Genomic DNA, 1078735 nt, shown 5'->3' on the forward strand with positions numbered 1-1078735 from the left:
ACAAACCTGTTGATATCTTTTGCTCAATAGCAGAAGAGCAGGATTTGAGTTAGGCAGGTGGTGACTGAGAGAGGGCCTTCTCAGTTGTGGCACCAAAACTCTGGAACTTTCCCCCTGAGAGAGGTTCAATCAAATTTATTCTTTACATTTAGTTTGAGGCTGCTTTTAAGAGTTGAAATACAAATGAACCTAAGCCAAGGAGATCACGGGCATTTTACTGAAGGATTTTCCTTCAGAAACATATGACTGTCCTTGATAAATCAGACCAACATTGATTTTTATGTCTAGTTCTCTCCTTCTACCAATGGAAACAGCAGGCTGCTGATGGTTCTGATGTCAAGCTTATCAACTTAGAGAAGCATGTCCCATAGACAAAACCTGGTGCTGGTGGTAGAGCGGTAGAGAGTGCCCTCAAGTCAGAATTGACTTATGGCCACCCCTGGTGGGGTTTTTATGGCAAGAGACTTAACAGAGATGGTTTTGCCATTGCCTGCCTCTGCAACTCTGGTCTTCGTTGGAGGTCTCCCATCCAATTACTAACCAAGGCCAACCCTGCTTAGCTTCTGAGATCTGATGAGATCAGGATCACCACCTACAGCATGAAATATTCCAACTTATGACAACTTCCATACCAACATGGCTTGCTTCCAATGTGGTTATTATTGACATTTTCAGTCCTTTAATTATTGTTCCATCATCTTCAGCCATGTCACTATGTCATGCAATGCTTCTCTTTAGCATATGAATAGGCTTCAGCTGTTTTGTTCAGGTGCATTGAATCTCTCGCTCTCTCACAAACACAAGCGTTGCTCACTGATATCTTTGAATGTCAACCTTACAAAGTTGTGATTTAGAATTGGAACCACACGTGAAACAAGGGTGTTTGTGAAAATAATTGTTGGGGTGGGGACAAAGGTCTCTGCATTCTAACTACAGGACAGTGGCCTGAACCTCTGCAGCATTTATACCACTGAAATTAGTCACCCCCCTATTACTGGGTGCAAGAAGGAGAGAACACAATACACACCCATGTACAAATGACTATTGTTTCTAAGCAAGAGACAATACTCTGCTGAGTTAAAATCCTCTTGAGATACTGGGTAAGAGTTTGTCAGTTCAGAATGCTGTATTGTACTGCTTCGCTTAACTGACTCCATTTTTAATCCTTTCAGTGTTTAAGTGCTCTCTCCACAGGTGCCAAGGTTCCCAGGCAGCTATCTCACAGAAGAGGATTGTTTTGGCTACCGACGTTCCACCAAGAACCGGCCTTGGGAACTTTCGCTATCCTGACTTCAAAGGGGTTGTTTTGAGAACTATGGGGGGAGGTTGGGCCTACTGTGATCTGTTACTTTGTACCTCATGCTTTGCCAGTCATTGGTAACAATGCATATGTACCATCCTGAATATTGCATTCAGGCTAGTGGACTATAATGAACTATTTTTCCAGTAAAAGCCTTTTGGAAACAATGGACTGTTGTCTGATTGCAGAAGGTAGTCTGGAGTAAGGACATTATCTAGCCACAGTTCTGACATTTTGTTACCAATCTACCTTTCCAATGCCTAAACCGGATCAAACGGACTCCAAAGCTGTCCCAGTCACGGATCCTTTGTTTGACCCGTATGCCTCTCCCGGCTCTCAAGGTTTGGAAGCCCAAGAACCTGTACCGCGAGGAGACGGCTCCTCGGTTACAACGATTTATACCCTCGCTCCCAGCAACGCTGATACTCGGCCCAGAGCCACAGCCGCACCACTCTTCAACTTGCCCACCCCGATGCAGTGGGGTGCAAGGCCAAAGGAAACGAGGAACCGGAGGGCCAGCACGATGTTTACGCAGCTACAACTGGATAGTCGGCGCAGTTTGGAATCCATACCCGAACAAACCGGTGGCCGACTGTGGCTGTTCTGGAACAGGACGACCGAACAAACGGAATGGGAAACGTCCCGCCGTGGCGCCCTGAGTTGGGATTATGCGGAAGTCACCCCGTGGTCGGGGCAGCAAGATATAAGTGAGCACCAATGGGTGCAGCTCCAGAGCCGAACGATTGCCATTGATTCAGGAATATCAGCAATCACTGGCCTGACAAAAGGAGTTTTAGCCGCGAGATCTCAAGAGGAACAAGGGATAGAAACACCCTTGCCGTGGCAGCAGACGCTAACCACGGGACCGCCGCCCGAAACTATACCGACCTCACAGACGATGGGAGATGTGGGGTCCACGGAACTACGGGAGGAGGAAACTACGGATAGAGTACAGCTGTTGGAGAACAGACTCCTAAATATGGAAGAAAGTTTGGCAAATGCTGTCCACCTGCTTTCAGTGCTAGTGGCGGGGGACAGAGGCCGTGTTCTGCCAGCTGGTCTACCTGACATCAGCCAAAGTTTGGCTAACCTGCAAAATCAACTGTGGCCGCAACAGCCACCAGAGACGGGAGACGAGGACTCTATCACCGGGGAAAGACCCTGCCCAGAAGATCCTTGTCCAGATGAATCCCGTCCCGAGCAACCGATCACACCAGGAGACGTCGGTGCTGACAGGGGAGGTGGAGAACCGTGTCCGGAAGACCCTCGTCCCGATCGCCCTACGGCTGGTAGTGGGACTGGAGGAGGAGGGGGAGAACCAGGACGACCGCTAGAGCCAGCTTCCCCGATAGTCCCACCACCCACGACTCAAGCGAGCCAGCCCCCAAGCCTTCCGGGAGGAACCACACCCCCGGTCATCCCAGGAGCGGGCAGGCCTCTTCCGACACCGGGGCTGCGAGGGGATACGGTTCCTCTCCAACCCATCTCTCCTCACCCACCTCCGTTGCGGCCAGCTCCCACTCCCCTTCAACCAGTACCTGGGGGCCTACCGAGGGGGCGTCCGACACCTTCTCGGCCAGCACCAGTGCATCCGGCACCAAGAGGACCCCAGCCAATCCCCCAGCCGATTCCGGGGGCGCCGGGGATTCCCAAGCCGATTCCGGGAGCGCCTTTGCCGCACCAACCTCAACCCTACCCTCAGCATCCTCCGCCACAGCTACCGCCAACGCCGCAACAGCCTCCTTTACAACTCGCTCCGCTTGATGTCTACCCAATGCCAGCACCAGCTCCTAGACAAGATCTTCCCATGGGATGGGTCAAACTGGACGCTACGTTTGATGGAGACCCTTCCAAATTGGGATTCTTCCTGGTACAAGTAGTGCAATTTTTCAATCGATGGGGACATCTTTTCCGGAGTGAGGCCAGTCAAATAGAGCATCTGGGATCACGTCTCCAAGGTAAAGCTGCCGACTGGTATGTGGGACTTTATAACGTGGGGGCCCCTGAGTTAGATACGCTCCAAGGGCTAGTGGATGTGATCCGAGCCCAATATGAAGACCCCCTAGAAGAAACTAGGGCCCGAACGGGATTGCAGGCTATTAGGCAAGGCAGCATGTCGGCTAGAGACTATGCCACAAAATTCCGACAACTCGCTGCCAAATGCCCAAGGTGCGAAGAGTCCACCAAGATTATTTTGTACAAACAAGGTTTAAATCCTAAATTGTTGGACCGAGCTCTCATGCAGGATAACCCTCCTACGCTGTTAGGGTGGATACAATTGACCTGCGAAGTTGAAAACCATTTACTGGAAGTTCGTTTAGTGGAACAACACCAACAACCTCCGGGCCAAAGACGCTCCTCCACTCCCCTCAGGGGGAGCCGGGGGGCTGGATATGCCACTCGTGGAGCAAGAGATGCTAGATGGCAACAAGGGCTATGTTTGCAATGTGGCCAAAGTGGTCATTTTGCGGCGCAATGCCCATATCGGCCTGTGCAAAGACCTCTGCTCCAACTAAGACACCCAGCCCCCGCAGCCTACCCGGCGCCACCGCGCCCCACTCCAGCTCCAAGAACCGCTCCAAGAGGTAGGGGGGCGTCGAGGAGGAACCTCCCCGAAAGAGGACTAGAATTGGAAGAAGTTATGGAATACGATCCAACAGCCCTAACGGGGGGAGAGAATCCAGAGAGCCCCGCCTCGGGAAACGAAATGGATCTGTCGTAAAAGGACCCAAACGGCAGATCAAACATTTGCCGGTTCCGGTTCCGAACCGACCCCATGGGTCCATTCTCTTCATACCAGTAACGTTGGTGAATCCTGACAAGAAAATGCACATTCGCATACAAGCCCTGATTGACTCGGGCTGCTCCAGAGACATTATCACACCAGCTCTAGTAAATGGACTAGTACTTCCTGTAAAAGATTTGGAAATACCAGTAATTTTCGAGCAAATGGATGGCACTAACATGAATCCAGTCACTACCGAAACCACTCCGATCATAACAGGCATGGGACAACATTGGGAACTAAGATCATTCGTCATTAGTGCCACAGCGAAATACCCCTTGATCTTGGGAAGCTGGTGGTTATGCGATCATAACCCTTATATCAACTGGGCAGAGGGAAGCATCATGTTCACTCATGAATAATGCAAGGACCATCGTTGGAATCAAAATTGGGGTAATAACCCTACTGTAACTGAGCCTGCTCTCCTCACCCAAGAAGAAATCAACCAAATACCCAAGCAATACAGAGCGTACACCCAAGCCTTCACAGAGGAAGAAGCTAATACCTTACCTCCTCACAGGAGGACGGACTGTGCTGTGGAAATTTTACCGGGCGCCTCGCTGCCCAAGGGCTGTCTATATCCCATGAGTCCTAACGAAAGAGAAGAACTCCGCAAGTTCATAGACCTGAATCTTCAAAGAGGATTCATTCGCCCGGCTAATAGCCCCCACGCAACGCCAGTGCTTTTCGTTAAAAAGAAGGATGGGGGCCTAAGACTGTGCACGGACTTTCGAGGACTCAACGCGGTCTCCTCCAGCAACGCCTACCCCATCCCGCTCATCAGAGATCTACTCAACGTCGTGGCGCAAGGTAAGGTCTTTACGAAATTGGATTTAAAAGACGCTTACTTCCATGTCCGTATCCGAGAGGGGGATGAATGGAAAACCGCTTTTAACACGCCCCTCGGCCAATATGAATATTTGGTTATGCCATTTGGGCTGGCCGGGGCACCCTCGGTTTTCATGTCCATGATCAATGAAGTGCTGCATGAATTTCTATACAAAGGCGTAGTTTACCTAGATGATGTGTTGATCTATTCGGAAACTGAAGAGGAACACGTGGACCTTGTAAAAAGGGTCTTGATCACTCTCATGAATAACAAACTGCCTATAAAGCTCTCCAAGTGTGAGTTCCACAAAACAGAACTCACTTATTTAGGCTACTGTATTTCCCAAGAGGGCTTGAAAATGGATCCAGGCAAAATACAAGCAGTATTAAATTGGCAAACCCCCGCGACCCGCAAAGAATTACAATCCTTCTTGGGCTTTGCCAACTTCTATAGAGAGTTCATAGCGAACTTCGCTCAAATCACACTCCCCCTAACCGAACTGTTAAAAACCAAAGACAAGGGGGACCAAGCCAAAAAACCAAGTGCAAAATTGTCCTGGACGCCTGAATGCCAAACAGCGTTCCATCACCTCAAAACGCAGTTTGTTTCAGAGCCCGTCCTGCAGCACCCCGATGAAAATCGTCCCTTCATAGTGCAGGTCGACGCCAGCGATGCTGCAATTGGGGGGGTGTTGCTACAGCGGGGGGCGGACGATAAACTCACACCCTGCGCATTCCTCTCCAGAAAATTTTCAGAAGCGGAAAGAAATTGGAATGTTTGGGGAAAAGAGGCCTTTGCTGTAAAAGCGGCTCTCACTACCTGGAGACATTGGCTAGAAGGTGCCCGTCATCCGTTCGAGGTCTGGACGGACCATACAAATTTAGAGGCCCTACGCAGCCCTCGCAGGTTAAACGCCAAGCAATTGCGATGGGCAGAATACTTCTCCAAGTTCGATTTTACTTTGAATTTTCTCCCAGGTAAAACCAACTTCTTGGTAGACGCTCTATCACGCATGCCCCAACACAAAAGCAAAAGGGAGGAGACAATTGACACAGGCTTTTCGCCTATGCAATTAGGGGGCGTGGTGACCACACGCAGCCGCACAACCCTATCCCATCAACCCGATCAAGGGTGGAGACAAAAACTAAAAGCTGAAGTGGAGAAAGAAGGGGGGGATGTGCCCAAAGACAAACTGCAACGTTCCGACCAAGGGGAATGGCTGTGGGGAGATCGCTTCTATGTACCCAAAAGTTTAAGAAAAGAAGTTTTGCAATGCTCTCATGATGCTCCCACTGCGGGGCACTATGGGTACTTAAAGACGCTTCACCTAGTCCAATGCCAATTTTGGTGGCCGGGCATGCGCAAAGACATCTCCCAATATGTAGCGTCTTGCCCCATTTGTCTCAGTGCCAAATCCTGAAAAGGCAAACCTCCAGGACTCTTACAGCCGTTAGAAACGCCAAGTAGACCGTGGGAAATAATCTCTATGGACTTTATCACTGACTTACCCCCCTCAAAGGGACACAACTGTATTTTGGTCGTAGTTGATTTGTTCTCCAAGCAAGCTCATTTTATACCTTGCACCACAATCCCCTCTGCTAGAAAACTAGCTGACATCTTCCTAAGAAACATTGTAAAAATACATTCTTTTCCATCCAAGGTGATCTCGGATCGCGGCGGACAATTCGTTGCCAACTTCTGGCGGGAGCTTTTGCAACTGCTGGGCATTGAACAAGGTTTGAGTTCAAGCCATCACCCAGAAACAGACGGACAGTCAGAAAAAACTAATCAGATATTAGAGCAATTTCTACGCTGTTACATTAACTTCCAACAGGATAATTGGTTTGACTTGCTCCCCTTGGCAGAGTTTTCATATAATAACAGCGTACACGCTTCCACGGGGGAAACTCCCTTCAAAGTCGTCTATGGCTTCCACTTCAAACCATTCCCGTTTGAAGTGCTTCCCCCTCCTATTGCTGTTTCCAAAGACGTCTCCGAGTGGTGGGGGGAGGCAGCCCAACAATGGACTCAAATTAGAAAACACCTCATCAAAGCCAAACAGGATTACAAAAAATACGCTGACCGCCACCGTGTGGCGGAATGGGAATTACAACCTGGTGATCTCGTTTACCTTTCTACAAAGAATCTGAAAGTAACCCAAACCAGCCGCAAGCTCGCATTAAAGTACCTGGGACCTTTTCCTGTTCGCAAAGTAATCAACAAAGTGACTGTTGCCTTAGATTTACCAAAGAATTTATGCCACGTACATGATACCTTCCATGTCAGTTTATTGAAAAAAGCCCCTTCTGCAGACCAGTGGCACACCCGTGCTCCTCCCATCCCTACGTTAATTGATGATCAAACCCACTATGAAGTTCAACAAATATTGGACTCTAAAGTAAAACGTAATCAGTTGTTTTATCTCATCAGATGGAAGGACTTTGACTCTGGGTTCGATGAGTGGGTGAATTCTGTACATGTACACGCTCCTAGACTAGTTAAAGCATTTCACTCTCGTTATCCACATAAACCTGGGGGGGGCATCTTAGAGGGGGCAGAATGTCAGGTTCAGAATGCTGTATTGTACTGCTTCGCTTAACCGACTCCATTTTTAATCCTTTCAGTGTTTAAGTGCTCTCTCCACAGGTGCCAAGGTTCCCAGGCAGCTATCTCACAGAAGAGGATTGTTTTGGCTACCGACGTTCCACCAAGAACCGGCCATGGGAACTTTCGCTATCCTGACTTCAAAGGGGTTGTTTTGAGAACTATGGGGGGAGGTTGGGCCTACTGTGATCTGTTACTTTGTACCTCATGCTTTGCCAGTCATTGGTAACAATGCATATGTACCATCCTGAATATTGCATTCAGGCTAGTGGACTATAATGAACTATTTTTCCAGTAAAAGCCTTTTGGAAACAATGGACTGTTGTCTGATTGCAGAAGGTAGTCTGGAGTAAGGACATTATCTAGCCACAGTTCTGACAGAGTTATACTTATATCAAAACTATAACTCTGTCCCTTTGGCCAAAGAGGAGACTCCTTTCTACCCGCTTTCTTGGGCCAACTATGAGTTTCCAGATCTCTTGAGTCTCAGTAAAATTTAGGACTGGCTGTTCCACTCTAGTACTTAGACTGAAAGTGCTTCATAAACTTTGCGTTTTCACAGTAAGGGAACACGTTTTCCTTTCTTCCTCACACAGAGGACTTTCAGTCTGACCCTCTCTGGTCAAATGTCACCCTCCAACTCTTCAGTTTTCTAATTGTCCACCTCCCCTTCTGTTAGCACCATCAGTTTATTATTCTATTGCCAACTGCCATTCTCTCTCTGATTAGCCACAGAAGGGGGAAGAGGCATGTCAAACATCCTGCCTTCCTGCTGCTGTTTCAAGCCTTTATCGGCCTCTTGCTGGATGCAGCACTTAGCAATCCTGACATTTTTATGTTGATTCTGTCACACATATTCACTGTGGTGGCCCCGCCTTATAGAATGGCCTGCCAGAAGGGATCATGAAAGCTCTCACTCTCAAAAAAAAAAAAAAAAAAGCTCTCACTCTCCTGACTTTCCACAAACTGTGCAAAATGTAATTATCCAGGAGGGCTTTTTACACAGGTAAAAGGGCTGTGTTGTAAGAAATGATTCAAAGAGATGCGTTTGGTAAAAGGCTAGAGAGTGTAGGCTATACTACTGTGTAGTGTCTGTTGCTGTACGTATGCTCCTACTGGGTAGGAGCATATGTCATGTCAAATTGCTTGTTTTGTTTCAGCCTTGTTTTTGCTTTGTATTTGGATTTCTGCTTGTTTTAAAACTTCTGCGATCCATAGCCTATTGTATTGTTTACTGAATGTCCTGGCCATTGATCATATTGACTTATGCTGTGTAATCCATTTTAAGACTCAGTGAGAAAGATTGACTATGAATAATGTAAATAAATAAATAAAACAGTAAAATCATCTGCATTCTCCCAGAGCCTACAGTTCAAGCTGCTATTAAAGTCACATTTGTAGCTGGTAACCCTACATGGTATTGAATGGGAAATTTAAACTACTCTTTGGTCTAACCGTTATGTATTTACAGTTTCCTCACAATAGCAAATGTTTGACAGGTGTATATTGAATTTCAGTACTACTGAAAGAGAGAAATAATGCATGAAATGGAGAACATGAAAATTCAAAACTATCATTAGTATGTGGACTTTTTGGAAAAAATTGCTTGGATCCTGTCTAAAAAGCGGGGTAAAAATCTTGTTAATAAATAATAACAATAATTTTCCTGCCTCCCCTCTGCTGAAGCTTTAAAAGTACCTCCATGAAATGCTGTTCCTAGGGGATAGGGTACTCCCAGGAGCAACACGGGAGGGGAGCTGGAGGGCTGCCTTGCACATCCATATCTTTTCAATGTGATGTGCCCAGTTAAAGAAAAGAAACATAAAGGACTAGGTGATTTGCTGTGCAAACATAAACAAAGTGACAAGTTTCTAAGTCCGCTGACTTCTATCAGAAGAGTGCAACTTCACTTAAAAAGGCACTAGGAATGCCAATGTTCAGCACTCAGAAAAACTATGTCAAATTATTCTATGAATTCAGTAGACACTATTCCAGACACCATTCACAATCTGCTGAAAGGATTCCAGTAGCCAGGACAAAAACACTACACAAAATAAATTCAAATATAAAACATTTATGTTGTTTTTGGACAGGTCTGTCTGGAAACAGGGCCAGGTTTGATTTTATTCCAACATCCAAGCAATGAAGCAAAAGCAAAGAAAACCTTTATACTCAACAAAGGACTTTTAATTTTTGCCTTGGCCATCTTTTTCTCTCATTTTATTTTTGCACTAACAGTGTAAGCATCTATATCAAGTGTCATCTTTCTTTATTCTGCTGCTTAAAAAATAGAATTCTGCTGTCATAGCCAGCCAGCTGCTTAGCACAGGAATCTTTGTGGGCAAGTCAGACTTTGAAGAAAGACCCCTTTATCTGTCAGTCTCTTACCTTCAGGCCTCAGGCAAGGATGTGTGCCCATTTTGATATGAAAACTGTTAAGAAGGCTGCTGCTATTACCAGAAGCCCTTGCTGGCATCTAGACACTACACTATTACTGCCAGGGTCTCCTTTCTTTTGCCATCCCCATTTTATGACACTATCTAGGAAATCCAGTTCATTCTTAGACATGATGAAGCTCAGCTAAAACACGTTAACTGAGGTTACTCCATCAGGTGTTCCCAATGCTTTCTACACTAGGATTCTGAGTATTGCTACATGGAACATGTGCCCAAAATTGAGGTAAAGAAAAGCATTAATATTATACATCCTACTATATAATTCCCTTAGTGTCTGCCCGACAACTCACATTTATGCTGGTGCGCCTGTGCGGGGCTCACCAGCATAAAAGGGCACCGGGAAGGCCGCTTCCGGGGGGCGCCACTAGCTGCCGTGGGATTTGGAGGCCAGAGGCAGTGTGGGAAGGGTGGCACGCAGGCGAGCCGCGGTGGGGAAGAACCCCGCCGGCCTCTGACCCCCGCCGGAACTGAGCTGCGCTGCTTTTGGCAGCGACAGGGCGACGGCGATGGGGTGAGGGCAAAGCGCTCACTGCCGCATCAGCCCCGCCAGAGCCGGGCGCTCCGCTCTGCAAAGACCCGGGGCCTCGCAGGGTGGCGGCGCTCTGCTCGCACCGCCTTTCCTCGGGCCCAAGGAGAGCGGCGTGCTGCGGCTCCATGGGCCTCACAGGGCGGCGGCGCGCCAATCTCCTCAGGCCTGGGGAAAGGTGGTGTGAGCGGAATGCTGCTGCCCTGCGAGGCCCCTGGAGCTGCGGCACGCTGCTCTCCTTGGGCCTGGGGAAAGGCGGCACTAGCGGAGCGCTGCCACCCTGCGAGGCCCCTGGAGCTGCGGCGCGCTGCTCTCCTTGGGCCTGGGGAAAGGCGGCGCAAGCGGAGCCCTCCCCAAACCCCATTGCCTCCCTACCTGCCATTCCTCTCCACACCCCACCTGCCTCTGAGCCCTCCCCAATCCCCCATTGCCTCCCTACCTGCCATTCCTCTCCACACCCCACCTGCCTCTGAGCCCTTCCCAAACCCCCATTGCCTCCCTATCTGCCATTCCTCTCCACACCCCACCTGCCTCTGAGCCCTCCCCAAACCCCCATTGCCTCCCTATCTGCCATTCCTCTCCACACCCCACCTGCCTCTGAGCCCTCCCCAAACCCCACTGCCTCCCTACCTGCCATTCATCTCCACACCCCACCTGCCTCTGAGCCCTCCCCAACCCCCATTGCCTCCCTATCTGCCATTATTCTCCACACCCCACCTGCCTCTGAGCCCTCCCCAAACCCCCATTGCCTCCCTACCTGCCATTCCTCTCCACACCCCACCTGCCTCTGAGCCCTTCCCAAACCCCATTGCCTCCCTACCTGCCATTCCTCTCCACACCCCACCTGACTCTGAGCCCTTCCCAAACCCCATTGCCTCCCTACCTGCCATTCCTCTCCACACCCCACCTGCCTCTGAGCCCTTCCCAAACCCCATTGCCTCCCTACCTGCCATTCATCTCCACACCCCACCTGCCTCTGAGCCCTCCCCAAACCCCCGTTGCCTCCCTACCTGCCATTACTCTCCATACCCCATCTGCCTCTCAGCCCTCCCCAAACCCCCATTGCCTCCCTACCTGCCATTCCTCTCCACACCCCACCAGCCTCTGAGCCCTCCCCAACCCCCATTGCCTCCCTACCTGCCATTCCTCTCCACACCCCACCTGACTCTGAGCCCTTCCCAAACCCCATTGCCTCCCTACCTGCCATTCCTCTCCACACCCCACCTGCCTCTGAGCCCTTCCCAAACCCCATTGCCTCCCTACCTGCCATTCATCTCCACACCCCACCTGCCTCTGAGCCCTCCCCAAACCCCCGTTGCCTCCCTACCTGCCATTCCTCCCCATACCCCATCTGCCTCTCAGCCCTCCCCAAACCCCCATTGCCTCCCTACCTGCCATTCCTCCCCACACCCCACCTGCCTCTCAGCCCTCCCCAAACCCCCATTGCCTCCCTACCTGCCATCCCTCCTCAGACCCCTCCTGCTTCTCACCTCTCCCCAAACCCCCCTTGCCCCCCACCTGCCAGTCCCTTCTAACCACCCCCCCCAGCCCTCCTGAGCCCCATCTTTCTAGAGCCCGTTGTATTTATTGGCACAACGGGCTCTGTTTCTAGTAATGTAATATGAGTCAGAGATCATCTGAATTCTTGTAGCTGGAAAGAATTATTTTATCATGGAAACATGTATATACTCATGATCTGAAACCTCTGCCTCATCCTTCCTCTTTTTATTTCATTCCCCTCTGAAAATGTTTCTAGCACATATCTAGCAGAGAGCAGGGAGGAGATATAAGATATTAGAGGATGGAGTCAGCAATCTGTTCCACAATGATCCCATTGTCTCTCATTCACAGGGTTGCCAGGTCACTATACCCTCCCAGTGGGAGGGGGGACCTGCCACTCACCTTGTGCCTCCTGTGTGGTTCTTTTTGCATGCGTGCTTCTGGCACTTTAATTTAATTTAATTTAATTTAATTTAATTTATTATATTTATATTCCACCCTCCCCGCTTTCGCAGGCTCAGGGCGGATAACAAATACAAACATGTTTAAAAACATTTAAAAACATTAAATAATACATTTAAAAAACATTTAAAAACATTAAATATAACAATTCATGCTGCATAGTGGTTCATATAAGCTTCTGTGTTTGCATAGGGGTAATGACATCATTTCTGGGAAGTTATGTCATCACATAAGCCATAGGCATGCTCCTGGACTTTGTGTGGGGCTAATTCTGGCCCATTTGTGGCCAAAATTGGACCCAGCGGAGCGCGGGAGCATGCCCACAGCTGGCGCAATGTCACTTCAGGAAGTAACATGGTTGTGCCCTGCAGGAAGCACACCTTGTATAGGCTTTCCCTCATTGCCTACAAGGGGCAGGCAATCTCCGGGGGGCTTGTCACATTTCACTGATCGCCAGCAATTAGAGAGCAACCAGGCAAACCCCTGGGATATTGCCCACCTGGTGGGCACCTGAGAAGCCTACTCATTCAGTTGCCATGTCCAGCCTTAGGAAAGCAGGAAGTAATAACTATGTCGCTTTGTGGACTGCAGTGAGGAAGAAGAAGGAGCAATATTAGTCACTTCTACCTCTTCTATCAGTGGAACTCTGCTGACAGAAGAGGCAAGAAGATTGATTTCATTCCCTTCCTCCCACCAACCTGCATGCCTATTACTACACATGGTTCCTGTGACTCAGGAATCAACTTTCCCAAGGTTGGAAATGGCTTCTTGGGGAAACTTGGCAAGATAGATCACAGGGTCCAACCCTACATTATGTTCATGCTCTTTTACAAATGGTACCTACTTCCATATCCTAACCACTGAGGATAATGACATTATTAAGATACATTGAAGAGCATGATTAAATTGCATACATTATTTTCATAAGAGTACCCACAAAATAGTTACATGGTTTTAAAACAGACTCCCTTGCTTTAGCTGAAGAGTGCCAGGCATTCAATGTGGCACAAGCAGTGGGAGGTATAACTTCATTAATACATATGAAATCTGGAAGGCTAGTTTCATTGTTCCATGTTTATTTTTACTGCTTAATATTGCTGCAGGATTGCTTTGAATAATGCCACTGGTTCCCATGGGCATCTTTATTTAAGTTCATTCAAAAAGGATATAATGAGAAACATTTAAAAGTTTTTCCTATTACAAAATAGATCATCATTATTGTTAAAAAGCTCATTCAAAAGTAATTATGACTGTGGAATCCCACCCAGATTAAAAGTCCATTTTAAAAGGACTGAAGGAAAAGGCAAACTGGAACACAGCAACCATAAATTCAAAGTCTAGTACACAGGTACCTGCCAGATTTAAATTCATTCAAATTCAGTAATTGCATTGTATCAACCACCTATCCCACATTAACAGTTATGAATGGAATAAGGAAAAGTCAACAGGACGGTGATATTCCGATCCAGCTGCCTTTGTAAAATATCCTGTCTGTAAAATATCTGCTGAAAGGAATATTTAAATAAAGAGAGATCAAGTAGCAAAAGGCAAAATTAACAGGAAAGTTTAAAAGAGACTTAGTTTGGATAAACTCAAGATTAGATGAGAGAGAGAGAGAGAGAGGGAATAGACCATAATAATTATTACAATAGTATCAACTAGTGCTGTGCATAATGGAAATCATGAGTTGTAAAAAACATGAAAGTAACTGTTTCCAGGTCATACTCGTGACTCTCTGGAATGGAAAAGCTTCCCCTCTCCTCCTTTTCTTGTGTTTACCAGCAATGCAGCATGAGCTCACATTTTCCTTTGAATTTGTACTGATTCCCTGGAGAATTTCTCTCTTCCAATCAGATTCTAGTAAGGGAAGAGCAAAGAACAACCAGCCAATCCCAAGATGCAGAGAGCTGACATTCTCCTTCCTCTCTTCCCCCTTCTTTCCTCCTGCACCTTCCCTTAAGGACTGAAGGGAAAATTTTCTTGTGAAAAAGCCTTGGCTTGCTCAGAGGCCTCTAGAATTCAAAGGTTTTGCCAATTTGCTTGAAATTTGAGAGTGCTTTGAAGGACAGGCAGAAGACACTCCACAGCAACTTTGGTGACATTTTGTTTAAAAACAATGACTCCAGCCTCCCATAGGGAATAATGAAAGCGCAACAGAAGCCTTCTTCACTCGCTGAAAGGAAACAAACAACAAACCACAACAAGGAAGGAAAGAAACTGCAGAGTTTTCAGTAGAATAGTAAAAAAAGATTACCAGCCACTGCAGAGTAGGAAAATTAAATAAACGCTATGCTGGTGGTTGGTTGAAGCTCTCCTGCTTGCTGGCTGCTGCTTGACAGCCATTTTAGGAATTAGTAGAGATACTTTAATGCAGCTGAGCAGAAAGATACCAACTTTGGGATCTGTAAAAATGATACCCCCCTCCCGTTCAATCAGCTTGAAACTTAGATTAGAGGAAAGACTCTGTTCTGTGTAATTTTGGTACTATTAAGTGCAAAACCAGCTGCCCCAAAGCCTCCAATTTTCCCCCTTTCTCTTTCCCCACTGAAAAGAACAGCCACAAAAATCATGAGAATGAAAAAAAAAACCTAACAAATTTCTACAACCTGGCAATGCCCCATCAGAAAATACCTACCATAAAAACTTGGTCAATTGTTTAGAAAAGGATATAAAATCAGTGAGAGGATTAGAGATGTAGACACTGAAGCCCATTGACTTCAATGGATTTAGAAGGGCATCACTACATAAGATTGTACTGTTATTCTCTGGATCTACTGGAACAAAGAGACTGAAACCACTGTTCCTAGAAAGAAGTCTATCCAGACATTGCTGGAAACAGACATTGCTGGAAGACGAATGTCTGTTGTAACAATCATAAGGATTATAATAACATATGTGACAGGAAATTGCATTGTATTATCAAACTGTAGAGAGTTTTCTCCTCATCTTAATTTGAGATGTTCTATGAAACCATATTTAGAACTCAGATTTTATGAGTGGCAAGGAGAAAGAAGTCATAATGAGTACTCAATCAGAATTTTTCACAAAGTACTAAGTAAGGAAAAAGAATATGAACATGTCTATGAGTCACTCATATGAGGGCTGATTGCTTTGGTGCCCATCACAGAATCACCATCCCTCAGTATTTGATTTTATTTTGTGGAAAAGACCCATATAATTGGGTGTCCACATTGTTAGATCATGAAAAACCCCACCCTCTGTTACCCAAATAGGTGGTCTCCTTGTGAGTTGGGGGCATTAGTGAGTGAGAGGGGGTAACTAAGCGAGATTTCTCCACCAGCGTATACAAGGATTGTTCCTCTAGAGAACTCTTAATAAAAACTGGCAGATGTTATTTTTTTTTTTTTTTACTGAAGGAGTAGCAAAAGCAAACACACAGAAAATCTCACATACCATAAACACAGATCTAAGTAGAAAACAGGGAGGAAAATGGAGAGGAGTGCAGGGTTGGGTGATATTTACCAGTCTAGAAGATAGGGAATGTCTGTGGAATAGCAGCTTGAGCAACCAGCATTTTGCAGCAGGAAGAGGGAGTCTGAGACATGCGCCTAAGGGTGGCTGTAGGATTCAAGAACAAGCACACAAGGTTCTGGCTGAGGGCAGTGTAATTATAGTCTGCAACATATCCTGAGGCCGGACTGGGTCTTTCTGCCCCCAAACCATAACTTAATGCTTGGACTAGAAGTGAGACAATAAAATTGGGAAAGACTGGATAGAGCTTTCCTAGGAGGAACTAAGGGTCAGAAAAATGATTGATGACCTGCGATGGCTGGACAGGTGGGGCTTATCACGTCCCTGAATAGCCCTGATTGGGAGAGTGGATAAGGGAAGATTGGCAGGGTGTGGATGTAATTAATTCAGGAGCTCCTGGAAGACCTTTTGTTTTTATATCTATGCCCATCTCTGAGGTGTGGAGCTGATAGTCAAGTCTTGCCTATGTAGGAATAAAGCACTGTGGTCACATTTGAATGTGCAGGGTGCTTGCAGAGTAAAAGACTTGATACTTTGTATAGTTTGTTTGTCTGTAGCTCCTGAACTAGCCCCTCCCTGCTGTGAGTGAAGATTCTGTTCTGTCTGTGTCAGTTGTAAAATGTCTGTTGGTGAAAACTGTCTCTCTCCTGTATAAGTTATGAATATGTGACTCTCTCAGTTTGTTGTATATATTATTGTAAATAGTTCTTAAATGAACCTCTTCTTTCACTAAACAAACATATCTTATATTTCTTCTCACTGGACTTCACTGTGTGCTCTGCTACACACATTCACATTTGAGGAAAGGTGGTATATCCTTCACCAGGTGAGTGATGGGATATGCCCTATATTGAGGGTCACAGAGACACCTCTCCCCCTTCACAGCCTATGAGTCACGTGCCAGTAATTTTCCAACTTCTGGCCAGGGGTTGGTAACCATTTCCTGCCTTGACAGGCATCATTTCTGCATTTAAAATACATGAGGAGAGGGGCTTATTAATATTGCCATATTCTTAAACTTTCCTATTAGTGTGAGGGTCAGGGTCAACTGCTAACACCTAAGCTGCCGCACAATCAGAGCAGCCATGCTGAAATGTTGCTACTGTCAGCATCCTCTAGCTGTTGTGCAGAGAGGAAATAGGCACCTTAAGGCATGCTGCAGACATCGTAGTGATTGCATCGTAGGCAGCACTGACCTTGCTGACAAACACCAATTTTGGGTCAGCATGGCAATGATGACCTTGTGTTTAGCACACACAGGTGCACCATTTGTGCACCATGCTAATCACCATCCACAAGTGTGGCCAGTGCTCAAGTGCAGAGTGCCAGAATGTAGGCAGAAAAGTGGCCATCCCCCTTACCACCCATAAAGCTGATGGTACAAGTGGCAGGAGCACTTGAGTTAACAAATCCCAGGGGGTTTCGCAGACACCTGCAGCCAAGCTCCCATTTGCTATGTGGGCACATTGTGAAGCGACATGGCCACTGCAGCCACAGCAATCACACATTCCCAGAGCTCACTCAGCACAGGCAACCATGAGAGACCACTGAAGATACCTCATGCCTTAGGTTCAGAGCTAGACCAGGAATTGATAAGTGCCAGTCTTTTGCCAGTCAAGGGAAATACAAACACTGGGGCATCAGCGAGGGCCCAAACATCATCAGGGTGATGGCCCACTCATGCTGATTAACCACCTCACACCCCTATAATTCTGGCCAGTGAGCCCCCAAGCACCACCTCCCTCCTGCACTCAGGGGGCTCATTACCACTGCCTGCTCCCCTTTGCCCTCTCTTGTCCCTTTATATAATCTGCATGGATTACCAGATGCCAGAAGTAATGCCAGAGAGTGCTCAACCTGGAGACTCTTTCTTTTGCAAGAGTAAGCCTGTACCCTTAGGCAGGTTAGTCTTGGCTCTCAAAGGTGCCCTCAGTCCTCTCCTCAGTGTGAGCTGCATGTCAAAGACAACTGAGCAGAGAGTGGAAACCAAAGACTAATTTGTCAAAACCCATAGCTGTTGAGCAGTCAACACATTTATTCATCAGCAGTCAGAATGCTGGACCTAAGGCAGATGAAGGGGGTTGCCATTTCTCTCATTCAAATAAGGCTCCTGTGACTTTGTGAGCTGCACTGACAGACCACAGAGGCAAAGGTGCAGCTGTCCCAATCACTGCATGCCCATGAGAGGGACAACTGTGCCAGTCAAGCAGCTGTCCAACATCTTGTGATGATGCAGGAACTAGTCTAGAACAAGAGAGTTGGCAATCCCACAGCAAAGCTGCAAGACACACACGAGTCAGTGCAGCTGTTTATCAGCCACAGGTTCAGCAGATGGTTGCATCAAATTGGGAATGTAGTCTTTCCTCCCCCCCCCCCCCCCGTTTGATGGGTGCCTGCAAGGAGTCCAGAGAGACCCAAGGACAGTAATAAGTAATATTCCACAGTAACAGCACAGAGAAAGTGGGCTATGCATCTCTGCACATGATGTTCTGGTAGAGGCTACTGTTCTCCCTCCACTTGGGGAGTCCTACATGGTAAGATGCTCCTGCTGGAGAATGTAGTGCAACCACTGACCCAACACTCATATATCCCTTGTAGGACATCACACTGTCTGCATTGATTGCTGGAGGCAACAATAGCACAGATTAGAATGCTGTATCTGGTAGTTACCCCAGATCGCAGCTGTACTTTCTGTGTCCTACACCTGCAGAGAAAGGAGTTATTCCAGTATGGTATCATACTGACAGCTCATTTCTAGAGTGCTAGGCACTGAGCATAGTTATTACTAGCCACAGTTGTTGGAGTCAGGATAGCTGAAGCAATACACAGGGTATGTACAAGGTGGAAGGAAAGGTGGTTGCAGAAATCCTAGTTTGAGGGAGGAACTCCCCCTTTCTTGCTTAACTGTGTGGGGCGTATTATCCTTTTGTCATTGACACCCAGTTGGGGGAGACAGAGCTCTTCCATTATGGTGTCTGTACCTTGTACCTGTAAAGGTTCTGAGCAGAGCAGTGATAGACAAATGCTAAAACAACATCTGCTGAATGCCTTATCATCTGAGCTATGACATTATATAGTTAGTGCTGAGGACGCTGTGATTGAATGCCATGGGGGGATATGACTGACTGCTTGGAAGGGATGTGATTGGCTGCTAACTTGTTATCCTAAGTTGGTATCCTAGGTTATGGCAGTACTTGTTGATGGGTTCAAAGGTGGACACTATTTCCTCCTAGCATGGACCCAGATGAGACTTTGATGTAACTCTGAGCTGTTTTTAGGGATGTATCTGAGGCTGGAGGAGCTTAGAAAATTAAGTCCTGCTCCACACACATCATGCCCCTGATGCTGTCAATGTCAATGCTGTTATACCAGTCTAGTGCTGGCATGATGCTTGTGAGGCTTGTCACCAAGATAGTTTCAGGATACACCAGTGTATCTCTGAAATACACTAGCATAGCTCTCAAGTGCCATCCTTCTGAGCTTAGAATGGAGCTCTAAGACATGCAGAAGCTGTTCGTAGCTAAGCACCTCCCTTACAGCCAGTGCCTCTATTACACCCTCAACTAAATTCTGCTTAGGGGAACTCCTATTGTGTGGGAAGAAAGGTTTTGTTCTGTTTACTTCTGAAAGAGCAAAGACACCAGGAAACTGGTATGGAGAATGAATATATTACCATGAGTAAGCACAGAGTAAATAGCTCCTGTCAGCACTGTAAGAGTTCCAAGTCCTCCATTCTGAAACCTTTGTTTAAAATGAGGAGGAGGAGGAAGAGGAGGAGGAGAAGAAGAAATCATTTGAGAATCATTCTCAATATATGTTGTTGGAGTTTTCATTCTTTCCCATGGATTCAGACACTGAACTTCACATTCACTTCTTTAAAGCAGGTGAATGAAAATAATTGCCCATTCAAACTCAGTTTCTTCAGTAGCTTGAACGGGGTATTTAACAACCTTTGCTTAAGAGAAGTATACATACCAGTGTAAGGTGAGAGCTTAATTACCTAAGCATTTACATGAGTTTAATGAATAGCTACTTAAATCTTTGGCAATTTTATACATATAACTTGACCTTGGGATTGCTGTAACTTATACCCTCTCCTCCTCTATATCTGACCAGTTTCTTCTTGCCCTCCATGCATCTGATGAAGAGAACTGTGATTCTCGAAAGCTTATGCTACAATAAAGTTGGTTAGTCTTAAAGGTGCTACTGGACTCTTTTTGATTTTGTAACTTATAGAGTTTCCATTTATGAAAAGTATTCTAGTCTTCCTTCCTTTCTTCCTTTCTTCCTTTCTTCCTTTCTTTCTTTCTTTGATCAAACAGGATTTCTGCATTGCAATTGGACTTTTTTCCTTTTCTTGCTAGCTCCTGATCCTTTTACCATTTCCCTTTTTCATGGAATATCCAGAAGTGGGATTGAAAAAATACAAGTAGACTGTAATCCTAAACAGTTAAGCAGCCCAGTCCTACATATGTTCATTTAGAAATGAATCTCAGTGAGCAATGGGCTCACTTTCAAATGTGCACAGGACTGCAGCCTTATTAGGAGTTAAAGTGCAATCCTAAGAAGATTTTTCTGGGAGTAAGCTTTTGAATAAACCTAAATAGGATTCTTATTAGATCTCCTGAAGAATTGCTTTCTTAAGTTTCATTGAACTCAGTGGGACATAATTCAGAGTAAACAGCTTTGAAACTGGCTGAAAAATCAAGTAAATATGTACATTTTCATTGCATTACAACTTCTATTTCAAATTCATCTAAGCATCTCAAAGCTTTAAAACAAGAGACATGACCCAGATAAAATTAAGAAAGTTCACATTCTTTCAGTTTAAATAAAAGAGTCAAACACATTGAAATCTTTCCAGTTGACATCAGAGCTGAACATAATTTTTGTTTCAATTTTGATTTCTGTGTCAATATTTTCAAATTGCATGACACAGAACTTTTCTCTAAATGACAACATAAATTGCACAAAAATTTAAAAGTGCTGTTTTGCGTCTCCAAATCTTAGACACTAATTACAATAAAGACAGAACATAAAGTCTCCAAAAGATTCCGAGGAACTGGGAAAGGCAAGGGGGGAAGCTGCTGAGCCTCGGGAGCAAGAGAACTGTGAAATAGAGGTGAGCACAGAAGAAAAATCTATTTCAGTTTTAAATTATCATGAGTTTCAGCCCTGCTCTTTACAACAATGGCTTTCAGGCCCCTTGGGGCAACTGTTTCTGCACCTAAGAGCACCAAAATCACATAGAACACAGTCCTTCCTCTAAACCATTGATCCACCCAGGTTTTTCTCAGTTACACTACACACAACAACAACAAAAATGGACCTAGAAGCCATCTAACCTCCAGTATAGCAGGCAGAAAGCCTGCTATGTTGGTGGCTTGGCACACATTATGGCAAGAACTGGCCGGCAACATTAAAAACAATCTTGCTTTATATTAACTTTTTTCTTTTTCTATAGTGTCAATAAATTACCTTTGCATCCAGCTGTTGCCTGTTGTTTCATGTTTCCTTGTGCTTACACCCAGGGAAATGTTTTTAGAATTGCAGCCTTTCAGGGCTTTTATCAAGTTGAATTGATTGAATAGACCACTTGTCCCCCCCCCCCCCCACCTTAGTGGCACTTTTCCTCACAACAACTATTCTAGTGTCCTGACCAGGCAGGCAAGGACTGGTCACCACACACCAGCCATCTAACCTCCAGTATAGCAGGCAGAAAGCCCTGACACAAATCCTCACAGGCTCCACTACAGAGGCAGCCTGTTCCTTCTATTTACTTCCCCTCATTCAACTACTTGCTCAGGGCTATTGGGGAAAGGGGACTTAAGAGTTTACTTCCCATATATACACTGCCACCACTGAGTTTAGATATACTAATCAAAGTGTTTGAGATTTGTGTGTATGTGATATTTTCCCTCAGCCAACAAGCCAGACAGGGTTAAAACAAAAAATAACTTTTATTTACAAGATAGAACACTGGAATGAATGATTTTAAAATTCATAAATAAATTGTGGTTAAACAGATTTACAGCTAGCCATCTTTCTGCTACCTTCCTTAGCATCATCTCAAACCCTGCTCTCAGCTTCTCACCACCTCCAATGAACTCCAACTCTCATTGGCTCAGCATTCCAAACACTCTCATTGGTTGTTTCTCAGGAGAGGTAGAGCTGGAGCCAGTCCTGTCCATCACATCAGGCTTTGGGAATTTTTGTACACCTCAGTCTGAGTTATAATTGTGTACAGGACAAAAAAAAAGATAAAAATGTCAACTAAGCACTTTTATAGCCCCTGACACTTGCAAAGCAAAACAAAAAGTTTGGGAAAATAATCACAGAAGTTCACATCAGCATGGATTGTCTGACTCCTCTAAACACTCCAGTTTTATCAAGTGTTTTAATAACCAATATAAATGTCCATGAGAAGAGAAAAGCAGGAAATCTTATTTGTCCTACCAGAAATATGTTTGCATTGTCAACATTATAGTATAAATGCGATCATCACTCATAGCCTTGTCATGTTAAAGTTTTAATTTAAAGCTACTGTATGATTATGAACAAAATACAGTATATTTCTGTTTGAATCTGAAACAGAATAATATATCAGTCAGGATATTTTAAAGTGAAATAGTGTGTACAAGTGGGAAACCTGAGCAAAATCATGGGGGATTCCTCCTGCTTTCCTCTCCCTCTTTGTTTAATGCTCTTGCTTTCCCCTCTTCTCTGTTGACCTTCCCCCTAGTTCCTACTCTCCTCTCTAGCTTCTGCTTTCCAAGCCCATTCCTGGTTTTGCTTTCTCCTCCAACAAGCTTCTACTGATGCTTCCTTCTGCTTTCCTGCATGAACTCTTGCTTTCCTCACCCCATTCTGGCTTCTGTTCCTGCTTTCCCAACACCTTCTGCCTCCCCCCCACCCCCAGCTCAGCTCTGTTCTGCTTTTCCACCCATCCCACTTCTGTTTTTACTTCCCACTCCATTTGGCTCCTGCTTTCTCCACCCCCTTTGGTTTCTGCTTTCCCCTGACACCCCCACAACAAGCTTCTACTTGCCCCCTCCCCAACTTCTATTCCTGCTTCTCCTCTGACTTGTCCCCTTGTTATTTTTGCTAGTAGGGGGCAGAAACTGGGAGTGAGGATACTGAATTCTTGAAATGATTCCTCAAAGCAGAATACAAGGCAAATACCTTGGCTTACTCAGGAGTTGTCTTGGCAAACAAAAGTATTAGCTAAGAGATCACAAGATGGCCTCACAAGCTTCTCAGTGTCATTTTGGTTGCCTTGGTAATTGCACATTTTAAAGGGTATTCATATAAATTTGGGGCACAGTTTCAAACATTACATTTTCCTGCAAATATGGGAGATGCCCTCAACATGCAGAACCTTTTGTTTCCTTCCTACCTGATACTGTTGTAGGTTTCTCTATCTGCAGAAGGCCAAAGCTTGAGAATTATTAAATTATTAATATTAATTATGGTCAAATCCAGATTTAAAAATGGGGAAGAAATCTTTCTTATGGAAGGCTTGGGCAGATAAGGGAATTTTTACTTTAGATCAATTGATATGCAATGATGATGACTTTTTATTTTTTTTCCAACTGAGGTCTAAATATGATTTGTCAATTTCTGCAAATGGCAATATCTACAATTGCAACATTTGTTGGTGTTCAAATATGGTCTGGCAGCTTTGAGTGCTTCAGAATCTCCCCCACTTTTGGAGATTCTTACTGAATCAAATTTATTTTAATATAAATATTATAATATAAATGTATTTTATTTTAATATAAATTATTTATTTTAATATAAATATTTGAGGTCAGTTAATAAATATGATACACAAAATCTTAGAGATGAATGGAATAATGATTTGCAGCGTCCAATTTTTGTAAAGTAATGGGATAAGACCTTAAGCCATATACCTGCTGTTACTATGGATCTTAAGTTGTGACTTGATCAGGAAAAAATTATGTTTAGAGTATATTGGACAGCACAGCTTTTTTTTACTAAAGGTTTAAGTACAATGTCTAATTGTCAGTGGTGTAATTCACAAAATGCATCTCCTAAGCATATACTTTGGATATGTTTAGTCATTCAGCCCTTTGGGGAGGAAGTTGTCATATTACTTCTGTGTTAGGAAACTTGTTTATTTTTGAGGATGTTAATACACTGTTAAACAATTTGCTGGTCTCTTGGAATCTAACCAGAAATGGACCCTCCATGCCCCTATAGTTGCTAAAAGACACATTTAGAAGGCAACTGTGCATGGACTTATATTTAGATATTTGGAAATCTTTTATAGATACTTATGTATAGATTTACCAATACTGTTTTTGTAGCCAGTAGCAGGGGTCATTTTGTAGAAAAAGAGCTGGAGGAACTCATTATCCTAACACATTAGCATAACTCATTAGCATATGCCACACCCCTTGACATCACCAGAAATGTGTCATTAGCATAACTGATTTTCATATGCCACACCCTCTGACCTCACCTATCCTGGCTGCTTTGGACCCAATCCTGGCCATTTAGGGCCGAAATTGGGCCCAAAACGGCAAAAAGGGGCCCAAAATGGTCAGGATTGGGCCACTGCTGAACAGGAGAGTGATCCACCACCTGTCATAGGTCCGATCTGGGCCATTTCGGCCCCAATCCAGGCCGAAACGGGCCCAAAATGGCCAAGAGTCAGGTGGGCGGGGCCACCTACAGCCACAAAAAGAGACATGTGACCTCTTTGGGGAACTGCCGGAACTGTTCCTGTGCGTTCCCCCTTAAAATGAGCCCTGGCCAGTAGTATTTTTTTTTCCTCCCTGTTTGCTTTTTTTTGCAGTAATAAATAAAAAAATTAAAATTAAAAAAATAATAGTGGTGTTTTACTTAAATTACATATTTAACTGAGAAGAAAAGATGCTATAAATACTAATAAATATTTGACCCAATTCTAGACATGCTATAAAAACAATATTTTAGGATAAGAGGTTAGAAATTAATTATTATTATTAATAAACTAGAAGCAGATAGCTATGAATAAATAAGTAAAATATGAAAGTGTTTTGTGTGTGTATATGTATGTGTATACACACACACACACCCTGCGCAGTCAAAGCTATGAAACACACATAGTGCAAAAAGCTGATAAAGTGCCAAGAATGTGAAAAAAGTAGAAAGAATTTTCACATTCTTAGATGGAAGATGGAAGTCCTCCCTTCTAAATAATTAATCTTGGTTGACAAAGGAAGAGTGGAATGAGGGATGTCCAAAGATACAGTAGTCAGCCAAAGATATGTTTGCTTAACTTTTATGTGTAATACACAGTACAATGCTAATAGGAATTCTTTCAAAATATGTTTCAGTTCTTTAGGGAATATAGTAAGGGAGGACTGTTTAGTTCAAAAGGGAGGATTACAATGTCTAGTACTATTATTCTTCATTACAATAGTATGTAGAGAACAGTTTCATATGGGCCCTATTGCGTTAAGCACTGCAAGAAGCTGTTCTTACAGCCCAAGAACACATTAATTCAAAAACCATGCAAAGGATTGAAAGGGGTATACACAAAAATAGTAGTGAGAGGGCAACATTAGATAACAAACGTGAGCAATTCAGAAGCTACCATGATATATAAGCAGAATCTAATCAATTGGCCATTGTCGACTTTTTTAAAAAAGGAACTAAGCCCTTAGTCAATCAGCAAGATTGCTTTTTTTCAAGTGGAAGTACATTCAAAATCAAATGACAAATGATGTTCAGTTGTATGTAGTTTACCCCTTTTTAAAAAACAAAATAGAGCCAGAGAGGTTAAGTGCAAGACTGGCACTGGTGTTCATCTGTGTTCTTAACCCTACCCCCTCCTTATTTTTCTGCTAAAAACCTTTCCTCTCAGCTGATTTTTCCTTCCAAAAGGTCTCTTGTGGGGCACAAAGCAGTTGAAAGGGAAAATTTTAGTAGAAAAACAGCAAGAGAAAAGGAGTAAGAAACACACACACAAGTACTGGAGATAAATACAATATAATATCACATGTAGTTCAGTCTTCAGACCAGGTAAAAACAATCTAGTTGACATATACACTTTGGACAGTAAAAACTAAGACTACCTGGTAGCCAGTTTAGGAAAATATGGGAGCAATGTGGAGACATTCCATGTTGGTTAAATAACATTTGTTCATGTTGTTACTTATAAATCTCCTACATATTGCTTTATAACCCATTTCAAGAGTAGGATAATGTGGGATGGGTGAGTCATACAGTTGCTACCCACTCTCCTAGTCTGAGCTGCTGGTGTGCAAGTGATTTCAGCCTTTCCTGGTGGGAAAGCAGCAGCCATGTCACTCCGATAATGTATCAGTTGGATCTGACAGGGGAACTTGGAGTTGCCAGAGGAGTCAGGCTGCCTGGGTAAGTAGGCTCCAGCACATTTAGCAGAGAAACAGCAAGAGTGATGAGGACAAAATGGAGAGTAGTGAGGATGCTGGTGCAGCCATGTGACCAATAATTCAAAAAGGACATGAAGAACAATTGTCACAAATAGGCTGACCATTGGACAGTGAATGAAAATTATTTGGCTATATTTTGCTGGTGTAATTCCTGCTGAAATGCAAAGCCACTGAAATCAGTGCTGTTGTCCACATTGGGACTGATGCTGATATCAAGGTCCTGACTACAGTCCTGACATACAGAGAATTATCCATATGAAATTAGAGATCTAACTTTAATAATTCCATCAAATTCCATAAAATGTGAAAGGCATGACGTTTAGTAGAAATGTAAAATTTATTTGGCAAACAACGGAGACTTTAACAGAGTTGACTGAATGTTCTTATTCCATTTTGTTCTTGTTCTATAGCTTTGGTGTATCAAGTGATCCATTCTGCATCCTTCCAATGAGACCTCCTGTTAAGTTTGTTTGCCTGGATGCTCATATGTTTGTGTTTATATGCATTGCTATTTAATACTTCCATGCTAATAACATCTATCCAAATGTCACCCCCCCCCCCCAATCCAGCACACACTAACATAATATGGATGAAAAGAATACACATGTAGTTCTGTTCCATGATATGGATATGGAATAGCACATTCTCAAGAAAGTTCCTATTGAGATAGAATTCAGAAGCACAATTTCTAATAATCCAGGAGAATGTATTCTAATTCTTAACCGTTTGAAGAGTTAAGACGAAATAGATGTGCTTGTTGCCATTCAGACATTCTTTATCTTTAGGGATGCAGTGAAAAATAATTTCTTTCTCAAACTGGAACAAAGACAACAATGAACACTATAAAACATTGTTTGAACAAAATTATTTATAATTATGTTTCAATAATTTATAAATTACTGAAAAAACAATGGAGTTGTAAAACATTAAAGTTCTGTTTTAATTTAAAGTGGTGTTAGGGTAGTATGCTTTTCTAATTTTTGTTTTATAAAACTGCAATTATGTTCAAACTTCAGCTTTTGTCTTACTGAAACGTGGTATGTTCCCTTTGGCATAAACCATGGACAGTTTCCTAGCCTTGCATGCATATCCTTTGGGATTCCTTTTCTTGAAAGTTGTTCAAGTTGTGCTTGCTATGTTATGAACCCTGGCACAACCTAGCACAATGTGTATCATTCTGCAGAAACTGAGAGAAGAACAAACTACTACTTTTCTTGTTTATTATGATGGAAAAAATGAACTGTCTCATTATAAAGGGGAGTTGAAGCCATTAGGCATTTCAGACAATCAAGTCTTATCAAGAGACAGAAGAAAACTATGTTCGCCAAAGGCTGGTAGCTATGATGTTTGCTTTTACTTATGCACCAGTGATGAAGAGAACAATATTAACTGGAATATGCCCTCTTATTAAAAAACATATGAAAAGGAAACAGGCATTTTTTTCAAAAGATAAGAGACCATCTGCCGTAAATAGATCCTGGGAAAGCCTTGGGTTACTCTGAATTTCTTCTGGATTTTGAAGTTCCAAACTACCCCATCTAGTTTGCAGACCAACACTGCTATCTTTTAGTTTTTGAACTCTGTTTATATGGGAAAATGTGTAGTCTTCTGGTTGTAGCTTTTAGTATACATTTTTCCTCCAAAGAAGAGGATTAATGCAGATGTTCACTGATATGTATCTATATACCCATATGTTTTCACTTTTTATACAAAAAACAACAACAACTCTGAGCAGAAGATTTATTTTGGGGAAACAGTCCGGGGGAAATTCCTACCTAAACACTGCAGTCCTGATCCAATTTGGGTCCCTTTACAGCTGTTATTTATAGAAATTCACAAAAGATCCTCCTATCATCTCATGTGGTTTGTTCTAAAACATCACACAAAAAGAATCTTGTGATTTAATTGTTCTGATTACTTGTATAAGAAAAAAGACCCATCTGAAAACTACAGTAAACTGTGCCATTTGCCAATTCCAGAATTTTGGAAATTCGGTAAGCATGTTCTGAAAGCATACCTAAGGCTAGAGCCAGCATAGGGAACACCATAAAAACAGAAAGAAATTACTCCTACTTGTGCTGTCTCTTGTATACACTGAGACTTTCTTTATACAAGACATCTTACAATGGGATGCTTAAGTGAAAGATCTTACACTTGTTCTCCCATGGTGGTTACACACGCACTGCCAGGGAGACAGAGTATACTTGAATATAAGATCATACAGAAAGTCAGTCACTTGAACGTCCCTGTGTAAGATGTCTTGTGTATAGACTCTGAGATACTTTTAAATAAATGAACAAATGATTCTCAGACCACTGTCAAAGGATGGGAAACTTTAATCAAATCAAGATGTCTGTAGAAATGCAAAAGGTAGATGACAAAAGGCATTCTTTTTAGATGTTGTTAGGTGTTAGGTGAATTACAGCTCTTGGGTCTTAACTTTTGAGGAATTCTGAAAGAAGGCTTTTAAGAGAGTAATTTTAGGGAAGAATATCTGCCCAAGCAAAATATTAAAGGAATGTACAATGTGCAATGCTGCTTGTGGCCATCCATGAGCCTATGGTTTTATCTATAGTGTAGGAATGTTTTGGGGAAATTCCAGATTGAATTTTATCTAATTGAATCCCCCCGCAAATGCCAGTTCTACACTAGTACAGCTGTTCTTTAGTCACATGTGTTACAGTGGTGCATTATTAAGATGCTATGATTCACAGTAACAAAAACTACATCATATTAGCATGGAAGTAATTATGTTGTTTTGGAATCTCTTGAGATGAATCTTTCATTTTCACTAAGTTATCTGTGTGCTCTACATTTGATTATTTAAGTGATCTTCCATCACATATATTTCATAATAAAAATACCAAGGCAAAAAAAAAAAGAATATTGCATTAAGCATCAGTTCAGAACTGTTTCAGAAGGAAAATTTTAATCTCTTAATAGTGTCTTTTTGACAACTTCTAATCTTTTCATTAAGCAGGCTTTTCATCAGGTCTGTTTCACACATCACTGCAACTTGAAGAGTTAAAGAACCTAATTACATAGGAGCACATTAAAAGCACATTAATTGTTGTCTGAGACTTTGCTGTGCAACACATTCTCACCCATGGCTCAGTTTCTGACATTTACTTTATATTCACTGACTAAGCTGCAAGGAACAAATGTCAATACAAAGCCTAGCAACAGGCACCAATGTGTACAAACTTGAGAAACCTGCGATCATGAGAAAGATGTTGTGCCAAAGCGAAGTTCTGGAGAGCAAAAAATGCAATATACAATGCAGATTGTTTCTGCTGAAATCCAGAAACGTTAGGAAATGGCACCCATTGAACAGATTCGTATGAAGTGATAAACATCTTTGCACATGGTTATAGGGCTGTAAATTGTGTTGCTAGCTTTGGATTTCATTGTTCTGCTGCTTGTCTTATGACATATTTTAAATGAGGCAAAAGCACAAACAGAGCTCATTATGTGCTGGTTCTTTATTTTCTTTTACTAATAAGCAACAGACTTGTTTGTTCATTTTCTCTTAGACAAATTTATTTCTTACAGCTTGTATGTTGTTACTTACGATGAACAAGCCTCAAGAGTTTTGTCAATTCAGCTAAGCCCTTAAAGGTCTGGGCAAATAAATAGTAGTGACTAGTGGAAGATTTGGAGTTCATGTCTTTCTGTTACTTATATTTTATCTGTCTTGCTATTTTTATGTTAACTTTCTTCACTTGCCCCTTAACCCAGGAGTTACGAGTAGATTCTAGAGAGCCATATGCATTCCTTAACTGAGGAAAGAGTTAGAATTTCACTACAATAAATACACAGGCTGCTCTGCTTATTGTCTGTGGGTGCACAGCCAGTGCAGTTAATCCCTTAGATCTGGTCCAGTGGGCAAGGGCCAATATTGATCTGACTAACAACTCAAAAGATGCAGCAGCCAAGACTTTTAGACATTGTTTTCCCATCAAACATTTTCCCCTCTCATTCTACATATTCTTGTAAAAACTGTCGACAGGTTTCAGAGATTTAACCAACTTATTGTTCACATAGGCAAACCAAGAACAGGCTGTAGCTATCGACACAGAAAACCTACCTGTTTCCAGCTTCTATACTTAAAAAAACTTGATCATCTCTAGTGCCAAGTTGGTGGTTTATCTGAGCAAAATGCATATTGAGATTAAACAGAATAGCAGAAACAAAAGTTAGTCACAAACTCTTAAAAGACTGAAAAGTAAGGATATGTGATTTTCTTCACCTATTAGATGAAAAAAACTACAGCTGTGAAAGTCTGAGGAAATCATTATATAACAATTGCCAGAGAGATTTCTCCAAGATGCTGCTTCACATATCAGAGTGGAGCTAAAGCTGCAGAAAAGCTTAACCTAGGTAAGGGAGTGGATAATCTTCTAGGAATGTCTGAGTTTTCAAGAAGGCTCCACCCAGGGTACATGTATGTGCAGCTTCAAAAAGGCACGTAGAAGAACCAATCATTTCATGCATGCATAAGTAATCTGATAAAAATTAGAAACTGCAAAAAGACAGTAAAAGAAAAAAGCAATAGACAGGACCTGAAAGAGGAACTATTCAACTATTTCTTTTACATTCTTGCACTTTTAGTCCATGATTAATTTCTTCCTTTGGTTTACTAAAAGAGATTTGACTGAACGTCTATCTTTTTAAAGAAAAACAGATGTGTCTGAGGAAGCCATTAGCGCTCAAGAAGGTGTCCTATGTCTGGTGAATAAACTGACCAAAATAAGCTTCCTAACCATTCTGATTAAGCAAATAAAGAGGACATACAGATATCTGGCCTCTCAATACTAACAGTTTAAAAAGACCTCCATAGAGATCATTATCTGTGCAAGATCTGTAAAGAGAATCTTAGCAGAGCCTAATAACGTGATAAAGGTAAGCACTTAAGATATTCATAGGCTAAAAGGGTGGGGGCTCTATTTGGAGGAATTTTCAGCCTGGAAAAAATACTTTAATGAGGGGTGAGATACAGCCCAGACTTGTGGAAATGTTTCTTCTTGAGGATCTTTTTTATACCAATTACACTTCAAAGCTATCACATTAACGTTTTTGGCATAAGATGATAATTAAAGTAGATGAGTGGTTTTTCCAGGGCTTTTGCATCTGATGTGCTCAACAACCCTTTTCTGACACTTTTAGGCTGTCACACACATTTCTCAGTTTAGTGCATTATATAAACACTGACTTCAATTAAGTTAAGAATTTAAAAAACATCCCAGCCTATTAATCTTTTTTTTTAAAGTCATGACAAATTATTAATGGCTATGATTGTTGTTTTCTAAACCTTTTGTACATTGAAGAGGAAAAAATCACCAAAGTCTCTGTATATTTCTGTTGCATCTGCCAAATTTGTATTTTTATTTTAGTCCATTGCTTATTAACAATGGCTTTGGTTATGCTGTCTCCTATAAGTTCATGTCCCAAACCCTTCATGTTCTGGTAACACCCAAGCAGCAAAATATTTGCAAATTAAAGACTTGGACACCAATTATAATCAAACAGCAACAACAGAAGTATGTATCTAAATGTTTCTTCATTGATTTAGTTTTTTTCAGCAACTATTTGGTTCATAATACATCACACAAATCTTTTCACTTTCTTACCTCTCCATGAATAGCAACATGTCATTTTCCTTACAATTTTCAACTTTTTTCATATAGTATGTTTGCCAAAGGAGGTATCAAAGGCAGTAGCTGAGACATATACTCAAAGGCTTGTTGGATTCAGTGTTGGAATGGTTCAGGGAACCCAAGTTAAAGCTGCTTGTCTACCTCAAAGCTTACTGAGTAGTTTGAGAGAGAAAGGGATGCAAATACAACAAATGCATAAATAATGTTTGGGTGCTTGTATGACATTTCTTAAGGCATCTCTATGACTTTTAGGAGGCTTCCTCCCTAAAGAGAAAGTAGCCCTAGTTTAAAAGACCCTAGCTGACTTTTATGGGACTATAGAGTATAACTGAATGTTGGATCTTAGCACAAATAATTTTAAGCTGTTCTTTTTAAAAAAATTGGTAAGTTTCTGCCTGAAATATTTTTTGTATGAAATGAAAGAGGACAAATGTTTTTCAGATAAGTATAGGGCCCTAAGGCTTCCTTCTCCTAAGTGAGAAGCCTTGCTTTGGAGGTAGTCGAATTTTGCTCCAGGGCAAGAGTCCTCACTTAGTGGAAAGGAGTCATAGGATCCAGCCCTTTCTCAAGATGTGATTGGCCTGTATTAATTTGTCACCTTTGATGACCTGCTCAGGATACAGAAGGTGATGTTCAGTCCCTGCCACTCTGTATTACTAAGATGAGAGATGAGAGAGCAAGCTGGGAAGAAACAGGACTGGCGGGGGATGCTGAAACCAAAACTGGGAGGCTGGAGCTCTTGTAGAACCAAGTTTACCATGGATACTACCAGTCACTGCCAAACTGACCATACTATGTCAACATTTTTATTTGTTTTGATGCTGAAAGCAGGGCAGCCCAGGTACAGATAATGGATTTTCCAAATCAAACTGAAAATCAAGTGGCACATATATTATTCTAATATGTCTGTCTCTTTTCCTTCTCACACTCTGCATCGAAGCCCTGACCCATTCTCTCATTGGTTACAGCCACTTTAGTGGATACCAACATCTCTGCATAAAGAACTAGGCAATCCCCCCTTCTTTAGAGCCATAATGCAAGAAAAAACTTTCTGCTGCACCACCAACTTAAGTAGTCACCCTGCATAATCAGAGAAAACAGATTCATGTACTGAGGATGTTTTGTGTGTGAATGTATGTGAATATCATGGGTGTGTGTGTGTGCATGTGCATGAGCACGAGTCTGCCATATTCATAGATGGAAGGGTGTGGGGGATTAGAAGGTGATGACAGCAGAGATTGGGCTAAAGTATGTTTTCTGGATTTTCCTCTAATCATTGCATTTGTTTTAGGATTTTAATGGTACATGTAGCCTGCTCCTATGCTTTTATCTGTATATAAGTTCCAGTGAGTTTAATGGGTCTTATGTTCAACAAGCTACTGACTTTGAGCAGGATAGCACAGATCTTTTTATAAGGTTTAAAATATATATATTTGTACTTGGAAGTGAAGAATATGTCTATTATTACAGTAAGAAGTGTATATCAGTGAGAAAACAATTTAATCATTCTATTTTTGGACAGGACAATTAATCTGACCTTCTGTAATGAAAACAAGCACACAAGACAGGATGCATTTATCTTTGGTTTCTCTAGCAATGTCCCCTTTTTCACAGCACTTAAGAAGTTAGAATTCTATCAGTATGGTTGAAATAGATCAGCCTTGTAGTAGGCACACTTGCAGCCTAGTGCTGATGGTGAGGAGGGCAGCGGCATGGCGACAAAACTAGACCACACTTGTAGCTGGTGAAAACAATGGCCACAACTTTATTGACAACAACAAGTAAAACAGCAAGTAAAGAGCATTGGCCGTCATGTGGATTGGATTCCTACCACATCGGCTGGCCAGCCTGCCAGCCGATGACCCCTCCCCCTCAGACTCTTGCTGAGGGGGGAACCAAGGAGAGGCATTGAAGGGGAGATCATATGGGTGTACACCCCTTTATGATTCCCCTGCCCCCTGGAAGTGAGAACGCCCTGACAGCCCCCGAGCTGGGCATGCACCTCCGTTCCTCACCCCAAGATTCCTTATGGGAATCCCCTTATCAGGGAACCAGGGCAGGAGGCCCTGATTCCCCCCAAAAGAGATTCGATCCAATGACAAACCGCCACCAGAGCCGCGAAGGGGCTCCCACCATGAAAACAAGCACACATGACAGGATGCATTTATTTTTGGTTTCTCTAGCAATGCCCCCTTTTTTCACAGCACTTAAGAAGTTAGAATTCTATCAGTATGGTTGAAATAGATAAGCCTTGTAGTAGGCACACTTCTTAATGTCCTGTCACACTCAACATTGTTACTCTAGTAAATAATCAGCACGTTTCCTGTTTTGTGCTAAATCAATCCCCACTGAATGAAACAGAGGAGGAAATCTGTGGAAAACCCCTTAGTAACAATGCTGCATGTAGATTCTATTATAGCATATCTTCTGACATGTAGGCACTGAAGGTTTAGAACAGCCTTGCTATATGCAAGGTGACACTATGAAATGTTAGTTTCAGGTCAGTAGCCATGTTGGTCTACATTAGAAGAGCAAGACTTGAGTCCAGTAGCACCTTAAAGGCCAATGAGATTCTTTAAGGTGCTACTGGACTGAAATCTTGCTCTTCTATGAAACGTTAAAAATCGTGTATATTGAAAATACATAGAAAGGAGTAAGATTGTGACCACTGGCCTCCGAAGTCTGTGCCTTCAGCTGAACATGTAAAGCAAACCTCAAGAGCATACAAGTAGACCCATGCAGCCTCTTTTACATAATTGGGAAAGCTGCACAAAGCAGTGTTCCATCCTGAGTAAAAGGAAGAAACCTACATACAATCATGTGCTGATCAAGAAAAACATTTTGGGTTTCACAGTTCTTTTGATCTTGACCAGCATTTGGCATTTTCTAGACTCGAGATCAGAATGGAATAATTAAATGCAGAGATTTAAGAACACATGATACTCCAATATATGATACATGATACATGAAGGGATAAATGATACTCTATTGGACTGAGCCATATTATTGGAAAAGCAGGTTGATACTTTTGCTAAGAGTACATTTTTCATCTGTGTTTAGCTTGTAGATTGTCCTCCATTCTGAGCATGCTGATCAATGCCACTGTAACAATCCAGTTGGATTATTGCAAAAGTACTCTATGTGAGGATACCCTTGAAAATCTGGACACTTCTGTTGGTTCAAAATGTTGCTTATCTTTTGGCTGGATTTCGTTGATGTATACACATTAAGCCAGTTTTGAAACAACTACATTGGTGACTATCTGGGTTCTATTCAAGGTGCTGGTTCTTACCTTTAAAATGAAGGACCAAACTGCCTGTACAAACACACAGAGTGGCTGACTTTCTTTTGGCTGTCCTCCTAATCATGCTCTCTAGTTAGTCAATGTAATGGCTTCTTGGCTGTGAATCCCACACTGTGGAATGGCCTACTAGATGAAGTACATAAATCTTCTTTACTCATTTTTCATAGGGCATGTAAAACTGTTTTGGCTCCCAGGGCATTTGATGTGTTTTGATGTGTTTTTATTCTTGTTGACATTATCTAATTAACTGGCTTTAATGTAAGGTGTCCTGAATATAGGAAGGGAGGGAGGATATAAACTTTCCAATAAATAAATTATAGCTTTTAATAATATTCCACAGTATCTTACAGATGAAAATAAGAATACTATGGTAAATGAGCACATGGGTGAGGCCAGAAGTAGACTGTAGCTGGTCCAAGGACATGACTTGTCAGAATTAACTGAACTGACTGAGGACAAGCAGTGGCAGTCATAACTAATTGGCAACAGGGGCAGCTTCCTCCAGCTCCACCTTGGGAGGCTGACTCCCCATGAGCCGCCTCACCCTAATGGAGGGGGTGCTGTTTCAGCAGCAGCAGCTGCTTGCGCTCACTGTGTCTGGGGATTGGGCAGGCAGTTTGCTGGTGACCAAGGCTCACACCGGTCCTATACATGGCTTGGGGAGAAGGCTTCTGGTGGTAGCAGAGTCTCCTGGCCACCTCACATGGGATGAAAGCTGGCCCTTGCTTGGATCCTGGTGATGGTGTTAGGCACAGAAAAGGGCCCAGTGGAAGTGCAATGATTCTGGGGTCCCATCCTGGATTTTTGCCCAGGGCCCCAGAAACACTAAAACCTCCTCTGAGAATGAGTGGGGCTCAGAGTGCTCAGGATGCATGCATGCAGTGGAACAATCCAACTATTACAGTGCAGTCCTAATTAGAGTTACACTATTCTAGGTCAATGACTAAGAACTGTATAACTCTGCTTAGCAATACACTGCTAATAACTCTGACGATTGATTTGGGAGATTAAAAAAATACAACTGGGTAATTTTGTGATCTCAACTAAATAACCTGGTAAGATTATACATTATATTCCAAATCATTTGACATAGCAGTTCATTCCATATATGAGTTCTGTGGGATTGTTTTAATAAGGAGAACTGCTATCTATAGATTCCTTTATTTCATGCTCACAGACCAATAGGTCATAAGCAGTCAGGTTCAGTAAATCAAAAGTACAGAATGATACAATTCAATAAATAGTTAACCAAATAACCAAAATACTAAATGCAGAGTATAAAATATGTCATTAGGAGAAAGAATAATTAAAAACCATAGATAAAAATTTTGCAACAGCAAGAGTTACACTCGGGTCAGTATCAGCTAGAAGCTTTGTAACTACTTCTTGTTTCAAGACACATCCCACTTCTAAACGTATACTGAGTAGAGATCGGCGTGAACCGAAATACGAACCAAAGTTCGTGGTTTGCAAACCGGTGGTTTGTCAGAGCCCATTTCTGATGAACCACCACAAACTTTAGGTGGTTTGTTTGGTTCGTTTTTTGGTTCGTCACTGCAGACAGCCTGGCGTCGATCAATCAGTTTCCTAGGCAACAGGGGATGGACTTCCTGCGGACCAGGAAGTGACCTTCTGCTGGCCCGGAAGTGACTGTCTGCTGATCTGGAAGTGACGATTTGCTGACTTGGATGTGACATTTTCATGAACCAAATGAACCGGTTCACAAACTGGGGCAGGTTCGTGAAAGTTCATGGTTCGTGAAATGTGACGAACCACAAACCGCATGGTTCTTTTTTCTGGTTCGTGCCCTTCTCTAATACTGAGATCCATTTATCTCTAACAAGTACATGCTTTTTACAGTCAGTAAAAGGTGTCAAAAAGTATCTAGATTCCCTGATTTACAGTCACAAAATTGATCAAAAAAGGGAATCCCTAAAAACCTGCCTGTTAACTCCCCAAGTGGCAAAACATTTAATCTAGCCTCAATAAAAAGTATTCTGTATTTGGTGACAGTTAAAAATTCACAATACGCATAGATTGCAAAATACATTACATATCTGTAGATCAACTTTGATCTACTTTTATGATTTGCAGAACACTTAATGTTCTGATGAATAGTTCCATGGAACTGAGTTGAAGATATACACAGAAATTACTAGTTTATTTAGTTAAAGTTGCTTCCACGATGGTGAAACAAAATTGGGAAACGAAGCTGTAACAAGTCCTCCCCCCACCCATGGATAGTTTGTGTGTTTTGATTTGGTTTTTACAGCACAGTGGCAGTGGAGGCAGGCACTGGCCCTGGGCCAGCAGTGACAGGCAGCAGCATTTTCCATAATGGCAACTAAACAAACAAATACCAAAGGAAGCTACAGAGCCCCAGCATAGGGTCATACCTTTGGAGAGAAGGAGAATGTGCATATTGTGCATGGGTGCATTTTGTCTTAAGTGCTTCCTATGCAATAATATTGGCATTGAGTTGTTCATCTTTGTAGGGATCGATTCACAAAAAGTGGCACAGCACTATTGATGTCATCTCACTAATCCCTTTTTGTGTGCTTTTATGCACAATGCAAGGAAGAGCCAGCAACCAACTAACTGGCAATGTCCATGGAGGTGTGCACATGTGTGTTTGAGGAGGATCCTTTTCAGCCTCTAGAGGCCTGAGCTGCCACAAAGGCTCATGTTATGCAGATTAGGGTGAAGATCAAAAACAATAAATAATTATTAAAGAAGATCCACACCAAGGAGGACCCAGACATGTGTGGACCAGGTCACTTCCCATTCAATGGCCTTCTGCTGCTGAGGTCCTTCACTTAGGTACCACACTGTGTCTAAAGAAGTCTTCCAAACATAATGGGTCACAGGAGCATGAAGAACTTTATTCTGCCTAGAAACACTTCTGTCTTTTTTGGGCTCTTCTGATTAAAATTGTTAACTCGGGGTTAAAGACCTGGAGAGAAAGGCCTTAGCGGTCCATGTTGGGGCTCATTTCTTTCCAGATCAGTATTGCATGTGGGAGGACCAATATGGTTACATTTTTGTGTTTTCCATCAAACTTCACTTTATCTTTAATTCAGCTCCTTCTCCTTCTTCATTCAGCTCTAGGTTAATGCTTTTAGACAGAAATGGAGACTAGGCGACCTGTCCAGTCTCCTGCTTTTATTAGTAGAAAATAGAGAAAAGGGTGTGAGCCCAGCAATGGTGACGATCTTTGGCCAACCCCCCGCCATCCTGCCAGGCGCCCAGGGAGGACTTCCCTAGGCCTCAGAATGGGTGAGGGAGGGGGTTGCAACACCTTATTCTTCCTCTTGCCCCTGGGCTGTGACTGCCAGCTCTCTCCCAGTCACACCCAGATTCTTCCTCCCTGGCCTCCCTTTTATGACCTCATCCTCCACCCATCTCCATTGGGCAATCAACCCTTACCCCTCCCCCTCTGGATGAGGGCTGGGATCAGCTGATTTGGTAACAGCCTGCCTCTCCAGCCTGCTCCCCGCCTTGTCCTGTCTGCCTACATAAATATGCCTAAATATAAATGTGTCTATATAAATAAAAAAGTAAAATAAACAATGCAGAAAGCATATTGGGTAGACTTTTACTCAAATGTTTAAAAGGTTTAATTTTTTAACATTAATTTTTTAAAAATGTTAATTGACTTTAAATAAGTATTTCTTTATATGTGAGGCACCAGACCTTTTACAAAATATGCACCACTATGGAATAAATTTACTCGTACTATGTATTAATCCAGATTAACTAATCCACTATTCAATTTGCACTATCATTTAAGCATTTTCAAAACAATCAAGAAAATTCTACACACCAAACTACTGTGTGTATACGTGCACAAAATAGAATGCAATCATAGTGCTCCAACTCATCAGTTTTAAACAATTCCTTCCTACCCACAGTATTTTGTATTTAACAGGATTTGCCAGCTTTTAGGGAGGGGTTTCCTTCATTTTTAAAAGGATGGAAATTCAAAGGCAAAAAGCAAGAGTAGTTGGTAAAATGCAGAATGTTTATAACCCAGCCCTCTAGACATTCTCTTCTCATGTGGGGCCTACCTTTTATCCTTCTTTATAATCCATCTGGCCTTTGGATCCCCCACTATCACTGGCTGGAATGAAGAGCTTCGAAAATGTACAAGTTGTTGGCAGTTCACTATATTTTTTTCATTTAAACAGTAAACCAAAGGTTATCTCTAGATACTAGGAGCTGCCCATTTTAGTTTTTCTTTGCAAATTCCCACACTATTCCACTAGCATAAACACAGGGCAGCTTCAGGAGTCTGAGAGCTACAGTCTTAATATAGCTGCTATTAGGACATCTGACTGCTGAAGAAATTGAGAGACCCCTGTATACCTAGAAAGACGGGAACAGATGTTGGTATACATTCAAAAATTATAGCTCTATGTAGATGTAACAAAAACTCCAAGATTTGTTCATGATGAGAATGAACCACTCAAGTTCATGGGTTCAAGAACTCCTGCCTTTCTCTTTGTGAGTATTGAAGACTATTTGTTCATGAGTAACTGCAGTTTGTTATGACATCTGAATGAAGGCAAAATGACAGAAATAGAATGCTGTCTTGGCTAGAAACAAGGATTCCAAATCAGTATTAAACTGTGGTTTGGAATCCTGGTTTTTGGGCAGGAAACCAGATCAGGATGGTATTTTGTCCAAAATGGACATCACAACAGAATGTGATTTATCTGCATGCAAGAGGAGTGAGGGAGGGCGTTTGTGGTCAGAGAAGCATTCTTGTAATGAACAAATCATTGTTCATTGGTTACATCTGAATGAAGCCTGCATTTTAATCCATGCTCAGGAAATCATTGGGATTTATTTTGGAAAATATTGGATTGGGGTCTAGCTATTGCTCTTCTGGCATGTACTTGGATTGTGGAGTTAGTTACTTTGGAACTTGGTTGTCATCTTTTTTCTAGATTGCTTTTGGGTTGGCAACTGGAATAGGGACCAATATGATTGAAGTAGTGCATGGGTTTGGAGGAAAAATGGGGACATAATGATACTGATTTATCCGGTGGTGTTCCACAAGTAGCTGTCCTTTCACCAACACTTTTCAATGTATATAGTACATCTTTAAGTGAGATTATCTGGAGCTTTGGGATTGAATATTATCAATATAGCAATGATACCTAGCTCTATATTTCTTTGAATAAGACACCAGAACTGGCCACTTCTTTGCTTGGTCAGAGCCTATATGCAGTGGTGGTAAAGCAGATGGACAGCTAAAACTGAATCTACACAATGCAGATATGATGCTGGTGGGAAAGAATGATATATATCAATCAAAAGTTCTCTCTTGTGGACTCAGTCATCTGTCCACATTGATCAGTGCCTCAGTAATGTCAAGCGTAAAGTAGAGATGGGCGCGAACAGAAAAAAAACGAACATGATGTTTGTTGTTCGTTGCCATCCATGAACAGGGACTCACGAACACTTATGAGCATGACCTGTTCACGAACATGTTCATGGTTGGATGTTCGGGGCAGGGGGCAGCAGGCATCCAAGTTTGGTCACGATCCCTACTGCACCACTCCCAGAAACCTGACCTGAAAAGGCACCAGGAAAGGTACCAATAATAAATAATAGCTTGGCCCCAGAGCCTGGCAGCAGCCCTGGAACTTGAAGGGGTAGATCCCTACCGCACCACTCCCAGAAAGCTTACCTGAGCAGGCAGCAGGAAAAGTACCAACAGTAAATAATAGCTTGGCCCCAGAGCCTGGCAGCAGCCCTGGAACCTGAAGGGGTAGATTCATATCCCACCACACACAAAGAAAATTCAAGCTCCAATGCACTCTCCCTGTCTCTCTATCAACATAACAACAACAACAACATTCAATTTATATACCGCCCTTCAGGACATATTAAATGTCCACTCAGAACAGTTTACAAAGTATGCCATTATTATCCCCACAACAAAACACCCTGTGAGGTGGATGGGGCTGAGAGAGCTCCAGAGAACTGTGACTAGCCCAAGGTCACCCAGTTAGCTTCAAGTGGAGGAGTGAGGAATCAAAGCCGGCTCTCCAGATTAGAGTCCCGCGCTCTTAACCACTACACCAAACTGGCTCTGAACAGCAGCTGTCTCTCCCTCTCCACTGTCTGCAAAGACTAGCCAGAGCTGGGAGCCCCCCGCCCCCATGGTCTTTGCTCTCTTGTAACAAATTTGGAGCTCCACTCTTGAAAGGAAGACCTGCCTATCAAGCTAAATTGGGCTTAGATTGGGGTATCCAGGGCAACTGCAGGAGTTCAGACAGAGTTCAGACAATCCCTGCCAAAATTGCCAAGGGAATTGATCGCCAGTGCCAGACTGTCTGGCTTGACAAACAGCAACGAACGAGGCTTGCAACGACCACCTGTTCGTTTAGAATGGGGCCTCATGAACAGCTTGTTCACAAATAGCAGATTGGACTGTTTGTGACTTTTTTTTGTTCGTATTGCTGTTCGTGCCCATCTCAAGAGTAAAGTACTGTATCATATTCTATGTGAGGGTACCCTTGAAGATATCCTGGAAACATCAATCAGCACAGAATACAGTAGCTCATCTGATTAATCAAGCATGTAAGCGTGATTGTATCATCTCTTCTTTGAAACAATTTCAAGTGTTGCCTATATAGCTGAGTTCAATTTAAGGTGCTACTTTTCTCATTTAAAGCTTTTCTTTTTCTGGGAATTATATAATCCAAGAACCGTTTTTCCTGGTATGAACCTGTGTGTCAGTTCAGATATTCCCAGTAACTTCTCCTGGCTGTTCCCACACTAGGGTTACCAGAGGCTTAAACTGGGGGACAGGAGAGACTTAGGGGAGCAATCTAGTATGGGGGACCGACTTTTACTAAATCGGCCCCTGGTATGATCCTGCACTTATTTGTCGAGCCAGAAATTGAGTCATTCCCAGCTCAATGTGGAAGTGTTCCAGAGAATGCGGGAGTACACTCTGGGGTTTCCTGACATATTTCCACACCTTTCCCTCCAGGTGAGAGATGTTGGGTGTGGAAGCTGGGAGTAGGGAATCCCCTGCCTCCTCCAGAGGAATGGGATTCCTATCCCACACCCAAGCTGGTTAGATTGGCCAAAGCTCAATCATGAACTTTTCCAACTATGAAGCCATTTGTATGGAACTGTCTCCCAGGTGAAAGTAAGGGGGTGCCTTCTTTGACATGTTTTTGGAGGCACTGTAAAGCACTATTGTTTAAGGGGCCCTTTGCCTCTTAATGTTGTCATTTCTATTGCTTGGTATTTCAACTGATTGTTTTTGGGGTGATATCTAGGCAGTTAGGTCTTTTTAACTCACTCTAATTGTCTTGTGCTGTGCCTTTTTTGGCACATGCCCTTTGTAAGCTACTTCAAACCTCCTTGTATGGAAAAGGGGGGGGGGTACATATTTTAATTAATACATTCTCTTCTCTAAATAGACTAATTGTTTCTCCAGTTTCATATTTATCACAATAACAATCTTTTTCATTAGATGTTCTTCACCAAGCTGTTTGCAACCATTGCAGATTTGTCCAAGAGAGCTGGAACATGTTCTCCATGTAAACAGAGCTGTGCTCTTAGATGATGAGGAGGAGTAATTTTACCTCATTCTCTCTCCTAACTGTAGCCTCACAAACTGCTTGGCTGTTTGTTCACATAAGTTCAACTACTCTGGGCATCATCTTGGGGGGGGGGGCTGAAGGGGCTGCTAGGGGGAGAAGAACACTGTAAAATTTGCGTCCCCCAGTGCCTTCCACTGACAGATTGCTGGATCCAAGCAAGTAGGTAAAAGGAGTAAAGGTAGTCCCCTGTGCAAGCACTGAGTCATTATTGACCCCGGGGGGGGGGGAGAGTCACATCACAACTTTTTTGGGCAGACTTTTTGTTACAGGGTGGTTTGCCATTGCCTTCCCCAGTCATCTACACTTTACCTCCAGGAGACTGGGTACTCATTTTACTGACCTAGGAAGGACAGAAGGCTGAGTCAATCTTGAGCTGGATACCTGAACCCAGCTTCCACCAGGATTGAACTCAGGTCGTGAACAGAGCTTGGGCTGCAGTACTACAGCTTACCACTCTGCATCATGGGCTCTTGGATCCAAGCCAGTATTTACATTTAAAAGAATACTTTTCTGCCATGGTTTTTTAAAAACTGAACCCCAATAAGATACTTAAATGACCACCAAGTATAGCTTTTATCATCACTATAAAGTGAAACACAAAGATTTCAAAAGTGTACATGCAGCTTGTTGGACATGCTCTATATGAGGCCAGTGCCCCTGGCTTCACCTGGATTTAATGCAGAAAACACACCCACACTTCTATAAAACCAGAACTATTCAAGTTTGAGGTTTTCCCAGAGACAGGACTTGGAAAATTGGGATTGTTGGGGGGGTTCTTTGTATCCATGTACCTTATTAATGCCATTCAGTGAGACTGTGGGGCCTAAGTATGGAAAAGTCACAGTCAAATGCTAAGCTCACTGAGTAGCCTTTAAAAAGTAGCCATATAGCGAACATTCTGCTCTGAGCTCTTTGGACAAAGGGCAGGAACATGCATATATTGATTAATCTTGATGATGATGATGATGATGACAATGATGATGACCCAGAAGAATATATATGAGATAGTATTTGTACCAAATTAACTTCTCATTTTGATTAAGTACTCTTAATGATTTTCATTGCTTAAAAAGTGGTTACTGAGTTAAAATATTAACTTTAACATTACTTTGAAATCTACTAGGATATAGCATTACATTGCTAAGAAATCAAAACGTCTTTTAAATCCTGTTCCAAGTATTCAAGTATTCACACATTCCATGTTAAGCTACAATGCTTAATTTAATATTGGTACGGCAGCTGTATAGTTTTTAAAATAATAACCTATATAGCCCGAAGGATGCAGAAATAGAATTCAGAAGGTGATATAATAAGTTTGAAGGATTATTGTAAATTTGATATGAGGCAAAAAAGGAAAAAGCAAGGGCCAATTTACCACAAATGTTAGGAAATAATCCCGTCACTATGTGAATTAATAGCCTCACAAACTCTTTTCTCTCAGGATGAAGAAAATGGTTCATAGGCTACGTGTTCTCAATGTAGCTGGTTATTTAAAGGTTGTTTTTTTTAAAAAAAATAACTGGTCAACCACTGTGGATCACTGAATGTCTTAGGGGCAATAATTTTTTTTTGGTGATGTAACTACAAAATTTTACCAAGAATAAGGAAAAAAAGACAACACAGATATAGATTTATCTTAAATTGTCATAGCATGTGGTTGGTGAGTCTTGAGATTTGGAAAACTGCTTATTCTGATAATCTGTCATTCTCCCTATTTCTCCCTCTTTCCCCAAAATATTGAGATGAATTCACACCCAATAGTGCCACTTCTTATTGGGTAAGAAATGGACATGAAAAGATACAATTGTCCATATGAACAAAATTCCAGACTCAGAGCCAGTTCAAACATCAAGAAATGGAATCATCCCAGGATGGTATCTCTTAGAATACAGGTGAGGAATCTCATTTGAATGTTTGAATATTTTTAAAAGCCTATGTATGAGGAAAGCACAGGAAAGGAACCAAACCTTGGTTTCTTCTATGTTAGATTACCACAAGCAGAATTTCTTTTATTAGAAATCTGATTATTAAAACATGTGGACTTCATTCTGAAATGGTTCAAATTCAGGACAATTGTACCAAGTTCCAATTATACCATGTACTCTCTGGATGTCTTAAACTGGCTCTGGTGACCATTTCAGATATTAAAGCAAATATTTACAGAAAGACTTATTTTGGACTTGTATTCTTCTACTTTAATTTCTGAAGGAGTTACAGCAGATTAATGCATTTTAGCATATTTATTTATTTATTTATTTATTTATTCATTCATTCATTTATTCCCCATTGCTAAAATGCTTTTTTGCTTTCTATGGTAGCTCAAGGCAGCTTACAAAAACCACTAATACCAGCATTATAAAAATTAAAGTTGAAGTAACAATTACCACCAGCGTTTATAAAAGCTACACAGAAATAGCAAATGTTCTAGCTCCACGGTAAACCGGACATGCAAAATGAACAAGCATCACTATAGCTGATAGTCAACTGCAGGTAACGTAAGATAAAGGACATTTTTTTGAAAATTTGAGGGGGCCCCCCAGGTTTGCAGAAAAATGTGAAACCTGTGGGGAAATGGAGGATGCTGAAACCCCTGAAAGAGAGAAGATGCTGCCTCATCATGACAGAAGCAGCGGTATTACTGGTGGGGAAGGGGAGGGCAGGTGGATTAGAGCAGACAGCAGGGGGCAAGAGGAGAAGCAACTGCAGCCACCTCATATGAGCCACTGGGGTGGGAGGAAGAGATGCCACCACTCCCCTAATGTGTGAGCTCAGTGGGCAGGAAAGAAGCCGTTGCCACCTCCCCCAAAGGTGTTTGAAGCAGGCAGGGGAGTGCAAGCTGCTGAGCTAGGCATGCAGCGGTGCTGCCTCAGCCAGGTGAGTTGTCTTGCAGGTGAGTGACTGGCCTGCTGCTGGCTGAGGAGGATGGGATTGGGAGAGGGAGCAGCAATGCTGCCAGCAAGCAGGCTGCCTAGCAAGTAGCTGTTTTCCACATCCCTGCTTGTATATTCTAAACTGAGGACAACATGAGGTAGAGCTTCAGGTACTGTCCACAGAGGAACAGACTTGTGTGGTTTCCCCTTGCTGCTGTAGCTGCTAATACAGTGCAGTGGCAATGGGGCTTCCACACAGTAGTCTTACCAGCATTTTCCCTACCAAAGTGCCCCGGCTATGGCTCACCTTCTTCCCCCAGGCCACCAGGGCTTTAGCAGTTCTTTTAAAATACTCAATGATTTAATATCATTATATCTATATCTGGTTCACTTAATTCCCCGATTCATATATATATATTTTAAGTAAGCCTCTAGCCCCTAGCAGATATGCATTATTTTGCTCTTAAATGAAATCTGAGAATTCAGTGAACCTGATCAAGAGGTTGTTATAACTAGAGATGGGCAGGAACTGCATTACGAACTTCAAAACCCCATGAAATTGGCGATCGCGCGATCGCGATCCGGCGGTTTGTGATTGTCCACGGCCAACGAACCAGCGTTCGGGAGATCTGTTCAGGTCTCTGGGAGTGGTGGGCTAGGGCTGTAATCCCTCCCTCCCTCTAGTGCCAGGGCTGCTGCCAGGCCCTGGGGACAAGCTTGGTGGGCACCTCAGTTGAGGGTTCACAGTGTCATCTCCTTTCTTCTCCTCAATTGTTGTTTGCTGGCACTATGAGGCTTCGAGTGGGGGACAAGAGTGGTTGTGGGGGGAAGTGCAGAGATTGTCCCAGTTGCAGCATGGGAAGCAGTGCTGTGCAGGACCCTGGAGCAGCAGAGACTCCTGCTCCCCAAAAATCACCAGTTGTGGCTGTGGAGGAGGCCGAAGAGCTCTTGCCGGTGGTGGAAGAGGAACTCCTGAAAGTTTTGGGGGAGGAGGAGGCCGAGGGATCCTTGGAGGAATGGTTGGGGTTCAAGGAAACATCCAGCCCGTCTCCATCCCAAACTACCGGTGGTGCTGTCCCTGCTTGCAGTCCACCCATCACTCCGTCTTCCATTGCCAGCTCCGTGGCACATCCAGCAGCAACCCTTCGTCCTCCCTCCCCTGGAACCTTTAGTGGGCCACGGTTCAACCTCAATGTTTGGAGGCACTTTTGGTCCCTTCTTACTGACCCCCGCGCAGTGTAGTGCTGTGTGTGTGAGGGCCTGGTGTGCTGGGGCAGTGACCCAAAGCACCTGTCATCGATGGCCCTGACGGCACCTGAAGAGGCACCACCCGAGCCTGTGGTCTCCATCCTCGGCCAGCGTAACATCTGTCGGGGGAGACCGAGGGCCACCAGCTCATCTGATCCAGGATCGGTGGGAGGGTCTCTGGAATGCACCCTGAGCAAGAAGCCTTGCCCCGAGGGTGCGGCTGGTGGGAGCGGAAGGGTCAGGCAGGCCACCCTGGGGGAAGTTGTTCCATCGTGGTTGGGGGTGGCTCTGCTGAAAAGGGTGAGGTCAATGGCTCAAGAGGCGGGGGTTCGTGTGGTGGTGAAGACGATTGCCCTGCAAAGCTTCCCCCTATCGGTTGTGGAGGGCGTGGGCTTCCAACTGCTGCTCCAGCACTTTGCCCCATGGTTCTCCATGCCGTCACGGAGCACCGTTGGGAGTCGAGTCGTGCCCGCCTTGTCCGAGGCAGTGCGAGACATGGTGCTCAGAGACCTGTTGGCCAACCAAGGCAGAACAGTGCACTTCACGGACGACCTGTGGAGCGGCTGCCATCATGGGTACCTTGCCATCACCGCCCACTGGTGGCAACCAGAGGACCTCCGCCACCCCAGGCCAAGATCTGGCAGCAGTAAAAAGGTGCCCAGCTTGACCCCGGGCTACAGGGTGGTTCTTCTTCAGGCCTGGGGGATGGACGAGGTCCACACCAGGAAAAACATCACTGCCACCGTAAAGGCGGCTCTGAGGGAGTGGACCTCCAGGGTGGAAGGGTTTATCCGTGGCTTCATGGTGACGGACATGGGAGCCAACATATTGGCAGAGGCATCCCTCCCGGGCCTGGTGTGCATGGCACAAAAGCTGCACCCCATGATGCGGGATGTGCTCGGGCTGGGGAGCAAGCCGAGGGACAGCTGGGACAAGGGAACTTTGCGGACGCACAATCTTCTGGACAGCTGCCGTCACATCGCTTCCCACTTCTTCCACAGCATAAACTCTTCACGCGAGCTGCTCCAGAGGCAGGGGGAGGCAGGGGACCCCGAGCACCAACTCTTCCAGGATCTGCCCACCCACTGGAACTCCACCTATGACATATGTCGTCTAGTGGAGCAGAAGGGCGTGTTGCAAGACATCCTATCCTCTTCGGATGTGCTGAGGAAGGGAGATTAGTTGAGCCTCAGGTCCATGGACTGGAGAGTCCTTGGCCAGATATCCCAGATCCTGAAACCCTTCAAGGATGCCACTGAGCTCTTGTGCTCCTACCAGGCCAGCCTGGGTCAGGTCCTCCCTCTGATCCATGGCCTCGACCAGTTTCTGGCCCAGGAGCTCCAGCAAGGGCAAGAGCTGCTCCCCAGTGTCTGGGACTTTGTCCGGAGGATCCAGGCCTGAATTGCTGAATGTCTGCATCCACTACGCCACGAGGCGCCATACCAACTGGCCTCCCTCTGTGACCCCAGCATCAAGGGCAGCATCACCGTGCAGGCAGGTCAGATGCAGCACTGGAAAAAGGAGCTCCGCAGAGCAGTGCTCCATTTTCAGAGATAGAGGGCAGGAGAGACGGAACTGGGCAGCGGTGATGGACAGGCAGTGGAGGAGGGGGAGGGGGAGGAGGTGGGAAGAGAGCCACGCCAGGGAAGAGGCACCCCAATGGCCACATTTGATCTCTGGGCCTCATCGGTGGGCTGTGTGGTTGGCTGCTGCACAGCGGGCGCATCCCTCTCAGTGGAGGACTTGGCGGGGGCCATGGTACGCGAGTACCTTTCTGAGCCCACCGAGCCCCTCTATGCCAACCCGTTGCAGTATTGGGCGAGGAAATCTGACCGATGGCTGGACCTGTCCATCATCGCCACCAACACCCTGTCCTGCCCTCCCACCAGCGTGCAGAGCGAGTGAGTTTTCTCCCACCTGGGAGACCTCCTCCGTCCCCGCCATGCACGTCTGCACTCGGACCTGGTGGACATGTTGACGTTCATCAAGGTGAACCTCAACCTACTGGGGCACCCTCCCGTGGACCTGGACCTACCTGGACTCTGAGCCACCCTGGGGTTGTAGCCGGCCCAGCTCGTCCACAGTGGGCTCAAGCCTCCCTCAGTTCTCGGGGCTGCTTCCATGGCTAGTGACCCTTTGCCCTTCTCTCCCATACAAGTTCCTGTTCCCTCTTCACACCTCTCCCTCTCTGTATCTGCTCAGATGCCTCCCAACCTCTCCTGTCTTTCTGCAAAGGCAGGAAGGTGTGGTGCTGCCAGCTGATGCTGCTTTTGGCCAGGAGGAACAGCTCTGCTGCTGTTGCCAATGTTAGAGTGGCACCTTATGGTACCCCCCCTTCCATGGCACCTGGTGTCCCCTCTGAGCAGGGGGGAATGGGTCCCTCCCACCCTTTCCATGAAGGCAGGAAGTTGGGTGCTGTCTGCTGCCGCTGCTTTGGACCCCAAGGGGCAGCTCAGAAGCTTTTGCTGAGCTTGACAGGTTTGAGCTGCATGGTGCACCCCTATCTATGTGTATCTGCTGTCCTCTCTGTGCATGGGGGGAATGGGACCCACAACCAGACACGTGTCCTTTCCGCGAAGGCAGGAAGGTGGTTGAGGTCTGTTGCTGCTTCTTTTGGGCACAAGTGGCAGCTCAGGAGCTGTTGCTGGTGTTAGTGTGGCACCACACAGTACTCCCCCTTTCCATGGGCACCTGCTGCCCCCTCTGAGCAGGGGGAAATGGGTCCCTCACTCTCACACCCTTTTCATGAAGGCCAGATGGTGGTGCTGTATGATTCTTCCGCTTTGGGCCACGAGGGACAAATCAACTACTGTTGCACATAAGATTGTACGTCATGGCGGCCCCTGCCAACAGCAGCGGCTGTCCCCTCTGGGCAGGGGTGAATGGGTAACGCCACTACGACCAGTCATGTCCTTTCCACGAAGGCAGGAAGGTGTGGTGCTGCGAGCTGATGCCTCTTTCTGCCACGAGGAGCAGCTCTGCTGCTGTTGCTGGTGTTAGTGTGGTGCCGCACGGTACCCCCCCATTTCCATGGGCACCTGCTGCCCCCTCTGAGCAGGGGGAAATGGGTCCCTCACCCTCACACCCTTTCCGCGAAGGCTGGACGGTGGGTGCTGTATGATGCTTCGGCTTTTGGCCACGAGGGACAGATCAACTGCTGTTGTGCATAAAATTGCACATCACGGTGGCCCCTGCCAACAGCAGTGGCAGTCCTTTATGGGCAGGGGGGAATGGGTAATGCCACCACGACCAGTCACGTCCTTTCCGCAAAGGCAGGAAGGTGAGTGATGCTGGTGACAGCCTCCACTGTGACACAGGGGAAGCGGACAAGCCTCTGCCACAGCAGTCTGCGCACTCCTTCAGGGTGGATGTGGGGTCCCTCCGTCCCGGTCCTGCTGCGCAATGTGGCCAGGAAGCCTCGGGCTCAGCCCTCCTCTCCCACACAAGTACATGGTCGCCACCTCCCCGTGCCCACCAGTCCTGGTGGCTGCTTTCACCACCCACCTTCTGTATACTGGGCCAATGGCAATCGGTGGCTCTAATTGTGTCGAGTGGGAGTTTCCTGGGGGCCTTGGATTGGAGAGGGTATAACTCCAAGATCCCTTTTGCAATCTTGTCCAAACTTGGGTGATGGCTGTAGGAGAGCCTGCAAAAGACTCCCCGGGAATATGGGCTCTCTAAGTGCCACGGGGGCCGTTCCGCAGCCAACGAACCGCAAACCGGTTCGGCACGGAAAATGTTTGTTGCGGTTTGCGACTTTGGGATCATCGTCGGCACCGAACCACGAACTGCTGGTTCATTAAATTTTTTTGGTTCATGCCCATGTCTAGTTATAACATTATATTGATATAACAATATTCAATTGCTGATTTTTAAAAAAGGCCCCTGGTTGGGGTGGGTGGTGGGTGGGGAGAAATGCCTGCTGCAATGACAGAGTCAGGGGAAATGGCTGCCATGTGGGAAGGAAAATCCAAACTTTCCCATTTAAATGCCAGCCATCCAGGCATTACTTTGATCTTTCCCAAAACTTCACAGCAAAATAGGTTTGAGAAAGATCAGAGAAAAGCCAGAAAAATGCTGGGAGGGGTACAAATGCACCACAATGCTGTGTGGAAGGAAGAAAATAAAACCAAACAGCATGGAAATTGGAGGAAATAATCTTTGTGAAAATGGCCAAAGTCACACAAATGCACTGGGACCCTAAACCAAGTCCAGAAAATACTGCTTTACACTAACTTGTAACTTTAGTTGACACATTTCAAGCTCTGTTTTTGATTTGTAAGAGCACCTTGAGATCTAATAAGGACTCAGCTGATCAGCATCTGGGGAAGCATTCATGACTGTATTACACATAGTCCAGTAATCTTGTCAGACTTCCTTCCTTTAGTAAATCCAAACAATTTTGCTAAGATACATTATTTCTGCTATAGTGTCTCTATTTCCTAATCATCATTAGCTCAAACTAAAATTTCCATGACTGTAAGAATAATCCCAAGAACATTAATTATACTGCTATCTTCTCTATAATTAAACACTAGTTTAATGTTAATATGTATGACCTGAAGATCATGGATTGGGACTTCAAAAATACTCTCATTTCATAAAACCTAATTTTAGTACAGTACATATCAGTATTGGTGCAGACACAGAATACTTAGACATTTAAAATACACACATGTTTTATTTAAATAGTGCTGTATTTCTGGGCATGCTTTCCAAATTCCTTTAGGGGTTTTTTTTGCAATTAGAATCAGGCTTGGAATATTTCTGTAACAATGCTGGTGTGTGGGAGAATTAAACAAACCATATGAATATAAAATGAACATAAATTAATAAAAATATAGACTAAATCTAGAATGGCAAAAATTACTATCTCAAATGAAAATGAGTACATTTCAACAGACAGCTTGATTATAAACATGTGTTGACAGAGGTAGTGTCAATTCTCTCCAGTAAAGGCTCCAGTTATTGTTGTTTACATCATTGTTTTGCCAATGATTTGCAAATAATACAAAATTTGAACCAGACTTTTAAAAAAATAAAATGTTGTTTGACATTTATACCACGGGATATGTTTTTCTTAAGTGGTTGAAATAATGAATGGACTTCTGTATCAAAACAGCACAAGTCAATACAAAATAAGACGGAAGAGATGAAATATCATCTATTCAGAATTTTGATGTGTCCAAGGTTTGGAAAGAGGATAGTGTCTTTGAGGAGATTTGATACCACAGTTGCTATATAAAAATGTATTGTGTGTTCCTTAGAAAAACACTTAGCTATAAAATACAACATTTGAATTTCATCACACTCTTATTAAAAATACTGTCAGTCACCTGTTTGCCTGTCCAGCCATTGGTGAAGTAGCAGTAATGCTATGGAATGTTTATATGCATTCTAAATTAAAGCCTTTTCTGCATGGTCAGTTTAGGGCAATTCTGATTCCATTCTGCTTCTCTCAATCTCCATATTTCCACACAAGGAAAAATGGCATAAGATTTAGAATCAAACTTTCCCTGGCTTTTCCCGGACTTCTTTCCATGCGTGCATATGGTGACCACCTTTTTTTTTGAAACTGCTGCTGAGTTGCTGCTGATGCGTCCCTAACTGCATTCATCCCCCTTTTCCTTTCTGTGGGCACTGATTGGTTGGCCACCTGGTGGAAACCACACCCTCCCTCCCGAGCTCTGCACAGACTTTCTCCTAATTTTTCATTTTTTAACCTGAGGAAAGGATCATAAGGCTGCATCCCGCAGAAACTGCTCCCTCCCTTCCCACCTCTCCACAGATTCCCTCAATTTTTTTTAAGTGAGGAAAGGATCGTAACACTGCATCCCCATCTCTCAAAGAGCTGTGGAAACAACTCCCTCCTTCCCTAGCCCTGCACACACATCTTAACCCCCCCCCCTCTTTGGCATTAAGAGAAGTCTGAAACAAGCCCCAAGCAACTGAGCATCCATTCCCCTTCCCATTTTTTTTAAATAGGGGAGAGTATCGCAAAGCTATGATATTTGTGCATTCTATCCCTTTAAACACAATGTCTGCCCTGTTCTCTGATTGCAATCCACATTCCCCACTGATCACTTTGTGGGTTTACTTTTTTATTTCCCTTATTTACAACTGGGTCTCATGTTCATGATGATTGGGAAACGGAGGTGAGGGACTCGTCTCAAGAATCTGCCTTCCCCATCCCAAAACATGGTCACATAATGTGAGGAGGCCAGTGAAATGCCAATTGTTTGGGCAGCAGGATTTGAACATTTTGCTCTGACAAGTGCAGTTTCGCACCAAGCAGACAATTCAAACCACACCAGAGCAATCTGCTAGCAGTTAGTGGAACAAGTATAGAAGTACTTTGTAGGTTTCCTCCCATCACTCCACCATCAATTGCCTCACCGGAATTAAAAAAAAAATAGTGGGCATGAGACTGCACAATCAGCGTATACAGGGAAAGGGAGGAGGGGGGGGGATACATTGCAACACTACAATGCATGAGCTAAAGTTTTTTAAAAAGTGATGTTAGCTCCAGCACCCACAAAAGGCAGCTTCAAACATACACATTTAAATTCATCTCAAAATAAGAAAGCAGACACCAAATTGCCTTGAGGTCATGCAGTGGCAAGAGCCCAAGCTGATTCAGTGCTGATCGATGTGAGTACTCAGCAGCGCTGGCTTAAAGTGTGCCATGTGGAAAAGGCCTATGATGGAGAAGGCTAAGACGCTGGTCTGTCGCACTACTATGATCTGAGATAGCAAGGAAACGATTACTGCCTAACATGCTGGGGAAGATCTACCATTACTGTTTTAGACTCATCAGAAGAGAGATGGTACCAAAGAAATACCAGGAAGCTGCATGCTTATGAGGAAAGGCTAAAGGAGTTTGAGAGTCTCCAATTTAGAAAAAAATGCAACTGAGGGGGGACATGATGGAGGTTTACAAATTTATGCATGGAATAGAGAAAGTAGATACGGGGAACTTTTTCTCCACCTCTAGTAATACTAGCACTTGTGGGCACCCAATGAAGTGGATGGGCACCCAATGAAATGGATGGGTGTACTTTTGGCCACAAGCACAGGTGGTTTTAAAAGGGGTTAGACAGATTCATGGCAAAGAAGTCTATGAATAGCTACTTGCTATGGTGATTGAAGGATACTCTCACAGGCAACAAACCTCTGAATACAAGTGCCAAGAGGCAACATTATGGAAAAGCCTTATCTTCTCTGCCCTGTTTGTTGTCCCTCCAGAATATCTAGCTGGTCGTTGAGTAAAACAGGCTGTTGGACAAGAATGACCACTGGTCTTCTGAACTAGTAGGGCTCTTATGATCTTAACTAGTCATCCCATGTCACCACATTTAAAGATTTTATTCTTTAAAATTAATGGGAAATTTATTATTTCAGTAGAATATTGTTTGTGTTTTGTTGTGTAATTTATAGTTCACCTTTCTCATATGGTTTCATGGAGGATTACATAATGTCAGTATAAACAAAATGATGAGAGGAGATATTTAATAGAAGTGTTAATAGGACTGGGATTGCAGATATCTGAAACAAGACACAAGTATTAAAATGACATTAAAATGCAAGAAGTGATATTATAGAAGTAGAAATATTGTTATAAAATATCTTTTAAAAGCAAGTTAAAAACATACAGCAAAAGATAACACATATTAGTCTACAGTCCTGTTCTCTCTATTGAAACATTCTTCTGACTCATTCTGTTATAATGCAGTACTATTCCTTTTTAAAAATGCCCTCCTGAACAGTTCCATTTTATATAGTTTGCAGAAAGCCCAAAGTGGCGCAATTGACCATTCCATAGGATGGAGACCATAACAGAGAATGCATGTATTCTGGCAGTTGTTGATCTTGCCCATTTGTAGGGTGGCACCTGTGGAAGGCTCTGTTCAGATGAGCAAAGTTGTCATCGTAGGACATAGGAAGAAAGGCAGTCTTGTACATATGAGGGTCCGAGGTCATTATATGATTGCCAATACCTTGAATTAAACCTGATAACTAATGGGCAGCTAATGGAATGATTACAGAATGGGTGTAATATGCATGCACCTCTTAGTTCCTGATAATATCCAAGCTGAGGCATTCTCACTAACTGGAGTTCCAAGTTACTTTTGGGGGAGACCTATATAGAGTGCATTTACAATAATCTACTTTCAGTGTCACTGTGGCATGGATCCAGGTGAATAGATCAACTATGTCAAGGTAGGAGGACTAGGGGTCACGGGTTGCCCAGGAGCTAAACAGATTGGGGTAGAAGTAGGGGGTGGGATGGCAATGGACACTTACTCCCCATGCCCACCTGTTGCTCCAGAAAATGACATCATTTTCTGGTGGTGTGTGAAAGCTACAGGTTCCATGGGGAGCAATTCACTAAAACTGTTCCCCAACTTAGTGTTTGGGGTTGATTTTTAGCAAATTGTCCCCTGTTGCAACCTGGTGCCTCCCCACATGCCTTTCCCCCCACTGGCCAGGTGAGTAGAGGCAGGTGGAGGGAATGGGGGCAGGGTATCCCCACCTCCAGTGGGGGGATGGCCACCCTACAGGGGTCATCTTCCAGGCCAGACTAAGTTGGAAAAAGGCTCTTTTTGTGGATGTATTAATTTGCTTCTCCAGCAGTAATGCTGGGTCCAGTATAATCCCTAGGTTCTTGACTGAATTAGCAAAGATCAGTTGAACTCCATCAAGATTGGGAATCATCAGCAATTTTACCTCTGTCTTGTCAGGGTTCAGTTTCAATTTATTCACTTTCAGCCACTTAACCAAAGTAGTAAGGCAATGGCTCAAAATCTCTACCACATCCCCAGGAGATTTGGATAGAGGTATGTAGTGTCGCCAAAACTAGAAATAATTTCTTCAAGGTCCTTACACAGAGACTAAATAGGATGTGAGATAAGAGTGCACCTGCAGAACAATACAGGACAAATCCCACGGTGCTGATCTTTTCTCCACTGGCAAACCTTTGAGTACAATCTCTAAGGAACAATTTAAACCAATCCAAAGCACATCCCCTGATTCCTATTTCTGCCGCCAAACATTTCAACAAGATAGTGTGCTCTACTAGTGGATCAAAGACAGCAGATAAATCCACTACAAGCAACGAATGGGTATGGCCTTTGTCTACATTCAGATAAAGAAGTATTTATTGATCAAGTTGTGTCTTCTCTGTTTTCTTCTGTTCTAAGCAGGTTGCTATGGATTGTTCAGCAGCAAATTGCTACCACTTCAAGGTATGTGTGTGTGTAAAGTGCTGTCAAGTCACAGCCTACTTATAATAACCTCATATGTTTTCCAAAGCAGGAGAACAGAAGTGGTTTGTCATTGCTTGCCTCTGTGTAGTAGAAAGAACTAATTGTTTAGCCTGCTTCTTCTATGCAGTATCCAAAAGGTCTTGTTTATTCAACTATCTCTGTAGATAGGGAGAATGAGGTAAAAAAAAATTAGTTGCTTATCTAGGATTGCTTAAAGTTATTTGTTTGATGCAAGTCACAGGGGCTTGTGGAAAGGTTTAGGCTATTATACATTTTTGTCCCATTCCACTTCAAAGTGCTTTCACTGAAAAAAAAGACTTTTATCCTTTCCAATAAAACTTCTGCTGACTGCGTAATTTTCAATTTAGGAGCAGGTGACAGTCAGATATCTCCCAAGGGCAGCATGTTTAGTCTTTACACACAACCAACCAAAAAAAACCAGGACAAAAGCCGGATATTCTTCAGCCCTTGGATATAATGAAAACGTCAGACTTGTATGTAGTTAGGAAAATAACAGTTTTACTGGAACCATTTAATGTTTACCATCGTCCTCTTTAAGCTACTTCTAGGCAACATAAAGCAAACCATTCCTTCCTTGACTATGCCTTCAGAAGGAAGATGTTTTTAATTAAATTGCATGTTTTTGTTAAAATATCAATGTAATGATTTTCCTTTCTGGGCAAATGAAATGAACACAAAAGAGTGACAAGAAGAGCCCTCTGTATTGTAGCTTTGAGTTTCCCGTATCTCTTTATCCTCTCAATCCCCCATACTCTAATTTTTCACACTCAAATTCATTCATTGACATTGCAGCATTCTTCTTTTTATTATACATTTTTCAACAGCATACGACCATAGAGAAATTAAATCAACACATGGAGGAGGCACTGGATCATGCCCACCCTAGCTTCACACGTACCAGGTCTCATTAGCACAGGGGTTATTTGTGTCAGCTCCCACTCTGCAAACAGGGAACATACAGATCACATGTAAGCCCTTGTCCAACTAACTATGCAACAAGCAATTAAACAGTTATCCAATAATTCATATGTATTATTTCATAACTGAAGATAAAAAGAATAGTAATAAATTCAGCAAATCTACCTGTAAGTCAAAACAGAGGAGGTATCAGATACAATTACAATATATAAGCACTTATACATAGATAATAAAATTATCACAAATCATCACAATTACTCACCGCGATACCAAATCCTTTCCCTTCAAATTCTATTTACATGTAAAGAATCAATCCTACTATATAAAAGGCTAACCGTTTTCCAGACAACTCACTTCCTACACTGGGTGGCCTCCAGAGGGCGCTGCCATGGAGGGAAGCCCAGAAGAGGCAGCCAGTCCCTCTGAAAGTGCACAGTGGCAGGAAGCCCAGGACAAGATCAGGTGTGGACCAGGTGGCAATGCCCACCCCCTGCCTTCACCCAGCTGGGATCAGGTGGGTGCTCACATGTGTGTCATTTGTTGAAACTAGTTCTACCACTTCATTATAACAAGGGTACAAGTCTTGTGAAAACAAGCATCACCCACAGAACTTCTCTCAGAGGTACCCAACCAGCCACTATTTGTGGCAATGCCCATCCCCCCTTCACCCAGCTGGGATAAGGAGCAGAGCAGGTGGCATTGGCTGCTCCCCCTTCACACAGCTGGGATCAGCAGCAAAGCAGGTGGCAATGCCTGCAACCTGCCTTCACACAGTTGGGATCAGAAGCGGAGCAGGTGGCAATGCCTACCCCCCATCATCACCCAGCTGGAATCAGGAGTGGAGCACATGGCAATGCTTTTTCTGCCTTCACTCAGCTGGTATCAGATGCGTAGGTGGAAATGCCTGCTCCCCCTTCACCCAGCTGGGATCAGGAGCAGAGCACGTGGCAATGCCCATCCCCCACCATCACCCGGCTGGGATCAGGCACGGAGCAGGAGGCAATGCCCACTCCCCCTTTCACCCAGCCAGGATCAGGAGCAGTGCAGGTGGCAATGCATGCTCTCCTTTTCACCCAGTCAGGATCAGACATGGAGCAGGCAGCAATGCCTGCCTCTTTTTATCCGGATGGAATCAGTCTCAGAGCTGGTGGCAATGCCCACCCCCCCTTTCACCTGGCCAGGATCAGGCACGGATCAGGAAGCAATGTCCAAGCCCTCTTTACCTGGCAGGGATTAGGAGCAGAGCAGGTGAAATGCTTCACCCCATCAGGATCAGTGGTGAAGCAGGAAGCAATGCCCATCCGCCCTTCACCCAGCTGGGAACAGGAGCAGAGCAGGTGGCAATGCCCACCCCCCTTTTACCTGGCCAGGATCAGGCACAGAGCAGGAGGCAATGTCCAAGCCCTCCTCACTTGGCAGGGATCAGGAGCGGAGCAGGTAGAAATGCCCGCCCCCTTTCACCCTGTCGGGATCAGAAGCAAACCAAAAAAACAGTATTTCCCCCAGACGTTAAACAAATAAATCACCTATGTTAATAAGATTTTATATATCCTTGAAGTGCAAAAGTGTTAATATAGCTTACATATGTTTCAAATCCACTCTTATCTAAATAAATGTGCTCCCAAGGGGGTGTGACATCACTTCCTGTGATGTCACGCTGGCCGAGGGCATGCTCCTGCACTTTGTTGGGGCCAATTTTGGCCCAAATGGGCAAGCGTTAGCCCCATGCGAAACGTGGGAGCATGCCCATGGCTGGAGTGATAACATCAGTTCCTGGAAGTGACATCTTGAGGAGGCCTCAGAAGGTAAGTCCTGGGTCCCTCACCTCCAGAGAGTCCTGGGAACCCTAGATTGCAGCCTTTGCCTGCTGATTGTTGTAGCCCCCCAAAGTCAATTTTCTTGCAAGTGCACATGCAATGGAGAAGGTGACTTAACAATTTTTGTCCCTACGTGCAGTTTTTGATGGAGACTACCTTGCTGGAATTTCTTTCAGCTTCTTCCACAGCCACTGGCAGTGTACAAAGAATCTGCAGGGCTATGCATATTTCATTGAAGATTAGTTGCCACAGGCTCCATCTCTATATTGAAATAATTTTCATCTTGAGTTTGTTCACCTGCCTCCCTAGCTACTGTATTGTTGCCTGACTGCAGAAAGGCCATGTTTAACTTGAAAATCTGGAGCACAGATTGGTTTCCTTTACCTCTTTACATTTCTGCTTGCCTGGTTTGTATTTAAGCCACTACCAGACATGGCAGCATGGAGTCTGTGTTTCTGAGTGAATTAGGCAATTACATATATCTTGCGCTTGCAATATGCTACCAGAAGATGCAGCAGCACTTGTTCCCAAAGACTTATGAAGGGTTGACAGGTCTCCATGGCAACTGGTGGGAAATTGGAAGGGCGTGAATGTGTGGGAGAGAGGGGTGCAGTGTTTATGCTGTTTTGGTCTGATTCTTAGGGAATTGGCATTGGCACAAACATGCGTGCTTCTGCCCCACCCCCATGCGATGATGTCACTTCCAGAAGCGATGTCATTGTGTTGGGGCATGGAGGTATAAGCGCTCATTTACCTGGGCTGCCTTCTGGTGGACAATCGCTGGGAATTCACCCACCACTGGCATACACTTGGCAACTCTAGTCTTATGTAGAGATGGGCACGAACCTGAATACCAACCAAAAAAACCCACAAACCAGCCCGATTTGTGGTTTGCGAACCAGTGGTTCGTGGAAGCTCATTTCTAGAGATGGGCACGATCGGCATTACGATAGAAAAATACCCACGATAATGGCATTCGCGTGATCGGGACCCGGAGGATCGGTGCCGTACACAGCGACCGATCCAGCGTTCGGGGGGGGGCTTCATCGGGGCTTGATCGGGCCATCGGTATCTGATCAGAGATCCAGTCTCTCCGGCGCCAGTAATCTATTCCCCTGGCAACGGAGCCAGGGAAATGCCTGAGCTGAGTTTGCCCTCCTTCTGTCACCCTGGAAACCCGAATAGAAGCCCAGCTTGCCTTGATCAGCAGGGCTTCCTTCCAACCACGGAGCAGCAGTGCACTCACCAACTTGAGATAGCCAGGGGAGGGAGGGGGAAAGGGGTGTTCCGTAGCCATGGGCACTCCAAACGTTTTTTTGCTTTTTTAAAAAAACGGGGCTTTGTAGGAGGAATGGCTGTTTTTCTGTCTGTCACTCTCTGTTTTTAACCTGCTTTTAAAACACTGTATTTTGTGGGAAAAGCTCATTCACGGCTCTGTGTGTGTGTTTAAAATATGCTTTTGGAAGACTGGCTGCTTGCTTTTAAAATTGGGTGGGGAGGAATGGAGGATTCTGTCCCTGCTTTTTTAAAAAAGCTGGCCGAAACATGTTGACGGGGTGCCTCTCTCTCTCTATTTGGAGAGGCAGGGACAGGTTAAAAACTCCCCCCCCTCTGTTCTAAGTGTGTGTGTGTGTGTGTGTGTGTGTGTGTGTGAACGTCCCCTCCCCATGCCTGCTGGGCCCCCTGAGGGGAGGCGGCTTGTTGCTGGGTTAAAAACTTCCCCCCCTGCACTAAGTGTTTGTGTGTGTGTGTGTGTGAACGTCCTCTCCCTGAGGGGAGGCAGCTTGTCGCCGGGATAAAAACTTTTCCCCCCTCTGCTCTAAGCGTGTGTGTGTGTGAACATCCCCTCCCTGAGGGGAGGCAGCTCGTCACCGCCTCCCCGTGTCCGCTGGACCTGGAGGTCACCGCCACCACCCACCTTCCCACATAGCTGGGAACAGTGGGGCGCCCCTCCGCTTTGGCCTCCCCGATCCAATCCACAGATCGGAAACGGGAGATGACCGGTGTGGATTGGTGATTTGGGGTCGGCGCCGGCACTGATCCCCAATCAGCTTGATCGGTAATTTTTTTTGGATCGTGCCCACCTCTACTCGTTTCCACAAACTTCCATGAACTGGTCTACTGGTCCGTTTGGTTTGTATTAAAGGGCAGTTTAAATCACCATTTCCCCAGGGAAATGGCCATTTAAACTTTTCCTGCCGCTTGCAAGCGGCAGGGCCCTTTAAACTATCAGCTGGTAGGCGGCAGGGGGGATCCCCCCTTGATACCTGCCAGCTGATAGTTTAAAGGGACCTGCCACTTTCAAGCCCAAATCCCACAAACCCCAGCCCCAGCTGGACCTCTGTGCTCCAGTAAAGTGTACCCTCCCTCTCATGTATTGGTCCTTTTGGGGAGAAAATAAATTGCCCAAAACTTTTTGTTGACTCTGCCCCAGGCAATACTAGCACAGATAAACTACCCATATCTGTGGCGTAGTTGTCCTTTGGATTTAAATCCAGAAGAAAGACATCACTAGTTAAATGGGATTTTACTTGTAACTGCTGTCCTTAGAATGGCTTTTCCTGAGAAGTCATGCATACAGAACTAGACATGACAGTAGAGGTGTGCAAAACAAAACAAGCAACCTGGAAACACATCTAGAAATCATTGTTTTGTTCAGTTAAAGTAACTTCCAGTGAACCAAACAGGGAACCAAGTTATAACAGCACCCTCCCACCAAAAAAGCTTGTGTGCTTCTTTTTGGATTTTGCTATGAAGTGGCAGCAGCAGGCAGACAGCCTCTTGTTTTCCTTAACAGCATTCTACTAATCAGATACCAAGGGGAGAAAACCCTTACATTATACCACCTAATCAACTCCATTGAAGGAAAGGGGGATAAGCGCAAAAGTGTATCTCCCCCCCCCCTTTGGCAGCTCTACCATGGCAAGTCTCTTTCCCCCACCCCCATCAGGGCACTTGGACAGTCAGCCACAGTGAGGAAAAGTGCTGCAGGACGTGGTGCAAGGGGTCTGTACAATCAATCAAATGTGATAAAAGCCTTGGAAGACTTCGATGATAGGCTGCAGTCCTAAAGACACTTCCCTGGGAGTAAGCACTAGAGATGGGCATGAACCGGAAAAAAACGAACCATGTGGTTCGTGGTTCATCGCATTTCATGAACCATGAACTTTCATGAACCTGCCCCAGTTCACGAACTGGTTCGTTTGCTTCATGAAAACATCACATCCAGGTCCGCAAATTGTTATTTCCAGGTCAGCAGAAGGTCACTTCTGGGTCAGCACAAGGTCTGCAGGAAGTCCACCCCCTGTTGGCTAGGAAACTGATTGATCAGCACCAGGCTATCTGCAGTGACGAACCAAAAAAACCGAACCAAATGAACCAGCCTAAAGTTTGTGGTGGTTCATCAGAAATGGGCTCTGATGAACCATCGGTTTGCGAACCACGAACTGGCCTGGTTCGTCACAAACTTTGGCTCGTATTTGAGAAGGTGCCTCCTAATGGTTGATCAGACAGACAGACATTGACTGACTGACTGACAGTGCAATCCTAAGAAAAGTATGATTTCAGGTGAAGTACAGTAAAGAAGACATGTAGTAAATGCAGGCCTAGAGATTATTATATTACCTACATTTAATAAATAATGGTTCAGTTTTTTTAAAAAAGGAGCACAGTCTAATAATCAGGCCAACATTGTTCAACTATTTCTATAGTTATTCTAAGGTAAAGTTGGCCTTAGTAGTGTGAAGAAAGTTCAGAAAGGGCTAGAAACATAAACAGAGGAGAAGGAGTGTAACTACCTTTTTGTGAAAAATTAAATGGGGCTGGCAGCAGTGTAAATGAGATGGATTGTACAAAGTCCTTCACTGAAAACAACAGACTGAGGATTCTATTCATCTCACTTTCAGCACTCTAAAAGCAAGGATATTGCAATACAAGAATGAGGTCTCATCAAGCAGACAGCACATTTTGTAAATTCTATAGAACTACAATAGCACAATTCTTACTTAAAACAGATGGAAAAATGACTTCAGAAAAGAGTTATAGAAATATATGTTAATTCATTTAGTGGAATTCCTGCTCTTCCTCAAGCATTTTGTTTCCTAATGATGGCTTTGATTGAAAATGTTAATCGAATATATAAATTGTTATATACAAGAAGGCAGATTTCCACAAGCTCTTTTGCAAAACATTATTTCCAGAAGTGTAGCTTGTTGTCATTAAGAGTATTTAAATGTTTGTCCCTACATCATGAATTCATGAATACATAATTCACTTCCCTTTCTCTAATCATCCATTATTTTGGAATTCTGCCTCTATGAGAAAAAGCAGATCTTCATAGAGATTTACCAGTATACCACTTAATTAAAATATAAAATACAAAACTGGTGGTGAAATCCTGATAACTTAGTATCAGCTTGACAAATACATTTGGGAATTTAGTTAGGTTATCGCTCATGGATAGCAAAACTTGGGCTGCGGCAGAATGTATGAGTTCTCATACTTGGTCTCACTGTGTGTGGCAGCCTTCAGTATGACTAACTGAGCTGTCAAAGATCCAGAACCTGTTCACATGAGTCTGTACATTGTCAACTGCAGCAACAAGTGATAAATTGCAGGTATTAATTAGACCACCCCAGATTAATTGCCAAAGGTAGAACATTCCTATCACCCAATATCAATTCAAGTGCAATACTGTCCAATCAAGACAATGCACAAATCTAGAGTCACCAACTGCTGATAGAGAGATGAGAGTTCAAGCAATGTATATGATATGTGTCCCAGAATGGAAGACAATGCCGACCAGGTTCCTTTGTTAACATTGTCCACATAAACTGTTCTGCCTTAATCATATCAGCTTCACACCACTAGACCACCCATTATTCAAGTGCTTGTATAATTCATTTTTATAAGAGTACCCAGTCCTCATTACACAGCTAAATTCTGTATAGCTAAAGAATAAAAACTGTTTAAGATTCAGGTACCAAACATGTTTGAATTTAATGATATTCATGTGAATGTCTCTGATTTTTTAAAACATGATGAAATAATGCTTTGCCTTCAATCGGCATAATTACCAACATGCTTAAGGGTACACATATGCAGTCAATTTATGAAATCACTATCAGCCTAGATATAAAACTTTTTGTTGTTCATTCCTCTTACACAGCTTTCCAAGACAACTATTTGTTGAAAATTCTTGTAATAGCCAATCTCTCTGTCTTGTACTAATTAATGATGGAAAGCTACTATTTTTGGTTATCCTGGTTTTGCTTAGCACTTTGAAAAATATTTTTGACTCATTTTACTTCCACTTAAGAACAAACACAGTATACCTCAAGTAAGAAAATTACTTGCAATTCTACTGCATGCTTGTAAACCAGAATGAGGCACCTTAAATGAAGCAAAACAAGGAAATTAGCCCCAGATATAGCTGAACGCTGGCCATGTGTTTCTGAAATGGGAATCTACAGGCCTGTCCCCAAGCACCCTCATCACTAGATCAGTAGACATATAAAATGTGAAAATCAAGACATAATCTGAGAAAAAGTCTGCAGCAATATAGCAGACAGAACTACATCATATTTTTTGGCGTATGGACTTTTTTTTTCCAAAGGGCAACATTTGGCCAATGAATAGAATGTTTTAAGAGACCCTCCCAGCCCCCAATTTATAATGAAAGCTTTTCCATGTTTGAGATACTATATTTACTTAGTTCAAATATTTATGGGTGCAATGTATATACAGTATTGAACAAAACAGAAACCAGATTCATTCCTTAATGAGTGAGAAGGAATAGACTACATACGGGACTAAATATATACCATAGTGTGAAAAAAAAACCTTGGCTGATACTTTGTTAAGCCACCAACCATAAGAAAATGTAAGTCTTCACAGCTACTGAAATGAATAACAAGAACAAAATAAATCAGTATTCATTTTTGTTCTACATTATCAGATTTTTGTTTAGACAAAGCTTAGAATGTTCAAAAAAATTTATTCAGCTGCTCTAGTAGTTTCATGTTTCACAAGTGGCTGCTACACAGTCTGTGCTCCCATATGACTGGATTAAAGTTCTTTGACAGGCTGGTTAAAGTTATTAGACTAGCTCTGGAGTGCTTGTTCAAATCCTCAGCCATCAGTCATGGATAAGTTGCTAAATTCAGAATGACATCTCAATTTTTTGAGCAAGAAAGCAGATTCAGTCCTCAAGGTCAATATATCATCAAGGGGCACATTCTAAAGAAGGGTATCTATGAACTGGTAATTGTGTGAGAACTGTATTTGTAGATTAGAAAATAAACAGCACTGGTATATGTATTGTCGGAGGCTTTCACGGCCGGAGAACGATGGCTGTTGTGGGTTTTCCGGGCTGTATTGCCGTGGTCTTGGCATTGTAGTTCCTGACGTTTCGCCAGCAGCTGTGGCTGGCATCTTCAGAGGTGTAGCACCAAAAGACAGAGATCTCTCAGTGTCACAGTGTGGAAAAGATGTAGGTCATTTGTATCTACTCAGGAGGGGTGGGGTTGAGCTGAGTCATCCTGTAAGAGTTTCCCAGGGTTTGGAATGTTAATGGCGGGAGGCTTCACTGTATCCTGAGGAGGTTCTTTTGCATATGGATTGGTACTTGATGTGCTAATCTTCTCTGCAGGGCTATTGTCGGGGATAGAATGTTTTGTTAGCCTGGTGTTTTTCAGAACTGGAAACCATGCTCTGTTCATTCTTAAGGTTTCTTCTTTCCTGTTGAAGTTTTGCTTATGCTTGTGAATTTCAATGGCTTCCCTGTGCAGTCTGACAAAGTAGTTGGAAGTGTTGTCCAGTATTTTGGTGTCCTGGAATAAGATACTGTGCCCTGTTTGAGTTAGGCTATGTTCAGCCACTGCTGATTTTTCAGGTTGTCCAAGTCTGCAGTGTCTTTCATGTTCTTTTATTCTTGTCTGGATGCTACGCTTTGTGGTCCCGATGTAAACTTGTCCACAGCTGCAGGGTATACGGTATACTCCTGCAGAGGTGAGGGGGTCTCTACTGTCTTTTGCTGATTGTAGCATCTGTTGTATTTTTCGGGTGGGTCTGAATACTGCTTGAAGGTTATGCTTTTTCATTAGCTTACCCATCTGATCAGTAATTCCTTTGATATATGGCAAAAACACTTTTCCTGTAGGAGACTGTTTTTCCTTGGTTGTTTGATTCATCCTGGGTTTGATTGCTCTTCGGATTTCATTTCTGGAGTAGCCATTTGCCTGAAGTGCGTGGTTTAGATGATTAATTTCCTCATTGAGAAAGTGCGGCTCACATATCCGTCTTGCACGATCCACTAATGTTTTCATTATGCCTCTTTTCTGTCGGGGGTGGTGATTGGAGTTTTTGTGTAAGTACCGATCAGTGTGAGTTGGTTTCCTGTAGACCCTGTGACCTAACTGAAAGTTTGCTTTGCGGATGACCAAGGTATCCAGGAATGGGAGTTTTCTCTCGATTTCTTTCTCCATTGTGAATTGTATGTTCAGGTGGATGTTGTTGAGATGATTCAAAAACCCCATCAATTCTTCCTCCCCATGGCTCCAAATGATAAATGTATCATCCACAAACCGGAACCATACACTAGGTTTGTGGGGTGCTGATTCTAGAGCTGTTTTTTCAAAATGTTCCATGTAGAAGTTTGCTATAACTGGGCTGAGTGGGCTCCCCATGGCCACCCCATCCATCTGTTCATAGAATTCATTGTCCCATTGGAAGTAACTGGTTGTCAGACAATGGTGGAATAAGGCTGTTACATCCTCTGGGAAAATCTGGTTAATAAGTGCAATAGTGTCTTTTGGCAAAGCCACCAGCAATATAACACGCAAGGAGAGAAATGCCATCAAGACCCTCAATGCAGATCCAGACATCATCATTCTACCAGCTGATAAAGGCAATGCTACAGTGATCATGAAAACAGAGGAATACAAAAAGAAGATTAAGGAACTCCTGGACCCCTCCACCTACAAAAAACTAAAACGAGATCCCACTTGCAAAATCACCAGGCTAACAAATGCGCTGATCAAGAATTCCTCACTACATCCCGACACGCACAGAAAACTATGCAAGACTGAAGCACAGCCACCTAGACTATATGGACTCCCCAAAATACATAAGGATTCAGTCCCACTCTGACCCATTGTGAGTGCCATTGGCTCACCGACATATGTATTAGCTAGACATCTGGCCGATCTCCTGCAGGACCACATCGGGAAAACCTCGTCTTACATCAAAGATTCAGCAGATTTCATCAACAAAATCAGTTCTCTGAAACTCAATCCACAAGACATACTTGTCAGTTTTGATGTTGTATCCCTGTTTACCAAGGTTCCAGTAAAAGACACTATTGCACTTATTAACCAGATTTTCCCAGAGGATGTAACAGCCTTATTCCACCATTGTCTGACAACCAGTTACCCAGGATGAATCAAACAACCAAGGAAAAACAGTCTCCTACAGGAAAAGTGTTTTTGCCATATATCAAAGGAATTACTGATCAGATGGGAAAGCTTATGAAAAAGCATAACCTTCAAGCAGTATTCAGACCCACCCGAAAAATACAACAGATGCTACAATCAGCAAAAGACAGTAGAGACCCCCTCACCTCTGCAGGAGTATACCGTATACCCTGCAGCTGTGGACAAGTTTACATCGGGACCACAAAGCGTAGCATCCAGACAAGAATAAAAGAACATGAAAGACACTGCAGACTTGGACAACCTGAAAAATCAGCAGTGGCTGAACATAGCCTAACTCAAACAGGGCACAGTATCTTATTCCAGGACACCAAAATACTGGACAACACTTCCAACTACTTTGTCAGACTGCACAGGGAAGCCATTGAAATTCACAAGCATAAGCAAAACTTCAACAGGAAAGAAGAAACCTTAAGAATGAACAGAGCATGGTTTCCAGTTCTGAAAAACACCAGGCTAACAAAACATTCTATCCCCGACAATAGCCCTGCAGAGAAGATTAGCACATCAAGTACCAATCCATATGCAAAAGAACCTCCTCAGGATACAGTGAAGCCTCCCGCCATTAACATTCCAAACCCTGGGAAACTCTTACAGGATGACTCAGCTCAACCCCACCCCTCCTGAGTAGATACAAATGACCTACATCTTTTCCACACTGTGACACTGAGAGATCTCTGTCTTTTGGTGCTACACCTCTGAAGATGCCAGCCACAGCTGCTGGCGAAACGTCAGGAACTACAATGCCAAGACCACGGCAATACAGCCCGGAAAACCCACAACAGCCATAGCACTGGTATAGGTAATTTATTTATTTGTTACAGTTATATCCGAAACTTTCTCAAAGAACCTCAGAGCCATGTTCTGTCTTCACAACAATCCTGTGAGCTGTTTATGCTGAAAAGCAATGACATGTTCAAGGCTAGCTGTGTGGGAATTTAAACCTAGAACTCCCAGATCTAGACTAGCCTTTCTGTTCGTGGAATCATGCTGGTTTTAAAAGTGTAGTCCAAAAATCTCTGTCAGTTGACAGCCAAAACATTTTTGCTCATCAGCATGGGGCAGAGATCTAGATAGGTTGTTACTCTGCACAACTTTTTTCAAGCTTGAAAAAGAGGCAAGTCTTACTCCATTCTTTATTATGCAATGAGTAGGCTATAAATGATAAAATGCAATTGCCAATACAACCTCTCTTGAATGGGAAGGACATTACTTAAAGGAAAGTGATGGTGGTTTCTCACACAGGTAAGTATACTGAATGAAATATCCATCCCTCCACCTTGAGGGCAACATCTGGTACTGTTTGCAAGTCTATTCAAAAACCATAATGGATTCCAGCTGTTTTCTGGTGGAAAAATGAACATGTCACAATTACATTGCAAATGGTGTCTTTGTAGATCATCTCAGAGAAAACCTAAGCATAGTAATGGTGTGGACTAAGCCTGAGCTTAGTTGCTAGATTTATTACAGGCACTGCCAACAATTCTATATTTAGAAATGCAGTGACTACCACAATTATGGAATATACTTATAACATTGGTTTGTATTTCCAGTTGTGTATCTGCATAAAAACTTTCCCCTACTTCCAATATGCATCTAAGTTCATAACAACGATAGGAAACAATAAGGCAAGGAAATGTACAGTTCACCATGTTTTCTTTCAATCTGCTTCCTACCTATAAACTACATAGTCTATGCAAATCTCACAATTGGCTTCCAGTTGGCTTCCAGAATGCTCTGCAGGATCCAATGCCCCCTGGCAGTTTGTTGGATGAGCTGGTGGGGGACTGGTATGACTATCTCTCTGAAGCCGTCGACAAAATTGCTCCCCATCTCCCTCTCCACCCCTGTATCAAACTAGCTCCCTGGTATACAGAGGAGCTACAATGGATGAAGCAAGAGCTGAGACGGCTTGAGCGAGTGTGGCAGCAGAGTTGGGACAAAGAGGTGAGATCATCTTATAAAGCATTTATGAAAGCCTATGAGGTGGCTGTGAAGGCGACAAAGAAGAGTTTCTGCATTGCCTCCATAGCTTCTGCAAGCTTACGTCCAGTGAAATTATTTCAAGTAGTTTGGTTCTTAGTCTCCCTTTCTCAAGATGACTGCCAGATTAGAAATTCGAATACAACAGAACCAGATGCAGCTCCTTAGACACAATAATTGACAAACCAACAATAAGGAGCCACAATGAAATATATAACAAAGTACAGATCAATTTAGTCGTGTATACTATGTACAATAATAAAGTATGTTCATACAAAAATAACAGTATAATCAAACATTCTTAACAATGTGACTAATTGCTTCACAATAGACCATAAACGCTCAATGAGTTCCACCAGTGAACAACACTTGTAAATGATTTTTCATGCAGTACATTCCAGGTGCATTCCCCTAGTTCACTGGAGTATCTAGCCACAGATGGCAAAGCATTGAGGGTCCCTAAGAAAAACTCCGAGTTGGGGTGGGTTGCACTGTGGATGTAAAGCACCCTATGGGGAATCCAGTCACGCCGGGTTGATGGCTGCACCGCCCTACAAGCGTCCGGATTAAACAGCTTGTTTCAAGATGACTGCTTCCTCAGGGACGGTGTGGAAACGACCCTGGTGTGTAGTCCCAACTGTTGATGGAGAACCACTCTTTAATGCATAGATTCAGCGGACCAGAAAGGGGCGGGCTTCTGCAAGCTTATGTCCAGTGAAATTATTTCAAGTAGTTTGGTTCTTAGTCTCCCTTTCTCAAGGTGACTGCCAGATTAGAAATTCGGACATTAGCTGTGAGGCTTTTGGGAGCTTTTTTGCAGATAAAATCTTGTCCCTCCATCATGACCTACTGGCTACAGTTGATACAGTAAGGGAACTGGAGACCCCTTGGCTGTCTTCTGGTCCATTTCTAGATCACTTCAGTCTGGTGTCCCAGGAGGAGGTTGACAGGATCCTGCAGCTGGTGAGGCCCACCATGTGATCACTGGACCCCTGTCCTTCATGGCTGGTAAAGGGCAGTGCAGATGGGCTGAGGGTCCCATTGGAGACTATTATTAACATATCTTTGAGCTCTGGGTTTTTTTCCGGGGCGCTTAAGGAAGCCATGATGAAACCTCTCCTGAAAAAACTATCTTTGGACCCCACTGACCCGTCCAGTTACTGCCCAGTTTCAAACCTCCCGTTTCTGGGCAAGGTGTTTGAGCAGGTGGTAGTCGAGCAGTTGCAGGCTTTCCTGGAAGATTCTTCTGTCCTGGACCCATTCCAGTCTGGCTTCTGTCTGGGCCACAGGACTGAGACAGTGTTGGTTGCCCTCACAGACGGGTTTTGTAGGCACCTGGATCGAGGTGGGTCAGCACTGCTGGTTTTGTTAGATATTTCAGCAGCATTTGACACGATCAACTATGAATTGTTGACCCATTCCCTCACCGATGTGGGGATCTGAGAGACTGCTTGCAGTGGCTTGTCTCCTTTCTTCATGGTTGGGGACAGAGGGTGGCAATCAGGGAGAGGTTATCAGCATGCCAACCAGTGGTGTGCGGCGTCCCACAGGGGTGATTCTCTCCCCTTTGTTGTTCAATCTTCATATATACCCCCTCACCCAGTTGGTACGGACTGGTGACAACCCAGTTTTGGGACTGGGTTGTCACCAGTAAGCTAATGACACCCAGTTGTATCTGTTGATGGATCACCGGCCTGACTCAGCCCCGGATGTCCTAGTGAGAGCTTTAGATACTGTGTCTGGATTGGTGAAGCAAAGCCAACTGAAGCTGAATCCAGCGAAGACGGAGATCCTGTACTTGGGCCAGTCCTAGATCCATCTAGTAATACTTCCCTACTGGTCTCCATTGGGGGGGCTATATAGCCATCTAACCCTCCCATATGTGAAGTCACAGTTTGATGATATCAACTGCACCCCCTCTCCCCCCTGTATATAGTTGTCAAGGAAGAATGGAGGGGGAATTCCATCTTGGGATCTGGAATGTATGTTTACTGAGAACTCTGTTTTTAATGTATTTAAAATGTTTTTATCCTTTGCAGTTATCCATACTGTTGTAACCTGTTCTGAACCCGCTTGTGGGGAGGGCAGGCTATAAATTAAATAAATAAATACATATTTCTTAAAATCAAAATACACTGTTCATAGGCACTGTATGGTCACTAGGTCTTGGACACACTGAATTAAATGTTCTGCTCAAAAAGGAAAAACAAGGCAATGAAAATGCCCCAGAAGCCATTGACAGCGTTCAACCCATTTTAAAAACTGCAGAAGTCCTGGATTTGGTCTCACAGGCTCACCTACTTATCCTAGGAAGAGATTATTATTTCAATCTACTTGTATCCCTTAAGACACATAAAAGCTATCATTCCTAATAGCATAAATGGGAAAGATGTAAATGTTTGCATACTAATATAGATCCCAGACAACATCTATTCACAGCCCTCTGGCAATTGATGTTAAAATGAATACTAGTATATTGTACATAACAGCGATGTATAGGTAGCACTAATTGTGACTACCTAAGGTTATGTAAAATGTTCTGTTAAAAACGTCAAAGCTAGAGTGCTATTTAATGAGTCAAGATGGTAGAAATAGGATTTACTCTACTGCCACTTCTATTTTAATGCTGTATTTCTATATCTTAACTTTTAGTTTAACATTTAAACTACTAATCCATAGGCCAGTAGTTTCACTAAACTAGTTACGTCAATAAAAAATGTTTCAAAAGGGATGCATTAAGCCACATGCAACTGCATGAGAGGATGTATAGACCTTGACTATGTGGATCATACAAATCCATGTGGCCAAAGAGCTAGAACTGGTCACAGCCACTGACCAACCACATGTACATGTGAGAAAAAAATCACATGTATTGTTGGTTCCAATCATTGTATGTGCAAATGATCAATTACAGGATGAAGTTTGCAATTATATTAATATCAACTGGTCAATAATTTCAATAGAAAAAAACAAATTCCGTGGTCATATGAATATTTGAATCTGACTTTTCTAATTAAATACAGTTCAAGATATCAATTTAAAGTTTACTTGTACTTTGTTTAATTAGGACACACAAAGGGATGTTCATTTGTTTCACTAACTTCTTCATCCACTTTACAAATGTAAAATGTAAAATCAAGATTAAAGAAAGTTTGTTAATATATAATTAATAATTCATTTCCTGTCTATGCACCTAACCCTACTACAGGAAATTGTTACTACACCGTACAGAAAACAGCAGGGCTTGTTAGTTGCAACAAATCTGGACCATTAGGAATTAGTTATAATTAACTTTTGTTAGATTGTAATATGAGACTGGCATTCTGCACATATGTTATAAAAATTCCATCATAGTCAATGGGATGCAGCCTGTGTGCAGGACTGCAGGCCAAATTAATATTATTGATGGATTACCTGGAGATTATGCGAAAGGTAATTACTTAAGTTTTTATATTATATAATTAAATCAAGTAAGAAGTACTACGAACTAAAAATATTATTTATATATGAAAAATGCAAGAGAAAACTTAACAGTATTTTATTAAAATGCCTTAGGAAAAGCAACCGTTATTAAAATATGAGATTGCTAATATGTAATGTGATTTTTAATAAGATCATCTAATTTGCTTATTTTTAAGAAGTTTGACTCAACATCATAGAGATTAGAATAAAAATAAACTTGCTGGTTTTGACATTGTTTTCTGTTAGTTTAACTTCACATTCTCACTTACTTCCATTTTCAGTTTTTATTTCTCATTCATCTTAGTACAACATTGTGACTTCCGTTGCAAATCCTGGGATTTAAGTCCAAACAATAGAGTGTTTATATTAAAAATTTTACTCCAGTCATTTTTGTGGACAATTTTGGGTCTGGTAATTTTTGTAGAACAAGCACTCTGCAACTTTAAGCTATCCAAAAGTATCTCTTTAAGAGTATTAACAATTTTGCAGGTATGGAAATGTTATATCAAGACAAAGTTATATAAAATATCAGCACATTTATTCTGTCACACCATCTGTGAACTATGGACTCCACAACAAAACATGTTACACATTGAAATCATTACCTCTCTGAAGTCTGCAGCTGGCATTTAAAACTTATTGATGGCATGGGTATCAGTGGCTCAGTAGGCAGCCCTCTCGCCTGAGGCGCACAAGGTCACAGGTTCACATTCTGCTTAGAGGAGAGGCTGGACATATTTCAGGATTGTGTGTGGGCTGTGCTAGACTCCTAGGAGGTAGTCCTTAAGACAGTAAGTAAAACCATGTATGCTTTGCAAATATCAAAGCTCTCGTCTTAATGGTAGAGCAAGAAATGGCAAGGGAGATACATTATGTATGCCTCAGCAAGTGCAAAAAATATAGCTAAGGTTCCTGAGAGTCATTCACCATCACCAGCATTAGGAGTTTCTTAAAATATGATGCTAATATTAGACAAAGCATCTTTAAGAGAAATGGGATAGGAAAATAGGTATAGCAGTATTATAAATTGTAATGTAACCTGCTCTGGTGTTAATGCTCTGATGCTTGGTTATCCCAGATGTCTCCCTCCTCTTCTTCTTTATAGACAGGTAAAGTTGGATCTCTTGAAGGAACTGGGGATCACACTCTAGGCAAAGGTTGGACAGGTGATCAATGTACAGCATGAGATTTTGCCGTGGCAATGTGCCTCCAACAGTGACTGGATCATCTAGGCAAAAGAAATAAAGCAAACATGAAATGAAATTAAATGAACCCTGTAGATAATTAAAAAATTGGGTTGTCATAACAATTATTATGTCTATTTAATTGGCATGACCTCCTTTCTTTCATACTACAGTTCTTTTTGAGCACATTTCTTAAAACTCTGTTGCACTTTTGTTTTAGCTCTTCAAAACCAATTTTTCTTCATCAGTGTTCCATCACCGAAAAAGACAAGATGTACTTTCACTTGGTAGTAAATTTCTTTTTCTGCTGGCATCACTTTGACTTGACATTATGTCCTGCAACATTAATGTGCAAATGGATCAGATGCTAATCCCACGCAAAGTAATGGAAAGTATTTCTGTTCACTTGCACAAGCAATTGAGGAACATCTTTGATTAGGAGATAATTAAAAGGCAAAGAATCACCTTCTGATCAGAACATCATAATTGCATCTAGAATAAGACTGTCAGCTTCTGGCACCTAGTGGAAGGAATGGGGGTCATAGAGGGTGCTGTCGCTTGATGACATGACAGCATATCTTGGACAGACGCAGAAGTAACAACACACTGCCCTAGGATTTAGGTGGGAACTCTGTGGTTTTTTTCGAGTGGCATGACATCCTGGAAATGACTTCATGCCATTGAGCAATGGTGATTTTTGTTTTTGGCAGTTTCCCCCCTACTGGCTACTAAATGGCAGTGGGCAGTTGGGGAACTGTCAATGGGGCAGGAGACCTGGCAACCCTAATCAAAGTCCCCCAAGTGCACTTGTGCCCTACCACCATAAGCGCTCTCTCCTGCCTTGCACTTAAAGTCCACGCAGCTCTAAGTCCCCACAGCAGGGGGCAGCTGGGCAGAGTCTCCGGTTGCCTGCCAACTTACCTGGGTTCATGGGCACCCATGGAAGTTATATGGGGTGCCTGGTGAGCTGACTGGGCATGCGGAGGGGGGCTCACCCGCCATGAGGGCTCATGTAGATTGGTCCCTGTGGTGCCATCCTATGCGCCACTGGGCCTCATGGGCAGGGCAGGGCATGGGGGAAGCTGAGTTTTCCCATTCGATGGGAGCCTATGGGCTATGGCACCTTTTTTGCAGTGTAACTTTCTGCTGCTGCAGAAGGTATGCCTGGGCCCGAAGCGTCTTAGGGAGCCAACCAACTCCTGGCCTGCCCCCTGGCCCACCCCCTTCAGTGCCAGTGCAGGAATTTATGCCACATTTGCGCCTCCATCCAGCCATCTGTCCTGGCCACCACTGGGCCACGGCAGGGGTGTGTCTTGTCTGACTGCCAGCGGAGGGGGATTATGCCTGTGTAAATCCAAGTCACGATGATGTAAACCTTAGTCTACTCCCTGAGCTCTTTCAACCCTCCCCTTAGGATTGCACAGTTAGTCTCTGAGAGCACTTTTTCTGTGAAAAACAGAAATGGTTACTTAGATGAAAGACACTCATTTATTGAAAGAAATAATAAAAGCAATGGGTTCATCTAAAAAATGAGCTCTCAGCATCTCAACATAAGGCCGGATCAGATATGTTAGCCAAGGGCTAATGAGCTAACTTTGTGATGTCTGCAAATGGTTCAGAAAACTGGCAAGCTGAATTTTGTTGTCATTGCGACACAGTTTAGTCAGCAACTTGCTCATCAATCTTTTTACATAGAATCACAAAATCCCTGGTATTGGATTGATTAGATACAAAGGAAATATGGCAACACAAAAGGCAAGGCTTGTTCAGAAGGAAACAAAAGGCACAGTGAAAAGTGTTAATAACTTGCTTAAATGCATTCAGACTATAATTTAAAAGTTAACCACAGTTTCTCCCTGGATTCTCAAAAAGCCAAAGTAATTGGGGTATCTTTAATACACAAAATAGCTGTCTGATATTTCAGATATGCTCCAAATTAAAAATACTATACTACACATTTTTCTCACAAACTAAAAAAGACTATACAGAAAAACAAATACAATTAACTACACAAGAACACATTTCATAAAGAAGCAAAGAATGTCCTCTTAACCTGTGATAACAAATTTGTTTATTTAGTTTTCTTCTTAGTAAGAAAGCAATTAGGGTTTTTTCCCTACAATAAAAATATCCTTATGCATTTATAAACACTACTGGTAATTATGTAATTACCTTACCTAATCATGTTAAATTGCTGTCAGTGAGTTTCCCACCACTGATTACCTACATAGTGTGCTAAATCTAAATGAAGTCTTTGCTAAAGTGCACTTAGTGATTTACAAAGGTGTCTCTGATTCTAAGAACCATAACAGCACTATATTATTTACTATAATCACCCAATGTCCAAGGTCAAGGATAGATCTCACTGAATTTCTTGTATAAAAATCCAGAGAAACACTGATTTAAACACATGGCTTATTTTTGTGTTCCTCATCATGACTTCTACATCTAACAGTAACCTTTCACGCCCCCCCCCCACACACACACCTTAAACACTATAATTTTGTAATTAAAACTAGTTATGTAATTTAACTTATAGATTTTTATCCCAAAGAAACTTAGATCAATTCCAATGTTCAGTCACATTGGAATAATTCATAGTCTAAAATATAACAATGTAGTTTAAAATTAAGGAATAGAAGAACTGCAAATTAGTCAAATTAATACTACCAAGGAACCACTTACGAATCATTTAATGTAAAATAAATCCAGAGATGCTGATTCCCTAGTAAGCAACACACAAATATTTTGCAGTCCTTTTACATACCTACCATTGTACCAAATGGTACCATATTGGAATATTACTGCCTGCTAATATTTAACCAGCTGAATTAGGGCCAAACTAGATGACATTGGGGATCCATGACCAGAACCCCGGGTGAGATTTAACTGCAAAAAGCAGGCATGACTGAACGTAATATGCATTGGGGACAACAGCCCTAGGGACTAGGAGCATTTAATTCTTCTGTATTGCACCATTTCCCTTATTTGACTCCCCCCATTTAAAACTGAAGTAGAGGGAAAAGGCATACTTTAATTTCGAAATGTTCCTGCGCATATATATATATATATAAAACATTCAGTGCTGTGCTTCAAGAGCCAATAACCTTCAGTGACCCTGTCCTCTCTCAGTCTTTTCTCCTATTTATTTTAGTAGAAATGCATACATTTAAATGTCGTTTTGTATGGTTTTCAAGTGTCATGAGGTACATGTATTTTGTGCTTGGGTATACATATTGCAGTTCAAATTGTAAAATGTAAAAAGAACACACCCTTTGAAGGTTGACAAGATGTCTGGCTTAGCATGACTGTTTTGATATTCTTTCTTCACTCTCACATTTTCTTTCTCAACTTCTCCATTCATATGAGAAAAATTTTCTTGAAGTTTAAGTAAATCACAGAGATAGTCATTTCAGTTCTGCTCTCTCCCCATTTTCCTCTTCTTAACACTTCCCCCCTCCTAATTCTTTTCAAATTGGCATTTCAAAGACACCAGTTTAACCCAGCTATACAAGGAAAAGGACTGGCTCCAGCTCTGCCTCTCCTGAGAAACAACCAATGAAGGTGGGCAGAAATCTGGGGCAGTGACAAGAGTCCATTGGGGAGAGTTAGAGTGGGAGAAGGATTTTGGGCACTGCTAAAGAAGGCAGCAGAAAGATAGCTGGCTGTTAATCAGTTTTGTTACATAGTAATCATTCCCTATTTAACCACAGTATACTTATGAGTTTAAAATAATTAACTCCAGAGTTCTATGTTGTAAATAAAATTTATTTTTGTTTTGTTTACCCCTAGCTGGCTTGAAATTGTTGACTGAGGGAAAATATCACACACACACACACACAAACAAACCTCAAACACTCTGGTCACAATGGGCCAAGTTTAAGTATATGGTGGCAACTAGAGGGGGGCACGGACTGAAAAAAAGACCAAAATTTGACACTGACTGGCCCAGTTTGGCATTCATGAACAGGTAGGTTGTGGGATGTGCGCTTTTCAAGGACACGATGCCTTTTTGGGCAGTCTGTAGGTCTGGCAGTTTGTGAATCTAGACTTCCTGACAACGATCAATCAATTCCCTAGGCAACGGAGCGGACGTCTGCCGTTACCTTCTCTGGCTATCAAACAGAAAGCGCTCATTCTTCTCTATGAGAGCAGAAGGAGTAAATCCCCACCACCTCTCAGGCAAGTATTTCAGTTTCCAGCAGACAGTAATACCAGGAGAAACTGCAGGATGGGATTTTTCAGTCACAGAGGGAGGTATTTGAAGTTTATGCTTGAGATTCTGGCTGCTTCTGTTCCACAGCCAGGCTCCGGGGCTAAGCCTGGGAGGACTCACAGAATACTTTTATATATTATACTTATTAACAGTATCATTATTATTTAGAGAACTTGTACCCACTGGGAAAGTACCTGGGTGGGTCAGGGCTCTGGACCACCCCCTGTCCTTGCCAAGTGCGAATGCACCCTCTGACAAGCGGAATTTTAATCTCCCATGGGTCCTCCAGTCCCCTAGTGCACTAGTGCCTTCCACCCTCTGGCTGCATCCCAGTAGAAGGGCTCATTGTCCATAGCTGGGTTCATTCCAGGAGGATCTCAACTCCCCCTTTGGAAATTCCTTGCCATTAGACCATGAGGATTCATGGTTTTGAAGCATATTTTTGTTCCATGGTTGTGCAAAAAGGTGATGAGTGCATGGTTTTTTGGGTGCAATTTGTAGCAATATACATGATATGGGATTGTGCGGTGGATTTTGGGTGGCCCCATATAAATATCATGAGGATCCGTGCTTTTGAAGCATGTTTTTGAGCCATGGCAGCGCCATGGATCTGTGGGTGTATTATTGTTTCAATGCTGTCTGTAGACTAGGACATGATCTATAATATGATGGCCTTTTTGTTTTGTTTCAATATAAAAATCATATGAATTCATGAGGATCCGTTTAAAATCATCTGGATCTGACTTTTACCCATTTCCTTTGATCTGTTCCCAAAGACCGTCATTCCACTCTGGTGGCTGTCATTCCAGCCAGGGCCAGATCTAGGGTTGCCAGCTCCCAGGGCAACCCTAGTCTGATTCCCTCATGCACACAGCGCGCGCGCTCCCGGCGCTGCGTGATGACATCATTTTGGTGATGTCATCACACAGGGCAGAGCAGCGGAGGTAGCGTGCGGGGCTGGGAAGGCAAATGGCATGGGTGGCCTTACAGCCCCTGGCGCTGCCTTTCGCCTGCCCTGCAGGACAGGGGGTGGCCAGCTTGCTGTGCACCCCCTGTCCTGCAGGGCAGGCAAAAGGCAGCGCAGCGGGCTGCGAGGCTGCCTGCGCCATTCGCCAGCCCCTAGGACAGGGGGCGGCCAGCTGCCCCCTGTCCTGCGGGGCCGGCGAATGGCACAGGCAGCCGCGCTGCCTTTTGCCTACCCTGCAGGACAGGGGTGAATGGCACGGGGCGCAGGCGGCAGCACTGCCTTTTGCCTGCCCCGCAGGACAGGGGGTGCGCGGCAAGCCAGCCACCCCCTATCCTGTGGGGCAGGCAAAAGGCAATGTGGGGGGCTGCGAGGCTGCCTGCACTGCTGCCTGCGCACTCCATCAGCTGGCAGCTGCTCCCGGCGCCCCCTCCCTGGCGGCGCTGGGGGCAGACTACCCCCCTGCCCCCCTCAATCCGGCCCTGATTCCAGCCCCAGAGCAGAACAGGAAGGTCCACTCTGGGGGCCTTCATTCCAGGCCCAGATAGGATTGCTAGCTCCAGGTTGGGAAATTCCTGGAGAATTTAGGGGTGGGGCTTGAAGAAGGCAAAGTTTGAGGAGGGGAGGAACCTCAGCAGGGTATAATGTCATAGAGATCTCCCTCCAAAGCAGCCTCATTTTCTCCTGATGTACTCATCTCTGTGGCCTGGAGATCAGTTCAGAGAAACCTCCAGCCACCACCTGGAGGCTGGCAACTCTAGGCCCACAGCAGAGCAGTGCATCTGAGCTTGTGCAGAAATAACTTCATTCTATGTTTTCACTGCAACTTTTTGATGCTGCAATGTATCTCAATGGAGGCAAAGCAAGTCAATTGGCATTTGCGGCTCCTAATATATCTAATGGAACTTTCCTGTGGGCAGCTGCTTTGGGTGTCTATAACTCGGACATCCAAAATCCAATCTTCACCAAACTTGGCAGATGGCTGGAGGAGAGCCTGCTGAAGCCTCCCTATGAGTTTGGTATTTCTGAATGTAAAGGGGGATGTCCTAGGGCCCCTGGAAGTGACGGACCACGGACCGATGAACTGGTCCATGAACTGGGGTGGGTCCATGAAAAGTTCATGGTTTGTGGTCTGTGAAATGCAACGGACCATGGATCAACAGTCCATGGTTTTTTTCCAGTCCATGCTTGCCTCTAGTGGCAATGTATATATGAGAAGAAAACTAAGTTCCCTTTCTCCAGTAGCCCTGCTGGGTGAGGGACAGCAAATAGAGGGAATGGGCTGCCTGTCTGGTGGAGCCTCTAAGTGAGGAGAGAGGGGAACCCTGTGTGTTTTTGGGTCAGGGCTCTCTGTCTCATAATAGAGGTTAGATGGGTGGCATGTTGTGACTGCTTGGGAAGCCCCCAAACCTGTGAAGGGAGGGTTAGGGTTGTTGGTGGTGTGCCTTGCTTTACTGGCTTGACAAAGAGAAAGTAATCAATGTAACTACTGAATACAAAAAAATGAACATTTTTAAAGGAAACAAAACATGGTTTGAGAGGCCAAGTTTTATGCAGTGTGCCAGAAAATATGCATTTGAAAACCATCATATTGAATTGCTCCATTATATATCTAATTTTGATTGTTTTAAGGGTGGGGAGTGTCTGCATCTGTTAAAGTCATATCACATATTACATGGTATCTCAATCAGAAGGCACTAAGTAGGGGTTGCCTGGTCCCCATACTCTCTGGGAGGGGGAGGGGTACTCTGAACTTACCAGCATAGTACTTACCGATACTTACTGAAAGTGACATCATGTGTTTGTTTGTGGGAATGCTTCCATGCTTCACTCAGGGCCAGTTCTTTTAGAATTGACCCATTTAGGGCCAAAATCAGCCCCCCCCCCAAAAAAAACACAGGAGTGCACTTGCCCAGGTTGCCTGCTGGCAGCAGGAGATCACCTGGCAGCTTTCATCCTTGCAATGATCACCAGCGATTGGTGGGCCGAGAAATTGCCCACCACTGGCAGGCCCCTGGGAATTCTACTTAAAAGTTAACATCAAAGGGGGATGTGATCTTCCTTTTACATACACTAGAAAACCTATATCAGCCAGTAAAAAAACTACCTCAAATTAAAGAGTTTTACTTCATCAGACAATTATATTTATTTTGTTTTCTCCGGACAGAAAAGGACCAGCTGCTAATTTAAACAAGCATTAAAGTTTTATGCAATTGGGTTCTAACAGATGGGACTGACTTTTTCCTTGCATGGGATTCATTTCTAAATTTTAAAAGATTATGAGTCTGCAGCTAATCAATTTTTATTCCCTTTTTACATAGCTTTATCTTATTCTAAGCCTTGTCCGAATTAACTTTTTCCCATTTCTGAAGTTAACATTGGGGGGGGGGGGGTGTCTCATGAAATTCCCAAGTCAAAACTATACACAAAAATCACTGTTTCAGGTCATTACCATGGTTTCCTGTAATGGTAACACAAATCTAGGATGCTTGTGAATTATGAAACTCTGTCCCCAAAAAATCTGTGAAGTTTTTTTTAATGTTCCAGTACTTATCATCAGCAAAGCAGAAGGAGTCTTGTTGTTTTTAAAATTCTACTAATTTTCCAGGTAGTGGCTCAGGGAAGGCAGGCCCTGGCTAGCAGAAGCAGGGCCAGTAGAGCTGCATAGGTAAAAATAATAAACTGCGGTACTTTGAAAGTTTGATGGCTGGAGGCACCTCGTTCAGAGGCCTGTAGAACTGGAACCCTTTGTCCAATTTGGTTGAAATTGCGGTGTTCTTTAATGGACAGGCAACACTAGCTCTGCTAAAATTTCGGTACCATTTGTTTGAAAAATAGCCACTCTATCCTCCCCACCATCGAAAAAGTCCTGCATAGGGCTGAATATAATATTACTTCCTTAATGGCAGACTGATGGGATGGGGGAGTTCATCACTTTGTGAAAGGAAGCAAACATGGGTCAAATCCACATTCACCCATTACCCGCATGTTTATCGGATATCTTCCGTTTGCCTCCAATCCGCGATTTTTTCCTCTTCATTCACATTCCTGCTTCCAATCCGTCTTTCTCGCGTGTCCCTCCGGTCACACGGCCGCTCGAAAACCGCTTTTTTGGGCGGGACCTTTTTTTCCTGCCTATTTTTTAAAAAAAAATTTGAGTGCACTTTTCCGTTATTTCGATCTTTCCTTATAAAGAAACATCATTGAAGATAATGATGCCTCTCTTTCCCCCACTGACAGCACTGATGGCTCTCTCCCGTTTCTTTTTTGGAAATTTGGAAGCATGTGGGAAGCTTTCGTGGGCATTTCCTATGCAGGACAGTTCAGTGCCTGAATTTTACTGAAGTTTCACTTCCTTGGAGTGTCATTATTTCGATATTTCGTAATTTCGATATTACAGTAATATAAAATTAAAAAAAATAAAAAACAGTTAAAAAGGAAGTTTCCTGAGTCCGTTCTGAGGATGGATTCACCCCAAAATGATTTTTCAAACTACCAGATTTGATTCAGAAACAGCATAATCAATAAATCCAATGCTATGAAGTCAAAAGCAGTCTTTTGCAGACTATGGAGCACTTGCAAGTTGAATCAGCCAATAGGAACTCTCGGAACGGCCGGAGAGACAGGAAGGGGGGTGGTTTTTAAAAAAACTGAGTAAATTGCGCATTGGCCCGTTCACGGCCACCGTGAACCTCCCGTTGAAAACCTGTGACCACATATTCAGGAGAAATGCGAATGAAATGCGTCTGTTTAATGAGGTAATGTGACCGGCACTCGGGATTGCGTGGGGAATGCGGGGAACATGCGACTTAGAATGAGTAATGTGGATTTGCCCATGTTACCTCAACAAGGAAGATGGCAAACACAGTTTTTTCAGCAGAAAGATTTTTAAAAATTCCTGTCACTGTAAGAGTCAGAAAACAAAATGAATGCAGTTTTTTTAAAATGATATGATTGCTGATGTGATGAGAAAATGTTCCAGAGAGCTCAGAAGCTCACTGCAGGGCTCTCAGGACCATTCTCATGCCTTCCTCCCACACCAGCCAGGAAAGAGATGGTAGGGGGCAGAGGCTGGGAGTGGGGAGATCCTCAGCCCCCACTGGGGGAGTGGGATCCCTAGTCACAAGAGTGGTGTTAGCAGAAGGCCTGGACCAAGGCAGTACAATGGTGGTGAAGTGCTAGACTGGCAGCATGCACTCCCAGCCTGGATCCAGAACAGGGCTCTGGGAGCAGTATTTCTTTGTAGGATCTTGACTAAAGCATAGTCTTGGGATCCTCGACACCTGCTAACAAATGCAGTTGTGCCAGATTAGCTATCATCCTATTGAGGCTGAGGCTTGAGAGGGCTGCACTGCTGGATCAACTGGTCCACTGGTACAAGTCCTGTGCTTTAGTGCCTGACCCTTGCCTACAATATCCAGTCTGTGGTCCCAAATCTAGCCAACCAAGGCTGAGGCTTTTCTCCAGAGGAGCCTAGACCCAGCCTGCCAGCAGAGTGCAGGACAACATGGCTATGCAGAGAGGACATACTTCAGGTGTCTGTAAAATTGAACCCTTCTGTTCAATCTGCTTGAAATTAGGGGGCATAGGGGGCTGTAGATGGGAGAACTGTGTTCTGTGTAAATTTGGTGTCATTATCTTTGTAAGCATCTGCCGTAGACCCTTGTATACATTTCCCTTTGAAAATAATAATCCCGAACTCTGGAATGCGAAAAAACCAGAGATTTGAATCCCAAACTGGTAATGTTCTACGCAGAAAAAAAGAAATCATAGTAATATTTGCTGCCCCCATCCCCATCCCGGATATTGTTTTAATGAATTTTTTCTTAGCACACACTCCTAGTTGTCTTAAATATTCTCAGTAGCCTCCATAGACTCTTTCTATGAGTCACTAGAGAAAGATGAAGAAGCTGCAAGATCAAATAAAGTTCCCTTCTTTGAATCTCTTCTGCTGCAAAATGGAGACTTAAAAAGTTGATACTAACTATCATTCTATCCCACATATCACCAGGGCAGATGGGAGATAAAAACCCTCCTTATCACTTGTATAGATCCGTAGCAGTTTGCATATGTGCATTTTCAGACAGTCTCATGGGAGTCATTGGCTGTTTCCACACACTGTTAAAGCGACAGGCTACTTACTGAATGCTGGCATTTTTTTTCACAGATTCCAGATGCCTCTGATTTCAAAGCGGAAGCAGGCAGTTTGGCTTTCGTTTGTTCAGCGTCCTTTACCCAGCACAGGAAAGAGTGGGAAATCTCGTTCTCACAAAAAACACTGAACAAACGAAAGTGAAACTGCCTGCTTCCACTTTGAAATCGGAGGCATCTGGAATCTGTGAAAAAAACCACCAGCATTCAGTAAGTAGCCTGTCGCTTTACCAGCATGTGGAAACAGCCATAGTTTTCCACATAGCCTTATGCATTTAATTACTTGACCCAACCATGGGGAAAACTGGTTTCACTTACTGCACAGGTGCAAAAGCAGCTACAAGGTAGAAGGAAATTAAACTCCACCACCATATCCACTGTACAGCCACAAAGGTGATTCACAATTGATCATGTCTGTCAAAAATGGTATGTTTGCCTGCCAAACATATTTACCACAAATTTCTCAGCATATCTAGTTAGTCTAGTTAGGTCATCTGTATGAAATTTAGATATTTAGGATTGGGAGGCAGCCCAATTCTACGAGCAGCTGCACTAGTACAGAAGCATTAGTTTGGGTACTAGTTTTCTCCACTAATATATCATTGCAACATGAAGGTTTATGAGCTTCCAGAAGTGTCTGGCTGGCTCCTATTGGAAATAGAATGCTTGATATGCTGGCCCTTAGTTTCCTTTAGCAAGGCAGTTCTTATGTTCTTAAACTCCTCATACATTTCCTTTCAACAACTGACTGATAGAACATTCCAAACTAACTCCAAATATTTCAGTTCAGACCTCAACCACAAAGGACATTTTTCATGAATGAACAGAAATGAATGAATAGCCATATATGAAGGTAGTGAGATTTAATCACATCACAGAAGTCAAAGAAAAATCAGAGAAACCAGCAAGATACATTTTTAGAACTCCTACTGACAGCCTGTGTCTCCAAATCTGAAGTGGTGCAAAGGTTCTATTCAATGATCTTGCTTACAACATCCCTTAGTGTACTTCAATCACAAATCTAGATAAATCATGTTCTTCCAAGCCTCCAGCTGTCATCTCAGACGATAGAGGCCACAGCTACTGCATCCCCCCCTTCACAGCATCTGTTGTGAATCCTTCTAAGATATATGCTCTTTTTATTTTAGGACTTCAAACACCAAAACGACTTGTGAGAGTTTGTATATGATTTAAAGCCAAGTTTAAAATAGCAACTTTGATATTGCAATGAATCACTATGATTTTTGCGCCACTCACATTTTGCATCTTATTCATTCTGTTATGGAAATAGCTTTCCAAACATGAACCCTCAGAAGTCACCCAAAGAATTCACAAAATTCCTAAATCAGGGCTTTTATAAAATGAAAGCATACATTTATCAGTTAACATCTCATTTCATCCCCTATTTTGCCTGCAATATGTCACTCATGCCTGGAAAGAACAAGTTCCTGCTGTTTTTAAAGTTGAAACCCTGCTGCTATTTGGCCACTCAAAATATTCTGTCGTAGTTCATCTAATCCAATATTTTTCAATATCTCCATATTTGGATTTCTTTGCAAATTCTTTTTCTGCTGTGTTTGTGCAGTTCTGTAAATGGAAAATAAACATTTTAATGGACACTTTCAAAACTAAATCAAAGTTAAAGGAATAGCCTACAGTTTCTCTAGTAAAGAATTGTAATATGGTATTGTAGGTGTGTATATTGTTTGAAGGTCTATGGGTTCAAGGAATTGTTTAAATTTCTCATTTACATATTTTATAAATAAGATCTTACTGGTTGGTCAATGAGTCTGTTTTTTTCAACTGCTCTGGCCTATGTGTCTCTAATCTTTGTTCAAAGAATTTGTTACGGCTTGATATTGTATGTTTCTAAGTAACAAAGATATTCAAGACAAAACAATAAATACAGGAAATACATTTATCTGCTGTTATGTTTGCAAATACTGAACTTGGTCAACATCTGCAGCAATATGTAAAAGAAAGCAAAATTTGTAAACTACATTATAAAACTCTTACCTGCAGTGGCTACTAACATCAAACAACCCCATCCTATAGATTCATTTTGCCTGCAGTGGTGCAAATACTGGCACCTGTATCTGTCATGGGTTTTGAGTCTGGCTGTAGAATCTCTTTAAGCCAAAAGATCCTGTTTAACCACTCTACAACAGAACATGAAAAAAGAAGGAGCAAGGATGGCTATAGACTAGAGATGGGCATGAACCGGAAAAAAACCAAACCATGTGGTTCGTGGTTCATCAAGTTTCACGAACCACAAACTTCCACAAACCTGCCCCTGGTTCATGAATCGGTTCATTTGGTTCATCAAAACGGCACATCCAGGTCAGAAAATCACCACTTCCAGGTCAGCAGAAGGTCTGCAGGAAGTCCATCCCCTGTTGCCTAGGAAACTTATTGATTGGCACCAGGCTGTCTGCAGTGATGAACCAAAAAACGAACCAAATGAACCAGCCTAAAGGTTCGTGGTGGTTCATCAGAAATAGGATCTGATGAACCGTGGTTTGCGAACCACGAACCAGCCTGGTTCATGCTTAATTTTGATTCATATTTCGGTTCGTGCCCATCTCTACTATAGATTGCCTAAAATTCCTGGAAATCTAGTCCTTGTTACATAGCTACTTGGAATCTGCCTCTGCCTTGCCTGCCACTTTCTTCTCAAGTGTATTCAATGTTTATCAAAAAGCATACATAAAATGTAGGTTGAGATAAATGTTTTCCTGTCAATTGCATTACTGTGTAATTGCACAAGTAAATCACAGTTTTATATTCTCTACTGCAGAGGGGTGATTTCAGTATAGGCTTAAAGATTTTTTTAAAAAATCAATTGTATATGATGGTTACTGAAAAAGAGATGCTTTTCTAATATTTGCTTTCAGGGTTTCCCTCAATCCTCTTCAAATTAGCCCAGAGGGAGGGCAGCTGCAGAGAAATTGTCGAACATTATGGGAGCCAGAGGGTTCTACCTTTCAAAGGTATTACTTATCATTTTGTACAGATCCATAGTCTTGTCCCTATATAGTATTGCACTATAATCTTGAGATGCTATATGATTTGCTGTACAAACACAAACTGAGTTTCCCCTATTCTTATTTAAAAAAAATCTTTACAATGAATTGATGCATTTTTCTTTTATTTGGTCTGCTCTATGCTGACAGCAATTAATTCTAAGGCCTAAAACGTAAAGGGATACAGTTAACACATGTTTTTAATTTGTAAGTAAGTTATCCAATTATTTTAGGTAAACTTTATGATTGCAACCATTCTACCTACTCTGATATAATGAATTATTTTCTTCTAAATGGCTTAAATGCCCTGTTTAGTGGAAATATTGGTTGGTATATTGCTTACCAATCATGAAATTACTTAATGACTATTCATTATTTGTTTAGACTTTAGTAAGAAGATACTAAGAACATGGGTAGAATCTTTCATGCATTAAGTCTACAACAATTTGTCATTATAAATAGAGCCTGTGAGTGTGGTGTAAGATAACTAATTTGATTGATTGGTTATAGGGAAATACAATAAACTGAAAACAGAAGATTTTCAAACATTTGCTGTAAATTTAAAGATTAATTGCCCGAGATGATGCTCAATGAGTTCAGTGGCTTACAATACTGGGTCCTAGGATTCAGTGCTATGACTAATAGAGAGGCTGTCAGTTGGTGCTCCTACGCTACTTTTTTTTCTCCTGCTCTCCTTTTTCTGCCAAAGGAGAGTTCTGGCAATTGACTAGGAGTGAGGCTGTATCTCCTCTGACTCACAGAAATTCCAGAGGCCAGCTTGCAAAGATAAGCACTAACAAGTATCAAGGATGATAGACAAGTTTTGTCCTAGTATAACAAAGTACAGACACCAGTAGGACCTAATTCCATTAGGAATCAAGGGCAGCCATTCTTTTACGTGGGAGCAAGTAAAGTAGCAGTACACCATGCAGCACTAGTGCAATGCAGTGATTATTTGCTGATAGGATCTGAACAAGTGGTGATGGACCAGTAAAGAGATATTAGGATTATGGTGGATAGTTCAACAAAAATATCAGCTCAGTATGCAGAAGTGGTGAAAAGGGCAATATCTATGCTAGGGACTATTAGGGAAAGGATTATAAGTAAAATGGGCAATATCACAATGCTATTCATAGATCTGAGGCTGTATTTTGAATATTGTGTACAATTTTGGTATCCTTATCCCAGAAATGAGACTGTAGAACTGGAAATGGTACACAAAATAGCAATTAAAAGATTAGGATATAGTAGGGCTTTCCCTGAAAGGAAAGGTAAATAAGTTCAGAATTTTTAGTTTATGAGAAAATGCAGACCAAGAGGGTAGATACATAAGAGAAGTTTGTAAAATTATTATAGTATGGAAACATGGAGACAACAGTTTATCTCCCTCTTCCAAAACTCAATGGCACCCAATGTCTGGGGACAGCAGCAGACATATAGAAGCACCCTAAACATCTCTGCTGCAACCACTGGTGCATCTGGCGCAGCTCTGTACACTACTGCCGGTGCCACCATAGGCAGAAACAGCACAGCAGGAGATAAATGGGAAAGCAGGCATTCAGGGCCCTTACCTGCAATCTTGGATTTTACTGTTGATGGAGTTGTTATTGGTGGGGGCTACCTCAGAAGAGCCCCAAGAAGCTGCGGACACTGTCAGGCCAGAGGTTGGCCGGGGCAGGGCCAGAGAGAGCAGTGCCAGCACAGATAGGCCCTGTAGCATTCTGGGCAGTGAGGTATGGTGGAGGGTGGGCCCAAGGAAATCAGGGGCAAGCCCAGAAAATATTGCAGCCTAGTCCATCCAGACACCAGGCTTTGCCAGCCAATGAGGAGTGGTTGAAGAGACAGGAACAGCCAGCAGCCAAGCAGAAGGAGAATGGGAAGTGAAAGCAATAATTTCTCCTTGGGGATAAGCCAGGACAAGTGGCAAGGAAGACCTGGACTGGAGGGGTGTGAGGAAGTGCTAGTTGACCTCTTTAAATTAGGCTTCCTAGGTCTTGGGGAGCTGTTGTCCTCGGAAGGAGAAGGAACCAGGTGAAGCAACCTCCTTCTCTTCCCATTCTGAAACCTGGAGAGACCCATGTGCAGAACCCAGAAAGACGGTTGAGGGCTGGTCAGCAGAGCCAGAGATAGGGTAGTCTCATACTCAAAGATGATGATGGACAGAAGACAAAGGACAAAATTTTTCTTCACACAATGCATATTTAACTTATGGACCACATGGTGAATTTTACATTGGACTTTCTGTGTCTTCAGCCCATGAGAATTGGATTCTCTTTATTCATCAGTTCTGACCCCATACTGCTTCAATTCTTTAATTCTGTACTTTGAGGGAGTTGAACTGAGGTGGTGTCTGTCTTTTATTTCTGCACTAGAATAATACCCTGATGCTGCCATGGGCTTTGAGACTGGACAGTTTTCTCAGTGGATCTGCTGAGGACCTGTAAGTTTTCTCAGTTGATTGCTGAGGAAACTTACAAAAGATTTTATTTTCTTTTTTAACAGCACCAACATTGTAACATTGTCATTTAATTTTTTAAAAGTATCAGGAAAAAACCTTGATTGGTTGCTGTTCAACCAATCAGGATGCAAGGGAATAAAAGGGAGGGTGAAAGGCAGGGCCAGGGTCAGGACTCACACCAAAAAAAGCATTTTGCACTTCAAAAAAGCCCTTTGACTTTGCTGGGGGAAAAAATCACAGCATGTGTGTAGGAAGAAAAGCTGCAGAAAAGCCAGGGAAAGATCAGTTCTGTAGCAGCTGCTGTCTTTCTCTTTGTGGAATGCAAAAAAGTGCATGCAGAAGTCTGGAGAGAAATCGATACAGTATGGAACCAGAACCAATGAAAAAGCCCCATGCAGAAAAGACCATTGTCACAGGATATAGTGATGGCCTCTGTCTTAGAAAGCTTTAAAAGGTGATTAGACTATGGGAGAACAGATTCATTAATGGTCTTTACCCAAGACAGCTAAATAGCCAGAGGTGCTATACTTCTGAATGACAGTTGCAGAGGAACAAAAAGAACAGGTAAAGCTGTAAAGTATCTGTTTGGCCATTATGGGAAATTTTACTCTATGAGAACCTCTGGTCTGATCTAATAGAACTCCTTTTATGTTCCAGGAACACCATAGATGTGAAAACTGTCTCTTACTATTGATGATTCAGTTTCTGAAGGATCTGAAATAGACAGGTTTTGGTTCCTTAACTGTATACAAGATTATAACCTATTTACTTCATCTCATAAATTCAGCAAGAGCTATTAATAACTGAGACAATCCTTTATTTGCATAGTACCACTCTGCATAGAGCCACCTAGATTTCAGTTCCTTAATGTGATACTAGAGTGTGACAGAACCTTGGGAACTACATTTTATATGTACTATTTACATCATCAAGTTTTATTTTAAGTTTTACTGCAAGCCATGTCAAACTTACATGAAATAGAATATAAATCTGTTAATTAAATAAGTAATAAACTTCAGCTGATTGCACCCTATATAACATTTTTGGCTTAGTGCCTGTATTTATCTTTTTGGCAAGTTATACTTCACATGTCATACTTGCCTATAGACACAGCCAATTTGTTAGACATTTACCACAGTTCTCTTCCTTTGTCTTCTTAACAATAACCTTGATATACATCCTGGTCATCAATATCATATATCTGACAAGAGGATGGAAATTCATGTGTCTCAGTCTTGTTTCCGTTGTGTGCAATTCTCTTGAGTTTTATAGGATGTTCTTAATAAGAAGCACATTATTTGCAGAGGAAGTCCTTGAGCAGACTTTCCAAAGCAGTATGGTAAATTAGTTTCAGAACATGGAAGGTCAACTTAGAAACAAAAACCGAAAAATAAGTGAGCATTTCTGTAGCTAAGAATGAGAATAGTATGTTGCTCCTGATGATATTTATATAACTCCTGTATTAGAAACCAAGAATGGGATTCAAAGATCTAGGCATTAACATCTCATCATCCCACAAATCTGAGATCCCAGTTTGTGTGTATGGGTAAATATTTTCCTGTTCGCATACTTAAGACACAACCAAAACAAACACATTTATTCAAATACAGATAGGGGAATAACATTCGGAAAACAACCAGTGGCATCCCACAAGTTTAAGGCTGAAAATTTGTGTCACAATGCAATTGCTGGAGTGCAATTGCTGCCATATGTCCAGTTCATCCCATTTCTAGGGTGACTTTCAAGTTGATGGGACTGTTATTGGCAGGATACAGCTAGTCTGGCCACACTCTTTCATAACAATCTTTGTAGGGGTTTGATGGATTTCTTCACTGTATTCCTTCCTAACTGTGTAGTATAGCACTATTGGCTTTTTGTGTGTACACATTCTTGCACAACCTAATCGAATTCTATTACCACCCCCACCCCTGCCACATAACTACTCCTTTCAGTATGCAGCTGTTTAAATAGACAATTAGATCACCCAGAAATCATATAAATCAGTCAGAAATAGATGCTGTATTTTAGTATTTTCCCTTCAATGTTTGTTTAAGTACACCTTAGTGATGCCAACGGCCACCAATTGGTTTGAATCAGCAGCATCTTTGTGCATGTGCATCTTGCAAATACTTGATGCAAACCAGCTTGACAGGTGTTTGCAGCTCTTTGGCATGAACCAAACCTCAAGTGATCAATTGCTATCTGATTGACATATCTGAACACAGTAAATTCAAATATCGAATTTATTCATAGTGAAATCTGCAGCATTCCTACACTATAGTCACAACTTTTTTTCTCATGGTAAGCAGTATGGCACCTCTTTTCACAGGACCTGCTGGTGGGCTTGGGCCCCCAAGTCAGCAAACATCATGAGTACTGGCACCTCTTTTTTTTTAATAGAAAAAATGCACTAACTAGAATAATAGTTTGAGCTCAGGAGTCATGCTCAAACGATACAGTAAGATGAGTACAGTAGCTCTTTTTGACATTCACTAGGCAACTCAGATAAACAACTAAAAAAACAACAATCACACTTGCTTCTTCTCACAGAAAATCAGGTTATTGTCCTGTAGCCCTTCGAACAATTATAGATCTGGAAAGCATTGTTAAAAGAAGGACCATTCATGGCAAGAGCATTCACAAACTTCATTGTTGCAGCTGAGGACTAGACAGAGCTCTAGCTAGATCATTTGCCTGTTGCACGGCTGGAGTATGCTAGCAGTGGAGTATGCCAGCAAGTTGAAGTATGCCAGAGGGTAGGGGGCCATTTTGGCCTCCCAGTCCATCTTTACTGATCCCCCACCTTACTTTACTGCGGGCTGTCACTTTAAGGATCACCCCCTACCACCACCCAGCTCTGATACCAGAAGAGAACCAAGCAAGAAGTGAAGTGCTCAAAATACTGACATGCAGCAAGGAGAATGGATGGGCTAAGCTTACCTCTGTAGCCTGTATACTCTGCACTCCTGTTTCCCATTTCAGCTACGGACAGATGGGTAAATAAGCATGGAATCCTACCACCCCTTTTTTGACCATTTTTGCTATCAGTTTCAAAAAACATTTAACATGTTCATAATTGGGGATGTCCAGCTCCTCCTCACCCAGGGTGAAGTCTGACATCACTACATCCTCCAAGACCCCCTTTTTGATCAAGCCAGCCTAACCAGCTATCAGAATGTGGAGAGGAGGGGAGTTAACTTCACCCCTGCACCTTTCTCCAGCCACCTACCTCTTCCCTAACACTGAGGGGGAGGCCTACCTCTTCCTTTCTGACCCTTGTCTGGCTGGCCTAATAAAGACCTTCCAGGGAGTGGGCCTACCTCAGTTTCTCCCAATACCCTTCCATTCAGGGCAGGTTCCTGAGGGAGCAGAAAGACTTCCTCAAATGGACTCCCCTTCCAGTAGGGCTGCCAGACCCCCGGTGGGGGCAGGGGATCCCCCACCTCCACCCTACCACCCCCGCCCCTCCCTACCTGGCCAGTGCGGGGGGCGCGCACCTTCCATGCATGCCCCCCTGCGGTGCTGCGCCCCCCCGCACACAGCAACTGCCAGGATCAGGCCTGTTTTGGCCTGGATCGGGGCCCCTGTGGAGCGCGGGAGTGTTCCTGCGCTCCGCAGGGGCCCACAACGGGCCCAATCCGTGGCAAAACGGGCCCAATCCACGCCAACGGGCCCAAAATGGGCGTGGATTGGGCCCGTTTTGGGGCGGATTGGGCCCGTTGTGGGCCCCTGCAGAGTGCAGGAATGCTCCCGTGCTCCACAGGGGCCTAAAACGGGCCCAATCCGTGCCGAAACGGACCCGATCCATGCCAAAATGGGTGCAGATCAGGCCCGTTTGGGCACGGATCGGGCCCGTTGTGGGCCCCTGCGGAGCGCAGGAACGCTCCTGCGCTCCACAGGGGCCAACAACGGGCCGATCTGTGCCCAAACAGGCTGCGTGGTGACGTCACTTCCCAGCAGTGATGTCATCATGCTTGCAGGAGCGCGCTGGGAGATCGAGGGGGCCTGGCAACCCTACCTTCCAGGTCTACTCCCCAGGGTTCTGCCCCTATCCCTCCAGTCCCTAGTTGGCTTCCCTGGCCCCACTAGCCTACCTGTCAGCATCCCAGCTGAGCCTTGGTGTTGGGATTTTTGCAAGTGTCCTACATTCAGTTATGAAAAAGTTAAAATTTTATTCTGTTTGTTTAGTCAGATAGTTAGTTAACACAGGACCACTTAGGCCTTGAGTAAATATTCCTGCCATTGAAAGGGGAATCTTTGGTCCTAATGAAGGAATCTAGGATTGTCTATTGGATGAGCCAGTTTATTGGGGGTAATTAGCTAGCAACATATACTAAGGTTTCATTGCTCTTTGTTCAGTTCTCAGACTATCTCAGTCTTTCTTTCTAACCCTCAAGATGTAGCTAGTTTGATATTCTTTATTTTCTTATCAAATGTACCCTTTCCCCTGATAAGTAGTAAAAGTATTTTTCTAGAGCTAAAGCCACAGAAGTCTGTCTACTTATTTCCACTGTGTTAATTGACAAATAAATAGTTATTTAGGCCCCAGAAACCTAATTAAAAGATTCCATGTTTGGGCCATTTGCAGTGTCTATCGTTTGGCATAGGAAGTATGATTATAGGTGGTTGTGAGCTCATTCTGCTGGCTGGTGTGTGTGCAGGTGTGTGTGGTTTATATTTAGAAAAGAAGTAAGAGTTCTTTATTGCAGGAACTCCATACTGTGATAGGAAAGGAGGAGAGATAGATCCTAACTACCTATCTAGTTTAAGGCTGGGCATAGATGGCAGGGCAAGACCTGCATCCATGCTGCCAAGATGGAGGGATGGAGAGAGATGTTGCCTGGAACAATGTCAGAAAGAGAAAGAGAGAGGGAGGAAGTCAGGAGGAGGAAATCCTGAGAATAACAATCTGCATAGTAAAGGACAGTCAGAGCAGTAAGCAGTAAACAGAGTGCCCTGACCTCTATCTTTCTAACGCTTTGGTTTGTCCCCCTCTGAAACCTGAGGAAAGGGACAGCGCTGAATCCTCCTCCTCCAAGACTAATATCAAACTCTGCAAAGTTATCTCCTTTTAATTTTTCACTAACCAACACTTGGCTTGGTGTGGACGCAGCTGGCCCACACCAAGGGCTCCTCCTGCCTACTATACTGGCCTGCCACCTCACATAATGTCCTGACACGAGCACTTTGCTCTATCTCCTGGCAAGGCCACTCATTGGAGCAGGGGGCAATGCCTCAGATTCTGATCCACTCGTGACATTGCTGCCTTTGTCCTAGAATCCAGGTATCCTTGCACTCCCGCTACCAAAGAAGCCAACACCGGATACCCTGGCTGGGGTAAGTGTAGAGCCATAGTTTCACCTAGCTGGGATCAGGAGTGGAGCATGTGGCAATGCTCTCCCTCGCCTTCACCCAACTGGTATCAGACACGGAGAAAGTGACAATGCAAGCCTCCCTTTCACCCAGCTGGGATCAGGTGCGGAGGAGGTGGTGATGTCTCCCCGTCCCCCCGCCCCCCCGCCGCCTTAATCCAGCTGGGATCAGTCACAGAGGAGGAGGCAATGTTTGCCTGCCTGCCCACCCCTTTCTAGAGTCCACTGTATTTTTCCCCACAATGGGCTTTTTTACTAGTTAAGTAATAACTGTGGAGACACTGGAAGATCCTCTCAGCCCCTTCCCTTTAGGAGTCTGCTATGTTTGACAAAGTATGAGGACTTCATTGATTATACAATGAGGTGGCAACATGACTACAAGGAAGCAGAACAATACTTCTGTTTTAAATCTATTCAAGAGTATATTCGCTGACCCATCATTTAAGAACCCTGTAGTAATGAGTTTATGGGTTTTTCTGTCCAGAGCAGGCCCCGAGAATGAATGATCAGTCCCCAAACTGACCAAAACTCATAGCTGAACATGGCTGAAGTGAAAATTATAACACATTTAGTATTTTATTAGGTAATTACACTGTATTCACAAAAATATTCCAGAAAAATTAAACTTTCTCACCATACTTGAAATATTATTCAGCAATGCTTCCCCCAAATGCTAGTGTTTATTCAATGCCCCACTGGTCTTAAATCTCAAACAATCTGTTTCCTGCAACTAAATCACATCTGGAGTTCAATCTCTCTCCCTCTTCTTCTCTAGATTAATTCCTATAATATTTGCTCAAATTAACAAAAAATTTACAAAGAAAAAATTGGAGTAAAGGAATCTGCCCATTGCAAGGGATTTTTCCCCTCAGTGTGCTTACAGAGATTATAGGTGTCAGGATTAAAAAAAAATTAAAATACAAATTACCCAGAGTAATTTACAACATTTGCAACAGTGTGTACATTAAAAATAACAAAACCACCACAACATTACTCTATCACAACAGACGACAGCCTCAGTCCAAACAAATCCACAGCCACAGGTTCAAACCTCTGGGCCTCTGTGATGCAGGGCTCTCTGAAAAAGCACACGTGGGTCTTCTTTAAGGTTCAATGATGTCTTCAAAGCACACACAACAGGGGAAATTATTTTCAGTCTTGGGGTTTGCATTTCCTTAATTCAGGGATTATTGGGAAAACGCACCCCAGGCTTCATTAATGCTCTCTAACATGATGTATTTTAATACGACATTTGGGAGTCCATATACAACAATTCAATCAGCAGTCTAAGAAGGCAAACCTTTATTCAATTGTGACATCCAGTCTAACAGGATTTCACAACTATTCTATAGTTATAAACTCTGAAGTTTGGATCTAGTGGAAAACACATGCAAGCAACCGGGGGAGCAGATTTTTCTCCACCATCCCCTTTCTCCGAGCAGGCCATTGTTTGTCATGAAAATCCTCTCTGAGGCTCAGCGGAGCCTAGTCAACAAAATCATCTCATTATTTTTCTTCCATTGGTGACATGAATTAACACAAAAGGGAAGTGATTTTACCTGATTCCTCCTAGTTGCTGCAGTGCTCCGTTCTGTGGTGCATTTTACTTGGAAGGCTCTCCTCAGACAGGACTTTTGGGGTGAACAGTGGGCTGTCTGGGGAAGGAGAACATGGGGGAAAACCTAGAAAAGGCTAGTGATCTTATTACAAATTATGCAAGGTTGTCAGTAAAATTTGTTTATAAATACTAGGAAATGAATTGTATAATTCTGTTAATTACTTGTAACAAGAATACTACCATTTTCTATCAATATTAAACATGGGGACAGGTTTTGCTGGAACCTTTTGATAACAGTTTCCCTGAAGTACCCTTAAATTTAGCTGAAACCACCTCCCCACCCCCTGCCCCGAAATGTTTAATATGGTTCTGTCTATTCAGTGGTCATGTGTTAAATGCCAATAATTTGTCTACAAAAGAGCTGAGGGGCCAATTGCCTTTTATCTCCTCTGTGAGGCTAAAGTCACACAGGAAAAAGAGACACCAGCCAATTTAACAAGTTTATTTGACTAGTACTTAACCATTCTATGTCTGGGTGTATTTATGAATAAAAACAGAAAACATTGAGAATAATTTCCATAACTGTCCATTACTTTAAAACCTCAAATTCAAAATGTATGTTTTGTTAGCACTGACCTATGAGCCAAGTCACTTCTTACTTGGTACAATTAGAGAAAACTAATTAGAGTCCATTCACACACTATTGAATTGGTATAAAAATGGCATAAGATGTAGCAGGAGAGGCTGCCATTGAAGGACAGATTTCACAAAAAAATAGGGGCCAACATTAAGCAAGCAGTAGTGCCTTCTACATTTGCAATTCTATTTATTCCCATAAATAATACTTTATCTTTCTAGTGCTAGTATTTAGATGTTCCAGCAAAAAAAATGCTTGGAATGGTTTAGAAGGTGTTGAGATAGCACACATACTCAAATGTAAAGGAGAGAGAGAGATGATTGTAATTGGCAACAATAAACTCCTTTAAAATTAAAATACCTTCATTTTTTCTTAGTGTGTTCAAGAAAGAGTACATTTTGAAATCAAAAGATTTTTGAGTACAATATGTACTGTAAGCATCAAGGGCTCTTTTTGACATTTCAAAATTCAGCAACATTTAAAAGCAAGTCAAACAAAAAACAAGATGTCTTGCATAAAAGTTTTAGTGTGCAGCAGAGCTTGTACACTCAAGTGCTTGTAACACTCAAATGCCTACTCTATAATGGAATAATTTATTCCAGTTTTAGAACTTTTTCCATATAGAAGACATACTGCCCCACACATGGAGTAATGAAACATTAGGCTGGACAAATCTGTAGTGAAAAGTAATGAAAATTTTAAAAAAGAAAGAAAAGAAACTGAAAATTGAGGCTCCAACTATCCACTCTGAAGAACTCCAGTTTTCTTAATGGATCATATCAAAGTTAAGAGTTACGTTTCCAACATAAAGTATCCCACCATTAAAAAACGTTCTCCTCACTTAGCCCATGGTATTTTACAGTTTTTATGTGTGTCTTCAAGGTAGGACTGCAAGCTCCTGGTTGGGAAATTCCTGAAGGTTTGAGGGTGCAGCCTGAGGAGAGGGAAGTTTGGGGAGGGGAGGAACCCCAGCAGGGTATTATGCCATTGAGACAATGAACTAAGAAGACCCACACAGCTTCTTGGGGAACCAGGTTTGTTTTGAAATATAAATCTCCCCCTTTGGGTTCACTGCTGTGAGGTAAGTTTTGTATTGAGCACAAAGACTACACAGATCATTGAAGAAGGAAATTTAACAAAACATAAAAATTTATTCTGTACAGGTTATATGGTGAATTATCTTTAAAGCTTAGGGTTATCAAGTCTGTCAGAGAGTCTTAGATCTCACAACTCTATCCTCTTCTAGAGGCAAAACCGAACTTTTCCTCCAGCCAACCTGCTTTCTCATAAAAGACAGCTTCAGAGACATCCAAAGTCTCCTAAAAAAGATTCCCAGCTAAAGTCTGGAAACCCAAACCCTATTTTCCACACATTTACTGTTTTAGACTTCTTATACACAGACTCTGATAGGGATGTGCAATTTCGGTTCAGTATTCTTTTAAAAATACAAAATTTTACCTGATTCTGTAAAATTTGGTATTACCAAACTCAAAAGGGAATACTGAATCGAATTCAGTATTCCTGAACTTAAATTTATCAAATTAATTCAGTAAACTTTGGTAATTGCAGTTGGGTTGCTCCTTTGCTAACAACAAATGAACAGTTTCTCGCCTTTTCCCTCCAGATGGGATGGGAGAGAAGGGAGGGGGGAGTGAGTGGCCAATCCTTGCAGGAGCTCTCCTTCCTTAGTCAATTGGATTCTCTAGAAGGAGAGTGCCTTTTTAAAACTGCCCTGCGAGGAGTTAAATAGGCAGGCTTGCCTCACAGTAGCCTCTATTTTGTGTTGTATGTGCTCTGGTTGCCTGGAGAGATCTGAGATTGCCTGCTGCTGGCCACAGACTCTCTTTCTGTGGTCTTGCCTAGGCCTGCTGCCCAGTGGATTGCTGCCGCCACCTGCTAAGATCTGTACCTGGAAAATTTCTGCATCTGAAGGACTTCTGCTTGTTTGAGAGTTGTGGACTCACTTTTTTTTCTGTCTTGGGTGGGGGGAGTTTGCATTTTACAACTGGTTTTTTGCTGTGGGGGATGCTTTGGTTGGGCTTTTGTGGGGAAGTTGTTTGAAGTTGGCTATATTTACTGTTCATTTTTCTGCTTGTTCTTGTTTTATTTTATTGTGTCATTTGTTGTTTGGTGTTTTATAGTTCCAGTTAATTTTATTAAAGTCACCTGTTTTTGCTGGTGTTCTTTGGGGGTGGAGACTGTTTCCCCCTTTGTTGGGGCTTCAGCTGCTGCTTCTTTTTTGCTTTGTTTTATGCTGAGTTCTGTTTTTTGTTATCATAAAAATTTGGTTTGGTATTCAATTGTTGTTTCTTGTTTGTTCTTCTTGAGGGGGGAGGTGTTTGCTGAGGGGCTTAGTTCAGTTTATGACCTTAAATTACCTAGCAGTGTTTGGGTGTACTTTGGGTATTTACTGTGTGGCCCACAAACTTCACCTTGTGGTGAAGGACACACTTGGTCTGGGTTCCAATGAACTTACAGAGGACCCCACAACTGGCAACTTCTTGTGTAGCATGAAAGCAACTCACAAACTGCACCAGAAGCAGGCTGGGACAGGTGTACCAGAGCATTGCCTGATCTCCAGGGTTGTTACTTGCTGGAACTCCATCTCCCAGACAGTGGTAGTCCTTAGGCCCTTCAAGGGATTCACTGTCATAGTCTCTCTGACACGGCGGCCCTGGGTCTGATCATTTCTCTGGTGCATACACTTCAGAGTGCTATGGCCTTCTTCCTGGACCCAGGCACAGGATGTGCAGACCTAGTCCCAGAACTGTGAGCACTCACAAGAAGGCTGCAACTGGGCATCATGTCCTGGCTGCAGCCTTTCATCAAGAAGGAGTTGTATATGTTGGCTACCATGTGTGACCCATGTATCAAGGGCACCTTCATCAAGCAGGCTGGCAACCTCACCAGCATGTGAGGTGCCCTCTCTTCTATTAATCCCACAAGTATCCTTATGTTGCTTTCCTGGGTCTCTTAAACCTATTTTGTTTTATTCCAATTCGCCAACAATTGTCTTATCTCCATTCCTGAGTATAAACAACTTATGTCAAAAATCAATCATATACTTTCAGCCTAACCTACCTGAAGGTTGGTGTGAGGTTAAAAGAGAGGTGGGAACTTTGGATTTCCATTGTGGAGAAAGGGGAGGGAGATAAATGAAGTAAATACACACACACATTACATAGAAAGCTTATTCCCCCTTCACCCATTGCCCTAACATGTATGTCAAAGGATGAGATGAAAGGGAGAACTTTTTGTGACTATTTTTAACTTCACCCCAAAGCACCCCACCCTTTCCAACAATTTTCAGTAATTGCTGGGAACCATTTCAAGTATCTACTAATTCAAAAAGCATTGCCTTCACTCTCAATTGGCTTAATTTTTTCTCAGTAACACCACCATATAGGTAAATATTATTGGCTCTGTAGTTTCACTACATGATTCCATTTACAACATATCTATTGTGAAGGTGCCTCCTCTTTGCTTGGGGTGGCATCTGGGACAGAAGAACTCTCCTGAAGTTCCTTATGTAGAGCTTGTGCAAGGGATCAGAGAGGCCTCAGAAATGGGAAAGGAGGGGGTTGCTGTCACATCTGTTTTCCTCTCTTCCTCTGGCTCATGGCTAGGGGTATGCAAAGGCACACTGTTTCGTTATTCTTGTTTCGGGTTTACCTGAAACAAGAATCTGTTTCGGATACAGGCGAAAGCCGAAATGGCTAGCCGTTTCGGCTTTCGGCTTTCGGGTTTGTTTCTGCTTGTTTCGGCTTTCCTTCGGCTTTTTCAATGGGAAAATGCCTCCGTCTTCCCGGACGCCTGGGGGAGGCATTTTCCCACCGAATCATCCCAAAATTGGTGGGGACCTTCCTCTAACCCCTCTCTAACAACCCCCCAAGTTTCAGACCGATTGGACTTTGGGGGGCCATAATATGGCCCCCCAAACCAGGTCCCCCTATCCTCGCATAAGAAAGGGAAGGGTGAGCATATTGTTAGCTTGCTGCTGTTCATCTTCTTCTTCATTATTTCCTATGGGGAAAAAATGAAGAGGCAGGCTTCCTTTGCCAGGGGTGGCATTTTGCATGCAAAATGCCCCCCAACCCTCTGGGGCCCTTCTCCCACCCTTCCTCCCACCCCCCACCAAGGCACAGCCTGCTCCCACTTGGGGGGGCATTTCATGGCCTCCCCAAGAATGTGCTCTTTTCTCTACTACTTACAGCTGGGGGAGGCTTGTCTTGCCAGGGGTGGCATTTTGCATGCAAAATGCCCCCCAACCCTCAGGGGCCCTTCTCCCACCTTACCTCCCACCCCCCACCAAGGCTCAGCCTGCTCCCACTTGGGGGGGCCATTTCATGGCCTCCCCAAGTAGGTGCTCTCAGCCCCCAAAGTCCACCTCCTACAGCCCCACACAAACCCAATCCCCCCCAGCTGCCACGCACAGACCCAAATCCCCACATTAGCCCCTCACAGACCCAAATCCACCCCCAGCAGCCCCACACCCATAACCCCAGGAACAGGCTGGCAAAGGCCAGCCCTCTCCCTTTGTTCCCTATGCTGGGAACTTCTAAACTCTCTTTCCCTGGGCAATTCTGCACAGCCCAGGGGTGCCACAATGGTGGGCACACTTCTGAGTGCCAGCTGGTCCCTGTGAAAGAGCACCTGAACCACAGACACCCTCCCTCAAATTCCCCCACCACCTACAGAGATGCCCCATTGTTCCCTATGATGGGAACCAACTGCACAACAAAGAATAAAACACGAACAATACAAAATAAAGTTTTTTAAAAATTATTTTCTCCCTTTCAAAGTACAAGTAGGCAAAGCATTATGACACATTACACCAGCAGTCCCCCACACAGAAAAATAACACAACTCACTTAACATCAGAGAATCACAAAGCACAATTCCTGTCAAAAACACTTTATTTCTTGAACAGCTTTAGGTTACACAGCAGGGGGGCACACCAAAGGGCATGGCAGCAGTATCTTACACAAAAATAACACAACTCACTTCACATCAGAGAATCACAAAAACACAATTCCTGTCAAAAACACTTTATTTCTTGAACAGCTTTAGGTTACACAGTAGGAGGGCACAACAGGACATGATAGCAGTGTACTACACAAAATAATACAACCCACTTCACCGTTTTTGACAGCAATTGTGTTTGGGTGATTCTCTGATGTGAAGTGAGTTGTGTTATTTTTGTGTAAGATACTGCTGCCATGCCCTTTGGTGTGCCCCCCTGCTGTGTAATCTAAAGAGAGTTTAGAAGTTCCCAGCATAGGGAACAAAGGGAGAGGGCTGGCCTTTGCCAGCCTGTTCCTGGGGTTATGGGTGTGGGGCTGCTGGGGGTGGATTTGGGTCTGTGAGGGGCTAATGTGGGGATTTCGGTCTGTGTGTGGCAGCTAGGGGGGAATTGGGTTTGTGTGGGACTGTAGGAGGTGGACTTTGGGGGCTGAGAGCACCTACTTGGGGAGGCCAAGAAATGCCCCCCCCCAAGAGGGAGCAGGCTGAGCCTTGGTGGGGGGTGGGAGGTAAGGTGGGAGAAGGGCCCCTGAGGGTTGGGGGGCATTTTGCATGCAAAATGCCACCCCTGGCAAGACAAGCCTCCCCCAGCTGTAAGTAGTAGAGAAAAGAGCACATTCTTGGGGAGGCCATGAAATGCCCCCCCAAGTGGGAGCAGGCTGTGCCTTGGTGGGGGGTGGGAGGAAGGGTGGGAGAAGGGCCCCAGAGGGTTGGGGGGCATTTTGCATGCAAAATGCCACCCCTGGCAAAGGAAGCCTGCCTCTTCATTTTTTCCCCATAGGAAATAATGAAGAAGAAGATGAGCAGCAGCAAACTAACAATATGCTCACCCTTCCCTTTCTTATGCGAGGATAGGGGGACCTGGTTTGGGGGGCCATAACATGGCCCCCCAAAGTCCAATCGGTCTGAAACTTGGGGGGTTGTTAGAGAGGGGTTAGAGGAAGGTCCCCACCAATTTTGGGATGATTCGGTGGGAAAATGCCTCCCCCAGGCGTCCGGGAAGACGGAGGCATTTTCCCATTGAAAAACCCGAAACAACCCGAAACGTTTCGGGTTATTTTCTTTCAATTAACCCGAAACGTTTCGGGTTTCCCAAAACGTTTCGGATAACCTGAAACAACCCGAAACAAGTTTGTTTCGGGTTTCTTTCGGGTTTCAGAAACCCGAATTGCACACCCCTACTCATGGCTAGCTGTCCTGCTTCAAGAATTTGGCCACACCTTTCCTCCCTGTCTGTTTACACTGCAATAGGAAGCTTGATTTAGTCAATCACTTTTTAACTAAAAAGTAGAGATGAAATAGTTAACTGGGAGAATGAAAAGTAATTATGTTAAAAAACAGAAAATATGTGGCATTTTATTCAAGTGACTGTTTGCTTAGCAACATAAGGTATTAATATGCATTATATCCAGGATACATTATTTTGTTAAACTACTGAATTAAATTTAAAGGTTGCATGGATGCCTCTCAGCTGCTTTTAGAGAACATTCTTGTGGCCTAGCTGTAGAAGTTCAATCCTACATATATTTGCAAAGAAACATCCTTATATCTCAGAGGAGTATATGTAACTATATGCATCTGATTTCACTTTATTTATTAAAAGAATGTTTAAAATAATCTCATTTGTAGCAGGTTTTCTTGTTCAATATAAACAGATGCGGATATGCATAATATTCTATTTAGGCCTGTATAGAGATGGAAAATGAAAGGCAATTAAGTATGAGCCAGAATCAAATTCCTCCTAGGTATTAATTCCAGCCTTCCATCTTCAACATGCATTCTTACCTCTTTAAAAACAGTCCTTGCTGTTTAGCAGATTGAAATGATATGTCCAATCTGTTAAGGTGCTAGGTATGTGGAAACAAATTTTGAGGAGAGCTACAGAATTCCAAAAAAATATCAGAATACATTTTCTACTACTGAGAGATCATCACTAGCACTTCTGTCTTGTGTGTGTGTGTTATATGCCACCGACCGATGGCAACCCTATGAATGAAAGATCTCCAGAATGTCCTAACATTAACAGACTTGCTCAGATCTCGCAAGCTGGAGGGCATGGCTTCCTTTATTGAGTCAAGCCATCTTGCTTTAGGTCTTCCTCTTTTCATACTGCCTTTCACTTTTCCTAGTATTATTGATTTTTCCAGAGAATCTTGTCTTTCTCATACTGTGACCAAAGTATGATCAACTCAGTTCTGTCATTTTAGCTTCTAGGGAGATTTCAGGCTTGATTTGATCTAGAACCCACTTATTTGTCTTTTTGGCCATCCATGGTAGCTGCAAAACTCTTCTCCAGCACCACATTTCAAATGTATCAATTTTCTCCTGTCAGCTTTCATCATTATCCAACTTTCACATCCATAAATAGTCATGGGGAATACCGTTGTTTGGATTATCTTGATCCTGGATCTTTAAGGATCTTTTCTAGTACCCTCAGAGCTGCTCTTCTGAGTCTCAATCTTCTTTTGATTTCTTGGTTGCAGTCTCCCTTTTGCTTGATGATTGAGCCAAGGAATAGAAAATCTTGAACAATTTCAGTTTCCTCATTGTCAGCCTTAAAATTGCGTATTTCAATAGTAGTCGTTAATTTTATCTTCTTGATGTTCAGTTGTAATCCTGCTTTGGTGCTTTCTCCGTTTACCTTCATCAGCAGTTGTTTCAAGTCTTCACTATTTTCTGCCAATAATGTGGTGTCATCTGCATATTTCAAATCATTAATGTTCCTTCCACCAATTTTCATTCCACCTTCTTCTAGATCTATTTCACCTTTCCGTATTATATGCTCTACATAGAGGTTGAACAAGTAGAGAGATAATATGCATTCTTGTCTGACACCTTTGCAACTGGAAACTATTCTGTTTCCCCATAGTCCATAGTAGCCTCTTGTTGAGAGCACAGGTTGTGAATCAAAGTAATTAGATGTTGTGGCACTCCCATTTCTTTTAACACTCTCCATAGATTTTCAAGATCCACACAGACAAAAGCTTTGCTGTAATTTACAAAACACAGTCTGATTTTCTTCTTAAAGCCCCATTAGCCATCGTAAATTTGCAATGTGATCTCTAGTGCCTCTTTTTCTGAATCCAGCTTAAAGATCTGGTATTTCTCATTCCATATATGGTAAGAGTCTTTGCTGTAGAATTTTGAACATCATTTTGCTTGCATTGGAAATTAATGTGCTAGTCTGATAGTTGCTGCATTCTTTAGCATTCCCTTTTTTTGGAATTGGAAGGTAGACTGTTTCCAGTCCATGGGCCATTGTTTTGTTTTCCATATTTGTTGACAGATTCTTGTTAAAATTTTGATGAACTCAATTTCTGTAGCTTGAAATAGCTCTGTTGGTATTCCATCTACTCCAGGTGCTTTGTTTCTCCCAATTGCTTTGAGTGCAGCTTTCACTTTCTAAGATTTCTGGTTCCTTGTCTTCAAAGGCATCTGTCATCCTTCCATCTCTTCTATATAGTTCTTCAGTGTATTGTTTCTATCTTTCCTCTATTTTGTCCTGACTATATACTGTGTTTCTGTGTTGATCTTTCAGAATCCTGAGCTGTGGCTTGAATTTCCCTTTGATTTCTCAGATCTTGCGGAACAGATCGCTTTTCTTCCTTTTTGTTGTTGTCTTCCATTTCTTTTCACTGGTTATTATAAATTATTTCTTTGTTTCTGCATGCAGTCACTGAGAAGCTGCATTCAGAATTCTGATTCTGTTTCAGTCACCTTTTGCTTTTGCTTCTCTTCTATCTTCAGCAATTTTAAGAGATTCCTCAGTCATCCACTTAGACTTCACCTTTTTTTTTACTACAAGAATAGCCTTGCACATTCTTCATTGATAATATATCTGGTTTCAGACCTTAGTTCTTCTGGTTCATGATCAATTAAACTTAGTATTGCAAATCTGTTCTTTACATGGTCTTTAAATTCTTCAGGAATATTATTTAGATTGTGTTTTGAACCTATGATTCTTTTAGTGTTTCTCTTCAGCATTATTCTAATTTTTGCTATTAGCAACTCATGATCTGTACCACAGTCAGCTCCTGGTCTTGTTTTAGCTGAGAGAATAGAGCTTCTCCATCTTCTGTTTCCAATTATGTAATCTATTTGGTTCCTGTATTGGTCACCCAGTGATTTCCACATATATAGTCTTTTCGGTTGCCTGAAGCATGTGTTAGCAATGAACAGGTTGGTTGGCTTCACAATTCTGAGTCGCTCTGCTGCTTCATTTTGTGAACCTAGTCAAAATTTTCCAACAATGTTTGATTTTGCTTTGTCTCCTACTTTTGCATTCCAGTTACCTATGATTATCAGCATATCTTGTTTAAGTGTACAGTCAATTTCCTCTTGGACACTTGCATAAAAGTTTTCAGTTTCTTCCTCCTCAGCATCTGTAGTTGGGACATAAACTTGAATTATGGTTATGTTAACAGGCCTTCCATGAAGTCTGATTGATATTCATCAATCAGATTTTCTGTTGCATCTCTTGACTGCTTGTGTTATGTCTTGCGTCAGTATTAGTGTAACATCATTTCTTTGGAGTTTGTCATTTCTGCAGTAAAACACTTTGTGGTTCTCTGACTGAAAATGTCCTGAGTTGGTCCACACAGTTAACTCACACCCAGGATTGCAATGCTTAAGTATTTCATTTCTTGTTTTACGATTTCTAGCTTACCTGGCTTCATACTTCTCATGTTCAATGTTTCTATTGTGTGTGTCACACAGCTTTGGATGTTCCTCTTGCATCTATTCACCCTCGCAACTAGATGTCCTTTCAGTTTTAATACAGTCCCACATTTAGAATAGTGCTATTCATACTTGACCTTGGCTCTTCCCCAGTAGCCAACTGAGTGCCATCTGACCTGGTGGGGGGTGGTCCTGCCTTCCAGCACTATATTTTCTTTCATTTTGGATTGTCTCCTCAATAGGGTTTTTGAGGTAACAGATTAGCAGAAGTGGTTTACTATTGCCTTCTTCTGCACAGTACTAGCAAGGGTTGACTGAAGTGACACTGAAGGAGACATGATGCTAAACAATCTGATCTCTATAGCTGTCACCTCCTCCAGGAAAACCAATTGCTGTAGTCTTAAGATCCGTTGTTGTGAAGGACTGCACTTTTTAAAAGCTTAGAAGTGCTGTACAAACAGATGAAGGACTGTGAAGGGTTAATTCATCCCAGAAACATAGAGCCTTGAGTGACAGAATACTTCATGGAATCTGATTGGACACCATGAGCTGAACAGAGAGTCTTCTGAACTGGATGCTGGGGAGAGGGGAGAGCCTGATTTCAGCACTAGCTGAGTTTAATGACAGTTTTCGACATCCAGCCCTGACTGAGAGCAGTTTAACACAGGCAGAAGAACTGGGAGAAAGTTGGCAAGGATGTTTGGGAAGTATGTGCAAACTCCCATTCGGGCCAAAGAAAGGGGATAGATCTTCTAGTCAGAGAAGGATTTCCCTACCCAGTCAAACAGGAGTTAGCTCTGAGGAGTGATCTCTGTGCTGGTGTGGTTAGAAACTGCCTTTGTAGACCTTAAGGGCCAATTCAAAACTGAAGAGGAGTACTGGTATTTCAACAGAAGAGGTTTGGGTACTGGAAAGAGGGCTCCAGCCTTCAGGAAACCAAAAAGAGTAAGAGTATATGCACAGAAAGTATACTAGAGTGTTTGGGGAAACACTGTAACTAAAACTTTTCAACATACAGATTTAAGTAACTGCGAAGAACTTAAACTCTCATTAGTCAGAAACATAAAAATGAAAGCCTTTGCATATAACTGATTTTACCTTGGCGTTATCTATATTGAGTTACCATAGAAATTTTCATCCACTGATTTCACCTGACTTTTCCCTCTATGTTAAATAAAATATTTTGTTTAAAAAACCTCTAGTGGTATTTAAGTTGTTTAAGCCCCTTCCAAAAAAAAAGGGGGGGGGAGCATCATAGTGGTAATTCCAGGAGAATTCAAGGCCTCACCTGGCAGCAGGCAGCAATAAGCAAACTTTGGTGCGATTTTTCTATTGTGTATCGTTTTTATCTTATTGATGGACACACATACTTAGGGATCCCATTCCCCCAGTGGGTGCAGGGGATCCCTATTCCCAGCCTTCACCCCCATCATCTCTCACCTGGCCAGTGAGTGGGGGGAAGACAAGGGAACAAGCCTTGGAGCATCGCAGCACACTCTGGAGCACTTCCTCATCACTCCAGGAATGATGTCATTTTCTGGTGCAGCGCAGGAGCATCAGGTCACATGTGTGGAATCAATTTTTATCCTTCTGGCATTCTCCTCCCAACCATCCCCTTGTTTCAAGCCTGGGGGACCTGGCAACCCTACACATACTGTTTTTATGTGTTTGCAACTTGTTTCTTGATTAGCTAAGGTGACAAGGTGGACTATAAATATTTAAAACCAGTCAATCAATTGTTTGCCACTGAGACTCAGATAACCACCATATCCCTTTATAGAAATAAAATAATAGTTCTGAATACATAATTATTATTGCTTTTTTAATAAAAAAAGTAGGTACATCTTATTAAAGGTAATTTCTCCTGCTTGAGAGAGAAAGAAGATTGCCTCTGAAGGTGGTGCTAACTGCACACAATGTTTAAGTGCCTGTATTAACAATATTTGTCAACATCTGATTAAATCAAAGGCATTTTTAAAGTGAGTACTAGTTTTTTGATCTACTTAATTATCAACTAAGTGTTGCAGCACTAAACAAAGTAATCTTAACCGCTTCCTTAAAAAATGTATCCAGTGCAGAATCATTGCCTGCTTTCCAGCGTGCCTTCAACATATATGTATTATGCCTGCCTTTGTATTTACATCTCGGGGCCAATGCACACCTGATGAGAAAACCTATTGCCAGCTTCTCCAACATTTTTTTCAAAGCGATCAGCTCTATGCAGCTGCTTTGAAAGGTTGCTAAGGTGGGAGTGTTTAACTTTTCCTTCCCAAGCCTCTTCAATGATCTAAACTCCAATCACATACACAATAAAGCTCAGGCTGAATGCATGCACACTACTTCCCTCGTACACATGGTATTACTTGTTTAGATTCCAAGTTTTAACAGGCTGCAACTGCAGCACAAGCTAATCTGACAAGACAGATTTCAACATTTTCAGACAAGTGTTATGCTAATAGCTCATTCTTCAGTGCTTCAGTATCATGGATGCAAGCCACAAAATTAAATGAACATTCTGCTCACCCAACAGGCTTGATGGCCACAAGGATAGTATTTAATTTTCTAAAGATTGTTGCAGCAACCACAGACCAACCACCCAGAACTCTGCACCAATGGATCTGACAAAATGTCAACATATGTTACTAGCTTGACTGGCACTCTATAAACCACTCTTCTGCCTCAGTTCCAAAATGAGATGTTTTAAAAACCATTATAGACACTGTTATCCATTGTTCCTTGCATTGTTTTTCACAATGAACTTTTTTTCAAATCACAGTATAGGTATGCAAGAATTCTGTAGTAGTAGGGTGGAGTCACAATTAATAGCCAGCTAATGCAAATCCTGTGCTATATGGCCTCAAAAAAGTTATATTTATAATTATTAAACAAATATAGAATCATAGGATTTGAAGGTACATCTAAGGCCATCTAGTCCAACTCCTTGCACAATGCAGGAAATTCATAACTACCTCCCCCCCACCCCTGCTCCATGCCCAGAAGATGGCAAAACACCATCAGGATCCCTAGCCAAAATGGCTTGGGGAAAATTATACTTCTGCTGTACTTAGAATAACTAGACATTTTCAACCTGATAGATGAAAAGCCAGACAACAGCTTGCTGAGTGGCTTATTAAGAGCAGCAGACCAGGTAGAGTGGGCAGAGGTGGACTTCTCTAGAAAAGGGCACCATACCAGCCCCTGCCTTTCTTTCTTCCTTCCTTCTATCTTCCCCTTATCTGATGGAGAGCTGGATGAAGCCAAGGCATGAGATGCCCTCGATTGACAAGGGGAGGAGAAAAGCCATAGAAAGGGGAGGGTCATCTAATATAGCCAGCTTGAGGGAAGGGAGCCCACCACTTACCGAATGTTACCCAGACAAGCAACCTAGAACATGCCTGACTGAAGAAGAGGCAGGCACACCTGCACAATAGCCAGGGCCGCAGTACTTCTACCTCTCTTCATCTTGGAAGAACTCTGTTCCCCCTCCTGGGCTAATCTATGGCTCCTTCTGCCTTGTTCCCCCCCTGTATTGTAGGATGTAGGCCTGGATTACCCTCCCACATATTTCTGTGTATGGCCTCAGATTGCTGGGTGGCCTCCTCCACAAAAATGGAAGGGGAACCAGGCACTCACCCAACTGTTCCTTTTTATGCACATGCTCCCGCATGACAATTTCACTTCAGCAAAGTAACATCATCAATGGCCTGGCAGCTGGGCATGACTGCCAGCTATTTCCCTAGCATGCAGGCAGCCAAGCGAGAGGACTGTTTGGATGCTTTCCAGTACACAAGAGGTTGGGTGAGTGGGTTGACGGGCCAGCTGCTTCCCTAGCTCGCAGGCAGAGGCCCTGCTGATGCTACTGCAAGCTCCTGCAGACCAGTGGCCAACTGCTCTCCCCCACACAGAAAAATACCAGACATTTAGATGTCTGGGAGAAAACTGGACCCCTGACAAACTCTACCATGGTCCCATCACTGCTTGTTGGTCTTAGGTAGGCACCGCCACTACAGTAAAGCGCTGTGACTCCTGCTTTGGCTGGTTGTGCTGTCTGCCTGTTGGCATCTCTGGTAGCTGTAGGCCATCATCTCTGGTTGGTACAGAGTGAACAAAGTTGTCTAGGCCTGCCTGAATTGGGTAATGATGAGTTGAGGCTACCAGAGGCAAGGAGTGCAGCCAGCTGATGCAGGAGCCACTGCACTTTTGTGTGCTGGTCAGGGTGAGCTGCTGGAGCCCAGCAGTTGACCCAACCCAGCAGGGGGACCCGAGTGAAGCTGCAGTGGCACAAGCCCTTCTGTTGATAGTCTGCTACTAAGTACTCTACTGGGGGAGGGGGATTGTAGGTGGGGGTAGGGATTTCAGAAAAAGGTAGCCCTCCAGGTCAGTAGCCCACTGGGAATTTTCCAGTGACTTTAATGGCCTTCCTGCCCCTAAGAGTGTGATATCTTCAGTATCTCTGTGGTATACCTTCTAATGTACTATAAAATGCACTGAACCATTAAATGCTGCTGTTGAGAGAAGGAGCAAATCATTGAAATGCAACTCGCGTCAGTTACCGGTATGAGTACAGTATGTTTGTTTGGCTGTGCAACTTCCCAACTTCCATAGCACAAGAAGCAGCAGAAGTTTATCTAGAAAGTTGGAACTTGCAATTTCATAATAGTACTGTAAAAAGTACACTTCTGTTTTTGTCTTCTCCTACTTTACATCAGTAATTTCTCATGGTTGGTAAGTTTGGTTTCACACAAAAGTCATTCCATTTTGTCCAGCTTCTTTACGTATATTATTGATTTACTTTTAGTTTATTTATTTATACCCTATCTGTCTCCCGAATAGGGTCCAAATTGTCTGACATTCTCCTCCAACAACAACCACCAATCTTCTAGATAGGTTAGGCTGTGACTGTGACTGTGCGGTTAGGCTGTGACTGTGCGGCTGGTAGAGTGCAGATTCGAACCTGAGTCTTCTAGACCCTAGTCTGATACTCTAACCTTTACACAAAACAAGCAACAAAATTATAAAATATGAGACAGAATTATCCATGGGCTATATTTGTCTAATTTTGGAATGGCAAACACAATAAGCATAACCTTAACATAAGAATGTATGGTATGAAATTGTCAAGTGTAAAGTTTTAAGGCTTCACTTGTCCTCTATGGATAAGTGTTTTAAAAAACCCAGCAAGCAACAAAAGCTAAGAAAAATTAATTCTCCCATTCATATGCAAGACCATGTCCAAGTAGAAAAGCATCTTGAAAGCAAAGACTTTCATAAACAATAAACAATGCTTTAAAAGCAAATATTCTGTAATATAGTATCCAGGGCTTTTTTTCTGGGAAAAGAGGTGGTGGAACTCAGTGGGTTGCCCTTGGAGAAAATGGTCACATGGCTGGTAGCCCTGCCCCCTGGTCTCCAGACAGAGGGGAGTTTAGATTGCCCTCCGCACCGCTCGGCAGCATGGAGGGCAATCTAAACTCCCCTCTGTCTGGAGATCAGGGGGCGGGGCCACCAGCCATGTGACCATTTTCAAGAGGTTCCGGAGCTCCATTCCACCACATTGCAGCTGAAAAAAAGCCCTGATAGTATCACAAAGAGCAACCTGTGATAACGTCTGCAACAACAGAATTCTAGTAACCATATTATTGCAGAAATATGTATGACTGACACGATGAACGCCAGAAATCAAAATTTATTAAAACCTTACCTGCTGGAGACAGACTGCTAGCTATGGAAATGCCGCTCAGAATACTCTGAAAAGCTCTGTTGTATAACAAAATATACAAAGGCCAATTCAAAATGGTCCACTGATTGCCAGTATGCACTGGTCAAGTATTAAACATGGTTTCACATTATTACGGCAGAACATAAAAAGAAGTGGGTTAAAGGTAAGGCCATGAGGCTTTTGACAAAGTTCGTGCTGAGCATGGTAAGCATTAAGTAAGGTCTATATGTCATTACACCCAACGTTATCCTAAATTTTAATATCTCAGATCCAATTTAAGGGTTTCCCACTTTCAATATTTGAAAAAACACCTATGTTGTATGTGTATTTTGAAGGTCCTGCAGTTTATTTATATATAAAATATCAATACTGTCAGACTTAAAATTATTCATTTAATACAATGATTCTTACATAGCAGCTAAAAACATCTGAATCTTATAATCATCAGTCCCAATCCAAGGAAGATAGTCACTTTTAAATCAATGGAGCTTAAGAAAAACCCAACTAACTTAACCCCACTGACCTCAGACAGATTTAATACAACTATCTGTAGACTGAGGTAACTATCTTGTGTCAAAGATAGCAGTAAGAAATTTCTACTTTGGGGACTGTTTGACCTAACAATTAATTTGAATAGAAAAGGAAACTTTCCAGATAGGATCACATTTATTTGACATACAGAATTTGCAATTTAAAAAATTAGTACTAAATTTTTTAAAACTTAAAAAGTTAAGGTGAACAGCACCAGTTCAGATTTGTGAGAAGGAAAGAGGAGGACACTATGTATTATCTTTTGTTGTATTATCCTGTATTTTACTTTTTGTAATTTCATTTCCTCAGTACCATGGCTGATATTTTTAGGGTGGTCTTAGTTATTCTTAGACTGCCAGCACCCCACCAGGGCCAGGCAAAAGGTTGCCCTCACCCCCTGGAAACTAGGAAGGAGCTTCTGCTGCTACCAGAAGCCAGCTGCCCAAGCACCAGACAGGGTGCAAGCAGTGGCAAGACCCTCCTTTTTGGGGTGGGACCATGGCTGGTTGGAGTCCCAGGATGTGGGGTAGCTGTCCCTGTTGTCCATTGGCTAAGACTGCCCCTAGATATTTTTGCACTGTTTCTAATTTTTCTAATACTAGCCCTATAGCAATGCTTATGCTCTGGTGCTATTTCATTACATTGTTTTACACCATGTAACTCACCTTCAGTCTCAGTGAGAGAAGTGGACTAACAAAAAAGAAAGGAAGAAAGGAAGAAAGAAATACATTTCAGTTGGTCACTGTAAGATTCTCAGCAAGGTTTAAAGCACTGCCTATGACTATATATTGCCAAAATAAGAGTTTTGTATAATTACTATTGTGGATACTTTCTGTACCCTAAAATAATCAGATTGTTATTAATATGGGTCAGTCAAAACTAGTTTTAAACAGCAAAAGTATTTATGTAATTTAAGTATATATTGTCATGTCTGAGCCCCATCCATGCCAATGCTAATGCTGACCTGTTGTTCTGAATCAATGTTTCATGCTATAACTTGATGTCATGTTGCCAATGCCGTAACTGTTTCTTTCACAGGCTTACTGCAGGTGCTTTATCTAATGGACTGTAGAAACATTCAGTGCTTTTGACTGTGTAGACTGCTCACTCCCATGCATGGCTATGTCTTGACTTCGATCTCTTGCTTTCTCAGTGTCTCAACATGATAGTGCAAATATGCGAGATGTTCTCAGGACAAGTTCACACCAAAAATCCTGTTTACTGTTGGGAGGGGGAAGGAGCAAACGTGTGGGTTACAAGAAAGGATTTTCTCACGTTACTATTCCTGTCAATCTTGCTCTTGCTGCTTAGATGCTTACCCTGCTTCCGAGTAATCCTATGGACATATCTATGGAAATGGTTTGATTTCTAAATAAAGCCATTTAACCAAGAGCCTGGATTTCTTGTTGCAATGGTACAGGGATCTGTCTGCCATAGCCTGTCATCCATAGCCTGACATATATACCTACTTCACGGACCAAATTAGCTGCTTATTTTGTTACTCTAGTGGGTTTAGCAAAGTTATATGTTATCCAGAGGAACAGTTATACTCAATCAGAAATAGATAAATGAATGTGATACTTATCAGAACGTCATTTTGGACAAGCCACATTGACAAATAGTTAATTTGACACCTGTTTTACATAATGAGGCCCTTTTTCTTAAAAGCACTCTGAGTGCTTTTCAGGATTATTGGAAGGAAGTGGTATGGAATGGTTATTTCCTTGCTCATCTATATTTACCAGAGAAAAGCCAGTTATAAATGCTCATATAAATAAACAAAAACACACAAAAAAAACGTTTCTAAGGAGTAAAAGATACGGAGACCCCATATCTTTGTCCTGCTCTGAAAAAGCAACTTGGCACATGATACTAACAGATAAATGTCTGCTAAGAAATGGATAAACAGCACTTCCATTCTATTACTGGTATTCCATTCATCCTGAGGAAAGCTCAAAATAAGTTTTCCCTGAAGAAACAAGCAAGCAAAAAACCTGGGAAGCAATTGCAGAAGATATAGTTTCATCCCTTGAAAACCTCTGACATTTTAAATGGAATGTTTGCTGCCCCCAGCCCCTTTCCCTTCAGTAAGACTCATGTCTTTTTATACTCCTTAGGATGCTTCCAAATATTGTCCTTCCAATGACAGGGACGCATCCTTTTTTATATCAAGCAGGATCTCTGATTAAGCCATGTATTACTCCAGTCCATATGCTTCCAAGAGAAAATATCAAGGCTGCCAGAGAGCTCTAGTGTGCGGGGGTGGGGGACTCATTTATCAAGGGTCTTTTGTATGACCTCCAAAGATCCTCAGTTTTGGCCGTGAGAAATGACTGATCTTTGCAGGATAATAACCAAGGCTGTCTCTCACAATATGGACCTCCCAGGTAACTCAATCAAGGGCCAGGAAGCGCCATCAGTCCCTCTCCTAGCCATTGTAAAGTGTTCTGGCACCTAACTTAATTCAGTCCTTTCTCCATTACATTATGTAAGTACTCTTTTCTGGTACCACTCTACAAGTGAAAATTTGAACAACTCGGCAACTCGGATCCTGACCCTTGCATCACTGGGGTTTCAGATCCTAAAGTTTCACCAATTATAATACAACTCAAATTTCACCTATGGGAAGCTGGATCCTGAAACCTTGGTTCGAAGCCATCACAGATCCTAGTTCTGAATGAATTTCAGCCAGTAGCACTGCTTCGTGTGTTTGTGCCTAGGTGCATAAGAAGGGCATGCCAATCCCTCCATTCTTTTGGTTGGTTCTGTTCCTGAATCTTCTTCTACTGCTAAAACCCCTTCCCCAGTAGCTGGTTCTATTTCCAAGCCATCGTCCATCACTACTGGTATTAAAATCACTGGACCTCCTTGTCAAGATAGGAAGAGTATGCTTTATCTCTCTCCTGTTCTGCTGCCCTTCTTGAATTGGCACTCAACATCTTCCTTTTCACTTCCCCATCTCCTAGCTTCTCCCTTCCCTGATCTCACCTGGCCAACCTTACATCTGTCTGGTCTTTCCACATAATATATCTAACTGGCTAGGGATTCCCCCCCCCCCCACCTTTCTGAAAACTTTCTGTTTTTCCCACCACAATCTCTAGTCTCTTTGGGGGCAATCTCTCATCTACTTCTTTCTGGTTTGGGTTCTCTAAACTAGCCATGTGGGAGGAACATGGCTCCTTGTTCTTTGTCTTGTGTGTTTGTGTTTATTGAACCCTGTTTTTATACTTTTTAAAATGTAAATTGTTTTAAGATGTTGTTTTAAATTGTTTTTTAGTGTTTTAATGTTTGCCACTTTGGGGACCCTGTTTTGGTTAGAAAGGCAGTATACAAATGTTTAAAATAAATATAATATGAGCTAAAGGGAACTTTAATTAGAAATTACCTCATATTACTACAACTGAACTCTAGAACTGTGCAAACATGAATAGTTTTTTTAGACTTCTATATGTAAATTGCTTTGTATTGTTGAATTCTACAGTCTCACTATCTTTACTACCACAATATCCCTTTTTTCTTTTATGCATCTTGGTAGGTAAATGTAAAGGTAGTCCCCTGTACAAGGACCTAGACATTACTGACCCATGGGGGGATGTCGCATCATGCCTTTTTCTTGGCAGACTTTTTACGGGGTGGTTTGCCATTGCCCAGTCATCTACACTTTACCCCTAGGAAACTGGGTACTCATTTTACCGACCTCAGAAGGATGGAAGGCTGAGTCAACCTTGAGTTGGCTACCTGAACCCAGCTTCCGCCAGGATCGAACTCAGGTCATAAGCAGAGCTCAGGCTACTGTACTGCAGCTTACCACTCTGTGCCATGGGGCTTCTTTATGCATTTCTGGATAGGGTACTAAAGTTACTTGCCAGTTAAAGAACCAAATTTGAATACAAAAACACCTTGAAGACCAACAATATTTTCTAGGGTATAAGCTTTCATAAGTCAACATATACATATAAAGAGGAATGAAGATCCATCAACCATTATATCCAGGTTAGAAGGTGGGACTTGTTACCAAGAACAGCCAGTTAAAATGTAGAGGTATGACAAGAAACACAATCAGCTTGATTAGAGCTGGGACCTCCTTCAGTGTAGCTGGACGCAGTCCTCTGTCCAGCCCTTCCTGTAGAAAACCCAAAACAGTAGTCTTGGATGGCCCACTCCCCCGGATGAAGAGCTTGTCTGCTCAACCAGTCTGCTTGGACGTTGAGGACTCCCCTGATATGTTCTGCCTGTAATGACTGGAGGTTGAGTTCTGCCCAGCCGATGATCTTGTTGGCTTCTCGTTGTAGATGTGAAGACTTGGTTCCCCCTTGTTTGTTGATATATGTCTTCGCTGAAATATTGTCCGTTCGTATCAGAACGTGGTTGTAGGCTATCCGGTCTCTGAAGTACTTCAAGGATAGAAGGATCGCCCGCATTTCCAGCACGTTGATTGGCAGTTTTCTTTCTACGTCGGTCCATTCTCCCTGGGCTGGATGGCCCTCCAGTGTCACTCCCCAACCGAGCAGGCTGGCGTCCGTGAAAATCTGAACCAGTCGAGGGGACAGGAAACTCTTGCCTTGGCGTAAGTTGCTCTCTATGGTCCACCATCGCATGCTTTCCCTGACCAACAGAGGGAGCTGAATCTTGCGGTTGAATTTGTGTGCTATTTGCAGTTGGAAAGGTCGAAGTGCTGATTTCAGGGGCCGGAGATGGTACCGGCCCCAGTAAATGGCTTCTGAGTGGGCTACCAGTAGTCCCATTAATTTGGATAGGTCCATAAGCGATGATGATGGTTGCCTGATTACATCTGAAGCTAAACGGATGAGCTTCGTCCGCTTCTCCTTTGGAAGGAACAGAGAGCCCTTCTTGGTGTCGAGTATAAGTCCCAAGTGCTCTAGTCATTGTGATGGCTGTAGAGAGCATTTTGATCTGTTGATTAGGAAGCCATGCTTCTCCAGAACCTGAATGACGAACGTTGTTTCCTTGATTGAGACTTCTAGTGAGGGAGACGTTAAAAGAATGTCGTCCAGGTAGGGATGCAGCTGGTAGCCCCTCTCCCTGAGCCAGACTATGGGTACCACTAGTAGTTTGGTAAATACCCTGGGGGCCGTTGCCAGCCCAAAGGGCATCGCTCTGAACTGGAGGTGAATGTCTTGTATACAGAATCTTAGAAATCTTCGGTGAGCTGGAGCAATAGGTACGTGTAGGTACGCCTCCATCAGATCTATTGAAGTTAGAAATTCGTCTTGTTGAAGTGCTTCTGCGATGGATCGAAGCGTTTCCATGCGGAACCTTCTCAACTTGATGAACTTGTTCACGTACTTGAGATCCAGGATGGACCTCCAGTCACCGTTTCTTTTGGGTACCGTAAAGAAGATTGAATAAACTCCCTGCCCCCTTTCCTCCTCGGGGACAGGTTCGACAGCTGCTATCTTCAGTAGATGTTGTATGGCCTGAACTGTGATGTTCCTCTTGTGAGGGTCTTTCTTGAGTGGTGAGATGAGGAATCGCTCCGGAGGAAAGGTAGAAAATTCTATCGCGTAGCCTTTGGAGACAATCTCTAATGCCCAGGCATCCGCCTTGGACTCTGCCCAGGTTTGCTGGAACCTGAGTAGTCGTCCCCCCACCGGAGCGTCTTGCGAGTCAGGGCCTCTGCCCTTTGTCCTCGGTGTCCTGCCTGCCACCACGGATTCCCTGCTGTTTGGTGAATTTGGGATGAAAGGAACCTCTGCGTGCTTGAGTTCAAGGAAGTGTCCAGTTGCGCTTTTGATCCTGTCTGCTTCTAGGTAATGTGTGATGTGATCTAAAAGGTTGATAGCCGAAGGACCTTCTCTCTGGTCTTTTGAGGGATTTTGGGAGCGACTTCTTTTTGTCCTTAGTCTCAACTAGAATTTTCTCTAGCTGATCCCCGAAGAGTTTGCCGCCCTGGAAGGGGTAGGACATCAGGATCAGTTTGTCTTGAAGATCAGCTTGCCAAACCCGAAACCACAACATGCGCCTTACCGCGGCGGAAGATGCCATAGCTCTAGAAGTCATAGATAGTGAATCCAATTTAGCATCAGCCGTAAACATGCAGGCTTTGAGTATTCTGTTGGCTCCTTCCAATAGTCTACTGTTGCTCTGAGGCAGCAACTGAATCAACCTTCTGGTCCACACAACAGCCGCCCTAGATACAACAGAGGCTATGGCAGAGGCCTTTATGGACGTGGCCATGGCCTCGCGTGCTCGCTTTAAAACTGCCTCACCTTTCTTGTCGAGACCATCTTTAATCATGCCTTGTCCATCCTCTGAAAGGAGACCTTGAGACTGGAGTGCTGCCAGTGGTGCATCTATGATCGGCACCTGCAAGAGCTCATCGGCAAAGTTAGGCAGTGCATACAGCTTTTTCATGATACTGGGGACCTGCTTGGTGGCCGCTGGCAGTGACCATTCTGCTTTGAGCTGCCGTTCAAAGAAATCGGGGAAGGGAAAATCTCTGGGATTGTTATCAGCCCTGGGAAAAAATTCCCTATTCCCCTTTGGTCTTGACTTGGCCCCCCATGGGGCAGTTTCCTCCTCCTCCCTTTTTTCTGACTCGTTCAGATCCAGTGCTGACAGCGTCTTGGACAATAAATAATTGTAATCATCCATTTGGAACAGCCTAATAGATTGATCAGAGGATGCCGAGGCTAGCTCTTGTTCCTCCTCTGAGAGAAAATCCCCCTCGTCAGAGTCCTCACCAATTGACGAATCCCCCTCTACCCATCTGGGTGTTTTACTCTGCTGTTTTTTGGCTGCCTTAGTGGGCCAGGCTGTGGGCCTATTGTCCTGTCCCTGGGAAGTGCCTGGGACCGCGGCAGGGATGGTGGGGGGGGGGATCCGGGCCGCCAGTTTGGCAGATGGAGCAAAGCTCTTTCCTTAGGGACCATCTGATTGCCGCCAAAATATCAGGGGGTAGATTAGGAGGAGAGTCACTTACGTATTCCTCCTGAGTGCCAGAGTTGGAGCCCTGTGCCTGGAAGGGTGTAGAAGGCCGCGTCTCTTCAGCCGGGAGGTTGGCAGCCGCGGCGGTACGGTTTGGAGGGAAAGTGGCCACTGTGGCTCTTCCTGCCGAAACAGGGCTCCTCGCAGCTGCAGTTGTTCCCGCGTCTTGATGTTGCTGTGCAGCTGCTCCCGGCACCGTCTACGACAGATGGGGCCATTTTTGGCGGGCTGTTTTCCCTCTGCGAGCACTCTTCCGCCGGGGGGCCAAGCAAGCCACTGAGGCGAGTTGGACCCGGCCGGGCATGTTCCTGCCATCGGAAGGACGGCCTCCAGAGAACAGCCCTCAGCCCTTTCTAAGAATGAGTCTTCAGAGTCGGATGACTCACGCGCTTGTTCCTCCATTCTTCTTCAGGCTCTGAAGAGAACTTTCCCTCTCTTTCTCTCTCTCTCTATTTTTTTATATATATATAGAAAGACTGGAGAGGAACAGGAGAGGACAGACAAAGGAAAACATACAAAGAGGCTAGGACACTGGGTCACGAAAAGACAGAAGAGATAAAACAATCAGGGTAGCTAAGCTATCCTAATGAGCACTGCTCTCCCCTGAGGCAGGAAAAGAACTGAGGAGAGAGGGTGGTCCCACGCACACCAAAGGAAGAGGAAGAAAGTTTAACTTCCTGCCTCCCCGATTGGACGGTGGGAAACACTCAAGATGTCCTCCGCCTCAGAGGGAGAATGTAGTTTCTCTTCATCAGATGCATGGAGGGTATGAAGAAACTGGCCAGAGATATATAGATGAAGAGGGGAGTGGGGAGTAGATACAAATCAGTTTGCTTCTGATAACGAGATCAGTTTGCTTCTGATAATGAAATCAGTTACTTCTGATAATGAGAACCATTCATAGGCTCTATTCAATCCAATACTGACTGAGTCAAATTTACATATGAATTCCAATTTAGCAGCTTCCCTCTGGATTTTGGTTTTGAAAGGTTTCTGTTGAACTATGGTGACCTTTAAGTCCTTGATGGAATGTCCTGGTAGATTGAAGTGTTCTCCCAAAGAGTAGTGCACCCAAAGAGTAGTTGTCAATGGCATCATGTCTGATTGAAGGAAGATGTTCAGTGGAGTGCTACAGGGCTCAGTTCTGGGCCCAGTGCTTTTCAATATTCTTATAAATGATCTGAACAAGAGTGTGAAGGGATTACTAATTAAATTTGCAGATGACACCAAACTGGGAGGAGCAGCAAAACCCCTTGAAGATGGGGATAGAATTCAATGAGATCTGAGCACACTGGAAAAGTGGACAGATTTGAATAAGATGCAATTTAACATAGGTAAGTGCTATGTTCCCCATCTGGTTAACAAAAATGCAAAGCATGCATACTGGATGAGAGATAACAGTTCTGGGTAGCAGTTTATGTGAAAAGGATCTTGGGATACAGTGGATGGGAAGCTAAATATGAGCAGTCAGGGTGACGCAGCATAGAAAAAGGCAAACACAATCTTGGGGTGTACCAACAAAGGCACAACATCCAAATCACAGGATGTAATTGACCCATTATATACCATGTTGCTAGCAATTTGTTGGGTAGACTGTAAGCAGCTCCCCCTGGAGAAGGAACTCCCAGAAGTTCAGGCATTTTGCCAGCTATAGACAGAATGGGGAGTCTGATGTTTTGACTCTTGGAGAAGCTACTACATACAATTTATTGATCTATGCTTGACTTGGACAGTTGTATTTTTCGATTTGACATCTTACATGGAATGTACTTCTAGCTGTTAGACTGTTTCTATCATTGATGTATGTATTTTGTGGGTTCTGGTTGTTATTTATTGATGGAATATTTATTAACTTAGGACATTGACTGTTATTTATTGATGGGGTTATTTATTGACTGATTGTAATATTTATACCTGACTTGGATTTATTGAAATATTTAAATATTGTTGATATTTGTGATATTTATTAGATACATTTTACACTCTGTTCACTGTCAGCACTTTATGTATTAAATTGTTTACAACTAGTATAATTATTTGTGAGTTACTGTAGATCTACGAAGGGAGACATTGTGGTTCCTTGACTAAGCCATACAAGGCAAGACAGAAGGACCTGGGAAGTTCCATTTGGAGGAGAGGAGGTTGAGGGGAGACATGATTGCTCTCTTTAGGTATTTGAAAGGCTGCCACTTAAAGATGGGAAGGGAGCTCTTCCTGTTGGCAACAGAGAATAGGACTTGAAACGATGGGTTTAAACATCAGGCAGGAAAGTACCAGCTGGACATTCGAAAAAACTTCATCTTAAGAGTAATCTAGTAGTGGAATCAGCTGCCTAGAGATGTGGTGGGTTCCCCCACATTGGCAGTATTCAAGGAGTGGTTGAACGAATACTTGTCAGGTATGCTTTCGGCTGCTCCTGCATTGGGCAGGGGGTTGGACTAGATGGTCTGTAAGGCCCCTTCCAGATCTATGATTCTATGTGCTGCACCAAACTCTTTCCCAAGTAAACCTGTAAAGGATAAGCCTGTACTAGCTTAATAACATCCCTGTGAAAAAGTGGTGCAGTTGCCAAAGGACATTTTCATTTATCAAGTTATGGATTATGCTTGGACTGAACGTATGAAGCTGCTTTATAATGAATCAGACAATTAGTTTATTAGCTCAGTACTACCTACTCTGGCCAGCAGTGTTTTTTGAACATATCAGGGAGGCAAAAGTTTTTCTTTTATGATTTGAGGTTGTTTAAACTGAGATACTGAAGGTTGAACCTGGGATCTTTTGCATGCAAGGCATATTGCCTGTTCCTGAGTTATAGACCTCCAGTGACTATATGTTGCAGGACTGTATGTTGCAACACACAGGATGCAGTTAGCCAGTTCAGAGCTGTGTTCTTGCATAGTGCTGACATATCTGCCTCTTCTCTTAGGAGTTACTTTGAATTTCTTTTTGATAAGGCTATGGCTACCATTCATCAGTGGTTGTCTCTAAACCTCTCATTCCTACTTATCACCACCCATGCTGGCAATTTTAAAGGCTAAAATAATGTTGTGATTGCTGCTGTAGCTGTAACCCTATCCAGTTTTCATATCAGTATGCCAACATATGGGAGATACTTGGTTTTGGTCTTTGTGACATATCTTAAATCACATGCAGAATAAGAACTTACCCTTCTTTACTTCTTGGGTGTACAAAAACGAATGGTGCAGTCAACAGATGGCGTGTAACTAGATCCTTATAAACTCCTTGCCATTTCCATGACTACAATTAAAGCTGTCACTGTTTCCACTGTAAATGCCATTTTCTAGGTGTTTATGAATTAGCAGTAAAACGCTGTTCTAGAAAACATTAACTGTACAAAAACTCAGGTTCCCACCTCTTTTTTTCATTTGTATTTTGTATTTCTTTATAATTCCTTTATAACAGCTAAATATTAAATTAGGTAATAGGAAAATACGTGTATATGTATGTACTGCAGTGCTTCTGATTCTTCACCACACTATAGGCATCAGTCTATATAATTTTCTTAATTCTAATTCTTAACATCTTAAGTGTAAACTTTATAGCAGAAAGACTATTTGACAATTACATAAAGCTTCTGATCATATCCAGAAATGCAGTCTCATGCATTTCTGTTGCTTGGCCCCTGTGTTTTCAGAGTTACTGTCTCTGGCTAGGACTGTGAACACCCTAGTTAAAATTTCTGCTCAATGAAGTGACCTTGTTGGGTAACCTTGGGCTAGTCAGCCTCTCTCATCCTAACTTACTTCACAGGACTGTTGTAGGAATAAATGGAGGAGATAGATAGAAGCAAAAATTCCATATTAGCAAATATAAGAGCCTATTCCACACAGCAGACTTTAAGCCCACACTACTGAGTATTCATGCTGATCAGCACTAAATTGGCTTGGGCTCCTAGCATTCTGCATTGCATGATCTTGAAACAATTTGGCATCTGTTTTCTTATTCCAGATGACTTGAGAAGTGTCTGTTTCAAGCCACCTTTGTGGGGGCTGGAACTGATATCGTTTTTAAAAAAAATGTTGCAATGTTGGAGCACAGTTTGTTCACCACCACCCCTTCTTCTTGTCCCTGTATTCACTAATTGGGCAGTCTCATGCCCACCAGTTGTTTATTACTGAACATGAGCCCCAGGGGTAAAGAAAGGAAATGAAAAAGTAAACCCACGAAGTGATCAGTGGGGAATATGAATTACTGTCAGGAAACGGGATGCACATTGTGCTTAAAGGGGTAGAATGCAGGAATGTCTCACAGCTCTGTGACCCTCTCCTAATTAAAAAAGGGGGAGGGGTTGGATGCTCATTTGCTTGGGGTTTGTTTCAGGCTTCTCCTAATGCCAATGAGGAAAAAAAATAAAGCCACATGTGGAGAGATGGAGAGAAAGGAAGCGGTTTGGGCACAACACTATGATCCATCTCTGAAAACTTTCCTGTGTGCCAGCCAAGATGAGTTTTTTAGATTAAGAATTTAATTTAGAAATTAGAGGGACTATTACTGCAGTAAAGTTTCAGCATTACTACCCTATTTGTTTGATTTTTTTAAAAGGTGGGAAAGGAATTCAGAGAGTTGAAGAGGGTGAGAGCAGTTTCCATAGCCCTTTGAGAGAGGAGGGCGCAGCACTACGATCCTTCTCTATAAATTTCCCTGAGTGCTAGTCAAGATTTAGGTGGCGTTTTTTAGATTTAGAATTTACAAATTAGAAGGAATATAAGTGCAGTAATGTTCCAACATTACTGCACTTTTGAAAAAGAAAAAAAAATGGCAGAAAAAAGTTTGTGTAGCTGAGGAGGGTAGATATGGTTATTGGCTCCTGAGGGAAAGGAAGGGAGGGACAAGAAGCAGAACGGGAGTATGGTGTTTCACACAGACCTAACACACTGCAGCATTGACTAGGCAGTGGCTTTAATAATAAATCGCGGAATGTGTACGGGGGGGGAAGGGGGGAAAGATGGACAAATGTCGTATCTGCATCCAATAATTCCCTTGTATATGTGGAACTCTGGAGAACATGGGAATTAGAATGGGATTCAAAATGCTGTAAAATGACTGTGTGGAAAGAGCCAAAGTAAGAAAATATATAAAGATACATGAAAGATTAATAGGGTTATGGGATATTACACTGGTTTTGACTCTTATTCACAACTTGCTAATCACTTGCTTAACTACCTAGGAGAGTAGTGATGGTTCTTTAACCAACTGCCATCCCTCATGCAAAGAGGACTGGAAACAGCTTTTCCTTACCACTGCCAGGCTAGGAACCGTCCAATGTGGTGTTACCACCAGTCTTATCCCTTCCAATCCAGATAGACAGCAGATGGACATGTAAGTGCTGGGGATATGACCCCTTGTGCTTGTTCGCTGTGCAGAGGAAGTAGATAGGTGACAGCTGCTATTTGCCACTGTACTGATAGCATCTAAGTGGAGACAGAACATCTACTGCTCACCTACACCTTTGCTCTGCAGGTCAGTGGCTGCTGTTAAGGCTTCTAGAAGTCAATTGCCACTTGTTCATTCAGCAGATCATCAGTAACACTTCCAACAGCTACTACTGTCTGCTTTCCACCTCTGTCTGAATGAGGAGGAAGAGGAGACAGAAGAAGACCAAGTAGCAGAGACATGCTTTCGTAGGAAAAGTACCAGAAGGCATCTTTCCTGAGATGCTTGATTTAGCCCTGGTGAGCTTCCCTGCCACTTACTCTAAATAGTTTCAAGTGAGTAGCTGTGTTGGCTTGTAGACAAATAGCAAGATCCAAGTCCAGAAGGTACTATTGGACCAGGATCTTACTCCAGATACTAGCCCTAAGTAAAGTTGCAGTAAGCCCAGTGACTTCAATGGGCTTGGAAGGATATAACTCTCCTGTATATCTTTTTGTTTTGCTTTTGGCCAGACGTTGTACTAGGCTTTGCCTCCAGAAACTACTGAGCTCATTCACATTTCTATTCAGTACCAGAAAGATTGATTTCAAGAATGCCCACTCTAATATGATCCCAGCAAGATGGAAACATGGTAAGGGCTCCAAGAAACCAATGTGGATGCACAGAGAGCTCCAGAATAAGCTAAGGGAGAAAAAGGAAATGTTCAGGAAATGGAGAGAAGGACAGACCTCTAAAGAGGAGTATATGAGGGTTACTAGGTACTGCAGATCAGCCATCAGAGAGGCCAAAGCTCAGTACGAGCTGGGTCTGGCCAGGAGGGCTTGCTACAATAAGAAAAACTTCTACAGATATGTGAGAAGCAAACACAAGGTAAAAGAGGCAATTGGACCGCTGTTGGGAGTAGATGGAGAAACTCTGATGCAGGACAGAGAAAAAGCAGACAGGCTTAATGACTTTTTTGCCTCTGTTTTCTCCCTTAAGAACTCAGGCACATCTAGAGATAGTAGAAAATGTGGCAGGACACCTGAGTGGCTAATTGACATTGACAGAGAGGTAGTGGAGAGGCATCTGGCTGCACTGGATGAATACAAATCCCCTGGGCCGGATGGGATGCACCCAAGAGTGCTGAAAGAACTTGCCAGAGAACTTGCAGAACCCCTGTCCATCATCTTCAAGGCTGTGCCACAAGATTGGAGAAGAGTGAATGTTATCCCAATCTTTAAGAAAGGGAGGAAGGATGACCCAGGAAACTACAGGCCGGTCAGTCTGACTTCTGTTGCTGGGAAGATATTAGAGCAGATTTTAAAGGGATCAATCTGTAAGCATCTGAAGGACCACTCAGTGATCCCGGGAAGTCAGCATGGTTTTGTTCCTAACAGATCTTGCCAGACCAACCTGGTTTCCTTCTTTGATCGAGTGACCAGCTTACTGGATCAGAGGAACTCTGTTGACGTGATTTATCTGGATTTCAGTAAAGCTTTTGATAAGGTCCCCCATGACATTCTGATGGGCAAACTGGAAGACTGTGGAGTAGACTATAGGACAGTTCAGTGGATAGGGAACTGGTTGGAGGACCGCACTCAAAGAGTGCGGATTGGAGGGAGGTGTCCAGTGGGGTGCCGCAGGGCTCGGTTTTGGGCCTGGTACTTTTCAATATTTTTATCCATCATCTGGATGAAGGAGTGGAAGGGCTGCTCATTAAATTAGCGGATGATACCAAATTGGGAGCGGTAGCAAACACCCAAGAAGATAGAATTAAAATTCAACAAGACCTGAATACTCTGGAGAAGTGGGCAGCTGGGAATAGGATGCAATTCAACAAAGACAAGTGCACAGTATTACATCTGGGCCACAAAAATGAGAAGCACAAATACTGGATGGGGGATACACTTCTGGGCAGTAGTATATGTGAAACGGATCTTGGGGTAAGAGTGGACTGTAAACTGAATATGAGCAGTCAGTGTGATGTGGTGGCAAAAAAGGCTAATTCAATCCTGGGTTGTATCAAAGGGGCCATAGCATTGAAATTGCAGGAGGTCATAACCCCTCTCTATACTGCCTTGGTCAGGCCACACCTGCAGTTCTGGAGGCCTCACTTCAAAAAGGATGTGGACAAAATCGAGAGGGTGCAGAGGAGAGTGACACGAATGATCAGGGGTCTGGAGATTGAGCCCTATGAGGAAAGGCTGAGGGCCTTGGGAATGTTTAGTTTGGAGAAGAGGAGGTTGAGGGGGGACATGATTGCTTTCTTTAAATATTTGAAAGGCTGTCATTTGGAGGAGGGCAAAGAGCTGTTCCAGTTGGCAGTAGAGGGTAGGACACGAAACAATGGGCTAAAACTACATGCACAAAGGTACCGGCTGGATATTAGGAAAAACTTTTTCACGGTCAGAGTAGTACAAAAGTGGAATCAGCTGCCTAGGGAGGTGGTGAGCTACCCTTCACTGGCAGTTTTCAAGAAGAGGCTGGATGAATACTTATCAGAGATGCTTTAGGCTGATCCTGCACTGGGCAGGGGGTTGGACTAGATGGTCTGTATGGCCCCTTCCAACTCTATGATTCTATATATAGACCATCCCTCCACACTCTTGCTATTATAACCACTAAAAAGCCCACCCTTGTTCCATATAATGTTTTTAATTTTTTATATCAATGTCAGACATCAATCATCATGGTTTCCTTCTGGTTCCCTTGGCAGGGTTGGGAGCACCTGGCAGTGATGATTCCATTTTTCTGTGTATTAGGTAGATCCAAGATGATGATAATTGAAGAATTTTGCACTATGTTGTTGGTATTTATTTTACAATACTTTGCTAGGCTGATCTTTCTCCCATGTTTTTCAACATCTCTATTAGGGATGCTGTTAATTTGACATCAAACATGTTTGACAATTGAATTTTCTATATTTGAATGGAATGATGAGACATGAACCAATTATCTGGTCCATTTGTTCACACTGAATGACTAGAATACCTGCTGAACAGGTTTGTAGTGTTTTTTTTCCCCCAAAGCTGAGCATGTGCCAAAACACTGCTGATCCAAACAGATCGACAGCTTGGTTTGCCAGCTCTGGCTTGTGAAATTCCTGGAGACTTTGGTAGTGGAAAGTGGGAAAACAGGGTTAAGGACAGGAGGAACTTCAGCAGGGTATAATGCCACAGAGTACACCTCTAAAGGAACCATTTTCTCCAGGAGATCTCCAGCTACCACGTGGAGGTTGGCAACCACATGACAGCCATGATCCCCATAATAGGGAAACTGAGCCTGAAGGCCCTGTTTCCCCCACCCTCCAAAGTTGTGATGAAAAGGAGGGCTGGGCGGGATGCCGCCATGGGCCAAGTGCTGAAGGGCGGGGGCCAGCTTCCCAGGCAAGGGGTTGCACCAGATGAGCCTGGGCCTGAGTTGTGGGTGACGCGGGCGAGGTGAGCTGGGAAGCAGCATGATGTCCACCATGTTGTGGAAGGGCGGAGAGTGTCCAGGGGCCAGGTGACTCCGCCCAGGCACATACGGCATGGGCCCCTGGTCTGATGGTTGGCCCCTGCCCCTCAGCACTTGGCCCGTGGCGGCATCCCGCCCAGCCGTCCCTTTTGTCACAACTTTGGAGTGAGTAGGCTGCGGATTGGGGCATTGGGCACTGATCCGTTTGGGCAGAAACAGGGCCCTCAGGTTCAGTTTCCCTATTATGGGGATCCCCATAAGGGGTCTGGGGAGTGAGGAATGGTTGGTGCATGCCCAGTTGGGGGATGTCAGTCTGCCTCACTCCCAGGTGGCAGGGGATGATTCACGCAGGGGTGTATACCCACGTGGCATCCCACTGACTGTCATCCCATGGTTCCCCCCCTCAGCAGGGGTCTGAGGGGGCGTGTGAGTCATCGGCTTTGCAGGCGGGTCAGATGATGCTCGGATCTGTGCCCTATGCGCGCCTTTGCTCCCTGAGCTGTAATCTCAATAAAGTTGTGGGCTCTTTACCTCCAGCACTGTGTCCATGTGTTTCTTGTCACTGTGTCCCCTCCCTGGTCTCCTCCTCCACTTAGCACTCACCTGCAACTAATTAGATGACTACCAAAATAATGATTTTTTAAAAAAAAACACAGCATCTATTTTTGTCACTGATTTACATGATTGTTTACTGATTTAACTGTCTCTGTTTTGCACTGTAGACCACAAGCTACTATTCTTCCTCCATGTCCCCCCTGTCATGCCGGTGGAGGGCTTTAAAAATGCAGCTGTGAAAGTGAGCACTAATGTTATACCTACTGCCACAATCTCTGAATTTCCAGCTTTCATTTTTAAAAAAAGTTAGCCCTTTTCCTTGTAGGGTTTTTACATGAAAGCTGGGAATTCAGTGACCGTTGTAACAGATTGTTAGAACATCAGTGGTCCCTTTTTCAAGTAATTACCAATTTAAAAATTTTCTCCAGTGGCACAGTAGGAAAAAAGGTGGACACAGCTGCAGGAAAAGCCAATTTTACAGTACTGCAGTGTTAGAAAGGATTTTTTTGTTTACTTCTTTTATGCCCTGCCTTTCACCTCAGTGGAGACCCAACAGGGCTTATATAATCCTCCCCTTTTCCATTTTATCTTCACAACCACCCTTTGAGGTAGGTTGGGCTGAGAGAATGTGACTGCTCCAAAGTCTCCCAGTGAGCTTCCACAGCAGAGTGGAACATGAGTCTCCCAGATCCTAGTGTGAGATTCTAAACCGTTATGTCACACTGACTATTGTAAAACAACTTGCCAAACAGCCACAAACGGGCTGACAAATGGACTCATCACAACTGGCAAAGAGGACATTAGCCAAACCAGCCAGTGTTTTATTGCTGCCAATTTCTATGTAACTGCTAGAAGAGATTCTCCAGAGATACAGAGTGAAATGTTTTTAGTATGACACTCACCACCTTTTTTCAACAAAGCCAGCTGAGCTAGTGAAAGTTGTATCTTTCTTAAGTGCTAGACTGAGGGCGAAAGCTCAAGCGTTCTTATTGGTGGGAGGCCTGATTGATCTGGAAGTTGGAGGTTTCTCTGGACAGAATTGAGTTACAAACCTCTGAAAAGTTAAGTGTGTTGTATGAAAAGTCTTGTCTAGCCTCAGGAAAGCATCTCCTGAACATCGCAGACCAGGGACAGGGCCTGACAGAACTGGTCTGCAGATCTGGCTGGCTTCTTTTCCTTCCCTCCCTCCTTTGTGGTGGCGGGCCCTTTTTCCAGGACTGATTTTTCTTCCCAGTACACCCCTCTACATATAGGATAGCTGAGAGCACTTTGTTCAGGTGCCTGTAGAATTGGACCCCTCTGTCCAATTCACTTGAAAAAACTGGGAGTTTTTAGTAGACAGGTGGCAATAGTTCCCCTGTAATTTTGGTGTCATTTGGTTGAAAAAGCCACTCTCCCCCTCTGGGGTGTGTGTGTCTAGAATAATATTGCATACCAGTATTTATACCCTTCCCAAAAGCAGAATCTGAAAAATACTGAGGGTTTTTTCAGGTGCATATCCCTAATATTATCTCCCTTAGTGGCTGCAGCATATGAGTGCCATCCTATGCAGAGTTACACCCTTCTAAACCCACTGAAAACAATGGGCTTAGGTCTGCCAAGAAAACGTTGTGGTGCGACGTCCCCCCATGGGTCAGTAATGACTCGGTGCTGGCACAGGGGACTGCCTTTACTTTTATAGAAGTGTGCAACTCTGCTTAGGATGGCACTGTAAGTTTCTAAGACAAGAATACCTTCTCAACCTGAAATTACATCGGTTGCGAAAAGAATCAAACAGCACACTTCATACTTCTCTTTTGAACTCCCTTTCCATGACAAACTAATTCTGTTCTTAGTTTCCAGGGAAAAAAATTATTCTAGCTGGTGTTCAAAAGATGAGACAAGTGGTTATTTGCATAGGCCTCTGTCATAACTTTTTATGATATCCAACAATTTTCATAGACTGTAATTGTATTAATCATGAATTATTTTACTTCTTTTTACTCTCATTTTACTGTTGCATGCTAATTCAAATTTTGTAGACCACTAGGAGAGGCCTTTTGATTTTGTGGCAGAAATAAATGTAAAGTAAATAAATAGAGGCAAACAATAGATTAAGGAACTGTTTTTGGGGGGGAGGGGGAATACTGGTTTTAAAGGGAATACCATTTTCTTCCCATAGATCATTCCCTGACAGCAATGATGAAAGTAGACTTGAATAGAGCAAGAGGCTATGGGCTGAAGCTGTTACAAAAGCAAGCTGAATGGCAAGCTAACTGACAGAGTATACATGTCCTACAAAACTGAATTATTCAAGCTAGTGACAAACCTTTCTTTTTCATGTAGCATTCCAATTCTCTATCCAAGGACATGAGATCAGCATGAGCATGTGATAAGCAAAGACAGTGGAGCTTTCATTTAGGAATTAAAACTTGTATCCTTAACTAGAGGCATTGAAACATTATCACTGAAACAAGCATTTTTCAGCTCTCTCTTTCTGAACATTCCTCTGAGCATTTCCTCCATTTTATAGAGCATGTTGATTTATAGCTGCATTACTTGATTTCAGGGGAACAAAATGTACTCCATCAGAGAAATTAAATGTGTGATACCCTCTTAAGAAACTGCTGTTATGTTGGAAGCTAGGGTTGAAAAGCCTGCTTCAGAAATCAATTATCTTCTCTTATGTTCCTGCTTAAAATACTGGACAGGTGCTTACTCTCTGGTTGACCAAAGCTCATATTCTTTGTGGATGTTAATTACACAGGAAATGATATTTGGCAGAAACAAAATAACTACAAGCTAAGAACCCCTTCTTTTAAAAAATGATAGATCTGTTTAATAAAGCACTCGCACATTGCAGATGTCTGGATTAAAAGCAGCTCACTCCTTTTGGACTATTTACCTCTTCCAGAGATGAAGTTAATTGTTCAAGGAACTGTCTTGCAAAGTATTCCTTCTCAGTGCCAATACAAGCAACCCAATCCCAAGCAATTCCACAAGGGTATCTGCCTGTGACAGATACCCTTTGTACCGTCATTAATTTATTGTGCTTGTGCCTCACTCTTCTTCCCAAGAACTCAGGGCAGTTTCCATGTGGTTTCTATGTGGGTAACCCATGCCCACTCAGTAAACACTTAAGGTAAAGTATCAGGATACCAATGAGCTATGCACTTCCAAGTCATGCAATATGACAGTATCAGCTTAAGTGTAAAATAGTAAAGAGTCCAGTAGCACCTTTAAGACTGCATGCAGAGAACTGTGGTTCTCGAAAGCTACAGTAAAGTTGGTTAGTCTTAAAGGTGCTACTGGACTCTTTATTATTTTGCTACTACAGGCTAACACAACTAACTCCTCTGGAGCTTAAATTTAGATATCCATAGCCCCATTCCTAAATGCGTAAGTACAGAATATGACCATGCCACAAATCAGTGGTAATGCAAAACTATGGTTTAGAATAATATAAGCAAGCCTTGCGCTTGCATGATTGATCTCCTCTGTATCTTCTCTCCTCATGCAGCAATTCAACCACTTTTCTTTCACTTTACTTAGTACAAACAATTTGATGTCACCTCCAAACTGAAAAACAATGGCTTGCACATGCCCTCCAACCAGGACTGATCCTGGTTTGCAGTGCAAGCACCAACCATAGTTGGCTGATTCATATGCGATACCAAAATGGTTTGTACTAAAGCAGAAGTACAAGTTAGCTTGCCCCCAAACATTTCATAGTGTTCAACAACTTTGACCTATACTCCATCCTGACACCACCATCTCATCCATGAATTAAGATTCCTATTCTCTGTTTGCCTAATCTAGTTTTGTATGAAAAGCCTCAACAAGGAGAAACAGTATAGAAATACAGCAAATAAATGAGCCCTGTTGTTTCCATCTCAGCATGTATATGTGAAAATATATGAAGAAGCTGCATCTGGCCAGTAGGTATGTATGTATTTAGAATATTTCTATGCCACCTCTTCAGAGTCGTGCTTGAGGCAGCTTACAATGAAAACCATAGTATAAAAAAAGAACCATTAAAACATTATGGAGACATTGTAGAGAATGAGAGGCCTGTTTGTACCTTCCCATACTCTCATCCATCCATTCCCCTTTGACTCAGTCAAATTCCATTTTTATGGTAAAACTTGCAGCTCTTCTTTACTAATCTTTTCTATTTTGGCACTTCTCATTGTTTAAAGCACTGTAAAACTATCTCACATGTCACAAAAATAGTCACCTAGTAGCACTTGCTTCTCTCATATTCTTTCTTGTATTTTACCCACATCTCAGCACTGTGACAGCTTCAAAAACAGTTGAAATGACAAGCTTGTTTGTTGAGATTCAAAGCAAAACTTTAAAAAAAATTCTGATATTCTACTAGTACAATCCTAAAAACATTTCCTTAGGAATAAACCCCATTGAGTAGACTTGAGCAGGATTGGCCTGTGTAGGATTGTACTGTCAGGAATCTAATATGTTATGGACTTCTCAATCTTACCATAATAGAGCTTGTTAATTCAATGTGAGTCTAAAACGGCAGTGCTTTCTGTCATGTACAAACATTGATTGAAATTTGCATTTTTGATCTGGAATAGGACTACAAGTTGCTCCTCCTGACAGAAAGTTGGCTTGTATATATTTCCTCTATTCCTCTAAGTAATAATCCAAACTATAAATGCATAAATTTCAATATTATAGACTGACATATATTTTCCAAGCCTATATATACAAAGCCTCACACACTTATTCCATTCTGTTGACTTTCTCCTATATTATCTGAAATATATTATCTGAATATATATTTTTATATGTGAGCATATTACATTATGTTATATTATGATACAATGCAACATATTATATTATATTATATTATATTATATTATATTATATTATATTATATTATATTATATTATATTATATTATATTATATTATATTATATTATGGTTTTAACTGTATAAATTAATGTGTTTTAATATGCTGTAATCCACCCTGAGTTCTTCATGGGGAGGGCGGAATAGAAATCTAAATAAATAAATAAATATTGTCAGTCTACAGTAATCCCAGCTGCAATTTAAATACAAGAAGTAATCTGGACAAGCCATTTGGAATAATTTCTAAAATGTAAAAGCCAACATTCTTCCAAAGGAGTGAATCAATATGATAAACATTTCTAAAATAGAAGCCTAATCTGTTAATATGAGAACCTGTCAGTAGAGCATTCTCTAATATTTAGATATTATTTCTTTGAAATCATATTTGCTGCTGAATCATGTGCATTACAATTGAAACACCCAACATTACTTCTCAGTTTCAGTATGCTTACCTAAATGTTAGCATCAGCTTTCAGCTGAAAGTTTTATAAGGTGACCAGGGTGATTAATCGAACCAAAGAATTTACCTAGAATAAGTACCACTAAACTTAAAGATATTTAACTTGTTGCAATTCATACTGTTGAGCTTTTAATTGTGTTTATTTTCAAAGCCATTTTGTTTCTGGTGTGTGTCTGTAACAGGAAACATTTCAACAAAGAAGAAAATATTAACGATAGCCTTCTTATAGGACTAAATGGTTTGAAAAATTACAGGTACTTCTAAGTGGGAGAACATTTATTTCAGCCATTCTGAATACGTCCTCAATTTCCAACTTTCAAGCCTCCAAGTTCAAAACATTCTGAAAGACCTGAAACATGTTTTTTCCTTCATGGGATGATGTTGTCTTGTATCTTGCTGATTGAGAAATACACAAAGCCCACATCATGTGTGTCAAGTCAACTTGTGCTACCAATTACTGATCAGTGACAGTTTTGTGGCAGGTGGCAATTTACTAGTAGAATATAATTAGCATTCCCACCATCAGTTTATAGCACTCTATACAATTCAAACTTGGCTTATACACAAATTAGCAACTATCTCCTTTGGTAAACTCCATGTTAGTGAAAGGAAATATCCTCTAATAACCAAAAGATCTAAAAAGTACATCAAAGTCATCTGGGCCTGGGCATTCAAGACTATAGCCAGTTCAGTGAAGTGGTTAAAAGTGGCAGGACTCTAATTTAGAGAACCAGGTAAGATTCCCCACTCCTCCTTGAAGCCAGCTGGGTGACTTTTGGTCAGTCACAGTTCTTTCAGAACTCTCTCAGCCCCATCCACCTCACAGGGTGATTGTTGTGGGGATAATAACACCATTTTGTAAACTGCTCTGAGTGGGCGTTACGTTATCCTGAAGGATGGTATATAAATCAAATGTTGTTATTATTATTACTACTTTGTAGGCTACGTGTAATACAATAGTCTGCACACACACACACAAACATATATTTGCCGTCACATTGCAGAGACATATAGTGACCCCATAGAGTTTTCAAGGCAAGAAACACTCAGATGTAGTTTGCCATTGCCTGCCTCTGCAGTCCCTAACACAGAGGAAAGAATACCTAAAACCTGTGATGAGGGTAATGAGAACACTGCTATGACCAAAGAAACTGGTAGCCATGATGAACCAGGGGTATTGCAATGTGCTAAGAACATCCTAAACTTGAGGATTTTTCTACAAATCATCTTCCGAAGTTGCTTATGATTATTTAGGAACACAGAAACAACCTTGTATCTTCTCTCAATGGTAACTCCTGCTTTTAATTTACATTAATAAGAGCCCATTTTTTTTCTCCTGTGAAATGCAGGAACAACCTCGCCATGAGTAATTGTTAATTATAAGTACCATAAACTATGAAAAAGGCTGTGAAGGAAGGCCTATTTGGCAGCAGCTGTGAAAGCTGAACCAAGCTATTTGGGGATTAATCTGCTGCTGAATGTAGTCTTACAAGTGCAGCTTTGGAAACAAAGATAAAAGCAAGTAATGCTGTTCAGCTACAAATCACTTCAGGAAAGTGGGGGAAAGAATGGGGGTGGGGAGTCTCATAAGCCATCAAAAAGGCAAATCATAATCATAAGGGATGACAAGAATAACTCTCATAGTACTACTATCAAAGGTCACAGGATATCTCTCTTGATTATGATTTTAGTTCACTATGCCGTACAAGCATTTTGTTGCAGGAAGAGTAAAAAAGTCAACCAAAAACATCCTAAAGGTAGATTTAAATATATCTTCTGAGATTATGATTCAAATCAAGCATAAAGCTCCATTTCAACATTCCTTAACTGCTATTAACATTACAAAGGCAAGCAAATGGGGGAGGTAAAGCTGCTTTGGAAGTGATGCTTATCTGATTCCAACACATCTTTCTTCATGTTTCAATCACTGAACAGCTGCCATCCTTCTACAGAGAAATTAGCCATTGACAGCACAAACATAAGAAGCCTTTTTTAAAAAGAGTAAAAAAAACCCTCCTATTGGTACAGGAACCTTATTATTGTGAGAATAATTCTTCTGAAGTTAGATTTCACGTAAGAAAAAAAGAGGTGCAACCAAGGAGAAAGGTCCTTTTTATTGGTAACATTCTTTTGCGATATCAGGATATGAGTCCAAGCAATGATTGTTACCCTTGCAAGCATCTGGGGACATATCAGCATGTAATGCCAGTTCAGTTCAGTTATATTAGACTACATACCTCTTCAGGGAACCCAGTTCATTTAGACCAAATCAACCAGGGTTTGGTACAACAGAGTAATTGCCAAGGGATCTGATAGGCATTTCCTGAACAAGAAACAACTGGACTAGGGGCCAAGGGGGTAATTGACATCTTATCACACATATGTGGCAACTGTAATGTTCTCATGAGCAAATTGTGACGATTAATCTGAGATTCCTAGCCCCCAAAGCAGATAATAAATATATCTTTATTGAACAAGTCATTAAATTGGGGTATTCACTACTGGTGGATATAGTGATAGCCACAAGCATAGGTTGCTTTGGAATTGATAATATATGGATCAAATAATGATACATGGACAAGTGGAACCTGTATTTTATTTATTTATTTAATGTCATTTATAGTCCACCTTTCTCACTGATACTCAAGGTGGATTACATAGTGTGAGATTAGTACAATCAGTATCAAGGACATTTCCATAAACAATGCCATAGGGTAAATAAATACAAGTTTACAAAGACATAGCATTAGCATTAACAAAGATCCAATACAGAGTTGAAGAAATGCTGAAACAGAACATAACCAATTCTAGGATTGACATTAGACAACATGAAGCACAGGTAGTATATAGGAGTATATATTTAAAGCAACAGATAATATGAAAGGCCACATAGTGGTGAAGTCTATGGTCCCTAACTCATTACCGAAGCATCTGAGACCTCCTCCCTACAATACAGCCCTCCTTTCTGAGTAAAAAGCCTTTTTGAATAATTTTATTTTGCATCATTTGCAGAAAGACAGGAGAGTGAGGGCTCTCCTGACCTCCTCAGGCAAGCTGTTCCATAGGGTAGGGGCCACCACAGAGAAAGCCCAGCTATGGGCTGCTGTTGATTTTGCTGATATGCAGGCTGGCACCTGCAGTAGGCCCTGTTCAGATGAGTGAAGCTGCCATGGTGGAACATAGGGAAGGAGGCAGTCCCATAGGTATGCCAGCCAAGGCTATGAAGAGCTTTGTATGTGTTAACCAATACCTTGAACTGAGCATGGTAACTGACAAGTAGACAATGGAGTGACTTCAGAATGTTCATGCTCCTGCTTGCTCCTGATAACAGTCAAGCTGCACCAATTGGAGCCTCCAAGTTAACTTAGATGGGAGACCTATGTATAACGCATTATAATAGTCAATTTTTATGTTACCATAGCATGGATCCAGGTGGCCAGGTCGGCCGTGTCAAGGTAAGAAGCCATCTTCCAGGCTAAAGTGAGGTTGTAGAAAGCATTTTTGAGGCTGCCTCAATTTGTTTTTCTAGTAGTAGTGCTGGATCCAGTACAACCCCTAAGCTCTTAACCGTTACTGAAAGAGTCAGATGAACTCCACCGAAAGCAGAAAGTAAAATGTCCTTCAAGGTCTCTGTCTTCCCGACAAGCATCACTTCAGTCTTGTCTGGGTTCAACCACAGCGTCCTGTGGGGACCTGGACAGTGAGATATAGAGTTGGGTGTCATCTGCATATTGATGACATCCAACTCCATAGCTGCAAATCAGTTCTCCTAAAGGCTTTACGTCGAGGTTGAATAACATGGGAGATAAGGTTGCGCCCTGTGGAACCCCACAAGAAAGTTCCCATTCTGGAGACAGCTGATCTCCAAGAGCAACCCTTTGAATCCATTCCATGAGAAACGATTTAAACCAGTCCAAGACACATGCTCACTTCTGTCTCCAGACGCCTCAACAGGATGGCATGGTCCACTATGTCATAGGCTGCAGATAGATCCAGGAGGAGCAATAAGGAGGCATGGCCTTTGTCTATATTCAGACAGAGATCATCCACTAACACTATTAGTGCTGTCTCTGTCCCATGCCCTAGTCTGAACCCAGACTGGAAAGGGTCCAGAGCACTAGACTTATCCAAGAAGATCTGGAGTTGGTCGGCTACTGCTCTCTCAATCACTTTGCCCAGAAAGGGCAGATTAGAGACTGGGTGATAATTGGCCACATGATTTTTGTATAGGGATGGTTTTTAAATTAGCAGATGGATAACTGCCTGTTTAAATGGCTGGGGGAAGATGCCCTGAGTTAGCGATTGATTTACAATAGACAGTGGTTCACTTATGTGATCTTTTCTTGATTTTAACAGCCAAGACAGCCAAGGATCAACCGCGCAAGTAGTGGCTTTGATAGATGTCAGGATCCTGTTAAGGTCTGTCATTGTAATTGGTTCAAAGCAGTCAAAATGTAAGCCCGATGGTGTATTAAGCATTTCTTCCATCTCGTTTACATTGCAGCTAGCATCTAGATCAGAGCATATTCGTGCTATTTTATTAGCAAAAAACTTAGCGAAGGCCTTGCAGCTAATTGTTCTTTGGACTGTAAAGGTTCAGATTTAGAAGTTAGAATGTGTCTGGATATCCTGAACAACTACAATGGTTGTGAACTAGCTGACGCAATAGTTGCTGAGAAATAATGTTTCATTGTAGCTTTTGTTTCTGCTTCGTAGGTCCCCCAGTATGTTCTGTAGCATGCTCTATTAGCTTTCATGTGAGTTTCACACCAGCATCTTTCTAGGTATCTTCCGACCTTCATCAGGTCATCCAGCTCCATGGTAAACCGTGGTGCTGGCTTCTGATTCAAGGATGGGAGGGGTTGACAAGCAGCTGGTGCTGGCTTCCATCCCAAGGGTCAGAGGGGTTGACAAGGAGCAATGGTGTCAATAGCTTCAAGGAGCTTTGTGTTCCACACTCCTACAGCAGCTTATGTGTAGCATGTGTCTAGAATTCTAAAATCCCCCAAGGCATTTTGAAATCTGGAAGGGTCTGTGAGCCTTCATGGGTGAATCATTTTAACTTGACCTGCCATTTTGTGGGGTGTTGGAGCTACATTTTGCCTATATATTTTGCCTATACTTATTCAGTGTAGTCCTCTGTTTTCTGCTCATGCTCTTGCAGGAACAGAAAATGGCTAGTGCAAAAGAATACACTCTATAATGAAGGACCACCTCCACAACAGGAGATTCCCGCTGTGGAAGCATAGGATCCAAGTTGAGCACTGTAATCCTAAGGGCCACTATGGCAAGCCACCTGAGCAACTGTGGTGCCACTGGTCCCATCCCTAAGGGGAAACCACATGAATTGGGGTCTGGGTGAACACTTACAGAGGGGCCGCATGACCCGCAACTGTGCTGGTGTTCCCAGCAACTGTGGCATTGTGCCCAAAGGATGTCACAAGGGTGCAAGGATGTGGCCATAATTGGTGGGGGGAACAAATCAACAACAGGGTGACAGCCATGGGCAATCCTGCCAATCCTTTTAGTACATCCTGTCCCTGAACATGGAGGTTCTTCGCATGTGCAGCAGGAAAGCCCGGGCTCCAGCAGAGCAGCTCCCTAGCCCAGAGGGGTGGCCCTCTTAGCAATTATGAGTCCTGGGCAGAAGGTTAGAAGGATCCTCCAATCGCTGCCACCTCAATGCTCTCCCCCTCTGGCTCCCAGCCAGGGGAGCCTCCCTGAGTTTCCCCTTCCCTCAGGTTTCAGAGGGGGACAAACCAAAGTGTTAGAAAGATGAGGAGGTCAGGGTCAGGGCATCTGTTTAATGTTTAATGCTCTGCTATCCTTTGATGTGTAGCTTGCTGTTCTCAGGACTTCCTCTCTTGTGACATCCTCCTCTTCCTGGCTTGGTCACACTTATCTCCCATCTCTCCATCCTTCACCATAGATGCAGGACTTGTCCTGCCATCTCTGTCCATCCTTAGGCTAGATAGGTAGACAGGGATTTATCTCTCTTCCTTTCCTATCAGAGTTTTGAATTCCTATATTAATTTACTTATTTTATTTATTTTATTAGATTTGTATTCCGCCCTCCCTGCATCAACAGGCTCAGGGCGGATTCCAGTTAATACAATAATATAAAATACAAATACCTTAAAAACCAATAAAACATCTTAAATATTTAAAAAAAGAACACACACAACAAGTGATACAGCAGCAGATTTTAAAAGACATATGGCAGCAGATTTCACCAGCAACCACCACCCAACCACCTCCAGAAATATATGGCAAGGACTAGGTGGTAGATACGGCTATCTCTAGGTGGCCGGCAGGGAGGCCTAGAGCGTCAACCATATGCCTGGCGGAACAGCTATGTCTTACAGGCCCAGCGGAAGGATAGCAAATCCAGCCGGGCCCTGATCTCTTTAGACAGAGCATTCCACCAGGTTGGAGCCAGGACCAAAAAGGCTCAGGGACCAGTAGCAGCTGTTTATCACTGGATCGAAGCGTCCTCTGGGGCTCATACAGGGAGAGACGGTCCCATAGATACACCAGTCCCAGTCCACATAGGGCTTTATAGATTAGTACCAAAACCTTGAATCTGATCCTGTACTCCACTGGTAAACAATGCAGCTGGCGCAATACCAGTGTTGTATGTGCAGTGCAAGGCACTCCAGTGATGACCTGCGCCACCGCATTTTGGACCAGTTGTAACTGCTGGATCTGAGAGCCAGTTTGACTCTAATCTAGGACTCTAATCTGGAGAACCGGATTTGATTCCTCACTCCTCCACTTGAAGCCAGCTGGGTGACCTTGGGCTAGTCACAGTTCTCTGGAGCTCTCTCAGCCCCACCCACCTCACAGGGTGTTTTGTTGTGGGGATAATAGTAATATACTTTGTAAACATTTCCATAGATGTATAAAGAGATGTATTTGATATTCCTTCATACCATATTTAGTGCATTAGTCACCTTTTTCAACACAATTAAAACTCTGTAGTCCATTGGAAACAGGGCTTAGTAAAGTGTACAGTATATTCCATTGACAGCAAGCTTAATTCAACTTGACTTTGCATAGGATTTAATTTAAAAACTCAGGATGAATCTGTGTGAAAATGAGAATTACACTGCAGATGTCTAATGGGAATAATATTAATACTGACCATGTTTTCAAGTTCTGGAAAACAGAGAAAGAAAGAAGACAGAAGTTAAATTAAAACAAATTACCCAAGTAGTTTGTTTTATGTTTGTATGCTTGTATGTTTTGTATGTTTGTAGAGTGATTTTTTTTTAAAGGAGGTACAATCAAAACTTTAATGCAAGTTGCTGTTTTGGATCACAAAGTTCATTTTTGGCTCATAACACTGCACAGTTTAGAGGGAACATTGCTGCTACTCTATGATATATTACGATAAATAACTCCTAACAATGGGACAAACAAAAAGGATGAAACAAGGTGCATATTGTCAGCACTGCATGTCTATAAGGAGCAATTCAGGATGTGGGTGGCAGATCTGAATTAAGAGGTTCATGCAGCTGAGTCAGATAGTATTGGGAAAGCTAAGAACAAATAGGGAACCAGACCAACATTAGGACAAATCCAGATTCAGGGATAGTTAGTACAGAGAAAGGCAAAGAAGTAATGAATGAACTAATAGCAGTTCAACTGCTTCCTAATGATGGGGCAAAGCCAAAGAGCTCTTTTTGTTTGCTTTTCTAGAGTCTGCTGGTCAGGACTGCAAACAAACAAAAATCCAGGAAATTCAAGTAGTCTCAGATTAGCTTGCACCGCATGTGAGGGAAGGGCCAATCATTGATTCCATAAGTGAGCTCACCCACATACTACTAGGATTCTTGAGAAACAGCCAGTTTGGATCACATTCTGTTAGCTGAATGTGAGCACAGTTAATTTTTTGTTGGGCAGTTCAACTGTTTGTGAGCAGCTTGAGCCTGTGCGACTAATTACTTTTTCTATAAATAGTACTGTACAGCATTTTAAACATGTCCTTTCTTATATAGCTTGATGGGAATCCCTTTACCTCACAGACCTATTATCACTGCTTGCCAATCAGCAACCAAATGTTAATTAAAGACTGAGAAAACCTGTCCGTTATCAAAAAACACTATTTAAAAAAATCTTGGTGTTTAATGTTCATCTAGGAGGCCCAGGTTATCAACATCATTTCATGCAAGTGCATTTTAACATAGCCTAATGAGAGTTGTAGTTCTCTACATCAATTACTTGCCTAACCAAACCATCCATGAGTTAAGAAGATTGATTCATCTTACTATTCAGTAGCAGCCTGATTAGCCCAGTTTGGCCTGAGCTCATAATGGCTTGAGGTAGGCAGAGTTGCCATGATCAGTACTTGGATGAGAGACCACCAAGGATGTCAGGGGGTGCTGAGCAGAGAAAGGCAATGGCAAAAAACCAACAACTGTGCTCCCCTGAAATGCCCTGTGGATGGGGTTACCATGAGTGGATTGCAACTCAACGGCATGTTCTTGTTTTCTTCAGATGCAAAAGTAATCACAGGGCATAGTGAGATGAAACTCCACCATCACAGCTACTGCAAGGTGATAACGGTTGAATCAGATGATGACAAGGCAAAGCAGTCTTACCCACAAAAATAGTATGTTCACCTGCTGAACATATCTGTCAACGTTTGCAGATTCTTTACATACCACAGAAGAATGTAACCTACCAGCAACCCTTTCAAAACTCTCTCAAATTCCTAGTTAAAATTCTTGGGGGGGAAATCCTCTTCAACCTAAAATGCACAACAGAACTACACTATGAGTGGCATCTCTTCAACCTCCTTTCCCAAGGCATGGTTTCCATATATCGATCTCCAGCAGATTAATCCACATACTGTATATCCAGATCACATTGACTGAACGATGCACAGTTCTCTTAGCAAAGGTGCTTTCTGAAGAGTAAGGGGGGGGGGACTCATAGATTGTGAGCAACACCCCCTCCAACCCACCATGTTAACAAAATGTTCAACTTTCAACACTAAGGACACTCATGAAAACTAATAGACCCCAAGACGCATTACTGGAAACACTGTATCTTACTGTCTGTATTTAAAGTTTTCTTGTTATCGTAAAAAAGGGTTGCACCTACCTGTAACTGCTGTTTATCAAGTGTTCATCTGTGCAGGCACACATGAGAATTGCACATGCGCAGGCCAGCCATGGACATATCAAAGCTCCAAAAGGTGCGAGACGCTCGCCTGGCCTTTTCGCATGCTTTTTGAGTGGGCACGGCTATACAAGGTGAGGTGAGCAGCTCCCTCCCTCCATTCAATAAGCCACTGGTGAAGAAGGAGAAAATTAGCATTTTTAAAGAGCACATGGTAGGGAAAGGAGGGATGTGTGCCTGCACAGAAGAACACTCGATGAACAACATTTACAGTTAGGTGCAACCCTGTTTTCATCGTCATGTCTTCTGTGCAGTCCCACATGGGAGAGTAGTGAGCTAACTTATCCGGGAGGTGGGCATGTTGCTCATCATCATTGAAAACTCTTCAGGACAGCCTTGCCAACTGCAGTGTCCCTTCTGGAGTCTGTCAATCGCATAGTGTTTAATAAAGGTGGATGGAGTCAACCAGGTGACCGGCCTGTGTAAGTCCACAAGTGGAATGCCTAGAGTAAATGCTGACGAAGTTGACTGGGCCCTTATTGAATGTACCCTGAAGTTCAAAGGGAATGGCAGTTTGGATTGTCCATAACACTATTCAATGAGCCACACCAACCAGTTGGAGATGGTTTGAGTGATGTCCTTTTTTGGCTCCTTTGAAGGAAACAAATAGATTAGGGTCCTTTCTGAAGGCAAGAGTCCTGTCCAAATGAAAACAAAGAGCATGCTTGACATACAATGTGTGTAGGAGCCTGTTAGCCTCTGTAGAAGGTGAAGGACAAAATACTGGTAGAGTAATGTCCTGGTTGAGGTGAAAAGCAGAGACCACCTGAGGAAGGAACTGGAGGCTGGGACAGAGAACCACCTTGTCTGCAAAAATTCTGAGAAAAGGTGGCTCATACCTCAGGCCTTGCAGTTCACTCACCCTCCTGGCGGATGTAATGGCCACTAAGGAGGCCGTGTTAGCTGTCTGAAATTTGAAAGAACAGGTAGCTAATGGCTCAAAAGGCTTATGCATGAGAGTTGTTAGAACCAAAGATAGGTTCCACTGAGGAGTGAATTTGGACACAGGAGGGTAAACATTAGCCAAGCCTTTAAGGAAAGACTTTCATTCTGGTTGGGAGAAGAGGGACCTACCATTTACCCCCTCATGATAGGCCAAGATGTCTGCTAGATGGACCTTCTCAGAGGAGTTAGAGAGTCCCTGGTTTTTTAACAGGTCAAGATAGTCTAAGACAGATGGAAAGGGAGTCGAAGAAGGGGACAAGCCCTGTTCAACTGCCCAAAGGGAGAAACGTTTCCACTTCCCAGGTGGAAGGTTTTCTAGCCTGTAAAATTATGTTTCTGACTGGGGAAGAGAACTCTAATCTAGAGGGGACACTAACCAAGCTGTAAGCTTCAGAGTGTCTATATCGTGGTAAAGAACCCCATTGTCCTGAAGAAGGGCTGGTGACAGTGGAAACTGATACATCCTTCCTCGTGACATTCTAGACAGGGTGGAGAACCAAACCTGTCTTGGCCTATAAGGGGTGATTACAATCACTGATGTCTTCTCCATCATCATTTTGCTGAGCGTTAAAGTCATGAGGGAGAGGAGGGAGGGCATTCCTGACCAGGAGATTTGGAAAGCATCTCCAAGGGAGGACTTCCCTTTACCTGCTCGAGAGCAGTATTGGGGACACCTCTTGTTGAGGGCAGTGGCAAAGCTAGACACCCCCAGTTTCAGAACAAAGGTTGAAGGAATTCCATATGGATGGACCATTAGTAATTGAGATCCTTGAACCGACTCAAGGCATCTGCCAGAGTGTTGTCCTCCCCAGCGATATGGATGGCTGTGAGGGAAACCTGATGTTGGATTGCCCATTCCCAAATCAGGGTGGATTCCCGGGAGAGGGAGAGAGAGACCATGCCCCCCTGCTTGTTCAGATAATGCATGGCAGTTGTGTTGTCAACTTGCCCTTGACAAGGTGGAGGAAGGCTTTTAGGGCAAATCAGATAGCCCTTAGTTCCAGAGGGTAGATGTGAAACTTTGACTCTTGTTGAGACCAAAGGCTATTCACCTGCTTGCCTCCAGAGTAAGCCCCCCACCCCAACAGGGAAGTATCTGTGTAGATGGAGAGGTGAATGGGGCTGGAACCGAACGGGGTCCCTACCATTAGGTTCCATTCGTCGTTCCACCATGATAGGGTTTTGTGAATAATCCTCCGAACTAAGAGCCTCTTATTTAGGTTTTGGTAGTGCAGATGAAATACCTTGAAAAAACCAATTTTGTAATGGCCAGAGCCAAAGCCTGGCAAACAGGACTATCAATGTCAGAGAAGCCATAAAACCTAACAATTTTCCCTTGCGCTTTGATGTCTGAAAGAGCGCATCTTGTTCAGAGTGACTCGGAACTGTTCCTTGGTGGGGAAAAACCCAAGCAAGTGTAAAGTCCAACACTGCTCCTACAAATGTTACCCTCTGTTGTGGAACCAAGGAAGGCTTCTCCAAATTTACCCTGAGACACAGTTGTTGAGGGTTGACAGTACTAACAAGGTGTGATAAGAGAAAGACTCTTTGGACTGGCCTATGATAAGCCAGTCATCCAGATAGGGAAATTCTGTGCAACCCTTGGAACCGCATTGGAACTAAAGGTATTTTCTGTAAGAAACATGTATTGGAATGTGGAAATATGCATCCTTTAGATCTACAGTGATGAATCAATTGTGTTTTTCCAAAAGAGGTAAAACATCTTTTAATGATAACATCCTGAACCTTTTTGGAACAACCAACTTATTTACAAAACAGAGATCTAAGATGGTGCAGGAGCCCCTTGATTTTTGTCTGCCATAAAATAGCAGGAATAAATGTCATTGGAGGATGGAACTGGTTCTATGGCCTGTTTCAGTAATAGGCTCTGTACTTTCTTCACCAAAAGTGCTTGAGGCAGGGAGGGGTTTGACTGGGAAGGAATGTTCACGGGAATGGATTTGAACTCTATGGAGTAACTGTCCCAAAGTATTGACAGTACTCAGAGCTCTTGGGTAATTTTCTTCCATGCAGGTAAGGGCAGAGATTGACCAACAGGGAGGGGGAAAGACATCTTGGTGTAAAAAACTTTGTTTGGTGGAGCACAACTGCTCTCTGGGGAATTGGAACTGTCCTTCAACTTGTAACATTAATACCTCTGTCGAGGCTGTTGGATGCAACTGTGGAAGCAGCATGTTGCTGGTTCCAATGGAAATGCTGGTTCAGTTGAGATGGGAACCGATTGTACCTGGGGTTGTAATGAGGATAGGGTCTAGGAGGGAACTAGGGTTTGTATGGAACAACTGGGATAATCCCTAATAACCTAGCAGTCACTATATCATCCTTTATTTTCTTAAGTGCATCGTCAGTGATTGATGAGAAAAGTTCGTTCCCCTCAAAGGGTAGGTCCTCAACCCTTAATCTATGGTGCGGAGCGAACACAGTGGTTCTAAGCCATGCATGCCTCTGAAGCACAATGGAAGATGCTACATCTTATATGGAGCAATTTCCAACGTCTTGCAGTGAGACTTTGATGCTTTGAGAGAAGAAGAGCTTCTCCTTGGATAATTTTTGTGAGATGCGGTTTCTCATCAGGGATGAGACTTAAGTAGGGGACGATCTTGTCCCATAGGAACAACTGGTGCCTGGCCATAACGGCTTCATAATTGCGAATACAGAAATTTAGGGTTGATCAGGCCTAAACCTTTCTCTGTAATATGTCAAGCTTTCTGCTGTCTTTATCTGCGGGGGCAGAATGACCAGCACCCCATGGAAGACCATTGCTTTGTAGGGTTTCTGAAAAGATAGAATTAGCAGGAGGGTGATTGAACAGGAACCCAGCCCCATGTTCCTTGATCTTATAGAGGTTATCTAACTTTCTTGAGGTCGCTGACATGGATGCCGGCATAGACCAAACTTCCTTCATAACATCTATCATCCCCTGCATGATGGGAAACACCACAGAGTGGAGAACCTTAAAGACTGGATCCGACTAAGTCAGAGCTGACCAAGTCACTTCAATTTCCAATGACCTTGCCATTGCTACTCTAACTAGTTGTTTATAGTAGAGGTGAATGTCTTCAGTGGGAGACACAGCAGAGTCCTCTGTGATATACTCAGAAGGGGATGGCTCTGATGCCAAGTTGAAACGAGTCGGAACTGTTGTCAGGATGCGTTGGTGGATCAAATGTTGGTTCTGCAGAGTTGGTGTCTTCAGGAACCATAGGAGGAAACAAGGAAGGACTTGTTTTCTTGACTGAAGGGCGAGGTTCCAGAGGGTAGTAATCATTGTGCAGATAGTAGTGAGGCAGGAGGTAGAGACCTGGAGAGCCTTCCATGCTGTAGGCGTAATAATGGTAAGGAGACTCATAGGGGTATGGAACCCATAGACGTACATGATTTCTAAAGACCCCTAGACAACTCTCGGTGTCAATTGGAACTAAGGAAGCTGCTTCCTTCTGTGCAGGTCACATTGGGGAAGATGGTAATGGAGATAATGACACTCCCATGTCTGAGAGATCTGGAATCTCGTCTTCTAGAATGACAGGAACCAAGGCCGACCAACTTCTTGGGTTTGGAAAGGACGTTCTCAAGCCACAAGTGAGCTGGAGAGCATGGAGGCAGATGGAGCCAAAGCTGAGGACTGCTTTTTCTTTTGCGGTTTCGGAATCAGGTGCTTTTCAGTATGCCTCGACTTTACCTTGGCTTTTTTTGATGATGGCTCAGATGAAGACTGAGATGGGCCAGAATCTTTACGAACCAACTGGTTCGTATTGTCGGTACTTGGAGCCAAAGTAGAAGAAACCGACTGGTTCTTATTATCAGTACTTGGAGCTGAAGTAATAGGTACTGAAGAGGCCCATTCTGGGCTCTGTGGTCCTTTTTTAGCAGCTTTCATAAGTCTGAAATCAGAGATACCTTTCAGGGCTGACTCCCACAATGCGGCTTTTAGGCATGATGCCCGTTCATGTTGGGCCTTTGGTGTAAACTGCTTGCACATGTCACAGCACTGAGTATTATGTGCCCCTCCCAGGCACATGAGGCATTTCTTGTGTCCATCAGATTGGGGCATCTTGGATCCACACTTAAGATACTTCTTGAAGAGTGCCTTCAAAGTCATCTTCTTCTCACTTTCTTTCTTCTATCTTGAATTTGAGAAGGAGCTTAAAGCACATCCTTCTTCAGTGGTGGCTAAGGAAGAACTGAGGGAGGGATCTGCTTGCCCCGCCTTTTATAGCTGTGCCTATTCAAAAAGCACATGAAAAGGCTGGGCAAGTGTCTTGCACCTTTTGGAGATTTGATATATTCGCGGCTGGCCTGCACATGCACAGTTCCCATGTCAGACTGCACAAAAGACATGATGATGAACCTTTATTACAGAATAGCAAGTTCCTTACGTAACCTGAAATAGTTGTGCTGATGCCCATTCTTTCTGTTTTAAGTAGAAATTCCTTATGTGATAAATTTATCAGCATGTTCCGAGCTTCTCCTTTAATATCTAATCATATAAAAGGCTCATAAGTCTTCTTAATGTTTTCATAGTGAATCTACAAATTTTATTTTATCACTAGGTAAGTACTAATGTTACTGATGCACATCGGTACACAGCCACATAATTTTATGGCCACATTTCTGGGTCGCATTTCTGGGTCTCTTGAGTTTTTATTTCTCTGTGAGTCTCTCCATCTTAAACAAAACAGTATTGTTGAAATGCAATAAAAACATGTACTTGTATCAAGGTTCTTTTGCAGTAATTTTCAAAACTAACAATACAGCTGGTCTGGATAGGTAACTCTATAATACCACCTGCTGTTCTGTATAAATGGAGGATATTTCTTTTGGTAGTGGCAGCTGGTGCTGAAAATAAGTGGTATGACTGCAGGTAACAATCTTCTCATTTTGCCTTAAGAGTGATTATGTTTCCCAAGTGAAAAACTGGAACACTGTGGTGAAAAGTGGAAAGTTTAATTCTGGTGCAGACATACATTTCAGCATGGCAGGAATTTTGCCATTCATCATCCAGACACAAACTTCAACTAATATTCTAGCTCCTGTTCTGCTATTCCCCTGCTTCATTTAGCAACACCCCCTCTGACCTGAGCAAATAATTCTGAACTGATTTCTGCAGTTCCATGAATATTCTCAGTTTTTGTCGAAGGCTTATATTGCTGAACACTTCTCAGTTTGTAATCTCTTCTGTTTGTAGGAGGAAGCTTATTTTATTTAAAGACATAAATATCTGAACACATCAGTGTATATGGTTCCCAGATTGCTGGTAATCAGCAGGATTACCCCCAGCTATTGCCCCCCCCCCCAGCTATTGCCCACCACCTGTAGGCAATCCAGAAAAGTGCATAGCAGGTGCACTCCCAGTGAGGCGTGATGACATCACTTCCTCAAGTGACATCATTGTGCACTTCACAGGGGCTGATTTTGGTCTCAAATGGGCCAGAATTGGCCCCATGCTTTTCATGGAAGTTTCATGGAAGTTGTCACACTTTGCTGGAAGAGCATGTGCACATTGTGCATGTGAGACATCAACTTCCAGTAAGTCCTGCCCACCCCCTCAAGCTGGGAAGATATAGGGACCTGACAACCCTGTCTGTATAAGATGTCACAGTCACTCCAGGATAATGCTAAGTGTCTGTCTTCTAACTTTATTCAGGAAGGAACACAGGGCCTACCAGAGTCCTTCACAGCAGCTACTTTATCCAGCTTACCCAGAGCTACAAGTAAAACATGGGCCAAAAACAACTCCAGATTTGGGTACCATGGAAATATAGTAAGCCTTGGCTCCAGACTTACCTGGAGTCCCAGTTTGCAGGTCATACAGTATGGCAGTGCAGCGCAAGGTGAACACCATTGTTTGGGTCCTGCTGGCTCTCAGCTGCCTCTGCAACATGGCACAGGCAGCCTATAATTTCAAACACCCACCCAGCCAATCAGATGCAAGCTGGCTGGGCTTTTGGGGGACAGCCCAGCTGCTGCATCGGTGAGGAGCAGTCTTTCCTCATGTCTGCCAGCAGAGCATAAATTCAGAGCTGGTCAGGCCTCTCCAGCAGTTGGCTACTGATCAGCTTCCCACCCATCCCTCCCTCTTGGCCCTGTGGTTTCCCTGGTTGGCATCTTTGGGCACTTAGGATCAGGTTTGTGCAATTCTCATCACAAGTGTTATCTTCTCCTCTGGCAGTGTTATCCTCCTCCTGGAGTTTTTGGGTTCTGCTTTCTTTTATCCTTGTCTCAACTTTGGTTGGGAATTTTGGCAATGGGCACAGATACTTTCGGGGGAGACAAACCCAGTTTCCCCCTTTATGAATGATCGCCTTAGGGGATCTTGGGGGTGAAGCATGGTAGGGATAAGCCCAGCTCAGTAGCTATCGAGGCATGCTCACTCCTAGATGGCAGGGGATTCCATGCAGAGGCTTATGCCCACATGGAATCCTACTTATTGTCATCCCATGGTTCCCCCTACCCCAGCAGGCAGGGGAAGGGACTGGGATTCATTGGCTGGCAGGTAGGTCAGCTGATTCTGGGATCTGCTGTGGCAAGGCTCCTTAAGCTGTATACCACTAAAGCTGTGACCCTTTTAATCCCATTACATTGTCTCTGTGTCTTCTGTCATCTTGTCCTCATCCCCTCACCTTTGGCACCGGCCCTGCAAATGACTTCTGAATGTTACAGTTAATGATATCCTGTGCATGTATAGCACTCCAATTGCAAGTTATCAACCGTGACCCATCTTTGGGGGAGTCTTAAGCAATGGGTAATGGGGACCCAACCTACTTCCATGTGGGGGGGGCAGGTTCCTGCTACCACTTGTGCCTACCCCATCTGGGGCTTCAGCTTGCAGGTCCTACCCATTTTACCAAGGCAAGGGCTACCCCTTGCTTGGTGATGAGCAGTGGGGGTGGCAGTGATATTGAAGCCCCATCATGGGTTTCCTCTCAGCCCCAGAACCATTAGGACTGCCCCTGACCACCATGACTATTTGCACACAGATTTCTCTAGAACGGGAACACTGGTTTTTATCCATGTATTATCCTCAAACTCTTGTGACATTGGGAAGGATAATACAGTAATATGTTTAATAAAATCTATTTGAACATGAAGACATTGTTTCTGATCTTGTGCCCAGTTACAAGATCATAATCAATTAGCAATGTTGTTTATATTCTGTTTGTCCTTCACTTACAAATTACCAGACCTTCACTTACCAGAAACAGTAAAGGTCAACATAACATATTGAGAGCTGAAATAATCTATTATCATACTGAAAATACATGAGTGAGATGAGACAGTTAAGAATGATCTCTATCTGAAAACCATTCCCTATCTTTCTTACTCTGTCAGAATCCAATTAAATATTTTTAATTGCCCTATAATGCCTGTAAAAATCAGAAGCAAAATTAAAAGTTCCCACTGCAGAACTGATTATAGTGGCATCCAATATGGATGTGCAAAAACAATGAAAGAAACAATTAAATGATGAACAATAATGTCATACATATATATTTGTAATGTTCAACCGATATATTTGATTGGTGAAGGAAAGTTCACTATAGAATTCTTTTCCTACACACATATCAAAATAGAACAGCAGGATTTGAATCCAATGGCACCTTTCAGCCCACTCCTAAGTGCTGGGGCCGCCGTGCTGGCTGGGCATCAGTGTGGCAGTGGTAGTGCTCAACTGCTCCAAGTGGACATTGGAAAACAAGTGGTGCTGGTGGAGGAGGCCAGAAAAGAGCAATGCAGCCATTGTGCCCGGGAGGCATACCACTGCCATCCCCACCTTGATCAGCCAATGGCCATGGAGGCCCCCTGACAGCCATGGGAGGGGTAAGGCATGGCGTAGCCAATGGCTGGGCCATGATTCCTAGAGGCTGGCAAGTCTGACACAGGCCTGGCCTGCCACCCCGGCCGGGGTCAGAAAGCCACACCCCACACCCACCCTCTGCCAGGGGCACTGTGGGCAAGCGCAATCAGGGAGGAATGGGGGAGGCAGAGAGAGTCCCCCAAAAGTAGCAACAGGAGCAAGGAGGGAGCCCAGTCACCCATCTGGGTGCTGGGCAGGCAGGGAGCTGGGTCCTGGCCAGGCATCAGTGGCAGGGCAGGTGCCCGATCCCCTGGGCTGCAGCCTGCCACACCCCCTGACAGGTGGATGGGATGGGAGGGACACAGGGGCAGCCCAGGCAATGAGTGCAGGAGCACATGTGGCATGGTGGCACCTGACCAGGAGGGCGCCCCCTCATCTGCACACGGGCACCACCTGATGTACCACCCCACTGCCAACGATGAAGTCAAGGGGGGATGAGGGGAAGGAAGCTGGATGGGTCAGGAGCCATCCAGTCTCCAGTGGACACCCACTCCTTTTGGCACACCAGACCCAGGTCTGAGACCATTTGGGGGAATATGTGAAGGGGTAGGCTGGCAGGGAAGTGCAGGGGGGGAATCTATTGCCATGCGCAAACATGCAAACTGACTGGGAGACAGGTTTCTAGTTAGTCAACTATATTATTTGAGGATTTTAAGACAACGTATTTGATTTATCTGAATGAAGTTATAATAATAATATTCTATTTATATACCACCCTTCAGGACAACTTGATGCCCATTCAGTGCTTTACAAAGTATGTTATTATTATCCCCTCAACAATCACCCCGTGAGGTGGGTGGGGCTGAGAGAGTTCTGGAAGAGCTGTGACTGACCCAAGGTCATCCAGCTGGCTTCAAGTGGAGGAGTGGAAAATCAAACCCAGTTCTTCAGATTAGAGTCTCATGCTCTTAACCACTGCACCAAACTGGTTCTTTGTTATAATCTGTTATAATTTCAACTGGTTACTACTGCCACCTATTGGTTATGTAATTGTGCAATGGCTTAATCTTCAAATGTTTGCAGAGAGATTATTATTGGAAAAATCTGATTCCCCAAAAAGATTGCTTGCATAAATTGCAGAAAGCCTCTTCTGGGCTAAAGCAGCGGAGATGGGGGATAACATTTTTGAATGATCAGTGTTATTAAAAACCTCTGAGCAAGTGAGCAGATGTTAGTCAACAGCCAAAAGGGGAGAGTGTTTCTCACTGCCCTTTCTTGGGTACAGAGTTCTGCTTGGTGCCACAGTGGGGGCGGGGGGGAAGAGCCAGGAGAGCCATCCAACGTGGGCTGGATCTTGTGAGCTCTGCTGCTGTCCTGGAAAGGTGGCACCAGAGTGGAATGATGGGCTGTGGGGTTACCTGTGGGGCTGTGGGGCTGTGGGGAACCTGCTCCAGGGGGCACAATCCCACTCCCCAGTGCAAGATTCCTATGGTCCATCCCTGCCTCCACAAAGAGCAATCGGGAGAGTCATCTGGCCTTGAGGGGGAGGCCCCAGAGATCCCAGGATATCACCTCATCTCCCCCTCCCAGCAACAACCTTGGTCCTTGCTTGCAGACCTCCTCTGCCTGTCTTATCAGATGGCAGGAGAGCTGTTGGTGAAGGAGAGCCCTCCATGGATCCCCCCCAAAACACACACAGGCAGCACTCCAAGTCCCACCCTGCTGCCTGCCGTGAACCTGAGGGGCAGAAGGGGGGAGGGAAGCTGGCTGGGGCAAGAGCCTCCATGGTACCACCAGACACCTGCTCCTTTGGGCAGCAGAGCCACACAAAGGCACAGAGACACCTGACACCCCTTTGGAGCCAACCCCAAGTCAGAGGCCGATCCCCTTGATGTGCTAAATGGCATCCCATTGGGAAAGTGGAAGGGGGCAACTATCATGCACAGACAAGCAAACAGACAGAAAGACTGTTCAACATGAACTTTATTAAATGGCTAAAAGTGACTGGGATGCTTGGAGATGCGTCCTACCAACATCCTTCAGCTGGGAAGGGAGCTGAGCCTGTCTGAGCAGCAATCAGAGCCACACGATTCGTTCCGACTGCTGCCATCATGGGAACAAAGTAGAGATGTGGGCTGCCAGGGGAACCACTCTCTGGGCCGGGCATCAATGACGGTCAAGGAAGATCACAAGGGGCAGGATCACTGTCGCTCCAGGGTCTCCCTGATGTTTCACGACCTGTCTGTGTGGCAAGGGAATGGCCCCAGCAAGTAACAGCCCAGTCTGCAATGCCCTGGGCATCCATGGCGGGGGGCAGTGGCAGCACCAGCTCCATTGTCATGAGCACTGCCAGCAACCAGATGATGCATGCCCCTCCAGCGAAAAAGTTCCCCGGTCTGCTCCTGTGGCTGCTTGAAGCTCTGATCCTGTGAGGGAGAGAGTCTAGGGGTTGTGTGTCTGCCACTGACAAGAGTTACAGGAGTGAGCATCCAGTCCCCCCAACCTGCAATAGCGCTTTCTCCCCTGAGAGGGAAGCCCGGACAAAGGTGTTTGCTTGGAGCCAAAGCATGAGCCTTTGGAATCCGCCCACACCATAAATGCTGTGCCAGGTGCAGCTCATTAAGCGTCTGCCTCCTTGGCAGGCATGGGCTGTGCTGGCTAACAGGCAGAGGCCGCCCTACTACTGGCAAGCCTGGCCCGCAAAGGCTGGCCTTTGGGAGGGTGTGGGTGAGGGGAGGCAGGGTGGCTGGTGTGACCGAACGAGCTGGGGTGGTGGCCACCCCAGCGCCTTACCTGTCAGAGTGTCTTTGCCCTTCCCTGAGCCACGACTCAGGGACCAGTGAAACTGCAAAGGAACTCAGGTGGTGGTTATTAGTCATACAGTCTGAACTCAGCTCTCCTCCCTCTGTGAGTGCAAGGTACAACCATTTTACACAAAGTTCACACAGCACATTCTTCCTCTCCACCATTTGTGCCCTCTTCCACCTTGTGCTCTAAGTTCTTGTGGGTGAGGGTAGCTGAGCAGAGCCTCTGGCCACTACCCTACTTACCTGAGTTCATGGGTGCCCTACCCTGACATTACATAGGGTGCCCAAGAAGATTATTGGGGGAATGGAGGGGGTGCAGCTGCCATGCGGCTGCACACTGATTATTCCCAGTAATAGTTGGCATCCTGTGTTCTGCCGACCTGCTTGGGCAGGACTGGGCATTGAGCCGGCGAGTGAGTTTTCCCCATATAATGGGCGCCAATGGACTATGCCATCATTTTTTATGGTGTAACTTTTGACCACTGCAGTAGATACGCCTGGGCCTGGAGCAGCTTTGGGAGTCAACTAAGTTGAGCCCCCCCCCCCGGCCCACCTCCCCAGCACCCGCGTGGGGACTTACACCTCACTCATGCCTCCATCCAGCTGCCTGTCTTGACCGCCACTGGGCCGTGGCAGGGGTGTGCCTTGCCCAGCTTCCAGTGAAGAGGAGGGATTACGCTTGTGAAAGTGTGAGTTACAGCGGAGTACCCCTTAGTCTGCTCTCAAAGCCATTTCCTCCCCCCATTCAGGATTGTACTGTTTGAAACCAAGAAAATAGGTATAAGTTTTTGAGAGTTAAAGCTCCCTTCTCCAGATACTGAAGATGTGAAGGAGGGAGCTTTAGTTCTCAGAAGCTTATACCCTGAAAACCTTGTTGGTTTCTGAAGTGCCAATGGACTCAAATCCTACTGTTCTACTGCAGACAAACATGGTTGTCTACCTGAAGATATCAAAGTAGGTACCCCTTAAAAAGACCTCTGAGTAGCACTTTCCCCCTACATTTTCTTTCTCCTTTGTTTATTCCCACTGGAAAGCAAAAGATTTTTGCAACAAGCAAAAATCTTGCTGCAATCATTTACATTCAAGAACCATTCTGCGGGGTACAATATGATGCAACTACATCTGGTGAAAGAGTTAAAAAAATCATTTATTTTATATGATTTTCCAAAAATAAATCGCTAGCTGAATGAAAATTTCCATTACTCAACAGTCAAGTTGCAACAAACAGATAACTATGCTCTCTTCCCCCTCCCCTGCATTTATGTTTTAACTAACTCAGTCAGTGAATAGTTTATTCTAATAGTTCATCTACAGTGCAGGACCCTATTCACAATTAAACATGTTGAGTCTGAGTGGCATGTCTCTTCTGGTATATTAGTTCTCCTTTCAAGCTACAAATTGAATGGAGTATCATGATGGAATCTAAGCATATATAGTTCACAGTCCTAATCTATACAATATGCATGCTCTATACCCTTCTTCAAGTGTAATAATTACATGGGTTACATAAATTAAATTCTACTTGGGTAGCCAGCCAGTGGGCTGGGGACATTGGGGGGGGGCACTGTCAGTGCAACAGTGTTATGTCATTTCCAAGGAAACCCCAGGAGCGACATAACACCACTGTATCAATGCTGATTTTTCCCCTTCCTGCCAGCCCCCTGAACAGCACCAGGCAATGGAAGCTGGGAGTGGAAAATCTCCCACCCCCTGCAGGAAAATGACATTGCTGAATTCTGCATAAATAGATCCTATTCCAGTGCTATAGCTAACATTCCCAGAGGTGGGACAGGCTCTTTCACATGGTTCTCTCTGCTCTGCATAGACTCTGTACCGTGTATAAACTAGTCCCAGATATGGTTGGAAGGTACATGATACAGTAACTTTGCTCAGAAGCTGGATAGGATACTTCCCAGGAAACCCTATGGATGCTGCATAGAATTCTATGGTGAAGAAAAGTGAGATGTAAATGAAATACTGCATTTTATTAGACTTCATTAGGTTTTATTAAATTGGGGGTTATTTTTTATTGCTTGATATTTTAATTATTAATATACTGTGGGCTGGCCTAGATAGCACAGGCAAGCCCAATCTCATCAGAACTCAGAAGCTAAGCAGCGTTGGACTTAGTAATTGGATGGGAGCAGGGCTTTTTTTCAGGGGGAACGTGGGGGAACGGAGTTCCGGAACCTCTTGAAAATGGTCACATGGCTGGTGGCCCCGCCCCCTGATCTTCAGACAGAGGGGAGTTGAGATTGCCCTCCGCGCCGCTCTGTCTGGAGATCAGGGGGCGGGGCCACCAGCCATGTGACCATTTTCTCCGAGGACAACCCACTGAGTTCCGCCACCTCTTTTCCCAGAAAAAAAGCCCTGGATGGGAGACCTCCAAGGAAGGCCAGAGTTGCAGAGGCAGGTAATGGCAAATTACCTCTGTTAGTCTCCTGCCATGAAAACCCTACTGGAGGTCTCCATAAGTCAGCTATGATTTGACAGCTCTCTCCATGATATGTAGTACTGTAAGCTGCCTTGAAGTATGGGGAAAGGCAGGATATAAATATTTCTATATTCATACATGAACACATCTATTTTACTTGCTATCCAGCTGAAGCATCTCAAGCATCTACCAAACATCTTCCTTATACGATTGTTTCTCACTAGTTTCACATTTTGGTGTTGTTATTTTTCCCATTTCAATCCATTATCCACAATATACACTTATTTACAGTGATTTATCTACAGTTCACCATGCTGTACCAGAAAATGTACAGCCCAATCCTATGTATGTCAACTCAGAAGTAAATCGTACTGATTTCAATGGGACAGTTCCAAGTTTGTGTGCACAGAACTGTAATATTAGTTGCATGTATGTACAAACATATAAAATTAAAACTGGCTCTTGGTAACGATGTCATCATTCACCTCAAGATGAGGTCAGGAAAAAGCATGACTGAATAATTTGTTACAGCTTTGAGGAGAGATCCAATGAATTAGTAGAATTTGTATTCTTCTCTTATTTTTTTGCTCAGCACCAGACTGTAGCATGTGACAGGTATAATTTAAATAGGCTTGGTGCCAGTATAACTCTTTAAAAATACACACTTGATGATGCTGTAAATGAGAGGTCAGTGACAGAGAACAGAGGCAGGTGTAACAACAATGATAGGCTCTTTGTATCAGAAATGTCAACAAGAAATAGCCTGAAGGACATTCAGGACACTGCCTTGCCACTTAAGGCAGCAAGTGATTGACAGTTTTTGTGATATCACGTCAAGGGCAAATGTCAAGACATTTGGTAGTTCTTCAGAAAGCTAAATAACATAAAGGGGTTGCAAGCAGCATCACAATGGGACTGATTATTCAGCTGATCCCCTGGAATACACTAGCCACTGAAAGTGGGGAAAATAGTTTTCTAAATGCTGATAACAAATGGCAAAGATAAGTAAACAGAACCTGCCATCTGAACTGCAACTTCTGCTTTAGTATTAAACTATAGGAACAAATCTGATTTCTCCTCTTTTTACAAACACACCAAAGGATTCCAGAGATGCTGTACAGAGAACACTCACCTTGCTGAAGGTTGATGGAGATGAAGGAGTATCACTTATATCCCTGAACTTGGAAAAGGGCTGTTCTTTTCATCTTCTAAAGCTGCACTCCAGAAAGTAAAGCTTTCTTTCTAGGTGCTAAGCAGATAGTTGCTTTTCTCCAGTCAACGGCTTTTACAAGAGAATGTACTTATGTGTTAATCACCTGCTGGGTGGTGGGAGAATCTCTCCTTTGATCAGAGGGACAAATGCTGGTTTTATTTTACATCCTGTCTCTCTTCTGTGTGTGTGTGTGCATGTGTGTCTCAACTGAGCAATAGCTGGAGGGATACATTTCAGAACTTTCCTTTTATTCCCAGTATTTTGTTACTTATTGCATACTACCACCCAAGGCATCAAGGCTAAAACCAAACACTCTTTGTGGTGCACCCACATGACAGGCTTCAAAATGGAAACAATATTTAAGTTAAACCTGTAAGATCAGATTTTCTAAAATCTTGCTATATGGGCAGCTTTTGAAACTTCAAGGTAAGATCAAAGTTTGACCGACAAACTGAAGCAGCAATGAAAATAATTGAGTGTGCTTTAAAAAAAAAAGTACCATGAATCTCTAACTAAAATCACTGTATAGGTAAAAATAATTTTGAACTGCAATTATTTGGCTTTCCAGTAGTGAAACTTTATTGAACATTCTAGCTTTCCAGTATTTGACAGCTCTATGTCATTATGTCTCACATCAATCACAGAGCCAGAAACCTTTTCTCCCCCACCTCCTGTCTCCAGCCCTGTTTAAACATTCCTGCATTAAAACATTTTTTCTTAGAACCTTTGTGCATGTTGATGTTATTTCACAGAAAATTGTCACCCTGAGAGGGCCTCCCCTGATGATCTGAATGGTAGAAAAAGAGCTTACAGGGAGAGATGTTCTATAAGGCCATGCAGCCCTTCCAGCAAGGTGTCTTTCAGGTGGTCTCACATGCCAGAAGGACCAGGGTGCTTAAGGCATTCATGTATTGTGTGCAGCTGCTTCCATTCCCTGCACCATTACATGGTCAACGGGGGGAGGGGGGGAGGACTTTTCACTCAGTGGCAACAGCAGCAGCGTTGAAACACATGTAGAACTTGTGGAAAACAGAGGCTCTTGAATGGTTAGATACATGTTGATAGCATGACTCCTAAAATTTATTATTATTGATTTCAGTGCAGTACCGGGGAATTGGGTGTGGTGTACTATCTGGCTAATGTTGCTGGTGATGGTGAGAAGAATGCCATTACCATGACTGAAGTGACTTGTGGTGCATGCTCTATTCCTAGAGAATTTTTTTTAAAAAAAATTGCTTCTAGAGAATGGCCAGCAGCTCCCAGCATGTGCTTGAGTCTCCACAACAAAGAAAGACTGGAAATTCAGTAAATGAAAATATAATAATATATTGATTATGTCAGCAGCCTGAACTGAGAGTTGCTAGCTACTCTGTAGTGCAGAGGAAGAACAAGTGATTCAAAGGCATCAAGCAGGCTTGCCAGTCACCTGGTGATAGTCGGGGATCCCTCACCCCCGATGCTTGTTTTCTGCCACTGCTCTGGGAATTGGCAGTAGAAAATGATTTTAAAAGACCACCAGCCTGGAAAACTAAGAAGTTATATCAGGCCTCTCTAGGAATTACCAGTAACTCCATGGTTTTACTATAGAAGTTTCAGCAATTTCTAGAGAGATATGATGTCACTTGCAGGTTTTACCAGATGTGATATGTCACCATTGTCAACAGCCACCTCCCATCTCCTTGTCCCCCTGGGTCTCCTCTGGTTGTCTATCATTCCTACCATCTAGTGAACTTCCTGACTGAGCACTCAGTGCAGTACCTTTGTTATTACCTAAATTTATAAAAATGCAGACACAAAATACCTTAAAATAAAGTACAATCAGAGGGATTTTAAAGGAGCTCCAATTTACAGCATATTGTGAATTTTGTTTGATTAGCCATATGATAGCATAACAACTTTCTATGTTCTTCTAAATAATGATAAATATTATTGGAGAGATCTGAAACATCTTATTTATTTATAGACTATTTGATATCCCAAATGCAGAGTCTTGAAAGGAGAATTTTTTTTCTTAAAATCTACACAAAATATGCAAGGTTGTGAATTTACCAGCTGTTCTCACTTGGCAGCCTCAGCAGCTGAAGTGGTAGAATTGTGAAGCTTTAGGGAACTACAGCAACTCATAAAACCTTAGTAAATCCTTGTAAAGTAAAAATTTAAGATCTGTAAGAAAGAATAATTCTTTAATTTGATTCCATAGGGATTTGCCTGCTAACAAGTATGTTCCTGGTTTTAAAGATCTGTGCGTAACAGAATGAGTTAATCCAACTTGTGTTAAGATGTAGGTTCCTATAATGAAGAATGTTCAGGAGAGCCATATTAGTTAGTATTAAAAGGAGATACCATTATTCTCTCATTTATGAAGGAGCTCTTAAATATCATATGAGGTGTTCAGGGGAACCACTGCAGATCTCAGTTGTGAGGGAAGAGAGGTGGGAACACAATGGGGGTGGGGGCACAATTTATAGCATTTGCTGTTGAAAGGAGGCCTGTTGCTCAGGGACTCAAGGGAATGGCAGGTGAGAGGACCACAGGGATGCCTGTACTGTGTCTCAGGTGTTCGTCAAATGCTGGGGTATCATCTCCAGATATAACCCATTTGATGGCTTCTTGTGGTGGCTTGGTAGTAGGATTGTGCTGACTTGCCCATGGTCAACATAACCAGTAAACCCATAATCCCAACTTGAACATACTATCTTCTGCTATTGAGGATATGCCCTGGCAGTATGAGATGCATACATATGGGGAAACACCATTACGAGCTATTTGAAGAAGCAAGAAATTAATCTGATGCTCACCAACCCATTATATTTCTGTGTGAGAGAGATTTACATAGTGATGTGACCTGTGGTTTGAACATACACATAGAGGCATGTTCCAAGATAGTTTGCAATGGATGGCATACTTGAAGAAGAACATGGGCAAATCTAATCAGTGATGCAGTGCAGACTGGCTCAGACAGCTCCATTAACTGTTTCTATCATGCATCTGACGAAGAGAACTTGATTCTCGAAAGCTTATGCTACAATAAAATTGGTTAGTCTTAAAGGTGCTACTGGACTCTTTTTGATTTATCTGGCTGGTATGAAGGTTTATATTCAATTTTAATTGTCTGGAATTAATTAGCAAGGTATTTCCAATCTATTTAAAATCTGAATACAGTCAGCTGTTTTGCATTTTCCCATGGCACTAACAGTGCTACAAGAACCATTTTACTCTGGGTCATAAACTGTTCAATAAGAAATATAGTTGTTCAAGATATATCTATTATATTTTGGACTATGTGTATATACTGAATAACTGATATCTAGGACTAGGGCCCGGCGGGATTTGTTATCTTTCTGCCGGGCCTGCAAGACAGAGATGTTCCACCAGGCATTTGGTGGGGGCTAGGCTGTCCTCTTGCCGACCATACCATTGAAGAATGTCCACCACCCATGCAGGAGCTCACAAAGTCTGAGGCAGGGCATTTTGCAAGACCTAGGCCCTGCATTTAAAATGCTGAATTTTAATTATTTATATCCGCCACTGAGAAATTTTATTGTATACAGAAAAATGTTTTAAATGTTTAATGTTTTAAATGTTTATTTATAATGTTTTTACTGTTTTAAATTGTATGTGTAAATCGTTGTTGTTACACCGCCCTGAGCCTGTCTGACGGGGAGGGCGGTTTAGAAATGTAATATAATAAATAAATAAATAAATAAATAAATAAATAATAAAATAAATATCTGAGAACCAATTGATTTGGCATACTAATGGAGCAATTCTAAGCAGCTACATTCAGAATTAAGTTCTGTTTTATTCAATAAAGCTTACTCCCAGGAAAGTGTTCTTAGGATCTTCGTGTATGATATTTCATTAGCTCTTTTCTTTAGAAGATTCCTAGCTCCAAAGTAAATGGAGGATGTTTACCAGAGGAAAATTTCAAGAATTTGCTATCTGAACAGAATAGCATGCTTAGGGTATTCACACTTAGCAGCATTATTTTTTCTCTCTCAGAATATTTGCTAACATATTTATTAAAACCTAGCATAATGAGGTAGTAATCAAGGATGTAGGAGTGGATACATGGAGGGAAGCCGGAACATCAGCAGAGAATTGAAAACTAGGATCAATGGTGCCTGATCCATTATGGCAAATGAGGCAGTGCTCCACCAACTTCAGCTCCTTACTGCTTGCCTCCTTTACAGTAAAAGTAAAGAAATGGCTTTAATTAACTTACTACCTGTCCAGGGCTTGCAGGCTGTCAGCTCATTAATTAGGGTCCCCATGTCCCCACCAGTGATGGGCAATCTCCTGCAGATTTCTTCCTCTGCCCTCCAATTGTGGGTGATTGGCAGGAGAAGGCAGCCTCCCAGAGAGTGCCCATTATTGGCAAGCAGGCCAAGGAAATGACCACATGCATGCTCCCACTTGCTGGCTGATGATGTCATTTCCAGTGTGAATGGAAGTGACAGCATTGCACCAGGGCCCGAATTAGCCCTAAACGTATCAAAAACAGTAGCACAATGTTGTTTCTTCAGGTCACACTGGAAGCGACATCATTGGGGCACACTGCAGGTGCATATGCATGCTGATAAGTTCACATGAGGAATTGTTAAATGTCTGCACACTCCTGGTCCCCCTATATCCCACCTCCTGCAGTTGTCATGAGGACCTAGCAACACTCTCCTTAATCAGTTTTGGTCTTCTTGTCTTCCTGGACCTCAGTCAAGTTTTTTACTATAACCACTACTAGTGGGTGGTTTTTCAACATTCTTCTTAAAGGAACAGGCCCCTTCTGGGGCAAAGCCTTTAGATGCTCCATGAAAAAATATAGAAAGAGGATGTGGCATATTAAGATAAGTAAAGACCAGCAGGCTTGGTCAATGAATTCTAATAGAATTTATTGACCACTTAGAAACACATAGGTGCAACAAAACCTGAGGCCCTGCTTCCACTTGTAGCAGTGCATAGTAACTGAGGGCTGGTTCAGTGGATGTGGGTTTACATAGGCAGGCCAGGCCAGACCCTGTGCTGTGCTGCACTGCCTATTGCTTCAATAATTAGGGCTACCAACTCTGAGATGGGAAATTCCTGGAGATTTGGGGTTGGGGGTTGGGGAGGGGGTAGAATAGAGATAGGCACGAACGGCAATAAGAACAAAAAAAGGCCACAAACAGCCCAATCTGCTGTTCGCAAACAAGCAGTTTGTGAGGCCCCATTCTAAATGAACAGGTGGTCGTTGCAAGCCTCGTTCGTTGCTGTTTGTCAAGCCAGACAGTCTGGCACCAGCAGCAGCACAAAGGGAAACCCCGGATAGTCAAGCTAAGCAACCATACAAGTCCGGGAATACATATATTTTTTAGAAGCAATAAATAGGTATCAATTTTTTTTTTATATATTTGTGCAAAATACCAAGTGCAAAGTGCAAGTGAATATTCAATAAATATGAAAGTTATAAATACAAACAATTAAATAAATCTATTCATCTAAAGTCTGTCCGAGTCCTGTATTCATTTCTCATCAGTTCATGTCTCAATGAGTTCCACAGGCATGAGAATGGAGAACATTAAGGTGACTTCCAGTCCAAAGGTGGATAAAAGTGGGCATGCCGACGGGCTTATGCGTGCGTATTAAACATTCCCGTTTCGTATCTTGTACTTCATCCAGGGCACGAATTACTTGGACTGGAATAAAAATTATTTCATTTCTATGACATACAAAAATTAACATTAAAAATTACAAATGTGTTGCAAACATAATACTTACTAATCACCAAGGACACAGTTCTCTTATGTTCTTCCACAAGCCATATACAGTGGAGTTTTCAAACGAACAGTCACGAGCCAATTAACAACTCATATAAATACATTCCCTCAGAACAGCTCATATTTCCCTTAAAGGGCCATACACCCTATATAACCATGGATGGCAGGGACAAATGGGGTTTGAGACAGGATCACATCACAAAAGTGGCCAAAAGTCATACAGTACAAATCAAAATACAGAGAATTATACAGCCATAAACATTATTATTGATGTCCAAAGATGTTCAATTTCCCTCATGTTCCCAAAAAACAGGAAAAATCAATTTCATTATTGAGTCCTCTCGGGGCCAAACTCCCCAGTTTAAAAATCCACTTCATTTCCAATTGCATTAATTTCCTAGGGCTGCTGGACGTGGGAGTTCCCCTGAGTATATCCAGTACTGATATTTTTAATTCATCCATTTTATGATGTTGCTCCCAATAGTGGGCAACCATTGGAGCTTCACTAACCTTATGCCTGATCCTGGATATGTGTTCCTGTATCCTGATTTTGAGAGCGCGGGTGGTGCTACCCACATCATATAGGGGGCAACTACATTTCACAACATACACAACGTAGGAAGTCTTACAAGTGGAAAAACCACTCGGGTGTGCCAGGCTCCTGGGTATTATTTCTTCTAATTTCACCATAAGTGGGCACGTGTTGCAGTCCCTACACAGGAAATGGCCTCTTGGGACCCTAACTGCAACATTATCAACCTCGTCACGTTTAAACTCGGACCTGGTCAGTATCTCTTTAAGACAGCGGGTGCGCCGAAAGCCGATGGTCGGGCTCTCTTCGCACCCTTCAATATGATTGATCAAATGCCAATGTTTATGTATGATATTACAGATGGGGGTGGTCATGGCCATGTAATCTATGGCCCACCTAATTTGTTTTGTAGCCCCCCGACATCTTGGTGTTAATAATTGCTCCAGCGGTGCTTTTACTGCCCTATTTCTTGCTGGGTTAATTGCAGTCTGCGGGTATCCCCTGCTAGTAAAGGCATCGTCTAGGAGGTTGCTATTATAATGGAAATCCTCCTCTCTCGAAGAGTTACGTTTTAGTCTCAGATACTGGCCAACTGGAATATTGTATTTTAGTCTTCTCGGGTGGAAGGAGGTGTAATGAAGGTAGGAGCATCTATCTGTTGCTTTTTTAAAGGGACGCACACCCAATTTATGTTCCCCTCTTCTGTAGATGGTGACATCCAAGTAATTTATGCATTCGATGTTCCCCTGCCAGGTAAAATTAATATCTGCACTCATAGTATTTATCCAGCGTCCAAAATCCTCTGCTACATCTATGTTATCCAAAATCGTGACCAATTCGTCTATGTACCGCCGGTAAAAGAGAATATGTGTTTTATAGGAATTAGTATTACTATTGAAAATATATTCTCTTTCTAGTTGGGCCATAAAGAGGTTGGCAATGCTGGGGGCGGCGGAACACCCCATCGCCACCCCCTTTATCTGATAGTAGTATCTGTCATCGAATTTAAAGTAGTTCTGCTCTAGTATGACGTCAATGATGTTAAGGAGGAACTGGGTGGATGGGCGCTGCTTGGGTCTAGTTAATAAAGCCTCCTCCACCACTGTTCTAGCCCCTTCATGGGGAATCGAAGTATACAGGGTGGTTACATCAAATGGCATTAAGTAGGCTGTGCGCGGGATAACAAGTGTCTCAATCAGGGCAATCAGTTGTATAGTATCTTTTAAATAGGCTTCTGTCTGGACTACCAGTGGTTGCAAGAAGTGGTCAAGGTATCTCGAGAGAGGTTCAAGTACAGAGTTACTCCCTGAGATGATGGGGCACCCTGGGGGAGGAAATCCCCCTTAATGGATTTTAGGGAGTATATAGAAATAGACAAAAAAACCCACGATGCTCTGACAAATAGGAACCCCCGAATGCCCGTGTTCTATATACTCCCATCTGTAATATCATACGTAAACATTGGCATTTGATCAATCATATTGAAGGGTGCGAAGAGAGCCCGACCATCGGCTTTCGGCGCACCCGCTGTCTTAAAGAGATACTGACCAGGTCCGAGTTTAAACGTGACGAGGTTGATAATGTTGCAGTTAGGGTCCCAAGAGGCCATTTCCTGTGTAGGGACTGCAACACGTGCCCACTTATGGTGAAATTAGAAGAAATAATACCCAGGAGCCTGGCACACCCGAGTGGTTTTTCCACTTGTAAGACTTCCTACGTTGTGTATGTTGTGAAATGTAGTTGCCCCCTATATGATGTGGGTAGCACCACCCGCGCTCTCAAAATCAGGATACAGGAACACATATCCAGGATCAGGCATAAGGTTAGTGAAGCTCCAATGGTTGCCCACTATTGGGAGCAACATCATAAAATGGATGAATTAAAAATATCAGTACTGGATATACTCAGGGGAACTCCCACGTCCAGCAGCCCTAGGAAATTAATGCAATTGGAAATGAAGTGGATTTTTAAACTGGGGAGTTTGGCCCCGAGAGGACTCAATAATGAAATTGATTTTTCCTGTTTTTTGGGAACATGAGGGAAATTGAACATCTTTGGACATCAATAATAATGTTTATGGCTGTATAATTCTCTGTATTTTGATTTGTACTGTATGACTTTTGGCCACTTTTGTGATGTGATCCTGTCTCAAACCCCATTTGTCCCTGCCATCCATGGTTATATAGGGTGTATGGCCCTTTAAGGGAAATATGAGCTGTTCTGAGGGAATGTATTTATATGAGTTGTTAATTGGCTCGTGACTGTTCGTTTGAAAACTCCACTGTATATGGCTTGTGGAAGAACATAAGAGAACTGTGTCCTTGGTGATTAGTAAGTATTATGTTTGCAACACATTTGTAATTTTTAATGTTAATTTTTGTATGTCATAGAAATGAAATAATTTTTATTCCAGTCCAAGTAATTCGTGCCCTGGATGAAGTACAAGATACGAAATGGGAATGTTTAATACGCACGCATAAGCCCGTCGGCATGCCCACTTTTATCCACCTTTGGACTGGAAGTCACCTTAATGTTCTCCATTCTCATGCCTGTGGAACTCATTGAGACATGAACTGATGAGAAATGAATACAGGACTCGGACAGACTTTAGATGAATAGATTTATTTAATTGTTTGTATTTATAACTTTCATATTTATTGAATATTCACTTGCACTTTGCACTTGGTATTTTGCACAAATATATAAAAAAAAAATTGATACCTATTTATTGCTTCTAAAAAATATATGTATTCCCGGACTTGTATGGTTGCTTATACAGTCCGTCACCGGCAATCAATTCCCTTGGCAACTTAGGCAAGGATTGTCTGAACTCTGTCTGAACTCCTGCAGTTGCCCTGGAAACCCCAATCTAAGCCCAGTTTAGCTTGATAGGCAGGTCTTCCTTTCAAGTGTGGAGCTCCAAATTTGTTACAAGAAAGCAAAGACCATCGGGGGGGGGCCTCCAAGCTCTGGCTAGTCTTTGCAGACAGTGGAGAGGGAGAGAGACAGCTGCTGTTGGCATTTTGATAGAGAGATAGGGAGAGTGCATTGGAGCTTGAATTTTATTTGTGTGTGGTGGGATATGGATCTACCCCTTCAGGTTCCAGGGCTGCTGCCAGGCTTTGGGGCCAAGCTATTATTTACTATTGGAACCTTTCCTGCTGCCTGCTCAGGTCAGGTTTCTGGGAGTGGTGCAGTAGGGATCTTGACCAAACTTGGATGATGGCTGGAGGAGAGCCTGCTGGCCCCCACGAACATCCAACCATGAACATATTCTTGAACAGGTCACGCTCGTAAGTGTCCGTGCGTCCCTGTTCATGGATGGCAATGAACAACGAACATCATGTTTGGTTTTTTTTTCTGTTCGTGCCCATCTCTAGGGTAGAAAGCTACAGAAGGATCTCAGTTTGGTGTAGTGGTTAAGAGCACGGGACTCTAATCTGGAGAGCCGGATTTGATTCCCCACTCCATCACTTGAAGCCAGCTGGGTGACCTTGAGCTAGTCACAGTTCTCTGGAGCTCTCTCAGCCCCACCCTCCTCACAGGGTGTTTGTTGTGGGGATAATGACATACTTTGTAAACTGCTCTGAGTGGGCATTAAGTTGTCCTGAAGGGCGGTATATAAATTGAATGTTATTATTATTATTATTCAGTGGGGTAGCATGGTATAGAGCCCACCCTCCAAAGTAGCCATTTTCTCCAGAGGGACTGATGAAGAGATTGGTTGTAATTCTGGGAGATTTCCAGTCCCCAACTGGATGTTGGCAGCCATACTCATTAGTCTGGTAACAGGTAGAGGCAAAATGGGAGGTTTGCTTGCTTGCTTGTAAGTGCGGCAGATCCCCCCCCCCCCCATTAGATTTGGCCTGATGAAGCAGAGAAAGAGCAAAGGTATTTATCTGGAGTAGTTGAAGGTAAGGGACACTGGCTTAACCTGTGATCTGATGCAGGCTTCTGGAGATGGTGATGATATAAAAAAATACCAAGGGATCCATGATGATTTAACTTTTACTTTTTTACTTGTTAAAGAATACTTTATCTAGATTTATGGTGATGGGATAGTTTTTTGCTTTGTTGTTTTTCTGTAATCAAGGATATGTATGTGGCCCCTCATCATACACTTAGTTTCCCATTTGATATGGTATACAAAGGCTGAAATCCTAACTACACTAACTAATTAGTGAGCCCCATAGAGCTCAATTGGACTTACGTCTAAGTCAAGAGTATGCTTAGGACTGCACTGCAAATCATTTCACACAACTTCCATTAGTCTCGGTAAAGTCCATTTTATTCTTTCGCTACCCCTGCTTGCTTTTTAACATCCAGCCTGTTGAAGAATTATGAAGAGCTTGAAAGCTTGCATACTCTCCTGGGTTATTTTGGTTGTCATTAATTAAATTGATTAAAAGTATTGCATAGTTTTGGCATTTATTTTTGAATTTTTTAAAGACAGTATTTTACATTTCTGTCATGCACACACTGAAGTCTGAACTTTTTTCCTTGCATTTTTATTCAAGAACCCATGTTTCTGAAGATATAGCTGAAGCCATTTATTTTAATATAGTATCTTGTAACAGTTAAATTGTAGCTCCAAAAGTGTATGAAATTGTGCCCAAATTTCAAGAAAAGCTGGCTGTAAACTAAAATCCAAAATATTCATAGGAATGTAGTGCTGCTCGGATTTTAAGGGCAGTTTTGGACATGAATTTCTATTCATTCCAGCTTTCCTTACATCTCTTTCTCCACTCTCTGCCATTGCCTAAATTTTGAATGTAAGGTTATTGGGGAAGAGGTTTGATTTTAACTTTCTCTGTTGACTTATTTTACAGTTTGCAAAGCACTGTGTGCATTTATGGCCCAGTAATAATAATGCAACATTTCAGTCAAGGGGCACCTTAAAAGACCAACAAGATTTTCAAGGTATAAACTTTCAAGAGTCAAATCTTCCCCTGTTGGAGATAGGGGATCCCCCCACTCCCAGCCCCCCCCCCCCCGCTTACTTGGCCAGCAGGAGGGAGGTGTGGGGAATGGGATCAGGAGATCCAGAGAGCACTTCTGTGCACTCTGGAGGACTTCCTTGTCAAGCTGGGAATGATATCATTCCCGGCATGACAAAGAAGTGAAGGCCCCGCATAAGGCTGATTTGATAAAAATCAGCCACCAACACTGGTTTGTCAAATCAACCCCGTGGGGCGGCCTTCTCTTCTTTGTTGTGCCAGGAATGATCTCCGGAGCACCCAAAGTGTGTAGGAGAGGTAAATTCTACCCCCTGCACCCCCCACTCCCAGTTTGGGCCCCAGGGGGACTTGGCAATCCTACTTTTGTCAGATATGACAAAGGAAACTTTGACTCTGAAAAGCTTATACCCTAAAGTTGTCACATTTGATGAAGGGAACTTTGAGTCTCAAAAACTTGTACTCTGGAAAGCTTGTTCGTCTTTAAGGAGCCACTGGACTTAAACTTTGTGTTCTACTGCAGAACCACATAGCTACACACTTGGAAATAATAAAAATGGTTTGTCATCTGACATCAAGTAACTTGGCATAGGATTGCACTGTCAGAAACAATCTCCCTCCCAGGCTAATGAGAGGAGAGTAAAAAATTTAGGGGGCTTGAGTCAGCTTAAAGGCTTGTGAAACTGGGATCAGTCTGCGTTCAGCGAATGTATTTTATTTCAATTTTTGTGCAGTTCTGCATTGCAGCCACTAGAGGAGCAAAGAAGGTAGAGCAGAATAAGCGACAGCAGAAACTCTGGCTATGTCCTTGCAGCACCTTTCTGCAGACCTTATTAGAGCAAAGTTTAGGGAAGTACTGGCTTACCATGATATCCTATTAAGCTCATCAACCAAGCCAGTATTGGAGCAAAACAAAACTATCAAGCATAGATGATGGCTGCTACAAAACAGGGTTGCACTAACCTGTAACTGTTGTTCATCAAGGTCTTCTGTAGAGGAATACATGGGACTGCGCTTGCACAGGCCTACCAGCCAGAGGATTTCTTAGCTAAATTTTTCACTAGAGGGTGCTTGACACCTCCCAGAGCACAAGCACGGCTGTTTTCCCGCCTAAACAGCCTATACCCGGGAGGTGCAGCGCCCTTTGCCCTCAGGTCCTCTTGCTGCTGCCCCCCACACACAGTGAAGAGCATAAGCGGGGAAGAAGGGAGGGCATGTGTGCCTGCACAGAAGACCTCAATGAACAACAGTTACAGATAAGTGGAACCCTGTTTTCTTTGTCAGTCTTGTCTGCATTCCCACATGGGAGATTCACAAGCGTCTTACCTGGGTGGAGGAGCTTGCTCTTCAATGAAAGAGGGATTGCAAAACAGCTGTGCCCACTGATGTCTCCTGTCTATCGAGGATGTCCAGGGCATAATGACTCACAAAGGTGTCTGCCAATGACCAGGTCACTGCCCTGCAGGTGTCCAGCAGAGGGACCCCTCTCAGAAACGCCATTGCCGTTGCCTGTGACCTTGTGGAATGCACATGGATGCCCAAGGGACAAGGTAAGTTAGTGTTTTTATAACATATCTTGATATTCTGCACCACCCATTGTGTAATTGAGCGCTTGCTTCTCTCCCCTTTTTAGGGCCTGCATAACAAATAAATAATTGCCTATCTACCCTGAACATCTTAGTCCTGTCAAGGTAAAAGAGTATGGCCCTCCATACATCCAATGTGTGGAGAGCTCTTTCTGCTTTTTCCCCATGGTTAGGGAAGAAAACAGGGAGGGGCAGTTCCTGCGTCACGTGAAAACGTGACACCACTTTAGGCAGGAAGTCTAATCTGGGCCTCAAGACCACCTTCTCAGTTTGTAATTTAAGGAATGGTTCATCCATTAAAAAACAGGGTTAACATACCTGTAACTTATGTTCATTGAGTTCTTCTGTGCTGACACACATGGGACTGCGCAGGCGCAGGCCAGCCGCCGGAAGATTTTTTATCGCTTCTATAGCTCCGAAGGGGCAGTTTGTCACGCGCCTCAGCGACCGTTTCCCGCCCAAACGGTCACATGTCCTTCCAGTGACCAACGGCCCCTTCCCTCAGTTCTCCCTTGCCGCCGCTATCCAATACACACAGGCATACCCTTTCAAAATACCAATTCTCATTATTGTTATCATACCTGTTTTTACTCTGCATTGGAATTCACAGCGGGGCAGGAGGGAGGGATGTGTGTCAGCACAGAAGAACTCGATGAACATAAGTTACAGGTATGTTAACCCTGTTTTCATCTTCGTTCTTCTGTGCCTCCACACATGGGAGAATACCAAGCTTCACACAATAAGGAAGGTGGGGTGAAATCCAACTCCATTTTATTGTATAACATCAGTCCTAGAACAAGGACCAAGAATAAATAAATCTTTTGTTCAGTAACATTTAACTTGTTCAATAAATATATATACATATATACATATATACACAAGGTGTCATTGTCAGTTATTACAATAATACTCTCCAGTATCCCTTTAGGAAAACAGGGAGTGGAGGACAGCTTTGGCTACAGAAACCTCTTGCTCTGCATTGACATCCATAGCATAGTGTTTAACAAACGTGTCAGGAGAGGACCACGTAGCTGCCTTACAGATATTAACCAGCGGCACTCCCCTGATGAGTGCCGAAGAGGCTGCTTGAGACCGTGTGGAATGGGCTCTGACCTGCAGTGGGCACACCACCCCAGCCAGAGAATAGGCCTTACTAATGGCCGATACAATCCACCGTGACAGGGTCTGTGAAGATGCTCTGTGACCCTTGTCCTTGGCTCCAAAACAGACAAACAAGTGAGGGCTATTACGGAATTCCCTTGTCCTATCTAAGTAGAAAGCCAAGGCTCTCCTTAAGTCTAAAGTATGAAGGGCCCTCTCCCCTTTGGATGATGGCTGTGGAAAAAACGCAGGCAGCGTAATATCCTGTGACAGGTGAAAGGCAGACACCACCTTTGGCAGGAACTTGAGGCATGGCCGCAGGACCACCCTATTCTCATGGAATAGAAGGAAAGGCAGGTCAGCCCTAAGTGCTGACAACTCACTAACTCTCCTGGCAGATGTTACAGCCACCAAGAACGCCACCTTGTAGGACAACAAGTCCAAAGGGCATGTGGCTAATGGTTCAAATGGAGGCAACATCAGCCTCGACAGCACCAGGGACAGAGACCATTGAGGCACAGGAGGTAACACAGGCGGGTAAAGATTAAACATCCCCTTCAGGAACCGACGAGATCTACAGTGTGAGAACACTGTGCTACCGTCTACCCGATCATGAAAGGCGGAAATAGCAGCAAGATGGACCTTGAGGGAGGTAACTTTTAACCCTTGGTCCCTCAGCTGACATAGGTAGTCAAATATGAGCCCCAGGGGGCTACTGGTAGGTACCACTTCCTTAGCAAGTGCCCAAGCCTCAAACCTACACCACTTAGCCTCATAGGCTCGTCTAGTGGACGGCTTCCTTGCGTTCAGCAAGACCCTTTTCACCTGCTCTGAAAACACTACAGGCAGGGCTGGATCCGCCAGGCTGACAGGTGTAGCTTTGTGGGTTCGTGGTGGAGCAGGTTCCCGTTCCGCAGGAGATCCTGCTGGGGAGGCAGACTCACATATGTCCGATTGGACATCTGTAGTAGTTTGGGGAACCATACTTGTTTCGGCCAGAAGGGTGCCACTAGAATGCAATCTGCATTGTCGTGTTCTATTTTGCCCAGCACCCTCGGTATTAGTGGGAATGGTGGAAACATATAGTGCAACCTGTGGGTCCACGTAAACTGGAAGGCATCCCCAATAGAGAGGGAGTCGCTCCCTGCCCATGAACAAAATATCTGGGCCTTGGTGTTTGCTGAAGTTGCGAACAAATCTATGTCCGGTTGCCCCCACATTTGGAAGATCGGCCCAATGTACTCTGCGCTCAATTCCCACTCGTGGTCCAACATGTGCACCCTGCTCAGGGCATCTGCCCGAACATTGTCTGATCCCGCTACGTATATAGCCCGAAGTATCACACCATTCCGGATCGCCCAGTGCCAAACGAGCGTGGCCTCCCTGCAGAGAATTATAGATGCTGTGCCCCCTTGCTGGTTTAGGTAATACATGGCAGTCGTGTTGTCCATCTGCACCAACACCTGACGGTTTTGTAGAAGTGCTGTAAAGGACACAAGTGCAAAACGAATAGCCCTTAACTCAAGTACATTAATGTGCAGGTTCTTTTCCCTTTCCGTCCAAACATCTTGCACACATGCAGCACCACAGTAAGCACCCCATCCTATTAGGGATGCATCAGTGGTCACTGTAACCTCAGGATGCTGGTAACCAAACAGGGTCCCTTTAAACAAGTTGTCATCTGACATCCACCAGTCAAGGGAGGATAGAATAGCCCTAGGTATGGACAACTTGAGAGACGGAGGATGACGTAAGGCGTCATACCTCCTCACGAACCAATTCTGAAGCGGGCGCATACGCAGTCTAGCAAAGGGGACCACAGAGGTGGCCGCTGCCATATGCCCCAATAAACACTGGATGGTGCGAACAGATTGGAACCGGTTCCTTTTAAACATAGATACCAGACCCTTCAGAGATTTAGCCCTCTCAAGGGGGAGCAGTGCCGTACCCTCTACAGAGTCTAAAATCGCCCCAATATAGGAGACCGTATGGTTGGGCACTAGTTTTGATTTATCAAAGTTCACCAGAAGCCCCAAGCGTTTGCAAGTGTTCAGTACTAATTCCACATCTTGCAACAGCTTAGCCTCTGAATCAGCCACGATGAGCCAGTCATCGAGGTAGGGAAAGATGAAACAGCCCTCCTCCCGGAGGAAGGACACCACAGGGGCCACACACTTGGTAAACACTCGTGGCGCCGTGGACAGGCCGAAGGGAAGCACCTTATAACGGAACACCCTTCGCTTGTAAACGAAGCTCAGGTATTTCCTGTGCTCCTCCCATATTCCCACATGGAAATAAGCGTCCTTCAAATCAAGGACAGCAAACCAATTCCCTTTCTTTAACAAGGAGATTACAGCAGACAGTGTGACCATTTTGAACTTAGTCACCCTTAAAAAGGCATTAAGGCCCCTTAAGTCTAGAATGGGGCATAAACCCCCATCCTTTTTGGGGACCAAGAAGAACCGAGAAAAGAAACCTTTCTCAGGTTCGGCATAGGGCACTTCCTCCACAGCACCCTTGGCCAAGAGCGACACTATTTCTGCATCCAGCTCGGCCATGGTATTATTTACAGCCGTTAGGGGTGAGCTACACCTAGGCAGTTCCAAGAATTCCAGCCCATATCCTTCATCAACGATTGTTAAGACCCATGAGTCAGATGTTATTGACTCCCAGTCAAACAGGAAAGGCTTCAGCCTGTCTGAAAAGTTCAAGGATGCGGCTGGATCACCCCGTCAGTACTGCCTCCCAGGTCCCTGCTGATCTTTCTGCTGGGCCGGGGGCTGTGACGTGCGAGGCTTGAAGGGTTTACGCCTCCTGGGCTGCTGAGCAGGAGTGAAGTGGCGCTGAGAGTAGGCAAGGTACTGCTGGTAATAGGACCGCTGCTGGTATCTGCCCTGATATTGGTACGGATTGTACCGTGCAGCGTACCATGGTCTGGAAGCAGATTTGTCCGCTGAGGTCAATCCTAACGACTGGGCAGTCTGCCTGTCCTCTTTCTTTTTCTTCAGCGCCTCATCGGTCGTTTTGGAGAACAAAGAGTCCCCTTCAAAAGGCAGGCCCTCGATTCTTGATCTCACTTCCTGAGAGAGAGCCGTCGACCTGAGCCAAGAGTGGCGTCTGAGGACCACAACTGAAGCCATTCCACGTGCAGCAGTGTCAGCAGCGTGGCTCCCAGCATTCATCTGCTGCTTGGAAAGACGGATGGCTTCTGTCTGCAGCAGGGACACCACCGCCTTCTTGTCAGCAGGCAAATCCCCGACGTAGGAAGCCAGCTTCTCCCATAGGTATAATTGATAGCCAGCCATGATGGTCTGGTAGTTGGCTATCCTAAGGCCCAAGGAGGAGATGGAATACTGGCGCCTGCCCATGGCATCGATCTTCCTACCCTCCTTGTCTGGGGGTACGGAAGAGGGGCCCGACCGACGAGGCTGGATCTCCTCTGCAACCAATGAGGAGGGTGGAGGGTGTCTCACCAACGATTGCCAGGTGCCCTGCTTGATTTTATACATCTGTTCAATTCTTTTAGATGTAGCTGGCTGGTCACAGGGCACCTTCCACACCTTCTCCACTATTTCTTCCACACCCTCCAGCATGGGGAAACCCACCGTAGCAGGGTTGTCTCCGTAGATCCGACGCAGGAGCTTGTCTTTAGTCTGCAGTGTGGCCGAGGAAATATCCATTTCCAACGCCTGTGCCATGCGAGCCATCTGATCTGAGTAGATCCGAAGATCCTCATAAGGGGAGCTGGTACTGGGCGCCACGTTGTCGTCTGGGGACGGCTCCGACCACGACTCTGATCTGTAATCCCCGACACTCTCAGCTTCCTCCTCATCAGACCCAGGCACCGCCTCTTCTCCCTGGAAGGGTGGAGGCAACCAACCCTGCCTCGAGTTGGATGGCCTCGGTTCTGAGTACTCAAACCCGGCAGGGGCCCCCTTCCATTGGCCGTGGTAGGCCGGAGGGATGTATGAGGCCTGTCAATGCCGAGACTCCAGGGAATGCCTGGAACCGACGCTCCCCGCTTCCGAACGGCGCCGACTCTGCACGGAAGACGCCGGAGACAGAAGAATAGCTGGAGCTGGCGACAGTCGGCTCCGACGGTGGGCAGAAGGGCTCGGATCCGCGACTGGAGAACGATCACTAGGGATCACAATAAAAGCCCCGGATCCGGCATCTCTTCTGGAGCTGGCGAGTCCAGATGAGGGGAAGGCGTGCACGGAACCACCATCACAACTTCTTCAGTAGAAGCCCGATATGGTGACCGAGAGAGCCGACGCTTGGCCTTCTTCGGCTTCTTGGAAGGAGGCTCAGAAGAGGCCCTCGGAACCAAAGCTCTCTCGGCGGTCGGCCTCTTGCTCGATCCCGGCCTCGGATCCGACACCTTCCTGGGGGTCGACTTCCCGACGGCGAGCTGATGTCTCGGCGCCGCAACAGCCGTCGGTTCCACCGATGGCCTCGGATCCACGCTCTTCGGTTCTGACCCTGACACCTTCGGATCCGAGTGAGCCGACAAAACGCTTTGGGGCGGTCTCACTGGCCCCTGCGCTGGAGAGGCCGCTCTCGACGCCATAGCACTTGTCGGCCGCGATTTCGATGCCGACTTCACGGATGCCACTGAGCCCGCTCGTGACTGCCGTTCAGCAGAGGGGCTAGGGCCGGCCTTGGGGAAGGGCAGCGGAGTACCCTCGGACATCACCCTTCACCACAAGGAGGAGTTCAAACGGGCCTGACGCTCCTGCCGGGCTTTGTGGGTAAATTTCTGGCAGATCTTGTATGCCGGAACGTTGTGGGTCTCCCCTAGGCAAAACAAACACAGATCATGGCCATCGGTCTGGGCCATTTTTGTGTGGCACTGAATGCAGTGCTTGAATAAGGCTTTTGAGGCCATATTACGGTCAGGCAAAAGGCGTCGTCAAAACAGTCCGAGTTTATATTTACCGAGTCCAGTCAAGATCCAAATCAGTTAGAAGAAGAATAGTCAAGTCCGAAGTCCGAAGTCAAAGCCAAAACAACCACTAGATCAATCACAAAAGCACGGAGCTGCGAAGCAGACGTTCTCTCCAAGCGGCGGCAAGAAGAGAACTGAGGGAAGGGGCCGTTGGTCGCTGGAAGGACATGTGACTGTTTGGGCGGGAACCGGTCGCTGAGGCGTGCGACAAATGGCCCCTTCGGAGCTATAGAAGCGATAAAGAATCTTCCGGTGGCTGGCCTGCGCCTGCACAGTCCCATGTGTGGAGGCACAGAAGAACGAAGATGAAGGGCCGCTATCTCACTAAGCCTTCTGGTAGACGTCACCGCAAGCAACATCACCACCCTCATAGACAGTTCCCTCAGCCCACATGCTGCCAAGGGTACAAAGGGCTTTGACATCAACCAGGTTAAAACTAACTGTAGAAACCACTGAGGGACTATCTTCCCCATTGGTGGAAAGAGATTCAATAACCCTTTCATGAACAACTTTTAACCTTTTATCAATAGGTTTATGAAATGCTGATATCTCCGCCAAATAAACCTTCACTGACGAAACAGAGTCTCGTATCTTTTAGTTCTAAAAGAGAATCTAACACCGTGGCCAAAGGACAAGTGAAAGAGTCAACTCCCTTCTCCCCCGCCCAAGTCACAAATTTTCCCCACTTGTAGTGGTAAGATTGCCTGGTGGATAGCCTCTTGGCGTTTAATATAATGTCAGCCTTAGCAAACAAATGATATACAGTCTCAACAGCCAAGCAGTCAGTCTGAGTTTGTTTACAGCATGGTGACGTATCCCGTGACACAAGATCAGGTCCATCTCTTTGAGGAGGTGCCAGAAAGTCTGGTTCGACATTTGGTGTAACCAATGAAAACAGGGCTGTCTTGGCCAAAAGGGAGTCACCACTATGGCTGTTGTCCCATCTGCCTGCATTTTGCTCACCATCCTGGATATTAATGGTATCAGGGGAAACACAAAAGACTCCCAGACCAGGTGATGTGAAAAGCATCCCCTAGAGAGTCTGCTTCTAAACCCCCTCTGGAGTAAAACAGAGGAGCCTTCTTGTTTGCCCTGGTGGTAAAGAGGTATACATCTGGTGTGTCCCACTCTGAGAACATCAGCCTTATATAGCAGTACTGGATAGACCACTCTTGGGTATCGGACCCTATTCTGCTTAACCTGTCTGCAACAGTGTTTTCTACACCCAGGATGTGGACTGCTTGCACGTGCACACCGTGTTCTACATTCCACTCCCACAACCTTAGGGCCTCAAGACACAAATGGCAGGAAGTCGTTCCCGCTTGCTTGTTCAAATAGAACATAGCCACACTGTTGTCTGTCAGAATTTGCACGTTTTTGTTTTCTATTAGAGCTGAAAAGGACATTAAAAATGTATCACCTTCAACTCAAGGACATTGATGTGTAAGGAGAGCTCAGATTCTGCCCACTTGCCATGAGCTGCAAGCCCTTCGCAGTGTGCACCCCAGCCCACTGTAGATGTATCCCTAGTAATGGTTACATCCATGCAAGCAGACCCAAAGGATACCCCACGTAGTAAGTTGTCATCCTACAACCACCATTCCAGGCTCCTAAGGACTGGCCTAGGAATGCTAAATTTCTTCTCCTAGCTGTGTGTTGAGGCATGGTAGACCGAGATAAACCACAGCTGAGCTTGTCTCATGTGCAGACATGCCAGTGGCATCACTGCTGTGGTAGATGCCATAAGGCCCAGCAACATTTGAATCCATCTAGCCGATTGAAACTTATTTTTGAAAAACATCCTAATCATCCCCTTAATTTTCATTGCCCTCTCAACAGGGAGGAAGGCTTTACCCAAAGAGGCGTCCAGGATAGCACCTATGAACTGGACCCATTTGGAGGGTTGTACTTTGGATTTCTTGTGGTTAACTACAAGGCCCAATCTGGAGCAGGTGTCTAATGTTAACTTCACCTGTCTATCCAGGCCCCCTTCTGATATGTCCGAGATCAGCCAGTCATCCAGGTATGGGTAAATCAAGCACCCCAAAGTCCTCAGATGGGCCACCTGCCATACATTTAGTAAAAACCCTTGGGGCCATGGAGATCCTGAAAGGGAGCACTTGGTACTGATAGACAGTATCTCCACAAGTAAACCTGAGGTACCTCCTATGGGTGGGATGATGGCTATATGGAAATAGGCATCTTTCAAGTCAATCACTGCAAACCAGGAACCTGGGGGCAAAAGCATCATCACCACGTTAAGGGTGGTCATTCTGAATTTCTGCACTTCGATCGACTTATTCAGTTCCCTGGGATCTAATATGGGCCTAAAACCCACATCTTTTTTCCCCACTAGGAAGAAGTTTGAGTAGAAACCCCAACGATCCTGATCAGGGAGCACCAATTGCACCACTCTCTTGTCTAAGAGAGCGTTCAACTCAGACAGCAACTCTGGACATGGATCATGTTCAACTCAACCAGGAAGATGCAAACACGGTAAGTAAGAGAACTCAATTTTATAACCGTATTTAACAATGTTCAGAACCCAAACATCAGTAGTGATAAGACACCAATCAGAAAAATAATTACTGAGGTGATCCCCAAACATTGTCCCAGAGTCCTGTCCTAGTCAGAATTGTTTCTGAACATTCTGCTGCTGATCCTTTGTGGGCTGCGACTGCGCCCCAGACCTGGACCGGTAGCTGTGCTTCCTCTTAGGAGGGCCCCTTGACCCGCCTGATACGGGTAACTCTAAGGATATGCATAAGAGTGATAGGGCTGGTAATGATATTGTCTGCCCCGATAATAGTGCAGTTGCCTATATGGTGGCTTCCTGGCTCCCTGCTAGGTCGATGGAAGGACTCCATAGGACTTGGCTGTAAGTCTGTCCTTTCTCTTTTGAGAGAATCGAAAAGTCCAGTAGCACCTTTAAGACTAACTAACTTTACTGTAGCATAAGCTTTGGAGAATCACAGTTCTCTTCATCAGATGCATGGTGGGTAAGAAGAAACTGGTCAGATATATAGGTGGAGAGGAGAGGGGGGAGTAGATGCAATCAGTAGCTTCTGATAATGGGATCCGTTCGCGTCTGATAATGAAATCAGTTACTTCTGATAATAAGATAACCATTCATAGTCTCTATTCAATCCAAGCCTGACTGAATCAAATTTACATATGAATTCCAATTCAGCAGCTTCCCGTTGGATTTTGTTTTTGAAAGGTTTTTGTTGAACTACAGTGACCTTAAAGTCCTTGATAGAATGTCCTGGTAGACTGAAGTGTTCTCCCACTGGTTTCTGGATGTTGCCATTTTTAATGTCAGATTTGTGTCCATTTATTCTTTTGCGCAGGGGTTGGCTGGTTTGTCCAATGTACAGAGCAGATGGACATTGTTGGCACATAAGGGCATATATCACATTGGAGGATGAGCAGCTGTAAGAGCCAGAGATAGTGTAGTTGACGCCACTGGGCCCTGTCATTGTATTTCCTGGGTAGATATGAGGGCAGAGCTGGCATCTGGGTCTGTTGCAGGGTTTGGTACCTGTGCTGGTGACTCTGCTAGCCGATTCATGGTTGTAATTGAGAAGTCATTTAAGGTTGGGGGGCTGTCTGTAGGGGGGCTGGCTGCCAGCAGCTTTGCCAGCTGCTGGAGAAATGGCATAAGGGGGCTTGGAGCAGCAGCAACTGTCAGGGGCTCCATTGGGCCAGTGGAAGGTGAGCTCCCTGCACCCCACCACTGGCAGGCTGCTACTGGACTCTTTTTGATTTTGCTACCACAGACTAACATGGCTAACTCCTCTGCATCTTGTAATAAACGTTTGTTGTAAATACTAGCAATCTCTATGCAGGCATTCTCCCTCCAACTCTGCAAGTTGGATGGGTTTTATGTTAACTATGTGAATTCCTTTGGTAAACTCCGGCCCCCAGTGGCTGGGAAGGAGCTGAGCTGCGGTAGTCAGAAAAGACACCTACACTTCTCATCAAAACTTTCAGGAACCTGACTCGTGTCCACCTCGTGTCAGGCTTCACTTGTAGCTTGACTCTAGGTGTTCTTAGTATTGCAAGGATGGGAATAAAATCAGACTTAGTTTGCTTAGGCTTCATCCACTGCCCTTTACCCTATTTGCCCCACTGGGCACCAGCTACTACTAACTAGGATAGTCAGACTTTTCTGCTGTTGCAACATGGGTTGTTGCCCCCCCCCCCGCTTTGAAACTCATAAGCTGGGGGCTGCATGGCCTGGTGGATGACATCAGTTCTGGAAATGACGTCATTGCACAAGGGCCAGGAGTGTGCACATGATTCAGGCACATACAAAGATCTTCCCTTCATGAATGCCAGCCTCCCCCCTTTCCTCCAGGTCTGGTATTGGATGGGAGCTCACCTGCAACCCTACCTGTGGCATCATTTTGTAATGATTTCAGCAGCTAACATAGCATGGTGTCTTGCTGTTCTATTGGGAGAGAAACAGAAAGCAAAATAACAAAGTGGGGGGAAGCAGCTGAAGTTCAAGAAATTTTAGTTTGAAGGAAATTCTGCAGAGCGCTAGATGAGCTAGGAACAACTACTGCATAACATTACAAGTGGAACAGAGAAGAAAATGTGAAAACCAGATAGCACTATGAAGATCTGACATATTAAACAAGGTTCAAATTCTAGCTTTAAAAGAAAGTACCATCTTCTGCTTTCAGCAACAGTAAAGAAACTGGCTGTATTAACAATCACAAAAAATCAATTACTCTAAGCACCAACAAAGCGTCCTTTGCAAAAGTAAAGTCTTACAAGCATTCCTAAAGTAATGTTGGGGCTTGTCCCATGGCCTCAGATAGGTCATTTCAGAGGACCAGGGCAACAGAGTTTGAGACAAGCAAGGGGAAGAAGCAAACAGCAAACAACACCATACAGATTTAGCATAGCACAAAAGTATATACTAGAACCAATAGAACAGCAAGATTTGAGTCCATTAGTACCTTAATGACCAACAAGATTTCCAAGGTATAAGGTTTCGAGAGTCAAGCGCCTTTTGCCAGATACCTGGACTGCTCTACTAACATGGCTATCTACCTGAAACTAGAACAGATACTTTTTCAGATATGAGGACTCCATGGCATAAAGGTTAAACAGAAAGAAGGAGTGTGGCTTCTACAAAATAATCCAAAAGGGGGAGAATCATGCATGTGTGCCTTAAGGGAATGCAGGTGAACAATTCAAAAACTAGATGTTAGAAAAAATGACATTAGACTAGTATTGTAGAAATAGAGCACAGCTTACTACAGTTGCATGAAGGGAGGTAAGTGTTCAAGACAAGAGTAGAAGATCTCCCCTCTTTCTACAGGCTTGCTGTCCTTCTAGCAGTATTATTTATACTTCAACCAAAGTATAAATAATACTATCCTTGACAAATCAATAGCCAGACTCTGAAGTCCAGTTCACAAGTTACTGTGAACACATGTACATTCCATATGCAGTGTACATTTGTTTATTCTTTATGTTGAGTTAATTCTCAAGTATGGGTGTGCAAAATGAAAGAAATGGGCAGGAAATACATCTTGATGCAAGAACACTCCCTCATCATGGGAACAAAACTACAAAGTACAAGGAAACATGGCACCAACAGGCAGCAGCAGGATTTAAAGGTAATAATTTATCTGTAATATGGAAAAAGAAAAAAGTGAACATAAAACAGGATTGGTTTTAATGACACCGCTGCCCTACTACCCCTTTGCCAGCCAGTTTCCTACTATAGTGTAAACCCGCCTACACTGGCCTTTTTCAGGGTCTATTGTTGTTTGTGTACAGTGTAACTGAGGAAAAACTTGGAAGCTTTGGCTTGATTGAATCAGGACAAACCCCCAGTCTAGTCCCAACTGACTGCATGGACTATCACTTATTAGATTTGCAATTGATAATTTTATTTTTTTATTTTTTCCCAGTTGACCAACTTCCTCTGATGTATATATTTTTGAGAAAGGAAAAGGACACTGTTATTTCAGGACTGCTCACTTCAGGTGTGTCATAGTCAATCATCTATGACAATTAGCTGCACACTCCACTCTAAAAGCATTCTACTATTTCAAAGCACAAAGTAAAGATTTTTCATTTAACAAGTGCAAATCAGTAGAGTTGTCTGTGCTGCCAACTCTTGTTGCACAACTGGATTTTCTCTTATATAATTTCTTAATCAATAACCTGACTCACATTCTCATAAGAAAATGTATATAATTATAATTAGTTCGTGTCAAAGCCTACTATGAAACCCAGACAAATATTATGGATTCTCACGAAGAGTGCATAGCGATAGAGGAGCTAGTTTTGAATCTGAACTTATAGGAGAGCTATGTAATGTGGCACTAAATCCAGGATCACTGTTTACCATCCCAGAGGGAATCCTGTAGAACTATGAAACCCAGACAAATATTTTTCCTCAAATAAAATAGATTACTGGATTCCAGCACAGCCCATAACAAGGATAGTTAAAGCTCAATGATACTAATGTATTCACATTTTCAAAAAGTGTTCAACTCCTGGAATTAGAACAAGAATTTGTACAAAGTTTCAGTATAATTTTTTTCTCAGTATCTGCCTCTAAGCAACCCAGTATGGCATTTATGCATTATAACTAACCTCTGTTTACCATATCACAGGGGACTAGGATTGCCAGGTCCTCCCAACATGGAAGTGAGATATGGGGGGGGGGGGTTGTGAGGGGTAGCCTGACTGGAGGAGTCACCGTGTAAGCATACTCCGGAGCACTTCCACATTGTGCTGGGAATGACATCATTACTGGCATGAAGTAGAAGTGCTGGGTTGCACACCGGGTTGTTTTGGTAAAAATCAGCCCCCAATCTAGCGTTTGGGGCCAATTTTTACTAAATCAGGCCCACATGTGATCCATCACTTCTGTATTACACCAGGAATGATGTCATTTGCAGGATAACACAGAAGTGCTCTGGAGTAGAGATGGGCACGAACCAGGAAAAAAATGAACCATGCGGTTCATGGTTCGTCACGTTTCACAAACCACGAAATTTCACGAACCTGCCCCAGTTCATGAATTAGTTCATTTTGGTTCGTGAAAATGTCACTTCCAGGCCAGCAAATCACCACTTCCGGGTCAGCAGAAGGTCTGCAGGAAGTCCACCCCCTGTTGCCTAGGAAACTGATTGATCGGCGCCAGGCTGGCTGCAGTGATGAACTGAAAAACGAAACAAATGAACCAGCCTAAAGTTCGTGGCGGTTCATCAGAAATGGGATCTGATGAACTGCTGGTTCACAAACCACAAACCAGCCTGGTTTGTCATGAATTTTGGTTTGTATTTCTGGAACATGCGGGAGCAGACTGTGGGGATTCTAGCCCTGTTCCCGTGCCTCTCCCCCACTGACCAGGTGAGAGATGGCAGAGGCCTCACTGGGGGACTGGTAACCTTACAGGGGACCTCCTGATTCAATTTCCTATCCAGAGTTAGAAAGTAAATCAGGAATGATAAACTAAAGAGGTGTGAAGTACTACTGAATATGAAAACATCTTCAAATGGATTAAGGTCCAAGTCTCCATTCCAGACTCAAATCCAAAATCTCTAAGTCCAAGAGGCCACACTGTTTTAAAAATAAAGAATTTCCCACAAAATATTAACTTCAACATTTAATCTAGAAACTACTTCAATATACTAATCTGCTTCAAAAGCAAAACCATTGAACATATTTGCCCAATTCTTCAGAATCTGCCTTAATACTGACTTGTGCCAGTGGCGAACAATATATGGTAAATATGAAACACCTGTTGTAATCACAAAGATTTTCATAGTACAGAGCACTTTTTTCAAACATGCAATCAAGTCAGAGTTCAAGGTGAATGAAAAAAGAGCAACAGTTAATTCTACTACACCCTGTGATTTGAGGCATTACTGGAATACTACCAGCACTTCTATTGCACCTAGCTACAATAGTGCCTTATAAAAAACAATGGGATCCATGGGAATCTTGCTTTAATTTTATCTGACCTCAGGTGATGTCACACAGTAATATTTCTTTATGTGGACTTAGTTTCTTCCAGCACAAATTGCATAACATATGGAAATGGTATCTCAGCATTCCTCCCTAAATTTTCTACTGTCAAAATAACTTACTTGTGGAAGAGCCAAAGCAGACATGACACTGGAGATCTATTTATGGATCTTCCAGTTAGGGTTGCCAGGTTCTCTTACCCTCCCAGAGGAAAGGGACAGGGTGTCCCTGCTTCACAGCAGGACGATTTGGACCTCAAATGGGCCCAATTTGGCCTTTTGGGGCCCAAATCAGCCCACGGTGAAGCGCAGGAGTGCTTCCAGGATGGCAAATTATGAAAGTTTAATGTTGACTCTAAGTTATAAATTATATAAGTTTTCTCCATTGGTGTGGAGAAAAAATGTCCTATCCCTTTAATAGAGGATTACTGGGCCATTACTTATCAGGTGATGTTATTTACTCCATGCCACAAAAAGCTTCAACAGTCCATTTCCACATGTCAAGCCTCTATCAAAGGGACAGGACATTTTTCTCCACACTAGTTGGCTACCATAAATTCAGCACAGCAGGTCCTACTTAAAGAGGTAAGAACATAAGCTAGTTGTACAGTGCAGGCCTTTACTGCAGTTGGCTAAGGCTCTGAAATGCTTTCCAGAATCAGGCATACAGTTGTCTCTTCCTCATTTTCTTTTCAGATGGGGTACAAATGTTTTATGCATATGAGGATGTTTTCCTGAAGAGGCACAGCCCCAGAAAAGCTTGAAAACTTATGCACAGCTCCTTAGTTGACCCCCCCACACACAAATTAAGTCTCTAGAATGAACACACATTCTTCCTCAATTTCCCCCGCCTCCATCCTCTCTTGGTCATCTTTTTCTCAAGTTTTAGATTGTAAACTACTTGGGGCAGAAGCTTTTCTTCTTATACTCTGCAAAGCATCATGCACACTGCCTGTTCTGTGTAATAAAATCATCAGTTTCAGCTGAATATAAACAAACTGGGCATGTAACCAGAATGGAAGTAAAAGAAGAAAAATACTCAAGAATTATTCTCTTTTCAAGTAAAGTATGGAATCCGGATGAATCTAAATCATAATCCTTCCTGTGTATGTAATTAGTACCCCAAGCCTCGATATAAAACTACTCACATTTACTACTTCTCTGAAAGCACACGTTAGTGTGTGTGCACTGGCAGTACCTCATGATGACATACAGAAGTGACAGTGTCTCACTGGGGCTGATAATTTAGGAATTTATGGTAGCACTGGAAGCAGTGTCATTGGCTGGGATGCAAGCTTGTTTGTGCCCATATTTCTGGTGTTCTTGCGAGATTCCCACCAAAGGTGGACAATTTCCAGGCGGTCTGCCTTCTCCCACTGATCGCTAGCAATTGGTGGCTGAAGGCTGCAATTTCCAGGAGATTGCCCACCATTGGCAGAAACCTGGCAAGCCTACCCATCAAGCATAGACACCTGCCTGCCTTCAGCAGTCTTCTGTTAAAACAGGAGACAGCAGAAGTTCTAAACAAAGGCAACAGAGCTCATATTCTAGCAACAAATTACCTCAGTGATAGAATTTTCACTGGATATTCCTTTTAAGGGCTGACTCCCCCTTTCACTCCTCCTTTTAAACTCTGTAACAGAGTTTAGAGGCTGAGGGGCAGAACTTCAGGCACCACAAATAAACTTCAGGTTACTATGGTGACCTGGCCCCCAGAACTGTTAAGGCCTAGATCTCAGTGTCATTAAATCTTTGTGCTAAAGTTAGGAAGAGATCTTGATAGACTTGATCCTATGGAGTTTGAGTTTAAATTTTAGTGTGTGTGTATTTGTACATTTATTCTATTAATTGTGGTTATTGTACAATTTTTATTATTAGTTGAATTTTTGAGGTTCTTGGCTTGTAATTTATTTTTCACATTGTGAATCAACTTAATCTTAATCTTCTGAAAAAAAGTGAAAGTATGTGCAGCCTGTCTAAATGCAGGATAATCCTGTGATGTTGAGTCAGAAGATCAGGTATTTTGGATAGGCTAATAAAGCGATCATATAGCATTTTTGTATGATTTGGCTAGTACAGTATAACCAGGGTGTAGTGGAAGTGATCCATTGCCATCTTTCCTCCTGACCTGGATTATAAGAGAAACAGAAGAGAAGAGGGGAAAAGGGGCATACAGGTAATACCTTAAGGAATGCAACTTCCAGGAACAGGGGATCTGCTGATCCGCCCTTATACTGGAACACAAGTGACCACATTTGGTGTTGTACAAAATGATGAAGCAGACAATCTGTGGGAGCCCCCTGTGATGAAAGAATGGCTTCAGAAACATGTTCTGGAGTTCCTACTCATGACAATGCTTGAAGATAGTTACCAGAAAACAAAATACAGAAATAACTGAAGTATAATGAAAGAAGTTTTCCCCTCACCATGGACAGCCCTTCAGTATAGCTTTATGCACTACAGGCACTTCAACACTGACATTGAGAGTAAAATAATATAGGGAAATAATGTAATTACACAATGAGGATTTTTTAAACTGTCAATAATGCTTGAAGATAGTTTTCAGCACCATCACTGATGGGGAGAAATAATCTAATCAACTCCCTAACAGGAAAAAAACTAACTTGAAGAGACAAAAATTGCAGTTGTGCTTTCCAACAGATGCTGTGGCTGTCATGGATGAAAGAGAACTAAATGGGAAAGTGTGGCTCCTCCCCTTTGGGCTAGCTTAGGCTGAACTGTGACCCAAGGGAGGGAGATCTCTGTAACCAGAAGCTAGTTCTAGAAGTTTCCACAATGGCAAGAAGGCCATCAATGTGATGGACAGAAACTACAGTGAAATAATGTGGAGTTTTGGGTTCTGGGGGCAAGATTGGATTAAGACAGGACCATGGAAATCCTTATGTTACTTTAAAAACATTATATCCTAATTAATCTGTCATTTTGTATTATTATTGTTTCAGTTTTGCTTATATTTTTATTTTGTATACATTTCTTTCTTGACTGGAGGAAGATTACAATATTGTGAACTCAAAACAAATGTTTCAGCAAAACTAAAACTCTAATTATGAATATATAATGTATTGCACTATATGTAGTAGGAAATACAGCACAAAAAGTGTGGAGGCAAGAAAATTATAAATATTTTTCAGGTTAAGCTATTTAATCTTTGAATTAAATTTTCCATTTTTTAATTTAACAATATACTAATAAATTTTATGAGCATTTCTTGTTTCTTTCTTTCTAACTTTTATTACTCAGTTGTATGTAAATGTGCCCATAATTAAAAGTTTAAAAAGTCCTGTCATTCATATAATATGGATTGAATTTAATTATACACCAGTCACATTTTGATTTCTCTGAGTCTTGTTCTTTTCATTGGGTTGGACAAGTCTGTTGAAGATCATTTCTGATATATTCAGGACTCCCTTGAGAGCATTTACATTTTAGAACTTGAAACCATCTGTTCAGTTTAATACTAGGTACAGGATATGATCCAGAGGGAAACACACAGTCATTATGGGCATTTGACTATCTGTTATGAGACTTATATTTTTAAACATTCCACAATGCCTCAAACTGCTCTTTAAACTCTTTAAGTTGAGAGATTTATAAGGCAAATGTCACTAGTGAGTACACATCCTTCCCCCCAAATTTCTCCTTTAAATGAGTTTATGTCAAATCCCAGTTTGCTTCTTGAATTCCAAATTTAAAGAGCAGTTTTAGAGTTCGGTGAACACAGCTTCTGAATATGTAACTAAAAAAAGTTCAGTACAAGATTGGAGTGTAGGTCACAAGAATCCTTGCAGAGTGAGGATTCAAATCCTAGTCTCCCAGATTCTAGTCCAATACTCTAACCACTATACCACTGTCAAATATTTTGCGGCATATGCTGCTCACACGCTTTCTTAAGGCAAAGTCCATTACAACATACTTCCAAATATGCTTAGGATCATAATATAAATCTCTGTCACAATGTTCAGTTATTGCAATTTATTTAATTTGAAACATTTTACCCACCTCTCTCAAAGTCATACTGGTTTAGAATGTATTTAAAATCTAACACATACCTGCTAAATAACGAATTAAGAACTGTATCAGTTCAAAAAATAGCCATAAAAGTTATTTTAAATCACATTGTATCATAATAACATCTAACGTGTAGGCAACACCAGAATTATGCACTATGATAGGAATATGAAAAATGCGTATAAATAAAACAACATTCTTGTATGTTGATAAAGTGACTTCATAAACAAATGATACAGGCTTCTTAGACAATAAATCTATGATAGCCTGTGTTCCAGAAAGAAACAAATTTTTCTTCAGAAACATACCAGTATTCCAGTCAAATCTACTAAAACATATTCATTGTTAGAAAGATAGGAAAAATAAATCTACATCTATATTTCAGATCAAAGTGGGAAAATGATGTGCTGTAAATTTGTCAATGAAACAAAGCAATTGAAGCCTATTGGCAGTTTTTCCTAAATACACTCACACACATATGCATGTGTGCACACACATACATACACAATATCTGGCAACAGCTGGAAACTATTGCTTGCAAACCACAATAGCATAGACTCTTAACTAAGGACAACTTTGTAAGTACTCAAAATACAATATAAAAACAAACATATATGTACTGGAGAGCCATATGAAATGAATAAAGGACAGTTCTTTTAAAATACATTTTTTGTCAGTAGATGAGAGAAAAATTAGTATTAGCAGCAATCACAGAGCATGTGATAAGTATTGGTACACTCTGTTGTTGTTGCTGCTGCTATTTATTTATTTATTTATTTATTTATTTATTTACTTACTTACTTACTTACTTACTTACTTACTTACTTACTTACTTATGTAATATCCTGCCCTCCCCACAGGTGGGCTCAGGGCAAGTCACAACAGAAGATAAAATATACAAGATAAAATCACAATCAATTAACACAGTTTTCTAATAAAACACCTGCTCACCGTATAAAAACCATATAGCATCTGATGGAGGTGGAGGTGGGGCTTAGCCATGCATGGTTGCTTATATATGGGGGGTAGATGGTCAATACCTCCTACAGACATAGAGGAGACAGAGAGAGAGGCTCATTTGGTGGAAACCCTGATGGCCTCAACCATACGCCTGGTGGAACATCTCCGTCTTACAGGCCCGCCTGAAGGAGACAAGATCGTGGCGGGCCCGGGTGTCCTCAGACAGAGAGTTCCACCAGGTTGGGGCCAGGACTGAAAAGGCCCTGGCCATGGTTGAGGCCAATCAAACCTCCCTGGGGCCAGGGGCCACTAGTAGGTGCTTACCAGCTTATCTCAGCACCCTCCAGGGAGTATATGGGAAGAGACGGTCCCTCAGGTATGCTGGTCCCAGTCCGTTTAGGGCTTTATAGGTTAATACCAAAACCTTGAACCTGATCCAGAACTCCATGGGAAGCCAGTGTAGCTGCTGCAGAACTGGAGTTACATGTGTCCTGAAAGGCATACCCATCAGGATACAGGCAGCAGCGTTCTGGACCCGCTGTAATTTCCGGCTCAGACTCAAGGGAAGCCCTGCATAGAGCAAGTTACAGTAATCCAATCTGGAGATGACCATTGCATGGATCACTGTTTCCAGGTCATGGGTCAAGAGATAGGGAGCAAGCTGCCTGGCCTGCCGAAGATGGAAAAAAGCAGATGGGGCAACTGCCACAACCTGGTCCTCCATTGATAAAGAGGAGTCCAGCATCACACCAAGACTTCTGATTGGCAAAATGGGCACAAGCGGTGCACCATCGAAGGCCGGAAGCTGGACCCCCCCTCCAACGTCCCACAACCTATGTACAGGACCTCTGTCTTCATGGGATTTAACTTCAGTCTGCTCTGCTTCAAACAACCAGACATGGCATCCAAAGCTTTAATCAGGGCTTCTGGAGCTGAGCCAGGCTGGCCATCCAACAACAGATGCAACTGGGTGTCATCAGTGTACTGGTGACAACCCTGTCCGAAACTCCATGCCAGCTGGGTGAGGGGGCACGTATACAGACTGAACAACAATGGGGAGAGCATTGCCCCCTGGGGGATGCTGCATACCAATGGTTGGCGTGCAGACACCCTCTCCCCTAGCGCCACCCTCTGTTCCTGACCATAGAGAAAAGAGATAAGCAACTTTAAGGCAGTCCCTTGTATCCCCACATCAGCAAGGCGGTGGGTCCACAATTCATAGTCAACTGTGTTGAAAGCTGCAGAAAGATCCAATAACACCAGCAGCGCCAACCCTCCTCGATCCAGATGTCTACAGAGATCGTCTGTGAGAGCGACCAACACTGTCTCAGTCCTATGGCCTGGGCGGAAGCCAGACTGGAATGGATCCAGGACTGATGCATCTTCCAAGAAAGCCTGCAGCTGCTCCACCACTGCCCGTTCAATCACCTTACCCAGAAACAGGAGGTTCAAGACTGGGCGGTAACTGGATGGGTCGGTGGGGTCCAAAGTTAGTTTTTTCAGGAGAGGCTTCACCACGGCTTTCTTTAACGCCCCAGGAAAAAACCCAGAACTCAAAGATAAGTTGATAATGGCTTCCAGTGAAGCACTCAGCCCATCCACGCTGGCTTTCACCAGCCATGAAGGGCAACGGTCCAAGGACCACATAGTGGGCCTCACCTGCTGCAGGATCCTGTCAACATCCTCCTGGGAGACCAGACTGAAGTGATCTAAGATCAGCCCAGAGGACGACCAAGGGGTCTCCAGTTCCCTTACTGTATCAACCGTGGCAGGCAGGTCGCGGCGGAGAGACAAGACTTCATCTGCAAAAAAGCTCCCAAAAGCCTCAGATAGAAGCAGATAAGCATGTTCATATCCTACACTGATTTCAAGGATGCTTAAGTATGTTTAACTGTCCACTGGATTGTCCCAGTTTGTGTGTCTCAGTTACTATAGCATATCATAAATCTTATGGAATATACCATTTCAATGTAATTAAAATATATAACTACACAGATTTCAAATGTTGATTGATCTGGTATTGACCAACAGATACACAATGATTTTTACACCACTAATGCTTTGTTCCTGGATATCCCATCACGGACAACATGTCCATCTGTAGGTCTTTTTCTGTCAAAGCACCCTCATCAAGAGCTGCTGTAGCATTGTGGTTAAAGTGGTTAAGTTGCAAATTCATGAGCTCAGCAGGTGGCCTTGAGTAAGCCCCAGCTCCCCAGCTATATTGTGGGGATAATAATAATAATGACTTTGTTCACCACTCTGTCTAGAAGAGTGGTATGAAAATGCAGTTATTATCAATGAGACAAAATCCACAATATCTTTTTCTTACTGATGCAAAAGCAAATTGTCAGCAATATGCAACCTATGAGTGATTAGATGCAAATATTCAACTTATTATGAAATCCGCAGAAACTGCCAATTTGGCTCAAATATTGTTTCCTTCTGTGTTTTAGGAACATAAGAACATAAGAGAAGCCATGTTGGATCAGGCCAAGGGTCCATCCAATCCAACACTCTGTGTCACACAGTGGCCAAAACCCAGGTGTCTTCAGGAAGGAGGTCTGCCAGTGGGGAAGGGACACTAGAAGCCCTCCCAATGATTTTCCAAATCCTCATCTAGAAATTCTGATGTTTTTTTCCAGAAAGAGTCATGCTTTTATTTTTTTTTTAAATTGACACAGCTTTACATGAATAATCAGTGCATACTTCCATCATACTGTTTCATTTTTAATAACAAACCTTGCATATCTTTCTATGTTTTATTCCTTTCACACCAAATCATCAGGTTTTCTTAACACATTTGACCCTTTCAATCTAGGCCTTGAGATATTTTACCCTTTATGCCACACAATTATGAGTAAAACAAATGTGAGAAAAGCTGGTTAGGCAGGCAGCAGTAAAAATATAAAAACCTACAGTTCAGCAGGATGTTGAATAAAACATGTATATAGGAAGACATTTAAGTAAAGTGAAGGAAATAAGAATCAGCGGCCAGATTCCATGGAAGTCCATTTTCAGGACAGGAAAAAAATGTAAAATTCTGCAAGTGGGTTTTGCACTTACTTAATGACTGCAGTTCACAAATGTTTGCCCAAATTAATTTTGCAGGTTGCATTATCATTCATGTAATGTTATCTTTATACACACGTAGAAGTTATTTAAAATTCTGCAACAGTATACAATTGTCTTTGAGTAAATAAGGCTCCTTCTCTAATGCCTGGGTCTCTGATCTATGTCTCATTTAGTGATTTGTTTAGAGAATTTACATGCCAATTCTCCTGAGAAATGCCAATTCAAGTTGTGACACACAAGATGTCATAGAGTAGGTGGCACACACTGGCAATCATCATATTGAATATATTCCAAGATTCAGGTTTCGGGATAGTTTATAATTTTAAATATACTGTATTGTACTTCAGATCACTACAGCATTGCTATGGCAGTTCTTTCTTTCTTTCTTTCTTTCTTTCTTTCTTTCTTTCTTTCTTTCTTTCTTTCTTTCTGGCATCACAAATGTCATTTGCCAACGGAATGCCATAAATAAATTGCACCCACATAAGAACAGACATGAATAATCTATTCACCATCAATACTGTTGTAATCTGATAAAAGCAAATGGGCTAGGCCAATGCATGTAATGAATGTAGCACATTATGAAAAAAGACTGAGCTATTGCATAGTATTAACAACAGGGAATTATAAGAACATTATCTATGCTCATTCTCATCCATAACTATGTCCAGCCATTATTTTTCAGAATAATATTCATTCCGTCACCTCATATGAAAATATTTACTATACATGTGCATGAAATGTCTACCAATGCAACTTAAAATTTAAATAATATCAAAGTGCATCTAAGAATAAAAAAATTGTATCTCACCCCTCAAAACAAAACTGGAACTTTGGTTTATAGGAACCGGCTATGCCCATATACCCTCCTCATCATCCTGCGAGCCAGACATTAGAAGATGCATAGAGATGTTAGCATTGGGATGAAAGAAGAAAGGATTAGTTACCTTGGTGCAGTTGAAGATACATTGATCTTCATTGATGAAAATAGAACTCATCAACAAAAAAGAAATTCAAACACTTAAGCCATACAGTAACTAAAAGTATTATGTCGCACAGCAACTAAAAGAATAGCATCAACATTCATTCCATCCAGTTCAACTTTTGGGTCAAAGGTAGACAATCATATTGAGTAGCTATTGGTTTTTGCAAAATGCACAATCAGAACTATGGCAGAAAAACCTAATGTCATAACTTTAATGTCATTAATATGAGAATCAGCTGGGTTTATTTAGTGTAAATAAAAAACAGATATGATAAAAATGGGTAAAGATTTAAAACATCATTTTCTGTATTATCAATCGTATCCATTAATCCATGCCTTATGAACTATATTACTTGTTTTTTTATTACTTTTACCAAATTAACTGGTTTAATTAGATGGACTTATAGGGAATAAAAAAGCATTACAAATGATTCTTACGCTTTGTAAAAAGTAATTTCACCATACTTTGGTCTTCTAAAACACAGAAAGTCCATGTCTCTTTTTCATATATAAAGTTACTTGAACTTTTGTAGTCAAATAATCCAGTTGTTAAAACACTCTAGTGGATCAAATCCTAACTAGTAGTGTTATAGCACAGCACCTACGAATTGGGATGCTGGCTATCAATTCTCTTTGACATGTTTTCTTACTAATGCTATTTTCTAGGATGGCAATCAAATAAGTTAAAAACTTCAGATGGAATTTTATTTTTCTAACATACTAATAAGCAGCACCAGACAAGCCTCAACATATTTCCTTTAAATGAATTGCAAAGTTATTTTACTTGATGCTGTTATTTTTGATAACGTATTATAAACTACATGCATAAACGTCACCACACTTACTGAACAATATTTCATCATTTTCTTGATTGAAATGTTTTTCCGATTGTAAAGAATCTTCTATGCTTACACTTTCCATAAACATATCTGAATAATGATTTTGTTTACGTATGTATAATACAAAACAATAGCTACCACAGATGTACAAACAGTAGCAGCAGGCAAATCTGACATAAGGACAAAGAACTTTTTAGCATTGTGTGAGAAGGTACTATTAAAAAATGGATAGATATGGTTTTAAAATGTGTTTTTACAAAGTAGCTCCCATTTCTAAAATAGCCTTTGTTCTTGTATGTCTTGGTATCTAGGAAATCCATTATTACATGGAACACGTAATGATAGTTGAATTGAAATCTTGGATTCCTGAATTGTTATATCTCTCACATTTCCATGATAGTTTTCTATTTAACAAAGCAGTCCTCTTTTATCTTACACTAACTGAATGATGACATGATTACAATTAGATATCTTATGTCGGTTTAAACCATAGTTGTGGTGATATAGTAGCATCATTAAACTGTCATAATTTTAAGTTCTTATAACTGTTGCACTGTCATAACTATTAAGGTGCAACAGAGAAGAAATAGAAAGAGTTGGTAACCATGGTATGGGAGGATTCAAGAAATGGCCAAGATTTAGGGGTGACAGATCCCCCAGGGTCCAAGCTAGGGGAAGGGGCAGTAAAGTAGTTAGAAAATGAAATCATTTTCCAGTGCAACATGGAACTATGGGTCACGCTGGGAGACAATTCACTAAAAATCACCCTCAAACTTAGCAGAGGGGATGGCAACCTGTCAAGACCAGCCTTTTAAATCCTATATGGCTAACATGCTTGTGTGACTTTGGTTCAGGAATGTAACTTTCCACAGGCCCAAGTCCAGCCTGGTCTTGGAGAAAAAATGAAAACCTCTTGATTAATTGCACCTGGAGCCTGGTTGCTCCCAAGGGAAATGTCCTTGGGTGGCAGGGAGAATCAGCCTCCACCTACCCTCCCTAGTTTCTCATGCTAGCACCGCTAATCATCTAAGTGTGCCCTGACTGGCTAACAATTCTTGAAAAGATGGCTATTCACAGCACTGTGGATCCTCTCCATTCCGAATCATTCTATCAATATGTGAGAGAGGCTTTTTGCTCCATGCCAGATACCGAGATGACCAGAACTGCCTGGCATGGCTTTGGACTTTCCTTTCTAAGTCTGTGAGTATGAGCAACATGCTTGGAAGCTACATCAGAGATGCAAGTTAGCAAGCCTTTTAATGTCTAGTTAGATAGCACTAGCCAGGATAGATGTTGTTATTTTTCTGCCTATTGTTTGTGCTTTAATAGAGTGTTTCCTGCCCTGTATACACTCTTCCTAATCAGAATTACTTACTAAAGAAAATATATTTTATTTCTTCTGCCAAAAAGACTTACTGACTAAATGTGTGCCTGTACTCTCAGAAAAGAACCCAGAGGCTGAGGAGTCACAAACCAAAGGCCAGACCCCCATAAAGCTGCTAGGAGTTTCATGTGGCTGTTGATTCAGAGCCTGGGAACAGTAGCAGGGGCTCTCTAGGTCAAGACACAACCCAACCAACAATCCAGAGCCTAACCTCCTCCAGGGTTAAGATTGACTTCCATCGCCAGTTAACTCACTGAGATAACTGCTTACTAACAAAGAGCCTAAAACAACTACCCCCACTTCTTCTCATGGCCACCAGAAAGGGGGAGAGATTGGGGATTGCTCTGGGGGCCTGAGAAATCATGCAGTCAACCTGCCTCTATTTGCTGTCTTGCAAAAATGCCAGCAAAATATTTGTTAAGTGTCAGGTTAGCTATTAGATCGTCAGCAAGGTAACACAAGCTGTGCTTGCCAGTTAAGTGAAAGGTTATAATAAAATCATCTTTATTACTAGAGAGGCTTTTAGTTTTCCTTGGTAAATTTCATCCTGCTGGATCAGACCAGTGGTCCATCTAGTCCTGCATCCTATTTCACACAGAGGTCGGCCAGAGGACAGAGGACAAAGTGCATAGAGGCTGAGGTCCTCCTGTGCTACTTCCTCTCTGCACTAGTGTGCAGTGATTTTCTGCCTCTGGATATGGAGGCTTCCTTCAGTCACCATAGCCATTAATGGACTTCTTCTCCATAAACCAATAAGAGTAGTTCTCTCTCTCTTTCTCCTGTTGATCTTTAAGGTGCTACCGGACTTGAATCCTGCTATCTCACTGAATTCAGCTGGATTTCAGTCTTCAGACACCTATCTTAAAGAAGGGAGCTCTCGAAAGCTTACACTCTGAAAATCTTGTTGGCCTCTAAGTTGCCATTGGACTCAAATCCTACTGTTCCACTGCAGACCAACATGGCTACCTACTTAAACTATCCTCACTGTATTCAGCAAAGCCTATTTCATTTTTTAATTTGCATATCTCTTTTCTCATTCTCTTTGTTTCTTTAAATGTGTGAGAGGCATCTCAGAGGCGATCTTTGTCTAAGGAGCCAGTGGTGGGTCTCCTCAGCACCCTGCTTCTCTCATCACCCTCCTCTCATCAGAATGGATGATACCGACTAACTCTGCAGCTGATCACAGTACTGATCACACAAGTATTTATGCCCCAGAAAAGGAATATGTATCATATACATCAAGATGTATCTTAAGGGACCATATCACCCCAATGAGTGTGAGCCAGGTACCCATAGCTACACTTTTTCCTGGGAAGGAAATGTATGCACTGGTTTAACAATATAACAATAGCATTGTCCTACAAAAGCAGGGTACTAGATAAACATGCTATTGGCCACAAGCTTCCAAATGCAGGTCATGTTCCATTGTGAATTAGAAGGACTATGGGAAATGTGTGTACCCTTATTGGGGACTTTAGCTCCATGTACTTGTATTGCTAGCAAGGCAGTCAAATAACCATTTCTGATATACATATTCTTTCAGTGTAAGCCACAGAAGTGGAATAAGCATGAACAGTGTATGGAGAGTATTTCAGCTCTCTGCAGTGACTTTTCCATGTTCATCTTGTCTCTATGTGTAATCAGGAGGCCATGAAACATTTACAGAGACAAGGGATGCTCTTTTTGAAATGAGGATTTACAGATAGTAACCTCTGCCCACTGTGCTTGTTCCTCACTTCAGCTATCTTCAGGACTGGGCACACAGTAGCAGATGGGATCCAGCATAAGCTACTAGCGCTGAATGTTCGTCGCATCTACTAGAGCACCAGCTAAAGCCAAGGGATAAGATTTTGCATTTCATTATTACCTTGACTGCTTCCTAATTATGTGTGATATGATAAAATTATGCTACTGGGCTGCATGTAGAAGGCCAAAATGAGGAGAGCTGGTGATAAATAACCAATAGATGTATAACAAATTTAATGTAAGAGTAATATAATATAACAGCAATCAACTAAATGAACATGCCTGAGGCAGGTGGAATGGTATGAAGAGAAATTGGCAAGTGGAAATACATCCCTAATTACCATCTTAAATGAGCCCAGGTTTTGTATTTCTGAACCCTGACATTTACTTAACATTTAATATTTTTGTTAAAGTGAATGATTAGATCCACAGTTTATCAAAAATCAAGCCATACAAATGTGACTGAAAAAAGAGCCACAACCCTATAACTGAACTGTAATTGCTACATTTGTATAAAATGAAGTTATTCTAAAATACTTGGTGGCATAGAGTCTCAATTAAAAATGCTGTCACAACAACACAGGTAAATGCAAAACTTCTGAATTACACTCCTCTGACTTCCTTCTTTCAATGGAAAACTGTGCCTGACAAGACTTGTCACAAATGCCTTTCATATCCTTCAGTGCAAAGAATTAATATCTCAACTTGAGTTAAGTAAATCTACTGATAATGTGCTCATCTCATAAAACAGTCTTTTTTTAAAGGCATCATCTTCTTGACTTATTGTTTGCAGCCTGCAACTGATGCTTTGAGTTGTCAAACATGTAACTACTGGCCCCTGAGACTATGAAAGTTTCTGCATGTTGCAAACGATACCATTTTTATCTACTGCTTGCCACATAAAGTATTTCATTTCTTGTAACAAACATTTACTTGCTGTGGCCTGAAAAGACTCCATGATTTTAAAGTGCATAAGGCCATTTATAAAAAATTCTGTCACTGTGCTAATCCTACTCAGTCAATGTACAGGAAGCATGTAAGGTCAAATAAAATTTGTTGATGCCCAGATCTGTACTTATATCCAACATGAATAGATTAAAGAGAGGACCGCATACAGATCAGTTGTGAAGATTTACTGTCTGGCAGACAAAGTTCTGTGGTTAAATATCAAAAGCTGCTCTCTTAACAATTCTCAATTTTACTGAGTAAGTCACGGATCTACTTTTGAGCAGACCTGCTTAGGGTTGGTCCTCAAATGAACAACATTTGGTTGAGCCAAAATCTAAAGCGGGGGAAGGTTCTTTCCAAAACTATCAGTATGATGGTAACTGCATTAGTGGGTTCTTGAGTGTTTCCCAGTTCTAGCCTGAAAATCTATTTAATTGTCCTTCAAAATCCATAATTCACAGTGCAATTCTCAGAATAATCACACTCTTCTAAACCCACTGAAGTCAATGAGTTTAGAAGGGAATAAATCTTCTTAGCAATGCATTTAGCTTTAACTTCATATTGCTCATTTAAAGGGAACAGAAACAAAGATAGAAGAAATTCTCTGTGATTTGGTAATAGTACAAAAGTAAGAATTTTGTAGTGCATTCTTAAGTAGAACTATATCCTCTAAGTCACTGGAAACAATAGATTTGGGTGTAATTCTACTTAGGATGGCACCAGATTTACATTTTGAGTAATTTTTGGTCAAGCTACACAATCATCAGGATACATATGTATGCATATACATAATATACACATATCAAACAAACATTTTTAGCATTAATGTATTTCCAGTATGAAACTTAATAAATAAATCCTTAATCTTTGAAGTCAGGGATTGGAAGTATGTGACATTTGTTTTTAAAAATTAAAAATACTTCTTGACTATAAGAGGTTTATTGGTTCCCCAGAATATTTTGTGATTTTATACCACTACAATGAAATGGGACACCAGAAACAGTATTTTGTGTGTGATACATTTATAAATGGAGAAACACTGGTTTATATAATAAAACCACAGAGTAATGAAGCTCTGAGTGTACTCACTCACTGGCTTGGGAGCCATATGTGTGTTTATATGTTCTTATTGAATTGTTTTATATATATTCTTTTAAAAAGTGGTTTTAATGTTTGCCATAACAACAGCAATAATAGTGTGTTTATATACCGTCCTTCTGGACAGATTAGTGCCTCACTCAGAGTGGTGAACAAAGTCAAAGGAATTGAAGACCTTACTTGAGTGAAAAAACAAAGGAACTGAAGACCTTACTTGAGTTGCACAGAAATGCTTTTAAAAAATAAATAAAATAAACAAATGGGGACCCATGAGAAACTCATGGGGAAATTCTCTCAATGGTGTTTGGCTTCTTACACCAGCACCCAGCCACCTTCATCCACCCTTTCCTTCCACTGCCATCTCCCCTTCCCAAATTTTTCCTCACATACCCTACTTCTTCTCCTCTCTTACCCTCAACACTGGCCCCAACCTCGCATTCCTGCTGCCCGCCCTTTTTTAGTTTGACCTCCTTGTCATCTCACTGCCCTGCCTGCTCACCTATCCATGTCCTTACCTCTCTTAGTGCACATCTATCCCTCCTCACTGTTCCCTTGGTGGGCCAGCTACTTGTCAGTCAGATAGCAACTCTCAGTCACTGCCTGCTATAACACCTCTCCCTCCCCTATCTACCTCAAGCAGTGAGGGGATGACCACAACAGCTTCTCTTCCACCCTCCCACCTAATGTGGTGGTGGTAACTGGGGGTGTGCACTTCGAGTTTCTGATTCAGAAAAAATTCCCGAATCGGACCCGATCTGTAAAGATTCGGGTTTTCCAAATTGGGGCCAGCATGCTGCTCATTTGGTTGCTAGTAATTGCTCATGTGGCTGTGAGCTGTGAAGTGAATGCCACTGGAGTAATGTAATGGAATACATGAAATGACAAATAAGAAAATGCAGGCAAGGCAAAAATAGGATTCATACATTAAGACTAGCAAAGCTTGTTTTACTGTTAGCTTTGGTTTACTGGACAGAAGTCAGCAAATGGGTCTCCTAACAGGACTAGGCCACATTTAGTTAGTGGCCTAATTCATCTGTATTTACCTGATTAATCGGAACAGTTAGAATTATACCTGCATTTGCATACACATTTTCAATTATTTCATATTGTTTTATTTTATCAAGATTAAATAAATAATAAGCAGGCACACCTTTCTTACTCTTCTGTTGTTTTTCTAACATTTTTACTATCTGAACATCACTTTTAAAGTTCTCTGACCTGAGTTGCTACTTCTCAGTTAAATAATAATGACTAGAGAACTGCAAATATGTAATTGCCTAAGCCATCACAAAATATGCAATTTTACAAGAGCTCTATGTGAGGCTTACATTTGGCCAGATGGCTAGCCTAGATAATTTGCACTTTCAGATAACTATTCTATTTACATCTCTTCTCAAAAATTCCCTACATATCTCAGATGAATTCCATTCCCTTTTAGCAATCTGTGGGCAATGCCCTTTCATATTGCCTTGAAATATACTATTTATCTTCTATCTTTACATATTTGAATCCAAAATTAATTACTGCTACAGCACTCACAATTTGTCATTTGCTACATCTAATCCTGCCCATGGATGTCCAGTCCCATACCTCTTCCCCCAAAGAAAGTGATAACTTAGCTTGTGGTTTTCTTAATTAGGTTTAGGTTCTTCTTTTGGAACTTTTAGATTCAAAGAGCACTGCTCACCTGGCTGGCAGGGGGAAAGGCACCAGGGGAAGAAGCATGCAGACTAGACATGGGCACAAACAGCATTACGAACAGAAAAAACCCAGGAACAGCCCAATCTGCTGTTCACGAACAAGCTGTTCGTGATGGCCCATCCTAAACGAACAGGTGGTCGTTGTAAGCCATGTTCGTTGCCTTCGGCAGCCATTCATCAAACCAGACAGTCTGGCACCTGCAATCAATCCCCTTGGCAACCAGAAGCAGGGACTGAACTCTGTCTGAACTCCTTCTGCCTTTCCTTCTGGCTTTAACCCTTCAAAGTACTTCCAGCAGACAGTCCCATTTTTGCCACTGTGAAGAGAAAATGACAGCCAACAGGGAGACCCGCGGATCATGCCTTTCCTGGGGTGCAATCTCTCTGAAACTTGGGGGGTCTTCAGAGGACAGTGAGGACTATGTCCCCTTCCATGTCTCTAAGTCCCCACTCCCTACTATGTAATGTGTGTGACACTCTGGAAAAAGAAATGAGGATCCTCCTCTTGCTCAAGCTCTCTAACATTTACCAATTTCAGCTATTAAATGTATGGAAAAGCCAAGAAATATTAGATTTCTCTTCTTGGAACTTAGGTGTTGTTCCTGACATAAAAATATTATAGAATGCTTATTTCAACTTAGCTGAGTAGTTATAAAAATTTGATACTACGTGATAAAGTGTATCTCCAAATTTACTTTTATAATATCAATATCTTGTAGATAGTGGTTATAATCGTATGGTCAGAGTGAGTTAATAAAAAAGCTATAATAATTTAGACTTGAACAGCTATCTAACACAAAGCCCTATAGTCCATTTTAAAAAACAGTTCTTCAGAAACATTATGTTTAATAGGTGAATTGGGAATCTTCAAGAATGCTATAAATGTAAAAGGAGAGGGGGAAATATAACAAGAGGAACAAAAAGCAGAATGGAAAGAGGAAGCAAAACATTTAGAATTTCTGAATAAATAACAAAGCTATTTGTTTCAGTTCAAAAAACATATGACTTATATTCCAAATAACATGCCACTCAGAGTGTTTATTCTTTTTTATGAGCCTTTATTTTTTCTTGAAAATGTGTATGGTGGAAGGAAAGTGTGAAGGAAAGAAGAGACAGGACTGACCTGTTCTGGAGATGGTCTGTGATTGGCATGCTGTGTCCTCCCAGGAGATCTGTGGTGGTGGTGATGGTGGTGGTGGTGGTAGTGGTGATGGTCATCATCATAGTTGTCTGCCATCAGTTTCATCCTGTTCTGCGTCTGTTGGGATTAAAACAAAGACCAGGCAAACTAAATGCTAGAATGTATGTCAAATACAATGGCAGCTGGGTCTGCATCATGATACCAACAACATTCTCCCTTCCTCCTACAAAAAGCCTAATTTACATCTTGCACCAGCCTCCAAAACTGGCCTGCCCCAGTCAAACACACCTCACTGTCTTGAGGCTGCAGAAACAGCAGAGCTGTCATGAGGCCTGCCAGACCACAGTGTATGTCTGGTGCTATGCATTTGATTTACTGGGTCTTAAGTTATGCAGGTCAGCTCTACAATTAGGAGGGGAAAATATTTTTAAAAGGTGTGTTTATTAAACTTGTTTCCTATATACAACTTGCTTCCCAGCAGCTGACCGACTTTAGTCCTCCACGATTGGCAACACTACAGAATCTGCTGCTCCCAGAACATTCATTAGGCCTACAACTGATGAACATTTTCTTCATTTACATTTAGGAATGCACTTACCCACTTCCAGTGGGAGAGCTCCCACTGATCCTTCCTGGACCTCGTCACTACTCAAATGAGCAGCAGGTGAAAATAGGGAGGAGAAAATAGTGTTGCACAATATTACAAAGCCATTTCTGATCAGAAAACCAGATGTAACATCACCATGTAGCTGTGAAACTCTAGGAATCTTCCAGATCTCTATGGCCAAACCATAGAGGTCAGCAGGATTGCTAGAACATCACTGGAACACATGATGTCACTTCTATTTTTTCAGCCAGAAATGCTGTCGTGGTAATGCTATTTCTGCCCATCTCTGTCACTACAGCTTCAAATCCTGGCAACCCTATTTATATTGTAGGAGATTCGCTGAACCATACTAATATTCCATATTAATATTCTTGAACTCCCTTGCTTAAACAGGTCCAAGCTTTAAAAATATGAATGAGGCAACAGTTTAAAAATGTACATAAATTATATTGGGGTACATTCAATAACTCAAGCCAAGTTCCAATGAATCTTTGGACAGTAAACTATTACAAAGCAATCCATGTTTGCACTGGCAAAAGTGAGTATTGCATAATATGTTAGAAATTGCAATGTCTGGTGTATTGCAGCAGCCAGAAGGGAAGATGAGCCTTCTATGCAGGGGGCAGCAAAGATCACTTAGGACAGTGAGAGCAGCATATCTCTTGTTTCCTGGGGGTCATTTCCTTGTCTTGTCTCCTATTGGGCTAAACAGGGCAATATCCTGCTTCTTCTCTCTCCTGCCTTTTTCACTCTTCTACAAGATGTAGTCAGATAGCAAGGACACTATCTCTATCTCTCCTTCTTCAGTATGTATTTCTTAAATAAACTTTTTGCCTCTTTAATCAGCACAGTGTAACTTCTCTGCTCTGTTTACACTCCGCTAACATAATATTCAAACACTCAGAATCTGGACCTGTATTTTTACATGAGATAGATGTCACCCCCACCCGCACACATACGCACTTTGCATCTTGCTCCAGTTATGTTTGTTTATAACCCTATTTTTTTTACATTTGAAACAACAAAAGCTATATTTTGAACCCAAGAAATATCAGAAAACCAATATAAATTGTCATAAACTGTGAGGGGGGGAAATCTATCATTATTAATTGCTAACACTATTGTTATTTGAGGTTATTTTTCTAAATCAAGAACAGATCTGTCTATGGTAAGGTATGTTCTCCAGTGGAAGTTTATTTTTCTGCCAGTTTATTGACAACTACAGTAGTTCAACATTTCCAAGAATCAGTTTTCAATTACAAAAATTGAAGGGACATGAGTTTTATTCCAATACATTTCACGGATTGAGGTAACAAAAGCATTATAATGGCAAAACAATAAACATCTGTGATTGTTTTACATCCAGGTTTGTTTGTGTACAGAAATAAAACTGGGACATAGATGGCTAAATTTACACAAGCAAGTAAACTTAGCCATTGTGCTCCGGGCTTCAAAGATTGATGATGAATTAACATTAGATTAAGCTTGTTCCTCCCATAATGAAGCGAACAACACGCTCCTGATGAAGGTGCTACGAAATCTGCAGCGTTTAGCCGGCCCCAGATTGGGCGTGGTTTGAGAGTTTGTTCCTCATTTCAAACGGTGACGCTCCCTTTTCATCTGGGAGGTTCCAGGAATTTGCTTGTTCGACACAAGATTTTGCGTAGGAATCTACAATAGACTCTGTTTGTGTTTATGCCCGATTGTTGGATGTACAATTGTGAAGATGTTCCCTGTACAGTTTGTTATGGATATGGAATGAGATAATGTGAATGAAATTGATATATTATGAATTACTACTATTTATAGCACTTGCACTTTGAATACAATTTTGTAAATTCTTTGATTAGTTTTGTGTGTGCTTCCCATGGGCTCTTTCCTCTGGGCATTGAGCAGGGGTCACTGGGGAAGTGAGAGGTAGCTGTGAATTTCCTGCATTGTGCATGAGGTTGGACTAGATGACTCTTGGGGTTCCTTGTAGCTCTATGATTCTTTTTTATTTTTTATTTTTATTGTGAAAAAGTTGTGAAAAGATAAGAGCAAAAGAAGGAAAATAAAAACAAGTGGAGGAGTGGGGAATCAAACCCAGTTCTCCAGATTAGAGTCCCGCACTCTTAACCATTACAAAAACACAACTACAAAAAGCCAACAGTGGCCTACATATCTATCTACAAAGTAAAAAAAATAGTAAAAAGCATAATAAGCATATTATTAATCCCTGACAATTTTTTGCCTACAACACTTCCTCCTTTATTATCAATCAACTTGTGGTCTAATTAATATCTTTTCTCTGTGTCTCATCTTCTTGATATCCCAGATCCTTATTCATAAAAATCAAAACCACAAATCATTAATTCATTTTCTTTGTTTCTCACAGATAGTCCATAAAGGGTTTCCAATTTGCCATGAATGTAGAGAGTGTTTTGTCTCTAATTAACACTGTAAGTTTGGCCATCTCAGCTAAGTCCATCATCTTTCCCATCCAAACTTCCAATGAAGGTAGAACTATGATTCTATGATTTCCAGAAAACCTGGGCAGTCTGGTCTACTAGCACCTGAAATCAACATTATATTTTTGACCATTTAAGCATAGAAACCTTGGGTCTTCTGGACTGCATAATTCAAATGTCATCTAAACAACAGCTGAAAATCTTCCAGTCACCTCAATCTATGATGCGTGTCATATACGGCAAAGAAATATTGCCTCCAAACTTAATTTGATGTGGTGAGGCATGCCCTTATTGTCTAGCAACTAGGTGCAAAATCATTCCCAAGGATCATGAGCATAAATTCCTAGAACAATGTAATATATGTAGGTTTTCTTCTCAGTCTGAAGTCAGATTTAGGGAGCACAGATTGGCAAGGAAAATATTTTTAAAAACATAATTTTTATCAGGATATAATTATGGAAATCACTTGCAAGAGCAATTCCATGCTGAAAAACATAATGAATTGACCCTTAGAGTGAGGCTAATGCAACATTCTTCTTGAAGGCCAGAAATGTTATCTAGAGGGTAATGTGGGTTTATTTTTCACTGAATGACCGAAGTCATAATTTAATATGAATTGGCGGCTGGCATCCTAATTTGGACCTGCTTGCAGAATAAAGAAAGCTTGTTACTGACCTTAAGTTGAATATTCTTTATTGAGTCTTAAACATAGTAACACAAATCACATGGTGAAAACACCTTTCCCATCTACTCACTGCCAAGTATTCTAATGTATTTTAAGGACTGCCTCCACCCAAAATATACCCATCAAGAAAAATTTTCTCCAACCAAAAAGGGGAGAAGATGCTCTTAGCAAATAACAGCCCAGTTACTGTAAACTTTATAATATCTTTCTCCTTTTATTTGTTTATTTTCTTATTAAGGAACGGCCTTAAATTTCCTACCTTTCAACTGTACCCTATAAAAATGCACAAGTTAAACAACGTGATATATGCAATCCTGAAAATGTTTCCTATAATGAGGTGTTGGGGATTAGGCTTGTCATGGAATAAGAACTGTGAATGAATCATGCCATCTTCTTAATTTGGTGCTGAAATATAAATAAACCACATCTGATGTTTCTTCCCTATGAATCCAAAACACAAGTAAAGCATCCACAAAGCTACTGCTAATGGTGAAGGAGGAGGCTTCACAATTTCACCAGGCATTCATGTCTATTGGATCTGATCTCTTTAAAAGAATACCAGAATTCTAAAAATGCATCAGAATGAGATGTCTTGTTTTATAAAGAAAAAGAAAAAGAAAGAATAATACTGAATTACTCCTTCGAAAGGATGTTTCTTCTGCTTTAAAATATGGACTTCAACAGTCTTTAATTATGCCACTGTCAGATATTTTATTTGAGGGAAGGAAAGTAAAGAGAAACTGGAAAATATGAAACAATTATAATTATCTTTATCAAGCTTTTAAACCAAATACTGTGAATTACTGCTGCCTGTTTTACTTACTAATTCTTTTAAGGTTCAGTAGGCTTTGAAATGCCAGGTATAGTTTTATTCCAGGAAGAAATTAATTAACTAGACTGGAATTTGTCCAGGACCCCAAGGGCTTTATACCTCTACGCTTGCAAAAAAAATGTGATGGGATTTTTATTGACCACATGTGCTTAAAAGCTTAGTTTATCTGAAAAATGGCATTTCCAACAGCACAGTGTCCCATGAAAATATACTGAATAATGTTGATCTGGAGAGTAGAGTGCCACCTACTGACTTCACAGTGCTACCACTTCCTGCAAGCTGATTAAATTATTTCAAGCCCATTATTGAACAAACTTGGTTCTACTTGGTATGGAACAGCAAAGTAGAACCCCTCCATATTCTATTTCAATTGGATGTGCATGCCTGTGTGTGTGTGTAATTTACCAGATTCTGTAAATCTTAGAACATGCATTACATAAATATGAAAACAGCATAAGAAGAGCTTAGCTCGTTTAATAGTGTAAACACTGTAGTTTGTGACTCTGTGAAGTTAAGCTTTTCTCTGAAAAACATTTCACTCCAATCAGCTCTTGAAACTTCACTTCAACTGCTAAGAGAAGGAACATTAGTTAGATCTATTGTCCCGGCAACACTGCGACACACAGAATGAATGTAACTCATCCTTTTTTTTTTTTTAACTTTTAGTATATATTTACTTTAGTAATATATCTCAAGTTGTTTGGTCCTCTGACTCATTCACATGGTATCACCATAGTTAGGATCTTTCTGCAGCACATAGAAAGCATTTGTAGTTTTTAAAACATTTGCATGTTTGGGTGGGTGATGTCCTTCAGGTTCTCTGTGTTGAAAAACAATGTAACTCATCCTGATCTTCTCTTGGGTACTGTATCTGCCATGAAGACTTATGGCAAGAGTGGTATGTGCATAGAAATTTGGAATGTGCTTTTGGTGCATAACCCATGATTTCAGGGTTTTAGAGGATTCTAACTTCATTCTATAACATATTTACAAGGAACCCTGCCTGGGATTGTTCACTTTAGGTAACCCAAATATACAAATACATTTAAAAAAATTAAAACAATTAAAATTGAGCATGAAGGAGGGATCACTGAGGGTATGCCAAACAAAACAAAAAGAAAAGTCTTCACTTGCTAGCAGAAGATGGCAACAGAAGCGGACAGAGGAATTTCCCTGGGGGAAAAGTTCCAGAGTTTCGGTGCCACAACTGAAAAAGCCATCTCCCAGGTTGCCATATGTAACTACAAGAGGGGGACATGCAAGGACTTGTGGGGGGCTCTAATTTTTTCCTCCCTCACTATTTTCCCTTTCCCTTCTCTGGAAGTCCCTATAGTCTCTCTCCCCCTGCCACCTGCCAGCTGATAGTTTAAAGGGTCCTGCTGCTTGCAAGCGGCAGGAAAAGTTGATATGGCCATTTCTCTGGGATAATGGCCATTTAAACTGCCCCTTTAATACGACCCAAATGAATCAGTAGACCAGTTCATGGAAGTTCGTGGAAACGAGCTTCCATGAACCACTGGTTCGCAAACCATGAACCAGCCTGGTTCATGCAGTTTTTTGGGTCATAATTCGATTAGTGCCCATCTCTAGTGGGGAATAATAACAACAACAACAACAACAACAACATTCGATTTATATACCACCCTTCAGGACAACTTAATGCCCACTCAGAGCGGTTTACAAAGTCTGTTATTATTATCCCCACAACAAAACACCCTGTGAGGTGGGTGGGGCTAAGAGAGCTCCAGAGAACTGTGACTAGCCCAAGGTCACCCAGCTGGCTTCAAGTGGGGGAGTGGGGAATCAAACCCGGCTCTCCAGATTAGAGTCCCATGCTCTTAACCACTACACCATACTGGCTCTCACAAGGACCTGCCAGTGACATCTTATTTTCCTTTGTGTCCTCTTCTCAATCCTATTTCCTCTTCCCTTTCCTTTGACAAACCCATATCATTACCTTTCCCTACTTCCTTCTGTCCTTCTCACCCACCCACCAATGTACCTTTTATTTGCACCCACATCTTCATCTATCATTTATTATTCCATTTATACCCCACCTTTCTCTCTAATGAGGACCCAAAGCAACTTACATCATTCTCCTCTCCTCCATTTTATCCTCACAGCAATCTTATAAGGTTAGGCTGAGAATGTGTGATTGGCCCAGGGTCACCTAGTGAGTTTCCATGGCAGAGTGATAATTTGAATAATTGATAATTTGATCATTTGAATCTACATCTCCCAGATTGTAGTCTGACACTCCAATAACTGCAACACACTAGTTTTTGTGGCATGGCTGCTGCTGAATGCTAACAAGGTCTGGATGAGTTATGCAAGTCACATAGAGCAAGTCACCTGGTGGTTGCTTCCAGGCCTGGCCTCACTGAGTCCTCCCTCAAATACCAAAACAGACCTGGAAAAGGTCCACCCTCTGCCTTTTACTGACAGAAACCAAGGCTGTGTAGTTGCTTAGTAATGGCCTAGCAATGGCCACTGAGGGTAGTCATATCATAAAGCATCAAGCACGGCTTCTATTATTTGGGGGGATTAATCCCCAATGTGTGTGTATACATGCATGTATAAAATTAAATTTTATATTTTTATACAAAACGGGGGCATTTTCAGATTTGTAGCAAGATCTGTCTCCTGTGTGCACAGTTCCAGTCTGGTTCTAGGTATCCAAAGGTTTGGTCATATTGAAAATTAGATATATTGATGATAAACAAGATCACTATCTATATCTGTCTATCCATCTTTCTATCCATTCACACCTACACACCCACACACAGAGATCTTCCTAGAATTGTACAGATTTTAAAATGGAATGAAATCAAATCTTGAATAGCCTAACAAAACAGTCAGTGCACAATATGCAGATTAAAAATATAGTGGCATGTATTATACCACTCAACTGAGCAAAGTTCCAAGCCCTTTACCAGTCTAAGGAGCCTTTTTCCAACTTAATTTCAGGGAATAGCCATATTAGCCTGTAGTCTCTGAACAAAATTCAAGTCCAATAGCACCTTAAAGACCAATAAAATGTTTGAGAGTTTAAGCTTTCATGAGTCAAAGCGCATTTCATCAGATAGCTCACTTCATCAGGTATCTGAAGAAATTAGCTTTGACTCATGAAAGCTTACACCCTGGAAAATTGTGTTGGTCTTTAATGTGCTGCTGGACTTGAATTTTTGTTCTTCAGACTTAAGGGGATCCTTCTGCAACAGAAGAACCACTTAAGCTGGAGGAAGTTCCTCCAGGCTACACATGACAATACTGAAATATGCTTGTACAAAAATTTGAAAGTCTGCAGGGAAAAAAAGCTTTGATGAGGTATCTGGATAAAAATGTATCACTGAACTATGGTAAACTGATTATGATATGGCTAAGAAACAACAGATAACACAATTCATCAGCCATCTTGTCTGTCTCTCTCTTCAAACCACTCCATTATCAGAATTAGAATTTTTGTGTAAAAATGTTTATCTGATTTGCTTATATGAGACGTGAAATTGTAATACCAATAGTTTACAATACCTTAATAAATAGAACTGTCTTAGACATCTTTGAGGTTCCACCTCTCTTTAGTTTCATAAGATACATACTCAAACCGCCCATTTGTACATAGTGTAGCCAGAAGTTAAACAAAAATGAGATATAGTTGCTGTGAGCACACTATTCAATTTTTTTCAAAGCATACATAAATGTTCTTGGGGGAAGTGTGAGCATGATTTGTACCGTACAGAACTAGGGTTGACAGGCCAAGCCCAGCAACAGGTGGGACGGTTGGGGATATGGACATGATGGCGGTGGTGATGACATCACATCTAGGGAAAACCCAGAAGTGACATTGGATAGCTCTAGGAATCACCAGAAACTCTTTGTAAGGTAATGGAGTATATGAAGATAATTGTTTTAAAAAAAAGAAGTTATCCCCTCTTGCTGTTTCAAAAGGCAGCAGGCAGCTGGAGCTCTGGGTAGTGGATCCATTACCTCAACCAGGGGAATTGTATCCCTGCACAGAATCTTCATGCTGTATAAGTACTGCATAAACAGTGAAATCCTAAACAGAGTTACTTCGGTCTAAGCCCATTGATTTCAATGGGCTTAGACTGGAGTAACTCTGCTTAGAATTTCATTGAAAGATAATCAATGTTCCATCATTTCCTTACTCCAAAAGAAAGGCTTAATTCTGCCCTAGGCTACCACAGTATTCTGCTACAGATCCTCCAAGCAACTCAGGTTATCATACTTTGTTCTTGCCTCCATTTTATCTTCAAAACAATCGTAAGAAGTAGGTCAGAATGGGACAGAGTGGTTGACTCTATGTCAACCAATGTGTTTCATCTCTCAGTGGGTATTTGAACTCAGGTCTATCTGTTCCTACTCCCAAACTCCCAAACCATTTCATCACACTCTAGCATTAAATGTTCAAAAAGTTCCACAAACACTACCAGTAATCTTTCTGCTTTTATTATCAATATGGGTGTGGATTTCCTTCCAAGTTCATTGAAAATGTACCCATGATAACCGCAAGATACAATAAATGATGTATTTACATTAATATAAGATATGACAGGAACTATGTTTGGACAAAACAGCTGCCACTTTCTCAGTAAGTTGGTCAGAGGTTACATATCTCTATTAAAATGAGTTTGTAGATGAAAAATTTATTCAGGCCAAAGTCTGAATAAAGCAGAGGAAGGCGGTTTTGTTAGTTTAGTAGTTGCAAAACTGAATGTATGCTTATTCCCTAATTCCATTTCCATTTTCACAACTGTTAAAGCTACCATAAAAATAAGGACAACAATTCTATTTCTAAGCCAAGCCGAAAAAATAATGTACTGAGACTGGGAGGTTTTTGAAAGCACTATCAGTGCCAGTTTGGCTTCTACTATTTTAGAGGTTGTTAAGGAATTACTCAAAAGTGCAGTTAAAGAAATGCTTTTAGATTGTTTACTAGCAGATTGGCTTTACTTGAAGACTAATAAACTGACATTTCTTAGTTGACTCTGTTCACAGGAATGTGCTCTACTTGGAGCTTTACTTGGTTGATGACAGCAGTACTGAAGGGGCATGCCCTCCCACACTCAGTTCAAAGTATTGATCCAAGTTCTGTGTAGCCTAGCAGCTGGTCACAGGTGAGTGGGTCTTTTCCACTCTAGGATAGTTTAGCATTACTATTGTATTGAGCTCCTAAACAGAAACAGAATTAGAACTGTGGCCCCACTTGACATTGTATAGTATAATATTTCCATTAAAATCCTCCATTGCTCACCATCAAAACAAAGACAAAATGTGCAGTACATTACTGACCATTGTCAAATGGGCCTTCAGAAAGCCATCTGAGAAAGACTGCCAGCTTCCCTCCTTCCCATCTTGCTCCCAATTATAAGTACACTAGCTTGATAGCCGTGCTTCGCTACACTATTTAACCACTTTAAATCCAGTTATGATACTTATGGGTATGTAATATTTTTTGGGTTGTGCTTTTCCCCCCTTTCTTTCTTTTTTTGAGTTGGCAACCCTAGTGAACCCTTGCTGAAGACAAATAAACTGACATTTCTTAGTTGGCTCCACAACAACCAACCCTAGTGAACTTTTAGGGAAAGATTGGGAGGTGTATTTTTACCTCAGGACTCCCAATAGCAACTGCATACAGTTTAGAATGTAGAGGGTGCTGCATACGCAAATGACCTCTGTGTTCCACTGTCTCTGGGGGAGGATGAAGTATGGAATGTTGTGAGCCCCAATCACCCCGCATATGCAAATGACCTTGAAAGGCTGGCCAAATCAGGGAAGAGTGGCCAAGCTGGCAGTGGGCAGGGTGCAAGCAGGCAGCAGCCTGCCAGCCACACAGGGAAACTGTATCCCTTTGGGAAAACACATTTTAGCCCTTTATACCCCCTTAGGGGGGAAATTGCTTAATATCTCTTCTTAGTGGGTGTTTACATCATGAAAAGAATGTTCTCCCCAAATTTCATGTTTCCAGATCCAGGCATTTGGGCTGGATGTTATCAGTCGGGACACTTGTCTTTTTAGATATAGATTAAATACTCAAAGGCTCTTTCCATGTATTTTGCAAATATGTAAAGCCTTGAGGAAAGCTGCCAAAATCCTTATTTTTACCTTCCTTTTTGAATGTGAAGGGTATATAAGTAGGTTTCAAGTAGTTTCTTCCACCACAGTTTTCTTCTATGGCATTCTTGCAGTTTCAAGGAGCCTTACAGAGCTCTTTATAGATCTTTCAGTGTCATGCATGCTAGTTTACCACTGTGCACAAATCAAACTGAAAATATTTGTTTTAATTATTCCACACTTCCAAGCAAAATTCCACCTTACATCACATGTGTAATAATTCCTTTTATAATTTCTGCATGTTTCTCTCTGCAATCCTCGTATTTGCTTTTTAAAAAATGGATCTGTCTGTTACACTATTTCACTGTTTCACACAGAGGGAACAAAATAATTTTTAAAAATTTTCATATTTGTAGGTAGGTTTTTTTCTTAATTATGAGTTCATGTTTCCCTCCACATGTACATGTCTACCCATTAATAAAACTTTTCCTGGTCTCATTTCCTTTTTGTAATATCAAGTTGCTTAAAAATTGGAGAAGGGGTGGGACTATGTTGTAGGATGTGTTAAAGGTACTGCAGCCAGGAAATGGAGGGTGTTTATCAAACACATCAGGACCACTCCTCCTGCCAGTTGCATCAACAGCACTAGCCAGCACTACAATTGTATTCAAAGCTCTGCCCTCAACTGCCAAAAGCCAGTGTGGAAAAAATGGGAGAACAGCATAGAATATACTGGTCTGCAATGGTTTAGCAGCAATGTCATCTGGATTATCTGTAATAATCATGGTAATATATTACAGCAATTTCAAATAAGGCAACTAGTATGGAAGCAGTCTCCATTAGAAAACAGTAGGAGGTGTTGGGCTACTGGAAGAAGCTAGAGGCCAAAGGACATATTAGAATGCTTGCAAGGGAAAATAACAGTTTGTCTTGGGAAAACAGCACTGGGTGCAGCAAGAGGTCCCTCCCTCATGCCAGGTACTTGTGGCACTTCTAAATTGAATTGCCACCAGAAACACAGCTGTATTACAGCTGTTAGATCCTGTGGTAAACATACCAGTTTGGTAAACTCATGACCAGTTTGGCCTAAGAACAAAGTAAAGATGGCTAAAATATGGATTGCTGTGAGAAAGGGAAAGAAGCTACAGTTTTCCATTGGCCACTTTCTCCAAATATTGTCAAGAGTTCATGCATGTAAAGGTAGTTCCCTGTGCAAGCACCGAATCATTACTGACACATGGGGGGACGTCGCATCACAGCGTTTTCTTGCCAGACTTTTTGTTACAGGGTGGTTTGGCATTGCCTTCCCTAGTCATCTACACTTTACCCTCAGGAAACTGGGTACTCATTTTACCGACCACAGAAGGATGGATGGCCAAGTCAACTTTGAGCTGGGTAACTGAAGCCGGCTTCCGCCTGGATTGAACTCAGGTTGTGAGCAGAGCTTGGGCTGCAGTACTGCAGCTTACCATGTGATTCAAAATCTTTTGTTTCATTTAATTAATTAATTATCTTCATTTACACCCCATTTCCCCCTCCATGGGGACCGAAAGCAGCTTACAACATTCTTCTCTCCTCCATTTCATCCTTACAATAACACTGTGAGGTAGATTAGGCTTAGAGTGTGTGACTGGCCCAAGGTCACCTGGCAAGCTTCCATGGCAGAGTGGGGATTTGAACTTTGCTTCCAGATCCTATTCTGACACTGACACAGTGTTTCCTAACTTTTTTTCCATGGAGGAACCCCTAAATTAATTTTTCAAATCCCAAGGAACCCCCACCTATGAAAACGTTTCAATTACTGTTAAATCATTATCAAGAAAATGTATATGTAAAGTGTGTGCATGTGTTCCAGCTTACATCATAAAAAAACGTGAAGCATTTTTCCTGTCTTGTGTCAAATAATCTTTTAAAAATATTAAAATATCAAAATCAAAATAACATTTGCTTGAATATCTAAGTAAAGTTCACATGCAAAGTCAATATAAGGTTTCCTTTCAGTGTGATATTTGGGCTTCTTTATTTTTGCACAAATGTTGAATTCTTGGCTGATTTCTCACAAAAGCCCTGTTGATGTCCTGTGGAGCCCCAGGGTTTATGAAATCCTGGTTGGGAAACACTGCTGTAATGACTATACCACAGCAGCTCTTTTGTTGTTTTGTCACAATACAGCAGGTTCAGTAAATAATGCCAAGGAGTTTACAACATGACTGAATTGATGGAGCTATGCAAATAATTCTAAATAGTTAGTAAGATATATTAGAAAATATAATTGGAATCAGGATGTCATCTTGGTTTGGTGGCAGGAATGAATTTTCAGTTTATGATTAGTATTAATGAACATGAAGATAAAGGAGCATAAGAACTTGGGAATGATTCTTGACCCAGTTGGAAACAGTTGCTTTGTGCAAAATTCCATTTTTTAAACAGTCAACAATTTACCAGTCTTTATATAGTGATCTCCCCCTTGGAAAGAAGCTGTATCAAACTAAAAAATCAGGTTCTTATTTATACATCTGAAACATTTATATGCCACTTTCCCACTCAATTTAGGGTCCTCAAGGCAGCAGTCAATCAAAATAATGTTAAAATACAGATAAATATACATAAAATATTTAAAACAAATAAATAAAATACATGAACACCCATACACAAACAGAGAAGAGGACCAATGACAGTTAGTGAAGGAACACCATCAAAACAGAAAAGTCTTCACTAGACATGGGCACGAACCAAAAAAAATAACGAACCCATGGTTCGTGGTTTGGTGCCACTGACGAAACCGAACTAACGAACATTTCCTGCTGATGAACCTGTTTGGGGTTCATGGTTCGTGGGGATCAGAACGGCCCCCATTGGACTTAGAGAGCCCATATTCACAGGGAGTGTTTAGCAGGCTCTCTTCCAGCCAGCACTCCAGTTTGGTCAACATTGCAATAGGGATCTCGGAGTTATACCCTCTCCAATCTGAGGTCTCCAGGAAACTCACACTTGATACAATTAGAGCCACCAGTTGACGTTGGCCCAGTGTACAAGGGGTGTACTCAAAGGGTTTGCAGGGATGAGATTGGAGTGCCCATGGCTACAGAACACCCCTCCCCCTCCCTCCCCCCACCCTCCCCCGGGTGTCTTCTCCCAAGTTGTAACCCCTTTGCAGCTCCATGGTTGGAAGGAAGACCTGCCAATCAAGGTAAGCTGAAGCAACACAAAGAAAGGGGAGAGAACCCCAACGGGAAACCACGAACACTTCAACTGATAAATTCCTATACCAAAGTGTATTTTAAAGTGCAAATGCTCAAGACTCAATACCTCTCAGTAATTCATTAGTTACATAGACTTCCGGTTTGGGGTAATGGCGAGACCGACGTGATCTGGAGCTCCGGATCATCCGAGGTGCTGTTTTTTGTCTGGTGGGGTGCATAGATCGCCCACAGCCTCCTGATTTCTGCTAGAAATCAGGTTGGAACACTTGAAGCCCTGAGAGTGAAGGGTCTCTGCGGATGGGAGGCTCTGAATAAAGGGCTTTCCTCCCAAGCCTTGAGATCCTCCTTGGAGAAGGGTGGCTAAAATCTCTGCAGCAGCTTCTGGAGTCATTAAATTGACATAGGCTCGTTGTTCCCCAAGCCTCGGGAACGGAATTTGACAGAATTGGACGTTTGAAGTAGTGAGTACAACCCAAGAAGTTTGTGTTAAGTAAAGATTACTATCTCCCCCAACGGACTGTTTTACTGAGCAAAGACCGATTTTTTAAAAGAATGAAAGACTGAGATATTAAGCTGAAAAGGCATACCAAAGAACTGAGCTGTTTAATTTGAGGCTTGAGAGTGAGAAAAAGCTAAAAAGTGCAAAGAAAGAATATTGTTTTGCATACCTGTGGTTGGGGAGAGAGCGACGCGGAGGGCGGATCGGGGGAATCGGAAGAAGCGCCGCGAGGTAGGAAGTGGAGGATAATAGACGGTGAGGAGACAGAGACAGAGCAGCGAGGGAGAGGTCAGGAAGAGTCGGAAGAGCCAGAAGGAAAACAACGCTGGAAAAGGGGGTGAAGCGCCCACCATTGAAAGTAAGGGAGAGGAAGCGGAAGTAAAGTGCCCACCATTGAAAGTAAGGGAAGATTACTGCAGTGACATCATTACCATAGAGAAAGATCGCCCGACATTTTATATCATAGAGAAACATCGTCCGACATTTTAAGGGTAAGGGAAGCCTTAACCGCCATTTTAACAGAGGGCAGACACTTAAAACTTTGATATATAAGAATAGAGACTTGAATTAAAAAGAAGACGGAGTTAAGAAAGAGAGCAGATTCGTGGGGGCCCAAAGCAAGCCCGATGGCTTCCAAAAAAGAAAAGGATTGGCAGGTTGCTATGGAGAATTTGGATAAAAAAATAACGGAGGGAAATAAAGAGATTCGGGAAATGGTACAACAACTACAGCAAAATCTAATGACGGAAATTAAAGAAGTGATTAAGTCGGAAATAACAGAGGTTAAAAAAGAGATGGAGGCAATAAAAACAGATTTAGAGAATACCCAACAAAAAGTGCAAGAAACACAACAGATGGTGCAGGATGGGGAGAAAAAAACAGAGGCTATACAGACAGAGACTATGGGTATGGGCGAAAGAATTGTGATGATGGAATGTAAAGCAATGGATAGACAAATTCGTTTGAGGGCTGTGCTGGAGAAAATGGGCGGATCTGCTCTGAAACAAGTAGCTGAACTATTGGCAAAATTTTTGGGACAAACAGAGGAGGAAATGATGACACACCTGGACATTGTGTACAGAGTCAACTCAAAGTATGCAGAACAAAAGAATTTACCAAGAGATATTATTGTCCAATTGACTACAAGGAGAATGGAGGAAATTATTAGAAAGCATTTTGAAACTCCACTGGAAATAGCTGGGACACGGGTTCGAATTATGAAGGAAGTACCAAGAAAAGTACTCCAGGATTGGAAAAAATATAGAGATTTGATACAAAAGCTGAAGGCAGCTAAAATTAGATATAGATGGGAGTTGCCAGAAGGAGTGACTTTGGAATTCCAATCACGGAGACAAGTGATTAAGTCAAAATATGCAATGGATGTCTTTCTGATGGAGAATGGAAAACACTTTCCTAGCTCAACCAGATCATAATTATGGAGTACAAATTAATTTCATGGAATGTTAATGGACTCAATTCACCCTCCAAATGAAAAGCTGTGTTACATTGGTTATCTAAACAAAGAAGTAATATGATTTGCCTGCAAGAGACTCATATTAGAGATCAAGATGTTAAATATTTAGTTAATGAGAAGTTAGGAAAACAATTTGTTTCGGCAACAAAGCAAAAGAAGAGGGGAATTGTTATATATATTAAGGAAGAATTGTAACCCAAATTAATAGTGTCGGATAAAAATGGAAGATACCTGGCTGTGGAATTTTTATGTAATGCTAAAAAAATGTTGATACTTGGACTATATGCACCGAATGGCTCTAAGGATATATTTTTTAAAGATTTACAAGAACAAATGGAACAATGGACTTATGATCAAGTAATTATAGCTGGAGATTTCAATGAAGTGGTGGATTTACAGTTGGATAAAAGTTCATCATCAAGTAAAAAGCCCTGGGGCTTTCTTCCTCTTCCACAGCACTCTCCAACCAGCCCTTAGCCATTCCCGTAACTGCAAGTATTCCATACTGCACCACATGGGCTTGATTTTGTAATCGGTTCCACCGTGGGTCTGCGGCTTGGGCTCCTGCACCCATATCCCAAGTTCCAGTTGAGCCCACATCGGTGTAATCCAAACTTAAGAGTTCATTACGCGTGGTCTCCCAGTTCTGAGGCCCACTGGCCTCCCCCCGGTGGACATCCTCCACCAGGCGCCCGGCCTCTGCATCCCATCTGAACCACGGTTGGGAGCTGGTCCGAGTGGCGCCCGCCGAGAGCGTGGATAGGCGACCCATTTCCCAAACAGGTCCTCCCATTGCTCCCTGCTCCGTCGACCCTGAGATCAATCATTGAGTGGGAAAACATGGTGCCAGCTCGCCTCTCCCTGGTTTCCCTTGGTCTTGAGCCCCACTGCCGAGGAGCTGGCAATGAAATCAGCTGTTCACGTCCACAGATCCCACTCGTTTTTGGCTGAGCTCCTTCAAGGATCGCTCTGTCCTGCCCGGTACCACCGGCAGGCAATTCATTAGTCCCGGCACCCTCCTGTCCAGGCACAGACGGATCAATCAGGTTCTCGCTGGTATCCATCCTCCCTGGCTGAGGGGTCGGGGAAGTAAAAGCGGGATTCTCAACAAAATGTCAGACTATGGAATCCCTGTTATCTAGAGTTCGTCTCCCCCTTCTGCAAGAAGCACAATTTCTTTTCAAAAGGTTTATTGAAAGACTAGGCTCTGACACAAGTATCCATATTCCAAGGCCTAGAAAGGATCTTGGCTGAACACATGTATTGTTGAGAATGAGAGAAGAAAACGAAACTGGTGATACATCAAACCCTTCACTCCCAGCCTCCCCACCCCCATCTTCCAGGGCGATGGGAACTTTGCTGTGGGAAGGCTCGGCCCGTCAAGGTCTCTGGCTGTAGAAACAGATAAGAGTATTCTCTCCCATGGAAAGCGCAGTCAAAATAACACCTGGACCAGGAGGGAGAAAAAGGCTAGCAACTACAGATTAAACATGGCGTGACTCTGACCAAGGAACCCACAACATATTAGATCCTGACAGACTGTACTTTTACATAACTAATTAAGTACTTGGACACATACATTATATTCTGCTTCAAAATCCACGATATAAATCTATCTCATGAAGGATAAAGAGTCAATATAAACAGAATCTTCTTCATTATGCTGAAGAATTCAAATTATTTGCCAATACTACAAAGTGAATATAAATGTCCATCAGGAAAGGCTCTTGTCACACCAACCTGCAAAAAGCACTTTGTAAAATAATCATTAGAGTATTTTTGCTGAGTGTAAGACTATAGTTGAATGCCAAAATTGTTAAAAGATAATGGAGACAGTGCCTTCATAAGCTGTTTTCTCAAATTTTTTAGATAACACAGTCTATTAGCCATGTTTTTTTCCCCTGAGACTTAAATTCTAAAACACATCCTTTTTCAATACCAATGTTACAACTACATTATGTGTTCTGGTACTACTCTGCAAATATATCCAGTAATGTAAATGACAACATGACATAATCCTAATTCTTACAGGGCAACTGTCTTCACGTTACAGTTGGTGTGTGTATTCTTTTATAGTTATAGATTTTATACAAATCCACCTAAATACCTTCAAAAACAATGGAATTTACACAAAATATTTTATATCAACACATAAGTTGCAAAATGACCATTAAATCCCTCTGCTTGCACTAGTAAACCCCAACTTGCACAAAATCAGAATGTGAAGTTTAAACCCTCAGAGCCTCCAGTCATATCTTTTTGCCAGGCTTCCACAAACAAAGGTCAAACTCATGGGCAAGTTCTACCTCCTTTACAGTACCAAATTACTACACACTACATTGCATCTTAAATACACGCAGGAAGGTATTTTGACACATATTCTAAACCTTTTCAAATTATGCCATACAATAGTACAATTAGTCTACAGTATAGCTAGCTTTTAAAAAGATATGAAGTGTGGTTTTCAGCTTTGAAACTGAAAGATTTACACACATACATACACCAATTAGAACATACTAGAACAGAATAGAAATAAGCCCATGTAATATAGCAAACAGTCAAAAGAAACCTGAATTGTTCTATTTTACAAACCTCTTATATCTGAGTAATCTCGTGTGTCTGAAGGTAATATGATCATATCATTCCATATTTGCTAGAAATTAGTTTTGGTAAGACTCTTTTATCATTGCTGGTCAAAAATCTCAGTCCACCAATTTCACCAGCTGCAGAATGCTTGATTTCAGTTGTAAAATTAAGCTACAATTTAATTAATATTGACAATTCTGACACTGTCACTAATCATAATTAGCAAATGGTCCTGGTTTACTCCAAGGCAAACCTACAGTACACAATACATTTCCTTCTTTCAATTACTTATGGGGAAAACTTACGGGGAAATAATCCTTTCACCAACACTAACTAGGGTATTAGACACTTGGCAGATCAAGAAAGACTACAGTCCCAAGAACCAAGCAGACACTTCTCTAAAGTACTATGGCTAAATGTCAACTTTCATGACATTTGTGAGTGAATAAAACATGTTAATCTGCAATCAAATGTTTTGAGGGAGAGGGGCAAAAGTATCTAACATATCCTAATTATATCTTACATGTATACTATTTTATTATCATTATTCAATCTACTGTGTTATATATAATCTCCTAGATGTATTTAGTAGTTCTTCATAAGGTTCTATGCACTCTCAACTGTTCTTTTTTGTCTTTTATTTTTTTCTGTTAAATAAAATTTATATTAAAAATCATGTTGATCTGAACACAATCTATCTGACTTTTCTGTAGTGGTTACCACATTTTGTACTTGTCTTTCAAAAACCTTTACAAGTTCTGGAAGCTGAAAGAATGGCAAAGAGCACAGGAAATATCATGTATGCAGTGTAGACAGTAATACATAAGCTATACTCATGCTAAAAGTATTTGTCTCAGGCCCAAATACTGAACATGGTAATTACGCAGAAGGGTAGAAGAAGAAAAACACAAAGAAGTATGCTAAATGTATATAATTAACACTTTGAAAACAGAGCTGGCTGCAGATATTTCAGACCAAGTCCTAAATTCATTCGGGCAATATAAGATGGTAGGTCTGCCTTTCCTTTTATGACAGGAAATCACTCATTAAATAGATAATTCTTTATAATAATTATTTAAGAACAGGCATGTTTAGGAAACCACTGCAGCCGATAAGATACTTAATACCAGCAAAATGTATAACCATCATCATTACTATTTTTGTAAGAGTGGAAATGTGAGTAGTATGCCCTTGGCTTGTAATTTTCCCTTGTGCCTACTTCTACTGGGCTGCAATCCTAAGCATAATTAACTTGGAATTAAATCACATTGAAATCAATGGGACTTATTTCCAGGTCAACATTGTTATGGTCAGTATTGGCCACACAAGAAAGAAAACAAGTGTCATTACAAAGCCACAGCAGAAACACAGAGGCCTATCCATTTATACGCAGTTCATTCTACCCACCCACCCCCCGCCCCGATGGAAAATGGTGTACATGAACAGTATGCCTTTATGTAGAACTTGTTTCAGTGGAGAAACATACTTTCAACAAGTTTTTGTTGTAAACGTGCCAATCTTGTCTGTTAACACTACATCATAGATGAGAAGCCAACACAGGATCAAATTTTACACCACTTTTAACATGATCAGTAATCAGTACTAGGCATGATACAAAAATCAAATCCAGGTAGATTTGTCTTGGGCATGAGGTTTGAATTTTGAACATTTCAAAACCAAAACAAGACTGTTATGCATCATATTTGGCATAATTCTGAAAATGCAATGCTCTTGTACTAATAATGTTATGAACTTCAGAGCACTATCCTACCAAGTTATGCAATTTCATATTCCATAGTTTTCAACCAGGAAATATTTAGCACATGCTTAAACCCCTCTGTGAAAGTTCTGAAGGATGCAGGAAGACTTGCACACCCAGAGCTTGCTTAACTTTTATTCAGTCTTCTCAACAGCCTAGCTCTAAAAGAGAGATTACAACATCTTTGCAAGGTACATACAACCACTGAGAGTTATCTTCCATCAGGTCTCCTCCCTTGGTCTTCCTGCCAAGCCATTCTCAGCATTGTCTTCATTGGCCTCTCATCCTTCAGCCTTTTGCCATTTCCTTCCTCCATCTTGTCTTCTGTGCCCTGTCCCCACCATCAATAGCTTCTCTTCTCTTCCTGCCCACCCATTTCTACTTCTGGGCATGTAGGCCAAGGCAGGAGGCTGTCTCTGAGCTTCTGCGAGACTGATGCTGCCGGAAATGAGATGCTCAGAGAAGCTTTGCTGCTGGGCTGTCACTGGATTTCTTCTGGCTCTGCCATCTCATTCACTACCTTATAACTGTGTGTGTACTTGGGGGGGGGAGGTTCTTACCAGTATTTGGGCTCCTGCCAGCATTTGCTCCAGCATTGCTGCATCCCTCTTGCCTCCTTCACACCCTTCCACCAAAATAAATAGAGATTAAAATATATTTAGCTTCGTCTGGATGGTACTGTGGACATGTAAGACCTCAAACAGTGAAGTTCTGAAATATGTAAATGTTTAAAAAGTTTGTTTTTGGCAGGCTCTTGTTTTCTATTGGTCCTGACATACTCAAGTGTCTTTTGTCTATTCCAACTTTTTATACACTGGCTTACAAAGAAACAAACAAATATGAACTGTACATTCAACTATGGCAAGCTGTTCTTGTTCCATCCCCTCCTATTTGAATGAGACACAAGATACCACTGGTAATCCTGTAAAGTATCCAGACTATAGGAGGGCTTGAAGAAATGCTTATGAAGGCCTTTCCTTTGAAGTGTATTTACCATGTGCTGCTCACCCATCCAGCTTCCATGGGACTGGCCAGTTGCCATCTGGGGCTGAGCAGGAATTTTTGGATCTCCTATAATTGACATTTTAGCAGAGAATTTTATGTTTACTCCATGTTGCTTTTGGAAAAGAGGCATAAATAGGACATGGGCCATTTCCATACTTCCCTCGGAACAACCCGGAACATCGCACAAAAAATGCGGAAGATCGCATTTTCTTGCGTGAGATTTGCATGGTCGTGCAAATCTCATGCAAGAAAACGCGATCTTCCACATTTTTTGAGTGATGTATCGGGTCTTTCCGAGGGAAGGTAAGCAGTGTGGAAATGGCCATGGTAGAGTGTCAGACTATGGAGGACAGGATATGGCAGGTAGATTCCTGGATCATTTCAGCAAGATACAGGTCCTTGGTTAAATGACTTTTATTCAGAAAATCAGCCTTCTCCCACATACACAGGTCCATAGCAGTACATGGAAGTAAAATGCATATGAGCATGGCAACTTCTCTTTGAAAGGAATACGTTTCAAAGCAGTTACTGAACTATATACTCCAACAACCCCCTCCCTTCTAAACCACAAGTTCAGAAGCAGTCTGGGAAACATCACCGGAGTTCATACACTAGTCGGACAAGATACTGAGAGCTGCAATATTTCAGACATCCAAGGTCAGTTCAAAGAACATCAACAGGAGAGATTGTCCACAGTCCTGCCAGCTGCAGGGTTATACTGTGAGAGGAAGAAAACGAAAGTGATTCCAAAAGCTACCTATCAGTTACAACATTAGATCTGTTACAATACTGTGTTAACTCATGACCATAAACCTTTGACTTAACATTGGCATGGATGAACGGGTACAGTCAAACATGACATAGGGTTGCGAACCTATAGGTGAGACTGGGGATTTCCCTCAAAAAATTACAATTGCCACCCACCCACCTATGTACTTACCAACTTTTGGTTTGCCCCCCATCGTCAGCTATATTTATCTCATACCTCACCTTTCTCCACAGTGGGAACCCAAAACAACTTAGGTCATTCTCCTCCCACCTTTTATTATTTATTGGGGGGGGGGGGTTGACCCCTTTTTGTTTGTATGTTTAGATTTCAGATTTTTCTGTGAACCTTTTTCCCCCAGTTTTTTTTAAAGATCTACCTTGTCTGAATGCTGCTCCATTCTCTGGATTTAACAGATTTGTCCATATTGAGAATTGGATACATTGATGTTATGTTGTGTTAAAGTATAGAATTAAAACCACAGACCTCTGTCTACCCTGTAGCTGCCAAATAACTCTGAAAACTATATATGTGAACCATTAACAAGTGTGGGCCATTCTTGGCCACCACCCTAAACAGCCCACTTCCACCTGAAATGACTGGAGACAGAACAAGGTCCCTAACCTGCTTAAGGAATCTCTAAACCCTATCTGACTCAAACATCAATTAAACAGCTTCCCTCCCTAATATTTTCCTTCTCTTCTCCTTCCAAGGGTTCTGAGGGTGCTAATTGGCTGTTGGTGACTCTCTGCCAGACCACCAGGTTACAATGGAGATTAGCAAATATGAAAAACGGGATGCACTTGGCTCCTTCCATCACAATTACTAATGGGTAAAATTTCCTGATATTTGCAGAATGGACTTTCTCAGGTGTCTATTACTTCAATCGCTAGTAGAGGTGGGCACGGACTGGGAAAAAGCATCTATTTTCACAGACTATGGATCACAGACCACTCATGCACCTGCCCCGATTTGCGGACCTGTTTGTCGGTCCATGGTCTGTCACTTCCAGGGGCCCTGAGACCGCCCACTTTGCATGCAGAGATGCCAAACTCACAGTGAGTTTTCAGCAGCCTCTCCTCCAACCACCCTCCAAGTTTAGCCAAGATTGCATGTTGGAGGTCTGAGTTACAGATCCCCAAAGCGACCTCCCCCAGGAAACTGCCATTAGAATGGAAGCGAGGACTGGCTCCATTGAAATACATTGCAGCACTCAAAAGTTGCCATTAGAACGTGGGATGGACTTGGAGAATCTTTCTCAGAGAATAGAATGACAGCCCTCAGAATGGAATGATGGTTCCTGGGAGCAGAAAACCTGCTGTGAGGCTGGAATGGGAAGAGACATTAAGTACTCTTTGAGGAGACAGTCAAGGAGATTTTTTAGGGAGATAGCAGGAATATTCTTTTAAAGCTCATGAGGACAGAGACAATCTGAGAGGAGGTTAAATTTGGGGGGAAGGAGTGGATGTTCTTTGGGGAGACAGGAATATCCCTGTACAGAACACGACAGAGGTAGTGCGTCCAGGGCTATCATCTCACCCAGTACATGAGTACCTGCCTCCTGAGCCCTCCCCTTGAATAATTTGCTTGGCACAGAAAACCCCGAGAGAACAACCTCCTGAAAGGTAGCCTGGCTGGAAGTTCCACTCCCACCCACAGCACCCTTGGTGTGAATCTTCTTCTTCCTCGGGGTGGACTCTCATTCCCCTCCCCCTTCTTCCTGCTCACAAGCCCTCTCCCTACCCCCAACCCCGCTGGATGGATCTTGTTGAGGTAACAGACTCAAGTGATGCCTGTGCAGATGTCTGCGGAGGACACTGGAAGACAAGTGATTGGGGTCTGAGCCCTTATACACCAGGGCATTGCAGGCCTTGCAACACACCAAACAGGGGTTGTTGGGGAGGATCAGGAAGTGCTGCCAAAGTGTGGGATTGAAATGGTGACCAGGAGTTGGTGGGTCAGGAGGAGGATGGAGCCTTAACTGCTGAGGTGTGGGGCTGGGCTGGGAGGACAGAGTGCAGGCAGGGGCAGCCCCATGAGTTTGGGATGTGGAGGAGCTGGATGTTTCTCCAAGACCCCCCGATGCACCCTGAGTTTCCTCAAAAAGTTTTAGCAGCTGCTCTCCCTCAGGCAATGCTAAGAGCTCTTCTAATTCAACTTTGATCCTCAAAAGCAGAACTGTAGAAAGAGGCTCTGCCTCTGAGACGTCACAGTCCCCAGTACTGCTGGTGCTGGGCATCGATGGGCAACCAGGACAACCTTGGCATTTCCCCCCATGGCCACCCTTCCTCCTCATTCCAAACCTCATGGTGCTATGAGAAAAGCACTCAGCCGAGGAACCCCCTGAGCTTGGTCCCAGAGTCTGACTGCAGCCCTGAGACTGTTTTGGGGCAGAGCCCTAGGCTAGCCCACCACCTCACAATCCAATAAGAATAGAAAGGAAAATATGAGACAGAAGAGTGAGCCCTTAGTCCCAAGAGCCAGACTGTTTGGGGGCAGAGCCCTAGGCTAGCCCAGCACTCCACAATCCAATTAGAAAGGAAAATATGAGACAGAAGAGTGAACCCTTAGTCCCAAGAGCCAGACTGTTTGGGGGCAGAGCCCACCAGCCCATAATCCAATATGAATAGAAAGGGGAAAAAAGGAAAGAGAACAGTGAGCCCTCAAGGAGCTCAATAAGCTTGCACCCATCCCAGAGTCTTCTTGCAGCTCTGAGACAGGGTTGTGCTAGCTCACCAACCCACAATCCAATAAGAATAGAAAGAAAAAAAGGGAAAGAGAACAGTGAGCCCTCAGCCGAGGAAACTCAATATAAGCTTGCTCCCACAATATTGCTACCACCACAAGCCCAAGCCTACCTCTTGTGACATGCAATGCAAAAAAATCCTGCTGCAGCGAGCAGCTCCTCGCTCGGTAACTGCTGGCTGAAAAAGTGAAAGTGCTGCGCGCTGTGTTTTATATACAAAACGCTGACATAGAGAATAATGGGAGCTCTCTGGTTGGCAGCCAGAGCTGCCTATCGAGGTTTTCAGGGTTTAGATTGGCGTGTTCCAAAAGGTCTCCAGGTGGCTCCCATGTTGCCTAGGGAACTGATTGCTTGACACCGGAATGTCTGCATTCATGGAGCAACGGACCTGCCCAAAAGTCAGGGGGTCCATGAAAAATGCCTCTCCCATGGGCCGCCGGATCATGAACGCCGAACAGGGCAAGTCCATGTGAAATTTAGGTCCATTTTCCGGTCCATGCCCACCTCTAATCACTAGTTTTGTAGCACCTTGTAGCACTCTACTGCCTGCAAAGTGTGTACTATTTTTAAATCAGTTACATTACTTTGGGTGAAAATATTTTGTAGACAAATCCATAAAGACAAATACTTTAATCAGAACACACTGCTGTTCGTTTTAGTGCATCTCCACTGTTACAAGATTTCAAAGTCACCTTTTAGATTCCAAATACTTTCATAAAGTACTGAGCCGAGTTATTAGGTGCTGCCAAATGCTAGCTTTGTCTCTGGCTGATGTATAATGGACACCTGAGGTTCTGAAGTAGCTGGAAAATTTCTAGGGTAATGCTCATCTCTAGCAATTTTAGGCCAATTCCATTTACATTTTTGGCTGACAGTTCCAATAGTGAAAAAGGACAATTGGGAAATACATCTGTTGCTCTTAACAATCCTTTGAGGATTTTTAATTATAGCTTTTAAGCAAGCTTTTTCAAAGAGAATTACATCATTGTACAGATTTCACTAGCAGCATTTATCTTTGAATTCTCAAAAGGAATTCTAGCTGGAAACAGCAGAGAATTTACTAAGGCAAATGTAGATGAACATTGATTTTCTCTTAATACATCACTACTGGGAGTATTATACAATCCTCAAGTAAAAATTAGGACTATCAGATGCTTATTAAAATGTAGTATAGAGGTCTCAGCAAATGGAATTTCTCACTTTAATGACCAGCTCAGTTGCTTTTCTTAAAATAAATACGAGCATATACATGGGAAATCATGAAGTGGCTTTCTACTGAATGTCTTGTACTTTGGTAAATCAAAATCAGTAATTCTCAGGCTAGCATTGATTTTCCAGGGTCTCAGCCAGAGGTCTTTCACACCACCTACCATCTGATCTTTAACCGAAAATGACAGGGACTGAACTTGAGACCTTTTCTATGTCAAGCAGATGCTCTGCCACTGAATGTCCAGCTACATGAGTTTTTTTGTTGAGGTATTTACAAAGAAATATCCAGCTAAAGGTTATGGAGAACTTCAAGGCCAAGGTGGCACAATGAAAACAGGCTCTAACTTAGGCACAGGTGACCTCTTCAGGTTGGGTTTCTTGTAAAAGGGTTAAGGCTTTTTTTGCAAGTCCTTTAGGAACAAAGGCACAGAAAAAGATGTGTTCGATATACAATTGATTAAACAGAGATAAAGTAGAAATTTCTGTGCAACACTATTTTGTAACAAGATAAAATAATTTATATATTTTTCTTTTCTGGTTCAAAAGATTGCAGAACAACTTTAAAAATAATTGTAAAACTCTGACCTAGCAGCTAATGATCATATACACATAAAGAGTTCTTCAAGTGAGCCTGAATTATGTGGAGTTATTGACAGACAGGTCAGGAACCACAGAAAAGATATAAGAAAACTATGAGCATTACAGAAACAGTTACTACTACTAAACAGACAATCCATATTTTAAACCGCTAAGAGCCTTATCTGTTTGAGATCAGAAATGCCAGCATGCGAAACTTCATCTGTGTACAATGCTTTGTTCTGCTCGCAAATATCAGTTGTTGGGATCCAGTCATGATACTTGCCTCTCTTACATGATAACAGTCCTTGTTCTAAATCATTTCAAGTACTGTTTAACCATCTACATTCCTTGGAAACTTACATGTGGAAAAGTTATGAACAATCAATAGGGTTTCACCTAAGGTAGGGAGCTTAAAGAGTCTATGACATTGTTTAGAACATTTTTATCCCTACCTATGTCTGAGGAAAACCTGGGCATATTTGAGATCTGGCAATTCAATTAGTATAAGTCTGCAATGCATTATGGCACTCTGATGCAATCAGTGCACTTGGCATTTATCCAGACACAACAGAGCTTTCTGAGACAATTTGTTATATTGGGTTAATTCACAAAGTTCATCAGTAGTGACTGCTAGAACCATAGAGATAGTTTTAAAAATATCTATTCTATACTATATCCAATAAATGTATAAATCACAGTACACCATATAAAACCATGTAATCCTAATAAGACATGGGCACAAACAGCACTATGAATGCAAAAAAGCCCACAAACAGGCTGTTCGGCTGTTCGTGAACAGGCTGTTCATGAACAGGCTGTTCGTGAGGCCCCATTCCAAACGAACAGGTGGTCATTGGAAGCCTCGTTCGTAGCTGTTCATTGCTGTTCATCAAGCCAGACAGTCTGGCACCTGCAATCAATTCCCATGGCAATTCAGGTAGGGATTGTCTGAACTCCTGCTGTTGCCCTGGAAACCCAGAATCAAAGAGGAGTTTAAATGCCCTGCTGCTCAGTGGCATGGAAAGGGGCATTTAAACCCCTGAATCAGCTGCTCATCGGGGGCTTCCCCAATGAGTGGCTGAGTGCCGGCTGCCCCTCTCCTAGTGCGAGAGGGATGGGGAGAATCTCCCTGCCCCTCTTAGCACTGGGAGAGCCGGCGCCACATGGCTTCTTCTGCCCAGTGCAAGAGGGACAGGGAGAATCTCCCTGCCCCGCTCGCATGGGGCAGGAGCAGCCCCGGGGCGCCGGCCCTGCCGGGTGTGAGAGAAACAGGGAGAACCTCCCCACACCGCTCGTAATGGGCAGAAGAAGCCCGGAAGCGCTGGGGTGGGGCAGGGGGGCCCCACCCCAGCGCTGCCAGCTGATAGTTTAAAGGGCCAGGTAAGTGGATTAGAGAGGAGGCGGGGCTAAAGAACAATGAACAATGAACATGTTCGTGACAGCATCATGTTAGTCAATGTTCATTGTTCGTTGTTCGTGGACGGCAACGAACCATGAACAGTGTGTTTGGGGTTTTTTTCATGTTCGTGCCCATGTCTAATCCTAATAAGACACAAAGATATAGTTACTTGCTTTTTTTATCTGAAAGGTTTGAACGAGTCCTCCACATCTCCATGGGTTTCCCATCAGTGAATGCCAAAGTGCTAAGAAATGCTGGAGGACAGGTTGCTCTGAAGGGCAATTTTCTATTCCATCTTGCAATTATATTTTTAATACTACTGTTAGTTCAAGGAGGTTAGGGTGGGTTACATGGGTCTCACATCCCCATTTTATGCTCACAACTCTAAATAGGCTGCTAGTGACTGGCCCGATATTATTCAGGGAATCTCATAGTTTAGTGGGTATTTAAACTTGAGTCTTACGGTCCAATGGTGCTCAAACAGACAAGACAAGTTCCATGTCAGATCAGGGAAACAGTATGGAACAGAAGGGCTTAACCTTTTTCCTTTGTGCCACAGGCCCAGTCTGAACTGGGCCCCTGTGCAACTGATTTTTAGAAAATGTTGGAAGCACCATTAATCAAACTTCCAGTCTCTTGCTTGTTTGAACGTTTAGTCTAACACTCTAAACAAGTGATACTCAATTCAGTGACATGTTACCTTTGGCTCTTCTGAACATTATTTCCCATGGCACCTGAAATTGGCCTCTCTTACTATGTGGCTTTTCAGAACTTTGGTTCAGGCTTTTGGGCCTTGTTAGGCCACAGAAATAGAAATCTCTGAATTATGAATTAGAAGTTCTCAGAGAGATAAGAGAGAATACAGGTGGAGATGAGATCATAAGATCAGAGGGCTTCAAGGTCATAGACCTGGATGGGAGGTTCTCTATAATGTTCCCTCTAATTAGTGCAAGGAACACTGGTTGGGGTAAGTTGCTCTGATTGCAAATACATCTCAGCTGAAGAGAGACATACTTTGTTTCTCTGCCTCTAAACTGAGGATTAGTCAAGAGGGACTGGTGGTGGCTCTATGTTCTAAGAAAATAACTGCTGTAGAAACTAGGATACTTTCATTATTAATACAGGCCCAATATAAAACTAACAGATCTATTTTTAAAATATAACACAGCACCTCAACAACAAATATATCAAGATTGTTGATGTGTATGGGTTCTGTGTGAGTCAGGATCAATATATAAAACTGAGTGAGATGGTAGAATGGGGCATATACTACTATGAAATGCTGGCCCATAAAACAAAATTGCTTGAAACTAGAAACATCAGGAAGGGAAGATATTCGAACCACCCTTTCTCTCACAGAACTAATATAGTTATATTGAGAAGCTTTTTTTAAAAAAAATCAAGCCTAATAGAATTGAGAGCTCAAAACCTTGCATATTGTTTTCTGTAATATTGCTAACTTGCAAGCTTCTCCTCACTCAAGAAACACAAGAGCTAGCTAAGGTTCAAGTCATGTCATCAACCTAATAGCCATTTTTACTCTCCCCCCCGCCCTCCACTGGCACTCTAAGCAACAGTGGAAAATGAGAAGCAGAGTAGGGGATCATCAGCTTGGGACTACAGTTTTTAATTCTGGATCCAAAGATGTACACAATTTGTCCAACAAGCCAAAGGAGGCTTTGTGCTGTTATATCCTAAACAAAGCTTCCTCCTTAGACTAAACAGCAGAACTAGTAGGGGCATCAAAATGAGATGTATAGCATTGAGATGGGTTCCTGCAGTTTAAAAGCACCTGAAGCTCTTCAATGATCCTAACGCCAGATGATCCACCTCAGAATGATAAAATTTCAATTATCTAAAAACTGAGACATGATTAAGGGATTGATTATTAGAAAAGGAGAATAAGTGAACAAATAACCTTCCTTCTCCTTTCTGAACCTTTCCAAGTTATATGCCTTCATTAATACCACGGGGACCGCTTCTCCCCATATGTGCCCTGGAGAATGCTCCAATCAGCTGGAAAACATCTGCTGGTGGTCCCTGGTCCCAGGGAGGCTCAGTTGGCCTCAACCAGGACCAGGGCCTTTTCGGTCCTGGCCCCAACCTGGTGGAACTCTATGTCTGAGGACACCCGGGCCCGTCAGGATCTTCTATCATTTCGGAGGGCCTGTAAGATGGAGATGTTCCATCAGGTGTATGGTTGAGGCCAGCATGAGATCCTCACGGAGCCTCCCACCAGTCTCCCACTAAGTATAGGGTTATACAGTGTCCACCAGCAGGCTGCCCAACGTATGGGTACAGCACGGGGCTATGTAGTGCCCATTCGTTAGCTGACCCATGTATGGGTTGCAGTACATTATCTGTCTGCTTCCCTCCCCCTGTATGCTAACAGGCAGGAACCTGGAATTGACTTCATCTTGGGACAGTTATTATCTGTTGATTTTATGATGAATTGTTGTTTTATGAATTGTTTTTAATATTTGTATTGTATTTTTATAACTGCTGCACTTCACCCTGAGCCCGCTTGCAGGAAGGGCGGGTTAGAAATGTCAATCATCATCATCATCATCATCATCATCATCATCATCATCATCAACATCAGAACCTCTCTAAAGCCTAAAGATGAGAATATATCATTTCACAGTAATTTCAATAAATCATTTATGGAATTTCTTTTATAATGCACAGAATTCAGTTGTTACAAGCTCCAAAAACGATGACTGGGAAATATTCCTATCTATCTGCTTTATAAGATATGACTATATATAGAAATGGCTTGAAAATTACCTCCTAGCTCTAGCTGTAAACATCCCTTTAAATTATTTTTTCTTCAGGCCTAGCAAAAAATCAGAAGACATAATAGGATTCAGTGAAAAATTACAGGAAAAAAACATGATTCCTTTACAATAAAAAGCAGTGTCTACTCAATGCCAGATGATTCTACAAACTTTATTAAATAATCAAATATTCCATTAGTACCTGTAAGGATGCCAAGTAACTCTCAAAGACTTCACTGCAAGCAGTAAAAGCACTTTATTGATAAGCCACCAGTATCATGCATTTACTTCATCTTTGCCAGGAATAACGGTTACACACAAGCATCAAGTAGATATAGGTTTCTCAAAGCGCGAGTACTATCTAACCCCCCCCCATTCTAACAGTTCTCTGATTTCAGCAGGAAAGCATCTAAGCAGGGAAACAGCAAGAATGATGTATGGGGTTTCCAAGGTCGTGTAGGCGCTTCTTCCCATGTGAAGTACAGAGGCCCCTGGTGCAGTTGGGAGAAGCAAAGAGATAACAGGAAGAACAAACACTCCCATGCAGTTTCACATCTTGGGTAACATCTACAGCTCTAGCAAGGAATAGCCTCAGCAGTAACCATAACACAAGCATTAGGCTACCAGCACAGTAGCAAGGTGTGGCTGGGTATGACAGGTGAGGACAAACACCTGACAGTACCAAGGGCAAAAGTAAGGTAGCATAATTGCTGAAGGACAAAGTGCTAGAAATCCAGCTCTCTCCCCTTGTGGTTTTGGTCCCCCATAAGGGTATTGGGGGGTCCAGTCCCCTGCTGGGGCGGGGGATCCCCCACTCCCACACCTCACCCCCACTTACTTGCTGGTGAGGTGGGAATGTGCCTCCCAGGGTGAGCCCCCAGGCAGCGTTACGCACTCCTGGGAGGTGCGGCCTGATTTGGGCCAGATTCGAGCCCAATTTGGCCGAAATCAGGCCACTGAAGGGCACAGAAGCATGAAAGCACCAGGTAGGAGCTGCACCCAGATCCAAGGGGGTTGGGGAACCTGACAACCCTAGGGGGAGGGTATGCCTGGAGAATGAGCTCCCAGGCCAACCAGGGGAAAGGTGCATTCAGGCTATAAAAGTCTTGCTCCTCGCCCGTAAAGGCACTTGCCATCCAGAGCTGCAATCAACCTGACCAAATGGAATTAACTGGTAGCTTTGGAGTCAACCAGGATTTTTTCTTTCATATTGGCTAGGAGAGGGTCTTTATTTTCTTTTAGGCCTCATCTTTGATTGGTTGGGCCTTGAGTTGAATTGGCTGGAACACTGTGGGGACTTGTTTAAGTTGGGAATATATTGGTATGCACTCTGAGCCACTTTTTGATGGAGTATGCAATCTAGGATAAGATTTGAAGGCAGGGATGCCCTTAATTCTGGCATGCTGGTAGCAGCTCATTAGGTTCACATTAAGCGGTGGGCCTTTAACAAGGCAATGATGTTGTTAATTAATAAAATCTATGTTGACTTATGTATCGTGTATGGTGTCTCATTTTGTGGATAGGGGAGACAATGCTACATGCACTAATCTAATTCTTGATGTGCTAACATTAGTGATGTTGCCAGGAAACAAGGCTCAGTAAAGCCAAATGAAAATCTGATGCCCTGACAAGCATAGTCATTTGAATGATCCAGATGATGTTTCTAAGGTCTTTTCTGTACACTGACTTTTTCATTGGTTCTGGCCCCATATGGCATCAATTTCTCTCCAGGCTTCTGCATGTCGGTCAAAATACCTCGATTCAGTATGGTCCCCAGACTTTTTGCATTCCACACAGAGAAAGGCTGCAACTGTCATAGAATCAATCTTTCCCCGTCTTTTCTGCAGCTTTTCTCCCTGCTTACATACCCTGGTGTTTCCCCCCCCAGCAAAGTCAACCCAGGGCTTTTTTAAAATGCAGAATGTTTTCTTTGGTGTGAGACCTGACCCTGGCCCTAATTTTGCCTTCCCCTTTATTCCTCTCATCCTTATTGGCTGAACAGCAACCAATCAAGTTTTTTCCTGATTTTTTTCTAAAATTAAATAGTAACATTGCAACTTTAAAAAAACCCTTGTAAGTTTTCTCAGCAATCATTTGAGGAAACTGACCAGTCCTCAAAGCCTGCAACAGAACTGGGGCATTTTTATAATGCAAGAATGAAAAACAGACACCACTTCGGTTCAACTCCCTCAAAGTGTAGAATTAAAGAAATGAAGCAGTATGGGGCCAAACCCAATGAATAAAGCGGATCCAGTCCTCACAAGTTGATTACCCAAAAGTCTGAAGAGGCTAAGCCTTGCAATTCAAAGAAAAAAACCAAAAGAGGTTCAGACAGGTATTTTTAGTCAAGAAATCCAATGCACTAGACCCAGTTTACACATCACAGGATGGCGCATCAATAGTGTGATACTGAACCACATAATCTCTCCTAACTACATGAGCATATAATATTAACTGGGTAGTATAGAAACAACCATATCATTTAAGAGCAACATGTAAACCAAGCATAAGGCAGAATCACCACTGGGAAAGTAAAATCTTACCTAACTAAATATTGTCTTAAGAATTCAGAACTTTGCATTAACCTAAAATTTAATGATGCAGGAAATACAGCAAAGGGCAGTACACCTGGAGACAGTGTTCTGACTGAAGACAAGGCTGCTTCCATAACACAACAATTCTCTGTATAGCTTTCATTGTCACGGAGCATTCAGAGTTGCAGTGGCTGCAGAGCATCCACCATGACCCTGCAATTTCCTTCCCTCAGCTGATGGCCACCCCCACACACCTGAGTACTTTTTTCAGAATTTTTTTTAAAAAGTCTATTGGCTTATCAATATAATATTATAATGCTCTATTAGTTCCTCTGAATTTCTAGCATTCATTTTTTTTTTTAGAAAATGCAGTCTCTAGAGGTAGATATCTCTGCAACAAGAACAGCTAGAGACTTATTTTTAATGGAAACTGGATATGCAGAGATGGATTGGTGCTTGATATGCTAATCCTTCTCTGCAGGGCTATTGTGAGATGTGGAGTATTTCATTAGCCTGGTGTTTTGCAGGGCTGGAAGCCATGCTCTATTCATTCTTAAAGTCTCTTCTTTCCTATTGAAATTGTGTTTATGCTTATGAATTTCAATGGCTTCCCTGTGCAATCTGACAAAGTAGTTGGAAGTGTTGTCAAGTATTTTAGTGTCCTAGAATAGGATACTGTGTCCTGTTTGATTTAGGCTATGTTCAGCCACTGCTGATTTTTCAGGATGGCCAAGTCTGCAGTCTCTTTCATGTTCTTTTATTCTTGTCTGGATGCTACGCTTTGTGGTCCCGATGTAAACTTGTCCACAGCTGCAGGGTATACGGTATACTCCTGCAGAGGTGAGGGGGTCTCTACTCTTTTGCTGAACATAGCATCTGTTGTATTTTTCTGGTGGGTCTGAATACTGTTTGTAGGCTGTGCTTTTTCATAGGCTTTCCCATCTGATCAGTGATTGATATATGGCAAAAACACTTTTCCCGTAGGAGACTGTTTTTCCTTGGTTGTTTGATTCATCCTGGGTTTGATTGCTCTTCGGATTTCATTTCTGGAGTAGCCATTTGCCTGAAGTGTGTGGTTTAGATGATTAATTTCCTCATTGAGCAAGTGCGGCTCACATATCCGTCTTGCACGATCCACTAATGTTTTCATTATGCCTCTTTTCTGTCGGGGGTGGTGATTGGAGTTTTTGTGTAAGTACCGATCAGTGTGAGTTGGTTTCCTGTAGACCTTGTGACCTAACTGAAAGTTTGCTTTGCGGATGACCAAGGTATCCAGGAATGGGAGTTTTCCCTCGATTTCTTTCTCCATTGTGAATTGAATGTTCAGGTGGATGTTGTTGAGATGATTCAAAAACCCTATCAATTCTTCCTCCCCATGGCTCCAAATGATAAATGTATCATCCACAAACCGGAACCATACACTAGGTTTGTGGGGTGCTGATTCTAGAGCTGTTTTTTCAAAATGTTCCATGTAGAAGTTTGCTATAACTGGGCTGAGTGGGCTCCCCATGGCCACCCCATCCATCTGTTCATAGAATTCGTTGTCCCATTGGAAGTAACTGGTTGTCAGACAATGGTGGAATAAGGCTGTTACATCCTCTGGGAAAATCTGATTAATAAGTGCAATAGTGTCTTTTACTGGAACCTTGGTAAACAGGGATACAACATCAAAACTGACAAGTATGTCTTGTGGATTGAGTTTCAGAGAACTGATTTTGTTGATGAAGTCTGCTGAATCTTTGATGTAAGACGAGGTTTTCCCAATGTGGTCCTGCAGGAGATCGGCCAGATGTCTAGCTAATTCATATGTCGGTGAACCAATGGCACTCACAATGGGTCGGAGTGGGACTGAATCCTTATGTATTTTGGGGAGTCCATATAGTCTAGGTGGCTGTGCTTCAGTCTTGCATAGTTTTCTGTGCGTGTCGGGATGTAGTGAGGAAAACTACAGGAAAACTACAGGAAAACTACAGTCTCCTACAGGAAAAGTGTTTTTGCCATATATCAAAGGAATTACTGATCAGATGGGAAAGCTTATGAAAAAGCATAACCTTCAAGCAGTATTCAGACCCACCCGAAAAATACAACAGATGCTACGATCAGCAAAAGACAGTAGAGACCCCCTCACCTCGGCAGGAGTATACTGTATACCCTGCAGCTGTGGACAAGTTTACATCGGGCCCACAAAGCGTAGCATCCAGACAAGAATAAAAGAACATGAAAGACACTGCAGACTTGGACAACCTGAAAAATTAGCAGTGGCTGAACATAGCCTAACTCAAACAGGGCACAGTATCTTATTCCAGGACACCAAAATACTGGACAACACTTCCAACTACTTTGTCAGACTGCACAGGGAAGCCATTGAAATTCACAAGCATAAGCAAAACTTCAACAGGAAAGAAGAAACCTTAAGAATGAACAGAGCATGGTTTCCAGTTCTGAAAAACACCAGGCTAACAAAACATTCTATCCCCGACAATAGCCCTGCAGAGAAGATTAGCACATCAAGTACCAATCCATATGCAAAAGAACCTCCTCAGGATACAGTGAAGCCTCCCGCCATTAGCATTCCACACCCTGGGAAACTCTTACAGGATGACTCAGCTCAACCCCACCCCTCCTGAGTAGATACAAATGACCTACATCTTTTCCACACTGTGACACTGAGAGATCTCTGTCTTTTGGTGCTACACCTCTGAAGATGCCAGCCTCAGCTGCTGGCGAAACGTCAGGAACTACAATGCCAAGACCACGGCAATACAGCCCGGAAAACCCACAACAGCCATCGTTCTCCGGCCGTGAAAGCCTTCGACAATACATTCCTTTCAAGCTTTCTGCAAGATTATCTGGAAGTTATACATGTTGTTGAATCTTAGAGGAAGCTATCTTATAATTTGTTACAGCTCTAATTTTCAGATAGCATAAATGTTTTCCAACAAATATATGCTTTACATGCAAATAGTTACTCAATTGCATTCCTGTTTTCCATTATAAAAAAAAATAGCACCAATGGCACACACACAGAGACTCACAGAACCCCACTATCTAGTGCACATTTTGTTTTAACTGAGAGTTTATGTATATGTATGGCAACTATCATCTTTTATAATTATTATGTTTGCTGTGCCGGCATTGAGGAAGAATGCTCAAATAACTTCAGCATCAAAGCTGTGCTGTGTGTCATAGAAATGTATCGTCAACCCGTCAACACTGAGAGATCTCTGTCTTTTGGTGCTACACCTCTGAAGATGCCAGCCACAGCTGCTGCCGAAACGTCAGGAACTACAATGCCAAGACCACGGCAATACAGCCCGGAAAACCCACAACAGCCATCCTTGAAAGGAATCTTCTGAACAAGCAATGCTCATACAACATTCGGTAGGAAGGGTTAAGATTCTGCAGAGGAAAGCATCTTGGTACACTGCTCTCTGATGCTGCATAACTGGTAAAGTGTTAAATATGATGGGAAGGGGAAAACAGGTAGCACATTACAGAATACAATAGACCAGCCAAACCAACATGCAACAAAACACTAAACATCAATAAAATAGTAGCAACAAGGGATCGTTATCCTACCTTCTCCTCAGCTGTCACAAGGCAGGCTTGGCTTAAAGACTTTCAACATGAAGTAAGAATAACACAGAAAAAATAGTGTCATGTTCCCTGAAAAAATAGTTTTTTTAAAAAAAAAAGTTTTCCAACCTGCTGTTTTAACTGATGGACTAATCTGTCTTTTTCTCTTTTCAAAGCCATCACTTCTTCTTGAGTTTTCTTTTTCTTTGAAGCCGACAATTCAAGCAAGGCAATATTTGCATCTTTTTCGCTGATGGCAGCAAGTAATGCTTCCTGCCTGATAAGATTTAAAAAAAAAATGAATCAAAACTACTGGAGATTATTTTTCCTTTTTAATTGACAGTTTGAATAATTCAAAAGAAAACAGGTACATTTTATCAGGCATCATGCAAACATGACATATCTTAGTCTGTACATAATGTGCCCAAAGGATTTTTCAAGGCTGAGATATATGGCTGTTACTGTATACGGCTAATTTTCAAAATTAATGGCTAGTGCACATCAGGCATTTAAGACAGAAATGTTAAGTCAAGGATTAGATATCACTGGGTTTCTAGAGTGAGACCATGGGAATTAGCTCATCTATAAGATACAATCTCTTGGATGGATGACTGCCTGAAGGGCAGAATGCCAGCTATGTCAACATTAACATCTCATGATCAGTTTATAGGCCACTCTTATAAGCCACTCTGACCCAGGCAACAGCCTGAATTGCACAGTGCTCATCACACATCTAAAGGGCCATAGTAGACACAAACCAGAACACCCATGATCAGGATTTCTTGCAATTTTTTAAAAGGATAAATCCTGATTTAGATCAGAACTGTTGCAGGGGGGTGGGGGTGGGTTAGAACTTGCTATGTAATTTTCCTGAAGCAAATCAACATAGCAAATTTCTACACTGGTGATTTAACCCAAGTTTGATGCTTTAGGAAGTGGGCTTCTTTGCACCACCCAGGTTTTTATGGCTCTTTTGCAACCTTTCCCAGACGACTGTGCTGTCATGTTCTGCAAAAGATTACAGCAAAGCCAGGCTGACTGCTATGTAGTAGATATAGTCGGGATTTTCCTGATCCCATCCACACATTTTACCTGCTCTAGTTCCCACAGCAGCCAACCCTCCCCCCCCCCCGAGTGCTACCAGGGGGCTTTTTGGAGGTTTTTAAAATTTCAGCAATTGACATATCAATATAATCGTATATTGGTATGTCCATTGCTGGTATTTTTTTAAAAAAACTGGAAATAGCTCCACCTACTACCACTGGAGGGGATGGCCACCATGGGGACCAACCACGGAAAATGTGTGGAAAGTTGCCATCTGGAAAATTAGTTGCCACTGTACTGCATTGGCAGCTGCAGTGACACTTGGAATTCCATAGGAAAGTGCAGCCATGTTGAAAAGGCTGTAAACACAGGAGCTACAATTTCTACCATAGGGAAAACACATATAGGTTTCTGTATGATACTTGTAACTTTTCCCCTGTAGGGCAGTTCCATGGGAGAGCAACTGAGATCAGAAAGATGGCATGGGAGAAGGGTTAAACTCCCTTCACCAGTTCTGTGGCTATACGCTGAACTCCTCCTTTTAGCCTTTTAAGAAATCTAGCCTTCTAAAAAATCCAGCAAACCCTAATTAAAGCTCTTCTGGATCACTTCTTGTTTGGGCCTCAGCAACTCAAGCTACTGAAGTATAGTGCACACATATTTATTATATTTTGAACAGCCCAATGCTTACTTTCACAGTCCCCAACGCGAAAAGTAGGAGATGATACAAGATGGTTCGGGCTGGCACATACCACAAATCAACAGCACACAAAACTCAGTTTGTGACAAGAAATATAGGGACTAGAAATGTATATAATAATATGATTTAATAAAAAGTAAAAAAACTCCCTCAGTTAATGAGAGTTCTTTGCACTTGAAGTTTCAGCAGGATTTAAAATATAGCACAACTGGGCAAATCACTGCATACAGAGCTTCAAGGCTGAAAGCTGGCCAATGTAAGAATAGTAAAATTAAAAGAAAATCACAAATGAAAGTCTACAATAATTTGCAGAAAGCTTTATGACCACAGATTTCTACTAATTCCAGAAGCATAGCCAGGTTGCCATTCTGTTTAAAGTTAACAGTTCTTCAACACCTTAAAGAGTAAGAAATAAAATCATGCTTTTGTGGACAAGTGCTATGTATTAAGCTACATTAGAATGAGATGTACTTCTAATTATTTCCTTTCATTTCTTCATACCACACAGCAGCAATAGCTATGGCAAAAGGTACCATAGGGAAGAAGCGACAGGATTTTGTCTGTCATTGCCTTACATTCTACCCATATCCAGCAGGCTGCAGAGCCCTTCTACAGCTCCTTTGTGCCAGGGAAGATGAGTGGGGAGGGAGCACACGCTTCCTTTGCTATTCCACTGATGTGACCCAGAACCTCTGAGAGCATGATTGAGCAGATGTGCTGTTTTAGAGCTAGACAGCAGCAACATGAGTGGGGGACATGCCTCTTCCCATATTATGCTCCTACCATTCAAGGAGACAAAATGAGATGACCAAGCAATTAACTTGCTTGGTCAACTCATTTTGACCAAGCAAGTTATCAAAAACAGAAGTCTGGTATAATAAGCTCAGCCACAGATTATCCGAGCAAGCCACTGATTACTGGTTAAGCAATATTGTAACTCATTTTTTAAAAGTTACAAATATGTTATTATCTTGGAATAGCTGGAGCTGTGAAGTGACTACTGTCTGGATCATCAGGTCCATGTATGGAGATTAGATAATGGATAACAACTTCCTACTTCATTGGCACTGAAAGCTTATCTTTTGAGAAGATTCTGAAGGGGAAATTGTGTATGGGAACAAATGTACATTTATTCCTTATGTGTGTGACAGTTTTCTTTAAAACACATAGGAGAAAAGGAATCATAGAATCATACAGTTGGAAGGGATCTCTAGGGTCATCTAGTCCAACCCCCGGCACAATGCCGGAAATTCACAAATAGTCCCCCCCCCCCCACACACACACAGTGACCATTACTCCATGCCCAGAAGATGGCATCATCAGGATCCCTAGCCAAACTGGCCTGGGAAAAACTGCTACCTGACCCCAAGGTGGCAATCAGCCTTACCCTGAGCATGTAAGAAGGGGCCACAAGAACTAAGCACTGATGTAATCCTTCCTGCCCTTCCTCTCCTGCTTAGGTTCACAGAATCAGCATTGCTGTCAGATGGCCAGGAGTATATAAATGGATGAGAACATGCACACAGGAGAGCTAATAAAATCCACACCAGAGAATTTAATCAGCAACCTAAAAATTCTCTGTAAAATTAAACACTTTAAGGGTGAACCTGAAGATGAATGCTCAGTTTTGGAAAAGTCTCTTCTGATTACTGTCTTGAGATTTAATGTTTTTGAAGAATGTCCCAGAAACCACTAACCATAGTACATTGGCTTGCCACTTATCACAATCCATATAAAAGGGAATAATGCAAACACTTCTGTTTTATTCCTCAGGTATGCAAGAGAATAATTTTCTAAGCTTTATTAACATAAACCATCATTGTTACCAAGATTGATAGTGGTGGCATACAATAAAGATTTTCAATATTAACGTTTACAGAACAGATTTCTCCCCTTGACTGTAATAATTACAATTGTGATTTTGTAAAGCATTTTGTGTAAAATAAAAAGGCAATTAAAATGCTGTAATTATAAACATTTGAATTAACAACACATATCCTACTGTTCATGTTCTGCTTATAAAGTGGGAAAGAAAAAGCTCAATCATTTTTTCTCTTGAATTTTTGTTTTCTTTCCCTTATGACCCTGAGTATTCTGCTTAAGGTTCAGTGGGAGGTGATTTCAGAGAGATAGTGATGAGAGATCTTGTTTGAAACAGCTCTTTTCTTTCACACACACACATACTCGAGGGGAAAAAAATGCCTGTGTTAAAACATACTATTAATCCTTTATAGATGCACGTGTATCTTCAAGAAAATAAACATGGGAGCATTAGCTGCATTTGAAAATGCACCAATCCCCAAGATTTACAATTTGTGAAAGAGCACATGCAGAGTAACAAAACTGATAACAATGTGATTATTCTAGATTTGCAGATGATAAATAGATTTTGCCGGTTTGAACTATAAAAGTCAGCCCAAATAGAAATAGTGTAAAACCTGGACTTGGAGAAACACTGAGAAGTTTTTTTTCCCCCTCCAGCAGTCACAGAACATATCTGCATGCAGCCTACTGAGTATTTTATATGTTACATAGAATTGGGTATGTTCAAGTGTACAGTTCATATTTTGTTGGTGTTTGTATGGCTTATGGCTTCGGCCGGAAAAGCAATAAACATATTATTATTATTATTATTATTATTATTATTATTATTATTATTATTATTATTATATGTTACATACTGAAATCTAAAATGCACTTATAAAGTGGCCTGAAATTACTGGAGCACTGATGTAATATTTCTTGAAACTCTAAACCACAATAGAACATAAAGCAGAATATTGTGCATTTGCCACAGTCTCTGAACACTCTTCAAGGGGCTTTTTATGTAGTGCATACTGAAGAAACAAAGGACAGTTGATAAATAGTAGTTAGAAATGAGTGGGGTCACTATACCATCAGGAGCTGATGAAAGGTAACCTTGGTCAATATAAAGTCATCATGCAACAGATTTATAGCAGAAGACTAGTGTTTTGTCACAATCACATTTATCATGGGATGATAAGTTCAAAAAGGAGCTAAAACTGGTAAATGATATAGATATTGAGGAATATCAGATAAAATGATCAGAGTACACATCCATATAAGCCCTAGCTTACAAGAAACTGCAGATGTTTTAATGTGGAATTAGGTCAAGCTCCATTTGTTTGAATTCCACCTGGCCCAGATTGGAATAGGGTCATTTAATGGAATTATTTTATATTTCCACTTGAAAGTAATTCCTGTTGTGTTGTGACTATTCTGAACCAAGCCCCCCAAACACTGTCAATGGGGCTTTCAGTCCTCTCTACAGTGTTATAGAGGGCTCAATTGTGTTTTTCTGTATGCACTGTTTGCTTTTTTCTGTGAAGAGGCAGCAAAAAGAAGCCTTCACAACAATCTCAGAACTCAGGTTTGAGGTCTGAATGCTGCTGCTAACATGTGTGGCAGCATCAAGGCTTGAGGCCGATGGTTGGTATGAAGCTTGGGAAAGGAAATGATGTGGAGGACTCCAGTTGGGAAATGGGTACAACTAGCCCATTCCAAATGATGCACAAACTCTGGAATGGTCTGGGTCTGAAACAGAACAGGGTAAAGTGAATAGATCAGTTAAAACTTGGCATGTGAAACCCTGACCCAACATAACCTGAATGTTGTAACTGAAACTGGGCTGTTAAAGATATTGATCACATCCAGCAAGGCTCTTATGATACACCAGTTCTCATGCATTAGTGGTCCCCTGCCATGGAAACACATATGCAGGACATCTGGTAGTAAAGATGTCCATTACAAAAAACCTGTAGATTCTTTAATGGCTTGGTTAAAAATTATACACCCAGTTGCTGTTTTGCTGATTTTTAAAATAATGTTTCTCTCCAATTCTTTTTCACAAGCACATTTACTTTGTTTTGTTAATTTTGTTCCATTATAGCCCAGGTGAGCCTGATCTCCTCAGATCACAGAAGCTAAGTAGGGTTAGCCTTGGTTAGTAATTGGATGGGAGACCTCCAATGAATACTAGGGCTGCAGAGGCAGGTAATGGCAAAGTGCCTCTGTTAATCTCTTGCTAGGAAAACTCCACCAGGGGTCACCATAAGTCAACTCTGACTTGAGGGCACTCTCCACCACCAAGAGTAAATAAGGAAAACAATCCTGGAGGCCAAACTAGTGGCAATCAGAACAAGATGACACTTGGCCTCCAGGACTGAACTTATGAGACGACTGGAAGCAGGGTTACATGTTCCATCCTCCACCTCTTCATTATATTTCCTTTGCTTCTCTCATTAGGCCAGTGTTTCCCAACCTGTGGGTCAGGACCCAAAAGTGGGTCTCAAAGCCTCTGAAAGTGGGTAGCAGGCCACTAATGGTGGCTCTTGCCCTTTGCGCCCTTCTCTTTCTCTCTTCCTTGTCCTTTCCAGTTTATAACATTCTGCCCCTTTCCCCGCAACAATAATGGGGGGCAGCTGTCTGACAACTAGTAATTTTACAATAGTAGGTGGAAGAAGGGTGAGGGAAGGCTGACAGTAGGTGGGAGCTGTTCAGCATATGGAAAAGTGAGACAATGAGAAAAAGAGGTGCATAGGCTGTGTTTTGACACTGCTCCTTCAACAGCCCAACTTCTTGCCCAGCCTTCTCAAGTGCCTTCTCCTATCTGCTGTGGAAGATGTACTGCACTGAGCTACCTACGTTACCATCCACCTCTTTGTTGACATCTGCCATATTCCCATATCTCTTCAACCCTGCCCCTCCCCGCCTCTCAATCTCTTAGGCTAGCCAAGGATGGATCACCATATGAAGTAAATTTGGACTTGTGTGTTACCATATCAAAAAGGTTGGGAACAATAGCATTAGGCAATATGAGTCTTTAATCCTTCCAGACTAACCCCCAGATAGCAACATGTGACATGAAGTCATGTGATACATCATGTTGGATACAACCGGTGTTATTACCTCCCCAGTACCAAGGCCAAGACCATGTGCCACACACTTAAAGGCAGGAAACACAAACCAAATACAACAAAAATACCGCATTGCCACTTACATGTATGCTAGCACAGGCTCTCTCAAACATGCTGGATAAAATATACAAGAAAAAATGTAGTTTAATTAGAAAGTGCTTAATCTTATTCGCTTGTATTGTTTTTCTACTACATTTCTCCTTGCACCAGAAAACATGCAGATAACTCTTTTGTTTAAAAAAAATGGCAGGGGAACAGGTCTCCTAGGCGCCGCCCTGAGAGTGTTCCCACACTTCTCAGTGGGCTAACTGAGGATCAAACAAGCCCAGTGCAAAGTGCACATGTGTGCAAAGAACAACAGAAAAATGAGATCCAGGTATCCCCTCCCACTGGGAGGATAAGGGGACCTGGTAACCCTACCCCTCACCCCCATCAACACCCAACCATGATGTGGTCTGAATGATTCACTTCTAGCATTGATGCCCCTTCTCAAGAACAGAAAATATTTGTGCCCATTAGATCATTCAATGAAAAAGCCAGCTAGATATGTACTATAATGAAAAATGCCAAATGGCTGGTTCAGAAAGCTTATACATTCTCTTCCTTTTCTAAAAGGTGTAAAGAGGAATTATTTGAAAATACCTTTAGAGGAAATAACCAATTAATGCCTCTGGCAGCTGGTAGTGATAACGCTGCAGTTTCAACTTGATGTATTTTAATTCATATGTTTAATTATTTTTTGTGTGTGCACCACCCTGGGCACTGTGGAAAGTCAGGATATAAATACTTTAGACAGACAAGCCTTAGACAGCAGTTTAAGTAAGGCCACCTTGGTTTAAAAAAAATCCAACAAACTGTAGCAATCATGTAACACCCTAATTGTGATAAATGGTAAATACAAAATTCAACTATAAACATATTCTAAAATGAGATTTTAATAGCTGTTATTTGTATTTACTTAAAATCTTTAGATTCTTCCTATTCCCCATGTAAATAGCCATTTTGTTCTTTAATGGAGAAACACCAACTATGTTCAACTCCCTCTGCTTATAGGCTGCTACAGAAAAAAATGTAACAGCCGACAAGATTAGAAATACTTTGGGGTGAATCCAATGACATATGCCTACAACTGTTTTGTTTGTGTGGAGCGCAGCTTTGCCCAAAGTCCAGCTAAGCCAAACAGGACGAACAAAACTATAGGTAATCTGTCACTGTCAGGCTACTTGTCTTTCAGCATTGCTCTTTGTGTTTATAAAGGACTACGATAAAAAGCAGATTGTAAAAAGAATGGTTTGATCCCTTGAGCATATTTTTTAACCAATGTTTAAGCTCTCCAAAATCATATGACTTGTAGAGGAAATTGCTTCTGTTTTTCTAAACAAAAGTTTACAAATAAATCCAAATCAAAGTGTCATACTATTCTAACACAGCAAAGGCATGCATCTCTCCATCTCCTAGATTATGGGATCTTAATGCTAGGGATGATCACCAAATCATATTATGGTTGATTTTGCAATAAAATCTTGGTCTAGGCTCCCTGATCTGAACCCTCCCAACTAGATCATCCACCATCCTGCTTCTGCATTAGTTAATATTGCCATCTGTTGCTATCCGTTCGAGTTATCTGTATACAACATTGACTGAATCTTAAATGTTTTAATTGGCTTTATGGCAATGTGGTATTTATTATGGTTTTTAAAGAAGCAATCTGCCCTGAGCCTGCTTGTGGGGGGGGGGAATAGAAGTCTAAAATAATAAATAAAATGATTGGGATGTTTTCAGATTGAAGCCCAGTGTATGCAATGCCCACAGTGTAACCCAAGAGGGTTTTATACTATTTAATGTTTTCATTCCTCCCCCTGCACCCCACCCCCCACACTTTTCCCAGGATTTGAATAAATCACAGACAATGGGAAATCTTTTGTCTATAGAATTCCATAGGTAATTCCACAAACCATACTGGTGGTTTCCACATGGGGACAGGTTTGTGAGGTTTCCCCATTATTGGGGCAGCTGTTGATCCATTGCAGCTCCCACATGACAGGTCCCTGACCCCCGGATGTAGCAAATAGTAAACTGAAACTTCTAGGAGAACCCCAGAATAGGGAAATCATCACATTTATTTAAAATAATTTATTTTATGACAGTTTCTTTGCATTCCTCCATAACTTAGGTGATCAGCAACTATAAGGGACTGGGGTTTGGTCTGCAAGTTTTCTGGTTAACCAAACAGGAAAGACAACTTTCTGAGAAGCTCTTAAATGCAAATTTAGTCATCACAGATAACAGAGAAATGTAGCACAACAATGTTGAGGAAACCATGAGGAGCATGGTCTCCTAGATACAGCTGGAGGAGTACTCCAGATCTGGCCAATGGAAGGAAGGAAGCGCTCAGGCACCCCAATGGAGATCTCATCCAGGGCAGCACTCCTCACATTGTGCTGCTCCAAGTGACTGCTTGTGGCCATTTCTACGTAAGTTGTCTGCCCCAGGTTCAATGCTGTTGGGAAGTAGGGTTTTTTTCTTCCTGCTTCTCCACAGGCTCCTGATGAATTTGTGCACCTTGTAGGGTTTCTCCAGCTTTTCACTGATCTTTCTCAAACCTGCTTAGCTGTGAGGTTTTGGGAAAGATCACAGTAAAATGTTAGGAGGTTCTAACACAAACTCTATTTTCTGGGAACAGGTGTCTGCAAATGTGTTCCCCATGCAGACCCCAAAGGGATGCCTACTAAGCTTTTCTGCACCTCCTATTCCAAGTGGAGGAAAGATACAACTGGCTCTTAGTTTGGGGGAAGAGATGCTTCAAGGAATAAACAAGCAGGGGCAATGAAACACAGTGGCAGATAACATGCCATCAATGGGTACCACATAGGGGATAACTGACACACACGGATATAAAAAGTAAAAAATTGTGAACCATGTGGAAAAGCCCATGAAATGCAAGGGGTATAACTGTAACATTTTTATGCAAAGCTCAAAAGTATAAAATAAGCACAGTGACCATTCATAATGCTATAACAGATGATAGCATAGTCTCCTCTGGTTATGCTTGTTTTCAAATTTCTGGTATCCTTATGCCATTGTATTGTTTTATTGAATGCTGTGTAATCTGCCTTGAGTCTCAGTAAAGTAAAAGCAGGAATATAAATGAAGTAAAAAACAAACAAATAATAAAATAAATATGAAAACTGCCTTCCTGAACACAGTTAAGCACACCTTAGAATCAACAGGACGCATATGCAAATAATTTTGCACAAGACTGAATCCAAAATATCTATTAAAATTAGTGGAAGCTTTGGCATTGAACATAGCAATAATTCACCAATAAACCAAAACAAATTATTTATGTATTTACATTGATGGGGGTTGTTTGTTCATTCAAATAATCAAATAATTCACTAATGACATAATTGGAAAAATGCACACATACTTGTAAAATTTCTTAGATCCAAAAATCCATGCAACTACTTCTGCATGCCTAGGGAGTGATTCTCAAAAGACTTTTGAGTCTCTAGAGGCTTTCAAAAGCAGATTGGTAAAATGATCTCTGGTTCGAAAGAAAGTAGTCCAAGATCCCAATGGGCTTGCCTAAAGCAGCACTTCGGATGACCCAAGTATTTAAAGAAATAGTAAACAAAATATCTAATCATCTAAAGAAACTAATTTTTGAAGCACCTAAAACCAAATATCTGAATTTTAATCCACTTTTTCTGCCTCAGGATGAAGATGTACTGCAAAAGGTGTTATTAAAATTAATGAAAACAAGATCATTGTATAGAATGATAAAATACCTTCCTAACTTCTACTATTCAGCGGAACGGAATAGTATCAAAATGCAACTACACTGAAGAAAGAGCATTGCTAAGAGGTGAGGAAAATATGGAACAGATCCAAGTTATTTCAAGAATCAAGGAAAGGAGGATTTCAGACAACAGCACACAAATATTTCCTTAATTAGTACTTTAAAGATGGGCATGAAAAGAAGTCAGATACCAGATTCATGTTGACTAATTATGACTTCCTTGTTAAAGGAGTGGCTGCAGGCATTTCCAGGAGCATGCTTGTCATATGATTCAAATTTGAGTCAGGCAACTCATTCATTGATCTTCTTTGGTGGGTAAATGGTTTCCAAATTTGTTACAGACTAAGAAACCAGCGTTTACAAAAGGCAGATGTAAAGACTTTGGAAAATAAGGTGCACTGATCACAAAATAGGAGTGATTAGACTGGTGCTCTAAAACAGACAAAGGACAGTATGGTTGACAGGCCTCATGATACGGCACACATGCCGAAGGTAAGCAGGTCTGTGTCTGGTTAGTGGCTAGTTGGGAGACCTCCAAGGACTTCCATGTAAGGCATCTTGAGTTCCATGATGGAAGAAATGAAGCATATAAATGGAATAAATAATAAAATAAAACAAGCCTATGAAAATAGCTCTTCCGAAACTTTACCTGCCAAAAAAAGCCAAATTAACATGGTAGATTAGTGAAAAAAATTTTTAGCCCAAAACAACAGGAAATTGTTTTATGGTAACTGCTTTTCTTCAGTTAGAATGTAGAATGTATGCATGTTGAATCTTTCTATGAGCAGAACCACAAGTGACAAAAGGCACAGATTGGACACTTGTCTGCTTCCCTCAAGTTTTGATGGGAAATGTAGGCAGCTTGGCGGAATGTTGGACAAGTGGCAGTTGAAAAGTCCATTGGACAGCAGTCGGAGAGCCAAGCTGCGAGACCAGGATGCCTACATTTCCCATCAAAACTTGAGGAAAGCAGACAAGTGTCCAATCTGTGCCTTTTGTCACTTGTGGTTCTGCTCTATCTGTGCTGTCAGTAAGGTCTCTATACAAGGTAAAAAATTTCCCTAACATCCAGCAGTACAGAGCAGCAAACAGAGGCCACTGGTGCTAAGAAACAGCCATGGAAAACAAAGTTGCACTTACCAGTAACTGCTGTTCATTGACGTCTTCTGTATAGGCACACATGGGACCGCGCATGTGCAGGCCTGCCGAACATGGATCTAATCGATGGACTTTCCATCAAGGACTTAAAGGTCACTGTAGTTCAACAGAAACCTTTCAAAAACAAAATCCATCGGGAAGCTGCTGAATTGGAATTCATATGTGAATTTGACTCAGTCAAGCTGGGATTGAATAGAGACTATGAATGGTTATCTCATTATCAGAAGTAACTGACTTCCTTAAGAGAAGCAAACTGATCTCCATATCAGAAGCTACTGTTTGCATCTACTCCTCCCTCCCCTCTCCACCTATATATCTGACCAGTTTCTTCTTGCCCTCCATGCATCTGACGAAGAGAACTGTGATTCTTGAAAGCTTATGCTACAATAAAGTTGGTTCGTCTTAAAGGTGCTACTGGACTCTTTTTAATCGATGTATGGCTCCTTTTTGGAGTAGGACATTTAGTTCAGCCTATAGGCTCTCAGAATGGTCATGGTCACTACAATCAGAAAAACTCAGAGACGGGAAACAGTTATAGCCAAACTGTATAATGTGTAGCACCTATGTGTCAGATGTAATTGCCTGCCAGGCTGATAGGTAAGAAGTTAACCTGCTCCGATGCTAGTCAGAACCGTTTTGCCCATTGAGAGGCATCTTTCCCTGGAGCGTTGTTATGCCCCTGTTGCAGCTTATGGCTAAGCCTACTCCTCTGATATTGGCCCTGGTAGGGAGAACTCTGCCGGGGTTGAGGATACTGGTAAGGCTGATAGTGGTATGATCTGCCCCTATACTGCTGTTGTTGTCGGTACTGGGACTTCTGATTAGATGATTGTTTCAGAGGGAGGACCCAGCGTGTTGTTTGCCAGTCTTTGTGGTTCTGTGACAGATACTCAAACTGTAGCCTGTCTCTAATGGCAACACAGCAGATTGCAGCCATGCTTGTCTGCAAAGCACAATTGCAGATGCTAGGGCCTTGGATGACGAATCAGCAGAGTTGCATCCTGTGTTAATCTGTTGTTTTGACAACTTTAATGCCTCCTCCTGAATGACTTTGGCAAGACCTTCTGGTCCTCGGAAAGCCCATCAATAAAGGCCATCATTCGGTTCCATAAACATATTTGATATGCACTCATGATTGCCATGTAGTCGGCAATCTTAATATTCAGGGCTGAAGATGCACAGATCTTTCTGCTTAATACGTCCAGCTTCTTCCCCTCTTTATCCGAGGGAGGTGAATGTGTGCCCTGTCTTGGCTTGGCCTGCATCTCCTCTGTCACAAGGGATGATGGAAGAGGTTGTGTGAAAAGGCACAGACATCTTCCCTGGTTTTATAATAATGTTCCACCTTTTTGGATGTAGAGGTGACAGAGGAAGGTTTTTCACACAGAGATGAGATCATATCAGCAAATCACTCTATAATGGGAAAAACAACACTGGCAGGATTACCGGAATAAAGGTGCTGAAGAATTTTATCTTTTGGCTTTGGTTCAGTAAAGCAATCTCAATATTAAGAGATATGGCCATTTGTAAAAGTTGCTCAGTATAGAGCTTGTAGTCATCTGTTGGAGAGACTGTCCCTTTGTCGGCAACTGCCTCGTCAGGAGATGGTTCAGATGGTCCACTGGGACTTCTTTCAGGGGAGTACTGATCTTGTTCAGATTCTGATAAGTGGTATGCCAAGGATGATACAGACATCTGGTAGGTTTGGCATTGTGATTTATGCTGAGAAAAGCCTTCAAAGGTAGAAGTTACCGATTCTGTTCTGTAGGGTTCGCCTAGGTCCAAGCCACAGTGGGATGGTTGAAAGCATTGAAACCAATTTTGGCAGGCATGTGAGCAGCACACCCAGTGAACCTCCTGAGAGCCAATCCATGGATTCTGTTGAGTGTGAAGTTCAATCAGATCCCCTTCCTCCTTGGATTGAAGTGAGGGGGAACGCGAGTGGAAGGAAGGAATGAGTGGCCGTTCTGGCTCTTGCATCTCCAGAGTCAAAGGAGGTTTCTCACCAGTGTGTTTGTGATTCTCCTTCTGCAGGTGATGCTTCTTGGACTTAACCTTCTTTCTCGGTGGTTCTGAAGACTCCACAGGTAAGTCTCACTTGTCGGATCCAAGTTCCCTTGGAGCTTAACGCTTTGGATCCGATTGGTCAGGTTCACTTGGAACCAGGCGCTTCTTCTGATGGTTGTCTGAGCATCGTGTTGGCTCTGACAGGCTGGGTGAGGCCGATGGTGGACAGATCTGAGATTGTGATGCCTCAATCAGGTTCCAAGAATCTGGCGTCAGATGTTGGGTCCAAGTCGGAGGCAATATCGGATCTGAGGAGCTTCCCATGGGGCTGGTCGTATCTGAGTCTTGCTGATCTTGGTCAGTTGACTTCGTGACCGATGTTGGCATCGGAGTTGGGCAATCCAAAGACTTGGCGGTGGCGGAGGTGTTAGCTGCTTCAGTGCTAGGACCCGCAGATGCCAACACAGCCCGCTCCGATAGAAGGGCTTTGAGCCCTTGGGGGTAAAAACCTGGCAGTATGTCCAAGCTGCCACTTTGTGACCCTTACCCAGACAGGCAAGACACTTAGCATGCAGTCATTGATTTAGCCTGGTTGCAGTAACAAAAATAACACTCCTACTAAAAGTTGTGGCCAAGTTTGGATTCAGTCAAAGCCACCAAAATTAGAGTTCCAAATAATATTTAGCACACAGAACAAAAAACACCATCTAGAAAAGTTCCTGACAAACATGAGGACTAGTTGTTATGGAGAATGTTCTCAAATGTACTATTATGGATAGCCTACTGGCTCATGCAAATGATACCTTCCATCCTGGGATGTGCATTTCCTAGAAAGAGCAATATTGCTGCGTGCAAACATCATAATGCTGTTTCTATAAGAAATGAAATCCTAGGGAGAATATAGATATATGTTTTCTTGGCACTAACCTGGATGGTCCAGGTTAGCCCAATCTTGTCATATCTCAGGAGCTAAGCAGGGTCAGACCTCATTAGTACTTGGAGGGAGACTCCCAAGGAAATTCAAGGTCATTATGCAGAGGCAGGCAATGGCAAGCCAACTCTGCTAGTCTCGTGCCTTGAAAATTCTACAAGGTCTCCATAAGTCAGAAGTGCCTTGATGGAACTTTCCATTCAATTACTTAGTGCAAATGAATAAAGACTATGAACAGATGACTGGAAATAGCATATTATATCTTGATTATCAATGCAATAATCCAAAGGACATAGAGTTGATAAGATTATAGATTCTTGGGCTGTTTTCATTCTTATGTGATGAACTATTTGAGGCAGCTTGTCTTGTTAAATGTCATCATTGTCCTGTCAAATACCATGTAATCAAAATTCAAGTTTTACATTCAAAGCCAATATACATGAAATCTGCTCTTTCTTGATATGCCAACCTTATAACAATTGCCTGTAACATCTCAGTAATGACTATCTAACTTTAGCATCAACTAACAGATCAAACTGTGAAAGAGCCCGCTGCTTTCCTGATAAAATGATAATGCAAAAAGAATAAGGGACTTCTAGATCGTATTCAATTTTTGTACCTGAAAAATTTGGCCTCGAACAACCCCATCTTTGATAACTCCATAACCACTCTTCAAGTCTGAAGTTTAATATATTTTAGTTAAATTAAACTGTCCTGTTTATAATTATATCAAACCCACACTTGATGAAAAAAATACTGGGCACTTTTACTTAATAGAAAGGGTTTTCAGAAGCATTTTGAAATTAAAATACATAGTTAAATTTCCATGGACTTAGAAATTTGGACAGTTCTGCAAAATGTTAAAATTTCTTCAATTGTAATATTCCATCATTACTCAAAGTTCCCCATGGTATTATTTTGCTTTAATGCTGAAAAGAAGTTTCATTAGATCAACTGGAAACAATTATTTAATGGAATAATTCTAGTCTTGGGAACACTTGCGATAGTTTTCTTCCAACGTCCGTATGCTCTTTCTCCCCCTGCCCTCCCACATATACACCTTTTGTGTTTGGAGAAACTGCTGTAATTTGCTCTGAATCCACAGGATAGATATGTAAATCCAATAAATAACTAAATAAATACATTGGGAAAAAAGAGGAATTCCTATTTAAGTCCCATCGAAACTAAACTGGGGCAGAACTATATGTCGTAGCTGTTCCAAAACTGTAGAATATATTTATTGCAGATTTAAGTACATATATTGTGTTTGCTGTTTCATAAACAATATCTAATTAACCTTTTCAATAGGTTGTACAGCGGGCAACATATTTATTGTTGGGATTGGATGGTTCTTGCAATTTTAGCAAGATAATATATATAGCTCCAAAGAGGCTGACATTTTAGTCTACCATTTTAGTCATTTTAGTTTTGTGCCACCCAAATGCTAATAAATTTATGGTGGCATAAGCTTTCATGAGTCAGAACTCACTTCATAATATAATACTTCATGCACCCAATGAAGTAAGCTCAGACTCACAAAACCTTATTCTACAAGAAGTGTGTTACTTTTTAACGTGCCACAAGACTCTTAATTGTTACAGCTTTGTTATTTATTTGTTATTTTTGTTATTTATTTATCGACCTCATTTATAGCTAGTCTTTCTCAATGGGACTCAAAGCAGAATATGAAAAACAATTCTATTAAACTATTAAATCAAACATTCTATAAATAATGCAATAGGACTACGATTACAAAATTAGAAAACATTGTGTGATTGTGTAATGCCAACTTTTACCAATTTTACTGTTACTATTTTACTGTGATGCTTTTAATGTAAGCCACATTAAGCCCTTGCAGAGTAAGTGAGATAAAATCAATCAAAAAGAAACAAAACTCCTCTACATCTTCAACTAATGTCCTTTCATCACCTTCCTTTGAATTACTCAGAGGAAGTAAACAAAGGGCTTATCCTCTCTTCCCACTTATAGTGAATGCAGGAATCAACTGTGGAATTTTTCAGATTTAGAAAATTATGCAGAAGCCTCAAGTAAGGTAGACCACATGGAAGTCTGCATGCCTCAAATTAATATTAAGGCAGTCATGGTTGACTTGAGTAGGTTGTTTCAAACAGAAATGTCACCTATCACATTGCTTCACTCTTGTTTCTCTTAGCAGTAAGAGTGATGGAATTAAACAGACAGGGTAGCACAATGCTGGATCTATCCATCGAGGCTGCTTGTGCCATTCATCCCTTGTTACATTCTACACAGCATGTTGCCTGTAGAGAAGGGCCATGGCTCAGTGGTAGAACATCTGCTTGGCATGTTGATGGTCCCAGATTCAATCTCTAGCATCTCCAGTTAAAAGGGTCAGGTAATACTAATGTACCTGCAACATATGAAACAGGAAAAACCTCACCCAAGCATTCCTTTTTCAGACATGATTTGTTTGGCATGAAATCTGAGCATGCAGAATTGACAACCACAATGTGAAGATGTTCTCTTAAGCATGTTCCACCAATGGGACCTAAGGATTTGTAGTTGAAGAGATTCAGAAACATTCCATTCAGCAGTTAGTTAATTATAAGGAGGAGACATGCATGGACTTGTGGACAGCATCTCATTCCCCCCTTTCCCACTATTTTCCCTTTCCCATCTCCTCTCCCTTTTTTGTGCTTCCTTCTTCAAATCTGACCTCCTCTTATTTTCAGCTTTCCCTCCTTCCTTCCCCTTGGCAGCCTTTCCCTGGGAAAATTCTACACAGGTCTAGCTGCCAGGCTGGTCCAGAACCAACTGTACAGTAGGCAACTGTAAGGACTTGGGGGCACCTCGCTTTCACCTGTATCCCCCTCCACACTATTTCCTCTTTTCCTCTTCCTTGCAGCCCCCACATCCACACCTTTTCCAACTACCTTTTCTCATTTTCACCTATTAATCAACCTACCTTTTATATCTCCTTCCAACTTCAGTTATATTTATTATTCATTTAATTCTTTTACATTGCATCTTTCTCCACAATGGGGATCCAAAGCAGCTTAAATCATTCTCCTGTTCTCCATTTATCTTTACAGCAACCTATGAGGTAGGTTAGACTGACAGTGTGTGACTAGCCCAAGGTCACCCAGTGAGCTTCAATGGCAGAGGTGGGAACCTGGGTCTCACAGATCATAGTCTGAAATTCTAACTACTACACCATGCTAGATTTTGTATGATCCAGCAACCAAATAGGAAACTCTCCAAGTCAGACTGACCAAAAACAAATAGTGGAAACCCACAGTTGAGAGTGGATACTATAACACAATTCTCAAAATTGTTTTTTATATAATTAAGTAAGTGCAAAGTGCTGCGTGTTAAGTACATATAAATACAGTATAAATACATTTACAGTAAATATCTAGAAGACATACAAAATCCAATAAATACAATATGGCCAACTAAATCCATAGATGGTAATATGAAATTAACATCCAACAGAGAGTTTGCAGTTCATTCTTTCTCTCCTCTCTAAAGGTACCATAAAGTCCATAGATTGTAATATGAAACTGGCATCCAACAGAGAGTATGCAGTTGATTCTTTCTTTCTCTCTAGGTGCAACAGCAAAAATTGATCCCAAAGGGAACAAAAACTTCTACAGGTAAGTGTCCTGAATGGTCATCAATCTTACATATTCCTGTTAATTATTTTTTTATTTTTTTATTTTTTATTTTTCTTTTTGCTGCAGGTGGAACCAGAATCACAGGAAACAAGTTTCACAGTCCCAACAAGGTCCGGCTAATGTGTCTTGTTTCATTGGACCAACTTCATCAGGGCATATTCATAAAGTCAACCCTGCATCCACTGACACACATGGAGTTTCTTGTGTGTCAGCATTTGGCACACCCCGTGCACTGGCTGTGTGCCAGTGAAACAATGAAGCAAGACACATTAGCCAGCCCTTGTTGGAACTGTGGAACTTGTTTGCTGTGATTCTGGTTCCACCTGCAGCATAAAGAAAAAAAGAAAAAATAATTAATAGGAATATGTAAAATTGATTACCATTCAGGACACTTACCTGTAGAAGTTTTTGTTCCCTTTCGGATCCATTTTTGCTGTTGCACCTAGAGAGAAAGAATGAACTGCAAACTCTCTGTTGGATGTCAGTTTCATATTACAATCTATGGACTTAGTTGGCCATAATATTGTATTTATTGGATTGTGGATATTTTGTATGTCTTTTAGATATTTATTGTAAATGTATTTATACTGTATTTATATGTACTCAACACGTAACACTTTGCACTTATTTAATTATATAAAAAGCAATTCTGGGTTTTGTATGATGGCTACTGTTGAACAGCAGCAAGCTGTCATGCCTGGGTTAGTCATGCAATTTGGGTTGTGGGCCAGTGGTTCGTGATAGGTCGAGGGTTAACAGGCCATGTCTGGCAACCAGTGGGAGGGTTGGGAGCAGGAACATGGGGGACATGTGATGTTAGCAACATCACCAATGTCACTATGTCACTTCTGGGTACAACCTGGAAGTGACAATGGGTAGCTCTTGGAATTGCTGGAAACTCTGTGGCAAAACTACAGAGTTTACGACAGCGTTTCCAGCAATTCCTAGACCCACAGATTTTCACTTCTGGGTTGTACCTGGAAGTGATGTACCAGCACAGAAGCCAGCAGTATTTTCTTCCACGGCTTGGAGCAGAGGTAGGCAACAGCAGTGATTGGCAAGATGCCTCCTGCCATAGGGGGAAGCCTGGATCTAGCCTTGAAAAGTCCTCCTTTAAAGGCCTATACAGACCTGGAAAGGGCCCTATCCCTTCACTGCTTTTTACTGAGTAAAACTAAGGCTTGATGGCTCGCAACCCCCACAATGGCCACTGAAAATGCATTTGTTTCTTAAAAGCTAGATGATGGTGCTTCGTTCTGTTATTTGGGGGGCTTTATATTCCTAGTGTTGGGGTTTTTTTGGGTTTTTTTAGATTGGCTATTTTTCTGCAAACCTGGGGAATTTTTCTATCTTGTCTGTTCATGGTCCCAAACTTTGGATTTAAATGTCCACAGATTTGGCCATTTTGAGAATTAGAAATGTTGATTAGCATCTCCAGAATTCTGCTCAGTGTTGTACTGATGAAAATTTTATTCTATGCATCTATGTATCAGATTATAAAAGCAGTGCATGTTCCCATTACCATGCTCAGATAATACATAAAATAATAGCATTTCTTCATGCCTTCCTTAAAACATTACATTACAAGAGCCTTTTTGAGTCATATATACTGATCATAGAATCATATAGTTGGAAGGGACCTCCAGGTTATCTAGTCCAAACTCTTGCACATTGCAGGAAATTCAGAACTATCTCCCCTTCTCACATCTCCAGTTACCCCTACTCCATGCCCAGAAGATGGCAAAACACCACCAGGATCCCTAGCCAAAGCGGCCTAGGGAAAAATGCTACCTGACCCCAAGGTGGTGATAAGCCTTACCCTGGACATGTAAGGGGGGGCATGAGAACTCTGATGAAACTCTTCCTGTCCTCCCTCTCATGATCTGCGTAGGTTCACAGAATAAGAATTGCTGTCAGAGGGCCATCTAGCCTCTGCTTAAAAACCTCCAAAGGAGAGCCTACCATTTCCTGAGGAAGCCTGTTCCACTGAGGGACAGTCATTCCTAATGTTTAGCTGAAAACTCTTTTGATTTAATGTCAACTAATTTGTTCTGGTCTGGCCTTCTGGGGCAACAGAAAACAATTCTGCACCATCCTCTATATGACAGTTCTTCAAGTACTTGAAGATGGTTATCATATCACCTCTCAGTTGTCTCTTCTCCAGGATAAACATACTGAGCTCTTTCAACCTTTCTTCATAGGACTTGGTTGCCAGACCCCTCACCATCTTTGTTGCCCTCCTCTGGATACATTCCAGCTTGTCTATATTCTTCTTAAAATTGTGGTGCCCAAAACTGAACACAATATTCTAGGTGAGATCTAACCAGAGCATTGTAGAGCGATACTATCACTTTGTGTGATCTCTGGACACTATACTTCTGTGGATACAGTCCAAAATCGCATTTGCCTTTTTAGCTACCACATCACACTGCTGACTCATGTTCAGTGTAGGATTTACTAAGACCCCTAGATCTTTTTCGTATATACTACTGTCAAGACAAGTTTCCCCCATCCTATAATTATGCCTTTAATTTTTGTTACCTAAATGCAGAACTTTGCATTTAACTCTGTTGAAATTCTTTTTATTTGTTTTAGCCCAGTTTTCTAGCCTATCAAGATCATCCTGTATCCTGTTTTCTAACGTATTTGCTACCCTCCCCAATTTAGTATCATCTGCAAATTTATTAAACATTCTCTCTATTCCTTCATCCAGATCATTTATAAAAATGTAGAACAGAACAGGTTCCAGGACTGATCCCAGAGTCACTCCACTTATCACTCTTCTCCCAGAGGATGAGGATCAATTAACTAGCACTCTTTGGGTGTGATCTGTTAACCAGTTACAGATCCACCTAACAATAATAGGATCCAAACCACATTTTACCAACTTGTCATCAAAGATATTATGTGGAACCTTATCAAAAGTCTTATTGAAATCAAGATAAACTATGTACATAGCATTCCCCTGATCCAGCAAGGTAGTAACTTTCTCAAAAAAAAGAGATAAGGTTAATCTGACATTACTTGTTCTTGAGAAACCTATGCTGGCTCTTAGTAATCACAGCCATCCTTTTTAAATGCTCAAGGACTGACTGATGATTTGTTCCAAAACTTTTCCAGGTATAGACGTCAAGCTGACAGATTGGTCATCATTAGTACCCGGATCTTCCCTTTTTCCCTTCTTGAAGATGGGGACAACATTTGCCTGCCTCCAGCCTTCTGGTACCTTGCCTGTTCTCCAAGAATTCTCAAAAATAAGGGGCAGAGGCTCAGAATTACATCCACAAGTTCTGTTAGTACCCTTGGATGCAATTCATCTGGCCCTGAGGACTTAGTTTCATTTAAAGAAACTAGGTGTTTACGTGCTGATCCTAGTCTGTAACTCCCTTCCCCCATCAAGTGTTCTGTTACTGCCATGTTGAGCACCATTTATCTCACAGGAGAAGACTGAGGAAAAGTAGGAATTGAGCAGTTCTGCCTTCTCTTCATTGTCTGTTATAATTTTACTTTCCTGTCCCTGCAATGGGTCCATCATGTCCTTGTTCTTTTTCTTAATTTGAACATAAGCAAAGAACCCTTTTTTGTTGTCTTAGCATCTCTTGTTAGCCTAGCTCATACGGAGTGTTAGATTTTCTAACTCCCTACAAGCACTTGTTATTTGTTTATATTCATCCTTGGTTATAAGGCCCTCCTTCCATTTCCTAAATGAGTCTTTTTTATTTCTCAGTTCATTAGAAAGCTGTTTATGGAGCCACCTTTGCTTCTTCAGGCTCCTCCCATTTTCCCTTCTCATAGGAACCATTTGTGATTGCGCCTTCAAATTTTGCTTTTAAGAAACTTCCACTCCTCTTGAACTCCCTTCTCCTTAAGTATTTCTGACCATAGGATTCTACCCAACATAACTTTAAGTTATGCCAGTTGGATGTAGTGCTTAAGACTAGAGCAGAAGATTCCCCACTCCTCACTAGAAGCCAGTTGGGTGACCTTGGGTCAATCACAGCTCTCTTAGAGCTCTCTCATCCCCACCCATCTCACAGGGTGATTGTAGTGGAGATAATAACAACATACTTTGTAAATTGGTCTGAGTGCATGTTAATTTGTCCTGAAGGGCAGCGTATAAATCAAAGTCCAATCTATATGTCTATGTACAGCTTTTCCCTTCCCCAAGATCATGAATTCCAAAATTACTTGGTCACTACGGTGCCCACTACTTTCACCACATCAATCAGTTCTTCCCTGCTGGTGTGAATCAAGTGCAAGATAGTAGATCCCTTTGTTTCCCTCTCCACTTTCTGAAACAACAGCAGCAACAGCAGCACTTATAAAGATGAAGCTGTCAGCAAGACAAGTCAGGAATTTATTTGACCGTTGAAAAAAACCTCACGTACTTAATGAAATTACATGTTCCATATGATTTCTTATAGAAAAAAAGAACATTTCTGCTAATGTTCTTCAAACTAGGACTCTCCTATCAATTCTTGCCATTGCAGTCAATGAAACTTATCCAATAGATGTTACACCAATTGCATTTAAAGAAAATTCAACAGCATAATTGGGATTCTTTCCTATATATCAGTGGCCTGCTTAAATATTCCACATATATTCAATGCAAACCATGCATATAGAAATCTCAACTATATTTATGATACCTTCTTCTCTGTATTTGATATTATATAGAAGATTCACACTGGCTCTTAGACTCTTTTAGATGGCCTTTTATTATAAACAAAATGCTAAGATGGTTGTTGTGGGTTTTCTGGGCTGTATTGCCGTGGTCTTGGCATTGTAGTTCCTGACGTTTCGCCAGCAGCTGTGGCTGGCATCTTCAGAGGTGTAGCACCAAAAGACAGAGATCTCTCAGTGTCACAGTGTGGAAAAGAAGTTAGCAGGTAATTTATATCTACTCAGGAAGGTAGGGATGCTCAACCCCACCCCTCCTGAGTAGATCTAAATGACCTGCCAACATCTTTTCCACACTGTGACACTGAGAGATCTCTGTCTTTTGGTGCTACACCTCTGAAGATGCCAGCCACAGCTGCTGGCGAAACGTCAGGAACTACAATGCCAAGACCACGGCAATACAGCCTGGAAAAACCACAACAACCATCGTTCTCTGGCCGTGAAAGCCTTCGACAATACAAAATTTAAGAATTTATTTTCTTATCTATTTCCAACATATATACAAAAATGAAACAGAGTGGACAGAATTTATTATAGGCAGTAGATGACTTCGTAATAATTATAGGAAGAAAAATCATATTACAACCTAGGCATAAGCAGCAAGGCATTAATTATCACTGGCCCAATAACCAGTAATGAAGTGATTTCCAAGTGTAGTAGTTAAGATATTATTGCTTCTGTAAACTCTGAACTGAAGTATAAAGCAGACATGTAATCTTCAAGTCCCCAAACAGTCCAATTTGACCACTAAAGATACTGTTTTACATTTCCAGACATTTTTCCCTTGTCACTACTTTTTATACTTCAGTTTTCAGGTTGTAAGCATTTGTTACTTGCAAAGCAACTCCTTTTGAACACAGAATCTTGGGAGGCATTTGTTACTAACTGCTAATGCAGCCTGCCAAACAAAAACTCCCTGCTGGTGACATGACCACCTAGTGACCTCTAAAAATGTTTTAACAATGTGAAAAATATCTCCCTCTCGTAGGAAACAGCAATTTTTTAAATTAAATGTACATTGAATGTTCACTTACATACAGATAAATGGTATTCAGAGTCACCTTCTCTGTTTCCAATTTTGCCTGTTTGAAACTCAGCCCAAAACTAAATAAATAAACGTTGATACTAAGAGGAAACTAAGAGCTCTAGAGCCTTGTGATTTCACAAACAGCTTTTTTCCATTTTCTAAAATCTAAACTTTAAGCCAGACATAGAACAGGTAATGAAAAGAAACAAGTTTGGCAGCCTCTCTACATGGCTCTTAGCTGAAAATAGATCAAGCCAAAATAAGTGGCTATAATTTGGCAGACTTAATTCCTTTAAAAGTCTACAGTTTGTGACGGTAAGAGTTAAACATATGATGTTTACAAATTGAAACACTATCTCTCTGTTGAAAAGACACAATGGCATACTTTCATCATCGTCATCTCAGTTTTAAGCATTAGCCTAGCAAAGGATACAAATCACTTATGTCTATATGTGCTATAGCAAACAGCATGTGCTAAGACAGTTTATGTTGCTCTGAGAGACTGTTTTTTATGTTGTTAGTTTTTATCGGGTAATTGCCTTCACACAGACTTAAATGCAGGCCTTTGAAAGCTTTACATACAATCCACTCCTCATGCTCGTATAGGAGATTTTCAGTCCCTCATCCCCATGCAGCCCTGGCTGTGCTCACCATGTTTAGGATTATGCTTTGACAGAAACAGTGCAAGTTGAGATTATATTGCTGCAGTTAAAGTTAAAGACACTCGGTGAGAACAGGATCATCACAAAGATACAGTCAACCTACTTGTGTGTGGAGGGGGGGGAATTGCTCCTTAATAACAACAGTGTGTTTATATAACTGCCATTCTGGGCAGACTAGTGCCCCACTCAGAGTGAGAACAGGATCATCACAAAGATACAGTCAACCTACTTGTGTGTGTGTGTGGGGGGGGAATTGCTCCTTAATAACAACAGTGTGTTTATATAACTGCCATTCTGGGCAGACTAGTGCCCCACTCAGAGCGGTGAACAAGGTCACGGTTATTATTATTCCCACAATACAGCTGCAGAGCTGTGGATGAGGAGCAGCTCACACAAGGCCACCTGCTGAGCTCATGGCAATAGTGGGAGTTGAACCAGGAGAGTGCTGATTCATAGCCTAGCCACTTAACCACTACACTGTAGCAGCTCTCCTCCAAGGATGGCCAAATACAGCTTGGGAAATTCCTGGAGATTTGAAGAACAAAGCCTGAGGCATGGGGGGACTAGAGAAGAGAGGAACCTCAGTGGGCTATAACAGAGACATTTTCTCCAGGGGAGCTGATCTTTGTAGTATGGAGAACAGTTATAATTTTGGGAGATCTCCAAGCAACACTATTACTACCATTCCTGTTTCTTGCACAACTTCCCTTATAGGAACATCATTATTTTTCTATTTTCTGGAATATTATAAAACAGAAAAGCACTTCAAGTAAAATAAAATATAATTACCTTACATAAAAAAGAATGATTTCCCCACCCATTCTGTTCAAGGTTTTTAATTTGTTCTCAACTTGGGATATCATATCATGATCCACTTTAACATTTTTCCAGTTCCACAATTTCAGCATACATGCTCAAAATGTAATATATTAAGCTTGCCCCAAAATGTTTATTTTGACATAGGCCTGTTTGTTTTGGTGCACCCCCCTCAACACACATGCACATACTTCAAATAACAGCCAACTAGCACAGGTCAACATTGAAGGAGAAGAGACAGATTTGAAGAAAACTTGTTCATAGTGCTTTGTGAGCTTTTTGTGAGCTAGCAGACAGTTCAATAACACTATCAAAGAAGTCAAATTTGTGGCAAGCTGTGCCTCTACTGCCAAGGTTCTCAAAGCTGACAGATGACTTTGGCTCATCTTGGTGCCTACAGGGAGCACTCATTCAGAGCATACACACTAACCAACATGAACAATAAATAAAGTGTGTTACTCACAAAAAAAAGAAGTCAGCAGAATTAGTAAGACCCCTAAGCCAAGGGACCTAGCTAGAACATTGCCATGCATTATAAATTAAATATTTGTGAGACACAAAGTAGAGCTGGGAATAAGCCCCATTGAATATAGTGAAATGCAAGACATAAAGATACTTAATGGGGAAAAGAAAAATATGGGACATGTAAAAAGTCCATCTTATCCTCTATGGGGAAGAAACATGATCTGAGTCCTCAGATGGTGGTATCTTCCTGCAGTTGCACTAACTTGAGAAAGCAACTGGATGCTGAAATCCAACTGGCTCCAGCTCTCCCTTCCCTTCCCTTCCCTTCCCTTCCCTTCCCTTCCCTTCCCTTCCCTTCCCTTCCTTCCCTTCCCTTCCCTTCCGGTGCTGCCTCCTTAAATAGAAAAAAATGAGGAGATAAACAGAGAGACAAATCCATCCTCCTCTGCCAGCTAGAGAGTGCAAGATTTCGGATTTTTTAAAAAATCAAGCACATTCCCTTTTCTGAGGCCTTGCTCCAATTAGCCAGATCCTGTCCTTGTTTACTCAAAATTAGAGATGGGCACAAACAGGAAAAAAAACCTGAACACGATGTTTGTTGTTCGTTGCCATCCACGAACAGGGATTCACAAACATCGACGGACATGACATGTTCACGAACATGTTCGTAGTTGGAGGTTCATGAGAGCCAGAATGCCCTTGGGACTTAGCTGAACTTGAGCCAGGGAAAGGGTCCATGGGGAGCCCTTTCAAGTCATTTTCTCTTAACAGTGGAAAAAACTGGACTGTCTGCTGGAAGTTACTTTGGGGGTTACAGGCTGACCTTCCCAATGTTCAATACCCACCAAATTTGCAGGGGACATAGCCCTTACTGTCCTCTGAAGACCCCCCCCCCAAGTTTCAGGGAGATTGGACCCTGGGAAAGCCATGATCCATGGGTCCCTCTCTTTCCTGCCATTTTCTTTTCACAGTGGAAAAAACTGGACTGACTGCTGGAAGCTACTCTGAGGGGTTACAAGCCAGAAGGAAAGCCAGAAGTTCAGACATAGGCAACATAGGCATGGACTGTCTGAACTCTGTTGCCAGGGGAATTGATTGAAAGGCATCAGACTGTCTGGCTCTACGAACGGCTGATGAACGCCATGAAGAGGGCTTAGAACGAACACATGTTCGCTGGGAACGGGGCCTCATGAACAGCTTGCTCATGAACAGCAGATTGGGCTGTTCGTGGCTTTTTTTTTGTTCATATTGCTGTTCGTGCCCATCTCTAATCAAAATATGACTAAGTTTGGTGGGGCTTACTTGCACATGTATACGCACAGGAGGACTGCAGCCTTAAATTCTCCCCTTACTTCTTCTCAGTTCTCTATCCCAAAATCCATCCTGCATCCATCTCCTTTTTATTAATAAGCCCCAAATGCTCCTCCCCTCTCCTCCCACAATTATCCTGACCAAGAGCTAGTGTTTGCCAACTTTTTTTCTTACCAGCTCCTATTGTGCCTTTTACAGTACCCTGTGATGCAGGAATAAGCCAGTAATAAATATTTGCCGTTTTGTCAAAAGTTTCACTTGCTGATTTCTGTAGATTAGGTCTCCATTAAAAGCAGAAGAGCAGAACCAGCCTCTTTCTTGGATAGCTGGCAACTCTATCTGGAACTGCCATTGCTTTTGAGACACTGATCTGTATGTCCTTGGTCCTGATACTCATTCTGAGCAACTGCCTGGAAACTTTTTTCCCTCTGCAGCATCACAGTGTGAGGTTTAACAGCCCTGTCACCTCCATCATACTCTTCTCTGGGGGCAGTGAATTCCCCCTCCTCTCCCCTCCTCCACTCCCTCCAACTAGGGGCTCCTTCATTTACCAGATGAAAATCCTGTTCTTGGGGTAGAGGAGCCTCTCCATACAGCAGAGAAATGGGCCAGAGAATGAGAATGAGCAGCAAATGGTGGGCTTTTTGCAAGGCAGATGCAAGGAAGAGAAGGATGACGTGTGAGGCTGGCTGTCTATGCAGGTGCAAGATGAGGACAGGTGATGGAAGCTGATCCAACCTCCAGCATCTGTCTCTCACTCTGTGTGTGCGTTATCAGGTTGCACCAGCAGCTGAAATAGCAGAGGCGAGCAGAGGCAATCCTGGAAAGCTACATTGTACTGTGTCGGCTCTGTTGAAGGCCTAGCTCAGGGCCCTCAAGCTGACTTTGGACCTAGGAATTTTGTCTCCACATTCTCCCTCCCTTGGCAGCACTGCATCTCCATCTTTACCCTCTGATGCTGCCATTCTTTGTGGCTCTCTGTAAAATGTCATGAGAAGAACATATATCTGCAGAACTTTTAGATATCAAACTGGGCTGTAATTCACTTTTTCTAATCAAGCCCTGGGAAAGTGAATCTTCTCAGGAAAGAAGGTGCAATGAATGGTGGCAGAACAGTAAACCATTTGTTCAAACTGACACCTCTCCTTGGGATGTTTGTTATAGCTGAGATGGATAAATGTCTGTTGTTCTAGACTTTGGGGTGTCATCATAAAACTAACTCCATGATAGATGTGCACCCCGTGCATAGGGGCAGCTTGGACATAGGAGGACTAGTTTTAACTTTCTAGAATCATAGAATCATAGGGTTAGAAGAGACTGCTAGGGCCATCTAGCCCAACCCCCTGCACAATGCAGGAAATTCACAACTATCTCCCCTCCTCACATCTACAGTTACCCCTGCCCAGAAGATGGCAAAACACCACCAGGATTCCTAGCCAAAGCGGCCTAGGGAAAAATGCTACCTGACCCCAAGGTGGTGATCAGCCTTACCTTGGACATGTATGAGGGCCATGAGAACTAAGCATTATGTAACCCTTCCTGCACTCCCTCTCATGATCTGCCTAGGTTAACAGAATCAGCGTTGCTGTCAGGTGGACATCTACCCTCTGTTTAAAAACCTCCAAAGAAGGAGAGCCCACCACCTCCCAAGGAAGCCTGTTCCACTGAGGGACCACTCTAACTGTAAATTATTCCTAATGTTTAGCTGAAAACTCTTTTGATTTAATGTCAACTAATTTGTTCTGGTCTGGCCTTCTGGGGCAACGGAAAACAACTCTGTGCCATCCTCCATATGACAGCCCTTCAAGTACTTTAAGATGGTTACCATATCACCACTCGGTTGTCTCCTCTCCAGGCTAAACAGCCTTTCAACCTTTCCTCATAGGACTTGGTCTCCAGACCCTTCACCATCTTTGTTGCCCTCCTCTGAACACATTCCAGCATGTCTATATCCTGAAATTGTGGTGCCCAAAAATGAATACAATACTCTAAGTGAGGTGTAACCAGAGAAGAGTAGAGTGATACCATCAGAGCAGAGAAATACCATCAACTAGGTGTTTATGTACTACTCCTATGCTGATCCTAGTCTGTAACTCCCTTACCCCATCAAGTATTGCCATTTTGAGGACCATTTCCCTCTCAGGAGAAGACTGAGGAAAAGTAGGAATTGAACAGTTCTGCCCTCTCTTCATTGACAGTTACAATTTCACTTTCCTGTCCCTGCAATGGGCCTATCTTGTCCTTGCTCTTTGTCTGAACATAAGCAAAGAACCCTTTTTTGTTGTTTTAGCATCTCTTGCTAGCCTAAGCTCATATTGAGCTTTAGCTTTTCTAACACTCTTCCTACAAGCATTGGTTATTTGTTTATATTTATCCTTGGTTTTAAGGCCCTTCTTCCATGTCCTAAATTAGTCTTTTTTATTTCTCAGTTCATGAGAAAGCTGTTTATGGAGCCACCTTTGCTTCTTTAGGCTCCTCCCGTTTTTCCTTCTCATAGGAATTGTTTGTGATTGTGCTTTTAATATTTCACTTTTAAGAAACTCCCACCCATCTTGAAGTATTTCCCTTTAAGTATTTCTCATCTAAGTCCTCTGCCTGACTTGGTGGTCTATAGCAGACCCCCATCATAACATCACTATTATTTTTATTTTCACCCAGAGACTCTCAAGCTCAGATACATATATTTTCTTACAAGTATATACCTTCTTTATATATAATGCTACTCCTCCCCACTTCCTTATTTGTCTATCCCTTTTGAACAAGTTGTATCCCTCAATCCTAGTATTCCAACTGTGAGTGTCATTCCACCAAGTTTCAGTAATGCCTATTATGTCATAGTCCCCTTCCTGTATTGGATTAAATAGGGTATTTCTCACAGAAAACCTTGTCCTTTACAGTGTATCCAATAGTTAATTTAGCATCTGGTTATTCGGGCACATTCCTTTTTCTATTACCTGAATGATAGACACTTTTAGGTTTTATTGTACATTATAAAACAGAAATGCACTTAAAAAGAGATAAAGTATGTTTTTCTTCTGTAACAAAAAGAAAACAATTCTGCTCTGGTTGAGTGAATTCTTCTTTGTCTACAATTCCTAAGTGCAATTTCTCAGAGTCTCATGTCTGCATGTTTAAAATGTAGTAAATCACACCAGTTACATTCTTGATATTGAAATACTTTGTTTGAAGAGCAATAAAATGTATTCCCAATCAGCTACCTAAAGTAGAAACAGCTTGATTGTTATCAGACAAGTGGAGAAAATAGATTAACTCACAGCTTTTTTTCTCCTCAGGAAAAAAAATGTAAAGTGATAACATTTTAATATTTTATTTGTAAACAAATTAATAGATTGAAATAGAGAAATCTTTAGCAGAAACTATACAAATTATACCAACATATAGAAAGGTTAAATTTAACAGAATGAGCTGACAGTGTCCTTCCTTATCCACATTTGAAACCACAGCTAAACACAAACAAACTGCATTTGTTCACATTAAAATGTCTCTCCATTTCCTCCCTCAGTTTGTTGTCTCCTCTGCTGTTGAAATTCAGATAGTAAATTCTTTGAGGCAAGATCTGCTCTTTTGTTTATGCTGTACTGTAAAGTGTCATAATGCAATAGTGGCAATATAGAAATAATAACAATATTCTAAATTTTTTAAAAAATGTTTAAAATAAAAAATAAGGCTCGTACAATTTCATTCATGCTCCAAAAAATAGGGAAATAGTAAATTAAGGCTGCCAACTTATGTTCTGTGTTGTGTGAGCAGTACAGATGTTGTACAGATTGGCAATTTGTGTTTTCTTACAATTTAGACTCCATGCAGCTACAAACTCTCAGCAGCTTCAAGATCAAGGCATTTTTAAAAGCAGCTATAACTCAGCCATTTTACATTGGATTTTCATGACATTTGGCCAGATTACACAGCTCTCTAGGTAGATTCTCTGTGCCAAGTTTCAAAGTGATGGAACAAATTGTCTTGATTTTATGATGAATAAAATATCCAGGCATTATAATGGTAGAATTTTGAAAATCTAATGTACCTTCACCATACAGCACTCCAGCAATTGCATAATTTACTGTTTTGTGCTGAAATCAGCAAGAGAAGGTTCCTGGTACAATGACAATGGATATCATTGATTCTTTAAAAATATTCCTGGGATCTGCTGCTACTGTACAGCTTTTATGTTATTTTGTAGATGACCATCAAGTAAATAGTTAACTATAATAAACACCATATCACAAGAATAATGGGGTAAGATCTGCCTACAGTGAGGAACAGTCTAAAAGTTAAGCAGTTTTCAGTGCAATCCTAAGAAAAATAGAAACTCTTCTTAAGATTGCACTGTTTATATTCTAGCATTTAACCTTTTTGAAACCAGTTGAGATACAACAGAGAACTGACTGCCTTCATTTTCTTCCATTGACTATATTTTCTAGTTCTGTGGCTGAAGCCCAGAACTGGTACTTTGCCATAAACATGTTACTGTGCTAACTTTGGATCCCTAGCATTTAATATTACAGGTCTTCGGAGTGGGCATAATGGACCAGAATAATGCTAAATTCATACTGTAAGATTGTTTTCCTGGACAGTCATGTTCAAAGCCTGAAACAAAAAATGCTTTCAGAGCAATTATGTATCTTGAAGACGTGATAGGATTGCAATGAAGAAAAAAATGCTGTAAAGCACAGGCAGCCTTATATATAGGGCAAAGGGAACACTGACATTAAGGACAACATTTTGGCATCAGTTTCTAAGAAATCTATAGCAGAAACAAAGCTTATTCTCTAATGTACAAATATTAGATGTAGGGAATGGATTCCTAATATTATTATCCTCAAAGGCTTTATCATTCATTAGCCTGGATCCTTCCATTTGAACCTGCTGAGAGAGTGTTGCAAGGATAAAAAGACAAGCCAGCTGGCTCGATTGTATTGGTGGTCATTTTTCACTGAAGTGACCTAGAGAGTTTTTGAGCACAGCTGCCAAAACCTGGAACGCTGCTCAGGGTTTTCATTTGGCAAATCCTGTACAATCTTGAAAGTATTTCTGTATTTCTCTTATTCTTAAAGCTAGCTATTAAATGGAAAAAGAAAATCTGATGACTTTAATTAATTAAGAAGGACTTCCCTTAAAAGAAAAATAACTTCGTCCCAAAAAGGTTGGGAACCACTGGCAGAACCACTTGGTATGGTGATACGCTTAAAAACACCACAGCATACACAAATCAATAAAATCACAACAGCCTGTGACGCACTTTGGGGTGAGGCCTCACAGACTGGGAAACAGTGTATTATGGCACATTAGCACTAGGTTTTTAAGGTATGTTGATCCTTTACTAGAAAACATAATGCAAGAAGAATATGAAATTATAATGATCATTAAAGATAGCAAGAACTGAGTTGTTTACAGTTTCTCAGTATATCCAGTGGATACCCAGGTGTGGGGTGTGGGGTGTGGCTGCTCTGTGCCTTGCCATGTTAGTCCTCCTGACATACAGCACATTGGTGATGGGAAATCTGGATCAGGAAAAATGATTACAATTGCTCCTGCCTAGGTCCTGGTGTCCTTGTGTGTGCGTGCAGAGCTCAATAATATATTCTTCATTTACCTACTATGACCTGGCTCTCTAGTTACAATTCCAGTTGCCCCTCAGTAACCTTTGATTGGACTGTCCTGGTTGATTATGATTGAAAGAGCCCAGAACTAAGCTACTATCTTAGTTGACTGCCTGTATGGAGATTTTCATCTGAATTTTGAAGGAATGCAGAACTACTCTGCTAATGCTCTAGAAATACAGGAGTTCTAATATTTGTTGCTAACTTTCTGGACAGAAACAAGTTTATGTACAGTACTCACAACTGGATTTTATTTGAATGAATTCAGTTCATCACTTCCATGCATACTCTTATAACTTTATTTCCCTAGTACTCTGATCTTAAGTGCACTGACTTTGAAGTAAGCCTCAGTGCTTTTAATACAACTTACTGCCAAGTAAGATTTCTCAGGAATGTGGCCACAATCAACTTAATGTATGCAAAACATTCAAACCAGATTCCCTGACATAGGTCCACAATTTAAAGATTATGACTTTTCTGCTGACAGAATTTATAGAGATGCAGTCATTCAATATTAAGAGCCTTCTGTTAACAGACTGGGTTCTACATGACCTTGCTCTTTGCTCTTTCATTATTTACATTTTCTTCTACAGTATGTTGCTAATTCCCAAAGTGTCCCCAAGGGAATTTCACTGTTTTTCAAGTTAGATTGCCCTGTTGAACTTCACAAAACATTTTCTGAACTAGCAAAATTGCTTATTCTGATTTTAATCTAGCTCTCTTTTTAAAAGTACAAACTAGTACTACATACAAAATAACTTTCTTGGTAGGAGAGTAAAATATCAGCACCCTTATATTATTCTTAATCTCCAATCCTGTATGTACTTACAAGCTAGCAATTGCCATGGTATCTAGGAACACTATGTAAAGATAAAATGCCATGAAAACAGAACTAATCCAAGGAAACAAACCCTATACAGAGAGCGAGAGACAGAGAGACAGAGAGAGCACACACAAACTGGCCAGCTGGCAAAGTACTCAAAATTCACAAACCTCATTCAAGGGCAAATAGTCTTGTAGATGTCTGTTCTCTACTTGTTTTCAGACATTCGGTCTACTATTTATCTTCATGACATTGCAGAGTGAAGACAGGCACACTTTGCTTTGTTTCTTCCTCTAAAAGAGGTCTAGTAATGTCATTACAACAACTGTGTTTTGTGGGTTCATGTAAAAGACAGTAAAACTTCACTATAATTGTGTAATAGTCCTGTACTTCTTTGGAATAACTTCTATGTCATGGTGAGATATATGGTGTTATTCTATTATATCTTTTGAACCAAGGACTGTCAAACAGTGACTGACCCAAGATTATTTATTTTTTTATTTATTTATAGTCCACCTTTCTGACTGAGACTTAAGGTGGATCACACAATGTAATATGATCAACAGCTGTGAGCTTCAATAAACAGTACAATAGGATATAAATTCATAAATTTGAAAATAAGCAGAAGTCTGATACAGAGCTGAAACAATGTTGAAACAAAACAAACAATTTAACATGATATAATAAACAAATAAACAATGGTAACAGGTAGTATAGTCTACCTATCCATGTATTGAAGCATCTCTTTGAAACATTTCATTACAGCACAGTGCCTGTGTCTGAAAGCCCTCCTGAATAATTCAGTTTTGCACAGTGTACACAAAGCCAAGAAAGTGTGAGCAGATGTTGATTTTGTGCATTTGGAGGGCAGCACTTGCAGATGGCCCAGTTCAGATTAATAAAGCTGCTGCAGCAGAACATAGAGTGAGTGGCAGAGCAAGTAGGCTGTTTAAAGTCTGAGCCCAAATTAACACATTGGTTCTAGCACTTGCTCTAGGTGCTGGTTAAAAGATGCTTATATATGTCTGATGGACAAAACAGGGAAGGGAGAAAAAATATGGAAAAATAAATATGATTGAGAATGGAGGAGAGTCACACAACAGTAAGGAGCAAGTAAGACTGAGTAAGGGTGATATGGGAATGGCTTTGCTGAAGACCTAGGTTTTTAGGACTGACTTAAAAGGAGAGAGAGAAGTGGTTTGGTAAACTGAGAGGCACATGGAACATCATGGCAGAAAAACTTCAAAACAGATACATGAAAGAAATGTCAGCTGGTTAATATCCTGAAGCCTTTAGGAACATTTATAAGGTACTGTGTCATGCATTATTTAAGTAACTTCTGCCTCTATTCCTGAGCATATCCAATGCATCCACTGGAGCCTTGTAAAAGTAGTTTCACTACAGCAAGCTGTATATGTCATACACATATGCAAAATACATATACATGCATATTCATATATGTATGCTCAAAATGGCTGAAAATTTAAGACATTAATCCCTGGAGTACTTTTCATGATTTCAATTTTAAAACACAAGGAATAGGTTGAGCACAGAATACTCACTATAACATTTCGAAAGATTTACAGACATGTCCCTTATAAGGAATATATAGTGTAATAAAACAATCTTCCTGTACATCTCACCTAAATCTTCTCTTCTTTAGAAATCATACACTATAAATCATTGTTATAAATCAGCATTCCTTTTTTATAACTGAGTCTTCATCAGAAAATTCAGTGTCTCATCCTGGCTGCATAACATTAGCAAACATGATAAAATGTGACAAATTTTGCCTTCTACTTAAATTCAGTGATAGCTTAACAACAGAACAATAGATCCTGAGAGGTACACAGTAAAAATTACCCCAGCAATACAGGAGCCAATGAGAATTGTGTTATAAACCAGCCAATAGGAGCAGTGGCCTGGAGTGCAAGAGTCAGTTAAGATTCTGTTTTTGACAATTACGATGGAGTTGATAGTGAGTGAAAGAAGAGTATTGAGTGAAAAGGGTTAATACAAGAAGAGACTGAAGGATGGAGTCCAGGAACTAGAACTACCCTGGAAGTGAGACTAAAATTTAGACAATAAATTGCCACATTTCTGGCTGATTATGTGATGTCTGGCAAGAGTACTTGCCATGAATGTTGATTGTAAATGTTAACTGAATTGCATGATGTAAATTTAACAATTTTTTAAAAAAATCTTCCCTTGAGAGCTGGAGGACTTATCCCACAAGTCACCGAAATCTTCCTAAAGAAAGTTGCAGAAATCAAGTCTTTGAAAAGAGAACAATGGACACAGTTGGCGAATTAGTCCAATTTTTCCAAATGGTTTTGAATCAGAACTGTATGGGCAGCTGGTCCTGAAAGCCTTCTTTCCTAGAAATATAACACCAATGTTCTAATTACCCCAGGATGAAAAGATCTCAGAGAAACAATCATGGAATTGCTGAGGTAAATTCCTGATGTGGCAAATGCACATAGTAAGTATTATTTCTTCATTTACTTATTTTATACCCCCTTCTTTCTCCCCAAGGGAAACCCAAAGCAATTCACATTGCTCTCACATTGGGGTGGGCCACCCCACCTCAGGGGGCAGAGGGTCTGGCCACTCGCCGGCGACACCCCCCATGTGCCTACCCACCAGGCCTCCGGGTCGGAGGCAGACAGACTATCCACTTATGCAGCAAGGTGTTTGATGACTGCGGCCGCCGGGCCTGGCGGGTGTGGGGAGGCAGCAGCATGCTGTCTCCACTCAGGGGGCAGGGGGGTCTGGTCGATCACCAGCAGCACCCCCCATGTGCCCACATGCCAGGCCTCTGGGTCACAGGCAGACAGAATATCTGCTTATGCAGCAAAGTGGTTGATGACTGCGGCCACTGAGTGGTTAAGTAGAGAGAGACCAAGGGGTTCCGGCTGCAGCAACAAACCACACCTGGAAGATCCTGCGAGTGGGCCTGGAAGACCCCGATCTGTCAGCAGCTGCTGACATCACCCACCTCCCTGCCATCACGGAAAGGAGGGGATGGGGCGGTGCAAGTGGTGGGGAAGGGACTCGTAGCAGTACCCAAGATGGAGAGGAGGAAAGAGGGAACATGAAGTGGTCAGGGTGGGAGAGGGGGGCCAAGGGGTTCTGGCTGCGGAGACGAGCCGCACCTGGAAGATCCTGCGAGTGGGTCTGGAAGACCCCAAATCAGCAGCTGCTGGCATCAACCACCTCCCTGCCATCACGGAAAGGAGGGGATGGAGTGGTGCAAGTGGTGGGGAAGGGACTCGTGGCAGTACTTGAGAGGGAGTGGTATGGAACGGTAACCGGAAAACTCCCAAGCGAGAGGTAGTTGGGAGTGGTCAGAGTGGTCCCAGAGAGGGAGAGGAAGAAATAGGGCAGCGGCAGCAGCTGCCATCGCCCACCTTCCTGCCTTTGCGGAAAGGACAGGAGTCGTGGGACACATTCCCACCTGGCTCAAAGGGGTCCAGTCAGTCCCGTTGACAGGGGAGCCGCCATGTTGTGCAACTGACTGTATCCCTGTACAGTACAATCGGCAGTGAGATCGCAACCGAGCTGTCCCTTGTGACCAAGGAGGGAGCAGTAACAGGATGGTCCCTTGTGAAGTGGTGGCTGACATGACCTGCCATCCTGTCTTCGTGGAAAGAAGGGGATGGGCAGGACAGGAGAGGTCATTCGTAAGGGTCAGAGTGGTTTCACAGAGGGAGAGGTAGAAAGAGGGACAAGCAGCACCGAGAAATGAGGGGGGCCAGAGCAGATCCACACCGCTCCGAGACACCTCACCTGTGCAGGCAGTATGGTCACTGCTCATAACAGTTTGGGTGGCACCGCCAGACACCAACCGCCTTCCTGCCTTTGCGGAAAGGAGTGGATGGACGGGACAGGAGACATTGCTTGGACAGGTCAGAGTGGTTCCAGAGAGGGAGAGAAACAGGAAAGCAGCAGCAGCTGACATCGGCCACCTTCCTGCCTTTGCGGGAAGGACATGAGTCGAGGGACCCATTCCCCCCTGCTCAGAGGGCACAGCGTTTGCAATGGATAGGGGCACCGTGTGGCTCAACTACATGTGCAACAGCTCCTGAGCTGTTGCACAAGTGCCCAAAGGAGGCTGCCGCCAGCATCACCCACTTTCCTGCCCTCAAAGAAAGGAGGTGTCGTGATGATATGGCTAGGCCAGGAAGGCCTAGCAACACCTCAGAAGCCTGTTAGCAGTGGGAGTGGGCCTGGCTAAACCTGACCCAAACGTGCCAGCCCTCATTTGAGATGCCTGCTGGACTCGACAGGCAACGGTGCATGGCGATGGCATGGAGAACCAAGGGGCAGGATGCTTTAGTAGCCTGCAGAACCTCACGCACTCCACAGGTAATCCATGGGTAATCCATGTTGGGTGATCCATGTTGGGTAATCGTCTCTGCCAAGACCTCCTGAGCCTTCAACCTCACCGTTGTAAGCGGTGCTGTCCCAGACCCCGAGGGGACAACCTCCGTGAACACGGCTTGCCTGAGCACTCCCCTCTCACCAGCATCACCCTCAGGACAAGGATTCTTGCTTGGGGTGGATTCTGGTGACCCTCCCACTAATCCCCACTCAGAAGAGCTGGTCGCCCCCTTTCTCCCCCAGTGGATATTTTGCTGGGCGAGGACGGAGACCACAGGCTCTGGTAGTGCATCTTCAGGTGCCGAGTGTGGGCCGTCGATGACAGGTGCTTCGAGTTTTTGCCCCTGCGCACCAGGATATCACAGGCATGGCACCGCACCACACAGGGGTCATTAGGAAGGGCCCAAAAGTGCCTCCATATGGAGGCGTTGAAACGTGGACCACTTACTGTCCCAGGGGAAGGAGGACGAATGGTTACAGGCTGCGCTGCAGAGCTGGCCACAGACAATGGAGTGAGGGGTGGACTGCAGGTGGGGACACCACCGAGAGTTTGGGATGGGGACAGGAGGGATGTTTCATAATACTCAAACCATTCCTCCAGGGATCCGTCACCCACCCCCTCCTCAAAATGTTGAGAGAGATCCTCTCCCCACAGTGGAAAGACCTCTTTGGCCTCCTCCACAGCCCCCACAGGTGAATTGGGGGGAGCTGGAGAACTCTCTGCTGCCCCCGAGCCACACCAAGTACTGCTTTCCACAAGTAAACCAGGAGGACTGCATTTGCACTTCACCCCATGACCACCTATGGCGGCCACCACAAAAGGAAGACTCATTGTGCCACCAAACTAGAATTAAGGATGACAGAAAAGGAGAGAACACTGTGAGCATTCATCCAAGGTGCCCACTGAGCTTGGCCCCAGGGCCTGGCAGCAGCCCTGGAACCGGAGGCTGAGGCTAGAGCCCTAGCCCAGCACACCCACAAGCCTGACCACCAGATCAGGCACTAATAATAATGTGAGCCCTCAGCCAAGGTGCCTACTGAACTTGGCCCCAGGGCCTGGCAGCAGCCCTGGAACTGGAGGCTGAGGCTAGAGCCCTAGCCCAGCACTCCCAGAGACCTGACCAGATCAGGCACTAGTACTAATAGTGAGCCCTCAGCCGAGGTGCCCACTGAGCTTGGCCCCAGGGCCTGGGGCTAGAACTTTAGCCCAGCACTCCCAGAGACCTGACCAGATCAAGCAGTAATAATCAGGGTGAGCCCTCAGCCAAGGTGCCCACTGAGCTTGGCCCCAGGGCCTGGCAGCAGCCCTGGAACCAGAAGGGATAGCTCCCTATCCCACCCACCACTCACAGAAAAAAGCCCAGCTCCAATGCACTCTCCCTGTCTCTCTCCCAAAAGGCTATAACAGCTCTCTCCCACTCCACTGCTTGCTGAAAGTGAAACCAGAACTGGGAGCGCAGTGCCCTTTTATAAGCAGAGGTCTGATTGAGAAACGCAGGAGGTCTGTGGTTGGCAGTCAGAACTGCCTAACAGGGTTTGCAGGGATGAGATTGGAGTTCCCATGGCCACAGAACACCCCCTCCTCCCTCCCTCCCCCACTGGTGTATGCTCCCACTTTACCAATTGTTACCAATTTACAGCTCCACACTTGGAAGGAAGTCCTGCCCATCAAGCTAAGTTGGGCTTTGATTGGGGTGTCCAGGGAGACAGAGGGAGTGCAGACAGAGTTCAGGCACTCCCCCCCCGCCGTTGTCAAGGCAATTGATTGAAGGTGCCTGAATGTCTGGCTTCCCGAACAGCGGCCGAGCGCAACCAACGAGGCTTGCGATGACCACCGGTTCGGCTGGAATGGCGCCTCCTGAAAACAGAGTTGCGCTTACCGTAACTACTGTTCATTGATGTCTTCTGTGCAGACACACATGGGACTGCGCCTGCGCAGGCCTGCCAACCGGCTTTTTCTTTTCTAGCTAATGTCCACTAGGGGGCACACGTCCGATCCAATGCGCAAGCGCGGCCATTTCCCGCCCGAGCGACATTGGGCGACGTCGCCCCCTTCCCCTCAGTTTCTCCTTTGCCGCCGAATGCCTTCACATTATCTGGAAGAACACAGTGGGGTAGGAGAGAGGGTTGTGTGTCTGCACAGAAGACGTCAATGAACAGTAGTTACGGTAAGCGCAACTCTGTTTTCACTGTCTGTCTTCTGTGCAGCCCCACATGGGAGACTCACAAGCCACTTACCCAGGAGGCGGGCATGTGTTCTCACTGAAAAAGAGACTGAAGCACTGCTTGACCAACAGCAGCCTCTTTCCTTTCCCACACATCTAGTGCATAATGCTTAGCGAACGTGTCCGAAGATGACCACGTTGCAGCCCTGCAGATGTCTTGCAAGGGCACGCCCCTAAGGAAGGCCGCAGAGGCAGCTTGCGCTCTGGTGGAATGAGCTTTTACTTCCAAAGGGCAAGGTAACTTAGCCTGCGAATAGCAGGCCCTAACTGTCTGAGTAACCCAGTGAGATATTGATTGAGCTGTAGCAGCTTTCCCCTTCCTGGGTCCATAATAGCACACAAACAGTTGTTTGGCACTCCTAAACTGTGACGTACGTTGGAGGTAAAATAAAATACCCCTTCTCACATCCAAGGAATGTAAGGCCCTTTCAGAGTTATTGGAAGGGTCAGGAAAAAAGATAGGCAGGACAATGTCCTGTGAAGTATGAAATTGAGTGGAGACTTTGGGTCTAAAACGAAGGTCAGGTCTCAGAACCACTTTATTTTGATGGACCTTCAAAAAGGGGGGATCCCACCTTAGGGCCGCCAACTCGCTAACTCTGCGGGCAGATGTAATGGCGACCAAGAAGGCCACTTTACAGAACAACCATTTTAATTCACAAGTAGCCAGCGGTTCGAAGGGCGATTTCATAAGCCCCGCCAACACTACTTGCAGTGACCGTTGGGGAACAATGTCCTTGACTTGTGGATACATGTTATACAACCCTTTTTAAAAAGATTTCGACAAACTGTGGGAGAACACAGTCTTCCCATCTATCTTAGAGTGGAAGGCTGAAATGGCAGCCAAATAAACTTTAATAGAGGAATTAGAGAGTCCCCCGTCCTTTAGAGACAGGAGGAACTCAAACACAGAAGATAGCTGGCAATCCCAAACATTCACCCCTTTGCCATTAGCCCAGGCTTCAAAACGCTTCCATTTAGCCGAGTATGACCTGCGAGTAGAGTCCCTACGTGCATTCAGCAAAATCTCAGCTACTCTGTCAGACATCCCCTCCGACCCAGAATGTGCCAAGCAGTGAGGTTCAGTTTGGGTAGGTCGTGATACCAGACCCCCTTGTCGGACAGAAGGTCCGGGTTCAGAGGGAACCGATAATATGACCCCTGTGACAGCTGCATGACATGCTGGAACCAAGCTTGTCTGGGCCAAAAGGGCGCTACTAGAATTATGTGAGGCCCATCTCCCTGAATCTTGCTGACGATTCGAGACAACAGCGGGAACGGAGGGAAGGCATAAAACAGGTGCCCTGTCCAGCGTATCTGAAACGCGTCCCCTAGGGAATGGCGACCTAGACCTCCCCTGGAGCAAAATTGTGGAGCCCTCTTGTTGTCCTCTGACGCAAAGATGTCTATGTCTGGGAACCCCCAGTCCAAAAAGATGGTATTCAGGTAGGAGTCTGCTATGGTCCACTCGTAATTGTCGGATCGCATGCGACTCAGTTTGTCTGCGATCACATTCGTAGTGCCCGGAATGTGGACAGCATGAATAAACACGTTCCGTTCCATGGCCCAGTCCCAAATCCGAACGGCCTCGTCGCAGAGGGCCTTGGAGGTAGTGCCCCCTTGCTTGTTCAGGTAGAACATTGTGGTGCAATTGTCCGTGAGCACCTGAAAGGACTTCTGCTGTAGTGTGTCTGCGAAAGCGATAAGGGCATAATGTACCACTTTCAGTTCAAGCAGGTTAATGTGATCTTCCCTATCCTGCTCTGACCAAACCCCGTGTGCCCTAAGGGACCCACATTGGGCTCCCCATCCTATCGTGGAGGCGTCAGTCGAGATAGTGATCTCTGTTTGGACCGACCCAAAGGCAACTCCACCTAAGAGATTAGCTTCGCTAAGCCACCATCGTAAAGAACGAAGGACCCCTCTAGGGATGGAATATCTCTTGTTCTGGGAGTCGTTTTCAAAATCATGAACCGAAAGGAACCACAGCTGGAGAGGTCGCATGTGCAACCGAGCCATGGGGGTAACCGCCGTAGAAGAGGCCATAAGGCCTAGCAGTCTCTGGATAGCTGTAACCGACTGGAACCTACATCTCGAAAAGAGATTCACCATCCTGCCAATCTTTAGTGCACGGTCCCTGGGCAGAAAACCTTTATTTACATTGCCGTCCAGTTCCATACCGATAAACAGTATTCTCCTGGACGGGGTAAGGTTAGACTTTTTGAGGTTAACCAAAAGTCCTAACCGGGAGCAGGTAAACATTACCGTCTCAATTTGGGCCCGGAGGGCATTAGCAGAGGGTGCTGCCAAAAGCCAATCATCAAGGTAGGGATAGATGGTACACCCTCGTTCCCTCAAATATGCCACTACCACAGCCATACATTTTGAAAAAACTCGAGGGGCCGTTGATAGGCCGAAGGGGAGCACCTGGTAATGGTAAGTCCTATCATTACAAATGAATCTAAGGTACTTCCTATGGTCAGGATGGATGGCAATATGAAAATATGCGTCCTTGAGATCCAGAACGGCGAACCACATGTCCTCCGGCATTAACTGGAGGACTGTATTTAAGGTAAGCATTCTGAACCGTTGAACGCGAACGAACTTGTTCAGTTCTCTCAGGTCTAAAATAGGCCGTACTCCACCATCCTTTTTGTCTACAAGGAACATCCTAGAGTAAAAACCCCAGGAGGGGTCTTGTGGAAGAACCTCCTGCACCGCTCCCTTTTGCAGAAGCGCTATAACCTCCGTCTGTAATTTATCAGAAGAGGATTGCACTGCATAATCAGGAAGAGACAACACAGGGTAAGCATCAAACTGAATTTTATAACCAACAGCAATAACGGTGAGTACCCAACTATCACGGGTAATCTCTGCCCACGCAGAGGCAAACTGAGCCAATCTGTTTCCAAAAACTACAGACTGTTCAAATTCTAGTCAGAACTGCTTGGGTTGAGTTGCTGACTCTTTCACATTGGAGCCCTGCTGAGCTCGCCGTGGGTGGTAACTAGGTCTCCTGCGGTGGAAGGTATTCGCAGGGGGCTGAAAAGGCCTGTAGGACCCATAACGTGGATACAGCTGGTATCTTTGTTGCTGACCACGATAGCCTTGAGACGAGCGGTACTGATACCGGTTGTCGGTGAACTGCCTGGATGGGAGAATCCCGTAGGAGCGAGCCATCAGTCGGTCTTTACGCTTCTGCGAGAGGTACTCATCCGTTCTGGATGAGAACAGGGATTGACCTTCGAAAGGCAGATTCTCCACTTTGTTTCGTGTCTCGACAGGGAGTGCAGTTGTGCGGAGCCACGAGTGCCGACAAAGCACGACGGAGGACGCCAATGCCCTCGCAGAGGTGTCAACCGTGTCTCGACCAGCGTTGATTTGCTGTCGTGACAGCCGAAGCGCCTCATCAAGTATCACTTTAGCCAAGACTTTTTGATCAGCAGGAAGCTTCTCCATGAAGACCGCCATGCGATTCCATAGGAAGATCTGATAAGCTCCCATGATGGCCGAGTAATTCGAAATTTTCAATGTAAGGGCCGCCGATGAGTATAATTTCTTGCCCAATGAATCTAGTTTCCTGCTTTCTTTGTCAGTGGGTACAACATGGGAACCCTGGCGCTGACGGGTTTGCATCTCCTCAGTAATGAGGGAAGACGGTGGTGGATGAGCGAAGAGATACGTACAGACGTCATCTCTGGTCTTATATAGAGCTTCCAGTTTACGAGATGTCGGGTAAACTGACGCTGGCTTCTCACAGATCGTGTTGATGATTTCCACTAATCCCTCTGTGAATGGGAATGAGATGGTCTGCGGATTCCCAGATTGGACATACTGCAGAATTTTATCTTTCGGCTTTGGATCTACCGCCGAAATCTCGATGTCCAGAGAACGGGCCATATGGACCATCTGCTCTGTGTAGAGCCTGTAATCATCCGTTGGAGAAATACGACCAGTCCCAATAGTGGTGTCCTCGGGCGATGGGTCAGAAGGAGGGCTAGGGCTTGGATCTTGGTAAGGCCCGCGCTGCTGGTAGGGAGAACCCTGTCCGGGGGACCCATAGCGGGAGAACTCACTCCGTACGTCACCCCAATACTCTCTGCCGAGGGATGGTGAATATGATCGGTGGGATCTCGCATAGAGGGAGCCATCTCTCTCAAAGCCTCTCCACAGTGAGTGACAGGGTAGATTCTCTCTACCGGTGAAATCACCAGCCGGCCAGGCACGGGAAGCAAGAGGTGGAGCATCAGGCAGGTCACCGTCCTCACCAGAAGAATGGGATGACAGAGGAGACAGGTGTGGGGAAGGAGTCTTGGGCTTCTCCCAGAACACCTCCTCAGTTTGGACCGAAGTCGACTGTCTGTGCTTCGACTTCTTCTTGGCCTTCTTTTCACCCTGAAATGGCAAGGCACGGTCACCATCCCGACTCCGAGTCACCGGATCTGAAGATGTCAACGGATCCGAAGCCCGCGGGTCCGATAGAGCACTAGGCTTCGGAGCAAGGCTGAGGCGAGTCGGTTCCGTATGCTTCGGAACCGATGATGCCGGTTCCGGTGTTGGATCCGACGGTTCAGGAGCTGATCCGGCCGGAATGTTCGGATCCGACGAAGTCCTCTGTACCTTCGGAGCCGACATAGAAGGCGGTTCCGACCTTGAGGGAGACCTGGATCGATGTTGTCGTTTCCGAGTCGGATCCGACTTTGAAAGCTTCACGCGATCCGAGGAGGGGTCCGAGGCGTCTTTCGGATCCGAAGTCGGAGTCGGGGCTTGTCGGAACCGATCCGAAGAGCGGGAGCGGGGGGTGGAAATGGAGCTACGGGCAGACTGTGCAGCCACCGATGGGGCTCCGACTGTCCCGCTAACTGGCGATGGCCCTTTTTGAGGGGTATCCGTGGCTCCCGACGCCCTCATAGCCCTCCTCCAGAGTAGGGCGTTCAACCTGTTAGCCCTCTCAGCCCTGGCCTTAGGTGTAAATCATTGGCAATGCTCACACTTCTCAACGATGTGTCCTTCACCCAAGCACTCGAGGCAAACAGAATGGCCATCCGTCCTCGTCATCTTCGTAGCGCAAGTTGAACAGCGTTTGAACAAGGCCTTGTCAGCCATCTCTCCAAAAATGAACGATCTCCTCACAAATGGTGTTATCTTCTTCACAGCGGACAGCTAGGTCTCTACCAGTCGGCGGCAAAGAAGAAACTGAAGGGAAGGGGGCGACGTCGCCCAATGTCGCTTGGGCGAGAAACGGCTGCGCATGCGCATTGGATCGGACGTGCGCCCCCTAGTGGACGTTAGCTAGAAAAGAAAAATCTGGTCGGCAGGCCTGCGCAGGCGCAGTCCCATGTGGGGCTGCACAGAAGACAGACAGTGAACAGCCCATTCACGAGCAGCCGAGCAGCCTGTTTGTTGGTTTTTTCCGTTCGTAATGCTGTTCATGCCCATGTCTATTCCCCACTCCTCCACTTAAAGCCAGCTGGGTGACCTTGGGTCAGTCACAGCTTCTAGGAGCTCTCTCAACCCCACCCACCTCACAGAGTGTTTTGTTGTGGGGATAATAATGACATACTTTGGAAACTGCTCTGAGTGGGCATTAAGTTGTTCTGAAGGGTGGCATATAAATCAAATGTTGTTGTTGTTGTTTATTGTGTAGCCCCATAAAACCGTCACTACAGTATTCGACATGAGTACCAGGTTGTTAGTTATTTAAAACGAGTCTGTGATGCTGTAGAACAGGAACATTAGCAGCATCATTCCAACACTTATGGAACAATACTGCTGAGATCTTCAGTAATTTGAGTTCAATTCTGGTCACCAACATTAGCAAAAGAGATTAACAAGAAGAAGAAAAAATAAAGGAGCATGTAAGCCTGCCTTCTATTTCCTACCATTCCTCCAGAATGCTTGCCAGTTACCTAATCAATAACAACTCCTCAGCAAGAAGCATATGCTTGTGGAGACAATCCATAGGTTCCTAGCATGCCAAACTATCAGCTGCTCAAGCACCTGAAAACGACTGAAAAAGGAAGGGGTGGCAAACCCCGTTATAGCCTGGTATGCTAGGAGGGACAAGCCTACGGGGAATACAATGAAACAATGCTTCACAAAGTATTAAATTTTTAAAGTGCCCGTGCTATATAATTCATACATTCATACATATTTGTGCAACTCTTTCAGGAACAAGAATAAATACATCATACAAGAAGTGCGTTCATAAATATTGCAACATGTCCGGGTGTAATAAAGTCAGTACAAATTCATATCCTTGCATTGGTCTCTTTCCTTCTTTCTTGTAACCTTTCCATGCAAAGAACAACCGCAGAGGTTGGATGGATGTAAAAATCCTCCTCAGGCCCGATCTGGAGCCGGCTTAGAAAACACAGATTTCGTGTCCTCTTCTACAGGAGCATTGCCTCTGCTGCAATATTACAACATTACAGTTTACAGCGTCTTCACCACCCTTAAAAGGCTACAACTTAATGCATGGCTTTACTTACGTTACATATGCTTGGAGATTCTCACATTACATCAACTGGATAGGGCGGCCGTCTATTCCAGGGATATGTAACGTAAGTAACGCCATGCATTACGTTGTAGCCATTTAAGGGTGGTGAAGACGCTGTAAACTGTAATGTTGTAATGTTGCAGCAGAGGCAGTGCTCCTGTAGAAGAGGACACGAAATCTGTGGTTTCTAAGCCGGCCCCAGATCGGGCCTGAGGAGGATATTTACATCCATCCCACCTCTGCGGTTGCTCTTTGCATGGAAAGGTTACAAGAAAGAAGGAAAGAGACCAATGCAAGGATTTGAATTTGTACTGACTTTATTACACCTGGACATGTTGCAATATTTATGAATGCACTTCTTGTATGATGTATTTATTCTTGTTCCTGAAAGAGTTGCACAAATATGTATGAATGTATGAATTATATAGCACGGGCACTTTAAAAATTTAATACTTTGTGAAGCATTGTTTCATTGTATTCCCCGTGGGCTTGTTCCTCCTAGCATACCAAGCACCTGAAAAGGCTGCATACTGCACAGCCATTGGGCATTAGTGCTGAAAAAGAAGAGATCAAAAGGGAAGCACATCTATCAGTCAATACAGGTCTGCACAAAGTATGGATTCTGGTCATTTATAAGGGCACTGTATGCATCAAAAGAAGCAGGTGAAAAGCCTGCACAAGGTCTCCCTTTTCCATTAAATGCCTAATGATAACAACAACAACATTAGATTTATATAATGCCCTTCAGGGCATCTTAACACTCACTCAGAGCGGTTTACAAAGTGTTATTATTATCTCAACAACAATCACCCTGTGAGGTGGGTGGGGCCGAGAGATCTCCTAGAAGCTGTGATTAGACATGGGCATGAATGGGGGGAAAAAAGAACAAGCTGTTCGTTGTTCGTTGCCATCCACGAACAATGAACAATGAACAGTAACGAACATGACCCTGTTCACAAACATTTTGTTGTTTGTGGCCCCTTAAAGATCCCTTTAAACTATCAGCTGGCAGGCAGCAGGGGGGAATTCCCCATGCCACCTGCCAGCTGATAGTTTAAAGGGCCCTTTCCTGCCACGTGCAAGGAGCAGGACCCTTTAAACATGCCACAAACTGACCTTCCCAATGTCCAATACCCACCAAGTATTTTGAAGGGTTAAAGCCAGAAGTAAAGCCAGAAGGAGTTCAGACAGAGTTCAGTCCCTGCCGTTGCCAGGGGAATTGATTGAAAGGCCCCAGACCATCTGGCTTGACGAACAGCTGACGAAGGCAACAAACGAGGCTTGCAAGGACCACTTTTTCATTTAGAATGGAGCCTCATGAACGGCTTGTTTGCGAACAGACAAACAGGCTGTTTGTGGTTTTTTTCCATTCGTAATGCTGTTTGTGCCCATCTGACCTTAGGTCACCCAGCTGGCTTCAAGTGAAGGAGTAGGGAATCAAACCCAGTTCTCCAGATTAGAGTCCCGCCGCTCTTAACCACTACAACAACTGGAGTTGTTGTCATTACACAGAGTTCAGTGTAAAATTTCTATCTGAGAACATAGACTGGCCACTACTCCACAGTGCTTCCTTAAAGGTACAAGGCAAGATCAGTTTGTTACCTGATATCTTTGGGCTGGTATTTATTCCAAGTCCAACTCATAGCATTAGGGAGTAAAATTCTTTCTAGCTCTAGGAACCTCCCACCAGTGAAACTGGAGTTGTTGTCATACATTATTCTATTAATTTCTATTAATTTCTATCCAGAGTAATATCTGCCAACAGACTAGAATCCACTGAGGATACATTGACACCTATTCTAGAAAGAACAGAGGACTGAAGGAGCAATATGAAGCAGATAATAAGTAAGTCCATATTATTCAGAGGGGCTAAGAATGTTTCAACTAGAAAGTAAAAGAAAAGGAGGAAATGATTTGATGTTTTCAAACTGTGTCAGAACAAAGAAGAACTATTGTTTACCATATCCACTGAAGATAGGGCAAGCCGTAATGAATATGAAGTGAGGGAAGTAGATTTACATCAAACATTCTAGGGGGATTTTCCCCCGTTCTACAATTCCAGACCAGCTTTATTATTTTGTCTTACTAGGAATTTTTACTGTTAGATTCAAATGTTATCATACCTTGTAATCTGCTCATTGACTGCCTAATGTTATCATTTTTTGTAACCTTTTATTTATTGACTGAAAGGTTTATCATACCTGTATTCTGTCTTGAGAAAGACAGACTATAAATAAATAAGAAAACAATTCTGAACAATACGTTGATTTAGCAACATAAGATAACTGGATCAGACCAGTGGTCTAGTCTGGGATCCTGCAGTGGCCAACCCATTACTCTGGAGGGCCAACAACAGGGCACAAAGGTCAAGGCTTTCCCCTGATGTTGCCTCCTGGCGCTGGTATTCAGAGGTTTACCACCTCTGAATGTGAAAGTTCCCTTTAGTCACCAAGGCTAGAAGCCACTGATTGACCTGTCCTTCATGAATTTGTATAATCCCTTTTTAAAGTTTATGCCTGTGGCCAGCATTACATCCTCTGGCAGCAAATTCTGCATAGCCCAGGTGAGCCTGATCTTGTAAGATCTCAGAAGCTAAGCAGGGTTGACCTTGGTTAGTAATTGGATAGGAAACCTCCAACGAAGACCAGAGTTGCAGAGACAGACAATGGTAAGCCACCTCATGAAAACCCCACCAGATGTTACCATAAGTCTACTGTGACTTGAGGGCCCTCTCCACTACCAATCACTCATATAAAGAAGTATTTGTCCTGCTGAATCTACAGCCCATCAACTTCATTGGATGTCAAGTTCTAGTACTTTGTGAGGAGAAAAGCTTTTTACTGTCTACTCTCTCTATTCCATGAATAGTTGCAAATCTTAGAGGAGTTTCAAGTAAAAGTGTGCACATGTCGCTTGTAGGATTTTTTAGGTATGTTACCTATTCTTAGGACAGAAGTAGATAATATCAGATGTTTTGCTGTTTTGTAAGTTACAGAAGAAATAAGAAGAAAGAGGATACTAGTGTTGAAGAGCATCATATGTGGATGAAAAAAGCAACATAATGGAGTAATATATATGTACACATGTAAATATCTACAGAAGAACAGATGCTGCCTCTCATCATAGTGAACTTTATGTGCCTTAAAGAGCACTGCCATTTGGTCAACTGTTACGCAGTTTTAAAAGCTCTGGTTCCTGTAAGGATATAGTAAAAATCTAAGAATGTTACGTAGAACTCCTTCAAAGTCTTCAGATCAGACCTTTGTTCAAAAGAGATTAACTGAGTTTAGAAATATATATTTGTAACAGTTGTGGGGTGTGAGATCATTTTTTTTCTTTGCTAATGAAATACAGTATCTCCAGATAGAACAATCTGACCACTGCTCCACAGGAAGTGGGAAACTCCACTAATTAATACATATCTTGAGCACATTTGGGAAACACTTTCTAGGTGTTGGAAAGATAAAGACATGTAACATATTTCAGATGGTCAAATCTAAACCAAGGAGATGCATGCTTCCCTCTAAATCTAAGAAACATCCCTGTTTAAAATATATCACTAAACCTCTGGAAGGAAAGCAAAAGATGACATAAAATCAAATGTATTCTTTCCTAATAAGTTTTTATCGTCTTAAACATTCTCTTGTTTCAGGTACAATTTCCCACTGTTCAAGTTATCAACGTTCCAAGGAGAGAGTTCTGGGTCTGGACATTTTGAAGCTAAGGAGGTTGCTCATCATTGCCCGCTTCCAGAAAGTCTGCCCCTACTAATCTGCAAGTGTTGTGTATTACTATTAAGTGAGCTGAGTGGAAAGGGCTTTTGAAACAAATATGGAAATATTGTCGAAGGCTTTCACGGCCGGAGAACGATGGTTGTTGTGGATTTTCCAGGCTGTATCGCTGTGGTCTTGGCATTGTAGTTCCTGACGTTTCGCCAGCAGCTGTGACACTGAGAGATCTCGCTGTCAGTGCTACACCTCTGAAGATGCCAGCCACAGCTGCTGGCGAAACGTCAGGAACTACAATGCTGAGACGACGGCTATACAGGCCGGAAAATCCACAACAACCATCAAATATGGAAATCTTCTTCAGCATTAATCCCTATCGATGGTAATGAGCCACTTCATCAGTTTAACGTTTTCAGGAGCAATTGTAATACTTACAAATAGAAACAAGGGTGAGACTACCAAGGACTAGCCCAACTCCTTCCATGGAAAGAGGCCAGGCTGCCTGCTTTGGCAGGCAACCTCCCACCTCCAGCTCCCAAGCTCCTGCTGCTGCTCCATGAACCAGCAGGAGCAAAAATAGGGAGGTGGATGACTAGCATTCTATGCTACAAAAGAACATACAAAAGGAGCATAGAAAAGGCAACTGTCTACCTAGTCTCCAATTCCCTGCTTTACAGCTCTTGATAGTCACTGCTGTCAACCTTGATAGCCTGTCAACGTAAAGGGCAGACAGGAGACACCAGGAGAAAAGCAGGCACAGAAGCCTATGGCCTACCCATTCTATATATGCCCATTCACCAGTGTATGTAGCAAACAAAAAAAGTTTAAAAGAGATGCAGAAATACAATAGCAACCACTCTGGAATAAAGGATCTAGGATCTAGGCATGGTTTCTGGAGCAGGAAATAATGGAAGTAATCCTCTTCTTGGCACAGGACAGTCAAGACTGTCAATTCCAGCCCAGGTGAAATCATGAATTAAAGTTAAAATCAAGTATATCTGGTTCAAGACTTCATGTTTTCACTCTTAAAAATGAAAAACAATCTTGTTATTTTTTAAAAAAATGTTATTTGAATCAGGGTAATGAACCAAAGACCACAAGAAATTTTTTACAAACATGACGTGTGTAATTAGTAGGATTTTCAGGAGTGCCAGTAGAACAGCTGCCTATGTATCTATTTGCCAAAATCAAAGACAACTTTGGATAACCTTTTAAGCCACATACTTCTTGTTATAGAGAGATGAATGAGGTATCAACTTTAAGCACAGAACACAGATTTGCAGGAAAGTAGCAGGCATTTCACCCTGAATACTCAGATATAGTGAGAACAGCGGGGGCGGGGGGGGAGAATACTTGAGGTAAATGTAGTTAGCAGGTTTTAACTGAAGAGGGATAGCCATGTTAGTCTATTGTAGAAAACAAATAACCAATGAGTGCTTAAGGAATGTTATTTGTTTCAACAGGAGCTTTCACTTCTTCAATATGAGAGTTCACTTCTTCAGCAATGTGGAAAAGGAAATCATTTTGGTAATACTTATGGGGGATATTACAGAAAGGGGGGAAAGAAGAGAGATTTAGTGTGATTCTTATCATAAATCTTTCAAATATAGTTCTATGTAATTTCTCTTTTTCTAAACTCCTCCTTACTCCCCATTCAGTAATTTTCATATAAGTATTCCCAAAATTACTTCCTTTCCAAATAGCTGAAGAAGTGAGCTCTGATTCACAAAAGCTCATATTGAAATAAATGCAGTTATTCCTTAAACTGCCATTGGACTTTTGTTTTATTTTGCAGTTGCTTAAACTTCTGCAACTATTGGTTGAAAAAGCTACAATTGGAGTATATTTTAATGTGACCTCCCTACCAATTGGCAGAGGGTGCTGAGCTGTTATGGGTTGTTATAAACAGTCTAATTGCCCTGAAGTTTACAAAAAAGATTGTCAGCACACCCTAGGACTAAGGGCTCTGTATTGTTAGTAAGAAAGAGCAGAGAAGTGACAGTCAGCATTAACATGGAGTTGGTTATCTATTAGACTTCATATCATAAAAACATAGAAACATTGAGCTGGAAAGGATCCCAAGGGTCATCCAGTCCAGCCACCTGCACAAGGCAGGAAATTTATAGCTATCTCCCCAGTTACCTCGCTCAGTGACTCCTGCTCTATGCCCAAAGGAAGGTAAAAAACCTTCAGGATCCCTGGCCAATCTGGCCCGGAGGAAAATTCCTTCCTGAGCCCAAAGTAGTGATCGGCATTACCCTGGGCATATAAGAAAGTGCCACAAAAGCCATGTGCCGGATCATCTCTTCATGCACTCCCTCTCTTGATCTGTGTACATTTATATTAAATCAGAGAATGATCATAACTGTCAGATGACCATCTAGCCCCTTCTTAAATACCTCCAAGGAAGGACAGCCCACCACCTCCCAAGGAAGACTGTTCCTCTGAGGAGCCACTCTGTCAGAAAGTTCTTCTAATATTTAGTCAAAATCTCTTTTGCTTTAATTTTAACCTGTTGTTTCTGGTCCAAACCACTGGGGCATCAGAAAACAACTCTATTCCATCCTCTATGTGACAGCCCTTCAAATACTTGAAGAGCACTATCATATCAGCTCTCTGTCACTTCTTCTCGAGACTAAACATATCCAGCTCCTCCAACATTTCCTCATAAGACACGGTCTCCAGATCCTTCACCATCTCTGTGCCCTCCTTTGGACACATTCCAGCTTGTCAACATCCTTCTTAAACTGTGGTGTCCAAAACTGAAGACAGTACTCCAAGTGAGGTCTAGCCACAGCAGAGTAAAGAGATATCATCACTTCGCATGATCTGGACACTATACTTCTATTGATACAGCCTAAAATCATGTCTGCCTTTTTAGCTAAAGCATCACACTGCTGACTCATATTCAGTGTATAATCCACTAAGACCCCTAGAACCTTTTCACGTGTACTACTGCCAAGACACGTCTCCCCCATCCTATAATTATCCATTTGATTCTTTCTACTTAAATGCAGGACTTTACATTTATCTCTGTTGAAATTCATTTTGTTAGTTTTAGCCCAGTTTTCCAGCCAGTCAAGAAAGATCACCTTGAATCTTGCTTTTGTCTTCTGTGTTTGCAACCCCTTCCAATTTAGTATCATCTGCCAATTTAATGAGCACTCTATATTCCTTTATCCAAGTCATTTATAAAGATATTGAACAACACAAGGCCAAGGACAGATCTCCCAAGGCACTCCATGTCCCTTCAAGATGAGGAACCATTAACCATTAACTGCTGTTAACCAGTACAAATCTATCTAAGAGTAACAGGATCCAAACCATATTTTACCAACTTGTCAACATGAATATCATGTGGAACCTTAACAAAAGACTTACTGAAATCATAATAAACTATGTCCACAGAATTCTCCTGATCCTGATTTACTAAAGTAGTAACTATCTGAAAAAAAGAGATACAGTTAGTCTGACATTACTTGTTCTTGTGGAACCCATGCTGGCTCTTAGTAATCATGGCTGTCTTTTCTAAATGCTCAAGTACTGACTAATCGATGATTTATTCCAGGATCTTTCCAGGTTTGGACGCCAAGCTGACAGGTTGATAATTACCTGGCTCCTCTTTTTTCCCCTTCTTGATGATGAGGACAGCATTTGCCTACCTTCAAGCTATCATTTGCCCACCTCCAATCTATCAGTGGTACTATAACAGTGGTATGTATGAACAGCATCAATGAGAATATATGCAAGAAAGTGAAAAGGGAATCAGCATGGAGAAAGATATTATACTTCATGCAAATCTGACCACGTGTAGTTATCTTCATGGATATCTTCCTGATTGCCCAAGAATTTTAGAGAGAATTTTACTGCCAGCACATAATCAGTGTATTATAATAAACCCTCTCTTTCAGGGAGAGAGTTAGACAGCACAATTCCCCCGCCATTTGAAGTGGACTAATGGGATTTGAGTTTCATCGGAAAGAAAAACTGCTATTCAGAATTTTTAAAGGGAACCTTACTAGGATAGATTTATGGAATCTATACTATCAGAATTATCAGTGACATTGCAGTCTAAGTGCAGAAACAGACAATATTGTTTTGCACAATATAGCTTGAGAATATGAACTCAGAAGTAAGTTTACAATGAACTGATAGTTCCCAAATGATAAAAGTATCTCTTTATGGCAATGCAATTCACAGGGATTTTTAAAGATTAAATTCATGAAATAAGATGTTTACTTAGAAATCTTAAAGTATGAAAAGAAATGCTCAAAGGTTATTCAGTATGTTAAAAATGAATGATGACACATTTGGACAAATTCCTCAGCATATATAAACAAGTAGTACGTTACTTTTTGGTTATTTCTCCACTGATCAAGATATAGTACTACAATTTATTTTTCATAAGATTTAGCCCTACCTTGTACTGCAAGGTCATAATTTCACTGAACAAAGCTTCTCCAGGGAGAGATTATTTTAACTCTGGTTTGTCGGGCTTTCCTCTTTCATTCGTCAACATATAATTATTTACAAAGATAGATTTGCAAGCAGAAGAAGCAAAAAAAAAAACAATCTTGTTACATAAGATCCAGAAGTATCACTCTGAATTTGATTGTGAAACTATTCCATGGAAAGATAAATTATTGTAGTCTTTACAATCTTTTCAGTATTTTATGAACTTGAACACTAGATTTCCTTTTCTTTTGCTCTTGAAAATCTGTACAACACATTGAAATTAATAGTAGTAGGAATGAAATTAATTTTGCAAACTAATATATTTATTACTAGGTTTATTTAAAGATACTATATAAATTTGTTTGACGTGGTGCATTCAATTAATGATTAGCTGTGTTTGTTTATGTAGAAGAATATTAGTTAAAGGCCATTGTAATGCCAGTATAATACAAAGGTTCACAAAAAATCAGGTTGTCAAATGCTATGGTGCCTGAAAGCAGAATTCTAACTTGGGGATTCAGGACATTGTTCAGTGGGATATCGAAAACTGCCAGCTTTCATGGAGATTGCTGACCCAATCTCTACTACCCTATAGTCCCACTTTCAAGATGGCCATCATAGAAACTACATACTGACTAGGACAATAAGATCTGTTCTGAAGGTATAAAGCCATTATCTTTGTGGCAGGGCTTCAAGCTGAGCAACTTTTTGATAGCATGAGGAGGACTCTGCTAGATGCTGTTACCTGTCCCCAGCTGAATCTGACCTTATACCTTGCTTTCACACAATACTATCTTACAATTTCTAACCTGACCCAGACAATCCTTTTCTTTCCCTCAAGGATGCTGATTGGCAATGGCCTTATTCCTGCAATGCCCTATTGGCCTCTTGTCTGCTTCTGATTCACCTTCCCATCCCTAGCCATTTGACCTCAGTCTGGTTTTCTTCCCTGAGATAGAGTCAAATGGATCAGTAGGAAGTATTTCCACATCATTCTTGCCATGGACTAACCATTTCTGCTGAGGTACAGACTGATAACCACATGCATGGGTACAGGATCTGTTAAGGTCGTCGTCACAGGGGTTAAAAGATGGATCTCTTGCCAACATGGCTAGCAATTCTATCAATGGCCTGGATTATCTCTGGCCTAGCTGGATGATCATTCCCAATTATGCTTTTCAGTACTTGCTCAACTATTGGATTACTGAAGAGCTGGGGAAAATGAAATGAGAGGGAAGACTGTTCAAGCACTGGTGAAAAAAATATGTACAACCAAACACAAGTTAGAGTTTGATATTGAACCTACTTCATGCTGATGATGAAAGCAAAGTAAATCTGCCATTCATGTGTCTGCACAAGACTTCCCAGCTTGGTTGTTTGAAATCATGAGGGGTGCTTAAATGTAAACCCCAACAAAGCCAAACTGAAACTATCAATCAATCAATCAATCAATCAATCAATCAATCAATCAATCAATCAATCAATCAATCAATCAATCAATCAATCAATCGAGTTTATTGTCTATAGCCACAGGCTGTGACAATTCACCAAACATCGACTAATAAACAATTAAAACCATTATCACAGTTTGTATAGGCTACTAAAATTAATTAAAACAATACAGTATGCCAAACTATCCCAGGAGTCACGAAACGGCCTCATTCAGTACCACCTTAGATCTTATCTTTTGGCTGCAAGTGCAAACTGAGAGACTCTATAGGACACATGATTATCAGTGTCAGATAACAAAAACACAATCTTCTCGATTTCAGAGTATGTGTTTGTCACTGATAGGATTCTGGCCAAAATTTAGCTCTGGGTACACCATATAATGGACAATAAAGTAGATAGTGGGAAAGGTTCTCCACTGTAGGTAATCCACAAATGCAGGTGCGATGTTCCATAAGGGCGTGAGAATAACGCCCTGCCATAAGAGCTGTCTGCATCATCTGAAAGTGCAGAAACTGGAGCTATCAGTAACACAGTAACATTTTTTGCAAGTCATTCTGCAGAAAAAGTCCATTCTTTTGTCAGTATCAGAATGTTATCAGAGCACCATCTAATTGCAGTTGTTTGGATGACTTTATCTTAGTGCTGCAGACTTTCTGTTAGTGTTAGTGTTAGACAAATTGCTTGGAAGAGTCCTGCTGATATTCTTGGTGCTTGACCTCTGCCCTTCCTGGATAATTAAGCTAATTCAGGGGGAATTTTAAATTGTGGGTTGAGCTTATAAATGCATTTTTAAAGAATGGAGTTTTGAAACCCCTGATGAAAAATCCCAAAGAATTCAGTAACTATCACCCTGTGGCAAACATTACCTTTTGGAGTGGAACATCTTCAAGCAGTTTTGGATGAGGCAGAGTATCTAGACCCATTTTATTCCAGGGTATGGAACAAAAGCTGCTGAATTGCTCTAAAGGGAAAAGGATAAATAATATGCCACCCTGTTAATTCTCCTGAATGCCTTTTGATATTATGGACCATGGCATCCTTCTGTATTGGTTGGCTAACATGGGATCAACAGCACTTTGCTTGGGTGCTTTGACTCCTCTATGGCTGATCAATTCCTGAACGTAGAGTAGGATGGCTACGTTTTGAGTTCATGTTGTTTATATTATGGGGTTCTGCAAGCATCAGTCATGCCACCCATGCCTTTAAATATCTGTATAAAGCTGCTGGATGATATAGAACAAATCTGGAGATTCAGAATAAAGTGCTATTTTTATGTGTAAGTTAGGTGGTCAGATAGCTAAACTGGCACACATGAATACTTAGGGTTGCATAAGGATGGGCAGTAATTGCAATCAATACAAAAATGTTTACTTTATGGGCCAAGAGCTTAAGTACATACAAGTTGCTAGTTTTAGTCAGAACTATTTTCAGCTTATTTTTCTAGTCATATATAGGCAATAAAGGCACATTTCGAATTTGTGCTCTTATCTCATATATATAAAACAATGGAAACCCTGATCAATCCAAGTTACATTACTGGATTGTCTAAGAATTAAACATAACATGATTAAACTAATGCAAGTGACAACCCATATTCAGTTTTTGCTTGTAACTTAATGCTGCCTCTACAATAAAAGTGGACACAATCAATAAATTAATAGAACAAAATGTCCTGCATTTCATCCCCCTTAGGACATCACAGTATAGTGCTGCACTTTTTCTCAAGATCCTCCTCACCCACGATTGTGTATCTTACATATCCATGCACATGGAAGACATAAAATACATGTCAAACAGACAAAAAGTAAGTTATTAAGTAGGAATAGATACTAAATTTTAGTGGAAGTCAACAGATAAACATACTATTTCTACCACAGACTAAATAAACAATGCATAATTCACATGAATTGAGTTTACATCGTTTTCCTTTATATATTTTTCTATGACAATTAGGATTATTAATGTTTGATATTGTTTCCAAATTATCTGCACTGCACAAAACTTAAACACTAAAAAAAGACATTTAAAAAAACCAGACCACTAGTACCTTGGCTATGTTTGATTGCTTTACAAAAGAAAAATAAAGTAAAATCAAATTGCTCATTAGTTCCAATATTACTACAAATATTAATTCTATTGTATTATTTATCTTTATTTATTATATGCTTGAGTGAACTCCTTCTATAAAGAACATCAGCTCTTTTCAGATGTTACACTCATACACATCAGGAGCCTATACCAACTGCACCTAGATCTTCCCAATGTGTGGTCACCATGTTATATGAACAAGCCAACAAATATGCTTAACATGCATATACAGTTCCAACTATAATTATGCCCCAACTTCAGATGCTGAAGAAGAAAAAATAAAAAAAAATTATGCAAGTGTACAGGAAGAAATTGATCAAATATCTAAATGAGATAATCATAGATAACAATGCAAAAAGTAGGAAACAAAGCAGAATCAAATATGGTCAGACAATTTGGACTAAGACTATGAAAAATTAAGCAGGAGAGCAACCCATAGAATTTAGTGAAGCTAACTTGATTACAAATACATGCTTCAGGCAACTGAACAGATGATTGTATATAGGGACATCAATGGATAGCCAACTGAAATACATAATCAGAAGCAGAAGATGGAGACGCTGTATTCTATCTGCTAAAACAAAACCAGGAGCTGATTCTGCTAATATCAAAAATTAGAATAAAGCAAAACACACACACTCTAAAACAATCAAGGTGCCAAAATATAATCTAAATAATATTCCTGAAGACTTTAATGGTCATGCAAAGAGCAGAATTGAACATGAACCAGAAGACGTATGCATTGCAACCAGAGGCATTATCAAAGAAGAATACAAAAAGATTGTTCCTGCAGCCAAAAGAAATGAAAACCCTCAATGGATGACCGATGAAACTCTTTAAATGGCTAAAGACAGATGACAAGCAAAAGAGAGAGAAATAGAATCAGACTTCTAAACATAGTTTTTAGTGACTTGCACATAGAGAAAAAAGAGAATTATTATAATAGCCAGTGAAAAGAAATAGAAGAAAACAATAAAAAGGAAGAAAGAGATCTGTTCCACAAGATACAAGAAAACAAAGGGCAATTCAAACCATAGCCAGGGATGATGAATGGTCAAAAACGGTATACATTATCTGATCATGATAAAATAAAGAAAAGTTGGAAACAATACACTGAAGAACTATACAGAAAAGATGAAAGGATGACAGACACCAAAGAAGAATCTTTTGAGGAAGAACCTGTAATTTCAGAAAGTGACATGAAAGCCGCACTCAGAGTAATTGGGACAAACAAAAAACCAGAAGCAGATGGGATAGCAATGGAGCACTTTTAAGCTACAAAAATGGAGTCCATCAAAATCTTAACAAGAATATGCCAACAAATATGAAAAACAAGACAATCACCCACGGACTGGAAACAATCTATATCCCAGTTCCAAAGAAGAGAGATATCAAAGATCGCAGAAACTATTGGACCACCAGAATAATTTCCCAGGCAAGAAAAGTGATGGTCAAAATTTTACAACCAAAGCTCTTACAAGAAATTCCAGGTATTCAAGTTGGATACAGAAAAGGAGGCATTAGAGATCATATAGTAAATTTATGATGGTTAGTGGAGTATTACAGAGAATTTTAGCAGAAAATCCATTTGTACTTGATCAATTGCATCAAAGAATTCAACTATGTGGATCATGAAACATCATGGATGGTGTTAAAAGAAATGAATGTGTCATAAATCTGATTGTTTTGATGTGCAACCTGTACTCTGGACAAGAGGCTAAAGACAGAACATAGAGAAACAGAATCGATTCCTACTGGCGAAGTTGTCAGATAACATGAGATGGATCAGTTACCCCTATCTGTTCAATCTATACAAGAACATATAACAAAAGGGGGATTAATTTTAGATGAAGATAGAGTGAAAACTGGTGGAAGGAATATTAACAATTTGAGATATACAGATGATACCACATTACTGGCAAACAATATTTAAGACTTGAAACAACTATAGATGAAGATTAAGGGAGAAATTGCCAAAGCAGGATTACATTTTAATAAAAGTTAAATAATGGCCCTTTTCACACTGCTTACCTTGAGTCACAACAACACGGAACATTGCGCTAAAAACACGGAACATCGCGTTTTCTCACGCGAGATTTGCACGACGTCGCGCAAATCTCATGCGAGAAAACGCGATGTTTCGCGGTTTTAGCACAATGTTCTGCGTTGTTGTGACTCAAGGTAAGCAGTGTGAAAAGGGCCAATGTATTAATGGTGTTATGTTGTTGACCATAATAAATCATTAAATTTAATTAAACTTTAAGGTCAACAGTAAAGAAACAGAAATTGTGACAATATTTTCTATTCCTTATCTCAATCATAAACCAAAAGGGAAACGACAACCAAAAAATCAGAAGGAGATTGAGACTTGGAAGGGAAGCCATGAAGGAACTTGAAAAGATCCTTAAGGATAAGAATGTGTGTCTGAGGATCAAGATAATTCATACATTACTATTTATGGATGTGAAAACTAGACAGTGAAGAAAGCTGACAGGAAGAAAACTGATTCATTCCTTCAAGTTGCAAGAATTGAGCAAGGTTGTTAAGGATAGGATTCATGGGGTTATGTTAAGAATAGGATTCATAGGGTCGCTATGTCAGAAGGTGAGTTGATGGCACATAATTCACATAGTTTTAGTACATATAAACAGGCTATTGAAGTTTGCAAGTTTCATGTTTGTACATACCACAGCTGTACACACATGGTAGATATGTGCACTGCTTCGTTGTGTATCAGAAGAACTGGAGGTAGCATATGTTCCTGATATGCACAGCTTCTGGTATATGTGGTAATGTCAGATACACCCCAGTATATCTGCCATCTTTGTCTGGATGTAGATCTGCCATGTCTGTTGTCCTGAACCTCTGAGAATATGCAAAGGGAACATGTTTGCTTGATTGCTGCTTATCTTGCATGTGTCTGGTTACTATTTCCCAGCTGGCTTGAGAACGTGGCCTTGAAGTTCCAGTTTGAGCCATGTCACTCTCCCTAAAGGACTAGGATGAGCTCATCCTTCCCCTTCCCCCTCCTCTCCGAGATCCTGGAGCCTTCGTGCCAAAACCCTAACGGACTTTCTCTCCCGGGGGGTGGAATGTCCCCCTATAATTGACCTTGTCTTGCCACCCTGCGTCACTTCTGCCAATGCTTCTATCTGAATATCTTGATACTGGTATATCTTATCAATAAAGTACCTTTAACTCATACCGTGTGGTGATGCAGTGAAGTGCTTGGGGATTTACCTGGCAAGACCTGACATTTTGGCAGAAGTCCCTGAAAGTTCCCTGGAACCAGAGTCCTGAACTTTGTTACCTGCGCCATGCTAGATGAAAAAGACAAGGGACCTCACGAGACACCAGAGGGACTACCCACTAGTCCTGGCAAACCGCAGGGCCCGGGGGGGGGGGAGTGCCGAAAGGATTAGGGCAGTTCCTGAGGAGAAGCAGGCCAACCCCAGAGTTGATGGAACTGGAGGGGACGATGGGGAGTTGAATAAGGATGAGCTGGAGGACCTGGACAAACCCGAAAACCTCCAAGATGCGCAAGAAGAAGTGTGAGCTATCTGGGAGGAATTGGACGACATCAAGGAAGGAATGGAGGAGCTTCTGGGAGATGATGCAGCTCTTGCCTCAACCAGGACCGTCCACAGGGCTGCCTCCTGACACGGTGTGCCAGTGCCGGGCCCAGGACCCAGAGATGCACCCCCACCCCCACCACAGGGGTGGCGCAAGCTGGACGCACAATTTGTGGGGGACCCCAAGGAACTAGGCTTCTTCCTAGTCCAGGCGATGGAGTTCTTCCAAGAGTGGGGCCCATAGTTTTCCCAACTAACATAGCCGAGAGAGTTACGTAGGCTCGCGGTTGGGGGCCCCCCCATCCAAGTGGTACGTTACCCTGTACGGGGCTCGTGCCCCAGAACTGTGAAGCTTGTGGGTGGCCAATCCCATTATGAAGTAGAAGATATCTTGGACTCTAAACTGAAATGAGGAAAATTGTTTTATTTGATTCAATGGGTTCACTTTAACAAAAGCAATGTGGAATGGGTAAAAGCTTCTGATGTTAATGCCCCCAAACTTGTACACAGATGTCATTAAAACTTCCCAGAAAAACCGTGGCCATCTCGGTAGGGGGCATCTTTGGGAGGGGGCAGTATGCCAGATACACCCCAGTATATCTGCCATGTTTGTCTGGATGTAGATCTGCCATGTCTGTTGTCCTGAACCTCTGAGAATATGCAAAGGGAACATGTTTGCTTGCTTGGCTGTTAGCTGCTTATCTTGCAGGTGTCTGGTTACTATTTCCCAGCTGGCGTGAGAACGTGGCCTTGAAGTTCCAGTTGGAGCCATGTCACCCTCCCTAAAGGACTAGGATGAGCTCATCCTTCCCCTTCCCCCTCCTCTCCGAGATCCTGGAGCCTTCGTGCCAAAACCCTAACAGACTTTCTCTCCCAGAGGCTGGAACATCCCCCTATAATTGACCTTGCCTTGCCACCCTGTGTCACTTCTGCCAATGCTTCTATCTGAATATCTTGATACTAGTATATCTTATCAATAAAGTACCTTTAACTCATATCCTGAGGTGATGCAGAGAAGTGCTTGGGGATTTACCTGGCAAGACCTGACAGGTAATGTCTGAAAAGAGCTACAACGTTGGGTGTATGAAGCACAGTCACTGGCTGCATTCCAGCATCACAAATTCAGTTTGGTGTAGTGGTTAAGAGTGCAGGACTCTAATCTGGAGAACCAGGTTTGATTCCTCACTCCTCCACTTGAAGCCAGCTGGGTGACCTTGGGTCAGTCACAGCTTCTAGCTGTCTCAGCCCCATGCACCTCACAGGGTGTTTTGTTGTGGGGATAATAATAACATACTTTGTAAACAGCTCTGAGTGGGTGTTAAGTCATCCTGAAGGGCGGTATATAAATTGAATGTTGTTGTTGTTGTTGTTGTTGAACTGAGATAGGCATGAACACTGTTTGTTGTTGCAGAGACTCATCAACAGACCTCCCTCCTCTGACACCCTCCTTTCTTGTGCAAACTACAATTAAGGATCCCTGGCTTGAAATACATTGCAGTACTCCATGACATATTTAATCGCATTTCTAGACCGCCCTCCCCGTCAGACGGGCTCAGGGCGGTTTAACAACAGCTTAAAACAATAAAAACATTATAAAAACATTAAAACGTCATATCAAACAATTAAAACTGGCGGGTATAAAATATTAAATATTAAATAATATTAAAATATTAAAATACAGCATTGTCCTGCATGGGTGGTGGAATATGAATCTATTTACTTCCCATCCACCGTTTAATCCAGGTAAAGAATTGGAGGGAGCAAACAAATACCATTTCACCCAGTCAAACTGTATTCCTGCATCTTTGAAAACTGCAGGGTTTTTTTCAGACTAGGAATCCTTAATTGCCTTCTATGCAAGAAAGGAGGGTGGGACTGAGGAGTAATGAACATGGCTTAATTATAGCTTGTTGTGATATTTGAATGTAGCCACAGCAGTCTAGCAAATGGAGATTGTGCACCAATTAATTATGCAAGGTACCAAAGAATTATATGAAGTTTGATGACCCAGTTATTAAAATAAAAAGGCAGACATTCATCACAATAAAGCATTAGCAAAGGAAATGTATACGAATGAAGGCTTGTTTTCCATGCTAATAAAATGCATACTCATATATTTAGCACTATAGGCCCTTTCTTTGTCACCACCTGTTCTGGGTAAATAAGAACATTTATACATTTGGTTTTAAATAGGGCAAATATTGTTTTTTTAAAAAAAATAATTTAAGGCATAAAATTCACCAAAGAAGCTTACAAACATTCCAGCCTCTGAGAGAAGCGTTGCTATATGCAAGTGAAACCACTTGACAGCCTCCCCATTACAGTTCTAATGTATGAAGTGGCACCAATTAATTATGCATAACACATAATTAATTGTGCATAACACAGATGTTACCAAAGAAGAAGCTCGATTGATTCATGCTTATTTTTACCTCCTTCTATTGTAACATGGGGAGTGGAACTTAATCTCTCTTTCTGCATAGTCCTTGAATTCCAAAAGCCATCTGAGAGTCAAGACTAGAGATGGGCACGATCCCCCCCAAAATACCGATTAAGCCGTTCGTGGATCCGGGCCGCTGCCGAACCCAGGCCACCAATTCTAACCAATCAAGTCCCATTTCCGATCCAGAATCGGGAAGGCCAAAGCGGGAGGGCGCCCCGCTGTTTCCAGCGATATAGGAACGGTGGCTGGTGGCAGCGGCTGCCAGGCCCGGCAGGCAGGGGGAGGCGGTGATAAGCCGCCTCCCTTCAGGGAGGGAGGGGACATTCACACACACACACACACACACACACACACACACACACACACATACACACTTAGAGTAGAGGGGGGAAAGTTTTTAACCTGGCAACGAGCCGCCTCCCCTCAGGGAGGGGACATTCCCAGGGCCGGATCTACGGTGGCCAGTGCCCAGGGCAACCGTAGTCAGGCTGTTGCGCGCGCACGCGCGCTCCTGGGTTGCCCCCCCCGCCCACGCAGCAAGCCGGCTGTCCCGGTGCACTGCGGAGCTGGCAGCAGCATGAGTGGCTCGGCGGCTGCCCGTGCTGTTCACCTGCACCGCAAGACAAGGGGCGGCCAGCTTGCCCGTGCGCCCCTTGTCCTGGGGAAAGGCGAACGGCGCAGGCGGCCTCCCAGCCTCCTGCGCTGCCTTTTGCCTTTCCCCAGGACAAGGGGCGGCTGGCTTGCCCACGCGCCCCTTGTCCTGGGGAAAGATGAACAGCGCGGGCGGCCTCCCAGCCTCCCGCGCTGCCTTTTGCCTTTCCCCAGGACAAGGGGCGGCTGGCTTGCCCATGCACCCCTTGTCCTGGGGAAAGACAAACAGCGCAGGCGGCCTCCCAGCCTCCCGCGCTGCCTTTTGCCTTTCCCCAGGACAAGGGGCAGCTGGCTTGCCCACACGCCCCTTGTCCTGGGGAAAGACGAACAGCGCGGGCAGCCTCCCAGCCTCCCGCGCTGCCTTTTGCCTTTCCTTTGTGCCCATGGCTTCAGAACACCCCCTTCCCTTCCCTCCACTGGGTTGCTGCTCCGTGGTTGGAAGGAAGCCTGTTAATCAAGGAAAGCTGGGCTTCCATTCATGTTTTGAGGGCAACAGAAGGAGGACAAACACAGCTCATTCTCCTGGCTTCGTTGCCCCAGGAATAAATTACTGGTGCCAGAGTGTCTGCAATTCCGAACAGAAACCGATATATCCGATCAAGTCTCGAACAAGCAAACCCCCGACTGCTGGATCGGTTGCCACGGACGGAACCGATTAGCTGAGTCACGATGGCGCAAACGCCAAAATCGTTTTTTTTTAAAAATCGTAATTCAGATCGTGCCCATGTCTAGTCAAGACTCACACATCTCCATGCAGGAAAAATTCATGAATTTTATCACCTATGTTACAGTTGAATCAGAGAAAGTGGAAGCTCAAGTTATTCATGCTTCCTGTTTGCTATTTCATTACGATGTGAAGCAGATCCAAATATATGTTTCATACTTAAAGTAGATGTTCTAGTTGATTACAGAGTGTATTTCTATAACCATAGATGCAGAGAAGTTAGCCGTGTTAGTCTGTGGTAGCAAAATCAAAAAGAGTCCAGTAGCACCTTTAAGACTAACCAATTTTATTTTAGCATAAGCTTTCGAGAATCAAGTTCTCTTCGTCAGATGCCTGATACAGAGACTGGTCAAACACAGAAGAGCAGAGGGAAGAGGCAATTAGGGGGGGAGGGGGAGGGAGCAATCAAAACATTCCTTTGCTAGTATATGTAAACATCTCCTTTTGGTGTGTGTATCAGTTGGCTTCAAAGGAGTTTGCCCTGTTAGTTTGTAGAAGCCAAACAGCTAGACCATCCAATTCCAATGCAGTATGGGCCTTCGATAACCACAGCTCTCCCTGCCAGATGCATCTGACAAAGAGATCTGTGGTTCCCGAAAGCCCACACCAGGTACCACTGAGCTCCCCCAGACCCCACCTCTGTAAAGGAAATCTGTTACCTGTGGTAATGTGATAACCATTCATAGTCCCTATTCAGTCCCAGCTTGACAGAGTCAAATTTGCATATGAATTCCAGTTCAGCAGCCTCCCGTTGGATTTTGTTTTTGAAAGGTTTCTGTTGAACTACAGTGACCTTTAAGTCTTTGATGGAATGTCCTGGTAGATTGAAGTGTTCTCCCTCTGGTTTCTGGACGTTTCCATTTCTAATGTCAGATTTGTGTCCATTTATTCTTTTGCGTAGAGGTTGGCTGGTTTGTCCAATGTACAGAGCAGAAGGACATTGTTGGCACATGAGGGCATATATCAGATTGGAGGATGAGCAGCTGTAAGAGCCAGAGACAGTGTAGTTGATGCCATTGGGTCCTGTAATTGTATTCCCTGGGTAGATATAGGGGCAGAGCTGGCATCTGGGTCTGTTGCAGGGCCTGGTACCTGTGCTGGTGACTCTGCTGGCCGATTCATGGTTGTGAGTGAGTAGTAGCTGGAGCCACAGCCATGGGCACACGCATGGCACCACAATATGCTAACATATTCATGGCGGACTTGGAACAACGCTTCCTCAGCTCCCATCCACTGGAACCACTACTATACTTAAGATTCCTGGATGACATCTTCATCATTTGGACCCATGGGAAGGAAGCTCTTGAGAGATTTCATCAAGACTTCAATAACTTTCACTCTACTATCAACCTAAGCCTGGACCACTCTACACAACAGGTACACTTCCTAGACACCACTGTACAACTACATAATGGACGAATAAATACCACTTTATACCGGAAACCAACAGACCGATACTCATATCTACATGCCTCCAGCTACCACCCTAAACATACCACTCGGTCTATTGTCTACAGCCAAGCCTTACGTTACAACCGTATCTGCTCCAATGCTCTCGACCAAGACTCACACTTAAGAGATTTACAACAAGCATTTTTGGGACTACAGTACCCACCAAATGAAGTGAAGAAACAAATCAACAGGGCCAGACTAGTACCCAGAAACAGCCTACTCCAGGACAAACCTAAAGGAACTAACAACAGAACACCACTGGTTGTCACCTATAGCTCCCAGCTCAAACCCATCCAACGTATCATCAGTGAGCTACAACCCATCCTGGAAAATGATACCTCTCTCTCAGAAGCCCTGGGTGGAAGACCTTTCCTTGCCTACAGACAGCCCCCCAACCTTAAACGACTTCTCACTCACAACCATGAATCGGCCAGCAGAGTCACCAGCACAGGTACCAGGCCCTGCAACAGACCCAGATGCCAGCTCTGCCCCTATATCTACCCAGGGAATACAATTACAGGACCCAATGGCATCAACTACACTGTCTCTGGCTCTTACAGCTGCTCATCCTCCAATCTGATATATGCCCTCATGTGCCAACAATGTCCTTCTGCTCTGTACATTGGACAAACCAGCCAACCTCTACGCAAAAGAATAAATGGACACAAATCTGACATTAGAAATGGAAACGTCCAGAAACCAGAGGGAGAACACTTCAATCTACCAGGACATTCCATCAAAGACTTAAAGGTCACTGTAGTTCAACAGAAACCTTTCAAAAACAAAATCCAACGGGAGGCTGCTGAACTGGAATTCATATGCAAATTTGACTCTGTCAAGCTGGGACTGAATAGGGACTATGAATGGTTATCACATTACCACAGGTAACAGATTTCCTTTACAGAGGTGGGGTCTGGGGGAGCTCAGTGGTACCTGGCGTGGGCTTTCGGGAACCACAGATCTCTTTGTCAGATGCATCTGGCAGGGAGAGCTGTGGTTATCGAAGGCCCATACTGCATTGGAATTGGATGGTCTAGCTGTTTGGCTTCTACAAACTAACAGGGCAAACTCCTTTGAAGCCAACTGATACACACACCAAAAGGAGATGTTTACATATACTAGCAAAGGAATGTTTTGATTGCTCCCTCCCCCTCCCCCCCTAATTGCCTCTTCCCTCTGCTCTTCTGTGTTTGACCAGTCTCTGTATCAGGCATCTGACGAAGAGAACTTGATTCTCGAAAGCTTATGCTAAAATAAAATTGGTTAGTCTTAAAGGTGCTACTGGACTCTTTTTGATATTTCTATAACGTTTGTATGTTCATTTCTATGATGTTTTGCTGATGAAGTAAAGAATTTTCTAAATTTTATCATGATTTTCATTTTTATTTTTAAAGCTAATCTGGCCCTCCAGGACGGCGGACAAATGCTGCTCTGGCTGGGGGCTGTTTTTGCTGCCTCAGAAAGGAGGAAGCGGCATCGCTCTCTCCTCCCGGTGCACAACCATGCAATGGGGGGTGGGGTGGAGCCAAGCCTGCATAAGGCGGCTCCACTTCCCCTCAAGGGCTCAGTCTGCATCTTGTGCTTAGCCCACCTACCCTCCCTATAACAGTGCAGGTTAGCAGGTCACTGGTTATCAGGGCCAGGTAGAAATCTTTAACCTTTCCTCTTATTGGCCATTGAGGAGGGACGTTTTTTGCCTATCTTGCACTGTATGTATGGGTTGTGGTAACTGGCTTTGGTGGTGCTGTAAATAGGTTGGTCATTGGCAGGTTAGAATTGGGAAAAGGGAGCGCAATGGGGAGCACCCTTGGTATTTCCCTAGTAGGGGGATTGGGGTTGGTCAAGATCAGCTGATGGGCTTCATGGTGACCAGAGAGAGTAGACTGCCACTGGGACCCCCTGTACATGACCTTCCCTTGGGCTTCATGGGGGAGTGTTTGGAGCTTAAAGGGGGGAAACCATTTGCCTGGCTGGCCGGGTTACAGCCATGTGCTTGGATGGCTCACACCCAGGGCAGCGGGGCTCATCAAGACAGGTCAAGGTAGCAGTCCTGGCATGGACACCAGGGCTTGACCGGTACTGCAGTTAGATCCCTTGCCATATTGACCTGACAGTTGTTGTTCTGTATTAAATAAAAGTGGCCCTTTTTTACCCAAACCTTGTGTCTGCCTCTTTTTTCCTGACTGGGGAGGGGGCAATGCTCTTTTCCTTTATTGGCAGCATGTACTAGGAGAATACTCTGAAGTTTAGTCACAGGCTTTGTAGCATAATCACATTCTTTCTCCATGGTTTGGAGTTTAATTATAGTTTCTATCAGGGCTTTTTTTCAGGGGGAAAGGAGTTCCGGCACCTCTTGAAAATACTTGGCAATAGTGATTGAAAATAATATGATTTCAAAGAATCCCATGTGTTTCGTCCTCATTTTCCTCTTGAGAGTTCTGCCACCTCTTTTTCCAGAAAAAAAAACCTGGTTTCTATCATTAAAATGTCACAAGACAGAAGGCATGGAATGTAATGCAACAATTTCTTCTACTTCACTAGTCTATTCTCAGTTTGGGACTTCCGGAGAGCTGTTAATTTAAACAAACAATAACATTTTAAAACTTTTGTTATTCATATTTCTTTTGTTAGAACATTTTCCCCCAAATTCTCCAAAATAACTAATCTTGCAGCAGTCCTATACAAAATCATATGCAAAAACAACCTGTTTATCAAAAACTTCTTGAGTAAAAGAAAAGGCAGATCCAGATCAACTGATGATACAGTAGCTTTCATCTTCCAAAGAACTTTTGCATGATATAGAATCATATGCCTACTCAAATGGAGGTTATGTCTTTTTAAATGTAATGTATTACTATGGTGTTATGTTTTGCTTCTTCAAATTAAAAAAAAACTAGTACTGTGGCTTCGTAGTTGGTTAGTAATTTGTGATATTGAGGCTTACTGCTTTGGGATTTTATGTATTGAGCATTTAAACTGATATATTGTCTTAACTAATTGTATGCAGCCTTAAAGTTTGGAAAGGTAGGATATAATTTTTTTGATAAAATAAATTAATGGATTAGTTATAACAAATCAACACATAGACGGATGCAACCTTAAAGCACAGGTAATTTCAGACCACTTCATTGATGGCCTAGTAAGTAAACTGTCATGTTCACCTTTAGAAAGTATTTTAATTGAAGTCTGAATAGGGAACATATTAAAGTCAAATTGCATATACCTGAAGTAAATTTCAGGATAGCAAACTAAAATCAGCGGTGGTATGGTACATGTTGACTCACCCAACATTCTGATTAGGAGAATCAGAATCGGAGTTCTTCTGAACTTCTTGAATGGACATAGGATTATTTAATTATTTCCCTTAAGTATAAATATGAAGTTTCATATTATATTTCTAATTCAGATGAGTCATCATTAGTAAATGAATATAATGTTTGCTTTCCTGAAGACTGCCCTTAAAACTATTGGAAACTTCAAGTAATAAACTTCGCCTAAAAACCTCAATGAAAAATGACATTATTGGACTCAGAAGGAACTATTTTCCTACTGCCCTGTAACACAGGCCATTTTCTCTTATTTGTATCTTGATGACTATAGAATATTACATTAGACTTTACATTTCTGCACTTCCATACTGACAGCCAAAGACAAACTCTATTTGCAAAGTCCCTGTTAGAATGTGCAATTTTTGGCTTAGATTCACTGAAAGGTTTCTATGGATGGAAGGGATTTCCATACATGGAGCATATCTTCTATGCCCCCCCTTCCTGATGAAGTCCAAAATGCCCCCTCCCCCTGCCAAATGCTGCTTTTTGAAGCAAGAGGCTCCATGAAGCAGCATGAGGGTGAAATCAACAAAAAGTACCGTGCAACATAGAGATTCCCTGGTGCATCTAAGTCTACATTTCCTCTAATGTTTTGAAAATATGAATGTTGAAAATAAATACCGTATTTGCAGAATATGCCAGAGATGTCTCCTCACCTAATATCCCAGTCTAGATGGCCCAGGCTACTCTGATCTTGTTAGATTGCAGAAGCTAAGCAGGGATGGCCCTGATTAGTACACAGATGGGAGACCACCAAAGAAATCCAGGGTCATTACGTAGAGGCAGGCAAACCAGCTCGGAACTTCTCTTGCATTTAAAACTATGCAGGGTCATCATAAATCAGCTACAATTTGTTGGCAATTTCCACCACCATTATCATCAATACTTCCAATAATGTTAACAAACACAGCATCTCTTCCAGGAAACCTACTTCCAACGGCACATTTTTTAAATTCAGAAATAAGGATATTGGAGCCAATGGAATCAGAGATGTTCCTGCATATAGATAAAAATGACAAACTTCATTACAACCTTTGTTACAAGAAAAGAACATGGAAAATACATATTTCAACAGTTATTGGCTATGATGGTTAAATATCCATGTTCCAAGACAATGTATCTCTCAAAATCAGTTGCTGAGGGCAACAGCAGAGGGAGGCATTTATGCCCTGTTTATAGACTTCTCAGAGGTATCTAATTGGTCAGAATAGGAAACGGGATGGACTTTGCTGTGATCCAGCAGAGCTGTTCTTATGTTCTTAACATGTAATTGTTGCAGGGCATTTGTAAAAAAAAAAAGGGGGGGGGGGAAGCAAAAGGGAATATTTACCAGCAATTGATTTATTAGTCTTCAACTACAGTATTGCTTAATTCATACTAAAATTGGAACACATTTGTAAATATTGTAAACAGTAAAACTATAGCTGTTTGTATATGCCAACCTAAAACAACGAAAAAGTCAGATAGTTGGTCCTTCACAGTTTATTATCTGACTTATTTCTCTGAGTTAGCTACTCACACTACTGTCTAACAACTTTTATTTAGCTGACCTTAGCTTTACTTACTACTAAACTTAGCAGTGATAATTGAAACTTCTAAAAGTATTGGAATTCAGATTGTGTGGTAAACCTAGTGTTTGTATTGTTATAGGATAGATCAGCAATCTCTTCTTGAACATGAAAATTACATATAATGAGTAGTTTCCTGAATGGAAGATTGCTTGATAGAGCTATTTCTCCATTATAATAAGTTATTTTTAGTGATTAAGTTAAGTGAAATATAATTGCAAAAAAAATAGAAGCCATACAATATGCTACAGTAGTTTATTTACTTACTTATTATGAGCACAATCCAGTCAATTTTAGGCACTTTTACATCCTGCTGATTTTACTGGGAGTTGAGTACTTCACTCTCTAACACTGAAAACAATAGGATTTAAAGTGTTTAAATCTGCCAGGGTCGTGGTCTCCTATTAGCATGTAGTGCATTTGGTAAATCTCGTACCATATTATTGATCACTTTTTTCTATTAGACATGTGGTTAGTTGTTCATTTACCTTTTACTTTTTTTAAAAGTCAAAAAGTGAGCATGTCCTCCTATTTTTAATAGACTCTCTAGATGTGTGTGGTATAAGATAGGTCAACAAAACAACAAAATATCTGGCTTTTATAAGGTCTTATGGCTACAGTATGTTTTGCTTTTGTTGTTGGTATAATTTAATGTAATTCTTTTGAGACCCAAGTTTAATACAAAGAACACAGCTGAACTGTGAAGAAGATGGAAAAAAGAGAAAGAGAAAATAAACAGGAAACTTAAATACAGCCACATGGTCCAATTTAATCTTTTAACTCACTCATAAATAAAGAGTTGAAATAACTTCCTTTACTTATTAGCTAATTAACTCCTTCTAGCGTCAACTACAATGGCCATAATAAAACTGTGTTTAGCCATAACCTCCAGGCGTCTTCCATTAAGACTCACATTCCAGACCATCTTGCTATGTGAGATAGAACTGCTTTGCCAACACGTGTACAAGGTTGCACATCACCCTCCAAATCTTCACATGACTGCACACACATGCACAAAATCAACTGTTTAAACATAAGGGAGAAGACTGGAGGATTTGTACAACAGATAAACTAAATATATTCAACTGTCTAAGACGATCTCAGTGACACATTATTTTTATTAGTCCTACATCATTACAAGATGCACAGTAGAAACTGTTAATTTCTTAGCGTGCTATTGACACCACCCCTCTTTTTAATTCTTTTGCACAAGCTGATATAAAACCAAAGATTAGAAACAGTCTCTCTAATATATGTCTGAAGTACAAGTCCTGTCTTTTATCAACCTCACACTCTTCAGATAACTCTGGAATGGCATAACAGCTTCAATTAAAACATACAACAATTTTGTATGTTTTAATATTCACTTACAATTCTAACATCCAAATGTATATTTTTACAATTAGCTGTCATTAAAAATCAGTGAGCTTTTAAGCAGTTAAGGTTTCCAACCTCCAGGTGAGGCCCAGAGATTTCCCAGAATTACAGCTGATCTCCAGACATAGGGTTGCCAGTCCTCTGGTGAGCACAAGAGATCCCCTACTCCCATCCTCCATCTTCCGCCACCACTCATGTAGCCAGTGGAGGGAAAAGGCGGGGGAACAGGCCTCACAGGGCACGTTCCCAGTGCAGTGCAATGGCATCACTTCCAGGATTGATGTCATTCTGCAGGCCCTGAGAATGCCCCTGCACTTTGCACCTGGCCAATTTGAGCCTCAAACAATGACATCACTCCCAGAAATGACATCATTGCACCATGCTTAGAGTGTATGCAAGCATTGTGCATGTGCAAAGACCTTCAGGTGAGTGTCGGGTTCTACACTTCTCCCACTGAGAGGGTAAAGGGATCTGGCAACCCTATCCAGACAATAGATATCAGTTTCCCTGGAGAAAATGACTGTTTTGGAGGATACACTCTAAGGCATTATACCATCTGAGGCCCCTCTGCTCCCTGAAAACTGACTTCTCCAGGCTCTACAGACAAAATCTCAAGTCATTTTTTAACCCAGAGTTGGCAACCCTATAAGAGATATTGTGTGCAGACTGCATCCTAAATCTTCATAAAACAATTCCTATTCACATTTACTCAAAGGTTATTCCCACTAAATTCAATGTTGTTTTACAAATGCTTGCATAAGACAATGAGGAAGGATCCAGACAGTGCTGGAACAAGTAAGATCTACAGTTGTTCTTGCAGAATTGCAAGAAGTAAGAATAGTAAGAACGGTTGTGCAAGTAAATATCTCTAGATTTACTTTCACTTTTCTTATGCAATATTGTAGCATAAGATGTAAAATAGCACTTGTGAACAGATGTATTCCACATATTGGATCCAATCATTCATTTATTCAAAAAGTCCATGTAGCATATGGTTTTTAGATAAATAATACAAAATGCCAACATGATAAAAGCTTTAAGAAAACCCAGAATTTAGGAAAGAATAAATGCTTAGATAATATAGATTAATATTTAATAAAACACTAAATTAATGGCACTAAATTAATAGCATTGGCTTGAATTTTTAGACAGCTGAAATATTGGGATATTGGAGAATCTACCATCAAGATCGGCAATTGATAGAGCATTAAAATGGAAAAAACAGTGGTATAGGGATACCATGAAAAAGTGTAAATACTTGTTATCAGCAAAGGGTCTTGATAGAATGAATACCAAGTGAAGAGCAAATTTGTTTGGGCTCGTGTCTAATAAATCAAGGTGGCTTTTCTTTTTACCAGGGTGCAAGCTCTACTGTGCTCTCGCTGAGACTCACCTGAAACAGAAACATCTAATTTTGTAATTTTGGAATCTAGCAGCTGGCTCCAAGGGCTTACAAAAGAATCAAAGTGTAACCAAAGTAGAGGAAGAGGGAGGGATTCAGAAAGATGAAAGATCAATCAAAACTCTATGGCTGCAAACCAAACAAGGGAGGCAATCTGTTCCAAGCTAGTTTCTAGACACAGGACTGATGATGCCACACCCCTAGGTGTGCCAATTGGTGCATGGAGGAAGGATGTTGGAATAACTTCCATACTGTGTTGGATGAAATCTAATATAACAAGAGGCACCATTTATAATCCTGAATATGACATTTGTTGCTATTCCTCAATGTTAGCTCATCACTACATGGCATTTGGAACTATTTAAATGAGGCTTCAGATTTTAAACAACCATACAGTTATCGTTTCATTTGACCTTCTTTTTCACCTTGAAAGACTAGTTCACTTGCGATATTAAGGCCTTCTTTCCAACAACAAATAATTTCTTGAGTGTTGGGGATTCATACATTCCAAACGCTCAATTGGCATTCATTTTGCTGTTACTCTGTCAGCTATTTTTGTCTTTTTACCTGCAACCACTGTCACCATTTAATTGATAGGATGTCCTATTTGTTACATCCTTATTTAGTTTTCTAAGTTAGTGGGTGATATTATACAAACGGTTGCTCTATATGGAACTTCTAGGGTCAGTAGAAAAGATTTTCATCAACAATGACAACATTTTTTTTTGAAATTTTTTTATTTTTAATATCTAAGACAAAAACCTACAAAAAACCTACAAAGTACTAGGAAAAGGGAAAAGGGAAAGAAGAAAGAAAAGGGGAAGGAGGGCTGGAAAAGGGGGGGAGGTAACATACAAACAATAAACACTACACTACAATGTTTTCCCTTCAAACTGCCATAGTTAAAAATTTAAACCTTCATAAAGTAATGAGGGAGTGGTTGACCTTGCAAAATACAAAATACAACCCATATTAAATCTTCTTCTTCCCCCCCCTAGGTCTCAGACGCAGTTCTCTCTGAGCAGCTACAGCCACTGCGCTCGCTGCCTCCCCCCTCCCTTCAGGCTTCGAGTCTTCTTCATTTTGCATGGTATCTTGCCCGAATTCTTGATGTTTGTCCACAAAATCCCTTAGCTGATCCTCTGAGTTTATCTTGTAAGCTTGATCTTTATAATTAAACCAAATTCCTTCCGGAAATAGCCATTTATACTTTATCCCTCGTTCCCTCAGGAGAGCTACGAGCTTTTTGTACTTAAATCTTCTTTTCCGAACTAGAAATGGAACGTCCTTCAGTATCTTGACTTTATTTCCCAGAAAGTCCAAGTCCGCATTATATGAGTTAAATAGGATAGTGTCTCGGACCTTCCTAGATGAAAACTCAATAAAAATCTCGCGAGGCAGCTGCCGCTTCATTGCATATTTTGAAGAAGCCCGACAGACTTCCAAAATGGCGCTTTTTACCTCTTCCTTAGTTGCCCTCGCGGGTGACGCCAATAATTCCGAGGCAAGCTCCCTTAGATCCTCTTTTTCCTCCTCTTTAACATTCTGGAGACGCAAAACAGTCTGTGTTCGTTCCACTTGCAGCCCAGCTTGCAGCCCAGTTTTCCACCAGCTTTAGCTCCTTGTTCGTTGCTCTCATGAGTGACGCATTTTCCCGAGCAGACTTCTCTGCCCCCCCACTACTTCCTTAATGGCTTTCACATCGCTCTCAATTAAGCCCACCCTTTGATCTGTTTCATTCAGCTTGTCAACAAAGGGTTTTATGGCTTCGATGACCGACCTTTTCACCAATTCCTCGAGCGACTCCGCTTTTCCCTGCAGGGCAGCCGAGATTGACTTGCCCAAAGCGGGACTCTGCTTTCTCGCTGCCATTTTAGGGGGGGGGGACCGCCAACCTTCTGAAACTCAGCGAGGGGGAAGAAATCCGAGTCTTCTTAACTTCAGATCCCACCACTCCTTCACATACGCTTGTAATAACAGAAGGGATTCGCTTACTTACAGGCTTCCGCCTAGTCCTGTTCTTTGCCGTTTTCCTTGGCCCGGCAGCACGCAAGGTGCCGCGCACGTCTGCCGGCCTCCATGGGGACAAACGGGCATTTACCCCCTGCATGGATTTGCCAGAGGGTTCTTCCCACAGTGTCCCGGACCCTGACTCCCTCCCTGGGAGTCCTGGGGGCTAATCTTTGCAGATCAGCCGCCCGGTCAGGCTGCTTGGACGCTTCCTCTCAGACCTGCGAAGAGGAGCGTCCGACATGGCCGAGAAAACGAAACCGAATCAACAATGACAACATTTTAGAAGTACTAAATCTTACCTCACTTTCAAGAAATACATTATCTACTTTGAGGATCAGAAAATCAAAGATGACTTCCTCAGAAAGTCTGCAAAGCCAAGAACAGAAGCCAGACCTCCCAATACTCAATATTTGCTTAGATGACCTTCTTCTTCAAGAAAATGTATGATCATGACTTCAAAATGCTTATTGAAAAGTAGTTATCAACAAACAAACTAAATTCATATAAGATTTACAAATCAACTGTTGGGCTAACCCAAGATTCAGGATGTTCTCCTAAAGAATTACTTTATTATGAGAATGTTAAATGAAAAGTCTCAGAAGTCTGTTTATCCTTTTTTACATTGGAACAAAACTATATAACAATATTTAATACTGTTAATAATATATACTAATTACTAATTGTGAGATGTGTATACCACACAAGGATTGTTGCACCAATAGAAGTGCATACAATAGTCCTAGATACTTAAGATTTTTTAAAAACTTACAGAAATTTTTAAGAGTACAACTTCAAAAGAAAGTATTATTATTCATACACCAGAGAAAATACCATTTAAAATCTACAAGTGTAGACCATGAATAATTTTTCTGTTTGCATTGTGCTTATAGTTGGGAGGTCATGTCCCACTCCCAAAGAGGAAGGAGATATTTAAGTCTCTTTTTGTTTTCCCTTTCCACTCTGGCCTCACTTTTCCTTACCTTCTGCACAGGCATTATTTACTAGATAGAAATCAAGGGTGGACTCAAATGCAGATACAGCTTATCTACACTGCAGGAAACAGATCCAAATGAACATCCTAGGGAGGAGATAGGGTTGCCAGGCCAGGCTTGGCAGGAGCAACTGGTGGGAGGTTGGGGGATGGGGACATGAGAAGGTGTCACATGCACTGTGACATCACTTCTGAGAAAAACTGGAAGTGACATGACTTTGTTCTAGGAATTGTAGAAATTCTGGCAATTGCTAAAGCAACACGACATTAAGTTCTGTGTGAAACCAGCATTTTTTTTCTTTTCTTTGCAACAAAAGTTACCCGCAAGAGCTCTCTCACCATAGCAGGAGACCTGCCAACCCGATGAGAAGAACATGCACATTTGGATGCAAATCTAAGTGCGCATTCTGTTGAAAACAACACAGTATAGACAGACCACTTCTGCATTTTGATGCACAGCTAACTCACTCTGTGATTCTCACAGTTTAAAACATCAGTTGGAAGGGGGGGGGGGGGTTAGGTTTGAGAACTGGGCTCAGAGAATACACCCTTTAAGCACTAATTTCCAAATCAGACAGGAGAGGGCTCAGCAGCCTACATCACTTTGCTGGTGACATACACATTTACTCAGGGCTCATTTGGAGGGAGAACACACCGGAACGGAGTTCCGGTAGCTCTGAAAAGAGATCAAATGGGTTTTGGCCCTGCCCACATGATTCCTTTTCCTCAATGCTGCCTGCCTGCTGCCCTTCTCTTTAGCAGCAGGAAGCGGAGGCAGCAACCGGGCTGCTGGGGCTATCTTTGTAAAGGAGGGTAAGCTGCTTTGATTTTACTTGCTTTACTTTCATTCTTGACTCCTGAGTGAGTGAGTGAGTGAGTGAGTGAGTGAGTGAGTGAGTGAGTGAGTGAGTGCGTGCGTGCCTGCCTGCCTGCCTGCCTGCCTGCCTGCCTGCCTGCCTGCCTGCCTGCCTGCAAGCCGGGCTGCTGGTGTAAAGGAGAGCAAGCTGCTTTGATTTCACTTACTTTAGTTTCATTCATGACTCGTGAGTGAGTGAGTGAGTGAGTGAGTGAGTGAGTGAGTGAGAGAGAGAGAGAGAGAGAGAGAGAGAGAGAGAGAGAGAGAGAGAGAGAGAGAGAGAGAGAGAGACTGCCTGCAAGCCAGGCTGCTAGTGTGAAGGAGGGTAAGCTGCTTTGATTTCACTTGCTTTACTTTCATTCGTGACTCCTGAGTGACTGATTGCCTGCCTGCAAGCCAGGCTGCTGGTGTAAAGGAGGGTAAGCTGCTTTGATTTCACTTGCTTTACTTTCATTCGTGACTCCTGAGTGACTGATTGCCTGCCTGCAAGCTGGGCTGCTGGTGTAAAGGAGGGTAACCTGCTTTGATTTCACTTGCTTTAGTTTCATTTGTGACTCTTGAGTGAGTAAGTGACTGCCTGCAAGCCGGGCTGCTAGTATGAAGGAGGGTAAGCTGCTTTGACTTCACTTGCTTCAGTTTCATTCATGATTCTTGAGTGAGTGAGTGAGTGAGTGAGTGAGTGAGTGAGTGAGTGAGTGAGTGAGTGAGTGAGTGATTGCCTGCCTGCAAGCTGGGCTGCTGGTGTAAAGGAGGGCAATCTGCTTTGATTTCACTTGCTTTATTTTCATTCGTGACTCCTGAGTGAGTGAGTGAGTGACTGCCTGTAAGCTGGGCTGCTGGGGCTGGCTTTCTAAAGGAGGGTACGCTGCTTTGATTTCATTTGCTTTATTTTCATTTTTGACTCCTGAGTGTGTGAGAGAGAGTGTGTGGACTGGAGGGGGAGAGAGAAAGGGGGGGGAGGGTGGTAGAGGGAGAGATAGAAAGAGAGTGGGGGAGAGAGAGAGAGAGAAATCAATCCATACATCATGAATACAAATATCCACAGATCTCGAATTCATTTCATCTGAGGCTCAGTTCTACTGCTTCAGTTATCTGCCTAGCATGCCATTTTCCTTCTTCAGTTGCCCAGGAGATGCAGTTGAGGTCTGAACTATGTTAGAAAGCTCTGTGCACAATGTGGCCACTTAGAGAGAATTGTAGAGTTAAGCGAATTACAGTGCAATTTTAAGCAGAGTTACTGCAGTCTAAGTCCATTGAAGGGACCTCTCCCTCAGTTTGATCTTTGCCACAGCAAGGAGAGGGTTGTCCCTTAGTGTGCACTACACTGTGTAGTGACTTTTTTCCTCTGAGGTTATTTTTTGTCATCTTTTGATTGTTATCTGTTGATTGTCATCTTCCAGAAGGGCCCTAAGAATACACATCTGTATTCCTCTGGAGGGAGAAAAAGGGCACTCCGGAGGGTGATAAAGCCTCCCCCAGTGATGTCAGGGGGTGTGGCATATGCAAATCAGTTATGCCAATGACACACTTCCAGTGATGGCAAGGGGTGTGGCATATGCTAATGGGTTATGCTAATGAGTTATGCTAATGAGTTCTTGCAGTTCTTTTTCTATGAAATGACCCCTGCATTTACTCCTTGTTCCTAATGTATGTGTGGAAGAGGAGGGTTGCAGGCCAAGATCTTTCCACTCCAAAGCAGGATTTTCCTGTATACCTCAGAAGTCCCTTCCATCTTCCATGACCTGACCCCTACCCCAGATCTTTCCTGTTTGGGCTCCAAGTGCTCAGAACATACAATATCCAATTTACGTTATTCAATGAAAGGGGAATTATTATTCGATACCCAACCTGTATCTAATCCTTTGCCTCTGAAGTTTGTGGCTCTCGCACAGTATTTGCCTTCATTTATATCACTGTAATTAATAGACTGTATGATCATATCATAGGCTATTGTCACTATATTAGACATTTCTCTTAGCTCAGCACTGCACTTTAATTCAGTTAAATCTGATGAATTAATTGTGGGGGAAGGGGTTGTATTTATTTTCAATATTTTTATTCTATACATTTAATGCAGACACACTTGAAGTGTTTTCAAATAAACACTGTTCAGGGCAGGAACTGCCAAAGGCACATATTTTGCTTTCAGTGTTCCCGGGAAGTGGTTTGTGAGGCTATTGTTCTCAATGAAAAACTCATGTGTTTGTTCAGCACAATATGGGTCGCTGCTTTGAGTGAAAGATTCCCTTGACATGGCAAAATCTTCAATTGAAACAAGTCTTTGCCAAGTATATTTTAACCAGATGCAGCGCAGCTTTGATTAGCAGCCACTGGATTCCATGTATGACAGATAATGATGATTTTGCTCCTCTTTAGTAAAGAAAAATCCTCAGCTTCTAATCAAGAAATATTTAATACCTATATACACATGCACACACAATACACCAAACAACTAATTTAAAACTGTAGTTCAGATCAACTTTCTTGACCTTTGACTGTTTAATCTTAAGAGGACATATGCAACACCAACTAAAAATAAATGTAATAAAATATTTATTTTGGCAGATACTGAATAGACATTGTAGGGAGACATGTGGTGCATAGAAATTTTCTACCGCACATACAGAGAACAGAGGGCTCCAAATACATTCTTGATTTCCCACTTGTGGGAACCTTCTATTGGATAATGATAATATTAAAATGGCAGAGACACGTGCCATTTTGGAATGTTGTTCCAGAACATCTTATCTGTGCAGGAGGGGATATAGTGAAAGTTACCATTTGTTGAAGAGAAGAAGGAATTAGCACTGACTTTTGTATAGTGTAGCAAGACAACCCTTTTTAAAAGGATGCTTTTTATGGAAATAGATGGTTACCACCCATGAGTTGGATCTAAGCCTCCACTGCATAAGCAGAAGAACATGTCCAGCCAAAATTAAGCAAAGTTTAAAATTATCCAAGTGGTACTTGGAAAAGCTTCACTTTAATTTGTATGTGGCCATTGTTTTATGATGCTTTTCTCCCTAAAGTGAAATAGAAATATGAAATGAAAAATAGGCAAGTAAGAAGATGGAATCTTAAATATTATGGGAATCACAAAAAACTATGGTCAACTATAAGCCATAAAGTCAAAAGGTACAAGTCAATGTTGGTACAAGGAGAAACCAAGGAGACTTGACAGGGATTAAAAAGCATTTTGAGGATTCCTTGAGGCCCACTTCTGTGAAGGCAATTTGAAAAACAATTGGGTGCAGAATCCTCTAGATGTGACTATATAAAAGTATTAAATGAGACAAGATAGAAACAATATTCTATGCTCTTAATATTTATCCTTTTGAATAGCAAGAACAGATGTTCAAAGAATGATGACACTTTTCTATAAAAATCCATTGTTTTCTCATGGGAATACACTGCATTTTTTCATTCAAAATCAATAATCATCATAGCAAACCACCATGGAACTATGTAAATAATAAGAAGTAAGACATTCTTTGGTATTTCTCCATATTTAATTTTAAAAAAGTATCAAGAAACATAATTCCTACTGATTTCAATAGGCAGGCATGTACCTAATGCTGTCATTGAAAGCAAATGGAACTTTTAAAAATGCTGAACTTTGACTGAATCATGCCCAATATACGTAATTTTAACTAATTGGGTTGTCATATGTAAACATCAACATTGCTCTGTCCCATATCTTTCTGTAAAATTCTAAGACTAACATTGATGGCTAATTATCCTTTCAAATTTTAAGATACGGGCAGCCCAATCCTAAGAGGGGCGGGGAAAGTGAATAGGAACCGAACTAAGGCTTACGATGGCGCATCTGGGCCTTACGCCCGTGTAAGTGGGCCTCCGCCCGCGCTGGGACGTGGCGCTGGCCCGCCGGTGGGCCGGCACCGGCGCAAGCCACAGCTGCCCGGGCGGTGGCGGAGGAGTGGCGTAGAGTCCCACGCAGGCGCAGGGGGGGCGGGGAACAGGGCGGGGGCGGAGTTAGTCTGCTCCCTAAGCCCCCTAGAAGTGGGAACGCCCACAGCGGCACAAAAAAGCTACACCACGGAAAAAGAAGGTGTAGCCCATAGGCACCCATGGAACGGCAAAAAACTGGCCCCCTCTTCGAGTGCCCAGCCCCGCCTCCATGGCCCGAAGGAGCATAGGATGAGAACTATCCTGGGGACCAATCAGCGTGCGCGCCCGGCGTGGACGAGCCCCCCTCCGCACCCAATCACGTGCGGCCGCGCCCTACAAAACATCTGGCCAGTGCCCGGCCAAACCCCTCAGGTAAGTGAGCACGTCGCCGGAGGCTCTGTCCCTCTGTCCGTGTGCTGCGTGGCGTTGCCCCTTTGAACACCAAACGGGGTTGAGGGCATTCACGGTGGCAGGCACGGAATGCACTCGGGGGACTTTGTGAAAAAGCGGGGGGACTTCTCGTAAAAGGGAAGAAGTGCAAATGTCTGGCTAACCCCCTTTTTACCCTGACAGGAAGAACAACTCAACATCTAACTGGACTCATGCAAGCTAGTTGCTTCTAACTAAGCACAAACAAATTAACCCTTCCGTGAGAGAAGGGAATGAGACTTGGCGAACTTACAGCAGCCTCTCCCGTTTCCTTGCAGGTACCCTGACTCGGGAGTTCCCGCCTGGTGATGACTGACGGAGCACTGACAGGTGAGGAGGAGGTAGGGGAGGGGGGACCCGTTCCGCAGATTAGTGCAAACCGCCCATTCACCTGACCCCACCCGCTCACTTGCCGCTTCGGGTGAGGCCAAGCAGGGGTGGGGAGTGATCATGGCCACCCCTGGCCGCCTCAGAGGCAGGCGCCCCGAAAACCACATGTGACCAGATGTTTGTAACGACCAGCTCATTCCGTCCTGTAAAGGTAAAGGCTTGCCACAGCCGAGTGCATCCTCGCCAGACTGCCGTGCATCAGCTGGTCGCTGCTGCCCTCGACTATGTGCATCCTCCCAGATGGCGGAGTGTGGGGCTTGCCTCACCACTGGAATGAGGCAAAGCCCACATGTGTCTTTTTCTCCCGCACGCATGTCCAGGGCATGGCTGCTTTCCCGCGCCCCGCCCTCCCCAAACATCTCTGACGGATGGTTGGCTGCAGCCGAGGAAGCACTTTCGCGCTGCAGCCTGCATCCCAGCCCCGCCCCTCCGAGCGGGAAGGAGGGCTGTATGGAATGCTCCAGCTCCCTTGCTAGCCTAAACACAAGCCTGCTTTTTCCAGTGCAATAAAACGAGTTGTAAAACAACTACCTTCTGTGTCTGCGAGCCTGACTTCATCCTCTGCCCCTCCCCCAACACTCCCGTCACATATCTCCACCTGCACATTGCCACAAATGTATCTGACAGACCCCGTTCTGCCTCCCCGCCCCCTCCCTCCCCTCACAGTAACGTCAGGTAGAGGGTTGGGGCAGGGCATGTCAGCGGGGAGGGGGGAGCCACTGAGGGCGCTCGATCCCTGGTAGGGCGAGCAGCTGGCACCCGATAAGCCAGGGAGAGGGTGGCCAGGGGTGCTGCTGCAAGGGGGCGGGAGATGGCAGGGGAAATGGTCCACTCACTGGAACCCTAGCCCCATCAGTGAAGAAACTAGGGTAGCGGCAGCCAGATGCCGTATCCCGGGCAGGAGGTCTCGCACACCTGGGGAGGGTTGCTCCCATTGCAGCCACAGCTGCAGCAACAAAGTCCCATGAGCGGCCGCCTCCCAGAGTGGGTCCAGCCCCTCGGGTTTCTGCGGCAGCCCCATTGGTCATTCCAACACCCTCCACCCCGTGGCGTCCCACCTCGCATCCAATCCTGCGGGGCAGTTGCGAGGCTCCCGCGCCAACATGGCGTGGTCGTTGGGAGGGGTGGGGTGTGTCCGAGGCTGTGCGTGGCTCCGCCCGACCCAGCGGCTTCACCCAACCCTGGCCGCAATGTGGGCGGCGATCGAGAGGGAGCGGCTAGAGGTGCATGCCGCATGGGAGGAGGCGAACAACCGCGGCCGGGAGTTCATGGCCGCGGTACTGGAGGTGGGAGAGGGGCTCCGTGCCTCTCAAGCCCGTGCTGAAGCCCTGCTCGGGTGGCTCGTCGCCATCCTCAACCCATCGGCCACACCCGCTGCAGCAGCTCCACCCGCCCCAGAGGCGCCCCTCCCTTGGGCCCAGTTGCGTGCAAGGGGCCAGGCCCATGGACGGCCAAGGGGTCCGACCGCCGGCCTTGCCAGTGAGCCCCGCTGCCACCTTCCGGGGGGTGGGGTGTTCTGCTGGACAGGCGGGGCCGTAGCCCAGGGTGCTATACAGCTGCTGGAGACAAAGGGGAAGGGTCCTGGGGGGGCAGGGGCAGCGAAGCGGGGCTTGGCTGCGTGACCTGGTTGCCGCAGCCGGGAAGGCTGGGTGGAGGGGCAGCTGCTTCTGACCATGCACTCGCACAGGCGCCGGACGGCGCAGGGGGAGAACGGGGGGGGGCTGGCGAGGCAGCGCCCAGGCCGTCGACGGGCCCCTGGCTGCCTGTCCTTCCAAATGGGCTCTCCCCAGCCCTGCCTCCCCATGGTCCCTCGACACCCAACCTGTCCTACACGCCTCCCCTTCCTCACGTCTGCTGGGGGAGGTGGGATGGTATAATAATAAAGACTGATTTCTGTGCAACGGGTGTCTGTGGTCTTTGCCTTGGGATGGGGGTGGGGGCGGGCCCGCTGTGTCTGCCTCTTGGTGGCGACCTCAGGCCAACCCTCCCCTTCAGCGCCACTTGGTGGCTGTTCCCTACTGCCGGGACTGGCTGCTGCCCTGGATTCCTCATGGCAGGGCGCCTGCCAGTCCCATGCCAACCTCTCTGGACGCAGCCGCCATGGACTTGGCGCTGCATTTGGCAAACGAGGGAGAGGCTCCTCAGACCACGCCCACCCCTCTCCTTCCCGACTGCGAGTCCCGCCCAACGCACAAGCCGGGGTGGTCTGCCGGCATGGGCGCGATTTGCCTGCTGCTCTGGGGCCTGGCCGGGATCGTGTGCTGCCCATTGGCTGCGCCTATCCTGGCCCCTCCCCCTGCTGCTTGTTGGGAACAATGCGCTTTGGCTGCGCCCGGCAGTGGCCGCGTATCAGGCCCGCCCACAATGCTTTCTGGTTCTCCCAATTTGCATCTCTGCGCTGCTGCCAGGGCTGGCACCGCTGCACTTTGCTGGCACAGGATACTGCTCCGCCTGTGCAGGCCCGCCGGCGTTGGGGCCAGCCATAGGATTGCGCAGTTAGAGTACAAAAATATTAATAAATCCAAAAGTCGTAAGAACAAGGCAAGTGAAAATATTTTCAACCTCCACTTACCGTGAATAGAAAAACTGGAAAGGTTTCACTTTGCCAGTATTCTGTGGATATAAAACATTAACTTTTCCATTGTACTGATGTATACTGATGCAATGGAGTCTGCTTGAATATGCTGTGTCAAATGCAATTTCAACCCAAACTGAAAGTAATCTCCCCAAATATACGTGGTATTAATAATTTAATTAAAAGAAAAAGAGCATTATTTAGTATAATAAAATTAAACCCTGATATAGTATTATTACAAGTAATACAAACCCTGAAACAGTATTATTACACTTGCACTCTAGAAATCAAAATGAACTGAAAGCATCATGGCTGCACCAACAATTCCATGCGAAAGGCTCATCAAAAGCCAGAGGTGTAGTGATTTTAATAGCTAAAAAACCTACATTTCTTCACAAAGCAACATTAAAAGTTCCCAGAGGGAGATATATCTTTATTAAAGGGAAAATAGAAGAACAAATTATATACAATAGCTTCAATATATGCTCCCAATTCCAGTCAATTGGAATTCATTGAAGAAGTCCTAGAGAATTTAGCAAAGTTTCAAGAAGGAGAGGTGATTGCAGGAGGATATTTTAATTGTATCATAAATTATAATCTAGATAGAACCTATTTCAATAAAGGAAAACCAAAAAAAGAAAAATCCAACTACCAAATTAGCAAAAATATTAGATCATCATCAATTAGTGGATATATGGAGGTTGAACCATAAATCAGAGAGAGGCTATACTTATTATTCACCATGCCATCAAGTATATACTAGGATTGACTTCATATTAATCTCACCTCAACTTGTCCAGAATGTAATAAAAATTGGGAACATTTCATACTCAGATCATGCCTGTGCAAATTGCATGATCTCAGTAGGAGCAGAATCAGAAGTAGAAAAGCAATGGACACTAGATAAATCTCTACTCTTTGAGGAAAATAATGTTAATACAATAAAAAATACATCTCCCAATATCTGAAAGAAAATCAAACGGAGGATGTTTCCTCTCAAACAATCTGGAACAAACGAAAAACAGTTTTAAGGGGACAAATCATATCACTAACTTCTTATATATAAAACTAAAAAATCCCTCAAACAAGAAATAATAAATAGAATTCAAAACTTAGAACAACTACATAAAGAAAGAGGAAAAGAAAATATATCAGCAGTTCTTAAATGAATGTAAACTTTTGGATACCACTGAAACAGAGCAAATACAAAAAAATCTTTTATTTTTGAAACAGTACTAGAGATGGGTACGAACCAAAATACGAACCCAAATTTGAGACAAACTAGGCCAGTTTGTGGTTTGCGAACTGGTGGTTCATCAGAGCCCATTTCTGACGAACCGCCATGAACTTTAGGCTGGTTTGTTTGGTTCATCTTTTTAGTTCGTCACTGCAGACAGCATGGCACAGATCAATCAGTTTCCTAGGCAAAAGGGGATGGACTAAATTTAATTTATTCCACCTATCAATGTCTGTTCTTATTTCGTGGATCTTTTGAAAGTGGTTGATTTTAATTAATCTATCTAAGTTACATGGAATAATTGTTCCTAAATATGGAATAACATCTTAGAGACAGGTATACTACCCAACTCATGGTCTGCAGCCACAATCACAATAATACCTAAACAAAGAAAAGGGTGTGTTATATACAATAACGTGTCATCTGCAAATAAACTTATTTTGTAAGTACCAGTGCCAATAACTACACCATGAATTTGGTTGTTTAATCGTATTAACTGGGCTAAGGGTTCTAGGGCTAGTGAGAATAAGATCAGTGATAATGGGCACCCTTGTCTTGTTCCCCTAGTGAGATTAATAATGTCTGAAGTTACTCCATTTGTTCTTATTTTACCCCATGGGTATGAGTATATAGATTTTATTGCTCATTGGAATTTATCTCCAAAGTTCATTGATTGTATAAAGCCTGCAAAAATGGGATTTCTAAAGACCTGAACACTTTCTCAATGTCTAATGAAAGGATAAGAGCCTTTAAATGATTATATTTGGAGTGTGATGTTATAGTTAATGTTTTATAAATATTATTGATCAGATCTCTTTTGGGAATAAAGCCTACTTGGTCTTAGTGTATGAAAGATATCACATGATATCATTTATACTTCCCAAACTAATGTTTCTCTTTAGAACACTTCCCATATATATTCCACCAAATCTATTTTAAAAAAATGGCAATCTCTTTTAAATAACTTTCTTTGGCAATATAAACAACTGAGAAATGATGGCTCCCAGACTCATCTGGGGGGCGTGAATTGCAGGTGATGTGGGGGAGGTGGGCGGGGAGGTGGCATGGTGGCCACTATGTTGTGGAGAGGTGGGGAAAGACTGGGGGCCAGAGGTCATGCCCAGGTTCATCTGATGCAGGCCCCCTGGTCTGGGAAGCTGGCCCCCACCCCTCGGCACTCACCTGCAATAGCATTTAACATTATTAAAATGAAAAAAACAACACGGAGGTTATAATTACCCAGATGTTTAGTTATATAATGCAGCCTATATATTACAAAATAAAGCTGAACCAGATTGGATAAGTATGTTACAATCACTCTGTTTTCACTCTGTTTTCCAAAAACAATACAAGAAATCATAAGGTCTAAAAACACATGTAGACCTAAGCAATGCAAAAATAATATCCTTATCAATAGTGTCATTAAGACATGGGATAAATATAGGCATAAGCTACTACCAAATCCATCTTGTTACTCATTGCTGACAACATATGAATAATTCCCTGTAAAATATGTAGCGAGTAAGATATCAAAAAAATTACAATTAAATGATATAGCATCAAAAAAGGGTATTATTGAAAAATCTGAATTAGAAAATAAGTTGCAACAAACAATTTCATGGTATATATACCTTCAAATAATGAATTTCATGAGACAGATTAAAATAAAAGAAATAATGAAAGAAACAAAAACGAAATTTGAGGAACTTCTAGGTGCAGGGAAGCCCACTCAAAAAGGCCTAATTGCTAAAATATATAATATACTTATACAACTGAATAAAAGAAAGGATATACCAAATTATTTGAAATGGCAACAGGACTGTAACACCTTAATATCAGCAAAGGAATGGGAAGAAATCTAGGCATCAAGATTAATCAGATCTCCGGTTATTAATACCGACTTACAAACATATAAAATAATATGTTGGTACATCACACCACAAAAACTATCTAGAATATCATCAAATATATCTCCACTATGCTGGAAAAAATGTGTTAAAATAGGAACATTTGTACATTGCCGGTGGCAATGTACCCATATAGAGGAATTCTGGAGCAGTGTATTGCAGCATATCACATTAATAATGAATCATAGAATACCTTTTAAACCTGAACTTATATTTTTTAGATTTATGGTGAGAACATTCCCTATCGCGAATTAGTCAAGATCTAATCTCCTCACTTTTAGTAGCTGCTAAAAAATCAATAGCATCATGCTGGAAATCACCCCAACCACCTAGTTTAGATATGTGGTTCAATAAAATATGGGAGCATATGGCAATGGAAATAGTGAGCAATATACAACAATCATTAAATTACCCTGAACTGACAAATTTTACAAGAAAATGGCAACCATTTTTAGACTAAAATCAAAAAGAGTCCAGTAGCACCTTTAAGACTAACCAATTTTATTGTAGCATAAGCTTTCGAGAATCAAGTTCTCTTCATCAGATGCCTGATCCGAACTGGTCAAATACAAAAGAGGAGGGGAGGGGAAAAAAGGGGACATATATCACAAGAGGACAGGATGCAATTAGTGTGAAGGCAATCAAAACATTCCTTTGCTTGTAAATGTAAACATCTCCTTTTGGTGTGGAGTCAGTTTGCCGTGTTCGTTTGCCGCAGTGAAAGTATCCAATTCCTATGTAGTATAAGCCCTCGATAACCACAGCTCTCCCTGCCAGCTGCATCTGACAAAGAGAACTGTGGTCCCCGAAAGCCCACACGTACTCAGGCTGAGATAATTGACAAACAAAGCCCACACCAGGCGTCACTGGGCTCCCCCAGACCACGCCTCTGTAAAGGAAATCTGTTACCTGTGATAATGTGATAACCATTCATAGTCTCTATTCAGTCCCAGCTTGACAGAGTCAAATTTGCATATGAATTCCAATTCAGCAGCCTCCCGTTGGATTTTGTTTTTGAAGGGTTTCTGTTGAACCACAGCGACCTTTAAGTCTTTGGTGGAATGTCCTGGTAGATTGAAGTGTTCTCCCACTGGTTTTTGGACGTTTCCATTTCTAATGTCAGATTTGTGTCCATTTATTCTTTTGCGTAGAGGTTGGCTGGTTTGTCCAATGTACAGAGCAGAAGGACATTGTTGGCACATGAGGGCATATATCAGATTGGAGGATGAGCAGCTGTAAGAGCCAGAGACAGTGTAGTTGATGCCATTGGGTCCTGTAATTGTATTCCCTGGGTAGATATAGGGGCAGAGCTGGCATCTGGGTCTGTTGCAGGGCCTGGTACCTGTGCTGGTGACTCTGCTGGCCGATTCATAATTGTAAGTGAGAAGTCGTTTAAGATTGGGGGGCTGTCTGTAGGCAAGGAAAGGTCTTCCACCCAGGACTTCGAGCTGCCTGTGGCTGCTTTTCTCACCTCATCATAGATCTTACTGCTCAGACATTATAGGAGACTGGTCACGTTTGTTACTTTCTGCAGTTCAGCTACCATTTGCATTTTTAGGACAGACACACCAAAGCATAGTTCTTTTTATTTTGCTAAGTAAACAATCCAAAGAGCTATTTTTTTTCCTTTGAAGCAATGTAACATAGAATGAACTACCCGACTGCCTTTACTTTACTTTACTTTAGACTATCTCCTTATTAAAGATTCGCAATCATCCACAACAATATACCAAAAATTCTTAAAATTAGAATCTTAATGATAACAAGATTATGTTGTGTCAAACACACATTTATCTCTAAATTCAAACTGCTCAGGACTCACAATGCTGAATGATTAAAATGATTGATATATCAAAACTTAAAAATAAATATTTTGTTTATTGTTTGCTTTGTTAATTGTATATAATGTAGTACCAGCACTTTGTATCTGTATATATGTTTAATTGTATATTGTTTAACTTCAAATAAAATTTGAAAGAAAAAAAAAAGAATATGCTGAGTTGTCAGTGTTCCAGGCAAAAAAGAAGACAAATTTTACTCTAGAAATAGAAACTTCCCCATGAAGAAAACAAATGTAGAAAGTAAAGGCAGTCGGGTAGTTCATTCTATGTTACATTGCTTCAAAGGAAAAAAATAGCTCTTTGGATTATTTACTTAGCAAAATAAAAAGAACTATGCTTTGGTGCGTCTGTCCTAAAAATGCAAATGGTAGCTGAACTGCAGAAAGTAACAAACGTGACCAGTCTCCTATAATGTCTGAGCAGTAAGATCTATGATGAGGTGAGAAAAGCAGCCACAGGCAGCTCGACTTCTAAAGAGATGTGGCTTATGCTGATTGAAAATGGAGGATCAGAGTCTTCGTGAGCAAACATAAAAAGTAAAAGATAAAATGCAACTGCCAACTTTAAATTAATATATTGATTCTGAGTACAGTTTGCAGATTCCTTAGGTGGGAACCAGAAATAAATTAGGGACATTGTTTAGGGTCATTGATTTCTGTTTGTTTCAGCAAGATAATTAAATGCTCTATAAGACCAAAGTGTACTCACTATGCATATATGTCAAATACATTGTGCCAAGTGCTAACTTGAATGAGGCACCTGTGCCTTACTAGCTGCATGACAGGGAGATGTACAGCAGACGAGTCTTATGCCATCTGCCATTTGGGCTGAAGGAAGCTTCACTTGCAGAGTTACATAACTATCAAAAACACAGGAATTTGTTTTAGGTCATGAATTGGCAACCCTGTGACCCATACATCTTTATTTTCTTTAAGGTCATGAGCTAAGCACTGAAAGAGTATGCCAGCATTAGTGTCAGGGCATCTGCCAATAAGCAACTTTACTTATTAATAAAAATAACTAATACTAACAACAGAACAAGTCATTATTTTATTTGCATATCTCCTTCCTACCATGTGGGTACACAAGCACATAAAGTACATTAAAAAAAAATAGACTTTACACAAATTAAAACCATATGTACAAAAAAGAGAGAGAAAATGCAGAAATCATGCTCTTCTTTTCTCAGTGTGTTTTGAAATGGCTAATGCCCTTCTAATGTGAGAATAAAACAAATTCAGATTTGGATTAATATGGCTACAATTATGGGGAAGTGTGGGAAAGCAATAATTATTAAGCTGATGGTTATCAGTGGTTAAAAGGAAACAGCAACAGAAACAGATTCACAGAGGGTTTAAAAGTATGGGCAGCTATGAATAATTTAAAGAGGTGCATTTTGCCCGGGTAATAGAAGCAAGCAACAGACATTAAGGTGAACCACTAGAAATCAGTGGGAAGAATCCAATGATTTTAATACTTTTGCAACTATGTCAAAGAAAGGAATACATATTGTTCTGCACATTACTTTACAACAAACCCGAGTTTGTCACTGAGTGCATCCTCAGAGCGACAAAACCAAACATCTGGGAGAGGGGACAACCTTGCTGCTGCTGTCTCTTAGGATTATACAGACTTACATTCTTCACTAATACTGAGAGGCAAGAGGGTATGAGTGGAGTAATGTCCTAGTCAAACTCATCCATGGCTTGAAAATACTTATGGCAATATATTTACAATTAGATTAGTCCACCTCCTGTTTTCACCTCTCAGTTAATATGACACATCAGGCCAACACTGCCAATGACTGGAACAACATCATGTGGTGCTGAGTTGGCTGTGATTTCCAAGGAAAACATTCTCTCTGAGAAAGGAAATGGTTCTTCGCCTGTGCCCCAGGGATAAAGATAGGTCATTCTTGTTAGATCCCTGTGGGAAGACAGTTTTGCAATCAGGCACCCTCTACTAAAAATATCCTGCCACCAGATGTATAAATCAAGAGGTTGCACTAGTAAGCCAGATGATGGCTATTGCTGTGACATTACAGGATGCACTTTTGGCTTTGTTCTTTCAATAGAGCTATTGTCTCCTTCTGTGATGGCTGTCAGTTTATTAAAGAAATGTCACATTTCTTAGTAGGAGACTCAAACTTGTTCTTATAAATAAGCTAGGGTGGTAGAGCAAGAATTCTGATTGTTTTTGTTGTTGTTGATATAGCTATAGCTGATTTAAAGATGCTACAGACAAAATTGGAGAAATATGGGAGGAGCTGTTCAGAGAAATATGAGAGGTGATCTACAACGCATCCCAGAATCTTTTATAATGCACAAAGGTACAACATTCATATAAAGGTTTCTGGACAGGCATGGACATTACAAACTTTCCCCGACCTAGACAATTTCATTAGGACACAAAATCCCCATAATTTTACAATGAACACAGAAATAGAAAAAGAACCATATGACCAGCTATCTCCATGTTCCATTGGAACTCTGTTAAGGAGAACAGATTAAGGAGAACAGAACAAAAATCCACAAAATATAGTCAGCACTAGAGGTGAGCACAGTCCAGAAAATGGACCAAAATTTTGCACGGTCCGGTCTGGTTCGTGGTTTGTGAACACACAGTTCATAGGACTCACCTTTTTCACGAATTTTGGTCTTTTTGTGCCGGTCCGTTGGTCCGTGGTCTGTAAGTCCAGATCCTGGCACTGATCTATCAATTCCCTAGGCAATGGAGAGGACGTCTGCAGACCTTTTGCAGTCCTTAAAAACTTAATAGGCAGCTCTGCTTGCCAAGCAGAGAGCTCCCATTCTGCTCTATGCGAGCAAAGAGCAAGAATGAATTCCCTAGGCAACGGCTAGGAAGGTGTCTGTGTGGTGAGTGAGGGGGCTCTTCCCTCACCCTTTTCTGTTTGATTTTGCCTCATTGCAACTTTTTGGTGCTGCTGATCCTAGGCTGTAACGTCCTTTCCTCATCATGTGTTCTGTTATTGCCATGTTGAGCACCATTTCCCTCGCAGGAGAAGAACAGGAAAAGTATGAGTTGAGCAATTCTGCCCTCTCTTCATCGCCTTACATTTTCATTTTCCTGTCTCTTCTTTTTTTGTTATTTCAATAACTTTCTATTATTGTTAGTTGTTGTTAGTTATTGTTAAGCATTATTAGCAACATGAAATAAAAATTAACATTAATATTACTAACAGATATAATTGTACATTCATTATTTTCATTTTTCAAGTCACCTTATACAGATGGTCAAATATTCTTCCAACTGGCAAACCCCTTCCATTTAGGCTAAATAGGGCTGTAGGAGTCACAATATGCAAATTATCAAGGGCTTTTTTCCCCCAATAATTGCCTATTGCTGTCCAGGTGTACAAAGGTATCAGGAGTAGAACATGCTGTCTTATAAAATCTGTGGCCTCTACCACCTTTGCAATGAAATCTAGCCACCAGATACAAATATGTACAAATGTGTTTTGCCATAGTGAGGCTTTTCTACTTAAAATTATATACACATGCATATACATATGAATATACATACATATATGCATGCATGTATATATATGCATATATAAGTATATATATTATATGTGTGCATATGTGTATATATATATGTCCTGTAGATCTGGACTGCTAATGACTACACCTTTTTCTGACACCATGTTCCCACTTGACACAATGCACCAGAGAAAGATACTACCATTAGCAGATCAGATTTGTGGGATTCAACCCATTGTTAGCATGTTCCCAGACTGAATTTCTAGAGTATCCATGTTGCTATGCACATTAGGGATCCTATTCCCTTAGTATGTATGGGGGCTCCCCCGCTTTCACCCTCCAACCCTCGCCACCACTCACCTGGCTGTCAGGAGGAAAGATGCGAGAATGGGCCTCCTGGGGCACTCCAGGAGCATTGTGAAAACATCACTCCAGGGAGTGACATCATCGCGCTGGCCCGAAAGCACTCCTGCACTTTGCTGCAGCCCATGGCAAAGCACGTGCACCCCCACGTCTGCACGATGACATCACTCCCAGGAGTGACATCATCGTGCAGGCATGGGGGGGGGGTGTAAGGAGGATCATGGGAAGCCAGAAAGGTAAGCAATGGGTCCCCCGCCTCCCACTGAGAGGCTAGGGGGACCTCGTAACTCTAATGCATGTGCATAATAGAATGCTGGAACTAGGAACCAGCAGCATTCATATGAATTGTTTCTCTAAATTTGAGTATGTTTTAGTGTTAGGAGGAATTTTTAAATAGATTTCTCAGACTTTTAAATATTTTCAATTGTTAAACAACTTTCCAGCCAACATGTTTCCATAAAACTACATTTATCTAGCTCTCCTTAATTGGAGATTTTCATTCTACTCAGATTCTCATTTGCTATAAAACTTTATTTACTATAATAATAAATATATATTAAAGGGCAACCTATAAAAAGCAGAAAAAAGCTGGGAAAGAAAGATGGAGAAAGGAAGATGGAGAAAGATCTTTTAAAATATTGCACATTTTAAGATTGTAGTTTTCTTATTCTATTTATTACAAAAAAAGTCCTTTTATGTGTTTTAAACATTCAAAGCAGAGTATCTTTTTTACACAATTGGCATCATTGATCTTACTATTATTGTTATAAAGTTTGATGCCAAATATATTTTAGAATTCCTAGCAAATATGTATGTCACATATCAATAGAATAAAATGAATGGCCATATTGTTTACAATACTTAGCAAACACTGTATAAGAATTAAACTAAAGTACAAATTGTCCAAGAGGGCTTAATCCATGAAAGACATAGGAAACCAGCTTAATTTGTCAAGATGGCAGCCATTAGCTCTGAAAGGTTATGCAAATAGAGAAGATGGATGATAAAGTGCAGGCCACCCCCATTGTGTCAAACATAAATAAACTCTGTACAAAATTGACAGGTAGCTAATTTGTTTTGCTGGGAAGATAGGTAATGGGACACCTACATATACCTCAAGAGACTATATTATGCTTTAATGCAAGCAGCTTTAAATAAAAGTCAGTATTTGGGGGAAATAAATTATTTGCCACTGTCGTAAATAGCTGTTGTAATGTTAAATTTAAGCTATGTTGAAATCGATTCATTTTTGAATAAAATTGGAACATGTTAATTGATATTTGCAGTGCTCTAGAATCTGAACTTGCAACTGTCATAACTGTTAACTTTAGTTAATATCCTTGGGACTAGAAACTCTTAACCTGAGAATACAGAAGTCTGCTGGCATGAGAAGATGATGATTCCTTTTTCAAAATAGGTATTCAGGAGCCTTTACTATGATCAACACAAGGTCAAGCACTCCTCCTTGGTAAAGTACAGAGATCTACATAAATCTTCCTAAAAATTAGGAGAAAAGGCTTGTTCGGCAGTACTTCTCTATAACAACTATTTGAGGGAGAAATTCATCCATCGAAACTTTACTGTACTTTATCTCCATGCAATAAAAGCATCTTCAACTTTGTTCTTGCCTGTCATGTTAGCCCAGTAACCCTTGTCAGGGAAAAAAATGCTACTCTGCCTGAAATGGGTAAAATGATGCTATACCACCACAACACAGTCAACATTCAAAACTCACAATAGGTAAAAGTATATTTTAAGGCTAAAAAGAGCAGGACAAAGGGTTTTAGCAGAGGACGTAACATGACTTTAGAAGAAATAGGGAGTTCTTGTTCACAGTCTTTAGTCGTATATATGTATTGAGTATGAGCAGCTAGTATTAGGACCAACAGAATCTATTGGAAGAGCTAGAAGAACCCAGCAATTAAGACATAAGGAGGGAGCACAGACTTTACTACTATTGCTATACATTTGATCTTATTGGGTAGTTTCCATGATGTTTAATATGTCAGTCATAGAATTGCTTATGCTCTGTTTCAACATTTCTTCAGTTCCATATTAGATTTCTGCTGGTTTGATATTGACTGTACTGACTCACACCGTGTAATCCACCTTGAGTCTCAATGAGAAAGGTGGATTACAAATAATGTAAATAAATAAAAATAAAATAAAATAGGGGTGTGTGCTCCTAGTCCAGGATATGTGCCGATATGTGCCACAGGATATGTACCAATATGGCTAATTTCAGCTTTCTCGGGATCAAATTAGAGAATCCCAGATATGGTGTAAATCCAGATTAATCCTGGAAATACTGGTTCAGGCTCTTGGCTGGCTGTTTCTCTGTCTTCTTCTATATTTTTTCCAAGAAGGGATAGGGAAGAGAGAGGAGGGGGTAGAGGCAAGAGGGAGGGGGGAGTGAGTGGTCAATCCATGCAGGAGCTCTCCCTGTCTAACCAATGGGATTATCAGAGAAGGAGAGTCTTTTTCAAACTGCCTACAAGGGAGTTTAAAAAAGCAGGCTTGGCTTGCTCAGAGCAGCCTCCATTTTTTGTTGCCTGGTTTTAGAGAGAGACTGCTGCTGAATGCGGCTGGCTGTGTGGCCTAGCCTCCTATCTTCTCTTGGGAAGGGATTTACCACTGGATTTGCTGCCTGCCTACTACTGTACTACTAAGAGACCTGCAATGTCTACTGGAGGAACTGGTTTGAGATTCATAGACTCACTGGATTTTCCTGTCTTTTGGGGAGGGGGGTTGGCCTGGTGTCTGAGAGGGATAGGGGGAGAGGGGAGGGGAGGGAAAGTTTTGATTTACAGTTAACCTTTAAAAACTGCTTTTGCTGTTGGGGAGGTGCTTTGGCTTTTGCCAAATTGTCTGTTTGAACTTTGCTGTTTGTGTTGTAGACAGTTGCTGTTCATTTACTTGATTATTGTTCTCCCTGGCTTCTGTCAGTGACACTATTTCTGTTAGGCTAAATTGCAATAGCTTGCTTTTGCTTCAGTTTGGTTCTGGAGGAATTCTGGTTTGCCAAGATTTTCTAGTTTGATGTTGGTTCCATTGATGCACTTTGTTTCTGGGGGATTCCATTTCTTTGGTTCAGTTTGGTTCTGCTGGGCTTTCTCTGGATTGAGGTTAAATTTGGGAGTGTTCATTTGGCCAGTGACAGCCTTGCTCCTGTGTGTTTCTGTCTGAGAGTCAATCTGGATATTTTTCCACCATAGGAAACAATGGAGAATGGCCAGAGGCACCTTGTTCAGGGGCCCATAGAACTGGACCCTGGGATCCAATCTTCCTGAAACTTGGGTGGTCTTTAAAGGACAGTCAGGAATAGGTTTCCTGCAAAGTTGATGGAGTTTGCTTGAAAAATGCCCCCACTCCAATAGTTTTCCTTATAGGGAATAATGGCCGAATAAATTGATTCTCTAATTTTGCCAATCCAGATTCGAGAATTTTACCCTGCTGCTTTAGTATATTGGTTAAGTGATTGGGCTGCAAATCAGCACTGTGCTGGTTTGAATTCATCTACTGCTATGAGCTCAGTAGGTGGCCTTAGGTAAGCCACTCCTCTCAGCCCCAGTTCCCCAGCTGAAGTGTGGGGATAATAACACTGGCTTTGTTCACTGTTCAGAATGGGGCACTAATCTGTCTAGAAGAACAGTATATAAGAGCAGTTATTATTTCAGGGATCCCAGATTTGGGGGAGGATCCTTGAAAATTGGAACCAGATAACCCAGATTTTTGGGGGTGCACATCCCTAGTATCAACAAACAATCTAAAGATAATCTACATTCACCAATCAGACTGCAGGTATGATATTACAAGCAACAGCAAGCAATACACACCCCTGTTATAACTCTATCAAAGTGTATTTCAAGCTTTGTGGCATGAAACATGTTCAGCTTGGACCTTGACTTCTATGAATCACTTAATTTTGCCTTTGGATCTGCATGGTTTCTATGATCTCCTACTCCGTGAATCAAGGATCATTTTTGTGTATTGTTTTTGTGCAATATTCATCACTATCTATAATATATAATCTATAATATTTTTATCCTTCCAGGAACTCAGGGCATTGTACATGATTGTCTCCTGCCCAGCCCCTTGAGGCATGATGAGATCAACTATCTGGCCCATGGTCACCCAGTGAGCTTCATAGCAGAGTGGGAATCTGAACCAAGTTTCTTTTGTCCTAGTTTGTCACTGTATAAGAACATAAGAGAAGCCATGTTGGATCAGGCCAATGGCACATCCAATCCAACACTCTGTGTCACACAGTGGCCAAAAAAACAGGTGTCATCAGGAGGTCTGCCAGTGGGAAAGGGACACTAGAAGCCCTCCCACTGATTGCACCCCCAAACACCAATAATACAGAGCATCACTGCCCTAGACAGAGAGTTCCATCTATACCTTGTGGCTAATAGCCACTGATGGACCTCTGCTCCATATGTTTATCCAATCCGCTCTTGAAGCTGTCTATACTTGAAGCTGCCACCACCTCCTGTAGCAGTGAATTCCACACAACGTCAGCTGCACATTGACATATTCAGTGTTCCTGTTGTTTCCATGTTTTATATGAAGAAAACTATTTCAACCTGCTATAGCAGATCACCTATTACAGTAAATATCAAGGAAATGCAGCTCATCTGGCTAGCATTACAGCAGCAGAGGTTTGAGGAAAATATGGCAACGTGTTATTGGAAAACCTGATCAATGCAAGGGGAAGCCACAGCAGGAAGTACCAAGGTAAAGGATGGAAGAGTAAGAATAATGAAATAATTCCTCTGCTGAACCCTGCTGACACACACTTGTTATGAAAGATATGTGGAAAGACAAGCCTGACTGATCATTTCTCAAGTTCATTAAAGTGAGCAGAGAATAAAGCAGGTCGCCAATTGTTTCCTATGATCTTTGGTTGACTAGTACTTCCTAAAATGCTAGCCAGAAAAGGATATGGTACCACAGGAAATGTGTCTCTGAAGTTTTACTAATGAGGAAAGGGCTTGCTAGACTCTTGCTGCTATTATGTTCAATTGTATTTTTATGAGCTGATACATTTGTGGGAAGAAAAGAGACAGACACTCTTCTGGCAGATTAGTTAGCCCTTTAAGGGGTCTGCTGTTAATTTTGACTATTCATCTGCACATCTGTCTTTGCCCAACTGTGACATGAATACAGCTCCTTACCACTAACTCCATTTAATCAGAAGCTTGTCTCCAATGAAATCTGTCAGCTTGTTTGACCTCTTAACAGATCTGCATCTAGAATTACAATCTAGTTCAAAGTCAGATCTCACATTTCCAACAGCTTGGATAAAGGGAGAACTCTGTCATGTAGCTATCTAAGTTTGATAGCTCTTGACCCCAAGCCACCCCCATTTGCCACCTTCCAGATACATTGTTTTTAAAAATGGTATTTTTCCTTAGAAGACTAACATTGTTGTTGCATTCGGTAACAAGTCAAGGCAAGCAAAAAAAAATTTAAATTATGTTAATACAAATTTCATATTCTTTTCAAATATTTAACATTTCAATGTTCCTTCAATTAGAAAATGTAAAACTTTTCTCATCTTTGGCATTGCTTGATCAGCTGGCCCATGCAAATATGGAAAAGGAACATATGATGAAATTATTAATATCAGTCTTTTTACTGGAAGTCTTAAAAAAAACAGTGCACATATTACACAGTTCCTGTCAACTGCTATCAATACATTTTTAACAAGCCCTCATTTAATTTTTGTTTTTCTTACAATCCACAAGCATAGCAACTAAAAGGAAAAAATGTTATATTCCTTGCTGTTTTTATAATGCTAAAAATGGCTACATAAATAAAGTTCGTTCTCATTATGATACTATTCGCTGCCCTGTTGAACAGAAAATAATCCCCTTAATAGCAAAAGGGAGATGGTCTATACATACTGGCATATTTGCACATTTCTACTGGTATATTTGCATATTGAGTTGCAAAGTAAAACCCAATGGATCAGCTTCAATGAGTGCATCCTATCCCGCAAATCTGCTCCATAAAGTTAAAGAGAATTCTTCTTCATTAAATTATTTCACTCAAAATCCACTTGTGTTAGAAATCGCGTAGAAGTAACAGACCAATATAAATCTGAATTGGTTCATGGTATGATATGATACAGATAACTATGGTTCCATAAAGCCTGATACATTTTTGAGAAGCTTATATCCTGGTTTTCTGCTGAATAAAATCTGTTCTTAAGGCAAACAAACTAAAACAATGCAATCATCCATTTTAAAACAACAAAATAAAAAGCCTGCAACAAAAGAAAACATAACAGCAGCAAGCTTGAACAGCGCAACATCACTTCTGGCATGAACTCAAAATTTACATCATTGTGTTGGGAGTGACATGATGACGTCACTTCCAGGTTTGTGCCAGAAGTGACATTGCATCATCAGAGTGATATTAATTCCTCCCCCCATTTTTCCCCATTTCTGGTTTGCACTGGAAGTGACATTGTATCATCAGAGTGATGACAAGTACTCCCCTCCCCATTTTTCCCACTGCCCTACTGAGCAGCAGCAGGGGAACCAGGGTTACCTGACTGGAAGTCTCCTGCTGGAGCAGGAGACCTAACAGCCCTATTTTTAACCCCCCCCCCAAAACACAATACCCAGACCCAATCCAAACATTCTTTAAAAAGTCACATGACTTGCTATTAGAACGAATAGGCTAATAATCCCACTTACTCGTGTTATAAAGCCCTTGTGACTGCCAGATGTCTTTTTATGAGATGTATACTGGGAGTTCCCACTTGACAAATTATTTCCCAAGTGCACACAGGCTCAATTCAGATAGGGACCAAGAAGAACAATGAGAAAAGCCTTCAGTTAGAACTGAACTGAACTGAACTGAAATGGCTCAGGGGGGGCATTTTTTTTAATTGGGTAAAATTACCATCAATATCTTAACTTTTCCTCAATAGGGTGAACAGTGGTTTCCTAGGACCATTTCAAAATAGGAAAATGGCACTGGGAGTGGGAAGGAAAGGACTGATGCAACCATATGAAGAAACAAAGATATCTAGACTCCCCCAACATGGCGGCTTACTGAGTGACTCATTTTTATGAGCTCTCGTGCTAGTTTCTGCTTTAAGAGCTATCATAGCCAGGGAGGACTGGAGAAATCAGTCTGACATCTGTCTCTCACTGAAAGGCACCCAGCGTGCAATATCAGATTGATTGGGGAACTGTTTGGCTCTCTTTAATTAGAGAGTTAGATATTCCCCGGTTCCCGACGACGCAGACCATCCACAAAGCAGAACTGAGGCAGCCGAAAGCCAGATAAGCCAGCCTGGGACTTCTGTAAATTTAACTTAACTATCTAACTGTACTAGGACCGCCTCTCTTTTTTTCCTCCTATTTCAAGAGGAAGGAAATTGTCAACTGTGCTATGTTTTGTGTGCCTTATTTCTGATCTCTGGCCGCAAGATGAAAGATGTGCAAGCCCAGCACTGATTCAACCAAGTAAGAGGTAGTTAATCTCATTAAGTTTTTGAGACTTAAAAATAACCAGGACATTGTTTCATCTTGGCATGTTTACAGACAATTATGGAACTTGCTTAATTGGATCTGGGAATTCAGCCAGTTTGGGACGTTATCTTTGCTTTCATTTTCCATAGCTGCTTTATTTTACTCTTTTCTTAAGAAGAAATGAAACAACTGATTCCAAATAGATTTGATTATTGGGTCAATTTTGGATTACAAACTACCTAAAAGGCAGGACCTAAAGGATTTATAGTTAGATGCTTTATAACTATATTTTGAGACAGAAGAAATATGGGTGAACACTGACTGTTTTCCAACTGCATAGTCTGGACTTGGGTGTTACAGGCTGATTGGAAAAAAAAACTTTTATGCTACTCTATCACCACCTATTGGCCTGAAGAAGGAAGAACTAAACAAAGATATCTGCGGACATTTTTGTACCTGAGTTGGAATTTCTTAAAGGCATCAACATGGTGTTAACACTATAATAATAAATTAAATATATTACAGTATTCATTGAGATGGAACTCAAAGCAGCTACAAGAAAGGGTTTCTCACCACTCAAACTAGCCTGGAAGATGGCCCCCATATTGACATGGCTGATCTGGCCACTTGGATTCATGGCACAGTAACACTGAGACTGGGCTACTGTAATGCACTCCCCTTAAAGCTGAGTCAGACACTCCAGCTAGTGCAGAATGCTGCAGCTCATTTATTCTTAGGAGTTAGACGGAGCATGCATATCACTCCTATTCTGCAGTCACTCCATTGGCTTCCCATCATTTACTGTGCTCAATTCAAGATCACGACTATCATATTCAAAGCTCGTCATAGCCTCAACCTCTCATATCTGTGTGACCACCTCTTTCCCTATATTCTGCCATGGCAGCTTTGCTCATCTGGTCGAGCCATCTGCAGATACCACCCTGCACTTGGGCAAAATCAACAGCTGCCTGCACATGTGTTTTCTCTGTGGTAGCCCCACCTTATGGAATAGCTTGTCTGAAGTTAGGAAAGCTCCCACTCTCCTGGCTTTATGCGAATATTTCATTTCTGTGTTTGGTTTTATACTCCCCCCCCCAATATGCTACCAGACCCTATTGTATCTCTTTAACTGAATGAGGATGTGGTAGACACCCCTACCCCCGTCTCTCCCATTTCTGAAGCCCTTTCCTCAGTCTAAGGTGTGTACCGGCTCCCCAGCCAGGGAGTGACAGCCTCAGACTCCACCCGAGGTCAAGTGGAGTCTGACAGGTATCATCATCCTATACTGGAGCTCCCCTCATATGCATTTTCCACACAACAGTAGCGATCATTTATTATTTTCTACCCTAACTCACTGGATAGTGATGGTATTAGCTTAAAATTAAGAGGCTCTGAGAGATACTCAACTGGCAGAAATGTATTTGAAATTCCCATGTGAAGGGTCCATGATGAGATTGGTTCAGGAATAGACAAGGGCGCGAACCAACAAAAATTAACGAACCAGCGGTTCACAGTTTGGTGCCGACGACAATCTCGAGATTGCGAACCGCAACGAACATTTTCCATTGCCGAACCGGTTCGAGGTTCGTGGTTTGTTGGACGCGGAACGGCCCCTGTGGCACTTAGAGAGCCCATATTCCTGGGGAATCTTTTGCAGGCTCTCCTACAAGATTGGACAAGATTGCAAAAGGGATCTTGGAGTTATACCCTCTCCAATCCAAGGTCCCCAGGAAACTCCCACAAAAATCCAAGCTCAATTATACTTTCAGTCTCTCTCCCCAAAGGCTAGCAAGTGGCAAGCAAGAGCTCTGCCCCACTCCACTGCTTGCTGAAAGTGAAACCCAGCCTGGGAGTCCACGACTATTTATAAGCACAGGTCCCATTGAGCAATGCAAGAGGTCTGTGTTTGGCCATTAGAGATGCCTATCAGGGTTTGCAGGGATGAGATTGGAGTGCCCATGGCTACAGGACACCCCCTTCCCCCTCCCTCCCCTGGGTATCTCCTTCCAACTTGTAACCACTTTGCAGCTCCGTGGTTGGAAGGAAGACCTGCCAATCAAGGTAAGATGGGCTTCGATTCGGGTTTCCAGGGCAACAGAAGGAGTGCAGACAGAGTTCAGGCATTCCCCTGGCTCCGTTGCCAGGGGAATTGATTGCTGGCGCCTGAGTGTCTGGCTTCCCGAACTGTGGCTGAACGCACCGAACCAGGCCTCTTCCAAACGCTGGTTCATTGGCCGTGGATGATCACGAACCGCCGGATCACGATCGCGCAATTGCGCGATCGCCATTTTCATGGGCTTTTGAAGTTCGTAATGTGGTTCGTGCCCATCTCTATTCAGGAACAACAGGGGGAAATCCCGTCTGATTTATCAGGAGAAGCAAATGGGGCAGTTTTCAAAACCATTGCCAGTATTGTGTCTAGACCCATTTTTGTTAGCTAAAAAGAGTAGCTACTAAACAGGAGCCCACACTTTAAGGGATATTCTAGGGACAGTGGAGTATTTCCTTTTAAATGTTTCAGAAATTCATAAAATATGTTCTCAGTCACTAGTCAATTTGCCAAGAAAACATGTTTATGAGGTAAGAATTTCACTTTTGACAAGACCTTGAATGTTATCGGCAATAACTTCATGAAAAGAAAGCTAGAAAGAATATTGCTGTCCCAATCAAAATGGCAGATTTGAAGGTAAAAGTTCCATTTTCACCTGCATATAATTCCAACACACTAGTTCACATGAGCTCCAACTTTGTGGTTTCTCTACTGCCAATGTTTTAATTAAATTACTCACTGAAATCAGCTTGCACAATGAACAAAATGAGCTGGCTATATACAGTATATATCATCTGGCAGATTTTATATTTCATTGTACTTTCTTGGCTCCTGAAAGAACGATGTAATCAGCACAAAAGATGTTGTATATGTAGTTTGAAACATACAGACTAACTACTTTGGATGAAGATTTCATACTTTGGGTACTGTTAGGGTAACTCTAACTAGAAACACATTGACGAGAATGAAGCAGAATAAATATGATTTCTTCCCTTGCATCAAAGCCACTTTTTCAACTCCTGAAGCACCATCAGTGCTTCACAGATCTGCGTAAGTGTTTCAGTTTCAGGATCCTCACCTGAACCTATTTATGAGGTTCTGCTATCCCACTTGATATTAAGGGCTCACTGAAGGGAGCAAGAGCTTCTATCTGCCTAAATCGGGGACAGGCCAGAAGACAGTTCAAATAAAGACCAGGAGAAAGGACTCTCCAAGGGAGCATTTCAGGCTACCGCTAGAGGGGAGGGAGAGTCACAAAATCACAGAAGGGGGCATAGAGACCTTCTAGTCCAACCCCCTACCCAATGCAGGATGAGCCTAAAGCATCCCTGACAAATATTCATCCAGCCTCTTCTTGAAAACTGCCAGTGAAGGGGAGCTCACCACCTCCCTAGGCAGCTGATTCCACCTTTGAACTACTCTGACCGTGAAAAAGGTTTTCCTAATAACCAGCCGGTACCTTTCTGCATGTAATTTAAGCCCATTGCTTCAGGTCCTATCCTCTGCTGCCAACTGGAACAGCTCCTTGCCTCCTCCAAATGACAGCCTTTCAAATATTTAAAGAGAGCAATCATATCCCCCCTCAATCTCTTCTTCTCCAAACAAAACATTCCCAAGACCCTCAGCCTTTCCTCGTAGGGTTGGAACCTCTGAGAGGTGGATATATGACCCTACAGACATTTCCCACAGTGTTGGGAACCAGTCCCTGCATGGCCAAAAAGGGGTAATTAGGATGCAGTGTGAATTGAAATGATGGATTCTGCTGAGCACGCCAGGGATTAGGGGTATGGGAGGTAAGGCATAGAACAGGATTCCCTCCCATGGGAGTTGAAAAGCATCCCCAAGGGAGTTGGGGTCTGCCAGGGAGCAGACACCGTCAGCCTTGGAATTGTCTGATGTTGCAAACAGGTTCAGAGCTGGTCTTCCCCATTTTCTGAAAATGGGGAGTAGGTAATGGATATTGATGGACCACTCGTAATGTGGTTTAAATATTCTGCTCTGGGAGTCCGCTCTGTTGTTTGTGGACCCTGCTATGTGAACGGCCTGAGGAAAGATGTTGTTTTGAACTGCCCAGTGCCACATTCTTGTCGCCTCGGAACAGAGGGTCAATGAGGCTGTTCCTCCCTGCTTGTTGACATAGTAGAGGGCAGTCATGTTGTCCGTGCAGACCTGGACCCTCTTGTTGTGGAGAAGGTCTGTAAAATAAGCAAGGGAGTACCTAATTGCCCTCAGTTCCAGAACATTAATGTGCATAGAGCGTTCAGAGTACGACCATGTCCCCTGTACTGATAAGTCACCACAGTGTGCGCCCCACCCAAGTGTCTGTGATGATAGGAATTTTGGGTACCTGAATACCAAACAGCATTCCTTGGAGAAGATTAGTCTCCAAGGACCACCAATCGAGAGATCTAATAATTGCTCTGGGGATAGAAAGCTTCTTCCCCTGACGATATCTGAGGGGATGAAGAGTTGAATAAACCAGTTTTGAAGCGGCCTCATGTGGAGGCGAGCAAAGAGTACTACACTGGTAGTGGATGCCATCAGTCCTAGGAGTTTTTTAATTAATTTAGCTGGTTGGAAGTGGTTGTTCTTGAACTGGGTGACGAGGCACTGGAGGGACCGTACCTGGCCCAATGGTAGGAATGCCCTCCCAACTGTGGAGTCTAATCTAGCTCCAATAAATTGTATGTCTTGTGTGGGGATTAGCGCAGACTTTTCTGAATTTATTATCAAACCCAGATGGGACATAGTTTGGACAGTAATCTCTATGGAGAAGGTTCTTGAAGTGGGCAACCAGCAGCCAGTCATCCAGATAAGGATAGACAGAGCAACCCTCAATGTCCAGATTTTCTGCTGGTGGAAATGCCACTGAGGCTGGAGAGTTACAGTAAAGCCCTTGGAGCACTTTGCTCTTGGGGTTTGGAGTGGCAGAGGTCACATCTAAGTCCAAAGCACAAGCCATCCAGAGCATTTGCTTGGAAAAATAGGCGAGAGTCTTCATTTGGGGAGACTGATGTGGTGTCCCCTACCGCTTCCTCTGGGAATGGAGCCGATGCTGGGTACAACACCACCTCGGAACAGTGAGAGGCTGCATCCTCTCCTTCATCAGAGTACTCAGAGAAGGCAGGTGAACAATCACGCAACCAAGATGAGCTGGTGGCTGAGCCCGTCGGATCTGGGTGTAATGGCGTCGGACCTGCACCCGTCGGAACTGAGGGTGGAACCGACAGGGTGAGGAGCAGTGCATGTAACCATGCGAGGAAATCCTGCCAATTCAGGATCACCTGGAGAGGCGTGTTCTGGAATGCAGAGTTTGAGTAGCCAGTGGCAAGTTCCATGCCAAAGTTAAAGAAGTTGTTGGTTCCAAAGGGATCACACCCAAAGTTGACAGTGGGCATGGAACCAATCCTGCCAATTCAGGATCAGCTGGAGAGGCGTGTTCTGGAATGCAAGGAACAGAGTTTGAGTAGCCAGTGGCAAGTTCCATGCCAAAGTTAAAGAAGCTGTTGGTTCCAAAGGGATCACACCCAAAGTTGACAGTGGGCATGGAACCAAGCTCAGATCCAGTGAGAAGGATTGGTGGATCTCCCCAGCAGGGCTCATGCTCTCCTCCTCCCTGTGCTGTGTGTGTGTGGGGGGGGGGGTAAGCAGTGGTGATGGAGTCGCTGGTGACTGAAGGATCTCTTCCTCAATGATAACTGATGGAGCAGAGGATGAGGAATGGTGGTGACAGTGCAAAGGCATTGATGCTGACTTCCAAAGATGCTTCGTCTTAGCCTTGCATTTTTTCTCTGGGGGTTCTGACGTGGCTCGATCCTTGTGGGAGGATGAGTGGTGCTTCTTTGATTTCAACTTTGACTGTGCACCCTTGGATGGAACCGAGGGCCTCATGGGGTCTAATGTTGGTTCGGGCGCTGGAACCGAGAATTTCCGCTTCAGATCCGATGGACTGGCCTTAGATCTTGAAGAGTTGTGCTCGGAGCATGATTTCAGATCCTATGGTTGTTGTGGGTTTTCCGGGCTGTATTGCTGTGGTCTTGGCCTTGTAGTTCCTGACGTTTCGCCAGCAACTGTGGCTGGCATCTTCAGAGGTGTAGCACTTTTGGTGCTACACCTCTGAAGATGCCAGCCACAGCTGCTGGCGAAACGTCAGGAACTACAATGCCAAGACCACGGCAATACAGCCCGGAAAACCCACAACAACCATCGTTCTTCGGCCGTGAAAGCCTTCGACAATACATTTCAGATCCTGTCCGGCTGATCAGGACATAGTCGGCTTGTCAGAGGCTGTAAGAGATAATTCCCATAGCGCTGCTTTTAAACGCACAGCCTGATCGTTTCTGGCCTTGGGGATAAATTGCTTACAGTGTTGGCAGGCCCCCACATTATGGCCCTCGCCAAGGCAACACAGGCAAAGCTCATGCTCATCAGAGCATGGCATTTTTGTCCCACAACGAGTGCATTTCTTGAATAAAGCCTTTTGAGATGTTGTAGACATCGCAATCTTGATAGCAAACAGAGAAGTGAGAAGAACTGAAAGGTGAGAGAGAGAACCTTTCTCAACAGCAGCAAGAAAGGAACTGAAGGAAGAAGGGTCACTTCACCCAACTACACCACATTTCAGCAGGAACGCAGGCATGTTGCTGGGAAGGAGCCCTCCCCTAGCGTCTGAGAGCTTGAAAAATATTTCCAATGGCTGGCCTGCGCCTGTGCAGTCCCAATCTGGGACTGCACTGAAGACTGAGGACGAACCCTTGGTTCTCTACCATAAATTCCCAAGGCATCAGTTTTAAAATTCAACTCATTTGGGATGATGCACTTACTTGCCAGAGCACACACTACACTCAGGATGACACCCAAGATGGCCTTTGTCAGAAACTGTAAGGTTGGAATCAAAACTTTTCAAGCTATAACTCTTCTTCAGAATAATTTTAAAACATCTGTACACATTTTATATTTCAAATTTTTATAAAATCCCTTAATTTTTAAATATAAACTCCCCAATTTTTATGAACTCCCAAATTTTTATAAAATACCTTTTAAGCGTTAATTTGTCAGTGTTTCCACTAATAAAGAGCTCATATAGCTACATAATTCTATAACAAGAAATGTTTCCTAAAAGATTAGAATGATTTTGTGCATTATTTGGATTTTTGATGTCATATCAATCATTTGGGACTATAGACACTCGTCTTTGGCTTCCCAAATCGATGGTGACTTGGTCCTAGCTTGTAGGTATGATTAATTTATCTAATGATCCAATTAAACTAATAAATCAAATCAGATGTATTGTCATGCACGTGTATTCATACATGGTTATCGTATCTGCTTTTAGGAGGCCACAAGAGAGACATAGAGTGCACTGATGTCCAAGATGGAAACAGGGATAAAAGTGGAATCAAGACAAAAAACATTATGCAGATTACTATTGGACAGTTTCGATATAGATAGTAAGTTGCCAGCTGTGCAATTTTGTGATTTATCTCCAGTGAAAGCCTCTGGCTTCAAAAGTAAGATAAAGCCTTAAGAAACAATCCTTAACCTAAGTAATATGATCTTTGAATTTTATAGCAACATGATGACATCTCTTCTTGTTTTGTGCTGGAAGTGATGTAGGCATCAGTATAACACTGATGTACTTCCCATTTTTCTCCAGCAGCCAGTCAAGGGGTACCTGAGCTAGGAAATGTCTTGCTATAGAGCTCCCCTAGCTGGGACTTTTTGTGAAAGATGGCACCAAGGAGACTGTAATGATGAAGTTGTGCCAAGTTAACCATAAGACACTTAAATTATAATATTATCCCTATTTTAATAAATTCAGTTAGCAAAGCACTGTGATTTCTGGGATACTTTTCTCACAATCCACCCACTATTGAGCCGTGGACTAATCACTGGTAACCTTCGTTGGGATAACTTAGTGACAATGGCTCAAGTATTGATTTGCAGTCACAAGGGTTTCATCATTTGGTAACTTGCAAATATGAAAAAGCTATCATAGATAACAGTTTTTATCATCACCTCAAACAGAATACTGTTCAATATAGGCAACTCATTCAACACTTTGCTCTCATCTTGAACATGTGGCCAAATAAAGTGCATTCATGTGTGAATTGGCCCATTATCTGACACCAAAGATATTAAAAACTATAACTGTCAGTTATGCCAGACCAGAGTCCCAACTCCTTGGTTGACTGGAATGCCATTATCAAAATTTCCCCCAAACTCCCCTTCAGATGTCACTTACCAAAGAGAACACTCTCTTAAATAATTCACTGTACTCCTATACTAAAGCAAAAAACCACACTGATCTGCCAAAGAATTTCAGGTAAGTGGGAACCAGCTTGTATTACTTCACAGCACTCTGTTCCAAATAGTTATTTGTAGACACTTCATCTGTATATATTTAATACCACTTAACCTGCTCAGGTTTTTTTCTTCCAATATATTTACTTTTCTTCAGCTATTTTTGAACACTTTATTACATAAAGTATTCCTCCACTGCTAATGAAATGTGTAGAAAAGTAAAATTTGTTGAACATGAATTTGTCCTTGACAAGAAGATAGCGGAAAGGAACCTTACATTCAAATGCACCCTGTGAAGGGAGTTTGCTCTACTGCTCCTAATGAATAACAAATGGGACTCCACAATTTATTTAGTTCACTATGAGCTGCCAATTACAACACATTTTGCTTTTTAAAAAAACCTTTGTGGTAATGCATCATCTTGCCTGACTGTATGTTATCTTCGGGAAGGTCAATAAAGGTATGTTACTCTCAAATTTTTTTTTAAAGCATGGCAGACTTTGGCAAAGCATGGAACAGCCTGCTCTGTTATATACTTTTTTAAACCTTAGACTCATATTCCTCAGACATAAAATATCTAAGCCTTTCATAAATAAGTGTCTGACCATTTTTAAAGAAAACTTAAAGTATTAAAATGTAGACATACTTCTAAAGCATACTTGATCTTCTTTTCATGGCCTAAAGTACAAAAATTTCAATCCATGTGTTTAAAGGGGCATTCAAAATACCACCATTATTTATCTTCATTTCACAGATATTTAGAAATATGTATTATGTTGCTATGGACAATTAGCCTTTTATCCAATTTTACTTGATAGTTTAAACTCCCCCACCCTAAGGTTTTAATTATCCCTCTCAGCCAGCACTCTTAGGCCTCAGTTCATGCAGCTGGAAATCTGCCTCAGTGATGTTATAACCTTGTTAACGTAACAAAAGAGGAGTTTACTTAAAACTGTACTGACTATGGACTTAAGCCAAATTTACTTGAAAGAGGAAAGAGACTGTCAAAAATCCTACAGTAAACATAGGAAAGCAGTTCTTTCATAACCTTCACCTTAATTCATATAGACAAGTAATTTACATGTAAGTGGATTCATATGGTCTGTAAGGGGCCTCTCTCTAGAGCTGGACTGTTTTTTGTACCCTTCCTCTGCCCTCCCCCCTCTATAGTTTTAAAGAATAGCTAAGTTTACCAGAAGGCAGAGCATCTGCAGGGTTTGAATCACAATAAATTATAAAGTAAACATTTATAAAACAAGTCAGCATCAATATGGACAGAATGAATTTCACAAAGCCATTTTTAAGTCCAGGCAGTCCTCTGTCAAAATTATTGTTTACATTCAATACAGACTTTTATGTTTTGAGTGTAAAGTTGCACCTCTAATGAAGTAATGGTTACATTATCCTTAAATGCAAGTGGCTTGTCAAATACGGATAACCCCCATTCATTTAATGACCACATTACAGTTGGAATTTCCTAAATCTGTCTGTTAATTAAATTCATTTTTAGGTTATATACTAACAGAATCTTGCATTAGTTAGACTAAACAAAGTATCACTGAATGAATATGGAAATTTCCTGTGGCTGAGATCCTAAACACATTTACTTGAAAGTAAATTCTGTTGAAATCAGTTGGATTAATTTCCAAGTTTATTTATTTAGGATCAGAGTGAAGGGGAAAGGGTTAGGTAGGAACAACAGTCAACAATGTTTAACCATAATAATCAATAAAATTTTACCACTGCCTTCGAGTCAAAGTAAATGCTATGAATGAAATGTTCAGAATGACTATACTGACAGTTTTAAGTGATGGGTCAGAGCGAGGGGAAGTTTGAATGGAAAGGGAAGTGCTACAAAGAACAGACTTACTAAATTCAAAGCAGCAAAAGCTATTCTAAATTTGTACTGGCTCTAAACCCTCCCTCTACCAGCTGTGAGTCCTTCCCACCTAGTAGCAAGGGAGAGAATGTGGCAGGGCCTCCATTAGGCTCTAGTTGTGTTTTGAATATGTGCAGGAGCTTCAAGCACTGCCAGGAGTCATGGGAAATACCCTTTCTGGTGTAAAACTTGGACATGATGTAAAACTAGGATATAAGCCATTTCGAGCCCATTTACAAATCAGTGAAACTATTTAAGGGGCCAGTGGAAGCATCTCATATTTATCAGAGCTTGCTGCATTACACTGGAATCCATCTGCTTAGAAAGGCACTGCATCCACATATGCACAATTTTTCAAGGATAGTGTCATGCAGGAACCTAAATAAGCTTCAAAGAAACCAGCTCAGAATCTTCTTTATTAGGCCAGCTAGCGTGCTTCTTTAAATGACACAGCCATACTTGCTATGAAATGCACTGGGTGCCCTTGCGTCAGCCATTTCCTCTCATTTTAGCCTTCCTCAAAGGATGTTGTGAGTATAAAATTGAGGAGTAAAAAAAACCATGTATGCTGCCTTGAGCTCCTTAGAGGAAGAACAAAATTTGTAAAATGAAATAAACTAGAATAAAATGTCAGTGTCTTAATTTGACAACCCAAAACTAATCATCGATCATTATTAAAAGTGTGTATTCTGTCCTTTAATTGTCATATAAGAACATTAAATTATAAGAAGCAAAAGCCACAATTTGAATGAATATGTTTACCATAATAAAGTTGTGATCCTGAGCATGCTTGCAATAATCCCTTTGGAAATCATTTGAAAAATGACTGAAATCATTTGAAATCATTTTGAAAAATGCAGAGCACGCATATTAGATGAGGGATATACTTCTGGGTAGCAGTGTATGTGAACAAGATCTTGGGATACGAGGGGATGGGAAGCTAAACATGAGCAGTCAATGCAAAGCAGCGGCAAAAATGGCTAATGTAATCTTGGGATGTATCAACAAAGGCATAACATTCAAATCACAGGATGTCATTGTCACACACATGTTGATCAGGCCTCACCTGGAGTATCGTGTGTAGTTCTGGAGGCCTCACTTCAAAAAGGATGTGGACAAATTGGAATGGATGCAAAGGAGAACAAACAGGATGATCAAGAGTCTGGAGACTAAGCCCTACAAGGAAAGACTGAAGGATCTGGGGATGTTCAGTTTTGAGAAGAGGTTGTTGAGGGAAGACATGATTGCTTTAAGTATTTGAAAGGTTGTCACTTAGAGATGGGAAGGGAGTTGTTCCTGTTGGCAACAGAGGATAGGACTCACAATAATGTGTTTAAACTACAGGAGGGAAGGTACGGAAACACTTCTTCACGTTAAAAGTAATTCAGCAGTGGAATTGGCTGCCTAGGGATGTAGCGGGTTCCCCCTCACAGGCAGTCTTCAAGGAGCAGCTGGACGAACACTTGTTGGGGATGCTTTAGACCATTCCTGCATTGGTCTGTAAGGCCTCTTCCAACACTTATGATCCTATGATTCATTTATATTAACTTCCAAATAAGCACATGAGTATTTTAAATGTCAGTGTGGGTCTGTACCTCCATTGTTACCTTACATATAACATGAAATTGTCACAGGGGCTTGCAGAAGGGGCTTGTTGATCAAGTACCATTGCTTACAAACCTGATTAATCACAACTAGCTTTCTATTTCTAATATGATGCTCTGCTAACACACTATAAAATCTTACTGAGCAATATTTAAAATGATTGTTTATTTTTTTAAAAGGCAATGGATCAGGTCCAAATTTCCTAGTCTAATGGCACTTATACATGCAGCATGACACTCTTGCTAGAGAAGGAATGCGATTTTTGATTATTCCTCTACTGCTACAGATGTTCATTCCCCACTCACCCCCACCAGTGTTCATGATGGTTTTCTGACTAACCCTAGGAACAGAATTTCAAAGGGCAGAAGAGGAGGGAGGCAGGCAAATATAATTCTACCAGCTTGACTCCACTCATGGTAATTTGGATCCACCGCAAAGTCTAGGTTGGGCATTTCAAACACATGCATAATTTCCAGGGAATTTTTAAAATACACTAATTGTGCATACACAACTCTAAAACATTCACAAGCAAATGTCTTGCTCAAAATCAAGTCACAAGGCAACAATGTTGCTTCACTTGCACAAACTGAGTCCCTTTAATTTGTTTGGCTATCCTATCTTATAAATCAAAGCATGTAGTCTATCCAATAATGTCCCATTGGAGAGCTCTTCATCCCTGTTATAAAACTGTAATACTCTAAGCCTCAAACATGCAGTATTTACTATTTGAAGAAGGGGAAAACGGACCCATTCTATTTTGTAACATCTGCTAAAATCATAATCAGTTTGTTGGCTGAGGTTAGCAAAGTGGGAGCCTGCAGTTGATCAGTGTTGCCCTAGGTGTCACTGAGGCCTGTGGGAATTAAACTAAGAGGGTTTCAGTAGACAAGGGTGTAATTCAGTCAGCCTAAAAAAAAAAGAAAAAGAAAAAGGGAGGGGGAGAAAGATAGCCCTGAAAACAGAAGCTTAGCTTTTCTTTCCAGTCATCTACTCCCTCACCGTTGCTGCTGTCTTTTGAACCATTTGTACTCCTGACTCTCATATCAGAGATGGAAGCCCACACATTCCCTTGTTGGCTTCAGTTCAATATAAATATGATCCTATTTCATCATTTTGATCATTACTATTTCCTCAGTTAATAAAACTTTGAGAAAGCATGTTTCCAGTGATCTTAAATAAAGGAAGATTTTGGCTGAGATCAGTCTTGGCCCAGTAAACTTTATTTCCTCAGATTCCCCCTTGCTTTTTATATATATTTTTTGCAAACAATTTTAGTGCTCAGTTTTTAGCACAAGCAGGCACCTAAAACTACAGTTATGCAGTGTAATTTTTTTAAAAAACAATTGCTACAGGTTTTCAATAGACTTAAAAAAATTAAATACATAGGTTGAATTACAGGTTGTGTATCATGTCACAATTTAAGGTATTAAAATAAACAACTCTTCATTATAAAATTTCCAAAAGCTAAAGGGCCTTTAAAAGTCATGTTACATATATATGAATGAAAGAGGTACACAGGTGTTAGCAGTCAGAGCCCTCTCCACGCTGAAAGGGCAGTTTATGGATGGAATATCATAAACCCCTTCCTGCTATGCCATAAACCCAAGGCACTGCTTGGCCCAAGGCAGAATGAATGACAACTGGGCAGGAGACTGGAAAACTACCAGAACCTGAGTCAGAGGTGGTTGACTGACTGACTGGAGAGACACACAGATAATGAAGTTTCCTAAGAAAACCCTTGTCTAATCCCATCAACACCCTGCTACACTTCCCCTCACCCACCTGTCCTAATCAAAGTTATTCAACAAACCTAGTAGCCTTCCCATTCAGTCCTTACCAGGTCCCAAGCAATATTTTCACCTATAGTCTATCCCAGATAGTCACTTCAATGCTCTTCCAAATTACTGTTCTACCTCTGGACAAACCATTAAGTTATTGTTTTTGGAAACAAGATGTCAGTTTCCCCCAGGGAGCATTTCACCCTATAACTGGGCTCCCCAGCTACATGATATATGTGTGTGTTCTGGATCCATCCATTCATCCCCAAATCTGTTTGGATTTCTTCTCCTTTTCATGAAACACTGGTCATTTTCACTGCTGCCTCCATGGACCCCTCCTATGTTCAAGACTGGTAATTATCGTCCTCCTTGAAACCACTTTTTCCTGCTTTCCTCCCTGACTTTCCTAGTTAGCCTTGTATGCTTGCTGTGTGCGATTTTGTGTTTGCCTTTTATTTCTCTTTAATTAAAAACCCTTTTCCAGTTGACCATCTGCCTGATATCTTTGAGAGTTCTCTAAAGGAATAATCCCCGTAAACATAGATGGAGAATCCCAGTTACCCCCTCTCACTTGCCTCCTTAATGCTAATTCCCCCAACTAATTAAGGAGACTTTCTATTTGGGTAACTCAGGAGGGTAACTATCCATTCATAAAATCACTTTATTCACTCTTATTCATGCCTCTTCCCAGGAGGCAGAGGCTCATGGCAAAGTTATTATGCTACTTATCTTTGCTAATACCTGGAACTCAGCCCCATGCAAATTGTACTAAATGGTTTATGAGAACTGAAAAATAAAGGATCAGCTTCCTAGCCTGCCACAGACGAAAAAAGGCACATCTAGCAACCTCAGTGATCTGGGTCTCCAATAACAGGGTAGCAACCAAGATCACCCCCAAACTCCTAACTGTCAGAATGGGAGCCAATGGCGCCCCATTGAAGATTAGGAGCTGAATTCCCAGTACCGACAACCTATGACCAAGTGCAGGACCTCTGTCTTCATAGGGTTCAGTTTCAGCTGACTGTTTCAACCATCCAGCCACAGCCTCCAGAGCTCCAGCCAGAGCATTTGGGGCAGAGCTGGGCTGGCCATCCATCAACAGATACAACTGGGTGTCATTGGCATACTGATGACATCCCAGTCCAGACCTTCATACCAACTGGGTGACAGGACGCATATAAATGTTAAATAAGATTAGGGACAGTGTGCACCCTATATGGTGTTTTCATAAGGATGTGTGCAGCTGCATTTTGGACCCATTGCAACTTCTGGGTCAGACCCAAGGGAAGCCCTATGTAGCACAAGTTACAGTAGTCTATTCTGGAGGTGAACATTGCTTGGATCACTGCCGTTAGGTCATGGGTTGAATGGTAAGGGATCAGCTGCCTAGCCTGCCACAGACGAAAAAAGGCACATCTGGCAACCTCAGTGATCTGGGTCTCCAATAATAGGGTAGCAACCAAGATCACCCCCAAACTCCTAACTGTCAGAATGGAAGCCAATGGCGCCCCATTGAGGATTAGGAGCTAAATTCCCAGTACCAACAACCCATGACCAAGTGCAGGACCTCTGTCTTCATAGGGTTCAGTTTCAGCTGACTGTTTCAACAATCCAGTCACAGCCTCCAGAGTTCCAGCCAGAGCATCTGGGATGGAGCTGGGCCATCCATCAACAGATACAACTGGGTGTCATTGGCATACTGATGACATCCCAGTCAAAATCTTCATACCAATTGGGTGACGGGATGCATATAAATGTTAAATAAGATTGGGGACAGTATCGCCCCAAAAACCCCAATACAGCATCTAGTCCTTTAAGAATCATTTTGAGCCAGTTACTGCAATGGATGCTGACAAGATCCTGGGATCAGTAAGGCCACCACTTGTGTGTTAGACACCCATTCTGCATATTTAAAGCATGTAACAATCACATCAACTAGTCCTTAACTTTCATTATAGATCGCTCACTGACCCAGAGCATCCTTTAAAACAGGCGGTTGCCCATCTCTTGCTTTTCAAAAAATCACGAGAAAAAAAACAATGTGGCTAATTATCACCTGGTCTCTAATTTTTCTTCCTGAGAAAAATGATAGAAAGAGCAGTTGTAGAGCAACTCCAGTCTTTCCTATATAACTAATCTGGGTCTGACCCCTTCTATTCAGTTTCAGTCTGTACCATGGGACAGAGATATGGTCCTAGTAGATTAACTCCATCTAAATGTAGACAAATGCTACGTGCCTCTTTGCTGCTTTTACTAGACTTACTGGACAGTGGACCAAGTCATCATGTTAAGATGTTTGGATGTAGAAGCATGGATTAAAGGATGTGATTTATATTGGTTTCAATCATTTCTTATGGGCAAGACTCAGAATGTTGCTATAGGGGGCAAGTTTTCTACATTTCTTTATCCAAATTGCCTGATAATGCTATAAAGTCTCCAATTCAATACCTGACAGTTGTAGTTGAATGGCTAATGGTAAACAAGATGAAACAGAATTCTGACAAGATGGAGGTAATGTTGATTAGGAGGGCCAAGGTCTTGAAAAAATGAGCTCCTCACTTTTCATGGGGTCCAGTTGTAGCACATTGACTTGGTTAAGAGCCTAGGGGTCATTCTGGATCGTTTTATTGCCAGAAAAGCAAGCTGACAGCCACAGAAAAAGGCATTCTGCCAACTCTACAAAGCTCAAAAGATGCCCCCTTACCTTGATTTTCCCCTCTTTGAGGCTAGACTACAGTAATGCATTCTATATGGGTCTGCCCTTAAAGACAACTCAGAAACTCCAGTTGGTACAGAATGGGTGCTAAGCGGAATCCATACATAACTACTGAGTGCTAACTGCAATCTGCATATCTCTCCTACTTTGCAGAAAATTCATTGGTTACTGATCAGTTATTGAGCTCAGTTTAAGATTCTAACTATTAACTACAAATCCCTTAATGGCATTGGACTCATATACCTGCAGGATCAGATCTCCTACTATGTTCCACTACAACAGCTTCGCTCATCAGAGCAAAGCCTTCTGAAGATGCCTGCTACCCTACAAACATGTAAAAGCAGTGACTGCCTGTTCACACACATTCTGTGGTGGATCCTGTGTTATGGAAAAATCTGCCTGAGTTTATTAGGAAGGCCACAATGCTTCTATTGTTTTGCAAAATATGCAGATCAGAATTGTTCAAGACGGCATTCTTGTACGGAGAACATATACCCCATCTTTCTCCATAATGGGACCAAAGTGGCTTACATCATTCCCCTCTCCTATTTTTTATCCGCACAACAACCCTATGAAGTAGGTTAGGCTGAGAGAGTGTGATGGCCCAAAGTCATCCATGATAGACTAGGGAGAGATTCAGACTCAAGTCTCCCAGATCCTAGTCTCACAGTCTAATCATTAGCCACACACTCTTACCACACTGAAAGGCAGGATAATGTGTTTTTCTTCCAGTTCCTCAGTCCCATACCCAGTGCATTATGTTGTCCTACTAATAATCTTTGCTGTTAGACTAAAACATTATCGTATTTTGTAATCTGCTTGCTGATTAACTGAACAGCTTTGTCTAAGTAGGAATCTTTGCAGATTCAAACATTGTCATGAAAATATTAGCATATATTGTAACCAGCCTGACTGAATAGTTCTGTTTTACTTGTAATCCACCTTGAGTCCCAATGAGAAAGGTGGATTATACATGAAAATGGCATTCATTGTGCATACATGCAAAAATAATGTAAAATAATAAACTGTAGGAAGTTTGGTGTAGTGGTTAAGAGCGCGGGACTCTAACCTGGAGAACTGGGTTTGATTCCCCACTCCTCCACTTGAAGCCAGCTGGGTGACCTTGGGTCAGTCACAGCTTCTAGGAGCTCTCCCAGCCCCTCCCACCTCACAGGGTGTTTTGTTGTGGGGATAATAGTAACATACTTTGTAAACCACTATGACTGGGTGTTAAGTCATCCTGAAGGGTAGTATATAAAATGAATGTTGTTGTTGTTGTTGTTATTAAAGTAGCAACATCAGCAACAAATTTTAACATACAATTCAGACTGCCTTGAAGAAATAAACATAAGGCATGTTTTTTTAAAAAAAATACCTAATATTAGCTCAGATTGCAATCATAAAATGCCATTTACATTCTAGGGTAGTTTCCACATGGAGAAGACCTTGTGCGGTTTCCCCATTGCTGGTGCAGCTTCAGATAAAGTACAGTGGTAATGGGGCTTTCACATGGCAGGTATCCCTTCAGTTTCCCTATCCCTATCCCCTAGCAGCTGCCATTCCCCCTCCCATGAGCCACCATTGCTTTTAAATTTAAAAATAAATAAATATCGTAATATCAATACACTATTGTAACATGCTGTTTAATATGTCAGTTTTAGAATTGCTCTGTTTCAGCATTTCTTCTATACTGGATTTCTTCTGGTTTAAAATCTTTGCAAATTTGCATGTATTTACCCTACCACATTGTTTATTGAAATATCTTTGAAACTGACTCGCACTGTGTCATCTGCCTTGAGATTTCAGTGAGAAAGGTAACTATAAATAACACAAATAAAATAAAAATTAGTTGTAATTCTATGGATTCCAAGCTTTTATTTTTTAAAAAAGTAAGTCTCTAGACCTTTCTATTACAAAGATATGCCTTTCCCCCATAAAGTAAAGGGATCGAGACTTTTTTTTTTCAAAATGAAAGCTAAGAATTCAGGGAACCTGTTACACCTATAGTTTCAATGGTATATTGATATAATGATATTCTACTGCCATTTTTTTTAAAGCCCCCAATAGTGAGGGAAGGAAATAGCTACCTTGGGACAGGGTTATAGAAAATGGCTGCCATGTGGGTAGGAAAATCCAAATTTTTTCATCCACACAGCAGTCATCCAGGCTTTATGGCGATCTTTCCCAAAATGTTGGAGCAAAGCAGGTTTAACAAAGATCAGCGAAAAGTCATGAAAAACCTGGGAGGTGCACAAAAGTACCATGATGTTGTGGGGAAGCAGGAAAAAAAACCCTATTTTCCAACAGCATTGAACCTGGAGCAGATAATTTATGAGGAAATTGCCTAAGAGAATCTTTGGAGGTCTATAAAACTATTAATCTCGTTGACCCTTACATACTTACCTAGCTCATTCCAAGAATGTGATACAGTTATTGTCCCAGTTATATTCCATAAAAAATTATAATTTAGTTATGTCTATTATCACACTACTTACTTTCACAGAAAATAACAATCATATGGATTGTTTCAAACCAAAGTGTTTTTAGAATTCAGTTTTTCACATTTTCATTATGCACCACTCCCAGTTCAGATAAAACTTTATAATTGATATTTGGTCAAGTATTCTATTTACTTCAGACTGTTCTATGATTGTGGGGTGGGCTTACTAGTTGTTCCATACTTTAAGAAAAAAAAATCTCTGCATTAACCAAACCCTTTTTGCAGCATGTTGGGGGAAGGTAACAAGCTTCATATCTCTCAGCCCAGCTTATGTTTAGGCAAGGGTAAGTAAAGCTAGAAAAACTGCTGGTTGAGTTTGCAGTCAAGGTAGATTTGCCCAAATAATAGCCATGGGCTGTTAGATCAGCCATAACTAATTAAGCTCAAGTAGGGTTCCCTTATGGGTTACCATCTTCATTTGGGATGGGAGGCAATGGTATCCATGTGTGGATACCAACACAAGGGAGGACACTGGTTTCAGTGCATAAAGCACAAGCTGCTGAGCTAGCCCTTACTTTGAGTGAAATGGTTACTCCTGGAATAAAACACTAATTTAAAAATATAATCCTAATAAAACCCTGGCATACTTTCTAGCTTTATTCTCGTAATGAGAATTTAAACATCATTTTGGAATGTAAAGCTAAAGAATAATAGGTAAACATTTTTAATTCTGATAATCAGATGCTCACGAACGAGCAGAAAATAAGCAGTTCGCACCAAATTGACTGCTGCAGATTTCAAAGTAAATAGTTCCCTCTAATTATTTTCAAAGAAGAGCAAGTTATTGCCTTCTGTCTTTTTTTTTAACTCTTTGCTTTTTTAAGTACAATGTTCTCATTTGGATTCTTCAAATCTTTACAGCACTAGCAAGTTGGTGTCAAAAACATTATGTCAAGGCATGCTACAGTATAGATCTACGGGGCAGAAATAGAAGTCATGGAGACTTTCCACCAAAGTTCCAAGGAGTACACATTACCAGTCTAACTACTTCCTGTGGAAGTCACAGTTGTATCAACATCCTGCTGTTTTGTTTGTATTTAATTTGGGATATGGCTCTCTATGCTCACAGCATGGATCCTACAATTAAATGAAAGTACACCACAGGTTGTAAAAAACCAACCATGTGTTCTTCTTTTTAAAGAGTAGGTTTTGTTAATCAATATACCTATTTACTGCAAAAAGTATTTAAATATATTCATATGCCTTGATGTAATGTTTTGACACCAACTTGCTAATGCTGTAAAGATCTGAAGAATCCAAATGAAAACTTTGTGTATACACACACACACACACACACACACACACACACACAATAAAGAAAATAATTCTTGTAACAAAAACACTGCTGCTGAAATTGGCTGCTGAAATAATTTATAACAAATTTTCTTTATCATGTGTTTTCAGGGTCAGTATTTATTTCCAATGCATATCTGATTCTCCAGTTGATAATTTTTACTCAGCAAGATCTGCTTATAATTTTCAGTGTATTGGCTGGAGTAGAATAAAGATCAACAGATGTAGAATAGAGATGCAACAGAACAAAGGAAATACTTTGTAGAATATATATCCTTGTTTTCTAAAATGGGTCTTAAAGAAAGTTATACATGAGCTGAAATAGGCTTCCATTCATGCAGGGAGTGGTTTCATTGCCATCAAAGAAAGAGACTACATCAGGAAATCCATGCATCAGTAGCAGCCAAGTTATATAATCAGTGCTCTTGCACCATATGTAGACCATGCAACATTCTATTAGCACTATGGCGGTTTGAGGTGAATCAACCAAGTTGCATACACTAATGGTGACAAGAAGAAAAACTGAATGATACTTCTTGTTAAAGAAATGGTTTTTGGTTGTTGGGGGTTTTCCGGGCTGTATTGCCGTGGTTTTTGCTTGTACATATATGCTAACACATTAGGGATACAAAATAACTTTTAAACATTACACTAGCACTGTGAATCTGTTTTTCTGGGGTTCATATCAGAGCACATATAAAAGGACAAGGGTCACATGATCAGACCTAATCACTTACCATAGGTCTTTCTTATGACCAAGAAAGTTCCTGTTCTAGTGTTGTCAGCTTCTACATGGGGCCTGGAGATCTTTCAGAAACATAGAGCTGGAAGGGACACCAAGGGCAATCTAGTACAGCCCCCTGTACAATGCAGGAAATTCACAGGGCCCCCCACCCTTATCTCCCTCAGTAACCCCTGTTCTATGCCCAGAGGAAGGCAAAAAAACTCAAGGATCCCCAGTCAATCTGGCCTGGAGGAAAATTCGCTCCTGACCCTGAAGTGGCAATTGGCATTACCCTGAGCATATAAGAAAGGGCCATGAAAGCCAAGCACTGGCTCACCCCTTCATGCACTCCCTCTCTTGATCTGTGTACATTTATATTAAATTGGAGAATCATCATAGCTGTCAGATGACCATCTAGCCTCTTCTTAAATATCTCCAAGGAAGAAGAGCCTACCACCTCCTGAGGAAGACTGCTCCACTGAGGAACTGCTCTAACTATCAGGAAGTTCTTCCTAATGTTTAGCTGAAAACTCTTTTCCTTTCATTTTAACCTGTTGTTTCTGGTCCAACACTGGGGCAACAAAAAACAACTCCGCTCCATCCCCTGTGACAGTCCTTCAGATAATTGAATAGGGTGATCATATCACCTCTCAGTTACCTCCTCTCCAGGATAATCATACCTAGCGCTTTCAATTTTCCTCATAAGACTTGGTCTCCCACCCCTCATCATCTTTGTTGCCCTCCTCAGACATGTTACAGCTTTTCAACATCCTTCTTAAACTGTGGTGTCCTAAACTATATGCAGTACTCTAAATGAGATCTAACCAGAGCACAGTAAAGCAGTCTGTAAATTCATAAAAGCCACATATAGGCGTCCCTTTGCGACAGCTGTATATTTCTTAGCCAAGCACAGTAAAGCAATACTATCACCTCACATGGTCTGACACTATACTTCTGTGGATACAGCCTAAAATCTCATTTGCCTTTTTAGCTACACCATCACATTGTTGACTCATATTCAACGTATGATTTACTAAGACCCCTGGATCCTTTCCACATGTACTACTGCCAGGGCAGGACTCACCCATCCTATGTGTGCCTTTGCTTTTTCCTATCTAAATGCCGAACTTCATATTTATCGCTGCTGAAATTCATTTGTTAGTTTTAGCCCAGTTTTCCAGCCTGTCAAGATCACCTTGAATCTTGCTTCTGTCATCTACTGTGTTTGCAACTCCTCCCAATTTAGTATCATCTGCAAATTTAATGAGCATCCCCTCTATTCCTTCATCCAAGTCATTTATAAAGAATATATTGTCGAAGGCTTTCATGGCTGGAGAATGATGGTTGTTGTGGATTTTCCGGGCTGTATAGCCGTGGTCTTGGCATTGTAGTTCCTGATGTTTCGCCAGCAGCTGTGGCTGGCATCTTCAGAGGTGTAGCACCAAAAGACAGAGATCTCTCAGTGTCACAGTGTGGAAAGATGTTGGCAGGTCATTTATATCTACGCAGGAGGGTTGGGGTTGGGCTGAGTCATCCTGTAAGAGTTTCCCCGGGTGTGGAATGCTAATGGAGGGAGGCTTCACTGTATCCTGAGGAGGTTCTTTTGCATATGGACAAAGAACATGACAAAGAACATGAAAGACACTGCAGACTTGGCCATCCTGAAAAATCAGCAGTGGCTGAACATAGCCTAACTCAAACAGGACACAGTATCCTATTCCAGGACACTAAAATACTTGACAACACTTCCAACTACTTTGTCAGACTGCACAGGGAAGCCATTGAAATTCACAAGCATAAGCACAATTTCAACAGGAAAGAAGAGACTTTAAGAATGAATAGAGCATGGTTTCCAGTCCTGAAAAACACCAGGCTAACAAAACACTCTATACCCGACAATAGCCCTGCAGAGAAGATTAGCACATCAAGCACCAATCCATATGTAAAAGAACCTCCTCAGGATACAGTGAAGCCTCCCTCCATTAGCATTCCACACCCTGGGAAACTCTTACAGGATGACTCAGCCCAACCCCAACCCTCCTGAGTAGATATAAATGACCTGCCAACATCTTTCCACACTGTGACACTGAGAGATCTCTGTCTTTTGGTGCTACACCTCTGAAGATGCCAGCCACAGCTGCTGGCGAAACATCAGGAACTACAATGCCAAGACCACAGCTATACAGCCCGGAAAATCCACAACAACCATTTATAAAGAAGTTAAACTATACATGGGCAACTTGTCAATCAGAATATCACATGGAACCTTATCAAAAGCCTTATTGAAACCACAATAAACTATGTCCAAAATATTCCCCTGATCCACCAAAGTAGTAACTCTCTCAAAAAAGGAGATAAGGTTAGTCTGACATGACTTGTTCTTGAGTAACACATGCTGGCTCTTAGTAACCACAGCTGTCTTTTCTAAATGCTCAAGGATTGATTGTTTGAAGAGTTGTTCCAGGACCTTTCCAGGTATGGACGTCAAGTTGATAGGTCGATAATTACCTGGCTCCTCCTTTTTTCCCCTTCTTGAAGATACAGTAGGGACAACATTTGCCTGCCTCCAATCTTATGGCACCTCACATGTACTCCAAGAATTCTCAAAGATTATAGACAGAGGCTCCACAATGACATCTGCAAGTTCTTTTAGTACCCTAGGATGCAATTCATCTGGTCCCGAGGACTTGATTTCATTTAAAGAGGCTAGGTGTTTACGTACCACCCCAATGTTTATCCTAGGCTGCAATTACATTTCTTCCTCATGTATTCCCTTTTTGCCAGGATGAGCACAGTTCCCCCTGTAAGTGAAGACCGAGGCAAAGCAAAAATTGAGTAGTTCTGCCCTCTCTTTATCACCTTTATCTGCCCTCTCTTTATCACCTGTTAAAACCTCACTTTTCTCTCCCTGCACCGGGCATAATACTTCCTTATCATTTCTCCTGCTCTGAACATAACCAAAGAACCCTTTTTTGTTGTGTTTAGCATCTCTTGCTATCCTCAGCTCATATTGAGCTTTAGCCTTTCTAATACTCACTCTCCAAGCATTGGCAAGTTGTTTATATTCATCCTTGGTTATACAGCCCTCCTTCCATTTCTTAAATGTGTCTTTTTAAATTTTCAGTTCTTTAGAAAGTTGTTTATGGAGGCACCCTGGCTTCTTTAGGTTCCTCCCATTTTTCTTTAGCATTGGAATAGTTTGTAATTGTGCCTTCAACATCTCACTTTTAAGAAACTTCACCCCATTTGGAACTCATTTTTCCATGAGTTTTTCTGACTGTTTAGCTTTTCCCTTACCCTAGATCTTAACCTCCAAAATTATATGGTCACTACTACCCAGGGTGCCCACGAGGGGTGTGAGCTTCGTGTTTCCAATTCGGGAAAAATACCCAAATCGGACCCGATTTGCAGAGATTTGGGATTTCTGAAATGGCCCCAGCATACTGGGGCTGTTTCGAAAACTCCGAATCAAAGATTCCTGAAGCTATTTGTGTAACTTTGGGAAGCTTCAGGTCAAGGGGTTGAAATTATCCTCTCCATACCACTGCGCAGTGGGAGGGAGAGGGACAGTTAAACCACCGATCAGCTGTTTGTCAGGGGTTTCCCTGATAAGCAGCTGAGTGCAGCCTGCCAGAGTTTAAATTTCCCTCTCCGTGCTGCTGGGGAGTGGCATGAAGAGGGACATTTAAATCCCTGACTCAGCCGCTTGTCAGGGGTTTCCCTGACAAGCGGCTGAGTGCAGCCTGCCGTGGTGAAATGCCCTTCTCCCTACTGCTGTGCAGCGGCAGGGAGAAGGGCATTTCACCCCCGACTCAGTCACTTGTCAGGGGTTTCCCTGACAAGTGGCTGAGTGCAGCCTGGCAAGGTGAAATGCCCTTTTCCCTGCTGCTGCACAGTGGCACGGAGAGGGGCATTTCACCCCCGACTCAGCCGCTTGTCAGGGGTTAACTGACTCAGCTGCTTGTTGGGAAGCTTCAGGGCCCTTTCAACTTCAGCTGGCCAGCTGAAGTTTAAAGAGCCTTCTGCACCTGCTGGAGGGGGGTAGTTTAAAGGGGAAAACGCTCCCCGTGCCATTTGCAAACAGTATGCCGAGCGTTTTACTCTTTAAACTCCCCTCCCTCCAGCCAGCTGGAAAGGGGGAGAGTTTGAAGGGAAGAATGCTCCCCATGCCATTTGCAAGTGGCGTGGGGAGCGTTTTCCCCTTTGAACTGCCCCCTCCCTCCAGCCAGCTGGAAAGGGGAAAAGTTTGAAGGAAGAATGCTCCCTGCACCGTTTGCAAGCAGCACAGGGAGTGTTTTACCCCTTAAACTCTCCCCTCTCCCTCCAGCCAGCAGGAAAGGGCCCTTCCACACTTCACCTGGGTCGAGGGGGGGGGGTTCCCCTGTGACCCAGATGGAGTTTAAAGGGCCCTTTCACCACCACTTACATTGCAAGCACCAGTGAAAGGGCCCTTCCATGCATCACCTGGGTCACAGGGGGATTTCCCCCGCGACCCAGATGGAGTATAAAGGGCCTGCCATAAACCCCGCCAAGCAGCTGATCTGCTCTGGTGGGGTTTGAACTCCCCCCTTGCCGCTTATTTCACCCAATGGGAGGGGAAGGAGGGGTCCCCTCCTCCCCTCCCATCAGGTGAAATAAGCAACAGGGGGGGAGAGTTTGTCGGTGTGCTCCGAATCTTTATGGAGCACACCGAAGCGGGTCAAACAAGACTCTTTTTTCAGCTATGGGTTTTCCCAAGTGGGAAACCGGTGTTGTTGCTTTTTTGCACACTCCTAGTGCCCACTACTTTTACCTCATCAACTATTTCTTCGCTATTGGTAAGAATCAAGTCCAAAATAGCAAAAACCCTTGTTTCTGTCTCTACTTTCTGGAGGATGAAGTTGTCAGCAAGACAAATCAGGAATTTATTAGACTTTATGTTTTTAGCCGAGTTTGACTTCCAGCAGATATCAGGGTAATTGAAATCTCCCAAGATGAAAATTTTATCATCCAAGTCCTCTGCCTGGCTTGGTGGTCTGTAGCAGACCCCCATCATAATATCACTATTATTTCTTCTTTTATTTTTACCTAGAGGCTCTCATCTAACCTTCCATGCTCAGATTCAGGTATTTCCTCACAAGTATATACATCCTTGACATATATTGCTACTCCTCCACCCTTCCTTATTAGTCTATTCCTTTTAAACAAGTTTTACCCTTCAGTCCTAATATTCCAATTGTGTGTCTCATCCCATCAAGTTTCAGTAATGCCTACTATGTCATAGTTCCCTTCCTGTATTAAGACTTCAAGTTTGATGTTTGATGTACAGTTTTGCTGGAAAAATGGCAACTTTGGAGGGTGAACTCTATGATTTCATATCCCTGCTAAGATCTCTCCCCTCCCCAAACTTTGCCTTTCGGAGTCCCCCCACCGCTGCAAAAAAGAAAATCTCCAGGAATTTTTCAAGCCAGAGCTGGCAACCCCAACATATTCTGAGGGAAATACTCATGTGATTGACCTTGCCTGCATGGTTGTGAGTCTTTATATGATATACCAGAATCATTAAATTAATCCACAGAAAAGAATCTCCTACACAGACGAAGGGTTGGATCTAAAATTTGGTTTCTGTTTACAAATGGTTTCCATTAGCAGAACAAATTGTTTTCTGCCTCCTGACATCCACTGCAGAATGACATATTACTGTCATTCTGCAGTCACTCCATTGGCTGCCTATCAGTTACCAGGCTCAATTTAAGGTGTTAGTTATATACAAAGGCCTTCATGCCCTTAGCCCTAATATCTGCAAGACTACCTCTCTCTCTATGCTCAGCTAGGACAGCTTTGCTCCTTTGAGCAGAGCCTTCTGCAGATGTAAACCTGCAAATGGGTGAAATCAACACGTGCCCATACACATTTTCTCCATCGTGGCCCCCACTTTATGGGGTCTGATGATGTCAGGAAGTCTCCCACTCTCCTGGCCTTCCACAAACTATGCAAAACTGAATTATTAAAGAGTGCTTCTCTGCACAGATAATAATGGTTTAGAAATGGTTTAGACAATGGTTTAGAAAGCTTCTTGGGTAAAGTGTTAGGGACTGTGGTCTCTGTACTACTGTATATAGCTCATACTGTCTGTTGCTATAAGTAGGATCTTACTATGTAATTTTTGGACTGTTTAACACATCACGTCAATGCTTATGCTTCGCTTCAGTTTTGTTTTCAGATTTCTGGTTGGTTCCAGAATTCTACAGCACAAATTCTATTGTGTTGTTTATTAGATGTCCCATCCTGTTATTCATATTGACTTACTCTTGTTCATATTGACTTACTCTATGTAATCTGTCTTGAGAAAGGCGAACAATAAACAAACAAACAAACAAATAAATACCTTCTATTTTTCCTTTTTTACATTATAGTAGCAATCAATATACAAGAAGATGGATACCGCTCTATCAAACTACTTTCCCTGATACATTCCTACATAGAAAATATTTTTACTGTCTAATATCTCAGCAAAAAGGATCAGCTAACAATTGCTAAATTAAGATGCCTCTTCTTTACAGTCTAAATTTTTGTGACTCTTACAGGTTAAGGCCAGGAGTTGGAACAGGTTGAACTCAAGTGAGGCTCTTGGAGGCTCAATGGCAAATTTGGGTTTGTCTCTGTATTCCATGGCCATTTTGCACAGTTTATTGTTTAGTAATGCTTTATATTTATAAATGCTAAACATGAAAAATAAAATACTAAGTGGTTCAGAGTTAACTGATATCAGATTCCCATGTGTTATACTGGTGAGCAGGAAAGTAACCTGAAAGTTTGAGAGCCACTGCCTTAAACTAATTCCATGCTTTTTAAAATTGTTATGACAATTGAAGCAGTTGTCTTAAACCTGACAACTGATTATATACAGTAAATTATGATGGATCTTAGCAATATGAGCCAAAGAAGGTTAGAAGAGAACACTAGGTTCAAGGCTCTGACATAATATAAGCATAGGAAATCATAATGAAAGCTCTTAAATACACAATTCATGCATATTTGATTTAAGCCAACAGTTACAAATATATTCTTTCAGCAGAATTCAATAATACAATGGCAAATATATAAAATCTAAATTGCAATTAAATAGCATGAGACATAACTTTTTCCCTTTGTTGTGGTCTGTTTATATATAATATATACGTATAAAATGATTATACTAATATTCAAAATTGCTCTAAATTAATTCAGATCTAGCAGTGTCCATCCAGTGACCTCTTTGCAGGCAAGACACTGTAATAGTTAAAAGCAGGTATTTGTGGCTTGACAAAGTATTAAAAAATAAATAAATAAAACTTATCACAGTTTATATAGGTTACTAAAAATTAATTAAAACAATACAGTATGCCAGACTATCCCAGGGGTCATGAAACAGCCTCATTCTGTACCACCTTAGAATAAATAAAACTGAATAAATTCTCATCACAGAATTATAAATATCGGAGAAGGAAAAAGCTATCCCACATTCATATCTACCACTTTTCACTTTGATACCATTTGAAAACCAATCGGGTGTAGAGGTTAGAGTTTCATACTAGGATCTGGGAGACCCAGGTTCAAATCCCCATTTTGCCATGGTAGCTTGCTGGGTGACCTTGAACCAGTTACTCTCCCTCAGCCTAATTTACCTTACAGGTTTGTCATGATGATAAAATGGAGGAAGAAGAATATTGTAAGCTGCTTTGGGGGCCCATTGGGGAGAAAGGTATAAATGTAAATAAATAATGTGGCTGAAAACAGGGTAGAGGAACAGATAAAAGAAAGGTTGTCTGGTGGGTAGGAAAGACAGAAGGAAGCATGGAAAGGGGAGATGATATGAGGGCTTCCAGGAGGAGAGAAAGAGGAAACATTGTGAAGAAGAGGATACAGGGAATAATGAATTGATCTCCAGAAGTCTTTGTGGGTTCCCCACTTGTTTTAACTAATGCCATATTAGCCCTTAGCAGTGATAATTAAGTACTGTCCAATAATATATAGTCCCTATGCAAAGAACAATAAAAGAGAATCGTCTTTTTTTCCTGTCTAGAAGCACATTCCACCACAGTGCCATCTACTTTTCCCCTTTTGCTGCTGCCAATGAAGTTTCTCCAGTCAGATATAGTATTTTTATCCAAAAGGCACGTGTGCATACCAGCACTGGCAAACTTTCAACAAACTAATTCATTAGTGAGACTTCTAACACCAGCTTGAATGATATTGGGATGGAGGACCTTCGCTGCTCTGTTATTGTTCCCTGACATCATTAAGCAAACTTTGAGTCCACCACAATAGGCACTTTCTCCCTGGACTGCTTCACTCAATGGTTTTGCCAGTCTCTCAGAGCACAGACTTGGTGGGAACTGCACCAAGGACAAAAGCCTTTGAAGGTCAGTGATCCCTCAGGAACAGCATTTCGGGAAATATTTTGGCCTGCAGTGGTAGGAGGAGGTGAGTCAGGCTCCACAGGAAGAAGTCATTCTGTCTGAAAAAAAATCCTCCATGGATCTAAGCCATTGATTAGAAACTAAAAAATTGTAGAACTAGTGCAGCTTTCTGAAGCTGGCTTTGGACACATGCTTCTCAGCATCCTTCTAAGGGCACAAGGCAAGCTAGTTGCAGCCCAGCGATAAGAGCCGCCGGCCGAGGCCCGGAGCGGCGCAAAACAAAACACAAGAGACGAGGGCTGGAGTTAACAAGGCCACAACTTTATTGGTTACAGTGACAAGGAGCAATGGCCCGCATGGGGATCGGATCCCGAAATTGACTGACCCGCCTGCCAGTCAACATCTTACCAGGTGATTACTAGCTTTGAGTACTTACAAGGGAGCTCTTTGGGTGCTAGGCAAAAAAAAATGATGTTTATTGTCTTTAGTCTTAGAACTTCATTTACCAGAATCCATACAAACTAGAGAAAAAGTATGTAAGAAAACATAAACTAACAACGCAATAGAGCATTCTCCTGGGAGTAAGTTCCAATGAATAAAATTGAACTTCCTTCTGAGTAGACCTGCTTAGGATGGTTCCCTAAATGTTTTATTTATATTGTTGATTACTTCTATGGATCCCCTAACCCTCATGCTTTCATCATACCACTTAGATTTTCAAAGTTTCTACATAGTTAACATTTAAAATGTAATTAGAAATTCACCTATTATATGCACACATTCTATATCAGGCAATTAATTATTGATTTATATAGAATAAATCTGTATAGCCAAGGAATCAATCAAGAATTTCAAATGCCTTGCATATTTTTAGTTCATATTCAAAGCAATGTCTTCTTAATTTGCTGTTATTCTTTCTTTCAGTCATATACTGGGCTCATTCTCGCCAAGAAGGCCATCTATATCAAAGATTGCATCACAAATATAATATTATAACTATACATATTTATCTTTATGGTAGGAAATAAATTTGATTAAATTATGTCCTTCTGTTCTTTTCTAGTTCCCTAAGAACAGGCATGTTGATAGTATGGGATACTTATAACTTTTCACAAATTGTGATCTTCCTAACTGTTAATTTCTTATGGAAAATATATTATTACAGATCAATAAAACAACAAATAACTGTATTATTTATCTTTTTTCCACCATCCCTCACTAAAACAGTTATGGCATTCCTCAGGAACATGATCTTGCACTAGACATAATACATGAAGGTCAAGTTTGCCAGCTCATATATATATATATATATGAGACTGAAATTTTAGTACAGATATATATACAGATATATATATAAAAATGAGACTGCAGGAGATGATTTTTTCAACGAGTGAAATTAGCGAAAAACAACTGAGGGGTCCTTCCCAGATTATATACTAGCCAACAGCCACTGAGCTTGTACTACTGTCATCTGGGAAGGCATCTCTCCTGGTGGAGTTTACTTTGTGTTTAAAGACATTGCTCACATTTGCAACTGTAGCCTGGAAAAAACTCTATATAGGAGGACTGTAGCACAGGATAATGAGGCATTTGAATAAGATTTTTAAACATCTGTTTATCAGTTAAGATCTACATCATATGTGTTTCAGTGTGCACTCTCCATTGTAAGAGGTCAGGTGGGTAGCTGACAGGGCAAATACCTGCCACCCTCCCTGCTCAAGCTTACCTGCTGCCTACATCATCATGTTTAGGTGCCAGATAAGGTAAGGTACTATGCTTTAACTTAATTTGGTTTATTCATTATTTTAGAAAAGTTTTTCTTTATTTTATTGCTAGATTTTCTTTCTTATTTTTATCACCGCCTTTCCTCTAAGGAGGTACACTGATTGTTTTAAATGTGATAAATTGGAAACTGTTTTAAAAATCAGGAAGGGAGGATTGAAATATCTAGGCTAAATAAATAAAGTGGTTACTCTGTGCATCTAAACAGCTAACAGATAACAAACCCATGAGCAATGCTTGAGCTGATCTGTCAGGTTTCAATTTTGCCTACGAAGGATGGAAATTTGGTACTTGAAACAGAATAGTTAAAGCAGAATATATTGTAGGAAACAGAAAATAACGTAACACAAGCATCTTCGGATCTTGTCAAAAGGTGTAAATGTACTTACTTCATTTCCAGTATCTCTTCTAGCTGTTTTCTTCTTTCTATTCTTAAATTGGCCAGATGTGCTTCTTTCTCAGCCAAGGACTGCTGGGTTGAACCAAGGCGTGCTTTGGTGGCGTCCAGTTCTTGTCTGGTCTTATCCAGTGCATTCCTTAGTTCTTCTAACTAAAAAGCAGAGATGGTCAGAGATGGTCAGGATGGTCATTTACAAATGAATGACCAGTGAACTATCGATTAGATCAATATTCTGCCTGTATTAAAAGAAATTCATACCAGGTGTTACTAACAGCTCAATGGGCATTTCGGTGGTAATTTCAAGCAACAGAAAGTTGTTTTTGTTTCTTAGTAACTGTAGACCACATGCTCTAAATACCATCTTGTATTTACAAATGCATATGCTTGTAGCAGTGAAGTGACCACTGACAGAGCAAATGCTGGGGAAGAGAGCAAGGAAGATCAGCAGGCCTCTGACTGAGGGGGGGAGGGAATGTGTTTGCTTGTGCACATGTCCATGGTGTTCCAGCTTTAAAATTTCCCTATCTCAGCAAAGCTGCATCCTTCCAGGACCATAGATACAGAACTATCAGTAATGCCTCCCTCCCTTAGGAAGTCCCTACAATGCCAATTCTGTCCTCATCCAGAAGTCTGATATTTTAAACACTGCAAACAGATTTTTGGACTGGACGCTGAGAGAATGTAACCTTAGGGAATGGAAAATTTGCTTGGAGAATGAGAATTGTAAACTTGCCCTCAGTGCAATCATTGGCCTTTTCTGTGGTAGTGTCAGGTGCAGCAGTTGGTAATGGGTAAGACTGTATGAGAGAGTCCAAAATCACATCCGTCAGGTAGACAGAGATAAGTGAGGAGTCTGTGGATGTAACACCAGTGACGTCAGTGCCAGAAGCTAAGAATCTACAAGGCAAGGCAGTCCAGGGCAGAGGCAAGGCAAAAGGTCAAATAGGCAGTAGACAAGAACCAGAATCAGTACAGTTAGCACAGTCTTCACACTATGGATGGGTTTTTCAGCTGAATGGATCTGTCTGGAGACAGCAATTTCATGCATTCTTCCCATCCCCACCTTTGCTACTCAAATAATCTTATGCAGGTTGGGGAAAGAACCCATTTCAGAGGATGCATACCTTAAGTTGCACATCCTCCAAGCCCAGTTCTTCCATCCTACCTTGGGACCCATGCTGAAAGGAAGAGAACAACCTCTATGGGCTCATATTTGTATACTCTTCTCTGCTGCCATTATTTATTGACTGCATGAAGGGAGCATATATGTAAAGCTCTCTGTTCCCCTAGGCTTGAGGGTGGTTTTAAGAGTGTATGATTAAAAAACACAATTTCCCTGCATACCTCTCAGTCCCCCTGCCTAGACTGCAAGTACCCCTGCTGGTCTGTCATTTCCTCTCTTGTACACATCTGTACATGGAAGAGGAATGACTTTGAAAACATAGGAAGAGAGTAGACATTAGACCTTGCTTTCAGAGTTATGTCAATTTCAATGTTCATAGTAATCCTGTTACCTTACAGGATAGTATGCTGTGAAGAGAATTCTCTTAGATGGAAAACAAATAGGCTTGTGATTTTTGTGCTGAATCCTTTTAGATAAACCATGCAAGTAGAGTAAAGCAACCCTCTAGCTGGTGTTAAAGTACAGTGCTGTCAAGCTGGCCTCTCTGGTTAATGTCAATAGCACTACGTATAAAAGGTGACTAAAGTGTGTACAAATGTTGATCTTTGGAGAAGGCATGCCTAGAATCATACACACATCTACTATTTCATCTAACAGGTCAACTGCAGGGAGAGAGGGCAAATTGGGAGTGCTTTTGCCAAAAGCAGATTCTTAGCACAAAGCAACTTCTCCATTCCCTTTTATCCAAGTGTAAAAGTAAGGGACACTTACCCTCTTAGATTTTGTGAGGAAGGAAGGAGACATGATGCTTGTTACAAAACTATTTGCAGGAAGTTTAGAATTTTTTTTGCTTGATATTGCAGTTACCACTTTATACATTAATATGCATTTATTGATAATAACGAAAATCCAGACGTTGTGAAAGTTTACTTTCAATTTAAAAAAACTAGCAATAAGCAAAATAAAACATTTTGAAGATACATCCAAGGGAAATAAATTTGACACAGTAATATTACTTGTAAAGTAATATGATATGGCCAGAAAAGATTCAGTTTGATACTAATGCAGTTTTCCCATATTTTTTCATAGCTATTTTTGCTATGAAGCTGTCCAGGCTGTTGCTAAGTGACCACTGCAAACAGATTCAGAATAAAGAGAGCAGACACAAATACTTGGATGACTAAATGGTTACAACTTCATATTACAGAAAGATTCTGTAACAGGAAGATGTAGGCTGCCACCTCCTTGGTGCCCTCTGCTCGGCCTTTAGCCATCCTGTTGGGTGCATGGGGAGGGCTTCCCCAGGCCTCAGAATGGGTGAGGTAGGGGGTTGCTCCACCTTGTTCCTCCTCTCATCCCTTGCTTACTCTACCAGGCTATTAAGTACTGGGGTAGGCCCCGCAAGTGATTCAGCCAGACAGTGACTTCAGCTCATAGCATCGTTTATTGGTACAAGAGAAGAACAACAGGCCCCCGAGGGGGCCACAATATATACACTCCCAACTCCACCCCATATCCGTAACTGCCCAATAAGAACACGGACCCTAGGATCCCTCACTTGCATGCACTAGACAAAAGGCAACATGTTTACTGGATTGCAATTGGCTGCCCTAGGATGCTTCATTTGCATGCACTAGACAAAGGGCAACATGTTTACTTGATTGCAATTGGCTCACGTCCAAGAGATTGACGATTGGTTGCTGATATCCCAATTCCTAATAGGATTGGCTAACTGAGGAGCCTTGTTTCCCTTGAAGCTAGGCCAATACATAATACTGCTCTCCCCTAAGCTTGGGGCGCCCCGCTCCAAACATAGTACCCCAGAAAGACCGGCGGCTGACAAACCCGCTGGGACCTGTGCAAACCTTCTGTGTCCTGGTTCCCTGCGGCCGGGCCCTCGACCTCAGTTGCAGGCTCCACTGCGGTGCTGGAGGGATCTGTCTCGGTGGCACCCGCGGCGCCGGGTGCTGCTGGTAGCTGGCACTGGTCACGGCCTTCCCGTAGCCCCTCCCGGTGGCTCTCGGTAGCCGCACCCGCCGCGCCCGCTACCTCCCCAATCCCTGCATAACAAGGGGGCAAGTTACCATCCCGTTCTGGCTCTCGTTGTGGCCATCGCTTCCGCAGCTGGTCGATGTGCCAGCGGTAAATCTTGCCCACGGAATCAGCTACTTCGTAGGAGATGGGTCCGGTGGTCCTGGCGACGGTTGCCGGCATCCAGACTGGCCCAGATCCGTAATTCCTGGCATACACCAGGTCGCCTGGCTGGAATGCTCAGGGCGGGTCAGGCGCCTCTGTCCCTCCCTTGGCGTCGGGTGCAAAATCTGGGTGCAGCTGATCCAATAGGGTGGTCAACCTCCGCCCCATTAGCAGCTCCACCGGGCTCCGACCCGTCGTGGCGTGGGGGAGGATGTGTTGACGCAGTAAGAGCTCCGCCAGACGCTGACTAAAGTCCCCATGGCCGAGCTTGCGCAGTGACTCCTTTGCGGATCTCACCATGTGTTCCACTTCCCCTTTAATGGAGAGATGGAATGGCGCTGAGGTGACATGCCAGATAGCATTGTTCTCCAGGAATGTTTGAAATTCCCACAACGTGAACTGGGCGGCGTTGTCTGACATGATGGTGTCCGGCAGTCCGTGTGTCGCGATTAAGCGCCGCAGGGCGTGGATGACAACTCCCATGGTCATGGCTGATACTGGAACGACTTCCAGCCACTTGGAGTAGGAGTCCACAACGACTAGGAAAGTGTGTCCCTGGAAGGGGCCCGCAAAGTCTATGTGGAGTCATGACCATGGCGTTCGCGTTGTCTCCCAGGCTCGCACTGGTGCTTGCGGCATTTCGGGCCGGGCTTCTTGGCAAGGCTGGCACGTGTGGACCCATCTTTCCACTTCCATGTCTATTCCCGGCCACCACACATAGCTGTGGGCCAGAGCCTTCATCTTCACTATCCCTGGGTGCCCCACGTACAGCGCCTCAAGTACCTGCTGGCACAGCTTGGGGGCAACGATGACCCTGCTCCCCCAGAGTAGACACCCCTTGTGCACTGACAGTTCATGTTGGCGGGAGCGAAATGGTCGGAGCTCGAATTCAGCTTCCCCCGCTGGCCACCCCCTCCACACCCAGTTGAGGACCTGGGAGATGGTGGGGTCCTTGGCTGAGTGCGCCGCTATGTCCGCAGCCACAAGGGGGGGCTGAGGCAAGTCCTCGATCTGCATGACCCCGTGAGCCAGAGAGGGGTCCTCGGCAGGCTCCGGCAATGGCAGGCGGCTGAGGGCATCAGCATGCCCAATGGCCTTCCCAGGCCTGTATGACAGCTGCTAGTCATAGGCGGACAGGAACACCGACCAACGCAGCATCCGGGGCAACATCACCTACGGAGTTTGCCGGTCTGCTGCTAAGAGGCTGAGGAGAGGCTTGTGGTCCGTGGTTATCTTGAACGGCAGCCCATAGACGTAGTCGTGGAACTTCTTGACTCCCGCGACCAGCGCCAGGGCCTCCTTGTCAATCTGTGTGTAGTTCCTCTCAGCTCGCGACAAGGATCATGAGAAGTAGGCGATAGGGGCCTCCCTGCCGTCTGGCATCCGGTGGCTTAGCACAGCGCCAATCCCATACGGTGAAGCATCGCTGGCAAGGATGAGTGGCTTGCTCTCGTCGAAATGTGTCAGCATGGCCTTGGATGACAGGAGCTCTTTGACCGCTGCGAATGCGCGGGCGTGCCTTCGGTCCCACGTCCACTTGGCGTTTTTCTCCAGGAGGCGGTGCAAGGGTTCCGCCAGTGATGCCTTGTGCGGCAGGAAGGCATGGTAAAAGTTCAGGAGCCCCAAGAAGGCTTGCAGTTCCTTCTTGGAGCGAGGTGGCGGGGCATTGGAAATCAAACTCTGATTTAATCGCCAGGAGCTTCCTCTCCCAGGTAGTGTAGTTTTTTTTTGGCTGCGTTGAGTTGCCGGGAGTAGTAGGCACAGGGTCGTAGAGGGCCCGTGGCAGTGTCTTGCTGGGATAACACAGCGCCAATTGCGACACTGGAAGCATCAGTCTCAACCACAAAGGGTAAGCTTGGGTCTGGGTAACGTAGGAGCGGTTCCGTTGCAAACCGGGTTTTTAGCTGCTGGAAGGCCTGTTGCGCTTCTACTGTCCAGTGGAAGGGTTCTCGGGGCCATAGCAACTTGGTGAGGGGCACTGTTAGGAGGGCAAAGTTTGGGATGAATTGCCGATAGTAGTTGGCGAAGCCAAGGAACCTCTGAATATCTTTCCGATTTCGAGGTGCCTGCCAAGACAGCACCTCCTCCACCTTTTGGGGATCCATCTTTATGCCCCGTCGGGTGATGAGATGCCCTAGAAATTCTACAGTGTCTAAGTCAAATGCACACTTCTCCAACTTAGCATACAAGCCATGTTGCCTCAGGCGTTTGAGGACAGCCCGAACATGTTTGGTGTGTTCAGCGGGGTCCAGGGAGAAGATCAGGATGTCATCAAGGTAAATTATCACAAAGAGATCCAGCAAGTCTCAGAAGACATCATTCATGAAGCGCTAGAACACACCTGGGGCATTACAGAGGCCAAAGGGCATGACTAAGTACTCATACTGGCCATACCGGGTACCAAACGCCGTCTTCCACTCATCTCCAGGGCGTATATGCACCAAATTGTAGGCGCCTCGTAGATCGAGCTTGGTGTACCTTTGGGCCTCCCGTAATCGGTCCAGTAGTTCTGGGATCAGTGGCAGTAGGTAGCGGTCCCTGATGGTGATGCGATTGAGGGCCCGGTAATCATTACATAGGCACAATTCCCCGGATTTCTTTTTTACAAACAAGACAGGGGCTGAGGTAGGGGAAGTGGATGGACGGATGAATCCTCTTTGCAAATTCTTGGCCAAAAACTCTTGTAGGGCTTTTTGCTCAGGTTCTGATAGGGAATACAACCGCCCAGTGGGCAAGGGGGCATCAGGAATAAGGTGGATGGCGCAATCACATGGTCGGTGTGGGGGCAACCGGTTGGCGCCTTTCTCTTGGAATACATCCTGAAACTCTGCATATTTGGCTGGGAGTGCAGACAGATCTGGACTGGTGCTCCCTCCCAGGAGCGCAGAGGGTGCCTCATGGGGACATGGGGTCTGGAAGTGCAGGTTCTGCTTGCTCCACTCAATCAGGGGGTCATGCTTCTTCAACCAGGACATCCCCAGCACTACCGGGAAGCGAGGCATGGCAGCGATGTCAAAGCTGAGCTGTTCCTGATGGTTCCCTACGTGCAGACCTAGAAAGTGGGTTTCCTGAGTAACTGGACCTGAGCGTAGAGGCCGACCATCGATGGCATCCTCCAGAATTGGTGTCTTTTTGGTGTGTGTCGGCACTTGGTGTTGCCTGACAAATTGGGCATCCATGTAGGACCGGGAGGCTCCAGAATCCACCATGGCGTACACCAACAAACAGCGCCCCTCTGGTAGCTGCAACTTCACGGGAATCAGAAGATGCTGGGGCCCAATATCAGGAGGCTTTTGGTGTTCTGTGGGGGGTCCAGAATGATAGGGGTGGCCTCCCCTCAAACCCTGGGGTGTAATGCTGACAGCCGAGGCTTCCACTTCCCTGGACACCGGGGTCAGGCTTCGGGACAAGTAGGAGCAGGAGTTGGATCCCACAGCAGGTGGTTGGCTTTCGGAGTGGCAACGTACTTCCTTGCGGCCCTGCCGTCGACTCTCCAGGCGACCGTCAATACGCAGGCAGAGTAAGATCAGGGCTGGGAGATTTGGAGGGCGCTCAACTCGGGCCACCTCATCCAGCACCTCCTCAGACAATCCCTCCAGGTACTGGTCCATGAGTGCGGCCTCATTCCAGCCCAGGTCCTGTGCCAATAGCTGGAAGTCAGTGGTATAGTCCCTCAGAGTACCTGGCCCCTGTTGCAGCTGCCAAATGCATCGGTTGGCCCGCTCTGCCTTCAGAGGGTCTGCAAAGATAGCCATCAAGTGTGCCACAAAATCAGCAAGACTACTCAGCAGTGGTGAATTCATGAGCAGTAAAGGTGTCACCCATTTGGCAGCGTTCCCCTTTAAGAGGCTTAATATAAAACAGACCTTGGTCTTGTCATCAGGAAAATCTTGAGCCCGCAGCTCCATGTAGAGCTGACACTGTGCCAGGAATACAGGGAACTCTTCAACATTCCCTGCAAACTTCTCTGGAGGCTGCACTGGCATTTCCGGGGAGGTGCAGGACCTGGCCTCAGGGTTACCTGCTGCTGCAACAAGGCTATGGTCTGGGTTAATTGCTGCACCTGTGTCTGCAGCCACTGGGTCTGGGCATCAAGGTCAGTGGCAACAGCAGTGCCTTCCTCCATCGTGCTGGAGAATTTTCAGGGTGGCTTCAAACTGTCCTGCTTCAAGTGGCTGCCGAGTCTGCAGAGTGCTGCTGACAGGTAACAAGGTCCAGCTGGCCAGGCGAGGAATGTGCAAAGTCCGTAAATCAAGGGAGTAGTCAAGGACAAGCCGGGTCGGAGGTCAGAGAGACAGTTCCAAGGGGCAAACGCAGACAGCACAGTAGCAGCTCAGAGAACTCGTTGAAGCCACGCTGAAAGGAGCCCTCCCTCTGGCTTTTATACTCTGAGAGCATTCGGTCAGCTAGCACAGCTGCTTCAAGTCTCCTCCTCTGAAGCCCCTCCTTCCTCTGAGAAGGCTGGCCTGTTCAGAGCCCGGAGGTGTGCAGATTGACGTCGGGTCTGTAAGTCTCTTCTGTCCCTGCTACGCCAACGTTGCTCTCGATAGTCTGGAGATGTTGGAGGGGATAAGGAAGCTGGCTGCGTCTGGGCTGGTGGCTCTGGGTGGGGAAGGGGAGCTTCTGGCTGGGATTCAGCATCTGACCGTTCAGCTGTGGTCGGCTGCTGGGAGACAGGCTGCTCCTCCTCAGGAGGAGCAAGGCTGTCAGCAAGCGTCAGCTGTTCCAGCTCCTCCTCCTCTGAGGACTCGTCAAGCTCAGGCTGTACTATGACAGCACCACTGCAGCTTCTCGTCCCGCAGACTGCACACCAGTCTGTCTCTCAGCGTGTTCTCAATGTCTGAGAAGTTGCATTTCATCGCCGCTTTTCGCAGGGCGGTGACAAAGTTGCTAACAGACTCGCCATGTGCTTGGTCTCGCTTGTGGAAGACGTGCCGGCTGGCAACTTCCGATGGCTGCAGTGAGAAGTGGTCTCGGAGCTTGTCTTTGATCTCACTGAACGCCAACGCCTGGAGCTGCGCCGGCGCTACCAGTGCCCGGGCTATCTCGAACGTGGATTTCCCACAGATGCTGAAGAACGTGGACCTCTGCAGATCTGCATCTTTTAGCTTATTTGCTTCTAAGTAGAACTCAAACCTCGCGATGTAGGACTCCCAGTCCTCGGAGGCTGAGTCAAAAGGCCCAAACTGGCCCGCGGTAGCCATTGTCCCTGTGCGCTGGTGGAGGGGCGAGCGAGTGCGGGCCGGGCAAGGCGACACTTCTTTGCCGGGCGTGATTCAGCTCTGTGGCGCGGGGCTGCTTACCCGCATGTAGTGAATTCACTCAGTGCGGGGCTGCTTACCCACATGTAGTGATTTCGCTCTTGGCACTCCTCTTGTGGGGCTGCATACCCACATAGCATCCCACCTTCATCGCCAGTATTAAGTACTGGGGTAGGCCCCGCAAGTGATTCAGCCAGACAGTGACTTCAGCTCATAGCATCGTTTATTGGTACAAGAGAAGAACAACAGGCCCCCGAGGGGGCCACAATATATACACTCCCAACTCCACCTCATATCCGTAACTGCCCAATAAGAACACGGATCCTAGGATCCCTCATTTGCATGCACTAGACAAAAAGCAACATGTTTACTGGATTGCAATTGGCTGCCCTAGGATGCTTCATTTGTATGCACTAGACAAAGGGTGACATGTTTACTTGATTGCAATTGGCTCACGTCTAAGGGATTGACGATTGGTTGCTGATATCCCAATTCCTAATAGGATTGGCTAACTGAGGAGCCTTGTTTCCCTTAAAGCTAGGCCAATACATAACACAGCCTCTTCTTCTTCAGCCTGTTGGGGAAGCCTCCCTTTTGTAGCATCATCCTTCAGCCCCTCCCTTGTTCAGCCAACCTCCACCTCCAATTGGATGGGAGCTCATCTCTCCTATGGGCTCCCATTCTCTTCCTACCTGTTCCTGTTACTGGATGCTGGGATTGGAATTTTTGCTTGCTGCCACCTTAGGGCTTCCAAGCTAGTCCTCATGCTGCCTTGTTAGCATGGCTGGGAGAACTCCCAGCATTGGCCAGTGTCATTGACTTCTACCTCAGCTGGCAAGCATGAGGAGGCTGCTTTTACCTGCCCTGGACATGTAGCCCTTGTCCTGGACTTCCCCACTCTTGCCACCGGCCCCAGCGCCATGGATGAGTGCTCTGCAGGGAAGAGGGGGTTTCCTTGCTTTGGTGCTGTGGCTTATTGGGGTGCTAGAAGCTTTGACCCAGGCAGCTGTAGCTTCTTCTCTGCTCCCTGTTGGGGGAATTGGCCCTCCAAGGTTCATTTACAATGCTGTACTGCTGCTGGGGCTAGGGGGAGCTGCTCCAGAGTCAGGCCTTCTCTTTCTAGGCTGTGACAGCACAGAATCCATATTGATAAAATGCTAAAGCACTGCTTTGAATACCATAACTTGGAATAAATGTTTGCTTCAGGGAAGCTGATTCCCTCCCCAAATGTAACTCTGTCCCTTACTAAAATGGGCTTAGGGGTACCCAGTGGATGGTACCACAGCCTAGATCCATGGACCAATGCAATGGAACCTTGGGACCACAGATGAATTCAGAGCTCTGGAATCATGGTTTTGGGCTCTCCCCCTCCTCCCATGCATGAGAAAAAGTGCTGAGATGTGAGAAAACAAGGTTGCACCTATCTGTAGCTGTTGCTCATCAAGTGTTCTTCTGTGCAGGCACGCATGGGAACTGCGCATGTGCAGGCCAGCCATGGACGTATCAAAGCTCCAAAAGGTGTGAGATGCTTGTCTGGCCTTTTTGCACACTTTTTGAGTGGACACAGCTATAAAAGGCAGGGCAAGCAGATCACTCCCTCAGTTCACTAATCTGCCGGTGAAGAAGGAGAAATTAGCATATATAAAGAACACATGGCGGGGAAAGGAGGGATGTGTACCTGCACAGAAGAACACTCGATGAACAACAGTTACAGGTAGGTGCAACTCTGTTTTCAGCATTGTGTCTTCTGTGCAGTTCCACATGGGAGAGTAGCAAGCTAACTTACACAGGAGGTGGCGTGTTGCTCTTTATGGAAAAAGACTTTTCAGGACTGCTTTGCCGACTACAGCATCTTTTCTGGAGTCTATGTCAATGGCATAATGCCAAATAAAGGTGGACGGTGTTGACCAGGTGGCCACTTTACATAAGTCCACTAGAGGAATGCCGAAGTTAAATGATGACAAGGTAGACTGGGCTGTTGTAGAATGTGTCCTTATGTTCAGAGGACAAGGCTGTTTGGAATGTTTATAACACTCCTTGATGAGCCATACCAACCAGTTGGAGATGGTCTGAGCAGTGACTTTCTGTCCTTTCTTAGGTCCTTTCTAAAGGCACTAGTCCTATTCAAGTAGAGAGACAGTGCATGTTTGATGTCCAGTGTGGGCAGCAGTGGAGAGTGAGGGAAAAAATACAGGCAGTATAATGTCTCGATTGAGGTGAAAAACAGAGGCTGCCTTGGGTAGAAACCGGAGGCTTGGGCAGTGAACCACTTTGTTTGCAAACATCCTGAGGAAAGGTGGAACATACCTCAGGGCTTGTAATTCACCCTCTTAGCTGATGTTACGGCCACTAAAAAGCCATCTTGGCTGTCAGAAATTTGAGAGGACTGGTAGCTAGAGGCTCAAAAGACTTATGCATAAGCATTGTTATAACCAAAGATAGACTCCACTGAGGAGTGGGTTTGGACACTGGAGGGTAAACATTAGCTAACCCCTTAAGGAAGGATTTGCAGTCAGGTTGAGAGAAGAGGGACTTTCTTTTAACTACTTCATGGCAGGCTGAGATGGCCACCAGATGGACCTTCACAGAGGAATTAGAGAGTCCCTGGTCTTTCAACAGGAGTAGACAGTCCAGGACAGATGACAAGGAAGCTGAAGAAGGGGCTAAGCCCTGTTCATCTGTCTAAAGGGGGAAATGTTTCCACTTGCCTGAATATGACTTCTGGATGGAAGGCTTTCTAGCCTGCAAAGGTATGTTCCTGACTGAGGAAGAGAATTCTACTTCAGGAGAGAGACAAGCCAAGCTGTCAGTTTCAGGGTGCCTAAATTGTGGTAAAGGACCATGTCGTCCTGTAGAAGGGTAGGTAACATTGGGAACCAATCTGTCCCACCCTGTGACATTCTGGACAGGATGGAGAACCAAGCCTGTCTCGGACAATAAGTGGTGATTACAATTGCTGTCCTCTCCAACAATGTCGATGGCTGAGAGGGAGACTTGATGTTGGATCACCCATTCCCAAAACACAGAGGACTCTCGGGATAGGGACAGAGACACTGTGACCCCCTGCTTGTTCAGATAATGCATAGCAGTTGTGTTGTCCATGCATATCTGAACATTCTTACCCTTGACAAGGTGCAGTAAAGCTCTTAGAGCAAACCAGATAGCCTTTAACTCCAAAATATGTAGCCTGGACTCGTGCTGAGACCAAAGACCTGACTGATTCCGTAATAAGCGCCCCCGTCCTGTTGGAGAGGCATCTGTATAGATGGAAAGGTGGATTGGTTTGAAATAAAATGGGGTCCCTACCATTAGATTCCATTTGTTGTTCCACCAGGCCAGGGGTCTGTGTATAATCCTTGGAACAGAGAACCACTTGTATGGGTTCTGGTAGCGCAGATAAAAACACCCTGATGAACCAATCTTGTAATGTCCAGAACTGCCAGCCTGGCAAATGGTATATCAGTGTCAGAGAGGCCATGAAAGCTAACCGTTTTTTGGATTCACTGAATATTTACTGGCACCTGAAAGTAGGCATCATTCAAATCAACGGTAACAAACCAAGAGAGGTTCTCTAGGAGGGTAAAATATCCCTCAATGACAACATTCTGAACTTTTTTGGAACAATAAACTTGTTCAAAAACAGAGATCTAAGCTGAGATGCGAGCCCCCTGACTCCTTGTCCACCATAAAATACTGGGAATAAACCCCCTCAGAACTGTGGTGGGGAACCATTTCTATTGCTTGTTTCAGCAACAAGCTTTGTGTTTCCTACAACAGTGTTTGAGGCAGGAAAGGGTTCAACAGGGAAGTAACGTCTGGAGAACAGTCCTGAACTCTAGACAGTAGCCCTCCTGGATTATAGCGCTCCTTTGTGATTTTTGTCCCATGCAGGTAAGGACAGGGATTGACCGACAGGAAGGGGGTATAATAAGGATAAAGTCTAGGAAGGAACCGGTGCATTTATGGTATGACTGGGGTAATGCCTAGGGACTTAGCAGTCACCTTATTCTCTTTTATTCTTTTTAAGAGCATCGTCTGTAGTAGATGAGAAAAGATCATTACCTTCAAAGGGTAGGTCTTGAACCCATAAACTATGGTGTGAGGTTAATGCAGTGGTTCTAACCCATGCATGTCTTCATATCACAATGGCTGAGGCCATAGCACAAGTGGAACAGTACCCAATGTGTCTTGCAGTGAACATCTGATGCTTAGAGAGCCTAAGGAATTCTCCCTGTAGGATCTCTGTGAGACACTGTTTCTAATCAGGGATGAGACTCAAGTAAGGATCAATCTTGTCCCAGAGGAATAACTGGTATTTGGCCATAATGGCCTCATAGTTGCCAATACAGAGGTTAAGGGCCCAGGAGTCATAAACCTTTCTCCCTAAAATATCATTTATCTGTGGGGACAGAATGGCCAGCATTCTGTGGAAGACCCTTGCTTTGGAGGGTTTCTGTGACTACAGAATTAGCAGGAGGGTGGTTGAATAAGAACCCAGACCCATTTTGTTCAGTTTTATAAAGGTTGTTTAACTTCTTTGAAGTCACTGGCATGGATGGCAGAGTTGACGAAATTAATTTTGTGACATCTATCATTCCCTATATGATGGGGAATGCCACGTGGCCTGTAGCCTCATAGAGAATCTTAAAGAGGGGATATGAGGAGGTCGGTGGACGTCTATGACTCCAGATGACCTCTAGACAACTCTCGGTGTCAGTTGGTTCTGAAGAAGCCACTCCCTTCTATGCAGGTCACACTAGGGAAGGTGGGAATGGAGATGAAGCGTTCCTAATTCAAGGAAGTCCGACATTTCACCATTTAGAATGGCAGGAACCAAAGCCGATCAACGCCAAGGAATTGGCAAAGGAGTTCTCAGAACCATCCAGGCAGACTGGATGCCACCAAGGTGGATGGAACCAAAGGTGAGGATTGTCTCTTCTTTTATGGTCTCAGAACTGGGTGCTTATCAACATGCCTCGACTTCAGCTTGGCTTTTTCCCACAGTAGCTTGGAAGAAGACTGAGGTGAGCTGGAATCCTTAATAGGAACTGACTGGTTCATATTATCGGCACTTGGAACCGAAGTAGGAGAAACTGACTGGTTCGTATTATCAGCACTTGGGTTGAAGTAGGAGGAACTGACTGGTTCTTATTATTGGCACTTGTAGCCAAAATAGGAGGGACTGACTGGTTCGTATTCTCACCACCTGAAGCCAAAGTAAGAGGTACTGAGGAGGCCTGTCCTGGGTGCTGGGGTCCTTCTTTAGCTGCTTTAGGCACTTCAGAATCAGAAACACCCTTCAGGGCTGACTCCCAAAGAGCCGCTTTCAGACGCAACACCCACTCCTGTTTGACATTTGTTGTGCCCACTGGATTGGGCCATCCTGGAATCACACCTAAGGCAGTTCTTGAAGAGTGCCTTCGAAGTCATCTTCTTCTCACTTTCTTCTTGCTCATATTCAAGGAGGAGCTTGAAGCACATCCTTCTTCAGCAGTGGCTAAAGAAGAACTAAGGGAGGGATCCGCTTGTCCCACCTTTTATAACTGTTCCCACTCAAAGAGTGTGTGAAAAGGCCGGGCAAGCATCTCATGCCTTTTGGAGCTTTGAAACGTCCATGGCTAGCCTGTGCATGTGCAGTTCCCATGTGGGACTGCACAGAAGACACGATGATGAAGAAATGGATTCTGCTGGTCTCACCTCTCCTCTTCTCAGTTTTATGGGCACAGCTATTATACTTGCCATTTGGTGTAGTTAGTTGAATTAATTTCAAGTCACTTCAATAGGCCAGTTCCCATGCAAATCCTCAAAGAGACCAGTAGATCTTCCAGTTTGATAAGAATCAGAGTTCCTTGCAACTTATACCAATGTATACTATATTTCTCTGATTTATTTTGTACATCAAAGCTACGAAGGGCCAGGGAATTACTACCAGTGTATAGACTTCCTTCCCTTAGAACCCGCTCAGGATATCATATCTAACTATATGTTAATCAGTCCTGTCACTAGCAATCAAGGTTCCACACTAAGGGAATTGGCAAACCCTAACCCCCAGATATCTGGACTTCTATTTCCTCTTGACTCTGGCACCTAATCAATCACCTATCCCATGTTTTCCCCCACTGCATACTCAAGGATCTAAGCTTCCAGTCCAAGGCCAAATTAGTCCATACTGCCCTATCTGAATTACAACATGTACCAAGTATCCATAATAATAAGCTTCATTTACATCTTGTATACATGCCCTATAGTATAAAGGTAGCACCCCTACAGGTACTGTTCACTCATTTTCCATGCCACATATATTTTTTATGCACCCTTTTGGTGTACTTTTAATACTCTCCTACATTGCCCTATACATTTTGCATGCCCTTATATCAGGCACGTTTTTGGCCTGTGAGTGTTATCAAACACGATCTCTTGTGACTACGTTTTCTGGAGTTCCACTTGGAAGTTTTCCACCTCAGATCCTTCACTCTTTGGGACAGGTTGCATTCTTAGGTATCACACCTACACTCGCACATACACTAGCATATTTAGAAGTACCTAAAAACACCAGATTAGTCAGGAACTCTGCAGCATCCTGTTAGTCATGACTGTGTATGATTTTTAACCGCATATAGCATTGAGTACGTACAAGTGAACATCCCTTTGTTTTGTTATGTGTTCTTCATTGTATTCTTTCTAGTTTGTACCTTTGTAGTGATTCCACTGTTTGACTGTTTGGTAGTAGAAAAGCCCCATTATCGTACTTGAATGTCGAGTCTGTAATTCCCTCACTATTGTGATAGAGTACCAGACACATAGATGCCTATTTGGAGTCCTTTGAGAGGAAGGCAGAGGCCACTTGATGGTCCAAGGAGTAATGGACTTTCATAATTGGGCCACACCTGATGGGCAAAGTTTGGGTGGCTCTGAAGGCACTAACGAAGGAAGAAAGCACCAACAATGAGAAATTAAATAAGGCTGTGTTAGACCAGTTTGAGATAACCCCTGAGACAAATCAGCAGAAGTGTCAGACTTTAGGGTACTGGAAGACCAACTGCCTCTATGGACGTACTCCCTCTCCTAGACTGGTAATATCACCCTGTCTGTGAGCCATTGTGACGTGTCTCTGAGATGCTGCATATTGCTGGCTGAAACCAACAGGAAGCAAACAGTGGACCACGTGATGCTAGAGCAATTACTGCAAGTGATCCTGACTTGCTCCAAGAGCTGGGTGCTCAAAAACAAAGGGAACCCCCGGAGAGAGGAACAACACAAAATACAGAATCCGGGGAACCACAATAAATTACCAATCAATTGAAAGTTAATTTTTTATATATTTTTTTTTGCTTGTGCAAAGTGCTGAAGTGCAAATGCATATATATCAATTCAAAGTGCAGTTATGAACAATAATAATGAGGTAGTCTGTCAATCCAGAAATAATACAATATATACAGTCTCAACTGGTGGATGGAGAGTATACAAGGATGGGGAGAAATGTCCCGCTTGAGATGAAATTCAGACCATCAGTCCAAAGATGGAACTGGAAGTGTCAAGGAACACTGCCGACGGGCTTATGAGCAAATTTCCATTTCCCGTTTCGTTCTTACTTCTTCTTGGGCATAATTCAATGGACTATGATGGAAATTATTATGCAATATTAATTAATAAATTATTTCTTATAAAACATAGCGTCTTGTATAGTCATTCATATGCATACTCACTGGTCACAGGTATCTCTCTTTGCACCCCACTCAGCTGGAAATACAATGAAGGCTCAAAATGCACTGAGATGACAGATACAACTAGCATTTCAATAAAATGCCTTGGGCCATATCATTAAGACAATTAGGATCTACCATTTCCTTAAAGGGGTCTAAACCACATAACAAATGTGTGTGATGCAGTACATCAATTAATATTAGTTCATATAAATACATACATATAATATCTACATACATATAAATACATTCATATAAAATAGATTCATATATAAAAAACATTCGTATATAAAATACATTCATATACAAAAGGAGCAACATAATAAATATTTTTTATGTGTATGATCGTAGAAGCAATGCTTACCAGAAACCTGAGGACCATAGGTCCCTCCAAAGACACAGTGGGCTGTATGCAGTCTCCCTAAACCAAAAATGGTTCCCCTAGCCTAGAAAGCAATAGTAGTCTATTGAAAGATTCAGACCACTGGGTGTTAAACTCTTGAGCTCAAAGATCCACTTAGATTCCGTTTGTAGCAATTTCTTAGACTGGTCTGTGCTGGAAGGTGCATCAATCACCTCGAAAACGGAAACCTGCAGGTCATTAATGTTCCTATGTTTAGATAAATAATGTTCTACTAAGGGAGCCTCTCTAATGTTGTTTCTTATACGCGAGAGGTGCTCCTTAGGCAGCAAGGTGCTCCTTGCTGCCTAAGCTATTTACATTGACTCAGATTGTACTGCAAAAACCATTTGGCTTCCTGTATGGTTTGCCACTGACTGTAACACCTCAGATGGCAAGCCAATATCCCACATGAACAAATAGCTTTGTATAGCCATCCTGTTTCGGGCTAGATCTGCTTCCAACTGGGTCACCCATGTTAAGGAAAAACTCTTCAGTTGCCTGCATCTGGAACAACTGGGCAGATGTCCTTACCAAAGAAACCACCCTAGGAACAGTGGAACAGATGCCGCCCCATCCCTCTACCAGTCAATTAACCCTGTAGTCTCTAGGCAACAGTGCCTCCTCCCTAGGCCCAGCCTAGATCTGGCCGCTTTGCAAAAGGGAGAGGAACAAATTGCTCAATTAGCCACAGCAAGCAGAGATTCAATATGTCGGTGTAAAATACAGGAAAAGGATGGAATTTTCTGGGCTGTGGATCATGCTCAGAACCTCCACTGAATTATGCCCCTTGAGGTCAAAGGTGGTTTAATACAGTTTGTGCACAACCAGGGTCATAGAGAGAAAGAGTTAACTTTAGGTAGAGTCAAAGACACTGGTCGGTGGCCAGGCAAGAGCCAAGATGTAGACGATGGCCCCTGCGCCATGGTGAACGCTGACCAAACTGGTACTAAAGCACCCCTCCAGCACCAGAGAATAGAAGGTCCCTGGTCTAGCATCCAAATAGACTTCGTAGGTCCTCTTCCGCCCACTGCCCAAGGCAATAAATACTGTCTCACGACCATTAATTTCTTCAGTAAATGTGTAGAAGCCTTTCCCTGGTGCAATAACACAATCGTCACAACAGTCTGCCTTCTCTTTAGTAATGTTTGAAGTAGGGGAGCATCACAGGGTACTTAGATTCAGATATGGGCCCCCATTTCATTGGAGAAGCCACTCAAGAACTCTGCAAAGCCCTTGACGTTCAGCAACGCTTTCACATTGCCAGACATTCTCAGTCCTCTGGCCACACTGAGCGTACAAACCGCACCCTTAAAGAGGCTCTACGTAAAATGGTTCATTCCTCTGAAAGAGACTGCGACAAGAAACTGTCCTTTATTCTTATGGCCCACTGCAGCACTAAAGCAGTTCATGGTTTCTCTCCTCACTTGGTCATGACAGGACGTAAAATGTTCCTCCCTGAAACATTCTGGCTTGACACTAGCCTTCTCTCAGACCTTGAAGTAGATGTTAATGATGAGTGAGTGTGCTCTCTCATCACTGAGGTATCCTCCATCCGCAAAAGAGTTGCCCTTCAGCTCAGTGCCTCCGAGCACTCCACAGACAAATGGCTAGGTTGGGTAAGGGACCCCCAACAATGGGAAGAAAGTCAACTGATCACGTACAGAAAGTTTTCTGAAAAAGAACACACCCTTACAGCCAAATGGCAAGGTCCCATCCCTGTCACTAAAAAAGTTAGTCCTGCAATTTATCAGGTTGAACTCCGCAAGAAAGGAGATGTTTGGCTCAAATACTTCCATGGTTCACAATTAAAAGAGTGAGAAGGGGAGGAGCGACCTCCAGACCAAGAAGCTCCTGGCCCTGCCTGTCCACCTGGCACCAGCTCAGCCAGCCCAGGTATCTTCCTTTGTGAATGTGATTTGGCAAGTCTCTTTAAGCCCCATGCCCACTCTGCTGCTGATTGACTTAGCTGACATTTTCAGGCTTATTAAACTAGCCAGGACTCCTTCTTCACCTATATTCCACCTGCCTTCTGAAACAATGGCGGTGGAGGCGGGGAGGAGAAGGAAGCACCATATCCCTTGTTAAATTTTTGTTTCAGAAGATCAGGAGCTGTTTGCTATCCTTTCTTTGTTTATATGCCAGAAGGCATTACCCTCTTCCTTTCAGGCTGTTTTTATTTTCCCGAAGGCCACATGTAGAAGAGTAGGTTAACATGCCTCCTTTCCTTCTTTGGGTTGTGGGCATCTCCCTTCTTGCAACTATATCCGCTCAGCCAACTACTCCTGGACTTGATATTCCAATCCCTATTGGAGCTGCAAATAAAAAGAACCCCAGCAGAAAATATGCTGTGTAAAACGACAGGATACTATGCCAATAACCAGAACCCAGCAGTGTACACTAGATTATATCAATTCTACAGCTGGGACCTGTCACTAAAATGCCCTTCCATCTATGCATCCAATTGTATCCATAAGGTTTCTGGAGCAAGCAGTGGACATCTGTACTGGGTCTTGCCAGCAAAGGAAGTACACTAACATTGAAAGATCCCTTTAGTTACAGCAGCTATCTGGAATGTGGGAGACTCCCTCCAAATTGTCATAGCAGTTAGCATTCACAAACTCAGAGATGATGGAGACTAACTCACTATCACCCTTACAAATCCCTCAGGTTGTAACCACAGTCTGAGCATTGCTAATTGGCAAAAGACTTCTTAGGCACTAACGTGGCAAGACCTTGCGTGCCAAGTTCCTCCAGACTGGATAGCTGACTCTGACCAAATCTCCTTGTGACCTCCGTGCTCCCCAATTCATTTTCAAATAATTAGGAATCCTTACTATGAATTCCACCCACCAGGAAGGGAATTACACCCTCCACATAGACTCAAAGAACCATGCCACTTTAATATTTAATCCCCGCATTGTTGATGCATACACTCTCCGTACAGCTGCTTATCCCATCATTGAATATCATGTCCTTAAGACTAACATCTAAGAAAGAGTGCATCTGCACCCCCAAATGTCCATGAAAGAGGTGTATGTTAGTTTAATAGGACTTAACATCTCTCTCATGCTTCCCGAATGTGCCCCCTACTTGCGCCCCAGTGAGTGAGGTTAAGAGGAATGGGTTAAACTGTGGCCAGCCACTGATCACTCTGCAAAAGTGAAGCACGATTTAAAAAACTGAGTAGCCCAGCTCTTATAGATGCTGCTAACATAGAAATCCTTGCCAATAAATTGTCCTATGCCACCACCAACGTATCTATATTGGGAGATCCCCTTACACAATCCCTTACTTCAGTAATGGATGTGCAGCATTAAATTAGTTCCCTCTTAATCACCTGGGAAGAACTCATAGAGAAGAACTTCCTATGGACACAGGTGGACACATCCCTATGGAAATAAAACAACTCATGAAAGCCAATTTGACTAAAAGTGAACTAGAACTAGAATTAGAAGAATGGTGGAGAACCCTCCCCCCTTCCCATTTAGGATAACAATTGCTTCTGCCATCCGCACCAGTGATGTTTCCTTCAGCACTTAGAGGAGTGTCCTGTAGTACAGGTCTCAAGGACTTATGAAGGATGTACCCAGGAAGTAGAACTGGTCTGGGTCTCAGCATTGCTGTATCCTGTGCTCTTAGGGCAGGATGTGTCCTATTTTCGAACAGCTATATGCACTCTCATGGTTTAATTAGGGGAACAGCCAGCTGAAGTCTTGGCCAGAGACAAGGCACCACCTGGGGAAAGTGAGAGAAGCAGGATCACCTTGACCCATTTTTTTGGCCTACTGTATCCAGGGACGTGACTGCAAATGTAACAGGTATTCAGGGAAAGGAGACTCAGCTTTTTAAAAACATTCATCTCTGCTTTCTGAATCCATATCTCTGTCTCTATCTCTATCTCTCTAGAGAGAGATAATATAGCGCAGAACCACAAGTGACAAAAGGCACAGACTGGACACTTGTCAGCTTCCCTCAAGTTTTGATGGGAAATGTAGGCATCCTAGTCTTGCAGCTTGGCTCTCTGACTGCTGTCCAATGGACTTTTCAACTGTTACTTGTCCAACATTGCGCCAAGCTGCCTACATTTCCCATCAGAACTTGAGGGAAGCTGACAAGTGTCCAATCTGTGCCTTTTGTCACTTGTCCAGAGGAGTTAGCCGTGTTAGTCTGTAGTAGCAAAATCAAAAAGAGTCCAGTAGCACCTTTAAGACTAACCAATTTTATTATAGCATAAGCTTTCGAGAATCAAGTTCTCTTCGTCAGATGCCTGATCAAAACTGGGCAGATACAGAAGAGGAGGGGGAAAGAGAGGGAAGGAGGGGAGCATAAATCACAAGAAGGCAGAATGCAATTAGCATAGAGGCAATCAAAACATTCCTTTGCTTGGAAATGTAAACATTTCCTTTTGGTGTGCAGTCAGTTTGTAGCAGTGAAGGTATCCAATTCCTATGTAGTATAAGCCTTCGGTAACCACAGCTCTCCCTGCCAGTTGCATCTGACAAAGAGAACTGTGGTCCCCGAAAGCTCACACCAGGCGTCACTGGGCTCCCCCAGATCACGCCTCTGTAAAGAGAATCTGTTACCTGTGGTAATGTGATAACCATTCATAGTCTCTATTCAGTCCCCGCTTGACAGAGTCAAATTTGCATATGAATTCCAATTCAGCAGCCTCCCGTTGGATTTTGTTTTTGAAAGGTTTCTGTTGAACCACAGCGACCTTTAAGTCTTTGGTGGAATGTCCTGGTAGATTGAAATGTTCTCCCACTGAACTTTGTCACTTCGTACTGACAACTTATATCTACAGGTTAATGGCACAGCCATGGGCACACGCATGGCACCACAATATGCTAACATATTCATGGCGGACTTAGAGCAACGCTTCCTCAGCTCCCATCCACTGGAACCACTACTATACTTAAGATTCCTGGATGACATCTTCATCATTTGGACCCATGGGAAGGAAGCCCTTGAGAGATTTCATCAGGACTTCAATAACTTTCACCCTACTATCAACTTAAGCCTGGACCACTCTACACAACAGGTACACTTCCTGGACACCACTGTACAACTACATAATGGACGAATAAATACCACCTTATACCGGAAACCAACAGACCGATACTCATATCTACATGCCTCCAGCTTCCACCCTAAACATACCACTCGGTCTATTGTCTACAGCCAAGCCTTACGTTACAACCGTATCTGCTCCAATGCTCTCGACCGAGACTCACACTTAAGAGATTTACAACAAGCATTTTTGGGACTACAGTACCCACCAAATGAAGTGAAGAAACAAATTAACAGGGCCAGACTAGTACCCAGAAACAGTCTGCTCCAGGACAAACCTAAAGGAACTAACAACAGAACACCACTGGTTGTCACCTATAGCTCCCAGCTCAAACCCATCCAACGTATCATCAGTGAGCTACAACCCATCCTGGAAAATGATACCTCTCTCTCAGAAGCCCTGGGTGGAAGACCTTTCCTTGCCTACAGACAGCCCCCCAATCTTAAACGACTTCTCACTTACAATCATGAATCGGCCAGCAGAGTCACCAGCACAGGTACCAGGCCCTGCAACAGACCCAGATGCCAGCTCTGCCCCTATATCTACCCAGGGAATACAATTACAGGACCCAATGGCATCAACTACACTGTCTCTGGCTCATCCTCCAATCTGATATATGCCCTCATGTGCCAACAATGTCCCTCTGCTCTGTACATTGGACAAACCAGCCAACCTCTACGCAAAAGAATAAATGGACACAAATCTGACATTAGAAATGGAAACGTCCAAAAACCAGTGGGAGAACATTTCAATCTACCAGGACATTCCACCAAAGACTTAAAGGTCGCTGTGGTTCAACAGAAACCTTTCAAAAACAAAATCCAACGGGAGGCTGCTGAATTGGAATTCATATGCAAATTTGACTCTGTCAAGTGGGGACTGAATAGAGACTACGAATGGTTATCACATTACCACAGGTAACAGATTCTCTTTACAGAGGCGTGATCTGGGGGAGCCCAGTGACGCCTGGTGTGAGCTTTCGGGGACCACAGTTCTCTTTGTCAGATGCAACTGGCAGGGAGAGCTGTGGTTACCGAAGGCTTATACTACATAGGAATTGGATACCTTCACTGCTACAAACTGACTGCACACCAAAAGGAAATGTTTACATTTCCAAGCAAAGGAATGTTTTGATTGCCTCTATGCTAATTGCATTCTGCCTTCTTGTGATTTATGCTCCCCTCCTTCCCTCTCTTTCCCCCTCCTCTTCTGTATCTGCCCAGTTTTGATCAGGCATCTGACGAAGAGAACTTGATTCTCGAAAGCTTATGCTATAATAAAATTGGTTAGTCTTAAAGGTGCTACTGGACTCTTTTTGATTTTGTCACTTGTGGTTCTGCTCATAGATACATGAACTTGCCCTGCGATGATACTGTGTTGCACGGGTTGCCTTATATCAATAGCTTACTCTGGCTTTTTTTTTTTAATATTCTGAATCAAAGAAAATTAAGTACAAACATCTTGAAATGCTAACAAACACTAAATAATCATAATGCATTTGGTACAAAATACAATCTTAACTACTTGTTTAAATTCTGATATAATAACTTTATATGCTATATCTTAAGTGCTATTAACAAACTTATTATTTGGACGTATCAGGGCAGCATCGAGGGGGGCAGGGGGGTAGCTTGCCCCCAGCGCTGCCAAAGAGGGGGCGCCAGGCCCGGTTGCCAGCTGCTGGGAGCGCGCCGCAGCTTGCCACGCAGAAGGCTGAGCACAGGATTGGGAGGCCTTCGCCTGCCCCACCGATGGGGCGGCTGGCTTGCTGCATGCACAGGACCTCCCAGCCCTGCGCTTAGCCACGCGTGTGGCAAGCTTGCCGCCCCAGCATACACCCCCGCCGCCGCCACCACCAGCTCCGCAGCGCACCGTGTGCTGGGGCAGTGGGCTTGCTGCGCAGGCGGCACAGGGCAGTGGGGCAAGTGAACTGCGCAGAGGGCCTCCTAGCCCTGCGCTCAGCCACCTGTGCAGCAAGCCAGCCGCCACAGTGCACACCCGCGCCACCACCAGCTCTGCAGCACACCGGGCACTGGGGAGGCCAGCTTGCCGCTCGGGCGGCACGCCTCCCACCCTGCATGATGATGTTATCAAAGTGACATCATCACACACCACCCAGAGTTCACACGCGCAGAAGGCCGGACAAGGGTTGCACTGGGTGCCGGCAACCCTAGATCCAGCCCTGGGACGTATGTCAGATACTAGTGGCATTATAACAATAAACTCTAAATGATAACTGACAATTGTACTTAACAGTGTTTCTTCATTGCTGGGAGTGACTTTGTTCCCATCTTTCCCCCTTTCCTCTCTCCCTCCTCCCCTTATTTGTGGGTATTATCTGTTTTCATAAAGCTCTTTTCCCATCCCGTCTCTCCCTCTTTCCCCCTGTTTATTTATTAGATATGCATTTCCTATTGTTATATACTCTTCCTCCCCTCTACCACCCTATTCCCCTCTCTTCAAGACGCACTATAATATTTATTTACTACAGATATAACAGCTCACTGGGACTGGTGGGTTGGCACCACACACGGGCAATTGGTTTCACACCAATACTATGGAGCTGTTAAAAAAAATAGAGAGCAAATATTGGGAGATCTGTTCTCACCCCCCCACAAAATCCCATAAGCTACTTAAACATAATATAAGTCAAACCATAACAGTTCTTTTGCTACAGATTGAATACCAGATTGAGATTATTTAAACCACCTCCTCCACGGCGCTGACCTTCACCCCAGGCAAAGCCTCCTGCCCATTCTTCAGGCAGAGGGTTGTAATTGGGGTCATCTTCTGGTGAATCAAATATTACTTTCAGAATAGATGGTGTTTTAAGCAGCCTTTCTCCGCCAGGCTGATTGGGGAAAACATCTTCTAAGGAGAAATATATATGGCCAACAGCAATACCCAGGAGGTCCACGATAATCGAGTTGCCCAATAACAGTGAAAACCCCATGAGAATCCATGGAAGAAATGGGGCCTGGAAGATGAGAAGCCCAAAGAAATTCATGCAGACAAAAGGATTCCAGCAACTCCAGATGTACACCATCATTATTGTAAATGCTTGTCCTAAGAAAACCAAGTTGATAAACAAGCCAAATATAGTAATTAACAGACAACTGAAAAAGAACATAAATACGAAGTCTGCCGTCCAACCTTGAAATGATCCTTCCTCAAGCATTCGGCAGTAGCGGTATAAAAATATCATATTAAATAAAAAATGAAATCCAACTGGTCCGAAGAAAAGGTAGTTGGTAATCAGCTTCAATTATTTAAACCACTTGGTTTGCCTAAATGAGTTGTAACTGATAGGGATCTTGCTTCCCTTATGTGGAGAAAGTGATTGAGCCATTTTCTTTTTTTGCGCTGTCTTGTCAAATTCTATCAGTGACTCTATGTTTTGCAAAAGAGCCGCTCCTGATTCTGAGTCTGTTGCATAATAAGATTTATCTTGGTGTATGATCAGAAGCTTGGTATAGTTCACCCATTTATACTGAATGTTGGCTTGCCTCAGCTCTTCTGTTGTTGCTTTAAGCTCTTTCCTTTTGTTGAGAACTTCACTGGGTAGATCGGTGAAAACATAGATGGGTGTTCCTTTAAATGGGATCGAGCCTTTGCTTCTTGCCATTTCAAGTATCATTTTCCGGGTTCTTCCATCTGGAAACTCTGCCAAAATATCTAGTGGATTGTTCCTTTTGAGTAGTTTTTGCGATCCTATTTGAAATGCCTTTGATATTACTGGAGCCATACCCTCCTCCAGTTGAAGTGACTTTGCCAGCCACAATGCCAGAAACGATGGAAGATATACATTATTTGTTAATGCCTCCTCTATGCCTCTAAATTTAAGATTTCATTGTCGGACTGTTATTTCCAAGTTGAGAATTCTTTCTTGAAGGTTAGAACTAGTTTTTTTGAAGATCTCGCACTTCTTTTTGCACAGTGATACCAAGATTTAAAGTGCTCTCAGCCTTTTGAGACGTTTCGTTTAAGCCTATTTTAATTTCAGCAAGTGGTTGTATTAAAGAGGTCATTTGATTGAGGATATTAAGTTCCATCCTAGCCACTTGCGATGCTGAGGCTGGTTCAGGATCGTTTAGCATTGGTGTGGAGTTGTTTTCTTGCTCACCATTGTGAGTTGTTTGGAGCTTGTTTCCCTCTGTGACACAGTTTGATTTGTTGATGAAAAATATTCTTGCATTTTTTTGAAGCTTTTAATGATGTCTTCTTCTTTTCAGCATTTAGTTTACCCATGATGAAAAAAGTAACAAAAGCGTTATGGTGATTTTCGCTGGGATTTTGGGTTTGGGAGAGACAGAGCTCACTCAACAGGTGTCTGTCTCCGACGACTCCAATGCCACACACCCCCTACAGCATTTATTAACAAGAGGAGGAATGGTTATATTATCAACTTGATGTTGCAAATGGGATAAGATACTCATCCTGACAGAATTTTATGTGCATTCTGCTGTCAGTGAAAGCCAATAAACTCCAAATGAAGATCCCTCCCCCTAAGTGCACAGGTTACAGATATTCAATTGGAGGCCCTTTGGGTCTGCCAGATTAACCAAAACATTGCTCCTTTCTGCTGCTGCAAAAAAAAAATTAGTACAGTGTTTGGACTATAATAAAAATTCTGAGAGTATTAAACTCTTTGTGTTTGAACCCCAAACATGTGCAGAAGTGTTACAAAACTTTTTTTCTTATCAAACAACAATGATAAATTAAGGCTATTAATAGAGATTGTACAACTTGAGCATGAATTCATACTGTGATGTAAAGTATTACCTTAGTATGGATAGTTTATAACAATAACACTTACATAAACAGCTTTGACAAGCAGGTTTCAAAGCAAATAGCAAGTTTTTCTCTCCACCTCCACCACCCTGCCCTCACATCATATAATTTCAGTAAGGAGCAAAGTTTATATTAAATCCTTGGGAGTGAAGCTAGTCTAAATATAATATACTTGCACTGGAAATAACATTTATTTCATTCAGACCTCAGGCACTACTGATGGCAGAATCAAGACTGGAATGCACAGATAATTATCTTTAAGGCCAGTCAACGGTTAGAAGGCCCGCATAGTATCACCTTTAAGATCAAGCCAAGACATTCCAGTCTGAATTAGGATTTATTTATTAAAGGATTTAGCACTTTTAGATCCCATAGTGCTTGGAAGACCACCAATTTCCATTCTCAAATATCCAATTTCTCCAATTTCTTGTTACATACATAAGACCTTCAGGATCACATCTGCACATCCACAAAAAAAGGTAATAAAATGCTTTTCTCACTGATTTGAATTTCATTGGAATCATCTTCAAAGCAAATCTTGAAGAAAGTCTCCCATAATTCAAAGTCTCATTCATAGATAAGAATGGTGGGGAAAATCAAATATATTTTTGCATGAATTTTAGCTTTCACTTGATTAGTTCAGGATCAATTTGATTGTGATTAGTACAGGTTACTGAAGAAGCTTTCAGGACAACACTAAGCATGCCAAGGAAGAGAACTGATACCCTTATCCAAAAGACAGTCTAGAGAGATCTGTAACATACAGGAATAAGAAATTTCCCCATCTCTATACTACTTTTTTTTACTTCATTTTATAATGTTTTCAGTATAAACACACGTCTGAGCAGTGTTATTTGTTTCAAGAGAATTGTCCACTTCCTTTAGCATACTTTGTTTCTAGGAATATTATGCAGATGCTTATCATCCAGTAAATGTAGACAAAATTTTCTGGAAAGCTACTGGTATCAACCTGTGCAGATGCAAGCATGTTATTAGGCTCCATGGTTGGTTTGCATGACACCACTAAACCAAAGCACCAAATGTTTCACCAGCACTTTATAAGATCTGAGGTTTGAACCACAGAATAGCTCTAGAGTCATCTGCAATACGCTGTTGTTGCCACATATCTGTCATCAATAGAGAAGCATACTTCAAAGACAACAGCTTTGAAAACAATGCCTAATTTCTATTAGCCTCTGCTTACCCTGCGTATACAAACCAGATCTAAAAAAAATATACCAAAAGTCATCAGAAAGTAAGATTATGAAGAATGCATGTATTTAAAAGATTAATTGACTATCAATATAGTTCCCAAGGAGGAAAAATCATATGTTCAAAAGTATGTTGTGGTATCAGCAAAACCTTCTTTAAAAAATATGTGGAAAAGGGAATGACCATAGTTTTGGAAATGCCACTGCCTAAGCAGGAAGCTATTCTTCCTAATTCTTGATGTGCAGGAGCCCTATTAGAAACAAACATCAATAGTACTCTTATCAACAAATAATAATCAGCTTGTAATTAACAAAATATGCATATAGTAAATACTTTTCAATTAAAATCTTTTGCAAAACATTAAGGAATTATGTTAATAACTAAATTCATATTATAATACATTACTAAAGTTAAATATAAATGAATACAGCATAAATACATGCTTTCTTCACCTTAATTAAGGTAGCCAGTAGGCAAAAGTTCAAAATGCACAGTATGGTTCTGGTTATCCACACTTTCCTTCTGCACCAAATGAACTGTATCTAATGACGTTAGCATGCCTTCCTGTCTGAAAATGACTCTCAGCTATACAAACTAAAATTATATAGACAAAGTTTTGCACAAGCTGTTTGAATCACTGTGATCCAACTACTTTATGAAATACAGAGTCTAATCGAAGATATGCACAGATATACTGAATCTAAAAATATGTTTCAGGTAGATAGCTGTGTTGGCCTGAATCTAAAAGTCTATGACAGTTAAATTTCTATAGCGGTAAAAAGAACTGATTAGGGTTAACGATATGTGTGGTTATTTGTTTCATCACACTGTGCCTTCCCATTTCTCCTACCACCACTTTCTTTCTTTCTTTCTTTCATCTCCGGAGTGGCTGAGCTGCACTATTAAATCTGGTGTGGATAGGGATTGAGGGAATGTCAAAGGGAGGAAAGAATTATATTTCCTGCAATCATCATATTGACATTCATGAATATTTAAATTCATATTTTTATAGTTATTTAACAAATGTGGCACATTACTTTAAAGGAAATACAATAAACTACTAATAAAAATACTGTTAGCATTTTGTTATTACTTTTGCTTTTTAACAATATTTTCCCTAATTGCATAGTGCTTTCACTCCCCATACAGCCTCGTTTCATGAGCTATTATTAGGGGTGTGCACCGAGAAAATTTCAGTTTCAGTTTCAGTTCTGGGGGGTTGGGGTTCCAGAATAATTCCATTCTATTACTAGTTTGTTCCAGGTAGGCTGGTGCCAGCTCAGATCTGATCTGTTTGGTTGGTGGTTCCCCCCCCCCCCGCCCCCGTTTTCATGAATTGAGGCCCATTGCATGCGTGCAAGGAAGGCATTGGCTGCACATGGGCAGATGCATGCTGTTTTTTCAAGAGAGAGTGGAGGAACAAGGCTACAGGGCAACTGTTTTTGCATGCAATAGGACCAAAATGATAGAGAACACAGTCCTCCATCTAAACCACTAACCCACCAAATTTGAGAGCATGCAGGAATGGACACCAAAGAAAGCTTGAGGAAGGCATGCATTAAGTTGTGTTGGGTGGCTGTGTATGCCCTCACATACTGTTCTTTTGGGGGGTAGGGGAGTTGGGGAATTGACTCTGTATTTGCACTTAATGAAAAACTGCACCGTCCAAAATCACACTGATGTAATGAGTTCCCCTCAAGTACATGAAAACACATACAACAATGAACTCCGAAGAAGGTGAGTTTCAGGGAGCCCACACAATGGCAGGAAACAATTGGCAAAGAAGCAGCAGCACAGTGTACTGGCATAGCACCCAAGCTCAAGAGTCCTCCATTGCCAACCAGCACAGCGCAGTGAAAAAAAATCCTGCTTTATGACTGTGATGAAGCCAATAAATTATCACCTTTGAGTCCTGCTGTTATGCCATGTTTCCGTGTCTTTTAGTTTCATTCCCATGAGGAGGAGCAAATTCATTTTTCACCTTAGTCTGCATAACCATGAGTCTTTGTAGCAGTCCAGGACTGAAGATCTCTCCCTGTTTAAACTCACATAAAAGATACTGCCAGCTGCCGGCCTGTCCTTGCATTGTGTGTAAAAGTGTACAGAAAGGGAGGGCTAGATACTGGTTTTTCCTTCAAGGGAAAGGACGTAGACGGAGGAGGGCCCTCTTTTCCCCTATATTTTACTTGTAAAAGTGGGAGACTGAACAGGTTGCTGGCTGCCACTCTCCCTTTCTGACTAAAACTGTTAACACAGAGTTGAATGAAAACAAAGACAAAATGAAGGGCAGAGCTGAAAAACCAGAGTCCCTCTGGTGTGCCTGAAAAAATCTGACTAGATCAGTCCTTCCATGTAGAATACTGATCTGGAAAGATTTGGGTGTGTGTGTGCTTGTGCGTAATGCACACACCTGCTACCTCTGCATCATTTAACACTGGGTTAACAGATTTAAGTAAAAATTCCCATAAGGCTTTCTGGGCAAGATGAAGTTCCTTCTGTTTCCAGTCAACCCACTATCTTCAGAAGACTTCTTTAGTCACAGTGTTGGTACTGGTACCATGGCACCTAAGCAGCAGCAAAAGGCCACTGAGTGGACACCAACCGGCTCCACTTGCCTGGGACCTCCACAGTGCAGCTCACCTTTAATCATTGCTTTTTCTTTTCAATGTTCATCCTAATCTGCACAATGTGAGCCTTTGTGGCAGCCAGGGACTTGCAGACTGAAGGAGACCCCTTCCTCTTCAAACCTATGTGTGTACATCTGTGTGGATGTTGCTGGCCTTTCCGTCGTTGCGCATAAAAACATACAGAAAAGGATGGCAATGCTGGCACTGACAGCATTGTCAGCACTGAATCATCTGCTGCTTCCTCCCCAGTGCAAAGCAAACCTTTTGCGATTTGATCCCTACAAGCCACTCAACGCTAATGCCATTGCCCAGGAAGTGCTAAAGAAAAAATGCACTCATGCGCACCACGCACTTCTCCTTCCTGCCAACAGACTTAATGCTTAAGGTTCATCTCTCCCCTTCAGATCCCATTAGTTGTATAAGTGCAGAATGCTGCTGGATGGCCCGCCACTGTCTGGCCTGCCTGAGTGTGCACTGCACAGGTAAGAACTGAAACAAAACTCATGAACTTTTCAGTGGGAAGAGTTGTTACAGCTTCATTTCCCAAATTTGTTCCACTGTTCTGAAAGCTGCTTTAATGAGCTGAAGCAGTAATTTCTGTGTGTATTTTTGGCTCTTTTTTCATTATGCACACCCCTAGTTATTACAGAAATGAGCTTAGATTTACTCTATTTCTAGTCTTGTGAACTCAGACATTCAGATATTTATGATTACTATTTATTATAATTATATGCTGCTTTTCAGAAAACTGACTCAAAGCAACTCACATCAATAGACAGGAAATAGACATTTTTCTTTATTAATTTTACCTCAAGTCTTAATTCCAACTTTCATCATTTCCAGTCTTGATTACTGCAATTTCTTCTTCATGACTCTATTAGTCTCCCATCAAGAACCTCTTCTCTGATTACTGAACTCTTCCTCCCATACTGCTTACTTACATGTTTGAGCCACCAGGACATACAAGCCTTCATCAGCAACAACTCTGTTCTTTAACAAACTGGAACTGTTTTTCCTCATAGCTTTCTGAAATTAGACAAGTCATCCTTTTGGAAGCAAAAGCTTCCACAGCAAGCCTAACCATTGCCTTACCAACAGTGCATATTATTTGGACACCTAGTAATGCTCTGATCTTGGACTTCATCGTCTTCTTTCCTTCCCCTGCATCACTCCTTGCCCCCTAATTCCTATTTTCCTTTGCTTAGATTTGGAATGCACTCTCCTAAAACAGGGCTGTATGGCTTATAGCTGCAGACTTTGATAAGGTCATTGAGAACATTACAAGGGAAGGAAGTTTCTGGAACCCATCCATCCTGCAAGCCCCAAACCATCATCTGCCTCTTATGACCAACATGAATATTTTGATGTTACATATACTGGGAATTCATTTTTCCAATATTTGTCTTACTCTGCGTAAGCTCTCCGTCAATGTATTTTTGGAAAATATGGTGTTTCTTGTGTAGTTTACCTCCTAGGCTCCTTCTTCTCACTGCTATCGGCTATACTGATCTCGTTTTCTTCCCACTTCTTCTTTTTTTCTATAGTCTCATCCTGTTTGTCCTCTTTCCTCCCATAGCAGGCCAGAAAGCCTGTAACTTAAGGGAGGAAAACAAATTGGAGGGAGGGAGGGGCGGAGGGCTAAGTCTGTTTCCTGGTCTCAAATCAATGAAGTCCAGCAAGCTGGACTGGATACAAAAGCCTGCATCCACAAGGCCTATAATATAGTCAAGGAGAGAAACTGAAAACTACGAACATTCAAGGATGAAAATGGGCATAAAGCCACTTTTTAATAGTGTACACCAATTTTCTCCTCCAGACAGAGCCAGTAGGAGACTTTATGGGATAATCATATAGTGAGACAATTATGACAAGCATGTCCAAACACTGAGAAACTTTTTTCACAACACTGAAAGCTCTGGTAATTTTAAAAGTAGTGACAATGTGAAAAAAATAATTAAACAAGTATTTGTTAAGCAAAAAATCCTGTTTTAGGTCATTTAAAATTCTTAGTGCTTTTTGAAATAAAATGTTGCAAGTCATAATAATATTTCAGGAAAAAATGCTAAAACTCTCCACATACACACTTAAGGTTAAGCCAAACTAAGGTTAATGAGATTTACTCTCAACCAAATGCATGGAGCACTGTAGCCTGAAGGAAGATGAATTATTGGGAAGATGTGTCATAATTTGTACCCTGACGAAAGAGAAACAAAAATGATAAATGGTGTTAATTACTGGCCTTCAGGTAAGCTCAGCAAACAAGCAAAACACAGATCTGGGGAAATTCACTATCTCAGACTCAGTTCCTCATTTGTAAAATAGATATAATAGTGGTTTATTACACAGGATTAATCAGAGGGTGAATCAGCAAAGGATTATAAAGCACCCTGCATAGATTTAAGAGTTACATGTAATAACAGTTCACTATGAAAGTATGGATGTTAATATCACAATTAGCATATTGTAAGTAAACAATATTTGAGGATGCTTAATTTGTGCACAAAACCCCCCCAGTGTGATTCCTAAGGCAGCAGACTCGTGGGGCTGCTTTAAACAAGAGCATCTCTTCATTGATTCCAGAAATCTAAACTTGATTCAACTCTCATCTGTTCCTTCTCCTTTGTGTTGCAGAGAGAAAATAAAGAGGGATCTGACCATATTGCATTTATTTGAATGTGATGTTACTCTTTTTACCTGATCTGTCACTGCAAAGAATAAGGCTTTTCAAATGGGTGATCAGAGATATAATATATTCAAATGCATGCAGTCCACCAATTAATTCTTCCATGCGGTAAAGAGCAAAGCAGTGTGTGTGATCAACCTCATAGCAAGTTAAGAGTCTGTCCAATAGTATAACGAGTGAATTATTGCACAGTGTGATGGAATCCACTCTAAAGGTTTCCTTAATGCAGCACTCAGAGAGATGGAAGGGAAGGAGTTAACAACTATCCGAAATGAGAGCTTGATTGATGGGCTGCTCCCTCCTATCTCTGATTTGCTAGTCAGAACCAGCCCTCAGGATGGGAGTTGCTGCTGACAGAGGGTTTTTTTTTTTTAAAGTTGAGTTGAGTGTGTGGGAGAGTCTGACAAGGATGGTCAGACAGGTTCCCCTCTAAAGTGAGGAAAAGGAAAACATTTGTCCTAACTGTAACAACCTTGTCTGAGAGATAATATTCAGTCCTGTGAGATTCCATAAGTCAATGGCCATGAAGTAGAATAGGAGTCCCCCAGTACCACTGCCTGAGACCAGTCACTCAGTTAGGACTCAAACCACCATAACACGGTGCCTCTTAATCCCAGGATCAAGAAGTGATTCAAAAGGATACAATGGTTGATGGTATCGAAAGGCGTTGAGAGATCCAGCAGGACTAGCCAAATCACAATCTCCCATCTAGTTCTTGGTAGTAGTCATCAACCAAAGTAACCAATGTAGTTTCTGTACAAATCCTGGCCTGGAGCCAGACTGAAATGGATCCAGAAAATCAGCCTCTTCCAAGAACCCCTGGAGCTGGGATGCAACCACCCACACTAACACCTTGCTCAATAATGGAAGATTGAAAACTGGACAGAAGTTCTTCACCATACTAGGGCTCTAAGAGGGTTTTTTCAGCACAGGTCAATTACCGCCTCCTTGAACATGGGTGGTAAAATTCCCATTCTCAAGGAAGCATTTATTACTCCCCTTAACCAGTTAGCCATTCACCCTCTGGCAGCCTTTATCAGCCAAGAAGGGCAATGGTAAAAAACGGAGGAACTTGGTTTCACCTCAGCAAGGATCTTGTCCACATCCTTGGGCTCCATATGCTGAAAGGTATCCATATAAATCAGACAAGCATGTAAGCAGTCGGTCTGGCCTCCACCATCTTTAATAGCCATTTAATATGGCTACCTGTGATATAACATCATAAGACCCTTGGATTAAAATGGCAGTTTGGCCTGCAAACAGGGGAATTCCAGCTAGCAGTTGCTGAGTCCTGCCGGGGAGACCCAGGCATGAATGGAATGCCATATGTAAATGCAGAGAGACTAGTGGTGATTAGTTTACAGGCTCCCCAGCCCCAAAAAGGAATCCAACACAAAAAAGGTCTCGCAGAGTCACTCCACTAAACACATTCCTTTCTCTCCTTCTGTGATGAGATCTCCTGTCCGTGACTGAGGAGAAAATCAACTGGCATTCATAAGTATTTATAATTCATTCCTGGGAAGGAACATTCCCCAACTAAATTCATCAACTTAGCTCCGGTGGACTTCATTAACAAACTGACCCTTTGTGCAGTTCCAGGACAAATTTTGCATTCTCTTTCACACTCCCCAGGAGTTAGCAATTAAGGTAATCAAACCTTTTGTTATTCCCAGGAACTGACGGTTGGAGTCTATGTTCCAACAGCTAGGTGAGCTAGCCCACCTCAGGGCACGTTTTACCCTATAAGAATAGTGCCCTTGCCCCATTCAAATCGTGCACGTTTCCAGGACCCCTGCTTCCAGGACACTGCTCCCTTAGGGTCTCTTTCCTCAGACTCTCTCTCTGTGCACACTTACTGGATCCGAAGTGCTGCTCCTTTGGAGTTATTTCAAGCCTCTTGCTCTTCTGGCTGAGAACGCTGGTGTTTGAAGCTACTCACTTCTCCCTCAGACTGGACTACTCTTCAGGATAGGTAGATATACTTTGCCTTCCCTCACTCTATTCCAACTTCTGACTAGCTTCCTAGGACTCTGTGTGTGTGTAACCATTTTATTAATTACTCCTGTGTGTGTGTGTTTCCTTTTCAATAAAAATTTGCTCTTTGAATTTAAAGCACCAGCCTCATCTGTTATATTGGAAGGGACCCCGTAGAAATTGATGAAAAAAATCCTGTAGTCACCGGCATAGCCGTCTTCCTTGCTGCTAATTCCCCCACTCTCTATTACTCACAAGGAGACCAATTCAGGTAACAAGTAGATGCCAGAGGTACATCCTCTGACCATGCTTCCATGCCAACATCTAACATAATGGATCTTCTGTCTATAAATTAAGTGGCAAATTGATCGCAGCGAGCTGTTGGATGGTCAGAGTCCATTTCTGTGCGGCAATGACATAGAAGCCTTCAGACCACACAAAACAACTCACTGGATGATTACATACAGACTTAATGATGATAGAGAAATATTGCCTTTTCATCACCATCACTGGCACAGAATAGGTTCTAATATGGGATCTATGCTGTGTTCAATCAGCCTCCCTCCTAGTTTTCTGCCAGTGGTGCTTTAGCCATGGTCCTTCTTGTTTCATCACCATCAATTCTCCCATGAACCAGGGAGACTCCTTGACTCTGTCCATGGGGAAAGCGTTCTTATGGGCAATTGTGTCAATAGCCCTGGCCATTTCTGTATTCCCGAGAATTGTCAGGGCAGTGACAGAATCCCCAGGTGTAGACAGAAAGCCATCAGGATCCATCAGGCACCTGGGGAGGACCATCTTAATGAGTCCTCCATTCCTGCAGAGGGAAGAAGAATCAATCTCTATCTGGTAATGATCTGGCCATGACAAAGGAGTAAGCTTTAGTTCCCCTTCCCATCAATATAATAGACCAGATTTTGGGGGGGGGCAGTAATTACTTGGGTCAGTCCCATTGTTGTCAGGGAGGGCAGGAAATCCTGAGCTACCCCTGACAGCTTCATCTTGGCATGAATGCTGAAGTCACGTAAGACAATGAGTCCTGGTATCTCCACCAACACTGCAAAGATTAGCTTGGCCAGCTCTGGAAGAGAAACAGCTGGGAAGAGAGGTGGATGGTACAACAGCAGAAACCCTATTCTGTCTCAGTCACCCACCCTTAGAGGCACACACTCAAACACTGTTAAATGAGGCACCTCAATAAGTGGATGAAATTATAACAGTCCACTGTAACTCCCTTCCTGGATCAAATTAATCTCCCCTGTTTCCAGCCTCCTCCAACCAGGTCTCCATAATCATGACAGGTCTGCTTGCCTGTCCAGGATTAAATCCTTTACAGCAGTAGTTTTTCCATTTACTGACCTGCATTCAGCAGCAAGATCTTAAGACCAGGGGGCCCAAACTAGGTGCAACCAGGTTTTGGAAGGTTTATTGGAAGGCAGAATTGAAGGGAAAGTGGCCAAACGCTGGGCAGGCCACTTCCTAGAATGGCCAGTCTGCATCCCACCACCATATCTCCCTCTGCCCAGGACCAGGGGGCAGGGGCAGATGGCAGTCCCTTTCCCAGGGGCACATATCCACTGGCTATCTATTCACTGAGGCAGCTAAGAACCAATATTCAGATTAACCACTTAACAAAACAGTATGCCTATTCCTGTAACCATGGGAGAAGGCCCTCATAGCTTCCCCAAAAGTGGTGAACTGCTTTGGTGTCACCCTTTCATTGGCGAGCTCACTGGTGGTGGTCCCGCTCCCATAGAAGTTCAAGCTTTATCCCAGGATCCCTAGGAAGGATGGTAATGAAAACCTGATGCAGAAAAAAAACCTTGCTGTTTTAGGAGCTTGCTCCAGTAAAGAAAGAAAGATAGTGAGAAAAGCATATCGCCCCCCCCCAACTTTAAAATGCTAATAACAGTAGGGAGCCTAGATTCAATTAATGAAACCAAGCAAGGGTTTGAAGCCAGAATGTCAGACTAGGATCTGAAAGACACAGGTTCAAATCCCAGTTTTTACATGGAAGTTCACTGGCTGACCCTGGGCTAGTTACATACAATGTCAGCCTAACATACCCCACATGGTTGTTTTAAGCATTAAATAAAGGATGAGAGAATGTTGTTGGAAGCCACTTGGGTTCCCACTGGGGAAAAAAACAGGATGTTGTTGTTGTTGTTGTTGTTGTTGATTTATAGTCTGCCCTTCTCACTGAGATGCAAGGCAGATTACATACTGTAAGTAAATAAAATCAATAGCTAGGACATTCACAGTGCAAAAATACAATATGATCAACAGTAAGGGCATTTAATGAATACAGATACAATAGGGTATGGTAGCTGGAAATTTGAAAACTAGCAAAAAACTGAAACATATAGATGAAACCTTTCTAAATTAAAGCGTAAGTACCTAAACAAAGACATCCCCCCACTCCCTGCATGGCTCCAATATGAATTTGGGCTGTGTGGTGTGTATGCACTAATTTGCCTTTTACAAACATTCACATTTTTGTCATTTCTGGACTGATCGTGACAGAATGGATTTATCATGGAAGAATGTTCACCAATATCTCTATCTTTCTCAACATGCACAAAGCTTACGGAATATGTAACTCCTGAGGAGGTTTAAGCTACTGTTTAACACATGTAAGGCAACTGCCCTGTGAATGCTATTTAATGTAAGACTGTAAATATTTCAATAATAAACCATTCATATATGTTGGGCATGTTCTTTTTCATATTCAGACTGAAATCCAGCTCCAAAAATTGTAAGATGTATTGGAAAAATAGTTGAAGTTTTGATTGGCTGATAAAGTGAAACCCTAATCCATTTGACATGGATTACCCTACAGCTAGTTATAAATTTCTGTGTGAGAAACTGTACATTTTAATGCCATTTGAATTATCATGTTTTTATAAAGAAAATGATGACCGGTTTTATGTGCAGGTAAAGAAACATTGGCATAAAACCATTATTTGATTTTAACTAAGTAATCTTGCTAGAACACATGAAACAGCTGCATGACCCTAGTATCTGCTTGAGGCTACATCTGTATTTTTCTCAACCCAGTAACACCTGTCTGCTCTAATGTTTCTGGAAACTTGTAGGTATCAAATCCCAGTGGGTCTTTAACTATCATCATGATGAAGACCATTCCACATTACCCTAAATAACATCTTGACACTTTCCATAAACAAACACTTGCACAATGCAGCATGTAGAATGTGCACATGCAATTGGAAAACATTTTATTTTCTAATTTAAAAAAATAAAAACCAGGGGGCATACTAAATGATGAATGCCAAAGAAAATGTGGGTAAGAATTCAGATGTATGTATAATATTGGAGAGCATATTAGGCTTATGAACAAATTAAATACTTTTACATACCAAGCTTATGAGATATTATACAAGTGCAGTAGCTCACACAATCACAGAAGCATATCTCCAAGCTGGAGTTAGAGAAACAGCTGTCCCCAGATCCTGTGCTAATGCATCTTACCAGGACCCAAGCACTACAGATACACTTTAAAAAAAATTGCTCAATTCTGTGATTCAGAATGGCCCCATATCACTTGCTTACTACTCTGTCTCTGGGTAGTGGCAGCTCATTCAGGCAGCAAGTGAACAGTGGCAAAGTACCAGCTGCAGCAACCTTCCTTCCAGTAGGGAAACAGAAGGAGTCATTTTCCACCATCACAGGTGGCAGTGCACTGATCACAAACAGAAAAGTGAGAAAAACCCCATTCTCTTGGTTGCATAATCCAGCCACCACTGCCAACGCTGCTCAAAGAAAAAAAGTGAGCCATCAACAACAGCTGCTTCATAGTAGTGGGTCAAGGACTGGTAAAAGGGAATCTCCCAAGGCCCACAGCACCTGCCAGACAGGACCTTTAGTCCTACCAAAATCCCCAAAGATTATATTTATATTTAAATTAATAATGGGCAAAAATTGTGTGTGTGGGGTGGGGGGAATTGTGTCTACTTGGGTAGCCTTCAGAAAAACATTAAAGATCAAATCAAGGATTCAGCTTTTTCAAACTCAATCCTTCATTTGTAAAAGGAAAATAATATCCAACTTCCTTCATGTCCTCTTTTTCCCTTCCTCTCTATGGCTTTCATATATAACATGCTGCACTTTCATAACAAAAAAGTCAGATTAGCAACATGCATTACCAGTTCACAATTTGAGGTACAATTCACTCAGAGAAATGTTCACAGAAAATATAGCTCTGGGAACCCAGATGACGGTAACACCCAACTATGGAAGGCTGTTACCTACAAGCCATACATGTACGATTCTCTGAGGCATCTAACCAATGGATGTTAGTGGCAAGAAACTGACTTTGCCTAGTTTAGGTGAAACTCTGCAGTAAACCGGCAAGATTTAAGTTCAGTGGTACCTTAGACACCACCAAGATTTTCTTTTTTTTTAAGTTTTTTTATTTTTTTAATTACTAACAATACAAGGGAAAGGAGGGGGGCAGAGGGAAGGAAAGAAAAAAAACACATAACAACACTACAAATAATGCTTTCCCTTCATACTGCCATTGTTTAAAATTAAAACTTTGTAAAATACTGTTAGATTGGTAGACCTTGCAAAATACAGATAATCAAAATTAAGTCTTCCTCCCCCCCCGGGCCTCAGACACAGTTCTCTCTGAACAGCTGCAGTCGCCGCGCTCGTTCCTTCCTCCCCTCCCCCTTCAGACTTGGAACCCTTCTCTTCTTGCTGCAAATCCTGCTGGAACTCTGGATGCTGACCCTCAAAGTCCCTTAGTTGATCTGATGTTATCTTGTAAGCATGATCTTTGTAATTAAACCAGATACCTTCTGGAAATAACCATTTGAACTTTATTTCACGTTTCCTCAAAAGAGCCACAAACCCTTTGTATTTAAATCTTCTTTTCCGAGCTAAAAATGGAACGTCCTTCAATATCTTAACCTTATTGCCCCAAAAGTCCAGATCCACATTGTATGTATTATATAGGATAGTGTCCCGAATCCTCTTAGATGAGAAATCAATGATGATCTCGCGAGGCAGCTGACGCTTCGTTGCATATTTTGAAGAAGCCCAATGGACTTCCAAAATGGCGCTTTTTAACTCTTCTTTAGTTGCCCTCGCGGGTGTCGCTAAAAGTTCCGAGACCAGATCCCGCAAATTCTCATTTTCCTCCTCTTTCATGTTCTGGAGATGCAAAATTGTCTGTGCTCGTTCCACTTGTAACCCGATCAGCTGGTTCTCCACCAGCTTTAATTCTTTGTTTGTTGCCCTCACGAGTAATGCATTTTCCCGAGCAGACTTCTCTGCCCCCCCCCGCTGTTTCCTTAATGGTATTCACTTCGCTCTCAATTAAGCCGACCCTTTGATCCGTTTCATTCAGCTTGTCAACAAAGGGCTTTATGGCTTCAGTCACCGACCACTTCACCAAGTCCTTGAGAGATTCCCCTTTACCCTGCAGGGCAGCCGAAATTGACTTGCCCAAAGCGGGACTCTGCTTTTTCGTCGCCATTTTAGGGGGGGGGGGGACCGCCAACCAAGTTCTGAAACTCAGTGAGGGGGAAGAAAGCCGAGCCTTCTTAGCTTCAGATCCCACCAATCCTTCACGTACGCTTGTAATACAGAAGGGATTCGCTTATTTACAGGCATTCGCCTAGTTCTGCTCTTTGCCGTTTTCCATGGCCCGGCTGCACGCGATGTGCTGCGCAAGTCTGCCGGCCTCCATTGGAGCAAACGGGCAATTTACCCCCTGCATCGCATTCAGGGGGCTCTTCCCGCGGCACCCCAGACCCTCACTCCCTCACTGGGAGTCCTGGGGGTTAACCCTCACGGGTCAACCGCCCGGTCAGGCTGCTCAGACATTTCCTCCTGGACCAGTGGAGAGGAGCGTCTGGCATGGCCAGGAAAACGAAACCGAATCCCACCACCAAGATTTTCTGAGTGTAAGCTTTCAAGAGTCAGAGCTCCCTTCTTCAGACATGAGTAGGAATGATCCTGAGCCTTTATATCCCAGACAAAAGTGGGTGGGGTGTGTGACAGAATTCACTTAAGTTTCCACAGTGCAACATTCAGAGAGCAGAAGGGAAGGAGTTAATAACTACCTGGAAGGAGAGATTGATTTACAGACTGCTCCTCCCCTCTCTCTGATTGGCTAGTCAGAATGACCGTTGGTGCTGACAGGCTTTTTCAGTTCAATTAGAATTTTGAGTTCAGTTGAGAGTGTTAGTCTGACAAGAATGGTCAGACTGGTACCCCTCTAAAGTGATAAAAAAGAGAACATTTGCCTTAACTGTGACAACATTGTCTTAAGGAGGATTTTCAATATCAAAACCAGCACAAATTGAAACTTGTTTACACAGCCAAGATAGAACTGAGGGCATGTTTTTGGCAGAGTGAGTGGGTAGTATATGGAGACTCCCATTCAGCCAAGTAAACAGGGTTATGCCTTATAAAGAATAATTCCTGCCCAGTGTCTAGAAACGGGGGGTTGGTTCTAAGGAGGACCCCAGGTCTGTTGTAAAGGGGAAAATATGCTGAAATAAGTTTAAAAGGGGAACTCTGTGAAGAAACATTGTTACTATAACTAACAGAGTAAACAAAACACCTCTTACTATCAAGACCTAAGGATAAGAAATTAAGCGGAAAGCAACTTATTTTGCCTGTTACTTTTAAAGTATTCTATTCTACCGACAAATTTTACCTCAGGAATTTCATCCTCTAACTGCCCATATTCCATCCTTGCCTGTTCAATAAAGTTGCTGTTTCTTTTGAGAGTTATTCAACCTCTAGTGCTATTTCATATGAAGAGGGCTCCTGCTTTTCCCCCTATCAAGAGTCTGGGCTGGACTAAAAAGCCTAAAATATAACCACTTATCAGGGTAGGACGAAAGGAACTTTACAACTTTAAAATCACTAACAGAGACATGCTACTTGAGGCTGCTCAGCAAAGCAAACAAACTTAGATTTTGGTGGGAAAATCTGCCTCAGAGTGTGGGAGTGAAGGGGGGGTCCATCAAGGGAGGGCATCAAGATTTAAAGGTACAATGCAACTTCATTCTATGGGAGGGGTTCAGTAGAGGAAGATGTTGATGTAAAGGTACAATGTAACTTGATTAGAACAGAAATTAGCATCTGTAATGAGATAAGAATCCTAAGTCTCTATTTAGCCCCAGGGGATCCATTGTGCTGAATTTGTGAATAAACTCCTGGCCAGTGAATTTGTGAATAAACTCCTACCTTACCAGCACACGAAAATGTCACTACAGGAAGTGAGGTCATCACATTAGCTGTAGGAGTGCTCCCGCACTCCACACAGGGCTGATTCTTGAAGAAGTGACACTACATGAAGAGCAGGAGCACTCCCATTGCCAGTGTGATTACATCACTTCCAGAAGTGATGCTGTCACATGCTGGCCAAGAGCATGCATGCATAAAGATAGAAGCCCAGTAAGTACTGCCCCCCTCCCAGCTGTTGCTGGGGAGACCTGGCAACCCTAACCTGAATCCAGTACTGTGGCTTATTTGCCATAGCTATCCAAGTAACCATTTTCTGGAACTCAGTCTGCAAAGTGCTCCATCTGGCAGGGCCAACTTCTTGTTGATTAACATCCAGAAAGACTTGAGATTTGTCTCTCTGTCTCAAACTGAGGGTTAGCCAGAGACTGGTAGTGGCAAGCATTACCATTGGAAGTGAGAATTCACTTTTGCTCTTGCCTTTCCACTCAGGCCTGCTTATGGGTAAAAGGGCTTGACAGTCAGAAATGGACAAAATGAAATAATATGATAAACCAGTTCTTATGTTATTATAAATATTCAGTTGATCTTTCAGAAATCTTCACTAAATGCAATTGCGTTAGTATATATAATGGGGGGGGGGACTTTGATGGCAGCAGATTCCAAATCATTTAGGCTATGAAAGGTCCAGCTTAATATTAGAAACATCTATAACAAAGCTAATTAAAATTTACTGTAGATTATAGCAGACAAAGCATAATTTCAGCTTCTGAATAACAAAGGAACAAATACACTTAAAATGAGAGACATAAAATATATTTAGAAGAAAACAGAATATTTGAGTTCATACAGAATTAAAAGAAATAAAATAGCAGAACACTGCAGTTACTTCACAGACTCCAATTTAGGTTGCAATCATAAGAACATTTTTCTGGGAGTAATCTAAGATATAAATAATAATAATAACTGTGCTCTTCTAGACAGGTTAGTGCCCCACTCAGAGCAGCAAACAAAGTCAGTGTTATTGTTAACCCACATACAGCTGGGGAGCTGGGGCTGAGAGGAGAGGCTTACACAAAGCCACCTGCTGAGTTCATGGCAGTAGGGGGATTCAAACAAATAGAGTGCTGGTTGCCCCTTGCGTGTTGAATGGGTACATAGGAGGGCCTAAATCTTGAAGTGGTTTTTTTTTTATGCATAATTTTACCTAAAGCACTGGTAGGTAAAGTGGGCAAATCCTGTCCAATCCATTAGCAAATGCTACCACTTTCAGCAGTGGAAAGCTCTGTAATGTTATAATTCCTTATTCAACATAGCCAATCACAAGTATTTACTATTGTCCTGCTAATAATAGATTAATGACACCCAGGCAGAATGGTGGCAAGAAAAATTACTGTAAAAACATAACACAGCTTTCAGTCTTTGTATGGTTGGTAGCTTAAATGAAAGTGCACATACATCAAATCTGCATCCATGTGAAACCTGCTTCATCATATGTAAGATTTTCATGTGAGGCATGATTTGGGCACTTTCAAACATGCTGCCCCCTACATGAAAACTGCCGCATGTGAATGAAATGTGAATCAATCCTTTGTTAAGTGTCCCAGAACATTTACAAAGCTAGCTACCAAAAATATCAAAATACAATTTTTTAAAAGTCCAGAATGGTTCTACGTCCTGCTCTTTCATTTAGAGTGGCTACAATATTGAAGTATAGGACTGTCCTATTTTTATATTTCTCACAATGAATAACTACAAACCACCATTTGGGAATTAAAAAGGGATTTGCGGTCAAAGATTTGTTACAATAAATGAGAATAAGCTTAAAGATGTCAACCTCCAGGTGGGGCCCAGAGATTTCCCAGAATTACAACTGATCTCCAGACTACAGAGGTCAGTTCCCCTGGAGAAAATGACTCCTTTAGAAGATGGACTTTATGGCATTATACCCTGCTGAGATCACATTCCTCCCCAGGCCTCCCCAAATCCCCAAGAATTTTTCAACCCAAGTTGGCATCTCTTAATAAGCTCCAGCACATCTAATTTTAAAACGCAACACTCCTAATATGCGAGAAGTCTAACTTGAAAATTTTACTATGAGGAGCTAGATTCTTGGGGGGGGGGGAGGCATTTTCAATTAAATAGAGCGATTTTGCTACCCATCTGGAGGTTGCTAATGCAGAGTTATAGATTTTCTATGAAAAAATGTACAACTAGACAACAATATTGGCTTCCTTACCACAGGACTGAAAAATAGTAAACATAACAGGAAATTTTAACAGGGATCTGAAGGACACTATGAAACTACATCCTGTTAGCCTGACGTCTGTCCCATGTAAATCAGTGAAAAGCATTATTAAAGCTAGAATTATTAAATATGTAGATGAACACGTCTTCCTCAGGAAGAATCACAAGGGAAATAATGCCCCACCAGTTTTTTAAAATATTATTTTACAATAAGCATTATATATTTCATTTTCTTTCTGAACTTCAAAATCCAGGAATCCAAGAGTCTCCTTCTGCAAGACAGGCCCAGCAGGAAAAACAAGACACTTTTGATTGTCACCTAAGGCTTGCCACTAAAATCTATCTAGTGCATCATTAGTAATCTAAAACCTTTCCTGGAAGATGACTCTTTCCTATCAGGCCAGAGGGAAGGAGCAGGGGAATGGTTGGTGTTAGCTTGCAGTCAGTTTGCAACCTGAAGTAACTAGTAACCAGTAGCAACTGAACATCCACTTTGAATTTTCCTCCTGAACAAGGGTGCCTTACATCATTGACAGTGTGTCCTATAGTAGATTAACCATTTTTTTTAAAAAAAGTATGTCTAGTTTTTGTTTTGTTTACTTGTTTCTCCCATTTACTTGTTACTCCCATTTACTTGAAACATTTACTTGTTTCTCCCAAGTTGACAACAGAAGAGCACTGCTGTCAGGGGAGCGCATATATCATGTTGGAGAATGAGCAAGTGAATAAGTTGTTGCTTGTATGGTTGAAATGTTGTAATAGTTAAATAATAGATAGATTCTATTTCCCTTAGTGACTGAAGACAGAATTGGCATCTTGGATTGCTGCAGGTCCTGGTCTCTGGGCTAATGTCTCAGATATATGGTTCATTTTTTACTGGTAAGCTTGTATCATCAGTTTAATGATGCTTCAAAGGTATCTATATATCTAATTCTGGATATGGCCTCCACCATGCAGATAAAAATCCATATAATTGGGCTATATACAGAATTCTGTTGCTGAAATGTTGAAGATATGACCGAAGATGTCCATTAACCTGAAGATACATGGGAAATTCCAGTGTGGCCAATCTTGATGGCTGGGGTTGATTCAGTTGGCTTTAGTTTGTTAATTTTGTCAAACTCTACCCTTACTCAGCAGATTAACAGCCCAAACAGGAGGGTCTCTTCACTCACATCGTCAACATTTCAGAAATGAAAGTAGATGAGGAAAGGAGATAAGTCATATTCATCTACATTCTTCAACAGACAGTAAATGAATATGAATAAAACTAGAAACAGTGGTTTTTTTCAAGCTAATATATAAAACAGACTGTGCATATGGGCCCTGCTCTCCACCCACCCTCTCCAACCAATATAAAGAATAACCTGGGAGGTTTTCCTGGCTTTAGAATACATACCTCAATCGAGCATTTTGTTTCAACACCACATGATCCATACCTGATAAATATTACTCATCGTGTTACTGAAATGCAACTAATTCTGGGGTAAAATCGCTAGCTGTTTAGCCATACATACCAGTGTACCACAAATGTTTAAGCCAGGAAGAGAAGAATTAGACTGTATCAAATTTACACTGAAGTGGGAATTTTAGAAGGTAGAATGTACAGCAATTACAGGAACTGGAATTAGTCCAAGGCATTGGGATTAACATTCTTACTGCAAAGGAAAGGACCAAGGAATTGTTAATGACCACATGTGGTCTTTATATCACCTCTGACAGATAGCACCTCCTATAATTCAAAGCCTACTGTCCAAAATATCATCACTGCTTCTCCATGGTATCCCTGGATAACTCCGGACAGGTTTACCAACCAAACATTGACCCAAACTGACCTTGCTGCATTTGAAAAATGTAACAGGAATACAGCATAGGGAAATGCAGCTCCAAGAATCAAAGAACAGGTGATGGGGGGGGGAATTCTGCTGGGAGTGTTATGTGAAGTTACTTGCATGCTTTGCTGCTATCACAATGCCAAGAATATCACCAGCACATTATGAAAGTCACCAATGGAAAAGAGAAAATAAATACAAGTAACTGGAAATAAAGGTGAAGAAAATAACTCAAGAAGAAAATGTTCAGCATTGTCAGATTTCACAAGCATGCTGCAATAAATTATATTCTATTTGCTAAATGCAAGGGCGTCTTTTAGGAGGTGAAAAAATTAAAAATAAATGGCAGAAATTAAAATATGACAGCCTCACAGATCATGCAAGTTCAATTTAATAAAAAGTCTGATTCATGAATACACAAAGCACCGGTGAAAGCAAAAGGAGATGTCCCCAGTGCAGCAGATTGAGTCCCCATTGCTATGTCTCCTTATGCAAAGGCAATAATGGCCCACCTTGGAATGACAAGAAGTAAGAAAACCACAGCATTTTGATGAACGTTCCATAAACCTATAGTTCAATTCTTCCAATTTAATGGTTTCATGAATCACCAACTCCCAAAAGGGCTTTCTGTTGAGTTCAAAACTGAATAGGGAAGGAAAATTACTCATATAAGAACATTTCAATGCTCGCAACGTTTCTAGATAAATATGCAAATCACTTAACTATAAAGTAAAAAATAGTTCTTGTTTGATAACATTCTAGTAACTTACCAAGAAATGGAACCCATAATGGGTAGGGATGTGCGCTTCGGGATTCAGAAGCCTGAAGCAAACCCAAATCAACCCCAATTTGGGTTGATCTGTGATTCCCAAATTGGCTGCAGCAGAGCTGGCTCGATTTGGGAAACCTGAAGCAGAGCAACCCGAAGCGATTCGGGTTGCTTTGGGTTGCCTGTGAAGCCTTTTTTCCGTTGCCGTGGCAAGAGTATTTAAGAGAGGGAAGGGGAGAGGGTGATGATTGGTGAGTGGTGGGAAGGGACTGATTGGCTGAGATAAAGAGCCAGTCGCTGCAGCAGCAAGCAGCTCTTCCCTTCCCGATTGGGCGATTCTCTGGGAGGACATTATTTTTTGAATTTTTTTTCAGTGCTGCTGCAGTGACTGGCTGGTTTGAACCGGGGGCTTGTCTGACTTAAGCCCTAAAACCAATAAATAAATTTTCTAAAAATTATTTTTGGTGTGTGATTCTCTGGTGTGATGTTAGATTTTGTTTCAAGTCAAGTTAGTCAAGTTAGCCTTTATTGGCATATAGCAGCAATTCAAGTTATCCACTTACAAAAGGAAAGAACAAAGTTAAAAGATTGCTGTATTACAAATACAAAAATACATTTAGATCTTAACTCCGTGATATCCTTTGACGCAACTTCAAGGCAGAATGGAGAAACTCAGCCACCTTCTCGGTTACATCATGAAGGGAATCGTTCAACAGTCTATAGACTTTGAGCGAGTCAGAACAATCCATCATACTAGTTAAGACAGCTTTTAAGTATGTTTGACGTATACCAGCGTACAAATGACAGTGCAAAAGGACATGAGTAACTGACTCGACACATTTCTGTTCACATAGACAGCATCTAGCTGAATAGTCTATCCTGTTAAATCTGCCATGTAGAATAGCCGAAGGCATAGCATTGCACCTGGCCAAAGAAAAAGCTCTACGAAGTTGGGGCACCTGCAGGGAGGATAAATATGGAGCCATCCTCCCTACAGTGAGGGGAACTTCAAAGCTCAGGGGAGAGCAGGTTTTAGTAGCCAAGCTATATAACTTCTGGCGCTCGATATCTAGCAACCTACTCTTAATTTGATGAAATGCCGCATTTGATGTTAACATAGACAGTGAGTCCACAGATATACCCATGCCTTCCATTTTTTCCATGATATACGCTGACCAGTTTGACACATTGGACTCTGAAAGCATTTGATATGTAAAGCTCCCAGGGTCAGAATTATAATGTAACCGTAGCCAGTATTTAAATACCATAAGCCATGCCCTCGTTTCCACTAAAGTTAAGCCAGTTTCTAAGCAAATGACTGCATATGGAACACACTTCAGTAGGCCCAGGATTTTTCTCAGAAATTTAGATTGGACACGTTCAATGACCCGGTCAAAGGCCCTAATCCAAATCGGAATGCCATACAATAGTTGTGGAATCACTTTGGACTTAAAAATTTTGGAAGCAGCTGGTACAAATTGATTACCTCTGGTGAAAAAAAAACGTGCTATAGCTGAAGTACTAATGTCAGCTGTCTTCGCTGCAGACTTGCGGTGGGTGGACCAAGTCGCATTATATTGAAAATAGATACCTAGGTATTTGTAATATTTAACTTGTTCTATCTCCTTCCCATCCATGGCCCATTTATATGGTCTTAGATTTTGTTTCAATGTGAGACTGTATGTTGTGTGATCTGTATGTGCTATTAATGCTGTCACCCACCCTCAGCCTGCTTGTGGGGAGGGTGGGCCAGAAATCCAAGAAATAAGATTTAAAAAAAAAAAATCTTTTTGGTGTGTGATTCTCTGGTGAGATGTTAGATTTTGTTTCAATGTGAGACTGTATGTTGTGTGATCTGTATGTGCTATTAATGCTGTCACCCACCCTCAGACCGCTTGTGGGGAGGGTGGGCCAGATTTTAACTGTTCACCACCCAGAGCCCCTGGGGATGGGCGGTATATAAATTGAAATATAAATAAAAATAAAATCCAAGAAATAAATTTTTTTAAAAAAATATTTTTGGTGTGTTTTTGGTGTGTTTTTGATTCTCTGGTGTGATGGTGGGTGTTGATTTAATCTAGGACTATATATTGTGATTTAACATTGATGTGATGTTTTTAATGCTGTTACCAATTTTTTTAATTAATTTTGTGTGTGTGTGTGATTCTTTGTTGTGATGGTTAGCCCATAGAGAACCATGGAGAGTGGCTGGCCAGCCTGCTCTGTGGGTGCTGGGGAATTCTGAGGTATGTTTCTTTGCTTCTGTCGTGCTTTCCCAGGGATGAGCATGCATTCAGGAGTGTGCCTCTGCTGTGGCACCCCCACTCTATGCATAAGTGCCCCTGGGAAAGACATTTTAAAAGTTCTCATAATAAAGAAACATGGGTAATGGCTAGCCAGCCAGCTCAGGGGAGGGTTGCTGGGGAATTTTGTGGAGTTTGTCTTTGGTTTTGTTGGGCTGTTGGGGGGTTGATTGAAAGGGGTGCCTGTGGTCATGGATGCCACATTCCATGTGTTTTTACTGTGGGAGTCTGGATTTTCCCACAATAGAAACAAACAAGTGGGATAGCTGGGGTGGTCAACCTTCTTTGGGGGGCCATTACATGCCCCCCCCAAGTCCAATCTCCCTGAAACCTGGGAGACTGTGGGAAGAGGGTTGGGAGAGGGTCCCCTGAAGGTCTGGTGCATTTTGCTTCCAAAATGCCACCCCCAGCCTCCTAGAACTGCCCATTTGGTTTGGGCCAAATACAATGGATGATTCTCTAGAGTGAATTTGATCCCCTTTCATCAGTTTGACTGTATTGAGGGAGGTTGATCATTAGTTCACTTCTAGTTGCTCACTCACTTGCTTCATATGGTTTTGTGTATTTTTAATCAATTTTTTTTATTGTGATTCTCTGGTGTGAAGTTAGTCCTCATAGGGAATAATGTGGCTGGGGGACCTTCTTTGGGGAACCATAACATGCCCCCCCGAAGTCTAATCTCCCCAAAATTTGGGTGGCTGTGAGAGGAGGGTTGGGAGAGGGTCCCCTGAAAATTAGGGAAGAAAATGCCCCCCAGGCCCCCGGGAGCAGCGTTTCCCATTGGAAACAATGGCCGAATCTTCCCTAATAAACCTGGATCAGCTTAAATACCTGAACCTAAGGCAGCTTGCCACTTTGGGTTTCGGGTTTACCAAATTTTTTCCTACTCTGGGTAAACCAGAAGCAGGAAACCCAAATCTTTTGGGGGTGCACACCCTTAATAATGGGGCATGGCTATCAACAGCAGGCTTCTTTCTCAGAGTCCTGTGTTGTTTCCATAGCATAGAGTAAATAGGCAACAACAGGATACAACTGAAAACAAACAAAACATCCAGACACAAGGAAACTTAGATGAGATTTGACAAAATACATCCTATAGTGTCTGTCTTTATTTTTTACTTTATCCTATATAAATGAATATCCCACGTTCATATTGCCAAAATTATACATATAGGAATAATGAACAAGAGAACTGCAAGCAGAGCCTTTCCTGAGAACTTCTCCTGAAGGTAGATGAACTCTACAGAATAGCATATGGAATTAATGACATTGGTGAATCGGTAAAAAAATTGAGAATTTGAAAGTTCGTACCTTTCATTTGCACAAGGGCTCTTTTGCATCTCAAACAATAAAATGCTAGGGGGGAAACCTGTCTGTCACACCTTGCCTCTGCAGCAGGGAACCCATATATGTGCAATGCATCTTTTGTTGAGAGCACACACAGATGGATAATGCACACATCTTCCTAATGCATGGCAACAGAAGCGAGTGTTCACCATCATAACAGATATTTTGCAAATATGAAATAAAGACAACTTTGGAAAAATTGTTAACACAAAATCATTAAGGCATCACTTAAGTAGAATGAATATTGTGTTCCTAGGCATGTGGAAGTTGCTTATGAAAACACTAGAACCATGGAGAAAAACTTGACCTGCCTGCAAAATAAGAGAATGTAGCATATTGTGCTAAGTAAATGAAGTTAAATATCCTTGGCACATTTGATGTTCATCTTTAAATAGCTGAATCAACTTTTGTTGTAAAGTATAAGTGTAAAAATAAATCATGTGTTTCTATCTGAATTTTAATGTACACACTTAGGGTTAAATGGGGCTTATTGATTGTACTCTAGAACACTTAAGGAGAGCTTATGAAGATAACTTCTTGCAAATATACACGGGCATGAGAAGGTAAGGAATTTGGAAGTTTTTCTATACACATTTTATTTTCCTTTGCTAAAAAGATAAATGGACTATTATTAGGAGAGACAAGAACATGCTAGTAAAAGAGGGAAGTATAAAATGGCCAACATTTATCCTGTGAAGAACTATCAGATAAAGTGAACCAAACAAAACTAAAGGAATTTTTCAAAGTTCACACAGAAGTATATTGCACTTACAGAATTGTAAGTGCAATAAATGTTAAGTAATACACCAAGACAGGAGTCTTAACTAGATTCCTTTGTGCTACAGAAGAGTGCATCCTATATCATTTTTCAGTAATAGATGGAAATAATGCAATATTGTTCAGACTGAGGTCAAATGTATTTAAGTCCTGGCACTTAATAAAAAATGAAGTGGGCTGATATTCAATGTTGCTGAGCACTTCTGTCACCCATTGGCTTCAATGGGATTCATGGGTTCTCAGCACTTCTGAAATTACTTTTCAATGAAAACACATTTCCTTTTTGCATATAGACTTGCATCTGTTTTCCTATACTCAACTTATAGTCAATCTTTATAGACTTCCTCTGAGCTGTAAATCTATGTTACATGCTTTCTTCATTTGTTTGCTAGACAACTGCCCTTGAGAGTTGTCCTGAATCTAAATGCTTCCACTGTCGGCCCGTAAAATATTTCAGTGCCTCAAAGCAGGCAAAGGGATGGGGTTAGGAAAAAGAATTTGTGGAAGCATTTGTTGCTATCCAACACAGAATATTCTCAAACCCAGTTCAGGGGTATGTGCAAATACAAAGACAACAGCAGTCTACCATTTCAGGTGACCGATGAAAATTAGTATTAGGGATGGTTTTCCTGAAGAGTTGTTTTTCTGGAGAGAGATACTATGAAGTAGAACTTGCTGCTACAAAAACTACATGGTCTGCTGATGTAGCCAAATGTTTCTAGTACTATTCTTTTGGCCCAGGATACTTCTCTGCTTCAGTTCTTAGCTGTTGCATCACTGTCTTGAGATTTGCAATGTTGATTTTACTAATAGCAACAACAATAGTAGAAAATTAAACCAGATTTTTCAGCCAAGATGCTCTGTTCCTCACTTTACCTACCAGTATTAGGGATTTTTGCCACATTTAGGGATTGTTCATATACTATGCTTATAGTAAAAATTAAACAATGATTGTGACTTTACAATATATACATATAAAGACAGTTTTGGTTGAATCTTTCTTCAAAATGAGGAGTCTTCCTCCAGCATAAGGAATTGCTTCTTTTATTAAAGGAAGAGTCCTTTGTGAAGAAAGTAATAGATCTAATTCAATGTAAATGAAGCTGCAATTAGACAAGGGTTGCCATTCCCCTGCTGGGGGCAGGGGACCTCCCACTCCCACCCTCCCCCTGCTTACCTGGCCAGTGGGGGAGGCACGGGCCTCACGGGCACACTCCCGGGCTGTGTGGCGCACACCAGCGGGCCCAAAACAGCCCAGATCAGGCCCAAATTGGCCCAGATTGGACCACTGCAGTGTGGGGGAGTGCTCCTCCATATGGCAGCAGCCTGTTCCAGGCCAATTCAGGCCCACTCCGGGACATTTCAGGCCCAATCTGTGCCATTTTGGGCCCTAAATGGACCAGATCAGGCCACTGCTGGGCAGGGCAGTGCTCCCCTGCACTGCAGCTGCCTGTTCCAGGCCAATTCAGGCCCCATTCGGGCCAAAGTCAGCCCTATTTGGGCTGAATCAGGCCCAAATCCCCCCCCCCGTGGAACATGGGGGCTCTCTCGGGGAGGCCACGGCCTGCATGATGATGTCCCAGAAGTGACATCATTGCGTAGGCCCGTGGGCACGTGCACACTTTGCGTGCACATGAAGAAGAGAACCAAAAGGTAGGTGCCGGGGCCCCCACCTCCTGCCGGGAGTACAGGGGGATCCGGCAACCCTAAATTAGACAATCCTGTTTCAACTAGGAGTCATCAAGAATGAATAGGGAATAGAGTGGCTGCTGGTGCAAAGGAACAATAGACAAAGAGACAGCTCACAGAACAGCCAGCTATTGTGAGCAGGCAAGATCATGGTGTAGTTGCTGTAGTGTCGGACTAGGATCTGGGAGGCCCAGGTTTGAATCCTCTCTGCCACTCTGCCATGGACACCTTCTGAGTGCCCTTGGGTCAATCAAACCCTCTCAGCCCAACATACCTCTCCCAGTTGTTGTCAGGGTAAAATGGAGGAGAGAAGAATTATGTAAGCTGCTTTGGGGAGAAAGCGGGAGTATAAATAAAGTAAATATAATTAAATAATACTGTACATTTAGGCTTGGTCTTAGGAGACATTGGTTTAAATTACTGTTCATTCATTAATTCATTGTTTTGCCTTGGAAAATAACTTCCTCAGTCTGGTTTCCTATAGTAAAGTAGAACATTAATTACCCTGCTTGATCACAAATATATTTGTTACATATTGTTTTCAAGTTGTTATGTATTGATTTGATAAACATAGTGTATGAAATGAATATAACGAAAGAGCAGTTTATGGATGACAATAAAAAATATGGGTATTTTCTTGGGCTTTACTGTAATAACCATAATTAGTAATTATATTGTAAGCCTTCATTCTAAGTATCTCCTTTGTTCCTTATCACTACACTGAAATCTTCAATGTCTCTATACTTCCTCAAAATGCTCTCAGATGTACAACATGCATCTAAAACTTATCTTCAAAAAGTGACTATTTTGATGTGGAAATTATAATGGCCTGAAGATAGCTAAGAAAGGATTTTTGATTTCTGCAAATCCTGAGATAGCCACACTGGGAAAAGATCAACGTGGGAGGTTTTCTTCAAGCATCAACAAAAGCATCTTTAGAGTACAAAGAGATTCAGAATGCTTTCATTCTTCTGTTCCCTAAAAGTCATGTACAGTCACTCATTATCATTTATATTTTATTGATGGGGAACAAAGGTTGAGAGATAGTGGCTTACACCAAGTGTACAGCAAATCCAAGTCCAAGATAGTCCTAGAAAGAAAGCTTATCAGCTTCAAATTCAGCTCTCATTCTGCTGGTCAATTCCAGTTGCATGGACATATGTAAAGAATGAAATAATAATACCAGCAATGCAAGCATTACATTGTTGTCATCTGTAGAATAATCCTTTGTGGTAAGTATAATTTTCCCCCTGTTGCAGATGTGGGGGGGGGGGGAGTTGAGATGCCCAGTGAGTTCATGGCAAAGGCAAGATTCAAACCAGTCTGAAAACTCAGGGTGCATATGTTACATACCAGATTGGATCCTAACCTCATTTTCTGCTTGAGGCTGCCTGCGGAAGGGGGAAGGTTTTTTTTGTCCATTTCTCCTAAAGCAGACCCTCACTTCATCCCCCAGTGTATGCATAGGACCACTGATACGCAGGGATATAAATGGGGGTGGGAAGAGAAAGTTCCCCTTCAACTAGCTCAGCTCTGCTTTTTGGATCTACGCCACAGAAACAAGCTGATCAGAACGATCTTGGGTGCCTGTCTGATAGATGAATTGCAGCAGCCAATGTTTCCAAAGACAGTTAAATTGTGAAAGAAAATTATCATTAAAATTTACCCTAATGATGGTTTCTTATCATTGTCCTAATACAGGAGACATATAAAATAAAATGCAAAGCAACATCTGAAATTGGTTGCCCTGCCCTACAGGACCACAGTTGAAATGTTTCTGTAAATCTGCTTGATCAATTTTACACAAAACTTTTATTTTTTAAAAAAAACTGCTTGACAGACTGAGCAGAAATCGGAGATTTTTTTAAATGCCCAAAATGCAACCATTATATATGGATCCATGATGAAGTCCCCACAACAGCAGAAGCCACAACATTTTACTTACTTCTTAAAGCATGAAGTACATAGTTGTTCTTGTCTATCATCTACCATATTTCTGAATTCCACTTACTTCAATGGTCCTGAAGAATTGAGCTGTGACTCTCAAAAGATCATACTGAAATACATACATATATATTGAAATACATCATGGTGTAGTGGTTAGACTAGGATTTAGGAGGGCCAGGTTTGAATCTTTGCCATGGGAACTTGATGGATCTTGGATCAGTCACACCTTCTCTGACTATCCTACTTCACAGGGTTGTTGTGAGGATAAAATGGAGGAGAGGAGAATGATGTGGGCCACTTTGGGTCCCCATTGAGGAGAAAGTGGTATATAAATTGAGTAAAACATACTGTGAATATTTAAGATGCCACTGGAAGGGTTTTAGGTTTTTTTTGCTCACATAAGTGATACTCTTAGAGGGGCCTGGGTCCAATAGTACCTTAAAGGCCAATTAGATTTCCAAGGTATGGACACAGATCTTGCTCTTCAAGTGCAAACTAACACAGCTACCCAACTGAAAGTATCTTGGTGGGACATCAAAGTGCCTTGTGCAGATGCATATTTGAAAATTATTCCTCTGGTGAAAAACACAAAATGTGATCTTAGATCAAGGACACAGAACAATTTTGCTCCCATTTAATGTCATCTCCACCCTCACAAATCTACCATGATTGTCAAATATTACAAGTTCTGGTTTCAATGCTGGTTTTAGATACAATATCACCCTTTAAAAAAATTATCTGAAGAGACAAATTTTTCCCTCAAAATTTTATAATCCAAATATTTGATGTCTTTTTTTCTGATATGAGTTTCTTGTAAGCAAATTACATCAGCTCTCAATTTTTTCAAATAATTAGATATTTTCCATTGTTTTCAAGGAGAATTCACCCCCTTTATATTCCACGTTATGTGTTTGTAATCCCTACTTGGGTTTTAACTATCAGAGTCCACATCTTCTAAATCTTTCTTGTATCTTTAAAAAAAAAATCTCTTGCTTTTGGAACCAAATTCAACCTGAATCTCTGTTGTTGTAGAACTTGATCTCTTACTGACTTTTTGACAAAATACACTATGATATCTTTTGGTAGCTTGTTCCATGGTGGACACTGTATACTTTATCCAATTCCAAGTCAGCTGAAACAACCTTGAGTCAAGTGAAAACCCAGGATTTAAGTAATGTAGTCCAAGTTAAGCAGCAACATAGAGCTAAACTACACAATGGAGCCTGGCATGTTCTTTAAGTGTTGGGTGATGCAATGTTACCTAGGAAATGTAATTACAAAAAACAGCTGCTCAGAAGAGGAATGTTTATCACAGTGCCCTCCTCAGCCAGGGAGAAGACCCATGTTTGTGCAGATGATTGTGCAGCAATTTTGTTTAGTTTTGCCCTGCCCCCACTCTCTGTGGAAAACTGGATAGCTGGAGGTGGATGAAAATCAGCAGGAGAAGCTGCTTCTGTAGTGCAAAGCTGACAATTTGCTTGCTCGATTTTTTCCATGCTGTGTTCTGTGCAGAGAGAGCACTGCTGATGAAACCCAAATTACAAAGTTGAAGTGGCAGGGCTGGTTGCTCATGGCAATCTATTGGTCTGCTCCTGCTGATTTTCTGAGATAGGACCAGTTTTCTCCCCGGTGGAGGAGGGCACTTTGATGATAATTCCTCTCCTGAGTGGGCATTTTTTTGTAATATTACACTTCCCAAATAAACTTGCGTGACTCAGCATTTAAAGAACACATGCCAGGTGTCATGTCTAGCTTGGCCCGGAGTTAAGTGAGCTATTGGGATCAAGCCCTATCAGAGGCAGGGGGCCAGGGAAGTTCTGTATAGACTGCCATCACTCTGGTACAGGTCTCCTCAGGAGGGCCCAGTGCGCCCACCAAACCCCTTTTCTCCACTCTTTCCCAGTAGGTTTTATGTTATGTGTGACCAAATGAGGCATGAGGACCTAAATTTATTTAAGAGTTTTAATAACAACTGGTATTCAAAAACTTTGTAGAATAAAAAGAATAGTAAAGGTAGGTGAACAAACAAAATAAAACACCCTAACACATCTATCTAGACTGTTCTTAGGTGTCTATTGGTGAGTGGCTTCATGCTGACTCACTTCTTCTGGATTAAGGATCCCTCTGTCTGCAGCAGCCTCTCCTCAGCTCTCCTCCCTAGGAGTGAACACCTTCCAACTTTGGGCAAGGCCTTTTATTCCTTCTTCCCAGGCACTATCCACCTACTTATCTACTGATGCAATTTTCCCCTCCAAACCCCGTTAACCAATCACAGGGTCCAAAGTGAACCTGGGAAATATAGTCCTTGTAGTCACCCTAATACAGGCTTTCCCAGAGCCACTGGGCCTGACAACATAGGCCCAGGCTCATAACACCTCCCCCATTATACCAAATCATGTGGTCTGGCTATCTGGATCCCATCGATGGGGTCTATAACCAGGCTGTGGGTTGTGCCCCTTTAACCATCTACATCTTAATACACAAGTTCTGTAGCTCATTCACATAGAACCAGGGGTAATTAAGGCAATTACCAGGTGGGAAACACGGATAAGCACTGCAGTGGTGAAACAATGGGGAGTATCTATATACAGTAAGGTAACTAATCATCACAGGCTCTGTGGGATAGGGCATCAATACTTTATTCCCAGATCCTGCAATGTACTCAATCTCAAAATCAGTTGTTTTCCTTAGCAAGAAACTTACAGAGCGGAAATCAGGTTGTGGAACTCCCCAAAAGGAATGTTATGCTATTGTATATGCTTTGGGGAAATTATGACTCTACCTGTGCATCAATGTTTCCTGCTCTGAACCATCAACTGATTTGACACTAGCAAAAAACTGTAGACCTATATCATTGCTGAATAATGACTACAAACTATTTACCGCGATTTTAGCAGAAAGACTTAAGTATGTATTCAAAGACTTTATTCATGAAGATCAAATTGGTTTCTTACCCAAAAGACAGTTGAAAGACAATGGATATAGTGGAATATTTGGATAAACACAATGAAAAACAAGCAGCTCTAATTTTCTTGGATGCTAAGAAGGCCTTTGACAATTTGAACTGGATTTTCCTGTTTGAAGTGTTAGAAAAGTTGAATTTTGGGGAGAATTTTATAAAATGGGTGAAATCAAACTACACTGAATGCTAAAATTATTGTTAATGGCAAATTAACTAAACCATGTGAGATTAAAAAACGAATACATCAAGAATGTCTGTTGTTACCGCTCCTTTTCATTTTGGATTTGGAGATTTTGAATAGAGACATTAGACAGGAGGAAAGGATTAGAGGCATAAAATTTTTAAAAATCATACAAATTAAGAGCCTTTGCAGATGATTTAGTTTTTAGCCTGGAAGACCCATTAGAGGGAACTAAAATATTAATGGAGAAGTTGACAGAGTTTGGTACACTGGCAGTTTTCAAAATAAATGAACAGAAAACAAAAATGTTAATGAAAAATATGGATACTAAAAACCAGGAAGAACTTATGAAAATAACAGGTTTTAAGGTTGGAAAAAAAGGTAAAATATTTAGGTATCACATTGATGGGGATGAACTGTATGCTATTTCAAAATAATTATGTTAAGAAATGGACAGAAATTAAAAAAGACATGTTAAGATGGGATAGAGTACAATTGTCCTTTTGAGGGAGAATATCAGTTATCAAGATGAATGTTTTACTTAGGATGTTATTCCTCTTCCAGATAGTACTTGTGTTAACTTCAGATGTACCCTTTAAACAGTGGCAAAAGGATATTTCAACATTTATATGGCAAGGGGAAAAAACAAGTTGAATAAAAATTTTTACAAGATGTGAAGGAGAGAGGCAGCCTAGGTTTGCTGGATTTGAAGGTGTATTACACTGCCACATGTCTAATGTGGATGAAAGAATAGATGCTTTAGAGAAATGAGAGGCTCTTAACATTGTACCGTCATGACCTGAGATTTGGATGCCATGCTTATTTGTGGTATGATAAAGTAAAGGTCAACGTAGACTTCAAAAATCATTATATTAGGAGAACCATCTAAAGAATTTGGAGTAAATACAAACTAAGATTATCACAGAAGACACCGCTTTAATTTCAACACAGGAAGCGTTTTATAGAGATGAAATGACTACTAAACAGGGATGGCTGACTTATGGAGAGTTACTACAATTCTCACAAGGAGACTGTAAATTGAAAACAAGGGAAGATTTAATATTTAAAGTTTATAAATGTCAATGGATTTTCTATGCCCAACTTCTAGAAAGGTTTAAAACAGATAAAAATCATGGGGGTTGGTTACGAAAAGACAGAGTTTGAAAAACAGCTTAGTACAAATGGCGAACATGTTATTTCCAAAACGTGTAAACTTTTGTTGAAATTTGAAACAGAAGAAGAAAGTGTGAAAGATTGTGTGGTAAAATGGGCTAAATTTTGGGGGCATAATAGACAAATTGACCAGTGGGAAAATGTGGGTAAAGGGAGGTCAAATTCACTTTGAGTTCCACACTTAAAAGAAAAAATTTATAAAATGAGGTATTGGTGGTATATTACTCCTGATAAGTTAGCAAAAATTAGTAAAAGTAGGCCAAACAAATGTTGAAAATATGAGCAATATGAAGGAACATTTTATCATATTTGGTGGACTTGCCCTAAAGCAAAAAAAATTTGGTCACAAATTCATATGATAATACAAAGAATGATGAAGATCAATATACAACCAGAAGCCTTTTTGTTGGGACTAATGGATAAACAATTGGAAAATAAACATGGTATCTTATTTCTATATATGACCACAGCAGCTAGGCTTTTATAGGCACAAAAATGGAAAAGTACAGTATTGCCCTCAATAGAGGACTGGATTGTGAAAATGACGGAGTTAGTGGAGATGGCCAAACTTATAACCCTGATCAGAGATAAAACACTGTCTAACTTTATGGTTAACTGGAAACCCCTTATGAAAAATAATCTGATAATTTGTGGTTTTGATTTCTAAGAAGACACATTTGAGAAAAATAAATAGAAGGAGGCAATATTGAAAAGGTAAATATTGGAGATATTAAAACTAAAAATATATTGTTTGTTAAAATATGATGGGTATTGTAGAGAAAAATGAAAAATGAAACGTATTATTTTTCTTTGTTATTCCCAATCTTTGTTCTTTTTCTTTGTATTATTTTTCTTTACTTTTTTCTTCTGTTTCTCTTCCCTTTTTATTGGGCTTTTAATCTTATTAATAAAATAAAGAATATTTTTAAAAGGTTGTTTCAGCCATATTTTATGGACATTTATTTCTGATCCTTGGTTCATCTTAAATTTGGTTAACTTGGACTTCACTACTCCTTGATGTAATTTACAATTCTTCAGCAGCTCTTGCAATCCCAGACCACAGAACAAAAAATTCACATCTAGCTGCCAGCCTGCAACTGGGCACATGACCCTGAGAAACTCCAAAAAAGAAGCGTCTTCTCTTTGAAACCTTGTATCTCCTTATTTACAAGAACCATTCAATAGTGAGACACCATCACGAGAGTAACACAACCATGAAAATTATACCTGGCCTTGCCAACATGCTCTACGTGGAAATAAGTCTCGTCTATCTATGCATTTCACATGCCTACAGAGCTATTTTTGAAGGCAGTGTCTGTTTCCTACTACTAAGAGCATTCAGTTTTTTAATGTACCGTCTGCTAAAAGGTATGTGTATATAGGCAAGCACCACAGAGAAAATAGGAAACTGTTACCATAATCAGAGCAGTTTAAAAAAACTTCTCCATTATTATTTGCATCTCCACTCAAGCTTGGGGGGGGGGCTTTCATTTCATTCCCAAATGTTGCTTTGATATTTCTGCTCAAACAAAGTCAAAGTTCAAACTGGAAGTTAGCCAAAACCAAAACATTTCTTTCTAGATTTGGGGTCAAAGTATGCAAAATTCAAGAGCTCCTCTTGCAACCATAAATCAGTCCTGCATTACCTAAAGTCCTATAAACTGTATGGTATATCTGGCCTGAACTTCATTTATCACAGTTTGCTAACGTTCTAGGCATATTCACTTTTCAGTTCAAATTCCCTCCCTTTTCCCAGAAGAGATGCCCAAGCCAGTAAGGTATTAAACTCTCCCTTCTTTTCCTGATTTCAATGTAAACCACATGAAGAAAGAACAGTTTCTGAGATACTGATTACCATCTGCTGTTAGAATCTAACTACATTTCATTATTTTCATCTTAAGCAAATTATTAGGGATTTTTAAATGGGGAAAATTTTCTGTCAAGTTGATGGGATAAAATTGAATTCCTTTTGGTGCTGTGTTTCATCAATATGTACGATGTGGCACTCCCAGCCAGTGGCAACAGGCGCTTTGGCTTGGGAAGGCAATTTGCCTCCCTGAAGGAGGAGGAGGCAGCTATGCTTTCCTGACCATATGGGAATGCTGGAGGGGATGGAGCAAGAGGCCTTACAGGGCTGCTCCACCCCTCAGTGTTTCATTTGTGCTTTGTGCTCAGCTTGAGCAGAACAGATCTCAAGCTCTCTCAGCCGAGCTCCTTTGAGGCTGGTTTTACTGAGGGCCCTCTGGGCAAGGTAGCAGTAGCTACCTTAGAGAAGCTGTGCTATTCCCCTGCTTGCTACCTTCAGACTCCAGGAGGAGAGCCTGGGCCCAGCGCCAGGCTCAGTGGTTTGGCAGAGATTTTTTTTCTTGTTTACATTTGGGGCCTGTTGTCTACCAGTCAGGATGGCTAAAGCATGGTGAGGCCCCACTCTGTAGGCCTCTGGCCTACCTAGGCTCCTCTCCCTTTTTCACTTTGTGGGGAGGAGTACTTCCAGCAGCATCAGCAAGGCCTTTGCTGTAGGCCGCAGGGGTGAAATGTAGGGTGGATGTTGGTAGCCCCCCGGTATAAGTTTTTCCCCTCCCCCTCTCCCATTTACACTTACTTGGGAAGAAATATTTCCAGCAGCAATAGCTCAGCCTAAGGCCTTCAGGTAGCAGGGGCCATTTCGGGAGAGGGCTTGGCAGTTTATTCAGTCAGGTGTGATCATTTTGAGAGTGGCACCTCGTGGCCTGCTTAGCCTCCTGGCCGTGATGGCCATGTTGTGAAGGCATCTGCAATATGCACAGCTCTGAGGGTGGCCATTCTGAATGTGGCATTTGTGTGGCCTGATTTGCCTACTGCTTCCTGGCAGTAGCAGCCATTTTTGTAGCTTATCCTGTGCTGGGTGTGGTCATTTTGAGAGTGGCACTCGATGGCCTGCTAAGCCTCCTGGCACTGGCAGCCATTTTATAGAGGCCTCTGCGGCCTACACAGTATTTGGACTGTCATTTTGGGGGTGCTGTGTTCCTATTGGGCTTTGAAGCTTTAAAAACAGTCATTTTACAGGACATTACATTACTGTACATTTCCATCATGCCACCCACCCCCCTACAAAGGTGGGGGGGTAGTAGCTCTGCTAAGGGCAAGATTCATCCTTTGAGGATGATGAAATGGTAGGGTTGCCAGCCTCCAGGTGGTGGCTGGAGATCTCCTGGAATTACAACTGATCTCCAGGCCACAGAGATTAGTTCTCCTGGAGAACATAGCTGCTGTGGAGGGTGAACTCTATGGCATTATACCCCATTGAAGCTCTTCCTGAACTCCACTCTTTCCAGGCTCCACCCCCAAAATCTCCAGGAATTTCTTAACCTGGACATGGCAACCCTATGAAATAGCCAAAGGGGGGGAAGGAAATACTGAGCTATCAGTGTTTATCAGGCAGGAGGGCTGAAGCAGGGTTAGGCCTAACCCCTGCAGGCCTCCAGCCTATCTAGGCATCCCCCACTGTTTTCACTTTATTTGGAGAGAGTACTTATAGCAGTAGCAGCAGTGAAGTCCTGGCTGAGGCCGGGCGGGGTGCTTGCAGTCATCTGAAGGGTGGATAGTCCCAAGGTGGTGGCTGGCCCCTTTTCCCTGCTCAATCTTGCAGCCTTTGTGGGCCTAAAGAGCTGTTTTTAGATGTTATCACTCATACCACTTAATGACATGCTGTGTTGCTGCATTTGCTGGAACCTGCAAAGCTGTCACTCAGGACACAGACCTCTAAGATGTGATCTGATCTTTCTACCAGATTAACACAATTGATGGACAGTAGCAGATCTGGCCTAGGCAGCTGTAATCTGGTCCTGTTGAGGTTACAGTGGACCTATTTGACAAGGTAGGTAAGTCCAACAGCCCCTGGTGCATGTCTATGGGGGCTCCAGGAGTCAGGCAACAGTCTCCGGGCTCCCATGATTAGACTCCTGGATGATATAATCTTGGGTCTAGCCTTTGGGTTTTGTAGTTTGGCCACTGGGTTATTACTTGACTAAGTCCACCAGGGGCACAGTCATAAAGGGAGCAGCATGTTGGGGTTTAACCCTCCTCTTCAGGAAGTGGAAGAGAAGGATGAGGCAGACTTGAGGAGAGAGTCTAGTAAGTGAGACTTTTGGAAGGTTTACCGCACCTGGGCCAGGTGGCTGCTAGCTGGCCTACTTTATGGGAGCTACAGCAGCTGGCAGGGCACCAAATCTTGTCTCCAGGGTGTTGGAAGTGGAGTTTCCTTGGAGTTTCCACTGCCTTGGGACCCAGCAGCTTCTGGTTTTAGTTCAAGGGAGCTGGTGGGCTGAGCAGTGGCCCACTGACCAGTCAGAATGGGGGTCTTATTATAGACTGTATATGCTTGTAATTTTCCAGTCCTCATGGCAGTTGGATTATGTGGGAGGGAACTAGAAGACCCCTCATCCCACTTCACATGGATGATTAGGTAGTGGAGCTCATACCTAACCCTCTTTCATCCAAGCAGCATAGGGTTTGAGACAGGTCCTGGAGACTGGTCCTGGTGATTATGTTTCTAGGCAGTGCCTGGTCTCACCTGCAGAGAAAACAGTGCAGCTTGTCCCTTGGATTTTCTCTGACCTATGCTTGCGGAGAGGGCAGTGGTTGCTTTGCAACCGGGCACCATTGCCCGCAGCACACAGCGAACCTATGATCAACTGGCCAGCAGTCGCTAGGCTGGGGTGCAGGTTGGTCTGTAGGAGTTATGGCCAAGCTGGTGAATCTCTCTCTCAGTTCTGGGAGAGTGGAATGTTAAGGGGCTTGCCTCATATCCAGTGGCAGCCATCAGGCAGCTTAGGCACCTTTAGGTTTACCAGTAAACATCCAAGTTTTATGTAAGCTCATGTGATTTCTGGGATCGCACAACATTAATGGTTGGCACAGGATCCTGAGGGCTAGCACAGCAGTGGCCCAAGCCCTTAAGGAAGAGTCTGGCAACTCTGCACTTAGCCACTGGGCTGGGGAGCTACTACTGTTTGATGGGAAGTGGGGTCCTTTGCCTCACTCCTGGGTCCTTCACCTGGGGGTAATGAACTGAGCTCCTCAAGGGCATGGCCCTTCCACAGAGGTGCCTGCATAGGCAAGGTGGCCCAGTGTGCTTGATGGAAGGAGCAATCCTCCGCCTCACGTTCTGGTCTTTCATCTGTGCAGTAATGACCTTGGCTGCGGGGCATGGCCCTTTCGATGTAGACTCACGCAAGCTTGCACACATAGGAAAGGTGGCCTCATGAGCTGGAGGGAAGGATCGGCCTCCGCCTCATGTTCAGGTCATTCACCTGGGTGGTATGACCTTGTTTCACAGGGCATGGCCCCTTTCCTTACAGGCTCGCACAGGCTTGCAGCACCCAGGCAAGTAGTGGCCTGATGGTTTGAGGGGAGGTGCGGTCACCCACCTCACGTTTTGGTCATTCACTGCATGGTAATGACCGTGGCTCACACGGCGTGGCCATTTCCTTACAGGCTCACACAAGCTAGCAGTGCCCTGGCAAGTAGTGGCGTGATGGTTTGAGGGGAGGTGCAGTCCTCCACCTCATGTCCTGGTCATTCACTGTGTGGTTATGACCTTGGCACACAAGGCATGGCCGAGTGAGCAGTCAGCATAGCCACGGACACTCTGTTGGGAGTTCACCACATAGGGGGCCTGCTCCAGGTGGATTTGCAAGTTTCATGGCGTGTGCCCAGTTTGTGCAGGTCCTCACGCCTTCACGGCATGTAAGCATTTAGGACAGGGCACAAGGTGCAGTACAGATGGCACTGGGGATGCCCAGCAACAGGCAGGCAATGGGCCTTCGCCGCAATGACGGAGTGGACTGTTATTGTTTAAATTTTATGGCCTGATTGTTTAAGGCAGTTACTGGTTGTGTTTTTTCTCTTTAGATGCAGTTGTTGGGGCTGGCGATGACCTGTGACATGGGATGACTGGCATATCCAGCTCTCACCAGAGACTAATGAGATTTGTTCGTTTATTATTGTTGCAGGATAGGACCTACAGCTTATGTGCAGCATGTGCTTCACAGGCTAAGTGGTCCTGCGTAATTCCATGGTATTTGATCCAATGCTTCCCCGCCTGATGTGTGCAAAGCAGCTTGGGATTGTTTTGTTTTGGGCCCAAGGACTTGTGCCTGTGATGCAGGAAGTTGGAATTTGAGGCAGGGCCCAAAGCTTCCCAGCCGGATGTGTGCAAGAAGCTTGGGATCCCCACAGGAACTCGATCCAAGGCTTCCCCACCGGGTGTGTGCAAGAAGCGTAGAAGTTTTGTGTTGGGCCCACGGCCTGTGAGCCTGGGTGCACATGGTTTTGTTTTGGGCCCATGGCCTATGTGCCTGGGTGTGCAAGGTTTTGTTTTGGGGCCATGGCCTATGTGCCTGGGTGCGCAAGACTTCCCTGCCTGTGGTTGCAGGAAGGTGGAACTTTTTGTTTTAGGCCCAAGGCTTCCCTGCCAGGTGTGTGCAAGAAGCTTGGGCTCTAGTTTGTGATTTTAGTCCAAGGCTCCCTGTCTGTGGTGCGCAAAAAGCTTGGAATTGGTAGAAGGGTTGGGCGAAGGCCCTAGAGCCCTCTTTACAGTACTGGGAAAGGGGGGACCCCCCATCTGCAACTCAGGGCTGCATTTGCTGACCTCTACTGAGGAGATGGAAGGAACAGCGTTCCGGAAGAGATGAAGCAAGGGCTCGGGTGGCTTTATGCCATCTGTGGGGCGCGACGGCCTAAGCAGAGGCTTGGCCTTAGAGGTGGCAGGTTAGAAGTCGGGGGAAATCAGTGGGCTGGTGAGCCCCTTTGGCATATCCCCATTGATGGGGAATTGGGGTCTGTCAGGAGCGGCTGGCTGCTTTAAGGCCCAGTGGTGAGGACAGACACCCTGATGGGAAACCCCTGGACAAGCCAGTCTCCCCCCACAGCTTTACGGCCGGGTGGGGGAGCTTTAAGGGATGGAACCACTTCGCCTGGCCGGGCCGGGTCCCAGCCATGCACATGGATGGCTCACAGGGGCTCACCCAGACAGGTCAGGGTGGAGGTCCAGGAGTGACCCCAGGGCCTGACCTGTACCGCTAGTTAGGCCCTTGCCGTGTTGAGAGTTATGTTGCTGTAATTTAATAAAGCAGCCCTTTAATTCCCAACTCTTGTGTCTGCCTCTTCATTCCAAATTGGGGGGGGGGCGGGCAAGTGCTTGCATGAACTAGTAACCTGGATGCAACAAAAGACGTGAATAAAAAAGCGGACAACAAATTGTTACCATCCATGTAGAAGAAAAGTAAAAATAGAACTGTACTGACAGAAGATAGAGAAGAAGATGATTTTGTGCCCTTCCCACTCTCCACTGCAGCCTCCCAAACATTATGGTTATTAGCTTACGTGGGCCATAAGAGGGAGGGAAACAAGGGAAATATAGTCACAGAATTCAAACATTATTATACTACTTTGAAGAAAGCATGAATTTAGAAAATATTTGTTAATTTTTTCCTGGTTTAGAGTTCACAGAATGTTGAGAAAGAAGGAAGGAGTGGAAATAATGTAACTCACATGGAGTTTCTCCTTCTCCTTGTTCATTCTGTATCTGCATTTGCCTGACTTGTATAGGGACTGCTGTCTGACCATGCAGGCCATGCAGGGAACAAGCACTGGATGAAAACCTCACCTCTCTACATTTCCTTGCTGCACCAAAGCACTTTGCTACAGACACATCAGAAAGAGCATCAGAGTTACCAGAGGAGGTGGGGTGGAGATTCTTAGCCCATGTTAGTCTCTACTAGGGTTGCCAACTCTGGATTGGGAAATTCCTGGATATTTGGGGGTGCAAGTTGGAGAAGGTAGGTTTTGTGGAGGCGAGGAATCTCAATGCATCTAATGCCACAGAGTCAAAACTCCAAAGCAGGTATTTTCTCCAGGAGGACTCATCACTGTATTCTAGAGATCAGACAACCCTAGCCCCCAGTGTGTGCTTCTAGGCAGGTAGTGCCAGCTGCCCCAGCCTGCACAATAAGGGGGAGAGAAGGAAGCGGGATAAAGAGCAAAAATGAGTTGAATAACAAAAACAAATAGGCTTTAATTAAAAAAATAAAGTTTTTAAAAAACAAAAACAAACAAGAATTCTGAATACATATCTCAATACACTGACTGTTTTCTAGCAAATAATAAAAATGTGTTTGAACTGAGTAACATTTTGTGATTTGGCCAATAACATAGCTGAATTAATTCAAATAGTTTACCATTGTAATTGACTTTTGTTATTGTACAGCTTTTTGGCTTCTTTCCAAACTCTTTGATATATAATTCTGCTTAACATGAAAAGTTGAAGAAGATGTTGATCTAGGTGGAACTTAAGTTGGGCAATAAAATGATTCTTTTCACCTTTTGATTTCTTGTATTCTTTCTGGGATCAAGAAGCAAATCACTATACGGCTATGCTAATTTAGAACTCACTACTCAGTAGGCACATAATTCATTCTAAAGAGAATCAAATTCCTCCTCTCACCCCCAAACATCAATAAGAGAGTAAAAACAACACTGTTTTAATATGAAAATGTTAAAAGGCTTGAGAAGAAATTTGATAACTATTAAATACAGTCATTGTAGGAAAGACACTGGTTTTAGCCTATGAAACATCTCATTGTACTGAAGTCATCATCATTTCCTCAAAAGGAAATTGTAACTTTTCTATGTAAGTCACAAGGTAGATGCTTCTGGCAATATGTGAAGGGCAAGTTTATATTTCTACACTAAACCACAGGGTAGTTACAAATATGGCTCTCAAATTTGAGTTTAAAGAATCCCTGGAAAATGACTAATTAACTAAACCAATAATTTAATCAGGTTAAGAGAGGAGCATTTCACTTAAAAATCAAGACCTTACGGTTGCTCTGGAATTCAGCAGACAAACATTCAAGGATGTTGTTCACCTGTGAACATTTTAGAAATCATGGCTTTCTAGTTTTGCATAAGGCTTCTTTCACAACGAGAAAGTACTACCAAAATAAAAACAAATCTAGTGTAATGACACAGGGAAGCTGTGTGCTTCATTTTCAGCAAGCATAATTGGCTTTGACAGCATACCAGTAATTTAATGCACTAAAATCAACACTGCATACTTCAAGAGTCTGGTTATATAAAGGAAAAACCTGCACCTATATCTGGATTTTGACAATGAAAGCATTTTCAAAAACTTTAAGTGATCTAATTGAAAAGGAGAGGAAATTACTTTGGTGTCTTCCTCAAACAATTCTGCTGCATTCAAAGTGAACAGCAGAAGAGCAGCAGCTTAATGACATATATTTTAAAAATGTTAAAGTAGAACAGTTCATGCAGTAAAATTTAATTTACCAGATAATTAAGCAAGAGCAGGTTTGAATTATTCAGCTCATTTTGACATTTGCTGATCATTAGGTTCCCTACCTCCTGGTGGTGGCTGGAGATGTTCCAGAAATCACAATTGATCTCAAGGCAATAGAGATCAGCTCCCCTGGAGTAAATGGCTGCCTTGGAAAGTGGAGTCTATGGCATTATACTCAGCTGAGGTCCTCCCCTCCCTAAACCCCATCCTCCTCAGGCTCCCCCCCCCAAATCTCCAGGAACTCCCCAATCCAGAGTTGGCAACCCTCTTTAAAGTGAGCAATGAACAATCTAGTGTAAGATTATTGCAAAATATTTATTTGTAGGATTTATCTCCACAAACACATTTATTTATCAACACTATCAATATAGAGGTTCTCATGGTGGCTTAGTAGGTGAATTGGCCTTGCATGCCACAGAAAAGATGGGAGACTTAATTGTGTTGCAATATGAGATAAGAAGAATCTGAACGTTTACAAAATGTATACAGAGAAGCTTTCCAAGTAATCTGTAAAAGATGGAAACATGAAAATGATCAGGGGATATTCAATTAAACTGTTATCCATACAATCCAAAAATTTTATTTTTTTTATCCTTGAAGTTTCAGTTATTTACTAAGTTACCGAGTTGACTAGAGATCTTTTCATGGCTTTACTACCTAAAGAGGATGTGCAGTGTTGTCTTCATCTTATTTTTCCATTCAATAAACGTTGAATAACTGAAATCTAAAATGTAGTTCTGAAATATTAATAATTTATACATTGCATTCTAAAATGATAAAATGCTACATGCTGTTCAAGGAGAACCAAATCCCATTCATTGTTGTGGTTGGTTTCAATGGATTCCACAGCATTCTTTACTTCTTGCATCCTAGGCAATGCCTAGTAAACTTATCGACTGCTCATGGCTCCCACTGTGGATCTTTCTCCATAGACAAAATAAAGAGAGCCTCAGCTAGTGATATAGAAGGAATCTGTCAGCATCTGCTCATTAGTGAGATATTTTACTGTCTGGAATGGGTATTATAAAACTAGTACCAAATGTTTTTCCTTTTAAATATTTCCCATTATCTACAACTGTAATTTCGGGGCACATATTTTATTAGTTTAAGCTTCATTGGAAAGATTAAAACAGGTATCTGCCTGAGCTTTTCCTGCAATAATTTAAATTTTATGTAAAACAAGTACTGACAATTATTTAGTCACATTTTGTAATCCAGGGATATAAAAGAAATTCCTACTTTTGCTCTTCAGTCCACGCTGTTTCAAAAGAGTTCTTTTAGGGCAGATGTATCACCACCAACCACCAAACGTGTTTGATGTCTGTTTTTCCCTATTTTAGCATTTAAAATGAACTGGTTTCTGGATCTCTTTGCTTTTTAAACATTATTTCACCTTCTTTTGAAATACATCTCTTGGATCACAAGTATCCTGCTTTGTTTGTCAATCTACAACTCAAATTTCTTGCTAAAAGATAAATGTACTACACACCCTCCCCAATATTATGTCAAAACACAGACAATACTTGGCTCAAGGGCTCACACCAAATCTCTCCTTTAGATCTGTAATAATATTTTAAAACTAACAAAGTATGTTATTTTAGAACTGAATTAAGCCATTTCTCTTAAAAATGATATTCTCCCCCTTCCAAAACACCTCTTCTGAAACCCAGAATATGCTGCTTTTTTCCATGAGCTCTCATTGAGACAGTTTACTAGCCCCACTTGTGAGGTGATAGTACCTTAAAACCACATGAAAACTAACGGTACCTTTGGCTGAATTAAAGCAACACACTAACCACTAGTAGTAACCACAGCACTGCACAGTAAGCAAGCGTATGCTTTTCACAGACCTAGACTTTTGAGTTTAAGAAAAGATCAGAAATTTATTTATTACAAGTTCAATATGAACACTTTGGATTTTCCAGCCAATAATCACTCACTTTTAGTGATTTTTTAAATTTTAAAATAATTTAATTATGTGTGAGGTTATTAGATAATAGCAGTGGCACACATAAAGGAAATTAAAAATGAATGAAAATACATAGCATTCCTATTCTACTTCAATTGGACTTAAGAATGAATTGTAATTTCTAAGCTTCTTACCCAGAGCTTTTGCAAAAAAGAGAAAGCAATTTCATGGAGAAATTCATAGCTTATATATAAGGTGTGTTTATTTGTAAAAGACTGTGCCTCTACTGAATCTCCTGATTATCACCATCTAAAGCATGACATTCCTCTGAGCATATATATGATAACAAGTTCAGCACTTTTATTTTCATTGTTCCTTGTCTTTTTTTAAAAAAAAAATTTTGAATTTTTTTTTTATTTTTTATTACCTACATTAACTAACAATACAGAAGGGAAAGAAGGGGGGCAGGGGAAGGAAAGAAAAAAAAACAGCAACATATAACAACACTACACTACAAATAATGCTTTCCCTTCATACTGCCATTATTAAAAAATTAAAACTTTGTAAGATATTAATGGAGTGGTTGACCTTGCAAAATACAGATTGCAATCCAAATTAAGTCTTCCTCCCCCCCCCCCCGGGCCTCGGACGCAGTTCTCTCTGAGCAACTGCAACCGCAGTGTTCGTTCCCTCCCCCCCCCCCCTTCGGACTTCAAATCCTTTTCTTCTTGCTTGGTGTCTTGCTGAAATTCTTGATTTTTGTCCTCAAAATCCCTTAGTTGATCTTCTGATATTATCTTCTAAGCTTGATCTTTGTAACTAAACCAGATACCTTCCGGAAATAGCCATTTATACTTTATTCCACGTTCCCTCAGAAGAGCTGCGAACTTTTTATACTTAAATCTTCTTTTCCGAACTAAAAATGGGACGTCCTTAAGTATCTTAACTTTATTACCCAGAAAGTCCAGATCCGCATTGTATGAGTTGTATAGGATAGTGTCTCGGATCCTCTTAGATGAAAAATCGATGATGATCTCGCGAGGCAGCTGACGCTTCGTTGCATATTTTGAAGAAGCCCGACGGACTTCCAAAATGGCGCTTTTTACCTCTTCTTTAGTTGCCCTCGTGGGTGTTGCCAATAGTTCCGAGGCCAGACCCCATAAATCCTCATTTTCCTCCTCTTTCACATTCTGGAGGCGCAAAATTGTCTGTGTTCGTTCCACTTGTAGCCCGATCAGCTGGTTCTCCACCAGCTTTAACTCTTTATTCATTGCCCTCACGAGTGACGCATTTTCCCGAGCAGACTTCTCTGCCCCCCCCGCTACTTCCTTAATGGTTTTCACTTCGCTCTCAATTAAGCCTACCCTTAGATCTGTTTCATTCAGCTTGTCAACAAAGGGCTTTATGGCTTCGATCACCGACCTCTTCACCAAGTCCTCGAGCGACTCTCCTTTCCCCTGCAGGGCAGCCAAGATTGACTTGCCCAAAGTGGGACTCTGCTTTTTCGCTGCCATTTTAGGGCGGGGGGGACCGCCGACCAAATTCTGAAACCCAGCGAAGGGGAAGAACGAGCCTTCTTAGCTTCAGATCCCACCACTCCTTCGCGTGCGCTTGTAATAACAGAAGGGATTCGCTTACTTACAGGCTTCCGCCTAGTTCTGCTCTTTGCCGTTTTCCATGGCCCGGCAGCACTCGAGGTGCCGCGCACGTCTGCCAGCCTCCATAGGGACAAACGGGCAATTTACCCCCCGCATCGATTTCAGGGGGCTCTTCCCGCCGCGTCCCGGACCCTGCCTCCCTCACTGGGAGTCCTGGGGGCTAATCTTCGCAGATCAGCCGCCCGGTCAGGCTGCTCGGGCGCTTCCTCTCGGACCTGCGGAGAGGAGCGTCCGACATGGCCGAGAAAACGAAACCGAATTTTCATTGTTCCTTGTCCTGGGATTTATGATGGCAGACAACCAGCTGTTTCTGAGAATTGGTTTTCACTGGCTGAATAACTCTCAAGGACAAAACTGTTGTGCTGGAATGATGGTGAAAATTCCTGCTTATAACTTTTCAGGGAATCTCACAAGCTGATTCTATGAACCATTGAAATTTCAGCCCTACTTATGCTAACTTTTAAAAGCAAATCTATGCAAAGCGCTAACGTTTTTTTCAGTATACCCAATTCCATGACAATTATATGACGCCAATCATATACACAAACTCACCCTTCTGAACCATCTTTCTTCCGTGGATTTCTTTGTATGTGTTTGCAAGGGTAAACACAGAAAAGAGCTACTTTTGGGGTATGAAAAGCAGTTAAGGTTGCCATTTGGAACAGAAAAACAGCCTATTCTGTTTTGAGTGTGTTTGTGTTAGGCCACTGAGAGCCAAGCTACAAGGCATGAATTACGCAAGGAGGAGCATGTGAAGGGAGTTGCAATGTTAGCCAGGAAGCTGAGTTTTAAAAGAGATTGGAAGGCTTTGTTAATTTTTCCTCTCTACAGAGCCAGGGAGATCGTTGCTCAGAGGGTTTGTTAATTTCCTCTTTGCCTCCCCAAGGCTCTGTCAGTTTCACCTCCCCTTCTATGAGGCAAAGAGGAAATTAAGTATGTTATTTATTATTTATTATTACAAAGTATGTCATTATTATCCCCACAAACCCAGTTCTCCAGATTAGAGTCTCTTAACCACTACACCAAACTGGCTCTCTCCATGTGGCCCCTATGTGGGAGACATTCCTAGCAACTGTGGATAGAGCAGTTGAGGTAGATGTTGCAGGGAAGGGTGTGGGGGAATGTGTCCAAGGAGATTTACCTCTTCATAACTGTTGGCTGCTCCATGAGAAGAGAGAGGTTCTAAATGCAAAGGCAATTAAAAAACCACAGCAACCACTAAACAGCAGTGCAAGAGTTCTAGGAAAGGTTCAACACCTATAAGTGGTCACATTGGCATCCAGGGCATCTCCTGACATCTGTGAGAAGAAGGATCCTCAAAAGAGGTAAGAGAGTATGATGGGATATGTGTAGCTTCCCCTGTTTTCTTTAAAAGGGCCAGGAGGCAGCCAATAACAATGTGTTCAACTTCACAGGAGAGGAGCCAACGGGAGAATGTAAGCAAGGGCAAAGAGGCACACACAAATCCCTTCTCTTCCCAATTTGAGGCCATGCAGAGGGGTTCTAGCACAAGTGACAAAAAGGTTGCTGCAAGAAGTCTATGATGCTCTAGACTGTGACAAATGCAATTAACAGCAGTCAGAGTCTGAGATGGGACCCTCCCCTCTCTTTTTTACTTACATAGGGTATATTGTACTTCCATACCCAACAGGAGGAGTGGAGAAACCATGCCAGTGTTTGTGTTCCAAGGCAAAGACCCTGTAATCAGAACAGCAATGTGCTGTTTGATCTCATCTACTGTTGTTTGTGGGAAGATGGCATGGTACAGCCTGATATTGTCAGATCTTGGAAGCAAAACAGGGTCAGCCCCAGTTAGTACTTGGATGGGAGACCATCAAGGAAGATGCAGAGGAAAGAAATGGCAAACTGCCTCTACTCCACTTGCCTTGAAACCCCCTTGATGGGGTTGACATAAATCAGTTGTGACTTGGCAGCACATACAAATGTATATACATACATATTATTGCTCATGCAAAGTGTTAATTTTTATGCATGTTACTTTTCTCCACTTTCTCAGGTCTATACCTTCATGGTTTCCCATCCAAACAGGACAAACCTCAAGGAAGTTGTAGTATTTCAAAGACGCACATACTGCCAAATTTCAGACAGATAGAATAAAGTTCCCCTTTGCCCCTTTTGAGGCAATGAAAGGCACCCACATTTATCATTAAGGTCTATGGGAGAATCGATAACAAAAATTCCAAGCAGTACCGAAGACAGCACTGAAGCCACTTAGCTTGAAGAACAGTAACACGAGGAAGAGGCAGACTGACCAGGCAAGGACATTTGGTGGCATGAGGAAGGCAAGGCATCTGGGCATGCAGGCAGCAGTGGGAGAACCTTTAGGAAGATTTGCTTGGAGAGAAGATGAGGTTTGAAGAGCAGCAAGCAAGCAGGTTAATGCAGACTGCAAGGGAAAATTTGGCACAGTAGGACAGGCATTGAGATGAGAGAGGAAGGCAAAGTCCCACCCTATATCCTTCAGGACTGGAATACCTCACCCATATATGTGGTCCTAGTGGTTAAAAGTTGCAGTCAAGCAAGAAAGCCCAGAGTCTCCACCCCCCTTGCCCCTCTGTGCTCTCTCTATCCCTTTCATTAGGAAAATTCTGGCAGCCTTGTAGGGTTGCAGCAGCCCAATTTGGCCCAAATCAGGCCGGATTTGGGCCAAATCGGGTCTGAATTGGGCCACTGTGGAGCGGGACAGGGGGCCAGCAGCACTCCCGTGCTACACAGAGGCCCAATTCAGGCCAAATCAGGCAGAATTGGGCCCGATTCACCCTCCTGAGGAGCGCCTGTGTGATGATGTAAGTTCCTGGAAGGACATCAAAAAGATAGGTGCCAGGCCTCCAACCTTCCACCCGGGGGTGGAGAGGGGGACCTGGCGACCCTACTGCCTTGTGAAAGTGAAACCAACAGATGCAAAGACTACAATAACAAAAGAAACCAGAACAAAATGAAAGAAAACTGGAGAGGAGAGGTTTATAGGCTGATTAGTAGACACATTTGTTTCATAGATCCAGAGGAGTTAGTCGTGTTAGTCTGCAGTAGCAAAATAGAAAAGAGTCCAGTAGCACCTTTAAAACTAACCAACTTTAAAGTTTGTTAGTCTTAAACGTGCTACTGGGCTCTTCTCAAATTTGTTTCATTTTCACTTTAATTATGATAATTAGAAAAAAAATACCATTTTTGTAATTATACAAGTATAATCTTACACAGAAACCACTCGACTCTACCCATGCCCAGGGGAGCATATTACAGAAGACAAACAGTCAAAACACAGAACTCCTTTGGTTTTTTACCAGTTTCCTTCTCACAATATAAAATTCTAACAACTAAATACTGATACTCTGTCAGGGAGCACCAACGTATTTATAAAAGAAAAATGCTCTGCTAAGCAGAGTGCAGCATAGCACTTCTCCCAGCCCAACCAGAACGAACTCTCTTTTGTAATGATTATGATTAGCAGTTTATTGGCTGCTGGTTTATTGGTTAAACTGTAAAGCTACGAATGGTGGTTTGCTTGTGCTTTAAATTTTAAAAAAGTTGATTTAATTTTATTGTTTTTAAATATTATTTGCTTTTTGGGCAATTTTAGGTTGAAAATTGATGTCTTAATCACCATGAGTCTTAGTGAGAAAGGCATACCATAAATAAATAAACAAACCCCATTACTATGTGAATTTTGAAGAACGAGGGATATATAAGTGTTGTTTTACTGAATATGCAAAATAATAAACTTTTTACATTAAACAGAAATATTTAGTTTCTAAACTCCATTTATACTGACTTGAGATCTACACTTCCATTAAACTTAAATGATATATAGTTATTGTTGGCATGCTGAATTTCTCCCTAAACTGTTCCCTCTGACATAGATTTATAATTTATATTATCTTAGGTATTTAAATTTATAACTTAGTATGATATTACATGAGCTATAAGTCAAAGCTAACACCAAATAAATGAACTTCTTGTAGCTTTCTACACTAGGCTGTGATGTGCTGAAATGCTAACATCTTATTATAATGAGCTTATTGATGTAAAGTTGACACATGACTTGATTTGTAGGTGCCCTACTGACTAACCCTTTGCAACTGGGTAACAATGTATACCTGTGGTAATTATTGCTGGATAGGGAAAGCTAGTTAACTGAGCTATTTCTATTGATGCATGTTGAATACAATTGCCCCCAAGAGAGTACAGGAATCCCACATGTGTGTTATTACATAAACACCGAGGAAGGAGAGAAGAAAGGTGTATCTTATGAAAAAATCCTGGGTTTTTGTTACAGGATTTTTTTCTGAGGTGTGTAATTCTAAAAGTATCCATTCATAAAAAGGTTTTTAAAATGTTAAACTGTTTCCATTAATGATATAGCTGCACAACTCCTACCTGAAACTGAAAGTCACGCACTGCTAATAAATGTAGGGAATTACTTTCTCCAGTGGGTAAAAAAGCAGCAAACATCATAACATTTACATACCATGTAAATATTTGTAATTCCCTACACTTAATCCCTCAGATGACAGAACCCCCTTAAGCAATCTGATTATTTATTTATTTATTTCAATTATAGTCCACCTTTCTCACTGAGACTCAAGGCATATTACACAGTGAGAGTTTAGTACAGTCAATATCAAGAACATTTCCATAAACAATGCCATAGGGTAAATAGATAAAAGTTCACAAAAATACAAGTTCACAAAGCTGGAATCCAATACAACATAATGGTGAAGTCTATGATTCCTAACTCATTAGCAGATCACCTGAGATCCTCTCCCTACAATACAGCCCTCCTATCTGAGCAAAAAGCCTTTTTGAATAATTCATTTTTGCATCATTTGCAGAAAGCCAGGGGAGTGGGGGCTCTCCTGACCTCCTCAGGCAGGCCATTCCACAGGGTAGGGGCCACCACAGAGAAAGCCCATGTATGGGCTACAGTGGATTTTGGCAATATGCACGGTGGCACCTGCAGGAAACCCTGTTCAGAGGAGTGAAGCTGCCATGGAAGAGCATAGGGAAGGAGGCAGTCCCGTAGGTATGCCGGACCAAGACTACGAAGGGCTTCGTAGGTGACAACCAATCCTTTGAACTGAGTATGGTAACTAATGGGTAGTCAATGGAATGACTGCAGGTTGGGAGTGATGTTCATGCTCCTGCTCGCTCCTGATAACAGTTGAGCCACAACGTTTTGCACCAATTGGGATCTCCTAGTTAGTTTAGATGGGAGATCTACATATAGTGCATTGCAATACAATTACAATGTGAAATATTAGAACAAAGAGGTCACGCAGAGATGTTCTTGATTATTGTTCCCCAGTTCTAGTACTCCCGAGGTTCACCAAAGCCTAGGCATTTTTGGAGCCCAGTGGGGAAGTTGACTCAGAATAGTCCTCAGAGTTTGATGAAGCTAGATATAAGAACTAATTTCAGCTCTATGGTCCCATGGATCAAAGAGACTACTGTTCTGGGAGCTGTCCATGGTCTAGCAAAACCTGTTTCTGGCAAAGACCCTTTGCCTTCTTGCATTCTGCTATCTGACCTTACTGTTGATTGCCACATACCATTCAGTATGAGCTCTGGTCATCCAGGTATACCCTGATGTAAAGGATGCCTTTTCTTTAAAAACCACCAATCCCCTTTAGTTCTGTGTAGCATGTGAGCAGAACAGTTAGCAACCAATCAGGACCATGGAAGAGCTGGAGGAGTCAGATGAAGGGGGAAGGGAAGAAAAAAGGAGAGGGAGATAGTTAGTTAGGGCTTTTGTCTCCAGAGTGATAGGATGGAGAAGTCCTGTCCCACAGGACTTCAAAAGTCTTGGAGTACGCCTTTGGAGCGAGAATAGGCAAAAACAATAAAGGGCAAGAAAACCTTTGCTAGGATACTGTGGTATCTTAAGAGTCTAGTTTGTGGGGGTAACTTAGCTGCTAACTGCTCTCTGCACTCATAAATATTCAGCTGTAACCTTACAAAAGAATGGGCCCAGCAAGATTGTTACACCTGAAAAGAGTTCCTATCTTCTTCTTTTTTAACCATCTCATTTCCCTATCTCTGGGGAAAATAAGTTACTGTTCTGTTCTTGTTTCCCTCTCTTGGTGCTGGACTTATTACATTCAGAAGCCACTTGGATTATCAGGTAGGTAAAAGGTTAGAGGTAGAGACCACACTGGTTGATTATTACATCACACTACCTCTGTTTCAACATCATTTAAGACCTCAGCCTTTACATCTGACAAACCTCAGAGGACTTTGCCAATCATCATCATCATCATCATCATCATCATCATCATCATCATCATCACAACTGTGCTTATATACTGCTCTTCTAGACAGATTAGCGCCTCACCCAAAGCGGTGAACAAAGTGTTATTATTATCCCCACAATACAGCTGGGGAGTGAGGCTGAGAGGAATGGCTTACCCAAGGCCACCTACTGAGCTCATGGCAGTAGTGGGATTTGAACCAGTAAAGTGCTGATTCACAGCCATACCGCTTAATCACTGTGCTACTGCAGCTCTCATTTTGGGCAGCATCTGTGTTCAAAATGAAGGGAATTGGCGCTGGTTATTTCTAGACACCCCCAGCACCAGCACCATTTGTACAGAAGCTATGTTTGTCTGTGGCAGGTATAAATCTTCCACAAATAAAGGCAGGAGTCTCAAAATTGGTCACTCCCTTCAGGATGATGGTAGGACTTGTAGAATCAAAACAAAAGGAAACCGGACCAATCCAGAACACATTAGGTCCACAGCTTCCCTCTGTTGCTGGCAATGGAAGCAAAAAGTTTACATACCAATGCAGTTCACTTTTTACACTGAATGCAAGTACAACTTGTCTGTACATGAGAAAAGGGAAAGGGACTATATATTATAGTACTATGAACTATCTGTTGCTGTGATCCTAATAGGTAGTTTCTGTGTTGTTTAATTTGTTATGTTTAGAACTGCTTCTGCTCTGTGTCAGCACTGTTTCATCTCTGTATTAGGATTGCTTACAAGTGGGGGACTTGCAGGGAGCATCACCTTTTCCCCTCCCCCGCCATGTCCTCTTTCCCTTCCCTGCTCTCCCATAGCCTCTCATCCTCTTCCTGTTTCCTTTTCTCTTTCCCATCCATCTTTGTTTGTCCCCTACCTTTACCTTTCCCCCTTTCCCCCTCTCACTTGTCCATCTCTCCTCTATGGCTCACATACGTGGTGCCAGCTGAGCCAAGCCCAGTTGCATGGTGGGAAACCTGCAAGGAGTTGCAGGGGGTACTTCACATTCCCCTGCATCCCCTTCCCCACACTATTTCTTTTTTCCTTCTTAGCCTCCACATGCTCACTTTTCCCTATGTATTTTCCTCCTTCAAACCCACTAAACAACTTGCCTTTTATATTAAACAACTTCAGCCTCAAAGGCCGAAACAGCCTTGGAAAGGGCCCTGCCCCCTCTACCTGCCATTTCCTGATAGAAACCAAGTCTGAAATTTTGCTAAACTATTATGGTTGCCAAGCTACAGACACTTAGGGCATCTATTTACAGGAATTCTACTATCATTTTGGTTTTTTTTAACTCCCCCTCCCCCAAGTATTTTTGTTTAGATTTCAGATTCTTCTACAAACCTGGGGGATTTTTCAGCTGTATAGTAAGATCTGTCTTATCTGTTCAGGGCTCCAGTCTTTGGATTTAAGTATCCTCAGATCAGGGGCACTTGGCTATTATTATATAAAATGCTCTGTTTCGGAATTATTTCAGCTATGTATTGGGTTTCTGCTTGTTTTTGAAACGTTGCAAATTTGCATTTGTATACCCTATTACATTGTTCATTGAATGTTCCTACTATTGATTGTATTAACTTAGCCTGTGTAATCAGCCTTGAATCTCAGTGAGAAAGGCAGACTATTAATAATGTTGATAGAAAGACCGACAGATCTGTGGGACCCTGTCTCAAAATAATCCCAACTAGCTAGAAGACTAGTCAAAATTTAATCTGTGCTAATGCTTCTACTTTAACAGAATTTTGTTTCGCAAAATCACAACGGAATTAATTTCACCAACGTTTGTAAATAGACTTTGGGCATTATTATGATTACTTTTTATACTATTTATAGCCCACTGTTCAAAAGAAGTTATTCATGTGTACATTTCATTGATTTCTAAAGGCCATGTTCATATGCTGTATTGTACCAAACATCTTTATACTGTACATGATAACAGACAAAATAAAATATTTTAAGCCCCTTGGTAGTAATGGGAGAAGTTTAAGCATATCTCAGTTCTGAAGATCTCTATTCAGTGAGGGTGAAACGACATATTTCTCGATTTAAAAAAAAAATAGAATGCAACCATAGAGACTATGATTTAAAAAGGAAGAGCAGGGAAAGAGGAACTATTTAACAGTTACCTTTTGCACCATTATTCTGTTGAAAATCACCACAATAGCCTACTTTTACCTCTCTGGGAGAAAAATAACTACTCCTAAATTCTCCCTAAATGGGATAAAAGCAGCTTGAGTATAGTGATTTTTAACTTGGAAAAAAATGCAAAGAGAAAGAGTTAAATAGCCCTTCTCCTCCTATAATGGGTTCTTATTTAAATCACAGCTGCTATATTTTATTTAAAAAAGTAGTCACAACAAGCAATAATCACAGAAAAGTACATAGTATGTAGTTCCACCCTATGATTCTATCCAGCACACCTTTATATTAAATTATGCACCATGGATTATGCGCATTTTGATTTCACTAACTTCTACAACATTACTGAGCAAATATAAATTTTGTGGCACCATAAAGACTAACATGTTTTTATTCTAGCATGACTTTTCATAGAGTAAAGCCCAAACTTTTATCATATATTTACATTATCAATGAGGATGTTTCCAAAATTCTCATAGCCTAGGCATGCATATTTTGCCACAGCTTTTACGGTATTCAGTTCATGTGCTTCCTTCTCTCCCCATGTTACTGATGTATATATCCTCACTAATAAAACACTAAAAAACTACCTTGAATGTACAAGGGAGAAATACAAAGGAACTGAAAGTTGCAACAAACTGTGCAGGATTCAGTTCCAGAATTCATATATTTATTAAAACGTTTAAAGACTGCCTTTCCCCACAATAAGTGGGAACAAGTTGACTTACAACATGGATTACATAGACAACATAAATGATAAAATATCTTAGTATGCTATATAGACAGATAACTAACGACTGCTTAAAAACCAAATACATCTGAGAATATCCAGCAATCTAAAATAAATAGCCTAAAATTAAGGTGGGAAAACTCTTTTAAATAGAGACATTTTTGTGGAAAACAGGGAAGGAGGAAGCAGTTTGCACCTCTACCAGTAGCCAAGAGTAGTAGAGCAAATATGGAAAAGGTGCTCAGATGGGACCACCATTCTCCTTTTAGAAATATCTCCTAGTTAAACTGGAATGCTGTGAGAAATATCAGAAGAATAATGGAATTATTAAAAAGGAATTTTTAAAAAGAAAAAAAATTATTCCTTACTCGGTAGTACCAAAATAAGTTAGATCTGATTATCCAGATTTTGTAATTATGCTAACTACTTTTAAAGCTGTTGAAATAAATCATACATGGCCCAACTTATTATTCTTCCATCATAATACTGTAGAATACAAAGACTGAATTCATATGCTAAGGTGAATTCATACACATATTTTCTTAAACAAGGAAAAGATATAAAGATATACTAAATGCTTAACCACATGGAGATGTATAAACATTTAAAAGGCATTTACTGATACAGAAAAGCTAGAAAAAGAAAAATTGTACTAAAGTGTGTGAAACTAATAATATACTTGTACATTTGATGAAAGGTAGGTATTTTTGAGGCTGAAGTTATTAGTTACACTTCCTATCCTGGCACAATTCATCCATAATTAAAGAAGCAGAAAAATGGCCATGAACAAATCACCAACACGTACTATTGTATAATATTCTCTACAGGCATCTTATGGTGGTTTTTTTATTTCATGCTTTTTGTTTTGTCAAAGTTCAAGTATTTAATATGCACAGGATCCTTATTGTTTCAAACTGATCAGACTTCAATTTAACCACTGAAAAAGAAGAATTTTTTTACTATTCCCAAGGAATCTATAATTTGAAAACGGAAGCACACAAAAATAAGTTTTACTTTTCAGGCAGTGAGTTGGAGAGAATGTTGTAGATATTTAGCAGAGAAAACTGGCATAAAATACTGGCTCTTACATTTCTTCATATGTTAGTTCATTAATTTAATAGAGTTGAGAAAGAAGGGGAGAGAGTAATCACAAACCTAGCCAAAAATGTCAACTATTTGTGTTCAGCCCATTTGCGTTCAGAATTAGGTTACTTTCCCAAAAAGCATTGGTGAAAGGAAGTATATCTGATGTAAGTAATGAAAAATTCATGTGAAATGCCATTTATGTTTGATATTACTATTCAGGAAGAAATCCTAAATCTAGGGTATCATGATAAGAACTTCAATCAAGATACATATAAACTTATCCATTCCACAGTACATTTACAATAAAGAAGGCTACTGAAGCACAGTCCAGATGAAAATTTGCACCTGCTGCACCTTTACAGACAGAGGGTCAAAGAAGATGAAGTTGCAAGATCCCTGAACTAATCTTCAGCATACTTTTTAATTGTTAAATAGCAGCTGCCAGGGCCCTGAGGGCTTGACTTAATAAAGGAAGTCATGTCCACCAGTTTGCAAGATCTGAGCAAGGCTATTAATGATAGGATGTTTGGGGGAGGGGGTCTTTCATTCATGGAGTCACCATAAGTCGGAAGTGACTTGATGGCACATAACACACACAAAGGGCCCCCAAGTTGAATGGAAGCTGTGGCGTGGGAAAAGGAGAGCTTTATCCTTTTACCTATGCTGTTTTCCTAACCTCAATCGCAGAACTGTGACCTGCTTTTTATCCTGTTGGGGAACAGAAACAGATGGCCTATATCTTTTCATGCAATGGCACAATCAATAGCCTCAGGAGGACGTCTAAGGTGAGGAAAATGGCACAAGAAAAGTTAACTCTCTCTTCCCTCGCACCACAGCTCCAAACTGAATAAGGGACTTCTGTAGCTGCATTTTAGCAATACAAATGTAGAGATGCTGTAAATTTTGCAGCTAATGTGTTCACTAGTCAAACATACCTTTGATCACCAGTGAGCCAGATGTCCAATCTGTATGCTTATCCATCACACACTTTCAATGGCTGTTAAACTGTTTTGTACCTGCACATTAACTGTGATGGTGGATAGTCTCAGGTGGGTAGCCATGTTGATCTGCAGAACAGCAAGATTCAAATCCAGTAGCACCTCAGGGTACAATCTTTTGAGAAACAAAGCGCCTTTCATGAGAGTTATCTGGCAAAGGGAGCTTTGACTCTTGAAAGCTTATACTCTGAAAATCTTATTAGTCTTTAAGGTGCTACTAGTCTGGAATCTTGCTGTGATGGTAGAGTTTTGTTTTTTGTCTTGAAGGGGCATCTGCACACTAGGTGAGATTGATTCTACCTGGGGTCACGGATGATTGGATCAGGTCATTACATTATGCATGGGGGAACAACTCTCATAAGGCTACAGAATATAGGTCAGTCAGAAGAAATGCCTAATACTTTTTCAGGTCTGCATGTGGGCCACTTTGAGCAAATCACCATGATAGAAGTTGATAGATCCTTGGGATCTATGAAGGCTATCAATTGTGCACAGGTTCCTTGCCATCCTGCCTGCTAAAATCATATAAAAACCATATTAATGAGCCCTTGATATTCATTATAAATCACTCATGAACTCATGACACTCCCATCAGTCAAAGAAACAATGATCCACCCACTTCTTTAAACAAAAAATCCCTACAGAAAAACGATGTGGCTGATTATGGCCCAGTCTCTAAACTGCCCTTCCTGGGAAAGATGATAGAGAGAGCACTATCAGATCAGGTCCAGGTCTTCTTGGATAATTCATTTGTTTTAGATCTTTTAAAGTCTAGTTTCTGGCAGTGCTATGGGACAGAGACCGCCCTGATCACTTTAGTTGATAAACTCTATTTAAATGCAGACAAAGGCCATTCTTCTTTGTTGCTCCTGCTGGATCTATCTGCAGCCTTTGACACAGAAGTTCATGCCATCGCACTATGGTGATTGGATGCATAAGGAGGTATCAGGGAATGTGCCTTGAACTATTTCAAATTGTTTCTCACACACCAGATTTAAACCAGCTATCTTCAGTGTGGTTTCTGTCTTGTGGGATTCCACAGGTGCAATCTTACCTTGGGGAGTGCACCAAAAAACATCTGGGTGATCTGGAGCTGGGTTTCAGGGATACCAATTTTTTTGGGGGGGTATCTCTGATATTCAAGTCAGATTCTCTGATCTGGGTTAGAGAATCCGAGATTTATCCACCCATTATTCCTTATGGGAAAATATCCAGGGGGACTGGGTGGCATTTTTCAAGCAAAGTTCACCAATTTTTCACAGAATCTATTCTTTCCTGTCTGTGAAAGACACCCCCCCTCCCAAGTTTCAGGAAGATCGGACCCTGCTATGAGCCCCTGAACAAGATGCCCCCAGCAATTCTCCATTGTTTTCTATGGGAGAAACATTTCCAAAGCTTTTTGGACAAAGGGAAACTTTTAGCTTTAGCAGCAACCCCTGGCCAAATCCAGTCCCTCCCAAATGCAATTCCCAATCTCCATACAAGTTGAACCAATAAAGCCTAATAGAACCATAGGGAACCATTGGAACCAATGCCAAATCAAATAATCCCTAAGGCGAATCCCTTTACTGAAGCAACAGAGGGAGGTTTGTCAAGTTGGTGGTGCCAGCATCTTGAAGTGTGCTTTTGGAGCTCAGGCATGGGTCGAAGAATGGGATGGGAAACCACTCTACCGGCTACCTCTCCCCCACCCTACCAGTCTTACATCACTATCCTGCCATGGCACAGAGCTTAACTTGGCTCCAATTGAGCCACTGCCCTCTCACTTCCTGCTGTAGCTGCCTGCAGTGGCTGCATGCAACTGCCTGCTTCAGCCAAATATTCAGGCCCAGCTGCCCCGATTGGAAGATCAGAGAGTTCCAGCAGCTATTTCCCCTGAGTAGTCTGATAGCACTAATGCCAATTAGTTGTGTCTTCATTGTTGCCTGGTGACTTGCTCAGAGGTTTAGAAAAGAAGGCTTTTGAATACACATTGGAGGAAGGAGAGGCAGGGGAGACTGAAGGACCCACCCTCTTCATTTCTCACCTTGGCAAGCCTCCATGCTGCACTAACTTGACATTGAAAGGGCCTACATACTACTAGATGGGTAAGCTGAAAAGCTATTGAATGTCCATCACGGAAGCTTAAGCAAGTTAGCTCTTAAAGTTTTAGACAGATAGAATTTTAGTTTAGCAACAGCCAGGTTATTTGTTTTTTGTACTTGTTGCCTGATTTCTTGTGCTTAATGCTTTTGCAGACATTCCCTAAAAGCACATAAAAGATATTTTATTCAAGCAATGTCTGGATTTACTGATTGAATTGTAAGTACATGCCAAAGACGAACTCAGGGTGGTTAGAGAGCCAGGACCCTGGTGAAGGCAGAGCTCTCAGCCCCAAATTCAAAGAGTCAAGCGCCCCTCCTGCCTGACTGTCAGGATGGCAGGGTTCAGCGCCTGAAGTAGGAGGCTGGGGGGCTTGCATCCATACTGAAACATAGAAGTTTTTTTTAAAAAATGCACCAATGTTGCAACAATGTTGTTTAAAAAGAATAAGAAAGGAATTTTTTCCTGCTGTGGTTAGAGTGCACACACAACACACTTTTTAGTCCGTTTTTAAATTTCTCTTAGCAGCTGATAGGATTAGGAAACTTACAAAGTTTTTTTTAATACATCAATATTTTAATACATTGCAAAGTTCTTGTTTTAAAAAAATTAAAAAGAAAAAACTCAACTGGTTGCTGTTCAGCCTATTAGGATAAAGGGGAGGGTGAAAGGTAGGCCAGGCCTCACATTGAAGAAAACATTCTACACTTCCAAAAAGGCCTGATTTGACTTCGCTAGAAAAAAAAAATCGAGGTATACCCCAGCTGATAAAGCTTTTCACTGTGCAGAATGCAAAAAAGTCTGAGAAACAGTTTGGAGACTGAATCAGGGTATTTTGGCAATGTGTGCAGAACTCTGGAGAGAAACTGATCCAGTAAGGGGTCAGAATTGACAAATAACCCAGGGCAGAAAGACAATAGTAGAGTTAGTGCTTGACTGCTAAGGCTAAATTGCTGAAAATGAACAAACTGAAACTGAACGCAGACAAGAGGGAAGTGATGCTGGTTGGGCAGGCTGAGATCTTGAAGAACACCATACTTCCCACTTTTGATGGGGTGCAGTTGTCCCTTGCTGACTTGGTTGAGAGCCTAGGGATACACTGGATTAAGCATTGCTGTGAGAGGAACAATTTAATGCAGTTCCAAAAAAAGCTTTCTTCCAACACAGTCTAGGCTGGAAGATGCCATCTACCTTGACACGGCCAAGCCTGCCACCTAGACCCATTCCACAGTAACACTGAGACTAGATTGCTTTAATGTCCTCTATATAAGTCTCCCCTACAAGTTAACCTGGAGATTGTAGAAGTTTGTAAAAAGATCTCCCTTCTCTCAGTGTGGCCCCAATCTGCAGATTTAAGCATCCACACTTTGAGCCATGTTGACTATTAGATACTTGATGATACTGTTGTACTGCTGTAACAATTCAAATGCCATTTTGTTTCATTTTGTTTGTTCATACGGTAGTAATGCCAACATGATTATGGATAAATCTGAAAAACTTCACATTTGAGTTTCTCTCAAAATTTAGGAGTTCCAAACTATTTAGTCTTATTCTCAAAGTAGAACTGATGCACTTGCCATCCTCCATTGTTAATCATCATCATGCACCTCACCTACTACTTCCTCTTTTTAAATTAGAGATTTTGAGGATTGAGCTCAGGATCTTGTGGATGAACCATGGCTCCACTCAAATGTGGAGCCATGCTCTAGTTCCAAATTTAATCCGAGAAATATAAAACAAACTTTAGGAAGGAAATAATGTATGGCAGAACAAACCCATGGCACAATAATGGAACAGAATGGGGCAAATCGGCTAATCCCTAGACATTATCATCTCAAACCATCATCTCATATACATAGACTCTGTACAACACAAAATTTTTTTTTTTACATCTTGACAACAGCTTTCACAATAAAAAGGGTTGCCTAACACTGCAATCCTACCAAGAGTTATTCCAGTCTAAGCTCATTGAAATCAATGGACTTAGACTGGAGTAACTCTGCTTAGGACTGTGGTGTAAACCATAATTTGCATATCAGCAAGTATTCTGCTTACATCCACCTCTCATTAAGTTTATAAATTTGTCACAGTTATAAAAAAAGGTGTTCTAATCTATGCGTCAGTAGTTTACCAGCAGTGACTCAGGACTTAACTGAATTTCTTTATTTGGATATACAATGCAATGGGTTCTGAATGAAGTAAGAAATGTTTTGCAAGCTAATTAAAAAAGGTAAACAATAAAGCAACCAACCTGTAAATGCTGAGAATTGTCTGTCATATTGTCTTCACGCCTACGAACTTCTTCTAGCAACTGAGCATTCTTCTTCTTTTCTATTTGTTGATTGTGCTTCAGGTTGGCCACCTTCTTGTTTTGATCTTTCATATGTCTAAGAATTGTATGCATACACCTGTTAATTCTATTGGTTCTATTAACCACATTGTCATGCAAATCTACAAATATAGTATAAATAATGTACTTATGAATAATTACATACACTGAAGAGATCATTTTGTATTCAAAAATCAAAAAAGTGAACATGAAATGCACCTTTGCATGATAGAAATAATTATCTTCATTCTTTAAACTGTTCAAGATGCATTTCCTAGCCAGGGTAAGATCATTGAATGCATAAGGTGATTTTTTTAAAAAAACTATCATAACTTTTAGCTTCGCTCAGGTTTGTTATGAGGCTGATTGGTTGGTTGGTGTGGTTTTAGAGAATGACCAGATTTTCAAGTCCCAAGTATTACTAATTTTACAGACAATTTTTTAAAAACAGACTATCATTCTGTTACTGGGGCGAAATCTTCTCGTGACTACGATTGTGCTATTGAGTGCAATCCGACTTTTCTATTTGCCCATCTGTTTTGGTTTGGGCTTGAAGCCTTGACCCCTAAGGAATTAACATATTAATAAGACTCACTGGTTCTTTCAAAATATCTAATAAAATGAGAGGATGTAATTCAAAGAATTTTTTTCACTCACTTGAAGAAATTAATCCTGATGGAAAACTTTGATCTAATGATTTTTTAAAAAACAAATTAATGCTGATTATTGATAAAATATCTAATGACTAAAATAGCATATTATTAATGTATAACGAACAGAAACTAAAAAAGAATATGTATCTTTATATATTCACACACAGAGAGACACATTCATTATTCAATTAACATACAGGAAGCAATTATTTGTCTTTATTTGGTAAACCCGGGCCATATAATCTGCATTAATAACAGAAAACTGTTTCTACGTGCTTGGACTTTTAGATAATAATTTATTTGACTTTCTCATGATTCTGAGGAATGTCCCTCTTTTTATCTATATAATAATAGTCATGTGCAAATTCCAAATGAGATCTACATACTAATCCTTTTTTGGCAAGGGCAATGGATATTTGTTAAGGCCCATATGATTACTGGAAATGTTCCAGTTTCATCTAGTCCTTTATGTTCTTCTTTATTACAGTAAGAAAATATTTAGTTATAATATATCAGTTGATCATCAATATGCTGTAGAAATTGGTTAATATTTTCATATCCCTACTGTACCTCTGTACATTTACCATTTGTGTAGAAAGTTCTTTTTTGTGAATCTCAAGTATACAAGTATTTACTTTATTGGGAAGTTATGATATATAGAAAACTTTATAAAACAGTCACGCAGACACCATTATCAGATGAAGTTAGATGGCATTTACATGTGAAGTCTCAGTCTACTATAACTGCAGGGATAAAAGTCTACTGCCAATCCCAAAGGAGTACGTTGAAGATCTAGGGTTTTTTCCCACATCACCCTCCACCTACTAGGCCCTTTTGACCCAGAAAAGGTTGATTTCAGAGCTGTACTGACGGCAACTGGGACAATGATATTGTTCCCTTCCTAATATAGCCCAGCCCACATGGCTACTAGACCACATGGGCCCTGCAGCCACAGGAATCAACTGCTGTGGGAAGGGAATGCAGAAAAGAGTCCCGGATTCCTGCAATTACAGATTGCGGAACCCAACCCAGTGAGTTGGAACTTTACTTGCTGAACTGATCATTCCTCTGTCCCCCACTTTCTGGGCACCCACATCACATAAAAGCTGTTCCTGAGGATCAGGGTATCCATGGGAATTGTGTGGAATGCAACCTCAGGGAAAACTGCACAGCATAATGTCTTTTCCTTGCATAAGGGTTACTTTAGCTCCAATTCCATGGACTGTCTTCATGGAAATGAGCTAATATCAGTTTTCCAGCTCACATTCATATTTTGCAGGTATATTTGGTTTAGGGATCTCTTTATACAATACAAAGAATAAGGGGGGGAAAGAAAGCTAGAAAAATATTTCTTCCCATTACTTCTTGCGCTCTTATCATGCAAATAATATCTCTGAAGTTACAAGTACACACTTTGAGACATGCTGACCAGCACCAGTGGTTAAATAAATGTATTTGGCAAACACATAAAATATAGATTTGTAACATTATTATTTTTTTAATAGATTTGTAACATTATTGACTGGAAAGAAAGTAATGCATTCAAAGCAATGCAGCAATGTGGTTTAGTGGATCATGTAAAAGAATATACCATACCGGAAATATAGCAATATTTGGGTCCAGTAACACCTTAAAGACAACTAGATTTCCAGGGTATGAAGTTTCTTTTTTTTATATACATATATTATTTTTATTTTATTACAACAGATGACGAGCAAAAATTCACATAAAGAAACAAGAACATAAACATGAAAAACAAAAACAAAAAACAAAAATGAATGAAAAAGAGCATCGAGGGAGACATAACATTTTGAACATTTTACAAAATTTCTTTAAACTCATTGCATAATCAATAACTCTTACGTAATACCTATATCTTTACTAAGTATATAACTTTGACTTTTCTGCGATATCCCCATTTTTTCCATATTTCAGCCTATTATTTATTGCCTGCCTTACAAATCTAATTTTCAAATCTGCAAATCATTAACTATGACTTCTCTTTTACATACAGAAAGTCCATGAAAGGTTTCCCAAAGTTGGTTGTCGTTTTATCCCTCAGCAACTCCATTAGTTTTGCCATTTCCACAATCTCCAACATTTTCATTAACCAGTCATCTACTGTTGGAAGTTTATTCGATTTCCAATATTGTGTGTAGACTAATCTTGCAGTCATTGTCATATATCTAATCAAAATTCCAAATTCACTTTCTATTAAATTATCCACTAAGCTCAATAGGCACATCTCTGGCTTTAACTGTAAGTTACTCTTTAATATTTTTGCATTGTTAAGTACATTTGTTTCCAATGCTTTTTTAGCAATGGGGCAGATCCACCACATATGGTAGAAGGAACCCTCATTTTTTTGGCATTTCCAACATTTATTTGACACCCCATTAAACATCTTAGCTAGTTTTTGTGGGGTCATGTACCACCTGTACATCATTTTATAAAAATTCTCTTTCAGATTGTAACATAATATAAATTTTAGACCATAATTCCATATTTTCTCCCACTGCTCCATATGGATATTATATCCAAAATTTTGGCCCATTTAATCATGCAGTCCTTCACTTGTTCTTCTTCCAGTTCCATTTTTAACACAGATTTATACATTCTAGATATTAAGTGATCTTCTTTTGTACATAACTCTTTTTCAAATGTACTAGTTGTTTCTTCCATGCCATACATTTTAAGGTCATTTTAAAACCTTTCTGATAGTTGCATATATGCAAACCACTGACAATCCAGGCCTTTCTCAGTTCCTCTCTTGAGTGCATTTTTATCCCCCCTTGTGAGAAATTACATAAATCATAATATGTTAACCACTTATCTTTATGTAATATTTCTCTTCTAAATAGTGCCTCTTGTGGTGAAAGCCACAGTGGTGTTTTTATTGTTATTCTTGCCTTGAACTTATTCCAGATTCGTATCAGGGCTTGGCGTATAATATGATTCTTAAAGTCTACATTTACTTTCATTTTATCGTACCACAGGTAGCCATGCCACCCCAGGGTATGAGCTTTCAAGAGTTAAAGCTGACTTTTGAAAGCTCATACTCTGGAAATCTCATTGGTCCTTTAAAGTCTTAGCGAACCCAAATCTTGCTCTTCTACTACAGACCAACATGGCTACCCACCTGAAACTATCTTCATCGGAAATATGTTATGTGCAGATACTACTGTCAGAGATAGCTCAAAGTATTTTGCAGTTCAAGCAGATACCATCATGGGTCACTTGGACTTTGAGTGGTCAGCAAAGGTCTGGGAGGTGACAACTGGAACTGGCTACTCCTATGACACCAGCAGATAGGAGAAGTGGGGCAGTGCCTCTAGAACTTGTCCTTCTCCTGGCAGCTACCAGTGTAGCTCTTGGCAACAGTGACATGTGCAAGTCACATGTCACTTTACAGAGTGCTCAGCTGTGCAGCATTATGGGATGTCAAGTTCTTGTGCTGAAGACAGTGGTTGTAAAGAAAGAAGGAGCCTATCTGCTGCACACTGGTGGGGAGGGGGGGCTGATATTACAAACTATGATGACAAGAATAGTTTAAAACTATAACATGTTAAAAATTAAAGACTAGAAAATAGAGTTGAATTCTTCAAAGCATGGATAGCATGGCTATTTATTTGCACCCTTATACCAATTGTGTTTTAATCAAAGCCTATAATACTCCAGATACCTAACAATCACAACAATACAGCAAACTGTTTACGCCCACGATGGAACACTCAGTTTTCCACTTCATTATGAGCAAAAAGGATTTAGACTGATGGCAAAATCGATCAAGACAAAAAACAAGTGTCCACTCTATGGGTTCCACCTGGTAGAATGGCCTGCCTGATTAGGTCAGAAAGATGCTCATCTTTCTAGCATTGCACAGAACATAATAGAAGTGTTCTGGAGGAACAGAATTGTAGTTACTGTCTGTGACTTTCCAGGCAGTCTTCATTGCATCATACACTGTATATATAATAATGTTTTGCTGAATTGTTCTCCAGTTTTATTATTCTACATTATTGTATGCATTATACACATTTCTAGTGTACTCTCTAATTCTGCATTAAAGGGTTTTTTTTGGCGTCGCTTGTTATATGTATTATAGTGCTTTTATGCCCCGACCTGGATAGCCTGATCTCGTCAGATCGCAGAAGCTAAGCAGGGTCAGCCTTGGTTAGTAATTGGATGTGGGACCTCCAGCAAAGAACAGGGTTGCAGTGGTAGGCAAATGGCAACCACATCTGTTAGTATCTTGCAATGAAAACCCGACCAGGGATCGCTGATCTCAAGTCAGCTGTGACTTGAGAGCACTCTCTACCACCATTGTATTAACTGTACAATCTTTCTTAAGTCTCAGTAAGAAAAGTGGACTATAAATGATGTAAATAAAATAAAGTCATTCTCCTTAGGAGAAATGGGTCCAAGTTTGATTTCATTCTGTAATTGTCTATTGCGAAGAGAGGACCTGTTTTACTAACATGATGGCATTCTATAGTTATGGCTCCTTATGTATGCTGAGCATGTTGCTTGCCCATCCAGTTTGATTAGCTATAATTTAGAGTGCTCCCGTATGCTGTTTCTCAATCTGAAAAGCAATATGTCGTTTCAATAGAAATGGAAATTGTCATGATGCAAACACTATTCAGTAGGCAGACCACCCGAAAGTACAATAGATCCACTTTTCGTAGGATACCCTGTGCAGCCATTTGTTAAACTATCCGAACACTGGATATGGATGAGGTAATTGTGTAGGAATGCTAGGTTTTCACATGGGAGTTTCAAATGTAAGTTGAGAGCTTAACAGCTCTATACTTTGAAAAACAAAACAGCAACATTTACCAAAATGGGAGTATAACTATGAAGTATAATAAAGCAAAGTTCTAAGAGGCAGCACTATGAACCAAAAGCAAAAGTGTGCCATGTAATTTCCTCATTAATTTCCTTTTTTGAAACCCTCAACCCCAAAATGAGTGGTGTCTGAGCAAACTATAAAGTTTTAATGTATCCTGCTTAGCTTACTGTTGCACACAGTATTGTAAAATATACACACACATTTCTGAGCTTCAATGTGCTATCAAAACTACGAATTTGGCAAATCTTCTGTAAATTTACTCATTGACGATTTATGAAAGATGGAAATTGAATCAAGATAAAGACAGAATGGTATTCATTAGCCAAATGAAATAAATAATGATATAAACTACAAAAGACTGAACAGATGAGTATAAACTCTTAAAAGATAGAAACAAATCAATAATGCAGATAAATTGATGCTGTGAGTTTTCATGTTCAACACATTATATTGCTATAGTTGCTCTGATAACTCTGGTACAAATTCATGACACAACTGGATTCCAAGATCACTTATCTGGTATAGTCTTATTTCAGTATACCTACCACATACTAGAGTGCCAAACCTGCACCCCCCCCCCAATCCTATGCCTGTCAACATACTAATTTTCGTATGGTTCACCTTCTGGAGTTCTAGAAGTATAAGCTATGGATGAATGCTACCTGTAATCAAATAGTAATATCTTTATGATATATAAATCCTGTCCACATGGAACAGCTCAGAGGAAAATCTAGCTATAGTGTAGCTATAGTGTAACAGGAATGGGACTTACACAATCTTGGACAATTTGGTTTTCTCTTGATTTCTAGCTGCTTCTGTGTCTTGCATCTGATATTTACAGAAATCTGAACCACTATGTTAATTTTTCAACTTTAATTAGGTACCTCAATCCTCTTGCCAAATGCTAAGGAACTTCAGCCAAAAATAAGCAATATTTCATGGACAAGGTAGCATTTATCCATTTTGAAAATTTAAAAATTGCTTGGTTAGAAAATCCTTCCAGCATGTACATATACAAATACTCCTACACAAGGAAGAAGTCTGTAACAGTCCCCTAAAGAATAGTTTGCTTCCAATTCTTTTCAACACATTAAACATTATTACAGTGGGACTCAGCTAGTTACAAAAATCTTAAATGCCTGAATTACAAAAATCCACAAGCACATTGTCAAGAAACTGGTCTCTCTTAGTCCATTTCTTGGCTGTCTCACATCCTTGGTTCAAGCTTTTGACCTAGTTAAGCTACAGAAGGCCTTTCTCTCTGGAAAATTATTGTCAGTATGACTTTGCAGTTCCCAGAAAGATAAGAGATGAGACAGAACCAAGTACAGGTGCAAGGAGTTAATAGGTTCTCAGTAGAGATGGGCATGAACAGCAATACGAACAAAAAAAAGCCACAAATACCCCAATCTGCTGTTCGCGAGCAAGCTGTTCATGAGGCCCTATTCCTGCCGAACATGTGTTCATTCCAAGCCCTCTTCATGGCATTCGTCAGCAGTTCGTAAAGCTGGACAGTCTGGCGCCTTTCAGTCAGTTCCCCTAGCAACATAGCCATGGACTATCTGGACTCTGTCTGAACTCCTTCTGGCTTTCCTTCTGGCTTGTAACCCCTCAAAGTAGCTTCCAGCAGACAGTCCAGTCCAAAGTAACTTCCAGCACACCAGAAAAGAAAATGACAGGAAAGGAAGGGACCCATTGATCATGGCTTTCCCAGGGTCCAATCTTTCTGAAACTTGGGGGATCTTCAGAGGACAGTGAGGACCACGTCCCCTGCTAATTTGGTGGGTATTGGACATTGGGAAGGTCAGTTTGTAACCCCTCAAAGAAGCTTCCAGCAGACAGTCCAGTTTTTGCCACTGTGAAGAGAAAATGACATGAAAGGGGGAGTCCCATGGATCATGCCTTTCCTGGGGCACAATCTCTCTGAACCTTGGGGGGTCTTCAGAGGACAGTGAGGACTATGTCCCCTACAAATTTCGTGGGTATTGGACATTGGGAAGGTCAGTTTGTAACCCCTCAAATTAGCTTCCAGCTGATCGTCCAGTTTTTGCCACTTTGAAGAGAAAATGACATGAAAGGGGGAGACCCATGGACTCTCCTTTCCCCAGCTCAAGTCCCATGGAGGCCGTTCTGGTTCCCATGAACCTCCAACTACGAACATGTTCATGAACATGTCTTGTGCGTCGACGTTCCTGAATCCCTGTTCATGGATGGCAACGAACAACGAACATTGTGTTTGTTTGTTTTTCTTTCCTGTCCGTGCCCATCTCTAGACCTTCAAGGACAGAGACCTAGAGAGAGTTTCACATTCATATTCTCTCTCATGAGTGCAAGGAATATTTTTTTAAAATAAAATTTGTACTTATTTTTAAAAGAAACAACAACAACAAAACAATTCTGGACTACAAACAAAAGCAGTGTTTTAATAGAATAAACTTCTATTAAAAAATTCCAAATATCTAAAGAAAAGTCCACACGCAATTGCCATCTACATGCCATACATTAAAATGTTGATAAATTTATAAGGTCCTCAATCCAATGAGTTATGAGAAGTGGGCTTTTGCCTTTCCAATGTAGTATAAGTCTTTTAGTGACTGTAAGGCATGGAGGGTCCATTTCCATTGACCATCAGTTAGGTTCTAAGAGACAGGTAAATAGTTTAAGTACATTAACATCCTCAAAAACAAATGAGTATTCTAATATAAAATTAATATCATTAATGACATCCTCCCCAAAGGACTGAATAACTGGACATGTCCAAAGCATATGCTTAAGAGACACATCTTGAAAGTTACACTGCCAGCAATTGGGCACTGTACTTAATCCTTTACTAGAAAGGTGCTATGGTGTCCAATATACCCTAAACATAATTTTTTGCTGAATAAGTCACAGCTTAAGATCCATAACAGCAACAGGTATAATGCTTAAAGCTTTATCCCACTGCTTTGGCAGAACTGAACAATCTAGTTCACTATTCCATTCATCTCCAAGACTCTATATATCATATTTATTGACAGACAGCAAATATTTATAGACAAATATTTTGTCTTCTGTGTTGATTCAATAAGAGTTTCCAAAAGTGAGTAAGATTCTGAAGCACTCAAAGCTGCCAGGCCATGTTTGAATACCAACAAGTGTTGCAATTGTAAATATTGCCATTCAGCAGAAGTTGGAAAATCGTATCTACACCTCAGCTGAGAAAATGACAAAAGCTCATCATTATAGCCTATCAATCGATTTAAAGTAAAAATACTCCTGTCTGTCCAAGCCTTCCATAAAAAAAGACTTCTTCCCATTTTTTAAATCTGGATTGGACCATAATGTTAGTTTAGCATGTGAGAACAAGCCAAATTGATACTGTCATGAATTATGCACCATACTTCTCTAACTGCAAAAACACAAGAGGAACAGAATCCATTTTAACATAAGTAGACCCTAATGTATTCCATTTAAAAACAAGAAACCTCCAAGAGTGCCCAAGATGGATAAACCAACTGAGAGAATGGATCCCAGTAATTTGTATGTTAACAAATATTTCTGATGATAAAAACTAAGATCAGAAAAACCAAATCCTTCTTCATTAATTGAAAGTTGCACCCACTTTAGGGAAATCTAAGGGTGATGAACCCCACATACATTTCCAAAACAAAGAATTAATTTTATGAATATATCTACAAGGTATATAGAAAGAGATTGCACAAAACATATATAATTCTAGGTACAGTATTCATTTTGCGTGTATTTACTTTACCCCATAATGACAGACTAAGAGTTGCCCATCAGTCCAAATCTAAGGCTATATCAACTTATTAAGTACAAGATTTTACTGAATTTTAATAAGTTGATTTAATAAGATGAGTGCAAGGGATCTTGGGTGTGCCACCTGCAGAGGTACATACAACACCTCTGATTGGCTGATCAGGATTTGGCCAGCTGCAGGCAGCATGGCCATAGAGCAATGGTCTTCATTCTAGCTTGGATTCCTTTTTCCTTACCCTTGTCCTTTCTGTGTGGTTGTGGTAGATGCTTGCTGTTACAAGCCTTCTTGTGTTCTGGACCTGATTACTAGAACCAGGACTTTTGTCTCAGGATTTCTGGACTCTGTGCTTCTAGCCTGACAAGGTACCATCTGGGTCAGAGGACTAAAGCCTATACAATATTCTTGGATAATCATTTAGCTTTTATTATTTTCTTTCCTGTTTTGCACTGCTTCTATAATGACATTTTTACGATTCTCTTAATAAACTTTATTAATTATATTTCTGTGGTATTATTTGAGTTCTGAGGCTTCCATCTAAAGCCTGACCTATTTGGCTACAGCTACTCAAGTAATTGTTTTGTTGAACTCAACCTATAGGTGTCCTACCAAGCAGAACTGACTTCTTGCTTAACACTCCAATAGGACTGGAGCCACAGCTGAAGATTAGTTTAGGGAGACTAGTGGTGGCACTCCCCAGTTTTGAGTATTTTGCTCTTGACCAGCACCTAAAGCCATCTTGTGTAACAAGGGGGCTTTGACACACATTTTACATGCATCTTACTTCCAAGTTCATAACAGAAATATGCAATACTATATTATATTTAGCACGTAAAATGAAGATCTAATCATAAATCAACATTTTTCAATTAAAGACGTATTAAAAGATATGGTTGGAGCATATTTTCAATTCTGAAATAATGGATAGTTTCTGGCTTGCTAGTTTACAAAAAGACAACAAGGGGACATATTATAGATATACACTATTATAAATATGATGTAAAAAATAAAGAGAAATATATTCAATAGTGGTATTCAGGATCAACTAAACAAACTAATAGGGTAACTGATATCATCTGGAAGACGGAAATCATCTAGATAGTATAGACTGAACAGAGACCGATATAATTCTGGGGCCCTTGGTGAGTGTAGGGTCCCCTCTCTCACTGGAAGAGTAAGACTTTCACCCCTGCCGGCAAGGTGAGTGACAGTGGGAGGGTGGAGGGTAGGAACGGGGGATTTCCCACCCCCACCTGGCAGCCCTAGCCTCAAGGATGTTTGAGGCCTAAAGCAAATTTCCAATAAGCCTGACTGCCTACATTTCCCAAGATCCTTCCAAGCTTTAGGATAGGACAAAGGGAAATTGGAAGGAAAAGAAAAGTCAATTGGAATCAAAGAGGCTGGGCCATGTAAGAACTGATATAAGTCCCCTTTAAAGGGGGAACACGTTCTTCTCCCAGAAGCTGTGTGGCAGAGAAGCAGCTACCAGCAGCAGAGGATCCAGGAAAGGTCAGGTATTGTAGAGAACAGTCAGATAGACATGTTAGGAAGAATTATTGTTTTCATGCTGGCTCTTTCATGTGTTTATTTTGCCCTGTTTGTTGAAAAAGTATCACCTGTTAAATCTGTTGCTCACAAGTGTTCTCCCCCCCCCGCCCCCGATCTTGTTAAATAAAAAGTTTGTTTTACTTTGTCAGGGTTCTCACATCTCTAGCTCAACCAGTCATCTAGCAATGCTCTCCCTAATAAGGAGGCACTGCTTGGAAAGAGGGTACTCTGACCCTCCCTCGTTGAACTCCGAAACCTGAGTAGTGGCAGCCAGTATAAGGCCCTTGCCTGCTACAAGGCTGAAGGGAACAGGAAGGAAAGGCATGTGTGGGGCTAGAGGACGGCCAGGAGAGATGCCAGGTCCTCACAAGAACCCCTGCCTTTGACAGTTAACAAAAACAATAACTTTCCTTTTAATATTATAAAAATAAATTAATACAAATATGTTTTGTTCCCTGTGATTAATAAAATAAGACATGGATTGGCAATTTTAAAAATTACAATACAGTTTCCACAGTTTAATCTGTTGAGACTAGAGCTATTCCATTTGATTATTTCATTTATTTTCTGAAGCTCACCATTCTGAAGCTTGCCAGTTTGGTGTAGTGGTTAAGAGCATGGGACTCTAATCTGGAGAGCCGGGTTTGATTCCCCTCCACTTGAAACCAGCTGGGTAACCTTGGGCTAGTCACAGTTCTCTGGAGCTCTCTCAGCCACACCCAACTCATAGGGTGTTTTGTTGTGGGGATAATAATAGCATACTTTGTAAACCATTCTGAGTGGGTATTAAGTTGTCCTGAAGGGTGGTATATAAATCGAATGTTGTTGTTATTATTTTATTACTATTACTACTACTACTACTAATACTACTATTACTACTTTACAATAGAAAAATCTACTCCACAGCTACCTTAGGGTCAATTTTTAGTTGGGGAACATAGCTTGTTAACTTCATATACCATAGTTTATTCACCAGTAATCCTTAAATTGTAACCAGCAGGTCAGGAAATTGTAACTCCCACACAGGGCAATCTACTTGTGAGTAGAGATGGGCACAAACAGCAATACGAACTAAAAAAAAGCCACGAACAGCCCAATCAGCTGTTCGCAAACAAGCTGTTTGTGAGGCCCCATTCTAAATGAAAAGGTGGTCACTGCAAGCCTCGTTCGTTGCTATTCGTTACTGTTCATCAAGCCAGACAATCTGGCACCTGCAATCAATTCCCTTGGCAACCAGAGGCAGGGACTGCCTGGACTCTGTCTGAACTCCTGCTGTTGACCTGGAAACCCCAATCTAAGCCCAATTTAGCTTGATAGGCAGGTCTTCCTTTTAAGTGTGGAGCTCCAAATTTGTTACAAGGAAGCAAAGAGCAGAGGGGAGAGGGGCTCCCAGCTCTGGTTTTGCAGACAGTGAGGGAGAGACAGTTGCTGTTGGCATTTTGAGAGGGACAGGGAGAGTGCATTGGAGCTTGAATTTTCTTTGTGTGGTGGGATAGGGATCTACCCCTTCAAGTTCCAGGGCTGCTGCCAGGCTCTGGGTCAAGCTATTATTTATTACTGGTACCTTTCCTACTACCTACTTAGATAAGATTTCTGGGAGTTGTGCGGCAGGGATCTACCCCTTCAGGTTCCAGGGCTGCTGCCAGACTATGGGTCAAGCTATTATTTATTACTGGTACCTTTCCTGCTACCTACTTAGATAAGATTTCTGGGAGTTGTGCAGCAGGGATCTACCCCTTCAGGTTCCAGGGCTGCCGCCAGGCTCTGGGACCAAGCTATTTATTATTGGTACATTTCCTACTGCCTGCTCAGGTAGGGTTTCTGGGAGAGGTGTGGTAGGGATCTTGATGGCTGGAGGAGGGCCTGCTGGCCCCCATGAACAATGAACAACAAACATGTTTGTGAACAGGTCATGTTCGTCAATGTTCATTGTTTGTGGATGGCAACGAACAATGAACACCATGTTTGTGTTTTTTTTTTCTGTTCGTGCCCATGTCTACTTGTGAGTTAGCTGATCCAGGAAAGAGACTGCACTGGAAGTTACTTACACATTTTCTCACAACTGTGGAAATCCCAAGTTTTGCCTAAAGTGAAAAACACATGCTCCTGAAACACATAACTGTAACCATACTTCCCTACGCACAACATACTTTTTGACCTCCATACCACAAAGGATTATGTGCTACTTCACCATGAACAATAACTAGTAACTTTTACAAAGGTCAAGAAAATAAATAGGCTAACTTTAAATAACATACAATATAACAAGGCAATGCCCGGAACAGAAGAAAGACTACACAATGAAAAATCACCCAGGTATTTAGAAAAATATTCAGTTGTTATTATTTAACAAAAGGACAATCACTATGTGAACAATTCATACAAAGTGCAAACAGTGCATTCATATACTCTTAATTATCTCTAAGAATGTCCTTATCTCATAGTCGAAACCATGCAGGGAACTCCATGCCCCGCTCCGATCCTCTTAGGAAGAAGGCAAGTACTCCGTGGGTAGAAGAGATGCTAAGTATGAATCACTTATGATCCTTAATCTATTTGATGTCTTTTCTTCTCTTTTCTTTCCATACAGGTGTCTTCTCAGATGTTATTTGTAGTGTCCAACCAAAAAGCAGCCCTAACTGCAACCGGCTAAGCGGCAGATTTCATCCTCATGACTTCCTCAGGGGCTGGTAGACCACCTGTACTCATAAACGTATGTCTCGCCACCCAAAGAGCGACACGTGTATCAGTACTCACATCAAGGGCGGCGGCGGCACGGGGCTGGCCAGCGGCAGTGCGGGATGCGCATCTCTGCCCCCGGCATCTCCTCCAGCACCACTTTTGTTGGATAAAGACCTTTCACCAGAGAGGGAATCCTTTTACCAATGAAAAGGATTCCTCGTTTAGTGGAAGTAACAATTATTGTTAACATCCATAAACCAATTGGGTGCTAAATGAAGACGTGTATGCTAATTTTGTGCACTGAAATTGGCCATATATTTGAGATGTTTTAGTCTAACCTGATTCTAAGTGAAAGACATGCCTAGTTTTGTTCTCCCAGTTTTCACCAAACTGGCTATCTGTAGTGGTTAAGATGAGTGCCAGCACTCTAATCTGGAGAGCCAGGTTTGATTCCTCACTCCTCCACTTGAAGCCAATTGGGTGAGCTTGGGTCAGTCACAGCTCTTCTAGAGCTCTCTCAGCTCCACCCACCTCACAGGGTGAGTGTTATGGGGATAATAATAGCATACTTTGTAAACCACTCTTAGTGGGTGTTAAGTTGTCCTGAAGGGCAGTATATGAATCAAACGTTGTTATAGATGTAAATAGTAGGTAGTCTCAATCCAAAACACTTTACCAAAATTTTATATTATTTAGGCAAATAGAAAGTGCAAGAAAAACACCAAACATTCTTAGTATAATCTTAACATATTCATTTTAAGAGGAAGCAAGAATATATTCTTAAGGTTATACTAGGGATGCTAATTTAATGCAGTAGGACAAACATATGTTCTCATTCTGATTTGTTATCCTTCTAAGAGTTGGCTTCTCCCCATATTTTGCTCTGGCTCAGTGTGGGATTAAATCAGAAAATTTCTAAAATTATTTTCATAATAGGTGTAGTTGCCAAAGCTTTCAGTTCATTTTTTTCTTGCATGTTTTTAATTCAGATATGTACACACATATGAGCACACTCATATGCATTCAGCCATTTGAGCAAAAATATATATTGCTGTAACTAAAACTGCAGCAACGTGTTCATATATAGTGGTTAGAGAAAAAGCTGAGAAATCAAAAGTGGAAGAATGAAGGATAATGAATGCATTGTTAATCTGCAAATGAGATCACATTACTTAGAATTTCAAAATCTGGGGGCAAATTTAGATGGAGAAAAATTTGTAAGTCTTTGTAATAGACAGAGAGACTCACAGAAAACTAAGCTCTATGTCTATACTCATTCATTGGTTTAGGATCTTTAAAAAAAACAGATTGACTATTTATGCCTTCCCTGTCAAATGTTTTGAGCTGATTTTAAATTCCAGGCAAAGACAATTTTAAAATGGGAAACAACATAAACAGATTTGTCATATGCAAAGATCAACACCTGGTTTTGGTTCCTGAAGGTTATAACAACTATTTAAGTGTCTGAAACGGATCTGAAATTTAATATGGACTGATCATTATTATCCTACACTATCTTTGTTACAATTGATATGACCATTGTAACAACATGTAGAACAGAGCCCGGAGGAGCCCAGAGCTACAATTAAGAGTCTTATCATTTTTACATCCTTTCCACCTACAAAGCCTTTTATTTTTAATTCTGAGTTTAGAATTCTTTTGTCTGCTTATCAGATCTAATTTTATGCAATATATGACAGCAAAACTATTAAAACTACTTGTTACTCAACAAGCAACATGACTAAAACCTATAATCAGCCATCTGCACCACCTTTCTTATTCCCTTTTATAGCACTATAAATTGTGTCTAAGCCCAAAGCATGCAAAATGTGCAGATTATTGTCTGCTTTTAAGAGGAAATGACTCAAATGGACCCACCAGAAACAATACTATGCATGCAATTCTTTTTGGTCAATTGCACACTTATTTCAAAGGAAGATATTTTTAAACAGCTTTTTGTTACCCTGTTAACTTTTTCAGAATTTACATTAAAAACACATAAGGTCCACTAATAACTAAAAATGAGAAAGACTCTCCTCTGTTAGTAGGCTGCCTTTTTCTCCTATTATACAAATATTATTAAGTTTGTAAAAGAGTTCCCCTGAGAACCTCATGGCACACAAAGGAGAACAGATTGTCTTCCTTTCACAACATATTTTTGCAAAATAAAAGAGGCATGAACAGTTTCCCCGCTCTACCTACTATGCTGATAGAATTTAACAAGCCTGCATTCTCAAAGAAATACTGAACCATTACACAGCTATCTGCAAGAGAGCCGACCATATACTCCTATCCAATAACTGTCTATAACATAACTGTATGTGTTAACTTGGCTGTGCAGAAGATGTATGTACTGGAATATATAATCAACTGGATTTTGCAAAATGCCAAACTCAGCACTGTTCTGCAAACTCTTGTAGTTCTAGCAAAAGGGTAAGTTTGTATATGATTAACTTTTCTTGGCACAGTACGCCTCTGCTAAGTGGAAGACCCTTCTACCAATTGAAGGGCATGCAGAAACTTTAGATTTCATTATTAAGGCTAATGTTACCTAAGTCAGCTAAAGAGGAAGGGGAAGCTGAGAAGAGTAATGTCAAGAAAAAATGGTTCTAGAGCTTAATGTCTGCTAAACATGCTTTGCACATCTGCCTCTTTGTTGCTTCACATTGCCAATTCACTCCAAAACTGAGAAGATGGGCCTGATGGTAGACAGAAGGAAGTGGGAGGGCAAACTGTCGATATTCAGGGATTCATAGAATCAGTTCCAGATTCTTTTACATTCTATATTCAGTTTAAATATATAGGATGATTAATTTAGGTGTGCTAAAATTTGATGAACAAATTACCTCTCTCCTTGAATTGTTACTGTTTCCAATTGTCAAGTTAAAAAATGAAGAAAACCCAACTGGCTCCCATTACTCTTAAAAGTCTCAGTGTAATATGCATTTATTTTTCGATATACCTTTTGGTCATGGGAGGTTCACCATGGCTATAGCAAAAGGAAGGTGGGGAGCGCCAATTCACTCTTTGAAAACACATGAAAAATCCCTGTCATTTATTTTGAGGTTGATAAGTTCCCCAGAAATGGAGAAGAATCACCTAAAGATTGCACAGGTTCTATTTTTCCCTGAGGGTCTTGGAGCATCACTGGATTTGCCCATGCTCTCAAGAGTGCTTACTATATCTTTCGGTTACAAGTGTCTATCACATTGAAATTTTCTATGCATGCTAGAGATGCCAGTCCCAGCCTGGCAAGTAGTGGGAGACCAGGTGGGACACAAATATGGGGTTGGTTGTCAGCAAGTGACATCACATATTTCTGGGAATCACCAAGAACTCATGGGAAAACCATAGAGATTATTGGTGATTCTGACAGAGGACTGATATCACTTCTGGGTGTTCCTGATTTATTTTTTAAAAAGAATTCTCCCACTGGCTTTTGGAGTGCTGACCAACAAGGTCCCTGGAGGCAGGAGATTTCCTGCCCCCAGAAGGTACATAGCAACTCATGGCATGTGCAAAACACTGTTTTTCTCAGTTTCTGCAGTGACATGGACAGTGGCAAGAAATATTCCTTAGAGAAATGCAGTTTAGTGACCTTAGAAAATATGCTTCCTTAGAGAAGTCAAGGTGTGCATCTACCAATATCATAAATTGTGGGATCTATCACTTCTTGAAGTGCAGCTCTGGGCTTTAAGAAATTATTTTGGCACTCAGAGAAACTTGCAGAATGACGTCTCAGATGCAATTGTAGGTAGGAATACAGATACTAAAAGACTGTGGCACTGATATAAAAATAGACAATAAAAGCCATAGAAAATCCTTAGAAAGCAAACAAGGGTAAGGCATAAAAGACACAAGATTCTGGTACAAAAGCCTCTTTGAAATAAAAGGGTGGCTATTTATGTATGTAGTATGTCCTTTCCTTTTCAGAGGTCCTATAATCAAATGATCATGAGCAATGACTAAAAGAATAATAAGGTTATATTTGGATCACTATCTAACATCAGATAGGGAAGAATCTCCCCCTGAAAATTATTAACTGGAGCACGTTAAAAGAGATAAAATCCAGCAATTCCTAAAAACAGTAAAAAGAGGACATTCCAATATGTTATGAGACAAAGAGGAAATTTTACCCTGACCACAAGAACAAAGTCGATCTGAATATGGAATATGATGGAATCTACTATTCAGTAGTTCAGAGACACTGGCATTCAATTGAACTAAGGCAAATGCCCAAACATAATGAAAAGCTGTTAAATATCTCATGTAGGATGTAAGGACCATGGAGGTAAGATACCAAACAATGTATGTATGTATTGAAGATCTTAACTGAAGAGAAGCTGTATAATAAATAAATAAATAAATAAATAAATAAATAAATAAATAAATAAATAATAAATAATTAATAAATTATTTATTTACAAAATGTATATTCTGCTTTCTGTTACATGTGAATACACTTGCTTTTCTCCCCAATGGAGACCGAAAGCAACTTACAATATTGTTCTCCCTTGTTCTATTTTATCATCACAACAAGAACAACTCTGTGATATAGGTTGGGCTCAACAGCACCCCCAAAAGCTTCCCTGGGAGAGCAGGGGTTCATACCTGGGTTTTCCAGATCCTAGTCCAACAATCTAATACTATAGGCTGCCAGGTCAACTCCCCTAGCCAGGGCATTCAATTGCTGGGGTGCTACGAAAGCTGCACTTTCTATACCTCTAGGCACTCAGATGTTTCGCTAAAGAATTAGGGACCATAGACTTTGCCTTACGTACTACCTGTTGTTTTAAATATATGCTCCTATGAGCTACTTGTGCTTCATGTGGTCTAATGTCAGCCCTAGAATTGCTTATGTTCTGTTTCAGCATTTCTTCAACTCTGTATTGGATTCTTACTAATTCTATGTCTTTGTAAAATTGTGTTTATTTATCCTATGGCATTGTTAATGGAAATGTCCTTGAAATTAAAATTTCTACTGCATCTACAGGATGCAGAAGAAATCTTAGATCACTGCCTGACAGCCGTGGTGAAATGGCTGCGTGGAGAAACACCATTCTGTCTGTGAAGTTAACTTTCTATGGGCTGCAGAGGGGAGGGGCCAGTTCTGGAGTAGAATGTGATTGGAGGGAGAGCGAGTCAGTTGGTGGAGCGGAGTTGGAAGTTGACAGTTGGTGGCTAGAGTTGAGGGAGAGATGGCTCTGAGGGGAGACGGAGATCTAATGTAACCCCAGTTATCAAAGGATCGTGCCTGCCCTACACAACATCTAATTAGGGCATGAGTATAGAGAAGCAGAGGGAGAGAGAGTAGGGGTTTCTTTTTACGTTGTATGATTCCTTCCATTCACTGTATGTTTGCCTGTGTATACTTAGAAGTTAAATAAATGATTTTCGGAATTTATGAAGGAAGAAAGATCTTCTGTTCCACATAGTCCCCCAACCGCTTGGGCCCACTAGCAGAGGAGGGAGGTTAGGAGGCTGTCCCTTCTAACCAGGACCCACTACAGGGACAGTGGTGGCAGCAACTAACCGGAGACAGGAAACAGCCCCTTCAGGTGCCTGGCCAGAGATGAAAAGGGAGGGGTAAGCAGAGCAGGGTCTACCAGTGGGAGGAAAGGCCCCGATTTGCTACAGGCTGAAAAATAACAAATTGAAATTGAACCCAGAAAAGACTGAAGTGATGCTTGTTGGGAAGGCAGACGTCTTGAAAGACATTGTACTCCCCACTTTCAATGGAGTTCATCTGAACCTTGCCGACTCAGTTAAAAGCCTATGGGTTATACTGGATCCAGCACTACTACTAGAAAAACAAGTTAAGGCAGCCGCAAAAAATGCTTAGTACAATCTCACTCTAGCCTGGAAGACGGCTTCTTATCTCAACACAGCCGACGTGGCCACCTGGATCCATGCTATGGTAACATCAAGGCTTGACTATTATAATGCACTATAGATTGGTCTCCCATCTAAGTTAAATAGGAGGCTCCAATTAGTGCAAAATGCTGCAGCTCAACTGTTATCAGGAGCAAGCAGGAGCATGAATGTCACTCCCATCCTATGGTCACTCCATTGGCTACCTATCAGTTACTGTGCTCAATTCAAGGTATTGGTTATTACATACAAAGCTCTGCATGGCTTTGGCCCGGTATACCTACATTACCACCTCCCTCCCTATGTCCCTCCACGGCAGCTTCACTCATCTGAACAGGGTCTCTTACAGGTGCCAGCCTGCACATGGGTGAAATCAACAGCAGTCTGTACACAGGCTTTCTCTGTGGTGGCCCCTACCCTGTGGAACAGCCTGCCTGAGGAGGTCAGGAGAGCCGTCACTCTCCTGGCTTTCTGCAAACAATGCAAAACCGAATTATTCAAAAAGGCTTTTTACTCAGATAGGAGGGAAATATTGTAGGAAGGGGGTCTCAGATGCTTCACTAATGAGTTAGGGACCATAAACTTCACCACTATGTTGCCTTGCATATTATCTGTTGCTTTGAATATGTACTTCTGTGCTTCATGTTATCTAATGTCAGTCCTAGAATTATGTTCTGTTTCAGCAATTCTTCAACTTTGTATTGGATCCTTGCTAATGCTAAATATTTGTAAAATCCCATGACATTGTTTATGGAAATGTCCTTGATAGTGTATGGAAATGTCCTTGATACTGATTGCACTAATCTCACACTATGTAATCTGCCTTGAGTCTCAGTGAGAAAGACAGACTATAAACAAACAAACAAATAAATAAATAAATAACATTGACTATACTAATCTCACACTGTGTAATCTTCCTTGAGTCTCAGTGAGAAAGGTGGACTATAAATGACATAAATAAATGAAATTCTTCAAATGGTGGAGTTTCACAGAGGAGTCCCTTGTCTAGCTATTAGAATTCATAGAAAGGGGAATATAGCAGAAAGGGAGCTTTCAGAGAAGCAAGACTTACACTACACTATGTAGGACACTTTGAATTGGGCCTGGAAACAAACTAGTAATCCTTATGCATTTTTTAGGTTATGCATTCCCAGTAGCTGAGTCATTTTGGACCAGTTTAACATTTAGTCTTTAAAGGCAACCCCGTACAGAAAGCTTTACAACATTCCAGTCTAGAAGTTGTTAAGACCTGGATAAGGAGGTAAAAGTCAACTAGTATGCTAAATAAAAATGTGCCTTTCCCAGTTACTTAAAAAAAATAGTTTTATATAATACAAGATGCTATCCACAGTTTGATAATGTAAGAACATGTTTCCCACTGAGATTAAACTATCTGCTCTGGTAAACAACTTTAAACCAGTGGGTAGATCCTATGAACCATGGGTACAAAGGATTGTATGGAGGCAGATGGTTTGACAGTAGCCCCCTATGATCCTGAAAATGAGAACAAAATGCCATATCTTTAAGGCACTACTGGACTCTTTACTATTAAGCTATCTTTGTGACAGTTATAGCATTTTGTATTCTCAAATTCCTTGTAACTATAATATCTCATGTTATACATGGGAATTCTTTGAACATCATTTATAGCTGCCTTAGTTACCATCAAATTGACGTTTGATAAAAACTGAAAAAGACTCCAATGTTATATTTAAAACTCCCTTAGACCTTGCCTTGCACATCTCATTGAGTTTTACTCTCCCAAAGAAACAATTAGGGCAACCAAAAGCAAAGGATGGTGGGAAAACATTTTGCATGGCTTAACAGACTATTCCTATACTTTAATCAATCTCGAAGAGACTACTAGATTTTTATAGTTTAAGTGCTCTTTACCATTCATCCCACACCTCAAAAACAGATTAGAGGCTGTAAAAAATATTGTACCATTCATAATAATACACAAAAGAAAAAAACATTATTAAAGGAAGCAATTAAAAATAAAATAATGATAAACTCTTTTTTTAACAAAAAGTACTGGCACTAAGAATTACATAAGCTGAGAAATAATGACATGTGTGCTGGAATGCTCTGGTAAACAACTTTAAACTAGTGGGTAGATCCTATGAACCATGGGTACAAAGGAATGTATAGAGGTGGATGGTTTGACAGTAGCCCCCTATGACCCTAAAAATGAAAACCAAATGGCATATGGCACAGGGGCTTAGGTGAGAAGGGGAAAGCAGGCCAAACAAACTCCTTCCTTTTGCATTAGCGAAGAGCTTGTTCCACCAAATTTCCTCTGACACCTCAACAACAGTCATGGCAGAGGGCTCTTTCAGATTTTGCTTTTCATTAGTTTGAGAATGAATGCCTGTCACAATTCTCAGTCAAAATAAACATACAGAATGAACAAACCTGTTGCCTATCAATCTGATTCAGAGAGTACAATGTAATTAGAGGTAGGAAAGACAAGAGATATCAAATGTATTCTGAAGACTTCCAGTCATAAAAGTCAATCTAAGAGAAATTCACTGGTAAGTTTTTCTTTCCACAGAATTCCCACCAATCATTTCTGACTCAGGAGCTTGGGGAATGCTTTCTTGATCAATATAAATAGCAATAGCTGGCTTCCCTAAGTTTCCTTCTCAATAAACCTAGTTCAACAAAACCTGTTTCTGGTACTTTGCTATTTAGCAAATGTGAAGTTTTTCTCCATTCTCTTCCACTTTACTGTTTGTTAAACTTGCCTATCTTTCTGTCTGTAGATGTTTCCAATTGCAGTACACACAAATAATAAGTTTGCTGTGTTACTTACTACTAGATTAAGAATGCCTATATTCTCTGCCCTGCTGATGTCCTTCTGGGGACACAAGCAAATCCTTCAACCTCCCCCCCACCTAGCAGTTCTGCAAGGGTTTTAAATGCAGCCCAAATGCTTGCTCTGTAACCCTGCTTATGTATCTAGGATTACCAAATAATAGCAGGTCATTTGTATCAGGCTCTTCTGGACAGACGAGTGCCGTTTCAGAGAGGTGAACAAAGTCAGTGTTAGTATATCCCCACAATACAGCAGGGAATGAGAGGTTTACCCAAGGCCACCTGGTGAGTTCATGGGAGTAGCGAGATTAGAACCATTGAAATGTTGCATCACAGCTCAGTTACTTAACCACTACATTACACCAGCTGTCTGTCTGTCCTGCCATGTGAGAATATCCTTAAAGCTACAGAAATTTCCTTACGTCATGGCAATTGGGTAAAGTAGATTTTCAGATACTGTAGTGCCTAATTTTTTAGATTCGTAAGCCTTTATTTTAACTGCCCGTAACATTTAGACTCTCTCATCTCCCTGAAACTTGACCAGGATAATCCTTTGCTTGAGGGATCAGTCCTTGCAAATTTCATCAAGTTTGAGTAGAAAAAAAGAAGTTATAGCAAAAAAAAAAAAAGTGATTTGCCACAATGCTTTTAGAGAGGCTTGGGGGGCACAGGAATGAGAAGCATTAGTCCTCTGCTTCTGGGCGTGGACAGTGACAAGGCAGGGGAAAGGACGAGGGGGAAGAAATCAAAGGAGGATATTGCCCTCCCACCAAATCCCCCACCTCAAGCAACTGTCTCATTTCATCTCATGGGTGAGATAGTTCTTATCTATTCTTTTTTCTTCTCTCTACAGAACTCGTATAATTGGTAACCAGCAAAGAATAGCCAATTGCCCTGAAAGCAGGGGGGCGGGGGGGAGATGGAACACAGTATCATATAGAAGGGTTTGTAACCCTAAATGTTCATCTGAAATAGCCTCAGCATATGACTATCACTGACTAAATATATAACTCAGTTTTATTTTAAATTGCACTGCTGATTTCATATTTTTATAATCATACAAATGTATGCTGGAGATTCTGTTACAGCTCTAAGCCAAATAAATGTGCCCCTGGGCTCATCTGATACCTGGAACCCTGCCTGCAAATAAAAATATTAGATAACCAAAATTATCCACCTGGGAAACATATGCACAAAAATATACTCCTTTCTTTTATTACACTCCAACGACTGCAAAAAAAAAAATGAATGATTTGTGAATAGCCTGGGTTTTTTTCCCAGCTCTGTCTGAAAATGTATAGAAGACATCTGCTCCAGGTAAAAACAAGCAGCCTGCTAGAGAAACTGGAGATATTACCTGAAAAATAGACCTGCAAAGTCCCATTTATTTTATACAAGGATTACTTGATCTGCATCTGAAGATTAGCTCATATTATGCAGATTATCTACACATCCCATTAAGCCTCTTATATCTTTCTAAAACTATAATCACAACATCTTGGTAGAGTATTTGAACAGTATATGGAGAACTAACCTATAGCAAGAAAGTGTAAAGGCCAGTTCAGACTTTATTAGAGCTGGCTGATAAATGGTTTATTCATATGAACAGTATCAAGTCGGAAATAGTAGTCACAGAAGGCAGCAACTGCTCTTTTTGGGCACAAGCACACTGGAAACTGGAAATCCCTTGTCAAAGAAGTAATCACTGCAGTCTTTCATAGGAACCTTTTCTGATGTCACACTGTTCATATGACTATACTTATCACACAAGCAGGTATTTATGCTTATCAGCTAGCTCTAACAACATTTGAACCAGCTCCACCTGAAAAGGGAACGATAATTAATCATTACTTCCATGGAACATTTGCTGGTAGATATCTTTAAGTTCCACTGTGTCTCTGTAGCTGTTCCATGCTTTTGAAGCTATTGGGCAACTTCGTACAGATATAACTGTAATGATTTTAAGTAAATGCGTGTATGTGTCTTTAAATGCTTGGTGTGGTATAGATGAAGAGTGGGGTGAAAGAGAAGGATGACTGAGTGATATGATTGGTTGATGACTGAGAGTGTGGGTGGAGTGACTGCAGTTTTAGACTGAGAGCCAAACTACAAGTGATGCCTGACACTAGTTGGACACTTGTCCGCTTCGCTCAAGTTTTGATGGGAAATGGAGGCAGCTTGGAAGAATGTTGGACAAGTGACAGTTGAAAAGTCCATTGGACAGCAATCGGAGAGCCAAGCTGCAGGATCAGGACACCTACATTTCCCATCAAAACTTCAGGGAAGCTGACAAGTGTCCAACTAGTGTCAGGCATCACTTGTAGTTTGGCTCTATGAGTGGAGAAAAAAGATTCAGTGAGGGCAAGAGAGGCAAGCTGTGTGCAGCCTGAGCTTGTGTGTGTTGTCTGAGAGAAATATAACCTATGTGGTAGCCTGAACTGTGTGTTTGTGAAAGAACATTCAGTCAGGAAAAGCAGGCAAACTGTGTGTGCGCCTGAGAAAAGGTCTTACTTATAACTGAGAAAGAAATTACTATCAAAAGCAGGCAAACTATGTGTGAAGCCTGAGAGAAGATCTATGTGACTGGGTTTAAGTAAAGTAACTTTAAGAATTGAGAACTACTCTTTTGAAACCATCAAGTTTTAGAAATAATATGAAACGGATACGCTTCTTATAAAAATAAAAGCTTACTTTGTTTTTTTTATATCCCAGAGTATCTGTCATGCCTATATCCCATTTCTATCCTCAGGGCCACATAGTACCATGAAAACCCTGACCCTTGGGCACGTTACTAAAATGAGAAACTTAAGTTATTCTGGAAATTAATTCCTGGTGGCAGCAATCTACCAAGAGGGGGCAAGAATAAAAGGCTTAAAAACCAAATCTATTGAAGAAAAAGGGTCGTAACCATAACAGTTGGCACCATCCACTTACCAGTGATGTCTCCTATTCTCTCTATTTAATCTGATTCAGGACCAACATCCTCATTGTTTACTAGTTTTCTGTATAATAATTATTAGGGACTAGTAACAAATCAAGAAAGTATAAAGATATATTATGGAAAGAAGAGCTTGTAACTTAGAAAATATTGGCAAAGGCCAGTACTGCATATTGATGCAGGTTTATGGATTTAGAATGCTGTTCCATTGAACACTGTGCCTGGAACACCAGGTTTCAGCAGTTACTAGTACTGCCTGACAAAAAGTCCATCTACTGAGAAACTGTGACCCTTAGTAACCAACATTTATGCCCGTTTTCATAAACAGAGATTAGATGGTTATGATTAGACACGGGCATGATCCAAAAAATAATCCCGATTTAGCTGACCGTGATTCCGCGCTGTCGCCAAACCCTGGTTCTCGAACCTCACGACACGGGAGGGCGCCCCGCGGTTTCCAGCGGTAAAGGAATGGGGGTGATGGCGGCCGCCAGGCCTGGCAGGCCCGGGGAGGAGGTGGCAAGCTGCCTCCCCTGTGCGGGCGGGGGATCTGGCCGCTCGCCGGCAGCACCCCCCATGTGCCCGGCCGCCAGGCCGAAGGGGAGCGGGGCGTATTCCCCGCCAAGGAAGGGAGGTGGGTGAGGAAGGCGGCCGCCAGGCCCGGCAGGCCCGGGAGGCGGCGGCGAGCCGCCTCCCCTGCGGGGGTGGGGGGTCTGGCCGCTCACCGGTGGCACCCCCCATGTGCCCGGCTGCCAGGCCGAAGGGCAACGGGACGTATTCTCCGCCAAGGAAGGGAGGTGGGTGATGATGGAGGCCACCGAGCTCGGCAGTCCAGGGAAGGTGGCGCCAAGCTGCCTCCCCTCAGGGGGCGTTGGGGTCTGGCCCCACAGGAGTGGGCCAGTACTGTCACTGGGGGGGAGTTGACATTTTCCCGGTGGGCGGCCAAAGGGAGCGGGCCGGTATTCCCCGCCAGCGAGGGAAGAAGGTGTGTGCCGTCAGTGTCCACCGGGCCTGGCGGCTACAAGCCGTCTCCCCTCAGGGGGCGGGGGGTCTTGCCCCACGGGAGCGGGCCAGTACTGTTGCCGGGGGGAGTTGACATTTGCCCAGGGGGCGGCCTGATTCCCCCGCTCTCGGGTGACAGCAACATTACCTCCAGCTTACTTTGCGTGAACTCAGCAGCAGCTGACCTCACTCACCTTCCTGCCTCGCCAGAAAGGGGCAGGTCAAGTCACCATGTCATTGGGAGGATACGAGGGACTGGATGTGTCGTCGGGAGGAGGGTACTGGGGACAGGCCTTGTTGTCATGAGGGTTGGAGGGGAGGTTTCCCCCGTTCCCGATAGGCCAAATTAGAACGTGATGGTATTCTTGCGGGGGGGGCACATTACCCCGTGGGTGGCCTGCTCCCCCAGCTACCGGGTGACCGCACCTGAAGTTCCAGCTTAGCGTGCTTACAGCAGCAACTGACCTCACCCACCTTTTTGCCTTGCCAGAAAGGGACAGGGCGTGTCATCATTGGGAGGATACGAGGGACTGGATGTGTCATCAGGAGGAGGGGGAGGATGGTAGAAGTCCCACAGCTGTGTCCTCAACCGAGGGTCCCACCACCAAGGAACGTTTCCGCAGCGGCTGCCGACCTCACCCACCTTCCTGCCTTGCCAGAAAGGATGGCATGGACAACAATCATGCCTTAGACTGTTTTTTCAACATACAAATTATAATGGAAGTAGTTGACTTTATAAAGAATAAGAGGAGGTACTTTGAAGGTTCAAGGGATGGGGCTTGTCGTCAGGAGGAGCATGCCAGGGACGGGACATGTCAGCATGAGGAGGATACGAGGGACACTACATGTCATCATGAGGAGGGGGAGGAGGGGGAAGTCCCACATCTGAGTGTCCCCAGCTAAGGAAGCCTCTTTAGGCGACACATGACGGCAGCTGACCTCACCCACCTTCCTGCCTCGCCAGAAAAGGATGGAAGGGACGGGACATATCATGAAGAGGATACGAGGGACACTACATGTCATCATGAGGAGGGGGAGGAGGGGGAAGTCCCACATCTTCTGAGTGTCCCCGGCTAAGGAAGCCTCTTTAGGCGACACACGACGGCAGCTGACCTCACCCACCTTCCTGCCTCGCCAGAAAAGGATGGAAGGGACGGGACATATCATGAGGAGGATACAAGGGACACTACGTGTCATCATGAGGAGGGGGAGGAGGGGGAAGTCCCACAGTTACTGAGTGACCTCCTTTCTTTGGCGGGGGTCCCACCATGGAACAGTGCGGTGGCAGCAGCCAGCAGCTCACACCTTCCTGCCTCGCCCAAAAGGATTGTAGGGACATGATGTGTCATCATGGGGGGGGGCAGAGGGAAGGGGAAGGTCCCCCAGCAACTGTGTGTCCTTGGCTGAGGCTCCCACTGAGAACCAGTCTGTGACGTTCGCCAGCAGCACCCACCTTCCTGCCTCGCCAGAAAAGGATTGTTGGGACACGACGTGTCATTGGGGGGGGGGCAAGGGCAGGAAGGTCCCCCACAACCGACGGGCCAAAGTCCAGCATGAAGTTAAGCCCTGTTTGGGTGGGGGGGGGCGACATTGGCCCCACAGCAGCCTAATCCCCCAGCTACCGGGTGTCCCCAGGCTCCAGCTTCGGAGCTGGTCGACAGCTGCCGACAGCACACACCTTCCTGCCTCAGCAGAAAGGACCAGAATTGCAGGACGCATCCCCACCCAACTGAAAGAGGTCCCGTTGGGGAGCCTCCAAATGGTCAAACAAATGTATCCTCACACAATGCAGTCGGCCGCTGTAAAACCAAAGAGAGAGCAGCACAATATCCAAAAGCAGCCGACTGCACCCACACACCTTCCTGCCTCACCGGAAAGGTCTGCACCGGAAAGTTGCAGCATGACACATTCCCACCCAGCTGAAAGAGGTCCCGTCAGCCCCATTGACAGGGGAGACGCCACGTCGACAACCAACTCCACCCCTATATGGTACAATCGGCTGCTCGATTGCACAACCAAGCTGTGTATATGACCAAGGAGGGAGCAGTCACAGGAGAGTCCCTCATGAAGCGGGGGGCAGACCGGATCCGCCGTCCTGCCTGTGCGGAATGTGGGTGATGGGCAGGACAGGAGACATCAGCTGGATGGATCAGCGTGTTTCCTGAGGGGGGGGGGGCGAAACATGACAGCAGCTTCAGCAACAGAACTCAACTCCCTTCCTGCCTTCGCGGGGCGGACATGATGAGTCAGGGGACCCATTCCCCCCTGTCCAGAGGGGACAGCAGATGCCCATGCAAAGGGGGAGACAACGCGCAGTCCCACTCTCACATCGGCAACCTCTCCGGAGACGTCCCTCTTGCCCCAAAGCAGCAGCGGCAGACCTCAATGACCTTCCTTCCCTCGCGGACACCAGCTGTCCAGGTGCCCATGGAAAGGGGGGTTTCCTTGCCGCACAACCATACACATAACAGCTCCTGAGCTGCCCCCCTCATGGCCAAAACCACCACTATCAGACGTCAACCACCTTCCTGCCTCGCCAGAATGGGACAGGACGTGTCACCATTGGGAGCATGTGAGGGACGGGACGTGTCATCCTGAGGAGGGGGAAGAGGGACGCAGTTATGCCAGGCGTGAGGAGGCCGCCAGGACTGCTCCATGGATCCCTCCCACCGAGGAATTCTGTGGCGGCAGCCGCCAGCAAACACCTTCCTGCCTTCGCGGACAGGACATCACGTCACTTTTTGCTGCGTCCCATGCCCCCCTGCCCAGAGGGGGCAGCAGGGGACCATGCAAAGGGGGGGGGGTTCCCTGCCATACACACACCAGCAGCAGCTGCACGGCTGCTCCTCATGGCCAGCAGCTGCATCAGCAGGCAGCACGGCACCAACCATCCTTGGCAGAAAGGACGGGTAGGGAAGGACATGAGAGGTTGCGGCTTGGGGGACCACGTTGGAGCCATCTGTGCAGATCCAGAGAGAGAGAGAGGAGGGAACGGGAACTAGTCTGGGAGAGGAGGACAAAACAACATCCATGGAAGCCGCCACGAGAACCGAGGCAGGCTCGAGCCCGCTGTGGATGAGCTGGGCCGGCCACTACTGGAACTCATTGACCAGAAATCAGCCAGTGATGAATGCAGAAGGAATACTGAGCAGAAGGCTTCTGCAAATGTATGTCTAGGAAACAATACCCAGAAACAGGTCACTTTGACAATTGGCAAAGGAAATACTGCATGAGATATTCTTATATCAGATTTTAAATTGCTGTTTTTTCCAGTCACATTGCTGCTTCGCTGATGATGACCCCAAAACAGGAAGAAGAAAGAGAAACCTGAAGACTTCCGAGGTATCATTGTTGCTGTCCTAAAACAGCAGCAGTGTCTCATACCACCACAAGCCTAGGGTGGCTCAGAGCCAGAGGTGAGCCCAGGGAGGTCCAGGTCGACAGTAGGGTGGCCCAGTTGGTTGAGGGAGAGAGAGGGAATAGACTAGAGCCTTGGCCCACCCACCACCACCACCACTCCCCCAGACCAGAGTAACCAGGCACTAGAGCGTGTAATACTGTGTGAGCCCTCAGCCAAGGAGGTGCCCACTGAGTTTGGCCCCAGAGCTAGACGGCAGCCCTGGAAGCAGAGAGGGAATAAACTAGAGCCTTGGCCCACCCACCACCACCACCAGTCCCCCAGACCAGAGTGACCAGGCACTAGAGTGTGTAATACTGTGTGAGCCCTCAGCCAAGGAGGTGCCCACTGAGCTTGGCCCCAGAGCTAGACGGCAGCCCTGGAAGCAGAGAGAGAAAGAGAGAGGGAATAAACTAGAGCCTTGGCCCACCCACCACCACCACCACTCCCCCAGACCAGAGTAACCACTGACCAGGCACTACTAAAGTGTGTAATGCTATGTGAGCCCTCAGCCAAGGAGGTGCCCACTGAGCTTGGCCCCAGAGCTAGAAGGCAGCCCTGGAAGCAGAAAGAGAAAGAGAGAGGGAATAAACTAGAGCCTTGGCCCACCCACCACCACCACCACTCCCCCAGACCAGAGTGACCAGGCACTAGAGTGTGTAATACTGTGTGAGCCCTCAGCCAAGGAGGTGCCCACTGAGCTTGGCCCCAGAGCTAGACGGCAGTCCTGGAAGCAGAGAGAGAAAGAGAGAGGGAATAAACTAGAGCCTTGGCCCACCCACCACCACCACCACTCCCCCAGACCAGAGTGACCAGGCACTACTAAAGTGTGTAATACTGTGTGAGCCCTCAGCCAAGGAGGTGCCCACTGAGCTTGGCCCCAGAGCTAGACAGCAGCCCTGGAAGCAGAGAGAGAGAATAGGAATAGAGCCCAACCCCAGCTGCAACACTCCCCCCCAGACCTGAGCCCTCAGCCGAGGTGCCCACTGAGCTTGGCCCCAGAGCTAGGCGGCAGCCCTGGAACCAGAGGAGATAGCTCCCTATTCCCTAATTCTCTATCTGCTGAAGCCCAAAGCTAAAGCTCCCTCTCTCTCTCTCTTGCGCTTTCTCTCTCCAAAAGCGGCAAGCGAGAGCTCACCTCTGTCCCACTCCACCCGCGAGCGGAAAGTGAAACTTGGTTGCGCAGCACATGGCTATTTATAAATCCTGGGTCTGCTACGCAGGAGGGCTGTGTTTGGCCATAAGAGCTGCCTCTCAGGCTTTGCAGGGATGAGATTCAAGTGCCCATGGCTACAGAAGAACACCCCCTTCCCCCGCCCTCCCCTCTCTTCTCCCAAATGGACGAGACGGGCGCGCGCTTTTCTGGCTGCTCCGTGGTTGGAAGGAAGCCCTGCTGATCAAGGAAAGCTGGGCTTCCATTTGCGTTTCCAGGGCGACAGAAGGAGGGCAAACAGCTCCAGCGTTCCCTAGGCTCTGTTTCCACGGGGCTCCGTTCCCTCGGGAACAGATGGCTGGTGCCAGACTGTCTGCAGACTGCAATCCCGAACGTAAACCGATCGATCCGATCGAGACCCAATAGAGCACCCCACCCGAGCGCTGAACCGGGAGCCGTGGACGGAACCGATCAGCCCGGTCCCGATGGCGCAAACGCCAAAATCGGGGCAATTTTCAGACCATAATTCCGATCGTGCCCATGTCTAGTTATGATATATTTTTCATAATACTATCCTTGATGACTCCTGGGATGGATGGAGAGATGGATGATTCCTGGGCCATTTCCACACGGCTTACCTTTGCTTGGAACAACCTGGAACATTGCGCAAAAAATGCAGAAGATCATGTTTTCTTGCGTGAGAAAACACGATCTTCCGCCTTTTTTGCGCAATGTTCCGGGTCATTCCAAGCAAAGGTAAGCCGTGTAGAAATGGCCCAGGGATGGGTGAGAATTTTACATGTATGTTCCAGTATGTACACTGGCCCTCTTTGCCTTCAAGGAAAAAATCAAGTTTGCTTATGATCTTTAATGTTCTAAATTACTTGAGACGCACATATACAAAAGATTGGTAGGTAGACTTGGGGTAGGGCAGATAACACTTGAAAAGATGATGGGTTGGCAAGATGACTGCATTCATGCCATTTCTGCAAAACCTTATTTTCCTCACAGGCTGTGACATATTTCAGATGCACGTGTATTGTTAAGAAAATATCAATATAACTAATTCTTAACATGGCCAAATCTGTGAATACTTAAATTCAGAGACTGGACCATGGACATATAAGTCAGCTGTTTCTACAAACCTGTGAAAAGCCTCAGCTTTGCAGAAAGATATGAAATCTAAAAGCAATTATATTGAGGTGTTAATTAGAGATGGGCACGATCCAAAAAAAATAAACAATCCAGCTGATCGTGGATCAGTGCCGGCGACGATCCCGAATTAACGATCTGCACCAATCATCTCCCGTTCCCGAGCCGTGGATCATGGAGGCCAAAGTGGGGCGACAGAAGGAGGGCAAACAGAGCTCAGGCATTCCCCTGGCTCCATTGCCAGGGGAATAGATTGCTGGCGCCTGAGTGTCTGGATCCCCGATTCGAGGCTGATCGCCCCGATCCAGGCTTCTCCCGACCGCTGGATTGTTGGCCGTGGATGATCACGATCCACCAGTTCACGATTGCGTGATCGCCATTATCGTGGGGTTTTTCCGATCGTAATGCGGATCGTGCCCATCTCTAGTGCTACCTCCCTTGCCCTGACAATGAACAGAAGCATCACCTATTTGTTTAAGAAATGAGATCATAGAAACCATTATAGAGGTTGCTAGGCAATCATAAAACTATGGCGATTTCCAATCCCCTTTTCCTGTTACTAAAAGGCAAGGAGAGGGGGAAGGGCTCTTTCTAGGTCTGTTTTGGCCTTTGAGGGAGAACTCATCAGGGCCATGCCTGGCAGCAACAACAGAGTAACTTTTTACCTCATGACTTGCATGACTCACCCATAGGCTTGCCATTCCCTGCTGAGGGTGGGGAATCCCCTGCTCCCACCTCCCACCCCCCACCCCCACTTACCAGGCCAGAGGGAGCCATGGCCCCCGGGGCACCCCCAGCAGCACAGTGCACCTCTGGGCCCCACTGGAGAGCAATTCAGCCCTCCGCAAGTGCGGGAGCACTCCCCGGCTGCCCTTTGACCCACGTGATGATGTCACTTCCCAGAAGTTATGTCATCACACCAGCTGGGAGCGTGCACGCTGCACACACACGCAAGATACATACAAGGAGAAGGAGAGGAGGTAAGAGCCAGCGTCCAAATCTCCCACTAGGGGAGTGAAGGGACCTGGCAATCCTACTCACCCATGACCAGCTTCTTGCTGCTGTTCAACAGCAGCCACCCAACAAAGCCCAGTATGGTGTAAGGGCTAGAATTTCAGACTAATATCTGGGAGACCCAGGCTTGAATCCCTACTCTGCCATGGAAACATACTGAGTAACCTTGGGCTAGTTCTGCATGCTCAGCCTTACTTACCTCACAAGATTGATGTGTGTGGCTTTGTTGGGTGGTTGCTGTTGAACAGCAGCAAGAAGCTGGACCTGAGTGAGTAGGGTTGCCAGGTATATCTACATATATCTATGAAGTACGTACGTATAGCTATCTTAATTTTGCAAAATGCCCACACTGATTATAGCAACTGTTCAAAATATATTGTTTTAGAATTCCACACATTCAATATTTAGAAATCTTATATTCACTATTCTAAATTAGTTCATGCATGGTAACCATTTGGCTTATAATCAAAGTAACTCTTCAGCTTCTTCAATTGTCTTATATATTTGTAAACCTATATTCCATTCTTATATTCACCTTTGATGTGATTACCCTGGATACATGATAGATAAATATTTTCCCATCCTTGTTAGAATTATCTTTGGTTTATTGCCAACTGGGTCATTGATTGTTGATGGCCATATTGTAATCAACTCCCAAATCGCTTTCCTTATCTGTGCTTGCATCTAATTAGTCCTCAGTAAACAATAAAAATGTTATTTGTATTACCTGGATTCTTGGTTCTAAACTTTGCATTTTTGAATTTCATTCCATTTCTATTATTTCAGTTAGGGAAATATCCAGCTTTTTAATATAATTTTGACATGACTGCACAATTTTACAGCTATCAACAGTAACTCCATTATGATGTCATGTTGCCAATTTTTTAACTGCATTTGGACTGTTTGGGATCAATGTGGCAATATGCTTTGATGAAAATATCCATTAAAGTTTAACAAACATGTTACTAACTATAAAATATTTCAGAACACTATGTTTCAATGAAGTAATATCCAGGAAAGTGCTGTTGTACTTTTTAGGTTTGGGGGGGAATTTTACACGGCCAGTTTATATTGATGAGTTTTTCCAACAAAAAACACTTCAGAAAAGCTATTATCTTGATTGAAATCGAAAGTGACTAATAAGCTACTAGAAAATGTGTTAACATAAAAAAGCAAATTAGGAATGCAGGATGCAACTAAAGTAATTTATGTTTACCACCTAAAAGATGAAGTGGACCTGATAAGTAAGTGGTGTGAAAGAATAAGATACCAAAGGTACTGACCTGGAAGTCAAGCTGGTTGGAGCAAGGATGAAAGCAGCAGTTTGGAGAGTAAACATAAAAGAAGGGAGATAGCAAGGAAATAAAGGGAGGAAAAACATTAGTTTTTTAACATAAAAGTGAGCAGATGTTATATCAGCATTATTTTAAAAGGGATATCAGCATTAGTGTACACTGTTTCTTTGATGAGTGATGAGCAAAGCAACAGTTTAAGAGGAAGTAAGCTTGTTGCTTATGGACTATGGAAAAGCTACCTTTTAATACATATACAATCTTATTGTATACATATACAAGTAAAACAAAAGAAATTGGTGACAGGTGCTATGGCATATGGTTGGCAGGAGGCATACATGTTTTTAGAAGCCATTGTTTGGGCCGACATGGATTTGAGGATGATTCATATATAGCAAGTCATCTTCATCCATGAAAAATAAGGGAAGTTAAATGGCTTGGCTATGTGTTCAAAGAGTTTCATCTCACAAATTCTCAAGTACTGATCATTTATACTGATCAAAGACTCCACTTTTTCCCATGAAAATATAGCCCTTCCCAAAGCTGAGAACAATCTTTTTCAGTCCTAAGAATAAGACTAATACTTCATTGCTGAGAATATCCAGATGCCTGATAACTTATTTTGTACAAAATATTTAACATGTCTTTTCTATTAGCCAACAGTCACACGCTTGCACATAGATACATAGATATATACACAGATGGATACACACATCTCATCCAATGCCATGCTAAAAGAGTCCTGGAGCCATCTCACAGGTGGATATTTCTGCACCATTTTCCAGAAGATGGTTTGTTTTAAACATCTAAAAGTAGCTTCACAAGTATGGCATATATTGATTTCTATGTTCTTTAACTGAATTGCTTGCAGATATTTTAGCTGAAGCCCCTTTTCCTAATCAAACTGACATAAATGTTGGTAAGAAGGGCAATGCTGAATCTATCTCAAAATTTAAAAATGCCCATATAATACAAAGGTAAGGTGCAAGCACCAAGTCATTACTGACCCATGGGGGGGGGGGGAATCGCATCATGACATTTTCTTGGCAGACTTTTTGTTACAAGGTGGTTTGCCATTGCCTTCCCCAGTCATCTACACTTTACCCCCAGGAAATTGGATACTCATTTTACCGACCTCGGAAGGATGAGTCAACCTTGAGCTAGCTAAAAGAACCCGGCTTCCACCAGGATCAAACTCTGGTTTTGAACAAAGCTTGGGCTGCACTACTGCAGCTTACCACTCTGTGCCATGGGGCTCTTGCCCATATAATAAACAGAAAGCTAAAAGCGACACTGAAGTATTATGAGATATGAGAACTGAGTTGACCATAGCTATGAAAGGACATCACAAGGCATTTTGCTTTAGATGGAGACAATGCCCTTTTCATACATACTGTAAAACAGGAAGTTGAGTCTATCTTTTGTCACCTATCATATAAAATCAGAAGCCTATTTCCTGCCTCAGTTTGAATTTTGTTAGTACAAACTCAGTGTATGTTTATTGCACAAAATCCCTGACTTTGTAAACTTTGAAAGAACAAATAGCCTAAAAAACAGAAAAAGATTATAGAATTTATCAAGTGCAAGATACAATAAGTGTTGCCATATGGGAGAGGGTTTTCTTCTTAAATCAGAGGCGTTCATGGATACTTCATGCCAGATGAAATGAGATGAGAAAGTGGTAAACCAAAAGTGCCATAATAGAGGCTTCTATAATTAAGCATAGGGTGAAGAAAGTGGATAAATACAACTTTTTCTCCTTCTCTCATAATACAAGAACTCTTCAGCACTCAAGCTGATAGGCAATAGATGCAGGATAGACAAAAGGAAGTACTTCTTTACTCAACTTAAATTGTGGTATCCACTGCCTGTCGATGGCCACTAGAATGGATTGCTTTAAAAAGGAATCATTGAGGGTAGGTCCATCAATGTATACTATCCATGAAGTCTAAAGGAATTTGGCTTGCCCAGTATCAGCATAGCTGCTTGAGCTGGGAGCCATAATTTGCAGCCCTGCCCGGAGGAAAAGAGACAGGCTCCCTACCCGGGCATCCAGGTTTTGGCTGGGGCAGAGCCAAGAGCCGTTTGCAGGCAGCTCCATTCCCCCCCCCCCCGGCCACAGTTGTATTGCGTGCTTGGAGGAAGCAGGAGCAATTCCTCTTCTCTCCCTTCCTTCCGAGTGGTGAGCGGCAGGGAGCAGCCTGGGCTGGGCTGCCTGAGAGCTTTGCTCTGGAGGGGATTTCAGCCTGAGGAGCTCCCAGGCAGCATTTTGGTGGCAGCGGCGCTGGCAGTGCCTTTTCTCAAAGGGCTTGTCTGCTGCCCCAGTCGCTGGTTACTTTGCGCCAGCGGTTGCGGTGTAGAGTCTCTGTGTTAAGTGGCCACTCAGTGTGGTGGGGTCATGGTGGCCAGTGCTCTCAGCATACCTGGTTGTTTGCTGTTGCTGGGTCATGAGCGGGGGGGACCTCTGCTTGCATAGCGGTCGTGTTCTTCCTCTTTCTCCTTCCCCTCCTGAGGCCTGTCTCCCCTCACTTTGGCTTCTTGGGCATACAGCACTACAGCCCATCTCCTTTTGGGGAGGGATATTTGAGGGGGGGTTGCCTTTGCTTGCCATTATCCTTGGCAGTTAATTATAGGGTGCCATTATCCATAGCCAGGCCTATTCTGCATCTACCTGGGTTTCCGCCTGGTGGCCATTTTGGGGCTGTTTTTGGTGGCAGCCATTTTCTGTGGGCTTCTACAGGGCTGTTGTGGTGCCATCTAGTGGACAGCTAGTTCTGCTGGGGAGGTGTACTTACATATTGGTTAAGTTGTTTGGCTGAGAACCTGCCCCTTTTGGGATACTTAATTGGTGACTATACAGTCGCCAAGTTACACAATGCCTCCAAAAAAAGGGAGTGGCCCATCCAAGGGTAAGCAGCCAGTTAAAAGGCCTGCACCTAAGAAGCCTCCACCAGCCCATCCCTCCTCGGATGAGGACAATAGTGGTCCAAGGAGGCAGGAGCTGCTAGATCGTATTGCAGCACTCGAGAGGGCTAGGAGTGGTCCAGCACCAGTTGTAGCACCTGCCCAGTCACGCTGAGCTCCTAAAAAAGTCTCTAGAGCTGAGTTTTACAAAGATTTTTTATCTCGTCTTTCTGCTCTTGAGGGGTCATCAAGAGAGGTGACGAGTGATGGAGGCGGTTGCCAGGAACCCTTGACATCAACTGAGGGTGTGGTGGAGGTCAAGCAGGAGTGGCCAGTGGATAGTGGGCAAGTCACCATAGCTGTGGAACCGCCAGTATCCGAGGGTAAGTCATCTCTGCCTCAGCAGGCTGGCAACTGGCCTTGGGGCCCTTGGGGACAACCTGCTGCCTCGAGTGTTGCAGCTTCTTCATCTGTATATTCATCTTCCATGCATGGTTGGCCTTCGGTGGGCTTGCCTGTTTGGCCTGGTTATGCCAGTGGGTCATTGAGCCAGCAGCAGGCACAAGGTTTACAAGCTGTGGGGGGTGCCACCGGTGGGGATAGCCAGGCCTACCCTCTTTCCATAGTTGGGTGGCCTTATGGTTATGTCCCTCAGTTGGGGCCAGTCCCTTATCGATCCTCAGGGTATGGCATGGTTCCGTATAGGGCATTGCCACCTGGAGACACGGTGTTGCCTTTGGGTGATCACTTAACACAGGCTACAAGGGACAAGATTATAAAAGGCGAGTATGTGGAGGTCTTTACCCTTCTCTTCAGGGAGCTGGAGAAGAAGGATAAAGATTATCTAGATGATAGGGATAAGGAGAAGATTTGCCATAGGTGGATTGACAGGACGTGGTCACATTGGTTGCCCGGGTTCCTGGTTTATGCGGGTGTATTGGCTAGGGCGCAGCCCTGGAGGGCTCTCCCCCTTTTCCAGTACATAAATATTATCTATAGGGGCTACACTGATTTTGAGGGGGTGGCTTGGCTGCGGTATGACGAGGAGTTTCGCATGTGTGCAGCCTTGAATCCAAGCCTCCCTTGGGATCAAATTCTCATGCAACTATGGGTGCAGGTTATGTCCCCTGCTAAATCTAACCTCAGAGACAGAACAAACAGCGGTCATCTGATATTCTGGCTGGCTCAAGGGTCAGGTTCCTGAACCTTTGTGTGGCAGCAGGTTCAATTCTGCCTGCTTTGTTGGGACTTTATGTCCAAAGGGGTTTGTAACAGAAAAGGGTGCAAGTATAGGCACGAGTGTCCTGTCTGCACGGGAGCCCACCCATATGCAGCTTGCCCCAAAGCAAAACAGGGTGGAAAACACTTTGTGGGGGGAGGTGGCCAGCATGGGACTGGTAAAGGGGCCCAGTCCAGTAAAGCTGAGGGTACTTGAATGATGGCTTCAAGATTACCCCCAGCACCGAGACATTTATTATTTACTTAATGGTTTTAAGTTTGGGTTTAGGATCCCTCTTCAGGGCCCCTGGACACCTTCCATGGCAGCCTACCTTAGATCAGTGGCTGGCATGGAAGAAGTGGTCTGGCAGAAAATTGCTAAGGAATGTGCTGAGGGCAGGGTCTTGGGGCCATTTGATGTCCCTCCTGTTCCTTCCTTAAGGGTGTCCCCTTTGGGGGTGGTGCCAAAAAAGGTGCCTCGAGAATTTCACCTTATCCACCACTTATCTTTTCCCAAAGGGGGATTGGTGAATGACGGCATTCCCAATGAGCTCTGTTCTGTGCACTACACTTCCTTTGACCAAGTGGTCAAGGTTGTGCATCGGTGTGGGGTGGGAGCTGAGATGGCAAAGTGTGGTATTAAGTCTGCTTTTTGCCTGCTCCCAGTTCACCCAGAAGACTTTGAGCTCCTGGGAGGCGAAGAGGAAATTAACAAACCCTGTGAGGAGTGATCTTTGCTGGCTCTGTAGAGAGGGAAAATTGATAGAGACTTCCAATCTAACTCAGCTTCCCAGCTAACATTGCAACTCCCTTCACATGAGCATCCTCATGTAATTCATCTCTTGTAGTTTAGCTCATAGTGAACCCATAGAGGAGCAGTCCCAGGCAAAATCTAAGTGCAGTCTAAGAGCCAGCTATGAGAATTCGTCTCACCTGGTGGCAGCAAAGCTGCCTGAGCCAGGAGCCAGCATTTGCAGTCCTGCCCGGAGGAAGGAGACAGGCTCCCTTCCTGGGCATCTGGGGCTTTGGCCGGGGGCGGAGCCAAGAGCTGTTTGCAGGCGGCTCCACTCCCCCCACCCACCTCACGCGCGCTCGGCCCACCCACCTCACCCTGTTTTAGTGCAGGATTAGCCAGTTGCTGTTTTCAGAGCCAGGAAGGAATTTTTTACCCTTTTCCCTGATTGGCTTTTGGGAAGGGTTTTTTTTCACCTAACTTGCACTACTGGCATTGGTTTGAGGTATTGGCTGGGTGGTTCTGTTTGGTTAGGTCACTGGCAGGAGAGTTTTGGGAATAGGGCGTGGGACAGTGAGCACCCAGTGGTGTTTCCCCATGGGTGGGGATCAGGGTTTGCCATCAGTGCAGTATGTTTGTGATGGCTACCATTACATGGGGAGATGCCTGCAGGGATCCCCAGGGACAAGGCCTTCCCTCATGCTGTATGGCTGGGGCGTTAGGTGCTTGATGGGGGATCCATTTGCCTGGCTGACTAGGTTGCAGCCATTCTAGGGATGGCCTACACCTGGGGCTTCAGGACTTGCCCAGGCAGGTCAAGGCGGCGGTCTTGGGTTGACCCCATGGCTTGACCTGTACCGCTTAGTTGGCCCTTGCCATGGTTTATGTTTAATGGTCATTTTAATAAACAGCCCTTTAGTTCCAAGACTGTGTCTGTCTCTTCATTCCAGCTGGGATTGCAAAACCAGAACATTTAATAGTTCTAAGGGAACAGTATAAATGGGTAGCTTGGTAGGATGTTATCCATCTGTTATGTAATGATGGTCTTAAAATCAGACGACAAGTGCACAGGGAAAGTTAGTCAAGTGAACATGTTTGATCGTGGATTTAGATATGAAATGGTACAAGAACTAATTCCAGGAAACAGCCCCAAATGAGGTAACGCCTGATTAAACACAGGTTGCTGTAACTGCTCTACACATACATAAGCAGTGGAGAACTTATGGGTCTTCTTCTCCATCATCAAAGGACATGAATAAGAAAAGAATACTGTTAAAATTTTAAGAAATTGGTTACAGACTAGTGCAAGCAATCATATTGCCAGAGTCAGTGCAGAGTCTAGACTGAAAATCATAACAGTTTACTGTTATTGTTCAGTCATATAACCACTTCAGGTTATAAGCATGCCACCTATTTTGTTCTATTCTGTATACATCATAGGCTGAATCCACAGGCCCTCGGAGCGTCCTGGCATTGCGCTAAATGTTCGCTAAACACCCGGAAGTATAGCGTCTTTCTAGCACGATTTCTGAATTGCACTAGAAAGACGCTATACTTCTGGGTGTTTAGCGAACAGTTAGCACAACGATGGTTGTTGTGGGTTTTCCGGGCTGTATTGCCATGGTCTTGGCATTGTAGTTCCTGACGTTTCGCCAGCAGCTGTGGCTGGCATCTTCAGAGGTGTAGCACCAAAAGACAGAGATCTCTCAGTGTCACAGTGTGGAAAAGATGTAGGTCATTTGTATCTACTCAGGAGGGGTGGAGTTGAGCTGAGTCATCCTGTAAGAGTTTCCCAGGGTGTGGAATGCTAATGGCGGGAGGCTTCACTGTATCCTGAGGAGGTTCTTTTGCATATGGATTGGGGCTTGATGTGCTAATCTTCTCTGCAGGGCTATTGTTGGGGATAGAATGTTTTGTTAGCCTGGTGTTTTTCAAAACTGGAAACCATGCTCTGTTCATTCTTAAGGTTTTTTACCATATATCAAAGGAATTACTGATCAGATGGGAAAGCTTATGAAAAAGCATAACCTTCAAGCAGTATTCAGACCCACCCGAAAAATACAACAGATGCTACGATCAGCAAAAGACAGTAGAGACCCCCTCACCTCTGCAGGAGTATACCGTATACCCTGCAGCTGTGGACAAGTTTACATCGGGACCGCAAAGCGTAGCATCCAGACAAAAATAAAAGAACATGAAAGACACTGCAGACTTGGACAACCTGAAAAATCAGCAGTGGCTGAACATAGCCTAACGCAAACAGGGCACAGTATCTTATTCCAGGACACCAAAATACTGGACAACACTTCCAACTACTTTGTCAGACTGCACAGGGAAGCCATTGAAATTCACAAGCATAAGCAAAACTTCAACAGGAAAGAAGAAACCTTAAGAATGAACAAAGCATGGTGTCCAGTTTTGAAAAACACCAGGCTAACAAAACATTCTATCCCCAACAATAGCCCTGCAGAGAAGATTAGCACATCAAGTACCAATCCATATGCAAAAGAACCTCCTCAGGATACAGTGAAGCCTCCCGCCATTAGCATTCCACACCCTGGGAAACTCTTACAGGATGACTCAGCTCAACCCCACCCCTCCTGAGTAGATACAAATGACCTACATCTTTTCCACACTGTGACACTGAGAGATCTCTGTCTTTTGGTGCTACACCTCTGAAGATGCCAGCCACAGCTGCTGGCGAAACGTCAGGAACTACAATGCCAAGACCACGGCAATACAGCCCGGAAAACCCACAACAACCATCGTTCTCCGGCCATGAAAGCCTTCAACAGTTAGCACAACGTTGGGACACTCCAAGGGCGTGTGGATTTGCCCATAGATTCATCTAAAAGATATACTCCTTAGAATTTCAGTTTTTTCTCTGTAGTCTATAGATAGTAAATTGTGGAATGGTTCAGAAAGTTCACATAAATCACACCCACAAAACAAATCTCATGTAGGAAATCACATTCATATGCATGAAAAAAGCATAAGATCATTTCATAAACTCTCTCTCTCTCTGTGTTTGATTATATTCTTTGCACTGACTATGCTACATATGAACTATTTCCAAAGTTTTTTTAAACAAAGGAAACAGAAGTTGTATTTTTCCAAATTTCACCCAAAGCAGAAGAAAACCAGGGCCCATTTCCACAAAGTTCTGAGTACATGCCAAGTTCCATGAATTTCATTGTAGGCTTTTTCACAAGAATGCCGAAAGTATTTTACAGACACAATTTAGCTATTTTATAATTTCATTGTGGCTCCCAGGCCACAAAGTACTTTTCAGTGACTTAAAATGATATTCTATCTATACCTAGTTGAAGGAAATAGCCACTATACAGGAAAAAATTCCCTTATGGGGAGGAGGGAGAAATACCAAGCTGCTATTCCTTTAAGTTTCTCCCATATAGGGAGAAAAAAATCCTTGAAGTAATAAACTAAACAGATTCACCAAACACCAAGGATACACAAGGGAATTTAATTTTCTTATCATTAATTACGTCATGTATGATATTCAATAACTTTGTGTCTCGAAAAGTGGCAAGCAATAATATGGAAATGTCATCACCTCTAAAACTAAGCCCTTATAGGAATGAGTAGACCAAATAGTCTTCTTTTTTTCTTTTCCTTATAAGTATTTACAACATTCTGAGGACAACAAGCATGCTCAGCTCATGTCTAGTTATTTGAGGAGGGCCAAGTCATTTTTTTAAAAAAATTATGAAGTAAAGCATCCCAGCATGCAGAAATTCATGTCCTATCTATGGTAGGGCTGTGCACTTCAGGTTTCCGATTCGGGTAAACTACCCAAATTGGACCCGATCTGGAAAGATTCTGGATATCCGAATGCTGGCCCCGATTCAGAAATCCTGAATCAAAGCTTTCCGAAGCTTTCAGAAACCCGAAGCGGGAAACCCGAATCAACCCCTTCCTGCACACTCCTAGTCTATGGGTAAACTTAGCAAAAAGTCCTATTGATAGACAGTCAACCATCAACTTTGATATTAAATAAAATGAATTCCGGAAAATGCATATCCTGAAAAGCATCAACTTGAAGAAAACATAGCTTGTAAGCAAGAAACAGGAAACAAATGCACAATTATTATTCAAAAGGAGAATATGTAAAAAGACCCTCCTTACCAATGCAGGAATAATGTCAATTGATTAGTTATTTCTTGAAATAACATTTTTGTACATTATTAAGTTTTCCAGTCATACTGAGAACACTAATCTTTCATCTCATGTATGCAGAACATGAAGAACTGTATGAAGTTTGGGTTTCACAAGGCTTTTTCTTTCTAAATATGCAGTATTCTAATTTTAACATTTAAGAAAACCAACTTGGATATTATTTAAAAATGTATAGAAACAGCTATATTAAATGGCACAAGTATAATATAACATGGGCTCTACATTTTTCAATGCTTCTATAAAATGTGGAGAGAAGAGCTGGAAACACTGCTTCCAGATACAGTTGTGCAGTTCGGTTCGGATTAAAAACCAAATTTTGGCTGATTTGGTGAAATCTAGATATTCCAGATCAAAACAGTGAATACTGACTAAATTCAGAATTCTAGAATTTTTTTTAACCATATCATAACCAGTGACCCCTGCAAATGTGGTGAAGTTTGCTTGAAAAATGCTACCCCCAGTCCCCTGGATAGCCTCCAGATATCCCTCCAATAGGGAATAATGGAAAACGGCTGGGGGTACCTTCTTTGGAGACCCACAGAATTAGTTCCTGGGGTCCATCTTCATGGAACTTGGGTGGGAGGGTCTTTAGAAGACAGTAATGTTCCCTGCAAATTTGGTGGTTTTCTTGAAAAATAACAACCCCTTAGCCCGCTAGATAGCCCTCAGATTGATATTACCATAGGAAACAATGGCCAAATTTTACTGAATTTCTTTTATATAACCAAACCAAATTAGAGAATCAATTTAGTATTCAGGGAATTCTGGATTTTTTTTTGGTTCAATATTCCTAAACCTAATATACCAAATTGTTTTTGGTGCACACCCCTACTTCTAGGGTCTTGCCTTGTCTGGCTCTTAAACTGTGATATATAGTATTATGAGTATCAGAAAATGGTTGATACAGCTGTTTGTAACAAAAGTCTCCAGAACCTCTAATGGTGGGATAAAAAATATCTACTTTCTCTCTAACCCTAACGAGATCCTGCCCCAATGCAGAAAGATTTATGCATTTTAAATGGTTTCATTCTCTAAAGCATTTCTAAATGAGCAAAGTCAGTGGATAGATTATTTCTTGGCTTCTTGTGATAATGGTACATTTTTTACAACATTCAAGAAAAACAGTTTCATTGACCACAACTAAAAGGGTGATACAAAAATCTTAGATTGATATAAAAACATATTATTAATATTTTGTATCATTAGATAAAGTCTCCAAAGACTTTTCAAATGTGGAATAGAATACGTATTAGAATTCAAAATTTAACATTTAGGGTAACGCTTAGGGACAGGGTTTTTTTTTTAATTCACAAAAAAACTAAAGTGGAGCTGACCTTTGTTTTTATTGCTGCTGGGGGTTTTTTTTGTAAAGTTTTGTGTAAAAATTATACCCAGTAGACTAACAAGATGATTTAATATATCATTGGACTCTGCAAAGTTTCTGAAATTGGTGTACTGACAGATCAATAGAAACTTCATGCTCCCTTTTCCAACAAGCATAGTAATAGCTTTGTTTCTCAGAAGCAGAAGACGGAGACTCCACAGTTTCTCAAGGAAATATACAACAGCAGAACATTTAAACAGATAAGACTTCTCACTTCTTCTCTAAGACTGTTCTCATTCTTTCATATGAATATTTACTATAAAAATTTAATGGAATTGTTGGAACCTTTAAACAATCCAGAAATTCTGGTATTCAGGCACTGGTGTCTTACAAACTGCAGGTACAAGTTTCAAAGGACAATTCACACTAAATCAGAGGATGCTTGGAAATATGGATTTTAAAGAGACCACAGGCTGGTTGTGTAAACATCTACCCTAAAGCAGGATATTGTACAAGTTCAGTATAATCCCTATTTGGGAATATACTCGCATATTCTTTCACTAATATTAGGGATGTGCATCCTGAAACTCTTGAGCTTAAAATATACACAGACATTGCTTTTCAAGTCACTACCATGACTGGAATTGTAAACATAAACACAGAAATCAGTGTGTTTTTTGTGTTCAGGTGTTTATTGTCATCAGCCACAGCAGGCATTTTGTTTTTCTTTGATTCTCCTGCTTTTCCAGGCAATAGTATTTCTCCCTTCCAATTGGATCCTTGCAAGAGATCTGAAGCATTTCCAGCCAATCACCATTGGAAACAAGCCCCAGAGAAGGAATTTTTAAGGTCCACAGCTGCTGCTCTGAGCTAAATGACATTTTCTGAGGAACAAAACTCTGTCTACCATACACACTCACTCACCCACCAGGAACTCCTTAAGTAACAGCAATTAAGGTATCCCTACAGTGGATACCCAGTGTGAATTTGTCTCTCATAGCAATTGGATGATTGATTCATCACATGTAATCACATATATATTCTCTCTTTTGGGTGAAAACCTGAATTATTTTCAAAGATTGCATTGACAGGGTGGTGTGCAATTTTCTACAAAGGAAGCCTTCCTTACTTTGTAAATGGAGACAACAGACCACAACAAAAATGATATAGAATGCAGGGTATTTGTCAGAAAGCTGTGTGTGTGTGTGTGTGTGTGTGTGTGTGTGTGTGTGTGTGTACATATGTATATGTATATGTATATATACATGTATATGTATATGTATATGTGTGTGTGTGTATATATATATATATATACATATCTCTGTGTGTGTGTATATGTGTGTGTGTGTATATATGTGTATCTATACATATACATAAGTAAAGGTGCAAGCACCGAGTCATTATTGACTTACGGGGGATGTCTCATCACAACATTTTCTTGGTAAACTTTTTACGGGGTGCTTTGCCATTGCCTTCCCCAGTCATCTACACTTTACCCCCAGGAAACTAGGTACTCATTTTATCGACTTCGGAAGGATGGAAGGCTGAGTCAACCTTGAGCCAGCTACCTGAACCTGGCTTCCTTGAGTCTTTGTAAAATCAAACCCATTCCATTGTGCTTGAAATTTAAGGGGGGGGGGTCTTTAGATTAGAGAAAGATTAGGCAGGTTAGGATGGGAAAATGAGTGGGATGGTGACCCCCCCCTAGGCACATCACCATTGGTGGGGAATTGGGGTCTGTCAGGAACAACTGGTGGGCTCCACGGCAGCCAGTTGCAAGGGCAGACTGCCACATGGCTCCCCTGTACAAGTAAGGCCCTTCTGCTGTACAGCAAGGTGCTGCAGGCTTGGAGGGGGAACCATTTGCCTGGCTGGTTGGGTCCCAGCCATGCGTTGTATGGCTCACCCCCGCCGCAGTGGGGGCTTGCCCAGACAGGTCAAGGCAGAGGTCGTGGGTGATGTCAGGGCTTGACCTGTACCACTAGTTAGTTAGATCCCTTGCGGTATTGACAGTTTATGTTGAAATTAATAAAGTGGCCCAATTTTATACCCAGGCTTTGTGTCTGCCTTTTATTACGACTGGGGGAACAAACTGAATATTGCAAAGAATGTCTTCACAGTCTTAAGCTGTTTCCTGTTAATTAGTTTTTCCGTTACTTCAAGCCTAAGATAGCATTGGTCAAAGATGGCCTCATTACTGAGTCATAAGCATAACATAGTGACTTTCAGCAAAGATACAGCCTGTCTAGTAACACAAACTTATATTTGTTTATTTTGTTTTAAGTGTAAAACTTTAAGAACCATTTTATCCCTCCTTTATTGAGCTTCATTTCCACTCTTGCTTATGATTTTCTATGTTCAGTAAGTTGACAGTTTCTATCACTTAGCCACCAATTTCTACTTCATATGTATTGCACAACTTCCTTTCCTTCCACATCATAAAAAATAAAGAAATTCTGCTTTTTTTAGAAGAAATTGAAAGTTAGTTATTGTACCAAATCTGATCCTGCTCTTCAAGAATATGTGCACAAATCCATATATATGACCTTCATACAAAATCTTCTTCTTTCTGTTTTTATTCTTCTCTCTATCTCTCTTTTTATTTTGGTCCTATGTATTTTTGTTGTACAGCTCTGATTGGAGATTAATGTAATGTGGAAAAAAGTTATGAAATTTACCTTTCTAGTTCAGCAATTTTCTTATCTTTGTCATTTTTTTCATTCTCTACTTCCTTAAGGATTTCTAGAAGTCTGTCAACTTCAGCTTGAGCTTTACCACATTCATCCCTGTAATAGGCTGCTTCTTTGTCAAGTTGCTTCATTCTGTCTGCAAATTCAGGATTCATCCGTGCTTCCTCCTCTGCTTCATGAGCCTATTAAAATTTTTAAAGAAAAAAAAATCACCAACATTTCAGATAGTTTGTCTCTATCATTCTCTACTATCATCTGCCATATGAAGAAAGGATTTATGGGTATCCCATTAATTAATCATTCTTTTTTTAATACTGATACCTATTACATGCCATGGGGTGGGAATCCATGAACTTTTGGGAGCAACACAACTATTCCTGCTTTATAAAAGAAAATGCTAATTGATTCTACCAGTCTTACTACTGACCAGAAAAAGCAATACTGAACAACTTAATATCAGCTAGCATGTAATATGATTTAATTTAATAATAGTATTAAACAATTCAATGCAAACTATTTATTTTAGGATAAGATGAAAAGGTTTTTAAACTGACAGTTTTACCCAAAATCCTTTTTTGCCTTTTTATTTCATTCTGCCAATACTTAACCTGAAACATAAGAAGAAACAAGCCCCTTGGTGGAAAAGCACAAATAAATATACCTGGCAAACACATGCATGGGTGGGTGGTCATTTCACAAACAAGAAAGAATGCAATGAACACAACAGAAAACAACAGTGCAAAGCCCAGTCCTGCTCCCATTAAAGCTAACAGCAGAACCCCATTAATGTCAATGAGAGCATGAATGGGCCAAAGTGTTTAAAACATTAGACCGAACTAATCACACACAGATGTAAACAAGAATGCACTGCAAAGCTTAGCCTACCCCTTGTTTCCCATTATTCCTAATTGGCATCTTCAAAGAGCAGGCAGGGAGAAAACAAGTAGTTTAACCGCAGTGCACATTAAACACACATAATTCAGAGAACATTTTTTTTAATGTCACAAATACATTTTAAAAGATTAAGGACACACAGAAGAACTGCATGTCCTTCCTTTATCTAACAAATGCAGAACAAAAGCTAGCCTTATTTTTAATGTAACATAGCTTTTTAAATTTGGGGGAATAAACAAGCAGCCAATGAGACATCTATAAATTACAATGAAGCATGCATGTTTAGATAAAATGTAATCTACTGGTTGATAATCTTTGCAATGATTCAGACTTTTTAGTATTTTCAAAATAAATTTTGAGTTTAAGAGAAACATTTTTATTATGAAGAAATGTGCAAAAAATCTAATTGCAGTTTTCTGCATGTAACATCATTTAAGCATGAGGATAATAGAGGGACTAGGTTAGCTACTAAAGCAGACACTTTAACATTCAAAGTCAATCGATCTCTTATTTTCAGAGGATGGGGTGGTTTTACGTGTCCTTTACTCATCATGTTCGAAGCAGCCTTAAGTTTTAAACATACAATAAAAAGTTATTTTTACAAGAATAAAATACACCATACATCAAAGAACACAATCTACCAATCTGCCACATCAGTTCATGGTGAAAGGACTTACAAAAGTTTATTTCTGATATTGGATGGAATGTGCCCATAACATTGAATTCCACCATTAAAAAAAAAATTAAAATGAGAGCTGCCCCATTTCATTTCAATAGTATGTTAATTGATTATTCAAAGCCTAAAATTTAAAACTCAGAATGAATCACCAAACACCTTAACACTGCTGAATGTGCACTATATCAGAGATTACCTGATCTAACTGCAACAGAAGTAGCGGCCTCAAGATTCAGTGCTGACTGGGGAGGGGGAGGAGTGGAATGAGGGGTAGGAATGTGAAAATTCTTAGAGTCCCAGTGGGTTGTGAAAGTTCTGTTAAACCCTGAGGGATCCCAACTAAAGCCTATAATCTAGAACGTAATGTATTCTTATAGGCTTTCAGTAACTACTATGAGGCTTAAAGGAGACTTTAGTTTATTTAAGTTTAAAAGCCTATAGGCCATACACAACAACAAAATTTAAGAATTAAAAATAACCATAAAACAAAAGTTTGCCATATCCACAATGCAGTTTTTGCAAAAGCTACGCAGCAGTAGTTTTACTCTTAAAGAATCAGAAATGGTCAAATACTTCAATAGGCATTTTTAAAAAAATCTTTCCCTGGCTAGTTCATGGTTTGGACAGTGGAGAAAGGTACGAGACAGTGAGTCAACTACAGTCAAAGGGCAGTCACAGAAGCGCTGGTCTGAAGGTATTTTGAGAAAATGGACTTTCATCTGGGCTATTAGCAATGTGTTGCAGCATGTAATCATGTATAACCACCACAGTTTTGGAACTACCAGCATACTGAGATAATGAGGTGGATCAAACTGGGTAGAATACTCAATTTCTACATAAAGCAGGGAGCATTTTTGCGCATCATTAAAGGAGTCTTTTATTTCCCCCTTCCCTATAGCCAACAACAGAAATAATGAGCTCTGCCAGTTCATGAGCTTAAAAATCGCATGGCACTCACCATTTTTTATATACGTTGTCCGTGCGCGCTCTGACCCCAGCCTGATGTCACGTGCAGGAGTGACATCATCCTTGCAGGTTGGCCAGCTGGCTGGGCACTTCCCCATCACTCAGGAGGCCAGGTGGGCCAGCCGCTTCTCCAGTACACAGTAGGACAAGTAGACTGGTCGGGCACTTCCCCAGTCTGCAGGGGGCTGTGCAAGCTGGAAGCAGGGGGGGCAGAGGTGGCACAGGAGGCTGGCCAGGCAGGCCGCCACTCCTCTGGGACTCTGGGCTGCCTGGAAGCAGGCTGAAGAGGTGGTGACAGCATAGAAAGGCCTACTAATGCTGCCGCCAACCCCTGCATGCCAGTGGCCAGCTGCTCCTCCCCTAAATACCTAACATTTAAATGTCCACTATTTTAACTGCATTTCTCCCAGACAATCCAATAAAAAAACAGGCTGTCTGGCAGAAAACTGAACACCTGGCAGACCTACTTGAAAGTCAAATAGGCATGAGCCTATGTATGTTTCTAACTAGGGATGTCATTCCCCCACTGGGGGCAGGGGGTCCCCTGCTCCCACCCTCTGCCCTCTGCCTCTACTCACCTGGCCAGTGGGGGAGAAAAGGTGGGGGACAGGCCTCCCAGGATGGCACGACAAGATCATCTCCGGGAGTGACGTCATCGCACCACCCCTGAGAGCATTCCTGCACTTCTCAGCTGGTCGATTTTGGCCCCAAAAGGTTGAATTGGCCCATTTGGCACCCCAATTGCCCCACTGAGAAGCGTGTGGGCACTCCCATGCAAGCATGATGATGTCTCTCATAATAAGTGATGTCATCACATAGATGAGGGAGCACCTGTGCACTGTACACATGCATAAGGAGCACCAGGGAATATCGAAAAAATAAGTGCGGGGTCCCCTTCCCCACTGCCATTTGGTTCCTCCCTTTCCAAATTGTTTCCAAGAACAGAATTTGCATTCAGCTGTGTTTGAGCAAGCAGTGAGACGGCGAGGACCTATCCATCAGCTTCCCTGAAAACTGCCATTTGGTTTTTCCCCTGCCAGAACTGTTTCCTGTACAACACCATACAAGTCCGGGAATACACATTCAATAAGAAGCAATACATTAATATCAAAATTTATATTGGTGCAAAGTTCAAGTGAATAAATAATTAGTATGATCAGTATGAAGAATAAATACAATTGTATAAATAAATAAATGAATGGTCAAAATTCTGTCCGAGTCCGAGTCTTATTTAACATGAATTCATCTTCCAATGAACGGAGAGCAATGAGGTGACTTCCAGTCCAATTGCAGATGAAAGCTGGGCGTGCCGACGGGCTTATGCGTGCATATTAAACATTCCCATTTCGTATCTCATACTTCTTCCTGGGTACATTTTTATTGGAAAGTCACCAGTATCACAGTTCTGCTCTATTCCTCCTCAAACCATATGCATTTGGATTTTTCAAATGGATTTTGATATTAATGTATTGCTTCTTATTGAATGTGTATTCCCGGATTTGTATGGTGTTGTAGCTTGGACTATCTGGGCGTCTCCCCTTGTTGTTGCTGTTGCAGAACTGTTTCCTGTAGCAATCATTTAATTGGAATACTTATATCAGTTATATGTGTTAGTGTTTACCTCTTCCCTTGTCACCTTTTCTTCTCCTGCATTACATTGTTTGTGTTATCTGATGGTAGGCTTGCCATCCCCACTCCCAAAGCAGGGGATCCCCTGCCCCAACCTTCTGCCCATGTAACAGCCCTGACAGGGAGCTTGTTATTGTTCAAGTATTTAGAAGCCACAGCTGAAGGCAGGAATATTAATGTTCTTTCTCTTTATCTGATCATTCCTTTTCTATCCTCAAGCCGTGTCAAGTCTTTTCCAATCAAGTTAATCAGTTCCCTTAAAATCTTTTACTATGGAATCTAAACATACCATTCTATCAGATGCATCATATCTTTTCCACAGGAGGCAGTCACCTTTTAAACATTTTCCACATAATTCTGAATCCTTTTCTTCATCATCCCACAAATTATTCAATGAACAAAGTAAGAATGTATGATATATCTTATTGTCATTGCAGATGGATATGGTAAAATAAAGTCATCTCCAGATGAGGTTCACAAATGACTATGCTACATTGAATAATGCACTTATTAATGCAGACACGACAACTCTTTGATGCTGCAAAGCCTGGAATTCCCCATGGCTAGGACCATGTACTGTCCATTTGCATGGCTTGTCAAAACAGCCTTGTTTCAAGATGATCAGCCTAGGGTTGCCAACCTTCCGGTGGGGCTTGGAGATCTCCTGGAATTACAACAGATCTCCAGACTATACAGATCAGTTCCTCTGGAGAAAATGGCTGCTTTGAAGAGTACTCTATTATACCTAGGGTTGCCAGTTTTCCATTTTTCATCCTGTTCTCTGGGAGAAACGCAATAAAATACTGGACATATAAATGTCTAGCATTTTTCCCCATGGAGGAAGTGCCCAGCTGAGTTAGCCTCCTCTTGAACCTGGGAAGTGGCAAGTCCACTCACCTCCTGAGTGTCAGAGAAGCTCCTGGCTCGCAAAACAACCAGCAGGTATCCCTAGCTGCTGGGACAGCAATGATGTCACTGAAGTGGTGTTATCATGCAGGAGTGCACGAAAAAGAAAAAAAGTGATGGGGCCCTGGTCTGGTTTTGGTGGGGAGGCCATCTGGCAACCTTAATTATACCCTACTTAGGTCCTTTCTCTCCCCAGAGTCAGTCCTCCTCAAGCTTTACTCCAAATCTCCAAGAATTTCCCAACCCAGAGTTGGCAACTCTAGCTCAGTTACTTTACTCTTCTAGTGTCTCTGAGAGGTACTTGAGGCCTGTGCAGACCTTAGTTGCCTACACTGGCACTGCTAGATAAAGCATGAATATACAGAACAATAGGAGATTCTTGCATTATTTTAAACCATCACTATAAAACTTCATATAATTTGTTTCTCTCCAATAATTTATCAAAATAGCAGTGAAATGGAGCAACTATTGGAAGGACAGTTTAAGAATTACTGTAAAAGATCTTGTATCATTTAACATGCCTATATCTTACAATCATCATATATGAATTGCCATAAATAATACTATTTTTTAATACCTGGAAATAATCAAACACCGAATTTTAAGCTTTGTAGATGTGCCAGAACTTGGCTAGTTTATGGCAACTGATTTCTGAAATCCTAGATTTTTCCAGTTGAAAAAATTATGCTGGAAAATATCATCATGGGATGACACCTTTAACAACTATATATTACTGAGATAATAAATCCCATAAATCAGCCTCACAAATCTCTTTTCTAAAACGTTTTACTGAAGTTTAATTAATAGGCTTCTACATTTTAGTTCTGAGGAGCTTTAAATGATACAACAATTTGCCTGTTTCAGAAAAGTGCTATGTTATACCCTATTTTGCTTACCACAAGTTATTTTTTTCCATATCATACCAAGTTTGTATACACTAATATTATGGACTCAGTTGTGCTAAATATAAAAGAACGGAAAATACATGTTTTACTTATAAGCATGTTACAGGCACCATTTATTCTTTTACTAACAGCACAGATACATAAGAACAGTACACTGTGACTCACAAGAAGCAACATATCAATATGACTAAAAATTAAAATGAGATAGCAAAAAGATACATGCAAGAAAATACTTTAGGTAGATCCTTCAAATTGTATTGATCCATAATATAAAATCTGAAGCCATTCATTTAATACCTGGGAGAAACTGGAGGCAGTACTTCACAATTAGCCTCCTCTGTATTCTTGAAATTTTGAACTTCATTAAGAATTATTACTCATTATCATCATCACACAATATCCATAAAACATTTGACAAAAAAGAACAAATCAAAAATAATGTTTTCATGTAGAGCAGCAACTCTTTGTGCATTTAAGTATTAAGGGCAAATTTTAAGAACTTTAAAGGGTGGTTGAAGTTACACACAAGATAAAAAGAATAATTCACAAACTCCACAATCTATAAAACAGTTAAAATGTAAGGATGTTGTAGACAAACTAGTTCCGTGTTCTAAGACTGTGGAGTGACAATTATTCAAATAATTAACCCTATTCATTCAACAAATGTCTGTGGATTTAAATCAAAGCCAAGACTCTAGCAACATTAATGGAATCAAATACTTAATATTTTTAATAAAGGTAGTGTGCACAAGAGTTGTGTCCTTTGAGTTTTCTTTTTTAATAAAAAAGAGAACTACAAGAACAAAGGAGATTAGCCTGGGTATGATAACAAAACCAAGCCTTCTCAATCCCATCCACCTGGGGAAAGGAGAAGAGCACCCATATATCTCTGCCAAACACAGCCTTGGAATACTGTGAATTGGAAGGAGATAAGCATGCACTGACGTAACAAGAGCAATGCAATTCTGCCATGTCTGTTTAGTCCATGCTGAGGTAAGCACCCAAATATCAATATAAAGAGTTAGTCTGTGGTGCCCTGGAAGTGTGATCATTGAAGAGTACCACTCCAAGGAGCCTTCCATTTTATAAAAGGATTAGATGGCATAAAAGACTGGGTGGTGATATTTCCAAGTTGTTTAACGCCAAGACCTTGATTGAGCTTAATCAACAAATAACTAATGCTTCCAATGTATCTGTGGTTCTTTGCTCCTATGGTAAACATATTGCTATTGTTAATTTTATTTTCCAGCAGCAGTCCATAGCGAGTAATTACAAAAATACAGAAATCACATCTGATGAATGGTTTCATAATGAATGCTGGAATCTGAAAATCCAACTACGTGCTTCTTATCGTTCCGATGACAATTGTGAAGCAACTTCTCTTTCCGCAAGATATTATAAGCTTAAAAAACAATATCAGCGTACCATTGCTTTTGAGAAAAGAATATTGCAGGAGAAGACTTGGGATTTGTTATTTAATACTTCTCTAGCTAATAATAGTAAACAGTTCTGGGCTTTGGTTGCCAGGACTCTTTCTGACAGGGGTTGTCCTTTTGATTGTTTAGTTCTAGCTCAGGTATGGATGGGTCATTTTTCAGAAATATTTTATGATCTAACAGCTGATACTTTTGAACAGAAAGATTTTACTTCCCGTGATCTTCCAGAATGGGCCCCTGGGAGTTGAAATGAAATTAAATGTTTAATTAGTCAATAAAAAGTTGGGAATCTCTCTGGCCCAGATGGGCTTCCATTTGAACTATTTAAGAAGCATTGAGAATGCTGGACCTCCCTTTAGTTACCTCTTCGCTCTTATTGATAAAATCAGGAGGGTGCCTGAAATCTGGACCAAGGCTGTAGTAGTCCTTGTTTTCAAAAAAGGTGATCTTAATATTTCTAGGAACTATCACCCAATAAGTCTCTTGTCAAATGTGGGTAAACTTTATGGGATACACTTGCTCAATACGCTTTCTTATTTGAACCGATTGGTTTTTGTCCTGATAGATCTGCACATGACCACTGTGTTACTTTTGCCCATTTGGTGAGAAATATAGTGGTGCAGGTGGGAAGAAGCTTTTCTGTTTCCTTGATTTAAAGGGTGCTTTTGATTCTATCCCCAGAAACCTTCTGTGGAATAAACTAAATAACACTTCAATGGACAAAAGATTACTTTTTATTATCCACAAATTATATTCTTTAACTAGCTATCAAGTGCATCACAGTTTTTAGGGTGAATTAAGAAGTGAGATTCCTACTGATCAAGCAACTAAACAGGGGTGTATCTTGGCTCCTTATCTTTTTAACTTATTTATGAAGCATCTGAAGCCTTGAGGATGGTGGATGGCCATTTCTCTAAACTTGGCTCCGATCATATCCCATTATTGATTTATGGTGATGGTGCTGTGATATTATTTTGTACACAATTGGGCCTTAAGAGCCTTCTGTCTACATTTGTGGTTTGCTGTGACTCTAATTTATTGTCTGTTAATTTTTTAAAAATCCAAGGTTATGATATGTTTGAAGACCTAAAAGTGTGTTTGCTGGAGAGTCAAGGGCAATGTTATTGAACAACTAAGGCAATATAGATGTTTGGGTGCAAATTTCAAATATAATAAGACCTTGACAGTCCAGTGAAAAAATCCAATTAAATTAGCCAACTTCAGCATGTCCACAGTGGTACATTTTTTCTGTGTTCATGGTGGTCAACAAATGCCCATGGCCATTAATTTATTTAATGCAAAACCTGTAGCTTAGCTACTATATGGGATATCTATTTGAGTTAGTGTATTCAATTAGCTTGTTGAGAAGATTCAAGCCTTTTTGTGAGTGTTGCATTTTTGATGTTCCAAACTGCATAGGATACACAGCCATGTGTCCAGAAACTGGACTGGGCTTTATGGAAACTAGAGCCTGGCTTCAGACCTTGAATTTTTGGCTTTACTTCCACTTTTTATCTTATTACCCTAGCTATGTGCATATTACGTTGTCTGACTCTTTATCAAGCAATAGGCCACACTTAATTGTGCAAAAAATTAATTCAATTGGCATTTCACTTGACTTGCTTTTTATGCTGGGGAAACAACAAGCCTTTTGATTGTTGCATCAGAGATTGCTGGACTCTGAGAGACAAGTCCTATGTTATTTTGCAAACAGCAGATGCTCCCCTACTATATATGGCATAATGCCAGCTTAAGGGGTACCAGTGGCTTATTTACTGCACCTTAAAATTCCATAACAGCTGCTTAATGTTTTTCTTTCAGCAGTTCTTTAGGACATATTTTCAAGAACTCCTCATCAGGAAAGACCCTGCAGGGCTGGATTTCCTGAATATTTATCTCATATTTTGTTATATAGTAACTTTTATACTGAGTTGAGGAACTCTATAGTCAGACCTCTTTTACATAAATTCATGGGTACCACTGATGAGAGGTTAGTTTTATATATTTTATCTGACTGGAGCTCTTATATTACCAGTCAAGTCACTTCTAGCTGCTAAGAGGCTTCATGAGTTGATTAGAAATGGATCTTGAATGTTTTTTCTTGGAGTATATGATCATTTACAAGAGCCATGTTTGATGTTGTGTTACTGTTAGGTAGTAATTGAACCTCTTTTATTACTGATTATAGTTGCCTAATAAAGGTTTTCCTTGACTACTCTTGAAACAGCTGTTTTTGTGCACAAAGAGCAACAGAAACAATCCTCTCCTACAAACCAGCCCCAGGGATATTTGTCAGTTTAGATAGCTTTATCAATTTAGATAGCTCCCCATGAGTTAGGAGTTCTATTTATGGACCTTTTTCTGACCCCTGAGAACTGTGTACTGCAGGAGTCTAGCTCCTTAACTTCAGAGTCCCCAACTTCCAACCAGTTATTATGCTGGAGGCAATCTCGTCAAAGGCTCAGACTAATATTTCCCTTATTGTTCCCTTATTCCCTTATTCCCCCCTTATTATTAGTCGGGGCTGTGCAAGGACTATAATTACTATAGCACTTCTCCTAGCATAAAGAACAAAGAGTTATTTCCACCATTATCCCTTCCCACTGCTAACTTTCTTGCTGATCCCCATAACATTCCAGAGTTGCTCAAGAGTGGTACAGGGACACAGGAAACCACAAAAAAAAAGGGAGGCTGGCAACACCTATTTTGTGAGCAGAGGCTCACTCAATGTTTTTTGGATCTAAGCCAACATGGGTTTTTAAAGTTAAATAGTCCCACATTAACAAGGGATATGTAGAAAATCAACAAGGATTGTATTGTCGAAGGCTTTCACGGCCGGAGAACGATGGTTGTTGTGGGCACTGCTACACCTCTGAAGATGCCAGCCACAGCTGCTGGCGAAACGTCAGGAACTACAATGCCAAGACCACAGCAATACAGCCCGGAAAACCCACAACAACCATCAACAAGGATTGCTGCCTACTTTTGAGCATGGTTGTTAACTCCATCTTGGGAAATGACTGGAGATTTGGGAGTGGTGCCTAGAGAGGTCAGAGCTCAGGGAAGGGAGAGAACTCAATAAAGATATGATTCTATACAGTCTGCCCTCCAAAGCTGCCATTTCCTCCAGGGAACTGATCTCTGATGTCTGGAAATCAGCTGTAACTCCAGTAGAACTCCAGGCCCCACCTAGAGTATGGCAAACCCTACTTCTGAGCAAATTACAAAATGATAATTCAAAGCACAACTTGAAAAATCTTTGTTATGTAATCAGGAAAGGTTTAAGTGAAGGCAGTCAATCAATAGCTTGAAATGCTGCCAATCAAAACATTGGTATTTATTTCAGTTCAGTATTATATGATAATATAAAATGCTACAATACTCGGTAAGTGTTCTTTAACTAGTTGGCACTTTATAGTAGTGGTCACAGTTTCAACTTTTAGTGTAATGTGATGGCATCATGTAGGCTAATCATGAAAAGAAAGAAAGCTTTTGGGTGTAAATGGCAGGATGCTGGATTTGTCAGCCTTTTGGCCCTTTTCTTTCAGAATCTGAGACTCAACAAAACTGAGGGGTGTGTGTTAGAATCATATCATTAGTTATTTGCTTATTTTGTGACAACTTCTAAGCTTATATATATATATCTATGGAGGAGTATCATTACAGACTAGACAATGGATGAATGTCATTGTAGAACAGGAAATACAGCGCAAAAGGAAATATTTACAACATATGGTCAGTGTTCTGAGTGTATTGCTGCTCACAAACCTAACCCAAAAAAGTGCATCAGAATCATGTTCCTTCTCTTTTTCCATAGTAACTATCAATGAAACATTTCCAAATTGGGTTTTATACTTGGAGGGATTTAAACATGATGAGGTCCATCAGTGAGAGACACTGTAATAAAAGCTCCAAATGTGGATATTCTATTTACTCCTCTATGGAACTACCCTGCACAGGTTCCAGTTTATAGCCATATTAAGCCAAAATACTTTGATTTAAATTAGTAGGGTGATTTTGGATTCAACTGATTAAAGGAGTTATGGCCAAAAAAGAGGGAGGAGAAAAGTTAGGGTGAGCTCACAAACAACCCTATAATGTAGGACATATGTAGGTCCAGGGCTTTTTTTCTGGGAAAAGAGGTGGTGGAACTCAAGACCGCACAATGATGTCACTTTGGGTCAGCTGGAACAAGGGGGAGTTTTTCAAAGTTTAAATTGCCCTCAGCGAAAATGGTCACATGGCCAGTGGCCCCACCCCCTGATCTCCAGACAGAGGGGAGTTTAGATTGCCCTCCATGCCGCTTGGCGGGGCCACTAGCCATGTGACCATTTTTAAGAGGTGCCAGAACTCCATTCCACCATGTTCCCGCTGAAAAAAAGTCCTGTGTAGGTCATAACACCATCAAACTGCTGGGCGTGCATTTGATTATGCATCTTATGCATCTTCTCCAGCTACATGACAAATCTCTTATGTAAACTACAAGGTAAATTGGTTCATTTCCCACAGTCTTTTAATCATAAGAAAGGTAAAGCTTCTTGTGTATGCATTTACATGCTAAAGGCTCTCTATATAGGAGGTCCATGTGTATATCTTATTCACTGGGCTGGGCCACCTTTAAGAACTTGGTATAATAGCTAGAAATATTATAATTTTTAATGAAAACCTTTGGATATGATAAGAAATTATTGCACATAGGTTGAATGTGTCACTTTATGCCATGTATATTTGGTGGCTGCAACAAACATACAAGTTGACAATGAAAGGCTGAATGAGTAAGGAAGCTTATTTTGCATCTAACAGCAGCAATAACATGCATTTGCCATCTAGCCAAAAGTAACTTCCTACAGATTTATTTGATTTGGTCAGAACACAAGATATTCATAATCTGTCTAAAACTGCAAACTGGACACATTCATATCAAATGAAAACAGTATACATGTAAAACATATAGTGAAAATGGGAATATACTCAAGTTTTAAACGAGAGCTTAAAAATTACCTAACAGCAAGTGTAATTGCTACTAATTTTGAATAAAAGTTATATATTTTATTAAACATTTTCTCTTTGGCTTGCGAGACCCTCAGTGGGGGCAGGAGATCCCTGCCCATAGCCTCTGCCCCCACACATCTCATCCGGCTGGTGGGGGGGGAGGGGCAGGAATACAGTGGTAAGGGCAAAGTGAGCTCCTGAGCACTCTAGATCCCCCACATTGCATCAGGAATGATGTTATTCTTGGCATGATGTAGAAGTAATAGGTTATGCTGGGGGGCAACTGAGTAAAAATCAGCCCCCAATTTAGTGTATGGGGATGATTTTTACTTAATTAGCCCCTGGCACAACCCATTACTTTTGCATTGTGCCAGGAATGACATAATTTCTGGTGTGTTGTGGGGCGCTGCGCATGTGTGCAATGTAAGTACCCCCTGCACAACCCTCCACAACACTCTATCCCCTGCTTTTGCCCCCTAGGGACTTGGCAATCCTATTTTCTCTGCTCATTAAATATTAAATTTTCATTACAACACTGAAAGTTACTCAAACACAATAAAAAATAGGAATAAGAAAAAGGAGTTCTGATTCGCAAATCTGTAATTTCTTCAAATGACAATTAAAATATTAATAAAATATAATTTTAAAATGCAGGTTACTGTAATAGAGTATTATCATTATAAAAGAGTGGAAGAGCTTGCAGTATTAGTGTATATGGTTTATTAAAAAAATGATAACAGCTTTCATTTGTGCTTGTGTCTTGCTACTGCGCAAATAAATTATAATAGTAAGAAAAAATCATTACAAAGCCTGTAATTTTACTTATGCTGATTGATTTGAATACCAATTTTTGTATTATGCAAAGAGGGCTCTGGCCCACAAAAGCTTATGCCATAACTAAATCTTTTAACTGATTTATCTGATTTTATCAGCCAGTGTGGCATAGTAGTTAAAGATTAAGACCTGGATGACTCGGGTTCAAATCCCTGTTCATAAACCTCATCAGGGGACATTGAACCAGGCAGACTCAGTACTTCATAAAGAAGTACCAGTACATCATACCAGCACGTACCACCTGAAAAGAAGCCCTGGTTGTAAATATAATATAGAGAAGAGGAATGCCATCTATGCCATACCTTAGAGGAATGGTGGGATAAAAATGTAATAGAGTATTTTTAGAAGATTGTCATTTATAAAAGAGTGTTTTAAGAAACTGTTTTAAGCTGATTGTAAAATTTTAAAAATTTACATTTTCCTACTTTAAAACGCACAAAGATGTTAAACATTTTAGCAGCATTTAAAAGGCTGCTATATTACTAATATTGAATTCTTAATCTTTCTGATGACACAATACACCTGAAATCAGCATATTCAATCTTATGAAAAATTAAAACGCTAACAATTCATTCTTAGTTTCAGATATCATTGAAATAACATTCCAGAGATTAATTTTAATTTGAAGGATCCAATAAAGTATTCCATGAGAAAAGCATTAAAATAACAACAAAGCCTGATAGCTGCATGCTTTTTTAATATAATTAAGCAGCTGGGGACCTGAAGGTGCTTCAAATTTGACCATAAACCTTATTAATCCAAATCCTAATGAAAACCATTCTGCATCTTTTACATAAAATGGCCTTCAAGTCCTCAGTGCTTACTTATTGTTGTGACATAACGCAAATGAGGTCATCATAGTGTGGCAAAGCTCCACAAAGGAAGAGCACAATATGTTGGTGAGGCAATGGATCCTCATGCTTTCATATGTCATAGCGTACACTTTCTGAAAGGACTTACTGGATTGTACATCTGATTGAACAACTGTTCAGCTTGCTACATTGCAAAGTTGGGAAGGAGTGAAACACAGACAGGAAAAGAAGGAAAGATCCAGGAAAACAGTATTAGCTCAGCAAATCCAGCGCATTTGCACAGAAGAACTTGGATTTTTTTTCCAAAGGAGAAATGTAAGTTTCTAAACATTCCTTAGTGAAAGTGAGAGGCACTGGGGAAAAATAAATGTTTACTTTGGCTCCTAAAAAAGAATAGTTGGAATAAGAAATCTAAGGTTTGCGTTACTTTCCCTTTCTCAAGTGAAATAACCCATGAAATACAGAAAGCTGTCCACTTTTGATGATACATTAAGTGCTGCTCTCCAGCAATGAATCACCAGAAGTGCTTTTGGCCAAGAGTGCAATTTATCACCAAACCTTCAAAGATGGTAATAATAAAAGATTAATTAAACTTTATCATTAAATTTATAGCCTTCCTTTCATATTAACACAAAACTGCATTTCATTTTATTTGAGTTCTGAACAGTACAGCTTGGCAAACAGTAGTGAAGAGATCGAAGCAGAGGTGAACAAAAGAGAAAAATTCTGTAGAACATAATGGAAACAAAACAAATATGCCACAAGCTATAAACCACTTATACCAGAGCAATCTGCCTGAAGTTCAACCTTGTGGAACTCATCTATGACAATTCCAGCATTAGTGAGCTAAACAATATGCCTGTGATTGCAAATCCACAACCCATAAAGAAGATTTATTGAGACCACTCCAGAACAAGTGGATTACAAATTACAGTCATAAATAAGAAAATTCCTATTGCATCTTCTTAATTAGTGATGGGAAATATATAATGAACATTCATAAGTGTTTTGGCACAACACTAGAAGACATTTCCCCTTAAAATTCTCACGCATTTCAAATCATAATTGCTGTTCTTTAGGCCAAGATCCAATTAATTCCATAGATGTGTTTTCAGGGCTTTCAAGGGTGCAGTGAGGCTATCCAGATTTTCCCTCTTGACTGCACCTCCTCACACGGCATTGGAGGTGCTCTAAAGGGTTCGTTTGAACTTGCCATAGCAGCTCTTTCAATTGTAATGGGAAGTGGAGGCCTAAGAAGGCAAAGTGTACCTGAAGTACTGCCCATGACACTTTGGGTCTCACCCTTTGAAACCATGTCCATCAGGTCTCAGAACCATGCCAATCAGGTCTTGATTGAGCTTCAGCTTTCTCTCCTCCCCCATTATTTCAAGTTATAATGCAGTATTCTGTGATAAAGTATCTCATAAATTTTATTTTTAAAAAAGAAGGTTGTAAGGTACAAAACATGGTACCTAACAACCATAATAGCCTATTCGGCTCACCTGGCCAGCAGCATAGCTGCTTGAGGCCGGAGGCCGCCTTTTGCCACCTCGCAAGAAGAAGTGCTGACAGACAGGTCTACATATGGGGATGAAGGAGGGGGCAAGGTCAAGTGCCTTATAAGGTGGCTCCGCATCCTGTCTGGTATCTGCATTGAGCTTGGCCCACCCACCTGCCCTGCAGTAGTGCAGGATTAGCCAGCCACTGTTATCGGGGCCAGGTAGGATTTTTTTCTTCCTTCCCCGTTTTGGATTTGAAGAGGTTTTTCGCCAACCTTGCACTTCTTGCATGGGTTGTAGTAATTGGCTTAGGGTAGAACTGTAATAGGAAGTCCCCTGGCAGGATTAGGATGGGGAGAAATGAGCGGGCTGGTGAGCACCCTTGGCACATCTTCATGGGGAGGGGAATCGGGGTCTGTCAGGATCATTGGTACTGCTTGATGGCTGCCAACTGAGAGGGTAGGCTGCCGCATGGCTCCCCTTGTACAGGACTTACTATCTTTTTGCCGGGCCTGCAAGACAAGAGTTGTTCCGCCAGGCATATGGCTGAGGCTGGGCCTCCGCTGGCCTGGGAAAAAGGGGTGTATAAAACCCACCCTGTGAAGGCTGTCCACCATCTTGTTTTAAATGTGTTGTTTTTAATGAATATGAATTTTTAATTGTATTTTAATTGTATCTTTAATAAGTTGTTATCTGCCCTGGGCCCGCTTGCGGTGAGGGCGAAATACAAATTTGAAATAAATAAAAATAAATAAATAAAATAAAATTGTACAAGTAATGCCCACTTGCTATACGGCGAGGTACTACAGGCTTGGAGAGGGGAGCCATTTGCCTGGCCAGCCGGGTCCCAGCCATGAACTTGGATGGCTTGCACACGGGGCAATGGGGCTCGCCCAGACAGGTAAAGGCAGAGGTCCAGGGTGACCTCAGGACCTGACCTGTACCGCTAGTTTGGCCCTTGCCACGTAGATATGTTCAATTATATGTTGTTGCCAAATAAATATGGCCCATTAGTTCCCAAAACTTGTGTCTGTCTCTTCTTTCCATCTGGAGTGGCAATAGGACCTCAATTATAATAGTTGTTTGAAAAGTAATGAATACTAGAACCAGATATAATTACAGTGAATGCTAAGGAAGAAAACAAGTCTCTAATCCTTAGGCTGCTTTTTAAAGTTCAGTGAATAATGTTGTGATTCCAAAAGTCATATCAGACGTGAATTTGAATATCACAAAAATTCAAATTTTGGTAAGACTGAGGTAGAAAGATATACGAAATAAACAGTGCAATCCTAAACACAGTCTAAACCTACAATGAGTTTAGACTGGAGTAATTCTGTTTAGGATTGCACTGAAAATCTTATTCTACTGATCACCAGTTTCAAGCATCTTTTCTCTGGGTAAACACAGGTCACACATTAAAATTATAAATATACTCTTTGTAGTTTGAAATTTACAGTTTTTTCGTCTTTTGAGATGTAATATGATCAAAATTCTTCATTTTGTGTAGGAGTTTTGGTATGATACATTACATGACACTTTCAGATGCAAGATTTAAAAATTATGCCTTTTAAAATATGCTTTTGAAGCTTTATTTTGTATTTCTTTTACCACTTTAATTCATATTGGCAGTTCTCTTAGTTTCCTGATCCATCACTACTGTGGAATGCAATACATTTTTAAAAAATGTATTGCATTTTAAAATGTGAAAATGTCATTGTCTTTTTCAGCCAAATGCATGAAAATAATGATAAAGGGTTAAAGTGGCCAAACTTTTAATACGTGTATCTGAAGCGTGGCCAATTTCTCATACAGTTTTTGAATTTAAGCTATAATGAAATAATGTTGCCAAATAAAATGGGAATTAAAAATTACTGTTTGGAGTCGATTATTATTAACAGTATACATGCTGTTTAAGTAAACCTCTCTACTAAGCTGTCCTTTCTGTATGGAAGTCCCTGGTCTCCTCACAAACTAGGGAATATATATTGTATTTATGATATAATAAAACTATTGTGTTTTTCTGCTTTCCTTTAGTAAACCTTTGCATTTTCTTCATAAGGAGTGTGTTCCTTTTAAACATAAAAAAGAGTTTGGGGCTTTTTAATCTGCTTATTTTTCCATGAGTAAATGATGTGTTTATACCTACAGTCATAAAACACTGACTAGCTTAGGATTTCAACTAATTCTAGTAGTACAATTCTCAGTTTTAAGTGGCAGTAGTATAGAAGTTACAAAGGTCTGCCTAGAATTTATATATAATACGCAATCCTAAAAGCAACACCTGGAACTGAATTTATTAAAAAAAAACCCTTGCAAACATAATTGTGTATGAAATGTAGACATTTATTACATTAGGGAAATAAGGTCTCTCAAATACTGTGGGTGCTATTTATTTATTTAGTGTATTTTTAGGTTACCTTTCCATACAATCGTCCTCAAGGTGGTTTGCACTAAGAGGCAAAGAGATGCGATCATAATATAAATCTTTAGAGAGGATTTTAACATGGATAACAAGGTATGCAGAATTTCTATGAAAGTATTTTAACTGCTACACACACCCCTCATGAATCTCTGGGTTACTAAGCTACATTGGCACGATTTGGATGGCCCATGGGTAGAAGACAAAGCTACAAAACCAGACCACCCACCAACAAGGAGGTCCCTACACTGTGTGCTGAATCAGGGGACTTATTATAAAGAACAAAATATCTTTATAAATTAATCAAAACGAAAATGAAATATGCCTTTTCAATCAAAACCTCCTGACCAGGGCTGAAAATTCGACAGAAGGAATGGAATGCTGAGAGTCAGTTAAAAGTAAGAAAGTAGGGAAGGAAGAGAACTCAAGCCTATGAATGAGAGGATTTCTAAATTATTACCTTACCCCACCCCCCACACACAATCTATTGCAAGCCTTCAGCTTTACAATATATTATTGATTTTATGCTGATATTGGTAGGCTATTTTATCTGAGATTTCAGTCATATTGGGAGTATTTCATTCTAATGTTCTTTATACCATATGTTAGTGCCTTTAATCTGGTACAACTATGGTTGCCAACTCCAGGTTGGGAAATTCCTGGAGATCTGGGGGCAGAGCTTGGGGAGGGGTAGGACCACAATGGGGTATAATGCCACAGAGTCTACCCTCCAAAGCAACTATTTTCTCTGTTGTCTAGAGATCAGTTGTAATTCTGGAAGATCTCCAGGCCCTATCTGGAGGCTGGCAACCCTAGGTACAACCCATTTTGAACCTTGTAGAGTCTCAGTCTTTACATGAGAACCCCATTTCCATAGTTTGGCACAAGTAGCACAACTGTGTTTATTTCTGTTTGTGCAATGTGTGAGGTGTATTAATATTATAACATGCAAGTAAAGCACAGTAGTTAATCGCATCAAGAAAACTGATCTATAAAATCAAAATAACAACTGGGACACAAAACAGGCACATATAGGCATTTCTAACTTTTACAGAGTTCAATGGGAGTTAGAAGTTCTTAGTTTGGCCTGGACTGTTCCCTCACTTTAAAAAGTAATAGGAGCCTATTTACAAGGTGTGGAAAGCAACATGATGCTTAAACCAATAAGTATGTCATGATATTGTGTGTTTAACAATGAGCACATACAGTACTAACTTGACGCAGAAAAGAAAAACAATGTATGGCTGAAATGTATTAACATAATTCTCTAATCATTTTAACACTAAATAGTGCAATCCAAAGCAGAGTTCAACCCTTCTAAGCCCACTGACTGATAAACGCAGTTAAAGATGTTGCTCATCCAAAGGTATGCCTATATATATATATATATATATATATATATATATATATATATATATAGTATATTTTGCTGATGGGCATGAAGAAGAGACTTTTTTGTTTGTTTTAGAAAAACACATGCATATTTTTAAGTTGATGAAGAAAATCTCAGAGTGCAACATATAAAGACACATTTTTGTTAACACCAGAAGCCTTCTTAGTGTAAGTCTGTCAAACTACATTGCAAATATTTCCAAGCATTAACAGTAGTTTGGACTTACACCAGGTAATTCCTCCCCACTCCCTTCCCAAAGCAAAAATAAAACATGCATCTGAAGCAAGAGCCATTGTTACTAGATGACATTTACCTTTTTCAGTTGTGCTTCTAATTTACTGCATTCCTCCTTCTTTTGCTCTATGGCTATTTCTAAAGACTTTAGTTTAGAATCTCTTTTCAGCCCTGTTGAAGCCAATGAGGATGCATGTTCTTTCAGATCAATTAAGCTGGACTAAAAAATATGAGAAGGACAAATTAAAGAGAAAGTTAGCACTGAAGCAATTTTGATCATTAGCAAGTCTTTCACAGCACTTCTGGTGACTATGCACAGTTACCACTGATATCTCTGAGACTATGAGTAGCAAGCGGTCCCAAACCGAAGATTGCTTTGAACCTTGTGTTCATTCTCTGAAAAGCTTCTGGAACATCACTGCCAGAGAATGGAAATCCTAAGTGCTCACTATTTCTGTATCTGCATTGCCCACACTATCTTGCTGCTAGTCCAACCCAAAGAGCATGATTGACCACATAAAGATATTCATACTTTGAATATCTTCTGAGTTGGTTACAAACTTCTGCAAACTGAGTGGAGCATACACTAAGTATCTTTGCTGCCTTCGACTTTTCGCCCCAGCCCCTTGTACTTGCTAAAAGGCTACTGCTGAAGGTCAAGGAGCTCTTGGGAACAATGTGGAATGCTAAGAAACGGGAATCTCCCTTCAAAACTATGTTGTGTGAACTCTTCCACAAATACAACGGAAGTCTGTACACCAGCATGGGGGGTGGGGATTCTTCTGATTCCTTTGTTCTTACTGCAGTCCCCAGTTTCTCAAGAATGTTTACCATGTTTAGCAGCATGATTTAGAGTCCATGTTTTTTATAAACATGAAAATGTCTCCGGGCAAGATAACATCTGGAATTAACAGTGCTCTATCTGTATAATTACCATACAACGTAAAGACACTCATGATTCTAATTGTCAATGTTGCCCATAAAGTCCATCATATATTGTCAGATCCAGGCACTACTGGAAGCATTTTTCCATGCTGGGTCCTAGAGATTCAAAAGTTCATCTGAACTCTTTTATATGTTGGCACAGTTCATATGAATTGAAAGAGCAGGCCACAGAGTAGTTGGAAAACTACTCTGTCATCTCAGGGTAGTCATCTCAGGGTAGTGATGGACATCTTCTCGCAAGTCAATTCTACAGTCTCATTGCAGGTTGTCTTGGGAAGCTTTTGCATGGATGCATTGATGCAAGTGAGTCAGGGTCATTGTGCTGTGCATTTTCCTGCAACTGATTCATATAACTAGTTCTTATGACCATGAAACACACTGTGCAATGCTGTCTGCTTGCATATTATTCTATACTATCTGTTAATTGGGAAAGTGGGAGAAGAAACATGGTGTGGTAGCAATTCCATGTTTCTTGTAACTGGTTCTCCCCTAGTTCCCTGAGCTTAACAAGGCTTTAGCTTTTCTTTTCTCATATAACCCTTTCCTACACCATGTCAGGATGTGGTTATAGCACGAAAAGATCAGATATTTAAACAAAAAGACATCAAAGATATCAAGGGCGAGTTGCAAACCCCTTCCATGACTCTCAGTAACATCCCACTCTAGATTTCTGGATCTTAGCCTGGATATTTTAATTTATAACATCACGAATAGTATGAAGCAATTGTAGAATGTTGGACAAATTACAAAATATCTTTCTTTTTCTCTGCTCATTATACCACACAATATTTCACTAGGCCAGAAAATAATCTTATCTCAATAAAGTTATTGAGACTTCAGTATATGACCTAATTCTGTCAGCCCTGATTTGTAGGTAAGAACATATAATTATTATTTCTGTTATATACATTACAAAGTAAATACATATCCAATAATGCCATAATATACTGTTCAGATTACTATTCTTCACTTATTGAAAAATTGACACTGAAAAAAACAATTATTTCCCTATTACTCTCTGTCATTAGATTGACAGAATTTTATATGTAATTGAACTTCAACTACACATAATAATTCATGCTGATTTATGCCCTGCGTATCATTGTTCAGGAACTGACAATACTAAGACTGGTACATTAAGAGATTCAAATATATGTATATTTGATCAGTGTGTCACCTTTTAGGGATCCCAGGTCCCCCAGTGGGGGATCTTCGTTCCCCCTCTCCACCCCCTGCCACCACTTACCTAGCTGGCAGGAGGAGGAAGGTGAGGGAGGAGGGAGTGCAACAACATCACTCTCAGGAGTGATGTCATTGCACCACCTAAGAGCGTTCCTGCACTTCACAACGGGCTAAAGTGGGCCCCAAATGGACCCCAAATTGGCCCACAGCAAAGCACAGGAGCGCTCCCTGGCCCTCCACGATGATGTCACTTTCCAGAAGTGACATCACTGTGCTGCCTCTACCTGCCAGCTTTGGGTAATCAGGTACATACTACATAATTTGGTTGCTACTTCATCAAGATTCGAAAGTCTCATCATAGCTTCATATGGGTCAAAACAAACCCACTAAGACAGCTTTATATTATTATATATTGACAACAAGTTGATTTCTATGCACCTTCTCAATAGTTTTTACCAGGAATATCAATTTTTATGAGACTACTCAAGACCTATGGCAGAATAGCTTATTGGAAAAAAAGACGTAGAATAATAATAAATCTTCAAAGAACTTCAGACATATTATCTCAGTATTTTTAAAACATGTGTGGCTGGAACAATATCATTTTTATAAAGTCCAGCTAGGGAAATGACTTCTAAATGATGGGCAACCAGACTCACAGCTATATAGGTATTCAAAATGGGTAAACTAGAACAGGGAGCATATCTGTTTCTTCAAAGAAAAAGGTATAAACGAAAAAAAAGTATAAATTCATAAATGTACAGAAAATAAATGCTGATAGATTTGTAATGAAACTTTAAAATGTGCAGAGAAACAGATTATTTACTTCATTTATACCCTCCAATGGGAACCCAAACTGTCTTATAACATTCCCTCCACTTGTTTTGATCCTTCTAATAATCCTATGAGATAGGTTAGGCTACGTATGTGTGACTGGCCCAAGGTCACCCAGCAAGCTTCCATGGGAAAGTAGGGATTCAAACCCGGGTCTCCCAGAGCCTAATGTGATACTCTAACCACTACACCACACTATTGGATAGATATATTTTAAATTGACTACTTTTCAACCATTTCTCCTTGCCTGTAAAACTCTATGCCATATCTTGAATCACAGCAATACAAGCATTTAACTGATCATAAATACTGACCTCTTTTTCTGTCAACTCAGCTTGTAAAGCATTAACTTTTTCCTTCAGATCTTTGTTTTCTTTTTTAAAGGATTCAATTTCTTCAAGCCTTTCACGGTCATCTCTCTCCCTCTGCTCCTTTAATCGCTCTATAATTCTCTCCTAAAAAGTGAAAATATAAAATAATCTTTATCACTTGAACTGGTGGCTTCAAAAATGTGTTATTACTATTTTAGAAGAAACTGGCTTTGTTTTCAACTGCAATATGTTGATAATGGAGCCATAATTCAAAGAACTGTGTTAGTAGTTCTGGGTTCATATTTCAGACCCACCAAGCTCAACATAGCCCACCAGACAGTATATTTGACCTGCCAGGCCCTTTGGAACCACCATCCTATCCCCTACCTTTGTAGTCCCAGGAAAGTGATTTGCTGAGCCTTTAGTAGGCTGCCATACAAAGCTATTCTGGCTACGACTTGGTAGGTGACAGCAGTGTTCCATTAGCATGTGCTTCTGACTCCCTCCAAATACTCTCCTGTATCACACAGTAGGCCATTTTAAAAACTTGAATGGTGGATGCACCATCAATAGTTGCTAGGAAAGATGCACTACTATACAGGTCTATACAGAGTAAGCCTCCTGATGTTCAGTAGGAGATTACTTCCAAGAAAGGGTACTTAGTACTGCACTGCTAGGTTTTCAATGCACCGTCCACTAAAACCCCATTCTGTTTTCTACTGGATAAGCAGTTATCATTATTAGGCTGATTCCCAAGCTTGAGCCATCAATCAAAGGTCATTCTCACCATAAAATTGAGGTGTACTCAGGTGTAAATGTGTGCTTCATTTTGAAAGGTAGCAGTAGAGTGACTTAAGAGAGTGCAAATATTTGTGTTTCTGTAATAAGCTTTGCTTTTTTCTCCTGTAATACAATATAGTACATTGCACGAAAGTGCCTTCTGTTTGATCAATACTATGGCAAAAGCCATGTATTGTGTTAGATGTACAAATATATAACTAATGTTTCATATTATTATGAGATCTTTAACATTTAAGTGAAGACATTTATTTAACCAAGTAATAAGGCCACAGTCAAGGGACTTTCCAAGCGTATACATTTGGACCATTTTGACATAGAAAAATAATCAGCTCTAAGTCCAATGATCTTGAAATGAGAATGTTGTTATAGAACAGGTATTATCAGCTACTGCATTTTTAACAGAGATTTTTAGAAGAGCTAGAAGTCCTATTTTAAATAAGGTCTCCCCATCTTTGCATCTCCTTTGATTGCATTACATCTATAAACAGCATTAAGAGAAACTTAGACTGATGACAAATACTGAGCTACAGCAGGTTCACCAATTTTTTAAAAATTGAAATTTTAAGATACACTTAAGCACTAGATAGAAGTCAATCAGAATTTGACAGTATTCATTTAAATATATTATCCTAAAAGTAATTAATACTCCTTTCTGTGTGGATACCATGGTGAAATACTATGTTTTGACAGATCTGATTCCTATGTTCTTGGAAAGTTTAGGATTCTCTTACTTTTTCAAAAGAATTACATTTAGTCCCAAACTTGCAACCACATTCAATAAATACCCATACTAAAAATTCTGTAAAAATCCTTGTAGAATGGAGTGGGGAAGGAATAAGGCCATTTCTCTTCCTGAATGCAGAATGAATTCATAAGCAGCTCCCTAAGGTCTCTAAACCTTCAACTCTGAGCCACCCATATTATCCAGTTCCTTGCCTCCAACAGCTCTCAGAGTTGATGAAGTACCAATCTCTCCATTATTGTTTTTACTGGAGATACACTTGGTTTGAAAGGATTAGATTAAAGCATTGGAATCCACAGTCAATCATCTTCTTTCTGCTTGAAACTTCATGTAGGAAAGGAGGTATAAGAAAAACATGTTGTTTTAGAATATATATGAGCCCAATCAAATGTGCCCAATAAGATAACAACTTCTATTGAAAAAATAATTTGAATGGATTTGTAAATGAAAACCTATACATGTGAGAAAATGAAGAAAATTATTTAGTATTTGGGTCTCCAATGACTAGAAAGGAGAGGACCCCCAGACTTCAGTGTGCCTCTATTTCTTCTACAGATTATTGATAACATTGGAGTTCATAAAAACTTCTTTTCTTAAACAATGATGAACTTCAGTTATTATCCTCCCCTAATGATATAACTGTGATCTCATTAAAACATTTAAGCTGCTGATCATGCTTTTTAATTTTGTATTTATTTATTAAAGGCTAAATAACATTTTCAATTGCAAGATTAATTGAACTGTAATCTCTATTACTTAGATGTTGAAAACATATTAAAATGCCTTATATACTATGTTTTTGATCATGAAATCCCAACAATGTATTCTTTATAGTCTTATTTGCATTGGCAAGCATTCCTACTGCATTTATCTATTCCCTTTACAGCTGTAATCTACATACATTTTTATCACAAAAGCAAGCAGGAACTAAACTGCAGTGACAGAAAGCTTTCTATCAACCACATTCAATTCCTTATTTTTAGCAAGACTACAGTGACACCAACTTTTTCCCAACAAAACTGTAGCTGCCTGGCTTTTCTGAATGAGGGTAGAACAGAGCTTTACTCCTTGTATCCACAATATAATTTTCAGTCTCTGGATACTTTTGGTTAGTGGGACTGGTTAAGTTTATCTGTATAGAAATGTTCCTACTCAGCAAAGCTGGAGCTGAGATTTACAGAGTAGTTTATTTAGTGTCAATGTTGCCCAAATGAATAGATGAATCATGAGACATTGTTTTAGCACAAGAACCAAACATTCAAACATCTGAAATACTTTTAAAGTGAAATGTTAAAATGCCAGCACCTACTTTCTCTGACAGAGCTTCTTCCAATGTTGCTAGAGCAGTGTCGGTGTTACTGGAATCAGTCTGTAAGGATTTCACTCTATCTTTCAGGTTGGTCAGCTGCTTGTCTTTGTCCCTAAGTTGTTCCTGGAGGTTTTCAATCTTTTTAAAAAAATTGCAAGATTATTCAGCATTGATTGCAAAAAAGACAGACACTCTAACTGTACTACTAAAAACAAAACAATGCCTATGTATTTGATGGCTGGCTGTTTTGCTTCTGTATCTTTTTGGCATCTGAAATTTATACTCGTAATCAACATTCTATCCTGCTTTGCAAATTACAAATGCTCAATAACATTTAAAATATGAATTTATTACTTAAAATACCATTATCTGAAACTGGTGTTAACAGCCATCTCTGATACATGTTCATTTATTCTCTTTAATAGATATTGTCCATTCTGGCTGATGTAAATGACCAAAGACAATTGCTGGCATATGACAGTATATATCGAACTAGAGGATGTGTTACAAGACACTGGGGGATTCCACATGATCAATTTTGATCGGACTTTCTGAGCAGTCATGCCACAGTGGCGTCCTACGAATCCACTTCTCCCTGATTCCACATTAGGCTTTTGTTTCGCACATTTCATCAGCTCAAAGTCCATCATGCGGAATTTTTGACAGGATAAAAATTGATTCCTCATCGCTTTTTCTGGGGGAAGTGTCGAATGATGCACATCTTCATTTTTAAAAAAAAAAAATTTCCCCCAAAAAACATTGCTACACATAAACGTTGCATCAAACCAACACATTAGAAAAAAATTTCTCACAAAAAAATGTTGCTACACATAAACGTTGCATCAAATAAACATATTGGATAGGCCAGAGCACTTCCCGCCGATATTGTGGAAGAGTATTGGCTATTGACATTTGGAGGGAAAATTGTTACCAATGACCCCGCGTCTATCTTTCCCGCTTTCTTCGTGAGCAGTGTGGTTTAGTGATAGGTGTTGTGTTGAGGACGGTCTCTTTCTCCCTCCATGAAATGCCTAGACCACTAGTTGAACGCTGAAGTCCCTCCATCACACTTTCACTCTACCTCAGAAGCTGTCAGCTGTCAGCGAGCAACAAGTAACAAATTTGGCGTGTTGTAAAATGGACCCGTTATTGGTCAGCTGTTGTCACGTGACACAGGATATGTTTCTGCATAGATTTGTAGAAACGTTGCAACGTTTTTTTACATTTTTTTTAAAAGGGGGGGAAGGGAAAGGATAGTGGGTGTAGCTTAGAAAACATGATTGGCCAATCAAATTAAGTTGATTCGAAGGGCAAGAGAAAAGGGCAAGGGTTGGGAGAACATCAGATAAAGAATTCCGCATGATTAAAATCCCTAATCTGCTGCGCATGGACAAATAAGTCGGGGGAAAGCAGGATGGAAAAAAACCGGACAAAACGTGCAGTGACTTCGAATCTGCTGCTAGGATTGCCTTCCCACGTGTGGAAACACAAGAAAAAATCGAGGTCATTTAGAAGCTGAAGCAGGGAAAACCATTCGTGAGGAATCACCCTATGTTATAACATTAGAACTGAACCATCAGCCAGCAGTCTTGTATGCAGTGATACACAGAGAAGCTTATGCTGTAACATGAAAATCCCTTTGCCCAAACTCTTTTTTTCTGGTGCGGGGTGTGTTTGGCAGGGGTTGGTGGGGGGGGGGCACTTAAAGGAGTCCTACAAAGTGAGTGAAAGTGCCATTAGCAGTCCATCTATCTCCCTGAGCTTGAATGGCACAACTCTGCCAACTCAGGAGTAGAGGTGGGCACAAACAGAAAAAAACCCTGAACATGATGTTCGTTGTTCATTGCCATGAACAGGGACTCACGAACAACCACAAACATGGCTCTGTTCACGAACATGTTCGTGGTTGGATGTTTGTGGGGGCCAGCAGGCTCTCCTCCAACCATCATCCAAGTCAAGATCCCTACTGCACCACTCCCAGAAACCTGACCTGAGCAGGCATCAGGAAAGGTACCAATAATAAATAATAGCTTGGCCCAGAGCTTGGCAGCAGCCCTGGAACTTGAAGGGGTAGATCCCTATCCCACCACACACAAAGAAAATTCAAGCTCCAATGCACTCTCTCTATCAAAATGCCAACAGCAACTGTCTCTCTCCCTCTCCACTGTCTGCAAAGTCAGAGCTGGGAGCCCCCCTCTCCCCTGTTCTTTGCTCCCTTGTTGTAACAAATTTGGAGCTCCACACTAGAAAGGAAGACCTGCCTATCAAGCTAAATTGGGCTTAGATTGGGGTTTCCAGGGCAACAGCAGGAGTTCAGACAGAGTTCAGACAATCCCTGCCTAAGTTGCCAAGGGAATTGATTGCAAGTGCCAGACTGTCTGGCTTGATGAACAGCAATGAACAAGGCTTGCAACGACCACCTGTTCATTTAGAATGGGGCCACAAATAGCAAATTGGGCTGTTCATGGCTTTTTTTTTTCTTATTGCTGTTCGTGCCCATCTCTACTCAGGAGAATCTGAGATTCCCTGATTGCATCCACAGCAGCACTGATTGTTTACTGCAGGCAAAGCGGCAGTTTATAATGTCAAATTTAAGAATCAAGAAATCTCCTTGCACTTGTGCTGAGATCATTGCAGCAGATTTTATACCACACATGAATCACAGTTATGCTTTCATGGCTTACTTTGCTTATAAGACTTGTAAAAGTTATAATGATTGTTTGCTTCTAATTTTAAATCTAAATGCTAGGATAAGAAATAAAATAAAGCATTAGTTGTTACTATTTAATAATGTTAACTTGCAATTACTCATATAGGATAAAATATATATTTATAATATTTTACTTTCTCAAGGCCCTTACATCTGGTATATGTAGGTTACATCATATATAATAGATCATAACAAGAAAACACTGAAAATGTATTTATTTGTATTTATTTTATATTCATTTATATCCCACCTTTCCCCCCAACGGCGACCCAAAGAAGCTTACATCATTCTCTTCTCCAAGAATAATCTTTATCACACTAATCTATTTAGATGGATGTTTAGCCTGTACTCTCAGAATGAAAGTAGTTTGCTTATAATGTTTAAGCAAAATTAAAACAACATCAATCAAAAACCTGCATCTGTGACAAATAGAAATGTTCAGCTTTTCAACCAACTACAGCATATAAAATCATAGAAAGCAAGAGCAGAAGAACAAAGCATTTAAAAGAGAAATAAAAAGTGCTCAGTGTAAACAATAGCAGCAATCTAAAATCATTAAAAGGCCAGGGCACCTATAAAGCATCTTTTAAAAGCCAGAAAGAGAAAGAACAAACTCAACTTACACATTAAAACTCATGTTATATAGCATTGCAAACATTGGTTGCATAGTACAAAAACTTGTGAGGAAAGATCAAAAGAATCAGGATTCAGGAGTAATATACTACCCCATTCTGCACCAGAACTTGGTAGTGTATGGAAGAGACAACCAAATAACTTTGAATTTCAGTTACTTTTTTGTGTGTTGTGATTTCACGTCTTTATTTATTTATTTATATAATACAGAATTGAGATCATCTCAAGAAGTTATAGGACCTATAAGGCCCTATGGGGGCCAGCGTATCTGCGGAACTGTCTCTCCCCATATATTCCCCGGAGGTCTCTCCAATCAGGAGAAAAACAGCTATTAGTGGTCCCTGGTACCAAGGAGGCCCGCCTGGCCACGACGAGATCCAGGGCTTTCTCAGTCCTGGCTCCTACCTGGTGGAATGCTCTGTCTACTGAGACCAGGGCCCAGCGGGATTTATTGTCTTTCCGCTGGGCCTGGAAGACAGAGTTGTTCCGCCAGGCTCATGGCTAAGGCTAGGCCTCCACTGGCCTGTGGGGGGGGGAGAAATTTACCCCACCATGAAAAACTGTCCACCACAGTATGCATGCAAAATATTATAAGTCTTCCTGATGCTGCCACCACACAATACAAAATGTTGCTGTTTTAAATTGTTTTAATATTTCATATTCATATAGATGTAATGTTTTAAATTGTTTTTAAATGTTATTAGCCACTCTGAGCCCGCTTGTGGGGAGGGTGGGATATAAATATGAAATAATAAATAAATACAAATAAATATGTTTGGCCATGCATTGCTACAGCAAACCATTGAGGCTACTATTGAGAAGGATGGATGGAAAGGGAAGAAAATTAGGCTGTTTAAAGCATACCCCACTCAAACAAAAAAAAACCCCAAACCTTAATCTAGAGTCATTAGACATCCACAAGATTTGATATCATACCATCATTGCTTTCATTTTAGAAATAGGAAAAAAAATTATGCTTGCAAGTGGTATGGAGAATGTGTTCTAGGGAATGGCTCCCCATTGGAAAAATATCTATAATGTTTCTGCTGATGTGTTTATATTTTATGGAAAAGTTGAAAAAAATAAGAACTCATTATTTTCTAGTATATGTATTCGCTACTTCCAAACTTCATACTAGCTGGTGGTTCAAAGGAATGGACAGCATGCCCCTTTCTTTCTACAGCTTAAATAAAGGTTCTCACAACAACCTCATGACACCCTGTGGAATACTGGAGCCACTGCACATTTTACTTCAGTAAACTATAGTCTTACATGGAACATGATGGAACAGCCCCAAAAGTGAAACGTGTAATTAGTATTCAGAGTAGGGACATGCTGCTTTATTACTATCAAATTAGACTATGCACTCCAGACACCCTAAATTAAATCTGCTTATTATCTCTGTTTGGTACTTATCTGCATACCAATGTGTTTACATTATTTCCTCCCTTTTAAAAACCAATTTTAATCATTAAAGCTCTGTCCAAAAAAGCAAGTCTCTAAATGCTACATTTAGCAAAATGTTCTCTTGTAGAGTCTAGGCTGCAACCAGACATCATTATAACAGAACATTCTTAACACGGATTGCACAACAATAAAGAGATGTTATTGCCCTAATAGATACTTGGAACCAGATATGGCTATTGGGAGGCCAACAAAAACGAGACTCTGAATTCATATTATTTATTAAATATGTCCTTGCCTTTCCACTTCCAAACTCCAGCTATCTTGCTGCTTACACAAATGCTTTTAGGCATATCTTGCATCTTACTCCAAACCTTGCCCTCAGTGTGTGCATTAAAAAAAATCTGTACAATGGGGATATGTACAGGTAAGGGAGATTTTTCTTCAAATATAGGAGAATCTCAAGTTTTTCAGAAAGATTCAAAAACTGGGGGAAAGGTAAGGACACTGGAACAAAAAATGAATGTATGTGCATGCACACAGATTTCAAAAAAGGAGGAGGTCAGTTTAAATTGCTGCAGCTTCCCTCCTACCAGGAAGTAAGAACGTGAAGAAGACAGGAAGGTTGCAGTGCAAGGGAAAGGTGGGAGAAACCACAAGGGGAAGGAAATGAACAAGTGGAGGGAAAATAAGACAATGAGGGGACAGGGCGGAAAGAAGTAGGAAAAGGGGAATAGGCAACAGGCAGCACAAAAGAAAGGTAAGGAAAGTAGAGGATGCACGAGGACAGTAACTGAGGAAATCTCCTCACAAGTCCTCAGGTTGTAATTACCCTTGAATCTTGGGGTTGCTATTTAATATAAACAAGGGTCTATTTGTAGCTACCAAATAATATTATGTTTTAAATGTATACTTTATCATCACCTTTCTTTTATGTATCTACTAGTTTAAAGCTTTGGGATTTTTTTTTTAAAGACTGCAATCTTAGGCAAATTTCCTTGGGAGTAATCCTCACTGATTGGAATAAGGCGTGGTCCAAATGAATGAGCACAAGACTGAAGCCAAAAACTAATTAAATACAAGTTTCAAAAAACAAATTTAATTTATTTGAAATTCCAATGGCAAAACTGTTCATGTTTAAATGCAACCATCTTTGGAAAGTTGTCTTCATTTCTCAATAAAATAATTCAACTATCACAGTACTGAGAAAATATCAGAATTATACAAGGATTTATTTAATTAGTTCAAAATGTAGAGATATTGGCTCAGATCCTAAAAAGCCCGTGCAGAACTGCACTAGGAGAAAGCAGCTTTACCACCTCCCTCTTCCCACAACAGTCTTCTTTGCTCCCCCAAATTTTGCCACTGCAAGTCAGTAGGACAGTGTGGGAGAAAGCTGGGGAGTCTGCAGCAGCAAGAAGAAATAAACAAAACCATTTCCCCCTTTCTCTGATGATGGAAAAGCCTTAGGTTTCAAGTCATTATTTTATAGAGATAGGGACCATAGACTTCACTACTATGTGCTACTGTGTACTATCTGTTGCCTTGAGTATGATCCTACTGGGTAGTTCTATGTTGTTTAATGTCAGAATTGCTTATGCTCTGTTTCAGCATTTCTTCAACTCTGTATTGGATTTTTGTTGATGTTATGACTGCAAATTTGCATTTATATACCTTATGGCATTCCTTATTGAAATATCCTTGATACTGCCTATTTTAAACTCACACTATAGAATTTGTCTTGAGTCTCAGTGAGAAAGGCAGACAATAAATGAGAGAGAGATTTACTTTTATGGCGAATAGATCTTTTTATTCTACGGCAAGTCGTTAACATGTTTATTTTTATACAATCAAAATATTTTTACCCCATCTTTCGATCCTGGTAGCTAACAACCAATAATTAAATAATTTTTAAAAATAGAGTAGTCATATTAGTCTTTTTCTGTAGCCAAAATAATAGCCTTATGAAACCTGTAAGATTGATGTATTGTACCAAACTACAAGTGTTTGCGTACAAATGTACACACCCAAAGTTACAACATAAATGCAAGACAGAGAATCCAGAAATCAATTTTCCAGGAACATGATTTTATTCTAATTCTGCAGCCTCTCTCTATTTCCTTTTGAAAGTCATCTGATAAAATACCGCCTTTCAATCTCTTACTGAATTCCATAGAGGTTCAAATGCTCTCATATTGGTTTCTGATTGATTCAATTTCTGGTTTATATCAATTTCTTCAATGCAAACACACAGTTTAGTTTCTTTCTGGACAGCCAGAAAGTTGAAATTCCCATGCAGATTTATACTATTAACCAGTTCTTGGAATGGTTAGTTTACTATAAAATGCACAGTCCCTCATTACAAGTTTATATACAAATTTATCCTATGTTGCTGATTCAGCAACATTTAGGGCTGCCAGATATCCCCATAGAGTGGGGCACTTCCCATGTCACTGCTCTTTAGAATGGCAGGGGGATGGGGGGAAATACGTGGCATTCCAACACCATAACATCACTTCCAGCATGACTTCCCAGAAGTGACATCATTGTGTTGGTGCAACGCTGTAAGATGCCCCCAAAAGTCTATAGTAAAATCATGAGTCTGGGGAGAATCCTAGAGCACTGCACCTACACAATGATGTCACTTCCAGGGTTGTACTGGAAGTGACATATCTACATGCTCCCACTGCCATCCACCTGCTGCTAATTGCCTATATTCAGCATTTGGCAGGTAATCTTCTCAACATGTAAGAGCATATCCTTTCTAACCAGTCTGTTTATTCTTGACTGGATCATCTTACCATCTGTGCAAAGTGGACTCTTGCTCACAATAAATTTTACATCATAGAGTTGGAAGGGCCTCATAGACCCTCTATCCCAATTCCCCTGTTCAGTGCAGAAAATTCAAAGTTATCCTAACAGATGGCTGTTCAACCTCTGCCTGAAGACATCCAGAGAGCCCACAACTTCTCTAGGTAGTTGGATCTGTTAGTTTTTAAGGTGCCAAAAGACTTTTCATTGGGATATAAACAAAATACCAAAATTGTGTATTTATATATTCACTAAAAAGCTAATGTTTCATCTCTATCTTTCATGCAGCTGACAAGACCAGACAAGCTAGAACTTACATGCACTATAAACATGTAATCTCCACCTATTATGGCTGCAGTGATATTGCACCATTACCTATTAACAAAAATGACTTCACGTAATCCTTTGGTATTTGAATAAATAGGTATAATTGCTGCATTTACAATTGCCACTATATCTATTAAAATCATTAAAAACTTTAATACGCAAGCTTCTCAATTATGCATCATGTCAATAAACTTTAAAGTGCTAATCTTGTCACCTTTTTGGTAAATGTTTCTGGAATGCTTCTTAAATACTCAAAGGATTAAAATAAATTTCACCTGCAGACAAGATTTACAATTTTATATATGTTTAAGAAAAAAATAACTTTAATTAACAAGTTTTAAGACATTGCGCTATAAATTCATGTTTATAATAAAATGGCACTATTACCAATAATGAGAGGGACACTTTAAATATTAATTTTTAAATACTGTGTAAGATAAAACTTGAGAATTTTCTCAACAGTCTTTTTATGAAACTTTTCTAATAAATTCAAATTTATCTATATTATTTCCATGAAAAATATAACTGAAACTAAAGCAAAGATTTAGAACATTTTGATTCTTTAGTTGATTTTTTTCAGTTCTCAGTTTATTTATTTTCAAAAATTAGTTTTAGACTATGGAAGGAATTAAGCAAGTTGGAGCAAAGTGAATCTAAGACCAGTTATGTTACTAATTAAAAGCAAAGTTTACTGAAAACAGGACATGCCATTCCAAAACATTTTCAGTTCTACTTAATAAAAGCATCATGCATTTAAAAACTTATTCCAGACTAGATTGCAATGCAACCCATTAACAGAATCAAGGTATCATTCATGCCATGTTGAGATATAATCTCCATCTCTCCAGTAAACATATATTTGTTTTATAGCCTTAGAGTTTCTTTGTAAATGCCTAAAACCCATTAAATGGGAAAGAGAATGAGTTATGAATCAAGAATGTCTGGAGTTCCAATCTCACGTCTGCCATGAACACAATATATACCTCTGGCAAGTCGTCCATTCAGCCCTACCCCCACAATTGCCACATGGTGCAATACTACTGACCTACTACACAATGTCGTTTTAAGGATTAAACGATACCGTATGAAAGCCCAATCACTCTTAAACACAAAACAATTACTACTTATTTGGATAGCTGTAATGTTTTGCATGTAACTAAGTTTTTGTATTTTATTTCTGCTGGTTAATGCAGAGTTTTGAATATTGGTTACCATGGGTTTAAATGCAGACCTCTGAAGTAAGGAGGAGGAAGGCAGGATGGCTGAATGGAGTCTGCTGTGATTGGATGGTAGCTGTTCCATAAGGGGTGGAGTGAACAACAGTTTTTAGTTAGAGGGCCTTTCCGCATGGTCATTTTGCAGCAGTTCAGATTCCATTCTGCTTCCCTTGATCTCCAGATTTCCACATATGCAAGGGAGTCATTTGTCCATCTTTCCCCCTGAGTTTTCCCATTGGGAACATATCACAACTTTTTCTTCTGGACACCACTGAGTTGTTGCTGATGTATCCTATGTGTGTGTGAAATTCTTAGTTCCTAATTACGTCTCTCCTTCCCTCTTTTCCTTTCCCTGTCAGTAACCACTCTCACCCTTCTCTGCTCTCTGAACTCCTTTTCTGCCACTTTTTTAAGTGAGGAAAGAGTCTTAGCATTGTTTCTTCATTTGCTTCCTCTCTCCTGGCTATCCACACATTCATTTATTATTATTTTTAAGCAAGGGAAGGGTCGTAACATTGCTGCTTCATTCACTTCCTCCTTCCCAGCGATCCATACACACACTCATTCATTTTTTTTTTAAAGCAAGGGAAGGGTTGTAACATTGCTGCTTCATTTGCTCCCTCCCTCCTCGGCTATTCACACATCCTTATTTTTTCTTCTTCTCCGGCATTAGGAGAAGCCTGAAACAAAACCCAAGTGACTGAACATCCATTCCCTTCCCTTTTTAACAAAATTAAGGAAGAGTTTCAGCACTGTGACTCCTTTAACCATAGTGTCAGTCTTGTTCCCTGACTGCAATTAGACATGGGCACAAACAGCATTACGAATGGAAAAACCCCCACAAACAGCCCGTTCGTCTGTTCGCGAACAAGCCGTTCATGAGGACCCATTCTAAACGAACAAGTGGTCGTTGCCAGCCTCACATGTTGCCTTCGTCAGCAGTTCATCAAGCCAGACAGTCAGACGCCTTTCAATCAATTCCCCTGGCAACAGAGGCAGGGACTGAACTCTGTCTGAACTCCTTCTGGCTTTCCTTCTGGCTTTAACCCTCCAAATTACTTCTAGCAGAGAGTCCCATTTTTGCCACTGTGAAGAGAAAATGACAGCAAATGGGGGGACCCATGGATCATGCTTTTCCCAGGGTGCAATCTCTCTGAAACTTGGGGGGGGGGTTGGAGGACAGTGAGGACTATGTCCCCTGCAAATTTGGTGGGTATTGGACATTGGGAAGGTTAGTTTGTAACCCCTCAAAGTAGCTTCCAGCAGAGAGTCCCGTTTTTGCCACTGTGAAGAGAAAATGACAACAAAGGGGGAGACCCATGCATCATGCCTTTCCCGGGGAACAATCTCTCTGAAACTTGGGGGGTCTTTGGAGGACAGTGAGGACTATGTCCCTGAAAATTTGGTGGGTATTGGACATTGGGAAAGTCAGTTTGTGGGGTGTTTAAAGGGCCCTGCCCCTTGCACATGGCAGGAAAGGGCCCTTTAAATCCCACCTGCCAGCTGATAGTTTAAAGGGATCTTTAAAGGGCTATGAACAACGAACAACAAACATGTTTGTGAACAGGGTCATGTTTGTTACTGTTCGTTGTTCGTTGTTCGTGGATAGCAATGAACAATGAACAGCTTGTTTGGGTTTTTTCCGCCATTCATGCCCATGTCTAATTGCAATCCCCATTCCTCACTGATCACTTACTGGGTTTCCTTGGAGCTGAACTACACAAGATGAATTATACGTGAAGAGCACATGATTGCACTTATGTGTATTTCCTCTCTTACTTTCCTGTTCACTCACAGACTTCAGCCACATGGCAGCTGATCCCGTGTACAGACTGGCACAGGTTTCCTCCCTGTTCCTCTGCAATGAATGACAGTATCCAATAATGCACCTTTTCTTTGCACATGCTCAAATCTTCCTCAGCAATACTGAGCCAATTCAGCAAAATGTGCTCATTGCTTCCAATGGGAAACACGGTCTGGGGCTTTCCAGGGGCCTAGGGGGCATTTTTGGACCGAATTGTACCAAATTTGCTGGGGGCCTACTCCTAACTGTCCACTAATAACCCCTCAGGTTTCATGAAGATTTTATTTGGGGGGGGCATAATACTAAAATCTTTTTAAAAAATAAATCTCCACATATCTGCCTAGGCATGCTGAATGATATCCCTCCTCCTCCACCCTGTTTAAAAGGCAGGCTGAAGTTTGGGAGAAGAATTCCCTAAGAATGCAGAAGCAAACAATATTTGCTACAGTCCAGTTGCCTTGCACACTATGGCCAATGAAATTCTGCAAAGGCTGAAGAACCATGTTGTTCTATGAATGACACTTCCATGTTCATTCTCTGAACTACATATATTTCCAAAACATGTCATACCCAATTTGTGTATTTAATTTTGTTTCTGATTTGGAACTGGATCAGGTTTTAAATTTTTATATGAAATTGGCTAAGGTTGTGTTTAATACATGTTATCATCAGTTTCTGATGTTTACAATATCAATTTATTTAACTCTGAATATTGTTTCTGGATGTAAATTAGTTGACAGTTGCATATGAGTTTTCCTTTCTATTTTAAGCAAGCCTTGTACAAAGATCCTAAACATTTCTACTTACTAGTAAGTCCTGCTGGATTCAATTAGACTGACTTCCAAATAAGAATGCTTAACATCACAACCTAGACCTAGGTAATCAGAATACTCCAGGGAAGCCCTAACACATCTATTACCAAATGCATATGCATTTTAGCCACTGAAAATGAAATGTTTGCTATGTAATTGCCATGTTGGTTTTAAAGAAGGAACACAAAAGCAGATAAGGTGATTTGTAAAGCCATATTTTGCTGGAAAGAGTGTGCAAGTTTTCCAGCTTCTGCAAAAATGTGTACACTCACTAACACATGCTAATCCAATAAAATATATCAACTTACCTACTTTGTCTCACTGAAAGCAAAACAGCCAAGCCATACAAGGAATTTAGTCCTGAAACTTGAACTGTTGTATAAGAACAAACTGACTAAATCATATCAATTATTGTAAAAAGTAGCAATCAAAAGAAGTATCAAAACTGGCATGTGACATGTGACTCAAATAGAATGCTCCATTTTTGGACACATCTGGGGATCCCAGGTCCCCTGGTGGGGGCAAAGGATCCCCCACCCTCCGCCCTCTGCCACCACTCACTTGGCCAGTGGTGGGGAAGGCGGGGGAACAAGCCTCCCAGGCACACTCCTGTTTGGGGCTCAAATCAGCTCACTGTGAAGTGCGGGGGTGCTCCCCGGCCCTGCACAATAATGTCACTAAATTGACATCATTGCATCATGCCAGCAGTGTGTGTGCACTTCACATGCACATGAGAGTTTAAAAAGGTGACTGCCAGTCCCCCCCCCCGCCTGCCGGGAGGGTAAGGGGACCTGGCAACCCTTGACACATCACTCTGAGGAACAAGAGAGTTCTTAAGCTATTCCAAAGATCTACCCTCCCTTCTGTAAATCAATCACCAAACACCACAAGACATTGTTAAGAGATCCAAGGTAATACATTTGAACAAAGCCAAAGCAGGCAGATTTTTATCAAGAGGAGTCTGGTTGCAATGAGGCATACCTATTTTTAGATATTTTAAGTGAATGTTCCAAAGGGAATGCATGGCAGGAAATTAATAAGACATAGTACACTAAGTTTGCTCTGTTGGGTTTAAATTTATATTTATTTAAGGCTGCACCAAGATATTCACAGCTCTAACATGTAAATTGAAGAAGGAACTAATAAAAATCTAAATAGTGTTTTAACCATCAGACTTAGATACGATATAATTGAATGCTGATGTGCTTGTTGTCTCTGCACATATTTCCATTACTAAACTGTAGCTGTATAGTTTCCATTGGGGAAAAAACATTAGTAAAAACAGTCATTACCTATAGGGACATTAATAAACATACTTTACTGCAAAGCAGCTACTGTATACTGCATAAACATGAATAATCATTTACATTAAATTGAGAATAAAGTGGCAATAGTACACCTTAGGTGAATAAATTCACATATGGACCACTGATCTAACCACAATAAATGTCAGCAAATAACAATAAAACAAATTGCATGTGTTTGTTTTGAAAATGTGTATGCATCCTCTCCAGATCACAACAAGGAAACAAACCAATGACGTGAAAAATAAGTCAATAAAGTAAATAAAACTAACCAATCAAAACAACCTAGAACGTATAGGCACAAAACAAATAGAGCAATCTAAAATAATATAAGATAAAAAGATGGAACCCCATAATTTAAAAATGTGGGTAAAGGGCAATGTTTTGGCCTAGTGCATAAAGGAGAGTAAGGCAGGTGCCAGGTGAGCCTCAAGGAAGAGAACATTCAAAAGGTCCATCACCACCCAAACAGCCAGGTCTCTGATTGCCATCCAACTCTCCCCTGTAGTCAGGAATAGGGTTTACCCAAAGTGGGAAAAAGCTTCGGAAAAAGCCCCAGGTTTCTAAGTCGCTTCAGTATGCTCCAGAGGGGCATCCTCCTATCAACTGAGGTCCTTTTCACACTGAGACTTTAAAATGTTTCAATATCAATTCTGCTTCCCATGTTTGCAGGAGTTTGCTTATTCCCTGCTGGCTTTAATAGCCAGGAAAGGGTTAAATGGCTGGGTTTCCCCTTCCTCCTTTGGGGTATGCACACTCTCTCTTTTTTTTTTCAAAAGCAAGAAAGGGTTGTAACATTGTAATATTGCAACATTGTTGTCAGAACTATGGCTAGATAATGTCCTTACTCCAGACTACCTTCTGCAATCAGACAAAAGCCCGTTGTTTTCAAAAGTTTACTGAAGAAAGAATTCATTATAGTCCACGGGCCTAGATACAATATCCAGGCTGGTACACGTGTATTGTTACGAATGACAGGCAAAGCATGAGTTACAAAGTATCAGACCCCAGCAGGCCCAACCTCCCCCCATAGTTCTCAAAACAATCCCTTTGAAGCTGAGAAAGCGAAAGTTTCCCAAGGCTGGAGAAGCGATAGCCAAAACAATCCTCTTCCGTGAGATAGCTGCTGGGAACATCTTGGCACCTGGGAACAAAGCACTTAGAATACTGAAAGAATTAATATGGAGTCTCTTCGGTTACATACATACACTTCAACCCTGACATTCTGCCTCCCCTAAGATGCCCCTCCCCCAGGTTTGAGCGGATACCGAGTGTGAAATGTTCTGACAAGTCTGGGTGCATGTGCATGTGAAGAGTGCACCCGTTCATCAAACCCAGAGTCAAAGTCCTTCCATCTGATAAGGTAAAATAACTGGTTCCGTTTAAGTTTAGAGTCCAAAATTTGCTGTACTTCATAATGGGTTTGATCATCAATTAAGGTTGGTATGGGAGGGGCCCGAGCATGCCAGTGGTCTGCTGCTGGTGCTTTTTTCAAAAGACTGACATGGAAGGTATCATGAACGTGGCGCAAATTCTTTGGCAAATCTAAGGCAACATTTACTTTGTTGATTACTTTTCTAACTGGAAAAGGTCCCAAAAATTTCAAAGCTAGCTTGCGGCTGGTTTGCGTTACTTTCAAGTTCTTTGTGGACAGGTAAACCAGGTCTCCTGGTTGCAAATCCCATTCGGCTGCACGATGGCGGTCTGCGTATTTTTTGTAATCCTGTGTGGCTTTGTCTAGATGCTGTTTAATTAGAGTCCATTGTTGAGCAGCTTCCCCCCACCAATCCGAGACGTCTTTGGCTGTGAAAGTAGGAGGGGGGAGCACTTCAAACGGGAAGAGTTTGAAGTGAAAACCATACACGGTCTTAAAGGGAGTCTCTCCAGTAGATGCATGTACACTGTGGTTATAGGAAAATTCTGCGAGGGGAAGCAAATCCAGTTGTCTTGTTGAAAGTTAATATAACAGCGGAGGAATTGTTCTAGTATTTGGTTAGTTTTTTCCGACTGCCCGTCGGTTTGTGGGTGATGGCTTGAACTTAAACCTTGCTCAATGCCCAGAATTTGTAAAAGCTCCCGCCAGAAGTTGGCAACGAATTGTCCGCCGCGATCCGAAATTACCTTCGATGGAAAAGAATGTAGTTTTACAATGTGTTTTAGAAAGATATCTGCTAGTTTTCTAGCTGACGGTATAGTGGTGCAAGGTATAAAATGAGCTTGCTTGGAGAATAAATCCACTACAACCAAAATACAGTTGTGACCTTTGGAGGGGGGTAAATCAGTGATAAAGTCCATGGATATTGTTTCCCATGGTCTGTTTGGAGTTTCTAGAGGTTGCAATAGTCCTGGTGGTTTGCCTTTGCGGGATTTGGCACTGAGGCAAATGGGGCAGGACGCTACATATTGGGAAATGTCTTTGCGCATGCCCGGCCAACAAAATTGGTGTTGTACTAAGTGAAGTGTTTTTAAGTACCCATAGTGTCCTGCTGTAGGGGCATCGTGACAGTGTTGTAAAACTTCCTTTCTTAGACTTTTGGGTACATAGAAGCGGTCTCCCCAAAGCCATTCTCCTTGTTCCGATTGTTGCAGTTTGTCTTTGGGTACGTTTCCCCCGTCCTTTTCCACTTCAGCTTTTAGTTTTAGTCTCCACCCCTGATCGGGTTGAGGGGGTTGGGTTGTGCGGCTGCGCGTGGTCACCACACCCCCTAATTGCGTAGGCGAAAAGACGGTGTCTGTTGTCTCCTCCCTTTTGCTTTTGTGCTGGGGCATGCGTGATAGAGCATCAGCGAGAAAGTTAGTTTTGCCCGGCAAAAAGTTTAAAGTGAAATTGAATTTAGAAAAGTATTCCGCCCACCGCAGCTGTTTAGCATTTAGTCTCCTGGGGCTGCGTAGGGCTTCTAAATTCTTGTGGTCCGTCCATACCTCGAAGGGATGGCGAGCCCCCTGTAACCAGTGTCTCCAAGCAGCAAGGGCTGCTTTTACAGCGAACGCTTCCTTTTCCCACACATTCCAATTTCTTTCTGCTTCAGAAAATTTTCGGGACAGAAAGGCACATGGCTTAAGTTTTCCGTCCTCTCCCCTCTGTAAAAGGACACCTCCAATCGCGGTGTCGCTGGCATCGACCTGCACCACGAAGGGGCGATTCTCATCGGGGTGCTGTAGGACGTGTTCAGAGACAAACTGCGTTTTAAGGTGGTTGAACGTCATCTAGCATTCTGGTGTCCAACGCAATTTGGCACCAGGCTTTTTGGCTTGGTCTCCCCTGTCTTTGGTTTTTAACCGTTCAGTTAGGGGGAGCGCAATTTGGGCAAAGTTTGCAATGAATTCTCTGTAGAAGTTGGCAAAACCCAAAAAGGATTGTAAGTCCTTGCGGGTAGAGGGTGTTTGCCAGTTTTGTACTGCTTGTACTTTGCCTGGGTCCATTTTCAGACCATCTTTGGATATGCAATAGCCTAGATAAGTGAGTTCTGTTTGGTGAAACTCACATTTGGATAATTTAATGGGTAATTTGTTACACATTAAAGTGGTTAGAACCTTTTTTACAAGCTCTACATGTTCTTCCGTTTCTGAATAAATTAACACATCATCCAAGTATACGACTACTCCTTGGTATAAGAATTCATGTAGCACTTCATTGATCATGGACATGAAAACCGAAGGGGCCCCGGCCAGACCGAACGGCATAACTAAATACTCGAACTGGCCGAGGGGCGTGTTAAAAGCGGTTTTCCATTCATCACCTGCTTTAATACGAATGTGGAAGTAAGCATCTTTGAGATCCAATTTTGTAAAGATCTTACCTTGTGCCACGACGTTGAGTAAATCTCTGATGAGTGGGATGGGGTAGGCGTTGCTGGAGGATACTGCGTTAAGTCCCCGAAAGTCTGTACAAAGTCTTAATCCCCCATCCTTCTTTTTGACGAAAAGTACTGGAGCCGCATGCGGGCTGTTAGCAGGTCTAATAAATCCTCTTTGAAGATTGGTGTCAACGAATTTACGAAGTTCTTCCCTCTCGTTAGGGCTCATGGGATATAGTCTGCCTTTGGGCAAGGAGGCACCTGGTAATATCTTTATGGCACAGTCCGTCCTTCTATGGGGAGGTAAGGTATTGGCCTCTTCTTCAGTGAAAGCTTGAGTGTAAGCTCGGTATTGTTTGGGTATTTGATTGATTTCTTCTTGGGTGAGAAGAGCGTGTTCAGTGAGGGTAGGATTGGTACCCCAATTCTGATTCCAACGGTGCTTTTTGCAAGCATCGTGGGTGAATGTGATACTCCCAGCTGCCCAGTCTATGTAGGGGTTGTGATCCCACAACCATCTGCTTCCCAGAATCAATGGATATTTGGCAGTGGCACTAATTACAAACGATCTCACTTCCCAATGTTGCCCCATGCCTGTTATGACTGGAGCGGTTTCAGTGGTGACCGGATTCATGTTAGTGCCATCCATTTGTTCAAAAATAACTGGAGTTTCCAATTCCTTAATGGGAAGTACTAATCCATTCACTAGGGCCGGTGCAATAATGTCTCTAGAGCAGCCCGAGTCTATAAGAGCTTGAACACGGATGTGCATTTTTCTTTCTGGATTCACCAACGTTAATGGAATGAAGAGTATGGACCCTTGAGGTCTGTTCAAAGTAGGAACTGACTGAGGTTTGATCTGCTGTTTGGGTCCTTTTACGACAGATCCATTTCGTTTCCCGAGGTAGGACTCTCTGGATTCTCCTCTCCAGTTAGAGCTGTTGAATCATAATCCATGACTTCTTCTAGCTCTAACCCTCTTTCGGGAGGATTTCTACGAGAAGCTCCTCTGCCTCTTGCTGTTCTAGGAGCTGGTGTCGGGCGCGGTGGCGCCGGGTAGACTGCGGGGGCTGGACGTCTTAGTTGGAGCGGAGTTCTTTGCACAGGCCGGTACGGACATTGCGCCGCAAAGTGACCACTTTGGCCACACTGCAGACACAAACCTTGTTGCCATCTAGCGTCTCTCGCTCCTCGAGTAGCATATCCAGCACCTATGCCTCCTCTAACGAGAACTGAGGAGCGCCTTTGTCCCGCATGTTGTTGTTGTTCCACTAAACGGACCTCTAGCATGCGGTTTTCTACTTCACAAGTCAATTGAATCCACCCCAATAAGGTAGGAGGATTGTCTTGCATGAGGGCTCTATCCAACAACTTAGGATTCATGCCCTGTTTGAACAGAATTATTTTGGTGGATTCTTCGCATCTAGGACATTTGGCGGCAAGCTGTCGGAATTTTGTAGCATAGTCTCTAGCCGACATGCTTCCTTGCCTAATAGACTGTAATTCAGTCCGGGCTCTAGTTTCTTCTAGAGGGTCTTCATATTGGGCTCGGAGTGCGTCCACTAGCCCTTGAAGAGTATTCAACTCGGGGGCACCGATATCATAAAGTCCTACATACCAATGTGCAGCTTTACCTTGGACTCTCGACCCGAGGTGTTCGATTTGACTCGCCTCTTTCAAAAAGATGTCCCCATCGATTAAAAAACTGCACCGCTTGTACGAGGAAAAATCCCAGTTTGGAAGGGTCTCCATCAAAGGTAGCTTCTAACTTTACCCAGCCCATGGGTAGTTCTAAAATGATGACAGGATTAAAGATGGCTGCTAAACAAAAAAACTGTGTTGTAATGGGTGATTTTAACTACCCACACATTGACTGGGCCAATGGGTGTTCGAATCGGGGGAGAGAAAGTGAGTTTCTAGACTGTCTGAATGACTGTGCTATGGAACAGATGGTTACAGAACCTACTAGGGGAGAGGTGATCCTGGATTTGGTCCTCAGTAATGCTGAAGACCTGGTGAGAGATGTAAATGTGATTGCACCACTTGGGAACAGTGACCATAATGTTATTGAGTACAACATGTATAAATAGGAAATTGCCAAATAAGACCAACACAGCCATGTTTAACTTCAAAAGGGGTAACTTTTCTGAGATGAGGGGGTACGTGAAGAAGAAACTGAAAGGGAAAGTAAAAAAGGTCAAAACACTTGGGGAATCTTGGAGACTATTTAAAACTACAATCCTGGAAGCTCAAATTAAATATATACCGCTGGTTAGGAAAGGCACAAATAGGTTTAGGAAAAGGCCAGCATGGTTAACAAGCAATGTAATAGAAGCTGTAAAAGGTAAAAAGGATTCTTTTAGGCAGTGGAAAACTAGTCGGAGTGAGGTTGATAAAAAGGAGCATAAGCTGTGGCAAAAAAAGTGCAAGTCTGTGATCAGACAGGCAAAAAGGGAATATGAGGAGCATATTGCAAAGAACATAAAGAAAAACAATAAACAATTCTTTAAATATATTAGAAGTAGGAAACCAGCTAGGGAGGCAGTGGGGCCCTTGGATGACCAAGGCGTAAAAGGATTACTAAAGGGTGATAGGGAAATGGCCGAGAAGCTGAATGCGTTCTTTGCTTCTGTCTTCACTGTGGAAGATAAGAAGTGCATGCCCACTCCGGAAGCACTGACTTTGGGAGGGGTTTTGAAAGACCTGAGTCACATTGAGGTGACGAGAGAGGAGGTTATGCGACTGCTAGATAATTTAAAAACTGATAAATCACCGGGCCCAGATGGCATACATCCAAGAGTTCTGAAAGAACTCAAGTGTGAACTTGTAGATCTCCTCACAAAAATATGTAATCTGTCATTAAACTCTGCATCTGTTCCTGAGGACTGGAAGGTAGCTAATGTTGTCCCCATCTTTAAAAAAGGTTCCAGGGGAGATCCGGGAAATTACAGGCCAGTCAGCCTGACGTCAATACCGGGTAAGTTGGTGGAAACTATTATCAAAAATAAAATTAGTGGGCACATTGATGACCAAAAGCTGATGAGGAAAACTCAGCATGGGTTCTGTAAGGGAAGATCTTGTCTCACCAATCTGTTAGAGTTCTTTGAGGGAGTGAACAAACAAGTGGACAAGGGAGACCCGATAGATGTTGTTTATCTTGACTTCCAGAAAGCTTTTGACAAAGTTCCTCATCAAAGGCTCCTAAGTAAGCTCAGTAGCTATGGGATAAAGGGCCAAGTCCTCTTGTGGATCGAAAACTGGCTAATTAATAGGAAACAGAGAGTGAGCATAAACGGGCACTTCTCACAGTGGAGGGTGGTGAGCAGTGGGGTGCCACAGGGGTCGGTATTGGGTCCAATGCTTTTTAACTTGTTTATTAATGATTTGGAATTGGGATTAAGCAGTGAAGTGGCTAAATTTGCAGATGACACGAAATTGTTCAGGGTGGTGAAAGCCAGAGAGGATTGTGAGGCACTCCAAAGGGATCTGTCGAGGCTAGAAGAGTGGGCATCCATGTGGCAAATGAGGTTCAATGTAGCCAAGTGCAAAGTAATGCACATTGGAACCAAAAATCCAAAATATAAATACAAGTTGATGGGGTCTGAACTGGCGGAGACTGACCAAGAGAGAGATCTTGGAGTCATGATAGATAACTCACTAAAAACGTCAGCACAGTGTGCGACTGCCATAAAAAAAGCTAATGCTATGCTAGGGGTTATTAGGAAAGGGATTGAAAACAAATCAGCCGGTATCATAATGCCTCTGTATAAATCGATGGTGAGGCCTCATTTGGAGTACTGTGTACAGTTCTGGTCGCCACACCTTAAAAAAGATATCATAGCACTGGAAAAAGTACAGAGAAGGGCAACTAAAATGATTAAAGGGTTGGAACACTTTCCCTATGAGGAAAGATTGAGGCGCTTGGGGCTCTTTAGCCTGGAGAAAAGACGACTGAGGGGAGACATGATAGAGGTTTACAAGATAATGCACGGGTTAGAGAAGGTCGAGAAAGATGTGTTTTTCTCCCTTTCTCACAATACAAGAACTCGTGGGCACTCTATGAAATTATTGAGCAGTCGGGTTAGAACAGATAGAAGAAAATACTACTTTACACAAAGGGTGATAAACACATGGAATTCGTTGCCACAGGAGGTGGTGGCAGCTACAAGCATTGCCAGCTTCAAGAGGGGACTGGACAAATATATGGAGCAGAGGTCCATCAGTGGCTATTAGCCACAGGAGATAGATGGTATTCTCTTTGTGGGGAGGTGGTGCTCTGTTGTCTTGGTGCTGGAAGGAAGGCAGTGGGAGGGCTTCTGGTGTCCTGGCCTCACTGACAGTCCTTTAGATGGCACTGGATTTCTAGCCACTGTGTGTGACAGAATGTTGGACTGGATGGGCCACTGGCCTGATCCAACATGGCTTTGCTTATGTTCTTATGTTCTTATGTTCTTGCCTGGGAGCTGGTGCTGGCATTGGATAAAAGTCGAGCGGGGCGAGTTGCAATGGCAGTTGTTGGGGCGCGGGCGGTGGTAGCAACGGGGGTTGCTGAGGCCGCGGCTGAGGTTGTCGTGGAAGAGGTCCCCCCGGGATCGGCTGGGGAGGAGGCCTCCTAGGTACAGGCAACCTGGGTGCGGGCTGTACTGGTGCTGGCTGTACTAGTGCTGGTTGAACCAGCGGTGTACCTCGAGGCGCCGGCAGTCTGGGCGCTGGTAGCAGCGGAGCTGGAGTCGATCCTGGGGGTGCCAGTTGTAACGGGGTTGGGTGCGGAGATGTAGGCTGAAGAGGCACAGGGGTTCCTCCAGGAACTGGTTGACTCGGTGTCGGAGTATCTCTGGGCCCCGGCGTTTGGAGTGGTCGGGGGGTTCCTCCGGGAACTGGTTGACTTGGTGTCGGAGTCTCTCTCGGCCCCGGCGTTTGAACTGGTCGGGGGGTGGTGCCTCTTCCAATAACGCTCGTCACCTGGGTAAGCCGCGGAGTACCCCCTCTCGGTAGAGATGGTGGCTCGCTCCCTTGGGTCGTTACTGGGGGAGCAACCGGGGAAGCGGGCCCCGTAGGACGTTCCGGTATTTTTCCATCTCCATCGTTTCCCCTGTCATCTGGTTCCTTGGGATAAGGTTCGACCGGCTCTTCCAGACAGGGTCCTTCTGGACAAGGTCCTTCCCCGGTATCAGGCTCCGGATCTCCGGGTTCATCTGGTTGCTGGGGCCACGGTTGGATTGGTCCCCCAGGCTGTGGAATATAACTTTGTAACGTAGACAAACTTTGGCTGATGTCGGGCAGACCAACTGGAGGTTCTCGCCCCCCGTCCCCCACCACGAGTACAGACAGCAGGTGGACAGCGTGGGCTAGGCTTTCTTCCATGCTTGCCAGTCTGGTCTCCAAAACTTGTACTCTATCTGGGTTTCCTTCCCCGAGCTCGGCATACTCCGTAGCCTGCGAGATCGGCACATATTCGGCATGTGGTTCTGTCGCAGCTGTTCGGGGCCAAGGCTTTATTTCTCCCATGCCTTGTTCTTCTTGGGATCTTCCAGCTAAGATCCCTTTCGCTAAACCAGTGACCGCTGAAATACCAGCGTCAATCGCAACAGTTCTGCTTTGCAATTGCATCCAGTGATGCTCACTTACATCCTGTTGTTCCGACCACGGGGTAACTTCGGAGTAATCCCAGCTTAGGACACCGCGGCGGGAAGTCTCCCACTCCGTTTGCTCGGTTGTCCTGTTCCAGTAGAGCCACGGTTGGCTGCTGGCGTGCTCAGGAATCGCCTCCAAAGTCCATCGGCCGTCCATCGGTGGTTGCGTGAACATCGTACTGGCTCTTCGTTCTCTCGCCTCTCTTGGTCTCGCGCCCCACTGCGTCGGGGTGGGTACGGAAAACAGTGGTTCGGCGGCAGCTCTAGGCCAGGTATCCACACTGCTGGGGGCGAGAGTGTAGAGCGTGGTAACCGAGGAGCCATTACCTTTTGGTACGGGTCCTTGGAGTTCCAATCCTTGAGAGCCGGGGGAGGCATACGGGTCAAACAAAGGGTCCCTGACTGGGACAGCTTTGGAATCCGTCTGATCCGGCCTAGGCATTGGAAAATTGTGATTCGTAATAAAATGTCATAACTATGGCTAGATAATGTCCTTACTCCAGACTACCTTCTGCAATCAGACAAAAGCCCGTTGTTTTCAAAAGTTTACTGAAGAAAGAATTCATTATAGTCCACGGGCCTAGATACAATATCCAGGCTGGTACACGTGTATTGTTACGGATGACAGGCAAAGCATGAGTTACAAAGTATCAGACCCCAGCAGGCCCAACCTCCCCCCATAGTTCTCAAAACAATCCCTTTGAAGCTGAGAAAGCAAAAGTTTCCCAAGGCTGGAGAAGCGATAGCCAAAACAATCCTCTTCTGTGAGATAGCTGCTGGGAACATCTTGGCACCTGGGAACAAAGCACTTAGAATACTGAAAGAATTAATATGGAGTCTCTTCGGTTACATACATACACTTCAACCCTGACATTTGTAATGTTACTGCACATTCCTCTGGCTTTAAAAGCCAGGAAAGAATTAAATGACTCTTTCCCCCTCCCTCCCAAGCATGTTTCAGGCTTTGAAAAAGAGAGAAAAAACAAGCATTTTGCACAGCCCTTTGGAAACAAAGTAGCAGGGAAGCTGGGAAGCTGGGAGGGGATGAAGCAGCAGCTTCCCTGCTACTTTGTGCATGCCCTGTCTAGCTCCTGATAACCAAGCTGCAGCAATCTCAAATAACTGGAGTCTCCAGATTGACTTCAAAGGCAGACCCACATAAGTGCATTACAATAGTCTATTATCAACATTACTATGGCATGGATCAAGTTGGCTAGATTGTCTGAGTCAAAGTTGACAAAGTTGGAAGAAGGCATTTTTTTGCAGCTGCAGTAACTTGCTTCTCAAGTAGTAATGCTGGAGGTAGTATAACCCCTAGGTTCCTAAATAAGACAGCAAGGGTCAGCTGGACTCCATCGAAGATGGGAAGTATGATGTCCAAGCCTTTCCATCTAGCATTACTTTCATTGTGTTAGGATTCAGTTTCAATTTAACCACAGCAATTAGATTGTCTATCAACACCTCTACTGTAGTGTCAGAAGACTGAGATAAAAAATATACAGCTGGGTACCATCAGCATATCGATGGCACCCAATTCCAAAACTATGAATGAACTCTCCTAATCCCACAGGTCAAGTCCCACATTGGAGTTTGATAGCAACTCTTTGAGACGGGTCTGTAAGGAATTATTTAAACCAGTTTAAAACACATATTTACTTCTTCCTCCAAATGGCTCAATAAGATGGCATGATCCACGGGAGATAAATCTAGTTGGAGCAGATAAATCTAATAGGAGCAACAAAGAGATACGACCTTGTCTATAATCAGATGAAGGTAATCAACTAAGGCTACCAGCACTGTCTCCATCCTATAGCCTGGCCTTAACTGAAATGAAAGCATTCAGCGAAGATGAGTTATCCAAAAACACCTAGAGCTGGTCTGGTACTGCTCTCTCAATCACTTTGCCCCTAAAGGGCAAATTAGAGACAGGACGATTGTCATGTCTGTACCTCTACATCCATGTCATTGTTCTAGGTCATGAACCATTGCTAATGCTGTACCTTAATTTCATTTTGCAAATGCTCTAACCATCACTTTCATTTCGCAAGCAGCCAGAGAAGCTGAGAACACAGCTGTCTTATCTCTTTTCTTTGAAGCTCACAGAAGTGACGTACTGTCTGAAATATTATAGTTTACTCTTATGCCTTTTGTCCTGTCTAGGCTGATGTATAAACTCTAGAAAGATTTACCAGACCCTTTCCCACGCAAACCTGTGGTCTAAGTGGGAGGGGGGAAATGACTGAGTATTTAGAGCTGTACTTTCTTCAAGTTTCTATTCCTATCAAGGAAGCGTGTACTGCTGAGATGCTTTTTTGCCTCTGAGTAATTCTATGGGCATATATATGGAAATGATTTGATTTCTGAATAAAGACATTTAACCAAGAGCTTGGACTTCTTGTCGCAATGGTACAGAGACCTGTCTACCATATCCTGTAATCCATAGTCTGACAGTGATTTGGTCAAATGATTTTTCTGAAAGGATGGTTTATTAACTAGTGAGTAGATTTTGAGTTGCTGAGGAAAGATACCCTAATTGATTTATGGTGGACACCAAGAGTTTGGCCATTTCCACATGCCATTATAGGGATGGCCCACTCAAGACAGCTTTCTCCCAGGAATTCAGACAACTCCATTTGCAAAACGGTTTTAGGCTGTTCCTAACCTATGGGTTGGGACCCAAAAGTGGGTCACAAAGTTTCTGAAAGTGGGTCACAGACCAGCCATCCCTAATGGCAGCTCCCATTGTTTGCACCCTTCTTTTTCTCTCCTCTCCTTCCTTTCTAAGCTTCTCACATTCTCACTTTGCCCTCCCCATTTGCAGCAATAAGGAGGGGGGGGAGCTGTCTGGCAACTAGTGAGATTACAATAGTAGGTGGGAGAAGAGGAAAAATGCTGATGAGTCAGTGGGAGTTGTTCAGCTCATGTAAAAGTGAGAGGAGGAGAGAAAGTGGTGTGTACGAGCATAAGCTCTGTTTTGGCACTGCTTAGCTGCTCAGCCCCCTGCAGTGCTTCACTGCCCTCTACCTGCAGTTGGAGATGTACTGCACTGAGCCATTTACCACTCACCTCTTGCTGCTATCTGCCATCTTCCCACATCTCCTTAACTCAGTGCCCCCCCCCCACCCCAGCATCTTCTCAATCCCTTGGACCAGCCCTGGATGAGTCACCATATGAAGTAAATTTGGACTTGTTGATCACCTCACAAAAAAAGTTGGGAACTACTGAACCAGATGATGTAATGATGGCAGAGAAATAACCCTTTTTTTGCTGCTGGGTCTTCCAATGAGCTCTGTAGCATGCTCAGTTAGGTTCAGCACAAGTTTTGCACCAGCATTGCTGTAAATATCTGCCAGCCCTCTTCAAGTACTTTGTGAACTACAGGGCTGGGTTCTGCCCCATTCACAAGTAATAAACTAATAAAAATGTTAGACATTATTGAATTATTAAAATCAGAAGAGCAATACTGAGGACTATTCAGTTGACAATAATTGAGAGATATATGATCTTCTTGGCTAAGAAATGCTGAAAGAATGCTGTAAAAGCATGAAATTGAAAACAATTATCCTGAGAAACATGTTATTTGTAACTGTGCAACAAGACAGCTCTAAAAAGAAGGCATCCAATACAAAAGCAGTCCTTGAAAGCCACTCTGAAGCATCAAATAATACAAAATGTGTCTGCTCACCTATTAACTGGTTCTAGCAGGCTTGTGCACATTGCTCAAGTGCTATGAGAATTGCTTTGGCTATCTGTTGGTATCTGGGCTCAGTGCAAGATGCTGGTTATTACTGTAAAGGCTCTTCACAGCCTGAAACCCACAAATTTAAAAGACTGCCTTTCCTGTTATGAAACTGAGTACCACCAAAAAATATTTACTGACTTTTCTGTTCCCTGTTTTTGCTTATTTGGTCTCCACTAGAAATCAGACCTTTTTTTCTTTTGCCTTCTGGAATGGCATGTTTGAGGTCACAAAGAAAGCCTCATCTTTAGGAAGTTTGTAAGATACTTTTTCAAAGGGCTTTCTTTTGTTGCTCTGTGGTGCAGATTTTATGTATTACTGCTGACAGTAAACTGGGGGCAGAGGAATTTATTTATATCCTCATTTATATATTTTATAATAATAACAACAACAACATTCGATTTATATACTGCCCTTCAGGACAACTTAATGCCCATTCAGAGCGGTTTACAAAGTATGTTATTATTATCCCCACAACAAAACACCCTGTGAGGTGGGGGAGGGCTGAGAGAGCTCCTAGAAGCTGTGACTAGCCCAAGGTCACCCAGCTGGCTTCAAGTGGAGGAGTGGGGAATCAAACCTGGCTCCCCAGATCAGAGTCCCACACTCTTAACCACTATACCAAACAACTCTCTTTTGAGTAGTTTGGGGATAATTTTTATGAAATTATTGTATTGATTAGGCTGTTAGCTGCTTTAAGCCCTTCAGGGATAAATGGAATATAATTGTTTTAAAATAAAATACATTTTAAAACCATTTTCCATATTTGTGAGAAGTGTTTAGTAAGCTTCTTAATCTTGAGTGTAATCAGAGGAACAAATGTAGATGAAAGCTACATTAGAATCTGTCTTATGGATACGCTAGCTTTCTATGTACAAGGAGTTAAATTTGTATGGGAGAGGACTAAACAATGTAGCTATAATTATATAAATATATAAATAATGTAAATAAATCAATAACTCAACTCCTAACATGTGTGTACAACAATGTCCACTTGTTATTCACAGCTAAGCCTAAGGGATACTGCCATTCTTCCCACTAGAAAATACACAGTAGAAGAAAATTATTAATTGCATTTAAAGCAACTACATGAAAAGAATGCCAGAGGGATACCAGCCTCAGGGAAGTAGCTGACCTCAAGCCAGCTGACATTTTTACAAGGTTGTAAAAGCTGCTCTAGAGCATACTGTGTCAAGAGAGAAGAAGGGAGTCAAAGGAGGGAAAGTTCTTGTTCAGGGGACCCGGCTTCTGTTGCCAGACTTCAGAAGGGAGAGCAGCAGCATAACAGAAAAAAACGGACTGCTGTGAGGAAGACAGCCAAAAGAGGCCCACGCTGATAGCATCATTGTGTATCTGGGAATACTCATGCTCTCCTCACACCCCAATTCTAACCACCTTTATCTGGAAGTAAGTCTTATTGATATAAGTGGAGCTTACTTCCAAGTAAATATGCTTAAGACTGTAGCCAGATACACCCTGCAGCTCTTCCTCAAATGTTGGCATTTTTATGTTTATTGCAATATTCAAAATGAAGCCTTCCCGAGCACAGACAGGCACTCCCAAGGAGTACAATGCAAGTGTTATGCCAAATAAAGATAAGATATGGCCATTACTACAGTGAAGATACACGAAAAGATGTATTCCACAGCTTTCAGGATGAATGGAGAACAGCCAGAGAACTGGCTTTGGCAAATGCTAGAATAATATGTTAATATAAGTGTCTCCATCAGCGTCTAAAGATGGAGGGATATTGCCCTAAGTGTAGAAGAAATAATAAAGTGTACACATGTTTTTAATGGCTTAGATGGTAAGATGCTGTTCTGTCAGCAAAGCAGCAGCTCCTCCAACGGAACAGATTTTCCATCTGTGGAGAACAGGAGAAAGATTTTTTGCTGATTCCACACTCTTGCTTGAAAGTCCCAGTTTGGTGACCACACTGTTCACTGAGCCACAATATCACAATTTCGGGGGGGGGGACATAGAAGGCTGAATTTTTGTGTGTGTGCATATCAGTCAGTCAATTTCGGTACAAGGTCTGCTTAGAAACAAATTTTGATGTAAAAGGACAGTAGAACTTGTACAGTACAACATAGACTTATATCTGCCATTGTATTCAACATTTCAGAATTTCCACACATATTTCATGATAAAAGATTTTAACTATTTGAAAGTTTGGCCAGCTGCTTTCGTATTGCACATGCCATTACACAACATTTTTCTACTTTACAAGTTGTTTCTTTAAAAGAGTCTAAAAGAAGGAAGGAAGTGTAGAATTGCTCTGATCTTCCTGAGTTTTTTTAACATTAGTGTGATATATTGGCAGTGTATTATAGTAAGGACATTGTAGCAATACATGAACTCTACTTTTCCCATTTGAAAAGGGCAGACCTGTTAGGAAAAAGGAATGTGAAGAAATCTGCCTTCCAGGAAGGGCAAAACATTAAAACATGCCAAAGTAAAAAAATTCCAGTACTTGGGAGTGTCTAAAACATTAAGGTAGTCTGCTGGTAAGAATTTTTTAGTAAGGTGCACGACGATAAGGTACTACTATAATCGGACCCTGTCAGGGTCAAACTAGATGTGCAAGTTTTTAAAGAGTTGGGTTTAGCCATACAGCAGCTGCGGGGAATGGTTGTTAAAAAATAAAGGAGCGCCTAAATGGCCTTAGAACACCACCGTGGGGGGGGGGCCTCCTCCCCACTCAAGCCATTTCTCTGTGTCAAAATAACACAATTTTTACTGTTCCATGAGTATAGAATACTACACATGGAACTGTAAAAACAGAAACACCTCCAGCTCACTACTTTGGAAAACAGCTTAAGTGGGGAGGCAGGAGCTCTTCCTATCACTGTGTTCTGAGGCCATTTGGGCTCTCCTTCATTTTTTAACAGCCATTCTCCACAGCTGGTATGCGGTTGTGCGAATTCAAGTTGAGTCGGACTCAGCTCTTTAAAAACCTGCACATCTAGTTTGGCCCTGAGATTGGAGGGCTAAATCCTAGACCCCCTTGTTTAATTATTTCTGGACGCCTATATGTAAAAGGGCTAACTATAAGAGTGAGGGAAGTTAGTCCTAGAAGGTTACAATTTAGTTTTAACCAACAGGTGATCACTTGGATCCACATGCATGCCTCAAGTGAAACCATCCCTGCCTCCAACTTAAGAACAGCGTTTAGAATACATTGAAGGAATCCAAATATTGATCATAAGAACTTAGATTGTACTGCTTCCAGAAAGTGGAAATCTTTATAGAAGCAGAGCTGGGAGCCGTACTTTAATTGAGCAGCCACCTTTCCCTAAAAGACCTTAATTGCTGTGGGGATATACAAAGCACCTTTTGTTTAAAAAAAAAAGTATTTTAGGATGGCTGAGTTGTTCTGTGGGCATTCTCAGAAGGCTGCATTGAGAGGGGGAAACCATGGAAATTGCCTTCCACTCTTACAACTGTACATGTACAGCTCAAGATCCAAGGCTTATATCCTTCACATTTTTTTAAACAAAGCAAATCAAACACATCAATTAGGGTAAAAATAATTAACAGCGTTTATGTATGTCTCTATCTAGATTAGTGCTCCACTCAGAGCAGTGAACAAGGTCAGTGTTATTATTATCTACACAACACAGCTGGGGAGCTGGGGTGAAAGGAGTGGCCTACCTAAGGCCACCTACTGAGTTCACATGGCAGTAGAGGGATTTGAACCTGCAGAGTGCTGATTCACAGAGTAACCAACTTAACCACTATGCTACAGCAGCTCTCATGTTACAAAAATGATACTATCAGTTCATTTTATAAAATCTAGCAGAGGCGCTATTTAGTATCACAGGCATAAATGAAACTAAAAGATGAATATGCCAAAGTTTAGGGAATCATTACATAGGGTGATGAGGCAGACACATTACAGATGTAGATATTTCTACATTTAACAGGAACACAATGAAACAGGATAAGTAACTCTAAACATATCTACTGCATCCAACTAAACCACCAACATAACAAAACACATTGCTACTCTTTTCTACTCTTCTCCTTTACTTCTCATTGATATAATTTTCTCTTTCTCTGTATGCGACAGTCATTCCTCACCTTCCCAGTTTTTTAGAAATCTCCTGTCACTTACCTGGGTTACTTTTTCAATACAGAATAGTTTAGGGATATTACAAATGCTTAACTAGTCATATTACCAAGTACCCAATTACTTTAGAATCGTAGAATCATAGAGTTGGAAGGGAGCTCCAGGGTAATTTAGTCCAACCTCTGCACAACGCAGGAAATTTACAACTACCTCCCAACAAACACCCCCAGCGACACCTACTTCATGCCCAGAAGATGACAAAACATCTCCAGAATCTCTAGCAAAACTGGCCTGTAAAAAATTGCTTTCTGGCCCTCAACTGGCAATAAGCATTACCCTGAGCATGTAAGAAGGGGCCATGAGAATTAAGCACTAATGTAACCCTTCCTGCTCTCCCTCTCATGATCTGCCTAGGTTCACAGAATCAGCATTGCTGTCAAATTGCCATCTAGCCTCTGCTTAAAAACCTCCAAAGAAGGAGAGCCCATCACCTGCTGAGGAAGCCTTTCCATTGAGGGACCACTCTGTCAGGAAGTTCTTCCCAATGGTTAGCTGAAAACTCTTTTGATTTAATTTCAACCCATTGGTTCTGGTCCAAGCTTCTGGGGCAACAGAAAACAACTCTGCACCGCCCTCTATATGACAGCCCTTCAAGTACTTGAAGATAGTTATCATATCATCTTTCAGTTGTCTCCTCTCCAGGCTAAACATACCGAGCTCTTTCAACCTTCCCTCATAGGACTTGGTCTCCAGACCCCTCACCATCTTCATTGCCCTCTTCTGTCCTCATTCTAGCTTGTCTATATCCTTCTTAAATTGTGGTGCCCAAAACTGAACATAATATTCTAGGTGAGGTCTAACCAGAGCAGAGTAGAGTGATACCATCACTTTGCATGATCCGGACACTATACTTCTGTTGATACAGTCCAAAATTACATTTGCCTTTTTAGCTACCACATCACAATGCTGACTCATGTTCAGTGTATGGTCTACTAAGACCTCCAGATCCTTTTCGCACATACTACTGCCAAGACAAGTCTCCCTATCCTATAATTATGCATTTAAATTTTCCTACCTAAATGCAGAAGTTTACATTTATCTCTGTTGAAATTCATTTTATTTGTTTTAGCTCAGTTTTCCAGCCTGTCAAGATCATCCTGTATCCTGACTGTCTTCTACCGTATTTGCTATCCCTTCCTATTTATTATCATCTGCAAATTTAACAAGCATTCCCTCTATTCCTTCATCCAAATCATTTATAAAAATGATGAACAGAACAGGTCCCAAGACCAATCCCCGAGGCACTTCACTTGTCACTCTTCTCCAAGAGGATGAGGAACCATTAACAAGCACTCTTCAGGTGTAATCCGTCAACCAGTTACAGATCCAATTAAAAGAGATTAAAATAAAATTCATAAGCATGAATCAACTCAACAATGTATTTAAAGGAAACTTAATTCATACTGACATTGGAAATGTCAAATTGTCTTTCTAAAAAGCATCACATTCCCAATGTAAAGGTTTCTAATGGGATATCAAGAGAAATTACTATTACTGAATATCATATATGTTTTCATCAAGTAAATTTAAATAATTGATGGCTTTATATTAGCTAGGTTTCAAACCATTAACCAAATTACACTATTCACCAATTAAAAGAGCCATTTTTAAGCATATTTAAATTAACATTTGCTACTTTAAAAGCATGGGAAATGATGGTAATATTAAAACTACACCAACAGTGTTGTGCCATAGCAAGTTGGATGTCTCTGTCAGATATAATTTGTTTGGCTGGAGGGTCCACACAGGATTTTTGTGTGCACTTTCCTCTGTCAGCTGCCATTTTCCCTGCATTTTTCTCCCTCTGTACCACCAGAGGGATTTTTGTGTGTGTGTGTGTGTGTTTTAAATAAAATTTGGTCAAAGCTATTTTGCTCTGTGATGTGGGTTTTCCAGGTAAATCTGAAAAGAAACATGTGTCTGATAGAAGTATAAATACATAATTTTCATATTCAAATATTGGCAAAACATAGATAATGTTAGCAAAAGAATGCAAAAACTCCATGTGCAAGCCTGGAACATGTACAAACACTGTCCATACTTCTTATTCCACTTTATTCCACCATGATTCATTTGCAGCATAGTAACCCTGACAGCTATAGATAAAAAAGACTGTACTTATATATGTGGAGCAGAAAATTTTCCAAAGAAAAACATAGCACAGTGCTATATATTGTGCCATAGTGCAGTACCATCATACAGATCTATTGTCACAACATTGGTTCCTCTGAATTTATACAATTATTTATTTATTATAATATTTCTACACCGCTTTTCCTATTAGCTCAAGGTGAAGATCTCCTGTAGAGATATTAGAAAAAAGTACTTTCCCCCTTATATCTCGATAACAAAATAGCCTAGTCATTTACTTTTTTAAAAAATGAAAGCTGGGATTGTGGAACTGGTAGATTTTATTTATTTATTTATTTATTTAACACATTTATATATGCCACTTTTTCACCAAATTAAGGTTCTTATAGATCATAGCAAAGGAACATAATAATGTTATAGCACTATAGCAATTACTGGTTTTTTACAGCCCTCTAGTGGTGGGTAGGAAAAAGGGCACATGAAAAGAGCTGACAAAATGGAAAAATGGTGCAAATGTATGTGTGACCTCTGAAAATACATACTTTCCTGTCTAGACATCCTACTAATGTGCTTGGACTACATTCTTCCTATAAAGACCATACTGAACCATGTTTGACAAAGAATGTACTGAAGTCCTGAAAAAAAATAATTAAAGGATGATTTCATGTGGATGCTATTGCAGTCAAGCGACGTTGGAGAGAAGACTATATGGATGCACCCCATGTTACCATTGTTGTACATTGTGCAGTGTTTTAACCCAAGTTTTATCAGAAAACTTTGCTAACTATAGAATACCAATGACTTCAAAGTAAAAGTATATACTTTATTTTTAAACAAAGCAGAACAGTACCACCAAACGTGCTTCAGTATAACTACAGTTTTAATGACACTCAGTGCTAACTCTAATTAGCTTGTTAGGGCAGTATGTCATATCACACCAGCAGTTATGAGCTGCCAGGCATTAAATATGGGAACTATAATAATTTTACATGGAAAGCTTTGTAGGTGAAAGTGAGGACTTTTAAAATCCTTTTTTATCATCACATTCCTATCCTCAAGAAAGCAAAAATCTGCCTATAGCTATTTCCATAATTTTTAAAGCTCAGAAAAGCCCAACAGTACATAATATTTCAGAAATTTCCTATATATCATTTTTAACATTGAGTGAAAAAACTAAGGATATAACATGCTTCTATAAATACATAAATACGTAAAAGCCACATGATTCAACAACAACAACAAAATCAGTTTAAGAAAAGCATTGAAAATCATTCCTGTATTGGGACTTGAGATCCTCTGTCATACTGAGACAGGCAGCATTGTGATTGGGTCAGCTGGCTCTCGGCAACGAGTGCTAGCAGGGTCAACAAGGCCACAATAAGATTTCACCAACTGGCCAAGGGCTGGAATGAACAGGCAGATCTCAGACAAAAGCGCTAGAAATAACAAATGAGGCCATAGAAAGAAATAATTTTTTCATTAAAGGTTTAATTATAAAACCCTTCTTAGGAGTTAAAGACTACCATAATAGAACGTTTTGGAGGTCTTTCATTCATAGGGTCGCCATAGGTTGGAAACGACTTGACGGCACATAACACACACACACAATACTGATAAGGACCTTCTGGAGATTTTCAAAGTTTATTTTATTAAAATATTTCTATCCTTCTTCCACTGAAAGTGACCCAGAGAAGATGGAAGATCTGTCCTTCTTCATGCTAAATAGGCAAACATGAGGTTTAAGAATAGCCAGATTATACACAGGCATAAACCAATTTTTTCATGACACTAAAATGTAATTCTGATGTCTAAATTCAAGTATAAAATATTATATCTGACTTCTGACATGCACATTGACCATTGACAGATATTATTCCATGGTAGCATAATACTGGAAATAGGGTTGCCAATTCCAGATGGGAAAATTGCTGAAGATTTAGGGGTACAACCAGCAGAGGGCAGACTTTGGGGAGAGGAAGACCTTAAGCAGGATGTGATGCCACAGAGTCCACCTTCAAAAGCACCCATTTTCTCCAAGGGAACTTTTCTCTATAGACTGGAGATGAGTTGTAATTCTGGGGGATCTCTAAAGTTCACCTGGTGGTTGGCAAACCTAATTGGATCCAACTAATGTACTTCACTAACGGAGGAATCTTCTTCTAACAGAAAAAGACTTCCTGTAAATGAAGAAAGCCTCCCCATAGTTGAAGAGAGAACAGATTCAACTCACAGATGAAAACAAACCATTCAAGCAGAGTATGTTTTCATCCTAAGCTCCAGTGGGGATATTAACAACATTCTTTTGTTTGTTACAAATATTAAACACATTACAAAAAAGGAACAATCAGCTCATTTCACAGACACCTATTACTGCATTTGCTCACCTATGTCCAAATATATAGTTACAAGTGGGGAGCCCACAAGGACTTGCAGGAAGTATCTCATTTCCCCCTGCCCCACTTGTCCTGTTTCCCTTCCCTCTCCCCTGAGAGCCTCTCCCCCTTTTCCTGTTTCTTTCTCTCCTTCTCATTCACCTTTGTTTGCCCCCCTGTCTACATGTTTCCCTCCCTGTCCCTCGACAGCCTCTCTTCTGTGACCAAGTTGCATTGTACCAGTTGAACCAGGCCCAGTTGCATAGTGGAAAACCTGTAAGGACTTGCAGGGGGAAAATTCACTTTTCTCTGAATCCCCCTCCCCACACTATTTCCTCTTTCCTTCCTCCTGGCAGCCTACATACCACTAAAAAGCTTACCTTTCATATGCCCCCTATCTTCACCTATATTTCAGAATTTTCTTCATTTATGCCCTGGCTTTCTCCACAATGGGGACCCAAAGCAGTTAACACCATTCTCCTTGCCTCCATATTAACTAGGGTTGCACTTACCTTAAAGATGTTGCATGCACACTCCCAGTGTGGTCTGAGGACATCACTTACAGGACTGATGTCATTGTGCAGGCCCCGGAAGTGCTCCTGCACTTTGCACTGGATCAATTTGGGCCCTAAACTGGGCTGATTTGGCCCATTTGGGGCCCAAATCATCCCAATGAGAAGCGCAGCATCACTCACAGGGCCTGTTTAATGATATCACTCCTGAGACTGATGTCGCCATGCCGTGCTGGGAGCATACCCAAGAGGTCTCTTCCCCCACCTTTTCCCCCCACTGGCCAGGTGAATGGTGGTGGGAAAAGGAGGGTGGAAGAGGGGTATTCCCCATCCCTAGCAAGCAGCCCTAATATCATCATAACAACCCTGAAAGGTAGGTTAGGCGTACAGCCAGTGACTCAGTTAGTTATCCAGTGAGGTTCTATGGCAGAGTGGTGATTCCTTCATCCTACTCTGACCACTACGCTTCACTGGCTTTGTGGGGAGGGGCTGTTGTTGAGCATCAGCAAATAGCCAAGTCTGGGTGAGTCACGTAATATCAAGTTGTCCAGTGGTTGCTTCTGGGTCTGGCCTTAATGAGTCGTCCCTCAAATGCCAAAACACCTCTGAAAAGGGCCCTGTCTCCTCCCCTGCCTTTTACTTACAGAAAACATGCCTGCAATACTGACTACACTATCATGGTTGCTTAACAACAGCCACTGAGGGGATCTGATTCTTAAAGCTACTGCTGCTCCTTTCATCATTTTTGTTTTTTTAAAAAGCCCCAATGTATTTTTTTATATATATTTTAGATGTTTCGACAAACCTGGGGCATTTTTCATACATTAGTTGGGGTTTTTTTTCTTCACTGCATACACATGTCGATTGATAAAGAATCAAGTAAAATGTGTCCTGATGGTTATTAGAGTGAGTTTCTTAGACTCTTAAAGAAGATTAGAGGGAGTGATGGAGAAGAGGAGGGTGGTCAAAGGCCTGGTGGGTAGCCATGTTGGTCTGCAGTAGAACAGCAGGATTTGATTTCAGTGGCACCTTAGAGACCAACAAGATTTTCAAAGCATAAGCTTTTGAGAGTCACAGCTTGTTCAGGTATCTGAAGAAGGGAGCCCTGATTCTTGAAAGCTTACACTCTGAAAATCTTATTGGTCTCTAAGGTACCACTAGATTCAAAACAGCTGGAGCATAACCCTTATATTTGAAGGTTGTGAACTTCAGAATAGAAATGGGCACAAACTGCACGATGAAATAAAGTTAGTCACAAACTGGGCCGATTCATGCTTCACGAACCAGTAGTTTGGGGAAGCCCATTTTCCACAAACTTCCACAAACTTTCAGTGCCAAGCAGCATGGAAAAGGGCATTTAGACCCCCCAATCAGCTGCTTGTTGGGAAGATCCCCGACAAGCAGCTGATCCAAGCATGCGGGGATGAAATGTCCCTTTCCATGCCACTGCAAAGCGGCAGGAAAAGGGGTGTTTCACCCCCAATCAGCTGCTTATTGGGGATCTCCCGGACAAGCAGCTGATCCAAGCCTGTGAGGGTGAAATGCTCCTTTCCCTGCTACTGCGAAGGAGCACAGAAAGGGGCATTTAAATCCCCAGATCAGCTGTTTGTCAGGGATCTCCCTGACAAGCAGCTGATCCAAGCCAGTGGGAGGAATGCTTTTTTCCCTACTGCTGCGAAGCAGCACAGAAAGGGGCATTTAAACCCCCAGATCAGCTGCTTGTCAGGGATTTCCCCGGCAAGCAGATGATCCAAGCCGGTGGGGGGGATGTCCCTTTCCCTGCTGCTGTGAAGCAGCACAGAAAGGGGCATTTAAACCCCTAATCAGCTGCTCGTCAGGAATCTTCCCAACAAGCAGCTGATCCAAGCTGGTGGGGGGTGAAATGCCCTTTTCCCTGCCGCTGCAAAGCAGCACAGAAAGGGGCATTTAAACCCTTGGATCAGCTGCTTGTTGGGGAGATGCCCAACAAGCAGTTGATCCAAGCCGGTCGGGGGTGAAATGCCCTTTTCCCTGCCGCTGCAAAGCAGCACAAAAAGGGGCATTTAAACCCCTGGATCAGCTGCTTGTCGGGGATCTCCCCACCAAGCAGCTGATCCAAGCCAGAGGGGATGAAATGCCCCTTTCCGTGTTGCTTCACAGCAGCACAGAAAGGGGTATTTAAACCCCACAAACCACGAACTGGTTCATGAACTGGGGCAAGTTCATGAAAGTTTGTGGTTTGTGAAATGGGATGAACCATGAACCACATGGTTCTTTTTTTCCCAGTTTGTGCCCACCTCTACTTCAGAATGCTACTTGCCTGGGGTTCATAGTAGAACGTGATATTTGTTGGCTTTGCAAAAACATGTAATTGGCCATTGTTGAAAATGGAAAGCTGGGTTAGATGGATGCCAAGATTATACATTGCTTGGGCACCAGAAAACCTTGGGCCAACCCAAGGTTTACTGTACCAAGTAGATTTGGACTTAAGTTGGGAAAAACTAGCCAGAAAACTCAATATAAAGGGAAAGTACCACTACTCCTTCCAAAGAAAGTAATATAGTATTCAGAATAACAATTATCAACAAAATCAGCTGTTATCATTGCCAAAATTAGTTGCTATCAGAATTTGGAAAGCTTCAGAAAGTGTTGAGTATTTTCTAAATATGGTACAATAAGCAAAGCACAAGTCCTTGTATGATTATGACTGAGATATAGTAGACTTCCCCAAATGTATGTGATAATATTAAATAGACAAGGAAGCCTCTGTGCCACACGACCAAAGGACAGAATTATTTACTGGGTGCTGTGGAAAGGATGAGATAAGACTCTGGATAAAGCTAAGAGGAAGCAGCTTTTAAAAAGGAAGGAATCTCTATAATCAGTCTAAAGGCTGATGGACTTAGTAAGGAGACTAATTTTTTTCATGTTACTTAGAAAAGTCTGCAGTTCAAAATGAAACCTACTGAATGTATAACTTGGGGAATGCACAGCAGACCTAAGGAAAATAAACAATGAATGTTTTCTTTATAGTATAATGATATGAATTTACTTAAACAATTGGAGGGAAAAGAGGATAATGTTTCAGTTAAAACTTTCTTCAGATAAATCATCTGTGAATGAATTTATCACACCATCTGTTGGAAATAAATCATGCACTCCTGAAGGCCACATAAGAAACTACAGTCATAACCTGAGACGGTTTAAAAAAAAAACTTTTCTGATCTTTTATCTTTACTATAAAATTTAAAACTATTATATTTGCAAAAATTGTATTTGAACATGTGAGTGAAAACATTAATTAACCTGTGCTTTCTATGATGAAATTCAGTCTGAAGAAAATTCTCTAACAACCACTCTCATTGTGGACAGCTACAGAAAGTTTACTTGTCTTATAAATTTCTCCTTCTATTAAACTAATAAGTAGGTTCTAGAACAAATTAAGCCTAAATTCTCCCTAGAAGTTAAAATGACAAAACTGGGGCTAGCATACTTTGGTCACATGAGAAGACAAGACTCACTGGAAAACTCAATAATGCTAGGAAAACCTGGGCAGTAGGAAAAGAAGACCCAGCATGAGATGGATTGACTCTATTTATTTATTTATTTACATTATTTATAGTCCACCTTTCTCACTGAAATTCAAGGTAGATTACACAGTGAAGTTTTATTTATTTTTATTTATTTATGTCATTTATAGTCTGCCTTTCTCACTGAGATTCAAGGCGGATTACACTGTGAGATTAGTACAGTCAAAAGGACATTTCCATAACCAATGTCATAGGGTAAATAAATACAAGTTTACAAAGACATAGCATTAGCAAGAATCCAATACAGAGCTAAAGAAATGCTGAAACAGCATAAGCAATTCTAGGACTGACATTAGACAATATGAAGCATAGGTAGCTCAAAGGAGCACATATTTGAAGCAACATATAGTACGTAAGGCAACACAGTCATCATGAAGTCTATGGTTCCCTAACTCATTACTGAAGTATCTGAGACCCCCTCCCTACAATACAGCCCTCCTATCTTTTTGATCAATTCGGTTTTGCACCATTTGCTGAAAGTCAGTAGAGTGGGGGCTCTCCTAACCGGCTCAGGCAGGCCATTCCACAGGGCCCGTGTACAGGCTCCTGTTGGTGCAGGGTGGCACCTACAGGATAGCCTGTTTAGATGAGCAAAGCTGCTGTGAAGGAACATAAGGGGGGAGATGGTCCCATAGGTATGCTGGACCAAGGCCATGAAGAACTTTGTATGTGATAACTAATACCTTGAACGGAGCACAGTAACTGTTAGGTAGCCAATGGAGTGATTGCAGAATGGGAGTGATGATCATGCTCCTGCTCGCTCCTGTAACAGTCAAGTCACAGAATTTTGTACCAATTGGAGCCTCCTAGTTAACTTAGATGGGGGACCTATCTATAATGCATTACAATAGTCAAGTCTTGATGTTACCATAGCAATACAATACAATCAACAGCTGGGTCCTTTTAACAAACACTATAAAGGAAGTTATGGCTTTTGGTTTGCAAGATCTGAGCAGGGCTGCTAATGATAGGATAATTTGAAATCATCAATCCATAGGGTTGCCAAGAATTGGAAGTGTCAAGATACTAGCCTATCAGTTCATTTCGTGGCTTTTTCAAATCTTTGGTTCAGGCTTTTGGGCCTAGTTAGCTTACAGAAGGCTCATCTCTGGAAAATTACAATCATTATGACTTTGTTGTTTCCAGAGAGATCAGAGAATGGCATGAAAGGAGGCACAAATGCAGATAATGGGATCAAAGACCTTCCAGGACAAGATCCCAGAGAGAGTTTTGCAGTCACATTCCATCTCATTAGCTCAAGGAATTATCAATGAGAGCTAGTTGTTCTGTGACTGAGTTCCAGATGCAAAGGAATGTGGTCACATGTCCTAGTAACATCCATTGATTGGTGAAGCAGGATCAGATCATGCTGTGAGCAGCCTGGCAATAAATCAAGCGTCTTCATTCTAGTTTGTTCTCTGGTTAGGTATGTTGTGACTGCTGGTGGATACTGCTGCTACATGCCTTTCTCTGATATGGACCAGACTACCAGGACAGGTGTCACTCCAGGACTCTTGTTTCTGGTTTCTGGACTCTGAAGTTCTCCTTGGAGTCCTGGGCTTCTAGTCTGATAAGGTAACATCTGTGTCAAAGGACCAAAGCCTGTATACTATTTTAGGATAGTTATTAATTTTATTGTTGTCTTTCCTGTTTTGCACATTTTCTATAATTATAAAATTTGAAATTTTTTAAATAAATGTTTTTCATTATACTTCTGTGGTGTTATTTGGTTTTTTTTAAAAAAAAAATTATTGGTGAGTATACTTTTCAAATTCAATACATACATTCCCTCAATATCTAATTAACCCTATCCCCCACCCTTTTCCTCCTCCCTCTCTATCGACTTCCAACAGCTTTCCAACCCTTAACCCCTCTTATTACTTAATAAATCCCTTACTCTAAGCACATTCTAATTTTTTTCCCCAGGTATGCTATCATATATATCAAATATTCTATCAATATAATATACTTCTATCAATTATGCTATCAAATATTCTATCAGTATAATATACATCTATCAGTTTTACTATCAATATAGTACAGATCTTATACCCCTCAATATAGCAGACCAGTATAATATAGTATAATATATAACAGAAGTCTTAATTTAAACATATTCTATTTCTTTTAAATCAATATTCTATCTAATATACTATCGTCATTATAATATGTATTAAAACCCCTACTGTGTGCCCTGCCACCAATGTGGCACGGCATACAACACCGTACTACACCTTCATTATATAATATACAATCTGATCCACTAACATTCTAATATATATAGTATACCCCATCAGTATATTTATTTAACTATTTCCTTATTCATATACTCTAAAAAAGATATTACTTATCCTAACCTCCTTATCTTATTCTTTACAAAATCAGTTCTAATTTTCACCCCTTTTCTACTATATTATAATCCAAGCTTAGATTAAAATAGATATAAATTGGTATAATGGTAAAGTCACTTCTCTCTTACTTCTGTGGTGTTATTTGGGTTTTGGAACTTCAATCCAAATCCATTATCTTGGTCAATTTTGGCTGCAGCCAGTTCTTCAGTCTCTCAGCTGAGGGTTAGTCTAGACCAGGGGGTTTGAACCTTTTTTGTGCCATGGACACCTTTGGTAATATGGTGAAATTTATGGACCCCTTCTCAGAATAATGTTTTTAAACATATAAAATAGTGAAAATAAAGATGTAATTTTTCCCATCCAAGATCATGGACTCTCTAAAATCTATTGTCCATGGAATCCAGGTTAAGAAGCCCTGGTCTAGAAGGACTGCTGGTGGCTCCAGTTACCTGTCACCCCCCCCCCCATCCTTGAGTGTTTTGCTCTTGACCCCTACTCCAGCCTTCTTGTGAAATTAGGAGGCCACGACACACCTCACACACACTTACTGAGTACATTTTTGATACAGATATCACTGAAAACATTCAGAGGAATATACTGGGATTCCCTCTGAGACAACTTTCAATGTGGCAGTGGGACTCTATATTTGTTTACTAAAATTCAAGGTCAGGTTGTTAAGAGCCCCTTTCTTTCTTTCAGTTAGAGTTTGCTGTCAATCCTTTTTTTCTTACCCCCTCTGGGCAGATTGCTGCCACCAGGAATTATATTCCAAAATAATTTAAATTTCCGTTTTAATAATGTGCCCAAGGGTCAGGCTCCTTCGTGGGACTATGTGTCCCTGAGGATAGGAATGGGATATAGGAATAAGATATCAGTTTCATATTATTTCTTAAGCTTGATGGTTTCAAAAGAGTGTTATTTGTTCTTACCGTCACTTTTCATAGACACAGTCTCTCAGATCTTCTCTCAGGCTGCACACACAGTTTGCCTGCTTCTGATATCAATTTCTCACTCAAATATACGTAAGACTTTCTCTCAGGCATACACACAGTTTGCCTCTCTTGCACTGACAATGTTCTTTCACAAACATACACAGTTCAGGCTTCCACACAGGTTATATTTCTTTTAGAAATTCACAGACACTCTCAGGCTGCACACAGCTTGCCTCTCTTGCCCTGACTCAATATTTCTCTCAGAAACGCTTAGACTTGTTCAGGCTGCACACAGCTTGTCTGCTTTCCCCAGACTGAATCTTTTTCTCCACTAAAGCACAAGTGAACAGGGAGGAATACAAGTGAGTCTGTTCACTTGCCATTCAAGTATAATTTGTCACTTCTAGCTTCGCCCTGAAACAGTAGTTTACTCTGCCCACACTCTCAGTCATCAGCCAATCATATTACTCACTCATCTCTCTCTTTCACCTCCACTCTTCATCTGTACCACAGCATTTAAAGACACACACACATTTAAAATCATTACACGAGTCTTATTTTTATATATATATTATATAAATAATATATATCAATAAATATATTTATATATATATATATATACACACACACACACATAGGTAGATCATCTAAGTCCAACTGATACTATAATAACAACAATAATAATACTGTGCTTATTATTATCCCCATGATACAGCTCGAAAGCTGGGGCTCAGAAGAGTGGCTTCCCCAAATTATGAAGATTGTTCTCACACATCATGTTTAGGGATTAGCAGTCAATAATGCACTCTTATGGAACGAATTCCATTGATTACACCCTTCTGATCATGAGATCTACCAGTTCAAAGTCTATTTTTCCTCAATGCAGACAAACTCCACTTTGCTTTTTAGAACTGAAAAATATCCAAGTTAGTTCAACTGACAGATTTAACAACAGAGAAATGTAGCTGCTACTATATATATCTATATATCTATATATCTATATCTATATCTATATCTATATCTATATCATCTATATCTATATCTATATATATAATAAAACTACAGTTCAACATCTTTTCCCATGAATACATATTATCAGAAAGTTGATAAGAAGGTAACGGTAGTAGATTTTGTTTAGGAAGCAGTAACCTTTCATCCAAAGAGGAAAAAACCCTTTCCAATATGTCCCTTTCCCTCGAAAAATGCAATGATTGAAAAAGGCTGTCTCAGATTACAGCTCTGAATAGCTTTGCAACATCAGCAAATTGCAGAGTACCCCCTTTTTTCTGCCCATAGTTATGGAAGAAATGATCCAGGAATTGCAAAATTGCAACGCAACAGTGACTGAGAAACCAGACTATTTTTTCTCCATGCTCATTTTCAAAACATTTGCTTAGTGCCCTTAGTAAAATTGTCCATTGGGTCCTCTTACCTTTTTTTGAAGAACATTAATTTTTCTTTCTTTGACTTCTAACATGTCTTTCATATCTCGAATTTCTCCAGCCAAAGTTCCCTTTTCTTCAGTGAGGTCCTGCAGTTGTTTGGTTTTTTTATTAAGGAAACTTTCTTTCTCTTCTAAACGTAATCTCAAGGCATCAACCTATAATAAAATATGCATGTGTCAAAAGGTTAACAAATGAAAAAATAGAATTATTCAGTAGTTAAAGGCTGTTGTACACATTTCTACCTCTGAATTTCTTTGTTCCCTGATATTGATAAAAACCATACACAAATCATCTTTTGTCACTGGATTGTCAAACTTGAGAGACCACTGACATTTCACAGAAGTATCAGATGGGGAGAACAACCTGTCAAGCAGGGGCCATGTTTGCAACCCACTGAGAAAAGACTGACAAGAGTACTCCACTCTTTACTACCCTTTCTTCCCTTTGCGCTGACTGCTAGGGAAAGTACTGTTTACATTAAATCACTCTTCCACTCCCAAGGAGACATTTCTAGAATGGGAAAGGCACTGTCCAGAAGTAGCAAGGTAAGAACTTATACACGGGCACCAAACAGCTAGCAAATCACTCAGCCTGACAGAGCTTGTGCATTTTTGGTATGGTATATGGTAGGCCACTTCATCGTTAATTTCACTATACGTAACATGACAAACGTGTAGTAAATTTGTTATGACCAACAACAAGACCCTACCTACAGTTGGGCAGAGGCTCAGATAGATGTTCTACAGGAAAATCCTGGATATATGCTTTTTTGATGCTCTTCTCTCAAACAGCCAGTTTTTCAATGGTCAATTTACCCACCTTCTGCAACACAGCGTTTTAATCAATAAAAATATTTATTGTAGATCCAATCCACCGCAGGCACAGTAATTATAATGTGCTCACAGAGTTGTAATAAATAGGTTGCACGTTGCTTATAGAATTGCAGTATTAGGGTTGCCAGCTCTGGGTTGGGAAATTCCTGGACACTTGGAGGTGGAGCCTGGGGAGGATGGGGTTTGGGGAGGGGAGTGACCTCAGCAGGGATGCCATGCCAAAGAGTCCATCTTCCAAAGCAGCCGTTTCCTTCAGGAGAACTTATCTCTGTGGTCTGGAGACCAGTTGTAATTCTAGGCAATCTACAGTCCCTACCTTGAAGCTGGTAACCCTATGCAGTATAGGGGCAGAAAAATGGAGATGAAAAAATGGGGTTTAGTTTTGGATTGTGGTTTTATCTTATATCTTAAATATATACTGCTGCTTGTATGTTTGTGATGTTTTAAATGCTGATTTACTTTCTTAGGTGCTTCTGTTTTTATGACATTTTAGCACCCTTTCTTCAATGTAAGACTCAAAGAAGCTAACAATTATATCTAAAACGATATAACTTTCATCAATTTAAAAACATAAAACACAGCTAGAATAAAAAAAAATTCTCAATAAATTTGCTAACCAACAGTTCTCTTCCCTAGCCTCAGGGCTGCCTCCTCCATTTCCCTATGTGTTTCACCCTCACCAGTCAGATAAGAAGTGGCAGGGGTGGCATCTGCCAGGGGCTGGGGGATCCCTCACCATGGCGGGGGAACTGGCAGCTCTCTCCATAACTACCTGTACTTTTGCCCTGCAGGAGTGCTGCAAATGAAACCAAAGCATATCTAATAGCTCTGAGTTCAAGCAGATCAATGGGTAAATAACTCTCAGAAGCACACCAACATCTGCTGACTGAAGAATTCTCACAATGCCCCCCCAACCTGATAAAGAAACATCTGTAGTAATTGTGAACTGAACCAAAGCGACTGAGCCAAAGGGATGCCCTTTTTCAAATTTGGCCTGACACCACCACCCTTAAGTATGTGTAACAGTGACTGAAAAACATTTTTTTTTCAGGATGCAATCCTGGGATAAACCTTCTAATGAACCAATTTTGCAAAGCTTGCATGTGCAGACAAGCATGAGGTAATTCTATGGTAGAAGGTAGATACCTTAGTAGCCTCTGAATATTAAAAGCTGGTTGAAAACAGTGCTTCCAAACCAAATCAATCAGCCTACATAAGGTCTGGAAATAAAAATGTCCAACTAGTTATGGAATACAGCACCATTGTCACTAACTGTATAGATTGGGTAGGTTATAATTTAGATTTCTCCCAGTTAACAAAGAGGCTGAGGTCCTGAACTGAATGAAGTGTGAGGTAATAAACTCTTTAAAAGGAGCGACAATGGGATGTCATTCCCCCGCCCGAGGCGGGGGATCCCCTGCTCCCACCTCCCCCTCCCACCCCAACTTACTTGGTCAGCGGGGGGGTGTTCTTCCTGGGGCCCCCTCCTGGGTGGTGCAACATGCCCCCGGGCAGTGCAGTGTGCTCCTGTGCCCACAGCGAACCGCTGAGGGCTGAATTGCACCCTGCAGCAGGCCGATTTGGCACCCTGGTGAGTGCAGGAGCGCTCCCAGACTGCCCCTTGACCCGTGTGGTGACATCACTTCCAGGAGGTGATGTCATCGCACAAGCTGGGAGTGTGTGCATGCAACAGGAACCCAGGAACGGAACAAGGTAAGTGCCAGGCCCCTGATCTCCCGCCAGTGGAGTCAGGGGACCTGGCAACCCTAAGCAACAAGCAGTTAATCATCCAGATAAGGATAAATGGAACACCACTGTAGTCTCACAACCCACCACCACACATTTTTTAAAAATCTCTACAAGCAGTGGAGAACAGTGTATTCAAAAACTTTGCCACCACAACAGAACCTGAGAAGTTTCTGCAAATACATGAAGAATAATGTGGAGCAGGCATCTAAACCTAAACTAGCAAAACAGCCATTTATTTACAAAAAGAGAGACCATGGCAGATAGAAAACATCCTAAACACTTATTTAACTGTCTCATATACAAAATAGGTCTCCTACCCAGTTTCCTGGGGGTAAAGTGTAGATGACTGGGGAAGGCAATGGCAAACCACCCCCTAAAAAGTCTGCCAAGAAAATGTCCACTGATCCAACTGATGGGGGCAGAAGAGACTAAAAACAAGATGCCAAGAAACATGGGCACCATCTAAACTCTAGAGAGCAACCTCTTTTTATTAGAGAAAGCTCCTGTGAATCATTGCTGATAGATCTCCACTTCTCCCAATCATGAGACAAGCAGCTAAGGAAAACTCTGCCATTAAACAGGTGGTAAGCTAGTCAGACACACACAAAACCCCTTGGACTTGGAAGTCTGGTCTTTTGGTGAAGCTGGCTTCTCTTTTGACATGGCATGGCATTTCTTGTGCCTTATCCCTGAGGCACATGCAGGGCCAGTGGCAGGGTTTCTGGTGCCTGAGGCGAGATACCTATTCCCCGCCCCCCCCCCCCGGCTAACCAATTTTAAAAAATAGAAGAAATGAAGGAAAAATGAAAAGCACAAAACTTGATTTTTTTTACATTTTTAATTGAATTCTTATTTCTTAATTTAAATTTTAAATTTTAATTTTTAAATAAGTGTGAGAATAACAACAATCTTTGTTTTTCTTATTGTGAGCCAAAATCTATTTTGTGAGCAGAAACAGTGACTTGCATTGAAGTTTTGAGCACACCTCCTTTTGTGTGTGTGTATGTAAAAAAGTTTCCCTCTCTCTTTCTTCCCACATCTCTCTGAATCCAGAGCCTCTTGGCAGTAGAAGGAGGGCTTCTTTTTCAGGGCCCGCTTGGAGGAGAGAGATGTTTGGAAGGGGGACTGAGCAGAAGCCTTCTCTTTCTCTCTGACCTTAAAATATTGATTACCTTTGTCAGAGATCCCTTTCAGGAACTACCCTCCATGCTCATCCTTCTCCTCTCCCTTGAGTTTGAAGTGAACAGCAGCTGACAGCTAAGCATGTGGTGTATTGAAATAAACTATTGGGGGAGAGGGGGAAGGTGGGGTGATATATGAAAACTAGAGGATGAGAGAAGGGAGGTGATAAAGAGGGGGCGCAGTGTGGGGCACTGCTCTGCTGGAGAGAAGGAGGGAGCAACATTGAGATAGGAGAATAGGAAGGGGGAGGGAGAATGAAAGGGAGAAGGTGGAAGGAAAGTAATAGAATTTAAAACAACTTTAAACCCAACAACAGTGATTTGCTCCTACCTGTTGCACAGGGACTGAAAGGGAATTGTGTGTGTCTCACCTCACTTCCTCCTTCCTCTGCTGTGGTGCACACACAACCAGACACTTTCCACCAAAAGCAGCCCCCCCCCAAAAAAAAAGCCTGAGGAAAGGTGAGAAGTAGAACTGATGCCAGCTGGGGAGGGGGAAAGGGATGTACTAAAAGGAATGACAGGATTGCCCATTGGAAATAATGGGAGAGGCTTGAAGGCCCATTGGAGAAACTGGGAGCCAGGAATGCCAATTTACTTGCATGGGCTCCATTGAAATGCATTACAACACAAAAAAAGAGCAAGAGTCCAGTAGTGAAGAAGTGAGCTGTGGCTCACGAAAATTCATACCCTACTACAAATTTTGTTAGTTTTATAGGTGTTACTGGACTCTTGCTTTTTTCTACTGCTACAGACAATCACGGCTGCCCATCTTGATCTATCAACACAGGCCCCAGAGTGGAATGACAGTCCCTGGGAGAAGAATCAGTGGTCTGGGACTGGAATGGCAATGGGTATGGAATGACAGGGGATGTCATTCCAGTCCCAGAGCCCTGACCCTTTTCCCAGGAGCAGTCGTTCCACTCTTTGACCTGTCATTCCAGTCCCTGAGCACAGGTTCTGTTCCTAGGAGCTGTCATTCCACTCTGGGGCTGTCATTCCAGTCCAAGAACACTTCTGCTACTCCCACGGGCTGTCATTCCATTGTGGTGCCTGTAATTCTACTCCAAGAATGCTTCTACTGCTACCCAGGGCTGTCATTCCACTGTGCAACCTGTCATTCCTTCCCAGAGCACAGATTCTGCTCCAAGGGGCTGTCATTGCACTCTGGGAGTTGTTAATCCAGTCCCAGAATTCTTCTACTCTTAGGGGCTGTCATTGCACTGCACTCTGGGGGGCTGTCCTTCCAGTCCCAGAGCACTGAGCCTATTCCAACATGCCCTTGATGAACAGAACTGTGGTTCTCAAAAGCTTGTGCTACAGTAAAGTTGGTTAGTCTTAAAGGTGCTACTGGACTCTTTACTATTCTGCTACTACAGACTAACATGGCTACTCCTCTGGATCTATTCCGAGGACTGTCATTCCACTCTGAAACCTGTCCTTCTGATCCCAAAGCACAAACTCTATAGCTAAGGACCGTCATTGCACTCTGGGGGCTGTCATTCCACTCCCAGAGTATTCTATCTGGTCCCAACGACCTTTATGAAAAATCCATTCCGCAGTTTCTTTGCAACTTTTTTTGTGTTGTGATGTGTTTCAATGGAGCCCAGGCAAGTAAATTGGCATGGCATCCCTGGCTCCCATTATCTCCAATGGGCCTTCAAGCCTCTCCTTTTATTTCCAATGAACAAATCTCCTGTCATTCCTTTTAGTACATGGTGGGGGGGGGAGCAAGAAAGAAAGGAGGGAGTAAGGGGGAGAAAAGGTCAGATGGGAGCTCGCTGCTCCCCAGCTGAGTCAGCTAGCATGTCTCTTGCTTGTTCCAGCACAGAAGCTTTGCCCAAGGCTTAAATTGAGAGAGAGGGAGAGAGAGAGAGGCAGGCAGGCAGGCAGGCAGAGACAGAGACATAGGAGGAGGGAGGGCAGAGAGAGAAACGTCCCTGCTGATGGGGCTGAACTCAAAGCTTCGCTTTGGGCAGTTCACTGCCCTCGTGTCTGGTGGTGGGAGGGCTGGAGAGGCAGGCAGGCACCGCCTTCTATTGTCTTCCTCCTCTCTTCAGGCGCCAGCTGAGTGGGAAGGCAGGGCTGCCCTTCTGCGCTCCAGAAGAAATGCCCTGCACTGAAGAGAATTCCTGCATGAGCGCATGGGAGCATGCTGGTCAGTGCCAGCACGGCGGCCTCTTCAGAGTTCAGCGCTCGAGGCGGCCGCCGGCCCCGCCTCTATTTACACACCGGGCCTGGGCACATAGGGAGAGCAGTAAGGGGTACAAGGATGACAGTGTAATCTATAATATCACAGGTACTGCTGATGTCGGAGGCACCTTTATAAGTGGATGTCCCAGGCCTGTAATACTTAAAGCACTGGCCATTATCTTTCTTTTTCTCATTCTATCTAAAGCTTCATCTGTTTGTGTACTAAACAGGGCAGCCCCCTCAAATGGTAAATCTTCCACTTTCTGGCTTCATTTGTCAAACTGGTGGACTGGAGCCAAGCATGATGCCTGAGAACAATTGAGAAGGCCAAAGACCTGGAGGAACAATCAGCCAGATGTTTTGCAGCATTAATTTGTTTTTGCCAAGTTTGGTACCCTCTGACTGGATAATCTTAGCCAAGGATTTATTTTCCTCAGGAAGACATTCCAAAAAGGAAACACTCCTTTCCACAAGAGCATCTGATATCTTCCTATAATGGCACAGTAACTAGTTACTCTGAATGCTGTGATGGCAGAAGATTTTAACTTTATTTACAAGCAGGAGCAGAACTGGTACCAAAATGTTTCTTTGCTTGCATGATCTCTGTTGCAAAGGCATTTGGTGGTAGGTGCATAAAAAGAAATGCAAAATCCTCTTGGTACGCCCTGTACATTGACTTCACTTTCCTAGACAAAGGATGGAGAAATTCAGGATGGGAACAAAGCCTTCAGGCAATATCTAGAAAGGCAAAGGGTCCTGAAGAGTCAGAGTACAAGACCTTTAAAACAAGATTTGCTGGCTTCAGATCTGAACATGCAATGTCAATGTCCAAAGATTTTGCCATACAAAGGAGTTGCTCCAAAAATAGAAAATAAAAATCCTCATTTGGAGACATCAGCATGGTATCTCCCATGGAGTCATCTGATGAAGGATCCACTGCCATCTCAAAACCGCAATCAGAATGCATTACAAGTCAGAATTGGAGACAGCTTGTGGTGCAGTGTGTTGACATGCCATCTTAGCAACATGACTTTTGCAGAGTGGCTGCTGGTCGGCTTTTATCTGGGAAGCTGGAACTGAGGTTCGTGGTGGACATGATGGCATTGAATTCTCCACAGTTGTTTCTGCTTGCTGGTGAAGGCCAATGAGTAGGGGAAGGTAGAAACCGGAAAAAAGAAAGGCTGTGCTGTGTCCTCTGTAAAAACCAGAGCAGGCCCCTTGCACTTCTTCTTTGCTGATGGAACTGGTAATGTTGGATCCCTGTTGAACTTTCCCTCAGACAGCACTCGGCTTCCTGGCTGTGCATAATGAGATGGCATTTGGGTGGTGGAGGAGGAGGGATGTCTTGAAGTTCCCAAGTGGGCAGACTCATGCCCCACCAAAATCCTAGAATAGGACACTAGCTCCTTTGCCCAATGCTTGTCCTTTCCTTTGGTATTTCCAATGGCTCTCTTAGAAACATCCAGGGACATGTATCTTACAATGAACCTGCCTGGGCCAAAACAACAAAAGGGTTTCTGGGTAATCTGTCAGAGTCTGAGGAGCACTTCAAAACTGAAGCTTTGGAAGCTGATAAATCCTTCTCTTCAAATGTGATGCCTTGTTACTCTAAGCTTTAGGCGTGAACTGTTTATGCACAGGACAGGCCCCAACATCTCTGGCCTAACCCAGGCAAAGCAAACATAATTTATGCTCACCAGTCTGAGCCATCTGCATGCCACAGTCAACACAGCTTTTGAATAAAGCTTTTATTCAGAATTTTAACAGTGATTTAAGAAGTCTCTTCTCTTCGCCTCTCTCTCTTTCTTGATGAAATGAAAGAAGAGAAAAAAATGTGCATCTAAAGAGAACAGCATGACTAAAAATGACCTGAGAGAAGGAATGCTGAAGAAGTCTTCACTCCACAAAAGCAAAGGAAGAAGTGAGGTAAAGAGTGCTCCGCCCATTCACATGTCAGTTTTGGTGGGAAAATACCAACATGTTACAGGTGAGGGGTCAGTGTTCTTTTAGCTATAGAAAGTGCTCGAAACCTGTAGAAATCATCTCCGCAGCTTGCCTGCACAAGTGTAGTCCCAATAACAAAAATGAACATAAAGCCCTCAGGATAAATCTAAAACAGCCAAAGAATCTAATCCTTGAACACACAATTATTTGGTTCAGGATATGAATTTGGACTGCTCATGTTTACATGTATTACGAACTGACCATCACTTCCTGAAACATTATAAATTGACTCATAATAAAAAATGAAATTCTGCACATGCATAGACTGTTTTTTTTAAATATACTTTTGTCCAATTATACCTTTGCTCAAACAGAACCAAACAAACACGTACATCCCAAAGAGTAACGTTTGATGCTCTGGTGAATTGTTAACAAGCCCAGAAAAGCTCCTGCACATTGGGATGGAGAGCAATTGTGCAATACCTGAGTTTTTTTTCCGACTGAGCTTTGGGAATGCACTTCCTTTCAAACCAATAGCTGACAGAGTGTTTTTAATATGATTTTTGCTTGCTCTCCCCATACACCGAGGGGGGCGGAATCCTACCTCCACCCTACAACTCCACTGAGCAAAGTTTAAATATTTATATATCACCTTTTCTTTTGCTCATGTTTGAAGCTTTCCTATGATCTAAGGAGCATTCCTCCAACTTAAGAGTTTCTTCCATTGGAGGAAGTCACTTAAATTGAAGAAAGGCTACTCAGATGTTGGGTGAATTCATCTCACTGTATTTTATTGCTTTTTTAAGTTTGGTGATGCCAAAATCCTCCCTGAAAAGCCTCAGTGTTAAACACGAAGAAAAAATATATATCAAATTACGTGTTTTATCATATTTGTATGCTGCCCTTCCTCCAAAAACCTTGTGGGGGCTTAAATGGATTATTCCACTGTATCTTAACTGCAGCCCTGTAAAGTAGGTCAGGCCAACAGAGGGTAAAGGGCCAAAAGACTACCCACTCTGCTTCTTCACTGTTTATAAAATTTGAATTTCCTTAGTCTATGTTCAGCAGCTTAGCCATTATGGTGTAATAACCTATGAATTTAATGGACAAAGACTGGAGAAACTCTGCACAGATTGCACTGTGACTCTCATTCCCTTATTACTCTCTGCTTTTGCTTTTTTGATCTTAATTTTTTTTCTTCAGTTAAAGTATATTCTAGATATAGTAGGAATACAGTTTATCATAGCACAAATTTGCAAATGCAAGGATGTTTCCATATTCAGTAGGCTCTAGCACATTTTGCTACCTTACTAACTAGTTTCTGTTACATAAAGCAGCCAAGATCGATGGAAATTAACCAAAATGAAACATGAAATGGTTTGTTTCCACCAGCATCTGCTGCTTATGAATCTCAACCTAATGTGCATTTAATGACCATCACATCCAAAGCAACTGCAGGAGCTTCAGTTGGAAATCAGTATAGCTCTTAAGTTAACAACATAGTGAAAAACAGACAGAAAATGCATATTACTTTACAGTAACATGTACAGACGAATCTCACCCAAGCACTTGGCCAATGTGGTTTCACAAAGGTCAATTGTTTTCTTCTCTCTTTCCTGTCATATCCTTCTATCTTTGTTCTTTCTAATGTTGAGCACACCCTCTCTGGTTCAAAAGATGAAGAATTCATTCACATAAGGTTGGCAAAAAATAAAAAGTTTTGCCTGCTGTACGCCCAGCATTGCTACCAAGATGTCAATGCTACCTTCTGAAGGCTGCTATGACAGGACAGTTGTCCAATTGTCACAAGAGAATGTTTAAAGATTCTGTTCAAGATGATTTAAAAATAACAAAAACAAAACCCTGCCTTCACATTTCAAGGAACATCCAGGTTCCTGTATCACAGGTTAAACCCCACACGCATGAACCAAGAGCACTGGATGGATGATAGATGTGTAAATGCAAATGCGCAATAGGCATAATTAACAATCCAAATCTTAAAATGCAAACACAACCCAAGAAAAAGTCAATGCTTAGCATAATTTCAACTCCACTATCAATATTAAATTACAGTTATCACTCGTTAAGGCATACAGAAAATGATAGGGCGATGCCACTACACATTGCCTTCCAGCTCAGAGGCTGCAGAACCACTGCTGTACATGTCAAATTAGTTGCAACAACTACAATTATCTGACAAACAAGATTCAAGTCCAGTAGCACCTTAAATGTGACAACGGGGGGAGCTTGTCTCTTAAAAGCTTATACCCTGGAAATCTTGTTGGTCTTTAAGGTGCTACTGGACTTGAATCTTGCTCTTCTACTGCAGACCAAGACAACTATCTGCCTGAAACAATTATCTGAAACATTTCTGCAAAGCTAGAGTGGGATTTTTAATTTTAAAGCCAGAGATCAGTAAAATGAATGCAAAAGACATTTAAAAAGCAAGGAAAAGAAGAGTTGGGTAAGTCCATTTATATTAATTATTTTTCACTGTTTGGAAGCAACATGTTTTAAACGAGGGGGGAGGGTCTGTGAATAAATCTGATTTATTCAGTACTCTGTTCCGAGTTTTGAAATGCTAAACTTGTTCTGAACAAAAAGATTTGCTAATCTATTTTTGCAAGTCATTTGGGGACCAATTTGGATGATCTATTAGATCTCAGGATGCATGTTTCTTCCTGTTCTTGAAATGGCTCAGTTCATTTCCACACACTGGTGAAAAGATATACATTGAGTCATAATGGAATTTAGAGATTTCATTTTTTTAAGGTTTTGTATAAGGACATCATCATCACAAAAATGTGAATGGAGATTATTTCTGCATTTTGGCTAGAACAGGACAGGTCTCAAGAAACAACAGCTTTAGAAGACTGACAAGAAAAAAAAACATTGAGACTTGCAAGGGAATTATCATTGGATTCCTACCAGCCTCTAACTTCTCTGCCCCTCTGCCCTTAGTCACCTTATTTTGTCCCCTCCTGGCCATTGTCTTCCCTTTTATCACCTCCAGATAGCCCACCTCCAGATAGCCCTTTCCCTCCCTTTTCCTAGTACCTGCCACTTGATAGAGCAAGTATAGGATAGTGGGTAGGGAATATCCACCTCCCATAACAGAACTGCCAGCCTTCACGTCTTGGTTACAGTCAATAAAAGGCAGTGGGAGAGGCAAGGTAGTTTTGGCCTTTGAGGGAAATAAAATAAAAGGAATTTCCCATTCTCTGTATATGGTTCATGTTGTGCAGACTTTTTGGTCAACATTCTGCGGCCGTGTTCATAATTAGATATATAGCTAATGTGTAGGGTTGCCAAGTCTCCCTATCCCTCGGGCAGGAGGTGGGATGCCTGTCACTTACCTGTAATGTTCTTCTTACATACGTGCTTCAGACCCGAGTGATGATATCACTTCTGGGAAGTGACATCATCATGCAGGTCACATGTGGCCCCTTGGAGCTCTCCTGTGCTCTGCAGGGGGCTGAATCAGGCCACTGCGGAGTGCGGAAATGCTGCCAGATGGTGCAAGGGGCCTTAGAATGCTCCTGCACTCCTCAGCAGCCTGAATTAGACCAGATTTGAGCTGATTTGGGCCACTGTGGACCACTGTTCCTCAATGACCGGATCAGGCTGAATCGGGCCCAATTCATGCCCGGATTGGGACACTGCAGTACACAGTGCCCAGGAGGCACATTCCCCCTGCCAGCCAGGTAAATGAGGGTGGAGGGTGGGAGCAGGGAACTGGCAATCCTAGCTGCATGTCACCTCTAGCCCATAACCACAAAATGACTTATTTTAATAGGCTCTGTACAGAAGACAACCAACCTATTCCAAACTTTTTATTTAAAAAAAGACAAAGTTTGATCACTTACGGAAAAAAGAGATAACAGGCTGAGGTATCAAGAAAACACCTAACTATACATTATGTTTTTTCCCAGGTACATCCCTAGGTCAGGTCACAGGTAAGTTCTGAAAGCTCTGTGCTTTCCAGGTATACAGGGGGCCTCGTTTCAATCATGTCAGTTCTCCAATGGAGCACATAGCAGCTTCCCAGAGCGATGTCAGGTTAGGAAAACAACATGGGTGAAAGCCTCAGTCCCTTCTGCCTGCTCTGCCCTTCCCAAGCCTGCTTGCCAGAATTCCAATCAGAATTGGACCCCATTGCAACGAAGCTCCCAGAACAAACCCGTGATCAAATCTAGGGACATATCTAAGAAAAACATAACATGTATTTAGGGTCTAAGGTGGACAACTTTTTTTTAATGCAAGGACTGCAATGCTTTAAACAGCTGCATGAGAAGCAATAATTTGTAAAGTGAAGTCTTCCCCACCACTTTATCAATTCAGCTTCTTAGGCAAAAGTACAGGTACTAAGGCAAAAAAAAAGGCAACCCTATTGGTAAGCAACTGCCCCAACTAGAAGGGGGGAAATTCTCTGCCTAAGATTCGCAAATAGACCTTACTAGGTCTTAGCCAGGTGATTGTGCTCATATCTTTCAAAACTCTTCAGCAAACAGGATTCTAATTTTGATCTACACATAGCCAACCAAAGAAAGAACTGAGTGGCAATGAGGCGAGAATGACACCATCGCTCTGTGTTCTTGGAAGCTTGTAAAAAGACAAATATTAACCTGGCAATAACAACAACAGAGTGTTTATATACTACTAATCAGGACAGATTAGTGCCCCACTCAGAGCAGCGAACCAAGTCAGTGTTATTATTATCCCTACAATACAGCTGGGGAGCTGGGCCTTAGAGTGGCTTACCGAAGGCCACCTGCTAAGCTCATGGCAGTAGGAGGATTCAAACCAGCAGAAAGCTGATTTGCTGTCCAACCACTTAGCCACTATGCTACAGCAGCTCTCTTCTGAAATACTATTAGAAAAGCCACCAATATATGGCAGGATCCAGAAAAATACTTTTACGTTAATATAGTTTCCAAGGATATCAAAACCTTATTCTTGCTGTTCTTTCTCGTGGTTAGTTGGAAGGACAATTGTTCAACTTTCCCTAATTTCTCTTTCCACCAGTTCAAATATGACAAATTAGAACTGAAGTTGATTTCCTAGCATACTTTACTCTAGCACTGCTCCAGCATTGCTTTACTTTATTTCTCCAGCTGAAAGTAGTCCTAGCAATGTTGCACAGCTGCCTTCCTAAACAAGACAGTACAAATGTTCCTGGTCACCTAAATAAGGAGCTATGAAGACATTACTCCTAGGGACCATTAGCACATATGCATGCTTTTGTGTATGGTCTTATGTATATAGGCATTTTTTCCATCCACAAGTGAAACATGGAATGCTGGCTATTCTCCCTGTCTTTAATTTCTCTTGCAGCTTTATGCAATCAGAAGGGGAAAATGGATTTCCCAGGAACTGAAATTACCTTTTCCTGAACTGTATTCAACCATTTCAAATATGGGTATCAGCTATATACTAAGCAAGCATTACGGTATTTCTTAATTCATTGCTGACCATGCATGTGTGGTCAACTGAAAAGCAGCAGCATTCTTCACTTTGCAAAAGCTAACACAATAACAAGATTACCATAAAAAAATTATATCTCCTTCAATGATACATGAAAGAACTGAGCAAGACAGGGAAAAAAACACTTGGCAAACTTTACTAAACAAACAAATGCTAAGTTGTAGCATGTTTGCAATTTTGATTCTTTATTATAAAACACCTGCATTTAAAGTATACATTGGAAAAGACCTGTCATTCATTCATTTGCTTCATTTATATCCCATTTTTCTTCCCAATGGCAACCAAAGCAGCTTATATAGTTCTCTTCTCCTCCATTTCATGCCGGGTAAGTCAAGTAAATTGGGTGGTAATAAGTAGCCCTAGGGCTGCCAGTCCTCCGGTCAGGTGGGAGATCCCCCATCCCAGCCTCTGCCCCCTGCCACCACTCACCTAGCCAGCGGGGGGTGGGGAGGCACAGGGAACAAGCCTGGAAGGCAAAATACCACCCAGGCAAAGTTTAAACGGGCATGCTCCCAACAGGGCACATCGACGTCACTTTCAGCAGTGCTGGCCATGGGAATGCTTCACACTTCACTTGAGGTTGATTTGTTTATTATTATTGTTGTTATTGTTCTTCAAATTACATGCAACACAATCAATAATAAATAAAGATTGCATGTTATCATTGACTGTCCATGAAGGCGACCAGCAGTGTCTCGGTCCCATGGCCCAGGTGGAAGCCAGACTGGAAGGAGTCCAGGGCCAAGGTCTCCCTCAGGAAACTCTGCAGCTGTTTCTCCACTGCCCGTTCAATCACCTTACCCGGAAACAGGAAATTCGATTCCAGCCATTTAATCTATTCTCAAACTGTTTCTTCTTGTATTCAGCCTTCGTTTCAGTTGTTTTTAATATGTTCTCTTTTTTTAATATGTTCACTGTTTTCACAGCCTGAAGTAATTTTTCTGTATTTCTACTGATGTAATCATTCAAGCCCTACCAAGGATGCCACCTTGCAGTGGTGGTGGGGCTTGTGTGCTCTGATGAGGCTGAGAGCTATACTGGTGGTAGCATCGCTACCAGTAGGGTCACCCAAACCAGACAGGTATCAACTGAGGAGCCAGACTAAGTGCACCCAACAGCCATCAATTATGATAAGACGAAATAAACAGAATAAACAGAAATCCATGCCAGAGCGGTCGTTGCCCAGGTCAAAAAGGACCGCAGCAGGTGCTATGGCTCCTAGACACCTGTTGATAAGTGGGCTACAGGGCTCAGCAGACTCTGTTGAGGAACTAGGAGAGAATGCTGCAGTGCTACTGGAACAAAATAAGTGCAAAATTGCAACATGTACCAGTATTAAAGAGAATGGCTATAAAATGATATATAGATGGTATTTAACACCGAAAAAGTTAGCCATTGCTAATAAGCAGCTATCCAACAAGTGTTGGAAATGTAAAGAGCATGAAGGTTCTCTATTTCATATGTGGTGGACTTGTGATAAGGCTAGAGACTTTTGGTTTAAAATATGTACTGAAATGTCCTTAATACTCCAAAATAATGTAGTTAAGAATCCAGAAATGTTATTGTTATCTTTGCATTTAGAAGATATTAATAAAAGGGATAGAGTAATACTGTACTATATGATAACGGCGGCAAGAATTTTGTATGCACAATATTGGAAGAAAGAAGAAATACCGAAAACTGAAGAGTGGATACAAAAAGTGTTATATATGGCGGAAATGGACAAATTAACAAGGAAACTGAGAGAGCAAGTTCAAAAGGAATTTTTTGAGGACTGGGGAAAATTGAAAAAATACTTAGAAAAAAGATGGGATGTTAAAGGACAATTATGGTTTTTTGAGTGTTATTAAGTAAGATAAGACATAATGTAAAATCTTTACCATTAAGTTTAAAATGACAACTAAGAGATAGTATTTGGAACAGAAACAGGGGGTTGTAGTGCTGTTGGAAGTCAATAGAGGAAAGGGGGAGGGGAGGGGTGGGGAGCATACACTATATATATATAGGGGATAATTAGTATGTATTAACAGAATGTATGATATGTTAACCATCCAATAAAATGTATTTTTTTAAAAAAAGAAGTGACATCTTTGTGTCAACTCCGGCAGCATGTGCTGCATACACATGTGAAGATTTCTAAACAAGTGGGAGTGTAAGGGGACCTGGCAACTCTAATTAACCCCGAGACTGCTGCTGGCCCTGGCCCTGATGAATCCTCCTTCGAAAGACAAAATAGCATAGAAAAGGGCCTGTCCCCTCCACCTACCTGCCTGCCTGCCTGCCTGCTTATATCTATCTATCTATCTATCTATCTATCTATCTATCTATCTATCTATCTATCTATCTATCTATCTATCTATCTATCTATCTATCTATCTATCTATCATCCACCTTTCTCACTGAGACTCAAGATGGATTACGTAAAGTAAGATTAAGTCAATATTGAGGACATTTCAAGAAACAATGCCATAGGATAAATATATGCAAGTTACAAAAACATAACGTTAGCAAAAATCCAATACAAAATTGAAGAAATGCTGAACCAGAGCATAAGCAATTCTGGCATTAGACAACATAGAACTATTCAGTGGATCATACTTAAAGCAATAGGTAGTACATAGGAGCACATACTCAAAGCAATAGATAGTACAATACAGACCTCCTATCTAGGTAAAAAGTCTTTTTTAACCATTCAATTTTTCATCGTTTGCAGAAGGCCAGAAGAGTGGGGGCTCGTCTGACTTCCTCTGGCAGGCCATTCCATAGGACAAGGGCCACCACAGAGAATGCACATGTATGGGCAGTTATTGATTTCACACATGTGTAGGGTGGCACCTGCAGGAGACCCTGATCAGATGAGCGAAGCTGCCATGAAGGGAGAGAGGTGGTTCCATAGATATGCTGGACCAAGCCTCTGAAGAGCCTTATATGTGATAGCTAATACCTTGAACTGAGCACAGAAACTGATAGGTAGCCAATAGAGTGACTGTAGGATGGGAATGATATTCATGCTCCTGTCTTTTACTAGCTAACTGAAACCAAGTCTTCAAGGCCGGCAATACTTTGATTGCCTAACAATGACCACAACAGTCACTGAGAGGGCATTTATTTCTTAAAGCTACAAGTGCTGCTTCTATTATTGGGGAGTTGGTAGAGTTTTTCTGCAAAGCTCAGGGAGAACACAGGATCAAGGAAGTCACAAACACTTGAAATTCATACAGTGTAATTCATCAGTGTATTTCTATAATTATCACAAAGTCCTGAACTTACATAACCCAAATAATTGGCTAAGGAAAACTTCCAAGGTGGAGTCCAACGTCCAGTGTTATCTCCCAGTAATGTGGGGTAAGTTCGCAATCACTATTGTCCAAAAATTGTTGGCTGTAGCAGCAACACAGTTCGCCAAAAATTGCAGTAACCGTGTTCACTGAGGTGAATAGTAACGGCAACAAGCTACACCGGTCTCTTTATCCTTTCACTCGTTTCAAATTAGGTTCCTTCTTCAGGCCGTTAATTAAAAACATCTTATTTCTGCAGGTTTGGCCTCCAAATTGCATAAGGCAGTAATTCAATAGGACGAGTCTCCAGATCGAAGTATTCACAGACAAGGTAATGTTGAGAATTAGATATATTGACAAACAAGGGACCCACAAAGACTTGCAGGGGGCCTCTCATTTTCACCTCTCCCACTATTTCCTCTTTGCCTTTCCTGAAGCCATAGTCTCTCCCCTTTTCCTGCTTCCTTCTGTCCTTCCTACACACCAGTCAACCTACCTGTATCTGTTCCTCATCTTCACCTTTATTTATTATTTAATTTATACCCTCTCTTTTTCCATTTTATCCTAACAACCCTGTGATGGTATGTGACTGTTCTAAGGTCACCAAATGAGCTTCCATAGAAAAGTGGGATTCAAAACTGGGTCTCCCAGATTCTTGTCTAAAACTGTAACCATTATACTACACTGGCTTTTGTGGGGTGGCTGCTGTAGAACAGTAGCAAGCAGCTAGGCCTGGGTGAGTCATGCAAGTTGGTGGTAGCAAGTCACCTGATGGTGCTAGCAGTCAGACCTGCTCCCAGCCCCCAGCCCCCAGCCCCCCCCTCTCCCCTAGCCAGCAGCAGGGGAAAGTTGCGAGATGGTCCTGGGAGCTCCTGCAAGCTCCACAGCACTTCCTCATCATGCTGGGAATGACATCATTCCCAGCATGACATGGAAGCAAAGGGTTGTATGTAGGGCCAATTTGATAATAAATCAGCCCCAATCTAAAGTTAAGTCCTCCTGGCCTGCCCCCTCCAAACCTCCTAAGCTATGGGGTCTTAGGAAAGAAAGGGAAAGAGGAAATGCTTATTTTACAAAATTTATGCCCCAGCTTTCTCCCCTCATAAGGGGCACTGCAGCTAACAAATTAAAACTAAATTGTAAAATCATATCTTAAAAGCCATTTAAAAACAAAAATTAAAACTATTAAAAGGAGATATAAAATACATGTAAAATCAAAAAGAGTCCAGTAGCACCTTTAAGACTAACCAATTTTATTGTAGCATAAGCTTTCGAGAACCAAGTTCTCTTCGTCAGATGCATGGTACAGAAACTGGTCAAATATAGAAGAGGAGGGGGGAGAAGGGGAGGAGAGAGAAGATGCAGTTGGGGGGGAGAGAGAGGGATGGAACCAAAACATTCCTTTGCTAGCAAAGGAACGTTTTGGTTCCATCCCTCTCTCCCCCCCCCCTAACTGCATCTTCTCTCTCCTCCCCTTCTCCCCCCTCCTCTTCTATATTTGACCAGTTTCTGTACCATGCATCTGACGAAGAGAACTTGGTTCTCGAAAGCTTATGCTACAATAAAATTGGTTAGTCTTAAAGGTGCTACTGGACTCTTTTTGATTTTGCTACCACAGACTAACACGGCTAACTCCTCTGCATAAAATACATGTAAAACAACAACAATTAAAACATTGGTCCTGAAAGAGAGAAATAGTGGTTGGGGGGGGGATGAGATGACCTCCCCAAATCCTTGCAAGTCTCTCACTTGTCGATATATCTAATTTTCAATATGGTCCCATCTGTGGATACTTAAATCCAGAGACTGAAATCATGAACAGAGAAGGCAGATCTTTCTACAACCTGAAAGATATCCCAGGTTTGCATAAAAATCTGAAAGCTTTAAAGGCAAATCATTAGGAAAGTTTAAAAAACAAAACAAATAGAAGTGGCACCTGTACCTTTAAGAAGTGAATGCCCTCTGAAATCTCACTGGCCATTGTGGTGGTTGCTAGGGGCAACCACAAAAGTAATGTCAGCCTTCTAACTTTGGTTTCTGTCAGTAAAAGGCAGAGGAAGGGGGAGGGACAATGCCTCCCAGTCTACCCCAGATCTCCTCCCTCTTGCTCTGGAAGCAGGACTCATTGGGGCCAGTCCCAGCAACAAACACAGGTCAATTTGCTACCATGCATTCTGTGCAACTCATGTAGGTTTGGCAGTGGCTATGACTTAATGCTGCACAATTCGTCTGGACCCAGTGGCTATCTCCGCATACTTTGTGTGACTTGCCCAGACTCTGCAGTGTCCACAACACAGCTCATCTGCATCACATGCTACCACTCAACTTCTGCAGCTTGGCCAGACTGTTCCCAGGGAAAGCCTGCCAGGGGGAGGGAAAGCTAAGACCCAATGTGGTGTTATGTAGAGTGTCAGATTAGGATCTGGGACACCCATGTTCCAATTTATATTATGTTAGGGAAGCTTGCTGTTACCCTGGGCCTGCTGAGGACTGGAGCAGGCAGATAAAAGAAAGGTTGGTTGGTGAATGGAAAGAAAAGAAGGAAGCAAGGAAAGGGGAGACAATATAGGGATGCCAGGAGGAGGTAAAGCGGGAATAGTGTGGGGAAGGGGATGCAGAGGGAAATGAACTGATCCCCCCAAGTCCTTTACAGCTTTACAGCTTGTCATGTATATTGTCTAATACTGAAATCGTTTCAAAAGAACCATTAAAATGGGTCTGGAAGGCACATACGTTCTGAGTAACCAACCATTCATTCGAGAAAATAAATATGCTAACCCTGTCATGTGATACAACCATCTGCAGCATTTTTATAACCATTTAATGAAAGTGTATTGGAAAAAGAAATCAGCTATTTTGGGAAGTGGCAAAAATGACCACTCTTTGTTCTAAAAGCAATGGAGTTACACATGCCCTCTTTTAATATGAATAGGCTTACATTTCCCCATCCATGGTGGGCAAGCTCCCAGCCCCGCCCTCCACTGCCTACACTTGAGCAATGAGGCATCAAAAGAAAAAATGAGGTGGGATAACAGCAGTGACAGTCTACAGATTTCCCCAATATCTATGGTCCTCGCCATAGAGATTGGGGGATTTCTAGAGCCTTGAGAGGTGTCATCACTTCCAGATGGATCACACACCTCTTCATATCCTGCCTCCCAAAAGCTCCTGGGATTGCTAGGTGCAGGTCTGGCAACTCTAAATATGAAATAAGAGAATAATAAACATTCCTGGCTGTTTATTGTTGGTATATCCCCAGATCTTGACTCTCTTCATCCTTTCAACATGGGTTCTGTCATCTTGGATCATCCTAATCACATCCAGTGAGCATGCTGCAAATAAATCCAATTGAATGGCACCCACATACAAGAGGATCAGCATAGACAGTTTTAGTCCGTCTCTTACCATTTTGTTCTTGGAACCATATTAATGTCATAATTTTCTCAACCCAGAGGAAGAAGAGAAAAAGGCAATGACAATAGCCAGCAAGGAAAGTAAGGTACTGAGAAGACTAACTGGTGAATCAGTATTCAGTTTTATTTTCAAGTTCCACTGTAAAGCCAGAATACACTATGAATCCTATTTAGTGTATCTATACTTCATGTGAATCCTCAACTTTACATCAGTCTTCTCCTTGGGCACTCCAAAAACTGACCTTAAGCAATTTGACATGCCTGTGGTAAGGAGGACTGAGGGAGAAGGTGATGAATGATTGCTTAAGACCTCCCTGGATCTTCCCCTGCCAGTCACTGCTTTGAAATCTCCAAGCAGTCCCCTGACATTAAAGCAGACAATGCCAGAATAACTTGGGAAAAGAAACCTATAGAATAGAAGTAGGTAAGGTAAAGATCAGAAATTTGAACTATTTATAGTTTATTTACAGCAGCCCGGCACAGCTGAAATCTAAGAAGTTGTTCAGAGACATCCTGGATCACAGGAAAGCCCAAATAACTTAGCCAAGGCCTACTGGGAGTCCATTCATTCTAACCTTCAATCACACACATACGCACTACTTTTTCCCCACAGAAAATCACCACTTGCCTCCTCAAAGCTCCTTTTAACCCCACTGAAGAAAAGAAAATGTTATGTGAGGGAACGATTGAAATACCCCCTTTCCACTCCCGCATCCCCTACCACCAGTCTGCGGTTTTATCGACCTTTTTATTCTGGTCATATCTGAGTTAATAAGGTACTCCCAACTCCCAAATGTATTCTGTATTCTGTATTCAGGTTACATTTTCGCTAATTGTAATGATTGGAGGAAGGGTTAAGCTACATTCCGAGTCAGAATTTAGGGTTCATTTACAGTAAAAAATATATATATGCACACAAAAATACAACTTTTGGAACAGTAACATGTGTTAACACTTGACTTGATTTTTTCCCTTAAAACTTCCAACACCAGCTTTACCTCACTGAATTTACCTCTCTGTTTTTATGTTTGCTATAAAACTATAGCTGTCATAATATTTTTTTGAGTTACAGCAAAAGGAAGCAGGTCATTCATGAGTCAATGTTATTTCACAATGTAATGATAGTTGTAAATTCACAATACTCAAAAAGACTTCTGAAAACTATCAATCCTGAAAAGGCTTTCATATTTTGAATAGTCTTCCTGTAATAATTTCTGAACTTATTTTTATAAAGAAAAGAAACCACTACAGGACTGCATAAAGCGATGTTAAGAAACATGAACTTTGCTAAACCAAAAGTATACATAATATAATACAAAGCAGAAGCATCTGTGTAATGCAAAGCATTTGCATCTACCACAAAGTAATTTATATTTAACTACTTACAAAATGTTAAGCTGTTAAACTAAGACAAAAATTAATTGAGACGATATAACAGTCTGATATTTTGGGGTTGCTTATTGATGCATACTGTAACAGAACATTATTTTTATTAATTTGTTTAAAACATGTATGCTGCCTTACCAAGGGTCTCCAAGGTGGCAAACTGTGTGTGTAATATTTAAAACAATTAAATAAAACACATAAACACCTAAACAGGGAGAGGCCAATGAGTTAGTGAAAGAATGCCAACCAAACAATGAAGTCTTCACCTGCTCGTGGAAGACAACGATAGAGGGAGACAGACAAATCTCCCTGGGGAGGGAGTTACACAGTTTTGGCACCCCAAATTTAGATGGTGGGGGCATCTGAAACAGGCCCTCTGAATATAACCAGAGTGGTCAGGTAGGGAGTAGGATAACCTTATAGTATGGTAGCTGCAAGACATATAGCACCTTGAACTGGGCCCAGAATTGGGCCCAGAAGCAAATTGGGAGCCAATTTAGGTGAGAGAAAACGGGAATGATATTGTTTCTATAACCCACTCCAGTCAAAATTCTAGCCGCAGTAACTGTATTTTTCCATACCTTTTCCCAAGCTTCCATTGAGATTTCCCTATTACAGTTTATTGCCCATTTAACCATCTGAACTTTAACAACCTCCTCCTCTGTAAACCATTTCAATAATATCTTATATATTTTAGAAATCATTTTCTTCCCCCCCTGAAGCAAACAGTTCTCAATCTCGGAATTTTGTAGCCTAAAACCATTTTTTCTTTTGTCCTTCTCATACAGGTCTTTTATCTGCATATATTGAAACCATCCATATTGGAATGGCAATTCATCATTGTCTTTAAGCAAATAATTGTTCTGTTTTATCTCAAGAATTTCTTTATATGTCAACCACTCTTCCCCTGCGTATTCTGTTCTTGGATTAACTACTTCCGCAGGTATAATCCACACTGGTATAGTCTCTTCCATATATTTCTTGTATTTGATCCAAACAGCAAACAAGCTTCTTCTTACATAATGATGTAAAAACATAGAGTCTGCTTTTACTTTGTCATACCATAGATATGCATGCCATCCAAATAATTTATTATATCCTTCCAATGCTAACGACTTCAAATGTTTCAATGTCACCCATTCCTTTATCCAATCCAAACATACCGCTTCATGATATAATTTAAAATTTGGTAGTTGTAGACCTCCTCTTTCTTTTGCATCATATAGTACCTTCATTTTGACTCAGGGTTTCTTCCCAGCCCAAACAAAATTTAATATCGTTCTCTGCCACTTTTCAAATTGTTTACTATCTTTAACAATAGGTATTGTCTGTAGTAGAAACATCATTCTTGGAAGAACATTCATCTTGATTACTGCAATACGACCTAACCATGACAAATTCATTTCATTCCATTTAATCATATCTTTGTCTATTTGTTGCCATAACTTGTCATAGTTATTCTTATATAGATCAATATTTTTCGCTGTCACTTCCACTCCTAAGTATTTAACTTTGTTCACTACTTCACATTCTACCTTGTCCATCAGCTCCTTTTGTTGTTGTTGTTGAGTCATATTTTTGCACAATATTTTGGACTTCACCTTGTTTATAACAAATCCCGCTAAATCTCCAAAGTCTTTCATTTTCTTCATCAGTTTAGGCATGCACTTTATTGGATCCTCCACTATCACCATTATATCATCAGCAAAAGCTCTCACTTTATATTCAAATCCTTTTGTCCTCAGTCCTCTTATTGAATTATCTTCTCTTATTTGCCTAAGTAAAATCTCCAATACCATTACAAACAGAAGTGGGGAAAGCGGACACCCTTGTCTTGTTCATTTTCTTATTTCCAGCTTTTTTGTTACATCCGAGTTAACAATTATATTTGCAGATTGGTTCTTATATATTGCCTTTATTGCTTGTATAAATTTCTCTCCCAACTGCATCTTCTCCATTGTTGCAAACATAAAATCCCAGTTCAAATTGTCAAACGCTTTCTCTGCATCCACAAACCCCAACCTGCTTCCCTGGATTTTTATAATAGTACTCAATGGCATTCAACAATACTCGTAGGTTATTTTTTATTTGCCTTTCCGGTAAAAAACCAACTTGGTCTTCTTCTATAAATTCCACTAACCACACCTTAAGTCTTTCCGCTAATATCTTAGCAAATATTTTATAGTCATTATTAGTTAGAGATATTGGTCTATAATTCTTAACATTACTTAAGTCTAATGTCTCCTTCGGTATCAATGTAATATTAGCCTCATTCCATGTATCTGGCATCTCTGCCCCCTCCAATATCTCATTCATCACTTTTTGCATCAGTTGTTTTAAATCCTCTACCATCACTTTATAAAATTTTGCTGTAATTCCATCCGGTCCCAGAGCTTTACCAACTGTAGTAGCTTGTATTGCTTGCACCACTTCCAATGTTGTTATTTCAGCACCAAGCTTCCTTTTCAGCTTCTCCAGCACCTTAGGTAGATCCATCACGTCAAAATAGTCTCTTATCTTTTCATAGTCCACTGTTTTTTTCTGGTATAATCTTGCATAATATTTATAGAATGCTCTCTCAATCAGTCCTTGATCATATAATTCCTTCCCCTCTTCCGTGATTTTACTAATTGTTCTTTTTTCTCTCTTTTTCTTCAATTGCCACGCCAAATATCTCCCTGGTTTATTAGCTCCTTCAAATGATTATTGCTTCATTTTCTTCAATTCCCACTCCACTTCTTTATTTTCCATAACCCTGATTTGTTCTTGCAATAACTTTATTTCATATAACAATTTCTTTTTACCTGGTCTCGTTTTCAATTGCTGTTCTACTTGAATAATTTTTTCCTGAATCTCTTTTAACTTCATTTCTTTTTTCTTTTTGTCTCTACAATTTAAGTCCATCAACACACCTCTAATTACTGCTTTATATGTATCCCAGACCTTATGTGTTGACACACCTTTATCAACATTACACTGAATAAAAAACTTCGTTTCTTTTTTAAGCACCTCCACACATTCTGGGTCTCCCAAAAGATTCTCATTAATTCTCCATCTCCGTTTCTTATTTCTCATTCCAAATCTCCACATCACAGGATTATGATCTGAGCTAATTTTCGGTAAAATATCAATCTCTTTAGTAAATACTGCCAGTTCTTTAGACGCCCAGATCATATCTATTCTAGAAAAGGATTGATGGCTAGTTGAGAAAAAAGTATATTGCTTCGCTTTAGGATTATATTTTCTCCAAATATCTTCTAAATTTTCTTGTTCCTGAATTTCAAAAAATGACTTTGGTAATTTCCCCGCCCTTACTTTCCTTGATGATGAACTTTTATCCAACTGTAGATCCACCACTCCATTCAAATCTCCAGCTATAATTACTTGATCATAAGTCCATTGTTCCATTTGTTCTCTTAAATCTTTAAAAAATAAATCCTTAGAGCCATTCGGTGCATATACTCCAAGTATCAACATTTTTTTAGCATTGCATAAAAATTCCACAGCCAGGTATCTTCCATTTTTATCAGACACTATTAATTTGGGTTGCAATTCTTCCTTAATATATATAACAATTCCCCTCTTCTTTTGTTTTGTTGCCGAAACAAGTTGTTTTCCTAACTTCTTATTAAATAAGTATTTAACATCTTGATCTCTAATATGAGTCTCTTGTAGGCAAATCATATTACTTCTTTGTTTAGATAACCAATGTAACACAGCTTTTCGTTTGGAGGGTGAGTTGAGTCCATTAACGTTCCATGAAATTAATTTCTGCTCCATAATTATAATCTAGTTGAGCTAGGAAAGTCTTTTCCATTCTCCATCAGAAAGACATCCATTGCATATTTTGACTTAATCACTTGTCTCCCTGACTGGAATTCAAAAATCACTCCTTCTGGCAACTCTCATCTATATCTAATTTCAGCTGCCTTCAGCTTTTGTATCAAATCTCTATATTTTTTTCCGATCCTGGAGCACTTTACTCAGTACTTCTTTCATAATTCGAACCCGTGTCCCAGCTATTTCCAGTGGAGTTTCAAAGTGCCTTCTAATAATTTCCTCCTTCATTCTCCTTGTGGTCAATTGGACAATAATATCTCTTGGTAAATTCTTTTGTTCTGCATACTTTGAGTTGACTCTGTACACAATATCCAGATGTGTCATCATTTCCTCCTCTGTTTGTCCCCAAAATTTTGCCAATAGTTCAGCTACTTGTTTCAGAGCAGATCCGCCCATTTTCTCCAGCACAGCCCTCAAACGAATTTGTCTATCCATTGCTTTACATTCCATCATTACAATTCTTTCACCCATACCCATAGTCTCTGTCTGTATAGCCTCCGTTTTTTTCTCCCCATCCTGCACCATCTGTTGTGTTTCTTGCACTTTTTGTTGGGTATTCTGTAGATCTGTTTTTATTGCCTCCATCTCTTTTTTAACCTCCGTTATTTCCGACTTAATCGCTTCTTTAATTTCCATCATTAAATTTTGCTGTAGTTGTACCATTTCCCGAATCTCTTTATTTCCCTCAGTTATTTTTTCATCCAAATTCTCCATAGCCGCTTGCCAGTCCTTTTCTTTTTTGGAAGCCATCGGGCTTGCTTTGGGCCCCCACGAATCTGCTCTCTTTCTTAACTCCGTCTTCTTTTTAATTCAAGTCTCTATTCTTACATATCAAAGTTTTAAGCGTCTGCCCTTTATTAAAATGGCGGTTAAGGCTTAATGGCGGTTAAGGCTTCCCTTACCCTTAAAATGTCGGGCGATGTTTTTCTATGGTATAAAATGTCGGGCAATCTTTCTCTATGGTAATGATGTCACTACAATGATCTTCCCTTACTTTCAGTGGTGGGCACTTCCGCTTCCTCTCCCTTACTTTCAATGGTGAGCGCTTCACCCTCTCTTCCAGCGTTGTTTTCCGTCCGGCTCTTCCGACTCTTCCTGACCTCTCCCTCACCGCTCTGTCTCTGTCTCCTCTCTGTTTATTATCCTCCACTTCCTGCCTCGCGGCGCTTCTTCCGATTCCCACGATCCGCCCTCCGCATTGCTATCTCCCCAACCACAGGTTTGCAAAACAATATTCTTTCTTTGCTCTTTTTAGCTTTTTCTCACTCTCAAGCCTCAAATTAAACAACTCAGTTCTTTGGTATGCCTTTTCCGCTTAATATCTCAGTTTTTCATTTTTTTAAAAAATTGGTCTTCGCTCAGTAAAACAGTCCGTTGGGGGAGATAGTAATCTTTACTTAACACAAACTTCTTGGGTTGTACTCACTGCTTCAAACGTCCAATTCTGTCAAATTCCGTTCCCGAGGCTTGGGGAACAACGAGCCTATGTCAATTTAATGACTCCAGAAGCTGCTGCAGAGATTTTAGCCGCCCTTCTCCAAAGAGGATCTCAAGGCTTGGGAGGAAAGCCCTTTATTCAGAGCCTCCCACCCGCCGAGACCCTTCACTCTCGGGGCTTCAAGCGTTCCAGCCTGATTTCTAGCTGAAATCAGGGGGCTGTGGGCGATCTATGCACCCCACCAGCCAAAAAACAGCACCTCGGATGATCCGGAGCTCCGGATCACGACGGTCTCGCCATTACCCCAAACTGGAAGTCCACCTAGTGCACACATTGCATGTGTATGCAAAAGAAGGAGAGAGACATCTTACACACTGCGGATTTCCAAAACTACTGCAACAGATGTACTTACCTGACCAATCACTTCGTGGATTTATCTGAGTGGAGTCCAGTCAATTAGTGGACTTATCACTGTTTGAATTTATTTCTGTTTTCAGGAGCAGCGTGCCTGTACCTTATGTTTTGACCATACATTGATTTCTTGCCTGTAAGCTTGAGCCTATCATATGACTATTGTGTTTAATGTATGCAATCGCACATTCATTGATTTCATTATATTTTACTTTATATGCATGATTTTTGGATTACTTCCCTCCAATGGATGGCAATGAACAATGAACACCATGTTCGGGTTTTTTTTCTGTTCATGCCCATGTTTAGTTACCCCTGCCATCTGGTTATCCAACAGGAGGCCCTGGTCCAGCAGCCCCCCTAAGCTATGTACCTGCAACCCCATCCAGAACAAAAGTCAACCCAGTTCCTAGGTCAAATCTCCTCCCTCTGCCCCAGGAGCATCTCCATTTTGTCAGGATTAAGCTTCAGCTTGTTAACCGTCATCCATCCCAAAACTACTTCCAGGCACCAGTCCATTGTTTACACAGTCTCCATGGGATCTGCTGGAAGAGTGGGATAGAGCTAAGTGTTATCCGCATATTGGAGGCAACTCAAACCAAATCTCAGGATAGTCTCTTCCAGTGGCTTCATGTACATGTTATCATGGACACCATAACAGTTTTCATTACTAGTTGGCTTTTTAGACCATAGTGTAATCTTGAAGCTAAGGTTTTGAACAGTTTAACAAGTTAGGAGATATTCAGTAAAGAGCAGGAATACATCAAAGCATTATCTAGCAAGTGGGAAACAACAATTTGAAACTCATTTTCAATTGTCATATGCTTTCCAAGCAAAATGCTTTCCAAGTCATGTACCAGGCTTACATGTGTGATAGCAATCATGGGAAAATGCCAGAATTCACCCCAATAATTCAACCTTTTGGACTACACTCTGTTTACGAGAGGGAACATAGCTGACTACAAAGGAAAAGTGCCAAGGGATGAGTCATCAGCCTCCAAGCAGAATACTTTAGTGCTCACAGCTGCAAGTGGCTAGAGTAAGATGAAAGGTTTACCATCTAACAACTGTGCTAAATTGTCACACCTAAAGAGACTGGGACAACCAAAAATCTCTCAGAGGAGATTTTATAATTTCTTAGGACACAAGGAAGAGGATCTTTCTGCTTGTTGTCAGTGAGGTACAAGACATGAAGGACTAAAGATTTACAAAGGGACTCCATATGTCAAAAGACAATAGGGAAAATTTCAAAGTCTGACAATCTTTTCAGATACCAAGTGTGCCACTAATTTCCAATATGCTAACCTATCTTTGCTTGATATATCACCAACTTGTAGCCCTCTCTCCTTAGGGTTGCCAGGGGGTACTTACTTCCAGAGCTCCCTGTATCATGCCAGGAATGACATCATTTCTGGAGGACATGGAAATAATGGGTTGTGCCGAGGGATGATTGAGAAAAAATTAGCCACAAACATTAAACTTGGGGCCAATTTTCATTCAATCAGCCCTCAGTGCAACCCATTACTTCCCTGTCATGATGGGACATCGCAGCCCACTCCGCCAAGGACCCCATGCTCTCTCGGGTTCTCAACTGGGCATGGAGGGGGTGGCCTATTGGCTGGCTGGATGCTGAGTTCCGCCTTTCAGCTCCCACCAGCATGAGTTATCAGTCCACAAGGGATGCTTGCTCTGGGGGAACAGAGCTATTGTTCTGCCTTTTTAGCTAGGGGAGGACTCTGTGACTGGCGCACCTCTCTTGTTGACTGGTCAGCTGTTTCTGCTGCTAGTGCCTCCTCAAGGGCTTCCTTGAATGTGAGTTCCTTCTTGGTGAATAGCTGTTGTTGCAGCTTCTCATTCTGTAGACCACATACCAGTTAATCTTGGAGTACAGTCTCCAGGTCAGTGAAGTTGCATTGTTGTGCCACTTGCCGAAGAGCTGTAATGAAAATGGTCACCAAGTCGCCCTAGGCTTGGTCCCACTTGTAGAAAGTGTGTCAGCTGGCAATCTCTGACGGCTGTGGCAAGAAGTGGTCTTGGAGTCGGTCTTTGATTACATTGCCCGGGCTATGTCAGAAGTGGACTGCTCACAGACACTGAAGACTATCGCCCTCTGGAGGTCTGCATCCATGATCTTGTTCACCTCAAGATAGAACTCGAACCTCATGATGTATGCCTCCCAGTCCTCAGAGGTTGAGTCGAAAGGTTCAAAATGACCCTTGGAGGCCATGATTCACTATCGGCGATTCGTGACGGAATGGTTGTGTATTAGATCTGGGTTGTGATTTAGCTCTAGGCAGTGCGGGGCTGCCTACCTCCCTGGAGTGATTCAGCTCTCAGCGTTGTGGGGCTGCCTACCCGCCTTTGGATCCCATCCTCGTCGCCAGTATTGTATATTGTGATTAACAGCTCCTTATTATGATAAACATCTTTACTGAAAACTGGAAGTAGACAGACTGACGCCTCAGGCTCAACAGTAACCCATTTATATCCGTAGAAACCACACCCACTTGTACAACAACCAATACAATGTAAGCAGCTAGAATCCTTTGTTTGCATGAACTATATACAAGTATCTATTTTTCAGCACAGCGATTGGCTACAAGGCAACAGTTCTGATTGGCCGTTCCGGCACCCAACTACCAATAGTTTTGTAGGCCACAGGAGCCTTCATTCTACTCAAGTAATACATAACACCAGGTTTTTTCCAACTAGAGCTAATCTGAATAAATTAAGAGCCACAATTGGATCCAATTTTAACAATGAAGTTTTCTTTGACTATCTAGAGTCCAGGTCTCAAGCACTAATCTTGAAATAACTTGGGCATTACCAGCACAAATTCTTCAACAGTACTTGCCCCGAAGAAGCATGTGAGGGCTTCATCTTCCATTTGATAGTCAACTAAAAGCAAAAACAATGCAAGAGATGATAAGAGTTTATACAATATCTCCCCCCTCAGGCATATCCCATTGACTGGAGCTTGTGTTTTTGGTATTCTATCATCCTGAAAGAGGCTGTCAGAACACTCAGTTTCACCTTGTGGGGAGAGATGGAGGAAGTGGCATAATGGGGGGGGGACATTATAGGAAACCATTTTTGAGCTGATGAATAATGCAGTTCTTAGGCTACTGATTCTTGTGTGCTTGAGACAGAGCTGCAGATGAGACTGTGCTTCAGTCTCTTCGAAATAGGGGCAATGAGACATGGTACAAACCTGCCTCAACTTTAGCTATATTCAGCCAGAGCTGGTAGTGCTGTGAAACTCATGAGATGAGCAGCCAACTTTTTAGCAGCATCTAGAATAAAATATAATAATTGTGCTTTTAGGAACTTATCCTCTTTAACTTCAGTATTTTTAGAATTACCATACTGTTAGTGATCAATTATGTATTGAGAAAATAAGGATCCTAATTCTAAAGGTTATGTAAGCAGACAAGTTTTACACAGAAACTATAATACAGGATTCTTAGAAACTGGGACTGACTCCAGCCTGGTGTGAAGAACACTGGAGGGAGGTCAGAAAAACTGTTTGAGCTGAAGCCTTGAATTTTGCATGAAGGCTATCTGATACCAGAATTCAGTCTATCGCTTCCAATGTCCAAATACACACATAAAGGGATTGTTTTTCAGGGCATGTCAAAGAAAATATCTGGCCTCAGGAATGCAAAGGTTGCTAATAATGAAAGAGGACAATAAGTGATTATAGTTTGAAGTACAACTGAATACTATTTATTCAGTATACCCCAAATCTTTGTATGTACAAAGAGTAATCTTAGCTATTATACTGTTTTATTCTGTCGTTTACCTATTCCTGAGGCGTTGCCACAAGTCTTTTGTGGCAAAAACAAATCCTATCACATCTCAAAGGCTAAAAGTACAATCTTATATAGTTATTCCGGTCAAAGCTCATTGGTTTTAATGTGGTTAAACTGAAGTAACTCTGCATACAATTGCATTGTTGCTGGTGGATTAGAGTCTACTTCATCAAATGCATGAAGTGGGCTCCCAGTTCACACTCATGTATGTAATAGAGAAAAAAATTGCAAGCAGGGTCAAAAATCCACGAAATGCAAATGGCACAGTGTGTGTGTGTGTGTGTGTGTGTGTGTGTGTGTATTCAGGATAAGCACATGACAATTTACAATAGCTGTAATTAATGATAATGCAATCTCTCAATTCTACTAAAATGATTAATATCTGAAAAATGGGTGAGAAATCCCTGGATAAAACAAGTCTGGAGAAATGTAATAAATTTTCAAATATAAATTCAAATACAACAATTTCACACTAGCTGTTTTTAGTATGCAGATAACAGAAGGGCACTGGCTGCTACATTGCCCTTTGATTGATATATGTGCCTGTACAGTAACTAGACATCTAAATGACAACACACAACTTCCTTGCTTTCAAAGCTTTAATGCTGCATATATTGAAGCAGCCTACTTCACCCCCTCCATGAATTCTCTGTCCTTAATAGCTTTTGTGCTGGGATCAACAACTTTCAAAACTGCTGGATCAACAGATTTTCCATTTATAGCATCTGAAGAAATGAGATCTAGTCCACAAAAAGTTATGTTGGAATAAAGGTTTGGTTAGTCTTTGAGGGCCGTGAGACCTCTGTTCAGTGTTCCCACTAATGTGAGCAACTGAGCAATTGCTCAAAGATTCTGACTCCTCTGCTTACAGCTTCTCAACTGAAGCTCACAGGTACTAACTCTCAGGCGGCCCCACCCTCCTACTCAGCTGGCGCCTGCGGGTGGGCCCTATAGGAATGGAGCAACACTGTGCAGATCTTGTTTATTTGCCCCAGAAAACTGGCAAATGGACTTCAGGCTATTGAAGCTGCATGCACAAAGTTACTAAGGCACCATGTTTGCCATTCCTGAGCTTCTATCTAAAATGAAAGGGGTAGATTCTTTGTGACATGGAGAAGGATAGAAGTCTATGAGAGAGATACTGCATTTGGACAGCTTTTATGTGTTTTGTAATGGTCTAAAGCACAATTATTCCAAATTATGTATGTTGTTAGATTTCCAGGTGTTTGTATAGGATAATAGCTAACTGCCTGAGCTTAGAAATACAGTCAGAATTGTAGCTGAATCACAAGAAAGTCAGTCAGCATGAATGTAAAACAAATGTCCAGTGGCACCTTAAAGACTAACTTTTATTTCAGTATGAACTTTTGTGAGTTACTGCACACTTCTTCAGATGGGGAAATCAAACTTAGAATCCATCTTATGGGGCAGGTTGGGCAGGGTGGGGATTAAGATCAAGGATGAATTCTCTCATGAGCCTTTCAAGTGCAGATTCATTATGTGAGAAAAATAAAATGTAAGAATGATTCTCAGGTTGATTTCCATACATATCTGAGTGGTAGAGCATCTGCTTTGCATGGAGGAGGTCCAAGGTTCACTCCCCAGCATCTCTAGTTAAAAAGGATCAGATGATACAAAGGCCTGGAAAGCATGAGTACACAATACTGAGCTTGACAGAGAGAATGGTCTGATTCGTTTGAACTGTTAGTATGCAGGAACATAATACTTTTCCAAGCAGCTGCGACTTGATTGGTGAGAAAATGTAGTTTCCCTGAACTTGTATGTATTAGTCAAAATAGCACCTCTACCTTACGGGACAACAATTGTCTATCCCAGTCTCAAATTATTTACTCAGCCTTCATAAGATTTCAAATACTATACAACAAAAAAGGAGAAACATGAAAATAGGTCTCAAAGGTTCCCTTTATGCAGCCCCATATAGGAGCTCATCATAGACAGTGGCTTCCTAATTTCTGGAGGAATCTTGCTGCACCTTAGATTTTATGTATGTATGTATGTCATTTATAGTCACCTTTCTCACTGAGACTTAAAACGGATACATAGTGTGAGATTAGTACAATCAGTAGCAAGGACATTTCCATACAGTGTCAAGGACATTTCCATAAACAATGTCATAAGATAAATAAAAACAAGTTTACACAGCATTAGCAAGGATCCAATACAGAGTTGAAGAAATGCTGAAACAGAGCATAAGCAATTCTAGGACTGACATTAGACAATATGAAGCATAGGTAAGCTCAAAGGAGCACATATTTAAAGCAACAGATAATATGCAAGGCAACATGGTGCTGAAGTCTATGGTCCCTAACACAGTGAAGCATCTGAGACCCCACCCCCTTCCCTACAATACTGCGCTTCTCCTGCAGAAAGTCAGGAGAGTAAACAACAGTATGGCCACTTCTATACATCCTTAAAGAGACGGCCCACTCATTGAACACTGGTGGTTTTTTCCTTCACTCTAGACATCTCTGTTTTCAAAATGGCTGCAGGCTGTTTGGCTTCCATTTTTTCAGCATCTTTTCTGGGAATGCACATTCCCATGGTCCCCGAAAAGGTGCCAAAAAAACAGAAGCCTTTAAGGACGCGAAGAAATGGCCTATAACAGGTTTCCATTTCTGCTTCATTTTAGATGTGCTAGACTTATCATTCAAATCAGACTTTTCATTGATGATTTGGTCCTTGCACATTTTCCCAAAAATTCCACTACAGGTAGTCTTGTCTACTAATTAAACAGTAGATTCCAAATTAGTAAGATTAGGAAAATTAGGGTCTAGGGACAATCAGCCATAAAAACACCCTGAATAAGTTCTCCAGAATGTAAAATGAAGAAGTGAACAAAGGTTATCAAAAGATCAGAAATGTTTGCAGCCAATGGAGTGAATCACCAGGATGTGATGTGCCAGCTGATGTCATGTATGCCTGCATACCTGTCATTAACATGTTTTACATTTTGTGCTGATGATAACTGTTTGCTAAGGTTGTATTCTGTATACTGTATAAATCATCTGTGTTAACTGCTAACATGTCATGTACTGAGCCAGTGGGGGTTGACTGTTATCTCGCAAAAGTATTTACTTTCACTTCTATGGTAAGTGTCCTTGGATGCAAGCTGTGAGCAGCAAGTGATGTATCTTTTCTCAGAGTCTGGGGTGATTTCATTCTGTACTATGTCTAGCATAAACTAATCAGTTCCCATGTAATTCTTTGGGGGTTTCGCACCAGAATGTCAACGGACCCAAAGGGTGGGAAGTTTCCCTATAAGTAGTGACCTTTTTTGAATAGTCACTTCTGCCAATTGCTACCTTTGTGTGAACACCTTGAACTGTAGGGATCCCTAATAAAGTTGCTTCAACTGGAACACCTGTGTGTTAACTGTGAAGAACTTGAGGGATCTAACTGCCAGGGACTGACATCTGGATCATCAGTTTCACAATTGATAAAAGAACTAGCAGCCCTGGAGACATGGAAACTGACAGATAAAAATGAAAGGAAGATGGAAAGCTGCCAAAGAAAAATCATCCATACATGTTAAGCTTCGAGAGAAAAGAACCCTCATGATTCACTTTGACTATAACCAAAGCACATATACAGAAGTACAAACAGAAGCCCCTCACCAATTATCACATATATGAAAATTTAGTGCTTTAGGCAACACTTCCAGATTCGAATCTTTCAGAGAGTATAATAAAATCAGACTACATTTTGACACAGAGTTCCCATGTCAGCTCTATGTTTATAAACTACAAACATAATTCCACAGTCCTTGGAAGCTAGCTACCAATATTTCCTGTAAAAACTACAGAAACTATTAACAATTTTTGTCCTTTTTGTCACTGATTACCCAGATGTGCCCTTTAAATATGTGTGTGCTGCTTCATCCCCTTGTTCATGGAGACAACAACTAAAACCGGAACAGAGAATAAGGCCTTCATACATTATGCTTGTTACTTAGAACCAATGTGATGCAGTGATGAGAGTGACAGACTAGGCTCTGGGAGATGCAGGTTTAAATTCCCCCTCTGCCACAGAAACTTGCTGAGTGGTCTTGGACCAGCCACATACTCTCAGCATAACCTACTTCATGGGATTGTTATGAGGATAAAATGGAGGAGAAGAGAATGATCTATGCCGTTTTGAGTTCCCACTTGGGAGAAAGGCAGGCCATAAATGAAGTAAAACAAACGAACAAGCAAATGGGATTTGGTTGCAAAACAACTGTATGTATACTTGAAAATAAGAAAGCACAGGGTGGGGCATTTCCCTCTTTCGCTATATTCTTCTCTTTTCTCATAAAAATTTCACTGACCTACAAATAAAGGTTAAACCAATCAGTTTATGATGACCGTATGCAGACAGGATAAGGTTTTTTAAATCTATTGTGTATATGTTCACCACTGTAGAAATTAAAATAAATTCCAGGCGTCCTCTTGGCCTTCCGGTTTCCAGACAGGATGCCAGGGATGACAACTGCCAATTGCAATGATATAATGTATCTACATCAGCAGGTATCAAAACTTGGCACTACTGACTACGGCAATGAGTCCTGCAGCCTGATCTTATGTTTACTCAGAAGCAGTGATGTGAGGCAGAAACATTTCTGCAAAATGTGTTAACAGTTGCTACTTTCAATATGACTTACTTCCAAACAAAGTACACACAGGACTGCAGTCTAAGGGTGGAAAGAAGCATGAGTTGCAAAATCTATGTGATTTCTCTTTTAATGGATGTTGACAAGCTGGAACATGGCCGAAAATGGTGAGGGGTCTGGAGACCAAGTCCTATGAGGAAACATTGAAGGGGTTGGGTATGCTAAGCTTGGAGAGGAGAAGGTTGAAGGGTAATATGACAGCCATCTTCAAGTATTTGAAGGGCTGACACATAGGGGATGGGGTGGAGTTGTTTTTTTTTCTTTTGTCAGACCAGAATCAAAGGGTTAAAATTAAACCAAAAGCATTTTGTGCTAAACATAGAATTTCCTGACAGTTAGTGCCATTTCTCAGTGGAAGAGCCTTCCTCCTTCTTTGGAAATTTTTAAGCAGAAGCTAGATGGCCATCTGTCAGCAATACCAACTTTATGACTCAATATGAATTTAGACAGATCATGAGAGGGTGGGCAAGAAGGCATGAGCCAGCGCTCAGCTCTCATGGCCCTTTTGTATGTGCCCAGGGGAATGCCAATCACCATTTTGGGGTCAGGAATGAATTTTTCTCCAGACCAGATTGGCCAAGGATTGTGGAGGGGTTTTTGCCTCATCTGAGAGTGGAGGTCAATGGAGGGGGGGGATGTGAATTTCTCTGCCTTTGGGGAAGGAGGGGTAGTAGTGAATTTCCTGCATTAAGAGCTGCTGTAGCATAGTGTTTAAGTGGTTGGACTGCAAATTAATACTTAGCTGGTTTGAATCCCACCATGAGCTGAATACCATGAGCTCAGCAGGTGGCCTTGGGTAAACCACTCCTCTCAGCCTCAGCTTCCCAGCTGTACTGTGGGGATAATAATAACACTGACGTTCACTGTGGGGCACCAATCTGTATAGAGCAGTGGTATGTAAGCATAGCTGTTGAGGAGGAAGAGCAGGTAATTGGACTAGATGACTGTTGGGGTACCTTCCAGCTCTATATTTTTAAATATATTCTAACTTCTTAACATTCTAGTCTACATAACACATACATAAACAAGTAATCACAGGAATCCATAAAATCTTTTTCTTGATAGTAAAATTGGGAACAAATATGATTCACCCATCTCCCATCATTTTGCCATGTTTACTGCTTTCACATATTTTTCAAAAATGTCTCTCTCTACTGGCCTAAATCTATTCTTAGGTTTGTGGTGTGTTTATCTGCTGGGAAAGTCTGCAAAGATGTGAAAGTGAAAGATGTATTTCTGTAGCAACTGCTGTCTTATATATAAATTAAAACTCTTAGGGTAGCTGGAAAAAGTGTTCATCCCAATCAGGATATAAAATAGTTAACTAATTAAAAATTTAAACTCCAGTCTAAACTACAAGACTGATCACTGTGCAGAAGAAGCTTGAATTAAAAATATCTTTCCACAGGGAAAACTAAGACTTGGTGCTACATATTACACAGAGTTGCATGAGTCTCTTCTTCAGTAAACCATTTTTGCCCACAACCACCTGCAAGTCTGAAAGGAGAAAGGGCATGAGAAAAGAAGCCATTAAACTCTTTCATCTCAGAATCATTTCTACTTTTTCATTGGAAAAAGGAAAGATAATGGGGACCCCAAATTGTTCCCCTCAGGGATGAAAAAAACCCAAACATTTTAGGAGGCTTACTTTTAACTGAAAAATGACCAAAAGAGGGTTAAGCAGCCTCTCACCCACATGCCCTTTCTCTACTCAGATACATGGCCTAATCAGGCTGCTTGAGTTTCAGAACTATGGATCATGTAGTTTGATCCTAAGACACACAAAATAGCTTCCTATTAGTAATTAATACAATATTGCTGTTGTTATAGCTACTGGGTAACTGTTCATGGATAATTGGATTGATTTGAGTAATTGATTGATAATTCCTTAATATGAGCAAATGATTGGGGATAGTTTCCTTAACAATCAATCTACTTCAAGGTGTGGTCTTTTGCCAGTTGATATGTGATTCCAAAACAGCCAATTGCAATTGAATGAGCTCATAGGAATGGGGTTTTCAGCTCGAGCTGGATAAAACTAAAGCATCCTTGGGTGCAGTTACATATTTTGGGGATATGAGGAGGCAGGATTAGTGGTTTTCTTGCCTCGTGAAGGATCTGCTTACACTATGCTCATAAATCTGCAAACAAACAAATATTACTAAACCATGAGTTACCAGGATGTTCACTTTCTGTCACTCTCATCCACAGGAAACTACTAAATGTAGACAAAACTCATGCTTCTTTGTTGCTCCTCCTGGATCTATCAGCAGCCTTTGATACAGTAGAGCACACTCTCCTGTTGAGGTATTTGGACGTAACAGTAAGTATCAGGAGATGTGCTTTGAACTGGTTTAAATAATTCCTCATAGGATGGAACCAAAGGGTTGTTGTTGGACAGTGTTCCCGCTAATGTGAGCATGTGAGCAATCACTCACAGATTCTGACTCCTCTGCTCACAGCTTCTCAGTTGTAGCTCACAGATACTAACCCTCAGGCGGCCCCGCCCTCCCACTCAGCCAGCATCTGCAGTTGGCCCCTATAGGGATGGAGCAGGGATGGAGCCTCATCCCACTTCTCTCCTCCCTTCCTGGCTGTGGCTGGTTTGGCCCCCAGGGTGGTGCCAGAGAGCGCCTCCAGCCACTGCTGGCTCTCTAGCTGGGGAACAGAGCAGAGCTGAGTGATTGGGTCTGGCCTGACCCATGCAGCCTGAAATCGCTAGGATCCCCTCAGCCCCAGAGAGCAGAGGAGAGGAGGTAGCACCTCAGCCACCACCATGGTGAAGGCGTCATTTAACTTGGCCTTGGCGCAGAAGGAGGCTGAAGAAGTAAGCACTGACTCACAAAAGCTCATCTTGAAATACATGTGCTAGTCTTTAAGGTGCCATTGTGTGTCTGCTTTATTTTGCAGCAACAGACTAATACAACTACCCCTTTGTAGTCAGCATGGACATATCCATTTTTATACAGAAGTATACTCTGATTTTTGTGGCTCTTTCACCTAATGGCTTTAATTGTTAAATTGTTTTGATTGTAATCAAAACAATTTGATTGTAATTTTTTTTTAAAGGAGGTGCACTCAAAACTAATGAAAGTTGTTGTTTCGGCTCACAAAGTAGATTTTTAGCTCACAACACTGCAAAGCTTAGAGGGAACATTGTTGTTGGATACTACCGATCTTCAGAGTGGGGAATCTTTTATGCACAATCATATCCCCAATGTTATTCAACCACTATCTAAAGCCTTTAGAGGAAATCATTCGTAGAGTTGGGTGTCATGAATATGCAGATGACACCCAGCTCTTCATGTTTCTATCCAAATTCCCTGGTGATGCAGTGGAGGTTTTTAGTTACTGCAGTTTCTTCTATACTCAAATGGCTGAAAGCAAAATGAACCCAAAAAAAGTAGAAGAGATGCTAGTTGGAAGCTGGAGATCATGAAGGACATTGTGTTCCCCACTTTTGATGATGTTCAGTTGACCCTTGTTGAGTTGGTTAACAGCCTAGAGGTTACACTGGATCCAGCACTGCTGCTAAAGAGGCAAGTTAATGCAGCTGCAAAAACTGCCTTTTTCCAGTTCAGCCTAGCCCAGAGGTGGTCCCCTAACTAAACAGAGCTTCTCTGGCCACATGGATCCTTGCCACAGTAAAATCAAGACTAGAGATGGGCACGAACCGCATTACGAACTTCAAAAACCCACAAAATTGGCGATTGCGCGATCGCAATCTGGCGGTTCGTTATTGTCCACGGCAAACGAACCAGCGTTCGGGAGAGGCCTGGTTCGGTGTGTTCAGCCACGGTTCGGGAAGCCAGACAGTCAGGCTCCAGCAATCAATTCCCCTGGCAACGGAGCCGGGGGAATGCCTGAACTCTGTCTGCGCTCCTTCTGTCGCCCTGGAAACCCAAATGGAAGCCCAGATTACCTTGATTGGCAGATCTTCCTTCCAACCACGGAGCTGCAAAGCGGTTACAAGTTGGGAGAAGACACCCAGGGGAGGGAGGGGGAAGGGGTGTTCTACAGAACACCCCTACAGTGCCATGGGCACTCCAATCTCATCCCTGCAAACCCTGATAGGCAGCTCTGATGGCCAAACACAGACCTCCTGCATTGCTCAATGGGACCTGTGCTTATAAATAGTCGTGGGCTCCCAGGCTGGGTTTCACTTTCAGCGAGCAGTGGAGTGGGACAGAGCTCTTGCTTGCCACTTGCTAGACTTTGGGGAGAGAGACTGAGAGCTTGGATTTTTGTGGGAGGTTCCTGGGAACCTTGGATTGGAGAGGGTATAACTCCAAGATTCCTTTTGCAATCTTGTACAAACTTGGGTGATGGCTGTAGGAGAGCCTGCAAAAGACTCCCCAGGAATATGGGCTCTCTAAGTGCCACGGGGGCCATTCCGTGCCTAATGAACTGCGAACCAGTTTGGCAACGGAAAATGTTTGTTGCGGTTCATGACTTCGGGATCGTTGTCGGCACCGAACCACGAACCGCTGGTTCATTAAATTTTTTTGATTCGTGCCCATGTCTAATCAAGACTAGACTACTGTAATGCACTCTATGTATGTCTCCTCTCCAAGTCAACACAGAGACTCAAACCGTTGCAGAATACCGCAGCTCAGTTGTTATCAGGAGCTAGGTGGACCATGTCTATAATTCCCATTCTGCAGTCTCTTCACTGGCTGCCCATCAGTTACCAGGCTCAATATGTGATATCCATAAAACACTCCTCCAAACCCACATTTCAAATGAATCCATTTTCTTCCTGTGATCTTTCTTCTTCCTTTAACTTTCACATCCATATACAGTAAACGAGGATTGCACCTTCCTGCAACTGTTGTTCACTGAGTGTTCTTCTATGCAGGCATACATGAGAACTGCGCATGCACAGGTCAGTCATGGATGAATCAATGACCCAAAAGGCACAAGGCACTCGCCCGACCTTTTCGCGTCCTTTTTGGTTTCACTGTTTTTGTTTTTGTTTTTGTTTTGTAAAGGATCTTGATGTAATATATAAATAAGCAGTGGCCCAATAGTGCCATGCTAACCAGGCCTGGCCCAGTTGTGTAGCGCCACAATTGTGTGTGTAGTGAGTGTCAAGTGCTCAGTGCCAGGCCTGTTCCTAGTGAGTTTTCCTCCTTCAGGAGACAGGACAGGTGAGAGGGATAGGGCCTTTGCAGGGCTATTTTGGTCCTTGCTCCTCCAGGGCTTTGCTTTATAGTAACCAAGACTAAGAAGGCTCAGGAATATTATTGTGATTTCTTAACAACCTCCAAAATGGTCATTGAGAGCTCAGTGGGAATTCTTTTCTTAAAGCTACAGGCTTTGTCTCTATTATTGTTCAGAGTTTTAATCTCTGTGTGTGTGTGTGTGTGTGTGTCTGTGTGTTTCTGCAAACTTGAGACTTCTTTCAGATTTGTAGAGAAATCCCACCCCCTGCATCTATAATAATAACATCCTTTGTAAACCACATTGAGTGGGCATTAAGTTGTCCTGAAGGGCGATATATAAATATATATAAATTGTTGTTGTTGTTGTTGTTGTTGTTGTTGTTGTTGTTGTTGTTGTTGTTGTTGTTGTTGTTGTTATAGCCAGACTTCACTCAAACCATACATCTACATCAGTCCTAGTATATTTGGAAACCATATACAGAACCACTCTAATATGCCTAAATATGATAGCTCAGAAGGTACCATTATGATCACACAAATTATAGTGGCCACTGATTAACAAAAAGGGGGGGAAGGCCCTTTAAGAGCACCACCTGATTTGAGGACAACAATAATCCTGCATGATTCCTAAGTGTTCAGATGAGAGACTCTAACCTGATACTTAGTCAAATGGAGCTCATATCTACTTTTAGATTCACATGCCAGCAAGTTCTCATAACTGTGTTTAAAATAATGAGAAACTATCTACGGTCATTGTAACATTTCTGTTTTCTAAACAGAATACTACAAAAAGGCTCTTCCTTTTCCTTTTAGGGGAGTGGAATGGAGCAGATATAATGAACCTCTGCATCCATAAACCAATGCACATCTCATTGAGTTATTGTTACCATACCACAAGAGTTTTGCATTTATTGCTAGTGGAAAAGGCCCGTGACATTGCTTAACTGACAGAAATTATTTATTGGAACAGAAAGATATCTTATTGGTTGAAATCTCTCTCTACGTACTATAGAAATAATTAGCAGGCAAATTATTCACTACAGAACTAAATGCAATGTGAAGGCAGATTTACTAGAATGGTGAGAGGGAAACCCCCTGAATATGAAAACTTTATTCCCCAATCACTGACAGTTGACTTTAACATAGGAGTTATAAATCTTCCTTTTAAAAATGTTTAATATGTAAAACCAAAATGAATGCCATTCCTGATTGGTTTCCCTTTTCCTGGAAAGCATTCTAAGAGTAATCTTTTTTCCAGGCTTAGATTATTCTGAAGAGGTGAAATTCAGCTCCTTTCTCTAATCTTTTCAAAAGATTGAGAAACTAAAGGTTAATTTCACAGAAGAGGACAATGCTGCCATACAGAAAGAGTCTTAAGTTTTCCAGGCATTATCTGCCTGGGGTCCTGCACTATGCAAATTTAATTACATTTATCAGCACATACTTAAGAGTATCATAATATCATCACAGACCGAAATAGAAAACAGAAGAGCTATTTTCTGGACTTGGTAAAGCTAAAGGTGATATGCTGAGAAGCTGCTAACATTTCTGCCTACAGTAGCTACTTCAGTGGATTTTCTCACTAAGAATAGATTAATCCAGATTCCCAACTCTGGCAAATTTCACCACGTTAACTTAAATTACAGAGAACTGTAATTTACACGGTACAAGAATGTGATAAAGAAAAAATAATACTTGCAGAAGGAAACACAACTAATGACTAGTGATACATAAAGATAAACATTAGGCATTACAAAGATATCTAGAAATACCTAGAGCATAACTGAGATGTGAACCAGCAAGGGGCTGGTTCAGTCTTGCCATGAACTTATTAAGCCGCCTTTGAAAAGCCACAGTCTTTTAGCCTGGGCTTTGCACGTCATATACAATATAGAAATAATAATATTGACCTATTGGACAAGATTGTTGTGAGGATTACAATAATTGCTTTGAAGCATCTCAAATATTCAGAAAAGACTTTATAAATGCTAATTATTTGGAATTACAGAAGCTGACTTTCAGGAAAACAACAAATGTACACGTATCATAGCACAGAAATGTTTTGTACCATGTCTGCATTTTCTATTTTGTCACCTGTTCCGGTAATTGCAGTCTAAATTGAATGACCTATCATTAGGACCCCAAGCTAAGAAGATTATAGGGCTTTGTGAAATAAGTAGGTACACAAAGGAAGTCTACCACATTTTTTTAAAAAGATCAATAAGGTTTTTCTTCTGATACCAGCATGATGTTCCACTCTCTATTTCCTGTTTTACTTTCCCCTAGTGTTCTTCTAGTCTGCTTTCAAGTAACTGAAGTGCAATGTTTTGTAACATTCATTATGTTTAGTCTGAAGTCTCAAACACTCAGCTTCCATGTTTAGAGTTTGCATGCATGTACCCACAACTGTAAATCACAAAAACAAGGAAATGAACACAATGATGGTGATTTAAAATGGCATAAGTAGGCATTTAGGCAACGACAGGAAGTAGGTGAGACAGCACAGGAGTCAATAATTATACATATAACAGTGCTGTTTCTATAATTTAAATCATGAATGTTGGACTGGCAGAACCAGTTCTTCTGAGAGTTTCCAGGTCATGTTTCCATTAAAACAAGAACAACAAAATGCCCAATACAGAAACACAATATAAAGAAGGAAGGATAGGCTAATAAGTAAATGAAATGTGTTAGCTAGACAGCTGTATAATTTCTAAGATGAAAAGCTCTCCTATTCAAAACTGAAACCACACTAATATTTTGTACATTCCTAAAGGGTACGCAGTATGCACATATGAATTCATTCAGGAAAGGTATAGTTCGTTAGCTATAACCCATGCAGATGTGTGAACATTGGGGGACACGCAGTTCCCTGGCTACATTTTAGTATACAACATGGGTCTCAATAGCCACCCTGAAAGAAACACATGTAATCTTAGAAGAATAGATGTAGAAATCGAATGCATTTATAAAGGTATAACCAGAAGACATGATATGAACTTTATTCTATTCCCTTTACGGCCTACACTGATTCCCTTTAGCCTAGACAGTTCTCTCTTTCTCTCTTGATTTGTCTGTAAAACCGAAACTAACTCCAAGAGAGAAATTACTTTATGTGCCTGGCAAATAGCAATAGATAACAAGCAGACACCAGAGTCTCGAAGTTGCAACTAACACATGATAACAGACCTGACTCTAAGGCCCCAAAAGCAATAGTTTAAACATATCCTGCCATGAATGGGGTACCTTCAATTACAATGGAGGTGATACTTCACACTTCCATCCCAGAGAAGACTAGAGAATGCCTCCTACATCTACATACATCAACCTATAGACAGATTTACAATAGAACTCTGTTTTGATTCTCATAAGCACAAGGATGGGAATTAATAAACAATGGGCTTGATGAGAGCACATTAACAGGATGGTTACTTTTATTGATGGTTGAAGGTGCCAGAGGAAGGAATGTACCCTTTGATATTATAAACAACTATGAATTGGGAAACGGACAACCCCAAATGTAATTATCCAATGAAGCTTTGCCAAATCATATGTCTGTTACCTGTCTTGACCAATAATGCATCTTTTGTATATTTTTTGCTAATGAAACCAAAGGTATAAGATCTTATGTCAAAGGCCTGAAACACCAAAGAGCTGCTTGGTTTTGAGGGGTCTTTTACTCTCTTTGACCAACTCTTTTCCTGTTTATTAATAAACATCAGCATTGTACTCCTCACAGGACTTCTCTGTGTGTCCCTTGAATTGGGCCGGGGCACATCGGTCCATGGCTCTTGCGTGGAACAATATGGAATGAAACTCTGTTTATTATGCACACTCTACACGTGAATTCTTATTATAGACTTGATTTAGCCAGGAAATAATCATTCCTACATTCCACGGTACTCTCCTTTTCTATATGGGTCCAAGATCCTTGTGGTGTAGCTATGTGAACTAAAGATGGTGGGTGTGGCTATGATCAGATGAAAAATTGGAGTTCTTGGGCTACAAAATAGAAAAGCAACAAGGACCAAGGTCAGCAGAGGAATCTGTAGAATCTAGGACAGCTCCATGAGCACCACAAACAGTGCTAGGGTTGCTCATTCCAGGAAATTCTTGGGGATTTGGAGGCTGGAGCCTGGGGAGGGCAGGGTTTGGGGAGGGAAGGGACCTCAACTGCCATATAGTCCACCTTCCAAGGCAGGCATTTTCTTCAGGGAAACTGATCTCTTTGTCTGGAGATCAATTGTAATTCCGGGTGATCTCCAGCCACCACCTGGAGGTTGGAAACCTACAGTGCCCAACTACACAAAGCTTTTTGTAGTCCATGTATAGGCCTGGCACATACCCAGTACCACTGCCCCACAGAGACTGAGGATAGTGCTTGAGCTTGTAGCTGTCTGTGCTGTTGAAAAACCACCCATGAAGATCCACCCTTATATACAAAATCAGTGGGGAGACTGAACACAAAGGATTTATGCAGTCTCTATTACATGCACATGCTGCTATTTCTGTTGCCCCTTTCTTTCAAGTGCACCTATGTAAGACAATAAACACAAAACTTGCATACTGCATTCTACATGCAACAGGAAACACAGAGGGGAAGCAGCAGCTCTGCAGGAGGGGCCAAGGTGGCTCTGCCTATACAATTTTGCTGAAAGCCTTACTTCAGTGCATTCCAGAACATTCTTGTTCTACTTTATTTAAATCAAAACATGAATTCAAAATCAGGTTGCAATATACCATAACAGGCTAAAAGTCTCTCCTCTGATTTTGACAGAAAATTAGTTTTACATGACTTCTGGATTTTTCTTTGAACCATGACAGTGTTCAGCCAAGTGAGACTAATTGTACATTATGTGAAAAGTTCTGGAGCCTTTTCTTTGAATTTTTAGCAACAGATGTTTGATTATGACACTATAACAAACATCTCTGAATTGTTTAATTTACGACAGCTAAAAGCTTAAAAATACCTAAATATGTCATTCATAAAACATCATATTTTCTTCAATTAATTTTCTGAAAGTTTACAAAATTTGTACTAATTCTCTGTAACTAGATACATTATGGATGTATTCTCAGAGAATCTGTATAGAATAAACATTTGAAACATCTTAAAACTAAGCAAAAACATCTTTCTACTATGCTGCAAGGCAAATGATTTTTAAATGTTTTGCATTTTTATGCTAAACAGAGCAGCTGCGATTGATAAAAGGCAATCAAGCTAATTCAAGTCAATCAAGTCCAGGAGGTTCTTGACTGTTATTTAAAAAACACTCTGTCTTGCATTCTCTTTTAAAATCTTTAACCATATATAGTGAGGAAAGACTCGACTGGTTGCAAGTAGTGATGATACATAGTAAATCACGTATGTTAAACAACATTTTTCTGATTGTATTTTACAAATTAAATAAACCAACCTTGAGTCAATGCCAGTTTATACTTTATATGGCAAATATGTATGCCATGTTGGGCACCTTAAAGTAGGAAGGAATTCTGCAAACCTGCAAATATTCAACAGTCACATGGCAGGAGTCATGGCCCACCACAGTTTCTCAGCAGATCTTTATTTACTTACGTTGGAAATTGTGTTTATTCTGGAAATATCCATCCACTGTGTATACACATCACTTTAGAAATATCACACACTTTACAGTGTTCATCAGATACCACAAAGGCTATACAAGGCATGACATATATAATACGTTTCCCATTATATTAATTATGTTAAGGCAAAATACAAGCATATTCTGTGGATTCAATATCTTTGTGACATGTAAATGTTATCATACTGTCTATAATTGACCCAATACAAATTTGGGTCAAATGTTGCAATCCTTTCTTAGGGTTAGATTTCAGAAAGTTGTATTTGTTCAGCATCATCTTGCCTTTCAAAGTAATACTTTTGTGATTTCTATGGACATCTATTGCTGTAGCCATGTTGATGCTTTATCTGTTTTTTGATCCAGAACTGACACATGGTAGTGAATTCTATCTCACAAAATACATATGTATGTGCGCATGTGTATACATGGCGGGGGGCGGGGGCGGGAGTCTTTTTACCTTTACAGCATAAGAATAAGATACAGTGGAATGAAACTGCAATAAGTATTCCAGTACTTATTTTCAGGTCTACTGAGTTCTTTTCATCTGTGAAAATTGATTCTTCTTATTCATCTCAACAATATCTCATACTTTGATCAGACTTTCTATAGCAATTGGAATTAGAAGGTTTCCAATATTTCACCCAGATAACTGCAGCCACCAGAATACTGTAGCTCTATGATACAGTATCATTCAGATAATCCAATAAAATTGTTGACTGAACAAGTCTTCATTTAATGTCAGGCACTTGAAAAACAGCCTCAGTCATTATTCATTTCTCCAATAATTTTGTACATATGACCACCACCATAGAAGAATGAAATTGCCATGTTCTGCTTAACATTTCAAGCATTTAAACCTGTTAGACTGATCATAATAATATTTCAGTGGTATACAAACTTATATATGGCTTCCCTTAATTATACACAAAAAGAAAATTTTCTAATTTTACTGCCAATTTGTTCAGTTCTGTTTTGCTGTCTTATCTGATTACTAGATCAACAATAAATTTGTACTAATACTCTTCTTCTACTTATTTTTCGGAATTTTTGTGGCTTCTTTAATTGTCCTCCAATCCATGAATCTTGTATAATTTAGGCTTCATGAAAATTAGGCATGATAGACTGCACTAAAAATGTCATGCAAATTGAAAACTAAAGGAGCAAGGAAAAAGTTTCCACCCCATTTCTTTGTTTGATGCGCTGGTTCTAATTGCAGAGAGCTTATGAACACAGGGAAACATTCCAAAATATGATCATCCACTTATGGTCTGATGTGGTGCACTCCATTCTATCTCCTTCATTCTCTTGCACATGTAAATCAATCCTCAGTGTCCCATCTGGAAGTGAACTCATAGGGTAACCCACTCTTCATGTTTTGTCCTCATCAATTCCCATGTGATACAGCCATTGTTAGTATACTAAATTTAAAGATATAATCACTAACATGGTTGAGGGAAATCTCCTAGTTATCTTATCACTGATGCTAAGCATGATGCTCCAGCACTTAACATTCTTGTATTTTCCCCACAATATCAGGCTTTAAAATGGAATAATCTTCTAACCACGAAAGGCTTCCCACGTGTTTTTATACACCTACATCTAATGGAATATGAATCAATTTTGCTGTGATTTATTCTGGATTGCAGACATCTTAAAATAGCCATTGTTCTACCCAATACATCTGAGCAACTTGATTATAGCACAGATGATTAGGAGCTGCCAATTCCTCTTCACAGTTTGACGATGCATACTTCATGCCTTAGCAATCAACAGTGCTTTTTTTTCCTAAAAAAAAATGACAATACTCATACATAAGGCTGAGCCCATTTCTACCAATTCCTCACTCCCTCTTCAGTTCCCCACTAGGCTATTCCTGAGGGCCCACTAACACACAGGAACAACATTTCAGAGGATTCAGAAGGCAGCAGCAGAAGAAGAGGATTGCTGCTACCACTCTTAAGAAAAGGGTATTTAATATTGTGGCCATTATCTGGTAAGCCTTAAAACAATCCTGTAAAGTAGATCAATATTATTATCTCCAGAGTATAAACAGTAGTCTGAGCGAGAAACTGTGGCTTGCCTAACCTAACATAAGGCTACCTGTGTGTTCAAAGGAGTAGTGAGAGTTGATTTGGGACATTCTGATTTTATTTTTACCTGTCTTTCAAAATGTGCAATAAACTCTTCTACTGTTGATCTGCTAGCAGTAAAAGGTGCAGTTTGAAAGTTGAGTCAAGTTTCATGAAAAGTCCAATTGCCAGGGAGTTTGTCTTGAAGAACTGAACAGCATATCTTGTTCCTGTGTGGTTGTTTAATTATGGTTAGCTCAAATTTACCTCTATTGAATTTACTGAAGGCTAAAATGAGGCCATATCCATGAAATGAAGTGTGCTAAAGAGTTGTTGCAACTACTGAAATATTGCATTACCTATCCTTTCTTTAATAATAGTTCTTATTGTAATAATCTTACATATTAAGAGCCAAGTAGCCTGATCTAAGGACATTTAAATCCAAAAACTGGAGCCATGAATGAACAAGACAGATCTTCCTATGCACTTGAAAAATGCCCCAAGTTTGCAGAAAATCTGAAATCTAAAAAAAAATACATTGTTTTTTTTAAAAAAACCAAAATAATAAAAAGAGCTTTAAACAGATGCACTTAATGGTTGTTGTTAGGAAGGCGAGCCCCCCCCCCCGACTTACCGGGGGGCCCGTTTTGCTGCCAACAGGGCCGGGTGGGAGACTCGTGGCGAACTTCCGGGCCGCGGGCAGGCTGCGGCCAATCAATTCAAACCTGGGCGCCCAATCACGGGTGCCCGGGTTCATTGGAGAGGGTGGGGCAGGTGCGGGCGGCCAGTTTTCCCTCTGGTCCGGCGGCCGGGTTTTTATCCGGCCGCCGCCCGGCCCGCCCCTCAGTCGGCGCCAGCCCCATGGACGTGCAGAGCTTCTCGGAGCGTCTTCTTCCCGGAGCGGCGAGCCGCGCAGCGCGGCGAAGACCGGAGCAGGGAGGCATGCGGCTGCAGCAGGGGACTTGAAGCCCGGCATCTCCCCTGCGAGCCTGATTGGGCCAGATCCCTTCGGCTCCGGCGAAGACAGCGAAGCCCGGAGCGAGGTGGCACACGGCTGCTGCGGGGGAAGCTGGGGCTGACCTTCGTCCCTGCGCAGCTTGAGCGGGTCGACCCTTGAGCTCCGGCGAAGAGAGGGCAGAAGACGGGCGTCGGGAGCGGAGAGGACTGCGCGGCAGGCCGGCAGGAGGAAGGAGAGAGCTGCTTCTTAGGGGGGGGGGCTTCTGCTCCATCCCATCCAGGGAGGGCCCGGCCAGAAAAGGGGGGGCTAGGGAAGCCTAGCGCTTAGCAGGCGGTGCCACTGAGCCTTTCCGGTCAGAAGGGAATGGCCCCCAAAAAGGGGAGCCGGGCAGGGCCCAGCACATCCCAGGGGGGGAGGGCCACCGGGCGAGCAGGGCCATAGTCCAGCCGCCCCTCGTTGGGCAACCCCCCCCCCCGTGGGGAGGCCGCCAGGGGTCCGGGCGGGCCTAAGCAGCCCTTTCGGGGGGGGCCAGTCCTCCACCAACGCCTCCCGCAAGGATGGAGGATCGGCCCCAAGCACCTCCCAGGGCGCAGGTGCGGGCAACTGAGCCTCGCCCTGGGCCTCGCTCCCCTTTTGGAGCGCTACCCTGACCACTCCGCGGCCAGGTACCTCTGGGAGGGATTTTCCTCCGGTTTTCGCATCCCCTTCACGGGGCCACGCGTGGCCACCACATTAGGCAACCTCAAGTCCGCCTCAGAGATGCCAAGCGTGGTGGCGGCAAAAATTGCCAAGGAGGTGGCCGCAGGTCGCGTCGCAGGCCCATTCCCTTCCCCACCTTTCCCTAACTTGAGGGTTTCTCCGCTGGGGGTGGTGCCCAAGAAGGCGCCAGGCGAGTTCCGCCTGATCCACCACCTGTCATACCCCAAGGGGTCGTCAGTCAATGACCTCATCCCGCCTGAGCTGTGCTCGGTAAAGTACTCCTCATTCGATCATGCGGTCCGCTTAGTGCAGGGCTGCGGGGTGGGGGCCCTTATGGCCATGTGTGACGTGCAGTCAGCTTTCAGGCTGCTGCTGGTGCACCCCCTCGATCACTCGCTACTGGGGTTCAAGTTCCAAGGGATGTGGTATTACGACAAAGCCATGCCCATGGGGTGCTCAATCGCTTGCGCCGCATTCGAGACCTTTAGTACATTCCTGGAGTGGGCTGCCAAGGGCCGCATGGGTTCCCCCCATGTCTGTCATTACCTTGATGACTTTTTGATGATGGCTCCCTCCGGGTCTCCTGCCTGTGCTGACCACCTCAAGGTCTTCCAGGAATTGGCAGCGGAGCTGGGGGTCCCCCTCACGCAGGATAAGACAGAGGGCTCCACGACACATCTTACATACTTGGGCATCGAGCTGGACTTGGTGGCCGGGGTGTCCAGGCTCCCAGGGGATAAGCTGGCCCGCCTTACAGAGCTCATCACGGGTTTACTGCACCAAAAGAAGTGCACGCTCAGGGAGGTCCAGTCGGTGCTCGGGCACCTGAACTTCGCCTGCAGGGTCGTCTCCCCCGGCAGGGCCTTTTGCGCCCGCCTTGCCATGGCATGCCGGGGGTTCAGGGCCCCTCATCATTTCATTAGGCTCACCAAGGGTATGAAGGCCGACCTCTGCGTGTGGCTCAGTTTCTTGTGGGGCTTCAACGGGGTCTCTATTTGGCAGGCCCCCCTTGACTTGGGATCCGACTTACAGGTGCACTCTGATGCATCAGGGAGCCTTGGTTTCGGGGTTTACTTCAGGGGTCGCTGGTGCGCTCAGCAGTGGCCCTCCAGCTGGGCTGGGTCGGGAATCCTCAGAGACCTGACCTTTTTGGAACTGTTCCCCATCCTGGTGGCGGTCTCCATTTGGGGCGGCCTCCTGCGGAACTGCCGGGTCACTTTCTGGTGTGATAACCAGGCCTCCGTCAGGGTCATCAACAGCCAATCTTCTCGCTCTGAGCGGGTCATGCGGCTCATCCGCCGGTTTGTCTTGTGTTGCCTTAACGCTAACATCACGTTTTCAGCACGTCATATAGCAGGTGTCGATAACGGCCTGGCGGACGCCTTGTCTCGCTTCCAGATGGAGAAGTTCTTCAGGCTGGCCCCGGAGGCGTGGCGCATTCCCGACCCATTCCCGGAGGAGCTCTGGACGATTGGCACAGCACCATAATGCAGGGAGTATTGAGTTCCGTGGCCCCATCCACGCTGCGGGTGTATTCTGCTGCGGCCACCAGGTTTTTGGCCTTCTCCAATGGGTGTGGGGATGGGGGTCCTGGCCCCCATCCCAGGCCTCGGTCCTCCGCTACTTGGCCCACCTGCGCAGTTTGGGGCGTGCCCCCCGGACCATGTGCAGGGATCTCGCAGCCATCTCCTTCTTTAGCAAAGCGGCGGGGCTCCCTGACCCATGTGCTTGCTTCCTCGCCCGGCGGGCGGTGGAAGGCTGGGCCCGCCTGGCTCCACCACAGCAAGATCGCAGGCGGCCCATTACATTGGCCATACTAGGGCGGGTCCTGCGGGCGGTCCCCCACTTGTGCAGGTCTACTTATGAGGCCCAGCTCTTCCGTACAGCCTACATCCTGGCCTTTTACGGGGCGTTCAGGGTCAGCGAGCTGGTAGCCGGATCGAAGGGCGACTGGTCCAGCCGCGCCGTGGCCTTCAAACATGTGTCCTGGTCCCCCCGGCAGGTGTCCATCAGGCTCCACCGCTCAAAGATGGCACAACGGGGCAAGGGTCACGTCATCCGCCTGCAGGCGGCACGTCGGTGTTCCCTGTGCCCGGTGCAGGCTGTTGAAAGATTCCTGATGCTTCGGCCCTCCCTCTCCGGCCCACTCCTTATTCACAGGGATGGTTTCCCCCTCACCCGGTACCAGTTTTCGGCGATCCTGCGGGCCGGCCTTCAGGCGTGCGGTCTGCCGGCTCGGGAGTTTGGGACCCACTCCTTCCACATCGGGGCTGCCACAGTGGCAGCCAATCTCAGCCTCCCTGCAGCAGCCATCCAGGCCATCGGTCGCTGGCGGTCTGGGGCATTTAGGACCTACATTCGCCCCGCTGTGGGGCCACCTCACTAAAAGGGTTGTCTGTGCGTTCCAGTTCCAGGTGCCAGGAAGTCAGTGTGGCTATGTGGCCACAGTATCGTCCACTGGGCGGGGAAGTATGCTGAGTCATCTGGCTGAGGCACCCACCTGGGCCTGGAGGATCATCTTCAACTGCGCTGGTTGGGAGTCCGCGGCATGCGTTGGGCGTCTTTGGTTCCAACTCTTCTACGTCAAGCACGCCAGCGGGGCCCTCCAGATGCTATCCTTATACAGCTCGGCGAGAATGATTTGGGCGAGCGGGAGGGCCCGGAGTTGCGGTGGGCCATGTGTGCTGATTTGGACTATCTCCGGGGGGTCTTTCCGGAAACCGTCTTCCTTTGGTCAGACCTGCTTCAGAGGCTGGTTTGGCGGGGGGCCTGGTGCCCCAAGAAGATGGACGGGGTTCGGCAGAGGTTGGCCCGCGCCATGGGTGATTTCATCATGGCGGCCGGGGGTGGTTTGGTCACTCACTGGGACATTTCGCATAAGTTGACCCCCCTGTTCCAGCCGGACGGCGTTCATTTGTCATCCTGGGGGATGGACATATGGCTGCAGGACGTGCGAGATGGCCTCTTGGAATGTCTACAGCAGTAGGAGTGTTGGCGGGAGCCCGGCTGGGCTCTTGTGGCGGTGAAGCATCGGATCAGATCCCATTTGTTGGGGAGACTGGGCCTGCGCGCACAGGCTCCCCATTAAGGGGACTCCCTTATGGAGTCTTGGGGGTGAGCGGCAAGGGGCACGCCCAGCTCGGGGGCTGCCAGGGCACGCCACCCCCAGGTGGCATGGGAATCACCAAAGGGTGTACACCGGGTGATCTCCCCCTTCATGCCACTCCTGGTTCCCTCCCTCAGCCTGGGGCCTGAGGGGGATGTGGTTCATCGGCTGACAGGCGGGTCACCCGATGCGGCGGATCTGATCCTCATGCTGCGCCAATACTCCTCATTTGCTGTTTTAATAAAGTTGTGGCCTTGTTCTCTCCAGTCCGGTGTAAGCCTGATTTGTTTCTCGCCGCACACTCTCCCCTCGGCCTTCAACCATAGGCAGCAAACTGTAACAGTTTTGCCAGTATTTCCGCCTTGGTTTCTGTCAATAAAAGGCAGGAGGAGGAAGCAGAGCCCTTTCCAGTACTGTTTTGAGAACCAGTTTGGTGTAGTGGTTAAGAGCGTGGGACTCTAATCTGGAGAATGGGATTTGATTCCCCACTCCTCCACTTGAAGCCAGCTGGGTGACCTTGGGTGAATCACAGCTTCTAGGAGCTCTCTCAGCCCCTCCCACCTCACAGGGTGTTTGATGTGGGGATAATAATAACATACTTTGTAAACCGCTCTGAGTGGGTGTTGTTGTCCTGAAGGGTGGTATATAAATCAAATGTTGTTGTTATTGTTTTTGCATTTGATGGAGGACTCATTGGGGCCAGGCCCAGAAGCAACCACTGGGCAAGTTGATACTACATAACTTGCATGACTCACCCAGACCTGGCTGCTAACTACTGTTCAACAGAAGTCCTCTCTCCCCAAAAGCTAGTGAAGTATAGTAGTTAAAGTTTCAGAGTAGGATCTAGGAGGCCCAAGTTCGAATCACCACTGCTGTGGACACTCACTGGGTGACTTTGATCCACTTACACACTCTCAGCCTAACCTACCTCTCAGGGTTGTTGTGAGAATAAGATAGAGGCAAAGAAAATGACAAAAGCTGTGTCTCTATTGTGAAGAAAGACAGTATATAAATGAAGTAAATTAATAAATATAGCTGAAGATGGGGGGCAGAAAAAGGAAAGTTGTTTAGTGGGTTTGAAGGAAAGGAGGACGTAGGGAAAGGTGAGCACACGGAGACTGCCAGGATGAAGGAAATAGGCAATAGTGTTGGGAAGGGGATGCAGGAGAAAGTGAAGTATTCCCTGCAAGTGCATGCAGGTTCCCCATGAGAGGTAACCAGAGGGGAGGAGAAAAGGTGGAGAGGAAGGGGAGAAGTAAGCAGGAAAAGGGAGGAGGCAATGGGGGGGAGGGAAGGAAAAGAGAATATGATGGGGAATGGGAAAATGAGATCCCCCCCCCCCACAAGACCTTGTGAGTTCCTACTTGTAAGGGGTTCTAATTCCAAGGTATACATGAGATAAGCAGCCATCTTTTAAACTGTTCCATAACACATGAAGACAGACAGTATTTCAAAATAGGAATGCCTACCCCCAGCTTTTGCCCTCTGTCCCTGCTAACTTGAACAGTGGCCTCTCTTACGCTGTTATAAATATTATTTTAAAGGTACTATGACGAAAACAGACAGGAAGGGAAGGGAGGCCGGGAACCACCAAAGCATGCAGCAAAAAAACCTGCACACGTGCCCCAGAGGCCCCCTGATGATGCACTTCTGGGGGGAAATCGGAAGCTATGGGGTCTCATCGTCAAATTGGCCCCAAACATAGGTAAAATGTTATCTTTGGGGGCAATTTTGGCCCCCTGAGACTTCATAACTTCTAGTTTTCAACTGAAAGTGTTGTCATCGAGGCCTCCAGGGACCACTTATGTGTAAAGCATGCGTACAAGGAACCTGGATCAGGGCCTTGTGCATGCCTTGCAACCCCCATCTCTCTTTTCTGAGATGAACAGGCCTGGCAACCCTATTTTAAAACTAATAAAAATCACTGTAGAATTGCATCTGAATCACTTCCAGGCAGTTAAGGCACTAGAGGAAGAAACTACATATGCCTATAATGGTAATTTAACTCAGACTGAAATGTTACTGATATTAGTATATCCCTGATGTTTTTGAACAGTTGACCCAGATATTCTAGGTAAAGCTAAGAATTCCCCCCCCCCCCCCCAATATGTAAAACTCAACAAGCTGATTAGGGCTTATTGCTTTTAATTCCATGTATCACCATTTTCAAAATGCAGTAATTTTGAGAGTCAAAATCACACATGACACAAGATCCAGGATTCGGATCTTTGTTGTTGTTGTTGTTTTTAAAGGTAATTAGTACTCCCACACAGATGCTTTGAAACTGAGGAAAGGTTGGAACACAAGGGGATGCTTTTAAGTGATTAAAATCATGCCCTTAAAGCTACAATTAGTTCATAGGAGTTTGTACAAGTATGAGCTCTGGTCCACATCATTCTACTTATCCTGTGATGACTCAACTTTTCCAGAGGAGATTTTGAGTAATTTCAGAAGCATCAGCCTGAGAGAAAAACAGGAGGAAAACTGACACCACACTCCTGTCCCTTCCTATGTAGATCTTTGCAGTTTATGGTCAAGTCAATTCTTTAATCTTGGTGCAAACAAGTTTTTAAGAGTGTGTATTCTTTGGGGTAGATGGCTAGTCTTTCCTAGTCTTAATATGTCTTACTATGTTAGACATATTAAAGCAAATACCTGCTCTTAAACTATAAAATGTCCCAGGATTATTAAGGAAATGATCTATTGTAAGATTTAGGTTTTGTTTATTTAATCCACTATATTTATTTGTGGCTTGGCACCAGCAATAGAACTTTAGCTACACTGGCAATGGTTACAGCTGAGAAAATTGCTCACAGTTATTATTCAAATCTAGATTATTTCAGAAAATTACTTTAAGCGTTAAATAAACTGCTATAGTACTAAGCACAAATTCACAATACAAATACACAAAAGCAGATCTCAGAGCAAATTTCGAAAAGTATTTTATTCGTTTGCCTTATTGCTCACAACTTTTGAACTATTCATTCTTAATGGATAAAGCATGCCTTTGTGCACACATAATGAGAAAGCCTGAGCAACTTTTAGTTTACAAGTTTACAAGGATGAGCTTTCCAGATAAATGGTAAAAGAAGAGTGCTTTGGAAAGCCATGTCTCTAGAACTGATGTAACATTACAACCCAGTTCTTTGTCCATGCTCTGATGCATACAGGAAGTCTTGCATAATAAGTGAACTACAGTGCTTACTGCAGTGGAGAGAGCAGTTCCACAAACACAACTGCTTGTATGCACACAGTAACACTCTGCATTGACAGATGTCAAATATGTAAACACAGCGAAGCCTTAATTTCAGATGGCTCACTGGCTTGAGATAATTGGATGATTAAGTACTAGTTAGTCTTTATTATATTTATTTAATTATATATTATATGCTAAAGCACAGTGATATCAATCTCTGGACAGTTTTTACAGTAGAGCAGTGATATGGTATTCCCAGAATAAAATTGAATTTTTTTCTGAAAAAATATCTGATTGTAATTTTATGAAGCAAGTCCCTTTTGACTTGCATTTAGTAAACTAAAAAAGCAAGCATGGTTTAAATGTTATATTCAAACAAATTCTAAGCTTTCTGTAGAAATGATTTTCATCAAAATATTACCTTTAAAAATATAGCAGGTACTTCATTTGCATTGTTTGGTTGACATACTAATTTTTGTATGGTTGACATACTAATTTTAGCACACCCAAAGAACTGTACATCATATGCCATGACCGTATCTATTTCAACAGAACTGAACTTGTCCACAGAGATCATGGGAACACATTATCATCAGCATATGCATCACTTGTTATGTTCATATCAGAATGGTAGCTAAAGCATCTGTTTTGCCGTATGAGGTAAGACATACAAATAAGAATTTAACTTTAGTTTTGATATGGCCTGCATATCCAATCAGGTAAATACATACTTGATTTTTATTTGGGTTATTAAATTCACACAACATCCCCTCTCTACTCTCTCCAGGGTCTTCACTAAACAGGCTGCCAATTCCATATAGACACTATCCCTCACCTAGCTACTGCCCAAAGCTACTGAGGAAAGGGAATTCAGTGTTTATTCCTTCTATACTCTGCAATCATTTTGTTAAACTAGACCCGCTGATCATGACTAAAATGTTTGATAGAAATGTGTGTTTCTCCCCCTCAGCCAACAACTTCAGCCAGGGTTAAAATAGATCAAACAAACCAAAAGACGTGTCCCCAGTAAGAACCAGCTAAGCCAAAACGAAACCACACCCACAGATAAATAAACTACTACCTAACTCCAATAGCTATAAAGTATAAATTTATCTTACAAAGTGCAAAGTGCTAAGTGTAGAGAGTCAATATAATTCATAAATATTCATATATCAATATAATAAATCATCCCTCCATCTGAGCAGGAAAAACAATATATACAAAACTGTACAAAATATTGAAAAGTGGCCGTATGTTCCAACAAAACTCAAGTACCGGTTTTATAGTCTTTTGAGTTAATTGCGTACTCTTTAGTTTACAGATAGCTATGCCGGCACAGAGTACTCCCACATAGCTGTCAATTAAGCAGGTGTGTGAGTCACAGTTGTGTTGCTTTGACCAAAGTTAATTAGTTCTTTATTTTATCTTTTGAATGTAGGTGAAGCCAAAAGAAATATAAAAGGAACCCCGGAGGATCTCCTGTACATCACAAGCAGCTGAAAACTCAGGGTAACTACAATGAAATAATGTTGCTTCAACCTGGAAATAATGTTTCTTCTTATCTTGTGTCTTCTTTATAAGGTGAAGCCGCAAACACTGGAAGAGGGACCCCAAAGGATCCCCAGCCCAACAAGCGGCTGGCTATCTTATCAAACTTGTTTCATCCAATAACAACTTCATCGGGGGCTAGTGAATTGATCCACCTATGCAATAAACTTGCAAAGCATTAGAATACAGACTCTCACATGCATAATTTCATGGCACCTTCAGTGCATATCTTTCTGCTTGCATCATATCTTTCTGCCTGCATTAGTAAATCAAGTCTATGGGCCATCGTTTTGTTTTGCATATTTGTGGGCATATTTGTGTTAAGATTTTGATGGACTCAGTTTCAGTTGCTTGAAATAACTCCATTGGTACTCTAGGTGATTTGTTTCTCCTAACTGCTTTGAAAGCAGCTTCTACTTTCTAAAATAGTAGTTTCCTCATCAAAAGATTCTTTGATGAAGGAATCTGTCATACTTTCATCTCTTCTATATAGTTTTTCAGTGTATTGATTCCCATAGGCAGACAGACAGGCTTCCAAATATATCAAGGAGTTTGTACATACTCACACATAAATGTGTGCATGTTTGCTTTACATTAGCATTACTAACTTCAATTTTTCAGAATGGAATAAAGGAACAAATTTAGATCAATAAAATATGAATAATTAACATTTCCAGTCAATGGATGTTTATGAGAAATGTATATAATGCCATACCACTTCAACATAAAAGTATTCATGAGCAATTCCTTTGAGCAAGAGCAGTTTACAGTTTCTTTAAAAATAAATTACCAAGTATACTCATCCAGTGAACACGATCCGTAACTGTTTTATTTACGAGCTACTCGGTTTTTCCCACCCTGCTACTGATCCTCTGGCTGATCCTGTAATGTAGGGCAGGAGGAAGGAAAGGACAAGAGTTGCTTTTATGGATACAGAGCAGCTGTTGTGCTCATAAAAACAGTGAATTAAGAATCAGAGATTGAACCATACAGAGGCTTGAGGAAAAAAAGTACCCTTTCAGTGTATCACTGGCACATGGGTTACAGCATATCTCAAGCCAAGGCTAGTAACAGTACATGAGTACATTAGCACCTTGCTAATGCCACTCTTTTAAGAAGAGAAAAAAACTGCAGAGAAAATGCAGAGTAGGGATAATAGATGCATGCAAATAATATACGTTTGGAGACAAAATGAGATTTACAAGCAGCTGAAGATGTGGGTACAATACTAGAGTGCCTCATCTATGAATTACTTCCTGAATAAAACGAAATACAGGCAAGTTACTGAAATTGTAATGTACTCAATTAACAGAAAAAGTACATGAATGGGTTGGTCCTCATCCTAAAACAGACATTTCCTGGGTAGAAAAGGTCAAACAAAGGTACAAGGCTACAAGTGTATAACCTTGTATATAAAGTTAAACATAACCTTAAAGTTATATTTAAGGTGAAGAGATTTAGGTTGAAATGTTAAATGCTCTAGTGAAATGTTTTTGATGTTATTTTAGCCCTCCGTGTAAATTGCTTATTGTGTAAAGAATTGTGTTTTGTATGTTTTCAGGAATTCATGATATTGGCCATTGAAGAAGCTTAATTTATTGCGAAACGGGATAATTTAGCCTGGCGAACCCGTTGCCATTTTCCCGTCGGGAGCAGCCGAGAATCCAGGCGCTCCCCCCCTTTTTCTTTTTTCTTCCTTTGTGTGTGGCTTGCTTGTTGCAAATACAAATATCTGGAGTAGCCTATTCACGGTCTCTTGGTTTGTTTGTTACACTCACCTTGTTTCGCTACAAGTGTCTATATACCAATGCCCAAAGTATGGGCAATAAGAAAGAAGAGCTTGAGCTTCTATTGCAAACAGAGGGCTATGATATAGTAGGAATTACTGAGACTTGGTGGGATGATTCCCATGACTGGAATGTGGTAGTGAATGGGTACAAGATGTTCAAGAAAAACCAGAAGGGTAGAAGAGGAGATGGAGTGGCATTGTATGTGAGGAGAGGGCTTGATTGTCAGGAAGTTCTGGAGAATGGGGCGGACAGCCCGGTGGAAAGCATATGGGTAGAAATAAAGGGAGGAAGGACAAAGGGTATTATTGTTGGAGTCTGCTACAGACCACCGGACCAGCGAGAAGAAACAGATGCTGCCCTCTTTGAACAGATTGGTAGAGTATCCAGATATCAGAACCATGTACTTATGGGTGACTTCAACTTCCCTGATGTGTGCTTGGAGACAGGCTCAGCAAAGCGTCATGAATCACGCATTTTCCTGACCTGTCTGGCCGATAACTTCCTTTTTCAAAAGGTGGAGGAAGCTACAAGGGGCTCGGCCATACTAGACTTGATGTTAACCAACAGGGAAGAATTGGTAGATGAGATGAAGGTGGTGGGGACCTTAGGAGGAAGTGACCATGTCCTCCTTGAATTCCAGTTGCTGTGGGGAGCCAAGGAAGTTTGTAGCCAGACTCGTAGGTTAGATTTTCGTAGGGCCAACTTCGATGAACTCAGAGGCTTGATGAGAATCATTCCGTGGGGGAGTGTGCTGGAAGAGAAAGGAGCGAGTGAAGGGTGGGCCCTTCTCAAACACCAGCTTTTGCAAGCTCAAGCCCTCACTATCCCAGCAAGACGGAAACATGGTAAGGGCTCCAAGAAACCGATGTGGATGTACAGAGAGCTCCAGAATAAGCTAAGAGAGAAAAAGGAAATGTTCAGGAAATGGAGAGAAGGACAGACCTCTAAAGAGGAGTATAGGGTTACTAGGCACTGCAGATCAGCCATCAGAGAGGCCAAAGCTCAGTACGAGCTCGGTCTGGCCAGGAGGGCTCGCTACAATAAGAAAAACTTCTACAGATATGTGAGAAGCAAATGCAAGGTAAAAGAGGCAATTGGACCGCTGTTGGGAGTAGATGGAGAAACTCTGATGCAGGACAGAGAAAAAGCAGACAGGCTTAATGACTTTTTTTGCCTCTGTTTTCTCCCTGAAGAACTCAGGCACATCTAGAGATCGTAGAAAATGTGGCAGGACACCTGAGTGGCTAATTGACATTGACAGAGAGGTTGTGGAGAGGCACCTGGCTGCACTGGACGAATACAAATCCCCTGGGCCGGATGGAGTGCACCCAAGAGTGCTGAAAGAACTTTCTAGAGATCTTGCAGAACCCCTGTCCATCATCTTCAAGGCCTCCTGGAGGACTGGGGATGTGCCACAAGATTGGAGAAGAGCAAATGTTATCCCAGTCTTTAAGAAAGGGAAGAAGGATGCCCCGGGAAACTACATGCCGGTCAGTCTGACTTCTGTTGCTGGGAAGATATTAGAACAGATTTTAAAGGGATCAATCTCTAAGCATCTGAAGGACCGCTCAGTGATCCAGGGAAGTCAGCATGGTTTTGTTCCTAACAGATCTTGCCAGACCAACCGGGTTTCCTTCTTTGATCGAGTGACCAGCTTACTGGATCGGGGGAACTCTGTTGACGTGATTTATCTGGATTTCAGTAAAGCTTTTGATAAGGTCCCCCATGACATTTTGATGGGCAAACTGGAAGACTGTGGACTGGACTATAGGACAGTTCGGTGGATAGGGAACTGGTTAGAGGACCGCACTCAAAGAGTGGTGGTCAACGGCATTTCATCAGGTTGGAGGGAGGTGTCCAGTGGGGTGCCTCAGGGCTCGGTTTTGGGCCTGGTACTTTTCAATATTTTTATCAATGATCTGGATGAAGGAGAGGAAGGGCTGCTCATTAAATGTGCTGATGATACCAAACTGGGAGGAGTAGCAAACACCCAAGAAGTTAGAATTAAAATTCAACAAGACCTGAATACTCTGGAGAAGTGGGCAGCTGTGAATAGGATGCAATTCAACAAAGACAAGTGCACAGTATTACATCTGGGCCACAAAAATGGGAAGCACAAATACTGGATGGGGGATACACTTCTGGGCAGTAGTATATGTGAAAGGGATCTTGGGGTAAGAGTGGACTGTAAACTAAATATGAGCAGTCAGTGTGATGCGGTGGCAAAAAAGGCTAATTCAATCTTGGGTTGTATTAAAGGGGCCACAGCGTCGAAATCGCAGGAGGTCATGGCCCCTCTCTATACTGCCTAGGTCAGGCCACACCTGGAGTATTGTGTGCAGTTCTGGAGGCCTCACTTCAAAAAGGATGTGGCCAAAATTGAGAGAGTGCAGAGGAGAGCGACGAGGATGATCAGGGGTCTGGAGACTGAGCCCTACGAGGAAAGGCTAAGGGCCTTGGGAATGTTTAGTTTGGAGAAGTGGAGGTTGAGGGGGGACATGATTGCTCTCTTTAAATATTTGAAAGGCTGTCATTTGGAGGAGGGCAAGGAGCTGTTCCAGTTGGCAGCAGCGGGTAGGACGCGAAGCAATGGGCTTAAATTACATGCACAAAGGTACCAGCTGGATATTAGGAAAAACTTTTTCACGGTCAGAGTAGTTCAAAAGTGGAATCAGCTGCCTAGGGAGGTGGTGAGCTCCCCCTCACTGGCAGTTTTCAAGAAGAGGCTGGATGAATACTTGTCAGAGATGCTTTAGGCTGATCCTGCACTGGGCAGGAGGTTGGACTAGATGGTCTGTATGGCCCCTTCCAACTCTATGATACTATGATGCAAACAGTTCTTCCCAGAAGCTAATTTAAATAAATGGGGTTTAGTGAATTGTTTAGGATAGGATTATATAGCATTATACAAAATACAGTGCTAAATATTAAAAAAAACATATCTTAAGTGGCATCTCTTACGCTGTTATAAATATTATTTTAAAGGTACTATGACGAAAACAGACAGGTAACTTCTTTTATACCTAAGAAATATATGTAAACCCAACTTTTTTGCTGAATAAATTCAATTTACATTAACAAAGAGAGTTCAACATAACAGAGGTGAAAGCTACCAATAAAGAAAAGGCAGAAGTGGATTTGATGGATCTGGCTCAAGAAGAACAGAATCCAAACGAAAATACCAATGATGCTCAACATTATTACTGATTCAGTCATTTTGCTGTGAAAGTAATTGTTCCCAAAGAAGCCAAATTAACCTACTTTTCAAAGAGGATTGATAATTTCTTATGGAACAAACACAGTAAGGTTTAATTATCACTTTTTCTTTGAAGAATTTCTATATGGTATATTTTTAATGAAAGCTGTTTTAATAAAGGAAGCATTCATTAATGTGTGTCGCCTTTTAACAACTACTGTTTTAACAAAGGCAACATTTTTAATAAAATGTTATTGTTCACGGTAGCAGTTTACTTCAAATTATTCTTAAGTGTACAACCACAACTTTCATGGCTCACTGTGTTCAACCACTGAAATTCCTCCCTGCAGCAACTAAAAACTCAGAAAATTGTTCCCGCATGTTATTGCCAGCTAGTCAGCAAACATTTTATTTGTTTGAGCCTTCAGGCTGCACAACTGAACAACAGTCATGGCTCATCATGGTAAAGTTGTGAAACTGCACGTCTACATGAGAACACTAGCCTTTTGCACATACTCCTCTTTTTCCTTCCTTGGAGGCATAACTATAGCATTTGGAATATTCATATACTCTGCTTGATTCACCCGAAGAGGTGGATGGCTTTGTTAACTCAAACTGAAAACTAAGATAATCCCTAACTATAACTCTTAACAAATTCTTAAACATTGTATTTAACCAGGATAACATTTGGGACACAGGACCACAGACTCTCATCCAATCCTGTCTTATATCACAGGTTTATAAAGTTCATAGATCCACAATGAAGGGGGAATCGACAGGACTTCTACTTTGCCTGCTTTAAAGCAGGCCAGCATTGACCCATGCTTATACAATTCACTCAGGATTACCAAAAAGACAACTTGCTCTGGTAAACCTGAACTCCAAAAAGGGATGTTTTTAAAGTAGGGAAGCATTACTCAAATTTCTTCCAGAATTTGAGATTTCTGAATTACTTTGTTTTGCTTCTGAAGCAAAACTAGCACATTCAACATCATTATTTCATTTTTCCATAAAATTTCTAGATGTTGTACAAACTACATTATTTTCTACAGCCTTTAGTTTGTGTGGTTTTCCCTCTTCTCTGCAATTTCAAATACAAATATGTATACTAATAAAACGAACACTGCCCCAAAAAGCAGAATATGATGATTACATCAAGAATACTTTGTTGGATGCATATGTGCACTTGTGTATAGCTGGAACCTTGTGATGAGACCAGCTGCACCTACTGGAGCTCTGCCTCATAGAAGAATCCATACTCAGTGCTCATTACTAGGGGTGTGCGCTTCAGGCTTCCAAGTTTTTACCTGAATCAGGCCCGATTTGGGTAGAATCAGTATTCCCAAATCAGCCTCAGCATTGCTGAGCTGATTCAGAAATACCAAAGAAAAGCTTTCCAAAACGCTCCGTAATGCTTCAGAAAGCTTTTTCACCCATTGGGTGAAAGAAGGCAGCAGGAACCTTTGAAAGCAGCAATTTTCTTGCTGTGCAAACAGCAACGAAAGCGCTGCTTTGAGCTTCCCTGCCACCTTCTTTCATCCAATGGGAGAGGGGAGGATGGAATTTCCTCCTCTCCCCTCCCATCAGGTGAAAGAAGGCAGTGGGAAGCTTTGAAGAAAACAAGAAAAGTACTGCTTTGATCTTCAATGTGCTCCAAATCTTTATGGAGCATACCAAAGCAGTTTAAATACCTGAATCCCAGATTTTTCCCACTTTGTGTAAACCCGAAGTGGGAAACCCAAATCTCTTTCAGGTGCACACCCCTACTTATTAGAAATAAGCACACAAAGCAGACTTGTTTTATTTATTTATTTATGTATTTTATTTTATTTTGCTTCATATATACCATACCTTTCTCCATGATGGGGACCCAAAGCAGCTTACATCTCCTCCATTTTTTCCTCAAAACAAGCACTGTGAGGTAGGTTTCGTGTACAGGATTAGTTCCAGGTCTACCCCTCCTGAGGAACAGCCAATGATATCTGTCAGAATGACGGGGATTGTGACAATTTAAATCTTTTGGAGCAGATAGTGAGAGGGGGTGGTTAAAGCTGCTTAAGGAAAGCAGCATATATAGCTGGCTGCAGAGATTAGTTCTCATATTTTATAACTATCCATTGGTGCAGAGATATACATTCAACAACATGTTTGAATAATTCACTCCAAAGTTAATATGTATCAGAAATAAAAAGTTATTCTGGTGCTGTTTTAACCCTGACTGGTTTGAAGTTTTTGACTGTCTCAGACTATGGATGACAGGATATAGCAGACAGATCTCTGGCCCATTTGCAGTAAGACACAAGTACTTAGTCAAATGGATTTTATTCAGAAATCAGATCATTTCCATATACAGGTCCATAGGACTACTTAGAAGCAAGGCAGGCATCTAAGCAGCATGAGTAGAAGTTGACAGGAATGTCATCATGTGAGAGACACTTCTCTTTTACCCTTCTGGTTCACTCCTTTTTCCCCCCTCCCAACTATAAACAATACTTTGGCGCTTTCTTTGTGTGAGAACATTTCACATATTTGTGATATCACGATGAGTTAATAGGAGGCAAGACACAGCACTGTCTGAGAATGAGCACAAGGTCATAAACACTGGAAGCTGTTACAGTCCAATAGATAACCACCTACGAAAGCCTGAGAAGGAAGAGTTATGACACTAGCAAAGTGATATTGAGCTATAACGAGATACACTGTGTTCAGCAGAACAGAATCAAAACTGGCATGGATAGGGCTCAGACATGACATTCTGCCCCCTTAAAGATTCCCCCTCTCCCTAAGGGCCCAGTTCGTCAGGATAGCATCTATGGAAGGTTGAAATTAGTCTAGGTGCATTCCTATGTGATTGCTCCACCCATTCTCTGTACGATTCATCAAAGTCCTTCCACCTGACCAGGTAAAAGAGTTTGTTGTGCTTAATCTTAGAGTCTAGGATTTCTTCCACTTCATAGTGAATATGTCCATCCACTAGCATTGGATGTGGGGGGGCCCATTCAAGATGTCACTGATCGGGGGGAGCCCTTTTTAAGAGACTGAAGTGGAACACAGAGTGGATTTGTTTTAAGTTCTTTGGAAGTTCAATGTCTACAGTCACATCATTGATTACGTTCTTTACAGGGAAAGGACCTAGGTATCTGCATCAAAGTTTTTTACTAGGTTGCTCCCCTTTTATGTTTTTGGTGGAGATGTATACAAAATCTCCTGGTTTCAGTTCCCACTGCCCTGAGCGCTTCTTATCGGCATTTTTTTTGTAATCCTCTTTGGCTTTGTCCAAAGTCTTTTGAATGATTCCCCATTGGGAAGTTAGCTTAGTCCACCATTCCTCCAGGTCTCCTCCCTGTGAGGATTCAGGGGCTGTAGTGAAAGGCAGAGTGTTCCCTTCGTATCAATGTACTATTTTAAATGGTGTAACCCCTGTTGAGGAACGTATTGAGTTGTTATACGCATATTCGGTGAAATCAAGAAAATCCAACCAATCATCTTGTTGGTAGTTAATGTAGCATCTTAGGATCTGTTCAAGTACCTGAGTTGTGCATTCGGATTGTCCATCGGATTGTGGATGGTAGGCGGAGCTAATTCCTTGTTCAATTCCCATGAGTTGAAGAAGCTCCTGCCAGAAATTGGCAACGAACTGTGGACCTCGGTCAGATATTACCTTATTAGGAAATGAGAGCAGTTTCACTAAATGCTTCAAGAAGCAGCTGGCTAGCTTCTTATATGTTGGTATGGTGGTACACGGAACAAAATCAGCCTGTTTTGAAAAGAGATCCACCACTACTAAAATGACTGTGTGTCCTTTTGAGGGAGGAAGATCAGTAGTAAAGTCCATTGAAATCACAGTCGATGGTCTAGGGGGAGTTTCCAATAGTTCTAACAGTCCAGGAGGTTTCCCCTTCCTTGATTTTCCCATTATACACACTGGGCAGGAGGATATGTATTGAAATATATCCTTTCTCATTGCTGGCCACCAAAATTGTCTTTGTACTAAGTGTAATGTTTTAAGATGCCCAAAATGTCCAGCAGTTTTTGCATCATGACATTGGTGCAAGATTTCTTTTCTTAAACTGATTGGGGTATAAAGTTTGCTTCCTTTGTACCAGTTGCCATCCCCTGCCTGTTTCAGTTCGGCTTTGGGCACATTTTCCCCCTCCTTTGCAGTTTCAGCTTTTACTCTCTCTTCCCACTCTAAGACATCAGGTTTCGGGCTACTTTGCATTTTTGCAGCTTGGCTACGTGTTGTCACCACTCCTCCCAATTGAGCTGGTGAAAAACCAGTATCAATTATCTCCTCCCGCTGGCTGTCATGTTGGGGCATGTGCAAAAGGGCGTCCACTAAGAAATTCGATCACCCAGGGAGGTATTTCAACGTGAAGTTGAATTTAGAGAAGAATTCTGCCCACTTTAATTGTTTGGCATTTAGTGCTTCTAAATTTTTGTGATCAGTCCATACTTCAAAAGGCACTTTAGCCCCTTCTAGCCAATGCCGCCAGGTTTCGAGGGCTAGTTTTACTGCAAAAGATTCTTTCTCCCACACACTCCAATTGCGTTCTTAGAAATGTATGCACAGGGGTGCAGTTTCCCCTCATCATTGGGCTGTAAAAGCACTCCGCCCACTACCATGTCACTAGCATCCACCTGAACTATGAATTTTCGGTTCTCATCAGGGTGCTGTAGAACCGGTTCAGAAATGAACATCTTTTTTAGATTCTGCCGTTCAATTTAACATAGCACTAGTTACAGACCCTTCTTTATGAAGGGTCTGTAAAAGTTAGCAAACCCTAGAAACTACTGCAGCTGTCTTCTTGTTTTGGGGGTCTCCCACCCCACTACAGCTTGGATTTTTGCCAGGTCCATTTTTAGTCCTTGGTGAGAGACTCGGTACCTCAAAAAATCCAGCTCCTCTCTATGAAATTCACATTTAGACAATTTCACTGGCAGTTTGTGCTTTTTTAGAGTGGTCAGTACTTTTCTGACCAATTCTACATGTGATTCTTTATCAGCAGAATAAATCAACACATCATCCATATAAACAACTACACCTTTGTACAAGTACTCATGCAGCACTTCGTTGATTAAGTTCATGAACACACCTGGTGCCCCCTGTAGCCCAAAAGGCATGACGAAGTACTCAAACTGGCCTAGGGGCATATTGAATGCAGTTTTCCATTCATCCCCCTCCCTTATCATCACTCGGAAATGAGCATCTTTTAAGTCCAGTTTTGAAAAAATTCTCCCTTGCACCACCACAGTCTTAGCTCCCCATATTTCTTTTTTGGAAATAACACAGGCCCCGCATGGGCGGAGCTAGAGGGGCGAATGAATCCCCACTCCAAATTTTTATCAATGAACTCTCTTAGTTCTTTCCTCTTGGCTGAGCTCATTAAATACAATTTGCCTTTGGGTAACTTTTCCTCCGGGATCAGTTCAATAGCACAGTCCGTGTTTCTATGGGGGGGGGGGTAGCTCATCCGCTTCTTTTTCATCAAACACTTGTTTTAAATCCTGGTATTCAGAGGGAATGACTCCTTCCTCTTCTGTGGTTAACAGTACAGTCTCTGAGGCGGGGTGCCTCCTTCCCCCACACTTTAGTCCATGCATGCTTGGCACGAAGATCACCTTTAAAGACCACCATCCCGGTGGACCATTTTATAAATGGGTCATGGTCCCATAGCCAACGACTTCCCAGTACCAAGGGGTATTTGGCTACATTCCTAACTATATATGTCTGATTTTCCCAATGGTCTCCCATGCCCATAGGAGTAGGTGCTGTTTTAAACTGTGCGGAGTGCATATTAGACCCATCCATTTGTTCAAATACTATAGGGTCTTCGAGTTTGCTTGTTTCTAAGCCTAGTCCATTAACTAAAGCAGGTGATATTAAATCCCGTGAACATCCAGAGTCTATTAACGCTTGCACCCACACGAGTCCTCTTTTTCGGATTTACTATTGTCACAGACATAAACAGTATGGCCCCTCTTTCTCTCACCTTTGGGGTTGTGGGTTCTTTAGAGACCTGCCGTCGGGACCCTTTTACGGCAGGTCTTCTTCGTTTCCTGCCGATGGGGCGAGACTCTCTTCGGCTTCCTTAGATATGGGCGTTTCAGTAACTTCAGGATTCTCCTCGGCATCCAAACCAGTCTCCATTTTTTCCCGTTTGGAACCCACTTTCCGGCTCAGTGCTTTGGGGGGACCTATGAGTTTGGGGGGGACCTTTGGCTCCCCCCCCCCGCGCCGGCCTAGCGGGGCATTGTGCTGCAAAATGTCCTCTGCCCCCACAGTTTAGGCATAGTCCTTGCCTCCATCGTGCTTCTCTTCCAGTTGTGGAGATAGGCGCTTTTGGACCCAGCGCAGCATGTCCTCTGTCTGCAGTGGTCGGCATCCTTGCCCCGGTATGCTGCTACATGCTAACAAGTTTTACTACTTGAGTTCTATTCCCGACCTCACATTCCAATTGGATCCAACCTAGTAGGGTTTTTGGGTCATCGTGCATTAATGCTCTATCCAGCAAGTCCGCATTTAAACCACTACAGAAAAGTTCAATTTTTTACTTCCTCATGGTATCCTGGCACTTTGGTGGCTAGTTGTCTAAATTCGGCACCGTATTCCCTGATGGCTCTGGACCCCTGCTTGATGGTTCTGAGCTTTGTTCTGGTCCTTTGCTCTTCTAAATGGTCATCAAATTGAGCTTTGAGCACGTTAGCAAAAGCATTTAAGTCATGTAGCTCAGGTGCTCCCATGTTGTACAGGGTTACGTACCACTCGGCTGCCGCCTCTACCATTCGAGATCCCAAGTGACTCACCCGACTTTGCTCCAAAGGAAATAAATGTCCCCAATCATGGAAACACTCCATGGCTTGTACTAAGAAGAATCCAAGGTTTCTGGGGTTCCCGTCAAATGTGGCTTCCAATTTGAACCACCCTTGTGGTAATCCTGGTGCGAGAGCTCCTGCTCCCTGGTATCCCACCACCTCTTGGATCAGGGCCGCCCCAAGGGGAGGTGGTTGCCAAGGTCCCTGTGCCACGTACAGTATCTGGTAGGCTCCATTTGCTCCAACGTCCATTGGCGCAGCTTGCGGAATCCCTCCACACAGTGGTTGCAAAACTTGTGCTTGGATTCCCTGGGCTCCCTGTGGGACATTCACTGGGGGGGCTTGCATATGTCCCAATTGTACGCCTTTGAGGGGCACTCATTTGAGGACACCCTGTTTGGATATGTCCTATGTGTATCCCTGCCCCGTTGGGACAATTATGGGGGTTCTTTGTGGTTGGTCTGGTTGGGCCAACCTCATCCCACTGGTGGCCATCCATGCTCATGTGCTTGCTGGTGCTTGAATGGGTAGGCTCCTTGACACTCTCGTCCCCATTGAGGTCCCTGTGCCTCTCACGATTGGAGGTATGGTCAAAGGCTCTTGCTTGGGTTCTCTCTTATTGAATCCTCACTCCCCCCTGGGGTGGTAAAGTGGAGCTCATAGGTATTGTTAGAGGCGGGTGACTTTGTGAGTTCGTTGGCACTCTCATCCCCATGGTGGTAAGTTGGCGCTCCTGTGCCAGCCAAATGGGGGAAATGGGCAATGATTGTGCTCTCCCATATGGAACCACTCCTACTCCCCGGGGCGGTATGTATGGTGCCATCACTAAATGAGAATGTAGAAGAATACTCCTTCCCTCCATTCCTGTTGCTATTACCGGAACCTGGGTGGTAATAGGAACTATTTGGTCATCTATGAACTGCTCGGCAGTCATTAAATCCGCCCTTCTCTTTTCCGGCGGTATAGGTCCTTGTCCCATCTGTGAGACTGTGGTGGGATAGGGGGTCTCTCTAACGCCTCACTAGTTCCAGTTATCGATCTTGCCAGTGCCTCTGGTGCACTTGAATTTCCTTGTTCATTGAGGAGGTGCCGTTCCCATTCCTGTTGTCTCCTCATGGCACGAGCTAGTTCTTCTCAAGTTGGATGCCACCCATCTCTCTCACCACTTGATAGTCTGTAAGGCCAATTCCAACTATATGTTTCTATGATTCTATGACTAGGAAGAACCAAAATGGATTAATTTACTGATTGCCCATTAGAGCAAGACTGGGAATCTAACCCCTGAAAAATGGATTTGATTGAACATTTGTTACAGTTATTTTGAACTGTATAATTATATGCACATGCTTATAGTGTCACATGATTTTTATGTTTATATTCATTTCAGGCATATCTGATGTTTTAATGATATACAACGATATAACCGGGCCCAGAGGCCATTGGCAGGCTTCACCCTGGGTGGCAAGTCATCACCAGGCCTGTGCCTGGGGTGGGTGCTACATTTCCTGTCATCCATATTTGGTGCCCAGCAGACGGGCTGGGTGGCACATCACTGAATGGCAGGTACGTCATTTGATGCTGTGGATCCATGCCCTATGCAGTGCCAGTGCTCCAATGCTCCATTGACTATAATCAATAGTCTCCCATATCACATGTAATTAGGGGTATGTGCTTAGGGTTTCTGATTTAGAAAAAATACCTGAATTGGACCCAATCTGTAAAGATTCGGGATTTACAAATAGGAGACAGCATGCTGGTCCCGATTCTGAAATCCTGAATCAAATCTTCCCGAAGCATTCGGGTTGTTTCAAGAAGCCTCAGGCCCAGGGCTGGCTTCAGTTGGCAGGCTGGGGGATCCCCCTCTGCCTGCCAGCGGAAGTTTAAAGGGCCCTTTCCCTGACACTTGCAAGTGGCAGGGCCCTTTAAACTTGGCCCAACCACTCTCACCCACCCCCACTTACCTTGGGCTGGCAGGGCCGCTGCAGTGATGGAGGAGGCAGCTCCAGGCCCTCCTACCTTCCCACTGGCCTATACTATAAACAGGAAAAGAAATCACAACTTCTAAATGTATGCTTTGCTTCAGACAGATCATAACTAACTGCCTGTAGCTTCTATGTAGTTTATGGAATCCAGCAGACAATAAATAAATTGTTACGCTTCTGTTTCCCATGGTAAGAAAAAATGAATGGGAGAAATACCAGGCCTACAACAGAACTCTGGCTTTCTCTCCAGTAGTTGGATTGGAACAAAATCACATCTTTCAAAAGGGCATAGACCAGGTGGACATACTAAAGGAAGAAGAGTAGTTATTCTCTATCTTTTTTCTTTCATTCATGATTCCAGGAACTGTAGGAGACAGGTATGGAGGCTAGGGAATGTCACATTATGAAATGACAGATGGGTTGAAGACATGTGTTAAAAGTAGAGTTGAAAACCCACACAGATGATTCATAACAAAATGTATTTATAGTAAAGTAACACTGAAAGACTACGAATCCTTGTCACAGGTTACAGTACAGTTAATTCAGGATGTGTTGTTCACGAAGCTACATCTCTGCAAACTAACTCTCTGTTGTTTTGACCTCTTCTACCTCTCTTTCTCATGAACGTACTATCCTGCACCTTTATTCTTTCAGTCAAGTTTTCAAGCGTGCCTGTAATGGCAGATGCCAAACATACTTTAGCGGGGGCAGCAGGATCAAAACAACAAGAAAAGATGTGAAGTTGCCATAGCAACATCACGACTAGTACATGCCTACCTACAGCAACCTTGATATTCAATAGGCAGGCACCATACTGATCCAATCAAAAGCAGTCCAGGCACATATTTGAGGGCTTTGGGGGGCAAGTGCATTAGAACTCTTCAGTTAAGTCTATACTCCTGAAGAACGTTATCAATTGAAACAGCTTACTTTGGTGACCTAATAAAAATATACCAATATCCCAACTAAAGTTATCCAATCCTTTACATAAAAGTTAGCACATCAGGGATAAAGATTCTAGCATACCAAATTCCATGCTGTGCTCATTTTCCATTTACAGAGAATCTAGAGGATCTTTTAAAAAAGTAATCACTTACCTGCAACGTGAAGTGGTGCAGTCCATTCTACAATCTCAGTATTCTGCCATGGACCACCTCATTCTGCAGCATATCTAGGCTAGGCCTGTTGCTTTTATGTAGACAATCATTTTAAGAAAAGTCTCCACTCAATGTATTTACACAATTCTGCTATAACATTGGTGGTAACAATAAAATTTATTGATTTATGCCAATAACTAACTAAATAAATAAATAAGCTGGGGTGGGGATACAAGGAGGAATGTGTCACCATTTCTGTGCTTTAGTGATAATTCACACATGCATTCCTATTACCTGACTATTCAACAACACACAGATAAATATGTAAACTATTCTCCATAAAAAAGTATTGTATGTGAGAAGAATGGAGGTTATCAATAGCTATTAGCTATACTGACTAGAGAGGACCTCCATATTCAGAGGCAGTAAACTTCTGAACACCTGTGCTAACATCCCCCCCACCTCAAATTGTTTGTTTGTGAGCCAAAATGCTGCACTAAGAACATAAGCAGTCACCCTACACCCATGGCTTCCATGTGGGCAGGGTAACTTCAGAGTTTGAGATCACAGCATAGCCAGAGAACCTTTGATCTGCAGTTCTGGGTGACTGTGGGCCCCTCTGGATGATACAACTCACTGAACAGTAGGGTTCAGCAGTGCTTTTCTTTACTCCATGTTATGCATACAGTGAACCGTATGCAAACCAGATTGTGTTTAAGGGGCCCTGACCAGACCCACTTCCATCTCCTCTCCCTCCTCTCATCCCCTCGCTTTCTCATATTTACCTACTTTGTTCCCACTCCCTTTTCACATCTTCCTTCTCCTGGTACTGTCCTCCTCTTTTATGTCCCTCTCCACCCTGCTCTCTTTCAGTCATGTCCTTGATCCTGTTTGCTCCTTACTTCCATGGCATGTTCTCTCTTCCACCTATGCCTTCCACCTGTCATACTACTTTGGCCATCTGGCCTCCACCCTCACTCACAGCCATCTTCTCTCCAGGCACATTCAACTGTGCATCAGTCCTCCTGTGTAGCTGGTGCTGGCAGCTGAACACCCATTCATATTGGCCAGCTGATTGCTGGGCTTGCAGGTATTATAGCCTCCAATCACTCCTCACTGGCAGTTTGATATCTATCTCTTTTGTCCCACCAGCTCTCAAGTGACAGCATGAGTCGTGAGAATGGGACTATTCCCAGAAGCACTGATACAGTGACTCATCACAAGGGCAGCAGAATGCAATCCTAAAGATTCCTGATTATAGTCACCATGACTTTAGATGGTTGTGTGTGTGTGTGTGTGTGTGTGTGTGTGTGTGTGTGTACGCGCGCGCACGCACACAGATGCACACATGGGGAAATGCCTTTGTGATCTTACTCAAATTTTATTTGATTCCAGGAAATCTAAAAAGCAAAATAACCACTCTGATATTTGTGTTCAAAACAAATGATGAACTATCATAATTTCCTCTTGACTTCTTGTTTATATTAAAGCCAATACATGAGGACCATTGCTTTGTTGACAGTTGAAAGACAGATACAATTAAGTTCAACATGGAGTGCACTGATCGCCTAAGCACACAATACATTTGTTGTGGAGACTTTCAAGCAGGAGTGTGCGGGAGATTCCTGGATATAACTTAGGATTCCCAGGTACATGGAGGGCCTGGGAATCATAATGTGGTGCTCATCATTTTCCTGATCCAAAATAGTCATGGGGAGATTGTGTGCCTTGTTGGGGAGAAGTTATGGGTAATCCACTGGCACACATGTAGTCCCCCTCTAAGGCAAATATCAGCTATCCATGGCTATATCAGGATGGCCAAGGCTAGCCACATCTCATCAGATCTCAGAAGCTAAGTTGGGTGTGCCCTGGTTAGTACTTGGAGGGGAGACCACCAAGGAAGAGATGGGTCACTATGCAGGGGCAGACAATGGCAAACAACCTTTGTCTCTTGCCTTGAAAACCCTATAGAATCACCATAATTCAGCTGTGACTTAATGGCATTATAAACACACACAATGTATGAACATTTAACAGTATTGTTACAGCTCAACCATACCTTTCTTATAAGCTTCATCGGTTGACTGGAATTCATTCTAAATTCATAGGTTTTATTTTCAGATCACTGCCTATTGTTATATTCAAGCATATCTGCCAGTTTGGGTTTGCATTGTCTGAAATCCTGGCTCTAAATCAAACAGAACTTCAGTAAACTTCCCATTAAGGATGCTATATTATGCTTTATAAGATAAATTCCTCGCAATATGTGCCTATGTTAAAGTCCAAACACTGTACACTAAGAAATATAGGAAATACGGCTAGCAGCTTCAATGTACCTACATACGCACATCTCCCAAAAATAGACAAAGCACAAAATATTATTTATACAGTACCATCATCTTTCTGGAAGAGCATGCAGCTAGGTTTAAAACAATTGTATGTTGTAAGGCCAAGATCTTCTAAAAACAAAGGGCTCCCATAACTGTAATATATTTCCTTTATAAATGGCCCATAGAGTATAATGGTATTTTAAATGTACTGAAGCTAGAGTAGAATGACCTTAGAATATTTCTGTGTGACCTTAGGATTTTCCCATCATAAATAGTGAGAGAAACAAAACAAACTTTATATATATTCGGATAAGAGAGCAGTGCCATTAATGGGTGCCCTTAAAATGGAACTAATGGAGGCAGCTGAGGCAATGAACCTCATAATGGTTGATGATAAATCCATTTTCTAGGACCCCCTGCCAGCAATCATGACAGTCATTCTATACAGGAGAATATCTTATTGTTATGACTAATTCTTGTCAACAAAATTCAGACATTAAGTTTTTAAGTCAATAAAGGATTTTAAAATACAAGGTCACTCACTGACTCTAATATAGACAATAGATATTAGAGAGGTCCTACTTTAGATATAAGTATCTAGCTCATTTTATTTGTGTTTCAAAGTGGTATCTCAAATCAGATTTTTAAATACATATTAAGATGAAGAAATATAAATTAGCTGCACTCTTGGATAAATGTATTTATTTATATATTGTCATCCATTTGGGAAAAAAACAGAGTAAAACCTGGTTGACTGCTCTGAGTGCGAAAATTTGGATTTTCCCCATCCACATACATGGTAGCCATTTTCCTTGAGATTGTCCCTGCAGTGGTCATCATTTCCTCCCCCTGCCATAGGAGATTTTAAATTTTTAAAATTTGTTCTAGAATATCACTTTATTGATATATGACAAATATGTGTAGGAGGTTCTCTGAATTCTCACCTTTCACTTTTCTAAAAAAATAAATCAGTTGTGGAGGTATAAGGAGAAAGGTATAGCTCCACAATGGAAAGGACTATTTGTTAGTTCTGGTAAAGAGTACATGAAGGCAAATAAATTTATTTAACCTTGTTTATGTGATGAAGATAGTTTAAATTCAAAATATCAATTAATAAAATTCATATCAAACATAATAAAAATATACTGCTATAAGGATTAATTTTCTTCTGAAACAACTCTTTGGTTTGTGCCAGGCAACAGAGAATAGTGCTCCTCTGGTATTTATTACAGTTTAGTAATAAACTTTCAGAAAGCTTAGAAATTAATCTTCGAGACCATTTGATACAGACAGCATGTATTTGCCTTAGACTGCAATTCTTGCTGTTTCTACACTGTTCTGAAATGAGCGCCACTGCATTAAGTTTAAGTGTCCTATTAACCTATTACGAATATGGAGGGTCTCATTTCCATCTGATCCACTCAGAAAAAAATGTGCCTTTAATGTATTCAGTACTGCTGCCAAATAGCTCTTGCACTTGAACAATTACAGCTAATTTTAACCAAATTGCTTCCTGTAAAAGGTGGACATCATTAAGAAACTTTCTCCATTTCCTTTTACAAAGAACTCTTAAAGATAGAAAATAAAGAAAGCTCTTTGTGATGCTGTCCAATAAAATCATTATGCTCACACTACTTACTTCAAAGCATAGAATGGAAATCACCTAGACCTCAATGAGACATATAACATAGCATACTGTGCTTCAAAGTTGCATCAATTTATTAGACCATTTGATTATTTGAGTGTGACATAAATTGTTCAAATAGTACTTCAAAGCATTAAATTTTTCAAAATGTCATCTAAGTCGCTACATAGGTTTTTGTACCAGGTTTATCTATCAAAATGCCAGAATTTTTGAGGAAAAAATACCAGTAATTCATTATAAATATAATTTATAATTGTAAAAAAATTGTTAATAACGTAATTCATGCTAATAGTATCATTTAAGTATATGATCTGTGTTTTTAAAAATGTAATTTAAACAAACAATTTCTTCTTCTATAACTATGGAGTTGGAAAGGCCATCAAAACTCACAGTCAAAATTCTTGAAAATAAAGTTTGACCTATCACATCTAAAAAACTTTTATAATTTAACCCTTGTTCTTAGTAACACATATTCAGCTTGGTGCACATATTTCCTTCATAGCAGGACTTGTCTTGAACAAGTGGCACTTCAGCCTACTTTCCTGTCCTTTTCCCTCAGCTATCAACTTGTATCAATGTTTATGCATTTTTTAATTTATCTTACTCATCTACTTAGAGACTACGTTTCAACTAAAAATTTCCCAAGATGGTTTGCTGCATACTTCTTACAATAAAATCAATAAAAAACAAGAATAATACTTCAAAGCATTGACTTATGGTTCCAAACATTGTTTTATACTCCCCTCTCCATCTTCTTAGAAAAGAAGCCCTCCCCTATATTCCTACTAGCTAAACCCCTGTTAAAACTTGTTCCCAGATAAAGGGTCCTGGATTCATCTCAAGTACTGGGTTGGGTAACATGGGAGTTGGCACTCCTTCAAATATTCTGGGCCCAAGAAATTTTAGGACATTAAAGGTCAAAAACTCTAGAGCAGCCACAAGAAATACATGAAGCAATGATCTGACTCAGGATAAGGCAGCTTGCAAGCGGCAGGTAACATGGGAGTACCCCATTCAGTACATGGGAGAACCATTCAGTACGTATATCATCTACATTCCACATTAATTACACATATACATCATGAATTCATAACACAGAGTCCCCAAGATGATATACGTACTGAATATACCATTAGTAGGTTCTTACCTTGCATGACTAATATATATTCTGGTTCAAATAGTGAGTTAAAAGTATTTTTTCTCCTCCGGTTTTTTTGCTATTCTTGACCATGTCTAGTGTACAGCAGGCACAAGGGGTAAGAATAGTAAAAACCTCTGTACAGAAGCTTCATCGCTACTGCAAATGCTTCTTCAACCATAGCAGCAATGAGGGCAAAACATAGGGAACTGCCCCATGTGGAAACAGCCTTTTGTTTGCCTTTTTACTCATCAAGTAAAAGCAATGCATAAAATACTTCGTGAATACAGGAATGTGGGATTGCTTACAATTCTATAAAGACACCACCACTGTAAGAAGCAAAGATCACCTTCAATATTGTCTTTTTAATTCCTTGTTACAAAAACATATCAGAACCAAAATAACCTAAAAAGAAATATGTAACTTTAACTCAGTCTCATGGATTAAAATTTGCCAACAGTGTTTGAAAACCCTCCTGTTAATTAACTAAACTGTTAATTGATTAATGATTGATTAAACCAATTAAAGTCTGCAGATCTGTTCTCCATATAATTTGTTTTATGTTTCTGACAGACATTCTATTTAATGAGAGAAGAGACACTGACATAAAATTACATGAAAAATTACAACAAATTGCTTCCTGCTCAAGCTTGAACTGTTTGTAATCTAGCAAATGAGACAAAATGGAATAGCAAAGGAAACAGTGACATCTTATCATCCAGTTTCAATTCCAAGAGTTGGTCACAAGGAGAGTCTTAAATTTTAATTTATAAGATGATATCCAGGACTCTTTCTTTTAGTTCAGCCTAATAACAATGAACATTTACTCCTCCTGCTTTACTCAGTCTTAGGATACAGGAGACATCACAATTGCAGTGATTCAATCCACCTGCTAACCAGAAAAATAACATTTTAAGAAAGGCTAAGTGGAATCCTTCATTATAATCTTCATTTCAGCAAATGAAACAAGACGTTCAGCAATGAGAGTATTTAAAGCATGGCAATATAATTATTGCAAGGCTTAAGGTTAGGCTATGGGCAACTCATTCTTCCTTTATTATTATCATGATGTCATGAATAAATCTGGATTTGTTTTAGAGAATTTTTTTGTTACAGCAGACAGCATATTATGAAATCTACACACACACACACACTCACACAGACACACACACACACACACACACACAAACTTAGCCTCAGAGGAATTTGAATTTGAGCGAGCAGTAGCAAGGGAGCAAAGAGTGGTTAACTGTTTCCTCACACACTTTTTTCCTGGTCAAAATGGTCTTCTTTAAATTGCTTTCCCATCAGCAGGAATAAAATTACCTAGATGTCCTATCTTTTTGCCTGTATGAAAAAGGATGATTTTGACCAAACAAATTATCTGCAGAGAAATGATTAAGCACCCCCCCATCCACACACACACACACTCCCACTGTGCTTCCAATGACACTCAAAGAGTCCAAGGTTGCATACACATTCAAGAGTACTGAAAATACTAAGTCTCCTGCATACAGTACATTTTGGCCATAACACAAAGAGATCTGTACTAATTTAACAAGGGTTTTTTCTGACAGTCAAGTGATTATTTACTTTGTATGAATGTTTGTATTCTTCTTTGTGAGCAAATTTGAAACATATAACTAAAGCAGCCTTATAAAAGAGATAAATGAAAGCAATTGTATAGAATACTAGCAGCAAGGGGGAAATTAAATTATACGTGCATACACTTATTTTGAGTATCCAGTTAGAAATCTTCCCATTCTACCACATCTTCACCTATTATCAAAGTCAGTAGATATTTTGAACTACTACAAACTGAGCTGATCTTGGCATCAATGAATACCTCAAGCTATCTTACTATTTTGTAACCAATTGAAAAAAGGTCAAGTTATGTCTTCTGTACAGATTTGTAACATCATTTTAATTCTGACACACTCCATTAACTAAACTTTTATACTGCTTTAGATGATAATAAAATATCTTACCTCTGTCTGAAGTATGGCAGCTCTCTGTTCTTTGGCAGTAAGCGATTCTTTAAGCACTTCAATGTGTTGTTTGCAATCTGAATTCTGATTGCTAAGGGTTTCAAGCTTAGTTTGTAAGGCAAGAAGTTCTGATTCTTTCTTTGAAAGCTCCTGCTTCAGCTGGTCAATCTGCAATTTTAAAAAAATAGCTGGTAGTTTCCATGCTGAATAAGAAGTGAAGATTAACCGTATATTCCAGACAAATGAAAATCTAATTAAAATGTCATAGTAAATGGACTTATTTTAGGTCAGTAACCTGCATTCTATTTGGTAAAACCTTTATTGCTCTTTATCAGGATTGTATAGTCGTATCCTGCTCCTAAAATATTCAAGCACAAAGGTTCCAGTACACTAATCAGAATGCTACTTAACCAGGGGATAGTGAAGCAGTTTTATTTGTACTTAAAGGGGTACCAAACACACCTTTTTCAAAAGCTAAATTCACTTTAAACCCATAGCTAAAGTTTCAGAGAACAAAAGATTTTAAATTGGGGGAGTAGGCAACAAAATCTAAATTTTGAGCACAAGTTTACAATTTATTTATTTATTATTTTTTAATTTTATTTTTAACCCACCCTCCCCACAAGCGGGCTCAGGGCGAGGTACAACATTGATTAAAACACAACATTGATTAAAATACAATACTCAAACCAGTCATGACTAATAAAGTACAATATTTATCTGCTGTAACAATACAGAGTAGTATATTACAGGGAAATATTTCTTACACTGTTTTATTTCAGTTCAACATATGAAATAAATTCTTCTGAAATCAAATCCAGAAAGGCATCTTAATTACACAACCATATATACTTGTACATGTGGGATATTTACACTAGAATGCAATCTTACTTTCCTTCCTATGATGTTATCTTGAATTTTCTAGTTTCTTTTAATAATAACGAAGATGGATCAAAAGGAGCTGTGGCTCAAAGGTAGATAATGCATGAAGTTCCAGTTAGGTCTCCAGTTAAAGGATCTCACTCTGTAGATAATGAGGTATATGTTGGGAACACCATGCGCCCTGTGAGGACAAGGATTTTGGAACACATGTCACGCATTAAGAATCGCGTGAGTGAGGCTCCATTGGTTGAGCATTTTGCCTTACATCACCAGACAGAGGAGGAGTTTAGGTTCTCGGTCCTATATGTGTCTACATGTAAAAGTCAGCCTATGATTCAAAAGGATTTACTTAGACGGGAAGCAGAGTGGATCCATCGGTTGGGCTCCTTGAAACCAGGGGGGCTAAATTTGGAAAATAATCTGTCTTGCTTTCTGTAAACTAATCCATTTTGACCATGCAGGATTTGAAGTTTTGGAAAAAATGGCTATTTTGGGGAGTGGACTCTATGGAATTATGCCATGCCAAGGTCCTTTCCCTCCCCAAACCCCACTTTCTCCAGGTTTATCCACGTTTCACACACCAGATCTCCCGGAATTTTCCAACTTGGAGCTGGCAACCCTCAGATATGTTCACACATACACTAGAGGCCAAAATTGTGGAAACCTTTTGGGAAAAGTGTATTTTTGAGGTTTGATGACTAATAACACCACTTTTTTTTGGAGTAATACCATAAAATTATATATCAATGGAAAGATAATTTAATCAAGAATGTAATGCAATAACTTTTATGAAGGAAATTTTTTAGAACAGTAGTTATAAAGAAGAAAATTGAAACATAGAAAAAATGAGTTGTACAACAATTCTCACCATGTCAGTTAATACTTAGTTGGGTAACCTTTTGCTTTAATTACGGCCTTACAATGCCTTCCCATGGAGTGAACCAAGTTTTTTAGTTCTGCAGCTGTTATAAAGTGAAACCACAATTGAGTTATTGCTTCTACTAATTGCATTTTATTGCTGAGTTGCTTCTCACTAACCAGTTTCTTTAGTCGGCTCCATAGATTTTCGATGGGGTTAAGGTCTGGGCTATTCCCAGGCCATTCCAACAGTGGGATATGATTATCTTGAAACCACTTTTTGCACACAGCAGCAACATGACATGGAGCTGAATCTTGTTGTAATATAAATGCTTCATTATCTTGGAAATGATCATGTGTGGAAGGCTTCAGTTTGGGATCAAGTATTTCATTTATGTATTTTGGGGCATTTATATTGCCATTTATCACACAAATTCTGCCCACACCTTTTGATGTCATTCAACCCCATATCATAACGCTGACTGAGTGTTTCACGGTAGGTGTAATGCAATCAGGATGCAAATCTTCTCTGATTCTTCTCACGTATTTTATGCCATCACTACCAAACAGGGAGATTTTGGTCTCATCACTCCAAATAACACTGTCCCATTGTTTCGCTGTCCAGTTAACATGGGTTTTAGCCCAGTTTAATCTTTTCAACCTTTGTTTGAGAGATAATGTTTTTTTTTCGTGGAATTCTAGCATTAAGACCAAATCCCTCCAGTCTGCGCCGAACAGTCCTTGCACTCAACTTCACATTGAATTGTGCCATTTCATTCTGTATAATTTTCGTTCTGTATGATTGCGCCATTTCATTCTGTATGATTTTCGTTCTGTATGATTGCACCATTTCGTTCTGTATGATTTTCTTCTGTCACCTAGGCTCAGTCTCTCAATTCTTCTATCATCTCTTGCTTGTGTGCACCTTTTCCTGCCTTTAACAGTCTGGTTTTGTAGTGACTGAGTTGCCTTATACCTCTTCAAAAATTTAGAAATACCACCTTTGGTTAAGTTTCCACCAATTTTTCTTCTAATTTCTTCATAACTTTAGCCTTGTTCACTTAATAGTACATTTTTACATCGCTTTCTGGGTGACCAGTCAACTCTTTGTGCCATTTCTTTAATTTTATTACGTTTTACAAGCTCACTAAATGAAAGAACACAAAACAAACCAACCAACTTGATAGCAATCACATAACACACTGACAAATGCTCATTGGCAAAACAAGATGACACCTGATTGGCTCTCTAAAGACTCATGCTCATTGGCTACATTCAAATGAAGGAAAGCTACTTCATATCAACCTAAGCAAGTTGTGCTTCCTTTTCCTGGTTATTTGGCTATAAAATTTGATAGAATACAGATAATTGAACAATCTTTGTTGCATTACATTCTTGATTAAATTATCTTTCCATTGATATATAATTTTATGGTATTACTCCAAAAAAAGGTGGTGTTATGAGCCATCAAACCTCAAAAATGCACTTTTCCCAAAAAGTTTCCACAATTTTGGCCACTAGTGTACATGTAACATAGGAGCAGCTTTTGGGAGGGGGAAGGGGGAATAGTAGCAGGCCAGTGGAGACAAGGAAGTTCCACTCATGGTTCTTAGGATCAGACTCATTAATTATATATAAAAAGCTTAAGAATTGGCTAGGCACTGTATACAGATTTAAAAAAAATAAGACAGGACCTGTGACAGGTTTATAAACTAAAGAGAAAACAAAGAGTGAAGGAAAAAATCCCCAGTTGTGTACAATAATGAAGAGGAAGAGTTCATTCAAGGGTAATACTGAAGCAGAAAATTCAACATACTCTGAAGCATATTTCTTTTTTAAAAGCTTTCTTAATCTTCCATGCATATGGCAAAGAACCACCAGCTCATTATATGCCAAACACAGAAACAGTGCCCAAACTTATAAAAATAAGGTGAGAGTAATGAAATTAGGAATATCTTTTGGTAGAGATTAAGCTGTATGATGGCCACATGGGATTTATATAAACCACATGCTATAGAACACAATGACTTTGGGAGGGGGGACTTTAAGTCATTGTGTACTATAGCATGTGGTTTATATAAATCCCATGTGGCCATCACACAGCCTAATCTCTACCAAAAGATATTCCTAATTTCATCTATAATACAACAAACTCCCTGACAGACAAGCAGTCAAAAACACGGTGACAATTTGGGGACTTCCTGTTTGGGATCCATGGAGGTTTAACACAGCTCTGGGAGCAGAGCTGACCGGGCTGCCGTTTTTAGTGACCGGCGGGGGCAAACAAGCCCGCGGTCCCCTGTTCTCAGGCGGAAAACAGGCTTTGAACGCTCAAGTACCTCAGGGCGCGTTGATCTCGGGCGAGGGGGGGTTCTGTGCAACGAACTCTCCCCCGTCCCTTGAGGTCCCACCCTAAGACAGGTCGGCCTACATCTCTGCGGCAGTTCTGGGGCCAGTGACGGCTGGCATAAGATCTACATGCCCAAGCATCAACAAGAGGAAAGAAGGTGAAAGAGAACCTGAGTTTGAAGCAGTGATTACAACCCAGAAAGACGTTTGAAAAGGTAAAGATCACTCTCTCTTGAAACGGGACGAATTACTTAAAGTAAAGAAGCATTAAAGGGGACTTTTAAACTGCAACAGTTTGATTAAAAGTAGAGGAAGACTCGGCAAGAAACAGATTAGTAAAAGGACTAAGCTAAAAGAAGTAATTAGAGAAATCGGAGGATTGTTGTTCATACCTGTGGTTATGAGGAGATAATAGACTGTGAGAAAGCTTCTACCATCACAAGAGCTGCTGTGAGGAGACGGGAAACAGGAAGTACGTAATTGTGATAGAGCTGCTGGAGAGAGACGGCCCTAAGGCAGACAGGAAGAGGGCAATCGCCATCTTTGAAGAGGGAAGGGCACGGGCTTCAGCAGAAGAGGAAGTATGCCATATTGGATTACAAAAATATAGAAAAACCATAGAGAAAAGACGCCCGGCATTTTGGATTTTGTAAGTGCCTTTTTTTCCTTTTGAAACCGGGACATTTGAATTAAATTAAATTAAAGGGACACTTAGCCAAGCGCCATGGAGTTAAGGAAACGTGCAGACTCGTGGGAGCGGGGCAAGTCAAGCCCCACGATGCCGAAAAAAGAGTGGCAGACGGCTATGGAAAATTTAGACAAAAGATTTTCGGAAATGTTAAAGGTCCAGCAGGAGCTGGTGAAAGAGATCAAAGAAGTTAAAGAGACAGTTAAAAGTGAATTGGCAGAAATGAAAAAGGGAATGGAAGCAACACAGCAAAAAGTTAACGTGGTGGAGAAGGCGATGGAGAATCTCTCAGACACGCAACAGACAGATATGAGGACGATGAGGGGCAGAATGGCTATTGCGGAGAGCAAGTATATGGAAAAGCAGCTAAGGTTTCGCGGTTTGCCGGAGATTGAGGGAAAGACAGCTCAAGAGCAAGTTGCTGAAGTGTTAGCTGGATACCTGGGGAAGGAAGAAGAAGAAATCGTGGCTATCCTAGATGTGGTGTATCGTATAAACTCAAGATTTGCGGCCCAGAGGAAGTTACCAAGAGACGTGATTGTGCAATTTACAACCAGAAATATGAAAGAAATTATTGTGAGCAAGCAATTTCAAGACCCATTGGAGGTTGATGGCAAGACGGTGATTATTATGAAGGAGTTACCTAGATCGGTGTTGCTTGATCGGAAAAAATATAAAGCCTTAGTCCAAATTTTGAAGGACATGAAAATAAGGTACAGATGGGAATTACCGGAAGGGCTGGCATTTGAGTTTGGAGGAGTGAAAAAGCGCATCAGATCTGAATTTGAAATGGAAAAGTTTATGAGGGACAATGAAAAGGACTTACCAGCAACAAGGCTATGAATATGGAATATAAGGTTATATCTTGGAATGTAAATGGACTTAATTCACCCAATAAGAGAAAAAGTACTTTTCACTGGCTATTAAAACAGAAATGTGATATTGTTTGTTTACAAGAGACTCATATTAGAAAACAGGATGTAAAATATCTAAAACTGAGCAAATTGGGCACTCATTTTGCAGCGGCCACAAAAAAGAAAAAAAGGGGAGTGGTCTTATATATTAGAGAGGAGCTGCAGCCAAAGTTAGTGTTTAAGGACCCAGAAGCTAGATTTTTAGCGGTGGAATGTGCATGGAATTTAAAGAAAGTGCTGGTGATTGGAATCTATGCACCTAATGGAGCAAAAGAAAGCTTCTTTGAGGATTTGAGGAAGCAATTAGATGAACTTTCTCACGACCAGATAATTCTTGCAGGAGACTTCAATGGAGTTACAAATTTGGAGCAGGACAAGAAATCAGCAACTGCACAAAAGAAAAGAGGACTACTACCAAAAACTTTTTTTGCATTAATGCAGAAGGAAACTTTGGAAGATGTATGGAGAATACAGAATCCCAAGGGCAGACAATTCACATTTTTCTCCGCAAGACACTACTTTATCACGAATCGACATGATCTGGGCCTCAAAGGACTTAGTGTTATGGACTAAAGAGGTGGAAATAATGCCTATGGTAGGCTCAGATCACAATCCAATTATGTGGAAGTTTGGGAAAAGAACTAAGAGGAAAGGATGGAGAATAAATGAGGACTTGTTGCAAGAGGGAGAAAACTTGGAGATGTTGAGAAGGGAAACTAAGTTCTTCATACAATACAACATGAATCGAGAAGTACCAACCAACAAGGTATGGGATACCTATAAGGCAGTAATTAGAGGCATACTAATGGACTTAAACAGAAGAGCCAGGAAAAAACAAGAGGAGAAGAGACAGGAGATTACAGAGAAAATAAAAGCCAAAGAAATACTACTAAAGAAAAGACCAGGGAAGAAGAAAGTTTACCAAGACATTAAAATTTTACAAGAACAGTTGACAGCAATGAATAATAAAGAACTGGAATGGAATCTGAAGAGAATGAATCAAAAGTCGTTTGAAGGAGCAAATAAACCTGGGAAATATTTGGCATGGCAATTGAAGAAGAGAAAGGAGAAGAAGACAATAAATAAAATATGTGAGGATAATAAAGTATATCTGGAACAGACTGCTATTAGTAGAGCCTTCTACAAATTTTATGCTAAATTGTATAATAAAAAAGAGGTGAATAAAGATTCAATAGCGACATATCTGGGGAAAATGAGGCTCCCAGTGATCTCGGAAGATTGGAGAAATAAATTGAATAGTGAAGTGACAGAGGAAGAGATAAGGAAGGCAATACAGTCAACAAATCTGGGTAAGGCGCCAGGGCCTGATGGACTCACAGCTAAATTTTATAAGGTAATGGTCAATGAACTGGTGTCATTCCTAAAAGAAGTGATCGATGGTGTTATGAGAGACCAAAGAATTCCAGATACTTGGAGTGAAGCTAATATATCATTGATCCCTAAAGAAGGACAGGACTTGACTAACGTCAAAAATTACAGACCTATTTCCTTACTTAACAATGACTATAAGATCTTTGCGAAGATCTTAGCGGAAAGAGTAAAGGGATGGCTATCCGAAGTTATTGGGGAAGAACAAGCTGGTTTTTTACCGAATAGACAAATCAGAGACAATTTAAGGACAGTTATAAATGCTATTGAATATTATGATAGGCGTTGTGATAAGGAGGTTGGGTTCTTCTTTGTGGACGCTGAAAAAGCATTTGACAATTTGAACTGGGATTTTATGTTCGCCACTATGGAACAGCTACAGTTGGGAGAAAGATTTATCAGAGCAGTAAAAGAAATCTACAGAGACCAGAGTGCAGCAATAGTGGTGAATGACGAGGTGACTAAGAAATTGACTATAGGCAAAGGTACAAGACAAGGTTGCCCGTTGTCTCCACTGTTGTTTATAATGGTTTTGGAAATTTTGATGATACAGATCCGAGAAGATAATGCAATCCGTGGAATAAAGATAAAAGACTTTTCCTATAAGGTTAGAGCATTTGCAGACGATATAATGTTAATTGTGGAAGATCCAATTGAAAACATGCCAAGGGTAATAGAAAAAATCACAGAATTTGGAGATTTGGCAGGTTTTTTTGTAAACAAAAAGAAGTCAAAGATACTGTGTAAAAATATGACTAAACAAAAACAACAGCAACTTATGGAAATAACAGACTGTGAAGTAACAAATAAGGTGAAATATTTGGGAATTGAGCTGGCTGCAAAGAATATAGATCTATTCAAGAACAATTATGAGAAATTGTGGACTCAAATAGAGCGAGACTTGATTAAATGGAATAGATTGAATTTGTCATGGTTGGGAAGAATTGCAGCAGTTAAGATGAATGTGCTGCCAAGAGTTGATGTTTTTGTTACAGACAATACCAGTTATTCGGGATTCCAAGCAGTTTGAGAAATGGCAGAGAAAGATATCGGACTTTGTTTGGGCAGGCAAAAAGCCTCGAGTGAAAATGAAAGTGTTACAGGACGCGAAAGAGAGAGGCGGAATGCAACTGCCCAACCTAAGACTTTACTATGAGGCAATCTGCTTGGTTTGGCTGAAGGACTGGATGATGCTTAAAAATCGCAAATTGCTGGCCTTAGAGGGATACAAAAAATATTTGGATGGCATGCATATTTATGGTATGATAAAGTAAAAGCGGACTCTATGTTTGTACACCATTACATTCGGAGAAGCCTCTTCACAATATGGAAAAAGTACAGAGATTACCTACAAGAAGGAATTCCCTCCTGGGTGGTTCCTTATGAAGTGATAGATCCGAGAACTGTTGATAATGAACAACAGTGTCTAACGTATAAGGAGATAACACGAATAGAATTTTCTAAATTAAGAATAAAGACGCAAGAAGAGCTGTCTCCAAACTATGACTGGTTTCAATATAGACAGCTTAGAGACCTTTATAAATCGGATTGTGCCAAGGGAGGAGTAAGAATGGAGAATTCGGACTTGGAGGAAGTAATTTTACAAGAAGACAAAAAGGAAATTTCAAAGGTCTATAAAGTGTTGTTAAAATGGTATACTGAAGAAGAGGTAGTTAAGGTGCAAATGGTGAAGTGGGCTATAAATTTTAATAAAGAAATAACAATGGAGGCGTGGGAATACTTGTGGAAAAATACTTTGAAAATTACGACATGCACTAACATTAAAGAGAATGTCTATAAAATGATCTATCGTTGGTACCTGACACCAAAGAAAATTGCGCTAGGGAATGTGAACATGTCTAATAAATGCTGGAAATGTAAAAAGCATGAAGGATCTTTGTACCATATGTGGTGGACTTGTGAGGTAGTCAGGCAGTACTGGGGGGAAATAATAAGAGTAATAAGTGAGATTTTACAGTTTCAAGTTAATAAGAACCCAGAACTCCTGCTACTGAACTTGGGAATGGAAGATATTCCAGCACAACATAGGACATTGCTTTTTTACATGACAGCAGCGGCTAGACTTTTGTACGCGCAAAAGTGGAAAGTACAAGAAGTGCCAACTATCGAGGACTGGATTCACAAATTGCTGTACATGGCGGAGATGGATAAACTGACAAGAAAACTAAGAGACCTTGATCCAGGACAGTTTAACACAGATTGGGAGAAGCTGAAACAATATTTGGTGAAAAATGGGAGGTGGGAGGAGAACTGTGGCAGTTTGAAAATTATTGAAGAAAAACAAAAGAAGAGAGAAGTGACTATACCGGGGGGAGGAGAGTTAAAGAAGAATTACTAAGCAATTATTCTATTTGATTATTCTCTACAGTATTAAGTAATAGTTATTATGTGATATATAAGAATAGAAATTAATTAATTAATTATGTTGCTGGCAGATAGGGGTGTAATTGAGAATTAACAGAATTAAAATTTATGAATACAAGAAGGGGGGGAATGAGAAGTAGCATATAGAATATAGGTTAAATTGATTGACTTATGCTGAAGGTATTTTTGGTTATAGCGATTTAGAAATGTGCAGAATATGGGTCAAATTGATTGACTTTATGTTATAAAGATAAGAGATATAAGAGGAAGTAAAGAGTAACATGTAGAGTATAAGTTAAATTGGTTGACTTATAAATGTATTCATCACTTATGAGTACTCAAGTTATGTATAGGGAGGGATAAATTGTTTGTCCCATATTGATGACATTAGAATGAATAAGTTAGAGTACAGGATATTGAGAATATTACCAGTATTATTACTATTGAATAACATGCCAGGAATGTATTAGTTAGTTGATAAGTGAAGGGAAATTGACTTAGCACTGTGTTATAATAGACTAGCTTAGAAGAGTGTGAAAGTATATGTTGAATTGACAAAATAAGTTGAAATGAGTAGGGGAAGAATAGACAAAGGGTTGGAAAACTGTTGGAAGTCAATAAACGGGGGGGGAAAGGGAGGTGGTTAGAACTGGAATATTAAAGTAATTTGATTGTTATAAATGACAAAATATTTCTAATTCCAATAAAAATTTAAAAAAAAAAAAACACGGTGACAATTTCATTGCACCCAGAGTTAGCCATGTTAGCCAGAGTTAGCCATGTTAGTCTGTACTAGCAAAATAGGAAAGAGTCCAGTAGCACCTTTAAGACTAACTGACTTTACTGTAGCACAAGCTTTTGAGAACCACAGTTTTCTTCGTCAGATGCATCTAACGAAGAGAACTGTGGTTCTTGAAAGCTTATGCTACAGTAAAGTTGGTTAGTCTTAAAGGTGCTACTGGACTCTCTCCAATTTCATTGCAAATACACTTCACATTGCTTCTCACTGGAAAGCAAACACCATCTACATGATTTGCGATCTGGCAAAAAGTGTTGCAATTCACAATATTTAAAAAAAGATATGAGACATATTAAAATTGCTAGATTTGAGGCAAGTTATTTAATATTAGAAAGAAGACAAAAGACTTGAGCTCTTTTTATACATAAAACATCATCTCATAGTTTTTTTAGAGCCATGCCAAATTTTAGTTCATGAATATTTGGGGAGCCAAAGGCAGGAGGCTGGGTAATGAAAAGTTTCATGACATCTTGCTGTGGTTGCCTTTGCAGCTCGTTGTTCATTTGCAACTGCTCCTTCCTCAATCTGCAACTTCAGGAACTTTTTAAAAATGGGTTTCTTTCTGAGGCAATCATGCAGACAATGTGATAGCATCCCATCACAGAGTCAATCATGTTTGGCAACATAATGTCAGGAAGGCTTTCTAGAGATGTTATATAAACCAATCTGATTTCACTATGTGAAATCAGCAACAAAAGGGAAGTGCTTCTGGTCCTTTCTTTAAATGAGATTACTTTTCTGTTTCATTTTGTAGCTTCCAAGCAAAACTATCACAAAAATAGTGGATTTCATGAAATATTCATGAAATGTGCCCCCCTCCCTCATCATTTCAGCCCTGTAACTAGTAAATAACAATATTTTATGGTACATACATGTTTAGAACTAGTTAATGTGATTATGGAGATAGTCTAAGCACCAGGATTTTTTTTTATTTTTTATTTACATTATTTATCATCTGCCTTTCTCGCTGTGACTCAACAAAGAATACACAGACTCTTTACTTTCCTTGGGGTAGATGTTTCTTTTAATCTTTCCCTTACACCCTCTGGGTAGTTTGCTGCCACCAGGAATATATTATTCCAAGATATTTTATTTAAATTTTCCCTTTTGGTAACGTTCCTAAGCATCAGGCTCCTTTGTGGTTCTATGTGGCCCTGAGGATAGGAATGGGATATAGCAACGACAGCTACACTGGGATATAACAAAAAAATAAACTTTTATTTAGTCAAGAAGCGTATCGGTTTCATAAATGTAGTTCTCGGTTCTTAAAGTTACTTCATTTACTCTCATTCACACAGATCTCTTCTAAGGCTTCACACACAGTGAAGCCTTAGTTGGTTCTCTTTCTCTAACTCAATGTTTGTCTCACAGAAATGCTTAAAACTCCTCAGGCAGCACACAGCTAGCCTCTCTTTCTCTGACTGCTATTCACAGAAATATTAAACCTGCTCAGGCAGCACACAGCTGGCCTCTCTCTCCCTGACTGAGAGCAGAACCACAAGTGACAAAAGGCACAGATTGGACACTTGTCTGCTTCCCTCAAGTTTTGATGGGAAATGTAGGCATCCTGGTCTCGCAGCTTCGCTCTCTGACTGCTGTCCAATGGACTTTTCAACTGTCACTTGTCCAACATTCCGCCAAGCTGCCTACATTTCCCATCAAAACTTGAGGGAAGCTGACAAGTGTCCAATCTGTGCCTTTTGTCACTTGTGGTTCTGCTCTGAGTGTCCTTTCACAAACATGCTCAGTTCAGGTTCCACACAGGTTATATTTCTCTCATAAACACTTCAACATATTCAGGCAGCACACAGCTAGTCTGCTTTCTTCTGACTCCAACCTTTCCCTCTCTCTCCCAGTCTAAACTGCATTCACTCCGCCCACAATCTCAGTCAACCAATCATATTGCTCACTCATTCCTCTCTTTCACCCCCAATCTTCACCTAGCTCAAACCAAGTATTTAAAGATACATGCACCCATTTCTTGAAATCATTACACACAGTGTATCTGCTTTCCTAGAATTTTAAATTATTTAGAATCCCTGAACAAAATGTTCATATTATAACATAACAATTCCAAAGGGAAGAATGTAGTCCATGATGCATCTTTGCATCAAGATGGAAAATATTAAAATAGTGATCACCACCTGGTTGCCATCAAGCCTCCATTTTGACAGATCCCTCCCCTCCATCTTGGACAGCTTTTCTCTGCCAGTCAGATGAGACCCAGAAAACGAGATTCAGGCCATCTAAAATACTAGGATCAGAGCCAGCAGAAAAAGAGTAGGATCCACTATAATCTCTGTACAATCTCATCATGATCACTAGAAACAAATGCAGCCACAGAAACAAGCTCTCTGCCTAGTTTCAGACCATTAATCAGGAACTCTTGGTGATTAATTATGGTATGTTTAGACACAAAGGATCCTGAGGCAAAACATTCCTGCTGACAAAACCCTAGACTCCTATTATCATCCTTAACTAAAAGGTTCTCTATTCATACTGATCCAGTATGTGCAATTGAAATTTCCTCTGAAAATTCAGGCTTGATGAGGTAATGAAGACTACCTCTAACATGCCAAAACTAGTCATAACAACAATCCTATCAGCAATATGGTTAACCTTTCCCAGTCTACCTTCAGTTTAGCAGAGGAATCTGTCCTTTCGAGAGGATTCTTCTTTCCCACTAAACCTACACAGACAATACAGCCTTGTGGAGACCTGGAGGCCTTCTGCCATCTACGCTTGAAGGAGTACTTTCATTACAGAATAGAACATGCTCAGACAGACAGCCTCCTCACAGCTTCAGCAATCTGCTACCAAATGGTTGCCTGCTCACCCTTCCACCAATAAATAGTATAAGAGTGAGCAATTAGCTCCCATTAAGCACTACAGAAAGAAGGACTCCACATGGACTCCCCTTGAAGGCCACAACCCCACACTAGACCTATACATAGAATGCTTCTGCTGCCAAACCCAAGCTTATATAATCAACAAAAAACACTATTCAAGGACCAATCTCAGCTGCACAGAGGAAAAATGCCATAAGCAGTTTGACAAACAACCCAGACATTATAATAAAGCAAGCTGACAAGGGAGGAGCCATTGTCATAATGGACAAGGCAAACTATACATGAGAAGCTGAATGACAACTTTCAAACACCAGTTTCTATATGCAGTATCTTCAGGCCCCACACAGGAATACTACCGAGAACTCAACAAAATCATGAAGAAAATCCCAAAATACATACCAGAACAAATTCAGATGGACACATACTGGGAACCTCAACCAGGCACCTTCTATTCTCCTGCCAAAGATACAAAAACTTGACTACCCTGGATGTCCCATAGTCTCGATCACAGGCACCATCACTGATGGAGTATCAGGATAAATAGACTCCATCCTGAGACCATACATTATTAACACCCCCAGCTATATCCATGATATTACAGACTTCCTGAGGAAATTATAGTCCATCAACCATCTCCCAGAAAACAGCATTCTAGCCACCATGGATGGTGAGTGTCTGTACACCAGCATCCTCCATCAGGATGGACTACAAGCCATTAGAAACATCATCCCTGACAAAAACCACAGCAGATCTTGCCACTGAACTCTGCATGTTGTTCTCACTCATAACTACTTCAGGTTTGGTGAGAACCTATACCTCTAAATCAATGGTACAGCCATGGGCACCCACATGGCTCCACAGTACGCCAACATTTTAATGGCGGACCTAGAACAACATTTTCTGAACTCCTACCCATTGGCACTGTTCCTTTACTTGAGATTCATTGACAATATTTTTATTGTGTGGACCCATGGCAAAAAAGCCTTTGAGAGATTTCTCTAGGTTTTCCACAACTTCCACCCCACCATCAATCTAACTATGAATCACTCTACACAAGAAATAAACTTCCTAGACACCACACCATACATGAGGGCCACATAAATACCACGTTATACCAGAAACCGACAGATCACAAAAATATCTTCATGCCTCTAGTTACCCCCAACCACATCAAGCAATCAATTGTGTATAGCCAAGCCTTACACTATAGTTACATCTGCTCTAGCCCCTCAGACAGGATCTGCAGCAGGTATTTTTGCACTACAGTATCCCCCTGACATGGTGAGAAAGATGATTGGGAAGGCTAGAATGACACCCAGAGTCAGCTTGCTACAAGACAAGCCCTAAGAAAATAACAACAGAACACAGCTGGTGGTCATCTACAGCTCACAACTTAAACCAGTTCAAAGCATTATTAATGACCTACAATCCATGCTGGATTGTGACACTTCCCTCACACAGGCAGGCTCGGGGGGGGGGGGCTTTTTTTGCTTAAAGACAGCTTGCCAATCTAAAATAACTGCAGTGATAAACTACCAAGGCTTGCAACAAACAAAGATGCCAACTTTGCTCTCATATAGATCCTAGCAACACCATCAGTGGACCCAATAACATTAGCCATACTATCTCAGCTTCATATTTATGCGCACTCTCTGACTTGATTTATGCCATTACATGTCAGCAATGCTCTTCCATCCCCTACGTTGTAAAAACTGGGCAGTCCCTTTCGACAAAGATTTAATGGACATAAGTTTGACATCAGAAACCACAATATTCAAAATCCGGTCAGGGAACACTTTAACTTTCCTGGACACTCAGTTGATGACCTAAAAGTAGCAGTTGTCCTGCAATGGATTTTCAAAGGGAGCTTAGAAAGAGAGACTGCTGAATTACAACTGATAGCAAAGCTCAAGACAATGCATGCACCTTGACTGAATCGAGACCTAGGCTTCTTGTCTCATTCTGAACCTCCTCTCAGTTCTGCAGTACAAACCAGAAGACATGGACTAAGGTGATACTCTGGTCCACTGGAGCTCAAGAATTGTTTTGAGCTGCTTGAGATGGTGACAGAGACGAGAGTGGAAGGAGAACCACAAAAACCTGGAAGAGGGAATGAAGAGGGCATGGGGCCACATGGAAGTGGAAGAAAACGGAAGGTGGTGGTCATTGGGGAATCTCTGCCCAGGGGTATGGAATATCATATATCCAGGCCACTTCCCCTACTCCAAGAGATGTGTTGCTTGCCGGGAGCCAGAATTCAAGATATTACAGACTGACTGCCAAAACTGATCAGACCGACTGATCAGTACCTGTTTGTGCTGGTTCATGTAGGAACGAATGACATGGCCACGAATACCATCACAAGAATTAAAGAAGCCTATGAAGCTCTTGGAAGGTTGTTGAAGAGGTGGGGGGTGAACAGGTGGTATTCTCGTCTATCCTTCCTGTCAAAGGAAGAGAAATGCAAAGTGAGCAGACCATACTCGAGGTGAATCGTTCACCTCTCAAGGTCAGGGAAGAAAATGTTTGGAAAGAACCTGGAGAGCTTCATCAGGAGAGCTTTAAACTGATGCTGCAAGGGGAAGGGGACGGTCAACATGGGGATTTCAATGAAGAAGTGATAACAGCAGGGGCCCACCTGGGTAGGACAGATCAAAACAAGGTACAAGGCTACAAGTGCCTATATACCAATGCCCAAAGCATTGGTAATAAGAAGAAAGAGCTTGAGCTTCTCTCGCAAACAGAGAGCTACGATATAGTAGGAATTACTGAGATTTGGTGGGATGATTCCCATGACTGGAATGTGGTAGTGGATGGGTACAAGTTGTTCAAGAAAAACCAGAAGGGTGGAAGAGGAGATGGAGTGGCATTGTATGTGAGGAGAGGGCTTGATTGTCAGGAAGTTCTGGAGAATGTGGTTGACAGCCCAGTGGAAAGTATATGGGTAGAAATAAGGGGAGGAAGGACAAAGGGTATTGTTGTTGGAGTCTGCTGCAGACAGCCTGACCAGGGAGAAGAAATGGATGCTGTCCTCCTTGAACAGATTGGTAGAGTCTCCAGACATCAGAACCTTATAGTTATAGGTGACTTCAACTTCCCTGATGTGTGCTGGGAGACAAGCTCAGCAAAGCAACAAGACTCATGCAGCTTCCTGACCTGCCTGGCTGATAACTTCCTTTTTTCAAATGGTGATGGAAGTTACAAGGGACTCGGCCATACTAGACTTAATATTAACCAACAGGGAAGAATTGGTAGATGGGGTGAAGGTGTTGGGGACCTTAGGGGGAAGTGACCATGTCCTCCTTGAATTCCAGTTGCTGTGGGGGGCCAAGGAAGTTTGTAGGCAGACTCGTACGTTAGATTTTCATAGGGCCGACTTCAATGAACTCAGAGGCTTGATGAGAGTCATTCTGTGGGGGAGTGTGCTGGAAGAGAAAGGAGTGAGTGAAGGGTGGGCTCTTCTCAAACATGAGCTTTTGCAAGCTCAAGCCCTCACTATTCCAGAAAGATGGAAATATGGCAAGGGCTCCAAGAAACTGATGTGGATGAACAGAGAGCTCCAAAATAAGCTAAGGGAGAAAAAGGAGATGTTCAGGAAATGGAGAGAAGGACAAACCTCTAAAGAGGAATATATGAGGGTTACTAGGTACTGGAGATCAGCCATCAGAGAAGCCAAAGCTCAGTATGATCTGGGTCTGGCCAAGCAGGCTCGCTACAATAAGAAAAACTTCTACAGATATGTGAGAAGCAAACACAAGGTAAAAGAGGCAATTGGACTGCTGTTGGGAGTGGAAGGAGAAACTCTGATGCAGGACAGAGAAAAAGCAGACAGGCTTGCTTAATGACTTTTTTTGCCTCTGTTTTCTCCCTGAAGAACTTGAGCCCATCTAGAGATGGTAGTAGACATGACAGGACACCTGGGTAGCTAGTTGACATTGACAGAGAGGTTGTGGAGAGGCACCTGGCTGCACTGGACAAATACAAATCCCCTAGGCCGGATGGTGTGCACCCAAGAGAGCTCAAAGAACTTTCTAGAGAACTTGCAGAGCCTCTGTCCATCATCTTCAAGGCCTCCTGGAGGACTGGGGATGTACCACAAGATTGGAGAAGAGTGAATGTTATCCCAGTCTTTAAGAAAGGGAAGAAGGATGACCCAGCAAACTACAGGCTGGTCAGTCTGACTTCTGTTGCTGGGAAGATATTAGAGCAGATTTTAAAGGGATCGATCTGTAAGCATCTGAAGGACTGCTTAGTGATCTGGGGAAGTCAACATGGTTTTGTCCCCAACAGATCTTGTCAGACCAACCTGGTTTCCTTCTTTGATCGAGTGACCAGCTTACTGGATTGTGGGAACTCTGTGGATGAGATTTACCTGGATTTCAGTAAAGCTTTTGATAAGGTCCCCCATGACATTCTAATGGGTAAACTGGAAGACTGTGGACTGGACTATAGGACAGTTCGGTGGATAGAGAACTGGTTAGAGGACCGCACCCAAAGAGTGGTGGTACTGTGTATACATGCACACTACCCATGAAGATAGTTTATAATATTGGTTGTAATATTTTCAATTTCTTTTCTAATAGTTCCCCACGTAGAGTTTGCTTTTTCACTGCTGTGATACAGTGCATTGGCACTTGCATTGAGCTATCTACAAGAACCCCAAGAAGGTCTCTTTCCCTCTCCATCTCAGCAAGTTCAGACCCCATTAGCATACACCTGAAAGTGGGATTTTTTGTTCCAGTGTGCATCACCATATACTTACCTACAATAAACTTCATTTACCACATTGTTACCCAATTAGTTAGCCTTGATTTACACCATCCTGAATAATTTTGTGTCATCTACAAACTTGGCCACTACACTGCTCGCTACAAACTTGGCTATTACACTGCTTATATTGTACTAGCCCTCATACTAGTCAATTTATTCCTACTCTCAGCTTCCTGTTATTTAACAAATTTTTAATCCATAAGTGGACCTGTTCTCTCATCCCATGACTGCTAAGCTTATCCAGGAGTCTTTGGTGAGGTACCTTGTAAGAAAATCTTTTGGAAACTCTAGTATATAATGTCTACTGGGTCACTCAAATCTACATGCTTGTTCACTTGCTCAAAGAACCCAAATGTTTGGTGAGGCACGCTCCTCTTCTTTTTCCTTCAGCAGGCTTTATCTCTCTATGTGCCTAAACATTTTATCTTTGATTATAGTTCCTCTAATTTTCCTGGGACAGACATTAAGCTAAATGGCATGTAATCTCCTGGTTCCTCTCTGGGCTTCTTCTTAAAAATTGATATTATATTTGCTACTCTCAATCTTCTGGTACAATGACCGATTTTACTGATAAATTACGTATTTGGATTAGCAGAGCAACAATCTCACATTTGAGTTCCCTAAGAACTCTAAATTGGATGCCATCAGGACCTGGAGACATTTTGTTTTTTAATTTCTGCAATAGCTGTAGAACTTCATTTTTCATTCCCTCAATTTGATGCAGACTCTCGTTCTGAAAATAGTGGCTGTGGTGTGGGTATCTGCTCCACACTTTCCACAGTGAACACAGAAGCATCAATATAGGACAGAGTACTTCATTTCTGATTCTTATAATCTTGATTCTCGTTTTGTTTCCATTTATAGTATTCTATAAAAATCTAAACTTTCTTAGGTTTACATGAGGGCAAAGCTTAGGTTTACATGAGGGCAAAACTTATCATACAAGAAAGAGCTGTTCTAAGTGTGGCACAAATATGCTCCATAAAAATGTAATACCAAGTGAAGACTTCCTAGCCATTTTCCCCCACTCTAGCCGCTTCTTTCTTCTATTTTCCAACTATTTGTTAACTCAACTATAAAAGGCTGTATGTTTGAGAATCTGGGAAGGAAGTGTTTATTATTAATGGCTTAGAATTCTACACAGAAAAAGCAAAAGTCCTTCACAAAGCATAACCTTCTAGGGAAATGAGAAATGTGCCACAGTGGTCTGCACAGATATACATCCATTTTTTCATTCAAATTATAAAGGTCTTTGAACATTTAGTCCTTAAATCTAACTTATTTTAAAGAGTATTATAACACCTAGAGTTGTTGGCTATGAAAAGAGCCTTGTTCTTCTGTCTACCATCAATCAGGACTTATATTTATCAAACGTCCTTATCAGTGATCTCAGGTTGGACAGATGGGGTATAATAAGATCTCCTTGCTGACAACCATATAAATATTTTTTCCACGTTGAAAGGTTCTGTGACAAATGGCAGAAGTAGTATCTTTTGCCACAAATCTCAATTGTAAGAGGAAGGACAGGGCTGCTGACAGAAGCTGTACAGACCTTCATCATCATGTAGCATGATAATCAAAGGGCTGATCCAACAGGTATGACAAAACAATTGCATGCAACCATCTTCCTCTAATGCATCGTTTTTTTAGGAACCAAAGAATCCCTTCATCTCATAACTTCCTCTTTGCAACTAAAAAATTCCAATCTACCCATATATGAACCCAAACTTAAAAGGGTCACAATGAACTGAAGGACTGTTACTATGAAAATCAAGCAAAATCAATCATATTTGTGTTTAATTTTTTTGTATTTAGGAGTTTGTGATTATATTTGAAGCAACAATGTGAGTATGTAATATTCAAGAGGTGACTCCAAGAGTCTGTTTAAAAGATCCTATGGGTCTTTTATTGCAGTAGATTTCAAATATCTTTAACATCTAAAACCTGTATAAATGGCTAAATTCTCATTTTCTTAACACTGATATCAGTGCATGAATATCTGTTGCATGCAAGGAAAACCTACGATATGAAGGAGCTCTCAACGGTTTTCAATGCCACAGGTGCATTTGCTACAATTACTTAGCAAGGGGGAGATGGTAGAGGACTGATAACAGGGATGCTGTTGTCACAGTTTTTATTCAGGGGAACAAAAGTACTTCCTCATTCTATGGCAACTTAATATGGTTTTTCTCCAGGGAATGGCTTCAATCTCTTCTACATTTTTCACACTGGTTTGACATGTATATAACAAAGGTTGCCTGTGAACACAGAATCTAGCCTAGAAACTCCATGGCTTCAAACTCTTCCACATTTTTCACACTAGTTTGACATGGATATAACAAAGGTTGCTTGCAAAGGTAGAATCTATCGTAGAAGCTACCAGTGGAAACTGCAAAAATTATCTTTGTTTTCACAAAGTTTATTTTACTAATTGTTTCAATACCAGCTTCTGCAGACCTACAGTCAAGACAATAACACTCCCCCCAAAAAACTTTATCAGAACCTAAATTCCTCTCATTTTATTATTTGAAAGTACCTTATTTTTCATGAACTTCGAATGACTCTTGTAAACTTCTATTTGTTTTATTTCTTCTTCTCTGTCTTCTGTATTCAGAACTCCATTTGTCTTCAGCATCTGTATTTCATCTTCAAGGTCTCTTATATTACGTTCCAGTGAAGCTATTTTTGTGTCCTGATTAAAAAAAAAGTGTTGGTATGCAATTATTTCAAGAATTGTTTACAGGAAAAGAGCACATATAAAGTGCAACACAAGATCCTCTCGGAGCATCAAAGCAAAAGAACAATGTCAGCGTAAGAGTCTGGACCTGATTCAAGTCCATTTCACTGGAATAAACCTTCAAACAGTTATACTACAAAAAAACTACAGACCCTTATTTTCTAAATAAGAGGGTGAGGCTTCATTGTATTTCATCACTCATAAAGAAAGATGATCAGATCAGAAGCATATTATAGTCAACACTTGTCTTACCATTAAAACTACACAAAGAGAAAATTACCTGTAAGGTTGGACATAAATTTAATTTTGAGACCTAATAAACTGAACTTAAATCTAGACAAGACGGTAGCACTGTCAACTGAAAATACAGTAACCCAGGGTGAAGTTTATACTGCCCAGCTGTCTCCTGGACTGACGGTGCTTCCTCTGAAGGACCGAGTTCACAGTGTGAGAATGCTCCTGGTCCTCTCTCTACTTCAGCCATACTTCAGCCATACCTACATTCCAGGCTGATTCACCAACTAAGCCCATTTATGGCATGAGCTGACCTGGCCACAGTCATACAAGCCTTGGTAAAATCTAGACTAGATTACCATAGCATACTCCATGAGAAGCTACCTTAACAATTCAGAAGATTCAGTCTTCCAAAATATGATAACAAGTGCCATGGCTGGGGCCTGATTCAGTATCTGCACTGCCCCAATCTTTGTCAAATACACTGGATGCCTATTTCTTTCCAGACTCAATTAAAATTGCTCTTATTGTCCACTATTGCTCTTATTTAGTATAAGGGCCACCTTCTTCCATACTAACTTGCCCATGATTTGAGACAATCACCTAGTACCCTGCTTTGTATGTGTTTAGTGTAGGGGGGCAGCTGCGCCCGTTTCCCAATTTGGAACTGTGGAGAGCAATTTGGTACTGTGCCAACATGTAATGTCACTTCCAGCATGAAACCAGAAGTGTCATCATCCCATTGGCAATATGCTCCAAGAGTCACCCAAAACTCTATAATTGGGGGGTGGGGGAATACTAGATCATTGCCCCAGTGCAATAATGGCACTTGCAGTTTTGTGCCAAAAGTGTCATCAGACATCAGTGCAATGCCAAATAACTTGGCCTTGCTCCCCAAATTCTCCCCCTGCAGTGTTGGGCAACCCTAGTTTAGTGAAACAGACAGACTAGGCTGCAATATGTTTAGGGAAGCTGCCACCCCTAGCATAGTCTCTGAAAAGAGGTATCGCTATATTTTTTTTATTTCTCAATTTTGTCTCAACCAAGCATGGGAGTTATCATAAGCAGTTATCATTTATGTGACTCTGAGAGGTAAGGGAAACCAGCCCCCTATGAATGTCAACCATGTATATAAAAGAGCAGGACTTCAGCAATGGGAAAGACTCAACTCATCTAGTTCCACTATCTCTTCCCCCCTCTTTTACTTCACAGTGCCATATGTGCTTTAGCAGTTTTGATCTCTCCATGGTCTCAACTGCACAAATGGATTAGTCTCACTTTCTTCACTAACAGATAAATATACCTTCCCTCAATAAAAAAAAACTTTATTTACCTATTTTCCTACATTTTCTCATTTCCTACACATAAACAAACCAAAAGGGTTAATCCAATTTAGGAAATTTTCCTTACAACAAAGTACCCCAATCAAAGTGGTCTATCCTCACTAATCAACTCTAGGTTGACATTTGTCTATATTCCTGTCATGAGTTATCCTTTCTGACACTTACAATCATCCATCAAATCCATCCCTCATAACCTACTTTTCCTCACCAAGCTGTTACTGGCATGATTCACTCAATACCTTTCAAACTTTCTGATTTACCTCCAGTCACATCAGAGCCACATACTCTTTACCCCTCAATTTACAACTCTTTTTACATTTGGGGGGTATAAGTATAGCCCCCCAGAACTCTTAGCTGGGGGGGGGGGCAATTTCTCTTGTGAATCTCAGTTTATGACTCAGAGACCCAAAGTGCAGCCAAACTGGTTCAACTTGCACTAAGATGTGCAGCACTTCACTGTGCCCCCTTACCATCAGAATCTGTGACCTTCTGGACAGGCCTGTATGTTTACTTTATGCACCATTTACATCCTTAGGTCATTATAACATAAGTAGATAGTACGCAATAGGAGAGTGTAGATTATTTATGCCTTAACAATGTCTGTCTTCTTTGTATGAAATCTAGTGTATCTCTGTCAACATCTCACTGTTCTTCTCCACTTTCATGCTGACTTTCTTTTTAGTTTGTTTAAGGGACGTTGTCCTATGTTGGTTTATTTGGTTGCAATAAAACCTTTATTTCCTGTCAAATTTTGTCAATTTCATTCTGGGAAGTAGTCTACTTTAACTTTTGAAGCACCATCAGGCAACATTCCAATAATAAAGTTATTTGGTTTTGCATTTGTGTGCAGCTTTTTTTAAAAAAATGTATTTATTGTAATTATAAGGAAATACAAGAACAATCAACGTCATGTATAAGGAAACAGAAACCAAATAGTTAACATTTGTCTAGGCAATCTAAATGGTTGCAAATACAAAAATATGACTCCGTCATCATAGAGATTTATACAGTTTGAATAAAGACACTCTTACAAACTAAGTAGAACATCAAAACAATCTTTAGATTTAACAATTTGTTTAGTATAGTTATCTGTCGACAGAAATTCCAGAACTGGAAACCAAAATTCAATAAAATGTTATTTGTAATCTGGGTTTTCACGTTGTTTGGTGTAGTCAGTCAACTTGGCTAAAATAAAGAGATCCCAGACCTTCAGCAACCAGTTGGAAATGGTTGGGCAGTTTTCACTCTTCCAGGCTGCCGCGAGAACGGATTTACCCGCCGCCAACAATTGAGCTATTAAAGCTTTTCTTTCTTTTGGGATGGGGATATCATACCAATCATTTAGTAATATCACCTCCGGCTGGAGAGGTAACTGATATGTGGTCATTTTCTCTATATATTTAAGTACATTACTCCAAAACTGCTTGATATAGACACAATCCCACCAACAATGCATATACGTCCCTCTACTCCCACATCCCTTCCAACATAAAGGGGAAATCGAATGGGACATGTGCTGCAACCTAGATGGTGTCAAGTACCATCTCATCATCAGCTTTACAGTTTGTAGCTTAATACTTATTATATTGGTGGTGAATATGTAATTGCCCCACAGTTGTTGCCACTTATCCTCTGTTACCACAATATTGCAATCCTTATTCCATGCCTTTTGATATGGCAATATTTTATATCCAGAAATTGACGATAACATTTTATAAAGAAAGGATATAAGACTCTTTGCACCAGAGGTGCCTTTTTTTATTAGTAATTCAAAACCAGTTAGGGGTTCTGCCAAAGCTTTGCGGATAGCCTCAGTATCAAGTAAGTGTTTTACTTGTAGATACTCATACCAGGGCAGTTTGTCTTTTATCTTACCCTCTAAATCAGATTTCCCCATTAAGAGTTTATTTTTGGTTACATCAATAAACCTGTTTAACCCTCCTTTCCTCCATGCTTTAAAGGTATTTTGGTGTTCTGCAGGCAGAAACCAGTTTTGGCCAGTAAATGTTGCTACCAAGGAAACTGTATGTGTCAGCCCTAACTTTGTTCTATCCCAGTTCTGCAACATGGCCTTCAAGAACGGGTTATCATTAAGATGCACTCCCCTGGTGGAAGGGGAATTCCAAAAGACTTCCGAACATGTTTTGGGGTACGTATACACTTGCATTACCTCTTTCCAATCCTTTTGATTTTGTTGGTCTAACATTATTAGAATGTTATTTAGGTGGGTCGCTTCATAATATTTTTGCAAATCCGGCAAAGCCAACCCCCCTTGCTCAGGCAATTTTGTCAGTATCACCTTGTTAAATTTTGCTTTTTTGTTTTGGCCCAGACAAAGGTTGTCAGGTTTTTTTTGCCAACATATTAAATGTTTTACAGGTATATGGACTGGCAAAGCTCTAAAATAAAATAAAAATTTAGGAAGTATAAATGTTTTGATTATATTAACCCTTTCCAAGAGAGAAAAGTTTTTGTCATTCCACTGTTTGAAATGTTGTGACAGAGCATGTTCTAAATTTAGATGATTATACTTCATGATTTCATTTAAGTTTAGGGGAACGTGCACTCCCAGATATTTCCAAGTGTTCTGGATCCATTTGTAGGAAAAGTGAGTTTTTAGTAATTTGATTGTGCTGTCTGTAACTCTGATTGGGTATATTTCACTTTTCGCTAGGTTAACTGATAAACCAGATATTTGTCCGAATTTAGTGAGGGTTGATGTCAGGTTGTCTAAAGAAGTTACTGGATTTGTTAAATATACAACCATATCATCAGCAAAAATACTAGTTTTGTAAATTGAGTCACCTATTCGTACACCACTAATAAGTTAATCTCTTCTGATTTGTTGAGCCAAAGGCTCAATTGCTAGTGCGAATAGCAGGGGTGAAAGGGGACATCCCTGTCTTCTGCCCCGTGTCATTAAAATATCATTAGACTTGTGACCATTAATTCTCAGCTGCGCCTGTGGGTTAGTATATATTGTACGTATCACCCTTAGGAATCTCAATCCAAATCCCATTTTGTCAAGAAGTGCAGATAGATATATTGGCTCCAAGCTATCAAAAGCTTTTTCAATATCAAGAGCCAAGATAATTGCCTCTTTGTCTAACCATTTCCCAAAATTTATAATGTTTAGGGTTTTATAAATATTATCGACCATTTGTTGTTTAGGCATGAAGCCCGACTGGTCTGTGTGTATATAGGAGGTTATAAAGGTTTTCAACCTATTTGTTAACACTGCAATAAAAATTTTGGCATCTTGGTTTAGTAGTGCAATCGGCCTATAAGAGGCAGGGTTTGAAGGATCTTTGTCTTGTTTAGGGAGAATGACAATGTCAGAGGAAGCCCAGGGCGAGCCTACCTTCAGTTAGTATAAAGTTGCACGTTTTTGCTAGCTGAGGTGCTAGGAGATCTGAGTATTTTTTTGTAGAATTCAGCCGGTAGACCATCCCTCCCCGGAGTCTTATTAGGTTTTAGATCTTTAATCACCTTTTGGATTTCCAATTCACTTATCGGTTTTTCCATTAACTCCCTATGCGAATTTGTGATTTTAGTGATGTCTGTTTTTGCCAAATATTTGTTAATTTATTGCATTTGGGGATTGTTTGTAGTATAGAGTTTCTTGTAGAAGTTTTCAAATACCCCAAGAATTCCCTGTGAGGTAGAAAGGATTTTGCCATTGGGGTCTCTTACTGACTGTATAAATTTAGTCGCCTTTTTTGATTAACCTTCCAAGTTAGTAATTTAATGGACTTCGGGGAAGTAGTCCAGTATCTCTGCTTAATGTATAAAATGTTTTTTTGTATTTTTGCAACTTCTAGTGCTTCTAATTTCTTCCTCTCTACTGTAAGTTGGTTGAGTATTTTTTTGCAGCCCATCTGTTTGTGTTGTTGCTCTAGATCTGTTATATTTTGCAAGGCATCCCAAATGAAATCTGGAGTGACCCCACAATTTTCATTTGCTTGGAGATAGTGCTGGAGATCCTTCCTTATAACCTCTTGTATATTTCTGTCTAATAAAAGATTTTTGTTTAAACTCCAGCCTGTGCATGGTTTGTCTGAGTTTGTAAAAGCAATATCTCCTTCTATCCAGGACTGATCTGACCAGATTCGAGGGCCAATGAGAGTGGAGGATATATTCTCTATCACATCTCTAGATGTCAATAAATAATCAATCCTAGTGAAGGAGTTGTGTCTTGGGGAAAAGAAGTAGTCCCTTTCCCCTGGGTGAAGATGTCGCCAAGCATCAACAAGGCTAAATGGATCTAAGATGCTTGCCAATTCAGTGTTTAATTTAGGCCTCTTGCACTTCTTTACTTTTAATTTAGAGAGTGAATGATCCAAATCATAGCTTATTATCATATTAAGATCCGCTCCTACAATTATTTTGCCCTCTTGGAATGTCTGTAGTTTACTTAAAATTTCTTGTATGTATCTGACCTGGTCATAATTTGGGGCATATATAGATGTTAATGTCACGGTCTCTGTATCCAGTTTACCTTTCAGAAATATATATCTTCCTAGTGGGTCTTGCTCCATGGCTGAACATACAAATCTAGTATTACTAGAGATTAAAATAGCCACCCCCCGAGACTTAGAGGATCCAGAAGCTTGGAATTGGAGTGGCCACCATTTGGATTTGAAGACAGGTGCATCTTGTGATTTTAAGTGGGTTTCCTGGAAAAATAAAATATCAGGATGATGTTTTAAAATAGATGTCATAACCCTTTTGTTTTTTATTCTATTATTTAACCCTCTGCAGTTATACGTCATTACCTTAATTGCCATTCCATGGGTGTTGTATCAATTTAACAGTGTACCTCAACAACCAATAGGATATGCTCTCCGTTCTAGTATGACCATTACCTTTCCAGTTTTCCTTATTGCATTTAGATAATTTGCCTTGTCTAGTTTTTACATCAGCTTTGGTTTGTCAGTTCCACTTACTAAACTTGTCATATATTGCATAAACAAATACAACCAACAATGAATCTAAGCTAACCCAACACCCCCTCCCTCCCAAACTTCCCAAGAACCCTTTCCAAAATTTCCTCCCCCTACCTCCCCCCCCCAGCCCAACACTAGGAGTAGTATTGGAGAAAGAGGAAAGACAGCGAGAGGAGAACATAGAATAATAACAACAACATAACTGTTTCCACCTGAGTCATTGTCCATAGGCCAATAACATGGAGTTGGTGAGACTCCATCTCTGGGGAAACTCAAACTTAAGGGGCCGCAAATAACCAGAGGTTCCTCAGCCCCCCCCCCCCCCCCGTTGATATTTTAAAGATGTATCGCTTCCGCTTTCCACGATGAGGCATATGTCTGCTGGCTTAGGCAGGCTGTTTCACAGGGATTCTGCTCCAGTTTCCCAGCGTTGTCTGCTTCATATTCCGTTCCTTGAGCAGAGAAGTTTGCATCTTGTCTTGTGGGTTAAGATTTAAATCACACAGGAGTTGCTGACCGCTGACAAGGTCAACCGCTTGAAATGTTTTCCCTTGTAGCCACACCAGTAGCTTGTTTGACAGGGTCCATTGATATCTTATATTCGCCTCCTGCAGCTGTCTGGCAATTGGTCTGAGTACTTTCCTTGCTTCAAGGGTCTCTCTAGATAGATTTTGGAATATCAATATCTGTCTGTCTTGATAGGGAAAGTATCCTTTTTTCCTGGCTTCTTGCAATATCTTCATTTTAGTTCTGTAGCTGAGAAAATTCACAATTATGTCCCTTCCTGATGTTCTCTGAGGATTATTGGGTCTACCAACCCTGTAAGCTTTTTCAATTGAAGGAAAAACTCCATCTTCAAGTTTAAGTACATCAGCTATCCATCTGGCTATAAAAGTTGGTAGCTCGGTCGTCCCTTCATCATTCTCAGAAAATCCGTGCAGTTTTAAATTATTTTCCCTCGTTCTGTCATCAATTTCCATTAATTTTGCCTTAGCCCAGCCACCTTCTGTTTGTAGTGCTTGCACTGAGTTTTGCAAGGAGACTCCCAGCTCCAAATCCTTGTCTGCTGTCTGAGCTACTTGATGAATTGTTTCTCTGAACTCAGCCATTTGGTTCTTCAGAATAGCCTCAATCCTAGAGGTAATTCTATTCTCAAGGCAATTAATCTTTAGTTCAATTTCTTTATCTAGTGCTCTTAATTCTTCATTTTGAATGGCGTTGGTTGCGGCAGCCATTTTAAGAGACAGGGGTTTTCCCGCATTTTGGGCCTCAATAATTTCTGTCTGCAAAGCTGGGGGTTTTGCCACTCCATTTTTTACTGCTGCCGTTTTCCCTTTCCCCCCACAAGCTTTTCCCATCGTTTATTTACCTGTGCCTGTTCAGGAAGCGCTGTTTTTAACACGGAGAGGGTTGAAGGCTACTGGAGCTCCGATTCAGGCGTCTGCCATTATCTCGCACAGCACCACGCCCCCTTGTGTGCAGCTCTGACATGCTCAGAGGACTCCTCCTTGTATCAGAGGGCAAATATGTGTAGACCATTCACATAACAGTGACCCCCAGTGCCCAAGGAGATTTGCCACTTTACCTCATTTGGGGACTTCTAGAAGCTGCTTAAATCTATCTATCAACAGATCCTAGGGAGGCTGTGAACAAGGGCCTGGAGGTAGTTTTGGAGTGGATGTGGGCTAACACACTGTAGCTTAACCCTGAAAAAATGGAGGTGCTACTGGTGGGGGGAAGGTTGTTATTTCCTATTCCTTTAGGTGGTTGTACTCCCCCTAAAAGTGCAGGTTTATAGCTTGGTGGTGCTGCTGGTCTTGGGTCTTCTGTTGGATAGGCAGTGGTGGCCAGGGGTGCCTTTTACCAGCTTCAACTAGAGAGCCAAGCTATGCAGACAGATGGGAATTCAACCGGTAAACCAGTACCAAACAAAATAACCAACCGGTAGGTACAATATCAAACAATCAACAGAGAAGTGACCCGTAGGCATGGACCGTGGTGCTACTGGCTTAACAGATCTTCCTGTGGTTTCCCGATGGCTTTAACATTCCCCTTGGCCAGTTCCTTAGGTTGAAAAGGAACTCTACGGACACCAGGGATTTTTACTCGAGCAGCATAGAGCTAAGCTCAGCATTCGCTTCTAGAGGCTATCCCCAGCTGTCCATTGTGACAGCACGAGTAAAAGCCATCGGGAAACCACAGGAAGATCTGTTAAGCCCCAGGGATCGCCCAAGCAGAAACTCCATCAGCTGGGCATTAGATCATACTACACTAGCGGCCCCGATTTGCAATATCATTAGAAAACATTGGCATTTACTTAATGATATTCCGGGGTGTCAAGAGTTGCCAGCGATTGGGTTGTGCCGCACTCGCTCTTTGAAGGACATGCTCGTACATTCTGAATTTAAAGGTACAGTAGCACCACGGTCCATGCCTACGGGTCACTTCTCTTGTGGAGAGTGTAATGTGTGCAGCTTGATGGATAGGTTGGAGAACCTGGACATTAGACAGGCTAAATATCATCCCTTTTCAACTTGTAAGACCACCAATGTGGTCTACGTCATACAATGTACTTGTAACATGTATTATGTAGGCAGCACCACACGACAGTTGAAGACTAGGATCCAGGAACATTTATCCCGTTTAAGGCGTAGAGTGCAGGATGCCCCATTGGTTCCACACTTTGATACAGAACACAGAGGGATCAGAGAGTTTAGAGTATCAGTATTAGAAGTCGTTCAGGACCATCTCTCACTTGACCATTCTAGGAAACTATTGCAATTAGAAGCGAAGTGGATCTTCCATTTGAATACCCTGTCTCCTCGGGGTCTCAATAACGATTTGGACCTCTCTTGCTATATTGGCTGTTAGTGCTTGTCAGAGGAGGTGAATTTTGTGAATCATGCTTAGGTTCCAACTCAGAATATATTAACAGGGGTACGGGTGCCTTTAAAGTGTGTTCTCTGTGCTTCACATTTAAGTAGATGAGGTGGAGCTAGCCCCAGTCCGTATCCCTTGCCGTGCAGTGAGTACATGGGGTGTAGGAGCGCAGGTGACCAGTGAGTGAGTACTTTGCTATACATTGTATAATGTGGTATTGGTTAATGTTTCAAAAATTGTATTCAGGCTTATGATTATTCACCTCTTTAGCTCACCAGATATTTGCCCAAGAAGAAGACGTGCGAAACGGGAATTGGAAATCTTGCCCCGCATCAACCCGTCGTCTTTTGGCCCCTTGGTGTTTATATACCCTATATGGGACTGGTGATCACTTACCTTGAGTCATCTAGGTTCACCACAGTAGCGCCTGCCTGTACTCCCTTTGATAGTTGCACCTTGTTAAATTTACTGCTCATGTGAGCGTTAAAACTGTAGAATTATTGTTGTATATGGATTGCGGATTTGGAGTACCTTCTGTATAAATACTTGTATGCATTTTGTACATATTTATCGATTATTTATTGTATATTAATTGATCTACTGAACTTTGCACTTTGCACTAGATAAATTATGCACTTTTGATAACTATTGTTGATTGTTTGATATTATACCTACCGGTTGGTTATTTTGTTCAACTAGAGAGCCAGCAGAAAAGATCTTGCCACTACAGTACATGACCTGGTAAAATCTAGATTAGATTTTCTCCAGGGTGATCTATGTGGGGCTGCCCTTGAAGACGGTCCAGAAGCTACAGTTGCTACAAAATGCTGTAGCAATAATGCTGCCTGGAGTAGGTCATAGGGACATTCTAGTCTTGTTCCATCTATACTGGCTCCCAGTTTGCTTCTAGGCTCAATTCAAGGTGCAGGTATTGAACTTTAAAGCCCTATATGGCTTGAGGCCAGCATAGCTTAAGGACTGAACCTGCCTGTCCATGCCAGTCATCTTTGGAGGCCTTGCTTTGGGTGCCTTCATGATCTGAGGCTAGATAGGTGGTAACACAAGAAATGCCCTTTTCAGTCATGGCGCCAGACTTTGGAACCCCCTTCTTAGAGAGAGTCATCTGTTCTCCTCTATTGTTGTTTTCCACCAGTTTTTTTTGTTTCATTTGGCCAATCCTCCAAATATTATTATTTGCTCTCCTCTCTGTTCTTGGTGTTGCATGTGTTTAGTGAATTGTTTTTATACTATTTTAAATGCTGCTTTAAATTTAAATTGTTTAAAATGTTGTTTTAAGTTTTTAATGTTTTAATGTTCGCTGCCTTGAGGACCCTAGTTGGGTAGAAAGGCAGTATAAAATGTTTTAAATAAATAAATAAATCTTGGTACAGAAGGCCTTTTTAATGTCATTTTAATCCCACTCTTCTCTTCACAGAACTCAAGACAGCATAAATGGCTCTCCCTCTTCCACTTTACCCTTACAACAACTTTGTGATGTTAGGCTCAATGGGCTTAGACTGGAGTAACTCACCATAGGATTTCACTGTAAGAGTCTAACCCAAAGTCTCCCAATGATTTTCAAATTAAGCAGAGATCTGAACTATCTCCAGGCCCAGTCCAACACTTTAAACTCTACACCAAATTTTAGTAATGTTACTCTTTAACCTTATTTGCTCTCATTTTTGTTTTCTCTGCTACATTATTTGTGATTTAGCTGCTGTTTACTGATGTCCCTTGTGGTTAATGATTGTATTTGAGTTGTTGCTCTTATTTTGCTTTCCTTATTGCTGCCAATCTGTAGCCCAGGTGAGCCTGATCTCATCAGATCTCAGAAGCTAAGCAGGGTCAGCCTTGGTTAGTAATTGGATGGGATATATCCAAAAAAGACCAGGGCTGCAGAGGCAGGCAATGGGAAACCACCTCTGTTAGTCTCTTGCCAGGAAAATCCCACCAGGGGTCACCATAAATCAGCTACGACTTGAGGGCAGTCTCCACCACCACACCTTTCTATGATATGTTTGCCATCCACAGCCTTTAGAAACCACCTGTTTAGCTAACATAGCGATTACCGGGTAATGAAGCAACAGTCCCTGATATTTAAAAGGAAGATCTAAATCTATATTAATAATAAATTGTGATCAACGTAAAATTATTAACATAAGAAACTAATGGATAGCTGTAAGCATGCTGTTTTATTTCATTGGTTTCTAGAGTAGTGACATATCCTGATGCTTTAATGCTTCACCATAGGTTGTCAAAAAACACTGCTTCTCATTCCATCGTATGCTAACCTTAAACACCTGGAGGAGATCTTGTACATGCATATGACAGTGTATTTTGCACTGCAGGAAGAGAAACAGAACAACAGCAATGGAGGCATTTTCCTTTAACTTTTGGTCAGGCTGCTCTCATACAAATACCAGGACTATGCATGTGAATCCATCATCTTTAAAGGTGCAATTTGTTGGCCTTTCCATGAGGATTAGATTCAGTCTCGGGGAAATTAATCCTTTCTCTTTTAGAAAGTCAATAAGCATTAACTTCTATTTTTTATTGACCAGGAAAATGTCTACTTAAACATATTAATGTCAGTTCCCCAAATGCCATTCATCTGACCTGCCTGATCACAATCTCCTCCAGGGCAAGATGGATTTTTCAAAACCTTTCTCATGGTGAAGGGATCCTGGAAAAATAGTCACCTTTAGTTACTATTATTGTGAACATGGTAGAATGTTTAAAATAAGTAAGAGGTTAGGGTTGCCAGCAGACCTGGAGAAAAATGCTCTGTTCCTTAAACAGGAGGTTGATGTGTTTAAGTGGAACTTCCCATGCCATGAAGGTAAATATTATCTGGTAAATAACATCACACTAAACTTCTATTTAATTGGCAGAATATTTTTCTCCAGACTTTCTGGCAACTCTATACTACCCGGCTTGGAAAATGAATTTAGGGACTAAAGCCTGTATTAAACCAAAATGCTAACTTTGTTCTCATATACACTCTTAACAACACAATCACCAAACCTAACAAAACCAGCCATATCAACTCTGGTTCACATTATATACACCATCAAGTTTCCAACATTATATACATCATCAAGTTTCAACAGTGCCCTTGTCCTGTTTACATCATACAAACAGGTCAATCTCTACACATAAGAATAAAAGGGCAATCTGACATCGAAAACCACAACACTCAGAAAGCAGTGGGAGAACATTTTAACCTTCCAGATATTCCATTGCTGATGTAAAAGTGGCAATTCTCCTACAGATAGGGTTACCACCACCACCCCACCCGGGGCGGGGGATCCCCTGATCCCACCCTTCCCCCCCACGCACACTCACCTGAGCGGCGGAGGGGCGCTCCCTGGGGTGCCTCCTCCCCGGGTGGCAGGCATCCCCCCAAGTGGGGGGGCATGCTCCCGCACCATGAAAGTTGGCAGCAGTGGCAGCGGCGGCAGAGAGCAGGTGGCAGCGGCAAGAGCAGGCCACTCTCACCGCCACGGTCACCATGGGCTGCTCTCTCATCACCGCTGCTGTGGCCACCGCAACCTGCTCTCACGCCATGACTGCTACTGCCGCCACCCCTCTGCAGCCCATGTGGGCAGGGACAAGGGGTGTGGCAGCGGTGAGAGAGTGATCTGCAGTGTCCGCGGCCCGCTCTCTCGCCGTGGCCGCTGCTGCCCCTGTGCAGGGACTGTCCCTGTGCTGTCCCTGTGCAGGGACAAGAGGCATGGCAGCGGCAGTGGTGAGAGAGCGAGCTGCCTGCTCTCTCTGCCCCTTCCTGACATGTGTGATGTCATCACACAGGGCGCCCTTTGACCCTGCATGATGACATCACTCCCGGAAGTGACGTCGTCATGCACACCAGGAGTGCACAGCAGACCCTCACAGGCAGCCACAGGGTAAGAGCAGGTGGCCCAGTCTCCCACCAGGACACTTGAGGGACCTGGCAACCCTACCTACAGAGAAGCTTTAAAGGAGGATTACAATGTGAGACTGTCAAACTAAGGCCGTTTCTGCACACCCTTATTGGGATGGCCTGCTCACGGAATGCTGGTGGCTTTCCCCTAGGAATCCAGATGTCTCCATTTGCAAAATGGTTGCAGGCTCTTTGGTTTCCATTTTTGGCGCCTTTTCTGTGGGAAAGTGCAATCCCAGAAAAGGTGCTAAAAAAACAGAAACCAAACAGCCTACAATCATTTTGCAAATGGAGCCATCTGGATTCCTGAGGGAAAGTCGCCAGCATTCTGTGAATAGCCATTCCTATAAGGACATGCAGAAACAGCCTATAATTCATTAACATTCAAGACAAGGGAACACTTCCCTGCCCTGCACATACCAGTACTGAATAAGGACATAGGATTCTTATTTCATTACAGATGCTAAATTTCTGCATTTCCCACATGTACATATATCCTTTCTCTAATCAAGCTTATTCTGTTTTTCACTGTATCTTACTTCAACTGCCCTCTCTTTATAATATCTGTCCCACCTTCTGACCTGGATACAAGGGCTGATGGTTCATCATTCTCATTTTCATCTGATATAGTGAGCTGTTGCTCGTGAAAGCTTACTCTGGAATATTTTGTTGGTCTTTAAGGAGCTACTGGATTTGAATGCAATCTAAGACCACGTTCCTAGGAATATGCCTTCCTGAATAGACCTGAATAGGATTCTGAGTAAACCTGCTTCAGAATGTTCTCATAAGTACAAGCTTCTGTGATTCTGTAATTTAACGATTGCAGTACAAGTACCCTCTATTTCTTCCCTAAGGTTCTGCCACATACCTGTATATAACTATGGTAGGAATCTCACAAATGGGATTATATTTTTAATTATATTACATTAAAAAACCACACATCACATCAGAAAATCTGAGTTAATCCTTGGGTGCACATTTCCAAGGATCATCTCAGCTCAAATCTTCACACTTCAGAAAAAAGTGAGGAAGCTATGTGGCATTTTTACAATGATCACAAAATCATGAATCATGGAAGTACATGACCTCACCCTTAAAGCAATATATAACTTCTCCCCACCACATATACACACATCACCAAACATCTGCACTTCCAATAGTCATTAGAAGGAGGTTTTTTTTGTTTTGTTTTGTTTTAAAGTGAACATTATTAGACTGCTCATTATAAATCCAAGGTTCAATATTATGAGCAGTTTGAGTTTGGGGGTTCTGATTCAGTTTCTAAATCTGATTTTTAGCAAAGCAGAATGATTTAGTCTTGAAAAAAACAGCAGGGATATACCACAGAATCTTGCTGTTTGGTAAATCATTGCCTCATCCCAAAATACCGACATTTGTAATGGTTGCTGTTACATAATAGACTTAGGGAGAGGAAATACTTATTATCAAAAGTGCCATCCTATCAAAGCACAACACAAATGCAAAGAGATGTTCACACGAAGAAGGAAAAAATGCACAATTTTTTCATGCACAATTTATAGCAAATTTTTTCATACATGTGAATTCATACTATAGTAATTATAGATGTCTAGATTTTAATGTAAAATTAGAGATAATGCAGGCTCAAGTGAAGTAAAGACTATGCACCACACACAACACACTCAGCTTTTCAGCAACAATGCTGTAAACATACCTGAAATATTACAGCTGGATCTATACATACAGATGGTTGTTTCTGCAAGAAGCAAGGTAAACCATGGCTATTTTTACTCATTTAAGAATTTGCTATGTTCATATTTTCCTCTCTTCCACCTAAGTCACAACTTGTAGTAAATATGTCACTATTCTTTTTTATAAATTCTGCACACCTCAATCACAAAACCATTTTTGTATCTACTCCTAATCATGCCCCCATTGAAAGGGATGAATTGAAACAGGTTCTTGCAAATTTTCTACCTATTTTAACAGATCTACCATAGGAGAAGTTCCTAGTAAAGTGTATTTAGCAATGGAGTCGATATTTTGTGTCACTACCATATGAACTTCCTGTACAGATTTTATTTATAGTATTGGGCTTTACCTAGGTTTAAAACTGTGCAGGACACACAGGCAGATGAGAGAGAAGGAAGGCATCTTTGGGGGCCTGGTGGTAGGTAGAAAAGAGGAGGGCCTGGGAACGCTCTGCCCAGGGACCCTCAAAACTTGGAACCGGCCCCCCGATGTCACAGTAGGGCATCATAACCTAAGTCCAGATGAATATGGGGAAAGCTCTAGATGAAAATAGATATTTGGTCCAGGATTACAGTTAAAAGTCATAATGCAAGGAGACTCTTGGAACAGGATTTATCTAGGATAAACTTTATAATATCTCAATCTCAGATGCTACTTTCAAAGGTCCCTTGAGTTTTAAAGTCAGCTTTCTGGTGATGCAGACTTCAGCTTCCAGAAGTCCTATTATATACGCCCTTCATAAATCCTATTATACATACAAACAATGTATATTTATTTGAAATCATAGTAACATTTTGTCCTTGTCATAAGCATACTGTTTCCCGTGAAAATAAAAGCTAAAATGCAAAACATGTAATGCACTGGTGACGTACAAAGCCCCTTCTTCAGAACCAGGTCCCCTAAGAAGCTAAAATGGAACACTTGGATTCTGAGGAGGCAAGTTGAGGTCAAGTTCTCAAAGATACCCCAGACAAAGGAGGGTGATATTCAGAGAGGAAAACATACCAGGACTTGCAACAAGGGAAAGTTAGGATTTGGAAGCACAATGGAGTAGAGTCTACTGGTAGGAACAGAATGAGGAGCTAAGTCTAAAGCTCAGTTTTGTTTGAATTGTTTTATTACAAAGGCAATGACAAGCATAAATAGAGACAGGAAATGTCACTGACCAATTAGTGGTACATGAGTGAACAGAGACTAAAGCATCTTGGGGAAAAGGAAATGTATGGGTCTCCAAAATGATGCAGTAGTTCAAGGAACAGGGCCAACATCAAGAGGCAGCATGGCTGTGCACCTGCCAATGCCCACACCCTGGCAAAGAGCCTACTGCTGACTGCAGCCCCCTGGCACCAGCAGCACATTTTGGCCTTTTCTGCTCGCTCACTTTTCCAATATCTTCCTCAGAAGGAAGGAACAAGAGAACAGGAGTGGCTGACTGCAAGGAGAAAAAGAAGCAGCTGCTTCTTCTCATCGCATTTCTTTTTTTTTTTTTAAGGAAAAGTTAAGAGTTTTCCTGGGGAATATTCCTTTAACTGCTTCAATAAGTATACATACATTAATTGATTGAATTCATTTTGCAAGAATAATGTTGAATATTATAGATCAAATTAAGCCTGAATTCTCCCTAGAAGCTAAAATGACAAAACTGGGACTATCATTCTTTGGGCACATCATTGGAAGGCAAGCCTCACTGTAGAAGACAATAATGTAAGAAAAGTTGAAGGCAGCAGGAAACGAGGATGACCCAACATGAGATGAACTGACTCAACAAAGGAAGCCATGGCTTTCCATTTGTAAAACCTGAGCAAAGCTGTCAATGATAGGACATTTTGGACATCATTAATTTATAGAGTTGCCGTAAGTTGGAAGTGTCATGACAGCACATAACACACACACACATGCTTTTGTGAGCTTTACTTCTGTTATGTGGAAACCCTGACCTGATACGGAAAGTTCAGAAACTAGCTGTTTGCTTGCCTGACCAGATGTGATGCCATGGAAGGTCCATGAACATTTTAAGTGTTCTAGAAAAACAATCAACAGTTGCAAATAATGAACTGTTTGAGAAATGTAAAAGGTTAGGGGAAGTCATGTGAGGGTTTTAATGAATAGAAGAGCTATGCCTATTATGGAGTTTGTTGTAGGAACCATCACTTTCTAATCTTGGTCCATCTACACTGGCTCCAGATCTGTTTCTAGGCACAATTCAAGGTGCTACACTGTAAGTGGTAGCCATGGGGGCCCTCAGTTCAGACTGAGCTATTGTGCAGGAGGAAGTTAACCATTTCCATCATCATAAGACAGTATCTTGACCACCCCCAAAAGCTGTTATTTTCCCTGGAAAGAGGCACTAGTATATATATCACCTCATAGCAGCTGTAGCAGACATTTGAGAATACAGAAATGGTGCACAGTGAAAGGGTTTATTTATTTACAAAATTTTACCATGCCTTTCTGCCCTCACTCAGGGTCATCAAAGTGGTTAACAAATTAAAAACATACGTAATAAAAGCACATCTTAAAAATCTTTAAACCCATACAAAAATACATTATTAAAACAATTAAAACCAAGATAAAAACACATACAAAAACATAAAAACAACAGTTAAAACACAGGGCACTGACAAAACACCAGATAAAACTAAAAAAGTCTTTACCGGCTAGCAGAAGACAGTAAGAGTAGGGGACAGGTGAGTCTCTTGGGGGAGACAGTTCTAGAATTTTAGTGCCATGACTGAGGAGGCCCTCTCCCAGGTTGCCACCTGCCTCATTTCAGAAAGTGGGAGCACCCAAAGCAGGACCTTGGAAGATGACTGTAGCAGTTGGGTAGGGTCATAAGGAATTCGGTGGTCTGCTGGTCAAGTCATCTAGAGTTTTAAAGGTTAACACCAGAACATGGAATTGGGCCTGGAAACAGATTAGGAGGTAGAGTAGATGGGCCAAGACTGGAGCGATATGGTTCCTATGACCCACTCCAGTCAACACTTTGGATGCAGAAATTGAAGATTCTGAACACTTTTCAAGGACAGACCTACATAAAGAGCATAGCAGTAATCTAATCCAGATTTAACCAGGGCATGTATGACAGTGACCAGACATTTTCTGCCCAGGAAAGTCCACAAAAGACTAAGTCCCAACAGAACAAGTGATACCTTAAGTCCTGAGTAGGATCATCCACTCATCAGCAGCACTTAGTTGAGATTAAGCTCCAGTTGATTAGCCTGCATGCATATAAAACTGCCTCCATGGTCCAATTCAGGGTTACAACAGCCTCCCTGGGATCGGCCAAAAGCACAAGATACAGCTGTCATACAGCTGGCAATCCAGCCCAAATCTCTGGATGATTTCACCCAGAAGTTTCATATAGATGTTGAAATGCATAGGGGACAAGATAGAGACTTGCAGGACCCCACTGGCCAAAGGAGAATGGGTTGAGCAGCAGTCCCTCAGCATTGCCTACTGCAATCTACAGTCCAGATAGGATCAGAACCACCTATGAAACAGTGCCTCCTAGTCCCAGTCCAGAAAGTCAGTCCAGAAAAATACCATTACTGATGGTATCAAACACTACTGAGAGCTCCAGGAGAATCAACAGGGTCGTACTGTCCATTGCCAGAGCAAGTCAACTGCCAGGGGGACCAAGGTTATTTCAGTCACATAACCAGACCTGAAACTAGACTAGAAAGGATCCAAACAATCCCTCTTGCCACTCACCATGCTGCAGCAGTGACTCAAAATAGGAGTCCTCATGGCTGCCATTTATAATTGTTAAGGGCACAGAAATCCATGTCATACCACAGACAGTAATTCATGGAAATACTTGCTTCTCATGTAGTTACATCATTTGAGAAGCACTTAAAATATTGCAGCCATCTTGGAGTTATTATCTAGGTCTACACTCTGTGTTTGAATTTATATATCACACTGGATCAGCACAGAGGCAAAGGAAAGAAAACAGTGTTAGAAGTGCCCTGAGAAACAACAGCCTGAGGACTAGATATGACAACATTGTTTTCCATATGCACACTTACACCAGGTTTTCTGGATATTCGATTCACAAAGATCAAATCCGCTTTGCGCCTTTTTAATTCTGCACTTGAGGGAGTCGAACCAAAGTGGTGTCTGCTTATTTTTTCTGCATTAAAAATGTCCCGTTTCTGCTGTGCGCTTTCTGGGGAACACGTCAGTTTTGTCAGTTGATCAGCTGAGGACTCATCAGCTTGGACAGTTGATCACTTGAGGAAAAGTACACTTTTTTGTTTCTTTAAGGCAAGTACAGGAAGCAGAGAGAAACTTAAAAATCTCAAGGGGAATTCAGGGCTCTCTGTAGAGTTTTTGTGTTAGGCATATTGCAGCCTTTTTATCTTATCAGTTGCAGGATTTTGTTTTGTTTTGTTTTCTGCGCTAACATGCAATGTTGCTGTTTTTTAAAAAAGCAGAAAAAAACTGGATTGGTTGCTGTTTAACCAATCAAGGTGCAGGGGGCTAAAAGGAGGAGGGCAAAAGGCAGGCAGACATCACACTGAAGAAAAACACTGGGGATGTGTGCAAGGAGAAAAGCAGCAGAAAAGCCGGGGAAAGCTCAGTTCTGCAGCAGATGCAGCTTTTTTGAATGCAGAATGCAAAAAAGTTTGGGAAGCAGTTTGGAGACTGAATTAGGGTATGCTGAACATGCTTGTAGAACTCTGGAGAGAAATTGATGCAGTATGGGGCCAGAACAGATGAAAAAACCCCGTGAGGAAAAGATAAACAAGAGATCTGAAAGGATTTCCCATACTTGCTTAACACTGTAAACAGCAACTACAAGGGGCTCACATTTGGATTGGGCCGATGGCATAGGATATAGTTAACTCTTACCCCCATGCTGTTTTCACAATCTCATTTGTTTTACTCTCAGTGCATGGATATTCACACCTAGATCAATATTTTGAAGCAATTGTTTGATCATTCCAGTGCCATCAAATTTCCAGAAAGCAAAATGTTTGTAGGTTATAACTTGATGGTCTTTGTCAAATATTGGAGCTCACTGCAGGATGACTGCAAAGCCATCCTGCAGTGAAGAAAATATTCAGCTAAATAAACACAAGCATACTAACATTTTATGTCATTGTGTTTCAGCCTCAATGCCAACACAAACAGTGAGAGAGAGCATAGTCAAATGGATAGAGTCCATTTTCACACTGCTTACTGGCCATGGAACATCGTGCCGAGCTCCCAGATTGTCAGCGTCTTCCTGGCACGATGTTCTGTGGCTGGTAAGCAGTATGAAACAGCCAGAGTTTAAAACTGCACATTTCTCTCAACATGATTTCCTATCAGTAAAACAGGAATAATCATGGCCTACCTCATAGGAGTTTTATATGACTAAATATTAGTATAATATTAGAAACTTATTAGTTAACAATACAGCATCTATCATGTTGGTAGATACATGACAAATTGTACAAGCCAAATTTATGAATAGATTGCATTCATGTGAGGACAGCTAAAAGTTTCTATACCTCTTTTTTAAAAAAAAAAATCCTGGTTTTTTCCCCACTAAGCAGGAGTACTTTTTTCAACACTTAAGGCTTCTTGGGAGTAAACTCTATCAAATAAAATGAGACTTATTTCCAGGCAGACCTGCTTAAGATTACTCCCTAAATATGTTATTTGGTGGGCATAATCTAGAAAAGAGAAAAAACATTTTCCAGGGCAATTTGAGTAAAAGTCTACTGGAATCTTATTCCTGATGAGGAATGATAGCAACAGGTGCAGAGAATAATTCAACAGATGATGCATAATGGAGAATAAACAGCTCGCTTTGATACAGTGGGAAACAACTAAGTATGCTTATTAAACAATTTAGAAACCATTTTCCTTTTCTGGCTCCTAAAATCTGCAACATCAGTTCGTCATATTCAGAGCTACAAATATCTCATGAACCTAGTTGGTTGAGAAAATAATATTTGCTGGGGTAGGAGTGAAGGAATAATTTCTTCAGGATACATTACAACACAAAATATTATCTTCTTTCAGTAATCAATTAATATTATTAAATTTTAACAGATGGGTTTTGCTTTGACTCAGACTAAGCAATGCACTAGGCATGGGACATGTAACAGATTTACATATATTTAAGAACAAGGCACGGGTGGATGAACTGATATATTCAAATTGTGCAGACTGATATATTTTCTCTCATTAAAAGCTGCAAGTTTTACTGAGCCAAGAGGAATTAATAGCTATCACACTAAAACAAAGTGTATTGGCAAGCATTGCAAAATCCATACCTTCATCTCTATGACAGTCTGAAGAGCTTTCGTTTTAGCTGGTTCAGGCTGAAGTTGGGTTCTTCTGTGAAGTTCCTGTGGAGGGACACGATAGAAGTAAGCTTGACGACTCATCTTCCCATTACTCTTGTCAGTTGAACAGATATATTACAACAGTTCACAACAGAATTCAAAGTTCAATGTTCATGCACAAGTCCAAATGCTACAGGTGCATCTTTGCCTATACATCCCTCTAGCATCACTGCAGACTCTTATCTTACATTACAGACAATGCTGCCAGCACATGCGCTATTTCTGAAACCTTTATCAATAATTAATGTCAACTGTGACAAAGACAGCATGTTGTATTTGGACGAAGAGAAATTACAACACTGCTGCCTCTGCCCAGGCATCCGATAATAAGTCATTCAATTACAGTACATTATATTGCCAATTCAAAACAGTAGGGGAAAAATGCCATTTAAAATCTACAGCTGAACTTCTTTGCCTAGAGTTTTCCCACTGATATTTGGAACAAGTAATTTAGAGACATTACGTTCAAATCTGACATTTACAGAATAGTAATTATATAGTGAGTTGATGCAGAACCATTTAAAGTACCTTTTGCGTTGGTTCTTTTTTTCCTGATATGATAGTTTTAAAAGATACACCGCAATCTCTAAACATATTTACTTGAAAATTAGTCCCAGTAATTTCAGTGAGACTTAATCCCAAATCAGTATGTGGGAGGATCAGAGTGTTACCCTAGAGATAATAAAATTATACAGGATGATGTTAATGTAGCGCTTGGGGAGCAGTTATCGCTAGGGGTATGCAGGGCCAGGTCACTTCAGGTTTCGGGGGGGAAATCCGGAAACACCTTAATTCCGAAGCGGCAAGCCATTTTGGAATTAAGGTATTTTACTCGCTTCAGTATGCTCCGTAAATATTCGGAGCATACTGAAGTGAGGGGGGAACTTCCCCACCCCCACCTCCCACCCTCCCTGGGGAATCCCCTCCACCCCCCACCCACCTGGGGCAACCCCTCCACCCCCCCCCACCCACTTACCTGGCAGGAGGGACTTTGACAGCTGGGTGGTGGGCCACTGCCGCTGCCATGGCAGCAGGGGTGGCAGCAGCAGCGGCAGCACAAGGCTGCGATGGTCTGGAGCCAGCGGGTTCAGCTCCACTGCTGCCGCACCGCCGCCTGAGCCTGCAGGGCAGTGGGGAAGGCCGGGGCCACCGCCACCGCTGCTGCCTCCTCCGGCCCTTCCTGCCCCTCAATTGGCTGCACCGCAGCAGCACAGCAGCAGCCATTTGAGGGGCAGGAAGGGCTTTCTCTGCCTCCTCCAGCCCTTCCTGCCCCTCAAATGGCCACCAACACGCCACAGCCAATTGAGGGGCAGGAAGGGCCAGAGGTGGCGGTGGCGGCAGCAGCTCCGGCCTTCCCCACTGCCCCACAGGCTCAGGCGGCAGCATGGTGGCAGAGGATCCGGAGCCACTGCTGCCACCAACAAGGTAGGTGGGGGGGCTGGGGGGCAGTGGGAGACTGGGGTTGGGGTTGGGATGATGTTTAAAGGGCCCCGCCGCTGCTTGCAAGCAGCAGCGGGGCCCTTTAAACTCAGCCCCGAAGCTTTCCAAATTGGAAACCCGAAGTACACACCCCTAGTTATCACCACTCCACTTTTTGATATGTGGCGTCCCTCAGGGTGTGATACTCTCCCTGATGTTGTTTAACATCTATATGTGCCCTCTCGCCCAGCTGGTGTGGAGTTTCGAGTTGTGTTATTATCAGTATGCTGATGACTCCCAACTTTATCTATTGATGGACGGATGGACTCCACCCCGAATAATCTGTCAAGGGCTTTGGAGGTTGTTGTGACTGGGTGGTTAAAACAGAGTCAGCTGAAGTTGAACCCTATGAAGATGAAGGTCCTGCATCTGGACTGCGGGCCATCAGGAATGGGGATCCAGCTCCCAGGCCTTGGTGGGGCACTTCTTGAGCCAGCGCCAACAGTAAGGGCCTGGGTGTGATTCTGGATCCCTCCTTGCCAATGGAGGCCCATGTTATGGCAGTTGCTAGGTCTGCATTCGTTTACCTTCATTAGGCCAGGCAGCTTGCTCCCTACCTGTTGGCCAGAGATCTAGCAAAAGTGATCCACGCAACAGTCACCTCCAGATTGGATTACTGTAACTCGCTCTACACTGGGATACCCTTCTGCCTGCTCCAGAAGTTACAGCTGGTACAGAATGCAGCAGCGCGTGTCTTGACCAGAACTCTGTTCCGGTCACATATTACAACTGTTCTGCACCAGTTGAACTAGCTCCCAGGGGAATTCCAAGTCAGGTTCAAGGTTCTGGCTTTGACCTTCAGAGCCCTGAGAAGACTGGGATCAACATACCTGCAGGACCGTTTCTTGTCCTATATTCCCCAGAAGCTACTCCAATCAGCAGATTATCAACTACTGGTGATCTCTGGCCCCAGGGAGGTTCGTCTTGCCTCAACTAGGGCCAGGGCTTTTTCAGACCTGACACCTACCTGGTAGAACTCTCTGTCTGTGGAGGCCCAGTCACAGCAAGATCTCTCATCTTTCTGCTGGGCCTGTAAGACAAAGATGTTCCGCCAGGTTTATGGGGACTGAGGCAGGAGAATCACCCAACTGACCCTCCCAGTGGGGGGGGGGGTTATGTGCTCCAACCTGTATTTATTAGAGTTTGCCACCCTGCCCTGGGGATTGTAAGGATATTGATGTAGGGTGCAAGGTGGGCTGTCTTCCTATGTTTTAGTGATATTTGTATTATTGTTTTAAATTTCACTATTTAACTGTTTTATTGTTTACTGATTTAATGTATTTAAATCCACATGTTGTGAATCCACTCTAAGCCCGCATGCAGGGAGACTACAAATAAAATAAAATAAAATAAAATAAAATAAATGTATGAGGGTGAATATTTAGGAAAAATTGTTTTGAGAAACAATCGACAAGGAACTTCTCATGTGCAAGCCTCATTTAAATGGGCACCAATTGCCTACGTGATCAGACTTTTGCAAGAGAATTTTTCAGCAAATTGTACATGCAATAAATAGCTGAATCAAGTTAAAGGATAATTTAGATGCCTTCAGATTAGACAACTTTTTTATTGTTCACAAAAATAAATCTTTTTGAGCACATTGCTCATGCTAATTGCCTCCCTGCTCCTGTAACCATTAACTTTTCAGTAACAATTGTGATTCAGTATCTCACTATGGGAAATTAATAAAATAATTGTGAATTCAGCCAGGAACTATATATTGAGTTTTAGAAAAGGGGTATTATTTTAACAATTAAATACAATATATATCTTCATTTCAAATAATCCAATGACCCAACAATCTTGGAAAACATAAATCACTGATCATTAAATATATAAATCCACCTGTGGGTCTCAACCAATCAGCCATTTGGCAAGACCATTGTAGCCAAACTTCTCTTTTTGTGTATGTGTGTATTTAACACACAAAGCCACAGAGTTAATACTGACAGGGTCACCATTAAATTATTGAGACACCACGGAATAAGAAGCAGCACTGTACAGAGTTCTTTATCTTTTCCTTACCATCTACTACAAAGGACTAAGCTATTGCTGTTTCCAGTAAGACTAATGGTGATACTTCTGAAAATGACAGAGAGGAAAATATGGAAATAGAGTAATTTCCCAAGGACGCAATTCAACTTTTCATTTCTCCATTTAGCTCAGTTTCTCTTTCATTTTATTTTATTTATTTACATTATTTTCATTCGCCTTTCCCACTAAGACTCAGGGCAATTTACACAGTATAATTCAATACAATCAATAGCTGGGACTGTCAATGAACAATACAATAGGGTATAAATTGCAGAACAGTGGGGGGGGGGCTTCTACCCCACTTCTGTCCTTAGCTAAAAGACCAAAAGGTCCAGATTCAACAATTTTGATATCTATGCCCTAATGCCCTAATATCACTGTTCTATAAAGGATCTTACAGAGAAGGGGAAAAACACAATAAATCACCAGCTATTTCGATGAGGACAGTGCTGTAGTTGACCAAAACTGAAGTCAAGAAGGCAAGATTTTCCTCATGGCATTCTTGCTCCTGTCCTTAATATAGGTAGATTAGGAACTGGATATCAGTGGAACTTGTTGCTATGAAGCTCAGTTCAGGCTTCACATGAGACACCAGGAATCTCAAACCACAGACTCTAGCAGTGGAACTCAGCTCAGCAGGAGGAGGGAGCTAACCAGGCAATCCTTCCCTCATTTTGAGATGTGTTAATTTTACCCTGCTTTGACATGATGTCCTATGACCAGCCCAGTAACTCTGACTTGGAAGACTCAGAGGAACAACCTGAGGAGCCAATGCCAGGAAACCTGGAGGACCAGCAGGATCAGGGACAGCCTAATTATGGTTGCCAGGTCTGGGTTGAGAAATACCTGGAGATTTGGGGAGTAGAACATGGGGAGGCTGAGGTTTGAGGAGGTCAGCAGGTTATAGTGCCATAGAGTCCACCTCCAAAGCATCCATTTTCTTCAGAGGAACTGATCTCTGTTGTCTAGAGATCAATTGTAATTCTGGGAGATCTCCAGCCCCACCTGGAATTCGGCCTGACACTGCAGAAGCACTTGCTGACCGTGCTCCAGCAGTGCCAGAGGCCACCTTGCCAGAACCTCTGAGCTATCCACTAGGCCTCCACCCAGCAGGTCAAACACCCAGACCCATGATCCCTCAGGACTCACTCCCATGCCTCAAGAGCAGTGTTGGCAGACGTCACAGGCTGAGACAGGACAAAGAAGCTGAAGTGCCAGAATGGCAGCGTGGCTTCCAGCCTGGATCCAGAGCAGGGCTCTAAAAGTAGTACTTCTATGCAGGATCCTTCCTGACCAAAGCCCAGTCCAATCTCAGGAGCTGAGTCAGATCAACTCCCCCACTCTATTAAGGCTGAGGCTTGGAAAGGCTGAAACAACTGGTTCACTAGGTGTAAGCCTTATGCTCCAAGCCCCCTGTTTTCAGCTCCAAGCCTCAGTCTAGTCAGCCACGCCAGGGACCTTACTCCAGGGAAGCCTACAGCTGGCCTACATGCACAGCATAGGACATGTTTCAAGCAGTATCAGATTGGGAAATAGCTAAAAAATTTAACCCATACAATTTTGCCACAGGATGTTCTTCAGTGTTTGAAGAACCCTAGTTTGCCCTTCCACAATCCCACCCCCACCTCCCCGGCAAAGATACAAATTTGGATGATGCCTTTATACTAGTATGAAACTTTGTTTTGTTTTAATTATCTGTTTTAAGCCAACTAGTTCTGGACACTTTCAATCAATTAAAATGCATTCCTCTATATGAAAATCTTCTGTCTACAAAATGTGTGAATAATTCCTTTATTGTTTCTCAGACCTAGAAAATGAATATTATGTCCCTTCTTTTTTTACAAGGATCCTTCCTCTCCTCGACTCTAGCTGCCAGAAATATTATTACAAACTAAGCTAGGGCTGCCAACCCCCATCTTCATTCACCTGGCCTGTGAGAGGGGGGAGTCACCAGAGGGGAGCTGCATCGTTCTGGGAAGTTACATCATTTTCTGATGCTATGTTCACTAAAATCACCCCAATTATGTTGGAGGGGGCAATATTTTTTAAGAAAATGCCCCCACATGAACTGTAACTTCTACATCATGTCAGAAGATGACATCATTGTCCAGTGTGACAGGTGGGAGTGGGAGTGCACTTTGTGCATATGCAGGAGGTAAGTCCCCCCCCCACTCCCACCCCCTGGTTTGGTCCCTGAGAGACCTGCCCACTCTAAACTGAGGCCCTTCCCCCCCCCATCCAGACTGAATGTTTTTATATAATTGTTCCTTCTTTTTTCAAGGCACCAAAGGTTTTATGTAGATCAACATGTGTTAAGTTTATTTTAACCAGCAGTTACAGCTGTTGTCCCCATGGATACTGAACAGAACTTTCTGTAAGTTATCACTGGACAATTAGTAACCACTGAGAAAACATCAGCCAGCCATTCCAAGACATTAACCTAGCAAAGGTATAGTGAGCCAAGACTTACTGTCAATACAGATCACAATGAGGTACTTCGTATGAGCTCTTGATGGAATACAGTTAGCAGGTTACCACTACGGTATCCCATTTACAAAAGAAAGCAACAGAGAAAATGAAGGAATTTAAACAAGGTAACAAAAAGAGGGAAACAGATCTCAGAAGAAACAGAAGAAACAACCAACAGGAATATGATAAAAATATACAGTATACTACTCTTGAATTTCAAGGGTGAGGGGGATGGCCATGTTCAATAGTTGCTATTTTCTACAGTTCAAAAGAACCCACTGCAAACACCTTGAGGATGTGGTCTATCAGTGTCCATTAATGCTTCAGTTTGGTGGACAAGAGGAGTGAAATATCAGTTCTCTGAAACTAATCTTGTCTGGCCAGCAAAACTACCATCTCATTATTTACATATTTAACTTACTTAGGTAAATTTCTGTCCCACTTTCCAACAAACACTTCTTGAAGTACCTAGTATTATAAAAATAAAACATAAGATACTACTACAATTATTATACCATTCCTTATTCTATAAAGTAGTATCACAACACTATTGGATTTCAACACATGTTTTTCTTTACTTATTCAGTATCTGACAGCTGATTGATGGTAATGCCATTGCAATGGGGGGTTGTTTTAATTTTTGTTTGTTAGTCAACACATTTTGATAACCTACTTGAAGCATGAGGTAAGGGGATGAGCAAAGCCAGCATTTGTTTTCTTGGTATATTCATCTATCATTTCAGCTATGAAGCCAAGCTTATTCTATGGATGAGGAGGATAGTTTTAGGTGGATAGCCATTTCGGTCTGCAATAGAACAGCAGGGTTTGAGTCCAGTGGCACCTTAGAGACCAACATGATTTTCAGAGTGTAAGCTTTCAAAATCTTGTTGGTCTCTTAAGGTGCCAGTGGAATCAAATCCTCCTGTGGATGAGGGACATGCTGAGCTCTCTTTTAATTATGCTATGTCTCTTTTTCCTTCTAATCTCTTTGCTACACAGTTTGGTGATACTTCATTTTACATATAACAACAACAACAACATTCAATTTATATACCGCCCTTCAGGCTAACTTAATGCCCACTCAAAGCAGTTTACAAAGTGTGTTATTATTATCTCCACAACAATCACCCTGTGAGGTGGGTGGGGCTGAGAGAGCTCCAAGAAGCTGTGACTGACCCAAGGTCACCCAGTAGGCTTCAAGAGGAAGAGTGGGGAATCAAAGCCGGTTCTCCAGATTAGAATCCTGCTGTTCTTAACCACTACACCAAACCACTACACCTCCCTCTCTCACATTTTCAAGAAGTTCTGGTGGACATCGAAATGGATAGATTAGGAAACAACTTTTTATTGTAGCTATTTTCTAAGCTCCATAGCAACGTGATGCAATAATATATTTCTAGTGGATTTTGCTCATTGTCTTCAAGAATTTTATAACCTATAAATATAATTCTGAAATGCATTAAAAATAAAATGGTTGTTGAATTGGAAGTGATAAAACTAATATTAAAAATCCCACACTTTCAAACAGCCCTCTTATTAAGGATATATCTGTCAAAGTAAAGAGCTTTTAGCTGCCATTGATTTAAATGGAAAAGATATCAGAATGTTTTCAGATTGGAATCAATGGGACTTAGATGAACTTAACTTTGGCTGGATTGTGTGACTTTCAACTGAGTCTGTGGGCTAGTTCAGACATTATTATAAATGCAGGGCATGCGGAAGCCTGAGTGGCTCCTGTTTCTGTAATGCTCACATTTAGAGTAACATCCAAATTGGCCCTAAAGAAAGAAATCAATTTAGAAATGTTAAGCATTAATGTGCAACGTCTTCAAAATACTTGACAGTTGTATTGTGTTGGGGTAGGGAGAAGACAAACTAGCCATTCAAAAGAGCAACCTTTCCAACATCTGATCAACAAATATTACAGTTAGTTTGAAAACTGACCTGCTCCCAAAGGCTACAAAAGTTGGAGAATGATCCATACATCACCCATGGAAACAAGCCAGAGTTTCCATTTGTTTTGTCAAAGATGTATAGAGACTGCCAGAGATGAGTATTCCTAGATGTCTATCACAATATACAGACTTGCCTCATAATACCTTTTCTGTGCGCAGTATAAATCAAACTTACTTAAAAGCTTTTCTTCCCTATTCCTGGTGGTAAAATGCAACAGACAACAGAATTCTGGAGAAGATCAGAAAATGACTTGCAGTTTATTATTCTCTAAGTAACCCTTCCAATTAGATTCAAATGTTTATAAGCTCTCACAAGGCACACATTGTTCTGTAGAGTTTGTTTTGTTAGCATTAAGACAAATTTTATGAATATTATTCCTCTCCCCTCCACTGAAGGATATTTTGATGAAGCAATTATCTAAATGAAATTCTGAATTTTTAATGAATCTGCTAAGATTTGAGGCTTGTAAAAATATACTTCTGCAAAACATGTATCAGTCTGAATGAACTTATTTGATTAGTTGATTGTAGATAATCAGCAAGAACAATCTTTTGATCTTAGAAGTACTCTTCTTCAGAATAATTTGGATAATTTGTTGTAGCCTTCTGCCTGACCCAAAAATGGGTTTGCATCAGGCTTCAGCATTAAGATCAACAGGCTGGCCTTCTAAGGAAACTTTGCCCAAAGGCTCCTCTAAAATTAGTCTGTCAGACTGTACAGTATCTAAAGGTGACATGTTATAACATCTATTAAGTCTGTTTTTGAAATCTTGTATAGAGCTCAAATGTTGCTGTTAGTGAAGGGATTGTCCTTTCTGTTTTGGATGAAATACAGTTAGCCGCTCAGGAGAAGAGCTTAAGGGTGCTCTTGGATCTGTCTTATTACTGGTGAAGCAGTTTGGTGCTTTTGCTAAAAGAGCCATTTCTCCATCTGCATTTGGTGTATAGGTTTTATTCCCTTCTAGTAAGTAGATCTGGCCTTGCTGAGCCATTCAGGTTGCCACAATATGTTCTGCATGTGGCTGCCCTTGAAGACAATTTGGTGAGACTTCAGTTGGTTTAAAATGCAGCAGTCCCTCTGGAGTAGTGCAATGTACACACATTCAACCATATTTAAAGCCAATACACTGGCTGCTAATTTTTATTTGGGTTCAGTTTCTAGGTGTAGTTCTTATTACATATAAAGTGCTTCACCACCTCACACCAACATACTTCTCTCCTTGCCAACTTAGACTGTCTCAAGCCCTGATGGTGCCATCAGGGGCAAATTTAGCCACAGTGCATCTATGGGAGCTGCCCTGGGACACAGGCTGTGGGAGGGCTGACCATCCATGGTCCCACCCTCCACATAGAGGGGGAAGGTAGCCAGGCTCTCACCACCATTCATGCCAACCCGCTCAGGCAGCTACTGCACCTATCCACTCCCTATAGGCAGCAACCCACTCAATGGCCACCACACATGCCTACCCAACTTGCACAGGGTGGGGGCTGTTCTTTGCTTCAGCCTGGGGAGGTCATGGCTGTGGGGAGGGGTTGGACTGGAAGTGGACTTTTGTTTGGAGCTCAGGAATCACTATGACCATGGCTGTTTTCACACGCACCCCAGGAGATCATGCAAACTCACAGCATGAAGCATCTTCCTAGCACAATCTCCCAGCGCGATCCCCTTTAATGGCCCAATGACATCAGAAAAAGGGCCATTAAACTGGATTGTACCAGGAAATTGCACTAGGAAGACACTTTTATGCCATGAGTTTTGCACAATCTTCCAGGTGCATGGCCGTGTGAAAACAGCCCACCTGTTCAAGCCCTCTATTTAGCTGGTAAAAATGGCAATGATTATGTCTCCTGCTTTCTCAGCTGTGATACCCATTATCCACTTTGTGGAATGACCTATTGAACAGTTATGGAAAGATACTTACTTATTAGCTTTTTTACAGATCATGAGTCTGTAGGGCTTTTAGTAATTAAGTGACATGTTTTTGTTTCATGGGATACTTTGTTTTGTTGTATCTTGTTTTAATGTATTTTACAACAGAAAGTAAAGCTCAATGAAACAGGAAGGATGGGACATAAAGGTTTAAACAAAAACAGATTTCAGTCTTCAAAGCTACGTTAACAGACAATCCTGGACAGACATGCAGCAGCACAGCAGACTATTTTACTCATAGAACCAAAGCAAACCCCTAAAGTGCCAGCAACACTGTGGCAGATCAACTTGCTCTCATTGTGTCTAAGCAAGTACAACCCTTGTCTTTCCCCCCTCCTTTTTTGCCAGCTCACCAACATCTTCAGAAGGAGAAACATGACATTTCTAGTACTAAGTCCCCAAAGGTTGCCTATCATTGCCTTACAGCAAGGACTGAAACATCAGAACTTGGGTGATTACCAACTTATACTCAGCATGAAACTCTAGACATGCCAGTTCAGACCAACATCTTTGCAGCCATTTCATTTTACTACCTGTCAGGGCTTGCAGCGGCCACCGCTGGGCGGGGCGCTGGGCAGTCTGCTCCTGACATCAAAGGTGGGCCAGGGATTCTGCAGGACCCTGCTCTGTGGAAGGAGGGGCAGTATACATCACCCAGACTCCCTCTCAATCCACTCGCTGGCCTGCTCAACCTGTACCACTCACCCTCCTTGCCGTGCCTTTTGCCTTGCCTCTCACACTGCTCTGCTCTCACTCCACATCATCACTCCTTACTCACACCCACCACCTCAGAGCTCTTCCTAGCCACCTTATATAGGGTTTCCTTGCCCCGCCCCACCCCGCCCTCCTTCTAGGCTTGTTCCCTCTCCTGACTTGGCCCAGCTGTGCCTTCCCTCAGGTGTTTCCCTCCTACCACTAATCCCTTCTTGGCTTCCTTGCCTTGCTGGCAGGGTGGGGTTGAATGTGAGCCATCCCCAGCTGAGGTCTCCTTGGCCTTGCTCATGAGGAGCTGCCCCAGTAGGCCTTTGAACTGCTGAGCTTTCCTGGCCTTGCTCATGAGGAGCTGCCCTGGCCAGCCTCTGGGCTGCCTGCTCATTGATGCTGGGTGGGGCTGCCCATCTCTTCCCCCAGAATGCCTGTGACAGCTCCACCTGGAGGGGCTTGGTTCCTAGCAACTCCTGAGCCAGGCTGCTGTCCTCTAGCCGGGGTGTGGCTCTGGGTTGTAGTGGCTGCTTCTCCTCCTTGGCTGGTAAGGGCTCTGTTTGGGCTGCTGCTGGGTCCCTATTCCCCCTGCCTGGGCCCTTTTCCTCTGTCCTGCTTAGCCCCCTCTCTTCCCCCTGGAGGGTGGGACTGGCTGGTCTCCCCCTGCTCCCTCCAGCCCTCTGAGGCTTTGGCCTTTCGCCCCTTCCCCCTGGAGTGGGCAGGTTCTGGACCTGGTTGCTGACTGAGGTGGTAGGGCCACTGCCTCCCGGTTGCCTCCCACTGCTCCCTCCTGGCAAGTCTGGGGGCTGGGACCCAGACCCCGGACACTACCCACCTACAAGTTTATCTTTCCTTTGTCTAGCTCTTTTTAAAGTTTTACCAACCATTAATTCCTTTGCTGAGATTTCAGATTTACTGTTTACATGTGCAATGCTGTTGGTGCTCAAGCTACGTATGATAAATAAAGGTCTTACATTCATAGTGCATAGCTTCTGTTTTAGTTAATATAAGTTTGAACATGCCTGCACTTCTTTAGAGTCTTCTTGAAGGTATATTTTGCAAAAGCCAGACAAAATTGCATAAAGATATAAGCAGCGGATATATGCTGTTCCATCATAGTTGGTGGTTTCTACAAGAAAGTTTGAGTTCTCATTTCCCCTTATTGTCAGTCTTTCCCATCTACTCCCAGGTAAAAATGACTAAAGCTATAAGACACCAACATATGGAGAATACATAAGCATTAGTGGTAGAAAGTACCGTCAAATCATAGCTGACTTATGGCGACCCCAGTGGGCTTTTCAAAGCAAGAGACTAACAGAGGTGGTTTGTCATTGCCTACCACTGCATCCCTGGTCTTTGGAGCTTTCCCATCCAATTACTAACCAAGGCTGACCCTGCTTAGCTTCTGAGATCTCACAAGATTGGGCTTGCCTGGACTATCCAGGTCAGGGCACATAAATATTAGCAGATCAATATGTCCACAACACAATTGATGTCCACATTTCAGACAATACACACATTTCTGTACTTCTGTATGAAAAGCCTTGCTAGATTTTATATGATCAATAGTCATTGAACAAACTGACCAATATTTTTACTAAAAAAAGATGCAATTTATAATACGATTATGGATGAAATGTATTCAATTACCACAAAAGGGTGGGAACCTTACAGGCTCTGCTTGTATAATTCTAACTATAATTGCAGAAATGCCACACTGCAAGTTTGTCCCAGACACATCCCAGATGGAAGCAAACAAAAACTTGGTATCAGACCAATGCCAACCCACAGACAGATGGGAAAGAAGCAATATAATACTGACTCAGAGCTGCATAAAACAAGAGAGGATTCAGGCGTAGTGGCCATAGCATTCCTTTCATAGAAAAATGCTGTGCAAAATGGGGGTGGGGTGGCTTTTCTTGTTACTTTTCAGAAAGTCAAAGAGTATTTTTTAAGCCATTCATCATGAACACACATGAAAAAAGGAAAGATGACTTTGACAGACCAGTGGTCTGACTCAGTTTAAGGCAGTTTCCTGTGTCCATTTGTACACAGTAAGATTAATTTAGTAATAGTCTAGTATCAATTTAGCAGTGCCCTTACTTCATGAGAACAATTTAACAAAGAAGGTGCAAACTGAGAGGCTGCATATTTAATGCAATTGATTAAACACATTATAATTTATACAGGACAGTATTGAATTGTCACAGCAGTACTACTCTTAGAAAGCTCATTAAAAGGCCAAAAGGTATCAGCCACAATTCTGAGTGACAGCCAAGCTTTACTGAAGCTAAGAGAAGGAGAAAAATATGACCAGAGCTCCCCTATATGGACCAGAATGGTGAAACAGAAAGTGTAACTTTTTATTTTACATATTTAGTTGTTTAATAATTTTAAATAACAATGAGAATTTATTTCTGGATATAAATTAGCTCAACAAAACAACAATAGTACCACAAAAGGGATGAAAAGGGATCTTTGTGTTCATAAACACAGCAATATGAAAGGAATGGGTAGCAGTCATTGCTCTACCATTGAACATGCTGAAATCAACACCTATTAACATTTATTCTGCCTTCCAAAGTACATGTCAGTCTATGGATGACAGGCCATGGCAGATAGACCCCTGTACCCTCACAGCAAGAAATCCACGTTCTTGGTTGAATGGTTTTTATTCAGGAATCAATTCAAATCCACAGTCTATAGGATTGCTCAGAAGGAAAGCAAGCAGTTAAGCAGGTTGACAGGAATACTTAAAAGTGTAAAACCCATTCTTCTTATAGAGCCCAGATACTAATTCCCCCTCCAACTAGTAAAACATAACTTTCAGCGCGAAACAGTCTTTGGTACTCCTCGCATCATTTACATACCCAGTCTAGACACTAGGAAGGCATAAGGTTAAAGGTGAAACAGTGATTCATGAGAACGAACAGTTTACAAGGTCAGAAGCCCTGGGAGCTTCAAAGCCATTAGATAAGGTACCTGCGACTTTAGTAGGCCTGTGAAAGCAAGGCAATTTTTATATTGGCAATATGACATCAAGGTACAGCATAAAATAATGGTTCACAGTAACAGCAATGGCTCATTGTAACAGCTCAGCTCAAAATAATGGCATGGATGAGGTGCAGACATGACATCAGAAATTAAATGTATTTCTTTGCAAATTTATATTATGAAAAAGGACCTTCCCCTGAAATGGCCCAAATCACACAAAAAGCATCAATAACAACAATTTATAATAGTCCAGCAGGAAAAAAATCATTAAGCTTGGCTGGCACAAACTCTCCTCTATACAAGATCCTTAACAGTAATAAATCAATAAATGCCCTCCTAATACTGATGAACTAAAGAGTTCATTGGGCAAGTCACATAATAAGGCCAGAGCTGCAATGAAAAAGCTCGTATTCTGGCTAGAAGACAAGACCAAAAGCAAAAACAGGTCAGAGATGCATAACTGGCTCATGGTTTGGGGTGTGTGGGAGAGAAAGTCCTTAAAATATTGAGCTGCTAAGGTTATAAAGAGCTTTAAAGCTAAGAGCTAGCACCTTAAAGTAAGCCTAGCAAACAATAAGGTTGTTTTATCACAATTATAATATGCTCATAATGGTTTAACTCAGCAAATAGATTAATTTTAGAGCTCCCAATTATACTGGGTTAATTACAACTGGTGCTCATCCACTCTCTTGGGACCAATTTGGAAATGTTTGGGGACCAATTCACAAGTCTCTATGCTAGATGGTCGAGCTACTAAAACTGTCACACTCTGCAGTGATTATGTCAGTCTTTCTGGGGACTACAGAGCCTTCCAGACAGCATCAACACCCTGGAGTTCTTGCTACACGGAGAACGCTTTTCATCTTAGTTGAAGACGAACATGACATTATAATGGGTAAACTGGAAGACTGCAGACTGGACTATAGGACAGTTTGGTGGATAGGGAAGTGGTTAAAGGACCGCACCCAAAGAGTGGTGGTCAATGGTGTTTCATCAGATTGGAGGGAGGTGTCCAGTGGGATGCCACAGGGCTCGGTTTGGGGCCCGGTACTTTTCAATACTTTTACCAATGATCTGGATAACACCAAATTGGGAGGAATGGCAAAACCCCAAGAAGATAGAGTTAAAATTAAACAAGACCTGAATACTTTGGAGAAGTGGGCAGTTGTGAACAGGCTGCAGTTCAACATAGATAAGTGCACAGTGTTACATCTGGGCCACAAAAATGTGAAGCACAGTATCAGTGGACTGTAAACTAAATATGAGCAGTCAATGTGATCCGGTGACAAAAAAGGCAAATTCAGTCTTGGGTTGTATCAAAAGGGCCACTGCATCGAAATCGCAGAAGGTCATAGTTAGACATGGGCATGAATGGGAAAAAAAACCCAAACACGCTGTTTGTTGTTCGTTGCCGTCGACAAACACAAACAAACAAACAGTAACGAACATGTCATGTTAACGAACATGTTCGTTGTTCGTGGGAGCCAGAATGACTTCCGTTGGACGTAGAGAGCCCATATTCACAGGGAGCGTTCAGCAGGCTCTCCTCCAGCTATCACCCAAGTTTGGTCAAGACTGCAATATGGATCTTGGAGTTATACATTCCCAAATCTGACGCCCCCAGGAAACTCTCACTTGACACAATTGGAGCCACTAGTTGACTCTGGCCCAGTGTACAAGCGGTGGACTCAAAGGCGGGCCACCTCCCCTCTAGGGGGTGGGGGGGTTAGCCACTCGCCAGGGGCACCCCCCATTTGACTGTCCGCCAGGCCTCCCAGAGGCTTCTTTCCACCAAGGTATTACGGTGGGTAATGTTGGTGGTCGCCGGATCTGGTGGGCTGGGAGAGGCAGTGGCAGGCCACCTCCCCTCTAGGGGGTAGGGGGTAGCCACTCACCAGCAGCAGCCCCCCATGCGCCCACCCACCAGGCCTCCCAGAGGCTACATTCCTCCAAGGCCGGAAGGTGGGTCATGTTGACGACTGCCACATAACCAAATGACCCAGCAGCAACAGTCTGCAAAGAAAACCCTCCAGCAAGACATGATGGCGTATGCGGAGGCCTTGCACAGACAAACACACACCCTGGTGGGACAGAGACACCAACATACGTCCACCAGATGGGGACATCTTAGCATTGGGGTGGAGAGGCTGTTGCCGCCCAAACACACCGGCTGGACATGGAGCATTGGATGTTTAGGTACATGGGATAGATAGGTTTCTCAATAGACAGGTGCTTAGCTGTATGGGATAGGTGTATAGGATAAAGGGATGCATGGATACATTGAATACTTGTATTGGATTGACAGGAGAGACAGATACCATGTACAGACATATTAGGGAGACGTGGATTGCATAAATATCTGCATTATCCCATCATTAGAAATTTGGAAGGAAAGAACCAAGGGTGGGAGGTGGGGCCAGCCCCTAACAATTAGAAGCGGAGGCTCACGTGCTGGCCATTGAGGTGGTGAAGGATGCCTTCCCCCCCATCGTGGAGGAGGCATCATTTCCCCTAGGAAAGGGGATTGTGGGCAGACAGGTAGGTGCCCACATGGGGAGCTGTGGACTGCCCCCCGCATCACCCACTGGCCTGCCGTCACAGACATGGCAGTCTATTCAGCGCCCCCTACCGAAGACGGCAGTTTCACAGAATCCACATCAGTCAGAGACAGCTTACCTGTGCAGGCAGTACAGGCAGGCTGCCGCCAGCATCACCCATCTTCCTGCCTTCGCGGGAAGCACGGGTGTCATGGCCAGGACCCATTTCCCCCTGCTCAGAGAGGACAGCAGGTGCCCAGGGATAGGGGGCACCATGCTGGGCAACCATATGTGCAACAGCTCCTGAGCTGCCCTTCATGTCCAAAAGCAGCAGCAGCAGACAGCACCCATCTTCCTGCCTTCAGGGAAAGGGTGGGAGGGAAGTTTGAGAGTGAGAAGGAGCTAAAAAGAGCAAAGAAAGAATATTGTTTTGCATACCTGTGGTTGGGGAGATAGCAACGCGGAGGGAGGATCGTGGGAATTGGAAGAAGCGCCGCGAGGCAGGAAGTGGAGGATAATAGACGGAGAGGAGACAGAGCGGCGAGGGAGAGGTCAGGAAGAGCCGGAAGAGCCGGAAGTAAAACAACGTTGGAAGAGGGAGTGAAGCGCCCACCATTGAAAGTAAGGGAAGAGGAAGCGGAAGTAAAGTGCCCACCATTGAAAGTAAGGGAAGATCATAGTGTTGTCATCATTACCATAGAGAAAGATCGCCCAACATTTTATACCATAGAAAAACATCGCCCGACATTTTAAGGGTAAGGGAAGCCTCAACCGCCATTTTAAGTGAGGGCAGACGGCCGAAATTTTGACAGAAAAGAATTGAGACTTGATTTAAAAGGAAGACGGAGTTAAGAAAGAGAGCAGATTCGTGGGGGCCCAAAGCAAGTCCGATGGCTTCAAAAAAAGAAAAGGATTGGCAAGTTGCCATGGAGAATTTGGACAAAAAAATAACGGACGGAAATAAAGAGATTCGGGAGATGGTAAAGCAATTACAGCAAAATTTAATGATGGAAATTAAAGAAGTGATTAAGACGGAAATAACGGAGGTTAAAAAAGAGGTGGAGGCAATAAAAACAGATTTACAGAATACTCAACAAAAAATGCAAGAAACACAACAGATGATGCAGGATGGAGAAAAAAAAACAGAGGCTATAAAGATAGAGACTATGGGCATGGGTGAAAGAATTGTGATGATGGAATGTAAAGCAATGGATAGGCAAATTCGTATGAGGGATGTTCCAGAAAAAATGTGCGGATCTGCTCTGAAACAAGTAGCTGAGATATTGGCAAAATTTTTAGAACAAACAGAGGAGGAAATGATGATGCACTTGGATTTTGTGTACAGAGTCAACTCAAAGTATGCAGAACAAAAGAATTTACCAAGAGATATTATTGTCCAATTAACCACAAGGAGAATGAAGGAGGAAATTATTAGAAAGCATTTTGAAACTCCACTGGAAATAGCTGGGACACGGGTTCGAATTATGAAAGAAGTACCAAAAAAAGTGCTCCAGGATCGGAAAAAATACAGAGATTTGATACAAAAGCTGAAGGCACCTGATATTAGATATAGATGGGAGTTGCCGGAAGGAGTGGCTTTTGAATTCCAAGCAGGGAGACAAGTGATTAAGTCAAAATATGCGATGGATGTCTTCCTGATGGAGAATGGAAAAGACTTTCCTAGTTAAACTAGATTATAACTATGGAGTACAAATTAATTTCATGGAATGTTAATGGACTCAATCCACCCTCTAAACGAAAAGCTGTGTTACATTGGCTATCTAAACAAAGAAGTAATATGATTTGCTTACAAGAGACTCATATTAGAGATCAAGATGTTAAATATCTAGAACTGTTTGTTTCAGGGGGGGAAGAAAATGATTTCTAAGATATATAAGATATTATTGAAATGGTTCACAGAGGAGGAGGTTGTTAAAGTTCAGATGGTTAAATGGGCAATAAACTGTAATAGGGAAATTTCAATGGAAGCTTGGGAAAAGGTATGGAAAAATACAGTTAAAATTTCAGCATGTACCACAGTGCGAGAAAATGTTTATAAAATGATGTATAGATGGTATTTAACACCGAAGAAGCTTGCCAATGGTAATAGTCAGATGTCTGACAAATGGTAATAGTCAGATGTCTGATAGATGTCTGACCGAAGAAGCTGGCCAATGGTAATAGTCAGATGTCTGACAAATGTTGGAAATGTAAACAACATGAAGGTTCATTTTATCATATGTGGTGGTCTTGTGATAAGGCAAAACAGTTCTGGGGGGATATAGTTAAGGTTATGTCGGATATTTTACAAAGGAATATAATTAAAACCCCGGAATTGTTGTTACTATGTATGAACCTAGAAGACTTTGATAAAATGGACAGACTTATGGTATTTTATATGATTACGGTGGCCAGAATGTGTTATGCCCAGTTGTGGAAGACTCAGGAGATACCACCTATGGAAGATTGGATTTTGAAAGTTCTGAATAGGGCAGAAATGGACAAACTAACGAGGAAATTGAAAGAACAGGAAGTATTGGAATATACATTAAGTTGGGAAAAATTCAAGAAATATGTGGAGAAAAAGTGGGACATGAAGGGGAAATTGTGGTCTTTGGATAGTTGTTAAGGGGGAGATAGAAATTTACTTAAGTTTAAAAGGGGGTATATTTTATTGTATCTTATTGGAGTAGTATAAAGTTATAGTATTACACTATTATAAAGTTAAGAGTAAGATAGTGTATTCATATGGGAAGTAATAAGGTTGAATAGGTAATAGGGAGTATATATAATATTTTTGTGATGTATTAGAAGCAATAGATTTATAATATAGATAATAGGTATTTAAGGATTAGTATAGTGTGTGTGTGTGTGTGTGTGTGTATTAGTTAGTATATGTACCCATTATATACTTATATATTTTGTATACTCTTAAGTTAGATAAGTATTATATTGATATAGTTAATACAATTAAATAGACTAGATTAGTATGTATTATATAGATATATATTATACATATTATAGATTTTAAGAATTTATAGTATATATTCTTTAGGTTAAGTTGGGTATGGAAAACTGTTGGGAGTCACTAGATAAGAGAGGGGGAAAGGATGGGGAAAATGTAATGGGGTGGAAAATGATAATGATTATCATGTTTATGTTTGTTAACCCATCCAATAAAAAAATTTGAAGAAAAAAAAAAGGAAAGGGTGGGAGGGACCCATACCCCCCTGCTCAGAGGGGACAGCAGGGGCCATGGAATGAGGGGCACCATGCGGCACAACCATATCAGCAACACCTTTTGAGCTGCCCCTCGTGCCCAAAAGTGGCAACAGCGGACATGACCCACCTTCCTGACTTCACAGAAAGGACAGGATGGGCAGGACAGGAGAGGACATTGGGAAGGGTCGTAGTGGTTCCGTACAGAGGGGGCGAGGTTGAAAGAGGGACCATCCGGGAACTTGTCAGAGAGAGGACGCGATGGGCAGGACAAGGGTCGTTTGGGCACCATCCAGAGAGGGAGAGGTTGAAAGAGGGACCGGGACCTTGTCAGGGAGAGGGGGACAAAGGGCTACCAGCTGCATCACAGAGCAGGACTGGGAAGGCCCCTTCATTGGCGAGCCATGAGCCAAGAAATCCACTGAGTCGCAGGGCAGCGGTGGCAGACGACATGACCCACCTTCCTGTCTTTGCAGAAAGGACGGGATGGGCAGGACAGGAGAGGTTGGGAGGCATCTGAATGGTTCCAGAGAAGGAGAGGGTGAAAGGGAGACCGTCAGGGAACTTGTCAGGGAGAGGGGGACAAAGGGCTACCAGCTGCATTGTGGAGCAGGACCGGGAAGGCCCCTTCATTGGCAAGCCATGAGCCGGAAAACCCACTGAGTCACGGGGCAGTGGCGGCAGATGACATGACCCACCTTCCTGCCTTCATGGAAAGGACATGAGTCGCAGCGCGGGAACCATCCCCTCCTGCTCAGAGGGGACAGAAAGCACCATGGATGGGGGCACTGTGCAGTACCATACAACCACATGTGCAACAGCAGCTGAGCTGTCCCTCATGGTCAAAAGCGGTGGCAGCTGACAGCACCCACCTTCCTGCCTTCACGGAAAGGATGGGATGGGCAGGACAGGAGAGGTCATTGGGAAGGGTCATATTGGTTCCATCCAGAGAGGGAGAGGTTGAAAGAGGGAATGTCCAGGACCTTGTCAGGGAGAAGAGGGCAAAGGGTTGTTACCAGCCGCATTGCAGAGCAGGACCGTGAAGGCCCAAAGGCGGCGGCAGTGCCATGGTAGTCCCTTGTGCTCAAAAGCAGTAGCTGACATCGCCCACCTTCCTGCCTTCACAGAAAGAACGGGACTGGCAGGACAGGAGATGTTGTTGGGAAGGGTCGTAGTGGTTCCATCCAGAGGGGGCGATGTTGAAAGAGGGGCTGGGAACTTGTCAGGGAGACGATGCGACGGGCAGGACAACTTGTGGGGAAGGGTCATATTAGTGCCATCCAGAGAGGGAGAGGTTGAAAGAGGGAATGGGAACCTGTCTGGGAGAAGAGGACAAAGCGTTATCAGCCATGGAAGCAGCCCCAAAAACTGAGGGAGGCTAGAGCCCGCTGCCTAGAACCACAGTAGACTTGTGTTGGCTCACAGCCCAGGTAGGTCCAGGTCCACAGAGGGATATACAAGTAGGTTGAAGTTGACCTTCATGAAGGTCAACATGTCCACCAGGTCCGGGTTCAGACGTTAGCGGCGGGAACGGAGGAAGTCTCCCAGGAGGGAGAACACACTCGCTCCGCACGCTGGTGGTAGGGCAGGACAGGATGTTGGTTGCCACGTTGGACGGCAGATTTACTTGCCCAATACTCCAAGAGGTTGGAATGGGGGGGCTCAGTGGGCTCCGCAAGGTACTCTCACACCATAGCCCCTGCTGAGTCCTCCACTGCAAAAGATTCACACAATGTGCTGCAGCCAACCACACAACCCACTGACGAGGCCCAGATATCAAGTAAGGCCGTTTGAGTGGGTCTCTCCTGGCATGGCTCTCTTCCCACCTCCTTCCCCCTTCCTCCTCCTTCTTTGTTGCCTGCCCCTCGCCCCTGCGTGGTTCCCTCAGGCTGGCCTTCTCTTTCCGGAAATGGAACACCGCTGTGCGGAGTTCCTTTTTTCAGTGCGGCATCTGATCTGCCCGCATGGTGATGCTGCCCTTGATCTGGGGGTCACAGAGGGAAGCCACATATCATATCGTACGTGGAGTTCCAGCGGGTGGGCAGGTCCTGAAAGAGTTGGTGCTTAGGGCCCCTCCCTCCCCCTGCCTCCAGAACAGCTTGCGGGAAGAGCTAATGCTGTGGGAGAAGTGGGAAGCCGTGTGGCATCAGCTGTCCAGCACACTGGACATCCACAATGTTCCCTTGTCCCAGCTGTCCCTTGGCTTGCTCCCCAGCCCAAACACGTCCCTCATCACCAGGTGCAGCTTGCGCACCATGCACACCAGGCCTGGGAAGGATGCCTCTTTCAGGGCTGCCAACATGTTGCTTCCTGCATACATCACCATGAAGCCACAGACAAACCCTTCCCCCCCGGCCGTCCACTCCCTCAGTGCCGCCTTTACGGTGGTGGCGAAGTTCTTCATAGTATGGACATGGTCCATCTCTCAGGCCTGGAGCCCGGTGTCAAGCATGGCACCTTTTTCCAGGTGCCAGTTCTTGGCCTGGGGCAGCGGAGGTCCTCTGTTTGCCACCAGTGGGCGGTGATGGCAAGGTACCCCTGATGGCAGCCGCTCGAGGTCGGCCATGAAGTGTACTGGAATGCCTTTGATGGCTGACAGGTCCCTGAGCACCATGTCTCGCACAGACTGGTAGAGGGCAGGCAGGACTCAACACCCAACGGTGCACCGTGATGGCATGGAGAACCATGGGGCAAAGTGCTGAAGCAGCCTTTGGAAGCCCACACCCTCCACGACGGATAGGGGGAATCCTTGCAGGGCAATCATCTCTGCCACAACATGAATGCCCGCCTCCTGAGCCCTTGACCTCACCCTTTTCAACAGCACTATCCCCGACCCGATGGAAGAACCTCCCCAAGGGCAGCCTACCTGACCGTTCCGCTCCCACCGGCAGCACCCTCAGGAAAAGGCTTCTTGCTTGGGGTAGATTCCGGTGACCCTCCCACTGATCCCTGCTCAGAGGAGCTGGTAGCCCTCTGTCTCCCCCCATCAGGGGGGAGACAGGTGTGACCACAGGCTCGGGTGGCGAGTCTTCTGGTGCCTAGTCAGGACCGTCGATGACAGGTGCTTTGGGTCATTTCCCCTGCGCACCAGGCTATCACAGACACAGCACCACACCACATGGGGGTCATTTGGAAGGAGCCGAAAGTGCCTCCATACAGAGAGTTTGAACCGTGGCCCACTAACTATTCCAGGGGAAGGAGGACGAAGGGTTACTGGCTGTGCTGTGGAGCTGGCAACAGAAGACGGAGTGAGAGGTGGAACGCAGGCAGGGACAGCACCGGGAGTTTGGGATGGGGACGGGATAGATGTTTCATCGAACCCCAACCATTCCTCCACTGATCCCTCCTCCTCCTCCTCCTCAAACAGTTTAAAGAGTTCCTCTTCCCCCGGCAGCAAGAGCTCTTTGGGCTCCTCCGCAGCTGCAACAGGTGATTTTTGGGGAGTGGGAGTCTCTGCTGCCCCAGAGCCCTGCCCAGTACTGCTTCCCACGGGGCAACCAGGACAATCTTTGCACTTCCCCCCACAACCACCCTTGGCCCCTGCCCGAAGCCTCATTGTGACAGCAAACAAGAATTAAGGAGGAAAGAAAAGGAGAGAACACTGTGAGCCCTCAGCTGAGGCGCCCACTGAGCTTGGCCCCAGGGCCTGGCAGCAGACCTGGAGCCAGAGGGAGGGGGTAGAGTTCTACCCAGCACTCCCAGAAACCTGACCAGATCAGGCACTGATAATAATAATAATAATAATAAGTGTGAACCCTCAGCCGAGGCACCCACTGAGCTTGGCCCCAGGGCCTGGCAGCAGCCCTGGAACCAGAGGTGATAGATCTCTATCCCACCACACACAGAAAAAATCCCAGCTCCAATGCACTCTCCTTGTCTCTCTCCCAAAAGGCTAGCAACAGCTCTGTCCCACTTCTCTGCCTGCTGAAACTGAAAGCCAGCCTGGGAGCACAGTGCCTTTTATAACCAGAGGTCCCATAGGGCAACACAGGAGGTCTGTGGTTGGCAGTCGGAACTGCCTAACAGGATTTGCAGGGATGAGATTGGAGTTCCGATGGCCACAGAACACCCCCTCCCACCTCACTCCCCCCTGGTGTCTGCTCCCATGTAACCAATTGTAACCAATTTGGAGCTCCACACTTGGAAGGAAGACCTGCTCATCAAGCTAAGTTGGGCTTAGATTAGGGTTTCCAGGGTGACAGAAGGAGTGCAGACAGAGTTCAGGCAGTCCCTGCCTCCATCACCGAGGGAATTGATTGAAGGCACTTGACTGTCTGGCTTTACGAATATCATACGAATGCAACGAATGAGCCTTGCGATGACCACTTGTTCGTCTAGAATGGGGTCTCACGTACAGCCTGTTCGCGAACCGCTGATTGGGCTGTTCATGGCTTTTTTGCGTTCGTAATGCTGTTCGTGCCCATATCTAGTCATAGTCCTCCTCTATACTGTCCTGGTCAGGCCGTACCTGGAGTACTGTGTGCAGTTCTGGAGGCCTCACTTCAAAAAGGATGTGGACAAAATCGAGAGGGTACAGAAGAGAACGATGAGGATGATCAGGGGTCTGGAGACTGAGCCCTATGAGGAAAGGCTGAGGGCCTTCGGAATGTTTAGTTTGGAGAAGAGGCGATTGAGGGGGGACATGATTGCTCCCTTTAAATATTTGAAAGGCTGTCATTTGGAGGAGGGCAAGGAGCTGTTCCAGTTGGCAGCAGAGGGTAGGACTTGAAGCAACGGGCTTAAATTACATGCAGAAAGGTACCAGCTGGATATTAGGAAAAACTTTTTCATGGTCAGAGTAGTTCAAAGGTGGAATCAGCTGCCTAAGGAGATGGTGAGCTCCCCTTCACTGGCAGTTTTCAAGAAAAGGCTGGATGAATATTTGTCAGGGATGGTTTAGGCTCATCCTGCATTGTCCAGGGGGTTGGACTGGAAGGTCTGTATGGCCCCATCTGTGATTGTGTGTACTGTGGTGTTTGGAGGAGTGGTGACTAGTCTCATAATAATTAGACGGACTAATAATTAATTAGGATAAACGATTGGTCACAAATAATACTATTTGTTATTCTTGGGTTTAACATAATAAAAATGAATCATCTATTTAAAAACTAGTAACGTAAATGTATTGCTAAATAAACATACTAAATAATGCGAGTCTTAAGTACAGAGATTTCAGTACCCATACTATTCTATGCTTTCAAATAACGGTAGATTCATGTTTTTTTTCTAAAACATAGAACATATTCAAACTCTGACTTGAGGGCTCTCTCCTCTCTGCCCTGACCTGAATATTTCAGGTGAGCTTGATCTCATCAGATCTCAGAAGCTAAGCAAGGTTGGCCTTGGTTAGTAATTGGATGGGAGACCTCCAACGAAGACCAGGGCTGCATAGGCAGGCAATGACCAACCACTTCTGTTAGTCTGTTGCCATGAAACCCCCACCAGGGGTCAACATAAGTAATCTCTGACTTGGCTCTCTCTCCATTCAAACAGAAACCAACTTGCATGTAACATGACATGATTGTGAGGTTCTGCCAAGTAACTCTCAAAGACTTCACTGCATGAATCCAGGAACTGCATGAGTTAAAACATTTTATTTGATAAGCTACTAGTTCATTCCCTATTACACTCCTAGCCAAGAATGGTGGTTCTCTACAAGCACATAACGTATATAGGATTCTAAGCCCAGCCCCCAAGTTCCCACCCCCCTTTAGGAAACAGTTAGCTAAATTTAATAAATAAGCAGCAGAACACAGTAGAGATGATGTGTGAGAAACTCCAAGGCCATGAGGCCTGGATTCTCAGGTAAGAGAGAGAGATTAACAGCAGGCTGTCACATTCCAGGCAGAGAACAGCTTCTAACATCAGAGTCACACAGAATCAAACAGACCTTGCAGAGTATGACAGGAGACATCCTGACAATGATGCAGTAGGAAATAATTGCTGCATCATAAATATGCACTTACGTAACTTTGACCTCTGAAGTTTGGCAGATTTAATGTAAATTTCAATAACCCTTGTATCAACAGTTTTATTGGGGTAGCCAAATGCAGTTCCAAAATAAAAGCCTTGACAGTTAAATATGGGCCAGTTTCACACTCTCTCATTTCAGATATAAAACAAAACAAAAATTTAATTCCACTATGGCTAATTTGCAATACCAGAATTCAGTTTGCCAAACAGCCACTCAAATTCTGGTTTGCCTTTACTCTGATAAAGTATCTCTTAGCTGGGGAATGCACAAAGGTGGCAGCTGGGGAACAAGCCAAGACATACACTACATGAAACCATAGTTAAGACTAATTATAACTAATAAACCAACTTCAACCCATAGCCTCTGGTGTTACATATCAGAACTGATATGTAACACACATATTGTATAGTATCGTATCATATCATCTTGGTGTTACATATCATAACTGACCATATCTAGTGGATTGTCCTGCATTCAGACGATAGCAATAAGTACAGTTGGTTTAATTAAACCATTTCTGTCCATTATATCTGAATCAAGTCAAAAATTCTAATAGGATAACAGCACAAAAACTGGGCAATGGATTATACTTCTTAAAACATTTCATATTAGACCTGGGCTGCAAACACTTATTATTGGATATTGCATTTAATCCAATCATTCACCTCCTGGATTGCCTTGTCCACACAGGAAAACCCAGCACTAAAATATCCCATACCACAACTCAAAGGCAGTTTGACAACAGCCACTCTAAAATTTTCACCTACTGTTACATTCAGGTATATGTGAAATGTAGTATTTGAACAAATGAGTTTCATTGTTCTTTCTCCTGTATCCTAAAATGCCTAGAAGTCTTCTAACTTCCCACTATTCAAAATATTTGGCAGTGCATATAAAGATCTGTGGTAATGAGATATGTGTGATTAGCTTTATCAGATCTAGACAATATTGGAATAAATGGATGCTCCTGCAGGCAGACTGTCCAATCATTCCCTTACCATTACATAATAATTTAAAACAGGAACAAAATAGCCACTATTGTGGCTATCGAAGCTCAAATCATAAAGATGTCAGGATGACTGCAACTGCCACAAAAAAAATTTATCACAAATCTTAAAACTGGTAGCTTACAGTATGGCATGTTTTATGTAGAAGCTTTTAAAATGCATAGTCAGTTTGTACCATAAGCAAAGTCTGACTCTTTGTTACAGATTAAAACTACCTTCTGGTTTACATTTAAGGCAGTTGTATTAATACATGATGCTGCCTTATACCAAATCAGATCATTAGTCTACCTAGCCCGCTATTATCTACCATGACTTCAAAAGTCTCAAGCAGAAATCTTTTCCAGCTTTGCTATCTAGTATCCTTTAACTGGACATGCTGGGGACTGAACCTGGTTTTATCTGCCTGCAGGGTTGTTCTGTACTACCAAATTACAGAGCCTTTAGGTTTTTAATTCAACAGAAAGAATGTACAATTGGCAGTTTTATAACTGTTGAGGTTGCTCTAAGGGTCGAGCTACAAGTGACGAATGACACTTGCCCGGCAAGTGTCATTCGTCACTTGTAGCTTGGCTCTTAGAGTAGATCGGGGCTGTTTAAGCACAGGCAGACTGGAGGCAGGGCAGGCAGGCAATAAAAGGCTCTAGTGGAACTGTTGATTCCATGATCACCTAGGCAATTTATAAAGGTGCTATTATGAAGACCAGAATCCTACAAGTACTTACAGCTGGACTTAGTCCACCATCCTGAAAAACCTCATGATATCACAAGCCTTGTGAGCAGATGAGAGGTCCCAAGCAGCCAACCAGACTTTCACAGGCTGAGCCACTTTATCTTTTGTTCAGGAGCTATATGAGTGCCGATGGGATCCCTGGCAAGCAGCATGTTTCACTGCCAGGCTCTTCTGTGGACCCGTGTGCAGTTCTTGTTCATAAACCCTTTGCTTTTCCAGTCCTGTGTGTGTGTGTGTGTGGGGGGGGAATCTTGGGTTTCTGAGGGCTCAGGGTCTATGAAGTCTTCTGGGATCTTGATCTTTGCTGGGTGTGCTGCCACAACCCCCTTGTCTTCCAAAGAAGACTCATCAGGTTCAAATCTGACACGAACAATAATGACCCAACATTCGTGTGCCACCATCATACTTCTGCCAAGACTTTTTTTTAACCACATGAACAAATAGGTATCAGGGGTTTGGATTTGTTTAAATTATTCCTTACAAATTGGTCTCAAAGAGTTGTTAATGGAGACCAGTTGTCATCAGTGTGGGACACGTCCTGTGAGATTCTACAGGGTGCAACCCTATCTCCCTTACTATTCAATCTCTATGTAAAGTCTTTAAGAGAAATCATTAACAGCCCTAGAGTTAGGTGTCCTCTAAATTTCTTTATACAAATCTCCTGGTGATGCAATAGAAGTCTTAAGCCTTTGCCTGACTGCTGTGGTTAAATGGCTAAGAGTGAACAAATAGAAACTGAATCATGACAAGCCAGAGGTAAACCAAGACCTCTCAGTGGGATTCAGCTGGCCCTTACTGACATAGTTGCACTATGTAAAACAGAAATGTTCAGGAGGGCATTTTTATATAGGAACTAGATTCATATTATAACAGAATTATTCAGGAAGGGAACATGACATTATCTTCTATAACACCATTTTCTGCATTGTCTAACACGTCTAACACTTATGCTTTGTTTCAGATTTGTTATCCTAGTCCTGCTACATTGCTATTGTGCAATCATATGCTATTGATTGCCTTGACTTCCACTGCGAAGTGGTGATTTGAACTTGAGTCTCCCAGATCCTAGTCTGAAACTTTAACCATTATACAATGCTGGCTCTTGTGGGATGAAAAAAAAAAAGCCCCGTGGGCTTGCCCTTTTTTCACACCAGTTTGTTACGGGGTTTGCCATCCCTCCCCTTCACATTTGTACATTATGGCTCTTGTGGGATGGCTGCTGTTGAACAGTAGTTGCCATTTTCCTTCCACTAAGAGTTCCCTAGATTCAACTCATTATGAAGAACAGTATCTTATCCATTCCAGATCTAAGTATTCCTCACAGAGAGAGAGAGAGACAGAGACAGAGATTTCTAGGAATTACAAAGAAAAAGCAATATAACATTTAAAAGAGGGGTGACATACTCTTGAGCTACTATATTTGCTCTACATTGAAATGCCTGTTCTAGAGTGTGTTGTAGAGGCCAAAAGGTGATAAAGTGTTTAATGCTCTTACCAAGCTCTAGAATAATATATAAAAAGGAATACCTATAAACCCTAAAAGGATGACTTTTCTTTATTTTTCAAAAAATGTAAATCATAGTAATATAAAATCTCCAGTCAATTACTTTAGGGTACTGCCTGAAGATAGCTAGCAGCCATCTCATAAAACATTGACAACTTTAAGAGTTTCCTTGAATTACAACAATGGGCTCCAAATAATCATAGCGAATACGACTGCATTTCATAGAATTTCTAGTCTTCAAAGGAATGCCATCTATGGCCATTTCACTTGATTACTGCACTGGGGAGGGGGGCATGTAGAAACCTGGTAGTGTACTTTCATTCTACAAGTATGCTTTGACAGGCATCTACATTCCGGTTTTACACTATGTACCGTAAATTGCAAATTTTACTGTGGCATTTTTTCTAGGGCATTCAGGAGTTGAGGATTCCCTGAATAAGACTTTGTAGCAAGGAGCAACTGGGACATGTCAGAAACCTCAAACTTTGGGCAAAGGTCAAACCTATGTATATGTCTCTTCTGAAGAGGTCATTCTTGGGAAAAATAAAAAGTTATGGAATCAATAGCTAGCCATTTTCCTAAGATCAATATTAGGATATGCCTCTTAACAATTACTAGTAGCACACCAACCAACTACCAAGATGCAAAACCTTCTGTAATGATTTCAAGTAAATGTGTGCATGTATCTTTAAATGCTTGGTCTGAGCTAGGTGAAGAGTGGGGTGAAGGAGAGGGATGAGTGAGTGATATGATTGGTTGATGACTGAGAGTGTAGGCGGATTGAATGCAGTTTAGACTGACAGTGCAGAGAGAAAGGTTTCAGTCAGAAGAAAGCAGGCTAGCTGTGTGCTGCCTGAATATGTTGAAGTGTTTATGACATAACCTGCGTGGGACCTGAACTGAGCATGTTTGTGAAAGGACACTCAGTCAGGGAAAGAGAGGCCAGCTGTGTGCTGCCTGAGCAGGTTTAATATTTCTGTGAATAGCAGTCAGAGAAAGAGAGGCTAGCTGTGTGCTGCCTGAGGAGTTTTAAGCATTTCTGTGAGAGAAATATTGAGTCAGAGGAAGAGGCTGTGTGTGAAGCCTTAGAAGAGATCTGTGTGAATGAGTTTATAGGAAGTAACTTTAAGAACTGAGAACTACGTTTATGAAACCGATACACTTCTTGAAAAAAATAAAAAGTTTATTTTGTTTTTATTATATCCCAGAGTAGCTGTCATTGCTATATCCCATTCCTATCCTCAGGGCCACATAGAACCACGAAGGAGCCTGACGCTTAGGCATGTTACCAAAGGGAACATTTAAATAAAATATCATGGAATATAATATTCCTAGTGGCAGCAAACTACCCAGAGGGTGTAAAGGAAAGATTAAAGGTAAAATCTACCCAAGAGAAGTAAAAGGCATAACACCTTCCCATCAGTTTTGTCTATGAGAAGAGTTTGGAAAAGCATACAAATTGGGAATGGATATAGAAAAGACATGTAAAGTAGCCCCCCCCTACCCATTTAGAACTTTAAGATATAAGCGTGCAATTTTAAATTTGTACAAGAACAGAAAGGTTAAACAAAAACAAGTATTATTGTCAGTGGCTAGTCAATAGGAACATAACTCCCCTACCTTAAAATAGCTACATTGGCTGCCAGTATGTTTCTAAGTTCCATTCAAAGTCCTTCATGGCCTAGGACCCCCATACCTAAAAAATTATCTCTTCCCATAAGTCTCCATGCACCAGTTGTGATCCTTAGGCTGCCACTTGCTATGTGTCCCCCTGCTTAGGGTAGACCACCTGCCATCAGGTACAGCCCATGCCTTTTCCATCATAGGTCTCACTCTATGGAACAGGTTCCATGAGAAGGTGAGGTTGCTGCCATCTCTAGAGGTGTTTAGGGGGCAATGCAAGACTACTCTGCTTGCTAGGGCTTTTACTGGTGTATTAACTACAGATATTGTTTTAAAAGAAGGAAGATATTATGAGAAGTTTTATTGTTTTTCTGATTTGAATTTGTAAGCCACTTTGAGCTGTAGGAAAAGTGGGATATAAATATTTTAATAAATATATAAATTTTAAAAAGAAAGGAATTGTATAACCCTAGGGATTTGCCCATCCTGAGCTGGATCGAATGTGTTCAAAACCAGCAACAGACTCTAAACTGTGTGCAAGAGCAGGTGCTGCATAGACCACAGTGGTCTATATGCATCCATCCACATATGGATGGAACGTAAAGTTTTCCTGTATTTTCCATTCCAGAAACCACCCATGCAGAGGACTACCTGTATGAGTTACAGGACTAGGATGAGAAAGGAAAAGGGGGCAAAAATTTTCTTCCTCCTCTTTTTATTACTGCAACTCAGCTTAGGAGAACAAGTGATTTTATCCACTTAAATGTCCTCTCTCCAACCTCCTGACTCACATGGCTATTCCTTCATGTGGGTCCCCCAACCCCTAGAATGATCTTTTCAGGGTTTGGAAAGGACTAGGAATTGAAATAAATGCAGGGGGGTTGGGGGGGGGTTGCCTTCTATATATGGATAATTGAAAACAAACCGTACATCTTCCATAAATGTAAAACAATTTGTTTTTCTGTTTAATGGGATAGAGGTCTTGAAGAAAAAAATTCAGATATAGTAGTGAATTATTTCTAGAGCAATAATTCACTATTGTTATAATACAATACCATAATGAAGAATTATTTTTATTTATTTATTTTCAGGATTTTTACACCGCCCTTCTGCCGGGTCCGTCAAGGCAGGTCCGCCAAGGCAGCTGACAAATTAAAACATACAAAGTAAAATATCATCTTAAAAGCCATTAGAACCTATGAGTTTCATGACTCCTGCCAACACCTTTCCTGGTGCCCATCAAGTGTTTTTAGAAAGTGGACAAGGATCTTGCCCAGCAGAGCTCCTGATTGGCTGTGCAGATTAAAGTAACATTGTTTCAGCAGCAGCTGTCACCCCATCATTTGCTTTTATTCTTTTCTCCTCAGCTTTCCCAGTACCCCTCTTCCTTCTGCACTTGGGCTTCCTCTGTGTGTGTGGTTCTGTCTGCTGTGGCAACCATTTTGTAGTTGGTTCCGCTTCCTGAAGCAGCTGTTTTGAGGTTGCACCATTATCCTGTAAGAATTCCAAGGGTGCCAAAGGGCTCAAAAAGGTTTGCCCCACCTTAGTAGTACAGGAGGTGCTCTGGTAGTAGAATAATGAGGATGCACTTCAGTATTAAAGTACCTGCCTATCCAGGACCACCTACCATTTCCTCCCCTCCCAGAACAGTCTTCTGCAGCAGCCATTCCATTTGATAATTATGGAACATTTTTCTAAGTTATAGTATGTAACAGCCCAAACCTAAAGAGTTACCTTGACTTCAAGTGACTTAGAAAGCTGCAACTCTGCTTATGATTGCACTGTGGTATTTGACTTTACTTGTTTTCCCTCTATCCCCTTTTCCTTTTGTGTTGTGTGTATAATACCATAGGCAGTTGTTTCAAAATGTAAATTACCTTGAATGCAACAGCAGAAAAGTGGGAAGTAGATTATTAAATAAATAACTCATTGTGGCTTCCACATCAGTAAGATGACAGCAAGGTGCTTCACAATGTACACAGAGGGGGGGACCCAAAATCAGTAACAAGCATTCAAATTAGATAAAATAATAGCTAAGAAAATACTATGACACATGATAGTAGATATTAATCATACCTTATTATAATTATTTCAGTTATTTACATCACTTTCAAACAGAAAAATTGAAACATTTTCTGGACCCTAATATACACCCATCTGACGTTTTATATCAAATATTAATCCTTTACATTGCCAAACATCACTGGACATCAAACGGATGTCTAATAATTCTTGGCTTTCATTTGTTCCATCTATAACTTTTTAAAAAAGAAATACATCCATAATTGGACATTCTAATGTGTTGAAACTTTTTAAAATAAATTTCTAGCTGCTAAGAACATAAGAAGATCCTGCTGGATAAGACCAGTGGTCCATCTAGTCAAGCATCCCAAATCAAAGAGAGGCCAACCAGTTATCAAGGACAGCAAACAGGGTAGAGGCAAAGGCCCTCCCCTGCTGCTGCCTCTCTGCACTGGACTTCAGAGTTTTGCTGCCTTTAGATATGGAGGCTCCTTTCAGTTGCCACAGCAAGTAGCCATTGATGGACCTCTCTTCCATGAATCTGTCTAAACCCTTTAAAAACTTTCTGTGTTCATGGCCATCATGACTAGAGATGGGCACGAACAGCAATATGAACAAAAAAACCCCACGAACAGCCCAATCCAATGTTTGTGAGCAAGCTGTTCATGAGGCCCTGTTCCCAGCGAACTTGTGTTTGTTCCAAGCCCTCTTTGTGGCATTTGACAGCCATTTGTAAAGCTGGCGCCTTTCAATCAATTCCCCTGGCAACATAGGCATGGACTGTTTGAACTCTGTCTGAACTCCTTCTGGCTTTCCTTCTGGCTTGTAACCCCTCAAAGTAGCTTCCAGCAAACAGTCGTTTTTGCCACTGTGAAAAGAAAATGACATGAAAGGGGGAGACCCATGGATCATGCCTTTCTCGGGGTGCAATCTCTCTGAAACTTGGGGGGTCTTCAGAGGACAGTGAGGACTATGTCCCCGGCAACTTTGGTGGGTATTGGACATTGGGAAGGTCAGTTTGTAAACCCTCAAAGTAGCTTCCAGCAGAGACTTCCGGAAATGGCACGGTGCCGTTGTGATCGCTGAGCAAGAGCTCAAGACTAGGGATGTGCGTTTCGGCATTCAGAATGCCGAAAGAATGCCGAAACAAAAGTGTTTCGGCATTCTTCAAGAATCCCGAAACGTTTCGGGGAATGCCGAAACGTTTCGGGATTGCCGAAAGAAAAACCCGAAACGTTTCGGGATTCTTTCGGCATTCTTTCGGCATTCGAGAATCGCCATTTTGATTTTGCTAGCCGTTTGCCTTAGCAAGCGGCTAGCAAAATCCTGCTGGAAGCAAAGGCTTCCTGCAGGCTTTTAGAAGAGGGGAGGGGGGGAGAAGGAGTGAATCACTCACTCCTTCTGTCACCCCCCACCCCTCTTGCAAAGGAGGATAGGGAATCCTGCTTTGCCTTGCAAATGCAAGGTGCAAGCATTGCATTGCACTTTGCATTTGCAAAGCAGCAGAGATTCCCGCCAAAACTAACAGGTAGGGGAGGGGGAGCAGGAGGAGGGTGGCTCTTGGAGTGTGGGTGGGGAAAGGCAGGGGACTGGGGACTTTAGGAGTCACCAATCCCACTGCTGCATTCTCATGCCAGCCAATAGATTTAAATCTTTGGCTGAGGCTGCAGCAGGGGATTTAAATTTGGAGCAAGACTGTCTGGAACACTTCTGTTGCTGCTGCTGCTGAGCTGTGACCGAGAGAGGAGAAGAAGAGAGACTGCACCTGGAGCCTGGAGGACATCTGCCTGGAGGATCAACTGTGCTGGACATCCTGAGAGGACACCTGGTAGGCCTTTTTAAAATTTTTGTAAATTTTTTTGATGCTGGGCAATGTGCTGCTGTGGCCTGCCTCTGCAAAAAGGTGTTGCAGTTTATTCTTGGCATGGCCTGGGGGACAGGTTGGGCAGACAATGTTTGATGGTGGGGTGGGGGTTTCAGCATTGGTTGTTGTGCTTGCCTTCTTAAAGCTTGATCCACTGTTTTAAGATTAAAACAAGAGTGTGCCAGCTTTGGGCCTACACAGGCCAGAAGCCTTTCTTCTGGCTGGCTCTCACAGTTGTGCTCCACAATCTGGAATGGTGTGGCTTGCTTTTCTGTGTCTGGTCCCCTGCTTGCAAGGATTCCCAACAGGCTCCGTCCTGATCAACTGTGCCAGCCTGTGGGCCACACACAGGTATGGCCTGGGGGACAGGTTGGGCAGACAATGTTTGATGGTGGGGGGGGGGGGTTCAGCATTGGTTGTTGTGCTTGCCTTCTTTAAGCTTGATCCACTGTTTTAAGATTAAAACAAGAGTGTGCCAGCTTTGGGCCTACACAGGCCAGAAGCCTTTCTTCTGGCTGGCTCTCACAGTTGTGCTTCACAATCTGGAATGGTGTGGCTTGCCTTTCTGTGTCTGGTCCCCTGCTTGCAAGGATTCCCAACAGGCTCCGTCCTGATCAACTGTGCCAGCCTGTGGGCCACACACAGGTATGGCCTGGGGGACAGGTTGGGCAGACAATGTTTGATGGTGGGGGGGGGGGTTCAGCATTGGTTGTTGTGCTTGCCTTCTTTAAGCTTGATCCACTGTTTTAAGATTAAAACAAGAGTGTGCCAGCTTCGGGCCTACACAGGCCAGAAGCCTTTCTTCTGGCTGGCTCTCACAGTTGTGCTTCACAATCTGGAATGGTGTGGCTTGCTTTTCTGTGTCTGGTCCCCTGCTTGCAAGGATTCCCAACAGGCTCCGTCCTGATCAACTGTGCCAGCCTGTGGGCCACACACAGGTATGGCCTGGGGGACAGGTTGGGCAGACAATGTTTGATGGTGGGGGGGGGGGTTCAGCATTGGTTGTTGTGCTTGCCTTCTTTAAGCTTGATCCACTGTTTTAAGATTAAAACCAGAGTGTGCCAGCTTCGGGCCTACACAGGCCAGAAGCCTTTCTTCTGGCTGGCTCTCACAGTTGTGCTTCACAATCTGGAATGGTGTGGCTTGCCTTTCTGTGTCTGGTCCCCTGCTTGCAAGGATTCCCAACAGGCTCCGTCCTGATCAACTGTGCCAGCCTGTGGGCCACACACAGGTATGGCCTGGGGGACAGGTTGGGCAGACAATGTTTGATGGTGGGGGGGGGGGGTTCAGCATTGGTTGTTGTGCTTGCCTTCTTTAAGCTTGATCCACTGTTTTAAGATTAAAACAAGAGTGTGCCAGCTTTGGGCCTACACAGGCCAGAAGCCTTTCTTCTGGCTGGCTCTCACAGTTGTGCTTCACAATCTGGAATGGTGTGGCTTGCTTTTCTGTGTCTGGTCCCCTGCTTGCAAGGATTCCCAACAGGCTCCGTCCTGATCAACTGTGCCAGCCTGTGGGCCACACACAGGTATGGCCTGGGGGACAGGTTGGGCAGACAATGTTTGATGGTGGGGGGGGGGGGTTCAGCATTGGTTGTTGTGCTTGCCTTCTTTAAGCTTGATCCACTGTTTTAAGATTAAAACCAGAGTGTGCCAGCTTCGGGCCTACACAGGCCAGAAGCCTTTCTTCTGGCTGGCTCTCACAGTTGTGCTTCACAATCTGGAATGGTGTGGCTTGCTTTTCTGTGTCTGGTCCCCTGCTTGCAAGGATTCCCAACAGGCTCCGTCCTGATCAACTGTGCCAGCCTGTGGGCCACACACAGGTATGCTGCTTTGGCCAAGGTAACCCTTTTTGGTTGCTGGCCTGGCACTCACAGTTGTGCTCCACAATCTGGAATGGTGTGGCTTGCGTTTCTGTGTCTGGTCCCCTGCTTGCAAGGATTCCCAACAGGCTCCGTCCTGATCAACTGTGCCAGCCTTCGGCCCACACACAGGCCTGCTGCTCCGGCTTTGGTAACCCTTCCCGTTTGCTGGCCTGGCACTCACTGTTTTGCTTCACATTCAGGTTGTTTATCGTTGGTGGACCTCTTCTGGACTGGACTGCACTTGGTTGACATCGGCCTGCAGATCTCTGCGTGGAGGATCAACATTGCTGGACATCTGCACTGGTGGACTGGTAGGGTTGTTGTTAAATTTGGTTTTTGAGCTTATGTCTGCTGCTGTGCCTACCTGCAAGCATATGCTTTGGCTCTGTCTTTATGGCTTGGGCCGGGGGGGGGGGGCATTTTCTGGTTGGGCAAGAGGATATTGTTTGGGGGTTAGGGGGGCCAGCATTGATCGCAGTGCCTGCTTTCTTTCATGTTTCATTTTTCAAGTTTGAGTGTGGGGTGGGCATGAACTGCTGTTTCACAGGACTAAAAAATGAGTGTGCCAGCTTCTGGCCTGCACAGGCCAGAAGCTCTGCTGGGTGGATGTGTTTTGTTTTGCTGCTGGTTGGCCCTAGCCTTTAAGGGGGGGGGGGCTGACTTGGCTTGTGCAACGGGGCCTTGAATTTTGGGGTTGCGTGTGCGGCGTGTGGTGTTGACTCTGCTAACATTTCCAATTTTCTTGACAGCATCGTGGAGGAGAGGAGGACCAGCTGCAAGACCGCCTGAACATCGCTGGACTGCAGGACTGGTGTTACTGTGAGCGAGTCCGGGTTCACATTTGGGTGGCCTTGGGGGTGGGTTCTTGCTAGCTTGGGAGGGGGGAGGCTCATCTTCAAAACACCACATCCACACCCCACACCGACATACCACAGAAACATCGGTCCCGCTAAATAGTGTCTCTTAGGTAGGTAGGCCAGTTGGTAGGTGATCAGTGGATAATTGCCCTCAACATAATTATTAGGGAAACCGAGCCTAGTTTTTTTTAAAAAACTAAATAGGGACTCAGCAGGGAAAGCATTAGTGAGTGAGTGTTAGGTTTGAATTCTATATATATATATATATATATATATAAAAATTTGTAATAGCTGTCAATAGGCTTCCCATTAGTGCCCCCATAACTAGGGTTCCACTGCCCATCTCTGGCACCCGTGGTGGTGCCAGGCCGGCCCGGGCATACTAGTGTGTGAGTGTTTAAGGCTTTGTCACCTGTTATTGGGGTTTAGGGCCAGCTCAATTCCAGAGGAATTCAGCTGATTGGCAGGCTCAGGTTCCCTGACATAAATAGGGTTGCTTAAAAAGGCACTTGATTGTTCATCTCCAAGTCACAGAGCCACTAGAAACACAGATTTATAGCAGGTTAGTTAGGTCTTGAAAACAAAGTTGACCTTTGTTTTCTAAATCTTTTCTGATTAGTTAGGCTTGAATTTGGGAGGGGAAAGTATGTCAGAGAGGAAAGCAGAGAGGGGACCCGGGGGAAAGGCTAGGGAGAAATCTAGAGGGGAGGAGGGGAGGGGGAGGGGGACTGCTGCGGCAGCCCCTCCATCTGAGCGGAGGAGGCCCTCCCCTGCGCTGCTGCCGTTCACCAGCCTGGCTTCTGGTGACAGGAAGAGGGTTCGCAAGACTCTCTTTCCTGAGGCAGCTGCTGGAGGGCCACCCCCAACCCGGGTGCGTGAGGCAGGGGCTGGCACTGGGCAGGGGCCTGCTGCTGAGGCTCCTCCTCCTCCAGTGGTTGCGAGCCAGCTGCTGGAGGAGGGGCAGCATGTGGTGTCTCCTGGGATGGGCGCGGAGCACATGACTTTCCCTGCGCTCCCGCTCACCCCAGGAACCCGGAGGATGTTGGAGGAACTGCCCGTGAGACCCCCCCTGGGGCGGTCCACCCCAGTTTCCTCTGAGGCCAGCAGCAGGCCTCTCGCGGCTGTGCAGGAGGAGAGGACGCGGGAGGAAGAGGCAGAGACTGTGGTGGAAGAGCCCACATCTCTGCCCCTTCAGCCTCGTCCATCCCCACCTGCCCGGCCGAGAGTGGGACACGGTGTGTCCGGCCAGAGCACCTCACAGGAGGTGCCGCAGGGTGGTCCCGAACGCGCTTCTCCTGGGAAGCGTGGGATGCCCTTTTCCTCCGAAATCTGGAAGCACTTCCAGACAACGGAGGATCCCCGAGCAGCCCTGTGCCTGCATTGTAGGCAGCGCGTCAGCCGTGGCAAAGATGTGTGGCATCTCTCCACGTCTGGGATGAGGCACCATATGAAGAGGCACCACCAGGCGGTGCTTCTTCGGGAGGAGGGTTCGAGTGGCGCCGCACGGCCGCCAGCTAGCCAGAAGGAGGCAGGCTCCTCTGGTGCTCTCCCCCCAAGGGTACCTGCAGGAAAGGGACGCCAAGCCTCTCTCCCGGAGATGCTTGGTATGCAGGGCGCTAGTGTGCCCAGAGAGGGGATCCGGAGGGCGAGCAGGCGCATCACGCGCCACATCGTCAACATGATAGCAGTGGATGGGCAACCGTATTCCGTAGTTGAAGACTTCGGCTTCTCAGGGCTGCTCCAAGATTGCTTTCCCTGGTACGCCGTCCCTGCTCGCACGTCGTTGAGCAGATCGGTGGTGCCCTCGTTTTACAGGGCTGCCAGGGATCATGTGAAGGCACAGCTGTCCCGGGTTGCCGGGAGAACTGTGCACTTCACATCGGACATCTGGACCTGCCCAAGTGTGCAGCAAGCGTACCTCTCGCTTACTGCTCACTGGTGGGAACCCGAGTCGGTTCTGGGTGGGGGCCGGGGGGAGGTGCCTAGCACAGCTAGACAGGGAAGGATGCGAGACCGCCAGGCCGGCTACTGCAAGGCCTTGCTTCACGCCGAGGTGCTCGACGTGTCCCACACGGCGGAGAACATCGCTGCCACCTTAAGGAGACAGTTGGACGAGTGGATAGGCCAGGGACCCGCCACCGTGGGATGCATGGTGACGGACGGTGGCAAGAACATGAGGGCAGCGGCGCATCTAGTGAGCCGAGAGAGCGTCTACTGTGCCGCTCACAAGCTTCACCTAGTGGTGAGAGATGCGCTGGGGTTGGGCTCCTCGAAGGAACCCGTGGATACCCGGACCCGTGAACTCCAGTTACTTGTCCAGAAATGTCGGAGGCTCACGGGTCACTTCTCGCGCAGCGTGAAGGCCACGCACGAACTGCGCCAGACACAGGTCAGGACAGGTGTGCCAGAGCACGCTCTGATCACTGACGTCAGCACTCGCTGGAACTCCACCTGCGCCATGCTTGAGCGCTTGGTGGAGCAGCAGGCCGCACTCCACGCGTGGCTCTCCGAGCACCGCGGTGCGAGTCAGGTGGGTGACTTCAACCGGGAGGATTGGCTCACCATCACCCAGACAGTGGAGGTCCTGAAGCCCTTCAAGGACTTCACTGTGGCGGTCTCGTCAGACACGGCAACCCTCGGTCTGGTCATTCCCCTGGTGCACACGCTCCAGAGGAATCTGGCCACCCTTGCAGACCGGGTCGCGCCCCGTGCTGACCTTGTTCCAGCGGTGCGCGCATTAGTGAGAAGGCTGCAGCAGGGCATAGCTGCCAGGCTAACTCCTCTCACTAAGGAAGAGTCATACATGTTGGCGACCATGTGTGACCCGCGCATAAAGGGCACTTTCGCCGAGCGGGACGGGAACCTCACCCAAGCCAGAGACGGGCTCTGCTCTTGGGTGAGGCGCAGGCAGGCCAAGAGGGGACGCCTGTCGACAGGGGGGACGCAAGAGGGGCCCTGCCGTGCGGGTCCCTCTGACGCCCCCTCTGCGCAGGCCCCCCCCGAGGCCACCACCGGAGTGCCGATGGAGATGGAGATGCTCCGGTGGGCCCTCGTCCCCTCTGGGGTCGTGAGGACCGTGAGAGAGGATCCGGCGGAGGCGATGGTCAGGGACTACCTCGCGGAGCCCTGCGAGTCGCTCTCCACCGATCCGCTCAGCTACTGGGCCAGGAAGGAGTCGGTCTGGCCGGACCTCTCCCTCGAGGCGCAGCGGCTGCTCTCATGCCCTCCGACGAGCGTGGAGAGCGAGCGCGTCTTTTCACATGCGGGCGACATTGTCGGCCCACATCGCACTCGCCTTCTCCCATGGAGAGTCGAGCAGTTGACCTTCCTGAAGGTCAACTCTCGCCTCTTCGATTTCTCAGGACTGGACTTCCAGAGTGACTGAGGTGAGCCCAACTTGTGGCCTGCATCCTCTATGAGTCCAATCCTTTGGAATCGCGCTCTCCCCTGTATAAAACCCTGTATATACAGTTAAAACCGGCCAGTAGAGGGAGGGTGGTTAGGAACCAGTGGCAAAGGGAAAACACCCAGCAATTTGAAAGCCCCCCCCCCAGGGTATTCAAAACATCTCCCATCACTGAGACATACCCTGTGGGACCAAATTTATTATGAGAAATAATGCCCCAGAAACATGGATTGCTACTGGAGGGAGAAACAGGTTAGATAGGGATTGCTTAGGTGTTTTTATCAGATGAACTCCTTGTAAAAAAAAATTGTAGAAGAATTGTTGTACTGTTTTTTGCAAGTTGATGTTCCGTTCATGTAAAAAAAAGGAAAAAAAACCAAAAAAAAATGTTGTGATTATGTTTTTTAAAAGTTGATTGAATGTTCATAAAAAAAAAAAACCCAAAAAAATGTTGTGATTATGTTTTTTAAAAGTTGATGTTCCGTTCATGTAAAAAAAAGGAAAAAAAACCAAAAAAAAATGTTGTGATTATGTTTTTTAAAAGTTGATTGAATGTTCATGTTTAAAAAAAAAAAAATTTGATGTTAATGTTGGGTTTGCATGGTTGGGGGATGCGGGTAGAGTGGTGGATGGGCACCGGCCAATGATGATCTCTCACAGATGTTCCCAGGTAAATTCTGAGGCTGGTGTGGGGGTGGGGGGAGACCTCTGCAGAACTGCTCCAGAAATACCATTGTCCAGTGCCTTGGAAGTGCCCAGTTCAGCTTTGTGTGTCTGAACTGAAAGCACAGCCACAGGAAATGACATAGGTTCTGCTGGACCCTGTTGCAGTGGTTCCCCCCCCATTTAGTCATGTTATGGAGGGAGAGTTGTATTAGGCTGGTAGTTATGATCATCTTCTGTTTCCATGCCCTGTTGTGCCCGCTCACTATGTAACCTGCTGTAATGTTCAAAACTTTACTGTTTGTCCATTTCAAAAGAAAAATTGTGTTTAAGATTCTCTGATGTGTAGTTAATTGTGTTGTGTTGTGCTATGAGGGACAATAAGTGTAATATGTTGTGATTTGTTGACCACTTGTAATTTGAAAATGAGAAAATAAAGGTTTTTTAAACTTAATGATTGTGTGTCTGTGTTCCCTTCTTTGATGGGAGGTTGGTTCCCAGCATAGGGAACAATGGGGCAGGCTGGCCAGCCTGTTCCTGGGGTACTGGGTGTGGGGCAGCTGAGGGTGGTTTTGGTTCTGAGAGGGGCTGAGTGGAGGATTTGGGTCTGTGTGTGGCAGCTGGGGTGGGGGAACTGGGTTTGTGTGGGGCTGTAAGGAGTGGACTATGGGGGATGAGAGCACTGGTTGTCCCTTGTGCCCAAGTAGGCCCCTGCTACTGTCCTGGTGTGGGCTTCCATGCCTCCATCAGTTGCTGGCCCTCCTTTGCCATCTTTTTCTGAAATTTTCCTAGGGCTGCCAAACTCCTGGTTGGGCTTGAGTTCAGGTTAGAGAGAGTAGTTCCCTACAGAGAAACTGGCTGCTTCCAAGGGCAATCTCTTTAGAGGGCAAATGCGGACCATGGATTCTGGGGGAGATCCCTACTCAGATTTTCCTTTCCACAAGTCCCACCCCCAAATTGCCAGTAACTTCCAAGGCCAGAGTTTGCCACCCCAGAGAGATCCCGTTCCCACCCTCTTAGCCTTGGCATGAAAGTTGTAGCCCCCATGGAACGCTTCCAGGTTCCTGATTCCAAGCCCAATGACACCAATGTAAGACAATCCAGACCTCCATCAAAAATGGATTTTAAGTAGCAGTGGGATTGGGCTGCATTTCAGTCATTCACATATCTGGTTGTGTTCCCAAACATTTAGCTTATGTTTTTTTAAATCAGCGTATGGCACTGAAGGACACTTTTAAATGGTTCTAAAAACATTTTTTTATTATGAAGTATTTAATGTGGCATTGATCAAGGGCAGGCCTTTTGGCCAAATGAGCAGTATCAGTACAGTAAAATTTAGACTAAGCTCATAGGAGGAAAAAGCATTCACACTGTGAAGTGGGAAGAAAGTTTCAATTTACATGTACCATGGACTCCGAAAAAGACATGTAAGTGGGATCCAGACCAAATCAGGCCTGCTTTCTCCCTTGAAGATATCAATTGATGATAGTGCTTATGTCACATCATGAGAAGACAAGGTTCACTAGAAAAGACAATAATGCTAAGAAAAATTGAAGGCAGTAGGGAAAAGAAGAATACCCTAGATGTGGTAGATTGACTGCGGTTTGCAATACATGGACAAGGTTTTTGGGATACTGTGGAGCTCAATATAATTCTAAAGTACACCACAAGTGATTTGAATGCATAAAACATACAGACACATACACATAAAATGTATATACCCCCTCCCCACCAAATTAAAGGTTTATCTTATGCCCCGGTTTTCTCCCCCATGGGAACCTAGAGTGGTTTACACATTGCTGTTCTCCCTTGATTTGTTTCACCCTCATCACAACCAGGCTAACAATAGACAGCTGCTCCATGCCTCACATTGGAGTGACTCCACCGATGGCCTTCTTAGTTGTTGGAGGGGGTGGAGGGGGGGGAGGAAGGAAACAACGCACTCCTGCCCACTCTATCTGGGGCCTAGGTGACCAAATTGCTTGGCCTTGGCAAGGAGCCAGTGGTGGGGCGGCACTGGTTCTGGGGCCCCGTCCAGAACATTTGTCCAGGGCCCCAAAATCACGTAGACTGCCTCTGGAAAACACAACACAATTGTTTACTTAGGCTGAGCCAAGAACATCCATCAAGCCTACAAGGCACAGAATCAGAGTCTGCCAGATTCTAGACCAACTCTCTAGCCATTGCACTACAGTGGATATCTAAAAACTGTTCATACCCCCACCAGCAACTTGAACATTTTTCTCCAAAAGGCACAACTTGGCTGGGTCTCAAAAAGGACTATGATGCATGGGCCTGTCAATGCATACTGGTACTAAGGCTCTGGCCGGGGGGAGGGGGGCATTGTGCCAATGCCACCCTGGCTTTGGAAGGGGACAGTAAAATAGAAGAAATAATCTAGCTTCAGTGCCTCCCCCCCTTCTCTGTCTCTCTCTCTCTCTATAATGTGAGTGAAAACATTACTATACCATCACTGAAGCCTACAGGATACTTAGGGTCTGTTCACACACGCATGATCATTTAATGGCAATGCTCTGGCATGATGATGTTTGTTCTAGGAGGTGATGTGATCATCACACAAGGCTGGGGAGCACGCACAATTCACAGCAGGCAGATTTGGGCCACAAGGGATCCTGCTTTGGCCTGTAGGGCCCAAATCAGCCCACTGCAAAGCACAGGCATACTCTCAGGGCAGCCAGATGACATCAGTGACATCACGGCAGCAGCCCCTGGAGCGTACCTTGAAGGCTCATTCACTGACTTTCCCCCTTCGGGGTGATAGGTGAGAGTGGGGGATCCCCCACCAAGGGGAAACGGATCCCTAATTGTGTCTGAGGTTGTGGAAATCAAATGGGTCATTACCTCCATATTGCTTCTGTCTTTGAGGGACTTACATGCACATTATATTTAACTCCAGATTTCTTGATTGTCAAGGAATGCATGTGGTGGGGGGTAGGGGGGAAGGGTGGGAGAAGGGCGGCATTTGGCATGCAAAATGCCACCCCTGGCAAGACAAGCCTCTCCCAGCTGTCGGTGGTAGAGATGAGAGCAGAGCACCCACTTGGGGAGGCCATGAAATGGCCCCCCCAAGTGGGAGCAGGCTGAGCCTTGGTGGGGGGATGGGAGGAAGGGTGGGAGAAGGGCCCCAGAGGGTTGGGGGGGGGATTTTGTTGCTGTGGTTCCCCCCCATTAAGTCATGTTATGGAGGGAGAGTTGTATTAGGCTGGTAGTTATTATGATCATCTTCTGTTTCCATGCCCTGTTGTGCCCGCTCACTATGTGACCTGTTGTAATGTTCAAAACTTTACTGTTTGTCCATTTCAAAAAAAAAATTGTGTTTAAGATTCTCTGATGTGTAGTTAATTGTGTTGTGTTGTGCTATGAGGGACAATAAGTGTAATATGTTGTGATTTGTTGACCACTTGTAATTTGAAAATGAGAAAATAAAGGTTTTTTAAACTTAATGATTGTGTGTCTGTGTTCCCTTCTTTGATGGGAGGTTGGTTCCCAGCATAGGGAACAATGGGGCAGGCTGGCCAGCCTTCTCTGCGGGTGGTGGGGGGGTCAGGGGGGTGGTTGTCTGTGTGCCAGGGCAGGTGCTCTTTCCCAGGGACGATTTGGCACTGCCACCATTGTGGCACCCCTTGTCTGTGCAGAACTGCCCTGGGAAAGAGAGTTTAGGGGTTCCCAAAAGGGGAGGGCAGGCCAGCCTGTTCCTGGGGTTATGGTGGGTGTGGGGCAGGTGGGGGTGGATTTGGGTCTGTGAGGGGCTACTGGGGGGATTTGGGTCTGTGTGTGGCAGCTGGGGTGGGGGAACTGGGTTTGTGTGGGGCTGTGAGGGGTGGACTTTAGGGGCTGAGAGCACCTACTTGGGGAGGCCATGAAATGGCCCCCCCAAGTGGGAGCAGGCTGAGCCTTGGTGGGGGGTGGGAGGAGGGGTGGGAGAAGGGCCCCAGAGGGTTGGGGGGCATTTTGCATGCAAAATGCCACCCCTGGCAACACAAGCCTCCCCCAGCTGTCAGTGGTAGAGATTAGAGCACCTACTTGGGGAGGCCATGAAATGGCCCCCCCAAGTGGGAGCAGGCTGAGCCTTGGTGGGGGGTGGGAGGAGGGGTGGGAGAAGGGCCCCTGAGGGCTGGGGGGCATTTTGCATGCAAAATGCCACCCCTGGCAAAGGAAGCCTGCCTCTTCATTTTTTCCCCATAGGAAATAATGAAGAGAGATCAGCAGCAGCATGCTAACAATATGCTGCTCCTTTGCTTTCTTATGGGGAGGATGGGGGGACCTGCTTTGGGGGGCCATAACATGGCCCCCCAAAGTCCAATCTGTCTGAAACTTGGGTAGTTGTTAGAGAAGGGTTAGAGGAAGGTCCCCACCAATTTTGGGCTTATTTGGTGGGAAAATGCCTCCTCCAGGCGTCCTGAAAGACGGAGGCATTTTCCCAGCAAAAAAACCCGAAAGAATCCCGAAAGAATGCCGAAATAATGCCGAATCCCGAATCCCGAAAGAGATTCTTGTTTCGGCTTTCGGCTAATGCCGGTAGAGAATCTTGTTTCGGGTAATCCCGAAACAAGAAAGCCGAAAGTTTTTTCCTTGCACACCCCTACTCAAGACCATGATCCTCTTGTTTTTCCCTGAGACTCGTTAATCGAGTCTCTAAGCCCATCCCAGAGAGAGGGGCGAAGCTGGAGCATGGCAGGGGATCCCTGGAGGAGCAGCGGCTCTTCTAGGCAGCTCCCAACCAGCTCATTAGGCAGGGAGACAACGAGGAAGCCTTAATGAAAATGAGAAAATGACATGAAAGGGGGAGACCATGGATCATGCCTTTCCCAAGGTGCAATCTCTCTGAAACGGGGGGGGGGGTCTTCAGAGGACAGCAAGGACTATGTTCCCTGCAAATTTGGTGGGTAGTGGACATTGGGAAGGTCAGCTTGTAACCCCTCAAAGTAGCTTCCAGCAGAGACTTCCGGAAATGGCACGGTGCCGTTGTGATCGCTGAGCAAGAGCTCAAGACCATGATCCTCTTGTTTTTCCCTGAGACTCGTTAATCGAGTCTCTAAGCCCATCCCAGAGAGAGGGGCGAAGCTGGAGCATGGCAGGGGATCCCTGGAGGAGCAGCGGCTCTTCTAGGCAGCTCCCAACCAGCTCATTAGGCAGGGAGACAACGAGGAAGCCTTAATGAAAATGAGAAAATGACATGAAAGGGGGAGACCATGGATCATGCCTTTCCCAAGGTGCAATCTCTCTGAAACGGGGGGGGGTTTTTTCAGAGGACAGCAAGGACTATGTTCCCTGCAAATTTGGTGGGTAGTGGACATTGGGAAGGTCAGCTTGTAACCCCTCAAAGTAGCTTCCAGCAGACAGTCCAGTTTTTGCCACTGTGAAGAGAAACTGACATGAAAGGGGGAGACCCATGGACTCTCCTTTCCCTGGCTTAAGTCCAGCTAAGTCCCAAGGGGGCCGTTCTGGCTCCCATGAACCTCCAACTACGAACATGTTCGTGAACATGTCATGTCCATCGATGTTCCTGAATCCCTGTTCGTGGATGGCAATGAACAATGAACATGGTGTTCATTTTTCCCCCCCTGTTCGTGCCCATCTCTAATCACGACCTTCCCTGGAAGTGTATCCCACAGTTTAATTACTCATTAAGTAAAGTAGTATTTCATTTTTTAATGTTCTGAACCTATTTCCCAACAATTTCATTGTTTTACATTTCACACCAGATCTTGAGCCTCACTTACAACCAAGTCCAAAGTTGTGATACTTATAATTGGCTCTGTGACCAACTGCTCCTGGGGAGATGCCAAGAAAGCTTGTTTCTATGGCATGACTCAAGCACAGTCCAGTTAATGTGAAGGTAGTAGAAGTCACTCAGTATTACAGCTTTTTTCACCTTTTAACAACCTTATTTCCTTCTCCATCTTGATGGCTGTCTCCTGGATTAGATCAGGAAGATAACAGTATACATCCACTCAGTAACAGAGTCCAGTATGTCCATTTATAGTGATTCCATGGGGGAGTTTCTTCCCTTATGTTTTCTAGTTTACTTGACTCTATGATGTCTGAAATATAAAACAACACCCCCGACACATCCCTCTGTATCCTGTCTATATGGTTTATATCCAGGGATAACAGTGACCCATCAATTTTCACTATTCAACCAGGTTTCTGAAATGTCAGCTACATCTACATTGTCATTTAGCATCAAGCGCTCTAGCTCCTCAATCTTGGCTCCGAGACTTCTAGCATTGGTATATGTATATTCACCTGGACCTCATTTTCCTTTCTAAGTATTCCTGCCTCCCTCAGCACTCACTGACATGGCCCTCCTCTGCTGCCCCACTCTCATTCTCAAGTTCTAGCCCTACCCCATCAATATTTTCTCAAGAATTTACCCCACTATCCCTTCATCTCCTCTCAGCTTTCCTCCAGAAGTTAGTTTAAAAGCTGCTCTGACACTTTTTTGAAATTAAGTGCCAGCAACCTGGTACCTTTTTAGTTCAAGCGAAGGTCATCTCTTTTGTGCAGGTTCAGCTTGTCCCAGAAAGTTTCCCAACACTGAACAAATCTAAACTCTTCCTCCTGGCACCACCTTCTCATCCATGCATTGAGACTCCTAATCTATGTCTCTCTAGCAGGTCTTGCACATGGAACAGGTAGCAATTCTGAGAATGCTACCCTGAAGGTCCAGATTTCAAAATTAATTGCATAATCTCTACTATAGCATTGTATAATGTCTTTAGAAGTGAAATTTGTATTAAATATTTAATGATTTCTCACTTCCAATCCTGTTACACTTTTCTGAGCCCACTGACTTCAATGGACTTAGAAGGGTATAACTCTACTCAGGATTGTGCTGTCAGTCATGGAAGAAAGAGAATATAATGTTGCTGAACTGAATTTTTCCCTTACTGTTGCCCTTAAACTCACTATTGGAAGCTGAATAGGAGTCATCATATAATTATAAAGGGAGATGCCCTCCTGAAGTCTGGCATCTCTACATCCATCAAGATTATAGCACACTTAATATTTATACTAACCAAATAAATGGGTATGTTTATTATATATATTTTAAATATATACTTTATGAACAAATGACATAATAAAAGACAGGCAGATTTGTTCCAAGAATCAGCAATTTGAATTTTTATTTTTCCTCAAAACATTCCACAAAGTAATTTTTGCAGACAGAAAAAGTGCACTTTAACTTTTTTTCACACTCTTCACATCTTCCTCTTCCTGAGACTTCTGGGAGGAAATTTGTTAGGGAAATTAATGCCCTTCTTGGTACAATCTTCCTTAAAATCTATGAGAAAAGCAGAAAAAAGATAATTTATCACTGTAGTACTTTTACATTTGAAAATGAAAAATCCAGTATCTCAGAATTCATGCTCTCAACAATAACATCCTCATTCGTGCATATCTGTACAACTCTCTAAGTCACAGCGCAATATTTCCATCAAAAAAAAAAAAGAAATACCACTAAAGAACTGCAATTATACCTTCCTAAGTATCCTTTAGTCTGAGGATCATTCTTTTTTTCCCCCATGCTCTTCTCTTCTGGCAACGTAATTCCTAGCAGATGGTATAGGGCTGCATCTGCAAGAGAAACAGAGGCTCAACTGATGTCCAGTGCACTTTTTTTTTCTCCATCCTCCTCTCACCCCCTTGAAAAATGCTACGAAAATTTGTTAAAGTAACTCCAATAGAGAAGGGGAGGAGCAAATGAGAAAACAAATATATTTTGCTGAATATGCCACGGTAGTTTCTTTGATGAAAACCAATTTAAACAACCTTAGGGCAACTGAAAAGTAATTCATTGACTGGGCAAGACTTACCACAAGACGTCTTGTATCAACTTCTGTGGCTCCTGCCACAAGTATTCACTGGCTGGAGTACATTTCCGTATATCTGTACATGCCTCACTTTTGTTGTTTTTCTACATCCTCTGTCTCCACTCACAATGCAGCTATTGAAAACATATGTATATGGTATGCCAAGCATTTTTATTGATGATAATGATCACTTGTCAATTTGAAGAATAGCATGAAGTAACGCCCAATATTTTTCACTAGTCAATTACTTTCAAACACGTACCAGAGCCAAGCCAAGTATTTAACTTCTTAAGTCTAGTATTTCAACCACTGAAAATGGCAAGCTAACATCTCTGTGTTTTCTTACATTTCCTAAAAGCTTTAAATTCATGATTCCAGCAACAACTGTTTCAAACAGCCAACAAATTAGGGTCAATAACCAATCTTAAAAGTTGTTTTGGGATATTGTGTATATAGCACTTACTGGGGAGGCTACCAATTCCTTACTTTTCTAGGTACCTTCATGACAGCTTGATAAAAGTAATGCCGCCTAAACCTGCCTCTCAATATTAATTTTTGAATTAATATAAGGTAATGGCAACACAAAGGAAATGTGGCATGGTATAACCCAATTTCATCAGATTTTGGAAGCTAAGCAGGATTGGTACTTAAATGGGGGACAATGAAGGAAGATGGTAGAGGAAGACAATGGCAAACCACCTCTGCTTCTCACTTGCCTTGTTGGGGTTGCCAAAAGACTGTTGTGACTTCATAGAATCACAGAGTTGGAAGGGGCCTTACAGACCATCTAGTCTAACCCCCTGCCCAATGCAGGAACAACCTAAAGCATCCCCAATAAGTATTTGTCCAGCCCCTCCTTGAAGACTGCTAATGAGGGAGAACCCATCACATCCTTAGGCAGCCAATTCCACTTCAGAATTACTCTTAATGTGAAGAAGTTTTTCCTAATGTCCAGCCAGTACCTTCCCTCCCATAGTTTAAACCCATTATTTAGAGTTCTATCCTCTGTTGCCAACAGGAACACCTCCCTTCCCTCCTCTAACTGACATCCTTTTAAATACTTAAAGAGAGAAATCATATCTTCCCTTAACCAGCTCATCTTCAAACTGAACATTCCCAGGTCTCTCAGTCTTTTTTCATAGGGCTTGGTCTCCAGGCCCCAATCATTCTGGTTTCTCTCTTCTGCACCAATTCCAATTTATCTACATCCTTTTTGAAGTGAGGCTTCAAGACCTGAGCACAATACTCCAGGTGGGAATGGAATGGAATAATGATTTGGATGTTATGCTTTTGTTAATACATCCCAAGACTGTGTTCACCTTTTTTGATGCTGCATTACACTCACTGCTCATATTTAGCTTCCTATCCACCCTTATTCCTAGATATTGTCCACACACACAGATACCCAGAAGCGTATCCCTCAACTAGCATGCATGCTTTCCATTTTTGTTACCCAGGTGGAGAATGTGGCACTTAGCCATGTTAAATCACATCTTATTCAAATCTGTCCAGTTTTCCAGTGTGTTCAGCTTGCTGAATTCTATCTCTGTCTTCAAGAGAGTTTGCTACTCCTCCCACTTTGATGTCATTTGCAAATTTAATAAGGAATCTCTTCACATCCTTGTCCAGAACATTTATTAAAATATTGAAAAGCACTGGGCTCAGAACCGAGCCCCGTGGCACTCCACTGGACACCTCCCTCCAGTCAGATGTGATGCCATTGGCAGTTACTCTTTAGGTGCGGTTATCCAGCTAGTTCTCTATCCATCTAACAAACCTAGAATCCAGTCCACTAGTTTGTCCATTAGAACATTGTGAGGAATCTTGTCAAAAGCTTTACTGAAATTCAGATAAACTATTTCAGCAGCATTCTCATGATCCAGTAAGCCTGTCACTCAATCATAGAAGGAGTTGAGGTTGGTCTGGCAGGACATGTTAGGAACAAATCCATGCTGACTTCCCTGTATCACCATGTTGTCTGGCAGATGCTTGCAGATGGATGCTTTTAATATCTGTTCCAGTATCTTCCCTGATACTTCCCAGGATTGTCCTTTTTTCCTTTCTTGAAGAATGAGATGACATTTGCCCTCTTCCACTCTTCTGACACATCACCTGTCCTCCAAGAGGCCTGGAAGTCGATCAGCAAAAAGTCTTTATAAAGTTATTTAAGCACTCTTGGGTATACCCCATCAGGCCCAGAGGATTTGTACACATTCAGTGTAGCAAGGTGTTTCTCCACAACTGTCCATGTCAACCAGCAGTCCTGAAGCCATGCTTTGCCTATTACCATCTCTAGGTGGGCCTGTTCTCTCTTTCAGGGAGAAAACTGAGGCAACATAAGCATTGAGCTTTTCTAGCTTCTCTCTGTCCTCTGTCAGAGTTTCTCCATTTTCACCCAGCTATTGGAGTATCATCTTCTTTGCCTTCCGTTTGCTCACATATCTGAAGAATGTCTTTTTGTTGTGCCAAATCTCCCTGGCGAGTTTCAGCTCATTCTGAGCTTTGGTTTCTCTGACAGCTGCCCTACAGTGCCTAGCTACCCCTAGATACTCTTCTTTGGATGCATTTCCTTCCCTCCATTTCTTGAACATCTTTTTCCTCATTAGCTCATCATAGAGCTCCCTGTTCATCCACATTGCCTTCTTAGCTCATCTACCATAATTCCATCTTGCTGGAATGGTGATAGCTTGAGCCCGCAAGAGCTCTTCTTTTAAGAGAGCCCACCTTTCACTCACTCCTTTCCCTTCCAGCATTCTTGTCCATGGAATAACTCTAATCATATCTCTGTTTATTAAAGCTTGCCCTACTAAAATCTAACTTGTGTATTTGGCTAGAAACTCCCCTGGCACCCCACAGCAAAAGGAATTCTAGAAGGACGGGATCACTTCTCCCTAAGGTACCCACCACCTTTACCCCATCAACCAACTCTTTCTTATTGGTTAATATCAAGTTCAGTATGGCCAAGTCCCTCGTCGCTTTCTCAATCATTTGAGAAAAGAAGTTGTAAGTCAGGCAGGTCAGGAAGTTGTGTGACCCTGGACATACGGCAGTGTTGGTCTCCTAGCACACATCAGGAAAGTTGAAGTCTCTCATAACTACAAGGCCATGTTTCTTGGATACTCTATTAAGCTGCTCATGGAGGGCAGAATCCACCTCATCTCCTTGGTCAGGCAGTCTATAACAGATCCCAACCACAATACTGCTCATTCTTCCCTTATCTTCACCCAGACAGTTTCCACTGGATTGTCTCTCCTCCAGAATTTCCTGACAATCAAACCCTTTCTTCACATACAGTGCCACTCCACCTCCTTTACAACGCTACTTGTTCTTCTTGAATAACTCATACCCATCCACTACTGTATACCAGTCATGGGAATCATCCCACCAAGTCTCAGTAATGCCTACTACGTCATATCTTTCCATCTGCATTAGTAGATCATGTTCCTCCTTCTTATTGTCCAAGCTTTGGGCATTGGTATATAGGCACCAGAAGCCTTGCAACATTTCTCCTCTTTGACGTGGCTTTCCCACGTAGGCCTCTGATATTTGCCCTCCTTCTTCCCTGAAATTCCTATGCCAGTTGCCTCAATTCCCTTGCAATTGTCAGACTGTGGCTAAATAAGGCACTCACTACAGGGTTCCCTTTAGAAGCACACACAAGTCCATTGTTTGGAAAAGGAAACTTTACTGCAGAAAAGGTCCATTATAGTCCACTGTCCTGAATAGGAGAATCAGGATGGTACATGATCATTGTTACCAATGAAGAGCAAGCATAAGATACAGAGTAATAATACCCATCTGGATCAGCCTCCCCCCACAGTTCTCAAAACAACATCTCTCAGTCCTGGGAAGCTGCTCTCCCTCAAGGCCAATGCTTGGTGGAACGGTGTTAGACAAAACAGTCTCCTCCGGTGGGAATGCTGCCTGGGAACTGGTGCACCTGGGAAGAGAATACTCAAACACTAGAAGCATTAGAAAATGGAGTCAGTACAGTTTAGATATACACTGGACCTGACATTCTGCCCCCCTTAAAATAGATCCCCCCCTGGCTTATATGGGTAGCGAGTATGAAAAGCTTGGGTTAGTCTAGGAGCATGAACATGTGCAGAGTTCACCCATTCATCGTAACCAGAATCAAAGTCCTTCCATCTAATGAGGTAAAAAAGCTGATTTCGTTTGAGTTTAGAGTCCAGGATTTGTTGTACCTCATAGTGTATTTGGTCGTCAATCAAAGTTGGAATGGGTGGAGCTTTGACGTGCCATTTGTTGTCGGTGGGAGCTTTCTTTAGAAGACTGACATGGAACGTGTCATGCACATGGCGCAGGTTCTTGGGCAAAGTTACAGCAACAGTCACTTTATTTATTATCTTGCGCACAGGAAAAGGTCCTAGGAATTTCAGAGCGAGTTTGCGGCTGGTCTGAGCAAGTTTTAGATTTTTTGTGGAAATATACACATGATCTCCGGGTTGTAATTCCCATTCGGCCGCACGATGGCGGTCTGCGTATTTTTTGTAATCCAGTTTGGCTTTGTTAAGGTGTTTCTTAATAAGAGTCCATTGCTGCGCCGCCTCCCCCCACCACGAAGATACATCTGGCAATTTAGAGGAATGTAGAGGGGGGGCATCCAACGGGAAGGGATTGAAGTGAGTCCCGTAGACAATTTTGAAGGGGGCCTCCCCCGTTGAAGCGTGTACACTGTTGTTATATGAGAACTCGGCCAGAGGGAGAAGGTCCACCCAATTATCTTGTTGAAAATTAATGTAGCAACGAAGAAACTGTTCTAATATTTGGTTTGTTTTTTCGGATTGCCCGTCGGTTTGTGGGTGGTGGCTTGAACTGATGCCTTGTTCAATATTCAACATTTTCAAAAGCTCCCGCCAGAAGTTGGCAACGAACTGTCCGCCGCGATCCGAAATCACCTTGGACGGAAAAGAATGTAATTTTACGATGTGTTTTAGAAACAAATCTGCTAGTTTTCGAGCGGAGGGTATAGTAGTACAGGGGATAAAATGAGCTTGTTTGGAGAACAGATCTACCACCACTAAAATGCAATTATGTCCTTTTGAGATAGGTAGATCAGTGATAAAGTCCATAGATATTATTTCCCAGGGTCTGTTTGGCGTTTCCAATGGTTGCAGGAGACCCGGAGGCTTCCCTTTTCTGGTTTTGGCGCTGAGGCAAATAGGACAGGAACTAACGTATTGGGAAATGTCTTTGCGCATGCCCGGCCACCAGAATTGTCTTTGGATTAGGTGCAAAGTTTTCAGATACCCATAATGTCCAGCAGTGGGAGCATCATGACAGCGCTGCAAAACTTCCAGTCGGAGGCTGTCTGGGACATAAAACTTGCTCCCGGCTAACCAATCCCCTTGTGGGGATTGGGTCAGTTTGCTTCGCGGAGCCCTATCCCCCTCCTTCTCTACCTCAGTTTTGAGTTTCGATTTCCACTCTTGGTTGGCCGGGAGGGGCTGCTTGGCACGGCTGCGAGTAGTCACCACGCCCCCAAGTTGCGTAGGCGAGAAGACGGTGTCGACAGTCTCCTCCCGTTTGCTCTTATGTTGGGGCATGCGCGATAGGGCGTCTGCCAAAAAGTTAGTTTTGCCCGGGAGATAATTTAGAGTGAAGTTGAATTTGGAAAAGAATTCCGCCCATCGCAATTGCTTGGCATTCAGTCTGCGTGGGCTTCGGAGGGCCTCCAGATTTTTATGATCCGTCCAGACCTCGAAAGGGTATCGCGCCCCCTCCAGCCAATGTCTCCAGTTAGTAAGGGCCGCTTTTACTGCAAAGGCCTCCTTCTCCCACACATTCCAATTCCTTTCTGCCTCCGAGAATTTCCTAGACAAGAAAGCACACGGCCGCAGCCTACCATCCTCCCCCTTCTGCAGTAAAACCCCCCCTATCGCCGTATCGCTGGCGTCGACCTGTACTATGAAAGGGGATTGTTCGTTGGGGTGGGAGAGGATGGGTTCCGTTACAAATTGCTGTTTTAGACAATCGAAGGCCGTTTGGCAATCGAGGGTCCAGTGCAGTTTGGCAGAGGGTTTTTTTAGCTTGGTCCCCTTTATCTTTGGTTTTCAGCAAGTCTGTTAAAGGGAGCGTGATTTGGGCGAAATTTGCTATGAAGTCTCTATAGAAGTTGGCAAAACCCAGGAAGGATTGTAATTCTTTACGGGTGGTGGGTGTCTGCCAGTCCTGGATCGCCTGTATTTTGGCTGGATCCATTTTCAGACCTTCTTGGGAGATACAATACCCGAGGTAAGTGAGTTCGGTTTTATGGAATTCACATTTGGACAGTTTGATGGGTAGCTTATTCTTCATTAGGGTGGCTAAGACTTTTCGTACCATTTGAATATGTTCTTCCTCTGTGTCCGAGTAAATTAACACATCATCAAGGTACACCACCACCCCTTTGTACAGAAATTCGTGTAGAACTTCGTTTATCATGGACATGAATACAGACGGGGCTCCCGTCAAACCAAAAGGCATAACTAAGTATTCATATTGTTCGAGGGGCGTATTGAAAGCGGTTTTCCACTCATCCCCTGCCTTGATACGGACATGGAAGTAAGCATCTTTTAAGTCTAATTTCGTAAAGATCTTACCTTGGGCCACGACGTTGAGAAGGTCTCGGATGAGTGGTATAGGATAGGCGTTGTTGGTGGACACTGCATTAAGTCCCCGAAAGTCCGTGCACAGTCGTAGTCCCCCATCCTTCTTTTTCACGAAGAGAACTGGAGCGGCGTGGGGGCTGTTGGCTGGGCGGATGAACCCTCTTCGGAGGTTGGTGTCGATGAATTTCCGGAGCTCTTCTCGTTCATGGAGACTCATGGGATAGAGTCGTCCTTTGGGCAGTGAGGCTCCGGGTAAAATTTCCACCGCACAGTCTGTTCGTCGGTGCGGGGGTAGAGTATCAGCCTCCTCCTCAGAAAAAGCGTTTAGGAAAGGCCAATACGGTTCGGGTATTTGGTTGATTTCTTCTTGAGTAAGGAGGGCCTTTTCAGTGTGAGTTGGATTAATGCCCCAGTTTTGGTTCCAACGGTGGATTTTGCAGTTGGCATGACTGAAAGTGATGCATCCTTGGGCCCAGTCTATGTAGGGATTGTGATCACATAGCCACTTGCTGCCTAGAATTAACGGGTATTTGGCAGTGGAGCTGATGACAAAAGACCTCTTCTCCCAATGTTGTCCCATGCCTGTGATCACGGGGATGGTCTCAGTGGTAACAGGGTTCATATTGGTGCCATCCATCTGTTCAAAGATTACTGGATTTTGTAATTCCCGAGTTGGTAAGACTAGTCCATTGACTAGGGCTGGGGCGATAATGTCTCTCGAACAGCCCGAGTCGATAAGGGCTTGCACTCGGATGTGCATTTTTCTCTCAGGGTTAACTAGAGTCACTGGCATGAATAAGATGGACCCAGGCGGCCGGTTCCGTGCAGGGACGGGCTTGCGATGGATCTGTCGGTTGGGTCCCTTTACGACAGATCCATTTCGTTTCCCGACTGGGGGCTTTCTGGATTTTCCTCGGTATTGGGGGAAGCAGGGTCGTATTCCATAACTTCTTCCGCTTCCAGTCCCCTTTCCGCGGCAGGTCGTTGGGAAGCTCCCCGACCTCTGCTCGCTCGTGGCGCGGGTACAGGGCGTTGGAGATTTGGAAATGGAGCAAGGGTTGGACGCCTTATTTGAAGCGGGGGTCTTTGCACAGGCCGGTAGGGGCATTGCGCTGCAAAGTGACCGGGTTGTCCGCATTGCAAACACAGCCCTTGTTGCCATCTAGCATCTCTCGCTCCACGGGTGGCGTATCCAGCTCCTCGTCCTCCCTTCTGCAAAGTTAAGGGTTTCCTTTGTCCCGTTTGTTGTTGTTGTTCAACCAAACGGACTTCCAAAATGCGGTTTTCGACTTCACAGGCTAGCTGGATCCAGCCTAACAACGTCGGGGGATTGTCCTGCATGAGGGCTCTGTCCAGAAGCCTCGGGTTTAGCCCTTGCTTGAACAGGATAATTTTGGTGGACTCTTCACACCTAGGGCATTTGGCCGCTAGTTGCCGGAATTTTGTAATATAGTCCCTTGCCGACATACTGCCCTGTTTAATGGCTTGCAATTCTGTTCGGGCCCGGGTTTCCTCTAAGGGGTCTTCGTATTGTGCTCGGATAGCATCTACCAACCCCTGGAGAGTATTGAGTTCGGGAGCCCCGATGTTATATAAGCCTACATACCAGTCAGCTGCTTTGCCTTGCAAGCGGGAGCCGAGGTGCTCAATTTGACTGGCCTCGCTGCCGAAGAGGTGTCCCCACCGGTTGAAAAATTGCACGACTTGCACCAGGAAAAATCCTAGTTTGGAGGGATCCCCATCAAAAGTGGCTTCCAGTTTCACCCAGCCCATCGGGAGATCTTGTCTCGGAGCCGGTGCTGGGTAGAAGTCCATCGGAAGCATTAGTGGCGCTTGAGGTGCGAGGGGAGGTAACTGGGGCCCCGGCTGGGGCAACGGCACGGGTTGCATTGGCGGCGGCAACACCGGCTGTGCTGGCAGAGGCAGCCGGGGCTGGGCTGGAGGGGGTGGTGTCGGCTGGGCCGGAGGTGGCCTAGGTTGGGCCGGAGGCTGCAGTAGTGGCCGAGCAGGTGGCTGCAATCTTGGTCTGGCTGGTAACACGGGGGGCGTCGGCAGTAGCTGTCGAGGTGGAGGAGGCCGGTGTGGTTGAGTGAGGAGCGGCCGCTGAGGGGGGGGTTGGTGGGGTCGTAGTGGTGTAGGCCCTCCCGGTTGATTCGGAGGTGGTAATACGGGCTGATCCTGTGGCCAACGGATCGGCTGCTGCAAAGGTGTGAGCTGTGGTCGGAGCGGGAGGGGCCGCAGCGGCGAAGGCCGGATGGGTGGTAAGCCGCGCGGGCTTGCCCCTCCAGGCGTCGTTATTCTGGGAGGCAAAGGCTGGTCTTGTGGCGCCGGTAGACCGTCCCCTGGAGTTTGCAGGATGGGGACAACTTCTAGCGGTTGTCGTGGTGATTCCTCCTCAGGCGGGGCCGGGCGCTCTTCCGATTGATCCGGCCGAACCGTTATCGGAGAAGTATGAGGGGGTATCACCGGTGTCTCGATTGGCTTTTCTTCCCCTTCCGTAGGCCTCTCAGTGGGGGTCTCAGCTGGAGTCTCCTCCGGTGGTAGATCCCCGTCCGATTTGGGAGGTTCAGTCGGAGTTTCCCCAGGTGGCTCAGCCGGGGTATCCCCTCTAGGTGGAATTTCGTCTAATCTGGGAAATTCCGCGGGCTGTTCTCCCGGTTCTCCAGGGCAGGCTTCCTCCTCTCCCGTGGGTGCCGGCTGTTGCTGAACTACCTCCACCGGATAGGAGATAACACTTTGGAGGGTAGCTATCTGCACCGCCATCTCTTCAGGTGATAGTCTCTCTCCTGCCCCCATTGCTGAGATCAGATGAATGGCATGAGCCAAACTTTCTTCCATGTCCATCAGTCTAGCTTCTAACTGTTGCATTCGACTTGGTCCCGGTTGCTTCATCATGGAACCTCCGTTCGCTGCACTCACCGGGGAAGATGGGCCCCAGGGCGGAGGGTCTCCTTGATCGACTCGCGATCTCGCTGCTAGAATTCCCTTGGCCAGGCCCGTCACTGCCGAGATGCCGGAATCTACAGCATGGGTGCGACTTTGCATCTGCACCCAACTTTGTTCAGGAACTTCCGTTGACTCTTTCCACGGAGCAAGTTCCGAATAATCCCAACTCAGGGCGCCGCGGTGGGATATGTCCCCCTCCGTTTGTTCGGTCGTCCTGTTCCAATATCGCCATGGTTGGCTGCTATCTAGCTCAGGGACAGTTTCTAGGCTTCGGCGCCCGTCCATCGAAAATCGTGGATGTAGTCCCCCAGCCCGGCGCTCTCTCGTTTCTCGGGGTCTGGCTCCCCACTCTGACGGGGTGGGTAAGGAGACCAAGGGAAGAGCGGCCGCCGTCGGTCTCGTCCCTTCAGCACCGAGGTCGATGAGAGGCGGGGTAGGAGTGGAGGCTCCGGTCCCGGTTGATCTCGGTTCCTGGGAGACTTGAGCTTGCACTGGTTGACTGTCGGGAGACGCATACGGATCAAACAAAGGATTCCTGTCCGGGACAACCTTGGATTCCGCTGGGCCCGACTCAGGCAAGATTGGTAACAAAATGTCAGACTGTGGCTAAATAAGGCACTCACTACAGGGTTCCCTTTAGAAGCACACACAAGTCCATTGTTTGGAAAAGGAAACTTTACTGCAGAAAAGGTCCATTATAGTCCACTGTCCTGAATAGGAGAATCAGGATGGTACATGATCATTGTTACCAATGAAGAGCAAGCATAAGATACAGAGTAATAATACCCATCTGGATCAGCCTCCCCCCACAGTTCTCAAAACAACATCTCTCAGTCCTGGGAAGCTGCTCTCCCTCAAGGCCAATGCTTGGTGGAACGGTGTTAGACAAAACAGTCTCCTCCGGTGGGAATGCTGCCTGGGAACTGGTGCACCTGGGAAGAGAATACTCAAACACTAGAAGCATTAGAAAATGGAGTCAGTACAGTTTAGATATACACTGGACCTGACAGCAATGTCAGTTTAAAGTCCTCCCAAGGAAGCTCCCTAGGTCCCTTCCAAACACATTCTTCCTTGTTCTTGACAAGTGAAATCCACCACATGCAAGCACACCATCTTCAAGAAAACGTAGGCCACGGTCCAAGAATCCAAATCACTCCTACAGGAACCATGAATGCAGCTAGTGGTTCACCTCCATAATCTTCTGTTCCTGTTGCATTCCTCTTCCTCTGACAGGCAAGACTGAAGAGAATACCACTTGTGCCCCCATTAGTTTCTGTTGCTTCCTGAAGAATTCATAATCAGCCCCTTATGTGTTCAATGGTGTTCACGGCTGTGTCATGTGTTCCCATGTGGACCATCACAAATGAACTTGACGGCACATATATACAAGATAGCAAATGCAGAAACAGTATGCTATTAAGTTGTTATGCTATGGCTGAAAGGATGAAATGCTCTTTGTATTCCTGTAGCTGAATTTTACTACAGCCTGTAGTTCCATTTAACAAATTCACTTTCACACAGTAATGCTTTTTATTAGTGATATGCAATTCATGTTCCGTATTCCTTTAAAAATACCAAATTTTATTGGATTTGGTAAGATTCAATATTACTGAACTCAAAAGGGAATACCGAATCAGATTTGGTATTCCCAAACGATAATCATGGCTGGGCTGTTCCTTTGCTTTGTTTTTGTTTTTATGCTAAGGAACATTAAAAAACCACTGTTTCCCACCTTTTTTCACAGATGGAAGAGGGGAGAAGGGGAGTGAGGCAGAAGAGAAGGGACGGAGGAAGGGAGGGGGAATGAGTAGCCTATCCTTGCAGGAGCTCTCCTTCTCTTGCCAATGGGATTCTCTAGAAAGAGAGTGCCTTTTTAAAACTGCCCTGCAAGCAGATTGCCTCAGAGCTGCCTCCATTTTTTGTGGTGTCTGATCTGAATCACTGCCTGCCTGCTGTTGGCTGTGAACTCTCTCTCTCTCTCTCTCTCTCTCTCTGTGGTCTGGCCTGAACATGGCCTGCTTTGGACTTGATGTGGGCTGGATCCTGCTGCCCAGTGGATTCCTGCTGCACCTGCTGAGACCTGCACCTGGAGTACCTCTGTTGCTGCACCTGGAGGACTTCTGCACCTGGAGAACTTCTGCTGATTTTGAGAGTTGTAGACTTACTGATTTTTTTTCTGTATTTGGGGAAAGGGGTTGGCCTTGTGTCTGGGAGGGATGGGGGAGAGAAAAGTTTTTTCAGTTTGCATTTTAAAAGGGTTTTTTGCATTGGGGCTGCAGTTTGGTTTGGCTGTTGTGTGTGGAGGGGTGCTTTGGTTTGGCTCTCACTTATTATACTGTTCATTCAGGAGCTTCCTGCCACCAGAGGGAGCAGGGGAGGAGCCAAGCTCTTCTGGCCCCCGTCACCCCTTCTCAGTAGGCTTCCCCACGGCCAGCATCAGGATGTTCATGGAGATGAAGATACTCCAATGTGTTCTCAGCCCCTTTGGGAACATGAGGAGCATGACCCAGGATTCAGTGGAGGAAATAGTCAAGGACTACCTTTCAGAGACCTGCGAGTTGCTTTCCACAGATCCATTGACCAACTGGGCCAAGAAAGAAGTGATCTGGCCAGATCTCTCTCTCGAGGCTCAAAAGCTCCTCTCATGCTCTTCAGCAAGAGTGGAGACTGAGCATGTCTTTTCCCATGCAAGTGATGTTCTCAGCTCACACTGCACTCACCTGCTCCCCTGGAGAGTTGAACAGTTTGTCCAATGCCCAGGGTGGACTTAGAGAACTCCCAGGGCCACAGCCCCCAAAAGCAAGCCTTATAGCCCCCCTCCTGCCCTGTCACCCTTAGCACTCTCCCAGCAGCAATGAGACAGACAATGGAGGCACACACAAGGGCCAAGAATGCTGAGAAAGCCACAGGTTCAGAAAGCACAAGCCAGGCCTCATCAGCAGGAGGCAGGTTGGGTGGCAGCCCCTGGATCCTACCTGCTGACGGCTTCCCAACCATGGCTCCAGGGCAGCCCCTTGCCTCAGCCGAGAGAAGCTCAACAGCCCAGCCAGAGGAAGATAGTACAGAAGCCAGAGACAGCCAGCCAGCACCCCAGCTAGCAGCAGATCAATGGTGGCTAAGGTGGGGCCAAGCAACACCCCAGCTCAGAGACAGACAGGGGAAATGCAGCAGCCCAACAAACCAGCAGGCAGGCTAGAAGGGGCTTGAAATCGCCAGGAGAAGCGGACAGCAGAGTTGCCACAGGAGTGGCTACCTAAGGCAGCTAGAACAGCAGCTAGGTTTTGGGGGGGTGGGGCTAGCAGGTGAGGGGATAAAAGGGAAGTCCACCCATAAGCAGCAGTGGAGAGGAAGGAGCTTAGAGGAGAGCTCAGAGCACAGTCAAGAGAGTAGTGAGGGACGCCTGGGCAGATTTATTCATTTATTTTCAATTTTTATTCCGCCCTCCCCACATTTCCAGCAGGCTCAGTTAGCCCCGCTAAGCTCTTTGCTGAGACCTGGGCCACCCAGTCAGTACCTGCCCAGTCAACAAGGCTACAGCTGAACCTGCTAAGGCAGGGCCAGGGCAGGGAAAAGCCTCACACAGTTGGTCTCCATGAAGGTCAACATGTTGCTCTTTGATTTTCCAACTTTCAACTTCCAGAGTGATTGAGGTGAGCCCACTTTGTAGCCGATATCCTCTGGGAGTCTACGAGGCTTAAAAGTTAAGAAGAAAACCAGCAGGAGAGACAGTTAATTCAGTTGGCACAACAAATGCACATTCCAGTTTGGACCTTCTCCCCCAGACACACACATCACAATACCACCAGCCCACATTAGCACAAATTTCTGCGGATGACTGAGAAAAGAAGCCCAGAAATGTTCTCTTGCCACTGGGATTGGAAGAGTCAGAGTGAGATATTAGGAAAAGCAGAGAACAACACACCGTGTGTCACAGACAGAAACCTAAAGAAACACTCAAATGAAGCTACAGAATGCTGTTGTGTAATATTATGTATGTAATGTGTTGTTCTAATGTTAACTGTCCTCATTGCAGGGGTGGAAGAGACGGCTGATGTAATGTGTTGTTCTAACTTTCCTCATTACAGGGGTGGGAAGGGGCCGATAGTGAAAGCTGATGCAGAGAGTATTACTTGAGCTTCCCAAGTACTCACTCTCACTTTCAGCATGAGATCAAGTGGGTTGGATCTATCTTATGCAACTGTGCTTGCTTGCCATTGCCTTGTGCTTGTGGCTGGGTACTGCTTGGTTCTGTTCTGTAGTATCCCCCTACTGGCTGAACCCAGTGCCTGGCTGCTGTGAATGACACTGGTTCTGTTGGGCTAGGTTGCCAGAGGGTCTCTTGCTTCAATTTGGTTTGGGTAGAATGGATGTGATTCTCTAGGGTGATGTTGTCCTCTAGTGTCCCTTTGCTTCCTTTTGGTTCTGCAGGGATTTCATTCCTTTGCTTCAGTTTGCTTCTAGTTGCAAGATTCTCCTTTGCATTGGTTTGAGTGATTCTCTGATGTGATATTGGTCCTCATAGGGAACAATAGAAAGTGGCTGGTTAGTCTGGTCAGGGGGCACTGCGGTTTTTGAGGAGACATCAGTTTGGTTCTGTTGGGCTTCATCAGGGATGAGCCTGCATTTGAGAGCACGCCTGGCTGTGTGTATGTGCCCCTAGGAAAGAACTTTGAAAAGTTTTTATCATTGGGACAATGGAGAGTGGCTGGATAACTTGGTGATAGGGTACTGGGGTTTTGCAGGGGTGTCAGTTTGGTCCTGTTGGATTGTCTGGTATGGAGCTTGCATTTGGGAGTGTACCTCTGGCCATGGCAGCCATCCATGTATTTCTGCAGCAGGAGTCAACTCAGACATTTCCCCCACAATAGGAACAAAAGGAGTGGTTGTTGGCACCTTGTTCAGGTGTCCAATCTCCCTGAAACTTGAGAAGTCTTTATAGGACAGTCAGGAGCAGGTGCCCTGCTAATTTGGTGAAATTCAGTAAAAAAAAAAAATGACACACATACCCAGGCCACCAAATAAATCCAAATTGAGTTTCCCATAGGAAATTATGGCCGAATTTTACCAAATTTGTTCTGTAATAATGAACCGAACTAGAGAATCCATTCGGTATTTGGGGAATACCAATTTTTTTTCTCCAGTTTTGTATTATCAAACCAAATTTATCATTTTTTTCCATCGCACACACCTACTCTGACAGCCTATTCAACTACATGTTAAAAAAACAGTATGTTGCAATTCCGATGGAATGATACCACCAGCAAATTGTTGAACTGTGTATTTTAATGCTTCACCAAATAAAAATGCACTGCATGTGAAAAGATATTTTAGATAGCAGGATTAGGAATTTTCACAGCCTGAGACACTGAAGGACTGCTGTCTGTCAAAGTGGGCTTTAACTAGTCTTTAATTAGAGATGCCAGAGGTGGAGATTTATTTTATTTTATTTATACTCTGCCTTTCTTCCCAACAGGGAACCAAAAAGCTTACACTGATCCCCTCTCCTCCATTTTATCCTCAAAATAATCCTGTGAGATAGGTTATGGTGACAACGTAACTGGCCCAAGGTCACCCAACAAGCTTCCATAGCAATGGGATTCAAACCTGGGTTTTAGATTCTAGTCCAACACTAGGGGGCAGATATGGGCCAGGTGGAGATGATCCTAAAGAAGCAGAAGCAGGGCTGAAGTGAGGCAACTGTCAGGCCCCTAGCCCTGGTGTTTTTCCTCACCATCAGAGTAGGCACTGGGAGCTGGGCTGATTCCCCATCCCTTTTCCTCCTGCCAGCAATGTGAGTGGTAGTGGGGGGGGGAGGGCTGGTAGCAAATTTCCTGCTCCTACTATGGGAGGCCTAGAAGACTCACATCACTTCTGAGTTCTCTCTGGAAGTGACTTCATGCCATTATCACTGGTGCCTCCCAATGTCCTCAACAGTTCCTAGGCAGACACTGCCTAGCAATCCTCACCAGGAGGCACTGAAGTTGAACCCTGGAATTTCTCCATTCACTGAATCTTGGAAAACCAGGTCTTCTGCTTCAACAGGAGGCCTCCTGGCTCCCCTCTCTTTTGTTCACCAGTAGTAGCCAGAGAAGATGTTTTACAAAGCAGTATTATGCCAATGGCACTTTACTTCCAGCAAATTCTCAGAAATAATGTCATGTCATTGGCATGATCCCAACTCAATGCTATAGGGACCAGGAAAAACTCTATTATCCACCCCCCCCAATCATTTTCCCTCATCCCCATCCACTCCTACTGGTTGCCAACTGGTTGGCAACGCTGACTGAATCAAAGACCCACCTGAAGCACCTCCTCCCTAGTATAATAGTTGAAGACAAGATTTCTGAAGGTAAGACCTAAACCATGCAGCTACATGCATAACCATGCAGCTTCAAGAAACTTTAATAAAGAAAGTATAAACAACAGAATTTTTATGGCAAATGGTGCAGATCTAGACTTCAAAATGAAATTTTCTTCTTCTAGTGCAGGTGCAAAGGTTTAGATTTTCATTAAAAAGTGTTTAATACATTTTAAAGAGACATGCTCTCCTTAAACATATACATAACTACATATACAATGAATGTGTTAATTTATCTTTATATTAAACCTTCATTCATTTATTTAGGATAATTTTAACTGGCTTTTGTCCACTCAACAGTAGAGCCAAAGAGCTTACAAAAGTACCTGCACACACATGCACAGACACAACAGACAGCTAAAAATTTAGCAGCAAATCTACCATTAACAAACTAAGGTACATTAATTCATTTCCTTCCTTCCAAGAAGTAGCTCTCCTTGCAGCTTCCAGGAGCTGGAGGTTTAGAGCAGATCAGGTGGTACCATTTATATGTTAACTAACTTCTTACTTTTCTAAAGCAAGAGGTATAAGTGGCTCAAGCCTGTCTCAAGTTCAGCCCTTAACACTAGATGCCTGCCCTTGACATTTGTTTACTTTATGTACTGGTTTAGTCCAAACCAAGTTTACTTATACAGAATTACACACTGTTGTTTCAAGATCAGTATTGTCCACTTTAACTAGAAATGGCTTTCCGGAATCTTTCACATCACTACCTGATCCTTTTTCGTTTTGCCCTGGAGATGCTGGGAATTGAACCAAGGACCTTCTTCATGGAATGCAGAGGCTCTGCCACTAACCCATGGGCCCTAATGTATTTTGATGTTGGGAGAATGATCATACAATGGTGAGGGAAACATATGCTCAGAGCCACTGCCTTCTTTACTATTTTATATATTTCTTGCATTACAATAAGTTCCAAAGTTGAGCCTGTCTGCCATTGACCTTGAATGTAGATCAAAAGAATACATAATATAAATGTGGTCTGTGTTAACTAAACCTTTTCCCAGAAAGCAGTCTGATGCAAAACAAGTGATTTGATCTCAATAGCAAAAAAAAAAAAGCTAGAAAAATGTGTTGAAGTGATCTTCGTGCTAAACAGCTACAGTCTAATCTCAGCCAAGCAGATATTTATGGATATGTGAAATAAGTACCTTTATTGTTGTTTCTGGCCTCAAAATCATATGGCATTAAGAAGCATCCTGACTTCATCAGGTTTCTCAATGGCAAAAGTGGACCAAAACAGCAAATACATCAAATTAGAAAACTTCATAATGGTACAATTCTCCACACATTTACCTGAAAATAAATTCATCTGAAATAGATAAGACTAATTTATGAATGGTAAGCATGGTTTCGATGAAGCTGTGAGAAATTTTTCTTGGCAAAATGACTGTGGTAGGGTCTCCTGCTGTTTTTCAAGTCAGCCACAGAGTGGCACAAATTGGGTCAAGGAAGCAGAGACCAAGGAAGAGTGTTTAGCATCTTCCTCTCCATTCCATTGTTTCAGTTTTAACTGCCATATTGAAGCAGTGCTTTTTACCCCATGGGGGAAAAACATACAGATGTACATTGCTCCTTAGGATAGTCACTGAGAGGAAGGGAGGGAGGGATATTTGCCTGTCACCACTCCAGGCCTGCTTCAGGCAGCTCTCAACTAAAAAATAAAACAAAATCAATAAAAAACAATAAAAGCAAGTCAATAAATCATGCAATAAAAGAAGCCAATAAAACAAGCCAAGTCTGTAGAATAAATAAATAAGAATAGAGTGATAAAATATGCTAAGCCAATATTTAAAAGCCAGGGTATGAATACACATAAAACCAACAGAGAAGTATAAAATGATATCAATATTATAGTCATCATTTTAAGAGCAGATCTTGACCAGGCTAATCTTGTCATTTGGATCCATGCCACAGTAGCCTTGAGGCTAGACTACTGTAATGCATTTTACATGGTGCTGTCCTCAAAGACAATTCAGAAACTCCAACTGGTACAGAACATCACTTCTCAATTACTGTTGGGAGCTAGGCGAAGTATGCATATTATTTCTATTCTGGAGTTACCAATTAATTTCCAAGTTAAATTCAAAATATTGACTAACAACAGAGCACCTCTTAAGGTGAGTACCTGAGAGAAAGTATTGTCTCTCTCACAGAGATTTTTATGCAAACCTAGGAGATATTAAAACTTGGAGAAAAATCTCTCAATGTGGCTCCAATGTGCACATTTAAGCATCCACAGATAGAGTCATGCTGGCAATTATATATACTGGTAATGTTTCTATTGCATTGTTTTAAAATTATTAATCTGCTTTGAGTCTCAGCAAGAAAGGTAGACTGTAAATAAAGTAAATAAACAAACAACAACTGCTATAAAATGGAAAGCCCTAGTTAAGAGCCTGAGTAAAAAGAAATGTTTTGGCCTGGTGCCTAAAGGTTGAGTAAGGTAGGTACCAGGCAAGCCTCAAGAAGGAAGGCATTCCAAAGGTGGGGTGCTACCACCAAAAAAGCCTCATCTCTGGCTATCACCTACTTCACCTCTACACCAGTAGTGTTCTGATGTGCAGTTCATATTAATGATACAATAGAATTTTTTTGAAATAGCCAGTTAGTCAGTTAACAAAGTTATTAAAGTAATTTAACACCATTTGCCCTTGAAGGATTAGGGTATTGTCATGTTAAGTCTACAATTCATGAATTTCTTAGTTGCTCCAACTGTCCATCTGCTACCACAGTTTAATACATCCCTCTTATGAAATTCAGACTAGTTTGTTAACAGCTTTACCAATCTGAAGACAGAATTAGTTTCATTATCACACTGACTAAAAACTTCAAGAGGCAGTTTTTTGCCTGCATGCAGCCAGCCAGCCGCCCACACCTCCTTCTTCCTTGACAGTTCTGTTTTGTACAATTCTTTCAGTCCTCTTGTGTAATTTCCTTAGTTCTTGACAGCTATGCTTTGATTTTTGAAATTTATGCTTTGTTCTCACAAAACTACCATACTACTAAAGATGTTTTCAACTGGTAATAATAGTGGGCTTGTAACTGATGTGGGAACAAATGCTCAAGTATGTCTTTCTGTATTCCAAGAAAAAATAAGTCATTTTTTTAAAATAAAAAGTTTCTGGATGGTCCACATATGAAGATAAATATCAAAGTAAATTCTTATACTTAGGATATGAGACTAACAAACTAAAAACAGTGTCAGGAGTGTGAGCATGGGCTGAAGTTGGAGTACAATTGCACTGGCTGCAGAAAAGCTTCCCAAAATAATACTAAGAACGCATTTGAATAAACAGCGTTAAAACATCAATTATTACTCGATATACTTGCAAATGCATTTCATGATTCCATCTCAGAACCACCTTTTAAAATTTATTGAGCAAGTTACTATATGCTTTCTTGGCTAAGTCATTTAACCTTTTTGTGCCCACTTTCATTTTAATAGGAAGAAATAATGCCTAACATCTTTTTAAAATGCTTTGAAGTCCATGGCTGCTAATCCAAAGGCTACACTAAAAGACAAGTTGTATGCACAAGGAGAGTAATGTTGGGCATTTTATGGAATAGCTTACGCAAATAAAAACAGTTCTGGCAAATGGGGAGCACACCATGGAGATGTCACCACATTGGGACATGTTCTAGAAATTTCCCTTATCGTTTTGGAAAAGACCATAGAGACTGGGGGGAATTCCTAAAGAATAACTCAATGTGATGACATGCATAACCTCCATTTCTCCCTGGAAGTTCCATTAGGGACTGCAAAGCATGGCTTGGCATTTGCCCATCATCAGCAGGCAACTGGCAAGCCTATCTAGCTTAAAAGCATTCCAGCAAAACTGAAGGGGTAGCAGGAAAGACGGGGTCTGCCAGGGTTATAGAAAGGTAAGCATTTTAAAGGGGAGACCAAAAAGAACAGGAGAGTAGAAGAGAAACTCATATGAAAAGAAAGGTTCCTCACAAGAACAGCAGGTTGTAATCATCACCAAAATTGCCACAATCTGTTGCCTTATCTGAAAGCTACAGGGTGCAATGCAATCTGTCCTACCAATTTATTTAACTCTGCCAGCACTGCTTCAGCAAATGCTAGGAGATTCTGAGGGTGGTGCCTAGGGAAGGTGGAATTTAGGAAGGATGTGATGTCACTTTGTGACATTCAAGGAATTTACTCAAAGTTATATGGTAAGGATCATAGAGAAAACAGGGTTGCACTTACATGTAACTATTTTCCATTGAGATCTTCTGCGCAGGCACACTTGGGACTGTGCATGCACAAGCCTGCTGATAGGTAGGTTCTGTAGCTCTGACTCTTTGAAGAGGGGCATCTTCCAGAGCACATGTGCAGCTGTTTCCCACCCTAACAGCCCTGCACTCTGGGAAACTCTTAGTAGTCAGAGATGAAACGAAATTTCTTATCTTGTGTGCCTTCTCCAAAGGAAGCAAGGCTTTATTCTGAAGAGAATCTAATATACGTAGCTCTGTGACAGACTGCACTTGAAAGCAGCTGGGAGGGAAAGAGTTAACTCTTGCTTGGAATAGAGAGCTTGATTGACAGGCTGCCCCCTCCTTTCTGATTGGCCATTAGAGCCTGCCTTCAGGCTGACGGGGTTTCTCAGAGGATCTGGGAGAGTTTGTCAGTGAAGCTGAGAGGGAAGGTCAGACAGGTTCGCTTCTGGAGTGAGGGAAGAGGAAATTTGTGCCTTAATTCTAACATCACTGCCCTGAAGAAGAATTCTCTTTTAAGTATTCTTAGGAGAAGTGTCAGCATAAGCTGAAGCCCACTTGACACAGCAGCAAAAATGATTGGGTAGTAGGTTGAGAATCCCTTTCAAGCCAAAAAAGGAAGAGTTGTATCTTCTTAGGAGAAGAAGATTAATTTCTGCTCAGTTTTTAAATGGGGTGACTACTCTTATTCAGTCCTTGCCTGTTAAATAAAGTTATTTCTTTTTGAACATTACATAGTTTCCAGTGCCATTGCCAACAAGAAGGAAGAGGGCCCCTGTTTCTCCCCATCAAGCTCCTGGGCTGAGCTAAAAAGCCAAAATTATATCTTACTGTCAGGGTGGGACAGACTTTCAAACCACAACAATTAACATGTAACTTAGGGGTTGCTCAGCCAAAGCAGGCAAACTGAATTTTGGTGGGAAAATCTGCCTCACACTGAGGGAGCAAAGGGGGGGGGGTCTGTCCTATAAACTGTACCCTTTGTAAAAGGACAAGTTTTGTCTTTTTTCATATTAATAATGAGGCCCAACTGGTTAAACGTTTTTATGATCACAGAAATGTGATTTTCTAATTACTCCCTTGACTAACTGATATGGCCCAGTCATCCAAATACTTCTCAAGTGGGCAACTACAACCACCACACACTTAGAGTCAAGCTACAAGAGACGAATTACATGCGGAGGAGCATGTGAAGGCAGTCACAATGTCAGTCGGGAAGCTGAGTTTTAAAGTGATCGGAAGACTTTGTTAATTTCCCCTCTCTACAGAGTCCGGGAGATCCCTGCTCAGAGGGTTTGTTAATTTCCTCTTTGCCTCAGGAAGATCTCCCTGGCTCTGTAGAGAGGGGAAATTGATAAAGCCTTGCAATCTCTTTTAAAACTCAGCTTCCCGGCTAACACTGTGACTCCCTTCACATGCTCCTCCTCGTGTAATTTGTCTCTTGTAGCTTAGCTCTTAGTGAAGACCCTTGGGGTCATGGCCCGTTCGAATGGCAATACTCAATATTGGTAAATCTGACCCTCAAACAGGAATCTTAGAAACTTCCTGTGTAACTGAGGGATAAATACGTGAAAGTACATGTCCTTTAAGTCTAGGACAACAAACCATGATCCTGGTAGTATTAGTTACAGGACCAAGGGCAGTGTGACTATACTAAATTTCTGTACTTTTATGAACTTGTTGAGGTCTCTAACATCTAAGATTGGTCTTGACTTCCTGTTCTTCTAATCTACCAAAAAGAACCTGGAATAGAACCCAAATCTGGATTCACTTTCAGGGACATGTTGGAACCCTCCTCCCTACTTTTTGGAGAGTTCCCTTTTCAGATCTGGTAGACTGGTATCCATACTCTTATTAGGGTAACTTAGACATAGCATTTGATCAAACTCAGTTTTATAACCATATCTGACTACATTCAGCACCCATGTGTCTGAAGTAATAGACTCCTAGCCAGATATGAAATAAAAGAGGCTATCCCTGAGCATCTATTCAACATCACTGGCTCTTCCTCCTTTAGTTAGAAAATTTGTTTCTGACTTTGGGGTTGATCTTTGGAGGAGTGAGCCTATGGACCCTGCCTTGGCTTGTGGGACGACTTCTTCCCTTGAGTCGAGGTCACTTGATATGGATAGTGCAGAGGCTACTGCTGGTGGTAAGGCTGGTAGCAGAATTGTCTTCCTCTATACTTCTGCTGCTTCCTATATGTCCTGGGGCCCAATGGTTATGTAGGGAGTATGATCCCATAGGATCTGGCTGTATGACAGATATTCAGGGTCTTTACAGAAAAAAGGATCTTGACGCTCTGGGGGAGTGCGCCCCTCCCAGCCCTCAGTTTCTCCTTTGCTGCCAGACTCTCCATGTGAGAAGTGAGGAGTATATAGCGGGGCAGGAGGGAGGGTATGTGGGATTCAATGAATAACAGTTACAGGTAAGTGCAACCCTGTTTTCATGGTCAGTCTTCTGTGCAGTCCCACATGGGAGTTTAGCAAGCTATAACCAGGAGGAGGGTTGACTCTTCACTGAAACAATGCTCGCCAAACTGTTTATTTTGATTAATATCCAGAGCATAGTGCTTTACAATAGCATCAGTGGATGCCCTATTGCAACTTGCATATCTCACGCAATGGAGCACCTCAATAAGTGCTGTTGATTTCACTTGAGACCTGGTGGTAAGTGTATGGTTCACTAATGGACAAGACAGTCCCTCAATCTTATTAAGGAAAACGGGACTGGAGCTGGTTTCTCGAGCAAGATGGTCCCTATATCCAGAAAAAAAAACCTTTCAATCATAGGGAAGGCGACATTATTTGGGTTGTCAGAGTATTATAAAATATGTTGGCATTTAAGAATTTGACATCCTCAATTCTTTTGCTCCACATACAGTCAGAAATCATCTGTGGGGAACAGAAAATTCCCTGTCCCCAACAGCTACACTGGTAAGGAGCCAGAAGGAATACTTTGGGCTCCTTTTCATTGCCTCAAACGAGGTCAGAGATGTGTCAAGAGCCCAATGCTCAAACATGGATCCGATCAACTCCATGTGATACACATCTCCTCTAATCAGCACCTGGTGCTAGAAGCCTCTCTCATGGGTCCTGGGAAGGAACCCCCCGTATGGCATTACTCCTGATAAGCGGTTTTTACAAACCCTTGGATGCACCAGTCTAAATGGGGATGTATAATCACGTCTTTCTCTTCAGACAAACAACAACAATTTTGAGTGAGACAGGGGCGTTCAAGGGGTTTCAATCCCCTCCACTGCTAGCATTTCAAGATCAACAACTAGCCTCTGTCTAGGGCTCTTCCCCTTTCTCAAAGGGTTTCAATTTCAATCTCACCTCTTACCTAAGAGGCTCTGGGGCGTTGTGCGCAGCCTCTCTCAATTCTAAGGATCTCAACTGATCGACTGTCAGATCCAAGGGATAGAGTAAAGGGCCAGACCCTGCCAGATGGTTCCAATGGGCTCTTCGAAGAGAGCCTGTTGGGTTTGATGAGAGACTGTTTGATCCAAAGCCACTGCAGTAGTTAGCATCGAGCTTGATATTGAGGTCGGATCCATATGTTCAGCACGCTCTGCAAGTGCAGAGGTATTTGCTATTGGGCTGGTCGTTGTCGACATTACCCGCTCCCACAATATAGCCTTGAGCCTGGTAGCTCATTCGGCTCTGCCTTGGAGGAATTCACATTGTAGTCTAACCCAGGCAAATGAGGCAGAGCGAGTGTCTGTCCATCCTTGTTATTTTATTGCACACTGGATGCTTTTATAGAAGGGCTTCATCAGCCATGAGCAAGTAGGAAACTTTGCGCTCTCTCTCTCTCTCTCTCTCCTTCCGTCCCTCCACAGAAGGGAAACAGCAACGATGGAGCTCTCAAATACAAGAGAGGCTCCTACTGACAATCCTCATCATTTTGTTGCACATTGGATGCATTTTAGTAGGGCTTATCAGTTGTAAGCAAGTTAGAGACTTTGCTCCCACGCTCCTTCTGTCTCTACACAGAAGGGAAAGAAACAGCGACGACAGAGCAAGCAGAAGCTCCTACCAACTATCATTGTCATTTACCGCACCCTGGGTGCGTTTTTATTTAAATAGGGCTTCATCAGCCACAAGCACGTTAGAGGCTTCGCTCTCTTTCACCTTCTATCCCTATGAAGAACAGGATTGATGATGGTGGAGCTCTTAAATATAGAATACCAATAATCCTCGTAATTGTTTGTTACACACTGGGTGCCTTTTTAAAAAAATAGGGCTCTATCAGCCATGAGCGAGCTACTTTGCCCTCTTTCTCCTTCCATCTCTTCATAGAAGGAGATCAGCTACTTGCAAAAAGAGGAGAAGCTCTCTCTGGCGATCCTAACTGGTCAGTGAGAAAGAAGGAACTGAGGTGCATGGGGGGTGCACTCCCCCAGAGCGCAGGCGTCTTTGGTGGGAAATAACTGCGCAGGTGTTCTGGGAGGAGAGTGCCCCCTCTAGAGGAGAAAAAAACTGTAAAATCCATACGGTCAGCAGGCCTGCGCACATGCAGTCCCATGTGGGGCTGCACAGAAGACTGACAATGAAAATGATATTGGAGGGGTCTCCAAAATATAGATGTTGAAGAATTTTATCCTTCAGCTTCTGCTCTGTTGACGAAGCATCTACATCCAATAACTTTGCCTTCTGCAGTATTTGCCTAGTATATAATATGAACTCATCCCATCAGGAACACTGGCTCACTGTCCCCCTACAAACTCATCAGAGGACAGATCCAATGGGATACTAGGGCTCTGATCCATTAACTTCTAACTCCCAAAGGACCTCACTGGGATCCTGCATGAAAAATGTCAATAGGTCTTTGTCTGTGTCAGATCAGGAATGGATCCGATCGATTTCCCCATGGAGAATAATGTCCAGGGGGTGAGGGGTGGGGATTTTTTTTTCCAGAGAACCTACTCTTAATTGTCCCAAATTTCAGGAGGTTTCTTTGGTACCCAGATAATCCATTTTAGCAAGACCAGATGCCTGTTTCCAATCCAGGGTTCACTCTGGGAAACTGGCATAGCAGGATTATGCGGGATGAGCATAAATCCGGGGGGGGGGGGGGGAGGTGCCAGTTCCTGGACCCAGCTCACACACATCTATTGGCAACAACAATCATGTCAATATTTTGCATGGTCAGAATGTGCACATGCATTTGAAACTTCATTGTCAGCTTTTAATTAATTGATTTCTATGCCACACATATTGGAAGGAAATCAGTTTTTGTAATTGCTGGTTTACATCATTTGCTTACCAATCAAAATGCATTTATAAAACAAGTGTTTATTTCTTATAGAACAGCTAAAGGTTTAATGTGGTTGGCTAGTTTTCTAATGAAGCACTGCTAGTTCAGTGTTAAAATTCATTAGTTTCCCCCCCCCATTCTCATGATTTTCATGGCCTTTCTTTTCAATGGGGAAGGTAAAGGTAAATTGGAAGTTCTGGGACAGCTGTTTTTGCACTTAACGCCACCAAAATCACATAGAACACAGCCTTCCCTCTAATCTAAAGAACCTCTAAATTTCAAGCAGATTGAACAAAAGGGGGTGATTTTACAGACTCTCCCCAAGTAGGTTTTTTTCTGAACAGCCATGCTAAATTATCTCCACTAATTGTTGAAATGGCTGTCAAGCAGTGGCCTGCAGGAGACCTTCAGCCAGCCACCCATTTTTTTTAAAAAAAAGTATGTCCTGCCTGCATTTATTTCATTTCCCTACTCTTTCCCTTGCACCAGTTGAGATCATACTTGTAGAAATCTGTCTGACACCTACAACTATAGGGCTTAGGTTTCAGATGAAGTAGAATTTTGTGTTGTTATTGATGATGATGATGATGATGATGATTGGCTTGGTTAGCAATAACTAGTATTTTGATAGTTTTAAAAGGTCATTGCTGATTTTAGTATTTTAGCCTATTGTTGCTAGTTGCTATTGTTATTGGATTTTTTTGTAAAATTAGTACCATTTGTCATGTTGTGATAAATAGGGGTGTGCACCTGAAAAAGCTTTGGGTTTACCCAAAGAGGGAAAACAATTCAGAATAACTTGAATCCCGAAATGGCAAACCGCTTTGGGATTCAGGTATTTAAATTGTTTCAGTATGCTCAAAGATTCCGATATTTAAATTGTTTCAGAAGCTCAAAGCAGGACTTTTCTCACCATTTGCAAACAGCAAGAAAAATGTTGCTTTCAACTGTCTTCCCACCCTGCCGCCCTCCCATTGGGTGAAATAAGCGGTGGGGCAGGAAGCCAGTTGAAAGCAACACTTTTCTTGCCACTTGCAAGCGACTGCTGCTGCTTTGCCCGAAGCTTTCCAAAGTAATAGAAATTGCTTCAGAAAGTTTTGCTTCAGGATTCCTAAATCGGCTCAGCAATTTGATCGGCTATCTAAATGTATGCCGGTGTAGTGGTTAAGAGTGGCAGAACTTTAATCTGGAGAACCAGATTCTCCACTCCTCAACTTGAAGCCAGCTGGGTGAGAGTCACATCTCTCTCAAGGTTCTCTCAGCTCCACCCATCTCACAGGTTAATCGTCGTGAGGATAATAACAACAGACTTTGTAAACAGTGGGTGTTGTTGTCCTGAAGGGCGGTATATAAATTGAATGTTGTTATTGATATTCCTTAGCTTTACACTATCCCAAACTGTCATAAGAAGAGCCCTGATGATCAAACTAGTTGTCTATCTGGTCCAGCATCCTGTTCTATCCCACACAGTGGCTGACTAGTTACTATGGAGGGACAACAACGGGGCATAGAGCCTGAGGCCATCCCTTGAAGTTGACTTCTGGCACTTACAGTCACAAGGTCATTGCCTCTGAATGTGGAAGTTTCCTTTAGTCATCATTTCTAGTAGCCACTGATAGACCTATCCTCCATGACTCTGTCTAATCCCTTTTTGAAGCTGTCTATGCCTGTAGCCTTCACTGCATCCTCTGGCAGTGAATGCCACTTCTTAATCACTTGTTGTGTAAAGATACATTTCTTTTTGTCCATCCTGAATATGCTCTCCATCAGCTTCATTGGATGCTCTCAATTTCTAGCATGACAAGAGAGGGAGCAGAAGTTTTCCCTGTCTTCCTTCCCTACCCCATGCATAGTTTTATAAACCTCTATCATATGCCCTCTTGATGGTAAAGAGTGCTGTCAAGTCATGGCTGACTTATGCTGACCCCTGTTGGGGTTTTCAAGGCAAGAAACTAACAGACATGGTTTGTCATTGCCTGTCTCTGCAACCCAGGTCTTCATTGGAAATCTCCCATCCAATTACTAACCCAGGCTGACCCTGCTTAGCTTCTGAGATCTGACAAGATCAGGCTTGCCTGGGTTATCCAGGTCAGTGATATATCTGCTCTTAATCATAACTTTTCTAAACTGAAAAGTTCCAGTCTATTCAGCCTTTTCTCTTAGGAAAGGTGATCCAAAACCCTAATTATCTTGGTTGCTCTCTTTCTGTACTTCTTCCAGCTGTGCAATGTCGTTTTGAAGATACGGTGACAGACCTGCACACAGTATTCCAAATAAGGCCACATCATAGACCTATACAGGGTCATTTTAATATTGGCCCTTTTATTTTCAATCCCTTTCCTAATAATCTCTGTCAAGGATGGTTGAATCCACAAGCTGCCCTGAGTGGAAAGGCAAGAGTAAACTACTCCAAACTGGGGAGTAAATCCTCACTTCCCAGGATAATAACCTGCCACCACTTTCTCAGGTTAACCCTCAACTTGAAACTGACAAATCTCACATCTTACTGGGTCTTAAGCATGAAAGAAGTCAGCCCTGCAAGGTAGATCACTTTGCAGACTGAGTTTCACAAAACGCTTGGGTAGCTGTGGCAAATAGACTAAAATACTGGTCTCAGCTTGATGCCCCCAAACCCAAATAACACCACAGATGTGTACTCAATACAATGGTTAAAAAGATTGCACAAAGGGGAAAAAAACTGAATAACTATCCTCAGGTACTAAAAGGAAGCGGCTGACTCATCAGCAAGCTGGGTTGGCACCTGGGGCTGGATGGAGTGGAGGCGGGACGAAGAGTGGAGGCGGAGCATCCATCCTGCAAGGGTCCAGCCACGTGGTCAGCGCCATTACTGCTCGAGCATCTGCAGGATCAACTTGCAGGTAAGGAGGGGAATGCTCGGGTTGGACAGTTCCCCAACCACCACCGCCAGGGGTGGAGGTCGAGCCCGGGGTTCACTCCCATTCCCGAGGGGTCCATGCCTCCCTGGCGTGGGGGCACGGGGGGCCGAGGGGGAAACCTTGCCTGAAGGGGAGACAGGGGCCCCTTCTCGCATGGCAGCGGCTGCTGCCAGGTCGCTGTGCGCGGCCTCCACAGGCCCAGCCGCGGCTGACCGCACCACGGAATCAAGCCCCCTTGGGGCCTTTCCCGGTGGCGGTGCAGGGCGGGCTGCCCCGACTGCCACCTGGGCGGGCTGGTGTGGCGCTGCTGCCAAGCGGCACGCGTCGTAGCTTCAGGCCCCTGGCGGGCCTTTCCCGGTGGTGGCGCGTGGCAGGCTGCCCCGGCCGCCGCCTGAGGGGGCTGGCGCGGGCTGCCGCCAAGCGACCCACACCATGGCTTCAGACCCTGGGGGGCCTTTCCGGGTAGCGGCACGGGGCGGGCTGCCCTGGTCGCCACATATGCGGGCCTGCGCAGCGGCGCTGCCGGATGACACACACCGTGGCTTCGGGCCCTCGGGGGGACCTTTCTCGGCGGCAATGTGGGGCAGGCTGCCCCAGCCGCTGCCTGAGCAGGCGTGCCGCCGCCGTTGAGCAACGCGTGCCACGGTGTCAGACCCCGTCGGGCCTTCCCTGAGTGGGTGCGGCGCGGCGCCGTCACGAGCGGCCCATACCGCGGCTTCAGGCCCCATTGGGCCTTTCTGAGCAGGCGGGAGCGGCGCCGCTGTGAGCGGCCTGTGCCACAGCCTCAGGCACCAGTGCAGGCGGGGGAGCTTCGCCGCGAGCAGCCTGTGCCGCAGCTTCAGGCCCTGGTGGGCCTTTCCTGAGTGGGCGCAGCACGGCGCTGCCACAAGTGGCCTGCGCTGCAGCTTCAGGCCCCGATTGGCCTTTCCCCTGCAGCGGTGTGGGGCCAGCTGCCCCAGTTGCCGCCTGAGGCGGGCAGGTACCACACTGCCGCCGGGCGGCCCGTGCCGCGGCTCCAGGCCCCCAGGGGGGCCTTCTTCCAATGGGCCGCCTCGGCCGCCTGGGCGGCTCGGCCTGCTGCCGCCCGGGTGCGTGCTTGCAGCCCCCGGGGGGCAGCTCTCAACAGGCTGTCACGGCCCCTGGGGGGACCGTTTTTCAGGAGGGCGTGGGGCTAGGCGGACGCTGGTGGAGGCTGGAGGGGCGGCCCGGCACTTGGCGGAGCAGCCGGGCCCGGCCCGCACAGCGGGCTCTGGCAGACCCCCCTGGCTCCGGAGTTGACGGGAGACCGCCTCACAAGGCGGGGTTTTTTAATTTCTTTCCCAGGCAAGATGGCTCCAGGCGCTAGCACGAGCGGCAAAGCAGCGTCTAAGGCCCCATGCCAGGGTGCGGTCACGAGGGGCGCGGCAGGGGACTCTCGCAAGGTGGGGGGAACCCCGCCGGGTCCCCCATAGGGCCGGGGCCCCTGGCAAGGCGAACAGGGGGGGCGCCTGTGCCCCCCGGGGATCTGGGTGCACGGCGGGCATTCCCCCGTGAACAAGAGGTCGAAATCCAGGCGGCTTGGCAAAGCATGCAAGAGAGCATGGCTGTGCTCTCTGCCGCATTTGGCGGGGGCGGGGTGTCCGCTGCAAGCCCCCGGGCCAGCTCGGATAGGGTGGCCACCACCAGCCCCCCTCCCGTCCCGGCTTGCCAGAGCCCCCCTCAGGGGGCGGCGGGCAAGCCAGGGAGGGGCTGTTCACCCCCCCCCGGGGGTCAGGGAGGAAGGAGGTCAGGCGCCTTATGCCTAGGAGCCCGTCACTGGCATTCGGAGACGCGATTGAGACAGAAGAGGAGGCAGAGAAGACAAGCCCCGAAGGCGAGTGGGAGAGTGAGTTGGAACAAGGACGGAGCAGGGGTCAGCCCAGGGCATCGGGCCGATGGTCGCACAGGCACCATCGTGGGAGCAGGAGCCACAGCACGTCATCGTCCAGGGAATCGAGAGGTGAGTCGTCCGGGGATGCAGATTGGGAATAGAAGGCGAGGGACTACTGGGAGGCGGCTGCCTACGTCCAGGGGCTGGCCGAGTGGGCTTAGCGATGCAGGCACCGGGGTAGGGCTGCTACAGGGGACCAGGCAGCGTGGGAGCACTCCCGCTCAGCCTGGGGGCCGGGGAGGCCCCCATCGGGTACCACTTGCCAGCCCGCATGAGGGAGCGGATCTTGAACGGGTACTATGTGGACGTTTTCATCCTGCTGCAAACTGAGGAGTCGGTAAGGGACAGCGGGTCCCCAAGAAAGCACAGGTGTCAGGACAGGGAGAGGCCTGCCGAGCGGACATTTACTAATTGGGTTCTGGGGTACTGCGAGTACACAGGGGTGGTGCAGGCTGCATACCGAGCAGGCCTGGCACCTCACTATGCACATGAGGGAGGTTGCACACATCAAAGCCACATTGGGCGAAAGGGCGGCCTTAAAGTATGACGAGAGCTTCCGGAAGAAGGCATCCAGCAATGAGCTTACGCGTTGGGACCAGCCAGACAGCATGGGATGGCTGAGGGCGGTCAACAACAGAGGCATGGGGGAGCGTGCCAGGGCTGAGGCTTCAGGGTATAGACGTCACGCCGCAAAACGCCACTCCTGGGAGTTCAACGCAGGAGGTTGCCACAAGACGAGGTGCCGCTTCGACCATGTGTGTGAGGATTGCCAGGGCCGCCACCCACGGTGGGACTGCCCCAGAGGCTCTGGATCTCAGCGGCCCTTTCGGGGAGGCGCTGGCGGGGGCGGAGCCAAAGGGGATGACGGGTCCAGAACACCAACAGCGGGGGTCAGGGCGCCACCTCGGGCCCTGGAAAGAAGTGAGACGGTCGGCGCGGGGGGCTGGCGTTCTCTCGCCCAGACACCAGTCTCACCGACGGCGCTGCAGCCTTGGCTGCAGTGTTACACCAACCGGGCGGCTGCCACCTTGCTCTGGAAGGGGTTCACCGAGGGGTTTAGGATCCTGTACATGGGTCCTCGGGTCGCCACAGATGCGCCCAACCTCAAGTCCGCACGGGACCTGCCGGGCATGGTGGTGGCCAAGATCGAAAAGGAGGTGCAGGCAGGGCGCATGGCTGGCTCATTCGACCTACCCCCCGTGAACAAGCTGAGAGTGTCCCCGCTGGGGGTGGTCCCGAAAAAGAAACCGGGTGAATTCCGGCTGATTCACCACCTGTCGTACCCGAAAGGAGCATCAGTGAATGAGGCGATACCACCAGAGCACTGCACAGTGCGCTATGCATCGTTCGACCACGCCGTGAACCTGGTGTGGGCTTGCGGCCGGGGTGCACTGATGGCCAAGTGTGATATACAATCTGCCTTTCGGCTGCTACTGGTCCACCCAGAGGACTGGTCCATCCTGGGGTTCAAATTCCAAGACAAATGGTATATGGACAAGGCCATGCCTATGGACTGCGCCGTGGCCTGTGCGGCTTTTGAGACCTTCAGCACATTCCTCGAGTGGGCGCTGAAAGACCTGGCACGCTCCCCATTTATCTCTCATTACCTGGATGACTTTTTTATGTCCGGGCCGGCAGGCAGGGACGAGTGCCAGAGGCTCCTGGGGCTGTTTCAGGGGTTGGCCAGGGAGTTAGGCATTCCGCTGGCCCAAGAGAAGACCGAAGGCCCTACTACCTGCATGTCATTTTCAGGGATAGAAATAGACTCGGTGCTTGGAACCTGCAGGCTGCCCCTCAAGAAGTTGAAAGGCCTGCAAGATAAGATCGGGTCGGTGCTCAAAGCCAGGAAGAAAACGCTGCGGGAGGTACAGTCCCTCCTTGGTAGCCTGAACTTCGCCTGCAGGGTTGTTGCGCCGGGGAGACCATTCTGCACCCGGCTGGCCAGAGCAACAGCAGGGGCATCAGCACCGCAGCACCACATTAGGATAACAAAGCACCTGAAAGCAGACCTGCGGGTCTGGGACACCTTCTTGCAGGATTACAACGGTGTGTCCTGGTGGCAGGAGCCGCTCGACCTGGGGGTGTCCCTGCAGATGCACTCACGGCAGGAGGCGTGGGATTTGGAGTGTACTGGGGGGGGCGGTGGTGCGCTCAGAAGTGGCCCGCAGCCTGGCTAGGAGACGGCATCCTCAGGGATCTCATGTTCCTGGAGCTCTTTCCCATCCTGGTGGCGATAGAGCTCTGGACGGAGCAGTTCAGTAACAAGAAGGTTCTCTTTTGGTGCGACAACCAAGCAGTGGTGCGAGTCGTGAACAGACAGTCGTCACGCTCAGAGCGCGTCATGCACCTGGTGTGCAGGTTGGTTCGTCGGTGTTTGCAGAACAACATCGTGTTTGGAGCTCGGCATATACCCGGAGTGGACAACAACATAGCGGATGCCCTTTCTCACTTTCAGGAGGACAGGTTTCAAGAGTTGGCACCAGACGCAAAGCAACACCCAGACCCCTTCCCGGAGGAGCTGTGGGAGCTTGGAAACACCAGATAGTGCAGGGAGTGCTGAATTCGCTGCCGCCTACGACCAGGCGGGCCTACAGGACCGTGACCGCAGCTTTCACGACAGTCCTCTCGGATAGGCCCGGCCGGGCAAGAGAGGACATGCCGGAAGAGGCCCTGTTAGAATACCTGGTGCGGATGGATGAGGCCGGATATGATCTAAGACCATCAAGCTGCATGTGGCGGCAATCTCATTCTTTTGCAAGGCAACAGGGAGGGCAGACCCGACAGGCAGCTTTCTGGCCCACAGTGCCATGGCAGGTTGGGCCCGCCGGGAGCCACCTCGCAGGGACGCCCGGCGGCCCATCACAGCTGAGGTCTTGCAGGTTATGTTGAAGCAGCTGGGCAGGATATGTCATTCCCCCTTCGAAGGCGCACTGTTCGAGGCGGCCTTCAGCCTTGCATTCTACGGGGCCTTCCGCGTTAGTGAATTGGCGGCAGCCTCATCCGGGGATCAGTCCAACAGGGCGTTAGCACAGGAAGACGTCGCGATCAAGGGTGGTGCACTACAAATCAAGGTACGGTGGTCCAAGACCGACCAGCTGGGGCGCGGAGCGATGGTGCGGCTCCGTGGTGTGAGGCGGGGGGGGCCTTGCCCAGTGCGGGCAGTCAGGGCTTATCTGGACAGGCGCCCGGCCACCACAGGCCAGCTCCTGGTGCACGCCAATGGCAGGCCGCTCACTAGGTATCAATTTACAGCGGTTATGCGAGCCAACCTGCGGGCGGCGGGCTTCCCGCCAGATGCATACGGGTCCCATTCGTTCCACATAGGAGCTGTGACCACAGCAGCGGAGGTGGGCCTGTCCGCTGACATGATAAAGCGTGTGGGCAGGTGGATGTCCAGAGCTTATTTGGGTTATGTCAGGAATGAGAGTACTAATGTTGTGTGATTCAGTTGCAGGCATGGCGACCCTACTGTGGAGAGGCTGTACGGACGGCGGATGGCTGGAGTGACAACGAGAGTAGCGTAGGCATGGGGTCGAGAGTGGGCCCCCTGGAGACCCCTGGCGGAGATCACCAGGGCTGTTTGTGCCAGTCGCCTTCTGGGGCCAGGGAGGAATTTTTTCCCACAAGGGGCCAGATTGGCCGAGGCCTCTTGGGGTTTTTTTGCCTCCTTCTGGTCATCGAAGTCAGGGCTCCCCAGGGGTAAGGGGTGGCTCCATCTTTTGGTTACAGCAGCTGGAGCGTTGGCGGGGAGGCGGGCCCCTGGCCTGCCTCCGGTGGCGGTTTTTGAGGCATTGGGCTGGATCCCAACAGGGTGAGCGGGCCTGCGAGCTGCTCACCCCGACAGCTCTGGAGGCAAGGGTCGCCAGGCAGAGCCGGCAACGGAACAGCATGTGCCGAGGTGCCAGCGGGAGGCTGGCAGAAGATGCATCGGTTTGGCAGTGAGGCCTATGATGCCAACGGGGATCCAGCCCAGATGCCAGGCCAATGCTCCATATAGCTGTAATCAATAAAGTTGTGGCCATTTCTAACCCACGCAAGTGTCTGGTGTGTTTATTTAGCTGCAACGCAGTCCAACATAGCCCCTAGGTGACAAAAGGAAGCGGCTGACTCACCAGCAAGCTGGGTTGGCACCTGGGGCCGGACGGAGTGGAGGTGGGACGAAGAGCGGAGGCGGAGCGTCCATCCCGCGAGGGTCCAGCCGCATGGTCAGCACCATTACTGCTCGAGCATCTGCAGGATCAACTTGCACCCTCCCACCCTCCGCATTTTCAGAACTATCGAGGGGGCTCTGTCACAACTTTATGGGTTGGCGGTTTTTGAGGCATTGGGCTGGATCCCAACAGGGTGAGCGGGCCTGCGAGCTGCTCACCCCGATGGATCTGGAGGCAAGGGTCGCCAGGCGGAGCCGTCGACAGAACAGCATGTGCCGAGGTGCCAGTGGGAGGCTGGCGGAGGATGCATTGGTTCGGCAGTGAGGCCTACGATGCCAACGGGGATCCAGCCCAGATGCCAGGCCAATGCTCCATATAGCTGTAATCAATAAAGTTGTGGCCATTTCTAACCCACGCAAGTGTCTGGTGTGTTTATTTAGCTGCAACGCAGTCCGACATAGCCCCTAGGTGACAAACAGATTTGTTTCCTGATACAAATGTTACCTTGTTAGGTGAAAAGCACAAAGTCGCAGTAGAACTCCAAAATCCAAGTGCAAAAGTCCTAGTAATCAGATCCAAAAAGCATGTAGCGCAGGTACCCAACAGGAAGCCACAGAGAACGTAACCAATCAGGAACAATGCACTTTCTCACACTCAAGATTCATTGCTCTAAATGATGTAATGTAGGTGCAAGATTCTCCCTTCTCGCTTGGATTTGAAGCTATGATTTCAGTTTGTACCTGCATGTTTATGTTCTTCCCCTGAAAACTGTAAAATCATGCTGACTGCACTATTTCAGAGACAGACTTCTATGCTTAACCAAACCTAGAAACCTAAATCAATGGTGTGGAAAAACCAAGAAACAGGCTAGGGTAGCCCAGTTACTTGACAATCCCCACAGCATAGAGTTTGCCTTTTTCAACGTTGTGCAACACACTGCATTGACACTTTCATTGAGCTATCCATTATGACCCCAAGATCTCTTTCCCTCTCAGTCTCACCAAGTTCAGATCCTATTGGCATATACTTGAAGTTGGAATTTTTTTGTTCCAACGTGAATCGCCGTACACTTGCCTATATTGAACTGCATTTACCACATTGTTTGGCTTTCACCATCCTGAATACTTTTGTGTTATCTGCAAACCTGGCTTTTACACTTCTCACCCAATCTACTATTGTGGCTGCTGTGGCTAATTATTCTGGAGGAGGAAGGCCTGGCGAGACATGGCAGAGCTACCTATGTTGCCCCATTTGGTCTGGACATCAGGACAAGCCAGCCCTGACAGCAGTGACTTGTACAATAGAGACCTATTTTAAACTCAGCCACACAGATCTGCTTTTATTTTGCAACAAGAACTGTGGGCACTCTCATTAGAATACTTGTGGTCAAAGCTCAAAAGAAAGGAGATTCATCTCATTCTAATTCAAGTTGTCTGGCCGTTTCAATTATCTTTTAAAACTCTATGTCAACCTACTTCACTATGTAAATATAAACAATCTTTAAAACTGCCTTCAACACAATAACTATGTATACAATACTTGGGGTCACCCCTATTTTGTAAATCTGAGAACAAACATATCTTTTTCTGAGATGGTAAGATACGACACAAGTTTCAGAGTATTCAGAAACTGGGATCAACCCTAACTACAGCATACATGGTCCTGATTAGAAATATTAAATTACATCATAAATGCCAATAAAAGTATTTAGACTTTAGAAAGCCAGCTTTATTTTTAATCTGTTTTTTTTATAACCCATAAAGCAGGAAAAGAAATTGGTTCAGCTAAAAATGCTACAATGGAAAAGTACAACAAAATGGTTAAGCTGAAAGGTTTACACATTCTGCCAGAGCTCATAGGACCATCATTTTAAGTCACTTATATAGATAAATAGATACATAACAAACTCTACAAAAAGAAACCAAAGTTCTTAGACAAGAGACCTTCCTTCCAAACTGCAATCGTACTTTCTTGTGCATAAACCTAAGCACAAATTTGATTAAGCAAACAGTAATCAGCTTTGTTGTGTTCATATCTGCAAATCATACTAATTGCTTACATGCTGAATTAAGCAAAATGAAGACTTTTACCATCGTAAAGCAAACTTAGACGAAAAATAGCCCATTTTCTCCTTATCAAGTGGCAACAGTAAACAAGAGACCATATCCTGTGCTGTCATTCACTATCCAGCTTCAGAATGAATAGTAGCATTATTTTCTGCTATCTTAGAAATACAAAACTTCACTTTTTTTCTATTTCAGGAAAGCATGGATTTCAGTCTCTGAGCATGATAAAAGTTGCATTCCAAAAGCCAATACTGTTACCGCAAAAGCATGATCCCCCCCCGCCCCAAAACAAACCTCTGGCTTTCAAATTCAATTAAGCAGTGACAATAATTCATTTTCAGTTTAATCTTCACAGTAATAACATTAGTCATTTTATTTTTCCGGGCACTGCTGAGTATACATCCATCCTTAGTATACCCTTCGTTAGACAAACCTGCCAATAAACTGGGTGTTTTTGAAAAATGCATTTCCTTTTCTAGGCAATCTTTTTACAGGTCATTTGTTGGAAAAATCATTGGAAAAGTTTCCCCCCCTTTAAATATCATCTACATCTGCAAAATGTTCCAATACAAAAATATGTAGAACTCATTTCAGAATACTGCTTTGCTACATGATATAATCCTTACTGGAAAATTTTAGTATTTTAGTTTCAACAACAATAGAAGGATTGCTTCACATAACTTTAAAGTTAAAAGGAAGAAATTCACACTCCTACATTTCCAAATATACTGGAAGCAGAATTCATTTTTAAGAATTCTTTTTCTCATCCTATTAATGAAAGCATGTATCCTCCTACATGGAAAGCAGTTGTTTGTTGGTTTGCTGGTTTTGTTGGTTTCCTGTATGTAAATATTTCAAGCAAGGATAGAATATGTTGTTTGGTGCATTCACAAATCAAATAGTTTCCCCCATCAAGCCACTGCAGGTGTAGTGGTTAAGAGTACGGGACTCTAATCTGGAGAGCCGGGTTTGATTCCCCACTCCTCCACTTGAAGCCAGCTGGGTGACCTTGGGCTAGTCACGGCTCTCTGGAGCTCTCTCAGCCCCACCCACCTCACAGGGTGTTTGTTGTTCTGGGGATAATAATGACATACTTTGTAAACCGCTCTGAGTGGGCATTAAGTTGTCCTGAAGGGCAGTCTATAAATCAAATGTTGTTATGTTGTTGTTATTTATTTACATGATTTATACCCCACCTTTCTCCCCAAAGCATCCAAAACAAACAAATATTAAGAGGTATTCACAGTCTGTACCAGTTGCCTAGCCTCTTCACCCCTTTACCTGATATACCGTGCGAGTGTGCACAGTGCTGTAAGTGCAGCAACCAAAGCCCTGGGCAGTGTTGCATTCTCAGCACACTTCTCAAGGTATCCATTCTAAATCTAGGGATAGGGAACCCTCTAACTGCCTAACCTATCCTAAGCCTTTGAAATATGATAGGCTAGAATTCCATTATCAAGACACATAGGACATGGAATGAACTGCAGCATAAAAACCTTTAATTTCTTGGGTTGAGGGGAGATAGCACCTTTATACTATGCATTTCAGAGCCCCAGTAATCATTTTTTAGAAAGAAAACATACAAAATTAACAGACCCCACCCCCAAAAGAGTCGATGCCTACTACTTACGAATGTGGTCTTCCATGTTAAACACATACTTTTCAAAAACAACTGTTCCCCCACCCCAGTTTCTAATGTTGTTTTAACCTCAACTTTAACTGAGAATACATATGCTTTCAATTAGCACAGTGTTTACCCATCGCCTGATAAAAGGGATGGTTGATATAAGTAATACCCATAGTTATTGCTACTTGTGACCCACCGTTAGCAGGTTTTGCTTGGTATGAACCATTGTTCCTGAAAAGAATGCAAGGTGTAAGTACAATGCACACTCTTTGAAACCTCTTGTCATCTTTTTTGTACTGTTTGAAACAATTTCCAGAGTTGTAACAGATGTCTGATAGTGCTGTTTTAAAATCTACTCACCACTAAAACAAGGTCATAAGAATATAGCTAGTAAAATGTAACAGATTAGCACTCGTTCTGTTTGCCCCCATCTCTATTAATTGGTATATAAGAATAAACAGCCTTGTTTAGACTGCTGCCTGATTGTCAGTGAGCACAATGAATGGAGTTCATTCTGCTGCCACAAGTTTCAGGATCGCAGCCTTTGATTAAGCCTAATACCTTCAGACCATGAAAAATAAGCTTTAGGGTTCAAATAGAATTCAAGAGTAGCAAAAGAAAAGAATACCTGTCCTAATTCCAACCAGCACTTCTGAATTTAGAGATGTAAACTCAAATCATCCACACACCTACATCCATATCCAATACATCAACTGCGTCAAGAACTTACAAAGGCAATGAATGCGCTAGCTGTTGCAATCCAGGCTACAAGACTTCCTACTGCAGCAGAGAGCGTGACATTTTTGAAGTTTCAATCAAGATTCTGTATTTATGAAAGAAATCTATTAAATGAGCCAAAAACATCAAGGTCCGCATGAAAGCTAATCTTCCACATGAGGAAAAGGTTAGTGAATGGAACAATAATGAAAATGTGTAAAAATAACTAATATGTGTTTGAATTAAATAGTACTAACAAAATATTTACAAAAATTTTGATGGTTTGTTTGTCATCTATGATTCCTTGCTTCCCAACATTAACTTTATTATTATTATTTACAAGGGGGGAGTCATGAAAATTTCATGGAAGAAAAGGGAAGGTAAATTTCTCTCAAAGGAAGTGCATTGTTCAAATACAGCTCCTTCCTACCTTTAAGTTTGTAGTGTATAGCCATTCTCATAGCATATTCTTCAGTGCACACCCCATGGCTCCCTTCCTCTGATGCCAATAAGCTCAATCCTCTGCAGTTTCTTAAGCTGTAAAGTGGTAGTGCTCTTGCAGCTCAAAGGATCTTTTGCTTCACTGCATCTCCCCACATTCCCTTATTCGGGTAGGTGAAGTTTTACACTGGAGCAGTGCTCTCTGTTGCTGAAACCCAAAATACCCACAATGCTGCTCCTTGGGAACACAGGACCCCTGACAACAACATTTCCAAAGTCATTTTCAGCTATAATGGGAGGTGGAAATATGGAAGACACTCCACAGGTGGAAATCCTTCTCCCACAGAAACACACCATTGGAGTCAAACCAATTGTTCATTATTACTAACAGAGAGTAATTTCTGCAGTTCTGTAACAGCACTTATTAAGCTATTCATAACAAATATCTGGAAACACGGGGACAGTAACCATTCTGTACTTCCAACCTTACATGATTATGCCTCTGAAAACCTGTTTTTGAAGTAGGAACCTTCAGCTGATATAAATACTGCTTCTCACGTAATATATCCATACAAGATATAATCACTGGTTACCTGTTTATTTCCATTTATTTCAATTAAAGATGTTGGAGCTGATTTTGAAAGCCCTTCCCAGTTTGAGACCCACACACCTGAAGAACCAGGTTTTCCTTTATGCAACTGTCCACAAATTTGATCCGGCTCAGAAATTCCTCCTTAAAATGATCTCATGGCAAGTGGCATATGCTTGTTATGGCTCTCTCAAGAATATTTTCCATTGCTACTCCAAATGCATGGAATGGGATTCCAGAATCATTCCAGAAGGCACCAACCTTCATGGCCTTTCAGAACACATGCACAGTTATTTTATTTGACAGAGTCATTCGTTGAGGGCTAGTAATTTATTGCAGATTGAAAATTGCTTTATGGGGCTGTATCTTTTTCACATAAATTTGTTAAATGATGTGTATTCGATAGTCATTGTTTGCTTTGAAAACATTTTTCTTTTTTATTACATTTTATTATAACATACATTACATACAATGAAACAGATGAAACATAAATATACCATCAAATTAAAGCTCTTTTCTTACAGGATCAGTCAAGTTCCATATCACACATACTATCTTCAATTTTCCAAAAAAAACAAATTAGACCACCACAATTATCTATACATTCCAATCTCAACATATCTTCTATATACCAATTGCATCTTTCCTCGCAGCAGTTTTTTATAAATTGTGAGTCATATAAGTTCCAAAATCTCCTCTTTAATCTTCTGTTAGATACCTTTTGTCCTGACAATTTATGAAAGTCTGCCAAACCTTAACATAATTTTCTTGAATTCTGCTTCTTCTATCCCACACTGATTTGATTAATGTAATCTGCAAACATTTATTTATTTATTTATTTATTTATTTATTTATTTATTTATTTATTTATTTATTTATTTATTTAGAGAATCTAAATAAAGGCAGCTCACAAACAGAAAAGTAAAATAAAAACCTAAGCAAATAACAATAAAACAATTTTTAAAATCATCATAAGAAGAAAAACAAACAAAATCAGTAAAGCATACCACTAAAAACAACCAGTAAGAGCAAGGTCAGGTCATAAAAACACACAAAAAAGTTTAAAATGATGCAGAGAAAACATGCTAGGGGGAGGCATTAAACAGTTATAAATACAGAAACTCTTACTTAAAAGCCTGGGGCTTTTTTCAACTTAGTTAAAAGTCTGGATAAAAAAAAATACCTGGCACCTAAAAAAAATAAAGTAGGTATAAGGCAAGACTGAAGGGGTAAGACTTTCCAAAGGCAGGATGCCACCGCTGAAAAACCCCTGTCTCTGATCATCACCTGGCTTAGACCTGCAACGGGGCACTGAGAGCAGGGCCGATTTCAGACGGGCACAAGTAAAGCGAGTGCTTTCGCTTTTCCAGCGACCTCACTCGTAAAAACCCGTAATGTCCCGTCCCTGCTTACCTCCGGTTCATGGCGCTGTGTTGCGCTCCAGAAGTGGACGGTGTGAACGCCGTATTGCGGGTTTGCACACTTCTGGACACTTCGTCGCCGTGGAGAGGCCCTCCCCTTTTCCTCCTTCCTTTGTCGGCCGGCAACAATATTCCCTTAATTTTTTTTTAAAAACCGGGCGCCATTTGCGCAGTCGCACGTTTGCACAAATGCACAAAAGTTGACGCTGCGTATTCGCATACCTGCACATTTGCGCATTTGCGCATTTGCGCAAAACACGTAAATTTTTTTTTTTAAAAAACTGAAATGCGAACCAATGAAGGCCCCCGACGTCAACTGTGACGGGGAGGAAACAACCAATCCCGGGTACCTCAGTTGGCCGTGCGAACATCCGGAAGCGGGATGGCACGGCACGCTGCGAGACAAAGCGGATGGAGACGAAAGTGAACGTGTGGCCGGTAAGCAATTATTTCCGCAGAAAAACCGCAATTTCTGGCCATCTGGAATCGGCCCAGGTCTTAAGAGCACAGTCTTAGCTGCCTGGCTTAGCAATATGAAAGGAGATGGTCCCCATGTAGGGTTGCCAGGTCCTCTTACCCTCCTGGCGAGAGGGGAAGAACCCAGCACTTACCTTTTCACCACTCCCATCATGCTCTTCACAAGAGCCTGAACAATAACGTTTTTAACGTTCTGGGAAGTGACATCTTCATACAGGTGTGGAGGCATGCACACGTTTCACAGTGGTCTGATTTGGACCCCAAAGTTTGGGGCCTAAATTGGCCAGCTGCAAAGTGGGGAGCTCTTTCAGGACAGCATAATGACGTCACTCCCAGGAAGTGATGTCATTATGCCACCCTGGAAGCACACTGTGGAGGCCCATTCTTACACCTTTCCCCCCTGCCTGAGGAGTAAGTGGTGGTGGTGGCAAGGGGTGGAGGGTGGAAGCAGAGGATCCCCCGCCCCCACCAGGGGAATGAAATCCCCACCCCCAAGCCATGTAAGATCTTTTCAGTTAGAACCAGCACTTTGAATTAGCACATCTGAACCAGCAGTTTGAATTGTAAAACAGGATTTTAATTTATTCTATTGTAAGCTATCTAGAATTTTATGGAATGATGATGTTTAAACCTTTCAATAAATAAACAGCATTACCTGGGATATATACTCAGCCTAAGCATATTACGTAACAAGACTGCACTCCCTGTGAAAAACAATTAATGCTTCAATATATCTTTACAATATTTATCTTAAATTGCAAGGTGCATAATGAAGTAATTACAATCAATAAACTTTCACTCCAAGCAGAGGAGCTGGTCTCTAACTCCCACTGGGAGGCTTCTAGGCATGCCATTGCAGATCAGGACATGGACCTGTCTGCAGCTGCGGTACACATCCTCCTACAGTGGTTCAAGACTGATTAGAGGGGAATGGGGGAATGCATTAGCCTGTGAACTACTTTGGATGCATCACTATGCCTGATCCAGGCCACAAGGGCCTATCCCACTGTCCACTCTCTGCATGTTGGTCCCTTCCTGATACACAGGGACTGCTCCCCTCTGACACCATTTCAGTTTGCTTCTATCCTCAGGTCCTGTCTCGAGGCGGCTGGCTTGCTGACCACAGAGTTTGAAACATACTCTTTTAGGATCAGGGCCGCTACAGTGGCAAATAAACTCAATCTTGTGACATCCCACATTCATGCTATAGGGAACTGGAGGTCAGGAGCTTTCAGGACATACATTCATCCAGGTCCAGGGGCCACTCACTAATGTGTTCTCTCTTGGCAGTCTCTGCAGGTCCATGCAAGTTGGTCTCAATCTGCAGGCACAGCATTGTGTACTGGGCTGGTCTCTACGCATCTTCATCTGGATGAGGCTCGCAATTTGGCCTGGAGGGCGCCATTGACATCGCCTGGATCTATGTCAGGGGAATGCTTTGGAACTCACTTGTGCCAATGGTTCTTTGCCACACCGTTGTTGGGGGGCCCCTAATGCCTTGGTCATCCAACTGGGGGAGAATGACTTGGGCAGATGGCAGGGCTTGGGCTTGAGGCATTTGATCATGACCAACTTTAAACTTCTCTCTGACCACTTTCCTCAGATACACATACTGTGGTTGTACTTGCTGGAACATCATTCGTGGTGTGGGGTTTTGCTGACCCAGACAGGGTTGACCTGGCCAGGGGGAAGGTGGCCAGGACCGTGTGACAGTTTATTGAGACTCAAGGGGGTTGGTGATTCCTCACCTGCACATCTCTTTCAGAGTGGAAGCTTTGTTCCTGCCTGACAGGGTGCATTTGTCCAGCTGAGGAAAAAACGTTTGCAGAAAATCCAGGACAGTTTGCTGGAATGGTTGCAGCTCTAGGAGCATTAGCGGGAGGGAGCTGTTTTGTGTCTCGTGCTGTGGTGTGGGCATTCGGCACAGATCCATTTGGTGGGGGAAAGTTTCAGTTTCCCTGTTATGGGAACTCAATCTCTTAAGAGATCTTGGGAGTGAGGCATGGCGGGTGCATGCCCAGCTCAGTAGCTGTTGGGGCAGCCTCACTCCCAGCTGGCAGGAGGTACACACAGAGGCATCCGCTCATGTGGTATCCCACTAAGTGTCATCCCATGGTTCCTCCCTCAGCAGGGGACGGGGCAGGGGATCATCAGTTGGCAAGCAGGTCAGCCGATGCTGGGATTCGTGCCCTATGCAGCACCAATGCTCTGTGAGCTGTAAACCAATAAAGTTATGGCCTCTTTCAACTCCTTCACTGTTGTCTGTTGTGTTGTCAGCTTGCCCCTTGCCTCTCCTCCCCGCATTGATGCTGGCTTGCAATCAGAGCTGGGAGCCACAGTTTGAAGGGGAAATCTATGAAAGTATGAACCCTCACCTGCACAAACAAAAGACACTGCCACTTCCTTGAAGTTTAGTTTTGAACCAACTCATGATTGCTTATTTGCACAGTAAACCATTTAGAAAAAATACAGAGTACACAAAAGTCTTATTTTAAGTAATCATATGTCAGAAACACCTTGAAAAAATTGATGTAGAGTAACCATCTCTCCAGAAATAGCAGAGTACTCTGAAAAGATACGAAAGAAAAGCATGATGAAAATTAACAACCAAATAAATATATGGACCATATTTTTCAGTGAGATGAGGAAGAAAATTGGATTACAGTGTTAAGGTGATCAACCCATCTATCTCACAGAAAGAAGGAGGTACAAGAATGAAAAAGCCCTTTGATGCCTAAACACTAGTTTCATAATATATGCAACCCTGTAGCTATAGGGATGTCAGTATGTACACATATATAAACATACACATAAACTGTATATAACATATAAACTACGAGCACACAAAAAGAGGTTTTGTTCATTTTACCCATTTATTTAAACCAGATTTAGATGTTATTTATTTTCATGAGTTTTAGACAAGATCTTCTTTAGCACATTACAGAATCCCGGAGGGGCTTCCTGTATTAAAGACAAAGTCCAGTACTGTAAATGTTAAGTATAGTAAAGTAGTGTTTTTTATATGCCAAACATATTTGAATATGTAGCAATCAGGCCAAGAAATCTTTATGTTGGAAGCTAAGAGCAAAACTGGCAGCTTGATTTCTCATATAGTTCATTTGTTTGCAGGTCTTTGCTACCTTGTAACAACATGACCCAGTCTGGCTTTACATCACAAAATCTGAAACCTAAATTCTATACACATTTTGCATATATTCCATCCCATTAGTGTCATGGCATGTAGAAATCATTTGTTTTCTAAAAAGATTATTTAGTCCTTCAGTTTAAATTCTACAAATGCCTATCTAGGGGTTTTATCATACAGCCCTACTGCAAATACAATGTGGCTTTATTTTTGTTTTTAAAAGGAATTCCAACTGTTCCTGTCCCAAAAACACAAGTTTTCTAAAAGCATTTTACCATGTAAATGAATACTGATCACTATGGCAGCATTAGTCATTTTAGATGATGTTTCTGAAGCCAGCAAAGTTTTAGACATATAACACCCTGCTTCCTAAATTCACTGAAGATTTGAAAAACACTACTATGCTCAGATACATTGGAAATGGTATTAAGTTGAAAGCTCACTGTAACACAATTTTTAAAACTTTCCCGAATCCATTAATGTTCCTATGTTTTAACAGTTTAAAGAAATTGTAAAAATAAATCTAGTACTCATACTTATACAGACTTTTTTGCCAATAGATCAAAAAGACTGAAATATATTCTTTGCTTTCCCCAATTTACTGTACATTATGCCACATTATCCAGTGGCGTAGCTGTGTTAATTTGCTGTAGCAAAAACAAAAAGATGTTTTGTGGCACCCTGAAGACTAACAGATTTATTAGGATCGCAAGGTATGGCAACCAGCGAAAGACTGGGGGTGGGGGTTCGGGAACATAGGGGCAGCTGTCAGCAATGGCATGACATCATTTCCGAGAAAACCTAGAAGTCTGGCCACTGCTGGGGAGAGGGTGATTAGTTGTGTCTGTAGTTGGCATCCTGTGCTCCATCATGGCTTCTGGGTAGGAACGTGGGGAGTGAGCACTTGGCCTTTTCCATTGCATAGCACCTATGGGACACTGGCTTTTGATGGCCTAACTTTCTGCTAGATTGGGCAGTGGGAGAGGTGTTCCCAGGCTGGCTTAGTTTAGGGAGCCAGCTAATTCCTGCCATGCTCCTGGGTCCTCTCCTTTCCCCACTGGTACAGGGGGTTATGCTCACTGCTCTGCAGCATTGCCACATTGGCCAGGGTGAAGCACCACTGCAGCACACCACTAGTGCATCTCAGAGATACACTGGCGTATCTCAGAGGTAAGATAGTGTAGCATCTAGTCAACTCCCTGTGTATTTCCCATTTCCCTTAGAATTTCACTACAAGTGTTACATGCAACATTTGTTTGGGTCTAAACTGCTTCAAACCATGTAGAAAGGGGGCTGTAAATGTTTTAATAAATAAATACATAAAAATAGATATTTGGCAGTAAATATTCATTAAGATCCCAGGCTGTTGCTAAGAACTATTATTCAGTTACCCCTTTCTAATATTAGAATAGCAAAGTATAAAACCTTCTTGACTGGGAAGCAATTTCTGAAGGTAATTCTATACTCCTTTGAATAGGCTTAGCAGAGATCTTGCCATAATCTTATCCTTTTTAGACAGTGAGACAAGACACAGAGAGAAAGGAAGAGAGGGGCAGGGGGAATGAATAAACACCAGTTTTTGGTTTCATTTTCATTTTCATTTGTATTACAATTTTAAAGAAATTCCATCACAAATATTCAGTTATCTATTTGGTTTTATTACTAGCTTGTTCCACATTCTTTTGATTGTAATAAAATGCGGTCAGTCCGGTAAAGAAATAAATCATACAAGAGTTACAAGAGCATAAAAGAATTGCATGTGCCTTTCTCTATGAACTTCTGATTCTGTCAAATAAATTACAAAACATCTATTTTTGTATATTATAGAGGTTAAAAAGAGCTGTCACTATTTCAGAAGTACTGGAGGTATTCTTTCCAAATGAGCATAATCAAAACTATCAATATGTAGCAAAAATTAGAATATCTGCGTGTGTATGTGCGCGCGCACACGCATGTGTTGTTATGTGTCAAGTCACCTCTGGACTATGGCGACCCTAGGAAAGAAAGAACTCCAAATGTGCTATCATTAACTGATTTACTCAGATCTTGCAAACTGGAGGATGTGGCTTCTTTTCTTGAGTCAAGCCATCTCGTGTCTTCTTTTCTACTGCCTTACACTTTTCCTAGCTTTATTGACTTTGCCAGAGAGACTTTTCTTCTCGTAATGTGACCAAAGTACGATAGCCTCAGTTTTGTCATTTTAGCTTCTAAGGAAAAAGTTTGATGTGATCTAGAACATACTTATTTGTCTTTTTGGCCGTCCATGGTATCTACACAGTATCCTATGAATCAATTTAATTCCTGTCAGCTTTCTTCACTGTCCAGCTTTCACATCCATACATAGTAACGGGGAATACCATAGTGTGGATTAACTTCACCTTGGTCCCCAGAGAGACATCCTTATCTTTAAATCTTTTATAGTTCCCTCACAGCTGCTCTTCCAAGTCTGAATCTTCTGATTTCTTCATTGCAGTCTCCCGTTTGGTTGATGATTTAGCCAAGGAAGAGAAAAACTTGAACAATTTCAGGTTCCTCATTGTCAGCTTTAAAATTGTGTAATTCCTCAATAGTCATTACTTTTGTCTTCTTAATGTTCAGATTTTATCCTGCTTTGGCACTTTCTCCTTTAAACTTCCTCAGTAGTCATTTCAGGTCTTTGCTATTTTCCACCAGTAACATGGTGTCATATACATATCTCAAATTGTTAATGTTCCTTCCACCAATTTTCACCCCACCTTCTTCTAAATCTAATCCATCTTTTTTAATGATATGTTCCGCATAGAAATTGGGCAAACTGGAAGATAATATGCATCCTTGCCTGACACCTTTGCCCATTAGAAACCATTTAGTTTCCCCATATTGTCCTCACAGTAGCCTCTTGTCCAGAGTACAGGTTGCGCATCAAAACAATAAGATGTTGTGGCACCTCCATTTCTTTTAACATCATCCATAATTTATCATGATCCACACAGTCAAAAGCTTTGCTGTAATCTATAATACATATGCTTATTTTCTTCTGACATGCCATTAGCCATTTTAAATTTGCAATATGATTGCTACTACCTCTTCCTTTCCTGAATCCAGCTTCTGACAAAGAGAGCTATGACTCTCAAAAGCTTATGCTTCAATAAAGCTGGTTAATCTTGAAGGTGCTACTGGACTCTTTGCTATTTTGAATCCAACTTGAACATCTAGCATTTCTCGTTCCATATATTTTAAGAGTTTTTGCTGTAGAATTTTGAGCATCACTTTGCTTGCATGGAAAATTAACAAGATGGTCCATGAGTTGCTGCACTCCTTGGCATCCCCTTTTTTGGGAACTGGAATGTAGACTGACCATTTACACTCTGTGGACCATTGTTTATTTTCCGTATTTGTTGAGAGATTCTTGTTAAGATTTTGGTAGATTCAGTTTCTGTACCTTGAAATAGCTCTATTGGTATCCCATCTAGTCCAGGTGCTTTGTTTCTCCCAATTGCTGTGAGTGGAGCTTTCACTTCACTTGCTAAGATTTCTGGTCCTGTGTCAAAAGATTCTTCTTTGAAGTTATCTATTATCCTTCCATCTCTTGTATAGTTTTTCAGTGTGTTATTTCCATCTTTCCTTTATTTTGTCACATAATGAAAATATTTACAAATGAAGCATTTTGTTTAGCCATTGTTCAGCCTGACCTGTACATGCCTACTCAAGATAAAGTTCCATTGAGATCAATGAGAGCACCAGGTTAAGTCTATGTAATTTTGCAATCTTATTCTCTGATGTTTTTGAGCTCTGGTCTGTCACATGGAGTTACTGCTGAGTTCAACACACTCAAGCAAATCTGTATAGGACTGTAGTGTTGATTTTATAGCTTTAGAAGTTTGGCTTAACATAGAAAAATGGTTTCTGAATATTACCCTTTATTCTCAAAATATGAATGCTCAAATGTGAGTACACATAATAACGTAATTTCTTATATCTGTATCTAGCCATTTTGGTAGCCTTGATTAGTCTGAAAGATGGGGTATACATCTTGTAAATAAATAAACATACACTTCTACACATGCACACCGCAGAAAGCCCCACTAAATACAGTCATACTTCTGAATAAGCCTTAAAGGTTGTTCCACAAGTGTAAAGGTGTATATTAAGCTTAACTTAAATCATTAAATTTTACTTAGCAAGTACAGATCAATATTAAAAGACTAGCAAATATGCTTAATATTTTCAGAAGAGAGGATACAAATTATAGCATATTAGTAAAGTAAGAAAAATGCACAGTTCTTTTGAATGTTATAACCAAAGGTTACTTAACTAATTCATTGTTCCTTTATGCATCCAGGGGAACAACTAATTTGCAAATTACAGTTATCACTTTAACATTCTAGAAGTAGTCATTTTTGAAAGCAGCATATTGGAAGGGATTCTCTCTAGTTCCTTTTTGATCACAATTCTCATTCAAGAGTGCCATCTAGTGAAAATATATAGTTGTAGGTAACTGTGCTAATAATTATAATCTTTTTGTGTGTGATTATTCAGTTAATTTAACCTTTGTCCATAAATTATGAAAAAGCTACAATCTGTAGAAGTGGAATGGCAAGTATTCAGCTGTAAGTGGCCACAGAGATTAACTTCAATGGCTTTAGAGTCCCCACCCCACCCCTGCAACTAAATAATTGTGTTTGGTGAAGCCATGAAGTTAATAGGGAAATATTTTGTAATGGTGGAGGCTAAAGACTCACCCAACAAGTACCATATTGCAGGGAGAAGCATGCCCATGTCTGAGAAACAAACATCCTGAACCAAAATGTATACATATAAAGACAAAATTAAATTTAGTAGCCAAATTAACTCCATCAGGTATCTCCAAACAGGTATCTCCAAATTTAAAATCATCAGGAAAGGTTGCTGCTACTGCTCTTTTTTCTGGCATTTATAATTAAGACAAGGGTTTATTACTTAGTGAAGAAACCAATACTGAGGAGTTTAACTGGAAGATGTTTAGATAACATTTGCATTTCCAATAATCACAAATATCTAAGTTCTAAGGACTGAGTTTTAACATTCACATTTTATTATTTAAATCAATGTAGCAGGCTACATTTCTGTTGGACAAAAGCCCAACTGCATTTTAAAATGATCAGTTATGTAGCAAAACATTTACAAAATAAGTAAGATTGAATTTCATATCCACATCACATATCTCCTGTTCCTTGGAAACAAAAAATACAACTATAGCTACGTAAACAAAATGTCCATTGTAGTGAAATGGAATATAACCCAATTGGAGATAATCCAATTTAAACCTGTTGACTACTTCAGCGTACAGAGCTCAGACTGCGCTGTAGTTAAATTTAGTGGAATATTATTGGAAAGGGGTTGGTTCATTTAACAAATACCGGGCACATCTAAAAGCCAAGCCTGTAAGCCTAGTAGGGCTGCCAATTCCAGGTTGGGAAATTCCTGAAATTTTGGAGGGTGGAGCCTTCCAAAGGGGATACAGGATTTTGCAAGAAGAAGGACCTCAGCAGTCACTAGCAGCATCACTGGTGCCATCACATCACCACCACTCCTTTTAAATTTTTGCATAAGCCCAATTGTATTATTACGTTAAGATGTTTGACATTACGATGACAACCAGAGGTGCTTAGCACTAAGCTGTTAGCAGTGGAAAAAACAAAACAAAAAATTGAAATGAAAGCAAAAGGAAACCTAACTTGGCACACATGCAATGTTGGCACAGAGTAGCCCCAAACCTGGAACTTTTTACCCAAAAAGCATAGATAGTTAATCTTTGAAAACCTAAAAGAGATGTGTGTAACTACAACACAAAGTAACCTGTCATATTGCTATGACATTATAACACGACACTCATGCTCCAAGTTGACATTTTTGTTTATGATTTATGATCCTCACCCATCCCATGATCCAAACCAGAGAGCCCTACCTGGGCTGACCCAGAGCTAGGAGGCAGAGTTTGGCAGTGATGGGGCAAAATGTCACAATGCAATAACAACATCACAATTCATTAAGTTTTCTCCAAAAAAAGAAGCAGTGGGCAAGGGGACAAGGGGAAGGGGAAGGGGAGGAAGGAACTGAAAGGAGGATGGAGAGACCAGTCATTAAGAAGTGGCCTGCAGAGAGGGGAACAGAACAATTGAAAAACCCAACTCAAAACTGCATCAAGAAAAACACTGGGGAATAAACACAGGTAGAAGATTCAAAGAGAACCTTTGAAAGTGCCATAATGAAATCTGATAGGGGAGTTAAGCATGCAGAATTCAGAGGAAAACTCGAAGCAGTATGGGGTCAGAATCAACAAAAATCACCTGTGAGGAAAAGGCCTAGAACATGTTCTAATCAAGATAGAAAATAGAGTTGAACTGACCTGTTCATCTAGGTCTTCATGTAGGCACACATCGGAGACTGTGCTTGCGCAGGCCAGCTGCTCGGAACAAGACTTTTTCTAGCTTTTAGGCTATTTGGGGGGCAACCTGCCCCTTGGACTGCTCTGAGCCAGCTTTTCCCACCAAAACTGTCATGTGGTAGTTGAGGTTGCCCCCTCTCCCTCAGTTCTCCTGCGCCACCTCAAGTCTCCCTTATTAACCTCTAGAGAGCTTACAGTGGGGTAGGAGGGAGGGAACGTGCACCTGCACAAAAACCTAGATGAACAGTAGTTACAGGTAAGTAACTTGAAACTCTGTTTCATCGACAGTCTTCAGTGCAGTTCACATTGGGAGAATAGCAAGCTACTCATGAAGGGGTTAGGGTGATGCTCTCAAGTGAATAGTGACTGTAACACTGCTTGTCCTAGTGCAGTTTCCTTCCGAGAGTTGATGTCTACTGCATAATGTTTTATGAATGTATCTTCTGACGACCATGTTGCTGCTTTGCAGATGTCTTCCAATAGCACTCCTCGCAGGAAAGCTACTGAAGTTGCTTGCCCTCATGTTGAATGTGCTTTCACATTGAATGGACATGGAACTTTGGCCACTTTTTAACTCATCGTGATATGATCTGCGATGACACAGCGTTGCCTTTGTTCAGACCAGAATAACAAATGAAGAATCTTTGGCTCTGTCTAAATGACATTGTCCTCTCTATGTAGAATAAAACAGCCCTTCTGACATCCATGGTGTGAAATGTGTGTTCTTGATGTGAGGTAGGGTTAAGGAAAAACACTGGGAGGGACATTTAAAATGATATTTGCAACTTTATCTGAAAACTGCACGGTTAGTGTTCTAGGAATCATGCAGTTAGATGTAACCTGTTCAAGTCATGATGCAATGTGCACCTGATAGAGATGGGCATGAATCGGAAAAAAACCCGAACCATGCAGTTCGTGGTTCGTCGCATTTCATGAACCATGAACCACAAACTTTCACGAACCTGCCAGGCTCGCAAACCAGTTCGTTTTGGCTTGTGAAAACATCACATCCACGTCAGCAAACTGTCACTTCTGAGTCAGCAGAAGGTCACTTCCGGGCCAGCAGAAGGCCACTTCGGGGTCAGCAGAAGTCTGCAGGAAGTCCATCCCCTGTTGCCTAGGAAACTGATTGATCACCACTAGGCTGTCTGCAGTGATGAACCAAACAAACCAGCCTAAAGTTCATGGCGATTCTTCAGAAACGAGCTCTGAAGAACCACCAGTTCGTGAACCACGAACTGGCACGGTTTGTCACGAACTTTGGTTTGTATTTCAGTTCGTGCCCATCTCAAACGCCCGAAGTAAATCTGGTGCTATTGGGAGATGTATACAGTTCTCTCTGGCCATGCTCTTGACTGTGTGGAACCAAGGCTGTTGTGGCCAAAATGGGGCTATCAATATCCATGCGGTCTGATCTGTTTGGATCTTGTAAATTGTCCTCTGCACTAATGGGATTGGGGAGGAAGGCATAAAACAGCCCTCCTACCCATCTTATCTGGAAAGCGTCTCCCAGGGAGTTCTGACCAATGCCCCCTTTGGAACAAAACTGAGGGGCTTTCGTATTTTCCTCTGCAGCAAGGAGATCTATGTCTGGTGACCCTGATTTTCTGAAAATCTGTCTTTCAGGACTCATTCATGATGGAAGCTCCTTAGCCTGCTGAGGTAATCTGCTCTGCTCTTTTGGGACCAAGCAATATGTAGGGCAGAAAGTGTAATACCCCGTGAAATATCCCATTTCCATAATCAGATGGCCTCTAGGCAAAGCTTCTTCGATGCTGTGCCGCATTGTTTGTTTATATAATAGGCTGTTGTCATATTGTCCGAAAGAATCTGGACTTTCTTCTTGGATAGCATATCTGCAAGTGAGTTAAGGGCATAATACACTGCTCTCAGTTCTAGAAAATTAATGTGATACTCCTTTTCACTGTCTGACCAAAGTCCATTGTTAGATACCTCCCCACAGTGGCCACCCTATCCCTCCAGGGATTCATCTGTAGGCATGTTTACAGGGGCTTGCCCAGGTAAATAAGTAGGAAGCAAAGTATTAAACTCCAATCTGTAACCATTTTTAATAACTGCCCAAACCCAACTAATCTTTGGTAATGAACTCTCAAAAATCAAAAAAGTGTGATAATCTGCTCAGAAACAACTTAGGAGCCACTGATAAATGGCGGTCTAATCATAGTTGCTCTCTGTGAGAGGTCATTCATGTCATAGGTCACACATCCTGAGGGGTCCTCCGGAGCCTGAGTTTGATGTGTAGAATTTGACCTGCCTGCCGACCGTCTTCGAGGTTGATTTGAATTTGAGTATTGTGCACAATACGGATACTGTGCTTTGTAAGGCTGGAATCTGTAGGAGCGATATTCTTTCCTGGGTTGGAAGCCTCTCCTTCCAGTATTCCTATGCGATGGCAACCTAGCAAACTGGGGTAGGATGCCATATGATTTTGCCATCTGGTGATCTTTTTTCTTCTTAGCCAAGTACTTGTCTGTTTTTTTTCTGAGTACAGGGTAAATCCCTTGAATGGCATGTCCTCAATTTTTGCTGTAGCCACGTGTGCAGTGTTTAAGCCTCTGGTCGAAATATCCAGGATGTGCCTGCTTGTACTAATTTGTTGTTCTGAAAGGATGATGGCTTCATCCTGGATCAGCTTGGCATGGGTTTTTTTTGTCTTCCAGCAAGGCCATTTTTTGCCACAAGAAAATTTGATAGCCACTCATAGCGGCTAAAATGTTGGCCATTTTAACAGAGATGAGCCAGAATACAGCTTTTTATCCACTGCATCTAATTTCTTGCCTTCTTTATCAGCCAGTGGAAAGGCTACCTTGCCTCTGTTTTGCCTGTAGCTCCTCCATAATCATGGATGAGGCCATTTATCTTTCTTCACCTTATACAAAGCTTCCACCTTATCGTGACTGGAATGGAGGCAGGTTTTTGTCATAGGTCATCCATAATCTCTATGAACCCTTCTATCATGGGAAAAGCTATGACCTCTGGAGTATCAGCATAGATGCATAGATGTGTTTCAGGATGTTATCGCTTGCCTTTGGCTGAGGCGCTGAAACATCTATTTCAAATGACTTTGCCATGCATAACATTTGCTCTGCATATAACTTGTAATCAATGGTTGGTGACCTCTGATCCAACTCACCCACTGCTTCTTCTGGGGATGGTTCCGATGTGTAGTTAGGGCTCCATTCTGAACCAAAAGGTTCCGCATCTGATCCCAAATCAGATTCTCCCTTCAAAATCAATGGACGAGCTAAAGGGAACCACATTGGATCCGATCTATGTGACCTGCTTGGAACCAATCGAGAGAAGCCTGGTGCCAAGAATGGGTAGGTTGGGTAACACTCCCACTCATGAGTATCCTGAATATCAAATCGTTATCTAATTCATGTAAAAAGTCTATAAACAGTTTCCATTCAATCAAAAATGTAGATAATGTCTTTTCTATAATCAGTAGAGTTAGTTTTGCCATTGTTGCAAACTCCAAAACTTTTATCCACCATTCCTCCATCGTAGGCAATATTGGAGTTTTCAATTTTTGTGCATACAGTACTCTTGCTGCCATGATCATAAATAAAAATAAAGTTCCAAAACTTCTTTCCAACTGGCTGTCCATCATTACCAACAAGAAAGTCTCTGGGTTCAACTGGATTTTAAGCTTCAAAATCTTCTGAACCAATTACTGTATCTGTAACCAGAACTCTTTGCTTTCTTACATGTCCACCACATATAAAAATGTCCCTTCTTGTTTAGCACATTTCCAACACACATTTGAAGCATCCTTGTAGATTCTAGCCAATTTTTCAGGAGTCATATACCAATGATACATCATCTTATAGAAATTCTCCTTAATACTGGAACTTAATGTAAATTTCAACCCTCTATCCACACATTTTCCCATTGCTCCATTAATATGTCATATCCACAATATTTTGCTTTGAGGTATTGTTGTCAAGGTCTTTCTTCTGAACTCAAGTGCCTTCCTTGGTAAGCCTCGCTGTATTCTCGTCTACATTGCTCAATACTGGAGAGATGGAACTTAATCTCCTAGCTGACCAAGGTGGTAAGAATAGTTGTTCTTCCAGTTCCGATGCTGAGACTGGTACCAAGGGAACCTCTTGCTGTGGAGATTTATTCTTGCTTTTGTCCTTATGTTTGCATTTCGGAGGTTGAGCGGCACTCACATCGACTCCATCTAGAACCAGAGATCTTGACGCTCTGCCCCGAGGAGCAAATTGGTCACACTCCACCAGAATCACGCTGGCCATTGACCATATCAAAGCTGTAGTCCCACGGGCCCAGGAGCATGGTTGGCTGTGAGCCTTTGGAGTCAAAGGAGCCGACAGAGATTCCATAGGCTTCGGATCTGACATTCTTGCCAATTCTGACCCAATCTTGGATATCAGGTGCGATGATTGCTTTCCCAGGGCAGATTTTTTTACTGCCAGGCTTGTGGAGCTAGACACAGCCTTTTTCCACAGCATGGTCTTTAAACGTGCTGCTCACTTTGCTCTTGCCTTCAGGGTAAACATTTGACTTTGTTTGCATCGGTCTACAATATGACATTCCCTCAAGCATGCGGGCACCTAGTGGCCATCTGTCTTCACCATCTTAGTGGCGCACTCTTTGCATTTTTTGAAGAGAGATTTGTTCACCATCCTGGCAACGTGTGTGTGTGGGGGGGGGATCCATTTCAGGTTAAACTGGTAGGAGTTTTCCAACTCTTTTATTTATTTATTACATTTCTAGACTGCCCTCCCTGTCGGACGGGCTCAAGGCGGTGTAACCGAGGGGAAGGCCCCCCCCCAATATCCTAAAAGTTTTAAAAAAAATCCTGCTCTGAGAAGCTGGTCTGTGCAAACACATTTCCCAACGTGGGGACTGAACTGAAGACCATCGATGAACTAAGAGTATGTGATTCCATATTCCTGCACTGAATATATACCCAAATAATGCTTATTGACATAATTTGGGTATATTTGGCATACCCAGATAAATACAGACATATTTAGGTATGCCAAATACTAGATTCCTGAAAAGAACAGAATCATTAGGTTGTATCCAGGACTCACTATGGCTTGTTTTTCCTGGGATTTTCTCCCAGAGTAGGCAGCAGTGGGCGGAAGGAAAAAGGCAGAAGGGAGGGGTAGTGAGGCAATGAGTGACCAATACTAATGGTGTTGGAGCTCTAGTTTTCTGGCCAATCGCAGGGAGTCCTTGATAGGAGAGCCTTGCAAGAACATAAAAGTCAGCCTGACTCAGAGCAGACTCCATTTTAGAGTGAGGTTTCTGAAGAGTGTGCGGTGAGTGCTCTTAGCCTCTGGCTGCTCTAGAAGTCTATCTTTTGGATCACCATCACGTTTTGGAATCTATACCTTTTGGATTACTTTGCTACCTGCCTGGACCACCTGAGGAAATGCTGCCTGATTTAAGAAGACATCGGATTTTCCCCTAGTTTTGGGAGGGGGGTGGCCTGATATTGGGTTGGGGGGCTAAGGGAAAGGGGCAAGCTTCTTCTTTCTTTTCAAATTTTATTACTTTGGTATTTTTTTCCTTTGGTGTTTGGTGAGGAGGTGTTCACTGCTTTTGAGTTGCTTCTGTCTCCTTGGTTTTGATTGATTATTCTCTCATTCTTTGCCCTGTTGGGAAGAGGGACTTTTGAATTTAATTTTCTGCTGTTTTAATCTTTTCTGTGGTACTTCTGCTTTTGTGTTAGTTTAAATCTTTCTTTACATCTTATTTCCTGGGGCAGGAGGGAGTTGCTTGCTGTTGTTTTTTGTATGCCATTCAATTTATTTGTTCTTGAAGTTTAATATTTAAAGGGTTTGTGGGGGTGGTCACTGAAGATTGTTCTTGTTGCTTGGTATTAATAAGGTTTTAACATAGGTGAGGAGTAGGCCTTTTTTAAAAACATAAATTACTTTTCAGCTTAGGAAACAAAAGTTTCCACCTAAAGAGACTTGTGTAGGTATTAAGAAGAGGGCAGGAGTTATTGCTGTCAAATAAATAAATAGGCCCATAGTGTAAAAAAAAAAAGTAGTCTATACTCACCGTGCTTTGGACCTTGGCTTTTAGATCATGTGGATTAGAAATGCAGGGTTTGTAGCTGTAGGCTGATCTTTACTAGCCTCTGGGTTTTAGGAAGGGAGTTGCTTGATTTTCGAAGAGGAATTAAGCATATTTCCATCTCCAGCTCAGATCCCCAATAATTACCTCGTTTTTAGAGTAGGTAGTCAGACATTGTTTTTTTGAAAAAAAAATCTAACATTTGGCTAGGTGTTGATTGTTTGAAAACCAAACAATAATGGGAGGGGGTGTTATAAAATCTTTGTGGGCTACTGCTGCTGTGTTAGTGAGTGTAGTACAGCTCAGCTAGGCCTACTAACTGTAGAAGTATCAGTACTAGTGGAGACAGAAGAATTTTAGTTCAGTAGCCCGTTAGAGACCAAAAAGATTTTCAGTATATAAGATCTCTTCTTCAGCAACAGGGAGTGTATGACAAGGACATACTTCTTGGAGAAGCCTGGAGAAGCTTCTTCGACTACAGAAAACAGATGCCCATCTTGAGCAACCATCTCACTGATGAGGCAAGTAACCCTCTTCCCTGCCTTCTGGATGTCCTTCTTGGCACATTAGTGCCACCTCCACCAAACATTTCCATCAGAGATGCTTTGGTGTCCTTTCCCTTAGAGATGGGCAAGAACCAGAAAAAAATGAACTATGCAGTTCGTGGTTCGTCACATTTCATGAACCATGAACCACAAACTTTCACGAACCTGCCCCAGTTCACGAATCGCTTCATTTGGTTCATGAAAATGTCAATGAAAATGCCAGCAAATCACCACTTCCGGGTCAGCAGAAGGTCACTTCCAGGTCAGCAGAAGGTCACTTCCGAGTCAGCAGAAGGTCTGCTGGAGGTCCATCCCCTGTTGCCTAGGAAACTGATTGATCGAGGCCAGGCTGTCTGCAGTGATGATCTGAAAAATGAACCAAACAAACCAGCCTAAAGTTCATGGTGGTTCATCAGAAATTGGATCTAATGAACCGCTGGTTCACGAACCATGAACTGGCCTGGTTTGTCACGAATTTTGGTTTGTATTTCGGTTTGTGCCCGTCTCTACTTCCCTACAGGAGAGCTTGCAGGTGGAAATGAGAGAAAAGCTGAGGAAGGGAGCTTTGATTCTCAAAAGGTTATACTCTGAAAATCTTGTTGGTCTTGAAAGAAACATTGGATTCAAATCCTGCTGTTCTACTGCAGACCAACACAGCTACGTATCTGAAACTAGTGGGGACTAAACGAGCAACAGGAGAGGAGTCCAGGGCCAATGTAATAACAGAACAGAACCAAATACCAACATCAACCACATGGCAGAACCACCAACCTGGTACAAGTTCAGCCAGAATTAGCAAAAGCAAGCAAAAACACAAACACAGTGGTTTATAAGATCCCTCTCCCAAGGAAAACCCAAGAAAGCAAGACGCAGGAGTAATTTTCGGTGACCCAAGTCTGCAGCCTACACTGTCACTTACTGGCTCAGAAGAGCCTCAAGACAGAGCTATAGAAGCTGCCCTTCATCATTGGAGCTCCTGTTCCCTCCCACCCCAGTAAAGAAAAAAGGTACCACAACAACAACACAACAATATCCATGTGCACTATCTTCATTTTGGGTGCCTTTGGGGTTTCCTTCTGCTAGTTTTAAAACACAGGCAGATACATTGTGCCATTTCGCTACTTTCCCTACCATCTCTCTTCCTGTTCCAGCAGCAAGACGACAACATTTTTGGTGCCACTTTTCTTAATTTTCTGCACAGTATTGTGTTCTGACTGGGTTGATTTTGGGGTATGTGGGCAAAGGGGGAGATTTCAAGTTGGAAATGTGGATTTTATATAGGGTGCCAACTGGATAAACCATCCTGCTGGTTTTCTACCTAAGTTTTAAATTTGGGGAACAGTGTTTTCTCCACCTCGTCAACACAGATTACAAGAGGATGCAGGTACAAGAAGGGTGTGCTCACTTCACTCACTTTCAAAGATCAGAGTTTGGAAACTGAAGAGGGTCAAGCTGACTGCAAGAAGACCAAGTGGTCAACTCTCCAGGGAGCCAGGTGAGTGTGATGAGAGCTGACAATGTCCCCCTCATTGGAGAAGAGACACTTGCTCTGCATGGTCATCGGAAGGGATGAGAGGAGCCTCTGAGCCTTGAGAGAGAGGTCTGGCCAGGCTGACTCTTCATTGATCCGGTAGCTAAAAGGGCAGGTGGTATACAGTTCTCAGGGCTCTGAGAGGTAGTCCCTGACTATTACCTTTGCTGAGTACTGGTTCTTGCACCTCATGTTCCCAATGTCCTCCATCCCTGTAGATATCTGGGGATTGGCCATGGAGGAGCCTTGCTGAGAAGGAGAGGTGTGGAGAACAGCAGAGCTTTAAATATTTTAGGCTTTAAATATAATGTAACTTTTAAAGAATTCCTTAATAGTCCCCAAAGTTATACTTACAAATTTAAGGAATTTATATGCTACATCTCCATGGAATTTTGAAGTATAAATATCTTGAAAAAGAGTTGCAGACTGCTGCATTATGCCATCATAGTACACATATATTTATTTTTTGCCAGCTGAGGTAGGAAAAATAAAAGTTGAAGGTAGAAAACAAACTTTGTAGTTTACAAAAGAAAGTGTATTAATTGGACAAAAACTCTCTCATAGAGTCACAATATCACTGCCAGCATGATGGCTATTAAGCTAAAATGTATAATATTGAAAATAATTATTTAACAATGTATTATTATTAAACACATTATAACATATTAATTGTTGCCAAAACTATTGACATAAACAAAAACCAACTTAAAATACTGCATGTCTTAAGTAAAAGAAGGTATTTTTTTCAGTGTTCCTCAATATTTTCTAGCTTTTTCACTGGAAAGATTGAAAAAGTTCTTAGAATTTTCATGCTGTACATTTGGAATAAATGAAAGACAAGGTGTTTCTCACTCAAAAAGAAAACAATGGTTCTTTTCACACTGAGACTTTAAAGTATTTCAGCACCTTTTCTGCTTCCCATGTTTGCAAGCAGGGGTCATTTCGTAGAAAAACAGATGGAGGGACTCATTAGCATAATTCATTAGCACATCTCATTAGCATATGCCACACCCCTTTCCGTCATCGGAAGTGGTTCATTGGCATAACTGATTTGCATATGCCACACCCCCTGGCATCACCTATCCTGGCTGTTTTGGACCCAATCCTGGCCATTCAAGGCCAAAATGGTAAAAAGGGGCTGAAAATGGCCGAAAAGGGGCCCAAAATGATCAGGATCGGGCCACTGCTGAGTGGAAGAGTGATCCACCATCCGTCAGAGGCCCGATCTGGGCCGTTTCAGCCCAATCCCGGCTGAAACGAGCCCAAAATGGCAAAGAGTCAGGTGGGTGGGGCCACCTGACGTGACCTCTTTGGGGAACTGCCGGAACTGCGTTCCTGCGTGTTCCCCCTCGAAATGAGCCCTGTTTGCAAGACTTCACACTTGCAAGGTAGTCAGGGGATGTAGAACTGGTTTATCCACTGCATCCCCGATTTTTCCCCCTGCAGACAGACCACAAGTTTATTTTGAAGCCGCTGCCGAGTCGGAGCTGGTGGAATCAATATCAGTGACAACACTTATACTCCCCTTCTGCTTCTCTTCTCCCTCCCCTCCTTTTCCCTAGGAGCTGATTGGTCTGTGTGGAATTAACCACCCTCACCCTCCTCAGCTCTCTGAACTCCTTGTTCACCACTCTTTTAGTAAAGCAAGGTAAGGGTCATAAGGCTGCTTCTCCACTGGCTTCCTTCTTCCCGGGTATGCACGCACTCTCTTATTTTTTTCCTTTTTTTAATTTATTTTAATAAAATTTTATTGGTGAGCGAATAAACAAAAGAATTTTTTCCCCCAAGTTTGACACATATAATCTCATTATTCCCCTTGCTCTATCCCCCCACCCTTTTCCTCCCCCCTCCCTATTGACTTCCAACAGCTTTCCAACCCTTAACCCTTCTTATTGCTTAAATCTAATTCATTTATATTTTCCTACCGCCTCTAGATCATAATATCTCTTACTCTAAGCACATTCTTATTTTTTTACATAAATTCTATCAAGCATACTATCAATATAGTATATATCATAACAATATAACACAATAGTATGGTATAATATATAGCCAGATTCTCAGTGTCTCTTACTTTAGACATTTTCTATTTCTCTTCTTTTAAATATATATTCCATCAAATATACTATCAATATAGTATATATCACAAAACTTAGATTGTATGCTATGCCACCAATGTAGCACAGCACACAACCCAATATAACCCAACCACATAATATATTATAATATAATGTCTGATACGCTACCTTATTGTTTTATACTATATACTACACACTGTATACCTCATTAATATATCTGTTTAACCATTTTCGTTGTCCCATATGTTCAATGTAAAATTCCCTTAAATATTATATTTGCTTAGATTATAGTTACATTCCCCCTAAGTGGTAAGATCCCTTCTCTCTTCCCATTACAACATTATTCTTTTAAAGATTTTCAAACTGCCACAGTTCTCCTTTTACATCCCATTTTTTTTCCAAAAATTGTTTCAATTTCCCCCAGTCAACAATATATTGTCCTAGGTCAAGATCTTTAAGTTTCCTTGTCAATTTGTCCATTTCCGCCATGTACAGCAATTTATAGATCCACTCTCTTATTTTTTTTCCAAAGCCAGGAATGATTCCTAAGCTTCCTGCTAATTCCCTGATGGCTTTAAAAGCCAGGAAAGGGTTAAATGGCTGCTTTTCCCTTCCTCCCTCAAGGATATGAGCACACACTCTTTTTTTTAAAGCCAGGAATGATTTGTAACCTACTGCTTATTCTCTCCTGGCTTTAAAAGCCAGGAAAGGGTTAAATGGCTGCTTTCTCCTTCCTCCCTCAGTGGTATGAGCACATTCTTATTTTTTTCAAAGCTAGGAAAATGTTGTAATGTTACTCCTGATTTCTCCTGGCTTTCAAAGCTAGGTAAGGGTTAAATGGTTGCTTTCCCCTTCCTCCCTCAGTGGTATGAGAACACTCTTTTATTTTATTTTTTTCAAAGCTAGGAAAGTGTTGTGACTCCTTGTGTTGTGTTACTCCTGATTTCTCCTGGCTTTAAAAGTCAAATAAGAGTTAAATGGCTGCTTTTCCCTCCCTCCCTGTGACTTCTGCCAGCACAGCCATTTGCAAATCAAAGCAGCATAGAAGGAAAGCAGAAGCATTTTAACCCTTTCCTGGCTTAGCTTTTTAAAAAAATAAATGAGAGTGGTACATGTTTTCCCCCAGAACTCTGCCACCAATTGCCTCTCCAGTGGACAGGGGACAGCCCAATCAGCAAAAGGGAGGGGGATGGGTTCCAGCATTGCAACTATGCATGCACAAAGTTTAAAAAAAAAAGTGTGACGTGAATTGCAAAGCCCCAAAAGCCCAAAACTGCACCAAGGCTTCAAAGCGGGTTTGAAATGAAGGACAGATGCCAAATCGAAACTGCAGCGGACAGTGTGAAATGAACAGGTGCAATGCCAAAGTCACTGCGATGGGGGTGAATGCTCATAAATGGTGATTTAAACCATAAGTGAGAAAAGGGCCAATGTTTCATAGGAGATTTTTTTCCCCAGGGCTAAACACTTCAGCCATTTTCATGCTGTACATTTGAAATGAGTGAAATGGTATAAAGGCAAGATTTTTCTCACCCAAAATATTTAATGGGAGGGGTTCCCCAACAATTTTTCCATTGGGGAAAAAAGGGGGAAACGCCCTGGAAAAAATTAGAAAAACTCCCTCTCCTCTACAAAATCCCCCACCCCCTGCCTTCATAGCTCTAAATCATCATCATGGCTAGATCACACTTTTCAAAGAATGTTCATAGCTGTTGCATCAAATGAAACTGACAAAAGGCAAAAGGCACTTACCTGGCTGGTGGGGTGAAAAGACCCCACAGAATGGGCCTGGGAGGCAATCAACCTCCTGGGCCAGAGCACAACAGATGCGCTCCCCACAGGTACGATGACATCATTTCCAGGAGTGATGAAATTGTGCCCCATGGCAGGACTGCTCCTGCCCTTCACAGGGGCATGAGAAATCCCAAAAGGTGAGTGCCAGGTCCTCCACCCTCCCACCAGGAGGATAAGGGATCTTAGCAACCCTAATCCCAAGCTATGAACTGTTCCTTCAGGGGGAGCTCAACTCCTTCCAAGATGGGCTGACTCCACAGTTCTCAAGAAGTTTCTCCACTAACCTCAGTCCTGTATGGGCTGAGCTTCAAGTTTACTGTCCTCATTTATCCCATTACATTCTCCAGGCCACCACTTCATTGACTTCTCCAGGACTTCCGCAGACCCACCTAACTCAGCTGTTACCCACATATTGATGGTACCTCACTGCACCCCAGATGACTTCTCTTAATGGTTTCATTTAGATGTTAAATGGCGTGGGGGATAAGATGGAACTCTGTGAGCCCCATGGGTAAAATGCCACAGTGTTAAACAGCAATTACCCAACATCACCTTCTGGAATGCCCAGCTAAGTAAGAGCCGAACTCTGAAGCACAATGTCCCCCAATTCCAACCCAACCAGCCTATCCATAAGGACACCACAGTCAATGGTATCAAAAACCACTGAGAGGTTGAGAAGAATCAATAAGGACACATTCTTACTGGGTCCCTCAAAGATCGTCCAGTTAGGGCAACCAAGGTCATTTCCATCCCAATCAAAGGCCAGGATCTGGATTGAAATGAGTCTAGTTAATCCATCTCCTCTGAGACAACTTAAAGCTGTGTAGACACTACCCTCTTGATTATCACGAATGGAATACTGGCCATCAGGCAGTTCACTGGAGTTTAGAAATGCTTTCTTCAGGAGAGGTCTCACAATCACCTCTTTTGGAGTGGTTGAAACTACAGACACAAAGAGGCATTTATTACCTCCTGGACCAATTCAACCAATCCAGCCAAGCATGATACTTAGTCATTAGGGGCAAGGGGCAAACTGAGATATGGTGAACTTCAATACTTCTAAGCACTTCGTCTAGAGCCCCGTGGCACAGAGTGGTAAGCTGCAGCACTGCAGTCCAAGCTCTGCTCACGACCTGAGTTCGATCCCAGCAGAAGCCGGGTTCAGGTAGGCAGCTCAAGGTTGACTCAGCCTTCCATCCTTCCGAGGTCGGTAAAATGAGTACTCAGTTTCCTGGGGGTAAAGTGTAGATGACTGGGGAAGGCAATGGCAAACCACCCCGTAAAAACTCTGCCAAGAAAATGTCATGATGTGACGTCCCCCCACGGGTCAGTAATGACTCAGTGCTTGCACCTTTACCTTTTTAAGCACTTCGTCTATTTCAACAGGCCTAGCAAATGGAAAATTATCCATACAATTAGGTCCACAATGCATTCCAATAGCATCCTGAGATTGAATTGACCCAACTAGGGCATCTAAGTTATGACAAATGTGGGCAATTTTATATGCAAAAATGCACTGCAAAGGAGTCACAATGGTCTACATACTTTCTGGGTCCACATCATTAGATGCCTAGAAACCCTATTCAGAATCTATATAAGCTCCACCAGATGGCATTGTGGAGAAGTACTCTCACTTTGCTGCTATCACTGCCACAGAGCAGATACAATAATATGGTCTCACCTGCATTCTGTTGGATTCATTTTGCATTTTCCTCCTTTTGCATTCTAATGGTCTGCCCAACCATTCATCCCAAGCTCCTCAGTAAACCAAGAAGCATACAGGGATCTGTGGGAGGAGAGGTGGCATTCAGGAATAATCAAGTCCATCTCCTGTGTCATCTTTTAATTCCACTGGTCAACCAGAGCTGTGACACAATCAACAACTGTGCTGTCCAGAAAATTTCCCAGAGACATCAGGAAACCCTCATAACCCATAAGCCTGTTTTTAGTGGATCATCCTAACAGGTCCCTCCAGCCTTGTGAGGTACCAAGTGTCTGTGAGCATAAACCTGACCATAGACCAACAAGGGCAAAATGGAAAATACCCAAAGCCAAGCCATGTATTTTGTCCCCAAGGAAAACAAAAGCCTGCCTCCATCAGCTCAGGCAGGGAAACAATAGCAGGGCAACAGGTTTGATAGTATGCTAACAGAACCTCAATTCTACCATGACACCCTATATCAGATACACACACTCTAAATTAGGACTCTGGGTTAACAAAGAATCAAGTGAGTGCCACAGAGGCCTGATTGACTATGGTCATGCCCCCTCCCCACCAACCAAGTATAGGCTAAGGAGTTACAATCCACAATATACTTAATTTTTTAAAAATGAGGTAACTGAGCACGTTGGCAAGAAAACATTAGCCATAATGCAAGTTTAGCTTAACAACCTTACATTAAAAGTAATTACTGTTCTCTAGAGTATAATTGGGTGAACCTATTTTTTCCTGTCTGAGATGCTTGCCAAGAATCCAAAATTCTCTTCCACACCTATTTAGCCACTTCAAAACATTGCATTTTGGTGTATATCCTGAATTTTAAATGAAAATAATTGCTTAAAGAGAATATATGAAAATGTTGATAGCAAATATAGTGGGTTTTTTTAAAAAAAACATTTTCTCACCTTTGTGGGGAAGGCAATTATGTTCTTGTCATATATACTTAAATAAAGGGCATTTTAAACCACAGATTAGTTTAATATTCTGATCCTAACCAAAAGAAATAAAAAGAAGAGAGACACTAATTAATCTAATAAAGGGTCTGGAGCTAAAGTAGTTGTTAATCTATGCCACTAACTTCTCAAAAGTGGTAAGGGGAACAAATGCTTGGTGTCAATAGAACATTTCCTTGGTAAATTACTACTGGCACCAGTGAAAGACATTTGCAGTAAATACAAAAAGTCTGCAAAGCCTTTGTTCATTGCAAGAAGCCACTTTGCTCTATTAAGATGTTCAAAAAACCATAATTGACACCCACTGCTCAAGTTCTATCACCAATGTTCACCTTCTAACGTGGCTTTTCCAAAGACAGAAGCAAATTTGAATTTTTCAAATTTAAAATTTTCTTAAAAACTAAAAAATACACATCATCCTGATACTTTACTCCATGAGTCCCATATAACATATGGACTTTTAAAAAATGGTTTGTCATTATGGCATCAGATTCCAATTGCAGTGAAAAAATAGTAACTATATAAGAACATATACAGAGACAGTGTGTAAGAGTATATGTATATATAAAGAACCTGCTGGAATTTTAATGGTAGACTTTACTAGAGATTTGGTGGGACTTTGCCAAAGGCAAGATTTTAATAGCAATAATAAAAAAATACTTAATGGTACTTAGGGTAAAGCATGTGTGGTCACCATGTTTAAGAAAAAGTAATACCAAACATCTGTGCCAGATTTCCACATGATAAAAAAAATCACCACATTCACTAAGGTTCTCTTCCTCTTACAGACAAAATGGTTTTTAAAAACCTAAAAAACAGGAACATGACAACTAATGAAAGAAATAAAATTCAGGCATTCTATATTTTGCAGTAGTAGTAATGCAAAATATAAAGTAATGCCTCCCTGCCTCCTTTTTATATTGCATCTCTTTCCCTTCTGTGTTGTGTATTACACTATTGCAAGTATTCTAGCAGGGCATCTACCCTTTTAACTTTTGACAAAGCACACAGCAAATTATGCATTTTACAAATAATAATAGACCTAAATCCAAATAATAGACCTAAATCCCGACAGGTAGTCAGGATTAAACTAGACTGAACTTAATGAAACACCTAAATCAAAAGTAACTTTAGCTGGATTGGGGCCAATTTTGTTATTAAAATTAAATACTTTTAATGTAAAAGGCAAACTAATAGGATTGATAGTTTCTTTTCAGTAATCTTTTTCCTTCTAGCAAATAAGGTGATTTTTTTTGTCTAAAAATATCAATGTAACAAAATCTGTCATGGATGACAAAAATGTGAGTTAGTAAAAAATGCTGAACAAAATGATGAGGCAATATCAATATTATTAGGTAAGGCATGTGGACAGATGAAAGATGTGATGCAATCTGCTTAATATAAAAATAATATTATTTGTGAAAAATATTTAATCGTATCCTGTTCCAATTTTCTAGTGTTAGTTTGGTGTAGTGGTTAAGAGAAACAGGACTCTAATCTGGAGAACTAGGTTTGATTCCCCACTCCTCTGCTTGAAGCCAGCTGGGTGACCTTGGGTCAGTCACAGCTTCTAGGAGCTCTCTCAGCACCACCCACCTCACAGGGTGTTTGTTGTTGTGGGGATAATAACATACTTTGTAAACCGCTTTGAGTGGGTATTAAGTTGTCCTGAAGGGCAGTATATAAATAGAATGTTGTTGTTATTATTATAAAAACACAGTAATAAAGAAAGATGGCTCATATGTAGAGGTATTAGCATTCCAAAAATATGAACAGTTAACACAATGAATATCACTTCCATTATATACATCAGGTGTTATTAATTTCTTGGTCCAGAGATCTTTATGCTATAGGGGAAAGACTCTCCCTCCCCTCCTCCTTCCTTTTTATATTTCATAAAAGTTGGCAAAACTTCCACTGTCTGCAAACTAAGCCAGAGCTGGGAGCCCCCCCCCCCCGCCGCTATTTGCTCCCTTGTAACAGATAAAATGGGGAAGGAAGAACCACACACACCATCTTGATATCAGTGGATGAAGGGCAGGATAAAAATGTCTTAGACAGGTATATACAGAGCTTTTTTTCTGTGAAAAGGTGTGGTGGAACTCAGTGGGTTGGCAGCATACGGGGCAACTCCTGGCATGTGGTGCCCCTGGTACCTGAGAACACGTGATGATGTCACTTCTGGGAAGTGACATAATCGCGCAGGGCACAGCCACCCCCAGGAGCACTCCCACAAGGGGGGAAGTTTAAACTGCCCTCTGTGCTGCTGGCGATCTAAACTCCTGCCTTGCTCCAGCTGACTAGCGCCAGTCAGCTGGAGCAAGGGGGGGTAAAGTTTAAATCGTCCTCTGCACCACTCGTGAGCAGCGTGGAGGGTGATCTAAACTCCCCCTCTTGCGGGATCGCTCCCAGGGGTGGCTGCACCCTGCGTGATGATGTCATTTTCCAGAGGTGACATCATCGTGAGGTCCTGGGTATGAGGGACACCACCTCCTGCTAGGAGTTGCCCCGTCTGCTACCAACCCACTGAGTTTCACCACCTCTTTTCACAGAAAAAAAGCCCTGTATATACATTTCTTTAACATTAACATAATTATCCTGATGCCACTTTTATCATTCCACTGACCTATTCTTCCAAGAGAAGTTTTATAACATTTTCCCAAAACAGTACAATTTTCTGGAAGATAACACAAAACTTTCCTCCTACTTGCTGCTTCCATTGTTACTTTTACAAGAGTTCACCTATTCCATCTAAGTATCTGTCTCCAACTAATAGCTAATGGGATTATGTGACAAAATAACAGTGATCCAAGAGCAACCACTATTTAAAATATTACTTTTACTTTATCTTGGTCTCGCTTCCCTTTTCATGAACCAACTGCCAAGTCAGGCATTTATTTAACTGATATAACTTTTAAAAAAAAACTTGCATCAACCTTCAACATTTGTACAAGAAATATATCAAACATTTTTGCAATAAAGTTGACTGCAGCATAATTCTTTCACATTCCATGCAATCAATATATGATTGAATCAAAATGCCACATATTGCTAAAATGAAAAATTGCAGATTAACATATGAACATGTAGTTTTAGGAAACAGCTGGTACAGCGAGTTGTGTAAACAACTAGAGCAATAAATATGCAGACCTTGTGCACATCCTTAGCTGAATGATCAAGTGTTTACTTGCAAATTCCTTGAGCCCTCCCAATTGATGGGAGATACAAGTGCAGCTACAAGAGTACTTGTACAATCCCATCAAGCAGATATTGTGGAATAGGTAAAGGTGAACTGGATTTCTTCCTGCTCCCTCTTTCCTACTTGAACTGCATGATTACCAATGTATCTAATACTCAACATGGCCCTATCTGTGAGTACTTAAATCCAGAGACCGCAGCCATGAACAGGTCTTTTTACATAAATGAGATTTTTTTAAAAAAATGGACGATTACCCCCCACCCCCCAATAATAGAAGCATCACCTGTACCTTTAAGAAACTTATGTTCTTATAGTGGCCATTGAGGGGGTTACTCGGTAACAACAGCAATATAGTAGCCTTCAAGCCTTGGTTTATGTAACTAAAATTTATGTATGTATGTATGTAGGAGAACCCAGGGCCCTTTCCAATCCTGTTTTGGCCTCTGATGGAGGACTCATGGAAACAGTCTCCACTCAGAAGCCTCTCCTCTATGGCCCAGTTGGGTGGTGCCAGCTGAGCTGAGCCTAGTCGCATGGTGGGGAACCTGCAAGCACAGGCTCTTCACTTTTCCCTGTATTCCTTTCCCCACAATATGTCCTCTTTCCCTCCTCCATATGCTCATCTTTCCCTACATCCTTCTCTCCTTCAAACCCAATAAACATCTTCCCTTGTATCTGCCCCCCATCTTTATCTATTTTTATTAATTTGATATATTTATATAGTGCCTTTCTCTGCAACGGGGACCCAAAGAAGCTTACATCATTCTCCTTGCCTCCATATTATCCTCACAATAACTCTGAGAGGTAGGTTAGGCTGAGAGTGTGTAACTGGATCAAAGTCGCCCAGTAAGCTTCCCCAACAGTGTGGTGATTCGTACCTGGCTCTCCCATATCCTACTCTGACACTCTAACAATTATACTACACTGGCCTTTTTTTTTTGGAAAATGGGGTGTTGAATAGTAGCATTTCTTTCTATGCTATCTGTTGAGCCTCCCATCCTGCTGGAATGTTGTCCCCCACCTTTCCCCTCCCTCCCCCCTGTGTAGGTGGGGGGACTGTTGCTTGGTGAAGACCGTCATCTTGGGGACTGAAATCTGTATTTTTATGATTGTAGGTTTTAACTGGATTTTAAGTTGTATCTTATTTTTGATGTAACCCGCCCTGAGCCCGCTTGCAGGGAGGGTGGGATAAAAATCAAATATAATAATAATAGTAGTAGTAGCAGCAGCAAGAAGCCAGGCCTGGATGAGTCAAGTAAGTCATCTGGTATCAAGTCATTAGGTGGTTATTTTTGGGCCTGGCCCCAATTGGACCTCCCTTAAGGGCCAAAACAGCCCTGGAAAGGTCCTGCCCCTCCCCTTGCCTTTTACAGACAGAAACCAAGGCTGGAATATTGACTAAACTGCTATGATTGCCGAGGGCATCTGTTTAAAGTTACAGACAGTCTTTTTATCATTTTGAGGTGTTTTTTAAATGTCTTTTTTTAGCTTTCAGATTTTTCTAGAAACCTGGAGCATTTGGGGGGTATGTAGGAAGATCTGCCTTGTCCGTTCATGGCTCCAGTTTCCAGATTTAAGTTTCCTCAGAGCAGGGCCACTGGGCCATTAATATATAAGATAACCTCCAAGGAAATGCAAATGAGACATTCAAAACACACTGCCAAAGAGTAACTTATTTTTAAACACATGTTCCACTTTTCTCATGCACCTTAACAAGTAGTAAATTGGGACAGTCTGACAAAATGTTTAGGAAAAAAAGCAACTTTCTATTTCATTCCCAAATTGTGACAAAAACCTTAGAGGTGTCCTTTTAAACACATCACTTTTAAAATGAATGTACTTTCCTTACCTCTCTAAGATGTATGTTTTCCTTCTCTTTCTGGTCTAAAATCACTTCTAAATGATTAACCTGAGATTCAGCCTCTGCCATCCTTCGAGTTCTTTCATTGTCATCGTCCATTCCTTTAGATGGCAAACCTTTACTCTGCAACATTTCTAGCAGCTTTTTGATGGATTCATCTCTAGCATTTAATGTCTGCTTCTGTGTTTCAATTCTCAGCTCCATTTCTTCCAGAGTTTTTCTCAACAGAAATAACTCTTTTGCCTGCCTGTCATGTTCAGCCTGAAGCCTTCGAAAATTCTCCTCTGTAAGCTCAATAGTAAAATGCTCAGCACCTCGATTTCCACTTTCTTGTTGGAGGAGATGATTAAGGTCTCTCTGGGTTCGAAGCTCATCTTGGAGTGCCTGAATAGTTAGCTGAAGATGCTGCAATGGAAAAGGAAAATCTGAATAAAATTTTATTCTGCTGAACTGCAAAAGTATAATGCCAAGATAATTAATATAATCAGTGATGAAAACCTAAATGTACAAGTGACATTATTTGTAATGAAGTTCTTAGTTATTGCTGGAAACCATTAAGAGATGAATGCACACGCAAACACACACAATGCAAATTACAAGCACTATTAACTGTGAACAAACAAATTCTAAAACAAAGAAGTAAAAAAAAACCCTGCATTTGAAATGCATATGTTAAAAAGTGGCACTTCCATTAGCAAATACAGCATCGCATGTGCCCTGTTTTTGGTTTTCTCAGACTAAATATCTGCTTCTCTGTTCCATGGAACTGTGGTGGTTATTTGAGCTAAGCATTCAGGATGAAAGTAAAGGATATTGTTAAATGGTACTGCTAATAAAACTATGAGTTAGTTTAGTAAGCAGGATTCCAGCATCAATAACAAGCAAATAAAATATACAAATAAAATCCGTAATCCAAAAAAAACCCCAAGCAAATAAAATACCATATATTAAGCAAGATAGCGTTTTGCAAATAAATTTACTGCAAAGAATGAACAAACCTTCGTTCTTCTGGCATCCAAAAACTGTACAGCATGGGAAATAAAAAAATGAAGCAAATCAACATAAAGTTTAGGTGCAAGCAAAGAAAATTCAACAGAAGAAAACAAAATTTAACTTAAAAGTAGCAACAACATAAAAGAAAACATTTTATTATTTTATACAACACAAGCTCACAATTCAAAAGTACATGTAAAGAATTCATGATGTCAAAATTATAATCTATAGCAGAAAATTCTTGAATTAAATTCAGAGACCCACAGACTAAATACAGCTACTGCACCATTCTTCAAATGCTTGTGCACATGCTAGGAAGAAAGGTCACACAGGAGTGAAATAGGTTTATAGCAGTTATCATGCTTATTCAAGAGCACTAGTAATAACATAATTAATTTCTATTTATATACCACCCTTCAGGACAACTTAATGTCCACTCAGAGCAGTTTGCAAAGTATGCTATTATTATCCCCACAAGAGCAAACACCCTGTGAGGTGGGTGGGGCTGAGAGAGCTCCAGAGAGCCGTGACTAGCCCAAGGTCACCCAGCTGGCTTCAAGTGGAGAAGTGGGGAATCAAACCCGGCTCTCCAGATTAGAGTCCTGCACTCTTAACTTAGTATGGTGCAGCAGCTAGTGTACGACTAGTATATGGGAAGCCTGAATTCAAATCCACAGTCTGTCATGAAGGATGTCGGAGGAACTTGTGTCAGTCAACTCTCAACCTCACAAGGTTGTTAAGATAGTATATGGAGGGGAGAATCATATATACCACACTGAGCCTTTTGGAAGAAGCAGGATAAAAAGGTACTGAAAGAATGATTCAAGCATCAGAACATCTTCGAATCTGTTTGACTTTTCTTATGCAGCACTGCAGAACCAAATGTGAAACAGTTCTGCCTTCAGAAGTACAAGCCACCTTTAGATCCAACCCAGGATTTGTATATTGTGTGTAATGACTACCAAGCCAAAGTTTTCATACCTCAAAAGAAAAAGTACAAAGTTATACGGCAGCAGCACCCCCCTTTTCCATTATTTTCAGGTAGCTTTCAAACATGTTATTCACCTGCATTCTGAACTGGTACAGTCTCTAGAGTTCAGCACCACAGGCTATTTCTGAACGTTCAGTAATGCTTATAAAGCATCCACTAATACCCCAACCTACTAAGGCTTGTCTTCCCACTGATGCCATACGCCATTATATCTGAGGTGCCGCTTGTCTCCTCCCTAAGGATATTCATGGCAGAGCTACACTGGCGACTAAGAGACAGCAAGGCCATAGCACGGAGCGCACACCCCACTTTTCCCTGACGGCCATGACAGCATCCCACAATGGCCATGCCATCCCCCTCTTGACAGGCTTGTGAGCGGCAAGTAAAGGCGCAGCCAGTACATGGGCTGCAATTCTTGCCATGTGTCAACACCTCTATCCTCCCCTCCAGAAAGCAGGCCCCCACAATCATGGTGCCCGGCTCTGGGGTGGTCCACCATGGGGCAGAGCCCGAGGGCCGGCCAGCCAGACCCACAACCCCCTGGGGTCAGGTAGGCTGTCAAGATTCAACCCCCTTGCAGATGGCCCCCTGGTGCTACCTGTCAATGTCGCACCTCTCCCCTGCAGACAGCAGATGCTCAGGGCATAAAGACCCCTTGCGAGCATGGTCTCTGTGCTCCCACAACACCATCTGTTCCAAGAAGGGCTCCACACATGCATGGGGGGGAGTTGCTCAGCCAAGTAGCATGCAGGATGCATGCCCACCCTCCACATTCAGCAAGGGTCAAGCCAGCAGCTGAGGCATCATACACCCAGATGGTCCATCCATCCCACCACTGCTCCCAGATACGGTCATGTGCCCCCTCCTTGGAAGACGCAGCCCGCTGCAAGGGAGATATGGGGTGACTGAATTGTCATACAGGAAGGAGCCTCTGGGTGGCAGGTTCCAGCCAGGGTAGCCTTAGAGCACACTGCAGGAGCGGTCAGAGGACTCAACCCCTCAGTGCACAAGGAGGTGGCTGCAACCTGCTCGAGGGCGTGCTGCACTCACCAGCAGGGGGATCTACTGGCAGGCTGGTCACATTACCAGATGCAGGTTGCCAACCACCTCCTTCTGCACTGAGGGGTTGAGTCCTCTGACCGCTCCTGCGGTGTGCTCTAGGGCCAACCCTGCAGGCAGGGAGATGGGAATGGTGGTGGCAGTTGGCCACAACCACAAGCTACTTTAGCCCCTCAATGCATGCTTAAACCTCGCACATGACAGCAGCAGATCTCCCAGGCAGTCTGCAGCTGCTGCTGCAGGTGCCTCCATCACAGTGATGCAGTCATGGCCCTGGGACACAGCCTCCCTTCACTCACAGCAGGTCTCCAACCACTCCCTCTCAATCACCACCCATGGTGTAGAGCAGGGGACCCCAACCTACAGCCCCAACCTACAGCCCCAAGCTCTTTCTGTGTGGCCCTCCAACCTGCTTGTTTGCTGCTACCAATCTCGAGGCATTTTTCCTCAGTCCCACACTATTCTTCCTGCCTCAAGAAGCACCACCTATTGCTGTTCTTTCTGTCCCTTTCTTGAAAAAAACACAATAGTAATATTGTTTCTTCTGGTCTCCATAGTTCCTTCTGTTAGCCCTCTCTTGGTCTTAACCTCCATACTAGCATTTTGGCCATTCTTGGTGCTTTGCTAGCCAGCAAAGTTCAGGTACCCATTACCACTCAGCTTTTTCACTCACCTCTCCATGCATTGCCATGTTGAAGGCTATATATGTCTGTAAGGGAGATAAAGTGGCTGTGTGAATGGGTACAGGAGATGTCTTTTGCAAAAAAAAAAAAAAGAGTCTGGAAAGGGATGGTAAAAGGGCTGGTATTTTTGCAACAACAACAAAAGATGCAATATTTTTGCATATTGAACATTTCTAGAAGTTCCACCAATAAGCCTCCTCCAGTGGCTTCTAAGGTTACTGGTGAGGTTGCTGCTGCAGCCAAAAGCATTCTTCCTTCCTCAACAAGACCTAGCTTGTTCTGCCTCTCCTCCCCCACCTACTCCAGCTAGGAGTCTTCTCATGCATCTGTGATCTGCCATCTGGTAGGCCAAATTCATAATCCATCTCTTTAAAATTCTTCCTAGTTTATGAATATGGCCCAATACTCCTGAGAACTGTAGAGGCAGGGGTCTCTTCTCTTCTTTGCCATGGTCAAAATGAAAATCCTCAACTAATAGCAGCTGGAATGGGGTGGATTTGATGGGAAAGGGAAGAGTTAGACCCCTAAAACTATACTTCTCATATTTTTTATTTATTCAAGAATAATACTGAAACTCTGCAACTGCAGCTCTGCTAAAAATTCTGTAAGATGTCTGCAAAAGAAAGTACTTTTCCAAAGAAATGAAAAATTGCAGAGGTGCACCATATCTTTAATAACAAATGGACTACTGAGTATTTCTTTATTTTAAACAAGGATAAAGCAGTTTCCTGATACATCTTCAGAGATGCAGAGGAGTTAGCCGTGTTAGTCTGTAGTAGCAAAATCAGAAAGAGTCCAGTAGCACCTTTAAGACTAACCAAATTTATTGTAGCATAAGCTTTCGAGAATCACAGAATCTGACGAAGAGAACTGTGATTCTTGAAAGCTTATGCTACAATAAAGTTGGTTAGTCTTAAAGGTGCTACCGGACTGTTTTTGATTTTGCCGATATATCTTGAAACTGTCTCCGTATTAAAGGAGCACAATGTTAACAGGCACTTTGATTCCTATCACAAGAGCAAATCAATATATCAAGGTGTGAGTTAACCAGATAAATTCTCTTAAAAGATTAATGTTTTTGCAGCAAAATAGTTTTAGAAAGCACATTGAGAAGAACTTGCTTACTCCAAGGCCCAGCTATCATGTTGCTAAATGTATTGCTGACAGTGGTAGGTCATTCACTTGTGGTGAATTTATTAAAAAGTGCATGGTTAAAATAATGGAGGAAATGTGGCCTGATAAGGTACCTTGTGTTAATTGTGTCAGTTTATCTGCATCTACAATCACTAGGAGAAGAGCTGCATATGTCACTGACTGTCAAGGCAAAACATTTTGATTTTTTTCCCCTTTGGTATTAGATGAGAACAATGACATTATAGACACTGCTCAACTACTATTTATCAGCAGAATAGATTCCTACTTCAGAATTACAGAACAGTTGTGTGCACTGCAGAGTTTGAAAGGTACTACAACTGCAGAAAACATATTCTTGAAAGTGTGTGAATCAGTATAAAATCTGAGTTGGGATAAATTGATGGTGCAAGAAATATGGTGGGAAATAAAACTGGTATTGTTGCAAGACTCAATGAAGAGAAATTGAAATTAAATGGTATACTTCCCATGCAATTTCACTGCATCATTCATCAGTAAGCCTTGTTAAGATTCTTCAGAGGGAAAGTATGATGTGTATTGTTATATTCAGCATTAATTATATCAGGCATCATGGCCTTATTCATCATCCATTTCAAAATTTCCTCTCAGAGATAGATGCAGAATATGGAGACATATTGTACCATGCTGAAGTCAGGTGGCTTAGCAGAGGCGAAGTCCTCAAATGTTTGTTCAGTCTTTGTCATGAAGTCGATGTCTTTCTCAAGGAGAAAGAAAAAGGTCAAGAAGTACTTTCTGACCCTGGATGGATTTTTAATTTGGCTTTCTTAACTGATATCACAGAGCATCTGAACACATTGAATCTACCGTTGCAGGGGAAAGGAAAGCTTCCATGTGACACGTATTATGAATTGAAAACTTTTGAAGCAAAACTCACAGTCATGTAAGCAAGTTAGTGAAAGTAATTTTTCCAACTTCTCATGTTGCAATGAACTAAAATTTGAGAAGGACGGAAATTTACATTTCAATGCAGAAAAACATGTCAAATCATTGAATCTATTGAAGGTGGAATTCCAAAACACATTCACTGACTGCCATAAGCACGGAAAGGAAATAAGAATGTTTTAGAATCCATTTGAAGTAGTGCCAGAAGATGCAAGCAACTTTTTTCAGATAGAACTTATTGATTTGCAAGCCAGTGATCATCTCAGAGACATTTACAAAGAAAATATTCTGTTAAATTTCTATTGTGGTCTGATATATTTATCAACCTAAAGAAATGTGCTGCAGGCATGTTCACAGTCTTTGGCACCACTTACATCTGTGAACGAACTTTTTCCAAGATGTTAAAATGTTAAAACGCCTGCAAACAGAAAACTATCACGCCAGGATTATTTTATACAATTCATTGTATAAGTTATTTTATACAATTCATTCCTCCATTCCAAGGTTCATCTACTTCATTCTATTGCATATGAAGACTAATCCTGAGATGAAACATAATAAATAACCTATTGCCTAATTCAGTAGCTTGGATCCACAAAATCCCTGCTGAGCCTCAAATACCTCCTCAGGAGGTCATTCTGCCATGCAGTGAGAGAAGTCTTGCTCCTCCTTCCACCCACAGAAACTGCACTAGATCCAATGCAGTATATTTCCTATTTCTGTGCCACACTATTCATCTCCTATCTTAAAGCAAACATCTACCCATGTGTCCCTCACCCACCCAAAAGCTTCATACAAAATGATGGCTTTAGATACAATCAAAATTGTTTTGTTATGGCTACATACGGGTACAGCCATCAGTACTATCTTAATCATGGCCTGGATACAACAACCTGCAAGTGGAAACACAAACAGATTAGCACAGTTCCACTTGCACAGGATCTTCTGCAATACCTAGCAGTTTCCTCCTTACAAATTATAATGCCCAAACATTGGTTGCATAAGATTTTGTGCAAGCAGAAATGCAAGCAGGGATTTAAAAGGTTGACTTAGCATAAGTGGCTACCACGGCCTTTTTCTTGTGTTACCACTTGCACAAGAGCTCTGGCACAAGCAGAAATGTTGTACTGGAGCCAACCCCACATGTTCATTTCTGCCACAATATCCAGACAGACAAAAGTAACATCTTATTGGGGAGGTGGAGAGTACACAAGTGTGCCTCCTTCTCAGCCCTTGCATCCACCAGTCCCAGAGGGTCATAGATGCACCTTGTAAAGATCCTACCAGCTGATCCATACAGCTGCCCTTTTAAAAGTCAGGCAGGCATTGACAGCTGGCTCTTTGACAGCCAGCTGTCTGACAATTTGGTGTTGGGAAGCTCCACTGTTGGGGCAGAAAGGGAGTGACGGGGCAGAAATTGCTCGGAATGCACTATTGGTTCCTCACAGGATTGGCCATACCCCCATAGGACTTCTGGGTAGAGGTATGCCCTGGGTCTAGCTACAGCCTTCAAAAGGCTTAAGGGAGGAGGCCAGGGAGGTCAGACCAGTTCTAGCTCCAAGCTAAGCAGAGTTAGGGGAGAGAAGGAGGGATACGGTAGTACCCAACTTCTGCCCCTCTCCGTCTGAGGCCAAGCTAAACTGGACCCTGGTGCATGACAGCTAGAGATCCTACATACACAAACATTTAAAATAGAGATTATTTCCTATTATCGTGATTAGTAATGCAGCCTCAAATATTTCGGAAATTATATATCAATGTCAATGTGTTAAAGCCATGATGAACAAGAAAAGATGAACTAATCAATTTCCAGTAAGACTGGATCTGCTACAGACTGGGTAGACAAGAGGAGAAGGAACATTGTATTTCTGCTTATAAAAACCATGGCTGGCAATCTAGAAACCTGACAAGAGGCAGATCATTTTGGTACTTAAAAGAGGTGCAGCACTCTCAAGGCAGTCATGCCTATTCATGCTTTCCAGCACACACTGGCAACTGCTATGTGAACTAAGTAATTGCAGTATCTAATCAGTTTCTATTCAAATACAGTGAAAATTATGCCTGTCACTGTGCTTAGTTAGAGATGGTAAGGTGTGAGGGGACAAATGCAGAGACTACAGTAGCTATAATCACATCAACCATCAGAACACCAACAGAGAAAATGACCATCTGGAAAAACTTTCATTCTGAGATCCTAAGACAAAAAAGATGAGTAGGGAGGAGTGATCAGTGGAAAGGCAGCATTTCAGATTTTGAAAAACTCATTAAGTACAATATCAAAACAGAGGTGGTTCAGACCCCCTGACACCAATTAACCTTGTATTCTTCTCTGTCTGATTCACTGTAAGTTCCAAATCTGTAAAGGCTCCATTAAAAGACATATAGAATAAAAAATGAGATGTAAGTCTAACATTCTCCACAGGATGGCAGTAAATGTATGCCGTGCAGACAAGGATAGTGAGCAAAAAGACCAAAGAAAAAGTATAGAATTATTTTTTTCAGGAATATTGTGGCTACAAATCCTAATACAACTCAGTGGAATGTAAATACCTGGCTTTGTACAAATCCTCTTGTTACACCATAGCATTTAAGCTGAAAAGCTTATTCTATCATTTCTGATGTATTCCACACATATGTGGTTTAGTAATTGATAAACTTAGTTCTGGGAAATCTATGCTCAAGATGCATGCTGTCATTAAGTGTATTGAATAAACTCAGAGAAGTTCTGAGTTATTCCTATGTCATGTATTGGGAACTAAAACAATCTATCTTACAGAGTTATTGTAAGGGTTTTGCAATTATTGCTGAAATGAGATGTTAAAAACCAATCAGCACAATATACTACATCCTGGGCTAGGTCCAGAACTAACCTAGGATACAGTATCTCTGATTCAAATGTCACATTAATTATAGGAAAACTCTGCAGTCTTGAGGCTAGGTATTAACTCTCAGCTGCAGCTCCTTCTTCTGTCATATGGGGGAAATGATAATGCCATAACACACAGGGTTGTTGTACATAGCATGAAGCCCTTCATGACCTTAGGAAAAGTGATACATAATCGCTACGTATTATGCACAATTGTAATGGTTTTAAAATATAATCTGCAATATTTAGAAGTTAGCACAAAACCAAGTCAAAATTAGGTGCCTCCAAGGCACATGGGGAAGAGTTCTGCACATGCTTAGTATCAGGTTAAAATTTAATTTAAAATGTGCTTAATTTTGTCTGGATTATGCCTACAGTTTAGAGAGATCTTCAGAAACCATTTTAATAAAGAAAGCAAAGCCTTATATTCCCCCTAACAGACAACCTGATTCTATTGGTTGGTGGTAACTATAGCAGTACACCCAACTGAGCCTGAACGTCTATATATACATATATAACTGCCAGTGTAGGGATTCTACAGATACCACAAATTCTGCTCCTACCTTCTTCTACTTTAAGGAAGTTCAGGGTCCACAAAGAATGTCATGCAAAAGGAGCAGAGAGGGCCCAGTTCTTATCACACCACCTCCCAATTCTGCTCCCGTCAAGTGCCACAGAATGATTGAACTTGCACTGCAGAGGGCAGGAATATATCAGAACACTACCTCAAATGTCTGTCATCATGCCAGCAGAAGGGCTAAGTTTAGGTCCAAGCGCTGGCTCTGGAACACCAGCAGGCAGCCTACAAGCTCTGGAGATGTTTCTATTTTAACTGGGTTTTAAAAACTGTTTGAATAAATAGCACAAAGGCAGACTACATTCCTACCAAACAATAATAAGAATTAGAAGAATTTTCAAGGATTATTCATTTCTACCCCTATCTTAACAGAAGATGATTTTCATTAATATCCTGCAAATCATGACACTGTACAGGTTTCAGTGTTAATGGCATTTGACAGAAGCAAAAGCTTGTGACTGTATACTTTTTAAAATATTATAAAACTTTAGCCTTCACTGAAAGTTGGCACAAGTCTTTTTCAGTACCGGATCTTCTATGCAGAAACTAGGCTTATAAATTATTTGTGACACAGCCAAAATTTCCTGGAGCAATGGAGAATATTTTCTTTAAAGCAAGAGTCAGTATGCTCTGAATCCCTTTTGGCGGTAATGAAGAAATGTTATGGCCTGACTTTACAGGTGCTTTTCACTCTGTGCTTCCCATTCAGTATCATGAATACAAGGGAATATAGCTTCTCAAAATCAGGCCACAGCTGCTTTAATTCAAGTCATTCTACCCCGACATTCCTCTTGGTTCAAGATATATGAATATTAGCACAGGTAGCTCATTACAGCCCATAATCAGATAAAGTATTTTTATATTAGCTATTCAATAGCACAATTTCAAGGTTAAGGGAAATAGTATTCACTTGACTATAGCCAAAAAATAAGTAGTATGTTATTATTAATTAAGATTATTATACCTTAAAGCCAGGGAGCTAGATGAATTAGTAGATTGAAATGAAAAAAAAGAAAATAAGGTTGCACTTGCCGGTTGTTCATTGAGTGGAGAGAAAACATTCTACAAGAAAATCATACCTCGCAAAATGGACCAGGTTCTCAGTTTGGCCTGTACCAAAGCACTCAACCTAGAACCTTGTTCTTTACCTTCAGTCATACATTATTTAATTCAGTTAAGAGTTCAAGGTATCACTAACTCCTCCATAAAAGTTCATTTAGCAGACATTTTCATCTCATGACCTTGTGCGGGGAAAGGCTCTTTTTGCCCAATCAGATTGTAAAGGTCTAGCTCAGGGGTGTTGAACTCATTTGTTACAAGGGCTGGATCTGAAATAAATGTCACTTTGTCAGGCTAAGCCATGTGTACCATAACATTTATGTCAGGTACCAGCGATATAAACTTTATAAAGGACACAGAAAAACCCAATTAGTGATACTGTATTTTTACTTAAAATACAAACATGTTTTAAAGTTTTTATTGTTACAGTCAAAGACCAGCACAACACAGAAACAGGAAAAACATGTTTTTAAAAACTAACACTGTGACAGTATTTCCTTTATTTAACAGTCTTTGATAACTGACCACCTCTTGCTCTGAACAATTGCATTAAAATCTGGGGTTAAAATATGTGCTGCCGCAATTTTGAGTATGTTGTTCAGGTGGGTCTCTGTAAGCTGAGAACGTATGCTTGACTTATTGACACTTATTACAGAAAAGAACCATTCACAGACTTATATTGTCCCAAACGTAGACAGAATTTTAAAAGCAAAAGCCTTAACTTGGGGGCAATTCAGGACCAAAAAATAGAAAAGTTTACTAATGCCAACTTCAGAAAGCTTCTTTTTGAGCACAGCATTACCCTGCAGATCAATTATTTCCAACTGGCACTCCTCTGGAACCTCATAGACATCCACAGAAAATGGATTATGGAAAATTCCAAAAATTCTGTGTAGGTTTCTGAAGGCAGAAAATCTTTCTTGGAATTAATTTTTTAGTTCAGAAATTTTTCTCCTGTTCTTTTCTGTGGATATATATGATCACTAGACAGAGATTTCATGGTGGGGAAATGTACCAAATTATTTTCTTGAAGTTGCATTTCCCAAAGATGAAGCTTCATCTCAAAGACACAAATGCTGTCATAAAACTCTGTCATAATTTTGTTTCGACCCTCCAACTTTGTGTTGAGAGTAAACATGGGCACGAACCAAAAAAAAATGAACCATGAGATTCATGGATCGTAGCATTCCACAAACCACAAACTTCCAACCTTTTCCTAGTTCGTGGTTCATGAGGCTGTCATTTCACAGACCCCGCACTGGAACTGGCACGGGTTCTATGAAACTGACAGCCTCTTTTCCTGCTGCCCAGGCTGTCAGTTTCACAGACCCCGTGCCAGTTTCAGCCCATTGGCTGAACCCAGCACGGGGTCTGTGAAACTGACAGCCCCTTTCTCCTGTGCAGGGGCTGTCAGTTTCAGCTGATGGGCTGAAACTGGTGCAGAGTCTGTGAAACTCTGAACCCAGCCACGGAACAGCTGAAAAAAATTTTTTTCCATAAACACGCGGAACGTGTGTTTCGGTACAAACGAACCAGCCATTCCATACGAAATGTTGTTCCGTGGTTCGTTTCACGCCCGTCTCAAGTTGAGAGACAGTTCGGGTGTTCTGTTATATCCAGCCTAAAAGCAAGACTTTGAAGCCATTCATTATCTTGTAATTCAGGGACAACTTTCCCTTTCTTTATCTATATTACCTGTATTTCACTTTGAACCTCACAGAAGCATTTCAGTACAGCTCCACAACTTAACCATTGCACTTCAATATGATATAGTACCCCAATGTCTGATCTTGCTTTCCTCCAGAACACTGTTAAATTGCCTACACTTAAGACCTGGGGCTCGAATAAAATTAACAATTTTTATGACCATATTCATCACATTATCTATTTTCAGTGTTTTACTGCACAGTTTCCTGGTGCAAAATGCAATAAAAATTGAAAAACTGATAATGTGGGTTTGCAGCTACCAATTTTTTCCTGAGTTTTTCAGCAACTCCAGTTTTTTTTCCTCACCAGCTGTGGTGCTCCATCTGCGGCCAGATTCACTGCTTTTGTCCACTTTGCATCTATTTTATCCAGAGCTCCTACCATGTTATTGAAGATGCCATCACCTCTGGTTGTGTCTTTCAATGGAACTATTTCTACAAATTTTTCTATAACAGGGATCTTTTCATCAACTTCACGAATAAAAATTGCAAGCTGTGCTAAATCAGCAACATCTGTGCTTTCATCTATTGCAATTTAAAATACAATAAAGGACTTAGCTTTTTCTATGAGTTGCCTGTTAAGATCTCAGATAAATAAAAAATTCTCTCTGCTACTGTGTTTCTCCATGTGTCTGATGAAGGGAGCTTCTCTCAAAAGCTCACATCCTGGAAATCTAGTTGATCTCTAAGGTGCTACTGGACCCAAATCTTGCTTTTCTACTACAGACCAACACAGCTACCCACCTGAAACAAGCTCCTTGAGAGAATTATATTTGCAAACGCCTGCTGCTGATCTGGGCAGAATAGCTCTACAGCCATTTCAAGGAAAATTGCTTTGGGAGGGGAAGGGAAGAAGGGGAAGGGGGAGAACTTGCAGAAATGCTTAACTCTTTCCTTGCCTGCCATTCCTCCACTCCAGAGAACCTCCCCAATGGTAGGGTTCAAAACGTGATTTTTCACACACACACACACACACACAAACACACACACACACACACACACACACACCATCGTGGCTGGAGACATTCAAGATGGAGTCTGTGGAAAAGATTGTGAGCCAGCAATCTTGCCTCTGTTTGCTACTCTCCTACTTCCTGCTTCTCTGTCCCTTTGCTTACAAGGTAGCCCTGCCTGGTTCAATGGATTTCAGATCCAAGTTAAGCACTATGCAGAAGAGCATATCCTCAAACTAACTTGGGAGGAGGGAATGGGAACTTCATACATGTGCAGTGTCCCCCCCCCTTCTGAAGGGGTGCAGCTAGGGTGCTACCAGAGTCTGGGAGACAGAGGCCCAAACCCAACTGCTCACACAGTCTTTGTCATGACATTCACTGAGTGTCCTCAAGCCAGCCACTCTCTTCAAGCCTAGGTCACCTCAAAGAAGCAGCGGGTGGATAGGTCTTTGAGGGAGAAAGAAGCATTCAGGCCAGGGTCAGCACAGGCTGCCTTGTCTCACCTCACTCATCTTCACCTACTCCAAGCCACTCATACCTACACCTGCATGGCTTCTGACAGTGAACAATTGCACAAGTGGGGCATGGAAGGAGCCTAGCAGGAAAGTGATGCACCATGCCCGCTTCAGGCTCTGCAGTGCTCTGGGTGGGGCTTCAAGACACCACTTTTGGACAGGGTTGGGCACACTTCCATTGGGAGAGGCAGTAAAGGTGACTCCAGCACAGGGGCCCAGCCTGGATGAAGGGCATACTCAGCTGTCCACCTGCTTAGCTCCCTGCCCTGGGGCTGCTTAGTCAGCAAGGACTGGGAGCATATTCCAGGGCAAGAGCTTCCTCCACTTTGAGAGCTCCCAACATGCTTCTTCATCCAAGTGCACCCTCCAGGCAGCTGTCCTTCACTGGGTACCCTAAGGCCCCAAATTGTCCTGTAGAGGATTCTTCCTTCTTGCCCCCAACACCCTCCTTTCATTCAGTGGCTCTTTGAAAGGTGCATGTAGTTGCACCACAAAGCAGCCTCCAGAATCTGGGTTTTTTTTCTTCAATTGCTCGTGGGTCAGATAAAAGCCCTTGAAGGGCTGGATCTGGCCCACAGGCCATAGGTTTCACACCCTTGCAGTGCAATCTTAAAAAGAGTTACTCTAGTCTAAATATATTGAAATCAATGGAGCAATTCTGCTTAGGATTGCACTGTTGGTCGATCCAATCCTTAAAGGCCTAGCCAATCTATACCCACCCATCTCTAGACCCATTCTTCAAAGGAGTCTCTCCTTGGTCCTATCCTCTTTCACATACAAACCTTTTGAGCCTCTAGCGACCTGTCCTCTACAGTTTCTGTCAGCAACTGTCAGCAGTTTCTGTCAGTTTCTAATAGCCATTTTGTCCGCTAGAAGGGTAATTTAATTGCAAGTCCTTCGACCTGACCCTCCTTTCCTAAAAATGTATAGTGACAAAGTCATTCTCTACCCCAGCCTACTCTTTTTGCCAAAGATAGTAACTGCCCTCCCCCTGAATTGGGGCATTATATTGCCAGAGTTCTTCCTAACACTTCAGGACAATAAAGAGATACTTCTTCACACATAGGATGTTCTATATGCCTTCTACTTTTATTTAGATAGAATAGCTTCATATTGCAAAGACTAACCTTTTTACTTCCTTTAAAGGAAAAAAACAGGTCAGTAACTCTCTCCTCAAACTGTCTCTAAATGGATAGTTTGGCTCATCAAAACTTGCTATGCCCAACCCAACCAATCTTGCCCACTCCAGCTCTGGGCACACCACACACAAGCCTAGTCCACATCTTCCAACTTCAGATGATGTTCCACTAGCCAGCCATTTGATCAATTCCTTCTGCCTTCATCAAATGCTATACCATCGATGTTGACTCCAGGCATGATGTAGCAGTGAACCAAGTGGTCCTGAAGAGTCTTTTCAATTGAAGTACTTCACACTCTGCTCTAGGGTACGTCTCCTCGCTAGTTTCCCTTGTGGGACGGCACAGAAGCTATGATGATGAAAACAAGGTTGCACTTACCTGAAACTGCAACACCCCTCCCTCTGACTCCACCATGAGCTCTTCTTCCTCTTCTCCAGTGGTAGTCTTTAAAACTGAGGGAGGGAGCCACTCACCTAGCCTTTTATAGACACAGGGGAGTCTGAAAAGAACAGGTGAGCATCTTGTGCTTTTTGGAGCTACAGAAAGTCCACAGCTAGTTTGTGCACTCACAGTTTCCATGTGTGCCTCCACTGAAGCCATGACAATGAATAGAAAGGTCAACCAAGAAGGCCAGGTTGTCACCCATCTAATCTCAGAAAGCAAGGACACCTGAAGCAGGGCCTCTGAAGAGGACTACAGTGGTCAGGTAGGTTTGTAAAGAAGAAGGCAGAAAGTCTCTGAGATATGTGGGTACCAAGCCATACAGGGCTTTAAAGGTCTGCATCAGCACCATGAATTGGGCCTGGAAACAAATTATGAGCTGATACTGATGGGCCTAGGCCAATTCCAGACGGCCCTCTGCAATCCAAAACGTTGCGCGTTGTCGCGCGGAAAACGCGAAATATCGCGTTTTCTCGCGAGAGTTTTGCGCGAGGTCGCGCAAAACTCGTGCGAGAAAACGCGATATTTCGCGTTTTCCGCGCGGTGACGCGCGACAACGCGCAACGTTTCGGATTGCAGAGGGCCATCTGGAATCGGCCCTAGACTGGAGTGACATGGTCCGTATGACCCAGTAGTCAACACTCTGGCTGCAGCATTCTACACCAACTGAAAATATTTGAACACTTTCAATGGCAGCCTCACATAGAATGCACTGCAGTAATCTTATCTAGACGTAACTACGGCATTCACCACAGTGGCCAGATCTTTTCTGCCCAAGAAAGGCTGCAGCTGGCTAACCAGTTGAAGCTGGTTAAATGCACTCCTGGCCACAGTTGCTACATGCTTATCCATCAGTAGGCCTGGGTCCAAGAGCACTGCCAAAGTATAGACCTGTTCTTTCAAAGGGAGGGCAATCCCATCCAGAATGGATGTCACCTTAAATCTCAGCTCAGACCTTCTGCTCACCAGTAACACTTACATCTTGTCAGGAATGGATTAAGCTTCAGTTTATTAGCCCACATCAACTCCAAAATTCTCCAGGCACCGCTTCAGGGTTTCTACAGCCTCCCTGAGATCAGCAGGATGTCAACTGCATATTGGTGAGAACTCACCCCAAATCTCCTGATGACCTGACTCAGTGGTTTCATGTAAAGCACAGGGGATAAAATGGAACCTTGCAAGACCCCATGACCTTTCTGAAACCTATTCTATAGGTAAGAGTAGAACCACCTATAGCAGAAGCAGAATGGTACCTGCCAATCCCAGCTTGAAAAGGCAGTCCAAAGGATACCATGATAGATGGTTTCAAAAGCCAGTGAGAGGTCCAGGAGAATCAATAGAGTCATACTCCTTCTAACCATCTCCCTGCACAGGTCATCCATCCAGGCAAACACGGCTGTTTCAGTTCTGTAACCAACCCAAAAACAGACTGAAAAGGATCTAAGCAATTTGCCTCATCCAGGAAAGTTGGATAACTCCTCTTCACCCCCTCCCCAATTGCCAGACTGCTTTGGACTTTAAAAGTTGTTACTTTTTCCAAAGATTTCCTAACCTTTGAGATTACATGAGAAACGTTTAAACCATAAATCTCTATCTGCCCCATAGCTTCCAAATAATCCTGAAAGACTATGTTTGAGAACTATAAACCAATGTGGGCCACACTAGGCCACTACACTGAATAGCCCCCTTTCACCTAAACTGACTAGAAACAGAGTGAGATCCCTAACACGCTTAAGGAACCGCTAAACTCTATCTGACTCACACATCTATTAAACAGCTCTTTTTTTCCCTCTGCTCCTCCTCCTCCCTCTTCCCTCCAAAGGATTGGAGGGCCCTGGTTGGGTGTTGCTAGATTTCTCTCCAAATTATCAGAGAAAAAATGGGACCTGCAGATATTCAAAAGGTGATAGACTTGACTCTGTCCCAGTTGGTTCAAGATTTTTATGGCTAATGGTTTAGAGAAGCGCATGATTCCCATCCATAGCTATTTCGGCTCTTGTAAGGTACATTGGCCGAAACAAAGGCACCTCAGCGCACTGCTTTGTAGGCCCCATCAAGATCAGGCCCTCGTTTGTTTTGTTTTAAAATGGCAGCATCCATGGGCCATGTCTAGTTTGCCCTTAGTGGCACTAATTTCATTAAGCACTGAAACTCCATTATGTGCATTATAAGATTAATAACAGTATCCTACCAAATAAGACTCTCTGCAACAAATGTCTATTTGATGTAATTACCCAAAGGAGTTATTCATTCAATAATTTTCTTGCAATTGATACATATCTTTATGCTATACAGTGTCACGCATTGGGATTCATTTAATTTATGTATAAGAGCAACTTAAATTTAATATTTCCTCTCAAATGCAGGATACTAGCCTTCAAACAGCTACCAGCTTAATTTCACTCCCATTAAAATGCTTCTATTCAATCGTAGTCCAGCTGGTTGATGCACAAAACCAGACGGAACCAGATCAAGTGCAGGGAGAGCATTCATTCCAGATTTATAGTCCTCAAGAGGCGCAGCACAGGTGTTACATATTTTTTATAATAAATAAGGGGTAAAAAAATTCCTCTTGCCATCTATTTCAGCATGAGAAGCTAAATAGAAAAATTCCTAACATGACCCAGCTATTTCTGCTTTTCATTTCTAAATGAAGGAATGGTGTATCATAGCAAATGTCCCCTATGGCTTGATGCCCACAACCCCCTATAAGCATTTCTATGCCCGGTCCTTGCCTGCCCACCTATACCTCTGGTCCCCCAACTCTACTCAAAAGATGTCTTTGCTGTTAATATAAATCATTTTTACTAGCAGAAAAATCAGCAGAGTCAGGCTTGCCAATGGCACTGATTTATGTGAGAAAATAAAAGGTGGGCAAGCCTGCCATCTGGCAAGCTCAGTGCAAGAAGGGATGCCATCCAACCATGGAGATTTTGAGGCTGAAAAGCTTGAGCCAAGTTAGAGCAATTTGCACTGCTAAGATGTCTGGAACATTTGACCTGTTGATTCACTGACAGCAGGAACTAGCAATGGGAATAAGTAATCATTCATGTGACTCATTCCTTATCCCAAGAGAGCTTGGGATTTGGCACAGGCATGGGAATAGGGGGACTATACTTCCAAAGGAGTGTGTGCAGGAAAGAACTGAAGGAAAACAGAAGGGAAAGCAAGCACAAATTTTAATTCCTGAATGATTGATAATGCTTGTATCAGAATCCTTCTCTCCTTTTACAAGAGTCCTAAAGAAGCATACCTATATCAAACAAAACAGGAGCCTTACAGAATCTTAAAGGCAGAATGCATTTTCTTTCAGAATAAGGTTTTACAAGATCATTGATTCAGAATAAGGTCAGAATAAGTCCAATGATTCAGTTCAGAAATGACAAAAGAAGAATGTAATCATTTTGCAGATACACAAAAACCCAAAGTTACAAACAAGTTGGAGAAATGGGGAGTTGTAGCAGACAGAGCCTTGTAAATCACTTGGGTATGAATTCCTGTTAAAGTGATTTGAACAGATAAGGTTCTTACAAACAGCAGATGAAAAGAAAGGTCAGCGGTCCCAGCCTCTTTTAGGGTACAGATCATAAAAGAGTCATATAAATAAAAAAATTAAATGAAAATAGAGGATTAAAAGATTCATCAAAAATGTAAATATAATTAAGAAAAATGCAGAGACCATATATTGGTTCACTGAAACTACATGGAACCCCAAGTCATTGGTGGGGAGGAAAATTCAGACGTTTCATGTTGGAGTCACATGAAGTTCTTTGTTTTTTTATTTTGTTCTTTGTTCTTTGATTTTGAATTTTACACCACAATGCCCTGAAAGACTGAAATGTTCTCCCACTGGTTTATGAACATTGTCATTTTTAATGCCAGATCCATCTATTCTGAAACAGAACGGCATTGTTGGCACATGATGACATATATCACACTGGAAGAAGAGTAAGATCTTGGTTTGTTGGCAAAGCTTGGTACCCATGTTGTGTGCACCAGTGTCTGCTTGATGACCTACTGTTGCTGGTTAAGAACCTGTTTTAGTTGCCGGGGGGCGGGGGGAAGTAAGCAAGGAAAGGTCTGCTATCCAGAGTTTATGAGACAGAAAAATCATTAACCAGAATATACCTACTGATGATATGTTGGACTGGTCTGGGGCTTAGAGACAGAGGTGACAACTGGTGATGTTGTGTACATGAAGGACACATATACTGGAAATCTACCAACTACTTTCCATATCTACCTGTGAGCAGCAATCACACTGAGCAAATCACATAATCCATTAATTAAAACTAAACACTGTGTTAGATTTCATTTCTGTAAAATGGAGCTGTTCCAACTCCTTGGGGACAGAGACAGGATTTACAACAGGTATTCTTGTAATTACAATATTCACAGAATGAAGTGAAGAAACAGATCAACAACACCAGACCAGGACCCAGAAATATCCTACTACAAGAAATTTACATTGCTATTGGGATCTTGATTATTGTTTGCACCTGTACCTGTGTTTAGTGCATTCCATTCATAAGCACATGGTTAAAATATGCAATTTGTTCTATGATACCTAAGCAACCACTTTGTGCCAAACGCATGATGATGATGGCCAGGAGATGTGCTGAGCTGAAAGCTGAACAAGATCAAAATTAAGTGGGTGTCAGTGAAGAATAACATTCACTGGCCCACAAGAAAAGGGGGAATTGTGGGACACAGCCCTGACCTCCCCTCAATTCTGAGTAGTAAGCAGAGGCCCTCAGAGTGATATTTTATATCACTCTAGATATAGCCCAAACATGTATCAGAAAGATGATTATATGAATGTAGATGTAGAGATCTCTGTCTTTTGGTGCTACACCTCTGAAGATGCCAGCCACAGCTGCTGGCAAAACGTCAGGAACTACAACGCCAAGACCACGGCTATACAGACCGGAAAATCCACAACAACCATCGTAATCATGTTTTATGATTTTTGTCTTTACACAGCCACACTAAGAGAAGCCCCTTACCCATCTTTCTCTTGTCCTTGCAAGCTAACAAAAGTGCTGACAGTAGAAAATGAAACTGCATTTCTAGAATCTGTGAGAAGAAAACAATTCAGATCCAGGCCTGTAGAATCTCAGTTCCCTCACTGGCAACATTGCAAGAGGTCATCATCCTGCCATAGATTGGGGCACTTGTATTAAAGCCTTTGTTTCAGGAATGCTGGGAAATGTTCTTTGCCCAGCACCTATATCATGTAATGGAATAAATTAACAGTGGGTAGTTGTCCTGCTAGTTACATCAAGGATGGGAACAGATTCGGGCTAGTCGTGAAAATGACACACATCTGCCCAATAGATACTTGAACTGATATCAGAGTTGCCAACGAAAGAGTGTTTGTTCTTTGAAATGATAAACAACTTTTACAAGTGTTAATTGAGTAAGGGGACAACCCCTAATTATGCTAAACCAATAGAATGATGCGAAGTCATATGTACACGTAACTAATTCAACCAATAACTTACTGAATACATAATGAACCCAAGGTGATAAAAGCTGATGTAATGTTTCTCAGACCTCTGAAGAACGATTGGTTTTACTGGGCTTTTATTGCCCTTGTATCCACGGTCTTCCCTCTATTCGAATAAAGTAACTCAGTTTCCTCTCCTCGTCGGACTCTATCTGTCTGCTTCTTCTGAATTGGGCCTGAGGCAGAACAGGCCACGAATTTGCGTGGTTCAGGTCCAAAACACAAAACAATATAACATCATCCAAAGATTAGTAAGTAATGCAAGTGTGTTTTTCAGATTAGATAACATTTTCCTATAAAAGAGATTTTGCTAACAGAAAAGACAGAAAGTCACCAACCTCATCACCAACTGTCAATGTAACTGCCAAATGCGCTTTTGTCAATCTCCTTAATATTCAAAATGATAATTAGATTTAAGCAAGTGTCATTGATATAACACATCAGCAAGCTAACAGAATGAATTTCATTTCTACTAAATTTCACAGTAATGAACATTTGTTCCACTGGACAGTTTGTTCTTGGTAGAAACAAAGCAAAATTCTGTTGCAGTAATTGCTGTGCACATATTTAAACCTCCAAATGTTTCAACAACTATAAAAGAAAATAGTAACATTTGAAAGGCATAATTCCAGAAAATGCTATGAGAACAAAATGTGCCTGTTCAACCAAGAAAAGTGTGGTTATTTTAAGGTCAGTTTCATATAGTAGTTCAAGTACTGGATTAACAATGAGGAGAGCTATTCAAATTTCCATTCAGTTGAGCCAGTCACTCCCTCTCCACCTAACTTGCCTCACTCAGTTGTTGTGAGGATTGTACAGGGGAGGGACGGTTCATGTTTGCCCCCTGAATGAAGGGAAGGTTTTTTAAAAAAAAATGTGTTCAGTACACTTACTTTATTGTCATCCTTGAATCTATCAAATTCATATTGGCATGGTAGTAGTAGTAATTTCACTTGGTCATAGTACATCAATGCATTAACTCTAAAAATCTGAAAGTTGTTTTTTCAGCCCAACAGTAATGTGGCTGAGGTGATATTTGAACTGACAACTTTTAACTCACACACTTAGTAGGGACAATAGACTATCAGTTGTTTAAATGTGTTTCTATGAGCTACCTGTGCTTCATGTTGTCTAATATTAGCCCTAAAATTGTTTATGTTCTGCTTCAGCATTTCTTCAATTCTGTATTGGACTCTTGCTAATGCTATGTCTTGTGTTTATTTACCTTATGGCATTGTTTATGGAAATTGTCCTTGATATTGACTGTACTAATCTCACACTGTGTAATCTGCCTTGAGTCTCAGTGAGAAAGGCGGACTATAAACAAACAAACAAACAAACCATCTTTCTTTGATTATAGTTTCTAATAATTTGCCTGGGACAGATGTTAGGCTAACTGGCATGTAATTTTCCAGTTCCCTTTTGGACCCATTTTTAAAAATCAGAGCAATCTCTAGTCTTCTGCTAAACAGGCTGATTTTAGTGAAAAGTTATAGGTACAGGCTAATAGAGTAACAACTTCACATTTCAGTTCCTTAACTCTGTGTGTGTGTACACACACACACACACACACACACACTCTTGAGTATATATACCATCTGGATCTGGAGAGTAACTGGTTTTGATTTCTCCAATAGGTCTAAAACTTCATCTCTCATCACCTCAGTTTGACTTGTTTCTTCAGACTCCGTTCCTGAAAATAGGGACCATGACTTGGGTATGTGCTCCACACTTTCTACAGTAAACACAGATACAAAGAATTCATTGAGCTTCTCTCCCCATCTTTCTTTAGCAATCTGTTTAATCCTTTGTCATCCAAAGGCCCAACTTCTTCTCCAGCTGGTATCCTGCTCTGGGTATATTTAAAGAACCTATCTAGGTCTCCACAAGTTTGGTTTTAAATAGCTTCCAAGCATCCTCTAGGGATATGACTTCTTATGATTCCCTTTTATCTTCTTTTTAGCTAGTCTCTTCATTTTAGTAAAGCTTGCTCTTTTAAAATCAAAGATTTTGGACTTCAGGGGTAACTTTCCATTAGGCTTCCCAGCTCCAAGTTGGAAAATTCCTGGAGATCTAGGGGGTGAAACCTGGAGAAACCTGGAGAAAGTGGGGTTTGGGGTTTGGGGAGGGAAAGGACCTAAGCATGGTATAATTCCGTGGAGTCTACCCCCCCCCCAAAGTAGCCATTTTTTCCAGGTGAACTGATCTCTGTAGCCTGGAGACCAGTTGTAATTCTGGGAGATCTCCAGCCACTACCTGGAGGCTGGCAACCCTACTTTCCATTGACAAGAATGCTGAAATAATAGCATTGTGGCCACTGCTCCCAATTGGTACAATGATATTTACATCGCTCACCAGGTCTTGAGTCCTGCTCAGAACCAAGTCCAAAACCATTGCCCCTCTGCTTGGTTCTGTGACCAGCTGTTCCAGTGCACAGTCATTTATGAAGTCCAGGAATCTCATTTCTAAAGGATGGCTTAAGCACATGTTTTACACATTCAATACGAGGGCAGTTGAAGTCACCCAGTATCACAACATTATCTGCTTCAGTTTCCATCTTGAGATCAGCCTCAAGGATTTGATCAGGTGGGTGATATTACACTCCTAATTTTAAGTAACCCTTATGGCACATAATAACAACAACAACTTAATGCCCACTCAGAGTGGCTTACAAAGCGTGTTATTATTATCCTCAAAACAATCACTCTGTGAGGTGGGTGGGACTGAGAGAGCTCTGAAAGAGCTGTGACTGACTCAAAGGCTCCAGTAATTCTACCCATATCATTTATGTTGGGGAATTCATTCCCCTAATACTTTCTAGCTGATCTGATTCTATGCCCTGTTTGATATACAGCACAATACCTCCCCCAACACATCCCTCCCTGTCCTGCCTATGGAGCTTATGCCCAGGAGTGACTGTATCCCATTGATTTTCTGCATTCTACCATGTTTGAGATAACTGCTATACCCAAGTTGTCATTTAGCACCAAGCAGCCCAGCTTCCCTGTCTTGATTCAGAGGTTTCTAGCATTGACATATAGACACTAGACAGCTATAACATATTGCCCTCTCCAACAGCCCTCACCTTCCTGGGCACTTTTGTCTCTGCACATGGTCCTCTTTTGCCAACCTACTCTCATTCCCAAGTTGTACTGTGATCCTACTAATAATACCCTGAATGTTACACTATTGTCCCTTTGGTATGAGCTGTTCCAAACTGGAGGCTCCCTAGATCCTGTCGAGGATCTACTTCATATGCCTTACCTCCTCCCAAACTCTACAAACATTTATACAAAGGCTGGATAGGAATGACATATTGATGGAAGTTTATGTCAGGATCTCCAGCATTTTTTTTAAAGGCAAAAAGCAGCAGGAGGAGGTTTGATTCAAGGCCATTGCACTGTAGGAGTATTATTTAACCCTTTCCCCCCTATTCAAGGCTCCCTGCTCCAAGCTGCTTTTTGTCCCATGGGTAAAGCCTACAAATACCCAAGTAAAATCAGTACTCACAGGAGGAGACAAGAGGCCAGTCCTGCTGCAAAACTGCCCTATAACATGTACAACAACAACAGTCAAATGTGTTTTAAACCAAAGAGGCTATACGAGCAAGTCTAGTTCTATGAAGATGACTTTTACATAAGCATTCATAGAGAGTAGCCTACAGCTGTAATGTTATGTACACCTATGTGGCAATTACCTCCAAATAGGCATATGTATGACAGGCATGCTCATAAGAGAGACAAAAGGGTGCTGAATATCTTCTGGGCGTAGATAAGCCACAAAAGTTGCTTCACTCCAACATGTCCCCTAGCCAAAGTTAGCAGTATGTAAATCCTATTGAAATTAACAGAACTTAAGTCAGCTGTGAATTTGTCTGATTGCCTTCAGCATTACTACCTTTCTATGGACTGGCGCCTGTGTGTATAAACTCTTCCTTCGAGGCCATCTGAGCAGACAGCAGGGAAAAACTAGGCAACCAGCATCTCTCTTTTATAACTGGCTGTCAGATGCAACCCCCCCCCAAAAAAAAACCACAGAGGGAACAAACAAAAGCTGTCCTTTTTGATTAAATATATTTTGTGGCAACTTTTATTCCTCTAATTCCAGAGTATGCTGTATAAATCTACTTCAACAGAAACAGGTGGAGGATGTAGCTGCAAAAAAGATGAGCTGTTATTGCTTTATAGGGAATAAAATTGTTCTAGATCCTCTCTATTTTTAAAGTATCATCATATACCATCATGTAGCCAAACAATAGATAGCCTTTACAGAAAAAGACAGAGGGGATAATTTATATTCTGCCCTTTAGCTGATACAGTTCTGAAAAGTCATTCATTTCATTAAAAAACTACATAGAACCTTTTTATCTCTAACAAACTGAAAATAGGAAATAAAGGTAACAGCCTCATTTTACAAGCAGTTGTTACAGTGGTACATTTCGCACTCGTTTTTTAGAGCGCGTTTGTACCTGTTCCACATCCCATGTTTGCAAGGTTTTCACACTTAAAAGCAGTCATGGGATGCAGTCTCGCTTTTTGTCCGCTGTATCCCCGATTTTTCCCCCTGCGGACATACCCCGATGTTTTTTTAAGTTCGCTGCCGACTGGCAGCTGGCCCGCATTTTGCTAATGTGAACACTTTTGCCTCCTTTTTGCTTCTCTTCCCCCCCTCTCCTTTTCCCTGGGAGCTGATTGGTTTGTGCAGAATTAACCACTCCCACCCTCCTCAGCTCTCTGAACTCCTTGTCCACCATTTTTTTTAGTAAAGCGAGCTGAGGGTCATAAGGCTGCTTCTTCGTTGGTTTGCTTCCTCCCGGTATGCATGCTGTTTTATTTTTTTTCAAAAGCCAGGAATGATTCCTAAGCTTGCTGCTAATTCCCTGCTAGCTTTAAAATCAAGGAAAGTGTTAAATAGCTGCTTTCTCCTTCCTCCCTTAGGGTATGCACACACATTCTTTTTTTTTTTAAAGACAAGAATGGGTTGCAACGTTGTAATGTTCCTGCACTTTCTTCCTGGCTTTAAAAGCCAGGAAAGGATTAAACGGCTGCTTTTCCCTCCCTCCCAGGCATGTTTCAGACTTTGCCAAAGAGGGGGAAAAAACCCAAGCATTTTGCACAGCCCTTTGGAAACAAGCCTCTGCTTCCTGGGAGGAGATTAATTGGCAGCATTTTAACCCTTTCCTGGCTTGATTTAAAAAAATGAGAGTGGTATATGTTTTCCCCCAGAACTCTGCCACCAATTGCCTCTCTGGTGGGCAGGGGACAGCCCAATCAGCAAAAAGGGGGGAAGGGTTCCAACATTGCAACGTTACTACGCATGCTCAATTTTTTTTTAAAAGTGTGACGTGAATTGCAAGGCCCCAAAAGCCCAAAATTGCACCGAGGTTTTGAAATGAAGCACAGACACCAAATCGAAATTGCAGTGGACAGTGTGAAATGAACAGGTGCAATGCCGAAGCCACTGCGATCGGGGCGAATGCTCATAAATGGCGGTTTAAACCGTAAGTGCGAAAAGGGCCAGTGAGTGCTGAGAGAGAACTGTTGAATTTGTATAAATCCTGTACTTCCCTCTAATCTGCTTATTTCTCCATTTCTTCCTAATATATTAAGAAGCTTCATCAAATGGAAGCTAAAACTAGAGAAGATTCATTCCAGGAATGCTAATATTCTGACCTTCTTGAAATACAAAACCATTCAGCTTACCTGCCAAACTGGAGCTCTTTGGCTGGCTAATTTATATCTGATTATAGCTGAAGATATTTTTTAAAAAGAGAGGAATGAGATTGAATTAGACATGTAATTACTTTTGTTCTTCCACTACTGCAAGATCAGTCATTACTGCAAATTTTAACTGTATATTTTGCCCTGTATGTGGATTTGAACCAAATACTATGGACAGTGGAACATTTTAATATCTTAATCTTAATGACATCCATTAAGGGGTCATATATCCACTTTCAGAATACTCAATGGCAATTTCATAGTAAAATATTAACTGCTAAAACCTGAGAGTACTCATTTCACCAGTCCACTATGTTCTACTTTGCATACACACCTCAAATTTGTTTTATGAAATTGTATAATGTGTAATAAAAATGTTGTTCAGTTTCAGAATTATCCCATTTGCTATATGGATTTTGTAGGTCAATTTAATCTTAAGTAGGTATATGAGAGTAAATTTTACTGAAAATTAGTATGGTTGTCATTACAGAAATTGCAAACCTACACCTATATCATTTTCATTTCTTTTAATATACTATAATAAATACATAATTGAATGTGTGAATGCTGCTTATCAGAACTACTTTTACTAGTTCTGACAGTGCTGCCCCATTCAATTAGTCCACAGATCTGTGAGGCAGAAGCAGAGTTCCTTTCATTTATTCACTGATGCAACTTACATGAATGAGAAATGGGGTTTGCATGGCTGCTAGTTGTGGTGCGTTGATGCAATTTCAGTTTCAGCTCATTAGTTTCTCATCTCTGGTTCCAAACCAACATCTAACCAACAACATCTGCAGCCAAAATACTTTATGAATACAAGAATGTACTTCTGATATATTGCTAACCAGATGGTCAAAACTGTTAAAGAACAGCCATGGACAATTTTGTAGCTTTAACACTAGTATACAGTAGAAGAGCAGATAGCATTGCCACCATTGTGAATTAAAAATGCCATAAATGTCCAAAGGATATGACAGCAACTGGTGATCTGTGTGCCCTCAGTCACACCATGAACCTAGAAATAAACCTTTTGTTTGTTTGTTTGTTTGTTTGTTTGTTTGTTTGTTCGTTCGTTCGTTCGTTCGTTCGTTCGTTCGTTCGTTCGTTCGTTCGTTCGTTCGTTCGTAGTCTGCCTTTCTCACTGAGACCCAAGGTGGATTACACAGTGCAAGTGAAATACAATATAATCAACAGCTAGGACATTATGTTATATCATATTTCATGGACAGCTACCTGAACAGGATTTTGCTTTTCACTGTGTGTGTTGGGAAAGATCTATCTATAAACAAATCTATTAAACTATTGCACACAGGTCCTTCCTTCATTTGTGAATGACTCTCTTGTTCTTAGGGCATATAAGCCTGAGTCATGATGATGTGAGCCTGGACTGCCCCAGTCAGCTGCATTGCCACTTACTCCTTCAGAAGTGCTGAGCAAAGAGGTAAGCCTCCTAGCTCTGCTTCCTACCCAGACTGTGTCCACAGGAAGCTCCTTAAATCTGGGTATTGTATACTGAGCCTGGAGCTCAGAATGATTTCAGCCAAGAGTGATTTCAGCTCAACAACATGCTTTATTGTCAACCAGAACAGGCAGACTGACAGCAGAACAGAACACCTCAATATATACATACATACCCTGCCCCTGGCTTAACCATCAACCAATAATAATGAACATTCCAGGATACCATCATTTGCATGAACTACATACAATATAACATATTTACAAAAATGTGATTGGCCTTTATTTAAAACAGGCCATTGGCTGCTTACAAACTGAAACCTCCAATGAGAATTGGAGTCAGGGAAGCCTAACTTTTATTCAAGCTAGGGCCAATACATAACACTGGAGGTCTGGACAATCCACCTATCCTGTTGGTATTGAGAGGATAATATCCTCAGCCTAAGATTTATTGATTCCTTGGGCAAGGGAGTGGAGCCATCCATTCTAAGACAACCCATATCCTAAGTGATCAGGAAGATATATCGAGGAAGCAGTTTAGTAAAAATAGTTTGCCTGGACACTCACACAGTTGAAATCATGTGTCAGCAATTGAAACCCTGTCAACAAACCACAGCCAGCAACCTATGCAGACCCATCTCAGATTCAGTGAATGTGAACAACCCCCTGCTCTTGCACCTCAGACTAACAGTCACTAGGACTTAAACATTCCCACTACAATGTTCAAAGCACACAAATTATTTAAAATGTGTGTGAATATCACAAATCACAGGAAGTCCATTATAAGGCTATGAAATAAAAGAACATCCAACGGGAAGCTGCATTTATTTTTATACATTTGTTCATTGTTTTAATGTATGGCTCACTATCCCAACAAGAGGAAAAGAAAAAGGGCAAACAAGCCATTATTAGACAATCTGCTTCCCTATACTAGATGGAATCCTGAAAAAGAATTCCAAATATAACTAGTATTAGTCATTGGCAAAGAACCATACGAGTGGTATTCTTACAGAAGATAGCCTGTAAGCTGATTCTTATACTTCTTTTTGGCATGTGGTCTCCTCTTAAGTTTGTCTGCATGGCAAAAACTGTTATGTTAAAACATAAACTGAACTTCACAGATACAACAATTCTTCTGAATTAAAAAAAAATGCTTCCAGAAATCACTGTTTTCCAGGTATCAAGTAGAAGGTAACATGAAAGAGGTCTACCTGAGTCCCAGGAAAGCTGTTGCCAGAGTAGACAATACTCACCTTGACAGACAAGCAGTCAGACTCAGTATAAACAGCTTCATGTATTTCACCTGAAGGGACGTCATCAATCATTAATGTCTGTATGTTGAAGAAACCATTTTTAAATGTGCAAACAGATAAAAGGTTCTTGTATTGCTTCCTCTCCCTCCCCCCCCCCCATATTATGATAGTCACCTTGTCTTGGAAGGGTTACCGTACTTTGAGTAAAAACATAAGAAGGGAGCTCTTGGATCAGACTGTGCTCCATCTAGCCCAGCAACCTCTTTCACACAATGGCCAAGCAGTTACCCTGGAGGGCCAAGAAACAAAACATGCAGGCGGGGGCTTCTATGTTGCCTTCCTAACACGGGTGTTCAGAGGTTTGCTGTCACTGAATATAACCATTTTGCCAGCCCAGGCATCACAGGAAAATACTGCTTTGCAGGCGAGTGCTGAGTGGGGGAGGAGAGTGGAGAGGAGGCACGGCGACAAAACACAAAGACACAGTGCTGGAGGTAAAGAGGCCACAACTTTATTGAGATTACAGCTCAGGGAGCAAAGGCGTGCATAGGGCACAGATCCGAGCATCGGCTGACCCGTCTGCCAAGCCGATGACCCACACGCCCCCTCAGACCCGTGCTGAGTGGGGGAACCATGGGATGACAGTCAGTGGGATGCCACATGGGTGTACACCCCTCTGTGAACCATCCCCTGCCACCTGGGAGTGAGGTGGACTGACAGCCCCCGACTGGGCATGCACCGGCCATTCCTCACTCCCCAGACCCCTTATGGGGATCTCCATAATAGGGAAACTGAGCCTGAGGGCCCTGTTTCCCCCCAAACGGATCGGTGCCCAACGCCCAATACGCAGCCTACTCACTTCAAAGTTGTGACGAAAGGGAGGGTTGGGCGGGATGCCGCCATGGGCCAAGTGCTGAAGGGCGGGGGCCAGCTTCCCAGGCCTGGGGCTGCACCGGATGAACCAGGGCATGACCCCTGGCCTTTCCCCGCCCCTCCACAACATGGCGGCCACCATGCCATCTCCCCACTCGCCTCCCCCGCAACGCCCGCAATCCAGTCCCCCAGGTAAGTCTGGGAGCCGTTGCTTGCAGGCGAGTGCTGAGTGGGGGAGGAGAGTGGAGAGGAGGCACGGCGACAAAACACAAAGACACAGTGCTGGAGGTAAAGAGGCCACAACTTTATTGAGATTACAGCTCAGGGAGCAAAGGCGCGCATAGGGCACAGATCCGAGCATCGGCTGACCCGTCTGCCAAGCCGATGACCCACACGCCCCCTCAGACCCGTGCTGAGTTGGGGAACCATGGGATGACAGTCAGTGGGATGCCACATGGGTGTACACCCCTCTGTGAACCATCCCCTGCCACCTGGGAGTGAGGTGGACTGACAGCCCCCGACTGGGCATGCACCGGCCATTCCTCACTCCCCAGACCCTTTATGGGGATCTCCATAATAGGGAAACTGAGCCTGAGGGCCCTGTTTTCCCCCAAACGGATCGGTGCCCAATGCCCAATACGCCACAAGAGCCACAAAATGGCTCACCGCCAAAGCCCCTAGAGCTGCAAAACCAAACCAAGAGGGCCCTGCCAGAGCCCTGCGACCACATGTCCAGACCCCAGTCGGACAGGCTCCACCAGGTGAGAACCATCGCTGTTCCACTCCAGCTGACCAGGGAAGAATCACCCTGCAGGCTCCACTGGCCACCCCACAGGCTCAGCCCCCAGCATCCTGTTCTATCGAGTCTGGGCACTGTGATCTGCTCCAGCCCCTTGTCCCAGGAGGCACAACTCAAGCTGCAGGCCCCTGAGGAGCTCCCCTCTGTTGGTCCTGAAGAAATGCAGGATGCCCCTTAGGCCACTGTTAGGCTCCACTGTGCTGTTGCACCCCTCGAGGATCTAGCCACCTTGTCACCACTGGACCTGGCAGCCGCATCCCCTCTGGCAAGTCCGCACTGGAACCAGCAGAACCTGCAGCTAAAAGAGAGAATCAGCAAAGAGCTTGGTCTTCATCACTGCAGCTCGGTGCCTCCGACTATATGAATCCCCTATCCACAGCCGGGGGAACCCCAGATCATTCCACCGGTGACCATCTCCCCCAGGAAATATAGGAGAGGATGGACCACCCCAATAGCAAGGACAAGCCATCCATGGTGACTCCTGCTCTCTGCCCAGAGGAAGGCAAAAAACCTCCAGGACCCCAGAGCCAATCAGGCCTGGAGGAAAATTCCTTCCTGACCCCAAATTGGCGATCGGCATTACCCTGGGCACATGAGAAAGGGCCACATGTGTTACCCTGAACCCACCTCTTTTGATGTTGGAGGGCAAGGCCCCGTGCCCTCCCCCGGGAAGATCAGCACATGCATAGATATGGCTATGGATGTTGGGTAACTGAAGCCAAATACTAAAGCCTCATCTTAGAGGGTTGCCGGGTGGAGGAAGCAAACAGTCCAAGAACCCTCTTGCACCTGCGAGTGGTTACAAATTCTGCCGGTCCTTGGTAGTCCCGCCTATAGCTTCGCCCAGGATACCCTTGAAGCACCAATCCCTTGGCTTCTGAAGTGCGGAATCTGCATCCTGCCACAAATTGGACTGAAGAACACTTTTGTTAGCTGACAAAGTAAGATGCACTTGCGTACCATGTGCCTGAATAAGACTGCAGGGTGTGCACCATTGAACAGCTTCGAATTGTTCCAGACTCCCCGAGAGCATGTTGTTACCATGATATCCCATTTCCAAAGTAAATCATTTAATGCACATAGAGGCTGCATATCTATATCTACCTGTCTCTATAATTATATATCTAACTTCCTATACAAATATTAGACTGATCCACAAAGGAATCTTGGAGGTAAGAAAAGAGAAAGCTGGGAATTATTTACTTACGCTCAGAGAACAAGGAGAACTGGCAGTACGAAGGGAGGAATGAATATGGCGGCAGAAACCCCACTGCGCTCCGAGTGAACTCCCAGCCTACATTTTATTTATTTAAACATGTACCCCAAACCACGTACCAAGGGCAAGCGCCTTTACAGTAGGCTTGCTGGACTGCAACCCAGTGCTCATGTTCCTGACATCAGTTTACCGTTCTGTGCCTGTTCTGCCAGGGATCTGTCCATGGAATGGAATTAAGGCTAAAGCACTAGCTCACCATAAGTTTTATGTGCTACTATGGAGCACAGATCGCAGAAGGGCCTGACGCTGGATACCTAAAAGGGGTATGGGACATGCTAATCGATTATTTCCATTTTACAGGGCAAAACACGCTGCATCTGATTGCAATGGAGAATCAGCACTTCCAGCCAAGGTTATGAGGATTTCAGACCCCTCCACGGCAGCAAATACTGAGCCATTTCTACATTGAAGCTTACCGTAATGCTCCCCACCAGTTTGGAGAGCAGCAATGTGCCATTACTGGCCACCCCACGCACCCCGAGATCAAGACATGCATGCTGAGGGCAACTGAGTTAATCAATGTGCATTAATTACCTTGCACCAAGTGTGTTCTACTTATTCTGGGTATTATACTATAACGTAAGGAAAAAATTGAGAGACTATGTCACCGTAAAATCTGCAGAGACAAGATGGAGATGTGTGTTGGAAAAAACTATGATCCAATCCCCCATGTGGGAATGTGGCTGTGGGTGCAATAGACAGAGATGGGTCCTCCTAGCACCAAGCCACCGGGCATGGGATCATGCCTAGCCTAAGTAGTAGCCCTGCAATGCGTCCCACGCACAACTGTATAATGTAATCACTTGTGATTGTGCTCATGCTTCCTGGCCAGCAGCTAGTGTAGCCGGGAACAAAACAGTAGCGCCAACTGCCTGTGTTGAACCTTTTAGGTAGCTAACCAGCTTGGAATCTCTTCTCTAGCCATCTACCCAATAAGGGCACAGAAACATGCCAGACATTTTACGTGAACACGTCATAACAGAGGAACAGAGATGCTAACTAGATACTGCAACTTTAACAAGAAGCTAGGCAGCACGTTGGTCCCCAACCAGATAATTCCAGCACAACTCTGATCTTTTTGTTTGTTTGTTTGTTTGTTCTGTTTTTGTTCTTGTCTGTTAGTTGCTATTCATTTATGTGTTATCTAATTCTTTAATTAATTTGTCCCGGAACTCCCTTCACTGAGCTGTACCCTCTGACTCGTGCTGGAAGTTGAAGGTGCCACTGGCTATCTGTTTCATTTTATCTATACCGCATGCCTGCATTTAACTCTGCCATTTCCTGGTCAGCATGACTGCTGATAACTTTTTTAGCAAGTGCCGTTCAGCCTGCCTTCCCCGTTGGTGACAGGAGAAGTAAACCCCCTCTGAATGCTGGTTACAGGTTTGACTCATATTATAGCTGAATCTGAAGAAGTGAGCCGTGGATTACAAAAGCTCATACCCTACCACAAATTATGCTAGCCTTATAGGAGCTACTGGACTCTTGCTCTTCCCACTGCCACAGAGATTAGCTTGGCCACCCATCTTGCCAAAGCAGTCAAAGTGCATCTATCCTCCCCTGAGAACTACCCCGGTTTACCTTCCTCAGTAGTCTGGGACACAAAGCTGTTTTCCAGCCTGTACATGAGTGTCATATCTCTCCAATGTGACTAGCGTTGTAAATAACTGCAGTAGTGTATATGAAATATGTGGCATACCGAGCACTACAAGAGCTGATCCTTAGCATAGTCCAATGCCCCATGGTCAATTGTTGTACCAGGGGGTCACCCATTTAATACCTGGGAACTGGCTGTCTCATCATTAAGACAAACCTGACTGCAATAAGCCAATGGCTGCTTCTCGGCAAATAATGACTCTCAATTGTTTAAATAGCCTTTCTCTTTTCAGTACTGACCCTTTAGCTACCAATACCAGAGGCTGGGAAGAATAAGAATCTAGCAGGTATCCTTGAATACACTGCCTTTGTAGTTTGGTCTAGCATGCACGTAAGAAAATAAAAATCACAGCCTTATTCTCTGACGAACTGTGATTCTCAAAAGCTTATGCTACTGTGAAGTTGGTTAGTCTCAAAGGTTCTATTGGACTCTTTTCTATTTTGCTGCTACAGATTAACATGGCTAACTCCTCTGGAGCCGTACTTCTGGATTTAGTGCCCCACCCAGAGCAGTAAACAAGGGATGACATGTTATTTGCCGTTCATACAAAGGAGGCTTGCCTCCCCCCCCCCATTAAGACAACATAATCTAGTGGCACTTGTGGGACTAATTCTCCCTTATTGCCATATGAGTATGGGTGGAGTGCCACCCACTGCCTCAGAGCCCTTCCAAGCACCCTCTGTGATTGACCCAGGAAATGGAACTGGGCACCTCGAAGTTGCTGAGAAATCTTCTCACCGCTCCATGAAAACTGAAGTGTGCGTGTGGGGGGGGGGATGCCTCTGTACTGCTACTCCCACTGAGAGGCCTCCCGACTGCTCGAGTGAATGGGTGGGCAAGGCAGGAGGAAGGAGAGAAAACTTCTTTTACCCACCGCAGCAGCTCCCCTCCTGACAAGGCAATCTCCTCTTAAGTGCATGGCTGGGCGAGGCAGGAGGAAGGAGAGAAAAAATTCTTTTACACACCGCGGCGGCTCTCCTCCTAGCAAAGCAAATCTCCTCCCAGCAAGGCACCCGGCAGGGAGAGGGAGAGGAGAGCCAGCGCCGCGTGAGACGGAGGCGCTGTGGCCTCCGGGGTTTCAGGGGAGAAGAACCCGCTGCCCGCCTGCACGAACGTGTGCCCAGCCCAGCTGCTACCCCCTCCTGCCTCCAAAGTACGTGCTCCTGAGAGCCTGCCCCAATCGCTCCCACGCTGCCGCCTGCTTCGGCTGAGCACGGGCAGGAAAGCAAAAAAGAAAACCCCGCAGCGTGTGCCAGCGAAGCCCAGCTTCGCTCCCGCCCCCACTCATACCTTTGCGTCTTGCATTTGGAGAGATGCCTGGCCTCCTGCCTGCCTCGCCGCAGGTCAGGGCTAAGTAGCCAGGCTGGCTGCCTCACAGCCCAAGCACCGTAGCCGGCAGGGCCTCGGGGGAGCAAAAGCCGCTGCTGCTGTGAGCCTGCACAGCACCACTCGTCCTCCGCAGGCCTGCTCTTGTCGGAAGGCCAGCTTTCCTCTCTTGCCGCCGAGGCGCCGCCGCTGGGGCCTGCCTGCCTAGCTGCGGCCTGGCTGCCCTTCTACTTGGCCCCAGCACGTCTTGCTTCCTTGCTGCCATGGGCCAAGTGCTGAAGGGCGGGGGCCAGCTTCCCAGGCCTGGGGCTGCACCGGATGAACCAGGGCATGACCCCGGCCTTTCCCCGCCCCTCCACAACATGGCGGCCACCATGCCATCTCCCCACTCGCCTCCCCCGCAACGCCCGCAATCCAGTCCCCCAGGTAAGTCTGGGAGCCGTTGCTTCTTGGCAGATCATGTAGCATAGACAGTGCAAATAAAAAGAAACAAGCAGAGGACAGTGTTATTTCCAACCTTGGAATGGTGAAGAAACTTAGAGCAAGCCCCTAGAGTATTGTTGGGTGCTGACATGCTCCAGATAGTCAGGAAAATCTTTGTTCTTCTGAGGTTTTCCTCCATGAGTCTTTCAAGCTTTATACGTTTAGGGAAGTTTTATCAAATGAGTGGACATAATCTACATGTGACTATAAATCTGTATTATATATTCTCTGCAGGCTAATCTAGTTTTGTTGTCAGCATAGCATAGCTCAATCTTCCCAGAACCTTGTCATTTCATTCAGAAAAAGAGTTGCTTGCTAGGGCAACCAAGATAATTGAGACAATGTCTGGAACCCTCCAACCTCAAAAAATAACACTGATAACAATCCAGATCTCAAAAGTAATATGGGCAAAAAAGTTGCTAACAAGAAAAAGGCGCTTTCTAAAGCATCCAGAAAACGACAGGACTTTTTCATGATGACATCTCAGCCACCAATGACTCTGGGGGAAAAAGACAATGAAGCCCACAAGATGGTGAAAGAGGAAAAGCTGGTAAGAACAACAACACCTCCTTCTCCCAATCCCTCGCTAACTGCTTTATTAACAAATATGGAACAAAACATTTTAAACAGAATTACAAACTTTTTCCAATTGCCAGTCGACCAACTTGCTGAGTTTAAAATAGCCTTGAATAAAGCAATTAATAACGCTGACTGCACACTCAACTTCGGCATAACACTACAAAGTGAGGTTGTCATGACTGACTATACCAATTCTGTCATGCCAATGATTTTGCTGTCAAGTGTATGCTTTATTCTGCCAGGGGTAACTCCATTTTGTATGCCTGGAGATATCCTTGTTGCTAACATTCCAATAAGTTCTCACCCATTCCCAGGTGGCTGGATGTTTACCAGTTTCAAGCTTCCTGAGGGTGCTATGTCTACTCTCTCTGTGTGCAGCTTGATAACCTAAATATGCATACTGTTCTCACAGATCAAACTTTTTTGGACGATGGGAGGGGGAATGGAACAGAGGGTAGAAGAGAGATGTAATTTTCCTACGTAGTCATTCTGGTCAACTTTCTACTAGAACTGCCTAGGTGCTTACCTTGCTCTTAGGTAGACCTTTGGATATGATTATGGAAAGAACTGATTTCTGAATAAAAGTCATTTAACCAAGAACCAGTGTTTTGTTACAATGAACCAGGGATCTGTCTGCTGTAGTCTATCATCCAGAGTCTGACAGAGGTCCGTGAGCTCCAAAAAGAAAACTCTTGCTTGCAATAAAACATCTTTGGCTTCAAAATCTTAACCTGGCAGCCACAAATTTAGAGGTTTTGATGAGCAACTGACAACTAAAGAAGATTTATCTAGCTTCCTGACAACTTGGCTTATTCAAACCTCACAGTTAGAAAACGGTGTTGCTCCTAGAATTTCTAAAACCTATCGAGTGGGCCCACAGAACCAACCAAAAAGAAAAAGCCCCAGAGACATTCTAACTAGACATGGGCACGAACCAAAAAAACCCCGAACCATGAGGTTCGTGGTTAATGGATTTTGACGAACCAAAAACTACGAACTGGCACAGAACTGGGCCCAGTTACAAACCAGTTCGTGGGGTTTAAATACCCCTTTCCGGCCGCTTAGCAGTGGAAGGGAAAGAGGCATTTAACAGTTTAAACGGTCCTTTCCTGCCGTGCAAGCAGCAGGTCCCTTTAAACTATCAGCTGGCAGGTGGCTGGGGAGGATCCTCCCTCGCTGCCTGCAAGTTGACAGTTCAAAGGGACCTGCCGGTGGCATAATATTCAACCATCTATGTTTTTTTATTTATTATGTGGAATGCTATATATGAGGGGAAAGCCTTACTTATAGAGCAGTATACGAATTATTTTGTAGAAGGAAGAAATATGGATTTTTATGTATATTTATCATTCTGTACTGCCTGTTTTTGTATTTATAACAAAAACATGAAACAATCAGGTAACAGACACTGCTTACTCTTTTAGTGCACTACACAGGCACTTTGCAAACTAAGATCTATGACATGATGTATTTGAATGGATGCTTGAAAAAGGCCCCCTATCCCAACCTCTCTCCCAAAGTATCTTAGCTCTTTAATATTATATGACAGCCAAATATTGCTTTCTGGGAAGGTGCCTGATTTAGCGCCATGCTGGTTTCTTGGCACTAAAAGCATTTTTGCTAGCTGACCTACTGCAGCCTGTAAACATAGCCTCAGAATCATTCATTTTCAGTATTCGTATATTACTGGCATCAATAAATATTCTAATATATACCAGAACTAATTCACATATTTGCTTTCTATTCTAGAATAAAGATTAATGCTTGTCCCATAAAAGACATCAATGGATGTCACTGCCTGTTTTTCCCAGAGCCCACACAGATATATACTGACATGTGAATTGACATTGTAATTTTTCCACAGCTAGAGTAAAATGCCCAATGTGTAACTTAACCCTCATAGACAAACACAGGTACATATAAGGAAGCACAACAATGAAGAGTTCTGTGTGTTTCATGATCATCCACACACTGCAAGGCTGGGTGCACCTCAACCATATACACCAAAAACTGCCAGATCTTCTTCAGGGGGTTTTCCTGTGCAGGGAGCACAAAAGGCATTTTTCTCTTGCTGGTAGAGCCTATTACTTAGTTCTTTAAAAGAAAAAGAAACACTAGCATCAGTAAACCTCAATTCCCATTTGCTTTCTGCTTGTGTATGCTGTAATTTAGTTTATCTTTGTAGATTGTATTATTGGTACTCTAGAAGTATTTAATTGTGTGTTAAAGCAGACTGAGTGGGTTGCTGGGAATTATCTATCATTTACAGGTAGCTTTTCTGCCTTGGGAAAGCATGTTGAATCAGAAGTCCTATGTGTATTTTCAGCTTTATTATATGATTATTCATTTCAGCATTCATCACCTCTATACACAACACATTGATGCATATCATCATTTCATTGGTGATTTTCCACTGAAAAATACTGTATTTGATATATTCTTTCTTTAAACATTTAGGTTAAATATGCATGGAACACTAATTATATAATGGGTTATGTGCATACATGAAATATTCTGCAAATAGGATAAATTTGTCTGGAATTGTTTTTAAATTATCTGTGAGAGTACTTAAACATTTAAGGGCAATAATCATAATGTTCTTTAGCTCTCAACAGGAAGAGTACCCCAGTTCTAAGGTCAGTCATGGTGGTGTGTCGCTGCTACTGATAAGCATCTATCCCCACGGTTAATGCTGAATATTGCTGTCTTCATGACATTATTTTTTATTAAAAATTAAAAAGTATGTAAAAGTGTTTGTCCTGTAGACAATCAGGGGTAGTTAAGTGACCTCAAGCCTATACATCTGTACTTGGAAAAACATCTCACTGAGCTCAAAGGGCATTACCCTATTAACAGCCGTTCCTCAAATGAGGTGTTCTCTTTTTTACCCTGTTCCATGTAAAATACAAAATCTTTACTGTATTTTGTTTTTTATTGTTTTTTGTGTGGAGACTACTTTCAAATGCACACCATAAAATATATCAGTTAGTTGAGCTCAGAAAAATATAGATAGATTCTCAATAGCCTCTGATGCTAAATTCCATGGTAACAGCGAGATTCTCTTACAGCTATAAGCAGCCTCAGTGATTCCATTCATTAATTCTTAAAAAAATGAGCTTGCTTGTTATTAAACATCATGAAAAACTGAGATTACAATCCAAGATCACACTGAATTGCATATTCAGTGCCCACGTGATGCATATTAGGACACATAAACCACTCAGGTATTTTAATATTCTTAGCATTACCCAGTCCTGAAGTAAGTTAACATAAAGTTGAATGTAGACATCTATAATGATCAACTACAAGAATTACAGGTGAACTTTAACTAGTGCCAAGACTCAAAATGCAAAATACTACTGTTTTTGTCCTCACCTATTATGATGGACAACTTCCAATTGTCACAGTCAATCACTGATCCCCTGGGGTGTCTGTAAATTCCTAGAGTTTCCAGTCAATGAGGGGCTGTGGATCCTCTGTGGGAAAGTGGGAGGAAGCTGAAAGGGGGGTTAGAAGATGAGAAATGTTCAGGAAAAGTTCAGGAAATGGAGAGAAGGACAGACCTCTAAAGAAGAATGTATGAGGGTTACTAGGTACTGCAGATCAGTCATCAGAGAAGCCAAAGCTCAGTATGATCTGGGTCTGGCCAAGCAGGCTCGCTACAATAAGAAAAACTTCTACAGATATATGAGAAGCAAATGAAAGGTAAAAGAGGCAAATGGACCACTGTTGGGTGTGGAAGGAGAAACTCTGATAGAGGACAGAGAAAAAGTAGACAGGCTTAATGACTTTTTTGCCTCTGTTTTCTCCCTGAAGAACTCAAACCCATCTAGAGATGGTAGTAGATATGACAGGACACCTGGGTGGCTGGTTGACATTGACAGAGAGGTTGTGGAGAGGCACCTGGCTGCACTGGGCAAATATAAATCCCTTGGGCTGGATGGTGTGCACCCAAGAGTGTGCAAAGAACTTTCTAGAGAACTTGCAGAGCCACTGTCCATCATCTTCAAGGCCTCCTGGAGGGCTGAGGATGTGCCACAAGATTGGAGAAGAGTGAATGTTATCCCAATCTTTAAGAAAGGGAAGAAGGATGACCTGGGAAACTACAGGCCAGTCAGTCTGACTTCTGTTGCTAGGAAGATACTAGAGCAGATTTTAAAGGGATCGATCTGTAAGCATCTGAAGGACTTCTTAGTAATCTGGGGAAGTCAACATGGTTTTGTCCTCAACAGATCTTGTCAGACCAACCTGGTTTCCTTCTTTGATCGAGTGACGAGCTTATTGGATCGTGGGAACTCTGTCACCATGATTTACCTGGATTTCAGTAAAGCTTTTGATAAGTTTCCTCAGGACATTCTAATGGGTAAACTGGAAGACTGTGGACTGGACTACAGGACAGTTTGGTGGATAGGGAACTGGTTAGAGGACCGCATCCAAAGAGTGGTGGTCAATGGCGTTTCATCAGATTGAAGGGAGGTGTCCAGTGGGGTGCCACAGGACTCGGTTTTGGGCCCGGTACTTTTCAATATTTTTATCAATGATCTGGATGAAGGGGTAAACGGGCTACTCATTAAATTTGCTGATGATACCAAATTGGGAAGAGTGACAAACACCCAAGGAGATAGAGTTAAAATTCAACAAGACTTGAATACTCTGGAGAAGTGAGCTGTTGTGAACAGGATGCAATCAACATAGATAAGTGCACAGTATTACATCTGGGCCACAAAAATGTGAAGCACAAATACAGGATGGGGGATACACTTCTAGGCAGTAAAGTACACGAAAGAGATCTTGGAATAAGAGTGGACTGTAAACTAAATATGAGCAGTCAGTGTGAGGCGGTGGCAAAAAAGGCAAACTCAGTCTTGGGTTGTATCAAAAGGGCCATTGCATCGAAATCGCAGGAGGTCATAGTCCCTCTCTATACTGCCTTGGTCAGGCTGCATCTGGAGTACTGTGTGCAGTTCTGAAGAACTCACTTCAAAAAGGATGCGGACAAAATCAATAGGGTGCAGAAGAGAGCGATGAGAATGATCAGGGGTCTGGAGACTGAGCCCTACGAGGAAAGGCTGAGGGCCTTGGGAATGTTTAGTTTGGAGAAGAGGAGATTGAGGGGGGACATGATTGCTCTCTTTAAATATTTGAAAGGCTGTCATTTGGAGGAGGGCAAGGAGCTGTTCCAGTTGGCAGCAGAGGATAGGATTCGAAGCAACGGGCTTAAATTACATGCAGAAAGGTACCGGCTGGATAGTAGGAAAAACTTTTTCATGGTCAGAGTAGTTCAAAGGTGGGATCAGCTGCCTAGAGAGGCGGTGAGCTCCCCTTCACTGGCAGTTTTCAAGAAGAGGCTGGATGAATATTTGTCAAGGATGCTTTAGGCTCATCCTGCATTGGGCAGGGGGTTGGACTAGAAGGTCTGTATGGCCCCTTCCAATTTTGTGATTCTGTGATTCGGTGAATGGAGTCATCTGTTATGGCTCAATCAGATACGCTGATAAGTAGGGATCAAATATGGATTGGATGATGTATCCAGTGTTAGGTAGGTTATTCTATCTTAGGGAGGCAGTATGTTAGGAATGAGCAAGACAATCAAGAGAGAATTCTGAGACACCAAGCTAACTTTACCTTCAGGGTCTAAATTAAGGGGTGACTAGACTGGGAAGTGTAGGGACTAATAAATAAGATCCATACTTCCAGTATCCCCATCAGAGTGCAGAAGTTAGTAGTGAAATGATCAGAGATCCCAGTGATTAGTGAGCCTTTCCCCGATGAAATCACTCCATCTCTCTTACCAGGAGAAGCAGCCTGTCAGTTCTGTAACCCTGGGCACAGGTGTAACTCTGTGAAGTGCAGCCCAGTTTAACTGTGAAAAATGTTACTCTTTTACAATGTTCTACTTGTCAACCAAAAATAAGCTGCTGAACCCTTCTACGGAAGAGAAAATAAACATATTGTGTTGTTGAAATATGGGATATGCGTGACTCAAAAGAAAAGGAGGAGGGTGGAAGAAAGTCTAAATCACCTCCTAAATCTGGGCTGCCATTCATAGGTCCACACAGTAACGTCAGCACTTTTATCCAGCCTTCTTAATATCTACATTTAGCATTGTTGACCAGATGTGGCCAATACACATTTATTGCACACAACCCCTGCTAGCCAGCCTGTGAGGGTTGATCGATTACATTTATAGTCCACCTTCCCCGCAAGCAGGCTCAGGACGGGTTACAGCAATAGATAAATTACAACAAATAAAACAGTAGAACAATAAAATGACCTCTCAACATAGCAGCATAAATTTCAGTATCCCAGATGGGGCGCCATTCCCCTTTCCCTGCACACCATACACAAGGGGAAAGAGGGCGGAGGTGTGGGTTGGTGAACTCTGACTCGCATGGGGGGACAGATGGACCATATAGTCCCCTCCCCACTGGTAGGAGAAAGGCAGGAAGGCTGCTTAGATGGATCCAGTGCTGGCCTCAACCATATGCCTGGTGGAATATCTCTGTCTTACAGGCCTGCCGAAAAGATATAAGATCTTGGCGAGCCCGAGTATCTTCCGACAAAGAGTTCCACTAGGTCAGGGCCAGGACAGAAAATGCCCTGGCCCTGGTTGGGGCCAGTCAAGCCTCCCTGGGACCAGGGACCACCAGTAGGTGTTTACCTGCAGATCTAAGGGCTCTCTGGGGTACATACGGGGAGAGGTGGTCCCTCAGGTATGCTGGTCCCAGTCCATTTAGGGCTTTATAGGTCAAGACCAAAACCTTGAACCTGATCTGGAACTCCACAGGGAGCCAATGCAGCTGCTGCAGAGTTGGAGTCACATGTGCCGTGAATGAAATTCCTGTCAGGACACAAGCAGCAGCATTTTAAACCTGCTGCAATTTCCGGGTCAGACCCAAGGGAAGCCCTGCATAGAGCGAATTACAGTAATCTAATCTGGAGGTGACCATTGCATGGATCACTGTTGTTAGGTCATGAGTTGAGAGATAGGGGGCCAGCTGGCTGGCTTGCTGGAAAAAGGCAGTACAGGCAGCTGCTGTGACCTAGGCCTCCATACACAAGGAGGAATCTAGTGCCACGCCATGAGTCCTGACCTATGAGATGGGCCTAAGTGGGGCCCCGTCAAAGGTCGGGAGCTGGATCCCCACATCTACTTCCCCACGACCCAAGTACAGGACCTCCATCTTCGTGGGGTTCAACTTCATTCTGCTCTGCTTCACCCATCCAAATACGGCCTCCAATGCTCTAATTAGGGCATCAGGAGCAGAGCTAGGGTGTCCGTCCATCAACTAGGGTTACCAGCTCCAAGTTGGGAAATTCCTGGACATCTGAAGGGTGAAACCTGGAGAAAGTGGGGTTTGGGGAGAGAAAGGACCTTGGCATGGCATAATTCCATAGAGTCCACCCCCAAAAGTAGCCATTTTCTCCAGGTGAACTGATCTCTGTAGCCTGGAGACCAGTTGTAATTCCAGGAGATCTCCAGCCACTACCTGGAGGCTGGCAACCATACCATCAACAGATACAACTGGGTGTCATCTGCATACTGATGGTCCAGATGCCTACACAGATCATCTGTGAGGGTGACCAACACTGTCTCAGTCCTGTGGCCTGGGCGGAAACTGGACTGGAATGGGTCCAGGACCGATGCATCTTCCAGGAAACTTTGCAGCTGCTCCACCATCGCTCACTCAATCACTTTACCCAGAAACGGGACGTTTGAGACTGGGAGGTAACAAGATGGATCGGTGGGGTCCAAAGTTGTTTTTTTCAGAAGGGGCCTCACCATGACTTCCTTTAATGTCCTGGGGGAAACCCCGGAGCTCAATGATAGATTGATAATAGTCTCCAGTGGGGCCCTCAGACCATTGACACTGGCCTTAATCAGCCAAGAGGGGCACCATGGTGGGCCTCACCTGCCGCAGGATCTTGTCAACATCCTCCTGAGAGACCAGACTGAAGTGATAGGTGAAAGGGTGGATTCAGCACCCTGTCCATCACACCTGTATAGTCATTAGGGCCTTTGTGCATAATGTCTGCGTGACTTACTTTAGCTTCTACTTTGTGCTTCTCTATACCTCAGAGCTGACTGACGCTATGTCAGTAAATAACTCGTTTACATGCTAATAAATTCATCCCATGTAATTTCCTCATCTATTACTCACGTGATGAGCACATCATGAGAACAGTCAACATCTGATAAAAGCCTCAAAAATCAGAATATAATGTAATAATAGCAATAATCTTTTCAACAGCTACAGGAAATTAATACTGAAAATTTATAACTGAAATGTAAGCTTGGCTGTAAAGCCAAATGAAAATAACAAAGAAACTTGCCTATTCTCTTTGCCTCTTGAATTTCCATTCAGCTTGAATTACAGCAGCCTTGGCCAGAATAATATTTAATGCTTTTCAGATATCTGCTTATGTAGTATATTTTAAGAATAGTACAATGTGGAAAGTTGTGTCACAATGTTGTTGTTGAAGAGAATATAGAAAGCAACCTGCTCTTTTAAAAAGTATTCATTCTTCTAAATGCTGCCTGCTTTAGTTATTAAAGGAATAATATGGATTTTACAATATACAGTAAGGAAAGTATGCAGAACTTCCATATTCATATAGACAAAGCAGAAGCCAGGAAGCAAGTTACTGTGTACGACACAACTATTAAAATGGAAAGGCAAATCAGTAATGGGATATTCATGTAACTACCAACTGATCAAATAAAGCCATGCTTTACTGTAAGAGAAGCTTCTTAGAAGAATTCAGAATGAATGGTTTCTGTTTCCTTCACAATAGCAGAAGTGTGAGCCTCATGAATCATAAGATATATTTTATTTATTTGAGGAAATATAGGTTGCTTCAGACACCTGTGATAATACAGCAATCCTATCCATAAATTATTCCAGCTAGATAAGGACAGGATTGTGATTAAATTCCCTTGAACTAACAGAAGAAGCTGGTATTGTAGATATATCAGTGCTGTTACTGTTGTACTTGTGTTATGTTACAGGTATAACCAGTGCACACTGGTGCAAGAAGCAAAACTGGGCAGCACTTGGCATAATTTTGGGGAATAATTGGCTTCATCAGAATCCTTTACTCTCAGGTTGAGCCTGCTTCCCTCTCCCCATACACAACCACCTCAGCGTGATGCAACTTAGGCAAAAAAAAGGGAGGAAGCTGTATAAAAATCTCCTTCAATTTCTTAAATTTCAGCTCCATTTGCCACTTTTCTTGCCCCTGAAGCCACAATGGGGGACAGAACTGCAATTAATTATAGCCAGTCAAGTACACTGCCAGCAGCGTATAAGCCCTGCTCAAGACATACATTATTGGGTTATGTGGCAGTGCATCTACATCTACAGAACATAAAGTATGTGTGCAGGAAAAACAGTGTTTCTTACCTGTAACTGTTGTTCATCTAGGTCTTCCGTGCAGGCACACATGGGACTGCACACGCGCAGGATGCCGACTTCGGAGATTTTTACAGCCCAAAAACACTAGGGGACGTCCCTGTCTCCTAGCGAGCATGCGCGGCCATCTTTCCCGCCGAAAAATGGCTCCTAAGAGGCAGGGCGCCCCCGACATACCCTCAGTCCTCTTTCGCCACCGCACTACAGGGTAAGTACCAAGAGAATTAGCGGGGAAGGAGGAAGGGTATGTGTGCCTGCACGGAAGACCTAGATGAACAACAATTACAGGTAAGAAACACTGTTTTTCATCTGCGGTCTTCCTGTGCAGTCCCACATGGGAGATTACAAAGCTTAAATACCTGGGTGGTAGGCACTGATGCATCATCACAGGAAGATTGATTGTAGGACTGCTGTACCCACTATCATTTCCTTCCTGTCTAGGACATCCAGAGCGTAATGTCTGACAAACGTGTCCACAGAAGCCCAAGTCGCAGCCTTGCAGATGTCTTATAGAGGGACACCTCTCAGGAGTGCTGCTGAAGATGCCTGCGACCTGGTGGAGTGAGCATGTATCTCCAAGGGACAAGGCAAGTTAGCACATTTATAACATAACAAAATTGCTTGAACTACCCAGCGAGCCAAAGTCTGAGGATTGGCCCCCATCCCCTTCTTTGGACCCGCAAAACAAACAAAAAGGTGGGAATCTTTTCTGAAGGACTTCACCCTATCCAAATAAAAGAGGAGAACCCTGCGAACATGCAGGGCATGAAGGGACCTCTCTGCCTCTGAAGAGTGATCCTTAAAAAACACAGGTAAGGAAATTTCTTGTGACAAGTGGAATTTGGACACCACTTTGGGTAGAAACTCTATCTTTGTTCTAAGTACCACCTTATCAGGATGAATACTCAAATAAGGAGCCTCACATGAAAGAGCTGCCAATTCGCCCACTCTCCTAGCCGACGTGACAGCAACTAAAAACGCCACTTTAAACTAAAGTAAATTCAGAGGGCAAGTAGCTAATGGTTCAAAGGGCTTGGAAAGAAGTTTGGCCAACACCAGCGGTAATGACCACTGAGGTACCAACACCCGTATTGGGGGAAACAAGTTGTTGAGACCCTTCAAAAACAATTTAGACGTGTAGTGGGAAAACACTGTTCTGCGATCGACTGGGGGGTGAAAGGCAGAAATCGCAGCCATATAAACCTTAACAGAAGAGTCTGACAACCCAGATTGTTTAAGCCCCCACAAAAAGTCCAGAACATTGGAGAGGGAGGAGGCCAAAAGATCGATCCCCCTTCCGTCACACCACTCAGTAAACTTGTTCTACTTCAGGGAATATGACTGCCGAGTGGATAAGCGATGGGCATTCTGAAGTACATGCATTACTCCCTCAGAGAAGCCCTGTTCTGAAGAATCAGCCACGCCGTCAGTCTGAGTGTACGCACTCTGTGATGAAGCACCCCCCGGAAGGATAGTAGATCTGGCTGGTTCGGGAAATGGTGCATCCGGCTGTGGAGTCTCAGAAGTGCATGAAACCACAGCTGCCGTGGCCAGTAATGGCTGACATTCTGTCCATCTGGATCTTGGAGATTACCCTGGCTAACAGGGGAAACGGGGGGGGGGATGTAAAGAAGGCGATCGGACCAAGTTAACTGAAACGCGTCCCCAAGAGACTCGAGGCCGATGCCTCCTCTGGAGCAATAGCGGGGAGTCTTGCAGTTCTCTTCTGTGGTGAAAAGGTCTAAGTCTGGGGTCCCTCATTCTGAAAAGACAGGATGTAAATACTTGTCGTGAAGAGACCACTCATGGTTGTCGCCCCCCAGTCTACTAAGATGGTCAGCCGTAACATTGTCAACACCTGGTATATGAACTGCCACGAGCCATACTGAGTGATCAATGGCCCAATTCCAAATCTTCACCGTCTCTTTGCATAGCGCCAGAGACAAAGTGCCCCCTTGTTTATTCAAATAAAACATCGTAGTGGTGTTATCTGTTAAGATCTGAACCGTCCTATTCTGCACCATATCAGAAAAAGAAATCAGTGCGTAATAAACAGTGCATAATTCAAGGAGGTTAATGTGTTCTTCACTCTCCAACTCATCCCACATACCATGAGCCTATGAACCCTGACAGTGAGCACCCCACCCTAGGGTAGATGCATCTGTGGTGATCGAAAGGTCCGGCTGTCTATAGCCAAAACTGACCCCTTCAAACAGGTTGGAGTCTTGCAACCACCAGTCTAAAGATAAGAGAACCCTGCGAGGAATACTACGTTTCTTACGCTGGGAGTCCCTGTCAGGGAAAAAGGTTCTAGAAAACCAAAGTTGCAATGGCCGCATCCTAAGTCTTGCTAGGGAGACTACAGCCGTAGTGGCAGCCATATAGCCCAAAAGTACTTGAATGAGCCTAGCTGGTTGGAACCTGCACCTGCACCTTTTTAATGAGTGCTTTGATTTTATTTGCCCTATCTGTGGGCAAAAACCCCGCATCCTGGGACCCATCGATAATAGCCCCTATAAATTGAGTGACCTTAGAGGGGACACGCTTCGATTTCTTTTGATTGACAAACAATCCCAGTTTCAAACAGGTGGGCAAGGTGATGGAAATCTGATTGGTCACATCTTCCTCCGACTGGCCAACAACCCACGAGTCATCAGGATAAGGAAAGATACAACAGCCTTGTGTTCTAAGGAAGGCAATCACCACCGCCACGCATTCAGTAAATACCCTGGGGGCAGTGGACAAACCGAAGAGAAGGACACGGTACTGAAAAATACGAGTACCATAGGTAAAGCGAAGGAATTTTTTATGGTCAGGGAAGATAAAGATGTGGAAATATGCATCTTTGAGATCTAAAACTCCAAACCAACATTTAGAGGGTATCAGAGTTAGGACCATCTGCAGTGTGGTCATCTTAAACTTTTGGACCCGTATAGATTTATTCAATTCTCGGAGGTCCAAAATAGGGCGGAGTCCCCCATCTTTCTTCTCCACCACAAAAAGGTTCGAATAGAAACCAAGTGGAGAAGAAGAGTGTGTCACCTCTTCAATAGCCCCTTTCAGTAACAAGGCCGAGAGTTCTGAAACTACTCCCGGTTGAGGTGACTGAGAAGAGAAAACAGGAGAAAACCAGGTTCAGGTCACTGAACAAACTCAATTTTATATCCAACTTTAACCAATTGTAACACCCAAACATCCGAAGTGATGGGGCACCATTCGGAGAAGAAAAGAGACAGCCTGTCCCCAAAAGAGGGGTCAGGTCCCTGTAAATGTCAGAACTGCTTTTGGGAATGTCTAGAATCTTTAGGCTGGTGCTGATTATTCCCCTGCCTGTTCTTACTGCCCTGCCTCCTCCTCGGGAAGGTAGATTGTGGACTCTGAAACTGGCGCTGAGGTTGGAATCCGTACCCATAATAGGGGTGATAGCATTGTTGACGGTTCCTCGAGTAAGATCTATATTGAGGGCAAGTAGACTGGTGTTGATGTAAGACACCGTAGGATCAAGCAGTCAACCTGTCCTTACGCTTCTTAGAGAGATAATCATCCGTTCTGTCAGAGAACAGGTTCTGTCCCTCGAAAGGGAGATACTCAACTTTGGACCTCGTGTCTGGTGGCAAGGCGGTGGTCCTCAGCCATGCAAATCTGCGTAGGATGAGAGCAGACAGAAGTGCTCTGGCAGAAGTATCCGCCATGTTCCTGCTCACATTAATTTGATGGCGAGACAATCGAACAGCCTCTTCCTGAATAACTCTAAGGAAGATTCTTTGATCTTCAGGCAATTGAGGTACGAATGTTGCAACCTTCGTCCACAGAAGTAATTGATAGGTGGACATCATAGCTGCATAATTGGCAATCTTGATGCCAAACATCGTGGAGGTATATACCTTCCTAGCCAGGGAGTCGACCTTTCTGCTGTCCTTATCCGATGGGACAGACAAAGATCCCTGTTTGGGTTTCGCCTGCATGTCCTCTGTTACGAGTGAAGACGGAGGTGGGTGGAGAGAGAGGAATGGACACTGTTCATCCTTAACCCTATACAAGTTTTCCACTTGCTTATTCGTGGCAGGGGTCGAAGCAGGCTTTAAGTTAAACCCTGATAGTAGCTCCACGAAGCCCTGAATCATAGGGAAGGCGATTGTCGGAGTTGATCCTGAGTATATATGTTTTAGGATCTTATCATTTGAACGTGGTTCCAAAGAAGCCACCTCGATTTCAAGCGCCTTCACCATCCGCTGGAGGAGTTCATTATAGGCGCGAAAATAATCCGTCGGGGAAGCCTCCTCCGATGGGCCGATCACCCTGTTGGGTGAATCCGAAGGGGGGGAGTCATAGGGTCTCTCATAACGGGCATAAGTCTCGTACTCCGTGTCTGAAAACCCAGGGGTCCATCTGGATCCCCCTGAGGAACCCGCATGCATGGAGGGTGACCTAGAACATCTCCTGGTTCCATGCTCCGAACCATAGGATCCCTCTCTGTAATAGCGGTGGGACGAAGGACTCGTCGCAGAACGGTGTCGTCTCGAGTACGGGCTGTATCTCTCAGCTCGACGCGACTTCAAACGACCTCTATCCGTGCGAGAGGAGCAAGAGGACCAAGAGTTGCGAGATGGCGACCGAGGTATCCCCGATGGAGTCGGGGGGGTTTCAATCATAATGACATCTGATTCTCGAGACCTCTCGGATGCCAGGGTTCTCCAAGGGGAAGCTGCATCCCCAAACCCGCGATGACTCTTAGCAGGTGGGTCGGATCCAGAAACACCGTGCCGAGTGGCAATCGGTTGAGGAGTAATAACACTCTCAAGTACTTGTTTGTCAGATTTAGAAGACTGACGCTTCTTTTTCTTTTTCTTTTCCAGATTCACCCCTGATGGTTCCGAAGAGCCCTTCAGAACTGAAGATTTTCTTGAAGTGCTGCTTTGGTCCGACTTCGATCCGCTCCGAGGGGTTCTCGGTTCCGATAGGGCTGCAGAGCTCTCCCTCATGGACCGATCACCCAACAAGGACCGCAGCGGTTCCGAAGCTGGTCTCGACTCCGAGATCGGATCCGATAAGATGGTAGTGGTCGGTTCTGAGGAACTCTAAACCGGCGTGATCGGGCTCAGCTGTCGTGAGACGGTGTGGGCGGGAGACTGGCGGGAACGAGGCGACTTCTCCAAAGATTTTGAAGTTGGAGTGGTAGGTTTTTCTTGCGCAGGGGATTTGCCCTTTATTGGAGGGTCAGTCACCGCCATTGCGCATTGCCACAGATACGCTTGAAGTCTACCCGCTCTTTCTGCCCTGGCCTTCAGAGTGAAGGTGCGGCAGTACTTACAGGCCTGTGGGTTGTGGGTTTCCCCCAAACAATATAGGCAAGTCGAATGACCGTCAGATTTTGTCATTATTCTATCGCAAGAGGAACACCTCTTAAATAAAGCTTTTCCCGACATCTTTCAGATCACGATGAGACGCTTTCCGAAGAGCAGAGCTAGCAAGAACCTCTCAAGTCGGTGGCAAAAGAGGAACTGAGGGTACGTCGGGGGCACCCCGCCTCTTAGGAGTCATTTTTCGGTGGGAAAGACGGCTGTGCATGCGCTAGGAGGTGGGGACGCCCCCTAGTGTTTTTGAGCTGTAAAAATCTCCGAAGTCGGCAGGCCTGCGTGTGCGCAGTCCCATGTGGGACTGCACAGGAAGACCGCAGATGAACTTTGGTTTTATCCTCTCTCTAAATCATTTGCTCACCAACTCATGCTGAACACTTGGATACAGGAACCATCTACTACATTACTCATTACAAAGCCTCTCCCCTCTCAGGCAGGCAGGCAAGTAGGGATGTGCAGCTGAAAAAAAAATAGTATTTTTCAGATTCAGATGGGCACAAATACAGGTATTCTAGGTTGTATAGGACCCTCAAAACCATTTCAGTATTTGAATTTTGGTGGGGTATTTTTCAGAATTCTGAAATATTTCAGGTATTTATTCCCTAAGGGGAACACTTTTCAGGGGGATGGAGTAGCTGTTTTCCAAGCAAATGACACCGAAATAGCAGGGACCCTAGTCCTGCCTGTCTATTAAAGATCTTCCAAGTGTCAAGTGGATTGGATCACGGGGTCCCATTCTACAAGCCCCTGAACAAGGTGCCCCCAGCCATCTTACTTGTCTCTATTGTTTCCTGTGGAAGAAGGGGGGAAATCCATGCTTTCTCCAGGATAAAGAAGCCAATAAACAAATACACATGAGCAACCAGTGCTCAGAAATCTCCAAATGCAAATGCAACCAAGCATCCCAACAGGACATCAAACATGGGAATAACAGCAGAACTACAGGACAATATGGCAAGCCCAACAGAAATAATGTCAAACTAGAGAATCCAAGTCAACTCAACCTTGCAAACCAATACGAATACACAGACACACTATAAAATAGAAGAAAAACAGTCCTAGATGAGCTTTAAAATGCTGGCCTCAAATATTCCAGGATATTCCTAAATATTTATGGAATTTTTCAGGACTCGTTTTACCATCCAGACACCAAAATGTATTTAAAAAATACTTATAAGCTAATTTTCAGATACAGAGTGATTCTGCACACGTTGGATAATGCACTTCCAATCCTCTTTATAGATCATTTGGAATGGATTTTTTCGTGTGCAGAACAAAAAATCCACCTCAAACTATTGATAAAGTGCATTGAAAGTGCATTATCCAACGTGTGTGGAATCAGTCATATATTCAGATATAACCAGATTCACATCCCTAACTGGCAGCTTTCCAAGAGATTCGGAGGCAAGGATGTTCTTCATCCCCAGTGCAAGGTAGATCACAAATGAAGCCTATTAGCAAAACTACAGCAGCAATGACCACTGGACAGTCAGCCATTTTTGTGTGGATCCAACAATGGTGCAATTCAGTAAACTCTCTGGACTTAATAATCTTATGAGAACACCACCCCTCACCACAGGACCCAGCTACTGACTGACTAAAATATTATAACCTGCAAGTCTGTCGTTACTTAGGAATACCTATTATAACGATAATTTTAGGTGTGTATCCATGTTGGTCTGCAGCTGAACAGCAGGATTTGAGTCCAGTGACACCTCAGAAACCAACAAGATTTTCAGAGTATAAGCTTTCAAGAGTCAGAGATCCATTCTTCAGAAAGAATGATGTCCCCTGAGTCATTTACTCTATTCTATTCTATTCTATTCTATTCTATTCTATTCTATTCTATTCTATTCTATTCTATTCTATTCTAAGACAAAGAAATCTATTATAATAAACAGTGCAAAGAAATAGAAGATGACAACAGAAAAGGAAGAACAAGAGATGTGTTCCAAAAGATTCAAGAAATCAAAGGGAAATTCAAGCCACAGCTCGGGATGCTGCAAGATCAACATGGAAATACAGTATCTGATCAGGACAAAATAAAGGAAAGATGGAAACAATACACTGAAGAGCTATACAAAAAAGATGGAAGGATGACAGATACTTCCAATACAGAATCTTTTGATGAAGAACCAGAAAGCTTAATAAGTGAAGTAAAAGCTGTACTCAAAGCAATTGAGAGAAACAAAGCGATTGAGAGAAACAAAGTAAATGGAATACCAATAGAGCTAGTTCAAGCTACAGAAATGGAGTCCATCAAAATCTTAACAAGAATCTGTCAACAAATATGGAAAACAAAACAATGGACCACTGACTGGAAATGCTCAGTCAACATTCCAGTTCCAAAAACAGGGGATGCCAAAGAGTGCAGCAACTACTGGACTATTACGCTAATTTCACATGCAAGCAAAGTGATGTTCAAAATTCTAGCAAAGACTCTTACCATATATGGAATGAGAAATGCCAGATGTTCAGAAAAGGAAGAGGCACTAGAGATCAAATTGCAAATTTACAATGGCTAATGGAACATACCAGGGAATTTCAGAAGAAAATCAGTTCCAGGAAAAAAGCTCACAGGAAAAAAACCCACAGCCATAAATGCTCACAAGAAAAAAGCCCACATGGAAAAATGCCTACATGGAAAAATGCCCGCATGGAAAATAGCCCCTACAGCAAACCTCCCCCCGCCCACACACACTCACACACAAGCCCACACAGAAAGAAGCCCACATTGAACGATACCATTTTTTATCAATTACAATAACAAATGCAATTTTTTATTAATTACAGCTATGACGTGTGGGCATTGATTTCTCCTTTCCAAATACCTGCCAGAGTCAGCCCTTCTTAGCTTCACAGATCTGTATGGAAAATCCAGACAGAATTCTGGTTTTAGATGATAGAGATCTTATGCCTGAAGTAAACAAAGACACTATCTATGAAGATGGCACCTTTGATAAAGTGCCAAATATGTTTTACCAACTGTACACATGGCATGCCAAGGTGGATAATTCATATCCACCATGTATTTACAGTTTACTTCCAAATAAGAACATAGACAACTATAATAGAATGTTTGAAATAATGAAGCTATTGATTCCAGATCTGGCACCTCAAAAGGTTTTGATCGATTTTGAGAATGCAGTGAGGATTGCCTTTCCACACACTGAGGTCAAAGGATGTTATTTTCACCTGTGTCAGAGTCTCATTAGGAAAATCAACAGTATTGGCTTGAAGACTGAATATGAAACTAATATGAACATAAAAATTACACTGAAATCTCTTGCTGCATTAGCATTTGTCCCAATCAATGATGTTAGAACTGTTTTTGATGAGCTTGCTGCCACATTTCCAGATGAAATCAGCTACAATGAGGTGCTCACATACTTCGTTTTGACATATATTGAGGGTGCAGCGGGTATAGATTCTTAGTTTCCTATAAGAATGTGGAATCATGATGCAGCCCTGGAACGGTCGCCAAAAACTGCAAACTGATGTGAAGGATTTCACAATGCTCTTAATTCCCTATTCCACTGCAGACATCCCACTGTGTGGTCTCTATTTGATGGACTGCAGAGGGACCTGGCTTGCCACAAACTAACACTATGAGGCACTACATGACATGGTTGCCACTTCTGTACAGAAATATGAGCAGGTGGAAGATAAACTTTATTACGTAAGGAGATTGGCTAATTTGCAATGAAAAATTATATCTGAGTTATTATTATTGCTGCTGCTGCTGTTGTTAAATAATTGTTGTTTTTATTATTAGGGTTAGGTAGTCTTTTGTCGTGGTCACTGGGTGCACCACAATGTATTTGTTAAAATACAAATAAAGGGAAATCAAGATAGAAAACTGACTTATTTTAATGTTGCTGCACCCAACAGCATATATCCCCAAAGCTCTGCAATTCAATTTAAAAAGGTGTACTTAATAAAAAGTATTATTTCCATGTGGGCTTCTTTCCGTGTGGGCTTTTGTGTGTGTGGGTTTTTTACTGTATGGGCTTATTTCCATGTGGGCATTTTTCCGTGTGGGCTTTTTTCTTGTGAGCATATACGTCCGTGGGGTTTTTTTGTGGGCTTTTTTTCTGTGGGCTTCTTTCTGGTCACCAAGAAAATCAGCCTTTTCAGCCAGTTTTATAGATTACAACAAAGGTTTTGACTGTGTGGATCATAAAAAGCTATAGAGAGTGTTAAAAGAAATGAGGGTGCCATAACATCTGATTGTTTGGGCGCTCATCCTGTACTCTGGACAGAATATGGAGAAACAGAACAATTTCCAATTGGCAAAGGAGTCAGACAAGGATGTATATTATCTCCCTGCCTGTTCAACCTCTATGCAGAGTATATCATAAGGAAAGCTGGATTAGATCTAGAAGACGGTGGAGTGAAAATCAGTGGAAAGAACATTAACAATTTGAGATATGCAGATGACACCACATTACTGGCAGAAAATAATGAAGACTTGAAACGACTACTGAGGAAGGTTAAAGGAAAAAGCGCCAAAGTAGGATTACAGCTAAACATCAAGAAAATAAAAGTAACGACCACTGAGGAATTACTCATTTTTAAAGGTGACAATAAGGAAACTGAAATTGTTCATGATTTTCTATTCCTTGGATCAATCATCACCCAAAAGGTGCATACTGCCAGGTGTATATAAGATAAACTATTAGTGACTTATTCTGAAGCATACCGTTTTTTTACTCTTATTCTTTCTTCTGTTCCTCTTTGTACTTGCTTTCAGCTGCTGCTATGCCTCCCTGTTCATTTTAACATGAAACACCACTAACTGCCACATTTAAATATATACAGTTCAGGGCTAGAAGTCTACGGCTGTACTTCAGTGCTTCCTGCTGAGCCAAAGAGTTGGGTAGTGCCTCAGTGCTTCTGTCCTCCAGGGTTCCTAGTTCTCCAACGAAAGCATGAAAGACAGCAATGCAAACAGTACAGCAATAGAAAGCATGAAGGTGCAGTGACAGGGAAAGTTGCACTTACACTCATGTCTACTTTCAGAGACCCTGCATTAACAGAAAGGCTACTATTTCTTTGTAATCCTGTTTAATAAAACAGATTGCTGTAAAGTGCCTGTGAGTTTTATTTGGAAACTACAGTTGGTTCCAAACTCAGCTACCATATTGCTGATTGGTAACAAAAGTAGAGAACACAGCAGTTAAAAAGCTTCAGTGGTTACCAGTTTGTTTCTGGGAATAATTCAAAGTGCTAGTTCTTGTCTTTAAAAGCAATCTGGAATCAGAATAACTGAGCACAAGCTTGTTCCCATATGAACCATCCCAACTGTCTTTTCAAAAGCCCTGGTTTAACTCTTGATTAAGATCACTTTTCTTCAGCAACCTGCTCTATGTCCTTTAGATGAGTGGGTAACAGAGACAGGGCATTTTCTGTCATGGCACCTTGTTTATGGACTCCCCCCCCATACCCATTCACTCAAACCCTACATGGTTGTGTTGGTGGAAGTGTTTTTGTTTACCCAAGCATTTTGTATTCTGCTTTGGTAGTGGGTGATTCAATAATTAGGAATATAGAGGGGGTCTGATATGATCAGGAGGGGGGCTTCTCACACATTCCCAATCCTAGGTTCCTCCTGGTAGAGTTGCCACTAGCCAAACTGAAACAGGCTTGACCCTTGCTTGCGGGGGCTGGTGAGCATGTATGTGACTGAGCAGAAGGCACATAGGTGAAGCTTGACACAGTTTGTCATAACCAAAGAAAGATCTTTACTGAACTATAGAAGACTATAAAATATATAGAGCACAAGAATATATAATATAAAGAAGGAACAGTGCACAAGCTTTAGATAATAAGAAAAAGAAAATCAAAACATCTAGATTCTATCTGTCACTTTAGAGTTCCCAACTAGTACCTGATAGATGTCCAGTGCTTAGGAAAGTGAAGGCAAACCTCCCATTTCAGACCCTCTGTTCTCCAGTCCCGGATGAACCACACACACAATAGGCTGCAGTGTATTTTGTACCCTATTTTTCCAAGGTGGGGGGAGGAAAGGAATTCCCTCCCTTAGAAGCTGTCTCTCTCAAACACCATGGCTGGCTGGCTCCCTTGTAACATTCTCCTCATTTATCATGCCTCTGGCTTTATGACGGTACCAAACAGCCAGAACAACATCCCTCCCAGGAAATCAGTTAGAGCAAATGGAGCTTATTGCTCACTCCTTCCTAGCTTTCCCAGGGCTGAATCTGAAAAGGTGAATAATCAGCCAGCATAATATAAAAAGGCGAATGTCCCTATCATGACAAGTATGTGACAGGCATTTTGACTGCACGGTGACTTGCCTACATGGTGCAAAGGTTAAAGATAGTGCTGAGGAGGAGTCAGTGGTAGTGGTGCAGGTTGGCACCAATGGCAATGGGAAATGTAGTCATGTGATCCTGGAGGGAAAAATTTAGGTTATTAGGTAGAAAGTTAAAGGTCAGGACCTCAAAGGTGGCATTCTCAGAAATGCTACTGGTTCCACATGCTTGACAAGCTAAGGAACAGATTAGGAGACTCAATGCAGAGGATTGTTAGAGAGGAAAACACATTACAAGTGTTTGTATGCCAATGCTAGGCTCCTCCAAACCAAGAGCTGGAGTGTTTGCTGCAAAATAACAATTTCGATATAATGGGTGTCTCAGAAACATAGTGGGATGGGGAAGATCAGTGGAATAGGGTCACCCTTGGGCAAAAGCTCTATAGGCAGGACAGGGAGGGATGTGTTGGGGGAGATATAGTGCTGTATATCAAACAGGGCATAGAATCAAATCAGCTAGAAAGTATTACAGGAATGAATTCCCTAGCATAAATGATATGGGTGGAAATACTGGGCCCTAATGGTTATTTAAAAGTGGGAGTTTACTATCATCCACCTGATAAAATCCTTGAGGCTGATCTCAAGGTGAAGGAAATAAGGGAGGTGACTAAAGTAAATAATGTGATAATGGCTGACTTCAACTACCATCACATGTGCTCAACTCATGCTGTAGAAATGAGATTCTTAAATAACATAAATAATTGCACACTGTAACTGTTGGTCACAGAACCAACCAGAGGGGCAACGATCTTGGACTTGGTTCTGAGAGGGAGAGCTAGAGATGTAGATAGTGTTGCTCCTGTTGGGAACACTGGCCACAATGCTATTAAGTTCAATATTCACGTCAAATGAAAATTGCCCCTGAAGTTCATAACAGTAACTGGCATTAACAGCGTAGAGGCCAAGTTTACATATGATACAAACTATTAAGGATGGTGAAAACCAAAGCTAACTCGGAAGAGCACCAGAAGGATCTCCACAAATTAGGTGAGTGGGTAACAATGTGGCAAATGAAATTCAATGTAGGCAAGGTGATGCACACTGGAAAGATAAAATCCCAACTTCAAATATGTGCTAATGGGGTCTGAACTTGCTGAGACTGAGAAGGGGGGGGGGAATCCTTGGGGTCATAATGGATAGCTCAATGAAAGTATTAACTCTGTGTGCTGCAGGCCCACATCAGCAAAAAAGGCAAACTCTAGGCTGGGAATTATTAGAAAACAGATTGAAATTAAAATGGCCAATATGATTAAGCCCTTTTGGAATATTGTGTGAAGTTCGGGTCACCGTATCTCAGAATGGACATTGAAGAGCTGAAAAAGGTACAGGAGAGGGCAGCCAAGATTATTAGGGGGTTGGAATGCCTTTCCTATGAGGAAAGACCGAAGAGTGTGGGATTTTTCAGTTTAGAAGAGCCATGACTAAAGGGGGACATGAGGACGATTTATAAAATTATCCATGGGGTACAGAGGGTGGACAGAGAGAACTTTTTCTCCCTCTCCCATAATATTAGAACTCGAGGGCATCTACTGAAGCTGATGGGCAGTAGATTCAGGACAGAGAAAGGAAATGCTTCTTTACACAATGAGTGATTAAGATGTGAAATTCATGGACAGAGGAAGCAGTGATGGCCACAGGCATAGATAGCTTTAAAAGAGATTAGAAAGAGTCATGGAGGATAGATCTATCAGTGGCTACTAGATTCTGTTGTTAGCCCTCTACAGCAACTGGTTGCCCACTGTGTAGGATAGGATGCTGGACTAGATAGACCACTGATCTGATCAGCAGAGCTCTTCTTATGTTCTTATGACAGTTTGGGATAGTGCAAAGCTAACGGGTATCCAATGACTGCATCCTGCAAACTATAAGAACATAAGAGAAGCCATGTTGGATCAGGCCAATGGCCCATCCAGTCCAACGCTCTGTGTCACACAGTGCCCAAAAAATTCCCCAGGCATCATCAGGAGGTCTGCCAGTAGGGAAGAGACACTAGAAGCCCTCCCACTGATTGCCCCCCCCCAAACACCAAGAATACAGAGCATCACCGCCCTAGACAGAGAGTTCCATCTATAGTGGTTGTTGGGGGTTTTCCGGGCTGTATTGCCGTGGTCTTGGCATTGTAGTTCCTGACGTTTCGCCAGCAGCTGTGGCTGGCATCTTCAGAGGTGTAGCACCAAAAGACTTTTGGTGCTACACCTCTGAAGATGCCAGCCACAGCTGCTGGCGAAACGTCAGGAACTACAATGCCAAGACCACGGCAATACAGCCCGGAAAACCCCCAACAACCATCGTTCTCCGGCCGTGAAAGCCTTCGACAATACAGTTCCATCTATACTTTGGGGCTAATAGCCACTGATGGACCTCTGCTCCATATGTTTATCCAATCCCCTCTTGAAACTGTCTATGCTTGAAGCTAACACCACTTCCTGTGGCAGTGAATTCTATGTGTTAAAACACTCTTTGGGTGAAGAAGTACTTCCTTATGTCCGTTCTAACCCAACTACTCAGCAATTTCATAGAGTGCCCACAAGTTCTTGTATTGTGAGAAAGGGAGAAAAATACTTCTTTCTCTACCTTCTGTATTCCATGCATAATCTTGTAAACCTCTATCATGTCACCCCTCAGTCGTCGTATCTCCAAGCTAAAGAGCCCCAAGTGCTTTAACCTTTCTTCATAAGGGAAGTGTTCCATCCTTTTAATCATTCTAGTTGCCCTTTTCTGCACTTTTTCCAGTGCTATAATATCTTTTTTGAAGTGTGGTGACCAGAATTGTACACAGTATTCCAAATGAGATCCGGAGTTGGTCGGCTACCGCTCTCTCAATCACTTTACCCAGAAAGGGCAGATTAGAGACTGGACGATAATTGGCTACATCTTTCTGTCTAGGGATGGTTTTTTAAGTAGCGGATGGATAACCACCTGTTTGAGCTGTCAGGGAAAGCTGCCCTGAGTTAGTGATTAATTTACAAGAGACCTTAGTGGCTCACTTATGTGGTCCTTACTTGAGGTTAACAGTCAGGATGGGCAAGGATCGAGCGCACAAGTAGTGGTTTTCATAGACATCAAGATCTTGTTAAGATCTGTCATTGTGATTGGTTCAAAGCAGTCCAAATATAAGCTGCATTATGTATTTGGTATTTCTTCTATCTCGCTTGCATTGCAGCTAGCATGTAGATCAGAGACTATTCATGTTATTCTATCAGCAAAAAACTTAGCAAAGGCCTCGCAGTTAATTGTCTGTTCTTGGGACTGTGAAGGTTCAGATTTAGGGGTTAGGAGGCGTTTGGATATCTTAAATAATTGGGATGGTCATGAACTAGCTGACGCAATAGTTTCCGAAAAATAACATTTCTTTGCCACTTTCATTTCCGCTTCATAGGTCCTCCAGTGGGTTCTGTAGCATATTCTATCTGCTTCTGTGTGAGCTTTTCTCCAGCACCTTTCTAAACGTCTTCCAACCCTCTTTAAGTCAGTCAGCAGACTTTGATGAGGAACTTTATCAAAAGCTTTCTGGAAGTCCAGGTAGACATCTATTGGTTCCCCCTTGTCCACATGTTTGTTCACTCCCTCAAAGAACTCTAACAGGTTCGTGAGACAAGATCTTCCCTTACAGAATTCATGCTGAGTCTTCCTCAAAACTGTGCTGGACAATGATACTGCTCTCTCACAGGCATTGGGAGACAAACTTTTTCTTGCCCACAGACAGCGCCCCCCCCTTAAACCTCACTCACAACAATGCAAGTCCCAACACTGACATGAACTCTAGGACCAGAGCCTGCAATAAACCAAGATGCCAACTCTGTCCCCGTACTCACTCCAGCAACACAACCACTGGATCCAACAGCACCAGCTATACCATCTCAGGTTCATTCACTTGTTCATCTTAACTCTCTGTACTGGAAAAACAAATTAGTTCCTTTGCAAAAGAATAAATGGACATAAATCTAATATCAAAAATCACAACATTCAAATACCGGTGGGAGAACATTTTAATCTGTCAGGACATTCCATTGCTGACCTAAGAGTAGCAGTTCTCAAGCAGAGAAATTTCAAAAGAAAATTACAACACGACATTGCTGAAACTGAATTTATTTGCAAATTCAAGACAGTGCCCCCACCCTACCCCAGGGCTGAATCAGAACATTAAATATTCTTGCTCGGCAGATGCTAATTTTTTGCACTTTGCACCCATGCTCTATCAAGCTAATTACAAGATGTATTATACCTAGCTTCCTGACACTAATTTACAATAACCCTTCCATCTTCTTCCAGGCTTATAAGGACTCCTAATTTTCTCTCTATGTAACTGACAAAGGGAGCTTTGAATCTCAAAAGCTCATACCCTAGAAATCAAGTTGGTCTTTAAAGTGCTACTGGACATAATATAATATTAATAACTATGCCATAGTGCTACAGTATCTACGTATGTATCTCCTTAAACCTTCCCCAAAGGAAAAACAAACTAAGGCATTATCTACACATGCACAGAAAATGCACCTTTTTCTTCCCACCCAGTGCCACAATGCGGCTATTGAAGCTAGGCCAGGCAGTGCTGCAGAGAGGCAAGCTGTCTGACAACCCCAGGGACACCCAGTGTCCTGATTCTGGCTTATGGTCACACTGGCTTATAGGGACCCATGCTGGGGTTTTCATGGCAAGAGACTGAGCTGATTTGCCATTGCCTGCCTCTGTAACCTTCGTCTTCACTGATCTCCCATACGATTATTTAATCAAGGCCCTGTTTAGCTTCCGAGATCTGACAAGATTGGACTTGTTTGGTCTATCCATGTGAGGGTATACTTTGTATGTACACCTCCATTCCAGTTAATATTTTTAATACTTACTACCTTTGTATTTTTCATTTTGGTGATAGGAGCACACAGCCATGATACTTAACACTGTTGTATCGTGGCTAGAGATGGGCACGAACAGCAAAACAAACCAAAAAAAGCCACGAACAGCCCAATCTGCTGTTCATGAACAAGCTGTTCATGAGGCCTCATTCTAAACAAACAGGTGGTCGTTGCAAGCCTCGTTCAGTCAAGCCAGACAGTCTGGCACCTGCAATCAATTCCCTTAGCAACTTAGGCAGGGAGTGTCTGAACTCTGTCTGAACTCCTGATGTTGCCCTGGAAACCCAATCTAAGCCCAATTTAGCTTGATAGGCAGGTCTTCCTTTCAAGTGTGGAGCTCCAAATATGTTACAACAAGGGAGCAAAGACCAGGGGGAGGGGGGCTCCCAGCTCTGACTTTGGAGACAGTGGAGAGACAGTTGCTGTTGGCTTTTTGATAGAGTGCATCAGAGCTTGAATTTTCTTTGTGTGTAGTGGGATAGGGATCTACCCCTTCAAGTTCCAGGGCTGCTGCCAGGCTCTGAGGCCAAGCTATTATTTATTATTGGTACCTTTCCTGGTGCCTGCTCAGGTCAGGTTTCTGGGAGTGGTGCAGTAAGGATTTTGACTTGGATGATGGCTAGAGGAGAGCCTGCTGGCCCCCACAAACAGCCAACCACGAACATGTTCATGAACAGGGGCATGTTTGTGATTGTTTGTGAGTCCCTGTTCGTGGACGGCAACGAATAACAAACATCATGTTCCTTTTTTTTTCTGTTCGTGCCCATCTCTAATCATGCCATAGTGACTGCTGGCATATTCAGACTATAGGATCACGCTATAATTTATGGAAAACATCCTCCTTAAAGAGCAAAGTTGACAGAGATTTGTAAAATGCTCTTTCTTTCAAGAAGGAATATATTTTTGTTCTGAATGACAACCACCTCCACATTGTTGCAGGCAAAAAATCATGCCGATGACATGGAAGGTTTCCCAATGACCTGCCAATTGCATTGTGAATAGGACATTTGACACATTTCTGTGATTTTAATTGGGAAAGTTCTGTTGAGAAAGATTTACAGTTTTCCAGAAAGATTTAGCACTAGAGGGATTGTTTTAATTTGGACGGTCTGGGTATGCATATGCATTTGAACTGTCAGCAGAAATTTTCAACCTATAGAGAAGCATTCAATTGGGGCCTCACTTGCCCCCCAAACAGTATGCAGTGTAATATAACACAAAGTTGTTCTGAAACAATTCTGTAGATCCAAAAACAAAACAAAACCTACAATGATCCTAAGCAGTACTGTTTAAAAAAATAGGCAGGACAACACAACTACTAATAATGTAGTTATGAGCAGATATAATAGAAAACAAGGTTCCTGTGCCTTTAACAGCTGTGTAGAATTTCAGCATGTTCACATTATCCTGGCATATAGTGCTGGCAATGTAAGCTAAGAGGCACCTGCAAAATTCCTTCCACTATACAACAGCATAAGAATTGCCTTGCTGGATCAAATTATACTCTATCTGGTAAAGCATTCAGAATCAGAACAATTTCTGTCTTACCTCAATATCAAACACACTGCATATCAGCACTGCCCTGGTGAACCAAAGAAAAGTATGCAAGCATTAATATTCAGACAGCTGGCACTGGGGAGTTGGAGAGGATGAAGGGGAAGGAGGATCCTGCTGTTTGGTATTAGATCCATTAAGTGATAAGGAAGGCCATTCCTGAAAGAATATCAGGATAGAACAGGCCTTGGAAGATGCATACCCTATGGCATATACCCCCTAGAACTTATTTTCTTCTCCTCTTCATGATAACAATGGGGAAATGCTGTTACTCTAACCCTCTCTCCCACAAATTATATATGAAGATATACATGATTGTTCAACAAATTCTTGAATCTGCCTTCCAAATAAAGAACAAATTTGAAACGAGAATTATTTCTGTCTGTGCTTGAAAACTGAGGATGATCACTCTCATTCAACAATCTAAAATTATTTTAACAGATAACTGAACATCTAACAGGATTAATTTACACCTACAGCCCCAGTGAAACATGCTAAAACTGGGACATCTGCAGAAACAATAAAAAAAGGCACTGTAGCCAAATTCCTCTATCATTTCCACAAATATTCAATCAGGAAGCAGCTAGTGAAGTCAGTGGAGCTGAGCCGTGTAAAAGCAATGCTAATGAGAGAGATGAATCAGGTCCCTGTGCATCAAATCTTTCTCAGAAACAAACTGTCATCCCCCAGGCTCCAAACAGCTAAGCTGACAGAGGTTTAATTAAACACATAATCACCTATTAGATGTGCATACTTTTCAAATGGCATGAGAGCATAACGTTATTTTCATGAGGAGGAAAGGCTATCCTCAAAAAACTAAGGCAACATACAACTGCAGCATTCAGCTAAGTATTAATTTCACTTTAAAAACTGAATGTGCAGGCAAATATAAAATACATATCTAAAATGTGATAATCCTTAAGAATTTTGTTGGTATAGTAAAGTCTCTGCTAGTGATTGACAGTGATTCTGGTTACTATTGTTTTAGTTGCTCAAAATGCAATAGGGTTTCAGCAGGCAAAACAGACCTGGCAAGAGAAGGGGAAAGTGGCGGGGTCCTATGGAGGGGGACCTTGGGATCCCAGACAATCATGTAAGTTGATTTACTATGATGTTTGGCTAGGGTAACGCCAGGCCAAGAGAGTATCATTCTCCGGGGGCCTCTGTGGTGACTCTTGGCAGCTACCATGGTGTAGTGGTTAGAATGTCAGACTAGGCTCTGGAAGACCTAGGTCCGATCCCCACTCTGACATGGAAGCTTGTCAAGGGGACCTTGGACCAGTTACCCTATCTCAGCCTAGCCTAGGCTGTTGATGTAAGAATAAAATGATGGGGAAATAAACAATATTTTAAGGCAGTTAAAGTAAACAGGCTAACCTAAGAAAGGATGGTTGAAAGTAGAGAAAGCCTAAAGAATTACGGACACAGAAAAGGGCATGAAAATAGGTGAAAAGCGATACATATAAGCAGGAATTACAAAAGTGAGAAAGGCTTATTTGAACAACATACAGAATACAAATACATGAATATAATTAAAACAATGGGTCTTATAAGATATATTTTTAAGGTAACAAGCTTGACATGAATCTAGTGAGTGGCCTCAGGCAAACCATTGTGTCTCAGCTTTCTCTCTGTAATAGGAGGTTAATAACTAACGGCCTGCCTTACAGTATAAGGAATACTGAAATTGTGTTTTCAATTTATTATCCTACTATATAAAAAGCTAAGCGTATTTTGGCACCAAAATGGAAGGCAGATGCTAAAGGCAAGAATATTGAGTGACTAGTGGAAGTGTATATACTTGGACTGTGATATAACGACTGCCAGGATGAAGACATGAAACGGGCAGATTGCTGGCTTCCCGTTGCAGTTGTGTATCATTTCTTCTCTGCCGCCTCTCATTGTTATTATATGAGACCATATACACCGTTTCTCCAAAAGAAATTCATTGCACTGAAGACCTTCTTGCATCGTTATACTATAAACCTACTGGGACTTTGGTGATTACTGCATAGACCTCTGGTCAATTGTAGGCACATAGCACTTTAATATTGCACAGGAATTCTTGTTGTATTATATTTGAATTATTCTTATATGATGCCTTGCCCTCTGTAATCATCCACCCTGTATATATATTGTTTCTCTTGTTCAAGTTGATTATAATATTGCTTTAAATTTGATTGAACTACAATAGAAACATTTATTAGTTAGATTTCACGGCTTGTTTGCTTATTTTCCCCGGGATCAGGAACAGAGCTGGTGGCAATGCCCATCCCCCATCTTCACCCAGCTGGGATCAGAAGCAGAGCATATGGCAATGCCCACCCTCCACCTTCACCCAGCTGGGATCAGGAGCTAAGCAGGTGGCAATGTCTGCTCACCGTCTTCACCCAGCTGGGATCAGGAGCAGAGAGGGGGCAATGCCTGACTCCCACCTTTACCCAGCGGGATCAGGAGCAAAGCTGGTGGCAATGCCCATCCCCTGCCTTCACTCAGCCGGGATCAGGAGTGGAGCAGGTGGCAATGCCCACCCACCCCCTGCCTTCACCCAACTGGGATAAGGAGCAGAGCAGGCAGCAATAACCACCCCCCGCCTTCACCCAGCTGGGATGAGAAGCAAAGCAGGTGGCAATGCCTGCCCCCCGCCTTCACCCAGCTGGGATCAGGAGGGGAGCAAGTGGCAATGCCCACCCTCCTTCACTTAGCTGGGATCAGGTGCGGAGGAGGTGGCCATGCCCGTCCCCCCACCTTCATCAGGTCAGTATCAGTGATGGAGGAGGAGGGAATGTCCACTTGCCTGCTCTCCCCTTTCTAGAGCCCGTTGTATTTTTTCCCACAACGGGCTTTGTTGCTAGTTTATAATGTTCCCTGAAACTGGCTAGGTATGTGAAGCACTTTGAGCACTAATATAGCACATTCAGAAACTAGACAGAGCATGCATACCATTCCTATTTTCGCAGTCACTCCATTGGCTACCCATCAGTTACCAGGGTCAATTCAAGTTCATGACCATTACATTCAACGCTCTTCATAGCCTAGGCCCCTCATATTTATGAAACTACCTTTCTCCCTATTTATGAAACTCTCTATGTTATGAACTCTCCCTATTTATGAAACTGCCTCTGCCTAAGGCTCATCTGAACAGGACCTTCTGCAGATACCACCCGGCAGTTGGGCATAATCAACAATTGCCCCTGCACTCAAGTTCTTTGTAGTATTCCTCATCTTGTGGAATGGCCTGCCTGAGGAGATCAGGAAAGCTCCCACTTTCCTGGCTTTCTACAAATTAGGCAAGACTGAATTATTCAGGAGGGCATTCTACTCAGGTCATAGGAGTATGTCATAAGTAATAGCTCAGAGAGATACTTTGGTAATGGGATAGGGACTATAGACTAGGCTACTGGGCACTGTCTGCTGATGTAGATACTTTCCTACTGGGTAGCTTGATGTTGCTAAAAATGTCATGTTAATTATTTATGCTTTAATTCAGAAAGCTTTCATCGATGGGTTCAGTTTTCTGCTAGTTTTTCAAATTTGCTGCAACCATAACCTATTGTATCTGTTTTCACTGAATGTCCTAATTGTTGATCATGTTGTATTTTGCTCTGACAAAGAGAACTTTGGCTCTAGCTGGCATGGGGGGAGCCCTCCCTCCACCCCAAGCCCAGCACACTCCCCCAAGCACTGTTCCTCGGGAGGAAAGGGCTCTGGCTGGTTTGGGGTGTGTGTGTGGAAGAATGGCTTTAACTTTGACTGCTATCCTTCTCATGCAGTTCCAGTACAGACAAGAACTCAGGGAAAGATTTGAGCAGGAATAACTTTTAATTTCCCCTCACATGCTGGTTACATTCTTCTTTTTCACTGCTTGGGACAATAAACTTAGGGTAGGAAAAGGGGCTTTTTTCTGTCTCCTCCCCTACCTGAACGAGGATCATTTCTAAGGCCTAGGAGAGTAGCTTATTTCAGGCAAATAAAATCCTCTCCCTACAGCTGCAGACATTCAAGCAGAATGAGCCCTACTTGGCACAAGTCCTGTCTGGCCACACCCACTTCCTGAAAAGCCTCAGCAGGTGCACAAAAAGATGTCTTTGGGTGCCCTTGCACCTGAGGGCTATATGTTGGGGACCTCTGCCCTATTGTATCTATTTCCCAGAATGTCCTAACTGTTGTTCATTATTGTACTTTGCTCAGTGGATGTCCTAGCTGTTGAATATTCACTCACATTATGTAATCTGACTTGGATCTCAGTGAGAAAGGTGGAACAATAACAATAATAACAACAACATACTCCAGTTAAAATCCACTGATTTATTTCAATGACTTAGACTAGAATAACTCTACATAGGACTACACTGTAGTTCCAGGGTAAGGACTATGCAAAAGAGCACCAATTTCCTCAGTTTCCCCTTTCTCCCAGACAGCCTTTTTTGACCCCAGGAAAGTTTCTTCCCAGGATTTCAGGACTCAGTTGGCATAATGTGAAGCTGCAGTGCTTCTCCTAGCACTGTTTTCCTGATCAAAATGGTTTTTCAGGTTCTTAGTAACATTGGTGGAGAGGTATACAGGTTGCTGTATTTTTTTCCCCTACTGAGAAGCAAATAGGTATTTTGAGCAGAAAAATGGCACAGAGAAAATGTGTTAAACATGAATGTTCACACACACACACACACACACACACACACCCTTGATATCACTTTTAAAAATGAAGTATGCACAGATCTCATCCATCGATATAGTTTGGCCCTTACTGCCAATGTCTTATTATTATATCCTCCCTTCCTTTTTTTCCTTAGATACACCTGTTTTCCATCTCTTTTCTCTGAATTTTCTTTCCTTTTTGATTACCGCCTCTCATTCAACTGTGTTTTTCCTCACAGCCTCAGAAACTGGTCACTGGATTCAATCTATAACCATCCTCTCAACAAGTTTGCTGTGACTTTGAGCAGTTAGCTGAAGTTTTTAAAAATTTATCTGCCTGCCAAACCAACTGCCATTTTCCCGAGTTTTTCAATCCTGCCCACACTTCCATGCTTTCATTGTTCTTCCTGATTATGGTTTCTTTTAGCCTTTATCAACTTCATTTATTCATCTACACATGTTCAGAAATGCAGACATACATACTCCAGTTTTTCGGAGCATGTTTTATATTTTCCCCTTTTCTTCAGGGTAATATGTAACTAGCTCTCAAAGGATTTTTAAAATTGTCTCTCCAAGAGTTTATTTATTTTAGACTTTTATTCTGCCCTCCCCGTGAGCAGGCCCAGGGTGGATTACATCAGATAAAAAAACATTCACACACTTTCATCATAAAAACAATAAAACAGTATAAAAATTCAGACATTCAAACAAGCATCAGAACAGTGCAATATAAAAGCTAATATGCAAGACAGCAGCAATCAGTTCGCTAGAAGCTAGATGGTGGACTACTCAAATAGGGACGGCTTAGATATTCTCTTCTCTTCTGTCCAGGCCAGCAGAGGCCCAGCTTCAACCAAAGGCCTGGAGGAACATCTCTGTCTTACAGGCCCAGCAGAAAGATAGCAAGTCCTGCCAGGCCCTGGTCTCTCTAGACAGAGAGTTCCAACAAGTTGAAGCCAGGATTGAAAAAGTCCTGGCTCTGGTCAAGGTCAGGTGGGCCTCCCTGGGGCCAGGGACCACCAATAGTTATCTCCTGATCAAAGCATCCTCCGGGATACATATGGGGAGAGGCTGTCCTGCAGATATGCTGGTCCCAGTCCACATAGGGCTTTATAGGTTAGTACCAGAACCAGAACCTTGAGTATCTAACCCATGTTGCCTAGTGGCTTCAGAAACTTCAGAGAGATCTCAGTTGTCTAATTTTAAATGTTTCTTTAAAAATTAATTGGGTTAGTGGAAGCCCTTCACATAAGTCTAAACCAGGTCCTCAATCTTGTTGAGCCTGTGAGATCTTTTATAATGTGAAGAACAAGCAATGGGTGCCATTACAAAATGGTGCCATGAAAGGCCAATCAAAAACAGCTGCCATGGGGTACCAAGGTCAATCATAAATATGTTCAGAAGATGCAAGCCAAGTATCCATTTGCTAAGAGTGAAGATCTTTGTGTTGTGGCAACAGCTGCTGCCAAAGCAAATTTTTAAATATCTGCACAGCCAATCAGATCTCCAACGGCCAATCAAAAGTCCTACTGGGCAAAAGCCCCACTTGGTCCTATCACTTTTTTAAAAGGCTTGGTGGGCGCCAGGAAAGGTGTCAGCAGCACCATGGGCACTATACTGGGGACTCCTGCACTATGTTACGCTGTGCAAGTGTGTCCCAGTGCCCCTGCAAAATTACAAAGAATTCAGCCCTCACATGAGATGCTTCTCCCATAACTGCCATGTGAACTTGCAATTTGCACAGTTGTATGTAAACATAACACAAAATTGAAGAATAATGCATTAACAAATCCCCTGTCATGAAAGTAGCCCTTCATACAGTAACCCCAAACAAGTGCTCAAAATGTCATGCAAAAGTAAAGACAAATCAACATATCTATCTCCGCAGTCTTCAATCCAAGCCTTGGGACACTCAGGTGGATCATGAAGCTCCTCCTGGTGGATTATGAACCCCCATAGAGCTACCTTTTTTTGACCGCCTTTTGGAAGGACCTAGCCAGCTGTGTTCTTGATCATCCCTTTCCATTTGCACTGAGAGAAGCAATAGGAAAGCAAGGTGCCAATGGCAGAGAGGATTCCTCCAAGGCTCTGAACTGCATTTGTCCATCTCCTAGAGTGTCTGTCCCCAGCTCTTTTGGTCTGCTGTCCATGGTCCTGATCTTGACATCAGTAGCATCAGTTACTTTCTGACATACGACTTTTTGACATTTGCTTTCAGCTCAGTGGGTCCCAAGTACAGAATGTGAGATGATGAACAGTCACTTGAGAACTTCCCTGTGGCCCACAAACCCTTTTAAAAAAATGTTATGTTGTCTCTGCCCTTAAAGAGTGGCAATTGTGGAAGACCACCAGCATGCATGAGCCTATCCCCATTATGAAGACAGTTACAATCACCATATGGTAACAGGCAAACACTAACTGCTCTAGGGAAGGCATTGACCCAGAGGAAGGATGAAGCAGAAGAAACCATGACACCTTTGCGTCCCATAGCTGCACAATCTGCACCTCAATGGCTGCTGGTTTTTGTTCCACAGAACCCCACCATAATTCTGGAAGGTATGACAGCTCCAGCACTAATCGTTGCAGATGGTTAAATGGCCTTTTAGGCAGTGGCTGATGAAGCCCTTTGGGAAAGCCAGGGATAGGCACCAGAGAGTTTTGATTATCCACTTTGGAAGGTCCACAATATAGTGGAGCATGCCTTTAGCAGGCTTGAGGTGCTGGAGGTACTTTTCATCGCATTTTACTGTTTTCAAGGAAAACATAACCACCATGGACACAGCCTATGTTATACCACAGAATATCTGCAAAGAAACAAGATATTCTGTTTTGGTGGACTGTAGTGAACCTGACTCTTTCATGGTGCCAAATGTGGGGGAAGAATATGAACAGAATGATAACTGGCATTTAGAAGAAGAAAAACTTGTGAGAGAAGTGCTTGCAAACTTTATGATACAAAACCAAGGACAATTAACTTGATGGGAGGCAGGGTAGCTTGCTTAACTTATTCTGCCAAACTTGTTTTTCTGAAAATCAAATAATAAAGTTTTCTGTTCTTCTTGTAAACTCTTTAGGAAACAAAAATACTTCTCACCATAAATCGCTGGGTTAGCCTTTACCTTTCTAACAAAAAACAGCTGCTAATTGTGGTTTTTAAGATAATGAAAACACAAGGCTTTTTTCAGCAGGAACGTGGTGGAATGTTCCAGCACCTCTTGAAAATGGTGCTGCAGTGGCGCAGAGCACAATCTAAACTCCCCTCTGTCTGGAGATTAGAAGGCGGGGCCACTGGCCATGTCACCATTTTCACCAAGGGTGATTTAAACTTTAAAAAACTCCTCCCTTTTTCCAGCTGACCCAAAGTGACATCATTGTGCAGTCCTGAGTTCCACCACCTCTTTTCCCAGAAAAAAAGCCCTGTGAAAACACAATGTTAATGTACAATGCCAGCTACTTCTCTGGAGTCCCCTATTCTGGGCATAGGATGCTGGAAAATCAAGGGGTTCATTTGTTCCTAGCAACCATTATCCGTACAGCAAAAGAGGAGTGATTCTACTTCTATCATGGCCATGGAGCATCTACTGAAAACAGTCCAGTCCATGGAAGAAAATGCATGGTCACATGTTAAGTCTCCTGTCCTTGTACCTGAAGGTGCATAACCATGAATATTCAAATCCAAGAAGAAGCTGTGTTCATTGATTGTATATTGTATTCACTGTGGGTAGGTAATGTTGTTATCCTAATTTTTTTTGAAAAAGCATGTATTTAAATAAACTTTTTCTTGAGAGAGTTACTTTTTATCTAGGAGTTGAGCCAATGGTAATCAGGTCTGAAAGACAGCCTTTATTTGAAGAATGTCCATCGTGACAGTCAATGTTGGGGGGAAAACCCATGACAGCTATTCTCTGACCAGTTGTGGCACAGAAAAATGTGCACACTTGATAATCGCCATTTGACCCCTATCAAAACAGAACATGACAACAAATAAGGATTTTTTAACGTTAGTGGGGAGGCTTACGAAGAGGCATATCACCTGTCAACATACCACTATCAGGAGTGGTATACGGGGGGACAACAGCCTATTACTATGTATGAGAAACATTTCTTTCTTTCCATGGGAATGGTTGCATAGGAAGCATTCGTAACACATAGAGACATGGCCAGGAAGAATAATTTTTTCTGAACAAGAGACTTCTTACAGACATTCCTACAGTGGTATCACATGATAAGGCAAGTGTTTAATCAAGCAATTAAACATCAAAAACTTGAACGACAAGAAGGAAAAATAAATTCCATGCTTTCAGGAGTGGTGGGAGGAGGCATACATTAAGGCAGAAACAGGACACAGCAAGAGTTGAGCAAGAGTTGTACAGTCTGCACCAAGTACATGGAAACTGATGGGGAAGAGCAATGATCATTCACTTGAGGAACTGGACACTCTGACAAGACTTGATGTATTCTGTGATCCTTGTCTCCCACCCACAGGCATGTTATACACAGTGCTCAGTAGATCTTCACATGTGCCTGAAGGGAAATCATAAATGCTTTCCTCAAAGTCCACCGGAAGGTGCAAATGCAAACAAAGGAGAATACAGTAGTGCTTACCCACAGTGGCAGGCGTGAAGCAACAGTTATGGTGTGGTTAAAAATCAGTGCATCATAGGGAAAAAAGTTCTTCTGATCTCCACCTATTCCCCACTCCCCAGTTCTTCCAAGCATGGTCTTTGTACTGCATCCACCATTTGAAAATTAAGCCTTCTTGCCAGCCTCTTTCGTTTCACACTTCCATCCCTGTGCAGAATGCTGTGCAGTTTCTTGCAGAATGTACACATGTTATACTAAAGGGATATCAAACAGGCCTTAGTGCTAAGCTATTTGCTAGCCTTTGCACGTGGTCAGAGGTTGACCAATTTCCAAACAGCCAGTGAGGGTTGCAACCTCTACATTTGGTGATGGCAGGGAACAAAGAGAACCATGACCAGAAGGGAGGGATAGTTCAGCCATAATAACATGTTGCAGGGATGTTACCAGAACTGCTCTTTTATTATAATGGGGAATTAGCTGTAGCAGTCTGTAACTATTAATATTAAGCGAGGATCATAACCTATGTTTACGGAGGTCCCGATCCCAGACACTCTAGTGAAAAAGAGGCAGACAAGGAGTAAGGTCCAAACACGTGTATTGAGTGTAGCGTAAGCCTAGCTTGCACAATCATACAAAGAACATACAAGGTCTAAGAAACAGAGTATGAAATACAGAGACGTTCGCATTAGCTGGTTCCCAACGATGATAGGGGGAATACTCACAATCCTGGAGCGAAGCAGAGACACGGCAGCGAGGGTGGCCCAATGCCAGCACTGGAACCACAGACGGACAGCAAGGAGGTCTGGATAGGGAATGGCCGAGGCACCGAGTGGTCTGGGAGACCAGCTTAAATACCCCAAAACGTACCCTGGGGCTGGTGCTATACTTGGTGGTTCTCACAGATTAAAACAAAGGGTCTAATGGGCTACTGAATGGCTTAGATGGGCCACTTTAGTAATCAGATTGTGATAAGTGACACCTCAGGAAGAGGGGACAAAAGAGGGAGGGGGAAATCCAAGTGGGCTGAAAGGATGTTCCAGCGGACAGGGCTTGTCCTGATGTCATCAGCTTCTGGAATGCGGAGGTTTCTTTGAGATGCATTCTCTAAGTGCTTGGGATGGTCAGCACTTAGTTCTTCTCCGGGGCGGCTCCTAAGATATGCAGAGCGGGGCGAGGGGCTCTCGCTGCGGACGTGGTGTGCCCGCTTCGCCGAAATGGCTTCTCAAAGCAGTCTTCTTCCCAGGGTCTTCTTGCTGCCTGAGAACATGGATGCCGGCTGGGCATGGCTGGGGCTGGATAGCAGGCTGCCCGGTAGCGAGGGCAAGCTCGGCGACCGGCTCGCGGGAGGCTCCAGGCAGGAACTGACCAGGGAGCGCCTAGCCAGGCTCGCTGGAGGTTTCCCCGGCAGGCGCCCGGCTGCTAGCAGCGGCTTAGGCCCATATGAGGCAGGCTTCCATGGAGGCAGGGGAACAACACTTTAAAACACAGTCCAGAACAGGGAACAGGCGCGGTCCGTGGCAGATGGCAATGCAGGCACGGGGAACACAGTCCAAACACACACTGGGAATTCCAGATACAGGTCAGGGCAGGGCTGCCCAGAAAGAGAGTCCTTTGTGCAGTTACCCAAACATGGAGTCAGTAAACTACACAGTCTATTGCAGCAGCAAGGTACTTGACACGCAGACAGGAAACTGACACGTGTATCAGAACACACACGTGCAAAGCAATCTTTGTGCAGCAGTGAAACAGCAACGCAGGAAACTTTAGCACAGTTCATGGCAGGCTTCAAAGCAGGGGAGGGGGCCTACTTGGCAACAATTCCCCCCCTCGGAGACCCCGGGACGTCAGGCGCGCGGGTCTCCGAACTTGACTTCAAAGGCGAGGTGGTCGGCAATGTCCGGTGGTCGAGCTTCGAGCGAAGAAGGAGTGGGAAGGGAAGGAGGGGGAGGCGTCACTCAAAAATTTAGTTTGGAGAACCACCTAACCGAATAAGTGCAATTTAGATCAGCCAATGGGCTGCAGGTCTCTGGGTTCACACCAGGGGGTGTGCTAAGTGCAATTGTCAGAATAAATAGCAATAATTCATAAGTAATAGCAATTCATAGTAATAGGCAGCAATGATCAATTCATGCGTATAAATAGCAATAATTCATAATTGTGTACATTGATTAATTCATGATTGAAGGTAATTCATACGGAATTCATGATGGGTTAAAAGCACTAAAAACCAGGAGCAATTCATATACATGGATTAATTCATGAGCATAGGATTTAAAAGCAAAGACAATTCATGGTTCAATTCATGAATGTAGGATTAAAAGCAATTCATACAAGGTAAAGTGGAATGTGCAAGCAAGGCATAATTCATTGAGGGTAGGCTAATTCATAAATGGTTAAAATCATAAATACATATATGTGATTAAAACAATAATTCAGGAAGTTAAAACCAATTCATAGAGATAGCAGCAATAAAAGCAAGTGCGGAGAAACAATTCATGAGGGTAAGCGGCGGAAGGGCTCGTAGGGGGTCAGAAAAATAAACTCTGCAATTAAAAGGCTAACTCATGCAGCCAGATTAAAACCAAATTCATAAAGTTTAAAATCAGGAATAAAACAACCTTTAAAAGAGACCGTTCAGGAGGGGTCCCGGTTAAAACCAAATTAATAAAATAATAGATATGCTAGAATTACCTCGGCGAAGGGGGTCCGGTTAAAAAGGCAATTCCTAAGGTTAAAATCAAATTCATAGGGATAAAGTTAATAGGGGGTGATAAAAGGGTCCCAGTTCATGGGAAGATCATGGGCGCACTTGCGGTAAATAGAGGGAGGGACTAGTTCGGGGCTAAATTCATGGGAGTAAAATTCATAAGAAGCAATGGCAAGAAATTCATAAGACCATAGAGCAACAAAGATCACAGATGGCTCAGTCCGCAGTACAGCTGCTAGACTGGGTTGCATATTTACAAGAACAAGCAAGCTTAGTCCATGTGCTCCAAAACACGCTTCCACCCCCCCTTGCTGTCTGCGTCAATCCGCAGAGCAGGGTCGGCAGGCGGCGAGAAGGGCTTCAGGCACACAGTTCTAGTCCTCATGGAGGTAGTGCCGCTAGCAGTCGCTCGTAGGCGGGCCGTGGGCTGGGAGGCAGAGTAATAGGTCCCCCCCTAGTCCACAAGAGGGCCTCGGAGCGGTGTCCGGCAGCAAAGCGTCCATGGGGCTGGTTCAGGATCCATACATATAATAGAATATAGTCATAGTTCATAACAACGCAAGCAAATAAACAAGGGTTAAAGGAGGGCGCCAAGAATAACCCTTAAGGCAGAAGAAGGTCGGGGTTATAGTGATCCAAGCGGTGAGACAGCTGGAGTTGCTGGAGCTGTCGGCGGCTCCAACAGCCCAAATAAAGCAGTGAGGCACATAGTAAAACTTGAAAAGCCAAAATAACAATAATCGGGTGCAAAGCCAAATTGTAAATTCCAGTGGCGGTGGGGCTCCAGCCAAAGAGGGTTTCCCACCACGAGTGCTCACCGGTGGTCTTAATCCGCTGGACAAGATCCAAAATCTCCTTTCCGTTGTGGGACACAACCAAAGCAGTAGTGTCCCCGTCCCTCTGGATGCTCTGGAGGGTGCGGTGGAGCTGCGGGTGTGCCAGGAGCTCGTGGATTAGCTCCAGACCGATGCCAAGGGAGATGGGCTTCACATGTCGATAGATGGAGGGTGCCACCAGGATCTCTTCTTGGGTCCAGACCGGTACCGTGTAAGTGAAGTCGCAGGCTGCCACCGAAGACAGGTTGCAAAAGCAGCGATTGACTCCCGGGATCACGGGCTTCAGCTGGAACGAGTTCAGGACCACAAAATCGCAGGCCGTTCGCACGCAGGCACATCCTTTCCCAATGTAGACCACAGCGGAGCTGTTCTCCCGGACGACCTCGAAAGAGCATTCATTGAGGGTGTCGACTTGCGGGGCTACACAGGGGTGATGAGGTGCAAAGGCTTGGTCCTGGCAAATGAAGCCGGTCTGGTCTCGATGCTGGCACCCTTGGAGGCTGACGAGCTGCCATCCGGTCGGGGTGAAGCGGGCCCAATGGTCGGGGTGTCGGGCGTAGAGGACTTCGGTGTCGCTGACTTGGAGTCCCAGAGGCACGACTGGATACACATGGAATGACTCGTGCGCACTGGCCGTTAATAAAAATAATTTAAGCTCCTGGGTGGTCGGTGAGAATGAGGAATTTACAAGAGACCACCAGGATTCAAGCTCCAGTTCTATGGGTGACAATTTGGGCATAATCAATCTTTTAATTTCCAGGGGCAAGTGCCCATCCGTGGCTTGCCGAATTAGCCCCATGGCCACAGCCTGGTTTAATTGTTGGGCTTGCATACATGCCATGGCTATTGACACGTTGCGTTCCAAAGACTGTGTCCCTTTGAGCAGCAGAGAAAAATCTCTTTCAATTTGACTCTCCCAGTTAACTAGAATGGAGCTGATCTCGTGTTGCCCATTCGAAATGGAATTTAGGGACTGCACCACCGGTTTACCTAAGTCGGAGATGCTAGTCGTGACATGGGCAAACTTATTAGCGAGAGTCTCAATATTGACCGAATCCATGATTGCTAAGCCTCCGGCTGCAGGAGCAGTCCAGTCGGCAATGCTTCTTCTGGCACGCGAGAGAGAGGGGGAGGGATCGATCCACAGTTGTAGCCATGCATTCCAACCCTTGCTACCGGCCTCCAGATAGGGAGCGCACTGCGGCAGCCTCTGGGTTACATTTAGCTCAGCTAAGTCTATGCGGATCTCTTTTAAAGACATTTGCGGGCGGACTAGAACTCTCTCTCGAATGTCAGTTTTCAAAACATGGGAGCCCACTATATGCGTGCCGCCTTGGCTCAATTGCTTATTGCTAACAATCAAAGGGTCAATTTGGATGGTGTGGGTCTCCTGGGTCCGGATCAGCAGAGAATAATTGCCTGGTTCGTGAGTCAAATTTACAAAGAGCAGCCCAAGCCGGTGAAATTTCTCTACTAGGGGCTTGGTTTGGCATTCGGGCGTCTGTTGAACCAGTATCCAATCGGGTGGGCCGTGTTTGGCTAGGTCTTCCTCCTTTACAATCCAGGTCAGGTTCTCCCAGCGCTCTATAGCAAAGGAGAGAACTGTGCCTGACGGGGGCGTGATAGTGACTGATGCAGATTCAGTGGTAGTGGTGCCTAGTAGGATGGTCATTCTAAAGGGGTCTCCTGCCTTCCATACTGCGGCCGACACTAAAATTACTTCACAGTATGGTCCGAAAGCCTCAGTAACAAATGGCGAGGTTTCGACATTGGCAGGGGTGGTATGTTTGTCTACCACCGGGACTGCGGTGGGGGCTGGCCTGATGCGGGGGAGAAACATACAAGGAATCGGAGCGAGTGGTGAAACGGTATCGGTGGGCGAGTAACAGACTAATTCTTGAGACAGAGTTTTTACTCCCACACATAAAATAACAAGTTCTGGGGGTCGGATCCACTGCTCTTCGCAACTGCGGAAGTTTGTGCGATCCGTAGGGGTGGTCATGTTAATCTGCTGCACAACCTTGCAGACCATCATTTCATTCCCTGCCAGTGTATTGATGCATCTCCAGTGGGGGTAGGGCATTAATTTAGACGGGCGTCCCTCTATTAGGGTGCCTGCCAGCACGAGCAAACACAGAGTAGCCAGGTGCCTCATCTCCTGGCCTTCCTTTCCTTTCTGTAGTGAAAATATCCTGGGGAGACCTGCGGATATAAGTACAGGTTCCCTGAGTTTCTTGCAGCGAAATAAATGAAGTAAAGGGGGACAAAGAAAAAGGGAGAGCGTTTTTCTGCCAGCACTGTCTGTTAAGCGGGGTTCGAACGAGAAGTCCCAGAGCACTAAGCGAGCCTTCCAGCTTGTTGCTCTGGGGAACTCCTGTGCGGGGGCTTCTTCCTATAGCATGTATATTTCAGGGGGAACGTCTTTACGTCGGGCAAGGGTCGTTTGTGCGTTAGGCGGGGTTATGCAAACTCGCCCCAGGGGTCCCTGGGTGCCTGGACTATGTGGCCTTCAGGTGCCCCTTGCTCGGTGGCGGGTTATTTTTATTTTGTGGGCTGAGAGCTATCGGTCCGGCTTGGCCTGGCCTTGCCGCTTTAAAAGGAAGAAAAACTAGAGAGCGGTATCCAGCAACTATAAGGGTTGCTGCTAAAGGAGACCTTCGTTCCATTTTTCTAAAATAATTTTTAAGTAGGGGTGGTTAGGGTTAAAGGTATGTTTTATGATGGTTTGCTTTTGCTTTGCCTTTTTCCCTCTGCTTTTTTGCAGGACCTCATGTATGTATTTCGGCGGACCATATTTTTTCCTAGGATCAATTTTTGGAGGGACTCCCTCGGGAGGCCCCAATTTCATGTTAAAAGAAAGAAACACACAAAGCAAAAGCACACGGGCGTGGGTTATTTTCAGGTTGCCCTCACTTGGAAGGCCTGGCAGGGCTTCATTATAACTTCGATATGTCTCCCCCCCTTCTTTTCCCTTGTACGGTACGGGCAAGGGAAAAGATTACGTGGGGCGGGCGGCTGCTGACGGAAAGGGCCGAAGTGGAGCCGAGGGCGCTCGGCGGCGTTTATCGAAAAGCGGCGGAGACGGCCGAGATCTGCCGGCGCCACTGGGTCTGGGTTATTCGGGGGTCATCTTGGCGCGGGGGATCCTGGCTATGTAAATGAGGCACGCTGCCCCTTGTGCGTGGCGAACGCACCCCAATAACACATTCCAGGGGTAACATATTTACAAAATACTGGCGGGTCTTTTACTTTTGTACTAAAGCGTACTAACTGGTGGCGCCGTATAGCAACTCACCATGACGAATATGAACATTAGTAAAAGAGGGATGTTGGGCTATCTGGGGGTCCTTTTCCAGGGGAGGCACGGCCCTCAAAGCCAAAGCCGACCATCATGCGAAAGCGTGGGTCTGGCAGGTGAGACCCCGAATCTACGTAGATGCGGGATCTTCACCAGCACGGCGGGTGAAATGTTTTCAAATACAGAGATCACCTTTATTGGTGTGTCTCCAATATTGGAAATGCATTCACTCTTGGGCTAAAGCCTCTCCAAACACTTTCACACACAGCAAATCTCTTTTGCCTGTGCAATTTTTTCCGAACATGCGGCTTACAATCCAATTAAGAATCACTCTCGGTGGTGGTCCTATTTGGCTTTGGTTGCCGTGTCTTCCCCAAGGGTCCCAACTGTGGGGCCCGCCTAATGAAGTTAAAGGATAGAACTGGAAAAACTTTTGACATTCACACCTATATCTACATATTCTATTGTTTCTTTTATACTAAGGCTAAAAAGGTCTGGTCTAAGGGGATACAGGGTATCTCTGGCCCAGGGTGAAGGGATATCTGGCGAATCACTGGGCAGAGGGGGGCTGGGCTGGTGGCGGCTCCCCCAGGGTCATACACAGGAGGGGCGGTTTGCAGCGGCTTCCCTTTCCATTCTTTTAACTGAGAGGCGTGAAAGTATTTTAACCAAGTGCCTCCTGTCTTTCTCTGGATAGCTACCTGATAGACGGCTGGGGAGACTCTTTTCGTGATGGGGACTGGGCCCTGCCATTTGGCTGCTAGTGAATGCGCCTTTTGCGAGAACTTTCTATACAGAACGAGCTGTCCTTCCTCCCACTGCCTTGGGTTCCTGACCCATCCTAATTTGCGGTCCATATCTTTCTGAGCGGTGCCCAACTTCTGGGCCACTTGCATGTGGACAGCGTGTATGGATGAGAGCAGATCCTGGACCCAAGCATCATTAATCACTACAGGCTGCATGTCGGAAGGGAGCTGCGTATCTAGCCAGAAGGCTTCCGGGAGTTGCATTCTTCGCCCTGTCATTACCATATGGGGTGTGAGCCCGTGAACTGCGGTAGTGCCTCTAATGGCCATTAGGATTATGGGGAGTTTTTCATCCCAGTCTCTCCCGGAGGAGCGAACCATCTTGCGGAGAGCCTCCTTGAGGGTCCGGTTGGTTCTTTCTATGGCGCCTGAAGCTTGAGGGTGGCCGGCTATGTGGAACCGTTGCTGGATGCCTAGTGCTTTACAAAGCTCCTGTGTAACTTCTCCGATAAAGTGTGAGCCTAAATCGGAGTCCATGACTCGCACAATGCCCCATCTTGAAAAGACATTGTTGAACAGTAGTTTGGCTGTGGTGGCTGCATTGTTGCGCTTGCACGGAAACGCTTCGACCCATTTGCTAAAGGGGTCTATGACAGTGAGACAGTAGCGATTGCCGCGAGGAGTGGGGGGAAGGGGGCCGATAAAGTCAATCTGTATGCGAGCCCAGGGTCCGTTAATTCTCTGATGCTGGAGGGGGGCTCTAGGTCCGGTGGGGTCTGCATTGACCATAGCGCAGGACAGACAGTTGTCCACCCATTGCACTACTTCGGTGCGCATGCCAGGCCACCATCCAACCTCTTTTACCCTTTCCAGAGTCAGGTCCTTGCCTCGGTGTCCCTGCTCGTGGACAAACTGAATCAGGTCGGCCCTGACTTCCAATGGCACTACCCAGTGGCGTTCGCCGGCTGCATCTACTGCCCAAACTATGCCTTCCTCTTCTCGGATCATTAGTCTTCCTGTCTGATCTCTCCCTGCGGTTAGGAGGTCAGTTATTTCTGGGTCAGATAGCTGTAGTTGCGCTAGGTCTAGTGTTCCCGTAGTGCCCTGAGCCTGGCTGCGGGCTTGTGCTCGAGTGGTGACAGGGTGTAAGGGGCAGTCGGTAGCTGGTTCCAGTAGGGGAGCATTCTCAGTGGCGGCTGCCTTGGCTGCGAGGTCTGCCTGGTCGTTCCAATAAGCGGTCTCTGAGTTTGTCTTCTGGTGTCCCTTGACATGGGTAACCTGCGTTGGGCCTGAGCGGGACTGAAGGAGTGCTGCTACTTGCTGCCATAGCTGTAGGTGGGCTACGGGTTTCCCATCGCTAGCTCTCCACCCCTGATTCTGCCATACCGGGAGCCAGACCGTGGCGGCTTTGGCCGTCCAATCCGAGTCTGTGTAAATGGCCAGCGGGCTTTCTGGGGGCTCAAACTCGAGCACTGCCAGAAGCGCTTGCACCTCAGCCGCTTGGCTGGAATGGGGGCGGGCTGGACCTTTGAGAGTATGGGCGTCGCTCACTCGCACGGCGCCGTAGCCTGTCCGGGGGGAGCCTCCAACGTGGAAGGAGGAGCCGTCACAGAACCAGCATGTGAAGCCGTTCTGTCGGGCTTCCTCTAGCGGGACTCCCCAAGTGACTGGCCAGACAACCTGCGGTGGCGGGTCCAGGGGGCACTCGTGCTCGGTCCCGGTTACCAATAGGCCATAGGGGGCTGGAGGCTCGGTGGTCTCCTTTTTAAATTCCACTCCGCGGTTGACTAGGGCCAGGGTCCACTGCGCTATGCGGGCGTTTGAGACTTGTCCGTCTTGTATCTTTCCCGACAGGATATATTTGAGAGGCGTGTGAGTGGTTTGAACTATTGTGCGTGACCCTCCTATGATAAATTCCCAATGGGTCAGACTCCAAACTAGAGCAAGGCAAGTCTTTTCGCATGGGCTGAACTTGGTCTCTACTGCGGTTAGGTTGCGAGAGGCATAGGCTACTACTCTAGCGGTTCCCGCTTGCTGCTGGGTGAGCGTGGCTCCTATGCTCTTGTCTGATACTGCTAACTGAATAAAGAATGGCTGGGTGACATCTGGATGGGCTAGGGCCGGGGCTGCGGCCAGACTGCGCTTTAGCTCGGCTAAGGCTGTCTGTTGCTCCGGTCCCCACTCCCAGGGAGTGTTCTTCTTGAGGAGGGCGTAAAGGGGGCGAGCCTTGTCTGCAAAGGACTCGATGAAGTCTCGGGAAAAGTTAAAAGTTCCTAGAAGGGCTCTGAGGGAGGGGACATCGGTGGGTGCAGGCAGCTTGGAAATGACCTCCATTCGCTGGGCATCCGGGGTGCGACCCTCGGGTCCCAGGGTCAGACCCAGGTACTTGACGCTGGTCTGAACCAATTGGGCCTTTTCCCTGCTTGCCTTGAACCCAGTCTCGCGGAGGAGTTCCAGGACTTCCCTGGTGATTTGGCGGGCTAATTCTTCCGTGGGGGCGTGGACCAAAATGTCATCCACGTAGCTCAGTACGTGGGGCCTCGAGGAGGGTTGGAGGCGTTCCCACATCTGGACTACATGGGCATGACAAATACTGGGGCTGGAGTGGAATCCCTGGGGTGTCCGTTTGAATGCGTATTGCTGGCCGCGGAAAGTGAACGCGAACTTGTACCAGCAAGACTCATGCAACCGGATGGAGTGGAAAGCGTTGGCCAGGTCTATGACCGAGTAGAACCGGGACCCAGCGGCAATGGCCGTTAGGATCTCATTGTACTTGGCCACAACCGGGGCCACTGGAGGGGTGGTGGCATTCAGGGCACGGAAGTCGACCGTCATTCTCCAGGTCACTCCATCTGCTTTTAGAACTGGCCACAATGGGGCGTTGCAGATGGACTGCATCGGGAGTATGACGTCCCACTCAAGGAGTCCTTCTATAGTTTTGGCTATCCCTGCCTCAGCTTCCGCTGGGTACTTGTACTGTCGTTGAGGAGGGGGGTCCTTTCCTTCAATCAGGACGCAGGCGCCCTTCACTATCCCACACTCGGCCTTGTCTGTCACCCACACTTCGGGAAAGTCCTGAACCCAGGGGTCTCCTGTGATGGGGGCGAGAGGAAGGGGGGCCTTAAGGGCTGCACATCGATGGACTGCATTGACGAAGTCTGGGCCTCCTGGGATGCGCCACAGGAGCCCATTTGCTAGGTCAATGGTCAGTCCCTCGGCACGGAAAAATGGCATGCCCAAAAGTCCATCATCTTCTCCCCGGTTTGCGCATGCCGAAATCCTGGTGGCCAGGTTCCCAACGGAGAGGGGGATATCCTGCCAGACCTGGGATTCCTGCATGCCGCCTCCAAAACCGGCGAGTTGCATGGTTGTGGGGGTCTGGGTGCCCTTCGTGACTAAGGTGGGCCGGAGTATGTTAAGTGAAGCTCCGGTATCTATGAGGAGGGTGGCAGGCTTCTTCTTTTCCCCGGGAGTCCCGATCCCTGCCTTCACTGTCGGTCTCCCCCATGTGTCCGGCTTTAGTTTGGCAACTATGCCCACGGAGGGAGACTGGGACTCGGGGCAACCCTATTCTGATCCTGCACACTGGTCGGTGGAAGCGGCGCTTCCTCTAAAGGGGTTGTTGGGGCTCGGTCGTTCCCGGACCGCAGCTATCGGGGGACTCGAGAAGGGAGGGTCCGGCGGTAAAGGGGGCGCTGACGGAGGTACTGGGGGCTGTTGCTGGTCTTCCCACTCCATGATCGCTTTCATTAGAACGGACGTGGGCTTTCCATCGAATAGCTCCATGTTCGCTCCAATGTTTTTGAGGCGCATCCATAGTTCCCAACGGAGGGAGTCCCTGGACTGGGGCGTGCTGCCGCGGTCCCGGTGGCCCTCGTGGTCGCCCTGCGATGCTCCCCAAGCGTTAGACTGCTCTGGAGGCGGGTAGACCTGATGATTGTACGGGTGTGATGCTCGCGAGTGAGAAGGGGCTAGGGGCGCCTCCTGTAATCGGGGCTCGTGGGGTCCCTGCTGGGAGGCGGAACTGTAACTCGGGGTGGGCGCAAAGGAAACTCCCGGGCGGTAGTCCCTTGGTCCTCTTCCCCGGTTAAAGCTACTGCCCCTTCCCCTCAGGATCCCTCCCCTTGCCTCCGGGTACGGGCTGCGTCCCTGCGGTCGGTATTGAGAGTGGGGGCCATGGTTGGCATAGGTGACTGCACTTATCGGCTCGCTCTCCTTTCTACGAGAGGCCGGGGACTTCACATGGCGGATGGCGCCGGTCTCTCGCAACAGGCCAGCAATGCTCCTGATGCGGGATTCCAGCTCTCCCCATGTAATGCTCCCGGGCTCGACTCCTGCTAGGGCTAGGCGAGTGGTGCTGTTGAGTCCATCTATGACTGCCCTCCTGAATTCTAAGTCGTCGAAGTCCGGCATGTCGCTCAAATCTAAATCTACCTCGTCTGCTAGTTCGGCTAGGAGCTGTTTCCTGGCTAAATATGCCTCTGGATCCTCTCCGGGTTTTTGAGACTCTGCAATATACAGGGCCTTTAAACTCTTGGTGGGCCACAGGAAGGCGCACAACTCTTTCATGGCACCATACTGACTGCGAGTGGCTAGTCTCCGGTTAGAAATATATGCGTTGAGGGAGGTGACTATTTCGGGGCTGGCACAATGGCGAGCCAGCTGAGCTACATCGGAGCCACTGGCGGAGGGCTGGGACATGGTCACGTGTGCAAACCATTGTATAGCTGAGTCTCGGTTCAGGGGTCCCATGCGGTCCGCTATGGCTTGGAGCTCATCGGGCCTCCAGTTGCGGGTCTCCTTAACTATTCGGTCTGTCTTCCTGCCATCCTCGTCTGTGGAGACAATTTCTTTGGTAGCTATCGGATGGAGGGGCTGTGGAGCTTCCTCGGGCTGGGGCGAAGGAGGTGACCAACTGTCGGTACTACCTTCGGGGAGGGCCAAGAGGGCTGCGGGATGCACGGCGGAAATTACGGCCTGCTGCATCCCCAGGTGCTGCTTTAGGGCCTCTAGCTCCCTCTTACAAGCGGAGTGGTCCGCAGAAGCTACCTTGGAGTGATTGTGCTCTGCCATGAACTGGGCGGCATGGGTTAGCTTAGCGATTCTTTCCTGTCCCTCGATTACTGCATGCTCAGCCATATCGGCACGAGCGGAGGCCGCTTCAGCCTTGTGCTGGGCGTCCTGAAGGGCAGTGGTTAATCCTTGTTTTTCCAATATGAAATTGACGCGTTCAGCGCGCCACTCAACTGCTTTCTCCTCATGGTCTCTCTCCTGTTCGACTAGTTTGGCCCTGAGACTCTGGATTTCTAGGTGCAGGGCGTCCTGTTCTCTCTTGGCTTTTTCCTCTAGCTCCTTCCTTTCTTTGTCTTGGGCTAATCTGAGCCTCTCTATTTCCTGCTCACTATCTTCCTGCGCAATATGTAATTTATTTATCAGGGACACGCTGTCCTGTAAGGCAGTAAAAAGTGCCCAAGCTCCGTATCTGTCCTTCTTGCTCGACTTGGGTTTCTCCTTCTCACAAAAATCTTGGAAGGCACTTCTAACTATCTGGAGTGGGTCGGGTCCCTTGAAGGAACCGGCTTCCCAAGGGCAATCTCCCTTCTTAACTAGCCACTTCTCCAGGCGGGGCACGGTGGGGTTTGCCCGGTACATTTTTACTTTCGTTTAAGGCTGACCTCGGGGGAGGTTAAAGAGTGGATCAGCGACAACAGGGGTGGGGCGATTAAAGCTGCTCAGGGGTTTTAACAACTTCTTCCTCTCTATGTTCCTTTGGGAGGTTTATCCTTCCCTCAGGTCCTCAAGGGTTTTTACCAGGGGGTTTTAAGGTTCTACTTTTAGGTTCACAAGGGGATTTTTAAGGGTTCTACACTCGGCTCTTCTCCACCGGGGGAGAAGGAAAATTCCTATTCCCGTTTCAAGCTTGCCTACAAGCCACGGGACCAGGAAAAGTTTACTGGCTCAGAGGGTGCTCTCAAGCTCTCTAAGCCCAAGAACAAAAACGCTCAGTGCTTCCAAGCCTCTGCCTAGAAGCTAAAGCTCAGGGGTCTCCCAAGCCTATGTGCTCAGAAAACCAAAAAGTGTTCCCAAGCCTCTGCTCAGAAACTGCAACTAAGGGGTCTCCCAAGCCTCTGCTCAGGCAACCAGAAATGCTCCCAAGCCTCTGCTCAGGAACTGAAGTGCTTCCAAGCCTCTGCTCAGAAGCTACAATGCTCTCAAGCTCTCTAAGCCCAAGAACTAAACTCAAAAAGTCCCCAGGCCTCGTGCTCAGAGACAAACGGTTAAACTGTCTCCAAGCCTCGACCAAAAGACTAAATGCGCTCAAGGACTGCCTCTGCAAGTCCCCAAGCAAAAGTGCCCAGGAGTAAAGCTTACTGTACTCCCAAGCGAGGTGCGCTCAAGAGTTCTAACAACTCCCAAGCAAAAGCGTGCCCAAGAGTCCCACTGACTCCCAAGCTAGGTGCGCCCACGAGTCTGACTTACAACTCGCAAGCGGAAAGGCGCCCAAGAGTCTACTTTAAAACTCTCAGGCGAAAAGCGCTCAAGAGTCTAACTTAAAACTCTCAAGCACGGTGCGGCCGGCTGCCGCGGGGCTTCAGGAACCTGGCTTTAGATTCCCAAAGCTACACTAAACGAACGGACTATCGATCCCTTCACGTTTCCTCCGGAGCGGGGATTGAAGCCTAAGTGCTGGCAGGAACGGGGTTTGGACGGACTTAGGAGAGACGGGGGAGGGCGGAAAAGAATTTTATATGTGCTGCTTCAGGATGTATATATGCGTATATATCTAGAGCCTACTTCTGGGATCCCACCCACATAGACGCGTTTAGGCGGCCCGGAAGGTGGCCAGGAACTTCACCAGTTCAGAGGTCCTCACCCACAGTACACCGGTTATAACGGCTGGAGGGCCTCGCGGTGCACCACAAAAGGCAAGTAGTCCAAAGCTGGCTGAAGGAGGAAATGGGGGAAAAGCCAACCCACAAGATAGAAATGCTCACTAGAGCCACACACATTCACACTTTTAATTCCCTGAGCTAAATTGCGCTCTTTACACTGAGGTCTGGAAAGTTTTCCTCTAAGTCAGTTCGCTGAAGACACGCGTGTCGACTCACGTGTATTCACACGAACTGGGTTATGCCCGCATTCTCCACCAGTAAACTGTTACCAGAACTGCTCTTTTATTATAATGGGGAATTAGCTGTAGCAGTCTGTAACTATTAATATTAAGCGAGGATCATAACCTATGTTTACGGAGGTCCCGATCCCAGACACTCTAGTGAAAAAGAGGCAGACAAGGAGTAAGGTCCAAACACGTGTATTGAGTGTAGCGTAAGCCTAGCTTGCACAATCATACAAAGAACATACAAGGTCTAAGAAACATAGAGTATGAAATACAGAGACGTTCGCATTAGCTGGTTCCCAACGATGATAGGGGGAATACTCACAATCCTGGAGCGAAGCAGAGACACGGCAGCGAGGGTGGCCCAATGCCAGCACTGGAACCACAGACGAACAGCAAGGAGGTCTGGATAGGGAATGGCCGAGGCGCCGAGTGGTCTGGGAGACCAGCTTAAATACCCCAAAACGTACCCTGGGGCTGGTGCTATACTTGGTGGTTCTCACAGATTAAAACAAAGGGTCTAATGGGCTACTGAATGGCTTAGATGGGCCACTTTAGTAATCAGATTGTGATAAGTGACACCTCAGGAAGAGGGGACAAAAGAGGGAGGGGGAAATCCAAGTGGGCTGAAAGGATGTTCCAGCGGACAGGGCTTGTCCTGATGTCATCAGCTTCTGGAATGCGGAGGTTTCTTTGAGATGCATTCTCTAAGTGCTTGGGATGGTCAGCACTTAGTTCTTCTCCGGGGCGGCTCCTAAGATATGCAGAGCGGGGCGAGGGGCTCTCGCTGCGGACGTGGTGTGCCCGCTTCGCCGAAATGGCTTCTCAAAGCAGTCTTCTTCCCAGGGTCTTCTTGCTGCCTGAGAACATGGATGCCGGCTGGGCATGGCTGGGGCTGGATAGCAGGCTGCCCGGTAGCGAGGGCAAGCTCGGCGACCGGCTCGCGGGAGGCTCCAGGCAGGAACTGACCAGGGAGCGCCTAGCCAGGCTCGCTGGAGGTTTCCCCGGCAGGCGCCCGGCTGCTAGCAGCGGCTTGGGCCCATATGAGGCAGGCTTCCATGGAGGCAGGGGAACAACACTTTAAAACACAGTCCAGAACAGGGAACAGGCGCGGTCCGTGGCAGATGGCAATGCAGGCACGGGGAACACAGTCCAAACACACACTGGGAATTCCAGATACAGGTCAGGGCAGGGCTGCCCAGAAAGAGAGTCCTTTGTGCAGTTACCCAAACATGGAGTCAGTAAACTACACAGTCTATTGCAGCAGCAAGGTACTTGACACGCAGACAGGAAACTGACACGTGTATCAGAACACACACGTGCAAAGCAATCTTTGTGCAGCAGTGAAACAGCAACGCAGGAAACTTTAGCACAGTTCATGGCAGGCTTCAAAGCAGGGGAGGGGGCCTACTTGGCAACAGGGACAATACCAGAGCAGTTGTTGTCGGAAGCCACACCTTTATTTTCCTAATGCAAAGTTTTTGTTCTTTGTCTCACACTAAACTGCCTAACATTTGTCCCCCCAACTTGCCATCTGCTCAGCAATATTTTCAAAAACATTGATGTTCCTGTGTGAATTTACCAGCGTTTCTTGAATTTTCTCTTCACCCCACAAAGAAGTCATATCTAAAGTCTCCTTTTCACACTGCATCCCCATTAGGCTTATTCAGAGCCAACATTTTGCACAAGGGGAAGGGGGGGAAATGGACATTCTAAACATCATGCTAAAGGTGCTTCATGTCTGTTTAAAGTTACTACCTACCCACTAGCCAGTGATCTGCTGAAGGATTGCCATGATGGCGATTCTCTGATTAACTGTGGGACTGCAAAGTGCACATACCTATGAATTGCTATTTCAACACCCCACCTCCAAAAGAAAGTGAGAAAAATCCTGGAAAAAAAGAATAAGAAGGCATTTTTCAAGATGAGGAGACTTATATACAGACATATTTCCTAATGATATACCACCATCATGCATGTGTTCTTTTTTTAAAAAAAAAATCTTGCCTATGCCACCCGTTTCCCAAGTCCACCTGTCCATGACAGGATAGAGGCAAGGGGTCATGGCCACAAGCTCAGAAAAGCAGTGATCATGCCTGAACCATCCTTTTTATGGCAATATATCTCTGTAAAACAAGTTTTTAAAAAAATGTTGGAAATAATAAAAACCACATCTTCCAGCATGGGAAGGGATCACAGGGCAGAGCTGGGATGAAAAGTCGGCTGGAAATGGGTGGAACAAGCAAAAGCAGGGAACATTTCTCATGAGAACAAACATGACTCACAATCAGTTGCTTGTAAAAAGACTGGGGCAAAAATGGTCCCAAAGGAACCAGAAAAAAAGGGGGGGGGAGATGCAAGGCAAAAACTGATGGCTCAAATAATGTATGGAAGCCAGAGGATAAACCAAAGCAGCCTGGGATCAGAACCAGTGCTATAATGCCATATGGACGTCCTCTAAATAGAGTAAAATTGTGAATTAGAGGATAAGGGCACACTTAACTCTGCTTATGTCAAATTTACATAGAATCTTATTTGCTTTCTCTCACACATATTTTATTTTAAATTCCAATCATAAATTAATAATAAAGTTCCAATCTAACTCTGAACTGAGAATCTCATTCTTTTCTGTATATTCATTAAACCCATAATATTTTAATTCCATATTCAAACATTTATTCTTATTCAAGAAGGAACTATATTCAAAGAAAGGTTACAGGACTTACTATGAGATGACTATTTAGCTTACAAAGCAGATTGTTTTTAACAAGATGAATCCCTTCAAAAGGATATCACTCCACATTTAATCAGTGTAGATTTACCCTTGACGAAGTCAATCTCTCTCTATATATTTTATAGCAATTTCTTCCTGCAGTCTCTAGGCACTTAATGGATTACACTGTGAACAAACAGTATAAACTTTTGGCATACCATCCAGCATTATTCCACAATAACTCACAAAACTACTTGATCAAACAAAAGCAGAAATTAATATTTAAAGAAGTGTATGAATTCACCCTGAATTCCTCTTCCAGTGTTTCAATTAATTTAATAAAATCTTAAGCATTTCATATCATTTAAGTCAACAGCTAAAACAAAAGAAGTTTATTGATTACGGTCTGTGACCAGCATAAATAGGACATTAAAATGGTTTAAAAGTTCATAAATAGATATGCAAATATAAAAGTAGAAGTAAAACATGCCATAGGTTAGTTATTTACAGAGTTAGAGCATTTTCCGACTGCCATATGCAATTTACAGTACTTGTAGACCTGGGCACAAAATTCTCACTACCTGGCCTGTTGTCTGATGATTCCTGTCAGACAAGAGGTAGTCAAGTTTAATTTTGTTCAATCTACCAGGGAACCTTTCTATTAGTGAATAGTTTCTAATTGAATTTTCCTATGATGTGGACAATTGAAAAAAATATGCTCCATTGAATCAAGTTCTTTTAAGTGACAGGAGCAAAGCCTGAGAGAGTAAGGAGTTGCTTTGAACTTTCCTTCCAAAACAGCAGATGGCAAATTCGAGCTTCTAGCTAAGATAAATGCCCTTCTGGAATTGTTGGAGTCAAGAAAAAAGAGATAAGCTGCAGAAACAGTGATATATCTGATATTATCAGAGGAGATGAAACCTGAGTAGGTCCATTTGTCTTTCAATGTCTGTCACTCTCTGCTTAGCGAGTGATTTTGCCTGATCAATTCCAATGGCTAACAGGTCTTGGGGGGATAGGCCCAATTTTTCCAAAGATTTCAAAACCGCCTATTGCCAACTCGCCTGAAATTGGTCTTGTAATATTAAAGGTAGCAGGCCTTGGGGATTTACACTTCCTGTCAGCCAACTGAAAATTGAAAGGATACAAATTCTAGCCTCTACCCGTAACACTCCAATTTCCAATCTGACCCAAGTATTTGGCACGCATTTGGGTACTTGTAGTAGAGCTCGAAGGAAATTGGCCCGAACTCTCTCAAGTGAAGAGAAAGAAGAGGATGGTGGACCCAAAAAGGATCCATATAATAACTGGGCTTTAAACAGTCTGAGTGTGGCCAGTATATAATGACCCCCTTAAGACTGATAGAATTTCAGTACGCTGTTCGCTGGTTTTTCTCCTGCGTCAGCAACATAGTTGCTATGAGATGTTTTAGCGCCAGAGGCTTTCAGGACTATACCCAGATATTTAAAGCTGGTGACTTGTTCTAGCTGGTGCCCCGTCATCTGCTCTTTGGGTTTTTTCCAAAGGCCAGGATCTTAGTTTTCTGGTAATTAATTAAAATGTTTCAGTAGCACAAAATTGGGAGTATTTTAAGGCTCGTTTCAGCCCAATAGGGGTTCTAGAAAGTAGTATGGCATCATCTGCCTATAATAGCACATTGATGTGCCAATTTGCTAACTTGGGAGGGTGGAGTCCAGGGTCATTCAGAAAGTTTGCCAAACGGTTAATGTAGAAAATAAACAGAAATGGGGCTAAAAGGCAGCCCTGCCTGACACCCTTGTGAGTTGATGGGGTCGGTCAAATGCCCAATTCGACTGCACCTTACTCTAAGGGCCGTTTGCTCGTGGATGGCCCAAATGAGAAACAGCAGTTATCTGTCAATAGAAGAGGCCTGCAGTTTTTCCCACAGTCTAGTTCTGGAGACTGTGTCAAAAGCTGCTTTTACATCAACAAATGCTGCATAAAGTGATGTTTGGCCTCCTATGGCGTACAACTAGTTCAACAAATCCCAGGTTGTCCTGGGCTTAAGTTTCAGCAATCTCCAGGGGCGATCTACTTTTGAAATGTTAACATGGCATGGTGCTGATCTTCTCTGAAAAAGATCACACACTATCCCACGCTCAATCTTGTGGGGCTACTTGAAGTTAGGGTTGCCAGTCTTCTGTTTGGGAACAACAAAAAGAACCGCGGAAACCGCACTTAATTACAATGAAGAGATCCCGCGGGAACAATCACATCCTTAAAGTGCACTGTGCAACGATATATTCCAGCACCTTTAATCTTAGTTATAAAGATTCACTAATATAACAATACTGAACTTCTAAAGCGCACAGTGCAATATATCACAAAAATCCATGTACAATAAAAAATCAGAGTTATCAATACCTTCACGTACCAACTTTTCAATGAAATTAAGTTAACATCAAAGAGTCTCAACGGTAATAGTAAGTCCACACCAATTTCTCTTTATCCTTTTTTATTCTTCTTTGTTGACAAAGGAGACTTGGAATAGTTAAATGCTCTTGTGACCTTTTATATGTGGGGAGTAACTCTAGACCTGAGAAAACTAGGATACAAGAGCACATTTCAAGAATTAGAAACAACGTGCCTGATGCCCCACTAGTGCAGCATTTTTTGGACTTGCACAGGAACCCCAGAGAGTTTCGCTTCAGAATACTTCAGGTTGTTAAAGTTAAGAAATTTGCTAATCTAAAACAGGAATTGCTAAGGGAGGCTTTTTGGATTTTTCAGTTAAATACGGTGATTCCTAATTGATTGAATCAGGTTTTGGATTGGTCCTGTTATCTGTAAACCATCTGCCGCTAACTATATTTTGGCCATTTGGAATATGCTGTAAAATATATGTATTGACAATAACATTCTTTTAACATTCTTTTTGCTATTTGTAATTTTTGTTGCCATCTGTAATAGACTGAAATTGTACATGTTGGTAAGTGGTTAATTACAAATGTCACTTTAAGGAACTATGATGTACAGGTACCTTCTATCAAAAAGAGTCCAGTAGCACCTTTAAGACTAACCAATTTTATTATAGCATAAGCTTTCGAGAATCAAGTTCTCTTCATCAGATGCCTGATCAAAACTGGGCAGATACAGAAGAGGAGGGGGAAAGAGAGAGAAAAGGGAGGGGTCATAAATCACAAGAAGGCAGAATGCAATTAGCATAGAGGCAATCAAAACATTCCTTTGCTTGGAAATGTAAACATCTCCTTTTGGTGTGCAGTCAGTTTGTAGCAGTGAAGGTGTCCAATTCCTATGTAGTATAAGCCTTATACTACATAGGAATTGGACACCTTCACTGCTACAAACTGACTGCACACCAAAAGGAGATGTTTACATTTCCAAGCAAAGGAATGTTTTGATTGCCTCTATGCTAATTGCATTCTGCCTTCTTGTGATTTATGACCCCTCCCTTTTCTCTCTCTTTCCCCCTCCTCTTCTGTATCTGCCCAGTTTTGATCAGGCATCTGATGAAGAGAACTTGATTCTCGAAAGCTTATGCTATAATAAAATTGGTTAGTCTTAAAGGTGCTACTGGACTCTTTTTGATTTTGCTACTACAGACTAACACGGCTAACTCCTCTGGATCAGGTACCTTCTATGTAATTTTTATTCCCTCCCCCTGGTTTTTTCAGTGTTTGTAATAAATTAGAATGGAGTAGTGTGTTCCATATGAGGGTATCTGGGCTTCCATTTGGATCAAGAGAAGTAATAAGTTGCTTGTGCATTTGGAGCTGTAAGTATGTAACATGACTGAGACACCATTTTTGTTTAATGTAAGGGTTTTATTATTGAAAATCAATGTTGTTATTTTAGGGAGATAACTGCTTGCAGAACACTCTTGAGAAAGCTAGTTTGAAACAGGAGAAGTGCTGCCTTCCTGTTGAGTGGTTCTGGACAGCTGTAAATTCTCCTTATCCGGAGGCTTGGGAATCCGAGTGGTTTTCCCACCCGGGAGATGGCACCCTCTCTGGGAGCTGGGAACACTCCTGGGAAAGATTGCAAAGAAACACAATATAGGAAACTTTAACTATCCCAAGTCTCCTTTGTCAACAAAGAAGAAGAAAAAAGAGGATAAAGAGAAATTGGTGTGGACTTACTATTACCGTTGAGACTCTTTGATGTTAACTTAATTTCATTGAAAAGTTGGTACGGGAAGGTATTGATAACTGTGATTTTTTGATTGTACATGAATCTTTGTGATATATTGCACTGTGCACTTTAGAAGTTCAGCATTGTTATATTAGTGAATCTTTATAACTAAGATTAAAGGTGTTGGAATATATTGTTGCACAGTACACTTTAAAGTCTTCTGGTTGGGGGCAGGGGGTCCCCTGCTCCCAGCCACCATGGGGGGAAAGGCATAGTCCTCCCAGGGTACACTCCCAGTGTGGTGTGAGCACATCACTCCCAGAAGATACCCACTGAGAGTGTAAGGGAACCAGGCAACCCTATCCAAAGTAGCTCTTTGGATCCCAGCCAATGACTGTTGGCATACTGAATTCTCTTGCAATGAGGGTTTTGGTCTTGACTTCCAAACTGCAAAAACTTATTACTAATGACAGTTTTAACAATTACATTTGCAAACTACAAATAGAAGTTCAGTCTAAATGATATGAATCTCTGGAAAGAAATTAAATCCCCAAAAGTAAACCTATAGCGATGTTTCCCAACCTGTGGGTCCCAACCCAAAAGCAGGTCACCAAGCAGGCACAGGCAGTTCATGGGCTCTTATTGTCTTATGGCATCCATTTCCTTCCCTTGCATGCTGGTCTCCAGTTGAATGCATACTGAATCTTTGAGGTGGAGGCAGTAGGCATAAAAATCCAGCCAGCTAACCAGCAGTCAGTAGCAAACAAATCTTCAGTTGCAGGGGCACCTGCATGCCCAGAAAGCTGCATGCACATATACCTTCTTCCTCAGCACAACAGCAGCAGGCTCCATTGTTGTTCTCCTTTTCCTCTGCAGTAGGTAACTGCGGGGAACTTTGGGGTGATTGCAGAACACATTAAGCAGCATTTTCTGCTGAAGCAAAACTGTTTCCTACCTCTCCCCTTTATTTGTAAAATAAAAGGAAGAGGCAGACAGTGAGGAAGATTTTGAACTTTAAAGTAGTGTGGGAATGAGTGACAGATATTGAGCTGCTTGGACCTTTCCCTCTCCCCCATCTTCATTAGGCAAGTTTAGCTGTTGCTCTGAAGCCCGTCACCTAATTTCCAAGATGGGGAGGCTGCTCTGATGGAGCCATCTGAACAGCTTTGGGGTTTTTTTGGTTCCTCAGAGGTTTTTTTTACAGGAGTTGCTTGTTTTTCTGTGTTTTTGACTGAAGCTGCATTTTTTCTTTTCTTTGGCTGTGCTCCCCCCACACCTTTGGTGGTAAGACTTCCTAGCTGTTTCTCAGCAATTACTGAGGGTTTTTTTTTAAAGGGGGTATTTGTGAGCTGCATCTGCTGTTCCAGTTGCAATACATGGCCAAAGGAATGACTTTCCCCAGGAAAGTCAGACTCCTGCATGCTTCAGATGTGCTCTTTCTCTGCTGCTGATTGCTCAAGCCTTGCTTGGTACAGTAGCAGCTCCCAGGCTGTCCGTATGCAAGACTGGGTGCTTGTCAATGTGGGGGGTAGAGGGGAGTCATGGGCAGTAGTAGTGATGAGATTATTAAACTTTGGTAGTCCACAGTGGAGACACATCAGGAACAAGCAATCCGTGACTTGTTATTTCTGATTGTTGGGCAAGTCACAATGTATATAACATCTTTCCAGGAATACTTTTTATTTTATTGCTAAGATTAAAAGCCAAATAAAAAGGGCAGAGAAATAGAAAAAGTAAAGAAAAAAAGAGTACAAAGAGAGAAAAAGAACAAAAATTGAAAATAACTAAGAAAAATAATACATATTTCATTTTCCGTTTTTCTCTACATCTATCATATTTTAACATTACACTTTTATATTTAATATCTCTGAAATTTACCTTTTCAATACTGACCCCCTTCTATTTATTTTCCCAAAAGTATCTTCTTAGAAATCAGAACAACAAATCATCAGTTCATTTTTCCTCGTCTTACACAGAAAATCAGTAAGAGGTTGCCAATTAACCATAAAGGTAGACAATGTTTTATCTCTGATCAGAGCTGTAAGTTTAGCCATCTCCACTAACTCCATCATTTTCACAATCCAGTCATCCACTGAAGGCAATACTGTACTTTTCCATTTTTGCACATATAAAAGCCAAGTCGCCGTGGTCGTATACAGAAATAATTTACCATGTTTGTTTTCCAACTGTTTATCCATTAATCCCAACAAAAAGGCTTCTGGTTTAAATTGTTTATTGATCTTCAACATTTTTTTGTAGTATCATATGAATTTGTGACTAAATGTTTTTTGCTTTATGGCAAGTCCACCAAAGATGATAAAATGTTCCTTCATGTTGCTCACATTTTCAAGCTTTGTTTGACATACTTTTTCTAATTTATCAGGAGAGATATACCGCTGATACCTCATTTTATAGAAATTTCCTTTAAGCATGGAACTCAAAGTGAATTTGACCACCCCCTTTATCCATATATTTTCCCACTGATCCATTGGCATATTGTAAGCAAAAAAATTTAGCCCATTTTACCATACAATCTTTCACACATTCTTCTTCCATTTCAAATTTCAACAAAATTTTGTACATTTTGGAAGTAACATGTTTGTCATTTGTAAAAAGCTCTTTTTAAAACCCTGTCTTTTCATAACCAATGCCCCATAATTTTTTTTATCTGATTTAAACCTTTCTAGAAGCTGGGAATAGAAAAATCTTTAGGTATTAAATCTTCCCTTGTTACAATCTCCTTGTAGGAATTCTAGTAAATCTCTGTAAGTCAGCCATCCCTGTTTAGTAGCCATTTCACTTCTATAAAACACTTCCTGTGTTGAAATCCAAAGCGGTGTCTTCTGTGATAATCTCAGTTTATATTTATTCCAAATTCTCAAGATGGCTCTCCTAATATAATCATTTTTGATTTGAAGTCTATGTTGACCTTTACTTTATCATATCACAAATTAGCATGCCATCCAAATCTCAGGTCATGACCTTCCAATATCATTTCTCAGAAGCATCCATTCCTTCATCCACATTAGACATGTGGCAGCATAATATACCTTCAAGTCCAGTAAACCTAGGCCACCTCTCTCTTTCGCATCTTGTAAAATTTTATATTTAACTCTTGGTTGTTTCCCTTGCCATATAAATGTTGAAATATCCTTTTGCTACTGTTTAAAGGGTACATCTGAAGTTAACACAGTATTGTCTGGAAGAGGAATAACATCCTAGGTAAAACATTCATCTTGATAGCTGATATATTCTCCCCAACAAGGACAATTGTACTCTGTCCCATCTTAACATATCTTTTGAAATTTCTTTCCATGTCTTAACATAATTATTTTGAAAAAGCATATAGTTCATCCCTGTCAGCTTGATGCCTAAATATTTTACCTTTTTTTTCAACCTTAAAACCTGTTATTTTCATCAATTCTTCCTGACTTTTAGTATCCAGGACAATATGTATACATATTCTGACCCCACTGGTTCAATCGTCTACAAAAAAAAGAGCCAAATGCAGACTGGGGGCTGTGAGGTTTTGTATGGTCCATATCCAGAAGGACAATGAGCACTTATCAGCTGTTAGACATGATACTAACTGCATTTTTAAAGATAACTAAGTCTGTTCTGTTCATCTGTGAGCTACTGACTTAGCAACATTAGCCTTTTAAAGCTGCCATTTTGGTGGGCGAGGTCTGGGATCAGTGTGGTAACGCTAGTGGAAGAATTCCTCTCATAAAAGTATATATTATTTTTCAGTTCAAGAAGGATCTCATTGATGTGCTTCCCAAGGCTGTATCTCAGTCTTAAAATGCCAGCTTCATTCCTTCCCTCACACCACTTGTTGACAGACAGAATGTCTCTGGGACTCTAGATAGGATGTACTGGTCTGAACTAATGATCAGAAAACAGAAAGTGTTTAATGTTTAGAAACAGATGTGTTTCCCAAAAGGAGAAATGCACCCTGAAGTTAAATGGAATATTGGGGAGGAGGGAATCCTTCAATTATAAAACAATATTGTAAGAGAGAGGAGTTTAAGGCTTGGAATCTGAAGTGGGTCCAGAGCAACCCAAGTAAACCCCAACCTCTTTTCCATGTTTTGCTTTCTCAATCTGTATGCCCACTTACCAACCGATACTAACCAAAATGGATTTTATTCTGAATAAAACTATTAAAAGGTTCTTAGCTTGTATAACTATGTTTTAGACTATTTTTTTAACTCATGAAACACAACGTGCAATCAGATAAAAAAAATTCAATAACTTTGAGTGTAATAAATATTTCAAAAGATTCTACATTATTAGGTGTGTTAAGTAATTTTTTGCTTGGATAACAGTTATAAAATAGGCAAACCTGCAGCTAAAATGCATGAAAATAATGGCTGCCAAAAACCTACAGTCTAAAATTCATGTGACAATAAATCAATGGGTCACCATATCTAGTAAATTTGAATTATAGGATGGTCCGGAGTTGAACTATATTTTTTGCTCTTTTGGCTTTCATATTTGCATAGCATTAAGTAGTAATCTTGTAAAACAAAAAGGTACCAGTACTCATATATAACGTTGTGGCGATATCCACCAATTCCCCCCTCCCTGTACAGATCCCGACTGAGCTCCTGAGAGTCCATTCTCTCTTTCTCTGGCTGAGCAGAGCAGGCCAGTTTATGAGGATCAGGAATTGGGAGCGCCTCAATAAGGGTGCCAGTACTAAGTAGCATGAGTACTGTCACACACAAAAAAAGCCCTGGTACTATGTATAACATTGGGCAATTGTACAAATAGCATACTCAACAGCTAAATTAGCTGAATACTAATACTAAGGCAATTTTAGCTGTGGAGCAACCAGAGTAGCTTCCCTGGTCCTGCAGTGAGGGAAAGATGCAACTGCCCTGACTACCACTGTACTCTCTGCTGCTGCTGCTATCACCTGAGAAACAACAGTGATGGACAAAAGCTATAGGAGCTGACAGTGGTGTTAGCAGTCAGACCCCTTCCCCATACTGCAGGAGCTGTTTGTGGATATGAAATATCATAACCCCCTTGCCAGAAGCCCCAGACACTGCCTGGCCCTAGGCAGAGTGGATGCCAGCCAGCCTGGAGACTGGAAAGTTACCAAGTTACCAAGCCATGAGTCATAGAGGATTGACTGACTGAATGACCAAGGAGAGAAGCAGAGATAACGAGGCTTCCTGAGAGATACCTCTCTACCTAATCTCATCAATGCCTTCCTCCATCACTTACCTAATCAAGCTATTCAGCACATCAAATAGCCTTCCTGTCCAATACTTACCAGGTCATCAAGCAATATTTTTTACCGATAGTCCAGCCCAGATAGTCATCATAGAGGTCATATCACACCTCTAAGGGAATAATCCTGGTATACCTAGGTGGAGATTTTCCCAGTTCCCCCCTCTCGCTGCATCTCCTTGAATGCTAATTCCCCCAACTCATAAGGAAACCGCCCATTAGGGTAACAGTGGGGGTGGGTGGCCATATTCTACATGGTAAGTTATTTGATTTCCATGCATGAAAAATAATTCTCCTATTATTATTTCTCAAAAATATACCTCAGAGAACACAGTCCCCAGCAGTGCATCGTCATTTTTAAGTCCTCTCAAAAGTAATCACAAGGGGGTACTACTCCAAGTTCTATAGCAAACACATATTCACAGTTGCACTAGAATGGGTTCCCCAACTTCTTGAGCTGTAGGTACCTTTGGAATTTTGAAACAGCATGTTGGGTGCAGCCTCAAAATAGATGTTGCACCTTGCCTTCAGTGACACACTGAAAATTCTTGAGCTATGGTACCAGAAGCTGCCAAAGCAACATTTCTAAAAATCTGCACAGTCAAATCAATTCTCCAGTGGCCAATCAGAATCCTTGCTGTGCAAAATTCCCATCTGGCCCAGGCCATTTTCTAAAAACATTTGGGTAGCATCAGGAAAGGTGTCAGCAGAGACCATGATGCCCATGACCACAATTTTGGGGACCCCTGGACTAAAGATATCTAGCACAGAAGATCATATATTTTGGTGGCATATCAATCTGAGGGCTCTTTTTTGCCCACAAATTGACATTTTAAGCAGGCCAGATACTTGCATGACCTCACTTGATTTTTTTCTCCAATTATCCACTTTCTCACTAGAACAGAAAGAGCACACTTATCCAGGGCCATATTATTCATAAGGCTGACTAGGCTGAAGCCTAGGGGCCCATCAGTTTTTTTTGCTGAGGCACTGTTACCTGCACCCTAGGGCTCCAATGGTTAAAGGCACTTTACACTCTGCGCTGTAGCAATACGTGTACATATATATTTATCCATATACCCTCATAAGTATATATGAATAGAATTCCTCAGGAGACCCTCAAAATTGATACAGGGATATGTACTGCAGTCTAGTACCTACCGTGCCAGGGTCAGCCTGTCAGCTATAGTGGGGTGAAAGACTGAAGTGCCAGAGGGGGTCCAAAACACCTGAAAGCCTAGAGGCCTGGCCATGAGTTAATATGGCCCTACACTTATCTTCACTTTTTCATCAGGATCAGTGTATAGAAACTCAACTGTTAGTTTGTATTTCTATTCCTCATTATTCACAAGAATTCATTATTAAATACTTAATAACTGCATATGCCTCTGTGATTACCTGGACTGTTTGCTGCTAGAGAGCTATTAAAGATAACAATTTCTTCCTTAATAGCCAACAGATGTGCATATCATGCTTGGTACATCTCTGCAAGACAGTGAAAGTGTAACAATGCTTGTACATATTAAATGTTTTATTTCTTTTTTATGAAAAGCAAATGGCACATCTGTTAATTAATTAATCTGTTTAATGTTAACTCAAAATCCATTTTGATTAATCAGCTAAGGGGGGACTGTAGCATGGGGGGAAAGGAATGAAAAAATGCCATCTAATAATCTGATACTTCAATCAAGGACAGTGTGAATGAAGGAAACGTTACACATTAGCACTTTTAATAGGAAAAAATGAGGTAGATCATATAATAAGTGTGTAAGGCTTTGCCATATAAATAGTTTGTGTTTTGTTTCTGATGGATAATGTGGGGGTTTGAATATTTGTTACAGTGGTTAAAAAAGCAGGCCACTAAAGCAAGAAGGAGAGGGGGGCAGGATAGGTGAATGGAATGTGCTGTGATTGAACGGTAGCTGTACCTTAGAGGGCAGAATGAACTACAGTTTTTACTCAGAGTGCTGAAGAAAAGCAGACAATCTTTCAGGAATCTGAGAATCCAGTTCAGATAGTCCATCAGGTTCAGTGAGTCTGTGTGGAAAAGCTTGAGTGAATGTCTGTCTGTGTGAATGAGAGTATATATTTTGTTAGTGAAGAACTGGGGGAAATGTGGTTCCCCTGCCACCTGGGAGTGAGCATGCTCAGACAGCCTCTGAGCTGGATTTGTCACTGCCTTGCATCTCCTCCAAGACCCCTTAAGGGGATCTCCAGCTATGGGAAAACAGCACACGCAGGCTGTGTTTCCACCCAATGCCAAACTGCCCACAAATTGTGACAAGTGCAAACAGCCAGTACAACCTACAAGGGTGGGCTGGGTGGGATGCTTGCTGCAGGACACTGCACAAGGAGCCAGGGTGGCCCCAATTTAAGTGCCTGCTCAGCAGACCTGAGTGAAGACTAGGACGGTCAAGTCTGCCAGCAAGGTATGCCCCCAGGCCCAGCCAACCACTCTCTGATTGGCTGGCCGGGCGATTTGAGTTTCAGGTTCCTGCACAGGGCCAGGGGAACCACCCAAGCCCCCTGTGGTCCACAAACCAGCCTCCTGCTACATCATGGGGTGGGGCATTTTTTTCTTTCCCCCATCAGACAATGGAAAATTTTATCTGTGCATATATTTTAATGATATATCAAAATGATTGGTCTATTTTTCCCTTTAAAAGAGGTATAACTTTAAAGGACTTCCTCCAGACTCGGAGTTTGACAGATCATAAACTATTTCTAAATTATTTTGAAGTCATCTTTAACCACTTTTCTAACATGACCCCTGCATATTGTTTTATGTATAACTATGCTTTCACAAGAGAGAAGCAATCAAGCACTAAGGTATGACTAGCTATTAATCTTATCTCCAATGTGTAGTAAAGTTCCCAAATTAGCTTTACCATGTACCTATAACACATGAGTTAGACAAATGTGACAGAACAGGAACTTTGTGCCAAACTCTGGAAATGCCCTACATTATTTGAATTATAGAAATCTCTTCTGTAATACAATTAACTCACAACAAGGTGGGGCAATCACAGCTCATCAGCTCCCCTTTCTACCTACTGTACACTATCTGGAGCTGACATATGGAATGATCAGCAACCAAGCCTTACACATAATCTTGGGTTATTATTTCCAATTTGTACTTTACAAGATACTAACCAAATCAGAAGCTAAATCTGGCATGCCTACAAGGAAGCAATATATACTTTCCTAAGAGCTTGAGTTCATCCGGTGGGATTTTTAAAAAAAATATTCTTCTTTGAAGAGCAGACTCCCATGCCAGGTCCCAAAATGCTTTTCAGTCTCTTCCTAGTTTCAGACTATTTCTCCACACAGCATGGGAGAACTTGAAAAATGCAAGTTCAAAACTGAGAACCAATTGAGTATCTGGTTGATATTAAAGTTTTAAGATCAAAGAATTTCTCAAAAACTGCAACGTTTAAAACTCAGATAGAAACAAGTGAAATATTCAAAATCTTTATTATTAGAGATTCTGTAAGTTACTAAAATAATCTTAATATTAATTATTACATAAATGTTGTTACATACTAAACAAAAACAAAGAGGTTTTTTGCTTAACCTCAACAAGTCCAGGACATGACACCCTGACATGATACCCTGAACTGTGTCATTTCAAGAGGCTCTAATTACTTTATGCTGTGACTGGGATGAGCTATGTAACCAATTTCATCCGCTCTTAGAAGCTTTAACAGCATTTTTCCTGGTTAGTATTTGGATGGGAGTCCACCAAGGCAGGTCTGGATTTCTATACAGAGGCAGGCAATGGCAAAGTAGCTCTGATTGCCTCTTTCCTTGGCAACCCTACGGGGTTACTACATGTGGGCTGTGGCTTGATGGTATAGACAATGACAAGGGGAGAAAAAAACAAGGGTAACAAAGGACATTGGAACAAAGGAAAGATAATATTGAAATTGTAGAATGTGGCATTGCACCAGCATGGTGGATGCTTGAAGGACTTGCTCCAAACCCCAACTCCCTGCCACGGCTAATTTTAAGCGCCCAAGCTCCAGCAGCCTTTAAAAAGCTATGGGCAAAGTCGGTGGAGGCAAGACTAAGCCCTCTGGTCCGACAAACCCAACTCTAAAAGCTTACCTGGAGCCTGTAGAAGCTACTCAAGCTGCAGCTGAAAAAAGAGGAATGCAGGCTAAAATGGCTGCCAGAGGGAACCCTGAAGAAACAGAGAAGATTCAAGCACTTGAAAGTGAGTTAAAAATGCTATGGATAGATTGGAGGTGAAAACTGTCACTAGAATTGAAGGCATCCTTAAAAATCAGCTCAGTGAAATAAAAGAGACTTTGCAACAGGTTTCTCAGACTGCAACAAATGCTATGGAGCTGGGTCTTTCTGTACAAGAAAAAGTCCAGGTCCTGGAAGCTAAAAATGCTACATTAGAAAATAAAATAATTGACCTGGACAATAAACTGAGAAATAATAATGTGAAACTTAAAGGTTTTGAAGAGAATGATGAAGAAAATAAAGACAATATCATTTATAGCTGAATGGCTAGGCAATGAGCTGAAACTGGAGGAAGGAATTACCCCCACCATTATCAATGCTTACAGATTGGGCTCAGTGAGAAACTTAAGAGCCAGGCAGCAAAGAGACATTGTTGTAAGCTTTCTAGACAGTAGGACGAAAGACAAAGTAATGCAGGAAGCAAGAGCAAGAGGGTTTTTTTTCTTTTCAAAACAAAAAAATATTTGTATATCAAGATCTTTCAAATGAAACCTTAATTAAAAGAAGAGAATTAAAACCTGTCATCAACAAACTCAATGAAGCAGGTATAAGATATCGATGGATATCGTCAACTAAACTGCTAGTGCATCAGCAAGGGAGAACCTTCCAGGCAGATAACGAAGAGAGTGGGCTCAAAATGCTAAAGGCTCTACAACAATTCATTGCACTAGACCCTCCAAGCAAGAACAAAGCAGATTACACTAGATCTTCAACTACAAGCTCAAGCAAGATTCCAGTGAAGAAAGACTCTTAAAAAGAACACCTGGAACTCCTTAAACACATCTCTGACAGTGATGCCATGATTCTTCTATACTGCAGCTGACTCCTTTTTTTCCCTTTTCCAGCAGCAAGGGCATACTCAGCTTAGAAAATAATGGCCGGGACGGGGAGGGGGGGGGGGTTAAGGTTCTGAGCCCTTCTTTGCCCCCAGTTTAATTAAAACCCCAGAGCTGGGCATTTAGCCCAGGTTTAACTGAAACCATTTGGTTTTATTTTATTGTACTTGTTTAATTTGCTTGTTAAACTCCAACCAGAGATTTGGATCTGGTTTCATTATAAGAGTTATATTGTTTTTTATTTCCCTTTTTAAGGGAAAGGTTCTGGTGATTGTCCTCCTTAGAGAGGAGTTGTTGTATATAACGTCTACTAACTTTTTCTAGTCTATAAACCTCTTTCTTTTCTTTCTATACTCCTTTTCTTCTCTCTTCTTGTTTCCACCACCTCCTATCTTTCTCTTTCAAGTTCAGCTACTTTGATAATATATACAAGGGAATAACTGGGGTGTGAGTGAAAATTTAAAACCGCACTCCCAGTTTGTATAATTTTATTAAAACAAGTCAAAATACCCGAGTAAGGGAATAAGATATAGTTTGGCTGTATAAAGTCTATCATCAATACAACATATTGTAACTTTTCTTAATTCTTTTTTATCCTCAGGAAATGGTTCTTAAAGTGATCTCATTAAATTGCAGAGGTCTTAACAATGTAATTAAAAGCAAAAGAGTTTTGACAATGCTATTAAGACATCGCCCGGACATATTACTATTACAAGAAACACATCTAACCGCAAAAGCAAATTAGGTATTTAAGTCAAAATGGTGGGGATACCAATATCAAGCATTTGGTACATCCAAGTCCAGGGGTGTGGCCATACTAATCTCAAAAAATGTTAGATTTGACTGTAAAAAAATAGAAGTTGACCAACAGGGCAGATTTATATTCATTAAAGGAACACTAGAATCCACAGATGTTACGTTAGCTTCAATCTACGCACCCAATAATAGCCAACATGTATTCTTGAAGGATACATTTTCCAAACTAATAGCATTCCAGGAAGGAGGTTTGTTGCTGGGAGGAGACCTGAATTTAATTGCCAACCCAAAGCTAGACCACTCAAATAAAAAGAGAAAAATCAAGGTCAAAAAATCTAATAACCCCCAAACAGAGCAACTATCATATATTTTAGAGCACTTTAATTTAGTTGATGTTTGGAGAAACCACCATCCAAATGAAAGGGATTACACTTTTTTTTCACCCAGACATGAGGTACACACGAGGATAGACTATATACTAGCTTCTCCAAATCTAATGCTACAGATCCCTTCTTCAAAAATTGGCTTGAAAATGTGGACGGACCATGCATGGGTGGAATGTTCATTTATGCCTCTGGAACAAAATAACAGACAACCTAATTGGAGCTTGAATAAATCTCTTTTATTTGATACCGAAGCCTATGAAAGTATAGGCGAAGAGATCCAAAATTATTTTGACCACAATTTGCAGTGTGGGGTCTCTCTGGAGATAATTTGGGATGCAATGAAGGCTGTAATAAGAGGCAAATATATAGCAATAGCCACTGCCTATAAAAAAAGAAAGAAAGGGTTAAAGTAGAAATCTCTAATAATTTACTTAGCTTAGAACAGGCTCATAAAAAAACATGTAGCAAGAAAATATACAAACAAATCTTGACGGAGAGGAAAACATTGGAGTCATTAGAGATAACAACTATCCAAAAAAATCTTTTATTTTTAAAACAAAAATATTGGCAGAAAAATACTAAGACATTAAAGCTACTTTCCTGGAAAGTAGGCAAAAAGATGGCAAACAAAATGATTAATCTTATAAGGGACGAAAAGGGCCAACTCCAAACTAGTTCTAAAATAATTATTGAAACCTTTTCTAAATTCTACTCTAAATTATACTCAACAGATAACCCTCAACCAAATAAAATAAATAAGTTTTTGAGTAGATTCGGCATAAAAAATAAACTATCTCAGGAACATACAATCATTATGGATCAACATATATCTCTTCAAGAGACACTCAAAGTAATAAAAAATCTAAAGAACAACAAAACCCCAGGGAAGGATGGACTCCCAGCAGAATTTTATAAAAAATATTCAACTCTGCTAGCCCCAACATTAACCAAAGTTTGTAACCTAATCCTAGATCAAGGAGTCCTACCCCCTACGTGGACGGACTCAAACATGGTAGTTATTCCTAAACCTAACAAAGATACAACAAATCCGGCTTCATACCGCCCCATAACTCTCCTAAACCAAGATAACAAAATATTTACTGCAATTCTAACAGCTAGGTTAAACAAAATAATCTCAAATTACATCAATTTAGATCAGTCAGGATTCATTCCAAAGAGACAATTAACGGATAATATAAGGAGAACACTGGACATAATACAACACAGTAGAAAAGCTAAACTATCATCAATTATTTTGGCTCTTGATATAGAAAAAGCTTTTGATCGGGTAGAATTAAATTATATTCAAAAACTATTAGAAAATATGAATTTTGGCAGTAGCTTTCTATGAGCAATACACACTATTTATGCAGCTCCCACCACGCAGATCAAAATAAACGGACAAAAATCAGAAAAAAATAAAACTATCGAGAGGTACAAGACAGGGTTGCCCTCTCTCCCCGCTCCTGTTTGCCTTAGCTATCGAACCTTTTGCTAATCATATAAGAGAATGTCCTTCCATAAAAGGAATAAAAATTGGTAAAAAAGACCACAAAATCTCATTATTTGCTGATGATATGGTTCTGTTTCTGTCAGACCCTAATAATGAAAGCATTAGAAGAGCTAGCTCACAAATTTGAAGAAGCGTCAGGTCTATCTATTAATTATAATAAGAGTAAAATCTACCCAATTTACCTAACTACAGACCAAACTGAAAACATTAAGCAAACCTATCAATATAGATGGACAAAACAATTTTGTCAGTATTTGGGAGTGAGGATCCCTATCGATCTAGGAGATCTTTTTACCACTAATTATAGAGAAATTACTCAATCCCTTTCCTCACTATTTTCTAATTGGAATAAAGTACAACTTTCATTAATAGAAAGAATAAATTTAATTAGGTCATTTCTTTCCCCCAAATTACTATTTTTATTTAGAGCGTTGCCACTAACAATCCCTGAGCAAACATTTAAAGAGTGGCAAGCTAAAATAAGCAAATTCATTTGGGATAACAAAAAAACAAGAATATCTTATGAAACCATGAAAAGAACCTCAAAGAGAGGATGGCTTGATGTACCAGACTTTAGAGCATATTATGAGGCCACTCACCTTAGAAACATATTACTGCTATTGAATAAATCAGTAGTCATGGACTGGAAAGATATTGAACTAAACAACAAGGAGGGAATATCTGTACCAGAAAGCATTTGGAATAAAGACACTAGGAATACTACAAACATACCACAAAATCATTTTTTAAATAGCGATATCAAAATATGGGACAAACTTAGAGGCAAACTCTTACCAGATATATCTATTATTTCTCCCTTCACTAGGCAAAATTGGTTTTGCCCGGCTTTAAGTTCTAACTCTTTTAAGTGGTGGAGGCAAAATGACAAATCCAGACTTATTGATGTGACATCAAAAGGCCTAATGCAGGAAAAAGTGAAACTGGAGCTGGGCACCCAAACACATATTCCATGGTTTGAATAGTTACAAATCAAACATCTCACAGAAGATAAAGAAATGAAAAAAGCTCTTAAAAAACCCCTCACAGAATTTGAACAATTATTAAGAAATGATACAGATAAACAAAATGGGCTAATTTCTAAAATTTACCATATCCTTATTAATGTAAAGCAGGGAAACAAATTGCTGTCCTATCAAAGAATATGGCAAAAAGAATGTAACATAGATCCTTCCAATGACAACTGGAAGGAAATCTGGAAATCTCACATCTATACTTCTAGAATTATAAATATCAAAATGCAGACTGTAAAAATATACTCTCACTGGTATCTGACACCAGTCAAACTCAATCATGTAAACCATGCTATTTCTCCTAAACGTTGGAAGAATTGTGGCGAGCTGGGGACCTTTCTCCACTGCTGGTGGGAGTGCAAATATGTAAAAGCATTCTGGGATAAAGTAATTAAGGAAATAGAGTTTATTTTTGGCTATGTAATACCTAGAACATACGAAGTAATTTTATTGAGCCACTGGAAAGATCCAAGGATTCCAAAAATCAGAATAAATCTAATGCTCACATTATTAGCGATTGCAAAACTAATTATAGCTTCTAATTGGAAACAAAAATCCACACCGACAATCTCTAACTGGCAAGCCCGAATTTGGGACCATTTTATAATGGAAAAACTTTCAGATCAACTTGCCCAAAGGGAAAACCAAAACTATAAATCCCACCTTCTGGAGCAATGGTCCCCAATTCTAGATTACTTAACAAAAGATGAAAATATGGCAAATGCAAGCAGGAAACATGACCTCTACTATTCCCTAGCATATTTATGATAGTTGGCACATTAATAGGATCACCACTAACCAGTAACCAAACTTGGAAAAATTTTGTTTAACAGAGCTTTTCCTATATATTTTTGTTACACAACAGCCACTCAAATAACTGAATATTATTGAACCATGTAACAGGAAGTGTACTTTTCTGATTGTTGTATGTAATATACTATGTTGTTAATTGGTTCTTGTTGTTTTAAAAATATTATTGAAAATGTTGAATAAAATATAATTTAAAAAAAAGAAATTGTAGAATGTGATTAAAAATAAGAATTAAAAACATCTGTATAAAATGTAATAAGCGATTAGAAATAAATAGGTTAGATTAAAAACAAACACATTATGGTTCTACATCTCAGTGCTAAAACCTTGTATATATACATAATAAAATCACTCATATACAAGTATAATAGTATATTTCATTACCATATGTACAGAACAAAAACCAGATGCATTTCAGCCCAAAGGCCTCCCTCGGTGTTATGAAAATTTCACAAACAGCACAACATCAATATAATATATAAATCAAACATGCATGACCTAACACACAATAGGCGCTGAGATGACCAAAAACCCTGTTTCATCTTTGGTCAGTATCCAGCACTCCATATCTTGAACTTTAGATTCTTGACCTGGCTATATAAGATTTATGGGCAAAGGAACAACTATTGCCCTGACTTTATTTCATGCTGTTCTGGGGCAGAATTCTATTGAATTCACTCCATGACTTAAATTTCATCTCAGTATCTATTGTGTGCTATGAGTAATTTTATTATGTATATATATAAGGTTTTAGTACTGATTTGTAGAACCATAACGTGGATGTTTTTAATCTATCTTATGTATTTCTTATTGATTATTAAACCTGTGACTTGATGACACAAAAAAGTATCATTATTAAACTTTTTCCTTACAAAGAGGTTCCTCATGTTGTGAGGCCACAAACTATAGTTCTTATAGCTTTTCATTAAATCCAACTCTCTCCAGAGTCCAAAGATTCCCATTCTGCAAGCAGAACATGCTTCAACTTTGCAAGGGAAGGGGTTACCATTACCAACTTTCTTTCTACACGGCCACTATTTGTAACCCACCAAATTCATAATGGTCCTTGACCTTTAGAAGAATTTTTTTACTGGATGCAGGAAATTACAGCAGGAAGGTGCCCAGAGAAGACCCATAGCTAAAGTAGTTGACACAGTGGAAGACTTAAAAGCATTAAAATTAATCCTGCATTCAGATAGTGTTTATGCTTTCACATATTATAAAGCCCAACTCAGGATGGTGTAACATGAAGTCCTTGGAAACAGTTTCCTAACATGTGTGTTCATTAGACTCAAAGCAAGCTGGTGAGTGGGTGGTTATGCTTAAAAATATTCAAAATGAACATAACCACCTGCCCCAAATACAAACCTGTTTGCTATAACATAGTACTTAAAAGGGTTTGAAAGAATATTGCTGCTGCTAATACTGTTACAGATTTTATGGTTTCTCTAAGGTGAAACCATACCAACTGAGTAGATCCTAACACAGGTACCTCCAAAAGGTTGTATTTCTAAACTCTGGTCCATCCCAAAGCTTTGAAAGCGCATGAATCCTGAGTAAATCCAGGGTTCTAGTAAAATTACTGCAGCCATAGGCACTCCTCCATGCGAACATGGAAGTAGTCCACTGGCAGAAAAGGTCTACTTGGAGACAATATCAGTCCTCTCCCCGCTTAAGACACTAATGTTTTCTCATTGGTTAGGGCCAATAGCAACCCTAATTTACAGGATTCATCAGGTAACCACCCTTATTATAAACCCATCAGCCATCCCAAATAAAGCCCCCAGGCACTCCCAGCCTTTTATTCCCTAAGAATCTCACTTGAATGACTATTCCAACACTTACTCCTCTCCCACCAGACCAACTGCAATTCAGCCGTTCACAGTTTCCCCACTCAGCAGGTAAAACTCCAGAATAACCAAAAAAATTAAATCTCTCCACCTATAGTCCAGTCTTGGTCCAGAAGGACTAAAACGTTCAGATAACTGGATTTTCAATGCATAAAAGTAGCACTGGTTTCCCAGTACTTTGTTAGCAGGATCACTTGGGACACTGAACGGGACCTTTCATGGAGACTTAAAGCACGGCCTTAGCTTCTGTACCTCAATCCCTCCTTTCACTCTGCCCCCAATCGCTGACTGAGATCACCCAAAACACAGAGCTGCTGTGTATTTCTTGTCTGCTTTCTCCCAGACTTTCATGGACCTCAACTCTTGCCACAATCAGACTTGTATGATTTTCCTTCTCCCATTGTATCCCTTTAGCAATTCCCTTCTAGAACCTTAAGTAGTAGATTTGATGTGTGTGTGTGTGCATGCATGCGTGCGCACTCTATTCTTAGTGTGCCTGTTGCTTTTTCTACTTGATGCTTTTTTTTCAATAAAGGTTTGAGTTTGTACTATTTTCTGCCTGCTGTAGCACAGTGGTTAAGTGGTTCAGCTGCAAATCAGCACTCTATTTATTCAAATCCCACTACTACCATGCGCTCAGTAGGTGGCCTTGGGTAAGTCACTCCTCTGAGCCCCAGCACCCCAGCTGTATTGTGCGGATAATAACACTGACTTGTTCACCGCACTGAATGGGGCACTAATCTGTCTAGAAGAGCAGTATATAAGTGTAGGTATCATCATCATCATCATCATCTTGTTAATCCCCCTCTATTTTTACACAAAGCATTGCTCAGATTAGGACCCCAGTATACATCACACTTAGTAGACCCCTTAATAAACATTTGTCCCAGTAGTGTATATGTTTGGACTTGGCATGCAAGGGGGCACTATAAAAGTTACGCACTCCATCTGTATAGCAGTATCATAAAGTACCAAAAAAGGGGTAATACTCAATTAGATGTTAGATGTTTTTCATCAAGATTGTAACAAGGCTAAATATGCACAATTAGTCCTCTGGGACAGCAGATTTTGTTAACGGTGATCTCATTTTTCCAGTGCTTCAGCACTAAAAATCACAGGAAAGTTCTTCTGTACACCTAGGAAGTATTAATGTATCAGCAGTTTAATGAGACCACTAGTGGGAAGAGTGGATTATAAAATGAATGTATACAAAGCATTGCTTTGATGATGATAATAATAATAGCAATGACACAACAATATATATTTAGCTGATATATATTCAGCTGAATATATATTCTATCTAGGATAGAAATCTATATCCTTAGGAACTGCCTTATTCATAGAATGCATTTTTAAATCCAGTACATGAACTAAATGTTCATCATTATGCTACTTTATTGTAGCATAAGCTTTCAAGAACCACAGCTCTCTTCGTCAAATGCATGAAGACACCTTTGGTTCTCGAAAGCTTATGCTACAATAAAGTTGGTTAGTCTTAAAGGTGCTACTGGACTCTTTACTATTTTGCAACTACAGACTAACACAGCTAACTCCTCTGGAACATAAAAGTATGTTCCGAAACATGTCTTGGGGGAGTTGTTTTCAAATCTGCTTTCATGGAACTCTGTCCACATCAGCTGGCCTGCCATGGAACACCTTCATATTCTGGAAATGCTAGAGCACACATGCTCATCTCCTAGGTGCACATACAGTTCATATACAGTGCAATTCAGAATAAGGTCTCACTGCAATCCTTCAGGAACTGACAGCATTTGCACAGAGACACCCAATGCTGCCAAGTAGTTATACATTTGACCCCTATTTTATAAAAAACATGTTTCCCTTGGATAACTGTGAACATTCCAGAGTTTAAGCAGACAATTATGAAAAACTTGAAACCACCGTCTCCAAACTATGCCAACTCAAAATATTTTGCCGCATGAGGCCACTCACCACATCTGCTGCCCCTACCATCACCCAGGAACATGAGCAGCTTGCATTTTCCTTGCATTTTCTCTCCAGACTTCTTTTAAAATGGCGTAGCAAAGTCACACATTCCACAGAGAGCTTCCTGAACTTTCATGAGATCCCCTTGTCTCCTGAGAATTCAGTCATTATTTTGGTTGACACAACAACCCTGCCAATTACCATCGTTCCACTGTTGCAAGGAGGAGTAATCTCATAAGTGTTTTGGAAGCCCTATACGGCAGGCACAGCTTGCCATGCTGCTTTTAAAGAAGAATGAAGGAAAGATGGCAAGAAAGATTAGCTGCTCTGACCCCTGACTGGATGTGGAGGCAGTGGTATGGAGATGGCAGAGGAGGAGACAGGCAGATATTGCTGATCTCACCAATTGAAGTCTGCCACTAAGGTGACCACCTCAGTTGGCTTCACAGTGCAACTGACCCTACCCTCCAAATATGCCTTAGGACTAGAAATGGGCACCCCAAAAATATGAACCAACATTCAGCATGAACCAGGCCGGTTCGTGGTTCACGAACCAGCGGTTCATCAGAACCCATTTCTGAAGAACCACCATGAACTTTAGGCTGGTTCGTGTCAGTCCTTTGAAAGTAAATCCTCAAGTTCTCCACAGCAATCACACAGGTGATTTGGTTGAAGTAAACTTTATTAGAGATCCATCAGGTTCAAGGTGTTCAGACGGTGAAATTGGCAGAAGTGACATGTTGAGGGAAAGCATGGTCAGTTATAGGTTAAGTCCCGCCCCAGGTTAGTAGCCCGTTGAAATTCTGGCGCAAATGCCAGAGACAAAAAGTATCAGAGTTTAGACTACGATAGGCAACAATAGCAAGTTGGGAATGAAATCATCCCTGTTCTCAAAGAAGATACAATTCAGACTGGCTGAATCTGGCCTCAAGGCCGTTGGCTGCAGAAGTGAAAGTGTTTAGCTTCAAAGGAGAGACAACACACTGAACGTCCAAATAACAGGTGTTGAAAAGTATTCAGAACTATTCATAGGGTCAGACGATTAATAGGTTACACATAACATACCCATGGCATGTACTGCAGACAGGCATGCATGACAGTTCGTTTGTTTTGTTTTTTGATTTGTCACTGCAGACAGGCTGGTGCCGATCAATCAGTTTCCTAGGCAACAGGGGATGGACTTCCTGCAGACGTTCTGCTGACCTGAAAGTGGCCTTCTGCTGACCCGGAAGTGGTGATTTGCTGGCCTGGAAGTCACATTTTCACAAACCAAAATGAACCAATTCGTGAACCGAGGCAGGTTCGTGAAAGTTTGTGGTTCATGGAATGTGACGAACCACAAACCGCACAATTCGTTTTTTTTCTGGTTCATGCCTATCTCTACTTAATAATAACAATAATAAAAACATTCGATTTATATACCACCCTTCAGGACAACTTAATGCCCACTCAGAGCGGTTTACAAAGTATGCTATTATTGATGGTTGTTGTGGGTTTTCCGGGCTGTATTGCCGTGGTCTTGGCATTGTAGTTCCTGACGTTTCGCCAGCAGCTGTGGCTGGCATCTTCAGAGGTGTAGCACCAAAAGACAGAGATCTCTGTCTTTTGGTGCTACACCTCTGAAGATGCCAGCCACAGCTGCTGGCGAAACGTCAGGAACTACAATGCCAAGACCACGGCAATACAGCCCGGAAAACCCACAACAACCATCGTTCTCCGGCCGTGAAAGCCTTCGACAATATGCTATTATTACCCCACAACAATCACTCTGTGAGGTGGGTGGGGCTGAGAGAGCTCCAGAGAACTGTGACTCGCCCAAGGTCACCCAGCTGGCTTCAAGTGGAAGAGTGGGGAATCAAACCCAGCTCTCCAGGTTAGAGTCCCGTGCTCTTAAACACTACACCAAACTGGCTCTCCACACCAAACTGGCTCTCCAGAGGCCAAACATAAAAATTATTAGACTTTCAGCCTTTGACTGACTAGGAATAAAAGGATTAAGAAAGAATAAGGAACCAAGAGTTATTGAGTCAGACGGTGAGGATCAAGTCTTACTAATATCAAGAGAAGAAAACTTATGAAAGACAGCCCTAATACCTCACACTGTTTCTACAGTATGCTATGCAAGCATGTTCCATCACATCTGCCATATTATAAAGAGTCCAGCCCCTCTTCTCCCAAAGCAGCCGTGTGAAGTCACAGTAACACAGCTCTCAGATCACACAGTTTCCAGCATTAGCTGTTACATATAATCTAAGATATATGTTGTAGCCCAGTCAAAGGGTTGAGACAATCAGGCAAGTCATAGAGTTCTCCAGGTGAGTTGGTGGTGGAGAGTATTCTCAAGTCATAGCTGACTTATGGCGACCCCTGGTGGGTTTTTTTTAATAATAAGTTTTTTTATTTTTTACTAAGAAAAGGGGGATACAGAATAAAGAGGGATGGGGAAAAGAAGTTCATATTATATCACTAATACATTGCACCGTTCAGTCTAATATATTTCTTGTCAATATGTTCTGCAGATCAGCCACTTATTTGCAAATTTTTCCATTCATTTTAAATAATGTCCATAAAAGTCTTTATCCTAACTAAGAGCTAGGTTTCTTCAGATTTCCTCTGTATCCAGCTATAAAATGGGTCCCAAATGTCATTATATATTGTATTGTCCATCTCTTTCAATAAACTCGACTATTTATCCATTTCAGCTGTCTCAAGAATCCTTTCAATCAGATTTTCTTGCATTGGGATGACTGTCGTTTTCCAAAGTTTCGCATATAGTATCCTGGCTGTTGTGATTATATTCAAAATCAAATGTTTTTGGTTTTTATTAACTGGAACCAACATGTGGTTTAATAAAAAGAGTTCTGGTTTCAAAGGCAATGAAATCTTAAGTATCTGTTGAGTCGTTTTGTGGACCACCTTCCACTCTGCTGCTTTTTTACATGTCCACCACATATAATAATATGAATCCGGGTTACTCTCACATTTCCAACATTTATTTGACATATTTAAAGACATTTTGACTATCCTAATAGGAGTTAGATGCCATCTATAAAACATTTTGTAAATATTTTCTTTCAAAGAGGCTGCTTTTGTCATCCTTAAATTGCCCTTCCACATTTGCGACCATTGCTCTAAGTCAGGGGTGGGCAATTGTTTTGGCTTGGGGGCCACTTTGTGGGAGCGGAGGTTAGCGGAGGGCCGCACCTTTTAAAATGATTGCATTCATTAGTTAACTTTGCATTTCAGAAAAGGTATAAATTGCATCATAAAAATCAATAAATATAAATTAAATAAAATAGTGGTAGTTTTATTCAATTTATTTATTGTGCTAATTTCATATCATCTATAGCTGCAAGCACATTTAATTTTAGAATCAGTTTAATAATACAAATGTACCCTATCACACTTTTCTACTGTCTTGGCGGGCCACAAAAAACTCTGTAGCGGGCCGCATGTGGCCCGCGGGCCGCAATTTGCCCACCCCTGCTCTAAGTCAATTGTGTGTCCCACGTTCTCTGCCCATTTTATCATGGTATCTTGAACTTCTTCCCCCTGTAATTTTGCATTTAAAAGCATACTATATAATTTCTTTATTGATTTAACAGTGGCACCACACATTATCATGTCAATCCTTTTCATAGAAGCCCATTACCTTGTCTTTTTTATATCTAGATTCCAATTGTGCCTGGCCCCACCATCCCAACTCAATGTCTAAATCTGTCATTTCTTTTGGGTTTTTTAATAGACCACCTGGTTTCAACAGTACCTTGTAGGTAGGGGCTTTCCCCTCTTTTTTCAAGTTAGGTTGTGTAAATGCTTCGATTGGGGAGACCCACAAAGGGATTTTCTCATAAAAGACGAGTCTTATTCTTTCCCAAACCATCAGTAATGCCTTCCTTATCCAATGATTTTTGAAGTATTTATGGTATTCCCATTTTTTATACCAGAGAAATGTATGCCAGCCCATCAATAAGTCATGTCCTTCCAGATTTAAGAGTCTTTCGTTTTCCAGGGTAATCCATTCTCTCAACCAAGCCAACGCACAGGCCTTATAGTATAACCCCCAATCCGGTAGAGCAAAACCTGCTTTTTCCTTTGTGTCTTGTAACACTTTCAGTTTAATTCGTGGTCTTTTATTCTGCCAAATAAAAGACTGTACAGCCTGGTTAAGTTCCTTGAAAAAAGCTTGGGATACCTCTACTGGTATGCTTTGGAACAAGAATAGAACTCTTGGTAGAACATTCATTTTTATCACCGCAATTCTTCCCAGCAATAATATCTGCAGGTCTTTCCATCTTTCCAGATCTTTTAAAATTGCTTTTATTAATGTCATATAATTATTGTCATACAGAGAACTACATCTATTAGTTATCCAGATTCCTAGGTATTTTATCCTCTTTTCAATTATAAGTTGTGATTTTGGGGTTAGTTCTTCCATCTGCTGTTTCTGCATGTTTTTTCTAATGAGCTTTGTCTTTTGAGTGTTTATTTTTATGCCTGCCAAGGCACCATATTCCTTAATTTCTTGCAGGAGCTCCTGGATTGATGTTAAAAGTTCTTCTAAAATGAAGACTAGATCGTCTGCAAACGCTTGTACCTTATGTTCTTGCTTCTTAATTCTAACTCCTCTAATTTCATCTGAATTTCGAATCTTATCCATAAGTGTTTCCAATGTTATTATGAACAGAAGAGGTGATAGTGGACAGCCTTGTCTCATTCCTTCTTCGATTTTTATTGGTTCTGTTAGTTGGCCATTAACTAAGATTCTGGTTTTTTTTTATCATAGATTTTTTGGATTATTCTAAGAAAATTTTCTCCACATTGCATCTCTCCTAATTGTTTAAACATAAATTGCCAGTTAAGATTGTCAAAAGCTTTCTCCTCATCAAGAAACATTAGAGCTAGCTGTTTTTCTGGGTGGGCCTCATAGTATTCCAAGATATTTAATATTTTTCTTATGTTGTGGCTAGTCTGTTAGAAAACCTGCTTGGTCTTGATGGATCATCTGGTTCAATATTTTCTTCATTCTCCATGAGAGTATAATTGCAAAGATTTTATAGTCTACATTTAACAGTGAGATTGGTCTGTAGTTTTTAATTTTGTTCAAGTCCGCTCCTTCCTTTGGTATTAAAGAAATCGTGGCTTCTTTCCAAGTCTCTGGTAAGGATTCTGTAGCCCATATTTTTTCCATCAAGCACTTGAATGGGGCTATTAGGGTCTCTTCAAAACATTGGTAGAATTCAGATGGAATGCCATCTGGTCCTGGAGATTTTCCCTTATTTTGTCTTTTAATTGCCTGTGCTATTTCGTTCATAGTAATTGGATCATTTAAAATTTTTCTCTGTTCTTCCTTAAATTTATTCAGTCCCATGTTCTTTAAATATGCTTCTTGTTGCTCTGGATGGACAGTCATTTTCCTGTAAAGCTTCTTATAATAAAGTTCTACCACCTTCTTTATTTCCTCCTGGAGTATTTTCTCTTCTCCTTTTTCATCCCTCAACGATAATATTTGTCTTTTACAGTTTTCTCTTCTTAATTTGTAAGCTAGCCACCTTGTGCGTTTATTTGCATTTTCAAAGTAATTTAATTTTGCAAATTTAATTTTAAATTTAATTTTTTTCTCCATCTCCTCCGTCAATATCAAGTTAAGTTTATGTTGCAGTATCTTTATCTTCAGTTTTACTGTATCTTTTCCAGGGGAGTCTTTTAGGTTATTTTTCTCTTCTTTTGCATTCCTTTCCAATTTCTGGTAGTCTTTATTTCTCTTTCTTTTTCTGTGCTGCGTATCTGATTGCCAGTCCTCTAAAAAAAGCTTTACTTGCATCCCACACTATATCCACAGTTGTTTCATTGTTTAGATTTTATTTAATTATTTAAAAAACCATTCCATTTCTTTGGAAACCATTTCTTTAAATTTGTTGTCCTTTAATAGGCCTATTTTCAGTCTCCACCTAAATTGTCTTTTCTTCTTTTCTTCTTTTATCCTTATTATCAGAGGGTTGTGCTCTCCAATCACTTGCGGTAAAATATCTATTTCTTCCATGTCCGCCACTGCCAATGTTGAGGCCCAGCACATATCTATTCATGACCAAGATTTGTGTTTATCAGAATAGAAGGTATAATTGGTTGAATTCGGGTTTCGTATTCTCCATAAATCCACAAGGGCCATTTCCTCTGCAAATTCAAAAAATTTCTGGGGAGGGTTTTCCCCTCTTTTTTCCCGTTCTTCACCTGTTTCCTATCCAAACTTTTCTCAACCACTGCATTAAAGTCTCCCACTATATATATATGTCATTGTAATTCAAGTGGGATATACGCTCTGAGAGTTTTTGGTAGAATTTTTCTTGTTGTTCATTTGGGGCACAGATATTCACAACTAAAGTTTTTTTTTGGCCTTTCTGCAATTCAGTCATTAAGATTCTTTCTTGGTCACAAGCATACATTAGTTTTGGAGTCAATCTTTCCTGTATATATGTTACTAATCCTCTTTTCTTCACTTGATCCGCAGCGATAAATGGGGATCCTAAATTCTTACAGTTCAGCAACCTTCTTTCTTTATCCTTAATATGCGTTTCTTGAAGACATATTATCTCTGCCTTAATTTTTTTCAAATATGCAAATGTTCTTCTTTTTTGAGGGGAGTTCAATCCATTAACATTCATTGAAAATATTTCTAGAGAGTTTTTGGCCATTATTTCTTGTCTCTCTTACTACCTTGTTTGTTTTTCTCCTTACTTTGCTTTCTAGTCTTCACACCATCCCTTGCTTCATCTTTTTTTCCCAATTCTGACAATGAGCTTGCATCTTCTTGTTCTCCTTTATTCTCCTCCAATTTCTGGTCCTGCAACAAGTTCTTTTGGACAAATGCTTGAACTTTATGTATCGAGTTAATATTGAATCTTTGACCTTTAAAGTTGAAAAGTAGTCCCTCTGGTATCAGCCATCTGTATTGTATGCCATTTGTGCATAATAGGTCTGTCAAAAATCCATATTCCAGCCTCTTCATCCGTACCTCCCATTGGATGTCTCTTAGAACTGTTATCTCTTCATCTTGGTACTTCAGTGGAGTTTCTCGTGTTACTTTAAGGATTTCATCTCTAATTCTGCGCCTAACAAATCTTACGTGAATTTCCCTTGGCTTTTTGTTCTTCCTTGCAAAGGATGAGTTTACTCTGTAGGCTACGTCTATCTTTGTTTCCATTTCTTCTGACTGGGTATTTAGTGCCACTGCCAATATTCCCGCTGCCAACTCTAAAGTGTTTTCTCCTTCATTTTCCTTAACATTCTGCAATCGTAACAACGTTGCCGACTTCTCCATCTGAAGAGTTATCAATTTAGCTTCCATCGTCATTTGACTTTTTGTTATTCCCTCTACCTTATCTTTTGTTCGTTGATTCTTCTCTTCTATTTTTTGAACTTTACTAGTTAGTTCAGCTGCCTCTTTTTCAGCTTCTCTCATCTCAGTCTGGAACCCCTCATTCATGGTCTTTATTTGGTCCAATATTTGGGCCAGACATACTTCAATTGTCTGAACTGATGTTTGTGAGGATGCAGGGGCCTGTGCCATGGCTTGTGTCACTGATCTAGAGCTCCCAGGAGATGGTTTTGGGCCCTTTTCCTTAGCTGGCATCATCTTTAATTAGATGATCCCCTTTTTTATTTTACTATCTTCCCTCAACTCAGTAGCAGAAGTGATCAAGCCCAACTTATTCCACTGCTATGTTTCTACTAGCTTAAACAACAAAAATATTATTTCACAGACCACAATGTTCCCAAATATTCACATCAAATCTAAACATCCAGCCAGTGTTTAGGTATCATTCTAAATGAGACAACCAACATAGTCTCATCCACCCAATTATGTCCCGGAATCAGATGTTAACAATGTAACGACCAGCAATAGTTAAAAAAGAGAAAGAAAAAAGAGAAAAGAAAAAAATACATGCACATATCCAGGAGAAGGAATATTATATATAATTATATTTTATATTATATTGGAGGGAAAAAAAGAGAAAGAAAAAATACATGCACATATCCAGGAGAAGGAATATTATATATAATTATATTTTATATTATATTGGAGGGGGGGGGAAGAAAAAAATGCATGCACATATCCAGGAGAAGGAATATTATATTATATTATATTATATTTTATATTATATTTTAATTATATTACAATATATATTATATTACATTATATTTTAATAATTTTTTAAATAATTATATGTAATAATTATAAAAATTATATATAAATATATAAGTATAATATATATATATATATATATATATATATATTATATATAAGTATAATATAAAAGGGGGGAACACAGTAGGAAAAATATGAAAAAAACCATATATATCCAAAGATTCTTGATCAATTCCAGTAATCCAATAGTCCAGGAATCTCTCTCTTTTCCTAGAAATCCAACGACCTTTCCAAAGCCATAAAAATAGGACCGTGTGTTAATATGGATAAATGCCAGCTAAAAATCCAATAAAACCTCTTCTTTCTTCTTTTTTACAAAGTCAAATCTTAATTTGTCACCATGTTTAGGATGTACTAAGTCATGTCTTTTATTGCTCCTCAGATCCAAAGAGCTAGTTTCTTCTCCCTCCCCTTAAGTATTTAAGCCAAGTTGCCAGTTTATGGTTTTGCAATTGAAAGGCAAGAAACGCAAAGAAGAAAGAGAGAAAGGGGAGGGGAGGGGGAGTTAAGCTTTCCTTTGGTTGATAGCCGCTTCAAACAGTTTGGAGGGAAAAAAAGAGTTGATCTCACCCAGCTTAGGGAAACAAATCAGGAGAGGTCGCTGCTGCAGATCTTATCTTTGCGGTGCATATCAGTTTTCACTCACATTGTGTTTTTTTTCCTTGGAGTTTCCAGCTAATTAGCCATTAAGGCTCACTCTTCGTCTTCCTGCCAAACAAGCTAGCCGAGAATCATCAAGCTGAGCCACCGCTCTGCCCATGGCCCCCTGCCGTGCTCCAGCTTTCACCCCCCTCTCCAGGGGGTGCTTAGAGTCTCAGATCCCCGAGACCCATGGAAGATCAGAGGATCAAATTCTTGAGCTCTTGCTCAACAGACCTTGCCACGCTGCGCCATTTCCGGTATCCCTGGTGGGGTTTTCATGGCAAGAGACTAACAGAGGTGGTTTGCCATTTCCTGCCTCTGCAAACCTGGTCTTCGTTGGAGGTCTCCCATCCAATTACTAACCAAGGCCGACCCAGCTTAGCTTCCGAGTTATGAACCCCCAAAGAGCTACTTTTATTTTTTGCTGCCTTTTGAAAGAACCTGAGCTGCTGTGTAAACAGTAAGCATGCCATGATCGTTCCTCTTTCCATTTGTACTGAGAGAAGCAACAGGAAAGCTAGGTGTCAGTGGTAGAGAGAATTTCCCCAGAGCTCTGAATTTTGTTCATTCACTTCCTAGAGCTTGGCTTGCATTTCCTGTCCCCAGCGATATTGACCTGCTGTCCATGGTCCTGACATTGACACTAGTAACATCATGGCTCCCCAACTTTCTAACATATGACTTCTTGTCATGTGCTCATTAGGCCCCACGTATGGAAAGGTTGGAGACGACTGCTCTGGTTGTCATGTGGGTGGGATGTCAAGATAACTTCCTCTGGCAAAAGTTACCGATATATACTTATCCAGTACAGATATTAAAAAGTCAGTATTGTACAGAGTAAACAGTATGGTACAGGCCTCCTGGAACCATGCAATGGTAACACTAAGATGAATGCACACTACATGGATCTGCACTTGAAGTCTACTTAGAGAACACTACACCTTAGCTATTATCAAGAGCTTGAATGAACAAGCATATTACACTCGTTCTGCAGTGTCTCCACTGGCTGACCATTAGTTGCTTATCACTAAGATCAGCCACTATACCACTATAAGTGGAGAATTGCAAATGTTCCCCCAATTTTTAAAAAACATCCAGGGCAGAAACCAGGAAATCTGCAAAGGGAAGTCTTGCCTCCCAATCTTTTGGAGTTAAGGAAATGAACAAAATATAGATAACGGTATCCTCCATGACTTGGTCTAATTTTTAAAGCTGTCTATGCCTGAGGCCATCACTACCTCCTCTGACAGCAAACTTCACATTTGAATTACTCATTGCGTAAAGAAGTATTTCCTTTTGTCTGTCCTGAATCTACTGCACTCAACTTTATTGGATGCTTTTGAGTTCTAGTACTTAGGGAAAGGGAGAAAAAGCTGTCTTTCTACTCTTTCTACCATATGCATAATTTACAAACCTCTCTCATGTCCCCAATTAGTCATATATTTTCTAACATAAAAAGTCCCATTCTCTTCAGCCTTTCCTCATAGGAACGGTTCTCAAACCCCTTAACCCTTAACCATCTTGGTTGCCCTCTTATGTATGTTTTCCAGCTCCGTCATTTGGGACATACAGTGACCAAAACTACACACAGTATTCCAAATGAGGCAGCACCTCAGAGTTATACAGAGCATTATAATATTGGCTGTTTTATTTTCCTTTCCTAATAATCACCAACATATAGTTTACCCTTTTCATGGCTGTGACACACTGGGCTGATACTTTCATTGAGCTAACCACTGCAGTCCCATTTCTATCTCAGAAAGTTCAGACTCTATTAGCATATACTTGAAGCTGGATTTTTTTGTCCCAATGTGTATCTCCATACACTTGCTTACAATGAACTTCATTTGCCAATGAGAGTTTTGACTCTCAAAAGTTCATACTCTGGAAAACTAATTAGTCTTTAAGGCGCTACTGGACCCCAGTCTTGCTCTTCTACTACAGATCAACATGGCTTACCCTCCTGAAACTATTGCAACATTGTTACCCACTGACACAATTTGTGGAGAGCCTCCTCAAGCTCTTCACAGTCAGCCTTGGTTTTCACCATCCTGAAACCTCACAAGGTTGTTGTGAGAATAAAACAGAGGAGGGGAGAATGGTGTAAGCTGCTTTGAGTCCCCACTGGGGAGAAGACAGAGTGTAAATGAAGTAAAATAAAAAGGCATGTTAAAAATGAAAGACCTCAGCCCAAGTTGTACCAAGAGGGGAAAACACTGCATTGCTCCTGGTCCTATCCCATAAGTAGGGCTCCCAAATAGAGATGGGCACGAACAGCAATACGAACAAAAAAAAGCCGCAAACAGCCCAATCTTCTGTTCGTGCAAACAAGCTGTTCATGAGGCCCTATTCTAAACAAAACAGGTAGTCGTTGCAAGCCTCGTTCGTTGCTGTTCGTCAAGCCAGACAGTCTGGCACCTGCAATCAATTCCCTTGGCAACTTAGGCAGGGAGTGTCTGAACGCCTGCTGTTGCCCTGGAAACCCCAACCCCAATTTAGCTTGACAGGCAGGTCTTCCTTTCAAGTGTGGCGCTCCAAATTTGTTACAAGGGAGCAAAGACCAGGGGGGAGGGGGCTCCCAGCTCTGACTTTGCAGACAGTGGAGAGACAGTAGCTGTTGGCATTTTGATAGAGTACATTGGAGCTTGAATTTTCTTTGTGTGTGGTGGGATTGGGATCTACCCCTTCAAGTTCCAGGGCTGCTGCCAGGCTCTGAGGCCAAGCTTTATTGGTACCTTTCCTGGTGCCTGCTCAGGTCAGGTTTCTGGGAGTGGTGCAGTAGGGATCTTGACTTGGATGATGGCTGGAGGAGAGCCTGCTGGCCCCCACGAACAGCCAACCATGAACATGTTCGTGAACAGGGCCATGTTCGTGTTTGTTCATGAGTCCCTGTTCGTGGATGGCAACAAACAACGAACACCATGTTCATTTTTTTTCTTTCTGTTCATGCCCATCTCTATTCCCAAAGTGTTTTCTTCCTCTACTAAGCTCTCTGTGACCGTACAAATGTCCCCAGCCTATAATTATAGGATTGCACTAAATCTTAAAAAGCAGATTTGTAGCATGGGGGTATTTTATTTATAAGTCTTTAAATGAATGCACTTTTAATTACCTTCACCTAGTGCGATGCTATAAGTCCTTCCTTGAGAAGCATGATCTGGCCACCGTAATCTACAACACTTATTACATTCCAGTTTGACTGCTGCAATGCACTGTGTGGGACTGCCTTTGAAGACTGTCTGGAAACTTCCAACTTGTTCAAAACATTGCATCAATTTTTTTCATAGGCCTAAGGAATTGACTGGCCCAGTTGGAAGAATTGACTGGCCCATTTTCCACTAGTATGACTGGTTTTTAAACTCTTCCAGACAGGTGCCAGACGTAATTTCATGGTATAGAAGGAACAGAAAGAAGCTTATTTAACTGTCTTGTGCCATTTAAGTCAATGGAATTTCCCTTTAAGAATTTTGTGGCACTAAGCTTGCAATTATTTCTAAAACGAAATATCTGTGAAGGAAACTGATCAAAGGAACTAATTCATTTACATACACAAATTTCCCCTCTTCTTTGGAATGCATTAGGCACTCTGTATATGCAAAGGATCTATCTTGAGTGCACACAGATCTATGGATCTGGCCAGAAGAAAAACAAAAAATAATCACAAAAGGAAATCATACCAATTAATAATATTTAAAAGAAAGCCATGTGACTGATGTAAGGCCATATTTATTTTTAGTACAATACTTACTCAATACTTCCTGCTAAACAAATCAGCAATTATGTTTCTGACAAGTCTTACAATATCCCCTATATATATTTTTTCCGCTCCTTAATTCTGCAACACCTGTTTTCTTGTTATAGGAAGTGAGATTACACTTCTGCCATTATTCACTACCTAGCAGACTGATTTTTCATCTCACCATTTAGAAACACAAGAACTAAAATTAACTGATACTTTATTGAATGTTACTGCTATCACTTAATGAAGGGGGAGGCTTTTTATCTGTGGGGGGGGAGAAGGGGGGCCTAAATTTTAACAACATTGGATTAGAAAAGAAGTAGGTTCAGTAAAACTACTTGCATGATAGAATTCATATTTTATCATCCAAACAGCAGTATCAAGCTAGCACAACTGTATTTTTTAAAAATCCACAAACATTGGGAAAAGTGTTAACCAGGACTGCAAAAGATACTTCATTCTTTAAGTACTACTACATAAGTACTACAGATCACTGAAGTGGACAGGGAAGGGAAGGCACAACTGAAGAGAAAGTTACAAAATACAATTAGGTGAAGAAGACAGAAGCCACCCCCCATAATAAGGAAAGAACTAATTAGAAGAAAATGGGGTGGGGATGTTCTAGTTGAAATGTTATCCCAGTCTTCTGTTTTTACCTTTATAATTTATGCTATCATTTGTATTTTGTTTTGCTATTTGTAAGATTGTCATGTCGGGCTTTCTGTCTCCTCTCCTCCATTTTATCTCACAGCAACAACTCATTGAAAGTTTCACCTTTGAAATGTGTTGGATTATTTTTAACATAATATATATTACCACATTTCCCGAGTATATTAAACTTTGTAGCTTGCATTGAATTAGAACAAAATTCAACTCATAGTTATTGCTCAGCTCATAACAGCAGTGTCATTATTCTTATCTATCAATGTATATATGTACTATGTACAAAGACTGTTAATGTACTCAAAATCCATTGTGCTGTTGAATTTAATGTTTTTCTAGGATAGAGGATACATTAATGACTTTTTAAAAAAATGTGATTGGAATGCACTGATTCATGTCAAGTTTATTCATGATTAGTATGTACTTGTCTACAGGAAAGATATATATATATTAAGGTATATTAACATATCTGTTACCCTGAATCACTGGGGTAGTTTACCAGTTGTTTTTACCAGTTATACCATCTTTATCTTCAATGTTCTTAACAATGAGCAGCGTTGTTGCCCTAGGCCTATTCAGCGTTTATTATGGATGGGTAAGTCTATACAAAAGAGAACCTGTTGCACTTTTCTCTCTAAGTACATTTTTAAATATATTCTTTGATTTACCGTTTTTCCATATGTTTTCTATTTTAATAAAGAAGTAATCAAATTATAATATTAGGGAAAAACAAATATAGATCCCTAAAGGTAAAGGTAGTCCCTGTACAAGCATCGAGTGATCCATGGTGGGACGTCGCATCATGGCGTTTTCTTGGCAGACTTTTGTTACGGGGTGGTTTGCCATTGCCTTCCCCAGTCATCTACACTTTACCCCCAGGAACCTGGGTACTCATTTTACCAACCTTGGAAGGATGGAAGGCTGAGTCAACCTTGAGCCGGCTACCTGAACCCAGCAACTATGCGAATAACCGTGCCCAAAGTGGCGTTAGCCACTTAATGAATTATAGCTTTGCACTTTGCACGTGAAAATCTTTTTGACTGGAGGTTTTAACTAATGAGAATTAACAGCAATCAAATTGGTAATTGAGTAACTGCTTTGAGAAAGGGGAATCCGGAACGGGCACATCTTGCTGGCGATCCCGTCAGCAGTTACATCTCTTGAATTTTCCTAGTGGCATGTGCAATAATATTATTGAATATTTGAATATCTGAATGAAATTTATATATGCATGTATGGAGCACACTGTTGCTGTACTTTGCATTCTTGAATGATAGCAGTTACATCTTTTGAATTTTCCTAGTGGCATGTGCAATAATATGGTTGGATATAAGGAATTATTGAATATTTGAATATCTGAATGAAATTAACATATGCATGTATGGAACACACTGTTGCTGTAATTTGCACTCTTGAATGATATTTAAAAGTTCTTTTGAATTGAATTTGAGAACTCCACATATTTACTTTAGTTAGTTGGGCACGGTTATTCGCATAGTTGCTGGGCTGATCCCGTGCCTCTCTCTGTTTGTGTTTGCTGGCTACCTGAACCCGGCTTCCACCAGGATGGAACTCAGGTCGTGAGCAGAGCTTGGGCTGCAGTACTGCAGCTTACTACTCTGCGCCACAGGGCTCCTATATAGATCCCTACAGTAGTATAATTGGCGATGACCAGCAAAAAATGCAAATATGGAAATTTAGCATTGTAGCTTGGCAGAGCCATTTATTTTCAAAAGTATAATACTATTATCTTGACAAAACAATCTTCTCCAATGACTATCTAATAGAACAACACTTCTTTAAACAACATTTAACAACTTTAAAACAAAAACAACCAGGAGGCACCTTAAAGACTAACAAGTTTATTCTAGCTTGAGCTTTCATGGACTAAAGCCCACTTAGTCAAATGCATGATGTAGTCCCTGAAAGCATATACTGGGAGGGAAGAGGAAGGATAGCCTGTAAGTTGCAACAAGACATCTTACTATTATTGATCTCTCATATTTCCCATTAAGCATTACGAATAGCAAACTCAATTGCTCTTGCCTCTCAGTAGGACAGTAGGAATGCTCAAGAATAAAACAGGACTTTCTACATACTTGTGGGACTTCCTAGATATATAGAAGAATATGAATTTATAAATTTTTAAGAAGAATCAAGCTTCCTGTTGACAAGAAGAGACATCATAGTGGTCCATAGTGCCAAAAGTACTCAAAATAAAGCAAGGTAGAGGTAAAGGTAGAGGAAAGCAAGCTAAAATAAAGGGTAGCAATAGTTGGGAGCTATCACAAGCTATCATAAGCTGTGCTTATCCGTCAGGCAGGAAGATTTGGAACTGAGCAGGGTGTTACAATCAGGCATGAACAGCAAGATCAGTACGTAGTAAAACAAAACAGAAAGCAACAAAGAAAACAACATGTTCAACAAGTCTTCTGAGGCAAAGACATGAGGTGAAGCCAAAGCCATATCTGCAAGCAAAGGATTTCTGCTCAATATTCCCACCTCCCACCCTTCCACACCATCCTGAAACAGCCTCCAAAATTTTGCTTTTGGAGGAGAAGTAGGGTTGCCAGGCCCCCTCAGTGGGGGGCAGGGGCCTGGCACTTACCTTTAGGGAGAGGGGGTACGTGCGCGCACCCCCACAGGTGCGATGATGTCATTTCGGGGGGTGACATCATTGCACGACCGGACGCTGCAGAACATGCCCAAAACGGGCCGTTCTGCCACAGATCGGGCCCAGTTTTGAGCCGCTGTGGAGTGCAGGAGCTCTGCAGTGCCTCAAAACGCTCCCGATCCGTGGCAGAACGGGCCCATTTTGGGGCGCTGCAGAGCACAGGAGCGCTCCTGCGCTCCGCAGCTGCTGAAAATGGGCCCGGTTTGCAGTGGATCAGGCCCGTTTTGAGCACTGTGGAGTGCAGGAGTGCTCCTGCACTCCACAGCGGCCCCAATCCGGGCCAAAACGGGCCTGATCCCGGCAGCTGTGGTGCACAGGAGCACGCCGACCGCGGGGGAGCGCACAAGGAAGGTGTGCGTGCCCCCACTGCTCAGGTAAGTGGGGGCAGGGTGTGGGGAGCGGGGGCGGGAGATTCCCCGCCCCCACTGGGAGTCTGGGATCCCTAGGGAGAAAGGATGCCCAGGAACAAGAGGTTCACAACCCTAGTGCCCTTGGAAACATTAATCTGGATCCAACTCAATATCTGGAAAGGCCCATAAGCACATCCTGCTCCTAATTTGAACCATCTTGCATGCCTATTTATGGATTTCAAGGGGTTTAAACCACACTTAATGCTACATTATATTTTGCCTCTTAAGCTCAATGCATTTTTTCCCAAACACAGATTATGCAACAAGAGGAAAGTGCAGTAGCCAGTTGTCTTTTCCTACAGCAATGTATTTTTCAAAAAGAAGCACAAAAGAGAAGAAAAATCATTCCCTCTTTTCCATCACAGAAGATGGAAGAGCAGTTGTTTATTGAAGTAGGATCTTTCTTCACATACAACAGTCAAACATAACAGCATTTGTTTGCCTTAGGAAAAGGAAAGTAGAGATATCTTCTTTATTTTAGGATATCTCACATAGAATACAATGAATCACCATGTTTCCTTTCAGAGCGGCAGAAAGTGATGGAAATAACCAGATTGTGGCAAATTCCTAAGAAAATTTTGAAGCTGAAGTCTGCCATGCTACAAGCCAAAAATTCTAAAACAAGTCGCTTCTCCTAAACTCAACAAAACTAGTACCTTAGTTGACCCTACAAATAACATAAGCTCTTATAAATATTACCAGAAGCAACCCAACTGATTTCGCCCTCTTAGCAAAATCCTGAAGTGGCAGGTCTGATCCACTGACTGACAGGAATCAAGACTATTCTTTGGCATGAAGAGAGAACACAGCTCTGTAGTGAAACATACCTTAAAACACAGGAGCTGGCAAGCAAGAGACCTATTGCTCAATGACTCTAAGGGCAAACTCCAAGATACTCTGACGATCTTGCCAGTTATCATTAAAGAAATATTTCTCCAGAACCCATGATTAATCATTAATGTGAAAGAAACCGTTTACTTTGGCAACAAAATAAATACCACAAGGATATCTTTTCAAAAATATGTGTATGACACTCGTACACACATATGTATGGTTTACTAGTGTTCCACGGGGCATCTTAAAGGATTTTGTGAATCAGATACACTCTACAAAGGTGGCATCCTCCACTGTAAACAAATTGAACCTGGCACTTTCAATTACCTGACAAAAAAAGTTAAAACATTCAGGATATCAAGGGAGCAGGACTAAAATAAGGGATAGTGTCTGAAGTAGTACTGAAGTTATTCTAAGATGGAACAACTTGATATCTTTCTGGTTTCTGCTTCATTCTCTGGGAGGAAAATTGAACCAGTTTTCCTCAGTTAAACAGCAGACCTCAAGGCAAGCATTCCAAAAAGAATATGAAGAAAGTCTGCATGTTTTTGTCATTATCATATCTACACAGAGAGGAGGAAATTTACATAAAGTGGTTGATGTAAGCCTTGAAACAATTGTGAGGTATTCTGTAACATCCCAAAACTTTAATAAATCCTTTGCTTAAGTTTTTCATACTTATGAAAACTCTTATAAGACTCCCATATTTATAAAATACGCACATGTAGGGAATGACTTATTTTCATGTTGCATCTACATCTTTCATCCCAGTATATTGTTAATAAGATGTAAGCACAATCTTCTGCACCACATATCAAGTGTAAATGACAGCAGATGCTTATGACATACTCCGTGTCACCTTAAGTACCTTATTCAGAGGAAGAAGAGTAACAGTGCAATCCTAAGCATACTTTCTCCAGTCTAAGCTCACTGGTTTCAAAGGGCATAGACTGGTGTAACTCTGCTTAGGATTGAACTGTAAGAGTACTTCGTGAAGGATTGTTTTCTAAGGTGCAATCAGGTAGGCTGCCTAGACTACATAGGCTGTATACACTGAAAGAATGAATCCAGAACAGGGACCTATCACACACACGCACACAAATAATTGTTGTAATACTGATTTTTCTCTTCTATTGCTCATTGATTTTTATACTATACTTTTTATAATAAAGTGATTTGATTTTATTAAATACTATTTAATATTCCACATATCTAATTAGATATTTCAGCTGAAGAATTTTATATCTAAATATACATTTATGAAACCCACATTATGAATGGACACAACCAATCATCACATTTTGCCACTTCATATAATCTCTCCAACATTTTCCAACAATTCCCCACATTCTGAAGGAAAACACAAAACATGAAATGGAAGGATAATGTAACTTACCTAAATATCCTCAATGTCAACAAATGAAAGAGATGAAGAAAATAAAATAAAATCCAAAATAAGATTAAAGGCAGCGATTAAACAGAATTCATCAAAAGAAAAATTAAAATAAATCAACAACAATCACAGAGAACAGAACATTTTGTCAGATGTTGAGCTGAAATATTTTAAATACATTATTTTAATCATGGACAAGCTGTTAATGTGAGGAACAATTTAAGAAATATCTAAATATATTTCAAAGTATCTATAAGAAAGTGCAACTGTGATACTGTATATGTAGGTGGATACAACACAAAAGAGTTATATATAGTTTTACTGTAAAATTGATCACACAAGAAACTCATATACAAATCGAACAAAGAAAAAAATGGAGAACATAAAATAGCTGCCAATAACGTATTTGCAATCACAAAATAACAGTGAAATATCAAAATTCTTCTAAATGGCTAGCAACGAATTCATAAACAGTTATTTCAGTTTAAATCCATTGAAAGCAATGGCTTTCTTAGACTAGACTAACTCTGCTAGTTGAACTGTAAATCACGTGATTATTGGTAGACTATATTTTAAATTGGCAGAAGAGGACATTTTCTTCTGTGCTTACAAATTATGGAGCTGTTTGTTCTGGACGACTTACATACATCACTTCATCTAATTACTAAATAGAGCTTCATTAAGTGGGCAGTCAAGCACAGATACATTTATATCTAGAAATATTTTAAGTGTTTTTTTCTTACACCTTTTATGAATCGCAAAAAGGAGATTATACAAGGAAATTAAAAATAAAATTTCATATAACTTGTGCCAAAAAAATAAGTTAAGCCAGTCAGTAAGAACAAAAAATAAGAAATTCACCTTTAAAGCTGGTTACATCATTAAATAAAAACAGTTTTTCTACATGCAATTCCTGACTAAATTTTATAGTCCCCACTCCACCCCCTAGAACAACTGTTGACATAGCTCATACCAGCTTGAAGTAATAACTTACTGATACTTGGTATTTTACCTTCTTGCATTTGTTTGTTCATGTGTATAAAGATACTTCTTTCTCTTCCTTGGAACAGAGCAGCGCCAACTGGCTAGAATCCTGCCTTCATGGCAGGTTGCCAGAACTACATGATGTGACATCCAGAGGAAAAAACCCCAGCCATGCTTTTTTGTTGTCATTCATAGACTAAGCGCTGTCTGCTGTGAAGACCAATTCTGACACGTTATGTGGGAGCCCATACCTTAGCCAGAAGTATGAAGAGTTAGTTGATGTCATTTTTTTCAGGGTATATTTAATGAGATTGTACAGTTGCTGGAAAACCAACATGGCAGGCACTTTGAGCTTATCCTACTTGTCAGGTTACTCACTCTCTCATCCTAAATAGTGCAGTGTCTGCAAGGTCATTGACACCCTAGGGCAGGGCAAGACAAGGATGAAGCTTAGCTGGACCACACAGCCTGACAAGAATAAAGGAATAAAGGAAACACAGTCTTCATATATTCATGAAAACTCTCCTTTATGATGTACGAGAATATCAAACACAACAGTTGGCAACTCTGTCTTTTACAGTAGAAAGCTCTTAGTACCTTCTGGAATCACAGTGGAAAACTCACTTTAAAAACCTTCCAAATTCCAACTGCCAAATTTGAATGGTGAGAGTTGGAAATATTCATATAATCTATTAATAAGATCTTAGAATGGGGAACTTAAAAACACTTTAATTAAAAAAATTAATTTGATATCTAAATATGAATCACAATCTAAAATGCTAGAAAAACTTACTATTCTTACACATACGAATGCTGCTCTGAGTAAAAAGGAAGCATTGTTGGCCCAAAGATACACTGTAACAGATGTCTTAAATGAAGTGAAGTGTAATTTGCAAAGAACCCACATTACTGCCTCAGGCAGGGGCCATTCTTTGCCTCCCTGCATGGAGGAGCAGGCAGACTCTTTTCCCAGGCATCCAGGTATTTGGCCAGGCACAGAGCCAGGTGCCCATATAGGAACACTCCACCTGCTTGGCGAGCAGTCGCTTGTTTGCTCCGCTTCCCCTGGTAAGCAAAGGGCGCACCACGGCCTCCTATTTCTTCTTCGGCGGCGGCGGCAGCAGTGGCGGTGGCGGCAACTGCAGCAGCCTGAGAGATGGGTGCTGTGCGGAGCAGGAGTGGCAAGGCATGTTGCACCAATGGTGGCTCAGAACAGCGTGGCATTTGGCAAGCTAAGGCAGAGGCCAGCACTTTGAGGCCTGCTAGTGGCCTGTTTGTGCCTGCAGCAGCTGCGTAGCGGCCACTTTTGAAGGGAGTGTGTTCTGGAGGGTGGATTCCTTCCAGCCCTGGGTGAGGACAGGACTGTGATGACCCTTTTCCCCCCACCCACCATGATAGTGGTAGAGGGGAGCTCAATTGGGCACGGGGCCCCATTCCTTTGCCCCCCTTTTTCTACACCGACAAAAGGGGTTATTATTCCAAGGCTCTTGGGGAAAGGCTTTTCGCCTGCCCCTCTCTTGGTTACTGATGGTGTAAACTCCAACATGAGCTCTAGAGGGTGGGGACCATTTAAGGCAGCACTAAGGGCCAGGGTGGCCATTTTGTGGTCTCAGCCATTTTGTCTTTTGCATCCTGTACAGGCAGCTTGCAGTGTAGGCTGGCATCCCAAGTGTAAAGCAGTGGCCTTATAGTCAGAGGGGCTATTTTACAAGTATTCATTTTATTGTAGTTGCTATGCCACCGAAGAAAGGCATTGGCCCATTCAAGGGCAAGCAGCCTGCAAAGAAGCCTGCCCCCAGTGGCCCCTCCCCATTTTGTCCTCTTCTGAGGATGAGGATGGCCCAACCATGCAGGAAATATTAGATCATTCAGCGGCACTGGAGCATGCCAGAAGGGTTAGTGAGCCAGCTGGGGTGGGTACTACAACAAGCCGGCCTATTAGGTGTGCCTCTAGAGCAGCTTTTCAAAAAGATTTACTTATGTGTATCTCTGCTCTTGAGGGATCGTCGGGTCAGTGGCAGGAGAAGGCAGCAGCACCCACGCTTTGGCTGGTTCATCAGATAAGGCAGTTCCAGAGGAAAATGAGTAGGAATGGCCAGCGGAAGGTAGACAGGTTGCCATAACTGTGGAGCTGGGTTTGACTGAGGGTAAGTCTGCCTGCCTCAAGAGGCCTGCATCTGGCCATGGGGTCCCTGGGGTCAGTCAGCTGCCTCTGGGTCCCCAGGCGCTATACCATCTACTTACATGCCAGCCATAAGAGGGTGGCCCCCTGGGGCCAACCCAGCTGGCCCAGGTACACGTTGGGTTCACAAGGCCAGCAGCAGGCTCAAAGGGTGTTTGCCCCTACAGGTTGGGGAGGCAGGGACAACCAGGCTGCTGCATTTTCGGATAGCCTTATGGTTAAGGTGGGCAATGGGGCTTTCCCCCCAATGGGGCAGCTGTGTACAGCCTTGTCCCATATAGGGCATTGCCATTTGGAGACACTGCTCTACCCCTTAGTGACCACCTAATTCAGGCCACCAGGGATAAGATCATTAAGGGGGAAATACATTGACATCTTTACCCTTCTCTTCAGGGAGCTGAAAAAGAAGGATAAAGACGACCTTGATCAGAGGGACGAGATTAAACAGAGGCAGGTTGACCACACCTGGGCAAATTGGCTTCCAGGGTTCCTCATCTATGCCAATGTGTTGGCCAGGGCTCAGCCTTTTAGGGCAGTTTCTCTCTTCCAATATTTATGAGGGCTACACAGACTTCACCAGGGCCGCATGGCTCCAATATGCCGAAGAATTTAGAATGCATGCAGCCTTTAATCCTGGACTGCTGTGGGAGGAAATTCAGCAGCAGCTATGGCTCCAGGCGATGTCCCCAGCCAAGCCAAACTTGGGAGATTGGTCAGATAGCAGCCATCTGATTCACTAGTGGTCAGCAGCCTCAGTTGCTCATATGTCTGCGGGGCAGCAGGTTTAACCCCAGCTTTGTTGGAACTTCACATCCAAGAGAGTGTAAACGGGAAGACGTGTAAGTACCGGCACAAGTGCCCATCATGCACTGGCCCCCACCCATATTCAGCTTGCCCCAGAGTCAAGCAGGGAGGTGGCGGTAAGCACTCCAGAGGCGGGGGTGAGCAGCAGGCATCTGGAAAAGGGGCCCAGCCCAGTAAAGCTGTGGGCACTTGAGTGCTTGTTTCAAGGCTACCCCAGGCACCAAGGTGTGGCATTCAAGTTTTGGTTTCATATACCTTTCCAGGGCCCCAGGACATCTTTCATGGCAGCCAACCTTCAGTCTGCAGCTGGCATGGAAGATGTAGTTCATAAAAAAATCATGAAGGAGTATGCAGAGGGTAGGGTTCTCAGGCTGTTCACAGGGGCCCCTCCCTGGTCCCCTGAGTTGCTCCAAACATTTATTCCTCTTCTTTACTTCAGTACTGTCTACACCTTCATCAGAATACCATACTCCCTGCTATGTGGTCAAACTACTTAAAGTTTTTGGGTTTGCATTATTTTGTCAGTGCCTATGCGCATATTATTTAGAGGGAAACAACTAACCAACAAGCTAAAGGAACTCATAGCTGCGGCAACTGTGCATAAATGGGGGGGGAAGGATTCCTAATACTTTGGAAGACCAAACAATTGAAATCTGAGAAGAAATTCAGAAGCATTCCTACTGCAAATTCAGAAGCATTCTGTAAAGCCTGGAAAGCACTCACCCAGATTTATGTGGGTTCCCTGTTTGCAGGGTGTGGGGTTCACTGCAAGGTGGCCAACATCTCTTCAGGGCACAGGAAGCTCCCAGCAGCCTCTGCGGGCTATGTGGGAGCCAGTACGTTCAAATGACACTGCTAGGCAGTGTCAGACTTGCTAGTTTCTCAGGGGCAGACACTGCCAGCAAATCTGGAAAGCGCAGTCAACCTGTTGGGCTTACATTTCAGAGCCTACCGGGCACCTCCAGCAGTCATCTCCAAGTAGCATCCCACCCATCACTCCTTCATGTTCTGGGCTTCAGTGTTTGGCCAGTCGTGTTCTTTTCTGTTGGCATACAGGCCTCCTATGAAGTTCTGTTTTCTCAAACTGCTTGTTCTGTTCTTGTCACAACTTCAGAAGATGGCAGTTTTAGCATTGGGCACAGATCCTTTTGGGAGGACACACAGCCTGTGTGCACTGTTTCACCATAGCTGGGGTCCCCCTTAGGGTTGTCAGGTCCCTTGAGTCCCCCAGGGGGGGACTAGGAACCTGGCACTCACCCTCTGCAGTCTTCGCTGTCTTTCTCATGCGTGTGGAGCATGTATGCAGTTCTGGCGTGTGTGATGACATCACTTCCTGGAAGTGACATCATCACACGGGTCAACAGGCGGCCCGGCATGCGCTCCCATGCTCGCCAAAGGGCTACATCGTCGTCGTCCCCCCACAGGCCTGATTCAGCCCCAAACAGGCCCATTGTGGGGGGGCACCCCAGGGGCAGGCCCGATTCAGCCCGAAATGGGCACCACTGCTGGTGGGGCACCCTGAGGGCATGCCCCCCCACTAGCCAGGTACGTGGGGTCAGGGGGAAGGAGGTGGGAACAGAGGATCTCCCACCTCGGGTGGGAGATTGGCAGCCCTAGTCCACCTTAAGGGATCTTGGGGGTGATGCTTGGCAGGGACAAGCCCAGCTCAGGGGTTGTCAGGGCATGCTCACTCCCAGGTAGCAGAGGATTCACACAGAGGTTTTAAGCCCCTGTAGAATCCCGCCTACTGTCATCTCACAGTCCCCACCCCCCAGTCCTGTACCCTATGCTTCACCAAGGCTCCAATAAGCTGTAATCGATAAAGTTGTGGCCTTTTAACTCTATTTGATCCCTCTGTGTCTTTTGTTGCCTAGCCCTCACCCCTCGAGCTGGTCCTGCAAACAGGCAATTTTAAAAAGATAGTTGCATGTAGACAACATGTTATCTGAAGCATGTCAGCGTGTGATCTTGCAATATAACTTCCAACAGATAACAGATTGTTTTAAGAGACTTTCATGCTCTCCTCCCATTTCCACATAAAGAGGAAATGTATACATATAACTCATAAAATTTCTCCAATTTGAATATGCAAATCAGTCATAGCAAATTAACATTAATGTTACCAAAAGAACACATCATCAGAAGAAAATACTCCATGTAAGATTTCTTGTTCCAGGTTAACTCTTTTGCTCTTAACATAAAGGCCCCTAATAAAAAGCAACTAGTACCGGTTAACTATAGTCCTAGAGTTTATAGGTGTCTAATAGGCCACCTAGTCCACATTCTGTTAAATGCAGGAAATTTAAAGCAAGAACATTCTTGACAGATGGCAACCCAGCCTCTGTTTGAAGATCTCCAGTGATGGAGGGGCCCTTGGTAACCAGTTTCATTATCAAATTGTTCTTACCACTAGAAAGTTATTCTAATGTTCAACCAAAATCTACCTCAGTTGTAATTTATGCTCATTAGATCTAATATTACCCTCTGGAGTAGTAAAGAAAAAGTCCTTGCCTTCTACCATATGCCAATCCTTAAGTTATTTGGAAAGCATCATCAAGTCACTGCTTAGTCTTCTCTTCTCCAAGCTCAACAGACTCAGTGCTTTGAACCTCTCCTCATAGGACTTGTTTTCCCAATCCCTGATGATTTTCACTGCCCTCCTCTACACCTGTTCCAATTTGTCTACATCTTTCTTACAATGTGATGCCCAGAAGTTGATACTGTATTTCAATCCAAGGTGCCATAGTAATAGTTCCATTCTACTCTACATTAATAGAAACCTGACTAACAGACAGTAGCTATGCCAACTAGAAACTGTTTCAGGTGGGTAATCATGTTAATCTGTAGTAGAACAACAAGATTTGGGTCCATTAGCACCTTAAAGACCAACTAGATTTCCAAGAAATCCCCCAGGGCTGAAATGGGACATTAATTTTTTTTCTCATTATAGATGCTAATTTTCTGCATTTTGCACTCATGGGCCATTTCCACACTACTCACCTTCATTCAGAACGCTGCGGAACGTTGCGAAAAAAACACGGAAGATAGAGTTTTTTCGTGCAAGTTTTGTGCGACATTGGTTTTTTGCAATGTTCCGCAGCGTTCCGAATGAAGGTGAGTGGTGTGGAAACGGCCATGCTCTATCAAGCTAATTACAACATGTATCATAAATAGCTTCCTAACACTCTAATTTACAATACCCCACCTACCCTCTGCCTGGATAATAAAAATGCCTTCCTTTTCCCACTGATGAAGGGAACTCTGACTCTTGAAAGCTCATACTCTGGAAATCTAGTTGGTCTTTAAGGTGCTCCTGGACCCAAATCTTGCTCAATTATAAACAGAGTTTCTGTGGCAGCCTCTGCCTGGTGGAGTAGTCTTCCAGAGGCTATCTGGAAGGCTCTCTCCTGGATGATTTTTCAAAGGATAAATTATTTCTGCATAGGTTTTACTGACATGCTATTGAGGAGGCTAAGCCCAGAAAGCTTGTAAAAATTCTGACCTTGGTGGGATGTTTGAATTTGAATTATGTTGTTTTATTGCGCTTGCTGTGTTTTTATATTACATCATTACCCAGTTTTACTTGTTAGACAAAGGTAGGTCAAAAATGATGAAAATAAATAAATACAAATTAAGTAATGTGTGAAACAAAAACAGAAGTTGATATGTACCCTAGTTATACATGGTTGTTTTTTCTGGAGATGCCATGATCTTGAAAATCACAACAAACATCTGTAACTGAATTTGCAAACACTTTCAAAATCTTATGCCATTTCCCCCATGTAAAAATGGGCAAGTTAAAGTGCATTTGTGTACAAGAAATACAAAATAATCCAATGTTTCAAGTGAAGTCATTGTTTCACTTCCGCTATTGACTGATTTACTACATGCTGAGGTCATCTGAATTATCCAGTGTAGTCAGCATGATTTTCCTAGGCTTTTATTTTCCTGTATCTTTTGAGTTTAATGACATCTTAGACAATTGATTCAGTTTGCCAAATGCTATATACCAGAAGCCATCACAAGAGACCAATTGTTAGTTCCTTCAAAACCTAGCCGAAATGTAGAGTGCTGTTTACTGACAGAAATGCATCCTACTAGCAGCACCTTACATACAGCAATCCATGAACAGAATTGTAGAGTTGGGGCAATTTGAAGACAAATACCAGAAATATGGTCATCTTGCTCTGATAACAGTAGTTTTCTCGGTTTGGGAATCATCCAGAATTCCAGAATTCCATGGACCCCAGGGCAAATTCAGAATTCATAACCTGTACCTTCATACTGACTAATCCTTGAAACTGTATATTTTATATGACTTCTTTCAATTACAGTTATCTGTATGCTTATAAATCATGAAGGTATTAGTAGCTATTCTTCAAATGGACACCTTTAATGAACACAGGCATTACCATAAACTTCTTGATGATTGTTTTCTACTGTTGGCCACAGTGTTTTAAAAAGTCATAGAACTCTTGTTAGATACAGGGTCATAGCAACTACACCTTCACTCAGGTCACACATGGCCTTGAATACTGATATTTTCTCAATCCAGTAAGATACAGCATGAATACATTTACTGTTTCAAAAAGTCTTTTAAAAAATAAAATAGGATTTGACAAACAACTATTGTCTGCAACAGTAATGCAGAAGACTGCTGTATAAAATAAGTTACTAGACACTTATTACACGTCCTTCCTATTTAACAAACAAGGACCACTAATATAGACAAGGAATTATTCTGGTTGTTGTGGGTTTTCCGGGCTGTATTGCCGTGGTCTTGGCATTGTAGTTCCTGACGTTTCGCCAGCAGCTGTGGCTGGCATCTTCAGAGGTGTAGCACCAAAAGACAGAGATCTCTCAGTGTCACAGTGTGGAAAAGATGTTGGCAGGTCATTTGTATCTACTCAGGAGGGGTGGGGTTGAGCTGAGTCATCCTGTAAGAGTTTCCCAGGGTGTGGAATGGCTAATGGCGGGAGGCTTCACTGTATCCTGAGGAGGTTCTTTTGCATATGGATTGGGGCTTGATGTGCTAATCTTCTCTGCAGGGCTATTGTTGAGTATAGAGTGTTTTGTTAGCCTGGTGTTTTTCAGAACTGGAAACCATGCTCTGTTCATTCTTAAGGTTTCTTCTTTCCTGTTGAAGTTTTGCTTATGCTTGTGAATTTCAATGGCTTCCCTGTGCAGTCTGACAAAGTAGTTGGAAGTGTTGTCCAGTATTTTGGTGTCCTGGAATAAGATACTGTGCCCTGTTTGAGTTAGGCTATGTTCAGCCACTGCTGATTTTTCAGGTTGTCCAAGTCTGCAGTGTCTTTCATGTTCTTTTATTCTTGTCTGGATGCTACGCTTTGTGGTCCCGATGTAAACTTGTCCACAGCTGCAGGGTATACAGTATACTCCTGCAGAGGTGAGGGGGTCTCTACTGTCTTTTGCTGATCGTAGCATCTGTTGTATTTTTCGGGTGTATTCCTCTGTTTTCATGATCACTGTAGCATTGCCTTTATCAGCTGGTAGAATGATGATGTCTGGATCTGCATTGAGGGTCTTGATGGCATTTCTCTCCTTGCGTGTTATATTGCTGGTGGGAAGCTTTGCCTTTCGTAGAATCCTGGCTGTCTCTCCTCTTATTTTCTCAGCTTCCTCTTCAGGTAGATGACTTGTCAGGTAGGGAAAGCTTATGAAAAAACATAACCTTCAAGCAGTATTCAGACCCACCCGAAAAATACAACAGATGCTACGAAAAACTCTATACTCAACAATAGCCCTGCAGAGAAGATTAGCACATCAAGCACCAATCCATATGCAAAAGAACCTCCTCAGGATACAGTGAAGCCTCCCGCCATTAGCCATTCCACACCCTGGGAAACTCTTACAGGATGACTCAGCTCAACCCCACCCCTCCTGAGTAGATACAAATGACCTGCCAACATCTTTTCCACACTGTGACACTGAGAGATCTCTGTCTTTTGGTGCTACACCTCTGAAGATGCCAGCCACAGCTGCTGGCGAAACGTCAGGAACTACAATGCCAAGACCACGGCAATACAGCCCGGAAAACCCACAACAACCATCGTTCTCCGGCCATGAAAGCCTTTGACAATATAAGGAATTATTCTGTTACAAAATCAAAAATATGTTACAAGTTGGCAATCACTACATAAAAAGTAAAGCATCAACATGCTTCTTCATTAGCGTTTCTTTATTTTTATTTACAATTGCTTACCTGGTTCTCCTCATGAGAAACTCTCATCTGCTCTTTCAAAACAGACATTCTGGCTGCTTCTTCTTTCCGCAAGACTCTTTCCTTTTTGAGCTCTGGACTCCAAAAGGTCTTAATGCTGTTCATAGATGAGCCAAGCTTGCTGTCCTTGATGTCCAGTTCCTTCCTTAGAAGATCATTCTCTCTCTGCAACTCCTTAAGCTGAGCTTGCAGGTCAAGCATGGTACTGTCCCTTACCTGTCTCAGCATAGAAGGGATCTGATGATGGTGATGATGTGAAGATGTTGTCAATCCCCCATGCTGATCAGTATAAGAAAGGAGATCCGAATGGGAAAGACCAACAGAAGCAATATTAGGACTGCTTCCCATGGCTGTAACTCGACCACCATATACAGCTCGATTTGTAGCCCTTCCAAGAGTCATTGTGCCCTTTGGGAAAGTAGTTGATGCCACACCTTCATGGTCACTCAGGTACATTGGTCCAGATGTTGCATAGGCAGCATTAAGTGACTGGATGTTCTCCATCGATAAGGTCTTACCTGTTCCTCCACCTCCCCCACTGCTTGTTCGCCTGTGGCCCAGACGAGGAGATCTTGGCAAACGAGGAGATCTGGCAGGACTGCCTTCCAAGTTACTGATTGTTCTTGCACTTCCATACATTTTTATTCTAATGTGAGGTACTACTTAATAATAAATTAATCACACTTAAGTGCAATAGTTAACCTCTAGTTCCACTTGCTACCCTTGGCAGTTTCACAGCATTCTTCCAGAAGGCTAATAAGCTCCTTAAAGTGACCTCTCCAGATGTAAGATCTGAAAATGAAAATAGTAAATTACATTAAGAAAAAAGATTTTGCAGTGCCAAAATGTGAAAGCAGAGTTTCTTGTTATTTAACATTTTGTCTTCTTAGAAATAAGAATGATACTGTATGCCACATTTACTTCTATCATCTCTGAGCTTCTAATTTAAAGTAAGGATGAAATGTGTAAAAATGACAGCATGATATACAAACATAGTGTTAGGACAGAGTGATCAATACATTTCTGGAATATACTTCGGAGAAAAAGTTAACTGTATTCCTCAAAAAGAAGAAGAGAAAGTATGCCTAAAAATAGAAAGAATTTTGCCTAGAAAGAACAAGTCTGCAAGTACATAAGTGCCATGGAGAAAGCATCATTTAATTATTTATAGCTTTGCCCTTTTTTAACTGTTTAAAAAACACATACAACTAAGGGTTCATACAGTTGCAAGATTCATGTGGTAACTACAGTCATAATTTGAAAACCTGAACATATACGATGTTTTAATGTTTTTATAATGTTTTTACTGTTTTTAATTTGTTGTCAAACCGCCCTGAACCCTTCTGACGGGGAGGGCGGTCTAAAAATGTAATTAAATAAATAAATAAATATAGAACCAATAATCCACTATGAACATGACCAATTCTTGATCTGCCTCTGAGGTCCTTCTCTAAGTGCCTCTACATTCAGAAATTAAGCAAGCAGCAGAGAGGGTTGCCAGCCTCCAAGTGGGGCCTGAAGTTCTCACAGAATTATGAGTCATCTCTTGACTACAGAGATCTGTTTTCTTGGAAAAAATGGCAGCTTTGGAAGGCATACTCTATGGCACAACATTCCTGCTGCGCTCCCTCCCCTCCCTAAATTCTGCCCTTTCCAGTCTTGGCCCCCAAATCTCCAGGAATTTTCCACTAGCCAGGAGGGGGTAGTATTTTAAATACTGAATCTCCCCTCTACCTGCTCCATTGTATGACTGCCCTCCATAAATACTTTTCAAATAACAGATTCAAATATCACATTGCAAGGTTTTTAAATGCTTGGTTTTGTTATTGCTTCATCTTTTACTTAGCTAACTACTGCTTGATTATTCTCCTTGTACTTTCTTTTGTTGAATTTATTCTGATATCCTTTTGATAGTATTCCTGATTTTTAGCCAGTGGGGGAACCATCAAGGAGAGGATTAAAATCCTATTTCATGTGTGTAAGAGTCTTAATCTACAGCTGAAAGTTGTAAAAATTCTTAGGAGTGCTAGATATGGACCTCCTGGACCACATTTGGTAAAGCTCTGGCTCAAGGCCTTCCTAAAATCTGCATACATCTCCTGTAGGTACCTTAATCAAAAGTAACTTAATCAAGAGAAGTCAAAGTTACTTTAATCAAAGAGAAAAAGTTATGTTGGGATATTATTATTAGTGCTTAACAAATGTCTGTTAATTACTAGATGCTTAAAGTTATGGAGAATATTCATCTATCAGTTACATGTACATTAAACACATGCAACTAAATGCAAAATTGCTATTTTTTCTGATTAGCTCTAATAACTGGTATAATTATATTTCTTGTCTTTCTTCTTCCTCAGCACAATATACAGCTGAATGTCATTCATATATTAATGACAGTCCAGCTCAAATCTCTGGATGACTTCATTCAGTGGTTTCATATAGATGTTAAAAAACATCTGGGAACATAAAATGGACCCCACAAATGCCAAAGGGCTGAGCAGTAGTCTCCTAGCACCACCTTCTGAAATCTACTTTCCAGGTAGGAACAGAACCCATGCAAAATGGTGCCTCCCAGAATGGCAGTCCACAAAGATAACATGATCAATAGGTTGATAATCCGCTGAAAGGCCCAGGAGAATCAAAGTTGCACTCCCTCTGTCTGTCTCCTGGTGCAGGTCATCCACTAGAACATCCAAGACTGTTTCAGTCACATAACCAGGTCTCGGTCCAGACTGGAACATCTAAACAATTTGCTTGATCAAAGAAAGTATGAAGTTGCTGTTGTTTTAGATACTGTTCTTATCCCTATATTTATTACTCTCTGTTGATGATGTGTACTGTTATTTGGATACCCATCTTATGTCCTAGTTCTATGGCAGAAAGACAGGTTTACAAATCTTTCAGATTGGTAAATACAGTGAAATCATTAGTTTACTCAGCTTCTGAAGATCTCTGAACTCTTGAGGTATCATTAGGGCCTGAGCTTCATTCCATGAGACAATTACTGTGATACCTGAAGTTTAACCCTTGACAGATTATGATAAAATGTAAAACAATATCCTAGTACAAAGAAAGCCTGCATGGTGCAGTAGATCTCAGGGAAAGGTCTTCCTCATCACGTACTACTTGATCCATTTTAACTGGAGATGCATGAGATTGTAGAACACAGATGTTCTACAACTAAGCCATTGCCCCTTCCCCATCTCAAGCTGTAATTAAACAGTGATCAGGCATGAACACAGCACATTAGTTGTTCTCATACTCTCTGACTAGGCTCCAGTTTGCCCTGCAGTCTGAATACAGGCACATCAGCAAACTGGAGTTTCTTTACTCACCAGCAGAGATGGGCATGATCCACATTACGATCCAAAAAACCCCACAATAATGGCGATCGCGCGATTGTGACTCAGCGGATCGTGACCGGCCATGGCCAACGATCCAGCAATTGGGAGGGGGCTGGATCGGGGCTGGATCGGGGCTGGATCGTGCTCGGATCAGGAAGCTAGACACTCAGGCACCAGTAATCTATTCCCGGGGCAACGGAGCCAAGGGAATGCCTGAGCTGTGTTTCCCCTCCTTTTGTCGCCCTGGAAACCCGAATGGAAGCCCAGCTTTCCTTGATCAGCAGGGCTTCCTTCCAACCATGGAGCAGCAAAGCAGTCACCAGTTGGGAGAAGACACCCAGGGGAGGGAGGGGGAAGGGGGTGTTCTGTAGCCATGGGCAGTCCAATCTCATCCCTGCAAACCCTGATAGGCAGCTCTGACAGCCACACACAGACGGCCAAACACAAACACAGATGCCGCCGGCATCACCCACCATACTTTTCTCGTCAGCGCGCTCCTTTTTGACCTGGTGGGCGGGCACATGGGGGGTGCCGCCAGTGAGCAGCCAGACCCCCTGCCCCCTGAGGGGAGGCGGCTCATCAGTGTCTCCCCGTGCTCGCCATGCCCAGTGGCCGCCGCCAACACCCACCTTCCCACATAGCTGGGAATAGCAGCACACCCCGCTTTGGCCTCCACGATCCACGGATCGGGAACGGGAGATGATCGGTGTGGATCGTTTAGTTGGGATAGTCACCGGCGCTGATCCATGATCAGCTGGATCGGCAATTTTTTTGGATCGTGCCCATCTCTACTCACCAGAAGCCTGAGATTTATGAGATTTAAATGAGATTTAGCTAAAGTTTAGAATCCTGGTTTCTGTGTTCTGTGTTCTTAATTTGCCAAGGCACCTATATTTGGACATGATAGCAAATTGGAACTTAATCAAACCAGGAAGTTTCAATAATATTTCATAGATGAGGAAGGAGGATCAAGGGGCGTAAGGAAGCATGGCAACAAGCTGTGTTTGTGTCTGATTTTAGTTCAATTACAGTTTGTTTTGACATATGAATGAAGCCTACATTGTATTTTCTACAGAGCAAAATTATTATTTTCTGCTTAATTTTTATTCCCATTCCTTCAGCTAATTTCTATTAGAAGTAATAGATATGGTTATTCTAAAATTACTATGTAGTATTTCTTATTTCATTATGATTTTTCAATTTGTCTTGTATGGATTTTTAATATGAACTTTAAATAAAATACTCCAGATTTGAACAAACGTACAACACTGGTATTCTTATAGGCAGGGCAGTAAATAAAGACAACAGAATGAAAGCCAGAACCAGCACTTGCTTGTTTGTTTGTTTTAACTGTAACATGTACTCTAAATATCTTAACAAAGAACAGGCTATTTCAGGAAAAAACACTTCCTAGTGGTGGTTCTAATTTAGGATTTATTTATTTTCAATTTCTGCCTTACCTCATCTTCTGAACTTTACTGAGAAAATCTTCGTTATGTTATCTATGGTATTTAAATCCTAAATATTAATTTCGAATGGGCTTTATTTTATTGTTTAAACTTAGCACAAAACACTAGTTTAATCTTGACATTAGCCCCTTTCCCTAACATTTCAGAGAGAATGAAGAGAGGACAGAAAGTTACACTGAGGCAGCAAACATTGTCCTTAACATATAAATGTATTAGAAAACACGTATAATCCTTCATACATACAAGTGCCTGAATGTAGCGCTTCGATTTTTTCAAGGTTTTCATAGCACTGAAGGTTTTTAATATGTAATACTTGTACAATGACATTCCCTTTTTAACCCTTTCATAAAAAATTGTTGGTTTTGTTATTACAACTACATCAGAAATGGTAGACGTATCGAGAAAACAGATATTTGCACATAACAGAAGGCAGAGTCATAGGAAAAACAAAATAAATAAGTGTATGGGAAGAGACCAGATGGGATACAGGCAAGAGATATGCTAGGTCCGGAATGAAAGACTACCAATTACCAAAGAAGATAGTACACTCCAATCCTTATCTGCTACTTACTAAGGCTATCCTTCCATAAAATACAATCCATAGAATCAGAGCTGGAAGAGATGAAAGGTCATCTAATCCCAGTCATAAACTCATCTCCCACAGATGCAGGTTTGACCGCAACATAATGTAATGAAGGCCACAATGTTCCATAAGCAGAGAATCTGTTTCATAAAAGGTGCTCACAGTGCAAACGGCTCCAGATAATTCAAATAAGAGAGCCAAATGGAATGCTAAAGGAGAAAGCAAAAAAATTAGCAAACTCAAACACCATATTGGACTTGGTGGCTAATTCTGCCTCAACCTCAAATCAGTCATTCCAATCACAAGCACAAGTACGGACAATTACTTTTACCATGGTGAAAGCTGGTTGCAAATCCTAATTCTGAGTAAAGCTAGGGAGCATTTAATTTTATTTATTGTCTCGATACATCCCTCAAGTGGTATGGGTGGGATAATTTGCATATAAGAGGAGAGAGAATACATGATCCCACAGCCCACTTCTAGTTCCTTAGCCATGATTAAATAATCAGGATAGAGTATTTACATCTGAACTGATCCCCACAGATCAAGATACTGGCACACATTCAGAATCAGCAAGATTAGAAAGTGCAACACACTTTACTGTGTCCTTTACTAAGGATGTTCTCCAAAAACATGTATAACATTTTATATGAGCATTCAGTCATCTTTACAATTTCACAAAAATAAAAAATAAAGTTTGGAGAAAAAAGAAAAAACACAAACTCAAGTACTTTAAAATTCCTAGGTATGGGGGGGTTTTTTGCCAATGTTCCCTTTTGCTAATAGGTTAGAGTCAAAACAGAATTGGTGCTTATGCAAGCAAGGGTTCATTATTTCTTCAAATTTCCCTTCAAGCTGCAAACCCAAAGGTCCTACCCTCAGGAACAGATTTGCATATGAAGAGGACACTGTTAAAAAAACCCACAGGTTAGAGAAGACCATGGTTGGTTGGATCTATTCCAATGTATTCTCTCTCAACTCTGAATTTATCATCTTTAAATAATGGTTGGACACAGTGGGGAAAATACTGAGCTTCTGACACAATTTATCTCCTTTTCAATACCTAGAAAAGTTCTAATAGGATGCTACTATGTCACTGAAGTGAAATTGTATGCAGATTTAAATCCGTCCAAACCCACTGATTTAGAATGTAGTGAGTGACTCTACATAGCTTTGTACTGCTAATGAATCCCAAAGTTCTGCAATACCTGAGTCTTAAGTACAGTTCTGATAGTGGTCGCTGTGAAGAAATGTTTTTATTAGGAAGTTCTGAGTCCATTACCCCCAATTTAAAAAGTGTCTCTTAGCTGAGAACAGGTAGGAGGGGGAAGGGAAAGCCAAATGTTTTCCAAGCTGCACCCAGCCTTGGGTTTTAGTTATGCAGATATGGCCAGAAAGCTTTCTGCTCAAAGCTTACCCTTCCAGGTGTGTGTGGGGATGGGAAAACAGACTTGGTGGACTAAAATGCCAGAAAGGTTTCTTCCTGGAACCTCCAAGAAAAACCTCTCTGACCTTTGACCTGCCCAGGGGCTGGGCAAAGGGAGAGAATAAAACCTCCTGACACAGGAAGGAGGGTCTCTTTGGCTGATTTGAGCTGGAAGCTGAAGAAGCTGATACCTGACTCCTTGCAGGTGCAGCAGCCATTGACATGTGGAGGCTGGAGGCCTGAACCATAAAAGGGATGAGGACATCTCAATAAGCCGGAGCTTTCTAAGATAGAGAGCCTATCTAAACAGAAGATCTAAGTTAAGTAGGAAGGACAGAGGAATTGCGTTTTTCCCCACTTCTGATCTGACCACCTAGATCCATGCCACAATAATATCAAGACTAGAGTACTGTAATGCACTCTGAGAACCAGTTTGATGTAGTGGTTAAGAGTGGCAGATCACCAAGGGGGTGACTTTGGTTCAGTCACAGCTCTCTCAGAGCTCTCTCAGCTCCACCCACCACACAGGGTGATTGTTCATAAATTCATAGAGTTGGAAGGGACATCCAGTGTCATCTAGTCCAACCTCCTGCACAATGCAGGAAATTCACAACTACCTCCACCACCACCCCATACACACACCCATGACCCCTGCTCCATGCCCAGCAGATGGCAAAATACTGTCAGGATCCCTAGCCAAACTGGCCTAGGGAAAACTGCTACCTGACCCCAAGGTAGTGATTGGCATTACCCTGGGCACATAAGAAAGGGCCATGAAAACTAAGCACTGATGTAACCCTCATGATCATGATCTCATGATCTGCCTAAGTTCACAGAATCAGCATTGCTGTCAGGTGGCCATCTAGCCTCTGCCTAAAAACCTCTAAAGAAGGAGAGCCCACCACCTCCCGAGGAAGCCTGTTCCACTGAGGGACCACTCAAACTGTCAGGAAGTTTTTCCTAATGTTTAGCCGAAAACTCTTTTTGGACCACTGGTTCTGGTCCAACCTCCTGGGGCAACAGAAAACAACTCTGCGCCACCCCTTCAAGTACTTTTGCCCAGTTGGGATGCAAAAGAACTTAAAAGCATCATTTTCCCTTCCTCCATTTTCTCACAATGCTGTGAAGTAGGTTAGGCTGAGAGAATGTCACCCAAGGAGCTTTCACAGTAGAAGTATCCCATGTATAATTTTCTAAATCTCTAACATAGTCTTCCCTCCATCTTTTTTTTTCTAAATTGAGAAGTCCTAGAATCTTTAGCCTTTCCTCATAGGAATGGTGATCCAACCACTTAATCTTCTTGGTTTCCCTTTTCTGTACTTTTTCCCAGCTCTGCAATATCCTTTTTGAGATACAGTGACCAGAATGGCACACAGTACTCTGAATGAGGCCTCACCACAGATCTATACAGGGGCATTACAAGATCAGCTGTTTTGTTTTCAATCCCCTTCCTAATAATCCTCAGCGTGTAGTTTGCCTTTTCCACTGTTGCCAAACACCGAGTCAACATTTTCAATGAGCTATCCAATAAACCACCAAGATCTCATTCCCTCTCAGTCCCAGTTAGTTCAGAATTAGCTGCACCAGAGTATATTTAAAGTTAGGATGCTTGGTTTCAATGTGCATCAATTAATCTTTGACTACATTGAACTTCATTTGCAATGTTGTTGCCCATTCACCCAATTAAGAGAGCTCCTGCTGGAGCTCTTCACAATCCACCTTGGTTTTCACTGTCCTGAATAATCTGGTCATCATCTACAAACTGGGCCACTACACTGCTCACCCTCAATTTCAGATCATTTATGAACAAATCAAATAGCACCAGTCCCAATAGAGATCCTTTTGGGACCACACCGCAAGAACTGTCCATTTATTCCTACTTGTTTTCCTGTCACTTAACTAATTTTTAATCCATAAGAGAAACTCTTCTCTTGTGCCATGTCTACAAAGCTTATTCAGGAGTATTTAGTGAGGTATCTTATCAAGCCTTTCGGAAAGCCAAGTATATAATATCTACTGGGTCACCCATATCTACATGTTTATTAAGCTTCTCAAAGAAAATTAAAAGACCTGATGAGGGAAGACTTCCTTTGACGAAACTATGTTGATTTCTCCTCAGCAGGCTTTGTTTTTCTGTGTGTTTAATTAGTCTCTCTTTAATAACAATTTCAACTAATTTACCTGCAACAGGCTAACTGGCCTGTAATTCCATGAGTCCCCTCTGGACCCCCTTTTTTAAAATGGTGTAAAGTTTGCTACATTCCCATCCTCCGAAACAGAAGTCAACATTAGTTATATCACATAAACTGGTTAGTAGATCAACAATTTCACATCTGAGCTCAAGAATCCTCAAATGTATGCCATCCAGACCTGGAGACGTCTTCATTTTCAACTTGGCTAATCGTTTTATAACATGTCTAATCACGTTAATTTGACTCAGTTATTCAGACACCCTTCCTGAAAACAACAGTGAACGACCCACATAGAAAACATGACCAAAAGCATTGCCTACCTGTTTGTGAGAAGAAATCAAATACTTTGAGATACAACCCTTTAGATACAGTGAGTAACGTAATGTTTCGTGAACCAGGTACTTCAACCCAAAAATAAAATAGGGACTGTGCAAATGATGGAGGGAGTGATCCACAAATGGCTACCCATTTGTTTACTGTACTCACTCTCCTCTGTCCACAGTCACTCTATCACCATTCTCTTAATAATTCATGCATCATCTCTTCGGACAACCTTCCACAAAAATACTGACTGTTACCATTACTCCATCAACCAACTTCATCCTTATCTCCCATACCCTTACCTCACATCTGGTTTCTACATTTCTCTTCAAGAACTCTCTTTTCTGCCTACTTTTTCTCTACATTAAAGCCAAGCAGACAAGATGTTGAGGGATTTGTGAACATTTATCTGCCTAGCATTTTCTAAAGTTAAACTGCAGCCACAGCTCCAAGTTGGATGTGAGCCACAGCATATGGAGTGAAAAGGCTTTTAACTCTCCTCCCCCTTTCACGTTTTCCCCATCACCCATCAAACCAACCCTCCTCAAGGAGGAGGAGATAAGCAAAGAGAGAATAGGATGCCTGTCTTTTTTTCTCTTCCAGAACTAATAATGGCAATCAGTGAAACTACACGGGAGGAAGAGTTAAACCCCCTCTCTCTGCATTGCAGCACTAGTCTGAATAAGGGCTTCACACAGCTGCTATTGAAACACTGGAAAGGCTTCCAAGTGGCATTCATAGTTTATATTTGTTTATTTCAAACATTTATATGCTACTCTCCAGAGACTCACTCCAGGCAACTTACAACTAAAACATTTGGCCCCAATTTCCTCTTTATTTTTGCTTCCTTCCTCTTACCTTCTAATGCTATTCTCCCTCTTCTGGCTTACAATTCTCAGTATGCGCATTAACTGTTAAAGACTGTTTTATTCCATAGTTTAGCAGATGAAATGTCAACTGAATATTATTTAGTATTCAGCTTTAATTACAGTGTAACTGTTTACAGTAACTGTTGCTGCTATTGAATGTTATTTTTATATCTTTATTAATCATTTAGAATATATACAATACAAAACCATGAAAAGTTAAAGCATCAGTAAACGAGACATTATAAAATGTTATTTTATGTGATTTAAAAAATACTTTCTTTCTAAGTACAGCAGCCACTTCAAAGACAATGGCACTCTTTTGGGGATCTGTCCTTTCCATTAGTACAATTAGTGGATGGAATTAACAGAAGTGAAAAAATATAGAGTGATAGAAGAAGACACACAATGGTTCTTTAAAAGATGTGTTACAGTCAACACCATGGATCTTTTAATACTGAAAAATACAAAGCATAAAAAGCTAAATCTGTACTTAATTTTATATATCAATTTAAAGCAAATCCATTTTTAGCTGATTGGAATGCTTTGCACGTGTGTATATTTGTAGTGTGACTTACAGCCATAACATCTCAAGCTGCTCTCTCATCAAAATTTAGAAAATGAATGGATCTCTGGCTTTGGATTGGAGCCCTTCAAGGAACACTGGAAGCACTGCTGACAATTCAGTACATTCCCTTTGCCTTAGTACTCAATCCACTCTCCGTGAACCCTTTCACATGCCAGCTACTTTAACTTGCAGCGCAAATATTGCCTCTCTTGCAACTTAAGGCTACACAACATAAGAAAGAAAGGGGATTTAGACAGCCATACTTATTTAAGAAAAATTTTAAAAAACAAAAGCCATGTAATAAATAAATGATATAAAAATAATATTTTATTATTTCTGCAGAACTCTTCATCAGACTGAGTGCTAAAAGGAGGAAGGAAAAACATTTCAGGCCAAATCTATTCCATATGTTAACCTTGTTAGAGCTGAACAGCACTTTTACAGAATCATGCCACTTCAGAACAATGTTAACCTTACAAAAATCATTAGTTTCAGGTGGGTAGCCATGTTGGTCAAGAACAGTAACACCTTAAAGATCAATAAGATTTCCAGGATATAAGCTTTTATGAGTCAAACTCCCTTTATCAGATAGCAACAGCCCCAACATGATATTTTATGATGCCAATCAAAAAATAGGTTGCAAAATGGACCTTTTAAGGTAAATTTGGCAACTGGCTGACCACCACCAAAGCCCCAATCAAGAGACTTCAGTTCCCATACAGTAGTTAACATATGGACAGTACATTTAATGCAGAGTTTACAAATACTGTTTACATAATACACATACACATAGCACTTGGCGTATATCCAGAAGCATTCAAAATGCAACTTCTTGTTGCTGCAATGTTTACATTTAGTCAGATTGCAATTTAGTCAACCTGACCTGGGTAGCCCAGACAAGTCAGTTCTTGTCAGATCTCAAAAGCTAAGTAGAGTCAGCCTTGGTGGGAGATCAGCAAGAAAGACCAGGGTTGCTATGCAGAAGCAGGCGATGGCAAACTACCTCTGTTAGTCTCTTGCCTTAAAAAACCCAGCAGGGATCACCATATATTAAAAAGTACTGTCAAACTACAACTTAACAGCACTTTTTACTACCACTACAATTTAGTCAGGTTTCTCACTTCAAAACCACATACAACTAAAATGGAACGATATCAATTTAATTCTCAACATTACTAAAACTGTGAACATTTAAATCCAGAGACTGAAGCCATGTGCACAAGTGAAAAATGCCCCAGGATTGCAGAAAAAGTTGAAATATTAAAAATATATAAATACTGGGGGTTAACTCCCCCAAATAACAGAAGCAGCACCCGTAGCGTTAAGAAACAAATGCCCTCAGTGGCCACAGCTAGGCAAAAGTAACAGTACTGCCAGCCTTCAAGCCATAGTTTCTGTCTGTAGGGGGCAGGAAGTCTTTCCATGGCTGTTTTGGCATTTGTAGGAGGACTCATCAGTCAGGCAGGGCAGGAACCACTAGACGACTTGCTGCCACTTGAATTGCATGCCTGGCAACTTGCTCCTGTTCAACAGCAGCCATCCCACAAAAGCCAGCATTGTATAATGGTTAAAGTTCCAGAGACTTTGGGATACTCAAGTTCAAATCTCCACTCTGGAGTGGAAAGTCAGTGAGTGATTTTGGACCAGTCACACACACACACACAGCCTTAGTAATCTCGCAAGTTAGTCTGAAGATAAAATGGAGAAGAGGAGACTGATGTAAATTATTTTGGGTCTGCACTGTAGAGAAAGGTGGACTATAAAATAAGTAAATGAATAATAAATGCAGCTGAAGATAAGAGAGCAAATAAAAAGTAGATTGATTGGTGGGTAGAAAGGAGAAGAGATCAAGGAAAGGGGAGCTGCCTAGAGGAAAGCAAGAAGAAATAGTATGGAGAAGGGATACAGGGAAAGTGAGGCATTCCTCACAAGTCCTTGCAGATTACCCACTGCACAAGTGAGCCCAGCTCAACTGGCACCACACAACATTGTCAAAGTCTTTTCAAGGAGAGGCTGCTCAGGAGGGAAGGAAGAAACCCTAGAGACGGGGGAAATATAAAGATAGGATAACAGATAGATGGGAAGGACAGAAGGATCAGGAAAAGGGGAGAGATTATTAGGGCTGCCAGGGAAGGGAAAGAGGAAATAGTGGGGGAAGGGAAAGTGTGATGCCCCCACAAGCACTTGTGGATCCCCCACATGTAGTATACTAATGGCAAGGTCTGAAAGAATTAATTCTCTAAATCACTATCCAATCATCAGTGGCCTTCTGTAAAATACTTCTATTATTTATATACACCTTTGAAGAAGGAAAGCATTAGTTAGTGCTAATACTACAGAGCAAAAACAATTATTTATTCATTTAGAATATTTCTGTTCTGCCTTTTCAGAGTCCTGCTCAAGGCAGCTTACAATTAAAAACCACAGCATAAAACACAAGCCACTTACAAACAAAAGTAGCATAAAACAGAGCAGACCGTTATAAAGCTGGTAAGATAAACCCCTAATTAAAAGCCTAGGTAAAAAGATATGTTTTAGCTTAATACATGACACCTAAAAGAGAATAAATTAGGTGCTGCGGTAGCCTAAAGGGCAGGGCACTCTAAAGGAGAGGTGGACCACAGAAAATGCTTTTTCTCTGATATAGTATCTTGAACACCACAAAACACTGCCTTATTATAAAATAAACAGATTTTTATTTTGCTCTCACTCTGGCTCAGCCTGCATTTCAAAGCTGAACTACATGATACGAATGACATGCGAACAACATGCAAACAGACGTACGTGTGTCTCCCCATTGCTTTCCTTTACACTCTCCAGCACGGCCAGACTGTGCTTGATCCCGTGTCCATGCTGGCACGGGTTTCTTCTGCGCGCCTCCAAGATGCAGGAATGGTATCCTAACATGCACCGCCAGTATGCGCATGCTTAAGCTGTCCCCTGTAACTATCCCCTGTCCCCTACTGCCTTTCTGTGTGCGAAGAGGGAAGTGGAAGCAAAATAAAATCACCACTCTGCAACGGCGACTCAATGATATGGTCCACGGACACTTGCCAATGTACATTGCTTTTTTGCTGACACGTGCACAGAGCAGAGCCATGGACACGAGTTCATCAGGGGTAAATGAGACACAGGAAGGTGAGGGGGGGAAATGAATCTGGCCACTTGCACAGACTCGTATAATTCATCTCATCTAATTTGGCTCTTAGCTAGCCTTTTATTTCCCTGTCAGCAGCTACCAATTTGCTACCGGAACTCTGCAGGGCCAAGATCAAGGACATGCAAAGCAGAAAGCTGTCCCCTAGAGGCTATCTGTATACATTACAACATCCCCCCAAGGTTTTCTTGAACTCCCCAAACCAGAATACCCTAACAACAATACTAAGAATAACATGAAGAACTTTATACAACATAATCCCTTTAATATGTAGGAACAATTCTCTAACGTGTAGAACATCACATTGGCCTCTGAACAGGTGATGGTGTTCCCAATAGGTCTGCAATTGTGGGAGACACAGAATGATCAGAATGCTCCTCATTCTACACACCAGGAGACACAATTTTGTCCAAATTCTCAGTGTTAGTTGCTGCTCTCCCAGAGAGATGTGTAGTTGGACCTCCTACGTCCAAAAGTGACACCAAATAGTTTGGGCCCATGGCTTGCTGCTTGGAAGCAATGTTAGGGACAACTGAAAGACAACTCGCCTCCTCAACTGATCCACGTCTTTGTACAATCTGTCCATCCTGTAAGGTGACAGAATAGGAAACTGGGCCTGTCACTGTTCATACTGTAAGAGGTATCCACAATGGACCCGAGCCAAAGTTTTTAACATAACTGCATCTCCTGTCAGATGCATATGTCCTGTTAGGTATGGGTGTAACAAAACAAACCTGGACCTCAATTTCCATCCGTCCCATCAACATTTCAACTGGAAATAGAGTTGTGATATGATACAATGTAATTCTATAATTTAAATGAATAACGAGCAAGCTTCATATTGAGATTTTCACCCAGTATTCTGGAAATGTCTTCTTTAAAAGACTGCACTGCATGTTCTGCTAGTCCATTTGATGCTGGGTGATATGGTGCAGACATAACATGCTGAATGCCATTTTGTTCCATAAATCTTTTGAATTGTTGACTAGTAAAGGAACTTGCATTATCTGTTACAAGCATTTCAGGCAGTCCATGCATACTGAAAAATATCTTTAACAGTTCAGTGGTAGCTTCAGTAGTTGACGTAGACATAGGACAAGTCTCCACCCATTTAGAATGTGCATCCACCAATACAAGGAACATCTTACCATGAATGTGACCAGCAATTTATTTTTATGGAATTTTTTAAACTCCAAACATAACAGCTAATCATTCCCAACCCAACTGAGAATAATTGTTCTCAGCAGGGGACAAAGTTCATGACACAAATCCTATGGGTTTCTCAGACCAATCCTCCATCCAATGAGCCAGAACTGCTCCAATTCCATAAGGTGAAGCATCACATGTCAAAACTAAGTCCTTACCTGGTTGATAATGGACCAGTACATCTGAAGTTTGCAGAAGGTGTTCCAATTTCTCAAACATCTATTCTTGAGATGCTCCCATTGTCATGTAACCCTTCTCAATTCCCTGTCAGCAGCTACCAATTTGCTACCTAAGCCCTGCAGGGCCAAGACTCAAGGACATGCAAAGCAGAAAGCTGTCCTCTAGAAGCTGCTTGTATACATTATAACATCTAGTCATCACTCACTTCACCTCTGAAGGTGCGGGCACAGACAGCAGAGCTTGCGTCTGATCTTACTTAGTAAGCTGGACAGTATGGGAGGAGAAAGTCCTTCAAGTTCCTTGTCCCCAAATCATTTTAGCATTTCAAAGGTAAGAACCAGCATGATAAATCGTGCACAAAACAGACATGTAGCCAGGGCAGATCTTTTCACATAGGGGTGATATGATCCCTGTGTAACCAACCCCCTGACAGTAGCCTGGCTGCCACATCTTGGACCTAACTGAAGTTTCCAAATCATTTTCAGAGGCAGCCCCACACAGAAAACATTAGCGTAATCTGTTGGATGTGATCAGAGCGTGGATCACTTTGGCCAGATCACACTTTTGAAGAACAGCCATAGCTGGAAAACCAGCCAGGGTTAATACAAAACAATACGGGCCACAAAAGAAACCTAAGCCTCCATCCATAGGCCAGGATCCAGTAGCACTCCCAAACCTGCTCCTTCAGGAGTATTGCAACTCTCTCCAGAACAGGCTCGCTCTGCAGTCCCCAAGCAAATTCTCCATTGATCGATGTATTGTCGAAGGCTTTCACGGCCGGAGAACGATGGTTGTTGTGGGTTTTCCGGGCTGTATTGCCGTGGTCTTGGCATTGTAGTTCCTGATGTTTCGCCAGCAGCTGTGGCTGGCATCTTCAGAGGGTAGCACCAAAAGACAGAGATCTGGACACTGAGAGATCTCTGTCTTTTGGTGCTACCCTCTGAAGATGCCAGCCACAGCTGCTGGCGAAACGTCAGGAACTACAATGCCAAGACCACAGCAATACAGCCCGGAAAACCCACAACAACCATCTCCATTGATCAACTGCATATCAGTCTTGTCTGGACTGAGCTTCAGTTTATTGGCCATCATCCATTCCATTACCTTCTCCAGGCACCTATTCAGTACTTTTAGTAAAATATAGTTTTGATACAAATATGCACTCAGTATCCAAGCTTAGATCCTCTATGCAACCATATCATGAAGCAGAAGGGGGGAGATGAAATCACACATATGGATAACTGATTGTCCAGCTTATCATAAATACAACCTGCTTTTCTTCAGAAGGATCTTGTTCTAAAAGGAGGACTATTAACTCATGCTCACTCAAACAAAAAACTAAAGTCAATTAAAAGGTTAAAAAATAGGTATATTATAATGCATGCTAGGTTGCATTGTATGGAATAATATATAACAAATACTATATTGATAGTATACTATATTGATAGTATATTGGATAGAGAATATGCATAAAAGAATTAGAATATGGCTAGAGCAGGAGATATTATAATTTAAGCGCTATAGATAAATACATGTTATGTTATATTATGTTAGGTTGTGTTATACTTTAATACATGCTATGTTATGTGGTAGGATATAGTATACAGTAAATATTATACTGACCGTATAGTTGAAAGAGTACTTGTATAAAAGAATTAGAATACGCTTAGAGTAAGAGGTATTATGATTTGTGTGTTGAAGAAAAATATAAATGAAATAGTATTAAGGAAAAAAGGGGGTAAGGATTGGAAAGCTGTTGGAAGTCAATAGGGAGGGGGGAGGAAAAGGGTGGGGAATAGGACTAATTAGATACGAAGGGAATGTATGTACTAAATTTTAAAGTTTAAACTCACCAATATTTTTTTTTAAAAAAGGTTAAAAAATGTTGTACTAATTAAAGTTTAGTGTAAAAGACAACAGGACTTGCTTTCCCTGCTGCACACCAGTTTCCCACACACACATACCCATTTTCTCCTTTTAACAGTGCAATCCTAAGGAGAGTTACTCCAGTCTAAGCCCATGTTTACTGTAGTTTTGATTATCACTACATTTTTCTCTTGGAATTCTAAATGGCAAAGCTACCTTTAGATGAACCCCAAACATGAAACTTTACTATTTTAGTAGTCAGTTAACCATATTTAGATGATATAAACATCAGCAACTGATACCTACTTAAAAAGATTTTGTGTGCCATCAAGTCACAGCTAACGCACAGTGTTTTCAAGGCAAGAGGTGTTCAAAGGTGGTCTGCCATTGCCTACTTCTGTGTAGCAACTTTATGGTTCTCCCATCCAAGTACTAACCAGGGCTGATGCTGCTTAGCAGCCAAGATCTAACAAAATAAGGCCACCTGGACCATTCAGGTAAGGACAAAAAGATTAGCAGTCCCTAAAAATACAGAGGCAGTGGAAGGCTATGTATGAATTATAATTGATTTCAATAATGTTTTAATTTGATGTTTTAAATTGAAATCTAACAGTAAGAATCTACAGTAAGAATGCTGACTGCCTGAAAGAAAAAAATATCCTGTCCCTTTAACAGAGGCTTCATGGAATGTTGTTTCCCCCCATGTCATGAGAAGCTTTAGCTGCCCATTTCCACATATTAAGGCTCTATTAAAGGAACAAGACATTTTTCTCCAAGCCTATTGGCAACTCTGCATCTAATAGATACACAACAGCAAGTTTTTCTAAGCAACCAGAAGAGTTTGAAATTTAATCTTTAACATAAAAGGTGTGATTTTCACTGTATCTTCAGACTTGTGATTTCAAGTTTTAAAGAACCTAAACCTGCAAAGACACTGAACTTCACTAAGGTTAAGAGCAGACAAGGTTATGAAAGCACAGTGTTAGCATATGCAAAATAAGACTGAAGGAAACAGGAAAAAATACAGAGAATCATATATACCAAAGTAGTTTCAAAAACATCTATGCAAGACTTTTATAGATGCATTTTAAATGTAAGTAATAAAACACAGTCATACTCGAGCATTTTAAGATATACCTTTAAATGAGCAGTACCAAGTCCATAGCAAATCATAGTATATAACAACATAATAAATGCTATAAAGAAATAGATATTTCTTTGGAAGAATACACTATTTGTTCACAGTATGGTATTTCTGAGCATAAGAAGAACTAGTTACAGCCTTCTTTTCATTCTCTCCACTGACATTTCTTCCTTATTAATTTACAAGAATTTTAGTTGTTACAAGAACTTACTGTCAGTTGTATGTTAGAGCTACTACACACAGGCAATTTTAAGACATCCCATGTGGGAGTTGTCACCTGTTCATGTGCAGTGGCTCACCATGTAGTACATACCCTTTTCTCTATGCTACTGATTTACAGTGGAGTAGGGAAAACTGTCCAAGCACTATGACGAATGGACACACAGTTCACCAGATAGTGAAACTGCCATGTAGAAAAATACTTATAATGACCTCCACAATTATATGTTACATTTAAACTAGCCAATAAAGAGTAATGCAATTTCTGATCTACCCTCACAGAGTGGGAATGTATAATAAGATCACTTTATATCAGTTTCATTTGCTATCCTGACCTAGATTACTACCTTGTCTCTATTTTGGCCTTTCTGGACAGGGTGATTGAGTGTGCAATTGCAGGACAACTCCAGGTCTTCTGGTTTCACACCAGGCTATGGGATGGAGTCAGTATCAGAGGCTTTGATGATCTCCATCTGAAAATACCATACTTCTTTTTTATTTATTATTTATATCATTTATAATCTGCCTTTTTCATTGAAACTCAAGGCAGATTACAGCATGTAAGTCAATACAATCAACAGAAAACAATGCAATAGAGTTTAGATTGCAAGATTTATCAACAGTCTTTGAAAGAATCCAATGGCAATAGGACAGTAAGATGGCTATGGGTGGTTACAGAGAAGCCCTCTAAAAATGGGGTGTGATTCAGGAGAGACAGAGAAAGCATGTTAGGAACACAGAAAGGGAAGTAAGTTTTGCAGCACAGCAAGTAACATGATAGAGGCCACTGAGGCAGGAGCTGAATGATGCAGAGTAGATAATAGGAGATGCGCTTAAGGAGAGTAGAAGAAGCAAAGAAATGAGAGAGGAGAAATGTCTTGAGAGTTTTATACAATGGAGACTAGATCCTTAATATTCATTCGTGTGCATGTCAGGAAAACAGTACAGAGATCTAAAGATAGTGTGTGCAACCCTAGCAAAGTAAAATTAAGGTGTTTAATGATGCCTTCAATACAGTTTGCAGAGAAGGGAAACAGCAGATGCAGGAAGGGCAGGATATAAGCCGAACAAAATAAATAAATAAACAAGAAAGAGGCTACAGCGGTATAGATTAGAGACTACAAAAGCATGGACAAGGAGTAGAGGAAAGGAGATATTGAAAGAGATGTTGAGAGAGAAGCAGCAACGTAACTTGGCCACTGCAGGACAAGGGAAGAAAAGAATCAAATGTGAAGCCACGTCAGGAAGAGGATGACAGTACCTCTGATAGAAACAAAGAAGAGGTAGTGGAAAACCAGAAGAATTATATTCATTACATTATGAGATTACGGTTTGTGCTCATATGATGCCTTTTGGTCAACCCAAAAACCCACGTCATTTATCATAATGTAGCTACAAACAAAATGTAGTACAATACATGGCAATTAACCTGAATTGCCATGTTAATGTGACACAAGCCCCTTTAGCAGTAAAATTTTGATATGGGAGGTATTGAAGGTACCAAGGTATCTTTGCCAGATTCCAGAAGATCCAAAAGCACTAAAAACATTATAATTATACTCTTTAGAAAGAACCTTAAATTCTTAGATTCTGTGCAAAAGCCATTCTTTAAAAATTACTGAACCCTGCCCACAGGCTCACAAAATCAATCCAACATGTTTCTAGCTCACACTTTCAAGTTGGAACAAACAATAAATCTTAAAATTATCCAGGTCAGCTTCTGACATTGTTCATATTTAAAATAGGGCTTATCAAAGACTAATATTTCGATGAGGGGTGGGAACATACAACTTCTACTGCAAAGGACAGCAAATGTCTTTTTTAAAAAAAATTCTGTTCATGGGGAATGAACACAGATTTTTTTTTCCAAATTGCAAAGATATCAGAGATAATATTTTAGAAAGGCACAAAAAGGAGGAACAGGGTAAGGTTGATCTGAAACTATCACTGGCGAGATCCCTTTGCCATGCTCTGTCTAGAAGAGCATGTAAGATAAGGGGGGGGGGGTGTTCTTGTATCTTTCAGCAGGAAGTACAGGTTAGCCAGAAGTGAGCAGAACCAGGGGTTGGGTTACCTAAGGACTCTCCATGCAGCTTCATGGGAAAGGAAAGTCTAGAGGTCCTGGGAGGAGCCCCTTTTTCCCTTGTGAAAATGAACCGCAAAAGATACCCAGTTTTGCTTCCCTCTGGCATTGCCACTCTCCTACTTTAGAGGCATGATGTATCCATGAAACAGGGAAGGACACTAAAGATGCTCTTTTACATGAGGCTTCTCTCCCCAGTCATTTGAGCAAAAGGCCTGGAAAGGTAATCTTCCCTGGGGAAAGAATACTAATGGAGAAAGGGAAATCCTCTCTGGTTTTAGCATCTCTTTATTTCACTGCGGATGGGGGAAAGGGAGGGGATGAGGAAGCAAACAAACAGTTAAGTGAAACCACTGATTTAAAAAGCCAACCAGGAAACTAACCCTGACAAGAGGATTTGCCCTCCTCCTGGCTGCACTGATTGGCTGAGTTTATTGTAAGGAGCCTGTTCCTGTCAATGTAAGCGGTCTATTGGTTTGTCCATCAAAATGTCAATCCGCAGCTAAGGGAGTAGATTCCTCTCCATCCATTCTAGGCTTAGCAGGTAACCACCTAGAAATCAATCACACACCAATAAAAACAGGTATTCCTCCTCTCCCCACTTTACTTCTACATCTTTTTACAAATATATACTACGTATTGTATACAGCTACAGAACAGAAATGTACACATTATGAATAGGCACTCAGAGAGCTATACTGTCTACCATAATCCTATGCCTCCTAAAATAACTGGTAAATCACATTGCATCTTACATGCACAACCTCTTCATACATGTTTGCTCATTATATAACTGCTAATATAATATCTTTGCTCCTTACTAGAAATCCTCCTTCTTCCAACACAAAGGAGGTGGAGAGAAGCCTCTTTACCATTGTTCAAAATCCAAATATTTACATATGTCAACTATTACCAACATAGGCATTACAATTTCTTATCACACAAGAAGATTCTTTTCAAAGACCACAAAAACCTATCAATTACAAGGCTATTTTCAATTGCAAGAAGGCATCTGGAGGATGTGGCTGTAAGGGAGAGGCACTCATGTCTACTACTAGTAAGGAGCTGGTCACTCACTGCTATTGCAATGAATTAGAGAAAAGGTGCCTCTGAAAAAGCTTTCCTTTCCTACATTTCCCCCATCCCCCCACCCGTCGTCCCCTTCACGGTCCCTAAACGGTTCTGTCAGCAAGCAGCATCATTCTTCTCCTGTGGCTCCAAACTGGTAACGGTGTAACGCAGAATGGCCATATTACGCTCCTCACCTTTCAAATCATTGCTTCTCTCTCGCGTCCCTCCTCACATGGATTTTACAACCTCACGTCTCGCTGCCAGCCCATTGCGGGTGAAGATAGAGGCGGCGCGGCGAGAGGAGCGGGCGAACGGTCTGAGGCGAAAGAGGAGAGGACCTGCTGCAGTCAGGAGAGGCGCCCGACTTCCGAGCTCTAGTTTTTCTGCCCCTTGACTGAAGGCTCCTTTCAGGCAGCCGCGAGCCTAAAGACTCGTTGCCTCGCCTGTCCGTGACTCAATATTCCCAGCATTCCCGAGGAAGCGCCTCTTCATTGGGGCTGAGCCACCCGCCGCAAGAGGCAGCCGCGAGCTGTCTCGTAAGAGCAGGCCGGTTGCAAAGCAGAACTCGAAGCGGCGGCGCGAAGCCTTCATCTCACCCGAGTATCTCTCTGGCTCCTCGCTCCAAGGCCAGCGACTCCTCACCTTCGATGTGAAACGGGGAGGGGGCTGTTAAGAAATTAGAAAAGTATACCCAGGGTTAATGCAGGGGGGGGGGGTCCCCATCTCTCGTAGTGGCAATCTTAAGAAGCAAACGGTGTTGCGCCTCTGTACCATATAAAGAGGGGCAGCTGGGTGGGGACAGGAGAAAAGCCCTGGAACAGAGCTCCGCCACAGGCGCTCCCGGCCCGCACCCACAAAAGCAGGAGAGCGCGCCTGTCCGCCACCTGGAGCAGGAGGTGCCTGGCCAAAGCGACTGGGCAGGGCGATGCCGGCTGGGACCCTTGCTGGGCCAGGTGAGGCAGGGCGCTCACGTTGCGTTCCTCACCACGTTGAAGTGGCCTTCTTATCCTTCGCCGCAGTGAGGGGGGGCGGCCCCATGCGGTGTCTCACTGGGACCCGTGAGGTTAGACGGGACAGCCCCACCCCGTCCCTCGCCGGGAAAGGTGAGGCTAGGCAGGGCCACCCCTTACAGTCCCTCACGGCGTCGAGACCGGGCCGGGCAGCCCTTTCCCTCCCCGCAGCAAGACCGGGTGGGGTGGTCCCATCCCTTCCTTTGCAGGGCAAGGTGAAGTAGGGTAGGGTGGCCTGGTTCCTCGCTGCAGCACCCACTTTTCTTTCGGGGGTCGTGGTGGAGTGGTGGCCCTGGGAACGGGTGACCTCGATACACGCCTGCATCCATGAGATCTATGAAATTAAATTTAACTTCTTGTTCTAAAGAGCTTTTTTTAACATTATGAGACTAACCATGGTTTACATCATAGTGATGTGCCTTTTTTCAGTCTCCTCAGAAAATTTCATTTTAGATCCTTTTAATGTTCATATGTAAAAGTGCTTATGTTTTATCAGCTTGGATCCAGCAATGCATGATCAGGCGAAAATTGCGCTTAGTGTAAGCAATAGCATGAGTCTGTAACAGGCACAGTACAGGGTGTTTCTGCATAATTTTTAATGAAATAATTTTTTCCACCAAAATAGAGTCCCCAAGGTGGTAAACATCAAAACATTTTAACATAAAAACATTTAAAACAGAGTATATATCAAACAATTCAATAAAAACATGCACATATTTAATAATGTACACATGGAGCAGTAGAATTTACAACACATGGTTCACATGATAGTATTTAAATTTTGTAATGTATTAGAAGAAATATTTTCTTGTGTCTTGCACATTTGGAAACAATCAGTGCCATCCTCAGTCAATGACTGCACAGGGAAGCCATTGAAATTCACAAGCATAAGCAAAACTTCAACAGGAAAGAAGAAACCTTAAGAATGAACAGAGCATGGTTTCCAGTTCTGAAAAACACCAGGCTAACAAAACACTCTATACTCGACAATAGCCCTGCAGAGAAGATTAGCACATCAAGCACCAATCCATATGCAAAAGAACCTCCTCAGGATACAGTGAAGCCTCCCGCCATTAGCATTCCACACCCTGGGAAACTCTTACAGGATGACTCAGCTCAACCCCACCCCTCCTGAGTAGATACAAATGACCTGCCAACATCTTTTCCACACTGTGACACTGAGAGATCTCTGTCTTTTGGTGCTACACCTCTGAAGATGCCAGCCACAGCTGCTGGCGAAACGTCAGGAACTACAATGCCAAGACCATGGCGATACTGCCCGGAAAACCCACAACAACCATTACATGAGAACAGATTAGTTTAGACAAGGTACATAGTAAAATCATCCCACCCTGTGAGAAGGATGCATTCAGCATGGATAAAATGCAGCTGCAGCTCTGTCCCAAGGAAAGCAAAAGAACATATTTCCCTCTAGATAACGAAGAGGCCACTTTCTCTTCTGCAATACTAGCAGTTAAGACACTCTCAGGTGACTTGTAAAGAATACATATAACTTTGACAATCAGCATGAAATACATAATGCAAATATGGCATGGATGCTGGCATACATGACACCGAATTATTACTGACCCATGGGGGGACGTTGCATCATGTCGTTTTCTTGGCAGACTTGTTACGGGATGGTTTGCCATTGCCTTCCCCAGTCATCTATACTTTACCCCCAGGAAACTGGGTACTCATTTTACGGACCTCGGAAGGATGGAAGGCTGAGTCAACCTTGAGCTGGCTACCTGAATCCAGCTTCCGCCAGGATCGAACTCAGGTCGTGAGCAGAGCTCGGGCTGTAGTACTGCAGCTTACCACTCTGTGCCATGGGGCTCCTCAGTCAATGGGCTTAGAAGGATATAATTCTGTTTGGTACTGCTCTGGGTAGTAGGAATACAATTGCTTTAATTTAGCTCAAATACATAGCGGGGAACAATTTTAATACTTCCACTTATATGAGGACCTTTGTGCACTTGCAAACCAGTGGGATCCAGCTCATTATATGTACAGTCTGGAGGTGAACAGTATGATTTTACACTAAGCTTCTTTATATCAGTCAGCTTAGACTGTTGTAACTTTGCATGGGATTTAATAAATGTAGAGCAATATTGTAACATACATGTTGTTTATAGCCCACCTTTCTTACTGAGATCCAAGGCGGATTACACAGTGAGAGTGAAAATACAATATAATCAACAGCTAAAACATGCACTGAGGAAAGTACAATAATGAACAACAGGACATTCAGGGAAACAGATAAAATAGGGGATGGTAGCAGAAAAGTTTTAAACTAGAATAAAGCCAAGTCCAGAGATTAAATTATCTGAAACAGCATAACTGATTTTCATGGCATGTTTAACAGCATGGAAACTCTCTAATAGGTGCATATCTACATCAGCAGACAGTACCCAATAGCATAGCGTTTAGTCCCTGTCCCTACCAAGGTATCTCTGAGCTATTTCTTACGACAGTACTGTAATCTGGGTAGAAAGCCCTCCTGAATAATTCAGTTTTGCATAGTTTGTGGAAGGCCAGGAGAGTGGGAGCTTTCCTGATCACCTCAGGCAGGACATTTCATACGGTGGAGGCTACCATAGAGAAAGCACATGTGCAGGCAGTTGTTGATTTTGCTCAGCTGCAAAGCAGTATCTGCAGAAGGCCCTGAACAAATGAGTGAAGCTGCCTTGGCAGAACATAGGGGGGGAGGTGGTTGCACAGACATGAGGGGCCAAGCCCATGAAGGGCTTTGAAGGTGATTGGCATGACTGCGAATTGAGCCCAGTAATTGATGAAAAGCAAATGGAGTGACTGTAGAATGGAAGTAATATGCATGCTATCTAACTCCTGAGAGTAAATGAGCTGCACCATTTTGCACCAGCTGGAGTCTCCAAGTTGGCTTTGAGGGAATACCTATGTAAAGTTGTCATGATCTGGCTGTGCCAGGAAGGCCTAGCAAGACCTCTGAAGCCTGTTGTCAGGGTGATTGTCAATCTTTATTACGGTCATAGACCACACAATAATAGCATACAACCCAGTCATGGTAAGTCATATTATTTACAAATTTCAGGGTACAGAGTCTTAAATATTTAAAACCTTAAAACCTGAGTGCCTAAGACCAAATTATTAAATATTAAAATCCTTAACATTATAAAATATTTAAATATTTCCCCCTGTAAAATACTTCCTAATCCGTATGGCTTGCACAGCAAAATTTGCCACCTTTAATGTAATTTCATGGTCCTTATCGGCTAAAAGCTTATCTAGATAGAATCTGTCATTTCTACCTGGGAACCGATTACAAATTGGAGTTATAAAGATTGCCCTAATATTTTGGTAAAGCTCACACTCGAAGAGTACGTGTCCCCTAGTTTCTATCTTTCCAGCCCCACATATACATACTCTTTTCTCGAGTGGTTGTTTTGCATATCTGCCCTCCATGACCGCTGATGGTAACGTGTCCATTCTGAGGAGGGTAACTGCTCTTCTATAATCTGCTTTATCCAAGTTTTGTAAGTAAGGCATCATTATCACTTGGTTTAGGCTATCTATTCCCGGGAAATACGCTTTGACTTGACTCAAGTCGTTCTGCCTTTCAATATCCAGGATTCTTTGTTTCACAAAGGGTTTGACCATGTCATGTTCCATATTCATCAGAAACTGTTTGGAAAGACCATAATAACCCAATTTGCGCTCTGTTTCTTTGATCCAAAGTGGTGCTTTAGAATCCCATGCTATTAAACCGGTTAAACCGGAGGGATTAGTTATTAGCTTAAACCAATAGACAATGGTAGCAATCCACAGGCGTGCTTTTACAGTGACCATACCGGATTCCAAACGAATATGTGCATTAGAGACACAAAAGGGAACCTGCAAAATGTGCCTTAAAAACTTGGATTGCACTTTTTCCAGTGACTGCCAATAAGACTGATGTGTTGTTATGCTCAAGGGCGCCGCATAAAGTAATTGGGCAAGAGACTTAGCCTTGAAAATCTTGACTGCTGCTGCAACATTCCGGCCCCCAGAAGACCAATAAAATTTCTCAATCGCTCGCGCACTTTTAGCTGCGCTTGTTGTAACATGGTCCACATGAGCTTTTCTAGAGCCTGAGGCCTGAAAGGCAGTTCCTAAATATTTAAAACAACGGACTTGCTCAATGTCCACCGAGTCTATCTTCCACTGGTAAGTTCGCCACTTGCTTCCAAAAACTAGAACCTTTGATTTTTGATAATTAATTTTGATGTAATTGGCCTGACAGTATTGAGCTAATATTTCCATAGCTCGTTTAAGGCCACTGGGGGTTCTAGAGATTAATACTGCATCATCTGCATATAGCAGAAGGGGGACATGCCTGTCAGCAACCTTGGGGGCATGTACCTCCGGACAGTTTAAGTGCTCCCCTAGGTCATTTATAAAGAGGTTGAACAGAGTTGGTGCTAAAATACAACCCTGTTTAACCCCCTTCTCTGCTTTTATGGCTTCTGTAAGGTGGCCTTGGGCATCTGTCCTTACCTGGATCTTAGTATTCCTGTATAGAGCCCTCATTAGGGTCAGCAATCTCTTTTCAATACCCATCCCTTTTAGCTTTTCCCATAGTAGGTTACGATGTATCATATCAAAAGCAGATTTAAAATCTATAAAGGCTGCATATAGGGAAACGATATTATTAGATGCGTATTTAGTGATCAAATGGTCTAAAATTACACAGTGATCCAAGGTTGAGCATCTTGGTCTAAATCCGGCCTGTTCTTCTCTCAGAATATTATTTTGCTCAATCCACTCCCAGAGTTTTTCTTTCAGGTGACTAGCATACAACTTACTTATTATACTTAGGAGGCTGATAGGTCTATAGTTATTTGGGTCACTTTTGTTGCCTTTCTTAAAAATAGGAACTATAACTCCTGTATTCCAGCCTGTAGGAATTCTTGCTGTCCTGTCTATTTCTGTAAACAATTTGGCGAGCAGTGGAGCCCACCAATCTCTATTTTCTTTAATCAGCTCGGCCGGTATTAAATCGAGTCCAGGAGCCTTTTTTGATTTCAAGGTTTCAATTAGAGATTTTACTTCCGAGGGCTTAACAGGTGGCCATTCTGATAAATCTTCTAAATTCTCCAGCAAAGGCGCTGGCTCCTCAGCTGTTCCATATAGTTCTTTATAATGGTTTTTCCAGGCCTCTGGCATAACAGCATTAGAGACCTGGGAAGGAGTTCTATCAGAACAGTTGGCCACCATCCTCCAAAAGAGCGAGGAGTTTTTTAGCCTTACTGCCTGCCCCAATTGTATCCAAGCCAGGTCCCTTGCCTCGTTCTTTTTCCTATTAATTAGCTTTTTATATTTGGCTTTCTGTGACTTTAACTGTTCTTTATTCGCAGTCCCTGGGTCGGATCTGTATGTCAGATACGTACTACCGAGCTCCTTCCTTGCCAGTATGCACTCCCTATCAAACCAACCATTTGTCTTTACCCCAGATTTGCTCTTTGGATCAGTTGGATGCCCTTCTAATGGGGGGTGTAAATGGTGAATGAGGACCTCATATAATTTAATAGTCTCATCCCCTTTGTCTGATGTGATGATTTCCCTTGCCAATTTTATAATAGTTTCTTGATTAAGAAGCTCTTGCATATATTTCCTCATTTTATCATCCCATCTTAGTTTAAGATATTTCCCCCCATATTCGATGGTGCCCTTATAACTATCTTCGGTTCGTGGATTGAGGCTGGAAGTTGACATAATCAAAGTGAGAGGGATGTGATCGCCACCACAATATGTGGCCACCTCAAATGATTCCACAAAATGAACCAAACTTTCTGAGATCAACATGTAGTCAATTACACTTAACCTTGTGCCAGACCAGTATGTATATTCCCCAGGATGGTCATTTATATGAGAACCATTTAGGATTCTTAAGTTCAAGGCATACGTCATACGTGCCAGCATGAATCCTGCATAATTATTTTTTAGATCTTTCGATAACCTAGTATAGGGTAAGTGGGATGTTTCTAAACTAGGGGGGCAAGCATTGTAGCTATTGTGTAAGGTGTTATCATCTCTTCCCAGTCTAGCATTAAAGTCCCCTCCCATTACAACATGAGCGGCTGGGTTTGTTCTAATCAATTGCCAAATATACATTTCCAAACCTCCCCATGTCTGTTCTATTTGAGCTTTAGTTTTAATGGGGGGGATGTAGGCATTCACTACTAGGCAGTCAATTCCTTTAAATTTCAAAATCAAGGCCATCGCGATTTGATCATACGAAGGGAGTTGGATAATCTTAACTCTCAAGGCCGTTGATACCAATATTCCTAAACCACCCTTGGCTCTACCTCTTACAGAAGGTTCAGCCTGTACCTCATATGAACTATATCCCTCTAACATCGGGGAGTGAGTACACCATGTCTCCTGCAACAATATAACATCAAATTTCTTCATAAGGTTTTTTGCATCTGGTTCTTTTGTTCTAGGCCCCCAACCCATAATATTCCAGGATATTATTGCAATCAAATGGAAAGGGTGTCCTCTCTTCTGCTGTCTCTCTGATAGTCAATCAGCTTCTATTACATCCAGTGTCCTATAGGGGTCTTGATAGACACATCCGTTTTGGGTGAGGGTCTGCTGTCTTTTGTAACTCTTATAGCTGGCATCCTTATGATCATTCTGACTGGGAACATGGCTTCTGGTGTCAGGCCCCTTCCTTTGGGGCGTATTATCGCCAGTTTCTTCCTCTAGCTTCTTCTGTTTCTGGTTTGGGCTTGCACAGTCCAGCAGAAGATGATCCATATCGTTGTTGGCTTTGCTCTGGGTAGCCCCCACAGTCAAACTGGCTTCCGTTGCTATTTCCATCTCCTCCTTTGCAGGCGCTTGATGGATTTCCACCAGCTTTTCATAAACCCCTCCCATTCTGGAGATTATAGCTGTTTGATCTTCAGGTGGGAGAGTTGCAAAATTATGAAGCAGCTCTTTCTCCTCAGGGTTCTCAAGCCAATCATTCCCTTCTTTGATGTATGGCCTTGTTATTTCTGGCCTCTGGGTTGAATTATCATCTCCTTTTATTGCAGGTTCCTGGGGGGATTCCTTGTTATCCGTTGTCATCTCTTTAGTATCACAGGCTTCTTTATTTGGCTGTTTGGTGAATAAAGATCTTTTAATAGTGTCACCAAACACACGGGTAGGGAAAATACCTTTATGCCTCAGGGTATTTCTGAGGGCCAACATCTTATGTGGGATCTTTGCGCTCTTAAATGTAAGAATTATCCTATGTGCTTGATTGTCATTGGTGATGTCCTCTACCCCTTCCAGATCTATGTTCATTCTCCTCATCCTCAGGAGATAACTTAAGTGCTCCACCACTTGGTGCCTGTGCTTCCATAAGTGAATCCTTCCCCTGTACCTGCCGATTGTCAGAGCGATCTTGTTAGCATGTAGGAACAGGCATTGGTCCTGAATGTCTGCAGCTTGCCATTGCCTGCCACGGGTGTTCTTTTCTTCGCAACATCTCCTCCAATTAACCCTCCATTCAGTCCTTGATCTTAGTTGGTTTCCCTCCTTAATTAAATATAGAGAATACAGTTCGAGCAATCAGTTCAATCATCATCTTAATTGTTGAGTCGTCCTCCCCTTCGTTGGATGCACTTGGATTGCAGTTGCTTTCTCTTCCCTCTTCATTATTTCCAATTGCAATTCTTTCATTCTCACTCTCTCCTCCTGTCTCCTGATCTTTTCCCTTCACACCCTCTTTGCCCAGTACAGCAAAGCGGTTTGTTACTGGAATATTATATACTGTCTCGTCCCTCAAGGGGAAAAACTCACTTATCTTTGTCTGTTTACAGATAGGCATGGTGGCGTCCTCCTCTTCAGTGCCGCGAGGCCTCTTTAAAGCACCCATCTGTCCTCTATTGATTTCCTTCCTCCCCTGTCTGTCCTCTCTTCTTTCTTATGGAGCGTTTTATTTTTCAGTTCCTCCAATTCTCTTGGTTTATGCTGGCAAGTAGCTCACTATCACAGTTAGTCTGCTACGGAGAGCACTCCCACTCAGTGCTGGCTTCAGCGTAGCTTTGCTAAAATAAAAGTCAGCTAAAGATAATGATTCAAAATACCTCTGAATGCCTCCGGAGAACCACTGTGATACACAGGAAAACACAGCTACAGTTTAGGAAGGCTGTTTAGGAAAGCTGACGAGTTTATAAAACAAATCTGAGAGAGCGGCACGGAGCTCAGCATTAAGCGTCTGAGCCAGTCGCCATCTTGAAGCCTGTTGGGAGTGGGCCTGCCTACAATTCCCAGGAGTCTCTGGGCCACTTTGGCGCCCTTTTTGGCCAATCAGAACACAGGGGGCTAAGTGCTACATAAGTCTGGGAGGGGGAAAGCCTGTGTTCTTTCTCCCAGGGAGCAGGTCAAAGGAGGTTTCTGCTAGGTAGAGAGGCCCTCATCCAGGTAGGGTGAGAAGACAGGCCTGGCAGACAGAGGGACAGTGAGTTTAGTCACGCTAGGGCCTTTTGTTTATTTTGATTTCACCCATCTATTGTTGCTAATGCACATTGCTTGTTTGTTTGAAATTAACTGACCTCCTTGTAAATAAATCCATTTGTTGTTACTCTGCTGGGTCCTCACGCCTGTTTATTGGCCAAGCTACGGAGGTCAGAAGGGTTGGGAGGGTACTCTGGGCCTTCCCAAGGGACCCTAAATCCCAGAGTGGTGGCAGTGTAAGATGGCTCACCCCACCTGAGGCATGACAAAAGTGCATTACAGTAGTCTAGTCTCAATGTTACTGTGCCATGAATCCAAGTGGCCATATTGGCGGTGTCAAGGAAGGAGGGCATCTTCTAGGCTAGTCTGTGGTGTGAGGTCTTGTTTGCAGTTGTATTTACTTTTTCTCTAGCAGCAGTGCTGCATCTAGTATAACCCCTAGGCTCTTAACTGAGTCAGCCAGGACCAACTGAATCCCGTCAAAGGTCAGAAGCACAATGCCCTTCAAGATTTCTGCTTTTCCAGCCAGCATCACTTCCATCTTGTCTGGGTTCAATTTCAATTTGTTTGCTTTCAGCCAATTGACAATAGCTGTCAGACAGAAACTCAGTACCTCTACTGCTTCACCAGGGGATTTGGAGAATGAGATGTACAGTTGAATATCATCTGCATATTGATGGCATCCAATTCCATAGGTTCAAATGAATTCCCCTAAAGGCTTTACATAAAGGCTGAATAATATGAGGGATAAGATATGGCATGTACAATATGATGTTTATATAAAAAGGATATAGGCTGTAAGCCCTTGCATAGTTGTGGCTGAATGGGTCCCACTGAACTTGGTGGGGCTTACTACTAAGTTAACATGAATAGGAATTAGGCTATTGGGCTCTGAATGATCCTGGGCCATTTGTTATCTGTTGGTCAATGCTACCTCTCGAGGTCACTATGAGGATATAGTTGGAGGGGAACCCTCCTCATTGGTACACTCCCATGGAGGAAAGATGAGATAAAAATCCATTCTGTTAGCAAATGTAAATTTGTGCATGATAATTTTAACCTAAGGGTCTTGCTCAAAAAGGCCACAAACCAAAAGGACAGAGGATTTTGATACGGGTGCTAAAGGAGAGGGAACCTTTTAGGTGAAACGTTTAAAAAGTTAAAAGAATCGTCCTGAAAGCAGCAATATGGTACATGAGACAATCAGTTTAAAGTTAACAAGTATTAATTGTTACAAAACAAAAACACTTTCTCATAATCAGACCATTTTGCCCAGTACCATCTCCTCTGCCTCACAACAGCCCTGTATGGGCTCAGTTTGAGATATTTCCCGGTCCTCCTGCCTGTGATTCTTTCAACTGAAGACTGAACCTGGAATCTTGTGCATTCGAAATATGTGCTCTGCCACGAAACTGGCCACTCCGTAAAACTAAAAGATCCTGGCAGACCTAATCCAGGAGTAAGTTGGCTGACATTTTTCCTGTAGTCTTTTAACAAGTGAAAACAAATAGTTTTTTTCCTGTTTTGCGCATTGCTGCTGAATAGTCTTGCTATGGACAGAGTTCTTGTATTCATACTGGACAAACTAAAGTTTTTCAGAGATCAAGACTACTGTTGCCCTACAAATGTTGCTGATCTACGTTACTAAAGAAAAGGTACACAAATCACTCGTCCTGAGAATTATCTGACTGCTCCATCAATATACATTGCATTGTTATTGTTATCAATGGTTATAAGGTTAGGTAGTCTTTATAAGCAAAGGGAATAAAATGAAAGGATAGAGTGTCATACATTATAAATGAAAAGCGATTAAACTTATAAACAGAATTTGGTGGCTCTTTAAAACCTCTATTTTCCTAAAGCAGCTATTTCTCTAATTTTCATCATTTTCTCTTGACACAGTGCATCTTTTGTGCACCACTGTATGAACCCTATGAATCACATTTTCAGCTGTACATCACTAGTTGCCACCAAAACAGCAGGATATTAGCCCAGGGGCACCTTAGAGATCAACAAGATTTTCAGAGTATAAAGTTTTTGAAAATCAATGCTCCCTTTTTCAGAAGAGAGGCGTCTGAAGAAGGTAGTTTTGACTCTGGAAAGTTTATATCCTGAAAATCTTACTGCTTTCTAAAGTGTCACTGGACTCAGATCCTGCTGTACTACTGCAGACTGACACTGGTACCTAACACTGAAAACTTAGTTGATCCACATCAAGCAGCAGCAACTCAAGGTGGTTATGCTTCACTTGGGATGAAGACAGTCCCATAAATTTGTAGTAATGTTAACATGGATGTAATGCCAGTAAAGGTTGCTGAACTGAAATTTGTGCTAATGCTGCTGCTTTCTGTGAAATTATAACAGCTACCCAAGTAGTAATAATAGCAGCAAGACAAGTTCTGTATCCAGGTATTCAGTGATTTTTGACACACTGCCATATTTACCTAAAGAACTCTCACTGCAATGTTTAATATTGAGTATCTACACTCAAGTCGGTTCTTCCACAGATCATAGAAACTGCATCTATGATCCAAAATGATACTCCCTGCAAGCACCAAAACTGTAGTATCTTCTTTAAAAGAAAAAAAAGTAATTATGTCATGCAGCTTAATTGATTTCTCCTGTTAATGTCTTCTCAAGCCACATGAGAATTCCAGCCAAAATATGAAAGCAACCAGCTTGATCACCAGAGAACTATTCCAGCTGAAAGAATTTTGATGGTGTTACCTACAACAGGTATTTTCCACTGTAAGGGATAGTTTATACACTTACCAGCTGCAGGGAGCAGGAGCACAGATTTACCTCAGTTTATATAATATTTTTTCCTTTTATATACAATCTTCCCCCATTGAGGGGGAAGGGTTGCTTTTTGTAGCACTAATCCACAATCGTGGAGTAACTGTGCTGAGCTGACAATGGTCAACTATGCCGGAAATTTTAAAACCAAATTGATTTCAATTAATAATTTTCCCATACTAATTCTTTACACTCTCACTGTTTTTGGTTACGTGTAGTATCAGCTCTTTTGCTGTATCTTTCCAGCCCTGATCCACCTTTGGAAACAAAAGGGAAAATGACAAAATGATAGTGGAAAAAATATCACACCTGCAAAATTGAAGAGAGCATTTATTCCTACAGTTAATTTTTATAGCTGGTACATAATTTCTCAAGAGTAAAATATTTGGAAAACATTGGGAATTCTTGTAAATTTTAAAGCATATTCTCAATAATTTTTTCATACCAATTGCCTTTACTATCTCACTATTTTTTGGTTGTATGTTGTGGTACTTCTTATTTCTTTCTTTTAAACATATTTATGCAACCTTACTCCCTAACCTAGATAGCCAAGGCAAGCCCAGTTTCTGCCAAGCAGGGTTGACGTTGGTTAGTAATTGGATGGGAGACCTCCAATGAAGACCAGGGTTACCGAGGCAGGCAGTGGGAAACCACCTCTGTTAGTGTTTTGCCATGAAAACCTCTCCAGCGGTCGCCATAAGTCAGCTATGATTTGAGGGCACTCTCCACCAACAACCCCATCCAGAACAAGGGATAATCCATTTCCTGGGTAAGACTTTCCACCCATCAACAGTGTCAATAAACTCACTTGCTTATCTTGTTTCTTGTTCAATTCGAATACTTTGGTTCAGGCTTTTGATGTAGTTAAGATACAGGTGGATTTATTAACCCTAGGGCTTAAGATGCAGATATATTTATTAGCCCTGGGGAAAGAGAATCTTTCTTTGGGGAGGGTGAGGTTTAAGGATCCCATTCCCCGGGTGGGGCTGGGGGTGGGGGTGGGGGATCCACTGCTTTCACCTTCCACCCCTGCCTCCACTTACCTGGCTGGTGAGGGAGGAAGGCATGGGAACAGGCCTTCTGGGCACATGCTCCCGGGGAAGCATGACGACGGTCACAGATGTCATTGCTCTGCTTCTGGAGCACTCCTGTGCTTCGCCGCAGGCCAATTTGGGCCCCAAATGGGCCAAATTGGAACACTGCTGTGCCTGCGTAGGGATGTCACCGGAAGTGATGTCATTGCGCAGCTGCGGGGCTGCATGCACTATGCGCACACAATGTCAACATTAAGAGGGGAAGAAGAACATAAAAGCCAGGTCTCCCCCTACCCTCCCACCAGGAGGGTAAGGGGACCTGGCAATCCTATGAGGTTGGATGGTACTATCAGTTCCCAGCCAGATAAGGAGAGGCCTTGGCGCTGCAGGTGCTAAATCTTTACGACTCCCAGAGACAAAGCTTTTGGGTGGCTGGCACTGGCGGTCCATCTCAGTAATGTGTGGCATTATGGAAGTGGAGTGATTAATTCTTCCCTCACCTGTTAAGGCAAGTGACTGCATAGCATGTCATCACAGGTTAGGCGCTTTTTGATTGGCTTAGCTCTGAGGCCATACTGCAGGCAGCTAGCCTTAAACAGTTGTATCTTAATCTACCTTTTGTCTTTCTTGGGAACACTTTTGCCTGAATGATCAAACTCTTGCTTCTGAATGCCATGTCACAGGTGGGGTCCTGTAGCTAGCATCAATCTTGTCTTTGTTCTTTTGAATTCTGGATTGAAAAGCCTAAAGCTCCCATTTCGATTTTGAGACCTGCTTGAAAGGTAGCATCTGGAATAGGGTTGTAAGTTTCAAATATATGTTAGTTTAGCTAATTAGCCTGTTGTTTTTGTTTCTCTTGATTGCGCACTTCTATGCTTTTTATGTGCATTTTGCACTTCCTTTAATAAATTTCATTTAACTATATTTTTGTGCAGTTCGTGTTATAGCTTCAGTCTGAATCCAGTACCTTGGCCAATTTGCCATAAGGTACTCAACTAATTGTTTTCCGAATCAACTTGCAAGAGCTTACCTTGCAAGGTTGGTTTTGTTTGTTGATACCCAGAGGTCTCAAGGCTTGCTTTTTGGTCTTGAGTTGTGGATTAGAGAGAGGCTGGTGGTAGCATTCTACCCTGGCTGGTGAGGATTAATTTGCCAGGCTTTGAACTTTGCTTTTTGTCACCTCTGGGGAAACAACAGCTCTCCCGGGGGATCCAGGAAGAAGCTGCCACCTTTCCCCCTACAAGTAGCACCTCTGATTTGTCTGGATTAAATTTCAGCTTGATAGCTGTCATCTCCTCCAAAACTGCTTCTAGGCACCTGTTCACAGTTTCCACAGCCTCCCTGGGATCAGCCAGAAGCTCAAGAGAAGAGCTGGCTGTCATATGCATATTGGTGTAGTTTTTTTTTTAATCCCAGACCCTATGATTTGAGTGTGATGTTGTTTTTCTTCCAGATAGTGTCATATACTTAGGCTATTGAGTTAAAAATTATCCTATGAGCTTTTCCAGAAAGCAGTGATTCAGGGAAGCATTGTTAAATGTTCTGAAGAGAAACAGTCCCCCTTTTAGTTCACAGAATGAAGACCTAATAACATTCTATAGAACTGATGTGAGTTATTAAATATGCAGAAGGGCTGTAGAATCTTTTTTTTAAATCCATCTCATGAAATAGTGTGTATCAATGGTTTGGGTGTTTGAAACAGACTCTGGGAGTTGTATAACTTAGGACACCAATACAGATGTTTTTGTTGTAGGACATTTTTGTACCCCAAGATACAGAAATCAGACAAAAACCTGATACAGCATCGGACCAGAACTGAGGAATAATACCAGTGTGGAAAAGCCAAAAGCAATGCTCAACATCATTATTGGAAACCTTGTTCAGAATGTTTCATTATTTAGAACTGATAATTCTGTTGTAGGAAAATCTCCTTTTGTTTCCATTTTGGTTTATTAATCTCATTTAAAAGATACATAGATATTTGGTTAACAACTTGCTTGTTGGTATTAAGTTAAAGGTAAATGAAATTGTTGACTCTTTTCAGTTTCAAGGAAGCTTTTCTTACCTTCCCTTACCTATGCCAATTACCTTTCAGAAACAGCTGGTCCTTTCACATTTTAAGATTCTGTTAAAATGGAGTCTATTAGAGCTGCTTAGCAGGAGGGTTTTTTCTCACTAAAGGAAAATCAAATATAAATAGCATTCAGTCATCGCTCAGCTGAAAGTAGCAACCGCAGGTGTGCATGCTTAATACTGAAAAAGGAGCCAAGGAAGGGAAAGGATGAATTTAAGCTTCATTCTTAATTATCTGGTTCTACCACTTTTATCTAGACCTCCTTAACGACAAAGCTGCTTTCAGTTGCCACTTTCCATTCCAGTAGCTTAAAAAGGGGCATTAACCACTGGCGCATGCTACACTTTTTTGGAAATTATACGTTGAATGCTTTGGAAAAGTGACGCACACATTATATAAAGTTATGATTCACTAACATTTTTGGTTTATTTTTTTCACAAAGAGCACAGTTTGAAAAGGAACTGTCCAGGGAGAGGCATGATGATGACTGGAAGAGCACAAAGCATCTCTTCCAAAGGGGGAAAAATTAATGCCTTTAAAAAAATCCTGAATGGCAAGAACCAAAGGCGAGACTACAATAAAAGCCACAATGCAATAGTCTTCTGTGTTTGGTATCACTCTTCTCAAAAGTATTAATTGGATATATAGAAAATGAAAAGGCAAGCATTTTAAATAGTATTTCTAAAATAGCATTCAATGTTTAACTGCATATGTTATCCGAAGTGGGAACTGTTGCTCATTTGTTTAGTCATCTAGATGTGTTTGCAAACACATTTTTGCAGTTTACTTACCCTCTTCTCCACATTCTGTTGGGAAACTCAGGCAGGGTTGACTCAGTTGCAACAGCACAGAAAGGATGTCTGCCCTCAGTGGCATTTATATCTTTGACAGTTCTGTGAGTTGTAATTTGCAACTAACAACAACTAAGAAAGAATGGAATACAAAAATATTATTGCCAAATAAGGGCAAGATGTAAATTTACCTCTTTACTGAGTGATGAAAAAAGAGAAAAGAAGGACTAGTGCAGTGTCCATTTCAAACTATTGATTCTGAAGTTGATCTATTGATTTTAATAGGACAGTTGAAGAATAAGTGGTATGGAAACCATAAAGATAACTTAGATGTACACATGTATACGTACAACTTCCTGTATAAATCATATAGAGGTTACTGTTGATCAGAGTTCACTCTTTCTGTTAATGTCTTTATAAAATACTGTTTCAGACTAGAATTTTTCCTTTAGTAGGCCCATGATTTAATGTAAAATGGAATGGAATATTTTAATCCCCATACGATGATAGATTCTCTGACATTGGCCTGTGTTCTTAAAAAGGTTTCTGTACAACTATAGACAGTGTCACTAGGAAATAAAAAATATTGCTGAACTGAATTTCATTAATAAAAAGTGTTTGGTGTCTCAAATTACTGAATTATTTTAACAGTGTGTTAAGTCTCTGCTGAATAAATTTATTGCTAATAACTATTTGATTGTTGAGATGAGAAAAAGATGAGCTAAAAAAGAAATGGTGATGTTAAAAATTTACATTTTGATTTGATCTCTAAAAATGTGTCATAGAGTTGCTTATCTAGTAGATGAAAAAAATGACAATAGTCCAAAATTAATTTGAAATATTAAATATTCTAGAACATTTTTCTAGAACTATCAAGATCCGCCATGACCTCAGTAGGTGGCCTTGGGTTAGCCACTCCTCTTAGCCTTAACTTCCCAGCTGTATTGTAGAGATAATAGTACCACTTATTTTGTTCACCACTCTGAGTGGGGCACTAATCTCTCTAGAAGAGCGGTATAGAAGTGCCGATGTTGTTGTTGTTGTTATGGGACCCACTGAGCTTCAAGCACATGATAGTGGATCACATAACATCAAGCACCAGGAATTATACCACCCTAAGTAGTAAGGTGAGGGTCAGAACTATAGTGGAGTCCTGAGTTCATTTTGTTCTCCTGCTCTTCTCAGCATACATGCAAAGAGAGGCAGACGGAATGACACTTTTTTCATACAGCTGACTCTTCCAAAAGGTAAAACAAAGAAGCAAAAAAAACCCTCAGCATCTTTACAAGAATTTGTGACCAAGCAAGAAAGGCTCCACAATTCACTTGAGAGTCCCCATCCCATGAGCTGAAGACCACTGTTTCAAAAGGGATATTAAGCAGGCCAGTTTCAAAAGTGGACTGGTGACAGTTGTTTGCCTCCTGTCCAAATAACAAGATCTGTCAAACTAGCATATGTGACATAGCCTATGATACAAACACACACACACACACACACACACACACACACACACACACACATCATATATGTGTGTGTGTACTTCCTTTGTTGTTTTTCAGTCTAGTATGACATCTCATATGTATAAATCTTTAGTGCTCTCTTAACTTTAAAAATAAATTCTGAGGCAGACCTGCAAAGCAGGGCTGTCTGGAGACAGGCTTCGAAATATGGCTTCCTCACAGCTTGTACAGTATGCTGTCAACACAGATACACTTGCACATGTTGATATGGCTATGAATTTGCTAGATGCATCTCTTGCCCATCCCCTACCTTGTATATGGCTTTCTTTAGCACCAATGATTAAAGTTTAGAGACAGAATGAAAATACACCTGCAACATATGCAGATATGCAATCTAATACCTTGAAATGTTGTAAATTACTTTATCGCTGTTTAATAAAACCTTGCCCATTTTTGTCCATTCTTGTTAATTTTTAATAGCCTTTGAATAATAAAATGGGATTGTTTTTAATTTCATGCTTATTTTTGCTCCTACTATAGATTAGACTGTTCCATCATGCATGAGACTGGAAATAAATACTTTACAATTTGTAATATTTTGTTCCAGAACAGTGTCTTTGCTGACTATTCCCTTAATAAATATAGCATAATCCAGCATTCTCTGAATGTTTCTTGCTTCTTATATCAAGGAATATCTCAAGGAAATCCAATATATTTCAAGGGGAACATTGACTTGGATGGTTTTAGTGCAGAGGTCAAAGAATTTATCAATAGAAGTTGCTGCATCTATTTTAATAGGGCTGCCGTGGTAGTAATATTGACTAGCAGTAGGGAAGTTGGTCCCACAGGAATTCTGCTTCCAAATTAGATGGCCTCTATATTCCAAGCTGCTACTTTCTTCCATGAAGAAAGTCTTTCTCATCTTTTCACAAGACACTTTCTACTAAGAGCTGCCTGCAGACATAAAGAGGGGCTGCTTTCTTTGAAAGTGTATTTCTTCTAGACTAGTGGTTCCTAACTTCTGGGCTGGGGACCCTTGTGGGGGGGGCACAGAGTTATTGCAAGTGGTTTATGAGGCAATCCAGCTTGGGACAAGTTTCCACCTTCCCCCACCTGTGCCTTCTTCCTGGCTTGCCTCCATGTGTTGGGCTGGCAGGGCTTCATCAACCAGCCAACTTGCTGCAGTGCAGCCACATCTCCACAACTGAGTCTGCCTGCTCTGAGCCCCCGTCTAAGCAGGTGGTATTGGGCCAGTCTCAGCCAGAGGGCCCCAATTGTGTACAGGTCCAGTCAGAGCTGCTTGCCTACTGGAGAAGACATGTAAGAAGCATGGGTGGAACATATTGGGTCCCATTACCCACTCCCTCCCCTCTCTGGCACCAGCTAGAAATGTCCAAACCTTGAAAGGGGTGCAGGCTGTGGCTCTTTAAGGAGCCTCTGTCCAATCAGCAGCTTCCTTGCAGCCTGTCAGCTGGCTTCCCTGGACTCTCCCACATCTCTGCCAGTCCACAAAGGTCCAGAGCCCAGTCAAACACTCATCAGAGACCTAAAGCTTTGCTGGGGTACGGCATCACTTTCTCATCCATCCCAGAGCATCTTGGTAGGGCGGAAGAAAAGAGGTTGCCCCTAGACAAGGGGTGTCACCTCACCTTTACCAAGAGCAGCCTTCCCATCCATTATTAGCCATTTTTACAGTACTAGTTTGATGAAGGCATCATTCATCTTGTTTCTTGTTTTTAAGCAATGTTTTCCTGTGAAGAGCAAACTGAGAGGCAAGTGGGGCTTTAAGGAATCAGCACTGAACCCCTTTGGAGTACTAGAGCTCAGACTTACTATACGTGTCCAAAGTGCATGTCCCTTCCAATCACAACACACACCCCATGTTAAGGCATTTAAAAATGCTGCCAGCAACTTTGGTTTAAAAACAAACCACTTATCTTACCACCTAAATTTGTATTCACTACATTATTGGCTATAGAAAAGACAGAGAGCTCAACACATTTCCCCAGAGATCTGACAGTGTATTCTGGAGATGAGGTCCCCTTTCCTCCATCCCAAGTGCTATGGCTATGGGGTGGGGCAGGGTGGAAAGCAAGTGGGCATCCCTTGATCCTGCCTGGATCCAGCACAGTTGAGAATTCTCTCCACAAAGAATATTTTGTATTGTACTTTAATCATTGTTTGCATTTAATTCTGATACCTGTGGGCTCCTTTGAGAGCCAACTTGCCACTGAAAAATCAAAACTTTCAAAGATAAGCATCCACCCATTGTTCTGTCAAGGACTGAAGGCTCATTAGGCATCCAGGTGAATTCCCCTGAGTACAGACTAGCTGATAACTGTTAGCAAAGGGGTCATTTTCTGCACTGAAATTTCTAAATACCAAAACAAGCTGGATATGGAACCAGATCTCAGGTTGAAACTGTCATTGCTACAACCATACTTCTAATCTCTGAAAGCTGCAAGACAGCCTAGCCATTTTATTAGATGACTCTGTATAATAAATAATCAAACATACCTTATGTATAATATGTCTTGTGCATATATGTGTTATTATTTTCAAATGTGTATATATATATGCTGTTGTGATTAATAAAAGTCAAATTCATTTTAAAACATTACTGAATTCATAGTAGCTTTTTGTCATTACATATTTTCATGGGGGGGTCTGTGAAATGTTTTGAGGTTAAAAAGAGGCCTTCATACTCTAAAAGTTTGGGAAACGCTGTTCTAGACTCTAAAAAAAGAAAACACTTTATAAAATACAGGTCATATCCTAATACAGCAATATAGTGGTAAGCTTAACCAAATCCTGAGTGAATTTTGTTTCGCTGTATTCCCCTGATATAAAAGCGGTATTAGGCAGAAATCTTTAAAACTTAATCAGGATGAGGGGACTCCCTCATGGCCATTCCAGTATTTGATGGTCTGTTTTGTTGTGCAAACACCTGGGCACAAAACTTAGCTGTCATTCTCGTGACAGCTGGATTTTTGTCAGCCAATATCTTTGCCAAGGATATGTTATCTGGTAACCCCTCCAATCCAGATAACAAGGGAAGAATTGTCAAGTCTCTAATCCTTTTCTGGAAGGGGCAGTGAATAAACATGTGTTCCAGTGTTTCCACCTCTCCAAGGGGACACCCGCAAATCCTTTGTGCATATGGTAACTTCTTATATCTCCCTTCCTTTACCTTGGATGGCATGGCATCACATCTCGCTAAAGTGAAAGCCCTCCTATAGGGAGGGAATTCTAAATTATTTAGATATTGGGCCATCTTCATATGGGTCGATTCCACACTACCTTGTTTTAGCGCTAGTTTTTCGCTGCCGCCGCGCTACTCATTCCTCTGTTCACACGTTTTTTAAAAAAAATCATTATGGTATCGCTACGGCGTCGCAGCAGACCACCACGATTTCATCGCGCTATGAGCTCATTAAATCTTCCACCCCCCAAAGCATCACCCAATCAGTACGCACCCCTCATCTCTGCGGCCCCGCCCATGCACTCAAAGGGGAAAAAAAAAAGGGCAATGCATCGGTATGCCGACACCTTGACTCAGTCAACCTCCATGCACCTACCCGGAATTAGAACGGACCGCTTCGTGACATTTTTCGGTGCAAGCTGTCATGTCAGCTTTCGGCTCGACTGCCCCGTCATGTTGCAAGAGTGGATCTCCAGATGAAAGCCGGGGAGAATTATGCATGGGACGGACAAGGATGTTGACTGCCCCTCACGGAACCAGTTTCATGTAGTGTGGAAACAGGTGTCCGCTGTGGGTGACGCTTCCCCCATCACAGGCGATCATCCACCTTAATCAGAAGATATTTATTTCGGTCATTGCATTCTGGAATCTGACGTTCCCAATGTCATTATCAATATGCCAACAAGCCGTTCTAGCGGACACATAAAAAGGCTCTAAAGGAAGATATCAAAACATCTTTCTAGCGCATGCCCCGACCACTTTCGGATCCGTTAATTCCCGCGTAAATTTCACCATCATCTCCCGTGATCCAATGCACGATGCAGGAACTCAGACTTTGAGCCTGGAGCGCGCATGCTCTGCTATCAGAAAATTACAATCAAGCGGGAAAACGCCGAGAATCAGAAGCTTCTGGTGATCAACAGTTCAAATGACTGAGCTCCAGCCACAGGTTTCAAGAGGGGTGGCATGGAGGGAGAGGGAAATCCTGGACCTTCTCTCGTTCTGGGGAGAGGAGAAAATACAGGATGCACTGAAGAAAAGTCATAGAAATATAGACTACTTTGAGCGCATCGCCGTTCAGATGGCCTCCCGGGGACATAAGAGGTCGGCGACAGAATGCAAATCCAAGACGAAAACAATGAGGCTAGAATATAAGAAGGTGGTGGCACATAACGGTATCTCAGGAAATGCTCCCATAACCTGCCCATATTACAGGGAGCTGAACAGCATTCTGCGGGGGGATGCAAGCGTCAAACCGAGGCGTGTTGCAAGGAGCCTCTGTGTCGAGTCTGTGGCACAGCATGTTCTCCCCACGGTGCCCTGCTATGACGGGTCAGAGGAGCTTTTCTCGCACGATCTGATAACCATTGATCGTGAGCAGGTTAGAAGTTCCACCCCCTCCCCCAGAGGTGAGTAAGGCTGAAAAAAGCATTTTTATTGGGGGGGACACAGCAGGATCTCACTACTGAGGATATTTGTCCCTTGTTTCAACTTTCCACAGATGGCGGTGTGGGGTTGGCACAGGCGGCACCAGAGAATGACCTAGATGTCACAGTGGATGGCCTCGCTGACTGTGGTGAGTACCAAAATTGGGAACTTATCACCAACTCAGATGCAGGAAGAAGTCTTTGATGAAACTGGACAAGGGGTTCCAATATAACTTTCTTTATAATTCCAGAGGAGTTAGCCGTGTTAGTCTGTAGTAGCAAAATCAAAAAGAGTCCAGCAGCACCTTTAAGACAAACCAACTTTACTGTAGCATGAGCTTTCGAAAATCACAGTTCTCTTCGTCAGATGCATGTTTCTGTAACATGCCTCTGACGAGGAGAACTGGATTCTCGAGAGCTTATGCCACTTTAATTTTGTTTTGTCTTAAAGGTGCTGCTGGACTCTTTGATTTTCCTTATAATTATCACCACCCCATGGCCACCCAAGACCCATGTGTTCAGTTGGGTGGTTTGATTAAATGGAATACTGGATCTCCCAGCAAGCCAAACACTTTCTAATCAGTGTGCCCAAACACTAGTCTTATTTGAAGCAATATTCACATGTTGCTAATTGTCAGCCCTGGAAAACATCAATGGTTAAACATTGCAGACCATTATGATCCATGAGCAACATAGGTTTACACATGTCTCTCTAACATCGCTCATGTTCAATCATGTCGCTATGCACTCTCTTCAGAGGCGGAGGAACCGTGTCCTGATGCTCAGGAGGAACCGCAGAGTGAAGGCGACTCAAGCTCATTGCAGCAAGGTGGCGGAAAGGGTGAGTTTGGACACATGGAAGCTTGTGACATCTCAGTGACGAAAGTCACATTCATAAATCTGTTGTTTTATTAATCCTTATTTTACAGAAGGATAGAATGATGCTCGGTATTGTCTTTTTCAAATTTTTATAACGGAATAAGTGATTTTCTGAAAACAGGCAACAAAGGAGCATTTCATATTCACACGGTGCTTACTCTGCTCGTTATCGGAAAACAGAGCACGCGTGTGGTGGGTTATGAGTGTTTTGTTCAGGGAATGAGTGTCATGACTGAACTGCAACATTCTATCACTGTGGGTTTTTTTTCCTGTGCTGAGATTTTAACAGCTGAGATTATTTTGCCACTGTTTGCTTCGAGAATCAATTTGCGCTCGATGGTTCTTGTTTCCCTACCACTGTACCGAACAACAGTGGTCCAGACCCTTGGTCCATGGTGATGCACTGTTCTGAGCTGGCAATGACTGTTTTCTTTGTGTCTCCTTCAGATTCCACATCAACATCCATGGCTGAGGCTTCCCCAGGGTCACGCCTTGAACATATAAAGAGCAGAAGACGGAGAAATGCGGGATTGTTTGCAGTCGCTGATAAGATGATCAGTCAGTCAGGGGAGGAGCATAAGGCCCAAATCGCTGAATGGCGCATTGATAGGGAGGAAAGCGTAAGGTGGCATGATGAGGGAAAAAAAATTCAAAATGATTTTATTGAGGCAACACATCAGGAGAGCATATACTTTAGGCGGGCGTGGGATGATAACCTTCAGGTCATGCAGTCTGCTGTCCTGACACTGCAAACTCTTGGTGAAATTCTGGTCAATCAACAGAGGGCAAAATCTCCAAAGGCAAAGGCCTTGCAGGATACTGCCACAGAGAACATTGCACCGCGTTTGGGTGTAGCCAAACGTGCCTGTGTTGGCCGTGCCAGAGCTAGACTGACTCTCTAGTGTTTCATTGACATGTCAGTACAGCGTGCTATCTTTGGCCTTCTCTCATATGTGTTGCATGCTCCAATCATTTGGTGGCTGATTGTTTTGTGTTTGTTGTGGGAAACAAATTTCTCTTATTACTGAAAAGTTAACCGGAAATTAAAATTGCAAATGCATCACAGCACCTTGTTTTGACCAACAATGAACACAATAAACTTTATTGTTAAATCACATAAACCTGTTTTTTTTTTTTTTAAATGAGAGAAACTTTATATTTCAGGAAGAGGGTCTGGAAGCCTGGCAGGCACTCGTGTCTCCTCTACTTCTCGGAGGCGCCTCTCCACATTGTCCAGACGCCTGCCAAAACGCATCATGCGTCCCTCGTTGGTGGACATTCTTCTCTGGATGCTGTTCACTGAACAGTAAAAAAAGGAACCTCATGACTATGAGGATTTTTATTTTTTACAGGTGGGAGGGCGGGAATCCAAACTAATCCACTTACGTATGGCAGAGAGGCGCCGGTCCATACTGTCCAGATTCCTAAGGACATCATCAATAGTGTGCGTTGATACTGGCTGCTCTGCGGTTTGCTGTGTGTCACTAGAGGGGCCGGGTTGTGGGGAGGGTCGTGTCTCGTGCACATCCTCAGTCTCCCCTGTGAGGGCCACAGGAAAAAAAATGTCACATTGAGGTCACGCACAACACGATTTTACCAAATAGCATTGTGATTCTTCAATGCACTGTTATCAAGTTCAAAGAACATGCTCAGTACCAACAGCAAAAGTGCCAATTCAAGGTTTCATGACGATATTAGGTGTTGATCACTGAGTGGAAGAAATAAATATTCTTTCGATTGATGCAATAAAGGGTGAGAGTGGACGTCACCCCATTTGGTTAACTTGTGCAGAGATTTGGGGGGGGTGTAGATTAGCAAATGGAACATGATCTTTGTGCATGCATGGAGGTGGGTCCATAATTGAGAGATAATCACTTTTCATGCTCTCAATCACAGCAACTCTGATAAAGACTGGGTTTCAAATGCTTCAAGGGAGAAATATATATTGCATGTCTTCAGAATGCTGAGAAATAGTGTCAAGATAACAATTATATCAATTAATATATGGGTGCTGTTATGCCAACAAACCAAACAGACAATGCATGCAAATTTTAAGAATTAGTTGTGGGTTTTCCAAACAATGCCAGATGTATGAAATCTGATTGATGATGTCTGCTCACCTGCATGGGCGTCCTCTGGCTCCACAGCAGCGCTCCCTGGAGAGGCCTCCTCCTCAGTTGGGTGCTCTGTCGCCTCCTCTGTCTCCTCCTGCGACTCAGCCTCCACCTGAGGCTTGTCTTGGCGGCGAAGAAGAGCTTTAAACCAGGGAAAACAGAACAGTGAATCACCACCACCACATTTTGGAGAAGGGCAGAACATCACATCCTGTCGTTTGAGGGGCATCATGATTGTTCCCAATAAAGGTCCCCCATCGCATGATGCTGACAAACTCCCTGGGCATTTTGAGCACACAGTTTATTTTTGGGTAGGATCATGCCAATCATTTGCTGTCTGCCCCTCTTTCTCCAAATTTGCACCTTGACGGTAAGCACAAAAATGTCTACAGCATAGCACTGGTTGGATAAGCATGTATGAAGGGAATGTGGAGGGTTCTATTTGCTGAGGGTGGCATTCGAAAGTCATGTCATAATATGGGGTGCTATTCAGTCTTATGAATCGAGAGTCTATCGAAACCAGAGATGTGCTAACATTAACACAGCAGGTGCGATAGTGCTGGTTGTTCAAAGGAGTTTTGAATAAACTCGGGATTGGATTGAACCCGCCACCCTCGTAAAAATTGTCTCCACAGCACTCACCAGCATGATGGCGTTTGCTCCAGCTGGGTTTTCCTGCCGCTTCTCAAAGCCTCATCATCTGCGCGAAGTGGGGTGGCCTCGCTCTCTGCCTGGGGATACCTTGCCATGCCTCCAAGGAGTCATAGAAGGCTGCCTTTACTCGTTTGAATTTCGAGCGGCATTGCTCCGTGGATCGCTGAAACCCCATCTCTCGCATACGGGAAGATACGTGGCCGAAAAGATGACGGTTAGGGAGGTGGGTGCTCTTCATCACCTGTCCCGCTTTTCCTGATCGTTGAATGATTTTCAGGAGCGTGTCCACCTCCGAATCCGTCCAGAAAACACCCTTTCCACTGGAAGCCATTATCTCAGTGGGTCGGTATGCTGACTGTGTTGTAATACGACTGGGCGCGCGCAGGCGATTTTGATACTTTCGAAAATCGGCCAGTTTTTTTGGGCGGGAGAATCAAGACTACGGATACTCGGATGCGCATTTTCGATGAATAAAATACACCTTTTATTTTTTTAGACCCTTGCTCAGCCACCTAAAAATTGAAGTGCGCTTTTCCTGCAAGTGATTGCAACACTTTGACAGATTTTTGAAAATCATGATGAGTCCTGTGGCTCCTTTCAGAAAAACCACTTTTATTGTGGAACAAGCTTCAGAGAATCGATTGCTATTCCTCAGGAGCACGGTATTCGAGAACTTGATTCTCGAAAGCTTATTCTACAATAAAAATGGTTAGTCTGAAAGATGCTACAGGAGTCTTTTAAAGTTCTCCACCACAGACTAACACGGCTAACTCCTCCTCAACTATGCAAATCATGGACACTGTCAATGTGAGCGGTTCCAGAGAACAGCACAGTTCTATTCTCAGCCAGGGGCAAAAACTTTATTATTTTTTTCTTACTTTGCAGTTGGAAAAATATAGTCTTCCACCAATTGAATAAAAGTCCTTGAGAAAAAGTGACTTTTGGGGACCAGCAGAATAATAAATTTGTAATCAGAGCACCCTTGTAAATTGATTAAAAGAAAGGACAATTTCTTTGTGAATCGCAGCCATTCCCAGTCCCAATGTCCGTGACAATTCCGTGTCCACTAGCCAAACACACATATTGCAATCTCATGGAAACAGTATTAATGAAGAAGCGCCTCCACCCGCCAACCAGCCCTGCTAGGCGGACACGACCCCAGCACATTTAACTCCAAAAGAACGATGTGGCTGTGTGGTTGATTCCACTTTAGGGGGAGCATTCAACCTGCTGAAGTGTGCACAGTGTACAACATCCTGCAGTTCGGGGGTTGTTGCAACAGCGAGTACCCCTCACCCTGTTTTCACTCATTTTTCGACACTCCCACATCCATCTTCACAGCAAAGGGCGGCCATCTCTTAACTCGCATGAGGTGTCTCTGTTCTGACTTAGAAAATCCTTTCTTTGGCACCAAAAAGCACACGGACAAGCATCAGATTTTTTAAACAGATAACAAGCTTTATGGTTAAGTTTTGCTACAGAAGAGAAAAACAGCTAAAGAGAGGCATTGTTAAAACACAGGTGAGCATTAATTTTTACCAAGATACCTATATCCAAAGAGAACTAAAGTGGTGTGCGGCCAGAAGCCATATGCCGAGCCAAGGCTTCACGCACCCGCTTCCCTGCCTCAAGTTGCCCAGCATTAGAGGCAATGTCCTCCTCCTCGTCACACTCAATCCTGACTTCGGCTGGTGACTGTAGTGAAGACAGGACAGGATGTCCCTTCTCTTCGCAGATGTTGTGTAGCACAACGCAAGCTGTCACTACAGAAACCACGTTCTGCTCTCTCACTTGCAGACGTCTGGAAAGACACCGCCATCTTGATTTCAGACGACCAAAACATCTCTCAACCGTGTTCCTAGCCCGACATAATCGCCGATCAAAATTTCGATGGTGTTCTGCAACCGCTGACCTCCCGTATGGCTTCATAAGCCAAGGTCGCATGGGGTACGCACCGTCGGCAATAATGAGTGGTGGGACCAAGACACCATCCAAGTCGAGGCACGGATTTCCTGGGACAAGTGACCCGGCGTCCATGGCCAGACAAAAGGCAGAATGAGAGAAGACAAAGGCGTCATGATTTTTGCCGCTCCAGCCCACCTCTGCATCAATGAAACGTCCACTGGCATCTACAGTCCCCTGAAGAAGGATAGATGAAAAGTTTTTGCGGTTTCCATATTGGTCAGGACGACCTCCTGGAGCGCATATCGGGATGTGGGATCCATCGATGGCACCAATGCAGTGCGGAAAACCCAAATTCTGAAATCCTTCCATTACCTGTTAAAAGAACGAAAAGAAGACACACAAGTAAGCAAATGACAGTGCTTCACAGTGATTCCATCCTCGCAGCGACCTTGATGAACATAGACTCCGTTAAATTTTTAAATGGTTGTTTTTGGTGAAATGCCAAATGCTATGAGCCCGTGGGGCCACGGGTGAATGAGTGGTCTGAAATTGAGAATATAAGTTAGAAATTTGATTTCTGACAGGCGGGGGCAAAGAAAAGGAAACAGTCAAATCCCAGTACTGCCTTCATTGTGCGCTGAAAGATTCTCTGGCGAGCATGTTCATTTTTAAAAGAATGCCAACATTGAAAAGACAGCCAGTCAAAACACACTTCAGAGAAAAAACTGATGGCCGTGGACTCGCACAGCTAGCGTCAACCACCCTTTTATTTGTGGCCTGCATATCTCGCCCATCATAAGGAACAGCAAGCTTAGAAGGGGCAAGTGTTGGCCGAAACAATTCGGTGGACGGTATAGCGGCAGCACAGCACAGTGAAAAAAAAAATTCAAAGTACTCACCAACCCAATGTCGGGACCGAGACAGACGGTTTTGGAAAACAGCTCTACCTCCACGGCAAAACAGAATTCCATCAAGGAGGCTGCCACTGTGGAGCGTCCTATCCCAAACAGGTCACTGGCCACCTGAAAGCTGCAGCCATTGGCAAGACACCAAACCGCTACTGCAACTCTTCTTTCTACCGAGAGAGGAGCGCGCATGGTGGTGGTCTGGCGCTGGAGACGAGGGCGAAGAACCTCCACCAGTTCAAGAAAGGTCACCTTTGTCATCCTGAATCGCATCATCCAAGCATGGTCATCCCACTGTTCCGACACTATTCTGTCCCACCAATGGAGGCTCCTTGGGCATACCCAATGCTCTCTTGGCTCCTCCAGCTCCGCCAAAACATACCAGCGTCGTATCTTGTTCCTAGGAGGAGCACGGGCCAGGCGACGGAATGTTGAACGCTGGTGGCGAAAGAAAAGAAGCATTGCTGCCGCACGTCTACGACGGGACATGTTCCACCTGTGAAATAGCATCATGGATGTGGTGCATCGCAGCAGCATCAAAACTACCTGCGCCATAAGGAACAGGATGGTTTCACGAGGAGCCATGATGTGCAATCCGAAAACCCACCTACTACCCACAGAGATGAAAACTCCACGGACCCAATATCAAAAGACATTTCAAAATTGCCCGCCCAAACAGGGGACCAATCACTGCAGACTATCGATGGCGGAAGGAGAAAGAGCCAATCAGCGCCAAGTACTGGGGTGTGGTTTCGACAGGACATGATAGTATCGTGTCGGTATACCGACCGCCTAACAAAAAAATTTTTTTAAAAAAAACCCCTGACTTTTCAGAGCAGAACCACGCCCCCACCCGTTCATTGCGGGTTTTATTGAGGGGATGTGATCAAGGTGTTGCGCGAAAAAAATGGAAGTCGGAAGGTGATGTGAACACGCGCGTGATTGTTGCGACCTCAGACATGATGCAATGATATCGGAAAACAAGCGGGAGGTAAGGTAGTGTGGAATCGACCATGGTGTCTGGATTCCTCTGATGCTCTAAATTTAGGATTTTGTATTATGTCTTGCTGACGCTCAATGTCACATACCCTTTATTTTATTTGTAATTTTGCAGCATCAAAACTTTGGGACAACAGAGCTTCAAGCGAGAAGCCCATCTTTTTTAACTTGCTCTCAGTTAGCTGTAGCCACTTTGGCTGGTAGCCATCCTGAATTATTAAATGGAAAAGGCCTTTTGGATTCTTATGTGTTCTAAGCCATTGGCAAGCTGAGGCCAGAAAAATTCTTGCCTCCATTCTCATTTGTCCCGTTTCTAATCGGACTAGGGAATTGGGCACCCCAGGTGGAACTTGTAAGATGGATTGGAGAAACATAGATTGAATTTTCTCCAGAGAATGTAGACCACGATCTGAGATGCCCAAAAAGGTGCCATAAAGGAGTCGGTTAATGACTTTAGCCTGGAAAAGTTTCAGCGCCGCCGGTACATAAGAGCCACCTTTAGCTCGGTAGAATCTCAAAATCACGAGTGAAGCTTTCTCAGCGCACTCTGCCCTCAAATTACAATGGACTGTCTTGAATCCATTCTCCTGAAAGACTACCCCTAAGTATACCAAGCTGTTAACCTGTTCAATTTTATTCCCTCTCATTGACCAAGCCTTCTTTTTCAGGCGCCTGGCAACTGCCATCACTTTGGTCTTTTTGAAATTAATTGTCAGGTGTTCGTTATGGCAGTAGGTGGTAAAACTGTCCAATGCTCTCTGAAGCCCCAAAGGGGTTCTTGATAAGAGTACCACATCATCCTCATACAACAAAATTGGTAGATGGTGTGAGGCGAGTTTTGGTGGATGAAATTTAAGATCTGACATATGTTTAACTACATCACTAATACAGTAGTTAAATAAAGTGGGAGCCAAAAGGCAGCCCTGTCTGACTCCCTTATAGGTTCTTATCGGGTCACTGAGATGCCTTTGTCTGTTATATCTCACCCTAAGAAAAGATTCGTCATGGAGGGCACAAATAAGAGCCAATCTTTTATCTATAGTAGTCCACTCCAATTTTTGCCATAGTCTCTGTCGTGATATTGAATCAAAAGCTGCCTTCAAATTAATGAAGGCAGCATATAAAGAGGTTGGTCCTTTGGCTGAATATTTTTCTATTAGCTGTTGTAGTACTAAACAGTGCTCTATTGCAGATCTTTCTGTCCTAAATCCCGCCTGTTCTACTGGAATAATCTCTTCTCCCTCTATTCAGATTTCCAATTTATCCAGTAGATGCCTCGTATATAATTTGCTAATGATGTTTAAAAGGCTAACAGGCCTATAATTTGCTGGATCATTTTTATTACCCTTTTTAAAGATTGGAACTACAATGGCTGTCCCCCGTTGCTTGGGAATATGGCCAGATTGGTCAATATATGTGAACAGGACTGCAAGAAATTGTGCCCACCATTCTGAGTTTTCTTTTATGGCTTCAGGGGGGATACCATCTGATCCCGCAGCCTTCCTGTTTTTTAAGCTAGCTATATGTGCTTTTATTTCCTGGGAACTAACCAGTGGCCATAATGGGGTATCCTCTGTTATTTTAGGGTAAGTAATCTGTACATGATCATCATATAAACTCTGAAAGAAAGAAGTCCATCTATCTGGAGCAATATGCGTATCTAGTGGGGAAGAGGTTTTATCCTTGCTTACATTAATGAGTCTCCAGAATTGGGTAGAGTTATTTTGTCTCACAGCCTGGATAAGGTCCTCCCACTGCCTTCGGACATAATCTTTCTTTTTCTGTTGAATAATATTCTTATAGAGTTTTTTCTGACTCAAAAGAGCCCTCTGTGCCATTGCCCTCCTTTCTTGCACATTACTTAACGTGAGAGTATATAGGAAGTTGATCTCTTTCTTTGCTTCTACACATTCCTTATCAAACCAGGGTTTATTAAATCCACATGGTTTGTGTGATTCCTTACTTACTGATTCAATCAGAATGGTAGTTATTTCTTGAATCAGATCCTGGTAGACAATTAGATGGTCCTGTGTGTTAGGGAAGGTGGCCATACCTTCACACAGCTGTGGTGGGGAGGCAAACAGTTTTGCCCACTTACTTCTTATCCCTGCGTTCTGCATTCTTCACTTGCGCAGAGATAAGAAGTGAGTCATCAGCAACATGGTTTGCCTTTTATATAGTAGGATTATCCACAGTTTGCATTAGAATTATAACACTTTGGTCTTCTTGTTACAAGCTGCTTTGACTGAAGTGATCCAGATGGATAAAAGGGAACAAAGTTGTGTAAATGAGTTCAGGTTTTGTATAGCATATATTGTAGCTGGAGTTTTTGGATAGTTGGATAATCTGCAAGAATTCCAAAGTAGCAATCCTATTAGATTTTTAAATCTCATTTACTATATTTTTTGCTGATTAACCCTCATGTGCATAAAATAGACAATAGTGCTGACATGTTTCAAGAGCAGTAATGATCAATTAAAAAGTTGGATTCAGTTGGTGCTTATTATCAAATATATCAATTTAACCTTCTCTAGCAAGTCTTTGGATGATAATCTCTTTCTTTTGTTCATTCTTTCATTCTTAACATCTCAATATATATAACTAAAAATATGTTTAAAAGATTTTTTCTGGATTCTTATCTTCTTGGGTAAATCCATGATTATAGATTTAAACTTACTACAGTAAATAAGACATTTAACCATTATTTCTTATAAAGGTAGCAATGTGACCAAGTCATCACCATACAGTCAAAAATTCTGAGTCATTTAGAGACAGTTGTGGTTTTGATGACAGCTCCAAGAGGCCTGGCAGATCCCTGAGAGCACATGCCTATTTCACAGTACTTTTCTAAATATCTTAATAGGCCCCCCATCTTCTTCCAACATGTATTTGATAACTTTTTATATGGATGTAATAAGATCATGTGCTTCATTTAATAGCAATTTAAAAAGTAAACTTGAATGCTAAATGATATGGACCATTTTTATGAAGTAAAGGAAGCTGATAAATATCCTCTTCTCTCTTGCCACAAGGGCCCATGCATACAATATGGTCCCAGTTTCTTGATTCTACCTCCTGCATCAGTCTCATGAGTCATGAAAGCAATGAAATGCCATAAACAGATCATACCATGTTAATGAGCTTGCAACCCAAGCCCACACCTCTAGACTTAAGGGCACCAGTCAAGCGTACCCATTTCCCCCTTTCCCCCATGCTTGTTTCTGTAGGTGCTCATCTATGAGCATCTGCATTGTAAAGTACCAGTCAATGGCACCATTCTCTTCTCAGAAGAGAAACCAATTTTGCTATCATGGATTGTGTTTCAAAGGAGATCAATGCAGAACAATTTGCTGATGTTTCTGTCAATACATGAACCGCTGGAGTTGTTAGGGTTGCAAATATCTCTAACGCTTACCTGCTCAGTAAAACATAGTTGCATAAGCTCCTCAATATTAATTTCATGGCTATGTTTCCATATTTCTACAATAACAAAGGCATTTATACTGTCAATAGTGTTTAGGGATATTCTCACATAGAAATGATGGTTTGTGAGACAAATCTACATACAAGGAATGCTTCAACAGATGTATATTTCAGACAAGCCCTGTAACTGAAGAGGGACTACCCACAGCAGAGAATTTCCCCTTCCAAACTGGCTATCCTGACTGAGTGCAAGGATGTCCCAGGAAAAAATTACCTCCAAGAATTCCACACCAGATACATATAAAGCTGTGAACTGAACACACATATTGTATTCATCATTTCTAAATAACACTATTTTGATTCCGACTGATAAGTTGATCTTATCCACAAATGGAACTAGCATTGAGGGATACATTGATCATAGATATGTACTAATTCCAGGTCACCCATCCTTTTTTTCTTTAATAAGGTCCTTTTCATATGGGCTCTTTTACCTGGTTTGGCTTTTGAGAGTAGGATAGGGGCTATGGTTCAGAGATAAAGCAACTCTTCTGTGAGTAGAAGATCCCAGGTTCAAGCCTCAGCATTTCCAGGTAAAACAATCAGGTTGTAGGTGAAAGACCTCTACCTGAGATACTGGAGAAACACTGCCAATCTGACAATACTGACCTCAACAGATCAATTGTCTGCTTCAGTACAAGGCAGTTTATGTATTCATGTGCATGGGAACCTCCCATGACTCCTAATATCCTCTCCACTTTCCCTGCTTCCTTCTCTCCTTCCCACCTACCAGTCTAACTTCCCACCTGCCAGTCTAACTTCCCACTAGTATAACTTTATCTGCTTCCCATCTTCACCTTCCCCTCCTTTCCTCTCCCTGGGAAAACTTTGGCCAAGTTGTGTGGTGCCAGATGAGCCCCTGGTTCTCACTGGAAATTAAGCTATTGGGGTGTCCACATGCCATATTTCAAATAACTGGTACAAGGTATTTAGATTGCTGGGGTACAACTTAGCCAATGCATTTATGCTTCTGTTTCCTTTTTTGACTTTGTGGATTTTGTCTGAGTCCTTTTTGACTCTCAGATTAGATCTGTACTACTTCCAGCTCACCCATCCTTTTTTTTTTTTAAATTGGAATAAGGTTCCTTTCACATGGGCTCTTTTACCTGCTTTGGCTTCTGAAGGCAAACATTTTCTTTTTAAGTTTCACATATCTTAAGAATAAAATGCAACAACAAGAAAAAACTATCAAAGCAAAATAGGCTTTGAAAACCCAAATTGAAGCTTCATTAACTGCGGGAAGCAGCATATTATCCATAAGGTGTGTGAAACCTTTTTAAAAAAACATGTTTTGCCTTCAGAAGCCAAAGTAGGTTGTCATGGATATAGCCAGAAATAGAGGGGTACAGCTGCTGGTCTTACTAAAAATCACAGAGAATACGTGTACAGGCCAGAATCAGAGCTGGCCTAGTCTCTCAGTGAAACACTGAGATATAGGAATTCCAGAGACCCAGAAAATAACAACTTTGGAGCAAGACAAGGAACATGGAGTTACAAACTAATATGGTCTTTTGTAGTTTAGAAACAATATCAATTGATATAATAGATATCAATAAATATAATATCTGTTTGGGCTCAGGTATGAGAAGTGCCTGAGAACGGCAAGATTGACTAACTAAATATAGAAGTGAAGATATCATTCAAGGATGGGGTGTATTGGCTGCAGCCCATCAGCCAGTCAAATATATGAAAAATCTGTAATCCCTATTTTTGATATTCTCTATTACAATAAAAATTAGCAGGCATGAACTAACATTGTTTTTATATATTTTAAGAAGATATTCCAGTATAGATAACTTTGTATGGTGTTTATAATTATAATTAGCCAAGAATGTGAATCTATGTTTAAACTGTAAATGAAGAGATAGATTGTTCATAAACTGTTGAAATGGAGGTAAGATTCTCTAGTAATATTTGTACTCAAAATGAACCAAAAACATTGTTGAGGCATACTCCTTGCCTGAAGATTAATGATCTGATGTAGGAAAGCTACTAGATGCCTAGCGCCTCTTAAGCACATGCCTGTATTCAAATCAGACCTGAGTGACACTCTAGAACAGGGTTTTACTGTTAATGTGTGTGAAACCTTTAAAAAAACCTGTTTGCCTTCAGAAGCCAAAGTGGATTAAAGAGCCCGTATAAAAGAGATTTAAGTTGTTGCTGTATTTTTAAACTGAGCTCTCTGCATTTACCCTGAAAACTCCTCTGTACTGTTATTACAGTGAAGCAAATAGTACGTTAAATCCCCATTCCAAATTGGTTGTTTTTAACCCACTCCAGTTAGAAATGGACTGCTGTCCAGGGTCCTGTAGGAAGCAAAGATGGTGTGCAGCAATTTGTTTAAATAATTCCATGACGACTAGTTACAGTAGAAACCTTCCCACCTCCCAGTTTCTGGCAGTTCCTAGCTCTTTTTGCACTGTGTCCAGACTCAAGGCAAACCCTCCCTCAAAATACCACAGTAGGTCTGATAATGGAGTCACTTCACTGCTCTTCAGTGCCTGTCAGATTTTGCTTGCATCTGCTCACTTTACTGCTTGTGGATCTCACTTTTCTCCATCCTGCCTTACTGAGACCACAAGGCTGCATGGCTCCGGCACCCAAGTTTCATATCTTGAGAAAGGGAGTGAAAACTATTGTGATAAGTGAGGGAAATAGTTAAAAGGAAGCTGAAAGAGAAACACAAGATATGCAAATCCCTAGAGGATGCTTGGAGGCTATTTAAAACCATACCAATGGAAGCCCAGACAGAATGCACTACCCAGGTTAAGAAATACATGGCCAATTGTAAAAGAATGCCAGCTAAAAACAAAAAGACTTCTTTTAAAAAGTGAAAGGTCTTCCCCAATGAAGTGAACAGAAGGGTACACAGGCTCTGGCAAAAGAAGTGTAAGTTAATAATTAGACATACAAAAAGAGAATTTGAGAAGTGGATTGCTAAAAGCATCAAGATGAATAATAAATATTTCTTTGAATATATCCAGAATGGAAAACCACATGGAGAAGCAACTGAGCCTTTGGATGACCAAGGAATAAAATAACTGCTAACAGAAGATGGGGATGTGACAAACAAATTAATTCTTTAAGTCTGCGGTCACTATGGAAAATGTGGGACATGTACCCATGCCACAGCCACTATTTTCAGGAAGGGAGTCTGAAGAACTGAGTTGAATTGAGGTGAAAGAGATGAAGTACTAGATCTATTGGGGAAATGAAAAACCAATGTTTCCTGGGCTTTGACATTGGACTGTGCCAATAGAACCACTGCTGTTAGAAACCCCTGTTGTTGCCAGGGTTTGCCTCATGCCTAGAAAGCAGGACAAATGTGATGCCAGAGGATGTAGTGATAGCTGCAGGCATAGACAGATTCTTAGAGGATAGGTCTATCAGTGGCTATTAGCCATGGTGACTGGCTCCTCCCCATTCAGAGACAGTAAATCTCTGAATACCAATGTAAGGAGACCACATCAGGGGAAGGCCTCAGCCTCCCTGCTTTGTTGTTGGCCCTCCAGGGTAACTGGTTGCCCACTGTGTGAGATAGGGTGCTGGACTAGATGAACCTCTGGTCTGATACAGCAGGGTTCTTCTTATGCTCTTAGCCTTTGAAGTGTATGCCATGCATTATCATAATGGAGGGAGGAGGTGTTGTTGCTAGTGATCGACAGGAAACAGGTACGAATAACGAGATGGGGTTATCTTTCTCCTGTGAGTTCCTCATGGGCTTACAGTTTGTATATATGAAAGACCATTTTGAAGTTGTTTCAGTCTCCAGAAAAGCGAAACAAGGCCCTGTGTTTTCAGTTCTTGTTGATTCAGTGCCTTGTGACAGAATCTGTCTGCCCTCTACCGCTTGTTGGAATATTGTTGCATTAAACTCAGGTTTATAAGGATCTAGTGTACAATGAATCCAAGTGTACAATGAATCCAACTTAGCCATTGGTCAATAATCAATGATAACATGCTGTAAAAATTATCTTTTTTTCTCATATGACATCAGCAACACCAGGAGAGACAGACTGCATGCTGCTGATTGACAAATGGTGATAAGGACCATACCCTGAAAGTCATTGGCCAGTGTACAGAAGTCAGAAGACTGAGAAGGATATTAGAAAGTGAGTTGCAACATCCCATCATGCTCCACAGTGTAATGGTTAGACAAAGGGTCAGCAAACTTATAATTAAAAAACATGATACGCCAGAACTGAAAGGGAAGAGATCAACAAGAAGCCAATATGAAATCCATTTTCATAACTAAAAACATACCACTTAACATTATTGATAATTGGCATGTTGATCAATAATAAATGCAGTTTCTGCAGTCCAAACAAAGATTGCTTGGGGTTAATAAAAAAGTAGCACATAAGGTTTGTCCGTGATTATACACGGGCGCACCCTGCACAATTGTTTTAATGTGCTGATATAAATCTGCACATTTTTCATACTCAGATTACTGTTAGATGTTCACCTCTATCATTTCTTTTTCTGTAAAGCATCTCTAAGAAGTTCTTTAGTCCCATAAATGACTTTTCCTGTCATGCCTGTCACATACTGGTTATTCTAGTATCCAATCTACCCTTCTGACATACCTTAACTTAAAATTTATTTTTCTTTTTTAAAGAGCCATATTTGGTTCTATACTGAACCACATTTGGCTCCAGAGCCATAGGCTTTAGATTCCTAAGTTAGATGGTAGGTAACCAGTAACTTTTCCTGAAACAACAAGAACAATGAAGAATAAATATATGAGGGAGTGCAACAATATATTCTTCCCTGTACACACTATATATGAGGACATTATTACAGAGGGCTCTAGCTGTGTATTCGTGGTACCATGTTTCAGTGGGACTAGCAGATTCCTTGCAGAGAGATTCTAGTGCACTAGGCTCTAATGTAAGGAGGAAACAAATAATCCCTGCTAGATCCTACTTCAGTCTTGCCATCTGTTTTTTTGTGCATGTAAACCAAAGTGGCCACAAACTGTGACACAATCTGCCTTTTGTTCTTTAATAGAATGAGATTCTCTTTTCCAGACATTAGGGTTTGGTTTTCTTTTTCCTTTCACAATTTCTTTTCAAAATAAAGCAAAGATTTGAAAGGGAAGATGCTGCTGTTCACCACCTCCTGCTGAAGCTGTTGCAAAGTCATCAGAAGAAGTATGAAAGCACAAAATAGGGCCTGTTAAAGAGTAGCAATTTTCTACACATATAAGAAATTAGTCTCTTAGGATAATACTTGCAATCAGCATCCAAGTGTGTGTAACAGCAGCTTTTGGGAAGCCTAATTTGACTACTTCAGAGTTCGCAGCATGAAGCTGAATGCTGAGGTACAGCGAGTTCTTATTCACCACGTTATCGACGTCTTTCGCACTGATAAATTTCACAGGAATTATATTGTACAGAGACAGGCTTCTCTTGGTGACCAAAAGAGGGAGAAATATGTGCAGATGAATCAAAACATTTAAACTATGCCAGTGTTGTCATCAACAAATTTTCTACTTGCTTCCCCCCCACCCACCCATGCATGTTAGATATTGTTTATCAATACTCAGTAAGCAAGGGACACATCACCAAATACCCATACAAAATGAAATGAAAATGAGATTAATTATTGAACCAACAGATTGCTTAAACTGATGCAATGCTGAAATGCCAAACAGGACTTTTTTATAGACTTGAACAGGAGTGGAATTATTGGGAAGTCTTCAGTACAATGAAGATAACTAGTTTGAGACAAGCTTACGTTTATTGGAAACTAGAGTATGAAGAGCTAACAGCAACTGATAAAAAAGGAAAGCTGACAAAAATATAGTAGAAATGAAGATAGTAAGACTGCTATTGCATTAAGAAATCACAATATCCATCTAACGTAAATATCTGGTTAATTAAAGTATGGGATAACCTGATAATGGAGAAGATATCTGACAAATTTCGTCAGGCAGAAAACTTTCCCAAGCAGTCCAACTTCTTAGAAAAATGGCATCCATTTATAGATTATCTCTCTAGTAACAAGTTGCATCCTTTAAAAATGCAACATCAAACATTCTTAAGCTCAGAACTTTAGTTAGAAACAAAACATACCAAATCAAATACCTAACCTTCTCCCAATATCAATCGATATTCAAATAATAATTTTATCTGACTAGACTTATTTATTTTTGTCTGCTTATAATATTTGACAGCACTTAAGATCTAATGTTTAATGCTTTTATGTCAACCATGATATTCAGTGTATCATATTTCCATGAATTGTATATATGTTTTAGTGTATGTTGTATATTGTTTAGAATTAAATAAAGTTAAAAGTTAAGAAAGAAAGAAAGAAAGAAAGAAAGAAAGAAAGAAAGAAAGAAAGAAAGAAAGAAAGAAAGAAAGAAAGAAAGAAAGAAAGAAAGAAAAGATAGTAGCCTACAACCAGTTCCTACAGGGGTGGATTGGGAAGTAAAAATGGCCCTGGAAAAAACACTTCAGAGTTTTCCTCTGTGCGGATTCCACAGTTGGGTTTTTATTTCACTCTATAGCCAAGAAACTCAGGGCAGCATACATAGAACCAGTTTGGTGTAGTGATTAAGAGTGGTGGCACTCTAATCTGGAGAACTGTGTTTGATTACCTGCTCCTTTGCTTGAAGCCAGCTGAGTGACCTTCGGTCAGTTACAGCTCTTTCAGCCCCACCCACCTCACAGGGTGATTGTTGTGAGGATGATGATAACATATTTTGGAATCCGCTCTGAGTGGGTGTTAAGTTGTCCTGGTGGTATATAAATCAAAGTTTGTTGTTATTCTTTGGGGAGGAGATTGACAGGACCCTGTGATCAGTTAGGCCCACCACAAGTCTCTTGGACCCATGCCCATTGTGGCTGGTAAAGGCCAGTGCTGAGGGGCTGCGGTCCTTGCTGGAAGCCATTGTTAACCTATCCTTAGGCTCCAAGGGGTTTCCTGGGCCATTAAAGGAAGCTGTGGTGAGGCCTCTTTTAAAGAAACCATCTCTGGACCCCACTGACCTGGTCAATTACTGCCCAGTTTCAAACCTCCCATTTCTGGGAAAGGTGATTGTGCAGGCGGTGGTGGAACAGCTGCAGGGCTTCCTGAAGGATGTCTTGGCCCTAGACCCCTTCCAGTCCAGGTTCCATCTGGGACATGGGACGGAGACATTGCTGATCTTCCTCACAGACGAACTTCGTAGACATCTGGATCGAGGTGGCTCGGCACTCCAGATATTATTGGATCTTTCGGCAGTGTTCGATACAGTCGATTACAATCTTCTGACTCACCACCTCGCCGATGTGGGGATATGAGGGACTGCCTTACAGTGGCTTGTCTCTTTTCTCCATGGTCAGGGACAGAGGGTGGCGCTTGGGGAGAAATTGTCATCCCACCACCCTTTGGTGTGTGGGGTCCCACAGGGAGCAATACTCTCCCCATTATTGTTTAACATCTATATGCGCCCCCTTGCCCAGTTGGTGCAAAGTTTTGGACTTGGGTGTCTTCAATATGCAGATGACACCCAGTTGTATCTGATGATGGACGGTTGGCCCGACTCAGCCCCAGATGTCCTGGAATATGCTTTTGCAGCCGTGACTCATTGGTTGAGGCAGAGTCAGCCGAAACTGAACCCAACGAAGACGGAGGTCCTGTACTTGAGCAATGGGGGATTAGATTCAGGACTCCGGCTCCCAGCCCTCAGTGGGGCACCGTTAGTGCCAGTTCTGAGGGTTAAGAGCCTGGGGGTGATCTTGGATGCCTCCCTGAAAATGGAGGCACAGGTCACAGTGGTTGTGAGATCCTCTTTTTTCCATCTGTGGCAGACCAGGCAACTTGTCCCTTACCTGTCAACCCGTGACTTAACTACAGTGATCCAAGCAACGGTCATCTCTAGGTTAGATTACTGTAACTCGCTCTATGCAGGGCTGCCCTTGAGCTGCACCCGGAGATTACAGCTGGTACAAAATACAGCGGAGCATGTTATTACGAGAGTGCCAAATAAGGCGCATATAACACCATTCTTACATGAGCTTCATTGGTTGCCAGTGGAGTACTGGATCAAATTCAAGGTTCTGGTATTGACCTATAAGGCCCTGTGCGAACTGGGACCAGCGTATATATGGGACCATCTCTCCCCATATATTCCCCGGAGGACACTCCGATCAGGGGACAAACAGCTGTTGGTGGTCCCTGGCCCCAAAGAGGCCTGCCTTGCCTTGACTAGAAACAGGGCCTTTTCGGTCCTGGCTCCCACCTGGTGGAACGCTCTGTCTGCTGAAATCAGGACCCAGCAGGACCTACTATCTTTTCACTGGGCCTGCAAGCCAGAGTTGTTCTGCCAGGCATATGGCTGAGGCTAAGCCTCCGCCGGTCTGAAAAAAAGGTGTGTTTAAATCTTAACCCTCCCTGTGAAGGCTGTCAACCATCCTGTTTTAAATGTGTTGTTTTTAATGTACATGAATTTTTTAATTGTATTTTTAATATGTTGTTATCTGCCCTGAGCCCGCTCGCGGGGAGGGTGGAGTAGAAATCTGAAACAAACAAACAAACAAATTCTCACCTCCCTCATTTTATTTGTATGACTTCAGTTAAATGGCTGAATGTGAACAAACTGAAAGTGAACCCAGGCAAGATGGAAATGATGCTGGGAGGAACAGGCACTAACTTTGAAGGACGTTGCACTTTCTACTTTGGTTGGGATTCAACTGACCATTGTTGACTCAGTTAAGAGCCTAGGAGTATTACTGGACCCAACATTGCCGGTAGAGAAGCAAGATAAAGCAGCTGCAAAAAAACGTTTTCTTGCTTGGCTGACTTCTTTTTCTCTCCTTGCACTGTTTCTGTGTTGATGCCTCTGCTGGTTGCCATGAACAAAGGCCCTTTAGCCTTGCCACCAGTCCTCCAAGGTTGATGCCTACCAGGAATTATCCTGGTGAGACTAATGTCCAGTACATCCCTGCCAACATGTTAATCCAAATTTAAGTTCCACAGAACAAATTGACACACACCTGCATAAGATTATCACAAAAACAATTTATTGCAACACACAGGATAGCTTTCTACAAGTGTAACCTTGCTTGGACCAAATAAGAACAAAGGATTTCCTTTTATGGTTGTTGGGGGTTTTCCGGGCTGTATTGCCGTGGTCTTGGCATTGTAGTTCCTGACGTTTCGCCAGCAGCTGTGGCTGGCATCTTCAGAGGTGTAGCACCAAAAGACAGAGATCTCTCAGTGTCACAGTGTGGAAAAGATGTAGGTCATTTGTATCTACTCAGGAGGGGTGGGGTTGAGCTGAGTCATTCTGTAAGAGTTTCCCAGGGTGTGGAATGCTAATGGTGGGAGGCTTCACTGTATCCTGAGGAGGTTCTTTTGCATATGGATTGGTGCTTGATGTGCTAATCTTCTCTGCAGGGCTATTGTCGGGTGTGGAGTGTTTTGTTGGCCTGGTGTTTTTCAGAACTGGAGCCCATGCTCTGTTCATTCTTAAGGTTTCTTCTTTCCTGTTGAAGTTTTGCTTATGCTTGTGAATTTCAATGGCTTCCCTGTGCAGTCTGACAAAGTAGTTGGAAGTGTTGTCCAGTATTTTGGTGTCCTGGAATAAGATACTGTGCCCTGTTTGAGTTAGGCTATGTTCAGCCACAGCTGATTTTTCAGGCTGTCCAAGTCTGCAGTGTCTTTCATGTTCTTTTATTCTTGTCTGGATGCTACGCTTTGTGGTCCTGATGTAAACTTGTCCACAGTTGCAGGGTATACGGTATACTCCTGCAGAGGTGAGGGGGTCTCTGCTGTCTTTTGCTGATCGTAGCATCTGTTGTATTTTTCGGGTGGGTCTGAATACTGCTTGAAGGTTATGCTTTTCCATAAGCTTTCCCATCTGATCAGTAATTCCTTTGATATATGGCAAAAACACTTTTCCTGTAGGTGACTGTTTTTCCTTGGTTGTTTGATTCATCCTGGGTTTGATTGCTCTTCGGATTTCATTTCTGGAGTAGCCATTTGCCTGAAGTGCGTGGTTTAGATGATTAATTTCCTCATTGAGAAAGCGCGGCTCACATATCCGTCTTGCACGATCCACTAATGTTTTCATTATGCCTCTTTTCTGTCGGGGGTGGTGATTGGAGTTTTTGTGTAAGTACCGATCAGTGTGAGTTGGTTTCCTGTAGACCTTGTGACCTAACTGAAAGTTTGCTTTGCGGATGACCAAGGTATCCAGGAATGAGAGTTTTCCCTCACTTTCTATCTCCATTGTGAATTGTATGTTCAGGTGGATGTTGTTGAGATGATTCAAAAACTCCCTCAATTCTTCCTCCCCATGGCTCCAAATGATGAATGTATCATCCACAAACCGGAACCATACACTGGGTTTGTTGGGTGCTGATTCTAGAGCTGTTTTTTCAAAATGTTCCATGTAGAAGTTTGCTATAACTGGGCTGAGTGGGCTCCCCATGGCCACCCCATCCATCTGTTCATAGAATTCGTTGTCCCTGAGAGATCTCTGTCTTTTGGTGCTACACCTCTGAAGATGCCAGCCACAGCTGCTGGCGAAACGTCAGGAACTACAATGCCAAGACCACGGCAATACAGCCCAGAAAACCCCCAACAACCATCGTTCTCCGGCCGTGAAAGCCTTCGACAATACATCGATTTCCTTTTAATCCAACATACAAACTTACTATAGTTGTTTTAAATATTTTATCAGTTCAGTTCTAAATAAATGCAAAGTCATATTGACAGAGTGACATGCCTACAGTGATGTTTCTAACATGACATCTTGTACGAGGGAAGTGGAGCAAAGTCATGTTATTATGCTGTGAACTAACACAAATTCCATGGGGGAACCAATACAGATGGCTTCATACTGGTCTTCAGAACTGTTGGTTTATGAATAATTTCTAATCCTGCCTCCATCCCACTGTATCACACACTATCTAGTCACATTTCTCCATAACCTGACAGCTTTGTGCTCAACTGTATCATACCGTGGAGGCTGTTGTCAGAATGTGGCAACAACGCATCCCATTGTGCTGATCTAAAAAAAAGTCATGATCGTCGTGCAACATAACTGGGGCCCCTTTCTCACTCACAGTTTAAAGCGCCATTTTTGAGCAGTTGCAGTGGCTTCGGCTTGGCACCTATCCTTTCACACTTCCCAGCAGTTTCGATTTGGCCTCTTTCAGACCTGCCTCAAGAAGCCTCTGTTCAGTTTCTGGCTTTCGGGGCATTGCAGTGCACATCACCCCTTTTTTTTAACTTTGAGCATGCGTAGTAAGGTTTCTGTATCTTCTAACAGACAAGCCTCCCCCCCATGCTGCCCTTCAACCACCCACCCCGCCCCACTTTTCCCAGGGTAAGGCAGGACCTTACCCTTAAGGTGCAGTGGGGGGAGCAGACTAATACCCACTCCTGGTTCAGCTGAGATGTGCCGAGCCAGGGCTTGGCTGGGGTGCCAGCTCTTGTGCTCCTGAGAGCCGCCTTGTCTGAGCCCTGGTTGTGGAGCACGAGAATGGGTGCCCCAGCCAAGCCCCGGGGCTTGAACGATGTGGCTGTCAAGCTGCACAGCCTGGCAGCGGAGCGTGAGAGCGGGTGCCCCATCCAAGCCCCAGCTTTCTGCGTGCTCAGCTGAACGCAGAGCGAGCTGGGGCTTGGATGAGGTGGCTCTCATGCTGCACAGCCTGGCTGTGGAGCACAAGAGCAGGTGCCCCAGCCAAGCCTTGGCTTGCTGTGCACTCAGCTGACTGTGGAGTGAGCCGGGGCTTGGACAAGGTGGCTCTTGTGCTGCACAGCCTGGCTGCGGAGCACGAGAGCTGGCGCTCCAGCTAAACCCTAGCTCAGCGCATCTCAGCTGAGCCAGGGGTGGGTATGAACCTGCTCCCCCACCATGTCTTACCCCTGGGGAGGCAAGTCCTGCCTTACCACGGGAAGATTGGGGTGAGGGTGGGTGGTTGAAGGGGGCAGCATGGTGGGGAGGCTTGTCTGTCAGAAGATGTAGTAATGCAGGAATGTCAAAGTTTTTTTAAAAAGTGCTGTACAAATTGAAGTCCCGCTGTACCACTAGGAAAAGTGGGGTGGGAGTGGGTGGTTGTCAGAACAGCTGCAGAGCAGCCAAAAAAATGGCAGAAAAGGAGTTCAGAGAGCTGAGTTGGGTGGGTGTGGTTAATTCCACACAAACCAATTTGCTCCCAGGGAAAAAGGGGGGGGAGCGCTGCAAAATGTTCACATTGGCATTAATCGGGTCAGCCCCGACTGGGCAGCTGATTAAAATTAACATGGCAATATGTCAGCTGGGAGAAAAATGGGGGTAATGGGGAAAAGAATGGCACCATGTCCCATGACTAGCTTGCAAGTGTGAAACCCCTGCAAACATGGGATGCGGAACAGGTACAGACACACTTTAAAATCCTAGTGTGAAAAGTACCTGGGTGTGACAATGTGTTGGAATGGCAATCATTGTAACTCATCCTAAAAAAATATGAGAAGCTATAGATGTTGTTGAATAAATACTACATAATACTAATACAAGCCATACTAATACAAGCCAAGAGCACAACCACTTCTATATTTTGCTTGTAATGATTCTTGTGAAGTCTGAAGGAAAGTGTGTACATCTCCAACCACTGGAGTGTAAATTTTATCCATAAGTGATTATCCGATAAAGGGGATACACAGGTTCTCCTTACAAGAAACTGCTCCAGCCAAATGCAGACACTATATATAAGGCTGGTGATGCTTCTTCAGTAATGTTCAGCATTGATCTTGCTAGTTCAGTATGTGATAGATACATGGACAATATGCAACAAATGGCTTGTATGATTTAGCCTGTTAGGCTCTCAGTTATTACAAACTAGATCATTTCCTAAAGTGCTGCTTCTAGATGACAGTATTTCTCCAAAGCTCTTTATTATTAGGTGGCACAGACTGATGACTCAGCAATTCGCTTTTTGACTCTTGCAGAATCTTTTTTTGCAATTTTTTTTTATTTTTAGGTAACCAATCCATCTAATGCAAATGTTTTCTTCAAATGCTATTGTGTTTTATTATCTAATTACATACATTAAAATGATCCTACCTTACTGTGTTATTTTTCATTGGAACAGAATTGATGGAATGAAAGCAAATTAGATCAAGATGGATAGCCATATTAGTCTGTCTGTAGCAGCAGAAAAGAGCAAGAGTCCAGTAGCACCTATAAGACTAACAAAATTTGTGGTAGGGTATGAACTTTCATGAACCACAGCTCACTTCTTCAGATACAGCTAGAATGTGAGTCCGTCTGTCCTTATATTTCAGAGAGTGGAGTAATTACAGAAGTCAAATGATAACAGCCAGTGAATGACAATGGCAGGCGTGACTGAATAAGCTGGGGTATGCAGAGGAGTAGAGGGTGTGGAGAAATTATCATTGGTAATGAGATAGGAAGCCTAGGCTATTATCATTCAGCTTCCATAATCACTCCACTCCCCAAGATACAAAGACAGATGGACTCACATGCTAGCTGTATCTGAAGAAGTGAGCTGTGGCTTACGAAGCTCATACCCTACCACTAATATTGTTAGTCTTTTAGATGCTACTGGACTCTTGCTTTTTTCTGAAAGCAAATTGTTCATATAATAGGAAATTATTTAACATGCAGTTCACATGAATGGGATGTGCAGATGATTTCCTGTTAAAGAAGTGGCATAGCTCATGATCCAAATTAATGTCTTTCCTTTTAATAAGAATTGTGCTCCAAAGTTCATTTGATGGTTCAATGAGTGCTCAAATGAGATGGAAAGCATCATGATGGCTCACTACAAAAAATAAAATGTACAGGATTGTTTTAAAGCTGTAGAGAAATACTTTACAAAAACACTTTATTATTATGCCACTGAAGTGGAACAAATCCATTAATTCCTAAGTAAATATAAAATTGGGGAAAATATGAATTCTCTCCACAACCCATCTTAAATCACATTACCATGAAAAAGATTTAGGTGAGTAGCTGTGTGGGTCTTCAGTAGAAGAGCAGGATTTGAGTCCAGTGGCACTTTAGAGACCAACAAGATTTTCAGGGTATAAGCTTTTGCTGTTACTCTTGAAAGCTTATACCCTGAAAAACCTGTTAGTCTCTAAGGTACCACTGGACTCAATTGCCATGAAATGTTTGTGCTGAGTTTTCTTGTAAGATATCAAACTTGTTGCCCTCACTTGATGGTAAATTTGTCCACCAGAAAAAAAAAGTATAGTAATAAAAGTGACAATTTTCTTTGGAAGACATATAGAATAGGGGCTTCTTTTTCTTTAGAGTCTTTCTTTAGAGTCAGTCTATCAAACTTTGCTTTTAAGTTCACAGGATACCCAAGAAGAGGGGAAATTGATTGTGATTAAAATGGTGCTTATTAAGGTTTAAGAACATGCTATAAGCATGGTAGTGGAGGAAAAATAGGCTGGAGATTCCCAGCGGTCCTCTTGATATGTAATTCCAAAGGTGAAATTGCTGGTCACACATTGGCACAGCTCCCCATCAGACAGCAAGATCCAAAGAGCTAGAGGCTTACCTTGCATTTTGAGAGTTGCTATGGCCTAACTGCATGCAAATGCCAGTACCTGTCCTTGGTATGTTTTCCACAGGCAGGCAGTTTAGTGCCTTCAGCATTGTCTCTAACTATGCAGTAGCCAGCTGGGAACTGGCACTGCAGGCGTGAAACCTGGGATAGAGTGAAAGAGGGCAAACAGAGGGAAATCATGGGATTCTGTAAAGATTTGCTATCTCCTTGCCATGCAATGGTCTTCTGTTTATAAACCTTCCACGGGGCTTCTCGGTACATCCCATTATGTCATTTCCCCAACTCTGTTCTCTTCACGGGGGAGGGGTCTGCATCTTTCCCCATGTATATATAAAAGCAGGAAAACAATTTTCCATGGAAAAATGCTAGAGGGCACAGTAAGGAAGTGCTAGAGGTGAGGAAGATGCACCTCTTCCTTGAAGAAATTAACATTTTGCATATTGCATATATTGGATTGAATCTAACAGAGGACATCACCGCAGGCATTGGCAGAACATCTCCATGCCTTCCTTTCCCCCAAATTTCCTGTCATTTGTCCTGAAACTCCTCTCTGAGGTTCAGCAGAGCCTCGTAGGCAATGTGTTCCACTGCCACAGGACAGAGGGATGCAAGAAGGGGAAAATAAATAAAGTTGCCTTTATTCTACTTTGTACTGCTTGCATCAGCAAAGGAAAGATAAGGGGCCTTACCTGATCCCTTTTTGTCACTGCAACCTCCTATCTGATTAACCACTACACCTATCTGGTGTAGTGGTTAAGAGTGCAGGACTCTAATCTGGAGAACTGGGTTTGATTCCCCACTCCTCCACTTGAAGCCAGCTGGGTGACCTTGGGACAGTCACAGCTTCTAGCTCTCTCAGCCCTACCCATCTCACAGGGTGTTTTGTTGTGGGGATAATAATAACATACTTTGTAAACCACTCTGAGTGGGTGTTAAGTCATCCTGAAGGGTGGTATATAAATCAAATGTTATTATTATTATAATATTATTATTATTGTATCAATATGTTCTGTACTTAACATCTCTAAATTTAAAGTGCAACTGCCTTGTAACCAGTGGTATGCTCCCTGTACTCCCACATATAGTGAAGGAATTAGGATAAAAGTTTTGGCATGGTGCAGCTGAAGTACAACTTTTAGGATGCCAGAACTTCCCGGACAGCTTTTCCCACATTGGACAAAATTCAGTTTTGAATGGATGCATTGAAGTTAGGAAATGGGTAAAGGGGAAAAAAACATGATTCCCTATTTGCCATCCATTTTCCATTAGAGATTACAGCCAAGGAAGGAATAGTCAGGTGTGATGTTTCACATGATTAACAAAGTATGTATCTTGATCCTCAGGCATTTCAGAGTCAAAACCTAGCAGAAACCAGCATTCTCATAGTGGTTAAGTAGTATTTTTTCCCATTCGCCAGCAGAATAGTATATATCTCTCTCTTAGTCATTTGACCTGCACTAGTGAAAGTGCATGCAAACCATTAATTAGTTTTTTCACATCTGATGTTACCAATATCTTTCCTATTCTATTAGGATACTATATGTGACAGCCAGGAAATGCAACAGAAGCCATGACTGCCTAGTGTTGATGTTTGTGATCCCCCATCCCATAAATCCAGGTTGATTTTGGAACACATTATTCTAAAGCATGTGCTCAAACACACACGGCTTGATTATGTGACCCCACATCTTGCCTGTTTCTTGCTTCCTTTTTTAAAGATAAGCACTGCCTTTGCCATGTCCTGCATCTTCCCTTGCTTCCCTAATTTCCTAAGGAATAGGCTTGGGGAGAGTTTAATGTTTGATTCATTGCATTGCATCTGGGTGGGTGACTGTGGAATTGTTCTAACTGTGAGAGAAAACTGGGCAAGAAGGGTGAAATTTTGTTCGAAATTTGTTTATTTTTCAAAAGCTGTCAATATACTGAAGGGACACAGAGAGGCAAGGCAAAGAAAGAGGTAGCATTAGCCAAATGGGAAACAATGTTAAAATATTGTTATGTAGTAGGAAATTCAAACAATGCTATGTGGCTTACTTTTATCTGGATAAGAGACTATAGCCTGTTTGGCCACCTCTGGCATTGTGGAAGAAAATATATCTCTAAAGCAGTTAGGAGAATTCTAGAAAGTGAGTATATCTCAAGGATGCCTCATTGCCTGCCTTCTGTCCAGCTGCCTCTGGTTCTATCACCAATACCAGCTGTTCTCTAGCATCATCTCTGTTTTTTCCCCAAATGCTGCTAGATATTTGATTCAAAAGATGAGTAGAAGTATTTGCAGGCCAGCGCTAAAGGGAGAGGAGAGCTATGGAGGTAAGGCAAGAAAATACTCCAGACAACCCTGATGGATTTGAAAGAGGCCACAACTTTTATCGATTTATAGCTTGCAGATCATTGGCGCTGCATAGGGCACAGATCTGAGCATCAGCTGACCCACCTGCCAGCCAATGAAAGAGGAGTGGAAGTATTTCCAGCAATCAAGGGAATATTCATGTTATTTTCTGAAGTCCCTGGCCACCACTACTTTGTTAGGCAACACCTTAACAATAAACAGCCAGTGTAGTATAGTGGGTTATAGTGTCAAGGATCTGGGAAACCCATGTTCAAATACCCACTTTGCTATGGAAGTTTGTTGGGTAATCTTGGGCCAGGCGTACACGCTCAGCTTAGCCTACCTCACAGGGATGTTGTTAGGATAAAATACAGAAAGGGAGAATGTTGTAAGCACCCTTGGGGAGAAAAGTGGGAGATAAATTAAGTAAATAAATAATATGCCCATTCATGCTAATAAAAAGGAAGTCTCAGATGATTCATGTACTTCTGCACAGCATGGACATAATTCAGTCTTATGCTCCTTATATCAACACCACCATCTCATTGGCCTCAACACTCTTTCCTGAGATAAAAAGGAATGTTCCCTAGAAGAAATTGTTTTCCTTCCCACAATATAGCTGAAAACAAAAAACAAAAAAATTCTCCCAAGACTGTAATGTAATGTGGACAATAGCAGGAGATGGTCAAAGTAAGTCAGAGGCCACTAGAGGGAGAGGAGTGGGAAATTTGTCATCTACAGTGTGTAGAAGATAAAGTTCTACCATTTTGGTGAGGACATTGTACCTAACATATTCTTTAAAAGATGACCAGACATGTTAATAATTCATCTTCTCTCAATATACAGTTGATACTAACCCCATGCCTCAAAGTTCTACAGGACTCACTGGGCTTTATACCTCTTGTCCATAATTATATTGTTGATGTGGTATTCCTAACCTTACGCTTTTTCCACTAAAACAAGAAACTATTAATTATATTTCTGCAAGAACTATTTCAGAAACCCAAGATATGGTTTAGGGGCCCAATCTATACGTTCTCATTGATTTATAAAATATGGGGTCTTTTCTCTCCAAATTACAGCCACTTGCAAAACCGCACAGTGGATTTTTCAGTACATAAACAGATATCATTATACCCCCAACAATTATTATTGGGAATTTATGATTGTTTGGAGATGTTTAGCATCTGCTAAGGGGAAACATTTAATAAATGCAGCTCAATTCATTGCTGTGTTTCTGTTCGCCTGAGCAAATTTAGAGAATGCTAATGGTCACCAAAACACAATGGTTGGTGAGAATACATGCTGTGGATAATATAGATTCCTGTGTAATCTTGTTTCTTTTATTACAAATTTTGCTTTCAGAGGGCTCTGAGCATTTCAGGAAACAAATACCATTGATTTCACAGAGATAGGAAAGGGGAAATTCCTGGAAGACAAAACAAGGCTATCATTACTATAGATTGCAGCTGTCTTAAGTATGTGTGTATGTATGGGGGGAGGGGCTTGCATACACACACACACACACACACACACACACACACATAAAATGTCATGTAGTGCATTAGTGAAGGAAACTATTGCAGGAGAAAGCTTTGGCAGCCTGGCTTGAGCCATACCTAGCAACACATGCATGTCAACACAATTTCGGACTCATATTTGTAGTCAGACAAATATATTTCCCTTTTGAGGTCAATAACAATATTTTAGAAAGCTATAGTTCAACAATTCTGAAAACTGTAGCTCAACATCTTTATCTCTTTTTAACAATACTCCTTTGTCCATTCAAAAGGAATATCTTGCATTAATAGTATTCCTATATATTTCTGTTCAAGCTTATCTAATTCAATATACCAACCTTCCAAGGCTGACAGATGAAGAGAAAATGTAACTGGCCCGGTGGAAACAAAAACAAACCTTTTGGTTCAGCAAGGATGCTGCAAATCTGATTAATTTCTTAATTTTTAAAAGAAAAGGAAAAAACACAGTTATCACCCAATATAACACCTCCTTTTCCGTACAGTCTGAAAAGGATTAAGTGCATTTTAATCTTTAGGAATTCAGAAGCACAGATTTAAAAATCCTCTATTTCATACCGCAAATAGCATTTGTCGAGCTTTTCTTGTGAAGATTATTTTTGAGATAAATTCAAACCTCAGTTCAAAATGGATTATATTGTAAATTAGAGTGTTTTTATTTAGAATTAAAACTTAACAGATGTGAAAATTGATTGTGAAACATCAAAGGAAGAATCACATTTACATAAACCATGATGATCTTTTGTTTGATAATTTTTCTGTCAATTTTTTACTTCTGCTCTAAGTAGGGTTCCCAGAGTCCCCCATTCCCAGTCCTCAGCCCCTGCTGCCTCTTACCTGGCTAGCGAGGGGGAAAGGTGCAAGAAACGGGAATAGGAATTCATTGTTGAATCAGGAATGGCATAATTCCTGGTGCAACAACAAAGGGAAGGCCCCCACGGGTGGTATTTTTGCTTAAAATCAAGTCTGATTTCAGCTGATATTAAGCAAAAATGCCCCCAGAGGGGGACTTCCCTTCCTTGTTGTGCTGGGAATGATGTCACTTCTGGTGCGACAACACTTCCCATGTGCACACATAGTAAATGGAATTGTAATATACAACTTCAGAATGAAAAATGGATAACAAAACAGATTCTGGTTCGAAATTAAGGGTTTCTCTTTTATATATTATGATGAATACAGGATCCAAGATAAAAAGGTGACAGTGCAGTTTACATGCGTAGCCTCAACCAGGGCCTCTCTGAGGTCAAGAGAAGTCTAGGCCACTTCCATTCTTTGTGGTTTCCCCACCCACTGTCACTGCCACTGGATCCGGTGTGGTTCCTGGCCTCTGCCACTAGGCCTGGTGCAGCTCCCAGCCTTCACCTAGGCTTGCCATTTCCCCAGGTCTGGCAAGCAATCCCCGGGCACCAACCAGGGCATCCTGCTGTCACTTAGCTGGCTGGTGTCCGAAAATAATAGCAGGAAACTGGGAAGATGATGGGCAGCATTCCAACGCACTGGCGTCACTCCCTGTGTACCAAGAAGTTATATCAGCATGTCACAGGCAGTGTAGTAACATTGGCACCCTTGCACCTGTGCTTTGGCACCTGGGGCCCCTGGCAAACCTATCGAGAAGATATCATTATTTTTGAAAACTATCAAGCTTAAGAATTATTCTGAAACCGATACACTTGGTAATACTCTGCAACCATCATAATTATGTTCTTATAAATAAATTCTACTTTTGTTTAAGCAAGAAAGATCCTTTCGTTACTTTACAACCACCCTCATGCACTGACTTTTATGTCAAACTACCATCTATAACAAGCCTTCCTATATTACGAGTTAGATCAAGGCGGTGTAAGGCAAAAGCTTTTGGTGGCAGAGAAAACCTTTTGATGGAGTAAGGGAGGCAACAAAATAATGATCACAGAAACACAAAAAGGAAAGTGTTCTTGAGGTAAGAGCCTGGTTAAAGTAGAGAACACCTGAAGCTCTCTGTGAGTGGAAATAAAAAGTGTTGATTGTGACCAGAGCTCTCTGAGCTATAAGTTTAAGGTAACATAAGGCAGAGCTGAATTGAAGGTCCAAAGACAAAGGTTATAATAAAGAAAATAATTACAGTGTTCTTAGGCTTGCACTGTTAGGTCTGCCTAAGCGTAATATTTTACTCTGTTGTTGTTGAACAGTTTTACTATTTCATAAACTGTTTTTAAAATTCTAGTTGGTTGCAAAAGCAGTCTATCATGTAGCTTTTGGGGCAGGGGGGGAGAAACAGCTTTAAGCTTTCTACAGACAATTTTGTGGATCCTGGCCAAAACTACTTACATTAAGGGAATTTATACCTTCTCTGCTACATTATGAATGAGAAGGAAGTTAAGTCCACAGATCACTAGTCCTGTGCCCTGTTGACTAGTAGCCAACACCAGGGTTTTTTTTAATGGATTGATTCCCTCCCCCCTGCAAGAGAGCCAGTTTGGTGTAGTGGTTAAGAACACAGGACTCTAATCTGGAGAACCGGATTGATTCCCCACTCCTCCACTTGAAGCCAGCTGGGTGACCTTGGGCTAGTCACAGCTCTCTGGAGCTCTCTCAGCCCCACCCACCTCACAGGGTGTTTTGTTGTGGGGATAATAATGACATACTTTGTAAACCGCTCTGAGTGGTCATTAAGTTGTCCTGAAGGGCGGTATATAAATCGAACGTTGTTGTTGTTGTTGTTGTTGTTGTTGTTGTTGTTATAAAAGCAGTGTATGTAGCTTTAAGGAATGAATGCCATTTCAGTAGTCATTATGGAGATTGCTAGGCATCCCTGACCTGGATAGCCCAGGCAAACCCAATTTCCTTAGTTTTTGGAAACTAAGCAGGATCGGCACTGGTTAGTAGTTGGATGGAAGACCGCTAATGAAGACCAGAGTTACAGAGGCAGGCAATAGCAAACCACTTTTGTTAATCTCTTCCCTGGAAATCCCCACCTGGTGTTGTCATAAGTCAGCTATGACTTGACAGCATGCTCCATCACCACTAGGCAACCACTACAAAATTGCCAGCCTTCAAATCTTAGTCTCTGTCAGTAAAAGGCAGGGGACAGGCCCTTTGCAGGTGTGTTTTGGCCTTTGAGGGAGAAATTACCAGGGCCAAGGCCAGCAGCTACCCAGATGACTTACTGTCATGTGACTTGCATGACTCACCCAGGCCTGGCTGCTCGCTAGTGTTCAACAGCAGCCACTTCACAAAAGTCAGTGTTGTATAAAGGTCACAGTTTCAAAGTAAGCAGATCTAAATCCCCATTCTGCCATGGAAGCTCAGCAGGTGACCTTGGGCCAATCACACACTCTCCACTTAGCCTACCTCACAGGTTTGTTGTGAGAGTAAAATGGAGGACAGGAGCACGGCTCATTTGGAGGGGGAATGCTCAGGAATGCAGTTCCAGCAGTTCCCCCAAAAAGTCACTGTCAGGTGGCCACCTGACTTTTGACCATTTTGGGCGGGGGAACCCTCCCTTCCCTTGCCCGGCACCAGCCCGATCCCGGCCATTTCAGCCCCGATCCGGGCCCAAAAGGGCCCCAAATGGCCATTTTGGGCCCATTTCCGCCAGGATTGGGGCCAAAACGGCTGGGATCAGGGGCCATTTTGGGCCCATTTCGGTCTGGATTGGGGCCAATGGCCCTGATCGGGCCACTGCCAGGTGAGAGAACACTCCCCCGTCTGGCAGCAACCGAATCCCGGCCATTTCGGGCCCGATCAAATCAATTATTCTAATAACTCATTCCAGTGATGGCAAGGAGTGTGGCATATGCTAATAAGTTATGCTAATGTGTTATGCTAATGAGTTCCTGCAGCTCTTTTTCTACAAAATGACCCCTGGACAGGAGAGTATATTACTTTGGGTCCCCACTAGGGAGAAAGGCAGGGTATAAATGAAGTAACTAAATATAGCTAAATATAGCTAGGCTGGTTGGTTGGTTGGTGGGAAGGAGAGAAGGAAGCAGGACAAGGGGGGAGGATAGAGAGGCTTTCAGAAAAAAAGAAAGAGGAAATAGCACTGGGAGAGGAAAATGAGATGCCCACTTCAGAATGCAGGCAAGAGCTCACATGACTTCTCTATTTAAAAACAAAAACCCTTGTACACAGAAAAATAGACATGAGAGAGAAAGGTTGCCTTATATATAACTGGCTTGATACTCATGCTTCGCTATGGTATTTAACTACTTTAAATCCAGTTATAATACTTATGGGTATGTAATGTATGTATGTACTTGGCCACCGCTGTTCAGTGTACCGCAGGAGTACGATGTGCATGTTTCTTTGCTGCATCTCTAAGTTGCTTCCTCCTTTTGGCATCAGTATATCTGCATCAAGGAGGCTTCTTGGGGGCAGTAAAAGGTGATGGCTGCGAGAGGTGTGAGGTAGAGTTGGACTGAGGGAGGGGTGATGTGATAGGCACTTCAGCAGGTTCGTGGGAGAGGTTTGCATTGAAATGGCTCCTAGAAAGGTCATGCACCCATGAACATTTAAAAAGTCAGTTGCCATACTGATTTTTATATAAAATCCCTATTCAGGAGTCTTGTACTGTCTTTCTTTAACTGTCTGTAGTTTCCTTTACCTGATTTTTACCTCAGAACACAGAGTTCCACAGCTGACCAGTCGGGGGGGGGGGCGCAAGCAGGCAGGAGCCTGCCAGCCACACAGAAAATCCAGGCCTTCAAGGGAGACAGGCAACCCTAGTGAACTTTTAGGGGAAGACAGGGAGGTGCATTTTACCTCAGGACACATTCAATGACTTCCAACAGCAACTGCATACTGTTTAGAATGTGGGGGGCGAGGACCAATCAGGCTGCATATGCAAATGGTCTCTGTGTTCCATTTGTCTCGGGGGGGGAGGGGGAGTGAGGTATGGAATGTTGTGAGCTCCAGTCAGCCCGCATATGCAAATGACCTTGAAAGGCTGGTCCAATCAGGGAAGAGTGGCCGACCTGGCAGTAGGCAGGGGTGCAGGCAGGTAGCAGCCTGCCAGCCACACAGGGAAACTGTATCCCTTTGGAAAACACATTTTACCTCTTTTTACCCCTTAGGGGCAGAATTTCTTAAAATCACTTCTTAGTGGGTATTTACATCATGAAAGGAATGTTCTCCCCAAATTTCATGTTTCTAAGTCCAGAGGTTTGGGCTGGGTGTCAATTAGTCAGTCAGGACACTTGTCTTTATATATATAGAGACTAGCTTGATGCCCGTGCATTGCTATGGTATTTAACTACTATAAATCCAGCTATAATATTTATGGGTAAGTAACGTTTTTGGTTGGGGGGGCGAGTTGAGTTGGAAATGTAAAATTTATTTAAGAGATTTTTAAAAGGAAAAGATTGTAGTGCAAGAAATAAAGTGAAAATATGTACAACCTTTTTTTTCTACTGAAGGACCTCTTTGTAGACCCCATTGGTGGTTTTCCCCTCAGGGGCTAGAATCACCAGGGTGCTGGGTGAGCTCACTCTGAAGCACATAGTGAGAAGCAGTCCTCCCTCAAGTCAATTCCTACCACCTTCAGTATTTGCCCCTGGGACTTGATCGTCATAGCAAAGCAGACCTTGAGGGGCAACTGCAGTCTCTTGAACTCAAAGAGGTTATCTGATGGTATGAATGTTATGCATGGTATGAACACTGACTCCCCCGCCCCCGAGCACTGCTGGTGAACAATGTGGCCTCAATGATGTTCCTGTGGAGGGCTTTCACTCATAGTCTGGTGCCATTGCAGAATTTGGGTGGGTTGAGGTTCTGGAGCAGCATCACTGGAGCCCCCACTTTGAGGAGAAGCTTGTGGGCTAGGAAGCCAGGAGAGTTGAACATGTTAAGGAACTCCACAGGGTAGTGAACTGCATCATCCATTTGCACCACTGAGTCCACAGATTTGTACTCCATTTCTGCCCCTTCGATGGAGTTGTGTTTCATTGATGGCAGCCTTGTCATTCTTGGGGGGTTAGAATGGCATGCTTGCACAGCCCGTCCATGGACTTTTCCGTGATAGTGATGATATCAGGGTATATCGTGGCTGTTAGGTCTGCTAGGGTCGTCACTATTGTGCCCAGGCCTGCAGGGATGGTCACTTTTCCCTTGGACTTGGGACTTGCTGGTACTTGGCCACTGCTGCTCAGTGCACCGCAGGAGTACGATGTGCATATTTCTTTGCCGCACCTCTAAGTTTTTTTCTCCTTTTAGCATCGGTATATTTTGCACAACGTCTGCCAGGAGGCTTTTTGGAGACAGTAAGAGATGATGGCTGCAAGAAGTGTGAGGTGGAGTTGGGTTGAGGGAGGGGTGGTGTGGTGGACACTTCAACAGGTTCATGTGAGAGGTTCTAATTGAAATGGCCCCTAGAAAGTTCGTGCACCATCTCCCCATGAATATTTAAAAAGTCAGTTGCCATACTGACTTTTATATAAAATTCCTTTGCAGGAGTCTTGACCTGTCTTTCTTTAACTGTCTGCAGTTTCCTTTACCTGATTGTTACCTCAGAACACAGAGTTCCACAGCTGACCCATCGGGGAGGGGAGGAAGGAGGAGGCAGGAGCCTGCGAGCCACACAGGAGGTGCAGAGGGGCAGACTGGGAGGCGTATTTTTACCTCAGAACACATTCAATGACTCCCAATAGCAACTGTATACTCTTTAGAATGTTGGGGAGATGACCAATCAGGTATCATATGCAAATAACCTCAGAGAAGAGTGGCAGTTGGCAGGGGGAGAGGAGCACCCTGCCAGCCACACAGGGAAGCTATATCCGTACAGGAAAACACATTTTACCCCTTTTTACCCCCTTAGAGGGCAAATGTCTTAAAATCCCTTCTAAGTGAGCTTCTCTACATCACAAAAGGAATGTTCTCCCCAAATTTCACATTTCTAGGTCCAGGGGTTTGGGCTGGGCATTGATGAGTCAGTCAGGACACTTGTCTTTATATATATAGATTTGTGGGAACTGGGACTTAACGCTACTGGACAGAATCCAGAGATCCACACTGTTTCTTTAAATTTCTTGATGCAGCATTGGTTTCTCCCATCCATCCCTTTCATCATCCTGTCATCAGCCTATTCTTGTCTTCTCTGCCTACTTCACTGCCTGCACTAGGAAACACTTCTCCATTCTTGTTTACTACATTTGGCTAAGAAATTGTCCCTGTTTTAGATACAGCTGATTGTCCACAGTGATATACATTACTGTAAACTTGAGGCAAGATTACTATAACATGGTCTCTATGGGGCTAATCAGCTGCCCTGAGCCCATCTGTGGGGAGGGCAGGGTATAAACCAAATAAAATAAATAAATAAATAAATAAATAAATAAATAAATAAATAAATAGACAGAAACATCAGCGACTGCCAAAAGCATAAGCTTATTTGCTTACTGGGGCAGGTAGATTTGAACATATAATACTAATTTTGAGGCCATTGAATTGCCTTCGAGTAGGTTTCCTGGTTCTGTTCAACACAGAGGTTATTTCTTACATAACCATGAGCAAATCTGGGCTCATGTATTAAGGGGCCACCTCTTCTGGTGCTAGGTCAGACAAACAATTTTTCTTAATTCCTGTTCCTTCTCTTTCTATCTTGTCTTCTCAGACTATGTGATTGGCTTCATTAAGCAATCAGGCTTTTTTTTTTAGCTGTTCCCAATAAGGAATAGTCTTCTTGAAGTAATATGCCAAATCCCAGGCTTTCATAAAAACCTGTAAGACCTACCTGTTTCAGGGAGCCTTCTACTGATTGTTACTGAGTAGTGAATGGACACTGGGATGTTTTTTCTTTAAATGTAAAATCTGTAAATTGCTGGGATTCCTACAACTTCTTTCATTGTGGAGTCTTAGTTCTGTTTTAATTACTGTAACTATATATTGAAGTTTACTTGTGTTTTATTCATGTGATTAGCTGCTCCAAGCTTTCTTTGGAAGAGTGGTTTATAAATGTTTGAAATAAATAAATAATACAGCTGGGTGAGAGACAGCTAGAAACAAAGCCAGGAGAAGCAGTGGATGCCTTATTCCCCACATTTGTCTGAGGAAAGGAAGGATAGCTATCCCATTGTATCTCAACTATACCTCAGCCAAAGTTCTGGAAGTCTGTAATTTAGATGTTGAATAAGTTTGGTTTTATACCAAGAAACTGCAGCACAATACATCAGAGCATGATGCAAATATAATTACCAGCATTCATTAGATAAAGCTGTCATTTGGTATTATATTTATGCAGCTGGTTAAATCTGATAGCTTCATTACTTCCCCCCCCAACACATCATGTTCATAGTCATTTTCTCTCAATTCATGAATGTGAGTGTTCTTTTTGCATTATACAATGCTTTCATAAAAAAAAGGAAAGAATACAATCAGAAAACTTGTATTACTTCTACACATTTGCATTAGTGGGAAGATTTCTAAGTGATACTCAAAATAGGAACAGCTGCCTCTCCAGAAGATTTTATCCTTCATCTTCTCCCTCTGCTGGTGATGTTTTAGAGTGCAGCAGATAGTATTGTGTGCCTTCACTGAATCAGGGGTCCCCATCCTTTCTCAACATGCAGGAATTCTGAGACCAGGTTTTGGGTACAACCACAAAATATAAGGGAGTGAGGTTATGCACAGTTCTGAAGTAGGTCCTCAGCATTTCAGGCAAAAGTCTGTTTAACAGAATGCTTTTTAAAATTAACATATTTTACAACATTTTCTTGTATGCACAGAAAATAAGTATACATATTGAGCTAGTTAAGAAAGCCTCATCTGACAGTATCTGTTCTTATTTTACAGGTATAACATACTTAGGCAAAAAGGGGGGGGGAGCTTCTTCTCCTGGCTATCCTTTTATGGGAGCCTCTCTCTCATAACCCCAGCCATTTTAAACCAGCACTATTCTTTGTAAAAATGGCAGTTGCTGCTGAAGGACCAAACTGTCCAGTGACCAAAATTTGATGTAGTGATGTTATTATCCACTTCCACCTGAAGTAGAAGAATACATTAAAATACAGAGAGTAATAAAATATGTATGTCACTTGGACAAGTATGGGAGAAGTGTGAGAAATTGTTATATTTGAAATGATCAGTTTGTAGACTGGTACTATCAGGTAAAGAATTAGTTAATGCCTTTGGGCGTGGTATATTTGATTGATGGATAAGGGCAGGATTAATAAAAAGTTCAGATTTTGTAAAGGATGGAAAAATCCTTTCTAAGAGGATTAGTAGATGGTGTGCATCTAACAGAATATCAGTATCTGCCAATCAGAAGTTATTTGTTTAGTAAATAGTCACAAATAAGCATCTTTTGACCTCTTGAAGAATTTGTTTTTAATCATTTGTAGGCCAGAAAAACAAAGGAAGTCTAGGATTTATGAGTTATTGTTGAAAAAAACAAATGAGTACAATAAATTATGAAGAGAAATGGGGAAAGGATTTATTATGAGAAATTTCTGGTGAAGTATAGTTCAAATTACATGATGAAGGAATGTTCACTGAGTATTAGGGAAAACCTGTTAAGAATGTTGTATAGGTGGTATCTAATACCTGACAGAATTGCCAGTATAGGAAAGACAACTTCAGCAAGATGTCAGAAGGAAGCAGGCGATCTGCTGCATGTGTGTGGTTCTGCCCAGGGGCCAAACAGTATTGGAAGATTATATTCAGGATTTAGAAGATATTATTGAGAAAAATATTATTCAGTCCTAAAATTGCCCATCTCAGAATTTTCTCAAATAATTGGAAATGGGAAAAGAAGATCTCAAGTAGGAATTTACTAGCTTCAGCCCACATGGTATTGGCAATGAACTGGAAGAAGGCAATTCTCCCCTATCTGATAGTATGGTTGCAGAATGTTTGGTTCACTGTGATCATGTATAAGATAACATTAATTAGGTCAATGTGGGATGGAAAAGACAAAATTCCGAAAATTATGTTAATGTTTGGCAACCGTTTATAAATTCTTGGGGCAAAAGGAATCCAACTGAGAAGGTTAAAGAAATGTTATTTCAAAGATATACTCAATGGCTGCTTTGTGGAGAAAGACAGAATACAAATAAATAAGTAAATAAAAACCTCACTAATTATCTTTTGACTACTGCCAGAGCCCGTTGTGACATAATGCAACAGACTCTAGCAGCGGGCACTGGGCTGAGCCATCCTGCGCCACAGAGGGCTGCCAGGCTGGGTAGTCTCATGCTGCAATGGGCTGGACTGCCCTGCTGGGCTGCCCTGCACCGCAGGCTGCCCTGCACTGCAGCAGGCCGCAGTGGCCCGCCCCATGCCACTGCAGGCCACCCTGCACTATCCCACACTACAGCAGGCCGCCCCGTGCCTCAGCAGGCCGCAGCGGGCCACCCTGTGCCACAGTGGGCCACCTCACACCACAGTGGGCCACTCTGCACTGCAGCGAGCCATAGCAGACCGCCCCACAGTGGCCCGCTGGTCCAGGCTGCCCCGCGCCACAGTGGGCTGCCAGGCCACCCCGTGCTGTAGCAAGCCACTGGTCTGGGCCATCCTGCACTGCAGTGAATTCTGCTGCCCTGCACCACAGCAGGCTGGTGAGCTGGGCAGCCCCATGCCACAGCAGGCCACTGGTTTAGGCCACACTGCCAAACTGAGCCCTGAGGCAGTGGGAAGGCCCGGGGCCATGGTGCCATGTCTTCGTGCTGCTGCACCGGTCCTTCCTGGGCCTCCAGAATCCCCAAGGAGGTGGTAGGGAGGCAAACTGTTTTGCCCCTGACTTGCTTCTTATCCCCGCATACTGCACCTGCGTGAAGAAGTGAGTAGTAGGCAACACAGTTGTCCTTTTATGTTTAAGAATTCTGACTTGAACATTGGCCAGATTCTAATAAAACTTTACTGCCTCCTCTGAAAAAGGTCCTTTCATTCTATCTCTTCTTTGCTCAAACAACTTCTTGTACACAGTTTCGTATTTTTATAAAAACTCTGGTGTTCCTACCTCACATAATGGAGAGTGCACCACCTATGATCCTCCTTTCTTGTGACCCTCCTGCTATACCTAGTTGCCATTTGTGTGAATAGGGAAATGTGCATATTTTTTCAGCTTCTGTATGTGCAAATACATTTTCTCAAAAATTTCAGCTTCTGATTGCATGTGCCAAAGTTGGAATATACATGTATTGCCCTATTCACACAAAATGGCAAATTAAAGACTAACACATTAATTGTAGTGTAATTGTTCATGAGCTAGAGCTCACTCTGAAAAAGGCATGAAGTGCTACCCTCAAGTATATCTACACAAGTTTAAACAAAAGAGTCAGTGGAAAACTTATTTCACAGAGAAGCCAGGAGGCCCAATATTCCAAGACAAAATATGTTATTGCATTGCAGGGCAGAGATTAATACATGATCCAGTCATAAGATTAAATATTCCAGTTACAGTGTGCGTGGACTACTCCCAACTATTAACATAAAGTTAAGTAAGTATTATTGGCAGTTCCCCTTTGAATCCTTCTTAAGTATTTAAAATTTAAATATATTATTTACTGACTAGAAAGTTTGAAATGTTCCCCTATTAGTTTAATTAGTTTATAATGTCCAACGTATATCAAACTATTCTTTTGCATAGAAATAATTCTGTTTGTCCCATAGAATCAAGAGTTGGAAGGAACCTGAAGGGTCATCTGGTCCAACTCCCTGCACAATGCAGAAAAATCACAGCTACCCTCCGACTCCCCCATTGACTCCTGCTCAATGCACAGAGGAAGGCAAAAAAACTCTCCAGGATCCCTACCCAATCTAGCCTGAAGGAAAATTCCTTCCTGATCTAGGGTTGCCAACTCCAGGTTGGGAAATTCCTTGAGATTTTGGGGGTAAAGATGGGAGGCTGCAGTTTGGGGAAGGGAAGAACCTCAGAGGGGTATAATTCCATATATAGTCCCCCCTCCACAGCAGGCATTTTCTGTAGGGAAACTCATCTCTGTGACCTGGAGGTGGTTAGAGATCTTACAATATTGCAATCAATCTTACTCTGGGCACATAGGAAAGGGCCACAAGAGCCAAGCACTATTTCATACCTTCCTGCCCTCCCTCTCCCAATATGCCTATGTTCATTCTGAGTCACAGAATCAGCATTGCCATCAAGCTTCTGCTTATAAATCTCCAAAGAAGGAGAGTCCACCACCTCCTGAGGAAGCCTGTGGGATCCATTCTAACCATCAGGAAGTTCTTCCTAATGTCTAGCTGAAAACTCTTTTGGTTCAATTTTAACTCCTTGGTTTTGGTCTGACCCTCTGGAGCAATAGAGAATAACTCCACTCCATCCTCAATGTGACAACCCTTCAAATATTTGAAGAGGGCTATCATATCACCTCTCAGTCATCTTATCTCCAAGCTAAACATACTCAAGTACTTTAACATTTCCTCATAGGATATGGTCTCCAGACCCCTTACCATGTGCCCAAAACAAATCTCTGAGGCATTCCACTTGTCACTACTCTTCAAGAGGATGAGGGACTATTCACAAGCACTCTTTAGGTACGTTCTGTCAACCAATTACAAATCCAGCTAACATTAGTATCATCCAAACCACATTTTACCAACTTGTCAACAAAAATATCAAGCAGGACCTTATCAAAAGCCTTACTGAAATCAAGATAAACTATGCCCACAGCATTCCCTGAGCCACCAAAGTAGTAACTCTTTCAAAAAAGGGGGATAATATTAGTCTGACATGGCTTGTTCTTGATGAAACCATGCTGGCTCGTATAAATCATAGCCTTCTTTTCTAAATGTTCAAAGTCTTAGAGCCAAGCTACAAGTTACGCCTGACACAGGTTGGACACTTGTCAGCTTCCCTCAAGTTTTGATGGGAAATGTAGGCGTCCTGGTCTTGCAGCTGTAATGGAGAGCCAAGCTGTAAAACCAGGACGCCTACATTTCCCATCAAAACTTGAGGTAAGCTAACAAGTGTCCAACCTGTTTCAGGCGTCACTTGTGGCTTGGCTCTTAGTAACTGATAATTTGTTCTAAAACCTATCCAGATTTGAACATCAAGTTGACATGTCACTGGTTACCTGGATCCTCCTTTTCCCCCTCCTTGAAGATGGGGACAACATTTGTCTACCTCCAGTCTTCTGACACCTTACCTGTTCTTCAAGAATTCTCAAAGATTATAGATGTAGATGCTCTAAAATCACATTAGCATGTTCCTGTAGTACTTTAGAATGCACATAATCTGGCCCTGAGGACTCGATTTCATTAAAAGAAACTAGGTAGTATTATTATACCACCCCTTGCCTATCCTAAGTTGTGATGTCTTTCATTCATCATGTGTTCTCTTTTTGCCAGATTGAGCATAGTTCCCTTTGCAAGAGAAGACTGAGGCAAAGTAGGAGTTGAGCAATTCTGCCCTCTCTTTATCACCTGTTAAAATTCTAATTTCCTCTCCCTGCCATGGGCCTACACTGACTTTGTTCATGACACTGAGCACGGGGTCCAGAAGGGTAGTATATAAATCAAAGAGACGAAGAGAACTGTGCTTTTTCTCGAAAGCTTATGCTACAGTAAAGTTGGTTAGTCTTAAAGGTGCTACTGGACTCTACTATTTTGCTACTTTAGACTAACATGGCTAACTTCTCTGGATCTAAACACACTGTTGTTGTTATTGTTACTTCTTTGTTATTTCTCTTGCTCCAAACCTAAACAAAGAACCCTCCTCTGTTGTGATTAGCATTTTCTGCAAGGAGAGCCCAGCCTCCCAAAAGTTTGAGAAGAAATGATCATATTTTAGGATCCCTGATAATGCAGTGTAAGTGACTTTCTCTGCTGGGCCTGTCTTGTAGAAGGTGACTTTGGAGTACCAACTGAGCCTGCTCAATCTGTCTTCTAGCTTGCATAAGTGGATAAGGATACTATAGTTTTAAGAATACTTAATATAAATCCTGTAAGGTGGAGGGGGGGGCGGGAAAGCAAAGAGAGGTACAATAAGAGAATGCTGTAAATTAACTGAAACTTCTTCCCATTTGCAGACATGGGGAGCACTTAATGGGGGCAAATATATTTATTGGTGCATTTTCGAGACCAGTTTTCTTCTACCTTACCTTGCTGTGTTGCTTAATTCTCTACTATACTACAATCTATCTACCATTTTTCTCCTCCATTTGATAGAGTATGCTGATCCTACAGAAACTCATGGCACTACAGATGTGCTGACTACCAGTGTCTTGCCTACATTTAAAAGTGTAAGAATTGTCAAGGTGGTATTTTTTGTTGTCTAGCTCCACTTTCGTTTTTGTTGTGCTCTTGTCACCCCATGTTAATGTCACTTTAAGATAGCTGGCTATCAGTTTATTTCCTTATTAAAATAGGTTGGCATTTTGGGAAATTGCTTACAAGAATGAAGAGATTATAGAGTATGCAGTGTTGGCATAGTGCTTCATAGGGAGGTTGTTGATGGAAGGGATTCTGTTATTTGTTTATACGTAAGTGCTGGGCCCAAAGGAGGGGAAATTACATAGGATTTCCTTGTTAAAGGCTGTTTTGTATATTGTAAAATAAAAAGGGGGTTCAGATTTGTCTGATTGTTGTGTAGATGTCTGCAAACCTTTGTCTAAAGTACATTTGAAGGAAAGCTTAAAGCTACTACTATTTTATTAGCTTTAAAGTACAAACTCTTGAGCCAGCACAGACAGCAGCAGAAAAACTGGATCTATTGGCTGGATTTACTGTTAATTTGTTTGCAGAGGAAAGTTAGTGTACTGGGAGGGACCCAGAAGAAGTAGCCACTCCTAGAATGTTAAAAGGAGATGGGGACTTCTTTTCATTATGCTAGTTACCACCTTGCAAGTAATACTCCTGTTCAAAGTACCCTCCTTTAGAGGGGTGCAGCTGCTGAAGAAATGGTAATCTTGAAGGTTGCTATTGTTTCAAGTTTTATATCTGATCAATGTGAATGGATTTGGTCACAAAGGATGGGGGCCAAATCCCAGCAGAAACGTATGTTAATGTTTCTTAACAACTGTGGGTGCTTCTTCATATAGAAGTTGACCCTCTCAGCCAAAAGGAAGGGCAAGTATACTTAGAGGCATGAAGATACAGTAATTTTGAGTTTGGGATAGATAGTGAGTTGGAGTCCACGTGATATTTCTGCTACCAGAAGGGAGGACAACTTTTGCCAATTCTCCCTCCCCCCATTGCATACATCTGACTTGATGCATAATGTGTCCCCTGTCCCCTAGTAGTAGTATTTTGAGGATCATTTTGGGCTGCATCAGAAGAAGAGGAGCAAGGAAGTCCCAATAAATTGACAGAAATCCCTTCAGTGGTAAAGATTTATCATGGGATCCAAGCCAGGAAGTGAAGCAGACAAACAGATGTGAGTTGGTTGAAGCACTATGGGGTGGAGCACTCCCCTCTCTCTCAGGGGATCTGATATGGAGTAGTGGCCCTGCAGCCCTGTGGGAGTGCCTTTTGCTTCTGTCTGTGATCTACCTCCATATTTGTGCATAAAGCAAATATTTCAGAAACAACTACTTTTTTGGAGGCAGCTGTGCTGTCCTGCAACTTCTCTCTTCTCTGGTTGTGCAAGTTAATTTTGATGAAGTATCCCATGTTTTGAACATCAGATTACTTTATACATTTTTGAAAATGTAATTGCTTAATTGGCATCAAATTCAAACAGAGAACATTCAAAGTCACGTTTTGGACACTGTCATCTCTTTAATTAGAACTTCCCTGACCTCCTGTTGAAAGAGATTTGAAATAGTTAGATGGTTGGATATATGCAGCCAAGATTCAGGTCAGCTACCCTACACTACAATGGGGGAAAGTAGAGCTAGTCTTTCCTGTGGTTGAAGTTTCCAGTGACTGAAGTCAGTAAAGCTAGTGCTGTTGACATAGTGAGCCAAGAAGCATGTCTATGTCTTGCTGTTTGTATCTGTCATGCCACTACTGATGTAAAAGATCTATTTGACAGGTCCTTGGATGATGCAAGAGCAGAGAAACAACCTATGACACCTCACCAGATGTGTTATGATTGGACACTGGGGGGTGCTGTGGGAGGATATAAGCCAGCAGTGTCTTGTGCTGGAGTGGGGCTTGTTCCATTAGGTGCTTGGCAAAGCACTTTGACACTGAGAACAAGATTCTGTATATAAGTCACTGTAAATAAACTGTACATACACTTGAATGCTATAAGTGTGTGGAAGCCTTATTTATAGCTCAGCTACAGTTCAAACCACGCTGCGCCAACAGGGTTATGGGCCCAGAACTGCGTGGCGGGCGTTGCAGGTTCGAGGAACTGTGAGCCGTGAAGTCCTGTGTGACTTGGAGCTGGAGGCTGTGGACGGTGAAGTCCAGGAGTGACTGTTCTGCATTGGTGAGGAGGAGTGCCCAGCAAACTGTCCTCACAGGGAAGCAGTGTGGAGGAGGAGGAGAAGGAAGATATTCTCCCAGGTCCAGTCCAGATAACAGAGATGGCTCAAGTCCAAACAGCCCTGCCGGTGGAGAAACTCACGGGTGAGAATTACCAGGTGTGGTCCCTCTGCATGCAGCATTATTTGAAGAGGGAAGGTCTTTGGGTCTGTGTTGACAACCCTCCAGACGTCCCCACGCCGGCAGAGGAGGCAAGAGATGAGAGACCGCTGGCTGCAATCGTGTTGAGTATAGCCGACTGCCAGCTAAACTATATAGCACACGAAACCACAGCTCAAGCGGCTTGGAAGGCATTCAAGGCCGTGCTCCTGCGAGATTTGGCAGGAGTCCTGATAGCCTTGACGAGAGCCCTGTACCGGAGCAGTCTGGAGAACCAGTGCAAGACCACATAGCCGCATTGACTCAGAGCTTCAGGGACCTGGAGCTACGAGGGAAGATTTTCTCTGAAACAGATCGTGTGTATATTTTGCTCTCTAGCCTTGCACCATATTACGACGTTCTTCTAACTACACTAGAGATGGTGAAAACTGATGATTTAACTTGGAGTTATGTTGTAGCAAAGTTGCTAGACACAGAGAGGAGGCAAAGAGACAAGCCGTTATCTGAGTCTGGGCATGCAGCCAAGTCTGGGAATGCAGCCAAGTCTACAGCGTGTTCTGAGGGGGCCGACAGCAAGCTTCAAACAGACTACAGGCAAGCTGTACGGTCGTCTCCAGTCGTGTTGGCAGCCAGGTGGTGTTGGACCTGTGAAAGCGAATCCCATTTCCGCAGAGAATGCCCACATCGAAGGAAAGGAAGAAAGCCGGTAACCAGCAACAGCCGGGGTGATACCAGGAGCGGTGAAGCAAGGCTTGTGGTGTCAGCTGTCACCGGGGGTTCCTGGCTTCTTGATTCCGGAGCTTCGCAAATCATTTGTCGGGAGGAATCCGTGTTGGAGGAAACCCACGAGTCATCATTGCCTCACGTCAGGCTAGCTGACGGAAGGTGTGCCAAGGTGACTTGCTTGGGGCAGCTAACTTTTTCTTCCCTAGGTTATACCTTCAGAGACGTTTTATGTGTGCCTTCATTAGAAAGCAACCTGTTAAGTGTGTGTGCTCTAACAAAAGCAGGGTTTAGCGTTTCTTTTTCCCAGAATGGGTGTACAATCTCTAAAGGGGGAAAGAATCTGCTGCAAGGTAAATTGCATAACAATGTATATTCAGTTGAGAATGGCCAGGCAGGAGCACAAGTTGTGTCCAACAGGTGTGACCATGAGGGATGTGTGCATATCTTACATCGCCGGCTTGGTCACATTGGGTTTGAAGCATTGAGAAAAACATTGGCTCTGTTACCAGGGGAGAGTGTGAAACCGTGTAAGCATTTTCTAGACTGTCAGGTCTGCAAACAAGTGAAAAATCATGCTTATCCTGTGGCTAAGTCAAGTAGCCGGGTGTCAAACAAGCCCTTAGAGTTGGTCCATATGGATCTGATAGGGCCATATCCTCAGAGTCATTCAGGAAAACATTTTGCTTTGCTTATTTGTGATGATAAAAGTTGTTTTCTCTGGGCATATGTGCTGACGCACAAATCAGACAAGTTTCAAACAGTAAAATACTGGTGCAAAAGAGCTGAATTACAGCTGGGTGAAAAAGTACGTGCCATTCAAACTGACATTGGTGGAGAGTTCCAAACAAATGAATTCTCTAAATGGTTAAATAAAAAGGGCATTGTTCACAGAATGGCAAACCCAGGGGTCCCAAGTGAGAATGGTGTGGTGGAACGCAGTGGTGGAAAAATTCAAACAATCATGAAAGCCATGCTGACAGATGCCAATTTGCCAGTGACTTATTGGTTTGAAGCTTTAGGGGCAGCCTGTTATGTCAGCAACAGGGTTTGGAGTAGGACAATAAACAATATTCCCTACAAAGTGCTGTACAAGAAAGATCCAAAGCTTGGATTTCTAAGAGTGTTTGGGGTTAAAGCATGGATAAATGTGCCTCTCAAGCAAAGGAGAAAAGGATCTGCTAGAGCAGTTCAGCACGTGTTTGTAGGTTATCAGTCTGGTATGAAATCCTACAGATTTGTTACGTCTGACCGGAAGGTATGTTTTAGCAGGTCCGCTAGCTTTAATGAAAACAGCAGTTGGGCAAGACTCCATGGTTTGGAGGAGCACTCACAAGTGTTTTTGCCTCTAACAGAGCACAAAGAGGCTCAAAGTGGCACAAGTCAGCCACAGAGTGTGGTTTCTGAACAGGAGGTTAAAAAGGAGGTAAAGTCTCCTGGAGCTCAGTCTCAGAGTCCTGGTGTTCGAGTTCCAAGGGTGTCAGAACACTCCACGAAAGGAGTGCCTCCTGTGAGATATGGCTTTGAGCCAAATCAGCCGTAAGTGAATTTTCTATGGGTGCCAGAGCCGGCCTTCTTTCAAGAGGTTTTGCGGCTTGATGGGTCTGAGAGAGAGGCTTGGTTTGCTGCTATGCAACAGGAATATGAGTCTCTCACAAATCATCAAATGTTTTCTCTATCTGAAATGCCAGAGGGGAAGAGCCCAGTGGGCTGCAAATGGTTGTATAAAGTTAAATACAGTCCTAATGGAGAGTTTAAGCGCAAGGCTCGCCTTTGGCCAAGGGATACTCTCAAATACAAGGGCAGGATTATGATCTGGTGTTTTCTCCAACCATGAGGGGGGAAACCTTTAGAGCAGCTCTTTGCAAAGCAAGTGCAGAGGGTTTGTCTGTCTTTCATTTCGACATTGAAACTGCCTTTCTGCATGCAGACTTGGAGGAAGAAGTCTACATGGAACAGATTCCAGGGTTTGAATATAAGCAACAAAGTCTTGTATTAAAATTGCATAAGTCCATTTATGGGTTAAAACAGGCAGCACGGTGCTGGAATTTGTGTCTATCAAAAGCACTGGCTAGCCTTGGATTTAAGCAGGCAAAGGCTGATCCATGTTTATATACAAAGGAGAATGGCGGTAAACTGTGTTACCTGCTTTGCTATGTGGATGACCTCTGTTTTCTGTGTGGGTCACCTGAGGAATTGGCTGAATTCCAGCAAGCCATAACCAGAGTGTTTAAAACCAGGTTTTTGGGACCTATTTCAAACTACCTAGGTATGCAAATTACCAAAAACAGCTCAGGGTGTTTTGAGCTGAGTCAGAGCAATAATGTGAAGCAATTGCTGAAGCAGTATGGGATGGCAGAGGCACGAGAAGTGCAAACCCCCATGTCTGCTGGGTGTCTCAAGGAGCCAAGAAACACTCCTTTAGAAAACAAAACTAAGTACCAGTCTCTAGTTGGGTCACTGCTGTACTTGTCCTGCTGGAGCCGCCCTAATCTGGGCTATGTGGTGCAGTGGCTGTGTAGGCAGTGTACAGATCCCTGTGAAAGAGACTGGCAGGCAGCAAAAAAATTGCTGCGCTATCTGAAGGGTACTTCAGACTATAAGCTTGTGTTGGATACTACAAAAGGTACTGAAGTGTTAGCCTTTAGTGATGCATCATGGGGAGATGATGAGGGGAGATCTACCTTTGGTTATCTTATCCAAGTTCTGGGAGCGCTGGTGTTCTGGAAGTCTCAGAGGTAAACGTTAGTCGCAACTAGTTCATATGAAGCCGAATATGCCTCGCTAACCGACTGTGTATTACAACTGGAGTGGGTAATAAAGTTATTGGAAGATGTTAATATGCAGTGCCCATTACCAGTGGAAATAAAATGCGACAGTTCTGCTGCAGAGCAATTGGCACAGTACCAAAGCATCCATGCCAGGAGCAAACATATTGTGATCCGTTATCAAAATGTGCGTGATGCTATTCACAGAGGTATGATATGTTTGTCTCATTGTAAATCAAATGAGAATGTTGCAGATCTGTTAACCAAAGGACAAAACCAGGAAATGTTGGTTAAATGCAGAGAAGTGTTGGGTATACATGCCTCTTGCTTCAAGGAGGAGTGTTGACATAGTTAGCCAAGAAGCATGTCTATGTCTTGCTGTTTGTATCTGTCATGTCACTACTGATGTAAAAGATCTATTTGACAGGTCCTTGGATGATGCAAGAGCAGAGAAACAACCTACGACACCTCACCTGATGTGCTGTGATTGGACACTGGGGGGTGCTGTGGGAGGATATAAGCCAGCAGTGTCTTGTGCTGGAGTGGAGCTTGTTTCATTAGGTGCTTGGCAAAGCACTTTGACGCTGAGAACAAGATTCTGTATATGTCACTGTAAATAAACTGTACATACACTTGAATGCTATAAGTGTGTGGAAGCCTTATTTATAGCTCAGCTACAGTTCAAACCACGCTGCGCCAACAAGTGCTACCATTAAACCGGGTAAGAAAGCCTACCTTGGGCAATAGATTTCAGAGACATGTTAAAGACAAGTATATTATCAGTTATCAGTTACTTGTAGTACATGTTCTTTTACAGGCGCCAAATGCGTTGCGATATTTCTGGAGAGGGAAGGGATAGTATTCAGTGCCCTGAGCTCCTGCCATAGCCCACTAGGAAGGAAAGAAGTATGGAACATTAATCTCTTGCTCAAGGAGACTGGAGGATAATGTAAAAAGACATGATGTCAAGGAACATGTTCTCAGAGGGCAAACACAGCTACATTTTGAACCTGAAGACTTTTCTCAATCAATACTTCATGAAGGAGGTTTTTGTTTGATTTCAGCAAATAACCTTGGTTGCCAGACTGGGGTGGGGGGTGGGTTTTTGTTTTTATTTTGGTTTTTTATTGTCAGGACTGCTAATTAGTCAATCAGATCTCATACTGTCATTTATTACAGAAAGTGATTGTTTATTTCTGTTATCTTTTTACTTGAAACCCATTAAGAAAATAAAATGTGCATTCATATTCCTTGAGTTTTGATGCAAGCAATGAGCAGAAACCTTCTTTGAATTCACATCACGTTTAGAAAGAACTGAAAATTAGATTAGTATTATATCCAGTTCAATAATAGCAGCATTATACTGCCTTTGGGTGGCATCTGGGTTTTAGAACAGCCCAGGATTTAAATCAGTTCTTTTTAAAGTGTTTCCCTTCACGAAACACATCATCCCCAAAGACATACATGAACATAGGCTAAAAAAATGGATTTAGCACGGACACAAACCCTTAGAGAAAATGATGAGAACACAGACAACAGTAATCACAAACCCCCACATCCATATACTAAGCCTCTGCAAACAGTGGAGGACTGGATTGCCTACAGAAACTCATGGATGGGTTGGAGGATATTAATGTGGCAGGAATATTCTGCCTCTGTGCATTAGTCAAAGCCCCAGGAATGTACCATTTCCAGGAGCACTATAAAGAATGGAAAGAAAAGCATAGACTCAATGTAGATGCACCAATAGAAAAACCTCACTGGAAGGCAAGCTTCTCCGGAAGCAGACAAGGTGAGCCCATATTTAGAATTAGGGTGAGAAACAGTGCATAGGCTAGAGAACATGATAGAGGGAGAAACATCTATGCTGAGCCACTAGCTAACTCCCCAAGCTACTCAGGCACCTTAAAAAGAATTCCACCAATCCTTAAATTTGCACCAGGGTGCTGTTCCATAACTTCCTCACCCAGCCCCATATCATCCTTACCTCAAGTTGTGATGAAACTCTAAACATAATTCAAACAGAACAAAATGAAACCAACTGAAACAGATTACAGTATCTTTTAACTGAAAATGAAGGCAGTTTAACTAATGAAGAACATTCCTTCAGTGTGAAATTAAGGTCTTGCACTTAATTTATCATGGAAAGATTGAATAATATGAAAATGTGTCAAAACAAAGAGTACGTTAAATATAAAATTACAGTCCAATGATGTGCATGTTCAAACGGAAGCGCCAATAAATGTATTAAAATCTGTTATTGGGTAACTGTGCATAGCTTTTCAGCTGTAACATCCTATAAGATGCTTCAAATACAGTTAGGTGTGAATCACTCCACCAGAGGGGAAATGACACAAAAAACTTGGCAAGGAATGAGTCTAAATAGGAGAACAATTGGACGAATGACAGAGCTAATGCAACATGCTGAGGCATTTTTCAGGGCTTTATGTTCATGTGCCAAAGAAACAGTAGTGAGATGCAGAGGAGACAGTATAGGATGTAGAGAGCATGGAATGAAGAAAAATGCACAGGAAACAAACATTACTGATGTGCCAAGGAGTGTGCCAAGGAGAGGGAGGCTCAGAGGGTAGAGAACAGGCCAAAAAAATTAGTGAACCAAAGGGGAAAAAATCACAGATGATATAAATAGGTTAAGGCTTATGGTACAAAAACAATGAGAGGATGACATCATGGAGCAAATTATGGAATAAGAAGTGGAAATCAAGAAAACAAAGTAGATCATTGTTCATCTATTCTTTGGTACCAGCAGGGCCGGCGCCAGAGGTTTTAGTGCCTGCGGCAGCGGGCACGCACGCGCCCCACGGGAGGCGTGATGATGTCATCGCAGACGTCATCACGCACCACAGGGGGGCTGGGCTGCGCGCGGACCGCCGAGCGCAGAAGCTGCAGGCTGCTGCTGGAGCAGCGCGTGGAGGCTGCTCCGTGCGCTGCCCCAGCAGCAGCTCACAGCTTCTGCGCTCGGCTGGGGCGGAGGAGTGCGCAGCGGAGCTGAGGTGGCTGGCTGCAGCAGTAGCTGTAGCCAGCCAGGCAGCCCCGTGCCGCCACCGCCACATGCCCCAGCCGAGCGCAGAAGCTGCAGGCTGCTGCTGGAGCGGGGCGCGGAGGCTGCTCCGTGCGCCACCCCAGCAGTAGCTCACGGCTTCTGCGCCCGGCTGGGGCGGAGGAGCGCGCAGCTGAGCTGGCGTGGCTGGCTACAGCTGCTGCTGCAGCCAGCCAGCCAGCTCCGTGCTGCCGCCGCCGCGCGCCCCAGCTGGGCGCAGAAGCCGCGAGCTGCGGCTCGAGCGGCTCACAGAGGCTGCGCCCGGCTGAGGTGTGTGGCGGCGGCGGCGGTGGCAGCAAGGGGCTGGCTGGCTGGCTGGCTGCAGCAGTAGCTACAGGCGGCCCTGTCATGCCAGCTGCACTGCGCGCGCCTCTGCCCCCAACACCCCCTCCAGCGCCCCTCCAGTGCCCGCGCGCCCGAGGCCACCGCCTACCTGGCCTCCATGGGCGCGCCGGCCCTGGGTACCAGAGATCTTTAATGGAGAATTGGGGGGCAGGATAAATAAAAAAAAGAGGGGGGAAATAACAGGAAAAAATAAACCACTGAGAGTTGGAAAAGGTGGTGGGAATTGTGACTGTGGAGAATCAGCCCTTGCAAGAGCTTGTTTTCCTGTGAGGGAGAGACAGCTGCTCAGCTGACTGGATCTCCATTCAGTCTGGCTCCCATTTCACTACTTGCCTATATCTGTCTCTCTGAATAGCCACTGCCACCACAGATCACATCAAAGGAAACCCCATTTGAGTGGTCCAATCTCAGGCTCTTTTCTTCTGCTTCTTTAGAGGCTTTGCTTGTGCACGTCCCCACTTTTACAACATTTGATTTAACAACAACAACAACATTCAATTTATATACCGCCCTTCAGGACAACTTAATGCCCACTCAGAGCGGTTTACAAAGTATGTTATTATTATCCCCACAACAAAACACCCTGTAAAGTGGGTGGGGCTGAGAGAGCTCCAGAGAATTGTGACTATCCCAAGATCACCCAGCTGGCTTCAAGTGGAGGAGTGGGGAATCAAACCCGGCTCTCCAGATTAGAGTCCAGCGCTCTTAACCACTACACCAAATTGACTTTCCTGACCTTGGCGATCCCAAGGACTAGCACTTTAACTTCTGTACTAGAGGGTTGAGAGGTTTAACTATGTCCCCACTCACTGAGTAAATGTGGTTGATTGGAGCAAATTTTGTGTTAATTTTGTACAGCATACAAAATTAAATGAACTTTATTAACAAATTGAAAAGTGTAGCTATCTTATGCTATCACAACAAACTGAGCAAAATCCAAAGAAAAGCAATAAAACTGTATACTCTTTTCCACTAAACTCTGAACATACCCTAAAAGGTGTTAATTTAAGGTTGGTTATTTATTTTTGGAGTTGCAAGTAGTCAGATGCAGTTAATTATCTCATTTCTCAGGTTAGGACTTCTCCAATTGTACCTCAGTATGTGACCAAGATAGATTCCTGAGGTAAAGGCTTAGTTTCTCATGTCTTAAGGCAAAATTGCCAAGAGTAACTAAATATTTCTTCTTCATGGTTAGGGAATATATAATATTTCCTTGCCCAGGGTCATCCTTCTCTTCCTGTTCAAAGGGGATGGAGTTTGATCATTTAAACTCTGTATTCCTTGGGGTGACTCTCTAGCTGAGGTTAAATCTCCCCAGGCCACAGCTATTTGCATATCCATGGCACTGAATTGCCCTGTGCCAGTGAGATGACTTATCCCACTGTAGTTTTCCCAATGCTAGTTGTTAGCCTGTAGAAAAGCATCTTGACGCATGTAAAGAGTACAGACCCAACTGAAATTCTAACATGAAAAGAAAAAAAAGAGGAGACAGGAATGAGGAAAATGAAACACACTTGGAAATTGCTGCTTCGGTTTTTTAAAGCAGCTTCCAGAATGGTGAAACAAATTTGGAAAACTAATCTGTAATGACTCCCCACCACCACCACCACCACCACCACCAAAAAAGTTAATGTGTTTCAGTTCCGTTCTTCCCATGCAGCAGCAGCATAAGAAGGCACTGAGCTGGCAGCAGCAGGCAGCAGCATCTGTAACGGCTTTCCTTAATGCAACCAACCAATCGGATCCCAAGGGACTCAGCCCTAGTATATTGTAACTCTGTTAGAGGGAAGAGACACATTGTATATGAGCGCATTTTGTCTTCAGCGCCTCCCAGGAAATGCCATTGGTACTGAGTGGTGCATCCTCATAGGGATCAATTTGCAAAAGGCTTGCTTTGCACCAAGGAGGGGAGCAGCCGATGGCATAGTGCCATCGGCATCCCCTCACCAATCCCTTTCTGAGCACTTTTACATATAATGCAAAGAAAGGCCAGCAAGTAATCGACATCCATGTGGGCACACACACACAGGTTTGAGGAGGGAAGGGTCTCCTCCAGCCTCTGAGTCCCGGCTGCCACAAAGGCTCATGTTATGCAGATTAGGGTGAAAATGGGAAATAATTATTAAAGCCACACTGAAGAGGTCCCAGGAGTGTGTGGAGCATGTTGCCCATTCAGTGCCCTTCTGCTGCTGTCCTTCGCTTAGGTGCCACCGCAATTAGAAAACTGTGACAGTAGAAGTCAACTACTCCCATTCTCACTGTGCTGGACTGTTTTAGGAAGGAAGAATCACTGGTGTAGGAGGCTATGAATGAAACATAACACTGGCCTCTGTGTTGATGGCATGGAAGCACCCCTCAACTTTTATCTGCTCTATCACATTTTGGGTATGACATGAAACAACATTACGGCCAAGAATCAAGTCAAGACAGATCAAAGATCAAATGCAAAGGATCATGGTAATGTGGTATGCCAGGTCTTTTTTGGCTTGGCATATGGAACTGCAAGCACCGTTCAGCTGCTGTGCAGTATGGCTCTCTTGCTCAGTTGCCTAAGGCAGGGCTGGCTGAGCAAGCAAGCAGGCACAGAGCCTCTCCCTCTCTCAAGCTTGGTATGTGGATTTACAGACACATGACAGCATCAGGAGACTGGCTATCTCCCTCAGCTGCCCAAGGCAGAGCTGACTGAGGCAGGCCAGTGAGTAAACAGATGGGTGTGGCATCCCTCTGTTGCTCCTTCCCTCTGTCATGATTGGTGCTAGGCAGCTGTGTAGCACTTCCTAGCTTGATCACCATTCATCTCCACTGTTGGGTCCTCCCAGTCTCTGTCCCTCACATGATGTCTCAAATTGCTGTTGTTGTGGTGGTGGTGGCAGAGTGGGCAGTGGCAGCCAATACAGCTGCACAGTGATTTGGGGTGTTCCAATGTGGGGCCCCAGGCAGCTGCCCCAGTTTCTCCATAGCTAAGACTATCATTGACTTTGGAAGGCTTTCCAGACCTATATTGCCACAGGTCCCACTTGCCTCACCTGTTCTGTTATCTGGGGTTCTGCATATGCTAAATTAAGTGGGGGCACTTTGCTTGTGACTGCTGTAAGTCAGGGCAGATGGCAGGAACAGAGCTGCAGCTAGCCTTTCCCCCTGCAATAGGTAGACAGTGCCAACCTGCTCAGTAAGGGACAAAAGGGAACATTTTCCTCATGCAAACTGTAGGCAGACAGGGCAGAGAAGACCAGGGGTTGGGGTAGAGGCAGATATCTAGGCTCCCCCCTAATGCTAAAGAGGAATGCTTCACTTGCATATGTTGACAGACAGGCAAGACAGATTGAGGGAACAGAGACACAGGTGTGTCCCATACACACCAGCTAGCCAGCCAGCTGTACCAGCCACCCCTATGGGGACAATTAACTTCTACAAGCTGACAGGCAGGCAGGACTATGGATACAGGGAGGACAGAAACAGGCACGAGGCTCTGCTTCCTCAGTCATAGGTAAGTCTCCTGCCCTGTAGTCTAAAGGAAGATAGAACTAAAGACTAAGACATGAGCATCCCAAACAGTAACACACAAGTTTAAGGTCAGTGAATCTGTGGAGGATCAGGTCATCTCTGTGTGTTAATGAAAGCCACTGTTTTAAGATCTGTAATTTCAAATAAAGCACTAAACAGTTGCACCCCACCCCCATTCCAATCCTTCCACCAAGCTGCCTCCCATTCATTTGCAAAGGAGGGGATACCTGCTCTGAAAGACAATAAAATGCACAAGTCTCCTGCATCTTATTCCTGTATTTAAACCATATTTTCTCATGGTCACACTCCAAGGCTGAGAGAAAATGTTGAAAGTGTACTCACATGTCAGTCCAGCCTCTGTAAGCCCATTCTGCAACAGAAAATTTTCAAATGGGGATACTTCCTCCTATGTCTCTCAAATAAAGGAGGGGACAAAATCATGGAGCACACTGCAGTACAGCGAGCTGGGTGGAAGGAAGTTACACCTGGAACTGTGTTTCCCTTTTAAATCAGTCAGTACTGGTTTACTAATATGACTAGCTTTACCTCAAATATTAAAGAATTTGACTTGTGTTTTGAAAAAGAATACAATCCCACTCCATTTCATTTTTTGTTTTACTATCCCATCATCCTAGTGTAAGCCCTCAGAGACCCTGGCTGATTAAAGAAGAATGTCTTAGAACTGTATCCATGGGATCATTTTGCTGAATGTTGCATCTAATGTTGTGCTTAGGCCTGGGGAATAGTGTATTGTAAATGTAAAAGGCAGAAATCAGAAAGTTAAGTCCCAGTGGATTCACTGAGACCAAAGCGAGCCTGGCTTTTTCTGGATTACCCCAGAGAATGCCCCAAAGGAGTCTGGGAAGAATGTTGGGACTCTCTGATCACAATCTCTAAATAGGTAGAAAGACTAGAGGTAACATTGCTCTAGGATATTTTAACAAGTCTAAAAATATTGGAGACCTCTAAAAATTCTAGTTGATTATGACAGCTGTATAAAGAATGGGAGAAAGGACAACCTGTATAGTAGATGTATTCCAGTTAGTGTAAAAGACAGAGCCCCCTTGTGGGGAGAGCGGAATATAAATTGAATAAAATAAAATAAATAGAAATGAAAAATTCAGACAGTCCCTGAACAGCATCAGGCCAGATCATTTTGCTTGGCACACTGGGGTTAGTCTCTGAGGCGTGGGCAGAGCAGTTGGGGCTCAGCTTACTCTGAGTATTTCTAACAAAGCACAACTCTTGTCTCTTTCTCTTCATCTTTGTTTGCTGGCACACCCTCATCTTCATAGGTAGAGGTGGGCATTCTGATACTCAAGACAAAAAAGTCTCTAACCCCAGGTTTACACCAATAATACATTAAAACATTTGCAAGTGTTTAACTGATCTTAAAGCAAATCTGTTGTTAAGAGCAGGAAGAGAACTAGGAACAAGAAACCCTCTTTTTCACTTGCCTGATTCTGCACTTATACCAAGAACTGCTCACAACACTTGGAGGGAGAAGGATTTCTTTCAGCTGTTGTAATTTTTTAGTATTAGTTAAACAGAGGTTCATATTCTTCCTGTGAAGAATTAAGTATGTGAGCTTGGACTGAATTCAGAGGTTGCCTACTTTTATTCACCATTTAATCTGAATGATGCTTGTACTGCAAATTTCTTCCCTAGAGTTCCATAGAAATGGATACAGCTTCCATCTGAAATTTGAGAAGAGAATCTAAAGATAAGGCAATGTGGTATAATATGTATTTAGTAAAGTCTATATACCTGATAAACATTTTGTCATGTCAAGTATTATTTTCATTTTAATAACAAGAGGTTGTTGTCAGTGAGGAGTTTTTTCACTGAAATTCCAAGCACGGCAATTGTCACCATGTTTCATATACAAGCCACTTTACTACAAACATCTATAAATGCAGAATCTGATCTTGGAAAGGAATAGACTTGGCCAGTTTTCTGCCCTTCTGTCTGGGAAGAATAGCTATGACACAGAAACTGGTTGAAATATTGCCATTTCCTTTTTTAAAAACATTTATTTTTATTGTATAAAAATTAAGATAGAACAAGAGAAAGAAAGTGGAACAAAACAAGAAGACAACTACAAAGGGCCAAGAATGGCCTACAAATCAATCAATTCTACAATAAAAATAAAAAATAAATTAAAAAAATACTGCCATTTCCTTAGGTACTCTGATACCAAAACTCACTAGAGAAAAAGCCAGGCTAATGCTGATTCACCATTCAAAAGTTATTACTTTCTTAGCCCTGGATTGGTACTAAGCCAGGGTAGAGAAGCTGTGGTAGCACCACTAGCCTTCAACTCCTTCAGCAGAGTATCAGCCCAGGATGGCAGAGATTCTTTGCAGGCCAGTTTTATACAAAGAAGGGCAGAGTGAAATGCAGCCGTTTCCTTAATAAGATTAGCAAGAGCCCTGCAGGAAGCAGAACAATATGGTCCCAGAGAAGGTTAGTTGTGTTTAAGTCTTGTTGAATTTAATTGGCCTTAAGTTAATCACAACTACCTTGTCCTATTTATTTAAATGAGACTTACAGTGCAATCCTAAGAAGAATTACCCCAGTCTAAGCTCATTGATTTCAATGGTCTTAGACTGGAGTAACTCTTTTTAGGATTGCCATGTTAATCACAACTAACTGCATCTGGACAGGAACCAGCTGGCACAGCTCAGTGAAAGTTAGTTGTGATCAAGTCCCACTGAAAAGAATAGAACAAGCCCCCCACTCTGCAAGCAATGAAGAGTCACAGCAATGAGGCAATCAGAAAAGAGTCAAACAAGTTGAGCTCAGCAACAAGGCAAGGAAGCTAAGGCTCTAAGCTCTGTTTCTCTTATTTTTCACTGATGTATTCCTCCAAATAAACCACTTCAATCCAAGCTCTAAACAATCACCTTCAGGAGAATCAAGTAACATTCAAGCAAGGAGGGAGGGGAAGAAGCAGCAAAAGGCCGGTTCATTAGAAAAGACAGAGATTTGGATGCGAGTAGGAAGTATGAAAATAGAAACTTTGTGGTGGTCACCTTTATGCTTTATTTCTTGCTTAAAAATGGAGGCAGGAACAATGGAGTCAACTGTCTGATCCGATCCTATAGGGAAGATTTGGTTGATGAGCTGAAGATAGGAACTTCTAGGGGAAGTGAGCATGTAGTGATGGAATTCTTGATCTTATCAAAAACTAAAGAGGAACAATCAGACTTCAGGAAATGAACTTTGAAAAATGCTGAGAAAGATTTCATAACTATCAGACAGAAAACGCAAGGATGGGTGTTGGTGGAGAGTGCCCTCAAGTCATAGCTGACATATGGTGACCCCTGGTAGGGTTTTTCAGTTCCTTAAAAAAAGGAGGGATTACAATTACAATGAGTCTAGTTCTGAAAAATACCTTATTGGTATTTGTGTATCTGGATGTTATTTGGGATTATTTAGGATACCAATTAGCTGGGTCACCAAAATATCGAGAAATATTCTAGTATATCTGAGAATATTTGAGCTGCCTTTTTAAGATTCCCAACTTATATATTTCTTCAATTTTACAAGACTCCCAGGCCATAGGAGGGAGGCAGCTCTCACAGGCAAGCACAAAGATCCAAAAGGTATAGCTATCAAATGGAATCCAGCTGTATGCCTTTTATCCCACAAGCAGTATTAGTGAGGAGGAAAATTAGGTGATATCTAAAGAAGCCAATGTGGTTGCAGCTGCATAAAAACCTAAGTGATAATCTAAATCAAAAAGAATATAAACAGAATATGGAAGGAGGGTCAGGTCATGTTCTGATTTTAAGCAGCAGGGCTCTGCAACTGGTGAAAGATTCCTCAAGTGTAAGGGCTCATTGGGAAACTGAACAAAGTTGTCTGACACTCACCCTCTTCATGGTATGTTGTCGTTGTGTGTGATAGTGTACTTGAGGAAAACTCCGTGGGTTGATGGTTTAGAGGGGACTGTGTTTTGTGTGATTTTGGTGCCATTAAGTGCAAAAACAGCTGCCCCAGATCCTTGTTTCCCCACCCCTGAAAAGAACAGTGTGCATGTGTGCAGCCATCCACCCAATCAACATGTTCTTTGAAAGCTTCTCCATGTGTCCTTTGGTGTCTGTAAATACTGAACTCCATTGTTGTGTGTGCTCAAACTCAGTGGATCAAAGGTTTAGAGGGAGAACAATATTCTGAGCAATTTTGGTGCCATTAAGTGCAAAAACAGCTGCCCCAAGGAGCCTGGAAGCCCTCATTGCAAAGAGTGGGGCCAAAACTCATGATAATGAAAAAAAAAACAAAGAGTCCTGACAGGTTGATGTCTACAGATGAGTGGCCTGAACTTGTAGGGACAGCATCAGGAAAGCTTACGATAAAAATGAGCTGAGGTTAGTGAGGGATGCGAAAAACAACTAAAAGTTTTTTAAAGATATATTGAAGGAAGAGGAAGGAAACAGTAGGCCCACTCTTTAGTGAGATGATGTGACAAAAGAGAAGGCAGAACTGTTTAACTCCCTTTTTGCCTCATTCTGCGCCCCCCGCCCCCGGGCAGCTATAAGCAAATCTAACATGAAGGATGATGGCAGCATTGCAATTCAAGTAATGTACCAATGCCCTGTCTCTGAGTTTTGAATGTGCAGAGCCAAAGCAACATCCAATCAGAAGAGAGAGCAACTTCACTCATCTGAACAGGGTCTCTTGCAGGTGCCACCCTGCACATGGGTGAAATCAACAGCAGCCTGTACAGGGTCTTTCTCTGTGATGGCCCTCACCCTATGGAACAGTCTGCCTGAGGAGGTCAGGAGATCCCCCACTCTCCTAGCTTTCCACAAATGATGCAAAACTGAATCATTCAAAAAGGCTTTTGTATTGTAGAGAGGAGGTCTCAGATGCTTCACTAACGAGTTAGGGACCATAGACTTCACCACTGTGTTGCCTCACATACTCTCTGTTGTTTTAAATATGTGCACCTATGAGTTATCTGTGCTTCATGTTGTCTAATGCCAGTCCTAGAAATGCTTATATTCTGTTTCAGCATTTCTTCAACTCTGTATTGGATCCTTGCTAATGCTATATTTTGGTAAACATGTTTATTTACTCTATGGCATTATTTATGGAAATGCCCTTGATACTGACTGTACTAATCTCACACTGTGCAATTTGCCTTGAGTCTCAGTGAAAAAGGCAGGCTATAAATGACATTAATAATAATAGTAATAGTAATAGTAATAATACTGTTAGAATGCTGAGTAGAAATGGTGGTATTTAAAGTCAACTGAGGACTCCAGTGGTTGTTTCGGGGAGAGAGGGTCTTACTTCTGGGGAGATCAGTGGCTAGAAGTCTTGATCAGGTGGAACAAACTGGTTATTTGAATAATGTTACTGAGGAAAAGTGGTCTTAATCCAAAGTGAGCCTATATTGAGAAGGAAGTAGACTGAATATACCTGGAATTCTCTGACTGTGGGGTCTGGCTGATTTGAAGAACTCCTGAAGTTGGATGTCATATGTTGGTAGACTGAAACAGTTGTTAGCCAGGGTTGAAAGTGCATTTAAACTCTAAACGGAGTTGTGTTTAACCCCAGCTCCCCATAATAATAATTTTCTGAAAAAAGAAAGGTTTGTCTCACTAGGAAGCAGAGATTTGTTGTTGCCGTAACATCCAGAAACAGTTAAACACAAGTGTTAAAGTAAACTAATCTGTTTGTACTTTTGCAATATTGCTTCCTGTGCCTCATTCATGTTTACAAATAATTCATTATTCATAGTAACAAATTCACATTAATATAGCCATTGAAATAAAATCTGGGTCATGTTTATGTATTTTTATTTATTTTATGTACATTGTTTATGCCTTTCTCACGGAGACTCTAGGTGGATTACACAGTATAGGTCAATATGATCAAAGGCTGGGCATTCAATAAACAATAGGGTAAGGACTGCAGAATTCTGAAAACATGCATAAATCTGATACAAAACTGAAAACAATGCTGAAACAAAAAATAAGCATTATGACATACTACACAATGCAGAACTATCCAGTATGAGCATCCTTACAGCAACAGTCAGTACACAGTAATATAGTCTAGAATTCCTATCCCTTTTCCAGTGCATCCACCTGAATCATTTCCTTTCAACACAGTCCTATTATATCTGTAAAAAGCCCTCCTGAATAATTCAGTTTTGTACAGTTTGCTGAAAGCCAGGAGAGTGAGAGCTAATCCTGACTTCTTCAAGCAGGCCATTCCTTGGGGGCCACCTTATCAACTAAATAGGAAGACCTAACCCCCAAACAAAAGAGGTGATTACAACAGATAAGGAGTTGACCTGGGAATATCTAGTTACCTTAAATTATTGTGCTATTGGTTACCAGAAGGGCTATCACACGGAAGAGTGCAAAGATGTTTTCTCTGCTGCTTCAGATGGCAACCATAGAACTAGTGGGCTTAAGTTATATAATGATAAGAGCAGTTTGAAAATTATTGGGAAGTAGGATTGGTTCACCCTCACTGGAGGTCCTCAAGCAGAGGTTGGACAGCCATCTGTCAGGAATTCACTAGCTTTGGATTCTCTTTATTGAATAGGGGTTGGGCTAGCTGGCTGATGTCCTGGAACATCCATTTGCAGCCGTGACTGATTGGTTGAAACAGAGTCGTCTGAAACTGAACCCAACAAAGACAGAGGTCCTATACTTGAGCCATGGGGGACTGGATTCGGGACTCCAGCTCCCGATCCTCGATGGGGCACAGCTTGTGCCTGTTCCAAGGGTTAAGAGCCTGGGGGTGATCCTAGATGCCTCCCTGAAAATGGAGGCACAGGTCACAGCGGTTGTCAGGTCTTCTTTTTTCCATCTGCGGCAGACCAGACAACTTGTCCCTTACCTGTCTACCTGTGACTTAACTACAGTGATCCAGGCTACGGTCATCTCTAGGTTGGATTACTGTAACGCGCGCTATGCGGGCCTACCCTTGTGCCTGACCCGAAGATTACAGCTGGTGCAAAATGCAGCGGCGCGCATCATTATGTACATATTACACCAATATTGCGCGAGCTGCATTGGTTGCCAGTGGAGTATCGGATCAGGTTCAAGGTTTTGGTATTGACCTATAAGGCCCTGTGTGGACTGGGGCCAGCGTATCTGAGGGACCGTCTCTCCCCGTATATTCCCCAGAGGACCCTCCGATCAGGAAAAAAGAAATTACTATCAGTCCCTGGCTCCAAGGAGGCCTGCCTGGCCTCGACTAGAGTAAGAGCTTTCTCAGTCTTGGCTCCTACCTGGTCATCAGCTGCTGGCAGACAACAGCAACAGAAGGGGACAGATGAGTGTCTCTGGGCAGAGAGTTCCAAAGTTTTGGGTCATGACAGAGGAGGCCCTTTTCAGAATTGCCACCCTTTTAACCCCAAAGAGAGAGGGAACCCAAAGCAGGACCTCAGAATCTGACCTTAGTGGCTGGATAGGTTCATAAAGGAATAGGCAGTCCTTCAGGTATACTAATCCCAAACTCTTGCTCAGTCCCCTGAGCAGATCCCCCACTCCCACCTTCTGCTCCCCACTGCCATTCACCTGGCCAGTGTGGGGCGGGGGGGAGGCCTTGGCAGAATGAGCCCATGAGGCAAGAAACACCCCGGGCCAGCATGTGGCAGGCATGCTCCTATGGGCACGATGACATCATTTCCAGAAGCAACATCATCATGTCCACCACTGGACATGCTCCTACCCTTCACAGGGGCAAAAATTGGCCCAAATTAGGTCTTGTGAAGGGTGGGAGCATGTCTGCCACCAGGTGTGATGACATCACTTCCAGAAGCTCCTGATGGGAGCTCATGCGTGCTTTGTGCAAGAGCAAGAAGGACACACAGGTAAGTGCCAGGTCCCCCCCACTCCTGCCAGGAAGCGGACCTGGCCACTTACAAGCCATATAGGGCTTTGAAGGCCAACAGCAGTATCTTGAACTCTGCCCAGAAACAAATTGAGAGCCAATGAAGATAGGCCAACACTTAAGGGATATGGTCCCTGCAATCCACTCCTGTCTACATCCTGGCTACAGTGTTCTGCACCTCAAGTTGCCAAACACTTTTCAAGGGCAACCCAACACAGAATGCATTGCAGTAATGGTAATGCACTCTATATGGCAGGACCTCCATTTATCTGCTCATTCATGTGTAAACTGGGATGTGCCTGTTTTTTGGGGGGTGGGGTACATATAACAGAAGGTGTGGATGAAGAGAGATACATGCAGCACTGCACTGCTCAAAATAGTTTTCTTCTAATCCAGTTCACTCTATTATCAAGCTGAGCAGGAATAAAAATGTTTTAAACAGAGCACGTTGAGGTAAGTATAATTTTAGGACCGTACTGAAGTATACCTACTGCACATCATTCTAACTCAAATATTGAGACTCTTCACCCTGTTCTTCAAACTAACAAACAGGTTCTTTTCTTTTTACAATTCTGTTCTGATGGTCAGCAGTATTTCCTTGAATAATACCACCGCTGGAGCTAACACCAAGTCATATCATCTGGGAATGGAAGCTTGTTGGAACGAGACATGTCAGCAGTTAACCTGCAGTTTATGCGAAGGATGTATTAGGAGAGATTATATGGACAATTTAATTCTGACTTCTTCAGTTCTCATTACCACATTGCCATTCTTGAATATATAATCAGGCAGTTACTGATAGAAAACATTTAACAACAAAACTTGCAAAATATGGATTTTAATATAAGGAGGACATGCTTTAAATATTAGTCATACACAGACCACACGATGGTGTTCACAACTGTCAGTGCTGGCCCCATAATGCATGTATTTCTTGCAAGGACTTTCTTGATAGGCTTCTGCAGCTCAAAGACAGGCAACAGGAATTCATTACATCTTTATGATTAGCGGTTGTGGGAGAGATACAGATATACCCATTTGATACTGTACAACTTCACAGAAAGGGTTTATTTGGAATTCTGTATTTAACAGGAAAAAGGGTGATGAACAATATTGCTATAGAATTATATAAGGCTGAAGTATAAATGGTATTGCAGTAAACCAAATAGTTTCTAGAGGTATGCTATGGAAGTTTCCTGCTCAAACTGAACACCTATATGTCAGTATCTAGATAATATTTTATGTGGACTAGAAAAAAATTCCTTCAGAGTCTGTTAGAGCTATGCTTTAACAGACTATGCTTTACAAACTTAGAGAATATGCTATTTCTAAAGTTCTTGATTCTTCTGCCACCTACTGATTGAAATGAAGCTTGCAAGAGATCAAACATCTTTCATTGGAACAAGATTTTGGTGAAGCCACCTAACAGTGTAAGCCTCAGTCACCATATTCAAATATATTAGGCATTTATTCCAATTAATAGTTTATTTGTAAGATAATTTATAGCCTGTATAGAACAAGGAGCTCAGTATTAAAAATGTGGACTTTTTAGTGGGTGTTGCCTAGCTTTCAACTGATGTGATAGAGCACTTGCTTTGCACCTGTAAGACCGCAGGTTCAGTGCCTGGCATCTCAGTTTAATAGAATCTCAAGGCCAACCTACACCTTATTTTAAAAATGTGATCCCAACAGGATACCACCTGCCTGTGTCAACGCAATATAAAAGTGCTACAGGGGCATGGTTCTTGTTGTGAGACAATGGTGCAGGGGAGTAGGGGCTCCTGCCTGCCTCCTCAAACTGTTTTCCTGACCCCAAATAGCTCTGGGGATGTTCTTTGCCCTGTCAAGAGGCTGTGGGTGCAAACATTCATTGCATACTCAGCCTACTGACAGGGCAAATAATGCCCTTAGGCTGTTTTGTGTCCTGAAAATAGCATGGAGGAAGGGGAGGCTGGAGGCCTCTCCTCCTTCTGCACCACAGTTCAGATCCAAATTGGGTCCTTGAGATGCTTCTGATTGCAGCGGCTGTATAGCTGCAAGTCCCTGTGGCTATCACATGTAAAATATAATGTATAGTTCAGGTGTCAGGTATGTTACCAGAAATGATGCGAATACACATGCAAATTCTTTTCACAGATGCACTACTAGATTTCTGTGTCAGGGAATCTTTTTTTCTGTGCTTGAAAAAAGCACAAACATGGGCAATACCTCAGGGAGGGGCTTGGAGGGAGAGAATATTTTTAATCTTAAATCATAGGTTTGAAAGGGACCTCCAGGGTCATCTAATCCAACTCCAAATGAACACATAACATTAATAGAAGGAAAAGCAGTAAGTGTAGGTAGACTGAAAGAGCAATATAAAATAATAAATTTATGGAATTATTGAAATGCAAATATCTAGATAGCATACTTTAAAGAAACCTCACCAGCATATATACAATTACCAACAACAAGCAAATCAGAAGATTCTTACTGACCTGTGTCCCAGTTATGCTAGGACCACCTTCCTGAGGGTGGTCCAGAAATTCAAAACCTACTCTTGGTGTTGTTACGAACGTATAATGTCCCCAGGGAGATAGAGGGGAGTGGGGTAGAAGGGTAGATGATGCAGGTTCTCTCTTAGGAGAGCTTCAGTGAATTAATGGGGCTCGGCAAGAAGGCAGAGTGAGAGGCTTAAAGAAACAGAGCAGTGCTCTAGCACCATTATTGCTCTGATTGGGACAAAGTCTGAATCCTGGGTGTTCTTGATGCCTTTGGATTTTTGTAAAGGTAAAGTAGAAGCTTCCCAAAATGCTTTCAGTGTCCAAGCCTTGGACCAGCCTTGTCCAAAGCTGGTTGATAAAGGATGTGTCTGGCGCCAGTTCAAGAAATGATTGCCTGACTCCCTTTGTCAAGTATTAATTTACATACCCTCGTACCAGGTGCCTCATCTAAGCCCTCCAGACATCGTGTATGGAATGGGGAGCATACTTAAGACACACAGCAAAGTTAAAACTTACATCAGCATAAAAATAGTGTAGCATAGCCAAGGTATATTCATATATAGCAAGAAGGCATGAACTGGGCAATAAGGCATATTCAGGCAAAATGGAAGGCCTGTGGTACACCACTAGACTCCTTGGAATAATAAAGGTCTTCCGCAAATTCCACTACACTCTCTGCCTGAAAATTTGAACAATTACTGCCAGACTAAGCAATACTGCACTAGATGGATCAATGGTCTACTAGTCAGTATATGTAACATTGCTAAAACCAACCTCCATGCTGGAAAGTAGCAAATGTCACCTCAATTTTTTTTAAGGGCCCAAGGAGATCCCAGGAATTACAGGCCAGTTGCCTAACATCTGTTCCAGGTAGAAACTATTATTAAACAATTATTTAACTATTATTAAAGATAGAATTATTAAGCACACTGAGGAACAAAGTTTGCAGAGGGAACGTCTGTGTGGCTTCTGCAATGGGAAGTCCTGCGTCACCAATGTTTTGAAGGTCTTTGAGCAGGTTAAAAAGCGCATCACTCTATATGAGGTCTGAAAAGGTTGAGACTGAAAGAGGATTTGGTGTTGTAGTGGAAAGATTGATGAAAATATTGACATAGTGAGGCAGCAGCAAAAAAAAAAAAAGGAAAACTCCATGCTAGGAATTATTAGGAAAAGGATTGAAAATAAAACATCCAATATTGTGATGCCCTTGTATAGAGCTATGGTGCACCCTCATTTGAAACACTGTGTGCAGTTTTGGTCACCATACATCAAAGTATATTGCAAAGCTTGAAAAAGTACAGAAGAGGACAGCCAAGATAATTAAGGGGCTGCAGCACCTTTTCTATGAGGAAATGCTGCAGTTCTGGGGGCTTTCAATCTAGAAAAAAGATTGCTAAGAGGGGGCAAAGATGACAGAGATTTTTTAAAGTATGTAGGATAGAGGAAATGGATATAGTTTTCTCTACCTCTCCCATCACACTAGAACTCAGGGATACACAATGTTTTGGGGAAATAAGTTTTGGGAAAGACAAAAGGAAATATTACTTCACTCAACAATAAATTAAACTTTTAATTCATTGCCAATGGATGAAGTAATGAACATCTGACGAAGATAACTGTGATTCTCGATAGCTTATGCTACAGTAGTCTTAAAGGTGCTACTGGACTCTTTTCGTAATGAACATGAGCATAGATAGTTTTAAAAGGGTATTAGATTCAAGGAGGAATGGCTACTGGCCATGGTGAATAAAAGGAACCTCCATATTCGTAGGCAGCAAATCTTTGAACACTAGTGATAGGAGACAGCATCAGGTGAGGGCCTCAGCCTTGATGCCCTGTTTGTTTGGCAATCCAGAGCAACTGGTTTGCCACTGTGTGAAACAGAATGCAGGAATAAATTGGCCACTGGTCCAGCAGAGCAGGCTCTTCTTATTCTTGTGTCTGACTCAAAACAAGACACATTCACGTGTTTGTACATAGGGTCAGTCTTATTTTTGCAATGTGATTTCTGTAATATGATAACTATATACTTTTAAAAACATTTCATTTGTTATCAGAATACTTGTGATCTGTTTTCCTCTGCATAATGGGCCCTGTTTTGGTAACACTGCAGTCTAGCGGGACTGTGAATTCTTCACAGGCTGGATGAATGGTTGCCTGGCAACGACAGGCTACTGTTAAGAGTGGAATATGGGGAAACAGAATGGTTTCCAATTGGCAAAGATGTCAGACAAGGATGTTCAACCTATATACAGAACGTATCATAAGGAAACCTGGATTAGATTTAGATGAAGATGGAGTGAAAATTGGTAAAAGGCACATTGAGATATGCAAATGACACCACATTATTGGCAGAAAGTAGGGAAGATTTGAAAAGACTAATGATGAAGGTTAAGGGAGAAAGTGGCAAAGATGGGTTACAGCTGATCTTCAAGAAGACAAAAGCATTGAATACCAAGGAATCACACAATTTCAAAGCTGACAATAAAGAAATTGAGATGGTTAAAGGTTTTCTATTCCTTGGCTTAGGCATCAACCAAATGGGAGACTACAGTCAGGAGACAGACATGGAAGGGAAGCCATGAAAGAACTAGAAAAAGATCATTAAGGATGTGTTGCTTACCAACAGTAAGATCATTCATACTATGGTATTTCCCATTCCTGCATATAGATGAGAAAGCTGGACAATGAAGAACGCTGACAAGAAAATTGATTCATTTGAAATGTGGTGCTAGAGGAGAGTTTTACAGATACCATGCACAGCCAAAAAGACAAATAAGTGGGTTCTAGATCACATCAACCCTGAATTCTCGCTAGAAGCTAACATGTCTAAACTGAAGCAATAATACTTTGGTCACATCTTGGGAAGACAAGATTTACTGGAAAAGACAGTAATAGTAGGAAAAGTGGAAGGCAGTAGGAAAAGTGGAAGATCCAAAATGAGATGGCTTGACTTAAAAAGGAAGCCATGTCCTCCAGTTTGCAAGAGCTGGACAAGGCTTTTAATGATAGGACATTTTGGATGTTGCTAATTCATAGGGTTCCCATAAGTCAGAAGCAACTTGATGGCACATAGCACACACACAGCAGGACAGGAATGGGGGCAGGTTAACTTCAAGAGAGACAAGAGGGAGCAGAGATTTTTTTGTCCTTGGATGAAGGCATTTCAGAGAAGACAACCATTTGTCACAGATTTGCCCTTTTGGTAGAGATTCATCGATCAAGGCTAAGGACACCCAGTATGGTGTACCTGAATATTATGACAGTTTTTTCCCACCAAAAGAATATTCCTTTGAAATACATTCTCAGATAGAAATAACTGGATTCTTAGGCAATATGTCTATTTCTAATGTTTATTAGAAAAAAATGGTAACATAAAAATGTACAAGGATGGGCAAACAGCTTAAGTTCCTCTGAGTTCAAAATCCAAGTTTGCCCTCTTTTAAGAAGATGAAGAACATAGCCTTCAATCTCAGACGTGTCTCTCTTTCATGTTCAGAAGTTTAGACTGTGACTTTCCACAATGCCAGACAACTGTTCAGACACCTTGGCTTTCTCCCACTACTGAGGAAAAGAATGAATGAATGAATGAATGAATGAATAAAACTATCCAGTTACACAGTATCGGAACACCAAAATTATGATGACTCATTAGGGCTTTTGCAACTGTTACATCTCTTCTTTTTTTAGGTACCTCTTTCCAAGCTGCTATGTAAACATGGGCTAGATGACTTTGGAGATGTACCCAGCTGTAAATTTTGCACACACTTGTTGGAACTTGATGAGGGAGTGGCAAACTTTATTACAGTATTCCCCAAAGCTGGAATTTGCCTTTGAACATACCTCTCAGAGTTTCATTAATTACTTTTAGTGCACTCATTTCAGTCTCTGGAATAAGTTCTCTAAAGATCCACTGCAATTTGTAACGAGACAGCTGATTGATTCCTTGCATTTTCTCAAATTTGTAGGGCCATACTGTGTAGTTGATTTAGAAATGAAATGTTTTTATGATCTCTGTGACTTCTAGGCAAAGGACTAGGGCTGTGCATGGGTGGGTAGATTTGGGAAACCGATTCGGAATACCCACAAATCTGAAGCGGCTTGGTTCGGGAATTGCTTCGGTATGCTCCGTGAAGATTTGGAGCATACTGAAGTGAGGGCGGGAAGTCCCGCCCACCACCACCCACCCTCCCTGGGGCAACCCCTCCACCCCCACCCCCCGAGTAGACCCCCACCCCCACCCCCCGGTGAGACCCCTCCACCCCCACCCAACCCTGGGGAGATCCCTCCAACCCCCACCCACTTATCTGGGTTATCAGCTGGGTGGCGGCGGCAGCGGCAGCACAAGGCTGCGTGGCCTGGAGCTAGCTGGCTCCTCTGCCACACCACCGCCCAAGCCTGCGGGGTGGTGGGGAAGGCCGGAGCCGCCTCCTCCAGCCCTTCCTGCCCCTCAAATGGCCACCATGGCACTGGCACGCCGTGGCCATTTGAGGGGCAGGAAGGGCTGGAGGAGGCAGCTCCGGCCTTCCCCACCACCCCGCAGGCTCGGGCGGCAGCACAGCAGCGGCAGAGGAGCTGGCCTGGAGCCACTGCAAAGTAGGTGGCGGGGGAGATGGGGGTTAATGTTTAAAGGGCCCCACCGCTGCTTGCAAGCAGCGGTGGGGCCCTTTAAACAAGCCCCGAAGCTTTCCCGAAGCATTTCCAAATGCTTCGGAAAGCTTTGCTTCGGGGAATACTGAAGCATTCCGAATTGGGTTGCTTTGGGTAACTTTACCCGAAGCAAAACCTGAAGCACGCAGCCCTACAAAGGACCACTACAAGAAATGTGTCAGGATTGTGTTTTACCTCTGAGGGTAGGGGATTTGTTTCACACCCTACTACTACAACCCTATTATCTCTTGTTTCATACCTCACTGGAACCACCCTATTACCTTGTTACCAAGGATGGTAAAGGACAAATCATATGAACACGTGAAGGTGCTTTATATGGAATCAGACCATCCACTTATTTTCCCTGTTTTCATTTGATGGATGATGATGATGATCTTTCTGTTGCAAACTCCACACAAAGTTCCGCACAGATTCCTCTTAGCACGTTCCAGCATGTGATGGGTTTTACCTGATCTGGGATACACGTGGTGTAAGAAAATCTTCCATTTCCCCCCTTTAAATAAACTTTTATAAAATTGCTCAATAATTTTTGAAATCTGTATAGTAATCAAAGGGATGTATAGTTGATCCTTCTGGATAGACTGCCCTGAAAACAAGTTTTGTTTTATGCATTTATATGCCACTTTGTCGTAAGCACAACATTCTAGAGAAATATAACACCACCAGGAACGTACAGTTTTAAAAACTGTCGTTTGTCCTCTTTTCCCATTCCCATAAC

At 42.6% G+C, this 1078735-nt stretch overlaps 3 protein-coding genes across 4 annotated transcripts; 1 reads left to right on the forward strand and 2 right to left on the reverse strand.

The window, feature by feature from the left end:
- Window positions 1-195393: 195393 nt before the first annotated feature.
- ERC2 (ELKS/RAB6-interacting/CAST family member 2) lies at window positions 195394-963488 on the reverse strand. 2 transcript variants are annotated; one of them, XM_054977162.1, is made up of 16 exons: window positions 962832-963488; window positions 821209-821625; window positions 701475-701549; window positions 679949-680104; window positions 659530-659697; window positions 579560-579727; window positions 535978-536115; window positions 533129-533269; window positions 529933-530073; window positions 510247-510440; window positions 497184-497195; window positions 462983-463122; window positions 375031-375187; window positions 241271-241418; window positions 204366-204500; window positions 195394-195420 (listed from the first exon to the last, which is right to left on the reverse strand). In XM_054977162.1, the coding sequence occupies exons 1-16, from the start codon at window positions 963486-963488 to the stop codon at window positions 195394-195396; spliced, it is 2874 nt and encodes a 957-aa protein (XP_054833137.1). The 2 variants fall into 2 exon arrangements, with proteins under 2 accessions (XP_054833137.1, XP_054833136.1); XM_054977161.1 differs by lacking the exon at window positions 497184-497195.
- On the reverse strand, window positions 399470-400054 carry LOC129327005 (derlin-2-like). The gene has a single exon (XM_054975375.1). The coding sequence runs from the start codon at window positions 400001-400003 to the stop codon at window positions 399470-399472; it is 534 nt and encodes a 177-aa protein (XP_054831350.1). The 5' UTR covers window positions 400004-400054.
- Window positions 963489-1006051: 42563 nt separating the features above from the next.
- On the forward strand, window positions 1006052-1008585 carry LOC129327635 (myb/SANT-like DNA-binding domain-containing protein 7). The gene is made up of 4 exons (XM_054976384.1): window positions 1006052-1006786; window positions 1006879-1006953; window positions 1007562-1007645; window positions 1008131-1008585. The coding sequence occupies exons 1-4, from the start codon at window positions 1006306-1006308 to the stop codon at window positions 1008583-1008585; spliced, it is 1095 nt and encodes a 364-aa protein (XP_054832359.1). The 5' UTR covers window positions 1006052-1006305.
- Window positions 1008586-1078735: the final 70150 nt, after the last annotated feature.

Source organism: Eublepharis macularius, chromosome 4 (assembly GCF_028583425.1).
Source record: "Eublepharis macularius isolate TG4126 chromosome 4, MPM_Emac_v1.0, whole genome shotgun sequence".
NCBI lineage: Eukaryota > Metazoa > Chordata > Lepidosauria > Squamata > Eublepharidae > Eublepharis > Eublepharis macularius.

Excerpts from the sequence above, each read along its gene's own strand:
- LOC129327635 (XM_054976384.1), top strand. The coding sequence starts at position 1,006,306 with ATGACTGAGCTCCAGCCACAGGTTTCAAGAGGGGTGGCATGGAGGGAG. Across the intron at positions 1,006,787-1,006,878 it reads TTCCACCCCCTCCCCCAGAG|ATGGCGGTGTGGGGTTGGCA; the intron begins GTGAGTAAGGCT and ends AACTTTCCACAG. Across the intron at positions 1,006,954-1,007,561 it reads GGATGGCCTCGCTGACTGTG|AGGCGGAGGAACCGTGTCCT; the intron begins GTGAGTACCAAA and ends CACTCTCTTCAG.
- ERC2 (XM_054977162.1), bottom strand. The coding sequence starts at position 963,488 with ATGTATGGAAGTGCAAGAACAATCAGTAACTTGGAAGGCAGTCCTGCC. Across the intron at positions 579,728-659,529 it reads CTGCCATACTTCAGACAGAG|GTTGATGCCTTGAGATTACG; the intron begins GTAAGATATTTT and ends ATTTTATTATAG. Across the intron at positions 375,188-462,982 it reads TTCTCAGCATTTACAGGTTG|AAGAACTAAGGAATGCACTG; the intron begins GTTGCTTTATTG and ends CTTTTTAGTTAG.
- LOC129327005 (XM_054975375.1), bottom strand. The coding sequence starts at position 400,003 with ATGATATTTTTATACCGCTACTGCCGAATGCTTGAGGAAGGATCATTT.